At 42.6% G+C, this 1,153,433-nt stretch overlaps 2 protein-coding genes and 1 pseudogene across 3 annotated transcripts in view; all 3 read left to right on the forward strand.

The window, feature by feature from the left end:
* The window catches only part of MED13L (mediator complex subunit 13L), a 227,212-nt gene extending 208,180 nt beyond the window's left edge, over positions 1 to 19,032 (forward strand). Inside the window, exons 29-31 of the mRNA XM_077461264.1 lie at positions 4,693 to 4,854; positions 4,935 to 5,047; positions 15,749 to 19,032. Coding sequence (XP_077317390.1) covers positions 4,693 to 4,854; positions 4,935 to 5,047; positions 15,749 to 15,881 — 408 coding nt within the window. The 3' untranslated portion in view covers positions 15,882 to 19,032. The remainder of the gene's footprint in view (positions 1 to 4,692; positions 4,855 to 4,934; positions 5,048 to 15,748) is intronic.
* A 295,272-nt stretch (positions 19,033 to 314,304) lies between these two features.
* Positions 314,305 to 314,437, forward strand: LOC143941778 (U2 spliceosomal RNA; annotated as a pseudogene).
* Positions 314,438 to 1,149,439: 835,002 nt separating this feature from the next.
* The window catches only part of TBX3 (T-box transcription factor 3), a 14,457-nt gene continuing 10,463 nt past the window's right edge, over positions 1,149,440 to 1,153,433 (forward strand). The window contains exons 1-2 of one of the 2 annotated variants that reach the window (XM_077461265.1): positions 1,149,440 to 1,150,577; positions 1,152,026 to 1,152,293. In XM_077461265.1, coding sequence (XP_077317391.1) covers positions 1,150,198 to 1,150,577; positions 1,152,026 to 1,152,293 — 648 coding nt within the window. In that variant the 5' untranslated portion in view covers positions 1,149,440 to 1,150,197. The remainder of the gene's footprint in view (positions 1,150,578 to 1,152,025; positions 1,152,294 to 1,153,433) is intronic. The other variant, XM_077461267.1, reaches the window with a different exon arrangement.

A 1,153,433-nucleotide genomic window follows, 5' to 3' on the forward strand; every position in this document is an offset into this window, starting at 1 on the left:
AATTGGTCAGTCGAATCGCCATGCAAAAAGCTCTTGGCCAGTTTCCCTTTTCATGATGAATGGTTGTTCGGAGACAATCTGGATAAGTAGATCCAAAGAATTTCTAATGGGGAAAAGTTCCCTTTTACCGGTTAAGAAGTTGTTTAAACATTTTACTTTTAAACATACTTCTTCTCCAGTGCCAGGGGCAGCAGCCTCCAGGCAGTTACTACTGCCTCCACCGTCAGATTCAAGAGGTAAACCACAGGGTCAGTCCCAGGGCCAAAAGAGGACCTAGGGGAGGAAACCCACAAAACAAAATACTAAAGCCTCCTTATGTAGGGACGCCCCCTCTCACTCGAGTAGGGGGAAGGCTTCTACAGTGTTCAATGGTCTGGCAGGAACAATGTTAAGACAGATGGGTGGCTTCCTCAATTTCTCTAGGTTACAAACCAGAGTTCCCATCTCGTTTTCTCAAATCAAGTGTTCCCAGACATCCAATGAAAAAATTCTCTCTTTCTAGCTCTGGATCATCTCTTATCTCAAGGAGTGATATCGGAGGTCCGCTTGGAAGAGCTAGGTTTGGGCTTTTATTCAAACCTGTTTCACGGTTCCAAAACCAAATGGGGATGTCAGACCCATTTTAGATCTCAAACATCTAAACCAGTTTTTAAATATCCATTCCTTTCACATGGAGTCAATCTGATCAGTAGTCTCCATCCTACAAGGGGGAGAACTTCTGGCGTCAATCGACATCAAGGATGCTTATCTCCATGTGCTGATTTTCCCCACTCGTCGGAAATTTCTACGCTTTGAGGTAGAAAATCTTAATTTTCTGTTTGTAGCTCTACCCATCGGTCTGGCTACCGCACCTCAAGTGTTTACAAAAGTCCTGGCTTCTTTAGCCAGGTTAAGGGCCAAAGGTATAACAATATTGGCCTGGTAGATGATCTACTCTTGATAGATCAATCGGTAGCCCGCTTAAACCAAACTTTGGTCACTGCAGTCAGCTACCTGGAAGACCTAGGTTGAATTCTCAACCTAGAGAAATCCTCCTTAAAACCATTAAGGAGATTGCAGTACTTGGGGCTGATCATAGATACAGCTCAGAAGAGGGTTTTTCTGCCCCAGGAAAGGATCAAATAGACTTTGCATGATATTTTTGGGAAAGATAGTGGCTTCTTTTGAGGCCGGTCCTTATGCACAGTGTCATTCAAGACTGCTACAAAACAGTATCCTGTTTACTTTGAACAAGAAGGTCCAAGTTCTGGACTTCCCAATGTGCGTCAGAGCCTCAGTTGGTGGTTGTTATCCAAGAATCTTCAAAAAGGGAAATCCTTTCTACCAGTCACCCTGAAGGAGGTAACAACAAATGCAAGCCTTCTGGGCTTGGGAGCAGTCCTGGAAGAAGCTTCTGTCCTTTTCTAGAGATCTGGGCAGTACGCCTGGCCCTGGAGGACTGGACACTCAGACTACGGAATTATCCTGTCAGGATTTAATTTGACAATGCCACAGCAGTGGCCTATATGAATCACCAAGGGGGCATGAGAAGTTGTGCGACCCAGAGAGAGGTGAAGCATATTCTTTCTTGGGCAGAAAGCAACATTCCTTGCCTATCTGCAATTTTTATTCCAGGGATAGAGAATTGGCAGGCGGACTACTTAAGTCGCCAACAATGGTTCCCGGGAGAATGGTCCCTTCATCCCGACATCTTTCTGTCAATATGTCAAAAATGGGTAGTTCCGGACATGGATCTGTTTGCGTCCAGGTTCAACAATAAGATCAACAACTTTGTGTCAAGGACAAGGGATCCTGGCATGCAGAACAGATGCCTTGGTCTTTCCGTGGGATCAATTCTCACTGATCTATGCGTTCCCTCCTGTTCTGCTGCTTCCGCAACTTCTTTGCAGGATCAAGCAGGAAGGGAAGGAGGTGCTTGTTGTGGCCCAGGAGATCTTGGTTTGCCGAGATCATAAAAATGGCAGTAGGGGACCCTTGGGCCCTTCCACTGTGGCCGGACCTTCTCTCACAAGGTCAGGTATTCCATCCTACCTTACAAACGCTAAATATAATGTTTGGCAATTGAGACCCACGTTCTAAAAAACCATGGGCTGTCAACTTCAGTAGTTTCTACTGTGGTTAATGCTAGGAAGCCAGCCTCCAGAATCATATACTATAGAGTGTGAATCCAGGGGTTGGCACCCCAGAAAATATGTCATATGGTAGGATCCTTGAATTCTTACAGATGAGATTAGAGATAAAGCTGGCCTTAAGTACTATCAAGGACTAGGTGTCGGCCTCAGTATTTTTTCCAACGTCCACTTCACACTCTGGTTCGTAACTTTATTCAGGGAGTAACATGGATTAATACACCAGTTAGATCACCCTTGAACCCTTGGGGCTTAAATTTAGTCCTATTGGCTTTACAAAAACAGACTTGAGCCAATTCGAGATATTCCCTTGATCCTCTTGATGAGGAAAATAGTTTTCTTGGTTGCCATATCATCTGCAAGAAGAGTATCAGAGTTAGCTGCTCTTTCATGTAAAGTGCAATATTTGATTATTCATAAGGATAAGGTTGTATTGCAACCTCATCCTAATTTCCTACCGAAGGTGGTATCGGGTTTTCATTTAAACCAGGATATTGTTCTGCCTTAATTTTTTCCAGAACCTTGTTCTGTGGAAGAAAAGTCACCACATTCTCTTGATGTGGTGAGGGCGGTCAAGTTCTATTTCAAAGCGACTGCTCAGATTCGTAAAACAGATGTTTTGTTTGTGTTGCCAGAAGGTCCTAAGAGAGGGCAGGCAGCATCAAAGTCTATTATTTCTATATGGATTCATCAAGTGATTGTTCAAGCTTATGGTTTAAAGAGAAAATTCCTCCTTTTCATATTTTGTTGGTGCTTCTTGGGCAGTGCATCACCAAGCCTCTATGGCTCAGATCTGCAAGGCCGCAACTTGGTCTTCAGTCCATACATTTACCAGATTCTATCGAGTAGATGTGTAAGGTCATGAAGATATCACCTTTGGGCGCAGTGTACTGCGGGCTACAGTATAAGTCCTCTAGTCTCTTGGTGCCCTACTTTTGTTGTCTCCCTCCCTTCAGTTGCCATTGCTATGGGACATCCCACATAGTAACTACTATGTCTCTGTTTCCCGTGATGTACTTCAAAGAAAAGGATTTTACAGGTAAGCCGTTATAAAAATCCTATTTTCTTATCGTACATCACAGGAAATGGAGACATAGTAGTTACTATGTGGGATGTCCCATGTCTCTGTTTCCCATGATGTATGATAAGAAAGTAGGATTTTTATAACGGCTTACCTGTAAAATCCTTTTCTTTGAAGTACATCATGGGACACAAAGGTCCCTCCCTTCTTTGGTATACAAGTGTATTGCTTGGCTACAAAACTGAGGTACTCCCAGTAGTGGGAGGGGTTATATAGGGAGTGCACTTTTTGTCTTAGGGCAAGCCAGTGTCCATCTGAAGGTGGCCTATAACCCAGATAGTAACTACTATGGCTATATGTCCGGGATGTACTTCAAAGAAAAGGATTTTACAGGTAAGCTGTTATAAAAATCGTATTTTTTATTCACATACACAAGTTAAAACCATGCATACAATTCCATGAAGCATAACAGGACATAGTAAAGATTACATAATACCACATATACATATCAAAGTAACCAGTTAGTATCTTGACACGTTTCGTGTAACAAAATTCACATCTTCAGGGACAATGATGCTTCATAGGGTATCCAACAAAATAACAACTGTAAAAAAGATTCAAAATCTCGGTCACTTCTAATCTTCCATCCTATGGTTGATACTTTGGCTCTCTCCTCCATTTGTGGCCCTTGTGTTGTAGCTTTCTGGCCACTTTAGAGCTTCCAGAGTCCCATGCTGTCTCACCAATATGCTCCATTACTTTTTACCACAAAAGAACTTGAGATTTTAACTTTTTTTTTTCAATGCCCCTTTATTTCTTGCTGGGTGCTGAAATCAGGAAATGAATGCCACCATCAGATATAACGAAGTCTTTAAACATCAAAGAGTCATTTATCACATGCCAACAATTGAGGACCAAGCAGAATAAATTTTTCAAAGGAAAGTTATCCCAGGTGGTCCCAAAAATTTGATTTTTGATGACTGACCCTTTGGTGTCTGAATAAAAGAATGTGGTGAGTTGTATAGAGGTGTGATGGCAAGAGAGTTGTGGTCTAATTTATCCACCTGTCCATGGTAAGTTGGTGAGGAGAAATTAAAACTAGTGTTAGCCTTTATGCCTAAGTAGAAATGTGTTGGGGTGGTAAAAATGTGGCCGAACCGCATGTTTTTACCGTTCCTAGCCACTTGCATTTTAAGCTGCAAAGGCATGGGGGGGGGGGGTGTACATTTGCTGTGGTTGCAATGTTTTGTGGCATTGCAAAAACTATCACCACTGTTTGTTAATGCGCGCAGTTGCAGCGTACTGGTACAGGGTTTAGGGGTAAAACAGATGGTAAAAAGATGGTATAATGTCTTTGACAAGCAATCTAACCACAGATAACTCTTCAGAGGGTATCGTGGATATAAGCAAGGCCTAAGTCCAACCGAAGATTCTGCATTAGGTGTACACTGGAAGTTAAAAAGGTGCAGATTGGCTAGTTCTTGGTTAAGGTTTTACAGGTAGTGTGTGCTCACTTGTAGTGTACTTTGTTTTTCCTTTCAGAGCCAAGGTGAAAGGCTTCTCTCCAGAGAGACACCAGAGGAATTGAAGCAACAACCGTTGGCATTGGGTTATTATGTGTCAACAGCCAAAGCTGAAAACCTGCCCGAATGGTTCTGGTCATCATGTCCACAGGCTCAAAATCAGTGCCCTTTATTTTTAAAGGTAAAAGTCTATCTACTGCCTTTCCAATGAACTGAACATCAGTCTAGGCCGTTGCTAATAGCTGTCTCGGATTCTTACAGGCCTCTCTACATCATCACATCTCTGTGTCGCAGAGTGATGACCTCATTCCTGCACGCACTTCACAGCGTGTGCCTCATCCTTTGGATTCCAAAACAACATCAGATGTTTTAAGGTAACATTTTATTTGATTTTATAGATTTTCACATTTGCTTTTTCTTTATGACCCCAGAAAGTTTCTTAATCATACATCATAGGGCACTTGTTTACATGACTATTTGTTCTATGCTGCCATCTTCAGGTGAACGGACACTGGCCAAGGAATTCCCTGCCCAGACATAATCCCTCCCAGCTCAGATAAGGCTTAGTGTTTTAGCTATTGCATAGCTCCCAACTGTCCCTGATTGGAATAAAGTCCCTCTGTCCCTCATTTTGGTCTAATCTATATAGTTCTATATAAAATGCACTTTTTATTTTTCAAAAGGTGGTTCCAAGTGCTAAACCTTTCATCAAATTTCTAAATAGCTGCATTTGTAAATGTCAAAAGCCAATATAAAGCAATAGTAGTAGTAGAAAAAGCACTTTTGGGTTTACCTAAAGAGGTATGCATTGCCTTAGGTGATGGATGTGCTTACAGGTGTTTTTCTAGAGATTTTTTTCTGTGGGCTCAGTCCCTAATTTCTTGCCTATTCTTAACATCCCTTCTGGGTTATAGTAGGGCTCTATCCAGATCGATTGCTACAGGCAGCAGGGCAAGAGGTACTGTAGCAAAAGCAGGGAAGGCCTGCATTTCTGGAGATCGGTGATGGACCCTGTGGGGAGCCATCTCCTGGGTGCTATGCCTTAGGTGACCTTGCATCCAAGGTACTCTACAGGTCCAGGGCAGTAGAGTGCCCCTGTACATGGTAGAATAGAGGGCAGTTTTCCACTGCGGCATTCCCTTTCCATTGGCGCTCGTTACAATATTTTCTTGCAGGCAGGGTGATATACCACAGTAGTATGGCACGTGCCATTTTGTCATTTCCCTGGGCACCATAACATGTATGTTTGCGGTGGCAGCCTGCAAAAGCAACTCCGCAGTTTCAGCTAATCTGCCACAGTGCAGCAGCTTTACAAGCACATAAGTGACAAGAGCACAGGAAGTATCTGGGACACTAAAGGTCAAATTCGCTCTGAATCCCTACCCCTATCTGTTATTTCTACCATCTCATCGGAGCAATTCTCTGGTTCCTTTTCTTCAAAGGAGTCATTTTCTGCAGCTATTTTTGAGATCCATTTCTGGGACACAAGCGTGGGCATTTTCCTCCTTTTCCATCCCTTTTGTGGGAGAAATGGGTATCTGAGAAACATCTTCAAAATGAGGAAGAATTGGACGCTGTTGAGGATTGAAATCCCCTGTAGACAAGTCCTCTATGGAGCAATCTCTGGGTCCAGGGCTGTCTCAGACAAAGGAGACCAGGGTAGGCATCTTGGCAGATGTGGTGCACACTAATCTTAAGTTACCACTGCTGTAATCCACGTCCCCTTTTGATGGCTGCCAAAACATCCCAAGTCTTTTCCAGTGCACACCCACTTGCAGGAATTTGTGTATGCCGATTGAACTCGTGCTGAAAAGGTGTTTTCACCTACAGAGTTTTGATCAACAGTACCCCAAGGAAGAAGAATTCTATTAAAAGAAAAGGGGTTCTCTGGCTGTTGACCCATCCATTTACTACCTTAGTAAGACCCTTACAGTTCCGCCACAGATAAAAAGTTAGAGCCTTCTTTAAGGCATTCTTCTCAGTGGCAGCAGGTGATTCTGCTGCTTGTGGTAGATGTAGTGGGTATTTACGAGCCTTCAAAATGTGGGCAAATCGTATGCTTTGTTCCTGAGAATCAGTAGACGGGGTCCTGCCATTTGGCAGTTTCTGGAAAGTTTTCTGAGAGAAAAAAAAACGAATAGCTGGAGCTGGCAACTCTGTATTCCAAAGGGCACACTGAGCCTGGGTACCTGTGTGTGGTTCTTGCATTTCAATCGGGTTGTCCTCTCAGTAAGCGCTACTTCTACCAAAGTTTTCTGAGAGCCCTGAGTTTCTAGGTGGATGCAATTGAAGACTACATAAGGCAGCTTCCTCGAATGGGCACCATGTCTTTCCACACAAGAAGGATTGTAATGTTGGTCAGTGGAACCTCTTTGCCAGAAACAAATAAACAGGCTGTCTTTTAAGGGCAAATGCTTGTTTGCACCATTCTTGAATGCCTTCCTCCAGAAGGTGACCATAAAGAAAAGCATACTTTACCCTTAGAGCGTTTGTAACCCTAAAAAAAATAAAAAATTGATACCCTGTTCCTTTAAAGCATGCTAAACAGCACCATGCTTGTGCTGTGTAATCTGGCCCTTTGTATCACTTGAAATACCTGCCTGGTTCTGCCTCCCCCTCTGTAAACTGACCGCGGTTTATCATAGCTGCTGAACCTTGACACTGTGGTCCATTTACCTGCCTCCATCATCGTGCTGTCTCTGTGCCCTTCCTGCCTGTCAGTTCCGATGCCTGTGCTCCAATGCCTCCTCTTCTCCCCTCCCCTCCAACTTCTCTTCTCTGTGGTTTGACAATATTATTAAAAAGTAATTTGCACCCCTCTTTTATCAGGATCTAAAGTAGTAGATGTCTGTTTTTTTAAATTCTAATCCTAAATTCCTTATCTCATAGTGGTCACGTGACATTCCTCTGCTAGCCGACTAATGTCAGAAGGTTATCTCAGCCCCTCCCTCTGCATTCCTTACATCGAGGAAACGTAGCAGAGGAATGTTCTGTGTCTGCATATAGGTGCTGTGAGAGAAGGTATTTAGGATTAGAATTTAAAAAGACACACAGTACTATACATCTTGCTAAAACAGAGGGGATGCAAGTTATTATTCTGACTTCACAACTGCTTTAAAGAAGAAGGCAAAGATGACAGTTCAAAAGCCGGTAAAAAGACAAATATATGCACAAAGAACTGAACACAATTTATCCCATAGGTAATGAGGCATGTAAGTGAAAAAAGGGGTGGGCAAGGAATGCAACGATATATATGTAAATGTCCAACAAGGTATGGAAGAAAAGTCCACAGAACATGGGGAAGATGGCAGCTGCCATTGATGTAGTCCCCTGTGCCAAGTTCCATTGCAGAGCTCTTTAAGGCCTCATGTACACTGCTACTGGTAAACGGACGCTTAGGAGCACTTGGGCATTTTTTTCAACTGCTCCTGAACTATCCTCTGTTATCTTATCAGTACATGTACACAGGGTCGTTTACAGTAGTTTCTAGGCAGTTGAGTTTAGAGGAGTTTAGAACACTTCTAAATGCGCCCTTTATTTTATTTTTTTTTTATTTTTTTTAACGCTTCTAAACACAATCGCGGCTACACGCGGCATGTAAACAAGGAAAAACTTTTTTAAACGTGTTTTACTATCTGTCATGTTCAGTAGAGGTTGTAAAAACGTCCCGTGTACATAAAGCCTAACTCAATACTCTGTCAGTACGAGACAAAGGTAAGGAGTTATTGGACCTGCTAATGTATCTGACTCCCATGCCCAGGTCTGCTATGGAATTATGGATAACCATGCAGATGCTGGATTTAGAAAATGCTTCCTTTTAATTTTTTTTAGGTCTTCACGACTGATGCCAACCTTTGGGGCTGGGGAGATGTTCTGAAGAACCTCTTAGTTTAAGGAACGTGGTCATCAGGGGAACAGAAGTTGTGAACATCCTGGAAACTTCTGACCCTCTCCACTGTGCACATTCTGGGTGTGCAAAATTGGCACATGTGCATCCGCAAGCATTAGTGGTAGATGCCCTTGGGATCAATTTTTCCCTGTTCAATTTCTTTCCTCCACAGCTTCTTTCTCACTTATTGTGCAGGTTAACCGTGAAGGGCATTCTGGTGATTCTTTTTGTACCTACATATCCAAGAAGAATATGGTATCCAAACATCATAAATCTCTTGCCAGACAAGTAGTGGGGCTCTTCCACATGGGTCAGATTAGCTGTCTTAAGGTCCGATATTCCACCCTGTGCTTTGACGCTATGGTTGTTGAAGCCCAAGCCCTGAGAGATAGGGGTGTTTTGGACACTAATCCCTACACTCCTCAAAGCAACATGGTTGACCTCCATGAAGGTACCATTGTACACGGAAGGGGTTTCTGTTTCTTTGTTTTTTATTTAATTTTTTATTTATTTTTTGCCTGGTTTGAGACTTGCAAGTTTTATCTCTAACAGCATGTTGTTCAGTGCATTTTGGATATTCTATAGTCTGGGGTTGAGATGCCTCTGGTTTTAAAGCCAAAATCAAGCTTTCTAGTCACTTTAAATGGTGTAGGACAACTATTTCCTTTACTAAATCCTTCATCCACTGTGACTATTGTATCTTACTGTAATAATATCAGCTGCATGCAGTGCTGTGTTCTGCATCTGTACAGGAGACTTCCTGTCTGATGTCCACCTCAGGTGTTTGAGAGTGCTTGTACAGGGAGGTGGGCTACATGGATACACTTCAGGTATACGGACACAGGGGGACCTTTTAACACCCTCTGCATCCACACAGGTCACAGTAAGTTCCCTCACTTCTATGGTGGTGGACTAAAGAGAAGGGGTCAGGGGCCAGTAAAAAAGGGATTCCCAGTTACCTTAGCCACCAGTGGTGCTGAATGGGCTCTACTGATGCCACCTGGCTTGTCAGACATGGACAGTGTCTCAGTTGGGTCTCTCCTTTGACTCTTCCTTCCTGCATCCCACACTCCTTATGACTTGGTAAGGATGATTTTTTTCAGCACCCTTGGCTACTTTTCCAGGCAATGGGGTCTTGCTCTCCACCAAACCCTGTTTCTGACACAGCTCTGGCAGTGATTTTTGACATAGGAGAGGATAATGGAGCAGACGAAGAAGTAGGAACAGATGCTTCATTCTTACTCTAAGTGCCAGAAAATGTACTACTTGAAAATGTTATCACTGCATCTGGAAGGTTTATTTCACCTGGTGTGAACAGCGGAAGATTAATCCTTACTGGTACTCCGTGTGATGGATTCTGGCTTTTTTTTAGTCATGACTGGGTAACTGCTTGGCCTAGAGTATGATCAAGGGCCAAAATTCAGGCCTGGGGTGTTTTCTTTCAATGACCCTTGGCATCACACTTTGATGATTTCCTTCATGCAGTGTATAGCCCATATTCCCCCTATATGTTCTTCAGTAGCTCTGTGGAACTTGGATACTTCTAAAGCTGCAGGCTCCTCTCTCTGAATACATTAAGTATGTCTCTTTGTCTGACCTTACTCTCAAGGTTGTTTTTCCCACCACCTCCACCAGGAACTTGGCTGCCTTATCTTGTAAGGAGCCTTTCCTGGTAGTTTGCAATGATGAGGTTTTCCTTTGACCTAGGGTATCCTTTTTGTCTAAGCTGGTATCGTCCTTTTACTTAAAGCGGAGGTCCACCCTAAAATGGACCTCTGCTCATCGGAATCCCCCCCCCCCCCCCCCTCCGGCGCCACAATCGGCACCTTTCAGGGGGGAGGGGGGTGCAGTTACCTGGATAATCCAGGTAACTGCACCCACTTCCGGGCTAGCTCTCTGCGGAAAGGGGCGTACGTTACGCCCCTTTCCGCAAGCGCCCGCCCCCTTCAGCAAGCCCCCCGCTGCCTGCTGGGAAACACACAGCTCCCAGAGGCAGCGGGGACCGTCCGGATTGCGCCGCGCGGCTCGCGCATGCGCAGTAGGGAACCGGGAAATGAAGCCGAAAGGCTCCATTTCCTGATTCCCATACCCAAGATGGCGGCTGCAGGACCCGATAGACAAGCGAGCGATCGGCTTCGGGTGCCGACATCGCGGGCGCGCTGGACAGGTAAGTGTCACTATTTAAAAGTCAGCAGCTGCAGTATTTGTAGCTGCTGGCTTTTAAAAAAAAAAAAAACGCGGAGTCCCGGTGGACTCCCGCTTTAATAGTACTTCATCCTTTTGTCCTACTCTGAAAACCCTCTCAGGATGTGGTTCGATTGGTGTTAGTCTACCTTTCAGAGATAATCTGATACTGTGCCCCCGGAGAGATCACGCAGGGTGCTCCCTGCATCTCGTTCCACCATTTCTAGAACCTCAATTACAAAAAAGTTTGGATGTCGTGTAAACTCTACATAAAAACAGAATGCAATGATTTGCAATTCTCATAAACCCATATTTTATTGACAATACAAAACATAGCAAATGTTAAAAGAAGAGGGGATGCTACATCATGGTAAACATGGCCCTGTATGAGACGTGTTGCTGCCATATATTTCAAAATTAACGTATTTTTTCTTAAAATGGCACATTTTCTCAGTCCTGGCGATAACCTAAAATGACAATATGCTAAACAATGTAAAGCTGCCCCTTTAAGTGAATAAACAACCTCTGAAAAGCAAACCAATGAAAAGCAAGGCACTAACACATATCTGTTAGCGCCATGCTTGGTTTGCTAAACATTTGATATGTTTTCTGTTTTCTATTGTGAATGAAAAATGTTTTATGAGATTTGCTAATCATTGCATTCTATTTTTCATGTAGATTTTACACAGCATCCCAACTTTTTTGTAATTGGGGTTGTAGGTGATTAAGGTTGTGATAATGGGGTGCCTTGAAGCGGCTCTGCTGCTTAACGTATGTATTTGCAAATGTGTGCTATCTAACCTGTTTTTAACGCAAACTGTTAGGACAATTGGGTTGGTTACTGACTGGCTGCCGAGTTGAGCTGGGAATTTCCTTTGCTTTAGTAGGTTGTGATTCATGCCTACATGGTCAAAGATAGAATTGCTCCCTTTCTGGTGATTGCCCATTCGGCTAGATCCATTATGCATCCTAGGCAATTCAGTGCTTCTGTTTATATGTTCACAAGTTTTTTAGGCTGCATTTTGAGTTTGTCTGGCCCTGCTTTTTTTTTTTTTTTTTTTTTTTTTTTTGTGTGCGGTTATGTTGGTTGGCTGGTATTATAGTAGTACCATCCGCTCGTTGGTGGTGCATTTGGAAGACCCAGTCTTCTCTGGATCTCCCTGTGCTTTATGAATAAGAAGATGGGATTTTTGACTTCCTGTATATGCCATTTCTTGGGGTACAGGACATCCTCCCTTCTGTGGTTGATTGCTTACTACAGAAAGGATGATTGCTAGGAGCAGCAGAATTTTTTTTGCCAGTGTCCAATAACCTGCAGGTACCTGTCCTACAACCTCTTTGTCTCTGAATCTGCCTCTGTCCTGTACTGTAGTCCAAGGAATAGATTTTACAGGTAAGCCAACAAAAAAATATATAGAATTTCGACTTACCTGTAAAATCCATTTCTTGGTCTACAGTACAGGACACAGGGATTCTTCCCATCTTTGTCTGTTCCTCATTGCTTGCTATAAAATAAGGCTTAACTAAATCTGGGAGGTTATGTCAAAGTGGGAAGTTCCTGTCATTTTTGGGCCAATGTTCATTCACCTGAGGGCAGCAGCATACATTTGGGGGTGGGCTTATGCAATGAAACTATGAAATTGAGCTATGTTAACCAATTAGATTATCTCTGATTTGCTTTGAGTCACACCACCTTGCTATTTAACATACTGAGTATGCTAAGAGACACGGGTCAATTCACTAAGGCCGCGTACACACGGGCGGACTATCCGTCCAACTAAGTCCGTCAGACAATCCGACAGACAGTCCGTCCTACTTTTGAATGAACGGACTTGACCACACACGACGAACAGACAGTCCGCTGAAAGCTTGCGCGATGACGTGTACGGCACGTACGCCGGGACTAGAAATACGACGTCCAATACACTGCAATTCAACCTTCGGCCGTGTAAATCCTTTCTGAGCATGCGCCATACTTAGTCCGTCGAACTAGCCTACTCACGAGCGGACTGTCCGCTGAAACCAAGTTTGGACGGACAATATTACGGAAATTCCGAAAGACTTAGTCCGCCAGACTGTCCGCTGAAGCCCACATACGAGCGGATTGTCCGCTGAAACACGTTTCAGCGGACCAAGTTCGTCAGACAGTCCGCCCGTGTGTACGCGGCCTAAGAGTTAAATACCTGTTGATAAAATGTGATAAAATACTGCATGCGGTACCAATTGGGCAAGTGTTCAATTCATTTAAGAAGGCGGTATTTGCTTAATGTAGTGGTAATTACCGCATTATTTAATGCAATAATTTACTGCATTGAGCTAGTTTGCTAAGGAGCGTACTGGAAAGTCGACCGCCGTATACTTAACAAAGGATGACTGATCAGCTGTCAGCAGGTTCCCAGCTGAATGTTAAAAAAAAATAAAAAATTAAAATGATGAAAAAAACAGCGTGGGGTTGTTCCCAACCCCAATGCATACCAGGCCCTTCAGGTGTACCCCACGCCAAAATAAAAAACAAAAAAATACAGTGAGGGATCCCCCCCCCCCCAAAATCCATACCTTATCCAAGCATGCAGCCTGGCAGGTCAGGGAAGGGGGGTGCAACATGCCCTCAACATGAGGGGTGGGTGCTTTGGGGGAAGGGGGGGATGCAGTCCTACAACCGTGCCCGGTGGTTGTTGGGGGTCTGCGGGCAGGGGGCTTATCAAAGTCTGACAACCCCCAGATCTTGGCTCTCCCCCACGTGAATGAGTATGGGGTACATTGTACCCCTGCACTTTCACCAAAAAAGTGTCAAGATATAATCAAAACCGCTTTTGACAATTTCTTTATTAGAAAAACGGTGTCCCTGCCACACCACTGGACCCGAAAAAAGGCCAGCCTTCATAGACAGCGGGTTGGTGGTGCACGGGGAGTGTGATTGATGGTAGGTTTACATTGGGGGCACTATTTGTAAATTATTTTGGTAAATGGGTACAGTGTATCCCATGCTCATTCATGTGGGGGGGTCCCTTGTTGAAGGAGGCTTCCAGATTCCAATAAGCCCCCCCTGCCCGCAGAATCCCACAACCACCGGTCACGGTTGTGGGGATGAGGCCCTTGTCCCCATCAACATAGGGACAAGGTGATTTGAGGTGGGGGGGGCAAAGCACCCAGTTGAGGGCATGTGGATAAGGTATGGAGGATTGCGTGGTAAGAATTGGGGGGGACCCCACACAGTTTTATTTATTTTTATCATTTTTCATTGTTTGTTTTTTATTTTTTCATACTTTCAGCTGTCATTAGAAGTAATTTTTTTTTCGGTACTCTGCGGCCGGCTTCCCTTTTTTGGCTCCTTTAAAAAAAATACATATATGTGATACCACCAGTAATACCAATACCCTGGTAGTAATTATTGCATGCCTTTTTACACTCTGGTCCATTTGTGAATTGGACTTAAGAGTTTTTAAAACTATATTTAACGGTACTTTTTATTTATGTTTTTTTTTTTTCCCGTAAATACGGCATAATCCTTTTTTTTTTTTTTTTTTTTTTTTATGAATTGGACTTACATAGTCAGGTTTAAAAAAAAAAGACACAAGTCCATCTAGTTGAACCATAAAAAAAAATGAATAAATAAAATTAAAAATGTCATACAATCCCATATGCCCAATCCTATACCCACAGTTGATCCAGAGGAAGGCGAAAAACCCCCCAGAAAAGCAGGATCCAATTTCCTACAGCAGGGGCAAAAAATCCTTCCTGATCCCAGATTTGCAATTGGATTTTCCCTGTATCAACTTTACCTATAAATGTTAGTACCCAGTTATATTAAGTACATTTGGGAAAGAATCCAGGCCTTTCTTAAAGCAATCAACTGAGCTGGCCAGAACACCTCTGGAGGGAGTCTGTTCTACATTTTCATAGCTCTTAGGCCCCTTTCACACTGACGTCCTGTTCAGGCCTGCCTGTCAGTTTTTCAGGCGGACCTGAACGGGTGCCCCATAGAGCTCTATGGAGCGTCGGATGTCAGCGGTGACATGTCCGCTGACATCCGACCCGCTCCGATCCGAAAAAGTGTAACGGAGGAAAAAGCTATTTTTCCATCCGTCTGCGGATCGGATCGGGTGACGACGGGCACTGCGGTCCGTCGTCATCCGATCTCCCATAGGGGAGAGTGGCGCTGTGACAGGTCTGTCCCTGCGCAGTGTGCAGAGACGGACCTGTCATCTCCCTGCTCAGCGGGATCGACGGAGTGATCCCCGCTGAGCAAACGGATATCCACGGGGCGGATCAGAACTGATCCGCCCTGTGTGAAAGGACCCTTATAGGCTGCTTTCACACTGAGGCGCTTTGCAGGCGCTAAAGTGCTAAAAAAAGTGCCTGCAAAGCTCCCTGAAACGGCCGCTGTTGTGTCTCCCTTGGGGCTTTCACACTGGAGTGGTGCGCTTGCAGGGTGGTCAAAAAAGTAATTCAAGCCGCATCTTTGGAGCGTTGTAGGAGCGGTGTATTTACCGCTCCTAAAGCACCCCTTCCCATTGAAAACAATGGGGCAGCGCTGCAAACCCTGCTGCAGCGGCACTTTGCGGGTGATTTTAATCCTTTTTTGGGCTCTAGCAGGGGTCAAAACTGCCCCGCTAGCGGCCACGTAGCACCACTTTACCGCTAGCACCCGCATCGCCCCAGTGTGAAAGTAGCTTTACTGTGAAGAAACCTAATGACTTAATTTACTGTATGCAATCATTTATGTAAGTGAGTCATGTTACTACATTATCGCATGCGGTAAATGGCAGTGAATTGACCACACAGTCTAAATCCATTTTCAAAGGGTAGACTCCACATCTGATCTTTTTTTAATTATTCATAATGTTTGTTAAAACGTACGTTTCTAATGTGGTGATTATTTTTGTGTAGCTTTGTAGAAATCTGGCTATTCTAAGAACAATATCTTGCATGTGTATTAGTATAATTTTTGCAATTAATAAAACAAAGTGAATAACCGTTGTTAAATTTCTCCCTCTCTTAGGTTTGTTCTCGAGCAGTATAATGCCCTATCATGGCTGACCTGTAACCCGGCCACTCAGGACCGGACGTCATGTCTACCTGTTCACTTCACGGTGCTCACGCAGATGTACAACATGGTAATGGACATTCTTTGAACAATCATCCTGGCTACACAGAAGGATATCTGAAGATCTCCAGCCAGCAGTTGGAATGCCCTGTGATTGCTGTGCTTGCTGTAGGACCTGTTGGTGTACTACATCAGTGAAGAAATGCAACTGAAACTATTGTTTGTGCTGCTAGCAGTATGCATGGGCATTCATGGAAGCTAATTCTGTGGAAAATTGCCCAAAACTAATAAATTCTAGGTGCTGTGTTTTACTGCGGCATAGAAAATGAAAACAAACATCTGTTAGGAAAACCATGCATTTTCCTGTGATCTAGCTATATGAATGCCCAGCATGTACATGTTTATGAACAGGTATAGCACAGGGCATAATCCTATCAAATCTGTATCTTCAGGTGCACACGAATTATATAGCACTTTGTACTGCCTGTGCAGTTATTGTATCAGCTTCTTAAAGCACAATTTTTCTGCAGAATTCAGCTGCAGGTCTGTGGGATTTCTAAAAACAAAACCAAACCAAACAAAACTGTTACTTAAAACAAATTCCAGATTCTGTTCCATCCTACAACTGTGATTCGCTGTGTATATATTGTCTGAGCAGTTCATAGATAGCAATATGACAGACAGTACAAGCAGTAATTTTTAGTGCCAAATCTTTTGTCATATATAATAAGCTTGTATCAGTATTGTTTCCATTAAAAGTTATATTACAGTGGAAATTGGGCTAAACGTGTACAATCTGCTGTACAAACAGTTGGCCAATGGTGAACTTGGGTTTTCTGATTCTCTAATTAGCCTTGCTGTTGCAAAGTAAAATGGGAGCCTTTCTTCATCCAAGTCTTTTCAGTTTTAACAATATAATGTAGAGGTTATTTTATCACCTGCTTGAACCTCTATCAATGCTATCACGTTTGTGTTAGTCCTGAAGTATAGATGTCGCAGCTATTCCTGGCAACTTGGAAGGCTTCAGGCAACAGTGTTTTCTGGCTGTCTTTTTCTTTTTTGCTCACTGTGCTTAATATGTTTACAACGGGCAAATGGGTGAAATGACTGATGTTCATAACTTTACGTTTTTTTTTTTTTTTTGCATTCCTTCCAGTATTTGTGTTGCTGCCAGTTTTATTTATTGGTGGTACAAGATCATAACTTCAGTTTTTTTTCCAAGTTTCTGGTGAAAAGAAATTTAAATTGAAGAGATGTATTTACTGTGTTATTATCTGAAAGGGAGAGTATGCTATTTTATTATGTGGCAAATTTTGGATTGCTTTAGAGCCTTTTATGAGTATAAGTTACTACCAAATAGAATCCAAAGTTCATTTCTTTCAAAGCTTTTCACTTCTGGGTAGTCGCTGGTAGAGTTGGTCACCCACTGGCTTTTGCACGTCTTTGGATGTTGCATGTGAGATCTCTGCACTGGAGTTCTAAGCTCCTCTGACTTTTACAAGGTGTTCTTTCTCATTTTGTGCAGTTTTACATGGAGGTTGTAAGACTGAAATTCCTTCTGCAACAAGGTGCGGGGACTTAGATACAGATCTTGCTGCTACATTTCTCAAAAGATTAATAAGTCAATAAGTGGTTCTGCTCTCCAGCATTTATATCAATTTTTTTTTCCTGAAGTAACCTAAAGTAGAAAAGTCTGCGTTCATGGTCCTGCATATGGAGCATATGTTACGCTTTTTGCATGTAAATGTTAGTGCTAACCTTTATATGCTTACATGGACCACTGCTCCAGTTCGACATGTAAATGTAAATGCGTAGCCAGTGGCATTGCCATTGCTTGTTACACACTATTGATGGTTACATCCACCCAAACAGTCATTCATGCAGTGATGGCTCATGCACATAATGAGCTTAGCCTTCGGTAATTAAGAATTGTGCAGGATTATTCTGCGAATGCACGGCTGCCATATCAATGACTCATTCGGTGTAATTTTCAGTGGTGCTGCATGCTACATATTGATATTTACATGTCAGCCTGAGCGGCCATCCATAGGGTCTGTGTACAGTAGACACATGTAAACGCTGCACAAACACTACATGCGTATACAGAATTTAAACAGGATCTTGCTGCAAGCAGGATCCTGCATAAATTGTATGCACCCATTTAGATGATGTCCAAATCTGCACATAAGGCATGAAAGAAATGATTGGCATTTATATACATTGGTGTCTTTATGAACATATCAAAACATTAGTTCCATCTGACAGCAGCTGAGAGTCTTTACTCTACTGGGAATGACAGCAACTTATTGCAGAGCTTATACTAAGAGAAGCTGATACAATGAAATGGTTTTCATATGCTCTTCACAGTCCTTTTATTCATGTGACTGAGATCACAAACAGTCCAATACAAAGCATGAAACATACAGGCAGCTCTTTCCAAATCCGTTTATCCTGTACAGAATATATATATATATATATATATATATATATATATATATATACACACATGTATGTATGTGATTTATGCACAGTCATTTACTATTTAAAGAAAATGGGGTTTTGTCGGGGCAGATTTACTGAGATGAAAAGCAAGAAATTGCTATTTTATTTAAAAATGACAGAAGAAAAGTTTGGGATGTCTCTTGGGCAACATCAACCGACATCCAGTCTAATTTTCATGTACATGTAGTGCTTTTAAATAACAGATAAAAAGAACTTTACGTAAAATTTTCACCTGTAAACGGGAGAAATCTGATCTGTGACAAAGGCTAAAAGATAATGTATTTGTATATAGAAATATATATTGGTCTTTTTAAAAATTGTAAAAGTTGTACATTTCTCAATGAACCTAATTTTTTTAAAGCATTTACCGGCTGTGTTTTTTCCATTTTATAGATAAAGTATATATAAATATATATAAATATATATATATACACATTTACAAATATCTATAAATAGCCGTAAGAAAAAAAAAGATGGGAAATTAGAACCCCAACAGACGAAAAAAAAAAAATGGAGAAAAAGTTTTTTGGAGTTCCAAAAGAAATTTTAATCCCACCTCTGGTACCTCACATTCAGAAAAAAACTAAAACTTTGATAATAAAAGGAAAATGAAAAACAAGAAATTAAAAGTTAAAGATTCTTCAGTATAAATGTGCTTCATATATACCTTGTGAACAAAAAGGTCTATACTTTTACACACTTTTTTAGATGAATAAATTATTGATTTATTGATAACAGCCCTGAGACTTGTTTTTTATGCATGATGATGGATGATGAATGTTGTTTCTAGGAGATCATGTAGAAATTGTCTTTTAAAGTATACTTGTTACAGACCTTAGCAGTTTAAGCTGAGCACATAATGAAAAAAAACGCATAATACGTAATGCATTACCTGCCGTGGAACCTACATGTCTATACAATCGGTAGATCCTAAGAATTAGGAAGTTGAGTTTATTTGCCGTTTTCCACTTTTTCTGTAAAGCTTTGCAATTCACTATTTACCCATTATTTCTTTAATGTGATAAGGAACCTTGTTTACCAAAATAGAAGCATAGATGTGGAAAGCGTGGAGCCCAGCTTTACTTTTTCTGAAAAAGTCAAGATTTGCATTAACCTTTAGCTGGCCATACAGGATCTATGTATTGTTTTGACCTAAAGTGATTGGTAAAGGTTTAAAAAAACAATGTAATACTTACCTCCACTGTGCAGCTCGTTTTGCTCAGAGTTGCCCCGATCCTCGACTTTTGGGGTCCCCCGTTGGCTCTTGTGGCTCCTCCCCACATCAGATAGCCCCCTAGGAGAAGCGCTCTCCTGGGAGTTTACCTTGCGGCTGTGGTCCCAAGTCCAGCCTTTGCATCCAAAGACATGAATGCTGGACTCGGCCCCGCACCCAGCATCCGTGTCATTGGATTTGATTGACAGCAGCCGGAGCCAATGGCTGCGCTGCTATCAATGTTGCTAATCGAGCCAGGAGAGAGCATCTCCGCTGAGGCAAATACGGGGCTCAGGTAAGTAAAACGGGGTGGGGGGCTTGGAGGGGCAGTTACTGCCAGAAATGCATAGGATTCATTAAGGTGAAACCCCTTTAAGGAGACCTATTTATGTAATTTTTCATTGTATGCTTCATTTGAATTGTTCATATTTCTGGCAAGTTTACATAAATTACAAAAGCATGAGGTAATGGAAAAGAATGCCCAAATGAATACCTTGTTGGGCTTCCACTACCCCTCCTGTTTTACAATATTGCACAGTGATGTTACTGTACAACTGTTCAAACATCACCAGATCGCTCCTGGTAATTCCAGAACATCTCCTAGAGCCAACAGAACTGTTGGGGGGGGGGGAACAGTCAAAGATGTTGAATTTTTCTGATGTCGATGTAATTGGCACACGTTAAACTACCATTGGTGTTGGATAGGTGCAGAACAACATACTATGAGGTTCAGTGTAAAGAAATCTTCAAAATTTTGCCATAAATGTGTAACTTGCGTTTAATATTTTTTTTTTTATCTGTGGCTTATGGGTTCAGCAAACAGACCAGCTAAAATGGACAGTGCATTTTCATCCAGCAGTAAACACTTCCCATCAGTAATTGGAGAGCAAGTCTTACCTATATGGAACAGTTCTGTAAATTGTTACATTCCATGTGTAGGTGGTAATGCAACCAGCAGTGAAAAAATGCAACCAAACGAGTGCACATAAGTTTACTGTGAATCTTACCCAGCTGGTGCAGATAGTAGTTCTCTTATAAGTTTGCATCGGTGTACTGAATCTTTTGTGAGGACCTAAAAGCTCATTAATAGCAGTTCAGCTGCACTCAGGCTCTTAGCAGGCTCCTTCTTTCCCGACTTGCATACCAATTATTACAGATCTGGAAACATTCATAGAGCGTTACTGTGTGTGACTTTTGACAGCATCTATTTTTAAATAGATTTTGAAGGCAGCAAGGGTCATCAAAAGTCCTTGTCTGCCCAGAAACATTATGAGGCCCTGAGGTGTGTGATAATGTCACTACTGGAGCTTGCTCTGATAACTTTGATGAGATGAGGCATTATATTGTTATATTTGTCCCATAATCAATATTAATTGAATTAATATTTCATGAAATGTTAACATACATGCTCCGTAAGATACAGTTGAACAATCTAAAAAAAAAAGTTGATATACAGTAAGATTTACAAGCGCTGTATCCATTACTCAGTTGTTTATAACTTAAACCCAGCTTGCATGTGCAGGCCAACCAATGCTGGAATCCGTATCATGTTTACAGTTAGGATCTCTTTTATGAGCATGTTTTACCCTGTCACAAGTGCAGTTTTTGGATTACCTAAAAACTATGACCACATTTGCATAATCAGAAACATGTAGTGGGATTTATCGGGAATTCTTGCAGCAGGTAAATGCCCACCACTGAACTAAAGAAATGCCTTCCTCTCACCTTTTATCAAATTATATTGTAATTATTCTGTCTTCCTTTATTTTGTAAATTGCTGCCCAAACTGTTGGCACAAAATAAATCCTGTATAATAACAACACAAGATTCATAAATATATATGCAATGAAAATAGTTCTTTGCTGTTATGTTTTTGAATGCATTGTGTAAAATTTTATATGGATAACCTGCTACATTCTATAAGGACAGACTCTTGTCCGGAGTTTAAGCATGTATTTGACAAATGCTGCCCATGTGAGTTATGTATCCACTAGATATTAAACATAATAGTTTTTTATCCATATGTGGCTGGGAAACTTTTTTATCCCATATGTGGCTGGGAAAAATGCATCTATTTGACAGAAACTCACTAGTGTCTTTTATTCCTGGAAAGTTTAGTAGCAAAGAAAATGCTGTGTACATTTTCTGACTTGACTATCTTGTAATTTTTTTCCTAGGAGAAATTTAAGTAGTTAAGTAATGAAGTTAAAACCACTCGTATTTTTTTTTTCTTTTTGCGGTCCAGTTGTCCCTCTTAGCCCACGTACACACGGTCGGAGATTTTGCCAACCAAATCCGTCGGATTTTGCCCGTGGATTGTGTCCGAAACTGTTGCATACACATGGTCGGGCCAAGTTGGCGAAAAATCCGATCTTTCAGAACGTGATGACGTAATTTCGTTACGATGGGACTACATTCAGGCTAGTAGCCAATAGCTTTGATGTAGGAATTTCATCTGAGCATGCGTGGCACTTGGTCCGATGAAAATGCTCTACACATGATCGGATTGGGTCCGTCCGGCCCAGTTGGTCGGGAAATATTTCCAACATGTTGGAAAATTGGGTCGGACGGAGATTCGGACGGAATCAGTCCGATGCATACCACACACAGTCGGATTATCTGACGACACAGTCCGATAAGACTCACTCAGACAGATTCTCTGACCGTGTGTACAAGGGCTTAGGGAGATTCACTCTGATGCCGCGTATACACGGAATCGAAATTCTCATCCAGAAACAGCTCTGATGATTTTCCCAACGGAATTCCGCTCAAGCTGTCTTGCCTACACACGGTCACACCAAATTCTGAACATTTAGAACGCGGTGACGTACAACGCGTACAACAGGACTAGAAAAAGGAAGTTCAATAGCCAATAGCCTCCGTCTCATTGATTCTGAGCATGCGTGAATTTTGGCGTGTCGGAATTGCATACACACGATCGGAATTTCAGTTTTTCAGTCGGGAAAATTGAGAACATGCTATCAATTGGGTCTTTTTTTTGTCGGAATTCCGATCGTGTGTACGCGGCATGACAGTCCTGCTCACCAGTGTTACTGCGAATGAAGGCCAATGATCCGATATTGTACAGTACAGGATACAAGCAGAATATTCATATACCATGGGTTATAGCCTAGGTATGTACCTTTTAGGTAATTGGACACTAACAAAGCTTTAGAGGACACGCAGCCTGAGTACCTCCACTATTACCCTAACCCACTTTGTGAATCCTCTGTTTTGTTTAGTGTCTGAAGGCGATTGACCTTTTTTCCTTTACAGGGAAACTCACCCTTGGCTTAACTAGTTTATTTTATAAAAAATATATAAATACAGCGCTCGCATACATAGACCAATCATGAATGAAAACAACAAGTATGAAGTCCATAAAAAACTGAGAGAATGCTTCACATCTGGTGTGCAAAGAGTGCAGAGAAACTGTTGCAGAAAAAACTTTTTCAGGCATACTAAGACACCCACACATGTGTTCCCACTCACCAGATCCCAACGACACCCAGCTTTTCAGTCTGGGGGTCAATACAGACTTATAGCGATATCCAAAGGACGTCCACAGGATGGTAGATTTAATGATGTGACTTGATGATACATAAACCTTCAAAATGAGTAAGCAGCCATAAAAAACAGGTACCCAAAAGGAAAAGAAGGGACTAATAGTGAAGTATGCTAGGAACAGGTATTTATTGCTCATAAAAATGTAGATAGAGATTACAGCAAACACCGTTGGTGGCGTTCTTTCCACGGGACCAGAAGTGACGTCTGTCGTTGCGGGAGTAGCGTCACGTCAATGTATTTTGCTCTCCCACAAGGTCCTTTGATGACGCCCTGTGGGAGAGGGAAATGTATTGACGCTTCCGCTCTCGTGGAAAGAACGCCACCAATGGCGTTTGCTGTAATCTTTTCCTAAATTTCATGCCTGTTTTTAACTTGCCTCTGTAAGTATGCACTTTTTATGCACAATAAATACCTGTTCTGAGCATACTTCTGAGTATGGGTGTCGTCGTGATCTGGTGAGTGGGGACACGTGGGGGGGTACGCCTGAAAGTTTTTTCTGCAACAGTTTCTCTGCACTTTTTGCACACCAGATGTGAAGCATTCTCTCAGTTTTTATGGACTTCATTTTTTGTTGTTTTCACTTATGATTGATTTATGTTTGAACGCTGTATTTATGTATTTTTATTGTTTCAAGTGTTTAGCACTTTGTGTATAGCAGCTTCGTTCACTTTATATTACCCTATATTTTATATATTTTTTTCATCATCAGCGCGAGTTTATATATTAAATTGTATATATATTTCATCGTTTATTTTATGTTTATATTCTGATTCTTCAACCAAGCACTCGCTGTCTAATGCAAGCATAGAATCAATGTATCCCGGAAAAGCCTTGGGGGGCCAAACCCACACTTGGGAAGATGGCCTGTAATGTTGCTTTGGGCATTGGATTTTGTATGAGCACCTACCCTTGGTACTTGGTGCAATGCATTGTTAGCCTCAGGGGTCTATACAGGTCCAGGGATGTGGTCCATTACTTTTGGAACCCAGTCCATGAAGATCACTTTGAGGGCATACCCACTGTGACGATCGAAACCTTCACTTTATTAACAGTCCACCATCCTGGACAGGTAAGGCAGGGTTACCTTGTATCTTTGACCTTTACTGGAAAAACAGTTTTGAAATGTATTCACTTCACAGGGCAAAATGTCAAAATTGGTGCCAAAATTCAACCACCCAGAGCACATTCTCCTGGTTGCACACTTTAATGCCACTTCTGCCTTGAGCCCCTCTGAGGTACTTGGGCTCTTCCTCTTGCCCTTTTTGTCATGTGAATTTATTACAGGATGGTCTACACCTGGAAATTTCGCTGTTCAAAGGCCCACACAATACTCAACCTCAAAGTGATGATGCATCCCTAACACCAGTCTCTGCATCTGATTCTTGTCACTTGCCACCACATGCAAATTGTCACATCACCTGCCTTTAAATGCAGCTTGACACTTGCTAAGTCATCTGCATTTTAGATGTAACTTAGCACATCACCTGCTACCAGATGCAGCTTGTCACATCACCTGCCTTCAGATGTGGATTGTCCAATGGAAAGAAAGGACTCGCTGCTCCAAGTGAGTTGAATAGCCTAATGGAACCTCCAACCGAGTGCAAGCCACGGCCCGCCTCCGTGGGTGTATTCAAGGTAAAGAAGAAATGGCTGCACATCAGGTGGTTCCAAATGCTGTTTATTTAGTCAACAAGTGACCCCGGGAGACACCAACACATAATCTCGTAGACCCGTTTCACACAGTACAAATGTGCTTAATCATTACGCACAGGGTGGGCTGTGAGGGACAATGTCATCTCTGCTCCCTAGGACCCCTGTCCTAGAGGACACAGAAGAAAGTGAAGAGGATATTCAGGAAACATTAGAGGAAGCTGCAGAATATTCTTCTCAGGCAGATCATCCATATTTTTAAGAGGGCGCGTTATACAACATGCTTGCCACTGTTGAAAAAGTCTTCAATTTTTGTCTGCCTCTGTCTGCAAAAGACTTGGCATTGTGCAAAATATTCCCCGTTTATGAACCGATAAAATGTGCAGTCTGTGATGGCTGTGTCACTTCTGAATGAGTTTTTGAACCCCCCCCCCCCCCCCTCAAAAAAAACCCACCCAGCAAATAAAGAATTCACAAATGTGGGCAAAGCATCTGATTGATTGTACCCATTGAAGATTCTTTTTGGGACACTCTTTAAAGCTCTCTTTAATCTTGCAGGCCCATCCCTGCAACCAGATGTGGCAGAAATTTCAGTATGTCAGACTGCAGCTAATTGTACTTGGGCAATAACCAACATGACCCTCTGTTTCAAGATTGGACTGTTCCACAGCAATTACAGCCATTGCCTTCTGATCTATTTTTTCAGTGGCCATAGTACATCTTCACACACTCTCGATCAGAGCGGTGCAGCTCGTTCCTGTAGGCGTCTGTCGTAATGTGATATTGTTGCATGCAAACTAAATTGGCAAATGTGAGTACAATCTTCGCTTCAATAAATTGTATTTTTAAACAATACTACACTATGGACATTCATCTTTTTCACATGGATTTATTTGGATGAAGTGCTACAATACGCTAAAGGAGGAAGGTCCCAGGCAAAAACCTTAGAGTGACACAGGGTCTTACACTGTGGATGCGCAAACTCCCCAAAGGATTAGGGCATCTGGTGAGTGCAAAACCGTTACATGCACAGATAAGCGCACTGGCACCTTCTCCCAGAACATGAAGGATTGATTACAGCAGTTGTCACAATCACCAAAACAATTGTCCATTGAACCCAAGTCACTTTCTTCACATTTATGGACTATATAATAGTTTTTTAAGTGTATTTAATTTTATATATTTGTATTAAATTTTTATATATTTGTATTAAATTTAATTATTTTTTTCCCCACAAAAAATTATCTTATTAATTCATCCAGGGGATCTAACACATTTCAACACTAATATTAAGTAATTGATTGGTCATATATCGCTTTTTCTTTCTTTGTCACTTAATTAAGGGATCATATTGTTATACACTTTATTATTTTAACATTGGCTAAATAACGCTAGGGTTCACATTGAGGGTCTAACACAGGCATAGGTAATTTTTTTCAATCACTACACATATGTACATATATTTTATTAATTTATTAGCACTAAATTCAGCATCCTTCTACTAATGTGTTTTTTTTTCACAGTGGATTTTTTACAGTGAGTTTTTCCAAATCTATTTCTTTGGGAGTTTCTGATTTGTTACAGAGGGTCTAACACGCAAAAAAATTTCCACATATGGTATATACCTGCAATTGAAAAGTAGAAGTAAGTACTTTATTTAGTTTTTCCTTTGGTTTATACAAAACACATTCTACCAACACCTGACAGAGGGTCTAATACGGACCTCTGTCTTTGAGGTACTTGTGGTCTTTCACTTTTAATTTTGATCTTTGCAGACTAACTTCATATGATATTTTTCATGGTACAACATTCTGAAAGCATATTATTGATCAAAACATCATAATTTTCCTTTTAATAACTTTTCCTCCAGCAAATTTCCTTTTTCTATTTTTTTTTTTTTTTCATTACTAACCAACATGACCCTCTGTTTCAAGATTTGGTTGTTCTACAGCACTTACAGCCATTGCCTTCTGATCTACTTTTTCAGTGTAAATGGCCTAGAACATGTCATGGGACAAATTTACAGAATGGCTCTGATCTTCGTATACATGCACAGAATCTTATGGCTAAACGTTAGGAAAGCTGAAGCTCTCTGCAAAAGGTGCGTCACACATACAGTATCTCACAAAAGTGAGTACACTCCTCAGATTTTTGTAAATATTTTATTATCTCTTTTCATGTGTCAACACGGAAGAAATTACTTTGCTACAATGTAAAGTAGTGTGTACAGCTTTTATAACAGTGTAAATTTGCTGTCCCCTCAAAATAACTTCACGCATAGCCATTAATATCTAAACCGCTGGCAACAAAAGTGAGTAAATCCCTAAGTGAAAATGTCCAAATTGGGCCCAAAGTGTCAATATTTTGTGTGGGCACCATTATTTTCCAGCACTGCCCTAACCCTCTTGGGCATGGAGTTCACCAGAGCTTCACAGGTTGCCACTGGACTCCTCTTCCACTCCTCCATGACGACACCATGGAGCTGGTGGATGTTAGAGACGTTGCTCTCCTCCACCTTCCGTTTGAGGATGCCCCACAGATGCTCAATAGGGTTTAGGTCTGGAGACATGCTTGGTCAGTCCATCACCTTTACCCTCAGCTTCTTTAGCAAGGCAGTGGTCATCTTGGAGGTGTGTTTGTGGTCATTAACATGTTGGAATATTGCCCTGCGGCCCAGTCTCAGAAGGGAGGGGGATCATGCTCAGCTTCAGTATGTCGCAGTACATGTTTGCATTAATGGTTCCCTCAATGAACTGTAACTTCTCAGTGCTGGCAGCACTCATGCAGTCCCAGACCATGACACTCCCACCACCATGCTTGACTGTAGGCAAGACACGCTTGTATTTGTACTCTTTACCTGGTTGCCGCCACATACGCTTGACACCATCTGAACCAGTTTATCTTGGTCTCATCAGACCACAGGACATGGTTTCAGTAATCCATGACCATAGTCTGCTTGTCTTCAGGAAACTTTGAGGGCTTTCTTGTGCATCATCTTTAGAAGAAGCTTCCTTCCGGGACTACAGCCCTGCTGACCAATTTAATGCAGTGTGTAACGTATGGTCTGAGCACTGATAGGCTGACCCCCCAGCCCTTCAACCTCTGCAGCAATGCTAGCAGCACTCATAGGTCTTTTTTCCCAAGACAATTTCTGAATATGACACTGAGCACGTGCACTCCACTTCTTTGGTCGACCATGGTGAGGGCTGTCCTGTTAAACCGCTATATGGTCTTGCCCACCATGCTGCAGCTTAGTTTCAGAGTCTTGGCAATCCTATAGCCTAGGCCATCTTTATGTAAAGCAAAAATAATTTTTTTCAGATCCTCAGTTTTTTGCCATGAGGTGCCATGTTGAACTTCCAGTGACCAGTATGAGAGCGATAACATCAAATTTAACACACCTGCTCCCCATTCACACATGAGACCTTGTAACGCGAACGAGTCGCTTGACAGCGGGAAGGAAAAATTGCTAATTGGGCCCAATTTGGACGATTTCACTTAGGGGTTTACTGACTTGTGTTGCCAGTGGTTTAGACATTAATGGTTGTGTGTAGTGTTATTTTGACAGGACAGCAAATTTACACTGTTATACAAGCTGTACACTCACTACTTTACATTGTAGCAAAGTGTAATTTCTTCAGTGTTGTCACATTAAAATATATAATAAAATATTTACAAAAATGGGAGGGGTGTACTCACTTTTGTGAGATACTCTATGCCTTTCCAAGGAAGATGTCTGTTCAGTGAGGCACTTGACCAATTTAACAGAAATTACAGGTGGATGGTCCCAAAACCACTTTCTTCAGGAGTCCCTAGCACTTCAAAATGCAGATCATCTGTCTGCTCAAACCAGGCTTAAACATCAAATACTTAGTTCAGCCCTTCCTTTCCAGGGAAAACTTGGCTCATCAAGGCTACCAGCCTCCCCCAAAGCCCTCTTCACAATGTAGTGCGTCCTCAATCGAAGGAGTGGGGGACATCTGTTACAATTTGCCTGTGCAACAGGCTCTACCATTTCACCACTAGAGATGGAGGGGCTAATCACCCCCAGTTCAGTTTGCGACAGAACTCTCGAATATCACAAAAGTTCAGAGCCGAATAGCGAACCCCATTGAAGTCTATGGACCCGAACTGGAAAAATCTAAAGTGCCCATTTTCAGGGCATAGATGCAAGTTATTGGGCATACAAAGGATATAGGGGTCCAGGTACAGCTCTGGGGGACATGTATCCATGAAAAAAAAAGTTTGTTATCAACATAATTTTTATGTGAGCAGTGGTTTACTGATGCTTAACCACTTGACCACTGGGCACTAAAACCCCTTTCCTACCCAGACCAATTTTTCAGCTTTCAGTGCGCTCATATTTTGAATGACAATTAGTCAGGCAACCTGCTACCCATATCATTTTTTTTTTGTCCCTTTTCAGACAAATATAGCTTTCTTTTGGCGGTATTTGATCACCACTGTTTTGTTTTTGTTTTTTGCGCTATAAATGAAAAAATGGTAAAAAAAATGCATTTTTCTTTGTTTTGGCTTAAAAATTTAGCAAATTAGAAATTTTTCTTAATAGATTTTGGCCAAAATTTATACTGCCACATATCTTTGGTATAAATAATCCAAATCGGAGTCTACAAGCTATGGTGCCAATCACTGAAAATTTATCTCACCTGATCACACCTGATGTACTGACGACCTATCTCATTTCTTGAGACACTAACAAACCAGGCAAGTACAAATACCCGCTAAATTACCCCTTTTTGAAAAGTAAACAATCCAAGGAATTTAATAAGCGGCATGGTGAGTTTTTTGAAGTTGTCATTTTTCCCACAATTCTTTGCAACATGAAGATTTACTTTTCTTCCCCCCCCCCCCCCCACAGAATTGTAATATTAACAGGTTATTTCTCTCACACAGCATATGCATACCACAAATTATACCCCAAAACACATTCTACTACTCCCCCTGAGTATGGCGATACCTCATGTGTGAGACTTTTACACAGTGTGGCCACATACAAGGGAGCAACATCAGCGTTCTAGGGACATCAATTACACATTTCATTTTTTGATTACCTCTTATGCCCCATACACAAAATCAGACATTCCGACAACAAAATCCATCGGATTTCTTCCGACGGATTTTGGCTCAACCTTGTCTTGCATACACACGGTCGCACAAAGTTGTCAAAAAATGTGACGTAAAACACATACGACGGGACTATAAAGGGGCCAGAAGCCAATAGCTTTTGTCTCGTAATTTATTCAGGGCATGTGAGGCACTTTGTCTGTCGGAATTGTCTACACACAATCAGAATTTAAACAATTGGATTTTGTTGCCAGAAAATTTTAGATCCAGCTCTCAAACTTTGTGTGTTGGAAATTCTGACGGAAAAAGTCAGATGGAGCCCACACGATTGGATTTTCCAATACCACGATCCGATCGCATATTTTCCATCGGAAAGTCCAACCGTGTGTACAGGCCTTAACATTTTGAAGGCCCTGGAGCACCAGGACAATGGAAACTTCCACAAAATTGCCCCATTTTGGAAAGTAAACACCCCAACACATACTCTAAGGCATAAAGAGTCTTTTGAACATGTCATTTTCTTACACAAGTTTTTGGAAAACGTGGAGAGAAAATGAAAACGCATTTTGTTTACACAAAGTTGTCCTTATTTCTATTATTTTCTAACACATAACATGTACATAGCAAAAATTACACCCCAATATATATTTTGCTTCTCCTCCTGAGTATGGCGATGAGGGATGAGCTTCATGTTCGAGTCGAACGTACGTTCGACTCGAACATTGGCTGTTCGGCCGTTCGGCGAATTCCGAACGTTTGGGCCGTTCGCGTCAAAATTCGAGTGACGCGCGCGCGCGGACCACAATGCACTGCGGTGGCACAGTGCATTGCTGCCCCATGATTGGCCAAGCATGCACTGTGACCCCCCATGCTTGGCCAATCGCAGCGCCGGCAGCGAGGAGAGCCATGATTGGCCACAGGCATCCTGCCTGTGGCCAATCATAGCTCAGGCTGTGTAGTGCATGCCCCACACTATATAAGGCCGCCTTTGAGGCGGCCTCGTGTAGTGTGTTACTTAGCATCTGAAGCAGTGGGTGTTCTGTGTACCTTCAACACAGTACACACCGATCGTTTTTGGCTGATTTCCTATCTTGCTGCTGTGTAGTGGTTGTTGTCTGTGCCCTGACTGCAGTATACACCACTATATTCACCTCACCTATATAGCTAGTGATCTAGCTTTAACCACTTAACAACTGCCCATTGCCGATTAACGGCTTCAGGGAGGTTGTTTAACTCTGAGAGGCCATTAATTAACGGCCTCCCAGAATTCTGCTCTCGCGTGCCCCGAGGTGTGCGCACTCGAGAGCATCCGTGACCGCCGGGTCCACAGGACCCGGCGCATCACGGATCACGGTAAACGGCCGCTCATAGCGGCCGTTTATCACGTGATTGCTCCGTCAAATGACGGAGTGATCACTTGGAAACAAACCGGCGTCATGTTATGACGCCGGTTCCTCCCTCCCCTCTCTGTACCGATCGGTACAGCGGAGGGGAAAGAGATCGGTGTCAGCAGCGATGTGGGCTGCATCTGCAGTGCCCACATCGCTGCTCACCGAATTTAACCCCTCAATTCCCTGCCAATACTCTGCAATACCAGTGCATACTCTGCAGTACCCTGCCATTACTCTGCAGTACCCCGCCATTACTCTGCAGTACCCCGCCATTACTCTGCAGTGCAGTACCCCGCCATTACTCTGCAGTACCCTGCCATTACTCTGCAGTGCAGTACCCCCCATTACTCTGCAGTACCCTGCCATTACTCTGCAGTACCCCCCATTACTCTGCAGTAACCCCCATTACTCTGCAGTACCCCCCAATACTCTGCAGTACCCGCCATTACTCTGTAGTACCCCCCAATACTCTGCAGTACCCTGCTATTACTCTGTAGTACCCCGCCAATACCCCACCAATACTCTGTAATACCCTGCCATAAATTGCCATACCCAGCCATACTCAGAGATACCCAGCCATACTCGGTGATACCCTGAAATACCCAGCCATAGACGCCCCCCACCCCTCACCGCCCTCCGGTGCTTCTACCAACTCGCCAGTAAGATCAAAGCCAGAATCTTTTTTTTATTTTTTATTTCAGGCTTCCCAGCCTAGAGGTGAGATGTGGGGTCATATTGACCCCCCAGATTTCACTGTAAAGAGGACCTGTCACCCCATATTCCTATTACAAGGGATGTTTACATTTCTTGTAATAGGAATAAAAGTGATCAAAAATATATTTTTGGGGAAAAAAATGTCAAACTAAAATAAATAAAGTAAAATGAACAATAAAAAAATAAAATAAAAATTAAAGCGCCCATGTCCCCATGTGCTCGCATGTGCCACACATGTGAGGTATCGCCGAGAATGTTAGAGCGAGAGCAATAATTCTAGTCCTAGACCTCCTCTGCAACTCAAAACATGTAACCAGTAAAAAAAAATTTAAAGCGTCGCCTATGGGGATTTTTTAAGTAGCGACGTTTGGCGCTATTCCACGGGCATGTGCAATTTTGAAGAGTGACATGTTTGATATCTATTTACTCAGCATAACTTCATCTTTCACTTTATGCAAACATTGGGCTAACTTTACTGTTTTTTTTGTTTGTTTTTTAAGCACAAAACTGTTTTTTCCCCCAAAAAAAACGCGTTTGAAAAATTGCTGTGCAAATACCGTGTGAGATAAAAATTTGCAACGACCACCATTGTATTCTCCAGGGTCTTTGCTAAAAAAAAAATATATATATAATGTTTTGGGGTTCTCTGTAATTTTCTAGCAAATAAATGATGATTTTTACATGTAGGAGAGAAATGTCAGAATTGTCCTGGGTGCTCCAGAACGCCTGATGGCGCTCCCTGCATGTTGGGCCTCTGTATGTGGCCATGCTGTGTAAAAGTCTCACACATGTGGTATCGCCGTACTCGGGAGTAATAGCAGAATGTGTTTTGGGGTGTAATTTGTGGTATGCATATGCTGTGTGTGTGAAATAACCTGATAATATGACAATTTTGTGGAAAAAAAAAAAAAAAGGAAATAGGCCGTCAGTACTTCAGGTGTGATCAATTTTCAGATATTGGCACCATAGCTTGTGGACTCTATAACTTTCACAAAGACCAAATAATATCCACCAATTTGTACTTATTTTTACCAAAGATATGTAGTAGTATGAATTTTGGCCAAAATGTATGAAGAAAAAATGACTAATCTGCTAAATTTTATAACAGAAACGAAGAAAAATTCATTTTTTCGCAGAATTTTCGGTCTTTTTTTCTTTTATAACACAAAAAATAAAAAACCCAGCAGTGATTAAATACCACCAAAAGAAAGCTCTATTTGTGTGAAAAAAGGACAAACATTTCCTATAGGTCCAGTGTTGCATGACTGAGTAATTGTCATTCAAAATGTGAGGGCACCGAAAGCTGAAAATTGGTCTGGTTATTAAGGGTGTTTAAGTGCCCAGTGGTCAAGTGGTTAATAATAGAGCTTGCAGTCAGTAGTGTTAGGAGATAGTGCGTGCTGTCTGCGTGCTCTGTACCCAGTACATACCGCTATAATATAGGGCAGGCCCCTACTTTCAAACATCCAACTTACAAACATCTCCTACTTGCAAACGCAAGGAGACAGCAGCAAGTGAGATGAAAAAAGATGGACGACAAAACAAATTATACAGGGGTGATAACCCTTCCCTATGTTTTCCAAAAAGCTTAAAAATCGTTTTTTTGACTGGAGCTACACTTTAAAAATGTACCGGTTGAAAATGACAAACAGATTCAACTTAACACAACAAACCTACACAGTCCCTGTCTTGTTTGCACCGCCTGTATACTGCTGTTCTGAGTATATAGGGCCTGGGGGCCACACGCATTTCCTTTTTTTAATATGGGTACGGGGTTCCCCTTAATATGCGTACAAGACCCAAATAGGCTGGTAATGGGCAGGGAGGGCTACCCATGCCATGTTTCTCAATAATTTTCAACCATATTGCAGGAACCAGATATAACATTAAAACCGCAAGCAGTTTTAAATGGTGTTATTTCCGTTTAATGTCATTTTGTGCAGGGACTGTTCTAAACACGGGAAACACGTGGCACTTCACAGGCATACTACAGACACCCCCCAGGCACCATATTTAAAGGAATATTTGGTGTTGTGGAGAAATCCCTCTGTGTCCTTGAATACAGCCTTAACATGGGAGGGGTGGACCTCAACGACCAGTTGTTGGCGCCGTACCTAATTGCCTATAAGGCCAGACCCTGGTATAAAAATGTGTCTGTATATTTATTCCAATTGGCTCTGCTGAATGCTTATGTGCTATACAAAGCTTCAGGACGAACTCTATCCTTCCTTAAATTCAAGGAAGAGATCATCACAGCCATTCTGTTTCCAAACGGTGCTGTGGCCCAACTTCCCAATCTAAATGCAGTGAGCCGGCTGCATGAGAGGCATTTTCATTATGTCCTCCCGGGTACCCCTACCCAAAGAAATCCCAAGAGAAGTCGTGTCTGCAGAAAATACAGATATAGGCATGACACCCACTGTTATTTTCCCTCCTGTCCTGACCAAGCTGGTCTTTGCATTGGTGAATGTTTTGAACACTATCGCATACTAGTGGAGTATTAGCGTAGGTTACAGCATTCCACAGTCTTGGACACACTTACACAGGGTCACGAAAGATGAGATGGCCATCACATTTTGAGAGACTCTTCTCTGGAACAATTAGAGAATATATAAAAGTGCACAAAAAAAGCACAAGAAATAAAAAAGCCAAAAATAGCTGTGGTTTTATTTTTCTCCTCTCTATTGTTTTCTCTCTTACAGTTGCAATAAAAAGTATGTGAACCCTTTTGGAATGATATGGATTTCAGCACAAATTGGTCATAAAATGTGATCTGATCTTCATATAAGTCACAGCAATAGACAATCACAGTCTGCTTAAACTAATAACTCACAAAGAATTAAATGTTACCATGTTTTTATTGAAAACACCATGTAAACATTCATAGTGCATGTGGAAAAAGTATGTGAACCCCTAGACTAATGAGATCTCCAAGAGCTAATTGGAGTGAGGTGTCAGCCAACTGGAGTCCAATCGATGAGATTGGAGGTGTTGGTTACAGCTACCCTGCCCTATAAAATAACACACACCAGTTCTGGGTTTGCTTTTCACAACAAGCATTGCCTGATGTGAATGATGCCTCGCACAAAAGAGCTCTCAGAAGACCTACAATTAAGAATTGTTGGCTTGCATAAGGCTGGAAAGGGTTATAAAAGTATCTCCAAAAGTCTTGCTGTTCATCAGTCCGCAGTAAGACAAATTGTCTATAAATGGAGAAAGTTCAGCACTGCTGCTACTCTCCCTAGAGGTGGGCGTCCTATAAAGATGCAAGAGCACAGCGCAGACTACTCAATGAGGGGAAGAAGAATCCTAGAGTGTCAGCTAAAGACTTACAAAAGTCTGGCATATGCTAACATCCCTGTTAGCGAATCTACGATACGTAAAACACTAAACAAGAATGGATTTCGTGGGAGGACACCACAGAGGAAGCCACTGCTGTCCAAAAAAAATTGCTGCATGTTTACAGTTTGCACAAGAGAACCTGGATGTTCCACAGCAGTACTGGCAAAATATTCTGTGGACAGATGAAACCAAAGTTGAGTTGTTTGGAAGAAACACACAACACTATGTGTGGAGAAAAAGAGGCCCAGTACACCAACATCAAAACCTCATCCCAACTGTGAAGTATGGTGGTGGGGGCATCATGGTTTGAGGCTGTTTTGCTGCATCAGGGCCTGGATGGATTGCTATCATCGAAGGAAATTCCCAAGTTTATCAAGACATTTTGCAGGAGAACTTAAGGCCATCTGTCCACCAGCTGAAGCTCAACAGAAGATGGGTGTTGCAACAGGACAACGACCCAAAGCATAGAAGTAAATCGACAACAGAATGGCTTAAACAGAAGAAAATACGCCTTCTGGAGTGGCCTAGTCAGAGTCCTGACCTCAACCCGATTGAGATGCTGTGGCATGACCTCAAGAAAGCGACTCACTCCAGACATCCCAAGAATATTGCTGAACTGAATGAAACAGAAAAGAGGAATGGTCAAGAATGACTCCTGACCGTCGTGCACGTCTGATCTGCAACTACAGGAAGCGTTTGGTTGAAGTTATTGCTGCCAAAGGAGGTTCAACCAGTTATTAAATCCAAGGGTTCACATACACATGCACTGTGAATGTTTACATGGTGTGTTCAATAAAAACATGGTAACATTTAATTCTTTGTGTGTTATTAGTTTAAGCAGACTGTGATTGTCTATTGTTGTGACTTAGATGAAGATCAGATCACATTTCATGACCAATTTGTGTAGAAATCCATATCATTCCAAAAGGGTTCACATACTTTTTTTTATTGCAGCTGTATGTTCGCTTGCTATTGTCCACTCTATTGTCCACTCTATTGTTCACTCTCTTGTTCTGTAGCTATTGTTCTCTATTGTTACTGTATTTTAGAGCTGTAATGTTTTATTTTTACTATGTTTTATTGTCTTTGCTTTGCAAGTATGGTATGTCTTACCATTATACTGTAATGTTACTTTGTTGTTAACCATCATTTGCTTAGCAGGTACGCCATTCAGCTGCATCACAGGTTTATTCTGACAGCAACAGAGTTTGCTCCCACAATACGTAAAGCCGTGACTCCAGCGTTGTAGGAGGTGATTTCACCACCGCAGTTTAAAAAAAGAGCATGTATGCTGAAGCATAGGGGCAGGGGTGGAGGAGCGATTTGCTCCTAACTTTAGGGGCGGATTGCCCCCCATGCTTCGGCATATATTTTTTAGGCACAGATTGTGTTAAAAAAATCAAGTTGTTTTATTACATAGTTAGGTTGAAAAAAAAGAGACACGTCCATCCAATTCAACCATAAAAAATAAAATAAAAAATATCGTATAATCCAATATACCCAATTCAGTACCCACAGTTGATCCAGAGAAAGGCAAAAAACTCCAGCAGAGCATGCTCCAATTTGCTACAGCAGGTGAAAAAATTCCTTCCTGATCCCCCAAGAGGCAATCGGATTTTCCCTGGGTCAACTTTACCTCTAAATGTTAGTACCCAGTTATATTGTGTATATTTAGGAAAGTATCCAGTACTTTCTTAAAGCAATCTACTGAGCTGGCCAGAACCACCTTGAGTTGGCCTATTGAGTTAATGTTAATATTGTTACCATAGTTTGCTTTTCAGGTATGCCATTCAGCTGCAGCATTGATTTATCTATCTTGCCAGCAATAGCATTTTCTCTCACGATATATGAAAATCAGCAACTCCAGCACTGTAGGAGTTGGTTTCACCACCACAGTTAAAAAAAATAATGGTGCATGTATGCCCATCATTAGAAGTGGGTGGATGATGGGGGGTATTCTAATGGTGCGCAATAACCATTGATCAATCTCTTTTTTTCATGCAGCCCACATGCTGCATGAAAAAAAGAACATTACAATATATGCCCAACAAGGACCAGCAACATACTGGTATGTTGCTGGACTTTGAGTGGTTATAACAGAATGATTCCTGCAGGTTTAGGTATCATCTTGGTATCATTCATTTCAGCCAAGCCAGCGGTTGGCTTTCATGTAATAGCAATCCTAGCACCTAATTAGCCTCTAGACCGCTTTTACAAGCAGTGGGAGGGAACGCTTCCATGGTTTTTTCAGGCTCTTTCCCAACAGGGAACCCAAGAATGCAGCCTGTGGTTCCATAGAGCTGATCGGAGACCAGAACGTCTCCAATCATTTCTATGGCCTAAGAAACCAGTAGCTATGAGCAGTTCATGACTTTGGTTTTGCCGGATATAAACAGCGCCATTTGGAAAGCATTTTATCACTCTGATCTTGGTGTGGTCAGATAAAAATTAAAGGAACAGTTTAAAAAAAAAATAAAAAACCAAAATAAATAATAAAAAAAAAGCACCCCTGTCCCATCTTGCTTACGCGCAAATGTGAACGCAAGCATCGGTCTGGTATCATATGCAAACAGCAATTGCACCATGCATGTGAGGTATGACCGCGAAGGTCAGATCGAGGGCAGTCATTTTAGCAGTAGACCTCTGTAAATCTAAAGTGGTAACATGTAAAGGTTTTTGAAGACTTTTAAAAATGTATGTAATTTGTCGCCGCTGCATGTTTGTGCTCAATTTTAAAGCATGTCGTGTTTGTAATACATGTATTCTGTGTAAGATCATCTTTTTTTATTTCATAAAACATTTGGGCAATATAGTGTGTTTTAGTGCATTAAAATTTAAAAAAGTATTTTTTTCCCGACCATTTTAATCTGTAGGGTCTCAGTACTTCTCCTGAATACGGGGATACCACATGTGTGAGACCTTTTGGGAGCCTAGTCGTGTACAGGACCCCGAAAACCAGTCACCGCCATCAGGCTTTCTAGGAGCGTAAAATGGTGATTTCACTTCCTCACTACCTATCACAGTTTCGGAGGCCATCAAATGTCAACATAGCACAACCCCCCCCCCCCCCCCCAAATGACCCCATTTTGGAAAGATGACACTTCAAGCTATTTGCTGAGAGGCATGTTGAGTCCATGGAATATTTTGTATCTTGCCACAAGTTTCAGGAAAATTACAATTTTTTTTTTTACACACAAAGTTGTCACTAAATGATATATTGTTTAAACGTGGCATGGTTATATGTGGAATTACACCCCAAAATACATTCTGCTGCTTCTCCTGAGTATGGGGATACCACATGTGTTGGACTTTTTGGCAGTCTAAACACGTACAGGATCCTGAAAACCAATCACTGCCCTCAGGCTTTCTAAGGGCATAAATCTTTGATTTCACTCCTCACTGCCTATCACAGTTTCGGATGCCATGAAATGCCCAGATAGCACAACCCCCCCCCCCCCCCCCAAATGACCCCATTTTGAAAAGTAGACACCCCAAGCTATTTGCTGAGAGGCATGTTTAGTATTTTGGAGATCTCTCTTTTTGTCAGTTTTGAAAATTGAAAAAAGAAAAGAAAATGTTTTTCTTTTCTTTCTTAATTTTCAAGAACAAATGAGAGCTGCAAAATACTCACCATGCCTCTTAGTAATTACCTTGGGGTGTCTACCCTCCAAAATGAGGTCATTTGGGAGGGTTTTTTCTCTGGGCCTGCCCCTGCAGTGCTCAAAGAATATCTGCTCAGGTGTGGTTCCTGTGCCTTAGACAAGCTGAAGCACCACGTGGTAGCTGACAAATCTTGCATCAACACCACCAACTGTATAGAGATGTGGTTGCAAAACAAGCTGCAGCACTGAGCTCTGTCCTGCATCCAGTGTGCTTTGAACAAAATATTGTCCCTGACCATGCTTGCTGATCCACGTGATTGAGGTGTATGCACATAATCATAAATATTAGGCAACAGCAGTAACGTGGCCCTTGCTGACTGTTTTGCCCAATGATGCCACAACATTGCCTTCCACGTGATGGTACAGAGCTGAAATGCCCTCCCGTGCAAATAAATAGTGACTTGGAACCTGCCATTTTGGTACAGCACATCTACTTAATCTACTAGACAAAAAGGCAGGAGTTGTAAAGCCAGCAGTTTTGACAAGCTTGAATTTAGATGCTGGGCATGTGGGTGGCAGTGAACATCATTTTTTTTTTTTTTCACTGTGGCAGCAGGGGCAGAGAGATTTGTCTCTGAAGTGATGAAAGAAAATTCGTACGAAAATGCCTATGAATATTCATGTAAGACAATAGCTTTTTTTGTTGTTTGTTTCTGATCATGGACAGTCTTTCTTTTCTGATTTTTCTTGTACGAAAATGGTACACATTAAACCAAAATCGTTCATTCTGCTCCTGCACAAGACATTTTTTAGAGTTTATCACTTTGGGAATTTTCGTATGAAAATTTGGAATCTGCTGTCAAAATTTGTGTACACACTATATGACAATCGTACGAAAATTCTTTGGACAAAAATGTTTGCTTGGTTTTCTTGTAGTGTGTATGAGCCTTAGCTCGCTAGTAGCAATGATCAGAGCCCTGTTCTATCTATCTCCACTCCAATATCACACTATAAATGGCTGCTCTGGGAGGGAATCTTTAATAGTGTGGGGTGGGTCTATGAGCAACATGCCATGATTGGACAGACATTACTTTCTCCAATCATGGCTCTGGCAGGGTTCTGTGCCCTGATTGGACAAATCTTTATTTGCTTCAGCCAATCGGGGCTTCCAATGCACTGTGCAGTGTATTGTATCCTTCCCTTGGCCTGAAATATTTGACTGTGGTCCTAGAAACATCGCAAGCAAAAGTCTTTCTTCCAGAAAGTTTTTTTCTCTAAGAGCACATCTGCAAACATCCAATGGATTATTCCGATTCTTCAGCCTTTCAGTTAGGTAATAAACTTTTTAAAAGTCTGATCTCTAGTATTCCCTCCATCTTGAATACATAGGCCTTATTCTAGAGATGGCCCAGGCAAAACTTAATTTTTTTCCTGATAAACCGGTTTCTCCTTCTCTCAGACTTGGACCTTATTTTCAAAAGACATCCCTCAGTAAGATTCTCCATGAGAGTTCTAGGCCTCATGGTTGCCTCATTCGAGGCTGTTCCCATTGTTTGGTTACAATCAAGGCCTATCCTATGCAACATTCTGTTGGCCTGGAACAAAAACACTTCATCTCGGGACTAATGCCGTGTACACACGACCAGACTTTGACAGCAAAGGTCCGACGGAACAAATCCATTGGACAATTCGACCGTGTGTGGGCTTCATCTGACCTTTGCTGTCTAAAGATCAGATGGACTTTAGATTTAGAACATGTTTCAAATATTTCTGACGGTCTCAAGTCCGGTCGAAAAATCAGTTTGTCTGTATGCTAGTCCGATGCACGAAAACAGATACTAGGGCAGCTATTGGCTACTGGCTATGAACTTCCTTGTTCTAGTCCGGTCATACGTCATCACATTCAAATCCGTCGGACTTTGGTGTGCTTGTGTGTGGCCAAGTCCGTTCACTCGGAAAAGTCCATCAGAACTCCGTTGAAAGTCCGTTGGGAAGACCATCGGAACCGTACGGAAATTGAAATGTCCTTTGTCCCACAGTGATGAAAGGTTGTGCTTCACAATGCTTCCCCTGAAGCGCTGAGCAGTGCTCAGCCCACCTGGATCTTGATGAAATAAATGGCTCATTTGGACCGGCTTGAGGGCTTTTTGCAGCAGCCAATCATCATAAATTGCACATTCGATCTGTTCATGAACAGGGATGCTACATATAGTTTATACAGCACTCCCAGCGAATGGTTCTGTTAGTAGAGCAAATAGTTTGTTGCACTAGCTGGGCCCAAACAAACAATTTAAAGTCACAAGAGATGTTTCCAAAAACTGTTCCATTCAAGGCATGCCTTAAAGCGGGATTCCACCCTAAAGTGGAACCTCCGCTGATCGGATCCCTCCCCCCCTCCGGTGTCACAATTGACACCTTTCAGGGGGGAGGGGGGTGGAGATACCTGTCAAAGACAGGTATTTACACCCACTTCCGGGCATAGACTCCCGTGGGAGTCTACGCCATTTCCTGCCCTGCCGCGCTGTCTGCTGGGACACACACGGGTCCCAGTGACAGCGCGGAGATTTCCTATTGCGCGGCGCGACTCGCGCATGCGCAGTAGGGTACGGGGAAGTGAAGCCGATTCGCTTCACTTCCTGATTCCCTCACCTAGAATGGTGGCGGCAGCAGCCGAGAGCCGAGCGGTCGATCGGCCTCGGCTGCCGGCATCGCTGGAACCCGGGACAGGTGAGTGTCCATTTATTAAAAGTCAGCAGCTGTAGTATTTATAGCTGCTGGCTTTTAATATTTTTTTTTTGGTGGAATCCCTCTTTAAGCCCCATACACACTATCAGATTTTCTGCTGATTTTTTCCTTCAGATTTACCAAAACCATATAATATGAGGACAAACCTTAGGAGTTTCAATTTGTATGTAATCAGGCAGGCCCTTGCACTACATGGTTTTGGTAAATCTGAAGGAAAAAATCTGCAGAAAATCTGACAGTGTGTATGGTGCTTAAGGCATGCCTTAAATGGAACAGTTTTGGGAAACATCTCTTGTGACTTTAAATTGTTTGTTTGGGCCTAGCTAGTGCAACAAACTATTTGCTCTGCTAACAGAAGCATTATTTGTTAACTGTAATGCCCTTTTCACATGGTTGGTAGGGGTGCATCGGATCGGCACATGCTGCGCTCCGCGGTCTGGGCCTTAGGAAAGGCCGCGGCTTCGGCCTAGCTCCGAAGCGGTGGCCATCTTTCTACACCAGGCTGTTTACACTGTGATCGCTCCAACGGAATGATCACTTGTAAACAAACCGGCGTCATGTCATGACGCTGGTTCCTCTCTCCCCTCTCTGTACTAATCTGTACAGTGGAGGGGAGAGATCGGATGGAAGCAGCCATCCCTTCATACCCTGAAGTACCCAGCAATACCCTGCCTGTCAATACTCTGCCATACCCTGCCTGCCATGACTCTGCCATACCCTGCCTGCCAGTACTCTGCCATACCCTGCCTGCCAGTACTCTGCCATACCCTGCCTGCCAATACTCTGCCATACCCTGCCAGCCCATACTCTGCCAGCCCATACTCTGCCATACCCTGCCAGCCCATACTCTGCCATATACTGCCAGCCCATACCATGCCATACCCTGCAAACCCATACTCTGCCATACTCAGCCGTACTCGGCCATTATTACAGTGGGGGAGATTGTGGATATTACAGTGGGGACTATATGGTGGTGGAATTTTCACTGGTTTTTGCAAATGAAATTATTATTTGCTGATCCGAAAAATTATCTGATCCGTGACTCTGATCCGAGGAACGATCCGATCCGTGAGTTTTTTGATCCGTTGCACCCCTAATGATCGGACTTTCCGACGGAAAATGTGCAATCAGATCATGTCGGAAAATCTGATCGTGTGTGGGCTCCATTGGACTATTTCCGTCGGAATTTCGACACACAAAGTTTCCGACTACAAAATCCGATCGTTTAAATTCCGATCATGTGTAGATAATTCTGACGGACAAAGTGCCACGCATGCTCAGAATAAATTACGAGACGAAAGTTATTGGCTACTGGCCTCTTTATAGTTCCGACATATGTGTTGTACGTTACCTCGTACTGAATGATCAGATTTTCCGACGACTTTATGTGACTGTGTGTATGCAAGACAAGTTTGGGCCAAAATCCGTCGGAATATCCGACCGTGTATATAGGGCATTACAGTTGCTAGAGTGCTTGTTAGCTCTCAACTAAACAAGCCATCAAATGGCTGGTGTCAAAGCTGATTACATGTGCAACACCATGGCAACTGGGGATCAAACATAAGCTAACATGGCAGCTTCCTTGGCTGTAAGGTATTATAGGGTTTAGTTTCACTTTGAGGGATAGGTTTCAGCCCTGTACATTCTATTAAAACCTTCATTCAAATGTCACACTGATCAAACCCCCTTTACAGCACCCTGTGGTTCCTTGGGTTCTCAATTCCCTTCTCTCTTACCTGTGGAATGCTCCCTTTGAACCCCTTATGGCATTCCATGTGGCTGATCTCTCCTGCAAAGCTCCCTGGTAAGGAACCCTTCCTGATTCTTTATGAGGACAAAGTGGTCTTATGTGCCTTCCACTATATTGAATAGTACGCTGTCATTCTCTTGCTTGTGCCCTGCTTCTAAGCATCCCAGAAAAATTGCTCTTTATTGTTTGGACATGGTCAGAGCTAACAGAGTATTTCTTTTTATCAAATAGTTTTTATTGAAAGTTTATACTACTTGCATTACAAGACATACAATAAAACGTGAAGACTTCCAACAGCAAGAATACAAGAATATTACTATCCCTTTATGTGAGTGTTATTACCCAAGTGGAAGACTTCTGAAAGACCATACGTTTCTAATACACATTTACCCTACAAACAAACTTATTGAAAAGCCATAGCCTCTAACCAGAAAATAGTCTCTTTTGTCTTGCCAACAGGCTATCGAAAGGGACACTCTTTTGCTCCCAACTCTACTATTGCTAGATGGATAAGACAACTCATTGTAAGTGTAAGGTACCTTTATATGCCCAATCAAATGTCTGTTGCTCAGCTTTGTAATGCCATATCATGGTTTTTAGTTTATACCTCCAAATTCTACCAGATCAATGTCCAGGCCTGTGCGGATGCAGCTCTTGACTGCAAGGTTTTTTTCAGCAGCACTTGGGTCCTTTACCCTTGTCTGTTTTGTTGGCCAGTCGGTACAGTTATTTTTGCTTTGGGGCCCACCCCTCTTATTCATTGCTTTAGAATGTCAGTCTATGAATATTCAGCCTATTTTCTGTACTGTATGATTAAGAGTAAAATTATTTTGACTTTTTCGTAAATTCTATATTTTGGAGTACAGTACAGGTCACAGGCTACCCTCCCCTCTATTTCTGTTTTACTCAGCATTTGTGAAAAAACAGGTCTCGTAGTAAGGGTAGGGGTACACCCAGGGAGCATGTCCAAAAGCTTTGCCAGTGTCCAATCATTTGACGGTAACACATGATCAGAAACCCCGGTGGGACTTTAAAGTATAACTAATGGCAAAACGGTTTTTGTTTTAGCTTTGGGGAGAGTGGTTAGAACACCTGTCAATTTTTTATTGCTGTCTATACCCTGATTAAGTAGATTCGCTCCCTCTATTTGACCTGTTTACCATTATCAGTGAAAGTAAAAGAAAATCATAACTTTTGGGTTGTCCTCAGAAAAAAAAATACGTGGGAAAACTTCCAATAAGGACACTAGTTCTGGTGACCTGGGATCTCCAAGGAATTCCCTTAATTTGCAGGGATTTCTTCTCACTTCATGTTTGCCTGTGGGACAGAAAGTAAAGGTAAATCTCCACAAAGGGACACAGATGGCAAAACAAAATCTAGCAGAGGTTATAACCCTCACGCTATCCAAAATGTGAAACAAAAAGTACAAATATATAAAAGGCAAATGCCAATCTTTATTATAAACATAATAAAAAGGTAATTATGGACATATGAGATACAAAATGGTATAAAACATATTGCATAATGTTGCACAATCCAAGGTAAAAATACCCTGCTGATCTTTGGAGCACCAAACAAACTGATCAGTTAAGCTGGTCCAAAGATGTAGCCAACGCTTTTCAGAAACGCCATTTTCCTTCTTCCCCTGAAGAGGCTGGTATGTCAATCTATAATACAATTACAACAGTAAGAATGCAGGTACTGTAGAATATGCAATAGTAGTAATAATGAAACGCAGGTAGAGCAGGAGAGCATGCGATGCATTAAACAAACAATATGCAGCATGTGCCAGGTGGAAACATCTATGATAAGTATTAAGGAAAGCTCATTAGGTACATAAGGCTATGGTAATGAACACAAAGCAAGGGGGGTGGAGGGAAGAGTAGAGCACCCCCCAATACATATACCCTCGTCCTTCAGGGTGTTACATATATTGGGGGGTGTTTTACTCTGCCCCCCCTTTTATGTTCATTATCATAGCCCTTTTTACCTAATGGGATTTCCCTAATACTTAGAGGAAGCCAGGTGGAAACCTCTATGATTGTCTGAGTAAGAGGTTGTGACATCATCAGCCCCCCTTTCTGACTCAGCCAAAGGAAGCTTTGTATTCAGTGCTAGAATACATTGCTTTCTCTGACTGCGTTCCGATCAGATAGACTCTAGTGTGTTCCAGGTATGAGACTGGAAGTCTCGGCTCGAATCCAGAACACAGTATGGTATGCTGTATATAGCCTCAGCTACATACGATTTATACCGCATATCCAGCGGCCTCACAGGTTGTACAACCTGTATTTAGAAATACATAGGAGCAGCAATTGCTAATAATTATTTGCCTGGTTTGGTTTAAAGTGGACCTAAATTTTTTTAAAAATAAGCTTTTCTATTTTATAGGTAACATCTATAAAGGTTAACTCTGCTTAAGCAGTACCCTGAAAAATGCACCTTTTTGTCTTGTTTTCCATATCTCCCAACCATCCTTGATGCGCCAAGATCGTCTCTACATTTTGTTTGAATCCTAGCACATCTGTGCTGAATTCTGGAGCTCCACTAAGTAAACTTACAGTGGTGTGATAGTGTGGGCGCCCAGGACACTTGTCCCACAATTTGAAATCCCCAATCCCACCTTCTAGCACAAGTCCTCTCCCCTCCCAGAGCACCCCCAGCACAAATATGCCCCCACCCCACCTTCTCGTACAAGTCCACTTCCCTCCCAGAGCCCTCCGCAAATATACGACCCTCTAATCCACCCCATCGTCTAGCACAAGTTCTCCTGCCTCCCAAAGTACCCCGCCGGCACATATTCAACCCTCTCTCCCACCCAACCTTCCAGCATGAGTTCTCTTCCCTCTTAAAGCCCCCTCCATAACAACATATCTGACCCCACTTTCTAGCACAAGTCCACTCCCTTCCCACAGCACCCCCCCTCAGCACATATACAACGCCATTTGTCCACCCCAGCTTCTAGCACAAGTTTTCCTCCCTCCCAAAGTTCCCCACCAGCACATATCTGACCCCTTTTTCCACCCCACTTTCTAGCACAAGTATTCTTCACTCCCAAAGAGCCCTCCCATCAAACATCTGACCCCCCACTCCACCTTCTAGCACAAGTCTACTCCATCCCCTCCCACAGCACCCCCCCCCCCAGCACATATACAATACCCTTGTCCACCCTAGCTTCTAACACAAGTTCTTCTCCCCCCCCCCCCCCCCCCAAAGTGCCCCAGCACATATCTGACCCAGTGGGGCCAGCCATCAGTATTTTTACTGGCAGACAGTAAAAAAAAACTGGCACTTTTCTCCTGCCAGTAAATGGCAGTGACAGGAAAAGTTTGCCAGTAAAAAATATGTCTGTGGCAGGACTGGCCGAGACCATCTGAGTGGCTGCTACAGTGTTTTCGGGCAGTGCCGGTGGGTTGTGTGATGTCATGGTGCAAGGGAGCTGAGCAGAGTAGCCAGAGCCTGGTGTGTGGATCTATGGGATGGAAATAAAGCAAGCTGGGAGCAGGACTATTAGTGCTGTTTGGACTGAAGGAACCACCTGGCGTGGAGAGAGACTGTCAGGGGACATGTCAGTGAGGTATCGTTACCATCTGTGCTGCTGCACACTGCTGTCAGTGTCACTGTGAGAGTCAATTTTATGTGTGTGTGTGTGCCCGTCCATTCTAATTCCTTGCCATTGTGAGTCCTGTCCATAAGCTGCTTACTATATGGAAAATAAAATACGAAATATATATTTTGCCCTTTCTAACTTTAATCACATTTCCAATTGCATGTTCTACTTATCTGTAACCTAAATACTGAAATCTGCACTTAAAACTGTAATTTTGTAGCTTTTGGAAATGCCAGTAAAAGCTTTGCTGTGCCAGAAAATGTGGGGTGTTGTGTCAGTAAATTTCAATCTGTTAGGTTGGCAACACTGATCTGACCCCCCCCCCCCCCCACCCCCACGGGTTAAACAGATTTGTGACCTAGGATTCTGTTTTGCCTAACTTTTCACATTTCATTTTATTATGTTTACCTAAATATTTACAATGCAAATGACATGGGTAGTATCTGATATGGCTTATCAAGTTTTGTGCTGTTTCAGACCCATCAGCATAGAGACTAGCAAGAAGAAAATACATCTGAGCTTGAGGAATAGCATAGGGCAAAAGTCATAGGTAACATCCTAATAAGTAGCTTCCTCGTTATCTATGATCTATATATCTATAATCAAAATAACTTTCTAGAAGATACTACACTATAAGTATTTTACATAGGTGTAGTATACAATATTTTTTTTTAGTTTGCCATTAGTAAATAACTCTTGTAGGACTCTTAAACGAGGGGCGTTAAAGTCAAACTGGGACTTAGAATTTTACAGGTATAAAAGGGGATGTTAGTGTGGTGGTACTACAGCAGTAGTAAGTGGCAAGTGTGTCCTAGTACTGATAGGTGGTGCGCATGTCATGGGCCAGTCCAGAGATAGATAATCAAGATGGCAGACAACAGCGTAAGTGCGTACATGGAACAGTGTGTGGTGATGAGGTTTCCAGTAAATAGGCATAAAACCTGCAGATATCTACAGAAGGCATTAAAGGGTTTGTAACCTTAAATTATGATTTGCTGCCAGCCCTCCCCCCTATTTTAAGCTGTCATCCTGCATTGTATAAGTGTTTGTTACAATCGATTCCTCTAAATATCTTTTTGTGAAGTATCTTATAGCTGGTCACATGATTCCTGGCCACTCTGGTATTCCAATCCAGGACTACAGCAGCCAGGAGTCATGTGACCGCTGAGCTGGCCACTTGGCCCCTCCCGTTGTAGCCCTGGATCAGAATATCAGCATGGCCGGGATTCATGTGGCTGGCCTGAAGATACAGCACAAAAAGGTATCTGAAGGCTTTGTTTCTAACAAACATTTATACAGTGCAGGATGGCACATTTTTTTGTTTTAAAATTAAAGTTTTTTACAGTAGCGTGTTGGGGGGGGGGCGGGGGCAGGGGACAGAGAGGAGAGACAGCGGATGACGGAGGCACATAAACTGATTACAGTGTCAGGGCTCAGGGTAACAACCACTTTAGGCATAGTACGGTGATGAGATGGTGTAAATATTTCAAATATGGCTGTACGTCCATCAGTGACATTCCCTGCCATGGTGGTTCCCAGCCCACAGCAGTAATTTCTGTGAATATTCAAAAGGTGGAACACCTGATCCTGGACAATCAACGCATAACCTGTTGTGAAATTGCACAAGAGACTAATCTTTCTGTAGTGCACTGATGAAGAAGCGAGGCTGTCCTAGGAAAGTTCAAGAGTACCGACAAATCTTTCTATGCCAAAGCTTTCCAGGCATTAGTTAAACTCTAGGATAAGTGTATTAATATAGGAGTGGAGTATGTCCGAAAAAAATGGGCGGCTTCCACTCCTTGAAATTTGTTATTTTATTATATAAACTAAAAAGTCCCAGTTTGACTTGAACACCCCTCGTATATACAAAGGCAGATAAGTGATGCAACTGAATAAGGTCTTGTTTATTTTATTATTAGTCTGAATATGGGTTACCATGTTACCTGTGATGAGGAAGCTCAAGCATCAAAAGGTACTTTTCGTAGAGCTTTGAATATGTTGTGCTGTACAGTTAGCTAATAAATATCCCTTAGTTAAAGCACCATTGTGACTATTATATATGTAGAGCCACATATGTCCAGCTTTTCAGTAGTCCAACTGTGTGATATTTAACATATTTAGTTATACTGTAATTGATAGTAGTGATGAGGTCAGCTTTCTGGGTATGGCTGGTTTGGATCAAATCCAAACTTGGGGACATTGAGAGGGAATTGCCTAGCTGAATGTGCAATAATTCTTTGCAAAAAGACCAAAGACTTGTATCTGACCTCTGGTCATGTCATTTGTGCAAGACTCTGACCAGTGATGGTTTACATTCTGTCCTTTAAGTTTGAGTGCCATACGATCAGATACCCAAACTTACATCACCCTTTTCTCTTTCGTTCATTGATGGACACAGCATCTTCATCTTGACCTTAGGGTTATATCACCCCTTTAGGAGAGTACTAGGCAGAAAGTGTTAAAACAGCAACACTTGCACAGTACTGCCCAGGGGGTGGTCCTACTGGATATAACCCCTCACACTGCATCCAGTAGCTCAGTTTTTTTCTGCCTAGTGTAGGAGAAGGACCTGGCTCCCGGTGGGACCTGGGTCCTGGGAATATTTTTCTTTTTTGTGCATTTTTGATTCCTGTGATCTACAATCAACAGCCGGGCTGGGTGACAGGCTGAATAATATAGATCCTGGTAGTCTCCCCAGCCTGGCCATCGAGTGTGAGCAGGCCCTAGCTACGCGCTGGGTTGGCCATGACATGCCTTGTCTGATCCATGGGCGGCCGGTGAGCTATATGCTCCGGGGCACACATATCTGCTACTGCTGTCTGTGTCACAGTGTGCTGTGGCCGACAGCCACCCTGTACTGCTCAGGTGATGGGTCTGTCTGTGGAATGCGTCCAGCAGTCCCTGCAGGAGGGGTAAATATGGTTCCATCTGTCTCGGCAGGATGGAGCAGCTGGGCATTCCCTGGGCGGTCGACTAGGGGCTCCCTCACTCTCCCTTTCTTCTCTCCCTGCCCCTTCCCTCCTCGTCATGCTATAGGCCGCTGTGTGACTGGGCACATGGGGGTGCGCTGCAAGCACCTAGCTGGGGGTGGGGAGGGGGGCTTTGGGACCGGGCAGGGGGCTGTGCTGGGTGTTGGGGGTCAGCTCGTCCTTTTCCCTGTTTCTGCCACGTTGGGGTGTTTGTACTGTGTTTGACATGTGGGGAGGCCGCCGCGCAATCCGCGGACATTTTTTTTGTAGCCACAGCCAGGCTTTTGCCTTTCAGCCATTTTCTGGAAGTTCGGCTAGTAGCCTCAGGTAGTTTTGCCACAGGCACCTTGTGGATGACACAGGGGAGAGTGGACAGCAGCAGTACAGCGCATTACCTGGGTCAGGGTGGTGAGTCCTGCGGGGGGAACCTCAGTCTGTGGCATCTAGGGGGATGGACATTTTGTGTGACTTGCCTTAGATTCCTAAGTGGTGACAGACGTGTGTGGGTCAGCATGGCATCAGAAGCTGGCACTTCTTCCCCAGACATCCCTGTTATTGCAACTGGTTCCCCTGCACCTGTGGTGCCTATGGATGTTCTGTAGGCAATCCTGGAGGCCTTTGTTGCCAGGGTGGAAGCGACATGCGGGCGCAAGGGGGGTAAAAAGCGCCCCCTCTCCCCACGGGAGGGAAAGCTCTGATTCAGACTCAGGCACCACTGTCACGTGTCAGAGGATGTGGCCCGACACCGTTCAGACAGTGAGGATGACTCCCTGTCCGGGTCATACCCTAAAGATGGAGGGTACGGCGGGGGCATCTACAGAGGTGTAGGTCCCTTTCGGGTCCCACAAGCTGGCCTGCACGGCTAAGGTGTTTCCTTACTTAACTTATTTTGATTCGTTTATTTACAAGGAGTGGGGAAAACCGCAGCAGTCCTTTTCAGTCCCAAAACGCATGGCGTTACATTACCCCTTTGAGGAGAGTTTCCTGAAGAAATGGACATCTTCTCTGATTGTTGACCCCCCAGTATCCAGGTTAAATAAGGTAACCATGATTCCGGTGGAAGGGACTCCTGCTTTCAAGGACCCTGCCGACAGAAGAGCCGAGACGGTTGCCCGGTCCATGTTTACGGTGGTGGGGTCAGCATTGCGGCCAGTGTTAGCTACAGCCCTGGTGTCACAGACGCTTACTGAATGTTTGCAGCCCGGTGGACCTCCCTACTTTCCGACCAGTGGGTCTGCGAACTGGTTTCATCAGGATACAGATAGAGTTTCTTTCTTGTCCCCCAAACAGATTTTTTCCTTCCAACCTTCATCTTCTTCCGGCTCGTCGGGAAGCTCTGTTCGGGGCAGTACAGGACAGGACCTGCTGTTGCGCAGAGTGATAGTACCTGTACCAATGCCAGAAAGGTTTCAGAGATTCTACTCCAATCTGTTCGTAGTCCAAAAGAAGGAAGGGGTCCGTCTGATCCTGGACCTCAAGGCCCTCAACAGCTTTGTAAAGGTACAAAGGTTCAGGATGGAATCAGTTCGCTCAGTGGTTTCTGCATTCCATCAGATTTTTTGGCATCCCTGGACATCAAGGACACATACTTGCATGTCCCCGTATGCATCAACCATCAGAGGTTTCTGCAGTTTGCGGTCGGGGACTAGCAAAAGGAGAACCTGTCCAAATGGGACAAATCTACGTTGTCCCTGGATTGTCAAATTCGGGTGAGCCAGCTAGTCAGGGATTCCCTGCTCTGGTGGCTGAGGTCGCCGGCCCTTCGGTCCGGGAAGTTGTTCCTTCCTCTTCATTGGACGGTGATCACAATGAAAGCCAGCCTGTCGGGTTGCTGGGGGGGGGGGTTGGGGTGTACAGTTGCTGGACCTAGGAAGAATCTTGTCTGCCGATCAACGTGCTGGAACTTCGGGCGATCAGGCGGTGCCTCTCCACATGGTCACAGAGGCTGCAGGGGCGTCCGGTCAGGATCCAGTCAGACAACGCCATGGCAGTGGCGTATGTCAACCATCAAGGAGGAACAAGGAGCTCAGCTGCAGCACTGGAGGTCGCTCACATCCTGCGGTGGGCAGAGCGGCGCGTGCCGGCTCTGTTGGCCGTGTACATTCCAGGCATAGAAAACTGGCAAGCGGTCAGATGCTGGACCAAGGGGAATGTTCGCTACATCCGGATGTATTTCGGCTCCTTTGCCTAAGGCGGGGCAGGCCTGATGTGGATCTCCTGGTTTCTCTACTCAATCGGAAGGTACAGAGGTTTGTGGCCAGGTCAAAGGATCCCTGGGCGGACGCGGCAGACGTGTTGGTGGCTCCATGGGGGCATTATCGGCTGATTTATGCTTTTCCCCCATACAAACTTCTACCAATTCTGCTTCGCAGAGTGGAGGCTGAGGGGATTCCGGTAATTATGATTGCCCCAGATTGGCCTCAGCGTCTGTGGTACGCCGTCATAGTACGAATGGTGGTGAATGTAACTTGGCGACTGCCGATGCGAGAGGACCTTCTGTCGCAAGGTCCAATACTTCATCTTGCTTTACCGTCACTGGCTTTAACAGCATGGCTGTTGAAAGCCAGGTGCTAAGGGACTGAGGTCTGTCGGATTCAGTAATATCCACAATGCTGAGGGCACGGAAGTAATCTTCTCCAAAGATTTATCATCGTATGTGGAAGGCCTACATCTCCATGTGTGAGGAGATGGGGGGGCGTCCGCGCACATACTCGATTTCCAGGATCCTGCTGTTTTTGCAGCGATGAGCTGATCAGAACTTGCCTTAAAATGCTTACAAAGTGCTCTATAGATGGTACTATACCCCGGTCAGATTGGAGAGCTTTATTCCATCATATTCCCCCTTGTGTTTCCGTGTGTTCAAGAGGGTACAATGGCACATATTTGGTGGACATGCCTCAGGGTAAGCAGATTGTGGATCAGAATTTATGCACTTTGCAACCTCTTTAGTGCAACCATAAAGAGGGACCCATATGAGACACTACTGGGGAAGCCAATCACGGAACTACTACGACCAGAACGCCAACTAAGATGACAGCTGTGTTATCGGATACGCATGATAAATTCCTCCGGACATGGATCCCGATTCGATCCAGCACTGCTCTCGCTTTAATATGCCTCCAATCCCTCTCCACCCCGGGGTCCCCCCTCTTCTCCTTACACCTCCTTATTTCTCTGCACTATTCTCCTTTCTTCTTCTTGCCTTTCCCTATTCAGTTTATTTTCCTTTCTACCCACCTCAATTCCGTACTCCCTTTTTTTCTACGTCCTCTTTTTTACTGATTTCCCGACTCACAGGTTAGTCTCTGTAGGGAATGGATGGTAGCTGAGATAATCCCTTTTTTATTCTTATTATTGCATACAGGTATGTGATATCTAGTCTCACATACGCTGTATGGTACTCAGAAAGCTAAAGTACACGCAATCGTAGTTAAACGTGTTATTATAATTTCAGGGTCTGCCGGGCTTATGTGACAACCCCTGAATTCTCAGGAAATGGTGCCGTTCTCTAGGTACCCAACAAACCACTTTTTTGATACCTGAAATGTATGCAAATATGTTTACATGATGTGTCCACCACTGTTTTTGTATTAATTTGTTGATCTGTATTTTCTTTTTTTTTTTTTCAAATAACTTTTTCTTTATTCGTTTAATACAATGCGATACACGTCAGACTGTACACTGCAGCATTTAGAGTAACATAAAAAAAAAGAAAAGTGGCAATTAGTCCATGCATGCCGATCTATTGAGTATGACCCCCTGGAGTAGGTACGGACCAGTCCGAGGGGGCTCCACCACAGTCATTAGGGCCCTCACTGATATTCAGCCTATATATCCTCAGGTCTCTACTACCATCGTAAGAGCCCATGCGGAAGTAGGAGGTATCATCTTATGGTACTATCTGCCCGTGTAAACCTTAAACAAATTACTCTCAGGAGAGAGAATAAAAAACAGGAAGAGAAAAGAAAGAAAGGGAAAAAGGAAACCAGAGAAAGAGGGAGAAGCCAGGAGAGAGAAAAGAGGGGACTATAAGGGGACAGGGGGAAAAGGTAAGGATTGGTAGTCACCTCAAGTGTTCCATGCGCCCGATCATGGGCGACTTTCCCAGACCCCACACCACATCATGCGCTTCCAACCGGTCCTGTATCCTAGCGGTCATCTTTTCCATTAGCTCCACGTCCCTGATCCTAGCGTGAAGAGCACCAGGGGCAGGGGGCTGTGTCTGCTTCCAATGGAGGGCCACAAGACATCGCGCGGCCGTCAGGATGTGTCGAGATAGTTTCCTTTGGGATTTCGTCAGTTTAGGAAAAGTAATACCCAGCAAAAAGATTTTGGGGGTCAGAGCCACCTGTTGGTCTAGTATGCCAGTCAAAAGTCGCTGAACCTCTGTCCAAAAAGGGACTATACGGGGGCATTGCCAAAAAATGTGTAAAAGGGTGCCCTTGTGCTCTAGGCACCGCCAACATCTGTCAGATGTAGAGGGGTAGATGGCGTGGAGAACGTCCGGGGTCATATACCAAAAAAATAATATTTTATATGCATTCTCTCTGTAAAGCGTGCATACGGAACTTTTGGAGGCCTGCGACCATATCACCCGCCACTGTTCCTCCGTAATTTCTTCACCCAGCGCTTCTTCTCATTTGAGCATGTAGGCACGTTTGCCTTGAGAGGCCACAGGGAGTGCGTTAATTATTTTATAGATATCCGAGATCATTCCCCTTTGGGCCGTACCCGCTAAAATTAAGTTTTCAAATGAGGATGGCGGAGAGAAGCGTAGGTCGGAGGATATGGTCTGGGCAAAGTGCCGTATTTGCAAATAACTGTAAAATCCCTGACGAGGGAGATCGAATTTGGACTGGAGATCGGCGTAGGGCAGCAATCTCCCCAGGTGGAAAAGGTTCAGAGAAGACTAGGGGTGTGACATGGGGTAGGTTAAGCTATCCGGCACCTTGGGAGTACATATAATAGACGTCAGGAGCGACTTATCCGTGGAGAGGTCATACCGCCTAGTGAGCTTACGCCAGAGACATTGTAGCTGGGACATAGTTCCCAATAGGCGGGCCTGGGGAATCAATGTCGCGGCACTCCAGAGCATACTGTTGGGGTGGATCGGAGCCAGACAAAGCTTTTCGATTTCCGTCCATCGGTTATACGATCTCTGGGTAAACCAGGAGGCAACCGCACGGAGTGAGCCGCCTGATAATACTTAACGAGGTCAGGGAACGCCAGACCCCCGTCTGAGCGTGAAGCTGTCATTACTGAGCGAGGTATTCTGTGGCGCTTGTAGTTCCATGTGTATTTAAGCAGATCTGCTTGTAATCTTTTCAAGTGGGAATAAGGTATGGGGACGGGGAGGGTCTGGAAGAGGTAAAGGAGCTTCGGGAGAATTGTCATTTTCACCGAGGCTATCCTACCGAAGAGGGAAATGTGGTGCTTCCGCCATTGCGAAAGTAGCTGCCTAATAGTTCCATACAGGGGCGAGAAATTCGCCTGATATAAGGAGGCGAAGGTTGGGGTGATGTTTACCTCCAAGTACCTTAGGGAGGTGGACTTCCAATTATAAGGAAAGGTGGATCGTAGATGATCCACCTCCAGGGTCGGGATATTGACTGGAAGGGCGATCTGTATTTTCAATAAAACCCTTTGTACAAGAAACTTGCCTTAAGCCCCATCAAGGGGCAGATATCAGCTTTGGCTGTCTTTTTTCAGCAACACTTGGTGACTCATTCATTGGTGAGTACGTTTGTTCAGGGGGTTCGACATGTAGCCCCTCCGGTTCGACTACAGCTACCTCCGTGGGATTTGAATCTGGTGCTCTCGGTGCTTCAGAAACCTCAGTGTGAAAACAGGGAGATTCCCTTATTGACACTCTCTCAGAAAGTAGTCTTTTTAGTGGCTATCATATCTGCCAGGAGGGTTTCTGAGTTGGCGGCCTTGTCTTGCAAGTTTCCCTACTTGATCCTCCACAAGGATAAAGCGGTACTGCGTCTGCAGCCTTCGTTTCTGCCAAAAGTTGTTTTGGCCTTTCATCTAAATAAGGACATTGTGCTTCCGTCCTTATGTCCTCGGCCGTCACACCCCAAAGAGGTGGCTTTGCATTCCTTGGACGTAGGTCGGCTCTGCGGGTGTATCTGTCTACTATAGCTCCTTTTGGAGGTCGGACTCACTGTTTGTATCGGTGGCTGGTCTGAAGAAGGGACTGGCGGTCTCATCGGTCACCATTTCTTGGTGGATTAGACAGATTGTGGTTCAGGCTTATGCCATAAGGGGGCAGGCGCCTCCCTTTCCTGTCACGGCACATTCTACCAGGGCAATTGTTGCCTCTTGGGGTTTCCAACATCAAGCGGCTGTTTCCCAGGTGTGTAAGGCGGTGACCTGGTCGTCCGTTCACACTTTCACAAAATTTTACAAGGTTGATGTGAGCGCATCTTTGGATGCTTGCTTCGGCTGCAAGGTTTTGCAGGCGGCTGTTTTAGGTTGCAACTCCTCCGTTGAGGAGCTCTGGTTGTTAATGGGTGGAGTTATTTTCTTGCTGTTCCCACCCCTTGTTTCTTTGACGCTGCTTTGGGGATGTCCCTAAGGTCAAGATGAAGATGCTGTGTCTGTCAATGAACAAAAAAGAAAATAGGATTTTTGTACTCACCGTAAAATCATTTTCTCTGAAGTTCATTGATGGACACAGCACCCACCCCTCCTGTTTGTTTGTACTGCTTTTGCCAAACTGAGCTGCTGGATGCAGTTTGAGGGGTTATAGCCAGTAGGATCGCCCCCTTGGTGCGGTACTGTGCAGGTGTTGCTGTTTTTAACACTTTCTGCCTAGTCCTCTCCTAAAGGGGCGATATAACCCTAAGGTCAAGATGAGGATGCTGTGTCTGTCAATGAACTTCAGAGAAAAGGATTTTATGGTGAGTCCAAAAATCCTATTTTTCTCCCAGTTCCAGGTACCGTGAAGTCATCTTCAACTGCAAAAGTGCCCTATTCTTGTTCCTCATCCACTGCTACTTCTGCTGTTGCCTTGTAAACTGGCACAGAGAAGTCTGTCAAATTATTTGAGCACAGCATCAACTACCACAATGGGTCACATCTGAGGTTGAGGAGAAGAACAATGGAGTATAGAGGGAGGGAACAAAAGCCAGAGAGAACTGATTGGCATTGATGTTCCTGCAGCTTACTATCAAGTTGGCTCCAGCAATGGGGAAGGGGGTTGGTGGTGATGATGGAGTCTCTGACCGTACCTACATCCAAATATAGTGGAAGAGGAAAGCGAGAAAGATAGGTACTACATTAGCAAGGCAGCATGTCATCTAGAGGCAGCTCACAAGAGGAGTGGATAAACAGCCACCCTATTCAATCAGATAGCTGAGCTCCACAAAAGCCACAGTTTTTCACCAGTTCTGCTCAGCTGTGTGGTCCTTTTTCAACACATTGCACTTAAGTAATTTGCAGTATCTGTCACCAAGGTCTCAGGTGTGTTAATAAGATTAGTCTTTCGGGTACCACATGTGTCTATTCACCACACAGCTTGGAACAGTACATGCATGCTAGCAGTTGACTACAAAACGATCACACACCTCTTCCTCCTTCCAGTTCCTCACTTTCCAATTCTTCCTCCACTTTACAAGATTTCGTATCATCACTCAAGCAACCCAAAGCACTAAGCAAACTGTTGGCTCTAAATAAACCCTGTATAATGATAATAGGGATAATAGTATTTCAAGGGATATCAGAGGTTTACCTTATGTCACTTGCAATGGGGAAGAGGGTGAGCATAGGGCCAGGCAGGGTAGGGGCAAGTTTAGGCTGCAACCCTGCTCTGATTCTGCCAACCCAACCATGACATCTATAGCTGTACCACTCACCAAGCAGCTTTCTGTGTGAATGTATGAAATAGTACTTGCCCAGCCACTCCCATACCCAGCATCTCAATGCCAACTTGGTAAAATTGCTGGATTTACAGCTGCTGTTATTCCAGCTGGTGGATTCAGCCCCTCTCTGGAATTTGTAGCCTGTGCTGTATTGCAGTGACAGGTTCCCAGCTGCCATCATGTAGTAGTCAATGTTTGTACACTGTTGGAGCATGTGGTCAGCTGCAGGGTTAATCTGACTACAGACATGTGGTCCAGCAAGTGGAACGCCACTTCACCTTTGTTGCAGCAGCTGCATGTGCATTAGTGGGCCATAAATGGTGTCTCAGGTCCAGTTTTATCAAGACTCCATAATATACACTGATTTGGGTTTTTTTTTTTACCAAAGAATGTAGCAGTATAAATTTTGGTCGCAATTTATGAAGAGAAATTCCTTGTTTGAAAAATTTTACAACAGAAGCTAAGAAATGAATAAAAAATAAAAAAAAAAAAAAGCGAAAAAATAAAAACCCTAGCAGTGATTAAATGCCACCAAAAGAAAGCTCTATTTGTGTGAAAAAAATGATAAAATTTTAATTTGGATATAGCACGGGCAGCCAACCGCTGGCCCGTGGGCCACATGTGGCCTGCGGCGCCCTCCATGTCTTGCTCTGAGATGGCGGGTCGGCAAGCCCAGATCGCGGGTTCCCGAACCACCATTTGCAAGCATCAGCGTGAACAATGGAGCTGCCACTAAAGGAAGCAGAGCCGATGCTTCCTGTATAGCGCCGTCTCCTTCACAGGTGGAGTGATACCAAATGTACTCCGTCTGTGACAGGAAGCATCGGCTCTGCTTTCTACTGCAGCTACATGCGATCTCAGACAGCAGCCAGCAGTGCCCGAGCCAACAGTACCAGTACCAGCCAGCATTATCAGTACCCACCAGCAGTACCAGTACCCACCAGCAGTGCCAGTACCAACCACCAGTACCCACCAGCAGTAGCAGTATCAGTACCTGCCAGTAGTACCAGTACCAGCCAACAGTACCAATAGCCAGCAGTACCAGTACCAGCCAGCAGTACTAATACCCACCAGCAGTACCAGAACCCGCTAGCAGTCCCAGTCAGCAGCACCAGTACCCGCCAGCAGTACCAGTACCAGCCAGAAGTACCAAGACCCATCAGCAGTACCAGTACCAGCCAGCAGTACCAGTGCCCACCAGCAGTACAAGCCAGCAGTACCAGTACCCACCAGCACCAGCCAGCAGTACCAGTACCCGCCAGCAGTACCGGTCAGCAGTACAAGTACCCACCAGCAGTACCAACCAGCAGTACCAGCCCTGGAGGACAGCCAGCAGCAGCTACCAGTTATAACCACCTGGGGGACAGCAGCAACCAGCTGCAGGAATCCTGAGGAAGAAATGAAGATCAAGGTCAGTGGAGATGCATGTAAACTGCTGTGCATCAGTGTGAAAGCAGCCTTAGGCCCCTTTCACACGATCGGTCCGATCGGGTCTGCCTGTCTATTTATCAGGCGGACTCTCCATTCACCTTTATAGAGTGGAAGATGTAAACAGACTCGTGTCTGCTTACACCTGTCTATCTGCAATCCGATATGCTTAAAAAAACAAGAAGGGGATCTGTCCCCTTCTGTCTAGGTAGATCGGAGGGCCTTTAGGGTAGAGCGGGCTGCGTTCGTGTCTGCTCTACATATGCAGAGTGGACACAGACCTGCCATCCGCCCTTTACGCTCATTGTGGCCTGCGACCGGTTACCAAGTCACTAAAGTGGCCCTTGCTCCTCAAAAGGTTGGGCACCTCTGGGGTATAGTGTTCCATGACTGAGTAATTCTCATTCAAAGTGTGGGAGTGATGAAAGCTGAAAATTCTGCTGGGTAGGAAGAGGGTGAAAATTCCCTGAAATAAAGTGGTTAATATATTGTCATCCAATAGGGTTGGTAACTAGGCAGGCAAAAAATGGGTTACCAATGTTAATAACACAATTTTATATACAAGGTGAAAAAACAGTATAAACTAGGCATAAGATGGCATTTGGTGTCCGGATCAGCATAAAGAGTAGCAAGGTCACCTCAAGTGCAACAGCGAGCAGAAATAAAGTTTAATCTACCAAGCGCTGGAACTTTACTGCCAAATCGATTTATGGCAGCGATAAAGAGCATCTTTGCACTTAACAGTCCCAGTTAACCTGCATGCAATTGAAGTACAGTATATTTATGGTATAATCCCATCACAGGTACAAGGCAGAATGTGATTCATTTGTGGTAAAGGTATAATGTGGTATAGGGTTGGTTTTGGTACAGTCTAGGTTTGGAATAGGTGTAGTATGGTATGGTATGGACTGGGTACACTTTGTGTCCTGTTCTCAGCGGCTCAGTCCCTGTTAGCAGTATCAACAATGGGCAAATAGCCCTCAGACCATTCTCTGGAATACTGGGGTGACCTCTAGCTGTAGGGGGGCCTCCTTGGCCTCTCCATGAAAGCCTCAGGTGATAAACGATGGGAAGCAGAGGGTGAGTGGACGCTCCAGTCTCCCTGCTGCAGTGGTGCAGATGCTGCGATGTAGGAGATGCTGCACTGCCCTCAGATTTCCTCCCTCCCAGATTCAGGCTCAGATCTCTGCTGGTATGGTCTCCAGGTAGCAGGCTAATATCCAGATTCCAGACAGAGGTGCTTTCTCTTTGACATCCTCGGGTCTAAGACCAATAACTTTCCCTGGCAGTTTAATAAAAAAAAACTCTCTACTCCTACTGCACAATATATATTGGGTTCTGTATTGTAAACAATATAGTGTAGCCATTATATGGCTGCTGTTTTACACTACAACTCCCAGCATTCTCAACTCTGCATATTAGTCTATGGGCTTGCTTGGCTTTAGCTCTCCCCCTGCTGGCTAGAGGAGAGTGGTACAGCATAAGATCAGTATCTAAGGCCGCGTACACACGCGCGGACTGTTGGCCCAACCTTGTCCGCTGAACAGTGTTTGGGCGGACAGTCCGCTCGTGTGTGGGGCTTCAGCGGACAGTTTCAGCGGACAGTTGGACGAACAAGGTCTTACGGAAATTCCGAAAAACTGTCCGCTGAAACAAGGTTTCAGCGGACTGTTCGCTCGTGTGTAGGCTTGTTCGGCCAACTAAGTCTCGCGCATGCTCAGAAAGGATTTTCACGCCGAAAGCTATAATGCAGTGTATAGGACGTCGTATTTTTCGTCCCGTCGTACGTGCCGTTCACGTCATCGCGCACGGTTTCAGCAAACTGTTCGTCCGTTGTGTGTGGCCATGTCCGTCCATGCTAAGTTTGAGCGGACTGTTCGCTCAAACTGTTGGACGGACAAAGTTGGGCCAACAGTCCGCGCGTGTGTACGCGGCCTTAGAGGGAGGAAAGAATAAAAGGCAGTGGGGTTTATTTACTAAAACTGGAGAGTGCAAAATCTGCTGCAGCTGTGCATGGTAGCCAATCAGCTTCTAATTTCAGCTTGTTCAATTAAGCCTAATTTAAATGAACCTGGAAGCTGCACCAGATTTAAAACTCTTTGGTTGTATTAAATCAACCCCAATGTCTCCTTCGCCATAAGAACTGGCTACACTGCGTAAATAATTGTGTTGTGGTATGGTGATTTGGTACAAATAAAACCCCAAAGCCTAATTTTTTATTAGTGGTTTCCTAGTTGAAAAAAATGAAATATTTCTTGCCAGGGGTCATCATGTCCTCTGCATGAATGTTATAGCTGTCTCACTGCATTTTGGCGCTAATAGTATCCAAAACCAATTTTTTTCTGCAGCTGTTTCCCAAATGCAAAACAAGTAATATTTTTTGGCAGGGTCCATCCTGTGCTCTGCATTTTTGTGTTGAGTTAGTGTTTTGGCATTAATAACACCCAAAACCTATTTTTTTCACAGCTGTGTCCCGATTATAAAAAATTTAATATTTTTTGGAAGGGTTTATCTTGTCCTCTGCATAAATTGTTGTTATGTCACTGTGTTTTGGCATTTATACCACCCAAAACCTAATTTTCGCCCTGTTGTTCCCAGTTGCAAAAAAATGTATGATTTCTTGGCAGTGTTCACCCTGACCCTTGCATGCATTTTTGTGTTGTTATGGTGTTTTGGCATTGATAACAACCAAAACCTATTTTTTTTTTCCACAGCTGCTTACCAATTATAACAAATTGAACATTTCTTGGAAGGGTTTATTTTATAATCTGCAAAATTGTTGTGTTATGTCACAGTGCTTTGGCATTAATACCACCCAAAACCAAAGTTTTTCTCTGTTCCCAATTGCAAAAAATGTAATTTCCTGGCCCACCTCTTGTCAGCACACAACGGGTTAACACCTCCTCTGGAGCCCCACAGGACCACCTGTTCCTAGCTAAATAAAAGACAGCCCCCCCCCCCCCCAACTTAAGTGTTCTTTTTTTTTTTTTCATACTCTAGACCACCCGATTTCACTTAATAAGTACTTTGGTTGCTGCAGGTATATCCCCTCCTGCTGAACCTACCCCTCTATGTTCAGCCTCTCATGGAGTTGAAAGACCCTGAATGTTGGATGGTAAACCCTCCTAAAACTGTGTGCCCGGCTGCGGGCAAAATTATGCTTAAACAGCATTGACATTTTACAAGTGTGACATTATAAAAGCTCTGCAATGTCATCATTGCACCTCCCTTGAGCGATTTTCCTGTCTTTTATATGCAGCTTATCGCACTGCTCTCCCGGCTTTATTGTCAGTCTGAGAGCGGCTGTGATTGATGTCAAATGGGACAGGGAGATGGGCAGCACAGGATGGTAACCACCAATGGCCATGCAATGGCATAAATGATCTTGGAGGTCTGCAGATGAAAGGGCTTCTCTCACTCTGCAGTTCTGCCAGGTAAAGGAATTGCCTCAGATTCTGACTGTGTCTCCTGTCTGCCTCTGGATGTGCTGTCCTGGCTCCCCTGCTATGCTGTGTACTTCAGTGGATTAGACAGTCTGACTGGTTTTGTCTCAGACTCTGGCTGTGTTTGCCTCTGGAAGTGCTACCTGAGCTCACCTGCTACTGCAGTGAGTGGCTAAAGGCAGATGGGCTTAAAGAGACAGTGTACCTGTTTTTTGGTGAGAGGTAATATGATTTTTTCCATATATTTTGTGCAAATATGAACTTGCCACACCTGGTAGTGGCACAGAAGACTACCAAAGGTAGCAGAAGCCAACAGGGACATGCTCGAATGCTCGAGGAATGCAAATGAAAGTGTATTGCATTATTTTAGGAGCAGAAACCCTGAATGCAAACGCTCCAAAAAAGACCCGCCAATGATCATCTTATCCCTACCAGGACAATCCGCATCCCACGAAGACCTCCACAGGGTGGCTTTCATGCTCCACAAGTACCCCATGTGGCACTGGCTCACATGCATTTATGCCAGCATTATTTGAAATGCCTCACCCCAGCTCATGGTGCATTTTGGGCTTGCATGCAGTCTGCAGTGGCAGAGAAATTAAATTGCACCAGTTGCCTAACAGGGATGTGGTTGTGCAAAATTCTAAGCCCTATTAAGGCGGCTATAGCAAAAAGTGTGCTGCAAATATCCACACCACAAGCAGCACCCAAAATGATAGAGCGTAAAGAGCTCATTGATGAAGGATGGCAGAGACCTCATCCAAATGCCAATTTACAGTAACAGGTCCCTAAGCCTTATCCAAATAAGATGGCTGAGCAGCGCTCAATTATAATTATTTTTCTGTCTCTTAGGGATATTTATCCCTTTACTACAACAGCAGCCCCGACACACACACACACACACACACACACACACACACACACACACACACACACACACACACACACACACACACACTATCATCTGTTTAAAAATATTATTTTTTATATATATGTTTTTTGGTACTGTTTATCTCCATAGTGTGGGTTTATAATTATTTTTTTTTAATGTACTGCACTTCCGGGGGTGGATGCTGCCCTCTAGCGTATCAAGTGTTTTTGCCTTTTTATAACTTAGTTACCTTTAGAGATCCTATGGATGGGAAAATGGAAAATTGTATACTCACCTTTCTGTAATTTTCCTTTCCTGGTGCATCTTCATGGCAGCATACATATGGGTTGTGACAACACCCCCACAACCTGATAGGACTGGTTAACTATAAATCAAAGACAGACCCGGCTCACAGCATTTTCTGTAACTCTCACCATTTGGGTGGGAATCTGTATGCTGCCATGAACATGCACCAGGAAAGGAAAATTACAGAAAGGTGAGTATACAATTTTCCATTTTCCTGGTGCATCATGGCAGAATACATATATGGACTAACTTGCCATATGGGAGGGCGCAAGAAAAATTTGTAATCATCAGTAGCGCAAAAATTTGTAATCATCAGTAGTAAGTATGCACCATGATTTTTCCAAATTTTACTGTAGCGAGCCGGGTTCACCTATGGAAAATGTAATGAAGGTGTTCTGGGAGGACCATATTGCTGACTTGCAGATAACCTCAGGAGACACTCAGCGCTGAGCTGTCCAAAGAGCTGGCACTGCCCTAGTTAAAATGTGCTCCTAAGATCACCAAAACAGGAAGGCCCTGAAGAGTAGGCACTTTTAATTGTCTTAATCTAGGAGGTGACTGAACGTGTTGATGCTGACTGATCCTGTCTTAAGCCACGCAGGAACCAAGAACATATTTTGGCTTTCCTGAATGGAAAGGTAGCTGCCAAGCAGGTCACCAGCGTTAGCTCAACATCCAGGTGATGTGGTTCTCTCATCTCAACCAAGAAATACGGAAAATTGACTTCCTGGTTAAATTGGAAGGAGAAAGGCACCCCATGGATAAAAGCAGTCTGGAGTTTTAGGACTATTCTGTTCTATCCGGGTGTAATGATAAGTGAGGCTCCCTGAGTACAAAGCCTGCAGCTCTGACATCCTTCACAGAGGTTGTAGCAACCAGAAATATGGTCTTTACGGTTTGCAGAGTTTAATCAATTCTGTAGGATAGAAATTAGGCCTTGATAGAAATGGGGACCATAAGCAAGTTCCACATAGTGAACAATGGTTTTCTGGGAGGCCTATAACTTCATGCAAGCCTTTTAAGAATTGCATCACTAAAGGGTCAATGACTCCTTAACCCCCTGCAAAAGCAGACAAGGCTGAACTTTGAGCTTTAAACATATTTGAACCTAAGCCCCTGTTCAGCCCCAGTTGTAAGAACTGTGGAACCTTGGCTGGTTTAGGTGATAAAGGACTCCAGGCTTTTGCTGTGTGAGATCTGCCTAATTTTCCCATATTCCTAGGTAGATATTATTCATGAAGACCTCTCTGGTTTGACACAAGGTAGGCACTACCTGCACTGAGCATACTTGACTTGGTAGCCACTGCCTCTCAACTTCCAGGCCATCAAAAGTAATCTCTTGGAGCTGGATGGCAAAACTGTACATGAGAGAGCCTCGTAAGCCAAAATGGTATATTTGCAATTATTGATACAGGAAGCTCCACTGACAGCCTAAGAATTCTAACCTTCCACTGCTGTCTAGACACAGTACAAATCTTGCTTCTCTTGCTAAAAGGAGTAAGGCCTCATGCACACGAGACGCAGATGAAACCTCTGTTAAAAAAAAGCTGAAACGCGCGTTTAGAAACGCGCGTTTTGCCGCGTTTGCATGTCGCGTTTAGACGCGTTTAGACGCGTTTAGACGCGTTTATAAAGATAACATCATGTAGACCCTCCCCAAGCTCTCAAAGCATTTTTTTTAACTATTTCTGCTATTTTGATCAGAGTGAGCAGCAGCAGCATAGAGAGCAGTTGTACACTTGCATTTGCCGTGTCACTTGCCACGGCACCTGCCACAAGTTGTGGATTGTCCACTTGCCACGTCACTTGCCACAAGTTGGGGATTGTCCACTTGCCACATCACCTGCCACGTCACCTGCCACAAATTGTGGATTGTCCACTTGCCACGTCACTTGCCACATCAACTGCCACGTCACTTGCCACGAGATGTGGATTGTCCACTTTCCACGTCATCTGCCATGCCACCTGCCACAAGCTGTGGATTGTCCACTTGCCACGTCACCAGCCACATCACCTGCCACAAGTTGTGGATTGTCTACTTGCCGCGTCACTTGCCACATCACCTGCCACGTCACTTGCCACATCACCTGCCACAAGTTGTGGATTGTTCACTTGCCACGTCACCTGCCACGTCACCTGCCACAAGTTGTGGATTGTCCACTTGCCACGTCACTTGCCACAAGCTGTGGATTGTCCACTTGCCACATCACTTGCCACGTCACCTGCCACATCACTTGCCACGTCACCTGCCACAAGTTTTGGATTGTCCACTTGCCACGTCACTTGCCACGTCACTTGCCACGAGATGTGGATTGTCCACTTTCCACGTCATCTGCCATGCCACCTGCCACAAGCTGTGGATTGTCCACTTGACACGTCACCAGCCACATCACCTGCCACAAGTTGTGGATTGTCCACTTGCCACGTCACTTGCCACAAGTTGGGGATTGTCCACTTGCCACATCACCTGCCACGTCACCTGCCACAAATTGTGGATTGTCCACTTGCCACGTCACTTGCCACATCAACTGCCACGTCACTTGCCACGAGATGTGGATTGTCCACTTTCCACGTCATCTGCCATGCCACCTGCCACAAGCTGTGGATTGTCCACTTGCCACGTCACCAGCCACATCACCTGCCACAAGTTGTGGATTGTCTACTTGCCGCGTCACTTGCCACATCACCTGCCACGTCACTTGCCACATCACTTGCCACAAGTTGTGGATTGTTCACTTGCCACGTCACCTGCCACGTCACCTGCCACAAGTTGTGGATTGTCCACTTGCCACGTCACTTGCCACAAGCTGTGGATTGTCCACTTGCCACATCACTTGCCACGTCACCTGCCACATCACTTGCCACGTCACCTGCCACAAGTTTTGGATTGTCCACTTGCCACGTCACTTGCCACGTCACTTGCCACGAGATGTGGATTGTCCACTTTCCACGTCATCTGCCATGCCACCTGCCACAAGCTGTGGATTGTCCACTTGACACGTCACCAGCCACATCACCTGCCACAAGTTGTGGATTGTCCACTTGCCACGTCACTTGCCACATGCTGTGGATTGTCCACTTGCCACATCACTTGCCACGTCACCTGCCACGTCACTTGCCACGTCACCTGCCACAAGTTTTGGATTGTCCACTTGCCACGTCAGCTGCCACGTCACTTGCCACATCACCTGCCACGTCACCTGCCACAAGTTGTGGATTGTCCACTTGCCACGTCACTTGCCACATCACCTGCCACGTCACTTGCCACGAGATGTGGATTGTCCACTTGCCATGTCACTTGCCACGTCACCTGCCACGTCACTTGCCACGTCAGCTGCCACGTCACTTGCCACAAGATGTGGATTGTCCACTTGTCACATCACCTGCCACATCACTTGCCACATCACCTGCCACAAGTTGTGGATTGTCCACTTGCCACATCACCTGCCACGTCACCTGCCACAAATTGTGGATTGTCCACTTGCCACGTCACTTGCCACATCACCTGCCACATCACTTGCCACGAGATGTGGATTGTCCACTTTCCACGTCATCTGCCATGCCACCTGCCACAAGCTGTGGATTGTCCACTTGCCACGTCACCAGCCACATCACCTGCCACAAGTTGTGGATTGTCTACTTGCCGCGTCACTTGCCACATCACCTGCCACGTCACTTGCCACGTCACCTGCCACAAGTTGTGGATTGTTCACTTGCCACGTCACCTGCCACGTCACCTGCCACAAGTTGTGGATTGTCTACTTGCCACGTCACTTGCCACATCACCTGCCACGTCACTTGCCACGTCACCTGCCACAAGTTGTGGATTGTTCACTTGCCACGTCACCTGCCACGTCACCTGCCACAAGTTGTGGATTGTCTACTTGCCGCGTCACTTGCCACATCACCTGCCACGTCACTTGCCACGTCACCTGCCACAAGTTGTGGATTGTTCACTTGCCACGTCACCTGCCACGTCACCTGCCACAAGTTGTGGATTGTCCACTTGCCACGTCACTTGCCACGAGATGTGGATTGTCCACTTGCCATGTCACTTGCCACGTCACCTGCCACGTCACTTGCCACGTCAGCTGCCACGTCACTTGCCACAAGATGTGGATTGTCCACTTGTCACATCACCTGCCACATCACTTGCCACATCACCTGCCACAAGTTGTGGATTGTCCACTTGCCACGTCACTTGCCACATCACCTGCCACGTCACTTGCCACAAGATGTGGATTGTCCACTTTCCACGTCACCTGCCATGCCATCTGCCACAAGTTGTGGATTGTCCACTTACCACGTCACCAGCCACATCACCTGCCACAAGTTGTGGATTGTCCACTTGCCACACCACTTTCCATGTCACCTGCCACGTCACCTGCCACAAGATGTGGATTGTCCACTTGCCACGTCACCAGCCACATCACCTGCCACAAGTTGTGGATTGTCCACTTGCCACGTCCCTTGCCACGTCCCCTGCCACGTCACCTGCCACAAGTGGATTGTCCACTTGCCACATCACTTGCCCCATCACCTGCCACAAGTTGTGGATTGTCCACTTGCCACGTCACCTGACACAAGTTGTGGATTGTCCACTCGCCACGTCACTTGCCACATCACCTTCCACAAGTGGATTGTCCACTTGCCACGTCACTTGCCACGTCCCCTGCCACAAGTGGATTGTCCACTTGCCACGTCACTTGCCACATCACCTGCCACAAGTTATGGATTGTCCACTTGCCACGTCACATGCCAGTCACCTGCCACAAGTTGTTGATTTTCCACTTGCCACGTCACCTGCCAAGTCACTTGCCGCGTCACCTGCCAGGTCACTTGCCACGTCACCTGCCACAAGTTGTCTATTGTCCACTTTCCACGTCACTTGCCACTTCACCTGCCACGTCACTTGCCACAAGTTGTGGATTGTCCACTTGCCACATCACTTGCCACCTGCCATGTCACTTGCCACAAGTTGTGGATTGTCCACTTGCCACGTCACTTGCCACAAGTTGTGGATTGTCCACTTGCAATTGCAATTGTTTAAAATATTTTTCTAATGGTTTTTCATCATTTGCAATCATTTTTGAGATTTTTAATGTAAAAAAAAAGGTCACCTTTAAAAACGCATATAAACGCAAACGCGGCTAAACGCGGTAGCGGCGTTTTGCCGTGTTTTACCGCGTTTTGCCGCGTTTTGCGTCTGAAACGCAGAAATTTTTGTTTCTGAACGCATTTTTTTGCTTCTGGAAAAACGAGATTAAACGCAACTGCATATAAACGGAAAAAAACGAGACTGTGTGCATGGACACATAGGATAACATTGAATGAGTTCAGGTGCAGTTGAAAAAACTGTCCAACTGCATCTGAACGCGCGTTTAACTGCGTCTCGTGTGCATGAGGCTTAAATGACAGATGTGCTTTGAACACTACTAGGTTCAAGAAAATTCAATACTTTTCCTCATAAGTTTAACATCCCATGACCTTAAGCAGCCCGGTCTTTGAAATGAGTCCCCCAACCTTTCTAGCTGGGGTGTGATGTGATAATGTTCCATCTGAAAACAATTGGTCAGTTACGAAGAACCAGGGATACTCCGGCACTGTTCTGCTGGAAGAGACTTCACTCCCAAAGCACCTTTGGCTTTCTCTATCAGAGGATGGAAATTCCCTTGTGCAAGTTCTACTGAATTTTTCCCATCGCTTTTGAAGACAGTAAGACCTTGTGATTGCCCTGGGGGAGATGTACAGACTGAAGGGGAGGAACTCAACTGGTAGAGGAATTGAGGAAGAATTGGGACAAGTAGGTGTCGATAAACCTTCGGGAGAATCCAGTCTCCCAGATTTATGAATAATATAATTGATTGGAGGTTTCCATCTTGCACGATTCTAACTTCCTTTGCTGCTTGTCAAAAAGTTTTATTTATTTTTTTAACTTTAGTACTGGGCACAGATTACCTGTGGGTAACTGGAACCTTCACGATTGCTCTTTATTTTTATTTTTTATTTTTTCCTTTTTAATCCAGCTATAAACTGGAACAGAATTTTTACTTTTCCATCAACCCCGGTAGCCTGGCTGACTGGAAGAGATTGAAAGGTGGACTTCCCACCTCTCAATGTTATATGATCGGTATGCTCATTGGATTATGCCCCTGCATGGGTGAGTTTGTCATGTTATACTTTTTCAATAAAAATGATTGTACCAGAAAGGCGGACTCCCTTAAACTTCCACCAATGTCACGCCAATATAGCTGATATGGCCCACTTATCCTGAAGGTTTTCCCTCCAGGTGTGTGCATAAAGCTTCGCACAGGCACCCCCTGGATTAGTTCACCCTTAAAAAAGGACTTCTGTTGTTCTCTTAAGAGAGTAGCCTTAGATTGTTAAGGCTTCAATATTGAAGATTGGGTACTTCTCTAGTTAGTTTACTAATCTTTTTCCCGGTTTGTAGGATTTTGCCTCTTGGTGTCTACTTGGGAGCCGCAGCCTGCATGCTGGGCCTTTTGAATTTTCAGTTTTTGTCAGATGATATTCGCCCTGACCTTGAAAACATCAATTGATGTCTGACACATCCACCTCGGAGTATGTCGCCAATTTCAGTTCTTACAAAGCTGTTGCCACCCCGTCTCTTCACTTCTTCCAGATGGGCTTATTTAAAGGGTTACTCCACTTTTTTTTTTCTTAATCTGTAGGGCTGCAATTTTCCGTAAAATGCGATGAAACATGACTATCTGGAGATGCTCTGTACACAAAATGTGTACAGAATACCCCCTGAAACAGAATTTTCTGTTTGTTGGACTGGTTCACTGATTTTCCCAGAAGTCTGCACCAAGATAAAAGTCAGATTTTTTGGTATCCACTGCAATTAAAATTTCATTTTTTATAAGATACTCCCAACGGGATGCAGACCCTGCCACTTTCCTTAGAGTCCTACAGGTGCAGCAGCTGGCTGACAATTATGAAACCACTCCCATTAGACTCATTCAGCACATGGGCTGGTTATTGCTGGTGTGCCAGCACCTGCAGATGCTACAGTATGTAGGAGCACTTCAGAGCTAGATCTAATTTTCAGACTAGAACCTCCTTGACATGTCTTGCCAGCTACAGTCATGATGTATCCATCATCGAAGCAGACTGCAGCAGGTTGACCTCTAGCTTTTTCAGGGTATACAGTTCTGAGAGCCTGTTTATAAGGGCATTTTTCTCTGACTCAATTCTTCCTGGATTAACTCTTCCAGTTGTTCAGTGAAGGAAATTAGTACTTTCTAACCTTGTGGAGAGTTTCCTCCACTTCAACCCAGGCAATTGTGTCCTTAGCTGCCTTTGCAAAAAGTCTCTATAAGGCAATCTTCAAAGCTTGTGGCCCCTTTAACACTTTCTTCTGATGGCAATCTTTCCTATTTGGACACTACCTACTGGTTCTGGTTGGAAATGCGAGGCAATTTATGCACTGTAGTTTGTCAAGCAATGACTTTCCACCACAAATGCAGCAACCATTAGGGCTGGTAATCTGTGGTGTTTGTAATGGAGGAGCAAACAAAATGAGAGGTGAGATGATGACATTGATCAATGTTGCCTGTATGTCTGTGCTTTGAACAGTGATGGTTCTGGCTTTTAGCAAGCTCTCTTCATCTTGAGGTCCTTGCAGGGCTGTATAGTCCTTGTTCCAGGCAGATTTGACATACTAGCTTGGCAGGCAATGACTTTCCACAACAAATGCAGCAACCATTAGGGCTGGTAACTTGTGATGTTTGTAAACGGGGAGCAATGATAATGAGATAAAGAGGGGTGAGGTGATGAGATTTAATCAACATTGCCTCAATATCTGTTCTTAGATGGTGACTTGTCTTGACCGTCAGAAGGCTCCCTCCATCTTGTAGTCCTTACATGACTATAGATATTGGCTCTCTTTTTCTCAATCTTCACTATTTACCTAATCCCTATACTTTAAATGCAATGGGTGGTCTGACTGGACAGAGTTTCCCATAGAAAAAGAGCAAAGCAGCAGACTGAAATGAAAAACAGCATAATGCTAAGACTCCACTATTGCGACCTGAAAGTCGCATGATTTTGCCACAAATTTGATGCGAATTGAAGCAATACCTCTGTGTTCTTAAGGTCTATGAACACAGACATGAACGGTACTCATTGGAAATCATGGGGTACGGCTTGTCATGTGACTTTGCAGTGACAAGTCGCACTAGTGAAAACTGAGCCCAACACAGACATCCCAGAGCAAGCATTGAAAAGGGGGCAGGAAGAGCCCAGGTGAATGCCATAAAGAGCACAGTGAACCTAGAGGAATATTGAGAGCAGATAGGGAAAAACATAGGTGAAAGCCATAAAAAAAGGGAAAACATACATGCAAACAATGACCACATAAGCATCCAGCATGCATGAGTAGAGAGCTCCATTGTTGCCCAAAAATGCCATAAAACTCACATTTGCCATTACTGATGATATCAGTGCCTAAGCCTGTTCAGATCCCCATCCTGGAAAAGCTCAAGCCAGGAAACACAGAGGCCGCATCACTTCCTGCCTGCTCAGATTATACTTGCACTGTTGCAGCCATCTTGGGAATGGCAAACTCCCATAACACAGAGAAAAGAAGTAAGAAGCATATGGAAAGAAAAAAAAGGAAACGCTGTCACTTACGTCATAGCTTGTTTAAAGCTTTCTTTGAGAAGCCTGCACCACCAGAATGGGGCTCCAACCATCTAGCTCAGGCATGTCCAAAGTCCGGCCCGCGGGCCAATTGCGTCCCGCGGTCCGGTTTTGAACGGCCCGCCTGGTCTTTCTCAATTTATTGTGCTGCGGGATCAGGGCTGTCAGATCAGCCGATCCCCGGCACTGTGAGAAGCTCCGTGAGCTTCAAAAGTGAAAGTAAAGTGCAGAGGAGTGTGCTGTGCTCTCTGCTTCCCCCTACAGTGCAGTACCCGGCTGAATGAGGAAGCTGCAAAGGTACTGTACTACAAGCTAGATTAGTGTTAAAAAGGCCTTTATTCATGTGTGTGTGTGTATGTATGTATGTGTATGCATGTGTGTGTATGTGCACATGTGTCTGTATGTGTGTGTGCACATGTGTCTGTATGTGTGTGTGCGCACATGTGTCTGTATGTGTGTGTGCACATGTGTCTGTATGTGTGTGTGCACATGTGTCTGTATGTGCACATGTGTCTGTATGTGCACATGTGTCTGTATGTGTGTGTGTGTGCACATGTGTCTGTATGTTTGTGTGCACATGTGTCTGTGTGTGTGCACATGTGTCTGTATGTGTGTGTGTGTGTGTGTGCACATGTGTCTGTATGTGTGTGTGTGTGCACATGTGTCTGTGTGTGTGCACATGTGTCTGTATGTGTGTGTATGTGCACATGTGTATGTATGTATGTGTGTGTGCACATGTCTGTATGTGTGTGTATGTGCACATGTATATGTATGTTTGTGTGTGTGCACATGTGTCTGTATGTGTGTGTGCACATGTGTCTGTATGTGTGTGTGCGCACATCTGTCTGTATGTGTGTGTGTGCATATGTGTCTGTATGTGTGTGCACATGTGTCTGTATGTGTGTGTGTGTGTGTGTGTGTGTGTGTGTGTGTGTGCACATGTGTCTGTATGTGTGTGTGTGTGTGCACATGTTTCTGTATGTATGTGTGTGTGCACATGTGTCTGTATGTATGTGTGCACATGTGTCTGTATGTATGTGTGCACATGTGTCTGTATGTGTGTGCGCACATGTGTCTGTATGTGTGTGCACATGTGTCTGTGTGCACATGTGTCTGTATGTGTGTGTGCACATGTGTCTGTATGTATGTGTGTATGTGTGTGTGTGTGTGTGTGCACATGTGTCTGTATGTGTGTGTGTGTGTGCACATGTGTCTGTATGTGTGTGTGTGCACATGTGTCTGTATGTGTGTGTGTGCACATGTGTCTGTATGTGTGTGTGCACATGTGTCTGTATATGTGTGTGTGCACATGTGTCTGTATATGTGTGTGTGCACATGTGTCTGTGTGTGTGTGTGTGTGCACATGTGTCTGTGTGTGTGCACATGTGTCTGTATGTGTGTGTATGTGCACATGTGTATGTATGTATGTATGTATGTATGTGTGTGTGCACATGTGTCTGTATGTGTGTGTATGTACACATGTGTATGTATGTTTGTGTGTGTGCACATGTGTCTGTATGTGTGTGTGCACATGTGTCTGTAGGTGTGTGTGCGCACATCTGTCTGTATGTGTGTGTGTGTGCATATGTGTCTGTGTGTGTGTGTGTGTGTGTGCACATGTGTCTGTATGTGTGTGTGCGCACATCTGTCTGTCTGTATGTGTGTGTGTGCACATGTGTCTGTATGTGTGTGTGTGTGTGTGTGCACATGTGTATGTATGTGTGTGTGTGTGTGCACATGTGTATGTATGTGTGTGTGTGTGTGCACATGTGTCTGTATGTGTGTGTGTGTGTGCACATGTGTCTGTATGTGTGTGTGTGCACATGTGTCTGTATGTGTGTGCACATGTTTCTGTATGTATGTGTGTGTGCACATGTTTCTGTATGTATGTGTGTGTGCACATGTGTCTGTATGTGTATGCGCACATGTGTCTGTATGTGTGTGCACATGTGTCTGTGTGCACATGTGTCTGTATGTGTGTGTTCACATGTGTCTGTATGTATGTGTGTGTGTGTGTGTGTGTGTGTGTGTGTGCACATGTGTCTGTATGTGTGTGTGTACATGTGTCTGTATGTGTGTGTGTGTGCACATGTCTGTGTGTGTGTGTGCACATGTGTGTGTGTGTGTGTGTGTGTGTGTGTGTGCACATGTGTCTGTGTGTATGTGTGTGTGCACATGTGTCTGTATGTATGTGTGTGTGCACATGTGTCTGTATGTATGTATGTCTGTATGTGTGTGTGCACATGTGTCTGTATGTATGTCTGTATGTGTGTGCACATGTGTCTGTATGTATGTCTGTATGTGTGTGCATTTATGTCTGTATGTATGTGTGTGTGCCCATGTGTCAGTATGTATGTCTGTGTGTGTGTGTATATATGTCTGTATGTACGTGTGTGTGCACATGTGTCTGTATGTCTGTATGTGTGTGTATGTGTGTCTGTATGTATTTCTGTAGGTGTCTGTAAGTATGTGTATGTGTATGCATGTGTCTGTATGTATGTCTGTATGTGTGTGCATATATGTCTGTATGTATGTGTATGCATGTGTCTGCATGTGTGTGCGGCGTGCATTTGTCTGTATGTGTGCCTGCATTTGTGTGCTTGTGTCTGTGTGTATGTTACTTTTAATCCGGACCCCCATTCTTATACCATCAAAACTGCTTTTGTAGGGCTTGTGTGTGATATTAGCCAGGACTCCTGCTCCTCTGAAAAGCAATCCATGCACAGATCTCTTTGCAGAGGCATTTGAATGGTGGTAAAGAGGCATTATGTTGCCTCCTCACCACCTGTTTTAAGCCCATAAATGCAACATCTGTGTGGCTGCGTACTGTGTGTAGGGCAGCCCATTAATTTCAATGGACTTCCCTACTCACAAAAATGCAGGGAAAGAAGCCCCCAAGCTTTTTTTTTTTTTTTTTTCTATTGCACTGCACCAAAAGCACCCCACATTTTCCAATGTGTGGGGTACCATTAAGAATTAACGGTGCCCCCTAAAGTGCAGAGCATTGGTCTGTGTGTTGGGAACGAGTGCAACAAAGGCAAGAGAATTCTTGTTGGGCCGTGTATTAGTGCTCGGATGGACACACTTTTTGCCTGGTTCAAAGAATGTCAGGCAAAATGGTCGGCCCTCAGGCATGTTCACTTCATCAAATCTGGCCCACTTTGAAAAAAGTCTGGACACCCCTGATCTAGCTCATTTAGAGGCTGTACAGGAAGGACTTCCACCAGAGGAGGCTGCAATATGCCCAGACCACCAGAATGGGGCTCCAACCATCTAGCTCATTTAGAGGCTGTACAGGAAGGACTTCCACCAGGAGAGGCTGCAATATGTCACCCAGACCACCAGAATGGGGCTCCAACCATCTAGCTCATTTAGAGGCTGTACAGGAAGGACTTCCACCCAGGAGAGGCTGAACCTGGCTGGGGCAATAAACAGTAAGGGATACCTCGTGATCCAGTCCTGATCAGGTGAGGAAAAAAAGGAGAATGCCGTGAGCTGGGTCTGTCTTTAATTTATAGTTAACCAGTCCTATCAGGTTGTGGGGGCGGAGTCCCAACCCATATGTATGCTGCCATGATGCACCAGGAAAGTGGATTTGTTCACACCGAATGCAGGCCAGTTCATTTTTATTCTGCATCAAGAATGCATGGACAGTGTTTAAGGACCAGGTCTCTTTTTCAGATTTTTTTAAATGTTACATTGGGGGTTATTTACGAAAGGCAAATCCACTTTGCACTTCAACTGCACTTGGAAGTGCAGTCACTTTAAATCTGAGGGGTAGATCTGAAATAAGGGGAAGCTCTGCTGATTTTATCACCCAATCATGTGCAAGTTAAAGTGCTGTTTTTTTTTTTCCTTGCATGTCCCCCTCGGAGCTACAGTGACTGCACTTCCAAGTACACTTTCAGTGCACTTGTAATACAAAGTGGATTTGCCTTTAGTAAATAACCCCCATTGTTTCTCTATGGAACACATGTGGAAAGTGGCAAAACACATTGAGAATGCATCAAAAACACATCTGGAACGTAGAAATCGTGGTGATCTGGCCATCAGGCTTGTAGATAATCTATACAGTGACAGGTTTTGCCTGTCAACCAACAATAGCATTAACTTCGATATATAAACTGTTTAAACAGGAAATAGCAAGATTTGGCACAGTTTCTGGAGGAGTTGAACCTGGCAACTGACTTTTGGTGGATGCTTTGCTAGACCTAGTACAAGTTCTGGCGCACTCAGTCACTGCAATGAGAGCATTGTGGCTATGCCACTGGAGAGCAGGTGGAACTTCTACACTTCTCTTTAATGGGAGGTTATTGTTTGGCAAATGCTGGACAACGCAGTTAAGCAAATGACAGAAGGAAAAGTTTGCACTGTGGCCACAGACTAATAAGAGGAGGCCAACATTTTCACTCAAGCCTATTGAACATCAAAAGGGTGCAGGAGGCCAAGTTTTATAGGGCAAGCTGCAAATTTAACAGATCACAGTAGAGGTGCCTCAAAGTTACTTTTTACATGAAGTCCAAAGCAAGTTGCTAGGATGGCTGGAAAATCTTTTGAAGGTGCGCCCAACCAGTCTCTTCCAGTTGGGGCCAGGGGGCCTCAGTGAAGTCGATGATTGTAGCCTCCCTCTTGAGTGGTTGGATGACAATCATCAAAGACCAGTGGGTCCAGAAGACAGTTAGGTAGGAGTACAATGGAGAATACCAAAGTGGACCACAGATCTCAGAAGAGAAAATGTTTACAAGATTAATAAAATGCCCTATACACACGGTCGGAAATTCAGGCGGAAAAAGTCATATCGGATTATGTTGTCGGAAAATCCGATCGTGTGTGGGCTCTATCAGACTTTTTCTGTCGGAATTACCGACGTAAAAAGTTTGAGAACTGGATCTAAAATTTTCCGACAATAAAATCCGATCAGGCTTTTTCCGATCGTGTGTAGAGGATTCCGACGTACAAAGTGCCACTCATGCTCAGAAAAAATTTGGAGACGAAAGTTGTTGGCTACTGGCCTCTACGTAGTGCCATCATACATTACGAACGTCACCTCATTCCGAATGATTGTATTTTCCGACAACTTTGTGTGACCGTGTGTATGCAAGATTAGTTTAGGCCAAAATCCGTTTGAAAAAATCTGATGGATTTTGTGGTTGGAATGTCCGACCGTGTGAGTTGCAGTGGCCAGATGTCCCTTCCAGTTCAGGTGTCTGCCTTTTACAGAATTGGCACAGCCCCAGGAATCTTTTGACGATCTTGTTGGCAGTGGTGGCACCTTGGGCCAGGTGGCACATGAGGGCATTTTAATTTGCCTTCTTTAGTCTATGAGCTGGGTTGTATATGGATCAGAAAATCTTTGTGCTTATACAAATTCAGCAAGAACTGGAATATTGGACATCGCCACTGTGCTTTTTTCGGGGCATGCCTCTCAACCCCGATGGGATGATTCTGAAGATGGGATGGGATGATTCTAAAGCCAGGTGCCAGTCTCTGGGGCTGGGGAGTCCACAGTCTGAAGAAACAGGCGTAAGGCCATTGGAGCGTGGTGGAGTGCAGACTTCCCAATTATCTTGAATGTAAGGAAGCCTTTTCTAGCATTGCAAGCCTTTCAGGATCTTCTTCAAGGGGCCTGAGTAAAGCTGATTGACAACAAGACAGTAGTAGCCTACATTGCCTTATAAGGGGACACCAAAAGCCTTTTCCTGTTACATCTTGCAAAGAATCTTTTCACTGGGCAGAGAACCACCTGCAGCCATTTCAGGTTGGTCTTATTGCCAGGAAAGTAAAATCAACTATTGGTTCGGTTAGGCAGAATATTTTTCAACTAGTGCCTCAAACCAATATTGGCCCTACAGGGCTTTCCAGCAGTAGGTCTCTGGGAGACTCCAGTGAACACGCAGCTTCTGATATTTGCAACAGGATACCAATGCAGAGACTCCATCATACAAGATAGGTTCACAGTGCCATGGAATTTTCTGTTTGATCTTTGTCCCTCTCCATTGTCCTTGAATTTAAATTGCTTCTGAAAATTTGGACAGAACAAGTCCATGTCATACAGGTCCTTTCCACCTACTGAGAAGTCATTGGCTTTCACTGCCCAAATGTCATCAGCACCACCAAACCTTTTCTGGTCAAATTAAATCTTTTATGACAAGGTCAGGGACAGCAACCCAATCCAATGAAACTACTTTTAATAGCATGGCTATGGAATAGGCTAGACTATAGGTGCAAGGCTTCTCATCCGAGGTTGTTCGGACCTCAGTGACCAGAAGATCATCCATGAACGCTATATATGAGAGGATATGAAAGAAGTTTTTTTGCTTGCTCAGCAAAAGCTTTCTCTCCCATGTTCCCTGCTCTAGCCAATATATTGGACATTTTACAGTCAGCGCTAGAGGTTGGTCTGGCATATAACTCCATCTAAGGTACAGATCTCTACCTAATCTTTAACAGGCTGCAGATGGGTGGAAGCCAGTGACCAGATGCTTCTTGCAGGTGACAATCCATATATGACCTTGAAGGAGATCCTTGTTCCCTTTATGGGACTTAGGCTTGGATCTGAGAGCACCCTTTGCTCCAATGGTTTCATTTCCATTGAAGTACCTCACGGTAAAACGAGTTCTTCTGACTGCAACTACTTCAGACAGAAGGAGGTTGAAGATTGCAAAAGTTTCCTGCAAGGGCCCTTTGGTGTCTTTTCTTTTTTGTACCATAAATAGGGATACTATGTCCATCTCCAAAGTTCAATTTTAAAGTGGTATCCAGCAAAACTGGGAAGCAGTCCCTCAGAGTTTTCACACAAGAGTCACTGAGTGCACAGCAGGAAGACGTCAGTCCCTTACACATGGTCAAGTTACTAACAGTGTACTTTGCTAAAAGAGGAAACAATCTTTTCATACACAAGGTGCTGTGAAGAGACCTTACAGCTTACGCATGCGTTTGCAAATGCGTGCTAGCTAAACCCCCGTTTTTAACGCAGACTGTTGGACTGGTTGGTGAGTTGAGTTATGGAGTATTCTGTTTTTATCTTTCATGTGTTTTCCCTTCCATATGCTCCTTGCTGTATAGGCCAGTTATAGGTGGGGGCAGGGGCCATTTGTTTGTTACTGGTGTAAATATGGTCCGGGGACACACTGGGCACCTTCGCTGCCACTGTGCTACATGCTGGGTGCCTATTGTGCTCCTGTTCTTTTAAGGGGGATTGGGCTGCCTCCAGGCCCACCTGCCCCTCATCTATCCATTGAATGCATGTGCTTCCATTGTGGAGACACTTATAAATTCAGTAGCGTTTATGATTGCAAGCATACACAGGGTGCCGTGAAGGGGCCTTGCAAGCTTACGCATGCTTTTGCAAATGCATATTAACTAAACCCCTGTTTTTAACGCAGACTGTTAGACTGGTTAATTTGGTTTGTCAGCAGACTGGTTGGCGAGTTGAGCTATGGAATGTTCTTTTTTTGTCTTTCAATCTTTTCATTTAGCCATCAGGTTCTCAAGAGTCATCCACTGTTGGGTTGCCAGAGTAGTTCGATTGGCATGCAGGAAGTAGGCCTTTCTGCTTTGAAATAGTTGCAAGCTTGTTTGACTAGAGGAGTGGCAGCCTTTGGGGCAGTTATGCCAGATTTGCTTGGAAGATATATGTAAGATGGCCAGCTTGAAGTTCTTGCGTAGCCTTCCTTCAACCTTACAAACTAGATGTGTGGTCAGCAAGTTTGGGACAAGAGAGATCAATTATTTTTGGTTTTAATAGCTTTTCTGTGATTGTTAGTGTCTCTTTTCATTTGTTCTTTCCCCTTCATTTATTCAGCTGTGGTATATCCCGTTGTGTGCTGACGTGAGGTGGGCAAGGAAAACGGAAAATTGTTATCAAATACTTACTGTAATTTTGCTTTCCTGGCCCGTCCTCACATCAGCACAGGATTCCTTACCTTGTGGCCCGCCGCAGGCTAGGCTATCAAACACTTTAGTTGAGGGAGGAGCTGTATTTTATTTAGCTAGGAACAGGCGGTCCCGTGGGGCTCCAAAGGAGGTGTTAACCCGTTGTGTGCTGACATGAGGATGGGCCAGGAAAGGAAAATGACAGTAAGTATTTGATAACAATTTTCTGTTATTTCTTTTTTTGTTGTTGTACAGATTAGCTGGAGGTCTGCCCCTGCTCCAAACAAACACCTAGGAAGGTGCTAAAATAGGAAAAACATTTTCTTGAAATCATTTGAGGGACACAAATGCCCTTTCTGATTTATTAAATACCTGTCTGTAATGCTCCTCTCAGGATTTAGTGATCTGGAATATTCTTACTGGTTTAAAGTGAGAGTAAATCTTTACATGCATCTTTTCTTAGTAGCTGAACCCAGAAAGATAGCATAACAGGCAGGTAGCTAGCATATGCAGGAGTACAATACAGCAAAAGCTGCCTTTATTTTTTGGGAAAATGTTTCTTTAACCACTTGCCGCCTGCCATATAGGCAAAGTGGTTGCAAAGTGGCCACTTGCAAATAGGCAAAGTGGTTGCGATATCCTGACCAGACGTCATATGACGTGGTCAGGATAACAAGCCACTGCGCTCCCCCGGGGGGGGGGGGGGGGCGCATTGCAGCAATCGCTGTTGCGGCGTGTCAGTCTGACAAACCGCAGCTCCGATCTAGGTAAAGAGTTTCTGACAGAGAGTCTTTACCATGTGACCAGCCATGTCCAATCACGGCTGATCACAATGTAAACAGGGAGAGCCACTGGACCACCAGGTATGCCACCCTAGACCACCAGATAAATGCCAATCAGTGCCCAGGCAACTGCCAATCAGTGCCAATGAAAAATGCCTGGCAGAGCCACCAGTGATGCCTATCAGTGAAATCTATCAGTGCTGCCTTTCAGTGCCACCCATCAGTGCTGCCTATCAGTGCTCATTGTCAGTGCCACCTCATCGGTGCCGCCTTATCAGTGCCCATCAGTGCAGCTTATCAGTGCCCATTAGTGAATGAGAAAACTTACTTATTTACAAAGTTTTATAATAAAAACAAAGAAAAACGTTTTTTTTTAATGTTCTTTTTTTTTATTTGTTTATCAAAAAATAAAAACCGCAGAAATGATCAAATACCACCAAAAGAGAGCTCTATTTGTGGGAACAAAATTATAAAAATTTAGTTAGGGTACAGTGTAGCATGACCATGCAATTGTCATTTAAAAAGTGACAGCACTGAAAGCTGAAAATTGGCCTGGGCAGGAAGGTGCAAAAGTGCCCTGTATTGAAGTGGTTAAGCAATGCACAGGTCTACAATTCATTTTTACAAAGACAAGGTGTATACAGTTGGCCCAACAATTATTACATGTTGGAATTTCCAGAGAAATGACTACAAAGAAGTAAAGATTACCAAAATGGGAGTGGAAGCTGTCCATCAATGACTGGAGGAAGAAAATATATATTTAAGGGCCCCACTGACACCCTTGAGGCATTTGACGCTTTGCAATAATGCCAGAACATTACCAGCAGAGGGCACTGTCCTACCACAAAATTTTATCTGCTGTAACGAGAAACCTTTAAAGAGATGAAAAAGAAATAGATGTAAAGGTCACAAGTTTATAAATATGTACAAAGAAAATCATTGCAGCCATTCAATTTTTTAAAGGTTTTTCCATCTACTATACAAAGTGAATGCTGGTTGTGGTAAATTTTCGAATTATTGAACATCCCCATCTTTTTTTCCTGTAACTGTCTCCAGACTGTTGGCAGATTTAATCCCACTGTTCTATCTGCATCATTCTTCATACTTTGCATTAGATGATTTTTTTTTCTTTCTTGCCTCAAAAACTCTAGTGCCAGCCTTTAGTGTTTCATATCCCCATCCTTGGAGTAAAGCTGTGTATACACCAGTAAACTTTCAAATTAAATTTGCGCCAACATTTTTAGGAAATGCCATACAAAAATTCTCAGTACATTTGAATAGAATTTGAAAGTAGCTCAAGATTTTGATTGACTTTAACATTCGATCTTCAAATGGAAAAAACTTTACTGAACGAAGACCACATACTCTCTTGTTGATTTCACTACACTAATGATTAGAAAAACGAACAAACATTCTTACAAAGAAAAATGTTAAATGAAATTCTACTAGTGTATACCCAGGCTAAGACTACAATCAATGATATATATAGATATATATATATATCTATATATTCACAATAACTTTGGGTGACACATTTGTTGCATTGTAAATTTAATATATTTTTTTCTTTATTCTGCAAATATACATAAAAATATTCTATATCTCCATGATGACCTTACAGTGGTTCTTTTATACCCCTGGTTTTGTACTGTTTGCTTTTGGATAAATGTCTGTGATAATCCATTGAACAAACCTTTGATATGTTGCATTGTACTTGACATTGTTTTTGAGCTCTTCTTAATATTTGGACATTAGTTTATGCTTTGGACAACTATTTTCTTCTTGTCTTTTGTAAATTGGCAGTTTTTGAAAATAAAACAAAGTAATTACAATAAAAATATACATAAAATGGGTAAATCAATTGGTACACTTGTTAAATGTATCATTGTATGCAGATTTTCCCTCACCTCTTATTTCTGTGACAACCAGGGCCGTTTTTAAGGCAGGGTAAAAGGGGCAGCTGCCCTGGGCCCTGTCATTGTTGTGGAGCCCAAAGCAGCTGCCTCATACTTGCCAACTATTCTGGTTTAAATTCCCTCGTCCCTTGAGGTTTTAGTCCTACGCTGTGTCCCAATATCTCAGTGTGAATTGCTGCTACTAATGCTACCCAGCTCTGCCCTATTGTGTACAGGTGACTCACCCTCAGACCCTGTGTTTACACGTAAATAACCGGAATTCATATGTAATTCATATGTAAATAGTGGCGGCCAGTGGCATTGATATGTATATCATGTCCTCCTGAGGTTATATCCACAGTAATCTCTAGCAACCAATCAACAAGCATAAATCATATGCTGTAACCTCTAGCAACTAATCAGTGAGCCATAATGTGTGCTCTAACCTCTAGCAACCAGTCAGTGAGCGGTAATGATACACTGTAACCTCTGGCAAACAATTGCAATAGCCTCCCCATCTGATTCAGTAAACAGATCTAGCTGCTATTTATTGTATGTCTCAGAGCAGGTGGAGAGCAAAACTGCATGGGGGGGGGGCAAGAAAAGTTTTGCCCAGGGTCCAATCAATATTAAAGACGGCCCTGGTGACAACTATAAATTTATGGATTTCCTATTACTTTCTGCAGCAGAGACAATGGCAACAGCAACCAGCACCACAGACAGCAATTATTGGGGTTCCACATTCCTTTGGAAACAATAATTTTTTTTACATACTGTACACTTTAGTATAGCCCTAGCACATATGAGATTTTAGTGATTGCTTTCACATCTACTTAAAAGCTAAATTAGATGCATGGCAACCGAGTTTTCTTTATAGGCACCGGGTTTGTACTTCTACTGCAGTGTTGTGGAACATTTTAAATCTGGGCGATTCTGGGGGTTCCAATGTTTACTGCTACTGAAGAGGTAGAGGCTCCATATGACAATGTAAAGTGTCCCACTTTGTTTATAAGATAGAGGCTTCAAAGAGATATCCCTGACTTAGAATGACCGCTACACCACCCAGTACATAGAAAGCTTGTGGATCTCAGCATTGTGCAATGTGAACATCAAAATGGGAGGTAGGAAAGGAATAGGGGTTGGAAGACTGAGGACAGGGTGGAGGGGTGAGAGGGGGCAAGGCTTTTTTCTGCAACATTTTAAGTCTGGGAAAGGGCCTGGTGATAATCAGGAGTGCAGGTGTATTCCCCCAGTAAAACTATGTTTTAACAAACTGGGCTTCATGGTGTGTTCAGGGAGGCCATTAAGTCTTCCTTAGTTTGGGTTTCTTGGAAAGAGGAGATCAGTTGGTTGGTTGATGGATTGATATCTAAGTTGGTTTGCGACTAGTGTCTGATTTATAAAACGTCCCACAGGGGGATGGAGGAGAAACATCTCTTGGATGTTGTGAATTGATTTTCATCCCTCTAAAAATGTTGTAGAAGGGTCAAGGTGGGTAGTGGGCAAAAGGTGCTATCTTGATTGTCACGTGGGGAATCTTGTGTTGCCTTTAACTGGAGTAGTAATAAAGGGGTTTAGGGTTATTACATGAGGGGATATCAGTTTGGTGGTTAACCTTGAGGGTAGTCCCAATTAGTGGATATCATTTTAGTGTCGGAGGGGTGTAATCTCTTCATCAAGGTGAAAAGTTAAACAGTATGTCATTGTATGTTTGTTTAGGCTGAATACAGCATTTGGGAGAGTAGTTTCTGCACCAGTCAAGTATCCTAGACATGCATTTTCATTTGAGAAAAAAAGTAGCATTTAGTCTATGTACTTTTTTGGCTCCAAATAAATTGTTAACTCAATCTAGTGGCTTGGATTTGGAATCGGTAAGGTACAAACCTCGGTACAGTAAGTACAGTGATCTGGGTAATATATACATTTTTAGGATATTATTGTGGCCAAACTATGAGAAAAGCATTGAGTTCCACCAGTGTAGACCCTGTCTGATTGTCACTAGGAAGACACTAGAACAACAGAACCTCTTAGTGTGATTAAGGGCATAAACAAGTACAAGTATAAAATACACAGTACATTTTATTATTACACATTAAAATGATAGATGTATAAAGGTTAAAAAGATTGATGCGGTTGTAGCAAAATTATTGTTGATGAATATTAGAGATGACCATCTGTCAACCACTGGATCATGGGGACAGAGATTACCCAATGCATTTTGAAATAGGCATGTTAGAACTTTCTTCTTCAGGGGTAAATGATTATCATAAATAGCTATCTACAACAAAAGGAATACAATTAGCCCTTGTACACACCGTCGGAGAATCCGTCGGAATGTGTCCTATCGGACCGTGTTGTCGGATAATCCGACTGTGTGTGGTATGCATCGGACTGATTCCATCGGACCCAATTTTCCAACATGTTGGAAATATTTCCCGACCAACTGGGCCGGTCGGACATACTCCGATCATGTGTAGCGAATTTTGATCGGACCAAGTGCCACGCATGCTCAGATCAAATTCCTACATCAAAGCTATTGGCTACTAGCCTGAATGTAGTCCCATCGTAACGAAATTACGTCATCACGTTCTGAAAGATCGGATTTTTCGACAACTTAGTCCGACCGTGTGTATGCAACAGTTTCGGACAAGATCCGACTGAGAAAATCCGACGGATTTGGTTGTCGAAATCTCCGACCGTGTGTACAGGGGCTTAGATATATTATTAACAGACAAAATACATACTAATCACATTGTGTATTTTTTACTGACCTGTATGGACAAGGGATATTAGACATAAGACCGCATCATATAACATCCAAGAAAGAAAACCGTTTCTATGAGGATGGTGAATGCACTGGACGCCTTTTAGCAACAATAGCTCACTCCCAATAAGTGCTTACCTCTATCGGGGCATTGTGTACACACCTGGGTGGGGTGACTAACTCCCCAGACCAAATTATATCAGAAGTTGTGAGGTTTCACTCCTCTTTATATGAATCTAAACTAACATATTGGTTGGAATCTATGAATAACTACTTGGCTACTGTCCAATTGCCTACTATATCTACCTCCTCCAGGGAGATATTAGATTGCCCCCTGACTCTAAAAGAACTACAATTGGTGACCAGTTTGTTCCCCAACTCTAATGCCCCTGCAGATGATGGTTTACCCATTGAGGTATTTAAACAATATGAAGGGCCCATACTTCCACAACTACTGAAAGAGTTCAATGCAGCGAAAGAGAACAGTAACCTCCCACAGTCTATGACCAGGGCTAATATCGTACTGATACTGAAGCCAAATAAGGATCCCCTTGACCCGGGTTCATACTGACCTATTAACCTTCTGCAAAACGATGTAAAGATCTTATCCAAAGTTTTGGCAATGCGGTTGAATAGAGTGATCTCCACTATAATACTTTTGGATCAATCCGGGTTTATGCCCCAAAAGTCGACTGCAGTAAACTTGCGAAGACTTTTCCTGAACATCCAATCTGTAGCGTACAGCACGGGAGACTGAGCGTTGCTATCGCTAGATGCCCACAAGGCTTTTGATAGCATTGAGTGGGAGTTCCTATGGGCAGTGATGCAGAAATTTGGATTTGGCATTGGGTATTTTTCATATATTCTATATCCAGGAAGGCTGAAGGATTTTGCCAACCTTTAACTTACATAGAGGCACTAGGCAGGGTTGCCCCTTGTCTCTCCTATTATTTGCCCTGGCCGTTGAGCCCTTAGCTGCCCTGATCTGCTCAAATTCCTCCATACAGGGATTTCACTATGGAAACCTTAAGGAGAAGATATTGACGTTTACCAATGACACCATGTTGTTCCTACGAGATACATCCACTTCCTTAACTGAGGCGATGACAGCTGTTTATCAATTTGGGGAGTACTCTGGTCTAGTCATTAATTGGACCAAGTCCTCTCTTCTCTTATTGGATTGAGCATCTGTTCCCCCCCCCCAGGTGACCATACAAAATATTCTGGTATCCACATCCTTCCGGTATCTAGGCATACAGATCACCACATCCCCGTTAGACTACATCAAACTTAACCTGACCCCTCTGCTTGATAGCTGTCGCGATCGGGTAAGGGTGTGGAGCAGGCTGAAGATGTCCCTAGTAGGAAGAGTGAATCTAATAAGAATGATTGTGTAGCACAACTGCTCTATGTGCTACACAACTCCCCTATGGTCATTCCCTTAAAAAAGTTTAGAATTATAAACTCAATATTCAGATCACTTATATGGCTTGCTAAACCCGCTAGAATCAAACTTGAGCAGCTGCAGCGCTCAAAAGAAGCTGGTGGATCTACTATTTACTATCCTTGAAGCCGGTGTCCCAGTGGAAACAGGATGTTGGGAGTATTTGAAGATGAGCAGTGGGAGGAAGCCTTACAGACGGGTCCGCCAGTGCTCCATGAACATGGCACAGAGGCTATTGCAGCTCTATATAATCCCTGGGGTACACTACACACCGGCTAGGCTGGCCCGTATGGGGGTCAGAACTGACTCTACCTGCACTAGATGCTGCAGAGATCATGGCGATCTCATACATCTTCTATGGAGATGCCCGAAACCACACTTGGAAGAAGGTCACTGACACTCTCAACAGGAATTTCCAGGTCCAGATACCACTAGACCCTAAACATTGCCTGCTAGGGATAATTGATGGCCTCCCAGTGGAGGATATCCTTAGACAGGCTATTGGTTGAGCTTTGTTTTAGGCTCGTAAATTGATTCTGAGACACTGGAAATCCACTGAACCTTCCACATTGCAGGAGTGGATTAATCAAATGGGTGACACCCTCCATTTGGAAAAACGTTTTTATCGGCATAGGGGGACACAAGCACGTTTTGATAAGCTGTGGGCCTCCTGGCTGGATGTCCCTGGTCTGGCCCCAGTAGATTTGGTGTGTGATCGACTATTCTCATGATAAAGGGAATCTTTTGGATCTAGATGTGTAGATGTTTGCTATTACGTGTTTGTATAGCTCTTCATGAGGAACCTGAGGGTGGTATCTGCTTGTAATGAGAAAGCAGGATGTCATATATATGGCTCAGAGAGGATAAGATATTGCATTAATTGATTTTCTTGTATGCTCTACATTGATGATCATGTATACTGGTTGTGCTCCGGAACTGTCGGCTGTATTTTTTATGTTCAATAAAACCTTTTTTTGTTTGAGAAAAAAAATAAAAGAAAAACGTTGCTGCTTCCAGAGATCCACCAGATGGGAATGCCAGAGCCCATGTCTCTCAGCCCACTGGTGGACAGGGATTAGCCCACATAGAAGTATGCCCAATCTTCAGCGAGGAAGACAGATCTATCAAATGAGATAAAATGATCAATATAGAGGCTGGCAATGATCAAACGTATAATGTTTAACCAGACTCATGTAAATGCTCAGTTGAATTAAAATAGTTTGTAGGACTGCCCAGAATGACAATATGGAAGCCCAAAATGGGAAGGGGGAACTGGATTTCACCCAACTCCTATATAGGGTGGGAGATACCTAGAAAAAAAAAAGGACTGTGAGGCTGCAATCAAACAAATCCCTAAATACAGTCATATAGGTAGCAAAGGTATGTAGCAAAGCTTACTTCAATGATAGGATGACAAAAAATGAAGCATTCCAACATGTGTACGTAAAGGAGCTGGTCCCTAACATAAAATATTATCTAGAAGGTCTTAAAGAGGCCTCTAATGTTACCAGACAGAATATTTAAGCCCTTGTACACATGGTTGGAGATTCCGATTGAATGTTTCCTATCGGAGCGTTTTGTCGGATATTCCGACTGTGTGTGGTCTGCATCGGACTGACGAACTTTTCCAACTTGCCGGTAAAATTTTCAGACAAAATGCTCCAAACGGACATACTCCGATCATGTGTAGCCTACTCCGACGGACAAAGTGCCACGCATGCTCAGATCAAATTTCTAGACCAAAGCTATTGGCTACTAGCCTGAACGTAGTCCCGTCGTAACGAAATAACGTCATCACGTTATGTACAATCAGATTTTCCGACAACTTAGTCCGACCGTGTGTATGCAACATCACTTCCGGACCTCTTCTGGAATTAATCCGTCGGAATTACTCCGACGGATTTGGTTGTTGGAATCTCCGACCGTGTGTACAAGGGCTTAGAGCAAAAGAGCAGGCCAATATTTCAGATGTGATCATAGAAGGAAATCCAACAGTTCAACAATGAGAGAGGACAGTGTCTGTCATGTTTAGTTTCCCCGTTTATCTTCTAAACGGTGCACGTTTCTGAGATATTTACACACTACATATAGGTAAGCCTTATTATAGGTTTACTTATAGGTACAATTTAGTGATGGAAGTTTACTTCTTCCTTAATCATGGCTTACAGATTTGTTTTCAAGCTCTGAATATAAAATATTTGTGACATCTAAGTGCAAAAAAATCTATTAATCTCCATATTATTTTGATGTCATGAGATAGTATATGAACGTATTTTAACTGACAGGGTGAATTTAGTTGATGCTGTGATAATGAGGTATATAGCAGTTAACTTCAGACTAAAACCAAAGATGCTATCTAGAAAATACATAGCAGAAGGAATGGTTTATTTTCTTTCACAGTTCTGTAGCCATGAGTTGTATCACTGGTATGATATATTGAACAGGGTCCAATGTTACAGGCCTCCAGGCACCGAAGCTTTGATCAGTCAAAACAATTTGCTATTAGCAATCTGTTCTACTTTGAATGGTGATAGTAAATAGATTTCTGAAAGGACAGCGGCATCCAAATAGTTAAAGGGCAGCCTGAGCAGGTGCACTTTTATACCACCCGAGTCTCCCACACGCCTCCCGTCTACAAAGTGTTCACCCTCTGTGTAATGAAATGTGTTATTGGCTGATGCTTCAGGCTACTTAAAAGGGCTGAGACTTGGGGAACGTGTTTGGAAAAGTTGTTAGCAATGAAACGGGTCATTAACCCACTCGCCTTGTTAACAAGAGCACTGACTGCTTATTGCCCTAGTTTGTAATAGTCCTGAAATTACTTTTATGTAAACAAGTGTGCGCCTTCACCCCTCAGGCACAAGGGTGCTAATGTAAGTAGAAAACGGGCACCATTAACTGTTCCTTCCAAAGTCACCAACTCCGCAATAAAGCAAACTTCATACTTCTGACACGTTGAAAGTATATTAAAATACCTTTCAACTCACCAATTGCATTCTCAGTGCTGGTTTTACAATTAAACATCCTTGTAGCTAATGAGCTGTTGTAAACCCATGAACGCACAGAGAATAGAATCTTGAAGCAAGCTTAATTACTAGTCTCATATTGTATGACTATATTCTACCTGGTGAAAGAAATCATTCCTACCTTAAGACTTGCCTTGTTTGACCCAATTTTAAAGCAGGCCTTTCAGGCAGCATTGTAACCTATTTAAAATCACTGAAATAGTAGAATGATTAAAAAAAGTAGAGAGATTGTTGGAAGAACTGGTTTTATGGCTGTAGACAGGCGTCTGTACCACTTTTTAAAGTGCCAGTTTGCTGTCCGTGAGACTATAGGGGGCCAGATTGTGGCCAGAAAATGTCCTGAGCCCAACATCAGTGATAATAAACTGGGCCTCCGGGTTTGTGGTCAATATAAGGAGTATATCATTGGTATTAGTGGGAGTACTAGTACACCATAATTGGTATCAGTGAAAGAAATGGTGCCCCATTGTTGGTGTCAGAGGGAGGAATAGTGCTCCAAGGGACAGATAAAGGTTAGCAAAGGGCTACATCTGGCCCATTGGCCACAGTTTGGAGACCCCTGATCTATACTTAGAAAAATACACAATTCACTTTACTTGCTTTCAGTATTTATCAGAAATTGTATAAAATGTATGATTTAGAAAACAGTTTCTAAGAATACTAAATAGGATTATCGGTGTCTACCCATGAAACACTTTGGTCACCCCCTCCTGTTTAAGTTTCCATATAAAAAGAAAGTAGTTCTGTCCAATAAAAGGAATGATAAAATGTATGAAAAAAAACAAAAGGCTTCACTAAAGAATGTTAACTTGTTAACAGAATAAATATCCCTCCATTCTGGAATTGCTGAGGGATATTTATAGCAAGAATATAGCTAAATGGATAACTATAGTTTTGTGTACAGTAATTATAATTTAATCACCCTCCAAAAGTCTTGTATTCATCTGTCCACAATCCTGTTAGGTTCTCAAAGTAAACTGCAAACTTTCCCAGCTGGCCCCTACATCCTATGGAGAGGCTATGAAGGACCAGATGGCTTTGCAGTGGTGGTGTGTGTTTCTTCATGGGCCACAAAATGTGGGCTTGGTAGTAGTATGGTGAATATAAAATATTTGGGTTGGGGTTCTGTATAGTTATCCTTTAAACCAAACATGCTCATTTAGAGAACGAATCAGGTTTGCTTTAAACCCCCCCCCCCCCCCCTCATCCTCATCAGCATTCACATACCTTTTCTTTGCCCTGTTGCTGCTCTGATCAGACAGGAACCAAGATACTTAGTACCTCTAGGTATGGGGGATCGTGTGAATTAACCAAGGAAACAAATAGGTTGCATCAGGGAATAACAAATATCAATCTGAGCAATTATCTCAATCACACCAGGAAGCAAACTAGCATTTGGAAATAATAACGCTCCACCTCAATGTGTAGCAATAACAAAATATATAGCGTGGGTTCACTTAGGGCAAAGCACATGTTGACATTAAAATTAGGGAAAAGTAGATGTATTTTGTTTAAGCTGTCTAATGCACCAAATGTTTACACCTGTGACTTTGTGGAGAAAGCTAGAAAACATTATGGATGAGAGGACATCTTTGAATCTGCCTTAAGCACTGTCCTAAAAATAAGTACAAGGGACCTTGGCCCCGATTGTAGTTTATAATCCATTATTGTTTCATAATACCTTATATTATTATTTAATCATTACCCCCTTTTTAGCATTTAGTGTCCATAATCATACCTGACTATTGATATTATAATTGTAATTTAATTTCTATTTTGTATATTTTTTTTTATTTTTTTTTATATGAATATTCTAACACAATACATTATTTATTATATAATCTCTCATTATATAATATCATTTATCGTTATTTTACTAGCTCTTATTTACACAAGAAGTTTTATTGTATGCTTTGACTTTATCTTGTGAAACTTTTTTTTTTTTTTTTTTAAATACTGGCTTATTGTAATTTATTATACTCTATAAAATAAAATTATTCAACAAGAAAAATATGTACAAGAATGTTGAGATTATGGGGGTTTATGCATTCTGCCAGTGGGGAAGTCACTGTAAGCTGCAGGTTCTATGTGCGGTTTTTGTTACCTATGATTGGTGAATCAGTGCTATGCGATTGTATATCGGATCACTGCTTTTACTTTAGTATGTGATTCCATCTTCCCATTCCATCTTGTCTATGAGGCAGATTTGCTTTATCCACAGTGATGATTAGAAACTGTTCAGAGTTCTTTTGAAACCTGATTGCTTGAGGACAGATTCAGCAATTTGCATGCTATAAGTGCAGTGCTCTTCACAAGATCAATTACATGATGCAGTAAAACCAGACTGATGGACCATGACTGTTTATCTAACTGGTTATAAGTGTTAGGCAGACTTAAAAGATCTGGCTGTCCAGAAAGTGATGCCATGCATGCAGTTCACTGGAAAAATTAAAAATAATTATACTATGATTATGTACTAACATATCTAGCTATTGTATGACTTTATGACTAGACCCTCTATAGAATAATAAACAAGGCACCAAACAACTTTGATAATTGTAGTCTATCAAAATCATTCTTCTCTGCTGCTGACATTCATGTATTATGGCCACCTCTAAATCACCCAGACTCCTGTACATTTTTACTTGCAACGAATGAAACACATGGTAGAATTTCCATGAATAGGTATACAAAAAAAAATGTATGTATGACTTAGCATCCCTGTCTTGGATCCTTTGTGTGGAGTTGTTATCTTGTGTCAGTATAATGACAAGTATTGGGCTGTTACCAGATTTTGCCATAACGATGAAAGTACATATGCTCAGATTGTACACCAGACTTCTCATTTTGCAAGGGACAAACAATCAATGAGATGTAGAATAGTCAACGATGAGACTGAGAGAGATATTGAATCTAATGCACAGCAGTCTTTATGGTTTTATTTCCTGCCTATGCATGAAAAAAAATAAAAATTACACTAGTTCCTAGGTTTCTACTAAGCTTATTGTCTATTACAGGACAGGAGCTTTACATAGGATGGTGTAATGCAGGAGTCCCCAACCTCTGGGCCTGTACCGGTCTGTGCCCTGTTTGAAGCCAGGCCAGACAGGCTGCACTGAAGGAGATGCAGTGGCCAAGCAGAGAGATGATAGCATCATCTCTCACTACCCGCACGCTTCACCATATCTAGGTCCGCCCCCTTACATTTCATAGGCCGGAATCCTGTTGAGAGTAACTGTGCATGTGTCCCCCCCCCCCCGCTCCTGAATGTTGGAGTACGTAACGCTGAGAAGAGGCGATAACCACTGAGAAGCTCTTTCACTTCTGTCAAGTTGCATCTATTGGTGGCTGTAGTGGCAGGTTGCAGTGGAAAGCCGCTTCTTGTGGAAGACAATGTTGGCAAGTGACATGCTGCATATGGTGAAAGGCAATGGTGGCAAGTGACACTCTGCATATGGTGGCAAGTGACACGCTTCATCTGGTGGCAGGCAATGGTGGGAAGTGACACGTCGCATATGGTGGCAAACAATGGTAGCAAGTGACAAGCTGCATCTGGTGGCAAGTAACATGCTTCATCTGGTGGCAGGCAATGGTGGCAAGTGATACCCTTCATTTGGTGACAGCCTACGGTGGCAAGTGACAAGCTGCATCTGGGGGCAGGCAATGGTGGCAAGTAACACGCGTCATCTGGTGACAGCCTATGGTGGCCAGTGACACATTGCATCTGGTGGCAGGCAATTTTGCCAAGTGACACACTTCATGTGCTGATAGCCTATGGTGCTAAGTGACATGCTGCATCTAATGGTAGGTAATGGTGACAGATGACAAGCGTCATCAGGTGGCAAGTGACATGCTTCATCTGGTGACAGGTAATGGTGGCAAGTGAAAAACTGCATCGGATAGCAGGCTACGGTGACAAGCCCAGGGCTCCCCCTGATTCTGCATTATGCTGAGTTGAAGTATTTCATCATACACTATATTGTCAAAAGTATTGGGGCACATGAACTTTAATGACATTAAAGTCCATATGGTTCAAAATTGCGTTGTCCCACCTTTTGCAGCTATTACAGCTTCGACTCTTCTGGGAAGGCTGTCCACAAAGTTTAGAAGTGTGTCTATGGTCAGGCACTGATGTGGATGAGAAGGCCTAGCTCGCAGTCTCCACTCATCCCAAAGGTGTTATATCCGGTTGAGGTCAGTTCCTCCACCCCAAACTCGCTCACCCATGTCTTTATGGACCTTGTTTTGTGCTCTGGCTCAAATCATTTGGTGGAGGGGGGATTATGGTGTGGGGTTGTTTTTCAGGAGTTGGGCTTGGCCCTTTAGTTCCAGTGAAGGGAATCAGCATACCAAGACATTTTGGACAATTTCATGCTGCCAACTTTGTGGAAACAGTTTTGGGATGGCCGCTTCCTGTTCCAACATGACTGCGAACCAGTGCACAAAGCAAGGTCGGTAAAGACATTTGATGAGCGAGTTTGGGGTGGGGGAACTTGACTGGCCTGCACAGAGTCCTGACCTCAACCCTATAGAACACTTTTGGGATGAATGCGAGCGGAGGCTGCGAGCCAGGCCTTCTCGTCCACGTCCGTGCCTGTCCTCACAAATGCGCTTCTGGAAGAATGTTCAAACATTCCCATAGACACACTCCTAAACCTTGTGGATAGCCTTCCCAGACGAGTTGAAGGTGTTATAGCTGCAAAGGGTGGGCCAACTCAATATTGAACCCTATGGACTAAGACTGGGATGCCATTAACATTCATGTCTGTGTAAAGGCAGGGGTCCCAATACTTTTGACAATATAATGTATATTACAATGTAACAATATAAATGGTGCGCCTTAATCATCCTGACACCAGACACCATACAACCATGGTGTCAGGATGATTGAAGCGCTAACACCTGCCCCACCAAAACATCCCCATCACCCCCTCCCCAAAACATCGTCCCACCACACAATGCAACCCCCAAGCCTGGTCCTTGGCAAAATGTTTTTTCCACAAAACCAGTCCCTGGTGCGCAAAAAAGTTTGGGGAGTTCACTGGAGTAGTGTCCAGTGTATGCTAGATGCCCTTGGATCTCATCAATTAGTGTAATGCGAGTCAAAGAGGGCCTTTTTTGGTGGTGAAAACACCTTTCTTTGCCCTGTGTTGGATACAGCTACTGTATTACTGAATTCTACTTTTACCTGCTTTTTTTTTTTAGATCCAAATGGATTACAGTTTGATGCAGGAATTGTTTTCACTAAATACACCTGGTAGTTGGATAGTTGTCAGCAGATCTAATCTTTACACAAATTATCCCACCCATAAAACTGTATATGTGTGTTTGTGTGTATGTCTGTGTGTGTGTGTGTATATATATATATATATATATTTATGGTTCAGAGCCCTATGACCGATACGTATAACGATGACAAACAGGGTTGACATAAACTTACCACTTGAAATAGACCTGAGGGTGTGCCCTGGTCTAACGTACGGTATACCAAAATAAGGGGGCATACCCTAGATAAGAAATGAGGATTAAATGAAATGAACATGAAATGAAGTGAAATGAGTACTCTGTGAGGAGTATGATGCCTTGAGAAATGCCCTAAAAAGGGGATGGGAGGGTGGGTATTGCACACAGGAACCGACAAGGAACACAGCAGAATGGGCTGATTAAATACCCCTCCGGGCTCCTCCCATAAATTCCGGCCACCGTACTGGCTGATAAGGAACACAGCTGAACGGGCTGATCAATTACTCCTCCGGGCTCCTCCCATAAATACAGGCCACCATACTGGCCTTTCAACTTATGGTTCAGAGCCCTATGACCGATACGTATAACGATGACAAACAGGGTTGACATAAACTTACCACTTGAAATAGACCTGAGGGTGTGCCCTGGTCTAACGTACGGTATACCAAAATAAGGGGGCAAAAACATACTGGTAGGGAATTGCTCTTTATCGATTGAGTTCGATCACTGAGTGAGTTTAACAGATGCCTGAGCTTATTTCCACCTGAGGATTGTGGCTGTACTGGGTGAAGCAGGCAGACTTCAATGACATAGTCTGGGGACCCGCTGTTACCGATTCTGTAAAAGTGGATGTCTACGCTGGAGCTTACTCGCTGCTCTTTGAAACCGCTAGGGGAAGTACGAAGTGATCTTTGTATCAGGCTAAGTAGCATCTACATAGCTCTCGGCCCGCTGGATTACCGCAGGTGAACTTTCCAGGTCACACCTGGCTGCTTGTAGGACCATGCTAGGGGAGAGAACAACCGAGGGGATAGTCAGGATGGTCGGAATACCCTTAAGGATGTCACCCGTTCGGGTAAGCATTTGTCACCGACCATCGGTTGGATTTCCTGGACTTCACGAAGCGCGGTTCAACCAGCGTGGGACATGAATAAAGAAGGTTGCGGGGTCCGGCAAGGACAAGAAATGTTGCCTGCCGGCTAGGTATAGCCGAACAGTGTTATGGGATAGGCAGCTGGGTATGACAGTATGAGGGAAAGGCCAGTAACTGCCTGATGTTGGAGGTTTCATAGGAGAGGTGTATCCGGAATTTCTGAAGGCCCTCCAGGCCGTCTGGTAGTTTGAGCATGTTGCGAGAAAGTGAGACGTTTACAAGTTTGGTCGCTGTTTGTAGATATTGTACTAAACCGAGGTTTAGGTGAGACCGACCAAGGACAACGGCTGACACTGGATCGGCTACAGTCAAATACGACAGCGCATCCGCTACGAGATTGCTCTAGGCCAGGAACAATGTATAATCAACTTTACACTGAATTATAACGACAGCTGTACCAGCCTACCCAGGCAGGACATGACTGCTAGGGATTTAGACCTATCTTGCAATAATCTCAGCTGGTTGCCTGATGGTGGCCAAAAATTGCAGCGAAGCCTGTGATGGTCGCTACATCTGTCCCTAGCTGGGGTGATAGGGGCGAGATGGACGGTATAAACATGATATACCGATCTACGTAGTACGGAACCTCTGATATTGAAAGATCCGTGGCATCCAGATTAAGGGTCTGACAGGGGCCCTGAATCTGGGAGGAGAAGACGAGGATGCATGACATAAAGACCAACCCTGGGGAATGACCATGTTGCAGAACTGAGCATACCCGAAACAGACTGAAGCTGCTTCTAGGTATACCCCTTTGTGTGGGTGAAGTGTTTGAAAAACTGACCTGATAGGGTCAGCTTGTCAAGGGGGAAACTGGCGTGCGAGGATGTTCTACATGTCCCTAAAGATGGCAGTTGTGATGAGCAAGCGTCTAGCGTTGGCTACGGGCAGATGTTTCTGGATACCCGTTAGAGGGGATCTTACTGTATGGGCCATCAACAGACGGCTCACCGGGGTCCTGTAAGGATAGAAATGTCAGGTGCTGGCTAGATATAGCCTGACCGTGTTATGAGAAGAAGCCAGCTGCGTGTGGCAACGCGACCTCTGGTGTAGGACGGAAGCTGTACTCAACTGCCCAACGGGAGAAATGAGCGTCAGGGATGGCGAGTGGCGTAGTCACTGGGGCTAAGTGGCCAAATGAGTACCGCTGAAAATGATGTGAGGCTGAGTGCCAACAAAATGCATGCAACGATCACAAGTTATGCTAAGTTGCACGCCTAGCCGTGATAGCAAGTGTTGCGCTTAAATGTGTGCACACAATGATAGCAAGGGAGTTAACGTCACTGGAGATGTGTTTGTGGTGGCTGGACTCGGTGGTGTCGCAGACGTCCGGACACAGGGCTGTGAGCAGTATGACCTGAAAAGGCTGAATAAGTTATGCCAAGATGCGTGCTTGCTACGATTGCAAGAAGTTATGCTAGGATGTGTAGTTAGCTAGGTTGAAAAGACAAAGTCCACCCAGCCCACGACAAAATCAACAATTTAGACGAACAACATCGCACAACCCGACACACCCAATGCTATCCCCACAGCTGATCCAGAGGAAGGCAAAAAAACCCCGCAGAGCATGCTCTAATTAGCTACAGCAGGGGAAAAAATTCCTTCCTGACCCCTCGAGCGGCGATCAGATTTCTCCCTGGATCAACCTACCTACAATATAGCACCCCGTTATACTACGTACGTTAGGAAGATATCCAGGCCTTACTCAGCAACGCACTGAGCCAGCCAGAACTGCCTGCCAGCAAGGATAGTACTAGGTTCGTGCCTGGGGCTTGCTAGCGACAACTGCAACGTTTATGCTAGGATGTGTGCTAGCAACTATTGCAAGAAGTCTATGCTTGGATGCGTGTTTGCAACGATTGCAAGAAGTTTATGCTTGGATGTGAGTCTGCCACGATTGCAGGGAGTTATGCCTAGATGTGCTTGCGATGACTGCAAGATGTTTGTGATCGGATGCGTGCTAGCAACAAGCTTGCACAGAGTTGTACTTGGTTGCGTGCGAAATGAATCCGATATGAACCGGATGTAGGTGTGAAATGAATCCTATGAATTGGTTATGTGATAAATCTGACCCAACGATCGTGGAGTAGATGACAATGAATCCGATATGAATTGTTGAATTATACCCATAAGGCTGAAAAGACGGGTGCGGATTAATGCGTTGCTGGTTTGCGGGATTTGAGTTGGTAAGCGATGAATATGTGGAATGAAATAAATGAAATGTTTGCCATGATATAGACAAGAATTGGTATGTTTATGATCAATGATGAGTTGGAACTGCGGAGCACAGAACAAAATGAGGTCAAGACACCTGGGGCATGCCTAGATGAATCAGTGCATGGAGGGTGCTACTGGACTTGACTGACCTGTAAACACAAAGGCAAAACCAGTTGAGGATTCCATACCTGTCATAGACAACTGGCCAAATGGTGACTCCTAATGGGAGTGGTGAGCTTTGAAATGAAACGAAATGATATAAAAATGAAATGAGACAAACAAACACAATGAAATGTTTTTTTTTTTTTTTAGATATATATATATTTTTTCTTTTCCCCCTTTTTTTTTTCCATTATTATTATTTCTTCTCCCCCCCCCCCTTTTTTTTTTCTTTTTCCTTTTTTTGAAATGAAATGAAATGAAATGAGACGAACAAACATAAACGAAATGTTGCCTTTGATGAGAACCTGCCATGACAGAAGCGCAGCTCGGTCGTGTCACAGGCGCCACTGACAGCGAGCCGGACTCTGGAGCATGTACTGAAATTAGGCAATTAGTGAAATGAGGCCAAATGAGCATGGCCCCCCGTCCAGAACCCGAATTTGTAAAACAACTGGGTTTGAACCGAGGTGCAGGAGGTGTCAGTGAAGTGAGTGAATCCGCCATGACAGAGGCCCGAATCGCCATGCCGTAACTTTGCGACTGAGCACGAAACGGACTCTGGAGCATGTACTGAAATGAGGCCAGTCCTGGGGCACGCCGAGACGAATTAGAACATAGGTGTGACTATTCGTGTCGGAGCGTGATAGGTGAAACGAAATGATACCCATGACAAAGACAGGGATCAATGGCTGCGCTCAAGAATCAATGGTGAACCCTGTCTCTGGAGCATGTACTGAAATGAGGCCAGTCCTGGGGCACGCCGAGACGAATTAGAACATAGGTGTGACTATTCGTGTCGGAGCGTGATAGGTGAAACGAAATGATACCCATGACAAAGACAGGGATCAATGGCTGCGCTCAAGAATCAATGGTGAACCCTGTCTCTGGAGCATGTACTGAAATGAGGCGAAGCAGCTGGGCACACGGGAACGAATCGGTGCACATAACTGCGACAGGATTCGAATCGGAGCGTAATAAGTGACATACCATGACAGAGACCGGAATCAACGAGTGGCCCACCGATTCGGTAAAGAATCCGTCTCTGGAGCATGTATAGAAATGAGGCCAAACAACTGGGCGTACCGAGGCGAATCGGTGCATCGATATAATGCGACTGGATTCGTAACGGGGCGTGATAGGTGACCAGAAATGATATGCCATGACAAAGACAAGAATCGAAAACCGTGGCTGAACCTGCGAATGATTTCTGTCCCTGGAGCATGTATTGAAATGAGGCCGACAACTGGGGCACACCGGAGCGAATCGGTGCATCGGAGATGCGAGTAGATTCGAATCGGAGCGTGACTCGTGACCAAAATGAAATGAAATGATTGAAATGATCGAAAATGATTGAAATGATCGAAATTATAGAAATGATCGAAACGATTGAAATGATCGAAACGATTGAAATGATTGAAACGATTGAAATGATTGAACCTCTCCGGTTAGTTAGAATTTAGGACGTCTGTTTGGGATTTTCCGAAATGATCCGAATGATTCGGACGTAGGGACCCGTGATTTGGTCGGTATGCGGAAGGTTTGAAAAATGAAACGCTCGATGTGGTGTCATGAACGAGTGACCACGACTTCTTTCGAGAAGAATGAAAATGAAATGCAATGATTAAAATGATTAAAATGAGCCGGTTAATTAGAATTTAGAACATCTGATTGGGAATTTCGACATGAACCGAACGAATCGGACGTTTCAGTAGAGACCAGTGATTTGGTCGGTATAGCGGGTTTGTGAAATGAAATGCTCGATGTGGTGTCATGAACGGATGACCACAACTTCTTTCGAGAAGCAAGGAGCACAAATGTTTAGAGGTAACGGACGCGTGAACGATATCGGAAAAATACGAAGGTGATATTTCAGTGAGTGGTTCGTGAGTACAACAGATCACAGTTTAGTGACATGAATAACATGAAATGAGAAATGGGAGCCGAAGCCCTACCCGTGACCACCGAACCAGATGCGTTGCACGATACCGGCAAGTTTTCGAGTGTTGCGCCTCAGACAATACGCTCACGACGGCAAAACCGACTGTAACACGAGGATGAAGACAGGACTTCAATAAAGACGGAACTCACGAACACTTCACTCCTTCTATCGAACGGTCTCGAATAGTCGGCCCTAGATCTGTGGTATTGCACACAGGAACCGACAAGGAACACAGCAGAATGGGCTGATTAAATACCCCTCCGGGCTCCTCCCATAAATTCCGGCCACCGTACTGGCTGATAAGGAACACAGCTGAACGGGCTGATCAATTACTCCTCCGGGCTCCTCCCATAAATACAGGCCACCATACTGGCCTTTCAACATATATATATATATATATATATATATACAGTATCTCACAAACAAGTAAACCCCTCGCATCTTTGTAAATATTTTATTATATCTTTTCATGTGATAACACTGAAGAAATGACACTTTGTTACAATGTAAAGTAGTGATTGTACAGCTTGTATAACAGTGTAAATTTGCTGTCCCCTCAAAAGAACTCAACACACGTCCACCAGCGGGTGGTTCCTGGCTGTGTGGAACCAACATCATCTCCTGCGATCAGGCGTCACCTGAGCCTGGTTGCAGGAGATGTGTATAAATACCCGGCAACACACATAGACAGTTGCCTTGGTATCTTCCTTGCGCCCCGACCTGAACTCTAGAGCTCTGTTCGTGATCCTGTCTCTGTACCTGAACCCTGTACTTGAACCTGTCCCTCCTGTGACCCTGTTACCTTTACCCTTGCAGCCTTATCCATCCATCCTCTCCCTGTCCTGTTTGTTCCCTGTCCCCATCTGATCTCCCATTGATGACCCTGGCCTGGCTACGTTTATGATTCCGGTATTCCCCATTATTATATATATACCTGTTTGATTATTGTTATTTGTGGGTCTTTGTCTATGAATTGGTTTGTTGTGCACTGTTATATTTGGAGGTGGTTGTGTTCGTATTTACAATCATCTTAAATAAATCACAATATTTTCACTTTATATACGTTTACTTCCCTCTGTTGCTGTCCATGCAGTTCTGGTCACACCTGATACATGACAGCTTGGCCAGTCCATCACCTTTACCCTCAGCTTCTTTAGCAAGGCAGTGGTTGTCTTGGAGGTGTGTTTGTGGTTGTTATCTTGTTGGAATACTGCCCTGCAGCCCAGTCTACAAAGTAAGGGGAGCATACTCTGCTTCATTATGTCACAGCACATGTTGGCATTCATGGTTCCCTCAATGAACTGTAGCTCCCCAGTGTCGGCAGCACTCATTCTGCCCCAGGCCATGACACTCCCACCACCATGCTTGACAGTAGACAAGACACACTTGTCTTTGTACTCCTCACCTGGTTGCCTCCACAAAAGCTTGATACCATCTGAACTAAATACGTTTATCTTGGCCTCATCGGACCACCTTAGTGTGCTTGTCCTTAGTCTGCTTGTCTTCAGCAAACTGTTTGTGGGCTTTCTTGTGCATCATCTTTAGAAGAGGCTACCTTCTGGGACAACAGCCATGCATGGTCTGCGCACTGACAGGCTGCCCCCCAACCCTTTAACCTCTGCAGCAATGCTGGCAGCACTCATACATCTATTTCCCAAAGACAACCTCTGGAAATGATGCTGAGCATGTTCACTCAACTTGTTTGGTCGACCATGGCGAGGCCTGTTCTGAGTGGAACCTGTCCTGTTAAACCGCTGTATCGTCTTGGCCACCGTGCTGCTGCTTAGTTTCAGGGTCTTGGCAATCTTCTTATAGCGTAGGCCATCTTTATGTAGAGCAACAGTTATTTTTTTTCAGATCCTCAGAGAGTTCTTTGCCATGAGGTGGCATGTTGAACTTCCATTGACCAGTATGAGAGAGTGAGAGCGATAACACCGAATTGAACACACCTGATCCCCATTCACACCTGCAACATTAACGAGTCACATGACACCTGGGAGGGAAAATGGCTAATTGGGCCCAATTTGGACATTTTCACTTGGGGTGTACTCATTTTAGTTGCCAGAGGTTTAGACATTATTAATGACAGCACATTTTCACTGTTACACAAGCTGTACACTCACTAATTTACATTGTAGCATAGTGTAAATTCTTCATTGTTGTCACATGAAAAGATATAATAAAATATTTACAAAAATGTGAGGGGTCTACTCTACTTTTGTGAGATAATGTAAAAAAAATAAAATAATATATATATATATATATATATATATATATATTACAACAGTGACTTATTCTAAAGTTTTCACTGCTATCTTCTTTATAATTATTTGTGTGTATATATATATATATATATATATGTAGTAAGAGTTTGTCCAGGTTAATATTGTAAATTGACATCCTTAGTATATGGATTTAGAGGGTAGCTTTACATTGTTTAGAAGGGTGCTTCACTTGTTAATTGCTTTAATGTTTTCCCCTGTGGATTTATAATGTTGTGTCCTTGTAAGTATGCAAAGTGTGCCCTGAGTGCCCAGGAGACCCAGGTGTGCAGATAAGTCACCCGCTTTTAGGAAATAAAGTCTGCTATGACTCTAAGTGCTGAGATGCACCCAAGTCGATGAGTGCCAGCTCTACGCATGCAAATCACCTTATGAATAGAATTGAATACATAATCTAAGTAAGAAAAAAAATCTGGTGCTGCGGGTCTGTACTCTCCATCTGACATTACCTTAGCTATACATAATCTCTCACTAGATGTAAATGTTTTCAAGTAGATTGCCAAAAGCTTATTAAACTGGGCTCTAATTTTTTATTTCTCAACCTTGAAATAATTTTCAAGTCACAAGGGACTCCTTCTAAAATGTATATCTACAACAAATGTTATATTACCATCATCATCAGTAGGTTGCAAATATAGTAATACATAAATATAGTAATAAAGAATATAGGGGGTTATTTACTAAAGGAAAATCCACTTTGCACTGCAAGTGCACTTGAACGTGCACTAAAAGTGCACTTGGAAGTGCAGTCGCTGTAAATCTAAAGGGTAGATCTGAAATGAGTGGAAGCTCTGCTGATTTTATCATCCAATCATGTGCAAGCTAAAATGCTGTTTTTTATTTTCCTTGCATGTCCCCCTCGGATCTACAGTGACTTTACTTCCAAGTGCACTTGCACTGCAAAGTGGATTGTCCTTTAGTAAATAACCCTCACTGTATATAGTATGATTTTTGCTTGACAAATAGCCCAATAAAGTTTTCTTTGCTGCATACAGCACATCAAAATCTATTTGGATTGTTCATATTGTATACTGTGTGTGTGTATATGCATATATATATATATATATATATATATATATATATATATATAGTTTGCCACGCTTGGCGGTCATTTGTTTTCAGGGTAAAGCCTAGTACACACTAGTAGTTTTTTTTCCATTAAACCCAACAGGGCTGAATGAAAAAAAAGCTGATAACTCCAGAAGAGCTGCTGTACTAACCATGCAATATTAGTACATCAATCTGCCCTGCTGTTCTATTGTGTTCTGACAGGGGGACGGCCCCCCTGTCAGAACACTCCGGTCAGCACTCTCAGCCATTGGCTGAGAGTGCTGATCGGGACCTGATCAATAGACCTTTTTCGGTCATGCCCCATTGACAGAAGCCTCTTGACTCCAGTACACATGGGCTGAATGTTGGCTGGTTTGTATTGAATCGGCCCATGCCATCCGACATTTGGCCCGAGTGCTTAAGGCTACATCCATAGCTTATCAGGCATATCATTGTTGTGAGGCTCGCAGCAGAAAGGACATAGTATTGTCTTCTGCATAATCATATATGCAAGCAGTAACAGCACTTGAATTTAAGAAAACGTGAATGTGTACATAGCACTGACACCTCTATCAGATTTCCCTGATAGCTATTATTACACTATTGGTTTAATGTTTGCTATTGTTTACTATTGGTTTAATGTTGCAGAGATCTAAGAAATGGGTTTTACCCTTTTCCACATGTATGAGTAACGGTAGGAAAGCACGTGTAATGCAGGTAAAGGAAGCAAGATTATTGGGTTCTTTTTTTAATTTTTTTTTATTTATTTTTTTATATAATCTTTATTTGTAAAACATAGAAAACAAATAAAAAACACCAAAATACACAATGCCATACGTATAGGAGGTTGTGCATATTAAGGCAAAGGCAAGTATATCAGCATTGAACAGGGAAAGGAAAGGGAGAACAAATGAAAGCATAAACATTGTCAATGGTAAGCTTACCCCTAGTTTAATCCAGGGATTTCTCAAAAGGGGGATACATTGACCTAGCTCCGCATGAACCTTGATCTGAAGGCCAAAGGGTTAGCTTTAGCAGTCCTTGGAAGCCTCACATTAAGATGGCCACACGGTAGCCCCCTCTGTACCCCCACCGGGGGGTGGGAGCCTCCATCAAACCTCCACCCAAGGGCATTGCACCGAGGACCAGACTCGGGCCCCCACAGAGCGAAGACCTCTTTGGCGCAGCAGGACAGTAGGTCAAAGTTTCAATCCAGTGCAGAAGGTAAAACATGAGCAAGAACTAAAACCTTCAACAGGAGATAGGACTAACAAAATGCCCCTATGGAGTATATCATGACCATAATCGCCCACATTGATCGGTACATCTGAAAGGAATGAAAAACATTAAACTGAAATGTAAGGACTAGGTTCAAGTTATGGCAACACTATTCAGGTAAGCACTCTCAGCGAGGGCTCCACTAGCTCCACCAAGGCAACATCCAGGCTGGACAAAACCTGAGCAGGATCAGCTATGTGCTCCTGCCAAGTTGCTCAGATACTAGAAAAATTCTTACGTCAGTCCCTACACGTCACCACCCACTCCTCAGCCTCCTTAAACTCAGCTACTTTCTTGTACCATTCCTCCTTGGTGGGCACCTGAGCTTGTTTCCAATATATTGGGATAAGTCGTTTAGCTGCATTCAGGAGATCTGGTTGGGCACTTTTCTTATAGTGGCTAAATGGAAGAGTAGGAATGTGGAGAAGGAAATGGGCCGGGGACAATAGGATATCTACCCCAAGAGCATCCTTTATCTTGTTTTACTTTTTCTTTTAATTATCATCTTTACCAAACCCTAAAATCTAGTGCTTCTGGGAAGCTGTGGCAGTGGAAGAATTGTCCATGCCAAACAATCAGAATCAAGCTCTTGTTTTTTTAGTGGAGGATAGAAAATAAAATCAAGTGTGACTGTAGCGGTAACCAACACCTCCATTTTCCTTTCCTTCAGTTTTTATAGCTGAGGCCCACTGTAGTCTGGGCCAACATTTCCATGCTTGCAGATTGTAAATGTCTGCACACCTGTTGGAAACATTTTTCACAATGGGATAGAAACATCTGACAAGTGAGTAGAATTGTCCGTCCCTGTCAGCACTTACCAGCTCTAGAGAACAGTTATTCTTTTCAACATATTGGATGGAATTCTCATTACATTCTTGTTTTCTACAATGTGCACCTTCATATGTAGTTAAGGTATATTAGCCAAGTGTAATAAATATGGCGTTTTGTCATTGCATACACACACCTCTGTGTAGAGTTCAGGCTAATTCACATGGGCCTTGTTTAGATGCACTGTTCAGTAACAAAATGCACCTGTGAGGTGTGTAAACTGTCTTGGCACAAAATGTGTGCAGACCCTTCCTGGATCCTTCCTTGCTGCACTGCTGGTGTTCAACTCACACCATTCTCGTCTCCAACATCCATCTTGTGTCCTATTCTTTCTGTCAATACTAGTATTTTACTCAAACGGGTTGTAAATAAATGTTCTTCTAAGCATACTAATCCCCAAACACTCACCAAAGTAGAATCTCAGTAATGATGCCAACATATTCTCAGCCCTGCCATTTATTCATGAAATGCAATACGCTGAGTATTCGGGAGCTGGTTAACAAGTACAAGGCTGGATGGTTCTTAGAGGAATACAAAGTATGGCTGTGAACCTGACATTGCAGTGAGGCCAGCTATATGCAGACAGAGAGGAGGAACTGTGAAGATCTGAACTCTACAAGGCAGGGGTGCACAGACAGCTCTGATTGCAGCTCAAATGGTGGGGATTCCCAGCTCGTAAAACAAGCTGACTGTCAGCCCAAAAGCAAACAGCCAGAAGCGCAAGAACGCGCCTTGTGTCACAGATGTAACACCCACTCTTATCACATTCCTCTCCGAACCTCCTGAGGCATGAATTAACATGCCCCCTTATCACAATTCCCTACTCTTGTGGGAAACCAGAATAACCTTTTCAATAATGACCAAATCTGAGGGCCATAATAAAGCAATTTTCTATCATGTATTATGCTTGATACATTTTATATATCACTTTATTAAAGTGAACCTTTCCTTTTTCCATTCATTTATTATAGTGGTAACTTCATAATCCACTCGATCAGCTCTTTCAAGTTCACTATCTCTTTTCCCCTGCATGGGCAGACTGAATAGGCTAAGGCTGAGCATAGACGGTTCCAACCATGTATGGGCAGGTTGAATTTATCAAGTTGATCAATACACTTGGGTACAACCAGCCTGCTGGATTTTGCATGCTATTATTGCTAGCACCTGGTATTACCGCTAACAATAATCACTCTCTTCTCTTGGAAAGGTTGGCTTCCCCCCGGTCAGAAGAATACAATGGCTTGGTGGGAGGGATTCCCCTCCCAACATTGTGGCGGTGATTTTCTAAAGGCAAATAGACAGTGCACTTTACATAGTGCACTTGCACTCTGCAAGTGCAGTTGCTCCAGAGCTCAGTTAATGAGGCAAAGCTTCACTTTGCAAAGAATACCCAATCACGTGCAAGGAAAAAATGTTTTACTTTTGCTTGAACATGATTGGACGATGGAAGTCAGCAGAGCTTTTGCTCTTTTACTAACCTCTGGAGCAATTGCTCTTGCAGAGTACAACTGCACTTTGCAAAGTCCACAGTGTATTCTTTAGTAAATCAACCTCTGTCTATGTTGATAGGGGAACCAAGTGAATTTCGTTCTTGCAACCTGTGATTGTAGGAAATTCACTCTGTGTATTTGCAAAGTGAAGATTTACTTTATTTACTAAGCTCTGGAGCAGCTGCACTTGCAGAGTGTAACTGCACTTTGCAAAGTGTCCAGCCTATTTGCCTTTAGTAAATCAACCCCAATATCTCACCGTTTATCAAAACCCATTCATGAATCAGTATGTTCAGCATGACCTACTGATTCATGAATGGGTTTTGTGAGTGAAAAAGAAGGCTTTTGATAGCCATTCATGATCACATGGCATTGTATTCACACAATCCATCTATGAATCCGGTCTCTTGAGGACATTCTGATTCATGAAGGGCTTGTTGATATCTAAAACCAACATGGTTGCAAATCATAATCACGTGGGTTTTGTACATTGTATATCACCAGGCCATACATGAATCAGCAAGTGTTCAAGTGATCTGCTGAATTATAATTGGGTTTTTAAAGAGTGAATAAAAAATGTAAAATTAAAAATGTAAGCCAAAAATAATTTAAAAATAGAGAAAAAACCTGTAGTATTGTTTAAATATAAAATGTAGAGCAAATAAAAATAAGTTCTTTCACTAGCTTATTTGTTAGGGAATTGTTCAGACAAAGCCAAACAGATGTCTGAATAGCACAATTTTTTTTTAAATTAATCAGTATAATATACCAAAAACTTCTGGAAAAAATGCACAATATCTTTGTAAAAGTTGCTTTTTTGGTGTATTTATTTTTGTCTGATCTTGGTCACACATGATGTGATTAAAAAAATGACAAAAAATAAATGCCCCAAAAGTAACTTTTTACATTTTTATGTTTTCATTGTATTTTTTATTTTTTTGCATTTTTTTACATATTTTGTTAAGCAAGTTATTTATATATATATATATATATTTTTTTACATACGGAAAAACAATTAAATAAAATAGCTTTTTCTACTTGCTGTATGCTTTTGTTACTGCCTCTTCTCAAATTTTCAAGTCGCTATTCAGAATTCCTTTTTGCTATTGTCTAAAATGCCTTACATAAAAACTAAATAACAGAGAAAAACAAGAAAAAAACAAGACAAACACCAGACACCAGAAAACTTTTTTTTTAAAAAGTGTCAAAGCTATTTTGGGAAAATGCATCTTGTGTTTTTTTTCCTGTTGCCTAAAAAGCTTAAACAACAACAAGAATACACCATTAAATAATTAAAACATAGGGTAAGGACAAAAAAAAAAAAAAAAACAACAACTTGTTTATTATGTCCTTGTTTAGCCTGCTGATCACATTTCCTTTGTCATATAATTATATGGATTTTAATTTATTTCTTTTTTGCTTGCAAAGGCTTTTATACTCCACCTGTTTAAAATCATTATGCATGTAACTAGTGTCACAAGCAGGACATACTGATTATGTGGCATTGTTTCCATCTTAAAGGGATGTTCATTTTGTTTTTCTGATTGACTCTAATATATTTCAGAAATATGCCAAACCTCTACAAAATATTGGATTTTTGGGCAAAATTCTTGTTTTATGAATTTTTGACTCTTCTGTATCAATGGAGGAGCAACAGCCATCCTTGGATAACAGCATTATCAACCTATGGAAAGGGTAGTGATAGATGGGCTAGGCGATTTAGATGAAGGTCTTAACTAAATAAATAAAATCTGTCATTACTGTATCAAAAATTATGAATAGAATTTACCCTTTTAAAAAATACAATCTGACCATTGTAAACATTGTAAATTGAATATTAACAGTTACTGGCAGGATTAATAGGTAATTTAAATATGCTGCACGGGGGGGCTGAGACCAGCATAGACTGCTAAGTTAATGCTTTTGACCGACTGTATCATATGTGTAATTTTTTGACTAGTCCAACTTCAAAAAAAAAAAAAAGCAGGCGTATAATGTTCTCTATTTACTATGTACACTACAATAGTGTTTCTGATACAGAAGAATGGTTAATGATGTTATTTTCAATAAAAAAGAAAACCTTTTTTTTTGTGTTGTTTATGCAAATAAATTGTTTCCTATGTGCCTTATTCTCACCACAATGCTGGTGACATGTGCAGCGCAGAAAAATACAGCATACTTGCATTTTTTGCAGTGCAGTAGATGGCACTGCAAGTCACCAAGTCACACTGGACTGCTGTGTAGAAGTATGACTAATGTGTCACTATGGTACACTTCAAATAAAATAAAAAGTAATAGATGTGATGTGCTAAAATAAGCATCACACTGCTCTTTGACAGACCTCCTCCTGACAGCTGCCCATGTAAAACAATGCGTTTAACTGTGTGGTCTAATGTGAACCAGCCTAAATTAGAACCTTTTGCTTGTTCCTTGGCAGGTCCTTTCACAAGGCCAGAAAAGAGGGATTACACCTCAAGCTGGTCATGTGCATCTGGCACAATCTGGCACACTAAGCCCAACCTATAAACAAGCCACACCCAAGCTACGCCCCTATTTTGCTGGTCAAAACCAGAGCAATTTCTGCAATTCTGCTCTGGGCCTATTGATTAAAAATTAACTTTATCATCACCTAGGATAACTAAATAATAAATTTTTTTTGCACAATGCAGGCTTCTTTCATTCAATATAAATATCATTGCAGCTACTGTGAGAGACCATGATCCAGCTGGCACAATGATACATTGTGCTGGAGATCTGGGCCATGACCCAGCTGGCAAAATGATCCTTAGTGCCGGCGATCTGGGCCATGACCCAGCTGGCAAAACTATACTTGGTGGTATCGATCTGGGTCATGAACCAGGTGGTAAAAGGATACTTGGTGCCGGCGATCTCGGCCATGACCCAGCTGGCAAGACGATACTTGGTGAAGGTGATCTGGGCCATGACCCAGCTGGCAAAATGATACTTGGTGAAGGTGATCTGGGCCATGACCTAGCTGGCAAAATGAGACTTGGTGCCGGCGATCTGGGCCATGACCCAGCTGGCAAAACAATACTTGGTGCTGGCGATCTGGGCCATGATCCAGTTGGCAAACTATACTTGGTGCCAGATATTTTAGGCACTGCTCCTAGAATGCCAACTATAGGCACAAGTTTACTGTGCCTAATAAATGAAAACCTTAAGGCTGGATTCATACTATGTGTGGAGCAGCTCACAGCAGGGGTCAGGTGCATCCCTGTTCTTCATTTCAGGGACAAATCAGGCCTTAATTTTTGCCTGAATTTGGACCTGAAATGGAGACAAAGATGCACAGTACCCCTGTACCCCCTGTTCTGCGCCCGCCATGGAGATGTATGAACTGGCTCCATTGAGAGCCAGGCGCACTCTTCTGTCATGTGAATTGGATGCAGAGAAATCCACATCCAATTCACACTAGTGTGAACCCAATCTAAACATGTGATATAGTCATTCAAGGCGGGATTAAAGGAGGGAAAAGGAGGCGATTGGTCTCCACAATTGTCAGTTTCCCCCTTCCTCAGCAGACCAGATGTTCAGTTTTCATAGTATTATGTTATGGCACTGCACAGTTCACTATACTTAAAATATAACTAAAGTCTAACTTTTTTTTTTATTATTTAAAAAAGCGGGATTAGAACACTTGTTCTGTATTTATTTATTTTTGTGTTCCTGTTAAGGAGATTCAACCTCTCTAACTGTCCTGTTTACCGTTATCACCAAAGGGGAAAGTAAATGAAAATGTCAAATTTTGGGTTGTCTCAAGAACATCTTACAATCGGGACACTAGTTCTGATGACAATTAGGGATCTTCTCACTTTGGAGGGATTTCCTCTCACTTCCTTTCTTGTCTATGGTACAGGAAGTGAGGTGAAATCCTCCCAATGGGAAACAAAAAAAAAAAAAAAAATTTTACCTAGTTATACTTCAACTACTAAATTAGGATATAAGAATTAGATCATACAGCTCTGTGATATGTCAATGAAAACCTACCATCTTAGATACATTTTTAAGTAAAACATCTGTAAGCATTGGTCAATGCCTCGGTATAGCAAATAGTAGGAACTGCATACCTGTCTGTCTGGACACGGATCGTTACGTGCATGTGTGAAGGTGCAGCACAGGTAGGGATAGCTGTCAATGCTGATGTTTCACAGAGCTGCTTGTTGCTGGAATTCCAGGCCAACCCCCTTAGGGGACGCTAGGAGCAAACATAATACTTCACATTTCACCTTCTGTTAGACTTTGGTGTTTCATATGAAAGAAACTTTACTGAACGAGTAAACCGATAACTAGAAAGCTGTTGATGCTATGAAACCTGTGTATATTTCTCAGCTCTTGGGTCCTATAATGACTGCATGAAATGATTATCTGGACAGAACATATATTTTATCCTGTCAACCACACAGGCGTAACACTGTAGGAGTCCAATACAGTATGTATGCTTACTATGTATTTGTATTTTGATATTAATGTGCCTGGTAATTGAGAACATTTATCATGGGTTTTATATTTTAAATTTTTTTTGCATTTTATGATCTATCTATCTATCTATCTATCTATCTATCTATCTATCTATCTATCTATCTATCTATCTATCTATCTATCTATCTATCTATCTATCTATCTATCTATCTGTTCACCCTAGGCACCAGTCACTATCAAATTTCACTTTTTCCGTTTGTATTTTCTAGCAGAGATGGGAATCTGTCTGATAGAAAATGGGCAACAGAGACATTCTTAATTATGACCCTTTCACACGCGACATCAGATGTGTTCCCGGTGCATTCCCGTGCAATGAGCACAACATACATATGTAAAAAAACAAATGCACCAGCCATGTATTGTACATATGTAATTAAAGCCATACATGGAGAAAAGTTGTCTTTTTATTATATACACATGTGAATGCTGTAATTTACTTTATATTGACCACAGTCATTTATTAGGAATGAACAAAGAGCTAAATAAATGCAATAAACAGATAATGAAGATCTGTTATATTTATCCTTGCTCTACCTTTTAGTATAATGTTTGTTCTGTATTGTGATGATGGTCCTTATATTATTTGCATTTAAACAAATATCTTACACGCCATACCTTTCACTCTAGTTAGGTTAGCACAGCAAAGGGTTATTAAACTGGCATATCCAATGCAAGGCACTTGTAAAATATGTCTAAAACATAAAATATAAGTATATAAGGCCCTCTAGCTTTATTTCCATATGGGTCCAGTTAAGGAAAATATTAAAAACTATCAGAGTCTATTACATGGCGGCTTATTAGAGAACATATGCCTGATTTATAAACTGTATGCACTTCGTTGAGGAAAATAACAAGGGAGAATGGAGACAGGAGAGAGCTAGAGAGAGAAAGAGAGAAGTAGGAGGGAGAATAAAATTGAGGGGCACACAATATTTTCTTATAGGAAGGCTAAAACCCACCCGTCATAGTGTATTTTACATACATGCTGCCTGAAATATATTGCCATCTGTTGATCAGAAGCAATAAGCGGGTCTTGCCTGATTACATGACTTACCTGGAAACATTTTTGACTTGGTCCTGGGTGGATTCTAGGTTCTGCAATCAGAACATAAATGTTAAAAAATAGCAGATTAATGATCAATTCAAATTTTATATAGCTATATTAAAAAAAAATAAGCTGTATAAAAAAAGAATCAAAGTATACTAATAGTGACTTTTTTCTAGTTTTTAATGGAGAAGGGAATGGTTAAAGTCCCTGTCAGGTTTTTATAGCTGCTATTGTCATGGCACAGAAATAGAAATGTACCAGTGGGGGCACCTGTTTCAGTGACATCTGTCTAAGAGGATATTTTCCCTCACTTTGGAAAAAAAGTTTACTTCCTGTTGTATGTTTGTGGCAGAAAATGAAAGAAATCTTCCAAACAGGACATAGAAATAAAAAAAAAAAAAAGTATTTTAACTCCTTATATGACATCCTCCCAGGATTGGGCTTCGCACCTGCGCAATCTGTTAGCTGCTATCACCTGCTTTCCACCAGGCATGGCGATGGCAGTTCACTGTAGTGGCCCACTGCTGGTACCGTGTGATCGCTGTGGCCAATCACAGCAGATCACATGACAATTGTACACAATGATTGGCTTTGTTACATGCCATTCATGTGTAATATCGTGATGAGCTGTGTGACTGGTCACAGGGATCACATGGTACAGACAGGACCAAAATAAAGCTCTATTTGTGTGAAAAAATTATGAAAATGTCAGTGTTGCATGACCAGCAATTGTCATTGTGTGACAGCGCTGAAAGTTGAAAATTAGCCTGGGCAGGAGGGTTAAAGGTGTCTGGTATGGAAGCCGTTAAAGCCAAAGTTAAATCTGCCTATCTGCTGCCTTCACTGATCCCCTCTCCATATTAATATGCTAATGAAATAAAATAAAAAAAATTCATTACATATCTTGGCAGTAAGATCCTGCGTAAAACTGTGCTTGTATGCTGTTTTGTGGTAACATTTACATTTGTACAGTGCTAATGAACTACATTGGTTTCCACCTTACAGAGCAAATGTACACTATTAGCCACTTCATTAGCTTTGCCTTTGCCACTGATTGCACACTATTGATGTGTACATGCCAGCTTTGAATGAGCCATTCTTACATTGGCAATGCATGTGCAGAATGACCTCGGCGAACTCAAGAGTGACTTGAAGGGCGTTGTTCTGCTCATGCACTGTTGCATAATTGACTCATTTAGGGCTGACATGTTGGTCCTGAGAAGCAGTGATGGCTAATAGAGTACATTAACACACATGTTTACATGAGTATTGCATAAAATGTCATGCTTCGTCCAAAACTAGACATCGTTTCGTACAAATCTCAAATTTCCCTAAATTCGTACGTTCGGGAGGATCCGAAATACGAATTGCCATGCGCCCGAATTTTGTACAAAATACGAACTTTTGTTTACGAATCCCCAGGAGGAAGTCAGCACAGCACAGGGATGGTGGGAGCCCCTCATCTAACGAAAATTTGTATTTCGGATAGGAAATTCTTCAATGGAATTTTGTATTTCGGATAAAAACCAAACTTCCATCAGCATCGACTGTCATATTGAGATATATTTTTGCCTTTAAATTCATCGTAAAGAACGTTTGTACAAGTTAACGAACCTAACGACAATTCATATTTCGTACGAATTGAAACTGAATTTCGGACACGAAATACGAAGTACGAATTAATTCTAATACGAACCGTAACGTAATGGAACAAAACAAATTTATTGACGGCACCCATGTCTATCCAAAACTAAAATAATAAAGTGGCTAAAGATACATTTCATCTTTATCTGCAAGAGAGAGAGGAAAGGTTTTGCACAGTACCATCTAGTAACTAAAATCTAGCTGTAAATCGGAAATATCTTTTATTACAAAGGAGACTTTTTCAGTCTTAGTTCACTTCTCTTTTTTATGTGTATTTACTGTATGGTCAAAATGTAAAATCATATATTAATTTACACATAATACAATCTTGATGTTTGTAATCATACTTTGTGAAGATCCCCACATTTATTAATATTATATTATTATTATACATGATTTATATATGTACTTTGCTAAACTACTTGGTAACGTCCACCTTACCACCTGCCCTCTGGATCCTGTTCCCTCGCAAATGCTGCGTTCACCCTCTGACTCTATGCTACACTCTCTAACTCACATCTTCAATCTCTCCCTCACTTCTGGCATCTTCCCCAACTCTCTAAAACATGCACTTGTCAAACCCATACTTAAAAAACCCTCACTGGACCCATCCAATCCAAACAACCTACGCCCCATCTCCTTGCTCCCCTTTTTATCCAAACTACTCGAACGTCTGGTCTACAACCGACTGAGTGACCACCTCGCTGATAATAGCCTTCTTGATCCCCTTCAGTCTGGATTTCGTCTTCAATACTCCACAGAAACTGCTCTCCTAAAACTAACAAACGATCTACTAACGGCCAAAACCAAACGACATTATTCTGTACTCCTCCTCCTGGACCTCTCTGCTGCCTTTGATACGGTTGACCACCCCCTCCTTTTCAAAAAACTCCACACCTTTGGTCTCCGTGACTGTACTCTACGATGGTTCTCTTCCTACTTATCCAACCGCACCTTTAGCGTTTCTTACAACTCTACTTCCTCCTCTCCTCTTCCTTTCTCTGTTGGGGTCCCCCAAGGTTCTGTTCTTGGACCTCTCCTATTTTCAATCTATACCTCCTCCCTGGGTCAACTTATAGCCTCCCACGGCTTCCAATACCACCTCTATGCTGACGACACCCAAATATATTTCTCTACCCCTCAGCTCACTCCCTCTGTCTCCTCACGTATCACTAATTTACTATCAGATATATCAGTCTGGATGTCACACCACTTCCTCAAAATCAATCTATCCAAAACCGAACTTATAATTTTTCCTCCCCCATATGCCCCTTCCCCTGTTCTCACTGTCAAAATTGATGGCACAACCATAAGCCCATCCCCTCATGCCAAGGTTCTAGGTGTAGTCCTGGACTCTGAACTCTCCTTCAAGCAACACATCCAATCACTGTCCAAATCCTGCCGCCTCAACCTCCGCAATATCTCCAAAATACGCCCCTTTCTAACCAATGAGACAACAAAGCTCTTAATTCACTCGCTGGTCATCTCTCGCCTCGACTACTGCAACTCCCTTCTCATTGGCTTACCTCTACATAGTCTATCACCTCTTCAATCCATTATGAATGCCGCTGCCAGACTCATCCACCTTACTAATCGCTCGGTGTCTGCTACTCCTCTCTGTGAATCCCTCCACTGGCTTCCACTCAGCCAAAGAATTAAATTCAAAATACTAACAATTACATACAAAGCCATCCACAACTTGGCCCCCAGCTACATCACTAGCTTAGTCTCTAAATACCAACCTACTCGTCCTCTTCGTTTCTCTCAAGACCTCCTGCTCTCTAGCTCCCTCATCACCTCCTCCCATACTCGCCTCCAGGACTTTTCCAAAGCCTCCCCAATCCTATGGAATGCCCTACCCCAATCTGTCCGCTTATCTCCTACTTTATTAGCTTTTAGACGATCCCTGAAAACACTTCTCTTCAGAGAAGCCTACCCCACCCACACCTAACTGTATTTTCATTTTCTCCATCAGCTCATCCTCCACAGTTATTACCTTTTGTTTCAACTTGACCCTCCCTTCTAGATTGTAAGCTCTAACGAGCAGGGCCCTCTGATCCCTCCTGTATTGATTTGTAATGTAAGTGTACTGTCTGCCCTCATATTGTAAAGCGCTGCGCAAACTGTTGGCGCTATATAAATCCTGAATAATAATAATAATAATAATAATAATAATAATAATAATATAGCGCCAACAGTTTACGCAACGCTTTACAATGTATAGGGGGGGACAACACAATTACAGTACAGTTCAATACAAAAGGTACAGGAGGGCCCTGCTCATAGAGCTTACATTCTAAAGGGAGGGGGTGGTGGTACAAAAGGTAATAGCTGCAGAGAATGATTTGATGTGGGGGTGGCTCAGGGACAGTTGTTAGGTGGGTGTGGGATAGGCTTCCCTGAATAAATGAGTGGACAGGGTAGGAGCTGATTGGACAGACTGGGGCACGGAGTTCCAGAGGATGGGAGAGGCTCTGGAGAAGTATTAAAGGCGAGCATGAGAGGAGGTAACAAGGGAGCTAGAAAGCAGGAGGCCCTGGGAGGAGCGGAGGGGACGATTTGGGCGATATCTACAGATGAGGTTGGTGATGTAGATGGGGGCGATGTTGTGGATGGCTTTGTATGTTATGGTTAGCATTTTGAATTTTACACGGTGGGGTAGGGGAAGCCAGTGAAGGGATTGGCAGAGAGGGGCGGCAGTCATGGATCGATTAGTGAGATGTATTAGTCTAGCAGCAGCATTCATAATAGACTGAAGGGGGGATAGCCTGCTTAAGGGTAGGCCATTAAGGAGAAAGTTGCAGTAGTCAAGGCAGGAAAAGGAGTGAACAAGTTGCTTTGCGGTGTCATTAGTCAGGAAGGGTCGAATTCTGGAGATATTGTGGAGGTGAAAGCGGCAGGATTTAGCCAGTGATAGGCTATGGGGGCTGACGGAGAGGTCAGAGTCAAGGATTACGCCCAGGACCCTGGCATGTGTGGAGGGACCAATGGTTGTGTTGTTCATATTAATGGTGAAGTCACGGGGGGGGGGATCGTGAAGGAAGAAATATAACAAGCTCAGTTTTAGAAAGATTGAGTTTGAGGAAGTGTTGTAACATCCATACTGATATGTCATTCAGTAAGTTTGAGATCTGTGAGGAGATCAAGAGGGTGAGTTGAGGTGTGAAGAGATAGATCTGGGTGTCGTCAGGCATAGAGGGGGTATTGGAAACCATGGGAGGTTATCAACTGTCCCAGGGAAGAGGTATAGAGCGAGAATAGGAGGGGCCCAAGGACGGAACCTTGGGGTACCCCAACAGAAAGAGGAAGGGGAGCGTAGGAGATGGAGTTGTAAGTGACACGGAAAGTGCGCTGAGATAGGTAGGAGGAGAACCAGGATAAAGCAGATTCGTGGAGGCCAAGGGAGTGTAATTTGCTGAGGAGGAGCAGGTGGTCAACTGTGTCAAAGGCAGCAGAGAGGTCTAAAAGTATGAGTAGGGAGTAGTGGCTGTTGATTTTAGCAATTAGTAGCTCATTGGTGAGTTTTAGTAGGGCAGTTTCAGTAGAATGTTGTGGGCGGAAGCCAGACTGTAGGGGGTCGAGAAGGTTGTTGTCCATGAGATAGCGACTCATTTGGTCATGGACAAGGCGTTCGAAGAGCTAGGAGGCAAACGGGAGCAGGGAGATGGGTCTTAAGTTGTTCAAACAGGTGGGGTCTAGTGAGGGTTTTTTGAGTATGGGGGTAACCAGTGCATGTTTGAGCGGGGAAGAAAAGATGCCGGAGGAGAAGGAGAGATTGAAGATGTGGGTTAGGGAGTTGAGGATAGAGTGGGAAGGTGGTCGCAGTAATTGTGAGGGGACAGGGTCCAGGGAACAGGGAGTGAGGTGGGCCATGGAGAGAAGTTTATTAACTTCATCTGTGGTAACTGGGCAAAAAGAGGAGAGTATTGAGAGTGGTATTGGCCTTATTGTGTTGGGTAGGGGAGGAAGTTGAATGCTGGATATCTCCTTGCGAATTGTGTCGATTTTGCTATTGAAATGGTTGGCAATCTGTTGAGCGGTAAGCAAGTTGGTGGGGGGGGGGGGGGGGGCAGTGGGGAGTCAAGTAAGGAAATAAGGGTAGAAAAGAGTTGAAGAGGTTTGGATGAGAAGGTTTTGATGAGAGTGTTGTAATAGGTTTGTTTAGCAGTGTGAAGGCAGGAGTTGTATTTGAGAAGGGTAGATTTGTAGAGGGTAAAGTCTTGCAGGGACTTAGATTTATGCCATGCTTGCTCAAGAGCACGGCTGTGTCTCTTGAGACTTCTGGTGTCATCTGTTTGCCAGGGTTGTGGCAGACGGGGCCTGGTTCTGCATGTAGAAAGAGGAGCAAGTACGTCTAGGGAGGATGACAGCGTGTTGTTGTAGATTGAAGTGGTTAGGTCTGGGCAGGACAGGGGTGCGATTTTGTCATAAAGGCCATCAGTAGCAGAGTGAAGAAGGGAAGGGTTGAGGTTGCAAAGGTTTCTGTGGGTAGTGGTTTGTGGGTTGGCAGCATGGGATGTAAGAGACAAGGAGAGAGTGAGATGGATAAGGTTGTGATCAGAGAGAGGAAAGGCTGTGTTAGAGAGATTGCAGGGAGTGCAGTGATGGGAGAATATGAGGTTGAGAATGTTACCATTGTGGTGGTTTGTGTCCATTGTGTTAGGTTAAAAGAGGAGGTTAGGTTGAGTAGTTTAGAAGTGGTAGCAGTATTAACATTGATTGGAATGTTAAAGTCACCTAGGATAATGGCAGGCACTTCAGATGAGAAAATAGGGCAGCCATGCAGAGAAATCATCCAGAAAGCGTGACACTGGTCCAGGAGGTTGATAAATAACTGCGACCCTCAGAAAAACTGGAGAGAAAAGACAAATGCAGTGCATTTTGAAAGAGCAGGGGGAAAGAGAGGGAGGTGTGGGAAGTACCTGGAAGGTGCATTGTGGGGAGAGGAGAATTCCAACACCACCTCCTTTTCGTCCACTGGGTCTGGTGGAGTGAGTCCAAAGGAGGCCACTGTGGGACATGGTAGCTGGAGAGGTAGTGTCATATTCCTGGAGCCAGGTTTTCGGTTATAGCAAATAGATTAAGGGATTTGGAGAGGAAAAGGTCATTGACAGAGGCTAGTTTGTTGAAGACTGAGTGGGGCCAGAGGGCACATGAAAGAGGGGGGCCAACTGGTGGAATCAGGGGAATTGGGATGAGAAGGTGGGAGTTATGACTGTTGGAGGAGGTAGACAGCCAATTTTGGTGGTGGAAATTGGGTGCGGGAGGGCCGGGGTTTGGTGCAATGTCCCCAGACATTAGGAGTAGTAGGAGGGTGAGGGTGGTAAGGCAGGAGTGGGATTTATAGGAGGGCGGATGCTGTGGTGGAATGGACGTTGTGATACGGTTTGGGCTTTGAATGAGCAGGAGGTGGTAAGTGGAGTGATATTTAGTGGGCAGAAGAGAGGGATAATATAAAAGGAAGGCTGAGGTAAGTTAGAGTATTAAGAGGAACTTTCCGCCAAATAGCAGTGGAACAGTAATGTCTGGACTTACTTTTTTGTAGCAGTGCCTTAGTCGAAGTGCCTATGTACAAGTGCCAAACACTTGTTGCCGGCGTGACACTTTGTGCAGGAGTGACCAGCCTAAACCCTCGCCAGCCATCCCAAGAAATGAACTACATTTATACTGGGAAGGTGTGGGGGGATGATTCAAAATAAGTCAATTAGAAGCTGATAAAACCAGGCCTGTGGGGGGGGGGGGGGGGGGGGGTTTACAACTGGCCTGAACAGAGTGCAGTGCAAGAGGGGGCAACAGAATAAGGTGAAATGTTTGATCTTGTTCAGGGCAGCATAATACAAAATAAGTGACACTTTCAAAAGCAAACAAATATAGACAGTAGTTTCAAATTCTTAGTAAGGCAGAATAAAAGTTCAGTTAGGCAATGTAGTCCAGTGTTTAAGAGTGGAGTCTTTGCTGTTACCAGTGGGTATGAAGAGGAGTCAGGTGGGAAAATCGCAGACAGGTAGAGCAACTTTGTGTTGCAGGGAAGATCAGTGAAGTTACCATAGGGTATGAAGAGGAGTCAGGTGGGAAAATCGCAGACAGGCAGAGCGACTTTGTGTTGCAGGGAAGATCAGTGCAGTTACCTGGAAGAGTAGAGCAGAGGAGGTATGGTGAGGAGATGGTGAAGATGACAGGTGGTCTTGTTAGAAGAAGAAGTGCCTATGTACAAGTGCCAAACACTTGTTGCCGGCGTGGCACTTTGTGCAGGAGTGACCAGCCTAAACGCTCGCCTCCTTAAATTCTGTGTCACGTATTCAGTATGCCCCGTGAGTAGGCCCTGCTGCGTCACAGAATACACAGAGCCTAGTAATCCAGTAAAGATCCTCCACACCTTTCAAAAACATCTTACCTCCTTATATAAAAAGGAAGGATCTTTTGATCAAACTTAAGACAGAATCATTTTTTTTCACAAATCAAACTTCCTACTATTCCTTTAGCCCAACACAATTGTCTTGAAAGCCCCATTACATCGAAATTAAATTAGCAATTAACTCTCTTAAACCAAATAAACGTCCAGGCCCAGGTGGCTTCTCTGCCCTATACCATAAGAAATTCTCTCATATCCTTGCTCCAATGTTAACAGACGCATTAATGTTCAATCCTTTAGCGCCCTGAAACATTAACGGCTATAATTTCAATGATCCCCAAACCTCAGTCAGATGATACATCTTGTTCTAACTATAGACCCATATCATTACTCAACCTTGACATTAAGTTACTATCGAAAGTCTTAGCGACCCACTTAAATAGTGTAATAGTTTCTTTAATAAATAAAGCCGACCAGGTTGGCTTTATCCCACAGTGCCAAGCGGCAGATAATGTACGCAGGACTACTTTACTAATTAAAGCAGCTAATTCACGACAAATACCCATCTGTCTCTTATCTTTAGATATCAAAAAAGCATTTGATACAGTTTCGTGGCATTACCTACATTTTGTCCTGCAGCGTTGGGGATTTGGTCCTCATTTTCTTGACTGGGTCTCCTCATTATACAAAAATCCCAAAGCTTATGTTAAATCTGCTGACTATAAATCAAGCCTATTTCACATCTGTAGGGGTTCGCGTCAGGAATGTCCACTTTCCCTGTTATTTTCCCTACTTTTTGAACCCCTTGCTCAATCAATCCATACTGACCCCTCTATTAAAGGTCTAGATTTAGCTGGTCACCAACATAAAGTTTGCCTATTTGCTGATGATATCTTAATTTTTATGTCATCCCCTCATATTTCTGCTCCTAATCTTATAAGTAAACTTGATCACTTTGCCCATGTATCTGTTCTAATTATTAACTAATTTATCTAATTTATTAACAAAAATGTATAGTCTTCAAGTATAAGTAAACCCCCCTATCATTTTCAGCCAAGGAAGATGCCATCTTTGCCTCTGTTTAATATAAAACTACCATGATGCGTGCAGCCATGTGATCAGTCATGACACCAGCCATTGGATGGTTTAACAGTTTGATTGAGAGTACAACCAATGGGAGTGTTACATTTTCGGCATGCCCCAGGAAATGAAACTGTTTTATGGATGGGTTTACTTCCGCTTTAAATATATCTTTACCTCCTCATATTTTACCATAAGCACAAACATCCCTCCCTTTCTCATGGCCCACCTAACTCCTTCATTACCTAGGTATAACTCTCACACCCAATCTTTCTGACATTTTCACTGCCAATTATCTTCCAATTGTGCGTCAAATATCTAATTTTCTGACACATTGGTCCTCTCTACCATTATCTTGGATAGGTAAAATAATCTAATAAAGATGGCTATACTGCCCAAAATTCTTTATCTTTTTCGAGTTTTACCTATCCCTGTTCCAGCACACTTCCTCAGAATACTACAATGTAAGGCATTAACTTTCGTTTGGGGCCCCTTGAAACCCTGTCTGCCCAAACACACGCTTTACCTTCAAAAGTCCAAAGGGGGACTAGGGTTTCCTAATTTTACCACCTATTACCATGCAGCTTAATTAGCTCATATCCCTAAATATAAGGCAAAACTTGATATTCCGCTCTGGGTTGCGTTGGAATCAATAGATTGCTAACCACTTTCAATAACCAACCTCGTATGGTCTAAATCCTCTGACGTAAAAAAAACTCAATAATCCTATAATTAATATACACTAGCCATTTGTGATACATTTTAATTAGTAAATGGACTACAATCTCCCCATATACCTTTTTTTATAATTTCTTAAAAATCCACTTTTTTATTCTGCTTGGTCTTCCCCTAAATCTTTTAAAGCATGGACCTCCACTAATTTAACTCAGCTCTATGAACTAGCATCCTCTACTTCATTCAAAACTTTCCCTGAGTTATGTGAAAGTCACAAACTTCCTAATTCAGAGCTCTTTCAATATCTTCCGAATAAAATTTTTTTATGCCCTATATACAAGGAAGAATTCATTTAGATAAATGAACGTGCTTTGAAAATATATGTAAACATTACCCACACACTAAGGGACTTATTTCAACTCTTTACACTCATCTTATTACTAAACCCAACTCAGATCCACCATCATATGTGGATAAGTGCGAGATGGATCTTGAGTTTTCATTGGAAGCAACCGTTTGGGATAAGATTTGGATCACAACTAAGTCATCCTCACAAAACATAGCTGCCTTAGAGACAAATTAGAAAGTACTCACATGGAGGTATTTAGTCCCTGTCAGAATTGCAAAATATTCTCCAAATTATTCCCCATCTTGTTTTTGTGGCGATCTTGGATCACATCTTCATACTTGGTGGGATTGCCGGTAGCAAAAAATTTCTGGAAAGATATATTTCCTATGATTTCAACACTGTTTGAAATCCCTATCAATCCTGAACCTACAATATCACTTTTAAACTTAAAACCGGCCACTCTCTCCTACCGCCAATTCAAACTTCAATTACAGATCACTACAGCCACGAAACAAACAATTGCCAAAGCTTGGAAATCCCCGTCCTTAATAATTACTGAAACTAAAAATACAGTTAATCAAGCAATGATCCATGCCAAAACAGAGGCTATAACTCAAGATAAAATATCCAACTTTTAGAATATATGGAATCCCGGTGTGACTCACTTTTTGCCTTCCAATTTTGATACTTCCCTACTAAGACCTTGGTAATCTCCATTTATACTTCCATTCTCTGCATTCATGGAATGTGTTTATTACCATGTACTACCCCAGGGACCCCCACTACCTCTCATTTCTTTCTTCGCTATCAATTTTTTTCTCCTACCTAAAATTACTTTTTCTTTTATCTTCTTTCTCTCTTCTACCTTTTCCCCCTATTCTCTCTCTCTCCTCTTTCAATTTACTCTTTATATAGTTCTGGTAGCTTTTATTTCCTTGATTATCATTATACCATTGATACATAGTTCCAATATGTAGTATAAGATTTTAGATTCTATAATAAATTTTTTTTTTTTTTTTTATTTAAAAACTATACTCTTGATAATAATTAAGACCTTTTTTTTAATCTGAGGTCATCCTTTATTAACCCCAAAAATGTATAAAAAATTTTTTTCCCCTCAGTTTAGGCCGATACGTATTCTTCTACATATAAGTGATTATTGATTGGTTTGCGCAAATGTTATAGCGTTTACAAAATAGGGGATAGTTTTATGGAATTTTCATTAATAATTTTTTTTTTTTTTACTAGTAATGGCGGTGATCAGCAATTTTTATTGTGACTGCGACATTATGGCAGATGCATCAAACTTTTTTGACACATTTTTGGGAACATTGTCATTTATTCAGCAATCAGTGCTATACAAATGCACTGATTCCTGTGTAAATAACACTGGCAGTGAAGGGGTTAACCACTAGATGGCAGTGTAGGGGTTAAGTTTGTCCTAGGGGCGTGTTGCTAACGGTGGGGGGCATGGCTGTGTTTTACACATCACTGATCTCTGCTCCAATCGCAGGGAGCAGAGATCAGTGACACTGTGGCTAGGAAGAACGGGACAAATTTAAAGGGACGTACCTGTACGCCCATTTGTCTGTCCGTGCCATTCTGCTGATGTACATCAGTGTGCGCCAGTCAGGAAGTGGTTAACCTGGTCTAAGTTGGTTTTATCCTCTCTTATACAATGTATGATGCAAGCTTTTAAGTAGTTAGATCCATGCTAAAATTGTTTTAGTTAAACTACTTATAGTTTATGTTGGAACTACAACTCAATATTATTACCATATATGTGATCTTTTCTTTTGCTGCCACCATATGTACTTACCGTATATACTCGAGTATAGGCCGACCCGAATATAAGCCGAGGCCCCCAATTTACCCCCAAAAAACTGGAAAACTTATTGACTCGTGTATAAGCCGAGGGTGAGACATGGCTGTCCATCCCTGTGTGTCCGTCCATCCCTGTGTGTGTGTCCGTCCATCCATCCCTGTGTGTGTGTCCATCCATCCATCCATCCATCCCTGTGTGTGTGTCCGTCCATCCATCCCTGTGTGTGTATCCATCCATCCATCCATCCCTGTGTGTGTGTGTGTGTGTGTGTGTGTGTATTCATCCATCCATCCATCCCTGTGTGTGTGTGTGTGTGTGTGTATCCATCCATCCATCCATCCATCCCTGTGTGTGTGTGTGTGTGTGTGTGTGTGTGTGTCCGTGCAGCCTTGTGTGTGTGTCCAGCCTACCTGTGTCCCAAGCCTCCGTCCCGAGCCGCCGTCGTCCCGAGCCTCCTCCGTCCCGTGCCGTGCCTCCTCCGTCCCGTGCCTCCTCCGTCCCGTGCCGTGCCGATGGATCGCCGCTCCAGGATCGCCGCTCTTCTCGGCGGCCATTCTACAATTCAAAAGCCGCGCCTCCGCCTCCGCCTGTGATAGGCGGAACACTCAATTTCCCAGCAGCCTGTGTTCCGCCTATCACGGACATCCTCTCATACTCGTCCGTAGTATGAGAATGAGCGGATGTCCGTGATAGGCGGAACACTGACTGCTGGGAAATTCAGTGTTCCGCCTATCACAGGCGGAGGCGGAGAAGGAGGCGCGGCTTTTGAATTTTAATGTCCGCCGTCTGTCTGCTCGATACGCTGATCGAGCAGTCAGACAGCGGTGACTCGAGTATAAGCCGAGGGGGCACTTTCAGCCTCAAAAAAGAGGCTGAAAATCTCGGCTTATACTCGAGTATATACGGTATGTATACTAATTGTTAAAATTCAATAAACATATTTGACAAGAATTCAGAGAGCCTGCCTTCTCATCTACACCGATACTTGAAGGAGGAGTTTCAGGAGGTGAAGTCAATACAGGAATCACAGCTTACAGGCAGAAAGTTACCAATGGGATATACAGTCTTTGGAAATTGAAAGTAAAGAACACAGGAGAAGCTGCAAAGCATGCAGAGAATCCAGGAGGTTATTGGAAGAGATGTCCAACAGACGGGCAGAACTCATAACATGAAAGGAGATTTTTTTCAAGTAATCTTATATTGGATTATCAAATATAACTATTGTTTGAATGATTACCGTATATACTCGAGTATAGGCCGACCCGAATATAAGCCGAGGTCCCCAATTTACCCCCAAAAAACCGAAAAAATTATTGACTCGTGTATAAGCCGAGGGTGAGACATGCCTGTCCATCCCTGTGTGTCCGTCCATCCCTGTGGGTCCATCCATCCCTGTGTGTGTCCATGCATCCGTGTGTGTGTGTGTGTGTCCATGCATCCGTGTGTGTGTGTGTGTGTCCATGCATCCGTGTGTGTGTGTGTCCATGCATCCGTGTGTGTGTGTGTGTGTGTGTGTGTGTCCATGCATCCGTGTGTGTGTGTGTGTGTGTGTGTCCATGCATCCGTGTGTGTGTGTCCATCCATCCCTGTGTGTGTGTGTGTGTGTGTGTGTGCTTTTTCCCACCTTAGTTTGATTGGTTCATTAATATATCAAAATTGCCCTAAGGAATTAGAAACAACTGTCAAATAGGCTACTAAGGAATAAACCAGTAACACCAGTAATAGAAAGGTTTTACATTGCTGTTGTTACAAAAGCACTATAATAAGCATATGTGTATGTATATTATTTGCTAAACATTGTTTGATCATCATAAACACCAGTCAGAGGAAGTAGCCATTGAAGTAATGGGTTCCATATGGTACAAACTGAAAGAAAAATGGAATAGGGCACATGCATTGATTTCTTCATTTCCAGGAGAGGCACAGTAAAGACACAGTAGAGCCTACCTGTGTCCGTCCAGCCTGTGTCCGTCCCGGCCTGCGTCCCGTCCCGGCCTGCGTCCCGTCCCGGCCTGCGTCCCGTCCCGGCCTGCGTCCCGGCCCGGCCTGCGTCCCGGCCCGTCCCGAGCCGAGCCTCCGTCCTTCAGCTCTTCGTCGGTGGCCATTCTAGGATTCAAAAGCCGCGCCTCCGTCGGTGATAGGCGGAACACTCAATTTCCCACTGACTGCTGGGAAATTGAGTGTTCCGCCTATCGGATGTCCGTGATAGGCGGAACACTCAATTTCCCAGCAGTCAGTGGTCCGCCTATCATGGACGTCCGCTCATCTTCATACTACGGACGAGGATGAGAGGATGTCCGTGATAGGCGGAACACAGACTGCTGGGAAATTCAGTGTTCCGCCTATCACAGGCGAAGGCGGAGAGGGAGGCGCGGCCTTTGAATCCTAGAATGGCCGCTGTCTGTCTGCTCGACACGCTGATCGGGCAGACAGACAGCGATGACTCGAGTATAAGCCGAGGGGGGCACTTTCAGCCTCAAAAAAGAGGCTGAAAATCTCGGCTTATACTCGAGTATATACGGTATTACAATGCTAATGTTAAAAAATGAAAGTGTATGATGTCACCATGGAACTCCTTTAACTCAACTTCCTGCTGTTCTAATGGTAAACCTGCAAAACCAGAAAATACAATGGACTAACTAATACTATACAGGCTAAATTCACCTTTTCCAGAAAATACCTAATGCCGTCAAGGTACCAAAGTAGAATGGTCAGTAGTATTAATGTCAAACCTGTAGGCCATTTGGGATCGCTCAAACGTCTGTCTGAAAAACTCATAGTTAACAAGCCCCATGTCCTGGTTTATTAATAAGGTGTAAAAATCATTGGAAGGTTTGGCAATAATATTATTGAATATCTTACAAAGTTGCACAGTTTCTTTTAATACACACTATTAGATATTCTGCAGATTTTCATCTTCAAGCGGGAGTCCACCGGGACTCCGCGTTTTTTTTTTTTTTTTTTTTAAAAGCCAGCAGCTACAAATACTGCAGCTGCTGACTTTTAAATAGTGACACTTACCTGTCCAGCGCGCCCGCGATGTCGGCACCCGAAGCCGATCGCTCGCTCGGCTGCCGGGTCCCGCCGCCATCTTGGGTATGGGAATCAGGAAATGGAGCCTTTCGGCTTCATTTCCCGGTTCCCTACTGCGCATGCGCGAGCCGCGCGGCGCAATCCGGACGGTCCCCGCTGCCTCTGGGAGCTGTGTGTTTCCCAGCAGGCAGCGGGGCACTTGCTGAAGGGGGCGGGCGCTTGCGGAACGGGGGCGTAACCTACGCCCGTTCCGCAGAGAGCTAGCCCGGAAGTGGGTGCAGTTACCTGGATTATCCAGGTAACTGCACCCCCCTCCCCCCTGAAAGGTGCCGATTGTGGCGCCGGAGGGGGGGGGGGGATTCCGATGAGCGGAGGTCCATTTTAGGGTGGACCTCCGCTTTCAGATTTACAAAAACCATATAATATGAGGTCAAACCTTAAGCCCTTGTACACACGGTCGGACATTCCGATGGAAAATGTCTGATCGGACCGTGTTGTTGGATAATCCGACTGTGTGTGGGCTCCATCAGACTGTTTCCGTCGGAATATCCGACAAAGGTTTAGAGCTGGGCTATAAAACTTTCCGACAACATGATCCGATCAGACTTTGTCCGATTGTGTGTAGAGAATTCCGATCGGACAAAGTGCCATGCATGCTCAGGTCAAATTCCTAGACCAAAGCTATTGGCTACTAGCCTGAACGTAGTCCCGTCGTATCAAAATAACATTGTCACGTTACGTACGATCGGATTTTCCGACAACTTTGTCCGACCGTGTGTATGCAACACAAGTTTCGGACAAAATCCGACAGATTTTGTTGTCGGAATGTCCGACCGTGTGTACAAGGGCTTAGAGTTTAAATTTGTATGCAATCAGGCTGGCCCTTGTACTACATGGTTTTGGTAAATCTGAAGACAAAAATCTAATAGTGTGTATGGGGTCTTAGTCTTTTTTTTAAAATCGAGAATGCAATTGACAATAAGCCCTTGTACACACGGTTGGAGATTCCGACGGAATGTGTCCTTTCGGACCGTTTTGTCGGATATTCCGACTGTGTGTGGTCTCCATCGGACTGATATTTCCGATGGACCAAGTTTTCCAACTTGCCGGTAAAATTTTCCGACAAAATGCTCCGATCGGACAAAGTGCCACGCATGCTCAGATCAAATTCCTAGACCAAAGCTATTGGCTACTAGCCTGAACGTAGTCCCGTCGTAACGAAATAACGTCATCACGTTGTGTACAATTGGATTTTCCGACAACTGAGTCCGACCGTGTGTATGCAACATCACTTCCGGACCTCTTCTGGAATTAATCCGTCGGAATTTGGTTGTCGGAATCTCCGACCGTGTGTACAAGTGGCCTCAACATTTGGCCAATAAAACAAGCTAATAATAACAATATACATTTTGTTAGTACAGCTTTGTGAACTTACTCCTTAACCGGTTCCCGACCAGCGTACGCTGATGTACGTCGGCAGGATGGCACGGGCAGGCATATTGGCGTACAGGTACGTCCAATCTTCAATACCACCCTGCCATCGCGAGCGCGCCGCCGGTCGTGGGTCCCGTGGACTCGATCGCTGCGGGCATACCCACGATCGTCTCACGGGACGGCTGAATGGAGAAATGCTGTTTACAAGCATTTCTATTCTGCCTAGCAACTAGTGACGCTGATCTCTGCTCCATGTGATTGGAGCAGAGATCAGTGTTCACTAAATGAAAGCCCAACCCCCCACAGTTAGTAACACACCCCTAGGAACACTTAACCCCTACACTGCCACCCACTGGTTAACCCTTTCACTGCCAGTGTCATTTACACAGGAATCACTGCATTTATATAGCAGTGATTGCTGTATAACTGACAATGGTCCCAAAAATGTGTCAAAAATGTCCGATGTGTCCGCCATAATGTCGCAGTCACAATAAAAATCGCTGATCGCCGCCATTACTAGTAAAAAAAAAAAAAAAAAAAAAAATTATTAATAAAAATGCCATAAAACTATCCCTATTTTGTAAACGCTATAACTTTTGCGCAAACCAATCAATAATCGCTTATTGCGATTTTTTACCAAAAATATGTAGAAGAATACGTATCGGCCTAAACTGAGGGAAAAAAATGTTTTTTTATATATTTTTGGGGGATATTTATTATAACAAAAAGTAAAAAAGAATGCGTTTTTTTCAAAATTGTCGCTCTATTTTTGTTTATAGCGCAAAAAATAAAAACTGCAGGGGTGATCAAATACCACCAAAAGAAAGCTCTATTTGTGGGAAAAAAAGGACGTCAATTTTGTTTGGGAACCATGTCGCACGACCACGCAATTGTCAGTTAAATCGACGCAGTGCCGAATCGCAAAAAAAAAAAATGGTCCGGTCTATAAGACTGCTTTCACACCACACCGCTGATAGCGGCGGCGGTAAAACGCTGCTATGTTTAGCGGCGTTTTACCGCCGGATTTGAGGCGGATTTGTGGCGCATTTCGGCCGCTAGCGGGGCGCTTTTACCCCCCACTAGCGGCCGCGAAAGGGTTAAAACCGCCGGCAATACACCGCAATAGCGGCGTTTTGCCGGCGGCATTACAGCGCTGCCCCATTGATTTCAATGGGCAGCAGCGGTGGAGGAGCGGTAAACACACCGCTCCTTCACCGCTCCAAAGAAGCTGCTGGCAGGACTTTTTTCTGACGTCCTGCCAGCGCACCGCTGTAGTGTGAAAGCCCTCAGGGCTTTCACACTACAGACAATGGTGCAGCTTCTTTAGGGCGTTTTTCAGGCGCTATTTCTACCGCTATAGCGCCTGAAAAACGCCCTGGTGTGAAAGGGGTCTAAGTGGTTAAGGAAGAAAAAAAATCTTAAAAGCACATGTTCCACACTCACTCCAGCCACATCTCCCCTTTTTTCCATGGCAGGTGACCAAACCTATTTAATGCAACAATAATTTACTCCAACAGCAAGTTATAACCAGAAAAGAAGATAAGCACACACTCTTAAATGTAATAATAAATAACAGCCTTAGTGCTGGCACCTGCAGTTCCTCAAGATTGTCCATTTCATTTGAGGTGATCACATCTCTAATGCTCAACACCATCGCTATCTGTGAGTGATGACAGATTCTGTCTGGGAAGTTGGTTATGGTCTTGGAGAAGAGCCCAGAACACATGCCTAACCCGGCCTTCAGGAGCACTCCACAAATTCCCTAAAGCAGTATGGAGGCTGCTACGTTTAACGGATGGGGCAACATCAACTCTCTGACCATTTTGGCCGATTTCACATTGCTTGATGGTCGAATAGTTGTTGACCATACATTTCAAAAGCCTTAAAGTGATAGGGCCATTGTTGGAGGACTCACTTTTCTCACCAAGTTATTTATCCTAAAAGAAAGTCTGTACTGAGGTATATGTATCAAAGTAAGTGTGACTATATATGGTCCTTTAAAATACACAGAAAACATTTTTCAAACCAATATTTCTTTTTGCTGCTTTAGTTGTTTGAATGTATCTTTTTTGCAAAGGTAAACCGCAATTCTTAAATTGTGTTTGGCAGCAGAATAAACCATGCTTATGAAGCCTTTCTACCATTCATCTTGAACATTCAGCCAATAAGTGAAGATTGCAATCTTGTATATATATATATATTATTTTAGTTGAACTTAGACAGCAGGAAATATGATGGTCTGAGCTAGAAATAATACCGGTAAATGCAATTATGCACCAGTCTCTACCATATTTCCACTGAGCATATACAACTGGAAATAAAATGGTTTTCAGTTCAGGAGAGAGTGTATAAGGTTTTTAAGGGGAAGCTTTCATTTCAGATAAAAAGGGATGCTGCTCAACGAACTAGTAATAATATTAAATGCAGTTATGCACTAGCCTCTACTATATTTCCATTGAACATTTACAACAGGAAAGAAAAAATTATTTTAATTTAAGAGAATACACACTGAGCAAAGTCGACTCAAGTGCTTTGCTACACTAGGGCCAGTTATGGTATTGCACCTATATCCTGTAGCATGCATCTTCTAAGGATGCCTCATCTTCCAAGTAATGCCACGTGCACATGACCGGACTTTCCAGCAGAAAAGGTCCAACGGAATCATTTCATCGGATATTCCAATCGTGTGTGGGCTTCATCTGACTTTTTTTTTTTTTTATTCTGACGGATCTAGAAATAGAACATGTTTTAAATCTTTTGGACGGAATCAATTCCTATCGGGAAAACCGTTTGTCTGTATGCTATTCCGATGGACCAAAAACGACACAAGGGCAGCTATTGGCTATTGAACTTCATTTCCTAGTCCCGTTGTACGTCATCGCATTCTAAACAAACAGACTTTGGTGTAATTGTGTGTAGGCAAGTCCGTTTCAGCGGAACTCCATCGGAAAGACTGTCAAAGTTTATTCTGACGGGAAGTCCGGTCGTGTGTACACGGCATAAGTCAGGTTTGGGGTAGCCTATTGCAACCATCGTGCCTAGGTTCACTCTGAAGCAGTGCACCTGCCTGGTTATATAACTCTACATATTGTGGGAAAAAATAGCAAATCATTTTGAATACATAGAGTAAGCACACCACATAGCCAAACTGCTTTAGCAATACGTTTGTATTAGGCATATACATACAATTATACAACAGGTACAATTTTCCTCATTATAACACTGCAAGTACATTGGCTGATTAATAATTAAAAAGTCATTCTCATTTAGGGTCACTCTGCAGACAACAAACAGCAGAAACAGGTAGGAGTCTGCAACAAAGTTTGTTAAAATTTCTACAATGTACATCGATCACCCAGTTGAGAATGTTTTTTTTTTCAACAGTAGTGGAGTTACTCTTTAAACATAAAAAACGTTATCCAAAAAAAGACAGATTTTTTTTATTTAAATGTTTGCTCTGGTTAACTGCAATGTACCAAAATGGTTACATTGTATTTAGCTGTAAGTAGTTACTATGATATTAGAACATTATATTGAATCTTTCAGTGACCAGAGTAAAGCACAGGTAGGAATCAATGACATTGTTAGCTTTTCAAACAACAGGGCTTGAAATGTCAAAATGACGATGGGTCCCAGCAGTTACAAAGGAAACTAGATAGGGGAGATGGTAGCACCACTCACTCCAATGGCAACACTCTTGACCTCATATTCTACTGCTGTACTCCCCACAACTTCTCTAACACCCCCTTTCCTCTCTCCAAACAGAACCTCAGTTTCACACTCTCCCTGTCTCATACCTCTCATGCCGCCAACCTGCAAACAATCACCAGCAGGAACCTTCGCCACCTCAACCCTTCCCTTTTTCATTCTGCTACTGATTGCCTTTATAATAAAATCACACCCCTGTCCGGTCCAGACCCCGTCACTTCTGTCTACAACAACATATTGTCATCCTCCCTGGTCACACTTGCCTCCATCTCTACATGCAGAACCAGGCCTCGCCTGCTACAACCCTGGAAAACAGATGACACCAGAAGTCTCAAGAAAGCCATGCTCTTGAGCAAGTGTGGCGTAAAACGAAATCCCTACAGGACTTCACTCTCTACACATCTGCCCTTCTCAAATACAACTATGCAAATCTACTACACCACTCTCATCAAATCCCTCTCATCCAAGCCTCGTCAACTATTCTCTCTTTTCCCACCCCCGCTGCCTCCACCCACCAACTTGCTTACTGCCCAGGAAATTGCCAATCGCTTCAAATAACAAAATCGACCCAATTTGTCATGAGATATCCAGCATCCAGCTTTCTCCACCAACCAACACATCAAGTCCAATACCACACTTAACACTTTCCTCCTTCAATCTTGTTAGCTCTTGTGGAAGTTGTCAAACTCCTTTCAACAGCCCACCCCACCACCTGTCACCTCATAAATACTGTGACCACCTTCCTTCCTGCTCTATCCTAAACTCTCTAACCCAAGTCTTCAACCTCTCCCTCTCTTCTGGCACCTTTCTGCTCAAACATGCACTTGTTAGCCCCATACTTAAAAAACCCTCACTGGACCCCACCTGTTTGAATAACTTAAGACCCATTTCCCTGCTTTCATTTACCTCCAAGCTTCTTGAACACCTTGTCCACAACCGTATGAGTTGCTACCTCACTGACAACAACTTTCTCGATCCTCTTAGTCCAGCTTCCACCCACAACATTCCACTGAAACTGCTCCACTAAAAGTCACCAATGACTTTTTAACTGCTAAAACCAATGGCCATTACTCAATACTCATAATTTTGCACCTTTCTGCTGCCTTTGACACAGTTGACCACCCACTCCTCCTCAATAAACTCCACTCCCTTGGCCTCCATGACTCTGCTCTTTACTGGTTCTCCTCCTACCCATCTCCTCAGCTCCTCTTTCTCTTTCTGTTGGGCTACCCCAAGGCTCTGTCCTTGGGCCCCTCCTTTTCTCTCTCTATACCTCTTCCCTGGGCCAGTTGTTAACCTCCCATGGCTTCAAATACCCCCTCCATGCTGATGACACCCAGTTCTATTTCTCAACTCCTCAACTCAGCATCTCAATCTCCGTATGGATGTAACACCACTTCCTCAAGCTCAATCTTTCTAAAACTGTGCTTGTAATATTTCCTCCTCCCCAATCCCCTCCCCATGACTATACCATTGAGATCAACAGCACAACCATTGGTCCCTCAACACATGCCAGGGTGCTGGGTGTAATCTTAGACTCTGACCTCTCCTTCAGACCCCACATCTAATCACTGGCTAAATCTTGCCACCTTAACCTCCGTAACATCTCCAGAATTTCCCCACTTCCTAACTAATGACACCACAAAACAACTTATTCACTCCTTGATTATTTCCCGTCTTGACTACTGCAACTCTCTCCTCACTGGCCTACCTTTACACAGGCGATCCACCCTGCAGGCTAATATGAATGCTGCTGCCAGGCTAATACACCTTACTAACCAATCTGTGACTGCTGCCCCTCTCTGACAATCTCTCCACTGGCTTCCCCTATCCCACCGTATAAAATTCAAAATACTAACCACAACATATAAGGCCATCCACAACATTGCCCCCAGCTACATCACCAATCTCATCCACAGATATTGCCCAAATCGTCTTCTTAGGACCTATGGATCTGGTAAGCTGCCATCTATTTATTTCTTAGTATGGTGATGAAGTATTTTTGGATATGTTTGCACTGAACTTTTAGAGTCCATTCACACAGGCGCAACTTTGGATCCAACTTCAAGTCGTCCCTAGTCGCCTCAAGTAGCTACATGAAAAAATCTATGTAAGTGAATGGATCCGTCTTAATGCGCACTACTGTAGTTGCTCCAACTTCAGAAAAGGTTCCTGTACTACTTCAATCTGACTTCTAGGCGACTTGTACCCATAGAATTCAATGGAAGTCGCCTCAAAGTCACATCTACATCTATATTGAAGCGACTTTACAGGAAAATAAATTACAGTACCTGCCCGCGAGAATGTGTTTCCAGCTGGATCCTATCGCGCTGGTTTTAATAAGGGGCCCCCAGGTCCCTGCCCCCCACCCTATGTGAATGAGTTTTGGGGTACATCGTACCCCTACCCATTCATCTGAGGGAAAAAAGTGTCAATAAAGAAAACACACAAGACAGATTTTTAAAGTAGATTATTAGGCAGCTTCGGGGGGTCTTCTTCCAACTTTGGGGGTCTCTTCCAACTCCTCCTCTCTCTCCGGCCTATTCTCCCACTCTCCGGTTCTTCTCCCGCTCTCCGGCCTCTTCTCTCGGTCTCTGGTTCCCGGTCTCTGGGACGTAGTCACTGGGTGATGTCTCCCGATGACCCCGCCCCTTATGTCGTCACAGTCCCAGCTTGCCCCGGTGACCACGCCCCATGCCTATTTAAGTCGTTGCGCACCTCGCACACGGCATTACAGCGGGAGAGAGAGTTGTGTCAACATCGGAAGAAGAGAAGAGGGATCAAGACAACGGAGAAGACTGGGTCACCGCTGGCAAAAGAGTGGCAAAAGAGCAGAAGATAGCGAAGGAGCCCGGCAGAACAACTGGAGAGCAGGAGAAGGACCGGAGACCAGGAGAAGAGGCCAGAGAGCAGGAGAAGAACCGGACACCGGGAGAAGAGGATGGAGAGAGCAGAGAAGTCAGAAGAGACCCCTGAAGTCGGAAGAGACCCCTAAGTCGGAAGAAGACCCCCGGAGTTGCCTAATAAATTACTTTAAAAACCTGTCTAGTGTGTTTTTTTATTGACAATTTTTTCCCTCAGGTGAATGGGTAGGGATACGAGGCCAGGATCTGGGGGCCCCCTTATTAAAGGGGGCTCCCGGATTCCAATAAACCCCCTGCCCGTAGACCCCGACAACCAACGGCCAGGGTTGTCTGGAAGAGGCCCTTGTTCTCATCAACATAGGGACAAGGTGCTTTGGGGTGGGGGGGCCGCCCTTCCCCAAAGCACCCACCCCCCATGTTGAGGGCATGCGGCCTGGTACGGTTCAGGAAGGGGGGGGGGCGCTCGCTCGTCCCCATCCCCTTTCCTTACTGGCCAGGCTGCGTGCTCGGATAAGGGTCTAGTATGGATTTTGGGGGGACCCCCACACCGTTTTTTTGGCGTAGGGGGTTCCCCTTAAAATCCATACCATACCTAAGGGCCTGGTATGCTCTTGGAGGGGAACCCATGCCTTTTTTTATTTAAAATTTGGCGTGGAGTTCCCCCTTGAGAGCTGATTATTCTGTGATTGGCCACAGCCAAAGTCGCCTGGCCTGGGGGCGACTTGAAGTCATGTTGTAAATCGCCCCAAGTCGCGCTGTGTTTCATACTCAAGTTGTGTCCAAGTTGCCTTCCAAGGTCGTGCTGGAAGTCATGTTGCCCCTGTGTGAATGAACTCATAAGCTTGTATTGGTTTGGATGGATTTACAGTTTTATTGTATCTAGCAGTTGATTCACAGATGGACAAATTTTTATAGACACAATTTTTTGTTATTAAGGTTGTTCTTAACATAACCATAACATTGAACTTACCTATTATGCCGCGTACACACGACAGGACTTAAGTCCGGCAGACTTTCGACGGAGTTCTGACGGAGTTCTGACAGAGTTCTGACGGACTTTCCGAATGAACGGACTTGGCCACACACAATCACACCAAAGTCAGACGGATTCGAACGTGATGACGTATGACTGGACTAGAATAAGGAAGTTCATAGCCAGTAGCCAATAGCTGCCCTAGCGTCGGTTTTAGTCCGTCAGACTAGCACACACACGAGCGGATTTCTGGGTCCGGCAGAGTTCTGTCGGAAAAATTTGAAACATGTTCCATTTCTAAAGTCTGTCAGACTTTTGCAAATCAAAAGTCCGCTGCAGCCCACACACATTCGAATAGTCTGCCGGAATCATTCCGTCAGACTTTTGATGTTGAAAAGTCTGGTCGTGTGTACGGGGCATAAGAGGTTTTTTGCACTCATAATTTTATTTCATTTCAGGACTTGTTTTTCAGTCAGTGTTTTTTATCAATTGTTTATACACATTTGGTATTTGCATATAAGTCTATGAACTTATACATTTAGTTTTGACAGCGCACTTTACACTTAAAAATATGGGGTACACCCTTAAAGTAGCACTCAATGTTCTTTTTAAATAAATGTATCCTATCTGGGCAATGAAACATTGGCCAGTACATTTTGTCTCTGCAGAAACACTTGAGGAGGGGAGAGCGCTCTGTGAACACTTCACTACAATTAGTTGAGATAGGAATGAGAAGGTGCCAAGCCGCTGTCAATAACTCATTCAGAGCCAGGAGGGGGGCGGGGCAGGGGGTAGCTTTCCCTTCTAGGCTAGGGGGTTTGCAATGCTGTACACACAAGCAACATATGCAGAGGAGTCAGCTGGCCAGCAGGAATTTGCGTGACTCCATTAAACCCTGTAAGGCAGGGGAGCCAACCTCAATATCATCGCTGGCTGTATCAGCATTATGGTTGCCCTCAAAGGGCTGGTTGTATCTGTAAGACTATAAATGTATCTACTCCTTTTTATATAAAAAAAATGCCTTTGCATTTGATTATTACTGGTTTTAGTAATGATCTAAAATGGTGCAGACCTGCATGGAGCCCACTCACATTCCTGTAGCAGATGATGCAAGTCTGAAAAGGAGGGTTGCACACCGCTGGTATCATCCACAAGGAACCTTATTGGAGACTGCTCAGACAGAACGTGATTCTGCCATAGTGTTCTGTTCGAGCAATCTCCAATAAAGTTTATTGTGGATAATACCAGTAGTGTGCGACCCTCCTTTTCAACTGGCATAGAATTGTTTAATTCATAATAATAATTATAAGCCGATGCCCAGAGCACCCTGCCCCCTCTAACATCAGATGTGAAGAGCCCTCCCACCATCAGAAGTCAAAAGGTCTCCCACCTTCGCTTACATCACAGTGCACCCCCCCCCCCTTATCTTGTGCTGCTGCTGTGAAGAAGTTGGGGCAGAGCTGGTAAGCAGAAATTGCAGGGTCTGTAAGAGGACCAGAGGAGGGCTGGAGTCAGCTGCTAGAGTCTGCGGAAATCAGGAGAGGCAGAAATGAGGGGGCGCTGTGGCTGCACAAAAAGGCGCAGGATCTGTAGGAGGAATTCTGACCTCTTCTCTGTTGCTGACTGCCAGGGGCGTTGCTAGGTATGCAAAAGATCTGGGGCTAGAGCTCATAGCATTAGTCATCAACCTTTTTGCATGCCTGCAGGGGGGAGACCAGGGGTAAGCAATTTGTCACGGGCGATGGCTGGTGTTGGCGCTTCAATCATCATGGCATAATGGTTGATATGGTGTCAGGGTGATTGAAGTGCATTATTTCTATTGTTACATTCTAAAATATAATGAAGTGGTTCAACTCACCATACTGCAGAATCAGTGGGAGCCCCGGGCATGTCACTTGCCACATCTGCCACCAGATGCAGTGTGTCACTTGCCACCATCGCCTGTAACCAGATGCAGCATGTTACTTGCCACCATCACCTGTCACTAGATGTGGATTGTCACTTGCCATGTCGCCGGCTACCAGATGTGGATTGTCACTTGCCACTTTCACCTGGCGGCAGATGTGGATTGTCACTTATCATGTCTCCTGCCACCATTTGCAGATTGTCACTTGCCACATCTCTTGCCACCATTTGCAGATTGTCACTTGCTACATCTCCTGCCACCATTTGCAGATTGTCACTTGCTACGTCTCCGGCCACCATTTGCAGATTGTGACTTGCCACGTCACCGGCCACCAGATGTAGGTTGCCACTTGCCAAATGATGTGGATTGTCACTTGCCATGCCAGCCAGTGCCACCAAATGTGCATTGACACTGCACTGGTGGCAGGCAGACAGCACTGGTCCATTTAGTGAGAGCAGGAGAGCGGGGATGCAGGGCGGGCAGTGAAAGATGATGTCATCTCACTGCTCCCCGCCACACCTCCGACATTGAAGCAAGGGGGTCTGGCCTCCACCATTCTGTGAGGGCGGAAGAGCGCTGATGTGTGGCGGGCAGTGAAAGATGATATCATCTCTCTCTGCTCCTCTACACACCTCGCTCCCAAATTGAAGAGGCCTGGCTGTGAAGAGTGCTGATGTGGAGCGGGTGGAGAGAGATGTCATCTCTGCTTGTCCGCCTGCTCATTTCTCTCCTATCCTAGCCCCAATAGCCACCCCCTAGCAACGCCCATGCTGACTGCTGAGATGGGGTGGGAGTAGAGATAAGCGTCTCTGTACCTGCACAGGGAAGTGCAGGATCTGCCAGAGGAGTTCTGTCCTCCTCTCTGCTGCCAACTGCTGAGACATAAGTGAAGGCGGAGGTGAGGGGGGTGCTGCAGCTACAGGAGAGATGTGAGAACCATATGAAAAAGCCTAGCAGGTTGTATTCGGCCTGCGGGCCTAGTGTTTGACGCGTGCGGTAAGGGACGGAGCGAGAAGAAAACAGAAGGATGGAGCCAGAAGAAAACAGGAGCCTGACAACAGAGGATATTCATATAGGAAATGCAAAGGAACCACAATCTTGGGAAGTAATACATACAGGTGACATGGCAAGTACTAAAGTCTACGGGCTATATGCATCCCCTTTTCAGGGTTTAATCGCCTGACCTCCAGAAGCTTTTACCCTCTTCATGACCAGGGAATTTTTTGCTATTCACACAAATAGAGCTTTCTTTTGGTGCCATTCAATCACCCCTGGGTATTTTATTTTCTATTATACAAAAAGACTTTGATCGTTTCTACTTTCTATTATAAAACATATCCAATTAAAAAAATCTAAAAATTGAATTTCTTCATAAATTTAGGCCAAAATGTATTCTGCTACATGTCAGTGGTAAAAAAAAATTCAATAAGTGTATATTCATTGGTTTGTGTGAGACTTATAGCGTCTACAAACTATGGTATATATACTGGAATTTACACAGCTATAGACGCTATACTGTAATGGTGGTGATCCGGGGCTTATAGTCTGACTGTGATAGGGTGGCTGACGCTAACAGACAATATAGGGGAGGGTCACTAACTGACACTGATATCGCTAGTAACACTAATATAATTATCAGTGATAATATTGTAAACTGACACTACTATTAATGACACCAGCCAGGAAGGAGATAACATCTAGGGAGAAATCAAGGAGTTAACTGTGTGCCTAACAATGTGTAATGTGTGCTGCTTTTACTTTCTGACCTGGCTGTGTTTTCTCCCTGCTTTGCAGGGAGAAGAAACAGCCGGATCGCTGTTCCTTTGCACAGAGTTCTATGTTTTTGGAAACACAGAACTCTGTCTGTGATTAGACACAGCCAATCAGCTGATTTTCAATCAAAATCATTGGCTGAAATCTGCTGCTATACTCGTGCTGTATTCAATCACAGACAGGCTGCGATGTACAGGTATGTTACTGGCCTGCCTGTGCCAATCACCCACCTTAAAACTGTGGGTGGGCGGAAAGCAGTTAATATCACTTTAATCCTTAGTGAAATTTTAGAGTGCGTAAATCATTTATTCTTTAAAGCAGTATTAAAGTGTTAATAATCCAGCCAAAGTGAAAGTGAATGGTGCTCTTTGTCCTCCTTCATTTTCTCTATAACCCTCGAGCCACTGCTTAATAAGATCCGCTTTAACAGTGCCATTAACAATGCCATTTTACGGTGGGGCCTACGGAGCATAAGTTATCTGCTTATGTGGATGATGTCCTGTTCTATGTCTCAGACCCCCTGATCTCTCTCCCTAATATCATGGCCGAACTGAAGGACTTTAACCTGCTGTCCAATTTTAAAATAAATTAGAATAAGTCAGAAATCCTGTCCCTGAATGTGGCCTTGTGTTTTCGTACACAGCTGCAGGATTCTTTTTCCTTTACCCGGTGCCAGACTTTGTTAAAATATTTGGGAATTTACTTACCCGCACGCTGCTCCCAGTTATACACCTGCAATTATGCCCCATTGCTTTCTACTATCAGAGTGGACCTAAAGAGTTGGGACTGCACTGCCTTCTCCTGGATGGGCCGAGTCAGTGTTTTAAAAATGAACGTGTTCCCTAATATTCTGTTCTACTTGCATATGGTTTCACTGCCTAGACCTTTCTTTTCAACCCGAACAGCCTGTTTTTGCAATATATTTGGAATGGGAAAAGCCCTCGTTTGGCTCTCTGCACTATACAACGCCCTAAAAACAAGGGTGTCGCAGTTATTCGCAAATACTATGAAGCGATATCGCCACAACGCATCTTGGCTTGGTACCATAATGTAAAATCTAAACTTTGGGTCCAGCTTGACAAATTCCTAGCAGGCCGCAATTTATATAATTCCCCATGGATCGCCTGGGACTGCAGAGGACTTTCCGCACTTGCCTCTCCCATGGCCACCCATGTCTTGGCAACTTGGGATGCCTTGAATGGGAAGGGACAACTCGCTCCTTTGATTTCTCCTCAAGCTCCCTTGGGGGGCTTCCCCTGGTTCACTTCGGGGGATCAACCCTCCTTCTTCGGGGCTTGGTCGGCCGATGGAGAATCGAGATGTTGCAGATTTATCCAAGACCAGGGTTTATTGCCGCTGGCCACATTAAGAATACAGTATTGATCCTTCCCCATTGAGGAATGGCTCTATAGACAGCTCCAAAACTTTGTAGCCTATGCCACGATATCCATTCCCCTATCAGGGCGTCTCCTTTTGAACGGCTCTGTATTTCTAAATCTGCTATTCCACACATATTTCTGTACTATATGAGTTACTACATCGTTGGAGAGCAGAGGGAAGTCTGGATACATAAGGGAGTGGGAGAGAGACCTTCAGCATGTCTTTACTGAAACTCAGTTGGACCGCCTTTACCGTCTCACACATATGAGCCCGGTGGACACGAAAATGCAAGAAACTTGTTTTAAAGTACGGTGGTATAAAGTTCCCTCTAAGCTTGTCAAGATATACCCATCTGTATCCAATGCTTGCTGGAGGGAATGCAGCCTCAGAGGCTCATTCCTCCACACTTGGTGGGAGTGCCCTAAGTTACGGCCCTTCTGGTTAGATATACAAGCCCAGATTAAGACCATTCTAGACCTTGAGCTCCCTGACTCCCCGTTGGAATCCTTGCTAAATGTTCTAACCATTCCTCTCAGCCAGTATCGCAAGTCCATACTGCCTCATTTACTCAACGTGGCCAGAAGGTTAATTGTGATATACTGGAAGAGACCACAAATTCCTACACGTACTGAATGGATTACTTTAGTGAATAACATCATGGCTGCAGAGGAATAGATGGCAAAATTTAAAAACCGCTATGATAAGTTTTATACTATATGGGCCACTTGGATGCACTATACAAGTAAAGTCATACTGGGCTCTCAGGGGTCCCAACATGTGGCAGCCCCTCCCGTTGATGGGACTGGGATTGTAGGGGTTCCTGATCCCTAAATGAAACAGAGCAGCATGGAATGATGCCTTAATATGTTTAGTTTATTTTGTCCTGTTTGATATTTTCAATTTCTTTTTGTTTTTTGTTTTTTTATACATATTTTTGGTTACTTCCAGCTTCTTATCCATGTTTGGGGGTCTGAGTCATCATTAGCATCATGTCGGGGGGGGGAGTGACAGGCGCAATTCATCGATGTTAGTTGTCACATGACATAGTTGGAGCATGATGTTCCTTTGCCCCCTCTCTCACCCCTTCCCTTTTTTTCTCTAACCAGTTAAATTGAGTAATGCATATGACACCAACGTGGATTCTTACTGTATGTTTTTACTCCTCTTTGTGTGCTTTGGTTTACGTCTTTTGTATGTTGTATAATGCAAACATTTTCAAATAAAGATTACATAAAATAAAAGTGTTAATAAACCCACAACAGTAAAATCAGTCTGTATATGCAGTAAAGCATGCTTGTTCTACTCACTGTGGAACCTAAGGGGTGACCCTCTGCATTGTGTAAAAAGGCTGTTTGATCCTGTCTTTTCTGTTCCTCCCCTTCTTCCACAGTCCCCAATGCTGATAGAACAGAAGCTAGGGGATAAGCTGCACATGCTCTGTTTGGTGTATATTGCTAGAAAGTTTTTTTTTTTTTTTTTTGTGAGAGTGCATTTGATCAACACAGGGCCAGACAAAGGGTCAGGAGCCCTGCAGCCTCAAAGGACAGTCAGAGCACAATGAAAAATCCTACAAGCTTTTACCAGACACTGATAGAAGTCACAAGACTGCTCTAGCTGCTGATGAAAAATGGTAGTTAGCAGTTTATATTTACTAAAATTATTGCATTTCCATGTTCTGTGTACTGTGGGAGACCAAATATTGTGAATGTAGGGTTCTTGGTCTAAACCCAAAACCATACCTCCCAACCTTTTGAGATGGGAATGAGGAACACCTATTAGCAAAAATGTGTAGCATAGGACACACCTCCTGCCATGCCCTCTTAAAGGAGAATTGTGCAAAACAAATGATTGGTTAAACCCACAAATGTTTTTTTTACCACATCTGTTTCTTTATATTGGCTTTCATCTTTTACAATTGCAGCAATTTAGAAATTGGATGAAAGGTTTAGCACTGGGACTTTTAGAAAGATAAATAGTGCATTCTATATACAACTATATAGATCAGACCAAAATGAGGGACAAATGAGGAGGAAAGAGGGACAGAGGGACATTGTTCCGAATGAGGGACAGTTCCTCAAAATCATTTGGGAGCTATGCCAAAGCCAAAAATGTATTCTATTGCATCTTACCAATTATGAGATGTGGTTGCTGCATCAGTTCTCTTTCCTTATTTCCCTCTCTTTTCACCTGGTGATCTGGCCAGCAACAAAATTCCTGTAAGGAGCACAGGGGGCACTGCAGACAGCACAACTGTCGGTCTGGAGGGGAGGGTAAATGTATTAGCAGATTTAAATACACTAACAAATTAAAGCTAAACTCCAGCTCACACGTTATGATCAATTACAGAAAACTTTTTTTTCCTCTTTGGGATAAGGGCCGGTTCACACAGCGAGGCGCGGCGAGGCGTCTCCGACTTGCCTCGCCGCGACCTGCGGGGACCTCAGCGGCGACTTGCAGAGGACTTCTGTATAGAAGTCAATGCAAGTCGCCCCCGAAGTCGCCCAGAAGTAGTACAGGAACCTTTTTTCTGAGTCGGAGCGACTCGAGTCGCTCCTCTCAGAACGGTTCCATTGTACAGAACGGGGGCGACTTGCGGGAGCGAGGCGAGGCGAGTCGTGTCGCCTCGCATCGCCCGCAGTGTGAACCGGCCCTAAAGGTTTACATGAATAAATAAAAGGTGATCTTTTTATTTTTTTTATTTTTTTTTTAGTTAGTATTAAATGGTTTGTCTCATCCATGTAAACTGATTCATTCTGCTAAAGAGCTTGAGCTATTGGAAAATAACAGACTTGCTGCCTGGATCAGATGAAAATAGAAGAAAGAATGCTTGGAAAAGAAAATGAATGCAGTCATCACATCTATGACTTGATAAGCTGCAATATAATAATAGTTTTCTTTCAGGTTTAATAGCACTTTAAGTGGTTAAAGGAACAGCTTTCATTGTTTCCTTCTCCCCGTTTTTGCCTATATTGTCAATATTTACCTATATGTATCTCAACAGGGGCTGTAGCATTCATGAAATATAAAGAAAATCCTTTTTTTTTTTTTGTAAGACTTAGGGCTTTGTGTTGACGGCCGTTGTTGTCAAATCCTACCTATTGCAATTGTACAAAGTACTACACAAGCACATGCGTTTGAGCGCAAAACACAGCAAAAGGCAGCCTTTGACTGGTTTTGTCGACAATGCAAACGCATCTTAATGGGCCTAGTGCATCCATAGAAACATAACACAAAGCAAAGAAGGTCAAACACAGCCTGATCCGCACTGCAAAATTGAAGTTAATGGGAATCTGCTGACCTGTGCTGAAAGTGCACTTCAAATGTACATTTATTTAGTGTTTAGTGGTTTTGTACATATTTTTCTTCTCCAGTTTTTTATACGAGGTGGGGAGAAAACACCGGAGGATACAATGTTTTGCCTCGTGAGAGAGATGAGTTTGAGCCGTGGTACTAGGAATACAGAGTTTATTCTAAAAACAATTTTATGATAGCACTGTGTGTATTATTTGCATGTGAGTGTACTTACTTTTGGTTTTTATTAAAGGGGTTGTAAAGGTTCATTTTTTATTTTCTAAATAGGTTCCTTTAAGCTAGTGCATTGTTGGTTCACTTACCTTTTCCTTTGATTTCCCTTCTAAATGTTTTTTTCTTTATTTTCTTTGTCTGAATTTCTTACTTCCTGTTCCTCCTCAGTAAGCTGTTCTGGCTGACTAAACACCGCTCGGAAGATGGTATGAAGTTTACTGAGGAGAAACAGGAAGTGAGAAATTCAGACAAAGAAAAAAAAACATTTAGAGGAGAAATCGAGGGGAAAAGTAAGTGAACCAACAATGCACTAGCTTAAAGGAACCTATTTAGAAAATAAAAAACAAAGATTTACAACCCCTTTAATATTATACTGAAGATTGATTTCTTTTTAGTTGGGGGTCATATGTTGATGGTAAGTTCTTCTCCAATTTATGGTGGAGGAAGCAAATTTATTTGGGTAGACCGTGCACTTTGCGATGGCATTTGTTCCTGACCTTTCTAAATGAGGGGAAGTTTTGCAGACTTCCATCATCCGTGCAAGCAAAAATACATTTTTTTCCATGCATGTGATTGGGTATTCTTTGCAAAGTGAAGCTTCACCTCCTTTACTAAATGTGACCCATGGTTTGTTTAGTGTGCCGCTCAGGCTCGATCACTATGGGGAATATTGTGAGTGATGCTGCAACTACTGTAGGGGTGCCAGCAAGGGATGGAGCTCGTTCCAGCTGCTATAGTCACTAGAAGAAGAGAGGAAAGATCCCTGGTGCCGCACATCAATGTAGTCCTATGGTGGTATGAGAGAGACAGCCTCAGCCTGGGCTCCCACCAGGCCATACCCCCAATGCATTTCACTCCGCCCCCCGCAGCTTAGCCATGGCTAAGGAAAGTCAGACAGAAGCTTTTCATTGTATATTCCGATCGTGTGTATGCCTCATAAGACTTTTTTTTTTGAAAATTATGATGGACCTAGAAATAAAACATGTTCTAAATATTTCTGATGGAACCAATTCCTGTTGGGAAAACCGCTCGTCTGTATGCTGTTCCGACAGACCAAAAATGACGCATGCTCTGAAGCAAGTACGAGATAGAAGCTATTGGCTACTGGCTATTGAACTTCCTTTTTCTACTCCTGTCATACATGCTGTACGTCACCGCGTTCGGACTTTGGTGTGATCATGTGTACGCAAGACAGTTTCAGTGGAAGGTTTTTCCAACGGGAAAACCAGTCATGTGTACAGGGCATTAGTTTGTTGTTTTTTTATTATTATTATAATACAGGATTTTAATAGTGCCAACAGTTTGATCAGCACTTTACAAATCAGAGGAAGGCATTGCAGTTACAATACAATTTAGTACAAGAGGAATCAGAGGGCCCTGCTCATTAGAGCTTACAATCTTATGCCGCGTACACACGATCTGAATTCTCGTCGGAAAAAGCTCTGATGGTTTTCCCGACGGAATTAGGCTCAAGCTGTCTTGCCTACACATGGTCACACCAAATTCCGATCGTTTATAACGCGGTGACGTACAACACATACGATGGGACTAGAAAAAGAAAGTTCAATAGCCAGTAGCCAATAGCTTCTGTGTCGTAGTTGAATCTAAGCATGCATGATTTTTGGCGTGTCGGAATTGCATACACACGATCAGAATAACCGATAGAAAGTTTTTCCATTGGGAAAATTGAGAACATGCTATACATTTTTGGCTGGTGGAAATTCAAACAGCTAAATTCCGATGGAGCATACACACGGTTGCATTTTCCGATGAAAAGCAAAGCTCTCATCTGTCTTTTTCTGGCCGGAATTCCGATCGTGTGTACGCGGCATAAGAGGATTTTTATCTTTAGTTGTTATGGGCAGGACTCAAAAAATTACAAATTTAAAAATATTTCTTCACTTATATTACATTTTATTACTGGGATCTCTTTTGGAGCTAATGGATAATGCTTTATGCTCCTTTTCAATCAGTAGCTGAAGTTGAAATGCTCATACAAAAGGGATTGAGCTGATGCAATGACTCTTCTCAGTGGATTTGAGGCTTCAGTGATAGGCAGCTGTGTAATGCCTTTAATAAGGGGTCCCCCAGATCCCGGCCCCCCACCCTATGTGAATGAGTATGGGGTACGATGTACCCCTACTCATTCACCTGGGGAAAAAAGTGTTAATAAAAAAACACAACACAGTCTTCTTCCGTCTTCGGGGGTGTTCTCGCCAGACTCCTCCGCTATCTTCTGCTCTTTTACTAGTGGAGGAGCCCTGCTTTCTCCTTCGTCGCCGCCAACCGGGGGTCTTCTTCCAACTTTGGGAAAAGTCCGGTCGTGTGTTGGCAAGTCCGCTCGTTCGGGAAGTCTGGCGGACCTACGTTGCAAAGTCCGGCGGGTTGTTCGCTGGATAGTCTGATCGTGTGTACGCGGCATAAGAGGACCACGGCTGCCCATAAGGCAGTACAGTCAGCCCTCTTGTATGAGGCCAGGGCCCCATCAGTTCAACAAGGGGGCATGAGTACCTGATGAGCAGGAAGACCAGCTGGACGCCCTTCCCCGCCACTTCGATCATCTAACCCCTTTCCACTGCTCTGATCCCCCTGTGTTCAGCCCCCTCCCGCGGTACTTCTGGCTTCTCTTCTTTCTCTCATCGGCTGCAGTTACTGCAGGGCACAGAAGGATTATTTTAATATGGAGTGTGTGTGTGTATGTGTTAGGGCCATAATATGTCATTTTAGTCGGTCTCTTCCTTTCCTGAATGAACACAGTTTGCTCCTGAAACTCTGTCTGTGTTCGAGGCCATAAACCTGCAGCCACATGATTGTCAGATTAGAACCTGTGGCTGTGCTCATGCAGCAGCTGCGTTCCTGTAGCATAACATCCAGTACACTGCCTGCACACAGCTCCAGGTGGCTCCAGTCACATAAACAAACCAAGATTTACGCTGAACATTACACAGCACCTATGTGAATGAGCTCCAAAATAAAGCAATTTGAGCTGCACTAACTCTTCTACTGGATCGAACTACATGGACCGGGTTTAGCATATCAGTGAGCCTTGGCCGCCCATGAACCTGTCGACGGTTCACAGGTTTTCCTTCCTTGGACCATGTTTGGTACGTGCTGACTACTGCAGACCAGGAATATCCTACATGAGCTGCACTTTTGGAGATGCTCTGACCCAGTCGTCTAACCATTACAATTTGGCCCTTGTCAAAGTCGTGCAAATTCCTATGCTTGACCGTTTTCTCTGCTTACCTAATATATCCCACCCACTTTTAGATGGCATTGTAATCAAGATAATCAATATTATTCAATTTACCTGATTTAAGTGACTTTGAACATGGCATGGTTGTTGGTGCCAGACGGCTGGTCTGAGTATTTAAAAAACTGATGATCTACAGGGATTTCCACCCACAACCATCTCTAGGGTTTACAGAGAATGGTCCGAAGTAGAGAAAATATCCAGTGAGTGGCAGTTGTGTGGACGAAAATGCCTTGTTGATGTCAGAGATCAGAGGAGAATGGGTAGACTGGCTCGAGATGATAGAAAGCAGTAATTCAAATAAACACTCGTTACAACCAAGGTATGCAGAATACCATCTCTGAATACACAACACATCGAATCTTGAAGCAGATGGACTACAGCAGCAGGAGACCACACCAGTGCCACTCCTGTCAGCTAAGAACAGGATATTGAGGATACAATTGGCAAAGGCTCAACAAAATCGGACAAGAGAAGATTGGAAAGACGTTGCCTGGTCTGACGAGTCTCAATTTCAGGTGCGACTGTCAGAAACCATGAATCAGACCGAGACAGAAGTACAATTAAATCACACTTGTTTATTAAATAAAAATAAAAAGGTAAATAGAAAAAGCGTAGTCAAAGCATAGCCAGAGTCTAGTAACCAGAGAGAGTAGTCAGCCAGGTCAGAGTTCAATAACCAGAACGGGTAATCAGCCAGGCCAGAAGTCAGGGAAGTGAGCTGGACAGCTTTAAGTAGGCAGGTCAGACGAGCATGATCAGGAACAGCTGGTAACTGTGGAGAGAGGTGAGAGCTGGCAATTAGCCGACAGCTGAGCAGCCAGCCCAGAGAAGGAAGGGCTAAGTTAGCCCTGACAGTACTCCCTCCTGAATGACCCCTCTCACCCCCTCCTGAATGACCCCTCTCCCTCGGAGGGCCACCGGGCTTGAGGGGAAATGGTCTATGGAACTCGCAGAGGAGGACAGGGGCATGTACGTTCGAGGATGAAACCCAGGAGCGTTCCTCCGGACCGAAACGCTTCCAATGCACCAGGTACTGTATGCGCACACGGAACCTACGGCAGTCAACAGAGGATTGTACCTCATACTCTTCATGGTTGTCAAACTGAATAGGGTGAGGGCGTGGCACCGAGGTGCTAACTCGGTTACAGACGAACGGTTTCAGTAAGGAGACATGAAACACATTTGAGATGCGCATACTAGGAGGAAGGTCCAACGCGTAAGCCACTGGGTTAATCCTGTGAAGGATACGGAAAGGTCCAATAAACTGAGGTGCAAACTTCAGTGAGGGAACTCGAAGCCGGAGGTTGCGAGATGACAGCCAGTCCCTGTCCCCAGCCTGGTAGCAAGGCGCAGGCAGGCATCTGCGGTCAGCATGGAGTCTGTACCTATCATTAGCATGACGCAAAGCCTCCTGGACTTGTACCCAAGTGGAACGAAGACCACGGAAATGCTCCTCTAACGCAGGAATACTCTGCGGGACAAACAAGTCAGGTAACATGGAAGGTTGGAAACCATAATTCGCCATAAATGGAGACAAATGGGAGGCAGAATTAGGGGCGCTATTGTGAGCAAACTCTGCCCATGGTAATAGGTCTGACCAGCTGTTATGGTGGTCAGAAATATAGCAATGTAGGAATTGCTCCAAGGACTGATTGGCTTGCTCTGCGGCCCCATTAGACTGCAGGTGATATGCAGAAGAGAACGCAAGCTGGATTCCCAACTGTGCACAAAAGGCTCGCCAGTACCGGGAGACAAACTGACTGCCCCTGTCTGAGAAAATCACCTTGGGTAGCCCATGTAAGCGAAAGATCTCCCGAGCAAAAATGGATGCCAGTTCCTTAGAGGTAGGCAACTTCTTAAGTGTAATACAATGACACATCTTTGAGAACCGGTCAACCATAATAAGGATAACAGTGTTGCCTTGGGAGTTGGGAAACTCCACAATGAAATCCATTGACAGGTGAGTCCAGGGCCTCTCTCCATTGGGTATGGGTTGTAGGAGGCACACTGGAAGGTGTCGTGGAGTCTTACTCTGAGCACACACGAGACAGGCAGCTACGAAGGCAGTAATACCAGCCCGTAGATTAGGCCACCAGAATTGTTGGGAAATGGCCCAAATGAGTTGATTCTTCCCAGAATGGCCAGCTACCTTGGGAGAATGGTAAGGCTGGAGCACAGCAGTACGGAGACTCTCTGGGACAAAGCAGCGGTCACAAGGTTTCTCAGGAGGAGCATGGACCTGAGCAGCAAGAATTTTGTCACCCAAAGGAGAAGTAAGACTGGTGCGAACCGTAGCCAAGATACGATCAAGAGGAATCATAGGAACCGGAACCGACTCCGACTTGGAAGTGGAGGAAAATTGTCATGACAAGGCATCAGCCCTTACATTCTTAGTACCGGGTAAGAATGAGACAATGTAATTAAAGCTCGACAAGAAAAGAGCCCATCGTGCCCTTCTGGGAGAGAGTCGCTTAGCCTCAGACAAGAATTTAAGATTCTTATGGTCAGTAAGAATAAGAACAGGCACAGTGGTACCCTCAAGGAGATGTCTCCATATTTTCAGGGCTAAAATGATCGCCAACAGCTCTCTGTCACCAATCTCATAATTGCACTCAGCAGGTGACAATTTCTTGGAAAAGTAGCCACACGCATATCGCTCTCAGAGTTAGGACGTTGAGACAGAAGGGCGCCAACTCCAGTCTCAGAAGAATCAACTTCTAGGATAAAAGGCAACGTAGGATCAGGAAGTGCCAACACAGGAGCAGAAACAAAGGCAGCCTTGAGAGTCTCAAAGGCCTTAATGGACTCCGGAGACCAACTCTGTTCGTTACCGTCCTTTCTGGTCATATTAGTCAGGAGTTTGACCAGAGACGATAAGTTACGAATAAACTTCCGATAGTAGTTGGCAAAACCCAGGAAACGATGCAAAGGACGTAAACCCATGGGTTGAGGCCACTGTAGGACTGCCGAAAGTTTCTCTGGGTCCATCGAAAAACCAGCAGTGGAAATTACATAGCCCAGGAATGTAACCTGTTCACGATGGAACTCGCAATTCTCCAGTTTACAATAGAGATTGTTCTCTCTTAGTTTCTGAAGTACACGAAAGACATCTGTGTGGTGGCTCTCCAGGGACTTGGAAAATATGAGGATATCATCGAGATAAACCACCACACATAACTGCAACAAATCTCGGAGGACATCATTAATAAATTCCTGGAAAACTGCCGGGGCGTTACAAAGGCCAAAAGGCATTACCAGGTATTCATAATGGCTTGTTCTGGTATTAAACGCAGTTTTCCACTTGTCGCCCTCCTTAATGCGCACGAGATTGTATGCCCCTCTCAAGTCAAGCTTTGTGAAAACCGTTGCTCCCTTGAGGCGGTCAAATAACTCTGTAATCAATGGAATCGGGTAGGCATTCTTAATCGTGACACGATTGAGACCCCTAGAATCTATACAAGGTCTCAGTTCACCGCTCTTCTTCTTCACAAAGAAGAAACCAGGACCAGCAGGAGACGAGGATTTGCGGATGAAACCTCGAGAAAGTGCGTCAGCAACATACTCCTCCATGGCCTTATCCTCCAAGACCAACAAAGAGTAAACCCGGCCACGAGGAGGTATGGCACCAGGTTGAAGGTCAATTGCGCATTGGAGGCAAACTACTGGCTTGACCTTTATCAAAGACATCGCTAAAATCGCGGTACTCCTCCGGCAGGGAGGGGAGTGAAGAGGTGCACAGGACCTTGGATACCTTCAGGAAGCATGTCTCACTGCATTGTGGTGACCAGGAGAGAACCTCAGCACGGAGCCAATCAAAAGAGGGGTTGTGCCTCTGTAACCAAGGATAACCAATAACCAGCGGAAACCTGGGTGAGGAAATAATTTGGGATTGGATTAACTCATGATGAAGAGCCCCTATGGCCATGGACAACGGAACCGTGTCATGAGTCACATGGGCAGGCTGTAAAGGTCTCCCGTCAAGAGCCTCAATGGCAAGTGGAGTGTCACACAGCTGCAGCGGAATCGAGTGCTGCAAAACAAATGCAGCATCAATTAACAGGCCTGCGGCCTCAGAGTCGATTAGAGCCTGTATCTCGATGGACGACTCAGCCCAAGAAAGGGTGACCGAAACCAGGGGGTTATCCTTCTGGATAACTGGGGACGAAAAAACGCCACCTAAGGTCTGTCCATGACAGGACCTCAAGGTTTGGGCGTTCCCTGGAGGGGTAGGACAAGACTACAAAAAGTGACCTGCCTGGCCACAATAAAGGCACTATCTCTCCCTCCTCCTAAAGGCTCTCTCAACCGCAGAGAGACGCGTGAAGCCCAGGTGCATGGGTTCATCTTCACTGACCGACTTGGTACCAGGAGGCATGGGAGGTGAGGGAGGCATGGGTGGGACTACAAAGCTCGGAGGCAAACGTACAGGAGGCTTCCACAAGCGCTCCTTAAGAGAAAGTCTTTCTCTGAGTCTGGAGTCAATGAGGATGGCAAACAAGATCAAGCTCTCCAGCTCAGTGGGTATATCTCGGGCTGCTATCTCATCCTTGATGGAATCCGAGAGACCATGAGAAAAAGCAGCCAGGAGGGCCTCATTGTTCCAAGCAACCTCTGCTGCCAGAGTACGGAATTCAATGGCGTAGTCAGCAACAGTTCTTGTACTCTGTTTGATGGACATGAGGCACTTGGCAGCAGAAGCAGCGTGTGCGGGAACGTCAAATACCCTTTTAAAGGAGGCCACAAACTGAGGGTAACCCAAGACAACAGGTTTTTGTGTCTCCCATAGAGGGTTGGCCCAGGCCAAGGCTCTCTCAGAAAGCAAAGATATCACGAAACCTACTTTGCTTCTGTCTGTGGGAAACGCCTGGGGCAGCATCTCAAAGTAAATCTCAACCTGATTGGGAAACCCTCTGCATTGAACTGGATCACCCCCAAATCGCTAAGGAAGCGGAGCGGAACCAGACATACCTCTTATAGAGGTAATACTCAAGGTGGGTGCCTGCACAGAGACTGGCGCAGCAGCAGGGATGGCTTGCGACTCAGGTTGTACCGGAGCAGCCACCGTGGGGGATTCCAGGTGAGCCGCGTGACTCAGGAGCGTTTGTAATGCCTTTGCAAACTGATCCATGCAGTGATCTTGCTCATCCAATCTGGAAAAAAAATTACCAACAAGTGGATTGACTGTATCTTCTGAATTCATGGCCTTCGCCTACTGTCAGAAACCATGAATCAGACCGAGACAGAAGTACAATTAAATCACACTTATTTATTAAATAAAAATAAAAAGGTAATTAGAAAAACTGTAGTCAAAGCATAGCCAGAGTCCAGTAACTGGAGAGAGTAGTCAGCCAGGCCAGAGTTCGATAACCAGATCGGGTAATCAGCCAGGCCAGAAGTCAGGGATCCAAGTAGAGCAACAGCAAGCAGGATAAGGAGCCAGAAGGGATGTCAGAAAGCCAGCCTTTAAACAGAACCGCAGGAGATGGTTTCTTGTGATGTGACCAAGGCGAAGGCAGAGGTGAAGTGAGCTGGACAGCTTTAAGTAGCCAGGTCAGACGAGCATGATCAGGAACAGCTGGTAACTGTGGAGAGAGATGAGAGCTGGCAATTAGCAGACAGCTGAGCAGCCAGCCCAGAGAAGGAAGGGCTAAGCCGGCCCTCACAGCGACATTCAGATGGTAGGATTAGAATATAGCGTAAACAACTTAAAAGAATGGATCCATCTTGCCTTGTATCAATGGTTCTGGCTGGTGGTGGTGTAATGGTGTGGAAGATATTTTCATGGCACACTTTGGGCCCCTTAGTCCCAATTGAACATTGTTTAAACACCACAACCTACCTGAGTATTGTTGCTGACCATGTCCATCCCTGTCTAGAGTGTACCCATCTCATCTTCTGATGGCTACTTCCAGCAGGATAATGCACCATGTCACAAAGCTCAAATCATCTCCCTACTGGTTTCTTGAACATGACAATTAGTTCATTGTACTACAATGGCCTCCACGGTCAATAGATCCAATATCCAGATCCAATAGAGCACTTTTGTGGTGGAACGGGAGATTTGCATTATGGATTTGCAGCTGACAAATCTGCAGCAACTGAATGATGCTATCATGTCAATATGGACCAACATCTCTGAGGAATGTTTCCAACATCTTATTGATTCTATGCTATGAAGAATTAAGGCAGTTCTGAAGGCAAATAAGGGTCCAACCTGGTGTCTCTCTTGCAGGGTGAAGCCATGCTTACAGGCAGTTCTGGCCCTTTTTTTAACCACTTGAGACCCGCGCTATAGCCGAATGACGGCTACAGCGCGGATCTCCTTTTCCGGGACTACGTCTATTGATGTAGTCCCGTGCACGAGCGGCCTGCGCGCCCCCTGAGGGGCGTGCACGGCGCGCTCTGTGATCGGCGAGTCTACGAGACTCGCCTGATCACCGATCCGTGCAAGGGGTCAATCCCGACCTCTTATCACGTGATCAGCTGTCAGCCAATGACAGCTGATCATGTGATATAATGGAGCTGGTAATCGGCTATTATTCCTCCTCACGCTGACAGCGCGAGGAGAAAAGAAAAAAGCCGATCACCGGCGGCCGTGATCGTGACATCAGTCCCGATCACGGCCAGCCCTGCCAGTGCCCACCTGCCCCCTGCCAGTGCCCACCTGCCCCCTCATAACTATTCATAATAAAAAATAAGTGCCCCCCGTCAGTGACACCCAGCAGTGCCCATAGTGCCACCCAGCAGTGCCCACAGTGCCACCCAGCAGTGCCCAGTGCCACCCAGCAGTGCCACCCAGCAGTGCCCACAGTGCCACCCAGCAGTGCCCACAATCTGCCTCAACAAAGGTGCTGCACCCCAGTGCTACATATCCGTGCCCATCAGTGTCATCTACCAGTGCCCAGCAGTGCCGCCCATCATTGCCCAGCAGTGCCACCTATCAGAGCCAGCTATCAGTGCCACCTATCAGTGCCCATCAGTCCCATCTATCAGTGGTACCTATCAGTGCCCATCCGTGCCACCCATCCGTGCCACCCATCTGTGCCACCCATCCGTGCCACCCATCTGTGCCCATCAGTGCCGCCTTATCTGTGCCCATCGGTGCCGCCTTATCTGTGCCTATTAGTGCCGCCTTAACTATGCCTATCAGTGCCCACCAGTGCAGCCTATCAGTGCCCACCAATGCAGCCTATCAGTGCCCACCAATGCAGCCCATCAGTGCCCACCAGTGCAGCCTATCAGTGCCGCCTCATCAGCGCACTTCAATGAAGGAGAAAAATTACCTGTTTGCAAAATTTTATAACAAACTATTAAACATGATTTTTTTTTTGCATCTTTTTTTAGCAAAAAATAAAACTCCCAGCTGTGATTAAATACCACCAAAAGAAAGCTCTATTTGTGGGAAAAAAATGATAAAAATTTCATTTCGGTACAGTGTTGTATGCCCGCGCAATCGTCATTCAAAGTGCATCAGCGCTGAAAGCTGAAAATTGGTCTGGGACTGAGGGGGGTTTAAGTGCCCGGTAAGCAAGTGGTTAAAATAGAAATGCCAGAGTGACCATAGATGCATTCTGTAATAAGTTTTTACTGGTCAATTGTTTCAAATGTTTAAAAAACACTTCATCAGTTTAAAGACTGTCTAACAAGACTTGAAACCGATCAAAAAACATTATACTTTCCCTACAGTATGACTTTTAAAAGTTGAGCAAGAAAACCTTGCAAGTTTTGAAAAAGGTGTAAGATTGAAAGCTAGAAAATATTTTTTTTTTCTTAAAAGCCCATCTTCAGGCATAGAGCTCAATACTCTCTATACAACATTACATGCGTTTTCACAATGAATGAAAACACACTTTCAGGTAGGTGCGCTGTGCTAACATATGGCACCCCTAACGCCCCAGCCAAGGTATGTGCTCTAAATTGCGCCAGAATACATGGTAACCTATTGCTATGCATTGCTGTACAATGAGATTTTAAAAAGAGTGCCCACATTTTTTGGTGTGATTGTTGCTTATAGGGCAGCGATTTGAAATGAATACAAATACAAAACGCACCTAAACACTCAAAAGTGCATAGGTGTGAACATAATCTAAAGCTGGGTATACACACAGACTGAAGAATAAAAAAAAAAAACGATTCCCCCATCCACAGAAGTAAGGTGAATGAAGGAATCCTTTCCGCTGTACCATTGTATTATGACAGCAAAATACAGTAAAATCTTGGGTTGCGAGTAGGGATGAGCATCGTGTTCGAGTCGAACATCGGCTGTTCGCCCGTTCGGCGAATTCTGAACGTTATGGACCTTTCGTGTCAAATTCGTGTGGCGCTCACGGCCCACAATGCACTGTGATGGTGCAGTGCATTGCTGGCTCATGATTGCACAGCGCCGGCAGCGAGGAGAGCCATGATTGGCCACAGGCAGGATGCCTGTGGCCAATCATAGCTCAGGCTGTGTAGTACACGCCCCACACTATATAAGGCCACCAGCGCGGCGGCCTTGTGTAGTGTGTTGGCATCTGTAGCAGTTAGTGGGTGTTCTGTGTACCTTCAACACAGTATACACTGATCGTTATCGGCAGATTTTTCGTTCTTGTTCTTCTGTAGTGGTTGTTGTCTGCGTGCCCTGACCGCAGTATACACCGCTATATTCACCTCTATATCTAGCGATATATCTATCTTTTATAATAGAGCTGTCAGTCAGTGTTAGGAGATTGTGCGTGCTGTCTGCATGCTCTGAACGCAGTATACACCGATATATCCACCTATATAGCTAAATATCTTGCTAGTTTTAAATAGAGCTTTCAGTCAGTGTTAGGAGATTGTATGTGCTGTCTGCGTGCTCTGAACGCAGTATACACCACTATATCCACCTATATAGCTAAATATCTTGCTCGTTTTAAATAGAGCTTGCAGTCAGCGGTAGGAGATTGTGCGTGCTGTCTGCGTGCTCTGAAAAAGATGGACGGCAAAACAAATTATACAGGGGTGATAACCCTTCCCTATGTTTTCCAAAAAGCTTAAAAATAGTTTTTTTGACTGGAGCTACACTTTAAAAATGTACCAGTTGAAAATTACAAACAGATTCAACTTAACACAACAAACCTACACAGTCCCTGTCTTGTTTGCACCGCCTGTATACTGCTGTTCTGAGTATATAGGGCCTGGGGGCCACACGCATTTCCTTTTTTTAATATGGGTACGGGGTTCCCCTTAATATGCGTACAAGACCCAAAGGGGCTGGTAATGGGCAGGGAGGGCTACCCATGCCATTTTTCTCAATGATTTTCAACCATATTGCAGGAACCAGATATAACATTAAAACCGCAAGCAGTTTTAAATGACGTTATTTCCGTTAAATGTAATTTTGTGCAGGGACTGTTCTAAACACGGGAAACACGTGGCACTTCACAGGCATACTACAGACACCCCCCCAGGCACGATATTTAAAGGAATATTTCACTTTAATCGTCATTAAAATCAGTGCTCCCGAAAAAACTGCAGTTTTTAAAAGTTTTTTTTGCATTGACCCATGTCCCCTGGGGCAGGAGCCAGGTCCCCAAACCCTTTTAAGGACAGTATCTTGCATATTAGCCGTTAAAATTAGCACTTTTAATTTCGAACGTTTGAGTCCCATAGACTTCAATGGGGTTCCAACGTTCGTACGAATTTGGGGTCCGTTCGAAAGTTCTGGTGCGAACCGAACCGGGGGGTGTTCGGCTCATCCCTAGTTGCGAGCATAATTCATTCCAGAAACATGCTTGTAATCAAAAGCACTTGTATATCAAAGTGAATTTCCCCATAAGAAATAATGGAAACTCAGATGATTTGTTCCACAACCATTTATTCATAAATCCTTCAGATTATAGTCCATATAAAAAGATTATAGCAATGTGATAGGTTGTGTAACCATAAAATGTCCATCCACAAATGGAAGCCTCCACAAGGGGATTAGAAGCAAAATCCAGCAGGAGCTACAGAGTCTAAAATAGAAGAGAGATGCCTCTAAGTGTAGTAATATGGTTACATTTAATGAAGGTACAACATTTAGCAACTCACATGGTTGATGATTAAAACTGGCACATCTAGGTATGCAAGTATTCTGGGTAAAGCTGTCCACATAGACTGTCCTCTGCACCACTGGCTCTCACCGATGTAAGTCTGCAACTGTGAACGGAAAGACTACCCTGCAGTAAAGCGATCTGAAAGAGAGGCCTAAACCAATCATCGAGAGCAGCATGGAAGGGATGACATCGATGGCGGTGAGGAGGACGGTCTATGTGGATATCATTACACCGGATGTCTGCATACTTAGATGTGCCTGTTGTAATCATAAACCATGTGAGTTGCTAAATGTTGTATCTTCATTAAATATAACCATATCACTACACTTAGAAGCGCCTCTCTTCTCTTTTATACTCAGTTGTGATGTGATGCTACTTACATAGTTAGTCAGGTTGAAAAAAGACACAAGTCCATCCAGTTCAACCTTAAAAAAAGAATGTATATAAAGATATCGCTTGTTTATCAAGTCAAAATGTATTTAAAAATGTTACTTGTCTTGCAAAACGCTCTCAAACCAAGTTACTCTCAAACCAAGGTTTTACTGTACCTCTGCTGCCTGAATACACTGATCAGTGCTGCAGCCAGCTGATCGAATGAAGGTTATTCAGCAGTCCTGTTCTACAGAAGTCGATCTATCTATAGACTTCTTTTGAACATGGTGGGCCACACACAGATTGAAACTCAGCTGGTCCCTGCTTAACTGGACGAATTTTGACCTGTGTGTACCCAGCATTACATATTCCATGCAGGTAATAAACAAATGTATGGGTAAGGGGAGAATGTCACTGTATCACCGTGTTACATTACTGAAGGGTGTTCCTGCACACGTGTGCTGTGCTTATTTTCTTAAACTATTGTCAATTCCAATGCAGACAACCTAAAATAAACATAAAATGTAAAATGAGCATTGGCCCAAGAGTACTGGTATATACAAGTCTTGTTTTATTGGTAATTAGTTTAATCTTAAATAAGGCTTGTTACCACTCCCAATGAAATATTGTAACATTCCATAGCTCTAGACCAGAGGTAGTTAACAGGTAGCCGGAACATGGGCTGTGACCATCTCATTGTGACAGCAGTGCCAAATTTTCATATTTTTCCATTTTATTCTTTCAAATCAATTTTCTGATGTCAATGTTAGGCAGATTGGATTGAAGGCACCTTGATTGCTGAACCATGTAATATCGTATTTCGTTCTGTGGAAGACTGTCACATTTCTATTAGCCAAAAGTTACTATCATAGCTCCCAGCTGTCCCTGATTTTGAGGGACTTTCCCTGATTTGGAGCAATGGCCCTCTATCCCTCATTCCTCCCCATTTGTTCCTCATTTTGGTCTGATCTATATAGATGTATATAAAATGCACTTTTTATATATCAAAAAATGTTTTCCAGTGCTAAACCTTTCATCCTATTCCTAAATTGCTGCATTTGTAAATTCCAAAAGCCAATATAAAGGAATAGTAGTGGTAAAAAAGCACTTGTGGGCAGGGGTGGACTGACCATTGGGCCACTCGGGCACTGCCCGAGGGCCCCCCGGGCCACTAAGGGGCCCCATCAGGGTTGCCAGCCTCAGTAAAACCAGGGACAGTATGTAAAAATCTGTGTTTTTTTACATCTGTCTCTGAAATGTCCCTTACCACCCCGCCTCTCCAGTACCTTCTCTGCCAATAGAAACATGTCTGTGTATACTGTGTGTACATATATGTGTATACTGTGTGATTGTATACTGTGTGGCCCCATCATCTCTGATTGCCCAGGGGCCCCATAATCTCCTATTGCCCGGGGGCCCCACGAGTCAGTCCGCCCCTGCTTGTGGGTTTACCCAATCTTGTTTTTTTGTACAATTCTCCTTTAAGGAGGTGTGGTAGGGGGTGTGTTTTATGCCTGCATACTTTTGCTGATAGGGGTCCCTCATTCCCACCTAAAAAAGTTGGGAGGTATGTTACTACATTGTTTCTACAACCACTAATCAGATTTAAATCTGCATGTGAATGTAATTAACCAGTTCCCGACCAGCGCACGCCGATGTACGTCGGCAGAATGGCACGGGCAGGCATATTGGCATACAGGTACTTCCAATCTTTAATGCCGCCCTGCCATCGTGAGCGCGCCGCCGGCGGCACGCTCGTGTGCTGGTCGGGACCCCGTGAGTCAGGTCGCGGGTCCCACGGACTCGATCGCCTCAGGCATACCCGCGATCATCTCACAGGGCGGCTGAATGGAGAGATGCCATTGTAAACAGCATCTCCCCGTTCTGCCTAGCAACTAGTGACTCTGATCTCTGCTCCATGTGATTGGAGCAGAGATCAGTGTTCACTAAAAGAAAGCCCAGGCCCCCACAGTTAGTAACACACCCCTAGGAACACTTAACCCCTACTCTGCCACCCACTGGTTAACCCCTTCACTGCCAGTGACATTTACACAGGAATCACTGCATTTATATAGCAGTGATTGCTGTATAAATTACAATGGTCCCAAAAATGTGTCAAAAATGTCCGATGTGTCCGCCATAATGTCGCAGTCACAATAAAAATCGCTGATCGCCGCTATTACTAGTAACAAAAAAATTATTAATAAAAATGCCATAAAGCTATCCCCTATTTTGTAAACGCTATAACTTTTGCGCAAACCAATCAATAATCGCTTATTGCAATTTTTTTAACCAAAAATATGTAGAAGAATACGTATCGGCCTAAACTGAGGGAAAAAAATGATTTTTTATATATTTTTGGGGGATATTTATTATTACAAAAAGTAAAAAATAATGCGTTTTTTTCAAAATTGGCGCTCTATTTTTGTTTATAGCGCAAAAAATAAAAACCGCAGGGGTGATCAAATACCACCAAAAGAAAGCTCTATTTGTGCGAAAAAAAGGACGCCAATTTTGTTTGGGAGCCATGTCACATGACCACGCAATTGTCAGTTAAAGCAACGCAGTGCCAAATGGCAAAAAGTGGTCTGGTCTTTGGCCAGCAAAATGGTTCGGGGCTGAAGTGGTTAATGATAGAGCAAACTACATGGCACAGGCTCCACATACTATACCTCCCAGGGAGCCTATGAGGCATTCTGGAGTGAAATAGATTAAACACTGAATTTAGCACAGTTGTGGTGTTTGCTGGGCTGCGCTGGTAACATAATTTCGTTTTTTGCTCGGAATTGCTTTTTAATATAGCAGCTGCCATTGCTGACGTTATTTTTAAAGCTGAGGTTTGCGTACAAAAAATTTATTTAAATCTATTTCTCAATAGTCACAAAAATAATGCCTCGTACACAGGATCGGACATTCCGACAACAAAACCGTGGATTTTTTTCCAACTGATGTTGGGTCAAACTTGTCTTGCATCCACACGGTCACACAAATGTTGTCAGAAATTCCGATTGGCAAGAACACGGTGACGTACAACGAGCCGAGAAAAATTAAGTTCAATAGCCAGTGTGGCTCTTCTACTTGATTCCGAGAATGAGTGGACTTTTGTGTGTCAGAATTGTGTACACACGCTTGGAATTTTAGACAACATAGTTTGTTGTCTGAAAATTTGAGAACCAGCTCTCAAACATTTGTTGTCAGAAAATCCGACAGCAAATGTCCGATGGAGCATACACACATCGAAAATTTGTTATTCGGAAATTCCGATTGTGTGTACGCGGTATTAAAGTTCATTTTGTGTGCACCTTATGCCTTTGCAAACTTAAGCCTGCCATAGATGGATTAAAATGTAGTCAGTTCAGCAGAGACCAGCTGGAATTTCGATCCATCTATGGGCAGGCTGATTGTGCAGAAAGTAGCGGTGGCACTTTTTGTTACCTTACTGCATTAAGGTGAAAAATGTTTGAACTTTGGAACCACTTCAAGGTATGGCAAACTCCAGAAACCACATATTTATAAAATTATCTGTTATGTTCACATAATCAAAATGTTGCTGTTGGTCCACTTGAGTGCTTATTGAACAAAATGACATTCTAATATATCAACCAAAAAGTGGACAACTTTGGACACCAAACTGTCATACCACAATTGTCCACCAGATGGCGATACCCTCTCACTTTATAACAAAGCACACTTCATTGTATGCTTCTTAGAACATATCTACACTAGTCCATTGTCAAAGAAAGTACAAATACACACTTTATGGCTTTATAGAGCTCTCAGTTATAATTTTTTTATTTTTTGATACCAAGGACAAAACACTTAATGCAAATAGGATTCTTTTATGTACCTGTTGCTATTGAGAAACAAATGACAGCACTTGTGGTTTAAATGCAGATAGGAGTGCGGTGTATCACATCTCCATTCACCCAATTTTAATGGCTCTCCCGTATTGTTTCACTTTGAGGATTTCACAGAACTTTCTTTTTCATAGGGAAAGTAAAGAAGACCTAATTTGTCACAGCAGTATAAAGCAATATAGACTGCTCATCTGTTTCTCTAATATCCCTTTTTATAAAACATCACTGTGTTCAACTTTAATGCCTGTTGATAGCTGGGGGAAAGTATTCACAAACATAATGGACAAAATATTTCTAAAAAATATAAATGTAATGGATGTATGAAGAACCCTGAAGAGAAAAGATAAAGAAAAAAGCTGAGTACAGTGTGAAAAATACCGATGTGCATATATCCCAGGTGGTATTTGCACATATCTCTGGGGGCGCCACAATAAATTCCTGCTCATTGCACATTATTCCTGCTCATTGTTTAATTTCAACAAGGAATATCACTGCCTTGTGTCACTGTAATCTTATTAACGGGGAAGGAAACACTGCTCTGCACCCTGTACAGCTAAACAAGCGTTCCCACCTGGCCGGTAAAAAGGGGGCATGTTGGCATTGTTAGTAATAGGAAAGGGATCATAAGGCCAGTATTTATTCCAGAGAATTTTGTAACCTTGAAGGGAACATGTGTATTACACATTGAAAGCAAAACAACACTTACTTTACTTTAACTACTTTTGGACTCCATATGTCAGCAGGAGCGAAAGGAAAGCCCAGTGTAAGCTCCCTGGAATTATAACTTATACAGGTCTTTGGATGTCCTGTATAACACCACTGATTGGTCCACTGCTGTCATATGGAGTGAGTCACATGATCCTCCATACCTGGAAGGACTGTGTTTTTTTTTCTGCTTCTAGGGTGAAATAGAGTTGTGGAAGAGTGAAGGAAAAGTAAGTATCTACTACTAAAGAGGGGGTAATTAAACGACCACTGAATGTTTACTTAAAAGAGGAACTTCACCTTTATTGAGAAAATTGAAATTCTGCAGCTACAAACACTACACATTAGTCCCTGGAGTCCAGAATTATTTTCCTGCAGCCACTTCTTCTAACTCTGTCACTGCTGTCTTGGATTTGGTAGTCAGCTGTGACTTCTTGAGGAATCACAACTGATTTCCTACTACTCAGGTAGGGAATTGCACGGTTCAATGTGGTCTCCTGAGACGTATAACATATTCCATATTCCAGGATGCTGTTGGCGGAAAGGGGGGTGGGAAGAGTGATGTCATTTTCACCTTGGCGAGAACCGAGGAAGTTGTAGCAGGGGTGGGGAGGAGGATGAGCAGTACTTTCACGTCTGAGTGAAGGTTAGCTTTAAGCTGAACATGGGACCCAGAGAAGAAGAAGGTTCATTAAAGGCACCATCAGAATCAAGAGTCACACATGCTCAGCATTGATTATATTAAACTGGTTTTAGGATTGGCACCACTAGCATAAGAGTTCATCCTGCTGACTTGAATAGAATGGTCATGGGACATGGCAGACAGAAGAACAGAGATGTGGAAATGACCCCAGGAAGAACATTCAGTGATAACAAAAGTCTCCACTTAGTTCTGAGCTGAGAAAGGCTATAGCAAGAAGTCATGATCATATATAGGGAGCAATGTTTAGCACTAAATCTGAACCCAGAACATTTTTCAGCACAGGAATCTGTAGATTGTATCCACCACTGCCCTCCATTACTGCCACAAAATGTCTGCCTTCATCATATTTTTGTGTACTTCATGTAAGTGATTTGGGCAACTAACATGCTTCCTGGTGTCAGGACAATGCAACTACATTATTTTATATAGTCTTCAAACAAAATAATTCTATGTATATTTAGGTACCACATAGCCTCTAATCTGATGGGTGAGATTATTTCCTAAAGACTATAAGAAGGGATCACTACAACAGTAAGGACATTTATATGGCATCAGTTAACAAAATTACTACCATGAAAGGCTTTTGCCAGCCTTATGTGTGTAGCATTATAAAAATAGAAAACACCAACAGATGATTAAAAAAAATCCCAATGGGGAACACACACAATTTTTAAGGTTCCTTGATAGCCCATAGACTCCTAAGAGCTACTACAATATTTGGTACCTTTTAAAGCTCAAGCTATATTTTTTTATTGTACATGGGCACCTCTGTTATATTTGATAAAAAGTGACCTATGGTGTTGGCATGTTTTTAAAAACGATATTATATTTTCCTCTCTTTATTTGGTATATGAACCCTAAAAATAGAGTGCTCCTCAATATTCAGGTTGCCATAATCTTCAGTCCAGAAATCTTGCTGAAATCCACTCAGCTAAAAGCTTTAAAGGAGAACTCCATCTACGTTTTTTTGTTCCATTACGGATAGAGCAAGGAAGGGCTCAATCGTTTGCTTAGATATATACTTAGATATACTTATAATCCTTATGACAACCAAGGCTTGTGTGTGGGCTGGACTTACTGGCTTATCTGTATTAGGTGCATTCTTGTATTTCCCGTACATTTATATGGAGAAGTCACCATTGGTTTGTAGATACCATAATGCTGTTTTCATAAATCCTTTAGAGCAGGGGTCTTCAAACATTCTATGCAAATGGCCAGCTCACTGTCCTTCAGACTTTAGGGGGCCAGACTGCGGTCAGTAAGAAAATCCTCCGGCATCAATGAATCAGTATTGGTATCAGAAGGCATTATAGTGCCCAATCTTTTGCGTCAATGGGAGAGAGTAAGCCCCATTATTGGTGTCAGTGAAAGGAACCGTATCCTATTGTTGGTGTAAGTGGGAGAAATGATTCCCCATTGTTGGTGTCAGTGGAAGGATAGTTGCCTCATTGTTGGTGTCAGTGGGAAGAATAGGGCTGGATACAGGCAAGAAAAGTGCCGCATCTGGCCCTCAGGCTGTAGTTTTGGGGCCACTGCTTCAGGCATTCTCTGTAAGACCAGTTCTGCACCAACATGACAAGCTTATTGGAGTTCAAGCATTGGATATCCAAATATATGTCAGTCAATGCCACTCATGCTAGCCTCGTGATGACCCCAGGTAATTATCACCACATAGATCTACTGTCTATAAGATGTGTAAGTAACCATATACCACAAATGATTAGAAGTCAATAGGCCTAATTCACAGAAGTGTAATACATACAATATTTTCATTACCATGGCATTTTTAGTTTTTTTTTTTAGCAAATATGAATGCTTTTTAGGTACAAGTGCGTTATAATTTAATTACAGTTACATTATATTTACCACACATGTTTTTTTTTACTGATTTTGGGATTACTCACTTTCTGTTTGTGGAAATTTCTACAACCTAAGATTTGACTTTCACACACTGGACATGCATAGCTGCAAAAAATTGAGGTTTAATCTTAACTACCGTATATACTCGAGTATAAGCCGAGATTTTCAGCCTCTTTTTTGAGGCTGAAAGTGCCCCCCTCGGCTTATACTCGAGTCATCGCCGTCTGACTGCCCGATCAGCGTGTCGAGCAGACAGACGGTGGACATTCTACAATTCAAAAGCCGCGCCTCCGCCTCCGCCTGTGATAGGCGGAACACTCAATTTCCCAGCAGTCAGTGTTCCGCCTATCACGGACATCCGCTCATCCTCGTACTACATACTGTCATACATACAGTATGTACTACATACAGTACTTCATACTGTCAATCATATGAAGTGAACAGAGGAATAGAAAAAAATTAAAAATAACCCAGAAATTTCTTCAGCACGTGACTGGATGTTTTAAGGAGCACAAGTCTTTTTCTTAATTGCATTTCATCTTTAGATAAAGCCACACATCACATTTTAATGGCATCCCAGTCTTAGTCCATATGGTTCATTATTAAGTTGGCCCACCCTTTGCAGCTATAAAAGCTTCAACTCTTCTGGGAAGGCTGTCCACAAGGTTTAGGAATGTGTCTATGGGAATGTTTGACCATTCTTCCAGAAGCGCATTTGTGAGGTCAGGCACTGATGTTGGATGGGAAGGCCTGGCCCACAGTCTCTTCTCTAACTCATCCCAAAGCTGTTCCATCAGTTTAGGTCAAGATTTTTTGCAGGCCAATCAAGCTACTTCACCCCAAACTCACTTATCCATGTCTTTATGGACCTCGCTTTGTGCACTGGTCAAAATCATTTGGTGGAGGGGGGATTATGGTGTGGGGTTGTTTTTTCAGGGGTTGGGCTTGGCCCCTTCATTCCAGTGAAGGGAACTCTTGAGGCATCAGCATACCAAGACATTTTGGACAATGCTCCCAACTTTGTGGGAACAGTTTGGGGATGGCCCCTTCCTGTTCTAACATACATGACTATGCACCAGTGCACAAAGCAAGGTCCATAAAGACATGGATGAGCTTTTTACTATATGCAAAGCACTAGTAGGACTCACCCTGAATGCTATCTGGAATTAGAAAGTGTGCCAAGATGGGTGGTTAGGTTAATAAGGGTCAAGGACCTTAATTATGAGGGATGGCTACTGGAACTAATAGTACTCTCCCTTAATAAATGGCAAATAGAGGGCAAGTAGAATAATTCTTCTTGATCAACCTATTTTTAAATGTGTTTTTGCAACTGAAATATGTCACTGTAGCCAGGGGATTCTGAACACACCCTCTGTTTCAGCTGATAAATTGTATATAACTTGACCATAATGCTCGAGATTGATACCTTGGAAGTAAATCTTGGCATCTTAATGTATAGTTTTCTATCTTTGCCTCCCTGCCTTTAATGGAAAGTTTGGGAACAGAGTTGAGGACTTTGCATGACCTCAGCACCACCTTGTCAGTGGTTGAAGCATAAGACTTACTGTCTCCAAATACCTTGGGAAGCTACTTTTTTGGACCCAATTCCTAAGATATAATCACTGTGTGTTAAGAGAGGGTCATAAATCTAATAAATAATTATAGATGATGAAAGATATTGCACTAATGATATAATTATCAACATTGCCACAAATATTGAGTATTTTGGGAGGCGCAGGCTAAGGGCAGGGATGGTGAAGAACATACACACTGTTCAGGTGCAATACCATAATTACAAGTCCTGAGTTGTTGCTATATACAGGGCTGAGTTAATGCAACATCTTTGCCATGTGCTGCTCTGTGGCATATCCCCCTGTTCATGTGGTCACATGTCTATAGCACTAAGCGTTCAACGTGAACTTCTAACCTTTTTTGATGGGAAGAATTTGCGATCAACAACAGGATGACTTTGCCTTTGACAGAAACGAATCTGTCATTTCAGTTGCCATACATCATGTAATTAGGAAAGCTGGAGGACTGCATTCAGCTTAATGCACAACAGTGAGACTAAAAAAATCTCATTTGTAGAAGATGCCAGTACTTTGTAAGATTAGCCTTGCTATTTTAAAGGATTTTTGGTTTATAACCACGGAAAGCATTTGTACCATACATTACATGTATATTTGCCACTTGAATGGCTCCAGCTGTTCAACTAACCTAAATCATAACTCCAGGCATTTTGTTAATGCACTGTGTAACAAATAGTTAACTCTCATGACGTATATATGCTCCCTCCAGAACTGCAGCCATTTTTTCTTCATCATCTTTCTTTTCTATTTATACTTTCATCAATGCTGAATAGTATAACTCTTGCTATGCTTCAAGCCTTGCAACTATGACAGCTGTGGCTCATACACAGAAACGTTACTGTTGCTTAGCCACCTCTCCTCTCCCCTTGTCCATTTACAGACCATCTTGTAATTTAGAACTGGACCACAAAATACAGGGCATTCTGTGAATGCACAAGAGCAAAGGAAGGGTGGATATGTGACAGCATGGCTTCTGTGTATGACAGCTGCCACTCTCATGGTCACAGCACTGGAAGTACAGTGGGGCAAAAAAGTATTTAGTCAGCCACCAATTGTACAAGTTCTCCCACTTAAAAATATGAGAGTGGCCTGTAATTGTCATCATAGGTATACCTCAACTATGAGAGACAATATGTGGAAACAAAAACAGAAAATTACATCGCCTGATTTTTGAAAGAATTTTATTATATTTATTTGCAAATTATGGTGGAAAATAAGTATTTTGTCAATATCAAAAGTTAATCTCTATACTTTGTTATATATCCTTTGTTGACAATGACAGAGGTCAAACTTTTTCTGTAAGTCTTGTCACACACTGTTGCTGGTATGTTGGCCCATTCCTCCATGCAAGTCTCTTCTAGAGCAGTGATGTTTTGGGGCTGTCGCTGGGCAACACGGACTTTCAACTCCCTCCAAAGGTTTTCTATGGGGTTGAGATCTGGAGACTGGCTAGGCCACTCCAAGACCTTGAAATGCTTCTTACAAAGCCACTCCTTCATTGCCCTGGCAGTGTGTTTGGGATCATTGTCATGCTGAAAGACCCAGCTACGTTTCATCTTCAATGCCCTTGCTGATGGGAGGAGATTTGCATTCAAAATCTCACGATTCATGGCCCCATTAATTCTTTCATGAACACAGATCAGTCGCCCTGTTCCCTTTTGCAGAGAAACAGCCTCAAAGCATGATTTTGCCACCTCCATGCTTTAAAGTAGGTATGGTATTCTTTGGTTGCAACTCAGCATTCTCTCCCCTCCAAACCTGACGAGTTGTGTTTCTACCAAACAGTTCTACTTTGGTTTTATCTGACCATATCACATTCTCCCAATCCTCTTCTGGATCATCCAAATGCTCTCTAGCAAACCTCAGACGGGCCTGGACATGTACTGGCTTAAGCAGGGGGACACGTCTGGCACTGCAGGATCTGAGTTCCCGGTGGCGTAGTGTGTTACTGATGGTAGCCTTTGTTAAATTGGTCCCAGCTCTCTACAGGTCATTCAGTAGGTCACCCCGTGTGGTTCTGGGATTTTTGTTCACCGTACTTGTGATCATTTTGATCCCACGGGGTGAGATCTTGCGTGGAGCCCCAGATTGAGGGAGATTATCAGTGGTCTTGTAAGTCTTCCATTTTCTAATTATTGCTCCCCCGTTTATTTCTTTACACCAAGCTGCTTGCCTATTCCAGATTCAGTATTCCCAGCCTGGTGCAGGTCTACAATTTTGTTTCTTTCGACAGCTCTTTGGTCTTCACCATAGTGGAGTTTGGAGTGTGACTGTTTGAGGTTGTGGACAGGTGTCTTTTATACTGATAACAAGTTCAAACAGGTGCCATTAATACAGGTAATGAGTGGAGGACAGTGAAGCCTCTTAAAGAAGAAGATACAGGTCTGTGAGAGCCAGAAATCTTGCTTGTTTGTAGATGACCAAATACTTATTTTCCACCATAATTTGCAAATAAATTCTTTCAAAAATCAGACAATGTGATTGTCTGGATTTGTTTTCACATTGTGTCTCTCATAGTTGAGGTATACCTATGATGGCAATTACAAGCCACTCTCATCTTTTTAAGTGGGAGAACTTGCACAATTGGTGGCTGACTAAATACTTTTTTGCCCCACTGTATATCTGTTTGAAATGGGAGTAAAACTGAGTTATGAATTTACCATCGGACCCAGAGGTAGTCTCTATTTTTTTCCACCCTGGTATGAGTAGTGGCACGTTTTGATGGATTGTTCAACTAAGGTGGGGTCAAAACTTTTTTCCAGAAGCCTTTATTTGAGTATCTGGCCCTGGGAAAAATAATCAACAAAATTGTCCTTTAGGGATGTTGTTGACCCACCTCAGGTGATGGCAACTATAGGAATGCAGGTAGGAGTTGCCCAAGATGGGTTTGAAATGAGTCTTGGAGATAGTTTGCCATTGGTATGGCCTAGTTTAAGGTCGAGAAAGACCAATTATGCTGGATCACATACATGAGTGAAGGACAGGCCGATGGTATTGTGATTGCAATACTGGACAATGGGTTCAACCTATGAGGGAGTGCCACCCCAACTGACAATGATATTGTCAACGTATTATTCATAAAGGACGATACAGGTGGCAAACAGATTGTTTCTCCAGATACGTCACTCCTCCCACCTACCAAGGGTGAGACTAGTGTAACAGGGATCAAATGATGCTCCCATCACCGTGCCCCATGTCTGAAGAAAAGAAATCACCATGCAAAGAGAAATTTTGTTCCAAACAATAGCGAGTGTGCTCCAAGATGAAACAGGCCTACGCAGGACTCCTTGGTGAGGAAGAAACTGAGGGCTGGAGGCCAAGTTCATACGCAATAGAAGTATATAAGGATTGGATATCGGGACAACCAAATGTAAGAGGGTTCCCAACATTAATAATTACTCAAGATATCCAATAACTGTAGAGTCCTTAACATATGAAGGCAATGACTGTGCAATGGGCTGTAAAAAGCAATCAATGTATTGAGAGAGCCCACCGGTGACACTCTCCATACTAAGTACAATTGGCCTGCCAGGTGGATTGGTGGAACTTTTTTTATACTTTTTTACACTTTTGGTAGGTGGTAAAAAGGGGGGTGCCTGAAAAATTCAAACAGGTGCCATTAATACAGGTAATGAGTGGAGGACAGTGAAGCCACTTAAAGAAGAAGATACAGGTCTGTGAGAGACAGAAATCTTGCTTGTTTGTAGATGACCAAATACTTATTTTCCACCATAATTTGCAAATATATTCTTTCAAAAATCAGACAATGTGATTGTCTGGATTTGTTTCCACATTTTGTCTCTCATAGTTCAGGTATACCTATGATGGCAATTACAGGCCTCTCTCATCTTGCACAATTAATTGGTGGCTGACTAAATACTTTTTTTGCCCCACTGTATATAGCAAATTCAAAATAAAAGCTTTTCCTGGGGTTCTACCCTAATTGACATTGAAACTTAGTAGACAAATAATGGTCTGCACTACAGGATTCAGTGCTTATTCAGTTCTCGTGTTATTTTAAGGATAAGCCATATTTGTGGAATATTTGGGCAATATAGATTAATGGTAACAAAATCATGTTATATTCTAAAATTAAAAGTAACTCTTAAATGTACAGTACAGTCATCCATGAGACTCAGTTATCCCCTGAATCTGGGAGTGCCTATGCAAATAATGACCCATTCGCACCACTGCATTGCAGTAAAGAAATTAGCTGCCCTAGTGTAAAACATCTTAATGCATGGCATAAAGCTTGTTAAGGAATGTGCATTAAATGCACTACAATTAACCACCTGGTGTGCTTGGACACATACAATACATGTACCTTTCATCAGTAAATGTATACTACATTATGCTATACATGTTGAGGTTGGAGAATTCCAAAATGGAGCTGTTGTCATTATTTGAAAGTTAGGTGCACCGAGATTATGCTCATGGAGCACCCATTAAAGTTCTAAAGCAAACATGGGGAGGAGGTATTTACTAAAACTAGTGCAGACAAAGTCTGGTGCAGCTCTAGTAACCTATCAGCTTCTAGGATTTATTGTCAAAACAGATGTAAACCCAATTCGCGAAATTTGACCAGGGCACATCTATCTGTAGTGTTTACTTACCTCTCCCCAAAGCCCTGAGTTCTGTATGTTTCTGCTGCTCCATTCTTCTGTTATCAGCATGATAACTTCTGACAAGTTCTCCCAGACAAGAGGTAAAAGCAAGGAAGTTCAATAGTCAGTAGCCAATAGCTTCCCTTGTATCATATTTGGTCCACCGGACCAGCACACAGACAAACGGTTTTCCCGATTTTAGTCCATCGGAATTGAGTCCGCCGGATAGATTTGAAACATGTTCTATTTCTAGGTCCGTTGGATTTTTCTTTTGAAAAACTATTGGACTAGCCCACACACGATCAGATTGTCAAAAGGAATAATCACTTCGGACCTCGTCTGCCGGAAAGTCCGTTCATGTGTATCAGCATTAGTGCTACTGAGGGGGCTGTAAGAGAAAAAAAGTGGTTCATTTGTAATATTAGATTTGTGAATATGTCTTAATCACATGGTAAAGTAAGACTAAATTGTCACAAAAGAATTCGTTGCTTTGTAGAAAACTGTAAGTAAAATAAGATTGCATTATTTTTTAGAATACTATTTTCACCTTACTCTGTTGATATTTCCTTTGCCTACACTGTGCACATCCTGTAGACTCTTTGTATGAACTTCCCGTGGACATGTGCATGCTGCGGCAGCAGCTGGATGTCACAGTTTTACTGTGATGTCTACAACAGAATGTGACAGTGCACTGTGCATTGGTATGCCTGCTTTGAGTCCAACTCGGGAGGGTGCAGGAAAGGGTGACAATGCTGCTGTTGAACCATTGTCACCCTAGGACAAGAAGTATCTCTGGATATACCTTGCTTATATCATTTTAATTGAAAACAGATACACTTTAGCTTTTCTCCTAACATTTAATTTGTGCAATAGAAGGGGACAGGACTGGACTGGGGGGGGGGGGGGGGGGGCATTTGCTTGCCAGGCCAGTATCAATATGATATATTAAGCTGATGGAGCTAAGTGTAAATATTGTAATATTCAGACCTTAAGGTGTTACTAAACCCAGGACCCTGAATTCACTATATCTGGTCTCCCACAGTACACAAAACATGGAAATGCAATTATTTTTGTAAATATAAACTGCTGAATACATTTTCTCATCATCAGTATATAGCAGCCTTATGACTTCTATTATTCTCTGGTTAAAGCTTTTAGGAGGAGTTTTTGTTCTACTCTGACTGTCCTATGAGGCTGCAGGACCCATGACTCTCTGCCTGGACAGTGCTGGTTGGCCCTGTGCTGATCTCATGCATCCTCTCAAGAAAAAAAAACTCTCTAGCAATACACGCCAAACTGAGCTTGTGCAGAGTAATCAGGAAATGGATTGGGGACAGTGGAAGAAGGGGAGGATCAGAGAAGACAGGCTCAAACAGCCTTTCTACACAATGCAGAGGATTAACCCCTTAGGTTCCACAGTGAGTATAACAAGCATGCTTTACTACATATATAGACTGATTTTACTGTTGTGGGTTTAGTAACACTTTAATCAGAGTGAGACCTGAAGCAAATTGCTTGCAATCTCAGCATCTGGCAATAGGACGTTTTCAGCATCAACTTTCTCCAGCTCTGAGATGTTATGGGAATAAATGCCGAGATCCACAATGGAAGCTTCACGTACATGTGTTACAATAAGTCATTTCCTTTAGGATCACCCACTTTTCCCTATACTTGCCAGTCAGTGCAGCACCATGGCACACTTTTCACAGTATACTGAAGTTGGCCATACATTGATAGAACTTCGGCTGTTTTCTGAGTAACTGACTGAAATTTGAGCAGTGGGTAGCCTTGTCGGCACCTTTCGCCCAACATACTTTGATCCAAATATTGAAGGAGCTGGGTGGATAATTCTCAGCCAAACGGTGACTGCAGCCAATCCACTGTCATAATACAATAGCCTTGGTGGACAATTTATTCATCCACGCTATTTAACGTGGATAGAGGAATCTCTTAAATTATTTTGGCAGAATGAAATAAATCTATAAGTGTATACCATTTTTCTTCAGTCTGCAGAACTTCTAATCAAGAAACAGCTAGCTGGATGTGCTTGCCCTCCAGGTCCAAAGTTCTTAGTCCTCCCATGTTATGCAGCCTATGGTTCAGCTCTCTAAACCTTTTTGATTTGATCCTATCCTCATTTTTAGAGAGATGATGATGTGAATATGCACAACCTCTTCGAACAAAAATCCACTGTTTTGTTGTCGGAAAGTCCAATTGTGTTTACGGGGCATAACAGTGTGGTCACAGAGTACACAGTACAGAAAGATGTAAGAAGACCCAGGATAGTAAAGTGTCCCTAAGGCCAAGAGAAGGGTATGGCTATCATTGCTAAGGAAAGCAGCAAGAGGAATATTAATTCTGAAGGATTGCCTTTAGATTTAGCAATCAGAAAAAGTACATGGCACATACATACATACATATTGATCATTGGCATTGCTGTATACACCTACAGTAATAAAGAGTAAGAAACAAGAGCAGATGTTAGTAACCTTGACAAAGCTAAACACCTATTATACAGATTTAATGTGCAACCTAATATATAGCATATAATTACCATCAGCACTTAGTAATAAATAATAAATGTTTGTAAATGTCATTAGAAGATTTTATCTGTTAAATGTATTACTCTAATCAAATCAATTAAATGGCAAGTGTTCACGATTGTGTAGTATTGCATAGTTTACATAGAAAAGCAGACATGGATTTGTTCTGGGAAAGCTTTTAGGGGGGAATCTAAACAATTGAGGGTATAAATTGTAAAAATCTATTAGTATTTTGACATTCAAAGGGATTTAGCCTCTGTAACAAGGCACTGCTTATAACGTTGTCTTTATTTGTTAATTAAAGTGGTGTTGCACATAAAAAAAAAAAAATCACCAAAATTCCTAAAAAAAAAAAAATATTTGGAAAAAACACTCACCTCTAAATGCCTGTTGCTAGGGGGTCCCTCGTAGTCTGCCTCCTTCAGTGCCTGGGCTCTTGACATTACTTCCTCTCGGCGCAGGAAGGGCTCAGGTCTGCCTCCTCCCTCCTGTCAGTCATCTGGGACACGTGACAGGTCCCAGGTGACTGCGTGGGCAATCACGGCGCGCTGCGCCGCTCGCGCAAGCGCAGCGGGTGCCCGGCTGTGAAGCCACAGCCAGGTGCCCACAGTTAGAATGCCGGCGCCGCCGAGCGGAGGGGGGAACGAGTGGGGCTTCGTTCCCCCGCAATGCTGGACCCTGGGACAGATAACTGTCCGATTATTAAAAGTCAGCAGCTGCAGTATTTGTAGCTGCTGACTTTTCATTTTTTTTTTTTAAGGGGAACTCCTCTTTAAGATACTTGTATAAGTAATCTAAACGCTAACTGACATGCCAGCTAGCAACATATTAATAGTGAATATAATCTGCCAGTGCAGAGACATGATTTTTCTGCTTTTTCTGATATGGTGGAAGGTCCTTGCAGCAGATGGGAGTTGTCAAACCTTGTGTAGGGCCAGCTTTGATGGGGATATCTCTATTGATTGTTTTTCTCTATATTGGTTTAGGCTTCCCTGAAGTCTGACTTATTGTATACATTTACAGGGCACTTGTTGACAGGATGGTTGAAATGGCTTTTTTCAAAGAGGACCTGAAAAGTTAAAGTATATCTAAATTTAAGAACAAAAATGTAATATAATGTAGCTTATTAGTTGGTAGATGTGATTGCATTATTTAACAGCTTTTTTTTTTCTTTTGTAAAATCTTTATTTTCGCTTTTCCAAAAAGACAGTACAAACATTCCTGACATCAGACTTCAGAACCATCTGTTACACAATACTTCTAAAGGCATGCAATCCGAATGAAAGGGATTTCAGCCTAGGTAAAATCAACAGGTATTTTCTGTACTTGTAGTGTTTGTAAAGAGATAACATGTGAGTCGCATTTTTACAGCCCCCCAACTGCACCCTCAAGCATCAAAGGCAGCCATAGGGGGGTATACACATGAGCAGCAAAAATGATCCCCTTTGATGTATTCACCAGGTAGTACTGCCTGCTAAACGTGACCCATTCAAGGGAATGGGTCCATGCCCCAATAGCCCCGCAACCATGTGCAACACAGGCAGTTATGGAACGGAGGACCAGGTTTTATGGGTAAAAACATGCAGTAAGTTGGTGATATAATGCTTCCCCACCACTACACCCTCTGAAAATGATCCAATACAGATTACTATTCAGATTAATAGAATATTAGATTAATAATAATGACAATACTATGTAATAATCTGAGCATGCACACTGGCTTAAAAATAATTGCTTCTACAGGAGTTTTGTGTTCTGCCTGTAGAAGCAGCTCAATGATATTGATATTGAGGACGTTAACAGGCATATTCTGAGCTCAGTGTTTAGAGGCAGGAAAAAAAACCTTCTGGTTTGCATTTCTGATTGGAGCTTTCTGGCAGAAAAAACGTGAAACTCTCCTAAAATGACCTAAGCTATGTACAAAAATGCTCTATTATGGGCATTTCAATCAATGTATGTTTAGTCTGCAAAGAGGGTGCAGAAGTTCATTGCAAACACCTTCAGCACTGGCTTATCAAAGGGAAAACAATAGTAGTCATCTAGATCTAGCTGAAAACAGCTAGATCAGATATTTGCCATCTCAGATCTGTGGGCACCTCTACAAACTATTATTAAACAATCATAACACATAAAGAGGAGTATTAGAAGAAACAAGCATAGACTTACAGCTTGCCAAAAAGTTTGCCATATTGCTTGCGGACAAAAACCACTTCAAAAAGCCGATTGGGATAAGGTCATCTAGAGCCCAGGGTGAACATGCCAAACTGCACCCTTCCAAGATGTATGAGCATTATATTTCAGCAAAAAGTCGACCAGCATAAATTTCCCCTCCTCCTAGTACAAATCCCCCCTCCTGCTGAAATCTGCCCTCCCCGAACAAATCTTTGCTCCCCATCCCCCAAATCCCCCCCCCAAAAAAAAAACACCCCTCCGAGCAAAAATCCTCTACCCCTCAAATTGCCCCTCTGAGTACACATCCTTTCCCCGCACTCCAAATCCCCCCTTCTAGAACAAACCCCCCCTAATTTCCCCTCCTAGCACAAATGCCCTCAATAATCCCTACTAGCATAACTCCCCCCCCCCACAATAAAAAAAATTCTGCCCGCTTTCTACCATATCACATCTTATAGCACAAACCCTCCAGTTCCCTGCTTCTACCACCATCATACCCCCGCCCAACACAAATCCCCCCAAATCAACACATCCCCCCAAATTTACCCCTCCAAGAACAATTTTTACTCCCTGCCGCCCCCTAAATCCCCCTTCTAACACAAATCCCCTCCCTCTCCAATTTAATATCCTCGCAGTGCCCCCCACATGATAGCACAATGCCCAGAGCAGCCACCCCCTCCTGTCCATCCCTTGTCCTGGCCTTGGGTTGATTTACTAAAACTGGAGAGTGCAAAATCTGGTGCAGCTCTCCAAAAAAAACAATCAACTTCCAGGTTCCAAAGCTTAACCACTTGAGTTCTTACTCCCTTTATGACCAGAGAATTTTTTGCTTTTCAGCACTGTGCTGTTTTAACTGGCAGTTGCCAGTTGGTGTTATTTGATCACCTCAATAGCAGAGTCGTAGAAGCAGGCAGATTTAGCCCTCTGCGGGGACAGGCAGATTGTCTCCGTGCCCTCCAACATCTTCCATAGTGAATGGAAATCAACTCAACAGGTGGGTTACATGTGGCGTGATGGCATCAGCGCAAAGCACCACCCTACATGTTTCTTAATACCTTACGTCTTTCAGGGGCACGGAGCAATGCACTGATCCATCACTTAAATAACATCCTACTACACCCGAGCCTCAGTTTCACAATTTAAACAAAAACAAAAAACAAAAAAAAATATATTTTCTAATTCTGTTATAAAATATATATAATAAAAACAAATTTCTTAATAAATTTAGGCCAAAATGCATTTTGCCCCATGTCTTTGGTAAAACAAATTTCAATAAGTGTATATTAATTGGTGGGTGTGAAAGTTATAATGTTTACAAACTATGGTATATACATTTGAAAATTGAGGTCATGATGTACTGATTTGACAGTCTACCTCATTCTTGGGGCCCCAAAATGCCTGGACGGTACATATACCCCCCAAATTACCCCTTTTTAGAAAGTAGATAGTCTGAAGCATTTAGTAAGAGGCATGGGCAGTTTTTTGAAGATGTAATCTTTTGTCAACATTTTTTGGAAAATGGCAAAATAAAATAAAACATTTTTCCACAATTTTTCTTTTTTAACATGCTGTCACCAGTGCAGTACAGTGTCATCATATAACTGGTGTGCCAGTGATGGGATACTGACTGGAAAAATTCTATATTTTAAACTTTATTTTCTGGGTACCAATTGATTGCTTTGGGCCAATCACAGATCACAACATTAAAGGAGAGGCTTCTCCTATGGGTCACAGGAGTCCAATGAACTCCTCTCTCTGCTGACGTTACCAAGATCAGTCCAGGCAATGCGCCATCTAGACTTTGGAAGTCGGGATTCGCTAGGTGCCTGGACTGATAGGCAGGGCTTTTTTTAGCTGGAACTAGTGGAACTCAGTTCCACCACCTTTGGCTCAGGCCCTCTGCTACCTGATCACCACTATCAATTGTAAACACAGAAGTCCGGCTTCAGTGTTTACAGGTCTCCCAATGGCTCCTACAGAACTGATCTCCTGAGTGGCCCCACTTAATGCAGGATGGGGACAAGGGAGATTCAGGTACCCGGGGTGCAGTGCAGATGCCGACACCTCCACTGGATAAGCTCCTCACAAGTGAGAGAGGTGGAGCCAACTACAGTGTGTGGGAAAGTACTAAAGCCGACTAGGTGCTTCAGCCTAATACAGAAACAAAAGTAAGACGTGGAAGATAGTGGAGATTTTAAGGAGGTGGGGAGACGATGGGGGAAGTGAGGAGGGGTAATGCATGTAGAGGTTAGAGCTGAAAGTGGTGAAAGTTAGACGTGGATGAGTGATGCAGAGGTAAGCATAAGTGGAAGAAGGCTGAACTCTACACTCTGTATGCAGTGCACCCTCGAACACTGCACTCTATTTGTCATGCACTCTTTCAAGACCTCCCACTGTTAGTGGCATTTGACCACACCCATTATTTGATGCAGATTGGAGGGTGTGGGGGAGGGGTCTTTTGAGGGGGTCTTGTAAGAGTTCCTTTACCTATTTTCTGAGAAAAAAAGACCTGCTGATAGGCATTTCCGCCTCTCAATGAGCCATTAAGAGGCTGAGACGGCCACTTCCCGCCCCTCCGTAGCTCAGCGCTCTGCTCCGATGAGCATGGAGGAGCAGAGCAGGAGAGATGTTGACTGACAGGCAGGAGGTGAGAGAACCAAGCCATCGGAGGTGTTCAGTGGCTCGGTTCTCAGTGCAGAGGTGGCGGGGGAACAGATGCAGCATTCACCTAGGTAAGTATGATTATAGGATAAAAAAACAAATCCCATACTTCTGCAAGCTGTTCATGAATGGAAAGTTGTTTACATTGTTATCATGCTATCGCTATGACCAATGATAGCAATCACATGATACCTGGCTACCAGATACTGGTCCACAGAAGAAGCATGCTGTGCACCCGGACGGGCACACTGCATGCTCCTAACCTGGAAACCTCCTAACCAGTCACATGCCGTATATATATATATATGTGACTGAGCCTACCCTGTGCTGCCCCTCCACAGTATATCTGCCGGAGCAGGGCAGCAAGTGGTTAATTGAACAAGCAGATGTTAGAAGCCGATTGGCTACCATGCACACCTGCACCAGATTTTGCACTTTCCAGTCTTAGTAAATCAACCCCTGAAGATACATAAGGGTATTTCAAATGAGGCTACGAAGATATTCAACAGAGTATTTGTTCTTCTTCACCAAATATGGTAGTCAGGTGAGAGATCGCACCATGGCATGGCCCCTAGGGTGCGCACGAGACTGGGAGGACGTTATATGATGTCCACCTTAAATGGGAGAGTTCCCGCTCAGCCGTCATTTGAATATTGGTTGTGTGGGAAACAGTTAAATAATTCTATGCAATATTTCATATGTATCAATCCATTTTCAGTAATCTTAGATACACAATCTACAGAGATATACAGTAAATCTACCAAGATATACAGTATATAGAAGCTCAGCTTATAAAATGTGTGAGACCAAATAGAGCTTTCTAATGGAAATATTCTATTATGTTGCTTTGCATTCCAACTGTGTAACTGATGAATAACAACCTTTTTTAGTAAAACAGCAAAACATACTAACTAATCTATTTATTGCATGACAAATACTATGACATTTCAGTGGCCTATTCCAAAGGGCTTTTCTGAGTTTTTCTTTCTTTTTCTGTTTTTTTTTAGTAATATTAAAAGGGTTCTATAGTTCTGTCATTTGGCCACGTGAACAATGTTAACTGACACATATGGAATGATGTAACTTGAAAAGTTTCTATGTAAATAAACTTCTCTCTTTTCCATGCGATGGTAAAATTAACTTTAGAAATGAAAACAAGTTCAGTTAAGCCATGCAACTTACCAAATACCCCCAGCTTTAGTGGCCTGAGTAGTTGGACTGACAGAAGCATAGGTGGAATAAGTGACTACTTTTATACGATATCTAAACACCTTTATCCAAATATTTCTTTACTGGACATTGCCATATAATGAATAATTTTCCGATATAAAAAAAATAAGCATAGTGCTTCTCTTTTTTATTTACACTCTGAAATTTATATTTTTACACAATTTTGTTTTTTACAATGGAGGATATAATTTTTTTTAGCTGTGACCTTAAAGCTTTTTATATAAATCTTCAAGAGTAAGCACAGCAGTTCGTCGCCGTAACCGAATTGAGTGGGCAAATGCTCACATTCGATGGCGTCTGGCACTTTATTAGGTACATCTGTTCAATTGCTTGGTAACACAAATTGCTAATCACCTGGCAGCAACTTGTTGCATTTAGGCATCTAGATGTGTTGAAGACCAAGCATCAGAATGGGGAAGAAAGGGGATTTAGGTGACTTTGAACATGGCATGGTTGTTGATGGCAGATGAGCTGGTCTGAGTATTTTAAAAACTGTTGATCTACAGGGATTTTCACGCACAGCCATCTCTAGGGTTTACAGAGAATGGTCCAAAAAAGAGAAAATATACAGTGAGCGGTAGTTGTGTGGACGAAAATGCCTTGTTGATGTCAGAGGAGAATGGGCAGACTGGTTTGAGATGATAGAAAGGCAGCAGTATCTCAAGTACCCTCTCATTATAACCAAGGTATGCAGAATACCATCTCTGAGCGTAAACCACATCGAACCTTGAAGCATATGGGTTACAGCAGCAGAAGACCACATCGGGAGCCAATCCTGTCAGCTAAGAACAGGAAACCGAGGCTGCAATTCACATAGGCTCACCAAAATTGGACAACAGAAGATTGGAAAAACGTTGCCTGGTCTGATGAGTCTTGTTTTCAGCTTTGACAGATGGTAGGGTCAGAATTTGGTGTAAACAACATGATAGCATGGATCCATTCTGCCTTGTATCAACGGTTCAGGCTGGTGGTGGTGGTGGTGTAATGGTGTGGGGGATATTTTCTTGCCACATTTTGGGCCCCTTAGTACCAATTAAGAATTGTTAAAATGCCACGACCTGAGTATTGTTGCTGACCATGTTCACATAGTTTCCTTTGTGGAAGAGAAAACTTCCAGCAGGATAATACACCATGTCATAAAGCCCAAATCATCTCAAACTGTATTCTTGAACATGACAATGAGTTCTATGTACTCCAATGGCCTCCGCGGTCACAAGATCTCCATCAAATAGAGCATCTTTTGGATGTGGTGGGAGATTCACATGCTTATGAATGCTTATGAACATGCTACCACAGACAAGCTACTGATAACTAAAATATCTGATTTTGCTCATACCTGATCAGATTTGTCAATGATAATCTTATTTTTGTAGGCACTGGTATGTGATTGAGAACGTCTCTCCAGCAATCCTTGACTGAGGCTTATTGTGTTTTTTTTTAATTTTTTTAAATGGACTATATGGCCATCATTAAACAATAATAATCTATCTTTTAAAATCTAAACTAAAAGGTCACAGAAGCTAGATCCACCATGTAGTGTGTCAAGTACATGGTATATCTTGTGTAAAGCTGTGCAGGCTCAGAGAGAAAAGGACTAGAATAAGATAATTATTTTTTAGGCTGCCTGGTAGGTTTCGATGAGCAATAGTGCAAAAGGAACTGTAAGACCATTTTTGTGATCATAGGAAATGATAAAAAGATACACTATCAGTTTTTGTTGGGTTGAACGCAAAAAACAAACAGCTCAGGTCACAGCCGCTGTACTAACAATCCGGTGTTAGTACAGTGATCTCCCTGAGCTATTGTGTTCTGACAGGGGGGCGACACCCTCTGCTAGAACATTCCGGTCAGCGCTCTCAGCCATTGGTTGGGAGCACTGGTTGGGAGCCGGTTAGCTGCTGATTTTCCAGCATGACCATCTGACAGCAGCCCCCCCCTCCCCCCTTAGGCTGTGATCTCCTAAGGAAAAAAGCCTGGAAGCTCTCTGTCCCAGAGTACTAGTACAGAATCCCAGTAGCCATCTGGGCCTCCCTCCTAAGAATTGGCTAGGGCTATACAAAAATTCATGCTGCCCATTTGCCTTGCTCGATATCTATGTTACCTATGTTCCAGAACAACCCACAGTTCTCTTGAAAGCAGAGAGAGCAATAACACCTGTAGCAGGTGAAACACTGAACAGACCAGAAAAATTAACACAGCCATACTGGTTGAAGTGAGCCAAAACTAAATTTGCATAACAACAAACTGCAGCTCCACTGAATACAGTGAGCCATAACTAATTTTACCTGATCCTGGCAGCTATCTAGGAGGGCACAACACTTACCTGCAATGATATTGCACCAAAAGGTCCCTTATCTCCCCTTCTGGCAGTCCCCCACTGGCAATTTCTGCTCATTGCTCATTTGGGTGTCTCCTTCAGCAAGCCAGGTGCTAAGGGGTCACCCATGCATGCACGCTTCCAAACCAGGCTGTGTGTATCCATTGATACACACAGCTCCGGTAAGCTACGCACCTGCTCGCTCCTCACAGGAGTTTGACTGACGGCAGGAAGTGAGGGGAGCTGTGCTGGAGCCAGAGACTGGGCTGAGGGTTGGTGACATGGAACCAGGTAAGTGTTTTTGGACAGGTAGGCCAGATAGTGGGCCTTTTTTTACCCTAAAGCAGAGAATGCAAAACAACAAAAAAAAGTTTAGACTTTAGAACCACTTTAAAGGAGTTGTAAACCCTCACAGTTTTCACCTTAATGCCTTCTATGGGTTAAGCTGAAAACCCTTCTGTGCTGCAGCTCCCAGACCCCCCCCCCCCCTTTTTCTTACCTGAACCCAATCGTTCCAGTGACGGGGATCAACCCTGGGAACCCCTAGACATGGAAGAACAAGCCAAGCAGAGGTAACCGGTAAGCCCAAAGAGGTAAGGCTGCCCTGTAAAGGGTTATGGCCGCTATAATCAGATCCTTTATTATCCAGTAATACAAATCCATGTCCATCATGATGAATGAAGCCCAACTCCCACAGAAAGAAAACAATCCCTCTGACTCACTGGACATGTCCGATTATGTCACTGACTAGCACCACATAACAACTCTAAGCTAAAAGTAAACAAAGGGGCAGGGTCTCCCAGGTGACGACATTGATCAAATATGAGGATCCCCAGCTTGTTACTAAATGGGGTTGGCTGATAGCACTGGTAGGTAAGGACATGGCAGGTGCTGGCACCTTAGTGACCTGGTGCTTCCTTAGCAACTATTGACAAATAGGAAGCTGTCATATGTAGTAGTCATAATAAACACTGCTATATATGATGTTTGGCTTCAACCGAATGGGCTAAAAGCATAGCATTCAGACAAACAACCAAAGTTAACTCCAAAGCTCATCCCTAATTCTAACCTTTGTGCCTTGTAACCTTGAGTCTAGTAAATAAACTGTCATAAAGAATTGGGTTGTTCCTGAGGGGTAGCAGTATATATACTGTAGATATACTGCAGATTTGGATATTTTTAATCCCGAAAAAAGGACCTGAGTTTAAGATAGTCTAGAGCTGTAATGATTTCCTATTGATGCCTATTTCAGATGCTAGTCCAGGCAGATTCTACCCTACAGTCTCCAAGCAATATGGACAGGTGAATTCTTATTAAGTCAATGACAATCCTTTAAATGTCAACATGACTATGATTATGGTGACACGGTGAGCATATTCTATCATATAATTCTCTTCAAAGGAAGGTGGGTCCAAAGAATGAGCATCACACTTTCTCAGAAAAAGATACTTTGAGCCAATTGTGTAGATTGGGCTTTGTGCCAATCCTTTGTCTTTGGTAAGCCTTTTATTGCATCTTTTAATGGAAATGTTGAAAAGCATTATTAAGATGTTCTTACTACATGAGAATCCTTTTGGGAGCCTCAATACAATCCTCCTGTTAGAGCTTTGGAGTGTGGATGATTTATAAAAAATGTCAGAATCCTTCTGCTTGTGTGTTCATGGACATAATGTCTTGAGTGCGTTGTCCACCATAAGCCCAAAATGAATAGTTAAAAGGTCTGTCATGATGTTTAGAAGGTGAGGCGCTAGAATGTTGGAATGATGATGCCTGATGCCTTGCACTGGAATGATCATGGAATCTTCAAGAGTGAGATTGACCACTGAATTGGTATAATTTCAGAGAGGCCTTATGTTTGGAAGTAAATCAGAAGAATGGAAAACTATAAGGAGGAACAGACATTTCTTTTTACTAATTTACTAAGCAACAAAAGGGCCCCCTAACTCCTAAGGTTTTTATTTTCAGTAGGACACGTAATAGGAAAAGAGCAAGGTAACTATAAAGAGAAGAGAAAGTGGATGTGTAAGGCCGCGTACACACGGGCGGACTGTTGGCTCAACTTTGTCCGCTGAACAGTGTTTCAGCGGACAGTCCGCTCGTGTGTGGGGCTTCAGCGGACAGTTTCAGCGGACAGTTTGACGAACAAAGTTTTTCGGAAATTCCGAAAAACTGTCCGCTGAAACTTTGTTTGAGCGAACAGTCCGCCCGTGTGTAGGCCACTTTCGAAATGAGCAAACTGTTCCCGCTCGGAGGAAAGTCTGCTCATTACGAGCGCGTCTCCAGGTAGGCGGGGCCCGCGAAGAAGACGTCGCGGGCCCCGCCGCCTGGTATGGACTTAAAGGGGAACCCCAACGCCGAAAAAAATCGGCGTGGGGGTCCCCCCAAAGTCCACAACAGACCCTTGTCCGAGCACGCTACCCGGCCGGCCAGGAAAGGGGGGCGAGCGAGCGCGCCCCCCCCTCCCGAGCCGTACCAGGCCGCGTGCCCTCAACATGGGGGGTGCCTTGGGGAAGGGGGGGCCGTGCGGCCCCCCCACCCCAAAGCACCTTGTCCCCATGTTGATGAGGACAAGGGCCTCTTCCCGACAACCCTGGCCGTTGGTTGTCGGGGTCTGCGGGCGGGGGGCTTATCGGAATCCGGGAGCCCCCTTTAATAAGGGGGCCCCCGGATACCGGCCCCCCACCCTATGTGAATGAGTATGGGGTACAATGTACCCCTACCCATTCACCTGTAAAATAAAAGTACCCAAAAAAAAAAACACAACACACGAGATAAAATATTTTATTGCACAGCTCCGGGGGTCTTCCGTCTTTGGGGGTCTTCTCGCCGGACTCCTCCACTATCTTCGTGTAGCTCTTTTGCTAGCGGAGGAGCCCGGCTTTCTTCCTCCCCGCCGCCGGCCTCTTCTCCCGACTTCGGGGGTCTTGTCCCCCTCTTCGGTTCTTCTGCCGGGCCACCGCGCCTTCTTATAGCTCTTTTGCAGGCGGTGGCCCGGTCTTCTGTCGCCGCCTTCCGTTCTTCTGTCGCCGCCTTCGGTTCTTCTGCCGGGCCACCGCGCCTTCTTATAGCTCTTTTGCAGGCGGTGGCCCGGTCTTCTGTCGCCGCTGTCGCCGCCGCCTTCCGTTCTTGTTCTTCTTCTTGTTCTTCTTCTTCTTCTCCAGGAGATGTTGACACGTCGCTCTCTCCGGCCGGAATGCCAGAGCCGCGCTGAGCGGCCACTTATATAGTGACAATGGGGCGGTGTCACATGGTATATGTCACATGGGTTGGTCACATGGTGACCCCGCCCCCTTACAATGTCATAGTCCCCATGTGACATCAACCCATGTGACCAACCCATGTGACATATACCATGTGACACCGCCCCATTGTCACTAAATAAGTGGCCGCTCAGCGCGGCTCTGGCATTCCGGCCGGAGAGAGCGACGTGTCAACATCTCCTAGAGAAGAAGAAGAAGAACAAGAAGAAGAACAAGAACGGAAGGCGGCGGCGACAGCGGCGACAGAAGACCGGGCCACCGCCTGCAAAAGAGCTATAAGAAGGCGCGGTGGCCCGGCAGAAGAACCGAAGGCGGCGACAGAAGAACGGAAGGCGGCGACAGAAGACCGGGCCACCTCCTGCAAAAGAGCTATAAGAAGGTGCGGTGGCCCGGCAGAAGAACCGAAGAGGGGGACAAGACCCCCGGAGCTGTGCAATAAAATATTTTATCTCGTGTGTTGTGTTTTTTTTTTGGGTACTTTTATTTTACAGGTGAATGGGTAGGGGTACATTGTACCCCATACTCATTCACATAGGGTGGGGGGCCGGTATCCGGGGGCCCCCTTATTAAAGGGGGCTCCCGGATTCCGATAAGCCCCCCGCCCGCAGACCCCGACAACCAACGGCCAGGGTTGTCGGGAAGAGGCCCTTGTCCTCATCAACATGGGGACAAGGTGCTTTGGGGTGGGGGGGCCGCGCGGCCCCCCCCTTCCCCAAGGCACCCCCCATGTTGAGGGCACGCGGCCTGGTACGGCTCGGGAGGGGGGGCGCGCTCGCTCGCCCCCCTTTCCTGGCCGGCCGGGTAGCGTGCTCGGACAAGGGTCTGTTGTGGACTTTGGGGGGACCCCACGCCGATTTTTTTCGGCGTTGGGGTTCCCCTTTAAGTCCATTCCAGGCGGCGGAGCCCGCGACGTCTCCTTCGCGGGCCCCGCCTACCTTGACACGCGCTCGAAATGAGCGGACTGTTGCCTCGTGTGTGGGCGAGTCCGCTCATTTCAAAAGTTGCGCGGACTTAGTACGACGAACAAAGTTTGCCGTATTTGTCCGCTCAAAAAGTGCCGTGTGTGGGCGTGTTCGTTCATTCAAAAGTTTGAGCGGACTGTTTGACGAACTTAGTTTCGGCAAACAGTCCCCGCGTGTGTACGCCGCCTAAGAGGAGACAAAAAAACGCCTCAAAAACGACTGAAAACAGATCACGGGAGTGCAGAACGAACTACACCCCTGTGATCCATAGAAGAAGTATAGCCAAAAAATGCTTTAGCTATACTTTTCCTTTAAAGACCCAAAGCTCTCAAATGTGTCAAGCCAGTATAGCCAACCAATCTGTGTTCAGAAGGTACAGAAAGACTTTCATAGAGAAAAAAGATAAAGATTTGTCTGAAATTCGTTTCAGACCATCCATGTTTTGGGGATATCCTCACCCCTCTCACTTTTCTGCCGATATTGCTAATGCCATGTGCAATAAAAAAATTCTTCTTTTGACCCATCCTTTATATAACCAGAGACAAGAACCATACCTGGCATGACATCAAATGTGCCAGTGATCTTATTGTCATGTAAGAGTGCTAGGACATTTGTAACAAAGCTGTTGATCACCTGGAAGTCAATATTTATTAAGAGTAGTACACATACTTGAACAGAATATGAATGTGTTCAGTTTGAGTTGAATGAAAATAAAAAGCAGCATTATATGAAAGCTTTTTGAGATCTGTGGCCGCCTCTCCCCCTTTTTCCTGTTACTTTGCTTTCATGTTTCTTCTTGACAAGTCCACATGAATCATTAAGTGCAGAGACTCATTAACTCCCTTACACCTTTTGCATAAGGAGGTAATCAGTAGCAGGCTGAGGCTTTGCAACGCACTCCACATCTGCTTTTCTCTCACACCCTTCCGCGACTCTACCTGAAGGACCTGTACTTTTATTTCTCAGCATGAACATGTTATTCCACTTGTGGACTTGTACAAGAGTTTGCTTTTATTGTTATTTTTTCCATCTTACTATAGCATCAACGTCATCCAGACATAAAAACATTTATCTGCTTCTAAACTTAGGGCTGGACTTTATAGACATTTTAATCACTATGTTTGTTTTATAACACATATCGTGATCAAAATTCACAGTAACCTGAGAGTTGCGACCTTGATTTAAAATGTATGCCCAGGCATAACCCAAGTCTACCCCAAAACTTTCCTCTGCCCCTCTACAGCATATGCCAGCATTGCTTTTTCTTTAACCTTGCAGCAAGTAATAGATTTTTTATTACTGATGATGATGTCATCACCAGGCTAAAGCTGACTATACACTGATCAAAATATGGCTGGTTCAGCAAGAACCAACTGAATTTTGATCAGTGTGTGGCCATCCCTGCCAAGACTGGTGCTAGACTACTTTGCACCCCCCCCCCCCTAAAAAAAACTTTCAAGCACGTTCAAATACATTTAACCACTTGCTTACTGGGCACTTAATCCCCCCTCCTGTCCAGACCAATTTTCAGCTTTCAGCGCTGATACACTTTGAATGACAATTGCACGTTCATACAACACTGTACCCAAATTACATTTTTATAATTTTTTCCCCACAAATAGAGATTTCTTTTAGTGGTATTTGATCACCTCTGTGGGCACTGATAGGCTGCACTGGTGGGCACTGATAGGCAGCACTGATAGGTGGCACTGATAGGTGGCACTGAAGGGCATTGATAGGTGGCATTGGTGGGCATTGAGAAGTGGCACTAATAGGTGGCACCGATAGCTGGCAGTGATGGGCACTGATAGGTGGCAGTGATGGGCACTGATAGGTTAAACTGAAAGGCAGCACTGCTAGGTAGCACTGATGAGGCACTGATTGGCACCACTGGGGGGCATTGATAGGTGGCACTTGTGGGCATTGACAGGTGGCACTCATGAGCATTGACAGGTGGCAGTGGTGGGCAATGGCAGGTGGCACTTGCAGGCACAGAGGAGGAGGCCGATGTGCCTCCTTCCTCTTCGGGCCGATGTCCCTTGAGCATAAGCTGATTACCAAACTTTTGTTTACACACGTGATCAGCTGTCATTGGCTGACAGCTGATCACATGGTAAGGGGCTGGGACCAGTGATCACCCGAGTCTCGGTGACTTGTGATCACAGCGCGCGCTGCGCGTGCCCTGCAGGGGGTGTGCGGGGAGGGCACAAAGGGGAGGACGTCCTATGACGCCCTCCTGGAAATTCAGGTCTGCGCTGTGGCCATCATTCCGCTATAGTGCGGATCTCAAGTGGTTAAACTCATATATTTATATTTTCATATATTTATTTTTACCTCACCTTTGTAATTTTGAATGTATTTGAACTGAGAATGTTTGGTGCTGTAATGCCACAATATTCAGAGTCTGCCTCCAGGATTCACTTAGAAGGCTCCAATAGTCCCATTTTCTTGCCCCCCCCCCCTGGACCTTTGAACATTGGCCCACATGTGACCTCCAGCTTTCCACATTTATAAGGATCCTTGCCCTATCATTCTGCTTTTTTTGTTTATTGCTATGGGGTCAGTGTGGGGTGGCCATCAAAGTTGGTCTGATTTCGTGAATACTTGAATATTCACCAAATCAGCTTTACACTCTAGGTAAGACTGGTGGGGCCTATATGGCTGCTTTTGCTTTCTACTTTATCTCATATATTTTGTATGGAATATCTGAATTTGACTTTTCATTCTAAGTTCATTTTTCATTTGTTGATTTTGGGTAGTTATTTTGGGTATCTATATTTGTGGATCTATTAGATTGGGGACCTTTATCTAGTCAAGCAGCCTTATATGGCACTACTCTTTCTTTGTATGGACTCCAGAGCTGTTTTTCAGGTAATACGTCTATATTTTTTAATACAATGTTTTTTTTTTTATCTTTGCCTATGCCCCACTATTATTGCAAACCTCTCCATCTCCATCAGATACACTCTGTCTTCCCTGAATGTCTTTATCCCTTGTGCTTATTATGGAACTTTTGAAGGAGTACTCCTTTGGAGACATTGAGCCTCATTTGAAGTTCTGCATGTTGTATATTGGATGTAAGTTATATTTATGCTTGATTGTATGCTTTTCTAAGAGTCCATTCACATAGGGGCAACACGACTTCCAGGGAGACTTTGGGAGGCAACTTGGACACGACTTGAGTATGAATCACACAAGGCAACTTGAATTTGCCTCCAGGACAGGGGACTTTGCCAGTGGCCAATCACATAATAAACAGCTCTGTGGGAGGGAGGGATTTGCCTAGAAAACTATTTTTACTTCCTGGAAAGGTGCTTCAGTTAAGACAGGGGATCCGACTTGAAGGCAACTTCCATTTAAATCAATGGGTACAAGTTGCCTAGAAGCCGGATTGAAGTAGTACATGAACCTTTTCTGAAGTTGGAGCGACTTCAGTAGTGTACATTAAGACGGCTCTCATTCACTTACATTGATTTTATCATGTTGCGCGACTTGAGGCAACTTGGGACGACTTCAAGTCGGATCTAAAGTTGCCCCTGTGTGAATGGACTCTAAAGGGAATGTTTACATGCTTTGTACACTATTGTGATATGAGATATACTGATGTATATATCTGTTGCAGAAAACCATCATAAAACCATCATAGAGAACAGGAAACCCCCCGAGGAAGACTTACAAGTTAAAACGCGTTGGGGTCCTCTCACATGCTTTGATGGTTCAAAAGAATATGGTTTCTATTATGTGTACAGCACTACCCATGCATGTTTGTATGGAAAACTTTTGTATGTTTCTTTAATATGTATTTAACTTATAGCTTAACTTAGCTTTTTAAGGTAAAATATCAATAAAAAATTCCTTTTACTGTCTGCTACCTTAAAGTCCCGCATCCCCTTTGGCTAATGGGATTTTCTCCAATTTTACTGAAAAAGTGTAAACACATTTAAAAACATGCTGCATATATTTCAATATTGGGATGTGGTACCACTGTGCAATAGACTAGGTATAATAACAAGCTATAATTACTGAATTTTGATCAGTGTATGGCCAGCCTTATGCACTTTAACGTGAGCAGCTATAGAGCCTTGTAAGCGTAAGTTCTAGTATATATCTTCTAGACATAGGTCAGGGAAATTAAGCTTTGATACATAATGCAATGATTTTTTTCTTGAAACTGCAAAGCATTGTTGAAAGAAACTAACACAATAGCTTTAGTAGTAAATTCAGATATAGGACATAATAAAACCATTAAATACTACAAGAATCAGCACATGTTTACTTAACACATTCCATTGAATACACATTCTCCATATAGATATATTCTCTTGAACTTAAGCCAGCTTTGTTAAAAGACATTTCGTGATTGTTTCTCCTTATATGCTATGCAAATTACTGTGTAGTCATTTTTTACTGGAGCCTTTAGAAGTGTTCTAGACTCTCTGAAGCCTATTGTCTGACACTTGAAGACCATTGCTTTAGCTCAAGAAAAACAAGTAGCTTATTCCTTCCCCCGTTTAGTGGTGGAGACATAACCACTGTCTCTGTCCAGTGTGTGTGTGTGCGTCTTCCCCTTCTCTGTCCTTATCTCCCTGCCTGGGAATGGTGTGTGAATATTTCATGCCCATGATTGACAGCTTTGTATGATCAGTCTATGGGATGGCGCCCAGGAAAAGACTAACATGCTTCACAAGTCCCAGAGTGGAGGTGACTCATCTCCAATATAAAATGCATTACATCTCAAATATAAAGAAATAATCTTAGTTATTAACACCCCTATTGTTGTTCAGACATGACATTTTACTTTAAAAGCAAGGCTTTTTGAGGCATTAGGCATTGAAAAACTAATTAAATTATTAGCACATTTTTGGGAAGCATTAAATAAATATAAACAATGAGAATGGATTTTTTTTTTTACAGTCTTAGCCCTGCCATTGCTTAAAGTAGATGAAAATCCAACAACTAAAATATTATATAAACGTTAACATTTCAAAAGTCAGTTTCAAGGAGCCTTTTCAACACATGGTTCAGGCATGCTCCACTGTTGTCACCATCAGGAACCCAACACTGACAAATGAATACTGGACAGCATGTAGACAGGATGTTACTGCAAAGAGGCTGCAGGAGGTCAACGGTACTGAAATGCAGCAAAGGTTAAGCCTGGGTTCACACTATAGCGAACACAGACATTGCATGTGATTCGCATCCGCACTGCTGTGCCATTCACATGCGATGTCTGTGCAATGCGAGTTCTGAACTCGCATTGGATTTGCATAAAAAAGGTGCAGGGACTTTTTTTTTCCCCGCAGTGGAATCCCATAACATGGGTGTTCACACCCATGCAATCTGATTCCTGTCCGAATCCACAATTCATGCTGCGATCTCTGAGACGATCTGCAGGTGTCATTAACATTGTATTGACACCCACAGCGGTTCGCAGAGGGCAGTGTGAACTGCCTGGGGGAGAGATGCAATACGGGAACCAGCGATGGAATTACCCTGGTTCCCGCATCGCTATAGTGTGAACCCAGGCTAAAAAAGGTAAAATAAAGTATGTTACTTAAAAAATATGATAAAACATATGATATGCTTTAGCAAACTGAAGCCAGTCTATTCAGAATTTAAATCTCATTTAAAGTGGGCTTTATGTTGCTGAATGTCTAACTGAAAACAAGGTGAGAAGATACACGATATTGTCAAAAGTATTGGGACCCCTGCCTTTACATGCACATAAACTTTAAAGTGGAAGTAAACTCCCTATAATTTTCAACCAAGGAAGCTGCCATCTTTGCCTCTGTTTAATCTTTAACTGCTATGGTGCTGCACATGTGATTGGTTATGACACCAGCCATTGGATGGTTTGATAGTTTGGCTGAGAGCACAGTCAATGTACAGTTAGCATTCCCGGCATGCCTTTTTTTTTTAACTGTTTAAATCAATGGGTTTACTTCCACTTTAATGGCATCCAAGTCTTAAACCCCGTACACATGATCAAATTTTCCGCAGACAAGACCTCTGACTTTTGTCCAAAGGTGTGTGCCTGGGTTTTGTCTTGCATACAAACGGAAAAGAACAACAAATAAGAACGTAGTGACGTACGTGGTTTTTCAGCTCTTTAGCACCACCCTTCGGGCTCCTTCTGCTAATTTCGTGTTAGTAGGAGTTTGGTGAGTGTTGATTCGTGCTTTTCATTGAATGCTTTTCATTTCGCGCTTTTCCGTTTCTGAGTGGCCGCTCCTCAACCAGACATGTTGCGGAATCGGAGGAGATAGCGCTTATTTATAATTGGCCTTGGAGTTCTTGCTTTGACCCAAATCCAGTCCAGAAACAGGAGGAGGAGGAGGAGGATTTCTTGGACCAAAAATTGGTTGCTTTATTAATCGTGGCCAATTATGTCATATGCCCTTGCTATGGGAGCTCCAGGAGAATAATCCGGATAATTTTCGGAATTATCTCCGGATGACGTACCCCTGCTTTCACCAACTCTTGGCATTGTTGATATTAAGATGCAGGACACATGCACGAGGCTTTTATTTTATTTTTTGGTTGAATAATGAATTGATTTGGTATATTTTCTATATTTTTTGGATGCATAGAATGCAGTTTTTGGTTAATTTCTATTGGCAGATAGCATGTCTAATTTTATTTGTTTTCTTTTTTTAATGCACAATAAAAAAATAGTGTAGGATAATACTTGGCTGTGTTTTACTTCAAATGACAGTTTGGGAGTAGGCAGTTACATTTAAAAAAAATACAATGTAAAATTGACAAGGGACGCCAACATAGTTGTATCTTTGATTTTAAAAACGAGGGGATAATGGTGTTGTGGTAACTTGCCCAAAAAAAAAAAAAGCCTTTCAATCACATGCCGACCGGGCCATAGCCGAAAGACAGCTACAGCACGGTCGGCTTATTCTAGGAGGGCGTCCATGGAAAAATCGCGCTCCTCCTGGGGAACGCACACCCAGGAATATCCGTGTTCGTCAGGTCCTCCAGACCCGCTGCACCACGAAACGGGGTAAAGGACCAATGACAGCCTTTACCACGTGATTGCCCAGTCAAATGACAGAGCGATCACTTGTCAACAAACTGGAGCTTCTTCGGTGCAGCTCCTCCCCTCTCCTCGCATCAATCGGTACAGTGTGCGAAGAAAGGAGGGAGTTGGTTGCAGCAGCGCTGTGGGCTGTCTCTGGCGTTCCCACAGTGCTGATCTGTGCCCAGCCATGCTCCATCCATCCCTGGCTCACCCATGCTCCATATGTGCCCATCTATACTTCATCCATCCCTGGCTCATCCGTGCCTAATCCATCTGTGCTCATCCATGCTCCATCCATCCCTGGCTCATCCATGCTCCATCCATCCCTGGCTCATCCATGCTCAATCCATGCTCCATCCCTGGCTCATACATGATCCATCCATCCCTGGCTCACCCATGCTCCATCTATCCATGCTCATCCATGCTCCATCTATCCGTGCTCATCCATGCTCCATCCATCCCTGGCTCCTCCGTGCTCCATCCATCCCTGGCTCATCCATGCTCCATCCATCCCTGGCTCACCCATGCTCCATCTATCCATACTCATCCATGCTCCATCCATCCCTGGCTCATCCATGCTCCATCGATCCCTGGCTCATCCATGCTCCATCTATCCGTGCTCTTCCATGCTCCATTCATCCGTGCTCATCCATGCTCCCTGGCTCATCCATGCTCCATCCATCCATGCTCATTCATTGTCCATCCATCCCTGGCTCATCTGTGCTCCAGCCATCCCTGGCTCCCGTGCTCATCCATGCTTAATCCCTGGCTCATCCATGCTCCATCCATCCCTGGCTCATCCGTGCTAGATCCGTGCTCATCCATGCTCAATCCCTGGCTCATCCATGCTCCATCCATCCCTGGCTCATCCGTGCTCCATCCATCCAAGCTCATCCATGCTCCATCCATCCCTGGCTCATCCGTGTTCCTGCCGTGCTCATCCATGCTCAATCCGCGCTCATCCCTGCTCAGTCTGTTCTCATCCATGCGCCATCTATGCTCATCCATGTGACATCTATCTCTGGCTCATCCATGCTCCATCTGTGCTCATCCATGTGACATCTATCTCTGGCTCATCCATGCTCCATCTATCCCTGGCTCATCCATGCTCATCCATGTTTATCCATGCTCCATCCATGCTCATGCATGCCCATCCATGACTCATTCATGCTCACCCATGCCTCATCTGTGCTCATCCATGCCACAGCAGTGCTCATCCTTGCCACAGCCATGCCACATCAGTGCTCATCCCTGCCAAATCAGTGCTCATCCATGAGGCACCCTTGCCACTACAGTGCCCATCAGTGTCACAAAAGTGTAATAGGTAGTCAAATTAGATTTGAAATGTGTGTCCCTGATGGTGCTCCCTGAACTTTTGTCCGACAGACTTGTGTACACATGATTGGAAAATCCTACAACAGACATTTGGGCGTGGAAAATTTTATAGCCTGCCTTCCAACATTTGTCCGTGGAAAATCTGACAACAATTGTCCGATGGAGCATACAAACGGGATTTTCCGCCAACAGCATGTCATCACACATTTTCTGTCGGAAAATCCGATCGTTTGTACGCAGCTTCAGTCAGTAAGATTCAATATTGAGTTGGCCCACCCTTTGCAGCTATAACAGCTTCAACTCCCCCATCAAATCATTCTCTGCAGCTATTACCTTTTGTACCACCACCCCTTCCCTTTAGAATGTAAGCTCTACGAGCAGGACCCTCCTTTTGTATTGTACTGTAATTGTGTTGTTCCCCCTATACATTGTAAAGAGCTGTGTAAACTGTTGGCGCTATATGAATCGTGAATAATAATAATAATAACTCTTCTGGGAAGGCTGTCCACATGGTTTAGGAGTGTGTCTATGGGAATGTTTGACCATTCTTCCAGAAGCGTATTTGTGAGGTCAGGCACTGATGTTGGACAAGAAGGCCTGGCTCACACCTTACTTTGTGCACTGGTGCACAGTCATGTTGGAACAGGAAATGACTATCCCCAAACTGTTCCCACAAAGTTGGGAGCAAGAAATTGTCCAACATGTCTTGGTATGCTGACGCCTTAAGAGTTCCCTTCACTGGAACTAAGGGGCCAGTCCAACCCCTGAAAAACAACCCCACAGCATTACCCCCCCTCCACCAAATGATTTGGACCATTGCACAAAGCAAGGTCCATAAAGACATGGATGAGTGAGTTTGGGGTGGAGGAATTTAACTGGCCTGCACAGAGTCCTGACCTCAACCCGATCGAACACCTTTGGGATGAATTAAAGCTGAGACTGCGAGCCAGGCCTTTTTGTCCACATCAGTGCCTGACCTCACAAATGTTATTCTGGAAGAATGTTCAAACATGTTCAAACATTCTCATAGAATAAACCTTGTGGACAGCCTTCCCAGAAGAGTTGAAGCTGCAAAGGGTGGGCCAACTCAATATTGAACCTTACGGATTAAGACTGGAATACCATTAAAGTTCATGTGCGTGTAAAGGCAGGTGTACCAATACTTTTGACAATATATTGTAGTTTTGTGTGATATCACTTTCACATCTCTACACAGCTGAACTGTCATGATTTTGATAACTAAAATATTTTTATCACTTGTGTACAATTGGGATTGTAGGTAAAAAATTACCTTTTTTGGTGACAGTAAATGCAAAATCAAAATACTTTCAAAATCATTTTCTTACTCAAGCACACAGTTATTTAAACAAACCAAATCTTAAACTGTGTCAAAATAAATTTATAAAAAATCACATACTGTTTTAGTGACAATATAAATAATTTCTTTGCACCCCCAGTGAAAGATTCCCTTCACTCCCTGCCTATAGAAGTCAGCAGTGCATGTAAATTACAGTCACATGCACTGCTCAGCTGAAACTTCTAATCCTAGATCTCTTTGCACTTCAGATCCCCCATGTATATCAGAGTGCATATGATGGGACATCCCTGCCATGCTGTAGCTGTTGGCCATTTTCTCTCCTTCTATATGCTGGCACTGGGTTGCACACGTTGCTGTAGTCCTTATTGGGAGGAAGCAGCCAAGGGTAACTATGTTTCTGTGAACTGATTATGTCCTGTACTGACTATTATTAGCAGGACCGGTACTACCACTAGGCAAACTAGGCAGCCGCCTAGGGTGCACTGCTTCCTAGGGTGCCAGGCCGCTGCTGTTCCTACTCTCTTCTGTCTGCAGCAAGTAACTAAGTCTCAGCATCACCAGGCAGCCTCCGCTCCATTCACACATAGTGTCTGTGTCCCGACTCCCGAATGAATGGAAGCAAGCAAACATTGATTGATGGGCACTGGTAGGCTGCATTGATGGGCACTGATGAGGCTGCATTGATGGGCACTGGTGAAGCTGCATTGATGGGCGCTGGTGAGGATGCATTGATGGGCACTGGTGAGGATGCATTGATGGGCACTGGTGAAGCTGCATTGATGGGCGCTGGTGAGGATGCATTGATGGGCACTGGTGAGGATGCATTGATGGGCACTGGTGAAGCTGAATTGATGGGCGCTGGTGAGGATGCATTTGATGGGCACTTTATTAAAAAGGTGGGGTATACATGAGCAGCGCAAAAGGGGGAGAAGTCAAGGGGGGGCAAAATGAGGTTTCGCCTAGGGTGTCAAAAATCCTTGCACCAGCCCTGATTATTAGACACATTGTTTTTATTTAGCTATGAGGACTACAGAATCACGCCCAACTATGTTATAGACAGTAGGAGAATGGAGGGGTTCTCTGGATCTATCTTGTTTTTGTTCTCCTGATGCTGAAGGATGAGTGAGTGGTGTCATGCTAAGACTGGAAGTATGTTACTGGCAAAATTACCAGGTGAAAAACTGGTAATCCGAAATATATTACATTTTTGATAGGTTTAGACATTTCATGTTGGGTTTAGATTTGATTTAAAGCTGAATTGAAACATTGGGACTGTAACATTCACTTCCCTTCAACCATTCACAGAATACCTTGTATTCTGTCAAAAAATGCAAGATGTTTTGTGAATGGACAAGGTGGCGAGGGAGCAACCCATAATTGTCACTGTTTGAGCTGGAGCTGTACATTTCAGCGCTGAAAGTCCAGTGCTTACAGTAGTGTACTGGATGAATGAAATAAGAGATTTACCTAACACCAGGGACGTTGCTAGGGGTGGCTATTGGGGCTATAGCACCATATCTGGGGCCCATAGCCCCGAGTCTCTTGCCACAGGGTCCCTGACTAACCAGCGGGTTGCGGCTGCTGCGGCAGACGGGCTGGCTGCATGAGAGAGGCAGAGGTGTCGGAGGTGCGGCGGGGAGCAGTGAGATGACATCATCTTTCACTGCCCGCCCCACATCCCCGCTCTCCTGCTCTCACTAAATGGACCAGTGCTGTCAGCCTGCCACCAATGCAGTGTCAATGCACATTTGGTGGCACTGGCTGGCATGGCAAGTGACAATCCACATCTGGTGGCCGGTGACATGGCAAGTGGCAATCTGCAAATGTTGCCAGGAGACGTGGCAAGTGACAATCTGCAAATGGTGGCAGGAGACGTGGCAAGTGACAATCTGCAAATGGTGGCAGGAGATGTGGCAATCTGCAAATGTTGCCAGGAGACGTGGCAAGTGACAATCTGCAAATGGTGGCAGGTGATGTGGCAAGTGACAATCCACATCTGCTGCCAAGTGAAAGTGGCAAGTGACAATCCACATCTGGTGGCAGGTGACATGGCAAGTGACAATCCACATCTAGTGGCAGGTGATGGTGGCAAGTAACACAGTGCATCTGGTGACAGTCAACGGTGGCAAGTGACACGCTGCATCTGGTGGCAGGCGAAGGTGGCAAGTGACATGCCCAGGGCTCCCACTGATTCTGCAGTATGGTGAGTTGAACCACTTCATTATATATTAGAATGTAACAATAGAAATAATGCACTTCAATCACCCTGACACCATATCAACCATTATGCCATGATGATTGAAGCGCCAACACCAACCATCACCCGTGACAAATTGCTTACCACTGGTCTTCCCCCGGTGGGCATGCAAAAAGGTTGGTGACCACTGCTATGGGCTCTAGCCTCAGATCTTTTGCAGACCTAGCAACGCCCCTGCCTAACACAGAAGCATTCTCACATGGGACATCCATCTTTATAGCTAATTTGTCCAAAAATATTTTTTTCCTGGAGTTCAGATGAAGGGGAGAGGCAGTGCTAATGTCAGTATCTGAAGATGCCCTGTTTTAACATTGAACCCCCGATCAGAAAGCCATGCTATAACCCACCTTACAAACTCATAATCTTTCACATTTCCAGGATACATTGGACCAACATTACTGTGCAGGACAACAGCATTTGTAGATAAGCCACTCGACTGCGAGATCCTAGTAGGTCATATAATGTCAGACACTTTGCCATTATCCACAGAAGACTCAGTGGGGATCCATGTGACTAGGTACAGAAAGCAATGGGTGCCTGACAGTACCGGCATCTATTTGTGGCCAGTCGCATGTAATCATTCCTAGAAGCGATTACCCGAGGATGAACGGCCTTGGACACAGAGAGGTTGATTTACTAAAATTTAAGAGTGCAAAATCTGTTGCAGCTGTGCATGGTAGCCAATCAGATTCTAACTTCAACTTATTCAATTAAGCTTTGATGCAAAACCTGGAAGCTGATTGGTTTCAGATTTTGCACTATCCATGTTTAGTAAATCAGCCCCAGAGAGTCTGCATCCAGAGCTGTTTATCCAAAGGTAATCGCTGCATGAACAGTACGCCCATGTGAATGAGGCCTTAATCATGCCTGCAGAGAGATAGGACAGGGCCTCGTTTTTCTTCTTGTTCACAGCAATATATCTCATGAGCTTATAAGACATCAAAGATTTTTACTATGTAGGTAAGAGTGCTTCGACACTCACAGCACCTGGGTGTCGGCGATAAAGCGGCGCTATTTTTATCGCCGCTTTACCGTCATTTTAGTGGGCGGTTTTAACCCCCGCTAGCGGCTGAAAAAATCCGCCCGCAAAACGCCGCTGCAGCGGTGCTTCGCTGGCGGTACGGCACCGCTGCCCCATTGATTTAAATGAGCAGGAGCGGTGGAGGAGCACCGTATACACCGCTCCTCCAACGCTGTAAAGAAGCTGCTGCTGGCAGGACTTTTTGTGATGCCCTGCCAGCGCAGCGCACCAGTGTGAAAGCACTCGGGCTTTCACACTAGGATTGCAGCTGAGGCTTTTTTCAAGCGCTATGCAGGCGCTATTTTTAGCACTGTAGCGCCTGAAAAATGGCTCCAGTGTGAAAGGGTTCTAAAAAGAAAGAATAGGTGGGGCTTGTTAATCCTGAAACAGCAGACATTTCTTCCATCTCATAGTCATAGTTGTAAGTCCTAGTAATATTTTAAAGAACATGCAAGGTTTGATAGAAGAACTTTGGACCTTACTGGCAAAAGTATCTAAAATGCTATTTATCTTAGATGTGTCACCATTGATGAAGCAACTTCCTACAATCATATAGCTTCATTTTCTGTGCAGAATCTTATCTTAATGGTAATGACAGTCTATATTTTAGGCCAGCCTTTCTCAACCTTTTCAAAATGGAGGAACCCTTGAAATACTTTACGGTCTCAAGGAACCCCTGGTAATAATTTCGATATCTATAGCTCACCAGTGTTAATTTTGGCAGCAAATTTAGATTTAGTTTTAGTCTTATGCCTTGTACACACGGTCTGACATTCCGACCACAAAATCCGTCTGATTTTTTCCGACAAATTTTTTCCAAAACTGGTGTTGCATACACACAGTCGGACAAAGCTGTCGGAAAATCCGATAGTTCGGAACGAGGTGACATTCGTTGCGAACGACGGGACTACGTAGAGGCTAGTAGCCAATAGCTTTGGTCTCGTAATTTGATCTGAGCACGTGTTCCACTTTGCCTGTCGGAATTCTCTACAAACGATCGGAAAAAGTCAGATCATATTTTTTTGTGGGAAAATTTTAGATCCTGCTCTGAAATTTTTTCCGGCGGAATTTCCGATAGAGCCCACACACGATTGGATTTTCCAACAATATAATCCGATATATAATATATATATATATATATATATATATATATATATATATATATATATATATATATATATATATATATATATATATACATAATATAATTTATGTCTGAGCAGTCACTTGAGCATATTAATGATAATGAGGAAAATTAACAATGAGAATATTTGTTGAGGATAATTGCATATGTAAATATATATATTGTTAAATCATGATAATTTAAATGGAATACTTATAATGCAGCTATTTCTGTCAAGGACAGTTCTAAAGTGATGGAGGTATCTGAGCAATGTTTGAAAAGTCTGGTGAGCGTAAATATGTTCTTGTTTTGTTTTTTTGATTGGGGTAGTTGATGGAAATGGTATGTGTTGTGATGTGTTTTTGTTGCACAATGAAAAAAAATGTAATAAAAATTATTTGATTAAAGAAATATAATTTATACCAAAAATGGTGATTTATCTGGTTAGTGGTGTTGGGCTGCTATTATTTTGAGCACAACTGTATGGGCAGACTGAATGTACCCAAGATTCGAACTGTCTATGACTGGCGTCATACTTACGATCATTGGGAAGAATTACAGATAGCTAAAAAGATTGTTGTTGTCAATGATTACTTATCTAAAAGGAAGAAACTGCTCTTTTCTCAAGGAACCTTTAGTAGTCCTTCAAGGAACCCTAGGGTTTCATAGAACCCTGGCTGAGAATGGTTGTTTTAGAGCCTTTGATAGATGTGTTTTTTGTTTTTTTTTGCACTCTTTTTTTATTCACTATTTCTATGACGGTATTATGCTATTTGGTAGGAGCTTTAATTATTGTTGGTTTCCAATGGTTTCTAGGTAAATTGTAATTACATTTAAAAATACTGTAATACATATAAAAAGCAGGTTACCAAATAATTAAATTAAGCCTTTATCCGCCATGTCTATATACCTGATTTCAGAGAAGAAAAATAAAACTCATTGACAGCTGGATTTCTTCAAACTGGGGACAGCAGCAGAAAAGAGAAAGTCAATGTGGCAGTGACAGTGTCTTGGGAACAGCCCCCACCATGGTCTCCCTCTAGCCTCCCTCCCTTACTGTAGAAATAAGATACAGTAGCCAAGCAGTCTGTAGTAGCAGTGGCTGAATTGATTCCATTGTTGGTGGAGGGGGGAGTTGTGTTTTAAATGTGGTTTTCGATGATGCTGCTGTTTTCTCGCCTTGTCTGTCTAAGCTAATAAGGGAAAGGTGGAAATAGATTGTTAGGTGTGACCTCAACAAGTCACCTATTTGTCAGGTTATGTTACCGTTTCCCAATTGTTAGTTAGAGTTCTTATCCGAGCAAAGAGACACAGAAGTATTCAGTATTTCTGCTCAGAAGTCCGTCGTTAACTCTGACTGTCTCTGACTGACTGTGGCTCTGAGGCTTCTTTATTACATCTTTTATAGACAGAAAAGGGCAAACATCAGCAAATGTAAAAAAAACAACATTTTCAAAGTAAAGACAATTCTCCGGGTGTTATCAGCTGATAAGACAATCTTCTGGGCGTAGACTGCTTTTTAGGGCTGATGCGGCCTCTTCTTGATGAGTACGTGACAATAGATGACGAATCCTTATTTTACAGAGAGAAATACAAGTAATTAGAAAGACATAAGGTCAACCATTTTGTTTCAACATATACCTTAATCCAGGGGCGTAACTAGAAATCACAGGGCCCCATAGCAAAATGTTGTATGGGGCCCCCCTGCAAACAGCCCCCTCCACAAAAAAAATCAACTAATTCCATTGAACAACAGATTACCACACTCATGTGGCACAGTACCCAGGCAACAGCTTATTTTAATTTTGAACAACAACAAAAATTTAAATAACCATATAGTAAATAAAATGCAGAATTCAAAGCATTGTGTGTACTACTATTACTCTCTTATACTTACGTTTAAAGGGAAAACAACGCAAACTGCACCGGTTTACGAGGAAAATTAACAGGATGACAACCTTGTAAGGGAAGGAAGAAATTAGGTCTTCCATTCTATGCACTTTAACTTGCCATAAAATTCTTAATTTTTGAGTTTACACCTACTTGATTTAGATCTTGATGCTTAACGTGCATATTTTCAACATGTCTTTAAAAATAACCAAAGGAAAAGAAGCCATGGTTTCAACAGCCAACAGCCAAAAATAAGCCAAATGTAAGGCAACAGAACATTATAAACAGTCAGTCAACCTGAAAAAGAGTGAATCTTGATCTAAAATATGAAGATACGATGATGATAAATGAACAATATCTTACTATTTTTCTTTTATTTGATTTTATCCATTTCTCTCCAAAGCTGTTTTCCAACCAAACAGGCAGTGCGGAAGCATCCTTTGATTTAATTGACTAGAAAGGTGTAATTTGTCATCAAACAGGAAGATTTTGTTGGGTAAATGGGCAAGGTCTACACATACTTTACAAAAGAGTGTATGCAGAAAACTAATTTTCGCTGGATTAAAAAAAAAATTTGATTCACATAGGATGAAATTTTGCCTGATTTACAATGCTCAAAGAGGGCACGTGGGGCAGCTGTGGACAGCTATGTAAAAAGAAATGTATTGGTTAACCAGCCAATTCAACAACTGAGGCTAGTTAAACAAGTAAAGTGGAACTCTAGCCAACACAACAAAGTACAAAGCTGACATACATATAAGAATTCAGACAAAATATTTACCAAATACTTATAATTCAGTTCAGCCAGTTTTCTGTTTTACACATCAAAGCGATCTTAGAAAGCCAGTCAGGTGTGCACCATTTTACCTTTGCCCCCTTCTAGGTCTGCTTACTCAAACATAAGCTGCCAATTCTACCATGCAGTTATTCAAATATTTGCCTAAAGTTCCACTTTAATATTTGCCAAACTGGAACCAAAGGGTTCTATTTATAACATATTTCCCATGCTCCTCAGCTTCATCTAATAGTCAAAATACAATATTACATTCCATAAGTTTGACCTGAAATACCAAAAAAACAAAGAACATATCTTTTTGTGCCAAGTGGCAAAAATAAATGTTTTGACATTTTTAGAGGGTGAATGGTTCTGCGAATAGGTTATAAATAGACCCCATGGTTTAACCCAAATAAGGAAGGCTATAGCTGGCAACAGAACCAAACATGAACTTTGAAAACTCTTCCAACTTGTATACTCACAAAACACCACAACTTAGAAAACACGTCTGCGTGCCTTCAATTCTGCAAAAGTGTCCACAATGTGGTTTAGGTCCAGCCGTTTTGCTCTAGAATTTTCAATGCTTAGAATAGCAAGCCCAGATAGTCTTTGCTCAGACATAGTGCTTCTGAGATAATTCTTTATAAGTTTTAGTTTTGAGAAGGATCTTTCTGCTGAGGCCACTGTCACAGGTAGTGTTAGGAATAAAAGCAGCGCTATGCACACATCAGGCAGATTTGATGAAAGAGCGCTATTCTCAACTATGAGCAAACGCGCAAGATCCTTCACAGAGGACAATTTCTGAATGTCCTCTTTAAGTGCTGATCTAAAACTTAGAAGCTGACCAGCAAAAGTTGATGAGAGATCTTTTTCATACTTTTGTTGCAGGTTTGAGGCAGCTTTAAACAAATCATCATCCGATGCTGATGCTAGAACTGCAGGTTGAATAATTTCAAAGCGCTGAACAACCCGATTAAGTCCCTGGAACCTGTTTGACAACTGGTTTACTATTATGTCTAAGCACCTATAGAAAACGTTGATTTTGAAACGTTCTTCAAGGTCCTCTAACCTCTCATCAACACACAATTCATCAAAATGCTTTCTGACAGTGCGAATTCGTTTTGCTTCAAATCTGGGGGTAATATTCCATTTTTGTGCAAGCAATACAGCATTATTTCTGGCTTCCCCAAAACTGTTTCTGAAATTGGATAGCTCATCCAAGGCTGTCTTAATTAAATGAGAAGCTTTGGACAAGTCCATGCTCTCTGACTGGAGGAGTTTAGATAGAGAATTTATGCTTGAGAATATTTTGGTTTGTAGAACAATTAGAAATATAGATTGGAAGGACTCCAATTTTTTTTTCAGCCCCATTGCCTCTTCTCTTTCACTTTTTTTGGTAGCTACAAGACTTATTTTTGATAGCGCTTTAAGCACATCTACAAAACGAAAACGCAAGGCAAGCAGCGACTCATAGCGAGATGACCAGCGTGTGGGACACAATTTCTTCAGTGTAACAGAGGATTCACTGGTAAATGAAGACAGGATCTCCCACCGCTTTCCACTGTCCCCAAAAAAATTGTGTAAATGTTGAACCACACCCATGAAGTTTGAGACCTCTGTAATCTCTGCCACAGCATCTTGGAGGACCAAATTAAGATTGTGTGCTGCACAATGAACATAAAGTGCATTTTCCTCTCTCTGCAAAATTCTAGTCTGCACACCAGAATAGATTCCACTCATTGTGGCAGCACCATCATAGCCCTGACCACGGCACTTATCCAAAGAAATTCCTTTATCATCAATAAATGCAAGTATTTCTTTTTCTATACCTGCAGCACTTTGGTCATGAATAGCATTAAATCCAAGAAATGCCTCATGTATGTTAATTTGTTTTGCTCTCGTATTTGGATCTCTTTCAATAGAAACATATCGGAGAACCTGGCTCATTTGATCACATTTAGAGATATCTTGAGTAGTATCTATAATCAATGAGTAAAACTGTGCATTTTGCACTTCAGACAAAATGTCATTCAGAACTTGCTTTGACAAAATATCTATGACTTCATTTTGAATTTTTGGACTAAGGTATTTGACTTTTCCCTGTGGTAACTGTAGCAATTGCTTTAATATGGGATCATACTCAGCTAGAAGCTCAATTATTGCCAGGAAGTTTCCACTGTTGACTTCTCCTATTTTTTCTCTGTGGCCACGGAAGGCCATGTTATTCATAGCCATAGTCAAGGTGACATTCACAATTCTATTTAAAACATCTCTCCAAAAGTTTTTTTCTTTTCTTAATTGTTGTTCATTTTCCTCATCAATTGTTCCCTTTTTACGCCACTGATCATATATTATGCAAGAATCTATATGAGTTTGAGATGTTTCATGAACCTGTATTTTTGTTGACAAGCCTTTCCATTTTTGTATCCCCTTTGCCCATGCTGGTTCAGAGCCTAGCTTTCTACGGTCACCAAACAACCAGCATGGTTCACAGTATGCAACATTCAATTTAGGAGAATAACAGAGCCAGGTAATGGGTAGTTTAAGTCCTGTTTTTGTTGTTTTTTCATAATATTTTACTGAAAAACACCTCTGTTCCTCATCATTGTCTCTCTTAAAGGGCCCTGTAGGTCTGCAAGGACCATTAGTAATTATAAATCTCTTCACATGTGCATCTGTAATTGTAATTGGAAAGTTTGCCCTGTCTGTGATATATTTTGTAGATGCAATGTCGGTTAGCACAGCTATGTCACTACCAGTCAAGTGAACATCGGCTGCTGCAAATGGCTCAGTTTCAGGATAATCTTTTTCAATATTTTCCTGAACAACACCACCTAACTCTTGGCTTGTACTCGGTTCATTTAGGGGAAACTGGCCAGGTAGAAATTGCTCCTGTACTGGCATGTCAGTAATTGTGGGGTCAAGGCTTTCTGGGCTTGCCTCAGCAACTTTTTCCGCATCATGGTCTGCTGCAGAGCTCTGACCAACATTGGGCACATTAAAAAAATGTGTGATTTTTGGAAGTTTCCCGGTTTTGTAGGTGTCTTCCCTTTTCTTTTTACGCTTGTGAGCGCCACTTTGATGATGGTAACTGGACATTATGGTTGAAACTGAAAAATACAGTACAAGGAAAGACCCTTACTCCTCAATTATATAGTTAAAGTGGAGGTCCACCCTGAAAAAATACATACAAATGCAACAAAAATAAATGAAAAAAATAAATAAATACATGTTTTACTCACCAGAAATGCCTGTTGCTAGGCAGATTTTCCTAATCTGCCACTTCTTATTCCAAGGTGATCTTCGGTCTTCTCCTCCTCACATTTATTTCTGGGAAATTTGGACACAGTGTCTTCTGGGACCCGTGTGCGTCACAAAAGACAGCTGCCCATTCAGAAATCGCCAGGGGAGTCATACATGAACAGTAGGAAACAGGCAGTGAAGCCACAAGGCTCCACTGCCTAATTCCCTTAGTGAGGATGGCAGCGCCAGCACGCAATAGGAGGGAAGGATCAGCCTACATATTATAAGTCAGCAGCTACAGTGTTTGTAGCTGCTGACTTTTAAAAAAAAACGGTTTTTACGGCTGGAACAACGCTTTAACAACAAAACAAAACCACTGCTAATAAAATTCATTCATCAGTGACCGTGACCAGTAAAATCATTCATCAGTGACCGTGACCAGTGGCAGTCCATTAATACAGCAGTTACTGTGATCAGTGCAGGACATTACCCCCCGCCATGCTGCATATTATAAAACTCACAGTCACAGTTCACAATCATCACCATCAGTGACCATGATCAGCAGTGGCAGTACATTAATTCATCAGTGCCCGTGACCAGTAAATTTATTCATCAGTGCCCGTGACCAGTAAATTTATTCATCAGTGCCCGTGACCAGTAAATTTATTCATCAGTGCCCGTGACCAGTAAATTTATTCATCAGTGCCCGTGACCAGTAAATTTATTCATCAGTGACCGTGACCAGTAAAATCATTCATCAGTGACCGTGACCAGTAAAATCATTCATCAGTGACCGTGACCAGTAAAATCATTCAAAAGTGACCAGTAAAATCATTCAAAAGTGACCAGTAAAATCATTCATCAGTGACCGTGACCAGTGCAGGACATGAATGCAATTACAGTGACCAGTGCAGGACATGAATACAATTACAGTGACCAGTGCAGGACATTTACCCCCCTCCCCCCGCCATGCTGCATATTATAAAAATCAGTCAAACTCACAGACAGTTCAAAATCATTCGACCGTGACCAGTAAAATCATTCATCAGTGATCGTGACCAGTAAATTCATTCATCAGTGACCGTGACCAGTAAAATCATTTGACCATGACCAGTAAATTCATTCATCAGTGACCGTGACCAGTAAAATCATTCATCAGTGACCGTGACCAGTAAAATCATTCAACCGTGACCAGTAAAATCATTCATCAGTGACCGTGACCAGTAAAATCATTCAACCGTGACCAGTAAAATCATTCATCAGTGACCGTGACCAGTAAAATCATTCATCAGTGACCGTGACCAGTAAAATCATTCATCAGTGACCGTGACCAGTAAAATCATTCATCAGTGACAGTGACCAGTGCAGGACATGAATACAATTACAGTGACCAGTGCAGGACATGAATACAATTACAGTGACCAGTGCAGGACATGAATACAATTACAGTGACCAGTGCAGGACATTTACCCCCCTCCCCCTCCCCCTCCCCCCCGACATGCTGCATATTATAAAAATCAGTCAAACTCACAGACAGTTCAAAATCATTCGACCGTGACCAGTAAAATCATTCATCAGTGATCGTGACCAGTAAAATCATTCGACTGTGACTAGTAAAATCATTTGACCATGACCAGTAAATTCATTCATCAGTGACCGTGACCAGTAAAATTATTCATCAGTGACCGTGACCAGTAAAATCATTAATCAGTGACCGTGACCAGTAAAATCATTCGACCGTGACCAGTAAAATCATTCGACCGTGACCAGTAAATTCATTCATCAGTGACCGTGACCAGTAAATTCATTTATTAGTGACCGTGACCAGTAAAATCATTCGACCGTGACCAGTGAATTCATTCATCAGTGACCGTGACCAGTAAAATCATTCGACCGTGACTAGTAAAATCATTTGACCATGACCAGTAAATTCATTCATCAGTGACCGTGACCAGTAAAATCATTCATCAGTGACCGCGACCAGTGAAATCATTAATCAGTGACCGCGACCAGTGAAATCATTAATCAGTGACCGCGACCAGTGAAATCATTAATCAGTGACCGCGACCAGTGAAATCACTCATCAGTGACCATGACCAGTAAATTCATTCATCAGTGACCGTGACCAGTAAATTCATTTATTAGTGACCGTGACCAGTAAAATCATTCGACCGTGACCAGTAAATTCATTCATCAGTGACCGTGACCAGTAAATTCATTTATTAGTGACCGTGACCAGTAAAATCATTCGACCGTGACCAGTAAATTCATTCATCAGTGACCGTGACCAGTAAATTCATTTATTAGTGACCGTGACCAGTAAAATCATTCGACCGTGACCAGTGAATTCATTCATCAGTGACCGTGACCAGTAAAATCATTCGACCGTGACTAGTAAAATCATTTGACCATGACCAGTAAATTCATTCATCAGTGACCGTGACCAGTAAATTCATTCATCAGTGACCGTGACCAGTAAATTCATTCATCAGTGACCGTGACCAGTGAAATCACTCATCAGTGACCATGACCAGTAAATTCATTCATCAGTGACCGTGACCAGTAAATTCATTTATTAGTGACCGTGACCAGTAAAATCATTCGACCGTGACCAGTAAATTCATTCATCAGTGACCGTGACCAGTAAATTCATTTATTAGTGACCGTGACCAGTAAAATCATTCGACCGTGACCAGTAAATTCATTCATCAGTGACCGTGACCAGTAAATTCATTTATTAGTGACCGTGACCAGTAAAATCATTCGACCGTGACCAGTGAATTCATTCATCAGTGACCGTGACCAGTAAAATCATTCGACCGTGACTAGTAAAATCATTTGACCATGACCAGTAAATTCATTCATCAGTGACCGTGACCAGTAAATTCATTCATCAGTGACCGTGACCAGTAAATTCATTCATCAGTGACCGTGACCAGTAAAATCATTCATCAGTGACCGTGACCAGTAAAATCATTCGACCATGACCAGTAAATTCATTCATCAGTGACCGTGACCAGTAAAATCATTCATCAGTGACCGTGACCAGTAAATTCATTCATCAGTGACCGTGACCAGTAAAATCATTCATCAGTGACCGTGACCAGTAAATTCATTCATCAGTGACCGTGACCAGTAAAATCATTCATCAGTGACCGTGACCAGTAAAATCATTCATCAGTGACTGTGACCAGTAAAATCATTCATCAGTGACCGTGACCAGTAAAATCATTCATCAGTGACCGTGACCAGTAAAATCATTCGACCATGACCAGTAAATTCATTCATCAGTGACCGTGACCAGTAAAATCATTCATCAGTGACCGTGACCAGTAAATTCATTCATCAGTGACCGTGACCAGTAAAATCATTCATCAGTGACCGTGACCAGTAAATTCATTCGACCATGACCAGTAAATTCATTCATCAGTGACCGTGACCAGTAAAATCATTCATCAGTGACCGTGACCAGTAAAATCATTCAAAAGTGACCAGTAACCAGTGCAGGACATGAATACAATTACAGTGACCAGTGCAGGACATGAATACAATTACAGTGACCAGTGCAGGACATTTACCCCCCTCCCCCTCCCCCCCATGCTGCATATTAAAAAAATCAGTCAAAGTCACAGACAGTTCAAAACGTTTAGACTGCAGTCTGGCCTCATCATTGCATCAGCTTAGCTTGTACATTTAGCTTATACAGTCAGTACCTCAGGCTCTGTGATTGCAATGGTCTGCAATGCAAAGGGTGAGTCAGTCTGGTTCCTCCTCGGCGGTGCGGTGCTGCCTGCTTCCTCGTGTATGCAGGCTGCAGTAGCTCAGCACTGACGCTCCGCCCATCGAGCCTCCGGCTGAGTGACGTCACGACGCTGGGAGGGGGCTGACGCCTGTGTTCTGGGCGGAATGCATTGCCGAGCCCCGCACTGCTCGGCAGCGGACCCCATTCGGCAGCGGTTTGCCTAGGCTTCGGGCACCATAGCGACTGCGGGCCCCATAGCGACGGCGGGCCCCATAGCGACCGCGTGGGTCGCTATGGCGGTAGTTCCGCCACTGCCTTAATCCTTACATTTCCCCCTTTGACATCACCCCTCCCTCTTGCCCTGGGTCCACCTGAACAAGTTCTAGTCGGCCTATATCCAGAGTACTCTCCCTGACCGCGAGTTGTCAGAGGGGTATACACCCATCCCCCTGGACAGTACCAACATCTAAAATTCAGGAAGAGTGGCTTTTCTGACAGATGGGTGATGTCAAGAAACTAAATCTACCTATCTTCACAAAAGTTCCATCTTTTCCACATCATTTACCTTGGCTTTCTTGCAAAAGCATATGAGCAGTTTAAAGCATGCATAAAAGAAAAATACGAATAAGAGCACCACTATAATCGTCATTGCTGCCTTCTTAACCCAAGAGAATAACCCTGAGAAACTAAAAGTTCCACCAAACGGATCCCAGTCGCGACCAATATTTCGGGCCTTCTCTTGTAAATTCTTTACTTCCGTACGGTGTTGTGCAATGATGTCATAATAGTCAGGTACCTCAATGCTGGTGTTATGTATCCAAGTACAGCACTCATAGTCCTCAGTAGTTTCACAGAGTCCTGTCAGTGCTGCACTCATACTTTCAATTGCTAATTCATGTAATTCTAATTGTTAATGCTACTGTTAGCAAGATCAGTATACCGTATATACTCGAGTATAGGCCGACCCGAGTATAAGCCGAGGCCCCCAATTTACCCCCAAAAAACTGGGAAACCTATTGACTCGTGTATAAGCCGAGGGTGAGATATGCCTGTCCATCCCTGTGTGTGTGTCCATCCATCCATCCATCCCTGTGTGTGTGTCCATCCATCCATCCATCCCTGTGTGTGTGTGTGTCCATCCATCCATCCATCCCTGTGTGTGTGTGTGTGTCCATCCATCCATCCATCCCTGTGTGTGTGTCCGTCCATCCATCCATCCATCCATCCCTGTGTGTGTGTCCGTCCATCCATCCATCCATCCATCCCTGTGTGTGTGTCCATCCATGTGTGTGTGTGTGTGTGTGTGTGTGTGTGTGTGTGTGTGTGTGTGTGTGTGTGTGTGTGTGTGTGTGTGAGGCCTTGTGTGTCCAGCCTACCTGTGTCCCCAGCCTCCGTCCGGTCCCGAGCCTCCGTCCGGTCCCGTCCCGTCCCGAGCCGAGCCTCCGTCCGGTCCGGTCCCGTCCCGTCCCGAGACTCCGTCCGGTCCCGTCCCGTCCCGTCCCGAGCCGAGCCGAGCCGAGCCTCCGTCCGGTCCCGTCCCAGGATCACCGCTCTTCGTCGGCGCCCATTTTCCTGTTCAAATGCCGCGCCTCCCTGTCTGTGATAGGCGGAACACAATTTCCCAGCAGTCTGTGTTCCGCCTATCACGGCCATCCTTTCATCCTCGTCCGTAGTACGAGGATGAGCGGATGTCCGTGATAGGCGGAACACAGGCTGCTGGGAAATTCAGTGTTCCGCCTATCACAGGCGAAGGCGGAGCCGGAGGCGCGGCTTTTGAATTAGAATAGAATGGCCGCTGTCTGTCTGCTCGACACGCTGATCGAGCAGGCAGACAGCGATGACTCGAGTATAAGCCGAGGGGGGCACTTTCAGCCTCAAAAAAGAGGCTGAAAATCTCGGCTTATACTCGAGTATATACGGTAGTTTATAGGAACTGCCATCAGTGGTATACTTGCTGTGCTGGGGTGTAATTTGCTACAAATCCAACATTTCTCATATCCTGACTTCTGGGCATAAGCATATTTAAACTTCAGTAATAACATTTTTTTAGAAAATCCTTCATCCTTGTGTATTTTATTCTGTGAGGTAACCAAACTATTAGCCAGAATTACTGAAACAATAAAAAGATACATGTTGTCATTTGCCAACTGGCTCCTTTTTACAATGAGAAGCGTGGATCCAGGTAGGTTTCCCTTCCAATTTCACTGAGGTTGCTGTAATCAATAGCACCTGGAAAGGACCTTCAAACCTTGGTTCCAGTGTCTTTCTGGTATGTTTCTTTACATACACATAGTCTCCTGGTTGTAGATCATGAGTACCTGTGACAGAATTAGGGTCTGGAAGAGAAGAATACACACTCTTGTGGATTTTAGTCAGACGCTGTTGCAACTGTATTACATACGTAGTTAAACTATCACATTGTAATTGCATACTTTGAGGAAAATATAAACCTAATCTAGGTGCACTTCCAAACAGTATTTCATATGGGGATAACCCAGTTTTTCCTGTTGGGGTGTACCTAATAGAGAACAAAGCTAAGGGTAGGCACTCAGGCCATGGTTTGTTCAACTCCTGCATAGCTTTTTGTATTTTCAGCTTGATTGTACCATTTACTCTTTCTACTGATCCTGAACTCTGTGGGTGGTAAGGAGTATGAAAACTTTGTTGAACCCCTAACATTGCCATCACATTTTGCATTATTTCTCCCGTGAAATGTGTCCCCCTATCTGATTCTATTGTTTCTGGGAGACCAAACCTAGGTATCAGCTCAGTAATCAGTTTCTTGGCGGTGGCTTTTGCCGTAGCTGATTTCACAGGATAACTTTCTGGCCAGCCTGAAAATAGGCAGATGCACACGAGAACAAATTCAAAGGGGCCGCTCTTAGGCATTTGTATGTAGTCAATCTGCAGTCTCTGAAAGGGATATTGGGCCCGGACCTGATGTTTACGTGGGGTTTTCACTCTCTGTCCTGGGTTATTAATCAGACAGATTTGGCATGCAGCACAGTAGTTCCTTGCAGTACTACTGAATCCAGGGGCTAGCCATCCTTGGCTTACAATCCTATACATAGAATTGGAGCTGACATGAGTGGGTAAGTGGACAGCCGCTGCCATTGCTGGGTATAGAGAACCGGGTAGACATATTTTGTCTCCTTCTCTCCATACATTGTCAAGGCCTGGTGCAGCTCCCTCCTTAACCCAACGGTCCTTCTCAATAGCCCCTGCTTGTTCCTGTAGTTCCATTAGCTGCTGCCATGTGGTTTCGGGCATACTCACCTGTACCGTGGCTAAGGTCTCAGGGCTTACTTCCCCTAGAGCTGCCTTCTTTGCAGTTAAATCTGCAAATGCGTTTCCTTTTGCCTCAGTTGTTTTTGCGCTCGTGTGTGCCGCTATCTTCATGATGGCTACTCTTATAACCTTTTGAAGATTGTTCAGGACTCTAGCTTTCCATATGTGGCCATAATCATGTGCCACACCGTAGGCGTATGCGGAATCAGTGTAAATGTTCCCTTCTTGTCCCTCCAAGTGTTCTAGGGCTTTCTCTAGAGCGGTTAGTTCCGCTTCTTGTGCCGACATGTGTGCTGGTAGTGACTTTGCCTCAATTACCAGTGTGTCCGTTACCACAGCATAACCTGTGTGATATTTACCTTTGTCATCGGCAAATCTACTACCATCTATGTACAGTGTGTGTTCTGCATTTGCAATGGGTATGTCTGTGACATGTGGGAACCCCGTGGTTTCTTGTTCCATAAGTTGGAAACAATCGTGTTCATCAGATGTTATGTCATGAAATGAAAGTGTGTCAGAATCCTGAGTATCTTGTGCTGTATCTACACCATTATCATCATTACTCCCCCCTGTCAAATCTGTCTGTAATGGTAAAAGCTGTGCTAAGTTAAAAGAAGTGCATCGCTGAAAGGTAACATTGGGGGGTAGGAGCAAAGTGCATTGTAGACGCAGCTGCCTTGCCATTGATATGTGTTTTGGTTGGACCTGTGATAAGATGGCGTGTATGTCATGTGTGGTATGTACCACTACAGGATTGTCTAAGACAATTTCTGAGGATTTGTCAATGATAATTGACACTGCTGCAACTGCTCGTACACAGGACGGTGATCCTCTAGAGACAGGATCGAGAGCCGCCGAGAAGTATGCTACCGGCCTTTGTTTGATGTGTTGTTGTGTCAACACCCCTGTTGCGTGTCCCGTGATTTCAGCAATGTACAAATGAAATGTTTTGGTATAATCAGGGATCCCGATCGCAGGTGCCGAAATTAGTAACCTTTTTAAGGTGCTAAAAGATTCATGACCTGCTTCTGTGAGTACATAGGGTACTATTTTCAAGCAATCATATAATGGCTGCATCAGAGAACTGGCATGTGGTATCCATTGTCTACAATATGATACCATTCCCAGAAACATACGAAGTTGCTTAAAATTGCGTGGGATATTCATTTGTCTTATGGCCTGGACTCGGTCTTCAGTGAGATGTCGAGTACCCTGGGATATACAGTGGCCCAAAAAGACAACCTTTTTCTGACATACCTGTAACTTAGTTCTATTCACCTTGCACCCTTTTTCAGCCAGGAATTGTAACAATGATAGAGTGGCTTTTAAACAAGTATCGTTATCCGGACAACATAACAATAGGTCATCTACATATTGCAACAATACACAAGTGTCAGGCGGTAGCCATTCTCCTAACACTGTCTGCAGGGCTTGTGAGTATAGAGTTGGCGAATGCGCCATTCCTTGAGGTAGGCGTGTCCAGGTTAGCTGACGGTTTCGAAGGCGGAACGCGAACCATGGTTGACATTCCTCCGCCAGGGGTACAGAAAAGAAAGCATTTGCCAAGTCTACAACTGTAAATGAGGAGCTATCTGATGGTATTTCTGACAGTAAGGTATGCGGGTTCGGTACTAATGGCGTTATTGGGGCCAATATTTTGTTTATTGCCCTTAAGTCCTGTACCATCCTATACCTTATTGGGCCATCCCCCAATGTCTTTTTCTTAACTGGATACAATGGGGTATTGGCTGGTGATTGTATTTCTTTTAATGCTCCACTTTTAAGTAGAGCCTCCACTTGTAGTTCTATAGCTGCTTCCTGGGGCGCACTGAGTGGGTACTGTTTCTGCTGAGGGAGAACTGCTCCTGGAATCAGCTGTAGAGTAACCGGGGGTATGGGCAGAAGCCCAACGTCTGCTGGATGTGTTTCCCATAACCCTTCCGGAAGGCTAGACAGAATTTGGTCTATTTCCGGTGAGGGCGTATTGGACGGTTCTGGTTCTTCTTCCAAGCATTGTATTTTACTACAGATTTCTATACCCTCTGGGTCATCTCCTATTGCTAGGGTGACCATGCCATCTGGGTGATAAGTAATGTTCGCTCCTATTTTCTGAAGAATGTCTGCTCCTAATAAATTAGTGGGAGCTCCTCTGGAAATCAAAAAGCGTGACAAAAACATGTGATTTCCTATCTTTACTTTTAAAGGTTTAGTCAGTGGGGCATCAGTCAGGAGTCCGTCATAACCACTTATGGGTATGGTGTCACGGGACGTCATGTGTAGAGGGACTACTGAATCAGACAACAGACTGCGTGACGCTCCTGTGTCAACCAAACAAGGAATATGTTTACCTTCCACCTTCATCAACATGTGGAGCATTTTGTTCTCTGATTCAGCTAGGACTGGGGCAAGTCATGCGGTCGGATCGTCCCTATCATTGGTACGCCTCTGTCTGTAGTCCCTCGTGTCTCTGTCCGTGTTTCCTTCCTGTTCGTCTTTTATCCTTTTCCTACAGTCTCTTTTTATATGTCCCACCTTGTTGCAGTAATAACAGGTAAGAGGTTTACGGGAGGAATTCCCTCCTTCATTGACCCGGGCAACAGTGTTAACTCCCGGTGTCCTTCTGGGTTTAGTTTCTGCTAAATCAGCCTCTATGCCTTGTGCTTTCTGCAACAATGTTCCTCTGTCCCGTATGGCTCTCCATTCGGGAGTACATGCCTTCAGTTTGTCACCTATTTGGGGTACTAGTCCTTCCATAAACTGTCGATTGAAAGCCCTAATGGTGACGGGTAAGGCTAAATCTAGACCTTCGTCAGCCATCATGCTTTCCATGTTGAGGTAAAATTCTGTAACAGTCTGACCTGGGGCCTGTTTTATGGGCGCTGTCGAACCCCTTTCCTGCTGTTTCCCTTGGCAAAATTCTCGTAACTGAGCAATAAACAGGGGTCTAGAGTCTATATGACGAGGGTGTACTCCTGGTGGATCTGCCGCTGGATCCCCTTGTGGTCTATGTGGAGCAATTTCATTCATAAATTGATTAAACATCGTTAGTGTCATTTTATGTCTACATATATCTTCCCCATCTTGCCAAGTCGCTTCATGTGTGTCTAGTAATTGTGTCACGAATCTACAGAATGCGGCAGGTTTTGCTACGGGATCAGGAGCATTCTGTATTAATGCCATAAGAGTGTCAGCCGACCAAGGTGTCCATGTCCTCAGAACGACTTGTCGGGTCACTGTAGGTGGCTGTCCTGCTTGACCCGCATTTGGATTATTTACTTGTATTACCCTAGTCCGACTATGGACTGGAGCTAGGGGCTCTGGTCTTTGAGCGCCGCAATGTACACATTCCTGTGCCCAGTCTGTATTCTGGGTACCGCATACTCGGCATACCCATCCTCTTCCTCTTAAGGAAGGATAAAGTTTTGGTCTTTCATTACCTGGTGTGGTAGTGTTATAAGGAGGTGGAGTATCTCCCGTATTAACCCTATCGCCGGGAGCAGAAGGAAGACTTTTGTGTCGGACCTTCATATCCCATCCACCCTTTTCCTGACAATACTCCCATCCCTCCTCTTTAGCCCTGTTGGAAACCTTAATTAAACATTGTATTTGTGATACCCATCCGTTCTGCAATATCTCTCCCTGTCTGTCTTTCTTTATTTCTTCCCAACCTTCTACACTTAGCCCATTTTCTCCATCCATCCCCAATTTCTTGAGAATCCTATTTGTGCCCTGTGCCTTATCCTTCCCATACAACATTGTAATTATGTCTTTAACAGCATAACATTTCTGAGATTCCTCCTGAGGTTTACCATGTGTCTGGCCCATTTTGACAGTCCTGCCTAGGTGGCGTTTGGATCACTTACTAAGTGTCTCGTTGCCTTCTCCTCCTAGGGTGCCAAAATACTAAAAAACCTCTCCTATATGAGATCGAATTACTTTATATGCTAGCCAACTGACAAATATTATGACCAGACTGACAGCTACAACATATACAAGCATTCCCTTTTGGTGGCCAAACACATATGACTAGGTCTCCGGGACTTTGTGGAGACCTTATTTCCGTCCCATTACCATGGAATCTCTCAGCATTCGTTTCTTATTCCTGCTTTATCGAGGCAGTCAGGACTTATACTTTCAACCCGTTTTTAGGCTCATGAATCAAAAAGCGTATATCAAACTTAAGTGTCGGACCCCCAAAGTACTCTTACGAGTTAAGGGCGCATTCCGTTACCCATTGGGATGATATATGTTTCAATTCACACCATACAAACAGGGCTTATCTCATTCACAACAGACAGATGACAAGTAGACAGACAAGAAACAACGGTAACATAAGCCAAAATATTAAGTTCAAGACCCGCATACTACAGAGGTTGGTGTTTACCTGAAGAACAATTCAGACAGATCAGGTGGGCACAAATCTAAGAAGCACAGAGTTTATAAGAAAATAAAGCTTTTCTTACCTGCGCAGGATTTGTCTGTGGTTCTTTGATGTGCCCGACCATTTCGTTCCGTCCTTATGTTCGTTCGCCTCTTGTAGTGTCTTCAGCGAGTCCGTGTTCACGGCGCCAGAAATGTTAGGTGTGACCTCAACAAGTCACCTATTTGTCAGGTTATGTTACCGTTTCCCAATTGTTAGTTAGAGTTCTTATCCGAGCAAAGAGACACAGAAGTATTCAGTATTTCTGCTCAGAAGTCCGTCGTTAACTCTGACTGTCTCTGACTGACTGTGGCTCTGAGGCTTCTTTATTACATCTTTTATAGACAGAAAAGGGCAAACATCAGCAAATGTAAAAAAAACAACATTTTCAAAGTAAAGACAATTCTCCGGGTGTTATCAGCTGATAAGACAATCTTCTGGGCGTAGACTGCTTTTTAGGGCTGATGCGGCCTCTTCTTGATGAGTACGTGACAATAGATGACGAATCCTTATTTTACAGAGAGAAATACAAGTAATTAGAAAGACATAAGGTCAACCATTTTGTTTCAACATATACCTTAATCCTTACAAGATGAATTTGAAGCAACACACCCCCAATGCCTGTGTTAAGGACCTATGTAGAGGAAAGGGGAAGTTTGAACTGAAATTTAATCATTTGCTTTTATTTGATTTATTGCAGTGTACCAAGAAATTGTAAAGGAACAGGTAAATAACAGAACGCTATTGTAGAATAACAATCTGCTGAGCATAACACATCATTTATGACAATCACCACTCTTCTTTTCTGATCTTGACTTTGCAGACAGTGACCATGAGTCACCATAGAACAATATTGTCTCTACTTTGATTGTAAGCACAGTGCATATTACAGTTCTTAACCTGAGTGTAATTTACAAGGTTCTGTTTTTTTCACAACATGTAGAAAAGTAGGTTACTGCCTCATAATAAAACTTTTTATACTGCAGAAGCTAACATGAATATTTTGGTTTCATGATCAAAAATATTGGACAGAGCTAAGGCCCAATCCCTCACGGACCAAGTTTCAGAACAATGGTGTCTAACTTTCCTAATTTCTGGTCCCAGTATGTCATTGGTCTGGGACCTCAGGTTTCACTTCTGTGAAATTGTATATTGTCCAATGCTACAAATCAGAAAAACTGGGGAGCAGAAACTTGGTGCTTAGGATCCCAATACTCTGCTCCGAGGAACTTTGCCCTTTCAAAAACTCAATCTGGACTGATAATCCCAAGAATGTGCTCTAGTAAAAAAAAACAAAAAACAACACAATAACCCCAGTGCATTTGCAAATCTCTGCTGTTTATTATCTCATGGTTCGTGAACTTAGATATATAGTAAAAACAGAAACCGATACAGAGCAATATGGCCATTTAGTGTAAGCTTCTTGGTTATGCGGGTTTCTATGTAACAGCAGATTTTACTTGAAGCCGGATGGGATTTGACAAATATTACACTCACAGATCTGAGAACAACCAGTTAAATATTGCCACCTTTATGCTGCATATACACAATCCGACTATTCGGTGGACTTAGTCCGGTGGACTCTGGCCCGCCGGACAATTCGATCGTGTGTGGGCTCCAGCGGACTTTTTCTTCCCAAAAGTCCGGTGGACTTAGAAATAAGATTTGCTTCAAAATTGTCCGCCGGCCTCGGCTTTTAGCGGACAATCCGTTCGTCTGTGTGCTAGTCCGGCGGACTAAAACCGACGCTATGGCAGCTGTTGGCTACTGGCTATGAACTTCCTTATTCTACGCCATCACGTTCAAATCCCTCGGACTTTTGGGTAGAGGAACTTGACTGCCCTGCATAGAGTCCTGATCCCAACCCAACAGAACACCTTTGGGATAATTTAGAGCGGAGAATGTGAGCCAGGCCTTCTTGTCCAACATCATTGCCTGACCTCACAAATGCGCTTCTGGAAGAAAGGTCAAACATTACCATAGACACACTCCTAAACCTTGTGGACAGCCTTCCCAGAAGAGTCAAAGCTGTTATAGCTGGAAAGGGTGGGCCAACTCAATATTGAACTCTACAGACTAAGACTGGGATGCCATTAAAGTTTATGTGCGTGTAAAGGCAGGCACCCCAATAGTTTTGGCAATATAGTGTATACCATGATATACCCAGGAGCTATATATTCCATTGCCTCTAGTATACATAGATATTCTAACACACTCTCTCTCTCTCTCTCTCTTTTTATATATATATATATATATATATATATATATATATATATATATATATATATGTCTCCCTTCCTCTTTCCCACAGACACAAATACCATGCTCCCTACAGCCATATTTTTCATGTTCCACATATAACAGATCCCTCCAGCTGACAAATATAACCCTCTGTTTTTGAACAAGCCAAAGACATCATTATCATAGCATGTTTCTAGCAGATGGTTGCAGGCAGAAGAAAGGCAAACGAAGACTGGAAAAGGAAGTCATCTTTTACTCTGGCAGCTTGCTCTGGTAGGAAAGCATGCCGTTGATGAGTAGGTGCTATATGACATACAGACACAGCTTACACTGCTTATGTCATTACATCCTCACAAAGGACTGTGCACAAGGAGGTGCCATAAAGAATAAGTTGTGGCAATCTTTTAAAGGTGTCCACTGCAATGCTCTAGACACTAGGCAGTAGTCACGTTCCTTCAGTGTTTCTAAAATCCCACGCAGAGTTTCACAACTGAAAATAATAGGTACATGAAAGAGATGGTAGTCAGAGGGAAAAACTAGTGAGAACTGCAGGGGACCTAGGAGATTGACACTCCTGGAAGTGTCAATTTGCGTTCAGACTTTAGCAGATAATTTCTCAGCAATGAAGCTGAGGATGGCAGTGCGAAAAGCAGGGGAAATGGTATGTCCTCTACAGATATGCATTGGTTTTAAAGTTATTCTAAAGGGACAGGGTTGCTTTAATATATAGGGTACTCTTTAATCACTTTTGGATTGCATTGAATACTATGAAAACATGCTGCTCAGTTTGCCTTTCCTTCCTTTCTTGGATGTTTTTTCTATCCTCATTGGACAGAATATTTTTGTCAGTACTCTTCCATCTCCCTGGCCTTCGGTTTGTATTTGTGCCCTATTTAGTTGCCTATACCAAGCCCATACTGCAGCTGCTCTTTCACACAGTGCCTCCACACATTGTTTTCCAGTTGCTTTGTGACCACACATGTTTAATGAAATGCTATAATTTTCTCACACTTTCTTCTTCTTTCTCTCTGGATGGCTTTCTATCAGCTCCGCAGTTCTATCTCTCTTTATCCACACACTGGCTGCCTCTAGCTTTGACCTCATGTCGCTGATGCCCAGAAATCAGGTTAGCGCTAATGCTGACACTGATTAATTGGGGACTTGTGTACCCAAGGGCCGGGTCTGCAGCCACATTCTCAGGGTCAGCTGGCAGGCAGTAGGGTCACATTACCCCTTATGTGTGCAGGCTCTGAGGGATTCTGTCAGGACAATTTAGGGAACACATAGGGGAAGCTGCCAGCCTGCAGGAGACAACATTATCCTCTCAGCAGCAGCAGGGAACACAGAATTGTGAGAGATGGCAATAGAAAAGAAGAGAAAATCACTGTGCAATCAATGGACTTCCATTTAACTAAATTAACATCAATGAATATGAACTGGGTTGCCTTCACAGTATCTAAGAGAAGATGTAAAACGATATCATATATTGCAAGCACAGTCTGACAATGTCATGTAGACATTTTGTTTGAAGCACAAGAGCAAAACTTATGCACCATTTTTTTTAGAAGAATGTCTTTCAAATCCTCCAACTAAGATGCTTTTTAACCACTTACCGACAAGCCACCATAGTTGTACTGTGGCAGAATGGCTTGGTTGGGCAAAACGTCGCTTCGCCCTTCGGCACTAGGGGCACCGGCCTCCTGCGATCGATCGGGGCACACGGAGAACCGGGATCTGTGTGTGTAAACACCCAGTTTCCGGTTCTCTGAGGGGAGAAGTGACAGATCGTCTGTTCATACAGAGTATGAGAAGGTCAAAGGGAAATGGAGTATCCCAAAAATGAAAGGGGATCTAGGCTAGAGAGGGAGATGTAGAAAGAGGAGAGGAGCCTGGAGACCTTCCCGCACCAGTGAAAAGCGATAAGGGCATAGGTGTTCGCAGGGGGAATGTTGGGTATGCCTGGGCACACCCTAATCACCCTGTGCAGTGCAGATTTCCCCAAAGTCCACTGCACTACTGACACTGTCCACTGTTCTACTGACTGACACCATCCACTGTCCTACTGACACTTGACATGTCCACTGCTCTACTGACACTGTCCACTGCCCTATTGACACCATCCATGTTTGTTTACTTTTATTTAGTGTTTGTGTCTGTGCATGTGTATATATATATATATATATACATACAGTGCCTTGAAAACATTTTCATACTCCTTGAAATTTTCCACATTTTGTCATGTTACAGATAGGGTGTAAGGGCCACGACGGGAAAAAAAATGACCAATACGATACAGATGTTTCTCTGTTGACCATTTAAACACCCTAATATCCATACCTGGAGAGAAATCAGGATTATGACATGTGTGCTAAAGGGTAAATATGGAGGCCAGTAAAGAATTGGGCCGCAAACTAATCCAAAGAGCAAGAGAATAGGATAATGTGAGTGACTGTATTAAGGGTCTGTCCTTAAGGGGACACCATAATCAGAAATCAATTAGTATAGCTGTACCCATTCCGGCCTCTCGTGGTGAGAATAGACTATCCACAACTGCAACAATTGCGCTGCCTTGTAGTGGTACGTGCCAGGGATGCCCATTATCCCTGTTGCTTTTCACTATTGCAGTTGAAACCATAGCTATAACCATTTGTGATGATCCAAATATCAAAGGGGTGTTATGTGGTTCACATATGCACAAGTGTGTGCTATTTGCTGACGATGTGTTGTTATTTGTAACTTCACCCGTCACCTCAATTCCAATTATTCTTCAGACATTACGTGACTTTGGTAGGGTGTCTGGGCTCAGGGTGAACGAGACAAAATCCTCCGCTGTGAATGTTAGGCTACTTTCACACTGGGGCGCTTTACAGGCGCTATATCGCTAAAAATAGCACCTGCAAAGCGCCTGTAAAGTACCTCTCCTGTCACTCCAGCACCGAAAGCACCTCTCCTGTCACTTTCACACTGGAGCGGTGCGCTGGCAGGTCGCTAAAAAAAGTCCTGCAATCGGCATCTTTGAGGCACTTTAGGAGCAGTGTATACACAGCTCCTAAAGCGCCCTGCCCATTGAAATCAATGGGCAGCGGTGCTTTGCGGGTGCTTTTAAACCCTTTTTTGGCAATTGGCGGGGGTTAATAGCACCCCGCTAGCAGCCGAAAAACGCCACAAAAACAAATGTAAAGCACTGCTAAAAATAGCTTTACTGCCAACGCCCGCCCGCTCCAGTGTGAAAGTGCCCTTAACGTTCCTGAATCTGTTGGGCTCTGTATGATCTCTCGTTGCTGTGTAGAATTCATGTGGTTAAAATGATTCTCCTACCTAAACTCTTAGATTTATTCTGGTTATTCCCAGTATCTGTCTCTATGGTGGACCCCTCCTGCGCTTTCAGTCTAAAGTGTTGAAATTTATATGGGGTTCTAAGGGTCCTAAGGGTCCCTCAGGGTGGCCTTCTCCTGTCCATAGATTTGCAAAAGGCCTTCGACTCTGTGTCTTGGACATACAGTATGTTTCAGGTTCTGGAGTCCTGAGGCTTTTTGCCCACTCTTTTTGCGAACTCTATACTCTCAACCACAAGCCAAGGATAGGTTGATGGGTTACCATTTCTACCCCATTGGGGTTTTCCCTATTGATCAGTGCTACAGGCTTTAACCAGCAACACTGATCACAGACCCCAGACCCCAGGACCAGCAGCCCAGCCCCAGCAGCTGTGTGATCAGGCTGCATTTCATGGGCACTGGTAAGGCTGCATTTTATGGGCACTGGTAAGGCTGCATTTCATGGGGGCTTGGCGCCAGCTAAAAGCGTCACCTCCCTGAAATGAGTTTTAAGCCTCCCTGAAATTTGTTTTTGCAGGTTGGGATGTCTGCATTGCATTGCACAGGAATCCCAGATGGTCACCACTGATGGAAAGCATGGCCGTATGGTGAACAATCCCAAAGTAAGACTTGGTGCGCAGGTAGCTTGGTGGCGTGGAGTAATGACATCACCGGAGTGCGACTTGTTTCTGCGCATGCACGCTGCGGATGTTGTGGCAGCTTCACTCCTTTATCAAGCAATACTACTGGGAAATGTGGCCATCACTATATAGCACATCAAGGGGAGGGGCAGGATGATAAATGAGTTTACCAAAACAAATACAAAAGGGGAAGCAAATCTCAATACTGATAGGAAACCAAATACATAGAAATATTTTAAAAGAAATATCTATATGGAAATAAGCAATCCTACATTGATGGAAGGTATATATCAATAAATATCAATATACAGCAATGAAAGAAATATAATAGACTATTAAAATACAGTGCACTGATGGACCGAGAAGGGGGGAAAAGACACAGAATGACATATCCATTCTTTGGCAAAGAAGTATATAAACTGATTGCCAAAAGGTGATAATGATAAACATAGTATGAATACCAGATCAGTGTGAAAGGGCCTAAAGCACACAATCCATGTTCTTATAGCGACACATCCAGAAAAGATGTCTCAGTTTAGGATATTCAGACCATAATTTTTTCATGCTCACACAGCTTCTCCATTCAAATCAATATTTAGTCACATGTTTTTGTCTTTACTTTAAACTGAAGTTATGTCTTGATCACATGGGTGCTGAGGCCTGATGGCTGTGATTGGGCCATGCGTTTCTATGGCTGTTGGCAGCATGGTAATTAAGTGGTTAGCACTTTTGCCTAGCCACACTAGGGTTGTCAGTTTGAATCCCAACGCATTCCCTGCCTGGAGTTTATATGTTCTTCCTGTGACTGTGCGTGTTTCCTTCGGGTACTCCAGTTTCCTCCTACACTCCAAAGACATGCTGGTAGGTAAATTGGCCCTAGTATATGAATGTGAGTTAAGGACCTTGGAATGTAAGCTCCTTGAGGGCAGGGACTGATGTGAATGTACAGCGCTATATAAGTACCTGTAAAAAATAAAAAATAAATAAAATGGCTCGTGCTTTGTGCATGCACCCAATTCCACTCTATAGGGATGAAGCGGCTGCTCATGCCAGTCTGATTAGCACGCCGATGCATATGAGCGGATCTGAATGCACACTGTCTATCTTTTTTAGCCCACGTGTTCCTCTGCTGGTTAGGTGTATAGACCTTACACAAGCACATGCAAGTTGTAAACTGTTTAAATATTGCAAAGTGTTTATAATAACTGTTAAAATTAAATACATTTCAATTTCTCATTTCGAATTTAGCAAGGAAGGCAACAGATGACGTGAATCAGTGAAGAGGGACTGCAATATGCTTATGGGTGCCAGTGGAGGAAAAGCATTCATTGCTCACCATTTAACTCTTTCAGGCATCCCCTTGGGACCCTAAAGTGTAATGATCTCAGCAGAGGATGCAGCACAGTTAAGCTTGGCTCTTAGGGAATTCTGGGTTACTTGCTCTAATTGCGACAACCGTACAACAAAACCGCAACAAAGATCCGCCACTTAACCTAATTGAGTGCGAAGGTTTCCCAGGGACACAGGCTTCTTCCATAATATATACACTATTGACCCACAATTGGCGCCACAGGGATGCTAATTGTGCTCCTGCCGTCGGCCTGGCTGTGGTTCACATGTGTGTGTGTGTGTAGAGGGATGCTATTGACAGTGTTAGGTAGAAAGATGGAGACACGCGTCTTTCATGAATGTAGGATTGCGCTCCTTAATTCCCTATCATGTCCTCTACTTACTGCTGGCTTCTGTATGTCACAAGGGAGAAGAACGAGGAGACAGCTTGTCGTGGGGTCTGTTAGATCACTGTGGTATCCCACAAAGGGCTCAGGAGGAATGAGCAGAGCTTATTAACTTCTTATTTGCCACTGACTACAACAATGAATGAAGTCATTAAAAATTCTCCAATATACGTAATCTATTACCTATAGGTATCCACATCTCAGCCATTCAGAGCCTCGTATTTCTTCTATAATATCAGAAGTTTAGTGCAGTTTAGGTAGCTGTACATATGACAATCATTTATGAAGAGCGTATAAAGCCTCTTTTTCCTTAACAGGCTTACAAATGCATTTTTTTAAGACAGCTTAAAGAAAAATATCTGTGTTCAAATTGCAGTAACCCATAGTAACCAATCATATTTTAGCATTTATTAGTTCAGAGCAAAAACAAAGACAGAGCAGCCAGAATATGAAAGACCATGAATAATAAGTCGCTATTGGTTGCCATACTTTTTTCTTTCCTTTAAAAATGGCTCTAAATTCACAACTTTTTTTTTCTTTAATGGATTCTCTGCATTAAGGCAAAATACTCTCCACAACCTTTTCCTTACACCCCCCCCCCCCCCCAATCCTTAAACACTTACCTGCTTTGGTAAGTGTTTAAGGATTGGGGGGGTGGTGTAAACACTAATACTGCCTTGGCTGCCGCTCTTCTCTCATCACCTCTTGGTCTCACAGGAAACACAGGCGGCTGCAAAAGCCATAGGCTTGAGCGCGCCCCTGCATGGTTGCCCGTTAGCACCAGGCTTGCTATGGTGGTTCAAGAAGAAGAAGGAGCAGACAGTGGCGGCTGGCTGGGGGACCCCAGAAGTGGAGGTAAGGGACCACTCCATGCAATACATTGCACAGAGCAGGTAAGTATAATATATTTTTATTTTTATTAAAAAAAAAATTGTCTTTACAATTGACCTTTTAAAGGGCAACTTTTCAGTTCACAGCAGCCTTTCTTTTTTCAAATTCTTTATTTAAGGTTCAAAAGGTAGCCAAGACAATACATCAAATCAGAACATTGGAAAAGTAGTTTATAAGGTTATATCAGTGCATCAAGTATATAGATTCCAAGCCCAGAACATGGGCACAACTGTAGAATTCAGGAGAAGACAACTAAAATGAACACACAGATGGTTACCAAGGTTTTTTTTTGTTTGAGCAGAGGGGAGAAAAGAGTGGAGGGGAGGGGGGAGGTGTGGGGGCAGTAAAAGGCAAACTCGCTGGACAGGGTGGATCCATTAAGGCAGTTATGGAGGGCCATCTAGTAGAGATTGCCCATCCTCTGAGTATATGAACATTTTCCAGTGAAGCAAAGTTTTCTTGTAACGTTCATGCTTGTTTTGTGCAGTTAGCAACAAGTCTTCCATTTTGCTGGTAGACTCAACCATTTTTAGCCACATTTGGATAGTCGGAGGGCTAGGTTGTTTCCATTGTAAAGTGATGTAACGCTTGGCAGCGTCAAGTAAATGACGTAGCTCTGATGTTGTAGTTGGAATGTCAGAGCAGTGTAGCAGGAAGAAGGCAGGGACCATATGGTCCGTGAACTATTGTGTGAGCCTGCGCACCTCCTTCCAGAAGGTCTCCAGGGCCGGACAAGCCCAGAACACATGCAAGAGCATACCCCTTGCCTCACGGCATCTCCAGCACTGGTCAGAGGCTTCTGGAAAGAAGCAGTTTAGGACAGATGGGATATGGTACCATCTGTTGAGCACTTTATAGTTGCATTCTTGGACGCGTGTACAGATGGAGTACTTGAGGGAAAACCATGTGATTTTGCTATCCTGTTTGGTCATAAAAGATCATCCCAAATCCGCTTCCCTTTAGTAAGGCTGGGATGTCTGAATTCTGCAGGCAGAGAGATCAAGATAGAGTACATTGTAAAGAGCGTGCGTGGGAGAGTGTCTTCTCCCATGCAATGAAAGGTGGTTGGCGGTCTTCTGTATTCTGTTGGAGACCCCAAGCCTTGGAGAAAGTGATGAAGTTGGAGTGCCCTCCAAAAATCTAAGGCAAATCTCCTCTCTGGTTGCATCAAAGTCGGGATAGACGGCCATCCGTCTGAGTTGAGAAAGTGTGACGCCTAGAAACAGCCAGTATCTAGCAAGTGCTGAAACAGGCCACAACACAAATCCAGGGTAAAATTGCCATTACCCAATACCAGGTAAAATGGCGACTTAGAGGAGGTAATATCTAGGTTTTTACACAGAGCGTTGCAAACCCGTAGGTTTGGGCCTATAGCAGGGTGAGCTTTGAGTATCGAGGGCAACTCCCGAAAGCACCAAGGAGCTCTACGTAGAGGAATGGTGCATAATTGTTGTTCTAGTTGGGTCCATAATTTTTGAGTGCACAGCAGCCTTTCTCAACCTAAGTGCTTCCGCACCCTGGGGTGCCATCTGGGTTAGTAAGAGGTGCTGTTTCTTGCATGGTGGTGTATATTCTGTGGGGCAGCATATGTGTGAAATGTTTGTGCTGTGAATGCTCAATTATGCCCCCCAGCATGTTGACTGATCTGTTAAAAAAAAAATTAAGTTAAAATAGTTAAATCTGGTGTTGAACTAGGTTAGTGGTATAGTGTTGGTTTTCAGTCTCAGTGCAAGTGACACTAAATAGCAACATGCACATTATTGTCTCTTGGTTCTACTATGGCTATACAGTAAATATTGTACACATACAGTATGTGGTATACTCATGCAACCCAGGAGTAGGAAAACCTATTTTGGGTTATTGTGGTGGTGGGTCAAGGTAATAGCACAAAAATATACAGCTAAAAATAAAAAATAAAACCCCTCATATTTCTTTACTATTTGGCCAGTGTTCCTTTCATATAAAAAACAAAAACAAAAAAAAACATGGGATATCCGTTAACATTTACCACCAGATTTACACCCAATTGGTCCTGAGAAAACAATTCAACTGGGGTGCTTCGAGATTTTATATACTTGAAAAAAAGGCGCCATGACTAAAAAATTTTTTGAGAAATTCTAGTCTAAAATGCAGAGATAACAAGACAAATCAGGAAAGGCACTGAATCCACCCAGGTGTTCCTTAAGCCTGGAGTTAGCCAATAATCCAAAGGTAACCCAGGTTCAGGAACTGTGACCAGTTTGGGCATCTACTGTATCTAAAGGAAAAAGGTTAATGGTGCCCATGGCTTCATGATGCATGCCTATATAGCTGCATGATAGCATCATCTAATTAGTTAAAGTGGAACTGAAGGCATTTTACAACAGATTGCAAGCAGGCAGACTATTATCACAGAAGAGATACGTATGTGTCTTTTCTGCAAAGAAAAAAATACATCTATCTGCCTACTTGCAGTCTTCTGCGGCATGTACATGGAGCTATGTGTGTGCTGGGAATGAGTGACTCCTGCGCAGTGGCTCCCGCTGATTTAAAATCCTGTGATGAGGGAGTGGGTGTGGGGCTGAGCCCCGCTGTCTGTGTCTATGGACACAGGCAGCATGGCATAGGATTGAGCCCACAGGTGTGCCACATTAGGAAGTGGTTTCCTATTGTGGCACATGGAGAAAAGGAGGAGCTTGGAGCGCCAGCGGGGGACCTGAAAGGAGGAGGATCGGGGCCGCTCTGTGCAATTCTATAATTGTATTGCACAAAGGAAGTAAGTATATATATATTGTACTTTACAATCATTTTAATCTTCAGGACTGAGCTATCAGTTTCACTGCTTAGGCCTGCACAGTGCTGGAGACTGCTGGGCATCTCTTCTGTCTCAAATACTTCTGCATACCTGTGAGTGGTAACGTACACTTATGCCGCGTACACACGAGCGGACTGTATGGCATACTTAGTCCGTCATACAATCCGATGGACAGTCTGTCATACTTTCGACTGAACGGACTTGACCACACACGGATGCACAAACAGTCTGTCGAAAGCTTGCGCGATGACGTGTACAGCACGTACGACGGGACTAGAAATAGGAAGTCCAATACACAGCAAAGCACCCTTCCGCCGTGTAAATCCTTTCTGGGCATGCGCCATTCTTAGTCCGTCAAACTAGCCTACTGACGAGCGGATTGTCCGCTGAAACCAAAGTACGACGGACAGAATTTTGAAAAATCCGAAATACTTAGTACGCCAGACTGCACGCTGAAAAAGTCAGCTGAAGCCCACACACGAGCGGACTGTCCGCTGAAATGTGTTTCGACGGACTAAGTACGCCATACAGTCCGCCCGTGTGTACGCGGCATAAGCTGCACATGTGCAGCTCAGTGTACATTTATGGCAATACCCTGTGCCGTGCTGAGGTGAATCCCATGCGCAGGAATGGCCTACCCATTCAGGTTGCCAGAAAGAGCAAACACGAAAAGAAGACTGGGAGAAGATAGAAGTGCCTGTGACCAGCTTGAGTACTGGCAGTGCAGCGCTCAAAGCCTGCAATAATGTGCTAATATATGGTGCATACTAGCACATTTTGGCATAAACCTCCGGAGGGCCAATTTAAAAAAAATAATATATATATGGCAGAGCTTAAAGGGGTTGTAAAGGTTTGTTTTTTATTTTCTAAATAGGTTCCTTTAAGCTAGTGCATTGTTGGTTCACTTACCGCTTCCTTCAATTTCTCTTCTAAATGTTTTTTTTTTCTTTTTTTTTCTTTGTCTGAATTTCTCACTTCCTGTTCCTCCTCAGTAAGCTGTTCAGTAAGCTGTTCTGGCTGACTAAACACTGCTCGGGTTGATGGTGTGAAGTTTACTGAGGAGAAACAGGAAGTGAAAAATTCAGACAAAGAAAAAAAACATTTAGAAGGGAAATCGAAGGAAAAGGTAAGTGAACCAACAATGCACTAGTTTAAAGGAACCTATTTAGAAAATAAAAAAACAATGCTTTACAACCCCTTTAATTCCGCTTTAACTATAGCAAAGAAGGTAAAACCACTGACTTGTCTATCCTGCCTGTCAGGGCTGGGTAAATCTCAGGACTGCTAGGTCAAAATATGGCTGGTAAAACAGCTCCTATACATGCAATTTTACTGTGTATTAAGCAGTGTGTCTGGAGTCCATCTTTAAAAGAGAAGTATGGCCAAGACTTTCTTGGTCATACTTCTCTTTTTGGTTACAGATGTGCACTAAAGCAGCTCATAAATTATGCAATTTTCTTTCCATCCACTATGAGTAGAAGGAAAGAAAATCGCTCGATTCCCCTATCAACACAGTCGGTCAGTGTTGATGGGGGAATCCCTCCTGCTGCACTATTGTGTTCTACTGGTGGGGAGCCTTCCTCGCTGGCAGAGCACAAATATTATGACTAGCAGCTATAGTCGCCGACAGTAATCGGATGTAAAAGAAATCTGACAGGCTGGTGCTTGGTTGGTCCCTGCTGAACCGGCTGAGATTCGATCCATCTATATAGCTGGCTTTGCTTTTATTCCCCTGTGACCCAGAATCAGATTATAGTGGACAATTGCCAGATATAAGCTAATGGAGCAGAGCTGCTCCAGGTTCTGGAAGGATCTAGACCAGGGATATGCAATTAGCGGACCTCTAGCTGTTGCCAAACTACAAGTCCCATTATGCCTCTGCCTCTGGGTGTCATGCTTGTGGCTGTCAGAGTCTTGCTATGCCTCATGGGACGTGTAGTTCCGCAACAGCTGGAGGTCCGCTAATTGCATATCCCTGATCTAGACAATATTGTCGAGATTCACCCAGCTGCCTGATTGACAGCTGGCTCTGCCTCTCAGCCAGAGCCAGATACACTCTCCCTGTCCCTAGCTCAGTGCCCCAGTAAATACTGGAGGAGCAGAGCGGAGAGCGACGACTAACAGACAACTGAGTGATTAGCAGACATGTGATCGCTCAGGTTTTTTTTTTAAACTCATACTTTACTTTATTATTATAGAGAACATAAAATATTTCTATATAAAATTCAGAGTTTTATGGTACATGCTAATCTGCATGCTTCAGTTTTTGTTTGTGATCTAGATATATATTTTCCTTCCACAACTAAAATAACAATTCTAGAAGAGGCCGAGGATAAATGCCTGCTGTTCAGATTAATTCCAATTAATTCCACAAGTGTCCCTCGAATAACAAAAGTGAAAAGGTCACGGTAATTGTGCTTGGTTTGTGTATCTGGTCTGGATGACGCACAAAACTTCTTCTCCCTCAGCTTGAGTGTCCCAGTGGAGCTATTCCTAGGGCCCACGCACTCTCCAGTAACAATAGCTTGCTATGCAGTCATTTTCCTTCTCTCCCAAGGTGCAGGCTGACATGTTTTTACCTGGTAGCAGAAGCCAGAGAGGAAATCAAAAAATGTGGTTCTCATGTCATATATGTCAAGTACAGCATGTGATAACAAAGGTTTTCAGGAACAGCACTTTGCAGTTTTTATTTATAGGGGCAAAGATAATAGCTCCCATTAATAGTTTTAGAAAAAGGCACAAGGATATCTTTTACAAAAAGCAAACTCTATAGAAACTATTTTTTAACTACTTCAGCCCCGGAAGGATTCACCCCCTTAATGACCAGGCCGATTTTTGCGATATGGCGCTGCGTCACTTTAGCTGACAATTGCGATGTTGTGCGATGTTGTACCCAAATAAAATGCCTTTTTTTCCTCCACAAATAGAGCTTTCTTTTGGTGCCATTTGATCACCTCTGGGTTTTTCTTTTTTTTTTTGCGCTATAAACAAAAAAAGACTGACAATTTTGAATAAAAACTATATTTTTTATTTTCTGCTGTAAAACATACCCAATATAATTTATTGGGACAACACACAAATCCATCTTCCTGCATAGCAGAATGATAGGATCTGTGTGTGATTCCCTGACAGAATGGAGATTTGCCTTGTTTACTATGGCAGATCCCCGTTCTGTCTCTGCAGAGAACAATCATGGGTGGCCAGTGGACATTGAGTCCGCCAGACACACTGATTGGCTCCCCCACTGACCAATGGGTCCCCCACTGGCCACAGATCGCCGTGTACGTGCCCGACGTACACCTATGGCGATTTGCGCAGCCAAGCCAACCTGCCCCAGTATAACTGCGGTGGCTGGTCGGCAAGCGGTTAAAAGTATCCTTCAACGTTTTTCACACATCTTTTCTACATAATAATGGTTAAGAAACAATATACAATAAGCTTGTAGAATTTGTTTATTTTGTAGCATCTTTGTACCTTTTTACCACTCTGGTTGACTTTTGGTTGTGGTGCAGTATTCTCATATCAAATTCCACTTAGCTTTTTTTTTAAAAAAGAAAAGGAAATAAAAAAAAAAGCAGCCAGTCAGGAGGCAGTAGGATAGCCTCATGAACACCCGCTCCCCCATGGATCACTTTTCAGAGGGCAGTAAGCACTGCCACCCATGTGGAAGAGCCCTAAAGGCGTTTAGGCTGCCCATATGCCTTAGAGGGGGGTTGAATGTGACCACACTCAGGCAAGGACTAATAGACTGCTTGTAATGATTGGTGCAAAGCTACTCATGGATTGCAGATCGTGCATGGTTAGAATCCAGTTTGCATCTCAGAATGGTCAACCAGGGCTGTCTAAAGTTGGTCATGGATGGTTAGAATCTCAGCCGGGTCATCAGGGACCGGTCGAGATTTGAACCATGTATGGGCAGGCTAAATGTACCCAAGGGATTGGTCGAGATTCGAACCGTGTATGAGAAGGCTAAATGTACCCAAGGGACTAGTTGAGATTCAAACCATGTATGGGCAGGCTAAATGTACCCAAGGGACCGGTTGAGATTCGAACCATGTATGGGCAGGCTGAATGTACTCAAGTTGATCGATCAATCAACTTGGGTACAACCAGCCTGTCCAATTTTCCATATGATTATTGCTAGTGGCTATAATAGCTGCTAGCAGTAGTCAATGTGTTCTCCTGGTAAGGATGGCTCCCCCACTGACCTGAAGGGCCTGGTATTGAATTTGGGGGGCCCGCCACACAATTTTTGTTTTGGTTCGGGGTTCTCCTTACTATTCATACCAAGGGTCTGGTAATGGACTGTAGGGGAATGACTTTTATGTATATTGCCGGGACTGACAATTCATTATAGCCACGAGTACTTTTAAATGACTTTCTTTCCTTTAGAAATGTCCTTTTTTTGAAGGGACTGTTGCAAACATGGGAAAAATGCGCCACTTTACGGGCATACTGTAGACACCCCCCAGGTATGAAATTTAAAGGAATATTTCACTTTTATTGTTTCACTTTAAGCATTATTAAAATCACTGCTCCTGAAAAAAGTCAGTTTTTAAAACTTTTTTTTTCATTGATACATGTCCCCTGGGGCAGGACCCAGGTCCTCAAACACTTTTTATGACAATACCTGCTCTGAGCTTCCATCTCTGCTTGGCGAGCTTTGCTCTGAGCTTCTATCTCTGCTTGGCGATTTACCATCTTTGCATGACGAGCTGCCTTTTGTGTTTCTGCTTCCTTTTTGGTAAAGGAGCTTCGCACTTTATTTTCTTCCAGACTTGCACTAGCCTCTATTAGCTTGTTACTTAATGTTGAACTTCTGGAGCGAGAGGATCTAGAAGAACGTGTGGTGTGCTTGGTCGATGTGGATCTGTGAGATCTGGTCTGCTGCAGTTGAGCAATGCGGAGTTCTGCCGTACACTGGGCATTTTGCAATAAGAGATCATTTTGTTGGTTTAGTGCATCAGCCCTGGTCAGATCTGCTGAAGAGTCCTCTATATTACAGTCCTGCAAGAAAGCTATGTATTTTGCAAACAGCAGCTGGTAGCGTTCATAGCGTACGTGGCAGATAAGCGATCTATAGAGTCTCTTAGTTCAGGTGGTTGATGATTAAACTGTGACAAAACTGACATGCAGTGTGAAGTTCTGTCCCATAAGTCTGACAGATTTCTGGAGAATTCATCTCTAGTGGCTTCATAGTTTTTTCTGAGTTTCTGTGTAGGTTTTATTGTACGTTTGGGTCTGTGTTCGGCAATATCTGCAGAATCTGCTCTCTGTACATCCGCAGGTTCAGAGGCATGATGAATCTGCTTTGGTTCAGCCACAGAAGAGTGCTCAGAGTCTTGTCTAGACATTTTTCACGTTTTTGCAAGAAATGGTACTGCCTCTTTAAGAAGACGAACAGCAGCTAAGACAGATGGGGTAACGCAGTTCAATGTAGAGAAACAGTTTTTAACATTCACATGAGGTGCAGTAAACTCATGTGACTGTGTGCTTCACAAGATGGCGGATGGCACTGAGCTTGATTGCAGATCAGGCGCACACATATACACAGCAGGCTGTGGGAATACTATACATCTTTTGACTATTCTGACTCTGATTGTTGTGAAGCGATTTATCTCTTGTGAGACCTCTATGCCTGGCCTGTATAAGATATAATCACTGAGTACAACCCTCATCAGATAGCTTGAACTCACCAAATACCATCCACAAGATGCTTTTATTCTGAACATCAGGTTACAACAGATGACAGGATACAAACAGAGGTTGTAGTATTTATGTGGTCAAAAGATGATATTGTCTGTAGCTTACAATGCAGAATACATGTGCCCTGCTACATGTGGCTTGATAACTGCATTGATGACACAGGAAGTACAAACACAGAAAGAAGGGTGGAGCATTACATATAAAGGAAGTATGTCATAACCTAAGGGAAAAAGAACATAAGAAACAAGTGCATTACCACAAAAGGTCACTAGATGGCAGTATGTCAACTAAATATAATAGTCCATAGAAAATGGTTAGGAAAACAGTCTATATCAATTATATGCCTCTTGGGGCAGCACAGTCTGTGTCTCCCATTTGAACTTCTGCCTTGACACCTGCATTGCATTAGCATTTGATGGAGACTCCCAGTAGCAGTGCAACACAAATGACTCTATGCAACCATCGCTACAGTGTGAACATAGACACAAAGTGGCTGCAAAGAAACTGCAGGTCATCAGCAGCACTGATTGGATAAAAAAAAGATTTATTCTATTACAAAAATGGTAATTGTTTGCAATATGTAGTGCATGAGCAATATATTATAGATGTAATTTACTTAGGGTTTACTTCTACTTTAGCCACTTCAGCCCCGGAAGAATTTACCCCCTTAATTAGAGCATTTTTTTTTTGCGATACAGCACTGTGTTGCTTTAACTGATAATTGCATGCGACGTTGCACCCAAACAAAAGGGACGTCCTTTTTTCCCCACAAATAAAGCTTTCTTTTGGTGGTATTTGATCACCTCTGCGGTTTTCATTTTTTGCGCTATAAACAAAAAAAAAAAAAGAATATATAAAAAAAAGTTCTTCCTCAGTTTAGGCCGATATGCATTCTTCACTATAAGGGTATATTGATTGGTTTGCACAAAAGTTATAGCGTCTACAAAATAGCGGATAGATTTATAGCATTTTTATTATTAATTAATTTTTTTAGTAATGGCGGCGATCTAAGATTTTTATTGGAACTCCGACATTGCGGCAGACAGATCGGACACTTTTGGCATTATTTTGGGACCATTGACATTTACACAGTGATTGTAACAGAGCTAAAAATAGCCACTGATTACTGTATAAATGCCACTGGCAGGGAAGGGGTTAAGCACTAGGGGGGCGATCAAGGGGTTAAGTGTGCTCTCTCAGTGTGTTCTAACTGTAGGGGGGATTGGCTCACTAGAACATGACAGAGATCACTGCTCCCAATCACTGGGAGCAGTAGATCTCTGTCATGTCACTAGGCAGAACAGGGAAATGCCTTGTTTACATAGGCATGTCCCTGTTCTGCCTCTCCGTGCCACGATCACAGGCCACTGGCAGACATTGGGCAAACTCCTGCGTTGCGTGGTGGGGGGGGGGGGGCACGCGACCACTAGCCTGCAAGGATGAAGGGAAATACAGGTAAGCCCATTTGCGCAGCCGTGCCATTCTGACTACGTACATTGTTGTGCAGTGGTCGGCAATGGTTAATGTGGTCAGAAATAAATGCACAGCAGTAGCCTTGTAAGCTTTATAAACTGGCAAAAATTGTTAAAGAAGAATTCCAGGTATAGATATTTTGTACAACGTTACATTGCTCTAACTTGAACCAATGTAACTAGGGGGGTTGATTTACTAAAACTGTGCAAAATCTGGTGCAGCTGTACATGGTGGCCAATCAGCTCCTAACTTCAGCTTGTTCAATTAAGTCCTGACAAAAAAAAAAAATGGAAGCTGATTGGTTTCTATTCAGAGCTGCACCTGATTTTGTACTCTCTAGTTTTAGTAAATCAATCACTTTGTATATACGATGCTGACTGATTGCTCTGGATGCTGGAAATCACTGAAGTCGACACCGCTACTCCAGGAATTTGTCCTACAGTGACATCACCACTTTGCCTCTCCGTCTTGTCCAATCAGAGTACACATTGCATTCATTATTCATTCAGAAAATGCAAAGCATTCTCTGTATGTTGCCTTTGCCGGACAGCCAATCTCCTGTGTTCAGAATGCAGCAGGGCAGCCATTCGATGTGAGACCCAAAAGCAAGTGCGGATCATTGGGGTAGCATTTTTGACACCCTAGGAAAAAACACATTTTTCTGCCCCCCCCCGCTCCACCCTTGACTCCACCCCCTTGCCCATGTATTCCCCACCTTTTAATGAAGCGCCCATCAAATGTAGCCTCACCAGCACCCATCAATGCAGCCTCACCTGTGCCCATCAATGCAGCCTCACCAGCGCCCATCAATGCAGCCTCACCTGTGCCCATCAATGCAGCCTCACCAGCACCCATCAATGCAGCCTCACCTGTGCCCATCAATGCAGCCTCACCAGCGCCCATTAATGCAGTCTACCAGCACCCATCAATGCAGCCTACCAGCACCCATCAAATGCAGCCTCACCTGTACCCATCAAATGCAGCCTCATTTGTTCCCATCAATGCAGCCTACCAGTGCCCATCAATGCAGCCTACCAGCACCTATCAATGTAGCCTCACCAGCACCCATCAAATGCAGACTCACCTGTGCCCATCAAAACAGCCTCACCAGCACCCATCAAATGCAGCCTCACCAGCACTCATCAAAATGCAGCCTCACCAGTGTCCATCAATGCAGCCTCACCAGCACCCATCAATGCAGCCTCACCTGTGCCCATCAATGCAGCCTCACCAGTACCCATCAATGCAGCCTCACCAGCGCCCATCAATGCAGTCTACCAGCGCCCATCAATGCAGCCTACCAGCACCCATCAAATACAGCCTCACTTGTACCCATCAAATGCAGCCTCATTTGTTTCCATCAATGCAGCCTACCAGTGCCCATCAATGCAGCCTACCAGCACCCATCAATGCAGCCTCACCAGCACCCATCAAATGCAGCCTCACCAGCACCCATCAAATGCAGACTCACCTGTGCCCATCAATACAGCCTCACCAGCACCCATCAAATGCAGCCTCACCAGCACCCATCAAATGCAGCCTCACCAGCGCCTATCAATTCAGCTTCAACAGTGCCCATCAATGCATCTTCACCAGTGTCCATCAATGCAGCCTCACCAGCACCCATCAATGCAGCCTACCAGCGCCCATCAATGCCGCCTACCAGTGCCCATCAATGCAGCCTACCAGCGCCCATCAATGCAGCCTACCAGCACCCATCGATGCAGCCTACCAGCGCCCATCAATGCAGCCTACCAGTGCCCATCAATGCAGCCTACCAGCACCCATCAATGCAACCTATCAGCACCCATCAATGCAACTTACCAGCGGCCATCAATGCAGCCTACCAGAGCCCATAAATGCAGCCTACCAGCGCCCATCAATGCAGCCTACCAGTACCCATCAATGCAGCCTACCAGTACCCATCAATGAATGTTGGCTTGCTTCCATTCATTTAGGAGTCGGAACACATACACAGTCCTCTGCTGCCGCTGCGCCTCTGACACTATGTGCGAATGGAGCAGCGGCTGCCTGCTGATGCTGAGACTTAGTTGCTTGCTGCAGAGAGAACAAAGTAGGAACACCAGGGGCCCGGGTGCCCTAGGCAGCAATGTGCCCTAGACGGCTGCCTAGTTTGCCTAGTGGTAGCACCGGCCCTGGGTAGCAGAGTCTACTTCAGAGATTTCTAGCTTCCAGGGGCTTCGGCCAGCTGGATCAATGTAACTATGTATAAATTATCCATATCTGGGATTCTTTTTTAAATTGTTATAGTTAGAGAGTAAGTTTAGGGTTTAGTTAATACTTTAAAAGTTCTGCTATTCCAGCAGAAACAACAAAAAAAGTATAAACAAGAGCTCTTCTTTAAAAGATGCCTGTGTTGAGAGAAAAAACATGGCCGCCATTGCTGATATGCTGGTCTGGCTGTCAAGGAATAATCGTGTACATTGGGTCTTCTGGCTTCACTTTCGCCTAACTTTTCGCATGCTTGTTTTCTAAAAAGAAAGTATTTAAAGCATAACTTTAGGCAGATATAAAAGACACACTTTAACGCAGCTATGTGTTCATTAACCCCTTACAGACCGGACCATTTTGCTGGTCAAAGACCAGACCACTTTTTGCGATTCGGCACTGCGTCGCTTTAACTGACAATTGCGCAGTCGTGCAACATGGCTCCAAAACTAAATTTAAGTCCTTTTTTTCCCCACAAATAGAGCTTTCTTTTGGTGGTATTTGATCACCCCTGCGGTTTTTATTTTTTGCGCTATAAACAAAAATAGAGCGACAATTTGGAAAAAAACGCATTCTTTTTTACTTTTTGTTATAATAAATATCCCCCAAAAATATATAAAAAAACATTTTTTTTTCTCAGTTTAGGCCGATATGTATTCTTCTACATATTTTTGGTAAAAAAAATCGCAATAAGCTATTATTGATTGGTTTGCGCAAAAGTTATAGCGTTTACAAAATAGGGATAGTTTTATAGCATTTTTATTAATAATTTTTTATTATTTTTTTTTTTTACCAATAATGGCGGCGATCAGCGATTTTTATTGTGACTGCGACATTGTGGGGGACCCACAATGCCCCTGAATGCAGCCTTAGACAGGACAAGTCAGTTTGTTGCAGGCTGGCTGGTAAGTAAACTGGGAATTTTCTTTGTTGTTTTTTGACATGCATCACCCTTCCATGTGCTCCTTGCTGTAAAGGCCAGTTCTACTTTGGGGTGGTTGCCATTTGTTTGCACTATTGGTGAATTGGTGAGGGGATGCGCTTGATACCTTCACTGCCATTATAGTATTACTTGATGTCCAGTGCATTCCTATACCTTTAAAGAGGGGTGGGCTCCTTCTGGGCATACCTGCTCTTAAAGCGGGGTTCCACCCTAAAGTGGAACTTCCGCTGATCGGAACCCTCCCTCACAATTGGCACCTTTCAGTGGGGAGGGGGGAGGAGATACCTGTCAAAGACAGGTATTTACACCCACTTCCAGGCATAGACTCCTGTGGGAGTCTATGCCTCTTCCTGTCCTGCCGCGCTGTCTGCTGGGACACACACAGGTCCCAGAGACAGCGCGGACAATTCCTATTGCGCTGCGCGACTCGCGCATGCGCAGTAGGGAACCGGGAAGTGAAGCCGATTCGCTTCACTTCCTGATTCCCTCACCTAGAATGGTGGCGGCAGCAGCCGAGAGCCGAGCGATCGATCAGCCTCGGCTGCCGGCAGCGCTGGACCCGGGGACAGGTGAGTGTCCATTTATTAAAAGTCAGCAGCTGTAGTATTTATAGCTGCTGGCTTTTAATATTTTTTTCCCCAGTACAGTCCCGCTTTAATCTATCAATTTTTTTCTATGTGCTTCAACTTTGGAGACGCTCCAAATTGATAGAGGACTGCAGTACACTAAAGTGGCCCTGCAGCTAATGCATATATTTGTAAATGTGTGCAAACATTAAAGTGATTGTAAAGTCTCGTTTAAAAAAATAAAAATAACAAACAGGTTATACTTACCTACAGTGGTGTGAAAAAGTGTTTGCCCCCTTCCTCATTTCCTGTTCCTTTGCATGTTTGTCACACTTAAGTGTTTCGGAACATCAAACCAATTTAAACAATAGTCAAGGACAACACAAGTAAACACAAAATGCAATTTGTAAATGAAAGTGTTTATTATTAAAGGTGAAAAAAAAATCCAAACCATCATGGCCCTGTGTGAAAAAGTGATTGCCCCCTAAACCTAATAACTGGTTGGGCCACCCTTAGCAGCAACAACTGCAACCAAGCGTTTGCGATAACGTGCAATGAGGCTTTTACAGCGTCCTGGAGGAATTTTGGCCCACTCATCTTTGCAGAATTGTCCTAATTCAGTTACATTAGAGGGTTTTCGAGCATGAACGGCCTTTTTAAGGTCATACCACAACATCTCAATAGGATTCAGGTCAGGACTTTGGCTAGGCCACTCCAAAGTCTTCATTTTGCTTTTCTTCAGCCATTCGGTGGTGGACTTGCTGGTGTGTTTAGGATCATTGTCCTGCTGCAGAACCCAAGTTCGTTTCAGCTTGAGTACACGAACAGATGGTCGGACATTCTCCTTCAGGATCTCTTGGTAGACAGCAGAATTCATAGTTCCTTTTATCACGGCAAGTCTTCCAGGTCCTGAAGCAGCAAAACAGCCCCAGACCATCACACTACCACCACCATATTTTACTGTTGGTATAATGTTCTTTTTATGAAATGCAGTGTTCCTGCTACGCCAGATATACTTGGACACACACCTTCCAAAGAGTTCCACTTTTGTCTCATCGGTCCACAGAATGTTGTCCCAAAAGTCTTGGGGATCATCAAGATGTGTTGTGGAGAAATTGAGACGAGCTTTGATGTTCTTTTTGCTCAGCAGTGGTTTTCTCCTTGGAACTCTGCCATGCAGGCCATTTTTGCCCAGTCTTTTCCTGATGGTGGAGGCATGAACGCTGACCTTAACTGAGGCAAGTGAGGCCTGCAGTTCCTTGGACGTTGTTGTGGGGTCTTTTGTGACCTCTTGGATGAGTCGTCGCTGCGCTCTTGGGGTAATTTTGGGCGGCCGGCCACTCCTGGGAAGGTTCACCACTGTTCCATGTCTTCGCCATTTGTGGATAATGGCTCTCACTGTGGTTCGCTGGATTCCCAAAGCTTTGGAAATGGCTTTATAACCCTTTCCAGACTGATAGATTTCAATTACTTTCTTTCTCAATTGTTCCTGAATTTCTTTGGGTCTCGGCATGATGTGTAGCTTTTAAGGATCTTCTGGTGGACCTTACTGTGTCAAGCAGCTCCTATTTAAGTGATGCCTTGATTGTGAACAGGTGTGGCAATAATCAGGCCTGGGTGTGGCTAGAGAAATTGAACTCAGGTGTGGACAACCACAGTTATAGTATGTTTTAACAAGGGGGGCAATCACTTTTTCACACAGGGCCATGATGGTTTGGATTTTTTTTCACCTTTAATAATAAACATCTTCATTTACAAATTGCATTTTGTGTTTACTTGTGTTGTCCTTGACTATTGTTTAAATTGGTTTGATGTTCCGAAACACTTAAGTGTGACAAACATGCAAAGGAACAGGAAATGAGGAAGGGGGCAAACACTTTTTCACACCACTGTACTTTGTTGCAGTGGATTTGCACAGAGCAGCCCGATCCTCCTCTTCTCAGGTCCTTCTTTGCTGCTACTGGCCCCTCCCTCCTATCGAGTGCCCCATCAGCCAGCAGCTTTCTATAGGGGCACCCACCCCAAGTCAGAAGGGGAGAAGGGGGAGCAGATCAGCTGTGTTCTCTCTCATCCCGTGCAAGAGAGTATGGACGAAGGAGGAGGAGGTAGAACTGTTAAGGCCGACTCTGTGCTGCTGTTCCATGAGAGATGCACTTTTCGTTCAGAGCCATGCTGTCCTGAGAAGGCAAACGGCACTGATGGACATTGATAGAAGGCACTGATGAGCACTTATAGACGGTACTGATGAGCACTTATAGAAGGTACTGATGAGCACTTATAGAAGGTACTGATGAGCACTTATAGAAGGTACTGATGAGCACCGATAGAAGGCACTGATGTACACTGATAATAGGTACTGATGGACACTGATAGAAGGTACTGATGGACTTTGATAGAAGGTACTGATGGACACTGATAGAAGGCACTGATGGACACTGATAGAAGGCACTGATGGATACTGATAGAAGGTACTGCTGAGCACTGATAGAAGGTACTGCTGAGCACTGATATAAGGTACCAATGAGCACTGATAGAAGGTACTGATGAGCACTGATAGAAGGCACTGATGGACACTGACAGAAGGTACTGATGGACTCTGATAGAAGTTACTGATAGAAAGAACTGATGGACACTGATAGAAGGCACTGATGGACACTAATAAAAGGTACTGATGGACTCTGATAGAAGTTACTGATAGAAGGCACTGACGGTTACTGATAGAAGGCACTGATGGACACTAATAGAAGGCACCAATGGACACTGCTAGAAGGTACTGATGAGCACTGATAGAAGGTACCGATGGACACCGATAGAAGGTACTGATGGACGCTGATAGAAGGCACCAATGGACACTGCTAGAAGGTACTGATGAGCACTGATAGAAGGTACCGATGGACACCGATAGAAGGTACTGATGGACGCTGATAGAAGGAACTGAAGGACATTGATAGACAGTTCTAATGAGCACTGATAGAAGGCACTGATGGACACTGATAGAAGGCACTGATGGACACTGATAGAAGGTACTGCTGGACACTGATAGAAGATACTGATGAACACTGATAGAAGGCACTGATGAACACTGATAGAAGGCACTGGTGAGCACTGATAGAAGGTCCTGATGGACTCTGATAGAAGGTACTGATAGAAGGCACTGATGGACACTGATAGACGGTACTGATGAGCACTGATAGAAGGTACTGATGAGCACTGATAGAAGGTACCGATGAGCACTGATAGAAGGTACTGATGGACACTGATAGAAGGCACTGATGGACACTGATAGAAGGTACTAATGAGCAATGATAGAAGATACTAATGGACACTGATAGAAGGCACTGATGAACACTGATAGAAGGCACTGATGAATACTGATAGAAGGCTTTGATGAGCATTGATAGAAGGCACTGATGGACACTGATAGGAGGCACTGATGGGCAATGATAGGAGGAATTTATAGGCACTGATAGGAGGCACTGATGAGCACTAATAGGAGGCATTGATTGGCACTAATAGGAGGCATTGATGGACACTGATAGGAGGCATGGATGGGCACTGATAGGAGGCACTAATGGACACAGATATGCCACATTGATGAGCAATGATAGCTAGCACTGATAGGAGTCACTAATGTGCACTGATAGGCTGCACTGATAGGTGGCATTGATGGGCACTGATGGGCATTGATGAACACTGATAGGTAGAACTCATAGGCTGCACTGATGGGCACTGAGGAACACTGATAGGCAGAACTTAGGCAGAGTTAATGAGCATTGATAGATGGCACTGATTGGCAGTATTGAAGAGTACTGGTAGGTGGCATTGATGGAAGCTGTTAGGCAGCATTAATGAGCATGGATAGATGGTGCTGATAGGCAGAATTGATGGGCACTAATAGGCGGCATTAATGAGCATTGATAGGTAACACTTGTAGGCGGAATTGATGTGCGCTAATAGACTGCATTGATGAGCACTGATAGGCAGCATTGATTGGCACTGATAGGTGGCATTGATGAGCACTGATAGGCAGCATTGATGGGCACTAATAGGTGGCATTGATGAGCACTGATAGATGGCACTGATGATTGGGTCACTGCTTATCAGTGTAAACAATTTACTGACATTCTTGACAGTTAATGGCAGTCCTTTACTCACACAGACACAGCATGGGAGGAAAGGGCTGCGAATTACCAGGCAAATCTGTTTACATGTGATCAGCTGATCACATGGTAAAGGGCCACTGTGATTGCACTGGATGCACGTCTCAGGGGGCATGCGGGAAGCAGGTTTCTGTGAGGATGTCCATGGATACCCTCCCAAAATTGGAAGCCCAGGGCTCTGATGAAACCCATCGTGGTTTCTTGCACCAGGGCCCTGAAGTTTCTAGTTACGCCATTGGCTGGTGGCTATAACTGGCAGCAGTGATCATTGTATTCTGCCAGTGGGGAACCATAGCGCTGCGGGAGGGATTCCTCCATCAACGCTACCTGTGTTGATGAGGGAATCAAGCAATTTTCTATCCCTCAACCCATGGTGGAAGGAAAGAAAATGACATAAGTTATGGCCTGCCTTACAGGTGAGTTATTGGGTAAAAGGGACACTGCAATGATAGGATCACTTTAAAAAGAGATTAGAGGGCTAGCAGGGGTTGGACAAGCTGCTTATCACCAAATGTAGACATCTATTATTTTATGTGTGTCGGGTGACATCAATGTCTACAGAAGAAAAGGAACAATTACCTTTGCTACAATCCTTGAATGTATACAATTCACCTGTGGCCTTTATTTCTTTAAGCAAAACTGGGCTGAAGAACAAAGCAGAACCTTTGTCATACTGGATGGATAGAAGTAAAGTAAGGAAATAGTACGAGTACTAATGCAATTGCCATGACTGCTAATGTGTAACAAGATAGCTGTGTGTCATGTCATTTTTTGGCTATGTTCTTTCTGTTGCTTTCCATCATTCTTTAGCCCACACTAGTCAGGCTAGGAAAAAAATATATGTATATGTGATCTTAGTAGCTTGCACGCTATTGTAACATCTGTTATAAAGGTCATGGTAACCCCGTAGCTTCTATAACAAAAAAAAAATAAAAATGAAATAACAAGCTGAAAGGAACAAAAGATGTTATTTTTATCATAGTTTTCTAAAAGCTTTTCTGGCTTTATCAGCTTAGATGTAGTTAAGGCGATGGAGTGCAGCAAAGACTGCCTCCCTCCTCTCAATAATTGACAGGCGCTTCAGGAAATTTGGACATGCTAAACGCAGGCAATATCACATCCTTTCTACACAAATAAAACACGGGCTGGCCAAAGGCCACTTTAGTTGTCTTCCGCCCCCCTCCACGGGCCAGGCGCTGACTCCAACGCTCTCGGCCTGTCTCCACACAGGAAGGGACACTTTAGGACCAGCTTCCTGGTATTATGCCTTCTTAATAGACTCTAGGTGTTACAGGACTGGGCGCGGCCGCTAAAAATATTCTCCGACACTTGAAAGAGTCCTTTATTGTTCTCTGAATTTGTGAAGGATCGCTTTCCTTATTGTTCTATGGGTCTTTGGGGGGTTGCAGCGGAGACGCTCGCATTGTGGATAAATTTAGGCTAGGGACTATATTGGTTTGCTGGCTGAATGCCCCGGTGCTTTCACTAATCAGAACAGGAAGAGCAGAGCTTCTGGATTGATGGAGGAACATTGCAGGGAGCTTGCAACCACTTCTAACTACACAGATGAGCACCGGGTGTCTTTAACCTGCTCACTGCTATCAGCCAAAAGTATCCAATGACCTAAACAATATTCTGTATAAAATTGGATAGATTTGTGTTATAACACTGAAAGTAAAAATGTAAAAAGTTATCATGGTGTAAAAAGCACCATAATTGTGTTATATACACACACACACACACACACACACACACACACACACTGCCATGAAAAAGTATTCATACCCTTTACAATTTTCCACATTTTGCCATGTTACAGCCAAAAATGTAAATCTATTTTATTGGGATTTTATGTGATAGACCAACACAAAGTGGCACATAATTGTGAAGTGAAAGAAAAATGATAAATGTTTTTCAATTTTACAATAAGTATAAACATGTGAAAAGTGTGGCGTGTATTCGGCCCCCTTTACTCTGATACCCCTAACTACAATCTAGTGGAACCAATTGCGTTCAGAGGTCACCTAATTAGTAAATAGAGTTCAAATGTGTGTAATTTTATCTCAGTATAAATACAGCTGTTTTGTGAAACCCTCAGAGGTTTGTTAGAGAACCTTAGTGAACAAGCAGCATCATGAAGGCCAAGGAACACCCAGGTCCAAGATAAAGGGGTGGAGGAGTTTAAAGCAGGGTTAGGTTATAAAAAAAAATCCCAAGCTTTGAACATCTCATGGAGCACTTGTATGGCACAACTTCACCTAAACTGACAGGCCAGGCAAGAAGAGCATTAATCGGAGAAGCAGCCAAGAGATCCATGGTAACTCTGGAGGAGCTGCAGAGATCCACAGCTCAGGTGTGAGAATCTGTCCACAGGAGAACTATTAGTCGTGCACTTCACAAATCTGGCCTTTATGGAAGAGTGGCTAGAAGAAAGCCACTGTTGAAAGAAAACCATAAGAAGTACCACTTCTAGTTTGCAAGAAGATGTGGGGAACACAGCAAACACATGGAAGAAGGTGCTCTGGTCAGATGAGACCAAAATTGAATTTTTTGGCCTGAAAGCAAAGCGCACTGTGTGGTGGAAAACTAACACTGCACATCGCCCTGAACACACCATCTCCACGGTGAAATGTGGTGGTGGCAGCATCATGTTGTGGGGATGCTTTTCTATAGCAGGGACAGGGAAGCTGGTCAGAGTTGGTGGTAAGATGGACAGAGCCAAATACAGGGCAATCTTAGAAGATAACCTGTTAGAGTCTGCAAAAGACTTGAGACTGGGGCGGAGGTTCACCTTTAAGCAGGACAATGACCCTAAACATACAGCCAGAGCTACAATAGAATGGTTTAGATCCGGGGTCTCCAAACTTTCTAAACAAAGGGCCAGTTTACTATCCCTCAGGCTTTAGAGGGGCTGGACTGTGGCCATCGGGACTAAAAAATGTCCTGGCGTCGGTAACAATGTCCCAATATTGCTGTCAGTGAGATGAAATGTACCCCATAATTGGTTTCAGTGGGAGGAATAGTGCCCTATCATTGGTTTCTGTGAGAGGAATAGTATCCCATCATTGGTGTCCGTGAGAGGAATAGTACCCCATCATTGGTGTCAGTGACAGGAATAGTGCCCCTTCATTGGTGTTAGTGGGAGGAATAGTGTTCCATTGTTGGTGTCAGTGGGAGGAATAGTGTTCCATTGTTGGTGTCAGTGGGAGGAATAGTGTCCTATTGTTGGAGTCCGTGGGAGGAATAGTCCCATCATTGGTGTCAGTGGGAGGAATAGTGTCCCATTGTTTGCATCAGTGGGAGGAATAGTACCCAATTGTTGGTGTCAGTGGGAGGAATTGTACCCCATTGTTGGTGTCAGTGGGAGGAATTATGCCCCTTTGTTTATGTCAGTGAGAGGAATAGTACCCCAAGGGGCGGTAATAGGCAAGCAAAGGGCTGCATCCGGCCGCAGTTTGGAGACCACTGGTTTAGATCATAGCATATTCATGTGTTAGAATGGCCCAACACATTTGTGAGGAAAAAAAAGTATTGCTCAGTCGAAGTCCAGAACTAAATTGACAATCGGTGGCAAGACTTAAGAATTTCTGTTTACAAATGCTCTCCTCCAATCTGACAGAGCTTGAACTATTTTGCTATTTTGCAAAGTAGATGGTGGTTTTCTGTCCACTTCACAATTAAGTGCCACTTAGTGTTGGTCTATCAAATAAAATCCGAATAAAATACACTTACGTTTTTGGTTGTAACATGACAACATGTGGAAGATTCCAAGGGGTATGAATACTTCAAGGCACTGTATATATATATATATATTTGTAATATTGAGTAAACATGAATTTTATGTATGCATACTATACGTCAAAAACATTTTTTACAATAACATAGCCAAAAAAATCTTAAACATTTTTAGATAAACCTGTCGTATGTGTATGGTGAGACAGCATTATGGGCATGATGAGGCTGTGATTATGGGCATGGTGAGACTGCATTATGGGAATGGTGAGGCTGCGATTATGAGCACGGTAAGTCTGAGATTATGGGCACAGTGAGACTGCATTATCGGCACGTTAAGGCTGCGATTATGGGCGTGGTAAGGCTGAGATTATGGGCACGGTGAGGCTGAGTTTATGACATGTGATGTCCTAGCCATGCCCCGCTATGTCCAGCTTTGGCTGTTGCCATAACAATGGTGTTAAATCAGCTAAAAGTAGTTGGATCTGTATGTGCATTATAATTAATCAAAATTAGTCGATTAATCGATTAAAAAAAAATCGATTAATCGAACATGAAAATTTTAATCAGTAACAGCCCTAGTATATATGAAAATATTTTTGTGCAATTTTTTGGTGCACCTTTATATACCACTTTCTGGCGTTTGGACAAAAGTTTTTATCACGTGGATTTTTTACTGTATATATATATATATCTTTCTCATATATGATTAAGATTTGGACTTATGATATAAGTTTTGGATTTACCAGTTTACTATATTTATTTACTTTTATATTTTTCCACTGTTTAAACATATATTTGTCTTAGGGGAGGAGATCTCCCGATATCACTTACTTGATTGGTTTATGTTCACTATTTAGTCTAAGCACTGCAGACTTATCCTCTTGTGTATTAAATACAAGAGCACTTGTCCTCAAACAGGTGGATCTTATACTATCCTACCCTTAAACGTAGGTCACGGCAAGGGGATTAGCAGATAATCTTACCACTGTTAATTTTCATTACTACCCATCTAATATATCTGCCTTACATAGCCATATAACTAGAGAACCGATAGATCACTCTTCGGGATATAGGTAGCGCCACTGACCCCATTTTGTTTTTTTCTCATTCATGCAAAAGTTATCAGAACATTCGATGACTTGACAAATAAGGTTCGCAAGTACTTCTGTTTACTTTTAACCTTAGACTTTGGAATAAATTGATTTTTTTAAAGGATACTATGTACCGTGTCAGAAATTTGTTTATTTGAGAAAATGTTTTGATCCTACTCCTAAATTTCTCATTACTGCGGTTGAAAACGAACATCGTTTTTTCCCCACTAACAATTAGCAAATTGAAAGAATGTTCTTACAATGAAAGATAATTGACTGAAATTCTACTAGTATGTGGTCAGCTTTATTTATTTTTTTTATTTTTTATTCCAGGATTTACTTTTTTACATGTAAAGAGCAACTATAAAATGACACGGCCACATGAGATAAATGATATAACCCAAGCACTTCCTACCTGATGTCACCTTCTTTAATATGATAAATAGTTTAACAAATCTGGAGAGGTCAGTAAAACAATATAGGTCAGGAAGGGCACAGAAAGGGAAGACATAGATAGGACACAGAGACGTGAGAATATCCGACTCAAGCAGGCCATCATGTGAGGCACACAGAAAACTGTACAAATATAGAAGGTTTTCATAGAGGATATCCTGCTGCTATTGCTTTTCCTTGAGGAACAACTCATTACTTTTCTTCTGAATAAAGATATCATAATAAAGTCACTTCATTGCAATTTAGTCCTGATATCTTCATTTTGTAAGCGCTGTTCTGACTACCTAACTTTCTCATGTTAACTGTATCTGTTCTTCCTAATCTTCACTATAAGGCTACGTGCCCACAGACATTTTAAAAAATGGACTTTAAAACCAGTACAGATGCCAGGAAAAAAGCAGTGTTAAAAATGCAATTTTATCCGCGTTTTGCATTTAATTCAATGCATGTTACTCCGCGCTGGCTTTCAGCCGCGTTTCTCTGTCTCTATTCAAAATCAATGGTTTCCTATGGGAGTCCATTGATTTGAATAGAGGTTGCACCAGAAGTCGAATCAAGGGGATCCGACATGCGGTGCGACTTGTGTGCTGAGAATCTTGAGGGGGGAACCCAGCGCAAATTTTAAAAAGATATTAGGTCAGTTTCCCCCCCAAGACGATACCAGACCCTTCGGTCTGGTATGGATCTTAAGGGGAATGTCCACACCAAAAATAATGGTGTGGGGATCCACCTAAGATCCATACCAGACCCTTATCCGAGCATGCAGTCTGGCAGATCAGGAAAGGGGGGGCAAGCAAGCGCCTCGCCCCCCTCCTGGACCATACCAAGCCAGATGCCCTCATCAACATGGAGACAAGGTGTTTTGGGGTGCCCCAACCCCCCATGTTGATGAGGACAAGGGCCTCTTCCTGACAACCCTGACCGTTGGTTGTCGGGGTCTGTGGGCGGGGGGCTTATTGGAATCTGGAAGCCCCCAGATCCTGCCCCCCCACCCTATGTGAATGAGTATGGGGTACATCGTACCCCTACCCATTCACCTGGGGAAAAAAAGTGTCAATAAAAATAAAACACACTACACAGGTTTTTAAAGTCATTTATTAGGCAGCCCCGGGGGTCTCTTCCGACTTCGGGGGTCTCCGGTGTCTTCTGCCATTTTGCCCGCTCTTTTACCAGCGGTTGCCCGGTCTTCTCCATTGCCTTCTTCTCTTCTTCCAGTGTTGACTCAACTTTCTCTCCTGCTGTAATGCCGTGTGCGCGGTGCGCAACGACTTATATAGGCATGGGGGCGGGCAGGGCCGTCTTTAATATTGGTTGGACCCTGAGCAAAATTTTTCTTGGGGGCCCCCCTCACATGCAATTTCCCTCTCCACCTGCTCTGAGACATACGATAAATAGCAGCTAGACTTAAAATCAGTTTGCTGTATCAGATCAGGCAGCATTTTTGATTGGTTGCCAGCAGTTATAGCATTTCATTACTGCTTACTGACTGGTTGCTAGAGGTTACAGCACATCATCTCCTCACAGCAGGGGAGCATGATATACATAAGAATGCCGCCTTTATTTACATATCAATGCCGCCGGACGCAGCTATTTACTTAGTATTGTCACCGCTATTTACATACGAATGCCGGTTATTTACATGTAAACACAAGTCTGCAGGTGAGTCATCTGCACACAACAATAGGGCAGAGCTGGGCAGCATTAGTACCAGCACTTTAGACTGAGATATTGGGACACAACACAGGACTAAAACTTCAAGGGACAAGGGAATTTAAACCTGGATAGTTGGCAAGTATGAGGCAGCTGTTTTGGGTCCCACAACAATGACAGGGCCCAAGGCAGCTGCCCCTTTTGCCCTGCCTTAAAGACGGCCCTGGGGGCGGGGTCACCGGGTGATGTCACCCAGTGACCCCGCCCCTTATTACGTTACAGTCCTGGGGCATGATACGCTGGGTTTCCCCCTTAAGATTCCAGCACACACGTCGCACCGCAAGTCGGATCCCCTTGATCCGACTTCTGGCCTGCAGTGTCATGGAGACGTGTGGGCCATCTTCCCCTCACTCGTCTCCATGTCAGCCCAGGGGGCAGACGCGACGCCTCCACCGCTGCCGACGGCTCCGGTAATCGGCGGAGGGCGCCGTATTGCAGCGGGAGGGCCGCAGAGATCACTTTTCCGCTGCAGAGACTAATTTTACCTTGTACCGGACCGCCGGACAAATATGGGGATACCAGGGTTATGGCAGCTAGCTGCAGCCATAACAACGATATCCGTCCCCAAAGTAGGGACGTACATCAGCGTGCGGCGGTCCGGAAGTGGTTAATTGACACTTTTGACACTTTTTGGGGACCAGTGACACTAATTCAGTGATCAGTGCTAAAAAATATGCACTGTCACTGTACTATGGCTGGGAAGGGGTTAAACATCAGGGGAAATCAAAGGGTTAATGGTGTGCCGTGCCAGTGTTTTACTGTATATTGATTGGTTTGTGAAAAAGTTATAGTGTCTACAAACTATGGGATATTTTTATATATTGTTTTATATTTTTTTACTAGTAATGACTGTGATTTTGTGGTGGACATTCATTTACACTTTTGACACTTTTTGGGGACCAGTCACACTAATACAGTGATCAATGCTAAAACTATGCACTGTCACTGTACTAATGACACTGGCTTGGAAGGGGTTAAACATCAGGGGCGATCAAAGGGTTAACTGTGTGCCTAGCCAGTGTTTTACTGTACTGTGGGAGGTACTTTAACTAGGGGAAGTCATGAAATGTATTCCCTGCTTCGCAGGGACACAAATTCCATCCCTTCCCTCCTGTCAGAACAGCAATCTGCCTTGTTTACCTACAGTTGCCAAAAAAAGTATGTGAACCCTTTTGGAATGATATGGATTTCTGCACAAATTTGTCATAAAATGTGATCTGATCTTCATCTAAGTCACAACAATAGAAAATCGCAGTTCTGCTTAAACTAATAACACACAAAGAATTAAATGTTACCATGTTTTTATTGAACACATCATGTAAACATTCACAGTGCAGGTGGAAAAAGTATGTGAACCCTTGTGAACTGGTTGAACCTCCTTTGGCAGCAATAACTTCAACCAAACGTTTCCTGTAGTTGTAGATCAGACATTCACAATGGTCAGGATTAATTCTTGACCATTCCTCTTTACAGAACTGTTTCAGTTCAGCAATATTCTTCGGATGTCTGGTGTGAATCGCTTTCTTGAGGTCATGCCACAGCATCTCAATCGGGTTGAGGTCAGGACTCTGACTGGGCCACTCCAGAAGGCGTATTTTCTTCTGATTAAGCCATTCTGTTGTTGATTTACTTCTATGCTTTGGGTCGTTGTCCTGTTGCAACACCCATCTTCTGTTGAGCTTCAGCTGGTGGACAGATGGCCTTAAGTTCTCCTGCAAAATATCTTGATAAACTTGAGAATTCATTTTTCCTTCCATGATAACAATCTGTCCAGGCCCTGACACAGCAAAGCAGCCGCAAACCATGATGCCCCCACCACCATACTTCACAGGTGGGATGAGGTTTTGATGTTAGTGTGCTGTGCCTCTTTTTCTCCACACATAGTGTTGCATGTCCAAAGTCCAGACCAAGGTCCAATCGTGGCCCACGTTCTGGTCTTGAATGGCCCATCTGGTTATCTGGACATATATATCTTTTGTGGACCCCAACAATCTCCCAGCGCTGGGGCCACAAAAGATATATATGCTGGCTGCCTTGGAGGATAACACGCCCAAGCTCATCTCTTTACTCACTCACAGCCACAAAGGCAAGAAAATTATTGCTGGGCAGTGTATTAGTGCTCGAACGAACACACTTAGACCGAATTTTAATGGTTCAAAGAACGTCAGGCAAAATGTTCGGGCCTCACGCATGTTCCCTTCATCAAATCTGGCCCTCTTTGAAAATAGTTTGGACACCCCTGGTCTACAGAATATTTTGCCAGTACTGCTGTGGAACATCCAGGTGCTCTTGTGCAAACTGTAAACGTGCAGCAATGTTTTTTTTGGACAGCAGTGGCTTCCTCTGTGGTATCCTCCCATGAATCCCATTTTTGTTTAGTGTTTTACGTATCGTAGATTCGCTAACAGGGATGTTAGCATATGGCAGAGACTTTTGTAAGTCTTTAGCTGACACTCTAGGATTCTTCTTAACCTCATTGAGCAGTCTGCGCTGTGCTCTTACAGTCATCTTTACAGAACGCCCACTCTTAGGGAGAGTAGCAGCAGTGCTGAACTTTCTCCATTTATAGACAATTTGTCTTACCGTGGACTGATGAACAGCAAGGCTTTTGGAGATATTTTTATAACCCTTTCCAGCTTTATGCAAGTCAACAATTCTTAATCGTAGATCTTCTGAGAGCTCTTTTGTGTAAGGCATCATTCACATCAGGCAATGCTTCTTGTGAAAAGCAAACCCAGAACTGGTGTGTGTTTTTTATAGGGCAGGCCTGCTGTAACCAACACCTCCAATCTCATCTTATTGATTGGACTCCAGTTGGCTGACACGTCACTCCAATTAACTCTTGGAGATTAGGCTAGGGATTCACATACTTTTTCCACATGTACTGTGAATGTTTACATGGTGTGTTCAATAAAAAACATGGTAACATTTAATTCTTTGTGTCTTATTAGTTTAAGCAGACTGTGATTGTCTATTGTTGTGACTTAGATGCTGCCCTGTAGCAGTAAAACTGCTATAGGGCAAACCTAAGCTGGTTAAACAAACACTTCCCCCTTTACTTACAATTATTGTTTTTCCACTTTCTGGTTCAGTGTATGGCACTTGTGATGCAGCTTTGCATGGTAGCCAATCAGCTTCTAACTTCAGCTTGTTGAATTAAGCTTTGACAAAAAAGCTTGGAAGCTGAATGCTTTCTATGCAGAGCTGCACCAGATTTTGCACTCTTCAATTTTAGTAAATCAACCCCATAATAATTTGTGAACGAGCTAGGTATGAGCAATCGCAAACAAGCAATCTATTATTCATTAAAAAATTTATCTAATCAACACACACTGTTTTATTCCGTATTTTGTGATCAACTTCAAATATTGATCATATATAAATTTAAATGCTCTATCAAAACTGTTCATTTAACTGATATGAACTACAAACAATTTTCTAATAATATAAGCATATATTTGTTCAATTGATTAAAGCAACCAATAAAATTACACCATGGTTGATCGTCTTGGCAGAGTCCAATTTAATCGAGGGCTCAATAAATCGATAAAAAAGAGAGTCTTTTGCTTGTGATTTTTAATAAGTTCAATCGTATTAGTCATATTGAGCGAACATATAGATCATATCAATATGTGTGTGGCTACCATTAGACTATTTTGTAGGTTCCTTATTTCTAAAACTGAAAGTAGAATTCCAGCATTACACTAATTATGTTTCAAATTTTCCATCCCCCCCTGTTCCCTATCCTACCTAACCTATGCAATAAAGATGTGTAAAACATATCTATTTTATTTGTATTCTGGTCCGGTCACGTGATCCACAGCTCAATCTCCCCAGTGTCAGTGAGCAGCAGCTGCAGGGGAGAGGAGTGGGAACTGATAACGTCTGGGACATTGGAGTCTATAAGTGACATGATGGCGCCCTCCTCTCCCCTGCAGCTGATGCCCACTGACACAAGGGATGATGTGACTGGAGCAGACTAAAAATAGGAAAGTATACCCATCTATTTTACACAGGTTATGCAGGATAGGAAGCAGGAAGGGGGAGGGACCATTTTTAAGAATAGTTAAAATAGCTACTAAACCCAGGACCCTGCATCTTGTCTCCCACATTTTTGCAGCTTAAAAACACCTCTCCGTGTTAGCCTATGGCCTCATACCCACCATTGCATTTTTGAGCTGTAAATGGCATAGCCATTTTTAAGCTGCAAAAAAAAAAAAAAAACCAGTGGGTTCTGAGGCTCCAGTGCTAGAGTAAAAATGGCAGATGCCGGCAAAAGGTGTTAAGCTTTGTTTGGCATTTCTGTCACTATTCAAAATCAATGGTTCCCTATGGGAGCCCATTGAATTGAATAGAGGTTGCACCAGAAGTCAGATCACAGCATTACAGCGGGCATCGTGTCAACATCGGAAGAAGAGAAGAGGGAAGAAGATAACAGAAAAGACCAGGTAACCGCTAGCAAAAGAGCGGCAAAAGAGCAGAAGATAGCGGAGGAGCCCGGCAGAAGACACCGGAGACCCCCGAAGTTGGAGCTGCCTAATAAATTACTTTGAAACCTGTGTAGTGTGTTTTTTTTTATTGACACTTTTTTCCCCAGGTGAATGGGTAGGGGTACGATGTACCCTATACTCATTCACATAGGGTGGGGGGGGCAGGATTTGAGGGCTCCCAGATTTCGATAAGCCCCCCGCCTGCAGACTCCGACAACCAACGGTCAAGGTTGTCAGGAAGAGGCCCTGACAAACCGTCGCACGCCGATGTACGTCCCTACTTTGGGGGCGGATATTGTTGTTATGGCAGCAGCTAGCTGCCATAACCCAAGTATCCCCGTGTTTGGCCGGTGGTCCGGTAGAAGATAAAAGGGATTTTCTCACTTTTTTACTGGGTAGGGTTTTATAGCAGAAAGTAAAATGAATATTATTTTTCTTTTCAAAATTGTTAGCCATTTTTTCTTTACAGTCCAAAAAATAAAAAATGCAGTGGTGATCAAATACCACCAAAACAAAGCTCTATTTGTGGGAAAAAAAGGACACTGCTCCTCCACCGCCCCTGCCCATTGAAATGAATAGGCACTGCTGCTGAAGCGCCTGCAAAGTTCTTCGGCAACAGAGCTACATGGGTTCATTTAACCCTCTATTTGGCCACTAGCAGGGTTAAAAGCACCCCGCTTTCAGCCAAACAGCGGTGCTAAAACTACGGTAAAGTGCTGCTAAAACTAGCAGCAATATCGCTTTATGGTCTTCTTTAATAGTTTTAGTCTCTCTCCAACTGCATGTCAGATATTGTAACAACTGTGCACATAGCGATGGTTGAGATCATGAAGTGAGTGATTTTTTTTTTTCTTTTTTTAATTGACAGCAATTTTCTGTTTTTAAAATATATAAAAGCAAATTATTGATTGGTGCTACTAAAAATGACAATTATAAAATAACCCCCCATGTATGGCTCATAAGACATATGCATTACTTTTGCATTTCCCTCTTTATAAATGCATGTGATAGGAAGTGCTTCTCATTATCTGATAGCTGTAAAAATACAGACACATGGAGCTTTTTAAATAGAAAAAAAGAGGATAAGACATGAATCTAAAATACAGTCTGAGGTTTACTAGCAGACAGAAATGATCCGACTAGTGGCATTTATGTGTCTTCCATTTCTGCTACTAAAATACAAATCTTTAATGGCCTAGAAGGTCTTTTGTTGCCCTAAAGATTATAACCCTTCAAGTTGTCGGAGAGACAACAAACTGAAGTTGCATGCAGCTTTAGAATGGCCTTTGGAAGGACATGGTTAATAGTGGTGTTGAAATATTAAGCTGCTGTTATTGATCCTATCAGATGGTTACCCTACTAGTGAGTGCCTGCCTGACCACAGATTAGCAGCTTCTAGTGCCTGACATCCTGATGTCTGGTGTGCCTCGCCCCCCTCTCCAGTTCACTTTCTTCCATGCCTGAAGCATTGATCAGCTCATAAACAGCGGAGAAGGAGAGTAGGAGACAGAGGGACTGGCCCCTAACTGGAAGCTTTAGATATGAGGACTAGATGTCTGCCTTGTCCTGATTTTATCTCCTACACATATGGTTTTGTTGTCTTTCCATCCTAATAAAATCCTAATACGAGAGGCTTTCCAGCACAGGCTAAAAGTCCAATCCATATTTCAAAATACATATAGAAAATAGAATTATTAAAAAAAAAAAACCCATGCTATTTTAATCCATTAGAGACAAGTCATTTTGTGTTCATGTAAGTGTGCTCAGTGCAGGATTTATTCGGTCATGTAATTCTAGTCAACTGCACGTATCATTTGTACAGGAGGTATCATCCTAACGCTAAAGTATACAATAGTAGTAATAAAAGAAAAGCAGTTAAACAGACTCATGTTCTTTAAACTATTCTGCCCAATGCAGTGTTATTAGGTATTAAAGATGTTTAAAAAAATTAAAGTCTAATGTTTAATGTATTTAAAGTCAGTGGACTACGTGCTTCTCATTTTTATCCTGGGATACATGATGTACAGCTGCATATACCTCTAAGTAAACCCCTATGGAGGCTGACTGTATTGTTGTCTGTATCTGACCCTGTGAAAATTTAAGCAAGGCTTGACCAGGGCACTTCAGCTTGACTGGCACACCCCAACAACCTGATATAACCATACTTTCCAGGATTTATTTTGTTACAGTAAAGCAAATTTAACGTCTCAGCAGCCTTAAGATTTAAGCACAGTTAAAGGGATTTTTTTTATACCTAGCATAAACTTCCCAGCACTTTCCTGTGCCCGGGTGCAGCCTGAAATACAAATTAAAGGTTATAAAAGTCCATACTCTTGTAACCACTGATGCTTCTTTGTATCTTTGTTTAAAAGTATTTTTTATAAAGGGCATACACCACTGCCCCAACACTCCCCCAACCTGGCACACTATTTTGCTACATTTCTTTGGTCATACATAACTCAAATCAGTGTGTATTATTTTGTCTGTGTAAACTATAGTCTAGAAACTATGATATACTGTATATATTTGAAAATGAATCAATCCAATCCATTAATCAAATGTACTGACTGCCTATAGAAATTTTTGAAGCCCTAAGATGCCAAGACAGTTGAAATACCCCCCAAACCCTTTTTTAAAGGTATTTAGTAAGAGGCCTAGTGATTTTTTTTTTTAAGTTGTACATTTTGCACAATTCTTTGGAAAATGATGAAAGTAAATAATATTTGTTTTTATTTTCACAAAATTGTCATTAAGTGTTCTTGCATAGCAAGATCACTTACTGTTATTTCACATATATATTATTATTATTATAGCCAAATTTACCACCCTAACTCCTCCCACAGCTTTTACACTACATAGACAGTAATATATCGAAATGTGCTTATTGTTCTCGATTGGTGTGATATTACTTTGTGGAACGTTTCGCCAAATGGTTCACGAGATATCGTAGTTTTTGCGGCAAAATTTGTCCCATAGGAATGAATGGTGAAATGTTCAAAACTAGTGGGAGGTGACAAAAGTTGACAACCCCATGATCAGCCAAAACACTATGACCAGCCAAAACATTATGACACCCCAGTTACTCCGCCCACTCCAGTAGGTGGAGGCAAGAACACTTCACACAATTTCTCCAGAAATTGTAGCTTTTCTAGTTCTAACAAGTTATATCTCAAACGCAGCATAGGTATACTTGCAATTACACCACAAAACACATTCTGCTAAAAAAGCAAAGCAAATACCCCAAGGTATTTTCTAAGAGGCATAATGAGTTTTTAGAAAATTGCATTTTTTTGCCAAAAGTTTTTGCAAAATGCTGAAAGAAAATGAAACAAAGTCGTCAATGTATAAGACATTTCTAACACATAGCATAGGCATACTTAGACTTACACTTGAAAACACATTCTGCTACTCCTCCAGAGTATGGCGATAACACGTGAGATTTTTTCACAGCCTAGCCACATAGAGGGGCTCAAAATCAAAGGAAAACCTTTGTGCTTTCTGGGGCATAAATTACACTAATGTCATGACTACCTATTTGTGAGGGCTGGGCTCAGCCCTTCCTTCTCAAAGTTGGCTGCTCAGCTGTCGGCTAATTGCCAGCTCCTTTCTCTCCACGGTGACTCACCTGTTGATGATATCCTGCTCGTCAGTCCTGCCTACTTAAGCTGTCCAGTCCAGATGATCTCTGCCTTCGCCTTGGTCACATCTCTAGAGATGCTCTCCTGTGTTCCTGTTAAAGACTTGCTTGGCTGACATTCCTTCTGGTTCCAGATCCTGCTTGCTGTTCTACTACTCTGGCTCCCTGGTGTTTTGGCTTGTCTGACTATCCGTTCTGGTTCCTGAACTCTGGCTATGTTTTGACTATGTTTATTCTGTTTACTCTTTTATCATTAATATTAAACAACTGTGATTTAACTGTACATTTGTCTCAGTCTGATTCATGGTTTGTGACACTATTACAACTTTGGAGGCCATGGAGCACTAGGACAGTGGAAACACCCACAAAATTACCACATTTTGGAAAGTAATTACCCCAAGCATAGGGAGTCTTCTGAAGGTATCACTTTTTTGCCACAAGTTTTTGGAAAATGTGAAAAGAAAGTAAAACTGTATTTTTTTATACAAAGTTGTCAATTAAAAGAACGTTTTAGCACACAAAATAGACATACTTAGAATTACACCCAAAACACATTCTGCTACTCCTCCTGAGTATATGGATACCTTGGACTGGTCATCTGATCATGTACCTGACATTGCAACCAGTGTATCACAAAAATCAACACTGTATAAAAAAACAATGTACTTTGATGTTTTTCTCAGTACGAGTGGTCATTGAATATGACGTCGTTTAGCCTCACCTACAGCAGTCCCTGTTCCTAAGAGCCAAGTAGGCCTAACCTACTGGTACATGGCTGCCCCCACAGCACAATGCTATGTTCACTGACCAGGAAGTACAGGAGGCTGAACAAAGGGTAAATAAAAGAGTACCTATGGTTCTAGTAGTGCAGTTGTCTGCAGAGGATGGGTGGGACTGGTGTCTCACAGGAACATAGCCAGTGGGATGTGCAGATGGATCAGTACTGGTGCCTGGCAGAGGTGTGGTCAACAAACAGGCAAAGGAGTGGTCTAGGCAGAAGGCAGGAACATGGTCTATAAACAGGCCAGGGTCAGTACATGCAGCAGATAGAGACGTGATCAGCAAATAGCCAAAGGATTTTTCCAGGCAGCAGGTAGAAACATCAGGTTTAGGGTCTTGTTCAGGTTAAGCGTGGACACAAATGTAGAGACTTCAGACTTCTTCCCACCCAATGCTCTTTGAAGGCTCCGGACCACAGACCCTGATCTGGGAATCTCAGAGAAACCCAGAGAAACCCAAAAGCATAGTTTTCTCTGGTCTAAAACAATACTCTGGAGCCCCTCACACACGAGACCCTGTGTTGTCCTTTATTACAGTGGCAAGGCCTTGCATTGTCCCAGCAAGCAAAATATCAGCATTCTCTTATACAGAGGTCAGGTTGTGAGGGACATTGGGAACAATAGTAACAGGTGTTATGCCTTATGCTATTACTGGTGCATATTCAGCATTTTTGGGGAGGTTTCGGCCTGTTTTGGTAAGATGGATAATATCGGGGAAGTGTCATGCAGCCTGTTCACTGCATCAGAATGAAGGTGTTTAGGAGCAGGGCCTTCCTGATAAATAAAGGCTGTTGCAATCTCCTTTTGATACTTCTGTTAGGAGCCAGGTCTTTTTGTGGACTTATAATAAATTACATGGTAGTTATGGGGGGTGTATAATGATAAGGGGGTGCTAGTGATAAATATGTGTACCAATAGTGCTAGTGCTCAATATTTCATGATCAATGTGAACAATTAATTACAAATATACAAAATGCATCATTTCATAATCATAAGTGAACAACGAAAACAAAAATGAAAGTAAAAAGTGTATCAATAAACAGCCAGCAGATATATCAAAAAAAGTCCATAAATTGTGTGAAGTTTTCTGATCTGTTATACCATCACCACTGCCAAAAGCGATTCTGAATACAGCGACACCCAGTGAATGAAGGTAAGTACCCTACTTACCAGACCACCATGACCTCTTTAATTAAAAAGATAGGTCAGGCTTTGTATGGTAATAATCTGTAATCTGTACTGGTACCAAATGGATAAGCCAGGAGAAGCTCCGCCACAATGATGTTCAGAGAAAATGGAAAAAGGCAATACCATAGCGTAATTCTGTTTATTTAAAAGAAAAAATATATAAAAACAACAGGCCAAATGTCTGCTTACTTTAAAAGTGCCTTTCCTCAGCATTGAATGTACAGGCTTAGCACTTTCAGGTGAGTTAAGAAACAGCCGCCTCTCTTGCTCGCACTTGTTGTGGATCGGCAAGCGTTCCACCGCCTGGAAAGCATATCCCAGTCATCATTTCCGACCACTTCTGAGTTTAGCTTTCCAGGCGGTGGAACGCACTTAAACCCCCTTCCTAACCAGACCAATTTTCAGCTTTCGGTGCTCTTACATTTTGAATGACAATTACTTAGTCGTGCAACACTCTACCCATATGAAATTTTTGTCCTTTTTTGTAATTTTTTCCCACAATTGTTTGCAAAATCAAGATTTTTTTTCACAAAATTGTTATATTAGCAGGTTATTTTTCACACACAGCATATGCATACCACAAATTACACCCCAAAGCACATTCTGCTATTCCTCCTGAGTATAGTGATACCACATGTTTGAGACGTTTACACAGCGTGGCCACATACAGAGGCCCAACATGCAGGGAGCGCCATCAGGCGTTCTTGGAGCATAAAGTACACATATAGTACGGCTAGGTATGGTTGAGTATGGATGGATGGATGCGTATGCTTAGCATGGACGGCTGAGCATGGATGGAGAGATGAGTATGCTGAGTATGGATGAGTATGGATGGGTGAGCATGGATGGATGGATGAGTATTCTGAGTATGGATTTGTATGAATGGGTGAGCATGGATGGATGGATGAGTATGCTGAATATGGATGGGTGAGCAAGGATGAGTAGGCTGAGAATGGATGGGTGAACATGGATGGATGGATGGATGAGTATGGATGTGTATGTTGAGCATGGATGGCTGAGTATACTGAGTATGGATGGGTGAGCATGGATGCATTAGTATGCTGAGTATGGATGCCTGAGTATGCTGAGTATGGATGGATGGATGAGTATGGCTGTGTATGTTGGGCATGGATGGCTGAGTATACTGAGTATGGATGGGTGAGCATGGATGGATAAGTATGGATGTCTGAGTATGCTGAGTATGGATGGATGGATGAGTATGCTGAGTATGGATGGGTGAGCATGGATGGATGGATGAGTATGCTGAGTATGGATGGATGAATGAGTATGCTGAGCATGGATGGCTGGGTATGGATGGATGGCTGGAATGGGCACATATCAGCGCTGTGGGCACTACACATCCAGCCTACAGCGCTGCTGCCACTGATCTCTCCACCATCAGGTGTTCTAAGAGAATAAATTACACATATAACTACCTCTTGTAATTTTGAAGGCCCCGGAGCACCAGGGCAATGGAAATGCCCCAAAAATGACCCCATTTTGAAAAGAAAACACCCCAACATATAATCTATTATAATCTATGAGGCATAATGAGTCTTTTGAACATGTCATTTTTTTCTACAAGTTTTTGTAAAATGTGGAAAGAAAATGAAAACGCATTTTTATTTTTTACTCAAAGTTGTCCATTTATACAATATTTCTAACATAGCATGTACATACCAAAAATTACACCCCAAAATAGATTCTCCTACTGCACCTGAGTACGGCGAGACCACATGTGGGAGACTTTTCCACAGCCTGGCCACATACAGAGGCCCAAAATGTCAAATATAATTTGACTACCTATTACACTTTTGTGATGCACTGATGGGCACTATAGTGGTACTGATGGGCACTGTAGTGGCATGGATGGGCATGAATGGGGATGGCCGGGGATGGCTAAGTATTGCTTGGTATGGCTGAGTAAGGCTGGGTATGGCTGATTATGGCTGGGCATAGCTGGGTATTGCTGAGTATGGCTGGGTATTGCTGGGTATTGCTGGGTATGGCTGGGTACGGCTGAGTTTGGCTGGGTATAGCTGAGTATGACTGAGTTTGGCTGGGTATTGATGAGTATGGATGGCATGGCTGAGTATGGATCGATGGCTGTGCATGGATGGATGGATGAGTATGGATGGCTAAGCATGGATGGCTAAGCATGGATGGCTCAGTATGGATGGATGGCTGAGTATGGATGGCATGGCTGAGATGGATGGATGGCTGAGTATGGATGGCATGGCTGAGCATGGATGGATGGATGAGGATGAATGGCTGAGCATAGATGGCTCAGCATGGATGGATGGCTGAGTATGGATGCCATGGCTGAGATGGATAGATGGCTGAGTATGGATGGCATGGCTGAGCATGGGTGGCTGAATATGGATGGATGGCTGAGCATGGATGGATGGCTGAGTATGGATGGATGGTTGAGTATGGATGGATGGTTGAGTATGGATGGATTGCTGAGCATGGATGGATGGATGAGTATGGATGGCTGAGCATGGATCGCTGAGCATGGATGGATGGTTGAATACGGATGACATGGCTGAGCATGGATGGATGGCTGAATATGGATGGATGGCTTAGTATGGATGGATGGGATGAGTCCTACAATGGACACAGAGTAGCGCCATGGGCACTACAGACCCAGCCCACAGCGCTGCTGCAACCGATCTCTCCCCTCTCTGCTCATACTGTCCCAATCAGTACAGAGAGGGGAGAAAGGAACTGGACAAGACGTCAGTTTGTTCACAAGTGATTGCTCCATCATTTGACAGAGATCTGTGATGCGCCGGGTCCTCGGGACCTGGTGGTCACAGACACTCCCATGTGCGTGCCCCAGAGGGTGCGCAGAAGCGCGGCTCTGGGAGGACGTCATAGTACGCCCTCCCAGAGTAATCGAGCTGTGCTGTAAATATCATTCGGCTATAGCACAGTTGTTAAGTGGTTAATGTCTAAACCGCTGGCATCAAAAGTGAGTACACCCCTAAGTGGGACCAATTAGCCATTTTCCCTCCCCGGTGTCATGTGACTCATTAGTGTTACAAGGTCTCAGGTGTGAATGGGGAGCAGGTGTGTTAAATTTGGTGTTATCATTCTCACTCTCTCATACTGGTCACCAGGGCTGGACTGGGACAGAAATATGGCCCTGGACTTCATCCAGACCGGCCCACTTACCGTATATACTCGAGTATAAGCCGAGATTTTCAGCCTCTTTTTTGAGGCTGAAAGTGCCCCCCTCGGCTTATACTCGAGTCATCGCTGTCTGTCTGCCCGATCAGCGTGTCGAGCAGACAGACAGCGGCCATTCTAGGATTCAAAGGCCGCGCCTCCGTCTCCGCCTTCGCCTGTGATAGGCGGAACACTGAATTTCCCAGCAGTCTGTGTTCCGCCTATCACGGACGTCCTCTCATCCTCGTCCGTAGTATGAGGATGAGCGGACGTCCATGATAGGCGGACCACTGACTGCTGGGAAATTGAGTGTTCCGCCTATCACGGACATCCGATAGGCGGAACACTCAATTTCCCAGCAGTCAGTGGGAAATTGAGTGTTCCGCCTATCACCGACGGAGGCGCGGCTTTTGAATCCTAGAATGGCCACCGACGAAGAGCTGCGGGACGGGCCGGGACGCAGGCCGGGACGGGACGCAGGCCGGGACGCAGGCCGGGACGGGACGCAGGCCGGGACGGGACGCAGGCCGGGACGGGACGCAGGCCGGGACGGACACAGGCTGGACGGACACAGGCTGGACGGACACAGGCAGGCTGGACACAGGTAGGCTGCACGGACACACACACACACACACACACACACACACACACACACACGGATGCATGCACACACAGGGATGGATGGACACACACGGATGCATGGACACACACACACACACACACACACACACGGATGCATGCACACACACAGGGATGGATGGACACACACACACACGGATGCATGGACACACACACACACACACACACGGATGCATGGACACACACACACACACACACACGGATGCATGGACACACACACACACGGATGCATGGACACACACAGGGATGGACGACACACAGGGATGGACAGGCATGTCTCACCCTCGGCTTATACACGAGTCAATAATTTTTTCCAGTTTTTTGGGGGTAAATTGGGGACCTCGGCTTATATTCGGGTCGGCCTATACTCGAGTATATACGGTACATCAGAGTGTCCCATCACCAGCCCCCTTACATCAGAAGGTCCCATTACCAGCCCCCTTACATCAGAGTGGCCCATCACCAGCCCCCTTACATTAGAGTGGCCCACTGAGCCATCGGCCCACCGGGAAACTCCCGGTAGTCACAATGGCCAGTACATGCCTGCTGGTCACTGGAAGTTCAACATGACACCTCATGACCAAGAACTCTCTGAAGAGCTGAAAAAAAGAATTGTTGCTCTACATAAAGATGTCCTGGGCTATAAGAAGATTGCCAAGATCCTGAAACTGAGCTGCAACACGGTGGCCAAGACCATACAGCGGTTTAACAGGACAGGTTCCACTCAGAATAGGCCTTGCCATGGTCGACCAAAGAAGTTAAGTGCACGTGCTCAGCGTCATATACAGAGGTTGTCTTTGGGAAATAGACGTATGAGTGCTGCCAGCATTGCTGCAGAGGTTGAAGAGGTGGGGGGTCAGCCTGTCAGTGCTCAGACCTTACGCCGCACACTGCATCAAATTGGTCTGCATGGCTGTCATCCTAGAAGGAATCCTCTTTTAAAGATGATGCACAAGAAAGCCCACAAACAGTTTGCTATAGACAAGCAGACTACTGGAACCATGTCCTGTGGTCTGATGAGACCAAGATAAACTTAATTGGTTCAGATGGTGTCAAGCATGTGTGCTGGTCACCAGGTGAGGAGTACAAAGACAAGTGTGTCTTGCCCACAGTCAAGCATGGTGGTGGGAGTGTCATGGTCTGGTGCACCATGAGTGCTGCCAGCACTGGTGAGCTACAGTTCATTCAGGGAACCATGAATGCCAAAATTTACTGTAATATACTGAAGCAGAGCATGATCCCCTCCCCTTTGGAGACTGGGTCACAGGGCAGTATTCCAACATGATAGCGACCCCAAACACACCTCCAAGGCAAACACTGCATTGCTAAAGAAACTGAGGGTAAAGGTGATAGACTGACCAAGCATGTCTTCAGATCTCAACCCTATTGAGCATCTGTGGGGCATCCTCAAACAGAGGGTGGGGAGGTGCGCAAGATCTCTAACATCCACCAGCTCTGTGATGTCATCATGGAGGAGTGGAAGAGGACTTCAGTGGCAACCTGGGAAGTTCTGGTGAACTCCATACCCAAGAGGGTTAAGGTATAAACAGGGCCAAGGAAACATCTAAGGAAAAAGACCAACCTTACTTACCGACCAGGTCACAGACTAAACCCCTGTGTGCAGACTAAACCCCTGCTTTTAATGCATTACTGTTAGACAGGTTGATTTGGTTGTCTGTGAGCTGGTTAGTAAGTAAGCTTGGTCTTTTTCCCTTGGCCTTATCCTTGGCCCTTATGTTGCCCCCCAATGCTGCTTACTGCAATGGCCAGTTATAGATGGGGGAAGTTTTTTTGTGCCAAGAGGGTTAAGGCAGTGCTGGAAAATAATGGTAGTCACACAAAATATTGACACTTTGGGCCCAATTTGGACATTTTCACATAGGGGTGTACTCACTTTTGTTGCCAGCAGTTTAGACATTAATGGCTGTGTGTTGAGTTATTTTAAGAGGACAGAAAATGTACACAGTTATACAATCTGTACACTCACTACATTGTAGCAAAGTGTCATTTCGTCAGTGTTGTCACATGAAAAGATAAAATATTTACAAAAATGTGAGGGGTGTACTCACTTTTGTGAGATACTGTAACTCTTCATCTCCAGAAGTGTAGTCTGTCCAGGAGTAGACATGTGCAATTCGTTTAGCTCCAAATTAGTTTTTTAACTAATTTAGACAAATTTAAGTTAATTCGGAAATATAATTTTCGAATTTCTGAATTTTTCCAAATATTCGAAAATTCATGAATTTGTAAATTCATAAATTCAAAATTTGAAAATCCCAAAATTTTAAATTTCGGAAATTCTAAATTACAAAATTTGGAAATTCTAATTCTGCCAAAAATTGAGATTCTAAAATCGAAAATCCAAAAATAAAAATGAAAATCTGAAAATTCAAAAGAACGAAAATCCGAAAATAAGAACAAAAATCTGAAAATTCTAAAACCCAAAAATCAGAAAAAATAACTAACTAATAATAACTTAACTATCACTAACTATTAATTTCTTGGTATTGGAATTTCCTTTCATATTTGGCTGTTAGTGAACTTAAATAATACAAAATTTATCCGAAGTAATGAATTATCCATAATGACGAATGCCATATCTAAACGAATAGAGCGTAATGGATTATTCATAATAAATAACAATAATAATAATAAAAATGTATCGTTCATTTGTTTAGATGTGGCATTCTTTATTTCAGATAATTCTTAAGTTCAGATAAATTCGTATTCATTACGCTCACTAACAGCCAAATTTGAAAGGAAATTCCAATATCTACATGCCTGTATAATTTAATAGTTCATTATTATTAGTTAGTTATTATTTCGAATTTTTGGATTTTCGCTCTTTCTAATTTTCAGTTTTTCTTTTCTTAATTTAGACTTTTTGGATTTCTGAATTCACTAATTTTCAAATTTTAGAATTTTCAAATTTTCTAATTTCCGAATCTCCGAATTTTTGAATTTCCAAATTTCTGCAAAAAACAAAAAACAAATGAAACGAAAATGAAAACAAATTTTTTTTTCGGCAGCGCACATGTCTATCCAGGAGTACAAAAAACAGCTAATTCACAAGAGCCAGTGGCGGCTGGTGGGTTGGCATGTCTTCTCCTCTGGACGTGCTCTCTGGCTCTAATTAGGTGTTTAAAAAAAACACCCCACCATTGGACTGGACTTGGTCTGGCGTCCCTGTATGTAGACACATGGATGGGGGGCGGCCGCTATGGATGGGCCGCCACTGGTTACATGTTACACTGTTACACCCATATTTAGTGTATACAATGCAACATGTTCTTGTTCCACACCTCATCCCCTCACTGCCCCCCACCCTCCCCTCAGTGTGACAGCAGAATTTCGCCACTGCATCATATGGACTTTTAGTTTGAATAAATTGCAGGAACACTGACCAGTATGCTCACAGTTCAGTCACACTGCAAATGACAAACTGTACAGAGGTACAGGCAACAAAACTGCAGGCAGTGTGTGCAGGGGCCTGACATTGCACCCGTGGTCTGCTGGTAGCGGGTGCAATACTTTGCAGGCTCTTGTTTTAAAAAATAAATACACACTTTTTTTTAATGACAGGTCAACTTTACTCCTTTATTAGTGAGATCCAACTCTGGGTGAATGAGAACAGGAGGCACATCAAACAGCAGTATTGTCAGTCTGGGGGGGGGGGGGGGGTGGTAGTGTTAAATGTATTAGTGGATTTAGATACGCTAACAAATTGAAGCAAAACTCCAGCTCACACTTTATAAACAGTTACAGCAAACAGTTTTTGAGATAAAGGTTTTGCATGAATAAATACAAGCTGATAATTGTAATCACCCCTGCCAGTGTTAAGTGGTTTGTTTCATACATATAAACTAAAACACTCTGCTGGAGAGTTTGCGCTGTTGAAAAACAACAGACTTGCTGGCTGAATCACCAGGTCAAAATAGAAGAAAGCCTAAAAAATAAAACTAATACAGCCATCACAACTTGGAATTAATAAGCTGCAATATAATAATTGTTTGCTTTTGTCTGCATCTAGGAGACTTTGCTTGTGGCACAGCCGTCAAAGCATATTTTACAGGTACAAGGAAATTATGTTCCGCTGCACACTCCACCAGTGCCATTACTGATAATCTTTCTGGGCCTCAGAAAAAAAGCTCTCTGTATTCTGAACTCATCAGAACTCAATCATCAGACAGGCCGATACAGGGGGCAGTATCGCCCTTCAGGATAAATCAGCTTACCTTGCTGAAGCCTTTCAGTTACTTACAAACTATTTCACTTACTTAAGGCTTTCACATGATCCATTACCTGTTTTTTAAATTCAGCTTACAGTAAATCCCTACTAGATTCAGCCCTTCTAGGGAATTTTTCCGGCACCCCCCTTTTTACCACCTACCAAAAGTGCAAAAAAAGTGCAAAAAAGTTCCACCAATCCACCTGGCAGGCCAATTGTACTTAGTATGGAGAGTGTCACCGATGGGCTCTCTCAATACATTGATTACTTTTTACAGCCCATTGCACAGTCATTGCCTTCATATGTTAAGGACAGTACAGTTATTGGACATCTTGAGTAATTATTAATGTTGGGAACCCTCTTACATTTAGTTGTCCCCAATATCCAATCCTTATATACTTCTATTGCGTATGAACTTGGCCTCCAGCCCTCAGTTTCTTCCTCACCAAGGAGTCCTGCACAGGCCTGGTTCATCTTGGAGCATACTCGCTATTGTTTGGAACAAAATTTCTCTTTCCATGGTGATTTTTATCTTCAGATATGGGGCACGGTCATGGGAGCGTCATTTGATCCCTGTTACGCCAATCTCACCCTTGGTAGGTGGGAGGAGTCACGTATCTGGAGAAACAATCTGTTTGCCACCTGTATCGTCCTTTATGAATAATATGTTGACAATATCATTGGCAGTTGGGATGGCACTCCCTCATAGGTTGAACCCATTGTCCAGTATTGCAATCACAATACCATCGGCCTGTCCTTCACTCATGTATGTGATCCAGCATAATTGGTCTTTCTCGACCTTAAACTAGGCCATACCAATGGCAAACTATCTCCAAGACTCATTCCAAACCCATCTTGGGCAACTACTACCTGCATTCCCATAGTTGCCATCACCTGAGGTGGGTCAACAACATCTCTAAAGGACAATTTTGTTGATTATTTTTCCCAGGGACAGATACTGAAATAAAGGTTTCTGGAAAAAAGTTTTGACCCCACCTTAGTTGAACAATCCATCAAAACGTGCCACTACTCATCCAGGGTGGAAAAAAATAGAGACTACCTCTGGGTCCGATGGTAAATTCATAACTCAGTTTTACTCCCATTTCAAACAGATATACAGTGGGGCAAAAATGTATTTAGTCAGCCACTAATTGTTCAAGTTCTCCCACTTAAAAAGATGAGAGGCCTGTAATTCCCATCATAGGTATACCTCAACTATGAGAGACAAAATGTGAAAACAAATCCAGACAATCACATTGTCTGATTTTTGAAAGAATTTATTTGCAAATTATGGTGGAAAATAAGTATTTGGTCACCTACAAACAAGCAAGATTTCTGTCTCTCACAGACCTGTATCTTCTTCTTTAATAGGCTTCACTGTCCTCCACTCATTACCTGTATTAATGGCACCTGTTTGAACTTGTTATCAGTATAAAAGACACCTGTCCACAACCTCAAACCGTCACACTCCAAACTCCACTATGGTGAAGACCAAAGAGCTGTCGAAGGACACAAGAAACAAAATTGTAGACCTGTACCAGGCTGGGGAGACTAAATCTGCAATAGGCAAGCAGCTTGGTGTGAAGAAATCAACTGTGGGAGCAATAATTAGAAAATGGAAGACATAAAAGACCATTAATAATCTCCCTCGATCTGGGGCTCCACGCAAGATTTCACCCCGGGGGGTCAAAATGATCACAAGAACGGTGAGAAAATATCCCAGAATCACACGGGGGACCTAGTGAACGACCTGCAGAGAGCTGGGACCAACGTAACAAAGGCTACCCTCAGTAACACACTACGCCACCAGGGACTCAGATCCTGCAGTGCCAGACGTGTCCCCCTGCTTAAGCCAGTACATGTCTGGGTCAGTCTGAGGTTTGCTAGAGAGTATTTGGATGATCCAGAAGAGGATTGGGAGAATGTCAGATGAAACCAAAGTAGAACTAGACCATACCTACTGTGATATTTGAGGGTGGCAACATCATGCTTTGGGCTGTTTCTCTGCAAAGAGATATATATTTGCATTTATTTATTGTATTTATTTATTAAATACCTTATTTATAGGCGTATAACACAGGCATATAACACGCATAGGCATATAACACGCACATCCATTTTAAGAGGGAAGTTTCAGGAAAAAAATCTTACATTTTAAATAAGGAACTTTGAAGCAAAATAAGGGTCAGTGCCCATTTGCAGCCTCACCATTTCCACCAATGCTTCCTGATCAATGCCCATCTGCAGCCTCACAAGTGCCATCAATGCAGCCTCACCATTGCCATCAATGCAACAGCTTCACCATTGCCATCAGTGCAGCCTGATCGATGCCTATCTGCAGCCTAGAGGGGACAGGGAGGGGAGCGGGACAAGCGCTGACAGATTATATACAGTGAGAATCTCCTATGATAGACAGAACAATGGTCCAATGGTGGCCTAGGAGACGAGACTCCCTATTACAGAGGCTGCCAAGTAAACAGGAGATTCTCACTATATGTAATCTGACGGCACTCATCCCAACCCCCTCCCTGTCCCCTCCGAGGCAGCTAAAATTGAAGTATTGGTGTATTAAACACACACGCTATTTGCACTCGATTTTCATGGTGAAAAAGTGAGTGTTATATGCCAATAAATACAGTGTGTATGTATGTATATATATATATATATATATATATATGTATGTATGTATATATATATATGTATGTATATATATATATATATATATATATATATATATATATATACACATTTCTTATGAATTTATCTTCTAGCAACATTAATGGTAGTATCTTTTGCACAGCATGTATATCTATATTCCAGTTAAAAAAAAATATTTGGTGTACTATCCAATCCATGTATTTATAAGCAGCAGTTTGTTTTCCCTTTACATTTACTATTGCCTGTTATATGTTCTCTTTTCTCACTCTTTCTGCCCAGTGGTACAATTGTGCATTTTTTTAATGTATTTTTCTAACAAATTTTTCTCATACTTTTGTTTTTTATCATACGTTGCTGGCAGTTTGTAAACTGAGGATGCAGCGGCTTGGCTCTGTTCCTTTTTTTCTCTCCCCCCCCCCCCCCCCCCCCCCTCCAATTCTTTTCCCATTCCCACCCCTTTGGTTTAATGCAGCAGCTTGGCTTTTTCCTGTTCCTATACCTCCCATTCTCCTCCCCCTCCTGTCCTTTTGGCTTTATAAGGCTATCACCTTTCTTCCTTGTTCATGCATTTGAAAAAGAGGGCAGAGTTCCTGGAAACGCATCATGCACGCCCGTTCTCTCAACATCATCCAAGCAGTTTGACAGCTTTCATCCACGTGTGTGGCTGAGAATGCCACAGCTACCATCTACATCCCTGGCTGGCTGGTCCTCTGTCATCCTCGGTCTTTGCTTCCACAGCGGTGCCTATGGCTCAACACTGACTGCAGCTGCTTGGTCTCAGATGTCCCCTATCCATGCTGATTGGTGTAAACCTTAATATACGTGTGCTGCTTGTTTTAATAAAGTGTATTTTATCTGATACTGACCTCAGTGCACTGCTGTTCATTTTCTTCTGCAAATAGGTACAAGGAAGCATAGGTTTTGTTTAACCATGCCCCTTAAAACTGTTAACAGTTTGGCCACACCAAGAATTTGCTGCTGTGTTATGCATGCACTGCATTACTTTTCCCCCTGGGGTACCCTCATTTTTTAAAATCCAAGCAATGCCCCTGGTGTTAAGAAAAGTTGTTCCCTCCTGGCTGTCGTAATTTCATCACACCCACACCTTTGCCATGGTGGGCTGAAAGACACATGTCCCTTTACCTAAAGTGTCCCTCATTCTAAAGTTCTAAAGTTGTGAGGTAATCAGTACAGCATGGCACAATGCATGGTGTCCTATGTGTTGTGCTGTGATAAAAGGTAGCTTACCACATACATTATTTGCATATGTTGCTTTGCGTTTCAGCCCATCCATTTTGAATGAGCTGTTTAACACGTTGAATATTAAGGCATGACAAAGCGTACATTTCAGTTCACAGTGTTGAAGCGTGAATGGTCTCCAAGACCCATTCCAATCACTGTTCTGACACAAGATTAATTTCCAATCCAATTTTTTTACTCTTTACTTATCAGTTGCAACATTCTTTATGTATGTAAACTCCAAAGTGGGAAAAATCTTAGGTAAGAGGGTAGGCATCCTATACGAGTGTGTCAAAAATGTATAACCTGTTTCCTGATATCTGCTTGAGAGGCAGCATGGGTGGGCAAGGTAAAGAATATGGTCTCTCTACTTGTCGGGGTCTTGCCTAAGTCCTGTTCCCACTTCTTCAAAAAGGAAGAACGTAGCCTTGGTTGGTTTACTTATCAGAGAATAGGAGATGGACAACATGCTGTAATGGCAAAGTGTTCAGTGCTGTTTATCGAGATCAGCCAAGGAAAAGTTTGCAGCAGAAGGTGTGACATGCCCTGCTCCAGTCTCAACCAGCCCTTCTCAGTGAAGTTTAACGTTCAGGTCATATGAGCGGCAAAGTAATATTTAAAAGCGTGCCACCTTTTCTCCTATGACAACGCTAACAGTCAATATGTGGTTTTATGGCCTCATATGAAATTAATTTGCCTAGGCTAAGAAGAAGTGGGTGGAATAATGCTGGCTGTCATTTAACCAGGAAGACTGGAGACATCTAGTTGTGGAAAAATGTACTCAGGGAAAAAGAAATGAATGGTACAGAAAGTTTTAAAGGAAAAAAAATATACCCAAACCATTTAAATTGTGAAATCCAGTGAAATGTTTTTTTTTGTTTTTGTTCACCGGCCCTGCATAAACACTGACTTCTAGCTATTGAGGCCTTAGGGACAAGTGGCCACATGCAGCCATCTTGACCCAGGTGTGGCACCAGGGGGTTGATATATTGTGCAGGATGTCATCAGAGAGCACTTGATGAGGTGGTATACTCTAATAATGGTGACGATAGTACCCAACGTGTGATCAAGCAAGGAGCCTGTAAATATCACAAGGTGACGCATGTATTTGCAAGTGGCTGGGGAGGTAAACAGTAAGTAACAATTACACATTTTATAATTGTGACACATATTAATTATTACACACACATTGGATATCTAATATAGGTTTGCCGTCATCCATCACTTTGCCTTGGCAAATGCTTCACCATTACACCTAGAAAAACAAGAAGAAATCAAGCTTCTCTTCAGACTCCATCTCTCCCGGTTTTCCACATGTTAGATTAAAATCAGTTCTCTCTGAAGGTGTGGTAATAATATATATACTTATGATTTACTAAACGAATAGATATGAAGCAATGAGACACCTTTGCTCTGTGCCTTTCCTGAATGGAAATTTCCATACAAATGATCATCGCATCCTCTATAGTAAAAACTATTTATTATTTTGATTTGAAGAGAAGGTAGAATTCATTTTCGCTATGATAACAACAACACTCATGTTAAAATACTAGGCAAGATAAAGAAAAATGATCAGATAGTAACCTTGTCATAAGACTGGTCAATTAATAGCATTTGTAAAGGTAAAAATATATACTTAAAAAAAATAACAAACACGTCTATACATTCCATTGCACAGAGTAGCCGTGAACCTCCGTGAAGCTGCTTCCTATGGGGACACTCGTGCATGCTCACTCCCGAACCGCGCTGCTGTGTCCATTGACACAGACACCAGGGCTCAGCCCCACCCCCTGCTCCCTTGTCACTGGCTTTGTTTGACAGCACTGGGAGCCAGTGGCTCCCGGTGTCCCAGCAACGCCAGCGAACCCGGAAATCAAGGGAAGGAACAAGGTGCAGATGTGCACAGCACTGGATCCTTGTCAGAACACAATAGCACAGCAGGGGAGATCGCTGTACTAACATCACATGGTTAGTACTGGTACTAATGTGTACCAGGTTTAACTCTATGTAAGTGTACAGGGGAACCACATAGAATATCCCATGGTCTGTGCAGGTTGTTCTGAGGGAAGGTAGCACTATACCCTGAAACCTGTACCTGACTATTATATGTAAATATTGCAAGTGCATTAAAAAGACGAACTGCAGTCTGCTCACATCATTTGTATAGCACTGACCCCCGAAGGAGCGGCTGGTTTTTGTTGGGCTTACCGTTACCTCACCTTCTCACTGTGTCCGTCTTAGGGGTCCCATTGTAGAATGGATTAAAGAATGTTAGCTCTGACACTTAGTCCTTTTTCTTTATGTTTATTTAACGAAAACACACACTTTTGCAATAGCGGAGTAGAGGATAAGGGGGGGGGATTTAAGTACCTTTGTAGTTTTGCGGTTTAGAGGTATTTCCTTGATTCAGAGGACAAATGGCTTCCACAGGCTGGATCTAGCAATCACCGGATAGGCCTCTCTCACTGACCTAACAGCCAGTGCGATGCTCGAACAAAGTCTCTGCCACAGACTTGATAGGTTTAGCAATCTTGTTATGCAATCCTCTGTCACAGGAAGGCACAATAAGCTTCTGGTTGCAAAGTTAAAGAGTTTTCCCACAGTACCTGATTCTTTCAGCCGACCCGGCAATACCGTGTGGTAGACAACCCAGGATGCATCCTCCAATTGAGTCTCCAGGCTTTTCCATGAGGCACCAGTCTTGTTGCTCAGTCCTCTTCCAAAAAGTCCTCCCCTGGATCCTCCAGTTGCGTGGCTTCTCCCCTCAGGCAAGACAGCACAGGATCATCTCTGGATCAGTAGGCCCCAGAACCTCTAGGCGTACTTTTCAGTTGCGGAGCCTCAGGCCAGCCGGCCCCGAGACATTGAACAAGGCAGCACACACCTCATAAAAACAAAAAGTAAAACTTGCGCTTGGTAAAAAATTAGTTGATATAAAAGAAGTAAATTTAAGAGAAACAGCAGCTAAGCACAAAAAAACAGATACTAGGTCTAAATAACAGAAATGTGAAAAGCAGTGCAGCGCTTGATATGTATAGATGTAACATGTGACTGAATACAATAAAGCAATAGATCAGGAGAAAAACTTCAAAACGAGTGTTTCCAAAAAATTGAACATCAATGGTAAAAAATATAGATGTGCATACTGTGCAATAAACAAAGAAAAAATTGAAATTGGTTATTAAACCAAAAAATCAAAAAAAAGCAAATAGTTGTTTAAACTACAGCTTATTGCTATGAAGCACAAACTTATAATTAAGTGAAAAAAATAAACAACAAGAATAAAAAACAAATCAAAACAAGTCCCATGCCTTGGATGAGTGAAGTGATTTACAAGGTCCCATATATGTGAAGATAAGAGTTCATTAAGTGAAGCGTAAGTGAATAAAACGTTAAAGTTGGTCCCAGGTATCACTGGTGTAGGTGCTTGACCACGTAAATTCTTTCACTGTACAACTTAAGTAAGTAGTAAAGGCTTACCAGAGCAACCATTAGTGTGCGCAGATACGAACTCCCAAACGATTAGGATCGGACAAGATCGTTCCTCCGACGCTCCTCGTATGAATGGATGATTCGAATCACCTTTGGGGGCGGGAAGGTGAAAACTGACCCACACCTTCGGATGTTCCTTGAACGTCGTCCGTTCCGGTCAGTTCGAAAATTTCAAGTTGGCGTGTCACCGAATGGATGAAAAAGGATCCCTTTAGGTAGATACGTCTACACCTCGTGCTATTTTTATCTGCTCGATTTTATTTATTTTTATACTTTTGCTAGCATTTTTCTTCGTTCAATTTTATGCGACTCGATCGAGTCATTTGTAGCTTCCAACGTCTATCTGGTTGAAAAATAAAGTTCACGTGTTTTAGACTTTATCACACGATTGGGCGTTTTTTCCTTTTTCATCCATTCGGTGACACGCCAACTTGAAATTTTCGAACTGACCGGAACGGACGACGTTCAAGGAACATCCGAAGGTGTGGGTCAGTTTTCACCTTCCCGCCCCCAAAGGTGATTCGAATCATCCATTCATACGAGGAGCGTCGGAGGAACGATCTTGTCCGATCCTAATCGTTTGGGAGTTCGTATCTGCGCACACTAATGGTTGCTCTGGTAAGCCTTTACTACTTACTTAAGTTGTACAGTGAAAGAATTTACGTGGTCAAGCACCTACACCAGTGATACCTGGGACCAACTTTAACGTTTTATTCACTTACGCTTCACTTAATGAACTCTTATCTTCACATATATGGGACCTTGTAAATCACTTCACTCATCCAAGGCATGGGACTTGTTTTGATTTGTTTTTTATTCTTGTTGTTTATTTTTTTCACTTAATTATAAGTTTGTGCTTCATAGCAATAAGCTGTAGTTTAAACAACTATTTGCTTTTTTTTGATTTTTTGGTTTAATAACCAATTTCAATTTTTTCTTTGTTTATTGCACAGTATGCACATCTATATTTTTTACCATTGATGTTCAATTTTTTGGAAACACTCGTTTTGAAGTTTTTCTCCTGATCTATTGCTTTATTGTATTCAGTCACATGTTACATCTATACATATCAAGCGCTGCACTGTTTTTCACATTTCAGCACACACCTCATGCCAGGAGGGCCACCAGGTTGGGAAAATGAACCCCAAAAATATGGTGTCTGTACCTTAAGTACCCTTACCCAGAATGCACAGCGGGTGAACCACTCCCACCGGGCTATTTCTGAGTAAAGGGGGTACCCAATGCATTCAGCCTGTTGCATTTCCAACACTTACCGGTGGTGACAGCGACACCCACGGTCAAGTGGAAACTAGCACAACCCAGCAGAACTGGCACAGAAGCCAGAACTTTAGCATAATTAGTCTGAGCCAAACTGCAGCATCAGACTAACTTAAATTTACAAAAAATACTAGCGCTGGTATTGAAAATATATTGAAAATATTGAGTCTAGCTGCAATCGTTTTAACAATGGGCAGCTGAAGCTGCTGCCTGTTCACTTCCGAGATTTACACAAACACACAGAGGCACACCTCCAGCTCTGCAGCTCTCATTGGCCCTCTTATGACTACCCCCCCCTCCCTTCCTAGCAAACTCTCACGAGAGTGAGAGAGAGAGAGCTGTGTTTGATGTCATGATGGGGTTTTGTCATTCAGCTGCAGGTGGAGAGTACACGTGCACTATTCAGACATTCTACCAGCAGCCTGTCAAACTCTGCGAGGCTGAAAGCTGCTGGAACTTGCAGCTGTATGGGGCTGGGTGATGCACCTAGTGGTACCTTACATTTTCACCCATAGGCACATACTGCCCTAAACACTTGTACCACTATGTGCAACATCCACCAGCAGTATGGCTGTGATTGACAGCATTGGCTCCTGCTGCTGCCAAAAACCAATGAGGAATGCAAGTCTCTGGAGTGCCAAGGCTCTTGTGGACATCGCTGGATCGAGAGGGGGTTAGGTGAGTATTAGGGGGGGCTGGGGGGGAGCTGCACACAGAAGGTTTTTTACCTTCATGCATTGAATGCCTTTACAACCACCTTAATTCCAAATCAATAACTTATGGTGATGATAAATTTAAAGTAGATTTTATATTCAAATGGTTGAAATGTGTTTGCCCCCTTTAGTGCTGTATGCAACTGTAATGCCCTGTACACGCGGTCGGACTTTCCGACGGAAAATGTGCGATCGGATCTTGTTGTCGGAAAATCCGATTGTTTTTGGGCTCCATCTGACTTTTTCCGTCAGAATTTCCGACACACAAAGTTTGAGAGAAGGATCTAAAATTTTCCGACAACAAAATCCGATTGTTTAAATTCCGATCATTGTAGACAATTCCGACAGACAAAGTGCCACGCATGCTCAGAATAAATTACGAGACAAAAGCTATTGGCTACTGGTCCGTTTATAGTCCCGTCGTACATGTTCTACATCACCGCATTCTGAATGATCGGATTTTCCGACAACTTTGTGCGACCGTGTGTATGCAAGACAAGTTTGGGGCAAAATCCGTAAAAAATCAGACGGATTTTGTTGTTGGAATGTGCGACCATGTGTACAGGGCATAAGAGGCAGCGCACTGGCAGATCAGAGACTAGATCAGCACAACATTGCATACATTTATTTATAGTGATAAACCAGTAATTATCTCTTTGGCATCTACAAACACAGTGTTCGTACTGAATTTACATTTGAAATGACGTTTTAAAACTGCTTATGCATCAAATCACATTCCAGCAGTTAAAAAAAAACAGCATACCAGACTTAGCGAGACCAAGTATTAAGCTGGCTCTCTTTTAGAAATGGATTACTGTGGGATGATGGTTTCTTGCCCTATGCCCACAGTGTAATTGCTCTGCAGGCCACAAACGATGCATACTTACTAAAGCAATAAAGTTATAAAAATATGTTTTTGGACATATAGTAAGTCAACTAACTGTATAAAGACAATCATAATTTTTATCAATTAGTGATATTCACAGCATTCATGAGTGCTGCAGTACTGTAAATAACATTCTCTAGTTCTCCATGAATTAAATCAATGATTCCACCAATCTTTCCCTCTAATGCCAGTTACTTGTAGCACGAGGCTTTACAACACCTCTGCTGTTAAAGATTTATTAGCTCCCATCCCTGGCAGGCAAATGTTAGGCCAGAGAATTAATTTACGATCTTGTGAAAATCCACTGTGTAATCTGCCTGGGCTCCACCATGAGGTCAGAGGGAAATATTGCGTTCTTTGCTATTGTATGGTTTTACTCATAAGGGCGCCAGCTCTTGGGATGGGTGAGAGGGTGGGGAATACTTATCAATGTCTAAGGTGTGTAAGTTCATCATTTCATTAATATCTTGGCTTTTTTTCTTCTCAACTCTTCCCTGACATCCCCGCTCCCACACATTGTAAAGAAGAGCAGGAAGATAAATTCACAGCTCATAAAGATAAAAAAAGGTCAGCATGAAGTCCTTGGTTACAATGCTAGAATACTGTTTCTTCACACGCAGGTGTGCTTTTGCATCTGTCTATATGAAGGACTAGACTAAATGCTAAGAGTTAGTAACAGCAATACAAACACTAAATCAGGCAATGACATACCTACACTTATACAGGACATGCAGCAAACCAATAGCACAGCTGTTTGGTATTTCCCAGGTAAGAACTCAAACCATAAAAAAAAAAAAAAATAATGCATATCGCAGCTTACTAGTCCTTCGATGTGGAGGCTGCATTCATATTTAAAATTTTTTTTTTTCAAATACTGATCCTGCCAGTAACACACTTCTTGTCCTAGGGTGACAACATTTACTCACAATACTATATCTATGGAGGAGCAGTGCTGTCACCATAGACTGCTCTCCTGTTCTTGACTAAAAACACCGCCCCTCGCTTCAACTTTATTGCAAAGAGAGCGGGGTTGTGTGGTCACCAGATGATAGCTTGGAAAGCCGGTAGGCAGGTGCAGTCTACTTCCTCCCCTGCTGGTGGCACTCACCCGCAGTGGCCTTGCAGCTGGAGAGGAAGTCAAGATGAATATATTTCCTCTATGGTTTCCTGGGTCACTGGAGAACTATCTGATTGGATGCTGCCTCCCCATGTGACTCTGGCAGCCATCTTAGGTCAAGCAGAACCTATTTAAAGCCTTGGCTCTCAGGTTTGGCGTGGTTTATAAGAGTGAATAGCTTAGGGAAAGGTACCCCACAGACAGTAATAGCAGTAGTAAAAGGTTTCTGATGAGGAGGGAAAAAGCGCAGGGTCCAAACTCTTCTGAACATCCTCCTGCTGGGGCATGAGACAGCCATATATATATGAAGACAAACCTTGCCCCTCATCCTATTAAATAAAACACGTACAACCATTAAGTTGGAAAGGGCAAGGCCACAGCTTTATTTAAATCAAACATAACATGTGAATACTTTTCAACCAGTGCCAGTCACAGTTGTACTGTGAGCACACAATTCTAACAGGGGGGAGGAAAGGGGGGGGCTGTCCTTACCATAAGTGCTGGACAGGCCGCCTACTTCCCATTTCCATCAAAGGCATAACCCATTACAGCCATCTTATGCTGGCAAGGTCAAGAAACCGCCACCCAGAATCGCCTGAGGCACAGCTTTTACAGAGCTCAGGCCCAGTCCATCCCCCCAGCCACCAATCCTGATGACCCCTCAGCCACCTTAATCCCACCCTGGCCATGCCCCATCAGTCAAGGCCCTTTCCCTAAGGGGCTCAAGAGGCCTGCATTATGGACCTTGCTTTGTGCACTGGTCCAAATCATTTGGTGGAGGGGGATTATGGTGTGGGTTTTTCTTTTCAGGGCTTTTGCTTAGCCCCTTGGTTCCAGTGAAAGAAACTATTAAGTTGTCAACATGCCAAGACATTTTGAACAATTTCATGCTCCAAAGTTTGGGGTGGCCCCTTCCTGTTCCAACATGACTGTGCACCAGTGCACAAAACAAGGTCCATAAAGACATGAATGAGCGTGTTTGGGGTGGAGGAACTTGACTGGTCTGCACAGAGCCCTGACCTCAACCCGATAGAACACCATTGGGATGAATTAGAGTGGAGACTGCAAGCCAGAACTTCTTGTCCAACATCAGTGCCTGACCTCACAAATACGCTTCTGGAAGAATGGTCAAACATTCCCATAGATACACTCCTATACCTTGTGGACAGCCTTCCCAGATAAACTGAAGCTGCTATAGCTGCAAAGGGTGGCCAACTCAATATAGAACCCTACGGACTAAGCCCACGTACACACGGTCGGAGATTTTGCCAACCAAATCCGTCGGATTTTGTCCATCGGATTTAGTCCGACAGATTGTGTCCGAAACTGTTGCATACACATGGTCGAGCCAAGTTGTCTGATTTAGCGGTTGCCAAGAACGCGGTGACGTAAGCCGTGTACTGCGGGACTAGAAAAAGGAAGTTCAGCTCCACGTCCGTCACCCTTTGGGCTTCTTCTGCTGATCTCGTGTCTATCGCGTGTTAGTAGAAGTTTGGTGAGAGACGATTCGCGCTTTTCAGATTTGTGATTCCGATCGCTACAGCTCTTCAGTTTCTGCTTGTCTTTGCGTATCTGATAATCAGTGCATGCAGTCAGTAAGTATTTGTTGATCATTGTGGACTATATCTTGGTATAGTACGCTTTGAAAGGCAGTTCTAATTGTCTGCTTGCTTCTGCTATTCAGGTCGTTCTTTCAGGCTTTGCTGTTTATCTGTGCTTTCTGGTGTCCGTTCTGACCAGCCGACCGTTTTCAAACCATGTTTCCTCTACGTACTCGTCGTAGAGTTTCTGCTGTGCAGGGGCTTCGTGTTGGGGTTGTTACTTTGACACAGGCCCAGTCCATGAACAGGGAGGGGTGGAGTTTGTGGACCAAGAATTGGTTGCGCCAGCGTGACCAGTTCTCGCACATGCCTTTGCTCCGTGAGATCCAGGAGAATAATCCTGATGATTTCAGGAATTATCTCTGGATGACGGACCCCATTTTTCACCGTCTGCTGGCTTTGCTGACCCCTTATATCACCAGGCAGGATACCTGCATGCGGCAAGCCATCACTCCGGAGCAGAGGCTCATCGCCACGTTGCGCTACTTGGCGACAGGGAGAAGCCTTCAGGACCTCAAGTTCTCTACAGGCATCTCCCCCCAGGCTCCGGGGATCATTATTCCAGAGACCTGTTCTGCCATCATTCAGGTCCTGCAGAAGGACTATATGAAGGTAAGTGTTATCCTTTAACATCACATTCTATGTATTTCATGATTGCTAATGTCTTGAATTTATTTCCTCATTCCCAAATTACCATCATTGCAATATGCTTTTATTTCATATACTCTGCCCCTTTGTCCTCAGGCATATTTGCCTCACTAACTTCCCCACCATGCTCTTCTTGGCCCATAAAACTATAGTCTAGTCACTTAACAATGTCTTTTGTCAGCTCCATAGTATTGCTTTACCCTAAACACCCCCTAAAATGTCTACAAATGTGATGTGTGTGCTTCAATTCATGCAGAGTGTTTTTTTTTATTTTTTGGGGGGGAGGGGGTTGTGCCAAACTCATTAGGAACCCCCCTCCCCCAACTGCTAGCTCAGCTGATAGCAATCCTCTATCTGTTGACTTTACCAAACTCAATACCAGTGGCGGCTGGTGAAGTTTTTGGATGGGGGGGCGCCAGACCCCGCCCATCATGACCCCACCCATCATTTTTGGCCCATCCCACTTCTCATAAACCACGCCCCTTATGTAATCCACCTAATCCGTCCCCTGTATTCCACTTCCTTCCAACCATAGTGTCACAAGTATACAGCTCAGATCACAGGACAGAGTATACAGCCCCAGAATCACAGGACAGATTATATATCTGGATAAAATATTGAAAATGTCAATGTTTAAACCAACTGTTAAAGAATGCAATAAAAGTACCACGAATCAGTGATTTTTTTTTTACAACAGCAAACAAACTTTATTGTACAACAAACAACAAAAAGACTCAGGCTCGGTTCACACAGGGGCGACTCAGATCCGACTTCAGGTCGCCCCTAGTCGCCTCAGGTCGGACAACATTTAAAAATCAATGTAAGTGAATGAGAGCCGTCTTAATGCACGCTACTGAAGTTGCTCCGACTTCAGAAAAGGTTCCTGTACTACTTCAATCTGACTTGTAGGCGACTGGTACCCATTGATTTCAATGGAGGTCGCCTCCAAGTCGGATCTCCGTCTATACGGAGCGTCTATACGGAGGCGACTCTGACAGAATTATCAGCTCTGAAGAGGGAACTCCACGCCAAATTTATGAAAAAAATTCCCCCTCCGAGAGCATACCAGGTCCTTAGGTCTGGTATGGATTCTAAGGGGAACCCCCTACGCTGAAAAAACGGCGTGGGGTCCCCCCCAGATCCATACCAGACCCTTATCCGAGCACGCTACCCAGCCGGCCAGGAAAGAGGTGGGGGACGAGCGAGCGCACCCCCCTCCTGAGCCATACCAGGCCGCGTGCCCTTAACATGGGGGGGTGCCTTGGGGAAGGGGGGCCACGCGGCCCCCCCACCCCAAAGCACCTTGTCCCCATGTTGATTAGAACAAGGGCCTCTTCCCGACAACCCTGGCCGTTGGTTGTCGGGGTCTGCGGGCGGGGGGGCTTAATATACTGCTCAATACACACTATACCTACCTTTTTGATGCTCACATTTATGGATGAATTCACCTAAGCATGTAGTGTAAGGGCCTGCCTCAATACCTATTAATTATCTGGATATGTAATATGAGAATGTCAAAAAGTGCTTACATTTTGTTTAATTTTTGTTATTTTGACACTTCTTACCTGTCCGGTGGGCTGCCAATAGTGTAGCTAAGGAGGGGCTTCCCAAAGTATCACACATTATTTAGCCATTCAGCTCTCAATCAAGTGGAGAGGGTTACCTGTCCTAAACATCCCCCCCTCATTTTTTAGCAAGGGCCCATCAGATGGGGGGGATGGGGGGTGATGACTCTCTTAAGGGGACATTAGACTTTAGGCTTTAAATACTCAGTTCCCAAAATGTTTAACTAATTTTGTCACAAAATGTTTGTGTGTAATCTGCTTGGAATGTTGATTGGTCAAATTAATATTTTTGTTCTTGTTTCAATCCACAGTGTCCTTCAACGCCACAGGAATGGCAGACTGTGGCCTCCTACTTTGCCAGTCGTTGGGACTTCCCAATTGTGGAGGAGCAATAGATGGGAAGCACGTCCGCATCGTCCCACCACCCAACTCGGGGTCATACTATTTTAACTATAAGGGGTTTCATAGTATCGTGATGTTGGCGGTGGTGTCTGCGACATATGACATATGAGTTTTTGTATGTGGACGTGGGGCAAAATGGACGGATGTCGGATGGTGGAGTGTTCTCACGGACGGAGTTCTACTGGCGTCTCCAGAGTGGCAGTCTGGGCTTGCCACCCCCAGAGGAGAATCCTGAAGGACTCCCATTCGTCTTCGTTGCGGATGAGGCGTTTGCCCTAGGGAACCATCTGATGCGTCCTTTCCCCATGAGGACCCTCACCCCAGAGCAGAGGATTTTTAATTTCCGCCTGTCCAGAGCCCGAAGAGTGGTGGAGAACACTTTTGTTATACTGGCCAGCCGGTTACGCCTATTCACATGGCAGAATACAAACTGAATCACATAGTGCTGGCGTGCTGTGTTCTTCACAATTATTTGAAAAAAGTTTCTGCGAACTATGCGGTCTCAGTTGGCCAACAAGAAGCAGACTTGATGGACAATGCAGATAACCTCACGGGCCTTCAACATGCTCATCCTGGCTTGCCCCCCCCAAAGCGCCTGTGAGGTTAGAACACAATACATGGACTACTTTGTGGGTAGGGGGGCCGTTGATATGCCAGACAATGTCTGAGCAGCATTTTAAAAATACATTTTTATCTGAAACTCATTCATTTACTGCTTGGCTTGGTTTTATGTGTCTCATAGGTATAATTAGGTTTGATCAAGTTGTGCCTTTTTCACCAACAGTGCAAACCCAAGTTCAGAGCGAGATGAGAGGACAGTCTCTTCTTCAGATAATCTTATTATGTTGTGGGTCTACTGCACACACCTTCTTTTTTGGTAACTAATGTATGTAGTGCATTACTGACCCAAATCGTGCTCATTTTCAGCACCATGGCAGGAAAATGGCATGATTGTCAAAATTTACACATCACTGTGGGTGTTTTTTTAGTAAAGGCACATCCACTATGCACTACAAGTGCACTGCAAAAGTACACCTGAAACTGCCCTGGGAGTGCAAAGTGGAGTTGCCTTTATTAAATCACACTCCTTCTCAGCACAAACTTAAATTGTACTCCAAATACATTTTTGTTGCCATGAAAAAAGAAGCCACACATTGTTGCTAATTGAACTGTTTAATCCAACCACATTCACATGTGCGTTTTGAAAAGGTTTTTTACAACCAACCAAGAAATTGTGTGTTTCCAAAACTTAGTTTATTCAAAATTTGGTTTAATTGTTGTCTTTGTGTAAACAGGCATGTATCTAACTGTAAAATACAGAACACAGGAACTTACAAAGTTCCACTTTGAAAAGTGAAGACAATATCAGACATGAGTATGTACAAACTGGTCTGATCTTGCCTTCATCACATGGGGTGTCACCCCTGAAAAATCCAAATTTGGAAGATGCACACAGTGTGTCAACATGTGCTAGCTCCCATCATGGGGGATCAATGTACATGCTTTGGGGCTGCAACCCCTTCATCTCAGACACTAAACACAAAACACATACATTGATCCCCCATGATGGGAGATAATGCATGTTTACACACCCTGTGCATCTTCCAAATGTCAAATTTGGAGAAATACAACATTTTGTTAGTAAAATTCCAAAAATAAGACCCTATCTAGTTTGGGGTGTTTCACACTCTCCCCAAAACATCAATGATGTTTTTCAAATTTCAATTAACATCATTGATGTTTTGCAGGATATGTTCCCAATCCCGATTGCACCCCATTATCTCCCCGATCTGGGCACTTTCACTGGTAAAACGGAAATCTTCTTCCACATCACCTACAAAACAAAACAAAACAAAAAAAATACATGTAATATAAATATGGTGACATACATTGATGAGCTTACCGGAAGCTGTGTTCTCCGACACTCACCTGTTGTGGTGACAATTTGCCCAACCTGCACGATCTCTCCTTCCTCCTCCTCCTCCTCCTGCTCCTCTGTGCTTTTGGAAGTTGTCCTTATTTGTGAGGGGTGGTGTCCTCATACTTGCCGAGTCTTCTCTTCCCCTATGAGATTTCGAAAAAATAAAGAATGAACACACAGAGTGAAGAATTAACAATATGAAACATTGTTTGAAAGTGTTGTTCAATTGTTTATTTTGGCCGAGCTTCAAGGTCATAACATTATTGGGGACACTGTGTTCAGCTAGAATACTTACCGGAAGAACAATGTTTCCTACGGACGAATGAAACCATGAATTTGAAAGTGGCCATTTTAAAATGCACAACATGAACTCAAAGCACATGGAGCAGTATGCAAGCAATAATAATCATATGAACACACGACAACTACATACTTTTGTCAAGAACACGCTTGATCCTTATGTACTGCTCATGCTCCCTCAGTTTCAGGTCTGACCATCGTTTTCTCAGTTGATCCATGGATCGGTGTACCCCAAAATTAGGCAGAAGACTCTTCACAACTTTATTCATGATCTTGGCCTTTCTGATATTTGGGTTTGGGTAAGGTCCATACTTCCCATCATAGTCGGTCCTGTTCAATATGTCGACCATCTCCAACATCTCTCCAAAATACATATTTGCGGCCTTAAATCTTGTCTTCCTGGATCGGGACGTTTCAGGCTCCGGCCTTTCCTCACCCTCCTCCTCGTTAGTGTAATTATTAGTGCGCACCTCTGTTCTCTCCGCCATGTGCTCTCCCCACTGCGCCGGAAGCGAAGGGGCGGGGAATAGTCTGGAAAGAACATCAGTGGCGGGCGGAGTTGCACGCATGCGCACTGTATATAAAACCTAACACACGTGTGTCGTCCGTACGATCTGTGAACAGAGGGAGAAGCTGAGGCGACGAACGCGCAAATGAAGGTAAAATTTTAAACTTGGCACATCACTAGGCTACACTGCTTCTAGATTGAGGCCTGCATTAGTGGAGTTTAGCCTGACATTAGGGTTTGTCTTGTGTTGTGTCTTGCAGACGTTATGGACGGGTTTAATGACTACAGCTTCCTCCCTCTGTTCATCGATAAATATCGAGACATGCCAATCCTGTGGCAAAACACGCACCTTTTGTATAGTAACAGACCAAAGAGGAAGGCAGCACTGTTGGAACTGGTTGAGTTTGTGAAGCCGGTGGTCCCCAGGGCAGATGACAAATATATCAAAAAGAAAATTGGGAACCTCAGGAGTACATATATGAAGGAGAGGAATAAGGTGCTGAAGTCCATGAAATCTGGTGCTTCAGCAGCTGAGGTTTATGTTCCCACCCTGTGGTATTATGACAGGATGAATTTTCTGGCAGACCAGGCTGAGGCCAGAGAATCCCTCTCTACTCTTCCTTCCACGCGTCCTTCTATGCTACATTCCACACCTGATGAGTCTTCCGACGCCCAACCTGGGCCTTCCACTCAGGAAGAACTGGAGGAGCCCAGCTTGAGCCAGGTATAGTATTGTTGTACATATTTGTGGAGTCAAAATGAATGATGTTAACTTGATTTCTGATCCCTAATTGGTGAGTTTAGAAAGGGTTTCACATATCAATAGACAGTAGTGGCCAAAACCTTTGGGACAAGAAAGAAAAATTCTGGGCTCAAAATGATAGTCTTTTCTATTGGTTAACAATTTGCAACAGTGTTGATGTGAAAATTGTGTGTGTTTGATGAACCAAAAACTCAAACTATTTCCCTTTTTTACACAGGAAGAACTCAGCCAGGACCAGGAGGGTGTGGAATGCAGCAGCCAGGAGGTGGCTGTGGAAAGTGGCAGCCAGGAGGAGGCGGGGGTAAGCGGCAGCCAGGCGGTGGGCAGCCAAAGAAGCCTCACCGAATGCCGGGTCCCTACCCTTCCACGCAGAAGGGCGAGAAAGGGGGGAATGTTGAGGAGTCGGCCCTGAGGCTGATTGGTGAGGCTTCTGCGGCACTCCAAGTAAAACCAACCTACCAAGAGGCCTTGGCCACCTTGGTTGTATGCAAGCTTGAGAAAATGGAGCAGGGGCAACAGATCTTGTGTGAGCAGGTTATTCTCCAAACCCTCAACACGGGTCTGTTGGGCCAAATGACAACAGAAACACACTTGTGTCGTTTGGCCCATGCCCCTGCTCCTCCTCCTCCTCCTCCTTCTGCCACACCTCCAGCACCACAGCCACAGCCTGGAAGGAAGTGTGGAAGGAAGACCAGAGTGTGATGACCTTGGTTCAGTCTGGTCTGCCAGAAGATGCAGCCTATTGTAGTACCACAGCCTGGGAACATAGATGTCATCTGCTGCTGTTCCGGGTTTCATGGACTTCAGGACCAGACTTCTCTCCCTCAGATATGTACTCCTCAGGCCACCAATTTTTGCGTTGAAATATTTGATGTGTGCCCTGGGGGCCAAAGGCTTCACAAATCTCCCCAGTTTCAACATTGCTGCCTCCCTCTTTATCTGTTACTGACACCGAAATAAAGGTATTTTTGGTTTGGATGAAATACTTGCGTATGTGTTTTCCTTCCAATAGGCCAGTTTATTTGTGAGCAGGCAGGTACATTTCCAAAAAACAAAGTGAAATAAATAACAAGGGGTGTTAACACTAAACAACCTCCTGTAGATTAAAAAAAAAAAAAAATCTCAAAAATAGAATAATGTTGTTGTTGTAAGTTTACACAAAAATAAAAAATAAAAAATAAGGAGAAATGAGAAAAGTGTCTTTAAAGGAGATTTTTAGGGAATCCCCCCACAAAAACATACAAAAAAGAAAAAACCTAATCTAAAATTGTGTAGATGTGACGCAAACTAAAATTGTATTGCTGAAATGGTTAAAAAAGAGTAATGAAATCCGTTCGGGAGAAGTGTGTGTGACTATGAGCATCAAAAGAAGTTGGTTCTTGCAGCATTGTAAAGAACAAGAGAATGCGCTTGATGAATGATTTTTTAACATTGCAGCGTGACGAATGTGCTATATCGCTTACGAGCAGTAGTTTTACCTGAACGAGCACTTCCGTATCGGAATTTGAATGTGAGCATGCGTGGCACTTGGTCCGATCAAAATGCTCTACACATGATCGGATTAGGTCCGACCGGCCCAGTTGGTTGGGAAATATTTCCAACATGTTGGAAAATTGGGTCAGACGGAGATTCGGATGGAATCAGTCCGATGCATAGCACACACAGTCAGATTATCTAACGACACGGTCCGATAAGACGCATTCCGACGGATTCTCCGACCGTGTGCATGTGGCTTTAGAGTGGGATGCCATTAAAGTTTGTGTGTGTAAAGGGAGGTGCCACAATACTTTCAGAAATATAGTGTATATCAGGTGAGAGCACAACTGGTGTTGGTGGAGCACTGAAGGTGGAGGACACGCTTTGTAAGAATATGAAAGTGCATTAGACTTTATTTACTAAAACTGGAGAACGCAAAATTAGGCTCACTTCTGCATAGAAATGAATCAGCTTTCAGGATTTATTGCCAAAGCTTTAGGCTGGGTTTACATATGAGCACACAGTGGCTCACAGCAGGAGTCTGGTGCATCCTCATACACCGTTTCAGGTCCCATTTCAGCCCATATTTTTTGCTGAATTCAGGTCTGAAAGGGACCAAAAGACGCACAGGGCTCCTGTGCAAATCGGAGATATGTGAACCGGCTCCATAGAAAGCCAGTCACATTCTCCTGCTGTGCGAATTGAATGCGGAGAAACCGCATCCAAATCGCACTAGTGTGAACCCAGCCTAATTGCACAAACTGACATTAGACACTGATTGGCTATCATGCACATCTGCATGAGATTCTGAGTGTACAGGTTTTAGAAATCTACTCTATTGTGTGGTACAAAAAAAAGTCATAAAGACAGATTCACTTGGGATTTGCTATGCATGATTTATGTTTTACTTATGATTGTTGTGACACTAATGACATTTAATTTATGGCGCTACCCCATTTTACTTTTTTATTAGGGTTTTTAAAGCACATATGGGAGTGTTATAAGGTGTGAGTAGCTGATCAGAATTAATTTTTGTTTTCAGTGAAAAAAAAAAGCAGCACAAAGGTTTACTATTCACATTAACTATTGTTATGCTGCCCTCAGTTCCCTTGTCCACCTGGAATGGCAGGGCCAAAAACACTGCAACTAAAGAAATAAAAACTGTAGGGGAAAAAAGGTATTTAAATAAACTTACATTACCCCTGTCTTCCATCTATGCTGCCTAGCCAAGGGTGAAGTCACCATCCTTCTAGTGAGTTTCTCAGGAATGCCGAGTAGCCCAAATCCAGCAAGAAGATGCTTTTGCATCATGTTGGAGCATCATTAGATTGTAAGCTCCTTGAGGGTAGGGACTGATGTGAATGTACAATGTATATGTAAAGTGCTGCGTAAATTGACGGCGCTATATAAGTACCTGAAATAAATAAAAATAAATCTCGTTTGGTTCAGGCTACCCAGTATTTCTGAAGGATCTTGTTGGAAAGAGTGTGTGGAAGTCTGTACACATAATAGCTATCTTACCTTGGACTGTAGCTACATCTCTGGGCTTTACTACTGCAATTTACGAGCCTAGATAGACAGGCTTTTGTTCACTTCAAGCAGGTTTTTCATTCCCAAACATGCTTGAAGCAGACCAAATGCAGGTCTGAAGTAGGTCAATTGCAGGTCATATGCCCCTGCCAATGAATTCCTCATAAATTTCTAAAATCTATGCCATTGACACAAGCCCAACTCCTGTTGACACAGGTTATTTTTTAGCGTTTAAACCCCTATTTCTCATTTAACAAAGCGATAGGCTAAGCAAAGGATAATGGAGTGAGCATATTACCCATGCATCTGATAAAACTGAGACGGAGCATATTTTTTAAAGCGTATTGATATCAAATAATAGCCAGATGTCTGTTGGCCTTTTTTGCTTTTGTCTAAATGGTACAACGTGTTGATTCCATCTACTTGTAATCTCAACAGACTCTTTATTCCGGTATTCTAAGCCTGAACAATAAACATGCTCTAATGAACATGTGTGTATGTAAATCATACATATCAATCCACACTGTTTTGCCCATATTCAGGGATATTTGTCTATTCCGATTAAGACAGCAGCTGTCTGATATAAATCGGGGTTGTTTCTTTATGTTGTGCTTAACACTGAAAGTGAACTACAAAAGTAATGTGAAGAACAAAGACCATTCCAATGTTTTCTCAAACCTAGAAAGACATCAGTACATAATAACAAGGAACAACAGCTGCCTTCGAGGTAGGGAAATTCCCTCTGAAGACTAAAAACATAAACCAAGCATGAAGAGCCTCCACTTTATTTTATATTACTAGACTGTGCAAGCACCTTCAGGCACTTTTTGTCCATCTGCTTGAAAATATGCTATATTTTATATGACTGTTATTTCAGCCATTTAGATACGCAGACAATTTTTTTTCAAGAGAAATAATTTTCACCAAACCTGACAAGCGCATTTAGGGGGAGGCGATAAAACGGTGCCTAAAAAACTGTCTACAGTTTTTTGCAGCTGTGGATACAAAATGATCGAAGTCACGTCCCTTAGTCATCCAATGATAACACCTGTTCCTGTACCAGTGGAATCTCCTTATTTTGTAGAGATTCCTTCTCACTTCCTATACTGTCTATAGGACAAGAAGTGAAGGGAAATCTCTTAACTATTTAACAATTACATTTTATGGACTTCTTGACAGCTAGATGGCTTATGTCATGTTTATGATGTGCAGCCACAATTTTTCCTCCTGCAATTTACTGTTTTATTTTTTTTAATGCACTGTAATAAATGTTAACAACAAATTATAATTACTTATGTATTATTACAGGTATTTATATGGTGCCAACAATTCGACGCAGTGCTTTACATATTGTATGTACATTCACATTAGTTCCTGATCTAAATAGCTTACAAGGTTCTTATCTCACATGAGGAACCAGAAGTGATGTCAGCCATTGCATATAAGGGACATGTGCTCCAGTGGTACGTTGGGTTGGAGGTTCTTGAGAAAGGGGGTTTTAATATTTTGGAAACATTGGTTTCCCACCTCCTCTCTCTTTTCACCAGGGTCTGGCTCAGCTTTCCTTTTCATTACACTATCAAGGGTACTGAATTCCTCTATGTATGTCTGAACATCAGCTCTTATACATTTTAAGTGTAGCTCATTGCACCTATATGCATGCATGTTTTTTGCTATGATTCAAACGTGAAGTGAATATCTTTGTTGTATTATGCTTGATGTTACATGACATACTTGGTTATTTGTACCTGTTTTATAATTGTATGTACTGTACATGCCGTGCCTAATACAAACATATTGCTAAAGCAGCTTGGCTATTATTATTATTATTATACAGGTTTTATATAGCGCCAACAGTTTGCTCAGCGCTATACAACATGAGGGCAGACATTACAGTTACATTACAATTTGGTACAAGAGGAATCAGAGGGCCTTGCTCGTTAGAGCTTACAATCTAAAAAGGAAGAGGCAATTGATACAAAAGGTAATAGCTGTGGGGGGATGAGCTGATGGAGGAAGTAAAACAGTGTTAGCTAGAAGCATGATAGGCTTTTTTGAAGAGAAGGGTTTTTAGGGTGTGTCAAAAGATGGATAGATTAGTGGACAGTCGGACAAATTGGGGTAGGGAGTTCCAAAGGATGGGAGAAGCTCTGGAGAAATCCTGGAGGCGAGCATGGGAGGAGGTGACAAGGGAGCTAGAGAGCAGGAGGTCTTGGGATGATTGAAGAGAGCGGCTTGGTTGGTATTTTGGGACTAGGTTAGTGATGTAACTAGGGGCAGAGTTATGGATGGCTTTGTAAATTATTGTTAGTACTTTGAATTTTATTCGTTGGGTGAGTGGAAGCCAGTGGAGGGATTGGCAGAGGGGGTGGAGGACACTGAATGGCTGGTAAGGTGGATGAGTCTGGCAGCGGTATTCATTATGGACTGAAGGGGGGTAGTCTATGTGAAGGTAATCCAATGAGAAGGGAGTTGCAGTAGTTGAGGCGAGATATGACCAGGGAGTGAATTAGAAGCTTGGTGGCTTGGTGGTGTCATTAGTTAAAAAGGGGCGTATTCTGGAAATGTTGTGGAGGCTAAGACGGCATGATTTGGACAGGGCTTGTATGTGGGCCTGAAAGGACAGTTCGGAGTCTAAGGTTACCCCTAGCACCCTGGCATGTGGAGACGGATTGATAGATGTGCCATTGATCTTGACAGAGAAGTCAGGCGAAGGGGCACATGGGGGAGGAAATATTAAGAGCTAGGTTTTAGATAGATTAAGTTTGAGGAAGTGGTGTGACATCCAGGCTGATATGTCTGTTAGTAGATTAGTGATGCGTGAGGATATTGATGATGTGAGCTGAGGGGAGGAGAGATAGATTTGGGTGTCATCAGCATATAAATGGTAGTGAAAGCCATGGGAGGCTATCAGCTGACCTAGGGAGGACGTGTAGATCGAGAATAGTAGAGGTCCAAGGACAGCACCTTGGGGGACCCCAATGGAAAGGGGAGTTGGAGAAGAGGAAGTGGAGTTGTAAGTGACACTGAAGGTGTGATGAGATAGATAAGATTCAAACCAACGGAGAGTGCAGCCATGGAGACCAAGCAAATTGAGTTTTTTGAGGAGGAGGGGGTGGTCAACTGTATCAAAGGCAGCAGAAAGGTCCAAGAGTAAGAGTATGGAATAATGACCGTTGGCTTTGGCTGTTAGTAAGTCATTTGTGAGTTTTAGGAGGGCAGTTTCTGTGGAGTGCTGTGGACGAAATCCAGACTGAAGAGGATCAAGAAGGTTATTTTCAATGAGGTGTTTGCTCAGTCAATTGTAGACTAAATGTTCAAGGAGTTTGGAGGCAAAAGGGAGTAAAGAGATGGATCTTAAGTTGTTAAGATTGGTGGGGTCTGCGACCTTTTTTGGTATGGGAGTGACTAGTGCATGTTTTAGAGGGTTGGGGAAGATGCCAGTAGAGAGTGAGAGGTTGAAGATATGAGTTAAGGAGTGTAGGATTGAGTCAGATGGTGACCGTAATATTTGAAAAGGAACAGGGTCCAGGGGGCAGGAGGTTAGGTGGGCATTAGAAAAAAGTTTAGTGTCTTCCTCTATAATAGCTGGGTTAAAAGAGGAATGTATTGATTTTGCAGGAGGACAAGGAGTGTAAGGTGAGGGAGTATAAGTGTGAGTGTAAGTGGAGATCTCGAGACGAATCGTCTCAATCTTATTTTTGAAGTGATAAGCAATCTCCTGGGCAGTGAGTAAGTTAGTGGGTGGGGGTAATGGATGTGGTGTGCTTACTTTATATATTCAAAACTCAGGGTTAAACTCCTGCTTTTTTGGGCTTCTGTATCCCCTTGTTTCCCTCTAAAGTGAGGGAAATGCCCTCTTAAGCCTCATACACACTATTGGATTTTCCACAAACAAAGCCTCAGACTTTTTTCGGAAGGGTGTGTGTCTTGCATACAAACGCTACACTATGGTTGGCCAACAAAAACAAACGTAGTGACGTACTAGACGTACTACAAGCTGATAAATAGGAAGTTCAATTGTCATGCGCCACCCTTCGGGCTCCTTCTGCTAATTTTGTGCTAGTAGAAGTTTGGTGAGTGTTGAATTGCGCTTTTCGGTTTGTGCTTTTCGTTTCACGCTTTTCATTCCATGCTTTTCTGTTACTGTACGGCCGTTTGTCAACCAGCCATGTCGCGTAAGCGGAGGAGATTGGCCTTGGATTTATTACTTTGACCCAAGTCCAGTCCAGGAACAGGAGGAGGTGAGTTTCTTGGACCAAAAATTGGTTGCTTTATTAATCGTGACCAATTATGTCATATGCCTTTGCTACGGGAGCTTCAGGAGAATAATCCAGATGATTTTTGGAATTATCTCCGGATGACGGACCCCTGCTTTCACCAACTCTTGGAATTGTTGACCCCCTTTATGAAGAAGCAAGACACATGCATGAGGCTTTTGTTTTATTTTTTGGTTGAATAAAAATTTGATTTGTTATATTTTCTTTATTTTTAGACACATAGAATGCACTTTTTGGTTAAGTTCTATTGGCACATAGCATGTCTAATTTTATTTGTTTTCTTTTTTTAATGCACAATAAAAAAATAGTGTAGGATAATACTTGGCTATGTGTTTTACTTCAAATGACAGTTTGGGAGTAGGCAGTTACATTTTAAAAAATACAATGTAAAATTAACAAGGGGCACCAACATAGTTGTATCTTTGATCTTAAAAACTATGGGATAATGGTGTTGTGGTAATTTGCACCAAAAAATAAATAAATAACAAGCATAATTTTGGCTTAAACACCCACACCAATGGTCTTTATATCTGGTGAGTCCTGCGCTAGAGCCTGCCATCCACCACTTGAATTTCAGCCAATTTCTCCTGAATCACTCAAAATTCAAGCCATGGATGGCCCTGTCGGCAACTCAACAATTGCTGATTGAAAAATCAAAAGAGCCGGGGAGAGGGGAAATTGATGGCTGAATGGTGAATGCATCTAATCAGATGCAGTTACTGTTCGTTTATTCATGCAGCCATTGGTTCTAAGTGCTGAATGCAGTAGTCAGCATAGGATATTCCACCATCTACATTGTTTAGCATGGATAGAGGAATCTATAACAGGCCAGGTTTTCAAGATAACTGAAATACATCACAGGTGATATAATTTTCTGCTCAGTGATTGCAGTATTCTAGTCTGCATCTCCCCAAGGTAATGCATAAAACCTGGCCTGTTAGTGGGCCTTGAGGACAGGGTTGATGACCACTGATCTATAGGATTTTTCTCATTCAGCCCAAGTGTATAGCTAGCCTTAGGTCCCTTTAACATGGGTTGTTCAATCAGGTTTGGCTGTCAGTTTTTCAGGTGGACCTGATTGGACCCTCTGGATTTTTCTATGGATCAGCAGATGTCAGCGGACACGTATCCACTGACATCTGTCACCATCTGAACCTGTCCGCCAAAACCAGATGGGTGGTGGTCCTATTGCCCATCCGTCTGGCGGATCAGATGGCATTGGGTGGAAATGGACAGGCGGTTTGTTTCCATCCAATTGCCCCATAGAGGAGATCAGAACTGTGTCTGCATAGCGGAGTGGACACGGACCTGTCATCGGCCTGTAATCTGCCTGCTTAGCAGAAATCACCTGCTGAACAAGTGGATTGCGCTTAGTGGAGGCGCCGGTGTGAAAAAAGGCCTAACACTTCATAGGATATTTAAAAAAAAGCATGCTTTTTATGAGTTACCTGAGCTTGATTCCAGACCACACGGAGGTAACTCTTTACTAGAGTTGTCCGAGCTTGACAAGACATGTACTTGGTATATACTGTAAAAAATGTGTGCATTCTGAGTACAATAATATGAAGAACATTGTGATCTGATAACTTTCTGAAAGCTATAGTGCTTCTGCTGGAAAAATGTCCTATACATCAAATATTGCTGTTTGATTTAATAACAATATAATGTAGCTTTGCCATATTTCTTAGGGAAGTTAGATTTTAATATTTTATAAGTCAACGCTATCAATGACAGACAAAAGATGTAATAGTATAGTAAGGGGTTAAGTTAATCTAGGTTTCCTTGAACATTATCAGAAGTGTGTGAAGGAAAAGGCCCTTTATCCCCAGGGAGTCACCCACACCCGCTCCCCAGGTGTTACAAAAACAGGATAATAAAACACTAAACGCACACCTTCCCACCCTGACCTGTGTCCCTTCGCACCTATCCGTCCCGGCACCAAAGTAATTGTCTGTGTAACACCATAAAACTCTGAGTAAACTCTTACTTTTATGTGTTTATGTAGGCTGTGGTTATGGGATGAAGGTGGAATGAAACAGGGAAGAGAGAGCAGATAAGAGGATATGACCCCCCCTATTTTATAGCTAACTTATCTATTACTCTGAACCCTGCTTTCAGCCAAAGTCATAAAGGAATCCCCCTCCCATATTTCCCTTATCAAGCCATTAATTCACAGCAGTGTGGAAAGGAGATATGCTTTTACTAGGGAATTGCAGTTTCCATAGAAAAATGAAGTGTAGATGACCGGGCGCCAGCGTGTCTGTCAGTTACTGTAGTGACAGGAGATGGCACCTTTGTCACAAGAAGGTGAGTGATACAATCACGTTATCTCTCCACACATTGGATATCCATTAACTAGCGCAGCTTGTTGCTATATTGCTATGTATTTGTTTTAATGAACAGTATAGGATACCAGGTAATTTAATTTTATGTCTTGTCAACAAAAGACCAATATGTTATGAACTTATTCTCGAAGACATATCCGTACACGTAGGTTCTAATGTGTGGGAGGATGCCCCATCATACATTTTAGTAAGAGAGCAATAAACATATTTTGGCCTCGGGATCAAGCAATGGATCATGACAATTGCCATGCATACTAATCATATTGGCTGTTCAAAATGTAATGAAATCAGAAAGACTACTAGATTGATGTGTGAACAAACAAAATAAAAGATCATTGTAAGCTCTAACGAGCAGGGCCCTGTGATCCCTCCTGTATTGATTTGTATTGCAAGTGTACTGTCTACCCCCATATTGTAAAGCGTTGCGCAAACTGTTGGCGCTATATAAATACTGAATAATAATAATAATTAGTAGCTCATGTACTCATTAAGTAATCTACCATCACCCTTATCCCCCTTACCAATATATACTCACTGGCCACTTTATTAGGTCCACCTGTTCAATTGCATGGTAACACAAATTGCTAATCAGCCAATCACATGGCAGCAACTCAATGCATTTAGGCATCTAGACTTAGGGGGTTATTTACGAAAGGCAAATCCACTTTGCACTGCAAGTGCACTTGGAAGTGCAGTCGCTCTCAATCTAATGCCGCGTACACATGGTCAAAATTTCGGCCAGCAAAAGACAGATGAGAGCTTTTCATCAGAAAATGTGACCGTGTGTATGCTCCATCGGAATTTTGCTGGCCGAAATTTTCGCCAGCAAAAGATTGAGAGCAGGTTCTCAATTTTTCCGATGGAAAATTCCGATCGTGTGTATGCAATTCCGACGCGTAAAAACGCACACATGCTCAGATTCAACTACGAGACTGAAGCTATTGGCTACTGGCTATTGAACTTCCTTTTTCTAGTCTCGTCACCATGTTCTTGACGGTTGGAATTTGTTGTGACTGTGTGCATGCAAGACAGCTTGAGCGAAATCCTGTCGGGAAAACCATCAGAGCTTTTTCTGACCAAAATTCCGAACGTGTGTACGCCGCATAAGGGGTAGACCAGAAATGAGTGGAAGCTCTGCAGATTTTATCACCCAATGTGCAAGCTAAAATGCTCTTTTTTATTTTCCTTGCATGTCCCCCTGGGATCTACAGTGACTTTTCTTCCAAGTGCACTTGTAGTGCAAAGTGGATTTTCCTTTAGTAAATAACTCCCATAGTGTAGATGACTTGCTGAACTTCAAACTGACTTTGAACGTGGTTGTTGGTGCCAGAGGGGTTGGACTGAGTATTTCAAAAACTTCTGATCTACTGGGATTTTCACCCACAACCATCTCTAGGGTTTACAGAGAATGGTCTAAAAAAGAGAAAATATCCAGTGAGCGGCAATTGTGTGGATGAAAATGCCTTGTTGACATTAGAGGAGAATCGGCAAGCTGGTTTGAGATGATAGAAAGGCAAAATTAAGTCAAATACCCACTTGTTACAACCAAGGTATGCAGAATACCATCTCTAAAAGAAACAACACATCAAACCTTGAAGCAGATGGGCTACAGTAGCAGAAGACCACACTTGGTGCCACTAAAAGGAAACCGAGGCTACAATTGGCACAGGCTCACCAAAATTGGACAATAGAAGTTTGGAAAAACATTGCCTGGTCTGATGAGTCTTGATTTCATTGCAACATTCAGATGGTAGGGTGAGAATTTGTCATAAAAAACATGAAAGCATGGATCCATCCTGCCTTGTATCAATGGTTCTGGCTGGTGGTGGTGGTGTAATAGTTTGGGGGATATTTTCTTGGCACACTTTGGGCTCCTTAGTACCAACTGAGCATGGTTTAAATGCCACGGCCTACCTGAGGATTGTTGCTGACCATGTCCATCCCTTTATGACTACAGTGTACCCATCTTCTGATGGCTACTTCCAGCAGGATAATGCACCATGTCACAAAGCTCAAATCATCTCACCACTGGTTTCTTGAACATGACAATGAGCACATTCTACTCCAATGGCCTCCACAGTCATCAGATCTCAACAGAGCACCTTTGGGAAGTGGTGGAGATTTGCATCATGGATGTGCAGCCGGCAAATCTGCAGCAACTGCGTGATGCTATCATGTCAATATGGACCAAAATCTCTGAGGAATGTTTCCAACTCCTTGTTGAATCTATGCCATGAAGAATTAGGGTAGTTCTGAAGGCAAAAGCGGGTCCAACCTGGTACTAGCAAGGTGCACCTAAAGTTGCCAGTGATTGTATGTTAGATCTAAAACAGCCTGTCATGATTGGGTACTTTCAATTGTAAAAAGTAATTCAGGATCTAAAATGAATATGTGTGTTACATCCTGGACACAGCCGATGATTGATCACTATTCCAGCCCCCTGCGACCAATCACAGCAGATCACATCAGGAAAACAATGGATGCCTTTGTTTCATGCCATCCATTGTATACAATTATGTTGCTAGCTGTGATTGGTCACAGTGGTCACATACTGTACCATATCACAGCCCACAACAATCACAGCCCAACTGTACCATGTGATTAGCTTTGGCCAATCACAGCTAATCACAACAAAAGACAATGAATGATTCAGTTTCATTCAGTTAAAACAGTTTCTTTACCAATAAAATTCATTGGTATAAGCAATCATAATGTGTAAAAAAAGAAAAAAGGAAAAAAAATCTTGATAATTTCCCCAAAGTAGTACAGTGATACTATGGTAACACTGTATTGCTCTGGTCTGTTAAAAAAAATGTATCAAATGTAGAAAAGTTATGTATTTAGCAAAATATAAAAAAAAAACCCAGTGGCGATAAAATACCCCAAAAATCTATATTTGTGTGAAAAATTTATAAAAATGTAGGAAGAGGGCAAAAGTGCCCACTGTTGAAGTGGTTAAATGTGGATATTGTTGTGTGCAGACAGGCTATGTTATGCTATGGGGAAGCAGCAGCTATTTAACACAGCCATAAGTCCTAATTTGGCAGGCGTGTGGATGCAGGTGTATGGCCCCAAACACAGATGGTGTGCATTCAGGGCCACTCAACTGCACCTACACACTTATCAAATTAGGACCTGCAGCTGTGTTCATACAGCCACTGCATCCTCAACTGCAAAAACAAACCACTCATTCATACTGTATGGGCAAGAGAACCCGTGTGAATAGGCTCCTGTCTATTCATAAACTAAAGCAGTTTACTCTGCCATATTTGACATATTTACCAGACCATTCCCCTACTCTTTATCCCCCTGTGTACCCGCAGCAGTCAACGGGAGTGGGAAACCAGCAGCGCTGAAGGGGGGGACAAGGGGGGCCCCGGACACACAGGGGGAATTAAATGTGGGAAGCTCACGGGGGGGGGGCGAGGGTGGATCGGTGCAGTGGAACAATTACAGAACAATGCACTGTCTGTGTTAGTGGTGCACCGAAATTTAAATTCTGGACCAAATCAAAAATTCAAGATGCACTTGGATGAAAACTGAAACCAAAATGGACAGACAGATAAAAAAATAAATATATATTATAAATAATTGTATTATATTTGTTTTTTATTATGATTATGAATTTAAATGAATATGAATTTATTTTCAGCCATTATCGGCACCTTTTTGGCTGATAGGCTGCTTTCACCCTGAGCAGATTTGAAGCTCTTTTGCGTTAAAAAAAAGTGCAAGAAAAGCTCAAGGAAAATGCATCCCTTTAAATTCTATGTGTGTCTTCACACTGGTCTGTTGCGCTTCCGGTGCGGTGTTTAGAAATCCTGCCTCCTGCATTTTTGGTGCATATTTGGTCAATTAAAAAAAAAAAACTGCACCAAAAATGCACCTCCCCGATGAAATGCTTTGTAAACGCGGCAAGAACGCATTAAAAATGCACCTATGATGCAGTTTTTGAGTGACATGACCTATGAAAAGCCAACCACAAATGTGGTAAAATCTTGCATGTTTATGGGCAGCCATTATTGACACTTTTTTTCTAACCCTGAATTTGGCCGATAGTTTTCTGCAAACGATATAATGGTGCATCCCTAGTCTGTTTCACTGTTTAGCTGCTGAAAGCCAGCAGCAAGGAGAGGGGGAGAAACCAGCTTTCAGCTGCTGGAGGGAGAGACACAGCACAGTGCATCTTTTCTGTAAAAGCACTGATGCATTGCTGCACCAATCCCCCTGCTGTCCAGGCCCTCTCCAGGAGGTCTGATGATACCCTCCTTGTCGGCGGCCCAACATGGAACAATTGGGGCAATCTATTTCCAAACTACTTTTTCCTTTTAAGTGAAGAAAATATATGTTTTAAACAAATATAATATACCTTTTTAGCCCATTGGTTGACAAAAGCGTCAAAAGCATGTAAGGGAGGGTTATAGCCCCTGTCAGTTTTATTTTTTTAATTTGTGTTCCATTAGGGAGATTTCCCATCACTTCCTGCCCCATAGCCAAAACTGGAAGTGAGAAGAAATACCTTCAAAGTGAGGGAATCACTGGTTGTCACCAGAATTTTTGTCTGTATTGGAATATTTCCCCTTTAATATTGTTCTGAAGACAACCCAGAATGTTGATTGGGTTAATAACTCATTTTGCACAATTCCTAAATGGGCAGGGGGGCTTGAAGTTTCACATGCGGGTTCCATTTCTTTCATTATCTGTTTGTCATCCGTTTTTCACCCTTTCTGATTTTTGTAAAAGAAGAAAATAGGGCTTGGATCCCTTCCAAAAAACGGATGTTGACAGAAGCAAATGTAAACTGATCTAAATAGATGATCATCCATTTTTCCATAGAGATGCAGTGATGGGAACGCCCACGTTAAAGGGGCCTAAATCACAAGAATTGCAGATAGAACAAATTCTATATTACTCAACTGATTTCTAGCCTGGAACACCAAACACCAAACAATAGGGAAGTGAGATTGGGAGATGAAAGATACACATCTTCTACAAAGATGTTGGGAGATGAAAGATATACATCTTCGGCCCCTTTCACACGGAACGGATCTGTGATGATCTGCCCAGTGAACATCCACTTGCTCAGGGGGATTGCTCCGTTTATCCCCCCTGAGCCGGCGAATGAAAGCTCTCCTCTATGGGGGATCGGATGAACATGGACCGTCTGTCCGTGTTCATCTGATCCGCTCTGCAGACGGATAGAAAAATAGGATTTTCCTCCGTCTGCAGAATCGGACTATAGCGGAGACGGATGATATCGGGTGTCCATAGGGATGCATGTATGTCCGTATTTCATCCGAAAATGGATGGATGAAATACGGTCAAACGGTCCGCACGTGTGAAAGGGGCCTTATACAAAGATGCTGGAAGATGAAAGATACACATCTTCTGCGTAGATGTTGGAACTTAAATCAAAAGTCAAATGAGCTTATTAGCTGGTCAAGACCATGGGTGTAGATGGAAAAGAGATGGGTCCCAAGAACAAGAGGGACTGAGATACACTGTATGTTCATATATATATATATATATATATATATATATATATATATATATATATATATATATATGAATACATATATTGGATACCTAAAGAGAAAAACAAAACCAGGGTTTTTTTTTAACCCATGGTATGCTGCATTCCATTTTCACAGATTTCACTCCCACTGCACATACCAGTGACCAACATTATCTATCTATATAAACCATTTTTTTAATCTTATTTTTGGATAGAGGCTTTCCATAAATTAATAAAAGCTGACCATTGTAAGTCAGTAGTAAATGATTTGTCTCATCCCTTTAATGGCAACTTTTGCTGGACAGCTTGGTCTGTTAAAGGAAAGTTAAAAACAAAGGAAAAAAGCCTAAAAACTAAAACGAATGCGGCCACTAAATTTAAGGATTGGTAAACTGCAGTATATTAAATTTTTACTTTTGGGTTTAGATATGCTTTTAGATAAAGCAATATTCATGATCTATTAACAGAAAATCCTGCAACCACATCCATCCTTTAATCAAAAATTTACAAACTTTCCAGACCAAAATAGTTTAACGGCTTACCTCCTGCACATATACGTCGGCAGAATAGCACGGCTGGGCACAATCACGTACCTGTACGTGGCTCTTTAAGTGCCCAGTCGGGAGCGCGCTGGCCACCATGGCCACAGGACCAACCGACCCAATCGCCACGATCGGGTCACAGAGCTGAAGAACGAGGAGAGGTCTATGTAAACAAACCTCTCCCCATGCTTCCAACTGAGCCTGTCACTGATCATCTGTTCCCTGTTATAGGGAAAGACAATAAGTGACGTCAGACGCCAAGCCACGTCCCCTACAGTTAAAAAAAAAACACACACACACTTAACCCGCCCCCCCATGGTTAACTCCTTCACTGCCAGTGTCATTTACACAGGAATCAGTGCATTTAAATAGCACTGATTGCTGTATAAATGACAATGGTCCCAAAAATGTGTCAAAAATGTCCGATGTGTCCGCCATAATGTCGCAGTCACAATAAAAATCGCTGATCGCCGCTATTACTAGTAAAAAAAAATTAATAAAAATAAAACTATCCCCTATTTTGTAAACGCTATAACTTTTGCGCAAACCAATCAATAATCGCTAATTGCATTTTTTTTAAATAAAAATATGTAGAAGAATACGTATCGGCCTAAACTGAGGGAAAAAAAAGTTTTTTTAGATATTTTTTGGGGATATTTATTATGGCAAAAAGTAAAAAATATTGCATTTTTTTTAAAATTGTCGCTCTATTTTTGTTTATAGAGCAAAAAATAAAAACCGCAGAGGTGATCAAATACCACCAAAAGAAAGCTCTACTTGTGGGAAAAAAAGGACGCCAATTTTGTTTGGGAGCCACGTCGCACGACCGCGCAATTGTCAGTTAAATCAGCGCAGTGCCGAATTGCAAAAAGGGGCCTGGTCCTTTGGCTGCAAATTGGTCCGGGAGTTAAGTGGTTAAAGGAGAAGTTTATATAGTTGTAAAAGGCGCCTTGTTATTGTGTCAGAATTACCTGGCTATGTATACTACTGTCTATAAATTTTAGAGAGTGAAAAACGTCTTTATGTTTATCATATTACATAAAAGAAAAGCAGAGGACCCTGTTCACAAGTAAATTACTTTATTGAGTTCCATAACTCTTTATCTCTTTGTACCAGCTAAGCCTATTTCTTTCTGCTTCCTTTAAAATTATTTTCTATATCATCTTCTTCATTTTAGTCAATAAGCAAACTTTCTCCTCTTTCTGTTTAAAGAGACTGTTTAATCTTGCTTTACTTCAACTTTGATTTACTACATAGTGATTAAAAGTGGGGATGCCTTCAAGGAGAAACAAGCGAAACATTTTCACAGCATTATATTTAACGCAATAATGTTGAAGATTTATTGGTATCCCTTTACCTCTTCACCAGACTGCCAAAAATAGTTATTAAACATTACCAGTGAGCAGCTAGATCATTTTAACATCAGAACAAAAATAGCAATGCCATTGTCCCCTTCTTTATAGCATGTAAAGTTGAGATAATTAACAGAAAAACAACACAGCATATATCCTGTATATAGGAATTGTGATTCAAACATTTTGTGAGAGGAGAGGCTTTTACTTTAGTAACTGGTTCAAGAGAATAGTTATAAACTTAAAGAGTAACTTTACTTTAGTTAGAAATTTGAAGAAATATATAAAGTGGCCAAACAAGCTATTTTGAGCTCTTAAGGAAAAAAAAGAATAAAAATTAATACCCCCCTTATGAACTGATAAGTCATATGACACCTACATCCCTACATGAAACATTTGCTAATTTCCAAAAAGAAGGAAATGGGAACCCAAAGCTATAAAGTATAGCCTTTCCATAATAACCTGCAGCAAGGTATGATTCCAAAGTATACCAAAATTCATATGTTGCATTCTTGTATAACCCTGGAATTGTATCTGAAGTGACTGCTGGCACTGATGGACACTGATAGAAGGTACTGATGGACACTGATAGAAGGTACTAAAGAGCACTGATAAAAGACAGCGATGAACACTGATAGAAGATACTGATGAGCACTGATAGAAGGCACTGATGGACACTGATAGAAGGTACTGATGGACACTGATAGAGGGTACTGATGAGCACCGATAGAAGGCACTGATGTACACTGATAGAAGATACTGATGAGCACTGATAGAAGGCACTGATGGACACTGATAGAAGGTACTTATGAGCACTGATAGAAGGCACTGATGGACACTGATAGAAGGCACTCATGGACACTGATAGAAGACACTGATGAGCACTGATAGAAGGCACTGATGGACACTGATAGGAGGCACTGATGAGCAATGATAGGAGGCATTTATGGACACTGATAGGGGCACTGATGAGCACTGATAGGAGGCACTGATGAGCACTGATAGGAGGCATTGATTTGCACTGAAAAGAGGCATTGATGGGCACTGATAGGAGGCATTGTTGGGCACTGATAGGAGGTACTAATGGCTACAGATAGGCCGCATTGATGAGCACTGATAGATAACACTGATAGGAGGCACTAATGTGCACTGATAGGCTGCACTGATATATGGCATTGATGAGCACTAATAGGTAGAACTCATAGGCTGCACTGATGGGCAATGAAGAACACTGATAGGCAGAACTCAGGCAGTATTGATGAGCACTGATAGATGCCACTAATTGGCAGCATTGAAGAGTACTGATAGGTGACACTGATGGATGCTAGGTGGCATTAATGAGCACTGATAGGTGGTTCTTATAGGCAGAATTGATGGGCACTAATAGGAGGCATTAATGAGCACTGATAGGAAACACTTGTAGGTGGAATTGATGGGCACCAATAGGTGGCATTGATGAGCACTGATAGGCAGCATTGATGGGCACTAATAGGTGGCATTGATGAGCACTGATAGATGGCACTGATGATTGGGGCACTGATTATCAGTGTAAACTATTTACTGACATTCTTGACAGTTAATGGCAGTCCTTTCCTCAAACAGACACAGCGGGAGGTGTAATATCAGATATAGCGTCACAATTGGTATCCAGCTCTGAATTGTCGAGAGCTGTAAAGGGATTAGTTGTCTATATATTGACAGACTTGCACATGCAGCAAGTGGCCAGAGATGGTGGTAATGAGCCCAATGTGAGCTCCGTGATACAGAGCAGCAGCAGCTGATTCCTCTGTTGAATTGTACATATAAAGAAATGTAGGGCAGCCACACAATGCCACTCCACCCACTTAAAAAGAATGTGCCAGGGCAGCTGCTCCACCTGCCCCCCACCCTAGTGCCAGTCCTGCCAAGGGTTATAAAATAATGATTTACCTGTTTCTGTCTACTATTCCAAATGAGGAAAAAAAACTTCTGTAGGGATTTGCTATCTTCTACAGTTAGTTGCTAATATCTCAGTGTGATATATAATTATGTATTAGCATTTCCTGTCTCTTGAAGACTGGCTTTGAAAAACCCCAGGTGGAGGAAGTGGAGAGAGAAAGGAGCTGGCACCACACCTCCATATACAGGAGCTGCATTACTGCAATACTGTATTTTCATCCATATCAGAAGCAGAGACTGTTAGAAAAGTATTTTTGTGCCAGCAGTGGTCCTGAATTCCTCTCGTTCACCATCTGGAAACTGTCGTACCTAGATTGACTGCCACAATTTGGAGGCTTTTACAAAACAAATGATCTTTACGTTTGTGAGTAGTTTTTAATCTGTTTTACTAATAAATTTACTAAAGGATAATGCACAAGGCTGGTGCACTAGGGTGACCACATTTCCAAACGGGCATTCAGGGACAATTTTGCCAAGGACCGGGGGGGGGGGGGGTCTCAGTGTTGAAAGGGGATTCAGAAGTGGGGAGGATTTGTTGGGTGAATGGATGGTGCTAGCACTGAAATCATTCTGACACCATGCTTAGTATGGTGAGCATGGTGTCAGGATGATCAAATCACATTATTTCTATTACTACATTGTAATATAAAATGAAATAGTTCAACTCACCATAACGCAGAGGGAACCCTGAGCTTGCCATATGCCACCAGATGCTGCTTGTCACTTGCCACTGTCTCCTGCCACCAGATGCCGCTTGTCACTTGCCACTGTCTCCTGCCACCAGATGCTGCTTGTCACTTGCCACTGTCTCCTGCCACCAGATGTCACTTGCCACTGTCTCCTGCCACCAGATGCCGCTTGTCACTTTCCACTGTCTCCTGCCACCAGATGCCGCTTGTCACTTGCCAGCATTGCTTGCCACCAGATGACGCGTGTCACTTGCCACCATCACCTGCCACCAGATGAAGCGTGTCACTTTTCATCTGCTGCCAGAGAGAGGGCAGGGAGAGAGAGAGGGGGCAGGGGGGACAGGGAGAGAGAGGGGGACAGGGAGAGAGAGGGGGGACAGGGAAAGAGAGGGGGGACAGGGAGAGAGAGGGGGCAGGGAGAGAGAGGGGGGACAGGGAGAGAGAGGGGGAGAGGGAGGGGGGACAGGGAGAGAGAGAGAGCAAGGGGGACGGGGAGAGGGAGGGGGAGAGAGAGAGGGAGGGGGAGAGGGAGAGAGAGGGGGGAGAGGGAGAGAGGGGGAGAGGGGACAGGGAGAGAGGGGGAGAGGGAGAGAGAAGGAGAGAGGGGACGAGGAGAGAGAGGGGGGCAGGAAGAGAGAGAGGGAGGGGGGACAGGGAGAGAGAGAGGACAGGGAGAGAGAAGACAGGGAGAGAGAGAGAGAGGGGGGGATAGGGAGAGAGAGGGGGCAGGGAGACAGAGGGGGGACAGGGAGAGAGAGGGGGGACAGGGAGAGAGAGGGGACAGGGAGAGAGAGGTGGGACAGGGAGAGAGAGGGGGGCAGGGAGAGAGAGGGGGACAGGGAGAGAGAGAGGGGGAGGATGTGATAGATCGAGCGGAGCATGGCTCGCTCGTACAGCGGGGGGACATCGCTGGATCCAGGGTACAAGGTAAGTAACCTCTCCCTGCATTCAGAGATGTGGTCCAGAGTCTGGCTCGGGGTTACCGCTTCTGGTATAAAATCTCAACCCCGAGCCAGACTCGGGAATACCGCCAGGGGGGTTAAGGGACAATCCCGGGAAATTCGGGACACGTGGGCACCCTACACCCTCTTTTCTCTATTCCCTCTCTTGATTTCTAGGATACCCATATCCTGTGCTCAAAATGAGCGGACTTTTCTCCGGGCGGGAAAAGTCTTCTCATTTTAAAAGTACGGCGGACGGGCATACGCACGGCCGGATTGTCCGCTGAAATGCAAGTCCGGCGGGAAGATTGGAGTGCAAAACTACTTTCTAAGTCCGCCGTACTTTCGGGTAACAAAAGTCCGCCGGAGGCTACACACGGGGGGATTGTCCGGCAGACTTGAGTTTGCCGGACTTTTCCACCCGATTGTTTGATCGTGTGTACGCGGCATTATAGACACATTTAAAGTGCTTAGTGAAATATAGTATATATAAGTATAGTGAAGCAGAGATAATTATTTAAAAGTGACCAGAAATAAAGTGCTAGTGGGCAAAGATACCAAAAATATTTCCCAAAGTGTATCTTATCGAAAACATTCATGTGAATAAGTTCAATAAAAACATCCAATAAAGGTAATCCAATGATAAAGTGTATCACATCATCATAACATTCAGATTGAATCAATTCAGTGAAAATAGTATAAAGTGCTCCAATAATAAAGTGCATACAAAAAAAGTCGAATAATTCCAAGAGATAGTCAATCTCTTAATCAAGATTTTAAATCGGTAATTTCTTGTGCAAACAAGCCAAAATGAGGGGAACAGGGACAGGTGAGGGAGTCCAAATTATAACTGTAAAGTAATAAAAAATTCTTTCAGAATCCTCCCCCAGTAGTGCCAGCCTCTCACTTTAAGGATAAACCCCAACAGGTCTAGTGATGCATCAATAAACGTCAAGGCAGTTTTTTTTTATCCTCCTTGATATATCCAGGACAGGGAATCGCTGCAGCTTTTACTCCAGTTTCCACAGTCTTTTTCCTAAAGGAAAGTATCTCCAGATCAACAGGGTCAGGAACAGAGGCAGAAAAGAAGATTCTCCATAGTGTGGTAAATTAGAGAAAAAGTTCTTGCATTTATTTAAAAATTCACAGTTAAAATGGCATGAACAAGCCAAACAGAAAAAAGTGTATAAAAAATTAGCTGCTCCTGACATGTTGCGTCACAATGCGTGTGACTTTATCAAGGGTATAGGAGCTAAGTGACAAAGATGAGCTTAACCACTAGGCTACAGCGCGGACGCCAATTGCCGGGAGGCCATCCCTGGACGTCCTCCTGTTTACTTCCGCGAAGCGCAAACCTGCGAGCGTGCATCAGGGAAATTCTGTGCTGGCCGTGTCCCTTGGACACAGCCAGTCACAGATCGCTGTAAATGACCAATCACAGCGGCCGTTTACAGCACGATCTGAGTGTCCAATGAGAGATGATCTCATATGTAAAATATGAGATCATCTCTCATCGCCGGCTCTCCCTCCTCACACAGAGACAGCATGTGAGGAGGGAGAGACCAACGGCTGCAGCGCCCACAGTACGTCACTGCCATCTGTCCCCACTGCCACCTGTCCCCACTGCCACCTGTCAGTGCCATCTGTCCCCAGTGTCACCTGTCCCCAGTACCATCTGTCCCCAGTGCCACCTGTCCCCAGTGGCACGTATAAGTGCCATCTGTCATCAGTGCCACATCAGTGCCACGTGTCATTAGTGCCACATATTAGTGCCATCTGTCATCAGTGCCACATCAGTGTCAAGTGCCATCAGTACCACATATTAGTGCCATCTATCATCAGTGCCACGTATCAGTGCCATCTGTCATCAGTGCCATCTGTTATCAGTGTCACGTGTCATCAGTCCCACGTATTAGTGCCATCTGTCATCAGTGTCACGTGTCATCAGTTCCATGTATTAGTGTCATCTGTGCCACATATTAGTGTCATCCTTCATCAGTGCCGCGTATTAGTGCCATCTGTCATCAGTGCCACATCAGTGTCACGTGTCATCAGTGCCACGTATCAGTGCCATCTGTCATCAGTGCCACGTCAGTGTCACATGTCATTGTCCTGGTCCTCCAGGGTCTTCAAAAGTGTAATAGTTAGTCAACAAGTGTGTAATTTATGCTCCTAGAACATGTGACAGTGCTCCCTGAATGTTGGGCCTCTCTATATGGCTAGGCTGTGAAAAAGTCCCACACATGTGGTATCATAATACTCAGGAGGAGTAGCAGAATGTATTTTGGGGCATCATCTGTGGTATACACATGCCATGTGAGAGAAATAACCTATTACAATGACAATTTTGTGGGGAAAAAAAAAATCTTCATTTGTGGGAAAAAAATTTAAAATTACAACATCAAAAAGCTCACCATGCCTCTTACTAAATACCTTGCAATGTCTACTTTCAAAAAAGGGGTCATTTGGGGGGTATTTGTACTTTCCTGGCTTGTCCGGGTCACAAGAAATGAGATAGGCCACCAGTACATCAGGTGTGATCAATTTTTTATGATTTGCACCACAGCTTGTAGACTCTCTAATTTCAAAAAGACCAAATAATATCCACTAATTTGGGTTATTTTTACCAAATATATGTAGCAGTATGAATTGTGGCCAAAATTTCTGAAGAAAAATTAATAATTTTCAAAATGTTATCACAGATACTAAGAAAAATGTGTTTTTTCCCCAAATTTTTGGTCTTTTTTCATTTATAGCGCAAAAAATAAAAAACCCAGGGGTGATCAAATACCACCAAAAGAAAGCTCTATTTGTATGAAAAGAAAAGACAAAAAAATTATTTGGGTACATTATTACATGACTGAGTAATTGTCATTCAAAATGTGAGAGCACCTTAAGCTGAAAATTGGTCTGGTCACGAGGAGGGTTTAAGTGCCCAGTTGTCAAGTGGTTAAATATTACTGCTACTCAAAATAACAGCCTTGTAATGGGTAATATGCTAAACATATGCAAATTGCGGAAGTAGAGGTGTCTGGGAATAGCTAAATGAAAAGAGCAATTAACTCGGACTCTCACTAATCTAAAACACTGATAACAAAACAATAGTATATAAAAAAAAAACAAAAAACAAAAAAAAAAACAATAGAAACCCACAATCAGATAACATGGTGATACGAGACAAGGAGACAATGATCGCTTCTTGGCCTTTTGGCTAAGATCAAGTGTAGTATCTGTTGTTATCAGTTGCCAGGAGGTGGTGCTTGCTTCCGTCCCTGCTCTACGGCGAGGTGGAGCAGGGGTGGCGGTTGCTATGCAAAACCTGCTGACGTGAAGGTAACCTGGAGCGGTTCGTAGCTGAAAGGGAAGCCTTCTGATGGGGACCCTGGCCTTCTGGCCTGGATTGGAGCAGCTCTAGCTCCGGTCAGTTTTTTTAGGGAGGGAACGCTGGTTCCCCTTTCTCCCACCGGGGGAACGGCCAGTACTACTTCCCGAATGTATTTAGGTAGGAGTAATGGCAAAGGGCTCTCACTAAGCTCCTGGATGTCCATGCCTTTCTGGCTGGGGTGGGGGCTGCTGTGGTCTGGGCTGCGGGGTCGGGGATGCTTTTGAAAAGCCTGTGGTGATGTGCCCCTGAAGTGGCAGTTCAGGTGTGCCTTACTTTCACTGTGATTTATCACTTTGATGTTTGGCACCATGGCCACCTCACCATAACACATGTCTTTTCACACCTGCCTCTAGGGCCGGGCCTTTTGGCTGGGACCAGAGGAATTTCTGATTCCTGGCTGGAGGGCCTGGTCATTGTGTTACACAATGGCTACCTTTTCACTCTCCTCTTCACTATCCCTTCCCCACTTTATTTATTTATTTATTTTTTGTGTGTTGTGTCTGGCTTGGTTCGCCCTCTCTCTCTAGGGGTCTCCCTTTGGTGGGAGCCCCAACCAAGTACCTGGGTGGGTCTGTTTCAGCAGACCTTCCAGAGAAAGGTGGTCGTCTGGTTTCGGCAAGATGGGCCATGTATGGTACCTCAGTCCCCGTCTGGAGCCTAATGCCCTGGGGGATCAGGGTAATGTCCTTCCTCATGGAGGACAGTTGTACACCCGTTGCACGTTTTTGTGTTTTACACTCTTGATGTGTGTCCCCTTTTTCTTTGGCACCGGGTGGAAGTTTTTGGGTGTGTTTTGCACGCCACAGGCTTAAAAAATGAGACAATGAGATAATAGATCCAAATTTAAAATAGCATTAAAGTGAATAAACTATGACAAAAAAGACTAAAAATAAAAAAAACAAAAGCAAAAATACAAATAAATATAGAAATAAAATGAAAATAGATATAAAAAAATATCAAACTTGGATTTATATCACCACCACCTCCTGCCCATAAAAAAATGATTTCAATAATTAGAAATAAAACAGTTCAAATCAAACACACAATATATCACTACCCAAAAAGAGCACACACTCGCTGCCATTTGAGCAGACATAGGTAATTTACAAGAAGATTTATCCATATTTACAAATATTACTACATTTGATAGTTGGGATCAGAAAGTGAAATAGCAAATGACGGATTATGAAACAAATCTTAGTAAGAAATCAGGCAAATTCGACCATTTGGAATACCTTAATGACCGGGAGTTAAACGCACAAGATAGGCCACGAAAACCACTCCAGTACAAATAAGCACACACATTACACCCCAAACAATAATACCAACACAACACAATCCCAAGACTATTCCCGATCCACAAATGGATATTTATAGTGCTCACATTCAGTCAAAGAAACAAAGGCCCAAGAATAATTTCAAACATAAAGAAAGAAATAGGGGCAGACAGAATAAAAGGGGTGTGGCTGGTCATACATCATCTAGAGCCACTCAACAACCATCCTATAACAAGGGGCAATATGAGCGTAATAGAAAACTCTCATCATCAATATTCCACTTAGAATAATAAAACTACTTTCCCCTTGTCATTACATAATAAGAACAATAAAAGCAGTAATACCAATCTATCAAAAGGATCCAGATCTGAAAACCCCTTACAAACGTAAGGCCCTAAAAAGTAGAAACAAAGACGTGGAAAGCCCATTGTCTACAAGGGGATCATGTACAGAACCATCAGATCGCCCTGTACGTACTCCACCCTCTCCCATAGCCAGTATCTCTTATACATCTATTGGAAACTAACCTAGACATTGATCTAGGGACACTTAGTACAATACAGACAACGAATCCCTTTACGGCTCTCGACAATTTAGAGCTGGATACCAATTGTGACGCTATATCTGATATTACACCTCCCCTTACTTTTTAAAAGAAGAAGGTTGCAAAGACGGAGGGTCTTCAAATGGACATTGAGATTTTGAGCCCTCTGCCACTCACCCCACTAATAAAGAAAAAAAGGAAAAACAGAGGAGAAACAAGACAAAGTAAGGGAGGAGGAAAGAGCTGTAAAAAGAGACAGACTCTAGAAACCACCCACTCTACTATTAAAATCTACAATCTTTCCAGCTCTGTTTTTTCAGATACAGAACTAGATCTCCTTAGGGAAGGTCTGAATTCTGCTCCTTCCAGTAAACCTAACTTATTTGAGCTGTTTATAGATCTCAACAAGTATATACAGAAACTTAAAATCCAAAGATACTATGTACTCAAAGAAGCCACTACTGATCCTAGTACTGATAAATAATAATAATAATAAATAATGAGGTACACTTGCCCTTTGAAGCTGGCTCAGAAGAGGATTCTATTCTAAATATCCTAGAAGAGCTATATTCAGAGGCACATGGTGATGAACAGGTATTGTCATATCCAGAGTTTGGTCACTTATGTGAAAGTGAAATAGTCAACACACACCATACATTCATGCAATGCATGAATCTATCTATTAATGCTAGAGGGGGTAGAACTTTAGGACTGCTCTAGCTATACACCAATGACACGGTCTCACTACACTACACTGAAACTATCTGCGCTGTCCCTACTCTACACTAATGTATGTATGAATGACACAGTCTCACTACACTACAGTGAAACTATCTGAGCTGTCTCTACTCTAGCTGCACACTATGCAAAGCTGAATGATGGTCCTCCTCACTACACTCACAGTATCCCTAGACTGACACGAAACTAATATTCTACACTGACAACTGAAACAACTAATAGCACTGAACAGAGCCCTGACCTATCTCTGTCCATGCCAAAATCACACTGAAAATGGCTGCCATTGAAAGAATACTTTTGAACCATGATTGGATAAAGTCATGATGACAGTGTCCAGTCATGACTGGAGTGCTCTGTGCCCTGATTGGCTAAAGCTTCAATCAGGGTTTCCTCCGGGTACTCCAGTTTCCTCCCACACTCCAAAGACATGCTTGTAGGTTAATCAGATCCTGTCTCTAAATTGGCCCTAGCATGTGTATATGTGTATGTGTTTGTAAGCGCGTTTGGACCCTTCGGGGTACAGGACCGTGCTATAGCAAGATGCAACTCAACTCAACTGTTCAGTGCCACAATGCACTGTGGTTGGTTCGGGGGCTGAACAAACAGTTGAATGACCCCTTTGTTCGGCTGTTTGCTGAACGTCCGAACAACGAAAGTTTGGCTCGAACATATGCTTGGGCCGAACTGTTCACCCATCCCTAATAACAACAGTAATAAACACTCAGACCCTTTTAGCATTTCTATAGACAGTCTAAACAAAATTAAGATGCAATTATTAGAAGAGCCGATAAGGGTGGGAGTTTAGTAATTCAAAACAAAGATGACTATGTAGCAGAGGCAAGAAGACTACTGGGCGACACTGACACAAAAATATAAAATTAAAAAAAAGGCCCTACTGTAGACTATACGTAAGAACTTAAAACACTTCTAGATCAAGCACTATTGACCGAAGTTCTCACAAATAATTAATATTTTTTCTTCTACAATAGACATACAGTTGCCTCACACTTCTATCATATACCAAGAGTGCATAAGAGCACTATAAACCCTCCGGGAAGACCTATAATTGCTGGGATTGATAGCTTTTCGAGCAACTTAGGATGCTATATTGACCACTTTTTACAAGACATTGTGACCAGTCTTCCATCCTTTGTGAGAGATTCTGGTCATATGCTTGAAATGTTATCCAATTATAAGTGGCAGTCTAGTTATAGATGGCTCTCTTTAGATGTGACCTCATTCTATACATCCATAGACCATACACGGGGCCTAGAAGCTATCAATTATTACCTGTTGGAGGGAAGTAGATTCAATCCCTTGCAGGCTCTGTTAGATTGTGCTGAATACTCCCTCACGCACAATTACTTTTTCTTCCTAGGATAACACTATTTACAGACCAGAGGCACTGCTATGGGGGCCAGGTTTACCCCAAGCTATGCCAATCTCTTTATGGGATATTGGGAGAACTCTTACATATGGAAAAATAACCTGTTTGGGGCAAACCCTGTCCTCTATTCCAGATATATTGATGATATTCTCATTATGTTGGATGGAACCGACCAAGACCTGATCAACTTTTTGGAATATTGCAAAAATAACCTTTTTGGCATAGAATTCACACATATCGTTGACAAAGATTGTCTAGTCTTTTTGGACTTAGAACTTAAGGGCAATTCTGATGGTAACATCCACTCTAAAACCCACTTCAAACCAAGTGGAGGAAACTCTTACTTGCACACCAAAAGTATATGAAATGTGCCCTATGGCCAATTTTGTCATCTTAGGCGTACATCTACAAGAAAGGAGGATTACAAAGAGCAAAGTTAACTTTCTGAAAAAGAAGTTCAAAGAGAAAGGCTATGCTGAGACCCATATAGAAACAGCTTATAATAAATATCTGGTCCTGTACGATATCAAGTTTAGTTTTCCACTCAGTATACAAACAAGGCAATTGAAATACAAAGCATACTTAAGAAAAACTGCAGTATTCTTAAACAAGACCCTGTTCTAGGTAACAGACTTCCTAATATACATAGCATTGTCTTTAGAAAGCCTCGGGTTCTGAGGAGTCTGGTAACTCCAAGTAGGGTAAATAAATCCACCAATAAGACTGCTAGTGTATGGTCAACAATATTTGACCAAAAAGGGAGCTATAGGTACAGTGTAAAAACTGCGGCATGTGTATGTACATGTGGCACAGGAAGAAAACCGTTGGAAAAGATGGTACAATTCACCATCTAAAACAGTTTATAAACTGTGTAACAGCTTATGTTGTATATTGCATCATGTGGTCGTTTGTACGTGGGTAGTTAGGATAAGCGAGCACAAAAGTGGTATCATCAATCTAAGAGATAAATACTCAGTCCCTCTGCATTTCCAAGAAGCCCATCAAAGAGATCCCTCAGGTATGAGATTGTTCAGAATATAGTCGATTGGGGGTGATCTGGATACAGGTAGGAGACACCAGAGGCTATGTAAGTGAGAGGCCTTATGGATCTTTACCCTTGGAAGTCTCACCCCTGGAGGCCTTAATGAAGATTCAGAGATACATAAAATAGTTTAAAGTTGAATTAGATTTAGTCATATACTAGTGACAGTTTTTTCTATGACATTACTGGCATAAGCGTGTAGATATTGGTATTCATTTACTGTGGTGCTCTACATGCACATCATTAGACCTCATTCAATAGAAATCTGTGTACGAGATCTTGTCCTTTCATTTGTTGATTATCGTGCTACCTCTTGTGCCGCGTACACACGTAGCAGACTATCCGGCGGACTTAGTCTGGCGGACTTTCCAAACGAGCTACCTGCCCACACACGTTACTTTTGCAGCGGACTAATACGGCGTACTAAGTCCGCCGGACTATCTGCCGTACTTTTAAAATGAACGGACTCGCTCACACACGTGGAGGAAAGTCCGCTCATTTTGAGTGCGTCTCCAGGTAGCCGGGACCAGCGAAGGAGGCGTCGCTGGCCCTGTCACCTGGTATGGACTTAAAGGGGAATCCCTACGCCGAAAAATCGGTGTGGGGGTCCCCCCAGGTCCATATCAGACCCTTATCCGAGCACGCTACCCGGCTGGCCAGGAAAGGGGGTGGGGACGAGCGAGCGCCACCCCTCCTGAGCCGTACCAGGCCCTCAACATGGGGGGGTGCCTTCATGGGCGGGGACATCATCCGGTGATGTCCCTATATAAGTTGCCGCACGCCACGTCCCCGCCATTGTGACCGGAGACAGCGACGAGGCAACATCTCCAGAAGAGAAGAAGAGAAGAACAGAAGACGGCGACAGCGACAGCAGCGTCAGAAGACCGGGCCACCGCTTGTGACGGGGCCAGCGACGCCTCCTTCACTGGCCCCGGCTACCTGGAGATGCGCTCAAAATGAGCGGACTTTTCTCCGGCCGGGAAAAGTCCGTTCATTTCAAAAGTACGGCGGACTAGCACACACACGGCCGTACTGTCCGCCGATATGCAAGTCCGGTGGACAGATTGGAGTGCAAAACTACTTTCTTAGTCCGCCAGACTTTTGGGTAAAAAAAAGTCCACCGGAGCCTACACACGGGCGGATTGTCCGGCAGACTTGAGTCCGCCAGACTTTTCCACCGGATTGTTTGATCGTGTGTATGAGGCATTGGGGTCAGTTTTTCCTCCCCTTCTTTTCCCTCTTTCTCTTTTTCCCATTTAATTTTTCAATTATCTCCTATTGTAGACTACATTCCTTTTGGGTCTGGGTGTATACCCCTAGATCCAATTGGATGTAACACACATATATGCCATAAGATATAATATGCGATTAGAGATTTGCCTGGTGCTCATTCATATAATACTGCATGCTGACTACTACACTCTTTTTAAGATTGAATTCTCTCTTTTATTCTAATCATTTTTAATTCCAATTTTCATATAAATATATATCCTTATCAATTTATCTCAACTTTCCCATTTGGCCAAGCATATAGACATGTGCAGTCTAGTACTTAAAGGTTCCATAAGCAGACTGGAAATATATGTAGACAACCATTTTTTTGTAATATTACTACTCCTAATTTTACCAATTGGATATGATGTCATCCCTATCACGGACTGTTTATGTGAGTGTATTCCAATCAAGTGTGCCATGGATTTACTCCTGCATGATGCATATAGGCATGCGTGCATTTGCATGTCGACCATAGGCATAGAATTAGAGAACGCATTCATTATAGTTCTGTGCTGACGTGTGTATGCATTACTTCCTTCTGCATGTGTATATATATATATATATATATATATATATATATATTTATATATATATATAATTATATATATATAAGTATTTACATGGCTTGTCAAAAGATATAGCCTACTATTGATGTCACCACACTTGTATCATCCCAAGAGGGTTTAGAGAATACTCTCTCACTTTATCTGTAAAGCAAGACAGATATTCTGTCATTATCATCCCCATTAATAGAGGTTTTTTCGGGAGCAGTGATTTTAATAATGCTTAAAGTGAAACAATAAAAGTGTAATATTCCTTTAAATTTCATACCTGGGGGTGTCCATAGTATGCCTGTAAAGTGGCGCATGTTTCCTGTGTTTAGAACAGTTTGAGAGAAAAATTAAATTTCTAAAGGAATAAAAGTAATTTAAAACTACTCGCGGCTATAAGGAATTGTCGGTCCCGGCAATACACATAAAAGTCATTGAAAAAAATGGCATGGGATTCCAGCGAGGGGCACCTCGAACCAAAATTTTTTTAAAGTGTCGTGGGGGTCCCCCTCAAATTCCATACCAGACCCTTATCTGAGCATGCAACCTGGCAGGCCACAGGAAAAGAGGGGGGATGAGAGAGCACCCCCCCTCCTGAACCATACCAGGCCACATGCCCTCAACATCGGGAGGGTGCTTTGGGGTAACCTTGTCCCCATGTTGATGGGGAGCAGGGCCTTGTGACAGACCTAGCCTGGACCAAGGCTGTTGAGGGGACTGAATGCGAGCCTCTTGCCCACCGATTATGAGCCCTGGCATTTTGGGGAACGGTGCTCTTTGTGAGCTGTATGCCTGGGGACCCCTGAGGTGTTACTTGGATTCAGGTCCGTGTCCCCCTGTATGCCTGGGGACCCCTGAGGTGTTACTTGGATTCAGGTCCGTGTCCCCCCCAAAGACACACAGACTCTTGATATGTATTTGCCATATTAGCAATAGACTGAATCACACTGTTGGGACACAAACTGTTAGATGTTGATGTCATCAACTCCAGCCACCTGTCTGTTGTGTAAATGAGTCTAGTCTGGCTTGTAAGAGTATTCCACACATTGTTGTTGTGCTAATTAACCCTGTGTTGATGTTTATGGTAATGTGTATTGATTTGAATAGTCAGTCAGTGAGCTAGAAGACATACCCTGAAAAGTATCATCTCTCAGACAACTAGTCTGGGTCAATGATTAGATAATTAGCTCATGCTAATTAGGATGGGTTTTAGTCATCTTCTGTATATATTTGTGGGAGATCTCAAATAAAAGACTATTCCTGATGTACTCCAAGACTGGTGTTGTCTAGTTCTTAGGGGTTCCTATAACCAGATCCATTGGACTCGTGTTCCAGGACTTAGGAAGTGGTATACTGACGGAAGCACTCAAGAGTGTGGGATAGGATCCGTCACAGGCCTCATCCCCACAACCCTTGCCCGGTGGTTTTGGGGGTCTGCCGCTGGGGGATTATCAGAATCTGGAAGCCCCTTTTAACAAGGGGACCCCCAGATCCCACCCCCCATAATATTCCTTTAAATTTCGTACTTGGGGGGTGTCTATAGTATGCCTGTAAAGTGGCGCATGTTTCCCATGTTTAGAACTGTCTGAGAGCAAAATGACATTTCTAAAGGAAAAAAAGTCATTTAAAACTACTCGCGGCTATAATGAATTGCTGGTCCTGGCAATACACATAAAAATCATTGAAAAAATGACAATAACTTGCATATAAGCCTTTAAAATTAGCACTTTTGATTATTCATGTTTGTGTCCCATAAACTTTAACGGTGTTCGCGTGTTCGAACAAATTTTTTGCCGGCTCATCCCTACACACATATCTCAGTTGCACAGATGGATGGCGATCAGCACTCCCATATGCTAAGGTATGGACCCTTATGATAATATATTACATCAATGCACGCTTTTCCCTCCGTATTCCATCCGGCTGGTATTTTCACTGTCTCTAGCAACTATCAATGATTCTGTTTCTATTGTTGCCTGTGTAATAGAGTGGGAGCTGTGTGTAATTTTCCACCTGTCACCCTAGCCTCTCCCATCCACTAGACCACCCCTGCAGTAGGTAGTCAGGGATGGCCAACCTTTTGAAGAGCAAGGGCCACTTAAGTGACTTGGTAACCAGTCGCGGGTCATAATGAGGAGAGTGGGCGGATGACAGGTCCATGTACACTCTGCATATGCAGAGCGGACACAGCCCACTCTACTCTATGGGCCCTCCAATCTGCCCAGATGGAAGGGGACAGATCCCCTTCTGTTTTTTTTCTTTTAGCAGATTGGATTGAAGGATCAAAGGTATGCAGGTGTAAACGGAGACGAGTCTGTTTACATTTTCCGCTCCATAGAGGTGAATGGAGGGTCTGATTGGGTCGGACCAATCATGTGAAAGGGGCCTAAGGCTGCTTTCACACCAATGTGCTGTGTTCTACCCAGAGCAGTGCCCCTCTGGCTTTTCTTGGGTTTAGCTGCCATAGAATTCTATTATATCCTGAAAGTGTTGTGCACTTTCTGAAAGCGCACCAAACCCGTAGGTAATAACAGAGGTCTATGGCTCAGTGCAGTTTGAAAGCAGCCTGGTAACCACTGCAGATTATAGTATTAAACATACCTTTAATAACAGTCTTCAATTCTGGTATCGCCAGCTGTTGCTGTTCCAGGCAGAGTGCATTTGGTATCACTCCGTCTGTGACAGGATTTGGCTCTATACAGGAAGCATCGTCTTATGTGGCTCTGCTATGCAACCGCTTGCTTCCTCTACCACCGGCTTCATTCACAACACTGATGCTCTGGGATGCCGGGTTGAGAACCTGCGATCTGGGCTTGCCAACCAGCCATCCCAGAGCAGGAGGTCGCGGGCCACATCAGAAGGCTCCGTGGGCCACATGTGGCCCCCGGGCCACTGGTTGGGCACCCCTGGGGTAGGGTCTTTGAACCTTCTCAGGATGTGTCTAATGAATACACATGTATATATAATAAGCTGAAAGAGTTACCACTGCTAGACTCATGTAAGCCAGCAGCGGTCCCAAAGTCCTCTCGTTCACCATTTGGAGACTGTCATACCTAGATTGACAGCCACCATTTGGAGGCTTTTACAAAACAAATTATCTTCATATGTCTATGAGTAGTTTTTAATGTGTTTTTACAAGTAAATGTACTAAAGGATAATGCACAGGGCTGGTGCGCTTTCTTTTCTCTATTCCCTCTCTTGATTGCTAGGATCCTGGAGGGCAGCAAGGCCTGAGGAATTATCCTTTGAACATTAGATAACTCGGACATCACGCTCATTTGCAAGAGTATTTGTTTGTTGCTGTCAAGAATTGTTGTTGGGGACTCCAGCTGCAGAGTGTGTAGTTTTTGGAGGAGCTATTGTTCATACCCTAGCTGTTTATAAGTGACAATGGTGATATCCATAGAAGAGAGACAACTGAGAAGATCCTCATTGCAAATTCAAATACTTTTGAATCTAATGTTATAGCCAACGAAGAAAACCATGATTGAAACTGGAATACAGATTTCAGAAAGAGAGGACAGAATGGTATCATTATTTTATAAATTGAAAGGACTTTAGAAAAAGAGGTGGGATATCCTGCTACTGCAAAAATATCTAGAATTTAAAAGGGTACCAAGAGGTCTAAGCATTACCAAGCTATGCTCATTTCTTGATAAAGATCTCAAAGAGAATTGGATCAGATGTCTGTGCGAGTGCAACCAATTGTGGTTACAATATATCATTACCCAAAGAGAGCACAATCTCTCTGCCATTCGAGCAGACATAGGTAATTTACAAGAAGATTTAGCCATATTCACAGATATTACTTCATTTGATAGTTTGGATCAGAAAATTAGTGAGCAAATGATGGACTATGAAGAAAATCTTATTAGTAAGAAGTCAGGCAAATTCGAGCGAGATCGGTTGGACTACCTTAATCATCGGGAGTTCAACTGGAAAAAAAGTTAGAACCAACAATAACTCTACGCACAAGATAGGCAATACAAATCAGGGACTTTAAATGTCTTGCCTTTACAACCACTTTAGTATCTTCTGGTCTGAGATTTTACAGATAGTTTTAGCTTAGGGCTTGATAACCAGCATAGACTAGAGCCAGGTCAGACGTCTGACCACCACTTCTGGTAGTTAGGCTCGGTTCACAGTAGTGCAGGCCATGCATTCCGTGTTTGTTCGGGCACGGCAGACCACTCATTTGGATTTGCTGCTGTGTTGCGTGAAATGCACGAAAAAGGTACATGTGCCTTTTTTAAAACGTAGCCACAGGGAAACTGCATGGTCTTTTTGATCATGTGGTTTTACCTGTAGTTCCCGCACCCACGATCACGCTGCTGGCTGAGATGCATGGGGGTGCCATTCAGAATAAATGGCAGCCCCATGACTCTCGCAAAAGCAGTGTGATTTTGGTGCGGCTGGTTGTGGGTGCAGGAATCAATGCGATTCCCACATCTGCAACTGGAATGCACGACCTGCACTACTGTGAACTGAGCATTAGAGGTCCAGTTGCATGTCAGATTAGAAACTGCTAGGGAGGGACCAAAGCACAGAGTAGATAGGTTGACTTCGAGTTCCAGTGTCACACCACATTTTTTGCATGTGAGAAGTTGCGTTCCAGGCAGGTTGGAAAACAGTTTGAGAATCTTCCCGTCACTGCTGCTCTTGTCTTCAGAACACCAACACAAAGATGTGATCATCCTCAGGGTCCCTTGAAACTGGATTTTGCTTCAACATCCACCTGGATCTATACTTATTAATATCTATATATACCCAGGTATATGCGCACAATTCTACCAGGACTCCTATTGGACCCTTTTCTGTTAATACCTGTTTGTACTTTAGATATAGGTATTTTTATTGATATTTCCTTATATAAAGCTTGTACTATTTACATACTGGCATGCATCTATAGGCTTATGGTTAATGTTATATTATAATGTTATACTATGTTAATTCTACCTATTCTGTGTCACTGAATATAATATTAAAAAAATACATGGCATAAATATACAGTGCCTTGAAAAAATATTCATACCCCTTGAAATTTTCCACATTTTGTCATGTTACAGCCAAAAATGTAAATGTATTTTATTGGGATTTTATGTGATAGATCAACACAAAGTGGCACATAACTGTGAAATGGAAAGAAAAATGATAAATGGGTTTCACATTTTTTTACAAAAAAAATATCTGAAAAGTGTGGCATGCATGTGCATGCCCCCATGCAGAGCACCCTTTTCTCTTATAACCCTAACTAAAATCTAGTGGAACCAACTGCCTTCAGAAGTCACCTAGTAAATAGAGTACACCTGTGTGTCATTTAATCTCAGTATAAATACAGCTCTTCTGTGAAACCCTCAGAGGTTTGTTAAAGAACCTTAGTGAACAAACAGCATCATGAAGGCCAAGGAACACACCAGACAGGTCAGGGATAAAGTTGTGGATAAGTTTAAAGCAGGGTTAGATTATAAAAATATCCCAAGCTTTGCACATCTCATGGAGCACTGTTCAATCCATCATCTGAAAATGGAAAGAGTATGGCACAATTCCAAACCTACCAAGACATGGCCATCCACCTAAACTGACAGGCTGGGCAAGGAGAACATTAATCAGAGAAGCAGCCAAGAGGCCCATGGTAACTCTGGAGGAGCTGCAAGAATTCACAGCTCAGGTGGGAGAATCTGTCCACAGGAAAACTATTAGTCGTGCACTTCACAAATCTGGCCTTTATGGAACAGTGGCAAGATGAAAGCCATTGTTGAAAGAAAGCCATGAGAAGTCCCATTTGCAGTTTGCCAGAAGCCATGTGAGGGACACAGCAAACATGTGGAAGAAGGTGTTCTGGTTAGATGAGACCAAAATTTAACTTTTTGGCCTAAAAGCAAAACGCTATGTGTGGCGGAAAACTAACACTGCACATCACCCTAAACACACCATCCCCACCATGAAACATGGTGGTGGCAGCATCATGTTGTGGGGATGCTTTTCTTCAGCAGGGACAGGGAAGCTGGTCAGAGTTAATGGTAAGATGGATAAAGCTGAATACAGGGAAATCTTATAAGAAAACCTGTTAGAGTCTGCAAAAGACTTGAGACTGGGGTGGAGGTTCATCTTCCAGCAGGACAACGACCCTAAACATACAGCCAGAGCTACAACGGAATGGTTTAGATCAAAGCATATTCATCTGTTAGAATGACACAGTCAAAGTCCAGACCTAAATCCAATTGAGAATCTGTGGCAAGACTTGAAAATTGCTGTTCACAGATGCTCTCCATCCAATCCAACAGAGCTTGACCTATTTTGCTAAAGAAGAATTGCCAAAAATGTTACTGTCTAGGTGTGCAAAGCTGGTAGAGACATTCCCAAAAAGACTTGCAGCTGTTATTGTAGCAAAAGGTTCTATTGACTCAGGGGGGCTAAATATAAATGCACACCACATATTTCACATATTTATTTGTAAAAAATTTGGAAAACCATTTATTGTTTTCCCTCTACTTCACAATTATGTGCCACTTTGTGTTGGTCTATCACATAAAATCCCAATAAAATACATTTATGTTTTTGGTTGTAACATGACAAATTGTGGAAAATGTCAAGGGGTATGAATACTTTTTCAAGGCACTGTAAGTGGGCTCAGTCTGTTGCTCTGACTTAGTTCCTCAGTTAGCAAACCATCTTAATGGTCAGTTCACACTTGCCTGTTTTCCTACAGCAAAACCCATGTATTTTGCTTCATGAAATCCCATTGTTTCCAAAGTGCTTGGTTTACTTCTATGCATTGTGATTCAGTGTGTATTGAAAGAGAATCTATAGGAGCACATTTACATCTACTCTGCACTGTACAAGGAACAGTATTAATCCAGGTTTGGCACCAACAAACAGAGCATTTCCTCATGAATGAGATCCACTTGGGAACAAGGAAGGTAAAATGGTAAAAGTTGGATTTGGAAAACAAATTGAATAGTAAAAATGTGGGAAAAAGGTAACTACTGCTTTATTTTTGTCTGTTCATAGGGAACTCATCCGACTTGACTTCATCCTGTTTATCCTACATAGTTTTTTTTTAGTAGTATGCTTATTTTAAGTCTTGCCACATTTGTCAGTTCACCTACATCTAGTTTTATTGGTATCTAATTAACTAACCTTTGACTTCCCTCAGATTTCATTTGGCTCCCTATTCTCCCCAGCTGCACAATAAGCTGTACACTGATGGAACTGCTCAACCTCTTTTTTTCCACTCAACCTTAAGGCTCTGTTCAGACCAAACACATTCTCATGCATTTTGGAGCATTTTCTGAAGAAGCAAAATAAATGTACAAATAAAAATACTTTGTTTTCGATGTGCAATGTTTCAGTGCAATGAATAGGACAAAGCAGTGCATTGTAAAGAAAATGCTTATTTGCTGCAGCTTGGGGGTGTGGACCTGTTTTTTGACCTTCAATTAAATGTTAATGAAATCCATAATGCAACACACATTAAAACATGCCCTTCTGGTGTGTAGCCAACCTCAAACATGAAGCCATACTACCTACACTACACTGAGCATATCCTTTCTTAGCCCTTTTTCTTCTTCTGTATGGTATTAACTTGTAGAAATGCCATGTCTATAGCAAAGTAGTTGTCTTTCTTAAGTCTGACATACTACTTATTTCTATCTACTCGTGCTTCTTTTAATTTGGTTTCTATATTTATTCATCATACACCTACAGGTAAGTTAATTTACTAATGGTTCTTCACTCCATGTATCATAAGGGTCAAAGTGCAATCAGATATCTCATCCCACAGAACTTACTTTGGATTTATTGAACTAATCCACTCCCTGAGCTCCCAACTTTTCTCTTATCTAAAAAAAAAAAAAAAAATCAATATCAGAGTATCAGCTATCCAAAGACCTCTTTTACCATCTAGGACCCAGGAGGGAAACTCTGAAAGATAATGTCAGCTCTATTGTTACATCAGTTGAGTCCACTGGATCCCATGTACCTATGCACAATGTTGATAACAATGTTTTAATACACAACTACTTACAGAAGTTGGACATTACATGATATAAGTTTGGTTGGTGGTGAATACTAAATCCCAGATGGGACTGTGCTTTAGGAATACACTGGAGACGGCGCTCTTCCCTTGCTCAGTCTACCCATATACATACATGCCTGGTTTATTCAGGGGTGGTTGCAAAGTTAATAAAATATTCAGATTTTGTATGCTGTGGCTGGTCCTTTGTCAACCTGGGGGGTTGTCATTATCCACCCTTGTCCTCCGCCATTTTCTACACTCTGAGAGCAATGTACTACTCATCCCCATGTCAAAGTATACAAGGTCCTGAGGAAGCAATTAAAGTTAAACGCATCGACCTCCAATCTCTTGGTTAATCCTCTTAGGGCTGATACATTAATTGAGTAGTATAAACAACTTTATGTGGGTCCTTTGTCTCTAGGACCCTAGTAAATCTTTTTGGAGATTTTTTTTAATGCAATTTTAACGTGATAAATTCTTTGTAAATTTTCTTATCTTTCTTTTCTAATTTTTTTAAGTCCAATCACAATTTTTGGGTTATCTTACATTTGGCATTGTTAACCACATTCTACTAGTGCATATTATTTACTTTCTTCCCTTTCAGGACATCAGCTTATGGTTTCATACAGATGCGTAACTAGAACCTTCAGGGCCCCGGTGCAATAAATCATGAAGGGCCCCCCAACCTCTCACCTGAGCCATTCCCTCCGAGCCCAAAGCCCTTCCCACTAATCCCATGACCCTTTACGGCCCTTAGCAGATCCCTTTCAAATGTTGTGCAGTCGTTCAGACTTGGGCTCCGCCATGGTGGGAAAGCCAGGGCCCAGTCACAAGTGCAACCTCTGCAACCCTAGTTCAGACAGTGGTGTCAGTGTGTACTGGGAATGATGTCAGTCAGTAGGGCAGCAGACGTGGTCAGTAGGGTAGTGGACATGGTCAGTAGAGAAGTGGACGTGGTCAGTAGAGCAGTGGACGTGATCAGTAGGGCAGTAGACATGATCAGTAGGGCAGTGGATGTGGTCAGCAGGGTAGTGGACATGGTCAGTAGAGCAGTGGATGTGGTCAGTAGGGCAGAAAACATGGTCAGTAGGGCAGAGGATGTGGTCAGTAGGGTAGTGGATGGTGTCAGTAGGGCAGTGGACATGGTCAGTAGGGAAGTGGACAGGGTCAATAGGGTAGTGGACGTGGTCAGTAGGTCAGTGGACATGGTCAGTAGGGCAGTGGACATGGTCAGTAGGGTAGTGCATGGGGTCAGTAGGGCAGTGGATGGGGATAAGGCAGTGGACGGGGTCAGTAGTTTTTATTTAATTTTTTATTATTTATTTACCATTTCATTCTATCGTTTTATTGTTTATAATTTCTTTTACAATTTTTGATGGGAGGGAGGCAGTGGAGGGCAGTATGGAGAGACAGCATGATGGGAGGGGGTGTTAGTGGAGAGCAGTATGGGGGGACAGCATGATGGGAGAGAGTAGTGGAGGGCAGTATGGGGGGACAGCATGATGGGATTGGGGGAATAGTGGATGTGGTGAGTAAAGCAGTGGATGTAGTCAGTAGGGCAGTGGCCGTGGTCATTAGAGCAGTGGACGTGGTCAGTATGGCAGTGGAAGTGGCCAGTAGAGCAGTGGACATGGTCAGTAGGGCAGTGGACGTGGTCAGTAGGGTAGTGAACAGGGTCAGTAGGGCAGTGGACGTGGTCAGTTGGGCAGTTGACATGGTCAGTAGAGCAGTGGATGGTGTCAGTAGGGCAGTGGACGTGGTCAGTAGGGCAGTGGACGTGGTCAGTAGGTGGATGTAGTCAGTAGGGCAGTGGATGGGGTCAGAAGTTTTTTTTTACCATTTTATTTTATAATTTTATTTTTTATATATGTTTTTCAGTTTTTGATGAGAGGGAGGCAGTGGATGGCAGTATGGAGAGACAGCATGATGGAAGGGATGGTAGTGGAGGGCAGTATGGGGGGACAGCATGACCAGGCAGTATGGGATGGAGCAGAGTGACAGTCGGCAGCACACCTGGAACACTATACTCACTGGGCAATGTGTTCTTTTACACTCTGTTGTGACAGAGAGTTTGTGGCTTACCAGGAGCAGCCCCGGGCAGGGAGCTTTTCTCCTACCATTCCAGCAGCAGGAACAGCCTTGAGGAGGAAGCGAGAGCGAGGGTCAGGGGGCGGAGTTGGAAGCGGAGCTGGCAGTCTTGGGTATGGATGACTGCTTGCCTCTTGGCTGGATAGAAAGGCCGGTGAGGCGGCTTATAGGAGAACCGATCCTGCTCCTGCAGCCTTTGAAAGACCGGAAGGAGACAAGAGGAGAACAGAGGACATCAGTTCTTCTATATGCCGCCCTGCTGGCCCTCCTATCCAGCCTGGTGCTAACTGCATCCAGAGTGTAAAGTGAAGACAAACCTGACAGGGGAGCCACACGTGCCCCCTGCAGCCTGGGGCCGGGTCGCAATCGTGACTCTTGCATCCCCTATAACTATGCCCCTGGTTTCATATCTACCAACCTTTTGAGATGGGAACAAGGGACACCTATTAGCAAAATTATGTAGGCCCCCTTAAAGGAGAAATATACCAAAAAAAAAAAAGATTAGTTAAACCCACAAGTGCTTTTTTTTTACCACTACTATTCCTTTATATTTGTTTTAGAAATTTAGAAATTCAGCAATTTAGAAATTGAATGAAAGGTTTATCACTGGGAAACACTTTTTGAAAGATAAATAGTGCATTTTATATACAACTATATAGATCAGACCAAAATGAAGGGGGGAGAGTTACAGATGGAATTTGTTCCAAATAATGAACAGTCCCTTGAAAGGGACAGTTGGGAGCTATGTGGTTTTCTTCATGCCTTTTAGACCAGTTTTTATGTCTTATTCTATTCCATGCCCCTCCCTCTCTTCAGGACTAGTCAATTATAGTGTCAATCCCTCTACTTTTGTCTGTCTATGCTACCACTGTCTCATTTGGGTTATTAAAACTACCTGCATACAAATAACACCTAAATTTACTTCCTATCCATCACCCTCTGTCCCAACAGTTCAAGATTATCTACATGATAAGCTAAATTACAGGTTATTTTTTATGATTAGCTGCCAAAAATCTATAGGATGCACCCAAAATCTTTGTTATCCTGTGTAATTAATTGTGTTTATTAAAACTGCTTTATCTCACTTAAATTATAGCACTCACAAAGGTATCAAAAATCACATCAATTGGCATTTTCCAATGAAAGCGTGTCTGTTTCTGTGTCCTTCAAACGATCCCCCAAAGGAATAATTAGTACTTCATTTTTAAAGACTGGGTGTGAAAAAAAAAATATAACTGTTTTCCAGTCCACCTGCCCCAAGTCATTCTGTAGTTTTTATTTAAAAGAGTTTCTAATGCGGCTTTTTACTTACTGCATCCTGGTATCCTTTTTGCCAATGGAGAATAGTGATCATTGGCTGTGTTCCATGCTGCTGCCCTTCACATTGTCATAATGGTGCTGTAAGAGCAAAGAGCCCCGTGAGGAGCCCCTAAATGATAGCCAAAGGGCAGCATCCATTTTACCAGGAAGTGATGTGGGTTCTGCCCTTGGAAAAGCAGCCTGGCCCATACTTTTAGTTACAGGTATGAAATTGGGGGTCTTAATATTTTCAAATAAAAATAAATACTATAGATTTCCCAGAAGCTAGTGGAGTGGTAAAGACATTTTTTTTTGTTTTTTTTTTTGTTTTTTTTTGTGTTTTACTGTATGCCCAGTATTAAACTTAAGATATTTTTAGAGATTACGTATTTATTTATATTGATTTCTACTGTTATTTTTTGAAAACCTTTGCTGTGACAAATCTGATAGCCACTAACATAGCTGCCTATGCAGCAACAGCCAATTGGCTAAATTATTGTGCACTGTAACACTGATCATGTATGTTCTCTCATGTTGCCCTCTACCCTTTTCCTCTGCAGGGAAAATCAATCATACATTTTACCCAACTCAAAGGTTTTGTGAAGGGGTAGCACATAAGGGTCAATGGGGCCCCCAGAATAACTGATTTATATTAAGGCACATTATAAACCTTATAGCACTGTATAGATTACAGTATTATTAATTATTGAACACACAGAGGCTGATTAAAGATTCATTGATCTCATTGATTGGCCAATGGTTAAAAGGCTTAAATCAAATGACCCTGTAGTACTGTTGTAATAGCATATAAATACAACTACCTATATATGGCAGTAAGAAGTTATAGGGTGTGTGGATATAGGAATATAATAACATGGCTCAGGAGTGTTTCAGAAAACAACATGCAATTCTCTTTTATAGTGACATCTTCTTTCAGTGTCCTGTTACATTAGAAGCATTTGGCTTCAGAAAAGAAGCAACAGGTTACCAATATTTGTTTTCAATTTGATAACTTTAAATATATAAATCCAAATTTTATAAAATAACATGTCCTAGCTCCATAAAATGTGTGTATTATATGAAAAAAATAAAGGGGAAAAAGTATAGAATGCAAACGGAGACCACTGTGGGGTTGATTTACTAAAGGCAAATAGACTGTGCACTTTGCAAGTGCAGTTGCTCCAAAGCTCAGTAAATGAAGCATAGCTTCACATTAAAAAGAATACCCGATCACATGCAAAGAAAAAACAACAAAAAATAACATTTTTATTTGCACATGATTGGATGATGGAAGTCAGCAGAGCTCCCTCTCATTTACTAAGTTATGGGGCAACTGCTCTTGCAAAGTGCACAGCCTATTTGCCCTTGGTAAGTCAACCCTCATATGGTACTGGCATGCACTAGTAATTATGATCATAGTGTGTTCACTTTTTCCATTATATCCTTTTAGTATCAAGATTGATATTATTAAGCTGTAAATGTTGATTTAACCCTTTTTATGGCCAGTTATTTGCAGAATAAACCTAAAACAATCTGCTCTTAGGAGAGTAAGGAACTGAAGACAGTATGACTTACAGCCCTTACATGATCATCTGATATCCATAGTTGTTGGGTTTGGTATTCTTTGACAGCCTTTTGTTTCTATAACATATTCACATACCCTGAAATATGTGTGTATAAGGAACATTCAGTTGTTGTCCTCTTTTTCAGCTGTACTCAGATATCTGCTTATAGGTCAGTGGTGTACGTAGAAACTGATGATGCCTAAACAAATGCGGGAAATATTTTTGTCACCTGACATGTTCAACCAGCCTGCTCCTCTCGCTGAGTGCTGTGAAGGCACGGATTATCACCACTATGACTAAAGGCACGATGGGGATTCTTGTACTATTCTTAAACCCAGTGGGTCACCTTGGAGTATGGTGTGATAAAAGTATGTAAAAGTATGTAAAGTGTTCTTCGAGCTACACTTATCAAATCCATCACAGTCATGAGTTTTATTGTTAGTGTATTCGATTTTTTATAATGTTTATGCTGCAATAAATATATCTATGTAGAGTATCTTGTACATTCTTTGGAAACTATATTGAAGTTATAGAAAGAAATCTTTTTATTGAATTATTCGAAAAACAGCACCAGGAAGCATGTTTGTAGAACATCACCTAAGCAAGACTTTTTTTTATCGATTAAATCAGGTCTGTCATTCTGAGATTAGCAAACAGAACATTTGCACATTGCCTTAGGAAAGGGGAATGGTTCTCTTTTTTACATAATTGACATAAATATAATATTATCAGGCTCATCCAAAAACACAATGCACAGTTCACTATTCCTTCACATACTGCAGTAATCAGGTTTCTTGTTTCATGGTTGGAGAACTAAGGAGCAAGCATAAGGAGCAAGCATAAGGAGCAAGCATACACTGCTGATTGTTTGTAACTAGCCATGAATTATTATATCTTGCTATTTAGCCTTTTTAAATAAAACCGTTTGCAGTACTCTTCTTCAAATTACTGTTTGCTGAAACAGCTAGCATGTACTCCTAAACATCTATGTTCCATTACATTGGTAATTTGTCCATCTAGAATAATTGGAAAGACAGGAAAAAAGTTAATTATACCCACAAAGGGGGATGCCACACGAATTAAACTTTTCAAAAGAATGCATTAGGCACTTTATCTGATGTAACATTACGTTGTTGAAGTTTTAATGGTACGTGACACAATAATGAAAGATTCCAAGTAAGTAATGGAAGGACCTCCTTATAAAGCAAAGAATTGCTCCTGGCATGTTACCCCTTGACCAGAGGACCCTGCAATTCCTTGACAATTTGTGACAATTTGTTTTCTTTCTAGAGTCAAATGTCCACACACTCTCCTAACCCCAAATGAAACCCTCTTGGGTCCCATAAAAAACCTGTCTGTGAAAATAAAGCTGACTCCCCAGACTACCTCTGTGTGTGTTCTCTTTTACTGGCCTATTAGCTTATTAAAACAGGGCTCCCCTCGCACTGCCCCCCTCCCTTCTGTTGGACATGAGTATCCATTAGGCAGCTGTTGACAGTTGTTAGACCTATCAGCAGCTCCGCAGAGCCTGTTTGTTCTGGGGAGGTAGACGTAAGACACCTAGTAAATGCCATGGCCTGTGGTTTGATGTGTAACTTGGGTGGGAAGCAGATCAGGGACAGGGGGGACGTGAGGTGGCCATGGCAGTCCGAGATCTTGGAAGTGTTTCTGGATGTGGCTGTTTGATATTAACCAAGTGATTCCCATGGCACACATTGTACAACAGTCAAGGTCAGAAGGTGTGCTCAATTTCATCCCTCCAGTTATTTGGTGCCCACATTTCATGGATGTTTCTTTAATGAAAATGGCATTTTGTTCCTTAGTTCAGCTCACAATAGAAAAATAAAATCTTTTCACTTAACACGTTCAATGAAGTCTCAGAGGTAGGTAAGAAAGAAAGGCAGAATATGGAGAATAGACTTTTCCATATGATCATCAATACTAAAGAGCTTCAGTGTTTTTGTAAAGCTTCTCTGGATGCAACCAGCTTTGTTTCTAAAACAGTCCCCAACATGTAAGGGGTGCTAAATTACATTTCTGGGGTCCCTATATGTACGGGGAGCTCTTAAATTTTAAAATTTTAATAATGCTTTTCTACATAACTGCCTGTCTTGTGTTACACCTGGTAACTAGGTATCAAGCGTTTGCATGCTTGGCAGAACATGATAAACACAAGTTACCTGTGGAGTTATTAAAACTATAATCCTTTGAACACCTCTATGTGTTAATAACTCGTCCCACTCACTTAATCCTTTGCTGACATCTTGTCCCTTGGGGCAGAGTGACAGTTTTTGGCAAATATGTCAGCCTTTTTTTCAGTCCTAACGTTCATCTTTGTTTGCCCTGGGCCTATGCTAATGAACAGGGGCGCTTCTTGTACTTTCAGGCCCCCAAACGTGAGGAACATTTAATCCCTTCCAAGCTGCAGCCCACATCAATTCTAGCATTTTCTGGAAATGAAAGTGCCAAAAAGTTGTTATGAGCCAAGATAAGGTAAACTTTATGCAAATATGTGTGTTCTTACAGCCTCACTTGTTATACTAATAAGGATTACAGGCAATTAAGTATATACCTTGACAAAAAAAAACTGTGAGAAACTTGAGGATAGCTTTATTTATTTTATTAAGGTCCATTTTATTGTTCTCATGAGCCCCATACCCTAGCATTTTTTAACATACTTACCTGAAATGCAGATCAATCTACACTATGTGGTCTGGCTCTTGTTCCTTGCACATAATTGAGTAGAAAGTGCATAGGCAACTTTTGACTGACTTTTGCAATGAAGTGAATAAAGTTTGGTTTAGGGTCTGAAAGTTCTACTTTATTCTAATGTTACATGCTTGCTACAGTACATGCATGTTTGCCAGTGATATCTTCATGGCATTTCTCGTAATGAGTTTCCTGATAAAGACAGTGAACCATACCTGCATAATTTGTGTTGAAACTGCTAACTGTAACCTCCATTGGAAGCTTGAAATGGTAAAATCACAATTGGGTGACAACTGAGCGACAGGTGCAAAGAGGTGTCACCCTTTAAAAAATCTTCATGGTCAGATTATGCCGCGTACACGCGACTGGACTTTTTGACGGACTAGGTCTGACAGTCTTCCCGACAGACTTTTGGCGAAGTTTCGACGGACTTTCCGAACTAAACGGACTTGGCCACATACAAGCACACCATAGTCCGAGGGATTGGAACGTAATGACAAACTATTGAACTAGAATAAGGAAGTTCATAGCCAGTAGCCAATAGCTGTCCTAGCATCGTTTTTTGTCCGTCGGACTAGCATACAGACGAACTGATTTTTCGACCAGACTCGAGTCCATCGGAAAGATTTGAAACATGTATTTCTAGGTCCGTCTGACTTTTGGGAAAAAAAAAGTCAGCTGGAGCCCATACACGATCGTAATATCTGATGGATTCATTCCGTTGGACCTAGTCTGTCGAAAAGTCCGGTCGTATGTACACGGCATTATAGTTTAATGAAAGCTTGTCATACTTTCAACTTAAAACGGTCCTCCACCCTGAAGTGGAAGTTCCGCTCATCTGATCCCTCCCCGCTCCGGTGCCACAATCGGCACCTTTCAGGGGGGAAGGGGGTGCAGTTACCTGGATAATCCAGGTATCTGTACCCACTTCCGGGACAAGACTGCCGCAGATGCCCCGTTCCCCATTGTGTTCTGGGAAACACACAGTTCCCAGGACACAGCGGGGACCAGCAGAGACGCGCAGCGCGACTCACGCATGCGCAGTAGGGAACTGGGCAGTGAAGCCGCAATGCTTCACTTCCCGATTCCCTGACAGAGGAGGGCGGCGGGGTCAGCAGAGAGACAAGCGATTGCTCGTCATCTGCTACCGACATCGCTGGACCCTGGGACAGGTAAGTGTCAATTTATTAAAAGTCAGCAGCTGCAATATTTGTAGCTGCTGGCTTTTAATATTTTTTTTAAAGGTGCAGAACCACTTTAAATTGGTTATAAACTCTAAGTGACTGGCCTTACGCAGAGATAAAGCAAATCCTCCTAAGTTGTACCTGTTTATTTGCAACATTCTCTTCTCTACATCCATTAAAAGTCCAGAATCAAAGCTTTTCTGAGCTTTCAGAAAACACTGGGCAGAGATCTGAAACACACACTGCAGAGCTTAGTAAGGAAGCTCTGAGAGCTGATTAGAGGGAAGGGACAACCCCCCCCCCCATCCTTTTACAAAGCGCACATGAACAGAGCTAAGGCTGTCAATCACAGGCTGTGTGCTGAGGGTTCCACCCTCCCCTTTCCCTCCCTCATCTGTCACTTATTTTCTGATGGTGTCAGGAAAACTTGTCAGAAGTGATTTGTGCTTATAGCAAAATAATGAAATAACAGACAAAATATACACTTAGTGCTCTTAATTGAGACAGATACACACTATAGAGGAAGGAAGTAAAAGGAGCAATTTTATGGGTGAACAATGTTGTGTGTTCATGCTGCAGTTATCTATTCACTGTCGTATGCTTGAAACTGCATACAAGATCCATTCCAAGGCTTGATTTCTATCATTGGAGCCTGTAAGCACTTAACTTTTGGTGCAAAGATCAACACTCTGCTGTTAGGATCAATTCCGTTGCATAAAATATCTTTGTTTTACTGTTCCTAGTCTGGTTTATAATATTATAGCAAGACTTCTATGAGATTAACATATTTCTAGTAATAATGGAAAAAAAATGTGACAGATAATTATGCAGATACATAGCCATTTGCTTGCCATTGCTGCCTATAGGCACATGTCCACTGCACCCAATAGTAAATCTGGCTCTGATCAGTGCAGTTTGGGATGCCCTTCCTTAAGCATGGTTGCACATTTAGCATGTTTTTATGTGCATTTAATTCAGCAGAACCACGATATACATACTCTGGCTTGAATCAATCCAAAGACATGCAGGTAGGTTAATTGCCTTCTGTCCAAAATTGGCCCTAAAATATAAATGGGGACCTTGGATTGTGGGCTCCTTGAGGGTATGGGCCGATGTGAGTGTGCAATGTACAGGGATAGGGACAATTGTAGACACTCACTCAGGTTGAACTAGATGGACTGGTGTCTTTATTTAACCTTACTAACTATGTAACTAATTGTATTGTTGCAGCTTTATTTTCCTGTTAAAAAATACCTGTTCTATAATGCAGAACAAGTAAAACAGGTGATTATACATTTTTGTTCCTTCACATTTATTATAGCCTGAAAGTGTGCATACACTTCTTGAAACTGCAACATGTGTAATAATAATGACAGTAATAATAATAATCATCCTAATAATCATCATGATTGTCATCATCATCATTAAAGTACAGGAGTAGGAAAAATATGTACTTTGCGTATAAAACAACATAAGCAGCACATGCAGCATCTTTGGGCTCAAGCACACTCTCCACGTAAAAAGACCTGCTTTTAATGTTAATTATTGACCTTCTGCAGACATCAGGGTATATATATATATATATATATATATATATATATATATATACTGTACACCCTAAAATGTATTTTTGTTTCATTTTTTTTACGGTGCTGTGTTAAGAAAAAAATGCCTACAATTTTAAAACATATCTTCATTCCATCTGTAAATGACTTTGTACAAGGAACAAAGTTTTAGTATTTTAATAAATAGGATGAGTAGCAGCATAATATTGGAATATTGTATCTATGACATTACCATTTTTGTTTCTTCCTCTGGTTAAAACTCACTAGATGTTGTGTTTATTTTTTTCATTTATTATACTTATTGTTTCCTTATATGCTTTTTTAAATACATAGAAAATAAAATAACTCTTGCTCAGCAAACCTAGCAAAGATATTATTTTTTACTCTAAAATCATATAGGTATTATTTAGAATAAAGACAAAAAATGTTTTGCAGACCAATAGCCCCATAGATGCACTGTGATATTTATCTTTGGTCTCCTAGAGGTAAAAGAGGAACTGTAGTTGTTAAACATGTATAGTATATTTACATTGATTTTATACACAGTACTATTTACCCCTTTGGGTCATATGTTTTATAAAACCACATTAACAGGGCAGAAAACAGACATTTTTGCATACAAATGCATATGCAAAACCATTGAAAATACTCCAAACTATCCCTGTGCTTTGGGTACATTTTAAATTGCATGAAAACACAAGTGTAGACGTGTGAATCAGTTCCCGGTTAAATATAGGACATAAAAAATTATAGGTACATTATGAGCACAGAAAAAGAAGATTGACCTGTTTTGGGAATATGCAAATAATTTGAAAAAAATAAAAAGATTGCAATTTTGCAACCACTGCAGACAGTAAGATTGATTTACTAAAGGAATAGAGACTGTTCTTTTTGGAATGAGATTGAGTCGTTTAGTAAATAAGCTGTGTTCATCATTAATGGTCCAGCAAGCCTGTGTTTATTTCAAGATGGTAATCAGTTTATAAGGAATTTTATTGAATAATCCCCTAAGTTTTATTGGATATTTCAATAAAAAAAAATATATATATATATATATATATATATATATATATATATATATATATATATATATATGTGGCATGGACTAGCTTTAAAGTTATTCCTTTAGTGAATCACCAACACAATGGGGGTTATTTACTAAAGGAAAATTCACTTTGCACTGCAATTGGAAGTGCATTCGCTGTAGATCCGAGGGGGACATGCAAGGAAAATAAAAAACAGCATTTTAGCTTGCACAGGATTGGATGATAAACTCAGCAGAGCTTCCACTCATTTCAGATCTACCCCTTAGCTTTAGAGTGACTGCACTTCCAAGTGGACTTGCAGTGCAAAGTGGATTTGCCTTTCGTAAATAACCCCCAATCTGTAGCTACTTTTGACATTATGGGGTTGATTTACTAAAACTAGAAAATGAAAAATCCGGTGCAGCTTGTGCATGGTAGTCAATCATCTTTTAACTTCAGCTTCTTTAATTAGGCTTTGACAAAAAACATGGAAGCTGATTGGTTTCTATGCAGAACTGCACCAGATTTTGCCCTCTCCGGTTTTAGTAAATCAACCCCTATAGGTCGAAAATATGAAAACTAATACTTATTTGTTTATGTCATTTATTTTTATGTCCTGTATTTATATAGTGCCAATACACATAGCACTTTCTAGGGCTCATGAAATCGTCAGTGCATGTCCCTAGAGAAACTTGGGCAAGTTTTTCATGTGACTGCTGTCCTGAAAGTATGTTTTTTGGAGAGTGGAGGACCTGGAGCAAATCTACACAAACATGGGAATAACAAACAAACTCCATGCTGCTGGGGTCCTAGTGGTAACTGAACAAAAATATTACAGCGCACACATGCAAGACTAACATTTACCTCCAGCAAGGCTTTTTAAAACACCTAGACATTTTCAAAGAACATTATTATAAAATATGGGGATTTGGTCACACCATATTTCTATACGGTTCTTAAGCCCACTTACTGCGACAAAGTACCCCATGATTAGTGGGTCCTACACTATCCATAGATCGGGAGATCCTGCTTCTCTAAACCATGGGAGCTATACTCCTCTATATGGGAGAACATGACACAGGCGGTCACTAATGAGGGGTACTTACTGAGGGAGGGAAGTGGTAACTGATCCCTTGACACAAAGCTGCAAGGCAAGATTGCCAACCTGGTAGCATTTCAGAACGATCTCTTTTAGGCAGCATTCAAAAATAAACATAATGTGAAAAATTGTGAATCTACAGATATGTTGGCTTGTCTTTGAAAAAAAAAGTTAGAAGTTATACAGAAAAGAACTGTAGAGTAAATTGTCAGCTCTTTATAAAGTATTAAAGAGAACAACCAAGCCTATAGAATTTCATAGTTATTTTCAATAATGTAGATTCATTTTGCTTACCCAAGTAAATTGTGTTCATGTAATAGCTGTACTAAATTATAACTCCCAAATGTCCTTGTTCTATGGTCAGCTTCTCCACATAGTTGCAAATCTTTTCAAATAATTCACATTGACATTGTGATTCTGTCCAGGTGCATCTGAGTACAAAACATAGGTTTCCTTGCAGAATGCATTGTAATATATTAGCATGTTTGTCTCTGAGACAAATAATTGTGGCTAACTGCTCTCGGTTATGTTATTGCTCTTGGTACAAATGTTGTATAGTGTGCCAAACTGTAGGAAAATAAATTGGAACAAGAATTTAGTGAATGTAATCATAAGAGATCAGGCAATGCATAAAGATCCATATTTTAAAGGGGATTTGTGAGAGAGGAGATATATGGGATTTTCCATAGCTAACTTCCACTGCTGGTTGTAAAAGGTGTATACTCCATGGCTGTCAATTTGTCTTCCCCTACTACCTGGAACAAGAATGCAGGATAGGCAGTCATACTTTCTAGACTTTAATATATGCATGTTTGTTTCAAGTGACAAACGTGCTAGTAAAACCAGGATTCAGATGACTAGCTTGCATTCTTCACCTTTAAAAACTAATTTCAACAGTGACAGCTTCTATATTTCTCCCCTGCATGATCACTTTAAACCTGCAAGCCTGCACTGCAAGTGAACAGTTACACGTGCATTGCTTTCTATCATAAGACCAGCACCAACTGTAAAGTGAGGTTAACCACAATTAAGTAATCGAGCACAAACATTCAATCATAGGCAGAAGTTTCTCCTGCCCATTATTGGATATTTAAAGTGAACACAGGTTTGTTTCACATGCCTTATTGTTATTTTAATCTTTAGTAGATTTAGCTCAATTGGCACTAAACAGCCAATCGGTGCCTCTGGTTCACACAGAAACCACCCTTGGCCAAGAGGTTGAACTGGCAGTGGGAAAGAGGTGACTGTTGGACCCTACTCCAGGATAGAAGTAACTAGGGACTCACAGTGTCATTTTTATGGTACCAGTAAGGAGGGACCTGTGGAATTTTTAACTTTAGGTCTTCTTTAGGTAAAAAATAGACATCATTCATTGAATCTCCTGTATTTTTTTACTGATAACATAAGTATAACTGTAAGGGGCAAAGCAGAAGTGAATGTTGTCTAATATGTGTAGCAATGACTCTGAAGAAGCTGCTGGTCGTAATGGGTTTTCCTGCTTTCCTACTAGTGACCTGCCCTGTAGGTGCATCTAAGCACTCACTGACCCTCTTGTAGCAACAGTCGTACTAACTTCAAGGTCACCTTTTGCAAAATGTATTAGCTCAGTTGTCCAGGGAGATAGGGTGAGGGGTACAGGCAACTCCAAAGCAGCAGCAAACATTTCCACTGCTCCTATTTTAGTATCTTTATACCTCTGTGGTAGGCTAACATAGAAGTCTGTATGCCTCTGCTACAGCCTAATGTAAAACTAGGACCAGATGGGCCACTACTTTTAAGTTTATTTGGCCTCTGCCACAGACCAGGTTACAACTCCTCAGACCTCTCTCACAGGCCAATTTTGGACCTATATGATAACTGAAGAGATTTTTTCTTTAGCTTCAGCTACCTGCTCCAGGCAGAGGGCCTGAGAGGCAATGGACCTCTCAGCAGTACCCCCTCCCCAGGGAGCAGGCCTGGGAAAGAGGGTCCTCTGCACTCACACCCTCTCCAGGTAAAGCCTGGGATGCAAAGGCTCTTCTAGTAGGCCAATCCAAGTATTTATCCTCTTTATCAGCCCACATAACTTACATAAACCCTTCAGCAATTGGCCACGGCAGAATAAATATTCATAACCCAGGAAACCTAAATAATCTACATAACCTAAACAAAGCTCAGGCTGGCTACAGTCTAGCTGAAAACACTAAATTTAGACTAGGGATACACCAGCTTTAGGCAGGGTCCCAACCATTTGAATATATAATATTTGACATATTTTGAATCACTGCTACATATATTAATATCAATATAGTTATCTAGCTTAAAAGTAAAATGTGAGTATGGGTAATTATTACTAAGTGCCCCGTCACATTGGAACACAGTTCTGCATGTTTCCAGATTCCTATTGACACCCCAAACACAGATTGCAAATGCAGGGCATTTGCCTGCACCAAATTGCATGGTACCACAGTGCCATGCAATCCGGTTGAAGTTAGTTCATAAAACGTAGGGCCTGCACTAGTTTTGATACAATCCATTGTAATTTTAGCCCTTTAAAATTAATGGGCTGAAAACTGCATCGGACTGAATCACGGAAACGCATTCCTGTGCAATTCCCGTGTGAACCAGCACTAAATGATGAATAAAAAGTAGCTATGAGATACTGATATTTATTTTATGTAAACAGTTCTCAGAATGAAAAAAACAAAAAACAAATTCAGGTTTACAATTTCAGGAGATCATTGTAAAAGTTTTATTAACTTTTAAAATCACCTGTTTTTACAGTTCAGCGAATTTGTGTCGGAATAGTTCTGGGACGAGGACCTGAGATCACTACATGTAAGTATGTGTGAGACACATTCTCTTTAAAGAAGCAAATAACTTCTTTTCAAATAAATAAATAAAATTCTGTACTGGCAATCTTAATAAATCACGGGCATGAATTTCTAGCTACAATAAAACTCAGCAGGATGGCCTCTGCTCTCAGCCAACATGAAATGTCTTTACTTCCTTTCTCAATATCCTGAAGGTGGCAGGGTAAGGCCTGAAAATACCACTGACGGCAGAGTTCCAAGTGTAATTCAAATCATGCCCTGAACTTCCGTTCCTGAAACAAATCACACTGCACTGGGAAAATAGATGACGTATAAAACCATTTAGAAAGGAGTTTGCTATTCGGGAGAATATAGCTAAAAGACGTTTTTGTTTTTTATCCTTATTGAAGTAAAGACAATTTTGCATGTGTGGAATGGATTAAGTCAGTTAAATGAACGTAAAATGTAATGTAAAAGAGTTACAAAAATAATGCAATCATTTTTTTGTTTTGTTTTTGTTTTTGTTTAAAATAAATATACGCTATACAAGGGAAGTGATTTGAATTATTTTCTATGAAATATTTTTTTGCAAGGAACAAATCAATTACTACATTAACAGCAACATAGATCATATGTCTATTCTTGGATATTTAAATTGTGAAGTAACAAAACAACATGGTGCTAGTTAGAGTACCTATAGGTTAGAAGCAGTTGTCTATTTTTCTGTTACTAAAGTGAGTCATGGATCAAAATGCCTTTTGGATCTATGTCTCTTGTGAAAACACTTAAAGAGGAAGTAAAGCCTCTGAAAAAATAAAATAAAATACAGCCTGCAAGACAAAGGCATAATGTGCATAGCATACCGACGCCGCCATATATCCCAGAGTGACTTCTGGGTATCAAGGCTCCGGCGCTGTGACTGACCGGAGCCACGATGACATCACTCCCACACATGCGCGCTGGTGCCACCACTAACGGCATGATCGGCGTTAGAAACGGCGCGATGTCTATGGTGCATGCGCCGTATACGTCGGTGCCGCTATTTCAGCAAATATCTCCTAAACCTTTTAGGTTTGGGAGATATTTCTTGCACCTACAGGTAAGCCTTAATCTAGGCTTGGGTACAATCAGCCGGCCCACACATTTGAATCTTGGCCGGTCCCTGCTGAACTGCACGCAGTGCCATCTTAACAGCCCTGTCTACACAACCACGCACAAGAATAAAAATGCAAATTATCAATAAGGCTATATTTATTGGTGCTTCCAACAAAATCAGTGTTTAAACAAGGAACTGGCAAAGGTAATAAAAAAAAGTACCCTAGGACCTGTGAAATATAAAAAAAAAAAAAAAAAAAAAAAATAAAAACAGTGCCCCAGGACCAGAATAACCATACAAATTATAATCTGAGCAAAATCTACTTTAGACCTACTAACAACTATAGATCTATATAGGGCATGTTTGATACAGCTTGATTGGTTTGTTTACGTAGGCTCTCATAATTACATAGTTTTGATCAATCTAAAACTGTATTAAAACAGTACAGATTGCAAAAATGTATGGAGCATCCTATCAAAGTAATAAACCAATAGTGGGGATTGGGATGGAGAAGGAGGCTGCTGTGACCAGGAAGTTGTTTGCAGGAGAAAAGCGCACTAATATTCAGGGATCCTGGGCTGGATTACTGGACAGAAGAACAGAAATGTCAAGTATCAGGTTTTTTTTTGTAATTTACCCATTCTTGCTACTGCTACACTATTTGCCCAGTAAAACTCCTTTATTTCTTGATTCACCTACCGTTTACCTGTGGCAAAGGCAGGCAAAATATCCAACCGCGGCGCTGCGGCGATGGGAGTTGTAGCACGCAGTAGGCTGACTCCACCCCCTGGCAGCAGGGAGCTTGAGCACGCAGCCGTGGACTACAACTCCCATAAGCAACAGTGGCGGCCGTCTCACGCGATATCACCTGACAGACTGACAGTCAATAGTGAGTCGTGATTCAGCGGGTGGAAACTCAGACAGCCGCAGCGCCAGCAAAGTAAAATTTGGGGGACGTGATCCCCTCAGGCACCACCCCGGTGATGCCGTTGAGCACTGGCACAATGTGGCAGGGAACTTTGTGACATCTGAATGATCAGGGCTCAAAATTTCAAGTCCTGAGCTACTAGCTAGGCCTCAAGGGTTACTCGCCACCAGTTGCCGCGCCCAACCCCTACCATGCCCCGTCCATAAACCCAACCCTAAACATGCCCTCATAAATTATCTCATAAAATGACACTTACATTTTTTATGCAGAATTACATTATAAAAATAGATATTAACAACTTTATCTGTGTCCCCCATTGCAGCTATGTGTCCCCAATGCAGCCTGTGTCCCCAATGCAGCCTGTGTCCCCATTACAGCCTGTGTCCCCATTGTAGCTATATATCCCCAATGCAGCTATATGTCACCAGTGCAGCCTGTGTCCGCCAGTGCAGCCTGTGTCACCAATGCAACCTATGCCTGCCAGTGCAGCCCATGCCCGCCAGTGCAGCCTGTGTCTGCCAGTGCAGCCTGTGCCTGCCAGTGCAGCCATGTGTCCCCAATGCAGCTATCTGTCCCCAGTGCAGCGTGTGCCCGCCAATGCAACCTGTGCCCGCCAGTGCAGCCTGTGTCCGCCAGTGCAGCCTGTTTCTGCCAGTGCAGCCTGTCTCACCAATGCAGCCTGTGTCCCTCAGTGCAGACTGTGTCCCCAATGCAGCCATGTGTCCCCAATGCAGCCCCTGTGTCCCCAATGTAACCCTGTGTTCCCAATGCTGCTCTATGTCCCCAATGCAGCCCTGTGTCCCCAATGCAGCCATGTGCCCCCAATGCAGCCTACCTGTGTAGTAAAACAGAGAGGAGAGCCGTCATGCGCTGTCATATACAGCCCATTCCCCTTTTTTAAAATTGTATGCAATTTTAAAATGATATCACACTATGTGGAACCTTTCTTTGATTTTTGGTTTCAACATCTGAGAAAAGAATATCCTCTGGCTTTCCATCGTTCCATCTTTGAGCATCATGTGCCTGTATGCTGTGGATTTGATGTTAATCAATACTATTCAAAGATCAGGAGTTCTGATGATTTTCCACACACTGTGTTTATCGCCATAAGCCTGTTTGACTGAGGAGGTATAAGCCCCTTTAACTAGATGCCGACCGCCGGCTGTCAAATGACGGCCAGGCGGTGCACCTATTGTGGCTGGAGGCCGTCATATGACGGCCTCCCGTTTAAACAGGGAATGCGCGCGATCGTGCGCGCGCATCCCTGTTTCTTCGGTGGCGGCGTGTCACGGAGACACCGCTTGCCACCGAAGGGGGTGAACAGCCATTCGTTATGGCTGTTTACCACGTGATCGGCCGTGATGAAGTCACGGCCGATCACAGATGGTCACACCCCGAACGTGCACGGCGCATGCACGCGATTGCGAGCGCGCTGTGCGTGCACATCGGTGGCGGCGTGTTCCCCGGGAACACTGCTCATCACCGACGCTGGTAAACAGCCATTGGCCGGCTGTTTACCCACGTGATCGGTTGTGATCCTTTCACAGCCGATCACTAAAATGTAAACAAACCGCGGTAACGGGATGTTACCGGGTTCTCCTCCTCACACACCGATCGTGTGTGAGGAGGAGATTGCGGTAACATCTCGTTACCGCATACAGTGTACACCAATCATACTGATTGCCCCCCCCCAATAAAGAGGACCTGTCACCACCCCTCATAGTACCTGTCAATCACAGTCCATCAGAGTACCTGTCACAGTCCATCAGAGTATTTGAGTACCTGTCACAGCCCATCAGAGTACCCGAGTACCTGTCCCAGCCCATCAGAGTACCCGAGTACCTGTCACAGCCCATCAGAGTACCCGAGTACCTGTCCCAGCGCATCAGAGTACCCGAGTACCTGTCCCAGCCCATAAGAGTACCCGAGTACCTGTCCCGGCCCATCAGAGTACCCGAGTACTTGTCACGGCCCATCAGAGTACCCGAGTACCTGTCACGGCCCATCAGAGTACCCGAGTACCTGTCATGGCACATCAGAGTACCCGAGTACCTGTCACGGCCCATCAGGGTACCCGAGTACCTGTCACGGCCCATCAGGGTACCCGAGTACCTGTCACGGCCCATCAGGGTACCCGAGTACCTGTCACGGCCCATCAGGGTACCCGAGTACCTGTCACAGTCCATTAGAGTACCGAGTACCTGTCACAGTCCATTAGAGTACCGAGTACCTGTCACAGTCCATCAGGGTACCCGAGTATCTGTCACAGCCCATCTGAGTACCTGAGTACCTGTCACAGTCCATTAGAGTACCGAGTACCTGTCACAGTCCATTAGAGTACCGAGTACCTGTCACATTCCATCTGAGTACCCGAGTACCTGTCACAGCCCATCTGAGTACCCGAGTACCTGTCACAGCCCATCTGAGTACCTGAGTACCTGTCACAGTCCATCACAGTCCATCAGGGTACCCGAGTACCTGTCACAGTCCATCAGGGTACCCGAGTACCTGTCACAGTCCATTAGAGTACCGAGTACCTGTCACAGTCCATTAGAGTACCGAGTACCTGTCACAGTCCATTAGAGTACCGAGTACCTGTCACAGTCCAATACGGTACCCGAGTACCTGTTCCAGTCCATCTGTGTACCAGAGTACCTGTCATATATATATATATATATATATATATATATTTATTTTTTTCACTGCGCGGTAATTTTTCCTTTTTGATTTGAAGTACTGGAAACCTCAGGAAGATTAGCAGAGTCAGGCAGGTCGGGTCATATACTGGCAGGATGGATCAGGTACAGAGGAACAGGCAAAAGCATGGTCAGGGTATAAACAAGCCGGGTCAGAAGCCAATCAGTGGAAAAGAAGCAAATGGAGCAGACAGAAATGGAAGTAAAGGACAAACCGGGGTTGGTGCAGGTGGAGTTCAGAGAGTGTTCAGACAAGCCAGATCAGCAACTGGAATCAGGATGCAAAATCACAGGGTCACAGGATTCAAGGGAGGTTGAAGACAATGCAGCACTGATCCTGAGCACTGACACAGTTTAAACAGCCCACTTGGCAACAACATCTGTCACAAGCACACATATGTATTAGCCGAATTCCTACATATAAGTGAAGAAGCATAAATAAACGTGTGAAGAGGCACAAACGTCCACCCAAAGGAACCATGCTGTCTACTGGCATACCCTTCCTGAAAGATATGTTGACGTTTTAGTTTATATTTCCTGTGACAAGTGTGTGTGTGTAACAGTACCCATATACTGCAAATCAGGTTTTACTTGGGGAGTGTAAAAAAAATACTAGATATTTTAAAATCATTTATAATTACTTTAAAGGTACGTTTGACTACTTCAGGATTTTAAATGGAGGAGATATAACCCAAAAAACTTCAACAACGTTTCTAAGATGCATCTCCTGTGTCCTGTTCCTCTCCCCCTGCTTCAACTGCGCACACAGCTACTACCAGTAATTACTGGCTGTTCATATCAGGAGCAAATGCGTGACCTCTGAATATCACATCAACTAAGAAGCCTTACAACTTTTTTTTCTTTACAAACTATGATGTGTTATTTTTTTTAGATCAAACCATTGTCACTGTTCTTTTCTTCTTTTTATAATTCCAAAAATACTTTATTTGAAGGGAATTGTGGATACATGAGCCCAAAGGCCTAATGCCACATACACATGACTGGACTTTTCGACGGTCTAGGTCCGACGGTCTTCCCGATGGACTTTACGAATGAACGGACTTGGCCACACACAATCACACCAAAGTCTGATGGATTCGAACGTGATGACGTACGACCAGACTAGAATAGCAAGTAGCCAATAGCTGGCCTAGCGTCGGTTTTCGTCCGTCGGACTAGCATACAGACGAATGGATTTTTCGACTGGACTCGAGTCTGTCGCAAAGATTTGAAACATGTTTTATTTCTAGGTCCGTCTGACTTTTGGTAAAAAAAAAGTCAGCTGGAGCCCATACACGATTGTAATATCCGATGGATTCATTCTGTCGGACCTAGTCCGTCAAAAAGTCTGGTCGTGTGTACGCGGCATTAGAGTATAAAAAGGTGCTGGAAATACAGTCATCAGTAACATCCTTGGATTTCCATGGTCTAACTTTTGCTTTCAAAGGGAAACTCCACACTCCATTCTCCAACGCTCTTGTCTCCCCTCTAACCCCTTGGATTTCCAGGGGCTAACTTTTGCATTTAAAGGGGAACTCCACACTCCATTCTCCAATGCTCTTGTCTCCCCCTCTAACCCCTTGGATTTCCATGGGCTAACTTTTGCTTATTATTGTATGCAAGTAAAGGCTCAGGGAACTGGAACAGAAATTATCCACAGTATTAAAACACATAAGTAAAATGCATGTAAATTTATGCATAATAATGCTAATATGGTAAAAAGAGTCCATAATCTTAGCAATATGTAAAAGTCCACGGGCCAAGAGGGGAGATGATGATACAGGGTCCCACGCTCAGGGCTGCCATCAGGGGGGAATTGAAACTGTTACAATATTCTGAAAATGACACAAGGGGAGAGGCGCCTCTTAATGTAGATATAGGACAATTTTATTCACTATAAGTATATACAGTCAACTCACATTTCAGAAGTTATCAGTAAGCGTATAGTTAAAGTTATCCCATCATGGGGGTGATTGCCAGATTCGTCAATCCGTTTCTGCGTGCTGTGTCATAAATTTTGCTTTTAAAGGGGAACTCCACACTCCATTCTCCGATGCTCTTGTCTCCCCCTCTATTCCCTTGGATTTCCATGGGTTAACTTTTGCTTTTAAAGGGGAACTCCACATTCCCCTTCATTATTAAAAGGCTGTGAGCTGCCTTCACCAATCCAAACCACATCCTTTTTCAGAGCACACAACAGGGCCAGCTAGGACAGGGGCAAGAAGAGCGATCACGCAACCCTCTCCTGAACCATACAAGGCCACATGCACTCAACATAGCTGGCTGCCTTTGTGGCATGTTGGGATCAGCCCAATACCAACCACAAAGCACCTTGTACCCACTAGTTTAAAGGGGCTTTACACATTCCGTAAAAAGCCCTCTGTCTGCAGCCCCCCACCCCAGCCTAGAGTTGTGTGGAAGAGACCCTTGTCCCCCCGAATATGGGAACAAGGTGGTGACTTCTGGGTTGCCCGAGCCCCTCCTGCCCCCAAGCATCCACCCCCCTTTCATAGGCTGGCTTGCTGTATGTTTGGCTAGGGGTTTGTTAGTGTGTGGGAGGGGCACAATATTTTTTTAGCTCCGGGTGGTATTTTTCACGTGGGGGTTCTCATTTTAAGCCTCAAAAGACCCAAATGGCCTTGTATGTATTGGGGGGGGGGGGCAGGCTATTTTTTGTTTTGGGTTAAAATCTTGAAGATTTGTAAGTTTTCTCTAAAGCCGTACATCTTTGAAACAGCATTTTGGATACATGCTACAGATGCACCAATTAACAGGCAGAGTAAGCCCCCCCCCCCCCCCCCAGTTACTAGCTTTTAAGCATTTTTTCATTTTTAAAGGCACTTCTCCTTGTTTCATTTTTGGGTTTTTGGTGTGTGAAATGCATTTGGGTTCTTCTGGGCATACTCAAGGACTTTTTTTTTTTGTGTGCTTTTTGTGTGTGAACAGCACTTGGATTTTTCTGGGCATGCTCATAAAGTGTGTTTTTTGGGTTAGTTATTTAAGGACATCCTTAACAGGTTTACCCACTTTGAAGTTCTGTCTCTACATTGGGTGAACTTGCATTTTGTGTGTTTCATGGACTGTGCATGTATTTTCAATTGGCTCATTAGCACACAAACCTATGTTACATAAAGCTTGCAGATAGCATTCTTTACCTTGCCCTGAAAAGAGGCAAGATTGCTTGATGGTGTGTGCGGCAAGAGAGTACATTTGGGTGTCCTTATAGAGTTTGTAACACATGTATTTTCTCTTTGTATTTTGTTTGTTATGTCTTTGCAAAACAGATGTGTTTTAGAGCAAGTATTTTTTACTTTTTTTTTTTTATTGGGGGGGGGGGGGGGGTATTTTTCACTGAAATAATTTTGCTATTGTCAGTCTGTGTTTGTAGGCTGTTAGTTTCACCTTTTCACCGATTTGCCAGCTGCAGCTTACCTTGGCTGATTGGCACGGCAAAACAAAAAAAGGTGTGATTTGCCTAAAAGCTACTTTCCTGGTGCCTTCATGGTAGCATATGCATGGATTGCATAGATTGTGCATATGCTGCCACGGAGATAGGCACCAGGAAGCACTGATTTAGAGCACTGAGCTAAAATCTAGCTCAAGGCAATCCTATTCTAATTGTGGGCATTTGAGGGAAACCAAGTGAGTGTTAGGATCCCTGCTTGTCTTTTTTTAGGTTGGGCTTTGTGTCCCTTTTCTGAAAATTGGCTTCACTTTCTGTCACATAGCCAAACAGGAAGTGAGGGTAAAACCCTACCAATGTCTTTCCTTGGGGACACACAGGTCAAACAAACTAGTGTCCCCATTAGGCAAATTGCACTCTAGTACTTTGTTGTGTACACCGCAAATTATTAGGTGTTTTGGGGTTTATTAAAGGCAAATCCACTCTGCAATACAAGTGTACTCACTGTAAATCTGAGGGGAAACACTTGTGATTTTATCATCCAATCATGTAGAAGAAAAGATGCTGTTTTTTTTATTTTCCCTGCACGTCCCTCTCGGATTTCCAGCAACTGCACTTCCAAGTGCACTTGTAGTGCAAAGTGGACTTGGCTTTAGTAAAAAAAAAGCAAAGTCCAAGATACCTAATAATTTGGGGTGTACAGAGCAAAATGCTAGAATTCAATTTCCCTAATGGGGAAACTATTTAGATTAACCTGTGTGTCCCCTATGAAAGACATTGGTAGGGTTTTACCCTCACTTCCTGTTTGGCTATGTGACAGGAAGTGAATAAATTTGAAGGAGAAACTGGCAACATTTGAGAGGTGTCTTCACCATATCAGGGGTGCAGACATCCCCAAAAACTGACAATACTTCTAATCCCTCTGCACTCTATCCCCAAGAAAAAAAGAAAAAAGAATTTCACTTAGTTTAACTTTGCAAAGACATTCCTAAGTTCAACTGTGATGCATGTCAATAGCCCATTTAGACCTTGTTTAATAGAACACACCAGTTGCCTTTCACTATAAACATTTGTTAGTCCAGTCCTGGAAATCTGCATCTACTTTACTATTAATTTCCATAAAAATTGGGTTCCTGCATCTAGATGCGCGACTGCTGTGTATGTGAGATGCGCAACTGCTGTGTGCGCGGAGGCATGTAACTATGGCGCATATGTGGTTCCCGGAAGCGGTGGCCAACACACAGGAATGACATCCCGCCACCTCCAGGAAGTTGCTTGTACTGCTGCTAATTTCTCTTCCCACCACCATTCCCCGATCACTGTTCTCTGAGGAAGAGATGATTCTTTTTTGCAAATTAAGATCATTTTTGATTTATTTTTACATGAGGTGGTGTTTGTGTGGGTCATGTGTGTATGTCTAAATCAGGGGTGCCCAACCTTTTGAGGCACTTTAGCCACTTGGTAAATGGTCTCAGGCCACAATGAACGTAGCGGGCGGATGGTAGGTCTGTGTCCACTCTGTATATGTAGAGCAGACGCAGATGCAGCCCGCTCTACCCTAAGGACCCTCTGATCTGCCCAGACAGAAGGGGACAGATCCCTTTTGTTTTTTTAAGCAGATCCGATTGCAGATAGGTGGGTGTAAGCAGACACAAGTCTGTTTACATCTGCCGCTATATAGAGGTGAATGGAGGGTCTGATTAGGTCCACCTAAAAAACAGACAGGCAGACCCGATTGGACCAATCGTGTCAAAGGGGCCTAAGGCTGCTTTCACACTGATGCGCAGCGATTTACCTGCATCTCAACTGACCTTGATCTTCACTTCTTCCCCAGGATTCCTGCAGCTGGTTGCTGCTGTCCCCCAGGTGGTTATAACTGGTGGCTGCTGCTGGCTGTCCTCAAGGGCTGGTACTACTGTTGGGTACTGCAGACAGGTGCTAGTACTGATGGCTGGTACTGCTGTTGGGTACTGCCTGCTGGTACTGCTGGCAGATACCACTGGCTGGTACTGCTGGTGGGTACTGATACTGCTGGCGAGTACTGGTACTGCTAGCTGGTACTGCTGGTTGGTACTGCTGGCAGGTACTGGTACTGCTGGCTGGTACTTGTGCTTCTGGCTGATACTGCTGGTGGGTACTGGTACTGCTGGCTGGTACTTGTACTGCTGGCTGGTACTGCTGGCAGGTAATGGTACTAGTACTGCTGGTGGGTACTGGTACTGCTGGCTGGTACTGGTACCGTTGGCTGTTACTGGCACTTCTGGCTGGTACTGCTGGCTGATACTGCTGGTGGGTACTGGTACTGCTGGCAGGTACTGGTACTGCTGTTGGGTACTGATACTGCTGGCAGGTACTGCTGGCTGGTACTGGTACTGCTGGTGGGTACTGGTACTGGTGGCTGGTACTGGTGACTGCTACTGGTGGCTGGTACTGATGACTGGTACTGGTGGCTGATACTGGTACTGCTGGCTCTGGCACTACTGGCTTCTGTCCGAGATTGCGGGTTCCCATGCATTAGTGTGACAGAAGCATGCGGCTGCAGTAGAGAGCAGAGCCAATGCTTCCTGTCACAGGCGGAGTACATTTGATATCACTCCACCTGTGAGGGAGTCGGCGCTATACAGGAAGCATCGGCTCTGTTTCCTCTAATAGCGGCTCAGTTCTTCGTGCTGATGCTCGGGGATGGTGGGTTGGGAACCCGTGATCTGGGCTTGCTGACCCACCATCTCAGAGCAAGACGTGGCTTGCCACATCATAGGGCGGTTGGGCACCCCTGGTCCAAATGATTTGGCCTCAAACCTACACCTACTTCCAGTGTGTGTGCATATATATATATATATATATATATGTAGGTTCTTGTGTCCACCAGCAGAGAGAAGTTGGGTGGATGCCACACTCCCAATTCTGGAGGAATAATAATGGTCTAGCACAGGGGTCTTCAAACTACAGCCATCCAGTTGTTCAGGAACTAAAATTCCCATCATGCCTAGTCATGTCTGTGAATGTCAGAGTTTTACAATGCCTCATAGGATGTATAGCTCCACAACAGCTGGAGAGCCATAGTTTGAAGATTCCTGCTCACTCTAGCATGTCTTGAAAAAAGTTGGTTTCTCTAGTCTGTCCAGGACAGCACTAGAGAGATAGGCTCCACCTCCAGAGGCAGGAAACACAATACCAATCCTAAAAGGGCAGCTTCCGTCCTTTCCCCTTCAGTCTTTTGTGTTTCCTCCACCGGAGGAGGAGGCTGTATTGAGGAGCTCTCCTTCCCCTGACACAGGGAGAGCCCAGGAGAGATGGGGAAGGAGGCCTGTGTACCTGCGCAGGATGACAGACATTTTGGGTCCCCCGGTCGGGTTGACTGCAGCCACGAACCAGCGTCCTCCTCCTGGATAGCCCAGGGAGGGCTGGCGTTCCCCCGCCTGATGATCGGATTCGGATTTGGTGGGAGTCAAGCAGGGGATGGGCACAGGCATTGAGTTCTGGTCTGTGGAGCGCAGGAGGAGGATAGGGGACTTCCGGTGGACCACTTCTGGTTCCGGGTCGCGCGGCGAGCGTGGACGGCGGAATCTATCTTTTTTTTTTAAACAGCACCAGCCACAGAACACTGTGCTGCACCACAGGAAAGCCTCCAGGCAGTCAGGCAAGCTTCTAAACGGAGCACGGATGCAGCAGAATGTGGCAGTGGAGCTGAACCCGCTCAGGTAGGCAAACACAGAGGTGTCAGAGTAATGGACTAATCGGTGCAAAGGCATTTTGACATGGTCCTTTTGTGTGTGTCCCTCTCTTATTAAAACAGGATCTGGACTAGCGTGTCTTGTGAATCCTGTTAGTGGCTGGTGGGCTGCACATAGGTGTTTGGTGAAGGCATCCTATTTTTTTCTAAGGTTACGCTGATGTTAGCTGGTCTGTGTTCCCCTTCCTTTTCTTCTCTCCTTCTCTTGTCTTTCTGGGTACAGAAAGAAATGTAGTCCATCGAGACTATGCTAGCGAACCTTGAGACCCCAAAACCAGCTGCAGTTCCCCCTGCTTCCGCCCCAGAGGAGGGTGAGGAATCAGGGGAAGAGGAATTAGATTCTCTGGATGGCCTAAGTGAGGCGGCATCATCCAGAGATATTCTGACTCAAGGGACAAGCTCTCCCAGATATAGGCTCTCACTCGAGGAGGTTGATGCCTTATTGGCGGTTATTTATGAGACGCTCGAGGTTAAAGAGGAGCAGGTCTCTCTGTCCTTGCATGACCGGATATATCAAACCCTGAAGGAAGATTCATCCAGGGCGGAACCAGAGAAAAAACGATTTTTTTCTAAAAATAAGAGGAGATTTCCCTTCAGTGAGGATCCCACCTGTGTCTGGAACAAAGTACTTAAGGTGGATGCAGCCTTTTCCCAGTGCGCAAAATCAATGGACCTCGCCTTTGAGGACATGGGTGTCCTCAAGGAACCCATGGACAAAAGGATGGAGGTGCTGTAAAAAAGGTCATGGGAAGTAACCATGACCAATTTAAAACCTGCAATGGCCACAACTATAGTGGCTCGCAGTCTGGCTAGAACAATTGCAAGGGCATTCAGAAGGTGGGACCTCTAGGAAGGAAATCTTGGATTCCCTACCCATGCTGCACAAGGCAGCAGGCTACATGGCAGACACCTCTGCTGAGTCAGTCAAACTTTCAGCAAGGACCGCTGCCCTCGTAAATGCATTGCGCAGGGCACTATGGCTAAAATCCTGGTCGGGGGACCCAGCTTTAAAAGTGAGGTTATGTGGTATTCCCTTTGAAGGAGACCTCTTGTTCAGGCAGGATCTAGAAAAGGTTCTGGATTGCACTGCGCACAAGAAGAAAGCCTTTCCTGTTAAAACTAAAAAGGCACCAGGGAAACGCTTTTTTCGTCCCCAAAGACAAGAACAGTCGCAATAATAAAAACAACACAGAGTGCTGGCGTTTAAGACCCAAATGTCTAATTGAAATCAATATAATATAATTATATAACTCAATATAATTGAGAAAAGTCACAGGGACAGACTCCTAAGGGCTCATTTCATACTTTGTATGAACACACAATTTGTCTCCTCTCCCCTGAAAGAACCGTGATTTGTGTGTTTACACACACAGATCCTGGTTCTCGCTCTGTCGCGAGCGATCACAGGTGCCCTGCGGTCATCGTGCCCGCCGGGCACTCGCATCGATTTTCGGGCACACGATGCGGGCACGTGTCCCTAGTGGCCACAAGCCGAAGTGATGTAAGGTAATGTCGTTTCGCCCAGCCGTGCTATTCTGCTGCAATAAAGCTGTGGGGGCTGGTCAGCAAGCAGTTAACAAAGTTTTGGAGTTTATTTATATCATTGGCCAGAATTTTTATTTATTCTGGCCACTGAAATAAACAAACGCTTAAATGCTAAATGTGGCTAGAGTTTATGCACTTTTATGAGCTTTCATGAGCGATTAACAGCGTTCAGCATTTTTGTGGTCAGAATTCCCACACTTGAATGCATAAATACATACTGCCCCATCATACCCTCCACACTGCTCCCCTATACATACTGCCCCCATCATACCCTCCGCACTCCTCTCCTTCAGATTTAGATGTAAAGGGAAACTGCAGAATCAGATGTAAAGGAGAACAAGCCTTGTCCATTCAGATGTAAAGGGGAGCTCTGCAAATTGAGATCTAACGGGGAACTCCGTTGAATATGATGTTATGTGGTACTCTTGTGATTAACTCCATATGATTCGAAATTTTATTTAATCACAAAATATATGTATAGAGTATGCTACATAAAAATTGTGGTGTATTGCTTTGTACAGAGTTAATGAATTTAATGTACTACAAAAAAAAAATGTTGGCGTGCGCTGCTAACGTTTTTGGGTTTGGCTTGGTGAAAATGTGGTAACCCTATGTATGGACCTAATTTCTTCTTCTGCTATACTACAGCAAGGCCATGTTTAGCTGCACAGGGATGCAAGGGTGTTCCATGCATCCTATTCATGTTGGACACAGCAGCTGCACAGGAATGCACAGGTGTTCCGTGCATGTGTGGATAAACATAGCCCCCCATGCGCATAAGTTGTAGCACACCCCACTTAGTGAGGCCATGGAGGGCTGTGTATATCCACACATGCACGGAACACCTGGTTTTATGTGCAAATAAGGATTTTTTTGCATTTTTTAATTGAAAATGGCGATCTGATAAACATTTGCGCAAGTATTGTGGGGCTAAAAAAATCAGTAGCACACTCTTTTTATTGTAAAAGTCATGTGCCTTCAGACAGAAAATGTTTGGGGGGGGGTCTTTTTCAAAATCTGAAAGCTATAAGTGATAAATGGAAACATCCAAACTTTTTGAGACATTTTTGAGTACGTTTGATTTTCGCCATTTCGCAAAAAGGTGCAATTTAAAATTTACAAATATTTGTTATTTATTAACTCAACACAGGATAAGCTTTTATATTTAGCAGACATTTCGTAAAATTGTTTGTTTTCATCTGCTAATAATGGGTTTAGTGTATTTTTAGTGTAAATGCTGTTTTGATAAACATGTAGGCTAATACCATGGGGTTTTAAAAATCAGTAAAAAATCCGTAGCACATTTTTTTTTATTCCAGAGATCATATGCTTTCAGAAAATATATGGTTTGGGGGGTCTTTTAAAAAATTTGAAAGCTATAAGGGAAAAATGAAAACCTTCAGATTTTTTGTGAAATTTGGATATTTACATTTTGGCATATGTTCGATTTTCACCATTTTACAATAAGGCGCAATGTAAAAATTAAAAATGTTTTTTATTTATTAACTCTATACAGGTTAAGCTTTTATATTTAGTAGGGATTTAGCATGAATTTTATAAAATGAGCTTTGTTTTTATCTGCTAATAATGGTTTTAATGTATTTTTTGCGAATATATTGGTTTGATAAACACTTGCACAAATACCACAGGGTCTAAAAAATCAGTAGCACCTTATTTTTATTCTAGAGGTCATATGCTTTCAGAAAATATATGGTTTTTGGGGAAAGCTGCAAGGGAAAAATAAAAACCTTCTGATTTTTTGAGAAATTTGGATATTTACACTTTTGTGTCTGCTCAATTTTCACCATTTTGCAAAAGGCTCAATTTAAAAGTTACAAATATTTGTTATTTATTAACTCAATACAGGTTAAGATTTTATATTTTATTTATTATTAGCAAAAATATTGTTTTGATAAACATTTGCGCAAATATCGTAACACCTTAAAAATCAGTAGCACTTTTTTTTATTCTACTGGTCACGCACTTTCAGAAAATGTATGGTTTGGGGGGGGGGGGTCTTTTACAAATTCTCCTGAGTGTACAAAATGGAGCACAGGGCCTGGCAGCAAAAGGCAAAAAGAAAAAAAAATGCCCAAATTCACAAAAACATGAGTTTAACAGCAGCAGTGTGCATGAGGCCTTATTATCTATTTTTTTTATTTTCACTTTAATTTTTTTTTAGTATTGCATAAAAAAAAGGCTCAAAATTAAAACCCCTGGGGATTTTTCAATTTTTCTTTAAAATGAAAACACCCACCTTTCATTCTTAATTAGCATCACCGTAATTTGTGTCAAAAACATTGTAGTGCAATTTTGAATTGAACAAATTATATAATTATAATTAAATCATTTTTTTTAAATCTAAATAATTTTTTTACATTTTTGCCTTTGTCTATAGATTACATAGAAAATAAGCCTACCCCCCATATATATATATATATATATATATATATATATATATATATATACATACATTATATTTAATATGTTGTGATCTCAATTCAACTCAACATTATAGACTTTAAGCAAAATAATAGACACTACATGATAATAATAGATACTATTTTTTTTAATTACATTTTTGTCTTTGTCTATAGATTACATAGAAAATAAGAAAATTAATTAGAAATGAATCCCCAAACCTCCCACCATGTATATATATATTTACTGATAACATCATTTGCACCAAGCTGATTAAAGTGTTAACAGAGTACACCCCTAATGTGGATCACATGATTGCCAGTACCCCTTGATATATATATATATATATATATATATATATATATATATATATATATATATATATATACATATACATATATATATATATATATATATATATATATATATATATATACATATATATATATACATATACATATATATATATATATATATATACATATATATATATATACATATACATATATATATATACATACGTGTGTACTTGGGAGCAGCTGGATTTTTTTGTTACAAATGCAGGCTGGTTGCTTTCTATTGCTCCTTATAAATCAAATCTACTAGTTGGCTTTTATTGAAAGCACAGTACTCCCTGTGTAGCTGGTATTTTGGTGCTAGTTTGCTGAAAGATTTGTGAATTTTCACACAAAAAGGTAATGAATATTATATATTCCAGTTATACAACCATGTGCGGATGGAAAGGAGAACAGAAAATCTTTACATGAAGGTGAATATTCACAAATTTTATTGTGTAAAGACTTAACTCCTTTAGGCCCTGTTCACAGCTGGGTGATTTTCTGCTTCAAGTTTGTAGCTCTAAAATGCTCAACAAGCCAAATCCCATTCATTTCAATGACCCCTGTTCACATCTTAGCGTTGTGTTGCCTGCAGTAAAATGCCTGAAGCTCAAAAAATGTGCTTCTTTTTGGCAGATTACAAGCATTTTTGGCTTCAATAGAAATGTCTGACTTGAGCGTTTTACAAGCGTTTTACATTTTCTGCTCAAAAAGCAGCTCTCCACTGCTAATTTCTCCTCCCTCTAGTGCTTTCTATTGGCTAAACAAAAATGCCTGAAGCTGTAAAAGGCTTGTAATATGCTTCTAAAATGGTTAAAAAAAAGCAAGTAAAAAAGCTGCAAGAAAGCTTAAAAAATTGCCAGTAAATTAATATGCTCAGATATGAATGAAGTCTTAGGAAATCAGCTTTTTTATTTAAACAGTTTGTCAAGCATAGAGGGTGAATGAGGTTAAATGCAGAGCTCCCCATAGCAGATGATTGACCACTCTCTATATTTGATACAATAACAAAAGCACAGGAAAGTAAAAATATAAAAGATACATAAAAATGACTTTACAATAATATGTGCTCACTTAAGCCTGCCATAGAATGATCAAAATTTGTCAGTTTCAGCTGAAACCGGACAAATTTCAAACCATCTGTGAGCAAGCTGGTTGTCCTGAAGTCAATCTTTTGATTGACTTCAGTTCAACCAGCCTATCAGGGTTTTTTTTTCCCCGTACAATCACTGCCAGTGGCTGGTGGTTGAAGGAAAGAAAATTGCATACTCTTTGGCTAGCCTAAGTATATGTACACAGTTTAATATTATTGTGCACTTTCCACCTTGTAGAGTAAGTGTAGAAATGACTCCTCCACCCTTTGCTTTTTCATAGTAAGATATAATATCATAGAGATTGTATACAATTAAAGGTAACCTATATAGGTTGGCCCTTAGGGCAAGATTACATTTTCTGCCTAGTAAGACAGCTTTCCCACTCTGTGTCAGGGCAAACTGTTGCTCTCTTCTGCTCACAGTTAGTGATGGCCGAACGGTTCGCCCGGCGGTCGTTTCGCGGCGAATTTCCGACATTCGCGGTCCGCACGTTCGAACGCCTTTTTCCGTCGTTCGCCGCGGCGGACTTACGTGTTTAATGTATACAAGAACTTTAACCTTTGGTGACACGTTTATCATGTGATACAGGACAGCCAATTGAGACATGACAGCACATGGACACTTGTACATTCCCCCTAACCTATAAATACACCCGATCCGGTGGCCATTTTACATTCTTTCTTCTGTTAAGATAGGGACAGGTTCCTGTGTGGAGTAGGGAGAGATAAACCACTAGCTATTTGGTACACAAAAGTTCTTTTCAGGACTGGTATAGGTGTTAGGTGTTGATAGGTTTGCTGTGCTGCTGATTCTTGCAGCAGCCTGAGTGTCTTTTGTTAGTTTAGAGAAAGGGAAAGGACGGTGTATGCTACAGGGACAGCCAGATTAGTCTTTCATCATCATCATCATCATCATCATCATTAGCTGTTACTATCAAGGTCCACAAAAGAGCTGTTCCAGTAACCACTAATCGTTCTCTTTTTTTGCCAATTTGTATAGGGACAGGAAGGAAGCAGTGTTGTCAGGCAGTGAGGGTAATTTTAAAGACTTGCTGTTATTATTAGTTCCACAAAGGTTCTTTTCAGGACTGGTATCAGTGGTACAGTAATAGGCTTGTACATGTATAATATTCTTTCTTCCAAATATAGAAAGGATATTATACTTGACTGCTGCCCTTCTGCTGCAGTCTGCTAAACATTCACAACTCACTTGTTCCACAAAAGTTCTTATAAGGACTGGTAACTTGGTATAGGGTGCTACGGTACATAGGCTTGAGTGCGGTACAGTCTGCTGTTCTGTAAGGACCGCTATCGGTCCACAATAGATAGGGTTGACGTGCACCACTGCTGACCGCTGCCCTATACTGCAGCAGTCCTTCAGCGGTATAGGGACTGACGTACAGTCTGCTAAACACTAATACACAACCTGCTTGGTCCACAAAAGTTCTTATAAGGACTGGTAACTTGGTATAGGGTGCTACGGTACATAGGCTTGAGTGCGGTACAGTCTGCTGTTCTGTAAGGACCGCTATCGGTCCACAATAGATAGGGTTGACGTGCACCACTGCTGACCGCTGCCCTATACTGCAGCAGTCCTTCAGCGGTATAGGGACTGACGTACAGTCTGCTAAACACTAATACACAACCTGCTTGGTCCACAAAAGTTCTTATAAGGACTGGTAACTTGGTATAGGGTGCTACGGTACATAGGCTTGAGTGCGGTACAGTCTGCTGTTCTGTAAGGACCGCTATCGGTCCACAATAGATAGGGTTGACGTGCACCACTGCTGACCGCTCACCTATACTGCAGCAGTCCTTCAGCGGTATAGGGACTGACGTACAGTCTGCTAAACACTAATACACAACCTGCTTGGTCCACAAAAGTTCTTATAAGGACTGGTAACTTGGTATAGGGTGCTACGGTACATAGGCTTGAGTGCGGTACAGTCTGCTGTTCTGTAAGGACCGCTATCGGTCCACAATAGATAGGGTTGACGTGCACCACTGCTGACCGCTCACCTATACTGCAGCAGTCCTTCAGCGGTATAGGGACTGACGTACAGTCTGCTAATCACTAACACACAACCTGCTTGTTCCACAAAAGTTCTTATAAGGACTGGTAACTTGGTATAGGGTGCTACGGTACATAGGCTTGAGTGCGGTACAGTCTGCTGTTCTGTAAGGACCGCTATCGGTCCACAATAGATAGGGTTGACGTGCACCACTGCTGACCGCTCACCTATACTGCAGCAGTCCTTCAGCGGTATAGGGACTGACGTACAGTCTGCTAAACACTAATACACAACCTGCTTGGTCCACAAAAGTTCTTATAAGGACTGGTAACTTGGTATAGGGTGCTACGGTACATAGGCTTGAGTGCGGTACAGTCTGCTGTTCTGTAAGGACCGCTATAGGTCCACAATAGATAGGGTTGACGTGCACCACTGCTGACCGCTCACCTATACTGCAGCAGTCCTTCAGCGGTATAGGGACTAAGAGTTTTGTCACAGGGTCATTTAAAAAATGACATGCAGAGGAAGAGGCAGGCCCTTCCGCAGGGGTGGTAGGGGTAGGGCAGGAGCAACAGGCTTGAGCCAAAGTGGGAAGTTGCAGAAGGTGCGTTCAATTACTTTAAAGGATGCACCAGACTTGGTTGAGTGGCTCGCTCAGCCTTACTCTTCTGCACCCTCCTCATCCTCTCGATCTGCACCCTCTTCTTCACTCTCTGCTATGTGCACCCCCAAAGACACTACCACCAACAACACGACCACCACCACCACCACCACATACCTTCCGCTTGAGTCACTGGAATTATTTTCCGATCCATATCAAGAGGACATTTCCACTCTTGGTATTGGATCAGGAAGAGGAGGTAGCAACAAGCGCTACTCAGCAGTCTGACGCCAGTACCCAGATCAGCCCAAGGAGGAGGTTGGTCCCCGGTGTTGCTGCCTACTCCGAGATCTCTACTTATAGCGGTGGGGAAGGTGACGTTGATGATGACGTGTCTAGTGATGTCACGTGGGTGCCCACAAGAGAGGAAGAGGAGGGGAGTTCAGAGGGAGATATGGACCAGCAGATAGGGAGGAGAAGCAGCAATGACTTACATTGCACAGCAGGGACAAAGCAGACTGCAAATGTATCAGGAGCGAGTCATCGACCATGTACGGTCACATCTGGCGCTCCCAGGACACCGGCACATGGCTCCGCAGTGTGGGCTTTTTTTAACGTGTCCGCTGCTGACAATAGCGTTGCCATCTGCAATCTTTGCAGTCAACGCGTTAGTCGCGGTAAGCCCAATACTCACCTAGGGACGACCGCCTTAAGAAGGCACATGAGCAGCCATCACCGAGCCCAGTGGGAGCAACGGAACACACAAAGCCACACTGCAGGCTCTCACCGTCCAGCCTCGTCTTCTACTTCTCCTTCTCCTCTCTCCTCACAATTGTCCTCCACTCCACCTTCCATCACGCCAAGCTCACATTTTTCTGCAAAAAGGCAGGCTTCCGTGGGCCTAATGTTTGAGCGTAAAAAAATGATGATGCCGGATAACCCTCTTGCCCAACGGTTGGCGGCTGGCTTGTCAGAACTCATAGCCCGCCAACTACTGCCATATAAACTGGTGGACTCGGAGGCCTTTCGCAAATTTGTGGCCATTGGAACACCACAATGGAAGGTCCCAGGAAGGAAGTATTTCTCAGAGAAGGGCATCCCAGAGCTATATGGCCATGTTCAGCGGCAAGTGAATGTATCTCTGGCACACAGTGTCGGTGCCAAGATACATCTGACCACAGACACGTGGTCTAGCAAACACGGGCAGGGAAGGTATATCAGTTTTACTGCCCACTGGGTGAACCTTCTGACGGCCGTCAAGCATGTAACCCGTGGCACCCGTGTAGATTTGGTTTTACCGCCACGGATTGCATGCAGGCCTGACTCTTCTTCTCCTCCTCCTACTCCATCCTCCTCCCTCTCCTCCTCAGCTGCCTCCTCCTTTTCCGCTGCTAGCGTCTCTTCCACTGCACCGCCCAAGCTCCCCAGAACCTATTCCACATGCCAGGTGAGACGTTGCCATGCCGTGCTGCGTCTGTTGTGCCTGGAAGCAAAGAGCCACACTGGCCCGGCACTCCTTTCAGCTTTGCGTTCACAGGCAGATGAGTGGCTAACACCGCTCAATTTGACAGTTGGTAAAGTGGTGTGTGACAACGGTGCCAATCTGCTTAGCGCATTGAAACAGGGCAAAATCACGCACGTGCCGTGCATGGCACACGTCTTAAACTTGGTCGTGCAGCGATTCCTTGTCAAATACCCTGGGGTCCAGGACATCTTGCGGCAGGCAAGGAAAATCTCGGCCCATTTCAGAAGATCTTACACGGCCATGGCTCGCCTTGCTGACATTCAGCGGCGACACCATCTGCCGGTCAGACGTCTTATTTGCGATTGCCCGACGCGATGGAACTCAACCTTCTATATGCTTGATAGGCTGCTCCAGCAGAAACGTGCAGTTAACGTCTACCTGTATGAACTCTGCGAAAGAAACGGTTCTGGGGAGCTGGGTTTTTTTTCACCGCGCCAGTGGCTGCTCATGCGCGACACATGCAGACTTCTGCGGCCATTTGAGGAGATCACCAAACTGGTCAGTCGCAGCCATGGCGCCATCAGTGACATGGTACCTTATGCCTTCTTTCTGGAGCGTGCATTGCGTCGTGTCATTGATCAGGCTGTGGAGGAGCAGGAGCGGGAAGATGAGGAAGTCGCAATGCTGGATGAATTCCCAGGGGGGGCTACTCTATCTGAGACAAGTCAACAACAGGAGTCTGATGAGGAGTCAGAGGAGGATGGTGCCGGGGCGGATGAGCAGGAGCAAGAAGAGCATGCTTTAAACCTTTCTGGGATCCCTGTTGTGCGAGGATGGGGAGAGGAGAATGAAGAGGACGACATTATCCTGGATGATGAGCAGGAGCCAGGCCACCACACCGCTTCCACTTTAGTGCAAATGGGGGCCTTCATGCTCCAGTGTTTTAATAGGGACCCCCGTATAAAAAGCATGAGGGTCAAGGACCAGTACTGGGTGGCAACGTACTTAGACCCCCGGTACAAACACAAAATGGCGGAAATGTTACCGCCGTCGCAGAGGGCTGTCAGAATGCAGCACTTCCAGGCCTTGCTTCGAGAAATGCTGCATTCTGCTTTTGCGTGCGCTGGCAGAGGAGCAATTCCCACTCCCAGAGAAGGATTTGCGGGTACCAATCCAACAGCGCCTGCAAGAAGAGGCCGGTTTGAAGATGTGTTGGTGACTTCGGATATGAGGTCATTCTTTCAGCCGACCCATCGACAGGTGTCATCCGGATCCAGCATCAGGGAACGCCTAGACCGTCAGGTGTCCGACTACATTGGGTTAACGGCCGATGTGGACGCTCTGAGGAGTGATGAACCCCTAGACTACTGGGTGGGCAGGCTTGACCTCTGGCCAGAGCTTGCCCAATTTGCAATCGAACTGTTGGCTTGCCCCTCATCCAGTGTCCTGTCCGAAAGGACGTTCAGCGCAGCAGGGGGGATTGTGACCGATAAGCGTACTCGCCTAGCTCACCACAGTGTTAACTACCTCACATTTCTAAAAATGAATGAGGCATGGATCTCGGAGGAATTCAACACATGTGACCAGTAGACCATGTATATGTCTATAAACTATTTTTTTAATCAAGCACACAGACCTTCTTAATTCATTTGGCTCACTTCCTTGACCCAAAAAAGCACACCGTACTATATGCCCCTACCCTCCTCTTTGAAGAGGTTGAGCGGTGTCATATTTCTACTGGGGCTGCTTATGATATCCCTGTGCTGTGCTGACTTCCTCCTGGGGGTTCTTATTATGAAGGGATCACACTATCCCTGTGCTGTGCTGACTTCCTCCTGGGGGTTCTTATTATGAGGGGATCACACCATCCCTGTGCTGTGCTGACTTCCTCCTGGGGCTGCTTACGGTGCTGCTGTCAGTGCTGTATGTCACGGTGCTGCTGTCAGCGCTGTATGTCACGGTGCTGCTGTCAGCGCTGTATGTCACGGTGCTGCTGTCAGCGCTGTATGTCACGGTGCTGCTGTCAGCGCTGTATGTCACGGTGCTGCTGTCAGCGCTGTATGTCACGGTGCTGCTGTCAGCGCTGTATGTCACGGTGCTGCTGTCAGCGCTGTATGTCACGGTGCTGCTGTCAGCGCTGTATGTCACGGTGCTGCTGTCAGCGCTGTATGTCACGGTGCTGCTGTCAGCGCTGTATGTCACGGTGCTGCTGTCAGCGCTGTATGTCACGGTGCTGCTGTCAGTGCTCTGTATTACGGTGCTGCTGTCAGATGCCTCTATCACGGTGCATGTGTCATTCCGGTATGTCACGCTGCTGGTGATCATCTCCTGCACCCTCTTCTTTGCCTACCCTGGTCCCTGACCTTCCCTCTCCTCCATTGCCTTCATTAGCTCCATAGTCCTGAATTGTTAGAACAATTTCCCAAATAAAATAAAAATGCTTGTAGTTATCGATCCCAAATTCACCTCATACATGTATTATGTCATTGTCCAGATGGTGGGACTACGTTTTACCCCCTAATAATTACCACGTGGCCGCAAATTCGACATGAAGGTTTGCAAAGTTCGCCTCCCATTGAAGTCAATGGGGCCCGCGGCGAACGGTCGGTTTCGCGAACGTTTGGGTCCGTTCGCATTTCGCGTTCGCGAAACGTCCCGTCGGAAGTTCGTCCATCACTACTCACAGTTCACTTCTAGGTGTATAGAGCCAGAGTGAATGAACTTTAGGTGCTGAGCATACTTTTCTACCAACAAACTCTGCAGGTACAATACTAACTAATGTATGGGCAGATGTCTACTAGCCCCAGGAACTCTGCCACCCTAAGCAAAAAAAATGTATACTCTTCAGTTTTAGTAAATCAATCTCACTGTATTTATTCCTTCATATATAATATTAACCCCTTCACGCCGAGCCTATGCAAATACTATTAAAAAGCCCAGTCCAGTGGGGCCGCATATTTGTGTATGTGCCTTTGTGTTGGGAGCGCACATCACGGCACACTCCCACACTCTTAGACTGGGGTCTCATTGAGCTCCCCCGGGCCACGTACTTATGATCGGGACCCAGAACTCTCGATTCCGGGTCACCTGATCGTGCACCGCACAGCACACTCCCACTCTCCCATACTTGGGTCTCATGGAGCTCCCCGGGCTCCGTACTAATGATCGGGACCAGGAATTCTCGATTCACCTGATCGCTGTGATAGCCTCTGATTTATTATTTTGGCCCAGTTTTCTTTTGATAATAAAAAAAAATCAGGAGATATCCATTACTATTTACCACCAAAAGAAAGCCCAATTTGTCCTGAAAAAAATCCCCACTAAATTGTGCTTAGACATTTAGATTTGTTTTATCCTTGGGCACGAAGGGGTTAAATATATGATTAGGGTTTCCCATAGTATACCAAAAATACCCATATTTTTTTTTTATTGTGAGAGATTGGTTCAATAAGCATGTTGTATTTTCTGTACAGTTAGATTTGTGTAATTGAAGTCACGTTCTTGACTTGAAAGAAACTCTTTCTCAGATAAACTTCTAATCGGATAAAGTTTATCCATATGTCTATAAGCTTTGGTGAACATGTTAGGTCTAATATCAGATTGAATCTCTGCTATCAAAAAACAAATACTTGTGTAACACTATATTCTTCGATTACAAAAACACAGTGCTACTACAACTTTCCCTGAGTGCCAGGTCTTACTGGACATTTTGGGGTTGATTTCCCAAATGCAAACAGGCTGTTCACTTGCATGGGCATTTTCCCTTAACTTAGTGAATGTGGTGAAAATTCACTTTGAATAGAATACTTAATAATGTGTTAGTATAATAAGAAAAAGTTTTTCTTTGCACATGATTGGATAATGGAAGTCAGGAGAGCTACACCTTGTTCACTAAGCTAAGGAAAAACTTTCTTGCAAAGCGAACAGCCTATTTGTCCCTAATAAATCAATCTCTTTGTTTTCTTTAAATGTTACATAGAAATACAGCCTTTCTGGTATTGCTGAAAAAAAGCTAGATAAAACATATATAAAAAATATTTGAGGAAAACAAGAGGTCAAATAAAACATGACATAAAAAAAAAAACATTTTAGTTTTTGTTGCAGAGTACATTGGCTCATTTGGCAATAATAGGGTTAATGAAACAGCAGTACACTGATCTGTGCATGCTGCTTTAGCTGTGTTTAGACCTGTAGATCAAAGCAATTATGAGCCATTACAAGCCTTTAAAAAGGCTTGCGCTCTTAGGAACATGTGCTAAAGATCACTTTTATAAATTCTTCCCGCCTGGTAATCACTTCATCTCCTTCTCTTTCATTCACTTAAATATTCATTTGATGGAATATTTAACATGTTGCAATGTAAAGTCAACCATGTTAAAAGTCCAGGTTTGCAGCATTGCTCTCTGCAGCAGACAGACATATTGATTTTATTTTTTAATATAGCGCCAACATATTGCACCGCAGTACAGACAACCATAAACCATTTCATCAGCCCTTGTATCTTGAGAGCTTACAATCTGATTTCCTACCACAGTCATACGGGCATACATGATCAATATAAGCAGATTCGGTGGAGCTAGGCTGTTTGTGGAACATATATATTGCTTCAAACAGTTGATCAAGATTTGTAAAGATTGTGTATTTTCAATATTGGACAGTAGGGTTGAGCCAAACACCCCCCCCCCCCCCCAGTTCGGTTCGCAGCAGAACATGCGAACAGGCAAAAAATGTGTTAAAACACGCGAAAAGTCTATGGGACAGGGATGTGAAAAATGTAATTTTAAAGGCTTATATGCAAGTTATTGGCATACAAGTTTTTGGGGAACCGGGCCCTGCCCCAGGGGACATGTATCAATGCGAAAAAAAGTTTTAAAAATTAAAATTTTTTCAGGAGCAGTGATTTTAATAATGATTTTTCCCATGTTTAGAACAATAACACTGCAAAATTACATTTCTAAAGGAAAAAATGTAATTTAAAACTATTCGCGGGTGTAATTGTCAGGTCTCGGCAATATAGATGAAAATCATTGAAAAAAACGGCATGGGTTCCCCCCAGTTCATTACCAGGCCCGGTGAAATAGGCCGCTTTGGCAGCTGCGTTGGAAGGCAAACTACTCTGAGCCTGGGTGACAGAGAATGAGGAGGATGAGGACGCCTTTGTTATCCACTGCACCAACTCTTCTGCATGTTTTTGCTCAATAACACGGCCAACAGTAGAAAAACAGGACAAGCGTGCCCCACGGCCTCTTGGAGAGAATGCACCATGTCCAAGACCAGCACTGTTGACTGTAGACACAGGGGCTGCTTTCCCTCTTTTAGCGGCCGGTGAGCGTCTGCCTCTCCTTGGTGGCCTTCTAGACATGATGTACATTTTGTCTTGCAACACCACACTACACTGTATTAGATACTGTGTACTCCACCAGAAGTGTAGTAGAAACTGTATGCGCTGTATTAGATACTGTGTACACCACCTGCACTGTATTAGCAAATGTACTACGGCTGCACTGTATTGTGTACATCACCAGAAGTGTAGTAGAAACTGTACACACTGTATTAGATGCTGTGTACACCGCCTGAATTGTATTAGAAATAGTACACCACAGAATGCACTGTAGATATAGGCTATACTGGATGCAGAATATATATACGAGACTGTATATATAAACACTGAATTTATAGGCTATGCTAAATGCAGAATATATATATATATATATATATATATATATATATATATATATCTCAAATACACTGCCACTAACTGAATAACTAGCCTGTTTAATCTAAGGCACCCTGCCTTTGGCCAATTATGGCTCTCTTAGCAGAGGGCGCTGTGATTCGACAAAGCATCAGGTCAGGTGCATGCTTTGGCCAATCATCATACAGCAATGCACTGCGATCTTGCAGTGCATTATGGGGCATTCTGCTGCGCTCAAATTTGCCACAAACGCCCCATAAAATGTTCGCTGTTCTGCGAACGGGTGAACGCCTGATGTTCGAGTCGAACTTATGTCTGGCCCAAACATCAAGCTCATCCCTATTGGACAGTAAGCCATAGATATAGAGGGAAGCTAGAAAGAAATAATTGCAGTGGAACAAATGTCCTGTTACTGTCAAGTTGCTTAGGCAAACCAAATCCCTGTGGCTTTCTTAAACCATGATTTTGGAATCCAGCTGCAGTGTCATTATACAGCATGAAGGACTCACACAAACTATTGTAGGGAAATATTGTCTGAGGAGCTTGTTGATTGTCAGATGTCATTCACACAGTTATGATGTAGTACACTGTAGACCAAGTCTAAATTTTTTTGTTGCTTGTTCTATAGATCTAAAAAAAATTGCTCAAAGGTTAAATGTGTCTAAAGTCAAAATATTTGTGGCTTTAGATACACCCTACATTAATCCCAACCATGACACTACCTGCAGGGAGTTTGCATGTTGTCCCTATGCCTGCGTGGGTTTCCTCTGGGTACTTCGGTTTCCTCCCACACTCCAAAGACATGCTGGTAGGTTAATTGGCTCCTGTCTAAATTGGCCCTAGTATTTGTATGTATGAATGTGAGTTAGGGACCTTAGATTGTAAGCTCCTTGAGGGGAGGGACTGATGGGAATGTACAATATACATGGAAAGTGCTGCATAAATTGATGGTGCTATGTGTACCTGTAATAAATAAATAAATGGACTCCCTCTACTAAAAAAATGCTTTCTTATTAAAAAGATTGTAAATACCTATACACTGTCTATGCCACCAATTCAGCTGTAAGAAGACAAATTGCTATTTGAAGACTCTTCAGATTCTGATATTTCCAAACGTGTCAATGTTCCCATTGTGCTCAGTTGTACAATCTGCCAGCCCTACATCACTACTGCATCCTGTAGTGATGTAGGGGTTGTTGGAAGAAAAAACAGAGAGCAGGGAGGGGACAAGGAATCATACACTACCAGAAGTGTTGGATTCTGAAGTATTTTTATTTTATGTATTATTTTAGTAAATATAAACAGCTAAATACCTTTTTTCATCAGCAGTGTATAGCAGTCTTGTGACTTGTATCAGTGTCTGGTTAAAGCTTGTAGGAGGAGTTTTCATTCTACTCTGACTGTCCTTCACAGTGCTGATTTGGCCCTGTGTTGATCACATGCACCCTCTATCCACCCTCTATCCAAACTCTAGTCATACACAGCAAACTGAGCATGTGAAGAGTGCCTCCAAGGCTCTGTTCTATCAGGAAATGGATTGGGGACAGTGGAAAAATGGGAGAATAAGACAAGACAGGATCAAACTAGACATGCTTTCATTATCGTCCGAATGCATTTTCATTGAATCTCAGGGATTTCCGTATTCGTTTTAACAAAACGATAATGAACATGCAGAATCCGAAATCTGAAAGATCCCAAATAAAAAAATTATTTATTTTCGTATCCATTATATTTTTGTATTGTTGCAACAGCAGTTCGAAATAGATAGATAGATGACGGTGACAATAGCGATCTGTGTCTATCGTACCTGCAGTCGAATGTGCCTAACCTAACTCTATTAGTCAAAGATTATTTGAGATAGAGAGAAAAGATTCAACATTATAGGAACACTAGTTAAAGAGCTGTTAGTGGTTGCTGCTGGAATGGGTGGGGAAAGTAAAATGATGATGAATGTTATTGGCTGATCAAAAATATGTATAATATCGTTTGACATGAAGATTCAACGAAGCAGCTAAAAACATACGATCGCCGCGGACGTACATTTACGGTCAAATGCTCCGCCATAGAAGAATTCTAATTTTGTTTGACTAGTAATAATAATAATTAATAATTAATAATTATAATATTTACTAGTCAAACAATATTAGAATTCTGCTATAGCTTGTGGACCGAGCATTCGACCGAAAACGTAAAATCACGGCGTTGTACAGTTTAGCTGCTTTGTCGAATCTTCTTAGAACTTCCGACAGACGCCATAAGCCTTCAATTGACAGATTGAACCATAATTAATTTCAGATTTTTTAACTAAACAAAATAAATAAAAAGCCTAACAGCCTTTTTACACAATGCAAAGGATTAACACCTTAGGTTACACAGTGAGTATAACAAGAATGCTTTACTGCATATACACACTGATTTTACTGTTGTGCGTTTAGTAACACTTTAATTATGGGAAAATATGTGCAAAAAAATAGGGCACATGAAGGAGATTTTTAAAAAACATAAAAAACAAAAACAAATTTAAAACCATAATAATGTAATAGTATACATTGTGAATTGCCATATGTACAGTACAACAGAGAAAATGTAATTAGAATAAGCTCAGATGGGTACCCAGCTTCCCTGAAAATAATGCAATGTGGCAAAGTTACCTGCTAGCCGAAATGTTGTCCTTTCCCGAGCCCATATTCCCAGGGGACTCAGCCCTGAACCTGGTTTAAGAATACTTTTCTCTCTCTTTCACTGGTGGACAGATCACCTTATAGCTTTTATTGATTACAAGACCTTTTCATGTTTGTAGATGTATTGTACGATTTGAATATTTATGTATATGTTTGATGCTAAGGGCTGGGAAAGTTTAAAAACAGGCAAACTTCATACAAAAAAGAAGAGCTTTATCCTTAGATCCATCTAAAGGACTTCTTGTTATATTATTTTTAATTGAGAAATCCAATATAAAGTAATTTCAATAAAATGTTCAATTAAGAGTAAGAGCAAACTTATCAATACATGTTTCAGAAAATGGCACCAAACACTTATTATGCTTGGAATGGTGACGAATGTGAAATTTTTTGTACTCTTCGTAACACCAAAGAATTTACAAGAATACCTGAAAATGTGAATGTTTGCATAGGAGATAACAGCACATAATAAACTATCATTGCACCATACTACCATATATCAGAACCAACTTTATTTTCTTATAGTCTTAAGTCTATTTTTTTTCTTTTATAAGTCAGTATATCTGTTGTGCCGTTAGTATCTAACTTTAAAAAAAAAAAGACATTCAATACTTGTGAATGATTTTGATTAAAATGTAAAAATGTTTTTAAAAATGCACTTCAACTATTTCAAAACCATTTTTCTGGTAAACAAAAAAATAACTGATTCTGATTTTTGTTCAATGTGATTAATTGTCGATAGGTAGCTGATGGCAAAATTCATATTTGAGACTTAAAACATTTATTTTAAGATTACAGAGTTTGTTCTTTGCATTTAAATGACCTCATTTGATTTAGCCATGTAGTTAAAGGATGGGTAAGGAAAAAATAGGACAGTATGTATGAATGCGATTTGGGGACCTTAAATTGTAAGCTCTTTGAGGGTGAGGAGTAATGTGAATGCACAATACAGATGTAAAAAGTGCTGCGTAAATATAGGTACCTGTAATAAATAAGAAAATAAAAAATGATCTGCATATAGTTTTACGCCGGTCCCGCAGTCAGCCTTTTATTAGCTGTATTATTAGGTATTATTCTTGTGAATTATTCTAAACCCCTCTCTCCTCTTATCAACATATCCTTTGTTAACACTGGGCTGTATCCTTGTGCTGTTTCTTCCTTAGATGCCTACATTTAAAAAATAAAAATTGAATGGTGAATTAATGATTACAGAGCCACAATAATTTGTGTGTTTTATACTTTTCCTGAGTTTGGCATTAAATAAATGGCAACAAGTTGCTGATCATGGCCGATTACTTGGCAACATGGATTTAGGAATCAAAAGAAATTTCTGCATTGTCTCAGCCTGCTGTGTGTGATCTTGCCTTACATGTGACGGCTTCACTTTAAGTAAAACTGCTGGGGTATGTAAGCAAGTAAAGACAGAGTGGGAGGCTGGGTTAGGTCAGAGAGGTGATGCTTACACATGCTGAGACCTATCTGATTCTGCTGCAAAAAGGGGTTCCCTGGCAGAGACAGAACCAGCCGTGCCAGAAACAGAGCGCAGAACTGTCACCACTCTGTCAGCTCCTCCCACCACAAAAAGCAAACAGTGATTCACTGCAGAAACACACGCAGAGCATGCTAATAGCCCAGCCATTCGAGGTCTGAACTGACTAAACCGGATCCTACACAGAATGCACTGTCAAGTAAGGCAAAAGAGGTCATATGATGCAAACAAGGCCTCTGGATATTTACATCTATGGAAACACAACTGTGTACAAATATCCAATACAATTTAAAAAGTTTATTTTTTTATGTTAAGCGAGGTGTCAAAAGACGTTCTTAGACTCTTAAAACACGTAAGAATAAAATCATAAAAATGAAGGCATTGTGTGATTTCTTATACCCAACCCCCCGGTGTGCATTAACATTAAAATTCCATATCAAGCGGAAAAGCTTAATTACCTATAATACGAAGCAGCTGTAGATTCAGATGAACTGAGCATACGGCATTACTGTAGAGAAGTTACGATTTTTTTTTTTTTTTTTAGGAATCTATTTCAGACATTGATTACTTATACACACATAATATATTTCTATAGAGTGTTTAATATTTATATAGTATTTTACATATAATTTATAAACATATCTCACAGCTATAAAATATAAATAAGCTCACATCATCAAAGTTATCTCAGAATTCTAGCCCCATACACACTATCAGTTTTTCTGCTGAATTTTTCCTTCAGGTTTACCAAAACCATGTAGTGCAAGGGTCTGCCTGGTTGCATACAAATTAAAATGCCTAAGGATTGACCTCATATTATATGGTTTTGGTAAATCTGAAGGAAAAACGGAGCAGAAAAACTGATAGTGTGTATGGGGCTTCAGATGTTATCTTTTTTTCATTTTATTTTTTTTTTTATCTAGACCCAGGGCTCTGACATGGATTGCACAAACTGACAAGTGCACAAGTCAGTTTTATTGGGATGTAGAGATAAAACTATTTTGAGATACTTTGTAACCAAAAGCATGAAAACAGGGAAAAAAAATAAACCACCTCAATTTATGAAATATTCTTCTGATATTTGCATTTTTCTTATCCTCTGATAGGCTGCCCTACCCGAAGGTACAATTTGTTTTTTCTTGCTTCAGTATTCATTAATATAGTTAGATAGTTTGTGAGGTTGAAAAAAGACACAAGTCCATCTAGTTCAACCAATAAAAATAAATAAATAAATAACAAATGATACAATATCACAGGCACAATCCTATACCTGCATTGATCCAGAGGAAGGCGAAAAACTCCAGCAAAGCATGCTCCAATTTGCTCCAGCATGGGACATTTTCCTTCCTGATCCCCAGAGAGGGAATCAGATATTTCCTGGATCAACTTTACCTATAAATGTTAGTATCTAGTTATATTATGTACATTTAGAAAAGAATCCAAGCCTTTCTTAAAGAAATCTACTGAGCTGGACAGAACCACGTTTGGAAGGAGTCTATTCCACATTTTCACAGCTCTTACTGTGAAGAAACCTTTCCGTATTTGGCGTTGATATCTCTTTTCCTCTAGGAGTAGGAGTGCCCCCTTGTCCTCTGTGTTGACCTTAAAGCGAATAACTCAACACCAAGTTCCCTATATGGACCCCTTACGTATTTTTACATGTTGGACCCCCTTTAATCTTCTCTTCTCAAGAGAGAATAAATTCAGTTCCTCTAATCTATCCTCATAGCTGAGCTCCTTCATGCTTCTTATCAGTTTGGTTGCTCTTCCCTGCACTTTCTTCAGTTCCCCAATATCCTTTTGGTGAACTGGTGCCCAAAACTGAACTGCATATTCCAGATGAGGTCTTATTAATGAATTGTACAGGGGAAAAATTATATCTCTCTCTGGAGTCCATACCTCTCATAATACAAGAAAGGACTTTGCTCACTTTGGAAAACGCAGCTTGGCATTGCATGCTATTATGCTTATAATCTACCAAAACCCCCAGATCCTTCTTCACTATGGATTCCCCCAGTTGTACTCCCCCTAGTATGTATGATGCATGCATATTCCTAGCCCTCAAGTGCATAACTTGACATTTATCTACACTAAACCTCATCTGCCACATAGTGGCCCAATTAAACAATGCATTGAGGTCAGCTTGTAAATTGGAGACATCCTGTAAGGATGTAATTCCACTGCATAGCTTGGTGTCATCTGAAAAGACTGAAATGGTACTTTTAATCCCAGACCCTATATCATTTATAAAGATATATATAAAAAAGTGTTCCAACACTGAACCTTGGGTTACACCAACCTTAGACCATTCAGAGTAAGAATCATTAACCACTACTCTCTGAATTTGGTCTTTTTGCCAGTTTTCTATCTATTTAAAAACGGATCTTTACAAACCTGTAAACTTTACCTTACACATTAGCCCTTTATGGGGAACTGTGTCAAACGCTTTTGCAAAATTCAAGTATACCACGTCCACAGCCACCCCACTGTCCAAGGTTTTACTTATCTCCTCATAAAAAGAAATCAGATTTTTCCAGCAAAAACTCATTTATGTGGTCTTTTATTAAACTCTTCAGCCGCGTACACACGGGCGGACTGTATGGCCTACTTAGTCCGTCGAAACACATTTCAGCGGACAGTCCGCTCGTGTGTGGGCTTCAGCGGACTTTTTCAGCGTGCAGTCTGGCGTACTAAGTATTTCGGAATTTTCGAAATTCTGTCCGTCATACTTTGGTTTCAGCGGACAATCCGCTCGTCAGTAGGCTAGTTCGACGGACTAAGAATGGCGCATGCTCAGAAAGGATTTACACGGCGTAAGGTTGCATTGCTGTGTATTGGACTTCCTATTTCTAGTCCCGTCGTACGTGCTGTACACGTCATCGCGCAAGCTTTCGACGGACTGTTTGGCTATCCGTGTGTGGTCAAGTCCGTTCATTCGAAAGTAGGACGGACTGTCCGTCGGATTGTATGACGGACTAAGTAGGCCATACAGTCCGCCCGTGTGTACGCGGCTTTCAGTATCTTCCTGACTACAGAAGTTAAACTAACAGGTCTATAGTTACTTGGTAAAGACTTTGATCCCTTTTTAAATATAGGCACCACATTGGCCCTACGCCATTCCAGTGGTACTATACCCGTCATTAGTGAGTCCCTAAAAATTAGAAAAATGGCTTTGAAATGACAAAGCTCAATTCTTTTAGGATCCGTGGGTGGATGCCATGTGGCCCAGGTGCTTTATCCACCTTTATTCTGTCTAAATATTTATGGACCATATTACTTTTGAGCCATTGTGGATTATTTGGGGATGTGTCAATACCATACCCATTATGGACTTAAGCTCCCCATGCTCCTTTGTATACACAGAGCTGAAGAATGTATTTAATAAATTTGGCTTCTCTTTGTTCCCAGTCACCCACTCTAGATTATTTTGTAAAGGGCCCACATGCTCAGACCTGACCTTTACTCTTAATATATTTGAAGAGTTTTTTAGGGTTTGTCCTACTATCTTTTGCAATATGTCGTTTGTTTTGAATTTTTGTGTGCTTGATTTCCTTTTTACATATTCTGTTATTTTCTTTGTAACATTTAAACGATGATAGTGTTCTTTCATTTTTATATTTTTTAAAAGCCTTTTCTTATTTTTTATAGCTTTTTAACTTTGGCCGTAGGCCACATAAATGTTATTTTTAACCTTTTAAATGTTTTGCCAATGGGAATATACTTTGCAGTGAGTTCACATACAGTGGCTTTGAAGAATTTACATTACTTTTCTATGTTCATTGATGCCAATATTCCCTTCCAGTCTAAGTCTTGAAGAGCAGCCCTCTTAAAGTTAAGTGTTTTTATCTTTCCAGAATGTGTTTGTTGCTTACAGCTAACATTAAATTAAATCATGTTATGGTCACGGCTACCCAGATGTTCCTTTATTTGAATGTTAGTAACAAGCTCTGCATGGTTTGAGCTTACCAGGTCCAGCAGAGTGTCATTCCAAGTTGGGACCTCTATGAATTGTAACATAAAATTGTCCTGTAATATGTTTATAATTTTTTTTCCCTTTAACTGTTCCAGCAGTGCCATTACTCCAGTCAATTTCCGGATAGATAAAATCCCCATTATTATCATCGTCTCAGCCCTTGCAGCCCTTTCCATCTGTGCCAGGAGCACTTTATGGTATATATATATATATATATATATATATATATATATATATACAGTGGTGTGAAAAAGTTATTTCCTGTTCCTTTGCATGTTTGTCACACTTAAGTGTTTCGGTACATCAAACCAATTTAAACAATAGTCAAGGACAACACAAGTAAACACAAAATGCAATTTGTAAATGAAGGTGTTTATTATTAAAGGTGAAAAAAAATCCAAACCATCATGGCCCTGTGTGAAAAAGTGAAAACATAGTTGTTAAAACATACTATAACTGTGGTTGTCCACACCTGAGTTCAATTTCTCTAGCCACACCCAGGCCTGATTATTGCCACACCTGTTCACAATCAAGGCATCACTTAAATAGGAGCTGCTTGACACAGTAAGGTCCACCATAAGATCCTTAAAAGCTACACATCATGCCGAGACCCAAAGAAATTCAGGAACAATTGAGAAAGAAAGTAATTGAGATCTATCAGTCTGGAAAGGGTTATAAAGCCATTTCCAAAGCTTTGGGAATCCAGCGAACCACAGTGAGAGCCATTATCCACAAATGGCGAAGACATGGAACAGTGGTGAACCTTCCCAGGAGTGGCCGGCCGCCCAAAATTACCCCAAGAGCGCAGCGACGACTCATCCAAGAGGTCACAAAAGACCCCACAACAACGTCCAAGGAACTGCAGACCTCACTTGCCTCAGTTAAGGTCAGTGTTCATGCCTCCACCATCAGAAAAAGACTGGGCAAAAATGGCCTGCATGGCAGAATTCCAAGGAGAAAACCACTGCTGAGCAAAAAGAACATCAAAGCTCGTCTCAATTTCTCCACAACACATCTTGATGATCCCCAAGACTTTTGGGACAACATTCTGTGGACCGATGAGACAAAAGTGGAACTCTTTGGAAGGTGTGTGTCCAAGTATATCTGGCATAGAAGGAACACTGCATTTCATAAAAAGAACATTATACCAACAGTAAAATATGGTGGTGGTAGTGTGATGGTCTGGGGCTATTTTGCTGCTTCAGGACCTGGAAGACTTGCTGTGATAAAAGGAACTATGAATTCTGCTGTCTACCAAGAGATCCTGAAGGAGAATGTCCGACCATCTGTTCGTGTACTCAAGCTGAAACGAACTTGGGTTCTGCAGCAGGACAATGATCCTAAACACACCAGCAAGTCCACCACCGAATGGCTGAAGAAAAACAAAATGAAGACTTTGGAGTGGCCTAGCCAAAGTCCTGACCTGAATCCTATTGAGATGTTGTGGTATGACCTTAAAAAGGCCGTTCATGCTCGAAAACCCTCTAATGTAACTGAATTAGGACAGTTCTGCAAAGATGAGTGGGCCAAAATTCCTCCAGGACGCTGTAAAAGCCTCATTGCACGTTATCGCAAACGCTTGGTTGCAGTTGTTGCTGCTAAGGGTGTCCCAACCAGTTATTAGGTTTAGGGGGCAATCACTTTTTCACACAGGGCCATGATGGTTTGGATTTTTTTTCACCTTTAATAATAAACACCTTCATTTACAAATTGCATTTTGTGTTTACTTGTGTTGTCCTTGACTATTGTTTAAATTGGTTTGATGTTCCGAAACACTTAAGTGTGACAAACATGCAAAGGAACAGGAAATGAGGAAGGGGCAAACACTTTTTCACACCACTGTATATATATATATATATATATATATATATATATATATATATATATATATATATATATATATATATATATATATATATATATATATATATATATCAGAGTAAGAATGTACACACACACACACAGTATCTCACAAAAGTGAGTATGACCCTCACATTTTTCTAAATATTTTATTATACCTTTTGATGTGACAACATTGAAGAAATTACACTTTGCTACAATGTAAAGTAGTGAGTGTACAGCTTGTATAACAGTGTCTATATACTGTCCCTCAAAATAACTCAACTCAAAGCCATTAATGTCTAAACCATTGGCAACAAAAGTGAGTACACCCCTACATAAAAATGTCCAAATTGGGCCCAATTAGCCATTTCCCCTCCCCAGTGTCATGTGACTTGTTAGTGTTACAAAGTCTAAGGTGTGAATGGGGAGCAGGTGTGTTAAATTTGGTGTTATTGCTCTCACTGTCTCATACTGGTCACTGGAAGTTCTCTGAGGATCTGAAAAAAAGAATTGCTGCTCTACATAAATATGTCCTAGGCCAGGGGTCTCCAAGCTTTCTAAACAAAGGGCCAGTTTATGGTCCTTCAGACTTTAGGGGGGCCGAACTGTGGACAGCGGAAGTGGAAATTGTCTTGGCATCAGTGTGAATAAATGTCACCACATTTGGTGTCAGTGGGAGAAATAGTGTCCCATTGTTGGTGTCAGTGGGAGAAATGGTGCCCCATTATTGATGTCAGTTGGCAGAAATTGTCTTATATCATTGGGAAGGACAGTGCACCAAGGGCCAGTTAAAGGCAAATAGTTTGCCAACACAAGCAGACAAAGGACATGGATTACTGGAACTATGTCCTGTGGTCTGATGAGACCAAGATAAATGTATTTGGTTCAGATGGTGTCAAGCATGTGTGGCGGCAACCAGGTGAGGAGTACAAAGACAAGTGTGTCTTGCCTACAGTCAGTTAGCATCCCTGAATGCAATCAAAGGGCCTTCATTAGTATATCAGTCTCTCCCACTGTCCCATTCTATAGCTCTGCCTAGCTGGGCACGCTCCTAGACGACACACTCATTCCCAGGTGTACTAATAGGCATGGTTTATCCTAAAAGGCCTTTTGCATCCTGCTCACAACCCACAGGAGACCATAAAAGAGTCAGGGCAACTACAGCTAGTCCTTCTGGTTGTCGATCTACTTCACCCAGAGTTGCAGCCCTGTTCAGGGTCCTTGGCAGTAGCTGACTGCATCTGACCAGCGCTGGGGAGTTTTATTCCCATGCCCCATTTCACAAGGCCTCTTCCATCCTGGAATGGATGAACTCCACCCATTACATCACTATACGAAGATTTTCTCTATATGGTTCCGAACGCCCACTTACATTATTCCCTTTATGGTACAAATTTAGGAACAGAGCCACCTAGAAGTAGACAAACTAACTGCACCTGCCAACACTGTTGTATGCATGGCATGGCAATATGGAATGAGCTCCAAGATGAAAACCCAGCTTTGAGTGCCTTAGCCTCCAGGACTGTGCCTTGTGTAAACCCACAGATTGGACATAGCCAGGCAGCTGGAAAAGTCTACAAATAATCATTTGGTGACTTCATTGCATCATGAAACATGCTTGGGTTCTTTATCATTACAAAAGCTTAAAAACAACGTAAGGTTGCACTACAGACAACATATTAGGAATTAAAAAGCAGCCAACATTGGTGGGGAAAGTTAATTAATACTATAATAAATATGGAACAATTGTCTAAAATCTATATAAAAATGCATGTGATTGAAGTGTAAAGGTACAGTTCTTGCCAGTTTTGTGTGAGGAGAATTCTGCAGAAGCGCCAGGGTTTCTACATCCATTTCAATTACTTAGTAGACATAATTTTTGAAGTCAGATACATGAAAATAACAGTATACAGTATAGTTGCCAACTGCCCATGATTTGCCCATGTACATAATTAGACTTCTCTTGCTATTTATGCTTGACTAAATTTTCCATATCTGGGCTCATGCTGTATAAATTAGTTTTAATGAAGCCTCGCTGAATATCCAGTGAACGGCGTGTGAGGTACAAAAATACTTCTGGGTGAGAGCTTTTATTCCAAGTGTTGGCAAGTTCATATTCATCTGCACCAGTTCGCAGTATAGTGTTAATATATTTCCATAAATATAGCCTGTTCTATTATACACAACATTTAAACAGCTAAGATCTTCATAGTTTTGCACGTTTTGTTTAACTACACCTATAAAATGACGAGAAGATCTTCATTTGCCAAAGAGAATGCATTCTATCTGGAAAGGTTAATATACTGGACTTTCTATTATATTTCAAATTTGATTTACAGACAGTACATCAAGCTCTAGTGTACAGTGCTGTCATAACAGTGCTAGATCTGTTTTGAAATAAAATAAAATCAGGGTCCAATCACATCTATAAGTGACATGGCCTACGGTTTGTAACTAGGCCGATTTCACTGGCTAAGCTGACAGCTCACTTGTTGCCAAAGGGATATCTGCCCCTGACTGCCAATTAAAACGCACCAGGTCATCTGCAGGGATTATGTGTTTCACTTTGTTTATTTGTTTTCTTGAAACCTCATTGCTTTTTCTTTTTTCTCTCCTTGGGTGACTGAAGGCTGTAGATTTGGTCACCCTACCAAAGGGGAAGCTGCTCAGACTGCAGGCTAGTAGATGCCAGCCCATAGGGACCGTCATTTTATATCTGTGTGAGAGCGATTCTGGAGGCCTCAATTATGATATCTAACTTCAGATCAGAGCCTGTAGATGTTTGCATGCTTGGAAAAAAAAAAACTGTTGAATTATATGTTTTATAGTGCTCAGAGGGATTACACCACAAAACTGGTAATAATTCTTTTTATACTGAGTAGAACAGAAGACAATAGAAGTACAAACTTGAGCAGTATAAAACTTTGCTGCCTTAGCAAATGTTCACATTTTTACAAAAAAAAAATTTCAAGAAAGATAAACGACCTCACATAGTTTGAAAAATGGTTTCTGGAAATAGAAGTTTAATTTTATAGTCTAAAATTGTGAAAATAAAGTGAAACACAAGAATTTTTATTTGTCAAATGATCACAAATTGCAAAGATGAAGTGATACCCTGTACTTCTACCTTTATTTCATTTACAATAAATGTTATATTGGGATAATAAGCTAGTCTGGTGCGTTCTCTCCCTGCTGTGTTTTTATAGAACGTTATTGGGGCTCCACCAGTTCTATAAAGGGCAGCAAAGCCTGATGCATCTATATTTCCAGTTGAGAAGTGAATGTATAGGAAGAACTGGTACCAGATCACCACCACACTTATGTGCAGGAGGTGTTTGGTCGTGTTATGCTCCTGGACAAACTCATGGAATATAAATTCCACTGTTTTCCACTCTCACATGTTCATAGACACCGTCCCTGATAGGACAGCAGTGATAGGGCAAGTCAGATATCACCAGGTAGCAGGTTCTGTTGTGTTGTTAAACAAAGTGCAGCATCTGAAAAGAACCAAGGTGTAATATCCCCTCAAAATCATAATGTACTCACACGAAAAATTCACAACGTGAAATAACATAAATGAGTATAAATTAAGTGCTCTGAAATTCAATATGTCTATAAAAATAGAGAATGTGAATGAAGTGAATAAAGTTCTCTGGAATTTGATATATATTCACAGGGCTGGTGCAAGGTTTTTCGACACACTAGGTGAAACCTAATTTTACCATCCCTGGCTCCCCCTGACTCCAACCCCTTTGCCCTGCCCTTGTAACACATGTGATCTACCTGACCACTACACTGACCTACCTGACCACTACACTGACCTACCTGACTCCTACTTCCTGCACTACTCACACCCCTCATCCCCTCCCCCACCCACACAGCTTGATGTAGATCGGATGATTCATTCTCCTCCTTACCTCTCTATGGCCTCATCATCCATCACCACTCTCCTGAGGGCTCTGGGCAGGCAGTATTGCTTAGGCGTCCCTGCCAGTGCCATCTAGTAGCTCCGTGGTGTTCCCTGCTAGCTGGGAGGTCAGCTCAACTAACAGCCACTGCACCTCTCTCAATGCTCTCATGATCTCCCCCGAGCCCCACCCTGCCCCCTCCTGTACTCACACAGGCTGCACCAGAGAGACAGGCTGGAGCAAAGCAGTCCCAGGGCCTCAGTGAGGAGATGTGACAATGGGGTGCTCAGCGGGACACATTGTGGGATTGGCTGCACGGCACCAGTAACAGATGTGTTCCCGGGACAGCCAGCACGGAACTGGGGCAAGCGATCAGGAGAGGAGAGCTGAGCTCAGAAATGCAGGCAGGAGGGTGTGCTTAACTGAGAAAACCCCTCCTCCTCTCCTTCCCTTCAGAAGATTCCTGGAATGTATGACATAATTTGCCTAGGCAAGAAACCAGGAAGTAACTGAAGAAATATATAAAAAAAAATGTAAAACTAGTAAATATGATATACTTGACCTATCTATTTGCTAATGCTAGCAGTATGAGGATTAAAAATAATCTGTTGATTAGGAAAGTGAAGGTCCACTTTAATCTTTTTATTAAAGATTCAGGTGGAGGTATCAGGGACTATCTGGTGAAGGTTACATTCACTACTTTATATATATATATATATATATATATATATATATATATATATATATACATATATAAAACCATAAGTCAACGCCTGCTTTATTGTCACTGTAACCCAGTGTTTACGTGACATATAATGCTATCCCTAACGCTTTCCCTTTAACAAAACAGTAGAGGGACAAGGACTTCCTTAAAGAGGAAGTAAACCCTTCCAAACAACTTGGACCTACAGGTAAGCCTAGATTAAGGCTTACCTGTAGGTCCAAGCAATATCTCCTAAACCTATATGGTTTAGGAGATATTTGCCCGAAAATGGGCACCGCTGTCTATGGCGCATGCGCCGTAGACAGCGGCGCGCAGGCGCACTAAATGCGGCAAATCCATGAATGGATTTGCCTAATTTGTCGACTCCCGTGCGCATGCGCGGGAGTGACGTCATCGCGGCTTCGCTGAGTGGCAGCGGCGGAGCTGCGAGACGCGACTCCCGTGCGCATGCGCGGGAGTGACGTCATCGCGGCTTCGCCGCTGTGATTCGTCGGAGCTGCGAGACGCCACCAGCAACATGGATGCGGCGGACTACAGGGATCAGCGGCGACTTCGCTGGCTCCTGTGTCAGGTAAGTGACACATAATGAGCTACTATGCGATGCATAGTAGTCCATTATGCTTTACCTTTGCAGGGAAAAAAAGAGGAAGTAAACCCATCAGGGTTTACTTCCTCTTTAATTCTTATACCAATTTATGTCTAGGCCATGGAATTACATTTTGGTTATGTTTTGTTATATCTGTTTTATAAGTGCAAAAATACTTGCTGATTTTGCCAGATATCTTATGAGCTAAAATTTCCTGTACTCTCTGACTGTTCTCAACATGGGTTATGGATTTAAGGAGAGCTAAGGGATGAGGAGAAGCCTGTGCCCTTTGTAATCCATCAGATATTAAACAGGCAGGGCTGACACCACATGCATTCGCATTCAGAGCCAAAAATACACTTGGGGAGATTTACCAAAACTGGAGCATGCAAAATCTGATGCAGCTCTGGATAAAAAACAACCAGCTTTTAGGTTTATTATCAAAGCTTAACTGAACAAGCTGAAGTTAGAATCTGGTTGGCTACTATGCACAACGGCACCAGATTCTGAGTGCTTCAGAATTGACATGTGTTGTCATGTCAAAGAGAAAGGTGGTTCACACTATGGGATTGATTTTCCAAAACTGGAGAGTGCAAAATCAGATGCAGCACTGCAAAGAAACCAATCAGCTTCCAGTTTTTATTTTTGTCATAGCTTAATTGAACAAGCTGAAGTTGGAAGTTAATTGGCTACCGTGCACAGCTGCACCAGATTTTGCACTCTCCATTTTTATTAAATCAACGCCAGCATATCTGGCTCATCAACAGTTTTTTATCTATGCTGACAGCATATTTTAAAGGAATAAATATGGGCAAATGTGCATGTTTTGGAAAGGCAAATGAAATGTGTTTTTTTTGTTTTTGTTTTAACAGATCTCTAAATTCCTGGGGGCATCCATGTACAGCTATGCACATAAAGCACCCTGGAACAGTGACTGCTAATGGTAAAGCGTGCCTCACCTGTGGTCATTATACCTCAACAATTACGGCCCTTTGTGATCCTTTAATATATACACAAATAAATTATACATTAAGAAAGAGAACCCTTTGCAGAACTAGCTTATTTTTAATGACCCATTCATACACCTTTATTCTCTGTTGTGATCATATCTACTCAATGAGTTATGCCAGAATTTATACACTTTTGAATTATGCATTATGTCCACTTCTAGAATGTGAAACTTTATTTTAACCGATGACTACAATTTTTTTTTTTTTATTATCACTGCTATTCCTTTAACCTTACAACCAGAAATACAAGCTGCCAAGTAGTGGCAATATGTTTGCATTAATCACATGACTGTTTTGGTAAACTTCATCCAGCACCATGCTGAGTAGGGCTTGACCTTTCCAGTCCTAAAGGGGGTTGAAGCAGTAAGTGAAAAAGTCACAGGGAACAGAGAGGAGCAAGCAAGACAGATACAGGTTATAGGGGTCAACCTTGTCACAAAGCTATATGTATCTTACAGTCCTAGTTTCCTAAGCAGCCATGATACATTTAACCTGGAAGAGGCCAATGCAACTGAAGATCTTCTAAGAGCAACATGGGCACCCTTTGCTTTAGCATCACTAAGCCATTCCTGGCTAACTGCTTTTGACATGGAACCATAGCAAAACCTTTTCAAAGCCTTTGTGCATGGGAATAGGTCATATCTGGCATTATGTTCAGACCATAAACCAGAAAGAATAAGAGAGCTGTGCTACCGGTATATCTGTCTCCTTCTATCCCCATATATGCTGTCTCAATGTGACACACTGAAAGGTCTCATACTCCTCTCACTCTCCTTCTCAATGCAACCTAAATGTTCCCTGGTGCTTCAGGCACCATGTGAGAGCAGCAAGGCTGAGATGTCACACTGTACGTTGTTTTTTTGTAGTTTGACGGAAGAGAGCTCTTACATAAATAAAAGGTTCATTTATCATTCTTAACATAGAGAAGGAAATGAACTTTTCAAACTTGTTATTATTTTTGACAAATTTGTCCAGGGTGATCTTTTTTACATATCCTGTGATTTGCAGTAAGTGCAAAGTGATGATGGTCTAAAGATAAGCAAATATGTTTAGAAAAAGAGCTATTTGTAACAGTGAACCATTTATTATAACTTTTTATTACATATTATAAAACATTATGCATAAATATAATAGCATAGTTACAATTTGGAGGAAATACTGTACATTATGGATCTTTTACCAGTAGCAACTAAAGATATGATCATTTGTAGAAAGGTCAGTCCACCAATAGTCATATTATTTTCAAAACTGTAGATATAGGAAATGTAGGGTCACAATCACTGTGGCACTCGTGAATATACATTTAGCTATTAGAACAGGCATGTCCAAAGTCCAGACCAATTGTGGCCCGTGTTCCGGTTTCGAATGGCTCCACTGGTGATTAGGACATATATATCTTTTGTGGCCCCCAATGAATCCCCGAGCGCCACGGGACCCACAAAAGATATGTACCCATATTTATCAGTACCTTGGAGGGGGCGGGGGGGAAGGGATGAGTGCCGACAGATTACATACAGTGAAAATCTCCTGTTTACTCGGCAGCCGCTAATAGGAAGTCCTGTCTCCTGGGCTGCCATTGGACAACTGTTCTGTCTATCATAGGAGGCGGAACTTTGTATTAAAAAGGCTGCCGAGAAAACTTGAGCTTCTGCTATATGTAATTGGTCGGCGCTCATCGCGTCCCCCTCCCTGTCCCCTCTGAGGCTGCGGATGGGCATCGATCAGGCTGCATTTATGGCAATGGTGCATCTGCATTCATGGCAATGGTGAGGCTGCATTCATGGCAATGGTGAGGCTGCAGATAGGCACTGACCTTTATTTTGCTGCACAATTCTTTATTTAAAAAAAACATTTCCTGAAACTTCCCTCTTAAACTGAAGGTGCATGTTTTTTGCCTGCACGTGTTATAAGCCGATAAATACGGCATATCCAAATAACACACCCAAGCTCATCTCTTCACCAGTGCACCACACACAGCCACAAAAGCAAGAGAATTCTTGTTGGGCAGTGTATAAGTGGTCGGACAAACACACTGAGGCCGCGTACACACGCGCGGACTGTTCGCCCAACTTTGTCCGTCCAACAGTTTCGGCAAACAGTCCGCTCAAAATTAGCATGGACGGACATGGCCACACACGACGAACGAACAGTTTGCTGAAACCATGCGCGATGACGTGAACGGCACGTACGACGGGACGAAAAATACGACGTCCTATACACTGCATTATAACTTTCGGCGTGTAAATCCTTTCTGAGCATGCGCGGAACTTAGTTTGACGAACAAGCCTACACACGAGCGGACTGTTCGCTGAAACCTTGTTTCAGCGGACAGTTTTTCGGAAATTCCGTAAAACCTTGTTCGTCAAACTGTCCGCTGAAACTGTCCGCTGAAAGCCCACACACGAGCGGACTGTCCGCCCAAACACTGTTCAGCGGACAAAGTTGGGCGAACAGTCCGCGCGTGTGTACGCGGCCTTAAACCGAATTTTAATGGTTCAAAGAATGTCAGGCAAAATGGTCGGCCCTCATTTCATCAAATCTGGACCTCTTTGAAAAAAGTTTGCCCACCCCTGTATTAGAGCAAGTGGAGGTACATCATCAAAATACATCCTGAAAATGTAATGTTCTTTTTTTTTTTTTTGTACGTACAAAACCAGAACTTATGTATGTAAGTGGTGTAGATTAGATAGTCACAGCTCTTTGGAGCTTGAGTAAAAAGTAGCCATATCTCTTTTTTTATGCAGGCTCCCTGTTTGTGGTGTAAGGAGTACAGACTTAACTGGTAGTGGAAGCAGTAAACCATACACAAGACAGGAAGACCCTTGAAAAGTCCAGTAGGCTTTTGCACAGAGGATCATATCTGTTTAATCTTCAGCAGTGTACACAACTCCTTCATTACTTTTGAAAAAAAGGGTGTTCCTTGATCAGTAAGAATCTTTTTTGCTATTGCTGTGCAGATGAACTTATGGATTGTTTCTTTTCAATGTTTTTTGTTGAGGTGTTTCTCAAAGGTATCACTTCTGGATAGCGGATCACAGAATCCAAATTAGGGAGAATATACTGCTGTTTTCTTCTCACATGGACACCAGTCACTTCAATAATAGATAGGAGTACCAAGGGACTGCGATAATGTAGTAGTTGTGTAGTAGGACAAGAATAACAGAACTCTTTTTCGCCGTACACACGATCAGACTTTCTGACAACGAGCTGAAAAAAAGGAAGTTCAATAGCCAGTGCGGCTCCTTCTGCTTGTTTCTGAGCATGCGTAAACTTTTGTGCAACGGACTTGTGTACACACGATCTGAAATTCCAACAACAAAGTGTTGTTGGCGGAAAGTTTGAGAACATGCTAGCCAACATTTGTTGGTAGAAAGTCCGACAACAAATGTTCGATGGAGCATACACACGGTCAGACTTCCACCCACAAGCTCACATCCATTATTTGTTGTTGGAAAATCCTCTCGTGTGTACGGGGCATAACGCTTCTTTATCCAGTCCCATCCAAAATATGTCATTAACAACATTATCCATCATCACTAACAGGTACATTGTCACCTAGTCATTGCAAAGGAACTTTTTCCCACCTATTTTCATTATCTTTAATCTTCACACCAATTTATGCAGATTTCTAAATACATGCAGATTGCAGAATGATCGAAAATCAACAGGAGGCCCTAGCCAGAATCCCCCTGCCATAAAAATATCCTCAATAATTTATTTTCATACCAATTCATGGTACGGAGTTTCGCAGGAGTAGTGAGTTTTGGATCAGCATTTTGAAGAATTAATTTAATTACTTCACCTGTAATTACAGACTGGGTGGACTGAGACACTTCTTGCAGTAGGGTGAATGAGACTTCCGGAATTCACAGTCAAGTCAGTAGCTACAAGGCGAAAGCATGTTGCTGGAATTCCAGAAAACAATAAAAAAAATAAGTTTGTGAACAAAGCCTGTCTAAATATGATGCAGCAATCTAACAACACTTCTTTTGCTTGATACGCCCACCAGTTGGTTGTCTCATAGTGGACAGCATACACTCCTGCATGGCTGATTGTGGTGCCCTGAAGCTATCTGTTATGAACTGTGACTCATATTCTGCTTGATTGCCATTCAACCATACCATGCCATTTGCATCAGATAAACTTAGCTTCTTGTGTATAGGCAGCTTTCTAGGTCATCGAGAATCTAAACTATGCAATGACATGTGACAAGACAACTGGGCAGTGTGGCAGTCAACAACATTGTAAAAACATGTGAAAGTCTGTAATTCTGACTGCAGAAATCTTCCAGCACTCTGGAAATTTCTGTCTCTGAGCACAAGCAGTTATCAGGTGCATTGACTGATGATTCTGCGAGCTATGGACCTTTTGTTGTATTTTGGGTGTCAGAATCAAGTTATGCTGGAAGTAATTATGCTTTTATGGTACTTGATGACATGATGGGGGAGAGTATCTGCCATGTAAAAATTAGGCCCAAAGTTCTGTATAACTAGATTTTTTTAAATGTATTCTATTCTATATGCTTGGTTATAGCAATTGTTGCCACTGCACTATACATGCTATCCATATACTGTTCTTGTTAAAACACAATAAAGATTGATAATTAAAAAAATAAAATTGTCCTTATAAAAAAATTAAGTCCATGTGAATTTAGTCACTGTGACCTGCGTGGAAACAGCATACTTTCAGTATAAAAATACACCTGCTTCATCATGCCTTTTTTATGTGGGGTGAACCATTCAGCTGCTTCGCAAGTGTTTTGGTGAAAATCGCTACTTCATTACCGATGGATTGGACATTCACAATGTCCCTAGACATTTCCTCAGTTACCATGAAAAATCTACAGATGGCCTGAGGGTCTGGGTTATTGAGGCAATGCCGAGAGACTTCCCTCCAGCTGAACGCTTTAGAAGACTCTGTCATAGAGAAATGTTCTGGATCTTCTCCTTAAATGTATTGAACCCCGGGGGGGGGTAGAATGAGGATTTTGAAATTAGTGCTATCATTTAGTTCCCTCCCCCCTTTATCTATCATCAATATAAAGGTTTTTCCTTTTGCTAGTTATGCCCCCTATGGGATAATTATAATTATTATACACACACATGCATGTATATTCTGTATACGTGTGTGTGTTAGAGACTGTATTTGTGTGCCACACATGTTGATGCTTATGTACCTATATTTTTGTTAGGATGTACACCCATGCACATAAGCCCACGCACACTTTCTCTCCTTTCATCTAGTATCCAACCGATTATTGCTGGTGCATTGTTCTGTGGTACCAGATTTTTAATAGTTCCCATAATTATCTTTTAAATAGTCTATTTTCTATTTATTTATTATTTCCTTTGTCATTTGTAATTGAAATTGCCCTCTTCTTTTTTCTTCCATAATAATGGGAGCTTTGGCCATAGTGTTTTTTTGCGGATTGGCTATTACTACTTGTTGTAGTCTCGTAATTTTTGTTTTATCATATAATTATGTGGATAGGGATATGCACTTTTTATTTGCATGTTTTTATGTTTTTATTTTTAGTTTCAGAGAACGTGTCATATTATTCCTTATTATTATTTATTATTTCCTATTCCCTATCCTCTCTTCCGCCCATGTCCCCGCCTATACCGTGTCCAGATACTATAAGTTATGTGTGTGTACACTTGCAGTCATTGAGTTGATAAAGGAAACAATTAGATGTTCCGAAATGCGTCCTTTACTGATGACTACATCCGATTTGCGGTCCACTTAGGCTCCCGTCTCTCACCGCTGACGTCACTTCCAGGATCCCCATCCATGGCAGACTCGGCTTGTGTGACTACTCATCGGCTTACCGGCAGTCCCATGGCTTTGAAACCTCTGCCGCAGCATATGAATCAGCCCTGAGAACCCTTACATGCCGGGGACCTCCCTGTTTGCTGGACTACCTGCACTAACAGTGATTACATGCCTTCGCCAGATTCTGTGTTTTTAATCCTTTTGGGGATAATAAATAGCTATTAATTCCGCATTTAGAGGCGCCTCTCTTTTCTGTTTTGTTTCCTTTTAGAGATTGCTTCTCTTTGTGAATGCAGCTCTAAGGCCGCGTACACACGGGCGGACTGTTCGCCCAACCTTGTCCGCTGAACAGTGTTTGGGCGGACAGTCCGCTCGTGTGTGGGCTTTCAGCGGACAGTTTCAGCGGACAGTTGGACGGACAAAGTCTTTCGGAAATTCCGAAAAACTGTCCGCTGAAACTGTGTTTGAGCGAACAGTCCGCCCGTGTGTGGGCTTGTCCGCTGTACTTTCGAAATGAGCGGACTGTTCCCGCTCGGAAAGTCCGCCCATTTCAAGCGCGTGTACAGGTAGGCGGGGCCCGCGAAGGAGACGTCGCGGGCTCCGCCGCCTGGAATGGGCTTAAAGGGGAACCCCAACGCCGAAAAAAATCGGCGTGGGGGTTCCCCCCAAGTCCACACCAGACCCTTGTCCGAGCACGCTACCCGGCCGGCCAGGAAAGGGGGGCGAGCAAGCGCGCCCCCCCTCCTGAGCCGTACCAGGCCGCGTGCCCTCAACATGGGGGGTGCCTTGGGGAAGGGGGGGCCGCGCGGCCCCCCCACCCCAAAGCACCTTGTCCCCATGTTGATGAGGACAAGGGCCTCTTCCCGACAACCCTGGCCGTTGGTTGTCGGGGTCTGCGGGCGGGGGGCTTATCGGAATCCGGGAGCCCCCTTTAAGAAGGGGGCCCCCGGATACCGGCCCCCCACCCTATGTGAATGAGTATGGGGTACAATGTACCCCTACCCATTCACCTGTGAACTAAAGTACAATAAAAAATACAACACAGAGAAAAAATATTTTATTGCACAGCTCCGGGGGTCTTCGGGGGTCTTCTCGCCGGACTCCTCCGCTATGTGTGTGTAGCTCTTTTGCTAGCGGAGGAGTCCGGCTTTCTTCCTCCCCGCCGCCGGCCTCTTCTCCCGACTTCGGGGGTCTTGTCCCCCTCTTCGGTTCTTCTGCCGGGCCACCGCGCCTGGTCCGGTGGCCCGGTCTTCTGTCGCCGTCTTCCGTTCTTCTGTCGCCGCCTTCCGTTCTTCTGCCGGGCCACCGCGCCTTCTTGTAGCTCTTTTACAGGCGGTGGCCCGGTCTTCTGTCGCCGCTGTCGTCGCCGCCTTCCGTTCTTGTTCTTCTTCTTGTTCTTCTTCTTCTTCTCCTGGAGATGTTGACTCGACGATCTCTCCGGCCGGAATGCCAGAGCCGCGCTGTGCGGTCACTTATATAGTGACAATGGTGCGGTGTCACATGGTATATGTCACATGGGTTGGTCACATGGTGACCCCGCCCCCTTACGATGTCATAGTCCCCATGTGACATCAACCCATGTGACCAACCCATGTGACATATACCATGTGACACCGCCCCATTGTCACTATATAAGTGGCAGCGGAGCGTGTCCCTGGCATTCCGGCCGGAGAGATCGTCGAGTCAACATCTCCAGGAGAAGAAGAAGAAGAACAAGAAGAAGAACAAGAACGGAAGGCGGCGGCGGCGGCGGCGGCGGCGGCGACGACAGCGGCGACAGAAGACCGGGCCACCGCCTGTAAAAGAGCTACAAGAAGGCGCGGTGGCCCGGCAGAAGAACCGAAGGCGGCGACAGAAGAACGGAAGACGGCGACAGAAGACCGGGCCACCGGACCAGGCGCGGTGGCCCGGCAGAAGAACCGAAGAGGGGGACAAGACCCCCGAAGTCGGGAGAAGAGGCCGGCGGCGGGGAGGAAGAAAGCCGGACTCCTCCGCTAGCAAAAGAGCTACACACACATAGCGGAGGAGTCCGGCGAGAAGACCCCCGGAGCTGTGCAATAAAATATTTTTTCTCTGTGTTGTGTTTTTTATTGTACTTTAGTTCACAGGTGAATGGGTAGGGGTACATTGTACCCCATACTCATTCACATAGGGTGGGGGGCCGGTATCCGGGGGCCCCCTTCTTAAAGGGGGCTCCCGGATTCCGATAAGCCCCCCGCCCGCAGACCCCGACAACCAACGGCCAGGGTTGTCGGGAAGAGGCCCTTGTCCTCATCAACATGGGGACAAGGTGCTTTGGGGTGGGGGGGCCGCGCGGCCCCCCCTTCCTCAAGGCACCCCCCATGTTGAGGGCACGCGGCCTGGTACGGCTCAGAAGGGGGGGCGCGCTCGCTCGCCCCCCTTTCCTGGCCGGCCGGGTAGCGTGCTCGGACAAGGGTCTGGTGTGGACTTGGGGGGAACCCCCACGCCGATTTTTTTCGGCGTTGGGGTTCCCCTTTAAGCCCATTCCAGGCGGCGGAGCCCGCGACGTCTCCTTCGCGGGCCCCGCCTACCTGTACACGCGCTCGAAATGGGCGGATTTGCCTCCGCCTTACGTGGGCGAGTCCGTTCATTTCAAAAGTTGAGCGAACTGTTTGCCCAACCTTGTTCGTCAAACAGTCCGCTCGTGTGTGGGCAAGTCCGCTCATGCAAATTTTGAGCGGACTGTTTGATGAAACTGTTTGCCGAACAAGGTTGGGCGAACAGTCCGCCCGTGTGTACGCGGCCTAAGTGTGGGAGATACACCATCGGACCCCTGTTTTTTTATAGATACTGTCTGCTTGGACCTTACACTCAGAGTGCCCTTATACACTGTACTTACTTTTTGGTTCAATTCTATTGGCAGATAACATGTCTAATTTCATTTGTTTTCTTTTTTTTAATGCACAATAAAAAAATTGTGGAGAATAATACTTGGCTATGAGTTTTACTTCAAATGACAGTTTGGGAGTAGGCAGTTACATAAAATACAGTGTAAAATTGACAAGGAACACCAACATAGTTCTAACTTTGATCTTAAAAATGACGGGATAATGGTGTTGTGGTAACTTGCCGGAAAAAAGACAAAAAACAAGCATAATAATATTATTCTTGATATCACTAGAAAAAAAAAGTCTTTGAAAATACGTTTGGCAGAACTCCATCATTATCACCAGCAAAGTAGCTTCATTATTATCCCATTAAAGAAGAAGAGAATGTGCACTGCATTTCGAGATTTCATAATCTGCCGCGTCACAAATGTTAATTCTCCATTATGAATGCGATCTTACAAGACCGACCGCTTATGGCTCGTCCTTGCTTCCAAGCATGCGTGTTTGTGCTTTGGACTTTTGTCCGACGGACTTGTGTTCACACGCTCGGAAAATCCAACAGACATTCACATATTTCTTGGAAAATTTGATCATGTGTACGAAGCTTTACTGTTGCCTTTCTATCTTCTCAAACCAGTCTGCCCATTCTCCTCTGACATCAACAAGGCATTTTCATCCACACAACTACTGGTCACTGGATATTTTCTCTTCTTCGTGCCATTCTCTGTAAACCCTAGAGATGGTTATGCGTGAAAATCGCAGTAGATCAGCAGTTTTTTAAATAATTAGACCAGCCTTTCTGGCAAAAACAACCATGCCACATTCAAAGTCACTTAAATACCCTTTCTTCCCCATTCTGATACTCTGTTTGAACTTCAGCAAGCTGTCTTTGTGACGTCAAGTTGCTGCCATGTGATTGGCTGATTAGCAATTTGTGTTACCAAGCAATTGAACAGGTGTACATAATAAATTGACCGGAGAGTGTATGTCACCTTGCTTTCTCACCTACACATGATAAGGGGCTCCAGGATTTGTGTCCATCATACTTTGTTTTCTCAAGTCTTTCTCATAAATACCTGGCAGAACTAACTAACTAAATAAGGTCAGTCCTAAACAATTGACCTGTATACGTTGTTTAAAGCAGCACCAATGGAAAGATTTGGGTACTGAAGTCTGTCCCCATTTTAGGGTGCACGCTTATTTAAGGCTTGACATGTTGAATATGTATCTCTATTTTTAAAAGCCCAATAAAATAATAGGGAACACACTGCCATTGTCGGTATATTCAGGCCAACAGTCCACCTCTCCACAGAAAAACATACAGAGCAAGATTGACTAATTTAAAATTCTTTTTTTTTTTCCTTGTTAAAAGATTTTATTGCATGTACAAATTACATACATACTAGATACAATAATGATTATACAATCAAGGTAATGAAGTTTACTCACACAGATCCAAAAGTATAATTATCATTATCTGAATTCATTTAAAGACGTAAATGGTAAATTATTAATAAATCCTTAACTAATAAACAATAATATCATTAATAATTTGTAAATCAAGGACCTTGCAAAATTTGATGCATTCCTCGGAACTATAAAAAGTTAGAAACAACTTGTATGCATATTTTTCTAATGATATGTAAGTATGAGTATAGTAAAAGAAAAGAAGATGAGAGAGAAATGAAAAGATACAAAGAGAAAAAAAGGAAAGGAAGAAAAGAAAGAGGGGAAGGGAAGGAATCTGCAGAATTGAGCCGAGAGCCACCGCTATTTCTGAAATGAATGTATTCAAGATGATATCTTCTCAATCAACTACCATGGCAAAAGCACTTTCAAGTCAAATGATGGAGATATCAATTATCTATCCATGGCTGCCATATTTTTTCAAATTTAGGAATCGTGTTTGACTCAAGAGCTATCCATTTAGCATGAGACATAATATTGTTCATTCTATTCACAGCTTCGTTAGTCACCAAGTCCGGAGTTCTCCAGGCTTTTGCCAGTGTTTGTTTGGCTGCTGTGAAAAGTTGAACCAGCAGGTTAAATTGGTAATGTGTTAAATAATCCGGTTTTAAAATTGTCAATGGGTCACATTCTGCAGCTTCTATGTGTACCCTTAGAGGAATCTCGTAATTTGCTTGATATTTGGTGAGACTAGCCGAATGTGCTGCCTTTATATTGCAAAGCTAGGACATCCCCAACCCCCGTTTAATTTAGGGAGAAATAATATATATTTATGTATTCGTGGTTTAGAGGAATCCCATATATATGTCGACTAATCTAAAATTCTATCAAAAATAGCATTGCAGTACAGCATTGCACTGTACCCAAAGTGCTGGCTTATTCATATGCAGCAGCCATATGTGCTACTCAGCTTGTCTTGTCTTTAATGTAAAGGTTACTTACATGCAGTTTATGATCCAAAACTACTGTTTCAGCTTTTATTCATAGCTCCCAACTGTCCCTGATTTGCAACAAAGTCCTTCTGTCGCTCCTTCCTCCTCATTTGTTCCTCATTTTGGTCTGATCTATATAGTTGTAAATAAAATGCACTATTTATCTTTTAAAAAGTGTTTCACAGTTCTAAACCTTTCATCGAAGCCTGCATAACAGAATAGTAGTGGTAAAAAAAACATTTATGGGTTTAACTAATCGTTCTTGTGTGTGTAATTCTCCTTTAAGGGGGCGTGGTGATGGCGGTGGTGAGGGTTGTCCTATGCCTACATACTTTTGCTAATAGGTGTCCCTCATTCCCATCTCAAAAAGTTGGAAGGTATGTTTATCTACTACATTACATATATAACAAAATAAAAACCTATTAATGAAGTTTGTATAGAGACACAATTGTCTTAGTGTCTTACCTCTGTAACAGTTCCCTGTGCACTGGGGAGACTAAATCAAATACAGAACACCAAATGGTGGGTTGGAAAAGACCATTGTAGCATTACAGTCTGGCAAAATATTCTTTGGTTTTATTATGATAGGTGATAGGAAAGGTGATTTGGGCTATGTAAAAAATGCATAACTTGAAGGAATTGAAAAACAAAATTTATAACTTGTTTTTAAGATATTATTGAAAGGAATAACACAGAAAGTGTATATTATTCACAATGAGTACAGTCACAATGCTTTCCTATTAGTTTATTGTATAATTCATTGCACTTCATAAATATTGGTGTGAACAATATATAACCCACAATATTGTAACTTCCCACTCTATCTGCTGAAGCCCCAGTAGTAGACAAAATCAAACAATCCCCTGGGTTTAGGACTCCAGATAGCATAAAAAAGCTAAGGCTGACTACAGCCTAGCTGCCAGTACTCAGCACTAAATTTAAAGCGGAGTTCCAGCCTGGAAAAAAAATAAAATAAAAGTCAGCAGCTACAGATACTGTGTAGCTGCTGACTTTTAATATAAGGACACTTACCTGTCCAGGGAGTCCGCAATGTCGGCACCACAAGCCGATCTGTTCATCGGCTTCGGGTGCAGGTGTCGGCATTGCAAGTAAGGGAAACTGGCAATGAATCCTTTAGGCTTCACTGCCAGTTTCCTACTGTGCATGCGTGAGTTGCGTGACGCTTTCTGAATGGTCCAGAACACACACAAGTCCCAAAAGGCAGTGAGGGGGAGCAGGGTCAGATGCAATTGCGGAAGTGACGTATCTCGCCGCGGTGACATAGGACAGAAGTCGCAAAGAAAAAATGCAGAAAAGATACCCAAAAAAAAAAATATCCAAAAATGAAGGTGAGTGGCGTGGTCAATTGAATTGTTTCAGACCGAGTTGTCTTTTTGTCTGAAACTCCACTTTAAGTTAGGGACACTCCAATGCAAAATCTGGTGCAGTTCTGCATAGAAACCAATTAGCTTACAGTTTTGTTTTTTTGGCAAAGCCTAATTGAACAGGCTGTTAGAAGCTGATTGGCTACCATGCACAGCTACACCAGATTGTACACTCTCTAGTTTTAGTAAAGTCTGATGAAGTCCTTTGGTTATATTTATAGCATTTTATTTATTTATTTATTTATTGTTAAATTCAAAACTGTGGGGTCAAATATTATCAGACTGATCAAAATTGATATGTACTAACTGTATACATACTTTTATATTTGTGAAATATAAATGTAATAAACAAACTGCGTAGCTATTCAACATATAATGTACTGCAGTATGTTATATGATTCTATACAATCTAACTAGCCCAAATATAACATAAATTCAAGCTTCTCCTAACAGAAACATTTGCATTGCTAAAAGTTCTGCTAAATGAAGGTGCTTACCTGTTAGATCAGAGACTGTTGCGTAACAATGTTGGTTTTGTTTTTGCCAGATTCTGTTCACACAGCAACAGAACACTGGAAATATTGTGGTGTGCCAAAATGTAGCTGTGCTTCTATAGTGACATCATCATTTTGGTTACTAAATGTAGTTTTTTCACATGTGCTTTTAATATTTACATACAAAATTTTAAAAATGTTTTCCAGGACTAAGCTATATAACAAATAAAATGACCGCATATTCAAAAAGCATCTGTTTTTTAAATACCCTGCAACAGCTTTGGGCACATTATAGGCAAGTGTCAAAATAGGACGCCTAGCGCACATGGCATAGGCCCATTGAGTATTCTCGGATTCTATATACCCTATTGATCAGCAGGTGTTTACATCACCAAATGCTGGGTAGTGTATGTAGGGTTGCCATCTCATTCCTTTAAACCCAGACACATATTAATTACACAGGTTCTGTGGCTGATTAAGGTGGTAATTAAATTCATGTAGTGCCTTATCTGCATTCAGTTGTCTCAGAACCTGTTTAATTCATATGTGTTCGGTTTTAAAATGATGAGGTGGTAACGCTAAGCCCTTGTACACACGGTCGGATATTCCGATGGACAATGTCCGATAGGACCGTGTTGTCGGATCCGACAGTGTGTGGGCTCCATCGGAATATCCGACGGACCAAGTTTTAGAGCTGGGTTATAAAATTTTCCGACAACATGATCCGAACAAACCAAAACCAGATACATCTACTAAGACCTAGTCCCCATCACCAAGTCTAAGCCCTTGTACACACGATCGGAGATTCCGATGGAATGTGTCCGATCGGAGCGTTTTGTCGCATATTCCGACTGTGTGTGGTCTGCATCAGACTGTTTCCGTCGGAATATCCGTCAAACCAACTTTTCCAACTTGCCGGAAATATTTTCCGACAAAATGCTCCGATCGGACATACTCCGATCATGTGTAGAGAATTCCTATAGGACAAAGTGCCTTGCATGCTCAGATCATATTCCTAGACCAAAGCTATTGGCTACTAGCCTGAACGTAGTCCCGTCGTAACTAAATTACGTCATCACGTTACGAACGATTGGATTTTCCGACAACTTTGTCCGACCGTGTGTATACAACACCAGTTTCGGTCAAAATCCGTCTGACAAAATCCGATGGATTTGGTTGTCGGAATGTCCGACCGTGTGTATAAGGGCTAAGTGTATGCCAGTGTCACAATTGCAAGACTCTAACACTGCCTATCTGACTCGTTCTCTAATATATTTAATATATAATATATATATTATATTTAATATATTTAAAGCAGCTGCTCTATAGTCCTACCTGGATTAAACTGAGATAGGGGGGTGCTTCTTGACTTCCTTTAACAGTGTCATAGAGCTTACTAATCAATTCCACAGCACAGTCCCTGGAATTTTACTGCTACAGGGGGGCAGCTGTGCACTGGATCACGTACATATTATTATACAGGATTTATATAGCGCCAACAGTTTGCGCAGCGCTTTACAACATCGGGGAAGACAGTACAATTACAATACAATTCAATACAGGAGGGATCAGAGGGCCCTGCTCGTTAGAGCTTACAATCTAGAAGGGAGGGTCAAGTGGAACAAAGGGTAATAGCTGTGGGGGATGATCAGATGGAGAAAATTAAAATACACTTGTTAGGTGTGGATAGAATAGGCTTCTTTGAAGAGGATCATCTAAAAGCTAATAGAGTAGGAGATAATCGAACAGATTGGGGTAAGGAGTTCTATAGGATTGGAGAGGCTCTGGAAAAGTCCTGGAGGTGAGCATGGGAGGAGGTGATGAGAGAGCTAGAGGGCAGGAGGTCTTGAGAAGAACAAAGAGGATGATTAGGTTGGTATTGAGACTAGGTCAGTGATGTAGCTGGGGGCAGAGCTGTGGCTTTGTAGGTAATTGTTAGTATTTTGAATTAAATTTGTTGTGTGAGCGGAAGCCAGTGGAGGGATTGGCAGAGAGGAGTAGCAGAGACAGCGGTTGGTAAGGTGGATGAGTCTGGCAGTAGCATTCATGATGGACTGAAGGGGGGATAGTCTATGTAGAGGTAAGCTAATAAGGAGGGCATTGCAGTAATCAAGGCAAAAGATGACCAGGGAGTGAAGCAAGAGATGCATGATTCCGAACCTCCACCTGCAGGGGGCGCATGAATCATCACAACAGAGGCAGATCTGCGCACTCACTGGCTCGTGCTGCTGTCAATCACATCCAATGACGCTGCACGCCGGGAGCGGGGCCGAGTGATACAGCGAGCGGCTATAGCTGCCGGCTGTATAACGGGAGCGCGCCCGCAAGTGCTTCTCACCATCTGAGGGAGCTCACATGAACGTGAGAAGTACCTGCGGGGGGAAGCCGAGACAGCCGCCGAGGGACCCCCAAAGACCAGGTTCAGGGTCACTCTGTGCAAAACGAGCTGCACAGTGGAGGTAAGTATAACATGTTTGTTATTTAAAAAAATAATAATTAACTTTACAACCACTTTAATGAATTTGGCACAATACATTAACAAGAAAAGTGGTGCAGCAGATTTATTGAATTTCCCCAGGGTTCTTCCTTTAAGTATGTAACTCATTAACATATTGATACAAAATTGCACTGTGCCCAAAAAAACTTAAAGGCTAAGTTTATTTTTTTTTTTCTAAATTTCATCCCCCCTATGTACCAATATAGCATTATTGTACTTATTTTGCAAAAATATCAAAGCTTTCCATTAATTCTACACTTCTTACCTTACTGTGCTCATGGATGTTTCCAAACATGTATCCATTAGTCAAAACGTAAAATCTGTCTATGTCACCTGGTTAATATTACTATTACTGCTATTCCCTACAATGTTTTTTGTTTTTGTTTTTCAGTTGGTTTATGTTACATACCCCCACAACTTTCTATGATGAGAAAGAGGGACACCTTTTAGTACTGAATATTTGGGTAAAGGTATGCCCTTGCTAAACCCACCAATAACATGGACCCTGATGAAATAGAGCACAACAAAGGCACCTAAAGCCACAGAGGTTTTTTTTCCCTTGAAAATTGATATTCAAATATTAAACAACCAATCCAATAACCTGAAGTGATATATGAACAACTGGCAGTTAAATCATAATTTTTTTAAACTGATCTTTATACAGGAGATACACGAGGGATACAGGGTCTTATTTAATATTGTTTGGACCCTGGGCAAAGGGCCCACCCACCCGCCATGCAATTCCACCCTCCACCTGCTCTGAGACATACAATAAATAGTAGCTAGACTTAAAATCAGTTTACTGTATCAGATCAGGTAGCAATTGCGATTGGTTGCCAGCTGTTACAGCATATCATTACTGCTTACTGACTGGTTGCTAGAGGTTACAGCACACATTACGGCTCATTGATTAGTTGCTAGAAGTTACAGCAAATGGTTTCTTCTTGTTAATCAGTTGATAAAGATTACTGTACAGTAATACTGCTCACTGATTGGTTGCTAGAGGTTATAGCACATCACTGCAGGGGGGCATGATATACATGTGAATCCTGCCTTTATTTACATATCAATGCCACCGACTGCAGCTGTTTACTTATGAATGCCACCGCTATTTACATATGAATGCCGGTAATGTACATGTAAACACAGGGTCTGCAGGTGAGTCATCTGCACACAACAATAGGGCAGAGCTGGGCAGCATTAGTACCAGCACATCACACTTTTGCCACGTACACACGATTGGTCTCGTCAGAAAAAGCTCTGAGGGTTTTTCCTTCAGAATTCCAATGGAATTCCGCTCAAACTGTCTTGCCTACACATGGTCACACCAAATTCCGACTGCCAAGAACGCAGTGACGTACACCACGTACGACGGGACTAGAAAAAGGAAGTTCAATACCTAGTAGCCAATAACTTCCATCTTGTAGTTGAATCTGAGCATGCATGAGTTTTTGCACATCGGAATTGCATACACACGATTGGAATTTCCGATAGAATGTTTTTCCATTGGGAAAATTGAGAACATGCTATCAAATTTTTACTGCCGGGAATTCGGCCACCTAAATTCCAATGGAGCATACACACGGTCGCATTTTCCGATGAAAAGCTCTCATCTGTCTTTTGCTGGCTGAAATTCCGATTGTGTGTACGTGGCATGAGATAACGGGACACAGCACGGGACAAAAACTTCAAGGGACAAGGGAATTTAAACTGGGATAATTGGCAAGTATGAGGCAGCTGCTTTGGGCCCCACAACAATGACAGGACCCAGTGCAGCTGCCCCTTTTGCACTGCCTTAAAGACGGCCCTGGAGGGATATCGAAAGAAGAATGGGGGATAGAGGAGTTTTCAACGTATCAAGGTTCCAAAAGAGGGAGAGCTGGGAACTTTCTATGCATCACAGTTCTCTCGCAAAATGATGGGACTGTGACCAAGACTTAATTTTATCTGTGAAGTCACTTGTAGATCAGCCATATCCAGATCAGTCATACCCTAAAATGCCTGAAAAGTTGCCACAACAGTAAGATGTGAGAGAAACAGTGCTCCAAACTTGTAAAAGGTTTCAGTGGAAAAACAGCTTATCTACAGTATATATAGTTTGTTTTCTAGTAATAAGTAAATCTTCACAGAAAGCTGTCAAGGTTTTCATATGTATTTTAACAAAATATTTTTCAATAATTCAGAATTTTAGCTGTAAAGTGCACTTTGAAGCCCGGTTGCTACTTATTAGATCTCTTTGACTAATACACACATCAGATTCATAACCCATCACAATTTACTGTTCTGTATCCAGCATACTCCAAGAAAGTGAAGCGGATCTGATTAAATGTTCTCTCGATGGAGTAGTGCCATTAATTTAAACAAGGCCTTATTACTTTAATGACTTATCCAGATAATCAGAATTCATTAACATCCTTGACTGCCGTCTCCCGTGCTTGCCCTAGGCACAGCCTACCCTTTGGCCACACAGAAACAGTTATACTGAAATACACATATAGGCATGTGGTATTATTTCCACTTTTGAAGAATTTCTCATTATTATTTGCATGATTATTTTTCTCATTCAGCTCTTTTTAGAGGCAGAAGTAATGTGGGTGATGATGATATGTTTAACAAGCTCACTAAGTGGAAGCGCAAGAGAATGAAGTCATCTGAATTAAGGTCTTAAATCTATTTATTTGTTTTTATGTACTCTACTGTAAATGTAGATGTTTTTAAGTGTCACACTTCACATGAATCAATAGGGTAAGCTACCCTCCACGCTGCTGGTAAAATACCAACCCCTCCTCCCCTTAAAAAGTTCCTCTCATAGAAAATGAAACAAAATACTACCTAAATGCCCCTTTTAGTTACCTAAATCTATAGCTCCATGATCATCCCTAAGTATTCTCTCTTCTTCTGTGTACAGTAGGAAGGTCCAGGTTCGGGACTTCCTATTGGCTGTCCAGTTGCAGACTCCTTTCACGATCCAGAAGAGAATGATTTCAGGAAAAGGGGCTAGGAAGAAACCGCCTGGCCTTTGCACATCTGATGTGCTGAATTACTGCTCCCCTTCACCCATAAACAGTGCCGGCAGGGGCCAGTGGACTTTGATGAGTATGACAAATTTCAGATAGTACCCCCCCCCCCCCAAAAAAAAATCAAACAAACAAATAAAAGCACTTAATAGGTGAAAGGCTGGTGATGGGGGCTGTAAATATTCCATATACACGAGTTTTACATAAAACAAAAAGTACTAATGACTGGTAAGGTAAATCCCCCTGCAACCTAAAGCCTAGGTAAAGTTCACATGATATATAGCTACCAGAATTATTGTGAGTGTTTCATGTCATTGTAGAGAGTCTATTGTTTTTAATAAGACAGAAAAAAAAAGATTAAGAGAATAAAGTTCTCTTAAGAGGGCAGAACAAGAACACTATGGGGGTTATTTACGAAAAGCAAATCCACTTTGCACTGCAAGTGCACTTGAAATTTCACTCCAAGTGCATTTGGAAGTGCAGTTGCTGTAAATCTAAGGGGTAGATCTGAAATGAGTGGAAGCTCTGCTGATTTTATCATCCAATCATGTGCAAGCTAAAATGCTGTTTTTTATTTTCCTTGCATGTCCCCCTCAGAGCTACAGCGACTTTACTTTCAAGTGCACTTGCAGTGCAAAGTGGATTTTCTTTTAGTAAATAACCCCCTTGGTGTGTATGTTAGATGCATAGCTACGGCTCCCTATTTTTTTAACCAATTTGACAACGTTGTCATATTTTGTATCTGTCTGTGTCAGTCACTTACCTGTGCCTTATTTTTTTAATTTAATTTAGTTTTGCTATTTTGTATTAATAAAGCTAGTTTGTACTCACTGCATCATAGTGTTCGTGTTCTGCCCTCTTAAAAAAAAACTTTATTCTCATAATCTGTTTTGTATGCCTATAGGGCTAACAGAACTGCATCCTATGAGGCTCATTTGGATGAAGGTGTATGTACTCACTTGCTATACTTTTTTATAAATTATTATTATTATTTTTCTAAGGTTGATCCAGGCAACCACCTATATTTAATTTATTTTAATAAGACAGACCTTTACTGATAGATTTACAAAGAGAATTGGTAAGGAATGCACAAGAAGCACAGCCTATATCTGTAATAAGCAGATACAGAGTATTCAAGGCTTTTACTTAGATTACTTACATTACAGAGTGCAACATTGCATGATGTTTTGTCACACAGAAAAAAAAATGTAATTGCCATATTTGAGTGTTTTTATGAAATCTATCTATCCTCTAATGCCGCGTACACAGGATCGGAATTCCCGCCAGAAAAAGACAGATGAGAGCTTTTCATCGGAAAGTGCAAACATGTGTATCTTCCATCGGAATTTAGCTGTCCTCATTTCTGCCAGCCAAAATCTGATAGCATGTTCTAAAATTTTCCGACAGAAAAACTTTCTATCGGAAATTCCGATCGTGTGTATGCAATTTCAACACGCCAAAAATCACGCATGTTCAGATTCAACTATGAGACAGAAGCTATTGGCTACTGGCTATTGAACTTTCTTTTTCTAGTCCCGTCGTACGTGTTGTACGTCACCGCGTTATAAACGATCGGAATTTGGTGAGACCGTGTGTAGGCAAGACAGCTTGAGCGGTGTTCCGTCAGAATTCCTTTGGGAAAACCATCAGAGGTTTTTCCAACGAGAATTCCGATCGTGTGCACGCAGCATAAGAGTGTGCACTGCCCAAAAGTTTAAATAATTGCGTATTTGGTCAACTCTCTGTTCTGTACTGCTATGGTCTGCATTAAAATATACTTATGCCCTTCTGTGATATGACACCCCTTGGATGAACAAATACATTATATTTCCCTAGAACAACAGATGTTTTTTGTTCATATGTTGACCATAAATGTTACATTCTAATTGTAAAATCTCCTTTAGACTTACCAATAACTATGTGGTGCAAGAGCCTTACTGATTAAATATAAATCAAAAGGAATTGTTAGGTAGACCCTCACATTATATCTTTTTTAATGAATCTAAAGCATGTTGCATGGGCATTGTACATGGTAAATTTAAAGATTGTAAACCATGTGGTCATCTTTAGGTGATTAATAGTAGGCTAATAACAGGTCAGTTACTCATGTTGTAGTGTAGTTGTTTCATGCCAGGTAAACAGAGAAGACTGCTGAGTGTTCAACAGACATTAGGGTGGTGATCCTGGCTTCTCTTCTCCCATGATGATGCACATCCCAAGAGCTGGGTTCATAATGACCTGGGCTTACAGGGCATGGGCTGAAAGATGCTGCGTGACAATTAAATCAGAAAAGTGCTGAAGGATGGAGTTGTGATTCTCTACCAGCACCGTGAAGAAGGTGAATATTGCAAATCCTGGACTACTTATTAAAATAAAAAAGTAAACCTGGAAATACACTTTGATAAACCTCTCTGGTTTGCTAGTAGTGGTACATATCAAATTAAATAGTTATTCTGACTTCCTGGATTTCCTCATTGTGGAGGTGTCAGTTTGTCAAGCAGCCCAGATACTGAACTGGGAGTTTCCTCCCTGAGGGTTGGGATGAGAATAAGAAGTACTGGCTAAAGACCATTGCGTGCACACAAGCAAATACTGTAAATTCATATTGCCAGCTAGAGCTGGCTTCAGTATAGGAAATAATGTGTAGAAACCTGGTTCTGAATAGCAGCCAGTAGCTACAGAGAACTGGCAGAAAAAAAGATGTTGCAATCCCCTCTGACACCTTTGGGGCATTTATTGTAATTGTTATCAGGGTGAGAACCTACGTATGTTACTTTTGACATCTATCCTACATAAAGTGTGCTATGGAACTGTCAAAGTCTAAACTGATTCATTTGTTTCTTTATGAGGCACATGATGTTTGCGTGACTCACGGATTAATAATCCCAGCTATCTAAATCATGTTTCATTAGATGTGGCCACTGTTACCATAAATAATTGGAACAATTATTCAACAGTGTGACCCTTACAAACAATTAACATTTACTAATGCAATAATAATATATAAAACAGTTAAGAACTGCCCTGAAGCAAAAAACACACAAGCATATTGCATAACAGGTGGCACGGACCAGTTAAAGGTGTGTGTTGAGTATCCCCAAGGATCAGAGTTTGCTTTTGCTTTGTGGACACTAACTGCATGCTGGAGATGGGCAGCTTCTTTGTCATCAATTTGCTGTATACTTTAATATTGTATTTGAAGACATATCAACAATTCTGCATTGTTGGGCTAAGGGTTGTGTTTTTGATATTTAGGTCACATTAAGCCATTCATTTAAAAAACTAGCACCCTTCACACAATATAATAATTAAATCTATACATTTAATTGAATATACAAAAATTAGAAGATGTGTCACAGTCAGGGGTCAGGCTAGAAGACCAGTAGCTATAGCAGTAGGGCGGATCACACAGACCAGCAGGATAAGTACCTTACTTACCGCGTATAACACGCACCGGCGTATAACACGCACCCCAATTTAAGAGGGACGTTTCAGGAAAAAAAAACGTTTTAAACCACTTTGAAGCAAAATAATGGTCAGTGAGCATCAATGAAGCCAGATTAGTGCCAATCTGCAGCTTCACTGCAGACTGATCTGTGCCCATATGTAGTCTAATCAGTGCCCATCTGCAGCCTAATCAGTGCCCATCTGCAGTCTTATCAGTGCCCATCTGTATGCAACCTAATCAGTGCCCACCTGCAGCATTTCTCAGTGTCCATCTGCAGCCTTGCATAAATATAGACTTCCATCGAAGGGAAGGAGGGGATAAGCGCTGCCGAAATCTCCTGTGTACTCGCCCTTGGGGTCACGCCCAGTCCCGCCCCTTGGGCCGGATCCTATGATGGACATAACGCCGGTCCAATGCCAGGACATCAATGCTAAGAGCCATCCAGGGGGCTGGGCTGAACGTGTCTGCGAGCCGAACCCGAGTACACAGGAGATCCAGCTCTATTTCGGCAGTGCTTGTCCCCTTCTTCCCCTCAGTGGCAGCCTATATTGGCGTATAACAAGCACACACACAATTTTCCTCCTATTTTAAAAGTGTGTGTTATACGCCAATAAATATGGTACATGAGCAGGTCACCCTGGTGGATGATGCAGGCTCATCTGAGGCGTGGGGTCTAAGCTCTAACTGAACTTCACCAGAGTTCCTGATGGTGTATATGGGTTTTGCTGAGTGCTAGTGCCAGATTGCAGTCCTTAGCATTGCCTCGCCAGGAGGTGAGTAGGCTGGGCTCTGGTGGCAAATGGAACAGGCACAATAATCTGACAAGCAGGAAATGCAGAGACATGGCATACATTATGAAGTTCATGGGAGAAACAAAGGGTTCATATTTCACCAGAAACAAGAAACAAAACAAGATTGTCCAAGGAATCAGGCAGGGCAGCTGTCCAACCTCTCTCGTGGCACAATGAAAAAAAATCCAGCAAGACACCACAGATGTTCCAGATTCAGATCTGGATCTTGACAACATGTATCATAAAAATGTATGCGTAGGCCTTTTTCATTTGCATCCCCTAGCTGTACGACCCCTAATTACCCTGTGCTCTATACACAAAAGATTATACGTAGCATCATATACATGACTGTATTAGCACAGATTTTATGCAGCAGGTCTAAATACACATCAATATACAGTAAGCATAGTGCCAACATACAAAGATATATTTATTGGAATAATACTTACACAATGGTGTGATTCACAGCTGTATAAGGCTCCCAAGCCACCAAAATTCTCCCCATAAACAGGTGCAGAGGCTTTGAATGGTGTCATTAACTTATCATTTTCTACTTAGGCACCTCTACTGTCCTCCTGGAGAAGCGGTACCTATAACTGCAAAAAATGTAATGTCTGCCCTCTATACTTCCCATTCTTTCCATCCTCTTCCATAACCTCAATTATACAATCATGCATATACAGTTAACTGTAATGATTTGTGTGTAGAGCACTGCTTTGATACATTACCTTTTTTTCCTTTTATTAATCATCTAAAAGCATGATTTCTATTATTTTGTGGTTACTATAGTCTATGAGGCATGTTTACAAAGTTCCACTGTGCTGCATTCATCTCTGATAAATGTGTTGTTGGAAAATGTTCTACTCAGAATAGGACAGCTTTATATGATTTTGGTAGAAAACATTTTGAAATGTCCCAGGATGTTGGATGTGTACTTCCTGTGTTATAAGCATTTCCTTCTGGTGCATTGCTATGAGCATCTCTTGAATACCATGATACTCGAATAATGGCTCATGCTTGGATGTTCTCTGTGTCCGTGGTGGAAGGGGGGAAATACCATATTGATGGCTTATGTATACAAAACTGGTAAACTGTACTACGCCTAATCCAGGCTCTTTGTAATTTGAAGGTCTTTTTGTTACAGTAGAACTATATGCAAAAATGTTTTCATTTTGAATACAGTAATGGAGGGTTATAACCCTTGAAAGGTTTCTTTGCCATATGTGCCCAATTAGAGAGATTTCCTTCACTTCCTGTCCCATAGTCAAAACAGGAAGTGAGGGAAAATACCTATAAAGTTAGTGAATTTTTGGTTGTCACTAGGGTCACCAGAACTAGTGTGGCCATTGGAATATTTCCCCTCTATTACTGTTCTGGTGTTAGTCCAAAAATATGTGATTTTCATTTTAGCTGAGAACGGTTAACATGACAAATAGGGAGGATGAATCTTGCAAACCGGGGCACAGGCAGCAATTAATACCAGAACATATGTTCTACTCCCTTTTTGCTCCATCCAAAACTAAAAAAAAGGGTTTGCCTTAAATTATACTTTAAAATTCAAGTTTATATGCTGAGGTCATGGATATCTCCCCACCTCTCCTTTTTAGTTGGCTGATTTGAATAGCAATATTTTGGTTTCAGTTTAAATATACAGTATCTCACAAAAGGGAGTACACCCCTCACATCTTTTTCATGTGACAATGTGAAATTACTCTTTGCTACAAAGTAAAGTAGTGATATACAGCTTGCATAACAGTGTAAATTTGCTGTCCCCTCAAACTAACTCAACACACAGCCATTAATGTCTAAACCGCTGGCAACAAAAGTGAGTACACCCCTAAGTGAAAATGTCCAAATTGTGCCCAAAGTGCCAATGTTTTGTGTGGCCAGCATTATTTTCCAGCACTGCCTTAACCCTCTTGGGCATGAAGTTCACAGAGCTTCACAGGTTGCCACTAGAGTCCTCTTACATTTCTCCATGATGATATCACGGAGCTGGTGGATGTTAGAGACCTTGCGCTCCTCCACCTTCCATTTGAGGATGCACCACAGGTGCTCAATAGGGTTTAGGTCTGGAGACATGCTTGGCCAGTCCATCACCTTTACCCTCAGCTTCTTAAGCAAGGCGGTGGTCGTCTTGGAGGTGTGTTTCGTGTGTTCCCTCAATGAACTGTAGCTCCCCAGGTTTCGGCAGCACTCATGAAGCCCAGGACCATGACATTCTCACCACCATGCTTGACTGTAGGCAAGGCACACTTGTTTTTTTACTCCTCACCTGGTTGCCGCCACACATGCTTGACACCATCTGAACTAAATAAGTTTATCTTGGTCGCATCATGCCACAGGACAGAATTCCTGTAATTCATGTCCTTAGTCTGCTTGTCTTCAGCAAACTGATTGAGGGCTTTCTTGTGCATCATCTTTAGAAGAGGTTCCTTCTGGAACAACAGCCAAGCAGACCAATTTGATGCAGTATGGTCTGAGCACTGACAGGCTGACCCCCCACCCCTTCAACCTCTGCAGCAATGCTGGCCGCACTCATACATCTATTTTCCTCTGGATATGACACTACGTACATGAACTCCTTTGGTCGACCATGGCATGGACTGTTCTGAGTGGAATCTGTCCTGTTAAATGGCTGTTTGGTCTTGGCCACTTTGCTGCAGCTCAGTTTCAGGGTCATGGCAATCTTTTTATAGCCTAGATCAGTGGTCTCCAAACTGCGGCCCGGGGGCCAAATGTGGCCCTTTGCTTTTTTAACCTGCAGTGACCAGTAAGACAGCGATAAAATAAAATGTAACACACCTGCTCCCCATTCACATCTGAGACCTTGTAACACTAACAAGTCACATGACACCGGGGAGGGAAAATGGCTAATTGGGCAATTGGGCGGTTTAGACATTAATGGCTGTGTGTTGAATTATTTTGAGGGGACAGCAAATTTACACTGTTATACAAGCTGTACACTCACTACTTTACATTGTAGCAAAGTGTCATTTCTTCTGTGTTTTCACACAAAAAGATATAATAAAATACTTATAAAAATGTGAGGGGTGTACTCACTTTTATATACACACACACATATATACATACACTAAATGACCAAAAGTTTTGGGACACCAGCCTTTACACGCACATGAACTTTAATGCCATCCCAGTCTTAGTCCGTAGGGTTCAATATTAAGTTGGCCCACCCTTTGGAGCTATAACAGCTTCAACTCTTCTGGGAAGGCTGTCCACAAGCTATAGGAGTGTGTCTATGGGAATGTTTGACCATTCTTCCAGAAGCACATTTGTGAGGTCAGGCATTAATGTGAAGGAGAAGGCCTGGCTCTCAGTCTCCGCTCTAATCCATCCCAAAGATGTTCTTTCGGGTTGAGGTCAGGACACTGTGCAGGTCCGTCAAGTTCGTCCACCCCGAAACTCACTCATCCATGTCTTTATGGACCTTGCTTTGTTCACTGGTGTGCAGTCATGTTGGAAGGAACAGGAAGGGACCATTCCCAAACTGTTCCCACAAAATTGGGTGCATAAAATTGTCCAAAATGTCTTGGTATGATGACACCTTAAGAGTTCCCTTCACTGGAACTAAGGGGCTAAGCCCAACCTCTGAAAAACAACCCCACACCATAATCCCCCCTCCATCAAATGATTTGGACCAGTGCACATTGCAAGGTCCATTAAGACATTTATAAGCAGAACACTGATGAACACATGTCCACTGCTAGTAAATGTACACTCTTGAGAATATGCTGGCAGGGTTGCATCAGGTATTAAACTAATTTGTGCATTTAATATTTCACATGCTGTTCCAGGCAAGATCAAGCTCTACACTTTACAATCAAATCTCAGGTGCTGACTCGGCTCGTCTCCACTGAAGCAATCAACTGTACCAAAATGAAAAATAATATTTTTTCTTTATTAAAATAGCCAGCAGGAACAAGCTGCATAGCTATATCTAGTGTGAAAAATGTCAGAACTCGTTCCTGCTAGACATTTTTACAAAGGAAGAAAATTATTTTGCATCTTAGCATTCCTGTTGTTGGTACAATTGATTGCTTCATTTATGTTTTTAATAATGTTACCCAGCCCAGCTGGCAGTTTCTTTGTTGTCCAGTAATGTTTTTGTTCCGATCGTGTAAAACCATAGCTCCCAACTGTTGCTCATTTTGAATAACTGTCCCTCTTTTGGATCAAAGACCCGCTGTTCTTCCTTTCTCTTAAGCAGACCCTCTGTTTAAATGTGATGTTTCTAATAAAAAATTATTTAAAAAAATAAATTAATTAAAAAAACAGAGGCAGGTTGGAGCACCACAGGAAGCATGCCTAGCCTATCACCATGAAAGGCATAATGGACAAAGTTCTGCTGTTTGAGACTTAAAAAAACTTTTTGAAATACATTTTAGCTTAGCTAAAGTGTAGAAACTGAATACAGGCATACCCCACTTTTAAGTACTCAATGGGGTTTATTTACTAAAGCTGGAAAGTGCAAAATCAGGCTCACTTCTGCATAGAAACCAATGAGCTTCCAGGTTTTATTACCAAAGCTTAATTGAACAAGCTGGGGTTAGAAGCTGATTGGTTTCTATGCAGAAGTGAGCTGATTTTGCACTTTCCAGCTTTAGTAAATAAATATGCACAAAGATCTTTCTTGGGATGTTGGTACTACTAGTGTATATTAGCTGAACGGACCCCTGCCAGAGTATTTTTGGAATTTAGTAAATAAACCCCATTGTGTACCTAAAAGTGGGGTATGCCTGTATATGAAGTCAGGTAAATTAGTCCTGCACCATATAATTATCAGGGCAAATAGGCTAGCAAGTACATTTTTAATATAGAATAGATTTTGGGAAAATTTTTCTCGATCAACTGAAAGTGTATGCAAATGTATAGCAAATGTTTGTTTCATTAGTATAAAAATCCAGTATAACCTGATGTGTCCTCAAATGACCCAAATGGCAGATAGAATATTGAAATTACAGTCCAAAATGTTGTTCCAAAAATAATAAATGGGGGCTGGTGTGCCTTTAAGGCACAAAGATTTCTTGATATTGTTACGCAGATAATGTAAAGCCCCACCAATAAATTAAATATTTCACTTTACATTTACATTATGTGTTGTTTTAATTAATACTTTCATGTGGGGTAATTATTATTAGTACAAATACAAATCATAATAAATAAGCTGTAATTAAATTACATTGACAAGGGGAGCACATGGGTGGATTTCTTGTGGATCTTCATTTGAACCATATTTTCTTTAATGGCTATATATATCTGCACTGTTTGTACTGTATTACAGAAGAAGATGGTCAGCAGTGGTTAGCACTTCTGCCTAGGAGCACAAGTGTTGTTGGTACGAATCCCAACCACGGCACTTTCTGCATGGAATTTGCATGTTCTCCCTGTGCCTGCGTGGGTTTTCTCCTACGTTCCAAAGACATGCTGGTAGGTAATTGGCTCCTGTCTAAATTGGTCCTTGTATATGTATGAATGTGAGTTAGGGACCTTAGATTGTAAGCACTTTGAGGGCAGGGACTGATGTGAATATATAATAAATATAAAAAATGCTGTGTAAATTGACGGCTCTATATAAGTACCTGTGATACATAAGAAAACATCTAGCTTAGAGTGGTTTGTGACTGTGACAGCTTATTCTTTCTTTACACATAGTTATAGATGATAGAAACTGCCATAGAAAGTCTTATTTCACAAAATAGGAAAATATGGCAACTGGGGTAAAAAAAAAGAAAAGAAAAAAAGCTTCAGCCCAGTTACTGTGTAAAAGTATGACCAATGGGGCCTTTTTTTTTTTTCAGACACCATATATTGGGCGGGTCAGTCAAAATGTTCTAGGAAGGTTGAATTAAAGACTAGCCAACCAGCTCACGCAGATATACTACTGCAGGTCGGCTCTCCTGCGCGAATCGTGGTACCTGTACAACAGCTCGCACAGGCACAGTTGTGGGCACTCGAGGACAGTGGCACGCTTTCACTCCCGCTGCACACTGTCGGGTCGGGCAGACTTCATGTCCACCGATGACCCGCGATCGCCTAGTAGAGAGGCAGAACAGGGATCTGCAAGTGTAAGCAAGGCAGATCCCTGATCTGACAGGGGACATGTCAGAGATCTGCTGTTCCCAGTGATCGGGAACAGTGATCTCTGTCTTGTCCCAGTAAGACCATCCACCCTACAGTTAGAACACACCCAGGGAACACAGAGGGCTGAAGTGGTTAATACATATCATTTCTGGCATGCTAATTGGCAATCTAAGGAGTTAACTAATTGTTGTGTGTTTTTTTTTATATCTTTATTAAATCAAGGTGTCATAATAAATATCTCCAATTAGGAGAACTTTAACATACATTATCATAGAATCCTTATTTAATTACATCTAGTACAAATTTTAATATCTAGAAATACCTCATAATTTTCTTATATATATATATATATATATATATATATATATATTTTTTTTTTTTCACCCACTACATGATTATAGGAAGGGCAACAGATAAAGGGCCTATACCTACCAACACCCCTACCAGGGCCGTCTTTAAGGCAGGGCAAAAGGGGCAGCTGCCCTGGGCCCTGTCATTGTTGTGGGGCCCAAAGCAGCTGCTTCATACTTGTCAACTATCCCAGTTTAAATTCCCTTGTCTCTTGAAGTATTAGTCCTGTTCTGTGTCCTGATATCTCAGTGTGAAGTGCTGCTACTAATGCTGCCCAGATCTGCCCTATTGTTGTGTACAAATTACTCACCTGCAGACCCTGTGTTTACATATAAATAACCGTCATTCATATGTAAATAGCAGCATTCATATATAAATAGCTGTATCCAGCGGCATAAATATGTAAATAAAGGAGGCATTCATATGTATATCATCCCCGTGCAGTGAGGAGATGATGTGCAATAACCTCTAATCAGTAAGCAATATTACTGTATAGTAACCTCTAGCAACCAGTCAGTAAGCAGTAATGATAGACTGTAACCTCTGGCAACTAATCGCAATCGCTGCTTGATCTTATACAGAAAACTGATTTTAAGTCTATCTGCTATTTATTATATGTCTCAGAGCAGGTGGAGAGCAAACTTCCATGGGGGGGGGGGGGGGGCAAGAAAACTTTTGCCTAGGGTCCAATCAACATTAAAGACGGCCCTGTCCCCTACCTGGGACTTTTGGTTACAGCTTTCAGAGTTCATTTCTTCTTTAACTGGGCTTTCCTTCAATATCATTACCAAGCAACTGTGACCATATGGTGCTAACCAAAACCTCTTTGAAATTGCCAACATATGTGCTCAGGAGTTATCAAAAACTGACCTAGCTGAATCTTCCTTCTGGGAATTGAGTATTAGCCATACCTTATCCCACAGTGCAATGTTCCACATCTCTCCAGCCTATCCAGAAGCTAAAGCAGTGGCACGTGGGGGTGTGCTCATTCTAAGACTATGAGATTCATTTTATTTGTATGCAAGATTCCCGAAGCTCCAATCATAGTCTTTTTTTAATGTTATTTTTTCCTATCATAGAATTCGTTAAAAAACAAGGATTATGATTTGTGTGACTTTTAATAAAAGTTATTATATTTGCCAAACACCAATGAGTTTTAAAGACATGCATTTAAGGTAATCTGTATTTCATTTGCTGTCACATTTATGTACAGTGAGATGTGCTTGCATTTCTCTAAGTATAACATGTGTAACATCTATTACAAGGGCACAATCAGGGAATGCATTCATTACAACTCAAATGCGAGATAATTACAAGAAAAGTGATTACACATTCAGGCCATGTTGATCTGACTGTGGCATGACCCTGTATAGAAGCTTACATGCAACTCTTCAATGTCTCCATTATTATGGGAAAAGAGGAAAAAGAGGATCAGATGCCAGACGATAATATTAAAACTGGAATATCCTTCTCATATAAGGTTAAAAAGTCCAGCTGTTCAGCAAGTGGAAATAAATAGATTGATGGCCCTGTAGAGCTTAGCTGATTTATGATTGGCTGATCTGCAGTGCATACAGAGACTATAGCCTTCTAAATTCCATTATCAGTAAGATGCTTCAATGCTAATACAAAGACTTGCCTAAAGTCAAGGAAGTCTTTTGAACACAAGGGAACTTTACAGCTTTTCCCAGTCACACACGTGTTGCTTTCAGCAAACATAAGGTATTTTTTCAAAATAAATCGCTCTTCCTTTCTGATAAATACACATGAACAAATATATACTAAGGGCCAGACTTTTGGCTGTATCACTTTTTGTGCTTTAGGACGCTAGTTTGTGTTTATAATCTGTAAAGGTGAACGCACATTAAAAAAAAAAAGTTGTGAGGTATGATAATTTATAAATAAATACACGTTGTCTTTTATGGCTGGAGGCAGCAAGACAGTGCTTAGCATCTCCATGCCCTTAATCACTTCCTCAGTGTTTTGTTTATGAAGGGTCCCAATTCTTGTTCTTTATGTGCACATTTGGTTTCCATTAGTGTGCAATCCGCTCTGTTATGCTACATAATTGCTTTAATAACAAACCAGAGAAGAGCTTAAAAGGCCGATTTTTTTTTCCACTGCTGAAGAAATTCTAACAAAAAAAAAAGTGAAGAGAGCCTAGGATATTACATGATTTTCATCTTTGTGCATGGCTACATTCATGTCTATGCACTTTTATTGTTCTAAATGCGATAAATACAAGCAATTCTTTATAGAAATCATGCAGGCCTGCCTGTATGTTCATATTTTTACTGTTGCTAAATAGTCGGAGTTAGTAATGAAAATTGCAGGTCTCTGAGGGATTGTCAGATATATAGGTACCCTTATGTGATATGAAAAGATAAAAGCAGCAGTATGATTGTTCCAGTCTGCCTGCTCCCTTGTTAAATACACAGAGAATTGAAAAATACTAGCTTAGTCTTCTCATTAGAGGCAGGAGGCAATAAACCAGCAGTTAAGACACGGAATTGTGACTTAAAGTATAACTAAAGGCAAAACTTTTTTATTTTTTTTATTGAGTGGGGACGTATTAGAATACTTATCACGTTTTTATTGCTGTCTGTGCCTCGGGTAGGGAGATTCACCCTTTCTATTTGTGCTGTTTACTATTATCATTGAAAGTGAATGTAAAATACATTTTTTTTTGTCCCCATAAATGTAATAGAAGAAAAATCTTCCAATTGGGATATTAGTTCTGGTGATCTGGGGGTCCCCAATGGATTTCCTCTAATTTTCAGGGATTTCCTCTCACTTCCTGTTCTGGCTATGGGAGAGAATGTGAAGGGAAATCTTGCCAATGGGACACAGATGGTGGAAAAAAAGCTGACAGAGCATAGCTCCCAACTGTCCCTGATTTCGAGGGGTTGCCCCTGAACAAAGTTCCTCTCTCCCTCTTTTCTCCTCTTTTGTCCCTCATTTTAGTCTGATCTATATAGTTGTATATAAAATGTACTTTTTGCCTTTCAAAAGGGTTTCCCAGTTCTAAACATTTCATTCAATTTATAAATTTTTGCATTTGAAAAATTCAAAAGCCAATATGAAGTAATTGTAGTGATAAAAAATAAAAAAAAAGCACTTGTGGGTTTTATTAATCATTTTATTTGTATAATTCTCCCTTAACCACTTAAGCCCCGAACCATTTTGCTGGCCAAAGACCAGAGCACTTTTTGCGATTTGGCACTGCGTCGTTCTAACTGACAATTGCGCAGTCGTGCGACGAGGCTCCCAAACAAAATTTACGTCATTTTTTCCCCACAAACAGAACTTCGTTTTGGTGGTATTTGATCACCTCTGTGGTTTTTATTTTTTGTGCTATAAACAAAAATAGAGCGACAATTTTGAAAAAGAACGCATTCTTTTTTACATTTTGCTATAATAAATATCCCCCAAAAATATATATAAAAAAAAGTTTCCTCAGTTTAGGCCGATACATATTTTTCTACATATTTTTGGTAAAAAAAATTGCAATAATTAATTAGTTTGCGCAAAAGTTATAGCATTTACAAAATAGTGGATAGTTTTATGGCATTTTTATTAATTTTTTTTTACTAGTAATGGCGGCGATCAGAGATTTTTATCATTACTGCAACATTATGGCCGAAACATCAGACATTTTTGACACATTTTTAAGGACCATTTATGTCATTTATTTGTCATTCATACAGCAATCATTCCTGTGTAAATGACACTGGCAGTGAAGGGGTTAACCACTAGGGGGCAATGTAGGGGTTAAGTATGTCCTGGGGAGTGATTCTAACTGTGGGGGGCGTGGCTACATGTGACACATCACTGATCTCTGCTCCCGATCACAGAGAGCAGAGATCAGTGACACTATCACTAGGCTGAACGTGAAGATGCTTGTTTACATTAGCATCTCCCCGTTCTTCCTCTCCGTGAGACAATAGCGAGTATCCCCGTGGACATCGAGCCTGCGGGAGCCGTGACCCAACTCACAGAGCTTGCCGGCGGTGGCGCACCTGCGCCTGCAGGCCGCCTCTTAAAAGGCAACATAAAAGGTACATTAGTTTGCCTGTATGAGCCCTTCTGCCGACGTATAGCGGTGTGAGGCGGTCGGCAAGCGTTTAAGGGAGCGTGGAAGGGGGTGTGTCCCTTGCCTACATACTTTTGCTAATTGGTGTCCCTCATTCCCATCTCAAAAAGTTGGGAGGTATGGACAGGGGTTATAACCCTCCCTTACTCTATACAAAATTGAAAAAAAAAGTTTTGTCCATAGTTCTACTTTCAGTTTTTGCAGCCCTTCAGCGTATGCTGAGAGCACCGGTAGGGATCTCCAGAGCATTTAGCAAATGCCAAATAATGGCTGAGGAAAGTAGGAAGTAATTTTATTATTCAATGCCTGTCACCTTATCTTCACCTACACTGAGGGAAAAAAGTATTTGATCCTCTGCAGATTTTGTATATTTGCCCACGGACAATGAAATGATCAGTCTATAATTTTAATGGTAGGTTTATTTTAACATTGAGAGACAGAATAACAACAAAAATTTACAGAAAAACGAATTTCAAAAAAAGGTATAGATTGATTTGCATTTTAATGAGTAAAATAAGTTATTGATCCCCAATTAGCAAGATTTCTGGCTCCCAGGTGTCTTCTATACAGGTAACAAGCTGAGATTAGGAGCATTCTCTTAGAGAGAGTGCTCCTAATCTTAGCTTGTTACCTGTATAAACGACACCTGTCCACAGAAGCAATCAATCAGATTCCAATCTCTCCACCACGGGCAAGACCAAAGAGCTGTCCAAGGAGGTCAGGGACAAGAATGGGCTACAAGACCATCGCCAAGCAGCTCAGTGAGAGGGTGACAACAGTTGGTGCAATTATTTGCAAATGGAAGAAACACTAAATAACTGTCAATCTCAGCTTGGTCTGGGGCTCCATGCAAGATCTTACCTTATGGAGTTTCAATGATCATGAGAACAGTGAGGAATCAGGCCAGAACTATACAGGAGAATCGTGTGAATGATCTCAAGGCAGCTGGGACCATAGTCACCAAGAAAACAATTGGTAACAGTCTACGCTGTGAACGACTGAAATCCAGCAGTGCCTGCAAGGTCCTTCTGCTCAAAAATGCACATGTACAGGCCCGTCTGAAGTTTGCTAATGAACATCTGAATGATTCAGAGGAGAACTGGGTGAAAGTGTTGTAGTCAGATGAGACCAAAATCAAGTACTTTGGCATCAACTCAACTCGCCGTGTTTGGAGGAGGAGGAACACCATTCCCACCGTCAAACATGGAGGTGGAAACATTATGCTTTGGGAGTGTTTTTCTGATAAGGAAACTTCACTGCATCAAAGGGATGATGGACAGGGCCATGTACTGTCAAATGGGTGAGAACCTCCTTCCCTCAGCCAGGGCATTCAAAATGGGCCATGGCTGGGTATTCCAGCATGGCAATGACCCCAAACACACGACCAAGGCAACAAAGGAGTGGCTCAAGAAGAAGCACATTAAGGTCCTGGAGTGGCCCAGCCAGTCTCCAGACCTTAATCCTATAGAAAATATGTAGAGGGAGCTGAAGGTTCGAGTTACCAAACATCAGCCTCGAAACCTTAATGACTTGGACAGGATCTGCAAAGAGGAGTGGGACAAAATCCCTCCTGAGATGTGTGCAAACCTGGTGGCCAACTACAAGAAACGTCTGACCTCTGTGATTGCCAACAAGGGTTTTGCCACCAAATACTAAGTCAGGTTTTGCGAAGGGGTCAAATACTTATTTCACTCTTAAAATGCAAATCAATTTATAACTTTTTTGAAAATGCGTTTTTCTGGATATTTTTGTTGTTATTCTGTCTCTCACTGTTATAATAAATCAACCATTAAAATTATAGACTGATCATTTCTTTGCCAGTGTGCAAATGTACAAAATCAGCAGGGGATCACATACTTTTTTTCCCTCACTGTATCTTCCATGAAAAGCAGATGATGAAAAAAAAAACAAGATGAAAAACAGTGAGATGACTGAGTGCTCAAACTCTCTTTGCTCTGCTTCTCCTGGTTAAAGCTGCTGGGTATACATGTACAGTTTTCTCCTTCAACCAGTGGGTTGAATGAAAAAGAAAAACTGACAGATCCCTGTATCTACTCAAGTGATATTGATGCAGAGATCTCTTTCACTGTTGTATTGTATTCTGACAGCCCCCCCCCAGCCAAAATATACAGATGAGCCATTGGATGCAAGTGCTGATCGAATGCTGGTTTTCCAGCATGGCTCTTCAACATAAGCCAATCTTTAGATCGGCTTATGTTGAACAGACAGCGGTATTCACTTACCAAAATTCATCCGGTTCCTGCTGAACTGGCCACATTTCAGTACATTTGTACTGGGCTTAAAGCGGAAGTAAACCCATAGATTTAACAGTTTCAAAAAACAATACATTTCTGGCAAACGAATGTAACTGTTACATTGGTTGTACTCTCAAACAAACCATCAAACCATCCAATGGTGTCAAAAGTGATCATGTGCAGTATCAGGCCGCGTACACACGCGGGGACTGTTCGCCCAACTTTGTCCGTCAAACAGTTTCAGCAAACAGTCCGCTCAAAATTAGCATGGACGGACATGGCCACACATGACGAACGAACAGTTTGCTGAAACCGTGCGCGATGACGTGAACGGCACGTACGACGGGACGAAAAATACGACGTCCTATACACTGCATTATAACTTTCGGCGTGTAAATCCTTTCTGAGCATGCGCGGAACTTAGTTTGACGAGCAAGCCTACACACGAGGGGACTGTTCGCTGAAACAAAGTTTCAGCGGACAGTTTTTCGGAATTTCCGAAAAACCTTGTTCAGCGGACTGTTCGCTGAAACTGTCCGCTGAAAGCCCACACACGGGCGGACTGTCCGCCGAAACACTGTTCAGCGGACAAAGTTGGGCGAACAGTCCCTGCGTGTGTACGCGGCCTTATGGAAGCTGTAGATTAAACAGAGGTCAAGATGGCAGCTCCCTTGAATGAAAATTATAGGAGGGTTTACTTCCACTTTAAAAGTTGTTGGCCATAGTAACATGATAGCTAACATGTTTCATTCCTCCCCCCCCAAAAAAAAAGATGACCCCTGATTGGTAATCACCGACAAACATGCTGCTTTGTGGCTTTTTCCCTTTTTTTCAATGTACTTTCAAATAAACCCTATACTGTTTATACTAGCAAAGAAAAAAAATATTATGAGAACTAACCTCACCAATTTAGAAGTTTCCAAAAACAGTTACATTCAAGGTTTACCTTAAAGCAGTAGTAAATCCACTGACTTTTTTTTCTACACCTATAAGGGAAAAGGCATAATGAGCTAGCATGCACAGCATACTAGCTCATTATGAAATAATTACCTTAGAATGAGGTGCCGGTATCTCATTCGATCCACTCCGAGGGAGCTGACATTTTCCCTCGGCTTGTCTTCCGGGGTATCGCAGCTCCAGCGCTGTGAGTGGCCAGAGTCGCGATGTCGTCACTCCCGCACATACGCGCGGGAGACGCCTTTCCGGCAAGGTCCGGCGTCTGCCGGACTTTCAACCAAAAATCCCTGGAGCACATGCGCTGTTGAAGTCAGCGGCTCATTGTGAGGGGAATATCTCCTAAACCGTATAGGTTTATAGAATATTCTTTTTACCTACAGGTACCTGTAGGTAAAAGTTACAAATATGACTATACTACCTCTTTAAATTATATCTGACACATTTACTAGTGGGCTTATGTTGGCTCTCAACTGAACTGTCAAACCATTAAATGGCTGGTGTCATAGCTGATCCCCTCAGATCAAATACAGGCGGAGATGGGGGCGTGGCCTGGTGATGTGCTAGAGCAGACGTGTGCTCTGTGAGCTCCGAGGCCGACACCGAGAAATATACATAAAATCATCCAAAAACTCATATTTTTCCTACCTGAGTGATGGGCCGGCGGACGGGCAAGTCTCTGCCCAAGAAAGGAGCCTCGACGGGGTCGATTAAGCGATTCCTTTCCGTGGAACCGGACGAGGTGGAAGAGCAGGACGACCTAGGCCGCAAGCCGCGGAGTAGAGTGGATTCCGCATCCCGCGATGGGCCGGACCGGAGGTCGCGCTCGCCCGAGTCCTCGGCGGGCTCGGGGGCCGAGGGTGAGTCACATCCTTCCGCCGGAGCGGCGCCGAGAGTGAGCGATCTCCCTACCACCTCCGATCTCGCCGCCATGCTTCTGAACCTCGAGCGGGTCATCAGGAAGGAGGTCTCCGCAGTTCGTTCGGATCTCTCACAAGTATTGGTTCGTGTTGAAGAGTCGGAGCAACGTCTCGATCGCCACGCGAACGCTATTCGATCCCTCCAGGCGACTACACGTCAACTTGCCATTTCGCATCGTACGACCGTTTACAAGATCGAAGATCAAGAGAATCGTAACAGACGTAATAACGTTCGGATTCGGGGACTTCCCGAAGCGACTGGAGACGACGATCTGTTACCATCCGTTCGGGGCATTTTTAATAGCCTTCTGGGACGAGCACCTGACGCCCCTTTGAAGATTGACCGGGTGCACAGGGCACTCCGCCCACGCAATCTTGCTACAGACGTCCCACGGGACATTATTTGCCGGGTCCACCATTATCCTGAAAAGGAACTGATTATGCAGAAAGCTAAGGGAGCTAATCCGTTTGATTTTCATGGGGCGATGCTATCCTTTTTCCCGGATCTAGCTAAAGAAACCTTGGATCGACGCAGGGCCTTAAGGCCCCTCACGGAACTGCTCCGGGCGGCGTCCATTAAATATAGGTGGGGCTTCCCTGCGGCCTTGATCGCATCTAGAGATGGCAAAACCGCAATACTTCGATTTCCGGAGGAGCTGTCCAAATTCTGCACGGATATGTCCGTTCCTACCCCAGAACTACCTGGATGGCATGAAGGCATCCCGCCCCTGCCCGCTGGGACCGACCAGGGCTGGCAGAGAGTGAGCCGTGCCCGCCGTACTTCTGCACCTGATTGCCGCCCTTGAAAGGGCATCCTGCCCACCAACTTGTTCAGCTTGGTTACCTGTTCAGGACGTCTACTTGCATCTGTGGGGCATACCGCCTGAATGTTTCCTTTACTAAGTTTGTGCGAGGAAGCTGACCGCCTCTGGCGACAACGTGTTTTTGCAGGTCAGGGCTGAGCACCCCTAGGGGGCCCTCAGTCTGGATATGAACATCGCTGCACTTTTGCCCTTTGTCTTTTTATTGGCGTGACATTTCTTCATCTTCCTCGCTGTGCCTCTGGAGCGTATCTGACTCATGGTTCCCCTCTCCCCCCCCCATTGGGTACCCTACCGCCTCAGTTTTATACCAATATTGTTCTGTACAGGCGCTTTAGGTTTTGGATGATGTTATTCATAGATTTTGTTGCCTGGGTGTCGGCACCGGACCGCGGGGCGCTGCCTTGGACCTTTATGGTGTGGTTTGCGCCCGGCTGCCTGCGTCCCGCCTCCCCCTTTTTGAGCGGGGGCTGCCCGGCGCGGGGCCTCGGCGTCCGTTCCCCCGTTGGGGTGGCGGGCGTGGGGGCCCTGTGGCGGTCACGCAGCCCGCTCTTGCACGGCATAGTAATGCGTGCACTAATGGCTGTTTCTCGACAGCACCTTTTTTGGTTCAATTTGTTTTTCCCACTAAGGTGGGGCCTTGTATTTTTTTGTTGCCTTTCTCTCTCCTGTCCTCTTCTCTTTCACCTTTTCTGTCTACTGCCTCCACCTCCTCTGTTCCCCTCCCCCCTCTCTGGCGGCAGACCGCCTTGGTATTGTATTGATAATGTTGTGGTGATCGCGGTTCCTCCTCCTGAGACCCCATGGCTACTGTGAACATTGTATCTTTTAATGTACGGGGCCTATACGCCCCAGGGAAGAGACACAATTTATATAGGGAACTGGACCGTTTGCGGGGGGACGTGGTCTTCCTCCAGGAGACCCACCTCACGCAGACGACTCGAGTTAGGTTACACTCACCACAGTACCCTACGTGGTACTACAGCCTCTCGGACATCTCTAAAGCCAAGGGTGTGGCCATCGGGCTTCGTAGGGGAACCGCGTTCACGTTTGAGGAAATGTTGTGTGATCCTGCGGGACGTTTTCTGTTTCTGCGGGGCACCTTGGGCAGCATGCAGTGTACTTTGGCCACCTTATACTCCCCTAACAAAAACCAGGTGCGTTTCTTGGCTTCCACACTTAGCTCCCTGCGGAACTTTGCACGTGGATGCATTCTCCTAGCGGGCGATTTTAATGTTCCCTTGGAGCCTACTCTGGACACCTCTAGGGGTGGTTCCTCGCTTTCCGGCAGGGGAATAAGGTATATACGTTCTCGACTCCATGACCTACAATTGATGGATGTCTGGAGAATTGCTCACCCACGGGAAAGGGACTTTACCTACTTTTCCCCGGTGCACCAAACCTACTCTAGAATAGATTTATGCTTCATTGACCACCAACATCTTCCGCTCGTAGTGAAGTCAAGCATTGACTCCTCCCCCATTTCGGACCATGCTCCGATATCCTTAACCATTAGCGTGGCGTCCATACCCCTGAAGGCCACTAATTGGAAATTGAACGAGGACCTTATAGCCGAAGAAGCGGATAAAAAGGTGATGGGTGATAGTTTGGAGTTTTATTTTAAGACTAATGTCAGTCCTGAAGTTTCACCGGGAGTGCTTTGGGAGGCCCACAAGGTGTATATTAGGGGAAAGTTCATAGAATTGGGTTCTAGGAAAAAGAGGGAGCGCTTAACTCAACAGGCCAACTTGTTGCGGGACATTACTGACTTAGAACGCCGACATAAGTTGAACCAGACTCCAGCCCTTTTCCACGCCTTAACGGAAAAACGGGAGACCCTGAAGTCTCTCCTTCATTTAGACCACAAACGTAGCGCGCGGTTGGTAGCTCACCGTTTTTATGAGTGGGGCGATAGGCCCAGTAGACTGCTGGCTAATTCGGTGCGACAGCGGAAGAATGCAGCGTTTATTGCCAAAGTTAAGAACCCCTCGGGAGACTTGGTGTTCGAGACACCCCGTATAGCCAAGACATTCCGGGACTTTTACCAGCGCCTGTATAGGGTGCACCAGGGGGACCATGATAGAGAGGCTCGGAGACGCCTTATTGGGGACTATCTGGCCCGCGCCGCTCTCCCGAAACTCTCCGAGGAGGTTTTGGCTTCCATGGAGGGGGAGTTGACGACTGCGGAGCTTCTGGGCGCCATGAAAGCTATGGCGCGCGGTAAGGCACCGGGTCCAGACGGCCTCACGGTCTCGTATTATAGAGCGTACGCTGACATACTGATGCCGTACTTGACCAGATATGCTAACGTGACCTCGGACGGCGGGGACCTTCGCCCGGAGACCACTCATGCACATATCACGGTATTACCCAAGGAGGGCAAGGACCCTAGTGACTGCGCGAGCTACCGCCCTATCTCGCTCTTGAATATAGATGCGAAGATTTATGCTAAAGCTATAGCGAATAGGCTGCTCCCCCTGGTGCCACAATGGATTTCACGGGATCAGACAGGATTCATCCCCGGGAGGGAAGCGCGGGATAACTCTCTCCGCACACTCTCCTTGATGGCATATGTGCGGCGGACTGCCCAGCCCACCCTGTTACTCTCCACGGATGCTGAGAAGGCGTTTGACAGGGTGGACTGGGACTTCCTTATGGCTACGCTGGCGCACCTGGGCATAGGTCCCACTCTGCGCTCCCAAATAGCGGCGTTGTACCACTGCCCCACAGCTCAGATACGGATTAACGGAACCCTTAGTGACCCCTTCACCCTATACAACGGCACTCGTCAGGGGTGCCCGCTCTCGCCGATTTTATTCGCGATATCCCTAGAACCATTTTTATCCCTTGTTAGACAAAATCCGAATATACGTGGCGTTACCATTGGCACGACGGAACACAAATACGCGGCTTACGCGGACGATATTTTGTTCTACGTGCAACAGCCTCTGATCACCCTTCCAAATCTTATGTCCGAGTTTTCGGCCTACGGCGCGGTGTCAAACTTTAAAATCAATATGTCCAAATCGGAAATGTTAAACATCTCTGTACCCGCCAAACAGGTATCCCACCTGAAAAAGAACTATCCCTTTAACTGGCAGCTGAGCTCCATGAAATATTTGGGCATTTACCTAACGCCCTCATTATCGTCCCTTTTCCGCGCTAACTTTCTGCCTTTACTCAACACTCTTAGATCCGATATCCAAAAGTGGTCCCAGCTACGACATTCTTGGCTGGGAAGAATAGGCCTGGTTAAGATGAACTTGCTGCCCAGGGTGCTCTTCATGTTGCAGATGGTCCCGTTTGGAATACCGGTGGGGTTTTTTACAATTTTGACATCTATGGTATACCGGTACATATGGAATAGGAGAAGGCCCAGGCTGAATAGAACACTCCTCATCCGCCCTAAGTGTAGCGGGGGTTTAGCTGTACCAGATTTCAAACTCTACTATAGGGCCGTTGTGCTGACCAGACTCTCTGACTTAAAGTATTGCAAGGGCACGAAACTCTGGGTAAATGTGGAAACAGACCTTTGTGGAGCTGAACCTTCCACGCTGATGTGGATACCGAGGAAGTTCCGAACCCTTTTGCCTACCACGTCCCCACTTACACACTCCTCCTTGATGGTATGGGACTCTATCTGTAAGAGAAATGGCTGGCTGCATAACTCCCCCCTGATGCCCTTGGTGGGTCACAACTTTTTCCCACCGGGTAACATGGACCCTCAGATTCACCCGTGGCGGCTGGGCACTAACACCTATCTCCATCAGTTCACCGGCCCATCCGGGGTGCTACCTCTTGCTTCCATCATGGGTGACTCCTCCATTTCCTACATGGATCGCTGGAAACATCATCAACTGTTGAACTTTGTTCGCATGCTCCCAAAACCCCTGCGCACCCTGGCGGAGCTTACACCTGTGGAAACCGCATTTGCTGAACCTGACCCGATTGAGCGGCCAGTTTCGTACTTCTATCAGGCCTTGCTGTCCCTCACCTCTACGGGTACCCCCTCCTTTCTACGGTACTGGGAAAGGGAACTACAAATGGAGCTGTCTCCGTCCCAGCAGTCACAAATCCTAACACTGGCTCATGCCTCCTCGGGATCCTCTAAGACATCAGAAATGGCGTATAAACTTTTGACCAGATGGCACTACACACCGGTTGTTTTACATAGGTTCTCTCCCCAGTCCTCCCCGCTCTGTTGGCGGGAGTGCGGGGAGGTAGCCACTCATGCCCATATATGGTGGTACTGCCCGAGGATCCGCCCATTCTGGCTGGCGATCATATACACAATTAAAGAAATCCAGGGATGGGAGGTACCTAATGACCCGTGGTATGTCCTGTTCCATTGCACGGGAAGGCCGACAGGCTCCTACAAGAGGTCGATTACACCACATCTCTTAAACGCTGCTAAAACCCTCATTCCTCAGTTTTGGAAGCTGAAGACGATCCCCACCCTCCGGCGTTGGTTGCTCACTGTGGATACCACATATTACATGGAGGATATGACCCTTTCCCTCCGGGGTAAATCTGAGTTGTCAACAAAGATCTGGGCCTGTTGGGTTGCCTTCAAATATTCCTCGAGTTATGCAGCCATAATGTCTCAACCAGAGTGAAGTGAACATGACGCTTGTTTTTACTACATCTACTGTTATTTTGCAATAGGTTGTCTGACGGCGGTCTGCCTCCTCCCCGCCCCCCCCCCCCCCCCCCTCTCCCTTCTTTTTCTTTATCTCTCTCTTTCTGTTTATTTTCCTTTTCCTTTACTCCCCTTCTAATTCTGTCTACTATATTTCCTCTTTTATGATAGAAGAGGTGGGTGTATATTTATGTGCCCATGTAACTAACGTTATAATGTTGTAGATCTTGCTATTGGTTTCTATACTGATTGTTATGCTCTGTACACGCTTCTCTTCTTTAATAAACATTAATTAAAAAAAAAAAAAAAAAATACAGGCGGAGATGGCACCCTCCTTGGCTGTAAAGGATTTGGTTCCACTTTAAACCCTAGGTTTACTTATTAGCAATGCAATGATGTTGATTTACTAAAGGCAAATAGACCCTGCAAGTGCAGTTGCTCCAGAGCTTAGTAAATGAGGTAAAGCTGCTTCACTTTGCAAAAAGTACCCAATCACGTGCAAGGAAAAAAAAAAAATTGAATTTTTGCTTGCACATTTATAAACTCTGGAGCAACTGCTCTTGCAGAGTGCAACTGCATTTTGCAAAGGGCACAGTGCATTTGCCTTTAGTAAATCAATCCCAATGTGTCCCTTGTGCTGATGGCTCCTGATTTAGTTGAAATTCTCTGCCTCTGATCTTGCCCCCTCCCGTAGTCCTTCAGTGTGGTGGGGGTTAATAGAGCTGAGGGGCCTGTTATATGTACTCATCAGGGGTGCTGACTGAAGCTGTAAAATAGTTTCCATGAACAAAAAGGAATCTTTGACTGTCCATGCTGATTTTTAAAAAATTAAACTTAGGCTTTAAATTTTTTGGACCATTAGCATTTTATATTAAGTTATTATATTAAGTTGAATAGCTAGTCTAAACAAATTGCTAAAGTAAATAAGATCCAGAGGTAAACAAACAATTTCAAAATCTGCACAGTCACGAGTTTTGAAATTTATATATATATATATATATATATATATATATATATATATATATATATATATATATATACAGTATCTCACAAAAGTGAGCACACCCCTCACATTTTTGTAAATATTTTATTATATCTTTTCATGTGACAACACTGAAGAAATTACACTTTGATATGATGTAAAGTAGTGAGTGTACAGCTTGTATAACAGTGTAAATTTGTGTCCCCTTAAAATAACGCAACACACAGCCATTAATGGCTAAACCGCTCACAACAAAAGTGAGTACACCCCTAAGACAAACCATCCAAAATGGGCCCAAAGTGTCAATATTTTGTGTGGCCACCATTATTTTACAGTGCTGCCTTAACTCTCTTGGCCATGGAGTTCACCAGAGCTTCACAGGTTGCCACTGGAGTCCTCTTTCACTCCTCCATGATGACATCATGGAGCTGGTGGATGTTAGAGACCTTGCACTCCTCCACCTTCCATTTGAGGATGCCCCACAGATGCTCAATAGGCTTTAGGTCTGGAGAGGAACAGTTCTGGGCAGCTGTCCCAACTGTTTACTATGGTCTTGTGCTCCCCAGAGGAACAGGAGAGCCGGGAAACCACTGCAGGTGGTGGCATTCCAAGCACTTTATAGCCAGCTGGATCAGTTTTATCTTACAGCAGATCGCCAGTGGAAAAAAAAACGGGACCAGGATCATGGCCGCAGCTCTAGTCATGATCCTGGTATAACCACTTGCTGTCCAGGACATTTATAAACAGATACTGGAAGGTAAATAATACCTGGTGATCCCACCATGAAGGCCATTGTTTCTGTTATGGGTTGACCACTGTTCTCCTGTGTTGTCAGCCTGCCACATGGGCTTTCACTAGAGACTATAAGTGGTTATTTGAACACACATTAAACTGGCATGGTCTGTTGTCACTCTTAGGAACCATACCCTGATAAATGCCATGCAACTATTGTTTAAGTGCATAAATGTACAAGTAATGCCTGCAAAGAGACTGCAATAGATTAGAAGCATTAAATATATAATAAAGTGATCTCGCACGGTCATATAAAATCACCCAAAACACTATATATAATGAACAGTTCTTCGAAGTGCAAATGCATAAAGTGCAAATAAAGAACAAATAAATAAAGTGCACAATGTGAGGTGCACAATTTAAGTGCACAATGTAATATGCACCAATATAAAGTGCAAAGTAAAATGTCTCCAAGAGGATGTGCACCCTGTATAGGTTACTCCAACCATTTGGGTGAACTACAAAGGAGTAAAATACAAAAACAGTGAATGGGGGCAATACATAATAGTCCTTCCAGGAGAATAAAGTTCAAAAACGTGAATATATATATGAGGTGGCTAAGTGCAGAAATGGCAAACAAAGAAAAGTTCATGAGCACCTCCACAGGTGGTATCCTAATGGCAGTGGTCTCACAGAACTCTCACCTCATACATATGAAGAAATCAACATCGACAGATATCACCAGGAAAGTTGATTTTTCTGCAGCATCCAGATAGAACCCAGTTACACTCTCATACATTAACCAAGGCGCTAGCGGCTTCTCCTTAATCTCTATTTTTCTCCATGCAGCTGTCCTAGTATACTCCGGTATAATATAGGTAATACAGCAGTAGAGAGAAGAGAAAAATGCCTCCAATAGTGTAGTATGTTGAGATAAACTATGGATTCGTTTATTAAGGTGCTGATAAATGGACTCTTACATTAAAAACAATTAAGACAGGTAAACAAACAGAAAGATGGGTGTTCACAGCGCCTTCTCGTGTTATTTCCGGTACACGTCTGCTTCATCATGTGACTTCATCTGGTATGTATTGTAGTTCACCCAAATGGTAAAGAGCATTTTACTTTGCACTTTATATTGGTGCACTTTACATTGTGCACTTACATTGTGCACCTCACATTGTGCACTTTATTTATTTGTTCCTTATTTGTACTTTATGCATTTGCACGTCAAGGAACTGTTCGTTATATATAGTGTTTTGGGTGATTTTATATGACCACGCGAGATCACTTTATTATTTATTTTTAGTTTTGCTGCTGGTTTTACACATTACAATCATGTATTTCTGTATTAAGACACATTTTTTATCTACTCATAGAAGTGCGTAGGACATTTTCACCATTGACATGTTAATGATACTCAGTGCTTTAGCAAATGAAATGTCATTCACTCAGAGTTTGCATCTACTTAACAATATATTATATTAGGTCCAATCCTAAAATGTGAAATCTAGGCTCATTCCCAAATATCTCCTTTTCCCTGTACAAATGGACTTCTACATTTAAATCACAAGAACCTCTTGTCCTCTTGTGAGAGGAGAACTGAAAGTACCAGTTTGGTAGGTAAAGAATAAAGTTTGCTCTTAAATGAAGTTTGGATTCACTGCTAGATTTGGTTTGGGGCAAATCCTGCATGTTCGAGATTTGCTGTCCAGGTGAATAGGGAAAAGAAAAATAATTCGCATAAATCTCACCCAATTACTTATCTGAAAGATAACTTTTAGAAAAATAAAAATAAAATGAAAACAAAACATTGTACCATAGAATTGGATTTCTCTTTTTTTTAAATGAAGGGACACTTTCAATCAGTCCTGGCACAGGTTTGTCTAGTGCCCAGGGCAAGGATGCAGAACTGTTCCCCCTCCCCCATTGTTAATGCATGCATTAGAATGCGTTTACTGCCCTGCGTCAATTCTCTGTCCCCTTGCTCTGCTGTGCCCAGGGCATACAACTACTGGATACTATAATATATATTTCTATTTTGATCTGCACAAATAACATGCAAAAATACACACAAGCCAACCTAATGTTTGGTTGAAATGTTAACGTCTACTGTCATCTCTTTAGTACACTTGTAGCTAATGGCAATAACAATGGTGCCTGCATAACACAATAGTATATAGATAACTGGTAGCACAGAGGGAATTAAGTAAAGATAAAAGTTTAGTAATAGACATATAAACTGCCAGTTATTATAACCCATAGCTGGCAAGCAACACCTCTGTATATCTATTATTGCACAGGCAGACATTAGGAACACTCTCAGGACCATTACTTCCAATCTAGGTACTCAAGCTCAAGAGCTAAGGATATAACCAGTCTGCATAATAGACATATTAATATTTTACATCTCGGCTTTTTATTGGAATTTTAACCTCCTGGGTGGACAAGGGATGTTGCTTTATTACAGAGCACAAGGGATGCTAAAGATCATGAATAATATAAGAACACTTCCTTTGTTCAGATTTACTCTTTGTAGACCCACTTCTACTATAGTCAGGTTGTTGTAAAGCTGGAACAGTATATAGCATGAAATAATTTATCTTCTCCAATTTACTTGTATTACGTGCAACTAAATGTTTCTGTTAAACAGGTGTCTCTAAAAAGCAATTGTTCCACTCTCTAGGTCAGGCATGTCCAAAGTCCGGCCCGCGGGCCAATTGCGGCCCGCGGTCCGGTTTTGAACGGCCCGCCTGGTCTTTCTCAATTTATTGTGCTGCGGGATCAGGGCTGTCAGATCAGCCGATCCCCGGCACTGTGAGAAGCTCCGTGAGCTTCAAAAGTGAAAGTAAAGTGCAGAGGATTGTGCTGTGCTCTCTGCTTCCCCCTACAGTGCAGTACCCAGCTGAATGAGGAAGCTGCAAAGGTACTGTACTACAAGCTAGATTAGTGTTAAAAAAGCCTTTATTCATGTGTGTGTATGTATGTATGTATGTATGTATGTATGTGTATGCATGTGTCTGTATTTGTGTGCATGTATGTCTGTATATGTGTGTGTATGTGCACGTGTCTGTATGTGTGTGTGCACATGTGTCTGTATGTGTGTGTGTGCACATGTGTCTGTGTGTGTGCACATGTGTCTGTATGTGTGTGTGCACATGTGTCTGTATGTGTGTGTGCACGTGTCTGTATGTGTGTGCACATGTGTCTGTATGTGTGTGTGTGCACGTGTCTGTATGTGTGTGCGCACATGTGTCTGTATGTGTGTGTGCACATGTGTCTGTATGTATGTGTGCACATGTGTCTGTATGTATGTGTGTGTGTGTGTCTGTGTGTGTGTGTGTGTGTGTGCACATGTGTCTGTATGTGTGTGTGTGTGTGCACATGTGTCTGTATGTGTGTGTGTGTGTGTGCACTTGTGTCTGTATGTGTGTGTGTGTGTGTGCATATGTGTCTGTGTGTGTGTGCACATGTGTCTGTGTGTGTGTGTGTGTGTGTGCACATGTGTCTGTGTGTGTGTGTGTGTGTGTGTGTGTGTGTGTGTGTGTGTGCACATGTGTCTGTATGTGTGTGTGTGCACATGTGTCTGTATGTGTGTGTGTGCACATGTGTCTGTGTGTGTGTGTGCACATGTGTCTGTATGTATGTGTGTGTGCACATGTGTCTGTATGTGTGTGTGCACATGTGTCTGTATGTATGTCTGTATGTGTGTGCACATGTGTCTGTATGTATGTCTGTATGTGTGTGCATTTATGTCTGTATGTATGTGTGTGTGCACATGTGTCAGTATGTATGTCTGTGTGTGTGTGTATGTGTGTGTCTGTATATATGTCTGTATGTACGTGTGTGTGCACATGTGTCTGTATGTCTGTATGTGTGTGCATGTGTGTCTGTATGTATTTCTGTATGTGTATGTGTATGCATGTGTCTGTATGTATGTCTGTATGTGTGTGTGTATGTATGTGTGTGTGCACATGTGTCTGTATATATGTCTGTATGTGTGTGCATATATGTCTGTATGTATGTGTATGCATGTGTCTGTATGTGTGTGCGGCGTGCATTTGTCTGTATGTGTGCCTGCATTTGTGTGCTTGTGTCTGTGTGTATGTTACTTTTAATCCGGACCCCCCTCCCCCCATTCTTAAACCATCAAAACTGCTTTTGTAGGGCTTGTGTGTGATATTAGCCAGGACTCCTGCTCCTCTGAAAAGCAATCCATGTACAGATCTCTTTGCAGAGGCATTTGAATGGTGGTAAAGAGGCATTATGTTGCCTCCTCACCACCTGTTTTAAGCCCGTAAATGCAACATCTGTGTGGCTGCGTACTGTGTGTAGGGCAGCCCATTAATTTCAATGGACTTCCCTACTCACAAAAATGCAGGGAAAGAAGTTCCCGAGCTTTTTTTTTTTTTATTGCACTGCACCAAAAGCACCCTACATTTTCCCCTGTGTGGGGTACCATTAAGAATTAACGGTACCCCCTAAAGTGCAGAGCATTGGTCTGTGTGTCGGGAACGAGCGCGACAAAGGCAAGAGAATTCTTGTTGGGCCGTGTATTAGTGCTCGGATGGACACACTTAGACCGAATTTTCAATGGTTCAAAGAATGTCAGGCAAAATGGTCGGCCCTCAGGCATGTTCACTTCATCAAATCTGGCCCACTTTGAAAAAAGTTTGGACACCCCTGCTCTAGGTGGACCTCAACAGTCCATGTCCAAGTCAGCACATTGCAATTAAACATAGTCCATGAAATAATGAGACCTAACAGAACTTAGATGAAGCAGTGTATGAACAACATTTCAGTGAGGCACAGCATCTATTTCCCAAGAAGCTAATTATGGCCATAGTAGTCACGTTGCATAAGTTAAAAAGTTGACTATTGCAGACAGTATTTAGCGATTATTTTGTTACAACTAAAAGTACTTAAGGCAATGAATATTGTAGTGCTCAGCAGGAAGTATAAAAACTCCACAAACCAACTCCTATGTACAGTAAAAAAATAAATAAATAAACACACATGACCAGTTATTAGTTATTGCTCTCTGAGAAATCCCATACTTTAAATGTTTTGCTTTTGGTGCTTCAGTGGGAAGTTCTTGGCCACTAACATCCTTTTATGTGCTGGGCTATATTTTATAATTCCTCCTTTTATGATTTCAGCTACATCAGGGATGATCTACAGGAGGCACTGCATTGCATGCTTGTGTCAACCTAGCGAAGTTCATTTTCAGTAGAAATTAAAGCAATGTAGATACAACATCTTACTTTCCCTAGGAACCTTCTCATGGGGAATCAGATGAATAGTTGGAAGATTGCCCCCAAACTACAGCCACTGAAGCATTTAAAAAAGTGCATGGCCTAACAGTCCGCTTCATTACAATCTATGGTCTGGAGCATGACTGGGCCATGGCAGAAGACAATAGTCTTGTATTTGGTCAGTTAAAAAGGCAACATTCAGTGGTTCCAGACATGAGTCTATGAGGGAAAGCTAGAACCCACGGGAAAGATGTATTCTGCAAGGCCAGGTCAGATAAGGATTGTTATCTCAGAGGTTTCCTATAAAACTTTGGATGACCATCTCTAACAATTAGAACTACAAGTGGACCAAACTAGGAAAGCAGTCAGGAACCTCTGTAAGGAGATTGCACCATGGTTAAGGTAAAGTACAAAAGTACTTATTCTACCTGAATCTGCTGCATTTGTTTAAAAAAATATTCTGTGACAAATCCGAATACAGGCACTTCCCAGGTTACAAACAAGATAGGGTTTGTAGGTTTGTTCTTAAGTTGAATTTGTATGTAAATCGGAACAGGTACAATTTCTAAGTGTAGCTTCAGCCAAAAAAAAGTAATTTTTAAGTTTTTTGGATAGTATAGGGAAGGGTCAACACCCCTGTAATGTTTATTTTGCTGGATGTGCCCCTGTTCAGAAGATTTCACTTCACTTTCTGTCCCTATGACAATTGAATTTTGAAAATGTTGGGTTGTTGTGGAAACAAGGATTGGTGATAAAGCTTCAGTGGAGAAACCTTTTTCCCATAATAACTCTTAAAGGAGTGAATTTCCCTTCCTAGGGGAAGAGTTCCTCTCACTTCCTGTTGTCTGTTTGTAACTCGGGGACCGGCTGTAATTGCTATTCAGGAAGAAAAGATATTCAACTGACCATGGGAATTTTTGAAGTACACCAGAACAACAAAATATATAAAAAACTTAATAAAAATTCTCATAACAAATGTAGAAAGTATTTAAAAATAGCAACTGATTTAACTATTGCCAATCTACTTAGCATAACCAGTTCACAGTTACAATTCCATATCTAATGCAATAAATTACTTATTAAAATATCACATAGTTCCAATGAGTAAAATAGACTGTATCACAAATCTCAACACATTTCATTAATATTCATTCACTTCATCAGGATTGGATGCTACTGACAAGGTGTATATAAAGTAGAGAAACCAAATTAGAGTTATGAAATAATGATCATAAAGTAGCATATACGTTTGCCAAGGTATAATATAGAATCAGCCCCTAATGGTGGGTTAGCCTGACTGAGCCTGACAAACATTATATTGTCTCCCGGTCTGTCTGGAATCTGGAAAATGTCATCTAAAGTTCATTATTACCTGTTTAAAATTATATTTAATAAAGTAATGAATACATATAGGGTTGGTTCCTTTCTGTGTGTTTATATATGGTACATAGTGTTTTATTTTTCCTAGTGAATACAGGGCAGTCAAAGCATTTATTTTGAACCAATGTGTGGCATTGCAATGAAAAATAAATGTTTTTGCACAATTTTTTATTTATTTTTAGCTAGACACCATTTAAATAGAAATAATAATAAATAATATTAGCACATACAGTAATAGTGCATGTTATTATATGTTCAAGAAATATCTTTTTTCAGCTATACAAAGACATTGACAAAATAAGTATATATATATATATATATATATATATATATGAGAGAGAATTGCTGCAATCAAGTCGTTCCTAGGGACCATAATGTAGAAAAATGAGAGCGGATTGCTGCACAAGAAAAATGTATTTGAAAAGTAAAAATTACATCAAATACCAGGAACGAACCGTTCGTACCTGGTATTTGATGGCATTTTTTTACTTTTCAAATCTTCAGCAATCTTCTCTCATTTTTCTATTTTATGGTCCCTTGGAAGGACTAGGAAGGACAGCATACGTGGAGACCCTTCCGTGCATATTACTCTTCAACACCCATAAACAAAGGCAACACTGTTTTATAGTTTGGGACAGAATGAAGATGGATAAGAACACCAATTAGGTTTTTATTGCTGTCTGTGTCCCCCCCCCCCCATTAGGGAGATTTACCCACTCTATTTTTCCTATTTACCATTATCATTGAAAGCAAAAGATAATCCCAAAATTTGGGTTGTCCCCAGAAAAGTAATAGAGGGCAATCTTCCAACGAGGACGCTAGTTTTGGTAACCTGTAGGGCTGCAAGGGCAAGGATTTCCTCTCACTTCCTGTTTTGACTATGGGGTGATGGCATTGCCCCCACCACTGCCCCCACCGAGAGACTGCTAGAGAGGAGCCAGAACAGTGCAGGAACCAGAGTGCGCAGACCTGCTGCTGTGTACTGAGCATGCAGAGAGTTGAGAAACTAACGCACAGAGAGTTACTGTGTCTTGGGACCAGAGCTGGGGACTCCCATTGCTGTGTATGCCTACAAAAGTGAGGACCTGATCATGAGGACCTGGTCATGAGGACTGAGACATCTGGAACAACTGACCACCAAGCGTATGGGATCAGAAAAGTTGCATGCCAGAAGTGGTGAGTGGAGCTACCAGGATTGATCCCTTGCTGCACACAGTTAATGTCAATTGAGACTGCTGTTTACTTAACAGCCCATCAGCCATCAACTGCACAGTCTTCAAGGGACAGCTCCATGTGCACTACTTTACAGATGAGGATGGTCCCAACCTCAAATGGCTTAACATTGCACATTAGGCATCAAGTATCATGCAAACACCTTTCAGGGGTACCCTGTTCAGGGACACTTGTACACACCCACATCTGGCGGTGCTACTACAGAGCGTACTCCAGGACATTTCTTTGATTGATTACTACAAAGTTACTGTCAAACTTCTTTTACTGTCACTATATATCCATTGTTTATGTCGTTCCATATTAGGGCTGTGGAATCCATGTTCGTTTGGTTTAGCGTTTATGTGGCTTAATTTATTTGCCATATTTTAGACTATTATTCAAATCAATTAGCCTAAAGTATACTAACGTGATCTTTGACCATTTCTTTTTTGTGCCTTGTGTTACCTTGTCTTGCCTCAATGCACTTATTTTGTTTACCATCAAGTAGCGTGTGGCCTGTTTTCTGTGCACTATTATAGAGTGGCAGCATACTAACATTTAAACATGTAAAGCAAAAGCTATTTTACAGAATGAACTGCACTCCTGTGACCTGTTTTCAGCCAACAGTGGGTTAAAGCCTGCTGTCGGCTGATGTCACAGAGCCAGTCCAGGCTCTCCGTCCACTCCACAGCCCAGAGCTCCAGTGGGCGCTCAAGGGACAGAGCAGAGAACTGATGACTGACAGTCAGCGACTCTCTGCTCACCGAAGGCTGAGAGCCAAGTGATCAGCAGTCTTTGATCGCTGGGTTCTCAGTCTTAAAGCTAGTGGGGAACAGATGCAGAATCAGAACAATGCTATATCCTTATACTAGGTGAGTTTAAATGTTTTTTTTTTTTTTTAACAAGCCCATAATTCTCTTTTAAGTTACATAGGTGCGAGCCTTTAACGGATAACCAAATGTATCAGTGGAGATCAAGCAGCTTGAAGAGTTGTGGCAGAACAAAGGAACCATCATATCACGCAGCTCCTATGGGTGTAAGTGCTACACCTACAGTTCTACTTTAATTCATGTGAAAACTCTGTAGTAACATCAGTGCATAGCTGTAAGCCAGATCTTAGTCCCTGTTAAACTGAAAAGTCATTTTTTGATAAGCCATTCATTGAGAAATCAACTAATAGGCATTTCTATGCCTGTGAAACTCCACTGGTGAGATATTTAAGTTCCAAGGTCTGCATACTCATCAGAGCAATTAATAGGGAGCCCTATACCTCAAAATATTGGATTGGTTATTTTATTTTGTAGCAAAAGGAGCTGAACTTCAAAATTAGCAGGAAGTTACCTAACTATTGTCAATCAACCCAAAACCTCAATTTTTAGTAGATGATTAAGAGATAACTCTGTCTGTGGGTGGGGTATAAGAGAGGAGTAGTTTTATGTGGATGAAATTAATCTAAGATTAAGCATCAAAACATTCATGGATAGTATTTTAGGAAGTGTTTTTATGAATTCCCTGTGTGTCCAATAAAAGATGTTTTGTGTTTTTCTAAGAAAATGTCTCATGTCTGAAGCTTAATAAGGAACACTTGAAAAGTCCCAATATCCATGCTTTCAATTGCTATTAAATCTTAAGCTGGCTAAACACTAGTGATTTTTTTTTAATGAATGTACATTGTTTGTAGATTATATGACTTGATGAACATCAAGTGTTTGCTTTTTACATTGATTTTTGAATGACTCAAAGTTTCTTAATGGAATATAGGGGTTGATTTACTAAACAGAATTAGACTGTGCACTTTGCAAGTTGCAATTGCATTTGCTCCAGAAGCAAAGCTTCACTGTGCAAAGAATACATAATCACATGCAAGGAAAATAATTAAAAAAAAACAGCATTTTTGCTTGCACATCATTGGAGGATGGAAGTCGGCAGAACTTCCTCTCATTTACTGGGCTCGGGAGCAAATGCCTTTGCAGAGTACAACTGTACTGGCAAAGTGCATAGTCTATTTGTTTTAGTAAATCAACTTCACGGTGTTATAAATTCATTTGTTTGAGAAAGATTTTCCAACCTGCTCCTTCAAATTTTCTTGTCAATGTGGTAAAAATCAAACATAGATTTAACCCCATTAACTATGAGAAATTTGAATGAATGTTCCTAAAATGAATAATTTCAAATTAAATTTTACCAGTATACAGTATACCCAGCTTTAGTTAGGGATATGGTGTGCTCACCATATGGCGGCTGGTCCAGTGGCACTGAAACCCAATATCTCGTTCTTGAGAGATAAAGCACTTACCCATTTTCTATATTTCTTAGGAACACCTGCATTTGCCTATATTAGAGGGACCCTCTGGTTTAATTTCTTATTTATTTGGTATTATAGAGATTGCAACAAGAGATGCTGCAACACATACAGGTAGACAGAGGAAGTGCTGTGAATTATGACATGGCAATCTTCTATTGCAGTAGACAACACTTACAACTTGTATAGGAAGCCAAAGGCTTGTTCTATAAATAAATAAAATATAATTTTTGGGTTAAATGAAGCCTTTAAGTTTCCATTTCTGTCAACTTCTCAGCATGTAGTATTTATTTTAACTCTTGCTTGGTTGTGTAATAGCATTATCATACCTACAAAAAGTTTAAAATCGCACAAGTTAACGGATCAATTGCTTTTTTTTTAGGATTAAATGTGAAGTTATATTATCTAGGAAGAAATAGGTTACTGTGACCGTTATTTTGCATTGAAAGATCAAATTACTCTAGTCTAAGCAAAAATATCACTGTAATCGATATAACATAACTATATGGCAGCCCTCTCTGATGAAAACTTCACACTTGCTCAAATATATTATTTTCTGATAGGAAACACTGCACGATAATATCTCCACTATTGCTGTAAATAGGCAATGACAGCTAAATACAGGTTACTAAAGTAAACATCAAGTTGAGAGCTCAAGCACAAGTGATATTTAAACTGCCCATGTTGATGTGTGACACCTCCCACCTCTCTGAAGATAACAAGTCTTGGCTCAAAGGACTTCTGTTTTTCATGGCACCAGTTTTTCATGCCTCAAGGTGGTTAATCATGGCAGAAGAGGAGGGAGGTGGGTTATTGCGGGTTACTGGTGTGGGAGGGGGTGCAGAAGATGCTCCAAGCTGGGGGAGCAGAAATTAGCAGACTTGGAGGGACCATTTGCAAGCCACCAGTTTAATTTTGGGTCCTCAGGGTCTGTTAGGGGACTTGATTGAGTTTGGCCTTAATGTTCCCTGCCACTTTCCAGCACTTGTCTTTACACATTAGCAGTGGGAGCAGGCGCTGGTTTTAACGAGGCGATGCTAATCTGTGCTTGTTAATTCTCTAGATATTCAAATGAGACAAGGATGGAGTGCCAAGCCTGCCACCACTGCACAAGGAAAAAAATGTGAAGCAAATATTTGCAATAACACACTTAATTTTAATGTACTAAAAGTATAGATGTGTATATGTGTGTGTGTGTGTATCTCTTTTTTTATTAATTTCCTTGTTGAGGAGTTAAAGATATAAATGTATTGTAGATAAAAGCTTTACTAGGAGATACTGTACTATCGTGGATCCCTGTATATGCTCAATCCATCAATACTTGTCTTATGGTAAAATTAGGGCCAGGATATGCACACGTCTTTTATGTACCTTTTTATACCTTTTGCTTTTCTTTCTTCCTCCTGTCACAATGCAAAAATTACACTGTAGCTCAATGCAAGTTTGTTTCATTTTGCAAAAATCCTTTAGCAATGCATTATGCTTTCTTTGCTGTTACATTTTCTTCTAAATATGAGTTACAGTTTTTATCTTGCCAGTCTCTGGCTTTTTACATTGTGGTTAAAATAAACTTGTTTAGGTACACAAATAAAAACAGTTGCAGCTGCATAGGAAGCACAGTAAGGTGTCTGATTATACCTCCTCCTTGTTCCCCATGAATACTGGTACTTCTAGGTAAGGATGTACAGTGGTGTGAAAAAGTGTTTGCCCCCTTCCTCATTTCCTGTTCCTTTGCATGTTTGTCACACTTAAGTGTTTCGGAACATCAAACCAATTTAAACAATAGTCAAGGACAACACAAGTAAACACAAAATGCAATTTGTAAATGAAGGTGTTTATTATTAAAGGTGAAAAAAAATCCAAACCATCATGGCCCTGTGTGAAAAAGTGATTGCCCCTAAACCTAATAACTGGTTGGGCCACCCTTAGCAGCAACAACTGCAACCAAGCGTTTGCGATAACGTGCAATGAGGCTTTTACAGCGTCCTGGAGGAATTTTGGCCCACTCATCTTTGCAGAATTGTCCTAATTCAGTTACATTAGAGGGTTTTCGAGCATGAACGGCCTTTTTAAGGTCATACCACAACATCTCAATAGGATTCAGGTCAGGACTTTGGCTAGGCCACTCCAAAGTCTTCATTTTGTTTTTCTTCAGCCATTCGGTGGTGGACTTGCTGGTGTGTTTAGGATCATTGTCCTGCTGCAGAACCCAAGTTCGTTTCAGCTTGAGTACACGAACAGATGGTCGGACATTCTCCTTCAGGATCTCTTGGTAGACAGCAGAATTCATAGTTCCTTTTATCACGGCAAGTCTTCCAGGTCCTGAAGCAGCAAAACAGCCCCAGACCATCACACTACCACCACCATATTTTACTGTTGGTATAATGTTCTTTTTATGAAATGCAGTGCTCCTTCTACGCCAGATATACTTGGACACACACCTTCCAAAGAGTTCCACTTTTGTCTCATCGGTCCACAGAATGTTGTCCCAAAAGTCTTGGGGATCATCAAGATGTGTTGTGGAGAAATTGAGACGAGCTTTGATGTTCTTTTTGCTCAGCAGTGGTTTTCTCCTTGGAACTCTGCCATGCAGGCCATTTTTGCCCAGTCTTTTCCTGATGGTGGAGGCATGAACGCTGACCTAAACTGAGGCAAGTGAGGCCTGCAGTTCCTTGGACGTTGTTGTGGGGTCTTTTGTGACCTCTTGGATGAGTCGTTGCTGCGCTCTTGGGGTAATTTTGGGCGGCCGGCCACTCCTGGCCACTGTTAGGTAAAATTAGGGCCAGTGGCCAGGAGTGGCCGGCCGCCACTGTTCCATGTCTTCGCCATTTGTGGATAATGGCTCTCACTGTGGTTTGCTGGATTCCCAAAGCTTTGGAAATGGCTTTATAACCCTTTCCAGACTGATAGATCTCAATTACTTTCTTTCTCAATTGTTCCTGAATTTCTTTGGGTCTCGGCATGATGTGTAGCTTTTAAGGATCTTCTGGTGGACCTTACTGTGTCAAGCAGCTCCTATTTAAGTGATGCCTTGATTGTGAACAGGTGTGGCAATAATCAGGCCTGGGTGTGGCTAGAGAAATTGAACTCAGGTGTGGACAACCACAGTTATAGTATGTTTTAACAAGGGGGGCAATCACTTTTTCACACAGGGCCATGATGGTTTGGATTTTTTTTCACCTTTAATAATAAACACCTTCATTTACAAATTGCATTTTGTGTTTACTTGTGTTGTCCTTGACTATTGTTTAAATTGGTTTGATGTTCCGAAACACTTAAATGTGACAAACATGCAAAGGAACAGGAAATGAGGAAGGGGGCAAACACTTTTTCACACCACTGTATATGTGCATCCTCATTGCATACCACAACGCTGTGCTAAGTGTCTGAGCAGCTCATCCCCAGGCCCAAGTATTGTCATATAGAGGAATATATATAGGAGCTGTCCAGATCTGGATAGAAATCTGGGCCTCCAATGACTCCCACATAGCAATGGGGGTGCAGGGTAAAGGTAAGAGCAGGGAAACTATAGTGCAGGCTATGTAATGGAAGCTAAAGTTTTTTAAATCTCTTTTTCTATGTAATGAATTTACGTTTGCACTTTTCCATACTTGTATGAACGAATTAAAAGATAATATTAAAAAATTGGCAACAGATTTCTGGTGCTTTTGTGTTCAGAGCATTCCCAAATTGCAGGGCATTCCCAAATATCTCATAACCCTTCTCATATAACTAACTCATTGTTTTCCCCTGAGAGAGTTTGAGGTATCCTCGGATCTCCCTACTGTCCTCAGGCTTATCGTGGTGAGTCATTATTCTTTGATGATGGTTTGGTCATGCATTTAAAGGACAGCTCAAAGACAGTGCAGTTATCCTTTTTGCCCCCGACCACCACCAACTAAACTACCCACAATCCCCCTGCCAAGATGCATATGGAGGTATCTGCTGCTCTACTGTCTGTAATTGTAATATGCTCCTGCTTGTTAATTACCACAGATTTAGTTGGTTATTGAAAGATATTTCCTGCCTCTGCTAGCTGGGCAGAAACCCTAAGTGGAGGAACTGCCCATCAAAACCTAAAACCTGTCCTATTGTTGTTAAACATATGAAGACAGGGTTGACTTTGTATAGGTAGCACTGCCAGTGTCCCTCTCAGATAGACTGTTAAGTACAAAACATGTTTTGAGACTTTTTAGGCATCCATAGCCAGACAGATGTAGATTTACCCTGTGAAACAACCCCAATTCTGCACTCATCACATTGTCTAAAATTATGTTTAAAATAAAGAATGGGTTGCATTAAGCCAGATATGTTAAAATCTCAATTATAGTTATATATTTAATCCCAATCATATAGCCTGCTTCAACAGATCAGAGTAAGGGTACCTGTATATATGCAATATCATTCATAAGATATAGATTAAAACCATACAAGTTTATATCAAATGCAAATCTAGTTTACCCTCTGAGACCAGATGGTCATGGTGCTTCTGCTGAAGTTTTAGGGTGCCCACTGCTTTCTAAATCTAGCCATGAGTATATGAGAAAGTGCAGTGTGTTGCAGCAGCAGTAGACGCTCAGAGTCCAGTAGCAGAGAACAGAACCTATATTAATGTAGACGTCAATAATTCACAACAAACCTGGCAGGAAGGCACCGACTGTAATCACTCACAGAAGATATCAGCAATGTTTGGCAAAGCAGGTCTCAGATGTGCTGGTAGTGTCTGTCTTGAGGGGTGGAATGCCTTTTGACCAGTCCATACCCAAATGGAGAGATTTCCAGGAAGGTATAGCATGTCCCTATCCTTTCCCTACTCATCTGAAACTGCTCCCTGATACTGATCACTGCCACTGTCAAATGGGGACCTGTCATTACACTATTCACATGGGAAATTGTGAGCCAGGGACTTAAATAGGCTCTGCCTGACCCAGTATGGCTGCCAGAGTCACATGTGGCAGCAGCATTCAATTGTATAGCTTCCCCGGTGACCCATAAAACCATAGATGAACCAAGTTCCTCTTGACCTCCCCTACAACTGCAATGCTGCTGCAGTCGACCACTACCTACAGTGAAGAAAATAGACTGCACCTGCCTACAAGTAGGCTTTAGAAGATCTGGCCTCAAAACAGAAGTGGTAGCATAAACATGCACATTTGGCCAACTGAGCATGCGTAGGCCAATTAAGACTGGCTAGGTAAACTCAACACAGCCATAGGGAGTCTGTAGAGGCAATAAGTGCTTGTGCATATTCTGAAATGTATAACTCATATTTATTGGAAAATATTGTTATGTTTTCCTTTATCTATACATGATTCCAACCAGTTTCACAAATACTGTATATATATATATATATATATATATATATATATATATATATAGATATATAGATATATAGATAGATATAGATAGATATATATAGATATATATATATAGATATATATATTAAGAATTGTTTAAAAGGAGTCTGTTAAGAAAGAATTATGATACCATTGTTAACCATTTTAAAGGTGGTATTGGGTACTCATTCTTATTCTTCCATTACAAAAACAATCTATAGAATGAATAAATATATCGAACGATAAATCAATCCACCAATAGAAAACAGCGCGTATCACTACGTTTGCAATAATGGTAAGGTGCAATCCTCTGTATCAAATCCTACATATATATATATATATATATATATATATATATATATATATATATATATATATAATAGTCCTGTGTAAGTCCTTAGTGTGCACTCATTTCATAAAAGCTGCACATGTATCCAACTTGTGGTTCCACTTCAATATTCATCAATTATATAGCCCTTCTACCAGGAATACACCTCCACACGTGCACAAGTATACACAAAAGCCGCACTAGGGGATATGTGAAAGAGAAGGGATCCCCCTTTGGATGTTGCTCTTACCAGACTCAGCTGGTTTCACAGGCCTTTACAGATCACTTTTGCTGGTTCCAAATGCTGGGTTCCATCAACATCAAAATCATTTGATTCCTGGAACACCATACGATACAGATCGTTGAAACAGTTGTAGGGCTGCTGCGGTACTGGGGGCTCTCTTTTTTTACTTGCCATAATAGGGCTAACTTAATCATCTGCAGGCTACAAAACAAGTGCAGCAGATAGAGTATACAGATTCTGAACACCAGTGGTCTATGATGTTGATGGAACCCAGCATTTGGAACCAGCAAAAGTGATCTGTAAAGGCCTGTGAAACCAGCTGAGTCTGGTAAGAGCAACATGCAAAGGGGGATCCCTTCTCTTTCACATATCCCCTAGTGCGGCTTTTGTGTATACTTGTGCACGTGTGGAGGTGTATTCCTGGTAGAAGGGCTATATAATTGATGAATATTGAAGTGGAACCACAAGTTGGATACATGTGCCGCTTTTATGAAATGAGTGCACACTAAGGACTTACACAGGACTATTATATATATATATATATATATATATGTAGGATTTGATACAGAGGATTGCACCTTACCATTATTGCAAACGTAGTGATACGCGCTGTTTTCTATTGGTGGATTGATTTATCGTTCGATATATTTATTCATTCTATAGATTGTTTTTGTATTTGTGCAGGCTTAAAATCCCTTTTAAAACAGCTGCTAATTAGAAATAGACTAAAAAATTCCACAGCCCCCAGATAACAAGCACGCAAATTGAGTGTAAGCGCCTGGAATTGTTCAGTTAACAGGGCGGAGGTTACCTGCAACAAAAGTGGTGATTAACTTATTCTTCCATTACTGTTGGTGAGTAAGTGACCTAAAACAAATATCTGCAGATATTTAAAAAAAAAAAAAACTTTATTGGCTTTGTTTCAGTGGCTTAATATGTAGTGGATCAAATACACATCACAATGCCAGTATGCAAGCCTATTGAATACTGTATGTAGGCTGTTAGTTTTAGGTGTTTTTTTTCCCTAAATTTTATTACTAATAAAATTACTGGGCATCTGCCTTAGTAATGCCAACTTGCAGGTACCAAAACAAGCTCAACATTTTTTTTATAGACAAGCATTTGAAAGATATTGACCTGTTATCACACAAAGTAAATACATCTAGGTGACCTGTCCACTCCAACTCCAATTCTAGGTTACTGTTCAATCTCCCCTACACTATTACATTAAAAGAAACTCATATCAAGATATCATTGATCTTTTGATTCCCCCCCCCCCCCCCCCAATAACCTGCTGAGAACTCAAAGGAGGGTAGTCCTGTCTGTTGTGAGCCTAACCTAAACCAATGCTCTCCCCAAATGATTTTGTTCTCTCACTACTTTGTATGAACTCATATCAAAGTCCCAGGGCCTCTTGGATGCTTTTTTTCTTCATTGGTGTCCACTCGTTGCTGCTGCAAAGTATCACCCACCTCTGTTCTTTGCAAAGTGTTATTTGCTAAGCCTGTATATCTTATATTTGGAAACATTTTTACATTGAACTTGCACTGCATACAGTACACAGTGGGGGTTATTTACGAAAGGTATATTCACTTTGCACTGAAAGTGCCTTTTCTCTGAATCTAAGGGGCAGATCTGAAATGAGTGGAAGCTCTGCTGATTTTATCATCCAATCATATACAAGCTAAAATGCTGTTTTTTATTTTCCTTGTATGTCCCCCTCAGATCTACAGCGACTTTACTTCCAAGTGCACTTTCAGTGCAAAGTGGATTTTCCTTTAGTAAATAACCCCCAGTATGTCCAGCTTAACCTACATATTAATCTTAAATATGTGATATGTCAAACATAAGTGTTCAGTTATACAAAAACTTTATAATCTTTGCACATTTTAGGTCATTCCTTTAATTTTTTATTTTTTAACAGGATTTGAAATCCTTTACATACGTAGGTTTGGTTATAGGAAATAATTTACATTCTATATATCAAAATGAGGAAAGAAATAAGAGATAATAATAATAATAGTAATAATAATAATAATAAAAAAAATCTTCAGAATTTGTGGATCTGAATAGATGCATAAATCAGGTCACCAGTATTATGAGTGCAATGGAATGCTAGAAAAGGTAAGATAACATCAGAGACAGAAATGAGGATTACAGCATCAGAGAATAGAAAAATAACAGGCATAGAAGAAGAGTGAAATATAGAGAGGAAAGAATGAGCGTGACAGAAGAGGATGAGAAAAAAGAATACGAGGGAGAGGAGAACAGACATGAACTAATTAAGGCTTTCCTAACAAGCGAGAAACATGTCCACATGTGACAGTCAGTCAAGCAAATAAAGGAAATGAGCAAAAATCTGGCCTGCGGAGGGCCCACTAAAGAGGGGGGAGTGGGGATAGAGGGGGAGCTGGCAGTGAAGAGCGCACTGAGAGCCGGGGGAAGCCATTCAAAGGTCATTTGCATGAAACACGTTACTTTCCTTGTCATCTGCGGGGGGGGTGAAATTAACCCCTTTCTGATCGAGCGACTTCATCACGTATATCGTATCTATAGTCGTGGCGCCCAAGATGCTTGCGATACATTTTGACATGTGTTTTGTGTCCTGCTATCCGTTTACAGGAAACAAAACCAAGTTTTTGTCACAATTTCATAAATGTGTTCTCATGCCATCCACAGAAAAGCAAATACAGAAATACATCGATGGCTTATGAAGACCAGACAGATTGGCACAAAATTGGCTGACCCTTAAATAATATACTTACAAAATGATACACAGCAGAGTTTTGTGTGATAACCATCAGCATCAGGCATCTAGCATTTGCGTTGTTTGGTTTATTTAATGGGGCAAAGACAAATTCTCAACCTGGCATTCCCAGCCAACAAAATATGCATGCCCCTGAGAAGGATAAAACACAATATACATCCGGTTTTGGACATCTATGATGGTTGTTATAATAAAACTTGATTTGATTGGCTTTCCATCTGCATAGGCTTCCAGTATACATTGTGAATATGTGTTGTATTATTTTCTGATAAAGCGAGAAAATGCAATATCAGTATTTACAGAGACATAATTTTCTATCATCAGTACTCAATCAGTATTACCTATGAAAACAACACACACAAATCTCTCTGGTCAGAGGCAACTTTATAATCAATTCCTCATTATGACTATATCTTAAAATCTGAATTTTGTCTAAAAACAAATTACACAGCATCTGTAAAGCGCTAAGTCCTAGCATCCCTTGTCTTTTGTTGAGTGCAGCGACATGCTGCAATTTGTAGTTCCAGGACAGCTTTAGAAATGCTTTGACCCGGATTTATTTAAGGAGTAGAGCATTTTCACTTATCTTAGCGAGTAAAGTTGAGAAAGTGAAAATTCACTTTGCAAAGATTACCAGACACACGTAAAATATAAAAAAGAAAATAGTTTTTCTCAACCATGATTGAAGTCAGGATGCTGCACTTAATTTAAAGTATGAGTTCACTTTTTAGGAAAAAATAATAAATGCACTTTTTTTGCAGGTAAAAAAATGTGATTTAATTATTTTTTCTTAAAGGAGCCTGGAAAGCATTGCACCAGTGATCAGTAGATCGCTGATGCCATGCAGAGCTCCCGCTCACTGTCAGTGCATCTGCTTGCCCGTCCATCCCATACGGGTAAGCCAATACTCCCTGACAGGAAGACTCAATTAACTACCACAAACCTCCACAGAGCCTTGGTAGTTCATTGAGAACTACAAGCCAACAGCTCCTAAGGATGATGTTGGGACTTGTAGTTCTTTCAGACACATGGAGCTGTGTGGGTGAAGCCCCATCCGGCCGTGCTGTTTTCATAAAGTGGCAGCTAGTACAGAGGACTGCTGCCACCGAGGGGGGGGGGGGGGCTGGAGTTGGGGGGTGGGGACTTATTGAAGGTGAACTTATTGAAATAATTTTTTCCATACACAAAATTCACTTTAATAGTAAACATACTCTACTCCTTTAATAAATAAACCTTACCATGTACCCACGTTTGCAGATGTCATACTGTAGTCCTTATCAGCACATCTGTAAGAACTCTTCGAATACATTTCAGATACGGTGCACTGTTGACATAAAATTTCCACATCACTCTTCATTTCAGATACTCTAGCATTGCTATGATTTATCTACTGTGAGAAATTTCAACTTGAGCTGTTGAGCTCTGTAAACAACAGCCTTTTGTTCAACAGGTGGGATAGATAGAGAAGTTTTTTTTATGAGTTTTGTTTTTTAGTGCTTACTATAGTAATATATAAATTACATGCCTGTACAACACAATTGCCCAGTGGGAGGGATTCTCGTATCAACACTGTCTGTGTTGATGGGGAATAGATCTATTTTCTTTCCTGCAACCTATGGTTGCAGGAAAGAAAATTGCTGCATCTATGGCCAGGTTAAGACAGGGAGTGTTTTACTGACCGGATGACTAGGTGATATTTAAGGGAAAAAAGAAAACGAATGCAGCTACCACATTTAGGGATTGGTAAGTTACAATATATCAATATATTACATTTTTGTTTGAGGCAGAAGGGTCATACCATTATCATACCATTATCAAAAATAAGAAAAAACAATCATAAGACATACAAATGTAAATGGTAACTCATAGCATGTGAAAACTATGAATTTTTGGAAACTATTAATGCTAACTTTTAGGCTGGGTTCACACTAGTGCAAATTGAATGTGGGTTTCCTCGCATCAAATTCGCAATGCAATGAAGCTGGTTCACACATTCGTGGGATGGCTCCGGAGCTGTTTGCAGAAGAGTTCTGTGCATCTTCTGGTCCATTTCAGGTAGAAATTCAGTCAAAAATTCGGGCCTGATCCGTCCCTGAAAAGGAGAACAGGGACGCACTGGACCCCTGCTGTGAGCCGCTCTGCACAGCAGTGTGAACCCAGCCTTAATTTAATACGTATAGTCAGTTGTCGTTTTAATGAGCCAAGCAGCCTACAAGTCTTTTGGCGGCAATTATAAATGACACCTTCTGTCATTTTAGGTGTATTGGCTATCTGGCTTCTGGGAATTGTTCTGCCCTTATAGTTGTGGCATAATTAATACATTTCCTGTTTGAAACATAGTATAGTGAAACAAGAGAGACTTGTATGGCTTCATCCAAAACAGAGTAAAGAAAAACCTTAGGTATAAACTGGAGAACTAATCTCCAGTATCCTGCAATGGCGGACTATAACAACAACAGAGGAGACGTAACTACGGTAAATAAAATAACATAGTCTTTATTATACAAAGTTAAAATGGATAAATATAGAAGTATCCAATCCCAGACAATTGGGGAAAACAAATGACACTTTCTATAGGCTATAACTAGCTCACAAGTTATCCATATAATCAATTATGAACATAAAAGTAAAAACAATCCAGAGGATGCGTTATAGGCTGCTGTCTGTACGGTCAACTGTTTGAAACATAGCCTACAGATGTAATATAGTTTAAAGTGGAAGTAAACCCTCCTATCGTTTTCAGCCACGGAAGCTGTCATTTTTTACCTTGTTTAATCTTCAACTGCCATGGTGCTGTACATGTGATCAGTTATGACACCAGCCATTGGATGGTTTGATAGTTTCACTGAGAGCACAACCAATGTGCAGTTAGCATTCCCAGGATGCCGGGAATGTAACTGTTTTTTGAAACCGTTAAATTGATGGGTTTACTTCCACTTTAATGAGTTGGTGGTTGGAAGATCTAGCAACCAAATTATCTTTTTTCTTCTTCAAACAATTGTAGTCTTGGCTGAGTGCGCTTGTTTTTAGTTCAATAGTTCTTTAGTTTATTTTATTCAACAGGAAGCATTGTGGTTACACTGTATTCTAAAATCATGATGCATCCTATTAATTATTACTATTATACAGAATTTATATAGCACCAACGGTTTGCGCAGTGCTTAACAAAATGAAGGCAGACATTACAGTTACATTACAATTTGGTACAAGAGGAATCAGAGGGCCCTGCTCGTTAGAGCTTACAATCTAGGAGGGAGGGTCAATTGATACAAAAGGTAATAGCTGTGGGGGATGAGCTGATGGAGAATGTCATTACTACTATGAATCTCTATCAGCATAAGATGTGGAGAAGCTTTTCTTTCCCGAAATGAATCTTTTTAAAGGATTTTGAAAGAGAAGAAAACCCATGACTTTACCAAGATCTCATTAGATTACCTGTTTTAAAAAACAGTAGAGAAAAGTATTTTATTGTAAATATGACCATCTTAAACCCTGCATGTTAATGGGGTTTTTTTTTTATATTTATATTGATTGGGGTCCCTTTACCAGTTGGCTGGGGGAAAGGAGAGCAACTCCCCTTCTTTTCCATACCAAATCATGGAGCAACAGGAGTGCAAAGGAGCCAAGAGCTGTTTAGAGAGGTTGTCCTCCATTCTCATACATCTCCATTAATGGGTAGACCAGTCAGTGTAGAAAGTACAGGTCGGCAACTCAACAGCTTCTCCATAGAAAAAATTTATTTGAGCATTACAGCAATAACATCATCCAAAAATGCTCAGAATTTTTGGATGATGTAATTGCTGTAATGCTCAAGTAAATATTTTCTATGCAGAAGCTGTCGCGTTGCCGGCCTGTACTTTCTATGGATCTTTTGTGAGCTTAATTAGCCAGAGCACCCACTACTCTACACACCAACTATACTATATAGTGGTAGAACTTGGATGAGTTTTTCTCTTGCTACTGTAGACCAGCCAGTTTGCCTGACTTGCAGAGCTGGATTCCATTTGGGCAAAAAAATTAAACCAGGAAAATTCAGCTTCCATCAGAGGTATCTGAGACAGGTGACTTGCAATGGGTTATATCAATAGTTTATATTTAAATTCTGTAGGTTGTCAAATTTGTACTTTGTGCAAATCGTTAGGTGCTATTCGTATGTAACTGTATCTGAGTGGTTACACTTGATAAAGCCTACAACCAACCCTGAAAACAGACAGTGTGCATCTAGGGTTGGCCTTTCTGTGAAGTTCTGGTCGTACACAAACTGGTCAAAGCTAATTTCTGCATCAAGAGGCAGCATTTAATAGCTTTTGAATGCAGCAAACTATTCGCACCCAAGGCTCCACATGAACGTAGCCTAAGAAACACACTTGTACAGCTGTTTATTGGACTGGAAGAAACTGGCTGTGCTTTATTGTTCTGTCTTCTAGATCAGTGGTCATCAACCCTGTCCTCAGGGCCCACTAACAGGCCAGGTTTGCGAGATAACTCAAATATATCACAGGTGATATCATTTTCTTCTCAGTGATTGCAGTATTCTATTCTCATCTCCCCAAGGTAATACATAAAACCTGGCCTGTTAGTGGGCCCTGAGGACAGGGTTGATGACCACTGTTCTAGATGGTATCCAAAGATACATGTATATGGTTTATTTCCAAAGAAAAAAAAATTGGACATTTCCTAGTGAATTCTTGTGAATTTCATTAACCTTACTGGCTATTATAGCATTAAAACCTTGTTGTCATAGCAAGTGTAATGAATACTGCTGCTACATCTTAGCCTTGAAAGTCAAAGCTAAGTATGCCTTAACATCCTCTCAGCATATACCGTTTAAAAGTGTGATACCCCCTACTGTTTATGTGTGATTTATAAGCTTGGGGTGTTCCTGTGCACACTTCTCACCTGCTCTTTACATGAAGAGCCTGAGGAGAAGACCATCACTTGTTTCTAAGGCTTTAATAGCCTCTTAATTGATTGTAAAACAGGTTTGACAAGCAGCAGAAAAACCTACAGTTTGTATTTTATGATGATGTGCTTCCTATGGTGGTCTGAATTTGATAAAATAAAAATGATTTAGCATAGAAAAGATTGCAATATGATTGCTTTATTCATTAATTAATATATTTATTTGGCGGGGTAAGAATTAATCTTACATGTTAATCAAGAAAAAAATTAAATAAAACACCACTTAATTCACTTATAATCAAACATTTTTTGTTAACATGGCATCCTTTTTTCATCATCAGTTCTGGCCCAAAAAAACACAGAAAATGGAAAGTTGGATTGATGGTACTTAAAGTATATCTAGACCCAAAAACAAGAATGTTATATATTGCAGCTTATCAGTCCTCGGATGTTGTAATTGCATTTGTTTGCCTTTTTCACTCCTTTTTTCCTTTATTTTCTCCTGGAAATCTTGCGAATAACACACCTTCCGTGCCTGGGTGGCTACTATAACCATGGAGAGCACCATGGTTGCCACCTTGGCTGGTTAACCATTCCTGCCTATTTTTAAACTCCATTACATGATGGATGCAGAGTTCTTTACTTTGGAGAAGGAAGGTAACATCCAGTTGAGCTCACAAGAACACTGCATTTCTGGTCAAATCTGAATCTGCATTTTCTGAACTCGCTGAAAATGTTCTTCATCCAGAAAGAATACTAATGCAGTCACCACGTCTAAGCTAATCTAAGCACTGGTACGCTTTGATATATTACTTTTTTAATCTTTGCTTTAGTTAGTTGTTCCCTGGCTATACACAGGCACTTAAAGCAGAGCCCCACCCAAAAGGGGAAGCTCCACTTTAAGAACTTATTCCCCAGCGCCTAGAAGCGATTCAGTTCACATTGTGCGCTATACAAGTATTTCATTCATTCATTCATTCACTCCTCTTGAAGAATTGTCGCTTTTGAGGAGCTGGGGGGAGGGGTGCGGGTACCCGATTTTGAAAGGTACAAGCTCCCACTTTCTTACCAACCGCCTAGGCGGTCAAAAACATAAATTCTCCTGCCTCCCTCCGTCCTGCAGCCTTCTGGGACACTGACAGGTCCCAAAAGACTGCATCCACCATTCACGATGTGCAACACTGCCCACGCATGTGCAGTTGGCACCCAGCTTTAAAGCTGCAAGCTGTCACAGCCCGATGACTATACTGAAGATGCCGCAGTGAGGAAAGAAGACAGAGGGTGAAACAGACTGTGGTGAGCACACCACTGGATCATGGGACACCTGAGTGGCTGATTTTCAAAAGTCATCAGCTACTGGTTTTTGTAGCTGCTGACTTTTTTTTTTTTTCATGTGACACTGGAAAACCTTTTTAAGTCTTTTACAGAAATGTGGTATAAAACCCCAAAGGGGCTTGTAAGTATTGAACGTACTAACCTAAAAATGTGAGAAAGGCGACTTCATTTTTTTTAACCTAAATTAGGAATTCAGGTACAATAGTGATGTATGCCCCGCTATAAGATGTTATAACACAAAATTCATTGTATTACTTTTTGGGTTATATGTATTTCGTATAATTACAAAACTGTAAATAGATATAGGATTTAAATGGAAATAGACAGTACTGTGTTTTTTTACCTCCATGTGCAATATGACATGGCAAGTTAACTGTCAGACTCCTTTCTGTTCTGGTGATGACTCAAAATTTGGGATTTTCATTCATTTTCACTCTCACCTGTTACTTCAGCCTGGGTTCACACAGGAACGTTGTGGAAAAATGCATGTGATTCGGACAGGATACACACCAAATTCCTATTCATATCACGTGTGATTCTTTGGCAGTGTAGTGGTAGAAGTCTCTCCTAACTCCACTTTGTCAGAGAGCTGCAGGTCCATACAGAGGGATTGGATGTCCTGCTTGTGCAGTTCTTCCAGACATTGGAAGATGACCTCCATATCTGCCTTGGTAGGACAGACCCTACTCAGGGTCCGCAGTTCCACTGAGTCTTCCATTCAGATGGCGGTCTGGGTTGGAAACGGGTCAGCTCTGTCTAAGTTGGAGGGAGAGCTGTTCATTGCCAATAGTGCGGGCTGTAAAACAGGTACTGATGGGGAGGTCCCGGCTGCTGTTCCTGCCACCACTATCTTGGAGCGTCCTGAGATGGCTGAATTAGGGTAAGTTTTCAGGAAGAAGCAATGTATCTCAGGCTTCTTCACAGGCACATGAGAGTCCGATTAGTGCTTACAGCACAGGTGGCAGCTCCAAGAATCCACTGGGATGCAGGGTGAGAGATGGGAGCTCAGCCTTAACATGTCCTCACCCAGCCATGTCCAAACCACACCCACACGATTCTTGTCAGTGCGATTTTAGCCCATTCCTTTTGTATAGGCTCTTTTTGTATAGACTGGGTTTCCTCCTTTCTGATGTTTTGTCAAACTCTAACTGCAGCTCTCTTGTTTGTGTTTTTTTCTGCCTTTAGTTTTGCCTTCAGCAAGTGAAATGCCTGCTCAGTTGGGTTGAGATCAGGTAATTGACTCGGCCATTGCAGGATATTCCACTTCTTTTCCTTCAAAAGCTCCTGGGTTGCTTTTGCAGTGAGTTTTGGATCATTCTCCATCTGTACTGTGGAGCGCCGTCCAATCAACTTTGCTGCATTTGGCTGAATCTGGGCTGACAGCATATCTCTAAGCACTGCAGAATTCATCCAACTGCTTCTGTCTTCTGTCACATCATCAATAAACACCAATGACCCAGTGCTACTGGAAGCCATGCATGTCCATGCCATCACACTGGCTCCACCATGTTTTACAGATGATGTGTGCTTTGGATCATGAGTTGTTCCAAGCTTTCTCCACACTTTTTTATTCCCATTATTCTGGTACAGATAATTCTTAGTTTCATCCTTCCAAAGAATGCTTTCCCAGAACTGGTCAGGCTTTTTTAGAAGTTTTTTGGCAAAGTCTAATCTGGCTTTTCTATTCTTCAGCCTTATGAATGATTTGCACTTTGCGGTGAACCCTCTGCATTTGCTCTCGTGAAGTCTTCTCTTGATTGTAGATTTTAACAATGATACGCCCACCTCCTGGAGAGTGTCCTTCGCTTGTCTGGATGTTGTGAATGGGTTTTTCTTTACCATAGAGAGGATCCCGTGATCATCCACCACTGTTGTCTAACCTAGACGTCTAGGCCTTTTTATGTTGCTGAGCTCACCTGTGCGTTCTTCTTTTCCACAGAATGTACCGAACTGTTGATTTGGTCACTCCTAATGTTGCTGCTATCACTCTGATGGATTTGCTTAGTGTTTGAAGCTTTACAATGGCCTATTTCACTTGCATGGATGTGAATGCACAATGTAGGTTCACTGCAATAAATTCCAAATGCAAATACCACACTTAGAATCATTTCAAGACCTTTTACCTGCTTAATTGATGAAGAAATAATGAAGGAGTAGCCCACACCTGGCCATGAAACAGCTTTTGATTCAATTGTCCAATTACTTTTGGCCCTTGAATAAGGGGGTGGCTATTCTTAAAAGCTGTGATTCCTAGAATGGCCAAGTCAAAGTCCAGACCTGAATCCAATCGAGAATCTGTGGAAAGAGCTGAAAACTGCTGTTCACAAACGCTCTCCATCCAACCTCACTGAGCTCGAGCTGTTTTGCAAGGAAGAATGGGCAAGAATTTCAGTCTCTCGATGTGCAAAACTGATAGAGACATACCCCAAGCGACTTGCAGCTGTAATCGCAGCAAAATGTGGCTCTACAAAGTATTAACTTATTAAGTTTTAGTATTAAGGGGGCCGAATATTTTTGCACGCCCCACTTTTCATTTTTTTATTAGTTTAAAAAGTTTCAAAAATAGATTTCGTTTCACTTCACAATTGTGTCCCACTTGTTGGTGATTCTTCACAAAAAATTTAAATGTTATATCTTTATGTTTGAAGCCTGAAGTGTGGCAAAAGGTTGAAAAGTTCAAGGGGGCCGAATACTTTCACAAGGCACTGTATATATATATATATATATATATATATATATATATATATATATATGTACATACATACACACACACACACTTATAAATAAATTTATTTTTTTTTCTTTTATGTATTAAAACATGTCAGTAGGGTGGTGGATGTGTAGACCAGAGGTTGGTGTTAGTAGGAGAGTGATGTTGTCAGTCAGTAGAGCAGTGCGTGTCAGTATGGCACAGGTTGGTATCAGTAGGACAGTGGATGGTGTCAGAAGAGCAGTTTACTGTGCTTCAGTTATGAATGAACACAGTGAGTGATCAGTACAATTACATATTTACCAGCTCCTTCCCTCACTCTCCATCCTGAAATATCCCCTAGTTGTGCCCTCAGCAGGAGCTGTTGGGAGAGAAGAGGAAAGAAGCTGCTCACTCTCTTGGTTCGCCTGGGCAGCAGGGGGAGTCTGCACTGCATGGGGTGGTTAGGGTATGCCACAGCTGGCACACCGCGTGTACATGCCTATGTCTTGCACTTTTCCTCTATTCTTAAAACTTCAAGAATCCACAGAATCATGGGCTCAGAAAGTATTAAAGCAATTGGATTAACATATTAGACAGGAGACTAGCATTTTCATGAGAGGATAACAAATGCAATCGCAGACTTAAGACCTCTTTCCCACTCTGGCGCTTTCCAGGCATTTTAGCGCTAGAAATAGCGCCTGTAAAGTGCCTGAAAAGTGCCTCTCAAGCCACCCCAGTGTGAAAGTCCTACAAGCAGCACTGCTCCCAAAACACCCTGCCCATTAAAATGAATGGGCAGCACTGCCAAAGCACGACGACATGCCCCCCATGGGACTTATAAATAACAGGCTGGGCTCACAGGAAATGTCACTTTGTCCTGATGAAGGCCACCAGAGCAGGATTGAGGAGGAAGTCAGGGACAGCACTAAAATGTAGAGAATGTAAGTAGAATAACATTTTTTTTTTAAACACGAATGAGGGAGGAAAGCAAAAAGAGCAAAAAAAGCTTGATTTCCACTTTAAGCTAGCCATATATACTTTAAAGCGGTAGTAAACAGCTGAAAAAAAAAACATGGCATACTAGCACATTGTGAAATATGTACCTTAGAATAAAGCCCCAGCAATGGCGCCCAGTCACCGCTGAGGGGGCTGACATGTTTCCTCTGCATTTCTTCTGGGTTTGCGGGCTGACGTCAGTAGTTGCATGCAGAGTGAATATTCATTTTACCTAAAGGTAAGCCTTATTATAGGCTGCATACTCAGATAAGGGTCTGGTATGGATTTTTTGGGGACCTCACGCTTGTTTTTTTTTTCTTTATGTGGGGTTACTTTTGACATCTATACCAGACTCCAATCAGGGATAAGGGTCTGATATGTACATTTAGAGGGAATCCCACAAAAAAATTTTTTTTGCTTGAGGTCTTTCATTCAAACAACACTGATTGCTCAGTTCCCAGAGAGCTGGTGACACTGTCTGCTCCCCCCCCCCCACCCCCCGCTCACTGAGAGTCTGAACCAGGTGCCAGTCCAGGCTCCTGGGTGGATCCTGTCCATATGGTTATGATCTTTCCCCCAGCCTGGACTGATCGCTATCTGATGTCAGCTGACAGCATGCTTCAGCCCACTGTCAGCTGAAAATGGGTCACAGGTGCATGAATTGCAGTCCTGTGATCATCAGGAGAAGTACAGCCAAATGAGCTTTGGCTGTACTTCTCCTTTAAAGGTGTCCCTCAGGCACATTACTTAAAGGAATTATCCTTTTTTAAATTTGTCCTTAACGCATTACTAAAATTGCTGCTCTCTGCCAAATTGAATTTTTAAAAACTTTTTTTTTCTTTGGTACATGTTCCCCAGGGCAGTGTCCAGACATTTGAATTGTTGGACAACCACTTTTAGCATAGAAAATGGCCACTATTGTTTTTTAACATAAAACTCCCGTTGACATCAGTGGGGTTCGGATTTAGCACCCTAACTTTAGAAATGTTCACCAAGCTTGCCTCTAATGGCGCGTACACACGACCAGACTTTCTGGCAGACTAGGTCTGACAGAATCAGTCCGTTGGCCATCCTGATCATGTGTGGGATAATCCGATTATTTTTCTTAAAAAAAATCAGATGGATCTAGAAATAGAACATGTTATAAATCTGTCTGACAGACTCAATACCTATCGGGAAAAACGTTCGTCTGTATGCTGGTCCGACAGACCAAATACGACGCAAGGGAAGCTAATGGCTACTGGCTATTGAACTTCCTTTTTTAGTCCCATCTTAAGCCATCACATTGAAAATGAACGGACATAGTCCGTTCCTATGTGGGCAAGTCTGTTCATTCGGAAGTCCATCGGAACTCCGTCGAAAGTCCGTCGGGAAGACCTTCGGACCTTTTCTAACGGAAAGTCTGGTTGCACGTATGCGGCATAACAGAACCCATGCATGTTTAGCTCATCCCTAACAACAAGTTGGGCAGCTCTGAGTAAAGATGAGAACTGTGCCATATCATACCCACAGCCCTTAAAGTGGTTGTAAACCCTTACAACACACTTTGACCTACAGGTAAGCCTAGATTAAGGCTTACCTGTAGGTCCAAGAAATATCTCCTAAACCTACATGGTTTAGGAGATATTTGCCGAAAGACAGGCACTGCTGTCTAAGGCGCATGCGCCGTAGACAGCGGCGTGCAGGCGCACTGAGCGCAGCATCATCAACAACGAAGATGCCGTAGTCCATTATGCTTTGGCTTTGCAGGGAATGAAAGAGGGAATGAAAGAGGAATGAAAGAGGAAGTAAACCCATCAGGGTTTACTTCCTCTTTAATGGAAGTATAAAATTCCATCATGTCCAATGATAAGAATAGTCCTGCCAAACTCTAAAGATTGTAGAGTTATGATTCTGAAATACAAAACAAGTCATACTCAGGTGTTTGTCCCAATGATGTTAATGGGGTAACAGCCAAAATCATGGTGAGACCAGATGCAAAAGTACAATGGTTTTTTATCAGTATAGAAGTGTTTAGCAGAAAGAAAACATGGAAAAAATGAAACTTTAAAAAGTAACTTTTCCTGTGAGTATGGTAGCTTTTGCCAAAAAACAGAAACGGAACATTGTTATAGCATTACAAGCATCCAGCTCAGGACTCCTAAACCACCCATTGGATGTGATGAATATTTGCCAAGTGTACATTAATGTAATAAAACTTTTAGTGCAGGCTCATGAAATGTAGCGTTATTAGTCCATGAAGCAGCTGCTTGTTGATATAGCTACAATAGGAAAACTGAAACAGGTTCTCATATCTTTACACAGCAGTTTCTATATCCACTCGTATAGCAGTTTATGTAGATCAAAATTTTCATGAGTAATCTTTGTACCTTCTACATAATGCTACAAAATTGTCTTAACTCCTATGCCAAACAATCTGAATTATTCCACATACTGTATACACTAAAATGCCTATACTATGAATGGCCTTCCATGGGGAGCTGCACATAATAAAATAAACTTCTCTTTATTCATAGGCATATAAGAGATAGCATGGTGCTTAGAATAAATTTGTCAAGCTATACACCTGTTATGGTCTCCATAGATATTCTTATGCTCCATACACATGATAGGACGATGTTGGCTCCAACTTGTCTTTCATACACACGGTCACACAAATGTTGGCCAACAATTACGAACGTGGGAGTGTGGTGACGTACATGACGTATGACAAGCTGAGAAAAAGGAAGTTCAATAGCCAGTGTGGCGCCTTCTGCTTGAACTTTTGTGTGTCAGACTTGTGTACACAAGATTGGAAATTCCGACAGCAAAGTTTTTCTGGTGGAAGTTTTGAGAGCCTGCTAGCCAACATTTGTTGGCGGAAAGTCCGACAACAAATGTTCGATGGAGCATACACATGGTAGGACTTTCAGCCAACAAGCTCACATCCAACATTTGTTGGCGGAAAATCCGATCGTGTGTACAGGGCCTTAATATAAATGGTAAGCAGCAGCCTGCAGCAAGTACCTCTGGCTGCGGGTTCTTGGAGGAAGCAGTGATTGGCCATTTTTCTTTATTTTGTTTTTTACTGGCATTAAGCTGGTAGCAGAAGTATCTGACGACACTCCCCTTCGTATGTCATAAGCATAAAAGTGCATGATTTTGCATATTTATGGAAGAATTGTTTAAAAACAGAAAGATCTTTCAACAGTAAAGTAATGTCACACGTTAGTACACTGTCTAGTGCATTGTCTTCCAACCTTTTCTCAGTCAAGGCACCCTTTAGAACTATGCACAATTCCAGGGCACACCAGTCTAGGGGCTCATTCACACCAGGCGTTGTGTCCGAGAACACACTTTTTTGCATGTTTGCACACTCACATTTTGTTAATGGGCGCAAATGTACACGCATTTTCTAGTTTAAGAAATAATGACACCCACATACGTCCGCCAAAAAAATCACATTTTTGTGTGGTACAGAAAAATGTGCAATTTTGCACGTGTTACCTCACTGCAGCTGGCGTGAACATAAAATCTAGTACCTAAAATATAGTCTGTGAGACAAAGTCCAGTGATTTAGGTTGTAACTCCTCCAAATTCCCCCTTTTGGCACAAATCCCCCCTCACAGCACAACCCCCCTACAAATTCCTCCTGCTAGGAAAAATCCCCAACAAATCCTCCCTCCTAGCACAAAACACCCCTTTCCTCCTCCTACTCCCCCAAAGTCCTCCTCCTAGCACAACCCCCCCCCCAATTCACCCCTCCAAGTACAACACACCCTCCCTCCTCCTAACACAATTCCCCCAAATCCTCCCTCCTAGCACAGCCCCTCAAAGTCCTCCTCCTAGCACAACCCCCCTCCCAGCAACAACAAAAACTCCCTTTTCCCAAATCCCCACTCCTACCACAAACCCAACTCCAATCCACCCCATCCCCTCTCCCAGCACAATCCTCTCAAAGTCCTACCCCCCCAAATCCCCCTTCCTAAAAAAAAATGTGAGCTGTGCTTGACTCCCATGCAGTGTGGGCTGTGCTCTCTTTCTCCTCGCAGAATCGGACGACACAGGAGTTAACACACACTGCCCACACTGCACAGGAGTTAACACACACTGCCCACACACTGCACGGGAGTTAACACACACTGCCCACACACTGCACGGGAGTTAACACACAGTGACCACATGCTGCATGGGAGTTAACACACACTGCTCACACACTGCACGGGAGTTAACACAGAGTAGCGCTCAGACCAGGATGTGTCCACGGCACCCCTGAGAACTCTTTGCAGCACCCCAGAGTTCCGTAACACCTCAGTTAAAAAACCCTAGTCTAGTGTATATAAATAGCTTTAGAGGCCAAAGAATTCAATTTTTATTCATAGGTGGCAAATTTATGTGATACCGAAATCTATCTGTATCTATGCATTTGAGAATAGCATTGATAATACATTTTTCTCAGAATATTACACTCAAGACTATCTAGCTTGCTCTTGCCAGTGAGCCATGTCTGTTTACCACTGTGCAGATTTTGGAAGGTAAGCCTATAACTCCAAAAAAATTTTTTCACACAACCGCACAGTACATGACATTAATTCATGTGTATAAATTCACGCTCTAGGGAAAGGTAACATGTGTTTAGGCTCGGTTCACACAGGGGCAACACGACTTACAGCGTGACTTCGCAAGGCGATTTGGAGGCAACTTCAACACGACTTTGCGCAACTTACAACGTGACTTAAAGTTGCCTCCAGGACAGGTGACTTTGGCTGTGGCCAGTCACAGAATAATCAGCTCTGTGGGAGGGAGGGGGTTGCCTGGTCAACCGTGGGAAGTACCTGTGTAAATTATTTTCTTTTTCCTGTAAAGTCACTTCAATATAGATGGAGATCCGACTTGGAGGTGACTTCCATTGAATTCTATGGGTACAAGTTGCCTGGAAGTCGCCTTGAAGTAGTACAGGAACCTTTTCTGAAGTCAGAGCAACTTTAGTAGTGTACATTAAGACGGCTCTCATTCACTTCAATGGAATTTCTTATGCCCAGTGGCTTGGGGCAATTTGAGGTCTGATAAGTATGATCCCAAGTCCCTGTAGTGTGAACCAGCACTTAAGCAGTTTAGAAATTATACATTGATGCCACTTAGGAGGTGCTCCCCAGTGTTAGGCACAAACAAAATCATGGATATTTTGAATAAATGCTACATACTGTATGCCTTTTGGCTGTGAAATTCCATAACATGTTCCCTGAAGAGCCTGGTCTTCTTGGTGCACAATTCTATTTGGATTGCTGTCCTTACAATAAATGAATGGGATTCACTGTATACACATGCAAACTTGTGAAATCTAACCATTTGTGGTTTTCTAAGGTGAAAACAAATTCTGCCAGCTGTTACCAAAAAGAAAAAAAATAAGATGCTCCTATTTACTTACCATATTAATTGTGGGTATTGATTAAAATAATGTAAAAAGTATCTGAAAAAGTGTGTAATTTATTACATGCAAAAATACTCTAATGTTAAATTAAAAAAGTACTGTTGCACAAGGGATACTAAAATTGAAAATTACAACTGCTGACTAGAACCAAAATCAAACCCATTTCAATCAATTCGCAGAGTTGTTACTTTATGCTTCTAAGACAGTGACACAAAAAACCAATGACAACTGTATTTCTAAGTTGACAGTGTTGCATAGCAGCCCCTGGAGATAAAATTTCAAAAAGCCACGGGTGCCAATAATGCTGAACAAAGGAGGAGGAGGGAGAGCTAGGCTGTAGGCAAAAGGGATACCGGTAGGTTCTTAACTTTTATAAGATAAGGGGAGAGACACCAAACATATGTTTTATATAAGGTGTATTGTAATTGAATAGTTCACTGTAACTTCTGTTCCAAAAAAAATCTAATTATATCCGCAATGGTGATAACTCAAGATGATAGACAGCTACAAAATATTACCTTGGCAAGAATATTTTTTTTATGTTTTGGCTTTCTACAGTATGTATAGCATTGGGTTTTAAGAAGGAAACCACCTGTCAGTGAAATTCCAAATGGTGAGCATTCTCTCTTTTTATTTAATGGGCTTAAATACAGCAGTAGTAACAAAAGCATACCCAAATGACAGTGTATTATTTTAAGGACGATACTTATAAATACTCTACACTTCATGCACAGAAAGTAAGAAATGTTTTATTGTGCCACAACGCAGGAGGGAGAAGCAAGGAAGGTTTTATCATGAAATAAAAAATTGAGTGTATCATTTTAGACAATAGCCACACATATTTTTCATTGCTGGAGCAATGGAATAGGCCTTAAACTAGAAAGCACGGCATTGATTTTGTCTGTGGCAAACATTTAAATTGTTTTTTTGGAATCATTATGTGTGGCACCTTTACTGTGTGGAAGCATAGGGCAGAAGGGGCAGCAGGAACTGGTAATGATGACAGGCCAGCAGAGGCTGCAGGAGCTGGTAATGGTGGCAGGTCAGTAGAGGCGGTAGGAGCTAGTAATGGTAGAATCCAAGCACAGGTGGCAGAAGCTGGTAATGGTGGCAGGTCAGTAGAGGCGGTAGGAGCTAGTGATAATGGTAATTCAGCGTAAGAAAGTGTTCAAAACACTATTATATGTGCTCATAAAACATATAAACAAAAGTCCACATAGATTAAAACGACCACAATGTGAGACAAAGGGGGTTATTTACGAAAGGCAAATCCACTTTGCACTGCAAGTGCACTTGAAAGTGCAGTCGCTGTCAATTTAAGGGGTAGATCTGAAATGAGTGGAAGCTCTGCTGATTTTATCATCCAATCATGTGCAAGCTTAAATGCTGTTTTTCATTTTCCTTGCATGTCCCCCTCGGATCTACAGCGACTTTACTTCCAAGTTCACTTTCAGTGCACTTCCAAGTGCACTTGCAGTGCAAAGTGGATTTTCTTTTAGTAAATAAGCCCCAATATGTATCTTCCAATGCTCTGAAGTCAGTGGATGATAATATCAATGCCGCTTACCAGATTCGTAGGATCTCATATTATAGGGATCAAAGACGCCTGTGCACAAGCTTACCGGCAGGAATACAATCTTCCTAGGGTTCCTCTCAGGGAAAAAGTCTCCTTCTGTTACAGCAGGGTATCCAGTTAGAAAAGAAGCTTGGAGACAAAGGTCATCATCTATTATCTCGGTGGTCTTCATGGTGTAGTATATCCACAAAATGTAATATAAAATGTACCAACGCTTACAGTGCCTTGCAAAAGTATTCACTCCCTTGGCTTTTTACCTATTTTGTTACATTACAGCCTTTAGTTCAATGTTTTTTTTAATCTGAATTATATGTGATGGATCAGAACACAATAGTCTAAGTTGGTGAAGTAAAATTAGAAAAATATATACATAAAACAATTTTTCAGAAAAAAAACTTGATAATTGGCATGAGTGTATGTATTCACCCCCTTTGTTATGAAGCCCATAAAAAGTTCTTGTGCAACTAATTACGTTCAGAAGTCACATAATTACTGAAATGATGTCCACCTGTGTGTAATCTAAGTGTCACATGATCTGTCATTACATATACACATCTTTTTGAAAGGCCCCAAGTCAGAGTTAGGTTATAAAAAATATCCAAAGCTTTGATGATCCCTAGCAGCACCATCAAATCTACCATAACCAAATGGAAAGAACATGGCACAACAGCAAACCTGCCAAGAGACAGCCGCACACCAAAACTCATGGACCGGACAAGGAGGGTATCAATCAGAAAGGCAGCACAGAGACCTAAGGTAACACTGGATGAACTGCAGAGTTCCACAGCAGAGACTGGAGTATCTGTACATAGGACGACAATAAGCCGTACGCTCCACAGAGTTGGGCTTTATGGCAGAATGGCCAGAAGAAAGTCATTACTTGCAGCAAAAAACAAAATGGCACGTTTTGAGTTTACAAAAAGGCATGTGGGAGACTCCCAAAATGTATGGAGGAAGGTGTTCTGGTCTGATGAGACTAAAATTTAACGTTTTGGCCATCAAAGAAAATGCTATGTCTGGCACAAGCCCAAAACATCACATCACCCAAAGAACACCATCCCACAGTGAAACATGGTGGTGGCAGCATCATGCTGTGGGGATGTTTTTCAGCAGTCAGAACTGGGAAACTGGTCAGAGGGAAAGATGGATGGTGCTAAATACAGGGATATTCTTGAGCAAAACCTGTACCACTTTCTGTGTAATTTGAGGCTAGGACAGAGGTTCACCTTCCAGCAGGACAATGACCCCAAACACACTGCTAAAGCAACACTTGAGTGGTTTAAGGGGAAACATGTAAATGTGTTGGAATGGCCTAGTCAAAGCCCAAACCTCAATCCAATAGAAAATCTGTGGTCAGACTTAAAGATTGCTGTTCATACGCACAAATGATCCAACTTGAAGGTGCTGGAGCAGTTTTGCAAGGAGGAATGGGCAAAATCACAGTGGCAAGCTCATAGAGACTTATCCAAAGCAACTTGGAGCTGTGATAGCCGCAAAAGGTGGCTCTACAAAGTATTGACTTTAGGGGGGTGAATAGTTATGCATATTGACTTTTTCTGCTATTTTGTCCTATTTGTTGTTTGCTTCACAATAAAAAAAAAATCTTCAAAGTTGTGGGCATGTTCTGTAAATTAAATGATGCAAATCCTCAAAAAATCCATGTTAATTCCAGGTTGTGAGACAACAAAACACGAAAAATGCCAAGGGGGTGAATATTTTTGCAAGGCACTGTACATCCAAGAACATGGTGAAGGTAAAAAAAATTTCTAAACAGCCGCAGCTCGGACCAGCTGGCTGTTTGCATGGTGACATCAAGGACTAGTGCTCCAACTGACGCGTTTCCCCATACAAGGCATCGACTGGGAATGGAGGCTCCATTTATATGATTTATGAGCCCATGTAATAGTGTTTTGAACACTTTCTTACACTGATTATTTTATTAATTGTGTTATGTGCACTGTTTTTGATCACCTGCATTTTGCATGGATTTTTTAATTTTTATGACAAATTAAGTATTTATATATTTTCTTTGGTATCATTATTTTTTCAATTTATTTATTCATTCTTTTCAACTGATCAGCAGTGGATCTGCGCTTGTTTTTCACTACTTTACATGTTTTTTAGCTTTAGTGCCTAGGCTATTTTCAAGCTGCAGCACCTTGTTTCATAGATTTTGTAGGAGTCAGCGCAGATATTTACCCTTTCATAAATAATGGTAATTCCCCATGGATTGCAGGAGATGGTAAGGGTGGCAGACCAGGACAGGTGACAAGAGCTTTGGCAGTCCTGCAGAATGTAATGCTGGCAGGCAAGTTGAGGTGGCAGAAGCTGTTAATTTTTTGGCAGCAGATCAGGAGAGATGAAAGCGGCAGGCAATGGTGGCAATTCTGCATAAATGGCAGGTTCTAGCAATAGTTGTAGGCAAGAAAATGTATCAACATCTGGTAATGGAGGAAAGCCAACAGAACCCCCAGCAGCTGGTAACAATGGCAGATTAAGAGCTGGCAATGATGGCAGACCATAAGAGGTGGCAGGAGCTGGTAATGACGATGTTGGTAGACCAGGAGAGGTTGCAGGAGCTGGCAATGGTGGCAGTTTATAATCAGTGGCAGGAGTTGGTAGTGGAGGCGGCCAATCAAAGGTGATAGCTGATAACAGTGGCAACATCAGGCCAGTAGACATGGCAGGAGTCACTAACTGTGAAGGGGCAAACACCTGGCAGCAGATCACAGCCACTTCTGCCTCGTCATTTGCAGTCTAAATAAATGTAGTAGTATGCTGCCATATTGGCGTCAAGAAAAACGCATATCCCCTGGAATGTTCAGGATTGCATGGGCTTGTGGGAGGAGGATTTAATGGAGTCCATTGCTGCATCTGAGTATGGTTAGTAAAGGAGCACTTTGCGTGCCTTTGGTATAGTGTGGGCTACCCTGTTTTCTGTGCACAGTGTAAGTGAACATCTAAGCATTCAAATGTTTTGAGAAACCTTTCCTAAAATCCTTGCATAGAAAAATATCATCAACACCATCTCAAACACAAAAGAGAAATTCCCATGGGATGGAGTGTTTTCTACTTATAACTACATAAAACAAATTCATTTTACTTTCACAGACTAATACACACTAACGTTTCATTTTCAATTACATCACTTTTTCACAAAATGAGATCATCTAATTATCTAGTAAAGTATATGAATTTGTGTAAAAGCATCCAATTTACAATAGAAAATTAAATCAGTGCAATTATTTTAGCATTATTATGACGGCATTTTACAGTTTTGATACTTTACAGGAAGCTTCTAACTAGACATCTGAAAGATAAATAATTTTCAGACTGTGTTTTAAAGTAGAACTATAGGCAAAACTTTTTTTTTTTTGGACACTTATGCTGGTGGCAACTGGCGAGATCTGGTAATGGTGGCAGGTCATGAGAGGTGGCAGGAGGACACTTGGACACTGATGCTGCAACATGAAGGTAAGTACAAAAATGCACAGTTGGATTTGTAGTTATGTTAAGTGTCTGGTATCAGGACACGGTGTGCAGCTGCTGCCTACATATTTTTTCACCATTAGCACAGATTTAGCATGTTTGGTAAGTGTGTATTTCGCTCGGTGGTGGGGTTCATTCAACACAAGTCACCAAATTGTTGAAATCATCATAAGCTGTCACCTAACACCCACGGATTATGGACATTTATTTATGATTTTTTATGAAAAATCTTTTTCACAGGACATTTTTTCTACTCACAGGAATTGAGTAGCTTTAATATTGGAGTATATGTGATTGTTTTTCGTTCACAGCACTTATTCACTTCAATCATTTATTGTTTAGGAGCACAACCTTTTTTGATTTAATTATCATCTTTATTCAATTGTTTGCATTTCTGAACAATACATCTCCATGTGAGAACCAAGAGTCACATTTTTTATTATAAAATTATATAGAGTTATATAAGTGAAAGATTTTTTTCCATCTGGTTAATGGAACTAATTCTTTTTTTTAAATTGATTTATCTGAATTGAGGGAGATTTTCAGTGATAGGCTATGAGCCAATTAGGCCCCTTTCACACTGGGGAGGTGCGGGCATCGGCGGTAAAGCGCCGCTATTTTTAGCGGTGCTTTATCGTCATTTTAGCGGCGGTCTGCGGCCGCTAGCGGGGCGGTTTTCACACTAGAGTGAAAGGGGCCGTTTTTTTCAGGCGCTACAAAAGCGCTATTTTTAGCGCTGTAGCACCTGAAAACCACCCCAGTGTGAAAGGGGCCTTAGGGGTGAGCTGAAAACCCCAGGTTCGGTTCGCACCAGAACTTTTGAACGGACCGAAAATTCGTACGAACTTTAGAACCCCATTGAAGTCTATGGGACTCGAACGTTCGAAATAAAAAGTGCTAATGTTTGTGGTTAATATGCAAGATATTGTCCTAAAAAAGGGTTTGGGGACCCGGCTCCTGCCCCAGGGGACATGGATCAATGCCAACATTTTTTTTTAAAATGGCTGTTTTTTCAGGAGCACTGATTTTAATGACGATTAAAGTGAAAAAAAAAGTGAAATATTCCTTTAAATATGGGGGTGTCTATAGTATGCCTGTGAAGTGCCACGTGTTTTCCGTGTTTAGAACAGTCCCTGAACAAAATTACATTTAACAGAAAAAAAGTCATTTAAAACTGCTTGCGGTTTTAATGTAATGTCTGGTTCCGGCAATACGGATGAAAATCATTGAGAAAAAAATGGTAGCCCCCCCCCCCCTGCCCATTACCACCCCCTTTGGGTCTTGTACGGATATTAAGGGGAACCCCGTACCCAAATTAAAAAAAGGAAAGGCGTGGGGCCCCAGGCCCTATATACAGGCGGTGCAAACAAGACAGGGACTGTGTAGGTCTGTTGTGTTAAGTAGAATCTGTTTGTAATTTTGAACTGGTACATTTTTAAAGTGTAGCTCCAGTCAATAAATCTATTTTTAAGCTTTTTGGAAAACATAGAGAAGGGTTATCACCCCTGTACAATTTTTTGGGCCGTCCGTCTTTTTTCATCTCACTTCCTGTTGTCTCCTTCCATTTGTAAGTAGGAGACGTTTGTAAGTTGGATGTTTGAAAGCAGGGGCCTGCCCTATATGCTCTGCAGAAATGTGGGCCTAAGGTGTTGGTGTTGCTACAACACTGTAAGCCCTCAAAGTGGCTCTTGGTGGGCGCTGGAGCACCCTTCTGTGAACGATTATATCAAGAATTGTAATTACATGCTGTTGTTGAACAGTGGTAGAAAAATTGGGCCTTTGGTGGTTGTGGTGGTGCTGGTTACAGTTACTCTCAGTGGGCGCAGGAATGGGCCCTGCTGTGAAATATTATTTTAAGAATTGTAATTACATGCCCCTGTTAAACAGGGGCTGAAAAATCGGGCCTTAGGCACTGGTGTTGGTGCCACGACACTGCAACCTCTCCCAGATACTCTAGTTGGAGTGCAGGAATGAGCCCTGCCGCAAAGCATTGCATCAAAAATTGTAATTACATGCCCCTGTTAAACAGGGGCTGAAAAATTGGGCCTTAGCCACTGGTGGCATCACCCAGAACCAAAAATATTCTTCCAAGCTATCAGCAGGATCATCGAGGAGGAAGAGGATAGTCTGTCAACATAACAGGACAGTCACTCAGCATAGGCAGTCTTGAAGGGATGTGACATTTAAAAAAAAAATATTGGGTTACATCAGCTTCAGGTGCTTGGTAGCTGGTGGTGAGCCAAGACTGATTCATCTTTATGAAGGTCAGTCGGTCAACCGAGTCGGTGGACAGGCGCACCCTGTGATCGGTTACAAAGCCGCTGCAACCTCTCCCATATACTCTAGTTTTAGTGCAGGAATTAGCCCTGCTGCAAAGCATTGCATCAAAAATTGTAATTAAACGCTCCTGTTAAACAGGGGCAGAAAAATTGGGCTGATAGCATCACCCAGAACCAAAAATGTTCTTCCAACATATCAGCGGAGGAGGAAGAGGATAGGCAATCAACATAACAGGACAGTCACTCAGCATCAGCATAGGCAGTCTTGAAGGGATGTGACATTTAAAAAAAAATTATTCGGTTACATCAGCTTCAGGTGCTTGGTAGCTGGTGGTGATCCAAGACTGATTCATCTTTAGGTCAGTCGATCAACTGAGTCGGTGGACAGGGGCACCCTGTGATCAGTTACAAAGCCTCCAGAAGACCTGAAGGTGCGTTCCAAAAGAACGCTGGATGCAGGACAGGCCAGTAGCTCAACTGCATACTGTGCAAGCTCTGGCCAGTGATCCATTCTCAAGACCCAGTAAGCCAGAGGATTTTCGCTGGGAAAGGTGTCCAAGTCTGACCTTGCCCCTAGGTATTTCTGCACCATGTAAATCAGACCCTGGCGATGGTTGTTGGAACCGATCATACCTTGGGGCTGCGGACTAAAAAATTGTCTGAACGCATTGGTCAGGTGGCCACCTTCTCCACCGCTCCTTCTGTGACTGACCAAAGCCTCAGCAACATGTTGTCCAGGACCAGGAGTTTGTAACCTCCCAGTCTCTGGGAACGTGTTGCACAGACCTTTCTGCAAGGCCTCCAGGAGATGTCTCATCCTCTGCTCCCTCTGCGATGGCAAGATAAGGTCCACAACCTTACCCTTGTATCGTGGATCAAGGAGAGTGGCCAGCCAGTAATGATCCCTCTTCTTGATCCGAAGAATACGAGGATCCTTTTGCAGGATCAGGGAGGCCATGCAGCATAGGTTAGCTGAGGCATTCAGTCCGGAGTCCTCTGGGTCATTAAGGATGACATGATCTGCAGCCACCTCCTCCCAGCCACGTACAAGTCCACAAGTTTCTTGGGACTGTAAATCATACCTATAAGACTGCTGCTGCTGCTGCTGAGTGCCAGGCTCCACCTCCATACTGACACAAGCCTCCTCCTCTTCCTCCTCCTCCTCTTCCTGTGTGATGGGTGGGACAGCAGGAGCACTGTCTGGATAAAGGGGGCCTTGAGAGACAAGGAAGTCCTCCTCTTCCTGCCTCTGTTCTGCCTCAAGTGCTCTTTCCATTATTCCATGCAGCGTATGCTCCAACAGGTGGACAAGAAGTACAATGTCACTGATGCATGCACTGTCACTGCTCACCATCCTCGTGGCCTCCTCAAATGGTGACAGGACAGTGCATGCATCCCTGATCATGCCCCACTGGCATTGTGAAACAAAAACAAGCTTCCCTGACCCTGTCCTGGTGCCGTAGTCGCACAGGTACTCATTGATGGCCCTCTTATGTGTGTGCAGCCGCTGCAGCATGGCCAACGTTGAGTTCCACCTGGTGGGCATGTCACATATAATGCGGTTCTTGGGCAGGTTCAACTCCTTTTGGAGCTCAGCCAGCCGAGCACTGGCATTAAATGATTGGCGGAAATGCACACAGACTTTCCTGGCCTGCCTTAGGACATCCTGTAAGCCCAGGTACCTGCCCAAGAACCACTGCACCACCAGATTTAGGACGTGAGCCACACAGGGGACATGGGTCAGTTGTCCCTGTCGGAGGGCAGAGAGGAGGTTGGTGCCATTGTCGCAAACCACCATTCCTGGCTTAATCTGGCATGGCGTCAACCACCTCTCGGCCTGCCCCTGCAGAGCTGACAAAATATCTGCCCCAGTGTGTCTCCTGTCCCCCAAACAAACCAGCGCAAGCATGGCATGGCATCTTTTTGCCTGCGTACTTGCGTAGCCCCTTGAACGCCTACGGAGCACCACTTGTTCCAAGGACAAAGCACTGGAAGAGGCCATGGAAGTAGAAGAAGAGGAGAGGTGGAGGAGAGAGGTGTGTCATAACCAGTAGTAGCATTTTGGAGGCGTGGTGGCAGAACAACCTCCAACACTACTGCACCTTGTCCTGCATCCTTCCCAGCTGCCAGAAGAGTGACCAAATGGGGCGTGAAAGATAGGTAACGTCCCTGTCCATGCCTGCTGGACCATGAGTCAGTGGTAATATGCACCTTACTGCTGACGGCCCTGTCCAGCGAGGCATGGACATTGCCTTCCACATGCTGGTAGAGAGCTGGAATCGCCTTCCATGAGAAAAAGTGGTGTTTGGGGACCTGCCACTGAGGAACTGCAGTGGGGCCGAGTCTACCAACTGAAAAGGCAGCAGCTGAAGTGCTAGCAATTTTGCCAAGCTAGCATTCAACCATTGGGCATGTGGATGGCTGGGAGTGAACTTCTTTTGATGGTCCAGCAGCTGGGGCAGGGAACTTTGCCTGGTACAATCGGACTTCGGTGTACTGCTAGAAGAGTGCCCGCAAGTACTTGGCTGTGACACACCTAATTCTACACCTTCATTCCTCTCAGTGCAGGTTTCAGAGAGGACTGAAGGTCTAGTGGGGTTGGAGATCCCAGCTGATGAGGAGCAAGGAGAGGTCCGCTTTGTTCTTTGGTGTGGGTCTTTAAGGTACGCTTGCCAACCAGTTGCATGGCAGGTCAACATATGTCTGGTCAAGCATGTGGTGCCCCTGATGTTTTGGCCACGCGAGAAACGCTTGAGACATATGTTGCAGATAGCATCAGTGCGATCTGATGCACTCGTCTCAAAAAAGGCCCACACCAAAGAACTTCTGGAATAAAGAGCAGAGGCAGCGCCCTGTACAGGCAGAGCTCTGCGGTGTGCTGCCCCTAAGCTGGCACCCAGAGGACATTGCCTGCCTCATTGGAGATGTACCTCCTCCTCTTCCTCTCTCCTATCAGGCACCCACAAAGAGTCAGTGACCTCATCATCTCCTCCCTCTTCTTCACTGGAGCAAACCTGGCAGTATGCTGCAGCTGATGGAACATGACTGCCAGATTGCTGTCCTTCTTGAGCATCCCCTCTCTCTGCGCTCACGCTACTGCCTTCCTCTAGCTGGATATCATCAGCAGAGCCTTCAAAATGATGGGCATCCTCCTGGAGCATGTACCCAACACTGTGGTCAAACAGTTCGGGGGACTCCTCAGGAGGACATGGTGGGTCTAGGGAAGGAGTGACTGATGACATTGAGACCAGGGAAGAGGACGCATTGGCAGCTGCTTTGCTAGTACCCTAAGCCTGGGTAAGAGAGGATGGGGAGGATGAGGAGGGCTTGGTCATCCACTCTACCAAGTCTTCTGCATGATGCGGCTCAACACGTCCAGCTGCCGAAAATAAACACAAACAAGCCTGTCCCATGGCCATGTGCTGAGGGCGATGCACCGCGTCCACGACCAGCACTGTTTTCTCTAGACACAGAGCCTGCTTGCCCTTTTTTATTGGCTCGTGACTGTCTGCCTCTCCTTGTTTGCCTTTCAGACATAGTAATGGCCTGCAGGGAGATGGGAAAACCAACAATTGGGTAGCTTTAGGTGCACACTGAGCAGATGACACAGTATACTGACTGCAATTACTGCAGCTGTCTGCCTGTGTTACAGAAACAGAACAACACCAGTAATAAAGGTTAGCTTCAGGTGTATACTGTGCTGGAGGCACACAACACCCAATTTAACTGCTACAGATGCCTGTATTACAGAACACCAGAAATAAAGGGTAGCTTCAGGTGTATACTGTGCTAGAGGCACACAACACCCACTTTAACTGCTGCAGATGCCTGTATTACAGAACACCAGTAATAAAGGGTAGCTTCAGGTGTATATTGTGCTGGAGGCACACAATACCCACTTTAACTGCTGCAGATGCCTGTATTACAGAACATCAGCAATAATGGGATATCTTCAGGTGTATACTGTGCTGGAGGCACACAACACCCACTTTAACTGCTGCAGATGCCTGTATTACAGAACACCAGCAATAAAGGGTAGCTTCAGGCGTATACTGTGCTGGAGGCACACAACAACCACTTTAACTGCTGCAGATGCCTGTATTACAGAACACCAGCAATAAGGGGCATCTTCAGGTGTACACTGTGCTGGAGGCACACAACACCCACTTTAAATGCTGCAGATGCAAACAATGATCCTTTGGTTGATTTGCCTTTGACTGACTTGTCTTGGAGAAAAACAATAGTAATTTCTACTTCTCTCAGAGGTGAAGTTGCAGAGGGTTGCAACCCATGCCACCATTCTGCTTATTGCTACCACTTGCCTAGTATGGAGTGTCTCTTGATCTTGCTGACTACATTTGCCAATTCTTTACACACATTTGTTACCTGTGTATTGTCCACATTTTGCCAATAATGTTATTGCATTACTCCCAATTAGTTTGAGAGATCCCCTTGCCAACCAGTTAGGTCATAATGCTTCTCGCTGCATTTCAGGTTTAAGACACCTGGAAAACTGAAGGCTCAATTTAAATATAAATTTTATATTTACATTTAAATTTAAATGTAACAGAAGCACCAAATTTGGCCACCAGATGGCACTAACTATCCAACTAGAAAATTCCTATGTTAGCTCCATCTAGTCACCAGATTAGGTATTTTCCCTTTAAATCAATAGAAACATTCAATCAGCACAGAAAATAGCCCAGTGAGATTTGATTTTGCTCTCATATGCACAGAATGAATTTGCATGCACTGTTACTGGGTGGCTCCTTAAAGTGGTTACAAAGAAAAGACTTAGTACTTACCTATCCTACCACCCGTGACAATAGTATCCAGTGTCTTCATGAGCAATACTGGATGAAACATATTTAGCCTCCACCACACTTCAGGGTGTGTCAGATGCCTGGTGCAGGGCCCCTTCATTTCCCCCACTGGCCCTGACATCACTATTTTGTCCTGTAAAGATGTTGGGCCGGATGGAGGAACCACAGCATGCACAGAAAGACCAGGCATCTGACACTTCTGGAAAAGCAGTTGCTAATGATTTTAAGCTAGTGTAGAATAGGCTTTTTGTGGTACATTGTGCTTTGATATCATCTTTTGGTATCAATATTATTATTTTACATTTTCTATTTTTTTTTGAATGGGCACATAACTGATTAGTATACGGTGTCATATATGGTAGTTTTTCTGGTTTACAATGCACAGGATTTTCTTAACTTTTTGCTTTATAAGACAGTTTGTGTCCTCCTTTAGGCTATACTGTTTGGTGAGTTACTACATTGTGCATCATGTGTACTAAACCTTTTGTTTTGAATATTGACTCTAATACCACGTACACATGACTGGACTATCCGGCAGACTAGGTCTGACGGTTTTCACGACGGGGCGGAGTCCCGACGGACTTTCCGAACTAACGTACTTGGCCACGCACGAATGGACTAAGTCTGTTTGTAAGTCTGTTCACTTTGAACGTGATAACGTAAACGGGACTAAACAAGGAAGTTCAATAGCCAGTAGCCAATAGCTTCCCTTGCGTCATATTTGGTCCGTTGGACCAACACAGAGACAAATGGTTTTCCCGATTTTAGTCTGTCGGAATTGAGTCCGTCGGATAAATTTGAAACATGTTTTTTTTTATACAATCGGACTAGCCCACACACGATTGGATTGTGCAATGGACTAATCTCTTTGGACCTAGTCTGCCAGAAAGTCCGGTCGTGTGTACACGGCATTACTGATTTTTATTCAGTAAAGGGTCACACCTTTGGCAAACATTATGGGGTTACACCAATAAATAGCAATAAAAAGTGAAATTGTGTTTTTTTGGCAAAATGGAACTGATGGTGGAAGTTAAGCCGAAATTTGCTATCATTTGTTTTACAGCCATAAATTAAATGTACTACTAAATCCTGATTTTTGTTACAAGTTATAATTTTTATTTTTTTATAAATATACATTATTTTTCTTATTTTCATTATCTATTTAGCAGTAACTCTTTAATTTGGTCTGCGGCATAAGTATAGAATTTGAAAAGCTAAGGCAGCATTTATGTGCCATTAACTAACAAAAAAAAAAATCCTGGAATTTTCTATAAATCAGATAAAATTGTTTGTGAATTAAATCTGAAAATGTGGGAAACTATAGGGTTGGTGCCTTTTTGATGATGTATAGGAGGTTTAACAGCAGGTGCAAAGGCCATAGACAGTGCATAGTTGGGTACAAGGTTCAAGACTATTATCTACAGGCACACACGCATAATGAAGAGAGGGTAAGAATGCTACTGATTTATACACATAGCAGATCATTGTGTTCTTATTTATCATGTGTATTTCTTTAGATTCATGTTATTCAGTTCTCTTCATTTCATTTTCTCTCACTTAGAATTGCTAATTCACTCATGTGTGAGATAATAGAAGTTGCAAATGTTATCACAATTCCCAAAGCATTAACGTACATCTGTCATTTAAAAAAATGTCATAGCTGGCTTTATTAATAAAATGTAGGCGCTCAGAGATCTCTTCACGTGCCATGGTTGCCTGGAATCCCAGATTGCACTAATAGTCACATTTTTCAATAGACACTCTTTCATTTTTCCTGTTTTGAACCTTCCTGCCTTCTGCACCTCATATTTGACCCACCCGGTCACTAGGGATTTCTGAAACTAATTCAGAAAATGTTCAGGAGTGTCAGAATCTGCCCATTAGAGTACCCGAGGATCTTATGCTCATGCAGATGTCTGAAGGTATGTGCATATACTGGATGCTTGCATTTTATTATCATGGTCAACAAATGTACTTGAACATATTTCTTTTGATGTCCTTTATTGCTCCTGGTGTGTCTTTTCATTTCTAGCATTGCTTTCTTTTACTGACAGAGTAATCAATTAAGGTGAAGAAACAACTGATGACTAGCTTAACCCACTGGGCCAAGTAGGACCTGAAAGTAAGCCCTGTAGTGGATTTATATTTAAAGTGATTGTAAAGCTTTGTTTATTTAAAAAAAATAAAAAATAAACATGTCATACTTACCTCTACTGTGCAGCTCGTTTTGCACAGAGTGACCCCAAACACCATCTTCTCGGGTCCCACAGCGGCACTCCTGCCCACATCAGATAACCCCATAGGAGAAGCAAGGGTTACCGCAAGGGTTACCGCAAGGGTTACCTTGCGGGCGCGCTCCCGAGTCTAGCGTTCGCGCCCATAGCCACCAAATGTATGACTCGGCCCCGCCCCTGAAATGAGTAGGAATTTAGAACAATGCTAATACATGTAGGGGCTGATTTACTAAAACTTGGGAGTGCAAAATCTGGTGCAGCTCTGCATAGAAACTGATCAGATTACAGGTATTTTTGTCAAAGCCTAACCAGTTGCCGACTGCCCTAAAACTGCTACAGGGTGGCCGCGCTTTGCAGGATCAAATATTTATATGTGATACTGCTCCTCCCAGTGGCGTGCACAAGTGTGCGCTGCCGACGGCTCACTCCTTCTATGAATCTACATGCTGGTCATTCGCTACAAAGGCAGAACCACAGTCTGCCCATGTAAACAAGGCAGACTGCCGTTTTGTCAGTAAGGAAGGCATAGATCCTGTGTTCCTGCAAAGCAGGGCCACGGAAACCATGCATTCCCCTAGTAAAAGCACCTCTCACACTACATTAAAACACTAGCTAGACACACAGTTAATTCTTTGATTGCCCTTGATGTTAACCCCTTCCCAGTGTCATTAGCACAGTGACAGTGCATACTTTTAGCATTGATCACTGTATTAGTGTCACTAGTTCACAAAGAAGTAAGATTTGTTGCTGATCCCCACCATTACTAGTAAAAAAAAAAAAATTCCATAAATCTATCCCATTGTTTGTAGACGCTATAACTTTTGCGCAAACCAATCAATATATGCTTATTGAGATTTTTTTTATTTTTTTTTTTTTACCAAAAATATGTAGTAGAATACATATTGGCCTAAATTGATAAAGAACTGACATTTTTTACATTTTTTTATTGGATATGTTTTATAGCAGAAAGTAAAAAATATTGTTTCTTTTTTCCCAAAATTTTCGGTCGTTTTTGTTTATAGCGCAAAAAATAAAAAACACTGAGGTGATCAAATACCATCAAAAGAAAGCTCCATTTGTGGGAAAAAAAATGTTATTTGGGTACAGTGTTGCATGACCGTGCAATTGTCAGTTAAAGTAACGCAATACACTATCACAAAAAAATGCCTGGTCATAAAGGGGGTTAAATCTTCCAGAGCTGAAGGGGTTATTTGAACAATCTGAAGTTAGAAGCTGATTGGCTACCATGCACAGCCGCACCAAATTTTGCACTCTCTTTTAGTATCATAACCCCATAATGTATCAAGAATTTCCTAAGACATTGTACCAGTCTAGGTTCAGCCAAAAAAAAAACACACAATCAGCACAAGGGGTATAACTTACAGTCAGTATGATGTGTTCCTTGTGCTGATGCCTTTGTCCATGATCCTCCTCATGCCTGCTGCAATAATCTTCCGATGTGAAGGTTCCTCTTAAGGCTCCTGAAGAAGATATGTAGCCTCTTCTTCTCGGGTCCCTCTTCGCTGCACCTAGCCCCTCCCTCCTTTGAGTCCCCCTCAGCCAGCAGCTTGCTACAGGGGGCACCCAAGCCAAGTCAGAGCTCCGTGTATCCATTCAGACATGGAGCCCCGACCTGGCCCTGTCCCATCTCCCCTGATTGGCTGACCGACTTTGATTGACAGCCGCAGGTGCCAGTGGTACCGCTGCTCTTTCTCTGCCAATCAGGCCAATCAGGAGGATGACTGAGGGGATTGTGGACATCGCTGGAGAGAGAAGGGGCTCAGGTAGGTAATTAGAGGGGTGCTGGGGGGGCTGCTCAACACAAATGTTTTTTTTTATCTTAATGCATAGAATACATTAAGATAAAAAAACCTTCTGCATTTACACCTTCTTTAAGACTGGATGAAACCGATAAATAGTTTCTTCACTGTTAGAACAGTATAATTATTGATACCCTTTGGGCCCAATATTTGAGTCAACAAATTAGATCTTAAATAGTACAAATGGTGATATAAAACTATTTCTGTGCTCTAGAAAAAACTCAGATAAAACGAGAAATTATGAACTGAATATAAAATAGAGCACACAGCACAGAAAGATTGAATATTTACCTGTCTATTTTATCACAACGTCATCAATAATCAATTCCCATCAACTTGAGCTGAGACACTAGTGCTGATGTCCAACAAGCAATCTGCAAATGCAGACCTAAATTAGTTCCAGCCCACATAATTACTTGACAAGTGACTCATGCAAATGAATGTCCGGAGTCCACACAAAGACAATATTAAATGGAATACTTAGATCTACTAATGCCGCGTACACACGGTTGAACCGTTTGACGTACTTAGTCCGTTGAAACACATTTCAGCGGACAATCCGCTCGTGTGTGGGCTTCAGCGGACTTTTTCAGCGTGCAGTCCGGAGTACTAAGAATTTCAGATTTTCCAAAAATCTGTCCGTCGTACTTTGGTTTCAGCAGACAATACGGTCGTCAGTATGCTAGTTCGACGGACTAAGAATGGCGCATGCCCAGAAAGGATTTACACGGCGGAAGGGTGCTTTGCTGTGTCTTGGACTTCCTATTTCTAGTCCCGTCGTACGTGCTGTACACGTCATCGCGCAAGCTTTCGACGGACTGTTTGTGCATCCGTGTGTGGTCAAGTCCGTTCAGTGGAAAGTACGACGGATTGTCCGTCGGATTGTATGACGGACTAAGTACGTCAAACAGTTCGACCGTGTGTACGCGGTATAAGGTACACCAGTCTTGCAGCTTTGTATCATGAAACTGTTCTAAATAAACACCAACAACTGTAATAACATCTCTGTTTTACATCTTGTTGGTCTACTAGCATACTAGCAAATTATGTCTTTACTTTTCAGGGAAGGGGGAAATGTTTTTTTTTTCCCTGCAGGGTTTACTTCCTCTTTAAAGTGGTTGTAAAGCCACTTTGAGGAAAAAAAAAAAAAACTCTGACAAGACAGCATAGCATACAAGCTCATTATGCAATTCTCACCTGCGCAATACCTTATGCAATACTCACCTGAGATTGAAGCCATCGTTGTGGTGCCCATAGACTGCTTCACTCCCGGGGGTTACTTCTGGTTATTGTGGCTCCAGCCAATCACATCGCTAGAGCCGCGATAACCGGAAGTAACCCCCGGGAGTGATGTCGGCCCGCTGAAGCAGTCTACGGGCACCGCAACGATGGCTTCAATCTCAGGTGAGTATTGCATAATGAGCTCGTATGCTATGCCTTTATGACGTCACTCCCACACATGCGTGCGGTAAAGGCACACTCACTAAAGCAACGGCACATACCTGCCATTGCTTCAGTTTGTGTCAGTGCGCATGTGCCGATGAAGTCGGCACATGCAAATACACAGGGGATAAACCTGCACGGTTTAGGAGATATCCTTGGTATCTACAGGTAAGCCTTATTATAGGCTTACCTATAGCACAAAGTGGTCTGTAAGGGTTTACAACCACTTTAATGACCCTGTTTTCAGAAAATAGTTTCTTATCATGTTTTATGCCTCCTTGCCGCATCCTCTATGAGCTCCAGAACCTTTCCTTTTTGCCTTCACATCTGGTCGTGTGCACTGCTCTATGCACACTATAAAACCTATAGTCCACAGATCTCCTCTGGAGCAAGCAAGAGAGGGTGGCTACATTTCCACATACCATAGGACCGTATTGAATAAAAGTAGCCACCCTCTAACAGGAAGTTAGATTACAGCAGGAAACAAAAAATAAATTTGAGGATTCGGAATGAGAGCAATAGGAGGTACTTTTTGAATAAGGAAAACATACTTGAATTGAATATACAATATATATATAAAGTTTTTAGGGTTGTGAATGACTTTGTAAGTTACAGATAAAACTGTGGGACAGACATGGATAGTGGATAGTGCACTTATCAATATAATTTGGAGTGCATTAAATCTATCCTATACCGATATACACTGTGTATACAGATATATAGTGTTCCTCAACCTTTTATCAGTCAAGACACCCTTTTAAATTGTGCACAATCTTGAGGCACCCCAATCTAAAATGCAAAAACCTAACTGAATAGTTTTTCATAATGCAGAAACATTCAAACTCATAGGACACCCAACGTTACAGGTGATTTATTCTTTCTAAGCAAACACACCTTAGCAGACTGGTACTAACTAATATTCCAGCATTTCTCTTCTCCTTCAGTTTCTCTCTATCATCAGCTAATGTGACCCCAGTGCTTATGTAGAGGGGCTGGGGACAGGCACACAAGTATGCTGTGCAGGTACCTGGTGATGCATATTTTGCACTTTTTGCGACAGCGTATGTGTGCTATAAATCAACTCTAATAGTGAACATTAAAAAAAGCTCTGTACAAGTGAAAAATGGCAGGGTAACTTGTGTCTCAGAGGTCACATGCAGGGTAACAGAGTTCAAGGCATTGGTGATAGACTGTACACTGCTCTAAATTGTGAAAGATTCTCTTTATGCACTAGTGATCACATTGCTTGGAATGCACACAGCCACTAACCAGCCACTAACATGGTGACACTCTACACCAGCCATTCTCAACTAGGGTTCTGTGGAACCCTGGGATTCCTCCAGAGGTTGCTAGGGGTTCCTTGAGCTGTGGCTGATGAACCACCTTTTTGATGGTGCCTACAAGGTTAAGCATCACTTAGCAAAGCCAACAGCATGACACCAAATAACTTTTTAGCTGTCTTTAAGGGTGGTATTCTGAGCACCATTTTAAAGGGGAACATTCTTCCTATTGGCCACCAGTATAAGGGCATTGTTCTATTGACCCCTGATGAATTGGTTTTAGTAAGGGTTCCTTAAGACTTGAAAATAATTTTTGGGGTTCCTCTAGGGTTCAAAGGTTGAGAAAGCCTGCTCTACACTTTGCATGGGCCATGGTCTCTGAGAGTGTTCCTCTCACGGCAATGACATGGAAGGGTCCAGGTACTGGTCCAGAAACGTTACTTTTCTATGTGATCTTACAAGAATAGGGAGCTTTACACTATAAAATAAGCTTGTGGGACATATTTCATTTATGTTGTACACCATGATCAGATGGATGGCCTTGCAACACCCTTTTATTCACAGGGTCAATTCCAGTATGGAATGCAAGAGGAATATACCATATCTCACAGCCTCAATCCAAAGGCTGCAAGTTCTGTCACATATTGCCAAGTACACATCCTTCTGCTCTCGTAAATCTCCTGCCTCCACACAGATCACCACATACACTCTTCTGCTAGAAACATGTATAGACTCTCTCCTTGAGATAACAATGGACTTTAACATGATTTGCCCTACACTGCAGCACGGTCCATGTTAATTGGAACAATAAACTTACTTCTGCACAGTTACATAGAACTATGTAAGGGACATTGTATAAGCAATAGACTTACTTTAAAGCCTGTGGTCATATACCATATTCATACCCAATAAATAATAATCATAATTTGTGGTCGTGTCTTCCAGAATAACAAAAGTGGCTAAATAGCATGGTAAAACCACGAATAGGACCCACAGAAACCAGAAATGAAAAGAGGTTTGTGCTTCTCTACAGCACTCTTGGGAAGGAGATGTCAGAAAGAAAGAAAAACTCAATAAAAGCAATAGTATCCTGAAGAGATATGTAGACTTGGTTCTGAAATCTGTCAATTATGAATGAGCTGAAATAAACAGTTAGCCATTTGCTGGAAATTATGGATCGTTAATAATAAAGGAGGAAAAAAAAGCACTGATAGGCATCCCATGGGTACCATTTTTCCTTTGCTGAGTCACCTTTGTATATTTCCTTGTTATAAATAAACTGACAGCAGCGTGACAACTGGTTTATATTATCATTATCTTATGATAATGTTATTTCATAAAGCCTAACAGGAAGTTCTAACTATATCCAGCTAGTGAGGAATCTACATATGGGAGAAATAATAGAAACTTTCACATACCGGAGGGAAACAATTCAAAGAGAGGGAAATTCTGGAGGAACAAAGGTCATGTGCTAAAAATGGAGATTATGGGAATGGATGATTACAGTCCCTGCCATTGATAGATTTTTTACTGCTCTGCTGACATAGGAACTATAACAGCTCACTTTATATACCATAGAAAAACTGCCATTAGACTGCCTATAATGGATTATATTATTATTATTATTTATTATATAAATAAAGTACTCCAGACTGTGGCAGCATTTAGGATTCATTCCCATGCATGTGTTACCTACAGCCAAAAGAAAATCTGACTGTAATATTGGTGTTTCAATATTTTGCCACACAATTAAGTCTGTTTTTCATTGAGTTGACATGTGTTTTGATGTTTTCAACAAGCAATTGATTAAAGACAATATAATGAGCATTGCAATATGCTATTGTGCTATTTCCAGTCTTGTAAAAACTTCTCCTATGATGGTCAAAGTACAGGAAGCTACCATTCTAACGTGGTCAACTTCACCCAATACATATCAATACGGTTGTTGGCATTTCACATCCATTTGACTTTGCTTCCTTGGACAATATCTTGAGCATCACTGTACTTTAACCTTTTGCTGCCCATGTAACACATATTAGTGGTGGCAAAGAGAGTGTGCTTTAATGCCCACACACTACACATGTGTGTCCATGAAGTTTCTGTACTGAGAGCGTGCTCATTGCGTTCTCCCAGCAACATTGCTGAGCTGTCAAAGACAGCTCCCAATTTCTAGTAAGAAATGGAAGTTGGTGGGACCTGTTTATAATCATGTGACCACTGTGACAGCCAATCACATTGGTCATGTAATTAGGCAAACCTTTCCAGCCCCCAGGCGTTAATAGACCAGTTAAAGGGATGCAAGAGCTGAGCAGGAAGTAGTTAAATTAGACATAAACCCTCACTGGATTGCATTTAGTTTGCTAATGTACTGTGTTTATCATAAACATGTACAACATTTACAGTTTTCACTTTTTTTCATCCTTTTTTGCATATCAACGCTCCTGATTTCTTTTAGCTTCTTTCAGCCATTTACTGTCTACATGATCTTGCTTCAGCATCTGCTGCACATATTTGTCCTGGAAACCAACCTACTCACTCAGTGAGTTTTTATTCATTGACCATCAAGGTAAACTTGTATAAAGATCACGCATGTATCTGAATATGTAAAATTCAACCCTAGCCAAATCCTCTTCGGTTTTATATAGAGTGGGTAAAAGGTTATAAAATCTGCTGGGTTTTTACTGATGTCTTTGACACTTACTGGGCAGACTTCCCCACACTTTTGGCTCTGTGACACAAAGATACAAACTGGGAGAATGGGTGTCACTGGAACAGAAAGACACAGACAGCAATGTAAACCTACAGTACATCACACTACAATGTACAGAGTTTTGAATAATCCCTATGTGAGGGCAGGTCCATAGCTAAATATTGGTACCCGTTAAATCCAATAATAATAAGAAACAGCCAGCATGCAAAATGCAGATCCAGATAAAAGGATTACGGTCCCATATCAGACAAAGAGATACACCAACGTTTTGAGGGCACGGTAGCCCACTTTCTCAAGGTCACAAGCAGAAAGTGCTTACTTGCCACCTTGATAAAGGGGGCTATTGTGCCCTCAAAAGGCTGGTATATCTCTTTCGCTGATATGGAACTTTAGCCTTTTATTCCTTTTCCAGATTCGGTGTGCACCAGTTTCAGTAAATTTTCACCACTCTGTTAGCATAACAGAAAGCAAGATGAGATCTCTTCAAAAAATACAAACAGAAATAATAACCTGAATAAGGAAATGGCTAAATGGGAGGGTCTACCTATTATCTCTATGTAAGGTGCAAACCAGGGGCGGACTGACCACTCAGCCACTCGGGCACTGCCCAAGGGCCCCGGGCCACTAGGGGGCCCCATCAGGGTTGTCAGCCTCAGTAAAACCAGGAACAGTATATAAAAATCTGTGTTTTTTTTACATCTGTCTCTGAAATGTCCCTTACCGACATCCTTTTGGTCTAAAAATTACAACTGCCCCACCTCTCCAGTACCTTCTCAGCCAATAGAAACATGTCTGTGTATACTGTGTGATTGTATACTGTGTGGCCCCATAATCTCTGATTGCCTGGGGGCCCCATAATCTCCTATTGCCCAGGGGCCCCTTGAGTTGTCAGTCCGCCCCTGGTGCAAACTGCACTGAAACTGCAGTATGCAGGTTTTTAAAAGGCCCTACAGTAAGAGGCTAAGATGTGAACTGCCCCTTAATGATCATTTTATTCTTCCAATAAGGATGCATTTTACTTTAAATATATGGCTTCCTTTGAAGCACATTATAGCACTTGTTGGAATCAATATGGTTTCACTGAAAAGAAGCAAGCACAAATAAATCACGGGAGCTCTTTTCAGCCCAGAAATCAATGTTGACACATTAGGGCTATTAGCTTATTGAAAGTATAATGATGGATGGAATAATAGAGATTATCTAACCTAGTCTTGTAAACTGGGATTTGACATGGATCGCTACAATTTGCTCAGTGTAGATAGATATTTACATATTCTTGTTGATGGCACTTTTTCCATAATTGGTGACCTTTGGTAGTCTTCTTTATGCTCTCTTATGCCGCATATACACAACTGTGTTTTCCATCAGAATGAACTCTGACGGTTTTTCCAACTAAACGGACTTGCTTACACACGATCACACCAAAGTCTGATCGCTTAGAACGTGGTGATGTACAACACGTACGACTGGACTAGAAAAAGGAAGTTCAATAGCCAGTAGCCAATAGCTGCCCGTACGTCATTTTTGGTCAGTTGGAACAGCATACAGATGAATGGTTTTCCCGATAGGAATTGATTCCATCGGAAAGATTTAAAACATGTTCTATTTCTAGGTCCGTCAGAATTTTCGAAAAAAAAAAAAAGTCCTCTGAAGCCCACACATGATCGGAATATCCAATAAGATGATTCTGTCTGACTTTTTCTGCCGGAAAGTCCGACCGTGTGTATATTATATTATATGTACCAACAGTAATCTATTTTCTCCTTTTCAGCACCATCATATTCCTAGACTACAAAGTATGCTATTGGATTCCTATTGCTCCCAATAGTATTTTTTTTCTTATTTTAGAATCAGTTGTTTCTTTATTCTATTGTTACTTGAATGGCAGTCACATGCTGCAGGCTTGAATTGTCCTAAACAGTTTTTGCATAGAGGTGACTTTTCATTTCATTACCACTTCGTGGATCATCACAGGACAGTCACACACCCAGCGGTATTGCTTCTGTAGAAATAGCACATATAAATATGTTTTAACTCTTTTGAACTACAACAGCTATACAAAATAAAGAACTGTAACAGTAACAGTCTCTCATAAGCTTTTGTTACACACATATTCTAAAACACGTAACCAAGAAGTGTACTGAGTCAAGTGGTTATAACTTTAAGGCTAAGAAGCCTTAACTTAACATGAGAGTAGAATTTTGTGAAATTTTAGGTAATAGTTCTCATTCCCATCTACAACTTTTTTATATATATATATTCTATAATCTAATTAACCAATTATTTCTATTGGGCTACAGCAAGAGAGGATGGGGTCATCCATATAATACCTATGGCTTAGTGAGCTGTAAACATAGTTTTTGAAAGAATATTCTAGTATAGTGTAGGCAATACTCTTTGTTTATTAGTATTCCAAATTCACACAAGGCGTTTGGGGAAGAGGGATTTGCAGTTAGGTGGTAAGCACAAAAACAACTTGCTGCCAGAAGAAGATATACCCTGGCAACCCCAAATAGGCTGCATGAAATTTGCTTACGGTTCTTTTCATTATATATAGGTGGGGGTGGCTATACGTTCTATTTTGTTTTCCCGTCAAACAGGAGCTAGATGTATTTGGTGTATAATATACAATTTAATGAATCTATTATTAACCACTGCTGAAACCAACATTTGGGAGGAGCATATATCAAACATAGGTCTGTAGACATTTTAGTAAGAAGTAGGAGCTGCCATTTAGTATCACTAGCCAGTGGAGTTTTACCCTAACTTAGTTTGTAGCAAGTGGGAATAGACAGTGGTTATTAACACTTCTGTTAGTGGGTATTTTAGGGAGAATTATCCTGGTCCCTGAATTGTGCCTCCAAACCATGGAGCTGTGATAGGAACATGTACAAGAAACTACGTGATACATTGTGTCTCTCCTGTAATTGCATGAATGAGTCCACTACCCCTGTAAATTTCTGCAAGAGTTATCCCATAAGGATTAATTATCTGGGAGGTCCTGAAACAAAGTCAGACATTTACCTCAATGCACACTGATTTGGCCAGTTTCAGGATGGGTAGGTGGTGCTTGCAGGGTAGTAAGTTAGGGGACACTGGAAATTTAAACATTTGTTTGGTCCCATGTGCTAAATATGCTTCCAAGTTATGGGGCTCTACAGGGAGGAGTCATGTGGTTAGGTGTTATCGTTCTCCTGCCAAGTAATAAAGAACATATCCAGAAGTCCCATACCAGCATTATAGTCCTTTTTAGTGTGGCTAGTTTTATTATAGCTATAGTGGTAGCCCATATAAACGTTGAGAACAGAGAGTAAGTGCCTTGAAAATTTGTTTTAGTACTGTCATGGGCATTAGTGCAATTATCCAGATACATTTTGACAAACTGATAATTTTAAGTACTTTAATTCTGCCTGCAACAGACAGGTGCAGCTTAGACCACCCCTGCAAGGTTATGCTTAATAATTTGCATAGTGGGCCAAATGTTTTTTGAGATGGCCTGGGAGAGGGTTTATATAATTTCAATCCCCAGGTATTAAAAGGAAGTCATAATGGTGAGAGGGGACTGAGGCGTGGAAGAAGAATATGGCTATAGACACCAATGGCATAAAGATAGACTTTTGCCAGTTAATTTTAAGCCCCAAATAATCACCAACTACTTCAATAGTTTGAAATGCCAATCATAAGTAAGGGATTATATTAATATTATTATACAGGATTTATATAGCACAGTTTGTTCAGCACTTTACAAAATGAAGGCATGCATTACAGTTACAATACAATATAGTACAAGAGGAATCAGAGAGCCCTGCTCGTTAGAGCTTACAATCTAAAAGGGAGGGTCAAGCGATATAAAAGGTAATAACTGTGGTGGATGAGCTGATGGAGAAAATAAAAACACATTGTGTTAGTTAGAAGCAGGATAGGCTTCTTTAAACATAAGGGTTTTCAGGGATTATCTAATGCCGTGTACACATGACCGGATTTTCCGACAGACTAGGTCCAATGGTCTTCCCGACGGACTTTCGGTGGAATTCCGACGGACCTACTGAATGAACGGACTTACCCACACACGAATGGACTAAAGTCAGGTTGAAAGTTAGTTTGTTTTGAATGTGATGACGTAAGACGGGACTCAAAAAGGAAGTTCAATAGCTAGTAGCCACAGTAGCTTCCCTTGCATCGTATTTGATCTGTCGGACCAGCATACAGACAAATGGTTTTCCTGATAGGAACTGAGTCCGTCGGACAGATTTGAAACATGTTCTATGTCTAGGTTCATCGGATTATTTAAATGAAAAATTATCGGATTGGCCCACACACGATCAGATTGTCCGACGGACTGATTCCGTCGGACCTAATCTTCCGGAAAGTCCGGTTGTGTGTACACGGCATAAGGATGGATAGATTAGGAGATAGTCAGACAGATTGGGTTAGGGAGTTCCAAAGTATTTTTGAGATATAATAGAAAAACATCAACATATAGGTCTGTTTGTTCAATTAATTGCCCATAAGTAAAGCTGAGTTCCCACAGGCTGAAAACAAACGGTCAGTTCCACAGGAACCAGCTGATTGATGGACTGTGTGTACAGCTGTCTGTTCTACAGAAGCTGGCGTTACAACCTGCTTTTGTCGAAAGTGCATGCAAGAAAACTAGCATCCTATCAGCGCTGGCAGACAATATCTTCAAGGGCTTATCAGTGTGTTATTGCAGGGGAGCAGTCCCACTTACCCCCGTAAGTGTGTTAGTAAGTTGTTTTTGTTTAGTCTGCTGGGTTCAACGAAAAAAAGAAAACTTATAGTATGTGCCCAGGTTTATGCTTCTAAAGTGCTCCATTTGCTGGATGTTAATGTCAAGAGTCACTATTGCTACAGCAAAGAGAAGGGGAGATGGGGTAATGTCTAAAGATGCCAAGGCACATGTTTTTGGGATGTATGCTGATAATTGAGCCATAACCGTAACCAATAGAGATTATGATAATATTCAGTCTGATAATAAGAGTGTCATTAGGACAGAAAATGATTTGAAAGCTTGCCAACATATACAGACCTTACTTAAATAGAGTGAGGAAGGGTTAGAGCTTCTGTTGGCTTTTTGTTGCTGCATGTGACTTCTTGTCTTGACAGCCTTGCCCCGTATTTCTTGTCTAAGTGTCTCAGGGGCAGGAAGAAAAAGGAAATTGGCTTCAACCAACAATGATGTAACTCATGAAAAATTTGCAAATTTTGGCAGATAGTTATGCTTTTAACTAGATCTCAGGGAAAATTGTCTCATCTTTGTGGAATGACAGAAAACAGAATCTACAGTACACGTGGATGTGCTTCATCCCTTTTTTTCCTGTGTTGAAAGGAATAAAGGCAGAGATATACCGTATATTAGTGAAGATAATTTCAGCCTGGTTTCCTGCTAGCCAACAGTTATAGCTGAAAGGTGTTTCTGAAGTTCCTAGTCCGGCTATTTTTTGGAAGACTGGCCTAGAAATAGCAGAATTACAGTGATACTTTGGGGTTTATTTACTAAAGGCAAATAGACTGTGTACTTTGCAAAGTGCACTTGCAGTTGCTCCAGCGCTTAGTAAATGAGGTAAAGCTGCACTTTGCAAAGAATACCCAATCACATGTAGGGAAAATTAAAAAAAAAACTGCATTTTTTCTTGCACATGATTGGATGATGGAAGTCAGCAGAGCTGCTGCTCATTTACTAAGTTCTGGAGCAACTGAACTTGCCTTTAGTAAATCAACCCCTTTGACTTGACGGTTCTTCCTGTTATGATGCTGGTATGAGGAAACCTCATCTAGGTGATATGTGGGGATCTGTAGCATCAAATAAAATATGCATAAATCAAGAAATATTAACCTTTCGTGGGTTTTCATTTCCTTTCTCAGAGAAGCAACAGGAAGAAAAAAAAGAAAGAATAGAATATTTTTCAAAATGTGAATTCCCTCTCTAGTTTTCTCCAGAGCAGGTTTCCTAATTGCAAGTTTTCCCCACTGTCTCTGTTACAAAGGTCCTAAGGACAAATAGAAAGGGTGAATCTACCTAGCCAAGACACAGACATCAATAAAAATCTGACAGGTGTTCTAATCCTTCCTTATTACATACAGCAAAATAGTAGCTAGGCAAACACTAAAGTGGACATTTCAATAACTTTACAAGTCTGCATAAATAAATTCCTGGCATTTACAGCAACAGTATTGACTTTCAAAAAAGCTGCATCTTTTTTCATTAAAAAGCAATCCCTGAGCTCTAGACATGTGACTTTGCCCAGAGTGAGATGATGCCATCATTTATAGGAGAAATGCTGCACTACCTGGATGTTAGCATGTGTGCCTTGTTGCAATGACACAAAAAAAAAAAAAAATGTGTTGGCTTATCAAGGGCCTCCAGTAAAATATATAGTGTTTTCGTGCAAACTCCAATAAATTCATACAAAATCAAATCAAAAATTTCATGTATCAAATAAAGTAATCTAAATACATGCAAAAAAAAAAAAAAAAAAAATATATATATATATATATATATATATATATATATATATATATATATATATAATATATTTAAAGTGATCCAGTGCTAAGTGTACACATACATATACATAAGGTATATACATATAAAAATGTATTATAATTTATGAAAGGACCTAGTTATACCCCATCTTATACCATCAAGGAACGAATCTGCTAGGAACCCACTATTACCACTAATTAATTAAAAAACAATAAAATTAATACTATGGTCCATATGCAATTTAAAACCAATGAAAGCTGATGTCCTTGCATCTATAAACCCATCCCTTTATAGCATATACACATTATGGGGTACATTGTACCCATAGGTACTGCAACATAACTGTGATAGATCTCAACCACCCCTCTACCTTTAATTTTTACTCAAAAAACATTTTAGCTCAAATTTTTTGTTTAAGCCTCCCGGGGCCAGAGAGCCCAATTGGTGTATCCACCAAGATTCTTTCTTGCTGATCTCCCTTATGTAATTTTAACCTCTCCAATGTCGCTTTGGGGCTTCTAGACCACAAAATTGCATTCCTTCTGGGTTTTTATTATGCTTATCCCTAAAATGAAATTAAACACAATAATGTAGCGCTAAAAGCGTGCTGTGAAAATACACGTGACAACTATTAGAAAAACAATAATGAATAAAGTCCAAATAATGAGTGAATACGAAAAGTCCTTAGAGTCCACATAAGACATAGAATGTGATGTTTCACACGACATAAAGGCTACAGAGCGATCTTGAGGACATCTCAAAGCAGTGAATTCTAGGTAAGAAAAAACAAGATGGGTACTCTTACCAAAACCATGAGGTCATACGTGCATATAGGAATAGATGGATCCCCTCAGGTCTAACCGCCGTTGGAATTACTGTAGGTCCTCTGGTCAAATGGTCTATATCATCCACAGGATTCCGATTTCTCCAAGGTCCCAATCTAATGGACAGGAAAAAATTGATTCCAACCAAGAACCAGGATGGTAAGCAAGGCCAAACTCATACAGGGGATCACATAAGGGACAAAAAAGAAAAACAGCTTCCCATAGTGTAGATGAAAAATAGCAAGATGGCTGTTTATTGGCATAAAATCAGCGAATACGGGATAAAAAAATATATTCTTTTTTTTATCCTGTATTGGGCGTGGTAGTCATGTTTCCTGTATTGCTTTCTTTTATGTGATCACATTTTTATTTTACAGAATATATTTTTTTATCCTGTATTCGCTGATTTTATGCCATACAATTTTTGAATTCCAATATAAGTTTCAAACTTTTTGAGACCTTTCTTTGGTGCATACTTTATTCCCTTCTCCAAAGTTAAGTTCCGCTGAGCTTATATATCCCTTCACTTAATCTTCCCTTCTTTTTTTGCGTTTTTAGTAGCTTAAACTCTACTCGCATATATATGTTTTTTACTATATTATAGACATATTTGCTGCCCAAAAAACCCCACCATAGGGGATATCTTTTTTCTTTTTTGCAATCAGGGGTGAACAGCACTCTCTAAACCTTTGGTGCTGTGTTACTTCTTTCTGTCTTTTTTTTTGTTGTAACCTTCTTCCTTCCTGTCCTACTCTTTTTCTTTGCGTCTTCCTTTTGGGATTCCCCCATCCCTTCTCTAAAAAAGAACTTCCCGATGAGTTTCCTTGATTCGGTGCATCATACAGGGGTTGGTATCTATTTTAGGTGGGTACTTCATAGTAATCAGATGGTGATCTCTAAAACCTAGCTCTCTGTGGTTTTGGTGAATAATATTGTCTTCCACCTTGAGGGGGTCCTATATAGGGGGGTGGTCCTGCCTGGTGATGGTACTCCCCTTGTGGTGGGCCCCTATATTGTGGTGGTCCTCCTCTTTGGGGTGTCCTATAATGGTAACCTTGTGAATATTGGCACACTTGCAGGGGGCCTCTATATTGGGAGGCTCCACACTGATTGTTCCCTCTTGGATATTGGTTATTACCTTGGTAGCCTCTATTTCAATTCCCCCTGTTCTGAGGGTGTCCGTGGTATGGTGGTCTACCCCTATTGTATTAGTACCTCCTATTGTCATATTGATTATAAAAGGGTTTCTTGTTGGTATATGGTGGTCCTTGATGATTACCTGGTGCTTAATCTACATATTAAGACTGTGGTGGATTCCTATTTTGTGGAAGAGTGCATATCTAGGATTGATTATACTGTTGAGGAGCCTGGGGAGTTTTGAATTCCACATTCCCATCTCCTGTATGATTCCCCTCTCTACCAGAAGTAGTGTGTTTTATCCTATGCATCGTTCTGAGTTTACTTAGAGTACTATGGTTCAATTGACTGTATTGTTTTTTTTTGCAAGTGAGTTGTGGTCACACAGTGTGGGACCACAGCAAGATGGGAGAGCTAATAGGAGTCCATAATTATAAATGGGTGAATAAGGGTTCCCAGTCTTTGTGACCAATGATTGATTTCAATGTGATGCTTGGAGTCTATGTGTGATAGAGTGTCCATGGTCTACAAGAAAATGGCTGCTGTCAATGTGTTTATTATAACTGACATGCAAATCGTCCAATCACAATCCCCCACAATCCCCCTGAGGAAGATATGATGTATCCTTTGTATCGACACATGTTGGGGAGGGGACAGGATGAAGCAGGAGACAGCAGACTTGTCTCAGAAAGGAGACACACTATTTTGGCTTTTTGTCATTTTGTTTGGCTGTCTATAAAGTGGTGCACCCAGCAAAGCACCCAGAAAATGTGAGTACTCTGTCAGAGGGGTTATGGTTTATTAATAAAATTATTTTTAAAACGGTATCAGACTATCAAGTCCCTTTATGTTTTGCATGAGTGTGGAAGCAGCAGAACTGAGCAGCCCCGGACTCCATCACTGACACTGAACCCAGGAGTGGTTCACAGGTATGTTCTGACTGATTTTAATTGTGAGGTCACATGTTCTAAGGTGAGTGTACACATATAAGGGAACACGAGAACACAAGTTTTATCACCAGTACAAGCTGTGAACATTTTTGGAATGGACTTGAATATTATTTAATGATGTTACTATTTATATGACATTTTGACATTTATTGTGTGTGCTCTTAGCCCTTTTGATCACTGGATCACTTTAAATATATTATATATTTTTTGTTTTTGCATGTATTTGGATCACTATATTTGATACATGAAGTTTTTGATTTGATTTTGTATGAATTTTTGGAGTTTGCATGAAAACACTTTATATATTTATTTTACCAACACACCGAGGCACTTTTAGACATTTCAACACATTTGTGGATTATAAGGTTCCTGATGCTGTGATCACATGCTCTATGGTAAAAAGACTTTGTTTGCACGTCAACACATTTTAATTTTTTTTTAAGTGTCATTGCATCAAGGCACTCATGCTAACATCCAGATAGTGCAGCATTTCCCCTATAAATATTGCATTTGCATGGTCGTATGAGATGTGATCAGTGCTAGCAGCTGTCCTGACTCCTGATAGGAGGTGTTGCATATTTACAGATTATGGGTAGCTTGCAAGATTTCTTGGTTTTAGAGATGATGTCATTAGTCTGCTACAAGCAGGAAGAAACATTTGCTCAGTCTCACCCTTTATCTACATAAACTTTTTCACTCATCTTTGTAAATATAAATACAACTTGACTTCATACTTGAGAGAAAATGAAACTGCGTCTTAGGCTTTGACTAACTGATAAAAAAAAAAACAAAGTCCCCATCCATGCAAGCGAGTTGGATGGAGGAATCCCCTCCTCTGTCAGAATATACTGATCATTGATTCAACCGATTGGCTGAAGCCTGATGATAAAGAAATAATTTTCAGTATTTCAAATGGCTATAGATTAATTAAAATTTGGCTGGTCCCTGCTGAACGGGTTGAATTTTGACCCATATATGGCCAGCTTTAGCTGCTTAACCACTTCACGTCAGCAAGGCCAGCAATTCTGAACAAGGCAGAAGTCGTCTGAGTGGCTAATTAGCCACTCGATCACTTCTGCAGGTGGCGGAAGGAAGTCCCACCCCCCTCCCGCTGCCTTTGCCGCCTCTCCTGGGCTCTGGTCCCTATCGAGGAGGCCAGGAGTGATGTGTCCAGTGGTGATGGCTGCCGTGTAGAGAGAGAGAGGAACTTACATTGTTTTCCTCTCTCTGTAACCCTGGAAACCAAGAGCGACGAGTAGTTTGTCACTGCCGGTTCTGCCCCTTTGTTTACCAGTGGCCAGGTAAGTAGCCGATTAGACCGATCTGTGTCTGATAGGCTACATGGGAGACCAGAGGAGAGATTTGGGGTCTAATAGACCCCAAAACTCTCCATAAAGTGGAACTGTCATGACTCATGCTATCACAAGGGATGTTGTTCATCACTTGTGATAGCAATAAAGTAAGTACAAAAAAAGTTTAAAAAAAATATTGTTGCAATAAATAAATATATATAAAAAAAAATGTAAAGCGCCCCCGTTACTCCCGCACGCATATGTAAATGGCGATTGAATCACACATGTGAGGTATCGTTGCGAACCTCAGAGCGAAAGCAATAATTCTAGCACCAGACCTCCTGTGCAACTCTAAACTACTAACACATAAAGTCGTTTAAAGCGTTGCCTATGCAGAATTATAGGCACCGCAGTTTGCCACCATTCCATGGGTAGATGCAAAGTGTGTCATGTTAAGTATCTATTTACTCAGTGTAACATCATCTTTCACATTATACCAAAAAATTGGGATAACTTTAGTGTTTTTTTTTTTTTAATTCATGATTTTTTTTTTTAAGTTACGGTTGAGAAAACCGCTGCGCAAATACCGTGCGACATCAAAAAATTGCAATACCCACCATTTTATTCTACATGGTTTCTACAAAAAATATATATTGTCTGGGGGTTCTAAGTAATTTTACAACAATACATAATATTAAAAATTTAAAAATGCTTTTGAAATTGTTAGCTAGACGGTGAACAGCTTCTAAAATCTTCTGAAAAGTCTAGACATATCTACACACTTTATTTAATGAACATGGATTGAAAAAAGTACCTGGGAAACTGTATTTAAAACAATGAATTTTACATATGCCTAATACAGAAACATTCAATTCTGCTTAGTCATCAAAAAAGAAGGATTATCATTGATCCCTATTCATTATGCTGTAGTTTACAGTGTATCTCAGTACTTCAAACATGTGGGGGGTGTATTGAGTGTAACAAGTCATGAATAGTCCTTATAACATGCGAATACTAAATTTCCACTCATGCTGTACATTTTAACAGACTGTTGAGAAGTAACACTTGGTGTATGACTAACACTGAATGAGGTGAAGAACAGCACACTGCATCAAAAATCTTTACTATGTGCTTGTGGTATGACTTCACTCTGCCTGCCTCTGCGAGCTGATATTACTGCAGCTTAGCCAGCTCTCATTTTCTAACACTAGGATCCTGTGTTTTTATCTGATATCCCCTTACGTTGTTCTCCCTGCACTGTGCACCTCCTGCAGACTCTTTGGGGTGGATTTACTAAAGGCAAATAGACGGTGCACTTTGCAAGTGCAGTTGCTCCAGAGCTTAGTAACTGAGGTATAGCTTCACTTTGCAAAGAATACCCAATCATACGCAATTAAAATAAAAAAAATAAAAAATAAAAAAAGCATTTTTGCTTGGACATGATTGGAAGATGGAAGTCAGCAGAGCTTCTGCTCATCTACTAAGATCTGGGACAACTGTTCTTGCATGGGGAAATTGCACGTTGCAAAGTGCACAGCCTATTTGCCTTTAGTAAATCAACCAAGCTAAGTACATACCTCCCAACTTTTTGCGATAGGAATGAGGGACAACTATTACCAAAAAAATTTAGGCATAGGACACACACCCCCTTAATGGAAAATTATACAAACACAAGAGTGTTTTTTTTTGTTTTTTGTTTTTTTTTAACCACTACTATTCCTTTATACTGCCTTTTAAAATTTAACAGGGCAGAAATTTAGAAATTGGATAAAAGGTTTAGCACTGTGAACCACTTTTTTCATTTTATGTGCAACTATAAAGATCAGACCCAAATGATGGACAACTGAAGAGGAGAGAAGGACTTTGTTCCAAATCAGGGCCAGTCCCTCAAAATCAGGGCCAGTCCCTCAAAATCAGGGGCAGTTCCTCGAAAATCAGGGGCAGTCCCTCGAAATCAGGGGCAGTTCCTCGAAAATCAGGGGCAGTCCTTTGAAATCAGGGGCAGTCCCTCGAAATCAGGGACAGTCCCTTGAAATCAGGGGCAGTCCCTTAAAAACAGGGGCAGTCCCTCGAAATCAAGGGGCAGTCCCTTAAAATCAGGGGCAGTCCCTCAAAATCAGGGGCAGTCCCTCGAAATCAAGGGGCAGTCCCTTAAAATCAGGGGCAGTCCCTCAAAATCAGGGGCAGTCCCTCGAAATTAGGGGCAGTCCCTTGAAATCAGGCACAGTTGGGTGCTACATAAGTGTCTATGTTTTAGGGTTGAGCACATCAGCAGCTAAAATGAACGCACAGCCACTGTAATGTACTGGAAATAACAGTTTCAATTGCAGATCCTGACACATTTGTACTGTTTAGTTTTTTCCTTTTTTTTTTTGCCAACTTCACTAAAATGTCACCAAGTGACATTTCATTAAGTTATATTGCCTTGGAACCCCATTAGCATCACTTTTATTGTATTACATGTAAACAGGAGTGTTCTTATCCGTGTGGTCCAACCCTGTATGACCGGAGTTACGACTAATATTGCCAGAGCAGGAGTTAGCTATAAACCAACTGGAGGGGAGCGATTCCTTTTTGTAAATACACTGAATGTACAATATGGGGTTGATATGATGGATTTTGTTCCCATTAATGGGCTGTACTATTGTTAAAGATATTGCTCTGCAATGATGTCTGCCTTACGGATGGAACGTACCCTTGATGTTTTTACTTTTATGCTCTTGTTATGATTTAACCCCCCTGACGGTATTCCCGAGTCTGACTCGGGGTGGATTTTTTATACCAAGAGCGGTATCCCCGAGTCAGACTCGGGACTGCATCGCTGGATCCAGGAGGAGGTTTACTTACCTTCTCCCTCGGATCCAGCATTGTCTACCCGCTGTACGAGTGAGCCGTGTCTCGCTCGATGCATTACATCGCCGATCTCCGTGCCCTGCGAGCGTTGCGACGCACTGGCACGGAGATCGGCGCCAAATTCAAAAAGTGAAACAAACAGTAAACATACAGTATAATGTAATCTTACAGATTACATTGCTGTATGTAAATATTTCACATCCCCGTTGTCCCTAGTGGTCTGCCCAGTGTCCTGCATGCAGTTTTATATAATAAAAACTGTTCTTTATGCCTGGAAACTGGAGATTGCCCATAGCAACCAAAACTGTCCCTTTACATCAAAAATGATTTTAGACCAGCTAGAAAACAGCGATAATAAATTAGAATCACTCGCAGAATTGAGCGATAGCGATTTGTGGGGAGATCCGTCATCAAATACTGAAAAGTAATGACAGTGACAATTCTGCAACTGAGCAAATTTCAGTGTTTTTGATTTGATTACATTATTGAATAATTTTTATTATTGTTATATTATTATTTGGTACAATTATTTATAATTATTTATTATATTATAATTTATGATTTAATTTTTCAAACTTTATCATACCCGGGATGTCTGCTAGACTCTGGTTTGGACAGATTTAAGAGAGTTATTCCTAAGAATTGCAGGACTACAATATAAAACGCCAAATTTTCATGCAAAATAATGGTACCGCTTTTAGCACCTAAAATCCGAAATAATCGTACCGCCAGGGAGGTTAATTAAAATAACTTACAATTCTCTGGTATGGTTTAAGCTAGCAATACACTGGTTTAATTTCAGTTGGTTCCTGATCAAACAGGCAAACTTTGCTTCATCAGTGGTACTGTCGACACCCACCTGCCATAGTCAGGTGGAAAAATGTTGGGCGAACTGCAGCTGCATTCAACCAGATACATCCACTGTTAAAGTATTCTTAAAGCAACTGGTGCCAGTGGTCAGGACACAATAACTGCAGTGGGAGATTCACCTATCCAGGCTGTATAGCATGGATGGAGGAATATGTTAGATTTGTTTTGTTCAGCTTGCAGGCTATACAAAAATAAATCTATGTGTGTATGTCCACCCTTGATTGAAAGCAGAACACATAGAAAAATATATTCCTTTTAACATGTTTTTCATTATGTTTTTCTGTCTCCACTATAAGCTGCAATGCATTTTTACAGATTGGAAACTGATTTACACCACAGTCACTGCTTTCAGTGTGCATACATGCATGTTTAACCCCTTGGCGCTGGCTCCCACCGGTCTTTTAAGGGGTTTGACAGGGCAGGCTTGTGACCATGTGACCAGTGACCATGATTGGCTGTCACATGATCAGAAAACTCCCGATTGTAAGAACCGAGCCGAGGGCGTGCACTCTCGGCACAGCTCTATCGGGACTAATTCTAGCACCCCACAATGACCGATCTGCGTTGATGTGTCGGCTCCTCACCACCTGTTTTAACCCCAAAGAGAAAAACACAATGGATGTTTGTGGTGCTTCCCATTCGCTTGAATGGGTCACGTTTAACGGGTTGCAAGCGACATGTCGGGTTAGGTTTTGTTTTTGCCATGGCATAAAATTAACCATTGCTACCTTAGCATGTAAACACCCCTGTCCGCTGCCATTTGCAGCTTGGGGTGGGGGCTCTAAAAATGTAGCTCAGCTGCATATTTTTTACAATCCTCTAACCACACGTCTAATTGAAGACTTATGGCCCGTACACACGATCAGAAATTCGTACAAAAATACCACTTTCAAAGCGGTCGTACGATAATCTGATCGTTAGTACACAGCTTTCGAGAGACGATCAGGACAGGTCGTGCAAAATTATTTGATGGGAGAAGCACAAAAATTTTTCTTGTGTGATACCAGATCGGATGATTTTCCTTTAATCACTACAGTTGTCATTAAGTGTTCTTGCATAGCAAGACCACTTACTGCTATCTCACATATATATATATTATTATTATTATTATAGCCAAATTTACCACCCTAACTCCTCCCACAGCTTTTACACTACATAGACAGTAATATACCGAAATGTGCGGATTGTTCCCGATTGGTGTGCTATTACTTTGTGGAACGTTTCGCCGAATGGTTCACAAAATACCATTGTTTTTGCGGCAAAATTTGTCCCATAGGAATGCATGGTGAAATGTTCAAAACTGGACGTTACAAAAGCTGACAACCCCATGATCAGCCAAAACACTATGACCAGCCAAAAGATTATGACCAGCCAAAACATTATGACCCCCCCAGTTACTCCGCCCACTCCAGTAGGTAGCGGCAAGAACACTTCACACAATTTCCCCAGAAATTGTAGCTTTTCTAGTTCAAAAATACAATACGAATACAATACAACACATCACTTTCAAATTTTATTCTGTTGTACGAACATTTTCATAACTTTAGTAACATCTTCATTTTTGATAGGAGACTAGCGTGCAAAATAAAAATAAAAAAACGGACGGATCATTCGTCCGATAATCTCGTTCTGTGTACCAGGCATTAGTAGATCAGCTTAACTGTCTTATTTACTGTAAGAAGTGTGACATTACATTAATAGTAAAACATCTACAAAATGCTTTTATATAAGCAGATATAGAATTTTTAAAGCACAAGATTACCATATAAAATATCTGTATAAAAATGATTTCTGTATACAAACCAGGTACTGTTTATGTACACTAGGGCATTCTCTGGATTTTTAATGAATGAATAGAAGATAGAAGGGAAAAAGTAACATGCTGTGGTTGGGAGGTGCTATAATTGTTCCAGGCATGCAATGTAAACGGAATTTCAGTCTGCTAACATTCTTGTTATTTAAATTTGAGATGCATCTTCTTGAAATTTTCGGATTTCAGGAATAGAAACGTCTTACACACACACCACACCTCAGTCTGACTGCTCTCTCACCCTCCTGCTAATTAGCCTGATCCTTTACACGTTGTAAAATCCATACAGCACCCAACGAGTCTCCCTCTGGCTGTCACCAGCCGGGACTGAATACCTTGTAAAAACTGAACACACATGCCCTGGTTTGAAGCACATGCGTGACACAGGTACGCACAGACAGGGCTGGTTAGTGTAAGTTCTTTACTCCCCATGATACCTACAAAAAGCCTCCATAAAACTCATTTTTACAAGGTGGTGGGATGGAGTCTGTGAATAGAGAATAAAAAACTCTCTTTCTTCATTTTGAGTTTTATTGTTCTTTTCTCATTTCCATCAGCCTACACCCAAATGGTCCTACCATAAAGTACCTCATTGGTGGAATTGCACATGGCGCTGTGTGGTCCAGGGGTGATCTGTGGAGGAGACCATATAGTCATTTATCAAAGTCGTTAGGCTGGATACTGAGAGAAACCAGGAAAACGCTCTGACAATCATGTCAGCCCTAATTAACAGAACTGTTGAACTTTACATTTTAATCACTGCCATTAAAATGTTGGAAATGAAATCAAAGTTGCTCAAAGGCAAACTTACAAAAATGTCTTTTGAAGTAGACACATTAACATATTATACCTTTAAATAGTGTTTCAAAACACTAAGTAGACTACGTGGTGGTCTTAGTAGAAACAAACTAATATAGATTCAGATTTTAAGCTGCATGAATCACAAAACTTAAAGCGTTTTTTTTTCTTAAAATAACAAACATTTTCTACTTATCTGCTCTGTGTAACAGTTTTGGACAGAGCAGTCCTGAAACTCAATCCTGAGCTGCCAGGCTTTATGCAGCTATAGACACAGACAGTGAGGCTTGGCCCCGTCCCCGGCATTTTCCTCACAGTTTTTAACTGACAGCAGCAGATTCCAATGGCTCTCATTGCTCTCACTGAACCTTGTGAGAGAACGAAGAGGAGAGAAAAAGAATACAACCCTAGATACCACATGCAATCCTAAAACTGTCAATTCACTATACTGTTTTGCATTATTTACCACAAAACGCTGAAAACACTTTAAATACCGAATGAACAGGCGTTAAACTCCATTCACAGATGAAAATAAATAATTAAATGCATGCGGTATATAAGGGGGAAGTACAGCCAAAGCTTGTTTGGCTGCACTCATCCTATAGATCACAGGAGTGCAGTCTGTTCTGCACTCCTGTGACCCCTTTTTAGCAGACAGCGGGGTGAAGCCCGTTGTTGGCTGATGTCACAGAGGCGGTCGAGGCTTAGGAAAGATTGTGACCATATGGTCAAGATCCTCCCACATGCCTGGACTAACATTCGGCTCAGCCTCTCAGCGAGCTGCTGAGAGCCTGAGGCAGCCGTTCCCGCCCCCTCCATAGCCCAGTGTTCTAGTGAGCACAGGGAGCAGTGGCGGCTGGTGCTCAATTTTTTTGGGGGGGCGGAAAACAAACCACCCGCAACCAACCCCCCGTTGCTCGGTAAACCAAACACCCCCCCCGTTGCTCACCCGTCCGCCCTCCAGCCCCACACACTTACCCCATCTAGGTTTGCGGGCAGCTTCGGCTTCCCCCTGCATCTCCTCCTCAGTGGCTTCCCCTGCATCTCCTCCTCCTCAGCCAGCAGCTTCCTCCTCAGCGACCAATACAGGTGCTTCTCCTCTCGCCCAATTGGGTCTTAAGACCCGCTTCCTGATTGGGCGGGAGGAAAAGCAGGAAGACAATAATGAATATTAATTTTCTATTGTCACACAACTGGGTGGGCTCAGGGTGCAGTGCTATACCAGCGTCGGGAGAGGTGCTTTTTACCCTTTTATTTTCGGGTCCGATAAAGGTCTGATAATGGATGGGGGGGGGGGGGGAGCAAACGTCTTTTTTTTAATGCATTTTTCATTGCTGGAAATTTTTTTTACATTCAGCTGACAGCAAGGAAACTCACTGACACCTGATGACTCATTTGTTGTTAAGAACACGGCCGCCCTCTCCTTGACAATGCATTATTTACTACTGTAAATAAATACATCAGCTACAGCCAAGCGTTAAATTACTGCATGTTTTCACTACTGAATTACTACATGACTTCATAAAATAACTCATGCAGTATTTTAGTAGTATTTTTTTGTGAATGCCCAAAAACTTTTTACAAAAATATACTGAGCGGTATGTTACCGCATTTTTTTTAAGGCGCTCCATACTGTTTTGCGAATGGAGCACTAAATGCTTACACAGTTAAAAAATATTAACTTTTATACAAAATAAAATTGTCAAGAACCATTCTGAAATAAGGGCTTAGAGTTCATGTCACCAGGCACTGTTTTCCTGCATTTGACACGTATTTCAAATGCAGGTCATCATCCATTGACTTCAATTATGCAGTACACATGGCAGTTCATAGGCTGCTTTTGGCTTTGCATTTTTTCAGACACAGCCTGTCCTATTAGGCTGGGTTCACACTTGTATGACCACTTTGGGAGCTCATGTCGCACGCCGTGTGTAAATCAATGTAGGACTAATGTCGCAAAGCAAAATAGGATGACGGTCGTATGACTGTCCTGTAGATTCAGTGTGAACCCAGCCTAAAGGTGCAATTGAACTGCAAGCAAAGCAGGTTAAACTCTTTCTTTCTCCTTTTCTTGTCAAATGCTGTGTTTGCCTATACAATGCAATGAACAGCAAATGCAGTGTTTGAAAAGAACATTCTGTACTCTAACGCCTCATGCACAATGGATGTTATAATAATAACTTTAAAAAGCCAGTAGCTTTGCAGTGAGTTTTTCAATGTTTTTGCAATAGCGTTTTTTTTTTCAATGGATCAAAAAAGGTTAAAAAATGCTGGTGAGCTACGTTTTTGAGCGCTTATCGGCGTCTATTGGCCCAGCCAAAAACAGTTTATACTAGCCTATGTGTGTATGCTGGTTGAGCTGCTCCCTTACTCTTCCAAGCTTCAGGGCCATTGCATCTGCTCGCGGCCGAACAGGAAGTGGGTCCTAATACTCCCTGACCAATCGGGTTGCAGAACCTGCTTCCTGATTGGATGGGAGGAGAATCAGGAAGACAATAGTGAATATTCATTAAATTTTTTCCCACAACTGGGTGGGCTTAGGGTGCAGTGATCTGCATCCAGAACCCACCCTTTTTTCAAGCCAATTAGAGCCTTAAAATAAAAAAAACCTATTGGAATCCATGCGTCCGCCACCCTGCATGTAGATTAGGGGTCAGGAGCATGGATTAGGGGGTCCCCTAATGGACGGGCTGCCACTGACTACAAGTGCACAAACATTTATGAAAATTAGACAAATACATTACATTTAAAACCTATATTTATATATTTGGTCATATTAAACATTTGGGCACATTTTAAAAGTTTTGTAATAAACACACCAGCATCAATGTCCTTGCATGGTTTGTTCTCTATTGGATCGGATATTTAAGTATATCGGCGTATACGTGAAGAGAGCAAAGCTTGCCAGGGGGTTTGATCAGTTTTCACATCTGAACTTCATTTCAAGGGAATCCCTTTGATAGAAGAGTAAGTCTTCCATACATCTCCAAATGTGAATGAAAATCATTTTGCATTTGATTTGTTTTTTTTGGTTTTTTGTTAACTGCAAGAAATGAATATTGCAATAGACATGAAATGCTTAAATAACATTTGAGGAGTGAAATATCCACCCTATACATTCCTTGGTTACATAATGGTTTTGTTTTATAGTGCATATCTGTGTTAAGTGGGATTCTGGCACACTGACGATTTCTGGTCCCACATGTCAAGGGGTTAATCAACACAGGCAGAGACTCCACAGGCTGAAGAAACAGAGAATACAGCCCTGTAAAAAGAGCTAATTAAAGCTTTAAAACATGCCTTTACAAGATGCTTTTACTATGTCATTGGTCCTTTATTGGGTTTTTTAGATTAGCTGAATGAAAAAAGAGGTCTGTAATTTAAAAATACTTAAAAGCAAGGATACGTGGAAACCTATGCAACACAAGAGGACTTTTTTTGCCACTCAGACAATTGCCCATGTAATATTTCACCATAAAGGTGATAGATTTCTAAATTGTTACAAGAAACTATTTTTCTAGCTATTGGAGGCAAAAAATAATGCTCCTTATGTATTATAATAACTAATGCCAAACATTTATGTTTAAATGATATTTAGTATATGTAGTATGTAGTACAGTATAGTATGATGCTAACAGCTTCTTTTGTGTTGGCAAGCCAGCACACGGTATATACAGAAACGAATATATTATAACGTTCTTGTACATGCTTCCCTTGGACAGTGCTAGCTAGGCTAGTTTCAGGCCCCTCTGTCACAGAACCACATGAAAAAAATTACTATTTCCTTGTTTGCTGTCAATAAAAAAACATTATTTTTGTAGTTGCTTCTCCAGTCTCAGTTATATTCACACTGCAGATGCAATGGTGACAATCATGGGAAGAACTCTACTGTCCCCATTGTATGTTCTTCAGTAAGACTTAGTAGCAAGAACCAGACCACTGGATTGAAGGAACAGAGGTAAGTGTAAACCACAAACCTCAATAAAAAGAGAATCATGCTGGGTCCTTCTCATTTTACTGGGGGGTCAGCAGCAAGATTTACTGGGGGGTCAGCAGCAAGATGTGTGTATGGGGGGGATACGCTCTGAGAATGAACACTGTCTGCTTTACTACTACTCTATCAATGGGTTGTGACCATCTATATTTTAAATGTATATCATGATTGGATAAGCTTATTCTCTGGGTTTAACTTATTATCAGTAACTTGTTCCTGGTCAATGATGGTGACAATGACGGTGACCGTTCTTTATTTTTATATCATCAGAAACCCTACAGTACTACTATTGGTGGATTCTATAAAGAGTTATATTAATAGGACTGAAAAAAATGAAAAAAAATGTTGCATTTAGGAAGAAAAACTTTTGCCAGCTATGTATTTCTTTTATTAATATGTTGCATCAGTGTTAATTACAGGCATACCCCACTTTTAAGTACACAATGGGGTTTATTTACTAAAGCTGGCAAGTGCAAAATCAGGCTCACTTCTGCATAGAAACCAATGAGCTTCCAGGTTTTATTACCAAAGCTTAATTGAACAAGCTGGGGTTAGAATCTCATTGGTTTCTATGCAGAAGTGAGCCTGAATTTGCACTTTCCAGCTTTAGTAACCCCATTGTATACTTAAAAGTGGGGTATGCCTGTAATCAACACTGATGCAACATATTAATAAAAGAAATACATAGCTGCCAAAAGTTTTACTTTGAAATGGAAATTCAAATCATGTTGCTTGAAAAGGTGAACTAGCATACAATCTAGCCTCCCTGTAGTATCATATTAAATTGTACCTCTTATTATTTGCACTTCTGTATACATATAATTTGTTGAAAAGAAATCTGTAGTGACTGAAATAGCTAGGTAACCAATGTCTTCATCTGAAAATGCTAGTTGCTTGGCCACCTTGCTGATCGGTTCTGATCTTGGATTAACAGAATGTTTGTTACAAGTCTATAATGCAGAAAATATAGAAATCTTTGGATCAGTATGATGTTAGGCAACATAATATACAACGTCCTGTGAGACTCCACTAACTACAATTGAAATATATGGGCAATAATTACTCTTTGAATCAGCTGCGTCAAAGTGTCAAACATGTCTCATAAAGCATGCAAGAATAATCAAATCAAATATTTACACTGCGCTATCAGAAATATAAGCATAAAATGCTAGTGGGTAAAATGCTGTGAAATAATAAATATCCACTATAAAGTGATATTATTGCAATGCATAAAAGGTATATATAAACATATACATATCATGTGATGAATAAAACCGTAAAGTGTAAAGTGACAGTGTGCATTCATGTGATATCTGTATGTTTAAAACATAAAAGTCCACAGGATCACAAAAAACAATTGATCCAAAAAACTCAAAAAGAAAAAGAAAAAAAGAAAGGAAATGAAAGTGCTTCTGTGTGCTGTGCAAAATTCAAATTATGTCAATCCATAAGTGCTCCAAAATCCATGCGATTCAGTAAATGCTGTGAAAGTGATCCAATTCAAGCCTTTACACACACATGAACTTTAATGGCATCCCAGTCTTAGTTCGTAGGGTTCAATATTGAGTTGGCCCACCCTTTGTAGTTATAACAGCTTCAACTCTTCCGGGAAGGGTGTCAACAAGGTTTAGGAGTGTGTCTATGGCAATGTTTGACCATTCTTCCAGAAACGCATTTGTGGGGTCAGACAGGCACTGATGTTGAATTAGAAGGCTTGGCTCGCAGTCTCCGCTCTAATTCATCCCAAAGGTATTCTATCAGGTTGAGGTTAGGGCTCTGTGTAGGCCAGCCAAGTTCCTTCACCCCAAACTCACTCATCCATGTCTTTACGGACCTTGCTTTGTGCACTGGTGCACAGTCATGTTGGAACAGGAAGGGGCCATCCCCAAACTTGGTATGCTGATGCCTTAAGAATTCACTTCACTGGAACTAAGGGGCCAAGCCCAACCTCTGAAAAACAACCCCACACCACAAACTCCCCTCCACCAAATGATTTGGACCATTGCACAAAGCAAGGGCCATAAAGACATGGATGAGTGAGTCCTGACCTCAACTTGATAGAACACCTTTGGGATAAATTAGAGAGGAGACTGCGAGCCAGGCCTCCTCGTCCACATCAGTGCCTGACCTCACAAATACGCTTCTGGAAGAATAGTCAAACAACCCATAGACACACTCCTAAACCATGTGGACAGCCTTCCCAGAAGAGTTGAAGCTGTTATAGCTGCACATATCATATATATATATATATATATATATATATATATATATATATATATATATATATATATATATATATCACAGCTCCCAACTGTCCCTGATTTCAAGGGACTGTGCCTGATTTGTGCCTCATTTTGGTCTGATCTATATACAGTAGTTGTATATAAGTTGGTCGTAGACGGTTCGAATCTCAGCTAGCTCAGCAGGGACTGGCCGAGATTAAAACCATGTATGGGCAGGCTGATTGTACCTGAGTTAATTGATGGATTAACTTGGGTACAAACAGCCTGCCGTTTTTTTCATGCAATTATTCCCAGAAGCGACAGCCGCTAGCAATAATCTCTGCGTGTTCTCCCAGTCGGGAAGGCTCCCCCACCACCCAGCTGGGTGAACACAATGGCTCCTCAGGAAGGATCCCCCCATCAACACTAACCATGGTTGCAGGAAAGAAAATCGCTCCATCTATGACCAGCTTTAGGGGGCCTTTGGGTGACTTTGAAAACTGCAGAACGTATGGAGTTTACGTGATAACCTTTACTGGATAACGAACATTATTAAAAATGTTCAACTTTTGGGAACAATTCCTTTTTTTTCTTCAGACAATATACTATCACTTAATGTGTTCTGAAAAATGTAATGTTGCATAACCCACTAGGTTCAACAATAGATATGACTGGACTCAACTAAACAGCATGGATGGACGAGTCTCCTTTGCTGGCTATTGTATTCAAAAGAAATGTAGATGTGAAGTGCTTGACTCAGATCTCTCACCCATCTGATGAAAGGTGGCAATGAGAGTTGTTAGTATGACCTTGGCAGCTCCACAACAAGGCCCCACAAATACATCTTAAGAGTCTATAATTCTTTATTGCTGATCATCTTTTGTTAACAGGAGCTATTGTATTATGACAGCTGGTGCCCAGTGCTGGCTGCAGTCACTATTCATTTAACAATTTCCACCATAAGCCTTTGATTTTTCAATTGAAGTTTGACAAGCTGGCAGTGCCAGCAAGGCCATCCATAGAATTATTAGAGATTCCTAAAAGTATATGGCCGGCTTTCTTCATTAATCGATGGAAGATCAATAAGTAATCATACGGGGTAGCATAGTGGTGTAGTGGTTAGCACCTTCCACCTAGCAGGTAAAAGGGTCACTGGTTTGAATCCCAATCATGACACCATCTGTCTGGAGTTTGCATGTACTCCCTGTGCCTGTGTGGGCTTCCTCCAGGTACTCTGGTTTCCTCCCATGCTCTAAAGACATGATGGTAGGTTAAATCCTGTCTAAATTGGCCCTAGTATATGTATGAATGTGAGTTAGGGACCTTTGGTTGTAAGCTCCTTGAGGGTAGGGACTGATGTGAATGTAGAATGTATATGTAAAGCGCTGTGTAAATTGATGGCGCTATATAAGAACCTAAAATAAATAAATACATTTATAGCTTTCTGAGTTGTCTCAGAGTATCCAATCAGACTCAAATACTTAATGAAAAATGTCTGTTGAGGAATATAAACTAGAATCTGACTGATTGATGTAAGGCAACAAAGACAGTTTTTGAAATGTTTACCTTGACGTGGAACTGAACTCACTATACTTACATCCTCTCTATGGTGTGAAGACCGTGACGGGTCCCTTGCTGGCACCAGCATCTTCTCCTTAGCTCCATTCAGGTGCATCTTCATCAGCAAGTGGAGGATGATGCAACCCCTGCCCATGAGCAGGAGTCAGTCATCCTGGCCAACAGGGATCATGCATGTGATGTTAACCTGAGCTGTGCATGAACAGCTCATGACATCTGAAGGACCTAAACCCAGTAACCTGACCCCATCCATTATCCATACAACTTTACCCTTCCAAATCCCCCCACAAATGACGTGACAAGATTTGGAGTAAATGGCCTTGATGGCCTTTTATGAACAATTACCATAAAATTAAATAAATAATATTTTTAAATAACCAATAATAAACGTTCTATGTACTTTTTGTGGTCTTAGAGGGAAACAACACACCACTGGTCACTGCAAACAACTTCTTTGAACTTTAGGCCTCCAGTCGCTAGCCCCCTGACTCAGAGACGGTACCCAACCTTTGCAGTGACCTACCTTTTTACCACTTCCAGGTTAACCCCTCGAAACCTGGAAGTACCAGATAACCCCATACCATAGATGGGTACCAACCATATTATATACACATAGCATACATCATCTCCTCCTCCAAAGACCCAACACTGCCTTCTGCCCAAACTTGGGAGGGTGGGTGGGAATCGTCTCCTCCGCCGCTCTAGTCTGACGTCACTTCCCTTCCTCTTCTCTTTCCTAACCCCGAGTGCCTCCCTGCTCCACGGCCGCTCCCGTTTCCTTAAAAGGGACACATTTTTCTTTTTAACAGCCTGGCTGAGATATCCCAATATTTCATGCCGTCCCTGCGCCTATCTTCCTTCTTCCTCTGCTCTGTTTACGCGCCACAGAAAATTGTGAACAGGCAGGTAGGTGCCGTTTATTGCACGTCTCTTCTGCAATAAATAGTAAGCTTTTTAAAAATGTCTTCAGTTCTGCTTTTAGAATAAAGGTTCAGGGCTTGAACCAGCTGCAGACCTATACCATTTCGTATAGGGAACAAGTTAATCTGAGTAGCTACAAATCTAGCTTTAAAAAGAACAAGGCATGCAGCAATTTATGTAATTATTAGGATTTTATTATGTGCTGCCCCAGTAAAATAAGGGCAGGTAAAATCATAGAAAATGTGGCAAAGATCCAGAGCTTTCCCCCAGAAACTAAATTGTAGAGGAAATGGTCGTATAAAACTTGTAATATTTTCTTACAAGAAAATATTTCACAGTGGATTATACTGTATATATTCTATATGTTTAGGACGCAGTGCAACTATGGAATCATATTGAAGGCGTTTACAGATTTTATTTCAATGCGCAAACAAATGCAGAGGTGATTTGTGCCTCTCCTAACCTGCTCCCATCTTCTTTTGTTCCTCTCCTCCCCCTGCGCTGTGTTCGCAATGGGATTATTTCCGGGATTAATGCCTTGTGAAAAGTTGACAGAAACGAGCCTTGTCACTGGTGTGTGCGCCTGCCGTTCGTGAGCTGGCTGTAATACCCACTGAGGTGGCAGACGTTGTGTCCCCTGCAGCCATCCTTTTACATCCCTAATGAGGTTGTTGCTCTGACACAGCCAGCTATGCAGCCAGTACGTGCGAATTTGGAATTAATTTGCCTCTACAAAGGTCAGGCTATATTAATGAGCCCCCACTTGGGTCCATGTGCATGTGTGTCTTCTACATTATTCTGCATGGTAGTGTGTAAATAAGAAACCCTGAAAACAAACAATACAAGTACCCCAATCTAAGGTTTATAATCATGCTCCATAAGAATGTTATAACAAGGATTGTGTAGCAAAGTCCTTGAAGTATTCACTGTTAGGTAGTGGAAATAAAAAGTGTATTTGAGCAACATGAAAGAAACCTTTGTGGTTGTGTCAGTGTAAATGACGTGTGTTATGCCAATAGAACTATTTTACTTAGCATATAGAAGATTGATTTACTCTTTAATGCTGAATTCAAGGCTGATATACAGTCCTGCTCAAAAGATTGCATACCCTGGCAGAAATTGTGAAATTGTGGCATTTATTTTAAAAATATAACTGATCATGCCGAAAAACTGTCTTCTATTTAAAGATAGTGATCACATGAAGCCATTTATTATCACACAATTTTTTTTGGATCCTTTTTGAATCATAATGATAACAGAAATCACCTAAATAGTCCTGAGCAAAAGTTTACATACCCTGGAATGTTTGGCCTTGGTACAGACGCAGAAGGTAGCATAAACAGATTAAAACGGCAAATTAAAGGTTAATTTCCCACATTTGTGGCTTTTTAATTCACAACTAGTCTCTATGTATAAATAGTCAATGAGTTTGTTAGCTCCCACATGGATGCACTAAGCAGGCTAGACACTGAGCCATGAGGAGGTAGAAAAGAACAGTCAAAGGACCTGTGTAACAAGGTAATTAAACTTTACAAATAAGGAAAAGGATATAAAAAGATATCCAAGTCAGTCAGTACTGTTTGAAGTGATTGTAAGGCTTTTTTTTTTTCAATCACTTCAATACCTTAGGGTGTCATATGACATCCTTGACTTTGTGCGGGGATATCTGAATGATGCCTGAAGCATCATTCAGATATCATTCTTTCCAGCCGGGGATTCTGTGCACGATAAGAATGATCATAGCGGCAGTTCCGCCGCTTGATCGTTCTTATAGGCGATGGGAGGGGCGGATGCGATGTTATGATGTCATGCCCGGGTTCCCGAAAGTAAACAAAACCGCAATTGCAGCTGTCATCATGAGATCGGTGAATTTTTTTTCTCGATCTCATGCTTTCCAGCCTGGAGGAGAGATGTGGGATCTTATTGACCTCCCATCTCTCCATATAGAGGACCTATCACAATAGATTCCTATTACAAGGGATGTTTACATTCCTTGTAATAGGAATAAAAGTGATAAAAAAAAGTGTAAAAATAAAAACAATTTAGTAAAAAAAAAAAAATTAAAACGTCCCTGTCCCCGGTAGCTTGCGTTCAGAAGCGAATGCACGTGTAAGTCCCGCCCACATATGTAAAAGCCGTTCAAACCATACATGGTATGGTATCGCCATTTGGGTAATTTCTGTTATTATGATTTACCCTGCCTGGCGGTATGATTATGTCAGATTTTTGATACTCAAATCGGTACATTGTTTCGCATTGGAAATTTGGCGTTTTATATTGTAGGTCTGTAATTCTTAGGAATAACTCACTTAAATCTGTCCAAATAAGAATCTAGTAGACATCTCGGGTATGATAAAGTTTGAAACACAAAATCATAAATAATAAATAAATATAATAAATAACTTTAAATAATTATAACAAATAATAATATAATAATAATAATAATACAATTTATTCAATAATGTAATCAAATCAAAAACACTGACATTTGCTCATTTGCAGAATTGTCGCTGTCATTACTTAAAGTGTTTGATGTCGAATTTCCCCACAAATCAATTCTGCAAGTGATTCTAATTTATTATCACTGTTTTCTAGCTGGTCTAAAACCGTTTTTGACGTAAAGGGACACTTTTTGGTTGCTATGGACAATCTCCAGTTTCTAGGTATAAAGAACAGTATATATATATATATTATAAAACTGCATGCAGGGCACTGGACAAAGCACTAGGGACAAAATGGATGTGAAATTATTATTATTATGATTATTACAGGATTTATATAGCGCCAACAGTTTGTGCAGAACTTTACAACATCGGGGAAGACAGTACAGTTACAATACAATTCAATACAGGGGGGATCAGAGGGCCCTGCTTGTTAGAGCTTACAATTGTGAAAGGATTTGATACAGTAATGTAATTTGTAAGATTGCAGTGTACTGTATGTGTTATGTTTTTAACTTTTTGAATTTGGCGATGGGCTCTGTCCTCATGCGTCGCAATGCTCGCAGGGAACGGAGCCCAGCACAGTGATAGATTGAGCGCAGACACAGCTTCTGGACACAGTGGGGAGACATCGCAGGATCCTTGAGACAAGGTAAGTAACTTTGGATCCTGCGATGCAATCTCGAGTGTGGCTTTGGGTTATCACTTTTGGTAATGAATAGTTCACCCGAGCCACACTCTGGAATACTGCTAAGGAGGTTAAAAAGGATCCAAAAAAATGTGATAATAAATGGCTTCATGTGATTGCTATCCTTAAAAAAAAGGCATGAGCAGTAAAATTTTCAATATTAATGCCAAAATTTCACAATTTCTGCCGGGGTATGCAAACTTTTGAGCACAACTGTAATAGGCACACATTAATGTAACTCTATAATCAATAGTATATCATAAAATGTTTTCTTTGTAAATGCAAGCAGTGTACTTTGCATTTGTTTCAGGATTTGCATTAGTGTCAGCCTCTTTCAGTCTACTGTACAGTCTGTACAGCAGAGCTCAAAGATAGGGGAGAAGCAGCACAAGAAGCCTATTATGTGTTGAGCAGTGCAAGGAACATGCTGATAGGAGGCAAGAGTGACAGTGATGTGCTTATCTGTGTGCTGCTGCTCCTTTCACTGTCCAATCACAAAGTGGGGGCCTGTAAAGGGGAAAATATCAGGTCTCTCCCATAGAAGGCAGGGCTGTATACATGAGTTGTGTAAATCTCAGGACTGGATAGACAGAAACACAAATCCTTTTACAGGCCAACATCTCCCTTATAAGTATTTATTTCTGAGTATTTTAGCTGTTTGGTTACTGAAATCTTGTTTTGTTTTGCTGTGGATTTCTGTACTTTGTATATTACCGTTGTCATGACCAGGTTTACATTCTTGTAGGTTCGATATGCTTTGACTTTATCTTCCAAAGACTGTCCCCCAATCAACCAACAGCCCTTCCCTTGTTCTACAGTCTACCACCCTCCACTCTGCCACACCCATAACAGCACTGTGGATACAAAGATGCAAGAGAACGGCTGTAAGCTGTTGACACAATGGTACATGGTCCCCACTAGGCTGGCTAGGATCTACTCCAACATATCTGACCTGTGTTAGAGGGACTGTGACCAGCGTGGTACTTTCCTCCATGTGTGGTTGGAGTGCTCCAAGATACGACCCTTCTGGCAGGACATTCGGACCCAAATTAGATTCTTGATATCGATATGTGCCATCCATTCCAATTAGTCACTACAGGAAAAGCATTTTCCCTCACCTTCTGCTCGCCGCCTCATTCCGATTTACTGGAATCCCACTGTCAGCTGAAAGAACCAAGCCTGAAAGTATCGGTTTCATGTATCAGAGCATTTGCAGAAGTCCTGATACTAGTGCAAATGCTTAGTATTGGCACCGATTCCGATAACAGAAGGAAAAACTTTTTATTTTTTTGTTTTGGATAGTGTGGAGAGGGATTTTAATGCCTGTCAAGATTGTTATTTCTGTCTGTGTCTTTTTAGGGAGGTTCACCCTCTCTATTTGTCCAGTTTACCATTATCACCTAGAATGATAGTAAAAGAAAAATCCCTTATGCCATGCACAAATGCAATTCTGACATGTCAAAAATCACGCATGCTCAGATTCAACTACGAGACAGAAGCTATTGGCTACTGGCTATTGAACTTCCTTTTTCTAGTCCCGTCGTACGTTTTGTATGTCACTGTGTTATAGACGATCGGAATTTGGTGTGACCGTGTGTAGGCAAGACAGCTTGAGCCGAATTCCGTCTGAATTCTGTCTGGAAAACCATCAGAGCTTTTTCAAGAATTCCGATCATGTGTACTTGGGTAGTCCCAAGAACAATAATAGAGGGAAAACCTTCCAACGAGGACACTAGTTCTGGCAATCCTGGTGACAACCAAGAATTCCCTCACTTTGCAGGGATTTCCTCTTACTTCCTGTTTTGACTATGGGACAGGAAGTGAAGGGAAATCTCCCCAATGGGACACAGATGGGAAAAAAATTTCATAGTTTAAAACCCTCCCTTACTCTTTACAAAAAAAAATGTTTTGCCCTTGGTTCTGCTTTAATAACTAACATTTTTATTAGGTCATATCAAGAGAATGACAGTAGAAATTCTCACATCGTCTGGGTCATGTGACTATGAAATGTTACATTTGTTGGCCATTGCACAAAGAATTTCCCCTAAAATGTGTGAATGTGTGTGTGCGAATATGCTATTCCATTTGCAGCTAAACAATAAAACAGATGTTAAAGCGGAGGTCCACCCTAAAGTGGACCTTCCGCTCATTGGAATCCTCCCCCTACAGTACAGGTATCTCTGCGGAAAGGGGCGTGAATCTACGCCCCTTTCCGAAAGTCCCCCGCTGCCTGCTGGGAAGCACACAGATCCCAGAGGCAGCGGGTCCATCCTTATTGCGCAGCGCGACTCGCGCATGCGCAGTAGGGAACCGGGAAATGAAGCCAAAAGTCTCCACTTCCTGATTCCCATACCCAAGATGGCGGCGGCAGCACCCGAGAGACGATCGAGAGATCGGCTTCGGGTGCCGACATCGCAGGCGCGCTGGGCGGGTAAGTGTCCTTATTTTAAAAGTCAGCAGCTGCAGTATTTGTAGCTGCTGCCTTTTAAAAAAAAAAATGGCGGAACTCCCGGCGGACTCCCGCTTTAACCTTTGAGTTGTCAGCATTTTCAAGTGATGACATTGGTAAGAAAATGTGAAGACATGCTGCAGTTTCTCTTTTAATGGTCTTTATATGAACTGCTTGTTTGCTTGTCTGTCATGTTCACACCATCTGCTGTGTCCTGTCTTTTCTTTGTGCTATACAAAGTGGTGCACAAAGCTTTCTATTTAAGTGTATATTGACCTGGACCTGGTTTCACTGACTTATGTACAAAGCATCAACTCAAAAGCTATAAATTACAGACAAGTGTTAGCTAATGAACGGATATCAGATTTTCATAACCTTCAAAATTAGAATTCTGAAAAGACTGCTGGTTCCCCTATGAAAGACAATTGACCCAAAATGTGGAATGTTATATGAATGCATCAAGACTGATTTACTAAGGGTACGTTTATACATGAATAAAGGACTGTCGTTCCTCTGAAAAGCATTCCACTTTTGGATATCTCTTCAGAAGCCTTTAACCGGCAGTGTGGAGAAAATATGTAGCCTTCTCATTGCACCACCACCACCAAGCCGCAACTGGGTGCTTTGCATGCCGTTTTGGAGCAGTTGTGTGTGCGAGAAAGGTGCAGCATGGTGTGGTGGACAGTAAACACACAAGTTGGACATGAGTACAGTGGTGGCTGGTGCTTAATATTTTGGGAGGTGAGGACAAACAAACCTGCCCCCTGGGAGATGGATGGCACCGATCAGTCCCACCCCCCGCGGAAGATGGGTGGTCAATGGCCTTACCTTAGGAGGCCGATGCTGATGCTGCTCCTTGCTCCAGGGAAGAGCTGAGGCCGTTGCTTCTCCTCCGAATAGGAAGTGGGTCCTCCTGAGACCCGATTGGCTGAGAGTCCAAAGACTTCCAGCCAATCAGGTCCCAGGATCAGCTTCCTGATTGACCAGCAGGAGAATCAGAAAGACAATAGCGAATATTATTTTGCTATTGTCACACAACTGGGTGGGCTCAGTGCTCTGCACCCTGAGCCCACTCGTTTTTTAAGTCAATTAGATCCTCAGGCTTTAATCGTGCTTAGAAATAAGAAAAAAAAACCCTATTGAAATCAATGCGTCCGGCGCCCTGCATGTAGATTAGGGGCTTGGCACAAGGATTAGGGGGCAGCGCCCCTAATGGACATGCCTCAACTGCAAGACCAATATATTATAGAAAGGCTCAACTAGGCCCGGATGGTAAGCATGATCATCCGTAGCCACTTACAAACTGTAGCAGGAATGTGCACTTGAATACTTCATGTTAAGCAGGCAGTACTGCCCACCAAATGTGACAGCAGTTTAACTGCTTGCCGACCACCCTATAGCAGATGTACTGCTACAGGGAAGACGTGCCGTGAAAAATCATATATATCTAGTGAAAAAGTGCACATATAGCAAATGTGAAGACAGAGCTTGCCCTATTAATGGTGTAAAAGTATTAAATGAAGAAAATGTGAATAAATATACCAAATAGATGTGCAATGACAAAAAGTTATGTGAATAACAAATGAGTGGATAAATATATGTCAGCTAATACATTAATCAAAAAATAAAAACCAATAAACTTTGCTTACTAAAGTCTGAAGGGTGAATGATCAAAACTATGAAACTGTAAATATGTGAAAAGTAGATAATAAATATAAATAACCACTAGTGAATTAGTGAAAAAAATATTAATTAGTGGATATTAATAAAGGTCCAAAATTTTATGGAAGGCATAGGTCACAAAAGTCCAAAGACAAAGTCCTATAACATGCAGAAGGCAAGCTCCACATATGGATCATATAATGGATAGCGTGTAGATGTCCACTCACCAGATGGTGTTGATCCTCCTACCCTACAGCAGGAAGGATCATGCAGGCTTGTGGGTAGATAAAATCTTAACCTTTTTCAGCACACAGTGTACATAAAAACACCGGTTAAGCACACAGTTAACCTTTGAGCTCCCTAGATGTTTAACTCCTTCCCAGCCAGTGTCATTAGTACAGTGACAGTGCATATTTTTAGCACTGATCACTGTATTAGTGTCACTGGCTCCACAAAGTGTCAGTTAGTGTCAGATTGTTCGCAACAATATCGTAGTCCTGCTACAAGCCACTGATCGCCTCCATTACTAGTATACAAAATGAAAAAATCTAGTATATTCTAGTCTATATATATATATATATAGCCTTTTCAGCTGAAGGCAAAACAGTTGGGGTGGTAGAAAAGTGTCTGTACTGTGTTTTTACTGTCACCTAACCGCAAGGGTAATGGAGCACTTAGGGAATCAATAATGTTCTAATTTCAATTGTCAATCAAAGCAATTTCTGTGCAATTTAAATACCCAATAATGTGCAGATGATTTTCACATGATTGGACAGCTGAAGTGAATATTCACATAATTTTGAGTATATATTCTTACTCATTTAGTAAATTAGCCCAATTATGTCTGCTTCAGGCTCCATTCGCACATTCATCACCGCGATTCTGCCTGTGATTCCAAATTGCGTGTCAATCAGTGCAAAACACATAACACGCGTTTGGGCGCTACTCATTCAATATATCATGGTGCGATTTTTACCACAATTATCGTGCAACAGAATTATGTTGCAATCGCAGCAAAACCTGACTTTAAAAACCAAATGAAGCTTTTCGCCCAAAATGGAGCAACATCTTCTTTTGGGCAACAAACGTCTATAGGGCACCCCATTGAAGTGAATGGACTGGCGTATGTGTGACTTGCGGAATCTTGGGAAATTCGACCACACAAAATCCTGCTGCACAAAGTGTGAATGGAGCCTTTTAAAGGAAGATCTGCATTAAACTAGCACTGCAAAAAGTCAGTAGGGTTGATTTACAAAAGGCAAAAAGGCTGTTCACTTTGCTAGGGAACTTTCCCTTAACTTAGTGAATGTGGTGAAAATTTCTTTACAAAGAATACCCAATCACGTTCAAGGAAGATTATAAAAAAAACTGTATTTTTTCTTGCACGTGATTCGATGATAGAAGTCAGCAAAGCCTTGCCATGGCTTGACAAATTTACTTTGAATCTAGGAGCCAGCTAAAAAAATTAGAAGCCAGGTTTTTTGTTAACCACTTGCCGACCGCCGCATGACGATATACGTCGACAGAATGGCACGGGCAGGCATATGGGCGTATATATACGTGCCTGCCTTCCCGCGGTTCGGGGCCCGATCGGGCCCCCCCGGTGCCTGCGGCTGTCGGTATTCGTTCGGGAGTGATCCGGGATGAGGGGGCGGCCATTCATTCATGGCCACCCCCTCGCGATCGCTCCCGACGAATAGAAATGCTCCGTGACATCACTTCCTCTCCTGTAATGTAAACACAGGAGAGGAAGTGATGTAATCTCTCCTCCGTGTCGGTATTTTTCGTTCCGGCACCGAGGAGAGAGGATCGGTGAGTTGCACCAACACGACACTACACAGTAGAACATGCCAGGCACACTCACACCCCCCCTTCACCCTCCGATCACCCCCCCCAATTACCCCTGCCCCCCCAGTCACAGTGACACCAATTGCATTTTATTTATTTTTTTTGCATTGGTGTCATTTGTGACTGTAATAACTGTTAGGGCAGTTAGGGTAAGCCCCCTTTAGTTCTAATGTACCCCCCTAACCCCCCCAATAAAGGTTTAACCCCGTGATCACCCCCCGTCGCCAGTGTCACTAAGGCTGGGTTCACATTGCAGCGGTTTATGAGAACGAATGTGATTCGCACCGCACTGCAGTGCAAATCACATCCGATCTCTGTGCGATTCGAGTTCAGCCATACAGATAGTATGGCTGAATTCGCGCCGCACCCGCCGCACCTGCCGCAAATTCGCACGGGACCCTTTTTTTGGTCCGCAGCAGAATCGGATCGCATGGGTGTTCACACCATGCGATCCGAGTTTGCAGATCGCACTGCGATATGCGAACTGATCTGGGGGTGTCATTAACATTTCACTGACACTCCCAACAGTTCGCATAGGGCAGTGTGAACTGCCGCCGGGAGGCATGTGATGCGGGAACCCGCCGCGGATTCGTGACGTTCCCGCATCGCTCCAGTGTGAACCCAGCCTAATAAGCGATCATTTTTCTGATCGCTGTATTAGTGTCACAGGTGACGCTAGTTAGGCAGGTAGGTATTTAGGTTCGCCGCAACTTTTTATAGCGCCAGGGATCCCCATATACTACCGCATAAAGCCCCCTGATTGCCCTCTAGTTAACCCTTTCACCAGTGATCACCATATAACTGTTACAGGTGACGCTGGTTGGTTAGTTATTTTTTTATAGTTTCAGGGCACCCGCCATTTATTACCTAATAAAGGTTTAACCCCCTGATCACCCGGCGGGTGTCATTTGTGACTGTAATAACTGTTAGGGCAGTTAGGGTTAGCCCCCTTTAGTTCTAAGGTACCCCCCTAACCCCCCCAATAAAGGTTTAACCCCGTGATCACCCCCCGTTGCCAGTGTCACTAAGGCTGGGTTCACATTGCAGCGGTTTATGAGAACGGATGTGATTCGCACCGCACTGCAGTGCAAATCACATCCGATCTCTGTGCGATTCGAGTTCAGCCATACAGATAGTATGGCTGAATTCGCGTCGCACCCGCCGCAAACTTGCACGGGACCCTTTTTTTGGTCCGCAGCAGAATCGGATCGCATGGGTGTTCACACCATGCGATCCGAGTTTGCAGATCGCACTGCGATATGCGAACTGATCTGGGGGTGTCATTAACATTTCACTGACACTCCCAGCAGTACGCATAGGGCAGTGTGAACTGCCGCCGGGAGGCATGCGATGCGGGAACCCGCCGCGGATTTGTGGCGTTCCTGCATCGCTCCAGTGTGAACCCAGCCTAATAAGCGATCGTTTTTCTGATCGCTGTATTAGTGTCACAGATGACGCTAGTTAGGCAGGTAGGTATTTAGGTTCGCCGCAGCTTTTTATAGCACCAGGGACCCCCATATACTACCGCATAAAGCCCCCTGATTGCCCCCTAGTTAACCCTTTCACCAGTGATCACCATATAACTGTTACAGGTGACGCTGGTTGGTTAGTTATTTTTTTATAGTTTCAGGGCACCCGCCATTTATTACCTAGTCTCACTAGTGTACCCCTAAATTTAGGGGTGTCTACTTTCCAAAATGGGGTCATTTGGGGGGGTTTGTGCCATCTTGGCATTTTATGGCCTTCAAAACTGTAACGCCCTTAGAAAGCCTGAAGGCGGTGCTTGGTTTTCGGGGCCCCGTACGCGGCTAGGCTCCCAAAAAGTCCCACATATGTGGTATCCCCGTACTCAGGAGAAGCAGCAGAATTTATTTTGGGGTGTCATTTCACATATGCCCATGGCATGCGTGAGCAATATATCATTTAGTGACAACTTTGTGAAAAAAATAAATAAAAAAAAAGTTTGTAATTTTCCCGCAACTTGTGGCAAAATATAAAATATTCCATGGACTCAACATGCCTCTCAGCAAATAGCTTGGGGTGTCTACTTTCTAAAATGGGGTCATTTGTGGGGGTTTTGTGCCATCTTGGCATTTTATGGCCTTCAAAACTGTAATAGGTAGTGAGGAGTGAAGTCAAATATTTACGCCCTTAGAAAACCTGAAGGCGGTTCTTGGCTTTCGGGGCCCCGTACGCGGCTAGGCTCCCAAAAAATCCCACACATGTGGTATTCCCGTACTCAGGAGAAGCAGCAGAATTTATTTTGGGGTGTCATTTCACATATGCCCATAGCATGTGTGAGCAATATATAATTTAGTGACAACTTTGTGTAAAAAAAAATATATATTTTTTTTTTTCATTATTCAATCACTTGAGGCAAAAAAATAAAATATTCAATGGGCTCAACATGCCACTTATCAATTTCCTTAGGGGGTCTACTTTCCAAAATGGGGTCATTTGGGGGGGTTTTGTACTGCCCTGCCATTTTAGCACCTCAAGAAATGAGATAGGCAGTCATAAAATAAAAGCTGCGTAAATTCCAGAAAACGTACCTTAGTTTGTAGATGTGACAACTTTTGCGCAAACCAATAAATATACAGTTATTGACTTTTTTTTTACCAAAGACATGTGGCTGAATACATTTTGGCCTAAATGTATGACTAAAATTGAGTTTATTGGATTTTTCTAATAACAAAAAGTAGAAAATATAATTTTTTTTCAAAATTTGCGGTCTTTTTACGTTTATATCGCAAAAAATAAAAATCGCAGAGGCAATCAAATACCATCAAAAGAAAGCTCTATTTGTGGGAAGAAAAGGACGCAAATTTTGTTTGGGTACAACATTGCATGACCGCGCAATTACCAGTTAAAGCAGCGCAGTGCCAAATTGTAAAAAGACCTCTGGTCATTGACCAGCAAAATGGTCCGGTCTGAAAGTGGTTAACTAACAAATCTCATGGGCGCAACATGTAACATGTTCCTGAAGGTGAACTAATCCTCTAACCCTTTCACAGCCAGAGCCATTTTTGTGTTTTTTTGCAAATGTTTAAAAAATTATTTTAGGCCTGAAGATTACAAAAATAAAAATAAAAAAATTTCATATTTTCAGAAAATATTAGAGAATAAAATAGTGGTAGTTCCAAATTATTTTGCCACACGATATGACCGCAAATTTCAGTAAAAGAATCACATTAAAAGTTAATATTAGGGGGCATAAAAACACAATAAGTAATTAGATATCCAGCATGTCAAACCTTAAACATGTCAGTACCTTATATTTTCCATAAGTGACACTTTAAAAGTCCCCTATAGGTCATCAGTTTTGCATTACGAAGGAGGTCTGGTGCTAGAATTATTGCCCTCATTCCGGCACACGCCATATGTAACATGTGAGTCACAATGGACGTTTTCGGGCATAGGCGCCCGCCACGTACGTTTTTGTTTGTATGCACTTATATGTGGGGGGGGGGCTCAATTTTTTATTTTTTTTGGTTGGGTTATGTGCTTGGGTGTAACTTTATTTTTTACATATAAACAAGATTCTTTTTTTTAACTTAATTTTTTTTTCCAGCACACAGGGAACAAAAAGTCCTTTATGTGATGATTTTTTTTTGATGACAGGTTCTCTTTAATGAGACATGCAGGGTCTAAAAGGCCCTGCATGTCTCCCCCGTGGTCCACTCAATGTAATGCAATGCACATCATATTACATTCTTTCCCGGCCTTAATGGCTGCAGGAACTCTCAATGGGGACCTGGAATTTATGTCACATATCACTTCTGGGTCAACGAGTAGAAGAGGGGGTGAGAGAACCTCAACGTCCCTGCTATGCTGGTCATGGGCCCGCACATGGACAAGCAGAGCCCAGGATACATAGTGGGGGGGGGGACTTGTTGTCGCCATGGCGACTTGGCGTTCTGGGGGTTTGTTGAGCCTGGCTTTACCACATTCACTATGCTAAGGGCAAATTCCTTTTTAAAGTAAACAGCCTATTTGCCTTTGGTAAATCAAGCCCTGTATGTCACTTATTCAGTTAATCGCTTTCTTCAATTGTTTCCCTTTCAACAATTGCTTCACTACTTGATCAATTCTGTAGCATTTCCACTGTAAGACATGTATACAGTACCTCCTAAAAGCATTATCAGACAAAGCATTGGCTAATACGTATTTGTAGCTGTAAATGTAAATTGCAGTAGTACATTGTAGTGTGTTATGTCAGGCGTACATATATTTTTGTTTTGGTGATGCTGTCAAGTGAAAGAGTTAAACTGACCCAGATCAGACTGTGTAAAGAAATGCCAGTCCCAGTTCCTGTCATCAAGGCTTCTAATCTGGTCTCAGTCTTGTTCTGCTGGCCCTTCAGCTAAGTACAGTTTCCTTGCATTAAATCAACAGCCTTTTCTGACAGCTGTTGTGTGTGGACTGCAGACATAGGGGGATCTGAACTTGTCCTGCCTTCACTCTGATGCATTGTCTGGCAACATATGTGGAATTTGCCTAGCAGTGATATATAAGAGGGTTTGAAGCTATTTATGAAGTTAAATCTTTATGCTTTCTCTTACCTCTTGTGCTATTCTCCTTTTCTGCTCTATTACAAGCATTTTTATTTCAACACCTGCCGATATACTTTGATTAGCAGACATCTGTCATCGTTGTAATCTGCACGGGGCTGGAAATGTACAACATACCAGTCCATATTTGTGTATGTAATCAGGTTTTATCCATCCTAGTGGAGAAAAATGACTCCATGTTGGCATAAATCACATTTCTGTATTGTTGTTGGGTCGGTTGCAGAATACTTCCTCTCGTTCGCCTGGCAGAAGGAAGGAGCGACACGATTCCACCATTATGTAAGACTGCATGAGGACCTGAGCCATAAAATAGACCCCTATACATTTGGTTGGTGGAATGTGGATGCGCATATGCAAAGACTAAGACTGCATTTTTTATTGACATAATATGCCTTTGGATGACAAACACCCTCTACCTTTTAAAGTTCCCGCAAATCTGAGATATGTTGCGGTGAAATTCACCGGCCAAATGCACTCCTTTTAAGTGCTTACTGGGCCATATGTGAACCATCTCGGTCCATGACATTCTGGCCAGTATCCATATGTGTCTCTGACGGTTCACCTACTCTTCAACTTGATTAATTTCTGCTGTTCGGTGGAATTCTTACATTTGGGATTTAAGCTACAGCTTTGGAAGTTTCAAGTCCTGAAGAAGATCTACACTGTGTGTTTTTAAAACGTGTTGGACGCTCTGTCGGTTGACAGCTCATGGGCCTCCCTTTCAGCTGGCTGTATACTTGCCCCCAACTTTATGTGTTTGCTTTTATCGCTTCAAATTTTTGCTATTTACAATATTTTTCTAACCATAAGACACACTTTTTTCGCCTAGAAATATGGGGGAAAATATCTCTGCGTCTTATGGTGCGAATATATGTCAGGTACCGCCCCATCACCGATGACACCGCCCTCGTCGCTGCTGGCACCTCCCCATCACCGCTGGCACTGCTGCCTGCCACCGCTGACAAAGGCGTCCCACCTCCGCCACCACGTCCCACCGCAATCACCGCCGGAAGAGACAGGAGAGTGGGGGACAGACATCCAAACTCCCTGTGGGTGCCAGGCGATCTCCCGGCTGGGCCTGCCTGACGCTGCTCCTGAGACAGGATGGCATAACATCAGGTAAGGCTGTGTTTGTGGCAATGGTCACTCTGCATTATTGGTCACTCTGCATTATTGGCAATGGTCAGTCTGCGTTTATGGCAATGGTCAGGCTGCGTTTATGGCAATGGTCAGGCTGCGTTTATGGCAATGGTCGGGCTGCGTTATGGCAATGGTCAGTCTGTGTTTATGGCAATGGTCAGGCTGCATTTCTTTGGCACTGGTCAGGCTGCATTTCATGTGCACTGCAAAATATTTTAGTACACTATTTGGTTCAGAATATTTTTTTTCTTGTTTTCCTCCTCTAAAACCTAGGTTCGTCTTAGGGTCAGGTGCGTCTTATGGAGCGAAAAATACGGTATGTCTTGTGTCATATATATATATTAATAAATTTGTAACTTTTTACAATTACTGTTTGTGGTCCGTTTAAAATCCCAATTTGAGGAAATCCATTTTTTTTACTAGAATACTTCTATGTCGTATTGCATTTTTCTGTGTTAGATGGTTGTGGCTCAACATGACTCATACTGACCCACAAATATTGTTGGACACGTCAGGCCTTCTGAAAAATACTAGAATTGCCATGCTGCCAGGATGTGTATACCTGTTCGCTGGCTGTTTGAACAGGTCTCCTCACTTCAGGAATGGTTTATTTAATAGAATGGCAGACATGCAAGAACCATATTCACAAGATAAACTTACTAAATTCACCCTCACAGCTGGACTTCTGAAGGTATGCTTTGGTATCTTATACCAAGCTATCAGTAGCAGATCCTTTCAATCCTGTAAATAGCAAGGTGGGGTCTCCATGGATTGGACTTGTTTTTCTAGTACATCCCACAGATGCTCCATGGAGAGAGATCTGGAGAATTTGGAGGTTGAAGTCAACACCTTGAACTCATTGTTGTGACCCTCAAACCATTCTTTAACCATTTTTGCCATGTGGCAGAGCAGATTATCCTGCTGAAAGAGGCCACTGAAATCAGGGAATACATTTTCCATGAAAGAGTGTGCTTGGTCAGTAACAATGTTTAGGTATGTGGTACGTGTCAAATAGCATTCGCATGAATGGCAGGACCCAAGGTTTTCCAGCAGAACATTGTCTCTGTTGGCTTGCCTTCTTCCTGTACTACATCCTGGTGCCATTGCTTCCTCAGGTAAACAAAGCACATGCACATGGTAATCCACATCACTATAACGCTACCCCACAAGAACCGCTTGGTAGATTCATCACTGGCTTCTTTTATTTTTTAGCTGATTTATGGACTACTTACATTAAGGATAGCAATCTAGCAGATATAGCAGGGTATTACATACAACTGTCATAAGGCAGTAGAAATCCTCGGGATAAAGCATCGACTGGTATTCCTATCAGGGAAGCAGGGTCAATCTGAGGACCCTACACAGTCAGCAGGACCAATATTGCTTCACATATGATGGACTAGTACAGCTGTGGCTAAAAGTTTTGAGAATTACACAAATATTAATTTTCAGAAGGTCTGCTGCTTCAGTGTATTTAGGTATTTTGGTCAGATGTTACTATAAGGAAAAAGGGGGGATTGGATAAGGGCTACTCCAAAAATTGCCCTCAATCACCTATGATGATTAGGACTATCACAGTACCCAAATATACAGTAGAACATTGATAAAAGTAGCATTTATTACAAAATATACAAAAATATAGACATAAATTACAACAAATACAACAAAGTAATTGTTGCAGAAATCCATATGACAATAACAATAGAATTAAAAAGGATAGAACCCCCACAAATACGTAGACAAGTTTCACGGCCAATGCCCCTTTCTCAGGAGGCATCAACCAATACATCTATAAAAGATATAATTGCAAAGTTACAGTAACAAAGAAAGCTAAGATACAGCTATATTACCGATATATATATATTATATATAGCATATTAAATATGCTATATTAGCATATTTATATTGGAGTATCAAATGAGGACCAGCATGACTCACCAATGGAGGCCCATACGGGCAACAGACGGCATTAAACTGAGACACCCGTGAATGGGTGTTGCCCCTGGGGGCGGACATGGGGGGCTATTGGGATGAACTACAAATATAGACAGAATATAAATTAATACCACGTGAGTTTCAGCACAAAGCTATTACACAGAGGGAAAGAAATTCGAAAAATGTGGAGGGAAAGAGAAAAGAAAGGGAAGAAAGGGGTCGAGTGAATGGGGGAAGAAAAGAAGACAGGAGTTACTATGGTACACTGAAGTATAATTACAGCATTTCATAAGTGTCAAAGGCTTTTATAAATAATTACATGAAGTTTATGCAAAAGTCAATATTTGCAGCGTTGGCACTACTTTTTCAAGACCTCTGCAATTCACCCTGGCATGCTGTCAACTTCCAGGCCAAATCCTAATAGATGGCAGCCCAATCTATTCAATGCTTGGAGTTTTTCAGAATTTGTGAGGTATTTTTTGCTCATCTATCTCTTGAGGATTGACCACAAGTCCTCAATGGGATTAAGGTCTGGGGAGTATCCTGGCCATGGACCCAAAATGTAGATGTTTTGTTCCTCAAGTCACTTAGTTATCACTTTTACCTCATGGCAAGGTGCTCCATCATGCTAGAAGAGGCTTTGTTCCTCAGAGAAAATGACTTTACCCCAGTCCTCAGCTGTCCAATCCCTCTACCTTTTGCAGAATATCAGTCTGTCCCTGATGTTTTTCCTGGAGAGAAGTGGCTTCTTTGCTGCCCTTCTTGACACCAGGCCATCCTCCAAAAGTCTTTGCCTCACTGTGCATGCAGATGCACTCACACCTGCCTGCTGCCATTCCTGAGCAAGCTCTGCACTGGTGGTGCCCCGATCCTGCAGCTGAATCAACTGTAGATGATGGTTCTGGCGCTTTTTTTTAAGGTGCCCTAAAGCCTTGTTCACAAATACAGTGTACATTTTTTTTATGGGATTCATTTAATTTTCATGGTAAAGTGGGACTTTGCAATTAATTGCAATTCATCTGATCATTCTTCATAACATTCTGAAAAATATGCAAATTGCCATCATAAAAACTGAGGCAGCAGACTTTGTGAAAATTAATATTTGTGTCATTCTCAAAACTTTTGGCCATGGCTGTACATGCAATAGCTCCAGCATACTTATTTCTGACTTGACAGCTTCAGATAGATGCTCTTAGATGGTCATATTGCTGTGTCTTTGGCAGTACCGATCTGCCATATTGCTGCCAGCTCCCTTCAGCTAATTTATGGACATTTTAGGATAGCTGACTGGCAAATACTGGAGGACACCCTATACCAGGCAGTGAGAATCTTTTGGATGAAGCTCTAACTGGTGTCCCTTACTGTGAAGCAGCTTCTATATGAGGACCTTACATGGTCAGCAGGGTCTTGATTGCCTTATATCAATTAGTTCATACTAACTTTTTTCTTCTAGCCCACTTCCATATCCAAGTGGATTCATATTGATTGCATATCCTACACCGTTGTGGTTTTATATATAAGTGGACTTATATCAGTTGTATACTCCATATTTTAGTTGTTTGGTTCTGGCACTTGAATTTGGGTTATTTATTATATTGTTTCTAGTGATGGCCGAACGGTTCGCCCGGCGGTCGTTTCGCGGCGAATTTCCGACATTCGCGGTCCGCACGTTCGAACGCCTTTTTCCGTCGTTCGCCGCGGCGGACTTACGTGTTTAATGTATACAAGAACTTTAACCTTTGGTGACACGTTTATCATGTGATACAGGACAGCCAATTGAGACATGACAGCACATGGACACTTGTACATTCCCCCTAACCTATAAATACACCCGATCCGGTGGCCATTTTACATTCTTTCTTCTGTTAAGATAGGGACAGGTTCCTGTGTGGAGTAGGGAGAGATAAACCACTAGCTATTTGGTACACAAAAGTTCTTTTCAGGACTGGTATAGGTGTTAGGTGTTGATAGGTTTGCTGTGCTGCTGATTCTTGCAGCAGCCTGAGTGTCTTTTGTTAGTTTAGAGAAAGGGAAAGGACGGTGTATGCTACAGGGACAGCCAGATTAGTCTTTCATCATCATCATCATCATCATCATCATTAGCTGTTACTATCAAGGTCCACAAAAGAGCTGTTCCAGTAACCACTAATCGTTCTCTTTTTTTGCCAATTTGTATAGGGACAGGAAGGAAGCAGTGTTGTCAGGCAGTGAGGGTAATTTTAAAGACTTGCTGTTATTATTAGTTCCACAAAGGTTCTTTTCAGGACTGGTATCAGTGGTACAGTAATAGGCTTGTACATGTATAATATTCTTTCTTCCAAATATAGAAAGGATATTATACTTGACTGCTGCCCTTCTGCTGCAGTCTGCTAAACATTCACAACTCACTTGTTCCACAAAAGTTCTTATAAGGACTGGTAACTTGGTATAGGGTGCTACGGTACATAGGCTTGAGTGCGGTACAGTCTGCTGTTCTGTAAGGACCGCTATCGGTCCACAATAGATAGGGTTGACGTGCACCACTGCTGACCGCTGCCCTATACTGCAGCAGTCCTTCAGCGGTATAGGGACTGACGTACAGTCTGCTAATCACTAACACACAACCTGCTTGTTCCACAAAAGTTCTTATAAGGACTGGTAACTTGGTATAGGGTGCTACGGTACATAGGCTTGAGTGCGGTACAGTCTGCTGTTCTGTAAGGACCGCTATCGGTCCACAATAGATAGGGTTGACGTGCACCACTGCTGACCGCTGCCCTATACTGCAGCAGTCCTTCAGCGGTATAGGGACTGACGTACAGTCTGCTAAACACTAATACACAACCTGCTTGGTCCACAAAAGTTCTTATAAGGACTGGTAACTTGGTATAGGGTGCTACGGTACATAGGCTTGAGTGCGGTACAGTCTGCTGTTCTGTAAGGACCGCTATCGGTCCACAATAGATAGGGTTGACGTGCACCACTGCTGACCGCTGCCCTATACTGCAGCAGTCCTTCAGCGGTATAGGGACTGACGTACAGTCTGCTAAACACTAATACACAACCTGCTTGGTCCACAAAAGTTCTTATAAGGACTGGTAACTTGGTATAGGGTGCTACGGTACATAGGCTTGAGTGCGGTACAGTCTGCTGTTCTGTAAGGACCGCTATCGGTCCACAATAGATAGGGTTGACGTGCACCACTGCTGACCGCTCACCTATACTGCAGCAGTCCTTCAGCGGTATAGGGACTGACGTACAGTCTGCTAATCACTAACACACAACCTGCTTGTTCCACAAAAGTTCTTATAAGGACTGGTAACTTGGTATAGGGTGCTACGGTACATAGGCTTGAGTGCGGTACAGTCTGCTGTTCTGTAAGGACCGCTATCGGTCCACAATAGATAGGGTTGACGTGCACCACTGCTGACCGCTGCCCTATACTGCAGCAGTCCTTCAGCGGTATAGGGACTGACGTACAGTCTGCTAAACACTAACACACAACCTGCTTGGTCCACAAAAGTTCTTATAAGGACTGGTAACTTGGTATAGGGTGCTACGGTACATAGGCTTGAGTGCGGTACAGTCTGCTGTTCTGTAAGGACCGCTATCGGTCCACAATAGATAGGGTTGACGTGCACCACTGCTGACCGCTGCCCTATACTGCAGCAGTCCTTCAGCGGTATAGGGACTGACGTACAGTCTGCTAAACACTAATACACAACCTGCTTGGTCCACAAAAGTTCTTATAAGGACTGGTAACTTGGTATAGGGTGCTACGGTACATAGGCTTGAGTGCGGTACAGTCTGCTGTTCTGTAAGGACCGCTATCGGTCCACAATAGATAGGGTTGACGTGCACCACTGCTGACCGCTCACCTATACTGCAGCAGTCCTTCAGCGGTATAGGGACTGACGTACAGTCTGCTAATCACTAACACACAACCTGCTTGTTCCACAAAAGTTCTTATAAGGACTGGTAACTTGGTATAGGGTGCTACGGTACATAGGCTTGAGTGCGGTACAGTCTGCTGTTCTGTAAGGACCGCTATCGGTCCACAATAGATAGGGTTGACGTGCACCACTGCTGACCGCTGCCCTATACTGCAGCAGTCCTTCAGCGGTATAGGGACTGACGTACAGTCTGCTAAACACTAATACACAACCTGCTTGGTCCACAAAAGTTCTTATAAGGACTGGTAACTTGGTATAGGGTGCTACGGTACATAGGCTTGAGTGCGGTACAGTCTGCTGTTCTGTAAGGACCGCTATCGGTCCACAATAGATAGGGTTGACGTGCACCACTGCTGACCGCTGCCCTATACTGCAGCAGTCCTTCAGCGGTATAGGGACTGACGTACAGTCTGCTAAACACTAATACACAACCTGCTTGGTCCACAAAAGTTCTTATAAGGACTGGTAACTTGGTATAGGGTGCTACGGTACATAGGCTTGAGTGCGGTACAGTCTGCTGTTCTGTAAGGACCGCTATCGGTCCACAATAGATAGGGTTGACGTGCACCACTGCTGACCGCTGCCCTATACTGCAGCAGTCCTTCAGCGGTATAGGGACTGACGTACAGTCTGCTAAACACTAATACACAACCTGCTTGGTCCACAAAAGTTCTTATAAGGACTGGTAACTTGGTATAGGGTGCTACGGTACATAGGCTTGAGTGCGGTACAGTCTGCTGTTCTGTAAGGACCGCTATCGGTCCACAATAGATAGGGTTGACGTGCACCACTGCTGACCGCTCACCTATACTGCAGCAGTCCTTCAGCGGTATAGGGACTGACGTACAGTCTGCTAATCACTAACACACAACCTGCTTGTTCCACAAAAGTTCTTATAAGGACTGGTAACTTGGTATAGGGTGCTACGGTACATAGGCTTGAGTGCGGTACAGTCTGCTGTTCTGTAAGGACCGCTATCGGTCCACAATAGATAGGGTTGACGTGCACCACTGCTGACCGCTGCCCTATACTGCAGCAGTCCTTCAGCGGTATAGGGACTGACGTACAGTCTGCTAATCACTAACACACAACCTGCTTGTTCCACAAAAGTTCTTATAAGGACTGGTAACTTGGTATAGGGTGCTACGGTACATAGGCTTGAGTGCGGTACAGTCTGCTGTTCTGTAAGGACCGCTATCGGTCCACAATAGATAGGGTTGACGTGCACCACTGCTGACCGCTGCCCTATACTGCAGCAGTCCTTCAGCGGTATAGGGACTGACGTACAGTCTGCTAAACACTAATACACAACCTGCTTGGTCCACAAAAGTTCTTATAAGGACTGGTAACTTGGTATAGGGTGCTACGGTACATAGGCTTGAGTGCGGTACAGTCTGCTGTTCTGTAAGGACCGCTATCGGTCCACAATAGATAGGGTTGACGTGCACCACTGCTGACCGCTCACCTATACTGCAGCAGTCCTTCAGCGGTATAGGGACTGACGTACAGTCTGCTAATCACTAACACACAACCTGCTTGTTCCACAAAAGTTCTTATAAGGACTGGTAACTTGGTATAGGGTGCTACGGTACATAGGCTTGAGTGCGGTACAGTCTGCTGTTCTGTAAGGACCGCTATCGGTCCACAATAGATAGGGTTGACGTGCACCACTGCTGACCGCTCACCTATACTGCAGCAGTCCTTCAGCGGTATAGGGACTGACGTACAGTCTGCTAATCACTAACACACAACCTGCTTGTTCCACAAAAGTTCTTATAAGGACTGGTAACTTGGTATAGGGTGCTACGGTACATAGGCTTGAGTGCGGTACAGTCTGCTGTTCTGTAAGGACCGCTATCGGTCCACAATAGATAGGGTTGACGTGCACCACTGCTGACCGCTGCCCTATACTGCAGCAGTCCTTCAGCGGTATAGGGACTGACGTACAGTCTGCTAAACACTAATACACAACCTGCTTGGTCCACAAAAGTTCTTATAAGGACTGGTAACTTGGTATAGGGTGCTACGGTACATAGGCTTGAGTGCGGTACAGTCTGCTGTTCTGTAAGGACCGCTATCGGTCCACAATAGATAGGGTTGACGTGCACCACTGCTGACCGCTGCCCTATACTGCAGCAGTCCTTCAGCGGTATAGGGACTGACGTACAGTCTGCTAAACACTAATACACAACCTGCTTGGTCCACAAAAGTTCTTATAAGGACTGGTAACTTGGTATAGGGTGCTACGGTACATAGGCTTGAGTGCGGTACAGTCTGCTGTTCTGTAAGGACCGCTATCGGTCCACAATAGATAGGGTTGACGTGCACCACTGCTGACCGCTCACCTATACTGCAGCAGTCCTTCAGCGGTATAGGGACTGACGTACAGTCTGCTAATCACTAACACACAACCTGCTTGTTCCACAAAAGTTCTTATAAGGACTGGTAACTTGGTATAGGGTGCTACGGTACATAGGCTTGAGTGCGGTACAGTCTGCTGTTCTGTAAGGACCGCTATCGGTCCACAATAGATAGGGTTGACGTGCACCACTGCTGACCGCTGCCCTATACTGCAGCAGTCCTTCAGCGGTATAGGGACTGACGTACAGTCTGCTAAACACTAATACACAACCTGCTTGGTCCACAAAAGTTCTTATAAGGACTGGTAACTTGGTATAGGGTGCTACGGTACATAGGCTTGAGTGCGGTACAGTCTGCTGTTCTGTAAGGACCGCTATCGGTCCACAATAGATAGGGTTGACGTGCACCACTGCTGACCGCTGCCCTATACTGCAGCAGTCCTTCAGCGGTATAGGGACTGACGTACAGTCTGCTAAACACTAATACACAACCTGCTTGGTCCACAAAAGTTCTTATAAGGACTGGTAACTTGGTATAGGGTGCTACGGTACATAGGCTTGAGTGCGGTACAGTCTGCTGTTCTGTAAGGACCGCTATCGGTCCACAATAGATAGGGTTGACGTGCACCACTGCTGACCGCTGCCCTATACTGCAGCAGTCCTTCAGCGGTATAGGGACTGACGTACAGTCTGCTAAACACTAATACACAACCTGCTTGGTCCACAAAAGTTCTTATAAGGACTGGTAACTTGGTATAGGGTGCTACGGTACATAGGCTTGAGTGCGGTACAGTCTGCTGTTCTGTAAGGACCGCTATCGGTCCACAATAGATAGGGTTGACGTGCACCACTGCTGACCGCTCACCTATACTGCAGCAGTCCTTCAGCGGTATAGGGACTGACGTACAGTCTGCTAATCACTAACACACAACCTGCTTGTTCCACAAAAGTTCTTATAAGGACTGGTAACTTGGTATAGGGTGCTACGGTACATAGGCTTGAGTGCGGTACAGTCTGCTGTTCTGTAAGGACCGCTATCGGTCCACAATAGATAGGGTTGACGTGCACCACTGCTGACCGCTGCCCTATACTGCAGCAGTCCTTCAGCGGTATAGGGACTGACGTACAGTCTGCTAATCACTAACACACAACCTGCTTGTTCCACAAAAGTTCTTATAAGGACTGGTAACTTGGTATAGGGTGCTACGGTACATAGGCTTGAGTGCGGTACAGTCTGCTGTTCTGTAAGGACCGCTATCGGTCCACAATAGATAGGGTTGACGTGCACCACTGCTGACCGCTGCCCTATACTGCAGCAGTCCTTCAGCGGTATAGGGACTGACGTACAGTCTGCTAAACACTAATACACAACCTGCTTGGTCCACAAAAGTTCTTATAAGGACTGGTAACTTGGTATAGGGTGCTACGGTACATAGGCTTGAGTGCGGTACAGTCTGCTGTTCTGTAAGGACCGCTATCGGTCCACAATAGATAGGGTTGACGTGCACCACTGCTGACCGCTCACCTATACTGCAGCAGTCCTTCAGCGGTATAGGGACTGACGTACAGTCTGCTAATCACTAACACACAACCTGCTTGTTCCACAAAAGTTCTTATAAGGACTGGTAACTTGGTATAGGGTGCTACGGTACATAGGCTTGAGTGCGGTACAGTCTGCTGTTCTGTAAGGACCGCTATCGGTCCACAATAGATAGGGTTGACGTGCACCACTGCTGACCGCTCACCTATACTGCAGCAGTCCTTCAGCGGTATAGGGACTGACGTACAGTCTGCTAATCACTAACACACAACCTGCTTGTTCCACAAAAGTTCTTATAAGGACTGGTAACTTGGTATAGGGTGCTACGGTACATAGGCTTGAGTGCGGTACAGTCTGCTGTTCTGTAAGGACCGCTATCGGTCCACAATAGATAGGGTTGACGTGCACCACTGCTGACCGCTGCCCTATACTGCAGCAGTCCTTCAGCGGTATAGGGACTGACGTACAGTCTGCTAAACACTAATACACAACCTGCTTGGTCCACAAAAGTTCTTATAAGGACTGGTAACTTGGTATAGGGTGCTACGGTACATAGGCTTGAGTGCGGTACAGTCTGCTGTTCTGTAAGGACCGCTATCGGTCCACAATAGATAGGGTTGACGTGCACCACTGCTGACCGCTGCCCTATACTGCAGCAGTCCTTCAGCGGTATAGGGACTGACGTACAGTCTGCTAAACACTAATACACAACCTGCTTGGTCCACAAAAGTTCTTATAAGGACTGGTAACTTGGTATAGGGTGCTACGGTACATAGGCTTGAGTGCGGTACAGTCTGCTGTTCTGTAAGGACCGCTATAGGTCCACAATAGATAGGGTTGACGTGCACCACTGCTGACCGCTCACCTATACTGCAGCAGTCCTTCAGCGGTATAGGGACTAAGAGTTTTGTCACAGGGTCATTTAAAAAATGACATGCAGAGGAAGAGGCAGGCCCTTCCGCAGGGGTGGTAGGGGTAGGGCAGGAGCAACAGGCTTGAGCCAAAGTGGGAAGTTGCAGAAGGTGCGTTCAATTACTTTAAAGGATGCACCAGACTTGGTTGAGTGGCTCGCTCAGCCTTACTCTTCTGCACCCTCCTCATCCTCTCGATCTGCACCCTCTTCTTCACTCTCTGCTATGTGCACCCCCAAAGACACTACCACCAACAACACGACCACCACCACCACCACCACATACCTTCCGCTTGAGTCACTGGAATTATTTTCCGATCCATATCAAGAGGACATTTCTGATGCGCAGCCACTCTTGGTATTGGATCAGGAAGAGGAGGTAGCAACAAGCGCTACTCAGCAGTCTGACGCCAGTACCCAGATCAGCCCAAGGAGGAGGTTGGTCCCCGGTGTTGCTGCCTACTCTACTTATAGCGGTGGGGAAGGTGACGTTGATGATGACGTGTCTAGTGATGTCACGTGGGTGCCCACAAGAGAGGAAGAGGAGGGGAGTTCAGAGGGAGATATGGACCAGCAGATAGGGAGGAGAAGCAGCAATGACTTACATTGCACAGCAGGGACAAAGCAGACTGCAAATGTATCAGGAGCGAGTCATCGACCATGTACGGTCACATCTGGCGCTCCCAGGACACCGGCACATGGCTCCGCAGTGTGGGCTTTTTTTAACGTGTCCGCTGCTGACAATAGCGTTGCCATCTGCAATCTTTGCAGTCAACGCGTTAGTCGCGGTAAGCCCAATACTCACCTAGGGACGACCGCCTTAAGAAGGCACATGAGCAGCCATCACCGAGCCCAGTGGGAGCAACGGAACACACAAAGCCACACTGCAGGCTCTCACCGTCCAGCCTCGTCTTCTACTTCTCCTTCTCCTCTCTCCTCACAATTGTCCTCCACTCCACCTTCCATCACGCCAAGCTCACATTTTTCTGCAAAAAGGCAGGCTTCCGTGGGCCTAATGTTTGAGCGTAAAAAAATGATGACGCCGGATAACCCTCTTGCCCAACGGTTGGCGGCTGGCTTGTCAGAACTCATAGCCCGCCAACTACTGCCATATAAACTGGTGGACTCGGAGGCCTTTCGCAAATTTGTGGCCATTGGAACACCACAATGGAAGGTCCCAGGAAGGAAGTATTTCTCAGAGAAGGGCATCCCAGAGCTATATGGCCATGTTCAGCGGCAAGTGAATGTATCTCTGGCACACAGTGTCGGTGCCAAGATACATCTGACCACAGACACGTGGTCTAGCAAACACGGGCAGGGAAGGTATATCAGTTTTACTGCCCACTGGGTGAACCTTCTGACGGCCGTCAAGCATGTAACCCGTGGCACCCGTGTAGATTTGGTTTTACCGCCACGGATTGCATGCAGGCCTGACTCTTCTTCTCCTCCTCCTACTCCATCCTCCTCCCTCTCCTCCTCAGCTGCCTCCTCCTTTTCCGCTGCTAGCGTCTCTTCCACTGCACCGCCCAAGCTCCCCAGAACCTATTCCACATGCCAGGTGAGACGTTGCCATGCCGTGCTGCGTCTGTTGTGCCTGGAAGCAAAGAGCCACACTGGCCCGGCACTCCTTTCAGCTTTGCGTTCACAGGCAGATGAGTGGCTAACACCGCTCAATTTGACAGTTGGTAAAGTGGTGTGTGACAACGGTGCCAATCTGCTTAGCGCATTGAAACAGGGCAAAATCACGCACGTGCCGTGCATGGCACACGTCTTAAACTTGGTCGTGCAGCGATTCCTTGTCAAATACCCTGGGGTCCAGGACATCTTGCGGCAGGCAAGGAAAATCTCGGCCCATTTCAGAAGATCTTACACGGCCATGGCTCGCCTTGCTGACATTCAGCGGCGACACCATCTGCCGGTCAGACGTCTTATTTGCGATTGCCCGACGCGATGGAACTCAACCTTCTATATGCTTGATAGGCTGCTCCAGCAGAAACGTGCAGTTAACGTCTACCTGTATGAACTCTGCGAAAGAAACGGTTCTGGGGAGCTGGGTTTTTTTTCACCGCGCCAGTGGCTGCTCATGCGCGACACATGCAGACTTCTGCGGCCATTTGAGGAGATCACCAAACTGGTCAGTCGCAGCCATGGCGCCATCAGTGACATGGTACCTTATGCCTTCTTTCTGGAGCGTGCATTGCGTCGTGTCATTGATCAGGCTGTGGAGGAGCAGGAGCGGGAAGATGAGGAAGTCGCAATGCTGGATGAATTCCCAGGGGGGGCTACTCTATCTGAGACAAGTCAACAACAGGAGTCTGATGAGGAGTCAGAGGAGGATGGTGCCGGGGCGGATGAGCAGGAGCAAGAAGAGCATGCTTTAAACCTTTCTGGGATCCCTGTTGTGCGAGGATGGGGAGAGGAGAATGAAGAGGACGACATTATCCTGGATGATGAGCAGGAGCCAGGCCACCACACCGCTTCCACTTTAGTGCAAATGGGGGCCTTCATGCTCCAGTGTTTTAATAGGGACCCCCGTATAAAAAGCATGAGGGTCAAGGACCAGTACTGGGTGGCAACGTACTTAGACCCCCGGTACAAACACAAAATGGCGGAAATGTTACCGCCGTCGCAGAGGGCTGTCAGAATGCAGCACTTCCAGGCCTTGCTTCGAGAAATGCTGCATTCTGCTTTTGCGTGCGCTGGCAGAGGAGCAATTCCCACTCCCAGAGAAGGATTTGCGGGTACCAATCCAACAGCGCCTGCAAGAAGAGGCCGGTTTGAAGATGTGTTGGTGACTTCGGATATGAGGTCATTCTTTCAGCCGACCCATCGACAGGTGTCATCCGGATCCAGCATCAGGGAACGCCTAGACCGTCAGGTGTCCGACTACATTGGGTTAACGGCCGATGTGGACGCTCTGAGGAGTGATGAACCCCTAGACTACTGGGTGGGCAGGCTTGACCTCTGGCCAGAGCTTGCCCAATTTGCAATCGAACTGTTGGCTTGCCCCTCATCCAGTGTCCTGTCCGAAAGGACGTTCAGCGCAGCAGGGGGGATTGTGACCGATAAGCGTACTCGCCTAGCTCACCACAGTGTTAACTACCTCACATTTCTAAAAATGAATGAGGCATGGATCTCGGAGGAATTCAACACATGTGATCAGTAGACCATGTATATGTCTATAAACAATTTTTGGAATCAAGCACACAGACCTTCTTAATTCATTTGGCTCACTTCCCTGACCCAAAAAAGCACACCGTACTATATGCCCCTACCCTCCTCTTTGAAGAGGTTGAGCGGTGTCATATTTCTACTGGGGCTGCTTATTATGAGGGGTTCCCACCATCCCTGTGCTGTGCTGACTTCCTCCTGGGTGTTCTTATTATGAGGGGCTCCCACCATCCCTGTGCTGTGCTGACTTCCTCCTGGGGGTTCTTATTATGAGGGGATCACACCATCCCTGTGCTGTGCTGACTTCCTCCTGGGGCTGCTTACGGTGCTGCTGTCAGCGCTGTATGTCACGGAGCTGCTGTCAGCGCTGTATGTCACGGAGCTGCTGTCAGCGCTGTATGTCACGGAGCTGCTGTCAGCGCTGTATGTCACGGAGCTGCTGTCAGCGCTGTATGTCACGGAGCTGCTGTCAGCGCTGTATGTCACGGAGCTGCTGTCAGCGCTGTATGTCACGGAGCTGCTGTCAGCGCTGTATGTCACGGAGCTGCTGTCAGCGCTGTATGTCACGGAGCTGCTGTCAGCGCTGTATGTCACGGAGCTGCTGTCAGCGCTGTATGTCACGGAGCTGCTGTCAGCGCTGTATGTCACGGTGCTGCTGTCAGCGCTGTATGTCACGGAGCTGCTGTCAGCGCTGTATGTCACGGAGCTGCTGTCAGTGCTGTATGTCACGGAGCTGCTGTCAGCGCTGTATGTCACGGAGCTGCTGTCAGCGCTGTATGTCACGGAGCTGCTGTCAGCGCTGTATGTCACGGTGCTGCTGTCAGCGCTGTATGTCACGGAGCTGCTGTCAGCGCTGTATGTCACGGAGCTGCTGTCAGCGCTGTATGTCACGGAGCTGCTGTCAGCGCTGTATGTCACGGAGCTGCTGTCAGCGCTGTATGTCACGGAGCTGCTGTCAGCGCTGTATGTCACGGTGCTGATGTCAGTGCTCTGTATTACGGTGCTGCTGTCAGTGCTCTGTATCTCCTGCACCCTCTTGTTTGCCTACCCTGGTCCCTGACCTTCCCTCTCCTCCATTGCCTTCATTAGCTCCATAGTCCTGAATTGTCAGAACAATTTCCCAAATAAAAAAAAAATGCTTGTAGTTATCGATCCCAAATTCACCTCATACATGTATTATGCTATTGTCCAGGTGGTGGGACTACGTGCTACCCCCTAATAATTACCCCGTGGCCGCAAATTCGACCTAAAGGTTTGCGAAATTCGCCTCCCATTGAAGTCAATGGAGCCCGCGGCGAACGGTCGTTTTCGCGAACGTTTGTGTCCGTTCGCGTTTCGCGTTCGCGAAACGTCCCGTCGGAAGTTCGTCCATCACTAATTGTTTCAATTTGTATATGTATCATCTTTAGTCAAATACTTACATAGATATAAGTCACTACATATAACATTTTTGGGATGGGTGTGTTTACATGTTGGCACATATATTTTTACTTGTTATCTGGACTGGTGTGCTCTTCCTTAGGTGCCTCTACTGATTACAGTTCACAGTGTGTTGCACCAGTTATGCTGAAATATAATTATAAGCATATCATAAGTGTCAAAGGCTTTTATTGATAATTACATGAAGTTTATGCAAAAGTCAATATTTGCAGTGTTGGCACTTCTTTTTCAAGACCTCTGCAATTCGGCCCTGGCATGCTGTCAATTAAGTTCTGGGCCACATACTGACAGATGTCAGCCCATTCTTGACTTATATCTATGTAAGTATTCGACTAAATATGATACATATGCAAATTGAAACAATATAAGAAATAACCCAAATTCAAGTGCCAGAACCAAACCACTAAAATATGGAATATGCAACTAATATAAGTCCACTTATATATAAAGCCACAAGGGTGTAGGATAAGCAATCAATATGAATCCACTTGGATATGGAAGTGGGCTAGAAGAATAAAGTTAGTATGAAGTCAATCAAGACCCTGCTGACCATGTAGGGTCCTTATACAGAAGCTGCTTCACAGTAAAGGACACCAGTCAGAGCTTCATCCAAAAGATTCTCACTGCCTGGTAATAATATTATATATTTAATGGTTTGGTGCTGGCACTTGAATTTGGGTTATTTCTCTGGTCTGGTGTGCATCTGCTCGTCCTTAGGCGCTTCTATTGATTACAGTTCACAGTGTGTTGCACCAGTTAGCAGATATCACACACAAAGGCCAGAAAAAGGCTTTGTGAAATATTTTATTGCATAATCTTTTTTAATGCATTTTGTCAGGAGGGTGCCAGGGTTGGGAGGGTTAATTTAGGGTTAGGTGGGGAATAATTTTGTAATATTTCTTTGTGAAGTAGGGGTAGGATAGGAGAGGATATGGGCATTGCAATCATATGGGCTTTTCAGACTTTTGATATTGCGATTTTTAAGATTGTGTGTTTTTTTTGGTAGGGTGCGCATATAACAGCTTGTACCCCTCTGCAAGCTACTACTTGTGCTTAAGTTAAGGTGACCAGATTTTTTAAATTAAATCTGGGGACATATTTTTTTTCAATTGGCAAATGGTAAACTATTTTATAAGCATATTTTTGTCAAATTATATATGCAGTGTATGTGGTATGTGTTTATGGAATGATTTATGATATATATTTCTCATATTTTGTCCATGAGATAAAAAAAAGACACTTCTTAGAATTTTTGGGGTTATGACTACCAAATGTTTTGAAGATAAGATAGAGAAACAAATTTGTCAATGCATATTTTATATTTTATTCTTATCAAATAATTTTTGTTCCATAATAACAATATGAATTAACAATTCAGGACATGGTAACAACATTTAGGATATCTTTGAAACATAAATAATCAAATATTAATAGCTAACTGTTATAAGACTACAAATAATGTTAAAAGGAACAGTTGGGCACTTTAATGACTTCATCGAAAATTAAGTTTTAATGGTGTCAGGAGGTTCTTGAGCACTGTCTTACTTTATAGGATTAAACTGTTCTCGAACTGTTTAACCCCAAAGTCTGTGTTCCAGCATCGATCTCTCAGTGGCGCCTCTGATTGGCTGTAAGCAGTCAGCTGACGCACCCAGCCAACCAGTGACCCCCATTTATAATAATGGCTTGAAAAAGTTATGTTTCTTTTTCAAGCCAGTTTTATGAATGGGAGTCACTGAATGGCTTAGAACGAAAGCTAACCGCTCTCAGCCAATCAGAGACGCCGCTGGCTGACCCAGCAGGAGCCTTCCAATTTAGATAGATTTCTAAACCAGAAGAGTCAAGATGCTGGTAGATTTGTGCTGGAACACAGACTTTGGGGTTAACTATTAAGCCCCATACACACTATCAGATTTTCTGCTGATTTATATGCTTCAGATTTAACCAAACCATATAATATGAGGTCAAACCTTAGGAGTTTCAATGTGTATGCAATCAGGCAGGCCCTTACACTACATGATTTTGGTAAATCTGTAGACAAAAATCAGCAGAAAATCTGATAGTGTGTATGGGGCTTTAGAGATGAGCCAGTGCCAGGGACATCCTGCCACCATAACAACTTCATGTAGATTAAATTGTTTTGGTGCCCAGAGTGTTCCTTTATATTCCAAGCACATGCCATTGTTATGGGACTGCATGTATATGATTGTGATTGTGTGTGACTGTGTGTATGTTTCGTCTACAACTGCATTTGTTATTATGGGTCTATGCATGTGTGTGTGATTATGTCTATGAATGCATGGGATTGTGTGTCCATGTGATTTTGCATGCAATTGTATGTCAATGTATGTGATGTTAGATTGATTGTGTGTCTATGGTGTCCTTTTATGAAGCAGTGAAATCTATTCACTGCTTCATTATCCGGCATTCACATAGGAGATCTTTCTCCTCTGTATGCCAGTTTATAAAGCGGAGTAGATCGCTTCACCCTTGGAGGAGTGAAGCGATCTACAAACGCTTCTAACACTGGAGAACGGCCCCTAGTACTGGAATCTCGTGAGACTTTACGAGATTACAGTACTAGAAATTCACCGATACACAGAGATGTCAATTTATTAAGCAGTGATAAATTATCACAGCTCAATACACTGACACACGGTGTGATTAATGTTAGTGAAATAAAGAGTCCCCCTACATAATATATACATGTATACATACACAGACATTAAACATACATGTATATACACACACATTATATATATATACATATACACATTATATATATAAATATATATATATATATATATATATATATATATATATATATAGTGCCTTGCGAAAGTATTCGGCCCACCCTTGAACTTTTCAACCTTTTGCCACATTTCAGGCTTCAAACATAAAGATATAAAATTTTAATTTTTTTGAAGAATCACCAACAAGTGGGACACAATTGTGAAGTGGAACGAAATCTATTGGATAATTTAAACTTTTTTAGCAAATAAAAAACTGAAAAGTGGTGCGTGCAAAATTATTCGGCCCCTTTACTTTCAGTGCAGCAAACTCACTACAGAAGTTCAGCGAGGATCTCTGAATGATCCAATGTTGTCCTAAATGACTGATGGTGATAAATAGAATCCACCTGTGTGTAATCAAGTCTCTGTATAAATGCACCTGCTCTGTGATAGTCTCAGGGTTCTGTTGAAAGCGCAGAGAGCATCATGAAGACCAAGGAACACACCAGGCAGGTCCGTAATACTGTTGTGGAGAAGTTTAAAGCCGGATTTGGATACAAAAAGATTTCCCAAGCTTTAAACATCCCAAGGAGCACTGTGCAAGCGATCATTTTGAAATGGAAGGAGTATCAGACCACTGCAAATCTACCAAGACCTGGCCGTCCCTCTAAACTTTCAGCTCAGACAAGGAGAAGACTGATCAGAGATGCAGCCAAGAGGCCCATGATCACTCTGGATGAACTGCAGAGAACTACAGCTGAGGTGGGGGGGGGGACTGTCCATAGGGCAACAATCAGTCGTACACTGCACAAATCTGGCCTTTATGGAAGAGTGGCAAGAAGAAAGCCATTTCTCAAAGATATCCATAAAAAGTCTTGTCTAAAGTTTGCCACAAGCCACCTGGGAGACACACCAAACATGTGGAAGAAGGTGCTCTGGTCAGATGAAACCAAAATCGAACTTTTTGCCCACAATGCAAAACGATATGTTTGGCGTAAAAGCAACACAGCTCATCACCCTCAACACACCATCCCCACTGTCAAACATGGTGGTGGCAGCATTATGGTTTGGGCCTGCTTTTCTTCCGCAGGGACAGGGAAGATGGTTAAAATTGAGGGGAAGATGGATGCAGCCAAATACAGGACCATTCTGGATGAAAACCTGTTGGAGTCTGCAAAAGACCTGAAACTGGGACGGAGATTTATCTTCCAACAAGACAATGATCCCAAACATACAGCAAAATCTACAAAGGAATGGTTCACAAATAAACGTATCCAGGTGTTATAATGGCCAAGTCAAAGTCCAGACCTGAATCCAATCGAGAATCTGTGGAAAGAGCTGAAAACTGCTGTTCACAAACGCTCTCCATCCAACCTCACTGAGCTCGAGCTGTTTTGCAAGGAAGAATGGGCAAGAATTTCAGTCTCTCGATGTGCAAAACTGATAGAGACATACCCCAAGCGACTTGCAGCTGTAATGGCAGCAAAAGGTGGATCTACAATGTATTAACGCAAGGGGGCCGAATAATTTTGCACGCCCCACTTTTCATTTTTTTATTAGTTAAAAAAGTTTCAAAAATCCAATAGATTTCGTTCCACTTCACAATTGTGTCCCACTTGTTGGTGATTCTTCACAAAAAATAAACATTTTATATCTTTATGTTTGAAGCCTGAAATGCGGCAAAAGGTTGAAAAGTTCAAGGGGGCCGAATACTTTCGCAAGGCACTGTATATATATGTATACACATAAATATGACAGGGGGACATGGTTACAGTGTTGGGGGGTCTGAACGAGGCATAAGGAAGTTAATTATCTTCCTCTTTCCCCCTCAGATCCCCCCACATTCTCTCTTCACTCCCCGGTTCTCCACCTCTGAGATGGTGAATCGGGGAGTGTGAATTCTGACACAGATCGCCAGTGAAGCGCTGAGATCACAGCTTCATAAACTGACTGTTACTGTGTCATTCAATGTGGATTCGCAGTGTGTGGAGATAATCGGCGGGAGAACAAGTTCAAACACTTTTCCCCCGATTATCTCTGGTTTATAAACTGTTTATGGGCTGTGATCAGCGGCGATCCTCTGGATCTCCACTGATCACTGCTTCATAAACGGACACCTGTATATTAACCACTTTCAGACCGGAAGAATTTACCCACTTCCTGACCAGGCCATTTTTTGCGATACGGCACTATGTCGCTTTAACCTCCCTGGCAGTATGAATTATTTCAAATTTTAGGTGCTGAAAGCGGTACCATTATTTTGCATGGTAATTTGGCGCTTTATATTGTAGGACTGTAATTCTTAGGAATAATTCACTTAAATCTGTCCCAACAAGGGTCTAGGGTACGATAAAGTTTTAAACACAAAATCATAAACTATAATCAATAAATAACTATAAATAATAACAAATAATAATAATAATAACACTTTTTATTCAATACATTTTAGTAAATAATATAATCAAAAACACTGAAATTTTTTTTTGGTCAAACAAGGGTGCAATTTTATTCCCCGTACAAATGATCGGACTATCCGGCGTACTTTGCAGCGGAGATCCGCCGGCCTTTACGAACGAGCGGACTTGCACACACACGACCACACGGGAACAGACTTTTCCAGCGGACTAGGTCCGGCAGACAATCCGCCAGACTTTTGGTGGAGGGGCTCGCAAGGTGTCAATCTCACTGATGAAAGCAGTGGCATTGACTTCCTTCTCTAGTCCTGTCGTACCTGAAGTCACATTCAAAATGAACGGACTTTAGTCCGTGTGTGGGCAAGTCCGTTCATTTGGAAAGTCCGGCAGACTAGCACACAGACGAGTGGATTGTCCGCCGGAAAGCTGAGTCTGGCGGACAATTTTGAGTCAAGTCTTCTTTCAAAGTCCGCCAGACTTTTGGGAAGAAAAAGTCTGCTGGAGCGCACACATGGTCGAATTGTCCGGCGGACTCTGGTCCGCCGGATAGTCCGATCGTGTGTACGCAGCATTAGTAGTCATATTGCTTCAGTAAACATCCCAGGTATGGAAACAGCACAAAGTCCGACGTCACAGTCAGGACTGTAGAACCTGGTTTCTTTTCTGATTTTGCTTCCAGTGTCGTCACGCTTAGAGCAGCAAACCACACACATCCTTGTGGGTGCTGCCTTCTTTTCCGTTGGTGGAATGTGGTCCATAAAGTGAGGACCAGTCAGGCGTTCCGGGTTCACAATTCCAGCAGCACGATCTCCAGATCTATTTACAGTCGTTGGTGTTTGGTGCTTGAGAAATATAAGTTTGGCAACTTTCCAAACAAAGTCTGCATGAACCACAGGCTTGTCACTCTTTTTTTTTTTTAGAAGAATGAAAGCATTCCACAGGTACTGTTCAAGAAGATGCCTGAAGATTTCTTTGTCATTTTTTTTTGTTGATTTCTCATGGCTGGATAAAAAGTCATGGCCTGGTCAGCTCTGTCAACACCTCCCATGGTGTTGTTGTAGTCCATCACGACTTGTGGTTTCATTACGTCTTTTACAACTTTTCTGTGTACCATGACAGTAGAGGTGTTGTGAATAGTACTCATTAGGCACACATCATTTTTTGTCACTCCATCTCAGTGCCATCATTTTGCCTTTCTGCCAGACAACTATTTCTCCTGCATTGAGCTTTTTATTGCCAAAGGTTGGCGGCATGTCACGCCGGTTAGCTCTAACGGTCCCATATGCATCCGTCTTGTGCTGTAGAAGGAACTCATAGAGTTCTGGAGAAGTGTAAAAATTATCTGTGGTTACACAGTAGCCCTGATTCAGCAATGGCTCAAACAAAGTAAGAACGGAGGAGGTTGCCATTCCATAATTACTGAATCTTTTGTTGGTTCCTTTCCCGATGTAAAGGATCGAATTCCATATGTAACCAGTGCTGGATTCACAGAGCATGAATGATTTTATTCAATGTGAATTCAAACAAATATAATAATAATAATATATATAACTACTAAATAAATTATCCACCCTGTGACAAGTGAACACAAATAGTGTTAGGAAAATAGGAAAATTAATATACCAAAAACAAAATTGATACAAAAAATATATATTTCAAAAAAGTGTCCAAAAAGTCTTTATAAGTGTAGTGTCTTCTTACTTCATCCACCACACCAAACAGTGATAAGTGACTCCTCTCCCTTAAGAAAACACACTCACCGACTCCCAATGCCTGTCCTTTCGTATCAGGCTATAAGCGCTTTACAACCACACGACAAATGGTGAAACGATAATCCAGTAATCCACTGTGTATATTCAGATCACTCCACATGTAAAATAATAAAGGTGCTCCAATAGTGTAAAACAGTATGAACCACTTTATTGCACACACAGAAAACTCCAACCTTTACACTCACATTCTGAAAATTCCAAAGCCAGCAAAACTATTCAAAGGCACAGCAAACTTCTCAACTGGATAACACAATGTTAGGCTGTGGTCACAGCGGACCCGAGGTGTGCAAGCGTGTCTCTTGTATTTCTCACCCCCTCCTTGACTTCAAGCATCACGTCACTGGTGATGATTGCCGTACAGCCACGTCCCCGACATGTTTCGTCATACACTGACTTACTCATGGGACGAAACATGCCGGGAGCATGGCTGTACGGCAATCATCACCAGTGACGTGTGACGCTTAAAGCCAAACCAGAAAGTGGTGATACGATACTGTGTCCAGGATGCTGAGGAGGGGGGTGAGAAATACACCTCGGGTCCGCCGTGACCGCAGCCTAATATTGTGTTAGCCAGTTGAGAAGTTTGTTGTGCGTGTGAATAGTTTTGCTGGCTTTGGAATTTTTAGAATGTGAGTGTAAAGGCTGAAGTTTTCTGTGTGTGCAGTAAAGTGGTTCATACTGTTTTACACTATTGGAGAACCTTTATTATTTTACATGTGGAGTGATCTGAATATACACAGTGGATTACTGGATTATCGTTTCACCATTTGTTGTGTGGTTGTAAAGCGCTTATAGCCTGATACAGGCATTGGGAGTCGGTGAGTGTGTTATCACTGTTTGGTGTGGTGGATGGAGTAAGAAGACACCACACTTATAAAGACTTTTTGGACACTTTATATATATATATATATATATATATATATATATATATATATATATACAGTATATATATATATTTTTTAAATATATATTTTTGTATCAATTTTGTTTTTGGTATATTCATTTTGCTTTGGCACTATTTGTGTTCACTTGTCACAGGGTGGATAATTTATTTAGTAGTTATATATATTATATATATATATATAATATATATTTGTTTGAATTCACATTGAATAGGTATTTGTATTTATGATATAAGCGCCACAATTTTTTCCTTTTATTCATTTTTTATTTAAAGGTTAAAATATCAGCTACATTCTGTAATAATTTAAAGTGGCAGCTTGAGTTTAGAATTTTTTTTTTTTTTAACCTAGGCGCAGTGGTGCCATTTGTATAGGGGCGGAATATTTGAATACCAGCTGTTTTTTATGATGAATGATTTTATGCCAAATCGTGCTCTCTTAGATACGATATACTGTATCCAGCTGAGTCTTCCTTTGTAGGCCATTCGACTTTCGTTGATTCTGATGTCTCTATCTGGTACATAGGTCTGCTGGAAATGTTTCTGAATAATTTGATATACCTCCCAAATCTTTTTCAGTTTTGGTGCTGGATGAGAAGTCTTATCAAATTCTTCATTATTTTGAAAGTGCAAATATTTCATTATCAGAGAAAATTTGTACTCCGACATGATGGTGCCAAATAAAAAGAGTGGCTAGTAATTTGTTGGTTGTCCAATACCACTTCTGCAGGGGTTTCCCCACCACTCACTGAAGAATTATGAGGCCCAGAAACTTCCAGATGTCCTCTTTGGTCACTGGTTCCCACTTTCTGCTCTTTGCAAACCTCTAATGTGTAGCAGCTTGTTGCTCCTGATACCCATTTGCCTCAGTAACAATTTTTTCTGTAACCTCATCGGTCAAAAAGAGTTGGAGGTATGCCAATGGGTTGTCATCTTCCACATCCACTTTGATACCAGGTGCTCCAGTAAATGGGAATCTTGGGGGTGCTGCGTGCTCCGTACTGCAGTCAATCGAGCACCAAGTCCGTACATCACTGGGCACAGTCGCAGGATAATCACTGAAATCGCTTTCTGTGCCTGATGACGAACTTCCCCACAAATTGCTATCACTCAATTCTGATAGTGATATGCCGCTTTTGAGGTAGAGGTGCAGTTTTTTTATGCCATTGTCGCTCTGGAGTTTCCAGACAAAAAGTACAGTAAAACTGCAGGCAAGGGCACTGGATAAAGCACTGGGGGCAAACTAAGGTCAATTTTATTTTATTTAGTAATTTAATCCAATAGGATTACAATGTATCAGTGTGTTTGTGTTTTATACTGTTTGAATTTGTTGCCGGTTCCACCTCCCTGAGTCGCAATGTTCGCTGGGAACAGAAGCCAGGGCACACAGTGCATCGGGCGGAAGATGCGGAAGATCCAGCTGCCGTACACAGCTGGAGTACATCGCGGGATCCCGGGGACAAAGTAAGTAACCTCTTCCAGGATCCAGTGATGCGATCCCGAGTGTGGCTCGGGGTTACCGCTAAAGGTATTGAAATCTCACCCCATGCCACACTCGGGAATACTGCCAATGCGCAAAATTTATGTCCTTTTTTTCCCCCCACAAATAGAGCTTTCTTTTGGTGGTATTTGATCACCTCTGCGTTTTTTATTTTTTGTGCTATAAACAAAAAAGACCAACAATTAAAAAAACAAAACCTTTTTCTATAATAAATATCCCCCAAAAAATGTCTTCATCAGTTTAGACCAAGTGTACTCTTCCTCATATTTTTGAACCCCCCCCCCCCCCTCCAGTAAGCATATATTGATTGGTTTACACAAAAGTTATAGTGTCTACAAAATAGGGGATATATTTATGGCATTTATTATTATTACTTTTTTTTACTAATAATGGCAGTGATCTGTGATTTTTAGTTTATCACTGCGACATTGCAGTGGACAGATTGGACACTTTTGGCACTTTTTTGGGACCAGTGAGATTTATACAGCGATCAAAGCTAAAATAGCCACTGATTACTGTATAAATGTCACTGGCAGGGAAGGGGTTAACACTAGGGGTGATCAAGGGGTTAAGTGTTCCCTAGGGAGGTGTATCTAACTGTGGGGGGAGTGTACTGATTGGAGGAGGAGAGAGATCGCTGTTCATGATCACTTAGAACAGCAGATCTCTCTCTAATCCCCAATCAGAACGGAGATCTGTTTGTTTACATACACAGATCACCATTCTGGCTCTCTGTGGTTGGTGAACATCATGGCCTCCAACCGCGCGCATCATCTCCCGCGTCGCGTCGTGGGCGCGTGCTCCCTATTTAGCTTCTTAAAGCGGCCGATGTACAATGATGGCGATTCGCGCAGCTGTGCCAACCTGCCTCAGTACAACTGCGGTGGGTGGTCAGCAAGTAGTTAATGTATGTCTGTATGTGTGATTGTGTACCATTACATGTATAACCATGTTGCTGGTTGAATAGATTGTTGTATATGTATAAATGCAAACAAAACCATAAATACATTACTATCTGTCTAACCCTGGTTTTATACCTGGACCCTGATGGTCTAAGTCTAAGCCCTTGTACACATGGTCGGACATTCTGGCGGAAAATGTCCGATCGGACCGTGTTGTCGGATAATCCGACCGTGTGTGGGCTACATCTGACTTTTTCCGTCGGAATGTCTGACCAACAAAGTTTGAGAGCTGGATATAAAATTTTCCGACAACATGATCCGATCGGATATTTGTAGAGAATTCCGATCGGACAAAGTGCCACGCATGCTCAGATCAAAGTACGAAAGCAAAGCTATTGGCTACTAGGCTGAACGTGGTCCCATCGGAAAGAACGAACGTCATCACATTCCGAACGATCGGATTTTGTCCGACCGTGTGTATGCAACACCAGTTTTGGACAAAATCCGTCGGAACAAATCCGACGGATTTTGTGGTCGGAATTTCCCACCGTGTGTACAAGGGCTAAGAGCTAGATGTAAGCAATTTGAGTAACTTAATAAATATATCACTGCCATTTAAGAAATGAATTATACAGAGTCATTTGTATTCTGATACATTAAGTTAAAGTTATTCAGTTGCTACTGCATAAGCCATAACTTCAGTGGTTGACACGCACTTGACAGGCAGCTTCTTCCCTCTCACTCTCTCACTTACTACTTTCCAGCTACTACTGAGCATCATAACGTGGAAACGTAGCATACATCAAGGCCAGAAGTCAGGAGGAGCAGGATTCATCTGTCCTCCCTTAAAGTGGGGTGCCCCCTAAAAAAAAAAATTAAAAGTCAGCAGCTACAAATACTGACTGCTGACTTTTAATAATCAGACACTTACCTGCCCCAGGATCCAGCGATGCAGGGGAACGAATCCCCCCCTCGTTCCCCGCTCTGCTCGCAGCGCCGGCATTCTTACTGTGGGCACCCGGCTGTGGCTTCACAGCCAGGCACCCACTACGCCGCACAGTCATCTGGGACACGTGACAGGTCCTGGATGACTGTGCGGCATGAGAGAAAGTGATGTCACCAGCCAGGCATTGAAGAAGGCAGACTACGAGGGACCCCCTAGCAACAGGCATTTAGAGGTGAGTAAAAAAACATTTTTCCAATTATTTTTTTTATTTTGTTTTATGAATTTTGAGCTATTTTTTTTTTTTTGGTGGCAACGCACCTTTTAAGTTACAACCGGCCTGCTCCCTGCTGCATAACAGGACCCTGTACTGCAAGCAAGGCTCCGATCCCTGTGACAGTGGGCGCTGCTGCAGTCAGGCTGAAAAGGGAGGTATGCGGGGATGGGGAAGCACCGGGGACACACTTGGTCTGGGGACAGCATTTTCAGTCCGGGGACTGTCCCCAGAAACTGGGAATGTCTGGTCACCCTAGCTTAAGTGCATGCTAAAGCGTGTGCTCATGTGCATGTGTGGTACTGTGAATGAGCATGCACATCCAGCACTAGCACCAAGAGCATTATTTAAATCATAGCACAATGAGGAGTTCCTGAGTAATCATCAGCTCCCATGACCCATGACCTTACCTCCATGCTGGTATTCCGTGTATGATCCAGCTTGGTTCCTGACTCTGCTGTATCCAGGTTTGGATTGTTTGAGGATTTGCATCACTTCATTTACAGAACATGCACACAACTTTGAAGATTTTTTTTATTATTGTGAAGCAAACAACAAATAGGACAAAATAACAGAAAAAGTCAATGTGCATAACTATTCACCCCCCTAAAGTCAATACTTTGTAGAGCCACCTTTGGCGGCTAGCACAGCTCCAAGTCACTTTGGATAAGTCTGTATGAGCTTGCCACATCTTTCCACTGGGATTTTTGCCCATTCCTCCTTGCAAAACTACTCCAGCTCCTTCAAGTTGGATGGTTTGCGCTTGTGAACAGCAATCTTTAAGTCTGACCACAGATTTTCTATTGGATTGAGGTCTGGGCTTTGACTAGGCCATTCCAATACATTAAATGTCTCCCCTTAAACCACTCAAGTGTTGCTTTAGCAGTGTGTTAAGGGTCATTGTCCTGCTGGAAGGTGAACCTCCGTCCTAGCCTCAAATCACACACAGAATGGTACAGGTTTTACTCAAGAATATTGTGACAGACCTAGCCGGGACAGTGGCTTTTGGAGAGGACTGAATGCTAGCCTATTGTTTTGCGATTATGGGCCCTGGCATTTGGGCGAATGGTGCTCTTTGTGAGCTGTATGCCTGGGGACCCCTGAGGTGGTGTTACTTTAGATTCAGGTCCATGTCCCCCTAGACACACAGACTCTGCGAACCCTGTATATGCCCAAAGACTATTCTTGGTTGTTGATTCAAAACTCAACATGTTAATTGAGTGAGCTGATCACATTGTCCTCTGTACAATGTAGGAGATGGTGCGACTCCTAGTGGAGCTCCTGCTATTGTGAGAAAATGTCTTGTGGTTGTACTTATGATAATGTATAATCTACTGTGTGAAGCTCGGTGACAAGTCTGACCTGTAGTGAAATCCTGTTGGCCACAGAGTCACATCGGCTGCTTAAAGGGATTAGTTAATTAGCTCACGTTAATTTGTTACAGGTATATTGTTAGAGTAATATGAGCAGGAGGGGGAACCTCCTCTTCTACTGTTAAAAAGACTGTATTCTGGTTCTAATAAAGGGTCCATGTTAGCAGCTAAACAAGTGTCATCTTATTTTGTGCTTGTGAGCGGTTGGAATATCTGATATCTAGATGGGAGGAAGTGGTATGCTGACGGAAGCACTCAAGCAGAGTGTGGGACGTTCCGTTACAAATATCCCTGTGTTTAGCACCATCCAACTCTGACCAGTTTCCCCAATCTTGACTGCTGAAAAACATCCCCACAGCATGATGCTGCCACCACCATGTTTCACTAGTGGTGTTCTTTGGGTGATGTGATGTGTTGGGTTTGCGCCAGACATAGCATTTTCTTTGATGGCTAACAGGTTCAATTTTAGTCTCATCAGACCAGAGCACTTTTCTCCATACATTTTGGGAGTCTCCCACATGCCTTTTCCTGCCATTTTGTTTTTTGCTGAAAGTAATGGCTTTCTTCTGGCCACTGTGCTATAAAGTCCAACTCTATGGAGCGTACGGCTTATTGTTGTCCTTTGCCCAGATACTCCAGTCTCTGCTGTGGAACTCTCTAGGGTCACCTTAGGTCTCTGTGCTGTCTCTCTGATTAATGCTCTCTTTGTCCGGTCCGTGAGTTTTGATGTGTGGCCTTCTCTTGGCAGGTTTGCTGTTGTGCCATGTTCTTTCCATTTGGTTATGATAGATTTGATGGTGCTCCTACTGATCATCAAAGATTTGGATATTTTTTTTATAACCTAACCCTGACTTGTACTTCTCAACAACATTGTCCCTTACTTGTTTGGAGAGTTCCTTGGTCTGCATGGCAGTGTTTGGTTAGTGGTGCTTCTTGCTTAGGTGTTGCAACCTCTGTAGCCTTTCAAAAAGGTGTGTATATGTAATGACAGATCACGTGACACTTAGATTGCACACAGGTGGACATCATAGTTACATAGTTACATAGTTACATAGTTAGTCAGGTTGAAAAAAGACACAAGTCCATCCAGTTCAACCTTAAAAACAAATAAATAAAATAAAAAATAATCGTACAATCCAAATACCCAATTTTATGCCCACCATTGATCCAGAGGAAAGCGAAATTCATAGTCACTATTCATTTCACTAATTATGTGACTTCTGGAGGTAATTGGTTGCACCAGAGCTTTTTATGGGCTTCATAACAAAGGGGCACATGCCAATTATCGTTTTTTAATTTCTGAAAAATAGTTTTATGTATATATTTTTTTATTCTTTATTTTTTATTTATTTTTATAATTTTACTTCACCAACTTAGATTATTGTGTACTGATCCATCACATATAATTCAGGTTAAAAAAAAAAATGAACTTTGTTAATTGTTAATTGTAACAAAATAGGTAAAAAGGAAAGGGGGGGGGGGGGGGTGAATACTTTTGTAAGGCACTGTATATGTCATTAGCTCTAAACTGTTAAATCATTTAGTAACAAGAGATTAATCACTCATATAGCTCTAGGGTTAATAATTAGTATATAAACGATGTTTTAAATTATTTAAATTCTAGTATTTAGTCCTATTCCACATTTCCACATTTAAATTCATAATGCTTGTTTTACATAATGTAAACGTTTATCTCCTTCCAGACAATATTGACATATATTTTATACAGCTTCTCTTTGGAAATATGACTCTACGCTTTGTCCCTTAAGCAGTTCCTTAATCTCCTGGATTAGAGCATGACTGTTTTGCCACTGCTGTACAGAAACGATCAAAGCGAAAGGATGCCTTCACAGTAGTTAGAGGCTTAGTTAAATGTTATAGAAACGGGGCTGTTCAACAAACATACAAACATAAGATATCTAGGATATGTTAAGACACAGTTATCAAACATACTGTATAATATTTAGGACTCTGTAGGACTCATATATATAAGATATTGCAGTATGGTATATTAAGATATTTAGGACATAACCTTCAGTAAAGGAGTAAACTCCTTTGCTGGTGGACTGATTGTTTTGAGCTTATGAGTTAGGAAAATCAAGAGATGATGCACGTGGGGGCAGAGGTCCTTATAGTATGCAAGAGCTGCATGTTTATGCTTCTGAAGCAGCATGGAACTGCTTGCAGGCAGTCTATGTTAATCAATATGAAAATTAAAACCACCCTCATGGATGAGACTTTAATGGCAACACAAGCTGATACTGTAAATTATAACTCTTTTTTTTCGGTATAGTAGAATAAAAAATACAAAACTTTATTTATAACAAAAAAAGACAGAATAAAACTGTACATAAAATGTGTAAAGGCTATTTATATATATTTCCTATGTTACAACATAATGTATGCATAGTGTTCTCACAAATTATGGCTCACCAATTGGATAGTACCAAAATGGTGGACTATTAATTAGCCCAAATATCGAGCCTCACAATAAACTAAAACAAATCCACAGCCCTAAACGTCATACTTCTCCCAAGGCAGTTACCCAAAATAAATCCCATTTTCCCTACCACTGGGCAACATTGATGTTGATATATTATGTTTTAAAACTGACCCCCAATTACGCCTCTCCGTTTCCATTAATCATTACCCCATTGCTGTGATCTCAACCCAAATCATGCAATCATAGAAGTTTCCATCCCTCCCTGTCATGGATAGGCCATATTAAATCAGTAAAACTTACTAAGTCTTTTTCCACCCCCTACCCATCAATATTCCGTCCCTCTACCTATGCTTACTAGAGATGGATCCTCTCATTTAACTGAGGTTACTGATGATCTAGAGTTCCTCATCTACCCTTTCTGTGCATAGACTGCAAGGAGGACTGGAAGTTCCCAATATAGAAAAATATTATAAAGGCCTACAAATTTCACAACTTTCCTTACTACATGTCAACTCAGACGTACTCCTTTGAGTCTCCTTAGAACTACCAAATTACAACTCTATCCCAGTTACTGCCCTTTAGTGATGGACGAACGTTTCGCCCGGCGGTCGTTTCGCGGCGAATTTCCGACATTCGCGGTCCGCACGTTCGAACGCCTTTTTCCGTCGTTCGCCGCGGCGGACTTACGTGTTTAATGTATACAAGAACTTTAACCTTTGGTGACACGTTTATCATGTGATACAGGACAGCCAATTGAGACATGACAGCACATGGACACTTGGACATTCCCCCTAACCTATAAATACACCCGATCCGGTGGCCATTTTACATTCTTTCTTCTGTTACGATAGGGACAGGTTCCTGTGTGGAGTAGGGAGAGATAAACCACTAGCTATTTGGTACACAAAAGTTCTTTTCAGGACTGGTATAGGTGTTAGGTGTTGATAGGTTTGCTGTGCTGCTGATTCTTGCAGCAGCCTGAGTGTCTTTTGTTAGTTTAGAGAAAGGGAAAGGACGGTGTATGCTACAGGGACAGCCAGATTAGTCTTTCATCATCATCATCATCATCATCATCATTAGCTGTTACTATCAAGGTCCACAAAAGAGCTGTTCCAGTAACCACTAATCGTTCTCTTTTTTTGCCAATTTGTATAGGGACAGGAAGGAAGCAGTGTTGTCAGGCAGTGAGGGTAATTTTAAAGACTTGCTGTTATTATTAGTTCCACAAAGGTTCTTTTCAGGACTGGTATCAGTGGTACAGTAATAGGCTTGTACATGTATAATATTCTTTCTTCCAAATATAGAAAGGATATTATACTTGACTGCTGCCCTTCTGCTGCAGTCTGCTAAACATTCACAACTCACTTGTTCCACAAAAGTTCTTATAAGGACTGGTAACTTGGTATAGGGTGCTACGGTACATAGGCTTGAGTGCGGTACAGTCTGCTGTTCTGTAAGGACCGCTATCGGTCCACAATAGATAGGGTTGACGTGCACCACTGCTGACCGCTGCCCTATACTGCAGCAGTCCTTCAGCGGTATAGGGACTGACGTACAGTCTGCTAATCACTAACACACAACCTGCTTGTTCCACAAAAGTTCTTATAAGGACTGGTAACTTGGTATAGGGTGCTACGGTACATAGGCTTGAGTGCGGTACAGTCTGCTGTTCTGTAAGGACCGCTATCGGTCCACAATAGATAGGGTTGACGTGCACCACTGCTGACCGCTGCCCTATACTGCAGCAGTCCTTCAGCGGTATAGGGACTGACGTACAGTCTGCTAAACACTAATACACAACCTGCTTGGTCCACAAAAGTTCTTATAAGGACTGGTAACTTGGTATAGGGTGCTACGGTACATAGGCTTGAGTGCGGTACAGTCTGCTGTTCTGTAAGGACCGCTATAGGTCCACAATAGATAGGGTTGACGTGCACCACTGCTGACCGCTCACCTATACTGCAGCAGTCCTTCAGCGGTATAGGGACTGACGTACAGTCTGCTAATCACTAACACACAACCTGCTTGTTCCACAAAAGTTCTTATAAGGACTGGTAACTTGGTATAGGGTGCTACGGTACATAGGCTTGAGTGCGGTACAGTCTGCTGTTCTGTAAGGACCGCTATCGGTCCACAATAGATAGGGTTGACGTGCACCACTGCTGACCGCTGCCCTATACTGCAGCAGTCCTTCAGCGGTATAGGGACTGACGTACAGTCTGCTAAACACTAATACACAACCTGCTTGGTCCACAAAAGTTCTTATAAGGACTGGTAACTTGGTATAGGGTGCTACGGTACATAGGCTTGAGTGCGGTACAGTCTGCTGTTCTGTAAGGACCGCTATCGGTCCACAATAGATAGGGTTGACGTGCACCACTGCTGACCGCTCACCTATACTGCAGCAGTCCTTCAGCGGTATAGGGACTGACGTACAGTCTGCTAATCACTAACACACAACCTGCTTGTTCCACAAAAGTTCTTATAAGGACTGGTAACTTGGTATAGGGTGCTACGGTACATAGGCTTGAGTGCGGTACAGTCTGCTGTTCTGTAAGGACCGCTATCGGTCCACAATAGATAGGGTTGACGTGCACCACTGCTGACCGCTGCCCTATACTGCAGCAGTCCTTCAGCGGTATAGGGACTGACGTACAGTCTGCTAAACACTAATACACAACCTGCTTGGTCCACAAAAGTTCTTATAAGGACTGGTAACTTGGTATAGGGTGCTACGGTACATAGGCTTGAGTGCGGTACAGTCTGCTGTTCTGTAAGGACCGCTATCGGTCCACAATAGATAGGGTTGACGTGCACCACTGCTGACCGCTCACCTATACTGCAGCAGTCCTTCAGCGGTATAGGGACTGACGTACAGTCTGCTAATCACTAACACACAACCTGCTTGTTCCACAAAAGTTCTTATAAGGACTGGTAACTTGGTATAGGGTGCTACGGTACATAGGCTTGAGTGCGGTACAGTCTGCTGTTCTGTAAGGACCGCTATCGGTCCACAATAGATAGGGTTGACGTGCACCACTGCTGACCGCTGCCCTATACTGCAGCAGTCCTTCAGCGGTATAGGGACTGACGTACAGTCTGCTAAACACTAATACACAACCTGCTTGGTCCACAAAAGTTCTTATAAGGACTGGTAACTTGGTATAGGGTGCTACGGTACATAGGCTTGAGTGCGGTACAGTCTGCTGTTCTGTAAGGACCGCTATCGGTCCACAATAGATAGGGTTGACGTGCACCACTGCTGACCGCTGCCCTATACTGCAGCAGTCCTTCATCGGTATAGGGACTAAGAGTTTTGTCACAGGGTCATTTAAAAAATGACAGGCAGAGGAAGAGGCAGGCCCTTCCGCAGGGGTGGTAGGGGTAGGGCAGGAGCAACAGGCTTGAGCCAAAGTGGGAAGTTGCAGAAGGTGCGTTCAATTACTTTAAAGGATGCACCAGACTTGGTTGAGTGGCTCGCTCAGCCTTACTCTTCTGCACCCTCCTCATCCTCTCGATCTGCACCCTCTTCTTCACTCTCTGCTATGTGCACCCCCAAAGACACTACCACCAACAACACGACCACCACCACCACCACCACCACATACCTTCCGCTTGAGTCACTGGAATTATTTTCCGATCCATATCAAGAGGACATTTCTGATGCGCAGCCACTCTTGGTATTGGATCAGGAAGAGGAGGTAGCAACAAGCGCTACTCAGCAGTCTGACGCCAGTACCCAGATCAGCCCAAGGAGGAGGTTGGTCCCCGGTGTTGCTGCCTACTCCGAGATCTCTACTTATAGCGGTGGGGAAGGTGACGTTGATGATGACGTGTCTAGTGATGTCACGTGGGTGCCCACAAGAGAGGAAGAGGAGGGGAGTTCAGAGGGAGATATGGACCAGCAGATAGGGAGGAGAAGCAGCAATGACTTACATTGCACAGCAGGGACAAAGCAGACTGCAAATGTATCAGGAGCGAGTCATCGACCATGTACGGTCACATCTGGCGCTCCCAGGACACCGGCACATGGCTCCGCAGTGTGGGCTTTTTTTAACGTGTCCGCTGCTGACAATAGCGTTGCCATCTGCAATCTTTGCAGTCAACGCGTTAGTCGCGGTAAGCCCAATACTCACCTAGGGACGACCGCCTTAAGAAGGCACATGAGCAGCCATCACCGAGCCCAGTGGGAGCAACGGAACACACAAAGCCACACTGCAGGCTCTCACCGTCCAGCCTCGTCTTCTACTTCTCCTTCTCCTCTCTCCTCACAATTGTCCTCCACTCCACCTTCCATCACGCCAAGCTCACATTTTTCTGCAAAAAGGCAGGCTTCCGTGGGCCTAATGTTTGAGCGTAAAAAAATGATGACGCCGGATAACCCTCTTGCCCAACGGTTGGCGGCTGGCTTGTCAGAACTCATAGCCCGCCAACTACTGCCATATAAACTGGTGGACTCGGAGGCCTTTCGCAAATTTGTGGCCATTGGAACACCACAATGGAAGGTCCCAGGAAGGAAGTATTTCTCAGAGAAGGGCATCCCAGAGCTATATGGCCATGTTCAGCGGCAAGTGAATGTATCTCTGGCACACAGTGTCGGTGCCAAGATACATCTGACCACAGACACGTGGTCTAGCAAACACGGGCAGGGAAGGTATATCAGTTTTACTGCCCACTGGGTGAACCTTCTGACGGCCGTCAAGCATGTAACCCGTGGCACCCGTGTAGATTTGGTTTTACCGCCACGGATTGCATGCAGGCCTGACTCTTCTTCTCCTCCTCCTACTCCATCCTCCTCCCTCTCCTCCTCAGCTGCCTCCTCCTTTTCCGCTGCTAGCGTCTCTTCCACTGCACCGCCCAAGCTCCCCAGAACCTATTCCACATGCCAGGTGAGACGTTGCCATGCCGTGCTGCGTCTGTTGTGCCTGGAAGCAAAGAGCCACACTGGCCCGGCACTCCTTTCAGCTTTGCGTTCACAGGCAGATGAGTGGCTAACACCGCTCAATTTGACAGTTGGTAAAGTGGTGTGTGACAACGGTGCCAATCTGCTTAGCGCATTGAAACAGGGCAAAATCACGCACGTGCCGTGCATGGCACACGTCTTAAACTTGGTCGTGCAGCGATTCCTTGTCAAATACCCTGGGGTCCAGGACATCTTGCGGCAGGCAAGGAAAATCTCGGCCCATTTCAGAAGATCTTACACGGCCATGGCTCGCCTTGCTGACATTCAGCGGCGACACCATCTGCCGGTCAGACGTCTTATTTGCGATTGCCCGACGCGATGGAACTCAACCTTCTATATGCTTGATAGGCTGCTCCAGCAGAAACGTGCAGTTAACGTCTACCTGTATGAACTCTGCGAAAGAAACGGTTCTGGGGAGCTGGGTTTTTTTTCACCGCGCCAGTGGCTGCTCATGCGCGACACATGCAGACTTCTGCGGCCATTTGAGGAGATCACCAAACTGGTCAGTCGCAGCCATGGCGCCATCAGTGACATGGTACCTTATGCCTTCTTTCTGGAGCGTGCATTGCGTCGTGTCATTGATCAGGCTGTGGAGGAGCAGGAGCGGGAAGATGAGGAAGTCGCAATGCTGGATGAATTCCCAGGGGGGGCTACTCTATCTGAGACAAGTCAACAACAGGAGTCTGATGAGGAGTCAGAGGAGGATGGTGCCGGGGCGGATGAGCAGGAGCAAGAAGAGCATGCTTTAAACCTTTCTGGGATCCCTGTTGTGCGAGGATGGGGAGAGGAGAATGAAGAGGACGACATTATCCTGGATGATGAGCAGGAGCCAGGCCACCACACCGCTTCCACTTTAGTGCAAATGGGGGCCTTCATGCTCCAGTGTTTTAATAGGGACCCCCGTATAAAAAGCATGAGGGTCAAGGACCAGTACTGGGTGGCAACGTACTTAGACCCCCGGTACAAACACAAAATGGCGGAAATGTTACCGCCGTCGCAGAGGGCTGTCAGAATGCAGCACTTCCAGGCCTTGCTTCGAGAAATGCTGCATTCTGCTTTTGCGTGCGCTGGCAGAGGAGCAATTCCCACTCCCAGAGAAGGATTTGCGGGTACCAATCCAACAGCGCCTGCAAGAAGAGGCCGGTTTGAAGATGTGTTGGTGACTTCGGATATGAGGTCATTCTTTCAGCCGACCCATCGACAGGTGTCATCCGGATCCAGCATCAGGGAACGCCTAGACCGTCAGGTGTCCGACTACATTGGGTTAACGGCCGATGTGGACGCTCTGAGGAGTGATGAACCCCTAGACTACTGGGTGGGCAGGCTTGACCTCTGGCCAGAGCTTGCCCAATTTGCAATCGAACTGTTGGCTTGCCCCTCATCCAGTGTCCTGTCCGAAAGGACGTTCAGCGCAGCAGGGGGGATTGTGACCGATAAGCGTACTCGCCTAGCTCACCACAGTGTTAACTACCTCACATTTCTAAAAATGAATGAGGCATGGATCTCGGAGGAATTCAACACATGTGACCAGTAGACCATGTATATGTCTATAAACTATTTTTTTAATCAAGCACACAGACCTTCTTAATTCATTTGGCTCACTTCCTTGACCCAAAAAAGCACACCGTACTATATGCCCCTACCCTCCTCTTTGAAGAGGTTGAGCGGTGTCATATTTCTACTGGGGCTGCTTATGATATCCCTGTGCTGTGCTGACTTCCTCCTGGGGGTTCTTATTATGAAGGGATCACACTATCCCTGTGCTGTGCTGACTTCCTCCTGGGGGTTCTTATTATGAGGGGATCACACCATCCCTGTGCTGTGCTGACTTCCTCCTGGGGCTGCTTACGGTGCTGCTGTCAGTGCTGTATGTCACGGTGCTGCTGTCAGCGCTGTATGTCACGGTGCTGCTGTCAGCGCTGTATGTCACGGTGCTGCTGTCAGCGCTGTATGTCACGGTGCTGCTGTCAGCGCTGTATGTCACGGTGCTGCTGTCAGCGCTGTATGTCACGGTGCTGCTGTCAGCGCTGTATGTCACGGTGCTGCTGTCAGCGCTGTATGTCACGGTGCTGCTGTCAGCGCTGTATGTCACGGTGCTGCTGTCAGCGCTGTATGTCACGGTGCTGCTGTCAGTGCTCTGTATTACGGTGCTGCTGTCAGATGCCTCTATCACGGTGCATGTGTCATTCCGGTATGTCACGCTGCTGGTGATCATCTCCTGCACCCTCTTCTTTGCCTACCCTGGTCCCTGACCTTCCCTCTCCTCCATTGCCTTCATTAGCTCCATAGTCCTGAATTGTTAGAACAATTTCCCAAATAAAATAAAAATGCTTGTAGTTATCGATCCCAAATTCACCTCATACATGTATTATGTCATTGTCCAGATGGTGGGACTACGTTTTACCCCCTAATAATTACCACGTGGCCGCAAATTCGACATGAAGGTTTGCAAAGTTCGCCTCCCATTGAAGTCAATGGGGCCCGCGGCGAACGTTCGGTTTCGCGAACGTTTGGGTCCGTTCGCATTTCGCTTTCGCGAAACGTCCCGTCGGAAGTTCGTCCATCACTACTGCCCTTCTTTGACTTCTACCCATATGAAGCCAAAACAGTGCTCTGGACTACTGAGCTGGATTTTAGGCCTATACAAAGGCCTTTATTTACCGCATTACATTAGACCCAGATCCCTGTGTGGAAGTAGTTGTTGTTATCCTGTTTTAAACTAATAAAAATGATTGTAACAGAATTGAATCTCCATTTAAAGTGGTAGCCTACTTTTTGTTAAAAGATAAGATGACCTTTTGTAACATGTAACATGTTATATTCAGGGTGTAACATGTAACATGTTGTTGATGCACCAACCCCCATACCCCCTGTTGAGAGGAGGATGGATGGGGCCGCGGAGAATGGCCCCATCCATCCTCCCCTCAATATGGTGCAGTCGTCCTGTCTCCGTTACAGAAAAGCAGCCCCAAAGAATAATGTTTGCACCTCCATACGTCACAGTTGGGATGGTGTTCTTGGGGTTGTAGTCATCCTTCTTCTTCCTCCAAACATGGCAAGTGGAGTTTAGACAAAAAGCTCTATTTTTTTAGATGGGCCTGGACAGATGCTGACTTGAGCAGGGGGACCTTGCCTGCGCTGCAGGGCTTTAATCCATGACAGCATAGTGTGTAACTAATATTTTTTTTTGAGACTGTGGTCCCAGCTCTCTTCATTGACCAGGTCATGCCATGTAGTTCTGGGCTGATCCCTCACCTTCCTCATGATCATTGATGCCCCATGAGGTGAGATCTTGCATGGAGCCCCAGACAGAGGGATAATGACCGTCATCTTGAACTTCTTCCATTTTCTAATAATTTTGCCAACAGTTGTTGCCTTCTCACCAAGCTGCTTGCCTATTGTCCTGTAGCCCATCCCAGCCTTGTGCAGGTCTACAATTGTATCCCTGATGTCCTTACACAGCTCTGTGATCTTGGCCATTGTTGAGAGGTTGAAGACTGATTAAGTATGTGGACAGGTATCTTTTATACAGGTAATGAGTTCAAACAGGTGCAGTTAATACATGTAATGAGTGGAGAATAGGAGGGCTTCTTAACCACCTCAGCCCCGGACCAATTGTCAGCCTAAGGACCAGAGGTCTTTTTACAATTTCGCACTGTACTGCTTTAACTGGTAATTGCGCGGTCATGCAATGTTGTACCCAAACGAAATTTGCGTCCTTTTCTTCCCACAAATAGAGCTTTCTTTTGATGGTATTTGATTGCCTCTGCGATTTTTATTTTTTGCGATATAAATGGAAAAAGACCGAACATTTTGAGAAAAAAAGATATTTTCTACTTTTTGTTATAAGAAAAATTGAATAAACTCAATTTTAGTCATACATTTAGGGCAAAATTTATTCAGCCACATGTCTTTAGTAAAAAAAATGTCTATAAGCGTATATTTATTGGTTTGGGCAAAAGTTATAGCGTCTACAAACTAGATTACATTTTCTGTAATTTACACAGCTTTTAATTTATGACTGCCTATCTCATTTCTTGAGGTGCTAAAATGGCAGGGCAGTACAAACCCCCCAAATGACCCCATTTTGGAAAGTAGATACCCCAAGGAAATTGCTGAGGGGCATGTTGAGCCCATTGAATATTTTTTTTGTCCCAAGTGATAGAATAATGACACAAAAAAAAAAGTTTACAAAAAGTTGTCACTAAATGATATATTGCTCACACATGCCATAGTAATATGTGGAATTACACCCCAAAATATATTCTGCTGCTTCTCCTGAGTACGGGGATACCACATATGTGGGACTTTTTGGGAGTCTAGCCGCGTACGGCACCCCGAAAACCAATCACTGCCTTCAGGATTTCTAAGGGTGCAAATGTTTGATTTCACTCATCACTACCTATCACAGTTTCGGAGGCTATAAAATGCCAAAATAACACAAAACCCCCCCAAATGACCCCATTTTGGAAAGTAGACACCCCAAGGAAATTGCTGAGGGGCATGTTGAGCCCATTGAATATTTTTTTTTTGTCCCAAGTGATTGAATAATGACACAAAAAAAAAGTTTACTAAAAGTTGTCACTAAATGATATATTGCTCACATATGCCATAGTTATACGTGGAATTGCACCCCAAAATATATTCTGCTGCTTCTCCTGAGTACGAGGATACCACATATGTGGGACTTTTTGGGAGTCTAGTTGCGTACGGCACCCCGAAAACCAATCAGTGCCTTCAGGGTTTCTAAGGGTGCAAATGTTTGATTTCACTCATCACTACCTATCACAGTTTCGAAGGCCATAAAATGCCAAAATAGCACAACCCCCCCCCCCCCCTCAAATGACCCCATTTTGGAAACTAGACGCCCCAAGCTATTTACTGAGAGGCATGTTGAGTCCATGAAATATTTTATATTTTGCCACAAGTTGCACAAATATTAAAAAAAATTTTGCACAAAGTTGTCACTAAATGATATATTGCTCACACATGCTATGGGCATAAGTCAAATTACACCCCAAAATAAATTCTGCTGCTTCTCCCGAGTACAGGGATACCACATGTGGGGGACTTTTTGGGAGCCTAGCCACGTACGGGACCCCGAAAACCAAGCACTGCCTTCCGGATTTAAATATAAAACGCTACCAAAAAAAACTGTTAGCGATCGCAGTGATCAGGCCTGACTCTGCGATCCCTGCAGTTATGTGTTTATTGTTTTGTAAAGTGACAGTGATCGATCGATACTGCACTTGGGTGGGCTGGGCGGAGGCGCAAAACGCAGGTGCTAGCAGGTATCTGGGCTGATCCTGCTAACAATGCGTTGTTGGTGATCAAATACTTAAGTCATGCAATAAAATGCAAATTCATTATTTAAAAATCATACAATGTGATTTTCTGGATTTTTGTTTTAGATTCCGCTTCTCACAGTTGAAGAGTACGTATGATAAAAAAATTACAGACCTCTACATGCTATGTAAGTAAGAAAACCTGCAAAATCAGCAGTGTATCAAATACTTGTTCTCCCCACTGTAACTATATATATATGTAGTGCAAATCATACAATACAGTAAACAATCAAATAATAAAGTCCACATAATTCCGCAAGGAAACAGCCCACCACAAACGTGTTGTTATACATGCAGCCACCTAGTGCAGTTTAAAAACGCTCACTTTTTGGTGATTACCCTAATATGGTGAGAGTTTTAAAATTGCTCTGGTGGTAGCTGCATATATAAGGAGAATACTGGAAGCACAAAGTGAAAAGTGTTTACAACTCATTGGTGGTGGACTGTTTCTTCATGGAATTATATGGACTTTATTATTTGATTGCTTATTGTATGATTATGCTACATCTATATGGTTATATTTATGATGTGAAGTGAGGTGAAAGCCTTTTTTTATCTTTAGCAGCATTTTGAATAATTTATCAGTTTGTGATCATATTGGCACTTGTATTGTGACTGCGCTGAATGTTCACATGATTTTGATAATGAGATCTGCTAGTGGATTATGGTAAGCATTCATTTCCCAGTCCCCTCTGCATGTCAAAGGAATATTTCAGTTTTGGAATTTTCAGAAAGAGCAAGTAAAATGTAAGCAGCATTCTTTTCTAAGTTATGCTATGTGAATGGGACCATGCAACAAAGTAGGTGTTATCCGAATTTGGCTGCAAAAGTGGAAATATATACTTTCAGCAAAAGTTTGTTTTTTAACATGAACAGGGAATACAGCTTAAATCAGTTGTATGCCCGCAAAAAAAAAAAAAAAAAAACTGTAAGTCAAAAGCATAATGAGCTAGTATGCACTGAAGCGCCAGCATCACCTCGCGGTCACGGCTGAGGGAGCTGACATGTTCCCTCTGCGTTTCTTCCGGGTTGTCACTCCCATGCATGTGCCGGAGGTCTCTTTCCGGCAAGGAACTCTGATTTTCCTGCAGCATCCACCGGACATTTAGAGCGCCTGCGCCACTGACATCAGCGGCTGCATGCAAGGTGAATATCTCCTAAACTGTACAGGCTTAGGAGATATTCATTTTACCTACAGGTAAAAATGTGAAAGCGGGGTATACATGCTTTAACTGCCCAGTGCTCTTGTCTTCTCATACTGTCATTGCTTGTACACCCAAGGCCACTCTGCTCTGTGAAGTTCTGCTTTGCAAGTAACCAGTGTTATGGGAAAGCCTATTACCAAGCTTGTATTTCTATAGGACAGGCACTCTCAAATGTACCCTAAAAGTAATGGAAGTAAAAAGAGAAAGGCAGGTGCAGTCTATTTTCTCCACTGCAGGTGGTGCTCACCCACAGCGGCAGTGCAGGTGGAGGAGGAGGTCATGAGAAACCTTGGTCCTCTATGATCTCCTCAGTCACAGAGAAGCAGCATCCAATTGGATGTGAATTCAAAAATCTGGATAAGCTGCACTCTCACACACAAAATGTATCAATGTACAAGCGGGGGATAAGAATGAACAAGGTTGATGTGTTTCACACGATTTACATGCTTTGTCAAAACCACAAATCAACAGGCACAATACACTCTATTGTATAAGGTGGATCATGTGATAGTCCAGGTGTATCTAATGAAGTGATTGCAAAACAATCTTTTTAAAAAGACTTCTCTCATTTAAACCAATAACAATATGAAATCATAAAGTTAAAAAAACAATTCAAACAACAGCAAATAAAAACAAGAAAAGTTCAATACAGAAATATAATCTTACAAACCTTGTTGACTAAGTATAACCACAGATGGGGGCAAGTAGAAGATGAACAGGGACAAACTAATAACTCTAATAACTCTCATTAAGTAGCCAATATGCTCTCAAGGATGTCCAAAAAAATGTTCAAAAAACATTAAAAAAAAACAAACCCCTTAATGGTGGTGACATTTAGTCATAGAAATTAGTTAAGTCCCACTCAAAATTTAGGCCCATAGGTATTCTAATATCGAGGGAAAATATCCAACCTGTGAGCAGCGGGACATTTTCCTTCAAGCATCGAATTGGATGTTGGTATCCCATGTGACTTTGGTGGCCATCTTGGGTTAGGCAGAGACTATTTAAGACCCTGGCTCCTGGATTTGATGCGAATGGACAGGTCACCTCTCCATCAGGAACAGTGCTTAGCATCAGGAAAGGTTCCAGACATGTAGAGAAAATTTAAAGGGACATGCCATCAATCCTGGAAGCCTCCTCACTTGGGTACGGACCAGCCAGGCTGCATTCTGCTCCTTGATGCAGACGCTGTCAGCACACCTGAGACCTACTGTTACTACTCATCGCTGTACATCCTTTGATTGCACCCGGTTGATTGTCTTCCTGCCAGGCTTGCTGTGGGTTACTGAGATTCAATTTCAATACAGATCTGTTTTCTGTAACTGGAGTGTTTACTGCTGCCATATTACGTTGCACCGGCTCACAGGTAGGATAAGGGGTTTCCTCCCATTTGGATTGGATTGGATAAATAAGTAATATTAGAAATTTGTTTGCTTGGCTCAGATAGAGATTTGAACTTGTATATGCCCACATAAATTTTCATTTTCAGATTTTAAAAATGTACTTTATAGTTACTAAATTGTATATAGTGTGTAAACACCTCAAATAGGAAGGAAAGACTGATAATAGTACTTGTAAGATACAATAGCAATTTGTCTATATAAAGTTCCATGTTGTATTTTATGTGTGGCTTTTCCAATTTGTATGCCCTGTAGAGAGAAATTGTTTCTAATGGCTTGTGCCAGGTGTTTCACCATAACTAAGAGGTAGAAGAAAGAGGAAAGGGCATCCCTGTCTGGTGCTGTTCCCAATAAAGAATGGATTCCTTGTGTAAAGGGTCATTATTTTATTAACAAATGTATTAGATGTAATGAAAAGTCCTATTTGTTCCAGGGAACCTTGTAAAACTTTCCAGTGAACTCTATTGAATGCATTTTCCACATCAATAAAAAGAAGGCATAGTGGAGTAGAAGCTTGGTGGGCGTAAAGTATTAGTGTTTATTACTTTTTGGTCATATTTTTGGCCTCATTGTGGTGGACAGTTGCCACCTGTTTCTTATAGATAATTTTTGTAGATGAAATGGACAGTAGTCAGATAAACTATTAGCCCTTGTACACACGGTCGGACATTCCGTCTGACCGTGTTGTCGAATAATCCGACCTTGTGTGGACTCCATCGGACTGTTTCAGTCGGAATATCCGACCGACAAAGTTTTAGAGCTAGGCTATAAAATTTTCCGACAACATGATCCAGTCGGACTTTGTCCGATCGTTTGTAGAGAATTCCGATTGGACAAAGTGCCACGCATGCTCAGATCAAATTCCTAGACCAAAGCTATTGGCTACTAGCTTGAACGTAGTCCCATCATAACGAAAAAACGCCATCACGTTACGAACGATCGGATTTCCCGACAACTTTGACCGTGTGTATGCAACACCAGTTTCGGACAAAATCCGTCGGACAAAATCCGACGGATTTGGTTGTCAGAATGTCCGACCGTGTGTACAAGGGCTTAAAGGTTTGTTGGATTGGGTATTGTATTTGTACTGTCTACCCTCAAGTTGCAAAGCGCTGCGTAAACTGTTGGCGCTATATAAATACTGTATAATAATAATAATAATTGGCATTACTAAAACTAAGGGCAAAACAGTCCTCTTTATACTTGGATTGATTGGTGAGGGGTAATGCCTGGTACATACCAGCAGGCTGAATGAAAAAAAAAAACTGTCAGCTCTGGTCGCCATTAGTACAGTGATCTCCCCCACTAAGCCATTGTGTTCTGACAGTGGGACAACCCACGCCATTCGGCCCATATGTTTGGGGCTTTATGACCACTGTCAGGTGGTTATTGCTGTCTGTGTCCCAGTCAGGGTGGTTCAGTCTCTCTAATTGTCCTGATTGCTGATTTCACTGGCAATGAAAATGAGGTTGAATCCAAAATTTTGAGTTGCCACCAGAAAGGAATAGAGGGGAAATATTCCAATGGGAACACTTGTTCCTGAGTATACAGGTTAGGAAGAAACAATGACAACAGACTTAATCCTACTTGCAAAATGTAAAAAAAAAATTGGCTATAATTAAACTTTAAGGTATACAATGTAGTCTATTCTATTAAACACTTTGGCAATGTCTTAATGCAAAATTGCAATCAATAGTGGGCAGAGTGGGTAGAGACCAGCTCTTTAATCGAGGACATGACAACTGAATTGACTAACTTGTTTTGTGGTTCAAAGGCAAACATATCATAAGGAACATTTTTTGCATCATGCTAGTAATGAAAACAAAGTAGCACACCTGTTGCTTACTTCACATATCCTGGAGGACCTTGGATAAATACTAGTTTATAGCTTGCAGCAGTCCATATATTCATTTACTTTTGGATCACCTCTAAATGCTCACGGCTGGGTCTAGGGACTAATGCAATGTCAGCATTCCAAGAAAAATAGAAGTAGAAAAATGATAGTATGCAATCCTGCACTCTTCCTTTAAAATCACCTAATTGTTTTTTCTAAATTCATCCATTGTATAGACAGACAAATAGTTCCCCATGACCATTTCACATATAAAACATGCTTCCTTAGGATTGTTTTTTTTTTTAGTAATGTACATAAAATATCTAGTATATACAGTAACTCTAGTATATAGTAAAATCAATTGTATCCAAAATCAACAGGGGAAGAAATCTGCTTTTTTAGGTGCAAGATGTTTACTCGGCTTCCCTTTGCTGTTGTGCATTCTAGAGATGGTAGTTGAACAAGTCTTCTTCACAGATGGAAGTGCTGTCCTCATCTCATTGTAAGAATGAAGGATTACTTTATTGCATTTTCAGCATAGTGGTGTCACACAGTGCAAAGTTTATAAACAAAATCCAAGTTTTTTATTCAATTTTTTTTTGATAGAAAAGGTGGACAAATTGTATTCAATGAAATGGTTTGAATGGAGGAATTATAATTCTTGGCATTTAAAGATCACATTAGCCTCTCTCAAACTTTTTGCCCTGGAGGATCCCTTGAAAATAATAAGTCTCAAATTCTTTGCCCTGGAGGAACCTTTGAAAATAATAAGTCTCAAACCTTTTGCCCTAGAGGGACCTTTGAAAGTAATAAGTCTAAGATAAGTCTAAGATAGCCCTTGCATATATATATATATATATATATATATATCCCATATATTTTACTATAGCTACAGCTCACTGTAGATCAGTGTGAGCAGTAACACGTAGATATTATAATCCAATAACAATTGTTAATGCTGTTTGAGAAGAGAATTATAAACTCCCTTGACCTTGTTAATTTTGGTCAAGTTATTAATTAATTTTTTGTGTTTTTGGTTCCCCTTCCCCATAAACAGCATCATCTTTACTGTAAGTCAGTATTGTAGGTAAGTGAATCTTTAGTTTTTCATCTTTGATTACAAAGCAAGCAAGCCTATCGTGTTGTCACAGATTTCTACCCTTCAAAATGCTAATGAGGCATGGTACTTAGTATGAAATAGTCAAGACTAGTTTTTCCATATATGAAAATGAATAATGACTTTATAGCTAACATTTCTTGAAAAATAGGTAATGAAGTTTAACTTAGCTTTCTTGAAATTTAGGAGTACCTCTAGAAAAAAAACATTGTTTTTTTTTTGTTTTGGACAGAGTGGGAAAGGGTTAGAATGTCAAGTTTTTTTGCAGTCTGTGGTTCCATTTTTTGCAGTCTGTGGTTCCATTCAGGAGTAAGGCCGCGTACACACGGGCGGACTGTTCGCCCAACCTTGTCCGCTGAACAGTGTTTGGGCGGACAGTCCGCTCGTGTGTGGGCTTTCAGCGGACAGTTTCAGCGGACAGTTTGACGGACAAAGTCTTTCGGAAATTCCGAAAAACTGTCCGCTGAAACTGTGTTTGAGCGAACAGTCCGCCCGTGTGTAGGCTACTTTCGAAATGAGCAAACTGTTCCCGCTCGGAGGAAAGTCTGCTCATTTCGAGCGCGTGTGAAGGTAGGCGGGGCCGCGACGGAGACGTCGCGGGCTCCGCCGCCTGGAATGGGCTTAAAGGGGAACCCCAACGCCGAAAAAAATCGGCGTGGGGGTTCCCCCAAAGTCCACAACAGACCCTTGTCCGAGCACGCTACCCGGCCGGCCAGGAAAGGGGGGCGAGCGAGCGCGCCCCCCCTCCTGAGCCGTACCAGGCCGCGTGCCCTCAACATGGGGGGGTGCCTTGGGGAAGGGGGGGCCGCGCGGCCCCCCCACCCCAAAGCACCTTGTCCCCATGTTGATGAGGACAAGGGCCTCTTCCCGACAACCCTGGCCGTTGGTTGTCGGGGTCTGCGGGCGGGGGGCTTATCGGAATCCGGGAGCCCCCTTTAAGAAGGGGGCCCCCGGATACCGGCCCCCCACCCTATGTGAATGAGTATGGGGTACAATGTACCCCTACCCATTCACCTGTGAAATAAAGTACAAAAAAAAACACAACACAGAGAAAAAATATTTTATTGCACAGCTCCGGGGGTCTTCCGTCTTCGGGGGTCTTCTCGCCGGACTCCTCCGCTATCTTCGTGTAGCTCTTTTACTAGCGGAGGAGCCCGGCTTTCTTCCTCCCCGCCGCCGGCCTCTTCTCCCGACTTCGGGGGTCTTGTCCCCCTCTTCGGTTCTTCTGCCGGGCCACCGCGCCTTCTTGTAGCTCTTTTGCAGGCGGTGGCCCGGTCTTCTGTCGCCGCTGCCTTCCGTTCTTCTGTCGACGCCTTCGGTTCTTCTGCCGGGCCACCGCGCCTTCTTGTAGCTCTTTTACAGGCGGTGGCCCGGTCTTCTGTCGCCGCTGTCGCTGTCGCCGTCGCCGCCTTCCATTCTTCTTCTTCTTGTTCTTCTTCTTGTTCTTCTTCTTCTTCCCCAGGAGATGTTGACACGTCGCTCTCTCCGGCCGGAATGCCAGAGCCGCGCTGTGCGGTCACTTATATAGTGACAATGGGGCGGTGTCACATGGTATATGTCACATGGGTTGGTCACATGGTGACCCCGCCCCCTCACGATGTCATAGTCCCCATGTGACATCAACCCATGTGACCAACCCATGTGACATATACCATGTGACACCGCCCCATTGTCACTATATAAGTGACCGCACAGCGCGGCTCTGGCATTCCGGCCGGAGAGAGCGACGTGTCAACATCTCCTGGGGAAGAAGAAGAAGAACAAGAAGAAGAAGAACGGAAGGCGGCGACGGCGACAGCGACAGCGGCGACAGAAGACCGGGCCACCGCCTGTAAAAGAGCTACAAGAAGGCGCGGTGGCCCGGCAGAAGAACCGAAGGCGGCGACAGAAGAACGGAAGGCAGCGGCGACAGAAGACCGGGCCACCGCCTGCAAAAGAGCTACAAGAAGGCGCGGTGGCCCGGCAGAAGAACCGAAGAGGGGGACAAGACCCCCGAAGTCGGGAGAAGAGGCCGGCGGCGGGGAGGAAGAAAGCCGGGCTCCTCCGCTAGTAAAAGAGCTACACGAAGATAGCGGAGGAGTCCGGCGAGAAGACCCCCGAAGACGGAAGACCCCCGGAGCTGTGCAATAAAATATTTTTTCTCTGTGTTGTGTTTTTTTTTGTACTTTATTTCACAGGTGAATGGGTAGGGGTACATTGTACCCCATACTCATTCACATAGGGTGGGGGGCCGGTATCCGGGGGCCCCCTTCTTAAAGGGGGCTCCCGGATTCCGATAAGCCCCCCGCCCGCAGACCCCGACAACCAACGGCCAGGGTTGTCGGGAAGAGGCCCTTGTCCTCATCAACATGGGGACAAGGTGCTTTGGGGTGGGGGGGCCGCGCGGCCCCCCCTTCCCCAAGGCACCCCCCCATGTTGAGGGCACGCGGCCTGGTACGGCTCAGGAGGGGGGGCGCGCTCGCTCGCCCCCCTTTCCTGGCCGGCCGGGTAGCGTGCTCGGACAAGGGTCTGTTGTGGACTTTGGGGGAACCCCCACGCCGATTTTTTTCGGCGTTGGGGTTCCCCTTTAAGTCCATTCCAGGCGGCGGAGCCCGCGACGTCTCCCTCGCGGGCCCCGCCTACCTGTACACGCGCTCGAAATGGGCGGATTTGCCTCCGCCTTACGTGGGCGAGTCCGTTCATTTCAAAAGTTGAGCGAACTGTTTGGCAAACAGTTCGCTGAAACAGTCCGCTCAAAAAGTGCCGTGTGTGGCCATGTCCGTCCATGCTAATTTTGAGCGGACTTTTAGGAATTTTTTCCCAGTCATACATACATCCTCCATACTGGCCTCCTCCCCTCTTCTCCATACTGCCCTCCTCCTCACATCTTCCTCAGCAATGCCTTCCTGTCCTTGCCGTCAGTCATTCTCCCCTCCAAACAATACCCTCCTGTGCACCCCTCCCATCTCCTGGTTCTTTAATATTGCCCCCTCCACACATTGCCCATTATTTTCCCATCCCCTATTCAGTGTTCTTTACCCTCCATGGTGCCCCTTGTGGACCCCTCACCCTCTCTCTGCAGTACCCCACTCTCCAACCCCTTATATTATGCTGTATCCCCCCGTAATGCCACCCCCAGTGTCCTGCCCTAGTGTCCTATTTCACCCTCCATGCTCACCCCCTAGTGTCCTGGCATCCCCTCCTCCTCCAGAGCCCCCCAGTATCTTGTACCCCCTGCCTCCACTGCAGTATCCTGACGTGTTACCCCCACGCCAGTGTTATATTACCCTCTCCAGTGTTATGCTCTCCCTCCATTCCAGTGTCCTAATGCCCCCACCAGTGTTGTATCCCCCCCTTTCCACTTCAGTGTTCTATCACACAAACCAGTATCACCCCACCCCCCTCTAGTGTCCTATGGCACCCTCCATACTCACCCCCTAGTGTCCTGTCATCCCCTCTCCTCCTCCAGTATCCCTGACACCTGTACACACTCAGTCCCCTCTGACACATACAAACACACACACACATACACACACACAGTTACATAGTAGGTAAGGTTGAATAAAGACAATAGTTCATCCAGTTCAACCTGCGCAGGTGCACATGTGTCAGTATCTAAAATTATTTCCCATATCCCTGTATGTTGTGTTCTGTAAAATGGCGCTCTCTTTATCGGCGTTTTACTGTCGGATTTGCGGCGCATTTCGGCCGCTAGCGGGGTCGCTTTTAGCCCCCCGCTAGCGGGCGAGAAAGGGTTAAAACCGCCCGCAATACGCTACAATAGCGGCGTTTTGCCGGCAGTATTGCAGCACTGCCCCATTGATTTCATTGGGGAGCAGCGGTGAAGGAGCGGTAAACACACCGCTCCTTCACCGCTCCAAAGAAGCTGCTGGCAGGACTTTTCCTGACGTCCTGCCAGCGCACCGCTCCAGTGTGAAAGCCCGAGGGCTTTCACACTGGAGACAATGGTGCAGCAGTTTGAGGGCAGATTGCAGGCGCTATTTCTAATGCCCTCGGTGTGAAAGGGGACTTAAGGTTAAAATGCTTCTACTCCGATCTCATAATGTGTGTCCCGTGTCCTCTTACACTCCTTGAGACTGAATCATTTTTTTTCCTTTTTTTTTTTTCACAATCAAAGGTTTTATTGAGAATATAGTCAGGTTTACAATTAACATAAAATTATAAATGTCGTCAACAGTGGTATGTATACATACATTGATACAGATAGATAGCGTTTGTGTTGTAACCAAATAACACAGTTAGAACAAAAGATAAAGTATTATCCAATAGCTAAAGTGAAAACTAAAGATACCACTGGGTAAATTGTGTATTAGAAGGAGGGTGAAAGAGGGTACAAGGTAAAAGGGGGATGGAAGTCGAGGGGGGGAGGGGAGGGGCACCATCGCACTGGGATTCGATTCCTTAAGGTAAGTGTACATCTAATAGAGGCATGTATAGCTCAATCATTCTGTTTCTCCTTTCTATTTCCTGTTCTTCTGAGAATAATGGGGAAGGGAAGTTCAGCTCATAAGTGATTGGTAATCTGAAGAGAGGGTAAAAGCCAGCCAAGGTTGCCAAGTTTTGTTAAAGGAAGTGCTATTCTCTTTTTTCATTGCCACTATTTCCTCCATTTTATAAATATATTGCACTCTATTTAACCAGTCCCTAACTCTTGGGACTTTGGGGGTTTTCCAATAGATGGGTATGAGTGTTTTAGCAGCCACAAGTAAATGTCGAGAGAGTGATTTTTTGTAGCGACTCAAGGTAATTGGGACAAGATTAATCAGGCACGCTGCTGCGTCTAGCTCGAGATTAGTTTCTGTTATATGTTTTATCCAGGTCCTAATTTCGTCCCAGTAGGTGCGGATGAGAGGGCATTCCCACCAGATATGTATAAAGGAGCCTACACAAGTTTTACATCTCCAGCAATCATCCGAGGCTGGATGAGACCATCTCCCGGTCTTTTGCGGTGTCAAATACCACTGGGTGAGGACCTTATAGGAAATCTCTTGATATTTGGAGCTTAATGAGCATTTATGTGTCAAAATACACACCTTTTCCCATTGCTTTTCAGAAATTTTCAGTTTAAGGTCAAGTTCCCACTTCTTCTTGTGGTTATTATTATCTACGTGTGGCGTACTTATTAGCCATGAGTATGCAAGGGACGTGGTGTGTGCTACCGGTGATCTTTTTAAGCATATAGATTCCAGCTGCGTCAACGGGAGGCTAAATTTAGATTTGTGCTTACTGTTCACCACAAAGTCCCGTAATTGTATGTAAAACCACAGACCAGGAAATGCCTCACCCACCTCGGAGCTAAGAGCTTCAAATGTTTTGATTTTCGATTTTGTTATACAGTGGTGAATGAGGAGATCATGTGGTAGTTTATGGTGCATACCCGGTGGGAAAGCAGGATTATTGGTGAGCGGTGTCAGCGGACCCGGGACGGATGCGATCTTGTAAAGACTCGCTACTTTGTGCCAGATATTGATTGTGTTTTCAATCAGTGGGTGTCCTATCTGTTTGTCCTTCTTGGAGTGTATAGACCATGGATAGTAAAGTGTTTTATGTAGGGTTAGATTGCTTTCTAGTTGGACCCAGTCTTTGTTTGGGCCATGACAGTGCCAATCTATGAGTCTGGTGATGTGTGCAGCCTGAAAATATTTTTTGAAGTCAGGAAGACCCATGCCTCCTTCACTTTTGGGAAGCGTTAGTAGAGTGAAACTGTTTCTGGGTTTTCTATCTGCCCAAAGGAAGGCCCTCTGTGCTTTAAGGAGAGTGCTAAAAAAGGTTTCCGGAATTTTTATGGGTAGAGCATTAAATAGGTACAATAGTCTCGGCAGTATCGTCATCTTCAAGATGGACGCTCTGCCAAACCATGAGAATTTCTTTGGTTTCCATCTCAGCAGGTCTTTAGTTATTGTGGATAATAAAGGTTTAAAGTTGTAGTGGTATAGAGTGTCAAGGCTGTTAGTTAAGTTTATTCCCAGGTATTTGAGTGTGGTCTGTTCCCATTTATAAGGGTAGTTGTCTTTCAGCCTCTTAAATTGATCAGGTGGTAATGTAAGGTTGAGTGCTTCAGATTTCGACTGATTCACTTTAAAATTAGAAATGAACCCGAAGATTTGAAACACTTTTTGAAGATTTGGTAAAGATATATGTGGGTTGGTGATGAAGAGTAAAAGGTCATCCGCATATGCGGCTATTTTGTATTCTCTATGGTTTACTACGAAGCCCTGGATATCTCTGTGTAGGTTGATTGTTCTTATTAGGGGTTCCAAAGTGATAATAAAGAGAAGTGGTGATAGGGGGCATCCTTGGCGTGTTCCATTGTGGATCGAGATGGGGTCTGAGAGTGTGTTATTTACTTTAATTTGGGCCTGGGGATTTCGATAGAGGGCTGAGATCCACGATAGCATGTTCTCTTTTAATCCAATGTGGGCACAAGTGTCCATCATGTAGTCCCAGGAGACCCTATCGAAAGCCTTCTCTGCATCAGTGGAGAGCAGGATGCCGGCTGTTTTGGAGGTTTGAGCAAAGTGGATAAGATTCAGTGCCTTAGTGGTATTGTCACGGGCTTCCCTACCTGGCATGAATCCTACCTGCTCAGGGCCTACGATCTTTGCCAAGAGGGGTTTCAATCTATTGGCAAGTATCTTGGCCAAGATCTTGAGATCAACATTTAGGAGTGATATGGGCCTAAAATTTGCGCAGTCGGAGTGGTCTTTGTTAGGTTTCGGGATAACAGCTATGTGTGCCATTAAGAATGAATTGGAGTTGTTTCTGTGTTTTGCTAGGAAGTTAAAGGCCGCCTGTAGAGGTTTTAGAAGGGAAATTGTGTAAGTCTTATAATATTGGGACGTGAAGCCATCCGGTCCAGGGCTTTTACCTGTTTTTAGATCAAATATTGCGTCTGAGATCTCTGAGATAGCTATAGGGTCATCCAATTTGTTTGCCTCGTCACTTGCCAGAGAAGGCAAGTTACTGTTTTCCAGGAAGTCTTTAATTGCTTCTTGTTTTGTCTGAGTTATGTGGGACGGTTTGTGTTGGGCCGGTAGGTTGTATAATTTAGCATAGTAATCGTGAAACAGGTCTGCCATTTCTTTAGATTTGTATTGCAGTGTCCCCTTTTTGTCCTTTATAGCATGGATATGACTAGATAATGTTGCTTCCTTCAGAGCCTTAGCTAGTTGTTTCCCACTTTTGTCCCCATGTTCATAAAAAATATTTTTCCTGAAAAAGAGTGATCTTTTGATTTTGAGATCCAGCAGGAGGCGTAGTGCCTTTCTGCGTTCAGTCAGTTGCTCTTCTACCCGGCGAGATTGGGATTGTTTATGTTGTAGTTCCAAGTTAGAAATTTGTTGGGAAAGTTTTGTAATTTCACCCTCTCTCTCCCTTTTCTTCCTGGCGCCCCATTTTAACAGTTCACCCCTCACCACTGACTTGTGGGCTTCCCAATTGTTTAGTGGGTTTGTATCAGCGTCAATGTTATTGCGAAAGTATGTATTAATTGTGTTTTGAATGTCATCTCTCACTATCTGGTCAGTAAGGAGTGTAGGGTTAAGTCTCCAATTAAATGCGGGTTTGCGGTGTGCACCCAGTTCAACTGAGATAGCCGTGGGTGCGTGGTCAGAAAGAGCAATAATGCCAATCTCAGCTGCAAGTAAGTTACCCAAGTCTCTTTGTGAGACAAAGATCATGTCAATTCTGGAGTATCGTTTGTGAGGTGCGGAGTAAAAGGTGAAGTCCTTCTCCGATGGGTGCATGGATCTCCATGCATCCACCAGAGTCAATGATTGCAGTAGTGTTTTCATTCGTTTAAGGAGCCTGTAACTGACATGGGTGTGTCCAGAAGAGGTGTCCTTCAGGGGTGAAAGAGGTACATTGAAATCCCCACCTAGAAGAACACAACCCTCCGCAAACCATTTAAGTTCTTCGATTATTTTGCCACAGAATGGCACATGGGAGGTGTTCGGGAAGTACACATTAGCAAGTGTTATAGGGGATCCCTCCCAGGTGCCCTTCAGGAACAAATATCGTCCCTCAGGGTCAATAAGTTGGTGTTTTAGTTCAAAGGGTGCGTCTTTGTTCAGTAGAATGGACACTCCTTTCGTTTTGGCAAGGGGATTGGTTGAGTGATAAGCTTTGGTGTATATGTTGTCAGTGAGTTTAGGAATATTTTTGTCCTTGAAATGGGTTTCTTGTAGAAATACCACAGAGGGACGCACTTTTTTAAGTTCTCTTAACAATCTAGACCGTTTCTCAGGAATATTCAGGCCATTCACATTATGTGAGACAAGAGTTGGCTTTTTCCCTAGAAAAGCATATGCCATCTTGACCGTTGGTCTAGGATGGAAGAGGTCTGAAAAAGCTACTTCCGTGAATGAATGTCACAGGAGTTGTAGGTGGTATAGCGTGATATGGTAGGGTGCTGTGGGTTAGAAGAGGAGAACGCGTATGTGCGTGGGGTACGGAGGGGGAGTGGGAAAAGGGGGTGGGGGGGGGTAAGGTAAGAGGAGAAAAGGGAATGAAAGACTTAAGAATGTAAGGTATATGAAGAAAAGTACCCACCAGCCACTAGTCGGTGGTGGGTCTGTTTGGGATTCAACCAATATGCGTATGCGTTGGTATTTTCCCTTTGGGGGTTAGTGGGAGGTGACCAACAAGCAGTCAAACTGTGACTGTTTCCTTGGACTGCTCTGTGGCAGCGATGTAGGTGACCAGAGGTGGGGTCCGGTTTAGTGCATTATGTCTAATCCTCAACAAGAGGACATCTGTAAGTAAGGTATCTGAAACCAGTCAGTAGCATCTATAGTAGGCTATAGTGTATTTGAGTGATGGGGGAGGAGGGAGATGGACAAGTTATCATTAATCGGTTTGCTAGAGAGGTTAACAATATAAACACTTTATAAACCATTCAAAAGAAGCTAAGGCCTAGGCACCAAGCTGTAGAACGAGAACTTTCAGAGAAAAAGGAAAACCCACCACACACAAAAAAAGAAAAAAAAAAAGGGAAAAAATTTTCAAGCAAAAACAAGACTCCGTCATATTTTAACCCAAAGCCTAAGTGAGAAAGTGCTCAACTTTCAACTCTTCCGGATTGCATTACTAGTTTCAGGCATCTCCGTGAATTCTAGGGGTAGCCTAGTCCCTCGGTTGTTAGCCCTGACTATGCGGGAGGAGGCCTAGTCCAGATGGACTAAATAGTGTCCACAGGGTCAACCTGTTAATGCTTTCTGCTGCTAGTTGCAAGGGTATACTATCCCCCACGTTATGGTGGGGGGGGAATATACAGCAATGGTTCATGCAATGTAACTCACTGTTCTGCAGTCAGGAAAGATACACCATCTCTGGAGATGTAGGGGAGCATCTCACATACCAATAGCGATATTTAGGTGCTTAACACTTTGCCGTTCTCAGAGCCATGTTAGGGGAGGGGGAGGTGAAAAGGGGGAGCCTTCAGCTTTTAGAGTTGTGTGTCGCTCTATTGCAACAGGATAGTGACAACCGAATAGTGGGTGAGTTTTCCATAAACAAAACAAAACAAGGTGGGTTGTTCCAGTTCATGGTGCCGTACTAGAAAGCTGTTAGAAACTTGCATCAGGGCAGGAATTATGTTGTAGAAGGTTCGGTCATTTCAGTAGCCTCTTGATTCTCTCCCTCTCGGGCTTCTAGCACTTTTGGAGGAGGCTGGGGACTCTAAATTGTGTCTGTCAGCGCTTCTGCGGTGCTTGCCTAGCTGATAAGGCGATTGTGCCTGGGTGGGACCTGCTGAGAATTGCGGGTTGTTGATCGCCGGTGGCACGAGAAATTCTGCATACCACTCCGGGAGTTCCACCGGTGGAATCTGTAGCTCCTCACAGAATTTTTGGAGGTCGTCAGGTACTTTTAGCATATGCTGTTTCCCCAGAAAGTTTGCTTGTAGTGCGAACGGGAACTTCCATCTGTAGTTGATTCCTTTTTGCTTCAGTACTTCTAGAAGCGGGCGTAACGCTCTTCTATTTTTAAGTGTAATGGGCGACAGGTCTTGAAAAAGTTGGATCTCAGCTTCTTCATGCACTATCCTTTCCTTCATCCGTGCTTTGTGGAGGATGTCTTCCTTCAGGCTGAAGTTCGATAGGCAACAGATGATGTCCCTTGGGGGTAAGCCATCTTGCGCTCTGGGTCTGAGAGCCCTATGCGCCCTGTCAAATTCAATGGGCGATTGCTCCGGCCGTTCGATGAGAGTGTTAAAGATGGCAGTTAGGGCTGGTCTGATCTGATCTGGGGGTACCGTTTCGGGCACTCCTCTGACTCTGATATTGTTTCGCCTGCCTCGATTGTCCAGGTCTTCTATCTGCCTGTTCATAGCGATCAAATGTTGGGAGTGCGAGTTAGTGATGTCGTCCAGCCTGATCAGTGCCCTGTCCCTCCGTTTCCCAGCTCTATCCGTGATTGCCATTTGCTCAGATAGTCTCATTAGCTCGGTTTTAATATCTGTGATTGCTGCAGCAAAGGAGCTTTTGATATCAGCGGCAATGTCTGTCATAGCTGCGTAGGTAAGGAGCTGGTCGGTTTTGCCATGTCCTGCGGTTGAGTCTTCAGATGCCGAAAGGGAGACTTCATCATCTTCCATATCTTCCGCAATACTGTTTCTTCGTGACATTGCCATTTTAGAGCTTTTGTTCTCTCCACAGTATTTAAATTTGCTAAGGTTTGCTGGCGAATTCTTTTTCTTCTTCTGGGGTGTCCCCACAGAGCGGAGAATATGGCTGTGTGTGCTTCTCTTTGATTGTGTGGACATATTCGTGTCAGGTCCGTTTTCAGTGCACAGGCCCTTCTGGTCACCAGGGTTTCTCTACATTACAGTCATGTGTTCACCAGGCCACTGCCCCTATGGTAGAGTTTGGCAGTTCTTGGGTAGGAGAACTGTATTGTCGGCGGGGTGTGCACCTGTGCTGGGGTTATGCTGGGGAAGGGTTAGGTGATTACAGTCCAAGCTGAGCTAGTTAGTTAGGGAGGTACAGGGTGTACTTGGAGTAGCAAGATGGCCGCCGTCTGCAGTAAATAGGCCTGAACCTCAGGTTTTCCTTGCTCTGATGGACTTAGCTTCCTGAGCCCCCAAGGTCTGCCCCCCAGGTCTGTTTGTGGCGCAGGTTCCCACTAAGAATGGTGGAATTAGTCCGCTGTGGGGGGGGGGGTGCTGTTCTGGTACTCACTGCGGCCTGGTGGAGATGGAGGCCGGATCCAGGGCCTGGATGGTCGCTCCGGGAGACTGCCGGACACTGTACTCTGCTGGTCAGGCCGTGTTGTGTCCGGTTGGGCAGTGATGTATGTCCGCTGGGCAGGCTCCACACTCCGGCGGTGTGATGGCAAAGGCTGGCGTGGTCCTGCGTTCCTGTAGGCCGCAATATGGGGCCCGGAGCTCTGCGATGCGGCCGGATGTAAGTATACCGCTCAGTGTGGTTATTTTTTCCGCCGGCAGCCTCCGGGAGACAGCCCCCCAAGCCCCAGGTATTTTGTGGGTGGATTCCAGGGGTGGGTAGCGGTGGATGGCTGGCGTCCGTTGTCCGGACTACTTAGGCCCCAAGATGGCGGCGCCGCGTCCTCGGGTGGCGGCCTGCCACGGCCCGGAGATCGGCGTTTGCGGTGGCTTCGGAGGACAATACCGGTAACAGGTTGTGCCCCGCATTAGCGGCTACCCCGATGGGCGGTGGGGAACCGCGGAGAAGCTCGTCGGGCTCGGATGTTCAGCGATTACCAGGAGGCCTCGGCGGAGCTCCTCAGATTCGCGTCCGCTTACTTCCCCATTTTTTTTCCTATGCAGGGATTGCCATTGAGGTATTTGCAAATCGTTGTCATATTTCCTCTCAAGCGTTGTTTCTTCAGCGAGAATAGATTTAGTGTTTGCAGTTGTTCCTCATACTCGAGGTCCCCTTATTAGTTTTGTTGCCCTCCAGTGTTCCAGCACATCCCTTCTGAGGACTGGTGACCAGAACTGGACAGAATAATCCAGATGTGGTCTAACCAGAGTTTTATAAAGTGGTAGGATTATAGTTTTATGCTTGGAGTATATCCCTTTTTTTATACATGTTAATATTCTGCCGGCTTTGGTAGCTGCAGCTTGACATTGCATGTTATTGCTCCATCTGTCATCTACTAGGGCCCCTAGATCTTTCTCCATCCTCGATTACCCCAGTGGTTCTCCCCCTAGTGAGTAGTTTGTATTTATGTTTTTTGCCCCCAAGTGCATTACTTTACATTTCTTCAGATTAAACCTCATTTGCCATGAAGTTGACCTACATTATTTTGTTCAGGTCTTTCTGTAAAATTTCTATGTCCTGATGTGAAGTTATTGCCCTGTTTATTTTTTTATTGTCTGTAAAAACTGAGATTGAGCTATTTATCCCATCCGCTATATCATTTATGAATAAATTGAAAAGAATTGGTCCCAAGACAGGACCTTGGGTTACCCCACTTACCACTCCAGACAAGTGGTAGTATACGTTAATTATCACTACCCTTTGGACACGCCCCTGTAACCAGTTTTTTACCCAAGAACAAACCTTATGGTCCATGCCTGTGGACTGTATCAAATGCCTTTTCAAAATCCAGGCACACTGAATCCACAGGCCTTGCCCCGGTCTAGATGGCAGCTCACTTCCTCGTAGAATGTTAGCAGATTGATCTGCCAAGAACGACCTATCGTAAACCCATGCTGATAACTACTTATGGTATTTTTTCCTCAGTACATTTTTGGATATAGTCCCTTATCGTCCCCTCCAATAATTTACCAACAATTTATGTTAGGCTGATAGGCCGGTAGTTTCCAGGGATTTGTCTCTGTCCTTTTTTGAATATTGGTACCACATTGGCTTTTTTCCAATCATCTGGTACAAATCCTGTCAGTATGCTGTCCATAAAGATCAGTAACAATGGTCTGGCTATAACCTGATTGAGTTCTCTGAGGACTCTCGGGTGTAAGCCATCTGGTCCTGGTGATTTATATGTATTAAGATGATCAAGTCTTTCCTTCACTCTGGCCTCTGTTAGCCACGAGGATATGCCCTGTGGTGTATCACTAACAGTACTGTCACAGTCAATGTACCCCTCCTTTTCCTGAGTACAAACTGAGGAGAAGAAGGCATTTAGTACAGTTGCCTTCTCTGTGTCATCTGTAACCACCCTCCCATTCTTGTCTTTTATGTTGGCAATGTGTTCTGATTTTGTCTTTTTACTGATAATGTATCTAAAAAATTGATTTTGATTTTTTTTACTCTTCTCCGCTATATGTCTCTCATAGTCTTTTTTGGCCGCCCTGATTGTGTTATTACACTTCTTATTGCATTCCTTGTAGTGTTGGAATGCTGACAGTGACCCATCCCCTTTATATTATTTAAGGACCATTTTTTTCTCTTTAACCGATTCCCAGCCAGCTCACATACTTATACTGTGGCACAATGGCTCTCCTGGGTGAAACCACGGATGGCTACGTCCTTCCCACCAGCTGCTCGGTGGGGAACCTGATGCACGTCGCCGGTGGGCGTGATTGCCACCCGCCATGTGCGATCACGTGCACGAGAGCCAGCATGGGGATTTGTGTGTGTAAACACACAAATCCCTGTTCTGTCAGGGTAGAGGAGACATATCGTTTGCTCCTACTAAGTAGGACTTTTGTTGAGTTATTTTGAGGGGACGGCACATTTACACGGTTATACAAGCTGTAAACTCACTACTTTACATTGTAGCAAAGTGTAATTTCTTCAGTGTTGTCACATGAAATAAAATATTTACAAAAATGTGAGGGGTGTACTCACTTTTGGGTGATACTCTACATAACATACACTAGACATGTGCATGACAAAAGAAAAATTTGTTTAGTTTTGATTCTTTAATCTTGTTATTTTGTTTGTTAAAATGTTATATTGTTTTCGATTCAAATGCAGCAAAGTGAACAAACAAAAGAAAACTCATCAAATGATTACAATGACTCTTTAAATGACCTTTGGTTTAACAAAAACAGCATTATTTCGAAATGGTAGTCTAATAACACACACGGTCTTTGATTTCAGCAATATGTGTAGTGAAAATTCGACTGGAGTTCAATGTAAAATTTGATTCAAATTTCAGCCCGAATTTTGTTACGTTATTTGGAGCAGTCGGTAAAAAAATTTTATTTTGTAATCTGGATACTCGTATATATCCAAATCTCTTAATAATGAAAAATGTATCCAATTATTAATTTGGAACTAAACAAACTGCACATGTCTAATACATACACACAACACACACATACATAACACACATACACAACACACATACATAACACACAACCCACACATACATAACACACACACAAAACACACACAACACACATACATAACACACACAACACACATACATAACACACACACACACACAACATACACCACATAACACACACAACTCTGGCCCCCCTGTACACAAACAGCCCCTCCCCTCACTTAAACACACAGACCCTACTTGTGAAGGAGGTCTTCCTGGTCCCAGCTTGTTTCCACAAAGCTGACACATGTCCCTAAATCTCAGAGGAGTTGCAGCCGATCACAATCCAGAATACATTACAAGCAGCATTCACACAAGGGGTGCACATGCAGGAAGCAACCACAGGTGGCAGTAAAGAGTTTGAAGTAAGTGAAACACCAGAGAACAGTAGCTGCCAACTCTTCTGTTGTGAATGAATGCATAGAGAAAGACAGGGCAGCCACGTGCCTCCCGGCCCTGCTTGGCAGAGGAGCAGAAGAAGGGACAGGAAGCGCCCACCGCCATCTTTCTTCCTGGCTGGTGTGCCAGGTCTCCCCTCCCATGTGGCTCCACTCGCCCTCAGCTTATTTCCACTCACCAAATGTGAGCAGGAGAGTGGAAAATGTGAGGGCTGTGCTAGGTTAAAAAGATTATTCCATGCATACAAAATTTGTATTATAGTTCATAAGAATCAGAATAGTTATACCACAGTACCAGTTAGGTGGATGTCATCTAAATGTAACCTTAAATACTTTGTTTATGATGTATCTGATGTTCAAGATTTCTTCTAAATACATTGATCGCTATTCTAAATGGGGATCAATCGCTGTTACAACAATAGGAGCGGCTTTCAGTTGATCACAACTTCTATCTTTTATGTTCAATTTCTGAACTGATATTTTTTAAATGCCAAATGTGGCCCATTCAAGGCAAATGATCAGAATCTATGGACCAAAGCTATATTTTTCAAATAATTATCCGCATGTGTGTAGGCACTATAACACCAGGGCACTTTCAGAGGATTAAGGTTAATGAGTGAATTGAGGGTATTCAGCTTCATCATCCACATCCATGGCACAGAGCACAGAAGTTATTTTGAGAAAGACGGAAGCACTAACTAATCCTGCACTTAGCTCCAGTAACACTACTTTTGATGGCACCTGTTCTCCACAAGATAAATTGAAGACTTTTACCTCAACCGGACACGCTGGAATTCATAAGACCAGAACAACACAATAACCAAAGTTTAAAGCTGAATTCTTTACTTTATTTGCGAAAACCTTTAATAAAATATATTGAACCAGAAAGTTGAATTCTGGGCAAAAACATTATAATTTAAATATGTTCCTCAGTATCCACAATGGCTATCACTCTACTTTACGACCATACAAACCTAGATTTAATCTTGTAAAAATATTGGTGACATCATTACTGTGCTTCACATAGCCTGAGTGGATATGCGGGGAAGGCTATCGCTGGTTCACCCACTACAGGCTGCCTGCAGAAAATAATAGGAGGGGCGGATACAAGACCAGTCACAAGGAGAGAGAGCAGCATTGACTGGTCTTTATCACAGGAAGCTCCTGCACAGAGGCAAAGATTTACACTTGACCTGGATGCACAGATCTGGAAGAATTACTCAAAGAAGAGTAAGATTCAAACAAGAATACAAATGCCTCTTGCATTTAGACTATATTTGCTTATCTCGGAGTTTAGCTTTAAGGAACTCACTTAAAAAAAGACTCCTTGCAATGACGCTCTAGTTTTCAAAGCACTGATATTATTACAAACTAAAGCAAAAAGTGGATGTTAAACATGTATCAGGTTATTTTCATTGAAGGATAATGCGTTGCATATGTCTGTAGTAGAGAATACATTATTAATGTCCCCCCCCTTCCACTCCTTGTTGCTGTGATGTTTGGTATCTGTCTCTTGAACAGCCCCATCCTATTCCCTTAACCCCCATGGACATGGAGGCCCCTGATGCTGGAGCCAGCAGGACCCTGACCTTCCGGTTATAGGTAACAAATTGAAGGCATGTAAGCTGCAGGCGCCCAGGGAGGGGAAGGTGGGGGAAGGTTAGAATTACACAGACAGCATCTGTTTCTCTTGGTATATCAGCCACACAACTTTGTCGGCAGCCTCAGGGGACACTACTGGCTGCACGGGTGGATAGAGAAAGGCTTCTCATACATCTTTATTATCTGTGCGTTAAGGCTGCAGTCCTTCTTCAAACATTTCAATGAAACATAACAAATGAAAGCACTCAGCACCACCGCTACCCCCATGCCTTACTTTTTAAATAACAATGAGTATTTTATTCCTGCCAAGTGCTGACAGTGCACAGAGTTCTTAACCTTTCAATAAACCATTTCACAAGACCAGAAAACATAATGCAACAGTTTACCCTCATGGTCATGAACTGGAAGTATGATACATTTATAATACTGTGTGAAAAAACACTCAGCATGCCGTGTTATATCCTAAGGCATACTAAAACAGCACAAATACATAAAGATGGAATAATTGCACTGTATAACTTTTACTAGTTATGTTAACATACTAAAAAATGTGCTAGTATTTTTTATTTATTTTTTGCAGTTGAGCAAAACACAAGAACAGTGCCCATTTGCATGGGCAAAATCCTAGTAGCGAACTTCTTGGCAGCACAACTTCGAACAAAATCAGTTTTACACACTGTATAATTTTACCAGTTTCCAGTTATTTTCCAGATATTATCATAAAGTCAGATTTTTGGCTTGTTATACCCTTGCTTGATCCCTGCACCTGAGTACAGAGCAGGGGGTGGGCCCTTAACACCCTAGGCTGGAAGGAAGAGGACTGAATCAAAATAGTAAAGAAGAGTCACTGAATCAGTGACCACATGAGTCTATGGGGACAGTATGACATACATGGTATATGTTGCAGCCAGAGCCCCCTTTTCATTTTTAAAAAAGACCATGGACTAGCATAAATTTTTTAGCCTAAGCTGTTTTAGCGGGAAGGTGCTGATAGAGGGGTTGATTTACTTAAGGCAAATAGAAGTTGCACTCTGCAAGAGCAGTTGCTCCAGGGCTTAGTAAATGAGCAGAAGCTCTGCTGACTTCCAGTGGGGGGTGGTGTTTCTTTTTAGGGGGGCTGCAACCACCACGCTCCCTGCTCATTGTCTGCTCATGAGTCCTCCTATCTAGGTTGTGGGCATCAGGTAACGGTGGGCATCGGCACGAATTCAGCATCAGGTAGTGGCAGGCATCGGCAGGCTTCAGGCAGCGGTGGGCATCCGGCATCAGGCAGCGGTGGGCACCGGGCTCCTGTGTTTTTTCCTCCTCGCTTCCGCCATGCATCTCCTCCTAGGCGTCCAATAGGATCGCATGTCCTTTCAGACAACCGGATGACGGGTCTCAGACCCGATTCCTGATTGGCCGGGAGAAGGATCAGTGTTACACTAGTGAATATTTATTCGCTATTGCAACACACCTGGGTGGGCTCCAGACGCAGTGCTCTGTGTCCGGCGCCCACCCTATAAGTCTATTAGAGCTGTGGCTCTAATCAGGCGCATAAAAAAAAACACCACTGTACTTCATGTGCCCGGCATCCTGCAAGGGGCCGGATGCATGGATAGGGGGTGGCGGCATGGATGGGGGGGTGGCGCCGTGCACACTTAATGGATGGGCCGCCCCTGTTGACTTCCATCACCCAATCATATGCAAGCAAACATGCCGTTGTTTTTTTTCCTTGCATGTGATTGGGTATTTTTTGCAAAGTCAAGCTTTACCTCATTTACTAAGCTCTGGAGCAACTGCACTGGCAGAATGCAACTGCACCTTGCAAAGTGCAAAGTCTATTTGCCTTTAGTAACAACCCCAGAGGCTCCCATTTTCTGACCTTCTTCTGCAATTGCTAGTAGCCTCACAGTTCTACTCTTTTTCTTTTTCTGACATTAGTACTTTTCACGTCTTTGACATGGAATATGTATGTACCCAGTGAAGTCAGAACTATTTTTTTACATACTTGTCTCAGATCAGTGACTCTCACCCCCAGCCATCACTCAAGTATTTCCCTGAACTCTTACCCCAGGGAATACAAAAAATGTTATGTACTGTAGGGAAGTGAGGAGGAGTTGGACTAGCACAGGCATTAGATAGCAATTAGACACATCCAGAAGAGGAAAGAAATTTGGCAGGACAAGAGCGAGGGTGAGCTATGGGCACGATATGGGCACGTTAGGGAACTGACTCTTTCTAGAAAGTTTAAAGATACATTCATGGTAAATACAAAAATGTTTTATGGAAAAAAAAAGAAGCTGCAAGTATGTTTTTAAAATACGTGATTTTTCTGTGACTTTCCAAACAATTTTTGTAAGTTGAGTATTTAGAAGCTGCACTTAAACCTCTAATGCTTTGCAACTTGCCTAGCATGGAGCTGGTTTTCCCACTGTGTGAGTAAAATCATTATTGAATCCTGATCCTTATAAATCTAAGTCACCTGACTTTGGTTTCTCCACAACTTAATAAATTCCTCAGGTTGCGTATTTTGCTATTACAAGCAAAATAAGTGCAACATGCTGAAAAAGCCACACTGTGCCAAGATTCCAGAACCCGCAAAGCATTAGTGATCTGTTATTGTTTTTGCTGGAATGTGTGAAAAATCGGGAATTACTACACCACCCACCTGTAACTTACTAAGTGTGCTCATATGGCATTTAAAATATAGATTTTTGTAGACACAACCAATTCTGTACATGAAATTAGTAGGGCTGTTACTGATTAAAATTTTCGAGTTCGATTAATCGTTTTTTTTTTTAATCGATTAATCGACTAATTTTGATTAATTATAACACACATACAGATCCAACTACTTTTAGCTGATCTCCTTGCATTGCAGCTCTGCATTAGTCAGTGGTAAATGTGGTATACACTATATACAATCACCCGACACTAGTTCGTTTCCACAATCCATGACTAAACTTCACAGTCCACACAAATACGTTTTAAATTCAAAGCACTGATGTAATTTTTTTTTTAAAAATTACACAGTAGCGTGACAATCCCTCCACCTCCGGTCTAACTAATCACTCTCACCTTATGGCATGGACCCCTGTGCAACTCAGATCTCAGCAAGGACGCCAGGTCATGGGTAGAAAGAAAAGAGCTAAGTGCTTTTTTTGATCGATTAAAAAAAAATTGATTGATCAAAAAAATTTACGATTAATCGAGGAATTAATCTTTAATTTCCACAGCCCTAGAAATTAGCCTTTTCCATCCTAAAAGGAATCTAAAATATTTTACATGTGTTTTTTTTTAATTATGGCAGGTTTAATCGTTAGTCAGGTTGAAAAAAGACACAAGTCCATCCAGTAAGGCCTCATGCACACGAGACGCAGTTAAACGCGCGTTCAGATGCAGTTGGACAGTTTTTTCAACTGCACCTGAACTCATTCAATGTTATCCTATGTGTCCATGCACACAGTCTCGTTTTTTTGCGTTTATATGCAGTTGCGTTTAATCACGTTTTTCCAGAAGCAAAAAAATGCGTTCAGAGACAAAAATTTCTGCGTTTCAGACGCAAAACGGGGCTAAACGCGGCTAAACGCGGCTGAACGCGGCAACCGCGTTTAGCCGCGTTTGCGTTTATATGCGTTTTTAAAGGTGACCTTTTTTTTTACATTAAAAATCTCAAAAATGATTGCAAATGATGAAAAACCATTAGAAAAATATTTTAAACAATTGCAATTGCAAGTGGACAATCCACAACTTGTGGCAAGTGACGTGGCAAGTGGACAATCCACAACTTGTGGCAAGTGACATGGCAGGTGGCAAGTGATGTGGCAAGTGGACAATCCACAACTTGTGGCAAGTGACGTGGCAGGTGAAGTGGCAAGTGACGTGGAAAGTGGACAATAGACAACTTGTGGCAGGTGACGTGGCAAGTGACCTGGCAGGTGACGCGGCAAGTGACTTGGCAGGTGACGTGGCAAGTGGAAAATCAACAACTTGTGGCAGGTGACTGGCATGTGACGTGGCAAGTGGACAATCCATAACTTGTGGCAGGTGACGTGGCAAGTGACGTGGCAAGTGGACAATCCACTTGTGGCAGGTGACGTGGCAGGGGACGTGGCAAGGGACGTGGCAAGTGGACGATCCACAACTTGTGGCAGGTGATGTGGCTGGTGACGTGGCAAGTGGACAATCCACATCTTGTGTCAGGTGACGTGGCAGGTGACGTGGAAAGTGGTGTGGCAAGTGGACAATCCACAACTTGTGGCAGGTGATGTGGCTGGTGACGTGGTAAGTGGACAATCCACAACTTGTGGCAGATGGCATGGCAGGTGACGTGGAAAGTGGACAATCCACATCTTGTGGCAAGTGACGTGGCAAGTGGACAATCCACAACTTGTGGCAGGTTATGTGGCAAGTGATGTGGCAGGTGATGTGACAAGTGGACAATCCACATCTTGTGGCAAGTGACGTGGCAGGTGATGTGGCAAGTGGACAATCCACAACTTGTGGCAGGTGACGTGGCAGGTGATGTGGCAAGTGACGTGGCAGCTGACGTGGCAAGTGGACAATCCAAAACTTGTGGCAGGTGACGTGGCAAGTGACGTGGCAGGTGACGTGGCAAGTGATGTGGCAAGTGGACAATCCACAGCTTGTGGCAAGTGACGTGGCAAGTGGACAATCCACAACTTGTGGCAGGTGATGTGGCAGGTGACGTGGCAAGTGAACAATCCACAACTTGTGGCAGGTGACGTGGCAAGTGACGTGACAGGTGAAGTGGCAAGTGACGCGGCAAGTAGACAATCCACAACTTGTGGCAGGTGATGTGGCAAGTGACGTGGCAGGTGATGTGGCAAGTCACGTGGCAAGTGGACAATCCACAACTTGTGGCAGGTGATGTGGCTGGTGACGTGTCAAGTGGACAATCCACAGCTTGTGGCAGGTGGCATGGCAGATGACGTGGAAAGTGGACAATCCACATCTCGTGGCAAGTGACGTGGCAGCTGACGTGGCAAGTGACATGGCAAGTGGACAATCCAAAACTTGTGGCAGGTGACGTGGCAAGTGACGTGGCAGGTGACGTGGCAAGTGACGTGGCAAGTGGACAATCCACAACTTGTGGCAGGTGACGTGGCAGGTGACGTGGCAAGTGAACAATCCACAACTTGTGGCAGGTGATGTGGCAAGTGACGTGGCAGGTGATGTGGCAAGTGACGCGGCAAGTAGACAATCCACAACTTGTGGCAGGTGATGTGGCTGGTGACGTGGCAAGTGGACAATCCACAGCTTGTGGCAGGTGGCATGGCAGATGACGTGGAAAGTGGACAATCCACATCTCGTGGCAGGTGATGTGGCAAGTGACGTGGCAAGTGGACAATCCACAATTTGTGGCAGGTGACGTGGCAGGTGATGTGGCAAGTGGACAATCCCCAACTTGTGGCAAGTGACGTGGCAAGTGGACAATCCACAACTTGTGGCAGGTGCCGTGGCAAGTGACACGGCAAATGCAAGTGTACAACTGCTCTCTATGCTGCTGCTGCTCACTCTGATCAAAATAGCAGAAATAGTTAAAAAAAATGCTTTGAGAGCTTGGGGAGGGTCTACATGATGTTATCTTTATAAACGCGTCTAAACGCAAACGCGTCTAAACGCGTCTAAACGCGTCTAAACGCGACATGCAAACGCGGCAAAACGCGCGTTTCTAAACGCGCGTTTCAGCTTTTTTTTGACAGAGGTTTCATCTGCGTCTCGTGTGCATGAGGCCTTAAACCACAAAAAAAAAAAAGGTTGCTTTGATGATAATTTGTTTTGAAAATCTGATGCATATTTTTTAAAATGCATTTGCAAATGAATAAAAAAAAAAACATGCTTTAGTCATGTGAAGTGTTGCTGAAGAAAATGTATCAGCCAGTAAAATGGTGCAAACTTGTGACTGATGTCAGTAAAACCTCAACAAGCCTCGCAATGCATTCCTAAGGCTTTTATAGCATTTTGTATATGGAAAGATGAGGACAGATTTGAAAAGGTTTTGATGGAGTAGCTAGCATCAGCTCACACATTCCAGCTGAAAGAATTTGTGGAACTAATGGTCTATTACAACAATTCTTCCACGTGCCTAGTGACCCTGTCCCCACAACCATGGTGGTGGTAAAAGAAATGTAATAGCAAAAGGCTTAAGAAAGGAGGTGGTACAAGGGTGTCCAGTTTTATTGGCTATAAAGGCAATCTGGGTGGCCAATTTTTATTTGTCCGATTGAAAATGGCCATTAGTTGCTTGCTTTTAGTGTAAGCTATTTTAAGTCTGAAGGATGTAAGAATCAAATTACAGAATTGTGTACTGCAATATTTAACCAACAAGCTAGTATATGACAACTGGGTTTTCTCAAGGGTATAGCCTTTTGGGTGATATAAAGCAGAAATCCAGCTAGCAAGAATTGCAGAATCTTGAAGTTCCGCAATAATCCAATTTTCACAGGCAATTTTACATTTTTCACCTGTTCTTTTTCTTTGTAACTATATAGGAAATGTGTATTACTATCTGTATTGCTATTTAGCATATGGAAACATGGAAACAAGGATATGAAATATAATTAACTCTATTTTTATATCATTTAAAATCAATTATATTGCAGATTACCATTACTCCTTAGAGGTGGTGTGTGCATTAGATTTTTTTTTTTTTTTAATTATCCTTTCAAAACACACTTTCTTCTCTAGGGGGACAACAATTACTCAATGTATTGCAGTGGCTAAGGTGCTCAAAATTTTTTTGGGGGGGCGCAAACAAACTGAAAAATTCTGAACCCCCCATCAATTGCAGCCTTACTGTGCCCGTCAATTGCAGCCTCACTGTGCCCATCAAATGCAGCCACTGTTCCCATCAAATGCAGCCACTGCTCCCATCATATGCAGCCACTTGTGCCCATAAAATGCTGCCACTTGTGCCCTTCAAATGCAGCCACTTGTGCCCATCAAATGCAGCCACTTGTGCCCATCATATGCAGCCACTTGTGCCCATCATCTGCAGCCAATTGTGCCCTTCAAATGCAGCCACTTGTACCCATCAAATGCAGCCACTGTTCCCATCAAATGCAGCCACTGCTCCCATCATATGGAGCCACTGTGCCTATCATATGCAGCCACTTGTGCCCATCATATGCAGCCACTTGTGCCCATCAAATGCAGCCACCTGTGCCCATAAAATGCAGCCACTTGTGCCCTTCAAATGCAGCCACTTGTGCCCATTAAATGCAGCCACTTGTGCCCATCATATGCAGCCACTTGTGCCCATCATCTGCAGCCAATTGTGCCCTTCAAATGCAGCCACTTGTACCCATCAAATGCAGCCACTTATACCCATCAAATGCAGCCACTGTTCCTATCAAATGCAGCCACTGCTCTCATCATATGGAGCCACTGTGCCTATTATATGCAGCCACTTGTGCCCATCATATGCAGCCACTTGTGCCCATAAAATGCAGCCACGTGTGCCCATAATATGCAGCCTCTTGTGCCCATCATATGCAGCCACTTGTGCCCTTCAAATGCAGCCACTTGTGCCCATCAAAATGTAGACACTTGTGCCCATCAAATGCAGTGACTTGTGTCCATCATATGCAGCCACTTGTGCCCAATAGGATGCCCTGGTGCTTTGGCCAATTGTGAAACAGGTCTGATGACCTGCCTCCCTGATTGGTGGGAAGGAGCGTTAGTGTAAAACTAGTGAAAATGAATTCCCTATCATCACACAATTGGATGGGATAAGGGTGCACTCTCTGTGGCTGAGTCCACCTTATTTTGAAGCCTAATAGAGCCTCTGGCTCTAATCAGGTGCTTCAAAAAGTACCGCCCGTCCCACCCCACCATAAGAATACATGCGCTCGGCTTCCTGAAAGGGGCCGGGCGCATGAATGGGGGGCTGCCCCTGATGTATTGTATCTATAAAAGAACATCATTGTAAAATAGGGTGGAGGTGTTCTATAGTTCACGGAAGTAACCTGGTACAACTCACAGATGTAACACAGAGTGCACGGGGCACAACATTGAATTTCTGACAGGATCAGCAGGTACATTTTCACTTATTGAACAGATGTAACACAGATATAACACACAGATACATCTCAATTCTTTTCAGTGTATATTTGAGGGACCAAAAGGGAGCATAATAATAGAAGTTGTTAGGGATGACATTCTATCCTATCTTTATTGTAAAATAAGAATACAGGAAATAAAAATATGTTTTAGTTTTCCCTTAGCCTCAGCCTGATATAGAGAGTGTATGTTTAAAATTATTTTATTGAAGGTTAAATAGTTTAAGAGGCAGTACTTAGGGGGTAGCAGCACTGAGGCTGGGGTGTTTATACCGGACACTTTGCAGCCCCGCCACCAATCTTCTAACAATGTTACAGAGCTGCAGTAAGGACATTGATTGATTACTAAAGGCAAATCCACTCTGCACTACAAGTGCACTTAGAAGTGCAGTCGCTGTAGATCTGAGGGGGACATGCAAGGAAAATTTAAAAAAAACATCTTTTTTGTTTAAACATGATTGGATGATAAAATCAGCAGAGCTTCCCCTCATTTCAGAGGTTCCCCACGGATCTACAGCGATCTACAGTAACTGCACTTTCAGTGCATTTTCAATGCACTTTCAGGGCACTTGTAGTGTAGAGTGGATTTCCCTTTAGTAAATCAACCCCAGTGTCCTTACTGCAGCTCTGTAACATTGTTAGGAGGTTGGTGGTGGGGCTACAAAGTATTATTGGTTGTTATGTTGTCAGTACACCAAAACAATCAATGACAAACAGCCATACAGCGTCGCTGGTTGCTAGGAGGTTGGCGGCAGGGCCACCACATCATTGGTTGCTGTGCCAGCCTCCTACCAAACAAAGGGGGGCCAGCAAAAATAGGGCGGTATGGAGGGTTGGGGTTTTGACAATTTGGGATGGGGGCAGCAAAAAAGTCCACTTCAGAAAACTCCGGATGGTGTTGTATTTCAAGTAAACTGCTTACCTAAAGGTAAAAAAACAACCAAAAAATATATATATTTTAGGGTGACCAGATGTCCCCAGAACTTACCAGATTTTGCGGCAATAACAGCTGCTTTTTGGTGTTACTGGCTCTCTGGTCTGGCAACAAAAAACATATCTCCATTTAAAGGTTATGCACTGTGACAATGTCCTATATGATGTCTTCCTCTGTCAAAATTGCTGGTATCCTATGAGAAGCCCTATCTAAGCCCTTGTACACACGGTCGGAGATTCCGTCGGAATGTTTCCTATCGGACCGTTTTGTCGGATATTCCGACTGTGTGTGGTCTGCATCGGACTGTTTCCATCGGAATATCCGACGGACCAATTTTTCCAACTTGCCATTAAATTTTTCCGACAAAATGCTCCGATCGGACATACTCCGATCATGTGTAGCCTACCTATGGACAAAGTGCCACGCATGCTCAGATCAAATTCCTAGACCAAAGCTATTGGCTACTAGCCTGAACGTAGTCCCGTCCTAACGAAATAACGTCATCACGTTATGTACAATCGGATTTTCCGACAACTTAGTCCGACCGTGTGTATGCAACATCACTTCCGGACCTCTTCCGGAATTAATCCGTCTGAATTACTCAGATGGATTTGGTTGTCGGAATCTCCGACCGTGTGTACAAGGGCTAAGGGTGTGAACTTAACTGAGATCTCCAGTCACAAGAGTTTTGTACATACAATTTTTATCTGCAGAAGGGCAGTGCATGTCCAAACCCGGGTCTAAAGGAGATCTAAGCAAGAAAATGTATAGAGCATTAAGTTATGCCCCTTATGGCTTTTTGGCCAATGCATAGGCAAAGCAATTTGTTTGGTGTCTTATGTGTCCAGTTGAGTGAGCTGAAAAATGTAGGACATGCACAACTTTCTTTGCTTTTATGAAGCGCTACACCTCATTGGAATGCGCTGCAGTACATAAAATCAAATTTTGACATCTCAATAAAGTTATAAAAAGCAGTGTGATGCATTGTAATCAGCACAGTGCAAACTAGCGCCTGTGTTATAACAAGGCTGCTGGTGTGAAAGGGCAAGCTGCAGCAACTTTTACAATGAATGTTGCTACCCCTTCACATCTGAGAGTAATTGCCTAAAATGAAAGAAAGAGTTCAATCTTGGGTCAATGTATATTCTGTGTTATGGTGACTATGTTGTCCAGAACCCACATAGGCAGGACATTACACAAAACAAGCTATTTTCTCAATGTTTACAGAACATTGCTTTTCCCTCCAAATGGTGCATACAACTGCATATGTAGACATAGGTAATAGTTTTTTTTAGTGCATAGCTTTTTACATAATTAAAAGTTTACATGGTGTATTCTTTAACCACTTAAGCCCCGGACCATTTGGCTGGCCAAAGACCAGACCACTTTTTGCGATTCGGCACTGAGTCACTTTAACTGACAATTGCACAGTACTGCAACGTGGCTCCCAAACAAAATTGACCTTATTTTCCCAAAAATAGAGCTTTCTTTTGGTGGTATTTGATCACCCCTGAAGTTTTTATTTTTTGCTCTATAAACAAAAAAAGAGCATCAATTTTGAAAAAAATGCATTATTTTTAACTTTTTGCTATAATAAATATCCCCAAAAAATACATTAAAAAAATGTTTTTCCTCAGTTTAGGCCGATACGTATTCTTCTACATATTTTTGGTAAAAAAAAACGCAATAAGAGAATATTGATTGGTTTGCACAAAAGTTATAGCGTCTACAAAATAGGGGATAGTTTTATGGCATTTTTATTAATTATTTTAGTTTTTTACTAGTAATGGCGGCAATCAGCAATTTTTATCATGACTGTGACATTATGGCGGACACGCCGGACAATTTTGATATATTTTTGGGACCATTGGCATTAATACAGCGATCGGTGCGATTAAAATTGCATTGATTACTGTAAAAATGTCACTGGCAGTGAAGGGGTTAACACTAGGGGCAGAGGAGGGGTTAATAAGTATCCTATTTTGTGTTCTAACTGAAGGGGGATGGGACTGTGCAGGGAAACTAACAGATCGCTGCCCATACTCTGTATGGACAGATGATCTGTTAGTTCCCTGCTCAGAGAACCGGAAACTGTGTGTTTACACACACAGCTGCCAGTTCTCCGTGTGCCCTGAGCGGGAGCCCGGCGGCGATTGAGACCACTGCAGCGCTCTCATCGGCTCGGGGAGCGAGCAGGGGGCGGACTCGCCCCTCTGGCGGCGCGCACGCGCCCCCTATTGGATGTTTATGCTACCGACGTAGCATAAGGGTGATTTGCACAGCTGAACCCTGCTGCCGCAGTACAACTGCAGCGGCTAGTCAGCATGCAGTTAATGCAGTGCTTATGGCACAGATTTACCTTAATGTAGGTCTTCAGAGCTGGGAATCATTAGATGGTGTCCTCTGTGCAACATAGGACAGAATATCAAGTACCTAACCCCTGGGGTGCCTTTAAGGCAAAGGGAAATTTTGCTTGGTGAATACGCATTCACTTTTTCTAAAAGGAAAAGGGATGCAGGGAATGTCCAGAGTCAAGCACATGACACCACATTAAACCTCCTACAGGTTACCTGTGGCTTACCTCTGTGCCACTTTCAGCCCTAGCTGGTGCCTTGTCCAGGATATACTTTGCCATCTGTTCCACCCCATTCTCAGGTCCACAACAGTTTTTCGAATGAGACAATTTAAGTATTGATGCTCTGAAAGAATAATGGTCACTAGTATAAAAAAAATGTATATGATAACCATTTTGGTTCTAAGGGGTTTATGTATTATTATATTAGAAAAATAAAAACATGTGCCTCTATATTTTATTTCTAAATGAAGCTGGGCCTCACCATGACTGTTATACCAAAACAGCCCTGGATTTCAATTGCCTTAAAGCAGAGTTCCACCCATTTAAAAATCGGCAACTACAAAAAGTGTAGCTGCTGACTTTTAATAATCAAACACTTAGCTGTCCCAAGGCCAGCAATGCGGGTGCATGAAGCCTTGCTCTTCTCCTCCTCTCTGCGGCACCGGAATTCGAACTGTGAAGCCACAGCCAGGTGCGCACTATGCATGCGTGAGCTGCGCTCTGTGATTGACCGGGCAATCTTCTGGGACCTGTGATGTGTCCCAGAAGATTGCAGGGAGGGAGGGGGGAGAGATGATCTTCCTTCTGGCACCGCGCTGCCAGGGGAGGAAGTGGGAGCTGGGTGCCTATAAAAACAAGGTACCCGCTCTAAACCCCCCACCCTTAAAAAAATGACATGCCAAATGGGACATGTCAGAGGGTCACCAGCACTTAAAGCGGAAGTTCCATTTTTCGGGTGGAACTCTGCTTTAAGAGTCTGAACTTTGACTATATGGCTGCTCCTTTGGCTAAGTTAATAATAAAGGCAGCGGATATCTCAGTGTTTGGCTTCCCTCCTACTCTCAGACTAGAAGTGTGCACCCTCCTCCCCCTTCCCTGGAAACACACACTGACTGGTTTCTGGAGGTTGCATTGGGACAGGTGATGTTACCAGAAATGGAAGGAAGTGGGCAGAGTGCCCTGAATTTCCATGCTCAATCTCTTCCCCTATCTGCATGTTCCTTGTGACAAGAGGAGCAGGTACAAGGGAGCAGTGGTGGACTGCACAGTGGCAGTTGCTGCCTAGTAGGAAGATAGTTCTGAGGTGTTGGAGAGCAGGAAGATTCAGAGTCAGAGCTGCAGGGTGAGGGTGTTGAGTGGCAGGGAGTACCTGCTCACAGAAAGGTGCAGTGTCTGGTTTGCTGGGATCAGAGGTGCTGGGAGGTTCAGAGTTAGGGTGCAGTGATTGGGGTGGTGGGTGGCAGGGGGGATATAGTTTCTAGGGTGCTGGAACTCAGTGTCAGAGTTGCTGGGAGGTAGAGCGGCTCAGAGCCATGGAGTTCAGTGCAAGGGGTGCTGGATAACAGGCAGATGCAATGTCAGGGTGCAGATTTACAGGGGAACTTGAATCTTTATAGGCCTAAATACAAAAGCTGTCTACTTTTAAATCTGAGGGGAAGCTTCTCTGAATAAATGTCACCAATATGGTGCAATTGTATCAAAAAAATGACCTAAGGTAGGTGTAAGGATATCCAGTTAGCACGGGGGCTGGGGAAAAGCATTAGGACTAAATTACCTAAAAGTATAGTTAGCCTTTAGGCCTCCTTCAGAACCCAAGGGGAGCAGTAATTTGTGTTTTATTTTAAGATTCCCAAGACCCGAAAACTGAGCTGCAGCATGGTGGCCAAGACCATACAGCAGTTTAACAGGACAGATTCCACTCAGAACAGGCCTTGCCATGGTTGACCAAAGAAGTTGAGTGCACATGCTCAGCATCATATATGCATAGCTGTCATCCCAGAAAGAAGCCTCTTCTAAAGATGATGTACAACAAAGCCCACAAACAGTTTGCTGAAGGCAAGCAGACTAAGGACGTGGATTACTGGAAGCATGTACTGTGTTAAGACCAAGATAAACTTATTTTGTTCAGATGGTGTCAAGAGTGTGTGGCGGCAACCAGGTGAGGAGGAAAGACGAGTGTGTCTTGCCTACACAGGGGAGCTACAGTTCATTGAGGGAACCATGAATGCCAACATATACTGTAACATACTGAACCATAGCTTAACCCCCCCCCTCCGGAGACTTGGCCGCAGGGCAGTATTACAACATGATGACAACCACAAACACACCTCCAAGACGACCACTGCCTTGCTCAAGAAGCTGAGGGTAAAGGTGATGGACTGGTAAAGCATGTCTTCAGACCTAAACTCTATTGAGCATCTATGGAGCATTCTCAAATGGAAGGTGGAGGAGTGCAAGGACTCTAACATCCACTAGCTCTGTGATGTCTTTATGGAGGAGTGGAAGAGGACTCCAGTGGCAACCTGTGAGGTTCTGGTGAACTCCATGCCCAAGAGGGTTAAGGAAAATAATGGTGACCCCGCCCCCTTACGATGTCACAGTCCCGGAGGATGCTGGGACTGTCACCATGTGACAACAACCCATGTAACATCAACCGAAGACCCCGCCCCTTGTCCCTATATAAGTCGCCGCGTGCCTGGTCCCCGTCATTGTGAGTGGAGGACTCGGCGAGGCAACATCTGAAGAAGAAGAAGAGAAGAACAGAAGAACGGAAGGCGGCGGCGGCGACAGAAGACCGGGCCACCGCTTGTAAAAGAGCTAGAAGAAGGCGCGGTGGCCCGGCAGAAGAACCGAAGAGGGGGACAAGACCCCCGAAGTCGGAAGAAGAGGCCGGCGGCGAGGAAGAAAGCCAGGCTCCTCCGCTAGCAAAAGAGCTACAAGAAGATAGCGGAGGAGTCCGGCGAGAAGACGGAAGACCCCCGGAGCTGTGCAATAAACTATTTTATCTTGTGTGTTGTGTTTTTTTTGTACTTTTATTTTACAGGTGAATGGGTAGGGGTACATTGTACCCCATACTCATTCACATAGGGTGGGGGGCCGGTATCCGGGGCCCCCTTATTAAAGGGGGCTCCCGGATTCCGATAAGCCCCGCCCGCAGACCCCGACAACCAACGGCCAGGGTAGTCGGGAAGAGGCCCTTGTCCTCATCAACATGGGGACAAGGTGCTTTGGGGTGGGGGGGCCGCGCGGCCCCCCCCTTCCCCAAGGCACCCCCCATGTTGAGGGCACGCAGCCTGGTACGGCTCAGGAGGGGGGGGGTGCTCGTTCGTCCCCCCTTTCCTGGCTGGCCGGGTAGCGTGCTCGGACAAGGGTCTGATGTGGACCTGGGGGGACCCCCACGCCGATTTTTTTCGGCGTTGGGGTTCCCCTTTAAGTCCATACCAGGTGGCGGGGCCAGCGACATCTCCTTCGCGGGCCCCGCCTACATGAAGACCCGCTCGAAATGAGCGGACTTTTCTCCGGGCGGGAAAAGTCCGCTCATTTCAAAAGTACGGCGGACTGGCATACACACGGCCGGATTGTCCGCCGAAATGCGAGTCCGGCGGGAAGATTGGAGTGTAAAACTACTTTCTAAGTCCGCGGTACTTTCGGGTCAAAAAAGTATGCCGGAGGCTACACACGGGGGGATTGTTTGGCGGACTTGAGTTTGCCGGACTTTTCCACCCGCTTGTTTGATCGTGTGTACGCGGCATTAGTTACACTGTTGCTATTTTTCTCCAAACTCCAACGATTCCCACAAAGATCACCAATCAGTGCCTGGTACAGGAAGTCTCCAATCACTAATAATAAGATTTTTTGTACTTACTGTAAAATTAATTTTCTGCAGGGCACTGGCAACAAAAAAGCCACAGGCCACACTTATTGCTGGCCATTCTCATCATTCCTCACTTTTGTAGGGGTTGGACCTGTGTTTCTTAATGAACTCCATAAACTGGATTTTACAGTAAGCAGAAAAGAACTGTTCTCTTTCTCGTTCAATAAAGTGGTTGAAAACCCCTGAAATAGAAAACAGCAAGGGGTCCCCTGATCCTGCCCCCCCCCCCTGTGAAAAAATAAAATAATGTCCTCTGATGTAGATCCACCATCAATCATGCTGCCCTCCACACCACAAGACCCGAAAAAAAAAAAAGAAGGTCTGCTCTTGTCAAAAGCTGACTGGCCACTCATCCTTCTGACAGTTCTTAAATAGGTGACATTACCTGGTGGCCACACACCCTTGTGACATCACCGACTGGTGACCTCATGCCATTTTTTTAATTCTGGCATGGAGTCCCCCTCCAAATGTATACCAGACCCGAAGAGTCTTTTTCACAGATTTTCTTGTCGGCAATTCTTTTTTTTATATTCAGCTGTCAGAGAGCAACCCAATGGGTTTGTTAAGGACGTGATGGCTGACTTCCCATCCCGCTCCTTAGCAACCAGCTATATGTAGTGTATTTAAAGGGGGGAAAAAAACACAAAACACTTAAAAAATGCAACACTTCTGTTTTTGGTGCGACTCCATTGAAGTTTATTACACGCAAAACGCAATCTGCTGCAGGGAAAAAGTCCCCAACCCTTTTCAAAAAACGCAGCACCGCAAAACACACAGATGTGAACTACATCCATAGGAAAGCATGTTAAATTGTCTGTAGTGCATTTACGCATCAAAGACGCATAGGTGTGAACATAGAGTTAGTCTGAGGATGAATGAACAAACTTTTTAATTGGTCAAATTAATATGCATTTGATTATCCTGCTCAGATTTGATCTTTGCACACTCATTTGGCGTTAGATACTTGTCACCAATAGCTGCAGTTGTCAGCAATGAACAATCTTTAATAAATCTGTATCTTTAAATTATAAGTTTCTAGAGTGCTTGAACATTTTAGGAGCCTCCAATGTAAAACAAAAGCCAATTCTTTACTTTACAATGCTATACAATGCTGATGCGATTTGTACAAGCAATACAGGAATCAGATTTGACACAAAGCTATGAATAGATTTTTATAGTATGAAATATTAAATTGTAGGAATATCTTCAGTGAGACTTTGATGTGATTAATCGGTGATTGGAAAAAAAGCAAAACCAAAACATTTGCAAAATGAATTAAGCAGGCCTTGAAGAAGAGAATGTGACGTGCAGGGACTGTGTCTAGCAGATCTCTACTCATCTGTCTGACTTGTACTGTCTGCTTAACATCCAGAACACCCCAACCTTGACCCCATAACTAATTGAACCTTCAACTTGCCATGAACTTGGGGGGCTGGGTTTCTCTTTTTTTTTGGAGTATTGCATGTTCAACGACCGTGGCATATGAATTTGCTTGGCTATTATATGACGTGGCTTTAGTATTTCAGTTATCAAGAGTGAGTTCATTAAAAGTATGCATACGTTATTACTGGAGAATAGAGATAATAGAGATAACATATATGAAGGCCTTTTATTTATTTCAATTTTTTTTTTTTTACTTTTTACAAATTACATTTAAGGGTTAGCTTTAGAATTTGTCTACATTACAATTTTTTGTTTGTTTGTCAGTTCCCTATAGCTAATGATACACGAGCAATAATAAAAACCACATCAATACCATACAGTGGAAATGATAAAAAAATTCAAATCAGTATGTCATACAAAATATTACAAAAGGCTTATAGATATACATCACCCTTTTCCAGTATAAAAGATAATAGTAGTTATCATACTGATTAATTACTCAAGCTCTGTCTGCTGTATTTAGGAGTGAGCTGTTTGGTTACCTTTAAGAAGGCAGTTTATTGTTATATGTATGTACCCTCACCACTACACATCCACCATCTATAAAATGCTATATATACATACTGTATGTATACACGTGCAAATATGCATGTAAGCAGGATACCTCCAGACAGGAGAGGGAAGGAAGGGCTGATGCACATTACATACTTCCCTGGAAAATAAGTTCTATTCTTTTTTTAAATATATGAAGTAAATATTTGCAGCATCCCAAAGCATCTCCCTTTGGGGATATCTAAAGGGGGATCAGAGGTTGGCCTGCAAATTGGAAGATGTGGTCTGAATCTCTTACAGCCTCCATGAATTTATCTCCCTGTCTTCCTAGGCAACTGTTATTTCTCTCACTCTATTTGTCTTTCTCCATTTTCTCATCCCTGTCTTTCTCTACTTACCTATATCCTTCAAATCTCTTTTGAACCATCTGTTCTATTCTTACAACCAAACATACAGTTTATACTAGGGATGAGCCGAACACCCCCTGCTTCGGTTCGCACCAGAACATGCGAACAGGCAAAGAATTCAGAAGAACACACAAACACCGTTAAAGCGTATGGGACACGAACATGAAAAATCAACAGTGCTCATTTTAAAGGCTTATATGCACGTTCTTATCATAAAAAGTGTTTGGGGACCCGGGTCCTGCCCCAGGGGACATGTATTAATGCAAATCTTTTTTTTTTAAACAACCGTTTTTTTGGGGAGCAGTGATCTTTTTTAATACTTAACGTGAAACAATAAAAATGAAATATTCCTTTAAATATCGTGCCTGGGGGGGGGGGGGGGGGGTATCTATAGTATGCCTGTAAAGTGGCGCATTTTTCGCGTTTTTAGAACAGTACCACAGCAAAATGACATTTCTAAAGGAAAAATTGTAATTCCAAGCTGTAATGAATTGTCGGTTCTCGGGACTATAGAAAGAAATCTCATTAAAAAAAAAAGGGCATGAATCCCCCCCCCCCCAGTCCATTACCAGGCCCTTTGGGTCTGGTATGAATATTAAAGGGAACCCCGAGCCAAAATTGAAAATTGCATGGGGGTCCCCCTAAAATCCAAACCAGGCTGGATCTGGAGGTCCCCTTGTTAAAGGGGCTTCAAGATTCCAATAAGCCCCCCGCCCACATACCCTCACAACCACCGGGCATGGGTTGTGGGGATGAAGCCCTTGTCCCCATCAACATGGCGACAAGGTGCTTTGGGATCACACCCTATGTTGAGGGCATGTGGCCTGGTATGGTTCAGGAGGGGGGGCGCTCTCTTGTCCCCCCTTTTTTCCTGCAGCCTGACAGGTTGAGTGTTTGGATAAGGGTCTGGTATGGATTTTGGGGGGACCCCTATGACTTTTTTAAAAAATTTGGAGCAGGGTTCTCCTTAATTTCCATTCCAGACCTGAAGGGCCTGGTATGGATTTTGGGGGGACTCCCACGCATTTTTCTTTTAAAATTTTTGGAACCCATACTCCTTTTTTTTCAATGAGTTTTATCTATATTGCAGAGACCTGACAAGTCATTACAGCCGCAATCAGTTTTAAATGACAATTTTTCCTTTAGAAATTAAATTTTGCTGCGTACTGTTCTAAACACTGGGAATATGTGCCACTTTACAGGCATACTATAGATTACCCCCCCCCCCCCCCCCCGCAATATATTTCATTTTTATTGTTTCACTTTAAACATTAAATAAATCACTGCTCCCGAAGAAAAATATTTGCATTGATACATGTCCCCTGGGGCAGGACCCAGGTCCCCAAACACTTTTTATGACAATAACTTGCATATAAGCCTTTAAAATTAGCACTTTTGATTTTTCATGTTAGTGTCTCATAGACTTTAACAGTGTTCCGGCGGCTTTAGAATTTGCCCTGAACACTGCATATTGTTCAGTGTTTGCAGAACATCCGAACAACCAAAGTTCGGTCTGAACTTATGCTCGGGCCGAACCGTTCGCTCATCCCTAGTTCATACACTTTTTATCTCTTGTCTTGTCAGTTTTAATAAATTCCTGATTTTTTTTAAACTGAAAATAGGCCACTGCAAAACAATAATCAAATTCACAATCACATTTACTTGTGTGTATTACTATGCACTCTGCATGCTCAAGTTGGGGCATCAACATCTCAGAATGATCTGTTTTTCCACTAAAATGAGACACGCTACAGCCATTGGAAGTCGCACAATAGCTAACATTGCCTTATGTGATTTAATAACATCAAAGAGCTTCTGTGCCAACATTGTGAGACCAGTTATGTAAACCTGTGAAAATCCTGAACATAAGAAGAAAACAAACCATAGTCTATCTACACTGAAAACTACATGTCTTAACAATCTATAGAAATACTATCGGCTGAAATCATATGCAATCTTTTATTGAAATATCAAACTGGATCCCACCATATACTGCCTCTCAAATCTCTCAATGCAATGGGTAGAAACACCCATAGGCGTGCGCACATGGGGTGCAAGGTGTGCCTAGGCACACCGTAATCACCATGTACTGGCAGATTGCCCCTGCTGCCTGGCTGCAGAGAAAAGGACCGTGGAATCTCTGCCTCAAAAGTGAAACCTAAGGGGTCTGTTAAGACCCCTGAAACTTCACCAAAGCACCCCGCAGGCTCCCAAACAAATTGTAGAAAAATAATAAAAAATTATATTGTAAAAAATAATATAACTTCAGCCACCTACATCTATGGACATCTATGGACCTATTCATTGATTTGATATCTGGTTTTCACTAAAGGTAAGGAAGAGGGAAGAATAAATAAACCAGGATGTATTTTCCCCACCATTTTTTAAAGCTGCTACAAGATATTGTACCCAGTGCCAGGGTGTTTTTTTCAGTGACAAATTATGTAATGTTCTGTCATTTTATTGCTGTCCTCACTGGAGAGACTGGCCCTCCTTATCTGTCCTGGTGACTATTTTCTCCTGTACCAAAAGTCATGGGAAATCCAACATTTTATAGCTGTTATAGGAAAAAAAGGTTAAGGGAGATCTTTAAATGGAGACAACTATCTGCTTTACTTTGAAAATATTTGCTCTTACTTTTTGCATTTCTGGGACAGGAAGTGAAAGAAAACCTGCCCAACAAGACACCGTTTAAAAAAATATATAATTTTGCCTTTATATACACTTGAATGTAGGCACAGTGTTGCCAGGTGTATTTGTATTTGTATTTAGTTGTAGCCCCTCTTGTAATAATGCAGTGGGTGGAGTTTGTGCCCTTTTAATACCAGCTGTGGGTAGGGCCTGGCAGTTTGGGTATGGGATTAGGACATCTCTGACCAACATCATGAATGTCTGTGTCTTGGATGCATGCTGGACTGCTGAACTGTCAAGAGAACTATAAATGGACACATAGGTGTTGATTTACTAAAACTAGAGAGTTCACAATCGGGTGCATCTCTGCATAGAAACCAATCAGCTACCAGGTTTTTAGGGTATTTGAACAAGATGAGGTTAGAAGCTGATTGGCTACCAAGCACATATGAACCAGATTTTGTTCACTCCAGTTTTAGTCAATTAACCCCATAGGGAGATGGTGGCAGCAGGGCCGTCTTTAATATTGATTGGACCCTGGGCAAAAATTTTCTTAGGGCTCCCCTCCCCCCATGCAATTTCGCTCTTCACCTTCTCTGAGGCCGCGTACACACGCGGGGACTGTCTGCCGAAACTAAGTTCGTCAAACAGTCCGCTCAAACTTTTGAATGAACGAACACGCCCACACACGGCACTTTTTGAGCGAACAAATACGGCAAACTTTGTTCGTCGTACTAAGTCCGCGCAACTTTTGAAATGAACGGACTCGCCCACACACGAGGCAACAGTCCGCTCATTTCGAGCGTGTGTGCAGGTAGGCGGGGCCCGCGACGGAGACGTCGTGGGCTCCGCCGCCTGGAATGTACTTAAAGGGGAACCCCAACGCCGAAAAAAATCGGCGTGGGGGTCCCCCCAAAGTCCACAACAGACCCTTGTCCGAGCACGCTACCCGGCCGGCCAGGAAAGGGGGGCGAGCGAGCGCGCCCCCCCTCCCGAGCCGTACCAGGCCGCGTGCCCTCAACATGGGGGGTGCCTTGGGGAAGGGGGGGCCGCGCGGCCTCCCCACCCCAAAGCACCTTGTCCCCATGTTGATGAGGACAAGGGCCTCTTCCCGACAACCCTGGCCGTTGGTTGTCGGGGTCTGCGGGCGGGGGGCTTATCGGAATCCGGGAGCCCCCTTTAATAAGGGGGCCCCCGGATACCGGCCCCCCACCCTATGTGAATGAGTATGGGGTACAATGTACCCCTACCCATTCACCTGTAAAATAAAAGTACCCAAAAAAAAAACACAACACACGAGATAAAATATTTTATTGCACAGCTCCGGGGGTCTTCCGTCTTCGGGGGTCTTCTCGCCGGACTCCTCCGCTATCTTCTTGTAGCTCTTTTGCTAGCGGAGGAGTCCGGCTTTCTTCCTCCCCGCCGCCGGCCTCTTCTCCCGACTTCGGGGGTCTTGTCCCCCTCTTCGGTCTTCTGTCGCCGCCGCCTTCCGGTCGCCTTCCGTTCTTCTTCTTGTTCTTCTTCTTCTTCTCCAGGAGATGTTGACACGTCGCTCTCTCCGGCCGGAATGCCAGAGCCGCGCTGTGCGGCCACTTATATAGTGACAATGGGGCGGTGTCACATGGTATATGTCACATGGGTTGGTCACATGGTGACCCCGCCCCCTTACGATGTCATAGTCCCCATGTGACATCAACCCATGTGACCAACCCATGTGACATATACCATGTGACACCGCCCCATTGTCACTATATAAGTGGCCGCGCAGCGCGGCTCTGGCATTCCGGCCGGAGAGAGCGACGTGTCAACATCTCCTGGAGAAGAAGAAGAACAACAAGAAGAAGAACGGAAGGCGACCGGAAGGCGACAGCGGCGACAGCGGCGACAGAAGACCGGGCCACCGCCTCTAAAAGAGCTATAAGAAGGCGCGGTGGCCCGGCAGAAGAACGGAAGGCGGCGGCGACAGAAGACCGGGCCACCGCCTGTAAAAGAGCTAAAAGAAGACGCGGTGGCCCGGCAGAAGAACCGAAGAGGGGGACAAGACCCCCGAAGTCGGGAGAAGAGGCCGGCAGCGGGGAGGAAGAAAGCCGGACTCCTCCGCTAGCAAAAGAGCTACAAGAAGATAGCGGAGGAGTCCGGCGAGAAGACCCCCGAAGACGGAAGACCCCCGGAGCTGTGCAATAAAATATTTTATCTCGTGTGTTGTGTTTTTTTTTGGGTACTTTTATTTTACAGGTGAATGGGTAGGGGTACATTGTACCCCATACTCATTCACATAGGGTGGGGGGCCGGTATCCGGGGGCCCCCTTATTAAAGGGGGCTCCCGGATTCCGATAAGCCCCCCGCCCGCAGACCCCGACAACCAACGGCCAGGGTTGTCGGGAAGAGGCCCTTGTCCTCATCAACATGGGGACAAGGTGCTTTGGGGTAGGGGGGCCGCGCGGCCCCCCCTTCCCCAAGGCACCCCCCATGTTGAGGGCATGCGGCCTGGTACGGCTCGGGAGGGGGGGCGCGCTCGCCCGCCCCCCTTTCCTGGCCGGCCGGGTAGCGTGCTCGGACAAGGGTCTGTTGTGGACTTTGGGGGGACCCCCACGCCAATTTTTTTCGGCGTTGGGGTTCCCCTTTAAGTCCATACCAGGCGGCGGGGCCCGCGACGTCTCCTTCGCGGGCCCCGCCTACCTGGAGACGCGCTCGAAATGAGCAGACTTTCCTCCGAGCGGGAACAGTTTGCTCATTTCGAAAGTGGCCTACACACGGGCGGACTGTCCGCTCAAACCAAGTTTCAGCGGACAGTTTTTCGGAATTTCCAAAAAACTTTGTTCGTCAAACTGTCCGCTGAAACTGTCCGCTGAAGCCCCACACACGAGCGGACTGTCCGCTGAAACACTGTTCAGCGGACAAAGTTGAGCGAACAGTCCGCCCGTGTGCACGCGGCCTGAGACATACAATAAATAAAAGCTAGACTTAAAATCAGTTTACTGTATCAGATCAGGCAGCGATTGCGATTAGTTTCCAGAGGTTACAGCATATCATTACTGCTTACTGACTGATTGCTAGAGGTTACAGCACTCCTTAAGGCTCACTGATTAGTTGCTAGAGGTTACAGCACATTTCTGCTTGTTGATTGGCTGCTAGAGATTGCTGTACAGTAATACTGCTCACTGGTTGCTATAGGTAACAGCACAACTTGTCCTCACTGCAGGGGGGCATGATATATCTATGAATGCTGCCTTTATTTACATATCAATGCAGTTGGCCTCAGCTATTTACATATGCATTTTACTGCTATTTACATATGAATGCCAGTATTTACATGTAAACACAGGTCTGCAGGTGAGTCATCTGTACACAACAATAGGGCAGAGCTGGGCAGCATTAGTAGCATCACAGGACTAAACTTCAAGAGACAAGGGAATGTAAACTGGGATAGTTGGCAAGTATGAGGCAGCTGCTTTGGGCCCCACAACAATGACAGGGCCTAGGGCAGCTGCCCCTTTTGCCCTGCCTTAAAGACGGCCCTGGGTGGCAGAACATTCCCACCCCTGATCTTTGCTTAGTAGGTTCTGTAGCTGGTTGTAGGAACACTCTACGTGTGGAGTTGACTGTGGGAATTGACTGGTAACATCTGAGAAGATGGCTGATTGCAGTGGTACTGTGTACTTTACAGAGTGTTCTGAACTGTCATTGTGTACTATGGAAGATGTGTAACTTAGCATGTGCCCAAGTTGATGCAGTAAAGTATTAAAAAGGCTTTTGGACTGCACATTCTTTATTATGGGTAACAAGCCTCAGTCTGGGAATATGTGGAAGGTGGGCATCAGGCAGGACAGTGAGTGACATAAGATGACAGAGTATCTTCAAAAAGATAGATATGTGACTAAGCCATCCAGAGAAGAAGTGGGGCAGGACCTGGGCTGGCTTGGCATTAACAAAGATCAATTCAGGTTCCTTACAACAGAAATGTTGCCAATTTTTTTTTTTAACAATTGGAGTGTCAACAGGTCAGAATGCTCTGTTTTCCCCCTAAAATGAGACACAGCACAGCCGTTGGTTGTTTATGTTAGTAAACATGTAAAACCTTGCGAGTCTTGAAAATATATAAAAATAGGACAAACTTCCGTGTCAACTTGTGCTTCTATGATAATTAAGGTTTGAAAAAAGTAGGCATGGCTTTCATTTTATATGCCAATGGATTCAAGGGTAGAGTGCCCATTGACTAACATCTAAATCCAGAGGGTGACTAAACAATCATACATGTCTTCACCACTTCAAAAGTGCTTCACCCTCTATATTTATAAAGAAAACAAAAGAATAATATACTGTTTGATTTCAGATTCTGAAAAATATAATATAACTTAGTAGACTCAAAGACCGTTTGAATCCTTTGGCACTGTATAGTAGGCTTGCGCAATTCGTTTCGTAATGAAACAAAATTAGGCTGAATTTTGCATCTTTCGGACATTCGGATGCATCCGAATGTCCAAATAAAAATAAATAACGAATTTCAACGAATACGAAAGAAATTATAGCGGATATAACAAATGAATTAGACATGATTCTGTAATTCATTAAAGATCTAATGAAACAAAAGGTCAACTCATAGTAAATCTTACAGTCCGATCAGCTGATCAATTTTGTGCTGGAGGTTGGATTACTGGCAATGTGCATTCCTGAGAACTGAGTGAGAAGGGTTTTGTATTGTATTTGAGCAGAGGAGAAGAGATATTGTCATTGTGTGTGTTAATAGATTCAATAAACAAACGACTTTCCAAACTATGAATCATTATCACAAATATATATACATACATAAATATCAAATTTCAACGAATACGAGCTAAATTATAGAGCATATAATGAATGAATTTGACATGATTTGAGATTCAGTATAACGAATATCGACACTCTACAGAAATAACGAATTATCCTAAAACATATTAACATAACATAATGAATATAACATAACGAAATTATGCATTTTATGAATGACAAAGAACCAAAACTAAATGAAATTTTCTGTTGTGCACAATTCTATTGTATAGAGCATTATTTTAAACTTATTACCACCTATCTTGTAGACTCTAAAAAACAGATGTATCAAAAGAAGCCATCTCCCTACCGTATTTTATAGTAGAAAAGCCATTCAATGAAAAACCATGGTAATTTTTAAATTAAACACATTCTAACTTTCACTTCTTCTATCAGGAAAATAGCATCATCACAATAGAACAGTGTCTATATTATATTTATATATTATATGATCTTTCTCTCCATTTATTACAGTATCTTTGAGATAACAAACTAGCTTCTTACACAGTTGTATACTTACCCTTGTATTTGTGAAGTACCAAAATACTCCACTATATATTCATATAAATTGTCTGTGAATAGTAGAAGTCTGGTTGCATCCACATTTTTAAGAAACTTAGAGCTTATCAGCAACCCATTATAAAGATACAGAACGCCACCAATATACTGTATGCACATAAAGATCTAGGTTGGTCAATTTATTCTCTCCTTTGCATCCACTCTATCCCTCCTTGACTCAACTTGATCAGAAAGCTGTCTTTTGACATTTGATGGAGAAGAGACAAAGCTAAGGAAATAGGCATGTTGTGTAGCAGTACAACTACTAATTTCTACTTGGACCTTGTCTTAGCAGTATACTTTGGGCATGGAGCCCTTGTTGGGGATTAGTGCACACTCCCTTACATGTGGGGATGCCATTGGAGTGAGCTGTTCTGGCTTAACCAGTACCCGTTGACTGTCTCTTGCACACCTGCTTAAGAACTTATACCAACAGACTCTACTTTGCCCCTTGGGTGCAAGTTTTGTTTCCAGGTGATGTCCCCATATAGAGGTTAGAAGAAGGAGTCCAGACCAGCAATTATGTTTTAATCATTTACTAAATTGATAGACGCAAAGATATTTACAGACTTCGGCCATTGCTTGAAGGCCGTGGCACTCAGCGTAGCTTCCCTGGCAGTATTCCCGAGTCTGGCTCGGGGTAAGATTTCATTACCATAAGCGGTATTACCGAGCCAGACTCAGGATCCCATCGCAGGATCCATGTAAGGGTTTACTTACCTTGTCCCCTGGAACCAGCAATGTCTCCCCACTGTGATCAGCGAGCTGCCGTGTCTCAATCGATCTGTCACAGTGCCACGCTCCGTTCCCTGTGAGCATTGAGATCATTGAGATTGGGGATGGAGTTCGGCGCCAAATTAAAAAAAGTAAAAAACACAATATAGATACAGTATACTGTAATCTTACCGACTTGGCCATTCTAACACCTGGATACGTTTATTTGTGAACCATTCCTTTGTAGATTTTGCTGTATGTTTGGGATCATTGTCTTGTTGGAAGATAAATCTCCGTCCCAGTTTCAGGTCTTTTGCAGACTCCAACAGGTTTTCATCCAGAATGGTCCTGTATTTGGCTGCATCCATTTTCCCCTCAATTTTAACCATCTTCCCTGTCCCTGCTGAAGAAAAGCAGGCCCAAACCATGATGCTGCTACCACCATGTTTGACAGTGGGGATGGTGTGTTGAGGGTGATGAGCTGTGTTGCTTTTATGCCAAACATATCGTTTTGCATTGTGGGCAAAAAGTTCGATTTTGGTTTAATCTGACCAGAGCACCTTCTTCCACATGTTTGGTGTGTCTCCCAGGTGGCTTGTGGCAAACTTTAGACGAGACTTTTTATGGATATCTTTGAGAAATGGCTTTCTTCTTGCCACTCTTCCATAAAGGCCAGATTTGTGCAGTGTACGACTGATTGTTGTCCTATGGACAGACTCTCCCACCTCAGCTGTAGTTCTCTGCAGTTCATCCAGAGTGATCATGGGCCTCTTGGCTGCATCTCTGATCAGTCTTCTCCTTGTCTGAGCTGAAAGTTTAGAGGGACGGCCAGGTCTTGGTAGATTTGCAGTGGTCTGATACTCCTTCCATTTCAAAATGATCGCTTGCACAATGCTCCTTGGGAATGTTTAAAGCTTGGGAAATCTTTTTGTATCCAAATCCGGCTTTAAACTTCTCCACAACAGTATTACGGACCTGCCTGGTGTGTTCCTTGGTCTTCATGATGCTCTCTGCGCTTTCAACAGAACCCTGAGACTATCACAGAGCAGGTGGATTTATACAGAGACTTGATTACACACAGGTGGATTCTATTTATCACCATCAGTCATTTAGGATTGGATCATTCAGAGATCCTCGCTGAACTTCTGGAGTGAGTTTGCTGCACTGAAAGTAAAGGGGCCAAATAATTTTGCACGCACAACTTTTCCGTTTTTTATTTGCTAAAAAAGTTTAAATTATCCAATAGATTTCGTTCCACTTCACAATTGTGTCCCACTTGTTGGTGATTCTTCACAAAAAATTAAAATGTTATATCTTTATGTTTGAAGCCTGAAATGTGACAAAAGGTTGAAAAGTTCAAGGGGCCGAATACTTTCACAAGGCACTGTAAATACTGTTCTTTATGCCAGGAAACTGGGGATTGTCCATAGCAACCAAAAAATGTCAGTTTATACCAAAAGTGCTTTTAGACCAGCTAGAAAACAGCCATAATAAATTAGAATCACTTGCAGAATTGAGCGATAGTATATCGTGGGGAAATTCGTCATCAAACACTAAAAGTAATGACAGCGACAATTCTGCAACTCAGCACATTTCAGTGTTTTTGATTTGATTACATTATTGAATAATCTTTATTATTATTATATTATTATTTTTTATAATTATTTATTTTTATATATATATATATATATATATATATATATATATAATAATTTATGATTTCGTATTTCAAATGTTATCATACCCAGAATTGTCTATTAGACTCTGGTTTGGACGGATTTAAGTGAATTATTTCTAAGAATTACAGGCCTACAATATCAAATGCCAAATTTCCATGCAAAATAATGGTACCACCAGGGAGGTTAAGTTACACACAGTCCAGCATAGTTCAGAGAGATGTGGTATGAGAGAAGAGACAAGAGACCTATTCCCATCCGGTGGATTACTAAAAAGACAAATCATAAGTCTGACTTCCCAGCATGCCCTTCTACTGGCAGGGGAGAACTATCATACATCTTGGCTATTTTTTTTTTTTGTCAGAGGGTGGTATTATTACAAACCTTTTGCCATGGACAGAATTATCTCTAGGTATCCCTCAGTTGCAGCTAAATAACAAGGACGTGTTCAATGTAGAAAATAAACAGCCCTCTATCTTTTACACTGGATCAAAACAGTAGGGACTTAAAAAGACTCCTAAGCTAGCCATGCATGGACATTTGAATTGTGAGTGGCCCTGTCATCACTACCTAGCTTGACAACTTTGACTGAAAAATCAAAAGAGCCATGTGTTATATTGTGGGCCAAACACTAACTGTATTCAACTTGATGTAGTCACAGGGAGCAATTCATTAAAGGGGGCAAATAAATAAATTCAAAAAAACGGAGACACTTTTCTGGCATTGTGGCCCTATTAGAAAGTCTGGTGCCACATTCTTGTGTGTGCTACAAATTCAAGTAGTTCTTATGTGCAACACTTTATAATTCTGACAGTATGGCTGCAGCAAATTGATTAAGAAATACAACAATATCGGTAATAAGAAACATGAAGGTAAATGAGAATTATTTTGTGTTGGAGTAAAATGTGTCCCACGTGTAAGTATTGGGTGGCAGACAAAATTCTGTCTGAAACAATTCTACATCAATTTTATATACACACCCAACAGGCAGTCACAAAATACCTTTCTTTAGGGAAGCCTATCCTCTTTCTGCCTAACAACTGAACTTTTTTTTTTCCAACAAGTCACTAGCTTTTGCATCACTTACCTTTACCTTTCTCACAAACCTGGCCCTCTTAATCCTCCTGCCTTGAATTGTATTGTGACTGTCTCCCCCGATATATGGTAAAGTGCTTTGCAAACATTTGGTACAATATAAATCTAATAATGGTAATCCATGGATGGTGTAATTAGGTGATTTCTATAGTTGAATGATAGAAATCTAAATGTGTATGGCTAGTCTTATGCAGGAGACCTTTCAGCAGACTAATAGAATAATATGAGAGGTTAAAGTAGAAAGTAAACCCATCGATTTAACTGTTTCAAAAAACAGTTATGCTTGAGGTGATAGTAGCCATATTAGTGCACTTGCGACAGAAACAGTTGAGTACTGTCCGTGATACTTTTTTTATTTGCACTAACATACAATTTTCAGGACAAGCTTTTGGGGTGTGTCACCTTCATCAAGGTCAAGCAGCACAGATTCACAAAAGTTTTAGCAGAATGTTAAAAAAACACAATCTCTGAGGGAAAGGTAAAAAAGAGAAAAACAGACACGCACAAACAAATCTACATGGTAATGGTACTAAATGCCGGTTCACACAGGGGCAGCCTGACTTGCAGCATGACTTTACAAGGCGATCTGCACACGACTTCAGTTGCCTGACAAGTCGCCCCGGTGGGAACCGGCACTTAAACTAGCATAGTTAGTCAAAGAAGACAGAGGGAGAGCAATAGACCGGGGGGATGGTAGTCAAAGAAGTGGTCGTAAAACTGTAGGATAATGAGTTAGGAGTCCCATATCCAAATTTAGGCCTTTCTTTTTTGTGTCAAATAGAAGTATCATTCTTAGTTCAAAAGTTTTCCTTTCCTGGATAGTTCTTAAGTTCCCTTTAACCGCTTGCCGACCAGCCGATGTCATTATACTGTGGTAGGTTGGCACAGCTGCTCAAAACCGCCGTAGGTGTGCGTCAGTTGCTTTAAGAGCTATGGGGGGGGGGGGGGGCATATGCATGCCTGCAGCATGATGCCGGAGCCCATGTGCGTGGCTGATGGCCGTGATTTCTCCCGGTGACCCACAATCGCTCCTCAGAGAACTAGAACGGGGATCTGTCAGTGTAAACAGACAGATCACCATTCTGTCAGGGAAGTAGAGAGAGATCTGCTGTTCCTAGTGATTAGGAACAGCGATCTCTCTCCTCCCAGTAAGTCCACTCCACCCACGGTTAGAAACATCTCCCTAGAGAACACTTAACCCCTTCCTTGTGAAAAAAATATGAAACTGAACCAAAGCGCCAAAGGATGAAAGTAAGTGAAAAAACCTAATGTATGTGTTAATATGGATAAAGAAAACAAATTGCTTTACCACATAATTAAAGCAGCTGCAGTGTGAAATTGGTGTGAACAATTAATAAATGATAAAAAGTATACAGCGCTAAATGCTAAAAAAATTACATACAGGTAATAAATGATACACTGGTAACAATTAATAAAATTAAACAAACAGTCCCCAGTGAAAAAAAGGTGCTTGTGCTAGTGAAACAATATCCAGTGCTGTGACTTGAATAATAGATGGATGATTCAGTGCTTAAGTGCTTTAAATAGGGTGGCCCCCTAATAGATGTGCACTCACCCCTGGGAGTGGACCAACTATTGCTAGTTAGGTCAAATGCGCGTGTGGGGCAACCCCTATGGATATCCTCTGGTCCATTGATTGGCAGCGGTGAATGTTCCTCATATAAATAGATATAATAGAAAAAGCCTCATTGCGCAATACCATTGATAAAGAGCTTTTTATTCCAAAAAATATAAAGGTATTGAACTCACATGTATGAGTGCCTAATGTCCTGGCACTCAGAGTGAACAGCAGGTATAAGTAACCCCTTCCTTGTCAGTGACATTTATACAGTAATCAGTGGCTATTTTTAGCTCTGATTGCTGCATAAATGTCAATGGTCCCAAAAAAAGTGTCAACAGTGTCCGATCTGCCCGCCGCAATGACGGAATCCCTATAAAAATCGCTGATCGCCGCCATTACTAGTAAAAAAAGAAACATAATAAAAATGCCATAAATATATCTCCTATTTTTTAGACTCTATAACTTTTGCGCAAACCAAACAATATACGCTTATTGCAATTTTTTTTTACCAAAAATATGTAGAACAATATATATTGGCTGAAACTGATGAAGAAATTTGTGGGGGGTTTTTTGATATGTATTAGAACAAAAAATAAAAAATATTGTGTTTTTTCTAAATTGTTGCTCGTTTTTTTGTTTATAGCACAAAAAATAAAAACCGCAGAGGTGATCAAATAACACCAAAAGAAAGCTTTATTTGTGGCAAAAAAAGGACATCAATTTGGGTACAGCGACGCATGACCACACAATTGTCAGTTAAAACTACGCAGTGCTGTACCACAAAAAATGGCCAGGTCAGGAAGTGGGTAAATCCTTCCGGGGCTGAAGTGGTTAAGAACTAAAACATTGAGGTCTTCTATATTGTGGTCCAGTTGTGAGAAATGATGTCCTACAGGTGTGCAGAAACAATCTTCCTTATATTCCTTGATGGTATGTCTGTGCAAATTCATCCTCGCTTGCAACCTCTGTCCTGTTTCACCAAGATAAGATCCTTTGCTACATCTTTTGCATTGGATGAGGTCAGGGGTCAAGTCCTGGGAAAAAAAGTGTGGGAACTCCCACCCAAGATCCACTCCCCCACCAAAAAATAAAATAAATAATACGCTCATATGCACGAACGCTTCAAAAGTGGTATTTTTCATCCAATTTTTGTATTGTGTGTATGAAGCTTAACTGTTAGTACATAAAAAAAACAATCCTCAATAAACATAAATACGGTAATTCTCTGAATAATCAGCATTCATTCAATTGTGCTTCCATGCAAATGTGAACATCATGTTCTGATCTTTATTGGGGAATTTTATTTTGTCTATAGAGTGTTTATGTGGTGAGTTTACACTTTTCATTGAACAGAGTTTGGATAACACAGGGTTAAACGGAAAGGTCATAAATTAACTGCACATTATCTGGACAGAATGCCTGGGGAGATAGTGATGTGTTCCTGCTTAGGAGATGTATTTTGGCTTGGCGGGCTGCAAACTCTGCAGGGCTCCAACACACACTCGCTGCTATTCCAACCCTTCACATATTTCCACATAAACTTCCCTCCTGGCATTAAACTTTGCCAGGTATTGTGTTCAACTTACCACCCCAAACTGATGTTCCTCCCTCAGCTCACCTCTCTCCCTGCATGTCATGTGAGCAGAATAGCTGATCTTCTCGTCAGCTAGACCTAGATCTGATCTACCCATCAGCTAGTGGTGATTGACAGGTAGATCGAAGCGGAAGCTGTCATGGGACCCCCTACTGGCAATGCCTGAATGGTCAGGTGTTCGGCACTTACTATTGCGAGCTGTGTCGGCAGCTGCTGGTGTAGCACCTGCCACACAGCTCGCATACTTCAAAGTCATGCAGGACAGCTGCTAATGGGAACTGAGTTCCTGTTGTGGAAAAAGTACAGGAACTCCGTTCCCATGCGTTCCCGCAGGACTTGAACCCTGGATGAGGTACATGATATTACTGGAGGTACAACTGTATGATCACAGGATATTGAAAGCCCCATTTGTGTGTTTGATATTTTTAACCTCCCTAGCGGTATTCCTGAGTGGGACTCGGGGTGAATATTCATTACCAAAATCGGTAACCCTGAGCCACACTCGGGATTGCATCGCAGGATCCAGGCAAAGTTACTTACCTTGTCCCCAGGATCCTGCGATGTTCTCCCGCTGTGTATGCAATCTGTGTCCTCCACTCAATCTATCACTGTGCTGGGCTCCGTTCCCTTTGAGCGTTGCGACACATGGGGATGGAGCCTGGCGCCAAATTCAAAAAGTGAATACATACAGTATATTGTAATTTTACAGATTTCATTACTGTATCAAATAATTTCACATCCCTTTTGTCCCTAATGCTTTGTCCAGTGCCCTGCATGCAGTTTTATATTATATATACTGTTCTTTATGCCTGGAAACTTGAGATTGCCCATGGCAACCAAAAAGTCTCCCTTTACGTCAAAAGTGGTTTTAAATCAGCTAGAAAACAGCGATAATAAATTAGAATCACTTGCAGATTTGAGCGATAATGATTTGTGGGGAAATCCATCATCAAACACTGAAAGTAATGACAGTGAATATTCTGCATTTGAGCAAATTTCAGAGTTTTTGATTTGATTACATTATTGAAAACATTTTATTATTATTATATTATTATTTGTTATAATTATTTATAATAATTTATTATATTATAATTTATGATTTTGTGTTTCAAACTTTATCATACCCGGGATGTCTACTAAAATTTGTCTTTGGACAGATTTAAGTGAGTTATTCCTAAAAATTACAGGCCTACACTATAAAACTCCAAATTTCCATACAGAACAATGTACCACTTTCAGCATCAAAAATCAGACATAATCATACCGCCAGGGAGGTTAAATAGAAATAGATGTATCTGCTTGCACAGTTTGCAACGTTTTTTGTTGCAGGGTTTGCGTCCATTATTTGTGACTTCATAATAAGAATGGAGTTTCCTACTAATTTGTTTATGTCTGAGGTTGGGTGGTTGTCTGAATGCTAGTATTGGGGGTTGTTGGAATATTTCTTTCAGAGTTTTATCCTCTGTTATGATGGGTTGTAAATATTTGATTCTCGTTTTTATCCCTTCTAGTGCTAAATTATATATGGTGACTAGAGCTATACGGGTTGTTTGTTTTTTTCTCTTTGTATTGGAGGAGATTTTCTCTTCTTTTTTACATTCCTGGCATGCCAGGAATACTAAATGTCACATTGCTTGTGCTCTCATCCAAACTGTCAAACCATTCAATGGCTGGTGTCATAACTGATCACATGTGCAGTATCATGGCAGGTGAAGATTAAACAGAGGCCAAGATGGCAGCTTCCTTGGCTGAAAACGATAGGGGGGTTTACTTCCATTTTAAGGAAGGTCATTTTTTAAAAAAAGTGTAGGCGCTCGTAATGATACTAATGACCAAATATAATACATGTAAGTAAGCCAGAGGAAAGAAAGAAACATAATATTACAGGATACTCTTGTTGAAATGAATCAGCAGCTGATATAATTTTTGGATAGTGGAGGTTAAAGAATAGAAGGTAATATATGAAATTTGACAACAGATATTCACTTAGTCCAGTATCCATCTTTACTGTGTAAACATTTTACATGCAATATAGATAAAGAGACATTTCAGCTATTAACTACAAGATGACAGCGTGCCATCCAAAAAATTCACATTATGGCTGTCTCTAATTCATGACTTGAAAGAGGACACTTTGGTTCATGTACTACAAAGCATTTTCATTTTACTGGCTTTATATAAATATTTGTGCCCTTCAACATGAGATGTTGCTCTAATTAACTGCTCTCTCGATGTTCCTTACAAATGAAAAAAGAATTGCCCAAATTAAACTCATTTTCCCTGGCTGACATTTCCGTAGTCGGCCATCTCTCGGTCCTTCATTGAATTCTCTAATTTGTTCTAATACGCTCACTGCCTACATCTCTAGCCATCCATGACGCTTCTTTTCCTGGCCTCCATCCTTCCCGTCTTTGCGGAGGGATTAAAGAGCTTTCTGTGCATTGCCACAAGTGCAGGAAATCAAGTTAAGGGACGTATTAATTGGGGCATCAAAGGGCGATCTTGTTTCAGGCAGTTTCCTTCCTAGCGTCACTTTGATGCTTCCTCGCTGGGCTCTGTTTCTCATTAAAAAGAGCCCTTAATGGCTAATGTTGTTTATGCATGTTACAATTATGTCACTGTGTACGCCGGCCGACGCTGATTGTTCCAGGGGATCGAGGGAGTGTATGAGGGGTGGAGGGGACTTGCTGGAATGTCAGCAAAGAGGAGAGAAATCAAGAGAAGCAGACTGTCGGCTGAAAAAGGGGAAAAGGCTCCCAAGCTGACATATGATGAATATAGGAAATAGGAGGGCTTCTCTGTTCAACAGTAGAGTGCTACAAGCCAGATGGAACTGTTAGGAAAAAAAGCGGCACCATAACGTAAATGTGTCTACCTTAATATAATGCATGTGCTTAGAAACGTGCATGTTTAACTTTAGACTCTACTTAAAATAGATAAGTGAGACAGTATAACCAGACGGTGTCTATGATGAGATGGGATCAAATGCATCAAAAAGCCCTTTAAAAAAGAAGTGCAAGGCATAGTTGTAGATGTGAACTCTTATCTTGTAAAACAACCATTTAAAATATAAATGAAAAACAAAATGTTTATATATATATATATATATATATATATATATATATATATATATATATATACACATAATGGGGTTGATTTACTAAAATTGGAGAGTGCACAATCTGGTGCAGCTGCACATGGTAGCCAATCAGCTTCTAACTTTGACAAAAAACAAAACTGAAATCTGATTGGTTTCTATGCAGAGCTGCACCAGATTTTGCACTCTACAGTTTTATTAAATCTGCCTCAATAAGTACCTTTTTTTCTTTGTTCTCTTCTACATAAGGGACTTAGGGTCCTTTCACACGGGTCGGATCAGTGCTGATCCGCCCCGTGGATATCCGCTTGCTCAGCGGGGATCGCCGGAGCAATCTCCGCTGAGCAGGAAGATGACAGGTCCGTCTCTGCACACTTGCGCAGGGACGGACCTGTCACAGCCCCGTTCTCCCCACCCGATCCGATGACGGATGGAAAAATAGCTTTTTCCTCCGTCAAACTTTTTCGGATCGGAGCGCGTTGGTTGTCAGCGGACTTCTCACCGCTGACATCCAACGCTCCATAGACCTCTATGGAGCATCCGTTCAGGTCCGCCTGAAAAACTGACAGGCGGACCTGAACGGATCGTCCGTGTGAAAGGGGCCTTAAACAGCAGGACAACGATCTTCTCAATGAAGAAGTGATTTTTCCAGTAAAACACACTGTCATTGACTTTTGACAGTTAACCTCAACCTTGACCTTTGACCCTGACCTCAGTCCTGGCACTAATCTAGATCACACCTATTTATCTTGATTTATTTATGTTTTTTATATATTTTTACTTTTTCTCCTCTGGCTAATCACAGGCTATCGTAGAGACCATGTGATCAGGACCTGGGTCTCCTGGCTCCCGATCATTAGTTTGAAACCTGGAGCTGTCAGTGACAGCTCGGTCTCCATGCTGGGAGTGAGCTACGAAGCACTCTACCAGCACAAATGACAAAATGCATATATACGGCACCTTGGAAGAATATTCACTTATACAACACTGCTGTATGTGGGATAATGTCCCCCCTTTTTTTACTCAAGCCTGTACATATTAAAGCAGTGTTAAACCCAAAACCAACCATTTATTTTATTGCAGCTTATCAATTCTTAGATAGGATGGCTGCATTTGTTTTCTTTTTTAGGTTTTCTTTCTTTTATTTTCATCTAATGATTCAATCAGTAAGTCTATTGTTTTTAAAATAACAAATTCACTTGCAGTTAAAGGGCTGAGACAAACCATGATTCGCTGACAGGATGCTTACAATATGTACACATCTCAGGAGGGATTTTGGTCCACTCTTCTTTAGGCCCCTTTCACACGTGCGGACTGTATGTCCGTATTTCATACATCTGTTTGAGGATGAAATACGGACATACATGCATCCCTATGGGATAGCGGGTGTCTGCGGATGAACATCCACAGACACCCGATATCGTCCGCCTCCGCTACTGTCCGATTCTGCAGATGGAGGAAAACCCTATTTTTCTATCCGTCTGCAGAGCGGATCGGATGAACACGGACAGAAGGTCCATGTTCATCCGATCCCCCATAGAGGAGAGCGGAGATCTGACAGGGCGGTCCCTGCACTGTGTGCAGAGACCGCTCTGTCCGCCGCCGGCTCAGCAGGGACAACGGAGCGATCCCTGCTGAGCAAGCGGATCACCACGGGGCGGATCATTACTGATCCGTCCCGTGTAAAAGGGGCCTTACAGATCATCCCTTAATTTCTTAAAGTGATTGTAAAGCTTTGTTTTTTCCTTTTTTTTAAATAACAAACATGTTATACTTACCTCCTCTGTGCAAGGGTTTTGCACAGAGTGGCCCCCGATCCTCCTTTTCCGGGGTCCCCCCCCCCCGGCACTCCTGGCTTCTCTTCTTCTTGAGTGCCCACACGGAGAGACGCTTTCCATGGGGGCACTTGTGCAGGCGCTCTCCCAAGTCCTGCTGCTGCATCCATTGACACAGACAGCAGGACTCGGCCCCACCCCCAGGCTCCTGTGTCACTGGATTTGATTAACAGCATCGGGAGCCAATGACTCCCATTGCTATCATTCTATCTAACGAGGACCCGAGACAGTGGCTGGAGCTGCTGTGCTCATCCCCATCGCTGGAACGATAAAAATAGAAATGTTCATTCCAGCATTAACAGTGCAAAATAACTAGGACTATTTAGTGCAATGCATGACATTTAAAGGACAATCAAATCACACACACAAACATCAATCCATATGTGACAGAGTCCAAAAAATTCCTTAAAATAGATGTGGTTCTCCGTGACCCCTCAGAATCATAGGGAAGCCTCAAAACCTGAATACTATCACCGGAAGACACCTCGTGATCCCCATTGGTAATGCACTCACCACAAAGGAGCTATAAAAATACTTTGTATCTCCAAACACTATTAGATGGACTCCTATCCTGGAATCAAATCCTTCAGTGAGAAAAACTAGAACCTGATGTCTCCTTATAGCGTAGAATGAGCTCCTGTCCTTGATTTATAACGGTTGTTTCTTAGGATGGCTCATGAAGTGCACTTTACAAATCATGATTATTTCAGCCTTGAAAAACCAAGGCCGAAATTATCATGGTTTCAAGTCACAAGAGCACCACATTTTAAGGACTTTTTTGGACTCTGTCACATATGGATTGATGTTTGTGTGTGTGATTTGATTGTCCTTTAAATGTCATGCATTGCACTAAATACCGGTACTCCTAGTTATTTTGTTAGCGCTGTTAATGCTGGAATGATCATTTCTATTTTTACCTTTGCGTTTTTATCATTTGTTTTATTTTTATAATAGCTGCTATAGTGCATTAACGTCATTTATCCGTTTGAGCGCTGGGATCAGTGATACGTAGTGCTACTGATACTTTTGAATGCATAGAATACATTAAGGTTAAAAACTGTGACGATATATTATTATTGCTATTATTATTATACACTATTTATATAGCGGCAACAGTTTACGCAGGGCTTTACAATGTATAGGGAGGGACAACACAATTACAGTACAATACAAAAGGTACAGGAGGGTCCTCCTCGTAGAGCTTACATTCTAAAGGCAGGTGGTGGTGGTACAAAAGGTAATAGATGCGAGGAATGATTTGATGGGGGTGACTCGGGAACAGTTTGGTGGGTGTGGGATAGGCTTCCCTGAATAAATGAGTTTTCAGGGATCTCCTAAAGGTGGACAGGGTAGGGGCTGATTGGACAGACTGGGGTAGGGAGTTCCAGAGGATGGGAGAGGCTCTGGAGAAGTCTTGAAGGCGAGCATGAGAGGAGGTAACAAGGGAGCTAGAAAGCAGAAGGTCATGGGAGGAGCGGAGGGGATGATTTGGGCAATATCTGCAGATGAGGTTGGTGATGTAGATGGGGGCGATGTTGTGGATGGCTTTGTATGTTATAGTTAGCATTTAGAATTTTACACGGTGGGGTGGGGGAAGCCAGTGAAGGGTTTGGCAGAGAGGGGCAGCAGTCACAGATCGATTAGAGAGGTGTATTAGTCTAGCAGCAGCATTCATAATAGACTGAAGGGGGGATAGCCTGCTTAAGGGTAGGCCATTAAGGAGAGAGTTGCAATAGTCAAGGCGGGAAATAATCAAGGAGTGAACGAGTTGCTTTGTGGTGTCATTAGTCGGGAAGGGTTGAATTCTGGAGATATTGCGGAGGTGAAGATGGCAGGATTTAGCCAGTGATTGGATATGGGGGCTGAAGGAGAGGTTAGAGTCAAGGATCACACCCTGGCATGTGTGGAGGGACCAATGTTTGTGTTGTTGATATTAATGGTGAGGTCACGGGGGGAATCGTGAAGGAGGAAACATAACAAGCTCAGTTTTAGAGAGATTGAGTTTGAGGAAGTGGTGTGATATCAATACTGATATGTCATTCAGTAAGTTTGAGATCTGTGAGGAGATCGAGGGGGTGAGTTGAGGAGTGGAGAGATAGATCTGGGTGTCATTGGCAAAGAGGTGGTATTAGAAACCATGATAGGTTATCAACTGGACCAGGGAAGAGGTATAGAGCAAGAATAGGAGGGGCCCAAGGACAGAACCTTGGGGTTCTGAACGTAAATTTTATTTATTTCAGTTACTTATATAGCGCCATCAATTTATGCAGCGCTTTACATATACATTGTACATTCACATCAGTCCCTGCCCTCAAGGAGCTAACTCACATTCAAACATACTAGGGACAATTTAGACAGGATCCAATTAACCTACCTGCATGTCTTTTGAGTGTGGGAGGAAACCGGAGTACCCGGAGGAAACCCACGCAGGCACAGGGAGAACATGCAAACTCCAGGCAGGTAGTGTCATATTTTAGTTTCAAACCAGCGACCCTTCTTACTGCTAGGCGAAAGTGCTACTCACTACACCACTGTGCCACCTATGAAAGTAGTTTAAAATGTCATGTGAATTGGATGCAGTGTAAGCCGCATCCAATTCGCATAGGTGTGGACCGGGCCTTAGATGTTCATTGGTAAACTTCAGATGGCCCTGCCTTCTTGAGGAGGGGGACCTGGCAGGCGCTGTAGGATTTAAATTAATAGCGGCGTATTGTGTTACTAATGGTTTGTTTGGTGACTCTAGTCCCAACTGCCTTGAGATCATTGACAAGCTCCTGCCGTGTAGTTCTGGGCTGATCGCTCACCCTTTTCATGATCATCCTTATCCCATGAGGCAAAATCTTGAATAGAGCTCCAGACCGAGGGCCATTGATGGTTATTTTGTATTTCTTTCATTTACGAATAATCGCTCCAACAGTTGTCTCCTTTTCACCAAGCTTCTTTCTAATGTTCTTGTAGCCCATTTCAGCCTTGTGCAGGTCTACAATCTTGTCCCTGAAGTCCTTTGACAGCTCTTTGGCCTTGCCCATGATGGTGAGGTTTGAATGGGAGAAAGAGATTCTGTGGGCAGGTGTCTTTTATACACATAATGATTTTACGTTAGGAGCACCTTCTTAAATTGACAGGACTAATCTGCGTGCCACATGAGCACAGGGCCGCCATCAGGGGAGTACAGGCGATACACATGTACCGGGCCCGAGTGTCTGCAGGGGCCCGGCGGCAACCAGGAAGTGTGCAGGAGAGAGGAGCCGGAGGAAATATAGTGCAGGTCTGCAGGAGAGAAGCGGCCGTAGGCTAAGTCTGGTAAACTGGCACGGCTGGGGCTCGGGAGATGGTATGAGGGAGGGACTCAACAGCCTTTCAATTGCTCATTGGCTGAGGAGGCAGCAGGAGGTGGGCTGCTCCGCCTCCTGCTGCCTCCTTAGCCAATAGGTACACAGAGGGCACTGTCCATCACTGACGAGCCTCCTGCTTCCTGTGTTGGTGGGAGGGACAGAATTCCTCTGTAAAGTAGCTGCTGCAGAGATCGAGGTAAGTGAAAAAAAAGTGTTTCCCTGAAGCTGCTAGAAGAAATGTACATTGCACAGCCTGTGCTCCCCTATTAATACCAATCACTGTATTGTCAGACCTATTGCTGTCCTTTTAGCACAGTGAAAGTGAAAGTAACATTACACTTGTGCAGCATAGGTGTCAGCTTATGTCACCATGTTAAAAGGACAGCAATATGGGTAGCATTACAGTGATCAGGGCTGTCTTTAAGGCTGGGCAAAAGGGGCAGCTGCCCTGGGCCCTGTCATTGTTGTGGGGCCCAAAACAGCTACCTTATACTTGCCAACTATCCAGGTTTAAATTCCATTGTCTGTTTCAGTTTTATTCCTGTTCTGTGTCCCAATATCTCAGTGTGAAGTGCTGGTGCTAATGCTGCCCAGCTCTGCCCTATTGTTGTGTACAGATTACTCCCCTGCAGACCCTGTGTTTACATGTAAATAACCAGCATTCATATGTAAATTGCTGTGACAATACTGAGTAAATAGCTGTGGCTGGCGGCATTGATATGTAAATAAAGGCGTGATTCCTATGTATATCATGCTCCCCTGCTGTGAGGAGGTGATGTGCTGTAACCTCTAGCAACGAATCAGTGAGCCGTAATGTGTGCTGTAACCTCTACCAACTAGTTAGTAAGCAGTAATGATATGCTGTAACTGCTGGCAACCAATCGCAATTGCTGCCTGATCTGATATGGAAAACTTATTTTAAGTCAAGCTGCTATTTATTGTATGTCTCCCTGAACTAGCCAATGCTCTGAAAGCAATCCATGCAAGCCATACTGTCTGTATTAATGGGGGAATGAACAATTTTTTTCCTGCAATCCGTGGGACACAGATGGGGGGAAAAAAAATCATAATTTGTCCAAAATGGGGAAAAAAGTGCTTGCTTTATATATACTTTAGTATGAAACATAACTAGAACATCTAACAGGGTTATGTCATTGGTCATTGCAGGAGATTTCCCCTCACTTTCGGTCTTGATGTCACCAGAACAGGAAAAGAGGGAATTTCCCTGTGGGAATATAGCCAGCAATTCGTATATATATATATATATATATATATATATATATATATTAGGGTAGCAATTGCAAGCTATTTCTCCACAGTGTGAAATTCCCCCACTTCCTGGTCTGGTGACACTAAGACAGAAAGTGAGGGGAAATCTCATGCAATGATATAACCCTATTAGATGCTCTAATTATGTATAAAAATTATATATAAAGCAAGCACTTTTTTTCCCCATAAAATACCATACAACAGAACAAAATATTACAGCGCACATATGCAAAAATACATTTACCTCCTGCAAAGCTTTAAAACACCTAGACATTTTCAAAAAATATGGGGATTTGGTCGCACCATATTGAATATGATGCTTAAGCTCACTTACTGCGACAAAGTACCCCATGATTATGCTGTGACAAAGTACCCCATGGTAAGTGGGCCCTACGCTATCCATAGACTGGGAGATCCAGCTTCCGTGAACCATGGGATCATTAGTGTCCACCTGTGTCATAGGTGGAGACCTCTATTTCTCCCATATAGAGGCGTGTAAGGCTCCCATGGTTCAGAGAAGCAGGATCTCCCAGTCTATGGATAGCTTAGGACCCAATAACTATGGGGTACTTTGTTGCAGTAAGTGGGCTTAAGCACCATATAGCAATATGGTTTGACCAAATCCCCATATTTTTTTATAATGTTTTTTAAAAAATGTCTAGGTGTTTTAAATAGCCTTGCAGGAGGTAAATGTCTTTTTTGCATGCATGCGCTATAATATTTTGTTCTGGAGGAGAATAAGGACATGGGATGGATGACATGGGACTGGAGGAGGAGAAGGAGATGGGACTTGAGGAGGACATGGGATGGAGGAGATGGGACTGGAGGAGGTGGAGGAGGTGGGATGGAGGAGATGAGACTGGAGGAGGTGGAGGATGTGTGATGAAAGAGATGGGACTGGAGGAAGAGGAGGATGTGGGATAAAGGAGATTGGACTGGAGGAGGATGTGGGATGAAGGAGATGGGACTAGTGGAGGACATGGGATGGAGGAGATGGGACTGGAGGAGAAGGAGGATGTGGGATGGAGGAGATGGGGCTGGAGGAGGAGGAGGATGTGGGATGGAGGAGATGGGACTGGAGGAGGAGGAGTATGTGGGATGAAGGGGATGGGACTGGAGGCGGAGGAGGATGTGGGATGAAGGAGAGGGGACTGGAGGAGGAGGAGGATGTGGGGTGAAGGAGATGGGACTGGAGGAGGACATGGGATGAAGGAGATCGGACTGGAGGAGAAGGAGGATGTGGGATGGAGGAGATGGGACTGGAGGAGAAGAAGTATGTGGGATGTAGGAGATGGAACTGGAGGAGGAGGAGGATGTGGGATGAAGGAGATGGGACAGGAGGAGGAGGATGTGGGATGAAGGCGATGAGACAGGAGGAGGAGAAGGATGTGGGATGAAGGAGATGGGACAGGACGAGGATGTGGGATGAAGGAGATGGGACTGGAGGAGGAGGAGGATGTGGGATGAAGGCGATGGGACAGGAGGAGGATGTGGGATGAAGGAGATGGGACTGGATGAGGAGGAGAAGGATGTGGAATGAAGGAGTTGGAACAGGAGGAGGGTGTGGGATGAAGGAGATGGGACTGGAGGAGGAGGAGAAGGATGTGGGATGAAGGAGATGGGACTGGAGGAGCAGGAGAAGGATGTGGGATGAAGGAGATGGGACAGGAGGAGGATGTGGGATGAAGGAGATGGGACTGGAGGAGGAGAAGGATGTGGGATAAAGGAGATGGGACAGGAAGTGGAGGAGGATGTGGGATGAAGGAGATGGGACAGGAGGAGGAGAAGGATGTGGGATGAAGGTGATGGGACAGGAGGAGGATGTGGGATGAAGGAGATGGGACTGGAGGAGGAGGAGAAGGATGTGGAATGAAGGAGATGGGACTGGGGGAGGTTGTGTGATGGAGGAGATGGGACTGGAGGAGGAGGAAGTGAGATGGAGATGATGGGACTGGAGGAGAAGGAGGAGAAGGACATGGGATCAGGGAGATGAGACTGAAAGAGGAGGACATGGGATGGGACTCAGTGGTATTGCCAGTGGGCGGGCTCTATGGAATGTTGATGGTCTGGTCCGGGGGTTTTGGGGGGGGGGGGGCCGGCCTAAAACTGTGTAAGAGGCCCCAAAATTTCTGATGGCGGCCCTGCATGAGCACATACTGTAGCCAGTCTGTGGGAGGCAGAATTATTGTTGGTTGGTAGGGGATCAAATATTTATTTTAGTCACTGAACTGCAAATCAATTTATAACATTTGTTTCATGAGGTTTTTTTCTGGATTTTTGGTTGATATTCTGTCTATCATTTGAAATACACGTATGATAACAATTATAGACACTTAATTTCTTTTTAAGTGGGCAAATTTACAAAATCGGCAGGGGATCAAATAATTATTTTCGCCACTGTATAGATAGTTACCTAGGTGTGTGATAAAAGGTATCTGATTTACAAAAAAACTGGGCCAAGGAAAAATTTGTGATGTTGCCCAAATTAACCATCTTTGATTCATTTTCTAGCATGCATTAATGATGAAGCAGATAATCCAAGGGAAACCTAAATAGTAAAAAAAAAATCCTGGGCAGCTGTAATGTCCATAGCTATATGGCTATCGAGCTTCATAAAATGTTGGCGTTATATAAATTCTGTATTATAATAATAATATCAGGATACATAGCTGCCAGGTTGGCTAGTTTACAGTACAAGTTCACAGCTCTTGGCTATTTTTATTTGAAAAAAACTACCCAAAACATTACTTAACCACTTGCTTACTGGGCACTTAAACCCCCCTCATGCCCAGACCAATTTTCAGCTTTCAGCGCTGATGCACTTTGAATGACAATTGCGCGGGCATACAACACTGTACCCAAATTACATTTTTATCATTTTTTTCCCACAAATAGAGCTTTCTTTTGGTGGTATTTAATTACAGCTGGGAGTTTTATTTTTTGCTAAACAAACAAAAAAAGATGCAAAAAAAAAAAAAAAAATCATGTTTAATAGTTTATGGTAATTGTTGGTTATCCTCGCGCTACAATGGTTAATTAAAAAGAGCTAATATGGTTGCAGCAAACCACCGACAGAGGTGCAAACCCTCCCCTCAAGTGATACTAATAAAAAAGAATGGTGTTGCGCTCCACACAAAATTAATTAAATCAAATAATAGTGAATAAATAAACGCATACAAAATCTGAAAGACACACCTATGCGATTGTAATAAGCGATTAATTTAAACTATATCTATATGCATAAAATCATTTATAAAGTGACTAATAAGGTATTTAGAATATACACATATTCCCAATAACATTTATAAAGTGATCAGTAAAGGATAATCTACGTATTCCTAATAAAGTGCAAGTGAAACAATAAAAAACCCGCAGGTAATAGTAATAGTAATCCAGAAAGGTGTACAATCCAAAATGTGTCTCAATCCATAAAAGTGCATCCAAGTGAAAAAAATAATATAAATGTGTTGAAAGTTGTATAAAGGTAAAATCCAGCAAGTAAAATCAAAAAAGACAATATAAAAGTATATAAAAAATATTATATATAAAAAATATAAATAAGGCTAGATATACACCACAATCCAAAAAAATTCTTTACAGTGTCTCTATTTGTTGAAAAATTGACAATCCATATCAGGTCATGCAAATAAGTGAATCCACACTGTGCTGTGTAAAAGGTTAATTCTGTGAACAGACACGGGGTAATTCCACCGGTGATCTTACAACTCCTCAAAGCAGGTGCTCACACACTGAGTGCAGTGGGTACCTTATCTCACTGCTGTCAGTTAGACAGCAATATGCTCCAATGGATAAGGTGTGTATCGTCAGTTGATATAGGCCCAGCAATATGCTCCAATGTTTAAGGTGTATGTCCTCAGTTAACACAGGCACCCAGGCAATTCCCTCCAGGTACTCAGCCATGGACCACAGATCAAACCCGGAAAAAAGAAAAGGGGCTCCAATAGTGAAGTAATGTCACACAGATTTTATTATAAAAAGGACAAAGTCCTGGGTACTCACATTTAGTAATACAGTAAAAGCGTTACAGCTAAAAAACAAACGGACTCCTCGTCCGTTCGTTTTTTAGCTGTAACGCTAAATGCTTTGTGTACTGTGAGAGACCAGCTGTAGTGAATGCAGGCCCCTGGGTTTAGTAACTCTGATATAGATGAGATATTGTTTTTTTTTTTTTGTTTTTTTTTTATATAAGTTGTCCACAAATTCTATATTTGTGGAAGTACTATTGCCTGCAATTAAACCTCATTATTGCTTGCCAAAATCATCTGAAATTTTGTATAATGCATGTTAATATGCTCAAAGAATATTTTTTTGTCCTTTTAAGTAAACAGAAAAATTATGTATTTATAAAAATGCAATTTCTTCCTACAAGCTTTAACCAGACACTGATAGAAGTCACAAGACTGCTATATACTGCTTATGAAAAAAGGTATTTTGACATTTATGTTTACTAAAATAATTGCATTTCCATGCTCTGTGTACTGTGAGAGATCAGCTGTAGTAAATGCAGGCTCCTGGGTTTAGTAACTCTGATATAGATAGAGATATTGTTTTTTATTTTTCATGTACGCTGCCCACATATTCTATATTTGTGGAAGTACTATTGCCTGCAATTAGACCTCATTATTGCTTGCCAAAAGCATCTGAAATTGTGTATAATGCATGTTAATATGCTGCAAGGATATTTTTTTGTCCTTTTAAGTAAACAGAAAAATGATGTATTTATAAAAGTGCAATTTCTTCCAAAAGAGGGTATAGACACAAAAAGAACAGCTTGAGAAAGCACATACATTATGGTTTTCCCTCTATTGTTTGGATTGGATTGCTCTTTTAGATTTGGACTCTTCTCAGTAATAGATATAGATGTGCACTCCAGAGAGTACAGACAGGAAGGTCAGCTCATAAGAGGGCTACAGGAGAGAATTGTTTACACTGTTTTTGTCAAGATCTACTTGGAATTTCCAGAAGGACCTTGAAACCTTGTATTGGCTGTGTGGATGTTGCCTTGTGCAGTTTTCAGTCAGTCCCAAAAGGGATATAGAGGCAGAGTGGCAAACTATAAGCTTCATTTTCTAGGGATTCTGCCAGTGACAGCCTGGCAGTCCTAGGATGGCAATGCTCGGTCATTATTCTGTAACAAGACAACAGAAACAAGATAGGATTACAGAACCCCAACCCTCTCCTATTCTCCATAACACAGATAGATGGGGTTCTGTAATCCTCTGAGATGGCTGAGAAGAATGTACCTGATAACAATCACTGCACAGAAACATATTAGCTCACTAGAATTTTGCAAAGACCAAAAGGTATTTTTTGCACGTAATACTTTTTTGCACTTACAAAATATTTCAAATGGTCTATTTAGCAGACCAAAAGGGACCAAAGACGAAAAGTTCATTGTTACGATTTACATACCTTTTAACCACTCCAATACCAGGCACTTTTACCCCCATACCTGCTCAGGCATATTTTCAGCTTTCGGCGCTGTCGCACTTTGACACGGTTACGCTGTACTCAAACTAAATTTTGATCATTTTGTTCACACAACTAGAGCTTTCTTTTGGTGGTATTTAATCACAGTTTTTTTTTTTGTTAAATAAATCAAAAAATCATGAAAAGTTTGAAAAAAACAACAAGTTTTTCTTCGTTTCTGTTATAAAATTTAAATGATTGCTCTTCATAAATATGACCCAAAAAGAACCGCGCTTTCCTAAAAATGTACCCTAGTGTATACACCTCCCATATGACATTAGTATCCCCACCGGGAAACTATGCGTATAAACCAAACAGTGAATACAATGCAATGTCATATGATAAATGTGACATAAAATAACCCAAAATACAAAAATTTCAATCGTGAGTTGCATAGATATAAGAAAACCTATATGCAAAAATTGTGATGAGACATATGCATAAACAAAAATTGTGATAGAACATATATATGAACAATCAGAAACGTCCTCAATTTAAATATATCCTTATGTGATAGTCCTCAGAATAAATCCATATATAAAGTGAGAAATGCAAAACACCACGTGTTGATTCTAGTGTTTGAGAAGGTTAACCCTCTGCCTCATGTTCCAAGCCGTGAGGCATACCGCAGTACACCACCACCAAGAATCAAGATTGGCTCCTTACCAGATGTCACTAAATAGTACGCTTTAAGAAATCAGGCCAGGCCATGTGTACTCCTCAATCCTCCAAAACTTCGTGCTCCGAGACGACGTGAAATAACACGAAATGCGTAGGGCGGTGTGACACGCTGTTTATTGCCACAAACTATACCAGCTGGAGAAAGGATATATCTGTGGAGAACTGCGTTTGGCCGATGCTTCCCATTTGACATGTCTAACCTTACTGTATGCTTGTAAGTGTATTTTAGTTATTTGATTTTATTAAAATAAGTGTTTTTACACTATTGGAGCGCTTTCTTTCCTTCCTTTATGGTGGACCATTTAATGTATATAAACTGGAGTCCTTCTGAACTGTGATCCTGGAGGAGGGCGGAGTTTTGGAGGATTGATGAGTACACATGGCCTGGCCTGATTTCTTAATGGATTATGGATTTATTCTGAGGACTATCACATAAGGATATATTTAAATTGAGGAAGTTTCTGATTGTTCATATATATGTTCTATCACAATTTTTGTTTATGCATAGGGATGAGCTTCGTGTTCGAGTCGAACATACGTTCGACTCGAACATCGGCTGTTCACCCGTTCGGCAAATTCCGAACGTTAAGGGCCGTTCGCACCAAATTTGTGTGGCGCTCACGGCCCACAATGCACTGCGTCATCGCAGTGCATTGCTGGCTCATGATTGGCCAAGCATGCACTGTGACCCCGCATGCTTGGCCAATCACAGCGCCAGCAGCGAGGAGAGCCATGATTGGCCACAGGCAGGATGCCTGTGGCCAATCATAGCTCAGGCTGTGTAGTACACGTCCCACACTATATAAGGCCGCCAGCGTGGCGGCCTTGTGTAGTGTGTTGGCGTCTGAAGCAGTTAGTGGGTGTTCTGTGTACCTTCAACACAGTATACACCGATCGTTATCGGCCAATTTTCGATCTTGCTCTTCTGTAGGGGTTGTTGTCTGCGTGCCCTGACCGCAGTATACACCGCTATATTCACCTCACCTATTTAGCTAGTGATCTATCTTTTATAATAGAGCTTGCAGTCAGTAGTGTAAGGAGCTTGTGCGTGCTGTCTGCGTGCTCTGTACCCAGTACACACCGCTATATCCACCTACATAGCTCTTCTCTATTTGAGCCCACTTGCCATCTGCAGGAGTTATTGGAAGTTGTGTGTGCCTCCAGCACAGCACAGTATACATCTGTATATACCCCTTTATCTCCGGTGTTCTATAATAAAGGCATCTGCAGGAGTTAGTGGGTGTTTTGTGCCTCCAGCACAATATACACCTGTATCTACCCTTTATTGTTGTTCTCTAATAGAGCCATCTGCAGGGCTTAGTGGGTGTTGTGTGACTCCATTACAGTATACCCCTTTATCTCTGGTGTTCTATAATAAAGGCATCTGCAGGAGTTAGTGGGTGTTGTGTGCCTCCAGCACAATATACACCTGTATCTACCCTTTATTGCTGTTCTCTAATAGAGCCATCTGCAGGGCTTAGTGGGTGTTGTGTGACTCCATTACAGTATACCCCTTTATCTCTGGTGTTCTATAATAAAGGCATCTGCAGGAGTTAGTGGGTGTTGTGTGCCTCCAGCACAATATACACTACCCAACTGCTGTTTTACCCAACTCCCTTCAGGCCATTACCATGTCTGGAAGGCCAGCAAGGAGAGGCAGACAGGCGCGAGCCGATAAAAGAGGGCAAGCAGGCTCTGTGTCTAGAGACAACAGTGCTGGTTGTGGACGCGGTGCATTGTCATCAGCACGTGGCCATGGGACACGCTTGTCCTTCTTTTCGGCAGCTGGACATGTTGAACCGCAACATGTCAATGACTTGGTAGAGTGGATGACCAAGCCCTCTTAATCCTCCTCATCCTCTCTCACCCAGTCTCAGGGTACTAGCAAAGCAGCTGCCAACGCATCGTCTTCCCTCGTCTCAATGTCATCCTCAGTGACTCCTTCCCTAGACCCACCACGTCCTCCTGAGGAGTCTCCTGAACTCTTTGAGCACAGTGTTGGGTACATGCTCCAGGAGGATGCCCAGTGTTTTGTAGGCTCTGATGATGACACTCAGCTAGAGGAAGGCAGTAGCGTGAATTCAGAGAGAGGGGATGCTCAAGAAGGACAGCAATCTGGCAGTCATGTTCCACAAGCTGCAGCATATTGCCAGGTTTGCTACAGCGATGAAGAGGGAGGGGATGATGAGGGCACTGCCTCCACGTGGGTGCCTGGTAGGAGAGAGGAGGAGGAGGCACATGTCCAATGAGGCAGGATGCCCTCCGGGGGCCAGCTTAGGGGCAGCACACCGACTGAATCACACCGCAGAGCTCCGCCTGTGCAGGGCGCTGCCTCTGCGCGTTATTCTAAAAGTTCTTTGGTGTGGGCCTTTTTTGAGACGAGTGCATCAGATCGCACCGCTGCTATTTGCAACATATGTCTCAAGCGTATCTCGCGTGGCCAAAACATCAGCCGCTTGGGCACCACATGCTTGACCAGACATATGTTGACCTGCCATGCAGCTCGTTGGCAAGCGTACCTCAAAGACCCACACCAAAGAACAAAGCGGACCTCTTCTTGCTCCTCATCAGCTGGCATCTCCAACCCCACTAGACCTTCAGTCCTCTCTGAAACCTGCTCTGAGAGGAATGAAGGTGTAGAATTAGGTGTGTCACAGCCAAGTGCTTCCGGGCACTCTGCTAGCAGTACACCCACGTCCGATTATAGCAGGCAAATGTCCCTGCCCCAGCTGCTGGACCGGCGAAAGAAGTTCACTCCCAGCCATCCACATGCCCAGCGGTTGAATGCTAGCTTGGCTAAATTGCTAGCACTTCAACTGCTGACTTTTCAGTTGGTAGACTCGGCCCCCTTCCGTGAGTTTGTACAATGTGCGGTTCCTCAGTGGCAGGTCCCCAAACGCCACTTTTTCTCACGGAAGGCGATTCCGGCTCTCCATCGGCATGTGGAAGGCAATGTCCTTGCCTCGCTGGACAGGGCGGTCAGCGGTAAGGTGCATATTACCACTGACTCATGGTCCAGCAGGCATGGACAGGGACGTTACCTGTCTTTCACGGTCCATTGAGTCACTCTTCTGGCAGCTGGGAAGGATCAGGGATGCATGCACTGTCCTGTCACCGTTTGAGGAGGCCACAAGGATGGTGAGCAGTGACAGTGCATGCATCAGTGACACTGTACCTCTTGTCCACCTCTTGGAGCATACGCTGCGTGGAATAATGGACAGGGCATTTGAGGCAGAACAGAGGCAGGAAGAGGAGGACTTCCTTGCCTCTCAAGGCCTCCTTTATCCAGACAGTGTTCCTGCTGTGCCACCCATCACACAGGAAGAGGATGAGGAGGAGGAAGAGGAGGAGGAGGATGATTGTGTCAGCATGGAGGTGGAGGCTGGCACTCAGCATCAGCAGCAGCAGTCTTGTAGGGATGATTTACAGTCCCAAGAAACATGTGGACTTGTACGTGGCTGGGAGGAGGTAGCTGCGGATCATGTTGCCCTTAGTGACCCAGAGGACTCCGGACCGAATGCCTCAGCTAACCTACGCTGCATGGCCTCCCTGATCCTGCAAAGCCTGCGGAAGGATCCTCGTATTCTTCAGATCAAGGAGAGGGACCATTACTGGCTGGCCACTCTCCTTGATCCACGGTACAAGGGTAAGGTTGCAGACCTTATCTTGCCATCGCAGAGGGAGCAGAGGATGAGACATCTCAGGGAGGCCTTGCAGAAAGGTCTGTGCAATGCGTTCCCAGAGACTGGGAGGTTACAAACTCCTGGTCCTAGAAAACGTGTTGCTGAGGCATCGGTCAGAAGGAGCGGTGGAGAAGGTGGCCGTCTGACTGATGCTTTCAGACAATTTTTTAGTCCGCAGCCCCAAGGTATGATCGGTTCCAGCAACCATCGCCAGCGTCTGATTTACATGGTGCAGGAATACCTAGGGGCAAGGTCAGACTTGGACACCTTTCCCACCGAAAATCCTCTGGCTTACTGGGTCTTGAGGATGGATCACTGGCCGGAGCTTGCACAGTATGCAGTTGAGCTACTGGCCTGTCCTGCATCCAGCGTTTTTTCGGAACGCACCTTCAGTGCTGCTGGTGGCTTTGTTACCGATCACAGGGTGCGCCTGTCCACCGAATCAGTTGATCGACTGACCTTCATCAAGATGAATCAGTCTTGGATCACCCACAGCTACCAAGCACCTGAAGCTGATGTAACCGAATAATTTTTTTTGAAATATCACATCCCTTCAAGACTGCCTATGCTGATGCTGAGTGACTGTCCTGTTATGTTGATTGTCTATCCTCTTCCTCCTCCGCTGATATGTTGGAAGAACATTATTGGTTCTGGGTGATGCCATCAGCCCAATTTTTCTGCCCCTGTTTAACAGGGGTGTTTAATTACAATTTTTGATGCAATGCTTTGCAGCAGGGCTAAATCCTGCAATAAAAATAGAGTATATGGGAGAGGTTGCAGTGTGGTGGCACCAGCACCAGTGCCTAAAGCCGCGTACACACGGGCGGACTGTCTGGCCAACTTAGTCCGTCAGACAATCCGACGGACAGTCCGTCATACTTTCGAATGAACGGACTTGACCACACACACCACTTTTTGAGCGGACTAATACGGCGTACTAAGTCCGCCATACTATCCGCCCTACTTTTGAAATGAACGGACTTGCCCACACGCGCGGAGGAAAGTCCGCTCATTTCGAGCACGTCTCCAGGTAGGCGGGGCCCGCGAAGGAGACGTCGCTGACCCCGCCGCCTGGTATGGACTTAAACGAAAAAAATCGGCGTGGGGGTCCCCCCAAGTCCACAACAGACCCTTGTCCGAGCATGCTACCCGGCCGGCCAGGAAAGGGGGGCGAGCGAGCGCCCCCCCTCCTAAACCGTACCAGGCCGCGTGCCCTCAACATGGGGGGGTGCCTTGGGGAAGGGGGGGCCGCGCGACCCCCCCACCCCAAAGCACCTTGTCCCCATGTTGATGAGGACAAGGGCCTCTTCCCGACAACCCTGGCCGTTGGTTGTCGGGGTCTGCGGGCGGGGGGCTTATCGGAATCCGGGAGCCCCCTTTAATAAGGGGGCCCCCGGATACCGGCCCCCCACCCTATGTGAATGAGTATGGGGTAAAATGTACCCCTACCCATTCACCTGTAAAATAAAAGTACCAAAAAAATACAACACACGAGATAAAATACTTTATTGCACAGCTCCGGGGGTCTTCCGTCTTCGGCCACTTATATAGGGACAAGGGGCGGTGTCCCATGGCTTTATGTCACATGGGTTGGTGTCACATGGTGACCCCGCCCCCTTACGATGTCATAGTCTCCATGTGACATCAACCCATGTGACCAACCCATGTGACATAAAGCCATGTGACACCGCCCCTTGTCCCTATATAAGTGGCCGCGCAGTGCGTCCCTGGCATTCCGGCCGGAGAGATCGTCGAGGCAACATCTCCTGGAGAAGAAGAAGAAGAAGAAGAAGAAGAACGGCGGTGGCGGCGACGGCGACAGAAGACCGGGCCACCGCCTGTAAAAGAGCTATAAGAAGGCGCGGTGGCCCGGCAGAAGAACCGAAGAGGGGGACAAGACCCCCGAAGTCGGGAGAAGAGGCCGGCGGCGAGGAAGAAAGCCGGACTCCTCCGCTAGCAAAAGAGCTACAAGAAGATAGCGTGTGTTGTGTTTTTTTTGGTACTTTTATTTTACAGGTGAATGGGTAGGGGTACATTTTACCCCATACTCATTCACATAGGGTGGGGGGCCGGTATCCGGGGGCCCCCTTATTAAAGGGGGCTCCCGGATTCCAATAAGCCCCCCGCCCGCAGACCCCGACAACCAACGGCCAGGGTTGTCGGGAAGAGGACCTTGTCCTCATCAACATGGGGACAAGGTGCTTTGGGGTGGAGGGGTCGCGCGGCCCCCCCTTCCCCAAGGCACCCCCCCCATGTTGAGGGCACGCGGCCTGGTACGGTTTAGGAGGGGGGGGCGCTCGCTAGCCCCCCCTTCCTGGCCGGCCAGGTAGCGTGCTCGGACAAGGGTCTGTTGTGGACTTGGGGGGGACCCCCACGCCGATTTTTTTCGGCGTTGGGGTTCCCCTTTAAGTCCATACCAGGCGGCGGGGCCAGCGACGTCTCCTTCGCGGGCCCCGCCTACCTGGATACCCGCTCGAAATGAGCGGACTTTTCTCCGGGCGGGAAAAGTCCGCTCATTTCAAAAGTACGGCGGACTGGCATACACACGGGCGGATTGTCCGCCGAAATGCAAGTACGACGGACAGTATTTCGAACATTCCGAAATACTTAGTCCGCCGTACTGCACGCTGAAAATGTCCGCTGAAGCCCACACACGAGCGGACTGTCCGCAGAAATGTGTTTCGGCGGACTAAGTAGGCCATACAGTCCGCCCGTGTGTACGCGGCATAAGGCCCAATTTTTCTGCCCCTGTTTAACAGGGGCGTTTAAGTACAATTTTTGATGCAATGCTTTGCAGCAGGGCTAATTCCTGCAATAAAACTAGAGTATATGGGAGAGGTTGCAGTGTGGTGGCACCAGCACCAGTGCCTAAGGCCCAATTTTTCTGCCCCTGTTTAACAGGGACATGTAATTACAATTCTTGATATAATATTTCACAGGAGGGCCCCGTTCCTGTGCCCACCCAGAGTAACTGTGAGGACTTATAGTGTTGTGGCACCAGCACCACAACCACCAAAGGTCAATTTTTCTACCACTGTTCAACAATGGCATGTAATTACAATTCTTGATATAATTGTTCACAGCAGGGCGCTCCAGCGCCCACCAAGAGTCACTTTCAGGGCTTACAATGTTGTGGCAAAACCAACACCTTGTTCCGCCATTTCTGCAGAGCATATAGGGCAGGCCCCTACTTTCAAACATCCAATTTACAAACATCTCCTACTTGCAAACGGAAGGAGACACCAGCAAGTGAGATGAAAAAAGATGGACGACAAAACTAATTATACAGGGGTGATAACCCTTCCCTATGTTTTCCAAAAAGCTTAAAAATAGTTTTTTTGACTGGAGCTACACTTTAAAAATGTACCAGTTGAAAATTACAAACAGATTCAACTTAACACAACAAACCTACACAGTCTCTGTCTTGTTTGCACCGCCTGTATACTGCTGTTCTGAGTATATAGGGCCTGGGGGCCACACGCATTTCCTTTTTTTAATATGGGTACGGGGTTCCCCTTAATATGCGTACAAGACCCGAAGGGGCTGGTAATGGGCAGGGAGGGCTACCCATGCCATTTTTCTCAATGATTTTCAACCATATTGCAGGAAACAGATATAACATTAAAACCGCAAGCAGTTTTAAATGATGTTATTTCCGTTTAATGTCATTTTGTGCAGGGACTGTTCTAAACATGGGAAACACGTGGCACTTCACAGGCATACTACAGACACCCCCCAGGCACGATATTTAAAGGAATATTTCACTTATTTTTTTCACTTTAATCGTCATTAAAATCAGTGCTCCCGCCAAAACGACCATTTTTAAAAACATTTTAGGCATTGTCCCATGTCCCCTGGGGCAGGAGCCAGGTCCCCAAACCCTTTTTAGGACAGTATCTTGCATATTAGCCATTAAAACTAGCACTTTTAATTTCGAACGTTCGAGTCCCATAGACTTCAATGGGGTTCTAAAGTTCGTACGAATTTGGGGTCTGTTCGAAAGTTCTGGTGCGAACCGAACCGGGGGGTGTTCGGCTCTTCCCTATTTATGCATATGTGTCATCACAATTTTTGCATATAGGTTTTCTTATATATATGCAACTCACGATTGAAATTTTTGTATTTTGAGTTATTTTATGTCACATTTATCATATGACATTGCATTGTATTCACTGTTTGGTTTATACGCATAGTTTCCCGGTGGGGATACTAATCTCATATGGGAGGTGTATACACTAGGGTAAATTTTTAGGAAAGCCCGGTTCTTTTTGGGTCATATTTACACGTATATAATTTTTGTTCTTTTTTCCTTTTCTTTCTTCATTTTCCAAAACGAATATGAGCTGAAAAATACTCAGGTCTCTTAGCAAATAGCTTGGGGAGTCTACTTTCCAAAAAGGGGTCATTTGGGGGGGGGGGGTGTGAACTGTTTTGGCATTTTATGCACAACATTAGAAGCTTATGCCACACATTTTTTGCTAGTTGCTAGAAAATTACTCTGAACCCCCAAACATTATATATTTTTTTCAAAAACAAAGGCCCTACAAAATAAAATGGTGGGTGTTGCAATTAAAAGCCTTTACAGGTTACCACTTTAGATTTACAGAAGGGGTCTACTGCTAAAATTACTGCCCTCGATCCCACGTTCACGGTGATCCCTCACATACATGGTGCAATTGCTGTCTACATATGACACGAGAACGACACTTGTGTTCGCCTTTGCGTGTAAGCACGAGGTGACAGGGGTGCTTTTTTTTATTATTTTTTATTTTGCTTTATTTATTTTATTTTTACAATGTTCCTTTCATTTTTTATTTTTATTTTTTAAAATTTGTATTGTTATCACAGAGAATGTAAGTATCCTCTATGATAGAAATAGGCAGTGACAGGTACTCTTTTTAAAAAAAATGGGGTCTATTAGACTCTAGATCTCTCTCTGCCCTCAAAGCATCTGACCGCACCAAGATCAGTGTTATAAGATGCTTTCCCAATGGTGCTGTTTATATCCTGCGAAACCAAAGTCATGAAATGCTCGTAGCTTCTGGTTTCTTAGGATATAGAGATGATTGGAGCCATTCAGGTCTCCGATCAGCTCTATGGTCAGCTGGCAGGACCAACGGCTGCATTATCAGGTTCCCCTTTGGGACAGAAGAGCCCGAGAAAACCATGGAAGATGGTGGGGGTGTTCCCTCCCACTGCTTGTAAAAGCAGTCTAGTGGCTAATTAGCTGCTATGATTTATTTTACATGAAAGCCGACTGCTGGCTGAAAAGAACAATACCAAGATAATACCTAAACCTGCAGGAATCATTCTGGTATAACCACTCAAAGTCCAGCAACAAACCAGTATATTGGGCATATATTGTAATGTTCTTTTTTTTTCATGCAGCCTGTGGGCTGAACAAAAAAAGAGATTGTTTGGTGGGTATGCCCACCATTAGAATACCGCCCTGCATCCTCCCACTTCTAATGATGGCCATACATACACTGTTTTGTTTTTTTACTGTGGTGGTGAAATCACCTCCTACGGCGCTGGAGTCGCTGATTTACGTATTATGAGAGCAAACGCTGTTGCTGTCAAGATAAATAAATCAGTGCTTCAGCTGACTGGTGTACCTGAAAAGCAAGCAATGGTAACAATAAAACATTAACTCAATAAAACAACAGCAATCTGTGCCAAAAAAAAGAGTAAAAAATATGTGCCGAAGCATGGGGGCAATCCACCCCTGCCCCCATGCTTCAGCATATATGCTCTTTTTTTAAACTGTAGTGGTGAAATAACCTCCTACAGCGATGGAGCCGCTGATTTACGTATTGTGAGAGCAAATGGTGTTGCTGTCAAGATAAATAAATTAGTGCTGCAGCTGAATGGTGTACCTGAAAAGAAAATAATGGTTAACAATAAAACATAGTAAACAGTAAAGTATAAAAAAATTACATACCTGAAAAGCAAACATGATAAAACATAATAACAATAAAACATTGCATAAAATACAGTAAAAAAGAGCACAACAATGGAGAGAGAACAATAGAGAGAGAATAGAGAGAGAGAGAGAAGAAAAATAAAAAAAATGTTATTTTATATTTGAATTTTTTTCATTTTTTTTACACTTTTATTTGTAACTGCAACTATAACATTACCAGGTTCATGTCTCTCAAAATACGTTGGCATCTTTTGAGACCCTGTGAAAGTGTGCCCTAGTTTGTGCAGTGTTTTACCCTACACTAATACTCCACTAGTGTGTGGTAATGTTCAAAACAATCACCAATGCAAAGGCCAGGTTGGCCAGGACAGGCGGGACAATAATAGCGGGTGTCACACCTATATCCATGTTTCCTACAGACACGACATTTTCTTTGGGGTGATCGTTGGGTAGGGGTATCAGGGAGGACATACGGAAAATGCCTCTCATGCAGTCGGCTCATTACATTTGCCTTGGGAAGGTGGGCCAAAGCACAGTCTGGAAACAGAAGGGCTGTGATGATCTCCTTCTGGAATTTAAGGAAGGATTTAGTTTGTCCTGACACTTTGTATAGCACATAAGCGTTCAGCAGAGCCAATTGGAATAAGTATACAGACACTGGTCGTTGAGATCCACCCCTCCCATATTAAGGATGTATTAATGGAAACAGAGGGGTTTCTCAACAACACCAGTTTGAATTTGGACTGGTGTATCTGCGTGAAGGGAGGACAGTACGAAAACATTCAGATTATCCCTCCACTTCACTGTGAGCAAATTATTACTTCTCAAACAGGTTCTCTCCCCCAGCCTAAGACAGGAATCTACAAGCCTCTGGGGTAATTCGATTGCATGGTGCCACATGAACTAATTCCATGATCAAACAAGTGACTAAAAAGTGGCCTGCTTGTCTAATAAATGTCCACGTACAAGTGGTACCCCTTTCCGAATAAGTCTGACTCCAAATCCCACACAATCTTACCAGCGCTCCAGTTTGGGCAGTTCTCCAGCTCCACATGTCTTTTCCCCATGTAAACCATAAAACTATGTATAGCCTGTTGCCCTGTCACAGAGCTTATACTGTACATCGTAACCCCATATCTGGCATGCTTGCTGGGAAGATACTGTTTGAAAGACAAGCGGTCAGAAAACGTAATCAGGGACTCATCAACGCAGACAACTTGATTGGGAGTAAACAAGGCTGCAAAATGTTGGTTGAAGTGGTTTACGAGGGGCCAAATTTTGTGGAGCCGATCATATTCAGGGTCACCCTAAGGACGAAAGAGTTCATTGTTATTAAAATGCATGAACCACAAGTTCTGCTTGTATCTAGCCCTGGCCATGGATCCAGAAAGCACGGCATATGATGAATTGGGTCAGTGGGCTAATACGACCGCGAATCACTTTTTTTAGTTATGCCCATGAGGTCTTAAATTCGTAAACCGTATTAGGTTTCCATGCTCTGGCAAGTGTCAAATAGGGATTAGCGGTGATGCTTTGACCAGCATACAAATTGCTTTGGTCCACAATAGATCTATAGAGATCTTCTGTGAAAAATAGCAAATAAAAATCAAGTAACGTAAAATCAACTGTTTCCACCTGAATTCCCGGGTTGGCCAGTGAATGGGGGAAGTACAGGTGCTGCCAAAGTGGTGGGCTCCCAATTTGGATTGGCAAATTCAGCAGCACTAAACTGCCATAATTAACAGCCAGCAGCTACACATTTATGGCAGCTGCTGGCTTTTAATAATTGGACACTTACCTGTCCTGGAGTCCAGAGCTGTCAGCACCGCAGCTGTTGGGTGCTGCTGCCTCCATTGCGAGTAAGGGAACCCTGCAGTGTAGCCTTGCGGCTTCATGCTGGGAACCCTACTGCGTATTCACGAGGCTCTGCTCCTCTCTCCTACTGGCCCAGCGGCCGGGGAAGGAGGAGGTAAGAGCCCAATTGGTGACGCAATAATGCTGCGGATCCTGGAAGTGGGGACAGGATACCTGTGAAAGACAGGTATCCTGTCCTCCCTTTCCCCCCGAAAGATTCCATATGTGGCACCGGAGGGGGAGAGGAGTACAATGAGCAGAAGTTCCACTTTTGGGTGGAACTCTGCTTTAAGGACAGAGCCTCGTTTTAAGTTGGTGTTTACTAGTTTAAAACAGGTTTTTTTGCTAGAAAATTACTAAAGCCTCATACACACGATAGGACTTTGTACAAACTTTCCCTTGGATTTTTGTACAAAGGGCGTCGGCCCTGAACTTGTATTGCATACACACAGCAGGACTTTTTCAGCCAACTTTCAGCAAATCACGTGGTTTTTCTGCTCTTTACCGCCACCTTTGGTCAACTTCTGTATTGTTGTCTGATCTTTTGCATTGGTTCTAAGCATGCCTGTTTGTACTTTGTACAAAAGTCCTATGGTTTTCTGTACACACGATCAGACTTTGCTCCATCGGACTTTTGTTGCCAGAAAGTTTGTCCGTTCGCACAGCCAACAAAAGTCTGATGAAAACCAAAAAAGTTTGTCCGATGGAGCGTACACACGGTCGGATGTTGCTCCAAAACAGCTAATTTGCATGTTTGTTGTCAAAAAGTCTGATCGTGTGTATGGGCCTTTAGAACCCCCAAAAATTATATATATATTTTTTTCTAACACCCTAGAGAATAAAATTGCAGTCATTGTAATACTTTCCGTCACACCGTATTTGCGCAGTGGTCTTACAAGCGCATTTGTTGGAAATAATACACTTTTTTGAATTTGAAAGTTAGCCCATTTTTTTATATTGTGAAAGATAATGTTACAACAAGTAAATTGATACCCAACATGTTACGCTTAAAAATTGTGCCCAATCGTGGAATGGTGACAAACTTTCACCCTTAAAAATCTCCATAGGCGATGTTTAAAAAATTCTACAGGTTGCATGTTTTGAGTTACAAAATTCTTGTTCTCACTCTAACAATTGCGGCGATACCTCACATGTGTGGTTTGAACACCATTTACATATGCGGGTGCTACTCACATATGCGTTCGCTTCTGCACGCGGGCTTCGGCGGGACGGGGCGCATTAAAAAATGATTACAAGTAATGTAAACATACCTTGTAATAGTAAAAAGGCATCACAGGATCTCTTAAATATGAGGTCTGGGGTCAAAAAGACCCCAGATCTCATATTTACACTAAAATGCAAAAAAAAGTCCCTTAAAGAGCTATGGGCGGAAGTGACGTTTTAACGTTGCTTCTGCCCTGCAATGGTATGGAGTCGGGTAGGGACCATCTTCCCCTGACTCAGCTCCATACCATACAGGGAGAAGGATCTGGTCACCTCCGATCACCTTCGCTCTGCCGGTGGCTCTGGTAAGCTGCGGAGGGCACCAGAGCGCGGCGGGAGGGGGGCCCTCTCCCGCCACCGATAAAAGTGATCTCACAGAGAATCCGCTGCAGCAACCGCTGAAGAAGTGGATACCGGTGTTATGGCAGCTAACAACTTCAAACAGCCGATGTATATAACAACGGCGGGCGGTCGGCAAGTGGTTAAAGAGAACCTGTCAACAGAAAAAGCATCACTTAGGGTAATTTTATTCGCTATATGCTGAAAAATAAACTTAAAGTGTTTGTTAACCCAAAACAAATAGATATCCTGTTCCCTTGAAGCAGATTACACAGCACAGTGCATGTGCTGTGTAATCTGCCCCTTTCTAAACTGTAAAAAAAAACTCCCTAAACCTGCCACTTCCTGTATCCCCCTCTCTGCGCTGACCACAAAAATCAGGTCTGCTGAGCCCTGACCACCGTGGTCAGCGTACGTCCCTTCGTCATCCGCAGCCCTGCTCTGCTCTCCTCTCTCCCCTCACTCCCTCCCTCCCTGCCTGTCAGCTGTGTGTTCTGTGTCTCTGTCTCTACAAAATTATAAATGATCACTGCCAGCCCCTCAATAAGGTTACTTTCACACTGGGGCATTGCATGCGCTGGTGGTAAAGTGGCGCTATATTTAGCGGCACTTTACCTTAGTTTTAGCGGTGCTGTGCGGCCACTAGTGGGGCAGTTATAATCTCCGCTAGCAGCCGAAAAAGGGTTAAAACCGCCCACAAAGCGCCGCCACGGTGGCGCTTTGCAGGCGGGTTTGCAGCGATGCCCCATTGTTTTCAATGGGAAGTGGCGCTTTAGGAGCGGTAAATACAGCGCTCCTAAGATGCGGCTTGCAGGACTTTTTTGACCACCCTGCAAGCGCACCACTCCAGTGTGAAAGCCCTCAGGGCATCGGATTTTATAAAAACGAGGCAGGTAAATACCTTTTTAGCATGATCTTCAGGCCGGTCACGTGACTCTCGGTCGATTTTCAGGGCTACTGCAGGAGGGGCTGAGCGGCCATGTGACCTCCCCAGCAGAGGAAGATCTTGGTCCATCCTGCAGAAGCCATGTATTGGAGATACATCTCACTTCCATTTACATGCATATACAATGGTAAATACATGCATCGGATGTGCCTACACACATAAGCATTGATTGCACTACACATGTTACACGGAGGAGACAGCTCACACATACAGGAGCTGACAGGCACGGAGGGAGGGGGAGAGGGGGAGAAAAGAGAGCAGCGGGATGATGGAGGCACGTAACCTGACTACAGTAATCATGGATCAGTAGCCATGATTACTATGGTCAGCACACTAAGAGGGGTACTGGAACAGGCAGGATCAACCAGGTTGTTTACATCATAGAGAGGGACAGATTTTACAGCACAAGTATTGTGCTGTTTAACCTGCTATAAGGGAAGAGGATCTATTTTTTTTCTTTTTTAGGGTAACTTTAACTCGCCATAACAAATCTGCCTTACCACCCTCCCAATGGACAATTAACCCTAATATTCCCTATAAATCAGGGATATGCAATTAGCGGACCTCCAGCTGATGCAGAACTACAAGTCCCATGAGGCATAGCAAGACTCTGGCAGCCACAAGCATGACACCCAGATGCAGAGGCATGATGGGACTTGTAGTTTTGCAACAGCTGGAGGTCCACTAATTACATAGCCCTGCTATAAATCCTAATTCCTCCAACCTTAAAGTGTAACTAAACCAACAGAGAAAATAATAAATGTTTGGCCCCCCAGGAGTTTGGAGCTTTTGCCAAAATGGCAAACTTATTTGAAAATGGCACACTTTCGTAGCAAAGCAATCTCTTCAAGCGCTGCTATGTCCACATAATCCTCCATTGCCAGTGCTTTAATCTTCACATGGTCTTCTTTCAAGTCTATGACAATCTTGATATGAGCCAGGCTGGGATGATGTAACTTGTGCTGAGGCTGTACAGTGAGCTGTACATGCCCGTCTCAATGTACACTTACAGAAAAAAAGTGCGGACAGGCAAGTAGAAGTATTTATGAGTAGACAGAGTAAACATTGACAAAAAACAACTTCTCTCTAAGGAAAGGTCCCTCCCCCTAATCCTATCAGTAACTCTGTGAGGACACAGATCTTACCGTGAACTATGCAGCGCCTAGATCTTGGTGATAGAGGAAATGGCTTTGTTTTTTTTAAGGGTTCTTACATAATAACAATAACATAGCTCACAACTGTCCCCGATTTCGAGGGAATTTCCCTGATTTGGAACAAAGTCCCTCTGTCCTCCTCATGTGTCCCTCATTTTAGTCTTCATCTATATAGTTGTATATAAAATTAACTATTTATTAGGCTTGTGCAACTTATTGCGTAACGAAACGAAATTCGGCCGAATTTTGCATCTTTCGGACATTCGGATACATCCGAATGTCCGAATAATAAAATGACGAATTACAACAAATAGGAAAGAAATTTAACGAATGAATTCGAATGAATTCGACATGATTCTGTAATTCTTTAAAGATCTAATGAAACAAAAGGTCAGCTCAAAGTAAATCTTATAGTCCAATCAGCTAATTAATTTTGTGCCGGAGGATGGATTACTGGCAAAGTGCATTCCTGAGAACTGAGTTAGAAGGGTGTTGTATTGTATTTGAGCCGAGGAGAAGAGACGTTGTCATTGTGTGTGTTAAAATATTCAATAAACAAACGACTTTCCAAACTACAAATCATTATCACGAATGTCTATACATACATAAATAGCGAATTTCAATGAATACGAACGAATGAATTCAACACTCTACTAATAATAACGAATTAACCCGAAAACGTATTAACGCAACATAACGAATATAACTGAACGAAATGATGCATTTTACGGATGACAATGAACTGAAACTAAACGAAATTTTCCATTGTGCAGAAGTCTACTACCGTATATACTCGAGTATAAGCCGAGATTTTCAGTCTCTTTTTTGAGGCTGAAAGTGCCCCCCTCGGCTTATACTCGAGTCATCGCTGTCTGCCTGCTCGATCAGCGTGTCGAGCAGACAGACAGCGGCCATTCTATAATTCAAAAGCCGCGCCTCCGGCTCCGCCTTCGCCTGTGATAGGCGGAACACTGAATTTCCCAGCAGCCTGTGTTCCGCCTATCACGGACATCGTCTCATCCTCGTACTACGGACGAGGATGAGACGATGTCCGTGATAGGCGGAACACAGGCTGCTGGGAAATTCAGTGTTCCGCCTATCACAGGCGAAGGCGGAGGCGCGGCTTTTGAATTTTACAATGGCCGCCGAGGCGCCGACGAAGAGCGGCGATCCTGGCAAGGCACGGGACGGAGGCAAGGCAAGGCACGGCAGGGGACGGGATGGAGGCAAGGCACGACACGGGACGGAGGCAAGGCACGGCACGGCACGGGACGGAGGCAAGGAGGCAAGGCACGGGACGGAGGCTCGGGACACAGGCTCGGGACACAGGTAGGCTGGACGCACACACACACACACACACACACACACACACACACATGGACACACACACACAGGGATGGATGGATGGAGACACACACACACAGGGATGGATGGATACACACACACACAGGGATGGATGGAGACACACACACACAGGGATGGATGGATGGAGACACACACACACAGGGATGGATGGATGGATGGAGACACACACACACAGGGATGGATGGATGGATGGACACACACACACACAGGGATGGATGGATGGATGGACACACACACACACAGGGATGGATGGATGGATGGACACACACACACACAGGGATGGATGGACGGACACACAGGGATGGACGGACACACAGGGATGGACGGACACACAGGGATGGACGGACACACACACAGGGATGGACAGGCATGTCTCACCCTCGGCTTATACACGAGTCAATAAGTTTGCCAGTTTTTTTGGGGGTAAATTGGGGGCCTCGGCTTATATTCGGGTCGGCCTATACTCGAGTATATACGGTATTTATCCTTCAAGAAGTGTTTCCCAGTGCTAAACCTTTCATCCAATTTATAAATGACTGCCTTTGTAAATGTCAATTGCCAATATAGAGGAATAGTAGTGGTAAAAAATGCACTTGTAGGTTTAACTATTTTTTTTGTATAATTCGCCTTTTATAGGGGCGTGGCATGGGATGTGTCCTATGCCAACCTAGGTGTCCCTCATTACCAACTCAAAAATTTGGTAGGTACGCAAAAATATGCTCCATAGATAGTGGCAGTGGAAAATTAAAACCATCTTTGCTCCAGCACAAGTTTTTAGGACCCTTCATGATCTTCTCCACATCTCAGCCAGTGGACGGTTAGAGCACTCATGCAGTACATGTTCGGTTTTGTTTTCTGCATAAGAAAAGGAAACAATCTGTAAATTATAGCGCAGATATTTGCCAAAATGTCAAAAAAATATTTGTGCTGAATGACAAGCACTTGAAATGCACAGAAGTGCTCATGAACCCATGGAAGTTCACAGCAATGTGAATAATGAAATATGATTGTCAGTTTATTGTTATGGGTTTATGCACATTGCTTTTTTACTTAAAGTATGTGTAAATCCAATCTCTAAAATCTCATCTAAGCTTTAACATGTTATTGTAAATGTTATTAAAAAGTAATTTTTAATATTTTTAAATCTGCATTTTTCATTACAAAAATACAATTAAGGGATAGCCATTTATGTCCTTGTTAGACACTTCTTTTTTATGAGCTAAGCTTGGGGGCTTAACCCAGTTTTGGCTGAACCTGTGGGAAGTTGTAACATGACAGATGTCCAATTAGCTGCAGCTAGGGAATTCCCTATTCCACTGCTGCAAGTTATAAGGGGGCAAAGATGCTAGCTGATGTCAAAATCCAAATATGTCTACATGCCCATTTTTGGACAATGTCATTGAACAAATATGGCACTGTGGCCATATTAGATCAATGATGTCATGAGGATTCCCACCTCTTTGTTAGGTGAGGCAGATTGGGCTGATGGCCAGCTGTCATGTGAAAGCTTCCCACAGTTTCAGGTCAAACCTTAGCTCATCAGTAGTGACAACACTCCTTCTCTATTATACCATTACAACACATATTATGCATGCTTGATCCTCTGTTGCCACCATTTGGAAACTCACCCTAAGAAATTCCATGCAGCCATCATGGGAGTGCATTAAAACAATTAGGGGCTGCAAAATGTTTTCTGCAGATTAAACAAAGGATGGAAAATGGTGAAAACAGTATTTTCATAAAGAAAAAAAGGCTCAATTGTTTATGATAACCATTGCTTTAGACAACTAAATGCCATCCAGCTAGGATTAAAGCTGAATTCTAGGAATGATATATATTTTTTCAAATTATATTAGTCCAGCGTGGTTACATGTAATTCTTCAAATCTCACTTTCAGAGGGCCCTTGGGGATGCAGGAATCCACTGTAGTAGCCTGTGCAGGTGTCTTCCGAGTGCTACTCAAGCAACTTGTCACCATTCAGAGAAGGAGCTATACTTCTATCAATGAATAAAAGGTGTTACCTGATTTGACAATGTATAGGGGGGCCTCATCCAATCAGAGAACACTTTGTATTTATTGAAGAAAATAGACCCCCCCCCCCCCCGTGTTTAGTATACAAGTGGCAATTTGCAAGCAAGAAATTCAAGCAGCACCCAGAACAGACCAGAATTGACTGTATGTAGAACAGAATACTACATTGAATTTCTGTATCATAGGCCCCCTGAATGTGAGTTATGAAGTATTAGATGTAAAAAAAAAAAAAAAATTGTTTTAGATTACCAAACTACACCAATGTATGTTTTTTTTTTTAAAGATCATTCCTGGAATTAAGATTTTAGCTTCGCTATAATTGTAGTTTTTGGTTCATTATGTAATATATATATATATATACACAGAGGTTGTTGTGGGAATTTTATGAAGCTGTATTTTAATATGTATTAATATGTATTATCATAGTGTCTCCTAGTGTTAGTTCTCTAGTTAGTTCTGACTGTGGCCGACTGACGCTGGTTGAGATCCGTTTGGTAATGAAAAGCTTGTTGGGGATGTAGAGAAGTGTTTGCAGAGTGGGGCTATGTCCGCCAGCAAAGGGCCCCTGTGCGATGCACAGAACGATCGTCTGAGGGGGATGTGTTCGCTCTGCAAGACATTATTGGTTTAGCGGATGTACGCTCGTGTCCCACCTGTGTGCCTGATCACCACATTGGGGGGGCTGTGGAGTGCACCTGCAGATAATCTCCCATCCACACTGGATGTTAGTATAGTCAGGGTATGCTTTGTTCTCTGAACAAAGGAGAATAAGGATTCATGAACAACGGTAAAAACAGAAGTCTTTGAATCATTGTGGTCAGGAACAGCATTCATGGTCTCAAGCTTCCTTTGTGTAGCTGAAGATAGCTTACGGAGACAGGGGGTGGGAGATCGTACACGCTGACCCGCCCAGACATGCCCATAAGACTCCCCTAGTGATTATTGGTTTGTGTATAACCCCTCCTGTTTGAGGGAATGCCTGTGCTTGATTGGTTGATTGTGAAACCATGAGTCTCTATTTGTTATATGAATAAAATCTGCTCAGAGGATGAGTCAGTTGGTTTGAGCGATGGAGCTAACAACATCAGAAAAGTGACTATGTCTGTTTATTGGCAAAATGCGTGAGACACGGATTGTTCAAAGATGCATTATACTGAAAAGCTGGAAGGGTGCTTAATAGCGCAAAAGAGTATAGTGGCTTATCCACGACAAGGTGCTTCTCATAAAATTAGAAAATCATCAAAGTTAATTTATTTCAGTAATTCAATTTAAAAAGTGAAACATATATTTTATATAGATGCGTTACACACAGAATGATATATTTAAAGCATTTTGCTTACAGCTAGTGAAACCCAAAATCCTGTACCTCAGAAAATAGAAAATTAGAATATTACTTATTATGTCTGTTTATTGGCAAAATGCGTGAGACACGGATTGTTCAAAGATGCATTATACTGAAAAGCTGGAAGGGTGCTTAATAGCGCAAAAGAGTATAGTGGCTTATCCACGACAAGGTGCTTCTCATAAAATTAGAAGATCATCAAAGTTAATTTATTTCAGTAATTCAATTTAAAAAGTGAAACATATATTTTATATAGATGCGTTACACACAGAATGATATATTTAAAGCATTTTGCTTACAGCTAGTGAAACCCAAAATCCTGTACCTCAGAAAATAGAAAATTAGAATATTACATAAGACCATTAAAAAAAGGGATTTTTAATACAGAAATGTTTGCTTACTGAAAAGGATGTCCGTGTACAGTATAGTATTCACTCAATACTTAGCTCCCCGTTTTCATTATTTACTGCATCAATGCGGTGTGGCATGGATGCGATCAGCCTGTGAGGTGACATGGAAGCCCAGGTTGCTTTGATAAATGGCCTTCAGCTTGCCTGCTTGGTTGCGTCTGGTGTCTCTCATCTTCCTCTTGACAATACCCACAGATTCTCTATGGGGTTTAGGTCAGACAAGTTTGCTGACCAATCAAGCACAGTGATACCATGATCTTAAAACCAGGTATTGGTACTTTTGGTAGTGTGGGCAGGTGCTAAGTCCTGCTGGAAAATGAAATCAGCATCTCCATAAAGCTAGTCAGCAGAGGGAAGCATGAGGTGTTCTAGAATTTCCTGGATAGAGGGCTTTGGACTTGATAAAACACTAACAGATGACATGGCTCCCCAAATCATCACTGACTGTGAAAACTTCACAGTAGACCTCATGCAGCTTGGATTCTGTGCCTCCCCACTCTTCCTCCAGACTCTGGGAACCTTGATTTCCAAATGATATGCAAAATTCTCCACAGTCCGTGATGATTTGGGGAGCCATGTCATCTGCTGTTGTTGGTCCACTTTTTTTTATCAAGTCGAAAGTCAGTTCAGCCCTCGACCAGTTCAGCCCTCGACCAGTTAATTGTCCTACTCCTCCTCTCTTTTTAGATACTGCCAATATGGCTGCCCCCAGTGGTCTCCTTAAAGATGGCCCCATATTTCTGAATTATTGAATGTTCAACTAGTGGTCTTCTTAAAGATGGCTACTGCATTTGTACACAAACAACTGTTCAACTTAACTCTGTCAATTCCACAGAAGAATAATGCAGTAACAATAGGAGGAGAACTAAAGGTCCATAGCAACTATAATCCTGGCTACACAGGTTATCATATATTCCATGATCAAAGTCACCAAATAATGATGCTGGAGACCCCATATGCTTGTAGTGCTACCCCCTCCGGGGGAGAGCTGTAACTAGAACCTTCAGGGCACCAAAGCATCAAGCCATGAAGCAACTCCCATTCCCTTTAAACTCAGGGCCCTTTACCCCCATTGCAGGGTCTGGCAGTGGAACTCTTTCACATGTTGTGCTGCAGGCCCTCTTCCTGTCGTCTTGGGTAGGGTTGCCACTTTTTCCACAAATTTTTGTTTGTAGTATACACTATACATATATCTTGTGATTAAATAACAGGGATTCTTTTGGAATTAGCTGAAACACAATACATTTTCAGGCTGCTCATTTATATCCCCTTGCCCTGTGTTCTGGAAAATTGCAGAAGGCAGGGAAAGAAGTCAGAGATCTAGATCAGCCCAATGAAATCAATAGCTGCGCCACTGATTACAGAGGAGTCAAAAGGAGCTAATAATTATTTAATAATATCAAATTAACATTTTTTTTTTTGTTTACAGAATACTAAACCACAATGTTCACCACTTTATAGGAGGGGTGGTAAAAGGGTTTGGAGGACTTAGAATTTACATCAATGCCCTAAAGCAGGACATAGAGGATTGCCAGGGAGCTCAACAAAAAAAAATTAACAGATTGCTCCATTCACACAAGGGAGCTGGAGGAAGGAATTCTGCTGCTGTCAGAATACACTGATCAATGGCTATACCTGCTGAATGACACAAGTTTTCCAGCATGTCTTTTCAAAATAACGATCAACATCTATTGAACAAGGAGGGCGACACACAGGTTGAAATTCACTGGTCCCAGCTGCACCTGATGAATTCCGATGTGTCTATTGCCAGTTTAAGCTTTTATAATCCAACAAAGACCAATTGATGCTGAAAAAGGTTGGTGACTTGCCGAATAGCTAGCTGGAGAATTACGTTTAAACGTTTATTTCCTACACTGCTGACTTTTTCTTTTTTTTTATATGCTCTTTATTGAGATAATTAGTCATGGTACAACAATTGTAAGGTAGATGTTGCAAAAATTCTCTGGCGACTTTTATTTACAGAACTGGTCCCTAGTTGTGGCTAAGGTAACAGCTCTAATGCTGCCCATCCTTATTTTTTACGGACTTTAGGACTGTTAGGATCAAATACTTTGTCACAACTGATATTGCCAGGTGACTAACAAAGAGGGGAATAGGGGAGCCCATCAAAATTTGGCTATGGCACCCTATGAATTGTAGTTCTGCCTCTGCTAGCAAGAATAATAATATGTTTGCAAAAAATACAGGTGACTTATTAAAACTCTACATCAGGCAGCATAAGCACATAGTTTATCTACTAAGCCTTCAACAAGTAGCTTAAAGTGGTTGTAAAGGCTGAAGGTTTTTTATCTTTATGCATTCTATACATGAGAGTAAAAAACCTTCTGGGTGCAGCCCCCCCCCCCCTCTCGATCCAGTGGTGAGCTTGAGAGCCTCAGCTGTCCCGAGACTCCCTCTCCTCACTGGCTGAGACAGCAGATGGAGTCATTGGCTCATGGAGATATGGAGCAGGGCTCGGGAGCAAGCACACCCCAGTGACCCCATAGCAAGTGGGGAGGAGCCAGGAATGCCGGCAAGGGACCTGAGAAGAAGAGGATCAGGGCTGCTCTGTGCAAACCCACTGCACAGACTAGGTAACATGACATGTTTGTTTTCTATTGTTCTTTTTAAAGCCGAACCTTTAATACCACTTCATACATCAGGACCATCTTCTACCTTTGCTATATCGATGTGTTAAGAATTGGGCCTGCACATTCAGAAAGATGGTCGATTCCTGCAGTTTTAAAAATTAGGAGAATAGAATTAGCTTTAGTGTCTAAAGCTGAATACATACTATACAATTTTCTTTAGATTTTTTTTTCCTTTAGATTTACCAAAACCATATAATATGAGGGCAAACCTACCGTATATACTCGAGTATAGGCCGACCCGAATATAAGCCGAGGCCCCCAATTTACCCCCAAAAAACTGGCAAACTTATTGACTCGTGTATAAGCCGAGGGTGAGACATGCCTGTCCATCCCTGTGTGTGTGTCCGTCCATCCCTGTGTGTCCGTCCATCCCTGTGTGTCCGTCCATCCCTGTGTGTCCGTCCATCCATCCCTGTGTGTGTGTGTGTCCATCCATCCATCCATCCCTGTGTGTGTGTGTGTCCATCCATCCATCCATCCCTGTGTGTGTGTGTGTCCATCCATCCATCCATCCCTGTGTGTGTGTGTCTCCATCCATCCATCCATCCCTGTGTGTGTGTGTCTCCATCCATCCATCCCTGTGTGTGTGTGTCCATGTGTGTGTGTGTGTGTGTGTGTGTGTGTGTGTGTGTGTGTGTGTGTGTGTCCAGCCTACCTGTGTCCCGAGCCTCCGTCCCGTGCCTTGCCTCCTTGCCTCCGTCCCGTGCCGTGCCGTGCCTTGCCTCCGTCCCGTGTCGTGCCTTGCCTCCGTCCCGTCCCGTGCCGTGCCGTGCCTTGCCTTGCCTTGCCTCCGTCCCGTGCCTTGCCAGGATCGCCGCTCTTCGTCGGCGCCTCGGCGGCCATTGTAAAATTCAAAAGCCGCGCCTCCGCCTTCGCCTGTGATAGGCGGAACACTGAATTTCCCAGCAGCCTGTGTTCCGCCTATCACGGACATCGTCTCATCCTCGTCCGTAGTACGAGGATGAGACGATGTCCGTGATAGGCGGAACACAGGCTGCTGGGAAATTCAGTGTTCCGCCTATCACAGGCGAAGGCGGAGCCGGAGGCGCGGCTTTTGAATTATAGAATGGCCGCTGTCTGTCTGCTCGACACGCTGATCGAGCAGGCAGACAGCGATGACTCGAGTATAAGCCGAGGGGGGCATTTTCAGCCTCAAAAAAGAGGCTGAAAATCTCGGCTTATACTCGAGTATATACGGTAAACACTTTCAATTTATATGCAGTCAGGCAGGCCTTTGCACTACATAGTTGAAGGTAAAGCTAAAGGAAATTGAACAACAAAAATTGTATACAGGCAGTCCCCGAGTTAAGAGCATCCGAGTTGTGAATGACTCCTACTTACGAATGGAGGCGGCACGCTCCACGCTGGTCCCAGAAATCGCTGAGTAGCCACTTTGCAGAACGGGACACGTCCCACACTGCAGTACTACATGTGCTGCACACTCCACATATAGGACTGCATGCCCAAAAGCACCCGAAACACCCCACATTACACAACCAAGAAGCGCCTGGCTGGAGTTACACTTAAAAAAGGTACTTAAGAACAAACCTACAGTCCCTAGCTTGTTCGTAACTTGGGGACTGCCTGTAGTGTGTATCTAGTGTGTATATAGTGTGATGTAAAGCTGCAGATTGCATTACAATTTCAACAATGGTAAGTACTATATATATTTTTTTTTTGTTCTTTCTTGCCAAATTTAATACGCAATAATTAAAGCATTATAAAGAAAGACATAGTTAGACGTTAAAGTTGTAGAATACAGAATCTGCACTTGTAGGGAACTTTCTAACATGTGCTTTTTACCTCGTCAACAGACAAAGCAGAAGATAAAAGGGACTCACTCATTATAAACTCGTGTTCCTGCCTGTGTTATAATAATGTTAGTTTCCTGTGAGCATATCAAGGAAGCTTTGAATGCAGGCATCGTCTGCTGCAGAGCTGTTTTAATATGTCAATAGCATCTGTAGGGGACAAGCTTCGAGACACAAACAGAGCTATCCATCTCTTTCCGACTCCAGCCGTTTCAGGAAGACTGACTCTGCAGAGGTTTACAGTAGCAAATGAAGGAACTACTTTAATCTGTGGAGAAATAGATATATTCTCCAGACAAAGCATGCTGGGCATTAGACGGGAGTGGTGGTTTGTTTATCCCTTGGCAATGCATGAATGATGGGAACCTGGCCTCAGATGAAAAATATAGGAAAGTGGGGCAGACCAATGATGGACAAGGGCATCTTTGATGTACAGCCAATACAGTCTGTAATCGTTTTTTTCTAACTGTGTGATATGATTTGAGTTTGACATCATATAGCTCAGTTTCAAAAATGGTAAAACCTAAATGAATAAATCTGAAGGCTATAAATTAATATAAAACACGAAGTGACTGTAGATCACTGCAGAATGTATACCAAACACATAACTAAAACCACAGTATTGCTATTATAAAGTGCTAACATAGACCATAAAAGTTGGTTATTTAAAAGAAAAATACACTTTAATCCATGATGATTTTTTTTTTCATTTTAAATAACTCAAGGAATACGACCTATATACCAAGTGGCCATAACTTTCAATCCCTAAATTCCTATCATTGTTTAACTTTACTTTCGTGGGAAAAAAAAATAGCAAATAAAGAAAAAATATCATAGCGTGTACAATTGCAAAAAATACAAGTCACGTTGCAATTTAATGTTATTAAAAATGTCCTTGCCTTTTCAATCTGCAGCCGCTGTAGTTTTCCATAAATGCAATGAAATATGGCTACATGGAGTTGTTCTGTACACCGAATGTATACTGACCACTTCCCAGAAACATAATTTCCTGCTAGTATGATCGCTCACCGATTTTCCCAGAAGTCTGCACTAAGATACAAGTCAGATTTCAGGAATTCCCTGCAACAAAAATTTTTGGTGAGATATTTCCAATAGGAACACGTCCAAAGGGATGCAGGCCCAGCAGCTTTCCTCATTAGTGCTCTGCAGCTGCCACAGCTGACTGATAATTATGAAACCACTCCCATTAGACCTACTTAGCCCAGAGGCACAGACAAACACAGATAGATTTCTTCAGAATAACAAAAGGTAGGAATCTGCAACAAAGGTTGTTATAAACCTTGCAGTGTACATAGATCACCCAGGGGGGAATGTTTTTTTTCTCAACAAAAGTAGAGTTAAAGAGACTTTGTAAAAAAAAAGTGCAAAGCCCTTGTAAAATTAGTCAGTGGACTTGGCTTTGAAGTAGTAGTAACTAAGGGCACAAAAGCTTCCTTCTTTGAGCAATTAGAGCAGAGTCTCTGTACAGAGAATCAGCTCTTCAGGACACCAGCTGATATCCCCTTTCTGGATACACATAGCTGACTTTCTAGCACCATAGGGGTGGCAGCAGCCCACAGTCTGTACTCCCAAAATTTCCTTGAGTTGGTGGCCTCCTTCCAACATCCATGTCACACTCTTTTTCCTGTGATACCAGAATAGATCTTCAGATGACAGCCCTTCACTCCGCTCTCTGGAACTTCAGCAAATCAGGCCCTCAGGTCGCCCACCTGAGGCCTCAGCAACTTGCAAGTACATGGGCAGTTGGGGGGGGGGGGGTCATAAAAAGGCAAATCAGCCATTTGTTTTTATTACCCCTTGGCTGCCTGTGTAAAAAGACACTAACATTGTACATATTGTAATGCAACCTGTTTAAAAAGTCTGGGATTTCATTTTAATAGCTAGTCTGGGTGAAATCTTAAGAGCTTTTTAACAAAAAATAGCTAATTCAATGATAGCAAGGATGAATGTTCTGATGAACGATTTTTCAGAATTTCTGTATAAACATTTGGACAAAAATCTAACTGTGTATGGCCTGCTTTAGGACAAATCTCTAAAAAAAGCAATAAGCCAGGATAAAGAAAAAAAATAGCTTCCCTCCCAACCTACTACTGACACCCAGACACCAGCTTGTGACAGTGTTGATCTTTACTGCAGCATTTCATTTCAAGGTCCGTTAACATAACAGTATGCCACTCTAATGGGCATCATAAAATGATTCTAAGACTTTAGAATCTTACAGCAAACGACTGCTCTAGGCATGCAGTTGAGATGTGAGAGTAAGTAAACTCCTGAACACACGTTATTTAAAAAAGGCACTCTATATGCTAGTACAGCCCTCAAATTTTCCACTTGCCTACTCACATTTTGAGAGTGGAAAATGAGGTCTGGAGAAGAGCTGGGCTGCCTGTTTGGGGGGGTTGGGCGGGGCAAGCACCGCTATCAGGCAGGGATGAATGGGAACCATTCTCCCAGAGAAAGAGAGTGTGGCCGGATCATCATAGCAGAAGAGAGCATGGAGGAAGAGGAGAGCCAGCTTGATCACAGAGTGGGGTTTGCCCACTGTAACAGCTTACATTAGAATTGCAGTCCGCGCGCCGTCACGCACAGCCCCGCCCTCCAATGCTAGGGCGCGTTCTGTCTGTCACAGGGGTGGAGACAGAAGGGCGGGGCTGTGTGTGACTGCGCGTGGACTGCAATTGTAATGTAAGCTGTTATAGCGGAAAACTCTGATCTTTGATCAAGCCAACTCTCCTCTTCCTCCACACTCTCTTCCACTATAATGATCCCGCCACCCCCTCTGCACGGGTGAGGCTGCAATGATGGACACAGGTGAGGCTGCACAGGTGAGTCTGCAATGATGGACGCAAGTGAGGCTGCAATGATGGACACAGGTGAAGCTGCACAGATGAGGCTGCACTGGTGAGGCTGCATGATGGACACAGGTAAGGCTGCATTGGTGAGGCTGCAATGATGGACACAAGTGAGGCTGTACGGGTGAGGCTGCAATGATGGACACAGGTGAGGCTGCAATGATGGACACCAGTGAGGCTGCAAGGGTGAGGCTAAAATGATGGACACAGGTGAGGCTGCACTGGTAAGGCTGTAATGATGGACACAGGTGAGGCTGCACGGGTGAGGCTGCAATGATGGACACAGGTGAGGCTGCAAGGGTGAGGCTAAAATGATGGACACAGGTGAGGCTGCACTGGTGAGGCTGCAATGATGGACACAGGTGAGGCTGCAGGGATGAGGCTGCAATGATGGACACAGGTGAGGCTGCATGGGTAAGGCTACAATGATGGACACTGGTGAGACTGCATGGGTGGGGCTGTAATGATGGACACAGGTGTCGCTGTACGGGTGAGGCTGCAATGATGGACACAGGTGAGGCTGCACGGGTGAGGCTGCAATGATGGACACAGGTGAGGCTGCATGGGTAAGGCAACAATGATGGACACTGGTGAGACTGCACGGGTGAGGCTGAAATGATGGACACAGGTGAGGCTGCACTGGTGAGGTTACAATGATATACACAGCTGAGGCTGCACTGGTGAGGCTGCAATGATGGACACAGGTGAGACTGCAATGATGAACACAGGTGAGGCTGCACTGGTGAGGCTGCAATGATGGACACAGGTGAGGCTGCATTGATGGGCACGGGTGATAAAGTTGTTGTTAATATTTATTTGTGTAACATAATTTAGCATAAAACATTTAGTGTAATTTCATGAGAATTTATGAGGCCGTGTATAGGGGCAGGATTAGGGGCAGGGAAAGGTTGGGGTTGGGTGGGGCAACTGGTGGAGAGTAACCCTTAAGCCCTGGCTAGTAGCTCAGGACTTGAAATTTTGAGCCATGTGCATGTACATTGTTGTAAGGAGAGGACCTGCACTGAGGATTTTAACTGTACACTATTAACGGGTGTATCCAGTGGTGTATTTTGGTTTTGTGCTGCCCTAGGCAAGGCTAAAATCGGGTGGCCCCCCCCATCTAAATTTGTCCTATCTCAGCCACTTTCAAATTGTGCAAGCTTGTGCAACGGTGACAAACAACATAATGTTTATTATCCATAGGCGACCCATTAAAAGCCTTTATAGGTTACTACTTTAGATTTACAGAGGAGGTCTGGTACTAGAATTACTGCACACAATCTGACAGCCGTGGTGATATCTCAGATGTGCGGGGCGATTGCTATCGCTGTTTGAGTGTGCTTTCGCCTTCTAATTTTTTAATTTTTTTTACACTGTTGCTTTAACTTTCATTGCTGTCACATGGAATGTAAACATCTTAGTAAGCCACTCTGATTGCTATTACAAGGGAGCTGACCACCGGCTCTAAAAAAAACGTTCTTTTTAAGGGCACTATCACACTGAGGCGGTGGGGGCCTCAGCGTTAAAGTCGCTTTAATGTCGTTTTAGCTGTGCTTTTTGGCCGCTAGAGGGGTGCTTTTAATCCCCGCTGATGAAGGAGTTAATAGCGCCCGTGTAGCACAGCTGCCAAATCGCTTTGCAGGTGCTTCGAAGGCGGTGCCTATTCATTTCAAAGGACAGTGGTGCTTTAGGTGCATAAACCGCTCTTAAAGTGTCCCAAAGATGCTGCTTGCAGGACTTTTTTTAACATCCCACAAGCACACCAATCCAGTGTGAAAGCACTCGACCTTTCACACTGGAGTGACAGGAGAGGCGCTTTACAGGCGCTTTGCAGGTGCTATTTTTAGCGCTAAAACTACTGTAAAGCACCTCAGTGTGAAGGTAGCCAGGGAGGTCCTGAATATATGGTACCATTCAATGTTTTCTGCCATAACAATCTGAGGTTGCAAAACCTGAGAAGTCCCTCTTGTGGATTCAGCATATTTACTTGCAGTTTTGCTAAAATGTTTTATAGAAACTGTAGTACAGAGAAGCTACAGTATGTTCATTTACCAACTAGTTACGATTTCTTATTGAAATTCATTTTATTGAAAATCTCCATCCAAAGACCAGGCACTTTTATAAACAGTATATTGTTGTTCAGAGTACTGAAATAATGCGTTGGAAGCTTGTTGTTTTCAGCAATAGCTTTGCTTTTATGGAGGATTGCAATGCATGTCTTTATCAGCATGGAAACAGGAACAGGAACATGAATAGCACAGTACAAAAGTACTAAAGTACACACAGAGGAAAAACAGTACTTCCTCCCATTACATCATATCATAGATACACACCATAATACTGCAGTGCACTGGTATAATGCATATGTATAGATCACAGAGTATAAAGCTACTATGCTGTTGTTCTTCCAACACCTCTTCTATCAGCATGTGCTTTGTTAAATTGTATTCAGCTTCTTCTGGAAATAACTAAGACATTCCTTCAATAAAGGCTTGGTGAGTTCATCGGCAGTCATCTCCTCTGACGGGTAGTATAGAATGTCAATAACACCTTGCTCTTGATTGTCCCATAGTAGGTGATACTTGATGTCGATGTGTTTGGTCCAGGGATTGACCCTTTCTGATTGCGTAAGCTTTATACATCCTTTGTGGTCTTCAAAAATGGGAATTGTTTTTGACATGTCTACCCCAATGTCCACAAAAAGTTGACAAATCCATATCACTTCTTGACATGCGTATGCTGCTGCAGTGTACTATGCTTCAGTTTAATAAAGAGACAGTTGCTTTCTTTCAACCAGACCAACTTATGGTTCTTTCCCCATACTGGAAGATGAATCCACTTGTGGATTTGTGGGCTCTGCAGTCCTCAGCCCAATCAGCATCCACAGTTTTGGATGTGATTTTGCTGGTAACTGTAACTTCATCTGAATTGTTCTGTATTGCCTCACACTTTTTACTGCGTTCCAGTCAACAAGGAGCTGAAACTTTCCTGCATAGTATGCCCACTGCTTCGGATATGTCTGGTCTTGTCACAGTGGCAACATATTGCTTTGCGATAACTTAGGAGTTTTCACTTCCTTTGCATCTTGCATATGGAATTGTTCCAAGATTTCAGAGATTTTCTGAGATTGGTTGAGAAGATAACTTCCATCTTCTTCCCTCTCTATTTGGATTCCCAGATAATAGCTAATGTTCCCTAGCTCTTTGATTTAAAAATGTTCTTTCTGCTTGTGAACTATGTGATTGTATTTCCCTTCTTGTTCAAAAAAGGTTATAATGTCATCAACATAGACAAGGATGTATATCCATCTGTCTTCTTGATTCCTGGAATAGAGACAGGGGTCTGCTTTCCTTCTTCAGAATCCCTCACTGGTAAGTACTTTGTTCACTTTCTCATTCCACATCCTTGCAGATTGATTAGGACCGTAGATGGCCTTCTGAAATTTACACACAAGGTTGTCTCCTTGCTCAAACCCTGGTGGTTGCTCCATATAGAGATCTTCCTTAATGTCTCCATATAGGAAGGCAATTTTAACGTCTAGGTGTTTGACTTGCATGCCCTTCCTGGCTGCAATGCTAAGAAGCGCATTGATGGTGGAGTGTTTTATGATGGGAGCAAATGTTTCATCGTAAGCTTCACCAAATTTCTGGGAGTAACCCTTGGCAACTAGTCTGGCTTTGTATTTGTGGATATTTCCTTCTGTGTCTGACTTTACTTCCTATAGCTTTGCGGTTAGGAGGGAGCTCTGTGAGTGTCCAGGTTTTATTTTCTTGAAGTGACTTTGATTCTTCTTCTGCTGCCTCTCTCCATTTATTGGTTTCACATTTTGGCCGTTTCCTATGTCTTCCCAGGATTTGTAGTCTGAGTGGATCTTCTGAATTCAGGCAGTTCAGCAGGAACGGATGATTTAGGCAATATGAGTGCCACCTCTTGTTCTGACTCCTTCATAGGTTTGTTTTGGTCAAACATTTCTTCTGGTTTGCTTGGCATATTCAGTTCACAGCTTTCAGGGATCTGGGTTTCTGGTGTTGGGCTCTCATCGAAATAAACACTGTGGCTTATTGTCACTTTGTCAGTCTTTGGGTGTAGGATTCTGTAACTCTTAGTTTGCTTGCTGTAGCCAACTGGAATGCCCTCTATGACTCTATTCTCCAGCTTGGATTGTTTTTTTCTTGGAATATAGGCATATGCTTTACATCCAACCACTCTGATATGGCCTATTCTAGGCTTTGATCCATGCCACATTTTGAATGGAGTACATTTAATGGCTCTTGAGGGTAGGTTGTAGTCATGACTGCTTCTTTCCAGTATTTGTTGGAATCTGTTGCTAGACATGGCAATGAACTCTTGAAGTTTCTCTGATGTTTCATGCTTGTGTTTCATCAGATAAGTAGTTGTGCACCTGGAATAATCATTAATGAAAGTCAGTAGATATCTGTTTCTGCCTGATGTGGGAGTTTTCATACATGTGTATGAGCTGCAGGAGATTGGTGTTTTTTTTTTAGATGCCTGATGAAGGGGAGCACGTGTGGCAGCATCTGCATTTCATGAGCACTTTGCAAGGCGCTATTGTCAAATCTTCTGAAAAGCCTCTCTTTATCCATTTCAGCCCCGGAAGGATTTGACTCCTTAATGACCAGACCATTTTTAGCGATAAGGCACTGCATCGCTTTAACTGACAATTGCGTGGTCTTGCAAAGCTGTATCCAAACAAAATTGATGTGTGATACACATACTGAAAGCATTTTTTATGTGTGTCCTAGGGAGTGATTCTAACTGTGGGGGGATGGGACCGCCTGAAGGAGGAGACATTGCTGTTCATATTTAGTATGGACAGATGTGTTTCCTCACCCCTAACAGAATGGAGATCTGTCTGTTTACATTGACATACCTCTGTTCTGTGTCTCTCAGGAGCGATTGCGTGTGCCTGACAAACAAGCGCATTGGCTCTGTCGTCACGCCACGGCCATGCATGCAACCCCTAGTGGTCTTAAAGCACACAACGTATACCTCTGGCAATTTGCCCAGGCCAGCTAACCTGCCAAAGTATAACTGCGGCGGCTGGTCGTCTAGTGGTTATAATGTTCTGGACTTCTGTGCCCCAGCCACCTGTGCCATAAGTGAATAAATTTGCTGTGTAGGTCATTAGAGACTATATTGGCTTGCTCGTCTGTGGGGATGAGCCTGTATAGGTGATTATCCAGTTTTCCTTTTGCAAGGCATTGCTTATTATTGTGAATTGTGCATTCATCACCCTGGAACTTAACTGCGAGACCATTGATTGCAAGACTTTTCACTGATAGAAGGCTGCCTTCTAGATCTGGAACATCCAGCACTTTCTTTACAAGGATACTATGTTAAACTCCTTGTGGTGTAATGCAGTTCAGGAAGCCCTGACCTTTACCTTTGGCAGTGATGCTTTTCCCGTTTGCTAGGAAAATGCTGTCTTTTGCACTGTAATCAATGTTTGTGAAGAAGGTTTCATTGCTAGTCATGTGGCTTGCAGCTCCTGAGCCTATGCACCAGCCTCGTGATGTGTCTGCAGTTTCCTTTTTGATTGTTTTGACTCTTTCTTTTGTGGATAGCTCTAACTTTCGCTGCTCAGCTTTCCAGTTAGAACAGTCCTTTTTTAAGTCACCGGTCCTTTTACAACAAAAACAGGTTCTGCTTTCTTTGTTGTGCTTTGTGCCTTTGTACATCTTAAGAGCTTTGTCATCATGGTGCATGTTTTCTTTCCTTCTGTCATATTCATCAATTAATTTCCCTTTGACATATTCCAGTGTCAGCTCTTGCTCGGGTCTGTTTTCTAAAGCATTAATAAGAGAAGTATATGTCTTTGGAAGGCTGCAAGGGAGCAAGGCAACAATATGGTTATCGTTGACGTCCACTCCGATGGTGCGTAGCTGCTCTATGATCTCTAGCATAGCTTTCACATGTTCACACATTTGCTAGCCTTCTTCTAGTCTCATATTACAAAGCTTTCTTACCAAAAACAGCTTACTGTTTAGACTTGAATGCTCAGTTTTTGTAATGAAGTCCACATACCTTTGGCTGTTTTCTCTGTTCTTATGTGGATGAGCTAGTCATCTTCCACTAGTAAGCTTATAGTAATTTTTCCCTTTCTGTCTTTCCTGTCCCAGTCCTCTGTCCTTCTGTTTGTGGGTCTGTCTGTATTCAGCACTTGCCACAACTCATCCTTGCTGAGAAACTTTTCTTGTGTAAACTTCCACAGCTGGTAATTGCATTGTTCAGCTTTGCAATTGCAAACTTCACATCTGAATCACCTTTCTGTAGCTTGTATACAGTACTCGTTGACTTACTGTAAAATTATTTCCAGTGCCTGAATGCCTGGGTGCCTGCTGGGTATGCTGGGTACGCTGGGTGCACTGGGTGCTCTGGGTCCATAACCTGTTGTGCAGAGTATTGAAATAATGCACTGGATGCTTGTTGCTTGTAGCAATAGTTTTTCTTTTATGGAGGATTGCAATGCATGTCTTTATCAGCATGGAGACAGGAACAGGAACATGAATAACAAACAGGTACACAGTAAAAAAATAATTAAAAAAACAGTACTTCTTCCCATTACATCATATCATAGATACACATTATAATACTGCAGCGCCGTATAACAGGTATAATGCATATGTATAGTTCACAGTATAGAAAGCTACTATGCTGTAGTTCTTCCAATCTGCCTAGCAGTTTTCCATCAATTATAATTTTACATTTTTCAACTTCAGCAGGTTGAACAAAAAACCTAAGTGCTCGGGAGGAGATACTGTACTAACAATCAGCTGTTAGTACAGTGATCTCCCCTCTGAGCTATTGTATTCTGACCAGAATACCCTACCAGAACACACCAGTCAAGGCTCTCAACAGATACCACCCCATATTTGGCCCGTATGTACGGGGCTTAACTGTCCAAAATTTGCATAGTGTATGGCCAGATTTAGGACAAACCATTTTCTAACATTTTTGCAGGATACTACAACTTTAGCTTTTAACTTTAAGAGAAATAGTCCAACAAGAAATTGTACAGGTATATATGTAAATGATTAAATCTTTTAACATGTAGGTGTCTTATACTCCTAGAGTTTTGTTTCTTATAAGGAACATAGGTACTATCCATTTTATTTGTTTATTAAATTGTTATTGGCTCAGTGACATTCCATGTTCATAAATATACAAGAAATCATTGGTTGGGAAATGAGAACAGGATTATTAGCTGAAAGTATATCAGTAAGGCAATTAGCTATTGACTACGTGGCTTATTGTAGGCATTGCATAGGGAATTTCTACTGGGAGATCAAATGCTTAGGTTAAAGGTTAAGCAATAGGGTCACAGGTCATACAAGTGACAGATGAAAGAAGCAGTGCTTGACCTGTATCACTGCTGTTAATCCAGAATGAGCTTACTGTAAATCTCATAACCCACTGTGGGTACAGTAGTAAAAACATGTGCACCGGGTAAGCATGGATATACCAGATATATACATAAACCCAAAGCTTCATGTTCTGTGTGTAATCTGTGTTTTATAAAACAATTTCCCCCCCCTTATAGTGGTGCCCCAAATGTGTGTACGGTGTCACTTTGAAAGACCAGTTGTCAGGCATCTAATAACTATGAGCACCTTAAATAAACACTGTTAGCTATATTATATCTGAGACAGGAAGACAATGGCACCTTCTCTAGGGCCATACTGTAAGGCCTCATGTACACTGGACTTTTTTGGATGTTTTTTTACAGCTGCTGTTTTTGGCTTCAGACTTTTTTTCTACAGTCAATAAACTCTCCAGCATGTTATCCAATGTGTCCATGCACACATAGGCTGTTATCAACTGTTTTTGTCCTGGGGAGTTTTTGGCTGTAAAAACAAAACAAAAAACTAGTGGATTATGAGAGGAGTTTTTCAGCCGTAAAAACACTCTAACATCAAAAAACGTGGCTCACCAGCATTTTTTAACATTTTTATCCCTTACTAATAGCAGATAGGTGGTTTCTGTCTAAAAAATGCGAAAAGACGCTTAAGCTAAAAAACAGCTAGAGTAGATGATCTTTGTCAATGTCCCTTTAAGAGATCATTTCCTTATTTATGATCACTGGGGTACTGTTGTGAGCTGGACCTTCCTTCTTCCCTATACTTACAAGGATAATCCACTAGGGAGACCTCAATAAGGTAGGAAGTCCTCTTCACATTGCTATTCTAACAATATTTTTTGCATACATTTTTAAAAAACTATAAACACAGTTATTACCTTTCACATTGTTGTTAACCACTTGCCCATTGGACACCTAAGCTTTCAAAGCTCTCACATTTTGAATGACAATTACTCAGTCATGCAACACTTTACTCAATGTAGAGATTTCTTTTGGTGGTATTTAATCACCACTGAGTTTTTTATTTTTTGCACTATAAATGAAAAAAGACAGACAATTTTTAAAAAATGCATTTTTCTTCATTTCTGTTATGAAACGTTGCAAATTAGTAATTTTTCTTCATAAATTTATACTGCTACATATCTTTGGTTTAAATAATCAAAATCAGTGTATATTATGTGGTCTTTGTGAAAGTTATAGAGTCCACAAGCTATGGTACCAATCACTTAAAATTGATCACACCTGATGTACTGATGGCCTAGCTCATTTATTAAGGCCTCGAAATATCAGGAAAGTACAAATACCCCCCAAATGACCCCTTTTTGGAAAGTAGACATTCCAAGGTATTTATTAAAAGGCATGGTGAGTTTGAAGTTGTAATTTTTTTCCCACAATTCTTTGCAAAATTAAGATTTTTTTCTCACAAAATTGTCATAATAAGTTATTTCTCAAACACAGCATAATTGATACTATCAACTACACCCCAAAATACATTTTGCTACTTTTCCAGTCCTGAGTATGGCGATATCACATGTGTGAGACTTTTACACAGCCTAGCCACATAGAGAGGCCCAACATGCAGGGAGCACCATCAGGTGTTCAAGGAGCATAAATTATACATATAATTTCTTGACTACCTCTTACACTTTTGAAGGCCCTGGAGCACCAGGACAATGCAAACGCCCCAAAATGACCCATTTTGGAAAGCAAACACACCAACAATTCTATGAGGCATAATGAGTCTTTTAAACGTGTCATTTTTTTTCCACAAGTTTTTGTTAAATGTGGATAGAAATTGAAAACGCTTTTATTTTTACACAAAGTTGTCAAGATATTTCTAACACATAGCATATACATAGCAAAAATTACACCCCAAAATATATTCTGTTACTCATCCTGAGTATGGTGATACCACATGCGTGAGACTTTTACACAGCCTGGCCACATACAGAGGCCCAAAATGCAGGGAGCACCATCAGCTCTAGGGACAAAAATTTTAAATCTAATTTGACTACCTATTACACTTTTGTGAGGCCCTGTAGTGGCACTGATGGGCACTGTAGTGGAATGGATGTTGCACAGATGAGCACTTATGTGGCAGCATGTGGCATGGATAAGCACTGATGTGGCATGGATGTGGCGCGGATGTGCACTGATCAGGCGTGGATGTATGATGTAAGTATATGTGGTACACATTAACATGTCAGTCCAGTGATAGACAATATCATAATGGGGGGGATTTATTAAAACTAGTGCACACAGAATCGGGTGCAGCTGTGCATAGTAATCAATCAGCTTCTAACTTCAGGTTCCTCAATCAAGTTTTGACAATAAAACCTGGAAGCTGACCGGTTACTTTGCACAGCTGCATGAGATACTGTGTGCACCTATTTTATTAAATCTCCCACAATGTGTCTTGGCAGTTTGGTAAAGCAGGAAACATTTCTCAGTTTCCATTGTTCTCAGTTAAGTATATGCCTGCCCACACATCAACACATGGGCTAAAAAGGCAGTAATAACCACACTTGTAATTAATGTGCCACTGAGAAGGCTGACATCTTCTCCCATCCTTTCTTCTGGGATCACGGGATCCGGTGTTGTGAGTGGCCTGAGCCACTCCACCGCATGGGAGCCCTTGGTTGCGAGAGGGAGCTCTCAGTTCCGACAAAAAGCTCTGCATTTCCGGCACGGTACGCTGGACCTTCAGAGCGCATGCGTGGCTGATGTCAGTGGCTGCATGCAGGGTGAATATCTCCTAAACAATGCATGTTTTTACCTATAGGTAAAAAAAACAAAAACAAAGTGGGGTTTACAAAAGCTTTAACTGGCCTCCAGTTATGGAGTTCTCTATGCTGCCTTTTGTTCTAGATATTGAATAAACCCAGTGATATGTTGGTGTCAGCTCTATTGAAGGACATTCTCAGTTCACCCAGTGCCTTTCCTATATTTATCTTTGCTTTACAGGTATTTCAAATTGCACATACAAGTAATATACAATATACTGTATAATTTATTAATATGTATTACATTACACTTTTTTAATATTGTTATTTATGAAAATAATTTATCTAACTTTTGATGTCAGAAGCTCTTTTTTCATGCAGCAATAAGCATCATGAATGGCCTATGACAATAATTGCTGCTACAGATGCTGCTTAGGTATAGTGGCTACTTCTGTGAGAGCTATTCATATAGAGAAGGCCTTCGTGATGAGGGCACAATTTTATTCATAACTAGTATTTTTAATGTCCACACCTAGTTTCTTTGGAGACTCCACATCTCCCTTGTCAACAAAGTTAGGCATAGTGGAAGTTGCATCACATTTACTTCTGCCGCTCACCTCCTCTCACATACAACTCATACCTGTACTCACCTCCTTTCACCCTGACACACTAAACTCATCCCTGTACTAGGAATGAGCCAAACTGTGCTAAAGTTCTGAATGTTAATTCAAACCCCATTAAGGGGTTTGACCTATCACAGCACTCCTTCAGTGTTACCTACAACTCTGTCTCCTCCTTTCCATTGTTCCTTTATGTGGGGGTCCCCCAAGGCTCTGTTCTTGGATCCCTTCTCTTCTCTATCTATACCTCCTCCCTTGGTCACTTGATAACTGCCAATGGCTTCCAACACCATCTATATGCCGATGGCACCCAAATCTATCTGTCTACTCCCCACCTCAGTCCTTCAGTCTCCTCTTGTATTACTAACTTGAAGTCCCTTGAAAAAGTATCCTACCCCTTGAAATTGTCCTTAGTTTGTCATGTTACAACCAAAAACGTAAATGTGTTTTATTGGGGTTTTATATGATAGTCCAACACAAAGTGGCACATAATTGTGAAGTGGAAGGAAAGTGATAAATGGTTTTCAAAATGTTTTACAAATAAATATGTGAAAAGTGTGGCATGCATTTGTTTTCAGCCCCCCTGAGTCAATACTTTGTAGAACCACCTTTCGCTGCAATTACAGCTGCAAGTCTTTTTGGGGATGTCTCTAGCTTTGCACATTTAGAGAGTGACATTTTTGTCCATTCTTCTTTGCAAAATAGCTCAAGCTCTGTCAGCTAGAATGAAGAGCGTCTGTGAACAGCAATTTTCAAGTCTTGAGACAGATTCTCATATGGATTTAGGTCTGGACTTTGACTGGGCCATTCTAACACATGAATATGTTTTGATCTAAACCATTCCATTGTAGCTCTGGCTGTATGTTTAGGGTCGTTGCCCTGCTGGAAGGTGAACCTCCTCCACAGTCTCAAGTCTTTTGCAAACTCTAACAGGTTCAGGTGTTCATTAGCAAACTTCAGACAGGCCTTTACATGTGTTTCTTGAGCAGGGGGACTGTGTGGGCACTGCAGGATTTCAGTCCTTTACGGTGTTGTGTGTAACCAATTGTTTTCTTGGTGACTGTGGTCCCAGCTGTCTTGATATAATTGACAAAATTCTCCTGTGTAGCTCTGGGGTGATTCCTTGCTGTTCTTATGATCATTGAAACTCTATGAGGTAAGATCTTGCATGGAGCCCTAGACCAAGGGAGAATGGTGGTTATTTTGTGTTTCTTCCATTTGCAAATAATAGCACTGTATAACATAACATGTAATAACTGTTGTCACCCTCTCAGCAAGCTGCTTGGCAATGGTCTTGAAGCCCATTCCAGCTTTGTGTAGGTCTACAATCTTGTAACTGGCATCCTTGGACAGCTCTTTGGTCTTGGCCACGGTGGAGATTGAAATCTGATTGATTGCTTCTGTGGACAGGTACTTTTATACAGGTAACAAGCTGATATTAGAAGCACTTTCTTTAAGAGAGTGCAACTAATCTCAGGCCGTTATCTGTATAGAAGACACTTGGGAGCCATAAATCTTGTTGATTGATAGGGGATCAGATACTTATTTTACTCATTAAATCAAATCAAATCAATTTATAACTTTTTTGAAATGCATTTTTCTGGATATTTTTGTTGTTATTCTGTCTCTCGCTGTTAAAATAAACCCACCATTAAAATTATAGACTGATCATTTCTTCGTCAGTGGACAAACATACAAAATCAACAGGGAATTAAATACTTTTTTCCCTAACTGTATCCCTCCCCCGCCCCTGCCCCCACCAAGATTTTTCCATCAAAATCAATAATGCAACCATCAATCCATCCCCTCATACCAGGGTACTAGGTATAATCCTAGAATCTGACCTGTCATTTTAGCCTCAAATCCAGTCATTGTTAAAAGCTTGCAGACTTCATCTCCATAACATCTTTAAAATACACCCCTTTTTAACAAATGAAACCACCAAGCTACTCATTCACTCCCTTGTTATCTCTCGCCTTGACTATTGCAACTTCCTTCTCATAGGCCTACCCCTCCAGGCTATCCTTTCTTTAGTCTGTTATGAATGCTGCTGTCGACTTATCCACCTTACCAACTGCTCAGTGTCTGTCACACCTCTCTTCCAATCCCTATACTGGCTTCCGATCGCCCAGCAAATTAAATTCATAATACTAACTATAACATACAAAGCCATTCATAACTCTGCCCTGAGCTACATCACCAATCTTGACTCCAAATATCACCCAACCCGTCCTCTCCGCTCCTCTCATGACCTACTACTCTCAAGCTCCCTTGTCTCCTCCTCCCATGCTCATCTCCAGGATTTCTCCAGAGCCTCTCCCATCCTCTGGAACTTTCTACCTCGACCTGTCAGGCTATCTCCTACTCTAGCTGCCTTCAGGCAATCCCTGAAAACGAATCTCTTTAGGGAAGCCTATCATGCCTCCAACTAATCTTTTACCACTTCCGTCAGCTCATTCAACATAGTTACAACCTTTTGTACCACCTTCCCCACCCTATTAGATTGCAAGCTCTTCTGAGCTTCTTAATCCTCTTGTATTTTATTGTATTGTAACTGTATTGTCTCTCTTTTATATTGTAAAGAGCTGCTTAAACTGTTGGCGCAATACATATATCCTGTATAATAATAATAATAATAATAATAAAAAATAAAGTCAATAGGATGCAAATCTTTAAAACCGATTCTGGCCATTCTCAATTGTAATAGGCAATGCTGCCTAAAATAAAATATAGTCAATTCTTGTAAATAACATGCTGGAATTTGCCTGTGAAATGGTGCATCTGTACAACCTACTACAGCCTACAGCAACTTATTACAGCAAAACTGACAATAAGAAGAAAAAATAATAATATACAAATAAAAATAATAGGTAAGTTGCTGATAAATTACATTTTCCTGCCCGCTTGGTTTTCTTTGTAAAAAACATTTTTTGGGACCTCACCAAATTACATAGCAGACCCAAAGATTCTGGTTTGTATTTTGGGGACCCTTTGCTACTCCTATCACTATTCCTTGCTGAAGACTCTTGACTAATAGCTGGTTTGAAAACCAAAAAATGGTGATGGCCATGATCATATTTATTCAATGCCATCAATCAAATAAGGCTATGACCACATTTGCTCAGTGATATCAGCTACCATACTGGCAGCCACTGTCTTCTTCACAACCACCCAGAGCAGGAAGCTGTCACATTTAGTGATAGTAGCATTACCACTGCTAAATTTACCACTATTTAGTGGAGCAGGAGGTTTGGCTTGACTACGTTGATCCAAACGTACAGCTAATCCCTACCCTGTATATGTCACAGACTCATCTTGATGCACCTTTATTGTCACGTGTGCTTCCCACACGCATCCACACTCACTTTACTTGCCTCAGATATCAGGTAATTCTCTTCCTGGCACCCACTCTAGAAATCTTTCCACCATTCATACTATTCATACCTGCACTCTTTTCCATTAAACACACATTTTCTTCAGCTTCCCTTAGTCCATTTAGCATAAGAATAGTTGCTGTATCTTCAAGGAGGAGGGCCTGCCTCCAGATGAGCACACCCTCTGTCTCTGCATTGATGTATATATTTCATAGTTGGCGATTCTGATAGTTTTGAGTAAATCCTAGTACACATGATCAGAATATCTTACGAGAAATATCACTTTCAAAGTGATTGTTTAAATCTTGATCATTAGTACGCAGATTTCGAGAACCTATCAGGACAGTTTGTGCAAAGTTATCTGAAGGGACAAGCATGAAAATTTTTCTTGTGTGATACTAGATCATATGATTTTTCGTTTATTCAGTACAATTTTCGTCTGAAAATACAATGCAAATACAATACGTTACATCATTTCCAAATCGTCATACGAGAATTTTGGTAACTTTAGTAGCCTCTTCATTTTTGATAATGAGACTAGCATGCAAAGAAAAACTGACGATCATTCGTCCGATAATCTCATTGTGTGTACCAGCCTTTAGGGACCATACTTATCAGAGGGTCTTAGCATGGCAGTTTGCCTTCAAAGTATATTCACAAATGTATGCAACAAAAACTTGTATTTAATCTGAATAGTTCAGACATCCATTTATTTTGAATATATACACTATATTACCTAATACTAAGTATTAGGACACCTGCCTTTACACACTCATGAACTTTAATGACATCCCAGTCTTAGTTCTTAGGCTTCAATATTGAATTGGCCCACCCTTTGCAGCTATAACAGCTTCAACTTTTCTGGGAAGGCTGTCTACAAGGTTTAGGAGTGTGTCTATGGGAATGTTTGACTATTCTTCCAGAAGCACATTTTTGAGGTCAGGCATTAATGTGGACGAGAAGGCCTGGTTTACAGTCTCTGCTCTAAATCATTACAAAGTTCTATTGGGTTGAGGTCAGGACTCTCTTCAGGCCAGTCAAGTTCCTGCTCCCCAAACGCGCTCCTCTATGTCTCTATGGACCTTTTTTTTGTGCGCTGGTGCACATTCATGTTGGAACAAGAATGGATCATCCCCAATCTGTTCCACAAAGCTGGGGGCATGAAAATATCTTGGTATGCTGATGCCTTATGAGTTCCCGTCACTGAAACTAAGGGGCCAAGCCCAACCTCTAAGAAAACGACCCCACCATAATCCCCCCTCTACCAAATGATTTGGACACTTCTAAACCTTGTGGACTCTCTTCACAGAAGAGTTAAAGCTGTTATAGCTGCAAAAGTTGAGTCAACTCAATATTGAACCCTACGTACTAAGACTGGGATGTCATTAACTACCTCAATACAAGGCACTTACACCACCTTCCTGCCAAAGCCAATTTTCAGCTTTCAGCGCTGTCGCTGTTTAAATGACAATTGCGCGCTACACTGTACCCAAACACAATTTTTATAATTTTTTTCCCACAAATAGAGCTGTCTTTTGGTGGTATTTGATCACCTCTGCGTTTTTAATTTTTTGCTAAACAAATAAATAAAGACCAACATTTTGAAAAAAAAAAAGTTTTTCTTTTGTTTCTGTTATAAAATTTTGTAAATAAGTAAAATAAATTTGTAAATAAGCTTCCGTCAGAGACTCTTTACCGAGATCAGTGTATCGGTGTGTCAGACTGACACACCGCACCACTGATTGCCACAATGTGTCAGACTGACACACCGCACCACTGATTGCCACGATGCACGCAAGAGCGGTTGCTCTGGAGGGCCGTCATATAGTTACATAGTTATTAAGGTTGAATAAAGACACCAGTCCATCCAGTTCAACTTGAGTGAGTGCCTACAATTGTCCCTATCCCTGTACATCGCACACTCACATCGGTCCCTACCCTCAAGGAGCCCATAATCCAAGGTCCCCATTCATATACTAGGGCCAATTTTGGACAGAAGCCAGTTAACCTACCTGCATGTCTTTGGAGTGTGGGAGGAAACTGGAGTACCCGGAGGAGGCCCACGCAGGCATGGGGAGAACATGCAATCTCTAGGCAGGTAGTGTCATGGTTGGGATTCGAACCAGTGACCCTTTTTGCTGCTTGGTGACAGTACTAAACACTACACCACTGTGCCGCTGTCTACCCAGAATGAGAGCTGCACTGCCCAGCTGTCTTTTAACGGCTGATGAGTGGGTGGGAAGTGGTTAAAGTTCATGTGCGTGTATAGGCAGGTGTCCCAATACTTTTAATAAAAGGTAATATAGTGTATTTAATATGCATATAGCATGATTAGCTGCCCATTTTAAAATTTAATTAAGCATTATTGGACATCACCAAGGTGTTTAATGCTTGCTTTATTTTTTATTCAATCCAATGCAAAGTGCATTATATGTTTAGTAAAAATATCTAAAATTGCCATCACTATCTGATCTTGGTCTGCCAAAAAAAGATTTGATGATGTCACTGATATATTGATGCCTTTATCATACCTCATTATGCTGGTTACACTGCAGAGCTCACATACTGAAAGAAGTTTTAATCACTAGGAATGTAGGAGGAAGGTAATAAATTACATCAAGCACTATTTGGTATTTTTGGTTCATGTCTGTATTTCATCAGCTCATGCACCGACTTACTTATTTGAAACGATATGGAAACATGGAAACGAAGGAGTAACACCATGATACATGCCTGTATGAGAAGGCTTTGTAAAGTTTTCAGCCTTATATTCTGCTGCACTCATCAGCTCCACTCTAAAGCAGAATAACAACACCTTGTTCCCAGTCTCAGATGGGGATGTCTGTATCTATCAACTCTTCCTCATTTGCCAGAACAGAGCTCTATTGTATTTCATGAAAACTGCTTTGTTCATTGCACACCAAGCCATGTCAGAAGCAGAATCTGATACAAACTCTTAATGTGCTATTTATAGGAAGAAAACCTACAGACTTTGTGTAACTCAGCAGCCAGCTTCGCTTTCCTCTAATCATTGCCAGTTTCCAATTTTAAGTCATTTTTCTTCCATTTCCACGTAAGGAGAGTGTGGAAAGATTAATAGCAGACCCCAATTTGACCACTACGTGAACTTCTCAAAATAGGTTTTAAAAGGCATTCATGAAATTTTCAAGGTAATTTTAATGCCACCAAACAGAAAATACAATCAAATTAAGACTAGCATACACCTGAAATATACAGTTTTACATATATAAGGGTCTTACAAGTTAGGAGCAATGTCTTTAATCGTACGTGATACCAAGGATCTGATACCAAGAAAAAAGCACTTGGACATGTGGTTGGTCATTAATTAGTGAGTAATAATTAGTAACTTGTTTAATAAGAATACAAATACAAGGGCACTACAAGCAGTACCAACACTTCATGTGACGACAGAGGATGTGGAGTGCAATCAATCTAGTTATAAGAAATTGAGAGACAAATTAATTTAGAAGTCAGGCATCAGTCAGACTATTCTAAGCCCTTGTACACACGGTCGGACATTCCGACAACAAAATCCGTTGGATTTTGTCCGACTAATTTTGTCCGAAACTTGTGTTGCATACACATGGTCGGACAAAGTTGTTGGAAAATCCGATCGTACGTAACGTGATGATGTTATTTTGTTACGACGGGACTACGTTCAGGCTAGTAGCCAATAGCTTTGGTCTAGGAATTTGATCTGAGCATGCGTGGCACTTTGTCCGATCGGAATTCTCTACACACAATCGGACAAAGTCCGATCGGATCATGTTGCCGGAAAGTTTTATAGCCCAGCTCTAAAACTTTGTCCGTTGGATATTCCGACAGAAACAGTCCGATGGAGCCCACACACAGTTGGATTATCTGACAACACGGTCCGATCGGACATTTTCTGTCGGAATGTCCGACCGTGTGTACAAGGGCTAAGAGCTGTCTTTCTTTATAGGGATTAGCAGAGTCAACTAAATTGCTGATTTCGCCATTGGCTTTGCTTATTGAGATTCTTATGCCGCGATCGGAATTTCGGGCCAGCAAAAGACAGATGAGAGCTTTTCATCACAAAAAATTTGACTGCGTGTAAGCTCCATTGGAATTTAACTGGCCGAATTCCCGCCAGCAAAAATTTGAGAGCATGTTCTCAGTTTTTCAGACGGAAAAAATTTCTATCGGAAATTCCGATCATCTGTAGCAATTCCGACGCGCAAAATTCCTACACATGCTCGGAAACAATTTGACGCATGCTCGGAAGTATTGAACTTGATTTTTTTCCGGCTCATCGTAGTGTTGTACGTCACTGCGTTCTTGACGGTTGGAATTTGGTGTGACCGTGTGTAGAGGTACAGCTTGAGCGGAATTCCGTAGGAAAACCATCAGAGCTTTTTCCAACCATAATTCCGATCGTGTGTAAGCGGCATTAGGGAAAGTTTGCTTGAAGAAGTTCTACTTCTTTTCTTTATTTTATTGGAATATGGTTAAAGTATTATCATATATATATAGTTTTCTAGACTAATAGCAGGAATACACAGTTAGAAAATAGGACGATCGCTCGACCAACGAAACAGCGTTTGCTGGTGGAAATCGTTGGCAACATTAACCAATAGAAAAAAATCTTTAAAAGAGCAAACGATTTCAAATATAGTGCTGACATCTCATGTACAAGTGGGGTCGTCTACTAATTCTGCTCATGCGTGATAATGTTTGTGAGATTTTTTATGGATGAACTTCACACCAACTAATAGAAAATTGTTTGTTCGCAAACGATATGTCACAATTTTTCCATGTTTTCAATAGGTCTTTTTCTTTCACTTAATCGATTCATAATAGTCTGATATATAAAATTAGGATAGAGAGAATGAAGGAAGGGGGTTTTAAAATGTTCAATGAATTGGATTTTTATTATTAAAATTGTACCTAAATATTCCCTCAAACTATATATTAACTGAAAAAAAAATACAGGCTGTTTTGTATATTCCTACCTTTCTGAAAATGTTGCTGTTTGTCCTACCATGTTAGGGTTGCCACTTTTTTGTCAAGACAAACCCAAACACTTTAGCAGTGCACAGCAATTATTATTATTTTTTTTTTAACCATACACTATAGGCATGTAATGCGTACACACGATCAAAACAATCCGGTGGAAAAGTGTGTGGGCTCCGGCGGACTTTTTTACCCAAAAGTCCGGCGAACTAAGAAAGTAGTTTTGCACCAAAATATGTCCGGACAGCCGTGTGTGTGCTAGTCCGTCGTACTTTTCAAATGAACGGACTTTTCCCGCACTGAGAAAAGTCAGTTCATTGTGAGCGCGGCTTCAGGTAGCCGGGACTAGCGATGGAAGTGTCGCTGGCCCCGTCACCTGGTATGGAGTTAAAGGGGAAGCCCTACACCGGTCCATATGAGAAACTTATCTGAGCACGCTACCCGGCCGGCCAGGAAAGGGGGTGGGGACGAGTGAGGGCCCCCCTCCTGAGCCGTACCAGGCCGTGTGCCCTCATCATGGGGGGTGCTTTGGGGAAGGGGGGCCCTGCGGCCCCCCCACCCCAAAGCACCTTGTCCCCATGTTGATGAGGACAAGGGCCTCTTCCCGACAACCCTGGCCGTTGGTTGTCGGGGTTTGTGGGAGGGGGGCTTAACGGAATCCGGGAGCCACCTTTAATAAGGGGGTCCCCGGATACCGGCCCCCCACCCTATGTGAATGAGTATGGGATACAATGTACCCCTACCCATTCACCTGTGAAAAAAAAAAAAAACACAACACACAGGGGTTAAAAATAGTTTATTGCACAGCTCCGGGGGTCTTCTTCCTTCTTGGAGGGTCTTCTCACCAGACTCCTCCGCTATTTTCTGATCTTCTGCTCTTTTACTAGCGGAGGAGCCCGACTTTCTTCTTCGTCGCAGCCCTCTTCTTCCAACTTCGGGGGTCGGAAGAAGAGAAGAAAAGAACAAAAGAACAGAAGGCGGTGACGACGAAGACAGCGGCGACAGCGGCCAAAGAAGACTGGGCCACCACTTAAAAAAGAGCTAGAAGAAGGCGCGGAGGCCCGGCAAGAAGAACCGAAGAGGGGGAAAAGACCCCCGAAGAGGGGGACAAGACCCCTGAAGTCGGAAGTAGAGGGCGGAGACGAAGAAGAAAGCTGGGCTCCTCCGCTAGTAAAAGAGCTAGCAGAACATAGAGGAGGAGTCCGGCGAGAAGACCCCCTAAGACGGCAGAAGACCCCCGGAGCTGTGCAATAAACTATTTTTAACCCTTGTGTGTTGTGTCCAGGGCCCCCCTTCCCCAAAGCACCCCCCATGTTGAGGGCACACGCCCTGGTACGGCTCAGGAGGGGGGGGGGCGCTCGCTCGTCCCCACCCCCTTTCCTGGCCGGCTGGGTAGTGTGCTTGCATAAGGGTCTGATATGGACCTAGGGGGGGACCCCCACGCTGTTTTTCGGCATAGGGTTTCCCCTTTAACTCCATACCAGGTGACGGGGCCAGCGATGCTTCCTTTGCTAGTCCGGCTACCTGGAACGGACTTTCCTCCGTGTGTGTGGGCAAGTCCGTTCATTTCAAAAATACGGCGGATAATCCGGCGGACTAGGTCCACCGGACCTAGTCCGCCGGAAAAGTCACGTGTGTGGGCAGGTCCACTCGTTTGGACAGTCCAGCAGACTTTATGGCGGTTTATCCGCCAGACTAAGTCCGCCGGATAGTCTGATCGTGTGTACGCGGCATAAGAGACATTGGACACCTTTGGGCACTCCAAAGAGAATAGTAATGTGACGTGCATAGAACCCCCTCACCCTTCTGTCAGGCCCTTTTGAGCCACATTCCTATCTGAATATTTTGTCCGGGTTTCAGGCGGACTGAAACCTGGACACATAATTCAAAACCCGAACTGTCCGGGTGAATCCCGGACAGGTGGCAACCCTATACCATGTCCTTTTAAAATTGTATGCCTAATATTTTACCTGGAACATTGCAGAAAAGCAGCAAGTCAATCACACTAGCAAGATACAAATATATATATATATATATATATATATATATATATATATATATATTTTTTTTTTTTTTGGGGGGGGGGGGTACTTTAAATTGGAACTAATACCAACATTTCACCTGTTTCCCAAAACAGTTATGCCCTGGTACATGGTCGGAAATTCCGACGGAAAAGGTCCAATCAGATTATGTTGTTGGAAAATTCGATTGTGTGTGGGCTCTATCGGACTTTTTCCATCGGAAATTCCGATGGAAAAAGTTTGAGAGCTGGATCTAAAATTTTTCCACAACAAAATCTGATCTGACTTTTTCCGATCGTTTGTAGAGAATTCCGACGGACAAAGTGCCACGCATGCTCAGATTAAAATACAAGACCAAAGCTATTGGCTACTAGCCTCTACGTAGCCCCGTTGTACGCAACAAACGTCACCTCATTCCAAACGATCAGATTTTCCAACAACTTTGTGTATGCAACACAAGTTTCGGCCAAAATTTAGTGATTTTGTGGTCAGAATGTCCGACCGTGTGTACAGGGCATAACATTCAAGGCATGCCAATGGGGATAACTGTCACAGTTGCCAGTGTGCTTATGTCAGCTATCAACCAGACTTTTTTAGGCCCTCAAACATCTGGTGTCATAGCTTATCATGACAACTACAGAGCTACATGGAGGCTATAATGTCTTTGGATGTAAAGGATAGTTTTAAACTATGGAAAAAGTTAATATCTTTTCAAAGTTGGTCTTGTGTTACTTTCTGCTACTGATGTTATATTGTATTCTTTTAATAGCCCTATGCTTTTTTTTTTTCCCTGTAGGATACTAAAGAATACGCAGATCATGTATGTGGTTTTGATATGCTTGAAAGTTGGCAGGACATAGTCACATGCATTGTAGCTATTATTTATATTCCTAAACATATATGTAAATTAAAGAAAGAAATCCTATCTGGAATAGATATTAGCTGTGTTGCCTTGATTTTGATAGGTAGAATCTCTTCTTATAATGTTTTCTGATATAACTCAGTTCCCTGTACCTTTTCCCTTGGCCCCCTGCAGATGGTAGAAGGAAAAAACACAGGAAAGCTGCCTACTGATAAGATATGGTGACAAAGGACGTGGTGACAAGTAACAGAGAGAGACAAATGAAGAGTGCCATGTTCTGCCATTCTGGACCGGAAAAAGGAATGTCATATTTCATACAGAAGCCACAGCAAGGCTGGGAGTCGGCTCTATTCTAAGGGAGGAAAGGGACATGGACACTGCGTCATTTGACCACACTCAGCCAAAATGGAAAGATGCGCATTTATTCTACCACAAAAGCTGCGACTCCAGGGAGCTTGCCCTCTTTGCTTCCTAATTCAGAAGGGTAAAAACATGCATGACAGGATAAGGGCTCACAATAACTATATATACTATAACTATATATAAATAAAGGTTAGACGCTTATGTTGAAGCATCAAAGGGAGAATGGTATTTTTCTGTATGAGAAAAGTATAAACCATTTTGAGTCTATATTTATAGCCTAAAATGTATATAAACCCATGAACAAAAGTTTTGCTATTGCAGCTTACCGGGGCTTAGATATGGTAGCTGCATTCATTTTTTTTTTCACACCATTTCCTTTATTTTAACCTAGTAATCCTGCCATTAACTCACTTCTAAAAAGCCTTCTAAGTGCTGCTCCCAACAACAGCCCCCCTAATATTCACCTGAGCCCCCTCTCAATCCAGTGATGTGCACGGGAGCCTCATTTGTCCCAGGTCTCTCTCTGGGTCCCAGGTCCCTCAGCTGTCCCAGGTCTCTCTCTGGGTCCCAGGTCCCTCAGCTGTCCCAGGTCTCTCTCTGGGTCCCAGGTCCCTCAGCTGTCCCAGGTCTTTCTCTGGGTCCCAGGTCCCTCAGCTGTCCCAGGTCTCTCTCTGGGTCCCAGGTCCCTCAGCTGTCCCAGGTCTCTTTCTGGGTCCCAGGTCCCTCAGCTGTCCCAGGTCTCTCTCTCTCATTGGGTGGGACACAGCAGCAGTGATTATGTCAATCAAAGCAAGTGAGCCAATGAGGAGACGGGGGGAGGGCCAAACCACAGCTCTCTGTGTCTTATGGACGTATAGGGTGGGACTCGGGAGTGTACATGCACCAGTACCCCAATAGCAAGAGGCATACTATTGGGGAAGGGGAGGAGCCAGGAACACTGATGGGGGACTCGAGAAGAAGAGAATCTGGGCTGCTCTGTGCAAAACCATTACACAGAGCAGGTACGTATGACATGCTTGTTTTTTTTTGTTTTGTTTTGTTTTTTAAAGGAACCTTTAGAGTCATTGGGCTAAAGAATATTTAATAAAATCAAATATCGTTACTGTGACGGAACCGATCCCACACTCTGATTGAGTGCTTCCGTCAGTATACCGCTTGCTAAGTCTGAATATAGATATCAGATATTCCAACCACAAAACAAGATGACACTTGCTTAGCTGCTCAACATGGACTGATTTATTACAACCAAAATGCCAAGTTTTTATAATACGGTAGAAGACTAAAACCTAACCTAATTAGCATGAGCTAATTATTTAATCATTGACCCAGACTAGTTGTCTGGGAGATAAGACTTTTCTTTGTAAGACTTTGTCTCCTAGCTCACTGATTGACTATTCAATGCACATTACCATAAACATAAACCCAGGGTTAATTAGCACAAACAACAACATGTGGAATATCCCTACAAGCCAGACTAGACTCATTTACACAACAGACAGGTGGCTGGAGTTGATGACATTAGCATCTAACAGTTTGTGTCCCAACAGTGTGATTCAGTCTATTGCTAATATGGCAAATACATATCCAGAGTCTGTGTATCTTGGGCGGGACATAGATCTGAATCCAAGTAACACCACCTCAGGGGTCCCCAGGCATACAGCTCACAAAGAGCACCGTTCCCCAAATGCCAGGGCCCATAATCGCAAGGCAAGAGGCTCGCATTCTGTCCCCTCCAACAGCCTCTGTCCCGGCTAGGTCTGTCACAGTTATGCCCTTTAGAGTAAAAAGACGCCAGGATTTTAAAAATATAACCTTTTAAAAGTAATGCCATAGAGTTGAGGAGTTGAAGAGCATCCATAAAACCATATCAATATTTCATATGGCAGTGAATTTTGTCGTCCTATCACAGATAAAGTACTTTGGCCAGACTTACATTATATTTCTGTTTCTTTTGCATCAGATTCCGGAGAAGGCTCGGTTCAGACTTATGCGGTGCAGGAACCAGCGCAAATCCTGTGCAGGTTTCCACATCACACCTGAATCACCGGTGGTTCACACTGACATCTGTGAACCTCTACGGGTGTCAATGTAAAGTTAATGACACCCCCAGATCGGTTCGCAGATTTCAGCACAAACTGTGAATTGGTGCAGGAATCGGATCGCATAACACCCATGCGAGCCGATTCCAGTGCAGACCAAAGAAATGGTCCTGCATCATTTTGGTGCAAATGTAATGCGATTTCAGCCATACAGTTTGTATGGCTGAATTTGTATCGCACAGATATCGAAAGTGATCTGCACAGCAATGCAATGCGACTCACATGCGATGTCTATGATCGCATAAGTGTGAACCCAACCTAATGCTGGCCATACACGATACGAAAAATAGGCCGAACCCATTTTCCAAAAAGGAACATTTGGCCGAGACTGCAACCGATAGTGTAATGTAATGACCGATAAATTTTTCAGTGGACATAAAAGAATCAAATTTTTGTTTGTTTGTTTTTTGTTTTTTTACATATACCTAGTGCAGACAGTTTGTATGGCTGAATTTGTATCGCACAGATATCGAAAGTGATCTGCACAGCAATGCAATGCGAATCACATGCGATGTCTATGATCGCATAAGTGTGAACCCAACCTAATGCTGGCCATACACTATATGAAATATAGGCTGATCACATTTTCCAAAAATAAACATTTGGCCGTGAAACAATAGTGTCCTGAAATGACCGATAAATCGTTCAGTGGACATAAAAGAATCACATTTTTGTTTGTTTGTTTTGTTTTTTTACATAAACCTGGTGCAGACAATTTGGACAGGAAACGCATTAACCTTTCAATTTATCGTTCGTTCGGCAGAAAATTTCCAAACTTGTCCTTAGTTTTTTCGGCTCAAAAACAATTGATTATTATCGATTTTATGCCCATTAATTGGCTGAAAAACAAACAAACTATCTAAATGACCGAATTTCGGACGATTTTTCATATAGTATATGGCCAGCATTAGACTGACCTCCCTCTAACAAGGAAATCCCATTCTGCTTCTCCACTAAGCTATCCGCAAACGTTTAGATTTCTTGCGGGTTAAAAGAGAAATCAGTTGATTGCCCCATTTCTGCTAAACAGTGTGAATGGAGGAATCTGCACTGCCACGGTCTGATTGTCTGAATCCCCAAACAGTGACTGCGCCAGATAGATTTAGGTAGATAGATAGGTGGATAGATAGATATATAGATAAATAGAGAGATAGATAGATAGATAGATAGTAGATAGATAGATAGATAGATAGATAGTAGAGAGAGATAGATAGATAGATAGATAGATAGATAGATAGATAGATAGATAGATAGATAGATAGATAGATAGATAGATAGATAGATAGATAGATAGATAGATAGATAGATAGATAGATAGATAGTAGAGAGATAGATAGATAGATAGATAGATAGATAGATAGATAGATAGATAGATAGATATAGATGTGGAGATAGATAGATAGATAGATAGATAGATAGATAGATAGATAGATAGATAGATAGATAGATAGATAGAAATGCAGACATAGATAGATAGATAGAGATGTGGAAATAGATAGATATAGATGTGTAGATAGCTAGATAGATAGATAGATAGATAGATAGATAGATAGATAGATTTGGGTAGATAGATAGATATAGTTACTATTCATCCAACAATTTTTCACCCAACTACTTTTGCTGAGTTTTCTTTTATTGTCTATTTTTGGATATACCTAGTAAAAGTTGAAAGATTGGACGTGCAATGTTAGTTATGTAATAGTTAATCTGTACTACAGCACATTCTCACTTTGAATGGAATAACTAAAGCAAATATTTCCTCTTATGTGCCCCGTGCTATTTTTGGTGCACTTACTGCCTTTGAACTGGTATACATCACACGCGTTTTTATTGTATCAGAGAATAGTCACAAATCTGTTTTGCTTCAGGACATAGTCCCTTTAAAGTATGTTTAGTATGTAAATTTTAGAAAACAACTTTTGTTCCCTGTTTCAGTGTATGTGATGACAGGGCGGCTCCCTACACAAGATGGTTTTTTTTTTGTTTTGTTTTTTGGTAAAAGGTTACTCTTTTGTTGTGCTTTATTGATGCTAGGTTTGTGTTTTAACTTTTCTTAAGCTTTTGGAACTACAATGTTATTTTACATACAACTATAAATGTACCATGTAAATAAACCTAACGTGCAATGTTAACCACTTGCCTGCCCAGGCCAATTTTCAACTTTTAGCGCCGACACACTTCGAATGACAATTGTGTGGTCATGCGCTGTACCCATATGTACCCATATGAAATTTTTAGCATTTTTTTCACACAAATAGAGTTTTCTTTTGGTGGTATTTAACCACCACTGGATTTCAATTTTTTTGCTAAACAAACGGAAAAGAGAAAAATTTGAAAAAAAACTAAAAACATTTATAATAACTTGTTATAAAATTTTGCAAACAGGTTGCTTTTTCTCCTGCACTGACATGCGCTTATGAGGCTGCACTGATGGGCACTAAAAGGCTGCACTGATGGGCACTGATGAGTCAGCACTGATGAGGCACACTGATTGGTGGCACTAATAGGTTGAACTGATGGGCTCGGATGAGGAGGCACTGTTGAGGCAGCACTGATGGGTGGCACTGATAGGTGGCCCATATAGGTGGCACTTATAGGCGCCATTGAGGGGCACTGATAGGCGACACTGATGGCCACTGGTAGGCAGCACTGATGGGCACTGATAGGCAGCACTGATAGGTGACACTGATGAGGATGCACTGATGGGCACTAATTGGCACTGATAAGCAGGACTGATGCACACTGATTGGCAGCACTGGTGTGCACTGATTGGCAGCCCTGGTGGGCACTGATAGGTAGCACTGTTTGGCACTGTTGGGACTGCACTGATAATAAGGACACTAATAATCGGTGCCCTGATTATCAGTGTAGATGTCCCTTTAACACAAGCAGGTTATTGGCTTTCTTTTCCCCTCTTCACGCTGTCAGTCCAAGGAAAAGATAAGATAGCTTGATCATGGGAGGACGTCATCTGACAGACTCCCGGCAAAGTAAGTCCACGCTGTAGCCCTCATTTGGCTATAGCCTGGGTGGCAAGTGGTTAAAATGCATCTAAAAGTAATTTTTATAACATTTTGGATAAAGCATTGAAACGTTTAGAACCTTTATCAACTTTATATTGTTGTCTTTGTCTCCATTAAGGTGATCCACTCTTCCTATTTGTCCTGGTGATCATTGCCACTGGGACTGAAAGGTATGGAAAATCCAAAATATGTATTTTTTCCTCAGAAGTGAGAAAGAAACAGAGGAGCTAAAGTGGCTGCTTTTCTTTTTTACACTTTTGTTTTTTATTTGTATGATAAATTATACTATATCCAGTCAATGCATATCCAGTATCTCACAATAGTGAGTACACTCCTCACATTTTTGCAAATATTTTATTATATATTTTCATGTGGCAACACTGAAGAAATGACACTTTGCTACAATGTAAAGTAGTGAGTGTACAGATGTGTCAATTTGCTGTCCCCTCAAAATAACTCAACACACAGCCATTAATGTCTAAACCACTGACAAAAAAAGTGAGTACACCCCTAAGTGAAAATGTCCAAAATGTGCCCAAAGTGTCAATATTTTGTGTGGCCACCATTATTTTCCAGCACTGCCTTAACCCTCTTGGGCGTGTAGCTCACCAGAGCTTCACAGGTTGCCACTGGAGTCCTCTTCCACTCCTCCATGATGACATCACGGAGCTGGTGGATGTTAGAGACCTTGCAATCCTCCACCTTCCATTTGAGGTGCCCCACAGATGCTCAATAGGGTTTAGGTCTGGAGACATGCTTGGTCAGTCTATCACCTTTACCCGCAGCTTCTTTAGCAAGGCAGTGGTCATCTTGGAGGTGTGTTTGGGGTCGTTATCATCTCGGAACACTGCTCTGGGGCAGGATAGGCAACATATAATAAAATATTTACAAAAATGTGAGGGGTGTACTCACTTTTGTGAGATACTATATATACTCTATACATGAGAGGTTTTATAAACAAATTTAATAAACAGGTGTCTGCCTAATAGGGTACCATATCTGAGCTTTTCTGTGGAGAAGATTGCAGTCACTACATTTTACACCATTGCAAAACAGAGGCACCCTTGAAATAATGTTAGGTTCTCAGGAAACCTCTGCTAAAATTACTATATCTACAACTCATGATACATTAGTGTGATGGTCATTGGGAAAAATGCTCCTTACACTTGTGGTCACTTGTAAGAATTATCCCTTAAGCCCCATACACACTATCAGATTTTCTACAGATTTTTTCCTTCAGATTTACCAAAACCATCTAGTGCAAGGGCCTGCCTGATTGCATGCACATTGAAACTCCTAATATTTGACCTCATATTATATGGTTTTGGTAAATCTAAATGAAAAAAGCTGCAGAAAATCTGATAGTGTGTATGGAGCTTTACAGATAGCTGAAAAGATCAATGCGGTCAGTGGAACTTATCTGAGAGGCAGAAATTGTTCATTGCTCAAGGAACCCCTAGCAACCTCTGGAGGAACCCTATGGTCCCATGGAACCCTGGTTGAGAATCCAGGATTTAATAAAAGAAATAGCTAATACATTATTATTTTTAGATTATTATATGCACTGTATTTCATGGATATTATATAGTTCCTTTCTTTCATTTCTCATTTTAAGTAATTTCCCTAAGTCTTTTTTTTAATATGTCATTTAGTATATGAGAATGCAATTGAAAATTGTATGGGAGCAGTATTCAGCGATAAAGATGGCAGTCACATTTGACATTTTCCCAATAAAGACGTAAGTACACATGTCAACATAGCGGAAAGGTGAAATAGAAACACGTGTTCCATTTCATCGTAGTCTCTTTAGTCAGTATATTGCAGTTTAAAATATTTAAAATAGCTATGTAAGGTAAAGAAAAAAAAACAGTTGCTGCATTGCTTTACAGCACCATGGCTCCAGATACTATATCGCCTTTATATAAACTGGAGACACTTTTGTCTCTATTTACCCATGACCTTTGGGGACACGTAATCTGTGATACGACTTTTTCAACACACTCTTATGTGCAAATTTTATTTTTGATTGTATGCCTTACTTATCTGTTCCAACCTAAACAGCAATGTTCTTTATTTCTATGAATATGTTGCCATGATATGTACCTTGTCCCTGTTTCTTTTTAATAAATATTTTATGGGAAAAAAAAGCATCGGAAATACTTATTCACAGAATCCTCTAGGTAACCTCCCTGTAGGTAGCCTTACTGATTCATACGGTAAGTACGCTGAGGATGTGTGTGCATCTGTAGCTAAAAATCATATGCACACACTAGTCACGCACGCACCTTTTTCAATAAACATTATCTTTTTCCTTTTCAGAGACCTAAGCAAATTATGTATCATTATTTGTTGTGTGCACTGTCCCTCTCTCCCTATATCTCCCTCTGTCTGATGTCTATGGCGTGCACTTCCACCCTCCCCTCATCTCCGCTTTTCCTTCTGTTTTCACTTCTCTTTCTATTTCCTTCTCTGTCTCTTTGTTGTCAAATCGCCACCTTATCACCAAGCCTGCCCTTGTCTTCCCTGCTTTGTGTACGTGCTATTATTAACAGTGCCATGTTATGTTCCTCTCACTGGCTTCTCTGCCCATATGACAATGAGCGGCCGAGAGTCCCACACTTACTGGATTAACTCTCTCTCTAATACTTTCCACTACGTTAGTGAGGACATTAAAGGAATTTTGAAGGGAATGACACAAAATATGTTATACATTAACCATTTTATGTCCAGAATGAATTGTTGATGACCAGAATAGATTTCGATCTGTTAATTTACTGAATAAAAGCTTAATTTGCTTTGCATATCCACTCTTTTTGCATTCACACTCTTTTCGAGGCTGAGCACACACCGGAAATTGTTGCTAGTATAAGTGCGTCACTAAATGCTCTTACTATTTCCCATGTTGAATTAGTAGCATACAACTATACAACTTCAGGATGTACTACTCTACACTACAGTTAATACTGTACAACTATACAACTTCAGGATGTCAAGATGATCGATCACACAAATTTGGAGCATTGTGTTATCATTTGCAATGAATCATTGCTACATGCTACACAACATTGTTACCTATATGTAGCAATAGATTGCTAGTCATTAGTGATTAGAGATGAGACATGCGCAGAGGGCCATACATTGACAGAATTCAGCATATTTCTGCACCCGGGAGTTACGTGTGTACAGCCGCAGTTAGCAGCCATATTGATCAATGGCAGGCTGACACTATGCCACAGCTTTACTCACATCCGATCAGTTACGTGCATAGAGGTACAGATGAACAACCCTGGATGCAAACTATCAGTGCCCAGGGACGTTGAATTCTGTTGTTGTATGGCCCGCTGCCTCCATGTGAATGAGCCCATAATCATGGGGTAATCATGGGCAATAGTTGCCATTCACACCTTTGTGCATACCTCAAATGTTTTGGCAAATTGTACTCCTGCACATAAAACAAAACGTTGTATTAAGTACTAAGACTATTGAAAATATTTTACTCAAATATTTTTTTCAATTTATTTTAAAAAGAAACAAAAATATGTGTAAAATAAAGCTGTTCGTATACTAGTAGATTTTCAAAGAATGCGAGGATGAAAATTGGTACGAACATTCACACAAAAATTTTCAGTACACTTGATGACTTGGAAAATGTTGTTTGAAAGTACTTCAAAGTTTAATTTGCTTTCATCATGTGATTTTAGAGTGAATGGACTTTCCCCAATGAAAACCATATTCACTGTTAAAAAGTTGTTCTTTCAAGAAAAATGTTCCATCCTGCTCCTTCAAATTTTATTGTTGAAAGCAAATGTTGGTTTGAATTTACTGTTGATTAGAAAATCAAACAATGTTCTTAAAATGAAAAGCTTCTAACAAAATTCTACTACAGCTACAAAATTCTACTGTATAGCTTGAGAGTGTACAATTTAGCTTTTTTATTGTTCAGTTTCTATCCTCAGTATTCACTCCAATGGCTCTGCTCTGCCTAACACAATCATCCCATTTTTAAATGAAGCATCCCAGGTTATTGAAGAGAGGTATATGATATAAAAACATAAAAATTGCCATTTATTTTTTACTAAGGTCTGAATTTAAAGCTATAAGACATACACCTTACAGTACACATGTATAATCCCCTTTTATTTATTCAGCAGCTTACAAAGAGCAAACGTATTATACAATACTTTACAATTTTGGATGAGAAAAAAAGAAAATTATATGCAAGCACTAACTTTAGGTAATACACAAGGAAACAAAAGAAAGATTGCTATAGTAGTGGGCAATGGTTATAGTGGTTACAGTGGTTGCAGGTTATTCTATAGGACAATTGTCATAGCAGTGTATTAAGGTCACAGCAAAAAAATAGCAGAAAATAGCTAAAGTAGTAGACATTGGGACTTGTGTTCTTACTAAAGCTGACCATACTCCGGTATTTTATTTTATTACAGTTATGTATATAGCGCCAACAATTTCACATACCTCTTTCCATATATGTTGTACATTTACATCAATCCTTGCCATCAGGCATCATATAATGTCCCTAACTCACATTCATACAATCTAAGGTTCCTAACTCAAATTAATACATAAACATACTAGGGCCAATTTAGACAGGAGCCAATTAACCTATCAGCATGTCTTCAGAGTGTCAGAGGAAACCAGGGTACTCAGAGGAAACCCATGCAGGCACAGGGAGAACATGCAAATTCCTGGCAGGTTGTACCGTGGTTGGGATTCAAACCAACAACCCTAGTACTGCCAGACCACCGTGCTGCTCTGTAGAGTTTTGTATGAAAAATTTTGCCCCCCTAATCCATGCGCCTGGCTCCTAATCCACATGTGGGGCGCCGGACGCATGGATTCCAATGGATTATTTATTTTTTGGCTTTTTAGAAGCACGGGATTAGAGCCAGAGGATCTAAATGGCTTCAAAAAAGAGTGGACACGGGGCACAGCGCACTGCATCTTGAGCCCACCCATATTAACCCCTTGCCGCCGAGCGTGCGCAGATGTGCGTACTCGGCTTTCGGGGGTTATAGCGGGATGGTGCCCGCACCTGCAGGCATCATCCCAGTACCGTTTTTCAGAGTGAGTGATTGGCTTTCCAGCCATAACAACCGATGCAGCTAAAAGCTACTCGGCTGTTATGTTATTAAGCGGGAGTGGACGTCCCCCCGTCGCCTCCCGCCGCCTCCCGCTGCTCTTAGCGGTGCTCCTGTTCAATCGGGAGCACCGATGCACGATTTGCCACTTCCAGCGGCTAGGGAAGGACTGTAATGAAGCCGTAAGCGGCTTCATTCCAGTCTCCTAATTGTAAACACGGAAGCGACGTCATGACGTCACTTCCGGTTTACTCGGCTGCCAATGGCGCCGGATTTAAAAATGTATACACTATTCAGAATCGCCAAAAACAGCGATCTGAATACTTTGAGGTATAAAGGAGGGATCGGGGGTCTTTTAGACCCCCGATCCCTTCATAAAGAGTACCTGTCACCACCTATTACTGTCACAAGGGATGTTTACATTCCTTGTGACAGCAATAAAAGTGATCAAAATTTTTTATTTTTTTTAAAAAAACTATTTATTAATTTTAAAATAAATAAAATAAATAAGAAAAAATATTTTTTTAAAGCACCCCCCGTCACCGTGACCTCACGCGGCAAAGAAAATGCATACAGAAGTCACGCCCGCATATGTAAACGGTGTTCAAATCACACATGTGAGGTATCGCCGCGATCATTAGAGTGAGAGCAATAATTCTAGAACTAGACCTCCTCTGTAACTCTAACCTGGTAACCGAAAACAAAAATTGAAAGCGTCACCTATTGAGATTTTTAGGTACCATAGTTTGTCGTCATTCCACGAGTGCGTGCAATTATAAAGTGTGGCATGTTTGGTATCTATTTACTCGGCGTAACATTATCTTTCACATTATGCAAAAAAATTGGGCTAATTTTACTGTTTCATTTTTTTTTTTATTCATGAAAGTGTCCCTTTTCCTAAAAAGTGGCGTTTAAAACACTGCTGCGCAAATACCGTGTGACATAAAATATTGCAACAATCGCCGTTTTATTCTCTAGAGTCTCTGCTAAAAAAATATATATAATGTTTGGGGGTCCCAAGTAATTTTCTAGCAAAAAATATGGATTTTAACTTGTAAACACCAAATGTCAAAAATAGGCTTAGTCATAAAAGGGTTAATTCACTATGTGACAATATGTGACAATAACGAATTAATAATCGCTATTGTCTTCCTGATTCTCCTTCCCATCAATCAGGAAGCGGGTCCTGAGACCCATCACCCAATTGGCTGGGAGGAAGATAGGTGGAGGGGAGGAGAGGGAGTGCTACTCCCGGGCTACTCATGGACTTTCCGGAGCCTTCCTGGTGTTCGGACTGTAGCTGGAGGAGGACCTGTCACTGGCAGCAGGTCCAGGTTAATGCATGTAGCCGGCAATCAGCCCTCTTTGTCAGGGACATCACTGGGTACACTGTAGGCAGCTGGGGAGGGAAGCCGCGTAAGTGCTGCTGGTCCCCACATCTGTCCATCGGAGATAGAAGTCCCAGCAGTGGGTGTGTGCCACTTGTCAGCTGGCACCAGGCTGAATAGCTGCCCAGTGCCCTGTGTAATTAGTAATCTGTGCTGGTAACAAGAGCCGTGCCTTTCATCTGGGACCTGACTGTCGCCTTCCCGTCCATCTCCCCCAGGGGGGTGTTTGAAGTTAATTCCCCCCCCCCCTGAAATATTTAGCACCAGCCACCACTGTATTTTGGAACATTTGGTTTCTAATGGTTAGTGGGGTAAAATTTATAAACGATTTTGACTGCATTGACAAGAAAATTCAGACAGGCATTTTTCTGAAAATAATGAATTTCTAATTGTGAATTTGGTTTTCATTCAGGCAAAACTGCATATATGTGCTAGGCACAGGAGAAACCTGTTTCATACACCTGGGATTCCATTCAATTAGCAGGTTGAGGGACATTTTTAAATGCTTTTGTCACGTACCTGGTGGAGATCGAGCTGTAGAGGGGGCTTCTCTTGCACCTCCTGTCCAACACCCCTGGTAGTGATGACAGGGAGTGGAGGACACAGAGTGACACAAGGGAAGGTTGTACACTGGCTGTACTTTGGCAGGAAACAGGTTACTTTAGAGAGCTGGGCTGGAACTGAAGACAGGGGCTCCGTGACGCTGAATCAGTAGCTGGAAGCATAGCCAGGACGTAAGCCAAGGGTTCATGAACAGCCGGGCAGAGCAGGTACTGAGACGTGAGGCAGAGGCAAAGACGGGACACAGGCCGGGTTCGGTACACAGGCGGGCAATGAAGCACAGGAACATCAGGCAGAAGCGGAGTGAAACACAAGCTGGGGTCACAAGTAGGCAGGCAGAGGTCAAGATGTGGTTCAGGCAAGCTGGGTCAGGATACAGAAAACTGGTTCAGATCGGGTAAGCAAGCACTAGCTGAAAAGAACACTCAGCAAGTTGTGCATGTCACTGGCAGGTTTAAATAGGCATATTGGCGCCAATGCGCGCATGCGGGCCAATACGCGCACGCGCACCAACACACACACTAGTGTGCACACAAGTGCGCACATGCGCTTCCGCGCATACGTCAATACATGTCTTTTCTTGAGCATCTTCTGCATTGTCCATACCTACGCACCACTGTGCGCTTGTTGCCCGGGAGAAACGATTTTTCAATATTTTCATACAAACATCATCCTACTGGTATATGGCCAACTTTAGAACCAGAGCTATTTCCCCACATCCATCAAACAGACTGAAATGTTCATGCTTGGTCTGATAATGATTGGTGGTTGAGGAAAAGAACACATTGACACATAAGGCCCGCATGGGATATGATGGTCATATTGGGTTACAGTTTTTACAATACTGCACATAGATGAAATTCTGCACCACAATCAATGTATCATCTGTGGACAATGGTAATCATGGTATGACAGATACAAGGACTGGATACAAGGATTGGATTGGAGAACAATGGTTACCAATGGTTACCATGGTAACAGTGGTTACCATGTTTGCATTAGTGGATAATAGTTAAAATGGATAGAGTAGTGAACATCAGATGCAATATGGTTTCAACACTGTACAATAGCCACTGCCAGGGACTCATAGCAGAGCACAGTGGTTACTCTATTAAAGCTGTAGCCAAAGTTTCCAATGGTTACAATAATAAACCACGTTTACAATGTTTACAATGCGGTGAACAGTGATAACTATGTTTGCAATTGTTGATAATGGTTACATCAGAGGTCAGACCTTACTATATTTACAACAGCTATAAAGAGTCAAATTTTAACGTAAGGTTACACTGGACTGTGGTTAGAGGCGATAACATAAAAATAAACCTGGAATAGTAAAGCCATTAAACCCCAGGTGGCATAATCTGTGATACTGTACTTTATTATTGTAGTCCACATTGCTACATTAATATTAAAGATGAACTTCAGGCACAACAACTTTCATTTAAACATATTCCTCAATAGCCATTGTCATTGCCATGCCTTCGCAAACCCAGATATCACCTTGTAAAAGTAACCGTGACATTATCCGTCCGTGCGGAGAACAGAGCTGTGGAAGGGACCCCGCAGGCCCATTCCCTGCAGAAAACTACAGGAGGGGTGGATACAAGACAAGTCACCCAACTCAGGGAGAAGGAGCAGCAGTGATCAGTCTTCCTAGATTGCAAGCTCTGACGAGCAGGGCTCTCTGATTCCCCCCTGTATTGAATTGTATTGTAATTGTACTGTCTGCCCTAATGTTGTAAAGCGCTGCGTAAACTGTCAGCGCTATATAAATCCTGTATAATAATAATGACATGAAACTTCTGCACAGGGGCAAGGTTTCATACTAGATTACTGCACAGATCTGGAATAAATACACAAAGCACACTAAGATTCAAGTAGGAATATACATGACATGTTTGCTTATCGTGGAGTTCAGCTTTAACAGGCAAAACGATCAATTCATAAAGCTAACATATCATGATAAGGATATCTATTGGCAAGAAAGTGTCAGTTATTTTTAGTCCAGTGAGATTAAAAATGACAGCCATGCAGCTAAAATAAAGATACATATCTTTGTGTTAAAGCTGTTAAAGCTGTATAGATTAAGCATATTGTCTTTTATGTATTGCTTATTTGTTTATTTCTTTTTCATATTGAATACTAAGATAATAGCAAAGTTTTAGGCCTAATGTCTTCTTAAAGGTAAACTCCAGGCAGATTACCAAGACATAGATTAAACACCTGAACTTCCTAAAATGTTACCCACTGCACGACCAGAGCATTTTTTGCTATTCAGCACTGCCCTACTTTAACCACTTCAATACCGAGCACTTTCACCACCCCCTTTCTGCCAAGGCCAATTTTCAGCTTTCGGCGCTGTCACACTTTGAATGACAATTGCGTGTTCATGCAACACTTTACCTATAAGACATTTTTATAATTTTTTTCACACAAAGATTTTTTTGGTGGTATTTAATCACCACTGTGGTTTTTTATTTTTTCCTAAATAAACCAAAAAAATACAGAAATGAAAAAAAAAGTGTTTTACTTTGTTTTGCAAATAAATAATTTTTGTAATCTTTCTTCGTGAATTTAGGTCAAAGTGAGTTTTTTTTTAAGTTGTAATTTTTTGTAACAATTATTTGGAAAAAGAAAAGAAAAAAAAAAAAAAAAAAAAAATATATATATATATATATATATATATATATATATATATATATATATATATTATTTTTTTTATTTTTTTTTTACACACAAATAGAGCTTTCTTTTGGTGGTCATTGATCACCAAGTTTTTTTTTTTTTGCTGTATAAACAAAAATGAGGCAGAAAATTCAGAAAATCACCACTGAGTTTTTTTATTTTTGCTGTATAAACAAAAAAAAGGTCAAAACTTTAGAAAAAAAAAAACAATATTTTCTCATGTCTGATATAAAAATCCCAATAAGTGAATATAAATTGGTTTGTGTGAAAGTTATAGAGTCTACAAACTATGGTATATGTTGTATATTTGAAAATTGATCATTCCTTATCTACTGAAGGCCAATCAAATACCAGGACAGTACAAATTTTCCTCAAATTACCCCTTATTGGAAAGTAGACACTGAGGCATTTAGTAGGAGGCGTGGTGAGTTTTTTGAAGCTGCAATTTTTTGGAAAATTAAGAAAGTAAATAATTTATTTTTTATTTTTTTTCATACTGTCACCAGTGCAGTTTATCGTCATCATATGACTAGTGTGGTGGTGATCAGTGAAACTGACTGGTGAGAGCATGTTAAAAAAAAAGAAGAAGAAATAACTGTATTTATTGGCGTATAATACGCACTTTTTCACCCTGAAAATCGGGTGCAAATAGTGTGTACATGTTATACGCCGATACTGCAATTTGGGCTGCCCAGGAGGGAACGGGGAGGGGGGTGGGACGAGAGCTGACAGATTACATACAGTGAGAATCTTCTGTTTACTCAGTGGCCTCTGTAATAGGAAGTCCCGTCTCCTGGGCCGGCATTGGACCAGTTTTCTGTCTATCATAGAAGCCGGTCCAGGAGGCGGGACTTTGCATTAAAGAGGCCACAGAGTAAACAGGAGATTCTCACTGTATGTAATCTGATGTCGATTGTCCCACCCCCCTCTCCTTGTCCCCTCAGAGGCCGCAGTAATCTCAGGTAATCAGATGGGCATTGATCAGTCTGCATTCATGGCAATGGTGAGGCTGCATATGGGCATTGATCAGGCTGCAGATGGGCATTGATCAAGCTGCATTCATGGCAATGGTGAGGCTGCATATGGGCATTGATCAGGCTGCAGATGGTCATTGATCAAGCTGCATTGATGGCCAATTGTGAGGCTGTAGATGGGCATTGATCAAGCTGCATTGATGGGCAATTGTGAGGCTGCAGGTGGCACTGATCACGCTGCAGATAGGCAATGGTAAGGCTGCATTGATGGGCACTGACCCTTATTTTGCTTCAAAGTTCTTTATTTAAAATTTAAGGTTTTTTTCCTGAAACTTCCCTCCTAAAATGAAGGCTGCGTGTTATACGCCTGTGCGTGTTATATGCCGATAAATACGGTAACTTTTTTAACATTCAATTTTCTTTTTTCAAATGTTATTTCTGGATTTTTTACTATTTTTTTTACATACTCTCTCCAGAGTAGTTCAATGGCACCACAGTAACACTGTACTACTCTGGAGGGGGTGATCAGGGACTTTTATTTTTCTTTACACTTTGAATGATTTTACCTTGATGATCATTGTAACAGTAATGTTATAAACTGTCATGAATGGGCTACAATTATAATGGCTGTGATAACTAATGATGTGTGATTGGCTACAGCTAATCACATGGTACGGGGTGCTGTGATTGGCCCAGGTACCATGTGATAGTTTTGGGTGATTACAGTATCACTCAATAGGAAACACAGCTGAATGAAATCCACTGATAACAGCTTTGTTGACATTGTGATCGTGTTAATGCATGGTGATCACATATTCCCCCAGCCGCCAAAAGCGGCTGGGTACCGGGATCTGCAATCTGCTGTGTCCAGTGGACACAGTGGTCATGGGAGTAGCGTGCTGCATGTCCCTAACCCCAAACATGTACGTCACCCAGTCTGCCCATGCCGGCCGCCCACAGTATATGTACTGTGGGCGGTCGACAAGTAATTAATGTAGCTCTGTAACGTGTTTTTTATAGGAGTACCTGAATTTGATTTAGTATCAGGCACTTGCAGTCCCTTGCACAGCAGAGCTCAGACTGGAAAAAAGGAGAATCAGCACAAGCATCCAATCAATTGTGCTGCAGTGACAGGGAGATGAGTTCATCAGTTTTGAAAATGTAGTCTCTGCTCTGCCAGACAGGGCTCTACTGCATGGCAGAGCTATGTAAATTTCAGAAATGGATGAACAGAAATCCTTTGGCAAAACAGCTCACTTATATGTATATCACCTGTGTATTTAGCTGTCTGTCTGCACTGTAAGGCTGGGTTCACTCTATTGCGAATTGGATGCCGGTCCCCTGCATTTAAATTGCAATAACAGGAGATTTCTCTCTATGGCCGCGTACACACGGGCGGATTGTCTGCCCAACTTAGTCCGCTGAACCGTGTTTCAGCGGACAATCCGCTCGTGTGTGGGCTTCAGCGGACTTTTTCAGCGGACAATCTGACGGACTTAGTCTTTCGGAATTTCCGTAATTTTGTGCGTCCAAACTTGGTTTTGTCCGTCCAAACTTGGTTTCAGCGGACAGTCCGCTCATGTGTAGGCAAGTTGGAAGGACTAAGTATGGCGCATGCTCAGAAAGGATTTACACGGCCGAAGGTTGCATTGCAGTGTATTGGACGTCGTTTTTCTAGTCCCGTCGTACGTGCTGTACCTGTCATCGCGCAAGTTTTCAGCGGACTGTCTGTTCATCGTGTGTGGTCAAGTCCGTTCATTCAAAATTTGGACAGACTGTCTGTCGGATTGTCTGACGAACTTAGTTGGGCAGACAATCCGCCCGTGTGTACGCGGCCTTACTCTATGAAGCCGGTTCACATATATCCGCTGCACCTCCAGTGCAAATTTGTCCATTTCAGATCCAAATTTAGGCAAAAAGTCAGGCTGAAATAGGACCTGAAATGGTGAACGGGGGCACACGAGACCACTGCTGGGAGCCACATGCGAAGATAGTGTGAACCCAGCCTAATGCCACGTACACACGATTGGACATACTGACAAACGAAATCCTGGGATTCATTTCTGACGGATGTTGACTCAAACTTGTCTTGCATACACACGGTCGCACAAATGTGGTTGGAAATTCCGATCGTCGAGAACGCGGTGACATACGACGAGCTGAGAAAAATAAAGTTCAAAAGCCAGCGCGGTTCTTCTGCTTGATTCCGAGCATGTGTGGAATTTTGTTCGTCGGAACGGTCTACACATGATCGAAGTTTATGACAACGGATTTTGTTGTCAGAAAATTTGAGAACCAGATCCGACATAAATTTCCGACAAAAAATGTCCGATGGAGCCTACACACGGTCGGAATTTCCGACAACAAGCTCCCATTTGTTGTCGGAAAATCCGATTGTGTGTACGTGGCATTACTGTTTAAGTTTATATTTTTCTCAGACTTCATGTGTACAAGTCCCTTCTGATTCTTTTTTTTCCATGACTAACCCCCTTATCTCCCAATCAGCTAGTTCTGTCTTTTTGCATTGGCGCCCGAGCTGCGTTTGATCTGATTCGAATTCTCTTGTTTTGGGTTTCTCCATCAAACTGAAAAGATACTCTGACTCCCAGTTGATGCTTCAGGGCTCAGTCAAATTGGACTTGTTTGGAAGTCTGACTGGAGCTGCTAATTTTGATACCATCCCGTCCGTCAGTGCTTGTTTCCCATTACTTCTTATTAAATTCACCATCACACATCACCTTTATGCTACAAGGCTTGATCTGAGCACAAACTGGGCCTGTCAGATTTACAGATACAAGTGTTTCTGATCTGCTGTCTGCAGGAAAGCAAATGCAATGTGTCAGATGTTTCAGATGCAGTTGTTTTAACCATTTTCCCTCCGTTACCCCATGCTGTGATGACACATGCCTTACCCTTGTAAACGAGCGCTTCTAGCTGTGACGGTAAACAAAATACTTTCAAGACTTGTCTTCTCTCCAAAATCCTATGGCTACAAATAATGAGCCACCCATTTCTGTGTTTGGATAAAAGGGTGGTGGTGTTCTGTGAGGGATTTACATCCTCTCTGTAAATGTCACCCTTCTAGGATCAGATGCTACCTGTTCTGTGAATGCAGCTGGCCACACACTGATCGAAATTTGGGCAATTTGGCAGGGAATGGCCACATTTCGATCAGTTTATGGCTGTCCTTGCTCAACAGAAGTCAATCATTTGATGATTTTTTGTCGGATGGACTTGCTGGAAATTGTTTCTTGATCGGCGTCAACTTTCTAAATGGAAAAAAAACAAATACCAGATTAAAGTAGAACTAAACTCATCAAGTTAACTGTTTCCCAAGGAACGCCATGAATGACAACTGTTACAGCTGGATGTGCTATGAAGAGAGCTGTCAATTTATCAAATGGCTGGGGTCATAACTGATCTCATGGCAGTTTCCTTGGTTGTTACATAGTTACATAGTTTGTGAGGTTGAAAAAGGACACAAGTCCATTAAGTCCAACCTGTAAAGGATAAGAGTGTTTATTTCTGCTTTAACCACTTGCTGACCACACTATAGTCGAATGAGGGCTGCAGTGTGGACGGCTAGTTCTGGAAGGCTGTCACATGACAGCCTCTGTGATCACATCTGCCGCGCGCCCATTACGGGGTGCAGGCGGCACGCTCCATGATCACAGTTTCCGGAGGATACTGCTGATCACAGATTGAGGTAAAGGGCCAATCAGCGGCTCTTTTCCTTGTTATCAGTTGTGTCCAATCACAGCTAATCACGGATATAAATAGAAGCCTGTTATCGGCACTCCTTTCCTCATGCTGAGAGCAATGGCAGCCAGTGATATACTCTCTTGAGGGGCTGAAAACAGTGCACAGCCTTCCCCCCTGATCAGGGCAAGGGTCGGTCGGTCGGTCACCCGCAACACTTACCCCAGGCAGCGATTCCCTCCATGCAACTGGTGGCCGACTTCCCCTGTGTTTCCTTCTCAGCATCACGATGGTGTCCTCGCCGTGCTTCTCCTTGTTGGCACCATGGTGTTGTCCTCATTGTGCCTCTCCCCCCTCCTCCCTCGGCCAATAGGGTAGCTTCTACTTTAGGCCAATCGGGAAATGGGTCTCAGGACCCACTTCTTGATTGCCTGGGAGGCAGAAGCAGTGTTACAATAGTGAATATTCATTCACTATTGTCACACAACTAGGTGGGCTCAGAGCGCAGTGCTCTGCGCCCCGAGCCCACCCTTCTTTGAGCCTATTAGAGCCTCTGGCTCTAATCACGTGCTTCAAAACCACCCCGCCCCATTTAAATCCATGCATCCGGCGCCCTGCATGTAGATAGGGGACCGGATACACGGATGGGGGGGGCGGCACCTGTGCGCCCCTTATGGGTTGGCCGCCACTGGCTCAGAGCATGAGGAGAGGAGAGCCATTAATCATCTTTTTTAAAAGGAACATTACGCTGATTATCAGTGCAGTCCAAACAGTTCCCGCCAGTGCTGCCAATGAGTGCCCACCAGTGCTGCCACAAAGTGGCTCCTACCGGATTTGGGTTGCTCTGTGTAAATCCACAGCAACAGAGCAGGTAAGTATAAGATGTTTGTTGTTTTTTATAGAAAAAAACAAGACTTTACAATTACTTTAAATACCACCAAAAGAAAGCTCTATTTGTGTAAAAAAAATGATAAAAAATCATTGTTGCATGACTGCGCAATTGTCATTTAAGGTGTGACAGTGATGAAAAATGGTCTGGTCAGGAAGGGGGTTAAAATGTCCAGTAGGCAAGTAGTTAAATAAATAATGCAATGTCCTGTGAGCCACCACTATGTACCTCTATAGGGTTAACAGGCACTGTTCCTATTTTGAATCAGCTCCTAGCGTTATACATGTCTCATAAAGCATGCAAAATTTGTTAAAATATACTATGGTACGCTGCGCTATCAAAATTAAAATAAAAATAACGTGACAATAGTGCTTCAATATCCGTGCACTATTATAAATCACATTTTCAAAAAACTATAAATCATCCACAATAAAGTTACAGTAGTGCTATGATATACATGCAATGCTGCAAATAAAGTGTTGTAGACATGTCACTGGAGAAGTGATCGAGGGGGTGTACATCTCACCTAGGTTGCTACACAGTGTGAGATGGTAAATCCAGGATGGATCAGTTTCTCAGCAGCGATATGCTGCTGAGTTGTTATTTAATTTTGCCGGGCCTGGGTTTATATGGAATGGCAGGTAGGTTTGGTAAGAGGGACCTGTCATTCCACATCCCCCGATCCAGTTCTGGGTTTGGGATCAGGTGAGCTTGGATCCTAATTAGCCTGGGAAGCTAAAGGCTCTGTAGGGTCTGCAGGTGATTGCTTCTCAGCCAGGGAATGAACAATCTGTGTGTTGAAGGAAGCTGCAAGCACAGCCACTGCTGGAGCTAAAACTCACCCTGCGATGTCCAGGCGAAAGACGCTGTGTTTGTAAGTGTCAGATAGGTGAGCAGAACCTGTTAGTAAGCGCCCAGCCGGGCTAGGACTTTTATTTTTGTTGTACTTAGAAAGCACGGTGTTGCTGTATATTTTGTTTGCTGGACTGTTTGTACCACGAATAAACGCCAAGATCTGCTTTATCAAATTCCAAGTCTGCTGTGAACTGTGTCCAAACACACCCTACCCCGGGAAGATCCCTTACAATTGGTGTTCGAATGCGGGCAAAGTCGGTTGCTAGGGGCAACGGTGTGGACAGACTTGGCTACAGCTGCTGATGTCCTGGGTGAAAGCTGCAACTACACTCCAAAAACAGTCCAGCAACATGGAGGAGATGCTGAAGCAGTTTATGCAAGTGAGTTTGCAACAACAGCAGGCTCAGACAGAGGCCAATAGACGACATGAACAGTCCATGGCTGAACAACAGCAGATGATCGCTGCACAACAGCAGGCTCAGATAGAGGCCAATAGACGACATGAACAGTCCATGGCTGCACAACAACAACTTATTGAGCACCTGATAGCAAATCGAGAGGCGCCTGTGGTGATGGGAGCCGCTCCAGAGATTTTTTCTGGGAGAAGGACTGTGCAGAAAGCGCTGCAAAAGATGACTGCTGAGGACGATGTTGAGGCCTATCTAACAGTATTTGAGCGCGTGGCTGAGCGAGAGAAGTTACCAGCCGCTGAGTGGGCAGAGGTAATTGCGCCCTATTTAACAGGTGAACCCCAAAAGGCCTACTATGACCTCAGTGAGCAAGAGGTTAAGGACTATACTCGGCTAAAAGAGGAGATACTTGCCCGACTAGGAGTTACTACTGCAGTCCGTGCCCGGAGGGTACGCAACTGGAGCTACAGTCTGGACAAATCAGCGAGGTCCCAGATGTATGACCTAATCCATTTGGCAAGAAAGTGGTTGGAGCCAGACACTTCTACTCCTGCACAAATCCTAGAGAAGGTCGTGATGGATCGCTACCTCCGAGCGCTTCCTACTGACTTGCAACGCTGGGTGGGACAAGGTGATCCTAAGAATGCAAACGAACTTGTCAACCTTGTGGAGAGGTTCCAGGCGACTGAGGACTACCTCCGTGATGTTCCTGCAGCATCTTCACCTCCCCGGAGCGCCAGATCTGTGCCGTCAGCTGGTAAGAGACTTCCATCTATTGGGGGAGTGTGGAGGGGTGCTGATGGGGGGAAAAGGGCTCAAGTGGTGTCTCAGGGACAAAAGACTGGTGATGGTCCCGGGTGGCTAAGGGGCTCTGAAAAGGACTCCTTGCCAAAGAGACCAGGCCCTATCCAGTGTTGGAGATGCTATGAGGCGGGACACGTGTCGGCCCATTGCCCTCTTACCTCTGAACCCATGGAATGTGACGCTAGCCGGCGTCAGTCGCTATTTGCGGAACCATCTTGTGCTGCAGTTCCTGGACTAGAGACTGAACCGCAAATCTGCGATATTACAATCAATGACTTTCCTGTTAAAGCGTTAATGGACTCAGGAAGCCTTGTAACCTTGGTGCATGCTAGCCTGGTGACTGGGGACTTAGAGTCTAAAAAGCATATGAGTGTTGTGTGCATACATGGTGATACAAAAATGTACCCTATAGTGCTGGCTAAAGTCGGGACTGAACAAGGCACCGTACAATATGAAGTGGGTGTGGTTAAAAACCTCATGCATAATGTAATATTGGGGCGCGATTTTCCATTATTCTGGGCTCTCTGGGAAAAAAGAAAAATCCCCAAAAGGAGTGAGGATACCTCTAAGGGGGTTGCCTTGTCCACTGTGAATGATAAAAGTGTACAGGATGAAAATGATTGTTTTCCTTTACAGGTCCTGGCTGGGGAGGAGGAGGCTCCTCCCACTGAGCAAAATATACTAGACTTAGAGGTGTCTAGAGATAATTTTGGGGCTGCACAATTACAGGACCCCACTCTCAAAAATGCGAGAGAGCAGGTTGCTGTAATGAATGGGGTACCTCAGGAACCAGATGCTGAAAAAAGATTTCCACATTTTTCGGTGACTAATGATCTTTTCTATAGGGTTACTAAGGTTAAGGATGAGATTGTGGAACAGCTTCTGGTACCTAAGCCGTACCGGCGTCAGGTGCTTGACATGGCACATAACCATGTTCTTTGGGGACTGACAAAACGCGAGAGAGGGTTCTCCAGAGGTTTTTTTGGCCGGCCATATATGATGACATTAAAAAATACTGTGAGTCGTGCCCCACATGTCAGGTTAGTGCCCCAGTGTCACATTTTCGCAGTCCTTTGGTTTCGCTCCCTATTATAGAGGTGCCTTTTGAGCGTATTGCCATGGATTTAGTGGGTCCCATTGTAAAGTCAGCTAGAGGACACCAGTATATTTTGGTAGTCCTGGATTATGCGACCCGCTATCCTGAGGCTGTACCCTTAAGAAACACTGCATCTAAAACAATTGCACGTGAGTTGTTTTATATGTTCTCTAGGACTGGGATCCCCAAAGAAATCCTAACTGACCAAGGTACGCCATTTATGTCGAAAGTAATGAAGGAATTATGCAGACTATTTAAAATCTCACACATCCGTACCTCTGTGTACCACCCCCAGACGGACGGATTGGTGGAGAGATTTAATAAAACTTTGAAACATATGTTGAAGAAAGTGGTGGCAAAAGATGGTCGTGACTGGGATCATTTATTACCCTACCTCATGTTTGCTATTAGGGAGGTGCCCCAAGCGTCCACAGGGTTCTCACCATTCGAGTTGGTCTATGGTCATCACCCTAGGGGTCTACTAGACATTGCAAAAGAGACATGGGAGAATGAGTCCACCCCATACAAGAGTGTTATTGAGCATGTAGCACAAATGCAGGACCGTATAGCCACTGTAATGCCCCTGGTAAGGGAACACCTCCAGAGAGCTCAAGAGGCCCAAAGTAGAATTTACAACCGGTCCGCAAGAATCAGGACATTCAACCCAGGCGATAGGGTCCTTATACTAGTCCCCACTGTTGAGAGTAAATTCTTGGTGAAGTGGCAAGGTCCTTATGAAATTGTTGAAAAGATCAGTGAGGTGAACTACAAGGTGCACCAACCAGGTAGAAGGAAGCCTTTCCAAGTTTATCACATAAACTTGATCAAGCCCTGGAAAGACAGGGAATCCTTGGGGGCGACAAATACTGTTAATAATTTGTCACAACCAATCCCTCCAGTCAAGGTAGGTGATACTCTATCAGTGTCACAGAAACAGGAGGCTCAGGAATTTTTACAGAAAAACAAAAACAAGTTCTCTGACCTCCCAGGGCGTACACACCTCATCCATCATCACATTGAAACTGAGCCTAGAAGCAGAGTAAACCTTAAGCCCTATAGGATACCCGAGGCACGTAGGGAAGCCGTATCTGCCGAGGTAAAACGTATGCTTGCTCTGGGGGTAATTGAGGTGTCACAGAGTGAATGGTCCAGCCCAATTGTGCTAATCCCAAAGCCCAATGGAACTTGGAGGTTCTGTAACGATTTCAGAAAGTTGAATGAGATCTCCAAGTTCGATGCGTATCCTATGCCCAGGGTAGATGAGTTGATTGAGAAGTTGGGTAACGCCAGGTACATAACCACCCTCGATCTCACAAAGGGCTATTGGCAGATTCCACTTTCTGACGAGGCTAAAGAGAAAACTGCTTTCTCCACCCCTGATGGGCTATTCCAGTATGTAGTGATGCCGTTCGGGTTACATGGAGCGCCTGCAACTTTCCAGAGGTTGATGGACTTGATTCTGCGACCACATCGTGATTACTCAGCCGCCTACCTCGATGATGTGGTCATTTTTAGCCCTGATTGGGAAAGTCACCTCTGTAAGGTACAGGCCGTGTTGGATGCCATAAGTGATGCAGGGTTGACCATAAATGCCGAGAAGTGTGCTCTAGCCCTAGAAGAGGCCAAATATCTGGGCTACATTGTTGGAAGAGGATTGGTTAGGCCACAGCTAAATAAAATTGAGGCAATACAGAATTGGCCTAGACCCCTGACAAGGAAACAGGTTAGAGCTTTCCTGGGTATCACGGGTTATTACCGTAGATTTGTGCCGAACTTTGCCTCAGTTGCTGCTCCGCTAACTGACTTGACAAAGGGCGGAAAGACAGCAATGGTCACGTGGACCCCAGAGGCCGAGGAGGCTTTCCAAAGCCTTAAGTCTGCCTTGTGCCAACCACCTGTGTTAGTCACCCCCGATTTCAGGCGAGAATTTCTGGTCCAGACAGATGCCTCTAGCACAGGCTTAGGTGCAGTACTCTCACAAGTAGTGAATGGTGAGGAGCATCCGGTGACGTACTTGAGTAGAAAACTAACCCCGGCCGAGAAAAATTATGCCATTGTGGAGCGAGAATGTTTGGCAGTGAAGTGGGCCCTAGAATCTTTAAAGTATTACTTGCTAGGCAGGAAATTCAAGTTGGTGACAGACCATGCCCCCCTAACATGGATGAAGTTAAACAAGGAGAGAAATGCAAGAGTGACTAGATGGTTTCTCTCCCTACAAAACTTTAATTTCACTGTGGAACACAGGCCAGGGAAATTACAGGCAAATGCTGACGCATTGTCAAGGGTAAGTTGTCTGTGGGGACAAAAGGCTCAGCCCTCCGGTCTGAAAAAGAGGGGGGGGATATGTAGACATGTCACTGGAGAAGTGATCGAGGGGGTGTACATCTCACCTAGGTTGCTACACAGTGTGAGATGGTAAATCCAGGATGGATCAGTTTCTCAGCAGCGATATGCTGCTGAGTTGTTATTTAATTTTGCCGGGCCTGGGTTTATATGGAATGGCAGGTAGGTTTGGTAAGAGGGACCTGTCATTCCACATCCCCCGATCCAGTTCTGGGTTTGGGATCAGGTGAGCTTGGATCCTAATTAGCCTGGGAAGCTAAAGGCTCTGTAGGGTCTGCAGGTGATTGCTTCTCAGCCAGGGAATGAACAATCTGTGTGTTGAAGGAAGCTGCAAGCACAGCCACTGCTGGAGCTAAAACTCACCCTGCGATGTCCAGGCGAAAGACGCTGTGTTTGTAAGTGTCAGATAGGTGAGCAGAACCTGTTAGTAAGCGCCCAGCCGGGCTAGGACTTTTATTTTTGTTGTACTTAGAAAGCACGGTGTTGCTGTATATTTTGTTTGCTGGACTGTTTGTACCACGAATAAACGCCAAGATCTGCTTTATCAAATTCCAAGTCTGCTGTGAACTGTGTCCAAACACACCCTACCCCGGGAAGATCCCTTACAGTGTACACATGTGAAAATTATCATAAAATCCTTATAATAAAAAAAAAGTCCATATAAATATAAAACATCAATCTAAAAGTTCATACATATATTAAGAATGAGAAAAAATATATAAAAGGTGTTAAAGTGCACAGTGCAAATTTAACAATTCCAGTCCACAAGTGCTGCAAAATCCTTCATGCGATTCAGTGGATGTTGTGCAATCAAAATCAATATTAACCAGTTCCCGACTGGCGCACGCCGATGTACGTCAGCAGAATGGCACGGGCAGGCATATTGGCATACAGGTGCGTCCATTTTTATATGCCGCCCTGCCATCGGGACCCCCGTGAGTCCAGTCGCGACTCGATCACCGTGGGGATACCCACGATCGTCTCGCAGGGAGGCTGAACGGAGAGATGCCGTTGTAAACAGCATCTCCCCGTTCTGCCTAGCAACAAGTGACGCTGATCTCTGCTCCATGTGATTGGAGCAGAGATCAGTGTTCACTAACACAAAGAACAGCCCCCCACAGTTAGTAGCACGCCCCTAGGAACACTTAACCCCTACACTGCCACCCCCTGGTTAACCCCATTCACTGCCAGTGTCATTTACACAGGAATCGCTGCATTTGTATAGCACTGATTGCTGTATAAATGACAATGGTCCCAAAAATGTGTCAAAAATGTCCGATGTGTCCACCATAATGTCGCAGTCACAATAAAACTATCCCCTATTGTGTTAATGCTAGAACTTTTGCTCAAACCAATCAATAATCGATTATTGCATTTTTTTTTTTTACCAAAAATATGTAGAAGAATACGTATTGACCTAAACTGAGGGAAAAAAATGTTTTTTTATATATTTTTGGGGGATATTTATTATAACAAAATTAAAAAATAATGCGTTTTTTTTTCAAAATTGTCGCTCTATTTTTGTTTATAGCGCAAAAAAAAAACGCAGGGGTGATCAAATACCACTAAAAGAAATCTCTATGTGTGGGAAAAAAAGCACATCAATTTTGTTTGGGAGCCACATCACACAATCGCGCAATTGTCAGTTAAAGCGACGCAGTGCCGAATCGCAAAAAGTGGTCTGGTCTTAAGCCAGCAAAATGGTCCGGTCTGAAAGTGGTTAAAGTGCTGTGGCCACAATCCAGTGTCCCCCCTAGGTATTAGCCGCTCACCTTTGAGCGCGTGACCCCGCTGTTTAAGCTAGGTCAATACATGCTTTAGAACCTAAAATGGTTCAGCAGTATAGCCAGAATCCTAGGTGGCATTCAGATATACCTCAGTGTATGCTTTGGGTCATTGTCATGCTAAAAGATGAAGTTCCTCTTCATGTTCAGCTTTCTAGCAGAAACCTGAAGGTTTTGTGCCAATATTGGTATTTGGAACTATTCATAATTCCCTCTAGTGTGACTAGGGGCCTTGTTCCAGCTGAGTAAACAGCCCCAAAGCATGATGCTGCCACCACCATGCTTCACTGTGGGTGTGATGTTCTTTTTGTGGTGTACAGTATTGTTTTTGCACCAAACATATCTTTTGGAATTATGCCCAAAAAGTTCAACCTTGATTTCATCAGACCATAACAAATTTTCCCACATGTTTTTGGTAGACTTTGGGTGTGTTTTTGCTAAATTTACCTGGGCTTGGATGTTTTTCTTCGTAAGAAAAAGCTTCTGACTTGCCACTCTACCCCATAGCCCAGGCATATGAAGAATACGGGAGATTGTTGTCACATGCATCACACAGGCAGAATTTGCCAGATATTCCTTCTAATCTTTTCATCAATTTTGGAGGGACGTCCAGTTCTTGGTGATGTCCCTGTTGTGCCATATTTTCTCCACTTGATGCTGACTGTTTTCACTATGTTCCATGGTATATCTAATGCGTTGAAAATTCTTTTGTACCCGTCTCCTGACTGATAACTTTTAACAATGAGATCCCTCTGATGGTTTGGAAGCTCTCTGCAGACCATGGCTTTTGCTGTAGGATGCAACTAAGCAAATGACAGGAAAGACCTACTAGAACAGCTGAACTATATTTGGGGTAATTCAGAGGCACTTTATATGATGGCAGGTGTGTACTGACTCCTATTTAACATGGGTTTCAATGATTGCTTGATTCTAAACACAGTTATAAGAGGGTGTGCACACTTATGCAACCACATTATTTTAGTTTTTTGTTTTTACTTCCCCCTAAAAGATTTCAGTCTGTTTTTCAATTGAGTTGTACAGTATAGGTCACATTAAAGGTGGAAAAAGTTCTGACATGATTTATCTTTGTCTCATTTTTTTACATCACAGAAACCTGACATTTTATCAGGGGTGCGTAGACTTTTTATATCCACTGTATAGTGAAAAAACAATGCACGGCCAGTGTTTTTTTTTAATTCAGAAATAGGTGGTGGCTCTGGAAACACTATTAAATTCCTTCTATACTTAGTTACCTTTTTTCCTTAAAGCAGTACTATGCTCATCTTCTTTTGCTCCCCTGTCAGTGCCAATATCTATCCCCAGTCTTTTTCCAGGTTCAGGATCTTCAGTGTTCTTGATTGGCTGGGTCAGAATGATTTAACTCATATGCATGCACAGAAGCGTTCATCAAATCTGGGACAGAGACATGCCAGGCATTTACAGTGAGCAGTGCAGCCATCATTTTGGGGCCCCTTACACAGCTTTAGGGACCTGACCACCAACATTCCCCAGGGCCCACCCACTGATGGTCCCACTGAATCCACCCACTGGCCATCCCACTGAGTCCTTCAGTGTGGTCTGATACATGAATCAATATATATAAAACCTCTTGACTGACTAAAGCATAATACCATTATCCCCATCCACGGCCAGCATCCTGGAGTGGGATCAGTCAAGCTGGGCGTGGATTAGGATACATTATGGAGACTGGAGGGATAGGTGATGCTGGACGTGGATGGAGATACATTGTGGAGAGAGGGATGGGTGATGCTAGGTGGGGATGAAGATGATGGAGTTGCATTGTGAAAATGGATGAGGTTAACTCTGGGTGGGTATGAGAGTTACATAGTGAAGAGACTCTCCACTATGTAACTCTCATCTCCACCCAGAGTCATCCTCATCCATTTTCACAATGCAACTCCATCATGGCAGCTTGGCAGCCTGAGGTGTCCCATCCAAGGAGAAGGATATTAAATAAAATCCAAATATAAAGTACAGGGGGCTGTGGCGTTACTAGTTACTACATGCCCCCCCCCCCATGACTTTTCCATCAAAATCAACAATGCAACTATCAGGCCCTCCCCTCATGCCAGGGTACTGGGTATAATCCTAGACTCTGACTTGTCATTTCAGCCCCAAGTCAAATCGTTGTCAAAAGTTTGTAGACTTCACCTCAGTAACATCTCTAAAATTCGCCCTTTTTAACAAATGAAACCACCAAGCTCCTCATTCACTCCCTCGTTATCTCTCGCCTTGACTATTGCAACTCCCTTCTCATTGGCCTGCCTCTCTATAGGCTACCCCCTCTTCAGTCTATCTGCTGCCAGACTTATCCACCTTACCAACCGCTCAGTGTCTGCCAACCCTCTCCTCCAATCCCTACACTGGCTCCCAATCACCCAGCGAATTAAATTCAAAATTTTAACCATAACATACAAAGCCATTCACAACTCTGCCCCAAGCTATATCACCAATCTTGTCTCCAAATATCACCCAAATCGTCCCCTCCACTCTTCTCGAGACCTCCTACTCTCAAGCTCTCTTGTCTCCTCCTCTCAAGCTCGTCTCCAGGATTTCTCTAGAGCCTCTCCCATCCTCTGGAACTTGCTACCTCCACTGGTCCGGCTAACCCCTACTCTTGCTACCTTCAAGCGATCCCTGAAAGCTCATCTCTTCAGGGAAGCCTATCATGTCTCCAACTAATCTCCTACCACTTTCATCAGCTCAATCCCCACAGTTATAACCTTTTGTACCACCTGCCCCACCCTATTAGATTGTAAGCTCTTCTGAGCAGGGCCCTCTTAATCCTCTTGTATTGTAACTGTATTGTCTCCTTTTTATATTGTAAAGCACTGTGTAAATTGCTGGCACTATATAAATCCTGAATAATAATAATAATAATAATAGGGTTGGTGTCACCTGGTGCGGCAAAACATGGTATCACCCTCCCCCATATTTTCGACCTGGCAGTCCTACATTGGAGCTCATTGGAGCGTGCTATGTCAGTCAGTAAGGCCTACAGGATAGCAGGTTAGGCAATTCCTAATGGCTCAGTCCCCAGGAGCAGTAATGGATAATGGGCAACAGGACCTCCTACCAGACCAACAAAACTGCTGCAGTGATCCCTCCGGCTGGACGTTTGCCCACTCTGGGTTGCCCAGGCTGACTCTGGTCAGTAGTGTAGCATGTCTGTACTAGGGCAGTGGCTCAGTCTTTCTCCCTCTCTGGTGGTGCTGGGCAGCGTGTCTCCCTTTCTGAAGGCAATGGTACAACGTGGCTCCCTCTTTGATGGCAATGGCACAGCGTGCCTCCCTCTCTGATGGCAATGGTACAGCGTGGCTGCCTCTCTGATGGCAATGGTACAGCGTGGATCCCTCTCTGATGGCAATGGTACAGCATAGATCCCTCTCTGATGGCAATGGTACAGCATGGTTCCCTTTCTGATGGCAATGGTACAGCGTGGTTCCCTCTCTGATGGCAATGGTACAGTGTGGATCCCTCTCTGATGGCAATGGTACAGTGTGGTTCCCTCTCTGATGGCAATGGTACAGCATGGCTCCCTCTCTGATGGCAATGGTACAGGGTGGCTCCCTCTCTGATGGCAATGGTACAGGGTGGCTCCCTCTCTGATGGCACGGGTACCGAGTGGCTCACTCTCTGATGGCAATGGTACAGTGTGACTCCCTCTCTGATGGCAATGGGTACAGCGTGACTCCCTCTCTGATGGCATGGGTACAGCGTGGTTCTCTCTCTGATGGCATGGGTACAGCGTGGTTCTCTCTCCAATGGCACGAGTATAGTGTGGCTCCCTTTCTGGCTTCCCTCAGCACAGTCCTCTCTTTTTCCTGTCTCCTGTAGCAATCACTCCCTCAGCTTCTTCCTGGGTTCCAGGCTTTTTCTCTCCCCCAGCAGATTGCATACTGGGGGCTGAAGTCTGCTGCCTGTGCACAACAATGGGGCAATCAATCTTCTGGGACTACATATCCCATGATGCTCCCCTAGACCCTAGTCTCTTCAGATTGACTTTGCTGTGGCCAGTGGAGAGGGAAACAGACCGAGCAATGAGCTAAGCAGCGAACCAGATGAGAGCCGCTCTCTCTTCACTGCTGACAGGAGAAAGGAGGGGGCATGCTGGGGAGATATACTGACAGCCCCGCAGCTCGCCTCTCTCACCTGTCACAGTGCTGTTGGTGTTCACTGGATGGACTGAGCTGAGGAAAAGAGTCCGCTTTAATGGTGGGGGGGGGGGGGGTTGCTGCTATTGAAATGTGGCGGTGGCTCGGACTACTAAGCTCCCTTCTCCTTCCCTATAGTGAGGCTTCTCTCTCCTTCTCTATTGCGGGTTACGCGCAGGCCCGGCTATCACATGAGAATTTTGTTGCAGTGTTGTTGAAGGAGGAGCGGGCGCCTTGGGACTCTGGGGCCCCTTACAGGAGTACTGCCTGTACCCCCTGATGGCAGCCCTGACAGTGAGCTAAGCATGCCAGATTTGGTGCACATTCTAAAGAAGAAAGTGAATAGGCAAGTCTGTTTTATTGCAGGAGAGATAAAGCATGTCTAGTCTGCAATAAAGAGCATGCCTGCTTAAAAATTTTATTTCCTGTATACAATATTATGTCAATATTTTTTTTAATTTACTTTGATTTGAAGTGTTGTCACCCGATTAGAGAAAGTACCCCTTGCTGTCAGGATCACCTCACCAGTTTAAAGGACACGTTTTAAAAAAAATCTAAATTATGCATTAGCTTTTAGAATATGTACTGCCTTTTTATTAAAATGTTAAATTTTTGAAAATGGTTCTACTTTAACTAAAAGAGAAAATTATCTTTCAAAGAAAGATTGGTCTTCACAGTACAGAGGATTCTGGTGCTGGAGAGGTTAGGAGGGTTAGGTTTACATTAGCCTTCATTCACACCTAAGCAGAGCTTACTGAGGATTGTGGTTGAGGATTTTTCGGCTGTTGTACAAGTGTATTACAGGCATTTTAGAGGTGTTTTTGTGCTTGTATCAAACTTCAGAAGTCTATTTCCTAGGATGAGAAAAGGGGAAGAACAGTTCTTTAGGAGAAGAGGCTTTCTGCAGGTGCAAAATTACTGAAAAAATATAAATATCATGTATTTACAAGCATTCCTATTGAAATCTATGGGATCAAAAACACCTGAATACTTTTTTGAGCGTAAGGTCGGCCATAGATCGAAGTATTTTTTTTCCTGCAACCATCATCAGTTTTGATGGGGGAATCTCTTCCGTGGAGCCATTGTGATTATAATTTATATAATACTAGCCTCTAGCAATAATCACATGTAAAATCCGACAGGCTGGTTGTACCCAAGTTGATCGATCGACCATTCAGCCTGCCCATACATAGGGTACATTCAACCTGCCTATACACGGTTCGAATCTCAGCCGGTTCCTGCTGAACCAAAATTTGAACTGTCTATATCTGGCTTAAGGCATAGAGCTTGGCTGGATTCTAAATCTTCATAAATCAGTGCTGCAACCGACATATTCCATGAAGTATTTTTGTCTCATTCTAAAAACAGCCCAGGCTAAATAATTTCTTGCCCAAGAAAAGCCTCTGATACTCCGTACCTGGACTTGGAAACTGCAGTCCTGGAACTGTTCAATTTTGGACAGTATGCGATTCTGCATAGGAGCTAGGATGAACTGGGTGCTGTCCAAACTTGGTCTGAACCTCATTAGGCAGAATACAGTCCAATCAGCAGCCATATTGCCATGTTAGCTCAGTGATGTCCCAAGTATCCCCATCACTTTATGTAAATGCAATGGCAGAGTAGGGAATGCCCTGGCCTCAGCTGATTCTGTTGAATTGTGTTCCCTAGAGGAGAGTTCTGGTCTTGAAAGCCCCCTTTTAGGCATTTCCATTTGCTCTGTTCCATTACAGACTCCTACAACATAGCATTCTGTTATTGTGTATGGACAAATTCATCTGACACCCAAGACTATGTTTTGATTGCCTGGTGGCTCAGGATTCCAGCTCTAGAGTTGGGGCAGTCCTTTCTACCAAAGTGATGGAAGATCATCACAATGTATACTATCCTGAAGGGCTTGGGAGCAGTCCAACACCACAGTCTAACATCAGACAACACCACAGCAAGAACATATATCAACTATAACCAGATCGGAATCAGAAGAACCAGGAGGAACCAGAAGAGGTAAAAAAGGATTCCACTCCATTTTCAAGCACTGTGCACTATTCACATACTAAATATGGACAACAGGTGGTCAGCAACCTCAGTAAGCCGAACCTGGATGTTGGGAATAATCTCTACACCCAAAAGTGTTTCAGCATCTGTGTCACAGTGGGATCCCAGATGTGAACCTCCTGGTCTCCAGGTTCAACAACAAACTGGGCAGGTTTGTCTTCAGATGCAGAGATCTTCTGGTGTAACCAGATCTGATCACTCTTCTGGCAGATACTCCGTAAGTATTGCAGATTGACCAGATCTCCTATCTCAATGTCCAATATCCCACCCTGCTTCATGGTCGCTGGCTTTAAAGGCATGGTTGTTGAACTCAATGTCCTGAATGATAGGGGTCTTCCTGAGTTGTCTATTCCCACACTTTTAAAAGCTAGAAATTGTACCTCACCTCACGTAAGATCTACTATCACACATGGAAGGTTTGTTTCTCTAAAGCCGCGTACACACGTAGCGGTATGTCCGACGTACTTAGTCTGGCGGACTTCCCGCCAGACTGTCCGTCGGATTTTCCGAACGGGCTACTTGCCCACACACGGCACTTTTTCAGCGGACTAATACGGCGTACTAAGTCCGCCGTACTATCCGCCCTACTTTTGAAATGAACGGACTCGCCCACACACTCGGAAGAAAGTCCGCTCATTACGAGCGCGTCTCCAGGTAGGCGGGGCCCGCGAAGGAGACGTCACTGGCCCCGCCGCCTGGTATAGACTTAAAGGGGAACCCCAACGCTGAAAAAAATCGGCGTGGGGGTCCCCCCCAAGTCCACAACAGACCCTTGTCCGAGCACGCTACCCAGCCGGCCAGGAAAGGGGGGGAGCGAGCGCCCCCCCTCCTGAGCCGTACCAGGCCGCGTGCCCTCAACATGGGGGTGCCTTGGGGAAGGGGGGCCCCTACCCATTCACCTGTAAAATAAAAGTACAAAAAAAAACCACAACACACGAGATAAAATACTTTATTGCACAGCTCCGGGGGTCTTCCGTCTTCGGGGGTCTTCTCACCGGACTCCTCCACTATCTTCTTGTAGCTCTTTTGCTAGCGGAGGAGTCTGGCTTTCTTCCTCGCCGCCGGCCTCTTCTTCTGACTTCGGGGGTCTTGTCTCCCTCTTCGGTTCTTCTGCCGGGCCACCGCGCCTTCTTATAGCTCTTTTACAGGCGGTGGCCCGGTCTTCTGTCGCCGCCGCCGCCTTCCGTTCTTCTTCTTCTTCTTCTTCTTCTTCTCCAGGAGATGTTGACTCGACGATCTCTCCGGCCGCAATGCCAGGGACGCGCTGCGCTGCCACTTATATAGGGACAAGGGGCGGTGTCACATGGGTTTATGTCACATGGGTTGGTGTCACATGGTGACCCCGCCCCCTTATGATGTCACAGTCCCGGAGGATGCTGGGACTGTCGCCATGTGACATCAACCCATGTGACCAACCCATGTGACATAAACCCATGTGACACCGCCCCTTGTCCCTATATAAGTGGCAGCGCAGCGCGTCCCTGGCATTGCGGCCGGAGAGATCGTCGAGTCAACATCTCCTGGAGAAGAAGAAGAAGAAGAAGAAGAACGGAAGGCGGCGGCGACAGAAGACCGGGCCACCGACTGTAAAAGAGCTATAAGAAGGCGCGGTGGCCCGGCAGAAGAACCGAAGAGGGGGGCAAGACCCCCGAAGTCAGAAAAAGAGGCCGGCGGCGAGGAAGAAAGCCGGACTCCTCTGCTAGCAAAAGAGCTACAAGAAGATAGCGGAGGAGTCCGGCGAGAAGACCCCCGAAAACAGAAGACCCCCGGAGCTGTGCAATAAACTATTTTATCTCGTGTGTTGTGTTTTTTTTGTACTTTTATTTTACAGGTGAATGGGTAGGGGTACATTGTACCCCATACTCATTCACATAGGGTGGGGGGCCGGTATCCGGGGGCCCCCCTTATTAAAGGGGGCTCCCGGATTCCGATAAGCCCCCCGCCCGCAGACCCCGACAACCAACGGCCAGGGTTGTCGGGAAGAGGCCCTTGTCCTCATCAACATGGGGACAAGGTGCTTTGGGGTGGGGGGGCCGCGTGGCCCCCCCCTCCCCAAGTCACCCCCCATGTTGAGGGCACGCGGCCTGGTACGGCTCAGGAGGGGGGGGGCGCTCGCTCGCCCCCCTTTCCTGGCCGGCCGGGTAGCGTGCTCAGACAAGGGTCTGTTGTGGACTTGGGTGGGACCCCACGCCGATTTTTTTCGGCGTTGGGGTTCCCCTTTAAGTCCATACCAGGCGGTGGGGGCCAGCGACGTCTCCTTCGCGGGCCCCACCTACCTGGAGACCCGCTCGAAATGAGCGGACTTTTCTCCGGGCGGGAAAAGTCCGCTCATTTCAAAAGTACGGCACACACGCGGCCGGATTGTCCGCTGAAATGCGAGTCCGGCGGGAAGATTGGAGTGCAACACGGCATTCTAAGTCCGCCGTACTTTCGGGTCAAAAAAGTATGCCGGAGGCTATACACGGGGGGATTGTTTGGCGGACTTGAGTTTGCCGGACTTTTCCACCGGATTGTTTGATCGTGTGTACGCGGCATTAGTGTGAAGAAATAAAGTTTCACTCCAGTAAATATTCCATGGCAGGAGTCCTGACCTCATTACAATCTGGTTTGGATCTGCATTTGATCTTGAGGACCATCTCAGCTCTTGTGAAATTATTCAAAAGACTGCTAGACTCTCATTTTTTGGTCAAGATTTTGTATAGGGTGTCTCTCTTCTGGCTTTTCCTGCACAGCTCCCTGTGCCTCCATAGTATCTAAATTTTGGTTCTGTAAGCTCTTTAAAGATGTCCTTTCTCACTCACAAGGTTATGTTACTTGTTACTATCACCTCTGCGAAATGTGTGTCTGAGCTGGCGGCTTTATCCTGTAAAGAACCCTTCTTGGTCTTACACAAGGATAAAAGTGTGTTGTGACTTAGCCCTTGTACACACGGTCGAACATTCCGACAACAAAATCCGTCTCATTTATTCCAAAGGATTTTGTCCTAAACTGGTGTTGCATACACACGGTCGGACAAAGTTGACGGAAAATCCGATCGTTCGCAACGTGATGACGTTCGTTCGTTACGAAGGTACTACATTGAGGCTAGTAGCCAATAGCTTTGGTCTCATAATTTGATCTGAGCATGCGTGGCACTTTGTCCGATCGGAATTCTCTACAAACGATCGAAAAAAGTCAGATCTGATTTTTTTGTCGGAAAATTTTAGATCCTGCTCTCAAAAAAGTCATATAGAGCCCACACACGATCGGATTTTTCAACAATATAATCGGATCGGACCTTTTGTACAAGGGCTTAGAGTTCCCTTCCTTTCTAAGGTAGTTTTGGCTTTTCACCTCAACCAGGATATTGATCTCCCATCTCTATGTCTGATTTCAGCACATTAGAAGATTTTCTTTTCACTGCTTGGATCCAGTTTGTGCTGATTGAGTTTACCTTTCAGCCACTGCTTCCATTAGAAAGACTGACTCCTTTTATGCAATTTTTGATGGTTCCCATAAGGGGGGACCAGCTTCTTCTTCATAATTTCATAGTGGTGTAGACAGATCATTGTTCAAGCTGATGGTCTTTAGAACAAGGTTTCAACATTTCTCGTCAAGGTGCACTGGCCTGCCAGTGCCCAACCTAATTTCAGCCAATTAGGAAGGATGAGGTCATTTCATCTGGGCAGACCTCATAGACATCAGAGTTTTGGAAGGCAAAGCTGATTGAGTTTTAAGTTTTCAAACCTGCTGTCCAGGCATTCCTACAGTACAGAGCTGTGAAAAGAGAGAGAGTGAAATAAGGAGCTCAAAACAGCTTCTCTTTACAAGTACTGTTAGATGGAATAGCTTAAGAGTAAATTTAAGTTATTTGTTGCCAATAGATGCATGATTGTCATCTATAAGGAAATGTTCACTTCCAAGAAACCCTAAGAAAAAGAGCATTTTTATTTTGCCAAAATCTAACTTTTTTGTATTTTTTTGGAACATGTCAAGTTTATATAATAGGATGCGACAAGTGTTTGCTCTATTGGTTGCTGAAATACTAAAATAATTGTACTGTTATTTTTTATTTTTTTATTTACCATTCAGTAGAAAACCCTAGAAAGAACCTGCGCTATATAGACACAATCCTCAGCATTCTGTACACCACATTTAAATGTCTGTACATCTTTTAATGCAGGTTTTGTATATGTCTATATCTTGCTTTGTTTAGTGGTACACCACTGGAGCTTAACTATTCCTTATCTTAAATCCACTAATAGTTGGAGTTAAAGGAAAACAAAGAAAAAAGCCAGGGGAAATAGATTTTAACAGTTTTTAAATCATGTACATTTAAAACAGAGGATATGTATAAATAAAATACGGTTTCTCCTTTCTGTTTAATTATTTAACACCCTTAGATGAACATACTCCGTGTCAGTAAGGGAATTCTGCCCGAATTGTGTCTCCTTGCTAAGTGGGCAGATTGATTATTCAGCACCCACTGCTCTTTTAGGGAAAGGCGCCTTGGGATGCCCAAAGTCACAATGCATTAAAGGCGATTGCTGGCCCTTTGGGGGTGCTATGTCTGCAAGCATCCCAATTGCATCCTCTCTGACTGCTGCCTTTATCTAGTGCAGTGCTGAGTCTCCTAATTAATGCCACGTGTGGCAGTGTGCTGTCAATCCAAATCAATGTTTAGAGAGCTATTAAAAAGCTGGATTTGTAAATCTGCGAGGCTCCTCTATTAGAAGAAAAGTGCCGTCAACTCACCCCTAAGTTTTAACAAAATACAAACATCGTAGGTCACTGGGGATTAGGAGACAGTTTGTCATGTGTAAATCTTTTTTTCCATTGTGCATGTATGCCATGTGCTACATAGTGTCAATATACCTGCTAACACAACATGGCAAAGGTTGATTTACCATGGGTAACTAATAGTAAGTAAGCACAGTGGTGGTATAGATCCTTCATGTGACAATTGAAGATGTGATAGATGACTGGATTTAGGTGCAGGCATCAATTAAAGGGCCAGTCTATCCAAAACTGATATTTTTAAAGTATTGCTCAGGTGCACAGGTGTCTTGACCTTTAGCAGGAAGGTCTTACTGTTGCAGAATCTAAGACATATAGGAAGAGAGGGGTTAAAGGGATACTAAACATTATTTTTTTAAGTCAAGCAGGCTAAAAATCCCCCAATACTTAACATGCATGGTATGTTTGCAAAAGACTTAGCCCATCCCTATTCACTGCTGGTGGCTCTAGGTCCCTCAGTGTAACTCCCTTTTGGGTGATAGCTTGCATTTCCGCAGGAAAGGGCAACAACATGACTGCAAGCAGACAATCAGCTTAGAGGAGAAAGGAGGATAAGATTGGCTTGTACGGACTGTGTGTTTGAATCAATGCATATCCATTCTGTACTAGTCTTCGCTACAAGTCTGCACACAAGAGCACCCAATAGAACCCTTTAGGGGAAAGGAAACACCATGATACCTGATATTGTGGCCAGCGCTGGTGAAATATATCTAAAAATTGTGTCCTTTAGTATCACTTTAACTTAGCTTGTAAGCAGGCACAGTCTGCCTTCTCTACTGAAGGTGGCGCTCAACCGCAATGGGAAAGCAGAGGAAGAGGAAGTCAAGAGGAACATGGTTGGTATAAAACAGGAAAGGGATATCCAAAGATATCCAAGGAACTGAGAATGCCAATCAGCAGTGTTCAAACTCTAATCAAGAAGTGGAAAATTAGGGGTTCTGTTGAAACAAAACCACGGTCAGGTAGACCAACTAAAATTTCAGCCACAACTGCCAGGAAAATTGTTCGGGATGCAAAGAAAACCCCACAAATAGCTTCAGGTGAAATATATGACTCTCTAAAAACATGTGGTATGGCCTCAATATTTATTTTGTTAAGCACTGAGCAAACTATTGGCCCTATATAAAACCTGTATTATAATAATAATAATAATATCATTGAGCCACTCTGGGGAGATTTTAAACGTGCAGTTCATGCAAGACAGCCCAAGAATTTACAGGAACTGAAGGCTTTTTGCCACGAGGAATGGGCAGCTTTACCATCTGAGAAGATAAAGAGCCTCATCCACAAATACCACAAAAGACTTCAAGCTGTCATTGATGTTAAAGGGGGCAATACATGGTATTAAGAATTGGGGTATGTAAACTTTTGATCAGGGTCCTTTGGCTAGTTTCTGTTGTCATTATGATTTAAAAAGAGAAAACACAGTTTAGTGATAAGAAATGGCTTCAGCCAAACACTAACCATGAGTGAAAGAAAAGTTTTTGTGTTATGATTTATATATTTATATTCCCTGTAAAATGGCTAAGAAATCATAAATTCTGCCAGGGTGTGTAAACTTATGAGCACAACTATATATATATATATATATATATATATATATATATATATATATATATATATATATATTATTATTATTTTTTTTATTCACAAGTGCTACCCTGTCAATAAAGTGCACACTAAATTTGTCACATCCTATTACAAATAGAACCCTATGGGGCTGATTTACTAAAGCTGAAGAGTGCAAATTCTGGTACAGCTGTGCATGGTAGCCGATCAGCTTCTAACTTCAGCTTGTTCATTTAAACTCCCTGGTGGTATGATTATTTCAGATTTTTGATGTTTAAAGCGTACAATTATTTTGCATGGAAATTTGGCGTTTTGTATTGTAGGCCTGTAATTCTTAGGAATAACTCACTTAAATCTGTCCAAACCAGAGTCTAGTAGACATCCCGGGTATGATAAAATTTGAAAAACAAAATCATGAATTAAAATATAATAAATAACTATAAATAATTATACCAAATAATAATATAATAATAATAAAAATTATTCAGTAATGTAATCAAATCAAAAACACAGAATTTTGCTCAGTTGCAGAATTGTCACTGTCATTACTTTTCAATATTTGATGACGGAGCTCCCCACAAATTGCTAACGCTCAATTCTGCGAGTGATTCTAATTATTGCTGTTTTCTAGCTGGTCTAAAACCACTTTTGATGTAAAGGGACAGTTTTGGTTGCTATGGACAATCTCCAGTTTCCAGGCAGAAAGAACAGTTTTTATAATTTAAAACTACATGCAGAGCACTGGACAAACCACTAGGGACAAAAGGGATGTGAAATAATTTCATACAGCAATGTAATCTGTAAAATTACATTATACTGTATGTAATGTTTGTGTTTCACTTTTTGAATTTGGCGCCGTTCTCCACCCCTGTGCGTCGCAACGCTTGCAGGGAACGGAGATCGGCTCCATGATACATTGAGAGGAGGACGACACACAGCGGGGGGGACATCGCTGGATCCAAGGGATAAGGTAAGCACACTCTTCCTGGATCCTGCAATGCGATCCCGAGTCTGGCCCGGGGTTACCACTTTTTGTTCTGAAATTCCCCCCGGGCCAAACTCGGGAATATTGCCAGGGAGGTTAAGCTTTGACAAAAAAAAAAAACTGGAAGCTGATGTAGAGCTGTACCAGATTTTGCACTCTCCAGTCTTAGTAAATCCACCTCAAAGTGTCATTCTGTAAATTCTACTTTGCCATCTTGTGTCAATCTGTGCTGCTGGTCACATGCAGACTAGTATGCCAGCTTTCATACCTGTAAATCATAATCCCAACTGTACTCCCATAATTACACCGAACTCACGATTTCCACACAGCATACACAGGCAGATTTTATGCTAAATATCATGTTACTTAATATTTTGGAATGCATAAGTTTCTTATATTGACATTAATTCATTAAAGTCTGCAGTAGACCTTTCCTAGATTTTCTCTTTGCTATTTGCATTAATGTGTATTTAAAGCTTAAGAAAGTTTATTACGTTTTCTATAACATACTGTATTAATCGGTGTATAACATGCGCCAGAGTATAACACGCACCCCAAGTTTAGGAGGGAATTTTAAGGAAAAAAACTTTTAGGAGGGAAGTTTAAGGAAAAAAACTTACATTTAAATGCCCATCAATGCAGCCTTATCAGTGTCCATCTGCAGCCTTGTCCATTATTGCACCCTTGTCAGTGTCATTTGCAGCTTTGTCATGCAGCCTTGTCCACTGTTGCACCCTTGTCAGTGTAACTTGCAGCCTTATCCATCATTTGCAGCCTTGTCAGTTTCCTTAAGCTTTGCCTTTTAAAAATGGCACCGCCGTATGTCCTGTGTATCTCAGCGGCGCTTGTTAGCTCTCGGCGGCTTTCGGCAGTTTTCGGCCTCTCTGGGCCCTTCTAGGCGGCTTTCGGCCGCATATCGCGCCACTTGGCCGCCGAAAGCGGTCGAAAGCTGCTGAGAACGGCCGAGATCAGCCAAAAGCCGCCGAGAACAGCCAAAGGCGGCCGAAAGCTGCCGAGAACTCACAATCGGCTCACAATCGCTGGGGGATCGGCGTATAACACACACCCATGATTTCCCCCTTATTTTAAGGGGGAAAAAGTGCGGGATATACACCGATAAATACGGTACATAAGGGTTGGAATCTCTGTCAGGCTTTTATTGTACTTTGAGTTGCCATTGTAGAGATGCACCTGATATATTTGTCCATTGTCAATGGGACCAAGGGCCATCATACAATATGACTGCAATCTTTGTAATATAAACTTTACATTTACCCAAACTATGTAAGGCTTATCTAAACTTTTCAATGAATTTGATGGTAGATCTATAAAAAAAACTTGACAGGGGATATAACAATTCCCTAATCTATCCAAAATGATAAGATACTAGTCCACCAGTGTTATTGTTATTATGTATTAGGTAATGAATTATTAGATGTGGGTAAACTAAAAAACGCACCATGGTTTCTTTTATCACTGGAGGTCTCCATGATTATGATCTCAATGTAATCTCAAATAATATTCCTCTACCAGCTACAGCAGGAAGTGTCTCCTTTCTTCTCTTGCATTTTGTTATATAGTATTAAAGTAATAGCAATATTAAACTTGTAGTGAGAGACCTCTTGTAGTAGGTGAAGTAAATCTGGCATGTAAGCAAACCTGGAATTTAGGGACAGAAATGTGATTGTTGGAGTCCCCAATAGATTTTTAAATCCACAATCATATTCCCACAGCAGAAAAGGGATTGATTTAAATGTAATTTTATAAAAGTAGACATCCTGTACAGCAATAAATACAGTTTCTTTAAAAGTGGTCTTGACAGTGTACTTGCGTAGTTGGAAACTGTAATGAGTTAATGGTACTTCAACAATTGTATGTGTATACTTATTTATATTTCATTCCTGAAAAGTCAAAGAGCTGCACTCTGCATACTGAGGCAGGAGGGGGATGCTACGAAGGCTCTAAGTGACTGGAGACCGCGGACAATTGAATTCTTATTGACATCCTTGTCTGAGTGTTCACCTAAAGGACTTGACTCGTAGGCCAGATCATTCTATTATGGGCTCCTGCCAATGCAGCCAGTAGCTTGGTGATCGATTGTAACATGATTTCAGATTGTTTGTTTGTGAGTCCTAGAGGAAAGCTTTAAAAATGTTTTAGTGCTTGGTACTGAATATAAGTTGATAGTCCATGATGTCTTGAGGACAGCAATCTATTGAAGATATAATATGTTTGAATTTTTAGTCTGACAATTTACCTTGTTTGACCACCAAAATTACTTTTATGTTGGCTTTCATTTGTAACTGTTTTCTCTTTGAATTCTAATATAGCTATGATTGGGGTACAAAAACAAACTGCCTATCCTTCCTACCTTCCTTTTAGGTCATACACTGACTTGCTTTACGCATATCATGATAAAAAAGCTTTCTTTTGCCTGTTGGGTCATATAAATGGATTAGCTTTTTATACATGAGGGTAATTATATCAAAGCCCTCTATATAGTAGTAGAAGTATAAAAGAGTTTATTAGATAAACTGTAAATTATAGTAAGCAGAATGATAGATTTCCTTGTAATAGATCATATGATCATAAATGTAGCTTAAACTCTTTCTTTACAGTATTTATATAAAGCCAACACTTTACTTATTTTTTTATAAAGAATATAGACATACTCTCATCAGTCCCTGAAGCATCTCACAAGCAAATGTTCCTTGCGCACTTTTATGCATAGTAGTGGCAATGAGTGGGATTGGGAACTCCTAAGCTACCAGTATGTTTTCTTTCCGTCGGAGGATGCTGGGATACAAGGCAGAACCTTGAACATACACAGGGTGAATATACAAACCCCATTATAGTGATTAACAATCTTTTAACCACTTCAGCCCCAGAGTATTTGGCTGGCCAAAGACCAGAGAACTTTTTGCGATTCAGCACTTTTTCCCCCACAAATAGAGCTTTCTTTTGGTGGTATTTGATCACCTCTGCAGTTTTTATTTTTTGCGCTATAAACAAAAAAAGAGCATCAATTTTGAAAAAAAGCATTATTTTTTACTTTTTGCTATAATAAATTTTCCCAAAAAATATATATAAAAAAAAAATTCTTTCCTCAGTTTAGGCCGATACATATTCTTCTACATATTTTTGGGTAAAAAATCACAATAAGCATTTATTGATTGGTTTACGCAAAAGTTATAGCGTCTACAAAATAGGGGATAGTTTTATGGCATTTCTTTACGTTTTCGTTGATTCATAATGATTTGTAATTTCATAAGACGCGAGTTTTCATATTCGGACTTGTTCATATTTTCGTAATAGATATATTTTAGTCGATACGAAATTATTTGTAATTTCATAAGATGCGAGGTTTCCTATTCGGACTCGTTCATATTTTCGGAACAGTTATATTTTCTTTGATATGAAATGATTCGTAATTCCATTAGTATAATTTTCTTTGATTCTAAATTCGGAATTTTGTTAGATAATTTTCGTTTATTCAATACACTACTCGTAATTTAGTAATTGTTAATTTTGTGAGATTTCCTTTTCCATTGATTCGTACTTTCGTAGGAAATTAAGAATAATAATCCTATGCTTGCTTTTCTAATAAGTCCTGTCCTTACTCCAGTCCACTCCCTCAGTCACAAGACCTCACTCAGTCTCCTCCTCAACTGAATCTAAAAAGATTCAGGAATGCAGTGTGACTCAGACACAAAAGGGATAAGCTGATTGGCTAAAGATATTAAGTAGGATACATCACTCACTAATACACTGCCGTTCAAAAGAACGATTCGAGAACATGAAATTACGAACATATGAATGAAAATACAAACAAATGAAATTACGAACATACATATTAAGATGCACTTTCACTGTCCATTCAAAAGAACGATTTGAGTACACGAAGAAACTAAATTACGAACAGACGAAGAAACGAAATTATGAAAACACAAATTAAAATACGAACATACCAAATTACGAACAGACAAAAGATTGAAAATACGAAATGTAAATCATTCGTTATAGATATAATTTTCTTTCTTTTACTGTTTCGGAGTTTCGTATTTTTGTAAGTTTGTCCGTTCTTACGTTAGTATTTTCGTATTTGTTCGTTATTTTTGCTTATTCGTAACTTCGTAATTTTTGTATTATGGTTCTTTCAGCTATTCAGATGTTCGAATTGATCCAAATGTACGAATACTAACAAATTTGTATGAAAATCTATTCGTTACGAACCGAATCGCACATGTCTAGCGCTTTACACTGTTCAGCTCCATTAAAGTTGAATCCCTTTTCCCCCATGTCCTGGTGGTGTGAATGAAAGACATGCATGATTGAGGCATGCTGCTAGCAGCTCCATGTACCCACATTGACAACGTTGTCTTTTTTATCTTTTGCACTGGTGGTAGTGTGGTATTTTTATCTTTATGCTACTTTTTTCTACATTGCTTTCAACAAAGTATATATTTTCCTTTAACCTTAGCATCCATATATAAGGTTACTGTGAGGATCTGCTATCCTCAACTTTTTTCTATATGGTCAGGCTATAGCAGCCTTTTTCAGCCACAGGTTTTCATTATGCACCATTACAACCTGGCAGCTGCCTGAGTCCTAACAACCAATGATGCTATCGGTTAATAAGGAGAATGTTGGGCACCTACACAGCATCCTTGTTTGCCAACCCCTCCCCTGTAACTGTCCACCAGCCCTGGGGTCTCATTAGCTGAGTGAGGGACAGAAACTGAGGGAGAAGAGAAACATTAAAATATTAATCAGTACCAATGTACAAAGGTGTATTTTGCTTCGGAAGAATAAATCACCAACTAACGTTGGGTGTCCTGCACGTGTGAATTTGCTGCGTATTAGTTTAGTTTTTTTACATTTTAGAATGAGGTGCCTCGGGATTGTACATCATTTTAAAGGGTGCCTTGACGGAAAAAAGGTTGAGAAACACTGGGCTATAGTAATGCCTTGTAAATCAACCCCACAGTTCTTATGACACCTTGGAAACCTTCAGTGCTTTGTTGTAAATATTATTGTCAAATGATATACATAGAAGAGGAAGTGAGCACAGACACATCCATATCAAGCGCATTGCTACAATTAGTTTCTTTCCCGCGATCTTAAATATTTGCTGTCATTAGGCCAGATTTCAGAAACATAGCAAGCACATATTAAACAAAGTCATCGGTCAGTAGTGACATAACGCTTGTGTTGTATTTTAGATCCTGAAGTAGTGGCTATTGTGCTGTCAGTAAGCTTGTAATGTGTTTGCAGTGCATTGACAGTGTGCCCCCATGTGATTCTAAGTAAATGGAGTGCGCTCATTTCATCAACTGATACATAGCACAGAGCTGCTATGTGAAATGTATAATCCACTACGGAGTACAATAACAGCCACCTCTGCCTTTTGGGAAGCAGTAAAAACTTGTGCAGGATATTCCTTGACATTTTTGGAGAGTTATATTAACAGTAATGTGTATTTAGAAAATAAAAAAGGACTCGGAATCTGCAATAATGTAGATTTGTACTATTTCCTTTTAAATGGTTATTAAAGTGGAACAGCTAAAAAGCTAATCACAAAATTGGAAAACATATATCTGTTTATTGTAACGCAATGCAACGCAATCCTGTTAATCTCAAATGGGCTCAAATCGCAGTGCATCGTGCATGCAGTAATTTTGGAACTGCACTGCAACCGTATTTAATGGTCGTTTTGTGGCATGCGTTCTGGTGCAGGTAAACGCGCTGCATTTGCGACCTGCGATTGGGGTGCCATTAAGATTGCACTGACACTAACTTGCATATCGCAAGGGCAGTGCAATTTGAATACGGTGTGGGAAATGCGTATGGATCACAGGTTTCCTGCACCACATTCTAGTGTCGACCGAGGCTAAGCCTTGCTCCTGCCTCGATCATCTCCCTGCTATTTAGACAGAAGTGAGGCCGCGTACACACGCGGGGACTGTTCGGCCAACTTTGTCCGCTGAACAGTGTTTCGGCGGACAGTCCGCCCGTGTGTGGGCTTTCAGCGGACAGTTTCAGCGAACAGTCCGCTGAACAAGGTTTTTCGGAAATTCCGAAAAACTGTCCGCTGAAACTTTGTTTCAGCGAACAGTCCCCTCGTGTGTAGGCTTGTTTGTCAAACTAAGTTCCGCGCATGCTCAGAAAGGATTTACACGCCGAAAGTTATAATGCAGTGTATAGGACGTCGTATTTTTCGTCCCGTCGTACGTGCCGTTCACGTCATCGCGCGCGGTTTCAGCAAACTGTTCGTTCGTCGTGTGTGGCCATGTCCGTCCATGTTAATTTTGAGCGGACTGTTTGCTGAAACTGTTTGACGGACAAAGTTGGGCGAACAGTCCCCGCGTGTGTACGCGGCCTGATGGTGCTGAGTTATTGTCTATTGAGCAGGCTAGGGGTAGATAGGTGACTTAAGAAGTATATTGTTAAAGCCCAACTCCAGGCGTAAATGAGTTGTAAAGTCAGAAGGTTTTTATCTTAATGTATTCTATGCATTAAAGTGGATGTAAACCTAATTCATGAAATTTGAGCTTGGCACATATATCTGCAGTGTTTTCTTATCTCTCTTCAAAGCACTGTGTCCCATACATACCATGCACTCTTGCTCCGTTCTTCTGTTATCAGCCTGATAACGTCTGACTAGTTTTCTTTCACATATGATAAAAGCAGCCTGAGTTTTGTGTTGGGGAGGATGCTATAAATAGATTAGCAGAAAGATGAACTATTCAAGGAACAGTTATGAAACTCTCTACCTCGAGGAGAGGGGTTGCGTGCCTTTCCTCCAATCAGCTGTCTTGGCTGTATGCCCAGGCTTCACTGCAGAGCTTAACAGGAAGAGAAAATCTCCTAACACAATCTGAACTTTCTAAAGAATATATAAAGCTGAAGACAGCAGATATACATGTAAAATTTATGTAGAGAGATTTGTTTCATTCCTGTGTATCATCTGAGGCTATTCACTTCACTGGATATAGGAGAAGGTTTACATAGGAGAAGGTTTATATCCACTTTAGATAAAAAAAAGCCTTCTGTGTGCAGGGATGTGCACAAGAGTCTTGGCCATCCGAGACTCTCCCTCCTGATTGGATGAAACAAAGCAGTGGCGCCATTGGTTCCCGCTGCTGTCAATCAAAGTCAGTCAGCCAATCAGGAGAGAGAGGGGGTGGGGCGGGCTGCAACTCCATTTGAATGAACACAGGGAGCTGTGACTTGGCTCAGGTGCCCCCATAGCAAGCTGCTTTTGTGGGGGCACTCAACAGGAGGGAGAGGCCAGGAGCACAGAAGAGGCACCTGTCACGTACCTGGTTGGAGAGCCCAAGCGTGCAGGGAGCGGCGCCTCGTAAGCCCCGGCTCGAGAGCCCCTGGAGATGGGAACAGGGATTCAGGAGTCCGGAGGGCACAAGTGCCAGACTGGTCAGCTGGTAGAGAAGACCGGAGCAGATGGTGGACCGGAGCAGAGGATGCAACCAGCGCAGGATGCTGGACAGGAACCGCTGGACGGCTGGCACAGGTGAGCAGGCGGGAGCTGCGGAAGTAGTAGTCAGAGCAGGTCCGTAGGCAGACTGGCAGGAGTAGTCAGGGACGAGCTGGGTCGGCAACAATCGGGCAGCAGAGGTACAAGGCAGAAGGCAGAAGCGTAGTCAATCAGGCAAAGGGTCGGAGGCAGGCGGCAAACAGGCAAAGTCCAGGAACAGGCCGGGTACCGAATCAGGAACACACACACAGGAACAGACAGCAGGAGTCACGGGAAAGCTGCAGACGGGACAGCACAGAGGAGCAGGAGCAGGTCCCTTAAGTAGGCAACTGGGCGCCAAGAACGGTCGCACGGTACGTCTACGTATCCCCGCGGGTGACCGTGCTCCCGTTCGTGACCCCGCGTACCCGCGTACGCCCGTTCGGCTCGTCGCGCACCCGCGTGCGCCCGCTCGTGTCAACGCGCACCCGCGTGCGCCTGTTGGGGACTATGTGCACTCGCGTGCGTTCGTTAGCGCCAACACGCGTCCGAAGGCACCGACGATCCCCTCGTACCGGGAACCTGCGGGTAAGTCTTACTTGGGTGACCGGGGTGGTGGAACGACCGTGACATTGCCCCCCCCCAAGGGGCAACCTCCGGATGCCCAACTGTGCCATCTTATCCGGATGAGTTCTTTTGAAGGCCTGGATTAGTCTTTCAGCATGCAGGTTGGACTCGGGTTCCCATGAATTCTCCTCAGGGCCATATCCCCTCCATTTAACCAGAAACTGGGTCTGGTTACGTCTCCTCCTACAATCCAAGATAGCTTCAACCTCGAATTCCAATTCCCCATCAATCATCACGGGTTCTGGGGGGTTGGTACTCCGGTCGGCAAAGGGGTCCGGAACCGCGGGCTTGAGTAATGAAACGTGAAAAACCGGGTGGATCCGGAATGACCCCGGGAGTTTCAGCTCGAAGGCTACCTCATTTAGTTTCCTCAGAATGGGGAATGGACCCACAAACTTCGGGCCCAGCTTCCTGGAAGGACAGGCCAACTTCAAGTTTAGCGTAGACAGCCAGACCTGGTCCCCGACCTGGAGGTTAAGCTCGCCCCTTCTCTTCCTATCGAAGACTTCCTTATAGTGTTCCTGGGTTTTAGCCAGCGTTTCTTGAAGAATCCTGTTATTATTCCTGAAGAAGTTAAGGTCCTCCTGGACCGCCGGTACCGAACACTCAGGAAGATTACTGGGCAGAAAAAGTGGATGGAAACCGAAGTTTGCAAAGAAGGGGGACTGTTTGGTGGCCGAATGGACGGAATTATTATATGCGAATTCCGCTAAAGGTAGAAGCGATACCCAATCGTCCTGGGAGAAGGAAGAGAAGCAACGCAGATACTGCTCCAGCGTTTGGTTGGTTCTCTCGGTCTGGCCGTTAGTTTGAGGGTGGTAGGCCGAAGATAGGCGAAGCTCGATTTTCAGGGCCCCACAGAGAGCCTTCCAAAATCTGGACGTGAATTGAACACCCCTGTCAGAGGTGATGTCAGCAGGAATGCCATGGAGCCTTACTACTTCTTTAATAAAAGTCCTGGCCATCTCTGTAGCCGATGGAGTCCCCTTCATGGGTAAGAAGTGAGCCATTTTAGTAAATCTGTCCACTACCACCAGGATCGAGGAAAAGTCTTCAGAGGGGGGCAGTTCCACGATAAAATCCATGGATATCATTTTCCACGGCCTATCCGGGATGGGTAATGGTCTCAGCAAGCCCCAAACCTTCGACTTACTCCCCTTATTCCTAATGCAGGTGGTACACGCTTCCACATATTCCCTGCAGTGTTTCTTCATCTGGGGCCACCAAAACGTACGTTGAAGTAAGTCTAAGGTTTTGAATGCTCCAAAGTGACCGGCCAATGGGTGGTCATGGCAGGAGCTGAGGACCGCAGTACGTAACTCCTGGGGGACAAAGATTCTATCCTGGTGCCAGAGAAGACCGTCCTTGGGGGTTAAAGAGGTGTCAGAAGATAGAGCCGGATCACTGGAGGCCTGTTTAATTCGGGACAAGAGATCTTCATGGAGCAGGAGAAAGTTTCCTGGGGGAAGAATGGTGTCTGGCGTAGGAGATAACACTGGCTCATTGTACATCCGGGAAAGGGCATCAGGCTTCACGTTCTTCGACCCGGGCCTGTACGTGATATGGAACACGAACCTGGAAAAGAAAAGTGCCCACCGGGCCTGTCTTGGCTTCAGTCGTTTGGCAGATTTAAGATACTCCAGGTTCTTGTGGTCCGTATAAACCAGGATCGGGTGGGAAGCACCTTCAAGGAGGTAGCGCCATTCCTCCAACGCCGCCTTGATTGCCAGTAATTCCCGGTCTCCGACGTCATAGTTCCGCTCAGCTTCTGAGAGTTTGCGGGAGAAAAAGGCCACTGGGTACAAAAGTGACTTAGGCCCCTGTCTCTGGGATAATACCGCCCCAACGGCTACTTCCGAGGCATCCACCTCCAGGATATAGGGCAGCGTAGCGTCAGGGTGTCTCAGGATCGAAGCTGAAACAAATAGTTTCTTCAGGGTTTCAAAGGCTTCTTGCGCCTTGGGAGTCCATAGAAATTTTTGACCCTGTTTGGTCAGCTCCGTGATGGGGGAGATAATAGATGAAAATCCTCTGATAAACTTTCTATAAAAATTGGCAAATCCCACGAACCGTTGGACCCCTTTCCGGTCCGAGGGAGCGGGCCAGTCTAGGATGGCTGAGACTTTCTGGGGATCCATTTCTATTCCATCTACGGAGATGATCAAGCCCAAGAATTGAATGCTCTGTTGCTCGAAGACGCACTTCTCCGGTTTGGCGTACAGGCCATGGAGACGGAGACGAGTCAGGACAATCTTTACATGCTCCCGGTGTTCGGCTAAGGAGGAAGAAAAGATTAGTATATCGTCAAGGTATATAACAACAAACAGGTCTAAGTACTCTCTGAAGACATCATTGACGAAATGCTGGAATGTAGCAGGGGCATTACAGAGTCCAAAGGGCATGACGAGATACTCATAATGCCCGAAGCGGGTACGAAAGGCGGTCTTCCACTCATCGCCTTTGCGGATACGGACCAGGTTGTAGGCGCCCCGCAGATCCAGTTTGGAGAACACCTTAGCCGACCCCAGTCTCTGGAACAATTCAGGCACCAACGGTAGAGGGTAGCGGTTTTTCACAGTAACCTTGTTGAGTGCCCGGTAGTCTACGCATGGTCGTAGGGAGTGGTCCTTCTTCTGGACGAAGAAAATCCCTGCACCTGCCGGGGAAGTGGAAGGTTGGATAAAGCCCTTTTTTAAATTATCGTCCAGGTAGGTCTTTAGAGCTCCCAGCTCGGTCTCAGATAGAGGAAAGATTCTCCCGAAGGGAATCTCCGCTCCCGGAAGCAAGTCTATCGGGCAATCATATAATCTGTGGGGAGGTAGAGTCTCTGCGCCCTTCTTACTAAAAACATCCAAAAATTGGTGATAGACTTCGGGCACTGCCAGTCGGGTTTCGGTGTCTGTCTCCAAACAGAGCAGAGAAGGAGGGTCCGTCTTGATGGCTGGAAGGCAATTCTGATGACAGTAGGCCGATGGAAACTCGATTCTTCCCGTGAACCAGTTTATCAGGGGATTGTGGGCCTTCAACCAGGGTATACCAAGGATTATGGGAAAGAGGGGAGACTCGATAATGTCCAGACACAGGTGCTCCTGGTGGTTCCCCGTGATGGTGGCAAGAAGGGGAGATGTTTCCTGGGTTACAGGTCCGGATCTCAGAGAGGAACCGTCGGCCAAATAGATAGGAAGTTCCTTGGCCCTGGGCCGAAGGGGAATGTTGTTCTTCAGGGCGAAGGATAGGTCCATAAAACCGCTACAGGCCCCAGAGTCAATGATCGCGTTGACGCGGATAGTCTGGCCGGAGAACTGTAAAAGAAGAGGCACAGCCAGGTGAGAGATGGTACTGGTACTAGGCGTAGTAGGAGGAGAGGCGGGAGGAATAAGCAGGCACTTACGCGACTTGGCGGGGCAAGTGCGAACATAATGTCCAGATCCTCCGCAGTAGAGGCACAGGTTACCAGATCTTCGGCGTTGGCGCTCTTCGGGGGTCAGAGGTGAACGTAGTAATCCCAGCTGCATGGGTTCCGATGAATCCGGAGAAGAAGGATCAGGAAGAACCGGTGGATTGGCACTTGGAACCCGTGGCATCATCCAGACTGGGCGCGAGGTGGAAGAAGAGCGCTCCAGACAACGCTCTCTTAACCGCCTATCGATCTGGACAGAGAGGTCGATGAGCGCTTCCAGGGTCTCAGGAGTTCCTACACGGGCCAGTTCGTCCTTCAAGGCCTCCGAGAGTCCCATGCGGAACTGGTAACGGAGAGCTGAGCTGTTCCACTCTGTGTCGGCGCTCCAGCGCCTGAACTCAGACACATAGTCCTCTACTGGCCTGCGGCCTTGCTGGAGTGCATGCAAAGCTGCTTCTGCGGTGGCTGCGAGCTGGGGGTCCTCATAAAGACGAGACATGGCTTGAAAGAAGACATCTAAGGAGTCCAGACAGGGGTCTTTTCGTTCAAGGAGGCGATGTGCCCAGGCCTGGGGTTCGTCGGTAAGTAAGGAGATAACAAACCCTACTTTCGTAGCCTCAAGAGAAAAGGTCCGGGGCTGAAGAGCGAAGAAGAGCTCGCAGGAATTCCGGAAGGCCCTAAATTTATTCCGGTTACCGGAAAAACGGTCTGGTGTAGGGACCCTTGGCTCTGGCGGCAACATGACCACTGAAGGGGGACCTGGAGATCCCGAGGCAACTGGAGCTGCAGCAGATAGGGCTTGAACCCGTTCCTCCAAACGACCATAACCCTCTTGCAGGTTCTTCACGGCCTGGGTGAGGCCGGCTAGATGGTGGCACAGTTCATCCATCGGAGACGCTCCCTGCGAGGGCTCGGACATGGCTGTCCCGTACTGTCACGTACCTGGTTGGAGAGCCCAAGCGTGCAGGGAGCGGCGCCTCGTAAGCCCCGGCTCGAGAGCCCCTGGAGATGGGAACAGGGATTCAGGAGTCCGGAGGGCACAAGTGCCAGACTGGTCAGCTGGTAGAGAAGACCGGAGCAGATGGTGGACCGGAGCAGAGGATGCAACCAGCGCAGGATGCTGGACAGGAACCGCTGGACGGCTGGCACAGGTGAGCAGGCGGGAGCTGCGGAAGTAGTAGTCAGAGCAGGTCCGTAGGCAGACTGGCAGGAGTAGTCAGGGACGAGCTGGGTCGGCAACAATCGGGCAGCAGAGGTACAAGGCAGAAGGCAGAAGCGTAGTCAATCAGGCAAAGGGTCGGAGGCAGGCGGCAAACAGGCAAAGTCCAGGAACAGGCCGGGTACCGAATCAGGAACACACACACAGGAACAGACAGCAGGAGTCACGGGAAAGCTGCAGACGGGACAGCACAGAGGAGCAGGAGCAGGTCCCTTAAGTAGGCAACTGGGCGCCAAGAACGGTCGCACGGTACGTCTACGTATCCCCGCGGGTGACCGTGCTCCCGTTCGTGACCCCGCGTACCCGCGTACGCCCGTTCGGCTCGTCGCGCACCCGCGTGCGCCCGCTCGTGTCAACGCGCACCCGCGTGCGCCTGTTGGGGACTATGTGCACTCGCGTGCGTTCGTTAGCGCCAACCCACGTCCGAAGGCACCGACGATCCCCTCGTACCGGGAACCTGCGGGTAAGTCTTACTTGGGTGACCGGGGTGGTGGAACGACCGTGACAGCACCCGAGAAGAGGAAAATCAGGGCAACTCTGTGCAAATCCACTGCAACAAAGCACCTAAGTATAACATGTTTTTTTTTTTTAAACAAGACTTTACAATCATGTTAAGTCCTCCCTCACACATCTTCCCCTCCCTGTTTTCCTGGTGAAGTCAGGATTACCACATCCAAGTCCCTCACTGATGCTGCTTCCAGTGCATTGGATTGCTGATCCAGTGCTGTGATGGAGCCCCGAGACCACTGGTCCTCTGCTTTCCCCCTGTCATGACGTTATCTCCTTCTCTCTTCTGAAAGAACCCCACCATGAGTCATCTAATCAGAGGTGTATAAGCAGGTGGATGGCAAATGCTTATGTTTTATTAAAATGTTCTTTTGTTTCTAGTGGTATATGTGACGGGCACTAGGACCAACCTGTACGAGTTGATCGTAGTGCACATGAGCAGGGCCGTCACATGCGCAGGGCAACAGCTGCCAGGCCGGGAGACTTCAGACGCTCGCCTGATGCGTGATCCCAGCTGGGACACACATAAAACAGAGGAGAGCAGCGCCAGTGGTTCAGGCGCTTTGAGGGAGACGGAAGTCACCTCACACCTCTCTTCTCTTATCCCCTGCTACAGCACATTCTAGGACACATTGGTACCATATGCCACAGGTTTGTTGGCCTACTTTTTAGGTTCATACTGCCTTGCTGTGTTTAACTCCAGCTCCTTCTTATTATAACCGTTCATTATGTCTCCAGGTGTTGCCATTGGGACCTTCAGATATCAAGCAGTATTGCCAAATGTTGGGTGCTTTTGAATTCTATCCTGTTCTCCGTAAATTTGACTTTTATGCATCAACCCGGAACTAAGGTACTATAGTTTTCCTCTTTCCCCCTATAGGGCACTAGATGAACCATAGATACAATACTTTTATTAGAAACTTTCAATACCTTTCTTTATAGGCCCCTTGGTGCATTATTATTATGCCATTTATAAAATAAAGAATGTGATCTGCTGATTTCAAACCATACAATAATCGCAGTAAACCACAAATATGCGATTATAAAATTATATAAAGTGCAACTGTGCATAAATAAATCAGAAAATGCCTCTGTGCATATATTAAAGTGATAACTAGTGTATAGACCATAAAGTGACTCTATGTGCAAAAAAACGCAAATTTGTCATATAGACCAAAATCCATATATAGGGTGTGTAAACTTATTACAATATGTATATAATGGAGCAAAGACAGATATCTGTGCATATATTAAAGTGATAACTAGTGCATAGACCATAAAGTGACTTTATGTGCAAAAAGACGCAAATTTATCATATAGACCAAAATACATATATAGAGTGGGTAAAACTTGTTGCAAAGTATAAAAAATGGAGCAAAAAACAGGTATAAAAAAGAAGGAAAAAATATATATAAAATATTAAATCCAAGTGACCAGCGTGATTAAAGATAAAATGTCCCATACACAATCAAATCAAATCGTGCAATTCGGTAGACACACTGAATAGAACGTGCAACGTGCTGGGCAGTCAATCCATCCGTGATGATCCGTGCAGAAAGTGCAAATGCTATACAATTACCTCACTGCTGTGGGTAAACAGCAAAATAAGTGATGGACATCAGGATGATTGCAGAAACGGCTGTGTAACACAATCTTTAGGAGACTTCTCTAACTTCCTCATGAATGGCAGGTAAACTCAAGGAAATGGATTAAAAAGGACCGCCATAGTGTAGTATTTCAAACATGTATCAATTTTATTAAAAAGGTTTAAGACTACTCACAAGCGAAGTAGAGATAAGCACATAAGACAGACAGCATAAAGTAAAACCGGATATGGACGTCACTTCCGGGTTCCTACGCGTTACGTCGTGGAGACTTCAACTGGGATGTTTACACAGGGTACAGGAAGTGACTTAAAGGTGTACTGGGCGGGACTCCGCCGCCCATTTCATTAGTATGCCGATGCGCCGCTGTGTAGACATAGTAATGCTAATGGGGGCGGGCCAGTTGAAATTAAATACACTGGGTGACCTCCCATCTAAACATGTGTAGCATTAATAGACAGCAGCGCAACGAGGGAGATGAATACAAGGACGGGGGAGGTGTTAGAACGAGCATTGTGCTAGATTTGACAAACTAGAAAAATAGTAATGGCTTAATATTAAGTTATAGCTACAGACAGCGCCGTGCCATAATATAAAACGTGTTATCTCTCACTCTAGCACTGTGAGGCGATAGAGCACGTCCGGCGGCCATTTTGTTGGAGTTTATTTTAAAGTATGTAGGTGGCCATATTTTTGGTGGTTTAACAACGTATGGAGCAGTGGTTTTATATCAATAATGACTAAAGCCAAAGTTAAATAAAACAAGGGTATGGGACCGCACCAAACAAAAAACCACAATGGATATTAATACATCCTATTAAATCAGCAAGGATGGTGGATGATCGGTCAGAAAAAATAAATATACCTTGTATCAATAGATGCAGGTACAGAAAACTATGCATAAACAGCTGTATTTGAGAGACGGAGAAGAATAATTAAAAAATAGTTTTAAAAAAATTTTAATTTTAAAATAGGATAATGTCCAAAAAAGAGGTTGCTAGGCAGATTATAAATACACATAATGTATAATTTTATGGAGACACGGAGATGACGTACATATTAGGGATGCCATACAAACATAGCAGATTGATTAAAATCTAGGAGGGTAAAATGCATAAAATCGCATAAAAAATGTTTAACCTAAACCTATGGGAACATATCTTAGAAATCCCATGGGATTAAGATGTCAGTATATAGATGAGTCCCTTTAAAAGGTATGTAAAAAATTAGAATATTAACAGAACATAAAAGCATCATAGCACGAAATCGCACATAGAATAATATATCATTAGGGGGCTAAAAATCGCTAATGAAGCAGTTCAAGTCGAACTCTATATTTAATCCCCTGGGGGCAAAGGTATCAAGGGTATATATCCATTTGGACTCTATCTGACTCAAGGTCCTCACCTTGTGCCCTCCCCTCCAATGTTTGACATAGGGGACAATACCCCAGAATTTCAAATGCTTGGGGTCTCTATTATGGTGAATAGCGAAATGTTTAGAAACATTATGTTTATCGTACCCCTTCTGTATATTTTGTATGTGCTCTTTCAGTCGAGTTTTTAAAGGCCTTTTTGTGCGGCCTACATACTGCAGGCCGCAACTACACTCTAAAACGTAAACAGCGCCTACTGTGTTGCAGCAAATAAAATCTCTAACCTTGTGAGTATTACCGGTACTTGTGGCTAAAAATTCAAAGACTTTATTTGGTTTACTCGCTCTAGTGCACGCTAAGCACCTTTTACAGGGGAAGAAACCTTTCCCCGTGAAAAACGTAAAATTATTCACGGGAGGATCGGGTATGTTTTTGACTAGCATGTCTCTGAGGTTAGGGGCGCGTCTATAAATAAACTTCGGTTTAGGGGGTAGAACTGCGTGCAAATCTTTATCATTCAAGAGAATGTGCCAGTGTTTTTTGATTATTCTTTCTATATTTTTATATTGGTTATTATAATCCAAAATTATTGCTCCTTCTACACCTTTTTTATCTTTATATTGCGTTTTCATGTCTTTAAGGAGATGTTCCCGGTCCAACTTTTCCACTTCTGATATTTTTTCTTGAATTACACTCTTGCCGTAACCTTTCTCCTGGAATCTCTGTCCCATGGACTCAGCTTGTTCAAGGAACACTTCTTTTTTGCTACAATTTCTCCGTAGGCGCATAAATTGCCCTTTAGGGATATTAAAAAGCCAGTTTTGGTGATGGCAGCTTGTCAGCGGGAGATAGCTATTTTTATCTACACTTTTGAAATGTGTCTTGGTTTCTATTCTCCCGTCCCTTTGTAAAATTAGTAAATCCAAGAAGACTATTTCCTTCTCATCTGAATTCCAGGTCAGTTCTATATTCAAATTATTCTCATTTAATTTTTGTTGGAACAAATTAAGACTGGCACTACTCCCTTTCCAAAGTATTAAAATATCGTCAATATAACGCCTATATAGCACTAGTTCTTTAGGTGGGTTTGGAAATACTGCGTTCTCTTCCCATCTAGCCATAAATAAACCGGCCACGCTAGGGGCAAATTTAGCCCCCATGGCAACGCCTGTAGTTTGGTGATAAAACGTCCTATTAAACCAAAAATAATTATTTTTTAAACAAAAGTCGAGACATTTAACTAAATATTTTCGTTGAGAGCAAATGAGGTCAGAGTGGTTTCTCAAACCCCACTTAACAGCCTCGCATGCTTCATGATGGGGAATTATGGTATAGAGCGAAGTTACGTCTGCCGTAACCAAAATAAAAGGTCCATCATGTGTAAGCTCTTCTAAAATCTGTAAAACGTGCTTAGTATCACGGAGATAAGCCTTCGTCTTCTGTACTGTCGGCTGTAGAAAGTTATCTATGTAGGATCCCATCCTTGAAGTAAGGGAATCTATCCCATTTACTATGGGTCTAGGTGGAGGGTTGGTCTTGTCTTTATGAATTTTAGGTAAATAATAGATAATAGGTGTTCTTGCTGCTTCTGGTATGAGATATTGAGCTTCTTTTTTGCTCAAAATTGCTTTTTTCAAACCCAGGTGTACTACAAGTTCAAGCTCCTTTCTTCCTCTAAAGATGGGGTTTTTTGGTAAAATGGTATAAGTCTTAGTATCACTCAGCAATTTTGCCATATTATCGTTATATTGCGTTTTGGACAAGACTACAATACCTCCACCTTTGTCGGCTGGACGGATCACCATATCTTTCCGCTCACTGAGGCGTTTCATTCCACATCTCATATAGTTCGGTTCTGTATGTTTCTTAGGCGGCGTACACACGCGGGGACTGTCTGCCGAAACTAAGTTCGTCAAACAGTCCGCTCAAACTTTTGAATGAACGAACACGCCGACACACGGCACTTTTTGAGCGGACAAATACGGCAAACTTTGTTCGTCGTACTAAGTCCGCGCAACTTTTGAAATGAGCGGACTCGCCCACACACGAGGCAACAGTCCGCTCATTTCGAGCGCGTGTGCAGGTAGGCGGGGCCCGCGAAGGAGACGTCGCGGGCTCCGCCGCCTAGAATGGACTTAAAGGGGAACCCCAACGCCGAAAAAAAAACGGCGTGGGGTCCCCCCAAAGTCCACACCAGACCCTTGTCCGAGCACGCTACCCGGCCGGCCAGGAAAGGGGGGCGAGCGAGCGCACCCCCCTCCTGAGCCGTACCAGGCCGCGTGCCCTCAACATGGGGGGTGCCTTGGGGAAGGGGGGGCCGCGCGGCCCCCCCACCCCAAAGCACCTTGTCCCCATGTTGATGAGGACAAGGGCCTCTTCCCGACAACCCTGGCCGTTGGTTGTCGGGGTCTGCGGGCGGGGGGCTTATCGGAATCCGGGAGCCCCCGGATACCGCCCCCCCACCCTATGTGAATGAGTATGGGGTACAATGTACCCCTACCCATTCACCTGTAAAATAAAAGTACCCCAAAAAAAACACAACACACGAGATAAAATATTTTATTGCACAGCTCCGGGGGTCTTCCGTCTTCGGGGGTCTTCTCGCCGGACTCCTCCGCTATCTTCTTGTAGCTCTTTTGCTAGCAGAGGAGTCCGGCTTTCTTCCTCCCCGCCGCCGGCCTCTTCTCCCGACTTCGGGGGTCTTGTCCCCCTCTTCGGTTCTTCTGCCGGGCCACCGGTCTTCTGTCGCCACTGTCGCCGCCGCCTTCCGTTCTTCTTCTTCTTCTTCTTCTTCTTCTTCTCCAGGAGATGTTGACATGTCGCTCTCTCCGGCCGGAATGCCAGAGCCGCGCTGAGCGGCCACTTATATAGTGACAATGGGGCGGTGTCACATGGTATATGTCACATGGGTTGGTCACATGGGTTGATGTCACATGGGGACTATGACATTGTAAGGGGGCGGGGTCACCATGTGACCAACCCATGTGACATATACCATGTGACACCGCCCCATTGTCACTATATAAGTGGCCGCTCAGCGCGGCTCTGGCATTCCGGCCGGAGAGAGCGACGTGTCAACATCTCCTGGAGAAGAAGAAGAAGAAGAAGAAGAAGAACGGAAGGCGGCGGCGACAGCGGCGACAGAAGACCGGGCCACCGCCTGCAAAAGAGCTATAAGAAGGCGCAGTGGCCCGGCAGAAGAACCGAAGAGGGGGACAAGACCCCCGAAGTCGGGAGAAGAGGCCGGCGGCGGGGAGGAAGAAAGCCGGACTCCTCCGCTAGCAAAAGAGCTACAAGAAGATAGCGGAGGAGTCCGGCGAGAAGACCCCCGAAGACGGAAGACCCCCGGAGCTGTGCAATAAAATATTTTATCTCGTGTGTTGTGTTTTTTTTTGGGGTACTTTTATTTTACAGGTGAATGGGTAGGGGTACATTGTACCCCATACTCATTCACATAGGGTGGGGGGCCGGTATCCGGGGGCCCCCTTATTAAAGGGGGCTCCCGGATTCCGATAAGCCCCCCACCCGCAGACCCCGACAACCAACGGCCAGGGTTGTCGGGAAGAGGCCCTTGTCCTCATCAACATGGGGACAAGGTGCTTTGGGGTGGGGGGGCCGCGCGGCCCCCCCTTCCCCAAGGCACCCCCCATGTTGAGGGCACGCGGCCTGGTACGGCTCAGGAGGGGGGCGCGCTCGCTCGCCCCCCTTTCCTGGCCGGCCGGGTAGCGTGCTCGGACAAGGGTCTGTTGTGGACTTAGGGGGGACCCCCATGCCGATTTTTTTCGGCGTTGGGGTTCCCCTTTAAGTCCATTCCAGGCGGCGGAGCCCGCGACGTCTCCGTCGCGGGCCCCACCTACCTGCACACGCGCTCGTAATGAGCGGACTTCCCTCCGAGCGGGAACAGTTTGCTCATTTCGAAAGTGGCCTACACACGGGCGGACTGTTCGCTCAAACCAAGTTTCAGCGGACAGTTTTTCGGAATTTCCGAAAAACTTTGTTCGTCAAACTGTCCGCTGAAACTGTCCGCTGAAGCCCCACACACGAGCGGACTGTCCGCTGAAACACTGTTCAGCGGACAAAGTTGAGCCAACAGTCCGCCCGTGTGTACGCGGCCTTAGTGTCAAGGTTTTTTAAATCTTCTGCAACAATTTTCTTAAAAACGTCTACAAATTTGTTATTGCTAATTTGAGGGTTAAAAACAGATTTATTCTTAAAAGTGCTATGTTTGATGTCATCAGGTGGGGGGACAGAAGTAGTTCTGGGGTTGTTCAAAAAATATTTTTTTCATATTTAAGCCCCTTATGTACTTCTGGATGTTTACATAGGTCTCGAATTTGTTCAGGTTCTTTTTAGGGGCAAACTTGAGGCCTTTATCTAGTACTGCCAATTCTTCCGTTGTTAGCGAGATGCCACTCAAGTTGAATACTCCTTCTCCTTTTACTATCTTTTTCGCTTGAGTTCTCGCTCCTGCTCTTCTTCCTCTCTTCTTTTTGGACTTCGTTCTCTGTCTCCCTGCACATCCCTCACCCTCGGAGCATGATGATCCGGGCCTCTTCCTAAAAAAGCCCTGTTTACATTTGGATCGGGATAGTAAGTTTGATAATACTGGTCTTCCCTTTCATTCTCCCGATAGTCCCTTAATGGTGCATAGTGATTGTAAGTGGGGACTGAATAATGATCGTAGGGTCGGTAATAGGGTTGTGCTGGTCCCCAATCCTCTCTCTCTCTTCGGTTATGATCGTAGTATGGAGCAGGGTTCCTGTTTTGAGGAGGATAGTGGGGAGCTCGAGGCTGTTCATAAGAGGGGTGATGCCACTGGTCATCCTGATTCGCCCTCTTATTATGAGCTTTTTTCCAGTGAGGTTTTTTCCACCCCTTTTTTGGCGTATGAGAATTGTACGGGGGCCTTCTCTCTGGATATTGGGGTGTTGCTTGTTTGGAGTGATTCTGTCCCACATTAGGTTTATTCCTCATTGGAGACTCATTGGTTACATTCTTTGTAAGGCCCTTTCAGTAAGTAAACAGAAGAGCAGAAGACTTGTGTCAACAATTTCACGTGGCTTTAGATAAGTTTGTACTCGGAGTCAATCCGTGGATAGTAAGTAAAGGAACAAAGAGCAACAAAGAACATAGACCTGAAATGTGCCGGGGTCATGTGGTCAGTATGCCTAAAAGGGGGCATACCCAAGTATGAAATGTAATGAATGAAATGAAAAGAAAAAGGGAATGGGTGGGTGGGACACAAAGCCAGCATCCACGAGAGGAGGAGGCAGAGGAGGGCAGGCTTCATGCAGCCCGACTCCTGACTCCTCCTACAAACCTGCGGTCAGCCTTACACTTGTACTTGGAGTCAATCTGTGGATAGTAAGGAAAGGAACAAAGAGCAACAAAGAACATAGACCTGAAGTGTGCCGGAGTCACGTGGTCAGTATGCCTAAAATGGGGCAAAAATAACACAGTAGGATAACACAGTAGGATGAAAGCTTAACAACCAGATTACACAGTGAATTAACATCTAACCTGGGGTGGCGGCAATGAGGTATGTCTTTGCTGTAGAAAAGGAAGCGCTAGGAAAGCCAGTAGAGGACCATCCAAGGTTTGACAAATGTAACACTAACAAGCTGGTATAAAACCAACACCAAGCACCACACCAAGCCAGGCTCCAAGAACCTGATAACTGTGCCGCCCCCGAATGCTTCGCCTTGCGAGCATGCAGATGTAGCAGAAAGGGCCGGAGTGCCAACCAGTAGATTTACCAAAGTAAGTGAGACCCTGGGCCAGAAGCACCCCCCCCCCCCCCAGCTTTAGAAATCACAAAGCCAGCTATGGCACTGCCTTGAGCCCCGAGCTGGTAACCAACGCAAAAGGAGACCTGAGAGCATGTCAAACGTCATGAAAAACAAGACCCACAATGGAAAATCATCTGAGCACAGCAGGGTGTCTACTCCGCTGGAACCCTGGACGGCTTCAACTAAAGTGCAGAAAATAAAACAACCTGACGGGTCATTCAACATGAAATGCTGAGACTTAACTCGATACGCCCTGAAAGTGTTGAGGGCCGATACAAGCTGGAAGAGGCAAAAAACAAACAAACAGAAAAGCCAAAATAGGAACTGGATGTTAACCAACAGGACTGGAAACCTACACCGGAAAGCCTAGAAAACATGCCAAGCAGTGTCATGAGCCTTCCTGGTACTTAAAACAAAACCTAATGATCAAGGCTGCTATGACAGCCAAAAGGGAAAACAATCTACCACAAACTGGAACTGAAGAGAAAGTGCGACGCTGGTACCTGCTTCCGAGACCCGAGCCTACTGATACTGGCCCGGGCCCCGAGAGGGCCCCAGGATCCACCAAAGCCCCTGAGCCAGTAGAAGCTGCAGAGCAGCAATAGGCTGACTAACCAATCGCTCCATACCATAGCGCAACTCCTGGCCGGACGCAGCTAGGAAATTAAAGATAATGTGGACTGACCCCCAACTGGACAGGAACACAACTAGCGAGAGAACTGTGAGCAGACAAAGAAAACCTGTCACAAGAAAGTAACCTGCGAAAAAGAAACGAGACTGGACGAGAAACATGAGTAGCGTCAGCTGATAACCATTGAGCAGCATAAGAACCAAGTCTGCAAGAAAACACAACCTACCTAGGAAACGCAGGTTGCATGAGAACGTAACATTGCATGAGAAACGTAACATTGCATGAGAAACGTGACATTGCATGAGAAACGTGACATTGCATGAGAAAACATAACATTGCATGAGAAATGTAAATTGCCTGAGAAACGTAAATTGCCTACAGACAACCGTATGAGAAACTAACTGCATGAGAAACGTGAGCTTAGAACAAAATGAGAGTGGTGTAAAAATAGATGAGAAGACTTGCCACCGACCAAGCCAATTAAAAATGATCACCTCAATCTGTTAAACCCATAGGCGTGATGGGTAACCTGCGGTGGAAGGACCTAAAGTGTAAGGACGTGGGTGCCGAAATGACAGGACCAACAGCACATGAATGTGAACCTAATGATACTACCCTAATAAATGCATAAGTGAGCCCGAGCAACCTGCAGTGCCAAGACAGGAAGTTAAAAATGAACACTCAGGGCTAAGGTACCCACAGACCGTGGTGGGTAGTAGTAAAGGTGTAACAGTGAACGTGTACGTATGATGTGTGGGCTACAGGCGAGAAGATTGTAAGACGACAATCAATTAATAACGAAACCTTTAGAACATATGGACCTGTAGACGTGACAGATCCTGGAAGTAAAGTACCAGCTAACGAAAATGCCACAAACGAAGGGCAACATGAAACATGCGACACATGGGAAAAACGTAAACATACGGAAAAAACTTAAACATACGGGAAAAACGTAAAGATACGGGAAAAAAATGTAAAAAACATGGGAAAAACATAAGAAACATGGGAAAAACGTAAGAAAACATAAAAGTCGCCTGAGACATGTAAAACACAACAGACATGTAGAATTGCATCAGACACGTAAAATTGCATCACACACGCAAATTGCATCAGACACGCAAATTGCATGGGAAAATGTAAAACCTGAGAATCATAAATTCCTTGAAAACTCTATAAGAACCGTAAAACGTCAACTGCCTCAGAAACGCAAAAAGAATGAGCAACGCAAATTGCAAAAAACCCATAAATTGCAGAAAACTGTAAATTGCATGAAACCATAAATCGCACGAAAAACAAAAAAAAAACTTAAATCGCATGACATGTCAACTGCATCAGACACAGAAATTGCATGAGAACCGTAAATTGCGTAAACTATAATTGCATAAAGCCGTAAATTAGCAAAAATGTAAAATTGCATAAAAGACTCGTAAATTGCATGAGACCGCAAATTAGCACGAGACCGCAAATTAGCACGAGAAACCGTAAATTTGCATGAGAAACCATAAATTTGCATGAGAAGACCACAAACTGCATGATAAGACCACAAACTGCTTGAGAGACCGTAAACCGCATGCATGAGGACCACCACCAGGCAGACGGACCCCCCCCCCCCCCCAGCAAACCAGGCGAGCAAATCCTCCCCCCCAGCAGAACCACCAGGAAGCGAGGCGGGCAGGAGGAGCCACCAGGTAGACGAACCCCCCCTCCTCCGGCAGAAGCAGGTGATCTGAACCTCCCCTCGTAACAACACCGGGAGAATGAGGCGGAAGGGAAAAGCATCTCTCCCGCAGCCACCAGGCAGACTAACCCCCCCTACCCTTGGACAAACCCCCCCTCCCCTTGGCAAGTGAACAAGCCCCCCCTGGCAAGCAAGCGGGCAGGAAAAACAGCCCCCAGGTGGCTGAACACCGCCCCGGTGGAACACCGGGAGAAGTGGGGTGAATGAGTGGAGCTGGCCGGGACGAAACACCCCCTTCCCCCCCAGCATGAACACCGGGAGAGAAGGCCAGCTGAAAGAACATGGGGAGAGAGGGGCGGACTAACCACCCCCCCACTCGACGGCGATCCAAACCCCCCCTTCCCCAGCAGAATTACAAGGAGAAGGAGGCGGGCGGGAGAGCCCGCAGCTCACACCCCCTCCCCTCCAGCAGAGGAAGCCGGAGAGGGAGGCGGACGGGAGAGCCCGCAACCGACACCTCCCTCCCCCCTGGCAGACACAGCCGGAGAGGGAGGCGGATGGGAGAAGGGCTCCCTCGTGGACCGGAGCAGCCAGCGAACCCCCCCCCCTCCTCGGCAGAACCACATGGGGGAAGCCTGTGGAAGAAAAACCTCCCTCCCCTTCCCCTCCAGCAGAGGCAGCCGGAGAGGGAGGCGGGCGGGAGAAGGGCTCCCTCGTGGCGACCGGAGCCTCCAGTGAACCCCCCTAACCCGGCAGAACTACATGGGGAAAGCCTGTGGATGCAAACCTCCCTCCCCATCCCCTCCGGCAGAGGCAGCCGGAGAGGGAGGCGGGCGGGAGAAAGGCTCCCCCATGAAGACAGGAGCCAACAGCAAACCCCCTCTCCCTCGCCAGAACCATACGGGGGAAGCCTCCCGGAAGTGATGTCGACACGAAGCCAGCGTCCACGACCCCCTCCCTGGACACAAAGCCAGCATCCACGAGAGGAGGAGGCAGAGGAGGGCAGGCTTTATGCAGCCCGACTCCTGACTCCTCCTACAAACACAGGCTGACCTGCGGTCAGCCTTACACGAAAATGGGGATTTAGCCATTTTTTTTTAATTAATATATTGTTAGAATGAAAATTATCTCAGAATGGGGCTCTAAATCATCTGCCTAGATGTACAGTGTTGAAATGTGCGTAGTCATCCATTCACATGAGTATGTTGTGGTTCCAATGCGGCCACCGTATATTCACACAACACATGCCTAGGTAAAACGTTGTACTTGGTAAAAACGTGGTAAAACTTTACTAATCTTAAGTAAAAGAAAAGTAAAGTAAAAAACAAAAAAAACACATAGAGAATGAAAGCCATTGAAAAGTCAGCATATTTGTTCCAGGTCACTGACATAGAAATTGAAGCCACTGGATCAGCATGACAGCCAAGTAGCTAGAGGCTATCCATGGCAGCCTACATATGACAGTGTTGTATTTTACAAGTGCGATTGTGTGAAATAGATGATAAAACAAACAACAAAAGACAAAGATTGCGGTCGTATACAAGAAGTACGTTGTAAAAGCTGAACTAGCGGCAAGTGTTTCTATTTTGCTCGATGAAGCACTGCTAAAGATGCACACTGACACTTTACACATATATCTTAATGAATCTTGGCTACACAAGCAAGCTCCATTATGAAGAGATGTTGAATGTATGATGTAATTAATTAACATTTGCTAACCCCTAGGCAATTTCAGCTTTCCTCTGACAGGGGAAGCGGTTGCTGTTTTGTGTTTTAACAGAACCTTTGTGGCCTGCCACTGGTCATTACATCTACAATGACTCTCTCTGGACACAGGCCATGACCCCTAGCCAGCTTCCCTGGGGACAAGAAGAAGGTCAAAGAGCAAGCCCAATCAGTGATGGGATTACAGTGATCGTGCCGACAGGCCATCGGAAACCTAGTTGGCTATTGCAGTTCTGTTATGCATGTTTCAATAACATTGCTGGGCTACTAGCATTGCCATACTCAAGAATTCAACGAAAATAGTTAAAGTCATGTAAATGTGTCAGAAAATACATAGTGGATTTATAATGTATCCACCAGGAAATTGTCCCGTGATAGGATTTTGAAACCTTTGAGTAAAATTTGAAAGGACATGGCATACAAGCAATAAACATATAATTTCAAGATATCACATTCTGGCAGATCGTAATTAATTTTACTTGCATATGTATATAAAAATTGGTAGTACAGTTCACTACCAGGTGATAGTTTATCCAGTTTACACTGTGTAAAGGTCTCATCATTTCCAAATTAATGAACAAGAGTCTTATTGCAAGGGTGAGATAAAGTGTTCCTGCAATCTTGGAGTCATCTTTACACTGTTAAAGTGTTTCAAAACCCAAGAACAAAAGTTTATTATATTGTAGATTACCAGTTCCTAGATGTAGTGGCTGCACTAGTTTTCAATTTTTCCAGGCTAAGAGCATTTTTTGCAAGTCCAAAAAATGATCTGGCTAAAAACCTCAAATCTTTAAAACTTCCTGTGCCCTGAACTAATATCTCAAACAATTATCCAAGCTACCTTCTGCAAACTACAAAAACTCCCTCCCTCCTATGCAATGGAGATTAGAAAAAAGAGCTGGTGCTTGCAATCCAAATTAGCAGAGCAGCCTAGCATGACCCTAGGTCACCCTAGGCCAGGATGTCTGTTTCTGGCAGGATCATTAGGTGAACATTATTATTATTATTATTATATTATACACGATTTACATAGCGCCAACAGTTTACGCAACGCTTTACAATGTAGAGGGGGCAAATACAATTACAGCACAGTTCAATACAGAAGGGGCAGGAGGGTCCTGCTTATAGAGTATATATTCTAAAGGGAGGGGGTGGTGGTACAAAAGGTAATAGATGCAGGGAATGATTTAATGGGGGTGGCTCGGGGATAGTTAGGTGGGTATGGGATAGGCTTCCCTGAATAAGTGAGCTTTCACTTGAACATTAAAATTTATGTAAACCTCTGCTATAAAATATAAACAAAACAGATCCCTCTATAGTGTATACTTTGCTCCTCTGCTTCTGACAAGTTTTCCTGACACCAAGAAAAAAAGGTGACAGGGGAGGGAGATGCAGCACGAAGCCTGTGATTGACAGCCTCAGCTCTGTTCCTATGTGCTGAGTGAAGGATAGGGTGTTTCTTCCCCCAAGCTCTCATTGAGCTTTACAGGATGTAACTTCAGCTCCCTACTTCCTGCTTTCTGAAAGCTCGGACAAGCTATATAAATTCTGTATTTGAACTGCTGTGGAGAATAGAAGACTGCAGGTAGAACTTATGTAGGAGAACCACTTAAAAAAAAAAAAAGACTGAAAAAAGAACACTAATGCAACTACCACAACTAATATATAATGAGCTCCATTCACAGAATGAACTCACATGAGATATTTAGGTGTCAAGGCACATTTTGTCTAATTATCTTATGCAACCCTGCAAGTGTCAATTCACTTGACCATTTGTGCCATATTTACAGAAAAATGCATGGCAAATACCACATGAACAGGCGTTAAAATCCATTCACAGAAGGAAATAATTAATTAAACACATGCGGAAATTAAGTAGTGGTTCAGGTATGTAGTACTTGTGGAATGTGTACCGGTTGTTAAAGAGTGGGTGGCTGCCTGCTCCTTAACAACCAGTAAGCATCATGGTTGTTAAGCAGCCCGTGGCTGCCGCATCCTTAACAACCAATAAAGTATTATCTGTCAGTGTGGTTCTCCACTGAAAGCCAATAAAAAATAAGAATTGGCAGTAAAAAAAACGGCATTGCCCCCCCCCCCCCCCCCCAATATCCAAACCAGGCCCTTTGGATCTGGAAAGGACTTTGAAGAGATCCCTCACACCAAATGTAAAAAAATAAATGGCATGGGGTCCCTCCAAAATCCATACCAGACCCTTACCCAATCATGCAGTATGGCGGCTCAGGAAAGGGAGGGGACAAGCGAGTGGCTCCCCCCTCCTGAACCATACCAGGTCACATGCCCTCATCATGGGGGGTGCTTTGGGTCCGAATCTGGAAGCCCCCTTTAACAAGGGGGCCTCCCTATCCTGCCCCCCATGTGAATGAATATGGAGTACGTACAACTCATTCACCCAAAAAAAGGCCCACACACGCCAAAGGCTCCCGCCAACTGACAGTACTTAAATAACTAAGGGACAGTGTCACCTGGTGATACCACTGGTTGACCCGACACCCTTATGATGTCATCGGCCATGCTAGGTTTGGATACACTTTACGTACAGCTTGTGGTTGCTAAGCTTTACCCTATTATTGACATGTTTTACCCTTTTAGAAATGTTTATATGTATATGCTATGGAATAGGTTGGTATCACATACAGTTATGTTCTGAGGTGTCAAATGATAGTTCAACCTGTCATAGCTCATCCACTGTTATAGTGCCGGCCACTCTAATAGGCAACTGTATGGGGACACAAAGGCTACAGCAGGCCCTAAACAAAACATTTCCAAATTTTACAACAACCTTAACCTTAGTGGGCCCGATGTCTCCCCCAGCATTTCTGATAAGTCACATACTTAATTGTCCCTGCTCCACTAAGATCCTTGCTGTTCTACCTTTAAAGCCTCTTCCTTTCTTTCTTTAAAAATACTCACAGTCAGGTCCTAATTCTCCTGTAAATGTGCATCATTATCTACATTTATTCCACTAATCCCTTTAATGCCGAGTACACACGACCAGACTTTCCGGCAGACTAGGTCCGACGGTCTTCCAACTGACTTTTCAGCAGAGTTCCTATGGACTTCCGAACGAACGGACTTGGCCACACACGAATGGACTAAGTACGTTCGAAAGTCCGTTCGTTTTGAACGTGATGATGTAAGATGGGGCTAAAAAAGGAAGTTCAATAGCCAGTAGCCAATAGCTTCCCTTGCATCGTATTTGGTCTATCGGACCAGCATACAGACGAACGGCTCTCCCAATAGGAATTAAGTCCGTCGGACAGATTTGAAAGTCCGGTCGTGTGTACGTGGCATTAGAGTATGTACTTTACGCTGGATGGGTCAAATTAACACAATGCAGATGGAGCAAGACCAAGTAAGTATGCGGCTTGTGAGGAACTCTGGGGAAGGGCACTAAAGGTAAGTACACTTACCGTTTATAGTATTAGAACAGAAAAGATAATTTAAACAGTAAAATATTGTTTATGAATCAAATCCTGCAATGTAAGTATGGATTCAAGTATTTTATGTCATAATAAAAAAAACTTTCTATACTCGTCATGTATAGTTTTCTGGAAGCTATTTATACCCTAATATTAAAATACAATCCATCAGTCCATGCTGAAAATACATTGATTTATTTTCAACACAGAATACAGTCACTTAGTGAAATGAATTGAGGAATCCATATCAATTGTCAAAGTTCCTCTAATATCTTACCTTCTACCATGTGTAGTTGATAATGATATTCAATAGAAAGCTTTAAATGGGCTTATTTTCTAAAGCAAGCATGTACTTCGATAATATATAGAGAATATTTTTTTCTAAGACTTGAGTGGTTTTCTACTATAAGAAAAGTAGGAAATCCCTTGTCATTCTCACTAATGGTAAGTGGCGGGGTGTCCCCATACTGCAACAGTTCAGCACTAACCTATCAGTTGTAAACTAGGTGTATTTAGTGTTTTCCACTTTTTCTAGAATGAGTGGTAACACAGGTAGTAGTAGTGATCAGCGACTTTGTATTGCTGATAGAGTATCCAATTTCTGAGCAATGTCAAGAGTAGGGATGAGCTTCGTGTTCGAGTCGAACGTACGTTCGACTCGAACATTGGCCGTTCGGCCGTTCGGCGAATTCCGAACGTTTTGGCCGTTCGCGTCAAAAATTCGAGTGACGCGCGCGCGGACCACAATGCACTGCGTTGGCGCAGTGCATTGCTGCCCGATGATTGGCCAAGCATGCACTGTGACCCCGCATGCTTGGCCAATCGCAGCGCCGGCAGCGAGGAGAGCCATGATTGGCCACAGGCATCCTGCCTGTGGCCAATCATAGCTCAGGCTGTGTAGTGCACGCCCCACACTATATAAGGCCGCCTTTAAGGCGGCCTCCTGTAGTGTGTTACTTTGCATCTGAAGCAGTGGGTGTTCTGTGTACCTTCAACACAGTACACACCAATCGTTTTTGGCTGATTTCCTATCTTGCTGCTGTGTAGTGGTTGTTGTCTGTGCCCTGACTGCAGTATACACCACTATATTCACCTCACCTATATAGCTAGTGATCTAGCTTTAACCACTTAACAACTGCCCATTGCCAATTAACGGCTTCAGGGCGGTTGTTTAACTCAGAGAGGCCGTTAATTAACGGCCTCCCAGAATTCTGCTCTCGCGTGCCCCGAGGTGTGCGCACTCGAGAGCATCCGTGACCGCCGGGTCCATAGGACCCGGCGCATCACGGTAAATGGCCGCTCATAGCGGCCGTTTACCACGTGATTGCTCCGTCAAATGACGGAGTGATCACTTGGAAACAAACCGGCGTCATGTTATGACGCCTGTTCCTACCTCCCCTTTCTGTACCGATCGGTACAGCGGAGGGGAAAGAGATCGGTGTCAGCAGCGATGTGGGCTGCATCTGCAGTGCCCACATCGCTGCTCACCGAATTTAACCCCTCAATTCCCTGCCAATACTCTGCAATACCAGTGCATACTCTGCAGTACCCTGCCATTACTCTGCAGTACCCCGCCATTACTCTGCAGTACCCCGCCATTACTCTGCAGTGCAGTACCCCGCCATTACTCTGCAGTGCAGTACCCTGCCATTACTCTGCAGTGCAGTACCCTGCTATTACTCTGTAGTACCCCGCCATTACTCTGCAGTGCAGTACCCCGCCATTACTCTGCAGTGCAGTACCCCGCCATTACTCTGCAGTGCAGTACCCTGCCATTACTCTGCAGTGCAGTACCCCGCCATTACTCTGCAGTACCCCGCCATTACTCTGCAGTGCAGTACCCCGCCATTACTCTGCAGTGCAGTACCCCGCCATTACTCTGCAGTGCAGTACCCCGCCATTACTCTGCAGTGCAGTACCCTGCCATTACTCTGCAGTGCAGTACCCTGCTATTACTCTGTAGTACCCCGCCATTACTCTGCAGTGCAGTACCCCGCCATTACTCTGCAGTGCAGTACCCCGCCATTACTCTGCAGTGCAGTACCCTGCCATTACTCTGCAGTGCAGTACCCCGCCATTACTCTGCAGTGCAGTACCCTGCCATTACTCTGCAGTGCAGTACCCTGCTATTACTCTGTAGTACCCCGCCATTACTCTGCAGTGCAGTACCCCGCCATTACTCTGCAGTGCAGTACCCCGCCATTACTCTGCAGTGCAGTACCCTGCCATTACTCTGCAGTGCAGTACCCCGCCATTACTCTGCAGTACCCCGCCATTACTCTGCAGTGCAGTACCCCGCCATTACTCTGCAGTGCAGTACCCCGCCATTACTCTGCAGTGCAGTACCCCGCCATTACTCTGCAGTGCAGTACCCTGCCATTACTCTGCAGTGCAGTACCCTGCTATTACTCTGTAGTACCCCGCCATTACTCTGCAGTGCAGTACCCCGCCATTACTCTGCAGTGCAGTACCCCGCCATTACTCTGCAGTGCAGTACCCTGCCATTACTCTGCAGTGCAGTACCCTGCTATTACTCTGTAGTACCCCGCCAATACCCCGCCAATACTCTGTAATACCCTGCCATAAATTGCCATACCCAGCCATACTCAGAGATACCCAGCCATACTCGGTGATACCCTGAAATACCCAGCCATAGACGCCCCCCACCCCTCACCGCCCTCCGGTGCTTCTACCAACTCGCCAGTACGATCAAAGCCAGAATGTTTTTTTTATTTTTTATTTCAGGCTTCCCAGCCTAGAGGTGAGATGTGGGGTCATATTGACCCCCCAGATTTCACTGTAAAGAGGACCTGTCACCCCATATTCCTATTACAAGGGATGTTTACATTTCTTGTAATAGGAATAAAAGTGATCAAAAATATATTTTTGGGAAAAAAAATGTCAAACTAAAATAAATAAAGTAAAATGAACAGGAATAGCCATAAAATAAAAATTAAAGCGCCCATGTCCCCATGTGCTCGCATGTGCCACACATGTGAGGTATCGCCGAGAATGTTAGAGCGAGAGCAATAATTCTAGTCCTAGACCTCCTCTGCAACTCAAAACATGTAACCAGTAAAAAAATATTTAAAGCGTCGCCTATGGGGATTTTTTAAGTAGCGACGTTTGGCGCCATTCCACGGGCATGTGCAATTTTGAAGAGTGACATGTTTGATATCTATTTACTCAGCATAACTTCATCTTTCACTTTATGCAAACATTGGGCTAACAAGTGGTTAATAATAGAGCTTGCAGTCAGTAGTGTTAGGAGATAGTGCGTGCTGTCTGCGTGCTCTGTACCCAGTACATACCGCTATAATATAGGGCAGGCCCCTACTTTCAAACATCCAACTTACAAACATCTCCTACTTGCAAACGCAAGGAGACAGCAGCAAGTGAGATGAAAAAAGATGGACGACAAAACAAATTATACAGGGGTGATAACCCTTCCCTATGTTTTCCAAAAAGCATAAAGATAGTTTTTTTGACTGGAGCTACACTTTAAAAATGTACCGGTTGAAAATGACAAACAGATTCAACTTAACACAACAAACCTACACAGTCCCTGTCTTGTTTGCACCGCCTGTATACTGCTGTTCTGAGTATATAGGGCCTGGGGGCCACACGCATTTCCTTTTTTTAATATGGGTACGGGGTTCCCCTTAATATGCGTACAAGACCCAAATAGGCTGGTAATGGGCAGGGAGGGCTACCCATGCCATGTTTCTCAATGATTTTCAACCATATTGCAGGAACCAGATATAACATTAAAACCGCAAGCAGTTTTAAATGGTGTTATTTCCGTTTAATGTCATTTTGTGCAGGGACTGTTCTAAACACGGGAAACACGTGGCACTTCACAGGCATACTACAGACACCCCGCAGGCACCATATTTAAAGGAATATTTCACTTTTTTTTTTCACTTTAATCGTCATTAAAATCAGTGCTCCCGCCAAAACGGTAGTATTTAAAACTTTTTTTTGCAGTGACCCATGTCCCCTGAGGCAGGAGGCAGGTCGCCAAACCCTTTTTAGGACACTATCTTGCATATTAGCCGTTAAAATGAGCACTTTCCAATTCGAACGTTCGAGTCCCATAGACTTCAATGGGGTTCTAATGTTCGTACCGAACGCGGGGGTCGTTCGCAAGTTCTGGTGCGAACCGAACCGGGGGGTGTTCGGCTCATCCCTAGTCAAGAGCGTAAAGTCACTCAGCAGCTGATAGGCCTCGAGCATGAAGCTGTATGTTGGTCACTAACAAAAGGGGAGATTAGCATTCCTGCGTTAGACCAAGTCAAAATATTTATTTTTATCGTTATATATAGTTGGAAGTAATTAGGGCCCTTTCTGCTAGAGGGTGTTGATAGCCTTTATGGATTGTCTTTCTGAAAGATGTAAGTGGTCAGTATATTTTTTGTTTATGGGCCTACATCTGCATTATTTTCTACTGCACTTTACTATTAACTAAACTATTTTATCTCATTCTTTATGTGGATAAACATATGTTAAGCCAGTGTGTATCTTTATTCTACAGTGGGGAACAAAATTATTTGATACTTTGCAGATTTTGTAAGTTTGTCCACTTACAAAGAAATTAAGAGTCTATAATTTTTATCATAGGTGTATTTTAAATGATAGAGACAGAATATCAGAATATCAACCAGAAATCCAGAAATAAAACACATGATACAAAATGTTATACATTGAGTCGCAGTTCAGTGAGTTAAATAAGTATTTGATCTCCAAGCAAAACATGACTTAGTACTTGGTGGAGAAGCCCTTGTTGGCAAGCTCAGAGGAAGGATGTTTCTTCTATTTGGTTACCAGGTTTGCACACATCTCAGGATGGATTTTTATCCACTCTTCTTTACAGACCTTCTCTAGATCCTCTAAAAGGTTTCTTGGCTGTTGCTTGGCAACTCAAATTTTCAGCTCCCTCCATACATTTTCTATAGGATTAAGGTCTGTAGACTGGCTATGCCACTCTATGACCTTAATGTGCTCTTGCTTTGGTGGTATGTGTTGGGTTATTGTCATGCTGAAAGACTCATCCACGACCCATCTTCAGTGTTTTGGTTGAGGGAAGAAGGTTCTTATCCAAGATTTTATAATACATGGCTCCGTCCATTGGCCCCTCAATGCAGCAAAGTCAGCCTGTACCTTTAGCAGAGAAGCAACCCCAAAGCATAATGTTTCCACCTCCGTGCTTGTAGAGAGGGTGTTCTTAGGCTCATACGGGCCCATCTTAAGAATAGCCACCCCCCTTTTCAAGGGACCAAAAGTAATTGGACAATTGAATCAAAAGCTGTTTCATGGCCAAGTGTAGGCTAATCCATCATTATTTCTTCATAAATTAAGCAGGTAAAAGATCAGGAGTTAATTCTAAGTGCAGTATTTCCATTTGGAATCTATTGCTGTGAACCTACATCATGCATTCAAAGGAGCTGTCCATGCAAGTGAAACAGGCCATAAAGCTTAAAAAATTAAACAAATTTATCAGAGAGATAGCAGCAACATTAGGAGTGACCAAATCAACAGTTTGGTACATTTTGAGGAAAGAAGAAAGCACTGTGAGCTCAGCAATATAAAAAGGCCTGGACGTCCACAGAAGATGCACAACAGTGGTGGGTGATCGCAGGATCCTCACTATGGTAAAGAAAAACCCATTCACAACATCCAGACAAGTGCAGGATACTCTCCAGGATGTGGGTGTATCATTGTCAAAGTTTACAATCAAGAGAATACTTCACAAGAGCAAATACAGAGGGTTCACCACAAGGTGCAAACAATTCAAAAGCACGGGAATAGAAAAGCCAGATTAGACTTTGCCAAAAAAAATCTAAAAAAGCCAGACCAGTTCTGGAAAAGCATTAATTGTACAGATGAAACCAAGATTAATCTGTACCAGAATAACGGGAAGAAAAAAGTCTGGAGAAGGCTTGGAACAGCTCATGATCCAAAGCACACAACATGATCTGGAAAACATGGTGGATGCATTGTTTCAAGTGGCACTGGGTCATTGGTGTTTATTGATGATGTGACAGAAGTAGCCAGATGAATTCTGCAGTGTTTAGAGATGGATACAGTCAGCCCAGATTCAGCCAAATGCAGCAAAATTGTTTGGACGGCGCTTCACAGTACAGATGGACAATGATCCAAAACACACTGCAAAGGCAACCCAGGAGCTTTTGAAGCAAAAGAAGTGGAATATTCTACAATGGCCGAGTCAGTCTCCCGATCTCATCCAATTAAGCATGCATTTCATTTGCTGAAGGCAAAACAAAAAGCAGAAAGACTGAAGACAGCAGCAATTAGAGCTGGCAAGGTATCAGAAAGGAGGAAACCCAGTCTTTGGTATGTTATGTCCATGGGTTTCAGACTTCAGGCAGTCATTGCCAGTAAAGGACTCTCAACAAAATATTAAAAATTAACATTTTATTTATGATCATATTCATTTGTCTAATTACTTTCGAGCCCCTGAAAATGGGGGGACTATGTATAAAATGGTTGCAGTTCCTAAAATTTGTACTTGATATTTATGTTCAACCCCTTGAATTAAAGCTGAAAGTCTGCATTTGAAATTAATTTGTATTGTTTCTTTTTAATTTTATTCTGGTGGCATACAGAGGCAAAAGTGTGAAAATAGTGCCTTTGTTCAAATATATATGGACCTGACTTTATCTCCATCTACTATTTCCCAGCTTTAGTGTGACTATACCCAATGTTCATTTTTTTTATACATAATAAAAAATGAAGTAGTGTAAATAGATACCAATTGTGTCAAGCCTCAATATTGCATGTGTTCGCAAAATGGGGGGCAAAATAAGCAAGACTTTAAATGGTCCTAGAATAGTGAGTACACCCCTCACATTATGGTAAATATTTTATTATATCTTTTCATGTGACAACACTGAAGAAATTACACTTTGCTACAATGTAAAGTAGTGAGTGTACAGCTTGTATAATAGTGTAAATTTGCTGTACTCTCAAAATAACTTAACACACAGCCATTAATGTCTAAACCACTGGCAATAAAAGTGAGTACTCCTAAAATAAAATGTCCAAATTGTGCCCAATTAGCCATTTCCCCTGCCTGATGTCATGTGACTCAGTGTTACAAGGTCTCAGGTGTGAATTGGGAGCAGGTGTGTTAAATTTGGTGTTATCGTTCTCACTCTCTCATACTGGTCACCAGAAGTTCAACATGGCACCTCATGACAAAGAACTCTCAGAGGATCTGAAAAAAAGAATTGTTGCTATACATAAAGATGACATAGGCTATAAGAAGGTTGCCAAGACTCTGAAACTGAGCTGCAGCATGGTGGCCAAGACCAAACAGCAATTTAATAGGACAGGTTCCACTCAGAACAGGCCTCGCAATGGTCGACCAAAGAAGTTGAGTGCACATGCTCAGCGTCATATCCAGAGGTTATCTTGGACATGGATTACTGTGGTCTGATGAGACCAAGATAAACTTATTTGGTACAGATGGTGTCAAGTGTGTGTAGCGGGAACCAGGTGAGGAGTACAAAGACAAGTGTGTCTTGCCTACAGTCAAGCAGAGTGGTGGGAGTGTCATAGTCTGGGGCTGCATGAGTGCTGCCGACACTGGGGAGCTACAGTTCATTGAGGGAACCATAAATGTCAACATGTACTGTGACATACTGGAGCAGAGCATGATCCCTACGGAGACTGGATGCACGCCAGTATTCCAACCTAACGACCCCAAACACACCTCCAAGATGACCACTGCCTTGCTAAAGAAGTTGAGGGTAAAGGTGATGGACTGGCCAAGCATGTCTCCAGACCTAAACCCTATTGAGCATTTGTGGGGCATCCTCAAATGAAAGGTGGAGGAGCACAAGGTCTCTAACATCCACCAGCTCCATGATGTCGTCATGGAGGAGTGGAAGATAACTCCCATGGCAACCTCTGAAGCTCTGGTGAACTCCATGCCCAAGAGGGTTAAGGCAGTGCTGGGAAATAATGGTGGCCACACAAAATATTGACACTTTGGGCCCAGTCTGGACATTTTCACTTAGGGGTGTACTCACTTATGTTGCCAACGGTTTAGACATTAATGGCTGTGTGTTGAGTTATTTTGAGGGCACAGCAAATTTTCACTGTTATACGAGCTGTACACTTACTACTTTACTTTGTAGAAAGTGTAATTTGTTCAGTGTTGTCACATAAAAAGATATAATAAAATATTTACAAAAATGTGAGGGGTGTACTCACTTTTGTGAGATACTGTATAAGATGTGTAGTGCAGTCACGGTTTGCACACAGTGTGCACAATGTGCAACGCTTCACTTCCCGATTCCCTGACAGAGGATGGCGGCCGGGGCAGCAGAGAGACGAGCGATCGCTCGTCATCTGCCGCCGACATTGCTGGACCCTGGGACAGGTAAGTGTCCATTTATTAAAAGTCAGCAGCTGCAATATTAGTAGCTGCTGGCTTTTAATATTTTTTTTTTTTAGGTGCAGAAACACTTTAAGTCTAGCTGCTATTTATTGTATGTCTCAGAGCAGGTGGAGAGCCAAACTGTATGGGGGGGGGGGGGGGGGGGCAAGAAAACAAAATGAAAAAAATGAATACTGTATGGGCAACTTTACTTATCCATCAACTGCCACTGAATCAATTGTGACATATCTTTTAATAGTATTGGTTGATGGCCATGAAATAACTAAATTTATAGCTCTTCGTCATGTAAAAATATTTTTAGTGATGTATCCAAAAAAAATGCCAAATTAACTTTATGTGTAAGGAAAAATAAAATATGCAGTACATCTCTGTAATACATAATGAGTTAACAACACTGCCTCTGCTGCACTGGAATCCAAAGTAAATCCAAAATGTTGTCAGCCAGTTCTTCCATGTGGATCACTACTCCTTTCCTCATCTTCATAACCCTTGTGTGTTTCTATTTTAAGAACTCCTCCTGTACTGAAAAGTACTGTACAGACAGTTACACAAAATATATATATTTTTTATTTTAGAGAAACAGAAGTAGCATTGTCAGCTCAATACAGGAAAGTAGGTGCTTACTAGATCTTTGCCAGGATCTTTAAAGGTTTTCTAATACTTGCAGTGTTTTTCTAAGGCAACAATATGATTTTTTTTTTAAATGTTGCCCAGATATTCCTCCCAAAAATCTAAGAACATAGGATCTTCCCTGAGCAATGTATTAAACAACAGCTTAGCTGTTTTTGTGGTCTCAATATATCCATGCATCTGGCTTTCATATCCTTGACCTAGAAATTTGCTCTATAGATCATACCAGCTTAATCATTCTCTATTTCCTAATCAACAGACATCCCCTCCCCTTTTTAGTTGCCCTGTCTAGTTGACTGCTGCCTTTCCCTGATCGTTTGCAGGTTGTAATTAGGCTTCAGGCTAGTGAAAGCCCCGTGGCCTGCCAGCGACCCAACGAGAAACACGGCAGGATCATAAGTGGGAGGCTGTTGTCTGTCTGGTTGATACAATTTTTCAGATGACCGTATATGATCAAAGCTCTAGTGGCTATAGACCTGAAGAAAGCATTATTTCTATGTTTAAAGAAGAGCTGGGGTTAAAGGTCTGGGAATGTGCAAGTTACTGAACTGTGAAAGTGTAGACAAGAAAGATATTTAAATTCAGCTTTCAAATAGTAGCATACATCCTACATGCTACACGTGCTCTGTGCAAATGATAACCAAAATATACAATCTTATCCAGCAAGGCAGTACTAAGAGCATTGTCATTTACAAAATACAGGAAGCCTTAATATCCAATCAGCTTTTAGATGTCTGTGGACTGATCCGTTAAGAAAAGCTGGGGAGATTTGAATGACTACTTTCACATCAAAACTGGTCTTACACCTGTAGAATTATGTTAGAAAATTGTCGTTTTCGCAAGGTTTGTTCAATTATCTAAGAGTTAAAGGGGGCAATTCATTAATTGCGTTAAACCAGAGCGAGCAAAAAAATCAAATGACAACAATGTAAAATTTCATCGAATTTAATGGGAATTAACACATTTGTAATTGTTGAAAAATTATAACTAGTCGTATACACATACACTTGGCAAAGTTAATCCGGGAGCCGAATGTTTGTTCTGCAAAAATAGAGACGTTGGCATGGCACTTGAACAAAAAGTTGTTTGAAATGACAAGTCCATGAAGACACCATCATATATACTTTTTCGTCTGAGTAAAATTCTACATGTGTAAGGCCAGCATTACAGAAAGGAAGAAATGGACAGGATGCAAAGACAAGTGTCAGAAATTGTGAAAATCTTGTGAGCATCAGGACTATTGGGAAATATGGCAAACTTCTTAAGCACAGCCACAAATGTAAAACAAATATAAGGTAATCTTAGAAGTTTGTTATATTTGGCGCAACGTTATGTCCCATTATATAAACCTTAGTTTTTTTTTTTATGTCCCTGCAGACTTGCCCTAAATTCAAAAGGAATTGTATGCTGCTTGTACAGCTAAGGCAAGATGCCAGCACCAAATCAGAATAATGGCCGAGGTATAAAAAATAATTTAACATGATACTAATTAAAATGTTTTTTGTTCAAACAAACAAAAAAATAATATTATGTATTTTAGCAAATAATGCACTCTGACCTATAATATAATTTGTGTTAATGGACCCTGCAGCGGGACTCTGGAGCGAGCCCACATGGTTTCTGCCCGGGAAAGCGGCTTTCCGTGGAGGCACTTGATGAAGAGGAGGAGCCAGGAGCACAGAAGAAGAAGATCAAAACAATTGCACAGAGCAGGTACGTATAGGCATAATATTAATAATATCATATTGAAAGTTGCTAAAGACAACACAATCATACTCATGCCAGACTCCGGGCACAAAGCAAGAGAAATACCCCCCCACTACCATACACACACACAGTTCCTAATCTGTCTTTTTTTCTTTTAAAATTTGAAATAATTTACCAGAATCTGTTGTCATGTGACCCTCCTAGCCTCCATATGACATGACAATGTATTTTCTTTAAGACTAAAGGTCTCTGTGAGCCAATGGACAGCATCCACTTCACTTGTGGGCACTGCAAGGATTCTTCATACTGTAAAAGCAAGGAATAACCACATGTGGCATATCACATGACTGATATTTCAGAAAATATTTGGTTTTTTTTTGTCATTAGTTAGCACCGGGTAAAGTGGAAGGTTAATATGTATTTTTGAAAAATTGCCTAGAAAATAGTTTTCTAGGAAGCAATAAAAATGAATGTATGAGACATGAGAAAACAGAAAATAATTTCTAGCTAGAAGCTGTATGTCATTGCAGCTTGGGCATGAATCTTTGCCTTTATAATATGATTCTGCACAGATTGTCAGGTCATCATGTACTGTGCATTCTATCTATCTATCTATCTATCTATCTATCTATCTATCTATCTATCTATCTATCTATCTATCTATCTGTGAAGTGGATTAATTGTGTATTTTTTTTTATTATTATGAACTTCCCACTGACTGTGGCTAAATCAAGGTAAAAGTTTATACTGATTGGTTCTATGTTCCATTCCCTACAACCACTACCCCCTTGCACAGCGGGAGGCAAATTATTTCCTGCGTCGCTTCGGTCCGTTGGCATCTTTTCGCCAGTAGTTTCTAAATCATCACTTTCTAGGGTCTCCCTAATGGAAACCAGTTGGCTCATGAGTCAGCCAAGCTCATTTCGAATGTTCTGGCTTTGCAGTAGAAAGGATTATTGTTAGGGAGGGGGTCATCCTTTCACTTTTGCTTGGTTTCCACCTAAATCACATTAGTATACTTCGATGTTCTTTTTTCTTTTTTTTATTGCTGTTTTCAGTTTCCATCTCTAATTACCTCTGCTACTGAAACTAAAACGGCTGATATGACTGACATTATCAGACAAATTCATGGTTCCATAATAAGGTGATACATGGAATGAGTTTTACTTGTTAAAACAACACTTTCTACTACTCGCAATTCTAATCTCACACAGATTTCAAGCCTTGACATTGTCCCTATACCAGAGGAGCTTGCAATCAAATCACAGACACATGCTGAAGGAACTGTGTGTACAATCTGATCACTCTCAGGTGCCAAAACATGGTGGTACATAGCAGTGGCGGCTGGTGCTCAAAAATTTGTGGGGGGGGGGGGGGGCGGGGTGCAAACAAACTGAAAAATTCAGAGAAAAAACCTCCATCAATTGCAGCCTCACTGTACCATCAATCGCAGCCACTGTGTCATCAAACGCAGCCACTGTGCCATCAAACACAGCCACTGTGCCCATCAAACGCAGCCACTGTGCCCATCAAACACAGTCACTGTACCATCAAACGCAGCCACTGTGCCCATCAATTGCAGCCACTGTGCCATCAAACGCAGCTACTTTTCTCATTAAACGCAGCTACTGTGCCATCAAATACAGCCACTGTGCCATCAATCGCAGCCACTCTTTGATACCCTACGGCCTATATAATGTGTGATGTATACTGTCTGCCTAAGTGTTGTGGGTAAACATCTGAGCCAATTGTGTTGTCGATTTTTAACCCGGTTGCTGTCGCTGTGGACTAATGGGCCCCCTGAGTGGGTAGCTCCACTTGGAGTCCGTAGGCCTTTTACTTACTAAACAATAGAAAAAGATTTCCAAAAATTATAATTTTTTTTGCTTTTTTGGTGCTTAGATGAGCTGTAGGTTCCCTTTAAATCGTGTATGATGTAAAGGATATGTAGATATAAAACAAGCCTACTCTGAATGTTCATCTCATGCAAGCAACTGGTATATAGAAAAATTAGTTTTTCTGCTTGCTTATTCAAATCCTGTCCATGAAGTTTTCTTATAGGAGTAAATGATTATAGCGTTGAGTCACTTGAGTCAGTATGAGGCAGTGAGTGTAAAAGAGAACTGACAATCAAGGATTTTACAGTAAATAGGAAAGGCGAGCATGCCAAGTGGTTCTAATCTGCCGTCACGTTCTGTGTTTGTACTACTGTATGATTCTAGTGAACATAGCACCTTCTTAGTCTCCAACCTGAGTGCCTAGGGATAGATGTATCATTGTACTTGTCCTGAAGAAAGGAAAAAAAGATCCTATGTCAGTCTCTCTCCTTTCACTGCTTGCTGAGTGCTCCAAAATAAAAGGTCTGTTCAGGACCTATCACTCAGAGCTTACAGGGTGCAGAATAAGGAATTTCAAAGCAGCCAATCATAGGCCATGGAGGGGATAAATTGAGTGATATGTTTTTATGGGGAATGCTTCGGTTGCAAAAGACTTTAACGAGGTTCTGCCCTGAAGGCACATTTAGAAAAATGTAGTAGAGAGAGGGAAAATTGTATTTCACCAATTCACCCAAAGCCATGGCATTTCCTTTAAGAAAGATTAAAGGCGTAGTCTAATTTAGTAACATATATTTCAGTTGTAATGAAGGAAAATAGTTTGATCTTGTAACACCTTTCCTGGCGATCTTTAACTTCTTCAAGAACAATGGATTATTTTGTTCCCTCAAATTCCTGTAAAGCTTTTGTTTGAAATTTGCTATTGTGCTAAAGATGTTAATTATCTTTCAACGCTAAAGGTGTTAATTATGTTTCAAAACTGAAAACACAAAGATAAAAATGTACGCATATTATATACATACATTATATACAGAGTATACAGCTACTAATTTCAGCAATATTACTAATTATTTATAGCATATTTCTTGCTGCATAAAAAACGTTGTTCTAATTGGTTAAAGCGGAATTAAACCCAAGAAAATATTTATTATATTGCAGCTTACCAGGTCTTAAGCCCCATACACACTATCAGATTTTCTGTTGATTTTTTCCTTCAGATTTACCAAAACCATATAATATGAGGTCAAACCTTAGGAGTTTCAATTTGTATGCAATGAGACAGGCCCTTGCACTACATGGTTTTGGTAAATCGGAAGACAAAAATCAGCTGAAAATCTGATCTGTATGGGGCTTTAGATGTGGTAGCTGCATTAATTCTCTTTTTTTAGGTCTTTTTTCCTTTATTTTAACCTGGTAATCCAGGTGAAAGTCTATTGTTATTAACAAGTTAACAAGTTACCTTGCATCAGTTAACACTGACAGGGTTGCTCACAATCACCAGCTTTTATTTATTTTATTTTTTTATCTCAAAAAGAAAAAAACAATGGTTCTGTAACTGCTTGTTATTAGAGGGTGGCTTCAATCTGCTAGTGTATTTAAATCTGCTAGTGCATCTTACCCTGCCCTCACCCAGACTGATAATGATGCTGTCCAAAGGTGCCTCTTCTTCCAGAGTGTAGGCACTCTAATACAGGAGGTGTGTTACTGGCCAGATCACCATGTAAAGATATAGGGGAAAAGCCTCAAAAAGAAAACTAATACAGCCACCACATCTAATGATTGTTAAGCTGCAACCTAGCACATTTTAGATTTTTGTTTAATACTTTTTGTATGTCTTATATGGAGAGCCCATGTTCTCATAGCAACAACGTGGTCATTCTAAGCTGAACCACAGGCCAACAACTAAAGTACACAGTAGAAATACATGAATAAAAACTAACCTGCCAAATACCTGCATTTCTGTCCATCTATTCCTGAACTTTACAGAATTCTGCCTCTCCACACAGTCCTATGTGGAAGGGAAAAACACCTTACTATCAACTTATTCAGTGACTCTCACATGTTTTGTACCTTCCCAGTCTTTGGTTGCACAGATAAGCTCATCTCTCATTCTCATTCTCTTCTCTCCTTCTATCAACATGCTCCTTGCACTACTTCTCCCTTTGCCAGTTTTAGCTTTGCTGTAAAATGGACTGCAAGAAGCTGATAGCAAGATAAATTGAACAAAAATGATATGTTCAAAAGACTCATGTCTCAGAGAATATATGAGAATATATGTTGGGGTGTTTGCTTTCCAAAATGGGGTAATTTTGTGAGCGTTTCCATTGTCCAGGGCCTTCAAAAGTGTAATAGGTAGTCCAGAAGTTAGATGTGTAATTTATGCTCCTAGTACACCTGACAGTGCTCCCTGCATGTTGGGCCTTTCTATCTGGCTAGGCTGTGAAAAAGTCTAAAACGTGTGGTATCGCCATAACCAGGAGGAGTAGCAGAATGTGTTTTGGTGTGTAGTTGCAAGTATGCATATGCCATGCTAGAGAATTAACCTGTTAATATAACAATTTTGTAAAAAGAAAAATAAATCTTTATTTTGCAAAGAATTGTTGAAAAAAAATGACAACTTCAAAAAACTCACCATGCCTCTTATTAAATAAATGAAATACATTGGAATGTCTACTTTCCAAAAAAGGATCATTTGGGGGTATTTGTACTTTCCTGGCTTGTTGGCATCTCAAGAAATGAGATATGCCGCCAGTGCATCAGGTGCGATCAGGTGTAATACATTTTCAATGATTGGCACCATAGTTTGTAGACTCTATAACCTTCACAAAGACCAATAATATACACTGATTTGGATTATTTTTACCAAAGAAATGCAGCAGTATAATTTTTGGTCAAAATTTATGAAGAAAAATTACTGATTTGCAAAATTTTATAACAGAAATTAAGAAAAAAAATTTTTTTAAAACCAAATTTCGGTCTTTTTTATTTATAGTGCAAAAAATAAAAGACCCAGTGGTGATCAAAAACCCCCAAAAGAAAACTCAATTTATATGAAAAAGAGGACAAAAATGTCATATGGATACATTGTAGCACGACTAAGTAATTGTCATTCAAAGTGTGAGAGCACCAAAAACTGAAAATTGGCCTGGTTAGGAAGGGGGTATAAGTGCTCAGTGGGCAAGTGGTTAATCCCGACCCCCGGAACTCTGTGCATGACCTAATCTTAAGGTCTAGGACTAGAATTATTGATCTCTCTCTCTACCGATCGCGGTGATATTTCACATGTGTGGTTTGAACACCGTTTTCATATGCAGGCGCTACTCACGTATGCGTTCGCTTCTGCATGCGAGCCTGGCGGGACGGGGCACTTTTAAAACATACATTTTTTCTCTTTTCTTTTTACACTGTCTTTAAAAAGAAATGGTGTCACTTTTATTCCTATTACAAGGGATGTAACCATCCCTTGTAATAGAAAAAAAGAATGACAGGACCTCTTAAATATGAGATCTGGGGTCAAAAAGACCTCCGATCTCATATTTACACTAAAATGCAATAAAAAATAAAAAAAATGTCATTTGAAAAAATGATTTTAAAAAAATGTCCCTTTAGAAGCTATTGACGGAAGTGACATTTTGACGTGGCTTCCGCCCTGCAATGTCATGGAGACAGGCGGGGGCCATCTTCCCCTCACTCATCTCCATGCACAGCCACTGAGAGGACCGGATTGCCTCTGCCGATGCCAACGGCTCCGGTAAGTGGCGGAGCGCGGTGGAAGGGGTGACTCTCTCCCGCCGCTGATAAAAGTGATCTCTCTGCGAATCCGCCACAGAGACAACTTTTATCCTGTAGCCGACTGCTGGCCGAACACGAGGATACCAGGGTTATGGCAGCTAGCTTCTGCCATAACAACGATATCCGTCCTCAAGTAAGGATGTATATCGGTGTTCGGCGGCAGTGGTGTCTCCAGCTTTCATATTTAGGGGGGGCACATGGGGGGACAGGGACAAAATTAGGGGGGCCAACTATAAAACACAATATATATATTGTTTGTTATTTTTTAAGAATAGAATGCATTTCAGAGGTCTTGTTACAAATTCACATTTGTTGTATGCTCAACTACACTGACCTACCTGTCCACTACAATGACCATTACCTCTGACCTAACTTATTCCTACCCCTTCCATTGGGGGGCCATGTCACAGCCTCAGCTCTGTGGGGCTCATGCTGGGACCTGTAGTCTTCCAGTTTTCTGGGGGTCACACATCCCCAAAAATGAAGGACTCCAAGTTCCAACATGAACTCCTCAGATCTAAGGATGTGACTCCCTCCAAAATTGAAGCACCACAAGTCCCAGCATGAGCCCCTGAGATCTAAGGATGTAACCCCTTAGATTGCAGGAGTTCATGCTGGGACCTGTAATCCTTCATTGGAGGATAGGATCAGTGGGGGCAGGGGTGGATGAGTGGCAGTGCTTGGGGGATGGGTTCAGTGGCTGTGCTTGCTCACTTGCTGTCACTTGTTAGTCAGTGCCCACTTGGTTCCCCCTGCCTGCATGAAAGAGAGGGGTGTGAGAGGATGGGGTGGAAGATGAGCAGCAGTATATGGGGGAGGGCAGGCATTGGGCAGTATATAGTGGAGGAGAGCAGTATACAATGGGGGGGGAGCAGTATACAGTGGGGGGGAGCAGTGAGCAGTATACAGGGGGAGCAGTATATAGTTGCGGGAGCAGTATATAGTGGAGGGGAGCAGTATACGGGGGAGCAGTATATAGTGGAGGAGAGCAGTATATGGGGGGAGCAGTACATAGTGGAGGAGAGCAGTATACAATGGGGGAGCCGTGAGCAGTATACAGGGGGAGCAGTATATAGTGGAGGGGAGCAGTATACAGTGGGGGGAGCAGTGAACAGTATACGGGGGAGCAGTATATAGGGGAGGAGAGCAGTATACAGTGGGGGGAGCAGTATATAGTGGAGGAGAGCAGTATACAATGGGGGAGCAGTGAGCAGCATATGGGGGGAGCAGTATATAGTGGAGGAGAGCAGCATCCAGTGGGAGGAGCAGTATATAGTGGAGGGGAGCAGTATATAGTGGAGGCGAGCAGTATATAGTGGAGGGGAGCAGTATATAGTGGAGGAGAGCAGTATATAGTGGAGGGGAGTATTATACGGGGAGCAGTATACAGTGGAAGAGAGCAGTATACAGTGGAGGGGAGCATAGTTATAGTTAGTAAGGTTGAATAAAGACACCAGTCCATCCAGTTCAACCTGAGTGAGGTGTCTACAATTGTCCCTATCCCTGTACATTGCACACTCACAACAGTCCCTACAAGGAGCCCACAATCCTAGGTCCCCATTCATATACTAGGGCCAATTTTGGACAGAAGCCAATTAACCTACCTGCATGTCTTTGGATTGTGGGAGGAAACCGGAGTTCCCGGAGGAAACCCACGCAGGCACAGGGAGAACATGCAAACTCCAGGCAGGTGGTGTCATGGTTGGGATTTGAACCAGCGACCCTTCTTACTGCTAGGTGAGAGTGCTAACCACTACATCACTGTGCTGCCCACTACACCACTGTGCTGCCCTGAGCAGTGTACAGTATATAGTGGAGGGGAGCAGTATATAGTGGGGGGAGCAGTATATAGTGGAGGGGAGCAGTAAGCAGTATACGGGGGAGCAGTATATAGTGGAGGAGAGCAGTATACAGTGGAGGGGAGCAGTATATAGTGGAGGGGAGCAGTATATTGGGGAGCAGTATATAGTGAAGGAGAGCAGTATACACTGTAGGGGAGCCGTATATAATGGAGGAGAGCAGTATAGGGGGCAGTATATAGTGGGGGAGCAGTATACAGTGGGGGCAGTATATAGTGGAGGAAAGCAGTATACGGTGATCAGTATATAACGGAGGGGCGCAGTATACGGGAAGCAGTATATAGTGGGGTGAGCAGTATACAGTGGGTGGAGCAGTATATAGTGGAGGGGAGCAGTATATGGGTATAGCATTATATAGTGGGGGGAGCAGTGTATAGTGGAGGGGAGCAGTATATAGTGTAGGAGAACAGTATACGGGGGAGCAGTATATGGTGGAGGATGCAATGAGCAGTATACAGTGGGGGGGCAGTATATAGTGGAGGAAAGCAGTATACGGGGGAGCAGTATATAATGTATACGTATACACAGTATACAGGAAGCAGTATATAGTGGGGGAGCAGTATACAGTGGGAGGAGCAGTATATAGTGGAAGGGAGCAGTATACGGGTGGAGCATTATATAGTGGGGGAGCAGTATACGGGGAGCAGTATACGGGGAGCAGTATATAGTGGAGGGGAACAGTATACAGTGGAGGATGCAATGAGCGGTATACAGGGGAGGCGGTGGCTCAGTATACAAGACAGTTTGCAGTATACATGGGGGGAGGGGCAGTGAGCAGTATACAGTGTGGAGGGAGAGCAGTGAGCATTATACGGGCCTTAAAATATAATAATAAAATACAATATAAATAAATAATTATATACAGTATAGGGGGAGCAGTGACTATTATACAATGGGGAGCAGTCACCAGTATCCGGGGGGGGGAGCATAAAGTGTGCTAACCACAGTAGGGAGCTGAAGACTTGCACATGGGGGGAATTGCTGCAGGGCCACTCACCATATGGATTAAGGTGAAGCCTCCTGGGGTCGCCATCTATGCTCCTCCTCCAAGGTCCTGTACAATTTTCAGCAGCCATCTGTGCATTTAAGTGAAGATGGCCACACCCCCGCCCCACTCACCAGCTTGGTCAGCCCGTGTAGCTCAGTAGCTGCAGGCTGGGAGAGAGACCATCAGGTCTGTCAGCCAGAGGAGGTTGCATGCACAAAAGCTGCACTGCACCCGGAGGAGAAACCAGAGGTAGCCTATAGTTCTCTATGGGCTCCCTGGTTGCATAAATAGCTGTGCCCACACGTGTCCCCTGTAATATGAACGTGGCCACCTGGGTAGGAGGGGCAGCTGGGCAGCACATAGAGTAACCAATACGTCAATTTATCTCTTGCCATGCCGAATGCCTGCAGAAGGAGAAGAGGGAGTTCAGCGGCAGCAGAAGAAAAATGGATGGTTCGGTTGCCCAGCCACCCCTCCCACCCAGGCGGCCACAACCCACCGGGTAGCTGCTTTGGAAGCCAGGAGCCCTAGGCGCAGAGGAGGAGGAAGTAAAATACTCCTCCACTTTCAACGCTAGGCAGAGAGGGAGTCGCAGCTATGACATCACTGGTTGCTAGGGGCCAGGTGGCTCTAACAACCAGTGGCCAGAAATAGAGTCAGAGCCAGTGCTACCGAGGTTCAGTCTGTCCCAGTCCCCTGCATTCCAGACTGCTCCCAGAGTCCGTTTCTTTTAATTGGGGGGCACATAGGGCGGCACAGTATAATTTTTTGGGGGTCATGGCCCCCTCTGCCCCCCCCCCCCTAGTGACACCACTGTTGGGCAGTCGGCAAGTGGTTAAAGGTGCCACACATAAGGTTTCTGCAACTGGGATTCAGCTGCAAAATTTGTAATGTTTGTTATAAGATAAATCCTGTATTGTGTCTTTAAGTTTGCAATCGATTTCAGTGCTCTGGAGCTCAAAAATATTTGTGGCTATTGTCTCTCTGAAATAATACACTCTAATGATGATTTCAAGAAAAAATTTGCACATCTATTCCTATTATACTGCAGCCTAGCAAAGCTGCTTTCGTACAAGCTCTATAATAATACATTCTAATTATTAATTAATATCTCTTACATTACAGCCTAACCAAACTGCTTATAAACGCTCCAGCCTTTGTATCATATGTATGTCTATTGTTTCTGAAATAATACACGCTAATTATTAGTTCAGGATAAACACTGTCTTATATCTCCTTCTTACATTGTGGCCTAATCAATCTGCTTACATACTGTCCAACGACTGTACAATATTTTGTGATATTTTCATTGAATAGTACAAATTTTTAATACAGAAAGAAAATTGTCTCATCTCTTTTTACAATGCAGCCTAAAAAAACTGCTTACATACTCTTTAGCTTCTGTACATAACTTGTTGATTTTGTCTCTGAAATAATACAATCTAGTTTTAAATTAAAGTGATTGTAAAGTATTTTTTTTTTCTATAAAAGTAATAAACATGTTATACTTACCTGCCCTATGTAGTGGTTTTGCACAGAGCATCCCAGATCCTTCTATTTCTCTAAACCCTCTTAAGGGCTCCTGGCTCCTCTCACATGTCCAGTGCCTCTACAACAGGCAGCTTTCTATGGGGGCCCCTGGAGCTGGGCTGCAGCTTTGTGTGTCCATTCAGACACAGAGCCCTGGTTCAACCCCGCCTCTCTCTCTCCTGATTGGCTAACCGACTTTGATAGACAGCAGTGGAAGCCAGTGGCGCTGCTGCTGTGCCTCAGCAAATTATGAGGGAGAGTCACGGATGGCCAAGGCACTTGTGGACATCGCTAGATAGAGATGGGGCTCAGGTAAGTATTAGGGGGTGCTGGGGTGGCTGCTGCACACAGAAGGCTTTTCATCTTAATGCATAGAATGCATTCAAATTTAAAAACCTTCTGCCTTTACAACCACTTTAAGGACAACATTTGTCTGTTATGGTTCCCCCTGGCAGGTGACACAGGCTCACCCAGGGAGCAGAGTCTTAGTGAGAGTTGGACTTCACTTAAGCTCCTGAAAGTGTAGATGGACCAGAAACCTTGGTTGTCTTCACTGCAATCACTAGGTGGTAGCCCTCAGGGTTGTCCCACCAAGGAGATAGCTGGAGTATAACAGTTAAGGTGTGGAGACTGTTCATGAGACAATAGGCAAAAAAGTTGTCAGGTCTGGGCAGAGGTGGTGGTTAAGTGGCAGGCAAGAGGTCATGAGCAGGTGGCAGGCATGACAACAGTTAGATCAATCGGGGTCAGAAACAAGCAAGGCAATCAGCAAGTATAATAGCTATTTTTCCTAAAAGATAGCTGGCATTAAGGTACAGCACGAGCCACTCCAAAGTCTAGAGCTTACAGTATATACCCTTTGAGTCCGAGAAAATACCCAGCCCTCATATATTGGCTATTGGCTAGGCTAAGTCATCAGCCATTATCCAAAAATACACTCTAACTAGGATTAAAACTGCCTCTTATCTTCCTCTTACATTGCAGCCTTATGAAAGTGCATACTGTCCAGCCACTTTTATGTGTGGTTATTATCAGATATACAGTAGTACACTTTTATTGCAAAGCTTGCCTTGTCTCTTTTAAACTGCAGTCTATTCAAGTATTCATATACTGTCTTGACACTAGCTGATCTCTTCCAAAAACATACTCAAAGTCTATATTTAGAATTTTTTGGAATGATTGGGGATATGGGAATGGGAGAGGGTTTGAGGAATGTGTAGTTTTGTTTTTTAAGTGTTTTTGTGCACTCTGTTTTAACATTTTATTAAACTTTCAAAGCTAAAAAATATGGTACTGTGGAAAACGTAGCTCACAAGCTAATATGACACTGTTATGCCACTGGCTAATATATACAGGAGCTTGAGGGTTTTAGCTTTTTTAAGAGTACACTTTCCTGTATCTTTTAGATTTGTTATGGCTGCTCCTGCCATCTCTTCAATTCTGGCCTATTACCATGGGATTAAAAAAAAAAAATCACATTTCACAGCCAAAACTATCCAAAAAGCCTTTTTTTAAAGTTATTCAAGTGTTGTTGTTATTATTGCTATTCCTATACAGCATTTATATTCAACCAACAGTTTGAGCAAAGCTTTACAATATAAAGGGAGATAGTACAGTTACAATACATTTCAATACAAGAGGGTCAGGAGAGCCCTGTTTGTGAGAGCTAACAATCTAAGTAATGAAACAAGTTTAGGTGCTGCTGCTATATTTAAATCAAGCAATAGGGTAAAAGTTAAAAAATCTATTTCACAATCAAAATATGTAATGCCCCTGAGAATCATACTGTTCCCTAACAGCACAGTTTAAAGGCATGCCAGCTGAACTGTATTTTTTTACCTTTTTGTTGCATCAGTACATGTCCTCCACTGCAGGGCCCAGCTTCCTTTCACAACTCCTCGCCTATTATCCCTGAAAATGGCCAGAATTATTTATCAAGATTTGCCTTCCCCAAAAGATTTCATTTGGGTTCAGCTTTAAATTTGGGTACACACTATAAGAAAATCAGTCACGGGCGGCACAGTGGTGTAGTGGGTAGCACTCTCACCTAGCAGTAAAAATTGTCGCTGGTTCAAATCCCAACCATGATATTACCTGCCTGGAGTTTGCATGTTCTCCCTCCCTGTGCCTGCGTGGGTTTCCTCCCACACTCCAAAGACATGCAGTTAGGTTAATTGGCTTCTGTCCAAAATTGGCCCTAATATATGAATGGGCTCCTTGAGGGTAGGGACCAATGTTAGTGTGCAATGCACAGGGATAGGGGTAGACACTCACTCAGGTTGAACTGGATGGACTGGTGTCTTTATTCAACCTTACTATGAAACTATGAAATGATTGTCCAGTTTTCCTTGATGTTTCACAGCAAGTCGAAACTGAGGATGGTACTAATTTATGAAAATTTTCATACAACAAAGGCTTTTTTTTGTTGTTTGTTGTTTCTCATCATGTGTAGTCTTTCATATCCAATTTTTCTCATATTAAAACTGTACGAAAACAGTACACATTAAAAGGAAATCCTTAGTTCTGTTCATATACGAGAAAAACTTTGGAGCTTGTCCCTTCGGAAATTTTGGTTTGGAAAGTCTGAATCAAATACTTCAAATTGTGTACACACTGTACGAAAATCCAACGATCATTCCTAGTACAGGATTTTTCTTCCGATTTTCTTGTAGTGTGTACCCACTTTAAGTTTGCAAATTTTGATCTTCATACTGGACTTGATTAATCCTTTACAAACCAAAACCAGATACATGTACTAAGCACTAGTCCCCATCACCAAGTCTAAAACTTGTTATAACACGTGTGTATTTTTAAACATATGCAAATCACAGAACTTCCAATCTGGTTTAGCTATGAAGTTTCTCGTACTGTATTGCCATAAAGCTAAATACAACAAATTTAGATGTTTACTGCCCAGGACAAGCTGTTCACGTACATCTGTACATACAGTATGCATAGTCATTTAATCAGTCATTTGAAGACCGTTGGTCAATTCACTGATTATACCTTTTAGGAACCCAAACTGTATTGTCTGCCATGCCAACAGTACAACCTATTCATGCTGGTTCAAATCCCGACAACGACACCATCTGCCTGGAGTTTGCATGTTCTCCCTGTGCCTGCGTGGGTTTCCTCTGGGTACTCCGGTTTCCTCCCACACTCCAAAGACATGCAGGTAGGTTAATTAGACCCTGTCCAAAAAAATTGCCCATAATATATGTGTATGTGTATGTCAATGTTGTAAGTGCGTCGGGACCCTACAGGTTAAGGACCACATAAAAAAAAAGCTGCAGATGGACACCGGTGGCAAGAAAGTGCCCTGAGGCGATTCAGTTTGCATAGGTAGCGCTATACAAGTCATTCATTCATTCATGACATGGCACTGCTGTCTGTTGTTAATTTGGTAATTAAAATATTATAATATGTAATGACTGTCATTTGACAGACAATTCTTTCTGTTATTTCATTAAAACTCTCCCTGCTAATGCGGCACATGATCTATCATAGGGTTAATAATTACCCTGCTGGCTTCTGAGACAGCATTAGTGTAAAGAGGATGTGCATTTCATCTCCAATACTTTTCCAACCATACAGTTCCTCTACTTCCTCTTACTTCAGCTAACAAAACACAACAGCACAACACAGGATCTTGATTTTTAAGTAAGTGTAACTAAAGTCTTGATTGGCTAACGTGGTGGAAAATATGCTAAAAGCGCTGGAAGGGAAAGGAGCGGAGATCGGAGGGGTAATTTAGTCAAAGCGGCCTAATCTCCCTCACATGAAATGGCACAGCACAGAATCTGCGTGTCAAAGACACTGCCGCTTCTTCAAGCACAAACACAACGATCCTTTCTGCTTCGGTTCCAGCTCTGTTCATCCAACCTTCTCTTCATACGCAGCCCCTGGTGCTTGCTTACTGAATTTATATTTCATTTACATCACATGCCCATTGTATACAATGCTATAGAAGGCCGTAGAACTGGAAAACAAAAAATATGCTGTAGCACATATTTTAGATAGGAGCAGTTTCTGAGAATGTCACAAGTTATTAAAAGGGAGATCTTGTTTCAAGAAGTTCACAATCTTGTTAACTTGTAGGCGTCATACAGACAGGGTAGAAGTGCCCTGATTAACAAGTGCAGGCTTTTGAAGTCAAGTGCATCTGGAGTTAGTTACATAGTTAGTGAGCTTGAAAGAAGTCCATCAAGCTCAGCTTTTGTCATGTTTAGTCTCTGTTGATCTTAAAGATGTTAAAGAGTCATATTTTTGAACAATGGTATTCATGTTTGAAATCAGCCCTAAGTGAAATAATTGAGTTCTTTTTTATTTAAAGTCTTTTTTATGTATTTTGTCAATATCTATATTCAGCTAATCCCAAAACTTGGTATATATATATATATATATATATATATATATATATATATATATATATATATATATATATATATATATATATACAGCATATACACTATATTACCAAAAGTATTGGGATGCCTGCTTTTACACGTACATGAACTTTAATAGCATCCCAGTCTTAGGCCGCGTACACATGGGCGGACTGTCTGTCCAACTTAGTCCGCTGAACCGTGTTTCAGCGGACAATCTGCTCGTGTGTGGGCTTCAGCGGACTTTTTCAGCATACAATCTGACGAACAAAGTCTTACGGAATTTCCGTAAGACAGTCCGTTCAAACTTGGTTTTGTCCGTCCAAACTTGGTTTCAGCGGACAGTCCGCTCGTGTGTAGGCAAGTTGGACGGACTAAGTATGGCGCATGCTCAGAAAGGGTTTACACGGCCGAAGGTTGCATTGCAGTGTATAGGACGTCGTTTTTCTAGTCCCGTCGTACGTGCTGCACACGTCATCACGCACGCTTTCAGCGGACTGTCTGCTCATCGTGTGTGGTCAAGTCCGTTCATGCTAATTTTGAACGGACTGTCTGTCGGATTGTCTGCCGAACTTAGTTGGGCAGACAATCCGCCCGTGTGTACGCGGCCTAAGGGTTCAATATTGAGTTGGCTCATGCTTTGCAGCTATAACAGCTTCAACTCTTCCGGGAAGGCTGTCCACAAGGTTTAGAAGCGTCTCTATGGGAATGTTTGACCATTCTTCCAATAGCGAATTTGTGAGGTCAGTCACTAATGTGGACAAGAAGGCCTGGCTTGCAGTCTCAATTTCTAATTCATCCCAAATGTGTTCTATTGGGTTGAAGTCAGGACTCTGTGCAGGCCAGTCAATTTCCTCCACCCCAAACTTGCTCATCAATGTCTTTATGGACTTGTTTGTGCATTGGTGTGAGGGGCCAATATAAGGATGTCCTTTTACCAGAGAGTATTGACCACCTATTACGGGGGGAGGGTCAAAGAAGGCTCTGAAGACAGCATGTGTCATGTGGGCTCGTTAGCATCCTAATGTTCTCATCCGAACACGATGACAGGAAACAACACCTCAACCCAACCGGTTTCGTCACTATAAGGTCTTCTTGCGGGGAGTGGGCATCTTTCTCCATCATTCGCTAATAAATACTTTTCGTATTCTTCTGAGCCTTGTTCCCATCTCCTGCCAAGTGCAGTTCATTGCCTTTAGCCAAGCCTCGTTCTGAACAGATATGCCGTTCGAACGTCATTGAGAATTTAGCCCTATTTGGAATACATGTCTCTGCTCTGGACTCACCCAGAGTTGACACCAGGTCACATGACCTAGAATCCCAGAAGGCCAGAACTCGTGACTTCAATCTAATACACTCATTCTGTGGTGACACAGGGTTCTAAATTTCCACAGCATAGATGGAAATGATACAAACCCTACATAATCTCACAGACAAGACAGGAAGGGACGTTGAGGTTAACAAAACCCCAGGACTTTTAAGGTGCTTGGTAATATATAGTTGATTAGGATCACAGAAACAGTTGATTAGGATCACAGAAACATAAAACAACTAATCATTCCATAATATATCACTCTACATGTTTCGCTTGTTATGCTTCTTCAGGAGTGTTACGGTATATGAATGAACTAGAAAATAAATATATAAGAAATTACAATCAAAAAATACATATTTGAGTCACAATGCACAAAAACATGTAAACAGTATATCAATAAGCACATGAATTCTGCTATTGACGGATTGATAAATGGTGATTGAACCAAACTCAATCAATGATTACATACAAAGATGTTATAACTTAGTCTAAAATATAAGTCTCAATTGGTAAATGAGCCACAAAATAATGAGTCAAAACTGAGTTTGACCTATTTTATTACAGTTTTGACTCATTATTTTGTGGCTCATTTACCAATTGAGACTTATATTTTAGACTAAGTTATAACATCTTTGTATGTAATCATTGACTTGATTGTAGAACTTTAAATTAGCACAGAATTTAGATGTAACTGAAGGATGAAATTAGGAACTTTCTTACAGTACCAGTATCTTGCAGCCGGTCCGTCGATACCGTAAGAATGCAGATTTACTTGGTGTCCTTTCAGCTTAGCTTCCAGGCTCTTACCGAGCAGCCAGCCTTGTGCATGGCCCTCTTCTGAAAAGTCCTCCTCATGTTGCGTTTTGAGTTGCTGGGCCTCTCCAAACCCGAGATGGCACCAGACCACCTTGAAATCCTCCTTCCAGTTACTGTGCCTCGGACTAGCCAGTCCCGAGACTAGGAAATGGATGGATCCACACCCCAGGCCATGAGGGCCTCTGGGGGCTGGTCAGGAGGACCAGGACCATGGAGTCAGAACATACTTCTGGACGGGAACCCAGAACCACGTGACCTCAGCACCTTAAGTACCCTCTCCCAGAATACACAGCGAGACAACCCGCTGATTGGCTCCGAGAGAGAGATTGGTATATGCGTCCAACCAGACTGCTTTCCAACGCCTGTCAAAGGTGATACCTATGACCAGGCAGAACATAGTACAGCCAGCCAAACTGATGCCAAGACCATAATTTAGTGAAATTAACCCTAAGACCCAACTATGGTCTTAGGAAAAAAAATGTATTTACAAAACATAGCGTGTGCTCTTCAGGAGCCGGCGCTACATATATATCAAATATAATCTTATGAATTATCCAGAAAACGGTTTACATCCCAGTCCACATTTAACCAGTGGCGTATCCTCCATGGGTGCAGGGTGTTCACTGTGCACAGGCCTCCGAGGGGGGCACTGTGATCTGACCCACCCTGCATCCATGATCGATTTGTTCGGGGTTGATCGTGCAGTGGTGAGGACCCATCTTTTCATCCAGAGGTGCCGCTTTGAAGGAAGGGGGGGTGAGGCAGGCACCACCCCTGACAGGAGGAGTAGCAACTCTATCACTGCTCCAGTGGCCGGGTCAGCATCTCTGGAGGAGGGATGCTGGGGATGCCGTGCAGTAACTGCTCAGACCTGTAAAGAAAAAATGTCAGCAAAGGAAGACTTCCAGTCGCTTATTTTGCTGGGCTCTGCAATAGGTGATGTCATCAGTCAGCGCCTGGAGTGAGCAGAGGAAGTTTTCTTTTGCTTTCAGGAGAGCAATCACTGCACTGGCATCAACGGCATCCCTGTAGATCAGGGGTCTCAAACTAGCAGCCCTCCAGCTGTTGCAAAACTACAAGTCCCATGAGGTATTGCAAGGCTGACAGTTAAAAGCATGACTCACACAGGCAGAGGCATGATGGGACTTGTAGTTTCACAACAGCTGGATGGCCACCAGTTTGAGACCCCTGCTCTAGATGAGAGAAATCAGTGCAGAAGAAAATCGATAGAGGGGGACATATAGCTAATATTCAAAAAGGATATAAAAATCACAGTGTCTGCAGACACTATGATCTAGTCCATGATAAGAATCCAGCCGGAACTCTTTTTATGGTCGTAGACAGCTTTGTATCACACTGGAGGGGTAGTTAGGGAATTGTCTAAAATCTAAACAAAATTGATTTTTCTCCTCAAAAGCTATATTTCACATGGGTTAAATGTGGACTGGAATGTAAACAGTTTTTTTGGATAATTCATAAAATTGTATTTGATATATATTTCTGGATTTATTTTATCATCAACATTTTCATTATCAAAATGTGTAGTTTTTATTGTTTGTTTATTGGCATATTAACCACTTGCTTACTGGGCACTTAAACACCCTTCCTGCCCAGACCAATTTTCAGCTTTCGGTGCTCTCACACTTTGAATGACAATTACTCAGTCATGCAACACTGTACCCAAATGAATTTTTTGTCCTTTTTTTCCCACAAATAGAGCTTTCTTTGGTGGTATTTGATCACCTCTGGGGTTTTTATTTTTTGCGCTATGAATGAAAAAAGACTGAAAATTTTGAAAAAAATGCATATTTCTTTGTTTCTGTGACAAAATTATACAAATTATTAATTTTTCTTCATACATTTTGGCCATAATTTATACTGCTACATATCTTTGGTAAAAATAACCCAAATTAGTGGATATTATTTGGTCTTTGTGAAAGTTAGAGAGTGCAACAAGGGTTGCCACAAGCTGTGGTGCGAATCACACAAAATTGATCACATCTGATGTACTGGTGGACTATCTCACTTCTTGTGACCCGAACAAGCCAGGAAAGTACAAATACCCCCCAAATGACCCCTTTTTGGAAAGTAGACATTCCAAGGTATTTAGTAAGAGGCATGGTGAGGTTTTTGATGTTGTCATTTTTTTCCCACAATTCTTTTCAAAATTAAGATTTTAAATTTTTAAAAAAAATTTTCACAAAATTGTCATTGTAATAGGTTATTTCTCTCACATGGCATGTGTATACCACAAATGACACCCCCCAAAAAATTTTGCTACTCCTCCTGAGTATTACAATACCACATGTGTGGGACTTTTTCACAGCCTAGCCACATAGAGAGGCCCAACATGCAGGGAGCGCCATCAGGTGTTCTAGGAGCATAAATTACACATCTAACTTGTTGACTACTTATTACACTTTTGAAGGCCCTGGAGCACCAGGACAATGACACGTGACACTGATGACAGATGGCACTGATACGTGGCAATGATGACACTTATACGTTGCACTGATGACACGTGGCACTGATGACAGATGGCACTTATACGTGGCACTTATGACACGTGGCACTAATACGTGGCACGGATGACAGATGGCACTAATACGTGGCACTGAGGACAGATGGCACTAATATGTGGCACTAATACGTGGCACCGATGACAGATGGCACTAATACCTGGCACCGATGACACGTGACACTGATGACAGATGGCACTGATAAGTGGCATTGATGACACGTGGCACTGACAACAGATGGCACGTGACACTGACAGGTGGCACTGATGACAAATGGCACTGATACGTGGCACTGATGACAGATGGCACTATGTGGCACTGATGACACGTGGCACTGATGACAGATGGCACTTATACATGGCACTGATGACAGATGGCACTGGGGACAAATGGCACTGACAACAGGTGGCACTGGGGACAGATAGTACTAACAGGTGGCACTGGGGACAGATAGCACTAACAGGTGGCACTGGGGGCAGGTAGCACTGGGGTGGATGGCACTGGGGTGGATGGCACTGGGGCAGAATGGCACTGGGGTGGATGGCACTGGGGGAGGATGGCACTGGGGGAGGATGGCACTGGGGGAGCATGGCACTGGGGGAGGATGGCACTGGGGCGGGTGGCACTTTTTTTAATTTATTTTTTTATTTTCCCACTCGCGGCCGCTGCAGCCATTCATCTCTCCCCTCTCACACGCTCTCTGTGTGAGGAGGGAGAGCGGCGCTGAGAGATGATCTCATATGTTTACATATGAGATCATCTCAAATTGGACATGCTGATCGCGCTGTAAACGGCCGCTGTGATTGGCCGTTTACAGCGATCTGTGTTTGCCTGTCTCCGGGGGACACAGAACTTCCCCGATGTGCGCCCGCGGCAGCGCGCATTTACGGAAGTAAACACCAGGATGTCCAGGGACAGCCTCCCGGACGAAAGCGCCTGCTCTATAGCCGTCATTCGGGCTATAGGGCGGGCGGGAAGAGGTTAAGTGTGAGATTATGTAGGTTTTGTAGCATATACAATGTCTGAGCCCTATCTCATTTCCATCTATGTTGTTGGAACTTAGGACTCTGTGTCACCACAGGATGAGGCTTTGTTTTTTTAGATTGGAGCCGCGAGTTCTGGCTACTGGGATCATGTGACATGGTGTTGATACTGGGTAAGTCCAGAGACACACACATATTCTGAGTGGGGCTGGACTCTCAATGACGTTTGAATGGCATATCTATTGCTAACGAGGCTTGGCTAAAGTCGAAGAACCACACAAGGTAGGAGATGGGAACAAGGCCCAGATGAATACAAAAGGTATTTATTAGCGATGACGGCGAAAGATGCCTATGCCCCGGAAGAAGTCCCTGTAGTGACGAAACCGGTTGGGTTGAGGTGTCGTTTCCTGTCATCAAGTCCGAATGGGAGCATTAGGATGCTAATGTGCCCATATCACACACACAGTTTTTTATCCATTGGCATTGTACCGTATTTATCGGCGTATAACATGCACTTTTTTACTCTGAAAACAAAGGGTAAACACTGTCTGCATGTTATACGCCGATATTTCTTTTTTTTTATTTACCAAGGGGGGCAGGGATCAGGCGGTCCGCCCTGGGTGCCACCCATTGGGGGGTGTCAGGCCGGCTGCCCCGCATCTCCTGGCCCTGGGACAGCACTGCCATACTTTAAAGTTAAGAAAACATTACTGACAGAATACAATGTTCTTCCTGTGTCACTCTCATGTAAATGGAAGAGCTGTTAGCAATGATCTACAATGACAGTCACAAAGGAGGTGTAGTGTATGAGAAGGGGTTGACAGTGATGTTTTCTCAACTATACTGGCAGCACAGGGGGGCTTTATAATGAAAGGTGTCTGTGTACTCTGCAGGAAAAGGGGTCTGTATAATGTGCAGGGGTCCATGTGCTGTGCAGGGGGGCTGTGTGCTGTGCAGGGGGGCCATGCACTATGCTGGGGGCTGTGTGCTGTGCAGGGGGGCCATGTACTGTGCCGGGGCCGTGTGCTGTGCAGGGGGGCGTGTACAGTGCTGGGGGCCGTGTGCTGTGCAGGAGGGGTGTGTACGATGCTGGGGGCTGTGTGCTGTGCAGGGGGGGCTTGTACGATGATGGGGGCTGTGTGCTGTGCAGGGGGGGGCGTGTACGGTGCTGGGGTCCGTGTGCTGTGCAGGGGGTTCATGTACTGTGCCGATGGTCCGTGTACTTTGCTGGGGGACGTGTGCTGTGCAGGGGGGCAGTGCACTGTGCAGGGAGTCTGTGTACTGTGCAGGGGGCAATGTTCTGTGCAGGGGGTCCATGTGCTGTGCAGGGGATCTGTGTGCAGTGCAGGGGGCTGTTCCCTCTTAAAATTAGGGTGCGTGTTATATGCCTGTGCGTGTTATACGCTGATAAATACAGTAAGTGCATTACTTTTATTAAAGTTCTATTTGAAAGATTTTACACTATTTTCTGTCTTATCTCTTATTGGGGTGTGCAATCCTTATGTTGGTGGTGGTTTTAGCACAAGGTGGAGGATTCAGTTGGTGATTCAACGTCATATTGGTGACACATGGACTCTGTTTTTGTATAATAACGCATTAATTAATATTTTTTTAATTTCAACGCAACACCATTTTTTATTTTATTAATATATTCTTGTTTGTGATAATATCTTACTAGAGTGGTTCAGCTGCATATTCGGTATCTGACATCACAAGCGCAGTTTATTTTTTGTTTTCCACTGGGCCAAGCCCAACCCCTGAAAAACAACCCTACTCCATAATCCCCCCGAATGATTTAGACCAGTGCACAAAGCAAGGTCCATAAAGACATGGATGAATTAGTTTAGGGTGGAGGAACTTGACTGGCCTGCACAGATTCCTGACCTATATACATATAATTATATTAACACGTTGTATTTAATGCAGATTTAGTACTATATTGTAGGTTACCAATTATTAGATGCTGTGGCTGAATTTGTTTTCTTTTTTTAGGCTTTTCCCCTATGTTTTGATTTAGCCAGTAACACACCTCCTGTATTTTAGATAGGAAGGTACTACATGAGCTCTTGTGTTCTCTATATACCTAATAGTCTGTTAGCAATGTTTGCTGCAGCCTAGCATTGCATGCTAGTGACTGTGCTCTGATAGGGCCCCTGGATCCATTCTATCCTTGATTCCCCCAAAAGCCCCCCCTCCCCACACTTGTATTCATATTTTTTGTATCACCTTACATTTTTCAATATTGAACCTCATCTGCTATCTATCTGCCCATTAGGTCCTTTTGTAAAGTTTCTGTATCTGTCAGAAACCATGAAATCAGACCAAGACAGAAGTACAGTTAAATCCCACTTGTTTAATAATAAAAGTAAAAAGAACAAACATAGTTAAAACATTGCCAAAGTTCAGTAATGGATAGTCAGCCAAGCAAGAAGTCAGGGATCAAAGTAGTGGAGCAGCAAGCAGGATCTGGAGCCAGAAGGGATGTCAGCAAAGCCAGTCTTTAAACAGGAATGCAGGAAATGTGTTCTTGTGATGTTGACCAAGGAGAAGTCAGAGCTCCTCTGGACTGGACGGCTTAAGTAGGCAGAACTGACGAGCAGGATATCAACAAAAGGTGAGTAACTGTGGAGAGAAATGGGAGCTGGCAATTAGCCGACAGCTGAGTGGCCAGCTCAGAGAAGGAATGCCTGAGCCCAGCCCTGACAGTATCCAGCTGTAAAGTTATTTCCCTGCTTAGCCAACCTTTATATTGTTTATGAACAAGTTAAATAGAATTGGTCCCAGGAGATTGCCCTGGTGTACCCAACTTACAATTCTAGATCATTCGGACCATTCAGATAGTATGCCATTAATCACCACCTTTAGCTGCCATGAACACACTCTTGCATTTCTTATTGCATTGTTTGTAGTTTTGGAATGCTGATGGTGACCCTTTGACCTTATATATTTTTAAATGCCAATTTTTTTTCCATTTTTCCTTTTTACCTTAATATTTAGCCACCTATGTTTCACTTTTGTTTGTTTATATGTTTTGCCCATTGAAATGCACCGACAAATGCCATTGTTTAATATGTCCTTATCCACTTACTGCCCACCCACAGTAATTTTACTGTGGATAGGAGCCATGGCCAGGCTCAGTAATGTAAATATATGTTGCCTGGCACATTCACATTGGTGTGTCCCTTTTATAACAGCTGTGTCCACAGGACATGGTGGATTACTGTCCCCGGTACCCGGACACATTCAGGGGCTGTGGGATCATGTGGTGATTATGCGATCACAATGTCAACAAAGCATTTATGAATGAATTTCATGCATAACAGCTGTGATTCCTATAGAGTGATGCTGTGATTGACACCTGGGTGAATCACAGCACCCTACGCCATGTGATTAACTGTAGCCAATCACAGCATGTCCACGGTAAGTCCAGCTGTTATGAATGTAACCCATTCATGACAGTTCGAACGATTGCTGTTACAGTGATATTCACTGTAACAGCAATCACAGTGTAAAAAAAAAAAAAAACACATCCCAGAACAGCACAGTGCCAGACACTAGTCTGATGAAAGTATGTAAAAGAAAAAGTAAAAAAAAAAAATGTTTAAAAATGTGATAAAAATTATTTAAAAACTTTTTTTTACATACTGTCACCAGTCAGTATCGCTGATCACTGCTACACCAGTCATATGATGATGCCATACTGCATTGGTGACAGTATGTAAAAAAAATTGTGATAAAAACGAAATTGTATTTAATTTCCTAATTTTCCAAACAATTGTGAGAGAAAAAAAAAACAGTGTTAAAAAAGTCGCCATGCATCTTACTAAATACCTTGGACTGTTTACTTTCCAATAATGGGTCATTTTGGGGAAAATGTACTGTCCTGACATTTTAGGGCCTCAAGAAATGAGGAAGTCAGTACATCAGAAATGATTTTAACATCTGCCATAGTTTGTAGACTATAACTTTCACACAGAATAAATAATTAACACTGATTTGTGTTATTTTTATCAAAGAAATGTAATAATACATTTTGGCCTAAATTTATAAAGGAAGATTTATTTGCAAAAATGTATAACAGGAACTGAGAAAAACTTGTTTCTTTTTCAAAAATTTGTGTTTTTTTCATTTATATAACAAGAAATAAAAAACTGTGGTAAACAATTACCACCTAAAAAAATCTCTATTTGTGTAAAAAAAATTTTTTTTATTGAATTTGGGTACAGTGTTGCATGAATGAGCAATTGCCAGTTAAAGCACAGTGCTGAATAGAAAAAAAAATAAATACCCTGGTTATGAAAGGGTGGTAAAACCTTCTAGAGTGGGTAAATCACTTCCACCATTCTTCAGTGTTCCTAGCTGCAAAAATGTAATCCCATTTAGTATTATGTAGCATGGAGTGCAGTTAAGTTGGCTCTTTTGAAATCGAATATTCTTGTCCTACCCTCGTGTCTCCCTTTCCTATAGTTTATGGCAAACCGTAACCCTATAGTTTATGTTATCACCTTTACCTAAATTATCCCTTAATTCCACATATTTAATCAGCTCTGTGTTTTTGCAATTTGTAGGTCAAACAGAGCATTATTTCTAGTTGCGATTTCAGCAGGTGTACAGACTTGGGAACTCAGCACAGGGATGGTGGGAACACTATGGGAATATCTATCCAATATCGGATCCAAATTAACAGAAAAGTGACTGGTGTTTTGTTCACCAATCAGAGGAAGTTAGCACAGCACAGGGATGGGGTGGGATCCCCTCATAATGGGCACAGCGGGTGTACAGACCTGGGTACTCAGCACAGGGATGGTGGGAACCCCTCATAATGGACCCAGCAGGTGTATAGGCCTAGGAACTCAGCACAGGGATGGTGGGAACCCTATGGGAATTTCTATGCTTATGAATTTCATACGAAATACAACATTTTGTTAACGAATTTTGGAATTTCGGATCCAAATTCCGTTATAACAGAAATGTGACTGGTGTTTTGTTCACCAATCAGAGGAAGTCAGCACAGCACAGGGATGGTGGGAACCCCTCATAATGATAAATTCATCATAACAAACATTCGTTATTTTTACGAAAAGTTAACAAACCTAAAGGTTAAAAAACAGGGAAGTCAGCACAGCACAGGGATGGTGGGAGCCCCTCATAATGATAAATTCATCATAACGAACTTTCGTTATTTTACGAAAAGTTAACGTATCTAACGAAAATTCGTATTTTGTACGAATCTGAATTGAATTTCGGACACGAATTACGAAATACAAATTAATTTTCGTACGAAACTAAACAAAACAAATTTATTGACGGCACACATGTCTAAGAGGCAGTAGCTATGTCCAACATTGAAGCATAGACAGTAGCTGATGCCCTGGTTAAGATATTTACTAGAATGGGGTTCCCTAAGGAGATTCTCTCTGACCAGGGAACCCAGTTTACGGCTGTGCTCACCCAGCAGTGGTGGAAGGTGTGCAATATTAAGCCCTTGCTGAGCTCACCTTACCACCCTCAGACTAATGGTCTGCGAGCGCTTTAACGGGACCCTCAAGCAAATGCTGAGGACCTTTTTGGACACTTGCAGAGACTGGGAGAGATTCCTGCCTCATCTGTTATTTGCATACAGAGAGGTACCCCAGGAATCTACTGGGTTCTCTCCCTTCGAGTTACTCTATGGGAGAAGGTTCTGCAGACTCCTCAATCTCATTACAGGACCCTGGGAGGGAGAGACAGAGCAGGAGGGGACCCCCATAGTGCCCTATGTTCTGGAACTCAGGGACCGCATGGAGCAACTGTCTCTGATAGTAAGGGAGACTCTCCAGGCAGCCCAGGGGAGACATGGTACGATTGAGCGGCCCGACAGCGTATCTTCCAGGTTGGGCATAAGGTGTTAGTGCTCAAGCCTGTGAAAACCGACAAGATGCAGGCATCTTGGCAGGGCCCGTATAAAGTAGTACCCTAGGTATGTGATACTACCTATGTTATTGCCAGCTGTGCAGATGAAAGAATCCAGCGAACCTTGAGACCCCTTTCACACCAGGGCATTTTGCAGGCGCTATAGCGTTAGAAATAGCAATCCGCCCAAAAAAGCTGCACCATTGTATGTAATGCCCTCAGGGAAAAGTCCTGCCAGCAGCTTATTTGGAGCGGCGTGTTTACCGCTCCTCCACCGCTGCTCCCCATTGATATCAATTGGTTAGCTGTAATACCGCCGGCAAAATGCCGCTATTGTGGGCTATTGCCGGCAGTTTTAACCCTTTCTTGGCTGCTAGCGGGGGGTAAAAGCGCCCGCTAGAGGCCGAAATGCGCCGCAAATCCGGCGGTAAAATACCGCAAATCCGGCGGTTTTACCTCCCACGCTATGGGCGGTGTGGTGTGAAAGGGCTCTTAATGTGAACATGCTGAAGGAGTATCGGGAATGGCAGGAGGATGTTGCTGCAGTATGTGCCCCTGCTGCAGATGAATCCAAAAGTTTACCCGTCCCTGACTTACTAGAGAGAGACCCCAAGACTGACCTCATTAGCCTCGTACAGCTAGGGAACCAGTTAAGCCCTACAAAGAAGGAACCGGCTAAGTGGCTGCTGTGGGAGAAACAGGCAATTTTCTCCCAAAAACTGGGCTACACGACCCTGGCTGTGCATAAGGTAGAGACCCCTGGACAAGCACACCTTTGACAGCCCCCCTACCATATCCCTGAAGCAGTCCGAGAAGAAATGCGGAAGAAGATACAGGAGATGACTCAGTTAGAAGTCATTGAGCCCTCTGACGCCCTTGGGCCTCGGCTGTAGTCCTGGTGCCTAAGAAAGACAGAACTACCCAGTTCTGCATGGACTACAGGTGACTCAATGAGAAGACCACCACTGACACCTACCCGATGCCCAGGGTAGACAAGCTGCTAGATCGTATAGCCAGGGGACATTATTTAAGTACAATAGACCTGTGTAAGGGCTATTGGCAGATTCACCTGGCCAAGGATGCCATCCCCAAGTTGGCATTTGTTACCCCGTTTGGCCTGTACCAGTCTAAGGTCATGCCATTCGGGATAAAAAATGCCCTGGCTACCTTCCAACGTATGGTGGATAGGCTCCTCGATGGCTTTCAGGATTTTGCATGTGCATACCTGGATGACATTGCAATCTACAGTGGGTCTTGGGAGGAGCACCTGGTTCAGGTAGGGGTGGTTCTGGAGACAGGCCTGACCTTGAAACCAGACAAGTGCCATCTAGGTATGGCGGAGGTGCAGTACCTGGGACACTGAGTAGGGTGTGGGAACCAGAGACTAGAGCCAGCCAAGGTAGAGGCAGTAGCTAACCGGCCCACACCCCATACTAAGACCCAGGTATTAGTCTTCTTGGGGACTGCAGGGTACTTCCAACGTTTTGTCCCTGATTACAGTGCTATCGCCAAGCCCCTGACTGACCTGACGAAAAAGAATTTACCTAGTCAGATTCTGTGGTCTCCAGCTTGTGAAGCCTCGTTTCTAGCCCTCATGCAAGCACTTGTAAATGGCCCTGTCTTGCCTAACAAACGTTTCCTTGTTTACACAGATGCCTCCATGTTTGAACTGGGGGCTGTGCTGAGCCAAATTGGGGAGGATGGAGGAGGACACCCTGTCACATACCTGAGCAGAAAGCTATTACCCCGGGAAATGAGCTATGCGGCAGTGGAGGAGTGCTTGGCCCTGGTCTGGGCCCTTAAAAAGTTGACCCCTTATTAGTAGGGGCAGGAATTTTCATTAGTCACTGACCACAACCCATTGGTCTGACTTAATCGGGTCTCAGGAGACAATGGCAGGTTGCTGCGGTGGAGCTTAGCCATGTAAATTTACAATTTCACCACCAGCTACCGACCCAGTAAGCAAAATGGCAATGCTGATGCGTTGTCCTCACAAACAGACATCACTCCGGCCGCCTAGTTGCGGACATCCCCAAGTTGACCCAACCTGGATCAAGCCTGGTCTGCCGGAGTGTCCCACAAGGAGGGATCCATGTGATGGGAGTCACTTTTGGGTCCAGGGTGACCAAGAAAAGAATGAACCCTGAGAATATGATTGGATTACTTCAAATGGGACAGTAATATTCATTAACAATATTTCTCAAGAAATATGAAGATTTTATCCCCTGTACACTGTGAGGTCTATGGCCGGGAAGTATACCTCCTAATATGGGCATTCCAGTAGACTATTTGTATGTATGATGGTATACCAGGTCTTGTCCAGAGCAGTCCTTTTGTTTAGACTTCCTAGTGGCTTTCCATCTGTCCCGATTAGACAATGGCTACATTAAAAATGTGTTGTAGTTAGTTCTGGTCATAATGTTGGCATTATTGATCTGTAGGCCCTACACCTTAGACTATTTGCCTTGTGATCCCACCCTATTGTTTCGTTCCCCCTATGCATACATTTTTCTGTCCCCCTATTACAAATATACTTATGCAATGTTGTGTAATAGCAATCACCTGCTGTAAGAATAATTAAAAGATAATCTCATTAAATGTTAAAGGATTAGTGTCCCTGACAAAGTGAGACATAAGCTATTCCATCAACTATCCCACCTTAAAGCGAAGACAGTGTGTTTACAGGAAAAGCACTTCCAATGACACATTCCCCCTAGATTCTACTCCATTGATACCGCTTGAAGACCTGGCTCGCAGTTGCAGTGCTTTTTTTATTTTTTTACTACAAAATCTCCCTTGGAATTGGAAAAAAAGGCATTCAGGATCTGTTGGAAGCAAATTAAATAGTAATTATTGAAAATATGTTTAGATAAGATATCTGTAGTCTGAACATAAGAATATATGTAAAACATTGGAGACATTCATAAAGGATGCTGTAGATACTGCATACCATTTAGAATTTCATCAGCCACTGCACCAAAAGTGTTAGCCTTTGTGACCAATCCATACTCTACACTCCATCCTCAGTGCTCTCTCTCCCTTCCTGGCCACTAAATCCATCACACTGGCAGGAGAATGGTTGAAGCATTTTGTGGAAGGGCAGGCAGAGCCTGATGTGGAACCAAGAGTTTAGTTACCCTTCAGATCCACCTTGCTGTTAATTGACAGCGTTTGGCAGTGGGCAGATCCTTAGCTGCAATTCAATAGCGGCATTTCAATCTGCCCATAGCCATGCATGGCCAATTAAAAGTAAAGCGGACATAATTAGAAACTAGTCACTTGGCTTCCCATCATGCTCCATTCACCCAGTGACACAAGCCATTTCCCAAATATGGGCTTTATCATATTTTAGGTAATAGTATCATTAGTTTCCCCAGCCCCTTTGTTTACATAAAGCTTTTGATCAGGGGATCTCCCAGTTGACAACTAAATTGGGCCAGGAATATAGCACTGTGCACAAAGCTGTCACACTCATGACAGCTTTCCAGTACAGACATGCCCCCCTCTGAATAATGGCATACCTCCCTCAGAGCTGGCCATAATTATTATAAAATGTAAATTATCAGACAAGAAGAACAAGTGAATAAGTGAATGGAAGAAACATAAATAAGTTTGTTTTTTAGAAAACAAAGCTGCAACTTCCTGTGAGATACGTACAAAATAAACAACTTTCTATATTAAGTTAAGCTATGCTTTCATGTGAGTGAATACTAGCAATAAACCTTAATAATGCTAAATTATATATATAAAGTGACTCTGTACCAGGGGCGGATCCAGGGGGGGCAACGGGTCAATTGCCCCCCCCGAGAATACCGGCAGGCTTGTTCCGCGGGTCCAATCGTGGCCGGTTCCGCGGGTACCAGCGGGCCGGTTCCGCGGGTCCAATCTCAGCCGGTTCCGCGGGTCCAATCGCGGCCGGTTCCGCGGGTACCCGCGCTGAGTGGGGGGGGGGGGGGCTGCTGGCCAATCAGGAATCCAGCAGGCAGGGGAGCAGGGAGATGACATCATCTCTCACTGCCCTGCATCCCTCCAGTTCCGCCCTCACTGTGTAGGAAGCTGTGTGCAGCAGAGAGATTGCAGAAAAGTGACACAGTAGGTGACAATCCGCAATGTGTGGCAGGCTACATGGCAAGTGGCAATCCGCAATGTGTGGCAGACTACGTGGCAAGTGGCAATCCACAATGTGTGGCAGACTACGTGGCAAGTGGCAATCCGCAATGTGTGGCAGGCTACGTGGCATGTGGCAATCCGCAATGTGTGGCAGGCAATGTGGCAAGTGACAATCCGCAATGTGTGGCAGGTGACGTGGCAAGTGGCAATCCGCAATGTGTGGCAGGCTACGTGGGAAGTGGCAATCCGCAATGTGTGGCAGGCAACGTGGCAAGTGACAATCCGCAATGTGTGGCAGGTGACATGGCAAGTGGCAATCCGCAATGTGTGGCAGGCTACGTGGCAAGTGGCAATCCGCAATGTGTGGCAGGCAACGTGGCAAGTGACAATCCGCAATTTGTGGCAGGTGACGTGGCAAGTGGCAATCCGCAATGTGTGGCAGGCTACGTGGCAAGTGGCAATCCACAATGTGTGGCAGGCAACGTGGCAAGTGACAATCCGCAATGTGTGGCAGGTGACGTGGCAAGTGGCAATCCGCAATGTGTGGCAGGCAACGTGGCAAGTGACAATCCGCAATGTGTGGCAGGTGACGTGGCAAGTGGCAATCCGCAATGTGTGGCAGGCTACGTGGCAATCCGCATCTGGTGGCAGGCGACGTGGCAAGTGACAATCCGCAATGTGTGGCAGGCAACGTGGCAAGTGACAATCCGCAATGTGTGGCAGGTGACGTGGCAAGTAACAATCCGCATTTGGTGACAAGTGACGTGGCAAGGGACAATCCACATTTGGTGGCAGGCGACATGGCAAGTGACATCCTCAGGGCTCCCACTGATTCTGCATTATGGTGAGTTGAACCATTTAATTTTATATTACAATGTATTAATAGAAATAATGCGCTTCAATCATCCTGACACCATAACAACCATGGTGCCGTAATGATTGAAGCGCAAATACCAGCCATTTCCCATATAAATTGCCCCCAAAAAAACATATTTTATAGCAGTGCCCCTCCCGAGATTAGACTCTGGATCCGCCCCTGCTCTGTACATAATTAAAAATTGATTGATTCATTGATTAGATCATGTTTTAAATAGTCTACTGTTTTAATGTGATTTTCAAACGTCCACTGTTTTGAGGTGATTTTCAAACGTCAAATTAACACACGATGCACCCAAGAGTCACGGTTAAAAGAGATAAAGACCTCTATCTCTGCACACTCTGCCGCTTACCGACTCCAAATGATCTCCTATTACAGGAGATGACACTCGCTTGTGGCTTAATACCCAGCCCGGGCCATTTGAGAGATGGAACGGTGATCCCAGCGTCTTCATGGAATGTATTCTTTCAGGGGCACGTGTTGCCCATTGAGCCCCAAAAATACATAAAAGCTTCCATAGTGTAAAATCCTGGGTTACTTTATTTAACCACTTGCCTCTCGCCATATAGTAAAATGACGGCTGCAAAGTGGTTTCAATATCCTGACCAGACGTCATATGACATCCAGCAGCATAACAGCCCTTGGGGGAGTGCCTCGCGGAGATCGGTGGTGTGGTGGGTCAGTCTGACACACCGCTACACCGATCTCGGTAGAGAGTCTCTGAGGGAGACTCTTTACCACGTGATCAGCCGTGTCCGATCACAGCTGATCACAGTGTAAACAGAAAGAGCCGTTGATTGTTTTTTCCTCACTCGCGTCTATCAGACGCGAGTGAGGAGAGCCAATCGGCTGCTCCTCTCACGGGGGGGGGTTTGTGTTGATTGATTATCAGCACAGCCCCCCAAGGATGCCCACACTGGACCACCAGGGATGTCACCACCAGGTATGCCACCCTAGACTACCAGGGATGCAATCAGTGCTCACAATTGATGCCAATCAGTGCCCACAATGGGCATCACTGATTGGAAGGCATTATTGTTTGGCACTGATTGGCACCCATCCATACCATCAATTACTGTACATCTGTGCCACCTATCAGTGCCCATCCATGCCCATCCATGCCACCTATCAGTCCCCATCCGTGCAACCTATCAGTGCCCATTTGTGCCACCTATCAGTACCCATCTGTCCCACCTTTCAGTGCCCATCAGTGCCACCTATGTGTACCTATTAGTGCTGCATATCAGTGCCCATCAGTGCAGCCCCATCAACATCCATCAGTGAAGAAGAAAACTTACTTATTTACAACGTTTTGTAACAGAAACAAAAAAAACATATTTTTTTCAAAATTTTCGGTCTTTTTTAAATTTGTTAGCAGAAAATAAAAATCCCAGAGGTGATCCAAAAGAAAGCTCTATTTGTGGAAACAAAATGATAAAAATTTAGTTTGGGTACAGTGTAGCATGACCGCGCAACAGCGCTGAAAGCTGAAAATTGGTCTGGGCAGGAAGGTGTATAAGTGGCCAGTATTGAAATGGTCAAAATAAAAAAGTATTGCACTTACAGTTAAAACAATAATGCAGTATAAACGAGCCAGCCGGCTCTCGATAGTAGCCTGTCACTCCGGGACCTGCGTGAACACGGTTACATCAACACATTGCTCCACCCTACATGTTTCGTCACACCTGACATCATTCTGGGGCTTGTTGAATGCCACTATGTGTCTTATTCACACAAGAAAGGAAGCATGATTACTGCCAGTGTGTGTAATCTGTGAACTGTTTCTTTAAGAATCTGTCACTGCCATAGGAACAGGTTCTTAACGTGGCAGTTAGAACTACCCGAATTCATTACACATGTCGGTAATGTTACCGAAGCAAATGTTTGCCTTAATTAGTCACAGGTAGTTCTAAAGGGGCCCAGCACTAAAAAAGGTGTTGTAAAGGCTCATGGAATCCTCCCATCAAGATTGCGCTGAAATTTATGAACAGTTTTCACTGGCTTGCTTTCGATAAGAACATAAATTGTATATGTAATAAAAATGCAAGCTCACATATTACAGTTACATAAGGGTAGATGAGCCATACATTTTATATCTAGCAGCCCCTTGTATCACATGATTATGTGAGCAGAACCCACTACTAGAATGTGCTATTGGAGGCACCCTGCAGTCTACTTTATATTCACAGCTGCTTTATAATTGTACAAATCAACAAAGAAGAAATGGTTTTAGAAATATAATACCTCTTGTGACTCCTCTCAACATTCATTGTACAGCATTACTCTTATAGTTCTCTTTCTGGATGTAACTACAAGCATTCAGATCTGGCCAGAAGAGGGCAACATAGTCAGCAAAAAGTTATCAGTGTTTGTAAATGTTAAGGCTTAATGGTGTCCGCTTTAACCCTGCCCCCTAGGCAATGGCCTACGCGTGCCAATATTGTAAATACAGCCTAGCCCAATAATCTGACAATTTTTTTTTTTTTTTACAAAAAACTATTCCAGGCACCTTACAGACCTATCTATACAACATGTTATTTAAAATGAGTAAAGGTTTAAAATCTTTTAAAGTTTCAGAAGTATTTAAAATAAGACCTTGTCCTTCTAATCTTGTTAACTGAAAAATTTCACAAGACACAAATTTGAATGCACACCTAGAGCTTTGGGATTCCCAGGGCTTCATAAAAAAGAGCTGAAAGTACCTACAGCTTCTACAGGTTGTCTGCATTTGATTTTTAATACTAAGTTACACTGTATAGAATAACAGGTGTACTTCAACCAATTGCTTTCTGTATGGTAAGTAATACGTTGTGCGGATGTTAGGAAGTATGTAGACCTATTGCTGTATATAGACATGTGCGATTCGCTTTGTCACGAAATAAAAATTTGGACAAAATTTCCATTATTCCTTGATTCAGATGTATGAGTCACAATAGTAACTCATTTCAACAAATCTAAAATCAATTATAACAAAATAATGAATTAATTTATATTAATTTGTTTCATGCAGATGACATGATGTGATAGTTTGGGTATTTTGTTAATGTTTGAAGCATCCAAAATAACTTACTGGTATGACGAATGATTCAAATTGAATCGGAACCATTTAATTTTTATGTTGCATTAACATTTTTCATTATTATGTAAAGTGCACTACATAGTGAATGGAAACATATTTCAATAAATACAGTATATAAGTGAAATAAGACTATGATTCCTACTTATTGCGTTTGGGTTGGATGAAATTGAAGCCATCAGAATCTCCGAATCATAACATAACGAATAAATCCAAAATGAATTTTGTTCCGTTCGATAATTTATGATTCGGAGCTGCTGATGGATCCACCTCCATCCAACCCAGACTGCATAAGTAATCTCTCCAAATAACTAATTAACACATTAAAACAAATATAGCCAATCTTCTAAATACAGATCGATTCGGAACAATGAATATATGAAAAAAATTTGAATATACAAAACAAATTCAGAAAACAGATCATTCTAACATAACAAATATGACTAAATTATGACTAACTTATTTTAACAAATAAATCTGAAACTAACAAAACACATTTTTCCATCATGCACATCTCTATCTAGCTGTATACATAACTATTTAAGTATTAAACCCAAAAAGAAAGATGTGTTATATTTCAGCTTGCCAATTGTTAGATGTGATGACTGCATTTGTTTTCTTTTTTAGGCTTTTTTCCTTCTATTTTTATCTGGTGATCCAGCCAGTAAGGAATAAAATGGTCACTGTAACTGCTTATTAAGTATTGGAGCTGGAGTCTGGCTTCAATTTGCTATTACCATTGCATTTAAATCTGCTAGCACATCTAACACTCCTCTTTGCCCAGACTGACAATGCTGCTGTTCAAAGATGCCCCTGAGAGTGGGGGCAGTCTAATAAAGGAAATGTGTCTGGCAGGATCATCAGATGAAAACAGAGGGGAAAAGCATAAGAAAAGAAAACAAATGCAGCCACCACATCTAATGACAAGTAAACTGCAATATGTCACATTTTTTATTTTGGGTTTATTACCACTTTAAGTTCAAGATAAAGGGATCGTGACCCTGGTCCCCATCCAGGCCTCCCAAAAGAATGGGGCAATTGGACTATCTCGGTACAGTAGAGCAAGGGTAGGTTTAAGTATTCAAGTATGTAAGCAAATGTAGATCCCTTGGATCCTCACGGGTACAACATTCATATTCCCTAATGGGGAACTTTTCACTCCCCATACCTCAGCCCACTGTGGCACTAATGGGGTTGTTTATCTAATGCTTTGCGATTGCAGGGAGTTTTATGTAGGGAAGATTATCAGGGAACTAAAGCAGAGAATTGGAGATCATCTATATCACTCAGTAAATGGAAAACATACCACCGTTGGCTGGCATATAGGCCTTTACCATAAATATAAACCTTTAGCTGTTAAATTCTTGGCCTTGGGTGGGGGTGACTGTGACAAGGTGCTCTTGCAGCAGGAGACCCTCTGGATTGAGAGGATTAATGCCACTATTCCACCCGGGCTGAACAAAGTCAACTCCTTTAGACCATTCGTGTAACTCCTGTCCCCTAGAGTTCACCCTAGGTTCCCTTATGTCTTGTCTCAACTTTGGATATGCAGATACATTCCTGCATATCCACCTATACACATTTCTCCGTCATGGTATTTGGTTATTAGGTTAGCTTTGCATATTGGTCCTATAATGTGTTTCTCCTTATGTCCTGTGCCATGTTCTAATTGTATTTTTTGTGCTTGTGTATCTTTATGTTCTTGCTTTCTTTTACTTTTCTTAGCCTCAGGCTCCACATACCCCTGAGCCTCCAATGTGAATTTTAAGGGTTGCATTGGCCCCAAAGTGTATTTATCTAATCCCTGTACACCAATTGTATTTACCTCATTTTGTATTGTGAGTATTTCTTATTACAATTTACCTCTATTGCATTTTAACTGTTGTTTACTTGTCTGTTTATATTGTTGTAATTGAGCTTTGCTGCTTGCCCCCCTCCCATGTGTGTGTCTTCTGGCGGTGGCTTGGTGGGCTCCCTAGTGGATGGACAGGTCCCAGGTCATGGGACCACCTCCTCCACTTGCACATGTCCTGGCTTGGGCTTCCGCCCTTTGGCCATAGGGCGAGTGTGCATGCATGCTGGCATCTCTTTCGTGCGTGCGCACTACAGGAGCTCTGACCCTGTGACGTCACATGTCGGCCAGAGCCGGGGCTCATGAAATGTCACTGGGTTGGGGATTACAAATAGCAGGCATTTGCCTGCTTGTTCATGCTCTGGACTCTGGGTCCGGGAATCGTGTATGTTAGTAAGCCTACAGTAAGTTTACCTTGGAGATTTACATTTTAATTGCAGCCACTTTGCAGTCTCCCCTGTTCAGGGGAATTGGCAATGGGCAAATTCATTTATTTTGGGTACTGTTTCCTTTCTCCATAGGTCATCTGGGTGGGAGCATGCGTGTTTTTTTGCGCTCCTACTTCCTACCTTCCTCCTGTAGTGCTACATATTGCTGCCGTACACCGGTACCCTCTTCCTTAGTGGGATTTCCCTAGTGGACTTTTCTTCCCAGGACCCCTAATCTTTTGTATTTGGATACAAGCTATATACTATGTGCCTTTTTTTCCATAAGCCCCCTCTTTTTTATCCACTTTTCCTTGGTTTGTTTCTCGTTATTAATTTATTTTGCCTTCCCTTCTTGACCTTCTCCTCACCCCCCTCCCCTTTTCCCTCCTTTCCCCCTCCCCTCTCCCACTTTCCATCTTTTCTTTTTCCCACCCTTTTTTTCTTAACCCACCCCCTTTCCTTCCCTTCTTCCCCCCCCCCCCCCCCTTCATCCAGTTTCCCTCACCACAAACACACCTTTTTCATTTCAATTTCAATTTCAATTTTATATATTTTTTCAGTGTTTTTTTAAAATTTTCACAATTTTCACTCATTTCACTTACTGTCCCCTACCTAATTTAACCTTTACTGACACTTTCCTTCACTTGTAGGTTTTTATCTAATTAAACCACCCCAGTCACATCCCTTCACTCTCAGTCTCCTCAAAGTACATAGCTTACCCATTTCATCTGTCTTACTCTGTCTATTTAGATGCCAGTCCATTGTTTTGTTAGACCCCCCTAGTCGCTGCGAGAGACCCCCCTTGGTGGTGGACGCCTTGTCCCCTGTGCCTGCCGGGATGTGAGTAAGCAGCTTCGCTCATCCCCTTTTACATATAAATATATTGTTTAATTGACATTTTGTATTAAATGTTGTTTCTATTTATGTCTTTGGTCAAATATATTGTCATTGATCATCTGTTAATCAAATTACAGATACCCTCCTGATGAAACGGCATTAGTCCACAAAACTAGTTGAGATGTTATCCGTGATCAACTATCCCACTGTAATCTTCCCCATTTGGGGATTATTATCTTTGTGATAAATGGAAAATTACCATGCTTTTAAATTGTAATTGATTATTTGTTATGTGTTATTAATTTTGTATTAATAAACTTTTGTATTATTTTCATATATTTGCTTACATACTTGAATCTACCCTTGCTCTACTGTACTGAGATAGTCCAATTACCCTATTCTTTTGGGGAAGCCTGGTTGGGGACCAGGCTCCCGACCCCTTTATCTCTAAGTTTCTGGATGATGGTACAATTCTTTAAATATTTTTTTATTACTTGTATTGAATACAGAGGCTACCCCTATCTTTTCACTTTAAGTTCAAGTTCATATACATAATATGTTCTGATGTTTTGCATGAATTACATGCTTTAGTTCACGTCACAACATTTTATTCAGATTGAGTTCAGGACATTATTGTTAATTTACTCCTTTGTTTTTTGGATTCTTGATGGACCCAATACTATTTTGATCTTCTGGTTATAGACAGACACCTTCACATTTGATAGTTTAATTCCTGATACAAATTTTAGTTCATAGCTCTTACTGGCCTTGAAAGATAAAAAGCAAATCTAATATTAAATCTGAATTTGGGACAAAGTGTTTTTCTTTGCTGTGGATAGAGTGATTGTAAAGTCTCCTTAAAGAGGGATTCCACCAAAAAAAAAAAAAATATTAAAAGCCAGCAGCTATAAATACTACAGCTGCTGACTTTTAATAAATGGACACTCACCTGTCCCGGGTTGCAGCGATGCCGGCAGCCGAGGCCGATCAATCGCTCGGCTCTCGGCTGCTGCAGTCACCATTCTAGGTGAGGGAATCAGGAAGTGAAGCGAATCGGCTTCACTTCCCGGTTCCCTACTGCGCATGCGCGAGCCACGCCGCGCAATAGGAAATCTCTGCGCTGTCACTGGGACCCGTGTGTGTCCCAGCAGACAGCGCGGCAGGGCAGGAAATGGCGTAGACTCCCACGGGAGTCTATGCCCAGAAGTGGGTGAAAATACCTGTCTTTGACAGGTATCCCCACCCCCCTCCCCCCTGAAAGGTGTTAATTGTGACACCGGAGGGGGGGAGGGATCCGATCAGCGGAGGTTCCACTTTAGGGTAGAATCCCGCTTTAAAAACAAAACAAAAACAAACAGATTATACTTACCTGCTCTATGCACAGAGCAGCCTGTATCCTCCTCTTCTCAGGCCCCTCTTTGCTCCCCCTGGCCCCTCACTCCTATCGAGTGCCCCCTCAGTCAGAAGCTTTCTATGGGGGCACCCGAACCAAGTCCGAGCTCTTAGTGTATCCATTCAGACACAGAGCACCGGCCTGGCTCCACCCTTTCTTCCCTGATTGACTGGCTGACTTTCATTGACAGCCGCGGGAGCCAATGGCACCACTGCTGTGTCTCAGCCAATCAGGAGTAGTGTCCTGTATGGTTTAGACATTCATGGACATCACTGGAGAGAGATGAGGCTCAGGTAAGTAATTAGTGGGTGCTGGGGAGGCTGCTACACCCAGAAGGTTTTTTTATGTTAATGCATAGAATGCATAAGATAAAAAACCTTCTGCCTTTACAACTCCTTGAGTATATTCAAGGCTCAATGTTTTTTGTTTTTTTTGTTTTGGATAGGGTAAGGATCGGTTAATATCAACCCAAACCAAAAAAAAAATGTTTTCTGTTGTCTGTGTTCCATTTGGGAGGTTTCCCTTGACTTCCTGTCTTGGAGACAAAGGTGTAAACATGAGGTAAAAATACCCTTTAGACAGTTGTCACTAAAACAGGTGTCCCCCACTGGAATATTGATCCATATCTCACATTTCTGTGACAGCTGTTACATTTTGGATTTCCCATCAATTTCTGTCCTGATCACAATAATCACCAGAACAAATGGGAAGAGTAAATCTCGCCAGTGGGGACAAAGACAGCATTAAAAAAGCAGAAATGGCTTTCAAACATTTACAATTCTACCTGAAAGAAAAAAAAGTGATTTTAGACACACTTTAAAGTTTTTTTTACCTTATCTCTTAGCTCCCCCAAGCCCTCCTATAATACTTACCTGACCTCAATCTCAATACAACCCTGTGCCCAAGAAGAGTAGCTCTGCATTCTCTCTCAATCCTCACAAGACTCAGTGGGAGCCACTGGCTTCTGCTGCTGTCAATCAATGTTTTATAGACACACACAGAGGGTTATTTATGAAAGGCAAACCCACTTTACACTGAAAGTGCACTTGGAAGTGCAGTCGCTTTATATCTGAGGGGAAGATCTGAAATGAGGGGAAGCTCTGCTGATTTTATCATCCAGTCACGTGCATACTAAAATGCTGTTTGTTATTTTCCTTGCATGTCCCATTCGGATTTACAGCAACTGCACTTTCAGTGCACTTGTAGTGCAAAATGGATTTGCCTTTAGTAAATAACCCCCACAGTCTGGCTCGGGAGTGCGTCCACAATGGCTGTCCCCATAAGCAAGTGGTTTGCTATGGGTGCAGATGGAGAAGAGGAAGATCTGAGTGCACCAGCAGGGGACCCCATAAAAAGAGGCTAGTGGGGCATGCTTGTTATTTTAGTTGCCTTTCGTAATGCTTTATGGTAGCTAGAGATGAGATCCTATGTAACAACACTACGAATGATCTTTCTACAATGTGCAAGGTCTCCTTGGACAAATCTTCTTGTTTTTGCCTATGGAGCAGAAAGGGGGTATGAAGTAGGCAACAGCTGTCTAAGCCCTTGTACACACGGTCGGACATTCCGACAACAAAATCCGACGGACTTTGTCCAAAACTTGTGTTGCATACACACGGTCGGACAAAGTTGTCGGAAAATCCGATCGTACGTAACTCGACGATGTTATTTCGTTACGACGGGACTACGTTCAGGCTAGTAGCCAATAGCATTGGTCTACAATGGTCGACAAAGTCCGTTCGGATCATGTTATCGGAAACTTTTATAGCCCAAACCCTGATTACAAGGACTTTGATCCCTAAAGTATAACCCACCTGCAAGAAATTCTTAAAAATTTCACTTGTCTGTGAAGTGGAATGTGAGGCAAATTATTGAATTATCGGGATAGTGTGAACTATCTGACATCCCGCCTTGGCATCTTCCCCAACTCTTTAAAGCATGTACTAATCAGCCCCATACTTAAAAAGCACTCATTGGACCCAACTGATCTTAACAATCTAAGCCCTATCTCCTTGCTCCCCTTTTTATCCAAACTCTTTGCACAGCTGGTCTACAACTGACTAAGCAACTACCTTGCTGAGAATAGCATTCTTAATCCCCTTCAGCTGGATTTGATCCCCAACACTCCACAGAAACTGCTCTCCTAAAACGAACCACTTGTCGACCAGCCGCCACAGTTATACTGCGGCAGGTTAGCTCAGCTGCGCGAATCGCCATAGGTGCACACCGATTCGTTCATGAGGTTCTGTGGGCGTCCGCTGGGAGCCAATCAGTGGGTCCAGCAGACTATAGCAAACAAGGCAGATCTCCGTTTTGACAAGGGATCACGCAGAGATCTTGTCTTCCTGCTATGCAGGAATATGGATATGTGCATTATCCCAGGCAGCCCATCCCTCCACACAGTTAGAAACACGCTGATGGGACACATTTAACCCCTTGATTGCCCCTAATGTTAACCCCCTTCCCTGCCAGTGCCATTAGTACAATGTCAGTGCATATTTTTAGCACAGCTAAGGGGTACGATCTGTCAGCCGCAATGTCTTAATCCTGCTAAAAATCATTGATCACCGCCATTACTAGTATAAAAAATAAATAATAGTATAAAATGCTGTAAATCTTTCCCCTACTTTGTAGACACTATAACTTTTGTGAAAAGCAATCAATTTACGCTTATTGGGGGAGGGGGGTTTTACCAAAAATATGTAGCAGAATACATACTGGCCTAAATTTATGAAGAAATTATATTTAAATATTTATATTTTTCAAAATTGTCAATCTTTTTTTCGTTTATAGCGAAAAAAAGAAAAACCCCAGAGTTGATCAAATACCACCAAAAGAAAGCTTCTATTTTGGTACAATGTCGTACGACCGCGCAATTGTCAGCTAAAGTAACGCAGTGTCATATCACAAAAAATTGCCTGGTCAGGAAGGGGGTAAATCCTCCCGGGGCTGAAGTGGTTAATAAATTATCTACTAACAGCCAAAACCAATGGACAGTATTCTTTACTCCTACTCCTGGACCTTTCTGCTGCCTTTGATATGGTTGACCATCCCCTCCTCCACAAAAAACTCCACACCTTTGGTCTCCGTGACTGTACTCTTCGCTGGTTCGCTTCCTCCTTGTCCAACCGCACCTTTAGTGTTACATACAATTATACTTTTTCCTCTCTTCTTCTTTCTCTGTTGGGGTCCGCAAGGTTCTGTTCTTGGACCTCTCCTATTTTCAATCTACACCACCTCCCTGGGTCAGCTGATAGCCTCCCATGGCTTCCAATACCATCTCTACACTGATGACACCCAAATCTATTTCTCTTCCCCTCAGATCTCTCCCTCCGTCTCCTCACGTATCAATAATTTACTAACAAATATATCAGTCTGGATGTCACAACACTTCCTCAAACTCAGTCTATCCAAAACCAAACATAACTTTTCCTCTCCCATGTGCCTCATCCCTTAATCTCTCTGTCAAAATCGATGGCACAACTATAAGCCCATCCCCGCATTCCAATGGTTCTAGGTGTATTCCTGGACTCTGAACTCTCCTTTAAGCCCCTAAGCCCCAGAACATCTAATCACTGTCCAAATCTTGCCACCTCAACCTCTGCAACATCTAAAAAATACACCCCTTTCTGACCATTGACACAACAGCTCTTAATTCACTCCCTGGTCATCTCTCGCTTTGAAAACTGCAACTCCCTTCTCACTGGCTTACCTCTACATAGTCTATCCCCCCTTCAATCCATCATGAATGCTTCTGCAGGATTTATCCACCCTACCAACCGCTTAGTATCTGCTACACCTCTCTGTTAATCCCTATATTGGCTTCCGCTCACCCAACAAATTAAATTAAAAATACTGTCAACTACTTACAAAGCCATCCACAACCCCCAGCTACATCACTAGCCTAGTCTCAAAATACCAACCTAATCGTTCTCTTCATTCCTCTCAAGACCTCCTGCTCTCTAGCTTCCTCGTCAACTCCTCCCATGCTCACCTCCAGTACTTTTCCAGAGCCTCTCCAATCCTATGGAACTCATTACCCCTCTGTCTGATTATCTACTACTCTATTCGTTTTTAGATGATCCCTGAAAACCCTCCTCTTCAGAAAAACCTATCCTATCCACACCTAACAACTGTATGCCTATTTTCTATTCAGCTCACCCCCCACAGTTATTACCTTTTGTTTCACTTGATATATATATATATATATATATATATAATGCAGCCAGCACAGCAATAGACAACGTTGAATAGCAAAATGTAAAAAGGTATGTGCAGTGCTAAATGTGAAAAAAATCTCTGTATAACAGGATGATCAAAATATGTGCATCGACAATTCCATGAAAACTCATAAATATAAAAAGTACCATGAAATATGCGTAAATATCTCACACTGATATGTACAGTAAATAAACATTGCACCGGATATAAATATTGTGACAAAAGTGAGTCAAACACAGAAGGAAAAAATTGAGGGAAAATCAAAATCAAAAAAAGTCCACATAAGTGAAGAACAGGTGGTGAAATGGATCCAAAAATAGAGGGTAAGTATTTATCATATCAGCAGGGATCACATAGGAATCATGTGTGTAAAGGAGACAACCACCACCAACTAGGAGAAGGCTTACCAGAACGTGTGGACTCAGTAAGGCTTATGCCCAATGAGTCGTCAGAGCTTGTGGTGTATATACACCAGTAGAATGGAACTTCAACGCCTCTTAGTCCTGGCCAGAATGGGAGATGATCCCTCCATCCCTTGTATGGCTCAGTATGGTAAGAGCCGGTCAGGACTGGCAGCCTCAAACGAAGGGTGGACCAAGTCTTCCCTAAGCACTCATACAGTGTAACCAAAAAGGAAATAAATGCTCCACAGTGTAGTGTAATACCGTAGGTGCAGAAAAGGATTTATTTTAAAACAGGAACATTCACATTTCAATGGATAAAAAGCGCTTGTAGGAGTATTCTATAGCAATCAAATTAATGCAATGGCATCAGCAGGGCTTGTCCCGATTTGTGTTTAGTCTAAAGAGACATCATCTGGGGTATAAGCCTGCTATGGTCATTGCGTATATATAGAAGATATGACCCCAAAATGAAATACCAGCCTATGACAGAACTTCAGGATCGTGTGTGCAATCCAGCAATCACTTCCTGTTTGGTAAGATGGCGCAGACACGTGTGGGCCAAACCTCACTCTGAGGATCAGGCCATCTGCCGCATCAGATGCATCATCAGCTGACAACTTCCTGTGTGACAAAATGGCGCAGACATGTGCTGGTCAAGCCTCAATCTGAAATGGCGAGACCAATGCCCATATCCGCTGCGTCATCTGCCCAGTTCCTCTAAGGAAATAGGAATTTGTGGCACCAAGCCTCGATATGAACCAGGGGGGAAGTGAAATGTCTTGTGATAAATACACACCGCAAAAGCAACGCTATTAAAACATTTTGCTTACATGTATTGAAAAAAGTCAAATATATATTAGGGCCAGCTCACATTGGTGTGATGTCAGAGATTGGATGTGATTTGCACTGCACTGCAGTGAAAATCACATGCGATCTCTGTGCAATGCGATTTCAGCCATAAAGATCGTAAAGATTGTATGGCTGAATTTGCATCAAATTCACACAGGACCCTTTTTGGGGTTATGCGGGAACCCGCAGTGGATTTGCAGGGTTCCAACATCGCAGCAGTGTGAACCGGCCCTCAAACACTAAAAAAGTAAATCAAGGTTGGAGGTCCATATTAGGTCATCTAAAATAAATATCAATACATAAATGCAACAATCAATTGAGTAAATAAGTCTAAACATTAAGACTAACATAAATAAATAAATAATGGAAATGAATAAATGCCTATGCCATTATAGAAAACCACCGTAGTGTCTATAAACCCAAGAATATTAAGTAAAAATAAAAATAAAAATGTTGAAGTATGTGGAGACACCAAATGCCTTATTGATAAAGGTGTTGATGTCCCACTCCACGTTCATACCGGACGGGGAGTGGGATTGTAACTCTTAAATCCAAAAGGTTTCGAGATGAGACACACCTCTGGTCGTAGCCTCACCTCTCCATGGAGGAATATATATATCTATGATTAAAAATTCAGTGCCATTTGGAACACGTTTATGGTACTGATGATAGTGTTTCAGTACACTGTGATTAGTAGCTCCCTTTTTGATTTTAGCTATGTGTTTGTTGACTCTCACTGAAAAAGAACAAATTGTTCTGCCAACATATTGTTTGCCACAAGGGCAGGTGAGTAGATACGCAACGTTCTTAGTGGCACATGTAAAAATATGTTTCATGCAATAAGAACGGTTGGTAACTGTAGATTTGAATTGTTGTGTTTTACATCTATCACGTGTATTGTATTGACATACATTACACTTTTTACATGGATAGTAGCTAACTAGATTGTGAAAGAAAGAGGATCAAACAGTAGGGTTAATGATATTAATGGCAATCTTGCTCTGTAGAGATGGAGCACCTCTATACACAACCTTTGCCCAGTCAGGTAATAGAGGACCCAGAATGCGATCGCTCTTCAATACATTCCAATGTTTATTAATAATGATGGAAAATTAGGTTAACTTTGACCATTTATAGGAATCGTTAAAATCTTGACAAAGTTTATCCATCAACAGAGATCTCCTATTGATTTCTAAAGTTTTCTGGAGTTCTAAATCAACCTCAACCCGATCGTATCTTTAATCAAGGAACCTCTGTCACAAGACTGAAGCTTGTTGTTTGAAAACTTGTGTGTCAGTACAGTTTTTACTCAAGCGTAAAAATTGATTACGAGGAACCGAATGTAGCCATGATCTATGATGATAGCTATCGATGGGAATGAAACCATTGCATCAGTAGGTTTATCCACTTCCTGACCAGGCCATTTTTTGCGAAACGGCACTGCATCACTTTAACTGACAATTGTGCAGTCGTGCGATATTGTACCCAAACAAAATGTATGCCCTTTTTTCCACCACAAATAGAGCTTTCTTTTGGTGGTATTTTCTATCACCTCTAAGTTTTTATTTTTTGCTTCTATAAACAAAAAAAGAGCGAAAATTTTGAAAAAAACACAATATTTTGTAGTTTTTGCTATAATAAATATCCCATATGTTTTTTCTTTAAAAAAAAGATTTTTTTCCATGGTTTAGGTCGATATGTATTCTCCGACATATTTTTGGTAAAAGAAATCGCAATAAGCATATATTGATTGGTTTGTGCAAAAGTTATATCGTCTACAAAATAGGGGATAGATTTATGGCATTTTATTTTATTTTATTTTTTCACTAGTAATGACGGTGATCAGCGATTTTTATCGTGACTGCAACATTGAGGCGGACAGATCGGACACTTTTGACAGTTTTGTTGGACCAGTGACATTTATACAGTGATCAGAGCTAAAAATAGCCACTGATTACTGTATAAATGTCTTTGGTAGGGAAGGGGTTAACACTAGGGAGCATCAAGGTGTTAAATATGTTTCCTATGTGTGTTCTAACTGTGGGGGGGGCGTGGAACTGACTAGGGGAGGAGACCGATCGGTGTTCCTAATGACACACTATCTGTCTCCTCTCCCCTGACAGAACCAGAATTTGTTTAGACACAGAGATCCCAGTTCTCGCTCTGTCACGAGCGATCGCGGGTGCCCGGCGGTCATCTCACCCACTGGGCACGCGCATCAGTTCCAGAGACACGCTGCGCACCTGCTAAAGCATCTTAAATTGCCAACATACAGCTACGACTGCTCGCACAGGGGCACTGCGGCAGCTGAATGGGAAGCAGTTAAAGTACGTTTTGAATTTAAACTGACAATCACAAATTGTTCTCATGGAAGCATGGACATGTGAGCTTTCTTTGTCCCTAATCTTTGCTCAGTAGCCCCTAAAATCATTTTGTTTTTCATTCCAGCACTGTAAAGTGCTTATGAACAGAGAAAGTTACATTAGCATATTGTATTCAGCAGGCTTTTTAAGGCAATTATTTTGTGGTTCGATTAAATACGACTTTTGTCGGGGTCAAGAGAGCCCGATATGTACTTGTAGATCCAAATGATAATTTGTTGTTTTCTTTGTTAAGCATCAAAAGCAGAACAATAAGTCAATAATTCCAGATTTCCCATGATGTTTACATAGTGTGTTTAAACAGATAGACAAGGAAATATCAAATGAAGACACAAACGTAAATGGAAAGTAACAAAGAGATCTAATTTTAGGTATGTGAACAGCCCTAAACAATTTGTAATTCTGACCCACCCTTTGTTTTTTGGATATTTATAAAGAGACCAATGTTATCATAGGAAGGAATTTAACAAGTTGGAGTAAAATTCAAAACCCTTGATGCTAGCTTACTGACCACTCATATATGTGAATGAAATCAAGTTGAAGGTGGTTGAAATTTCCTCAAAATTGCCATGCCTATTGTCAACTTCAGAAGCCATGCTGACATGTATCCAAGGATACTACACATTAGATGCTGTGTGCTATTTCTGACTGCATTGCATCAATCTTCACTTTTCATTGAAGCACATAGTTTGTATACACAGGCAGACAATGATCAGGTTCCTCTATCGGTATCAGTGCAGCTTGTCTTGACTTAAACCAAACAGAGCCTGATGAAGACAAACCCTAGACATGTAGTTGTCTTTTGCTAGTGGGCACCTGAATGCTAGAAAACATGGCCATGCCCGTCTGGGTCTTCATAGAATTTTCCATTCACACATCAGTATGGCAGATCTGTTGAGTATGTTGAATAAAAAAAAAAAAAACATTATTTGTGAAAGTTTTTCCAAAAACTTTAACAATCATATATCCAAGAGTATTGGCTGTTGGAAATGAAGTATAATCAATAGACATTGTTTATAATGGATTACAGGGTGCCCATAAGGGCAGACTGCAAATGACACTATACCATGGTTTAACACTGCATTTGAGCACCAAAAACGCTATTTAATTATTTTTTTAATTTTCAAAGCAAACTCACCCATCCATCCATGTCTCTATGCTTTATGTTGCTGAGAAATCACTTTGAAAAACACCCCTATTTCTGGCCATGGCCATCTTGGTGACTCATCTAGCTTTTACTTCCTGGGATCCATCTTTCCTTAGCTCAGACATGCAGATAGGAGGGTGTACTTATCTGAGAAAACCCCTCCTCCCCTCTTGAAGACTCTTGAGATGTATGACCACATTTGCCTAGGCCTTTAAACTAGGAAATGTAGAAAAAGTAAAATAAGTTTAAAATAAGTAAATATTTTTGGATAGTACTTTCTTATCCATTTACTAACACTAGCAGCATAAGGATTTAAATAGTTGATGTTGATTGAAAATTGAAGTTACACTTTACGTTTTGACAAACTAGGAAGAAGAGGGATTCAAAATATATTTGACGGTGTAATTGCGCGCTTTCTGATTTCAAATGTGTAGTTTCAATGTGCTGCTGTAACCAAAAAATTTAAGAAAAAGAGAAAGTAAAAGAAAAAAGGGTGTGGGGGTAAAACAGAAAAATCTAACATACATAAGAACATATATTGTATATATGTTGGGTATTAAAAAAAGGATTCTTAACCCATCTCATGCTTCCATAGTGCCCCTTGCCTGGCTGCTGATTTTTAATAAGGACACTTACCTGTCCAGCGAGCCCATGATGTTGGCCCCCCCCCCCCCCCGAGGCTGATCCGTCCATCGGATCGGCTGTCGGCGCCACCATCTTAACGAAAGGAAACAGGCAGTTTCCTACTGCACATGCAAGAGGCGTATGGCGCTTTGTGAATGGCCCCGTTGTTTTCTGGGATACACACATGTCCCAGAAGGCAACGGGTCCTCTCGTCGAAAAGGAGGAAGTGGCATGGAATAGGAAGAGGCAGTTTAGGACGACTGCCTACCAACAGGGGTTTCTGGTAAGTAAAAAAAAAAAAAAAAATTCAAATTATTTTAAACATTTTTTTTTAAGAATAATAATGCTACTTTTTATTTTAGGGTGGCCCTCCACTTTAAGTCAGAACATTTTTTAAATATGTATAGTTAAAAGTTTCTCTTTAAAATGGAGTAGAGGAGCAGAACTTGTCAGCTTATGATTTTTTGCAGTTTTGGTCCTATTGGGGAGATTTTTCTTCGTTCCCCTTCCCAAAGATTCAGCAAAAAGTGAGAGAAAATCTCTAAAAAAATTAGGGGAACTCCTTTTCTTAAAGCAGTACTAAATGCAAAACTTTTTGTTTTCATTTTGGATAGAGTAAAGAAGAGCTATAACTTCTGTCATCCCTATCTGTCTGTGTACCATTGCAGAGATTTCCCTTCACTTCCTGTCCCTTAGCCAAAACAGGTTGTGAGAGGAGTGAGAGGAAATCCCTACAAAGTAAGGGAATCCCTAGTTGTCACCATGGTCATTAGAACTGGTGTCCCCATTGGAAGATTTCCCCTGTATTCCTGTTCTTTAGAATTTTCTGCTTTATTTTCAGTGATAATGGTCACCAGTACAATTAAAGAGGGTGAATCTCCCTAACGGGGACACATTACAAATCTGACAGGGGTTCTAATCCTTCTCTGCTTTATCCAAAGCTAAAGGAAAAGCTTTGTCGTTAGTTGTACTTTAAACAGTTGTCACCAGAATGGGTGTCTTGATTGACAGTTTACCTTTGCCCAATGGCGGCTGGTGGTAATTTTTTGGGGGAGATGGTAAAGAGTGCACCCACCACCGCTCCCCCCGGGTCAGGTCGGGCCAGTCGGTGCACCTACCTCAACCATGGGTGGCTCCTTCCCCTTTTGGCCAATCGGGAAACGCGTCTTCCACGCACGCTTCCTGATTGGCGGAGAGGCGATTCAGTGTTAGAATAGCGAACATTCATTGGCTATTCTAACACACCTGGGTGGGCTCCAAGCATCCAAGCACAATGCTCTGCGTCCGAAGCCTACCCTATTTTGAAGCCTATTAGAGACTCTGGCTCTGATCAGGTGCTTAAAAAAAACCCTGCTACTGTAATTCATGAGCCCAGCATCCTGAAAGGGGCCAGACGCATGAATAGGGGTGGCGGCGGCAAAAGAACGGGGAGGCGGTGCCCATGCACCCTTAATGGACGGGCCGCACCCACACTTTGCCTCTGGAGACAACCAACCAAAATAACAGAGAGGGTGAATAACAGATAGCAATACAAATCTGACAAGAGGTTATATTCCCTCCCTACTCATTCTAAAACAAATGATACACTAAATAAAGTATATTTTAAAACAATCAGTGTACTTTTTGATCACTTAGTAATCCCTAAAGTGTTTGTTACTCCAGCATTTCATATTCCTAATATGTGCCTGTACTTGTATGAAAATGTATCCTCTTTTCTTTGCATTGCTTCCTTTGTGGGAAATCCCTGGTGTTCCTGTCTGTCTCTATGCTTTCCTATTAGAAACTGACCACACTAAGTAGGAAAACACACTGTGGTCAGTTCTCTAGCTTTGCTGGGAACTCAGCCTGCTCTCCTCCAATAATCAGACTTGTCCTGACACGCCCCCTCTGCATAGCCTCTCACTGTGAAGCTCAGTGTGCGGTTGCTTCTCCTCCCCCAGCTCTTATTCAGCTGAGAACAGAGGAAACAGAGGGAATGTGCTCAATTAATAAAATGTAAAAAAGGTATTACTAATGTTTTTTTTTTTATATCTATACACAAATGTTTGCCTTTCATTTCAGTTTTAAAGTGAATTGGTTGCTTTACAAGGTAATTGTTTACAATCACTTTAATAATAATAATAAGGATATTTTTTTAAAACAATTAGTGTACATTTTGTTGACTTGGTATCAGCCTCTTATTATATCCAGTACAGCATAGCTCAACTCGTTTAGCGGATGAAAATCTCGCTTCTATGTCTATCAAGCTATTTTCCTGGAATTCAGCTTTAGTTGTTTCTCTAATACAGAGGGAATAATATTATAAATGATAGATAACTTGTTTGTGTTGGACCACAGAGAAAAATTGTCCGTTATATAATAAGAATGTGACCCTCATTTTTATTCATGCTCCCATTTTTATTTCTTTGACCCCATTTCCAGTATATGATCTTGTTTCATTAGTGTGCTTCCTCCATGGACAGCCAGCCACCAAGACTGCAGACTGTTATGATTGGTTTACACTGCAGTAAGTTCATAGAAGAGAAGTGAAAGGAAATATTTCCAGTGTCGCTCACTAACATGAAACATTGAGATATCCAAGGCCCAGAACAAGACAGAGATTTCCAAATGTTTCTCATTTTTGCTGATTTTGGCAGCGCTTGAAGGAAACCTGAAACAGAGGGAATTTCAATAGCATGGCAATTAAGCATAGTGCTGTAGAGGCGGGTTTCATTCATTTTTCCCAACCTATCACAGTCTCCTTTTCTCCCTCTCCTGCTTTCTGCTTCTCATCTTACTATTTCCCTTTCCTTGCTCTGTGTGCTTTGTTTATTCTACAGGACTTTTTTTCCTTCATTTCTCTTTTAGTCTTGTGTTTCATTCATATTAATAGCATAGTACTGTTTTTTTTAATGGAAACCAGTGTTTAACTAATTAAGCATTCTCATTGATATCAGCAACTGATTGATATCCAATTAACTTAATATATGTTGATGTGTTTAGACATTGGTTAAAATATATTTCACTGTCTTAATCCAAATAATTGGTGTAAAAATGTTAAAGTAGATGTAAACCCCAAAAGAATGAAATTTAGTTTGCATATACGTTAACCTCTTCCCACCGATGGTACGCATATATGCGCCCTCTCGTTGGGTGGGCTTTATATATGGAGCCTTATGTAAACACTTTTCTGTGCTGATATCACGTGCCCACCTCCACCTCCTGGCATTCAGAAGCCATGAGGCACCGGTGGGAAGGGGTTAAGCCTGTGTTTTGCACTAGATACAATGGGTAAACTAAGTATTGAACACATCACCATTTTTTTAGGTAAATTTATTTCTAATTGACATGAAATGTCCCCCCACATGTTGGTAACAACCCATGCAATCCATACATACAAATAAAATTAAAAAATGAGTTAAAAAATCAGTTATGTGTAATAAAATGGAATGACACAGGGAAAAAGTATTGAACACATGAGCAAAGGGAGGTGCAAAAAGGCATGGAAAGCCAAGACACCAGCTGAAATCTATCAGTAAATAGAAAGCAATCCTGCCTCGTGTCAGTTCAAAATAATATCAGCTGGTTCAGTCTCAACTGATGGCTTATAGAAAGGTGTCCCATTACCAAGGTGTCACAGAAGAAACATCTCATGATGGGTAAAAGCAAAGAGCTCTCTCAAGACCTTCACAACCTTATTGTTGCAAATCATACTGATGGCATTGGTTGCAGAAGGATTTCTAAGCTTCTGAATGTTCCAGTAAGCGCTGTTGTGGCCATAACCCAGAAATGAAAAGAATATAATTTCACTATAAACTGGCCACAATCAGGTGCTCCTCACAAGATTTCTAACAGGAGGGAAACGAATTATCAGAAGAGTTGTTCAAGGGCCAAGGACTACTTGTGAAGAGCTTCAGAAAGACCTGGAATTAGCAGGTACAAGTGTTTAAAAAAAAAAAAACAATAAGTAATGCACTCAACCATCTTGGCCTGTATGCACGCTCACCACGCAAGACTCCAGTGCTGAAGAAAAAGAATGTTGAAGCTCGTTTAAAGTTTGCTGCACAACATTTAAACAAGTCTGTGAAATACTGGGAGAATATAGTCTGGTAAGATGAGATTCTTGATAAAAATCTGCTGCCATCTACCAGGATGATGAAGATGAAATGAGGGTGGACATTTCAGCAATACAATGATCCCAAACACAAAGCCAAAGAAACTCTCAATTGGTTTCCAAAAAAGAAAATAAAGCTGCTTGAATGGCCCAGCCAATCACCTGACTTGAATCCAATAGGAAATCTATGGAAAAAACTAAAGATCAGAGCATAGAAGAGTCCCACGGAACCTTCAAAATTTGAAGTTTGTGTGGAAGAATCGGCCAAAATCACACCTGATCAATGCATGCAACTAATTTCTTCATACAGGAGGCGTCTTGAAGCTGTCATTACCAACAAAGGATGTTGTACAAAGTATTAAATAAATTTCATTTAGGGTGTTTAATACTTTTTCCCTGTGTCATTCCATTTTATTACACATAACTTCATTTCTGAACGTATTTGTTTTGGTTTCTTTGCATGTATGGATTGCATGGGTTGTCACTGACGTGGTGAAAATTTCATGTCGATAGCACCTTTAAAAATATATTTATCTAAAAAAAAGGTGACATGTTCAATAATTATTTTACCTGCCGTATTGACAAACAATAAAATTAAAAATTAAAAAATATGTTTACATACTGTCTAATCAAATTTCTTCTTCTTTAACCAGAGAATAAAATAAGATAACTGATTGGTGCTTTGGGACAAATGTTCTACTTGTGCTGTTGGCCTTGGTTGCATATAGGCCTTATGTAATTATATACACAGTACTTAGAGCTAGCCCAATGTGATCATACATATCTAGATTGTGCTTCCTATTTGGTAATACTTCACTCACTGCCACCAATTGGATTCAAAACTGCAAATAAAGAACAATGTAGCCACTTTTACTATCAACATATATGAGGAGCTGGATTCCTGAATAATATTCTGCCGACGTATAGTTAGCCTCTAAAAGGCAGATCTATCTGATACTGTTACATATAAAATATATGAAAATTTGGAAAAAGCTATTTCGCATCTGTTGGCATTTAAGGTGTAATTAACATATGAATTAATTCTTGATTTTATATTTTGCAGTTTTCATTCAAAATATAATAAAAATATTTCCTGAAAACAGTGTAGCCACAAAAGAGTTGAACGAATGAAAGATCAAATGAACAAATTAAAATTCACATAGCGTGAAGTAGCCTGTGGAGATACATCAGAATCAGAAGGTAATATACAGTATACATTGTAAAGATGTGGCATTTTCACTTCCCAGCATTTAAGCCTTCAATGGTTTGTTTTTACAGACTATGGGGCAGATGAAGGGAAAAGACTACCACAGATACCACAGATTATTTTTATTCTGATTTCAATAAATTGGTAAATGGGATGGAATGGTCATAATAATTAGGATTACTTTTGCCGAAATCTTGTATTTGTGTTTTTTTTTAACTTTAAATGTGTTGGACGTTTTTATTAGTTCAACACAGAGGGCATAGCACTTAGTTATCAGTCATGGAGAGGGAGATGGACATTACTCATAGATCACCCCAATTCCAGCACTGTCTTGTTGATTACTCATGGTACACAAGAGTCTTGTGTCTGCTAGCATTGCACTGGTGTATAGACCATCCCAGCTGGGGACTTGTGGTACACAATAGTCTTGTGTCTGCTAATATTGGATTGGTATAATAAAATGCAGACCAATTATTGTAGAGACACCCTCTTGAAGTACCTGCCTAGTGCAGTAGGAAATATGGGGTGGTATCTGCATGACAGATCTGTATTCTAGGCAAGGGATTATTAGACCATATGCAGAGTATATCATACTTTTTCTGCTCAGATTTTGTAATAGAAGGTGGCATCACAGTGCAGGAGCATTTTTGGATCCTCACCAAACGCTGAAGCTTGATGGAAGGTCGTGACATCACCTTTGCTTAAGCGCTGCAGGCAGAATCTGAGAGTAAGGTAAGTATATTGGTATAAAATGACATACATCAGTTATGGTTGTCTATGGCAATTTGAAACGGTATGGCAGTCGTGGACCTCCCAGTAGTGGGGAGCTTCTGCATATCCCTTTTTCTCTGTGCTATGTGAGACGTAGTGTAATGTTGCCTTCCAGATTTGAAAGTTGCCTCTTTTCCTCCCTCCCCCATTCCCTCCACCTTGTGCCTCTCCCTTACTCCTTGTCCCCCAACTACCTCTTGGAGAGTATAGTTCCTACTGCTGGTACCATTGGATTATGATACAGCGAGTTATTCCCTTATGAAATTGCTGGTTATTTTTATGCGCATTTGCAACTTATGTGTTGAGTGTACGTATGTACTGCCATGTCAAATAGTTTTTGTTCAGTTTGCTTTTTGTATGTTCTATCATTGTATCCTTTAATAAAGCAACCTTGATTGTTAAAAAAAAAAAAAAGTAAAAGAAAAAGTATATTGGTATACGGAATGAGGGGGCTAATTTATTAAACAGATCTTCAATTTCCATGCACAGTTCACTTTTAATACTGGTGAACCTTGGCAGATTGAATCACAAGTCCTGTCAAATTACTGGTAGAGCAGATTTGTAGTCATCTCCAATCGTGAATGTTAAAATAAACACAAATTTACTTAAACAAATTCATCAGCCAGTTCTGGAAACATAAGAAGTAGCTCTTTGTTAAGAGAGCACATCTCATTAACGCTTTATTATAATTTCTGTGGTTTACTGTTAAAAATGTAGGCACATTTGCAGACGTGTTCTGGTTTCAGCCTCAATCAGACATATTTTCATTTTTTTTACATTCGATTTATTTAAATTATTATGAACATATTGTAACACAAACAAACCAAAATTCGGAATCTGAAGGCTTGTTAGTGTTATGTTACGTCATCGTAGCTCCTTTTCAAAAGATGAAAAGACAACATGGAAGCTTTTTAAAGCTCATTTATTTAATCAAGTGCATTGGAACACAATGATTTGAAGCATTATTAAACTTGTAATGGAAACAGAGATTACTGAACACTAAGACCCCTTTCACACTGAGTCACACTGAGTCGCCACTGGCATCAGCGGTAAAGTGGCACTATTTTTAGCACCGCTTTACCCTCATTTTTGTAGCGCTATTCAGCTGCTAGCGGGGCGGTTTTAACCCTCCGCTAGCAGCCTTAAAGGGGTTAAATCCACCCACAAAATGCCACGGGGTGGTGTTTTGATGGAGGTATCGCAGTGCTGCCCCATTGATTTCAATTTGAAGCAGCGGTGGAGGAACGGTGAGCTCACCGCACCTTCACCACTCCAAAGAAGCTGCTGGCTGATCTTTCCCAATCGTGGTGATTATAAGTGAATAATGGCACCAAAAAGTAAAGAAAGGCTGATAGTAAAGTACAGTAAAAAACGCTTTATTGCACAAAATGGATATGTACTTACAGACTGGAAAAATTCATATGGGATGAGGAATTGCAGTGAAAACAATCAGGAAACACCATGTCCAGCGTACGTTCCACAGAAACTGGAAGTGATGTAGTTTGGACTCAAACACCGGAAATTTCATCAATGTGTTTCGCCCTCCCACAAGGCATCATCAAGGACCTGGTCCCCCTTGTGGGAGGGCAAAACATATTGATGTAATTTCCGGTGTTTGAGTCCAAACTATGTCACTTCTGGTTTCTGTGGAACGCATGCTCGATGTGGCATTTCCTGATGGTTTTCACTGAAATACCTCATGTGATATGAATTTTTCCAGTCTGTAAGTACCTATCCACTTTGGAAATAAAGCGGTGTCCCAATACTTTTGGTAATATAGTGTATTTAACCTCACTATTTCTCCACAGAACGATGTACACTGCATGAGAAAGTAATGGGAATCCAAAATTTTTCAGGTGGCACCAGAACAGATGTAAACAAAATATCTTCCAATTGTTCTCAATGGTAAGATGTTTGACTTCCTCTAATTTTAGGGAGATTTTACTTACTTCCTGTTTTGTCTCTTTTGTGGGTATAGAAAGTGGAGGAAAATCTCAAAGGAGACAGAGCGAAAATTACCTGGATAAGAGTGAATCAGATTATTTGCATGTGAACAAAACCCCCCTTCAAACAGATACTTAAAGGTACAGCTGCAGAAAATTGCATATGACGTAGTTATTGCAATATTATATTGTGCTATGTAACTTTCATATCTGTAGGTTTCACCTAAACCCCCACTGTATGGCACCTACTTTTACCACCTTGGTTGCTATACAATATAGCATGCTGTTGTAGGTTTACAGATAATAACCTACCATTTTTTTTGGCTTGGCCCATTTGTGGCTGCTAGAGCAGAGCTCATAGTAGATGGTCACAGGACCTCTTTCAATAGGCTAGAAGTCTGCCCAGGCCGAGCCAATGGTTTGTTGCCTGTGACCACAAGACTTATCACCAGCTACTACTGCAATACACTGTTTGGCATTGAACAGATCCTGGAGCATCGGATGGTGGGTATCTAACTCACAAGGTTTTGGCAGCATGGTAGATTTTAGGACAGGAATGTTGAAAGGTGGTGGCATACACAAAGTTTAAGGGATGCTTTAAATGTAATTGGTACCATTTAAATATCTTTTAAAAAGATTAAATATGGTATTATTATTATATTATTACCTTTTAACTTATTGGGACATTTAAAGAGGCACAATGTCAGTGAGAATCTATGCTAACTTCAAACTATCATACATCACCAGTTGTGCTTTCTCCAAGAAGAAGATCACGGATGCAGCGCTTTCCAGATCTTGGTGATACGGTTACCATAGAAGATCTACACACACTGTAATTAATCTAGTATGAGGTATTTTATATAGCTTATATAACTAAAAAATATACGAAGTTGATTTATTTATTATTTATTACAGGTTTTTATATAGCACCGTAAATTTTTCACATTGCTTTACATATACAGTATATTGTACATTTGGATCAGTCCCTGCCCACAAGGAGCTTACAGTCCAAGGTCTCTAACTCACATGCATACATATACATACTAGGGCCAATTTAGACAGGAGTCAGTTAACCTACCAGCTTATCTTTGGAGTGTGGGAGATAACCGGTTCTCCTTGAGGAAAACCATGCAGGCACAGAGAGAACATGCAAACTTAGTGCAGGTAGTGCACCACAGCACAATCTAGCTGTGGTGCCCAAAGCAGCAACAACATACCTTGACTAGGAAACATTTAAAATGTGGTACAGTTGCCTAGAAGTTCTTCCATTAGTACCACAAATGCATTAGTTAACTAGCTGGGCTGCTTTTAGCCTAAGAAAAAAAGTCTCAGAAAATTCTCAGAAAAACAGTAAAATAATTACATTTGTTGAGAAATAATTAATGGAGATTGTGTAGCAGAAAAAAATTACCCATTACTTTATATTACATTACATTAAATCCCCTAGAGGACTAAGTGAATGTAGCATTTGGTCTTGTTCAAATTCTCTGTCTGGTTGGTGAGTAGCATGATCGGTCAGCTCCCCCTTCTTCCCCCGCAGCTTTCCAACCACGCTGCCAGCAAGGAGACAAACAACTAATGGGGCTGATTGACAGTGCTCGTCCCTGGCAGCAAGGGCGTCTTGAAGTTGGGTGTCACCATTCAGTAAAGCAGTAAAAGCAGGGAACGAACGTCAACTACATTTATTTACAGAAACACTAACTGTTCATTTGCAAAACTAAACCACCAGACGGTAGATGTTTACTATAAGCTGGTAGTTCTATCATACAGCACCGCAGCACTGACTGATGTTTTACTATTTTGAATAGACAGTCAGCATTAGCAAAGCTGTGTGGTAGACCTTCCGGCTGAGAGCAAACATTCTCTGTTCCTGCAGCTTTGTCACACAACCCCTTAGTGATGACTGGTGGTTTACGTTTATGAGTGAACAGTAAAGCCGGCCATAGATGTTGTGAATTTTGGCTGGTTCAGCAGAGACCAGCCAAGATTCAAACCATGTATGGACAGACTGAGGGTACCCAAGTTAATCTATCGATTAACCTGCATACAAGCAGCCTGTCGCATTTAACAGCAATAATCACTGTGTTCTCGTGGCGGGGATGCCCCCCGGAGAACATAATGGCTTTGCGAGAGGCAGGAAAGGAAATCGCTCCATCTATGGCCAGCTTAAACACTGTTGGGGGCTGTGTGACCGGGCTGCCAGTGCGGTGTACATTTACTAGCAGCTGGTAACCCTATCACATAGTCTGACAGTGCTGACCGTTCATTCATAATAGTAGTCAAACAGCTTAGATAGGGAGGCTGTCTCTAGTGGCTAATCTACAAATCTCTACATTTAATAGAGTAACAAAAATGTTTAAGCACAAGATGTAGAAATGTGAAAGTCACATCAAATATCACTGTAAAGTAATACTACAAAAATAACTCAAAATATGTTCTGAATATGCTGAATATATGGTATTATTTCCCTTCAGGGAATATCAATAATAAAGCTTTTACTGAAAAAAAAAATATAGTAAAATAAATGTAAAGGGAATGTAAATTCCTACTTGATTTTTTTTTATTCATTGTAAAAATAAATTTTTGTTGCAAAATTGATGAATTATATTAGGGTGCCAACATTTTCTTTTCACAGCTCATTGTTGGCTCATTTAATTTTCAGTGCAGTAGCATTCATCATTATTATATTCATATATTTTTTTGTTCATGATAAATTTGCCAAAATACTGTAACACATGTAGAATAAGTTTTTCTTTTCCAAATAAAAATAAGTAATATAAATGCTGGAGATTGCAATGCAAGATAGATGAATGGAACAGGCACATGACTTTGGTTTTATGGCTGGGTTCTCCCCCTTAAAGGTTTGTTGCCCCATTCATAATATGCCTTAAAGCGGGAGTCCACCGGGACTCCGCGTTTTTTTTTTTTTTTTTTAAAAGCCAGCAGCTACAAATACTGCAGCTGCTGACTTTTAAATAGTGACACTTACCTGTCCAGCGCGCCCGCGATGTCGGCACCCGAAGCCGATCGCTCGCTCGTCTGACGGGTCCTGCCGCCATCTTGGGTATGGGAATCAGGAAATGGAGCCTTTCGGCTTCATTTCCCGGTTCCCTACTGCGCATGCGCGAGCCGCGCGGCGCAATCCGGACGGTCCCCGCTGCCTCTGGGAGCTGTGTGTTTCCCAGCAGGCAGCGGGGCACTTGCTGAAGGGGGCGGGCGCTTGCGGAAAGGGGCGTAACGTACGCCCCTTTCCGCAGAGAGCTAGCCCGGAAGTGGGTGCAGTTACCTGGATTATCCAGGTAACTGCACCCCCCTCCCCCCTGAAAGGTGCCGATCGTGGCACCGGAGGGGGGGGGGGATTCCGATGAGCGGAGGTCCATTTTAGGGTGGACCTCCGCTTTAAGTCAGTGGTCGTCAACCCTGTCCTCAGGGCTCACTAACAGGCCAGGTTTTATGTATTACCTTGGGGAGATGCAGACTAGAATATGGCAATCACTGAGCAGCAAATAATATCATCTGTGATGTATTTCAGTTATCTTGCAAATCTGGCCTGCTAGTGGGCCCTGAGGACAGGGTTGATGACCACTGACTTAAGGCCATGCCACTGCTTTATAAATTGTCCCCGTTGCTTGTACTTATTATTCTTAGCCTGTGATAATATATAATCTACTAATCTTCTATTGCCTGATGCCTGCTACCTGTATACCTTGTTGGGATAAAACTGGACATAGCAGTGTTTCTGCTATTATTGGTCATCCTTACCTAAGAAAGGCATTGGTGCTTGAGAAATTTGGTCACTGGGGTTGATAGCCCACAGGCTTGTTCCCAGGGACTTCATTCCCTATTTCATGTAATTACAAAATTTCCATGCAAGATGAACTGCTGCTATAGGCATCTCCGCACATACAAACAGCTCACCCTTTCATCACCCAAGCCTGATCTAAGCATGTTCCCAACGTGAAACACACCATAAATCTGTGGGTCTGGAAAGTTTTACCGTACAGTGGGGAGGGAAATGCCTTTAGATGAAGCACCTTCTTTCAGCTGTATATTTCGGATCACTGTGAGGTGGGAAGATTCCCAGACCCCTTCTTTCCTCCCCCTTTAATGCACACTTGCATGGAGCAGGAGACCAGATGTCTCACACTTTATAAATATTGCTCTTCTGAGACACCTTGATTTGCACTCCTCTCACCATTTGCCTTTGCTGGTGACCCCTTTATAGGATATTGCAGAGTATCGAATAGTCTTTTCTCTGATGAAGAATCCTGCAGAGCATCACTGGATATTTGATCACCTAACAGTATATGTCTTTTGCAGATTATTACACACAGACATACTCTGGATTCCTCTCTTTAAAGCCTTGTAATATGTAGCTGGAGCTGTCTGCTGATTTTGAGACCTGTGTTAATGTTGTTTCAAGCTTGTGTCTTAAACTAAATGTTAAGATTTTTTTTTAGATATGAATAGAGTGCTGATGGGTGAGAACCTCTGTCAGGTTTTTGTTTTTCTGTCCCTGTCAGGGAGATTCACTTTCTCCAATTGTCTTGATCACCAATGTCACTGTGAATAAAAATGGTAGTGAAGACAAAATTTGGCATTTCTATTAGAACAGGAATAGAGGATAAAGCTTCCAAGGTGGACATGTGCTTTTATGGTAATAAAATTTCACATCACATTAAAAAGCTATCCTCTCATTTCCTGTTGAGTCCTTAAGATAGGAAGTAATGGGAAATCTCCCTAATGAGACTCCTCAGGTGGAAACAGCAAAAAAAAAAGTTTGGGTTTTTAGATATAACCTTTTTATACTTTTAATAATTGCATCATGTGATTAGCATAGGTTGGTGGAACTTTGTGGTTTTTATGTATTAGCAATGATGACAACCCTATGAGCCACATCCAACTCATTCACGGGATGGATGCATGTATTAGTGTACATTATAGCATTATAAAATCCATTTACATATGAGCATAACATTTTTTCATCATTCGAGGAAGGCACGTTTCAGAGCAGTATTCAAGGTAGTCAACAGTGAGTAGAAATGGGGGTGAAAATATACAGGGCCTTGAAAAAGTATTCATACCCCTTGATATTTTGCACATTCTGTCATGTTACAACCAAAAACATAAATGTATTTTATTGTGATTTTATGTGATAGACCAACACAAAGTGGCACAAACTTGTGAAGTGGAAGGAAAATGATAAATGGTTTTCAATTTTTTTTACAAATAAACATGTGAAAAGTGTGGTGTGCATTTGTATTCAGCCCCTCTGTGTCAATACTTTGTAGAATCAACTTTCACTGCAATTACAGTTGCAAGTCTTTTTGGGTATGTCTATACCAGCTTTGCACATCTAGAGAGTGACATTTTTGCCCATTCTTCCTTGCAAAATAGCTCAAGCTTTGTCAGATTGGATAGAGAATGTCTGTAAACAGCAATTTCCAAGTCTTACCACAGATTCTCAATTGGATTTAGGTCTGAACATTGACTGGGCCATTCTAAAGTCTTGTTACACACGATCCGATTGTTGGCCAACCAAGTGTCTGATTTTTGTCCAAAGGCCATGTGCCAGGAACTTGTCTTGCATACTAATGGTACACAATTGTCAGCCAACAAACACGAATGTAGTAACGTCCCACCCTTTCGGACACTTTTGCTAATTTCATGTTTGGTGAATATTGATTCCAAGCATGCATGTTTGTACTTTTGGCTTTTGTGTGACGGACTTGTGTAATGAGGATCCAAAAATCAGATAACATACCATTGTCCGCCAAAAATTTACTAGCCTGCCATCCAAAATTTGTTGGCCGAAAGTTGGAAGACAATTGTCAGAAGGAGCGTACTAACAGTCAGATTTTAGGACAACAGTCTGTCAACAGACAGTCCCCTGCCAACAATCCGATCGTGTGTACGAGGCTTAACACTTGAATATGCTTTTATCTAAACCATTCCATTGTAGCTCTGGCTGTATGCTTAGGGTCGTTGTCCTGCTGGAAGGTGAACCTCTGCCCCGGTCTCAAATCTTTTGCAGACTCTAACAGGTTTCCCTCTAAGATTGCCCTGTAATTGGCTCTATCCATCTTCCCATCACCTCTGACCAGCTTCCCTGTCCCTGCTGAAGAAAAGCATCCCCACAACATGTTGCCAATACCACGTTTCATGGTGGGGATGGTGTGTTCAGTGTTAGTTTTCCACCACACATAGCGTTTTGCTTTTAGCCACTTTTTGCCACTCTTCCATATAGGTCATATTTGTAGAGTGAACAACTAATAGTTGTCCTGTGGACAGATTCTCCCACCTGAGCTGTGGATAACTGCAGATCCTCCAAAATTACCATGGGCCTCTTGGCTGCTTCTCTGATTTATACTCTCCTTGCCCCTCCTGTCTGTTTAGGTGGACGGCCATGTCTTGGTAGGTTTGCAGTTGTGCCTTACTCATTCCATTTTTGAATGATGGATTGAACAGTGCTCTATGAGATGTTCAAAACTTCTCCAAAACATTATTCCTGACCTGTCCAGATCTGTTCCTTGGCTTTTGTGATGTTGTTTGTTCACTAAGGTTCTCTAATAAACCTCTGAGGGCTTCACAGAATAGCTGTATTTATACTGAGATTAAATTACACACAGGTGGACTCTATTTACCGTACTAATTAGGTGACTTCTGAAGGCAATTGGTTTCACTAGATTTTAGTTAGGGGTATCAGAGTAAAGGGGGCGAAATACAAATGCACGCCACACTTTTCAGATATTTATTTGTAAAAAAAAAAAAAAATTGAAAACCATTTAACATTTTCCTTTCACTTCACAATTATGTGCCACTTTGTGTTGGTATATCACATAAATTTTGACTAAAATATCGTATATACTCGAGTATAAGCCAAGTTTTTCTGCCCATTTTTTTGGCTGAAAAACCCCCCTCGGCTTATACTCGAGTGAGTCGTACCTTTCATTACTAAAACAGCATGTGTCTCCCACTATGTTATGCAGTCTGTTCGACCATCTATTGTAACAAAGCCCACCTCCTCCTTGTCCGTGATAGAGGAACACTGATACAATACTGAGAAAATGTATCTGCATTCCATCTATCACAGATGAGGAGGAGGTGGGGCTTTGTTACAATGGACGGTGAACAGACTGCATAACACAGAGGGAGACACATGCTGTATTAGTAATGAAAGGTACGGCTGCAGATGGGCACAGTGAGACTACAGATGGACATGGTGAGACTACAGATAGGCACAGGGAGACTACAGATGAGCACAGTAAGACTACACATGGGCACAGTGAGACTATAGATGAGCACAGTAAGACCACGCATGGGCACAGTGAGACTACAGATGAGCACAGTAAGACTACACATTGGCACAGTAAGACTACAGATGGGCACAATTGGGCTGCAAATGGTCACAGTGAGACTGCAAATGGGCACAATTAGACTGCAAATGGGGCTGCAGATGTGCATTGTTTACCCAGTAGCTGCTGCATTTTCCCACCCTAGGCTTATACTCGAGTCAATATGTTTTCCCAGTTTTTTTTTTTGCTAAAATGAGGTTCCTCGGCTTACAGTATCTCACAAAAGTGAGTACACTCCTCTAATTTTTGTAAATATTTTATTATATCTTTTCATGTGACAACACTGAAGGAATGACACTTTGCTACAATGCAAAGTAGTGAGTGTACAGCTTGTATAACAGTGTAAATTTTCTGTCCCCTCAAAATAACTCAACACTAGGGATGACCCGAATACCCCCCTGTTCGATTTGCATCCAGACCATGTGAACAGGAAAAAAAATTAGTTCGAACAACCTTTAAAAATCTATGGGACACGAACATGAATAATCAAAAGTGCTAATTTTAAAGGCTTATGTGCACGTTATTGTCATAAAAAGTGTTTGGGGACCTGGGTACTGCCCCAGGGGAGATGTATCGATGCAAAAAAAAGTTTTAAAAACAGCCATTTTTTCAGGAACAGGGATTTTAATAATGCTTAAAGTGAAATAATAAAAATTTTAAATTTCTTTAAATTTCCTACCTGGGGGGTGTCTATAGTATGCCTGTAAAGGGGCGCATGTTTCCCATGTTTAGAACAGTCTCACAGCAAAATTACATTTCTAAAGGAAAAAAATTAATTTAAAATTATTCACAGCTATATTGAATTGTTGGTCCGACAATACACATAAAAGTTAATTGAAAAAAACAGCATGGAATTTCCCCACAGGGGAACCCCCGAACCAAAATTTTAAAAAAAATGCGTGGGGGTCCCCCTAAATTCCATACCAGGCCCTTCAGGTCTGGTATGGATATTAAGGGGAACGCCATGCCAAAATAAAAAAAATGGCGTGGGGGTCCCCCTCAAAATCCATACCAGACCCTTATCTGAGCACGCAACCTGGCAGGCCACAGTAAAAGGGGGGACAAGAGAGCGCCTCCCCTCCTGAACCGTACCAGGCCACATGCCCTCAACACTGGGAGGGTGCTTTGGGGTAGCACCCCCCCAAAGCACCTTGTCCCCATGTTGATGGGGTGAATGGCCTCATCCCCACAACCCTGTCTCAGTGGTTGTGGGGGTCTGCGGGCAGGGGGCTTATCGAAATATGGAAACCCCCTTTAACAAGGGGATCCTCCCTCCTAATAAAGGACTTGTCAAAAACCGTCTCTTGTGTTTTTAAACCCTTTTGAAACCTTTTCTGTTAAATGGTAGGGGTACATTTGTACCCCTTTACCAATTCACACAGGGGGGTTGGGATCCGGGGGTCCCCTTGTTAAAGGTGGCTTCCTGTTTTCGATAAACCCCCCAGCCGCAGACCCTCACAACCAATGGTCAAGAGTTGTGGGGATGTGGCCATTCTCCCCATCAACATGGGGACAAGGTGCTTTGGGGGGGTCGCTACCCCAAAGCACCCTCCCAATGTTGAGGGCATGTGGCCTGCTACGGTACAGGAGGGGGCGCTCTCTCGGCCCCCCTCTTTTTCTGTGGCCTGCTAGGTTGCGTGCTCAGATAAGGGTCTGGTATGGGTTTTTGGGGGGACCCCACGCCATTTTTTTTTCTTTTGGCACGGGGTTCCCATTAAGATCCATACCAGACCTGAAGGGTCTGGTATGGATTTTGAGGGGGACCCCCATGCCATTTTTTTTAAAATAATTGGCATGGGGTTCCCCTTAATATCCATACCAGACCTGGAGGGCCTGGTATGGAATTTAGTGGGACCCCCACGCATTTTTTTTTACATTTTGGTTAGGGGTTCCCCTGCAGGGAAATTCCATGCCGTCTTTATCAATGAACTTTTATGTGTATTGTCAGAACGATAATTCATTATAGCCACAAGTAGTTTTAAATGACTTTTTTTCCTTTAGAAATGTAATTTCGTTGTCAGACTGTTCTAAACTCAGGAAACATGCGCCTCTTTACAGGCATACTATAGACACCCCCCAGGTACGAAACTTAAAGGAATATTACACTTATATTGTTTCACTTTAAGCATTATTAAAATCTCCAGAAAAAAATGCAGTTTTTAAAACTTTTTTTTGCATTGATACATGTCCCCTGGGGCAGGACCCAGGTCCCCAAACACCTTTTATGACAATACCATGCATATAAGTGTTTATAATTAGCACTTTTGTTTTCTCACATAGACTTTTACCGACTAGTTCCATGGCTTTCGAATTTGCTGCGAACACCCCAAATTGTTCGCTAGGCGAGCCAATTGGACGCCTAATAGGAGGAGGAGATGCATGACAGAAGCCGCCATGACACAGAGGAGGAGGAGATGCCTGCTGCCCGTAGGAGCGCTGCTCACCTGGAACCTAGATGGGGTAAGTGGGGGCTGAATGATCGACTGCGAGACCACTGGGGGGGGTGCGGGTGACCTAACCGAGCGGGAGCGGCTGCCACTGGTACATATATGTATATCTCACTTTCTTGGACATTTTTGTTGCAGACCCAAAGCTAAACTATCTAAGTTCCCAGCTAAGAGACATATATAGCAATGCAAAAACAGAGAGCCGGCTCACTTGGATGTAGCCTTTTTTTTAAGATGCTGTTTTTTTGCATTTTTGTTTGTTTTCCCAAACAATAAACAATAAACAAATATAAACAAGGCATACAGTACTGTGCAAAGCACACCTTTTAGGCAGGTGTGAAAAATGCTGTAAATTTAAAAAATTATTTCAGAAATAGAAGTGTTATCAGTTTGTTTTTATCAATTAACAAAGAGCAAAATAAATTAACAAAAGAAAAATCCAAATCAAATCAATATTTGCTGTGACCACCCTTTGGTTTCAAACCAGCTTCAATTCTAGATACACACAGTGCTTGTGCACACAGTGTTTGAAGGAACGTGGCAGGTAGGTTGTTCCATTTTGCAGGTTGAACATCTTGGAAAACTAACCACAGGTCTTCTGTGGATGTAGGCTGCCTCAAATCCTTCTGTCTCTTCATGTAATCCCAGACAGACTCGATGTTTGGGATTGTTGTCCTGATGCTGAATCTCCAATTCCATTTCCAGAAATGAAGCCCCAAACTTGCAATGAACCTCCACCACGTTTCACTATTGCCTGCAAAGACTTGTTATTGTACCACTCTCCAGCCCTTTGGCAAACAAACCATTTCTTGCTACAGCCAAATATTTTAGATTTTGACTCATCAGTCCAGAACACCTGCTATCATTTTTCTGCACCCCAGTTTCTATGTTTTCATGCATAGTTGAATTGCTTAGCCGTGTTTCCATGTCAGAGGTATAGCTTTTTAGCCACAATTCTTCAATGAAGACCACTTCTGGTCAGACTTCTCAGTGTACCTAGGTCCCACAGGTTTCCACCAGTTCTGTGCTGATGGCACTGCTGGACATCTTTAATGATGAAGTAAAGTAAGCTTGGTGTGTCTTTCATCTGCTTCATTAACCACTGTGTCTATGGTCTTCAATGTTGCCTGATCAATGGTGTCCTCAATGCTGAGAAATATAGGCAGATATTTATCCATCATGCCATACCACTGGGGGCGTGTGATTGGCCTCCAATTTATTCTGCAGCAGGACAACAATCCCAAAAATTCGGCCAATATCATAAAGAACAATTTTCAGCATAAAGAACAAGGAGTCCTAGAAGTGATGGTTTGGTCCCCACAAAGCCCTTCTTTCTACATCATCCAATCTGTCTGGGTTTACATTAAGAGACAGAAGTATTTGAGGCAGCCTACATCCACAGAAGATCTGTGGCTAGTTCTACAGGATGATTGGAACAACTTACCAAGTTCCTTAAAAAACACAAGCACAAGCACTGTGTGTACCTAGAAAATTTATGCTGGTTTGAAGCCAAAGGGTAGTCACACCAAATATTGATTTGATTTAGGTTTTTCTTATGTTTGCTTACTTTGCATTTTTTAAATTGATAAAAATAAGCAATTAATATATATAAATATTTGAAAGCATTCTTACTTTACAGCATTTCCTCACACCTGTCTAAAATGTGCTGTGCATCTCAGATTTTGCATTTTGTATGATTAAAGACATAGATGCTAAACCAGGGACAGATAGCTGTGAGATTTACAGTTTACCAAACGTCTGATGGCAGCCCCTGGAGAGGGTAGAGTGGTGGATTTGGAGATATCCATATTTGGCAATCACTTTACATTCCAAAAACAATAATATGATGATAGGGACATATACAATATCTTTGGAGAGATAGAATATTCATCTAGCATTGCCAACAAACATTAATATTGAAATTTAAATAATATCCCACCAGTACCTGTGGAGCTCAGGATATCATTATATGTCTTCCTTCTTTCCCTTTTTGGCTGGCACCCTAGTCTTGTTGCTGTATTTCACAGTATAGCAAAGTATATAATTCAATAAGTCTTTTTTTAGCTTAAACTTGTGACAGATGTTTCACCAGTGGTTTGCATACCATTTAGGTAAGAGTATGAGTATGAGCTTGGGTTGCCAGGGCATGTCTGATCTGTAGGTATTGGAAGCTTTGCAATATTTGAAAAGTTTTGATGATATTATTTGTGTACAACTGGTGGTATAATAAACTTCCTGTGTAATACCAGAGCTCAAACCCTTTACATTTATTAAATTCTTCATGAAATACATTATTTCATATTGGAGTTTATTGCATATATCCCTCACACTGCAGCAGAGTAGCCACTTAATTGTATTGTTTACGCTTGCTAGTATTAAGATAGTAAGGCATTACAGGTAAGTTGCCAGGGTACCAACCTCTAGTTGGGAGAGGAGGGGGTATCTATAGTAGAGGGACAGCAAGAGCCCCCAAATTGAATCCTCTTGGTCAACCTTATCCCAAACTGCCATGTGCATAACTCTGCCATGGCTGTAACGAAGCCCTTGCTGAAAAAGATAGGAGTTTGGGTGCTGGGCCAGCAACTCAGCCCCGAAAAACCTTTTATGACTACAGAAACATTAAGTGCATATCTTAGAATCTCACCTTAGTAACAGAATAACAACTCAGTCCTGATGATGACATAGGAGAGAACCAGTTTTTACACTTGGGCCATGAAGAACATCATCTGCACAGTACCAGCTTGATAATGAGCAAGGAGGCATCCCATGCTGTGATGGAATGGAAGCCTGTGACCGTTTGCATCATCACTGCGCATTTCCAGTCCAGACACACTCAGATGACTGACATACACATGTATGCACCTACTAAAGATGCAGACAAAAGTGAGCAATATTATCCGTTACAAGGAACCTTAAAAGACATCCCCAGTTACATCATAAAGCTCTTAATTGTTAATTTTAAGGCTACAATTGTAAACAACTGCCAGGGTTTGAAGCATATACTTGGCAAATATGAATCACCCAAACAAATCGCACACATCTAGTTTCTTTATCATGTCTGGACACTACTAGATGGTGCTATTTCATACAACTTCCTGATATTATTTAAGTACAATTTTTTTATGTGATCATGTTTTTTATAAGATTTAGCAATGATGGATTATCATTCATTTGCAATGTTTCAATGTGTGAAACGGAGTGTGCAAGTCAGCATCCCCTAGAGGGCGATTTTGCAGTACTTTTTTGTCTCCTACTCCATTTTGGAGAAGCTCCACCAATAGTAGCCTTCCCATTTACTTTTAAGCAATCTAGGCGCGGTGTGACGTCACTTCTTGAAGATGCCATTGGCGGCAAAACATATATCAGCGCAGAGGAGCCACCATTCCACATCCAATCTAGGCTCTGCCCTTAGGAGAGACTCCATGCTATCCTTCTAGGACTAGCCTGCTTGCATATGCTGATTACACCTGGTGCCCAGTTCAGTACTGTAACATATGAGTGTAATCGCCATTTGTTGTTGTCATACATTTTTATCTATTAAAATAACTGCACTTGGACCTGGACTTGTCTCTATGTCTCTTGTAGAGTTATTTTTCTTATCCTAGTTTGATCCATGAAGAACATCATCTGCACAGTATCAGCCTGATAATGAGCAAGGAGGCATCCCATGCTGTGATGTATGCACCTACTAAAGATGCAGACAAAAGTGAGCAATATTATCTGTGAGCAATATGCAATTGTGTTTGCATGGTAATAACATAAAATATGTACAGTTTGTGATCTACCAGCCTTAAGCCCATTGTGGACCATAGTAAAGAGTTTTGTATTATTGTGATTTGATTTTTTGAAATAGGTTGTTTGCAAAATATATGTGTGACCATCCTTGGTAATATGAAAATGATGTTTAGAAGAGCAGAAAAAGCCCATTAGCCATCTGTTGTGTAAAATGGGTTGCAATATTTGTTAAAACTGTGGTTGAAATACATTCTTGACATCCAATGGTAGTAGTGACTCATGGCAAAGATTTGTGTTTTACACAGTACACCATGATTGGATTTACAACATACAACATTTGCAGTTGGATTGATGTTTTCTCTTTGGTTCTGACTAACTTCATTGAAAAGATTGAAAGATCAATACAGCTTAATAGGTGTGAATTTTGCTTGGAGTATAAATAAGGGTCATAACTTGCCACTATGATGTAGGAATTATACATTGGTATTACCATTTATAAAATAATTTTTATAGCTTCACTTCACTTTTCAGCTCAAATATTTCACATGTTTTTGCTGTATGCTATGATGAGATAGATTTTTTTCATTGTCATTGGGGTGTTTTTGTGAGAGGGTATTTGCGTGATCGTATGTACTGATAACATTTTTAAACCCTGACCTTGATATTTTTATATTTTTGTAGAACAGGCAACACCACTAACATCCCAAACCTAATTTTCTGCTGTTTCCAGTTACAAAGAATTAAACTTTTTTGACTAGGTAATATCCTGTGCTCAGCATCAGTATTTCTTATGCCGCGTACACACGGGCGGACTGTATGGCGTACTTAGTCCGTCGAAACACATTTCAGCGGACAGTCCGCTCGTGTGTGGGCTTCAGCTGACTTTTTCAGCGTGCAGTCTGGCGTACTAAGTATTTCGGATTTTTCGAAAATTCTGTCCGTCGTACTTTGGTTTCAGCGGACAATCCGCTCGTCAGTAGGCTAGTTCGATGGACTAAGAATGGCGCATGCTCAGAAAGGATTTACACGGCGGAAGGGTGCTTTGCTGTGTATTGGACTTCCTATTTCTAGTCCCGTCGTACGTGCTGTGCACGTCATCGCGCAAGCTTTCGACGGACTGTTTGGGTATCCGTGTGTGGTCAAGTCCGTTCAGTCGAAAGTATGATGGACTGTCCGTCGGATTGTACGACGGACTAAGTACGCCATACAGTCCGCCCGTGTGTACGCGGCATTAGGGTCATGGCGTTTTTAGAACCACTAACACTCCAAATCCCGTTTTTCTGCAGCTGTTTTGGCCACATAACATCATATGCTCTACGCAAATATTTCTGTAGGGTCATGGTGTTTTAGCACCACTAACACCCCAACGCCAATTATTAGGTAGCTGCTTCAGCTTCAGCAAAAGATAAACATTTTTACAAATTTTTTGGATGGGTGACTACTATGTTGGCCATTAATGTTTATATTTCCTCACTGTGCAGCATAATCAAAAATGGCTTTCATGCAAGCTATATCATACTATTTGTATTGACACAAGAGGAATTCCAATTTTATTTTATTTCATAAAAATGAAGTGTGCCTGCTCACTCTTTATTCAATTGCCTCCTATGGAAAATAACTAGATTTTGTGCAACTGATCTGTGTAATTTATAGATCACATATGAAAAAAAAACAGTAAAATTAAATATTTTGGGCTGAAATATGTCTTCTATTTATTACCAAAATTGTGCATGAAATCTTTAAAATTTTTAACCTGTCTCTAGATATATAATATTGTGTATTTATGTTATCACTGTACTAGGAATGCTCTCTTCTATTAAAAAAGAGGAGATTCAGTCCAGCACATCAGTACCATTACAATATAGTGTCTCATTGCTTATTTCTGGCTAAAATATTACTTTTCCCTGCTTCTGAAAAAATCCTTGGATTAAAATGTGGAATAAAGAATGTGATTCAGTGCATCAAATAATGCAATTACATTTATAAAATGCCTTGCGAACCATACAGTTTAATATGCCAACTCCCTATTTCCCAAATTGTATCCCACGATAAAAGGTGAGATTCTATTAAGCAAATCCATACACATTTCATGTGGTACCTTAATACAATAAACTTTCATTTTTTTTTTTTTACAATTTTTTAATCTCCAAATGAAGTCACTATTTTTTTATTTATTCCCAGATGCAATGTGCTCACTCATTTGCTCAGAAATTGCAGTCTGTCCATACAGGCTTAAGATCTGTGGTGCAAGTCTGTAACATTTTTCCATCTTTTGTCCTCTGAAAAATCCATTACCTTTTTATTTCCAGATGCAACGTGCTTGCTCTCTCTCTCAGAAATTGCTGCCTATCATGGAAAAAAAAAGGTTTTCTCCAAATCTGTGCCATCTTTATTTTAAATGTAAAGAAAATAGACACTATTTTCTTCTTTCAAGATGTAATATTCCTGTTCAATACCCAAGGCTGAATTTACACGTGGGCATTTTGAATCACAGGCAGAATCGTTGTGAATTTGCCCGCAATTTCAAAATGGCCAGGTGTGAATGATGAATCGCACAACACACATTTCAGATGCCATTTATTTGAATGGGACCTAAAAACGTGGTGCAGTTCTGCCACGATTTTCGTGTAATAAATCGCACTGCAATCACAGCAGACCATCACATGAAGCTTGTTTTCCATAAAAATTTCAGGAGCTTGTTTTGTGCAACATGCTTCATGCGATGTGGTTTGCCGCGATTGCAGCACAATTTGTTAAGTGATAATCGCAGCAGAACTGAGTGAATGGCATCTGAAATGTGTGCTGTGCATTGCGAAAACTTTATTTGGTCATCAATCCTCATTAATAGACAATAATATTTTATCCATGAAATCAGCCCTCTCTCCTCTTCTTGCTGATTTTTATGTTTTCCATGGGTGGGCTGGAGCACCACTTTAAGTCACAGAAAAAATATTCTGTTATGTGTTTAATCAAGATTAAATATGTGAGCCCTCTTCTACTGACATGGCATGTTAGTTAAAAAGAAGTACATACTGCCCAACAAATCATTTCTGGATTTATTGCTTGGAAAATTCCACACCTGCCAAGTCTCTCCATTTTCCATTGTGGCCTAGAAAAAACACTTACATGGTGTGCAGGGTGTTTGTAAAATATTTCTGGCAGAATGTATTTTTTGGAATAATGCTTAGTACACACGATGAGAAAATCAGATGAAAATGATCGCTATGTCTGATAATCTGATCGTTAGTATATAACTTTCGAGAGCCGATCATGACAGTTCATGGAAACATCTGAAGGGACAAGCATGAAAAATGTTCTCATATGACAACAAAACATACAATAAATAATCAGTACAGGATTCATCCATAAAAAGTCAGAAGACCACGCATGCTCGGAAATGAAAGAATACTTTATAATACAATACATTAAATCACTTCTGTAAGGAGATTCCATAATACATTGCGTTATTGATTGTTGGTTCTGATTATTGCTTTTACCCTGGAGATATATTGCTTATATCAATACAATACAAATCAATACAGGATTGCTAATCTGCTTAAGTAATTTAGAGAAACTTTAACTTGATACAATTTAGAAAATCTATCTCATGATAGTATTGCTTAATACTGAATTATCTCATGATCATGTCTATCTATTTCTGTAAAAATGTCTTTGTTTCAGGACGCATCTGTTTGTGGTTTTCCTCTCTGTACACTGTTACTGAGGCTAGATTTGGTTTTTAGGAAGTTGTGGCTGATCAGCAGACGGTGACAAAAAGTAAGGAAATATTGAACTGGGATAAGCTTTGAAATACAGAGGTTAAGGTCACAAGACATTACAGAATAATGAGCTAATGAATAATGTGAGCTAATGTGTATAATTTTGATTGGTCCCCAAAAATTGGGGCAGAGTCTTGTAAAAATAGTATAAAAACGGCAAAACCAGAATTAAAGATTGTAACCATTTCAGCATCACAATTGTGTATGAGTCATTGGTTATCTCGCCGGCGAGGACTTCCACTGAGCCATCTCCAAGAGCCTAGGCCACAAGGAAAAGTCGGGCTACCTAACAGTTTTGGTACCAGGAGAGTGGGGTCTTGCGTTTGTTTGAACAGGTAAGGCACATTCTGCTCCTTTTTACCTATTTTTTGGTAACTGGTGTTGGTGCTTACCTTGTTCAAATAACCTTGTATATCCACCCACTTACATAACTGTGCCTTCGCAACGGGCTAGGCTGGCCCCTTGGAAGGTTAGAGGGGCTCGCAGGTATTTTGGTTTTTTTTAGAGTAGTCTGACTAGGCTTGGTCTGACTGTATTGAGTATGTTAGGTAGAGGTAGAGGTATATATAATAAGTGTGTTTAAAACTCGGGAAGTATAGGATACGCCCGCAGTATAAGGAGTGGCTGAGTGGACGCCCAATTTTTTTTTGGGGGAAATATTGTGCACTTATAATGACATGTTGATGTAATGAACTTTATTTGGCCATTGTATATATATATATAAGATTTTGCTTGTTTTTCTTTTAGGTACCACCGTAAGTATTTAGGGTGTATAGAGAATTAGAGATAAGTGTATGGTATATATATATGTATGACAACTGAATGTAAAGTATTGCATTGATTTGAAGGGTTTTATTAAGGCATTACACATATATGCACTAAATGAACAACATAAATCAGGAACCCGATTGTAGTGAAATAGCGCCCGCCTGCCCACGTTGCACCTTTGGTTTGCTGTTCCTTAGTGTTAACAGGACGTGGATCCTGCTAACCACTAGACCAACTGGGTTCTCATACCGACTTGGTGCAAGGGGAGTATATCCTGCCACGAGGAGGGGGTTCCTATACCGAGTACTGAGGGTTAACCTTCATAGCTATATCAGCCCCACAGCAATAACAGACGAGGGGACATATTCACAAGTCAGGGAACAAATTATAGCACAAACAGGTTGCTTTCATCTCTGTCCCTGTACTAGACACACCCTACCAAGGTTATTAGATGGGGAATTCTGCAGCAACCCAGACCACGGCCAACCCATCCCCCTATGAGTATGTTAAAAACACACTACCGGGACCACAGGTAGAACCTTTTTGGACACAAGTCAGAGAACGGTGCCAACAGCTGGGAATACATGACCCAGGACCACTAGGTCCCTGTTCAGAGGATGAATGGAAAGAGGTGAGCAAGGTGTGTCAGGTGCACAAGCACTCTTATCCACCTGGGAAATGGGAAGACACCCAGTACATGAAAGATTGTTACAAAACATGGAATAAATGCTTAGCCAAGTATAAAACAAAGTATGTAACTAAAGTCCCCACAGTAAAGCCTGTAAACTCACCCGCCCTATCTCAGCAACCTGAGGCACCACCACCCCCCCCCTTATGTGATGGTTAAACAGGAAGATGGAACATTGGGTCCATGTCTTCAGCTGTATCCATCCTTAGACTCAGCAGTGTTGGCCACCATAGTGTATGGGGCAGCTGACCAGGCACAAGTTACACGATGGGAAAACGAAAGTAGAAGCAGGAAAGAGGAAGTCCGGGCAGAAGGTATACAAAGTAGAGAAGTTAAAAGAGCTTAGAGAAAGAAAGGAGGAAATAGAGCGGAAAATGTCTAGAAGGGAGGAAGAGCTGGAAGAGTACAAAAGAGAGCTGGATAAGAGGGAAGGTGAGATGAGAGAATATTCTGCGATAACTAAGGAAGAAAGGGATGGAAAGACCCTGAAAGAGGGGGAAGAGGAAGGAGTCGGGAAGTTGAGCCCCAGGGAAAAGGAATGGGAGGAGAAACAGGAAGAATTTAATAAGAGACAGCAGGTAGAGGAAGAAAGGATACAGAGGAAAAGGGAAGATTTAGAGGCATACGAAAGGATACTAGATCACGAGAAACATCAGGGGTATTTGAGCAGAAGGGTGGCATTTTTCCCTCCCTGACACCAACCCAGACTCCGCCCACCCACATAATGACAATGCAACCTTATCCACCAATGCAATCTTATCCCCCAGATCAGGCTTACCCACCAGACCAGGGATGCTTTAACTGTGGGGAACTGGGACACTGGAAGTCCCAATGTCCCTACAGAATTGGAACAAACGCTCAGAGAGGAAGAGGTAGGAATCTAAACACCACCCCACAACGCCTTCAGGATATCAGGTATCCTCACCCACCACAACCCCAATACCAGCCTCAGCCTCATAGACCACCCCCACGCATCCCGATGCAGTGGCCATCCGCTCGGCGGACCCCACAATAGGGATGCCAAGAGAATGTCCCGTCCCTCAGCCTTGTGTGTTATAATCCATCGTGGAAAAGTCTTCCGCAGGTACTATTGCGGGTAGACAAACACCTGATATGTCTATTATTAGATTCAGGGGCTACATTCAGTAGTTTGAATGATGCCATATATGACACACCGCACTGTACTGAGGGAAACTCTATTGGTATAAATGGGACATCAATTACCCACCCCATCACTCCACCATTGCCCGTGGCTACTCCAGAAGGGCAGGAACTATGTACCCAGAGTTTTGCTGTCCTTGTGGATTGTCCAGTATCTTTAATGGGGAGGGACCTACTCTCAAAACTGAATATCACCATTAAATTTGACAGAGGGGGCTCCCTCACTGCCAGCTCACCATTTTGCGATTTACATGCTCCAAAGAGACACACTTACAGGGGACTCTTTGCATCATTACCACCCACTCTAGAAACACATGCCATATGGGCAGAAAACAAAGGGAGTGTGGGTTTTATTAACTGTACACCTTACACACCACAAATGCGTCCAGACGCCAAAGTACAATATCATAAGCAATACCCCCTGCCACTCGAAAAAATTGAAGGCATCACACCATTAATTGATGATTACATAGCAAAAGGGATTCTGAAACACATTATAAGCCCCTGGAATACACCAATCTACCCTGTGAAAAAGGCGAATGGGGAGTGGAGGCTTGTACAGGACCTAAGGGCCGTCAACAAGCAGGTTATACCTCTGCCACCTTTGGTGGCAGATATTTCTTTCATTTTTTTGAAAATACCTGCTGATTCCCTTTGCTACACAGTAGTGGATCTGGCAAATGCATTTTTTAGCATCCCGATCGATGAAGGGGTATTGCCCATGTTCTCGTTCTCATGGCAATGGGGAAAAAAGGCTCAGCAGTTGACCTGGTCAAGATTACCGCAGGGGTATGTGGACAGTCCGGCAGCCTTCTCCATGGTCCTTAATGAGACAGTTAAGTCATGGACTGCTGAGCGCGGGTCGGTACTAATACAGTATGTGGACGACTTGCTCCTGTGCAGTCGATCTGCTGAAGATTGTGCGGTCGATTCCACATCTCTGTTACATCACCTGGCCAGGTCTGGCCACCTAGCATCGCGGAAGAAGATACAATGGTGTCAAAGTCAGGTAGAATACCTGGGATGCATTTTGAAGGAGGGAACCAGGCTAGTATCCCCCAAACGTGCCGCAGCCCTGCAGGCTCTCAGTCCTCCGAGAGACAAAGCAACCTTGCTGTCATTCTTGGGCGCAATCGTATATTGCCGCCAATGGATCCCAGATTGTTCATATTATGATGGCATTCTGAGGGAGGCTACCTTATCCACCGCCCCAAAGACAATAGATTGGACAACAGAAAGGCTCCATGCTTTTCAGGCCTTGTTAAAAAGTCTGACTCAGGCCCCCGCCCTGGGATTGGTAGAATATGGCAAACCTTTTCAATTATACTGTGTGGTATCGGGAAATTCCTTTGCTGCAGTTTTAACACAGCAACATGGAACCGGGTACCGACCAGTCTCCTATCTCTCAAAAAAGTTGCCTACCCAAGTACAAGGGATGCCATCTTGTTTACAAAACCTTGCTGCTTGTGCAATGGCAGTTCAAGAAGCTAACAAATCAGTATTAGGCCATGAGCTGACTCTCTACACTACTCATTCAGTGACTCACCTCCTGCAAAACATGAACACGCAGCATATGACAACACAAAGGCTTAGTGGGTATGAGATCACACTTCTGAATACTGATAACCTCACTCTCAAACACGCACCACCAAGTAATCCCACTGTCCGCCTTTTGCATTCTTTGCTCAGGCTGCCACGAGACCCTGATCAGAAACACAATTGTGTTGAACAGGTTGCAGCAATAACCAGCCCTCGCCCAGATCTCACTGATATTCCCCTGCCAGGAGTGCAGGACGTTTTCATAGATGGCAGCTGCTCCCGCCCCTCTGATGCAACATTCCTGACAGGGTACGCCATTGTCCAACTCCCTGATGTGGTGTTGGAAGCAAAAGCTTTACCACCCTCCTCGGCACAGGTAGCAGAATTGGAGGCGCTCACAAGAGCTTGCATACTTTTCTCAGATCAGGAGGTAAACATCTACACAGATAGTAGGTACGCTTTTGGGGTCACGCATGACTATGGCGTAATATGGGCAAATAGAGGATTTAAAACTGCTGACAACAAGCCAATTGCTAACTCTACGCAAATTAAAGCACTCTTGAAAGCGATTCTTCTCCCAAAGCGGATATCGGTCATCAAGGTAAAGGCACATTCATCAAATAACAGCAGAATTTCCAAAGGAAACGCGCTGGCAGACAGAGAAGCAAAAAAGGCCGCTGCCCTATACATTGGTCAGCCAGCCCCCACAACAATGTTCTTCAAAGAACATTTTACATCACCCAACTTTAAAACCATTGTGGCACAGATACAGGGACTAGCTACAGAGGAGGATGTTTCTTTTTGGGTCAAGGATGGCTTGACCAAGGACCAAGAAGGTCTTTGGTCAAAAGAGGGGAAGATATTGGGCATACCAGAAGCAAGCAGTGTTCTCATACTTTCCTATCTCCATGGTCCAGGACATATAGGTACCACCGCCCTAACAAACATATACACAAAGTCTTTCTGTACAAACAACTTAGATCAAAACACTGACATTAACATCTATTCCCAACAGGAAATGTACGTGAAAAATCTGGTAAGTATGCTACAGGAAATGAACGAACATGTCTCTGTCACCTTTTCTCCTCTTTCCACAGAGCCGACACACCCCTTCATCCCAGGAGATCAAGTGCTAGTCAAGCAACTGGCCCACAAAAAGAGGATCGGACCAATCTACTCTGGACCTTGGAAGATAGAGAAGGTTTCCAGAACTGCTGTACTGACCGATCTAGGAAACACCTGGATCCACGCCAGCCGGCTAAAGAAGTGTCCACAGCAACCCCAGACCCCAGACCCGCCTCCAGCACCCCAGGACTCCTCTGACCAGGAACAGCAACCAGACTTGAAGGACGTTCAAGAAGGCATAAAGCAAATCTCTCTGAACGACGAGACAAATCCCTCACCCACAGGAAGAAACGAGTAGCAGAACTTTGTACACAGTACCTGACAAAAATGATTTCCACTTTTGTGTCAGGAAAAACATTATGCTTCTGGACATGTCTGATTCTGATAGTATTCATACCTGTTTGGTTAATAGCAAATTGTGTGTACCATCCAGAAGATTCAGGGCTATTAGAAGGCATATGTGGGAAAGCACAGACAGCCAATGCACCACCTAGTTTAAAATATAAAAGAAGTATACACCCCACTGAACCCCCTTCAGGTTTCACCGACAGAATGTTGTTGTTAAAGTTTAAGTACAGTTATGCACAAAAGTCTGGTTTTGAGAAATGTTGGATATGCAGCAAACTCCACCCTAGTACAGCCAGAATCCCATTAATGGCCATTCCCTTAAACATCACTCCTTTCCTGAATGGAACACCCCCTATTGTTCTTGTATGCATGCTTCATGTTACTCAAATGCCTCTGCAGGAAGGGTAGCGAAGCACGTTCCGAAACCATGAAGCTGACTTCCATTTCCAGAGATCCCACTGTATGGTACGAGAGTCAGGAACATGAGGCCGGAGGATATGAATCCATGAGGCCTAACGAAGAGGGTAGAGAATGACCATTTCGATAATATCGAATGGTCAAAGGGAGGATTGTAAGGAGATTCCATAATACATTGCGTTATTGATTGTTGGTTCTGATTATTGCTTTTACCCTGGAGATATATTGCTTATATCAATACAATACAAATCAATACAGGATTGCTAATCTGCTTAAGTAATTTAGAGAAACTTTAACTTGATACAATTTAGAAAATCTATCTCATGATAGTATTGCTTAATACTGAATTATCTCATGATCATGTCTATCTATTTCTGTAAAAATGTCTTTGTTTCAGGACGCATCTGTTTGTGGTTTTCCTCTCTGTACACTGTTACTGAGGCTAGATTTGGTTTTTAGGAAGTTGTGGCTGATCAGCAGACGGTGACAAAAAGTAAGGAAATATTGAACTGGGATAAGCTTTGAAATACAGAGGTTAAGGTCACAAGACATTACAGAATAATGAGCTAATGAATAATGTGAGCTAATGTGTATAATTTTGATTGGTCCCCAAAAATTGGGGCAGAGTCTTGTAAAAATAGTATAAAAACGGCAAAACCAGAATTAAAGATTGTAACCATTTCAGCATCACAATTGTGTATGAGTCATTGGTTATCTCGCCGGCGAGGACTTCCACTGAGCCATCTCCAAGAGCCTAGGCCACAAGGAAAAGTCGGGCTACCTAACAACTTCCAAAGTTGCATTCTGTTGTATGAGAATTTTCATAACTTTAGTGACCTACAGTTCTTGTTTTTGATATGAGACTAGCATTCAAAAAAATTAAAAATTGATAATCCTTTGTCCGATAGTCTTATCTTGTGTACAAGGCTTAACATATGCCTCATCACTTCCTCAAACGTAGTGGTCAAATACAAATGATTGCATAATATGCAGCAAGTCTGCATATTATTTATGGCTACAGTCTTAGAAATATCATACTCTGTTATTTATTGAAAAAAATACCTATATGTCCTTCTTACATTGCTGCCCTGGGCCTCAAACTGCTTACATATTCACCTGCCACTGTGCTTAATGTTTGGCTGTTGTTTCAGAAACATGACACAGAATTTTTTTTTGTTTGATCACCTTAACAACTGCCTTATCTCTGGAGTGTGGGTTTGTGGTTTTGAGGTGTTATGGTGCACTCTATGTTGACATTTTGTTAAACTTTGTACACAATGCTGTGTGGCACTGAAAAGAAAATCACAAGCTATGCTATCTGCCTTTTTTACACTCTGGTTATTTGCATGAAGTTGATAGCATTAGTTTTATTTTAATAACAGAAATAAGGGTATACTTCTCAATAGATTTTAGCCAAATGTTTCTACTTCTAGTGCTCTGGTCCAGCGATACTACACCAAATGATTACGGTCTTTGATAAACTACCTAATAAGGCCTTTTTTGTTTTGAATAATAATAATAATAAACTTTATTTTATATAGCGCCTTTAAAGGTGGCTTCTCAAAGTGCTTTACATTGTTCCAGACACACTGTTATGCCTATACTCATGTTCCCTGTGTTCCTGTTGGACCCTACTACCACAGCTTCCGGAACAGGCATTCCTTTCGGCCCTAGCACCCCAGCGGTGTGTTTGTTTCTTACTAAGCAGATACGTGAGTCTTACAGGGATGACCACCTTATCCTCCCTGTATGTATGTTCATTTCTTGTCCATGAATGGTTGATGCTGATATATTTACCTTTTTTTATAGCTGTATCGTGAATCCACCCCTGATGATTGGCTAGATCCCATGAAACGCATCTAGGCCTAACCTAGATGCAATGCATACATACTTACATGGTTTTTGGATTCCGGCAATGCTGTGGATTATAACTGCTATATTATAATGATTTTTATGATTGAGGACAATACTATTGTATATTGTATATTCTATTCATGTTTTTAACATGTAAATGTTTTTGGATACATGATTGGTTACACTATGTGCCATTATTGCATGTATTGTCTGCCATGTACCTACTCAATCATGGCAAACAAATAAATACTTGTTTACACTTTACTTTGACTCCTTCGACTAGCTACAATATAGACACCTCATTTAAAGTCCCGACCCCCTTTTTTTCTATGTACTTGAACAGGGATGGAGATGCATATTACTGTATATCTCATTTAAAGTCCCAAAAAAACCCTCTATTGCAAAGTGCTTTACAAGGAAAACACAAGAAATACACAGTCGAAAATAACATAAAGGAAAATGGGACAATTAAGTGAAAACTTGTCTAAAGATAAACATTTTTAGATTTGATTTGAATGAGTTTAGAGAAGATGACTCTCTGACGTTCTTATGAAGTGAGTTTTGGAGCATAGCAGGAGAAGGCTCTGTCTCCTATTGAGTGTAGGTGAGTAGGGGGGACACACAGTAAACCAGAATTTGAGGAGTGGAGGTTACAAAAGTTCAGAGAGATAATGGGGTGCCAAGCCACAAAGAGCCTTGTAGGTGAACAAGTGGATGTTAAAGTTTTTGCGAAACCTGACAGGTAGCCAGTGCAAGGACTCCAGGACAGGGTTAATATGATCACTTGTACCAGACCTAGTCATGATTCTGGCTGCAGAATTCTGAACATATTAAATGCAATTTATAGTGGATTTAGATCAGCAGTGAGTAGACCATTGCAGTAGTCAAGTCAGGAGAATATACATGAATAGATCAGCTTTTCAGCTACAGTGTATGATAGCATAGGGCGCAGCCAAGCAATGTTTCTCAAGTGGAAAAAAGATGTTCTGACAACATTTTGTACATGTTGATCAAAGGTTAAACTAGCATCAAATACCACTCCTAGATTTTTCAATTTAGACTGAAGCTCAAGTACAGAGCCATCTATAGATAAGCTATTAGCATGACTTCAGTCTTGTCACAGTTTAATTAAAGAAATTAAGGGCTGTCCAAGTTTTTTTATCGCAACTACAGTTAGATAGGAGAGAAGCAGCCAAAGCGGAATCCAGTTTGGTGTGGATGTATATCTGGATGTCATCAGCATAGACATGAAAATTAAGCTGTGTGATCTAAGCAGTTGGCCAAGTGCAAACATATACTGCTGCTGCTGCTGTTACTCTGTATGAAAGCCAATGAATAATGTAAGAGTAAACTAAATTATTGCATATGCAATTTATATGATGCTACAATAAAGTGTTGCTGGTGCTGTTCCTGAGAATCATAATGTTCTGTGAAATCCAGTACTAGTTTGATGGATTTTTGTATTTTATATATTGCTCCTTAAATATCCTTTCCTTGTTAAACAATAAAGGTAAAAATATTTTTTACATTTTATGTGTACCCCAGGTCACTTCCAACTCCCCAGGCCCCTTGTTTGTCAATCTCTTGTCTATAAGCCCAAAAACTAGCAATCTGAGATTCAGCTCCCACTGACTTCAATGGTGTTTGGACCTGTGGTCTGAAATTAATCATTGTAATAATATGAATGAACCATCGTGACTCCATTTTGTTACCCCCGCCATCCAACCACTCCCCTTCCTTTGTTCTATACTGAATATAAGCTAATTTCGTGCTCAATAAAGACAGACATCTTTTGAATTCACATCCCACTTCATGTGTTAATTGGGTGTCTCACGGTACCGGGGGTCATGGTGGTCTGCAGAAGTTAACCAGGATGGTCGTCCAGAACCAGAATTCCTTTCAATCATGTTCACTGAGAATGAGCTCATCTTAATAAATTATACTAGTACACAAAGGATGCTATCACAATTTATCATATTTCTTTTTTACAAAGAGGATCCAAAAAATAGCTAATTGGTTGAACGTTGTAAACCAATGAATGAGTTAGCTAAAAATTGTCTTGCCTTTAGAACCACTTTAACTTCTGACACACTTTTAAAGGCACCTACATATAGCACAGAACATTTGTTGGATGAGGAAATGTTCGTATGTGTATTGTCCCTCTCCATCATCCCCAAGTCAAACTGTTTTGGGCAGGGATTCAATTGGCTTGGGTGGATTGTTACTGGCCAGTTCCTGTTGTTTTCCCTAAAGCTGTCTGACACTGTCTACCATCTTCTATAATTTTTCATCTTTGTGATAATTTTTAAGAAACTTTGAAAATATTTAATAATGGCAGATATTGAGTACAAGTTCAGGAAGCATGGAAAAAGCTGTCAATAAATTTCATTGCAGCTTTGCCAAGATTCTGTTATGAGGATTGGTATAATTTCTGTAGCCTTTGCCAAATATTGTTGTAGACAGTTTGTAAAAGATCCAAGGTAAAGATGCAAGCTTACAGGTCATGAAAGCCCTAATATTTAAAGTTAGTCAATAATGTTTATCACCTAAATTCCAAGCTTTAATTATTAATTCTGCCAAAGCATGTCAGTGAACCCTTACTTGATTTGATTAAATTGCCAGAACCTACACTTTAATACTGATATTTTAGTTTAATTTCTGATTCATAATTTATTATGTTACATTATAATTGTTGATGAGAATGAGAGCTAAGACTGAACTGGTAGATAAAAAAACCCTATAATTCTTTTTCCAGCCTGTGAGTGACTTGACCAGTTTGGAGGTACTAATCATGTGGTTTCGGCTAAACAGAGATGTTAAGGCAGTGATACTAGCTCTCGCCCAATAAAATATCCAGGGAGATGCAGAAGTACCAATTTCTTCCCAAAAGATACGTTGTTGACGCTTCCATTTGTGCCTTTTGACTATTTGTACTAAGTTTAAAGGAGAACTCCACTTTCATAAAAAAAAAAAATACAGAATATAATTGCTACATCAGCCATTTTGACATTTATTGTTTTTTTTTCTTTAAATACCTACTAAACCCAATCTACAAAAAAAATGCAACACAAAGGCATAATGAGCTAGTATACATACTAGCTCATTATGAAAATACTCACCTTAGATCAAAGCCCCCGCAGCGGTCCCCGTACACTGGTTCGGCCAGCAACATCGCTCCCGGAGTTATTTCCAGGTATTGCGGGCTCTGGCCCTGTGATTGTCCGGAGCCACTATGATGTCACTGCCGCTCATGTGCGTGGGAGCCATCAGTAACAGCACATCAGCTGAAGCAACAGCACAAACGAGCCATTGCTTCAGTGCGCAAGTGCAGATGACATCAGCACATGCTGATACAGGGGATATCTCCTAAACCGTGCAGGTTTATGAGATATTCACGGTAGCTACAGGTAAGCCTTATTATAGGCTTACCTGTATTAAAAAGTGGATTGTAAGGGTTTACAACCACTTTAAGTTCAATCTAAATTCAGCACAAACTCTCTCCCACAAACCTGACCAATTTCTGTCTTAGGACACAACATTTTCTTGTACTTGACAGCAGCATTTCACAAACTGAATAACATTTTAATACAGTATTTTCAAGATCAAAGTGTAACTTGTTATACAGTATATGATCCAAAGTTTGAAGAAGTGGCTCCAGACAAGTTATGGTTAATTGGCTGTACTACAGGAAAAAAAAATGTTTTTAGACTTAGCAGACAGGGATTTCACCTTCAGCAGAGGGATCACAAAAATATCTCTTTGCTCTAAGTGAACTTTTGAACTTTACTCTCATCCAGTAGGCTGTAGAAAAGCTGTGCTGTCAGTCACTGTTCCTTCCATGGATTCTTGCAAATATGAGAAACAGATACAGCTTACACTGCTCTGTGTCTGACACTTTGGACATTTCATGCTCTTTATCCATATCCTTAGAAAGGCATCGAGCTTCCATGCTTCTCATTCTCCAGTAACCCACACGCCATACTTCTCACCTGTTCCCAATGCATAAACCTTGTGACACATTAACACTTACAGGGGCCATACATGGATAATTTCCACCAGATTAATTAACAGTTCAATAAATAATAATCAAGCCCTTTTTTCAAAGTAAAACTTTGTAAAACTTTTACAACAGCATGTTGAAATTTTTGGCAAAGTATCAGTTGAAATACGTCATCAATGCATGGGATCAGGTGTCAATTTTATATATCTTTATTGTTGTTAATGGACGATGGTCTATAAAGTTTTTTTTCCCATTTCTTGGCAAACACCATTGAAAATGATTGACCCATAAATGGATGGATTATATAAATGTTCTCTTATGTCTGTAGGCACTTTAAAGTGAACAAGACAAGGCAACAGGCTCACTTAGCTTCCTCTGTGTGCAACTGTACTCTTACCTCCCCTTTGTTCTCCTACCACTCAATGTTTGAAACAATCTACTTGCTAGTCTTATTTGGTTGTATGCCATGTCTACTATCGCCATATCTTTATATATATATATATATATATATATATATATATATATATATATACACACACACACACACACACACACAGTCTACATTATCTTACAAAAGTGAGTACACTCCTCACATTTTTGTAAATATTTTATTATATCTTTTCATGTGACAACACCGAAGAAATGAGTGTACAGCTTGTAAAACAGTGTAAATTTGCTGTCCCCTCAAAATAACTCAACACACAGCCATTAATATCTAGCCTAGGCCACCTTTATGTAGAGCAACAATTCTTTTTTTTTCAGATCCTCAGAGAGTTCTTTGCCATGAGGTGCCATGTGGAACTTCCAGTGACCAGTATAAGAGAGTGAGAGCGATAACACAAATTTAATACACCTACTCCCCTTTCACACCTGAGACCTTGTAACACTAATGAGTCACATTGGGGAGGGTGTTTTTTTTTCAAAATTGTCGCTCTTTTTTGTTTATAGCGCAAAAAATAAAAACCTCAAAGGTGTTCAAATACCCCCAAAAGAAAGCTCTATTTGTGGGGAAAAAAGGACGTCAATTTTGTTTGGGTGCAACGTCGCATGACTGTGCAGTTGTCAGTTAAATCGACACAGTGTTGAATCGCAAAAAGTGCTCTGGTCAGGAAGGGGGTAAAATCTTCCGAAGCTGAAGCAGTTAATGGCTGTGTGTTGAGTTATTTTGAGGGGACAGCAAATTTACACTGTTATACAAGCTGTACACTCACTACTTTACATTGTAGCAAAGTGTAATTTATTCAGTGTTGTTACATGAAAAGGTATAATAAAATATTTACAAAAATGTGAGGGGTGTACTCACTTTTGTGAGATACTGTATACTGTGTGTGTGTGTATATATATATATATATATATATATATATATATATATATATATATATATAAAGATATGGCTGTATGGAGATAATAGATATGGCTATATGGCGATAGTAGACATGGCATACAACCAAGTAAGACTTGCAAGAAGATTGCTTCAAACATTGAGTGGTAGGAGAACCTATTTCTTTGTAATAAGTTAGTTCATTGTTAGGCTTTACATATACTTTAAGGGTGCAATGGATTTTAAATCCAGAGGGTTTTGGTTCAACTATTCTGGACCTAATCCTGTGCCAAAAATATCCTCTTGTTGGCTTTAGTATTTTACATTTTGTCACAGAAAGAAAAGAAAAACAGACAGTGAAAGTAATGTAAAATAAAATGTACAGTACATGGTCAAATACACACACACACACACACACACACACACACACACACAAATGCAATTAAATCCCCAAATTTACAAAGAACTCTAAATGAAACAAAACAAAAAATTTTCACGCAAATGTCACCAAAAGTGTTTGCCTCTGCAAAAGCTCACTTACAGCAAAATTGGTAATTTCACAGTGAACTCCTTAATATTAAAATCATTTTGCTCATCCCCAGTTGTTAGACACGTGGCTTGGGGAATTTAGTAACATGACAGATTGAATACAAAGGTAAGATTCACCTACCCAATTGCTGATTTAATTCCACAGTTTGCTAACCCCTACCAAGGACACAAAATGTAAACTTATTTATATCTTATCAATACATGGAAATCTTCACGCACAAATAGTACAGGTTTATGCACATCATCAAGGACATATGTTTGTATTTGATAGCATTCCTGGTCATATGATGTCCATATATTTTGGTTTACTAATGCCACCCTTTTCTGTATTGTTTCCAGAAAACAAGTGGTGAAATGGATTTTCAGTGGAATGTCTGACAGGGAGTGAAGCGATTCTTCCAGCGTCTTCCCAGGAAGCTGTCATCAACTTAGCAGGGGCTACACAAATATCTGAATCACATTTCCTAAATGTTCCCTTTGAAACTAAAAGAAGAAACATTGTGTGGTATCTGCTAATAGCGGCAGATTTCTAAGAATGCGCTGCCTACATTTAGCCTACATACTTTTTATAAGCTTTCATTTTTGCCAAGGCAATCATAAAAAGCTGGATTTCCAGCAAACAGTAGCTGCATATTTAAATGTATGTGTACATGTACTGTGTTATCCAAAACTATGTATAATTCTGTTCACCCAGTCTTGTCATGCAGCTACCACTGCCAGACAGCAAAGCTAAGCTGCTGACCTAATTTTTCTATAGGTATGAGAAAACACATACTGTATATACTCGAGTATAGGTCGACTCGAATATAAGCCGAGGCCCCTAATTTACCACAATAAAACTGGGAAAACGTATTGACTTGTGTATAAGTCGAAGATGAGACATGCAGCAGGTACTGTTACAGCTTAAAAGAGTGGAAAAGAAGGTCAACAATGCCCATCTGCAGCTGCATACCTCCCTGTGTACCTCCCTGTGTACCTCCCTGTGTACCTCCCTGTGTTCATTGCAGCCTACCTGTGTCCTGTGCATGCCTCCGTGTGCCATTCTGCAGCCTCTGTGTCCTTCTGCAGCTCTGTGCCCATCTGCAGCTCCGTGTGCCATTTTGCACCGATCAGCATGTCATAAAAACATACGGCGGCCATTCCAGGATTCAAAAGCCGCACCTCTCCTCCTCGTCTGTGACAGACGGCGGCCATTCCACTGTTCAAAAGCCGCGCCTCCCTGTCTGTGATAGGCGGAACACTCAATTTCCCAGCAGTCAGTGTTCCGCCTATCACGGACATCCGCTCATCCTCATACTACGGACGAGGATGAGAGAATGTCCGTGATAGACGGAACACTGACTGCTGGGAAATTGAGTGTTCCGCCTATCACAGACAGGGAGGCACGGCTTTTGAACAGTGGAATGGCCACCGTCTGTCTGCACGACACGCTGATCAGGTAGGCAGACGGCGGTGACTTGAATATAAGCCGAGGGGGGCACTTTGAGCCTAAAAAAAGGGGCTGAAAATCTCGGCTTATACTCGAGTATATACGGTATGCAGAATTGGTGCATTTAATTGTGAGAAAATTTCTTCTTTTTTTTCTTTTGCCCATGTAGGGCAAAGCAACAGATTGTCCTAACTGTTGCCCTCTCCAGGATCAGATTCCCATACTTTTAAGCCTCTGGGGATGAAGAGAAGGATCCACACACAGCCGGGTTGCAACCTAGAGCTAAAACATGGTAGTGAACACTCTCCTTGTCTTCAGGTGACAATGATTGGGGACTAAGCAGCCAATCACCAAGCTCCAGGCTTGTCATGTTGGGACTGGGAGGAAGGGGGGGTGAGTTGCATGCTCCATATACTCAGAAGTACTGTATCTTTCTCTTTGCTTTCAGTTGTCCACCTCATCAAAAGATGGTAATATGTGTACAGCTGGTCAACCTGGTGTTTTGCTCTGCTATTAAAGGTGCACTTTAGGGTACCATTGAGTGAGAAAAGTCACTTTTCAGTGAGAGATTGGTAAAAGGCTGCCAGTTTTATAACTGTTAAAAAAAAATAAAAAAAAGGTTAAAGCAGGTTAAATATCTTATTTGTTATTTTGCGTGCTTTGGAAGTCTCATGTGTTAATATCTAGATGGGATTATGTCTTATGACTACAAAAATGCATCCTCGCTGTCTTTCCCATGTTAAATTGTCACACTTATCTCTCTAGACTCTTGAACAATCTTCTTGGTATCACAGTATAAGGGATCAGTGTTCTGCGATGATGCAAGTAGGTCTGGTTTGAAGTTATTTTTGGCTGTTGGCACTTACATGACCTTGTTTTCTGGACTGCTAATTTGCTTGTCTGGTGACTGGCCAAACTGACCCCATAGTGAACCCTCTTCGAGGTCTATGTTAACATTAAACTACTTCATTTATGTGCTTATGTTGTGGACAGCAAGCTTATAATTATTTTCATTCTTGGTAATGACCTGACATTTTTTATTCTTTAGTATGACTGGAGAATAAACAGTTCTAGCAAGTTTCCCAGCCAGTGGTTAGGCATACTGCCGCAATGTTACTACACAGACTGCCCAAAATTGGTAAGTATTGGACATACACATTTTAGAGTTTTCATTTCCCCAAATTATTAATGAAAATCTGGAGATTTTGGTGACATTTTGTAATTTTGGTAAACAACATTAGAGTAAATTGGGAAGAATGGTGGTGTTTTTTGGGTCGCTTCGAATAGAGCAATATTTTTTAGATTGCATAAGGAAATGTGACCTGAAACACCAATAATGGCAAGCCTCCATCTCTTAGTAATAGATACAAAAAATGAGAAAGGAAAAGTGGGACTTTGAATGAAGCTTGACAGAGGCAAGTGGTCATATCCTGCTCTCTTTTAGAAAGCATGGTATATTATCTGAAACTCTATTCACCTATTTACTTATTTATTCAACTTTGTAGCCTAAATTCATGCATCCTACTCCTGACGATTGGCTGTAAACTCCATGAAACGCGTTGAGTTATGATCCAATAATTTCAAGAAAAGCCTGGTTCAAAGCAAGCATTTATTTATGTATTGTTCATGTTAGATGTATGAGTTATCCATTAAGTTTCTCCTATTCATTTTGCTTATGTGATGATTTTCAACAAGTGTTTTTAATCGATTTACCAATCATGTTTATTGAATATTTGTACTATATGTTATGAGCCTATATATTTTATGTGCAAGTCAATATGACCACTAATTTATTGTTGAATGATTCAATTGTTTTTTTTATAAATATGGTATGTTTAACATGATTGTGAAAATAAATCTTATGAATTATGTTGATCATATTCCATGTATCATCATTTGCCTGTGCCAAGCCTCATTCAAAGTGTTAAGGCTAAAATAGCCCTAACAAAAGTCCCACTTTTCCTTTCTCGTTTTTTGTAATGGTTTTTAGATGGCTCGTGAGGGTTAAAGAAGCTCCTTTCAACTATCCTATACGTTTTCTTGTTCCAAAAGTGTCATTTCATTTGCCTCGTGATTTTTAATTTTTTTCTTTTTCACAGAACGAAAAAACAGCTTAATAAAAAAAAAAATGAAAGCTACAGCATACCAATAATGATCAAATATGCAAAAGAAGAAAGAAAGAAAAAACACAACTACAAAAAACGCTAACTAAAATGAGCTAACCTACCATTAACACTCTTCAAAATAAAAACACATGTCCTCAATGGAGGAAAAAAAAACAGATTTTTCCCAAGCAGCTCAGTGAGCAAAATTGAGAGGTTCAGCTTCAGCAAAACGTTACCAGTTTTACTGCAAAATCAGTTTAGCTAAAATCACTCAACTTACCATTATTGATAACCGGAAGTGTAAGAGTTCACACTTGAGCAATACTGTGCATATAAAAAATGTCGGAAGAGCTTGTTTTCACATGTAAAAAAATAAGAGAGAAGTGGCCCCATGGGATTGTCACCCCTATCATCCATGTATCTTTTAAATTAATTGCAATCCTAATAGAGGGCTATGATGACTGTTAAGTACATGTCTCTGTATGGCTGCTTTGCTGGTTCTTTCTGTTTTGTGTTTCAGGGTAGTGATGGCCGAACGGTTCGCCCGGCGGTCGTTTCGCGGCGAATTTCCGACTTTCGCCGTCCGCGGGTTCGAACGCCTTTTTCCGTCGTTCGCCCCGGCGGACTTACGTGTTTAATGTATACAAGAACTTTAACCTTTCGTGACACGTTTATCATGTGTTACAGGACAACCAATTGAGACATGACAGCTCATGGACACTTGGACATTCCCCCTAACCTATAAATACACCCGATCCGGTGGCCATTTTACATTCTTTCTTCTGTCACTGTAGGGAAAGGATCCTGTGTGGAGTAGGGACAGAGAAAACGCTAGCTATTTGGTACACAAAAGTTCTTTTCAGGACTGGTATAGGTGTTAGGTCAGCAGCCTGAGTTTCTTTTGTCAGTTTAGATAAAGGGACAGAGCGCTGTATGCTGCTATTTTAGGGACAGCTCAGCCAGATTAGTCTTTCTTCATCATCATCATCATCATCATCATTAGCTGTTACTATCAGGTCCACAAAAGAGCTGTTCCAGCTAATCGTTCCAGCCTACTCTTTTTTGCCAATTTGTATAGGGACAGGCAGGAAGCAGTGTGTCAGGCAGTGAGGATAATTTTAAAGACTTGCTGTTACTATTAGTTCCACAAAGGTTCTTTTCAGGACTGGTATCAGTGGTACGGTAATAGGCTTGTACACGTATAATATTCTTTCTTCCAAATATAGAAAGAATATTATACTTGACTGCTGCCCTTCTGCTGCAGTCTGCTAATCATTCACAACTCACTTGTTCCACAAAAGTTCTTATAAGGACTGGTAACTTGGTCTGTCTAGGGTGCTACGGTACATAGGCTTGGGTGCGGTACAGTCTGCTGTTCTGTAAGGACCGCTATCGGTCCACAATAGATAGGGTTGCCGTGCACTACTGCTGACCGCTGCCCTATACTGCAGCAGTCCTTCAGCGGTATAGGGACTGACGCACAGTCTGCTAAACACTAATACACAACCTGCTTGGTCCACAAAAGTTCTTATAAGGACTGGTAACTTGGTATAGGGTGCTACGGTACATAGGCCTGAGTGCGTTACAGTCTGCTGTTCTGTAAGGACCGCTATCGGTCCACAATACATAGGGTTGACGTGCACTACTGCTGACCGCTGCCCTATACTGCAGCAGTCCTTCAGCGGTATAGGGACTGACGCACAGTCTGCTAAACACTAACACACAACCTGCTTGGTCCACAAAAGTTCTTATAAGGACTGGTAACTTGGTATAGGGTGCTACGGTACATAGGCCTGAGTGCGTTACAGTCTGCTGTTCTGTAAGGACCGCTATCGGTCCACAATACATAGGGTTGCCGTGCACTACTGCTGACCGCTGCCCTATACTGCAGCAGTCCTTCATTGGTATAGGGACTGACGTACAGTCTGCTAATCACTAACACACAACCTGCTTGGTCCACAAAAGTTCTTATAAGGACTGGTAACTTGGTATAGGGTGCTACGGTACATAGGCCTGAGTGCGTTACAGTCTGCTGTTCTGTAAGGACCGCTATCGGTCCACAATACATAGGGTTGCCGTGCACTACTGCTGACCGCTGCCCTATACTGCAGCAGTCCTTCAGCGGTATAGGGACTGACGCACAGTCTGCTAAACACTAACACACAACCTGCTTGGTCCACAAAAGTTCTTATAAGGACTGGTAACTTGGTATAGGGTGCTACGGTACATAGGCCTGAGTGCAGTACAGTCTGCTGTTCTGTAAGGACCGCTATCGGTCCACAATACATAGGGTTGCCGTGCACTACTGCTGACCGCTGCCCTATACTGCAGCAGTCCTTCATTGGTATAGGGACTGACGTACAGTCTGCTAATCACTAACACACAACCTGCTTGGTCCACAAAAGTTCTTATAAGGACTGGTAACTTGGTATAGGGTGCTACGGTACATAGGCCTGAGTGCGTTACAGTCTGCTGTTCTGTAAGGACCGCTATCGGTCCACAATACATAGGGTTGCCGTGCACTACTGCTGACCGCTGCCCTATACTGCAGCAGTCCTTCATTGGTATAGGGACTGACGTACAGTCTGCTAATCACTAACACACAACCTGCTTGGTCCACAAAAGTTCTTATAAGGACTGGTAACTTGGTATAGGGTGCTACGGTACATAGGCCTGAGTGCGTTACAGTCTGCTGTTCTGTAAGGACCGCTATCGGTCCACAATACATAGGGTTGCCGTGCACTACTGCTGACCGCTGCCCTATACTGCAGCAGTCCTTCAGCGGTATAGGGACTGACGCACAGTCTGCTAAACACTAACACACAACCTGCTTGGTCCACAAAAGTTCTTATAAGGACTGGTAACTTGGTATAGGGTGCTACGGTACATAGGCCTGAGTGCAGTACAGTCTGCTGTTCTGTAAGGACCGCTATCGGTCCACAATACATAGGGTTGCCGTGCACTACTGCTGACCGCTGCCCTATACTGCAGCAGTCCTTCATTGGTATAGGGACTGACGTACAGTCTGCTAATCACTAACACACAACCTGCTTGGTCCACAAAAGTTCTTATAAGGACTGGTAACTTGGTATAGGGTGCTACGGTACATAGGCCTGAGTGCGTTACAGTCTGCTGTTCTGTAAGGACCGCTATCGGTCCACAATACATAGGGTTGCCGTGCACTACTGCTGACCGCTGCCCTATACTGCAGCAGTCCTTCATTGGTATAGGGACTGACGTACAGTCTGCTAATCACTAACACACAACCTGCTTGGTCCACAAAAGTTCTTATAAGGACTGGTAACTTGGTATAGGGTGCTACGGTACATAGGCCTGAGTGCGTTACAGTCTGCTGTTCTGTAAGGACCGCTATCGGTCCACAATACATAGGGTTGCCGTGCACTACTGCTGACCGCTGCCCTATACTGCAGCAGTCCTTCAGCGGTATAGGGACTGACGCACAGTCTGCTAAACACTAACACACAACCTGCTTGGTCCACAAAAGTTCTTATAAGGACTGGTAACTTGGTATAGGGTGCTACGGTACATAGGCCTGAGTGCGTTACAGTCTGCTGTTCTGTAAGGACCGCTATCGGTCCACAATACATAGGGTTGCCGTGCACTACTGCTGACCGCTGCCCTATACTGCAGCAGTCCTTCATTGGTATAGGGACTGACGTACAGTCTGCTAATCACTAACACACAACCTGCTTGGTCCACAAAAGTTCTTATAAGGACTGGTAACTTGGTATAGGGTGCTACGGTACATAGGCCTGAGTGCGTTACAGTCTGCTGTTCTGTAAGGACCGCTATCGGTCCACAATACATAGGGTTGCCGTGCACTACTGCTGACCGCTGCCCTATACTGCAGCAGTCCTTCATTGGTATAGGGACTGACGTACAGTCTGCTAATCACTAACACACAACCTGCTTGGTCCACAAAAGTTCTTATAAGGACTGGTAACTTGGTATAGGGTGCTACGGTACATAGGCCTGAGTGCGTTACAGTCTGCTGTTCTGTAAGGACCGCTATCGGTCCACAATACATAGGGTTGCCGTGCACTACTGCTGACCGCTGCCCTATACTGCAGCAGTCCTTCAGCGGTATAGGGACTGACGCACAGTCTGCTAATCACTAACACACAACCTGCTTGGTCCACAAAAGTTTTTATAAGGACTGGTAACTTGGTATAGGGTGCTACGGTACATAGGCCTGAGTGCAGTACAGTCTGCTGTTCTGTAAGGACCGCTATCGGTCCACAATACATAGGGTTGACGTGCACTACTGCTGACCGCTGCCCTATACTGCAGCAGTCCTTCATTGGTATAGGGACTGACGTACAGTCTGCTAATCACTAACACACAACCTGCTTGGTCCACAAAAGTTTTTATAAGGACTGGTAACTTGGTATAGGGTGCTACGGTACATAGGCCTGAGTGCAGTACAGTCTGCTGTTCTGTAAGGACCGCTATCGGTCCACAATACATAGGGTTGACGTGCACTACTGCTGACCGCTGCCCTATACTGCAGCAGTCCTTCAGCGGTATAGGGACTAAGAGTTTTGTCACAGGGTGATTTAAAAAATGACAGGCAGAGGAAGAGGCAGGCCCTTCCGCAGGGGTGGTAGGGGTAGGGCAGGAGCAACAGCCTTGAGCCAAAGTGGGAAGTTGCAGAAGGTGCGTTCAATTACTTTAAAGGACGCACCAGACTTGGTTGAGTGGCTCACTCAGCCTTATTCTTCTGCACCCTCCTCATCCTCTCGATCTGCACCCTCTTCTTCACTCTCTGCTATGTGCACCCCCAAAGACACTACCACCAACAACACCACCACCACCACATACCTTCCGCTTGAGTGCAAATGGGGGCCTTCATGCTCCAGTGTTTTAATAGGGACCCCCGTATAAAAAGCATGAGGGTCAAGGACCAGTACTGGGTGGCAACGTACTTAGATCCCCGGTACAAACACAAAATGGCGGAAATGTTACCGCCGTCGCAGAGGGCTGTCAGAATGCAGCACTTCCAGGCCTTGCTTCGAGAAATGCTGCATTCTGCTTTTGCGTGCGCTGGCAGAGGAGCAATTCCCACTCCCAGAGAAGGATTTGCGGGTACCAATCCAACAGCGCCTGCAAGAAGAGGCCGGTTTGAAGATGTGTTGGTGACTTCGGATATGAGGTCATTCTTTCAGCCGACCCATCGACAGGTGTCATCCGGATCCAGCATCAGGGAACGCCTAGACCGTCAGGTGTCCGACTACATTGGGTTAACGGCCGATGTGGACGCTCTGAGGAGTGATGAACCCCTAGACTACTGGGTGGGCAGGCTTGACCTCTGGCCAGAGCTTGCCCAATTTGCAATCGAACTGTTGGCTTGCCCCTCATCCAGTGTCCTGTCCGAAAGGACGTTCAGCGCAGCAGGGGGGATTGTGACCGATAAGCGTACTCGCCTAGCTCACGACAGTGTTAACTACCTCACATTTCTAAAAATGAATGAGGCATGGATCTCGGAGGAATTCAACACATGTGATCAGTAGACCATGTATATGTCTATAAACAATTTTTGGAATCAAGCACACAGACCTTCTTAATTCATTTGGCTCACTTCCCTGACCCAAAAAAGCACACCGTACTATATGCCCCTACCCTCCTCTTTGAAGAGGTTGAGCGGTGTCATATTTCTACTGGGGCTGCTTATTATGAGGGGTTCCCACCATCCCTGTGCTGTGCTGACTTCCTCCTGGGTGTTCTTATTATGAGGGGCTCCCACCATCCCTGTGCTGTGCTGACTTCCTCCTGGGGGTTCTTATTATGAGGGGCTCCCACCATCCCTGTGCTGTGCTGACTTCCTCCTGGGGGTTCTTATTATGAGGGGATCACACCATCCCTGTGCTGTGCTGACTTCCTCCTGGGGCTGCTTACGGTGCTGCTGTCAGCGCTGTATGTCACGGAGCTGCTGTCAGCGCTGTATGTCACGGAGCTGCTGTCAGCGCTGTATGTCACGGAGCTGCTGTCAGCGCTGTATGTCACGGAGCTGCTGTCAGCGCTGTATGTCACGGAGCTGCTGTCAGCGCTGTATGTCACGGAGCTGCTGTCAGCGCTGTATGTCACGGAGCTGCTGTCAGCGCTGTATGTCACGGAGCTGCTGTCAGCGCTGTATGTCACGGTGCTGCTGTCAGCGCTGTATGTCACGGAGCTGCTGTCAGCGCTGTATGTCACAGAGCTGCTGTCAGTGCTGTATGTCACGGAGCTGCTGTCAGCGCTGTATGTCACGGAGCTGCTGTCAGCGCTGTATGTCACGGAGCTGCTGTCAGCGCTGTATGTCACGGTGCTGCTGTCAGCGCTGTATGTCACGGAGCTGCTGTCAGCGCTGTATGTCACGGAGCTGCTGTCAGTGCTGTATGTCACGGAGCTGCTGTCAGCGCTGTATGTCACGGAGCTGCTGTCAGCGCTGTATGTCACGGAGCTGCTGTCAGCGCTGTATGTCACGGTGCTGCTGTCAGCGCTGTATGTCACGGAGCTGCTGTCAGCGCTGTATGTCACGGAGCTGCTGTCAGCGCTGTATGTCACGGAGCTGCTGTCAGCGCTGTATGTCACGGAGCTGCTGTCAGCGCTGTATGTCACGGAGCTGCTGTCAGCGCTGTATGTCACGGTGCTGATGTCAGTGCTCTGTATTACGGTGCTGCTGTCAGTGCTCTGTATCTCCTGCACCCTCTTGTTTGCCTACCCTGGTCCCTGACCTTCCCTCTCCTCCATTGCCTTCATTAGCTCCATAGTCCTGAATTGTCAGAACAATTTCCCAAATAAAAAAAAAATGCTTGTAGTTATCGATCCCAAATTCACCTCATACATGTATTATGCTATTGTCCAGGTGGTGGGACTACGTGCTACCCCCTAATAATTACCCCGTGGCCGCAAATTCGACCTAAAGGTTTGCGAAATTCGCCTCCCATTGAAGTCAATGGAGCCCGCGGCGAACGGTCGTTTTCGCGAACGTTTGTGCCCGTTCGCGTTTCGCGTTCGCGAAACGTCCCGTCGGAAGTTCGTCCATCACTATTTCAGGGTACAAGTTGCTTTCTGTAGCTAGGAAGATTTATCTCAGCTACTGAGCACTGGATTGGTGACAAATCTTTTGGCGGGAAACTGTCTCCTATCACTGGGCGGAGTGAGCAGTTACCTCAGGTCTGTCAGCTCGACTCATCTTTGGATTATCTTCAGCTTTGCTTTTGGAAGTTTTGGCCTGCTCCCCAGCCCACCCCTCCCTTTGTTATTTTCCTTTGTCATTGACCAGCTTTATTTGGTTGGTGTAAGATATTACTGCATGATTCTTTGTGACTAAGCATGTTGGTCTGTTAATGGTTAACAGCGGTTCTGTTTGGTATTAAATGTTAAAGTTAATTTCATAATTCAAATAGATTTAAACCCAATAAAGGCGCCATGTCCTAAACTTTTCCACAATCCTTGTCAAGTGTTTACTGTGTTTACTTTATTATTTAGGTATGTTGTTATAGCATGACGGGTGTTCATGAAGGATACAATCCAATGGAAACAATCTCTTCATCTAATGTGCTCCAAACTTAAATTTCGGCTGACCTGGGCTTTAAAAGGGTGTGCAGGTCTCCCATTGCCCACTATTTTTTGGTACAAGATCTGCAGATTAAAGTTTTATCTATGGTACATGCAGCTCTGTGAGCTGATATCTACTGTAATAGCTGGAATTCACATTTCAAACTAAACTTCTTTGTACTAATAGTGAGGCACTGCGAAGGCCCCACTGGGAAGGCTACATCACCAGTGCCTGGGAGATCTTTTTCCTAATCTGTGAAATCTGGCAAGATCTCAGTGGAGAAAATACTTTCCCACGGATGGCGCACAGCAAGATTTGTTGGAAGGATTACCAGTGTGCTGGCAGACAATAAGTAAATAGATTGAATATATATACAGTATATATATATATATATATATATACACACTGTATATATATATATGTAATGTATGCATATATATATTTTTATATATGTAAGTGAAGATGCACGTATAACTAAACACCACACACACACACACACTATATATATATATATATATATATATATATATATATATATATATATATATATATAGATGTGCTATCACCAAGGATGCCACTACATAAGAACTCCAGGGATAGAACTTTGCTGGATGATCTTTCAGGAGTTCTTCAACTTTAGAGATTCCGTGTATCTTTGGTACATCCAGTATTCTTGAGAGCATCCTAGTATCAGCTTGATTTGTCACCTTTGGCTATGGAACTTGGCTACAGGCCAAGGGATAGAACTTTGCTGGATGATCTTTCAGGAGTTCTTCAACTTTAGAGATTCCGTGTATCTTTGGTACATCCAGTATTCTTGAGAGCATCCTAGAATCAGCTTGATTTGTCACCTTTGGCTATGGAACTTGGCTACAGGCGGTCCCCGGGTAACAAACAAGATAGGGTTTGTAGGTTTGTTCTTAAGTTGAATCTGTTTGTAAGATGGAACAGGTATATTTTTTAAGTATAGCTCCAGCCAACAAAAAATATTTTTAAGCTTTTTGGATAGCATAGGGAATGGTTAACACCCCTGTCATGTTTGGTTTGCTGTCTGTGTTCCTGTTCAGAAGATTTCACCTCACTTTCTGTCCCAATGACAATTGGATTTTGAAAAATGTGGGTTGTTTTGGAAACAAGTCTTGGTGATAAAGCATCAGTGGAGGTACATTTTTCCCATAATAACTCTTACAGGAGTTAATTTCTCTTCCTATGGGTAGATTATCTCGCACTTCCTGTTGTCTCCCTCCATTTGTAAGTAGGAGTAATTTGTAAGTGGGAGGTTTGTAACTAGGGGACCGCCTGTATTTGTCTTCATACTGCATATGTTAGTATTGTTTGTTTGTTTGACTGTGCTTACCAACAATGGCCATTTGTTGCCTGCCTTGACTGTGTCTCCACCTACTGACTGTAATACCTATGCCATCTTTGACTCCACCTGCTGACCACTACCCTATGCCACCTGCACTGACCTTTGCTTATCCTATCCATTACATTTCTGTTATACATGTAAAAAGTTCAGCATTTCAAAATGTCCTCAGTGAAGTATTGTTTTGGGAGCACATAATTCCTTGAGGGATACCAGGTGGATACCAGGCACTCCTTAGATTTAAGACTCAAGTGAACCCACACTTCCTGCTGATGACATAGCACAGAGGTTTTCAATCAGTTTTAAAAATATATGAAAGTAATTACAATCATTCATGTGGCTTGCACCTTTTTTTACTGCTGCTTAAAGTTCCATCTTCATAGTTTCTGATTCTTGCTAGTAATATACTGTAACCAACCAGCCTAACCCAAAGTAAGCAAGAAACAAGCTTTGAGTCGCTAAGCTACAAATATTGTTTAGTTATTAACATTCCCCCAAACAATCAGTCATAAGACAAGATACTTGAACTGGTAGAAAAGGCATTTTAGTTAGGCACCTTGAGAGGAATTTACTAAGACTGGAGCAGTCTGAATCTGGAGCCAATCATCTTCTTTCATTTTCAAAGCTGTACTTTAGCCTCAGCTAACGTTAGAGGCCAATTGGTAACTATGCTGCTGCAGATTCTGTCTCCTCCAGTTTCACCAAATTCCCTTGTTATGTTTACCGAGAAAGCAGCATAATATCACAGTTTGTCAACTTGCTGCTAGTGTTCTGTGGTTTCATTCTTTTTACTCTTCTTTTCAGTATGATATTTCATAAACAACAGCGTTCTTTAAATATTATCTTTAAATTGAACCTGTTAGCCATTTAAAAGTTCATAAAGTTTAACTGACATTAATTTCCTTGTGTGAGAGTAGGGCATGCGGGGAATACCTGTCAGTTTTTTTCTATTAGTGTCCCATTGGGTAGATTTCCCTTCACTTTCCAACCTATAGAGAAGACAGAAAGTAAGGAAAATCCCTTTTAGACAGTTTTCACCGGAACTCGTGTACCCTTTGGAAGATTTCGCCTCTAAACCTGTTCTGGTGGCAACACAAAATGTTGGTTCCCCCATTTCATGTCAAGTGATGGTGATCACTAGGACAAATAGAAAGAGTGTATCTCTCTAATGAGGATAAAAACAACAACTACAACCTGACACTGGTACTAACCACTCTCTATTCTATGTAAAAAAAAAAAAAAAAGAAATTTTAAATACAATTTTAAATACAAGTTCTGTCTAAGCCCCTGTACACACGGTCGGAGATTCTGCCAACCAAATCCGTCGGATTTTGTCCGTGCATACACACGGTCGGACTAAGTTTTGGAAAAATACGATCTTTCAGAACGTGATGACGTAATTTCGTTACGATGGGACTAGATTCAGGCTAGTAGCCAATAGCTTTGATGTAGGAATTTGATCTGAGCATGCGTGGCACTTGGTCCGATCAAAATTCTCTACACATGATCGGATTACGTCCGACCGGCCCAGTTGGTCGGGAAATATTTCCAACATGTTGGAAAATTGGGTCGGACGGAATCAGTCCGATGCATACCACACACAGTCGAATTATCTGACGACACGGTCCGATAAGACGCATTCCGACGGATTCTCTGACCGTGTGTACGCGGCTTAAGAGCAGACAGTGCAAGTTCCTGCTACTACATTTATTGACCAGAACACTCTACTCTGTGTGCTCCTGTGATACTAGTTTCATGGTTGGCAAGAGCTCATATTTCCTGACTTTAGAACTAAAACCTACCAACTGGTACCATTTCTTATATTGGTACTCTCATTAGACACAGAAATTACAGCTTGCTTTTAGGTAGCGTGGGAATCTAAGCCTAATGCCGCGTATACACGACCAGACTTTCCATCAGAATAAACTCTGACTGTCTTTCCGAAGGAGTTTCCAACGGAGTTCCAACCGAACAGACTTGCCTACACATGATCACACCAAAGTCCATTTGTTATTTGAATGCGATGACATACGATGGGACTAGAAAAGGAAGTTCAATAGCCAGTAGCCAATAGCTGCCCTCGTGTCATATTTGGTCCATCGGTTTAGCATACAGACGAACGGTTTTCTCAATAGGAATTGATTCCGTCTGAAAGATTTAAAACATGTTCTATTTCTAGGTCTGCCAGACGTTTTTGAAAAAAAAAGGCTGCTGGAACCCCACCAAATGGGACTATATCCACTTTTCCCACTCTCACAATTCTTACGCCAGGATTGATCACCTCTTAGTTCAAACTCACTCCATCCCACTTATTACTGATAAGTCCCATATCAAGGACACAATTTTGTCTGATCATTCCATAGTTCTCATGGCAATTCAATCCCATCCCTATATAACGGGTCAGGGACAGTGGAGTCCATTCTCTCTGACCCTATCCATGTCACAATGTTAGATAAATCTCTGAAATAATATTTCCTTTTTAATGATAGTAAAGTTGGGGCTGGCTTAGCCCTTCCTTCTCTGGGTTGGCTGCTCAGCTGTCGGATAATTACCAGCTCTCATCTCTCTCCACAGTTACCCAGCTGTTCCTGATCCTGCTAGTCTGACCTGCCTACTTAAAGCTGTCCAGCTCACTTCATCTCTGCCTTCACTTTGGTGACATCACAAGAAACCATCTCCTGCGTTCCTGTTTAAAGACTGGCTTGCTGACATCCCTTCTGGCTCCTTATCATGCTTGCTGTTCCACTACTTGGATCCCTGACTTCTGGTCTGGCTGATTACCCGATTTGGTTACTGAAGTCTGGCCTGGCTGACTACTCAATCTGGTTACTGGACTCTGGCTATGCTTTGACTATGCTTGCTCTATTTACCTTTTTATTTTTTTATTAATAAACAAGTATGATTTAATTGTACTTCTGTCTCAGTCTGGTTCATGGTTTCTGACACCCACAAGATCTACATTAGAGGGGAGATCATCAGAATGACATAAAGAGATTAGAGGACGAGTACTCAAAACTCCGGGCTCTTCACAAATCAAACCCCGCCCCTTCCACGGTATCACAACTTGACAAGGCCAGGTTGGAGCTCAGCCTAGCTCTGAAAACTAAAGTGGAAAAACAAATCTGTTGGAACAAATACAGGTTTTATACCCAATAGGACAGGATGGGCTCCATGCTGACCGCGAAATTAACACCCCGAATTAAGTCATATATAATGCCAAAAATATGAATTCTGGGCCAAGGCACCAAGGCTGACCCCTACAAAATACTGGAAACATTTCATGACACTGACACTGCATTAGGCTCATATTTAGATTGCTCTCAACAGAACGCAAAGACAGCCTAGAAGCCCCATTCACAGAAGGCGAGGTGCTAGGAGTGATAAAAACCTTGAAGATTGGCTCTGCCCCTGGCCCTGATGGCCTGTCAAATCCCTTTTATAAAGCATTCTCCAACACCTTAGTCCTGCATCGAAATTCTTCAATACAAAAACTAAAGGAGACCCACTTGATCCACAACTCAATACCGCGTACATTGCAGTGATACCTATGCCGGACAAGAATCCGGAAGAAGTAGGAAATGATCGCCCTTTATTGCTTATTAACTGCAACGTCAAGATTCTAACCAAAATTCTTGCTAACCACCTCCTTCATTAACACATATATGAACAAGGATCAAGTGGGTTTTATCCCGAGCAGACAAGGACTGGATCAGATAAGGCAGGCAATAGACGTAATATCCATTCTCCAAACTAATTGGGAGGGAGGCCCTAAAAAATCAGGAATGCTCTTGTTTTTGGACCTACAAAAGGCCTTCGATTTGGTCTCATGGCCCTATATTTTTGCCATTTTGGAACAATGGGGCTTTGGCTAGCAATTTATGGGGCTGATGCAGGCACTATACTCCAATCCCACAACCTGTATACGGATACAAGACTACTATTCCAAGCCTATAATGATAAAAAAGGGGACTAGACAAGGATGTCCACCCGAATATTAAGGGTGTGTCATGCGGATCCCAAACCCACAAATGCTGCCTCTTCGCGGATGACGTTATGCTCTTCCTCACCTCACCCATAACCTCTCTTCCCAACTTATGCCAAACCTTGGATGCCTTCGCAAGGATATCAGGACTACAAGTGAACTATTCGAAATCTCAGGCACTAAACGTATCCCTTCAAACCGACACTGTGAATCATTTACAAAAATCCTTCAAATTCAAATGGAGCAACTCCTCCATTAGATATTTGGGAAATAATTTGACAGCTAAGACTGAAGCTCTGTATAGCCATAACTATCCTCCCATGTATCCCAAGCTAGAGGCGGACCTATGCACCTGGTCCCAAAATAAAATTTCTTGGCTGAGGAGGGTAAATTGACGCTACTCCCAAGATTATTATATCTTTTCCGCTCTCTACCTATCCCCATCCAGAAGAACCATATCAAAGCTTTCCAAAATAAAATTCTGAAGTTCACTTGGGGCAAGACAGGATATAGAATCCCTCAAAGGACCCTATACACACATAGGAAAAAAGGAGGTCTGGGACTACCCCACCTCTATAAATATTATCAGGCTGCCAGATCAGCCCAATTGTCAATAGTTTACTCTAGATTTGAGAAACCTGACTGGGTTCAAATAGAAAAACAAGCTGTCCCTAACTTTACTTTAGACTTTCTGCTTTGGAGTCCCCCAAAAATAGACCCTCGATCCTTGCACCTACCCTGTCCCACTCCTTTGCTCTCTGGGACTCCCTACGCTCATCACCGACTCTGGTCTCTAGTCAGCGGGACCCGCAATCATGGACACGGAGCTCCCGACAGGCATGCGCGTGCCTGAAAGCCACCTCTTAAAGGGCCACGTACAGGTACGTTAATCTACCTGTATGTGCCCTTCTGCCCTTCTGCCTTCAGTATATCTGTGTGAGGTGGTCAGGCAGCAGTTAAAATATATCAAAACCCAAAGACAAAAAGTAATATATTGCAATCCTTAGATTTAGTGGCTTCATAAATTTAAAATTTTTATTTTTTTCCATTATTTTCACATACTTCCTATTTTATGGTGGCTCCCCTAGCTATGGAGAAGCAATGGAGACACCCTTGGACAGGAGCTATGCTTAGAGTGATTGTGGTAAATGGACTTGTAGATTAAGATTGACTTGACATAAATGACTCACAAATTAAATCACAATACATTACAGCGCTAACTCTGTGTCAATTCCGTGGTCATAGGATGTTATTGAGCAAATATTAATGAACCACTCAAAATGAATAGGTCTCCCCAAAACCTAATATGATCTCTTCAATCCTCACCACTCACACGGAACTTTGGAATGAGAAAGAAAAACGCTTCCATATAGTGCAGTATGTCAAAGAACCAATTTAATGATAAAGTGAATAATTGCACTTACAAGAGTTCCAGATAAAATCAGCATTTGGGGAGACCTATTTCCATATGCTCAGCTGGGCCACCTATAATCTAGTGGTCAAAATTTAGCTGGTAAGCAGGTTGTACTAACTTACACTGGGTGTGGAGTTAGGGTCAGGACTCTCTCTGGTTTAAGGATTATCACCCTTTCTTCACTTGAAGTGTGTTTTGGAGCATGGATGTGGATTTTTGTATTCTTCACCAATTCTTCACCAATTACAATATAATTTCTGCATGTTATACATTCTGTGATTTGAGATTTATGCAATTTAATTTAATTGTATTTGTTGCTTTAGCTCTGCACTGTCTGTATATATTATTCTTTAATAGCTTTTTAGTTTACTTTCAGTGATGTTGCTTACAATTTCTTAACTGTTCATGCTCTATAATTATTTATCTACAGACAAACCTTTTCTACATGTGTAGTTTCACGTATATTAATTTTAATGACATAGCATGTACAATGATGCATGTAGATATGTTTTTTTGGATACACGATATAAGATTTTAGACCACTATACTCATCCCTAACGAAAAAGTTGTATTTTTAAGAAGCAGATCTTCTGAGCATAAAAATGGCTACAAGTTATCTAACTGCAGCTCTTTCAGAGCTTACTATCCAATAATTAGTAGCCATTGATACAGATACAACAACTTGGCATGGGTAACATTAAACCGCCACTGAAACCTCATATGAAGCTGTACATTGAGAAGGCAAAGAATGTGCTGGTCACAGCTAAATGGAAACAGATTCGGACATCAGGGAGAAGACCAAGGGTTCTTTGCGCTTGCTCTCTACTCTACCTTAAGCACATCTTGAGTAAATTGAGTTTGTCCAAATTTCATCCAGCATTTAAACAATAATGGGATTTGATCCTCCTTAATGAATGTCATGCGTGGAGGAAATGGATACTTTCCCTTTAAAGGCCCGTCGCTCCGAGGTGAAGGGGAACAACAGTTGTTGTAATCTCAAAACTGGGATTGAACCCAATTAATCAATGCTAGGCTGATTTGAATCATGTGCTATGGTTGGTCACCTCACTTATATCTTATCCATGCCCCTACTTGTGATGGATGGGAGACGCCTTGAGAGCATGTCAGGGAACTCTCTCTTGCCACTTTAGACAGTGGAGCATAAATTAAATCTGACCTGTTTCTTGCAGAGAGATCATTTTCAGCAGGGCTGTGATCACTCAGAAGAGGTTAAAAGCTACACTGCTATCAGGTCACCACTTCAACTAACACCTGGTCACATTCATGCAAACACTTGAAGATTTTAAAGGTGATAGATAATTTAAAAAAAAGAAAGAATAAACTGTGGTTTTGTTTATGCATAATTTTGTGAAATCGCATTCCGTATTTAGAGATACGTTGAAAAGTGAAATCCTAATTTATTGATATGGTAGTACAAAAAAGTTCATTATTATATAATTGCATTATCCGTTTTACTCAATTAAGGCTAAATGATGCAAACGAAACAAATTACCTTATTACTTATTATCTGGAGAATTGCAATGAAACCCCATCCAACAATTTTATAATTTTACCAACTATGTGACTACATTGACCATAAAAAGATTGTTAACTTTTTACAGGAAATAGACATTTTAATGAAATTAGTCATATTGGTTGGAATGAGTCTTAAAGATTGAAATGTAAGGGTTTATAGCTTTTAGAGGTCTAAAACAAAAAAAATCCACTGTTCTTCGATCTTCTTCTATTGTATGAGAGATAACAGGTGCTAAGGCACAATAATAAACAGAAAAGTATAATGCATGTTGTATGCAGAGACTGTATTGTGGCAAATGAAAGAGATCATGGTTTTCTAACTGAGAAGATGAAAGTACAAGTGCACAAATCAGTGAAAAGTGCATTTAATTTGATCCTTGGGAACACTAAGGGCGTCTATTTTTTATGTTCATCCTTGAGTTGGGGACCTTAGATTGTAAGTACATTGAGGGAAAGAGCTGATGTGAATGTACAATATATAAGTAAAGTGTTGAATACATTGTCAGTGCTATATAAATACCTAATAATAATCATTCATACAGTTTTTACATAACTGTGTTCTATGGAAAATAGACAATGTTCAGTAAATAAAATGTAGTCGCTGGTGAGAGGAATTATTATTCACTGGAGTCAATTATTAATTTGGCACAAAAACTGAAAACATCATAAGTGATTACTAACAAAACAAAGGTGAACCGATCGAATGGATGGTAAAGAGTTTCAAGAAGAAGAGGGAATAGAAGAATTCCAAAGAGGAACAGGACCATATAGAGCTGGGATAAAATAATGTGAGTGAGTGTATTTCACAATATATTAAATAATTAACAACTGCTGGTTCCTTAATCTATTGCACCACAACCTCTGGGTGTAATATATAGAAAAAAACTTTACTTGTTGGGATTTTTAAGGTGTTAAGTTCAAACAAGTAGAACAACATTCTCTAAAATGCCAATCGATTTGTTTCACAACATTTAAAAATTCCTTTGAAAACATCATAAAATACATATATATATATATATATATACTAAGCTTCCTCAAGGCTATTTTTGGTACTTCATGTAACTACAAAGCAAGTAACATCACTATTAAACACTAATTTGCCCACACAGAGCCTTAGTGAACCATACCTATAGACTATAACCATTCCCATCAATCCAGATCTTTATTATGGTGTCATTCTTGTCCTATATGTTGATCATTTGATGTCTGCAATGTGTTTCATGGATTCCAAGACCTACTTCATCAAGTATCTGTGAGGACAACAATACTGATAACATTGAGCAATTGATCAAGGAATGAAAACCTCTAACTCACCAAACCCCAGGTGTGGGGGAGGGGGGTAAGCAATTAGAAAGGTACTCATGAGATGACCAACCTATTGAGAATTCAATATTATACCTATCCACAGTATGAAATACACTGATGTGGTCAGAGCATTATTGCTCCGTTAAGGGTGTATTGGTGCTGAATGTGGGAATGGCTGAGGATCTCTTGGGTGTGGCACCCCATGGCCATAACACCGCAGTTTTATTCTGCACAACTCCTCATGGGCTAAGCTAGTGCGGGGTTTTTGGGCCTATCCTGAAGTATTGGAGGAGTAAGTGTGTACCCATCAGGTTCCTACCCCCCCTGCATTGGTGTTCTCTATTTGGAAGAGCAGACCCACACAGTACTTATTGGTCGGCTCATAATCATGAGGAGTGGGAGAGGCTATTGAACACACCCCTGTGCATTTTTTTTGGGTGTGATCGCATTAACTTTCTTGGTTTACTTTGATGTTTTTTCTTGTGCACTGCATAGGCTCAAGAAAAAAAAAGAAAATTAGTGCTACATGTAAGGCCCCTTTTACACTGCCGGACCGTTCAGGTCTGTCTGTCAGTTTTGACAGTGGACCTGAACGGGCACTCCATGCTGGTCTATGGATGTCAGCGATGACATATCCGCTGACATCCGACCCGGTCCGATCTGCCAAAAGCAGACGGATGGCCCTACATTCGGATCCGTCGCTGGCGGATCGGGTTAGATCTGATCTCTCCATAGAAACCAGAGCCGCTCGACAAGCCCCTCCCCGCTTAGTGAGCAGAGAGGGACCCGTTATCCGATGGCTCAGCAGGTATCAACAGAGTGATCTACCGCTGAGTTGGCAGACAGAGGCGGACTACTTGGAATCGGATCCGCCTCGTGGGAATGAGGCCTTAAAAGCAGATTCCAGTTATTGATAGATATACAGATTTCATTGACTGTGTTGCTAAAATCTTTTATTTATGCTCTTCTCTGATCCAGTAGGAAAGTGGGGTTGATTTACTAAAACTGGAGAGTACAAAATCTGGTGCATCTGTGCATTGTAGCCAATTGACTTTTTAACTTCAGCTTGTTCAATTAAACTTTGACAAAAGAAAAACTGGAAGCTAATTGATTTCTATACAGAACTGCACCCGATTTTGTACTATCCAGTTTTAGTATATCAACCCCGATGTATGTTGTGTTCTGTAACATAACATCAGAACTTTTCAAAATATGTGTTCCCCCTGCATCAACATCTTTTCTATTCCACACCTCTAGCAACCCTTCATCAGAAACTATATTATGTAACACTCATGATATCAGTCAAATATAACATTTTCTTTCCTGTATAGTCTATCTTTCTAGGGTTTTTTGCATTTTTAAAAAGCAATGTACAGTGGTATATTTGTGTTGCTAGATTTTAAGTAGTTGTTGAAGTTGAATATAAATGAACATTTCCCACATATACAGTATTTTTGTTACAATGCACATTTTTTTTTTTTAAAAGAGAGCCTGAAAAAAACAAAAAACTGCTTGATGCGTCCAGTCTTGCCCTTCCTTTAAAAAAAACAAAATCAAACGACATTAGGGAATTCTTATATTTTGTCAATTTTATAATAATGTGAGTTTTTCAAATTCTTTACAGTCCATTAGCTTGTGTAAGCTTTTGGTAACACATGGTTTATACAGACACAGCTCACAGTAGCTGATCATTTATGATCGCAAATGAGCAGTAACAGTTAAGGCAATAGGTAATGAAAATGGGCTCAGTTTGAGAGGACCAAGGGATAGGTCTGAGCACCTGATCTGAATCCAGGCTGGGTTTTAAATAGATTCCCTATGTTAATATTATTAAAGAGGATAGATACAGTGCCAGTTTGCACAAAGCTTTACAAAATAAAAGGAGATAGTAGAGTTACAATACAATTTAATACAAGAGGGTTCAGAGGGCCCTGCTCATGCCAACTTAGGTTGAAAAAAAGGGCAAACAGCAATGATGTGCATTTATTCTTAGCAATCAGTTAAACTCCAGCTCTTATTTAACAATCTCTGAGTTACTGCACTTTGTATAAAGCTACCTATTTTAAACTATTTAAAGTGGTTCTAAAGCCTAAATATTTTTCTTACCTTTAAGCATTCCTTGCAATAAGATAAAAAACATTTAGGTAAAAGTTATCCTCTCACCCTCCATTGCTTACCTGAATCGTCACTCGATCCAGCGCTGTGCCCATCTGCAGTGGTTCTCTCCTCTCACTTCTCACTGGTCTCACAGGTATTGCCAAGGCAGCCAGGGCCTTTGGCGGGGGTGGGGGCGGGGCTGAGCTGCACTGTTTGTGATTTTTTGACAGAGGCAGCATTGCTCAGGATTGGGCTTGCAGGTGTGCAGCTTCATATGGTGGCACACCGAGAAGAGAAGGACCCAGGAGTGCCCACAGAGGACCTGAAAAGAGGAAGTCCAGATAAGTATATGTACAGCTACTCCCGTAGGAGCCGCAGGAATTACTTGTCTAGGCCTTCCCAACTTCAGCCCTGCAGCAAGACTTATCCCCTCTTTCTCCAAAAAAAAGTCTAGGGGATGTTGTTTTTGTTGTTTTCATTTTTTGAGAACTTGGATAGGGATCAGGGATGCAGTGGGATACTCCAAGGTAAGAACTATGTACAACTGAGGACTTAATCTTTCTTTCTGCTTTAAATAGTAGTAGAACAAATAAAGCAAAGTCCCGTCTCTTTTGTGGACAATATCTGGACTGAGCTCTTCAGAACACCAACCGGTGTCCTCTTTAATAGACCCACAGATGACTATACTAGGCACCAGAGGGTTAGCTAGAGGTCAAGCTCCCCAAGATCTTCCCAATGTCTGTAATCACAAGGCACAAGGACAAATGGATGAACCTTTCCAATCTTCCAGCTACCATCTAAATAGCTTTACACCTACTATTCCGAAACTTCTCAAGTCTCCAGGATACAGAGGAAGCTATAGACCAGACTGGAAGCATCTGAACACACTGAGCAGACCTAACTAGCAGATTACAGCTTCACTGGGTACAGCGAGCAGAATATGCTTTTGCCTACCAAATAATTGCAGCCACACTGCCTACAAGCCACTGTTTATCAAAAACACAATCTAACAGCGATCTAACTATCCTATCACCTACCTAGGAGGGTGTTATATCTAACATGTTTGTTATTAAAAACAAAAAATTGACTTTAACAGTCATTTATACATCATTTTGGATCCTTTTTGACAAACAAACTGACCCTCCTATATTCATTTTATCGGCTATATCAAAGTCCACACTTATGTAACTACCTTGTGTCCAGTGTTGCCAAACTAACAGATTGAAATTTACTGACACGACACCCAAAATGTACTGGTACAACCAAGTTTTTACTGGCATTTCCAAAAGTTACAAAATTACAGTTTTAAATACAAATTTCACTATTTAGGCTACAAACAAGTACAATATGTAATTGGCAATGTGATTTAAGGTAGATAATAAGGCAAAAACATATTTCTTATTTTATTTTCAATATAGTAAGTAAGTAGCTCAGGGACAGGACTCAGGAGGGCAAGAAATTAGAATGGGCGGCACACACATAAAATTGATTCTCACGGTGATACTGACAGCAGTGTGCAGCAGTACAGATTACCGACACGACACGTCCCTTTCTGAGTCACAGTGACAATCTCTCTCCATGCCAGGCGGTCCCTCCAGTCTAAACAGCACTGATGGTCCTGCTCCAGGCCTGTCTTGCACCCATCCCACAGACCCACACACAAGGCCCTGGCTGCTCTGCTTGGCTCCCTTGCACCATGACGTCACCGGACATGCTCAGGCACTGCCCAAACACACTGTAGCAGACACTCGCATGGTCTTGGCTGGCTCGAGCGTCACAGCCATATTTTTTACTGGCAACCTTTTCTTTTTACTGGCATTTACTGGCAGGAGAAAATTGCCTGTTTTTTTACTGGCTACAAGTAAAAATACTGATGGTTGGCAACACTGCTTGTGTCAAATGTAAGTGCTCCCTGAATAAGGTTAATTTTTGGGATTGCCCACAAATTGCCCTGGGTGCAATAGTTTATTATAGGGATGGAGGCGCCTTCCTCCTGTTACAAGGGTGATAGTGCCATTAATTTTGACATGCGACTGACTGCTGGGTGTAGGATCCCCTAAGCTTGCACATCATGGGGTGGGGGGAGCAATTTGACATATTTGCCCTGGGCTGGATGACCTTGCCTGGGCACTGACTGAGACATGTACTTTTGGTATTTTGGATGAATAGCTCAATATGCATCCTGGCTGTGCTGGAACGACTGACTCCCATGTGCATTTGAAAAATCATGTCACTCCCCACTAGCCAATCAAGAGGCCAAAAACCCAGGCCCGAGAAATAGCCCAAAGAGAAGATGACCATGGTCAGCAAGGACTGTACCTGTCGTATCACTGGAAGGCATGCACAAACTTAAAAAAAACCCTGCTGTGAAACAGCTTCAAATGGTAGTGCATTAAAGACACAGCCACTTGCTTAAATATTCTTTTTAGGGCTTCACTTGCCCATTTATTTAAAAAAAAGTTCAATGAATCACATGTTTTTCCCACTTGGGAGTTTTCTAAACATTAGCCTCCCAGCTTACACATGTCAGTCCCTTTTGTCTTTATCCCTAATAGAGTCTTTGTACAAACTCAGTGCATGTACCTTGCAGCCCCTTGTTTTAATGGCTCCCACCTGTATCCTAGGTGGAGCCTCCTGGCACCTGGTCAGAGACCTGTCTGCAGGGGGGGGGGGGGGGAGGAGTTATGCTTCTACTAAAAGCCCTGCACACCTACAGCTAAAACCACTGAGGAAACTGAAAAAACTATTTCCTCTGATTAAAACAACTACCCTACAGACCTTCAACCTGCCTGGATGAGAAGAGAATCATGGGTGGGAGAAAACCCCTTTTACACTGTGGCGGGGCACAACACTTTCACAATACCCATGACCCATGAAAGTGTACATATGCTTTAACATTCATCTTTCTTTTGCTGGTACCTTTTTTCACCAGCCCTGATTTACTATTTGTGTCATGAACCAGGGCTGTGACAGCTTGTGGACATCTAAATAAATGTGACGCTGCAGCTCTATATGGCTTTTGATAATATTACTTACAGTAGCAGCTTAGCATGGAAAAACCAGATTCATGACAGCAGTATGGAGTGTGCCTGCAGCTTCAGAAAATCTATCCACTATGTCGTAGCAATTGACTTCCTAAAACTGCAAACTTTGTATGCTGACTGCTTGCCTTTCAACCATAGGATTGATAGATATTGGATTAGCAAGATGAAATTTATACAGCTTATAATATTAAATTACAGCTCTTTTTAGTCTGCAGACATGACCTATAGACTTGAATCCAACAGAGTTATGGCAGAAGGCAAGATGGAAAAGTCGCCCTGTACATGTGTGGTAGTGCAACATCCTTCCTCCTCGCCGATGCTGCAATACCATTCATTAGAGAGCCAGCACGCTATAACAAGCCTTAAATTTAGCTGCAAATTCCACCGAACTTCAAAATTAAAGTGTTTCACCACCCCAATTCTGAAAAGGTTTTAAATGTTGTCTGTGTCCCCATTTGTAAGGTTTTCATTCACTTCCTGTTTTACTGACACCCTTACAAATTAAAAGTCAACAGATAAATAGATATTGTAACACACCCCTTAAAGCGGAGGTCCACCCTAAAGTGGACCTTCCGCTTATCGGAACCCTCCCCCCCTCCGGTGCCACAATTGGCACCTTTCAGGGGGGAGGGGGGTACAGATACCTGTACAGTACAGGTATCTGCACCCACTTCCGGGATAGCTCTCTGCGGAAAGGGGCGTATATTACGCCCCTTTCCGCAAGTCCCGCCCCTTTCCGCAAGTGCCCCGCTGCCTGCTGGGAAAACACACAGGTCCCAGAGGCAGCGGGGACCGTCCTTATTGCGCAGCGCGGCTCGCGCATGCGCAGTAGGGAACCGGGAAATGAAGCCGAAAGGCTCCATTTCCTGATTCCCATACCCAAGATGGCGGCGGCAGCACCTGAGAAACGATCTACAGATCGGCTTCGGGTGCCGACATCGCGGACGCGCTGGACAGGTAAGTGTCACTATTTTAAAAGTCAGCAGCTGCAGTATTTGTAGCTGCTGGCTTTTAAAAAAAAAAAAACGCGGAGTCCCGGCGGACTCCCGTTTTATTTCCTAACCAGAAAAAAGCAATGTAGCTGGTGTTGGGCTTTAATTGAAATTCAGTTTTTAATCTATTTTAGTAAAACACGAAATAAGTTACCAATCAGGTTTTGATGGGTGTAGCTCTGTCTAGAGGCTACTTAACTTCCCCATTCCAGTGGCATCTTGTAGGTGTGCAGGCACACAAACTTCTGGGTTTTACCCCAAGTCTAACAGCTGTGGCCATTCAGGTGTGTCCATGTCATTCAGGCAAATCTTTAAAAGGCCGAGCAACCCATGGACAGATGCCTGTGAAGCCTAGCATTACCATCGGCTTGTTATATTGTGAAACAAGTTGGCAGACATGAAGCTGTCATTTAGTGATGGTAGTGATACTCCATTTGCCAGACTCTGTTACTCCAAACCTCTGCAGCTGGGCAAAGCTATTCCTGATATGTTCTATATGCAAAACTCTGCCCCTCTGGGCCTCTGTAGCTGAGCTCAGCTATTCCTGGTATTTGTCAAACTCTAACCCTCTAAGTCCTTGTATCCAGGCACATCCAAGCATTTCTCTTCAGTTCTTCAACCTGCTTCCTCCATTTCCTCACAAGCCGTTTCCTGGCCATCACTGCCCATGGTCCTATTGAATCTTCCTGCTGCATCTGCCAGTATCTTAGAAAGTGACCCAAGGTTGGATTGGAGCTGAGTTGAAACCCCCGGGGGGGGGGGTCCCCTGTGAATACCACCAGTAAGACTATTGCATGTGCATGCTCATATTTCAAGCAAAGGCTCACAGCAAGACATACATTAGCAAGAACGTGCAAATGTATTAGCATGCCCGCACTGGCCCTAGCCAATTAAAGCTGGATTGTGACATGAATAGATTACTGGTCTTCAGCTAGTTTCTGTTTGACCTGTGCTCTGACCTGTTATATTAGCCTTCACATGTGCGGCCTTGCATGCTTCTGACCTGTCTTTGGATTCTTGCCTACCTGTTGTGACCTTGGCTCATACCCTTTTTCTGCTTTTGCGTTTCGCCCCTGTACTTTTCTGCCCTGATGTGAACTGGCACCAACTTGTAAACTGACTGTGCCTCTGCCTGATCTTCCTGTACCTTGCTGCCCGACTGTTGATTAGCTTTTGGCTTATGTCCTGTCTTCTCTCCTGGCCACTGATCAAGCATCACCTTGTATTGCTACATCAGCCCTCCTGTCACCACTACTAGGGATGTTGGAGAAGAGGTGCAAAAGAAGCCCCTTCTATAGCTCGATCTCCACCAGGTATGTGACAGTAGGGTTCTGTTGGCTCCTTTTAGTTCTGTTTATGACACACTTATTGTTATTTTCCTGAATATATTTAACCCTTTTCTTAATACAGTACAGAAAGTTGGCTGTAGTCTTTAATATAAATAAAAATATTTTTCCAAACACAGTTGTGTGGATGTTTTAATTAAATTTAACTTTGTGTTGAGTAGACAGGTAAAGGGTGCAAAAAAAAAAAAATTCTCCCATTGGTAAAGGACATATACATCTGGGATGTGACACAACTTCATCCACTCTCCCTCCCACCCTTCCAAGAAGGGCACGTATACAAGAATATTCAAGCCATAACTCCAGTTAGCTAGTAAATTCACTGAAATATTCTAAAGCAGTCTTTACTAAACCTGTCTTTGAGTCTCACCAGCAGTGCATATTTTGCAGGTAATCTCACATACAGTATGCAAACTTGAAAAGCAAATATGTACAGCTGGTGGAACTTTAACAGAGGGTTGGTAAACACTGTTCTTGCCAGTGGTCTGAAGACACTTCAGGAAACAGTATCACCAACTTAACAGACAGCTGGATTAAAGCACTTGTTCTTGCCGCAAAAAAAAATATATATATATAGAGGCCTGCTGAGTTTCAAGATAATTCTGTATTATTCTATCCAAAAAAGGGGAAGATAATATATAATGCTGGTACTTTCATTTTAAGTACTAGGTCATGTTGAATTGTGTTACAACTTGTAGGTGTAAGTGGTGATGCTGGAGCCTCTTAAGGAATAGAATGTTATTGCTCTGTGCAAATTGTATCTGTGTGCACCTTAGTTATGAGGAAAAGGCTTTGGTGAGGGACTTACAGATTGTCAGAGAGAGTGATGTCGCCAGCACACCAAGATCTCCAAAAATGAGTCCAACGCTTTAATCAGAGATCTCATCATTACAGCAGAAAGCAACATTTCGGAGCCATGCAGGACCTCTTCATCAGGCCTGTGACAGATTTTCAGAACACAATAGCTCAGTAGGGAGAAAAAAACTCATAGTGTGTACTCTGCATTACTCACAATGATTACATAATCATGTAAACCCCTGTACCTGTCAAGTTCTTTGCTGTGTTCCCACCTGTTGGCTCATGTAGATCATCCTGCTGCATACTCTTACCTAGTAACTGTTACAAATTCAGTGTTGCAGCCTGGTCACTTGAAGTGAGAAGACTGGAGAAAAGCTTTACTTGTCACAGAAAAACATTACAGTTCAGTATTTTCCTTTTATTTTAAATAACATTGTTTCATTGTTTGCATCAAACATCCAAAAATGTCTAGAGGAAATTCAGAATTAAATTGCTAAGGTTTTTAAAATTAACAATTTCCCATGTTATCTATTAGATATAATGGTTAGTTGAAGTTCTGGGAAATATTTAAAAATCTGGTATGCCCATCAGGGTGTGAATTTTAGTTAAATTTTGTCCACCTCTTATATACTGAAGTTCGTATACACTTATTAAAGTTTTAGATTCCTTTTTGAACATGTTTTCCATTCATATGCGTGTAATGTCCTTGCATAGCTCTGAATATTAATGAAGAGAAATGTTTAATAAAGCCCTTTGTGTTTTGGCTTGCTGAACTTTGGGCACTTTATTACACATTTTTCTTCATTTGCAGTCTATCGTGTACGTCTTTGACTTCTCTTATTGTGTTCTGTGAAGTTGCACTGTGGCAGTGATCTTCCTTGGCTGTGTTCCAGCTGACTTCCATTCTCTTGTTATTGAATTATTTTGTCATTTAAAAAAGACAATTTATTAGTTGTCTTATGTTCTGCATTTTTACCCAAATACAAGAAAAATAAACCTACGTGTATTCAGATATACTAAATACTCTATTATTAATTTGTCCAACAGTTCAAAAAATGTGACGTAGAAAAGAGCAGTGATAGACATTATACAGTGTGAAAGCCAAGGACATGTGTCCAAAGGTTAGAAGCCTGGCTTGATCGTGTACGGGCTGTACAATACACTGGCCCTCACAAAGTTCACTGACTATTTAATTGTTGGCATCTGTGTACTGTACAAGTTAGGACACATAAAGGACACAAGTGGCCAGATTGCTGCTCTGGGGCCTGGAATTCCCAGCTCACCCATGGACTAGAAGAAAATGTCTGAATCCCCGCAAGCCGAAATGAATTTACATTGATTTGTTTTCCTGTTCTGAGTCTCCTACAAATCACATTTACTCCTTTCATTTCTTTTCCTCGTCCGCTGCTGTTTCTGGCTCTGCAAGCCTGGCCATTGTCAATCAACGGCGGGGGCCTTTTAGAATCTGGCTCCTATTGTGCTCTCCCCCAGTTTCTGCTTAATTGTATTCCCAAATGGATTTACCTTGATAGATTTACTTCCTTTTATAATTTCCAAGCTATGTACACTGGTTTTGCTTTCTCCGCAGTTAATGTGGAAAGAGTAGCCCCTAATCCTTGGCTCTCAGCACAATGTATTTGCTTCCAAGGCTTCTGTCATAGTCTAGATGGAGCCGAGTTCTTCTTGTAGCATTTCATAGCATTCCTTATACTAAACATAAATTTCAATACAATCATTCCTTAACATTGGTCATCATAGGGGAGTACTCAACAATTATTGTATGCATTCTTGTAAATTTGTTTCTCTTGTACCACTCAGCTAGAACTAACCTTTTTTTATACTGTGAAAATAAGTGAATTCAAATATTTGTGTGAAAATATCAACACCTTGCCAAGATTTAGCTTAGTTAAACTGGAATTTGTGTTTGGAGAATTATTTTCTCTTACTATGTTGTGGTCTCCAAACTTAGATAATCCCTAAAAAGGTCAAAATTGTTAGATGCTCGTTTATTTAACTTCTCTTGCTTAACACTCTATGTTGATTATATTATATATGGTTGATTTGAAATTTTAGCATTATAATTCTTCTTAACCTGTAGAAATTTATATTTGTGCTCAAAGTACTGTATTAATATATATACATTTAAAATGCAATGTAAAATGTGATCTCAAAACCAAGTTACCACCTATTAAGTAAAGGTTTGCATATAGTTAAAATGGTTAATTCAAACACTAATATTTCATAAATGCATTAACAAGTTACAGTCCTTTAAAAAGCAATTTTTGTCATTTGTAAATCTACAGTTTTTAATAAAATAGTACTTGGTGACCCTGTCATGAATATCTTTGCAGAGGCACTTTCTGGTATAGGCTGACACTCCCGTACCTGTCTCCAAACTGTGTTTCTATTTTGTCACCCCGTCAAACAAGCTTTATTTGTAGTATGTATGGCTCCATACTTACAGAATACTAGCATACTTACAGAAGTGGAGAACAGTGTGCTAATATTCCTTCATTGTCCAATCACAGATTGGGGTGGACCGGTGACGAAGCTGTATTTCCTAACTGAATAAGAGGAAAAGTAAGATCACCAGCCTAGTTATGCTTTCTGGCAGGGGAGCCTTGATCAGAATTTAGATAGGTGAGACAGTTAGCATACAGTATATGTATTTCAATAGTTTATCACACTTCCCTAAAACAGAGCAGTTTTGATTAGTCTGTATTAATCATATAGGTGAGGTTTTACTAGCTTTAGGATAGGGTGTTTCATATATGCTAATTTCAAAGCATAGGATCCTTGGAGTCATTATTTTTTTTAAATGATTTCATCTGTGTATTAAGCTGCCTAACATTTTGTTGTATATATTTCAATGGAATGGAATGAAACACACCTACTATTGCAACTACTTAAGTTGTTTAAAATTCCTTGACATAAAATGTCAAATGTTTCCTAGTTTTAGAATGATTGTAAGGAAATCTAACTTAAAATGGTACCTTTATGTAACACTTCAATCGAATTTTCTTGTATATAACCTTTAAGGAAAAGTATAGTGTTTTAACATACCTTCTATTAAGATTTCCAGATTTTCCTTAAAGGGTTAGTTCACTTTTATCAAAAAAGATGCCTAAGCAAATAAAGGGTGTCTAGATAAAAAACAAACTGTGATGGGCGTAATCAGAATGAACAGTTTTCCAAGGCTTGGTCCATTTGGAATGTATTCATCTTCTCGGAAGGTGATACATTAGACTAGGTCATTCCCATTACAGGTTGACTGGAGGTCAGAGTGGGGGGTTGATATCAATCAATCGTACCAGTTCATGTTCAGGACCCGAGAGGGTTGAGCGCACTGCCTCCATGAGCCCCAACTCTCTCTCCTCCCTCTTCCCCCCCTTTTTTTTTCTCTTTCCCTTTGCTCTCCCCCTCCCCCTTTTCCCCATCCCTTTCTTTCCCCCTTTTTTCTTTCTTCATCCTCTCTCTCTGTCTCTATAGGTTTGGTATATGGGGTCCCAATTGTGGCTTCCATGTGCCAGTACTGTTCTGATATTCCACTATACTTAAAAATGGGGCGGGATTCGCGGAGCCCCCTATTGATCCCAGAAGACCCTCAGAAGTAAGATGCTTATTGCCCCAACAAAGGAAAGGGTCGATTGCAATTATTGAGTCTCCTCAAATTGGGGAGGCTAGTTGAGGCGAGTTATGATTGACAGTCCAAGCGTACTTGGACATTCCCTCTATGTCTTGTTATGTAGCTCAACTTATCTTACACCATTGTATCTTTTTATTATGTTAATTAAGGATGTTGTATTTTGTGTATCTTTGCCCTTTAAATAAAGATTTGAAAAAAAAAGAAACTGTGCAGCTTTGACTAAAGTTGAATGATGCCCTTGTTATAAATGTGGCCAATTATGTACCTCATAACGCTTAACCTGAAAACTCTGAGGAAGTTACTAGGATGTTGCTAAGAGAGATCCAGCTATTACTATTCACCTTTACCATCACAAAAGTGAGCTCTCAAATTCTGAGCTCAGAGCTACTGCATCAGGGAAGAAAAGGTGCATGTGAGGGGGGTTTGAATTAGAGAAATAGCTCACTCCTGTGTTGGTAAAGGTGGACAGTAATAGCTGAGCTTCACTTAGCAACATCTTTAGAAACATCCTTGGAGTTTTCAGGTCAAATGTAATGAGGTATGAAAGCTACACAGCTTGTTTCATCTGCAGACATCCCTTATTTGCATAGGCAGTTTTTTGGTAAAGATGAACTGTGCCTTTAATTAACATTTCTGAACTCATATTAGAGTCTTGTAGCTGGTACACATTGCCTATTTCCTCAACTCTATAGGCACAGTTTACACATATGTGGTTTAAGCAGCACATTACTGTGTTATGCACTTAAAGCGGAGTTCCACCCATATTTTAATCTTGATCTGAATAAGTCCCTTGCTGCAAGTATAACAACATTTGGCATGATGTTTATTTTTTTTTACTTACTGTGTGTGACTTGTTGCTAGGGTGTCTCTTGTAATCTGCCTCTTCTTAGCCGCTGCGCTGTACGTAATATCCTGCGGTGCCTTTGCTCCTGGGAGATGTTTGTCATCATTCCCATGAGTCAGTGGACATCCCCGAAGGACTGTATAGCGTTATTTCCAAACAGGAAATTACGTGAGAAAAGGCAGATCTGGGTAGCCAGCAGCACCTTATTCTGGAACAGACTCCTAGTGGGCTTCACATGCTCACAGTGAAGATGGAAGTACTCAGCAATGCAGAAAACAAACCTGAGTGAATAAAAAAAACGGTAATTGAACGTCGATTTTATTAATCACACGCATTAAAGTATTTAATGCAGTGCAGCAGAATGGGTGAAAAAAAATATCTGGGTTGAACTCCGCTTTAAGTAGGTAAGTCCAGACCAGAGTGTAGTTGAGGCTCCAGAAGTACTAAGAAAATGAAGTTGAGTTGTGCTTTGCTTTTGATGGAAAGCAAAACAACAGCATGATTGTCAAATAACTTTTTTTCAGTGCACAATACTGGGGTTGTTGATTGTCCTAGACAAGGGTAAAGTAAGGAATTGGGTAAAGTCAAACTGGTATACCACAGAAGATATTTGGCCAAATGTGTGCAATATACTTAAGTAATAAAGAAAAATAAAGGAGCAAGTAGCACAAATGGGGAGCACATAGAAAGATTAACATCAGTACCTGCCCTGTAGGAGCTTATAAGCCAAAAAAGCACAGAAAGCACATGCTTAGCAGAATTATTTGATGTAAAGTCAAAATGGAGCACTCAAAGTATTCCAAGCAGACACTGTCCGTGGTAAGAATATGATATACAACACACTAAGCTACTGTGCTTCCACAATAGTAATACAGAAGGTGTACTGGCAGCAGCATGGCGTTGTATAGCTCTGCCTATGTGGTCTGGTAAGTGGTTATTAAAGCGGTAGTAAACTCTGACAATGAAACAAAAGCAATAATATAAATCAAACTAATTGTTTGTGATCAAAAAACAACAGTATGCTCCAAAATCGTTCTTACTGTTGGAGATAAAGAGTTTGTGAATGCTCCTGCTTGTTCATAGCCACCGCCATTACAACTCATGTTTTCTGCGTCTGTCCAGGACTTAATTTCCGCCCTCAGTATGGCATTATTCACCGTATTCAAGCCTCGTTTTCATTTCTGGTTACTATGGAAACCTAGTGCGAATAGGAGCAGCTTCTTAATGGGGAAGAAGTATCGTGGGATTTCAGGGCTAATGCTGACAGTAGGAAATGACGCAGCCCCAGCATAGACCCAGCATTTTTCTGGCAACATAAGCATGCTGGAAAATTAGGTCTAGCAGCGCATGCTCCGGTGACATAATTTAAAAGAAAATTCTCAAGAAAGCAAGCGGGTAAGAAGAGATTAAAAAATTGCAAACAATACTATAGCCTACAATTATTAATTTAAAGGAAACTGCTCAGAACGGATATACAATTGCTTTAAAATATTAAAGGTTGGCTAAATGTTTTTTAACTGTTTGGGATTTTTTTTTTTTACAGTTTCCATTTTTGATATATAATACATAGCAGTTATTATCATGAATATTACCTGTAAATTTCACAATAAACTCTTTTGGCAGCATTATTCTTCCAAGCTGTGTTATGCTGCCTGCAGGAGTCTAGCCCTTTCATTTATATGTAACCATAAAGTTTGGAGTTGGTTTTCTTTAGTGTTTTACAAAAGTCATCAGCAATGTCCCTGGTATGTATAAAATCCAAAAGAGTTAGGCCGCGGGGACTGTTCGCTCAACTTTGTCCGTCAAACAGTTTCAGCAAACAGTCCGCTCAAAATTAGCATGGACAGACTTGCCCACACACGACGAACGAACAGTTTGCTGAAACCGTGCGCGATGACGTGAACGGCATGTACGACGGGACGGAAAATACGACGTCCTATACACTGCATTACAACTTTCGGCATGTAAATCCTTTCTGAGCATGCGCGGAACTTAGTTTGACGAACAAGCCTACACACGAGGGGACTGTTCGCTGAAACCAAGTTTCAGCGGACAGTTTTTCGGAATTTCCGAAAAACTTTGTTCAGCAGACTGTTCGCTGAAACTGTCCGCTGAAAGCCCACACACGAGCGGACTGTCCGCTGAAACACTGTTCAGCGGACAAAGTTGGGCGAACAGTCCCCGCGTGTGTACGCGGCCTTATACTTAGTCATATACAGGGGAAGTTTATGAGCAACTCACTACAAGGTAAAACTTTTTTTTATTATTGGATAAGGAGGAGATGGATTAGAATACATGTCAGTTTTTATTGCTGCCTAGGTCCCCGTTAGGGCAATTTGCCCTCTATATTTGTCCTTGTCCTGTCCATTATCATTCAAAGTAAAAGTAAAAGAAAACCACACATTTGGGTTGTCTCCATATTAAGTAATAGAGGGGAAATCTTCCAGTGGAGACACTAGAGGTTTCCTTAATTTGCAGAGATTTTCTTTTCACTTCTTGTTTTGGCTATGGGACAGGAAGTGAAAATAGATCTCCCCAATGGGACAAAGATGGAAAAAATAAACCTTATAGGGATTATAACCCTCTCTTACTCCAAATCCAACATGAAAAAGAAAATTTGCCTATAGTTCTACTTTAAGAATTGATTTCTAATTTGTTTCCACACAAGATTCACATAATTTTCACCCAGGATTCACACAATTTTTGAAATGAATATCGCTGGAAATTGCAAATATGTGAATTTTGTATGACAACATTTCTAAATTGGCCCTGTACTGTAGAAAGTAATACTCTTCAGGAACGATCACACTTAAACTTTATCTAAAGCCAAAACTTTTTAACTTCTGCTCTCCGTGCCTCATTAGGGAGATTTCCCTTCATTTCCCCTTTTGTAGACTCAACAGAAAAGTGAGAAGGATATTTTTAAAATGTGAGGGAAATTGCTTTTTGGATTGTTGTTACAGGAACAAATGTTCCCATTGGAAGCTTTCCCCTGTATTCCTGTCTACTGAAAAAAATTGTATTATCCTCACATTCATTCCTTAAGACATTTGTGGTCAGGACAATCTCTCGGACCTCCCAATCAGGAGTGAATCTTCCTAACATGGACAGAAGAAGCAATAAAATCTGCCAGAGGTCCTATTCTATGGTAATGTCTACTGATGTCTTCTTCTACCAATAAGCACAAAGATTGTGTCCAAACCAGTCACAACCATTATTGGGTGTCTGTAGGTACAAACAGTGGGAATAAAGCTATTATTAACATAACATCTACAGCAAGAGTTTTTTTTTTTTTTTTGCTTTTGTTTTGGGGCTGCACATTTTTTGGATTTGTACACATCTGCACAAAAGAGACTACAAAATTAATCAGGCTTTGGTTTATTTATTGCTTATGTTCTTTTTTATTTCGGTGTAGCACTCCCATGACTCTGGCCTTTAAATACAGCTGGTTTGGACAAGCTCACCATTATATAAATGCATATCCTGATTAATAGAGGCCCTAGCAGCACTGTCTTTACATTTTGTGGCAACAAAGATTCTAGACAGGTGCCATTATTTCTCTTGGGTCCTGTATGGAAATGCACCGTGAAAGAGTTAAGACTCTATAAATCATCTTCAAAGTTTCTTTCCTTTCCTCCCTCCCATACTGGAAGACCAAAAGTTACTTTATCTCTGTAGTTCTAAACTCAAGCCTTCACTTGTCCTCTGTCAATCCAGTACCTCCAGATACAGCCATAATCAAGGATCTGACTCCGATAGCTGAAGACAAAACGAAACAACAAATTACAACTTCTTATATAATGTGGTAACACGGTATTCTTCTTATGAAAACACCCTTTTTTGTTGCTTTCATGATGTACATCTTTACATCTAACACCCTGAGGTGTGATGAACAAGCCATTTCAAACTTGTCCAGCAAAAGACGTCCAAGATGTATTTGGCACCAGGAAATATTTATTTAAATGAGGTGTACATTCTGGGGAATGCGTTTGCTAGGAGACAGAGTGACTCCTGGCACCCTCCTGCATAGAAACTGCAAAGAGTTCTCTGGCAAACAGATGGCATCATTGACAAAATGAAATCCTAGGAAATCTCCAGAAGTGATGGAGTTAAGTGAATGCAAAACACTTTCCAGATGTAACTGTCCCTTTAATAGACCAGGCTCTGAAAGCCCTTTAATGTCCTTTTAAATACAATAACTGTTTACTTGTATTATGTTAACATTGCTTATTCTAAGGTATAGAATACTGCAAAGGGTTTTATAATGTCTGTAAATGTTTATTCTGCCTGACAGAGACCCAAAGTGCACTCTTACCTCGCGTGAGACCAGCCTTTGGTGTGCTCCCGTGCAGGTCTGATTTATCACACAATTGTCCATTTTTATTTTCCTTGCTACATAATTCGACTAGTATAAGATAATCTCCAACTGCAATATCTGCTACTAGCATATTAAATGTGGAGTTTACAGTCAACATTTCCATAGCTGTATTTTATATGATCTTTGCCAGTAATACAATGAATGGTATCTTGGTCTATTGATTTCTAATAGTTGCTCTTAAAAGCTATTCCCTGAATCCTCAATATTTCTGTAATAAGTCCTCAGCAAGCTTTACACCCTCATGGTATGGTTACAATGTCACAGTTCATCACTTTCTCCCTCTCTCGAGAATTGGGAGTCTCACACATTTTTCATGTCAGGAATTGCATGACATGACAGCTTTCTTGAAGTGATAAGGGTAGTTTTCATTGAGGAATTTGTATCACTGTAAAACTAAGTGTTTTTGTTAACAGATTACATTGATCTTTTATTTCACATAGCTCCAACTAAATGGGAGGTGCAGTAGGTCGCCATTATGTGATGGTATAACTGTAAAACTATAAGTGTTTATGTTAAGGGATTACATTGACCTTTTTTTTTTTCACATAGCTCCAAAGAAATGGGAGGTGCAGAGGATCGTCAAAATCTAGTATTGTAAAATTAAGCGATTGCACTCACCTGTCATTATGGAGAGAAATATAAAACTGATGTTCTTGAAGCTAGGAGCTTTTATCAAAACCATGGGGTTGATTTACTAAAGGCAAATAGTCTGTTCACTCTGCAAGGAAATGTTCCCTTAGCTTAATTAATGTAGTGAAAAGTCACTTTGTAAAGAATGAGGGGAAGGGGAGACAGCACGACCACCATAGGTGTGCATAGCCTACTGCATTAGGATGTGCACCCCGAAGCTCAAACACACATACTTTTTTCTGCAGCCCCAGCTGCACAGGGCAGTGAATGAATTGGAAGTCCTCTGTGCTGACCAGCTTTCTATTCATTCCCAAATGAAAGCATAGTAAACAGTTTACTATGCTTCAGTTAGGCATGAACACAGTGTCAGGAACCGTGAAACAGACTGAGACAGAAGTACAATCAAATCACACTTGTTTATTAATAAAAATAAAAAGGTAAATAGAAAAAAGCGTAGTCAAGCATAGCCAGAGTCAAGTAGCCAGATCGGGTAGTCAGCCAGTCCAAAGTTCATAAACCAGATCGGGTAATCAGCCAGTCCAGAAGTCAGGGATCCAAGGAGCAACTGCAAGCAGGATAAGAAGCCAAGAGGGATGTCAGCAAGCCAGTCTTGAAACAAACAGCAGGAGATGGTTCCTTGTGATGTGACCAACACGAAGGCAAAGGAAAGAGTGAGTTGGAAGACTTTAAATAGGCAGGTCAGAAGAGCATCATCGGGAACAGCTGGTAACTGTGGAAAGAGAAGAGAGCTGGCAATTAGCCGAAAGCTGAGAGGCCAGCCCAGAGGAGGAAGGGCTAAGCCAGACCTGACACACAGTGAGTGAGTGTGTGTTCACTGTTTTCATTTAGAAAAGCAAGGGGCCGGTAAATTACATACTGACTAGCCTTTTTCCCCTGCTCTCCATCCTGAAAGATCCCCTGCAGCAGCTGAGAGGAGAGGAGGGAAACCAGTAGCACTAGGCAGGGGGGGGGGGGGGGGGCAACAGGGAGGAAGCCTGGGCAGTGGGAGGAAGTGGCATTGTGACTGCACACGCCTGTGGTGACAAACGCTAGCATAGTAAGTTCCAACCAATTTTAATAGAAAAGGATTAAAAGATGTGCACTAACAGAGGTGCATGAGAAACACATATGTAAAAACAAAGAGGAGGATGAGCCTGTAGTAACAGCACTGTCCCAAACATGTGCAGATGGATGGATGGATTGATAGATGAGCCACTGAAGACAGGAGTTGATTTACTAAAGGCTAATAGACTGTGCACTTTGTAAAGTGCAGTTGCCCTCTGCAAGTGCAGTTTGCTCCAGAGCTTAGTAAAGGAGGTAAGGATTCATGTTGCAAATACCCAATCATGTGCAAGGAAACTTTTAAAAACAGCATTTTTGCTTGCACATGATTGGGTGATGGAAGTCAGCAGAAATTCTGCTCATTTACTAAGCTCTGGAGCAACTGCACTTGCAGAGTAAAACTGCACTTTGCAAAGTGCACAATCCATTTGTTTTTAGTAAATCACCCCCAAAGTCCGGATCACTGTACTGCTAGCTGCTGGATGGGGAACTGCTCTGAAAGTCTGATGCCTCAATTTCCTCACTCACAGGATGGATGGCCAATGGATGGTGTAGCCCACCTGATGTCCAGGGTCAAAAGATGCGTTTCGGAGGACCTTCCTCTTCCGCAGCCTCCAATTTTGCAAAGAATAATTATGCACACGCAAGGAACATTTAAAAAAAAAAAAACGTTTTTTTGTTTGCACATGATTGGATGATGGAAGTTAGCAGAGCTTCACCTCATTCAGTAAGGAAAATCCCCTATAAAGTGAACATCCTATTTGCATTTAGTAAATTAACCCCAATGAGTTTGGTTTACTAAACTTTAGTAAACCAAACTTATGGTGTTGTTCAAACAGAATTATTAGACAACAGTCATTTCAAAAAAGTTAAGTTAATTTAACTTGCTGAATGAGATGGAACTATGTTCACTCTGAGCACCCAATCATGTGCAAGAAAAGTTTTAATAAACATGATTTGTGCTTGGATTATTGAATGACTGAAGTGAAAACAGAATGAATTTAATCACACTGTTAAATGAGCATTCAATTTGCAAAGTAAATGTATCTTTAGTAAATCACTCTTATGCGTTTTCATCCCAAGACATAGCTGAACATGTTTTTGATGAACCCATGACTTTGTTGTTGTGCTGTAGTACTTTACAACCATAGACAGACAAAAATGTAAGACCCACTATATACATTACCATACCACAATATTGTGGGATACCAAATTTCAGTTGCATCATATTTCATTGGTGTTTTTGTTCTTTTCTTTCTTTTTTGCTTCTGGATTTTCATAATGGAAGCATTTACTCAGATAGAACTGAAGGTGGATAAAAACTGATTCATGAAAAGGTTATCAATTACATAATTTATGATCCATACCAAGAGAGGTGTTCATGGACTGACAACACTTGGCTTGCAGACTGCCAGTGGTCAACCAGTGGTTGGGGAACACTACTATAAAATACATTAGTTCCCAAGTGGTGCTTGTCTAAGAGCCAGTGTGGCTGTGAAAGACACTGTGATTTACTTTATCCTTCCTCATTGAACTTTAAAATAAGCAATTGCTAATTCAGCTCCTACCATTAGCAATATAGTGCTTTCACAAAGGACAGCATATATCTTTTATAAGCAGAATGACAGGCAAAACAAACAAGACATAAAAAGAGATTTAGACACAAAGAGATATGCGGCTCTCTTAATTCTTTGATAAAGATCCTTACTTATTGTATGAGATGGATAAATTGGCATTTACTTGAAACAGGGAAGAAATAAAAGAAGTGTTTTCAAAGCCACAAAGGATGTGGGGGTCTCAGTAAATAGGAGATTGGTGGGTAAGGGGACAAACTATTCTGAAGGCCATTACCTTTAAGTAGTAAGGATGGTCATTAAATAATGGCATCCTTCACTGCTATCTAAATAGGGTTTTTTCTTTAATTGTGAGACCCAAAGCATATGTAAGTGCATATTCTTGCCACACTCAGACTATCAAACTCTGTCTTTATCTAATGTGATGTGCTGATTATGAAGAGGTTGGAGATTTGAGACATAGGTATTAAAGGACAGCGGATGCAGCTGCAACAAAAGCCTTTAGATCAGGAGCTCCATGCATCACTGATACTCTCTCCTAATTATCAGCCATGTGTTCTCTTTTTCGTCTTTACCAAATAAAGCAGCATCTCCAGTGTTATCACAGCCCCTAGTGCGGCAGTGTTCAGGGACACTGTGGCTGGCTGCATTGGTCTTGTGACACAAAACTGATGTGGTGGCAATTAGGGACACTGTGTCTGGTTGCACTAGTCTGATGACACTGAGCACTGGTGAGGTCAGTAATCAGAAACACTGTGGATGGTATGGGTAGTGAACAAGAACACTTTGGCTGGCTGCACTGGTCTGTGGGACTGTACTGGTGTGGTGGAAAGTAGGGACACTGTCGCAGGCTTACGCTATTTTGATGATACTCTACTGGTGTGGTGGTGATCAGTATCACTGTGGCTGGCTTCATTGGTCTGGTGACACTGTGTACCGATGTGGTATTGATCAGGGACACAGTAGCTTGCATTATTAATGATCGAGGATGCTGTGGCTGGCTGCACTGGTCTGGTAACACAGTACTAATGTGTTTGCAATCAGGGACACTGTGTCAGGTTTACACTAGTTTGATGACACTCTACTGGTGTGGTGATGGTAAGTGTCAAAACAGCTAGATTCACTGGTCTGGTGACACTGGGAAGTGACGTGGTATCAATCAGGGACACAGTTGCCGGCATGGCTAGTGATCAAGGACTCTGTGGCTGGCTGCACTGGTCTGGTGACACAGTACTGATGTATTGGCAGTCAGGGACACTGTGGCTGGCTTACAATGATTTGTTGATTCTGTGCTGGTGTGACAGCAATCAGGGATATTGTGGCTGGTTGCACTTGTCTGGAGACACTGACTGGTGTGGTGTTGATCAGAAACACTGTAGCTGGCTGCAGTGGTCTAGTGACACTGTGTACTGGTGTGGTGGTGATCAGGGACACTGTGACTGGTGTGGTGATACTGTACTGGAGTGGCTGTGATCAGAGACATCATGTCTGTCTTACACTGGTCTGGTGACACGCTATTGGTGTGGCTAGCAATCAAGGACACTGCGGCTGGTTTGGATGCACTGTGAAAAAAGCTGCTGCCACTCACATTCAGGAAACATTTGATTGGAGTGTGAGCAGAAACAGAGCATAGGCTGCAAAATGCATTGCATTTGTTTACATTTGTGACCAATCACAGCGATCATGTGATACAGGGAAAATATATTTCAATTTTATCAGGCCCTGTACCCTGCTCTGTGATCTGCAATGCTCAATGGACACAGAGTGCCCTCTAGTGCACACAAGAGCACTGCGAAGAGGAGGCTTTTTTGTCTCCTGCCCTCAGAAAACCATTGTCTGGCTATTTATATAAAATAGATGGTTAAAGGAAGAACTGAGCTTTAGAAGCTGTGCTTAGAAACAAATGACTAGACACCAGAATTGCCTATGGTGTATCATCGACTAATCTTTACCCATTACTTGCTTACCATGCCTTTTTTCTGCACTGTGTCTCTGTGAGGAGGTGGCCAGCTTGTTAGATGCAGGGATTTGCTTCCTCTGTGCCTCAAGAAAAAAACATTAATGAACAGCACAGTAGTGGCACCAAAATATCTCACTCCAAATCTGAAACTAGACATAAGAGGCAGCAGCACCTTTGTTCTTAAACAGCAGATATATAGCTATAAGATTGTAGGCACACAGGTACCTTGACACACTCACGTACCAGGAATGAAATGCAATTTTCCATTAAAAATGTACAGTTTCCTGGTCGCTGTTAGGTACAATTAACACATTTTCCCTATAACATAGCAAATCTTCACTTTTGGAGTTCAGGACCATTATACTGATTTTGTCCTAGGCCCCTGTGACTGTTAGTCTGTTATCTTCTCGGAAGTACTAACAGTATAGGACAGAATAAAAAAGGCATGGAAGAGGTAAGGAGAATAAAGGGCTCAAAATAAGTAAAAGTTTCATTTATTTGGAGACAAAATTACCTTGGACACAGGGAGCCATGGTGGAGAAAAAGGAAAAAGTTCACTAATATTCTCATTCGCTATCTATCTATCTCTATATATATATATATATATATATATATATATATATATATATAGCTATATAGATCTATATATAGACATATATAGATATATATTTACATCTACCATATTGTAACATATGTTTTTTTTAACATTTTTATATTTTTATATTTTAGATATTTTTATAATTTTAGATTACACCTTTGTTTTCTTTGTATTAATTGTACTTTAAAAAATAAAGCTACAATTTATTAAAAACTTGGCAATTAATGTTCTAACAACAAAATAGCTGTAATTACATTGTGACTGCACAGAAAAGGATTTATTACGTACTATAGAAAACTAACACATTCTGCTTTTACAATTTGAAATTGCAATTTCCAAGCACAAAATTGCTACTTGCACTTACATAAAATATAAATTCCTTCTGGACTCTTTGTGACCAAATGTTACCGTAATATTTTTTTTTGCATATGAATTTGATTAAAAAGTAAAATGTAGCTTCCGTCTATACGACTTGATTTTCACTAACAGTGCCATTGCCATGAAGATTAAAGCACAAAGGTGTTTACTGGGGAAACCGTCACAACATATGCGAACATTGCGCGGCTGATCATTAATGCACTCTGGCAAGCTGTTGTCCAGCAAGTCTCATCATTATGGCATTGCCCTTTTAATGGCCACCCAAATGTTCTGTAATATCAACATTTTATTTCACTTTTTTCTTCTCTCGTTGTTTATTTGAAGCTTTCAACAGGGGCAAGTACTCTAATTCTTGGGTAATCTTGTGAAAACACAGAGAGCGTAGAAAGGTCACATTAAATGGGAGTGTGGAGAAAAAGCACTATTCAGGCTCGGACATAAATCAAGGCACTTTATGTACAGAAAATGTGTTGTGGGGTAGCACAATCCCCCCAAACTAAACCAGTGACATTTAGGACTTTTGTAAGTCTTTTTTAATCATGGGGTAATCCAAACTGCAACTTCTAGAGAAGTCTAAAGCATTAACCCTGAGACCCTGATATATTTCTCTCAAATCAGCATCTGGTAGTCATATAGGAAGGGGGTTAAATTCCTTGGAGACTCCATCAAAGGCTCCTCCACTGACTTGTTTATAAATACATAGATATGTCCATAAATATATATGTATGTTAATGGAGGCTGTTCTAGACATCATGGGACAGACAGCCATAGAAGGTTTTTTTTTTTTTCTCTCTTTTCTTGTCCAGCCATATTGAAACCACTCGTTCAGTCCCTTGTTAAGAAAATGTGCCGTCAGTTATTCAATTATCTGTCAATAAATCCATGGGCAGACTTTCTACACAAAAAGGCATTGAAAGTACAGGGTTAGAGTGTTTGATTGAGGAGCAGCGTTGGGAAATAGGCAGCTGCAGCAACTTTTAGGTAATTGCTTGTTTTCCTGTTTGTCTGGGAAATCCAAATTAAAAGCAAGTTTTACTGGAGCTTGGAACCCAGGGAAATGAAAATATTGTGGTGAAATAAGGCTCCCAAATGGTATTGTACCTAATTGTCATGATATATTTGTGTTCCTTACAATACCTTATTTGTGTGTCTTGTTTCAGCTCATTAATAGCCGAGCTGTCCCTTTTAGCCTCCACAGCCCTGCTTCCAAAGTCTCATGGGTTAATTTAGATCAATATAATCCCGCCTGCTTCTGATGATAATCCTTTTAACCTATGAACTTCTCCAAAACTCATGTTTTTGAGACCAGCGTTACGGAATTTATGAATTGGAAGTCTCTCAGACATTTTTTGCTGTTAAACTGTGAATCATACCATTTCACCACTTATGATTGTCTCTTGCTTAGCTGATGAGAACATTGTTTTCATAGTAAATGAAATCAAGGCCACACAATGGATCTATGGATTTCCAATCATATGAATCCCAAAATATTTATTTGATTCCAATTATTTTGTGGAGATTATCACAGTGGGTTCTACGATGATAATAATAGCAACAATAATAATATTAATATTGAAATTAAAGTAAAAATAAGTATTATTTTATCATTGGGTGACGAGTCACAGGAGTAAATGTCTATCCTTGTTTTCCAGTAGGATCATGTAATCATGGCATTTGTGTGGAATTCATTTTTGTTATAAAGAAAAGATTATCCTATGTGTTCTGTTAATATGGGTCTCCTTCAGGCCTGCACATTGGCCATTTTCCCGGTGGGGCTGGCATTGCCAGGCTGCATGTCCATGTGAGACTCAAAGCAGCTGTGGTAGCTGGGCTGCTCCTTAAGCCCACGTCACTTATCTGGCCTCTCCATGGCCAGCTGACCACCTATTCAGTTTAGCAGTCGGGGCCAGGCGGGAAAGGAGCTTAAATGGATCCAATTGCCTGATGCCGCCTGCTGCCTGCGGGACCGGAGAGAAAGTGAGAGCCAGTGCAGCCCCCTGCTTGCCTGAATAGGAGGAGTGGCAGGGGCAGCTGCAAATAGAGAATTTTTTTTTCATATTCCTCCTGCAGCCACTGAATGTCTGCAGGAGGGAGAGGAGGAGAAGGAGGCATTCAGTGTCTGCAGGAGGAATATGGAAAGAGTAATTCCTCTATATGCAGATGCCCCACCACCCCTCCTATCCAATTTCTTTTGCTGCCCCCCATGCTCTAAAGCCCTTCTGCTCTCCCTCCAGCCCCCCCAGTGTTCTCTGGCTCCCCAATGCCCTTTAGCTCCCCCAGTGCTATCCTCAGCCCTTTGATCTCTGCCCCCCCATGCTCCCTGCCCTCCCCCCAGTGCTATCCAGCCCCCCTGTGCTCTCCAGCCCCCCCACCCTTCAGTTTCCCCCACTGCTCTCCAGATTCCCCCATGGTCTCTAGCCCCCAGTGCTCTCCAGCTTCCTCCGTGCTCTTTGGTTCCCCTAGAGCTCTCCACTCCCCTGTGCTCTCCACCCCCATGCTCCCTGGCCCACCCCATTCTTTCCAGCCCCATGGTGCTCTCCAGCCCCCCCGGTGCTCTCCAGCTCCCCTCCATGCTCTCCAGGCCCCCGGTGCCTCAGGCTCCCCCTGAATGCTCTCTGACTCCCCCTATTGTTTTCCAGTTTCCCTCCCCCAATGCTTTCCAGCTCCCCCAGTGATTTCCAGCCCCCCAGTGCTCTCTGGCTCCCCCAGTGACCTTCAGCTCCCCCAGTGTTCTCCGGCTCCCACCCCCCAGTGCTCCCCTGGCCACCCCAGTGCTCCCCAGCCCCCCCAGAGCTCCTCACTCCCCTGTGCCCTCCACCCCCATGCTTTCCGCCAACCTCCATGCTCTATGTCTCCCCAGTGCTCTCTGCCCCCCTGCTCTCTACCCCCATGATCTTCACTCCTGCCAGTCCTCTACACCCCGCCAGGCTTTCCACCCAGTGTTCTCCCCCCCCCCCCCCAGTGCTCCCCAGCTCCCCCCTGCTCTCTGCCCCTCGTGCTCTGCAACCCCACCAGTGCTCTCTGCCCCTCAAATGGCAATTTTTTATAACACTTCAGGAAACTAAAATTACATGCATTTAGGATTTACATCTACCTTAAGAACTGCATTGTAAATAAGTCAATAAAAGTTTTCATGGCATTCAGCTAGTACTCTATACATAAAATAAAACTATATCCTGTTTTTCTGCATTTGCCTTATAAGAATCAATTATAACTTAAAATACAAAATAGACAGCACATTAATTTAAAGTCATTACCATAAAATTAAAGCATCTAATGGCAAGCAAGTCATTGTCTAACTCAAGATCCCATACTAATTCTGTTGCAGTGATATCAATTGCCATAAATATAAATATGTACATTTTCACTTTCCCAGAACTAATATGAAACCTGTAAGAACTGTTGCTTCCATCAGAGACTTATAAAGGCGGGTGTTTTGCTTATTTGTTCCTTTAAATACCTTGCTATTAAATTGTACTTTTACCTTTAACTGTAAAGACCAAAGAATTCGAAAATTAATATCCTGCAGCTTGCCAGGCCTTACATGTAATGGCTGTATTTGTTTTTTCCTTTATTTTCTGCTTGGTGACACTGCCAATAACGCACTTCCTGTCACTTACTGTTAAGCAGGTGCTTACAAGTTTTGTTTTTGCATTAGCTAGTTTTCAGGGTGTCCAGATAGGAAGGGGTAATTCAATCTCAGCATTTTCCTTGGCATTTCTGAGCTCTGCCCTCCACCTTGTGTTGTAAATAAATGGGGGGAAGGCTCAGCTCAGGGAAGTCCTTTTACTGTGGCCTGGATGGGAAGCGAGGCTAGAGACTAGGAGTAAATGTAACCCACAGCTACCCATGAGCCCCTTTAAGGGAGAATACCTGTGTTAGTACTATCAGATTTCAGACTTAAGAACACTTACCTTGGGAAGGTACATACTAGACAGGCTGCTGTTAGTTAGGAAAGAACCTTGTTGAATGTGTAATATACTGTTGGCTTGTATCTCCCAGTATGTTCATTAAAGCTTTATCAACTTTCATGCCTGGTTTAAAGATACTCAAATTACTAGCTCAAAATAGCATGTAGATACACAGCATATCAAAAGAACAAAGTCTGCAAGCACATACATAGGAGTTGGTGGGAAGAGTGTAGTTGCTACGGGTAACCATCAACTGGTGGGAATGTAATAGCAACCAGACAGCGAATTGTGGTACCAAGTATGAGTGACAGGTTCTCCAGTAGTGAGAGAATTGGTGCTCTAGCTCCCTCCCAAGCAGTGGGTTCCCCAAAATTATTCAGGACCAAAGCCACAGTACGGAGACCCCATGGACCTAGCCACATGGTACAGGAGAGCTGAAGGAGTTACCCAGATAGCAAGGATAACTTGCCACAAATTTGTGGCAGTGTTGAATTGTAAGTCTGTTAACTTGCTGAAAAATTTCACTGGCAAGTTGTACACTTGCAGAGCACTTGAAGCTCAACTTCTAGCTGGCAGTTTTCCAATTTGTAGCAAATGTGCATGGCATGTCTCTAGCAAGAGCAATGTTGCCATGGCGAGTCTACGGCAAGAGCTCTGCAAGTCTACAGCATGAAAATTCAGCCACAGTGACCCTTGTGGTGGGGTAAATATTGTACAATATAACTGAACCAGAATTTGCAGCAGACCTTGCAGAATGTTTGCAAAGAAAGATGATCTGGATTCATGCAATGCAGACTTGCTACAATTGTGCAACAAACTTATGAAGCCTGGCAAGTCTAGCAATAGGTTAGCAAGTCATTTTCAAACCTGCAGCACAATTGCTTGCTATCTGGGTAATTAAGTGCATGCATGAAGTCCTCTCATGGTGTATGGTGGGACCCCATTCTGTCATTGGGAGTTAGGTGGCAAAGGAAAGTTGAACAGGTAGAGCCAGGCACAGGCGCAGTGGTGTCCCTCTCTAAATGCTATATTCTGTGCAGCGATATGGGAGAGACTGTTTCACAGTAGGAATCTGCATGTTGTTACTCAGCTGCACAAGGTGTGCGGCTCACTTCCAAATCTTGGTTCTTCCAAATATGTTGGACTTGACCCACATACTTACTGTACTGAATTGGCAGCATTGTCCCCCTATGACATGACTGCAGAACCTCTCCTCTCCTCTTCTTGATAACATACAGGGGGGGGGGGGGGGGATTTTGTTGTTCACATGGCTGATAATTCTTCTTGGAATTTCAGTACAGCAGAGGTAGTATGCCACCAACTTACTGCAGAAAGTTGTGAGTTCAGTGGATTAAAATACTGTAGGGATAACAGGGTTTTTTTGAGTTAGCTACCAGATATAATATGGGACAATTTATCCTTATTTCTTGCCTTCTGCTGTCCTCCTCTTCCAACACACTCACGGTGTACAGGACTAAAACTCATAAACTATTTTACCAAGACACAATTTTATACCTTTAGAGCAGAGACAGAATTGGTACAATAATGACACAGCCAGAAACATGTCCACAGAGACACAATCAGAACCATACTGACACAACCTGAAATATGCTGACAGAGAAACAATCAGAACCTAACTTACACAAGCAGAGATGTGTTTTTGACACATTCAAGAGGAGATGTTGGTGTTACTGGGACTAGAATTTTGTACAGCAGTAAAGATACAAAGAGCAATGTTCCCAATCACCAATAAATTTACGGACAGTTTATTTTACTACTGTCCGTAAATGTCCATAACCGACATTTTCTGCCAGTAAAAACCAGGGCCTTTAGGCAGAGTACTAATAGGCACTTGGTAGAGTTAGGCAGGAGCCAGCTATGGAAGGAGCGGTCACACACATTTGCTGATAGTTTGCTTCTCTAGACCCAGCGGCAGAGTGATCCGACCTCCATGTTTCCCTTCCGACACAGTTTTACTTCCACTGGGGGCGCTCCTGCTGCTGTGCCTTGGCACGTGGTGGGAGTCAGTGTCTGATCCCTTTAAAGCAAGTGCCCCATGCCCACAGGGAAGAGCCAGACAGGTATGTTGCCTGTAGCCACAATCACATTTGAGCAGCTCCCAACTGTTAATTTGGAAGTGCCTGACTTGTTACTGTGGGAAACACATTAATGAATTGGATATTGTGTTATTAAATAAGCTTATGCAATTTCTCTGTGTACAGTACAAGTGTACTGAGAATGAGTTATACAAACAGTAAGTGTAAATCATCTCAGCAATACTTCACTGTTTACAGGAGAGCTGCAGTGGAACATAATGAGCGAAATGAATGTACATTCACATATGTTTTATCCCCTTTATTCCCCTTTACATCGGAGTCCATTGTGTTCCCCTTTATATCAATATCCACCTCTTCTCCTTTACATCTGGTCTGCAGAGTTTCCCTCTACACTGTAAGGGGGAACCCTGTGGACTCCAATGTAAAGGGGGCCTCTGTGGACTCTGATGTAATGGGGACTCTTTGGACTGTGATGTAAAGGGGAGCTCTGTAGACTCTTGAATGGGGGAGGGTGATCTGGTGACCAGGGACCCCCTTACATTAGAGTTCCCCTTTACACCAGAGTCAGCAGCATTCCCCCTTACATTAGAGTCCTCATAGTTCTCTTTTACAACTGAGTCCACAGTGTTCCCTTTTATATTAGGGTTCACAGAATTCCCCCTTGCACTGTAAGACCCTGATGTAAGGAGGAACTCTGTCCTGTGTTATATTAACCTGATCTTCCTGGAAAATGACAAATATGTTTTTTGCCTTTTGTTATACCTTAAACACATTGCTAATAGCACTAGCTATGTGTTTGTAGCTTCCATTTTGATATTTGGACTGAAAATTGTAGTTTTGGCTAATTTTTAAAGTGTGTGTCAGAGAAAAACGTGTGCTATCAGTACAATTTTGTCATTCTGTCAGTAAATTTCACTTTGGGAAATTGGCAACACTGACAGAGAGCTACATAGAACTGCAGACAGTGTGCGCATCAGTCTTCATAATGTGCTAAATGTAGTGCTTTATATTATGTAAAATTCAGCAAGAGATCTGACGAAAAAGCAAAAGCCCAGGACAGCACCATCAACAAGACACAATGCTTCAGTCCACAATCATCACAATGCTCCATAGCACAAAGTAAATATTTTGATGATTGCTCCTTGAGCTTTCCAGCAAAAATAGTATATAGTACATGTTAAGAAACGGTATCAAGCATAGCTCCCAACTGTCCCTGATTTGGAGGAACTGTCCCTCAGTCCCTCTGTCCCTCTTTCCTCTTCATGTCGGTCTGATCTATGTAGTTGTAAATAAAATGCATTATTTATCTATCAAAAAAATGTTTTGCAGTGCTAAATCTTTCATTCAATTTCTAAATTACTGCTTTTGCAAATTCCAAAAGCCATTATAAAGGTGGTAAAAAAAGGAACTGTGGGTTTAACCAACCATTTCTTTAGTACAATTCTGCTTTAAGGGGGGCGTAAAAGGTGGTGTGTCCTATGTCCACCTATGTTTGCTAATAAGTGTCCCTCATTCCCATCTCAGAAAGTTGGGAGGTATGGTGTGAAGTATCTCGATTCCAGCAATTACAAGTTCTAAGATGTATAGGTAGTCATTGATAGATAATTTACAATTACAAACTGACAGGATCCAAATATCAGTATTAAAGCTAATAATCGCATTTGTGAAAGTATTATGGTTTGTCACTACACTTGTAATTAGATGGTGTAGAGGACTATAGACAACAGGACAATGAAGCATTTTATGAAATGTTATAGCTTCTTTAGAATAATGTGCAATAGTTGCCCTGAGTGTATTCCTTTACAAATGAATAAAACATACCAGCTCAATATGCTGAGGAAAGCAAAACAAATACAGGGAGAACATCAGAACTCCATATATAAAATACACAGGTACCATACATTTTCAGAATCAATAAATATTTCTCAAAACGTAAAAAAAGCAAAGAAAGCTGTATTACCATTTATGACCACTGGGTGGAAAGTCTATATCTGCATTCTGCAAGTCCTAGACTGTGTATGTATTGTACAAAGTATAATTTAGCATTTCCTGCTACATTCTGTATAAGCCACAGAGATATAAAATAAAACAGTACTGGCAAAAGTATTTAGGTATATATCAATATGATGCAATACAGACAAAAGTAAAGAATCCTATTTACAGTATCTCACAAAAGTGAGTACACTCCTCACATTTTTGTAAATATTTATTTACATCTTTTCTTTGACAACACTGAAGAAATGACACTTTGCTACAATGTAAAGTAGTGAGTGTACAGCTTGTATAACAGTGTGTCCCCTCAAAATAACTCAACACACAGCGATTAATGTCTAAACCGGTGGCATTAAAAGTGAGTACACTCCTAAGTGAAAATGTCCAAATTGGGCCCAACTTTTCACTGCCCAAGTGATAGATGAAATCATAGAAAAACAGCATTTTCAACTACCTCTCTCATCTGCATTGCCACTGTGGATGAGCACCACCTGAAGACAGTGGAGAATGTAGACAGCACCTGCCAAACCCCCCCCCCCCCCCCCCCTTTGACAGATGCTGTCCTCTGCATTAAACAGAACAAAAAAGAATGCAATAAAAGCACAATACAATATTAACAGAGAAACTTCAAACAACATAATCAGAATACTTTGCAGGGAGTTATCTACTCTAAGGCCGCGTACACACGCGGGGACTGTTCGCTGAAACCGTGCGCGATGACGTGAACGGCACGTACGACGGGACTAGAAAACGACGTCCTATACACTGCAATGCAACCTTCGGCGTGTAAATTCTTTCTGAGCATGCGCGAGACTTAGTTTGACGAACAAGCCTACACACGGGCGGACTGTCCGCTCAAACCAAGTTTCAGCGGACAGTTTTTCGGAATTTCCGAAAAACTTTGTTCGTCAGACTGTCCGCTGAAACTGTCCGCTGAAGCCCACACACGAGCGGACTGTCTGCCGAAACACTGTTCAGCGGACAAAGTTGAGCGAACAGTCCCCGCGTGTGTACGCGGCCTGACACTTCAGGCTGTTGGGGGACAGTAATAACCCCCTCGTCTGAGCTGGGAACCAAGTTCCAGGAAGTCAACAGGGCCCACAGGGGCTTCCTGACAGGTCCATAGGCACTGTAATAGGGCTTTCTTCTTCAAGATCTACAGGGGCCAGAGGCTCCAGTATGAAAGTCAGTTACCATTCACTGGGACTTCTTGCTTCTTGTTCTGGTGCAATATCCACAGAGTCTTGTTCTTCTGTATCTCCGGCAGGACTCTCTTTCGGAAGTCAGGTCAGTGGGAGTGGCCCTCTCGCTGTGCCCTCTGGGAGAGGGTATTTAAGATGTGGACGTCACGTGGTTCGGCTTTCCGGTCCAGTATGCTGTGCTGATTACATGGTACTTGTCCTCCTGACCAGCCCCCAGGAAGGCTATGGCCTGGGGTGCGGTTCCATCCAATTTTAAGGCCTTGGGGCTGGCTAGCCCAAGGCATGGAAATTAGAGGAGGATTCTGAGGTGGATGGGTGCCGTTTCCGGTCCGGGAGAGACCCATTGGACTTCGAGCATTCCAGGGGAGTTTGGTTTTCTTAGCAAGAGCCTGAAAGGGCTGAAGTAACCAAGAGAATCCGGTCTTGTGGATATCGCCAAGCAGGCTGAACGTTCCAGGTATTCTACAAGTGTTCTACAGCTTAGTTTCACAGGTGTTCAGTAACAACGTCTGTGACAAAGACTTTGTTCCTGAGTAAGGACCTTGTTGGCTGCTCGGCCTTTTGTGAGAGAGGGACTGTCCATCCTGAGTGTTCATCCAGCTGCGAATGGCTATTCTCTGGATGCAGTCATAGTAAGCAAGTTCTTTAACGTTTATAGACTTTGGCATTGAGAGTACCTGAATTCCTTCCCAACCCTCTGATCCCAAGTTGAAAGACTGATCAATGGTTGAAGTTTGCAAATAAAATCCATTCAAGTGGATCTATTGTCAGTCTCAAGTTACTGGGTCATCTACAACGGGACATCCCCTAGACGTGCAACAAGGAGAAGCAGAAGGTAACGGTAAGTCCAAAAATAACCAGCAGCTCCTTTGGGGGTAAGTGCTACAGTAGTGTGCATGGACACATAGGATAACACTGTTTAGCTTCTAGGAGCAGCAAATAAAATGCTAATTACAGCTTCTAGGAGCTTAAAAAAACGCTAGTGTGCATGAAGCCTTAGTGTTACTAAACCCACAACAGTAAAATCAGTCTGTATATGCAGTAAAACATGCTTGTTCTACTCACTGTGGAACCTAAGGGGTTAATCCTCTGCATTGTATGAAAAGTCTGTTTGATCCTGTATGCACAGATCCGCCCCTTCTTGCATTGTCTCCAAAACATGTTCGAATAAGACAGAGTAAATGGAGTCAGGCTGCGCCTGCTCCGTTTGGTGTGTATTGCTAGAGAGTTTTTTATTTCTTGGGAGCATGCATGTAAACAGCATTATCCAGACAGAGTGTCAGGGGTCCTGCATCCTGATAGGACAGCCAGTGCAGTATGAAAACTCCTCCTACAAGCTTTAACCAGTCAATGATAGAAGTCACAAGACTGATATATAGTATACTGCTGATGAGAAAGATTTTTATCAGTTTATATTTACTAAAATGATTGCATTTCCACGTTCTGTGTACTGTGGGAGACCAGATATAGTGAATGCAGAGTCCTGGGTTTAGTAACACTTTAATGCCTACAGAAGCACCAATCAACTATTCTGGACCTGGTCTTGTGCTAAAAGATGGTCTCTCATTAGCTTTTTTTTTTCCATAGAAAGAGAAAGACATTGAAAAAAGTGAAATTAAACAACTGAATGTGAGGTGCACAAATAACAATCAAATTCAATATTCCTCTAAATAGAAAAAAGGCAGATTCAAGATTATCCTTTGATTCTAATGACTGCACTTTTTATACCATGTGTACGGCCCAGGTATCATTTGACCATAGCGAAGCTTGTGTTTAATTGCACTCACCTAATGGATAGCTAGAAACTGATGCATATAACGTTAATACATGTTAGAGGACAGGAAGGGACGTGTAATGGGATAGGGATGTGTATGATGTATTATCACTATATCTCTATGTATACATCTATAAAAGAGGGAGAGGGTGGATCTCTGTCTGCACTGCTGCTGAATGACATGATGTATCTCCTGGAGGTAAATCATATCACCTATGGGGATTTTCCTGTATGATAAATTTCAGCTTCCGAAGTTTTTAAAATGTTTGTAGAAGATGAAAGGCTCCAGAGATTCCATGGCTATTGGATCATTCAGCTTAAAGCTTGGGGCATTCCTTTACCTGTTGTATTTACATTGGGGTCAGAGTGTCTAGTCGCCACTCACTGTTAAATCAGACAGATCACTAGGATGCAAAGATAATAGAGATCTGCCCTTGTAACTACTTCTATATGCTCAGCGTACGTCACTTAATCTTAAAGTAACTAAAGAGAATTTTGCCGGTATTAGAGTTGTCTTGGAGATAGTGCAGGTGAGTATGTTACTGAGCCTTCTTACCCGGAGGTAGCGCCATGCATGATTTCAAAAAGAGAATGAATTAAAACAATATTTGGATGAAATCCCAGAACGGCAACAAAAATAGGATTATGGGATCAAACAGCTCTTTATAGGTTTAAATAATGTAGGATCCGATCAGCAGAGAGAGATTTAAGGTCAGAGGACACTGCACATCATTGTCTTGTTTAATGCCAGAAGTTAGATATGTTTATCTCAGTATTAAAGGGAATGTTTGTGTATTAATTATTTCATTCATTTATGTATGTACAGGATATGTATTATAGGTACCGTATTTTTCGGACTATAAGGCGCACCGGATTATAAGGCGCACTAGCAACGACCGGCTGATAAAATGGATATTTCCATATATAAGGCGCATCGGACTATAAGGCGCACCGGATTATAAGGTGCACTAGCAACGACCGGCTGATAAAATGGATATTTCCATATATATAAAGCGCATCGGACTATAAGGCGCACGGTCGATTTTGGGAGAAAATTTAGGCTTTTACGTGCGCCTTATAGTCCGAAGGTTTACGTCAAGATGACAGATACTGTTAACAAAGAACTCCAGCGATGTCAACAGGTCATATATAAGGCGCACCGGACTATAAGGCGCACGGTCGTTTTTGGGAGAAAATTTAGGCTTTTACGTGCGCCTTATAGTCCGAAAAATACGGTATTTGGAAACCATGTTTAGGATAAGGTTTGCTCAAAATGAATATCCTACGCATAGTAAGCATTTGTTTTCATTGGCACTGTCTGGCTATGTTGGATCACCAGGCTTAAATTATTCTTAGTAATTTTGCTTAATTTACATAAAGCAAACCTGTCATCTGGAATAGATTGTTTAGGTATGGAGTGATTAATTAATTAGACAAAGTAACACAATTTTTCAGAACCAGTAAGTGTCCAGTTTTTGGACTTGTTGTCTTTTTTCAACCTCCCCTACTATGTAATTGTTAAAAAGCAAAAATAAATATCCTCTTGGTAAATAATTCTTTTTAGAGCTTGGGAACTTACAAGTTATCAGGCTACACATATCTTCTTCTAAAAAACATCTTTATGAAATGTACACTGCTGATTGCTTGGCACCCCTTAATCTGGTGTGCTAGGATATTTGGAGTTTGTTTACTTTTTTTTGGATGAAAAGGTGAGCTTACACTTTAACTATATATAATATCACACAGTGCAGTGCTACGCTGAGGAAGACTGTTCTTCTCTCTCAGCTTGCAGCATGACCGCACTGTGCCACTAACTCCTGAAACCACCCACAGCCTCTTAAGTCAGAGCAAACTGCGTGAGTGAAGTTCTTCCCAGCCAGTCATGCTAAACCACATGATGCATCTGTGCTGAAGCAGCAATAGGGGGTCTGATGTGACCAGGTTGACATGCTGAAGAACAGGTCCCTACGGGCTGGGACTGAGTGATAGGGCAGCAAGGGGTCAGTGCCCAGGGGGAAGAAGGCTTTACAAAGGTTCTGGAAAGAATGACAGGTCCTCAGTGCTGGGCTGGTAGTATTACAGAGGGATCAACAGTTTTCTAATGCTCAAAAAGTAGATCAGTATGTGTACTTGTAACCTCTGCACTTTGCATTGCATACTACTGTCTTCTGCACTAAACATTAATTACTCTTGACCCTGCACTTTGCTTTATGTACTCCTGACCCCTGCACTCTGTGTTGCTTACTACTGCATTACATATTACTGAACACATTGTGCATTACTTACTCCTGACCCCTACACTTTGCATTACAAACTGCTGAGCTCTGAACCCTGAATGACATATTCCTGAGCACTCTGTGTTATGCCTTACCTCTGTGCCCTGGGTTACATACTTCTGACAACTGCACTCTACATTGCTTACTACTGATCTCTGGACTCAGCATTAAGGGTACTAGATTTTCAAATGAAATCTGAGGACACCATACTGACCATGTCTTCTTTTAGCCAGGCCTACAAAACTATTCCCTATTTATAGCCACACCCACAAAACCCTATCCCTGATTTTAACACACCCTAAAGCAATTGGTCACAGACTTTTGAAACAAGAACCACAAATTCAAGATATAAAGACAAAATGCAAGTTATGTTTAGCATAGAGCATGCTGTGGTAAAATGTGAGGGTGATCAGATTGTGGTAACAGAGGTAGGGGCTTAAATGGGCATGGTTATTTAAAACCTAAGCCTACTCTGCTCTGGCTTAAGAATGTGTAAAGCACAGAGTGCATGGGGTCAGGAGTGTGTCAGGCACAGTGTACAAAAGTCAGGAGTGCATAATGCACAGAGTACAGGGGTTAGAAGTACATATCACACAGTGGTCAGGAGTCAGGAGTGCATAATGCACAGAGTACAGGGGTTAGAAGTACATATCACATAATGGTCAGGAGTCAGGAGTGCATAATGCACAGAGTACAGGGGTTAGAAGTACATATCACACAGTGGTCAGGAGTCAGGAGTGCATAATGCACATAGAACAGGGATTAGAAGTACATATCACATAGTGGTCAGGAGTCAGGAGTGCATAATGTACAGAGTACAGGAGTTAGAAGTACATATCACACAGTGGTCAGGAGTGCATAATGTACAGAGAACAGGGGTTAGAAGTACATATCACATAGTGGTCAGGAGTGCATAATATACAGAGTACAGGGGTTAGAAGTGCATATCACCCAGTGGTCAGGAGTGCATAATGTACAGAGAACCAGGGTTAGACGTACATAGCACACAGTGATCAGGAGTGAATAATGTACAGAGAACAGGGGTTAGAAGTACATATCACACAGAGATCAGGAGTGCATAATGTACAGAGAAAAGGGGTTAGAAGTACATATCATGCAGTGATCAGGAGTCAGGAGAGCATAATGTACAGAGTGCAAGGTTCAAGAGTAAGTAAAGTACAGAGTACAGGGATCAGGATTAAATAACGTATAACGTGCAGGGATCAGGAGTAAGTAATGCACAGATAGCAGAAGTCTGGAGTAAGAAACAATAAAAATTGACAAGATAATGACAACAATGTGCTCACAGAATTTACAGTATCATGTCACAAGCCAATGAAGATCTGACGGCCCTTCATAGCCAGCAGAGAAGTTATGTTGAGAGGGAAGCCTGTTCGGGATCCTTGAAGCAATGCCTTAGCCACCCCAAAATGGTGCTGTTATAGACTCCATACTGTAGCTATAATCTGAAAAATGAAAACTGGTTTGCCCAATGAGTATCAATGCACATGCGCAATTGGCTACAGCCACAGACAGTGCCATTTTGCCCTGCAGCCAGTGACATACCGGGGGCTCTCATTACCAGGGGAATACCCCTCAAAACAGGCATTGTCCCAGGAAATGGGGAAAATGGTAGCCTTACTTTGCATTACTTCCTACTGTACTCTGTGGTCTGCACTCTGTATTATGTAATTCTGACCAGTGTACTATGTACTATTTCGTACCTCTGACCCCTGCACTCTGTGTTACATACTACTGAACTTTGCGTTACTTACTCTGAACCCCTTCACTCTGCATTACATACCACTGAGTGCTCTGCCTCATTCTACCTCACTGGGTGACCTTTTTGCATTGGGCTAATTTATGCATTAATAGAAATGTATAGTCTTTTCAGTGATTTTTTGATATTAATTTAAAAGAGATCAGCTTATATAAATAATCTTATCGTTATGTGTTAGTGCTTTAAAATTCTTGTTTCCATGTATAATATATAATTATTTACATATGTGAGATCTGCCATATTTAATCATTACATTTACTGACTCTGCTGCTTCACTGTGCTATAAAATGGTTATGATTAACTGCTCCATCTCACGATGCAAGCTTATGAGTTGGCTGAATCACTGAAAACAACATGCTCCCAATTCAATTGATTTATTATCTTACCAGTTGACTAGAATGTCTCCATCTAGTAGCTGATTTACAAATCTCTATATTCCAAGAATTTTTTTATTATTTATTTTTTTGGTGCCCACCTTGAATTAAAAAACAGCTGGGTGAGGATAAAGGATTTCCCCTTACTGTGCGGTGGTAGTGGGCATTCCGAGGATGAAAAAAGTCCCTTATATAAGGTTTAGGGGTCTCAGGACGTTGCACTCAACTGAGGGAGTAAAAGAGATGTTATCATTGAGATTTAAAATGTATTTCCACTTTCAAATTTGGGAAAGCCTACTGTATGTTTGTTATGTGTTCCCATTCACACAGCATATTTCTAACTTTTCAGAAGTTTCCTGGCTGACGACAAGCATTTCTCAACAAGTTTAGCCCTAACAGAAAGGCTGGGGAAAGGCCAAACCCAGTTCTCATTAACATACAATGTAGGAGGCCAGCTTCTAAATATTTTACCTTTTGTTAGGACAGACAGTGTTCAAATCTAGTTTACAACTAACGAGATAAAGTCTGCCTGTACATTACAAATAGGGTTAAATAGGGCAACCACAGCTACCCAGTACCCATACTCATACACAAGAAAATTGAGTAGGATTGTCCTTTCTCTGTATTTTCCAGAAAAGAGCATCTAAAAAAGGTAGGCTGCCTTTTTAAATAATTTTTTTTTTTTTTTTTTTTTTTTTTTAGTAACGCTATGTGAACAGGCATGTATAATTGATATAAAATATGTGTTATCCCAATATGGGTGCAAAATTGGAAATACACCATAAGCAGGCAATGTTCATTGCAAATGGAACTGCATGCTAGTTTCAAACTTGGTGATAGATTGTAGAAGTAAGGAGTAAGTTTTGTTGTCAGGTGAAATAAATATCAATCCGCGTAATCTAATATAATAGTGCAAAATCCTAAATTCATAAATGAATAATGAAAATAGCTGCTGTCACTAACAAGTGCTTTCACTCCACTTAAATGAATACAAAATAACAAAAACAGTGCTGCGCTATTAATGCAAATGTATAATCAATAGTGATACATCTAAGTGCCCAATTTCGGAATAAGACATAATTGATAATCCATAAGAAAAATGAGTGATATAAAGTTCATATAATATATCCAGTGACTGATCGAAATGAATTCAGAAATATCAATAGTGCAAAAATCCAAAGTGCTTGTACTATCCTCCACCAGTCTCACCTCACATCAGAGTTAAATCAGCAGTGTTCCCCTCTGGGGATAATAGAGATAGCTGGTGTGGTGATGGTAATTAACCTCCTTCCTCCAAGACACTTGCTCCTATGGGACATAAACCCCCGACCGTCTCGCCAGGTAGGATGGGTATGTAAAAGAAGGAAGGCAAAATCTAGTACTCTCCATATAAAATATTTATTCTTATAAAAAGGTAGGTATAAAAATGAACAAGTATGTCACTGTAAGCCGTGCAAGCTGGAAAAACATTCAGACACAATAGGTCTCAAGACGGCCGCAATGTGATGTCAATACGCAAGCTCCGCCCCCCTAGACGCGTGTCGTCAAGGTGTTGACTTCCTCAGTAGGGGTGGAGCTAAAACGTTCATCCACTATTGTAAGTTGTTGTCAGGCATGCTCAAGTAAATACAGTGTATTTGAACCTAAACAAAATGTTATATATTGCAGCTTATCAGTCATTATCCACTTCAGTTCCGAAGATTTAGCCCCTTCCTGACCAGGCCATTTTTCGTGATACAGCACTGTATTACTTTAACTAACAATTGTATGGCCATGCAACACTGTACGCAAATAAAATTTATGTCCTTTTTTCCCACAAATAGAGCTTTATTTTGGTGTTATTTGACAATTTAAAAAAACCCAATATTTTTTACTTTCTGCACTAAAACACGTGTAAAAAATAGAATTTCCTCATCAATTTAGGCCAATATGTATTCTGCTATATATTTTTGGTAAGATGAATTATAAAAAATATATTTTCCTCAGTTTAGGCCGATACGTATTCTTCTATATATTTTTGGTAAGATGAATTATAAAAAATATATTTTCCTCAGTTTAGGCCGATACGTATTCTTCTACATATTTTTGGTAAAACAAATCCCATTAAGCGTATATTGATTGGTTTTCTCAAAAGTTATAGCGTCTGCAAACTATGGGATACATTTAGGGAACTTTCATTTATTTTATATTTTACTGGTATCGCCAGCGATTAGTGACGTATACTTATATTGTGGTGGACGAATCGGACACCTAACACTTTTTTGGGAACCAGTGACACTAATACTGTGATTAGTGCTAAAATATGCACTGCCACTGTACTAATGACACTGGCAGGGAAGAGGTTAACATCAGGGGCGATCAAAGGGTTAACTGTGTGCCTTACATGTGATTCAGTGTAATTGGGGAGGTGCTTTTACCAGTAGAAGGTGTGGATCAGTGTTCCAGTTTCACAGGATCCATGCCTTCTATACTGACAGAATGACAATATGCCTTGTTTACATAGGCAGGCTTCCATTCTACCTGTGTACAGAATGATCAGTGGGAGCCGACTGACTTTGGGTCCACGGGACCCGGTAATCACAGGGTTTCCCGCTGTGTAAAATCACAGGAGAAATGAGCCGCCGGCAGCGGTGCGCACTTGTGCCCAAAACCCAGAAATGCAGAATCGCTTGTATATATGTGAGTCTGAGCAGTGCGGACGCCCTGTAGCAGTAAATGTGCTATGGAGCGGTCGGCAAGTGGTTAAGGGAAGTGGCTGCATTGGTTTTCTTTTTCAGGTTAAGAACATTTTCAACAAATACAGAAAATACTTGTGGAGTGTAATTGTCGCTTTTCAGGAGCTGAAAAGAAACCCCAAACAGCCTTAACTACCCTGTGTATATTACTAATCCAAACAATACACCAGGTATTAGAGATGACCAAAGGCAAACATGTTTGAAGTTCAGGCTGGATAGCAGTCATGACTCCCTCCATAGATACAGTGGAGAAGCGAGAGAAGACAAGGGGAGAAGAAATGTGCTAATTGCAGGATTATTAGGTTATAATAAAGGAAAAAACCTGAAAAACAAAGAAAACAAATGCAGCCACCTAATCTAAGGATGCAATATATTGCATTTATGTGTTTGGGTTTAAATATGCTTTACCAGAGTCACAAAGGAGGATAACAAAGATACACACATATAGCAATGTTCACGCCATATAACGTTTTTCAACCAAAAATGGTTAAAAGAATTAAGGCAATCCACCACTAACAAACTTCAATTGAATTTACATATTGAAATATATTTATTATACTGAAAAACAATAATTATGACTAAAATAAAAATTGTTTAAAAACAGGGATTTCAGTACTCTGAAAGTGATGAGATTTTTCAGATTCAATCAGGGTTTCTTAACCCAGCAAGCAATAGAAAAAAGTGAAAATGTTTATCACACACATTCTAAGGGATAGGGCATGTTGTAAATGTTAATGCTTTACATAGGTTCCAGCTTTGTATGCCCACCACCAAGAATTGCTCTTTTAGAGCATCCTGGAGAGTCTTGTGACTTTACAGTACAATGTACCTTTCGGCCGCGTACACACGTGGGGACTGTTCGCTGAAACTTTGTTCGTCAAACAGTTGCCGCAACAGTCCGCTCAAAATTTGCATGAGCGGACTTGCCCACACACGGCACTTTTTGAGCGGACTGTTTCAGCGAACTGTTTGCCAAACAGTTCGCTCAACTTTTGAAATGAACGGGCGCGCCCCCCCCCTGAGCCGTACCAGGCCGCGTGCCCTCAACATGGGGGGTGCCTTGGGGAAGGGGGGGCCGCGCGGCCCCCCCACCCCAAAGCACCTTGTCCCCATGTTGATGAGGACAAGGGCCTCTTCCCGACAACCCTGGCCGTTGGTTGTCGGGGTCTGCGGGCGGGGGGCTTATCGGAATCCGGGGGCCCCACCCTATGTGAATGAGTATGGGGTACAATGTACCCCTACCCATTCACCTGTAAAATAAAAGTACCCAAAAAAAAAAACACAACACACGAGAAAAAATATTTTATTTCACAGCTCCGGGGGTCTTCCGTCTTCGGGGGTCTTCTCGCCGGACTCCTCCGCTATCTTCGTGTAGCTCTTTTGCTAGCGGAGGAGTCCGGCTTTCTTCCTCCCCGCCGCCGGCCTCTTCTCCCGACTTCGGGGGTCTTGTCCCCCTCTTCGGTTCTTCTGCCGGGCCACCGCGCCTTCTTGTAGCTCTTTTGCAGGCGGTGTCCCGGTCTTCTGTCGCCGCCGCCTTCCGTTCTTCTGCCGGGCCACCGCGCCTTCTTATAGCTCTTTTGCAGGCGGTGGCCCGGTCTTCTGTCGCCACTGTCGCCGTCGCCGCCTTCCGTTCTTCTTCTTCTTCTTGTTCTTCTTCTTCTTCTCCAGGAGATGTTGACACGACGCTCTCTCCGGCCGGAATGCCAGAGCCGCCCGGCGCTGCCACTTATATAGTGACAATGGGGCGGAGTCACATGGTATATGTCACATGGGTTGGTCACATGGGTTGATGTCACATGGTGACCCCGCCCCCTTACGATGTCATAGTCCCCATGTGACATCAACCCATGTGACCAACCCATGTGACATATACCATGTGACACCGCCCCATTGTCACTATATAAGTGGCAGCGCAGGGCGGCTCTGGCATTCCGGCCGGAGAGAGCGTCGTGTCAACATCTCCTGAGAAGAAGAAGAAGAACAAGAAGAAGAAGAAGAACGGAAGGCGGCGACGGCGACAGCGGCGACAGAAGACCGGGCCACCGCCTGCAAAAGAGCTATAAGAAGGCGCGGTGGCCCGGCAGAAGAACGGAAGGCGGCGGCGACAGAAGACCGGGCCACCGCCTGCAAAAGAGCTACAAGAAGGCGCGGTGGCCCGGCAGAAGAACCGAAGAGGGGGACAAGACCCCCGAAGTCGGGAGAAGAGGCCGGCGGCGGGGAGGAAGAAAGCCGGACTCCTCCGCTAGCAAAAGAGCTACACGAAGATAGCGGAGGAGTCCGGCGAGAAGACCCCCGAAGACGGAAGACCCCGGGAGCTGTGCAATAAAATATTTTTTCTCGTGTGTTGTGTTTTTTTTTTGGGTACTTTTATTTTACAGGTGAATGGGTAGGGGTACATTGTACCCCATACTCATTCACATAGGGTGGGGGACCGGTATCCGGGGGCCCCCTTCTTAAAGGGGGCTCCCGGATTCCGATAAGCCCCCCGCCCGCAGACCCCGACAACCAACGGCCAGGGTTGTCGGGAAGAGGCCCTTGTCCTCATCAACATGGGGACAAGGTGCTTTGGGGTGGGGGGGGCCGCACGGCCCCCCTTCCCCAAGGCACCCCCCATGTTGAGGGCACGCGGCCTGGTACGGCTCAGGAGGGGGGCGTGCTCGCTCGCCCCCCTTTCCTGGCCGGCCGGGTAGCGTGCTCGGACAAGGGTCTGTTGTGGACTTTGGGGGGACCCCCACGCCGATTTTTTTCGGCGTTGGGGTTCCCCTTTAAGTCCATTCCAGGCGGCGGAGCCCGCGACGTCTCCGTCGCGGGCCCCGCCTACCTTCACACGCGCTCGAAATGAGCAGACTTTCCTCCGAGCGGGAACAGTTTGCTCATTTCGAAAGTAGCCTACACACGGGCGGACTGTTCGCTCAAACAAAGTTTCAGCGGACAGTTTTTCGGAATTTCCGAAAGACTTTGTCCGTCAAACTGTCCGCTGAAACTGTCCGCTGAAAGCCCACACACGGGCGGACTGTCCGCTGAAACACTGTTCAGCGGACAAAGTTGAGCGAACAGTCCTCCCGTGTGTACGCGGCCTTCCTTTTACAGCTGCTTCTAAATTAGATAAATGGAAGATGTATGGTAACTGTGGAAATTCTCTTTCCAAGAGCTTTAAATATTTGTAATCCCAGTAAATAAAATCCTATATAAGCTTACACAATAATTTACACAATATGTTACACAATAATGCGTACATAATAATGTTATTTTAGGTCAGTTAATATTTCTAAATCTGAGACTTTCAATAACCACTTACAGCCTGGGAGCTTTTTCCTGCTTAATGACCAGGCCATTTTTTGTGATACGGCACTGCATCGCTTTAACTGACAATTGTGCGGTCGTGCGACGCTGTACCCAAACAAAATTGACGTCCTTTTTTTCCCATAAATAGAGCTTTCTTTTGGTGGTATGTGATCATCTCTTGTTTTTAAAAAACAAATTTCTTCATCAGTTTATACCAATATATATTCTTCTACATATTTTTGGCAAAAAAAAAGGCAATAAGCGTATATTGATTGGTTCACGCAAAAGTTATACCATCTACAAACTATGGGAAATATTTATGGCTTTTTTTTAACTAGTAATGGCGGTGATCTGCAATTTTTATCGGTACTGTGACAGACAGATCAGACACTTTTGACACATTTGACATTTATACAGTGCTATAAGAATGCACGGATTACTGTGTAAATGTCACTGGTAGGGAAGGGGTTAACACTAGGGGTGATGAAGGGGTTAAATGTGTTCCCTCGTGAGTGTCCGACTGGAGGAGGAGACATGTCGCTGTTCCTACTTACTAGGAACAAATGATCTGTCTCCTCTTCCCTGACAGAACAGGGATTTGTGTGTTTACACACACAAATCCCCATTCTAGCTCTCATGCCCCTGATCGCAGGTGGCTGGGGGTGATCGAGCCCACTGGCCACGCACATGGGGTCCCACGCCACGCAGCAGGCATGCGCGTGCGCCGCCTCCAGCGGACCTTATGGGGAAAACATACCCATATGTTATTTTGCGGGAGCATTGCGGGAGCATGCCACTTTGCCAACGTATATTGAGTCGGTTGGCAAGTGGTTAAAATAATACTTGGGGATCCTGTCATGTATGGTTCTTGTTGGGTCACTTCCTGTTATGAGGTGACAATATTGGGTCTTTCCCTGTTTCCCAAATGAGTTGTCAACAGATCACGAGATAATGGGAAATATTACACTGTGAACATCCGTTCCGGTCACATTTTTCCAATGGTGAGCACATATGTTTCGACTTTATTAGGCAATCAATGTACAATTCAATCAAACTTATCAAATCAGCAAGCAATTTATTAGCCATAACTTCTCTTCTAGTGAATTTAGACTCAGTTTGGGTCAGATTAATTTTGTGTCGATCAGTAATGCTGACATACTTTGTTGATGAAAGTGGTTGTAATCCCACAAAAAAAACCCTGCAAGATAAGGGCATATTGAGCTAGTATGCAGAGCATACTAGCTCATTATGAAATACTCACCTTAGATCAAAGCCCTCGAAGTCCCAATACACAGCTCCAGCTGGCGACATCAGCAATGCTAATCTATTTGAATTATTTAAAGATCTGCACAAGTATATTCGTAATATTACAGTGAAACGCTTTTTTGGCTTAAAGGCTAGCGAAAACACAAAGAATAGTGAATAGCCATTACACCACCAAGTAGCTCCATAAAAGAGCATGGATATGAGCTGAAAGAAAATTATCATCAAACTGTAATTGATGACACTGATGAAGAGGCAATTAATATGCTTGAAGAATTACTGCTGGAGGGAGGAATAGTGGCTGAGATGCAAGTGTCAACACTATACTCAAATGGGATCATACAGTCCACCTTCTGTCCAAAGTCAACATTTTATCCACACCACGCCAAAAATGAATTTATTAAAATCTTTTATGCCATGGTATATGCAGATTTTAGAACATTATGTGAATCATCACATGGGAAAGTCAATATGCATAATCTTTCGAAACAAGAAAAGGATGCTCTATTTGCACTTAAGAATAACTATGATCTAGTAATACGCACAGCAGATAAAGGAGGAGGAATTGTTATACAGGATGGGGGGGAATACCTTAAGGAAGCATATAGGCTCCTATCAGATAATTCAACGTATGAAATTTTACAAAGGGATCCCCTACCTGAATACAAAGTGGAATTAACAGAACTGATGGATCAAGCTTGCACCCAGGGACTAATGCAAAAATCTGAAAAATAATTTTTTCAATCAAATTACTTTAGACGCCCTATTTTTATCATACTCCGAAGGTGCACAAGGATCCGATATGTCCACCAGGTAGGCAATAGTGGCCAGTATAGAAAGTATCACTAGCCGAGTCTCCCAATATGTGGAGGCTTTTCTTCAGCCCACTGTAACCTCGCTTCCTGCATATATAAAAGATTTGGCACATGTTTTGGACATCTTGCAGCAATACAAATGGGAGCCTGGATACTTATGGTTATCTCTGGACGTAAGTTCATTGTATACGTCAATCTCCCATGAGGGTGGTTTAAGGGCTGTTGAACATTTCCTATCTGAGACAGACTATATGAATCCTACCCTGTTTCCCCTAAAATAAGACGTGATGGTGATGGCTGCAATATAAGCCCTACCCCCCAAATAAACCCCACCATCTTTCCCCGAAAATAAGCCCTACCCTGAGAATAAGACATAGAAGGACTTTAACTAGGGCTTATTGGGGGTGTAGGGTTTATATTGCAGCCATCGTCGACAATCACGCTAGGTCTTATTTTAGTGGAAACAGTAATCAATCTAAATTTATTTGTCAGTGCACAAGGTTTTCCCTTGAGAGGAATTACTTTTTGTTTGATGGTAAATTCTATAGACAGATAGCTGGCACAGCTATGGGAGCACATTTTGCACCATGCTATGCAAATCTGTTTATGGGATTTTGGGAAAAGACATCAATCTGGCAGCAAAACCCATTCTCGAAACAGCTAGTATACTATGGGAGGTATATCGATGATATACTAATTATTTGGGATGGATCCCTGGATGCAGTTGATGAATTTATTTCGTACTGTAATAACAACATGTTTGACATACATTTTACTTATGTTGTGGATGCTAATTCCTTGGTGTTCTTAGATCTTGTATTAAGCAGTGATACAGATGGTAACATCACATCAAAGACAAATTTTAAGGAGACTGCAGGCAACTCCTATCTATATCAGAAGAGTTGCCACCCCCCCCAAATGTAAGAATAACATACCCCATAGTCAGTTCTGTAGGTTACAATGGAACACTGTAGTAGTGCTTATGATTATGATGATCAGGCCAGCATATTGTCAAAAAAAATTCTGGAAAAAGGATATGAAGATCAACATATCCAGAAAGCAAGAGAACGTTACAGAGAAGGCATCCCTAATCGGAATACAAATAAATCTGCAAAAGATCAGATAAATATTGTTTTTGTCATCACCTTTAATGGTCAGCACTGGGCCATTAAAAGAGTAGTCCAAAAGCACTGGTCTATTTTGGGGCAGGATAAAATACTTAGATAAAACCTCCCCAATAAACCCCAGGTGGTCTTCCGGCTTGCTAAAAGAGTGAAAAGTCTGATTGCCCCCAGCTGCCTTAGAGATAAAAAATGTCAAAATGCAAACCATCCCCCAGTTCTTTGATATAAAAGGATGTTATAGATGTGAAGGAATTAAATGTAAAGCATGTAAATACATTTCCCATGGATGGAAGTCCTTTAGTAGTAGAGATGGTCGTACCTTTCAAATTAAACAATTTATATGCTGTAGTACACAGTTTGTTATTTACGGCTTAAAGTGTCCATGTGGTACCTCTATGTAGGTAGAACAGTGCGGGCAATGAGAATCCGCTTTGGTGAACATCGCAGGTACATTGAAAAAAAGACAGAGAAACACAGTGTCCCCATACATTTCAAACAAAAACATGATGGTAGTACTGTGGGGCTAGAACTATTTGGAATTGAATCGATTCCCATGTCTATTCCAGAAGGTGAATGCTTTGCCAGATTATGTAGGCGTGAATCTTTTTGGATTTTTACTTTAAATTGTATGTCACCTAAAGGACTGAATGAGGAGCTAGAAGTAAGCCCACTTATATGATTATATATTACTTTTTTATACTTTTAATTTTTATATACCTTGATTATTATGTATATGAATTATACTAGTTTTTATAAGAGGATACATTATAGATTGATTTTAATATGGATTTTATATATGTATCAAAAAGGAAAAATCGTTTGCAAAGTGTGTTTAACCACTTAAGCCCCGGACCAATTTGCAGCCAAAGGACCAAGCCCCTTTTTGCGATTTGGCACAGTCGTGCGACGTGGCTCCGAAACAAAATTAGCATCCTTTTTTTCCCACAAATAGAGCTTTCTTTTGGTGGTATTTGATCACCTCTGCGATTTATTTATTTATTTTTTGCGCTATAAACAAAAATAGAGCAACAATTTTGAAAAAAATGCAATATTTTTTACTTTTTGCTATAATAAATATCCCCAAAAAATATATTAAAAAAACATTTTTTTCCTCAGTTTAGGCCGATACGTATTCTTCTACATATTAAAAAGCAACGTACAGGTACGTGCTTGTGCCCAGCCATGCCATTCTGCCGACGTACATCTGCGTGAGGCGGTCCTTAAGTGGTTAAGAAAGTCTTTTTTGAAAAAATCTCTTGCAAAGTGATTTGAAAAATTTGTTTTTAATTCTTTTTAACTGCGATTTATGGTGTATAATTAGTATGCTCCTAATACTGTGTTCTGTTATAACAAGCACTATAAAATTATGAGTGGAGTACACACAATTTTTCTTAATTTATACTGATGTTAGATTGCTTTTAGAATGCCATTATTATGCCACACTACCGCTGTAAATATACTTGTTGCTGTTTACCCCTAGCTCCTGCTCAGTCCTATGCAATAGGCTTATGGCGAGGGAGGGCGGGGGTGTTATAGCTATAAGGACGTGATATGAGATGGGGGCATTACCTGAAGAAGGAGGCCACGCCTCCGAAACATGTTGTCTATGGCATTGTGAATTTGAACTTGCGAGAAGTGTCAGCCACATCCCGACTCTCTCCCTTCCTTATACCCCGTGTGACGTCACACAAGTGCCGGCAGGTCCAAGGCGACTGTGTAGAATGGAGAGTGGCGTGAGCGGATAGGAGGCTTAGGCGTGCTGAATGTCATCTTATGCTGCAAGTCCTAGTGAGCCAACCATTCGGTACGGAACAGGAGAGGAGGCTGTTCTGGAGCTGTACATGCTATGAAACACTGGATGTCAGTGAGGGCAAACTTCATATGTTACAATTTTATATTTTAATAAACAATAATACACTAGGGTAGGCGTGCGCTTTCTCTAGCTCTATATACTTCTTGATTTTTCTTTTGAAGAAAATGACTTGGTTTGCAAAAATCACTTTGTACTCCTTCCTTACAACTGTCAGATTTGTTGGTAGTGAGAGATAGTTCCTCAGCAGTCAACTGCTTCACTAAGCTTCCTTCACATTTTTCCATACAGGTGGTGAATATCTTCATGTAGTCACTTCCTATGTGTCCTAGCATTTCCATGGTGTACTATTTTTTTATGTACATTACATCAATATTGAAAACGAATCAAATCATACAGTTCAAAAACATTCTCCACAAAAGATTATATATACATTTAACATGTCCCATTCAAGTCATTCACCTGTAAAATTGTCATTTGTGTAGACATCTAAACGACCTGAGACTGGTGCTTGCCATATTAGATGTGATGTCAGTAGCCCCAACATGCTCAGAGCTGTAACTTATTTGACACACTACTAGTATTCCCCTTCACTTATCCCCCAGCAGCTACATGAAAGTTTAGGTGACAGGAAGGGTAGAGGAGCTAGGTCAGCACAAACAGTAGTTAGACACTCCCAGAAGAAGAGAGTACTATGATGTACAAGGAGGCATGGGGTTCAAAGTAGTCAAATTTGCGAGCAAGTTTAAAGGCACATTGCAAGTAAATTAAATAATGTAAGGAAAGAAAAATGCTAGAAGTAAATATTTTTAATACTTGATTTTCTGTGCTTTTGCACAGTACCATTGCTTTTCCTACTCCTCATTTCTCTCTGAGAGTGAACCCCAGACTTTTCATTCCCTCACAACATTATTAATGTCTAGGTGGTTACTTTCGATTATGTACTATCTATACCTCATCACCATTTTTCTATCACAATCAACTAATTTATTCCTCTGCCTTACTAAATCGACCACTAATATATTAATTCATGTGTAGTGTTCGCCCCTGCAAGGACCACTGTTTTTGTCCCTGGTTCTTTCCCCACTAGTGCAGCAGCAGCCAGGCAAACAGTAAAATACACTCTTCTGGCTCAGAAAACAGTCTAGGGGTTGCCTTTTTTAATCTTATTGCAGGTTAACTTGGATGGGGCTTAGGGAAACTGTGGGATACTCCAAGAATGTGAGGAAACTTTTCCCTTTTCAGCTACTTCTTAGAATGGTCCTCCAGCAGCAGAACATAAAATGGACAGCACTGGGACACCACAAGCAATGTTCCAGGTCAGGCAAGCCTCAATGTTAGTACATCAGGGGTTAACAGCAGCAAAAGTCAATAGAATCTTTTACTCAGGTCTGTACTCCCTGGATACTTGAATGCTCCAGACTTCTCCGTGAATCTTCCTGACCAGGTCCCCAGTTAAACCCCTCTTTTAGCTTCAAAATAATTTGCAGCCATATAGGACCCCCAGCTATGCACAGCTAGGACCTTGATGAAAGACAAGCGGAATCTTTAGTTGGGCTACCTAGAAGGGCAGTAGCTCTTCTGGCTTGTAGCCTCTTCTCTTGGGAAAGAACCCCCACCCTTAGGCTCCAGATTATGTAGGCATTCCCCCAGCCAGCATCTGGGCATCTCTCCCCCAGGGATTGGCGGGCACTGCATAAATATTCAGGCTACTCATTCAACTCTCCCACCCACCATATTCTGGAAGTCTCCAAAAGACAGGGGGAAGCAATCAAACTGGCAGCCTGTGCATCCCAGAGCAGCCTAAAGTAATCACAAGCTGTTCTACTGATTACAGTAATTATTATCCCTAACCTAACTAGCAACCTATCTGGAGGGTGGAACACATGTGTATTCTAGACTACTATAATGCCAGGTTAACACTACAAGGTTTTTTTTCATTCAATCCAGCGGGTTGAATGAAATTAAACTGACAGCTCCAGTTGGAACTGCTGTACTAAGCATCCAAAATTAGTACAGCGCTCTTCCCCGCTGAGCCATTGTGTTCTGACAGGGGGATGCCCGCACCAGAACACTCTGATCTGGGCTCTCTGTCATTGGCTTTTCAGTGGTTCATTGGTTTTCCAGCATGCTCGTCTGACAGAAGTCTGCCAAACAGACCAACCTACACACAGGCTATATGGACGTTTTTTGTTTAACCGGCCGATGTCTCCCGATATTCGGCATGTGTGCACAGAGCTTAAGTCTTTAATTACGGGATTACCTATGCAGTAAATTGACACCACTTCAGTCAATCATGAAAAAACCTGTCAGACATATCTTGCTTACCAATGGCTTTACTAAAACTAACACAATGCCCATGTATAATGTCTTTAGGTCCTCTTTCTTCCTTAATCAGTGTGCTTCAGGCACACCAGTGCTCCAATCTAAACACAAGCACAAAAAAGATATACTGTATGTTGCAGCTTAATAGTCCATGTTTTTATTACTGTCTTTTTAAATTTTTTAAGTTGATTTTTTTCTTATTGCCTAACCTCAATTAACAAAAATATATCATGAAATTAGTAAGAAAAGGGGAAGGACATTGTTTTATTTGTAATTTACGAACACATGCATTCATGCAAAGAAGCCAGGGTTCTGGAGTTGCAGGTTCGGGGCCTTGAGCATTTGATAGGACAGTCAGTGTACTAGCATAGGCAGTCATTTTCATTGAGGGGGCTGTCCACATCTGTCTTAAGGTGTCTTACGTTTTGAAGGTGGCCCTAAATGGCTGCATCCTGCCCCTATCCAACTTACAATCTCATGCTTGTGCAAGAATTAGGCTATTTGAGTCTAAAGCCAAGTACATACAACTAGTTATTTTTGTTTAGTTTCTTTTCAGCTTCTGGTTCTCCAGCTTCTGTCGGACTAGCTGCCATATACATGGGCCCAATGTCGGCCAGTTTTTATTGACCTATCCAATGTCACCCAACATTGGGCCCACGTGTACTAGGCTTAACAAAGGACCACAAATCAGATCTTCAGAAATGTTCATTATTGTTTATGGGGATATTCCAACTTAGAAAATCTCTGTGTAATTTTACAATCCATTCCTTTTTCTCAGTGAGAAAGGAAGGTGTATCACTTCTGGATCTGAGCGTAAGCATGTATTCATGTATGGACGTATGCTTCTGGATGCAGCGTAAGCCCTTAATGATTTATTTTTTACACAGTTAGTACATGAGCTGTAGGTGCTTTACAGCAGTTCTGTAGGCGTACCAGTTTGCATGCACACTACCTTGGTGCATAAACCTGAGTGTGGTTCATCCATAAGTTCTCATTAATTAAACAAAATACAATGAGGAACATGTATCAAGGTTTTATTTTATTGCAGTGCTATTTCAGAGCAGCCAAGGGAAATGTATTAATAATAATTATGTCTTAATTCTGCCTCACTGCTCTTGTTTAGCATTGGCTAGCCGTGGGATGGGACTGATAAATGTCCCCCAATGTATATCATCTATACTGCCAAGGTCAGGTGAGGAAATTGTTTTCAAACAAAGAAAGAAACGCAAACTTTTTGTACAGAAACTAATAATGTGATTCAGTGATACTGACGTGTGTCCTACTATTCATTATTATAATTATTATTATTATGCAGGAATTATATAGCGCCAACAGCGCTTTACAACTTGAGGGTAAACAGTACAAGTACAATACACTTTAATTCAGTAGGAATCAGAGGGCCCTTAGAGCTTACAAGCTAAGAGGGAAGATCAAGAGATACAGGAGGTAATATCTGTGGGGGATGTGCTGATGGAGAAAATAAATGTACAGTTGTTAGCTGGGGGCCAGATAGGCTTCTCTGAAGAGATGAGTTTTCAGGGATCATCTGAAAGTGGACAAAGTAGATGAAAGTCGGACGGATTGGGGTAGAGAATTCCAGAGGATGGTAGAGGCTCTGGAGAAGTCCTGAAGGTCAGCATGGGATGAGGTGACAAGGGAGCTAGAGAGCAGGAGGTCTTGGGAGGAACGATTAGATTGGTATTTTGAAACTAGGTTACAAATGTAGCTGGGGGCCAGGTTGTAGATGGCTTTGTAAGTTATTGTTAGTATCTTGTATTGAATTCATTGGTTGAGTGGCAGCCAATGGAGGGATTAGCAGAGAAGGGTGGCAGACGCTGTGCGGTTTGGGAGGTGGATGAGCCTGGCAGCAGCATTCATGATTGACTGAAGCGGGGATAGCCTATTTAGAGGTAAGCCAATGAGGAGAGAGCTGCAGTAGGCGAGGCGAGAGATGACCAGGGAGTGGATTAGAAGCTTTGTGGTGACATGTGGTTAGGAAGGGACATATTTATATGAGGTATAAATTTATATTCATAGGTTCGCTTTACGTTATTTCCTTATTAGCATCATCATTATCTTTTTGCTTACAATTTTCTCTTCCCTCCTGGTATACTTTAATGTTTTATAACTCTTATTGAGAGGGCCTGTTGTGTTCCAGCACATTGGTATTTATGGCAACATTCGTTTGATTAAAAAATGCAGGTATTTTCTGGGTTTTACAGTGCAGAGCTACCCTAATGGAAATCATTTTCCCGGCATTTTAGTTTTTTAACTAGCGCATGAAATGTGCCAGGCATAAAACAAGCATCTCTATTCATAAGGGTATTATGAATTAAACTTTTATCAATCCCAGGTATGCTTTAATGTTCTTATTGTACTAAACATAACTACCTTTAGTGTGCTGCCATTCCATAGACGAACAACTTTTCTTTTCAGAGAGTGTAGTAAGTTTACAGATGAAACAGATACAAGTAATGGGCACTAGTTATATTCCCACATCAGCATGTAGATATTTTGTGCCGGATCACTGAAATCCTTTCACCTGTTAAAGAAAAGAGAACAGTGAAAGCTGCTTTAAACCTGCATGTGTCCCTCTACTCTTGCCCTCATTAGATCTATCGCCTGTCAATACACTTCACATTGCAGCAAGGCTAATTGGACAAACTTCTCAAAGAAAAAACAAATTCAGTTAAACCACAGATCTGTACAACAACAGAACAAAACACCTCCCCCCTCCCGCCCCGTTAAGGGTTCTGTCAATGGATGTCCTCTGAGGATTTCATTTGCTTAAGAAATCATAATTGAAGCTTAGATGCAGAACCCACAGACATAGCTCTTTGCACCCCACACTTATCCAGTCTGCTCTTTCAATGAGCCCTGCCTCCAACTGGTATTGCTAAACATTCCTTCTTAAGGTCCCCCCATCAATTCCCCTCCCTCGGTGACCTATAACCCTGTTATTCCATGGCATTGTAACTGTATTTATTTACTCCAAGCTCTTTTCTTTGCAAGAAACAACTCACAAGTACATCTAATTGGCTTCCCAATTTTAGTAGAAAATGCAGGAAAATTGCACTCAAACCTCTCCACCCCCCCTTACAGAGCTTAGTAATCCTGTTCTACCACAGCCCACATCCAAATATATCCTTCAAAACACAGCAAAAACATCTTCATTCGAATAATTACCAGCTTGTCAAAAGCTTTGCCATATTGCAAATTACATGTGATGATTTCTTTTTCACGTGTGCCTACATAGGAAAAATACAATGGCTCAAACTTAAGTAGTCCCCTTTACTTTTATTTCTTTATGATCCTGTACATTATGTTTAATAAGCAACATAAGACTTCTTAAGACAGATAGCAATCCATATTAATCTTATATTTTATTAGGTCTAAAGAAAATACTCATATTCGTTATGTTTCTTACTTTCCTCTAATTGTGTTCTTCTTTAATTGTAAATCATTTATTTGTAACCAAAAAGGTCAAAAAATATTTTTGAATATTGAGAACTTTATTATTTTTGTTTAAATCTACATTTATATAACATATTTTCTTTGTTTGTTTTTTTTAGTATCAACTTTTAATAAATTACAATAAAAAAAGCTATTACATATTTTTAAAGTTTTCTGTTATTTAAAAGAAAAATATCAGTAATTGCTTTTGACAACTCAGAATATCCTATTAGCAGATTAATCAGAGGACATGTGTTACATTCAATCAGTTAACCTATTCATTCAACGTTAAACAAACCACTTTAGAATAATTATTTTTTTTGGCAATATATTCCAAAACACAATAATCTATTCAGTTCTCTGTGCAATCACAGAGATAGGTTATTTTTTTTTGGGGGGATTTGTTATGTTTGAAAACCATTTCATTTTGCAAAAGCCTAATAATCATCATTGGTAGGATCTATTGAGACATGCCATATGAAAGCACATTATCCAAAGTGAAGCAATTTTCTGAAATTACTGAAACCAATAAAAATCGAATTATTGCATTGGCAGTATAAATGATGCTCCACTTTCTAATAACATCTGCTGAGATAATTCAATGTTCTGCAGGATGATTGAAGTAGAAGCATAAAAAATATATATATGAATTTCTGCTGGTAGACCATTCTATACCACACAATACAATTTGAACTTTCCTGTTTTCTTTTTAATGCAAAAGTGACACCCGGGATGGATCAACTTTATACCGTAATTCTATCAATGTTATTAATTTAATTAAGTTACTGACGCAGCAAGCGACATTAGCAAAACTCATCCATGTAGTTGGATAATTCTATTTTTGATAATTAATATACATATACATTGTTTGTTATTGCCTGATGCTCCAGTTTTAGTTTTTAAGATAAACATACCTTATGTTCAGAGAGGAAATAAAATATAATTTAATAAATCAATTAGTTTAATTACATTGCAGCATGATTTAATGAATTATAAACTGATTATATAAAGTATATTGTATGCAGGACATAAGGAATTAATTAAAAAATATAAATTAAGAGAAAAATTACACACTACCAATCCATACAGAGCCATCATTATCTAAAACAAAAGCTACACATAACTATTGTAACAATGGTCTATAGATCTGCTAAGTCAAATCACTTATATTGCCAGTTCAAGAGTAAAATATGTACAACAAATCAGTGCTAGATAGGAAACACACAATCTTTAATTCTTACATCTTTCACTTACCACTATCAGTTTTATTGTATTGAATATACAATGTTAGTAACCCTTAATATGCCAATTAAGATGATTAAATGATATTTTAATGCATCAACCAAGTTGTCATGTTACATTATTTCCAAAGTCTAAAGTGGTGAGAAAGTAGGAAATAGGTAGTCACCTAATTACTAAATATGTTTTATATGTGTTTGAATGTCTCCTTTAATTGTTTAATTATTTCAGCTATAACATTTATAACATAACTTGTTACATGTATTTTTTTTATTTAGGAAAATCCTTCCTTAAATTTATCCAGTCCATTCCAATTGTATTCACCCCCTTGGCTTTTTAGCTATTTTAGTTCAATGTTTTTTTTTATCTGAATTATATGTCATGTATCAGAAATCAATTGTCTAAGTTGGTGACATACAATTAGAAAAACTATTTTTGAGAAATAAAAAACTAATAATTGGTATGTCAGTATGTATTCATCCCCTATGTTATGAAGCCCATAAAAAGCTCTGGTGCAACCAATTACCTTCAGAAGTAACATTATTATTATTTAAGGTACTTATATAGCGCCGTCAATTTATGCAGCTCTTTACATATACATTGTATATTCACATCGGTCCCTACTCTCTAGGAGCTTACAATCTAAGGTCCCTAACTCACATTCATATACTAGGGCCAATTTAGCCAATTAACCACGTCTACCATCAGAAGTCACATAATTCGTGAAATGATGTCCACCTGTGTGCAATCGAAGTGTCACATGATCTGTCATTACATATTCACACCCTTTTGAAAGGCCCCAGAGGCTACAACACCTAAGCAAGGGACACCACTAACCAAACACTGCCATGAAGACCAAGGAACTCTCCAAACAAGCAATGTTGATGAGAAGTACAAGTCAGGGTTAGGTTATGAAAAAATATCCAAATCTTTGATGATCCCTAGGAGCACCATCAAATCTATCATAAACATATGGAAAGAACATGGCACAACAGCAAACCTGCCAAGAAACGGCCGCTCACCAAAACTCACGGGCCGAGAAAGGAGGGCATTACTCAGAGAGGCAGCACAGAGACCTACGGTAACCCTGGAGGAGCTGCAGACTTCCACAGCAGAGACTGGAGTATCTGTACATAGGATGACAGGAGTTTGGCTTTATGGCAGAGTGGCCAGAAGAAAGCCATTACTTTCAGCAAAAAACAAAATGGCACGTTTTGAGTTTGCAAAAAGGCATGTGGGAAACTCCCAAAATGTATGGAGGAAGGTGCTCTGGTCTGATGAGACTAAAATTTAACTTTTTGGCCACCAAAGAAAGCGCTATGTCTGGTAAAAACCCAATACATTACATCATCCAAAGAGCACCATCTCCACAGTGAAACATGGTGGTGGTAGCATCATGCTGTGGGGATGTTTTTTAGCAGTGGGGACCGAAAAACTGGTCAGAGTTGAGGGAAAGATGGATGGTGCTAAATACAGAGATATTCTTGAGCAAAACCTGTACCACTGTGTGTGTGATTTGAGGCTAGAATGGAGGTTCACCTTCCAGCAGGACAATGACCCCAAACACACTTCTAAAGCAACACTTGAGTGGTTTAAGGGGAAACATGTAAATGTGTTGGAATGGCCTAGTCAAAGCCCAGTACTCAATCTAATAGAAAATCTGTGGTCAGACTTAAAGATTGCTGTTCACAAGCAAAATCCATCCAACTCGAAGGAGCTGGAGCAGTTTTGCGAGGAAGAATGGGCAAAAATCCCAGTGGTAAGATGTGGCAAGCTCATAGAGACTTATCCAAAGCGACTTGGAGCTGTAATAGCCGCAAGAGGTGGCTCTACAAAGTATTGACTTTAGGGGGGTGAATAGTTATGCACATTGACTTTTTCTGTTATTTTGTCCTATTTGTTAGCTTCACAATAAAAAAACATGTTCTGTGAATCTGTCATAAAAAAATAAAAAAAGGCCTCTGAGACACTAGAAAATCAGATAAAGTGGCATGATTTCAGCAAGTCTGTCAGTATATGGATTAACTTTACAATAATATAAACTTCCCCTGCTTGCTGCCATTTTGAATATATATCTGTGATGTTTAGGCACAGAACAGGGATAACACTCAAAAAGACTGAAAAAGTAGTTATTCCCTTATTAGAATACACTTTCTAGTTTCCATACTAATGTTACCGTGCGAGATTTGCTGCGAATAAAGCCCTGCATAATAATTATGTCCAGGCACAGAGCATTGTAAAGAGCCCTCCAACTCTTTTCACCTTCTCGCCAAAGCATCAGATGAATAATAGAGGGCAAAACCTCTGATTTAACACTACTGAATATTTGATAATTGCAGTCTGTATTAAAAAAAAAAAAAATGATTTCTACATTGCTCCTCTCAACAACACTGATCTTGCCTCATATATGATAGATTAATTTTGTAATGCAATTTTGAGCAAAATCAAAGGTTACATATACTATACAGTGTATGATGCAGTGTCACTAGCATTAACACAGCTTTCACTAGCATTAACAGTTTTTGCTTTTTCATAACATAGATTGCATTACCTGTTGATCCTGCCAATAGATTCATATAATTTCAACTTCCTTAAACAGGGTGACAAGGCTGTTTATTCTGCAATAAAATCATTCATCAGTGTTGCCTACCTGTTGACAGGGTAGCCTTAAGCCAGCCATACATTGATCGAGATTCAGGCAGTTCAGCAGAGACTGACCGAATTTCAATCCCTGCATGGGCCCTGTATGTTTTTTTTTTTAAGGAATCATCTTTGCTGCCAGCTACAGCCGACTACATTGTTCATTGTGACCTGATTGCGGAGAAGGCTTCCCATCGTTAATCGCTTCTCGACTGCCTCACGCAGATATACTGCGGCAGAAGGGCACGTACAGGCAGATTAACATATCTGTACATTGCACTTTAAGAGGCAGCTCGCGGGCATGCGTGGCCCGCCGGGAGCTTCGTGACTGCGCGGTTCCTGTGGACCCGATGTCCGTGGGGATATCCGCGATCGTCTTACGGGGAGGAAGAATGGGGAGATGCTTCTTTACATTAGCTCTCCCTGTAATCGGGAGCACTGGTCAGTGACGTGTCATACACAGCCCCTCTCCCCCACAGTTAGAATCACTCCCTAGGACACACTTAACCCCCTACAGCGCCACCTTGTGGTTAACCCCTTTACTGCCAGTGACATTTTTACAGTAATCAATGCAATTTTTTAGCATCGCTTTATTAATGCTAATGGTCCCAAAAATGTGTCAAAATTGTCTGATGTGTCCGCCATAATGTCACAGTCACAATAAAAATCGCTGATCACCGACATTACTAGTAAAAAAAAAAAAAATCAATAAAAATGCCATAAAACGATCCCCCATTTGTAGACACTATAACTTTTGCACAAACCAATCAATAAAAGCTTATTGCGATTTTTTTTTACTAAAAATATGTAGAAGAATACGTATCAGCCTAAACTGAGGAAAAAAAATGTTTTTTTATATATTAATTTTGTTTGGAAGCCACATCACATGACTGCGCACGAAGCAACGCAGTGCCGAATTGCAAAAAGTGCTCTGGTCAGGAAGGGGGTAAATTCTTCCAGGGCTGAAGTGGTTAAAACACAAAAAACACAGTGGGAGTGGGTCTCCCATCCACATCGAATGCGGACAAACAGAACAGGACAGTATGTTTTAGCCTGGTAGCCTGATACGGACAGCAAAGTCCATTTCCACCTAGCTGTCCATAGAGCTGAGAGGGATCCCCCCTGCCAGGCAAAAACTGAATGGCAATATATGTGACATCCGATGTGTCCAGCTCCAATCAGTAGGGAATCTGCTCACAGATGGCCTGCTGGTCAGAGCAAAATTTGCTTCGTATGAAAGGAGCCAAAGGCTAGCTATACAGAGTTAGCGTGGATGAAAAGGAACTGCCTCCTGAACATTGTATTCAGACAGTGGCTCTTCTCCAGCAAAGGGCTTTTAAGTCCGATTAACATTCTTTGGATAGTTTAAAACACATGAATAAAAGGTAAAGTGGGTGTAAACTCTCACATATACCCAGTAAAGTGACTGGTGATACACAGAGATGAAACAAATTCTCCTACATAACTTGTACCTGTTTATCTGCAGTGATCCATTCTCTCCATCCATTCAAAGTCCAGAATTTATAAAGCTTGCCTAAGCTTTTAGAAAACAGAATGGAGAGCTAAAATTACACTCTGCAAAGCTCATTGAGGAGAGCTTTGAGAACTGATTGGAGGTAAGGGACACACTCCCCTTTACACATCACAAATGGGAAAGAGATGAGACTGTCAATCACAGGTTGTGTAGACTAGGAAGGGGGGGGGGTTGTTCAGAATGTGGGGGTTGGGGTTCCAGGTTTCTGTAAACCTTGTCAGAAGTGACTCAAGCAGATAGCAGAGAAATGGGGCAACAAACAAAAAGCACAGTGCTATGGATTGAGACACAAGTACACACTATAGAAGGATATGCTTTGTTCTTATTTCGTATCTAACCACTTTAACTGGTGTAAGAACCTCTGGCCATGTCATAAGGTTTGTCCTAGCCCCTCTGTCATTTCGGCAGGACACCTTGACTTGTATGAGAATAATTAGAAAATTATAAATAAGAGCATGTGAAAGAAATCATATAGTGAATGCTATTAATAAAAGCGTTAGCCCCATATAGTTACAAGAACAGTATTTTTTAATATAGTGGTATTTTTTAACAGAAGAGATTGTGTCTTGTCTGCTGCTGGTCATCAATGGATGATATAAAATATAATTTAGGTAACTTGAATTTTAATAAAAGTAATCATCAATAACTGCAAGTAAGTGAATTTTAACTTAATGTAATTCAGCATGACTACCTAAATACGCTAAGATGGTACTTTTTGCTAATACAATTGTGTTGAAATGTGACTTGATCTTTGACACAATTCAATCATGGCACTGCAACTTTTCATAATGCATTTCTATGGCTTCATTTAAGCCTACTTGAGATGCAGAAAGTAAAGTATTTTGTGAACTTTCTGGAAAGAGAGGTCTGCGTATGTGTATAGCATCTCTCCCCAGACAAACAAGTATTGGCCTTATTAAGCTGCAGAATGCCAGCTCATTTACTCTCTGTTTTTATTACTAATTCTCATTTCAAGTACTGCTGTCTCCCAGGAACCTTGCCCCACTCTGCTGAGAATCCTATTAATGTCCTTCCGTCCATAATGCTGTTCAAACTCAATCATATTGCAAATTGACTAGAGGAAAAAAAAAAAAACAGAATTGCTTGCTTAGCTTTACAAAGCAATATTAACCCTTTCAAAGTGGAGTGGCCTGTACTACAGTACTGAATTATGAGGTTAACTGCCTAGCAACAAGTAGCAGCAAAGTGATTAAAAGGAATTAAAGACCCCCAAATCAAACATTTTCTATGACATTTTCTCTAATGTTACATGTACGTGTTTAACGTTACCTGTCCATATAAATATTCCAAATGGTGGACATATATATTAGAAAATATAAACGTATTAGCAGGATGGTATTGCCCGCACAAGTGTTTTTGTACTGGACTGCGTAGAAGAGAGAACCAATATGCTTATTGATTTCAACTGAAAAGGTGGTTCTCTAAGGTACTTTTAAATGAAATGTTTCTGCTTTCAAAAAAAAAAATTGGATTACTTTGAAAAATATGATTTGATCAAGTTAGTAAATTAATCATGGTATGTTCAGAAACTGACAGATGGGTTTTCAGTATTTTTCCTATAACCACAGCATTATCTGTTGCAGCCATTCAGCCAGGTAAGTGGAGTCTTTCAACGGCAGTGGCAGAATTAATAAAGTAGTACTCCATAAAAGCATACAGATGAAGTAAACAGGGGGCGGGGGGCATAAATGTTAGCCTGTGCTCATTTTATATCTATGTGATAAAATAGAGTGCATTACCAGTTGAACTTTATTATTTATCATGTTCTCTGAGGTTTTACCGTAAGCAAAATGTTGGAAAGGTTTTTTTTTTTCCCCTAAAAAGTTGTTACCACTGTTTCTGTGCTTTGGATCATACAATCGTATTTATTTTAAAAGAAAAACAGATATAGGTTTAAAACAAAGCCCCCCCATTATTATTTGTGCTTGTTCTGGCTTACTGATACATGACAAAAAAATAAATGTACTGTACAAAAAAATAATAATACATTGTAACAAAAACATATAGATATAAATGTGTCATTTTTATTCAAATATATATATATATATATATATATATATATATATATATATACATAATTTTATTATTTAAGAAATATCAGCCAGTGTATTAATTTTTTATTTATAGTTGTAACAAGTGATTAAAAAAGTGCACGCATTGGAGTTGATTTACTAAAGGCAAATAGACTGTACAAAAGTGCAAAGTGCAGTTGCTCCAGAGCTTAGTAAATGAGGTAAAGCTTCATTTGGCAAATTATACCCAATCACGTGCCGGGAAAAAAAACCCCAAAAAAAACCCAGCATGATTGGATGATGGAAGTCAGCAGCGCTTCTGCTCGTTTACTAAGCTCTGGGGCAACTGCACTTGCAGTGTGTGCGATCGCACTTTGCAAAGTGCACAGTCTGTTTGTAAATCAGAGTCCACAATGGTACTTGGCAATTTCTTAATGTGTCTATGATAATGCACATTTCCTGGCTAGCTACTTGAATTTTTCTCATACATAAATACTGATTAAACTCTTGTCCAAAAGGATTTCTAAGAAGACATGGTTTTTACAATCTCTGGTAATTTACAATTACCATTTACTCATAAATTTGGGACACCTCCTAAAGTGGTACTAAACCCACAACAGTAAAATCAGTCTGCATATGCAGTGAAGCATGCTTGCTATACTCACTGTGGAACCTAATGAGTTAATCCTCTGCCTTGTGTAAAAAAGTTGTTTAAGCCTGAATGCACAGATCCTCAACTTCTTGCATTGTCCCTGAAACATGTACGAGTTATTGGAGTCAGGCTGCACATGCTCAGTTTGGTGTGTATTGCTAGAGAGTTTTTTTTTTTCTTGGGAGAGTGCATGTGATCAACACAGGGCCAATCAGCACTGTCCAGACAGAGGGTCAGGGGTCCTGCATCCTGATAGGACAGCCACTGCAGTATGAAAACTCCTCCTACAAGCTTAACCAGGCACTGACAGAAGTCATAAGACTTCTATATACTGCTGATGCGAAAAGGTATTTAGCAGTTTATATTTACTAAAATGATTGCATTTCCATGTTTTGTATACTGTGGGAGTCCAGATATAATAAATTCGGGGTCCTGAGTTTAGTAACACTTTAAGGAAAAAGTACACTGGATGATTTGGAAACCATTCCCCATAAGTGCATGACCAGTGGTTCACATAAACATTCTCTATTAGTGTTGTTGCTGTTGAACATTTTGTACTAAGATATTTTAATGTTTAGGTTTGTTCTAATGCCCAGCCCAATATGTCCAAAATTCCATATATACATCTTTTTCTGCATTTGTGTTCCAACCAATACATTTGTATTCGGAATGGTAAGTTAAACCAAGAAAATTTGATTTGATTTATTTTGTCACCTATAAAGGCATGCTAATAATGAGTGTAATTTTAAAGCAAAGTTCCAGCTCCAATTTTTTTTAATGTTTTTAATAGACTGGAAAAATATTAGAACTTTAACCAGGTTTTTATTGCCATCTGACAAAGGACAAGAAATGGGGGGGGGGGGGGGGTCACAGGGAACCGCTTAGGCAGAAGTACAGACCTTTGAAATCTTACCCACTTATAACAAAGAGTTCTTTTTTTTTGCTGTGTCCCTATTGAAAACACTTTCCATTAATTCCTGACCCTCTGTGCCCATGACAGGAAGTGATCAGACATCCATGAAGGCAATGATAGGATTAAACTTCTAATCCTTCTCTATTCCATTCAAAAAACCTAAAAAAGGATCTGGGCTAAAACTGTTCTTAAAACGTGATTAGCTTACCTTAGTGGATAATGGCATTGATCTGGGGAAGTACAATAAATTATTTACTGAATTATTTCATTTTAAAATCCAACTACAAAAATCTGTTCCCCCGTCAATGCAGGGAAAGCAACAGGTTCACTTAACTGACACCCTTCCCAGAAGGCACGCAGGCTAAGAACAGGGATACAGGAGATCAAACCGGAGTAGCAAGGGTGAAAACACACACCGGGAGTATATCAGCAGAAGAAGGGCTAACATGGAAAACTAGGCCAGATAAGATATAAGATGAGAAAGAATATAGAAACAGTGGCATGTCCTCTCAAAAATGGCAGCTTCCAGCCAAAGTTTCAGTACAGAACTATTTGCCCTCTAGTGTCTTGAAATATAACCATTATATAGCTTCTAGTGACAGTGTCCTCACCAATGTGGTAGATGCAAAATGGAGCTTCAGTACAGGTCCCATGGTACCATGCTGCCTGCAAGCAGTGATTCCTGTACTGATTCCGCCTTCTGAAACTTTTCTTCTCAGCACCTTTGTAGTTCAGAAGGCAGACTCTGTGAAATGTGTGTCACAGCAGTGCCTATCAACAGGGCATGGTGAATACTCATCACAGAACTCAAGACAGTAAATGTGTGGGGTCTTCAAAAAATAAATTTACAAAGTTCATGATCATTCAGGGTAATCGGAGTGAGCTAGAAATAATTGAAATACAATGATGAAATTAATATATGATTTAAAATTTTTACCATAGATACCCTGTAAGTGTAATTTGTTTAGTTACTTATATGGAGCTTCATTTTTGAAGACTGAACGTGAAAGCAGCAACTAACCAAGGGTTTCATTTTCTATCTTTCAATGGGAAATGACAGCTGGATTCTAATTGACAGCTCATGGTCATCCTTCACCTTCCTTTCACCCTGTCTTAAAGTATATCTAAACCCCAGAACATGTTTAATACCCTGCAGCTTACCAGCCCTTGGATTTGGCACCTGCATTTATTTACTTTTTTTTTGGGGCCTTTTGTGTCTTTATTTTCACCTGATCATCCTGCCAGCAACACTGGGGTTGATTTACTAAAATTGAAGAGTGCAAAATCTGATGCATCTCTGCATAGAAAATAATCAGTTTCTGGGCCAGTTCACACCAGATGCAGTTCCGTGCACTTTCTTTCTGCACAAAATGCATGCACAGTGTTTTCCATGTATTCTAATTGCTCTACCCTGTTTCCCCGAAAATAAGACCTAGTGTGATTGTGGGTGATGGCTGCAATATAAGCCCCAATATACCCCGCAAATAAGCCCTAGTTAAAGTCCTTATGGGTCTTATTTTCAGGGTAGGGCTTATTTTCAGGGGAAACAGGGTAGGGCTTATTTGGGGGTAGGGCTTATATTGCAGCCATCACTGACAATCACGCTAGGTCTTATTTTTGGGGAAACAGGGTAGTTCACACCAATGCAGTCAGTTTCCAGTCAGTTCCTGCACCAGAAACACTGCATGGTGTGAACTAGAGCCATTGGTATACATGGAAAACGCTGTGCATGTATTTTTAGTGCAGAAAAGTAGCGCACAGAACTTCATCTGGTGTGAACTAGCCCTCCAGGATTTTTTTTTGTCAAAGCTCAATTGAACAAGCTGAAGTTAGAAGCTGATTGGCTACCATGCACAGCTGCACCAGATTTTGTCAAAGCCTAACCACTTGATGTACGGAAGATTTAACCCCCTTCATGACCAGGCCATTTTTGTGATACGGCACTGCGTTAATTTAACTGACAATTGTGCAGTCATGCACCGCTGTAGCCAAAATAAAATATATGTCCTTTTTTCCCCACAAATAGAGCTTTCTTTTGGTGGTATTTAAAGTGGAGGTCCGCCCACCAAGGCAAAAAAGAAAAGCCAGCAGCTGCACATACTGCAGCTGCTGACTTTTAACAAGCAGACACTTACCTGTCCTGGAGTCCAGCAATGTTGGCACCATAGCTGATGTTTCCATCAGTTGTCGGGTGCTGCCCCCTCCATTGCCGGTAAGGGAACCCAGCAGTATAGCCTTACGGCTTCACGCCAGGAACCCTACTGTGCATGCGCAAAGCTTCGCTCCTCTCTTCTACTGGCTCAGTGGCCAGGGAAGGAAAAGGGAGCAATAGGGAGTGCGGGTGGTGACACAAATATCCGCGGCTAAGGCTCCTGGAAGTGGGTCCCATTTTTGGGTGGAACTCTGCTTTAAAAGCCCAAAAGGGAGTAAATAGTAGAAGTTCATAGTAGGGGAATTCATATACTGCAATGAAAAGACACCTAGGCTCAGCTATGGCAATTAAATAAGTTCATATTTTCAGACAAAAAAATTTTATTTACATAATTTTTTATATGTTTTCCATTAGATGTATCTTTTTTAAGTGTTATATTCACATTGAAAGTGGTTGTATGCTACAGATTTACCTGTGTCATGTGGTGTCAAGGAAAAAAAGGTGAAAGCTAACCTGTAATTTGGCTGTCACTCAATGTCGTCTTTGGAAAATACTATATTTGTAATAATTGAAGGTTTCTTACTTGAAAAACCAACATGGGGTGTTAAGGAAGCAATCAATTTGCCTCACCTCTCTTTGTGTCGGAGAAAAAGTATCAAGTGTGAGAGGCGTGTGCACATTCTGGGAAGTATCTGCTGTGATGAAAGATAATACACAGGTTGGTATGAAGGGGCTCTGCTTTATAATATGTCACTGGGCTTTTCTAATCTGTATTTAAAAGAGAAATATGGAAAGTGTTTATGTGATTCCCAGCATTTTACCCACACTCTCTGAAATTATTTGTGATATTTATCACCCTGGAAGAAAAAAACTCCTCTGTACATCCTGTGTTATATGTTACTCCATTTATCAGATTGTCAAGAATGCCAGTATTGATAAATAGTCTGAGAAAAGCTGTATCAGAGGCAGAACTGGAATGTGAAATTCTTTAAACTTGGGTAAAGTGTGTCATTGATAATGGTAAGAAAAACATGTATATAAAAGGCCAATAAATTGCTTAAAATAATCAAGTTTATGAAGATGCAAGCTAATAAACCACCAAGTAAATAAAAATTGTTAGATGTATTTATGCTTTTACAAGATGATTTTTAATGCAAAAATGACCAAAAAAATCTTAATATAATATTTTATATATATATATATATATATATATATATATATATATATATATATATATATATAGATATATATATAATAAATAATAATATATATATATTGTATGTCTATCTATCAATAATAAAGGGAGTTCTTTTTCACATGTTATTCAACAGCAAACAAAGAGCAAGATAGAAGCAATTAAGTATTAAGCCCTTGTACACACGGTCGGAGATTCCGACAACCAAATCCGTCGGATTATGTCTGTCGGATTTTGTCCGACGGATCTTGTCCGAAACTGTTGCATACACACGGTCGGACGAAGTTGTCGGAAAATTTGATCGTTCAGAACGTGATGACGTTATTTCGTTACAACAGGACTATGTTCAGGCTAGTAGCCAATAGCTTTGATGTAGGAATTTGATCTGAGCATGCGTGGCACTTTGTCCAATCGGAATTCTCTACACATGATCGGAGTATGTCGGATCTGAGCATTTTGTCGGAAAATATTTCCGGCAAGTTGGAAAATTTGGTCCGACGGATATTCCGCCGGAAACAGTCCGATGCAGACCACACACAGTCGGAATATCCGACAAAACGCTCCGATCGGACACATTCCGTCGGAATCTCCGATCGCGTGTACAAGGGCTTAAGTGATCTTATAAGCAACTTTGCAAGTCTGCACAAATTCATTCCTGATACAACAGCTTTGTTATTCAAATCCAGCTTGTTTGGAAGCAGCAGCTTTTTAATAAATACATATATACAGTATATATATATATATATATATATATATATATATATATATATATATATATATATATATATATATATATATATATTTTTTTTTTTATATATATATATATATATTTTGAAAGGGCAGTTTTTGAGCTCCCGGCCCAGTGAGAAATCTGAGAAATCTATTCTCTCCAGTATTCACTTAAGCTGGCCGACACACAAAGTTTGGGAGCTGGACCTAAAATTTTCCAACAACAAAATCCGATCATTTAAATTCCGATCGTGTGTAGACAATTCTGACGGACAAAGTGCCATGCATGCTCAGAATAAATTGCGAGACGAAAGCTATTGGCTACTGGCTTCTTTATAGTCCTGTCGTATGTGGTTTACATCACCTCGTTCTGAACGATCGGATTTTCAGACAACTTTGTGCGACCGTGTGTATGCAAGACAAGTTTGGCCCAAAATCCGTCAGAAAAAATCTGACGGATTTTGGCGTCAGAATGTGTGTGTACAGGGCATTTTCATGGGTGCATCATCACCGAGACACCAGAGTATGCTTGCATAACCAGCCACTAAAAGAAGGGTCATTGTACAATCATGTACATTTGCAATGGGCAAGCGTATTTTTTTTAGTAATACTGCAACTAATAATTTTGCTTTGCTTGGGTAATTGGGCAATTTGTGCTATAAATATTTTAATAACAGAGGCGTATGAATTTACCTTGCGTCACTATACCTAATTTCAGTATTTAGTGGGTTAAAAAAATGCCTAGCCACCTTGCACTTGAAAGAACAAAGATGTCATTGTGTTTCTAAATATGACTTGGTCCTTGTCCAGGGAAAGACCTCTTAGAGATGAGATTGAGATTTTCCCTGGACCCTCATTCAACATATCAGTCTTTTTTTTCACCAGTCGACCCACAGCGTCTCTGGGGCTTAATGGACTCAATAACATCTAAGTGTGTGCTAAGAAAAAAAAGGTGAGTGCCACTGGCTCCACTCTTTTGAGTGGACTGACTGAGGGAGCTTTCATTTCAACAAGCAGAGGGAAGTGGCGACAGGTCCTTGCATGGTGGGAATGTGTGACCTCTTGCAATGCAGCATGTAGGCAGCAGAAAAACATGGATGTCAGATTCCTGAGGCGTCTGGACATTGTCTGTCAGGAAAGTCTTCTGGGGAGGGTTATGTTCTCTTTTACTGTAGAGGTGCTGATAACATGTTAAAGAGATGATTAGATCTACTTAGATTCCGGCATTCATTTATACGTGCATGGGCTTTTCCGTCACTCTGCGGCACCAAACTATTTGAACTTTGAACATAAAATGTAGGTACACAAAGCTAATTCAGAATATAAAAAAAATAGCACGTGTGGCAATTTAAATATGACTTGATCACAGGTTCCACTACAGCCATTTGTGTCATTAGCAATGGTCTCTGTGTCTCCGTGGTGTTTATTTATTGCTCTATAAGTCAAGATAAAAATCAGTTGGACTGCATTTTATTTGCTGTACTTCGAGAAAAACCTGGCGCCCGACTCGTGGACAATGCCTTTTGCAGCACAGGTATAATCCATTGTTCTGAGTTATTTAACTGTACAGTGAAAGAGTTTAAAGCTAAACTCTAGGTAAATACAAAAACTCTCTTTAATGCATGTTTGTATCTATTAAAAACACATTATATTTATTTTTTAAACACAATACTGTAAGTGGCCAAATTTGTCTTGTTATCGCCCTCTTGTCATCCCATATACAGCAGCACTGAGCACACAAACTGGGAGAGGGAGGCGCAGTATTTTGAGGCAATCAAATTTTCTGATAACAATTGCTGCCCACACATAGTAAAAGGAAAAGAGGGAGTTATGACCTCATCAGTCTTCTTCTCTCCTTTCATTGTCCAATCACAAATATGGGCAGGGAAGGCTGTATAACTTAAAGGCCTGGGGCCCAACCTGTGGCCCAACCTGTGGCCCAAGGATTGCATTTGAGCCTTTGGTATATGATGTGCAGCCCTCAAACCTCAGCAGTCTGTAGTGGGAACATTAATTAGGGTAATGGCATTGATCTTTACTAGCCTCGTATAACATATTCCCAATTTCATATTGTCTTCTGCAGCATACAGTATCTCCAGCCAAAAATGTAATGTGTCCATACTCTCTGGGCCTTATATTTTCTATGAGGTCTGCAGTTTCTGACCATCCTTTCAAGCATTACATATATTGAACATTATATGTAGCCTTTTGGTGATGTCAGGGGCCACATTTGAGACCCCCTTCAGCTCATGAGTTGACAACCACTGACTTAAAGGTTGGCCATACATTGCGGGAAAAAAAAAACCTGACCACAGATTACCCAACACATTTGATGTGGATGGGGAAATCCTCAAAACTGTGTCATGGTATCCTGACAGCGTGAACTACCACACCTTCAGAATACACTGATCAGCGCTGTAGCTGATTGGCTGCATGTGTTGATCAAGAAAAAATATACCAAGAAGGCCATTCATTAAAAGTTTATTAGTAGATCAACTGCTCATTAAGGGGAACGGCCATATACGGATAGAAATTTTTCTGGGTCCTGCTAAACCATTTAAATTTAGACCCATATTTGGCCAGTTTAAGTTCATCTTCTGAACATGTTACACCCATTTTTAGGGTAGAACATGTAACATGTTCAGAATCTACCACCTCACCCCCAATATCACCTCTTTGTGATAGCGAGGGGTTCTTCTCCCTACAGCCCATGGCACATTTTAAAAATAGCGCTGTCTCCTACACAGCCACATCATTCATTCACAGAGATCTTTGAATGAATGAACTACAAATCTCATCTGCCACCATGGCAAATGGCTTGTAGTTCTCAATGAACTGCGAGTGAACCAGTTAACGATCTTGTAGTTCATTGACTCTTCCTGCAGCTCCTGAGTTTCTGCAGGAGCTTGACATTACAATTACGATTTACTGATCACGGGTGCAATGCTTTGCAGGCTCCAAAATCATGTGCATTTATTACTAAAGGTTAACATTTAAAGCTCCACTCTAGGCTAATGTTAAATGTACTCATGCAGTAGAGTCCCCCCAGCACTGGGGGGTTGGGGGGGGGGGTCATGCAGACTGGGGGAGGGGGGTTGTGCAGACAGGAGAGGGGAAAACAATTGTGCAGACTGGGGGGAGGCTGTGCAGACTGGAAGAGGGATTGTGCAGACTGGGGGTGGAATTGTGTAGATGGGGGGTGTGCAGACTGGGGGGAGGTTGTGTAGACTGGGGGGAATGTTGGAATTGTGCAGACTAGGAAGGGTTGTGTAAACTAGGGGGGAGGGGAATTGTGTAGATTAGGGAGGGGGATTGTGCAGACTGGGGGGGTATAGACCGGGGGGAATTGTGGAATTGTGCAGATGGGGGGTGGAGGATTGTGAAGACTGGGGAATGTAAATTAGGGTACGGAATTGTGCAGACTAGGGGGATTGTGTAGATGGGGGAATTGTGCAAACTTGGAGGATGGATTGTGTAGACTGGGGGGAAGGATTGTGCATACTGAGCGGGAGTGGAATTGTCTAGACTGAGTGGGGGGTTATGCAGACTGGGGGGGATTGTGCAGACAGGGGGGGGTTGTTGAATTGTACAGACTGGGGAGGGGAATTGTGTAGACTGGGCAGGGAGGAATTGTGTAGACTGGAGGGGAATTGTGTAGACTGAAGGGGGAATTCAGAAGACTGGGGGGATTGTATAGACTGGGGGGAGGATTGTGCAGACTGGGGGGGTTGTGTAGACTGGAGGGGGTTGTGCGGACTTGGGGGGATTGTGTAGACTGAAGGGGGAATTATGCAGATTAGGGGGATTGTGCAGACCAGCGGGAGGCTTGTGCAGACTGGGGCGGGAAATTGTGTAGGGCGGGAGGATTGGGCAGACTGGAGGGGGGGACTGTGCAAACTGGGGGGGGCGGATGATTGTGTAGACTGGGGAGAGATTGTGAAAGAACTAACCATCTATGGCCAGCTCCACGACTCCTGCGCTGTATACAATATACACTATATGGTACATTGCACACTCCTTTGCTATTTACACTAGATTATATAATACAGACTCCTGCACTATATACAATAAATTGTACATTACATAATTCTGCGCTATATATACATATTGTATATTACATACTCCTGCATTATACACACTATATTATACATTACATACTACTGCATAGACATGTACAGAGTGAAATATTTTGTTTCGGAATTTAGTTTTCATCCGAAAAATAAATTTATTTAGTTACTCTCGAAATTTGTTTTTATTTATTTAGTTTTTCGTTCAAAAATTGCATTCGTCTGAAAATCCACATGAATTATGGTTGAATCTGTCTTTGAAGGCTTATGGTGTCTGTCGAATGAATAAAGAAGATTAGACGGAGCTGCTAAACTCTATATAGCCTATAGGTGGAGAATTTGACTCCGGAAATGTACGATTGCAGTGTCGTACATTTTCGAGGCTCCGTCGAATATTATTATAAACGTGTGTGTTTTTCGTTGCTTTGTCAAATCTCCGTCATTCATGTTGAATGAATGGTCGAAGTCTCACAGTGTCAGGTGTCATCTTTTCTCTCTGTCAAATCTTTTCTCTCTATGTCGAATATTTTCTCTCTGTTGAATCTTTTCTCTATATAATCTTGGACTAATAGAGGTAAGGTTAGGCACATTCGACCACAGGTTCAATAGACACAGATTGTTATTGTCAGAGTCACGTCGAATCTCCTATTCTATATCGAACTGTTGTAACAACGAAAAAGAAAATAAAGCATTTATTTATGTTGGATCTTTCGTTTTTTAGGAATCTGCGCTTTTGTTATCGTTTGTCAAAACGAAAATGAAAATACCTGAAATTCGGACGAAAATGCATTCGGACGAAAATGGATGCACATGTCTACTACTGCACAATGTACACCATATTGTACTTTACATACGTCTGACAAGTGTTTATTGCTGGTAATTAAGCAGTCCATGACTACATTTGCTGGTAGTTAAGCAGTCCATGACTATTCTACAGTAGTGAAAGTCTTCTTTAAGGTTGCTCAAACAAAGTGTTATCTTCTTCTTCTTCTGGAACAGTTTCATTTTTTTTTAATGATTGTGCTGAGGTTTATACATGTCTGCGAGACTTGCTTGTGGCACAAAAATCGAAGTATATGGGTACAAGAAGACTTTAGGTTTAGTTAACCACACCCTGTTAAGTTAACCACACCCCGTTAAGTTAACCACACCCATTAAGCCCTTCCCACTGTCAATGCACTTTGGTCACCCTCGCTATTCGCTGCGTATAGCGTGGTGCATAACTTCTCTATGTAATGCTCCCAAACACACCCCAGGTCTTTTACAATCATAGGTACACCCCGATCTCAATGAAAACTATGCCCACTCTTTGCCACAGTGCACTAAACATATTAAAAAAAAAATTAAATCAAGCAATGGAGACCCACTTATGATCCCAGGCCCACTGATTTCATAAAATGCCCCTGTGGTGAAGAGGAGTAAAAAGTCCCGGCCGGGATCCTAGCAAGTGTGGGATAAGGACAAGGACAGCACGCAGCCCCCCCCCCCCATCATGGATGGATGGTGTACGCCTAGGAAAATCGTTTTTGGAGGGTTGAGCCTAGATTGGTTGGCTAGATGTATTTGTAGGATTTAGAGTGCATCCAGACATTTCCCAATCCAAGCATAACCACTTCATGCCGGGATCCTAGCAAGTGTGGGATAAGCACAAAGACAGCATGCAGGGCCCCCGCATCATGGATGGTGTATGCCTAGGAAAATCGATTTTGGACGGTTGAGCCTAGATTGGTTGGCTAGATGTCTTTGTAGGATTTAGAGTGCATACAGACATTTCCCAATTCAAGCATAACCACTTCATGAATACGTTACAGATTCTCATTTACACCATATATAAAAACTCATGGGTCAGGTTACTAAGTAAATTTAGCAATTTTCTAATTGAATACTAATTGTTCAGTAGTATAGTTGTGTTCACTTTGGATGAGTTTGTGTTCGCATAGGTAATGTAATATAATATTAATCTGGTTATATAACATAAGAATAATGTATAGCATAATGATCAAACAATGCCTACAGTCAGAAGAGATTGGTAGGCGATGTGGTAGTGATGTACATGAAACTGAAGTGTTTTAGATGTGTTTGTAATCTAGTTTCTACTCTATAGGAGTTACCTGATGACTTCCAGACAGGCTGGCACCACTGGCCATCTCTGTAGGCTATAGTGCTGTCAATTTAAGCTGTGGGACAGGTGTAAATCTGTCCTAACATTCCACCCTTCCAGCACTCCTCACCTGAAGCAATCTCATTTATTACACAGAAAGCAAATAGCCAACACAATTGCCCTGCCTCACAAAGCACACCAAGCAGTTAAACATCTTTGGCTCTGAATTTAGTGGCCTTAAAGAAAAAGCTGTCAGCTGTTTGTTAAAGAAAAGCAAACAAAGGCAACTCCACTTGACAAAAAATCCATTTATTTGATGTCTAAATTTTTTTCAGTGCCTCATTTCCAACTGATCTCATAGAGTGTGTGTGTATTCATGAGTGGAGCCAAAACATCAACCTAGGGAAAGTCAGAGCAATCCAATCCTGAGATTAGAGCATTTTTTTTCCTGTGTTTGCTTTGTTTTCTTTGATGTCATTTCAATTACAAAAGGTTATCAAAATAACCAGAGATACAGTAATATGTGTACCTAAACATACCTCCTAACATGATAGTAAAGTACGCTTTTAAATCTAGCAGTACTCCATAATAAAATTGCCTCTAGGCCTCTCATTTCTCTTTTTATTGTCTCTCAATGTATCATCACCCTGGTTGGACAAAAGTGTCCTGCGCCACTCTTTTGGGAGGAGATACATACTTTTTTTTTCCTATTATTTTTTTCAGTCCAAATGCTTTTTCTATTAAAGTGTTTGTAAACGCAATTTTTTTAAAAAAAAATATCAAGCATTTTATAATAAAGCCCCGTACACACGATCAGAATATCGTACCAAAAATAACCACTTTCACAATCATATAATAATCTGATTGTTAGTGCACATCCCTTTCTGAAGGGATAAACAATTTTTGTTTAATCGGTCCAGTTTCAAAATACAATATAAATACCATATTTATCGGAGTACAACACACATCTTTTCCCCCTGAAAATCCGGGGGAAATCGCGTGTGCGTGTTATATGCCGATCCCTGCTGCCTCTGATTTGAAGGAGGGGATGAACGCCGCTGGATTACACACAGCCGCGTTCCCCTGTGTATTTGGCGTTCAGCCATGCACAGTCCCGCCCCCCTGGCCCAGCATTGGACCCCTCTCTGGCCCATCATATGAGCCGGTCGGAACTGTGAGTGACTGAGCGCCGGGTACACAGGAGATCGTGGATCTGTGTCACCCATCGGACAATTGTTGTCGGATTTTCCGAGGACAAATGTTGGATGGCAGGTTTTAAAATTTTCCTCTGACAAATGTCTGTTGTCGGATTTCCTGTGTACTCAAGTCCGTCGGACAAAAGTCCAAAGTACTAACACACATGCCCGGAAGCAAGGACGAGCCAGAATCGGTCGGTCTTGTAAACTAGCGTTCGTAATGGAGAATTAACATTCGTGACGTGGCAAATTATGAAATCTCGAAATGCAGAGCACATTCTCTTCTTCTTTAATGGGATAATAATGAAGCTGCTTTGCTGGTAATACTAATGGAGTTATTGCAAACAAATTTTCAAAGGGTTTTTTTTTTCTAGTGATATCAAGAATAATATTATTATGTTTTTTTTTGTTTTTTTTTATATTATTTGGGCAAATTACCACGAAACCATTATCCCATAGTTTTTAAGATTCAATGATACAACTATGTTGGTGTCCCTTGTTCATTTTGCATTGTATTTTTTTAAATGTAACTGCCTACTCCCAAACTGTCATTTGAAGTAAAACACATAGCCAAGTATTATTCTACACTATTTGTCACTGTGCATTAAAAAACAAAAAAAAAAAATTTAAATTAGACATGCTATCTGTCAATAGAACTTAACCAAAAAGTGCATTCTATGCATCCAAAAATATAGAAAATATAACAAATCAAATCATTATTATTCAATAATTGGTCACGATTAATAAAGCAACCAATTTTTGGTCCAAGAAATCCTCTTCCTCCTGTTCCTGGACTGGACTTGGGTCAAAGCAACAACTCCAAGGCCAATAATAAATAACACGTTATCTCCTCCGATTCCGCAACATGTCTGGTTGACAAACGGCTATTCAGAAACGAACTGAAAAGCGCAAAAACTGAAAAGCATGAAATGGAAAGCGTGTGAAAAGCGCAAAATGAAAAGCGTGAATCAACACTCACCAAACTTATACTAATACTAAATTAGAAGAAGAAGCCCAAAGGGGGGCGCTAAAGAGCTGAAAAACCACATAGTATGTCAGTACATTCGTGTTTGTTGGCCGACAATTCCTTGCCGTTTGTATGCAAGACAGAATCCAGGCACACGACTTTGGACAAAAGTCTGAGGTTTTGTCTACGGAAAATCCAATCGTGTGTACGAGGCTTTAGAGTGAAGGTCAAATGATACAAAAGGCAATAACTGTGGAGGATGAGCTGATGGAGAAAATAGAAAGGAGTTTATTAGTATCTGGATGAATTAGTATTATGCATTTGTATCTGTTTTTTTTTTTTCAGTTCAGCTTTAAAGTGAAAATGTCAGTTATACCAATATGTCCAAATTAACAGTGGTGCCATAATGCAGTACATCATAATAATCTTCAGAGAATGTGCAATGTGGTGTACTGGGGTGCAGGTGTGTTGCCCGCTACTGTGACAGTGAGCTGGGAAGGCAGTGAAAATGAATGACACCATGATGCTACAATGTGTTGTGGTAATGGGTAGCATGTCATTGTAACACACCACCGTAAATTAGCCCTGAGGTTAGGTCCACACATATGTGGGTCTCCAACCATTTTTTTTTTTCAAAACACGGAACAGCCTGGTGCTGCAGCACCATGTGGTTTTGCACACACAAAGATGCACTGGGATTTCTGATGTGTGGAAGTGCCATTAAGAAGCGCATGTTGCCTGTGCGTTAGAGAAAGCATGCAATTAGAATGTACCCCCTCACTTTCATACAGTATGTGTGAACCTAGCTTAAGGAGAGCAACCCTTACAAATTGTTGTTAAATTATTGCTTGTGTGAAGCGGCCTTTATAGTTTTTCCTAACCCTGGTCACTGTCACTTACTTTTGCTGGATAGCTTGACCTGCAAATATGGAAAGAAATATAATGTCATGTGAAATAGATAGATAGATAGATAGATAGATAGATAGATAGATAGATAGATAGATAGATAGATAGATAGATAGATAGATAGATAGATAGATAGATAGATAGATATAAATTCTACATAGAGATTAAAACTTTAGATAGAAAAACTTTACACATGATCAACACATGATCAAACCTTTCCCCCACTCTATTTAAAAATATTACCACTTCCGCCCACTGTATATATACGTCGGAAATGTGATGTTAAATACCGGGATTATGGCAGTAGATAGCTGCCATAACCCCAATATCTTTTTAACCACTTCAATATCAGGCACTTTTGCCCCTTCCTGCCCAGGACAATTTTCAGCTTTCAGCACTGTTGCACTTTGAATGACAATTGTGCGGTCGCGCTACACTGTACTCACAGAAAATTGTTATAATTTTGTTCCCACAAATAGAGCTTTCTTTTGGTGGTATTTGATTACCACTGCGTTTTTTATTTTTTGCTAAACAAACTAAAAAATGAACAACATTTTTGAAAAAAATAAGTATTTTATTTGTTTCGGTTATAAAATGTTGTTTTCTCCTTCACTGACAGTCACTGATGAGGTGGCACTTATGGGCACTGATAAGGATGCACTAATATGTAGAATTTATGGGCTCTGATAGGCGGCACTGATATGCAGCACTGATGGGAACTAATAGGCGGCACTGATGTGCACTTATGGGCACTGACTGGCAGCACTGATGGGCACTGACAGGCATCTGTGATGGGCACTGACAGGCGGCACTAATTGGCAGATAGGTGGCACTGACAGGTGGCACTGACAGGTGGTACTGATGGGCAGCACTGATACTGACAGGTACTGACAGGTTTTACTGCTGGGCACTGACTGGCACTGTGGTGGGCACTGATTGGCACTTTGACAGAGGCTTCTTATCATGATCAGAGATGCGGGGTGTCAGACTGACATGCCACACTTGCGATCACCGCACTGCGCACCCCCACGGGCGCATGCCGGCATGTTATTCTACTGGATGTCATATGACGCCCAGTCGGGATAACAGAAACACTTACCGGCCGTCATTCTGCATACGGTCCGCTTTCACATAAAAGTGGTCTCGGACACAAGATCACTTTTATGGAGCCGTTGGAAGTGGTGGAGATGATCCAGTCCTGTGGCCTGATGAGCAGGAAGTTGAGTGAAGGCATGATGGCCCCCCCACTCGACTCTATGCCCTTGGAGGACCAGAACGACGTCAAACGTAATTTCTGCCCAACGGCCTAAAAGGGACAAAACATTTTATTTATTGCTTTTAAGTGTAAATGTTAGATCTGAGGTCTTTTTGACCCCAGACCTTACATTAAAGAGGTCCTGTCATGCTTTTTTCTATTACAAGGGATGTAATAGGAATAAAAGCTATCCAAATTTATTTTTTTAAAGGGACTTTTTTTAAAGTGCCCCGTCCCTCTGTGCTTGTGCTCAGAGTCACGCCCACATATGTAAAAGGTGTTCAAACCACACATTTGAAGTATCTCTGTGATTGTTAGAGTGAGAGCAATAATTCTAGCCCAAGACCTCCTCTGTAACTCAAAATTGTTAACCTGTAGAAATTTTTAAATGTCGCCTATTTTTAAGTGCCACAGTTTGTCGCTATTCCACGAGCTGGCGCAATTTTGAAGCATGACTGTTGGGTATCAATTTACTCGGTGTAACATTATCTTTCACATATAGAAAAAATGTGGCTAACTTTACTGTTTTCTTATTTTTTTATTTGAAAGCGCATATTTTTTCCAAGAGAATTGAGTTTGTAAGACCTCTCCGCAAATACGGTATGGAATAAATTATTGCAACGAGCTTCATTTTATTCTCTAGGGAAAAATAATAATAATAATATATATATATATATATATATATATATATATATATATATATATATATATATAATGTTTGGGGCTTCTAAGTAATTTTCTATTTAACTTGTAAACACCAAGTGTCAAAATCCTTAAGTGAAACTTTAAGTTCTCCATCTGCACAAGATTTCCACGGAAACCACCGACCAACTGAATGGGTACGTTCACCCATAAGTACACAGTCCTTGGAGAGTTTTGGTTAGTACTCAGTAAGAGTACTTGAACCCAGACAGGCAGAGTTCCCTTAAGATTCCACCACCACCATTACAATTAGGAGCTGAGGCAGTGTGACAACAAAGTGACTACTGTGTGTGTAGACTAATAAAATCACCAAGGCTATCAATGATATCAGTGCCATCTACATGGAGAAAGCAGGATGCAGCTAATTTACTTCCTGCTCTCTAATTACAAGCATACAGTGTTTAATGGGAATGGACTGTAGGCTTGTAAGTATACAAGGTGCTGTTAAGCACAGACAGCACTAAATCTAATAGCTTATACACACAAATGCCAAAGGGAGTGTTCACCACTTTTCCACACCCATTCTTGGTACAAGAGTCTATCAGGTTATATGGCTAAATACACCCAAAATTATATATAATTTAAATCACAGTTAATGACCAAAAGAGTGGTTATCCATGTTAGAACTGACATTAAGTCAAGTGTTTGTAAACCCTACATGTTACTTAGTTAAGTGTTACGCTAGTCTTGGTGATTTTTGATCAAGCCATAATGTGTCCAAGATTTATTCCCCCCTAACAAGGGATACTTCTATTTAACAAGCCAGGAAGGGGGTTCCTGCAACAGAGGTTCAGATCAGTCAGATCAGGCAGAACTATATGGCGCACATTTAACTGTACCTTTACTATTTTTTTTTCTAGAAAGTATAACGTAGAAGGTTACATTTAGGAGGGACTAAAGGAACCAAAAAGTGTCCTTCTAAACCCATGAATAGAATAGTAGAGATATATTAAAGTAGAATACATTCACATTTCTCATCCCATCATATATTCCAAAAATTAGGGAATAAAATGTAAATAATAAGTGGTTAGCACTTCCGCCTGGCAGCACTAGGGTCATCAGTTCGAATCCTAACCATGACACTACCTGCCTGGAGTCTGCATGTTCTCCCTGTGCCTTTGTGCATTTCCTCTGGCTACTATTCCTGTGGTTTTCTCCCACACCCAAAGACATGTTGGTAGGTTAATTGGCTCCTGTCTAAGTTGACCTTAGTATGTGTATGTATGAATGTGAGTTATGCCACGTACACACGATCGGACTATCCAGCGGACAATTCGATTGTGTGTGGGCTCCAGCTGACTTTTTCTTCCCAAAAGTCCGCCGGACTTTGAAAGAAGTCTTGCCTCATAATTGTCAGCTGGACTCGGCTTTCTAGCGGACAATCCGTTCGTCTGTGTGCTAGTCCGGCGGACCAAAAATGACGCATGCTCAGAAGGAAGTACAGGACGGAAGCACTCGGTCTGGTAAAACTAGTGTTCATATTGAAGCTAGCACATTCCTCACGCTGCTCATTCTGTGATCTTTTAATACAGCGCATTCTTTTCTTCTTTATAATGCTAGAAGAATGAAGTTGCTTTGCTGCTTATATTCACACAGAGTTCTCACAAACGTCTTTCTTAATTATTTATCCTCATCTCTTGACTAATATTAATATAATAATAATTATAATTATATATATATATATTATAATCAAAAAACAGCATTTTAGCTTACACATGATTGGATGATAAAATCAGCAGAGCTTCCCCTCATTTCAGATATTACCCTCAGATTTACAGCGACTGCACTTCCAAGTGCACTTTCAGTGCAATTTCAAATGCACTTTGCACTTGTAGTTAGCACTTGTATTGCAAAATTAACGTCCTTTTGTAAATAACTCCCATAGTCTTTTGACATGTACCTGTTTACTCACAAACAAACTGTGGTTTTGGAATAAAAACACATATTACATTATTTGGGGAAAATTAAATGTCCATTTATTCTGGTTAAAACAAAATAAAGAGGAAGGCAATACTGGAGACACTTTTTGAGTTTGCAAAGCCTTTTGTAACTTAGGGCACACATCAAATCAGTGGCCAACAAAATTGGGATCATGCGTAGTCAATAAAATAGGGAGCACAACATGGTCCAGGAATCCCACAGACCAGGAACAGCAGCAGATGACATCTATGTCCCCAGGCTGCGGTACTACAACAGCCTGCGTCTTCTGTCAGACCAGACTGAAGCCAGGCAGTCACTTCCGACTCATCCGTGCAGCCTTCTTTCCACGCTGCCCTGCAGTCTTCCCTCCATGCTTCCCTGCAGCCTTCCATGGAGGCTGTGCCTCTGGTGGTGGACTTGTGGTAGGAGGAGGAGGAGGAGGAGAAGTTGGAGTAGCAGTAGGGGCTGCATCATATAGATGGGTGTTTGCTGTAAGTTTGCCCATCAAACCCCTCTGAAGGGAATCAAAAAAAATACCCTCGCACTATTGTCGTTGGCCCTTCTCCATCTCCAGCAACCTGCTGGCCAAGTATGTCCCATAGGCCTCTTCAGCATTGGGTGGTTGGTTCAGGAAATAACTTGCCTCACAAATTAGAGCAAGTGATTCCTCCTCAGTCATCCTCCTGGGCCTTCTGGTGGTTATGCGGAGGGGAGGGACTTGGCTTTCAATCAGGCTCCTGCTGTGCCCAGCCATCTCCTGCCTGCGGCTGGTCCTGGCCTCCTCCTGCATACCACTGGTCCCGGCCTCCTCCTGGGTGAGCTCATCCTGTGTATAAAAAAAAAACAAAAAAACGGACATAGTTTTATTTTTGCTTCATCAATCACAGACAATTTTCCATTTCTCACTTGCAAATTGATTTTTCCAGAAATCTAAAAGGCTACAATTTTGACCCCAGCATTTTTCAAGCTGTTCACCAATATTGTATCCACATTTTTGGCCACTACTGTATAGTGATATGTATACATAATATAATTTGGGATTAAATCATAGATTTGTAAGCAATTCAAAGATTTAACTTTACATCATTAATATTAGGACAATCAATATTTGCTAAAATAAAATATACCTGGCTCCAGCTGGGAGCATCCACTTCTTCCAGGATGGAAGGGCCTGGTTCTTCCTGGGACGCCTCAGCTGGGATGGTGGGAAGGGTGGAGGGAAGGATTGAAATTGATTGCCTTGCTTCCGTCTGGTTATCCAGAAAATGGAGTTTGTTGTAGTACCACAGCTTGGGTACATAAATCTGATCTGCTGCTGCTTCTGATGTGCGGGACTTCATGATATTGTTGTGCTCCCGCTTATACATATTCTGCACAATCCCAATTTTAGTTTCCACAAACTTAATGTCTGCCTCGGGGAGTTGAGTCTTCACAAACTCCAAAAGTGGCACCAGTGTTGCCTTCCATGCTTCTCAGTTTGAATACAAAGGGTGCTTTACCTCCCACAGGTTTCTGTGTGTGCGAAACAGTTCAATGAACTGACTCATAAAAGCATCCTCCTTAAAGGGGTCAGGGTTAAATGTTGACATTTTTTTTTCCGAAAGACAATACACAAGACAAAAACACGAATGTCAGTCCAAACTCACAGTATTATTTTTCTCACAATATAGGCAACACACACACCACACACAACACACACACACACACACACCACACACACACAGCACACACCACACACACGCAGCACCCACCACACACACACAAACCACACACACACAGCACCCACCACACACACACACACACACACAGCAGCCACCACACACACACACACAGCACCCACCACAAACACACACCACACACACACAGCACCCACCACACACACACACACACACACACACAGCAGCCACCACACACACACACACACACACACACACAGCACCCACCACACACACACACACACACCATACACACACACACACACACACACACACAAGAATCTAAAACATCTATGTTCAATGAAAGTCTCAACATCTTGTCTCAGTGTAGGCCTAAAATTTAAAGCAGTATAGACCATTGTGATGGGCCATGTTAGAATTTTACCTTCGTTCAGAATACTCGCTACTTCTGTTCGGAGCTATTAGCTTTATATACACTGAGTATGCGTCAAGCTCCACCTGTGTTGCCCACATCGCCCGCCCCTGACGTTCCTTGTGATGAAATTTCCCCGCCTCTTCTCTCTCTTCGTTGCGCAGTGGGAGTAAATACAGAAATACGGCGGATACATTTTCAGCAACTAGCGTGGAGGAAAGCCCGGAACCCCATACATCCAGATCCAGGAGATTTAAGGCCACCAACATGGCATTTGAAGAAATGGTGGAGATGGTGGACTATGATGGCATAAATGGTCCGTAACCCTTGACCCAATTTGCAGAAGGACCAAATAATGTCTTCAGTTGTGACCACTCTGGAGCAGAAATTTGGTGTACGATGGGCTAAAGACCAATTGAGGAAGCGCTGGTCCGATATAAAAACGAGGGTGCCGGATCAGTATAGAAGAATCCAAAAGGTACTTAAAAAAAGTAAGTACTTGTCATGCGCTCTCATGCTGATACTTAACTTGCATGCTGATCCATGGACTTTTCGTTTATACCGTCCATGATCGTTCGTAAATATCGTTCGTATAGACAAATGTATGTAAATAGAATTGATTTGCAGATAATACATACAGTGTTTGATAAATATTGTTCGATTGTATAAATAAATTTGCTGTATTTAGCTGGTACAGGGTTATATTTTCATTTTTGTCAGGATAAATTGTATTATTACACTAAGTTTAGGATATTGTTGTGTAGATGTCTTTAAAGCTAGAATGTTTTAGAACTTTATTCAGTGTAATGTAAGGAGAGGACACAGCAGCTGTTTCAACATCTGGACTCAGGAGCACTAGTGTAGTGTGGGACATCATAGAAATTTTTTTAGGGTAACCCACACAGGGACTTCAGGGGATGCTTTGGGTGTCTCCATCTGTTAAACTTGGCCAAAAGATGTAAAGTATTGCAGTTTGGTTAAAAGGGAATCTGAATCATGTCTTCAACTAGGATCTTGGAACAAACAGCTAATAATTGTACACCACTTTGAACCAATGTTTCATATTCCTATTTCTGGACTCAAATTTCAGTGTGCTTAATAAAAGTATACCCTTTGTTTCATTGTCATATGGGAACAAAGACTCAGACAAGAATCAGAGCATCCCAGGACCCCCCGACCTCACCGGCCTGATTGGGTAGTTAGCCCAAGCCCATGCGAGGATGTGGAGGATATGCACCCCACCAGGTGAGTGTCTGACAACCCAGCTTAAGTAATCAATTAATGCCTGCATATTTTTTCACAATTTTTTTTCCACACAATTTTTAGGTGATGATCTGGTTGTGGAAGGGCAAGCCGCTGAGCCATTTACAAGTGACAGTCCCCAAAGACTAATTGGGCAGATCATGGCCTGGAATGGGCACATTGACAGTATTCACAACCAGCTACACACCATGCGCAACCAAATGGACACTATACAAAATCAGTTGGACATCATGCAGCAGGAAATGAAGAACATGATCAATGTTTTGGGGAGAATCTAATCCCCTTTTCCCTAAAACACAGTTGATCATGTTCTTCATTTTCTTGCGAAATCTGAAGAATATTTGGTTGGAGAATTGTTTACAGATTGTAGACGCCAAATTTTGAAGATGCACACGGTATGTCAACATGTGCTATGTGCCATCAGGGGATCTCAATGTACGCATTTTGTGTTTGCAACTCCTTCCTCATAATGCTAGCAGGTGAGAGGAAGGGATTGCATCCACAAAACATGTCCATTGATCCCCCATGGTGGGAGATAGCTCCAGAGTTGTGCATTTTAGTTTTTCATACCCAAAAAACTGTTTTAAAAGACATATTTAAAAAAAAAAAAAAAGCAGGAAAAAAAACAAAATTAAAAAAATATTGTTTACCAAAATAATTTGTTTTTAAAATAATATATATATATATATATATATATATATATATATATATATATATATATATATATATATATATTTGATTGATAAAAAAAACGCACATGTTTGAATGTGCACTAATAAAAATGTTAAATAACAACAATGTGTGTGGCTTCTTCTTTCAATACTCAGTACCAGTTTGTAAAGTCATTTTGTATTTTCAGTGACAAAGGGGCTTATTTACTAGATGGAAAACCACTTTTCACTACAATTGTACTAGGAGAACCTAGGAGACAGACAAAAAGAAAAGCAAACAAAAATAAAAACTCAAGATTTTAGCAGACAAAAATTTATTTTTTAAGAAATTTCAAGTTTTAAAGGTCAGCTGGTATATCAATGGCCCCCCTACCATTAAAATAGTTAATGTATTGGTCACGCACTTGACGTGCTGTTTGGGGGGCCAAGCCAGGACGGCCAGGATCCAGACCTGTGAGTTGTGGTGATTGTGTAATAAGTCCCGCCTCAGACCCAATAGATTGTAAGTGCCAGAATGTCTCCTTAAAAAGTTATGAAGCACACAGCAGCAGAGGATTACATGGTTTAGTGTGTACTCTGCAAGGATTGTGGATGTTAAAAACAGATGGAACCGGCTGGCCATAATCCCGAAGTCATTCTCATCAACTCTTCTTGCTTTGGCCAGCCGATAATTAAAAACCCTCCTCTCTGGGATGAGGGACCTTTGGGAGAACGGCCTCATCAGGTGGTCGCCCAGACTGAAGGCTTCATCGGCAATGAAGACAAAGGGGAATCCCTCCACGTTATCCGCATCTGGTGGCAATCCCAAGCCACCAGTCTGGAGACGATGGAAGAACTCCCCCTGGTTGAACACACCTCCATCTGACATCCGGCTGTTCTTCCCCACATCCACGTATAGAAAATCGTATTGTGCCAACACCACCGCCATCAACACTACACTATGGAACCCCTTGTAATTCCAGTAGTAAGACCCCGAAATGGGGTGGTGGCACAATCCGCACATGTTTCCCATCGATCGCCCCTCCACAGTTGGGAAAGTTCCAACGGGCAGCAAACTGGGAAGCCACAGTCTGCCATTCCTGTGGCATGGAAGGAAACTGCGGAGTCAAACACAAAGAAAAAATTATAAGTACTTTAAAAAACTAAAAAAAACTATTTGCTAACAAATTAAACAAAAAATTTTTTAAACAACAGCAGTATAATTTTTTTTATAAGTAGTCTTTCAAAAAACCAAAGATAAGGCACACTTCTCAGATTCCTCACCCCTCTGATGGCCCATAGAACATAAGTTATGGGGGTGAGGGGTGTTCTAATTAATTGTAAGACCACACATTACACCTGAAGATATTTAAAAGAGGGAGGGGGGTTCTAATTAAGTTGAAGACCACACATTACACCTGAAACCATTTAAAAGAGGGTGGAGGGGTTCTAATTAATTTTAAGACCACACATTACACCTGAAGACATTTAAAAGAGGGTGGGGGTGTTCTAATTAATTTGAAGACCACACATTACACCTGAAGACATTTAAAATAGGGTGGGGGGGTTCTAATTAAGTTGAAGACCAAACATTACACCTGAAGACATTTAAAAGAGGGTGGGGGGTTCTAATTAATTTGAAGACCACACATTATACCTTGAAGACATTTAAAAGAGGGTGGGGAGTTCTATTTAATTTTAAGACCACATATTACACCTGAAGACAATTAAAAGAGGGTGGGGGAGGGTAAAGCAGTTCAATGGAGCTGACAATATAAATAGTTAAAAAGGGACTAGGCTATGTGTGTATATGGGCCCAGGATTGCATGCTGAGGAGGTTAGTGAAGGCAAATATGCATGTAGGCTGCAAAAGGAGAAATGAAAAATAAACAAATTTGAAAAATGCATGCATGAATATAAAGGGGACATTCACAGCATATTCCTATCATGGTAATTAGGTAATAATGAAATTAATACAATACATTAGCAAACATACAATACATATAATGTAATGTTAAAGGAGAAAACTTACCTTAATGTATTCCTTCTGCAGGACTCGAAAAATGGCAGAACAGGTCTCTGGAATAATGATCCTCAGAGCCTGGGGGGAGATGCCTGTCGTGAACTTGAGGTCCTGCAAGCTTCTCCCTGTCGCCAAGTACCGCAACGTGGCGACAAGCCTCTGCTCCGGAGTGATGGCTTGCCGCATGCAGGTATCCTGCCTGCTGATATAAGGGGTCAGCAAAGCCAGCAGATGGTGAAAAACAGGGTCCGTCATCCTGAGATAATTCCTGAAATCCTCAGAATTATTCTCACCGATCTCACGGAGGCAAAGGCATGTACGAGAATTGGTCACGCTGGTGCAGCCAATTCTTCGTCCATGAACTCCTCCTCGCCCTGTTCATGGACTGGGCTCGGGTCAAAGTATTAACACCAAGCCCCCATACAGCACGAACTCAAGAATGAGTATGTCCATACTCCATGGCTTCAAAATGGTCGGCTGGTCAAACAAACTTAACCGAACCCACTGAAGAATAGCAAGGCCTATGAAGAATGACCTGAAGAACAGGAACGAGCAGACCAGAACCGCCTGCAAACAGGTACGGACTGATCCACATGCACTGAAAAGCAGATACAAACCTCACAAGCACAGACTGAACTGCAGAAAATGATCAAATTAAGCTGAAGTCTGAAAAGAGTGAATCCTCTCTAACCAAACTTCTACTAACACGGGATAAACACGAGATTAGCAAAAGGAGCCCAAAGGGCGCCCTACTGGGTCTTGGACTTCCTTTTTCTATTCCCTTCGTACGTGCTGTCCGTTAGTGATGGACGAACTTCTGACGGGACGTTTCGCGAACGCGAAACGCGAACGGACACAAACGTTCGCGAAAACGACCGTTCGCCGCGGGCTCCATTGACTTCAATGGGAGGCGAATTTCGCAAACCTTTAGGTCGAATTTGCGGCCACGGGGTAATTATTAGGGGGTAGCACGTAGTCCCACCACCTGGACAATAGCATAATACATGTATGAGGTGAATTTGGGATCGATAACTACAAGCATTTTTTTTTTATTTGGGAAATTGTTCTGACAATTCAGGACTATGGAGCTAATGAAGGCAATGGAGGAGAGGGAAGGTCAGGGACCAGGGTAGGCAAACAAGAGGGTGCAGGAGATACAGAGCACTGACAGCAGCACCGTAATACAGAGCACTGACATCAGCACCGTGACATACAGCGCTGACAGCAGCTCCGTGACATACAGCGCTGACAGCAGCTCCGTGACATACAGCGCTGACAGCAGCTCCGTGACATACAGCGCTGACAGCAGCTCCGTGACATACAGCGCTGACAGCAGCTCCGTGACATACAGCGCTGACAGCAGCACCGTGACATACAGCGCTGACAGCAGCTCCGTGACATACAGCGCTGACAGCAGCTCCGTGACATACAGCGCTGACAGCAGCTCCGTGACATACAGCACTGACAGCAGCTCCGTGACATACAGCGCTGACAGCAGCTCCGTGACATACAGCGCTGACAGCAGCACCGTGACATACAGCGCTGACAGCAGCTCCGTGACATACAGCGCTGACAGCAGCTCCGTGACATACAGCGCTGACAGCAGCTCCGTGACATACAGCGCTGACAGCAGATCCGTGACATACAGCGCTGACAGCAGCTCCGTGACATACAGCGCTGACAGCAGCTCCGTGACATACAGCGCTGACAGCAGCTCCGTGACATACAGCGCTGACAGCAGCTCCGTGACATACAGCGCTGACAGCAGCACCGTAAGCAGCCCCAGGAGGAAGTCAGCACAGCACAGGGATGGTGTGATCCCCTCATAATAAGAACCCCCAGGAGGAAGTCAGCACAGCACAGGGATGGTGGGAGCCCCTCATAATAAGAACACCCAGGAGGAAGTCAGCACAGCACAGGGATGGTGGGAACCCCTCATAATAAGCAGCCCCAGTAGAAATATGACACCGCTCAACCTCTTCAAAGAGGAGGGTAGGGGCATATAGTACGGTGTGCTTTTTTGGGTCAGGGAAGTGAGCCAAATGAATTAAGAAGGTCTGTGTGCTTGATTCCAAAAATTGTTTATAGACATATACATGGTCTACTGATCACATGTGTTGAATTCCTCCGAGATCCATGCCTCATTCATTTTTAGAAATGTGAGGTAGTTAACACTGTCGTGAGCTAGGCGAGTACGCTTATCGGTCACAATCCCCCCTGCTGCGCTGAACGTCCTTTCGGACAGGACACTGGATGAGGGGCAAGCCAACAGTTTGATTGCAAATTGGGCAAGCTCTGGCCAGAGGTCAAGCCTGCCCACCCAGTAGTCTAGGGGTTCATCACTCCTCAGAGCGTCCACATCGGCCGTTAACCCAATGTAGTCGGACACCTGACGGTCTAGGCGTTCCCTGATGCTGGATCCGGATGACACCTGTCGATGGGTCGGCTGAAAGAATGACCTCATATCCGAAGTCACCAACACATCTTCAAACCGGCCTCTTCTTGCAGGCGCTGTTGGATTGGTACCCGCAAATCCTTCTCTGGGAGTGGGAATTGCTCCTCTGCCAGCGCACGCAAAAGCAGAATGCAGCATTTCTCGAAGCAAGGCCTGGAAGTGCTGCATTCTGACAGCCCTCTGCGACGGCGGTAACATTTCCGCCATTTTGTGTTTGTACCGGGGATCTAAGTACGTTGCCACCCAGTACTGGTCCTTGACCCTCATGCTTTTTATACGGGGGTCCCTATTAAAACACTGGAGCATGAAGGCCCCCATTTGCACTCAAGCGGAAGGTATGTGGTGGTGGTGGTGTTGTTGGTGGTAGTGTCTTTGGGGGTGCACATAGCAGAGAGTGAAGAAGAGGGTGCAGATCGAGAGGATGAGGAGGGTGCAGAAGAATAAGGCTGAGTGAGCCACTCAACCAAGTCTGGTGCGTCCTTTAAAGTAATTGAACGCACCTTCTGCAACTTCCCACTTTGGCTCAAGGCTGTTGCTCCTGCCCTACCCCTACCACCCCTGCGGAAGGGCCTGCCTCTTCCTCTGCCTGTCATTTTTTAAATCACCCTGTGACAAAACTCTTAGTCCCTATACCGCTGAAGGACTGCTGCAGTATAGGGCAGCGGTCAGCAGTAGTGCACGTCAACCCTATGTATTGTGGACCGATAGCGGTCCTTACAGAACAGCAGACTGTACTGCACTCAGGCCTATGTACTGTAGCACCCTATACCAAGTTACCAGTCCTTATAAAAACTTTTGTGGACCAAGCAGGTTGTGTGTTAGTGTTTAGCAGACTGTGCGTCAGTCCCTATACCGCTGAAGGACTGCTGCAGTATAGGGCAGCGGTCAGCAGTAGTGCACGGCAACCCTATGTATTGTGGACCGATAGCGGTCCTTACAGAACAGCAGACTGTAACGCACTCAGGCCTATGTACCGTAGCACCCTATACCAAGTTACCAGTCCTTATAAGAACTTTTGTGGACCAAGCAGGTTGTGTGTTAGTGATTAGCAGACTGTACGTCAGTCCCTATACCAATGAAGGACTGCTGCAGTATAGGGCAGCGGTCAGCAGTAGTGCACGGCAACCCTATGTATTGTGGACCGATAGCGGTCCTTACAGAACAGCAGACTGTACTGCACTCAGGCCTATGTACCGTAGCACCCTATACCAAGTTACCAGTCCTTATAAGAACTTTTGTGGACCAAGCAGGTTGTGTATTAGTGTTTAGCAGACTGTGCGTCAGTCCCTATACCGCTGAAGGACTGCTGCAGTATAGGGCAGCGGTCAGCAGTAGTGCACGGCAACCCTATGTATTGTGGACCGATAGCAGTCCTTACAGAACAGCAGACTGTACTGCACTCAGGCCTATGTACCGTAGCACCCTATACCAAGTTACCAGTCCTTATAAAAACTTTTGTGGACCAAGCAGGTTGTGTGTTAGTGTTTAGCAGACTGTGCGTCAGTCCCTATACCGCTGAAGGACTGCTGCAGTATAGGGCAGCGGTCAGCAGTAGTGCACGTCAACCCTATGTATTGTGGACCGATAGCGGTCCTTACAGAACAGCAGACTGTAACGCACTCAGGCCTATGTACCGTAGCACCCTATACCAAGTTACCAGTCCTTATAAGAACTTTTGTGGACCAAGCAGGTTGTGTATTAGTGTTTAGCAGACTGTGCGTCAGTCCCTATACCGCTGAAGGACTGCTGCAGTATAGGGCAGCGGTCAGCAGTAGTGCACGGCAACCCTATGTATTGTGGACCGATAGCGGTCCTTACAGAACAGCAGACTGTACCGCACCCAAGCCTATGTACCGTAGCACCCTAGACAGACCAAGTTACCAGTCCTGATAAAGAGCTTTGTGGAACAAGTGAGTTGTGAATGATTAGCAGACTGCAGCAGAAGGGCAGCAGTCAAGTATAATATTCTTTCTATATTTGGAAGAAAGAATATTATACGTGTACAAGCCTATTACCGTACCACTGATACCAGTCCTGAAAAGAACCTTTGTGGAACTAATAGTAACAGCAAGTCTTTAAAATTATCCTCACTGCCTGACACACTGCTTCCTGCCTGTCCCTATACAAATTGGCAAAAAAGAGTAGGCTGGAACGATTAGCTGGAATAGCTCTTTTGTGGACCTGATAGTAACAGCTAATGATGATGATGATGATGATGATGAAGAAAGACTAATCTGGCTGAGCTGTCCCTAAAATAGCAGCATACAGCGCTCTGTCCCTTTATCTAAACTGACAAAAGAAACTCAGGCTGCTGACCTAACACCTATACCAGTCCTGAAAAGAACTTTTGTGTACCAAATAGCTAGCGTTTTCTCTGTCCCTACTCCACACAGGATCCTTTCCCTACAGTGACAGAAGAAAGAATGTAAAATGGCCACCGGATCGGGTGTATTTATAGGTTAGGGGGAATGTCCAAGTGTCCATGAGCTGTCATGTCTCAATTGGTTGTCCTGTAACACATGATAAACGTGTCACGAAAGGTTAAAGTTCTTGTATACATTAAACACGTAAGTCCGCCGGGGCGAACGACGGAAAAAGGCGTTCGAACCCGCGGACGGCGAAAGTCGGAAATTCGCCGCGAAACGACCGCCGGGCGAAACGTTCGTCCATCACTACTGTCCGTCATCATGTTAGAAACCGCTGGACTTTTGGAATGATCGTGTGTGGCCAAGTCCGTTCTCTTGAAAGTCCGGCGGACCTGCCGGACTAAGTCCGCCGATATGGTCCGATCGTGTGTACGCGGCATTAGGGATCTTAAATTGTGAGCTCCTTGAGGGCAGAGATCGATGTGAATGTACAATTTATATAAGTAAAGCACTGTATAAATTGACCGCTCTATATAAATACAATAAATAAATAAATAAAATAATAAACAAGTATACTTTTTCACTATTTTTGCACTGACTAAGACTTGTTTTACTACACACAATTTTAAAGCCCATCTCCAAGCAAATAAAAAATGATCCCTAGCAGTGGGGCTGTGCCTGAACTGCAAGGGTTAACTGCTTGTTTATGTCTAAAGAAATAATAAAAGGAATTTTATCTTCCTCTCCTTCCTGCAGCTGGACCAGTAAACACAGTGTCTGCACCCCACAGGTCTAGAGTTTTGATATCATCAAGAACAAATAGCCCCGCTCTGGACATGAGGACACTGAGGGACAGTGAACAACTGGGTTGTGGAGGAGTGCTATCTAGAGTGGAGGATGAGGTAAATAAAACAGTTCCTCCTTTACCCTAGACAAAAATAGCTATTAAACCTTGCTATGTGGGAGGGTTATTTATTTTATTTGCCTGGATTTGGGCTTTAAGAATATTCTACAAAAAAAGCCAGCATTGTTCCATCTTTCCGCCATTAGCATTCTGAACCCTATAACCCTATAGCAAACTTTTTTTTGGTCTGCTGGCACACATACTCCAGCACTGATGGTCAGGGACTATAGCTGGTGAGTTCAGCTTCTGTCTTTAGCTGCCCCCGTACCCATAAGGCAAGTAGGTTTACTGGTACTTCGCTGCTCCTGGTCTTAAAATGTAGCCCTATAGTTGGGATGTGGAAAAAGAAGAAACAGGCTGTATTGGAGTATGATATGCTCCTAACATCTGTTCAGTAAGTTCCAAAATAACCTGTTGATCCTTTTAGAAAACGTGTCAGCTGATAACTTTCTGTGCTGTCTGTCTGCGAAAACTCTTATTAGTTTTCATTGTTCCCAGCAACCTCAGAGGACCTCTGAGGACTACAGAACACCCCCATGTTATGTATAAGAGGAAAATGTGAGGTTGTTGAAGTCCTAGTGTGAAAACACAGATTTTTCACACATTAAGTACTGTGGGTTAGTGTTTTCACTTTAGGACATAAAGTATGTTACTGGCGGGATCACCAGATTGAAAAATCCCTCCAAAAGGAATCTAATACAGCCACTCAATCTAAGGACTCATAAACTGCAGTGCATTTTTTCTAGAGTTTCAAAAAATGTCAAATAAATATTTTGCAATTCTATTACTGTGTTTGGTGTCTGCATGAACACTTTCTAGGAGCATCAAGTGGAACATTCAGATTTATTATGAGACAGATTTTCACAATTAGTCTGGGCTGTTTTCATTTTTGTTTTTATTATTATCAATGCAGAATACCTTGATTTAATTAAAATCATTTGTGTGCTTTGAGAATGTAAAGAAAGCTCTTTCTTGATCACAATGTAAAAGAATATAGTTTGATCTTCTTTCATTAAACTTAAAACTTCTGCTACTTTCTTCATTCGACTTCCCTTTACATATTTACATCAAACAAAAACTTTTATTGTCTCTGTTTTTTTATAGCATCAGTCTTATTGGAGATTTATTTTTTTTTATTTTTCTTTTTACATACCCTATTTTTCTCTCTGTAATCATATCAAAGTGGTTTAACGTGTAACTATGAAAGAAAAATACTAAGCTTTTTTCACAACAATATGTACTGGAAAAGGGCTGCCAACATTAAAGCGTTTGTAAACCCAACATTATGTGCCTGCTTTATCATGTACTTGTATGAAAAAGTATCCTGTTCTCTTTGTATTGCTGCCTTTGTTTGAAATACCTGGGGTTCCTTCCAGCCCCTCTGTCTTCCTATTACAAACTGACCACATTAAGCATGGGAACACACCGTGGTCAGATCTTTAGCTGTAGTGGGAACTCAGTGGGAATGTGATCACTTCAAAAAAATGGAGAGAAGTATTTATAATGTTTTTTTTTTTTCGATCTATACACATAGGTTTTGCATTTAATTTCTATTTTAAACAGTTTTTTTTTTTACAAAGCGATCAATTACAATGCTGTAAGTAGTCTCTAACTACTCTTTTCTCCATATACTGATTGGTCCCTAATAATTGGTGTTACTGGTGGTCATGTTCTCTAATGTGTATAACCATTTCCCTGTATACTAAATATTCAAATTTAATAAACACCCATTCTTATATATGGGTAATGTGATGTAATGTGTAAAACAAATTTCATAGGAATTGATAGTGATGGCACTAAATTGAGCAGAACTGGTCAATACACTGAGAATGTCATAATATTATTATTATTTCATAGTAAACTGTACATTAATAAATAATCCTCTATGGCCAGCGATTTCAGCTTTGAAGAACTGTACAAACAGTTTGCTTTTAAAGGTATTCAGGGGAAATTTCACATCCTGTAACCTTTTCAGAGTTGTTACTGGCTAGTAGGGGAATTTTTCTCTGACCATATAGTCAAATTCTTTCTACAAGCGTTCAATATGGTGGATTTGGATAGGGTAATTTTGCCAGCCAGTCTTTATAGAACAATACATCAGCTTCACCAATTTTACATTTTCTTTTTATTTGTTTATTATAGATGTGTTTTTTATGCTCTTCCTCTAATGCCAGTATCCTTGTTGCAGCTGACACTGAAGAAGCAAGTTTTATTTTCCCCAACTTTTGTCTAAAATGTAGAGAGTTTGGTAAAACTTCACTATTTTAGTGAAAAGCATTGGAGTTAATAGGAAAGGTGGCATTAAAGGGTAACCTCTTTATCATGGGAAAAAAATATAGCAAATATCCCATAGCAAAACATAGCAAATATCCTTGCACAGATAGAAAAGGCTACAAGGGCTGGGACAGTGACAATAATGGGGGATTTTAACTACCCGAAAATTTAGTGGAGTAATAGCACTTTAAGAAAATTTAAAGGGCCTCGACTAGGAATGAGGCTCTGTTGGACCTGGTAATCGCAAACCATGCAGAGCTTATTACTAATGTTCATATAAAAGAACATCTGGGTAGCAGTAACCATAACCTGATTTCATTTAATGTTAGCTGTAAGCAACAAGCTCATACTGGAAATATAAATACACTTACCTTTAGGAGAGCAAATTTTCCAATGCTGAGGGCTGCTCTACAAATCTTAGACTGGGAGGGAATATTGGCATTGATGAACACAGAACACAGAACAGAAATGGAAATTCTTCAAAAAGACTATATGCAAACTCACTGCAATGTATATTCCCATGGGAAACAAGTTTAAAAGACTACAAATAAAACCTGGCTCGCTGACAAAATTAAAAAAGTTATACATGATAAGAAAAGAGTTTTAAAAAAATATATAAATAAAGGAACACTATCATTATTTAAATGTTACAAGGAATATAACAGAATAAGTAAAAAGGAAATCAAGGCCATCAAAATTCAAAATGAATGACAGGTTGCAAAATAGGGTAAGACAAACCCAAAGAAATATTTCAAACATTAATATCAAAAAGGTAATCTAGGGGTGTGGCTTGCGCACTGAAGAAGATGGCTGCTTAAGCCTAGAGCTCTCCACAGCCGGCCGTTTAACAGCAAAAAACAGGCAGGTATTTTCCTCTAAAAACATACCTAAATACTCTGCAGTACTCCTGGGACAGTAGGGGCAATAATGTCTCGCAAAAGAGGACAAGAAAGGGGACCAAAAAAGCTGTCATCATTTACATTTAAACAGAGCAGTGAGCTGACTAAAATCCAAGATGGCGCCGCTGGAGCTGTGAGGAAAAATAATAAAACTCACACAAACCTTTCTGCTAGCCATCCACCTGAAATGGATGAGGAATTATTATCCTCATATTCTAATGGCTCCTCTCAACTATCCCCAACATCTCAGGGACCCGCAAAATTGCGGATGAAGCTGGAATTATCTTGTCAGGCAGCTGATACTGTGAACACAGTTCTGCATAGTGATAATGCTATGTCCTCATTACAGACATCTATAGCTGCTTTCCCAACATCAGGTCAGCCAGTACTAGATACCACAATGAAAGAAATGCTTGTGTCATTACAATCATCTATTATATCTAATCCATCCTCCATGATTCATAAATTCTCTCTTGATATGAAACATATGGATGGTAGACTGCAACACGTTGAAAACAAAATGGAGGAATGCACTGAAACAGTGAATGAGCTAGTGGATGCATGTACAGAACAAAAAGATGATTCCATGTGGGTCAAGATGAAACTGGCAGATCTCGAGGACCACTCACGTCGAAACAACATTAAAATGAGAGGAATGCCAGAGTCAGTTCTACCTATGGACTTACGTAACTATGCAAATACACTATTTTCTACATTATTGCCAGAAGTATCGCCGATTGAACTTACAATCGATCGTATTCATAGAATTCCCAAACCAAAACATCTAGAAGAATCAATTCCCAGAGATATTATTCTGCGAATTCATTTTTATCAAGCTAAAGAGCAAATTCTCTCCAAAGCGAGAGAGCTAACTACTCTGCCACCACCATACTCAGATATACAATTATTCGACGATCTCTCGCAATTTACACTACAAATGAGAAGACAGCTCAAAACTGTAACAAAGGCTTTATCTAATCATAAGATCACATACAAATGGAGACATCTAGCCACTATCTTGACCACTTACAACGGGAAACATTTTGCTATATCTACCATTGAAGATGGCATGCAATTACTCCAAACATGGGCTATTATAGTTGATCTTCCCCATAACACCCCTGCCTTGAAGGAAAAACCTAATTTGTTCCACTTTGGACAAAAACGTGAACAAAATAGAATTAAATACAAATTAACTACTCCTGCCTGTTAAATACATTACTGACATATATGGTCTGGTTTGATGCTCAATACCTTACTACTTGAACTTCACCCCCTATCTTGGTCAGCATTCCTTTGAGTGGATTACTGCTGACTCTTGGAAAATATTTTTTTCTTTACTCTTTTATTTCTTATTTTTTTATTCTCTTCTTTTTTTTATTTCTTTTTTAATTAATTTTTTTTTATTTTTTTCCTCTTGCAATATATATTGCCAAATAACTACTAATAGAGTAATAACTTGTTTTTTCATAGGTTTGGAAAAAAAAAAATCTACATTGTTGTGTGCATGATTTAATAGTAACTGTGAACTGATCATATAACAAATACTTAGATATTTCGTTTAAGCGTTATAGAAACTAGAGAATATTCTTTTAGGAATATATAGAATTATAGTAACATCTAATTTTGATATATATTAATATGTCTTTCAAAATATTGTCCCTAAATGCAAGGGGACTGAATCACCCAGCGAAACGAACCTCTATGTGGAGGTCTGCCTTAGGGCCGGTTCACACTGCGGCGCGAGGCGAGGCGACACGGCTCGCCTCGCCTCGCTCCCGCAAGTTGTCCCCATTGAGTACAATGGAACCGTTCTGAGAGGAGCGACTCGAGTCGCTCCGACTCAGAAAAAAGGTTCCTGTACTACTTCGGGGCGACTTCGGGGGCGACTTGCATTGACTTCTATGCAGAAGTCCTCTGCAAGTCGCCGCTGACCCCCCCTGCAAGTCGCGGCGAGGAAGTCGGAGACGCCTCGCCGCGGCTCGCAGTGTGAACCGGCCCTTATCCTTTAATTGTGACATATTATGTGTTCAAGAGACACATTTTGCTAAAGATGCATCTCCCAAATGTCAACATAAACATTTTCCTCATATTTTTCAAACAAAATTCTCCAAAAAACAAAGAGGGGTGTTAATAGCTATTAGAGATACTATTACATTTCAATTAGATAATTGTATCACTGACCCTGAAGGTCGCTAGATTTTTTTGATTTGTACTATTAACAATATTCAATACACCCTTGTATCTATTTATGCTCCGAATATGAGGCAAATGCATTTCATAAAAAAAACTATAGAGGAGGCGAAGAAAGTTCAAAAAGGACACCTCCTGATATGTGGAGATTTCAATTTGATTCCAAACAATTATATGGATTCTTTTGCTAAGTCCAAACGCTATGCTTCTCCCCTTGATAAGTTCATAACTTCGAATGACTTATTTGATGTGTGGAGATGTGGACATGCTAATGAAAGGGATTACACATATTTGTCACCACGGCACAATACCTACTCCAGAATTGACTTATTCTTGACAGATAAATGGCTGCTTGACAAGATTTCATCCTCCCATATACATACGGCCACGTGGTCAGATCACACTCCCATTAGCATGTCTATAACAACCACTTCATTCCAACCAAATTCATATATATGAAGAGCTAATAACTATATTCTCCAAAATGAAAATTACTCCACAACACTCCAACAACACCTTACTGAATTATTTTCAATTAATTCGACGTCTATATCTGACCCAATGATATTATGGAATGCTCATAAAGCTGTTATGAGAGGGGTGTTTATGCAATTAGGTTCTAAAGCTAAAAGAAAGAGAACTCAGAGAATGGATGAACTTACTAAGGAGATAGCCAAAGCTGAGGAACACAATAAAAATTATCCTTCTCCTTTCATTAAAACACAAATTTTCCAGTTACGTAATGAATTAAGAACCCTACTTCTAGAGACACAGGAGAAATCCTATAAAAAGTTCAAAGCTACCACTTATGCAACAGGGAACAAAGCAGGGAAAACAATGGCATTACGCATTAAAGGTTATCGATCTAAGACTAAAATTCCATTCCTCTACCATCCTCTCACTAATGAAAAATTGCTTAAGCCTTCTTCAATAGCTGAAGCATTTAGCTCATATTATAATGATTTATATAACATTAAGAATGATGGCGATACCCATCAACCTTCTCAGGAGGAGATTGACACCTTTTTGGAGAGTGTCAAACTTCCATCTATTTCCCCACAACAATTAGAATTTCTCAATTCTCCCTTTACTATCCTTGAAATTCTACAAACTATCCGTATTCTTCCTAACTTGAAATCACCTGGTCCAGATGGCTTTACAGGGGAATATTTTAAAAAATTTCCAAGTACTCTAGCACCTATACTATGTGACATTTATAATTTAGCAGCCAATTCTTCATCATTTCCCAATGAAATGCTGAATGCTCTTGTTGTAACTCTTCCAAAACCAGATAAGGAACCATCTTCACCTAAAAATTTTAGACCAATTTACTTACTCAATTTAGATGTTAAAATGTATGCAAAACTTATAGCCAAAAGACTAGATAGTTTGTTACCCTCTCTTATCCATAGAGATCAATCGGGTTTCACCAAAGGAAGACAAGCATCGGATGCTACTAGAAGAATGATAAATATAATACACCATGTAGAACTCACCAAATCGCCATCCCTGTTTCTGTTGCTTGACGCTGAAAAAGTGTTTGATAGAGTTCATTGGGGATACCTGTCATCCGTTCTGACTAAATTTGGCTTAATAGGTCAAATCAACAAAGCAATATTAGCCCATATTCTGTCCCCTCGGCTCGAGTGTATACTACAGATTCTTTATCACCTCCATTCCCAATAACAAATGGTACACGACAAGGATGCCCCTTATCCCCCCTAATTTTTAACCTTGTTATTGAACCCCTAGCTGAGAGTATTAGGTCCAACAAAAAAATTCTAGGAGTTACCATTGCTGAACAAGAACATAAAATCAACCTTTTTGCAGATGATGTTGTTCTTATGATTACTGATCCTGTGAAATCCTTACCGGAAATTCAGGAAACACTAAATATGTTCAGCAAAGTTTCTTATTACAGGCTTAACGTGAATAAATCTTGTATATTGAACTTGGGGATAGATGAAAATACTACTAAACATCTTAAATTAAAATTCCCTTATACATGGACTGAAAGTACAATTAAATATTTGGGTATTCAATTATCAAATTCATGTAAAACACTGTTCCAATATAATTATATTCCACTTCGTAATGCATTACAAGAAAATCTCACTAAACTAGCATCCCATGAATTTTCATGAATGGGACGTTTGGCAGCATTTAAAATGCTTCACCTTCCACAAATTTTATACTTTTTTAGAACTCTCCCGATTCCAATTCCGTTAAAATATTTCCAATCCCTTTAGACTCTGTTTTCTAGATTCATCTAGAAGGGTAAAAAATCTAGATGTGCTCATTCAAACTTAGTGAAGAAACGTCAAGCTGGGGGAACAGGGTATGTGGATTTCCAAGATTATTATTTAGCCTCGGTTCTTACACAGTCTAAGGAATGGTTTCTATCTCCTCCATCTACAATTTGGGGGAAGATGGAAACTGCTAAGATCCCAGGAAATAATCTATCAATATGGATTCCTTCCATGGCACTTGGAGCCAAGATACCTTCTCGGATCTCCCCAACAATATTAGCGACACTTAAATCCTGGGTTCGATTTCTGCATCTAACTTCCTCACACCCTCTTCCTACCAAAGTCCAAATTCTGCTTAATACGCTACATAATTTCATGAAGACAACCTCATTTACACCATGGATAGAGAAGGGAATTAAATATCTATCTGATCTACTTGATAATGGGGTGATCACACCATTTCCTACACTTCAAAAGAAATTTCAATTGCCAAATTCAGATTTATTCCTCTACATCCAAACTAAGAATTGCATTTCCAACCTCCCATCATGGACCTATAATGTTCCCCAATCGGCTTGGTCCTTCCTTAAGATCCACATACATCAACAAAAAGGGATCTCTCTTTTCTATAATCTTCTTCAACAAAAAAAGTGTGTTTACAAAGACTATCCCTTTAATTAGATGGGAAGAAGACTTAGGATACACCTATAAAGTTGACCAATGGGAAAAAGCTTGTAACACCACATATAAAGCCACATGCTTCTCTACATTATGGGAAGTGTCCATTAAATTGACTCAACGCTGGTATCTTACTCCTGAGAAAATATCTAAATTCAACGGCACATTTGACGACAAATGTTGGAGATTGTGCGGCAAAAAAGGTGATATGTTGCATACATTTTGGACATGTCCTAAACTTGGGAAGTATTGGGAACAAATCTTTCAAGTTATGTCTGAAATTACCACAACAGTCATTCCTCCAAATCCCTCACTGGTTCTATTATCCATTGATCTTGATCGATATCCTATCCAGTTTAGAAATGTGTTTACACATATTTTGCTGTCAGCCAGGATCAGTATAACGAGGAACTGGAAAAATCCTGATCCTCCTTCCATAAAAGAAGTGATAGAATAGACTCAAACTCATTACATTTATGAATCAATTCTAGCTCTTCGGCCTCACAAAAAAGAACATACTCATAAAATATGGCAGCCATGGTTAAAATGGGCTAGTCCCCAAAACATTGCACGAGTTCTTTGTTCCTAGATAACTTGAATTAAAAAATTACTTACCCCGATCTAATATTTTAATCTTTGTTTTGTATCTATTAAATGACAGGTTACTATTACTGTCCTGAACACAGTTTAGCACCCATAGGGGTGTTCGGGAATATATTTAGGTTCATCATCTTTGAATTACTTAAATTGGCAGTATATAAATATATGAAGATAATATTTATATTATTTTTGTGTATTGTCTCCACAATGGATGTATTAATAACCTCCTGATCGTTATCTTTATTATCCCGATTATAATTGAGATATATTAATATGGTTTTCTTTATATTATATTTTTTATTATTTTTGAATACTATTATCTATGTATCTAAATACTGTAACTGATCTGTTATTTAGTCGTAATTTCTGTCATTTGTCTTGATAAAAATTTAAGTGGGTGACTTCACTTCAAGGTCATCTTTACAAAATCATCTAGAGTGGGTTACTTTCTTCGGCTATGTGTATACAAAGGAGCATGAGGAAGCTCATGTCCATAATGGGGAGGATATTGACACAGCCCCAAATGATACACTATGGCTGAAAAGTGATATGGTCTAGAAATATTTAGACAGAATAAAGGTGAATAAAGCACCTGGACAAGATGACATACCCCCACGGATTCTAAAATAATTGAGCTCTTTCATTTCAAAGCCATTGTTTCTCATTTTTAAGAACTCTTTAATGACTGGCATAGTACCAATGGATTGACGTTAGGCCAATGTGATGCATATATTTAAAACGGGGTCAAAATCTTTACTAAGTAACTACAGAGGAGTTAGTTTATATAGTTTAGCTTCTATAGTTGGGAAGATACTGGAGAGTTTAACTGGGTCCCGGCCGCTGCAGTTATATTGCGGCAGGTTGGCTCCCCTGGGAGAGCCGCCATAACTGTGTTGGCCCTTTAAGACATTTTTTTACAGGTTACATGTTTAGTGTTGCAGAGGAGGTCTAGTGCTAGAATTGTTGCTCTCGCTCTAATGCATGCGGCGATACCCCACATGTGTGGTTTGAGCAGTGTTTACATATGTGGGCGGGACTTATGTGTGCGTTCGATTATGTGTGCAAGCACATGGCAACAGGGGCACTTTAAATATAAAGCACCCCTCTATGTTGACAGCATGTGGTCTTGTATAGTTCGGGGGGCACTTGTCCCCCCCCTTCCCTGGCCTAAATGCCCCACACTATATAAGGTCATGTGTTGCGGCTCATAGAGAGAGATAGACGGAGAGACAGTGTCTTAATTTCCTTTGAAGCTATTGCCATTACAGTTGGTGTATTGTGCCCCCTGCACAGTGTACATTTGAAGCTACCCCAATTGCTGGTGTTGTTCTGGTCCTACACCACAGGCAGCTGCAGCAGTTACAGTTGGTGTATTGTGCCACCTGCACAGTGTTTCACCTGAAGCTACCACAATTGCTGGTGTTGTTCTGGTCCTATACCATAGGCAGCTGCAGCAGTTACAGTCGGTGTATTGTGCCACCTGCACAGTGTACACCTGAAGCTACCCCAATTGCTCGTGTTGTTCTGGTCCTATACCACAGGCCGCAGCAGCAGTAACAGTGTTGGGTACATGCTCCTGGAGAATGCCCAGCGTTTTGAAGGCTCTGATGTTGATACCCAGCTAGAGGAAAGCAGTAGCGTGAGCCCAGAGAGAGGAGATGCCCAAGAAGGACAGCAATCTGGCAGTTATGTTCCACCAGCTGCAGCATACAGCCGCGTTTGCTCCAGTGATGAGGAGGGAGGGAATGATGAGGTCACTGACTCCACGTGGGCGCCTGATAGGAGAGAGGAGGAGGAGGAGGCACATCTCCAATGAGGCAGGATGCCCTCCAGGGGCCAGCTTAAGAGCAGCACACTGACTGAATCACACAGAGCTCCGCTGCCTGTGCAGGGCACTGCCTCTGTGTGTTATTCCAAAAGTTCTTTGGCATGGGCCTTCTTTGAGACGAGTGCATCAGATCACACCGCTGCTATTTGCATATGCATATATGTCTCAAGCGTATCTCACGTGGCCAAAACATCAGCCACTTGGGTATCCACACCAAAGAACAAAGCAGACCTCTCCTTGTTCCTCATCAGCTGGGATCTCCAACCCCACTATACATTCAGTCCTCTCTGAAACCTGCACTGAGAGGAATGAAGGTGTAGAATTAGGTGTGTCACAGCCAAGTACTTGCGGGAAATCTGCTAGCAGTACACCGACGTCTGATTCTACCAGGCAAATTTCCCTGCTCCAGCTGCTGGACCGTCAAAAGAAGTTCACTCCCAGCCATTCACATGTCCAGCAGTTTAATGCTAGTTTGGCTAAATTGCTAGCACTTCAACTGCTGCATTTTCAGTTGGTAGACTCTGCCCCTTCCATGAGTTTGAGCAATGTGCGGTTCCTCAGTGGCAGGGTACCAAATGCCCCTTTTTCTCACGGAAGGCGATTCCGGCTCTCTAGCGGCATGTGGAAGGCAATGTCCATGCCTCGCTGGACAGGGCGGTCAGCGGTAAGGTGCATATTACCGCTGACTCGTGGTCCAGCAGGCATGGGCAGTGACGTTACCTATCTTTCACAGCGCATTGGGTGACTCTTCTGGCAGCTGGGAAGGATGTAGGACAAGGTGCAGTAGTGTTGGAGGTTGTTCCGCCACCACGCCTCCAAAATGCTACTACTGGTGATTGTGACACACCTTTCTCCTCCACTCCCTCCTCTTCTTCTTCTTCCTCCATGGCCTCTTCCTGTGCTTTGTCCTCGGTGCTCTGTAGGCATTCAAGGGTCTACGCAAGTATGCAGGCAAAAAGATGCCATGCCGTGCTTGCGCTGGTGTGCTTGGGGGATATTCTGTCAGCTCTGCAGGGGCAGGCTGAGAGGTGGTTGACACCACGCCAGCTTAAGCCAGGAATGGTGGTTTGTGACAATGGCACCAACCTCCTCTCTGGCCCTCTGACAGGGACAACTGACCCATGTGCCCTGTGTGGTGCAGCGGTTCTTGGGCAGGTACCCGGGCTTGAGTCCCCATGATTAAGTCAAGTGAATGATGAAACATGTCGGGGCGTGGCTACTAGGTAACTGAGAGTGAGAGGAACCATCGGACGGCTCACATCTATCTTCACCAAGGTGCTAGCGAAGCCAAGTGTCTCGCATACCCTGGGTCCGCTAAAAATCACCAATGCTTTGGCAATCAGCTGTGTTAAAGTGTGCTGTGGCTTGACTTATTTGGCGTGGTTACAAGTTTTTAAATGTGAGTGTAACTTAAGAGGATTTTCTTATGTGTGATTAAAAGTTTTTTTACGGTATCACGCTATGGGAGCATTTCTTTTTCTCTATTTCATGAGAGCACTGTCTAAGAAAGTGTCAATTGGGTCAGCTTTTCTCCCGCTGAAGTGAAGGATTGTATGCCTGTTATCCACATCCCTGCAAAAAGGGTTTGGAAAGCGCTTTTCTGCCAAACACGTTGAGTGTGAGGCTGATTTAGTCGGTGAGTTAATTCACATAAGGGGGAGAAGAATCACATTTCACAGCGGTGTGGTGAAGGAAAGGCGGTTTGAGAGAGAAAAAAACACTGATCAATATTGCTTGTTAAAGTGAAATATGTTTTGGAGACTCACAGACTTTTGCAACATTGTATGAACACTGCATATGCTCTGCAATGCTCCCTGAGGAGTGTTTAAATGTATAGTGTGAACTATCACTTATTCACTGGGTTATTTATTTTTATTTAATGTTTATTTACTATTAATCATTTTTTAATTTTTTATTTTTTATTTATGTATACAATTTTTTTGAGCTATATTTGATGTACTTTGTAGTATAATATTTAGTGGTGCAATAGTCACTTGGTTTAGCGCCACGTGTTTCAATTATTTATAATAGGAACAAATACACAGAAATTACACATTATTTTAAGTGGCTGCTTAGTGGGGAAGGGTTATTTTGCTGGAAGCGCAGTGGTAAATACACAGGTGAAAGGGCATTAGTGAGTGTATTATTGATTTGCATAGGTAGCCAGGCTTACAAGATGTCCTGAGGCAGGCCAGGAAAGTCTGTGTGCATTTCCGCCAGTCATATAATGCCAGTGCTGAGCTCCAAAAGGAATTGAATCTGCCCAAAAACCGCCTAATCTGTGAAATGCCCACCAGGTGGAACTCAACATTGGCCGTGCTGCAGTGGCTGCACATGCAGCAGAGAGCCATCAATGAGTATCTGTGCGACTACGGCACCAAGACAGGGTCAGAGGAGCTCGGTTTTTTCCCCACGCCAGTGGGCCATGATCAGGGATGCATGCACTGTCCTGTCACCATTTGAGGATGGTGAGCAGTGACAGTGCATGCATCAGTGACACTGTACCTCTTGTCCACCTGTTGGAGCACACGCTGCATGGAATAATGGACAGGGCACTTGAGGCAGAACAGAAGCAGGAAGAGGAGAACTTCCTTGCCTATCAAGGCCCCCTTTATCCAGACAGTGTTCCTGCTGGCCTGCCGATCACACAGGAAGAGGACGAGGAGGAGGAGGATTGTGTCAGCATGGAGGTGGAGCCTGGCACTCAGCATCAGCAGCAGTTTTTAGGGATGATTTACAGTCTCAAGAAACCCATGCACTTGTGCATGGCTGGGAGGAGGTGGCTGCAGATCATGTCGTCCTTAGTGACCCAGAGGACTCTGGACCGAATGCCTCAGCTAACCTACGCTGCATGGCCTCCCTGATCCTGCAAAGCCTGCGGAAGGATCCTCGTATTCAGCGGATCAAGGAGAGGGATCATTACTGGCTGGCAACTCTCCTTGATCCACGGTACAAGGGTAAGGTTGAGGACCTTATCTTGCCATCGCAGAGGGAGCAGAGGATGAGACATCTTCGGGAGGACTTGCAGAAAGGTCTGTGCAACGCGTTTCCAGAGACTGGCAGGTGAGAAATTCCTAGTCCTGGACAACATGTTGCTGAGGCTTTGGTCAGTCACAGAAGGAGTGGTGGGGAAGGTGGTCGTCTGACTGATGCGTTCAGACAATTTTTTAGTCCGCAGCCCCAAGGTATGATCTGTTCCAGCAACCATTGCCAGCGTCTGATTTAGATGGTGCAGGAATACCTAGGGGCAAGATCAGACTCGGACACCTTTCCCACCGAAAATCCTCTGGGTTACTGGGTCTTGAGGATGGATCACTGGCCAGAGCTTGCACAGTAAAAAATTGAGCTACTGGCCTGTCCTGCATCCAGCATTCTTTCGGAATGCACATTCAGTGCTGCTGGAGGCTTTGTAACCGATCACAGGGTGCGCCTGTCCACCGACTCGGTTGATCGACTGACCTTCATAAAGATGAATCAGTCTTGGCTCACCACCAGCTACCAAGCACCTGAAGCTGATGTAACCCAATATTTTTTTTTTAAATGTCACATCCCTTCAAGACTGCCTATGCTGAGTGACTATCCTGTTATACTGACTGACTATGCTCTTCCTCCTCAATGATCCTGCTGTTAGCTTTGAAGAACATTTTTGGTTCTGGGCGCCGCCACCAGTGGCTAAGGCCCAATTTTTCAGCCCCTGTTTAACAGGGGCGTGTAATTACAATTTTTGATGCTATACTTTAGGAGAAAAATGCTCAAAACTGTCAAGCATTGGGAGCATGTATCTAACTTCTCTTCTTCCTACAATACAGTGCTTTAACCAATCGCCAGGCACCAATATGACACTGGGAAACTTGAAGCAACTTGGAGCTTACACAGGGCTTCCTTTCTTCTTCCCCTTTAGTATGCTCAGCGGAACAAGATGCTAATTAACCACTCCCTGCCCAGCCGCTGCAGTTATACTGCGGCAGGTGGGCTCCCCTGGGCGAGCTGCCGTAGCTATACATCGGCTCTCTTTCAGACCACTAGGGGGCGAGCAAGCGCCGCCAGAGGCATGCACGCACGCCCATGGTATGCTGCTGGAGCCGGTGCACGTGCCCCAAGATCGCTCCACACAGAAACAGAACGGAGATCTACCAATGTAAACAGAGAGATCTCCGTGCTGTCACCATCGCAAATAACCATCGCCATTACTAGTATAAAAAAAATATATATTAATAAAAATGCCATAATATAGCCCCGATTTTGTAGACCCTATAACTTTTGCCAAATCAATCAATACACCCTTATTGTGATTTTTTTTTACCAAAAATATGTAGACGTATACATATTGGCCTAAACCAAGGAAGAAATTTGTTTTTAAAAAAAACTATTTGGGGATATTTATTATAGCAAAAAGTAAAAATAAATATAGTTTTTAAAAAAAATTCTCTCTTTTTTTGTTTATAGCGTAAAAAATAGAAGTCGCAGTGGTGATAAATTATCACCAAAAGAAAGCCCTATTTGTGGGGGAAAAAGGACATCAATTTTGTTTTGTACAAAGTCACAAGCTCGTGCAATTTTCAGTTAAAAGGATGCAGTGCCAATTTGCAAAAAATGGTTTGGTCATTAACCACTTAAGCCCCGGACCAATTGTCAGCCTAAGGACCAGAGGTCTTTTTACAATTTCACACTGCACTGATTTAACTGGTAATTGCGTGGTCATGCAATGTTGTATCCAAACAAAATTTGTGTCCTTTTCTTCCCACAAATAGAGCTTTCTTTTGATGGTATTTGATTGCCTCTGCGATTTTTATTTTTTACGATATAAAAGGAAAAAGACTGAAAATTGTGAAAAAAAAAGATATTTTCTACTTTTGTTATAAGAAAAATCGAATAAACTCAATTTTAGTCATACATTTAGGCCAAAATGTATTCAGCCACATGTCTTTAGTAAAAAAAATGTCAGTAAGCGTATTTTTTTTTTTTGTCCCAAGTGATTGAATAATGACAATAAAGAAAAGTTTACAAAAAGTTGTCCCTAAATGATATATTGCTCACACATGCCATAGTTATATGTGGAATTGCACCCCAAAATATATTCTGCTGCTTCTCCTTCTTTTTGGGAGCCTAGCCGCACCCCGAAAACCAATCACTGCCTTCAGGATTTCTAAGGGTGCAAATTTTTGATTTCACTCCTCACTACCTATCACAGTTTCGAAGGCCATAAAATGCCAAAATAGCACAAATCCCCCCCCACCAAATGACCCCATTTTGGAAAGTAGAAACCCCAAGTTATTTACTGAGAGGCATGTTGAGTCCATGGAATATTTTATATTTTGCCACAAGTTGCGGGAATATTACAAACTTTTTTTTTTGCACAAAGTTGTCACTAAATGATATATTGCTCACACATGCTATGGGCATAAGTGAAATTACACCCTAAAATAAATTCTGCTGCTTCTCCTGAGTACGGGGATACCACATGTGGGGGACTTTTTGAGAGCCTAGCCACGTACGGGACCCCGAAAACCAAGCACTGCCTTCAGGATTTAAATATAAAACGCTACCAAATAAAAATGTTAGCGATTGCAGGGACCAGGCCTGACTCTGCGAACGCTGCAGTTATGTGTTTAGTGTTTTGTAAGTGACAGTGATCGATCGATACTGCACTTGGGTGGGCTGGGCAGAGGGGCAAAACGCAGGTGCTAGCAGGTATCTGGGCTGATCCTGCTAACAATGTGTTTTTTTGGAACCCTAAACTGCTGGGGACACTAGTATAGATCTGATCAGATCAGATATTGATCTGCTCAGATGCTATACCATTACGGGAGGTGTATGCTTTGCGCGTGGGTGTTAGCAGTACTGGCACTAACCTAGCGCTGCCTGGGGCGGCGCAGACCCTATCTGACCCTAAAACCTAATTGATATCACCCGCCGGGTGATCAGGGGGTTAAACCTTTATTGGGTAATAAATGGTGGGTGCCCTGATGCTATAAAAAGCAAACTAACTAACCAGAGTCACCCGTAACACTTATATGGTGATCACTGGTGAAAGGGTTAACTAGGGGCAATCAGGGGGTTAAAACCTTTATTAGGTAGTATATGGGGGTCCCTGGGGCTATATAAAAACCTGACGGGGAACCTAAATAACTAAATAACTAACTGGCTATCCAGCGTCACCAGTGACACTTATACGGTGATTGCTGGTGAAAGGGTTAACTCTAGGGGCAATCAGGGGGTTAAAACCTTTCTTAGGTAGTATATGGGGTACCTAACACTATAAAAACCTGGCGGTGAACCTAAAAAATAACTAGCTACCTAGTGGCACCAGTGACACTAATGCAGCAATCAGAAAAACGATCGCTTAGTGACACTGGCAAAAGGGGGTGAAAGGGTTACCTGGGGGCAATCAGGGGGTTAAAACCTTTATTAGGCAGTATATGGGGTCCCTGACGCTATATAAAAACCTGACGGGGAACCTAAATAACAAAATAACTAACCAGCGTCAGCAGTGACACTTATACAGTGATCGCTGGTGAAAGGGTTAACTCTAGGGGCAATCAGGGGGTTAAAACCTTTATTGGGTAGTATATGGGGGTACCTAATGCTATAAAAACCTGGTGGTGAACCTAAAAAATAACTAGCTACCTAGCAGCACCAGTGACACTAATGCAGCGATCAGAAAAACGATCGCTTAGTGACACTGGCAAAAGGGGGTGAAAGGGTTAACTCTAGGGGCAATCAGGGGGTTAAACCTTTATTAGGGGGTAGGGGGCTACCCTGGACCTAACACTAACTGCCCTGACAATTTTTACAGTTACAACTGACACTAAATGCAGTGATCAGTAAATAAATGATCACTGCAATCAGTGACACTGTGACTGGAGGGGGGGATCAGGGGGGTGACAGTGTGCCTATGTGTACCTACATGTCAGTGTAGTGTTGGTGCACACTTACTATGTCTTCTCTCCTCGCAGTCCGGTCAAAAAGACCGCCCCGAGGAGAGTGACATCACTTCCTCCTGCCTGTGTTTACACTACACAGGCAGGGGAAGCTTCTCATTTGCCAGGAGCGATCGAGAGGGGATGGCCAGAAACCAATGGCCATCCCTTCATCCCGGATCGCTCCTGAAGCGAAACGGACCACCGCAGCCAGCGGGAGGGGGTCCGGTCGGACCCCCCACCCGCTGGAAGGCAGGCACGTATGGGTACGTGCTTGTGCCCGTCCGTGCCATTCTGCCGACGTATTGTTACATGCGACAGTCCTAAAGTGGTTAAGAGGGCAAATCTTTCGGGGCTGAAGTGGTTAAGTGAATTTCAATCTGACCATTTAAGAGTACTCAGTAGTTATCTAGATAGGTTTCTAATTTGTTTAATTGAATTTGCACCCAAAAAATGAGTGTTCAAAAGTCACCTGGGTCCTTTAGATCAGGGGTCTCCAAACTGCGGCCCGAGGACCAGATGTGGCCCTTTGCTATCCTTTATCCGGCCCTTGGGGCACTATTCCTCCCACTGACACCAACAATGGGGCACTATATCTTCCACCGATACCAATGATGTAATACTGTTCCTCCTACTAATACGGGGAATACTTCTCCTCCTATTGACCACCAACCTTGAGGCCATATTTATTCTCACTGATGCTGGGCCCGTGACATTTTCTACCCCCACTGGCCACAATCCGGCCCTCCTATAGTCTGAAGCACAATAAAGTGGCCCTTTGTTTGAAAAGTTTGGAGACCCCTGTTCTAGATCAATGCCTGGTCATTAACCACTTGCTTACTGGGCACTTAAACACCCTTCCTGCCCAGACCAATTTTCAGCTTTCAGTGCTCTCACACTTTGAATGACAATTACTCAGTCATGCGACACTGTACCCAAATTAATTTTTTGTCCTTTTTTTCCCACAAATAGAGCTTTCTTTTGGTGGTATTTGATCACCTCTGGGGTTTTTATTTTTTGCGCTATAAATGAAAAAAGACCGAATTTTTTTTAAAAAAACGCATATTTCTTTGCTTCTGTGACAGAATTATGCAAATTATAAATTTTTCTTTATAAATTTTGGCCACAATTTATACTGCTACATATCTTTGGTAAAAATAACCCAAATTAGTGAATATTATTTGGTCTTTGTGAAAGTTAGAGAGTCTACAAGCTGTGGTGCGAATCGCACAAAATTGATCACATCTGATGTACTGGTGGCCTATCTCGCTTCTTGCGACCCGAACAAGTCAGGAAAGTACAAATACCCCCCAAATGACCCCTTTTTGGAAAGTAGACATTCCAAGGTATTTAGTAAGAGGCATGGTAAGCTTTTTGATGTTGTCATTTTTTTCCCACAATTCTTTGCAAAATTAAGATTTTTCATTTTTTTTATTTTTTTCCACAAAATTGTCATTGTAATAGGTTATTTCTCTCACATGGCATGTGTATACCACAAATGACACCCCCAAAAAAATTCTATGCTACTCCTCCTGAGTATTACAATACCACATGTGTGGGACTTTTTCACAGCCTGGCTACATAGAGAGGCCCAACATGCAGGGAGCGCCATCATGTGTTCTAGGAGCATAAATGAACTTGTTGACTACCTATTACACTTTTGAAGGCCCTGGAGCACGAGGACAATGACACGTGGCACTGATGACAGATGGCACTAATATGTGGCACTGATGACACGTGGCACTTATACGTGGCACTGATGACATGTGGCAATAATACGTGGCACTGATGACAGATGGCACTAATATGTGGCACAGATGACGCGTGACACTGATGACAGATGGCACTGATAAGTGGCATTGATGACACGTGACACTGATAACAGATGGCACGTGACACTGACAGGTGGCACTGATGACAAATGGCACTGATGACAGATGGCACTAATATGTGGCACTGATGACAGATGGCACTATGTGGCACTGATGACACGTGGCACTGATGACAGATGGCACTTTTACGTGGCACTGATGACAGATGGCACTGGGGACAAATGGCCCTGACAACAGGTGGCACTGGGGACAGATAGCACTAACAGGTGGCACTTGGGACAGATAGCACTAACAGGTGGCACTGGGGGCAGGTAGCACTGGGGTGGATGGCACTGGGGCGGATGGCACTGGGGTGGATGGCACTGGGGCAGGATGTCAGTGGGGTGGATGGCACTGGGGCAGGATGGCACTGGGGGAGGATGGCACTGGGGCGGATGGCACTTTTTTAAACTTTTTTTTTTTACACTTACGGCCGCTGCAGCCGTTCATCTCTCCCCTCTCACACGCTGTCTGTGTGAGGAGGGAGAGCGGCGCTGAAAGATGATCTCATATGTTTACATATGAGATCATCTCACATTGGATCTGCCGATCGTGCTGTAAACGGCCGCAGTGATTGGCCATTTACAGTGATCTGTGTTTGCCTGTCTCCGGGGGACACAGCAAACACAGAACTTCCCCGATGCGCGCCCGCGGCGGCGCGCATTGCGGAAGTAAACAACAGGACGTCCAGGGACGGCCTCCCGGACGAAAACGCCTGCTCTATAGCCGTCATTCGGCTATAGGGCGGGCGGGAAGAATAAGCAGTATTATAAGAATAAACATTGCTACCTCAAAAAGCAAACAAAGAGTACTGTACATGAATATTGAATAATTTGACCAAGTAAACTCTTTATTTCCCTGTCTGAATGTTTATTGAGCTTTTGGATTCTGTCTTTGGTGTCCTGTTTCGATATAACAATGTGGCCAAATCTGTTCTGTTCTGGTTTTGCATCCCTGTTGAACTTCCTGATTGTTTTCGGGAAAAAAGAAAACTTGCATGATAAATACCGCACCTGGTCCAGCAATATTAAGGATGTGTTTTCTCCTGGCCAAATCATATCATGATGAACAATGATTAAACAGGTCTGGTAGTCTATACTTACAGTGATTGCCAGTGAATTAGACCTTTCTTTGATGATGCTCAGCACAGTACACATTTTGGTGCATTTTGTTTTAAAAGCTAAAGTTTACAGCATAAATTATCTCTTTATGCGTGTTTAATGTGTACCTGTTTGTCACAGATGCTGATTATTAAACTGCTTGTAATAGTGTTATTCTGCTGTGAACGTATTACGTTTGTTGTGAATGATTAATGACATACTTTGGTAATGTAACTTACTGGTGCCACAGGAAATATTTTTTAAGTTACTTCAATACCTACATTTGTGTTAAGGTACATTATGTAGTTACAAACATGACCATTATTTAAAATACTTTCAGCTGTATCTTTGAAGACAGTAGTTAACCCTTGTTATTGTAGGCCTTACCAACTCAGGGGTTTAACTGTGTGTAAACCTTGTCTGTTTCTGACTGTTAAACCACCTGTCACATATTATACAGACTTACATTACATTAACACGTTTTTTCTGACAACGTTTTAATGTGGCTGCATTCAGCTCCTAGTTTCTATACAGAACAGTCACACCAAAGAAAGGAACGGTATTAAATACCATTAAAATAATTGAGCCTGGCAAGTTTTGCTGTGTGTAGGTGTGATTCTAATAACCTTGTATGTTTCCTAAAACACTCTTAGTTCCTCCTCAAAGAACAGGTTATCCATTGTTCTACTGAGACGTTTTGAGCAGTGTAGAAACTTGAATAACCGATAGTTCTCCTGTAAATATATACCACGTTTGGGGTCCATGGTTTACAGAGCTATCTCCTCTCTACTAATTTCATAGGCTACATTTATTCAGTTGTACATATTAAAGTAACCCTGAAAATAGTGCTTTGTATATAGGGTCAAAATAAATTCTTCCCTGCCAACACCCATAATGCACAGCCTGTTACCCCGAGACAATAACCACTCCCAATCACTGTTCGTTGTATGGGAGAGAGGGGGGGGGGGGGGGCTGTGCCCAGGTTAAGACAAATATTATGCTCTGTGCAATATGTACTCCAAAGCACTACATGCTGTGCAATACACAGTCCTTCAACCCTGTGCAATACACTCTCCGGTAGCCTGTGTGACACACAGTCCTGAGCCCTGTGCTTTGTATGAGATGCACTCCTGCAACCTGTGTGATATGCAGACCTGAGTCCTGTGCCTTGTGAGCTACATACACCCAATTCCTGTATAATAGATCTGCGCAGCCTATTGCATTAGGGACACACAGGCATACCTGGTACACTCTAAGCACGCATGCCATATACACTCTTGAGCACTGTGTTCCGTGCAATATACACTCCTGTTTCCTGCGTGATATGCATTCCTGTATTCTGTGCAATACATACTCTTCCTGAGCAGTGGCAGCCCATGCATTAAGGGCACATGGGCGCTGCCCCCCTATCCATGCGTCCGGCCCCCTGATCTACATACAGGGACACCAGATGCATGGATTCCAATGGGGGGGTATTTTTGAAGCATGTGATTAGAGCCAGAGGCTCTTATAGGCTTCAAAAAAGGGTGGGCTCTGGGTGCAGAGCACTGCACCCAAAGCCCACCCAGTTGTGTGACAATAACGAATGAATATTCATTATCATCACACTGATCCTCCTCCTGGCGATGTTTTTTTGCTGCTTGCCATCAAGGGGGGTCCTGGTTAAGTGCAGCTATCCACCCAGGGGGGGTTCTAATTAAGTGCTGCTGGCTGCCTGGGGGGGGTGGTTGATTGCCACCCCCCTCCCCCCAAAAAAAACACCAGCCGCCACTGTGCCTGAGCCCTGTTTGTGAAAAGCACTCCTTAGCTTTGTACATTGTGCATTATACTGCACACTCCTGTGTCCTTCTTTACCTGAAGAAGTCATATGACAAGTGGAGCCAGTGACATCACTTCCGGTGTCTCCGATAACCGGCAGTGTGGTTAGGAGGCGATCCTTTGAGTGTTCACCTTGTCTTTTATGTGATTTTGAAAGATGTTCTAAATTTTAACTGTTACTAAATTTACTTTTAATAAAAGCAGAAGTATGGATAGTTACATCAGAGGGACCACTGGTGACATGGATTACATGTGGCGGAAGTGTCCAGAATCTAGAGACCAGTTTCTTATGATAAAAAGAATCTGACCGCATGGTCTTTTCCAAAGGTGAGCAGTCAATTCACTAGAAGGTTGCCGGTAGAGGTCACTCATTCACTTTTTTATAACATTTGAGCACGTCTGATAACAGGGGCCAATAGATTGTGGATGAAGCCCCTGCTTGCTTTTTGGCAGGCTGCTTGCTCAGATAAGGGCCTGGTATGGATTTTGGGGGGGATCCCATGTGTTTTTTTTTACATTTTGGCATATTATATAGTGTACACTAACTTCACTGTATATATATATATATATATATATATGTATATATATATATATACATACTAGACTGCCTGCACTGTATATATAGTCTACACTGAATGCAGAGTGTGTGTATATATATATATATATATATATATATACGGTATCTCACAAAATTTAGTACACCCCTCACATTTTTGTAAATATTTAATTATATCTTTTCATGTGACAACACTGAAGAAATTACACTTTTCTACAATGTAAAGTAGTGATTGTACAGCTTGTATGACAATGCCTCCTGTCTCCTCAAAATAACTCAACACACAGCCATTAATGTCTAAACCACTGGCAAGAAAAGTGAGTACACCCCTAAGTGAAAATGTCCAAATCGGGCCCAATTGGCTATTTTCCCTCTCCAGTGTCATGTGACTCACTAATGTTACAAGATCTCAGGGGTCAATGGGGAGCAGGTGTGTTAAATTTGCTGTTATCACTCTCACTCTCTCATACAGGTCACTGGAAGTTCAACATTGCACCCATGGCAAAGAACTCTCTATGGGTCTGAAAAAAATAAGGCTGCAGAAAGATGGCCTAGGCTATAAGAAGATTGCCAAGACCATGAAACTGAGCTGCACAATGGTGGCCAAGACCATACAGTGGTTAACAGTGGTTTTCCACACAGAACAGGCCTCACCGTGGTTAACCAAAGAAGTTGAGTGCACATGCTCAGCGTTATATACAGAGGTTGTACTTTGGGAAATAGACGCATTGCTGCAGATGTTGAAGGGGTGGGGGTCAGCCTGTCAGTGCTCAAACCATATGCTGCACACTGCATCAAATTGGTCTGCATGGCTGTCATCGCAGAAAGAAGTCTCTTATAAAGGTGATGCACAAGAAAGCCCGCAAACAGTTTGCTGAAGACAAGCAGACTAAGGACATGGATTACTGGAACCCTGCCCTGTGGTCTGATGAGACCAAGATTAACTTATTTGGTTCAGATGGTGTCAAGCATGTGTGGCGGCAACCAGGTTAGGAGTACAAAGGCAAGTGTGTCTTGCCTACAGTCAGTCATGGTGGTGGGAGTGTCATGGTCTGGAGCTGCATGAGTGCTACTAGCACTGGGGGGCTACAGTTCATTGAGGGAGCCATGAAAGCCAACATGTACTGTGACATACTGAAGCAGAGCATGATCCCCTCCCTTCATAGACTGGGCAGCAGAGCAGTATTCCAACATGATAACGACCTCATACACACCTCCAAGATGACCACTGCCTTGCTAAAGAAGCTGAGGGTAAAGGTGATGGACTGGCCTAACATATCTCCAGACCTAAAACCTATTGAGCATCTGTGGGGCATCCTCAAACAGAAGGTCTCTAATATCCACCAGCTCCGTGATGTTGTCATGGAGGAGAGGAAGAGGACTCCAGTGGCAACCTGTCAAGCTCTGGTGAACTTGATGCCTAAGAGGGTTAAGGCAGTGCTGGAAAATAATTGTGGCCACACACAATATTGACAATTTGGGCCCAATTTGGCCATTTTCACTTAGGGGTTGTACTCACTTTTGTTGCCAACAGTTTAGACATTAATGGCTGTGTGTTCACTTATTTTGAGGGGACCGCAAATTTACACTGTTATACAAGATGTATGCTCACTACTTTAAATTGTAGCAAAGTGGCATTCTTTCAGTGTTGTCACATGAAAAGATATAATATATAATTTACAAAAAAGTGAGGGGTGTACTCATTTTTGTGATGTACTGTATATATATATATATATATATATATATATATATACTATACAGTAAGTGTATATATATATATATATATATATATATACTATACAGTAAGTGTATATATATATATATATATGTATTAATACACTGCCAGCACTGTATATATATTCTACATTACACTGACTACACTGTAAATATATATATATATATACTAAACTGCCTGCACGCCACTAACTAACCTGCCTCTAGCTAATGTTCTCTGATTCATAACACTATATACGACCGCAGCTTTATATAGTGTGGGGCGTAGATTTAGCCCCCTGTGCCATGATTGGCTAAAGGCACCCTGCCTTTGGCCCACCAAGACTTTCACAGCAGAGTGTGCTGTGATTGGCCAAAGCATGCATGTCAGGGGCATGCTTTGGCCAATCATCAGACATCAATGCACTGCAAACTCGAATTTGCCATGAACGTCCCATAATGTTCGATATTTGCCGAACGGGCGAACACCTGATGTTCGAGTAGAAATTACGTTTGACTCGAACATCGAGACCATCCCTAGTTGTCATTCAAACTGATGCATACACTTTGGTGGTTTGATATATTGAGCTGTATACATCTTCTAAACTGGGTAAGCAACTGTACACTTACAGCTGTGGACAATGTTTTAGCTTAGCATTGCTTCTAGGCCATAAAAGGATGTTTTCTATTTAATACAACCCAGAAAAATAAATGTGGCATGAGACAAAAAAGAATCTCCAAAAATTCACTGTACACTTCTACTAAGATAGTTACCAGGATGTTCTTAGCAGCAAGAAGAAAAAAAAGGAAGAAATTTGACAGAAACCATATGTTATCAAGCACAGAAGAATTCTTTAGTGGCAGTCAATTACATTCTGAAATGCAGAAACTTGTTTTAAAAATTGGTGAGGAATACAACAAATGTATTTTTATCTCCACTAATGAGTGCAGTCCTCAGCACAATAAAAATATAAGGCACTGAATGGATTTCTAAAGGAACATGGCTGGGAATTAGCGTTCTCTGTGACCATCTTTTGCACAATTATTAGCCTGGGGTGGCTGGTTTGTTCTCTACACATAAACATATGATGGTCCAGCTCTCTTCCTTCACTCTAACAATGAAGAGAGCCTCTTGGACAAAATAAAGTGGAGAATCAGTTATTTTCAATGGGGATATACACCGACCTGATGGAGGGGAATTAGTAGAAGCCATGAATGTAATCCTATAGACCAGAAATTGTTATTGTACATATAGCATTCCTGCCAGGCTGAACAGCAAAATGGGCAGGCTTCATTTATATAACTGAGATCCAGTTGAGGACTCTCATTATAAGGAGACAGATGGAGAGAAAGAAGAAAAATAGAACAGTGAATAGACTAGAGTGGAGTTAAAGACAGACGAAGAGCCAGCAGCTGGAGAAAAACACAGTACAGTATGCATGAAAATGCATTGCCGCCATAGAAAAGTGACTAACAAATTGGTAGCAAACCCTATAGTTATAGCTAATTGTTGTATTTGTAGGAATACTACCAATAATCAGAATGCAAGTATTATAATCTTCCAGTCAAGAAAATATTAATATCTATTATATTTATATATAACCATCAGCAAAAAAAGCCAAAGTGGCAATATGAGTCTGATTTAGACCGAGCGCGACATCTTCATATAAAACTAGACTGCTGTCTTCAAAGTATTGATTATTCATAAATAATGGTATACTTTTTTTGTCAACTTTATTGTTCATTTGTAGAAACAATAAAGTTCAATAAAATTCACAAGAAGCAAAGTTACATAAGTCATACAAACATACACCGATACATGTCACTGTTCATGAATTCAACAGTTTGAGAAAGACAGGAATGGTACTTACATAGGAAGATGGCAGGAAGGGAAGAAATAGGAAGGGGGATGAGAGAGAGGAGGGTGGGAGGATGAAAGAGAAGAATAAAGAAAAACTCACTCACACCATTATATGTTGCTTACAGTATCCTAAGAAGAAGGTAGAAAAGTACAAAAATAGCTTTCAGGAGAAAGAGAAATTTTAATGACACATGTGCTGCCCAGCAGAGGCGGCTCTAGGCTTTGCGAGGCCTTAGGCAAATCTGAGACATGAGGCCCCATTCACATCCATAATGGGAAAAATAATTCAAGCGATAAAAATTAACTGTATAAATTGCATATATTAAGAGTTTTAAATTCTATGAACTATGAATTCACCATTTATAGAATTTTCTCTAACCAATTCTTCTTTAATCAAATATATATTACATATATATTATATATAACATGCATATTTTTCCTTTGACATGAAGGTCAGGTTAATATAACCCAGTCAGCACAGAGTTCCCCCATATATCAGAGTCTGCAGGATTCCCCCTTGCAGTGCAAGGGAACTCTGATATAAAGGGGAATGCTGCGGAACATGATCTAAGGGGCAACCTGAAGACTTTGGTGTAAAGGGGAACTCTAATGTAAGAGAGGGGGGGGGCTCTGGTGACCAAAGTTTACCTTTATATCAGAGTTCACTGCATTCCCCTTTACATCACAGAGTTCCAACTTGCATTTAAATTGCAAACTCTAATGTGGAGGGGGCTCTGGGGTTCCTTCCGCAGAGTGAGAGAGTCGCAGACATGATGCAAGAGACGATCAGAGACTGCAGACATGATACAGGAGACGATCAGAGACTGCAGACATGATGCAGGAGATGATCAGAGACTGCAGACATGATACAGGAGATGGTCAGAGGCTTTAGACATGATACAAGAGATCAGTGGCGGCTGGTGCTCACAATTTTTTTTTTTGGGGGGGGGTGCAAACAAACTGAAAAAACAAAACAAAAAACAAAACATCAAACACAGCCACTGTGCCCATCAAATACAGCCACTGTGCCCATCAAGTGCAGCCACTGTGCCCATCAAGTGCAGCCACTGTGCCCATCAAGTGCAGCCACTGTGCCCATCAAATGCAGCCACTGTGCCCATCAAATGCAGCCACTGTGCCCATCAAGTGCAGCCACTGTGCCCATCAAGTGCAGCCACTGTGCCCATCAAATGCAGCCACTGTGCCCATCAAATGCAGCTACTGTGCTCATCAAATGCATGGCAACCCCTTTGTGGCAGACAGCATCTGTTTGATTGGGGGTAGGATATGTGCTAGGGGGGCTTGGGAGGGGAGAAGATATGTGCTGGGGGGGGGGGGTGGATTTCATATCCAAGCCCCCTGGTAGCAAAAGTCCTAAAGTCCCCCCAGCACACAGTGGGGCCACTAGGGTTGGTGTCACCTGGTGCGGTAGAACATGGTGTCACCCCCCTGCACTTAGCAGGCTAGTGTGCTGGTGTGGCTCTCCCTCCTTAACCTGTCACAATGGATGGAGCAGGGATGGGATGGGGGGGGGATAGAGCTGAAATGGCATCTGGGGAATGGATGGAGCCAGAATGGGAATGGGGGATGGATAGAGCTAGGATGGGATCGGGGTGGTGGATGGAGACGGGAGGGGATCAGGGTGATGGAGGGAGCTAGGTTGGGATTGGGGGGGGGGTGGATAGATCTAGGATGGGATCGGGGTGGTAGATGGAGCCGGGAGGGGATCAGGGTAATGGAGGGAGCCGAGATGGGATTGGGGGGGGTGGAGGGAGCCGAGATGGGATTGGGGGGGATGCATGGAGCTGGGATGGGATCAGGGAATGGATGGAGTCGGGATGAGATCGGGGGAATGGATGGAGCTGGGATTGGGGTGGGGTGGATGGAGCTGGGATGGGATGGAAATTGGATTGGATCAGGGGGGTGGATGGAACCGGGATGGGATTGGGGTGGATGAGCTGGGATATTACAGGGGATGGATGGAGCCGTGATGGAATGGAGCCGGTATGGTATGGGGGGATGGATGGAGCCAGGATGGGATTGGGGTGGGGTGGATGGAGCCGGGATAGTATGGGGGGGGTGGATGGAGCCGGGATGGTATGGGGGGGATGGATGGAGCTGGGATTGGGGGATGGATGGAGCCGGGATTGGATCGGGGTGGGGTGGATGGAGCTGGAGATGGTATGGGGGGAGGGATGGAGCTGGGATTGGATCGGGGGGAGGGATGGAGCCGGGATGGGATTGGGGTGGGGTGGATGGAGCTGGGGATGGTTGGAGCCGGGATTGGGGTGGGGTGAATGGAGCTGGGATGGTATGGGGGGGGGTGGATGGATATCCTCTCCCCCAAATAGCTCCAAGTTCACTCTGCTTGTCCCCCCTCCCTCGTCCTCTTCTTTATGCCCCCCTCCCCTCCAAGGCTAATGTTTAGATTACACAGACCTCAGACCAGCACGGCTCTCGGGGAATGCTGTGACTCGTTCCCGCCTCCTCCACTGTGTACAGGAAAACATCACAGCACAGGAGGAGGAGGAGGGGCGGGTTCAGTTCGCTCCGCTCCGCAGTGCACGATGTGTCAGGCAACTGGGGAGAGATCCCGGCTGCAATGCACAGCAGAGTGGAGTGGAGCTTGCGGCGTGCGGGAACGGAGACACCCCGCACAAGCCGCGGGAATCTGATTCGCCGGGACTTCAGGCCAAGAATGCAAGGCGGTCCCGGCGAATCATGGAGCTTGCGGTATGGGCAAATTAGGCGGTCGCAATTTGCTAGGCCCCTGCGGGGGGCGAGGCCTAAGGCGACCGCCTAATTTGCCTAATTGGAGAGCCGCCTCTGCTGCCCAGCCACTGAGTTCTTCCATCTAGATATCTACAGGTTCTAAATTGAATCTTTTCAAATGAATCCAGGTAACCCACATTAACTTAAGATTTTTTTTCTATTGGAAAAGAGAAGAACGTGCAGCCAAATTTGCCTTATGGAGGTATAATGCATTTTCATTTTATACAGTACATTAAATTAGGCTGAGAATATGGACAGATTAAATTTTTTCTACACAAAAAGACTCAAAAAAGGCTAGAGATTCCATGGATCTCATATTAGAAAGATGTTTGCAGAAGTTCAGCAATTGTGTGTATCCCCAATAATCCATCAGAAATTCCCCAAAGACACTTTGTAAGTCATTCAGAGACCAAAGTTAGTGTTGTGCCAAGAATTTAGAGCACTGAACCTTACCATCGGAGGCTTATGTACAAAAGTACTAAATAGATTCCCCAAGATGGAATCATGGGTAATCTCCCAAGTTAATTAATATAGAAGGTAGTCAGGCTAAAGCACCCCATTTATTGAAGGAGTCTCATATTTCTAGAGTGTCTTAGGTTAAAGAAGAGGTGGTGTCCAAGAGTCCCCTGTAAATTGCAGGGTCCAAGGGGTATAGGCTAGGTTCCTCCCATCCAAAGGATTTTCTAATGTGACCCAAATGTAATCTCGAAACAATATGATTCCAGTTTAAGATTCTAGCCAGAGCAATAGCTCTATAACATTTGGCAAAGTGAGGGAGACCTTGACCCTCTCCAGATTTATGGAGTTGCAGAAAAAAGTTGGCCAGTCTAGGTTTCCTGTTGGCCCATACAAACTGTGTAATGGACCTATTGATTGGTAAAAAAAGGATTTCAAAGTCTGATAGGTAGCATTTGAGGGATATAAAAACATCTTGGTAAAATATTCATGTTGGGATATTGACTCTACCCAGCCAAGTAAAGTATGCTTTGCCCCATTTGGTAAGATTTGATCTTCATGCGCTGAAATTTTGCATTACGTTGAGCAAATAAGGTTGATTTACTAGAGGTATATAGACTCTTCACTTTGTAAGGGAATTCACCCCAGAGTTTAGTAGATGAGGTAAAGTTCTGCTGACTTTCATCATCCAATCACGTGCAAGCAATTTTTTTTTTTTTATTATCTTTGCATGATTGGGCATTCTTTGCAAAGTGGAGCTTCACCACATCCACTAAGCTCTGAGGAAAATTCCTTTGCAAAGTGAGCAGCATAATTGCCTTTAGTAAAATAACCCCAGTGTGTACCTCAATGATGGCAGTACTCTGCCTTGTTGTTCACATAAATGACTCAACAACTAAAGAAAATATGTGAAATATGTGCCTTAAGGGGATAGTTTTATTTTATTAAAAGTACCTACATCCTATTATTCATTTGCAGAAGCACCATTTATAGAGGCTATCATTGACTTTATTGGTACTGCATAAGGACTTCACACAACAGGAAAATACAGTATCTCACAAAAGTGAGTACACCCCTCACATTTTTGTAAATATTTTATTATATTTTTTATGTGACAACACTGAAGAAATTGCACTTTGCTATAATGTAAAGTAGTGAGTGTACAGATTGTATAACAGTGTAAATTTACTGTTTCCTCAAAATAACTCAACACACAGCCATTAATCCACCGGCAACAAAGGTGAGTACACCCCTAAGTGAAAATGTCCACATTGGGCCCATAGTGTCAATATTTTGTGTGGCCACCATTATTTTCTAGCACTGCCTTAACCCTCTTGGGTATGGAGTTCACCAGAGCTTCACAGGTTGCCACTGGAGTCCTCTTGCACGCCTCCATGACGACATCACAGAGCTGGTGGATGTTAGAGACCTTGAGCTCCTCCATCTTCCATTTGAGGATGCCCCACAGATGCTTAATAGGGTTTAGGTCTGGAGACATACTTGGCCAGTCCAGAACCTTTACCCTCAGGTTCTTTAGCAAGGCATATTGCTAAAGATGCCTTCCTAATAGGATAGGTATATGACTCAGTATAGCTTAGTCCCTATAAAGATAGTGAGACATTCTGTAGAAATAGTGATTTATTTCTGTAGAAATAAAAATGTATGTGTTGGCTATCTAAAAACTCCTGAAGGAAATTCTCTCTGCGAAACAGGTCGAGAAGAACCTGGATATATATGCTATGTGAAAAGTTTGAAAGTATCGGCCTTTGGCTTTCACTATATTAGTGTGTCCAGTTTATAGAGAGCAATTGAGCACCTTGGTTTGGCACAATGTGTCTTTTATATGTTTTTTTTTTTTTTTTAATTGCTGTAATAAATATTACGTTTTATATATTTACCTGTTGTGTGAAGTCCTTATATAGTATAAGTCCATGATAGCTTCAACAAATGGTGCTTCTACAAACTAAAGAAAATAGCAATGGCGACAAAGGACAGCCTTGTCTGGTTTCATTAGAAGTTCGGAATGATTGGGATAAAGCACCAATAATTTTAACCTTAACTGCTGGATTTTTATAAAGGGAAAGTATCCAAGAAAGCATGTGGGGTTCTAAGCCTAGAGCTTGTAAAGTTCCCTTTAGGAACACTCAGTCCAACTTGTCCACCTTTGACATCTATAGATAAACGTAGATAGGGAGACAAATTTGAGCATGATCCAATGAATGATATGAAGTTCTTGAAGAGAGTTACCTATAGTCACACAACAATAAGAGAGAGAGAGAGAGGGAACAGCCTCAATATAGAGCAGAATATCACTTTATTCGTGTTTTTAAAAATGTGGCAATTGCACTCACATTTATACTGACAGTCAAGGTACATGAGAGTGAGAAAAAGAACACGGGGTCAAGGATGTATAAAGCTGTGAATGAAGTTCTCTTTCTTCACCATGGGGTAGCCCTCAGAGTGGGCCAGAACGGCAGACACCTGCACATTTCAAAAGTGGACAATGAGGATTTAGTAAAGTATTTTGCATAGTATTTGTAAATGATTTAGCAAGCATGTCATATAGTTCATTTTAATGCAAATGTGATTATTGTGTGAATAATTGTATTGCCAGTTTGTATAAGACGTAAAAATGTGTCTGTACATATCTTTACTAGTGATTCTTGTTGAGGTTAACTTGGCAAACTTAATAAAAGTCTAGGCAAGGGTTTGTCCAACAAATGGCATGGGTCTGGGCAGTGCTTGCTTGGCATGCTGTATTAACTGTATGTTATAGTTGAGCACATGCTTTTTAAATGTGACATACAGTGCAAAGTCTATGTATATATGCGTTGTTTGAATTCTAACTCTCATATATCTCACTTCAGATAGTGAGATTTATTGTTGCTCTCTCTTGCTACGTCTTTGAACCTTTTTCTGTGTCCTGAGGAAGCCTTTACGGCAAAACGCGTAGACGTGAAGCACAAGGGCTCAATGTACAAATTATATAATTTCCTATGATTTTTATATTGTTTTTAACACTGTTATAATATTGTATTTTTCAATAAAATAAATATTTTTTTCTACTTTCTTATTTGCTTCCATGCTTTAAAAGTCCAACCTGTTGATATCTATTTGGTATCTTCTTTGTTTTCCCTTAATATATTACGGATGTGGCATTGTGGGTGCTCCCTCCTTCCTATTTCTAACTGTATGTAGCCTCAGCTATATACAGTATACAGCACTGTGTTCCAGCAATTGGAGGAAAATTTCCGTCCCACTCCTGGAACAAAATAGTCAGGCTGAGCTCTGCTCAGCCATTCATGGCAAGTTTTGTATTCTATGAATGAATACAGAGCTTCCTCTAATTGGCTGAGGCAGAGATTGTGACGTCATCCAACCACCTGTCTACTTTCCTATGAATGGCTGAATCAAGAAGTTAGGTTTTAAGACACTGTAGATGATACAACAGTGTAAATTTGGTCAGCAGCAATCAATCAAGTATAGGTTTAACCTATGTATGTCTAAACTTTTTCTTTTCATTATGGGCATAGAAGAAGTGTGGAAATTAGGTGTAGAATGTTCTTGCACTTCATTTTTTTTTCTTTTAAACAATGAAGCAGCATGCTGCGAACTAAAGGAAGCTCCAGGAACAGATAGTTTATACAAGTGAATGCTGTGCTGTGAATACCCTAAACGTTAAAAAATGGCCTAGCAACATAACATAAAAAGTCCCTAGCAATAAAAAATATACACCCAAAATAAATAAAAAAAACAAAAAAGAAGAAAAGCCTTGTAGCAAAAAGATAAAGTTTTCTTTGCACAGAACAGCTAAACATGACCTGCTAAACTTTAAGCAACCAGAAAATAAAACTAAAGACAAAATAATAAGAACAAACAAAAAAGACAGCATGGGGTTTGATTGCCCAAAGATCTAGCAATCAGAATTATAATTACAAACTAGCCGAAATCTAATAGCTGATTCCCTTTCCCAATCTTTTCCTTACTGATAATAGTTCAGTGTGGTAAAGTCCAAAGTCTCACTGCCACATCCCTAAGTATAAATATGGAACAAGGAAAATTTGCCCATTAGGAGTTTAAATGCAGTACATAGAAATAGTAAAACAAAGTAGACATCAGAGACCTTAGTGCTGTGGAGGCAAGCAATGTAACAATTCTCTGGTAAGCAGACTAGGGGTAAGGTTTTAATCCGCAACTACCATGGGTTCACAGTGAGCCCTTGTACACACGGTCGGAGATTCCGACAACCAAATCCATCGGATTTTGTCCGTCGGATTTTGTCCGTCGGATTTTGTCCGACGGATTTTGTCCAAAACTGTTGTATACACACAGTCGGATGAAGTTGTCGGAAAATCCGATCGTTCAGAACGTGATGACGTTATTTTGTTACGACGGGACTACGTTCAGGCTAGTAGTCAATAGCTTTGGTCTAGGATTTTGATCTGAGCATGCGTGGCACTTTGTCCGATCGGAATTCTCTACACATGATCGGAGTATGTCCGATCGGAGCATTTTGTCGGAAACAATTTCCGGCAAGTTGGAAAATTTGGTCAGACGGAAAGAGTCTGATGCAGACCACACATAGTCAGAATATCCGACAAAATGCTCCGATCGGACACATTCCATCGGAATCTCCGATCGTGTGTACAAGGGCTAAGTCTTGCAACTTCAAAATTTGCTTCAAATTTATGTCAGATTGCACCATGGGGAATTTGTGTTAAAAACATAATGCACTGCATAAGCCATTGAATTATGCCCAGCTTTCAGTGCCAGTTTATAGTTTTAATAAGCCAGCCACCCTCACTAAAAAGGAGGGGGGGCGGGCAGGGCAGCCATAGTAACAGTGTATTGGAAGCTGCTGTAGGGAATAGGTGGAACAAGGAAAAATGGTCCCATTGGGTCTTTAAAGGCAGTAGATAAATATAGGATTAACACATTTTTTTTACTATTCAAGTTTAAACATTACAACGGTGTTCAGAAAAGGAGAAATTACAAATAACAATGCATGCTGACATATTTGTAGGTTAGACAAGATAGGGTACAAATTTGGGTGGGGGTAGGGGTGACTCTAACAAAAATTGCTGTACATTAGTGCTAATCCTATGGTTATGCATATTACTGGTATCATAGATAGCGGAAAATGATCCAGGGTTATGAAGATAGAGTAGGGGGTGGTAGAAAGCCCCTTAGGGGTTGGATGTAAACTGTCCTTTGTTGGGGTGAGGGGGTTCGCTGCCCACATTGGAGCTAGATTTGGGTAGCTTTGGTTTGCCCAGTAAGGCATACCAGGTGGTGTACTGGAAGATGGTCATGAGTTGGGGAATTTCTGGCATTGAAAAAGAGTGCAGATTAACAAATTTTAAATGACATGGTAAAATTGTGATCACAGTCACATAGTACAACATTTAAAACAAATATGGACAACCATACAATTGTTGCCCAATAGCTCATTCATCTGGAACCTTGGGTTGGTCTCATGGGGTTAAAGACCAAACCCGAATGTTCCCAACATGTTTCAGATTATAAGGAAATTCCTTCTTCAGGGAGAGATAAGAGCAAGGTACAGTGGCCTAAAGATGTAATAATAAACATGTAAGTATACACAAAGATAAGAATATACATATATATTTATTATTATATTTTTATACCACTATATCTCACCCTTATCTCTCCCTGAATAAAGAGTTTCCTTATATTCCAAAACATGTTGGGAACCTTCCTGTGATCTTCACATTTCTGGTTTGGTCTTTAACCCCATGGGACTAACCCAAGATTCCAGAGCCATAGGACACTGGATTTACAATTGTAATGGCTATGAATATTTGTTTTTAATTTTGTACTGTGTGACTTTAACCACTTTCAGACCGGACCATTTTGCTGGTAAATGACCAGAGGTCTTTTTACACTTTGGCACTGCGCTGTTTTAACTGGTAATTGCGCGGTCATGCAATGTTGTACCCAAACAAAATTTGCGTCCTTTTCTTCCCACAAATAGAGCTTTCTTTTGATGGTATTTGATTGCCTCTGCGATTTTTATTTTTTGCGATATAAACGTAAAAAGACCGCAAATTTTGAAAAAAAATGATATTTTCTACTTTTTGTTATTAGAAAAATCCAATAAACTCAATTTTAGTCATACATTTAGGCCAAAATGTATTCAGCCACATGTCTTTGGTAAAAAAAAAGTCAATAATTGTATATTTATTGGTTTGCGCAAAAGTTGTCACATCTACAAACTAAGGTACGTTTTCTGGAATTTACGCAGCTTTTAGTTTACGACTGCCTATCTCATTTCTTGAGGTGCTAAAATGGCAGGGCAGTACAAAACCCCCCCAAATGACCCCATTTTGGAAAGTAGACCCCCTAAGGAAATTGATAAGAGGCATGTTGAGCCCATTGAATATTTTATTTTTTTGCCTCAAGCGATTGAATAATGACAAAAAAAAATTTTTTTTTTTTTTTTACACAAAGTTGTCACTAAATGATATATTGCTCACACATGCTATGGGCATATGTGAAATGACACCCCAAAATAAATTCTGCTGCTTCTCCTGAGTACGGGGATACCACATATGTGGGACTTTTTGGGAGCCTAGCCGCGTACGGGGCCCCGAAAACCAAGCACCGCCTTCAGGCTTTCTAAGGGCGTAAATTTTTGAGTTCACTTCTCACTACCTATTACAGTTTTGAAGGCCATAAAATGCCAAGAGGGCACAAAACCCCCACAAATGACCCCATTTTAGAAAGTAGACACCCCAAGCTATTTGCTGAGAGGCATGTTGAGTTCATGGAATATTTTATATTTTGCCACAAGTTGCGGGAAAATTACAAACTTTTTTTTTTTTTTTTTTTTCACAAAGTTGTCACTAAATGATATATTGCTCATGCATGCCATGGGCATATGTGAAATGACACCCCAAAATAAATTCTGCTGCTTCTCCTGAGTACGGGGATACCACATATGTGGGACTTTTTGGGAGCCTAGCCGCGTACGGGGCCCCGAAAACCAAGCACCGCCTTCAGGCTTTCTAAGGGCGTAAATTTTTGAGTTCACTTCTCACTACCTATTACAGTTTTGAAGGCCATAAAATGCCAAGATGGCACAAAACCCCCACAAATGACCCCATTTTAGAAAGTAGACACCCCAAGCTATTTGCTGAGAGGCATGTTGAGTCCATGGAATATTTTATATTTTGCCACAAGTTGCGGGAAAATTACAAACTTTTTATTTTTATTTTTTTTCACAAAGTTGTCACTAAATGATATATTGCTCACGCATGCCATGGGCATATGTGAAATGACACCCCAAAATAAATTCTGCTGCTTCTCCTGAGTACGGGGATACCACATGTGTGGGACTTTTTGGGAGCCTAGCTGCGTACGGGGCCCCGAAAACCAAGCACCGCCTTCAGGCTTTCTAAGGGCGTTACAGTTTTGAAGGCCATAAAATGCCAAGATGGCACAAACCCCCCCCAAATGACCCCATTTTGGAAAGTAGACACCCCTAAATTTAGGGGTACACTAGTGAGACTAGGTAATAAATGGCGGGTGCCCTGAAACTATAAAAAAATAACTAACCAACCAGCGTCACCTGTAACAGTTATATGGTGATCACTGGTGAAAGGGTTAACTAGGGGGCAATCAGGGGGCTTTATGCGGTAGTATATGGGGGTCCCTGGCGCTATAAAAAGCTGCGGCGAACCTAAATACCTACCTGCCTAACTAGTGTCACCTGTGACACTAATACAGCGATCAGAAAAACGATCGCTTATTAGGCTGGGTTCACACTGGAGCGATGCGGGAACGCCACGAATGCGCGGCGGGTTCCCGCATCGCATGCCTCCCGGCGGCAGTTCACACTGCCCTATGCGAACTGCTGGGAGTGTCAGTGAAATGTTAATGACACCCCCAGATCAGTTCGCATATCGCAGTGCGATCTGCAAACTTGGATCGCATGGTGTGAACACCCATGCGATCCGATTCTGCTGCGGACCAAAAAAAGGGTCCCGTGCGAGTTTGCGGCGGGTGCGGCGGGTGCGACACGAATTCAGCCATACTATCTGTATGGCTGAACTCGAATCGCACAGAGATCGGATGTGATTTGCACTGCAGTGCGGTGCGAATCACATCCGTTCTCATAAACCGCTGCAATGTGAACCCAGCCTTAGTGACACTGGCGACGGGGGGTGATCACGGGGTTAAACCTTTATTGGGGGGGTTAGGGGGGTACCTTAGAACTAAAGGAGGCTAACCCTAACTGCCCTAACAGTTATTAGTCACAAATGACACCCGCCGGGTGATCAGGGGGTTAAACCTTTATTAGGTAATAAATGGCGGGTGCCCTGAAACTATAAAAAAATAACTAACCAACCAGCGTCACCTGTAACAGTTATATGGTGATCACTGGTGAAAGGGTTAACTAGGGGGCAATCAGGGGGCTTTATGCGGTAGTATATGGGGGTCCCTGGCGCTATAAAAAGCTGCGGCGAACCTAAATACCTACCTGCCTAACTAGCGTCACCTGTGACACTAATACGGCGATCAGAAAAATGATCGCTTATTAGGCTGGGTTCACACTGGAGCGATGCGGAAACGCCGCGAATCCGCGGCGGGTTCCCGCATCGCATGCCTCCCGGCGGCAGTTCACACTGCCCTATGCGGACTGCTGGGAGTGTCAGTGAAATGTTACTGACACCCCCAGATCAGTTCGCATATCGCAGTGCGATCTGCAAACTCGGATCGCATGGTGTGAACACCCATGCGATCCGATTCTGCTGCGGGCCAAAAAAAGGGTCCCGTGCGAATTTGCGGCGGGTGCGGCGGGTGTGGCGGGTGCGGCGAATGGCTGAACTCGAATCGCACAGAGATCGGATGTGATTTGCACTGCAGTGCGGTGCGAATCACATTCGTTCTCATAAACCGCTGCAATGTGAACCCAGCCTTAGTGACACTGGCGACGGGGGGTGATCACGGGGTTAAACCTTTATTGGGGGGGTTAGGGGGGTACATTAGAACTAAAGGGGGCTAACCCTAACTGCCCTAACACTTATTACAGTCACAAATGACACCAATGCAAAAAAAAAAAAAAAATGACATTGGTGTCACTGTGACTGGGGGGCAGGGGTAATTGGGGGGGTGATCGGGGGGGTGTGAGTGTGCCTGGCATGTTCTACTGTGTGTGTAGAGTGTTGGTGCAACTCACCGATCCGCTCTCCTCCGTGTCGGAACGAAAAATACCGACACGGAGGAGAGAATACATCACTTCCTCTCCTGTGTTTACATTACAGGAGAGGAAGTGATGTCACGGTGGATTCCTATTCGTCGGGAGCGATCGCGAGGGGGTGGCCATGAATGAATGGCCGCCCCCTCGTCCCGGATCGCTCCCGGACGAAAACCGACCGCCGCAGGCACCGGGCGGGGACCCGATCGGGCCCCCGACCCGCGGGAGGCAAGGGACGTACATGTACGCCAATATGCCTGCCCGTGCCATACTGTCGACGTACATCGTCGTGCGGCGGTCGGCAACTGGTTAATCACAATTTTACCATGTTCAAATGAAATGTGTTAATTTTATGCTTATCTTTATTACTATTTCTATCTACTGCCTTTAAAGTCCCAATGGGGCCATTTTTCCTTGTTCCATCCTTTCCCTACAGCAGCTTCCAATACACTGTCACTGTGGCTGCCCTATCCCCCCTTTTATAGCTAGGGGACTGACTTATTAAAAGGCTTTAAACTGGCACTGCCTGCTGGGCATAATTCAATAGCTTATGCAGTGCCTTATGATTTTAACACAAATTTCCCTAGGTGAATTCTGACATAAATTTGAAGTAAATTTTGAAGTTGCAGGATTCACTGTGAACCCATGGTAGTGGCGAATTGAAACCTCTTCCCTAGTCTGCTTACCAGAGAATTGTTACATTGCTTGCTTCCACAGCACTAAGGTCTCTAATGTCTACTTTGACATTAGTGCCGTCCCATTTTTTAGGACTGTTCAACTCTATTTCCAAGTTCTGGGAAATAAGTGTAGGATTGCCTAGCAACTTAGCACTTTACTCGGTCATTCACTCCACCTTTTCCAAGCAACAGGGCTAGCAGCAACTAATACAAACATACCCTACACTCTGACTCTATACTTGGTAAACAGAAGTACACCTTATTTGAAATTACTCCTGCTTCTGAATCACCACCAACACATACATTTAATGTAATAATCTTTGTAATACAGGATCGATTAAGTAAAATGGGTCAAGCGTGCTGACGCAAATTTTTTTTAAATAACTCAAATTGATAAGATTCTTTATAAAAAGCTGATTGCAAAAAAAAGAACAATAAAAATAATGCAGATTTCTATCAAGGTAAATATTATAGTGGATTTAATTTTTGCTATCAGTGAATTACAGTGATTCTGTAAATCTAACAAATGTTAAAAACTAAAAATGGAACTTCTGCAGCCTTGGTGAGACATCACACCAATGTGCATTTTACTGGCCCTGAAATCATGAAGAAATCTGGCTTTGGCAGCAGCAGCATGGTTTATAAAGTCCCCTTTTTCTCCCGCAGTTGCCGCTTGCAAGCTTTGTGTAAAAGCTAGTTTTATACGGAAGGCTGTTGTGTTTTCCATATAAATAACTCTATATATTTCCCCTTTGAAGTGACTCTTTTTGCTTCCAAAATGAGGTCATAAAACAGGATAAGTAATGGGTTTTGAAACCAGATGTAGTAAAACATAAAATTTAAACCTACTCAGTTCGGGATTTATGACTTATGGTGAGGCTAATCATTATGGCACGAAACACGGAGAGCTTGCAAAAATGTCAGATGCTAGCCAAGGAGAGAGCACCATAATATTATGTATACTGTCATAGTGCAGAATACTGGATGTTAACATTCTGAAATCTGTTAGTCTGCCAATATTAGCAACGCTGGATACTACATCAATCGTTATAATAGATGCTTGTACATTTTTTAAACACAGATTAGCAGAACAGAATAGAATAATCTGGTGCATTAGAAAAAATTGGGAAGAAGTTGTCAGATTTACTATTTAAAAATGTTTTTAATTCTTTAACTTATAATTGTAACATTAGATGAAATTACTGGTGAAAGAATTTGAGGATGGGTGCAAAACTATTGTTACACATTCTACTGTTAAAATACCAAGATTTTATTTACAAAATTTGTTAAAAACAGTGACACATTAATATATCCATGTGTTAATGTACATCAAGTAAAAATAGGATCCCTTTACACTTGTTCTTCTACATGTTTCGCCATACTGGCTTCTTCAGGAAGTACATGTAAGGTATGCTACTGAACAAAGAATTCATAAATATTCAAAAAAATTAAATATGCTGGAATCATAATCAACCATTATTATGTACAATCGAACCCACGAGGTAAGCGCAGGTTCCATGGATTCTTGACTCTTAACTGTGTGTCGGGAACACCAAGGCATGGAAAAAAAAGTAACATTAGATTAAACATTCAACCAAAGATACCATTAGACATTAAAACTGAGATTTCTTCTTCAAATAACAGAAAAATACTTTACTTTCATTTTTTACTCATAATAAAATAATATCCCTGGGGTGTACTCTTGACCAAGTAGTGCTGCCACAGCAATGGTGGTGGAAGATGTGGTTGTGTGTGTATTTTTCCTTTCCTATACCATTACCTGCTCTAGACAAAACTTTGTTCTTGAATTTTGAGGTAATGGTTAAAACCTAGGAACCTTTTTTTTTATCCATCTGTGCTCTATTGGACAGGTTTCCTTACACATCATGTCTTGTAGACACAACAGAAAGGTAGAAGAAATCTCTCCAAAGAAAGAGACGTTTTCTCTTAGATAGTTGACACCAGAACAAGTGTCCCCATTGGAAGATTTCATCTCTATTCCTGGTTTTATCCAAATTCAAAATGAGGGGATTTCAATCAAGTTTATTCCCATTATGATGGTCACCAGACTAAAATAAGAGGGAGAATCTTGCTAACAAGGGCACAGTTGGTGATATAAATCTGTCAGGGCTAGAAACACTTTTGTTTTCTATACAAAATCAAAAAAATAAATGTGTTAGCCAAATATTTGGCAAATCATTAACCACTTTACAAGTGACTGGTATTCTTTATAAAGCATATACAGTATGGTAGATCTTGTTTCATTTACCTCAGGCACCACAAATATCCAATTATACCACATATACCAATATACACACAGTACATGTTTCAAAACTCAGTAGAGTCTTCTGAATCTATGTTTCCTATAAAATCAAAGAGTCTATGGAATTAAAGGGATTATATATGTGTATATAATGTATATTATAGCAAAGTGCTGCTACATTTGCCTCCCTCCCCTACATCTAAAATATGCCATTAAAAAGTTTTATCTTGTTTCAAATAGCCCCCTTAAGTCTTTCTGTAGCTAATAGCAGTTAAATATCATTGTCTCTGTCTGTTCTGCCTCTTCACTACATCACTGAAAAGGAGCCCAGAAGTTTGAAGAGAGTGGAGATTAAATACTGATCCAATTCACCCACTTGTATTTGTTAAAATGAGCTTGAGCTATTAAGCTCTATAAACAAATTTTTTTAGAAATCATAAAAAGGAGCCTATATCTCCACCTGCTGGCTACAAAGAAGAATTTTGATCTCATTGTATAACGTATTTATTTGACTTATAAAAAGAAAAGGATATTTTTAAATGATATATTCCTGACCAAGAAAAAATATGAATATCTGAGAACTAAAAATTAGAATGACTGACCAAACACTTATCATGTGATGCCTCCCTGATGAAATTTGGTTGTATATCAATTTGTATAATTGGAAATTAGCCAAGTGAAATTGTAGACACAATGGAGGAATAAACTAAGATTCCTCCGCCACCCTCTAATTCGGCCCCTATTCTACATGCAGGGCACCAGACACATGGATTCCAATGGAGTTTTTTTTTTCTTCGAACCACATGATTAGAGTCAGAGGCTCTAAATTGGCTTCAAAAAACGGTGGGCTCTGGAGCAGAGAACCCCCCCAATGGAGCACCAGTCGTCACTGTTTGAATACTGTCTGTTGTGAGGACAGTTGTTCATAAAGGTCATGGTGTATCTGTCATATGTTAAACTGGAGGTCTGTAAATTTGAAACAGTTATTTAATTTTCTCCCCTATATATGAACCCAACTGTGTTTGTGTAAATGAAATAATAGCTTCTGAAAAATTAAGCTGTTGGATGTGACTAGGAAAAAATCAGACTCACACTATTTGTTCCTTGTAGGCTACACCTATTAAAAGTCCTATCATTGTTTTTGTTTGTTTAACTTGTAACAAGGAGTGCCATTTTATTACATGCCTCAGGCACAGAATTACTAGACCACCCCTGTGCTCTAATACCCCATCTAATTTGTACCTGGTCTGTTATCAAGTACAACTGTCAAAACAGCTTTTTTCCCCCATTTTTGACAATATATATAATATATACTGTATAAAATAATCTAGTACATTTTGCAGATAAAAGTATAATGGCAATGAATTTACTGTATTTTTCACTGCGAGGAGCCAGATTTTAGCTGTCATTTCTAAAAAGAATAAGAAAAAATGTATTAAAGATGAACTCTGGTTAAAAAAACACCAACCATTACAAAAGTTTTGTACAACATTAGGCATGGTACACTGTCTTTAGATGTATGAGTTGGCATAACAATATTTTAATAACAATTTGTATTTCACAAAAGATTAAGGGGAGAAAGGCAATGAAATTATACAAATTGTAACCCCCCTATCTTCAAAACCTGTCACATTTAAGAAAGTGTTGAATAAACAGTTCAAGTAAAATATCATATGTATCCATCTGTATATTATATTATAAAACAGGATGCAATGACAAACAAAATCGTTTTGTTATAAGGATTTTATATTCTACAATATTATGTTTACTAACTATTATTATTGTTTATAATTGGTAGCAGAAGTAGTAAAATACACACATTTTATTTTCTTCATGTGCTAATAAAATAAATGTAAAAAAAAAAATCAGTAAGTGATTCTTGGGGTATATTTATATGTGTTTCTCCAAATGTTCACTACAGGTGTATCTTTCTGGTGTATGCATTTTGGATTACAATTAATGCTTAACAAGCGGTTCTTCACCCTAAAGGGGAAGTTCCCCTAATCTGATCCCTCCCCCCCTCCGGTGCCACAATCGGCACCTTTCAGGGGGGAGGGGGTGCAGTTACCTGGATAATCCAGGTAACTGCACCCACTTCCGGCCAGACCGCCGCAGACCGCCGCAGACCCCCGCAGACGCCCCTCCCCCCCCCCCCCCCCCGTTGTGTTCTGGGAAACACACAGTTCCCAGAGACACAGCGGGGGACCATAAGAGACGCGCAGCGCAACTCGCGCATGCGCAGTAGGGAACCGGGCAGTGAAGCTGTAATGCTTCACTTCCCGATTCCCTGACAGTGGATGGCGGCGGGGGCAGCAGCGAGACGAGCGATCGCTCGTCACCTGCCGCCGACATCGCTGGACCCTGGGACAGGTAAGTGTGATTTTATTAAAAGTTAGCAGCTGCAATATTAGTAGCTGCTGGCTTTTAATATTTTTATTTTAGGTGCAGAACCGCTTTAATGATTGTCACATTCACTGATTTCTAAACATACCACAAAAAAAAGTATATTAATATGTTGATCTCTCAACAACTGTAAGCCATCCAGGCACTTGTACAAGAGAAAAACTCCACATCATTATACCTCCTCCACCAAGCTTCACAAATGGAACGAGATTGGTAAATCTATGTACACAAATACTATCAGGTACAGAAAACATTTGCAGATCCTGACTTGAGGTTTGTATGTTGTGCCCTTACATGTTTTTCAAATGCCCACACCTAGGAATAATTGTATCGGTGACAACATTCTTCAATACTATCTGCCTGAATGTGGATTGATAGAGGCTAAAAACTTTTTGTAGACCCTTTTCAACGGCTCAACTTTTCATGCCCTTTTCATAGCATCATAATGTGTTTCAACAAAAAATTTAAAAAGTAGTCAGCTAAAATTTTATCCCAAATTCAAAAAAACACTTGGCTCTTTGATAGGAATATCTCACTTCAAATATTGTTCAAAATATCATGCTAGGAAGCTCATAGTTCTGTCTTGGAAAAGTTCTAAACCTCCATCAAAGGTTTCAGTGAACAAAGCTTTACCTTTTTATAAAACCACATATCTGAAAAGGGGGGGGGGGTGCTACTTAAGTTTGATAAGGTTTGGGGGGGAAGAGTGGCTTCTTCTCTCACTGCTACAGACTAGTTTTAACATAATTTAGAGCAATCTTTTTTTTATGTGAGTTTTTGATATGTACCTCCATTGACCCTGATGGGACAGGTTAACGGTCTTTCTGTAATAAATATGGTAGACCCTCACAGCTTGCATCCTCTGAAGGGTTTGGGTTGTTCTTTCTAAGGATCTTTATATTTTTGCTATTTGTATATAGGGAGGTTTGTGTCCTTACTGAGAAAGTTGTACAGGTCACGGTGGCAAGTTTTACAGTCATTGTTCATTGTTCAATGTAATGCACTCCTTTCTTCTTGTGTAATTCCAATTTCTGTTTTAATTTTTGGGACAGCTTACCATATTGTGATTGGCGGTCCTGAAAGTTTTATTTGTGTATTGTATTGTATGTGTATTGTAATTGTTTATTGAAAATAATAAAGATAATTTTCCAAAAAATAAAAAAATAATATATATATATATATATATATATATATATAAATCCTTGAATTTTACATTTTTTTTTTATCAGTGATTATGCCTACTGGGTGTAAGGTTGAATACAATTGCTTGTATTTATTATGATGGCTAACCTCAAAAATGAAGGACCACTTTCTGGAATGGTGCATCACAAAAGTACAAAAAATGTCTTTGATCCTTTTAAATAACTTTTACTTTGTTCGGTACCAAAAACATAAATGCACAGCTTATTGTTTAAAGTTTGTACATAATAAGCAAACATTTTTTACATGAATTATTTAAATTAGAATAGGTCAGAACACTTTTATAATAGGCAGGAAAACAAAACCAGATTCAGTACTAGGTGAAATGGTTTATGTTGGAAAATACGGTATGTGTCTGTCTTTGTGAAACCGGCTGTCTGCACTGTGAATAATGTATAGCAGAGAGAAAAAAAAACTCTACATAGTGATTTTACCAGTGTGGTTCAATTATTCCAACTTCCTATGTGTAATACTGTACAAAAAACAGATGATCACTACTCCACTTGTAACTTTGTTTTAGGAAAGGTTAAAATACGCTCAACAGAGCTGTGTGTGTTGCCCAAGCCATGTGCAGGACATTGCTGAATGTTCAATTACCTGTTAATTAAGAAAAATGCAGTATTCTGAACTGGCAGCAGGCTTCAAGGGGAAGTCATTTCCACATGCATGAAACAGATATGTGGTTCTCCCATATAACTGAGAAATGATCTAATACTGTGAAATTTTAAGCTAACCATATGTGAAGTTGAATTGTCACAGGATACCAACAATTTAAGTGAAGTTGTGTGACAGTCTGATTATGCGTGGAATGGAAAGGGCAAACCTAAGAAAAATAATTGGGTGGACTAGAAAAATGTTATGCCCAATCAGTGTTGTTCTGTCCTAACTATGAATATTCGGGCTTGCAAGACCAACAAAGTAACGCCTAATGCAAATATGGAAGCAAAGGCCTAAATCTCTTCAACTTATTGTCATGACCTGTATTTGTTTAGAGCAAAATAAGATTTTGACAAAAAAGGGGTTGATTTACTAAAAACGGGAGTGTGCAAAATCTGGTGCACCTCTGCTTAGAATCCAATCAGCTTCGAGGTTTATTTGTCAAAGCTTAATTAGACAACCTGAAGCTAGAAGCTGATTGGCTACCATGCACAGCTGCATTACATTTTGCACTCGCCAGTTTTAGTAAATCAAACCTAAAATCCTAACTTCTAAGGTCTATGGCAAAATATGACAAGCATTTCCAGATTGAGGCTTAAATGGCTTGAACTAGCTTTGCAGTTCACTAATGCTTTACCGAAGAGTCATGTTAATTATTTTGTTTGTGTGCACAAACACTATATAATCTTCAAAATGTCCATTAAATAATAAAGATAAAGATGGGACTATGTTTACTTAAGCCTAATGTCGGGCAGCATCATCTCGTTCAATAGAAATTGGGCGATATTCGACCTATATGTACTGGAGTCGCTCAAACAAGGGCAAGACGAAAAAGGTCCATTGGCTGAGAGCGTTGACCGGAGTGTTCTGGCGGGGTCACCCCCCCTCTCAGAACACAATAGAACAGCAGGGGAGATCGCTGTACTAGCATTGGATAGTGCAGCGGCTCCTCTGGAGCTATCAGTTTTTTTTTTCATTCAGCCTTGATGGGTTGAATGAAAAAACCTAGCAGTGTAGGCATTAAAGTGTGCATAAACCATAGTAATGAACTCTTCCTATTTAATACCATTTGGTCTGTACATAAACCATTGAATGAAAAGTGATATATCAGCTCACTAAGTGCAAAAAACACCAGTTAGTCCTGGTTCACACTGGTGTGGCTTTGAAATTGTGCTACTTCAGTGAGATTTCAAAGCCGCAATCAGTGTGATTTGCACTGCTGATTTCATTGTGGCTTACGACTTCATTTAAATAAAACAAGTCGCACTGATGTAAATGGGAGTCTAATCATATCAGAAAATCAGAGCTGTCCTTTGTCTTGTGCACACTTCCTGTGTTTTCTCTGTGAATCTTATTAGACCTCCTAGTACATATATTGGATTAAAGATTAATTTATATTTATGTTGTTGAGATAGCAGAGTGGGAGGGTTTGAGTAGTTTAGCAATAGATAGCTGTGCAGGGCTGACACCACTCCATAGTCCACAAAAATGGAGCTGAAAGTATTTCTGACAAATCAATGGGTATTTTTTTGTACTTGTAGGCTCTTTAAAGTGATAAAACAAAAGAGAATGTTTATTTATTTGAGACATGTACTGCATATGTTTTTGCCCTAACTTTAATAAATAACTAACATTTCTAAGCTTAGAACTGTACATATTTATGGAATGCAAAGATTTCCAAACAGTTAAAATAACAAACATGTCATATGTACCTACTCTGTGCACTGATTTTGAACAGAACAGTTCTGATCCTCTGCTTCTCAGGTACCTCATCGGCACTTCTGACCCTACCCTCCTGCTCAGTGCTCCCTGAGCAAGCAGCTTGCCATGGGTGCACCAAAGGAGGCTTCTTTCTGAGCCACTGCTCTGCATGCCCATTTACATACAGAGCTGTGGCTCAGCCTTGCCCCTCTGTCCCCATTGGCTCCCTGGCTGTGATTGTCAGCAATTGCTCCCACTGCTGTCTCAGCCAATGAGGGGGGAGAGTCCCCAGAAAACTCAGGTAAGTGTCTGGGGGTGCTTCTGCAGAGAGAAGTTTTTTTAACCATAGAATGCATGAAGGTAAAAAAAACCTTAAGCCTTTAGAACCACTTTAAATCAAAATAAACTTAAATGTATTAGTCTACCTCAGCATATACAGAGATACTTTGTGTATGCATCATAAAGTATATTTATTTACGTAAATGCGTCCTAACTGCATGTACAGTATCTCACAAAAGTGAGTATACCCCTCACATTTTCATAGATATTTTATTATATCTTTTCATGTGACGACACTGAAAGAATGGCACTTTGCTACAATGTACAGTAGTGAGTGTACAGCTTGTATAACAGTGTAAATTTGCTGCCCCCCTTAAAATAACTCAACACACAGCCATTAATGTCTAAACCACTGGCAACACAATGTCCAAATTTGGCCAAATTAGCCATTTTCCTTCTCCGGTGTCATGTGACTCGTTAGTGTTACAAGGTCTCAGGTGTGAATGGGGAGCAGATGTGTTAAATTTGGTGTTATCGCTTTCAATCTCTCATACTGGTCACTGGAAGTTCAACATGGCATCTCGTGGCAAAGATCTCTCTGAGGATCTGAAAAACAGAATTGTTGCTCTACATAAAGATGGCCTAGGCTATAAGAAGATTGGCAAAACCCTGAAACTGAGCTGCAGCACAGTGGCCAAGACCGTACAGCAGTTAAACAGGACAGGTTCCACTCAGAACAGGCCTCGCCATGGTTGACCAAAGAAGTTGGATGCATGTGCTCAGCATCATGTCCAGAGGTTGTCTTTGGGAAATAGACGTATGAAGAATGGAAGAATTGATTTTTTTTATCATTCAGACTGAGAAAAACAACAAGAAAAACAAAAACAAATCATATATGGCCAATTTAGGTTTGTCTAGTCTTGAAGAACTAACCATGGATCTTCTGTGGATGTAGACTGTCTCAAATACTTCCGCCTCTTCATGTAGTACTAGACAGATTTGATGGCGTTAAGATCAAGGAGCCACACCATGGCTTCCAGGACCCCTTGCTCTTTATGTTGAAGATAGTTCTTAATGACTTTGGCTGTTGTCCTGCTGCAGAATAAAATTAAGGCCAATCAATCTCTCCAGCCCATTGGCAAACAAACTGCCTCCTACAGCCAAATATTTAAAATTTTGACTCATCAGTCTAGAGGACCTGCTGTCATTTTTCTGCACCCCAGTTCACAATGTTTTTCTGTATACTTGAGTCGCTTAGCCCTGTTTCCACATCGGAGGTATAGCTTTTTGGCTGCAATTCTTCCATGAACACCACTTCTTCCCAGACTTCTCTGGACAGAAGATGGGTGTATCTGGTTCCCACTGCTTTCTGTCAGTTCTGTACTGATGGCACTGCTGGTCATTTTCTGATATTGAAGGGAAGTAAGCATGCTTTGTCTTTCATCTGCTGCATTAGGTTTCCTTGGCCGTCCACTGTTTCTATAGTCCTCCACATTGCCTGTTTCTTTGTGCTTCTTCAAAAGAGCTTGAACAGCACATCTTAGGCCGCGTACACACGGGCGGACTGTTCGCCCAACTTTGTCCGCTGAACAGTGTTTGGGCGGACAGTCCGCTCGTGTGTGGGCTTTCAGCGGACAGTTTCAGCGGACAGTTGGACGGACAAGGTTTTTCGGAAATTCCGAAAAACTGTCCGCTGAAACCTTGTTTGAGCGAACAGTCCGCCCGTGTGTAGGCTTGTTCGTCAAACAAAGTTGCGCGCATGCTCAGAAAGGATTTTCACGCCGAAAGCTATAATGCAGTGTATAGGACGTCGTATTTTTCGTCCCGTCGTACGTGCCGTTCACGTCATCGCGCACGGTTTCAGCAAACTGTTCGTCCGTCGTGTGTGGCCATGTCCGTCCATGCTAAGTTTGAGCGGACTGTTTGCCGAAACTGTTGGACGGACAAAGTTGGGCGAACAGTCCGCGCGTGTGTACGCGGCCTAAAAACTTCAGTCTGCTTTGAAATCTTTGCCTGAGAGAGACCTTGCTGATGCAGTATAACTACCTTGTGTGCTCAGTCTTTCTATGGTTTATGACCTGTGACCTGTGATTGTTTCCACAACTTCACCTCTGTAGCAGAGTTTGGCTCTTCCTCACCCAGTTTTAAGCCTCCTACACAGCTGTTTCTGTTTCAGTTAATGACTGTGTTTCAACCTACATATGATATTGATCATCATTAGGGCCTGCTTGATACAACTAGTTAATCATACACCTGACTCTAATCCTACAAAACCCCTGACTTTATGAAAGTGTGCAAAGTGTGCAAGTGTAGGAATTGATGCTGGTTTGAAGCCAAATCATAGTCACATTTGATTTTTCTTCTGTTTGTTCACTTTACATTTTATAAATTGATAAAAATAAACAAACAACATTTTTATTTTGTAAATCATTATTACTTTACAGCATTCCTTCTCACCTGCCTAAAATGTTTGCATAGTACTGTAGTTTGTATGGACTTTTCTGAGGGATTCATCACTGTATCTTGTAAACATTTCATTTACTAAATAGGGTCTAATGGACTAAATGATATGTATGTAGATAGGAAAATTATCACAGGAATGTGTCCAAAGAATAATGATAAATTACATAACCTTAGTCAAAAGGGACAAAGGTTAAGAGAGGTGTGCTGCGGGCTCTATCTTGGGGGCAATGCTGTTTAACTTGTTTATTATTCATATTAAGGTTGAAATTAGGAGTTCAATTTCAGTGTTAGCAACATGTAATTCCAGTCTGTCACTAATAAAGCTAGTAGAATACTCTCTTATATTAAAAAAAAAAAAAACATATTCAAGAGGTAAATACACAATTCTGCCCCTTTATAAAACACAGGCTCTGCCTAATCTTGAAAATTAAGTGCAGTTTTGGTCACCCGTTCACAGAACTTGAACTAGAAAGAGTTCAGAGAAGGGCAACAAAAAGAATAGTGGGGATTGAGGGTCCCAGTTATTAGGAATGATTAAAAAGATTGCATGTATTTTTTTCTGGAGAAGAGAAGCTTAAGGCCGCTTTCACACTGGGGCGCTTTGCAGGCGCTAAAGTGCTAAAAATAGCGCCTGCAAAGCGCCCTGAAACAGCTGCTGCTGTGTCTCCATTGTGAAAGCCCAAGGGCTTTCACACTGGAGAGATGCGCTTACAGGACAGAGAGGTGCAATGCAAGATTGTCAAAAAAGTCCTGCAAGCCGCATCTTTGGAGTACTGTAGGAACGGTGTATTTACCACTCCTAAGGTGGCCCTTCCCATTGAAAACAATGGGGCAGCGCTGCAAACCCACCTGCAAAGCACCGATGCAGCGGCTCTTTGCGGGCGGTTTTAACCCTTTTTTGGCCGCTAGGGAGGGTTAAAACAGCACTAGCGGCCAAATAGTGCCGCTAAAATGACAGTAAAGTGCAGCTAAATGTAGTACCCGAGTACCTGTCACCAGCTCATCTGAGTACCCGAGTACCTGTCACCAGCCCATCAGAGTACCCGAGTACCTGCCACCAGTTCATCAAGGTACCCGGGTACCTGTCACCAGCCCATCAGAGTACCCGAGTACCTATCTGCAGCCCATCAGAGTGTCCGAGTACCTGTCTCCAGCCCATTAGAGTACCTGAATACCTGTCACCAGCCCATCAGAGCTCCAGAGTACCTGTCACCAGCCCATCAGAGTACCCAAGTACCTGTCACCATCCCTTCAGAGTATCTGAGTACCTGTTACCAGCCCATCAGAGTACCTGAGTAGCTGTCACCAGCCCAGCAGAGTACCCAAGTACCTGTCTCCAGCCCATCAGAGTACCTGTCCCCAGCCCAGAGTACCCGAGTACCTATCTGTAGCCCATCAGAGTAACCGAGTGCCTGTCTCCGGCCCATCAGAGTACCTGAGTACCTGTTTCCAGCCCATTAGAGTATCTGAGTACCTAGCTACAGCCCATCAGAGTACCTGATTACCTGCCTCCAGCCCATTAGAGTACCCGAGTGCCTATTTGCAGCCAATCAAAGTACCCGAGTACCTGTCACCAGTCCATCAGAGTACCCGAGTACCTATCTGCAGCCCATTAGACTACCAGAGTACCAATCTGCAGCCAAAGCCTCATAGAATATACTTTGTGGTGTTTTCTTTCCAAAATGGGGTCATTTTGTGGGTAATCCCACTGTCCTGAAGCTCCAGGGCCTTCAAAAGTGTGCTAGGTCGTCATGAAATTGTATGCGTAATTTATGCTCTTTGAACACGTGATGGAGCTCACTGCATGTTGGGCCTCTGTATGTGGCCAGGCTATGTAAAGGTCTCACACATGTGGTATCGCCATACTCGGGAGGAGTAGTAGAATGTATTTTGGGGTGTCATTTTTGCTATGTACATGCTATGTTTTAGAAAAATCATATAAATTGACAACTTTGTGTAAAAAAATAAAAGAAACTTTCATTTTCTTTCCACGTTTTCCAAACACTTGTGGAAAAAAAATGACATGATCAAAAGACTCATAATGCCTCATAGAATATACGTTGGGGTGTTTGCATTCTAAAAGTGGGTGATTTTGTGGGTAATTCCACTGTCCTGGTGCTCCAGGGCCTTCCAAAGTATGATAGGTTGCCAGGAAATTATATAATTTATTCTCCTAGAACGCCTGATGGTGCTCTCTGCATGTTGGTCCTCTGTATGTGGCCAGGCTGTATAATAGTCTCACATGTGTGGTATCACCATACTCATAAGGAGCAGCAGAGTGTATGCATATGCTGTGTGTGAGAAATAACTGGGTTATTATGACAATTTTGTGTTAAAAAAAAGAAAAATGAATTTCTTAATTGTCCCAAAAATTACAACTTCAAAAAAAACTTACCATGCCTCTTACTAAATACTTTCCAAAAAGGGGTCATTTCGGGGGGATTTGTACTGTCCTGACATTTCAGGGCCTCAAGAAATTAGATAGGCCATCAGTACATTAGGTGTGATCGAGTGTGATCAATTTTCAATGATTGCCACCATAGCTTGAATACTCTATAACTTTCACTATATAATATACACTAATTTAGGTTATTTTTACCAAAGATATGTATGTTATAAAATACATTTTATAATATAATTTTTTTTTTTAAATGTTCGCTCTTTTTTCACTTATATCACAAAAAAAAAAAAAAAAAACAGTGGTGATTAAATACCACTAAAAGAAAGCTCTATTTGTTAAAAAAAATTATAAAAATTTTGTTTGGGCTCAATGTTGCATGTCTGAGTAATTGACATTCAAAATGTGGAAGCACTGAAAGCTGAAAACTGGTCTGGGCAAGAAGGGGGTAAAAATGCCCTCTATTGAAGTGGTTAAATTGACATACGGTTGCAATTACTGGAACCCAGCTATTGAAAATAAAAAAGAAAGAAAAAATGGCGTGTGGTGCCACCTCAAAGCACCTTGTCCCTATGTTGATTGGGACAAGGGTCTTTTCCCCCCAACCCTGGGCTGTGGTTGTGGGGGTCTGTGGGTGATTAGGTTATCAGAATCTGGAAGCCCCCTTTAACAAGGGGGCCCCCAGATCCTGCCCCCCATGTGAATGATTATGGGGTACATAGTACCCCTGTTACCAAAAAGGAAAGGACCGGCTGCACCTGGAGGGAGTGAAGCTCACAACCTGTGCAGCCAAGTGGTTAATTAGACAGTAACAAGACTTATTGGAAAGTAAAAAACGTATGTTCATTTAGACAAACTATTCCTATAAAAAGAGTAACACTTTAGTTGGGACGCACAGTGTATCAAAAATCTCGCTGCACCAATTGGTCCCCCAATGTTAATCCAGCATCAATCATGCCACCTGCTGCACTTGAAAAAGAACAAAAATAAAAAAAGCTTCACCTTCATTGATGGCCAACCGCCGAATGCTTCCTCCACTGTTTTTATATATGTTAGAATGTCACCTGGTGGCACCACCTCCCCTTTTGATGTCACGGATTGGTGCATGCTGGGTTGGTGGTCAAATGGGATAAACAGCCAATGTTTGGCCTAAAATCATGCTCGGGCCGAACCGTTTGCCCCACACTAATCACAATGTTTAAATATATCACAGGTGTTTATATAAACTTTAATAACCAGGTCCTTGAAGAAGAAATGTAGCCACAATTTAAAGGGGTTGTAAATCCTCATGTTTTTTCAACTTAATGCATCCTACTTCTGACACTGAACAACCCCCCCCCCCCCCCCGTTTTACTCACCTCAGCCCATTCGTTCACTCAACAGAGACGCGCTCTACCTCTCTGCTCGGGGTACTCGGCCCTTGATTGGATAGATTGATAGCAGCGCAGCCATTGGCTCCCGCTGCTGTCAATCAAATCCAATGACGCAGGAGTCAGGGGCATGGCCGAGTCCGGCATTTTGTGTCTATGGACGCAAACGCTGGACTTGGGAGCGTGCACGGTAAGCCCCAGGAAGATCGCTTCTCCTAGGGGGTTTACCGATGCAGAGAGGTAGATTTGGGTAACTCTGTGCAAAACGAACTACACAGTGGAGGTAAGTATGACATGTTTGTTATTTAAAAAAAAAAAAAAAAACAAGGGTTTACAATTAAGTTTGGTTTAAAACAGGTTTAATCATAAACTTAAAAAGGAGTTCTTTACTGTTAGATCAAGGGAAAAAAATTTTAGACGACGATAATATAAAGGGCTATGAGATTTATTAATTTCAATAGAAGGTTAATCCAGGAATTTATCTGATCACTGGTATAGGGTCAAGGGGAGAGAGAAAGAGAATAAATTTTTTTTTTTTTACTCACTTTAGCTTCTTTTAGGAGTTGTTTTTTAAAGTGTTATACTTACACTCAAACACATAGAGGATGAACTTGATGGACCTTTGTCTTTTTTCAACATTTTCTACTATGTAACATAATCAGAAGCCATTTCCTTTTTCTAAGTAGCATTTGCATTTGCTTTGAACAGTAACTACTAATAAAACATTGATACAAGTTATATACTGCATATGCTATCACCCATTGTCAGTTATAATATTACCACTTCACTGTAGTAGATAATCAGTCATCAATGTTCCACAATTAAACACAAAAAAAGAACAAAGTAGTTGTCTTACCAATAAATTGCACCATGAATACTTGTCAGGTTTGTGGCTTTAACCTTTCCACTACAACTAGATCACTTCCTACTGTGATAGAGTTAACGGCACAGAGAATTTCAGAAAGTTTGGCTTCCTTGATTAAGTGACAACCCCCCTTCTCCTTCCATCCATAGGATCAGACATGAGATAATGAGGCCTAGACAGGCTGCTTTTCTACAGCTTTCTCCTTTTTCCCATGCACCGAACCTGTAGCCAACGAAGAGAGACACAGTGCCGCCCCACTCAAATCCAATTTACCCCAGACAAAAGCTGATCGACCAAATCCCCCACTAACAAACTAGTCACCACAGACAATTCGTATAATGTTTGGGTTTTATTCATTTCGAGACTAATTAACTTGAATCCCCCACTCTGCTCCGTACAGTGCCCAATTAATTTGCAATGCATGTCAAAGGGCTCCAGCTTTCTGTGTCTGTGGAAAGCTTTGTTAAGATTTGTATTGATCTGACTACAGTTTCCTACACATATTTACTTTTTATCCTCCAAGGCGTAAGCTGGGCTTTTTGTTGTTTTTAAGAGCTCAGCCTTACAAAGTTTAATAGGATTTTAAAGGCACCCTTTTCCCTTCCCAGCTCTGTTTGTTTCTGGTGCCTTCCAAATGCAAACTCTTACGTGGTCTTACAAATCCATTGAATAAGAGGTATTTATATATGGGATGTCTTGGCAGGGAGAGGTATTGTGAAATCTTAAAAGTGTACGCACTTAGAGGAAACACAAATTATTGATGTATGCCATTCCTTAAGGAATAGGACATTTTTCTACTTAACCCCTCAGCTGCCAAATGAAATGCTTTTAATTTTTCTGAAGCCCCTTCCCTAGTTAATGTATCTGATTCAGCATTCAGTTAAGTGTAAAGAGTGTCCCACAAATGCTCTCAGTGTCTACCTCATTGGCAAACTGATAGTTGCAGACTGACTGGAGGCAATCCATGGCTAATGCATATTCCTACATATGAAGTTCACTACTCAAAAAAAGGGGTACATTCATGATTATTAATAAATACCTTTTCTGGATGATTTTTAAGTGAATATCAAGGCTGGAATTTTCGACATATATTCATCAGAATCAGGGAAAAAAATCTATTTTTTATTTTTCTTTAATTCCCCTTAAAGGAGTTTTTTTTTTTTTCATACAGTACAGTACAATACAGTGATCTACCCCCTGTCTAAAGTTCACTTGCCAGACCTCAGACACAGTGGCAATGCTCAGTGAATGGAAGTTCTCCCCTTGGTTGTGTCATGTGATGCTGCACATCAGCGCCAAAGAGGAGCCTTCCATGGCTTTGTACTGTGTCTGAAGTCTGACAAGGGTAGGACCCAGTGCTGCAGTGACACTAAACTAAGGCCGGCCATACATGGAGAAAATTTCTTTCCTGCAACCACGGGTTGTAGGAAATAAATTCACTAGATTCCCCTCATCAACACAGACAGTGTTGATGCAGGAATCCTTCCTGCCAAGCTATTGTCTTCTCCTGGTGTTGGGGAGGGAGTCAGCCACCCCCACCGGGAGAACATAGTAATTATTACTAGCTGCTATACCAGCCGCCAGTGATAATCCCAGGTAAAACTCACCATGCTGATTGTACCCAAGTGGATTCATCAATCCACCTGGTACATTCAACCTGCCTACATACGTTCAAATCTCGGCTAGTTCCTGCTGAACCAGCCAAAATTAAAACTGTGTATGGCCTGCCTAACAAAAAGAAAAAAGTTGACCAGTTAAGGGTCAGACCTGGGGCCCCTTCCAAGAGATGCCCTTGCTGCCCAGAGTCAGTGATGCCCAAGCTTAATGTACTGTATCAGTGGAGGAACAGAGTTGTCACCCAATTACTGGAATGTGTTAAGATTACAGAATAGTTCTTCCTCTCCTTATCTTTGAGAAATGGGAAGGGAGGAGGGTGTTCTGTAACCCACAGAGAGAAATGAGAGCAATGCTAACTGATAACAGTCAGTAGCAACAGAAAATACAGGAAGTTATCAGCTTACCGGATTTCTGTCAGGATCAATATATATTTTTTCACTTATCAGATTAAACAAAATGCTTTCAATTACATTTCTATCAGACCAAAAAGGAACGAAAGGATATATTCATTGCTAGGTTTTACATGAACCTAAAGCTTAGTACAGATGATCAGAATATCGTGCAAAAAATAGCGCTTTTGAAGCGAACGTATGATAATTTGATCGATAGTACACCGCTCTTGTTTGAAATTATCCGAAGGGACAAATACGAAAAAATCTTCTCATATGATACCAGATCGTTTGATTTTCATGAATTCAGTACAGTTTTCACCCAAAAATACAATACAAATACATTACATTACTTCCGAATTGTTATTCTGTTGTACGAGAATTTTTATACTTTAGTAACCTAGCTGTTTTCGATATATGGAGACTGGCATACAAAATAAACCAGATGATAATTCGTCCAATAATCTCATTGTGTGTACTAGGCTTTAAGATGTGTTGGTTGAGGTGGCTTGGTCATCATGCACAGATTCCCTCATGAGGAATTGTGCTGATACATCCACATGGATCCCTCAGGAGGAGTTAAGCCCCATACACACTGGATGACTGTCAGGCAGTTTCGGCCGGTTCGATAGAAACTGTCCAACATTGGGCAATGTGCACTGGATCCGGTCTCATGGGCATGACCGTAAAAGGTCTGTAGACCACTTCCCAATCAGATGGGGGTGTTCCTCTGTCAGAACATAATAGAACAGTAGGGGAGATCACTGTATTAACATTGGATTGTTAGTACAGCGGCTCTGACCGTGAAAGGTTTGCCGACCACGTCCCGATCAGGTTGAGGGGGGGTTCCTGTCAGAACACAATAGATAGAATAGCAGGGGAGATCACTGTACTAACATTGGATTGGAACATCGGACCTGAGCTATCCGGTTTTTTTTTTCATTCAGCCTGCTGCATTAAATGAACAAGAACTATGTATGTACTAGGCTTTAATGTCTGTGGCTAAGCATGGGGCTTCTTGGCTTACCTGCTCACCCTGCATACTCTGCACTCCCACGGGATTAAACAGTCTAAAAACAAAATTTAAAGATGACAATGAACAAGAATAAAATGTATTATGTATAGTGACACTGGATCTCCGTACTCTACAACATTAAAATTTGAGCTTAATTTAATAGAGCATGCTACTTGCAGCTTGTAGGGGTAGTTAAAACCATAAATGCCAATGACAGTAGTATCCCTTTAATCCACAGACAAAGGAAGTGTTGGATTATCAAATATTCTCTGTTATGAGATACTTAGATGATCAATAAGAACAAAAGGTGTCTAACTGATATTTCTGTATTTTTTCTATAATTGAACTACTTTTCCTTTGACTCACTGTGATCCTGAGATATTTTTTTAACTTTCCTTTTCCTCTTCTGCTACTGCTTTCTATCTCAATTTTGTTGAGTTGTTGAAAAAAAGTAGAACAGAGCGGCTTTTGGAACACTACCATTTAAAAACAAGTGCTTTTATTTTGTTTTAACAATGGCAAGACAATTACGTTGAATTATATCACAAAACATTTATACAGAAATTGAATATAATGCATCTTACTAATACTTGGATTTCATATGTGGTGACTGCATTCCTTTTCTTATTGTTGGCTTTTTTCCTCTATTTTCACCTGGAAATCCCGTCAATAAATACTTCATGTCTTAGCCCTTGTACACACGGTCGGAGATTCCGTCGGAATGTGTCCGATCTGAGCATTTTGTCGGATATTCCGACTGTGTGTGGTATGCATCGAACTGTTTCCGTCGGAATATCCGTCGGACCAACTTTTCCAACTTGCCAGAAATATTTTCCGAAAAAATGCTCCGATCGGACATACTCCGATCATGTGTAGAGAATTCCGATTGGACAAAGTGCCACGCATGCTCAGATCAAATTCCTACACCAAAGCTATTGGCTACTAGCATGAACATAGTCCCGTCGTAACGAAATATCACGTCCCATTTTCCGACAACTTTGTCCGACCATGTGTATACAACAGTTTCGGACAAAATCCGACGGATTTGGTTGTCGGAATCTCCAACTGTGTGTACAAGGGCTTAGGGTGGCTATGATCATTCATTATACTGTATCTATGGAGGGGCAGAGTAGCCACCCTTGAACAGCTGCATTGTCAACCTGTGAAGAGGGTACTGATAGGCTCCATGCACACTGAACATTAAAATAATGTTATAAAACCGGCAGTAGCGTTGCAGTGAGTCTTTCAACATTTTTTTAACGTTTTTGCAATAGCGTTTATTAGTGTTTTTTCCTTTTTTTTTCAATGGATCAAAAACATTAAAAAACACTGATGAGACACGTTTTTGAGCGTTTATCGACGTTTATGAGCATTTGTGGTTTTTTGTGGTCAGAAAAATGACTCCTGGACGCGATTTTATGGCGTTCAGAAAACAGCCCATAAGCTCCACTGCTGATAAACATCCAAAACCTTCCATGTATGCATGGACACATAGGATAACATAGAGGGGAGTGTATGGGCTATTAAAAAAAAATGCCCAGTATCCAAAAAATGCCCATTTATGAGCTTCAGTGGGCATGGAGCCTTAGTCTGTAGCAGATTTAGATGTATTTTACTTTCATTTTGGTATAAATGTTTAAATAAATAAAAGATGATCATTGTAACACCCCTGTTCATTTTAAATGGTTTGTTTCAATGCTCAATGCTCTAAGTGCCACTTTTGTAGTACAAGCTTGGCCTGTTAAAGAAAGTAAAAAATAAAATAAAAAACAGGTATTAAAATATGTTACAGGGCGGACTGACAGATAGATTTGCCCATAGTTCCACTTAATAATAAAGACCCATATTTTGCAGTGTGTACAATATAATGTATGTAAACATAGTCATCACAATTTAGAAATATGTTTTATTTGTTTTTGTATATTTATCAGAATATGAACAAAAAACGAGGATTATATGTGAAGACAATTCATGTCTAATTAACTTAAATAACAGTAAAATGACATATTGATGATGCAAGCTAGTTAAAATTAAAAACTCTCACCTGATATGTTATGTCATTTCTTACCCTGTGGTCATGTGGCCGGACTTGGTACTGCCATCGTATGCTATAGTCACTTCTGCGTATCGTGCAGTGGAAATGAGAATTGAAAGGATTCAGATTGAACCTGTTACAGATTCACGGATGGGGATGTCATTTATTAGCTCTCAGGCAGGAAGGAATAAACATTGATTTCATTGACCCAATTAGGATGTACGTGACCTTTTGTGTGGATCCATTGAACTACACCATAAAAACTTGAAAGATGAGCATATGTGTATGTTAACCCTTAAGTTGTAAGACCTCCTATAAAATAAGAAAAAAAAAACTGGAAAAGGTTAACATTTATTGACAAAGCACATTCACTGGTTAGTCAAGGTGTTGTTGCTGTATTCTTTTTCAGATAAACTAGCTACATGACCCTCTACATTGCATAAAGTTATAATACTTTATGGGTTTAATCATACTATGGGATTGTATGCTGGTCCGACGGACCAAATACAACGCAAGGGTAGCTATTGGCTACTGGCTATTGAACTTCCTTTTCTAGTTCCGTCGTACGTCATCACGTTCACTTTGGTCCGTTCGTGTGTGGGCAAGTCTGTTCGGGCGGAACTCCGCTCGGAACACCGTCAGGAAGACCTTTTCTGCCAGAAAGTTCAGTCGTGTGTACGCAGCATAAGGCTAATTAGCCATTTGTAAACCACTTGCTTTGTGCACTGGTCCAAATCATCTGGTGGAGAGGGGATTATGGTGTGGGGTTGTTGTTCAGGTGTTAGGCTTAGCCCCTTCATTCGAGTGAAGGGAACACTTAAGGTGTCAGCATACCAAGACATTTTGGACTATTTCATGCTCCCAACTTTGTGAGAATAGTTTGGGAATGGCCTCTTCCCATTGCACCATGACTGTGCACCAGTGCACAAAGCAAGGTCCATAATGACATGGATGAGTGAGTTTGGGGTGGAGGAACTTGATTGGCCTGCACAGAGTCCTGCCCTCAACCCGATAGAACACCTTTGGGATGAATTAGAGTGGAGACTGAGAGCCAGGCCTTTTCATCCGACATCAGTGCCTGATCTGACAAATGCGCTTCTGGAAGAATGGTCAAACATTCCCATAGACACACTCCTAAACCTTGTGGACAGTCTTCCCTGAAGAGCTGACACTGTTATAGCTGCAAAGACTGGGATTCCATTAAAGTTTATGTGCGTGTAAAGGCAGGTATCCAAATACTTTTGACAATATAGTGCATATATCTTCTATTTTGTTCACTGTTGCTGCTGTTTACTTTAAATAGTAACTAAGTTGATGTTTATTCCAAGCTCTCATGTCAGCTGTATGTAGCTCAAAGGATTTAGAGACTACTAAATATGTCACTCATTGGACTGCAGAGGATTATTTTCTAACCACTCTTTACATGTTTACTAAATCTGGCAAAGCATCTGGAAACGTGCATTTAGGTTAGCCATAGACGGGCTAAAATCTCCTCCTGATGGTCCTGATTTGTATGAGTGCTGGTCCCTGCCATTAACCTTTCCCAAAGCTGATAGTGGCACACACGTGTTACCATGGATGCCTTACAATTTTTCATAGAAGAATAGAGGGTTCAACACTCATAGTGAGATTTTTTAAAGATTTGAACATTTTCCTGTATCATAAGGAGAGCCTTCAACTGGCTGAGTGCTTGTTTTTTTCAGAACATCAGAAATGGTCCATCAATCGCAAGCGAAATACTTAAAATCAAGAGTGTTGTTTGCTTATCAGTTATCTTATGGACAGCCTTGGAAAACACTTTTAATAGCATTCAACAGTCACTTTCCCTGATTATCTGCAGAATGCTTTACATTTTCCATCTAATTGGATCTAGGAATTTCATGTTCATTTGTGTGATGAAGCTACAACACATCACCCATCTCTAATGCCGCATACACACGATCGGAATTCCGGCCAGAAAAGCCGATGAGAGCTTTTCATCGGTAAATGCGACTGTGTGTATGCTCTATCGGAATTTAGCTGTCCGAATTCCCACCAGCCAAAAATTGATAGCAGGTTCTTAATTTTTCAGACGGAAAAACTTTCTATTGGTAATTCCGATCGTGTGTATGCAATTCCAGCACGCCAAAAATCACGCATTCTCAGATTCAACTACGAGACAGAAGCTATTGGCTACTGGCTATTGAACTTCCTTTTTCTAGTCGCGTCGTACGTGTTGTATGTCACCGCATTAGAAACCCGTGTGTAGGCAAGACAGCTTGAGCGGAATTCCATTGGAATTCCGTCGGGAAAACCATTCGAGCTTTTTCCGACGAGAATTCCAATCGTTAGTCTTCAGTACAATATTATCAAGTCACCAATAGCCCTGGTAAAAAAAAAAAAGTACTCTGAAGTACAATTGCATTTTCTTGTTTATTGTAAATACGCAAATAATCCAGTTATTTTAAATTTTCCTCACACATGACTAGGTATTCAACGTGAACCCAGGTTTACCATAATTACCAGCATTCATTTTACAAAGTGAACATTTGCTTTGAAGAACCTATACGCCTTTAGTAAGACCCCTCTTGTTTTATGTTTTTGGCTTGCTTGATCCCCAAAAAACGGATACAATATGGAGCAGTTGGCAGGCACACCATGTGTGCAGATCTGTCAGGCTGTAATGTTAGCATTTGATAGGTGGTCAGGGTGAGAGGGTGGTAAAACCACTGCTCAGATTCCTGTTTTTTCTGTTGCCTGTGGGACAGGGCCCTGACTAAGGATGCCAAGGTTCTACTAACAAATAGAAGCAGCTGGCTGTGGGGTGGAGTGAAGAATTAGGTAAGTATACTTGCTTTTTTTGTTACCCGTAGACAATACTAGCATTTATCCCATGGGAAAAGCCCCACTGCAAGGGACAATTTGTATTTTTCCTAGATCCCTGTATTTTGCATTTAGTAGAGTACAACTATAAATATACAGTTTATGGATGCTTAAAATATGGTGAAGTATAATCATTTACTCGAGAGACAGTTAAAAAAAGCTACAGTCCATTTAGAATGATATCATCAACAAAATATTCCTTTACCAGCACTACATTTAGAAATTAAGAAATAAAAGGGGGGCTCTTGATTTTCCAGGCTCCGTGTAATATCTAACAGTAAACAGAAAGGTTCCCTGGCTAACACGTGTATCCACATTGTGCATTGTTTCAGCCAAACTGGCCAGATGGTGCAGGTCTTGTTTCAATATCCTTTTTTCATTTTCTTTTTTCTCTGCTCTCTCCCTATGTAATTCTACCAAATAAATCCCAAAAGAGGACAGAGGCTTGCCACAGACTAGTGTACACTGAACAAGGATGGGGGAAACGAGTATGATACTATCTTATTGGAAGAAATTAAAGTGTAAGTAAACCCTGCTATCGTTTTCAGCTAAGGAAGCTGCCATCTTTGCTTCTGTTTAAACTACAAATGCCATGATGCGGCACATGTGATCAGTAATGACACCAGCCATTGGATGGTTTGACATTTTGGTGGAGAGACAAAACCAATGAGAGTGTTACATTTCTGGCAGATGGAACTGGTAAATGAATGGGTTTACTTCCACTTTAAGTTATTACGATTGACAGCATTGAACCTGGACCATAGGGTTTTCCCAGAATACCATGCTCCAGTAATTGTATTCAATCTCTGTAATGTTTATTAGGACTACAGCTGGAAACCTCAATCTAAACACAGGGGAAGTTCTTGCTCCCCAAGCTTTAACCAGAGTTAAAACTTGTCTAGTTGAAAACTAGACTCAGGATGGAAAAGAAAGGGAAAAAAAGAAAGGATACTTATTGCGGATGGCAGAGTTCTTCATTTCTAATATTTTTAAGCTGGTGTCTATGAGTTTTTTTATTGCCACTAGGTAAATGGGTAAGGGGTCTAGTGCCTATTTTAGCCAGTTCATTGGGGACAGGGGTAGGAAGGCACATAAAGCACCCGTTCCAATACCAACTTTTTATCAGGACCAGCAAACTAAGTAGTAGGTTGCCCATATACTCAGGTCTATACTGTAGGCCTCTTTAACTTAATTTTTAACAGCTCCCCAGGTCCTTGGACATGACCTAGGAAGACAAGTTCCTCTGCTTCCCTCCTTTAGCAGCTCAGAGAGGTCACCCATCATGAGACAGATGCAGCTAGGAAAGTTAGCTGCAGCCAAGTAAACCCTCCACATTCAGAACCAGCATGCAGACAGCCTGACAGCACACAGCTTCTCAAGAAGATACAGCTACCAAGGGGAGCACCTCTGCAATTGCAACCAAGGTGCTCCAGTTCTGGGGAGGAGACCCTTTGACCTTGTTCAAAGAGCAATCTAAGATTCAATCAAGTTACTGGCATGTATTTAAGTGTGGGAGAAACCCTGGAGGAATGTACAGGGAGAACATGCAAACTCCAGTCAGATAGTGTCCTGGCTGGGATTTGAATTGAGGACATCGGTGTAATGCATGTGGTTTTTATAATAATTAGAAGCAAAAGATATTTTTAAAAAAATCCAATCGATGCAAAGTTTACAAATTCAGGAACAGATAAGGCATATTAATTTTGGACTGAATTTTTAAGCTTTGGCTGTATAATGCATGTATTTTGGGGATTAACATCTGTAAAAAACAGCTCCTGTGATATTAGACAATATTTCTTAGCTACAAAAGACTTCTGTCAAATTGTAGGAAACTGTTAACAAAAAAACTGTTCTTTATAATAAAAAAAAACAAACCCCAGTGAACAACCAGTCCAGCACTGTACTCTTCCCTTTTAATGTAATTGCCCCTTCATTTACCTGTGCCACGTTGCAGGTAACCAGTAGGTATGTGACCTGATGCAAAACCGGAAAAGGCAGCCATTTTTTATCATTCAACCAGCGGGTGAATAATGTTTATTTCTTCATTTAAATTATTGTATTTGTTATTTTAAAAAGTCAGTATAAGGAAAAGTGATGGTGAAAAAAGCACTTGCAGATTTAACCAGTCTTTTTTTGCTTATTAATTCTACATGATCCGTGTAACTGGGGGTACAGCAGGGGTGCACCATTTATCTACATATAAGGTATCCATCTTTCCCATTTCAGAATGTAGGGAAGCATGACAGTGTATAGCCACTGTGCTAGTGACAACCAAAAAATAAAAGAAACTCTTTAACAGTAAGGCTACATTCCCAACTCAGCGTTTTGAATTGCGGGTAGATTTGCGCCATTCTGCCAGCGATTTCAAAGCAGTGAGGTTTGAATGACAAATCGCAGAAAGCACATTTGATATGCCATTCATTTGAATGGCACCTAAAATATCATTGTGGTTCTGTGCAATAAATCACGCTAAAATTGCGGAAACCCACATTGTATAAAGAATATCATCCAAACGTAGCACCTGAATTTTTTTGGGATGACATGCTTCACACAATGCGAGTTGCCGTGATTGCAGTGCAATTTATGTTGTTCCAAGATTTTGAAGATTTTTTGAGATTGGTTGAGAAGATAACTTCCATCTGGAGTAGAGACAGAGGTCTGCTTTACTTCTTGAGAATCCCTCTCTGGTAAGCACTTCATTTACTTTCTCATTCCACATCCTTGCAGATTGTTTAAGACCATAGATACTCTTCTGAAGTTTACACACAAGGTTGTCTCCTTGCTCAAACCCTGGTGGTTGCACCATGTAGAGGTATTTCTTAATGTCTCCATTTGGGAAAACAGTTTTAACATCTAGGTGTTTGACTTGCATGCCCTTCCCAGCTGCAATGCTAAGAAGAGCTCTGATGGTGGAGTGTTTTACGATGGGAGCGGATGCTTCATCGTAATCTTCACAGAATTTATGGGAGTAACCTTTTGCAACTAGTCTGGCTTTGTATTTGTGGCTATTCCCTTCTGCGTTTGACTTTACTTTGAAAGTCCACTTACTTCCTACCGTTTTATAGGGAGCTCTGTGAGTGTCCAGGTTTTATTTTCTTGAAGTAACTTTAATGCCGCGTACACACGAACAGACTATCCAGCGGACTTAGTCCAGCGGACAATCCACCGAACTTTCCAGCAGAGGTCTGCTGGACTTTTCGAACGAGCGGACTTGCCCACACACGCCCACACACGACCGGACTTTTCCTGCGGACAATCCGCCAGACTTTTCAAATGGATGGACTTGCCCACACAAGGAGTAAAGTCCGTTCATTTTGAATGTGACTCCAGGTAGATGGGACTAGCGAAGGAAGTCAATGTCGCCGCCTCCATCGGCGAGATTGACACCTTGCTAGCCCTGTCGCCTGGTATAGATTTAAAGGGGAACCCCTACGCCAAAAAAAACGCGTGGGGGTCCCCCCTTCGCCAGTCCCTTCTACCTAGAGTCACGTTCAAAATTAACGGAATTTACTCTGTGTGTGGGCAAGTCCGTTCATTTGAAAAGTCCAGCGGACTAGCACACAGACGAGCGGATTGTCCGCCGGACTGCCTAGTCCAGAGGACAATTTTGAGTCAAGACTTCTTTCAATGTCCGCCGGACTTTTGGGAAGAAAGATTCTGCCGGAGCCCACACACGGGGGGCCAAATCCGCAGGATAGTCCAATTGTGTGTACGTGGCATTATTCTTCTTCTGCTGTCTTTTCATTTATTGGCTTCATGTTTTGGCAGTTTTTCTATGTCTTTCCAGGATGTTGGTTCAAGTGCTGTGTGTTTTGACAGTGTATGACAGCTTGTGGGATGGTATTCCCTTTATAGTCCAAGTGGATCTTCTGACTTCAGGCAGTTCAATAGGATCTGGTGGGGAACTTGGTTTAGGCACTGTGAGTTCCACCTCTTGTTCTGACTCCTGCACATGTTTGCTTTGGTTGCCTTTTTCTTCTGGTTTGCTTGGCATATTTACTTTACAGCTTTCAGGGATTGGTGTTTATGATGATGATATTCCTTGTCTCTTCAATTAGGAGGCCAAATCTTTGCTTATGTATTCTTCCCCCTTGTCGGTGTGTATTATTCCTGGTTTCTGTTGGAATTTGTTCCTAGACATGGCAACAAACTCTTGAAGTTTCTCTGATGTTTCATTCTTGTGTTTCATCATATAAGCAGTTGTGTACCTGGAGTATTTATCAATGAAAGTTAGTAGATATCTGTTCCCACCTGACGTGGGAATTTTCATTGGACCGCACACGTCACTGTGTATGAGGTGCAGGGGGTGGGTAGTTTTTCTTTGAGAAGCTAGTGGAAGGGGAGCATTTGTGGTTTTTGCTTCAATCCAGCTCTTGCATTTCATGAGCACTTTGCAAGGCGCTATTGTCAAATATTCTGATAAGCCTCTCTTAATAATGTCCTGTATAGCTTCTGGATTTTTGTGCCCCAGCCACCTGTGCCATAAGTGAATACATTTGCTGTGTGGGTCATCAGAGACTATATTGGCTGGCTGGTCTGTGGTAATGAGCTTGTATCGGTGATTATCCAGTTTTCCTTTTGCAAAGAATCACTTATTATTATGAATTGTACATTCATCACCCTGGAATTTGACTGTGAGACTGTTGTTTGTAAGATTTTTCACTGATAGAAGTCTGCCTTCTAGTTCTGGATCATACAGTACTTTCTTTACAAGGATACTCTGCTTGTCTCCCTGTGGTGTAATACAGTTCGGGAAGCCCTGGCCTTTACCTTCTGCAGTGATCCTTTTCCCGTTTGCTAGGAAAACATTGTCTTTTTCACTGTAATCAATATTTGTGAAAAAGGTCTCATCGCTAGTCATGTGGCTTGTCGCTCCTGAGTCTATGCATCAGCCACATGGCTTGCCACTCTGCGTTGCTTTAATGGTGCCACTCCATGAAGTGTCTGCAGTTTCTTTTGTGATTGCTTTGGCTCTTTCTTTTGTGGATTGCTCTAGCTTTCGCTGCTCAGCTTTCCAGTTAGAACAGTCCTTTTTTAAGTGACTGATTCTTTTACAGTGAAAACAGGCTCTGCTTTCTTTGTTACACTTTGTGCCTTTGTACATCTTAAGAGCTTTGTCATCATGGTGCGTATTTTCTTTCCTTCTGTCATATTTATCAATTAATTTCCCTGTGATATATTCTATCGTTAGATCCTGCTTGGGTCTGGTTTCTAAAGAGTTAATAAGAGCAGTATATGTTTCTGGAAGGCTGCAGAGGAGCAGGGCAACATTATGGTTATCTTTAATGTCCTCGAACAGCTGCTCTATGATTTCTAGCATAGCTTTTACCTAGTCACACATATGCTGGCCTTCTTCTAGTCTCATCTTATTAAATTTTCTTAGTAGGAACAGCTTACTGTTGAGGCTTGAATGCTTATGCAGTTTTTGTAATGAAGTCCAAATACTTTTGGCCATTTTCTCTGTTCTTATGTGGATAAGCTAGTCATCTTCCACTAGTAAGCTTAAAGTTTGCAAAATTCTTTCCAGTGCCTAGGTGCCTAGGCCTATAACCTGTTGTCAGAGTGTTGAAATAATGTGCTGGAAGCTTCCTGGATGCAGAGACAACTTTACTTTCATGGAGAAATATCAGAAGATGTCTTACATGTCCTACAGCATGGAGACAGGAACAGGGTAACGAACAAGTGCATATAACATAATGAGGAAGGTATTTCTCTGATTACAATACCATAGAATATACACTATAACACTGCAGTGCCACCTGGTGGTATAGACAGATATAATGCATATATATAGTAGTTCACAGTATATAAAGCTACTTTACATTACTTGCTGTTGTTCTTCCAACAAAAATAAAGTTTGACTTGACTTACACTTTAAGTCCTTAAAGCTTTGGTTTCCATGCATGTGGCCCTTTGGTATATCATGTGCGATCTTCAGACCTCAGAAGCCTGCAGTGATAACACTGGTTAGGGTACTAATAGCATTGATCTCTGCTGTCTTTATGTAACATGTTTCCAGTTGTTCCGTATGTTCCGTTCCATTTGCAGCATATCCCCAGCCAAAAATGAAGCATGTCCACACTCTCTGACCCTCATTTCCTCTATTAGGTCTGCAGTTTCTGATAGCCCTCTCAAGCATTACATGTATTCAACATTATGTGTAGCCGTTTGGTGATGTCTGGGGCTGCATTTAAGGTCCCATTTAGTTCATAAGTTGACAACCACTGCTTTAAAGTATAAATAACCAAAATCATTGTCTTTTATAATACAGGAGGGTAAGTAAAACCTCTTTTATTTTTAGTGCTCATGCACAAGAGAGCTGGATGGACCATGTATGTGGCACTCATGCTTTAAATGTTTCCCACCATACCACATATCAGGAGAGCTACTCAGGTACTCCATTAACAAACAAACAAAAAGCTCCTAGACACTTTTCATCACTTTTAATATACACTATTTATTGAGCTTCAAGGTAGTGTTAACAAACAAATAACGAGTGAATGGTGCTATGCTGCTTGTGAGTAAAATAAATATAATACCCATGCACTATTGTAAGATGCAAAAATAAACAAATAGAATATATGTGCAACCTCTGCAATTGTATATGTGCTAATAACTCAATAGCGGTTGTGCAAATGTCACAATAAATAAATCATGCATACCATTGACAAATTTCATATATATAGTGGTGTGAAAAAGTGTTTGCCCCCTTCCTCATTTCCTGTTCCTTTGCATGTTTGTCACACTTAAGTGTTTTCGGAACATCAAACCAATTTAAACAATAGTCAAGGACAACACAAGTAAACACAAAATGCAATTTGTAAATGAAGGTGTTTATTATTAAAGGTGAAAAAAAATTCAAACCATCATGGCCCTGTGTGAAAAAGTGATTGCCCCCCTTGTTAAAACATACTATAACTGTGGTTGTCCACACCTGAGTTCAATTTCTCTAGCCACACCCAGGCCTGATTATTGCCACACCTGTTCACAATCAAGGCATCACTTAAATAGGAGCTGCTTGACACAGTAAGGTCCACCAGAAGATCCTTAAAAGCTACACATCATGCCGAGACCCAAAGAAATTCAGGAACAATTGAGAAAGAAAGTAATTGAGATCTATCAGTCTGGAAAGGGTTATAAAGCCATTTCCAAAGCTTTGGGAATCCAGCGAACCACAGTGAGAGCCATTATCCACAAATGGCGAAGACATGGAACAGTGGTGAACCTTCCCAGGAGTGGCCGGCCGCCCAAAATTACCCCAAGAGCGCAGCGACGACTCATCCAAGAGGTCACAAAAGACCCCACAACAACGTCCAAGGAACTGCAGGCCTCACTTGCCTCAGTTAAGGTCAGCGTTCATGCCTCCACCATCAGGAAAAGACTGGGCAAAAATGGCCTGCATGGCAGAGTTCCAAGGAGAAAACCACTGCTGAGCAAAAAGAACATCAAAGCTCGTCTCAATTTCTCCACAACACATCTTGATGATCCCCAAGACTTTTGGGACAACATTCTGTGGACCGATGAGACAAAAGTGGAACTCTTTGGAAGGTGTGTGTCCAAGTATATCTGGCGTAGAAGGAACACTGCATTTCATAAAAAGAACATTATACCAACAGTAAAATATGGTGGTGGTAGTGTGATGGTCTGGGGCTGTTTTGCTGCTTCAGGACCTGGAAGACTTGCCGTGATAAAAGGAACTATGAATTCTGCTGTCTACCAAGAGATCCTGAAGGAGAATGTCCGACCATCTGTTCGTGTACTCAAGCTGAAACGAACTTGGGTTCTGCAGCAGGACAATGATCCTAAACACACCAGCAAGTCCACCACCGAATGGCTGAAGAAAAACAAAATGAAGACTTTGGAGTGGCCTAGCCAAAGTCCTGACCTGAATCCTATTGAGATGTTGTGGTATGACCTTAAAAAGGCCGTTCATGCTCGAAAACCCTCTAATGTAACTGAATTAGGACAATTCTGCAAAGATGAGTGGGCCAAAATTCCTCCAGGACGCTGTAAAAGCCTCATTGCATGTTATCGCAAACGCTTGGTTGCAGTTGTTGCTGCTAAGGGTGGCCCAACCAGTTATTAGGTTTAGGGGGCAATCACTTTTTCACACAGGGCCATGATGGTTTGGATTTTTTTTCACCTTTAATAATAAACACCTTCATTTACAAATTGCATTTTGTGTTTACTTGTGTTGTCCTTGACTATTGTTTAAATTGGTTTGATGTTCCGAAACACTTAAGTGTGACAAACATGCAAAGGAACAGGAAATGAGGAAGGGGGCAAACACTTTTTCACACCACTGTATACATAAAATAAAATATTCATTGGTTGAAATCAAATATTGTGTCTTCCTTCAAACTATATATACATAAACTCCAGTATTCTACATTAGAGTTCATATGGATGAGAAAGTCTCTGATATTCTTTCTTACTCATCATCTCTAAAAAAAATAGGATTTTGCTTCTGCGTAGTCTGTGATTATATATCTATCACCACTATGCTCACAGAACTCTCACCTCCTTCACTTGTATTAAAGCATGTATTATTAATCCTCCAAGATGTCAGTCCTCCTGTGCCCACTCTCCACTATGGACCCTCCACGGTTACCTCCTAGTTTCTTGATGTAGCTGGTGGGTGATTTCTCCTTTAAGAGACTCTAGTGTATCTGTTTTGTTGGTTGATCTCACTTCTAACAGGGAAATGTAGAGAAATTCTCCCATTGTGGAGTATTTTAAAAAATGTGGTATATTTACTAAGCTAAAAATTCGAACTCACAATGTAACGACTTATATATTGCATAAAATCTCACAAGTCCCGGATTACAGTTCTGTGCTCACGCCCTATGCGTTACGTCACAGGACTTCATCAAGAAAAGTCCCCTGATAAAGTCATGTGATGGCAGTGTAACGCGTCAGATGACATTTGGCCTGTGTGTACTGCAGTTGGACCATCAGAAGCCGGTCATGTAGGCCGATCATCGCTGGCCGGAGTGTTCTCGTGGGTGGGGTGTCCCCCTGTCAGAACACAACAGAACAACAGGGGAGCTTGCTATACTAACAATGGATTGTTAGTACAGTGGTTCTGACCTGAGCTGTCAGACTTTTGTTCATTCAGCCCGCTGGGTTGAAAGAAAAGAAACTAGCAGATTGTACTAAGCTTAAAGTAGAACTCCAGCTTTTCCTCTCTAAAACAACAGATGCATTGTGCATGTAAATGAACCACAACCCTGCTGTCATTGTATCTGTATCTTACCTATTTAGCTGTAAAAGGCAGGTTTCTGTGATGTCACTCCTTCTCCTGGCTGAATTTCAAAGTTCTCTGACTTCCTGTTTCCCTCCTTTACCAGTTCTGATAGTACAAGTCCCATCATGCTTTACACCTCTGTAGTTTCAGGAAGGGTTCAGGCACTGGGAGGGTGTGATCTGTGAGACAGGACTTGGGAGGTTTGGACTCTTCTTGTAGGTGTGATTGAATGCTAATTAGGATATTAGAGCTGTGAAGGAAGGTGCATAATTTGAGGAGTCTGAAGGACTACATAGGGGTGTATTCTAGGCTAGAGATTCTGCAGAAAGTGGGTGAAAGGCACTCAGTTGACATCAGATTATACAGACTGTTACATGGTACAGAGCCTCAACTAAATTCAGAATATCAGAGGATCTGCAGACATCAGAGCAACATGGTACACATATATGATCTATGCTGGGACTGATCATTCCATTCAGTTCTAGTGAAAAGAAAGTTGGAGTTCTCCTTTAAGCCTTTGCAAATCACAAGTTGACTTCTGAAAAGAGAAATGTTTGCCTTTTCTTCTAAATAATACAGCCACCCGGTGGCCACACTTCTGTGATCCTCTTGTATCTGTCTCCCATGTCCTCAGAGCCTTTGTGATCTCTCAGCAGCTGGAAGCTTCCTTTCCCCTGGATCACATTGTGCACAGCCCCTTCCCTCTCGTAATGAAATGTTTTATGTAAAACAGCTGGAAGAGGAGGCCTGATACATGACTAGGTTTTTAGAACCACTTCCTATCCCTTTCCTCTCATGTGGCTTGTCTGTGTTCTTTAGAGCATTTGAAACATTTCTGTCTTGTTTAGATGTTTATCCACCCTGAACTTTGTCCAGGACATGTCCGGCTGAACAACGCTTGTTCTCTGGAGTGGCATGGAAGTGATTTCCCTTTACTTATTGACCCATAAAACACATGCACATTAGTTCACTGCTTACTTCTATTTGAAGGATTGTTGTGTTCAAAGAAAACATAATAGCTTTCAGAAATATCTTAAAAAATAGGGAAAAAGAAAAGACTAGACATACATGGTATTCCATCTATATTGTACTTATAGGTAAGAGTGATCATGGAGGTTGATTTAACAAAGGATTAAAGGCCGTTCACTTATTAAATAAGGTGCATAGGTGTTCACTAGAGATGGCCCCGATGTTCGAGTCAAATGTAAGTTGGCCAAAGCATGCACCTGACCTGTATGCTTTCGCCAATCACAATGCGATGTACAGATCCATGATTGGCTAAAGGGATGGTGCTTTTGGCCAATCATGGCTCAGGGGCTAAATCCATGCCCCACACTATATCAAGGCTGCTTCTTACGGTGGCTGTGTATAGTGTGCATTAATGGAGAGAGATTAGGCAGGGTAATTAGTGGATTAAGTGTTCAGTCAGTGTAGTGTATATAATGCAGTCCAGAGTATATAGTGCAGTCAGTGTAGTGTATATAACAGTGCAGAGTATATAGTGCAATCAGTGTAGTGTATATAACACAGTGCAGAGCAGAGTATATAGTGCAGTGCAGAGTATATAATACTGTGTATTGCAGAGTATATAATGCAGTGTAGTGCAGAGTATATAGTGCAGTGCAGAGTATATAATACAGTGTATTGAAGTGGTTAAGGGGAACCTAAGAAGGGACAGAATTAAGGAAAAAACAGCATGTGGTCCCCCCACGCCAAAAAAAGTTTAAAAATGGTGTGGAGCCCCCCCCAAAATCCATACCAAGCCCTTTGGATCTGGTATAGATTTTAAGGGGAAGTCCACGCCAATTTTTTTTTAAATGGCGTGGAGTCACCCCCAAAATCCATACCAGATCCCTATCCGACCATGCAGCCTGAAAGGCCAGGAAAGGGTGGGACGAGCGGGTGCCCCCCCTTGAACCATACCAGGCCACTTTCCCTCAACATGGGGTGGATGCTTTGGGGTGCCCCCAAAGCATCTTGTCCCCATGTTGATGGGGACAAGGGCCTCTTCCCGACAACCCTGGGCTGTGGTTTTCCGGGTCTGTGGGCCCCCCCTTATGTGAATAGGCATCAAGTACATCGCACCCCTACCCATCCACCAAAAAAGTGGCAAAAAGTAAAAACCGCAAGAGACCGTTTTTGACAAATCCGTTATTAACCCCCCTGGCGGCATTCCCCAGTCTGGCTCGGGGTGGAAGTTTTACACCAAAAGCGGTAACCCCGAGCCAGACTCGGGACCGCATCGCTGTATGCAGGAGGAGGTTTACTTACCTTCTCCCCTGGATCCAGCGGTGTCCCCGTGCTGTACAAGCGGCGCATCCTCCGCTTGATTCATCACGAAGCCGATCTCTGTTCCCTGCGAGCGTTGCGACGCACGGGGACGGAGATCGGCGCCAAATTCAAAAAGTGAAACACACATTATACATACAGTATAATGTAATCTTACAGATTACATTGCTGTATGTAATTATTTCACATCCCCTTTGTCCCTAGTGCTCTACCCAGTGCCCTGCATGCAGTTTTATATTATAAAAACTGTTCTTTATGCCTGGAAACTGGAGATTGTCCATAGCAACCAAAACTGTCCCTTTACATCAAAAATGATTTTAGACCAGCTAGAAAACAGTGATAAGAAATTGGAATCACTTGCATAATTGAGTGATAGAGATTTGTGGGGAAATCCGTCATCAAATACTGAAAAGTAATGACAGTGACAATTCTGCAACTGAGCAAATTTCTGTGTTTTTGATTTGATTACATTATTGAATAATTTTTATTATTGTTATATTATTATTTGGTATAATTATTTATAGTTATTTATTATATTATAATTTATGATTTCATTTTTCAAACTTTATCATACCCGGGATGTCTGCTAGACTCTAGTTTGGACAGATTTAAGTGAGTTATTCCTAAGAATTACAGGACTACAATATAAAATGCCAAATTTTCATGCAAAATAATTGTACCGCTTTTAGCACCTAAAATCCGAAATAATCATTCCACCAGGGAGGTTAAAAAAGAAAAGATGTAAAAAAGTGTCCCGCAATGTAAATCCACCTTCAATCATGGCACCCAAAGGACCCTAAAGATAGCAAAAATGGAAAACGCTCTGCCTTCACTTTGACTGTAAAAGTGGAAATATGCTTTAAGGGCTTGTTTACACCAGCAGTCATACAGTCACATGGCCACTGGTGTGTGCTCGGAGGGATTGTGCCAAATTCTGTCAAATCTTGTGCATCCCACTGTTTACTTCTTTATTTGGAAAATAGGACTAAAGTCAAAACTTTATTTTTCCATTTTGGATAGAGTAAGAGAGGCTTACTCTGTCACTTTTCATTCATATGTGTCCCATTGGTGAGATTACTTTTCACTTTTCTTTCACTTCCTGTCCCATAGCCAAAAAAGTGAGAGGAAATCTGTCCAAAGTAAATCCCTTGTTGTCAACAGAGTCACTAGAACTTGTGCACCTATTGCAAAAACTCCCCCCTATTCTTGTTCTGGTTACAACCCACAATTTGGGATTTTTCTTTCCTCTTTACTCTTGGTGATAATAGTAAACAGGACATGTAAAGAGAATGATTCTCCCAAATGGGGTTACAGATAGCAATAAAAACCTGACACGTGTTCCAATCGCTCCACTCTATCCGTAAAACCCGTATTTATACTTTAGGTTCTATTGGGTGCAGTATAGTGCAAAGCCATACATTTTCAGCACACATTACTGCAGTGCAGTAGAGTAAATAGTCCTCATATGGAACAAGGCTTTTTGCCTTTTCTTGCATTGGGACTGTGCTGGACAACTTTGCAAAGCACCTAATGTGAACAGGCCCTCAATCATGTGTGAACAAAAAAAAAGGAGAATTTTTCTATGACATGATTGGTTAATTAACATTCTTTACTAAACTCAGTGAATATTTACTTTGTAAAGTGAACATTCTACTCTTTAGTAAATTAAGCCCACTACACACTATGCATTGAGAAAATAATTCCACTGTAAAATAAGTCTTTCTTTTTTTTTTTTTTCGTTTAAATCATATCCCTCTTGACTATGGTTATTATAATCTATGGATGACTATCAGTTATTAAAACTTAATGAAAAGTGAAATAAAAAAAATGTAATATCTTCAAATTTGATAAGCTGTGAAACATAGGCATATATTTCTATGGTTGTCATATTTGTAAATAAGATATATTGAGTATTTGTTCCATATCTGAGGCACGGCAATAAACATAAGAATTAAGGTACATTTGTATCATATCACCATTATAATAGATTTGTTTAAGACAGGCAACGTATAACTAAAATGTACAGTGTAATATATTTTTGTTAACTTGTAACAATATATTGTTGTTGTAGTTTCTGGCGTTGTTCCTAGTCATAATCGTCAATAGATATTAGATATATAGACCTGCTGGGCTTCATGTAATCTGTGTCAGTCTGTTTCTGTTTTACTCTGTGTGACATCAGTTCTCATTGTCTGGGGATTTAAGGATAACATAGGTAATTTCATTAGTGGATTGTTTGAGTTAATCCACATGATTGGTCCTCTGTGATTTTTTCAGAGATATCATTAAAGGGCCAGCAAACATAATAAAAATTTCCCAACAGTAGTGCTTCAAGATAGGTAACTTATTTAGTCAATGTCATTTAAAGGAAACCTATACTCCCACGTGTTTACTAAAATAACCTTCAAGCTTTGCAAGAAGCACCCAATGGGTGCCTGCACTTATCTTTGCATACCGCTCTTATCTAATGATCATGATCTGTTAAAAGAGAAGTTTGGCCAAAGCTTGTTTGGCCATAATTTTCATGTGAGTCACAGGAGTGCACTTATTTCAGCATTCCTGTTACCCAAAATCAGCTGACAACAGGCTAAAGTCCGCTGTCAGCTGATGTCACAGATCTGCTCCACGCTACAAGGGGATCCTGATGATAATGTCGGTATCCACCCAAATTCTTGACTGGCAGCATGTTGCTAAGAGCCTGAGCGAGTCACTCCCACCCACTCCACAGCCTGGAGCTCCAGTGGGCACTAGAGAGGCAGAGCAGAGAGCGATGACTGACAATTACCGCTCTCTGTTCAGAGTGAACTCGAGAACTGAGCAACAAGCTCACAAGATCGCTCAATTCTCAGGCTTAGAGGCAACCGAGGACAGCTGCAGCATCGATGCTGCATCAGGAAGGTAAGTATGTGTGTGTTTTTTTTCTCTCTTTTAAGGATGCTAGATATGTAAAGTCCCATGCATGGCCATATCTTAGCATCATGCTGCCCTATGACACCCTGTTCTACAAGCTCTGCCTCTTGCGTCATGGGATTATTATGGTAAAAACCAATGATAGCATGCACTATTGGAGGTAATGTGGGGGTAATTTATGTGAAGAACTATGTTTCAACTGTACAGACCACCAAAAAAAAGAAAGAAGTGATGGTTTCATGTTTTCTGGACAATAAAGAATTTCTCTCAACGTCCCCTTCTGCATACAGATCTCTTGCTGTATTTAGCCACAAGTATACACATGTGACAAAAAATAGGGGTGAGCTTGGGTTCAATCACATTGAACTAATAGAGATGTATGACCATATTAAGTCAATGATGTCACAGCCATCCCTGTCCCTTTGTGTATTTGATGCTACGGGATGCGAAGTCTCTCATCTGCAGCTCATTGGTTCGACATTGACAGCTGCCTTCTGGATTTAGACTGAGCTCAAGCTCATCCCTAACCAAAAGCAAAATATGGTAATAAAAATATGGTAATAAAAAAGATATCACAGATTTTATATGTTGCCCTCTTTCAGTCCTGCTGTCCTAGGCCCACAACTGCCATTATAGCAAATACAGTTTTGGTCCTGTGCAAAAATCCAAACAGAGATACTTCCATGTGTCCACCGAAGTTGATCCTGTTTTTACCTATATTGTGTGTAGATTAAACCATACATTCAATATAGGAGTGAGCAGAGGTGTAATACAAATGTGAACACACATTAGCACTGTTTTTATGAACATTAATTAATAAATTTTTTCTTTTGTTTTATTAATTTATTTAGTGATGATCAATTGCAAGGCACTTAACAAGGTGCATAAAATGTCTGTGCTCTCCTTGTGTTTTTACCTTTGGGTGCTTCAGTTTCCTCTCATGATCTAGACACATAATGATAGGTTGATTGGCTTCCACCCAAACTGGTATTAATGTATATGTGAGCGCTGCAGGGACTTGTAAGCTAATCTAGTGGACTGAGATTGATGTGAATATTCTATGTACTCTGTAAATCACTTTATAGTAATATACTATTATTATACTAGTATACTATACTACTACTAGTACTACCAGTGCTATATAAATATATAAATACACAAAACAAATAACAATAGATACAGCCAACCATTCACACCAATCCTTGTCTCTGATGCAGCTTAAAATATATCTAAAGCCAAATTTTATTTTGAACTGTGGATAGAGTAAAGCCAGCCATACATGGACCGAATTTCGTCTAGTTCTGCATGGATTATCTTTCAATTGACTTGTGTACAACCAGCCTGTTGGGTTTTTACCAAACGATTAGTTCCACCAGCTATGGGGTAGACGCCCCACCAGCAGAACACAATAGCATCTCCCTAAAGCCACCCCTACATGTATTGAAATTCAACCAGTTCCGCAGGAACAGGCTGAATTTTGATCCATGTATGCGCCTGCCTAAGGGATAGTAAAAACTTCTGTCAAGTGCTTTTTTTCTGTCTATATCTCATTGGGTACATTTTCCTTTACGTCCTGTCTCAATACTCAATATGAATTTGAGCAGGTCTTTAGGCCCCTTTACACTGAGGTTTTTTTCAGGTGCTACAGCGCTAAAAATAGCACCTGAAAAAAGTGTCTCCTTTCACTCCAGTGTGAAAGCTGGAGGGCTTTCACACTAGAGCGGTGCGCTAGCAGGACGGTAAAAAAAAGTCCTGCTAGCAGCATCTTTGGAGCGGTGTATTCACTGCTCCTAAACTGCTCCTACCCATTGAAATCAATGGTGCAGCGTGGCTATACCACCGGCAAAGCGCCGCTAAATCCGCCCCACTAGCGGCCTAATAGCGCAGCTTAAAACCGTCCTGCTAGCGGTCTAATAGCTCAGCTAAAACAACGGTAAAGCGGGGCTGAAAATAGCCCCGCTTTACCGCCGAAGCCCGCACCGCCCCAGTGTGAAAGGGGCCTTATAGAGTTAGGGAAATCCTCTCGTAAGCTGGCCATACCCAGTTAGGTTTTTTTGTAAACTTATAGATTTCTCCATCCACAGAAGCAAGATAATATAAACTGCCCTCCCCACCAGGGCATTGGACTTTGACAGTTACTCCCACTGCTGTCAGAACACATTGATCAGTGCCTGCACATGTTGCTTGAGGAAAGTTTTCCAACATATCTTCTTTATGGAAGTCGATCAATGAATTGACTTCTGTCAAGTAGGGACAGGCACACACTTACGCAGTGTATGGCCTGTTTTAGGGGTTTTTTGTTGAAAAAATATACTTTAATTATCAAATATAAAAAAAATACATTGTCAGGGTACTTCTCTCCTGTACTAAAAAAAAACATCACACAACAGTACAGTTCAATCACACAAAAAAGTTACATTGACTAGGCGGTACGATACTCATGTGTTGTGCTGTGCAGTGCTTGAGTTGGTCCTCTGCCACAGAAGTCCTACATGGCTCCACAGCAAAAAAAAAAGTCACCTGTACAATACTTCAACAAGCAATGAATGTTTGATAGATAGATGACTGGATGACCACTAGCTCCCTCAAACTCAATGGATTGAAAACAGAGCTTCTGCTCCTCAACGCAAACTGAAATGAAAAACTAAGACCCCAGGGACACCACCCACCATCCTTGGACAGACCATCCTTCCAAGCACCAAAGCCAAAAGTCTCTGAGTCATCTTTGACGCAGAGATGACTATGGATGCACAAATAGGATCAGTATTCAGTGGATCCCACCATCTTCTCCGCCTGCTACGCAGACTCATCCCCTTCATTCCAGAAAAGGAGAAAGCAGTAGTAGTTGGAACAATCATCAATTCGCGACTCGACTACGCAAATTCCCTCTACATAGGACTACCTAATTACCAGATTGCATGCCTAAAAGTCATCCAAAACACAGCAGCAAGACTAGTCACGGGAAAGAAACCCTGGGAATCCATTTCCCCATCCCTAAGGACCCTCCATTGGCTAACGGTAAAGGATAGGATCACATTCAAGACCCTCTGCCTCACCCACAAATGTACACAAAGAAACGTTCCTCAATACCTATGTGAGAAAATAAAATACTACATACCCAATCGCAGCCTCCGATCAACAAACCAAAACCACCTCCTCATCCCCAAGTCCCGCTACAAATCTAAGAGAGAACGAAGATTCACAGTCCAAGGACCACGGCTATGGAACGCTCTACCCACCAACATCCGCATGGAAGAAAACCATCTGGCCTTCAGAAAAAAACTCAAGACCCACCTCTTCTAAGAAGCAGGACAACACAGGACAAACCAAGTGCCTTGAGGTGATTCAGTTCTCATTTGCAGCGCTATACAAATCATTCATTCATTCATGTGATGGTGTATAGGAAGGAGGGAACAGGAAGGGCAAAGACACATAACGGAGAGTTGTAGAAAGGGAAAATCTTTTCAGACAACCTTGATCTTGCTTCCTCTATAAGGCTAAAGTCTCTGAGCAGACTATGGACCAATCTGTGACAGTCCTCAATGGATATCCTCTCTCCCTGGTGGATGAGATGCTATCTGGCGCACCACAAAGCTTCTTTAAAGCAACTTACCACCCACCAGGTACCATCAATGTCCTCTTGTGCAAATGCACAACAAAAAAGTCTGTTCAGCACTCCAAAGTGGATGATGGCTATCTGTGGTCCAAAGTCTTTGCGTTATGATTCCAGGGCCCTTAGAAGGTCCTGTCCAAATGGCCACTGCCAAAAGATGTGCAAAGCAGTTTCCCCATGGATGATACAAAAGGAGCAATGCCCGTATCAGAACAGCTTTTTGGCATGCACAAATGTTATCAAAGGCAACACTCCTTGGATCACCATCCAAGCCAGATGTTTTGCCTGTTGGCAAGTCTTTTTGAAGTATTTCTACATATCACCTTGCAAGTGGCTAGAAGTAGGTCCAGAACAGACTCCATGATGTCCTTGTCTCTTATCAACTTGTAGACAGTCTTTTGGTAAACTTGAAAGTGTCTAAATAATACCAAGGTGTAAACAAGCACCCTGCCAAGACTTCCCACCAGCTATGATCTGCCTTCATTACATAGAAAGACACAGAGAGCTAGGTATGATATCGCTGGATCCATGTTGATTAGGAGGCAGGAGATAGGAGGAACCAGGGAAGACAAAATGAAAACAGATTACCCATCGGGTTTAAGACAGTCATGTACAAATTCCACACTGATTAGTAAGCTATTTCATGTGTCTCCTATCTCTTCTAGGATACATGGATGTACATAATCCCACTGGTAAAATATCAAATTCTAATTTCAATAATTTAAGGAACTTATTGAAAATACACTGTTGTTTCCATGTGTTTTTTTAAAGAGATAATACATGTAAAAGAGATTATTGTGATGCAAATATTGTTATCAGTATTTGTTAATGCTTTTAACATGTTTTTTTTTTTTCAATGCAGCCAACTCTTTGAAAACAATGCACACCCTATGTAGCTGATACCTCAACTGTTGGCAAATCTGCGGGTAAAAGGGCTCAACAAATCTTTAACTTTAAGGCCTCATGCACATTGGACGTTATTTATTTGTATTTTTTTCCCCCTTTTTAACTATAGACGTAATTGTTGTTGCGACTAAGCCGACTACCCTTGAAGAAAAGATTCACATATCAACACCTCAAAACGTTGGGTTCTATCTATTGTATATCACTATTTTACTATCAATAGTATGTCCTTCATTTTTGTCCATGTATCCATTGTAAATACTTTATGTTGGTTTATGTCATAGTCACTTATTTTATATTTTTTTAAATAGATATACATTTTCATAAATACTACCTTTTTCTACTGCTATACTATTATTTATTTGCAGTAGCCCTATTTAAATTCCCATTAGAGGATATACACTCTTTTTGAGTAAAAGGAATTTTTCACTATATACGTTATAATAGCATTATAAAAATGCCAGTAGCTTTGCAGTGTGTTTCTCAATGTTTTTCAATGTTTTTCAGCGTTTTTTAGCATTTTTTTTTAAAGCAATTGGATCAAAAATTTAAAAAAACACTGGTAATTATCCACATTTTTTACTTTAGAGCTGATGAAACTCTTCTCAGAACACACTCATTTTGGGCTTTTTTTTCAGCCCAAAATCGCCTCTGCCAAAAACTCTTGATAACAGCCTATGTGTGTATGGACACATAAGATAACATGATGGGGAGTTTATTGACTGTAGGAAAAAACATCTGATGCCAAAAATAGCAGCTGTAAAAACGTTCATTGTGCATGAGGCCTAATACAATAATAAATATATGTATGAGTAATCATTTAAAATGTGAAAGTCATAACAATAGTAACTTATACTATGTTCTTCCTGAAAATACACAATTGTTTTTTGCATTTAAATGTGGCCATTTTCAGGGCTGTAAGTTCCTAGAAACATATGAGCATACCCTTTACCCAACATGCAGCAATGTGTGTATGATAGTCCACTGTTACCTCCTATCTAGTGCTTGCGTCTGGTGCACTACCAAGCATTTTTTTAACCCATCGGATTTTCACATATTATTTTCTCTTTCACTTATTCAGTTATTTATCTATACTGGAGAAAAAAACATTAAAGGGTCCTATTATTCAAAGTCAGGAAAATTCAATTAAATTTCAGTCGACACATGTATATAAAAAAAAGCCCAAGCTGTGAAATGTTTGTGAACGTAAGTATGTATATTGGCACAGATCAATTGTGCATGATTATGTGCTATGAAGACACCTTTCATGATGGCCTTATTTCAAGAGAACTATTGCTTGTCAACAGGGAAAATCCATACTACTTCACAATTTGCTTACAAAGATCAGTAGGGCTATCCATACATGCATAGGGCTGAACTAGAGAAATCTGGGATTCCTCCATTCACGGTGATTCTCCACTGGTCATGTATTGTATTCTGACAGTACCTGCAGTTGTCTGAATACCTAATCTGATATAATACAGTCACTGGCTGACAATTTTCCCCCCAGCTTCTTCGGATCTTTCAGTTAAAGCTTGTTTACTCAGTTAGTTTTTAGCAGGGCCACCTATGACTTGGATTTTGGCCAATTCATGGTGAATTGGCTAAAATTCAAGCTGTGTATGGCTTAGATCCATGAGCATCTGCACTGGTCAATGCCACGTACACACGATCTGATTTTTCCGACAAATGTTTCATGTGACCTTGTTGGCAGAAAGTCCGACTGTGTGTATACTCCAACAAACATTTGTTGTCGGACTTTCCGCCAACAAATGCTGGCTAGCAGGTTCTCAAATTTTCCGCCAACACATGTTTATTGTCGGAATTTCCAATTGTGTGTACACAAGTCCGTCGGACAAAAATCCACACATGCTCAGAATCAAGTACGAGCTGGAAGCACTTGGTCTTGTAAAACTAGCGTTCATAATGGAGATATCACGTACATCTTGTATGTCACTACGTTCATAATTGTTGGCCAACATTTGTGTGACCGTGTGTATGCAAGCCAAGTTGGACCCAACATCCTTTGAACAAAAAGCCACGGTTTTGTTGTCGGAAAGTCTGATCATGTGTACGGGGCATTAGCCTATAGACTTGTAACTATTTCCTAATTCGACTATTATCAACAGCGTCAAATTGTATAATTCTATACCATATAATTATATTTACTTAATTTTGAATGAATACACTGTTGCATTTAATTTGTATTTTAAGTTCAGCTTTAAAAACTGTACCTGGTACCTATGATATATAGTTATTGCTATAAAGAAAAAACAAAGGAACTGAAAAATGTGGAGAAATCAAAATAAAATACAAACTTCCTTTTTACTTGATGTGTCCCAATTAATATAAATGTTTTATGGCACGTTCTGTAATTTTACTAAGCATTCTAGAAACTTGTGAAAATGTAACATTTATCCTACCATGTGATTTTGTTTATTGATTGACCATCAGGTTTTGTGTTTATTTAGATATTGTATTGCCTCTGATTTATGATTAACCCAATTAATTCTAAGGCTAGACTTATTTGTTATTAATCTAAAAGGAATCGATTGTGAATGTATGGAAAGGTTATTTGAGATACAGGTCAAATAAAAACTTCTACAGCTTGTCAGTGGGATGACATCCTGACAGCTGCAGCATACATAACAGAGAGAGATGGCTGACAGGGTGTACGCGCTACATAATGAAATATTACCAGTTCATACCGGACAGAACATGTCATGCAGTGTACTAGCAGTTTTGCTGAATGAAAAGGATGTTTTGTTATCACTGATGAAATAATTAAATGCAAATAAATGTGTCACTTTTGTTTTAAAATTCCACCCTATATATGCAGTCACTAGATAATGCTTTTTCTGTTTTACTGTACTTCCTGCTGGCAAAGCTGTTGGCTACTTTGCAGTGCAACTGCTGCAACAGAGGCTTAAATGTGTTTTCATGGGTGGAAAAACCATGCTTAACCTTTTAGACCTCTTAACACCTGAAGGTATCTAAAAATATTTCCAATACCAACTTGTCATTTAACCTCTGACGACTGTAGTAATGTCAAGCAAATAGTTTTATATTGCACTGGAAAGACCAAAAAGTACTATAGCTATGGTATCAAAATGTATCGGAAATGTATAAAGCTGGCCATAGATTATACAACTTTCTTGCACAATTTTCCTTTGGATTTACCAAAACCATATAGTATGAGGTCAAACCTAAACACTTTCAATTTGTATGTAATCAGGAAAGCCCTTACACTACATAGTGGAAGGTAAATTTAATGGAAATTGAACAAGAAAATTGTATAATTTATAGCCAGCCTCGTAAACAAAGTAAGAAACTACTTCTGAACATCTATGTTCATCGACACCATTGACCCATTGCTTGTATTTTGTGCCTATCAACAGAAAACGTATTAGATCTGTATCTCAACTGACTTTCTGTGAAGAGCACCCAGGGTCAGGGTCAGAGACCGATGAACAAACATACCCAGTTTTCTATGGTCAAGGTCTCATAGACCTCATATTTAGCTTTGTGCTCAAAGGACCTCAAACCTTTTGTTTTGTCACTCACTTTCAGTATCACTAGAGATCTGAAATGTAATCTTTAGTTCTAAGTGAAGCTTATGATTTACAAAAGGGCACACCTATTATGCTAGCCATGTAATTCTCCTTACCGTAATTAGTTAGAAGAAAACATAAAAAAAATGCAACAAAGGGAAAATAATGCTTATATACATTAGGATTTGTAAATGCTACTCAATTGTAAAAAAAAATCAACTTACATCATTGAAATTAACCATAAAAAGACATTTACTAAATGTAGTAAATCGTTGCATTTCAACTCAGTCTCTGCTAGAGAAATACCTCTAATTTGGTATATTTTTAATCTAAAACTTTGAGTCGGTTATGTCTCATTCTGATTTATTCAATGTTCTCACTAGCACTTGAAGTTCTTGGTTGCAGGGTAAATTACCAACTTTTAGGCACTATAGTTTTTTGCTTGACCACAGATCTCAATGCTCAGTAAATCTATTGCCTGTACTACTCCCAACCTTAGTCCAGCATCACTCAAATTGAGATATGGCTGAAAAAAGCATGGGATACCAAATAATATATATACTTGAAAAAATTGATTAAAGCCAAAATTAAAGGCACAGATGTATACTGTATACCATTATTACATCATTTAATCTATTTTTATGCATGCAAGAAAAGTTCCTGAATTTGACTTGGCATCAGCCTGTTGTAGTCCCTGCACAGGTTGCAAAGGAAGAGTGAAGTCACATTTCACATCAACTCCAAATCTTCAACCAATATATACTATACAGTTATAGTTGTACAGGTACCAGATTGAGGTTCTTTCGTCCCCTTTCATGATGAGGAAACCTCAGAGCAACAAGAAGAAATCTGACTTATTAAAACTCCCACAACAAACCTGCATAAATTTCCCTTTACATTGGGAAAACGCACAGGAGACCTCTTGAGTATCACTTTCCAACACTGAAGCTGAGCCCACTCAAAGTAGAGTGCCACCACCCACCTTGTCCAGCAGCCTACCTTGCCCATGTGGAATAGATGACTTGTGGTACTACAACAACATTCCCACAACCTCATCAAATAGAAGGAACAACATTGACATTCACAGACTACTAGGCAATCACCACTGCTGACCTTATACCTATCATGCAAGGTGTTTTTAACAGTCTACTGGACAAGCATCCAGACAAGATATACATCAACAGAGCCCGCTGGGTGCTCTGGCCAAATAGCTTCACCTCTGACTCACCTCACAATGTTATATGCAACATCCACTTTTACCAATGAGACAGTGTTTACATGTAGCATGCCTCAAAAACTATGTTGACTTTGATGGAGTAGACCTTGTACTCTATGCATATTTATCTCAAATAACCCTACTCTGATGGAGAAGCATAAAACCCCTGCGGGACCATCTGTACCAACTTATAGCCACCTACAGATAGGGTTTCCTGTTCCAGCTCCATGTGCACAAGGGAATCAGAACCCGCACAATCCAAACCCTGAATGACCCTGCAGGTGGGGGCCTCTGGAAACGACCCCCTCCTCCACGTATGAGTAAGAGGTACATAGTACTCCTACTTGTTCACAAAAACATGAAAATAGTAAATAACGACACATACTTTTTGACAAGTACTTTAATAAAAAAAAAATGTTCAGTAAGCCTACCCCAGAGCAAGCCAAAGTACACTCAGTTCATCACTAGTTACAACATCAGCTCGTTTGTTGGCCAAAGGATGTCCTTATCGCTACATAAAGATCCCCAAGCAAGCACCACTCCAACACCCTGTGGACAGTACATTTCCTGCGTGATGTATTCTCAATCAAACTCAGAGACAGTTTACAAACAAACTGCCATCGATCATATGATATACAGAAACATCAACAGCTGTAATAATGTGAGGATTTATTTTTGCTTTTACATCTCCACAGACTCATATTGCATATAAGTTTTCCTGCCTTTAAGTATCTTTACATGTTTGGTTGCCTTACTTTTAGTATAATTACTTTATCTAAGCCAATAAATGTGATGGTGGCTGGACTGTTGGGGGTTGCACTGACAGTGGTCGCTTGCATTGAGTCCATTAACTTCAAGTGCACCACTGGGACTACCACTGTCTGGCGTGCAACCTTACAGTCTCAAGACCTTTGTTTATTATTATCATCATTGGTTGCCTGATTGCATTGTTTTAGGCTTGGTATAATGTTGTTTCATTACAATGTTAATGCCATTTTCTCATTTGGATTACCAACCATACACCATGCTCTGACTATTAGTATCAAATGTGTCCTAAATACTTTAAGAATTTCACTGCTCACATTGGAGATTGTTACTTCTCTTCCTTTCAGAAACAGCAAGTTGCATCCCTTTTGATTATTAACTGTTTGCATAATAGTGAGGACAGTTGCTAAGGATACACCAGCAATAGCCACACATACCTGATAAGTCAGCTTCAACCCACACCTTAACTACACAGATCAGCAGTCAATGTCTGCCATTATAGCCACTAGCAGCTAAACTCTATCGGCCTGGCACCACCTGCATTATCTGTAAGCTGTTTATCTATTTATGTATATCATTACTGCTGTTTCATCCCTCCCTTCACAAGGGCATACTCAAATACACAGAGATATACAAACCTCCCTCAGTCCATTACATACACACCCCCTATCTGTTAGCTGGGACAGAAAGCTGAGAGTTAAAGTGGAAGTAAACCCATAGATTTAAACAGTTTAAAAAAACAGTTAAATTCCCGGCATGCCGGGAATGCTAACTGCACATTGGCTGTGCTCTCAACCAAACTGTCAAACCATTCAATGGCTGGTGTCATAACAGATCACATGTGCAGCACCTTGGCAGTTGAAGATTAAACAGAGGCAAAGATGGCAGCTTCCTTGGCTGAAAATGATAGGGGAGTTTACTTCCACTTTAATTACATGAGACTCAGACTCGCACGCAGCATTTTTCCCCAAAGAGGCTGAGTTAAATAGTCATTGCCTGGTTGATCCTAGTGGTCATGAGTCCACCTCACATCTACTACCAGTTCTTTCAAAGCTCTTTACCCTCCCAAAAAATATAAAGCACCCCATCCAACCCCTTCCTTGTATCCAGCTACCTTCAGTTACCCATTGTGTCCTTCTCCAGTCCTCATCTGCTACCCTCCTAGCTCTCTTAGGACCTAAAGCTGGCCATACCCAAAGTGAATTTCAGACAGTTTATCCTTATTAGTAACACTCCGCTCAACATCCTTCAATCTGAAAATCAAAAAGGGCCAGGCAGAAAACTGTGCCAAACACAGACTTCAGACAATCAGCAGCAGCTCAACACATGGAGTTCCCTCCAGATCAAACACTACTTTAACTGATTACACCTAAAAGACAGACAGTTGAGATGACTTGAAACAAATTTGTTTAAACAAAACGGCTCCCCAAGGTCCACTTTATGAAAGGACTGAAACCCCAGCTCACATATTCACAATGGGATAACATTTTCTATTTTACACATACATTTTTTTTTTCAAATATATCTTTATTCATTTAGAAAATGAGGGCAAGAGCCCATAAAACATACAACAGTAATTTAACAGTAGAGGTCGCAGCCTCCCAACGACATATCCTTACATATATATATTTTTAATCTCCACTAGACTTAAGAACTCCTACTATAAATGTCTATCACACTCCAGCAAACCTCGAAATATTCCCAAAATTCAGCCCACTATGATAGAGATGCTTCAAATCTGAAGGGACACTCTTCCAACTATTCTGGACCTGCCTAAATGAAGATCTCTTTGGACTTGAACTCTTCCTTATCATTACACCAAGCTAACTTACAACCTCCTGACATTCCTTCCTACTTTTTCTGCCTTTGAATGACATGCACCCAAATAAATATAGAAAGTGTCTACTCATACACCTGATTAATGTTGCTAGAATGACGGTTCCAAAATTCTAGAAACATTTATATACTCGTACTCTACAGGATTGGTGCAGTGAAATACATAAAATTTGCATTAAGAACCATATTACCCCATAACACTAGCACAGCCATGGGCTTTAACACCAAGCTGGGACATATATGATTACAGCTAAGGCCACAGTTCTGTGAAGAGAATGCACTAATTTGGCACCTCTGCAATATGACCAAGCTTTCACAGACAGCACACTGTCACTGTTTGCAACTGGGAGCCAGTAGCACAGGCTACCAATCACATGATCATCGTAGCAGCCAATCACAGTAATCAGGTGATTGGGAAGCCTATGTAAAGCCTTTGGTCTTAGGCACTTTTAAAAGGCTAGCTCCTGCCAGCTGCAAAAGGTGGGGTTTATGCTGCCATCTGGGTTTATGCTGCATGAATGAATGTTTACTCTTGTAATGTTTTTTTTCTGGCAAACCTTTAATAAAAACAGCTAGCATTGATATATTTCATCTGTGTGTTTAGCTGCTTGCCTGGAGTTCAGCTTTAAGAAAATCTGATTACGTAAGGGAAGGGGGTCCAGGAGACAATTGTATGCATAAAGTCCATCTTTAAAGCGGAGCTCCACCCAAAAGGGGAAGTTCCACTTTAAGGCATCTCCCCCCAGCTCCTGTTTGTGAAACTAAGCTTTTGGGGAGGATGGGGAAAAAGCGGGTACCCGATTTTGACAAGTAACGGCTCTTAGGCAATCAGAAGCAGAAGTTCTCCTTCCCCCCCTCCTTCCCGAAGTCCTCTGGGACACATGACAGGTTCCAGAAGACTTCAGGACTAGTCACAGAGCACAGCGCCACTCGCGCATGCGCAGTGGGCACCCGGCTGTGAAGTCGCAAGCTGTCACAGTTGGGTGCCTATAGTAAAGATGCCGACGCCGCCGATGGAAGAACACAGTGTAAAAACTGATGGAGTGAGTGCACCGCTGGATCGGGGGACAGGTGAGTGGCCGTTTATTAAAAGTCAGCAGTTACATTTTTAGTAGCTGCTGACTTTTAATAAACACAAAAATGACTGGAACTTCACGTATAGGCAAAGGAGAGTTTTTAAGGTGCTGTATATATTGTAATGAAAGTTGCAAAATTATTGCAGTAACACTGATGAAAATAATGAAACGTACCCCTTTTTACCCTGATGTAGGCCATTTACTTATAATTGAGAATGTTTGGCCAACGGTCCCAATCATTTTTTTTGCATCTGTATTTTCCATGGCCCTTTTCTGCTTGTGCTCTGCTTAATTACTTTTTGACTATGTTCTTTCTTTTTTTCCAGTGTCTTTCGTGTCCTTATTCTGCTTGGTGTCTTGCGCTTTTGTGTGCACATGTTCTCTCTGGTCTTTCAAGGCTGCTATTTTTACTGGCAAATAGAAGCTCTTCCATTTCTCCTTAAAGTGAACGTGTGCTTAGCCCATGCAGGTCCACTTTAATAATTGCCCCTTCGCAGCGCATACAACAGAATGGCAAGGGAGCAAAAGGATGGCAAATACAATATGTATAGCTACTGTGGCCTTCGATAAAGTGAACCCTACAAGGACAAATGACAAGTTTACTTGAAGTGTTTCTTGTAATAGTAATCTCTCTGGTGTCTAATGGTTTTTGTGCCCATACGTTAAAAAAAAAAAGAAAATGTAAGGTCATTTGGGGGACTTGTCTGAAGCAGCTCCATGCCTTCCTCACATCTTAAGCACTAATATAAGCATCTGAGGCACTTGGGGTCAGCACTGGACACAGACAGGCAAGCTGTGGACTACACTTTCAACAAATGCCAAGAGGAAGTAGATGGCACCAACTATGTATAATCTGTGTATAAAGCAACTGTTGTAGAAACATGCAGATTGCATCATGCCTTTGGAGGTGTGTGTGGGGGGTCTCTGCAAGCAGCAGTTTGAGAGAATATAGGCTGATCAATTATTCCCAGTCAGGCTTCAGAAAAGGTTTAGGGGCCGTACACACGGGCCGAATATCGAGTGGCCTGTGTATATGGCAGTTTCTGACGAAGGGGCATGACCCAATAGGTTACTGACCGGTGTGTTCTGGTGGGGGCCTTCCCCCTGACAGAACGCAATAGCTCAGCAGGGAAGATCGCTGTACTAATATTTTTAGTACAGTGGCTCCTCCCGAGCGCTTCAGTTTTTTGTTGTTCAGCCCACTGTGAACGGAAAAAATAAATAGTTTGTAACTAAACTTTACAGACAGAGAAACATTCTACGATCAGGCAACAAATGGCTGTATTGGAGGAACATTTTCTAGTCTGTTAGCACCTTTACTTGCAAACATCTATCCAGCCTCTACAGTCAAGGTATAGAAAATCACTTGTAATGTACAGGTCACCCCCCTGGCCTGTAATCTCTGATTATATAATCAGGGAACTTGATCTACTCCTGGGTGTTGCTCTGTTGATATTTACCTTGGATTAGCAAGGCATTAGCTAAGAGCACAGCAGTCAGAAAGTGGTTTAGATGATCCTACAGCATGGCTACAGGGAGTGTTCTAGGGTCGTCTGGTCTAGCTCTTAGTACAGACAAGTCACAGAACAGGCAAACTGGATGCAGACAATACAAGGAAGGTGGACCTGCAAGTAACTTTTTATGTAAATTGCATGACTTGATTAGGCTGAACAGTAGAAGATAGCTTTTGGATTGTACACTAAGCAATCATTAGTATAGATAAAAAATTTTGAGATTGATATATAAATTCAGAGACTGCTACAAAAACCTGACTATTATCTCCAAAAGTCATCAATCACTTAGAGTTTAGGATTTTGCCTTCATTCCTTGTTTAGTTGAAATATTACTAAATCTTTTGGCAATCTAGTAAATAAGCCTATCTCAGATACATAGCCTTTGGGTTGATCCAAACTGAATTATATGTAAAAAAAAAATGTAAGCTTATCTGCAGGGATCCTTCTCCTGATGACCAAAGCATGTATTGACTTCCACCAAATTTTCCCATGCCAATAATAATCTGCTTTGATTTCATGGGTGGGATAAAAGATCATTTGAGGTCCACACTGGTGCATATACACAGCTCCAATTTTTTCAATTCTGTCATCTGTGCCATTGGAACTGTCTATAGCTGCCAGATATGATCATCACCAAAAATGGTCAAATTGGTCGCAGTTTAAATTACCCACCACCCAGAATGAGAAGACAGCCCAATCTGCACATACTGTATACTGCATACTGATCTTTGGGTATGAGATTGGGGTTCGATGCTCTCATGGATTTGAGAATAATTCTACTTGTTCAAGATTTGCAGCCCCGTGAAATTTATGTGCAGATTAGCCGTGGAGAATTTTTAAACCTAAACTTAAAATGTGTACTAAAGGTACACATTAAAAAAAAATATGTTATACTTACCTACTCTCTGTAGTAGTTTTGCACAGAGCAGCTGTGATCCTCCTCTTTTCAGGTCCCCCCAGCTCTTTGGGTTCCTCCCTACTGCTGAGTGCTCCCCCATAGCAAGCCACTTGCTATGGGGGCACTCATGCATTCTTGCTCCTGAGCCCTGCTCTTTGTGACCCCCACTCCCTTCTCACTGGCTGCAATTGACAGCAGTGGGAGCCAATGGCCAATAATGGGCAATAGGAGGCAGAAAGCCTTAGAGTATAAAATAGTGGTAGTTCCATTTTTTTTATGTCACAAGATTTTAAGCACAATGGTTTAGGAAATGCAAAATGTAAGTAATAAATAAACTAAAGTTCATTTTAAAGGACACACATATGCAGTATATTTCCTATGTTTTGGTAGAATATGCAAAAAAAGGTAGTGGCGAGTAAATAGATACCCAACATGCCAAACCTTACAATTACTTGCATCCATAACATTGTAACAAACTTCAGTACCCTATAATTTCCATAGGCGACACTTTAAAAGCCCCTAGAGGTCATCAGTTTAGAGATAACCATGAATAATGGTGCTAGAATTATTGCTCTCACTCTGGTGATATGTAACATATGTTGGGCAACTTATGTTTTTCTGGATAAGCGCCTTCCTGCCCCCATACCCACACATTTGTTTACACTGGTATGCACCTATATGTGGGGGTGGGGGGGGCCTCAAATATTTTGGAGGGTTTAAATGGTTGTGTGTAACTTTATTTTTTTTACGTTTTTTCTTTTGCTCAACTTTTTATATCACTTAGGGGACAAAAAGTCCCAATGTCATGATTTTTTTGTGACAGGTTATTTTTAATGAGACACAAGGGGTCTAAAAGTCTCTGATGCCTCACCTGTCCTCCAATGAAACGGATGGAATACTGATCATTTTCCATCAGCTTCTTCCACGACTATACCAGCTGGAGAAAGTCGCATAGGAACCCAGACATGATGCAATACACACTTCCAGGTGTTCACTGGTCTCCCTCCCCTCTACCCAGCACCACACATTATGCTGATCCCAGGTGCACCGATTGGTGTGTGGAGCCTGGGATACATGATGGGGACATGCACTCGCATGGGGGGAAAAAGCAGCATTTTGCAGTGGGTGGGGAAAATCAGACCGCTTCAATGCTCATCGTATCACTTCCACATGAGAGCTGCCAGCCAGATTAACAGAAATCTGCTTTTAAAAGCCCCTGATCCCAGCGATGTTTTGAAACAGCACTGGGACCAAAGTGGTTAATGCACTTCAAGGCCTTTGAACTATGATTAGATGACTTATAAAGTCTAAAGCCTCGTACACCCGATTGGATTTTCCGTAGACAAAATCTCGGACTGCCTGGATATTGTCTTGCATACAAACGGCAAGGAATTGTGGGCCAACAAACACAAATGTAGTGGTGTACTACGTGGTTTTTCAGCTCTTTAGCGCCACCCTTTGGGCTCCTTCTGCTAATTTTGTGTTAGTAGAAGTTTGTTGAGAGTTGATCTGTGCTTTTCATTTCGCGCTTTTCATTTAGCACTTTTCAGTTCGTGCTTTTCATTTTGTGCTTTTCAGTTCATTTCTGAAGGGCTGTTCGTCAACCAGACATGTTGGGGAATCAGAGGAGATAACATGTTATTTATTATTGCCTTGGAGTTATTGCTTTGACCCAAGTCCAGTCCAGGAACATGAGGAGGAGGTTGCTTTATAAATCGTGACCAATTATGTCATATGCCTTTGCTGCGGGAGCTCCAAGAGAATAATCTAGATCAGGGATCTGCAATTAGCAGACCTCCAGCTGTTGCAAAGCTACAAGTCCCATCATGCCTCTGCCTCTGGGTGTCATGTTTGTAGCTGTCAGAGTCTTGCTATGCCTTATGGTACTTGTAGTTCTGAAACAGATGGAGGTCCGCTAATTGCATATCTCTGATCTAGATGTTTTTCTGAATTATATCCGGATGATGAACCCCTGCTTTCACCAACTCTTGGTAATGCTGACCCCCTATATTAAGAAGCAGGACACATGCATGAGGCTTTTATTTAATTTTTTGGTTAAATAATAATGATTTGATTTGTTATATTTTCTATATTTTTGGATGGATAGAATGCACTTTTTGGTTAAGTTCTATTGGCAGATGGCATGTCTAATTTATTTGTTTTCTTTTTTTAATGCACATTCTACTTGGCTATGTGTTTTATTTCAAATGACAGTTTGGGAGTAGGCAGTTACATTTAAAAAAATACAATGTAGAGTTGACAAGGGGCACCAACATAGTTGTATTTTAAAAACTACGGGATAATGGTGTTCTGGTAACTTGCCCAAAAAAAAAAAAAATGCATAATAATATTATTCTTGATATCACTAGAAAAAAAAAGCCTTTGAAAATTCATTTGCAATAACTCCATCAGTATCACCAGCAAAGCAGCTTCATTCCTATCCCATTAAAGAAGAAGAGAATGTGCGCTGCATTTCGAGATTCCGTAATTTGCCACGTAACTAATGTTAATTCTCCATTATGAATGCTAGTTTACAAGACCGAACACTTCTGGCTCATCCTTGCTACCGAGCATGTGTGTTTGTACTTTGGACTTTTGTCTGCCGGACTTGTGTACATGCGCTCGGAAAATCTGACAACATAAATTTATCCGCGGAAAATTTTAAAGCCTGCAATCCAACATTTGTCCATGGAAAATCCAACAACAATTGTCCGATGGAGCTTACAAACGGTCGGATTTTCCGCCAACAGCCTGTCATCACCCAATTCCCATTGGAAAATCCAATTGTGTGTACGCGGCTTAAAGCCTCATGCACACTGGATGTTATAATAATGTTATAAAAACACCAGTAGCTTTGCAGGGAGTTTTTAAACGTTTTTGCAATAGTGTTTTTTAGCTGTTTTCAGCGTTAGGGCTTTTTAGCGTTTTTTTTTTTTTTGATGAATCAAAAACTTAAAAAATGACGGTGAGCCACATTTTTGGGTGTTTATCAGTGTTTAACAGCATTTTTAGGCGTTTTTTGACTTTAGGATATTTTTACAGCTGGAAACGCCTCTCAGAACCCACTAGTTTTGGGGTTTTTTTTCCAACCACAATACGCTCCAGCCAAAAAGTTAGTAACCGCCCATGTGTGTACATGGACACATGCTGGAGAGTTTATTGACTGTAGAAATAAAATGTCTGGAGCTAAAAACAGCAGCTGTAAAAATGTCCAAAAATGTCCAGTGTGCATGAGGCCTAATAGTGAGCTTTTGCTACGCAAGCTTCCTCACTATAAAATGGGTAATCACAATAGTTATAGTGTCAGTGAGTTGGAAACTGTTATAGGGATAGCTGACAAACTGCATAGGGAGAGATTATGGTCAGTTAGAAAACTGTAGTTTCAGTTCTGATTGCTAGCTCTTTGGCCAATTATCCCTTTTGCTGACTTTTTTTGTTCTTAATTTTGGGGCTTTTTTGCCTTTCATTTCACATTATATTATTCACGTTCACTACATCCCCTAGCAACACCGATCAAATAAAAGTTATGCCTATTATCTTTAACCCCTTGGTGCTGGGCGTATGCAAATATGCAGCCTAGGAGCCTGATCCTTAGCTGCATATTTGCGTGAATTGCTGCCTATACACCTGAGAATGTAAGCAGTTACTATCGTCTACCTGAAAAGGAGTTTCTTCGAATCACGTGACCCCCGTGAAAGCCAATCACGGCAGTCACGTGGTATTAAGCCCTGCCTCCTGGTGTCATAAACTTATAAAAGGGTCAGGACTGGCACCGGCGCTAAGAGGTTAATTATACCGTCCTGCTACTGGCAAATTGTACACTGCTGTATCCTCTGTATTACCGTAATTCTTGTTGTAAAGCCCCAGGCTGTGTTCTTTGTTTCCAGTAAATTTGGGCCTGACCCTCTTGTAAATTTGAACCTAACTTTGTTATTTAAAATTGTCTGGAAGCTGCCCAATTTTACACTGCTGTGTCATCTGCGGTTTCTTTATTCTTGTACAGAAGTTTCTTAATTCTTGTAGTAAAGCCACAATATCCGAATTATAGTAGTAAAGCCCCAGCTTGTATTCTTTTTCTCCAGTATATTTTGTCTGTTTCCTCCTCATTAAAAAATGTTCTGCTGTTGGGCAGTTTTCTTTTGTAGTAAGTTTTTATTACAAATGTTACAAAGCTATAAAAACAAATTTTGCTTATATAAACTCAAACAGTTGATTTCCATGAACCTGGGTCACCCACCCCAGGGTCCCCCCTCCCCTCACCTTCACTGGATGGTAAACATTGAAAACTTCTGGCCCTAAACCTTGTGATATTAGTTAGGGTAGGCTCATTGCAGGCATAGGTGGCTGCTTCTTGAGTTACTGTGATGGAGCTAGGAGATAATAACTATTTTCTTTTGTTTGTAGCTTGGGGTTTTGGCAGATAGCACCCAGCAATGCAGGCCTAAGCTGACCATACATTAGTAACAAGCAATTTTTATCACTCACACAAAAAAAATCCTTTGATGAACATATTGGGGTGTTGCTGATCTTATGTAAGCCAAGATAAAAAAAGAACACCAATCCCACAGCCAAAAATGGGTTGCCAATGTCCACTGTTGCTGAGAATATTTGTGAAAATGGTACTGTTCTGTAACACCATGTACAGCTTTAAGCATCCCCCAAACATGGTATTCAGAGTATTTGTGTATTATCAATCTTGTCCTCAGGGACACATGAAAAGACTCTCCCTCTGCTATATAATATGTTTTTGTGATGGTACAGGACCCCATGGCATTGCCCAGCTTCCCCTTCATTTTTTGATAGTAGTTTGCCTATTAGCCCGAAAAATGGGCAGATAATTATTTTAGGGGTTCTTCTGGGGTAAAAAGGGTTCAGAATTGTCTTACCTAGAGAGCCCTCCTCAAGCCCCTTTCACACTAGGGTCAGTTTTTAAGGCGGACCCGATCGTACCCTCCAGTTTCCTCCAGGAGCGACAGGTGTCAATGGACATGTGTCTGTTGACACTTGCCAACATTCGATCTGATTCTATCCGCTAAAAAAACGGATGGATGGGGATCTGTTCCCATCTGTCTGGCAGATTGGATTGGATGGCAGTCAGGTGTAAACAGACATGGAGGAAAGCGGGCTTTGTCTATGTCTGCTCTGCATAAAAATAGCGGACAAGGACTAGCCATCTGCCTGCTCAGCGGGAGTCAGTGGACATATTCTCCACTGTGATGGTGGGTTTCAATGGAGCTCAGCCCTTGTGGAAGGGGCCTACTGAGTGCTCTGGTTCCTTTTGCTGACCCCATTGCTACTACAGGACCGAGAATCTGACATTAGTGTGTCAGATAAAGAGGATTCTTTAGGCACGCTAGTTCTTGAAGATTAACCTCCTCGCGCCCGCCCTATAGCCGAATTACGGCCGTAGAGCAGGCGCGTTCGTTTGGGCGGTCGTCCCTGGACGGCCTGATGTTTACTTCCGCAATGCGCGCCGCCGCGGGCGCGCATCGCGGAAGTTCTGTGTTCGCCGTGTCCCCCGGGGACAGGCAAACACAGATCGCTGTAAACGGCCAATCACAGCGGCCGTTTACAGCGTGATCGGCGTGTCCAATGGGAGATGATCTCATATGTAAACATATGAGATCATCTCGCAGCGCCGCTCTCCTTCCTCGCACAGACAGTGCGAGAGGGGAGAGATGAACGGCTGCAGCGGCAGCCGTTCTGATTCTGGAAAAAAAAAAAATGAAATAAAAAGTGCCATCCGCCCCCAGCAGTGCCATCCGCCCCCAGCAGTGCCATCCGCCCCCAGCAGTGCTATCTGCCCCAGTGCCATCCACCCCAGTGCTACCTGCCCCCAGTGCCATCCACCCCAGTGCTACCTGCCCCCAGTGCCATCCACCCCAGTGCTACCTGCCCCTAGTGTCATCCACCCCAGTGCTACCTGCCCCTAGTGCCATCCACCCCAGTGCTACCTGCCCCCAGTGCCATCCACCCCAGTGCTACCTGCCCCCAGTGCCATCCACCCCAGTGCTACCTGCCCCCAGTGCCATCCACCCCAGTGCCATCCACCCCAGTGCCACCTGCCGTCAGTGCCACCTGCCGTCAGTGCCACCTGCCCCCAGTGCCACCTGCCCCCAGTGCCACCTGCCGTCAGTGCCACCTGCCGTCAGTGCCACGTGTCATCAGTGCCACATAGTGCCATCTGTCATCAGTGCCACGTATCAGTGCCATTTGTCATCAGTGCCACCTGTCAGTGTCACGTGCCATCTGTTGTCAGTGTCACGTGTCATCAATGCCACTTATCAGTGCCATCTGTCATCAGTGTCACGCGTCATCGGTGCCATGTATTAGTGCCATCTGTCATCGGTGGCACATATTAGTGCCACGTATTAGTGCCATCTGTCATCGGTGCCACGTTTCAGTGCCACGTGTCATCAGTGCCACGTATTAGTGCCACGTGTCATCAGTGCCACGTATAAGTGCCACGCGTCATCAGTGCCACATATTAGTGCCATCTGTCATCAGTGCCACATATTAGTGCCATCTGTCATCAGTGCCACCTGTCATCATTGCCACGTATCAGTGCCATCTGTCATCAGTGTCACGTGTCATTGTCCTGGTGCTTCAAAAGTGTAATAAATAGTCAACAAGTTAGATGTGTAATTTATGTTCCTAGAACACATGATGGCGTTACCTGCATGTTGGGCCTCTCTATGTGGCCAGGCTGTGAAAAAGTCCCACACATGTGGTATTGTAATACTCAGGAGGAGTAGCAGAATTTTTTGGGGGGTGTCATTTGTGGTATACACATGCCACGTGAGAGAAATAACCTATTACAATGACAATTTTGTGGAGAAAAATAAAAAAATAAAAAATCTTAATTTTGCAAAGAATTGTGGGAAAAAAATGACAACATCAAAAAGCTCACCATGCCTCTTACTAAATACCTTGGAATGTCTACTTTCCAAAAAGGGGTCATTTGGGGGGTATTTGTACTTTCCTGACTTGTTCGGGTCACAAGAAGCGAGATAGGCCACCAGTACATCAGATGTGATCAATTTTGTGCGATTCGCACCACAGCTTGTAGACTCTCTAACTTTCACAAAGACCAAATAATATCCACTAATTTGGGTTATTTTTACCAAAGACATGTAGCAGTATAAATTGTGACCAAAATTTATGAAGAAAAATTAATAATTTGCATAATTCTGTCACAGAAACAAAGAAATATGCGTTTTTTTTCAAAATTTTCGGTCTTTTTTCATTTATAGCGCAAAAAATAAAAACCCCAGAGGTGATCAAATACCACCAAAAGAAAGCTCTATTTGTGGGAAAAAAAGGACAAAAAATTCATTTGGGTACAGTGTTGCATGACTGAGTAATTGTCATTCAAATTGTGAGAGCACCGAAAGCTGAAAATTGGTCTGGGCAGGAAGGTGTTTAAGTGCCCTGTAAGCAAGTGGTTAAAATTAAAATTTCAATACAAATATTTTCTGTAATATGTATACCACATTTGTAATTTTACTTTTTCTGTTTAGATGCACTATAAGCTCCTGAAGAAGCACAACATGTAGAGCATATAGTATGTGGTTAAGGTGCTACCCCCTCTATAAGTTAGCTGTCAGCACACACAGCGAATGTTGTTCAGTTTTCTTAACCATACTTATATCGGGAGTACCCCTAGTTTCACACTTTATGTGCATTTTTATATTGATATTCTAATGTTTTTAAAAGCTTGTTAACCAATAAAAAGTATTTTCTTTTTATATATATTTTGCCTCGGTGTATGTGCCTAAAAAGTCCATAATATATATTCAAAATTAAATTATACATTGAGCTTTAGGACATGGCACACAAATGACAACAGCTACAGTATATCCATATGGTTTCTACCCCTGTCAGAAACCATGAATCAGACTGAGACAAAGGTACAGTTAAATCACCCTTGTTTAATAATGATAAAAAAGGTAAAAAGAGTAAACATAGTCAAAACATAGCCAGAGTTCAGGAACACGAACAGATAGTCAGGCAAGCCAAATGTCAGGGAGCCAGAGATGAGCGTAGTAGAACAGGATCCGGAGCCAGAAGGCATGTCAGCCAAGCAAGTCTTTAACAGGAACACAGGAAAGTGTCTCTAGAGATGTGACTAAGGCGAAGGCAGAGATCATTTGGACTGGACTGTTTAAGTATGCAGGACCGACGAGCATAATCATCAGCAGGTGAGTCACTGTGGAGAGATAGGAGCTGGCAATTAACTGACAGATAAGCGGCAAGCTCAGAGAAGGAAGAGCTGGGCCCAGCCCTGACAGTACGCCCTCCTCAATGACCCCTCCCCCTAGGAGAACCAACAGGCTTGAGGGGAAAACATCTTTGGAAATGGAGGTGGACAGGGGCATGTACGTCCAAGGATGGGACCCAAGAGCGTTCCTCCGGACCATACCTTTTCCACTGCCCCTGGTGCTGTATGCACCCACGGAACCTACTGGAGTCAACAATGGACTATACTTCATACTCCTCATGATTCTCAACCTGAACTGGGGTGAGGGTGTGGCACCGAGGTGGTAAAGAGGTTGCAGACCAAAGGTTTTAATAAGGAGACATGAAATACATTTGAGATACGCATATCAGAAGGAAGGTCTAATGTGTAAGCCACTGGGTTAATCCTGCAAAGAATACGGAAAGGCCCAATAAACCGAGGTGCGAACTTCAGAGAGGGAACATGAAGTCAGAGGTTGCGAGATGACAGCCAGATACTATCCCCAACCTGGTAGGAAGGCGCGGGCAGGTGTCTGCGGTCAGCATGGAGTCTGTACCTATCATTAGCATGTCGCAAAGCCTCCTGGACTTACAGTATGCCCAAGTGGAACGAAGACCATGGAGATGCTCCTCTAACGCAGGAATACTCTGCGGAACAAAAGAGTCAGGCAATATGGAAGGTTGGAAACCATAGCTCGCCATAAATGGGGACAATCAGGAAGCATAATTCAAGGCACTATTGTGAGCAAACTCTGCTCACGGTAAGAGGTCTGACCAGTTGTTATGATGGTCAGAAATATAGCACTGTAGTAATTGCTCCCAGGACTGATTGGTTCGTTCTGCTGTCCCATTAGACTGCGGGTGATACGCAGAGGAGAAAGCAAGCTGAATTCACAACTGTGCACAAAAGGCTCACCAGAACTGGGGCACAAACTGACTACCCCTGTCCGAGACAATTACCTTGGGTAGCCCATGTACGCGAAAGATCTACCGAGCAAAAATAGAAGCCAGTTCCTTAGAAGTGGACAACTACTTGATGAAATACAATGAGACATTTTTGAGAACCAGTCAACCACCATAAGGATAATTGTGTTGCCCTGGGAGCAATGAAATCCATAGACAGGTGAGTCCAGGGCCTCTCTCCATTGAGTATGTGTTGAAGGAGACCCACTGGAAGGTGTTGTGGAGTCTTACTCTAAGCACACACGGAATGGACAGCTATGAAGGCGATTACATCTGCAAGTAGACTAGGCCACCAGAATTGTTGAGAAATGGCCCAAAAGAGTTGATTCTTCTCAGGGTGGCCAGGAGCCTTGGGAGAATGGTAAGCCTTGAACACGGCTGTACAGAGACTCTCGGGGACAAAGCAGCGGTTACAAGGTCTCTCAGGAGGAGCATGAACCTGAGCAGCAAGAATTTTGTCACCCAAAGGAGAAGTGAGACTGGTGCAAACCATAGCCAGAATACAATCAGGAAGAATCACAGGACCTGGAACCGATTCCATCTTGGAAGTGGAGGAAAATTGTCATGACAAAGCATCAGCCCTTACATTCTGCTGCCAGAGTACGGAATTCAATTGCGTAATCTGCTACAGTTCTCATACTCTGTCTGATGGACATGACTCACTTGGCAGCAGAAGCAGAGAATGCAGGAACATCAAATACCCTTTTAAAAGAAACCACAAACTCAGGGTAACTCAAGACAGCAGGTTTTTGTATCTCCCATAGAGGGTTTGCCCAAGCCAAGGCTCTCTCAGAAAGCAAAGATATCATAAAACCTACTTTGCTTCTGTCCGTGGAAAACACCTGGGGCAGCATCTCAAAGTATATCTCAACCTGGTTGAGAGACCCTCTGCATAGGACTGGATCGCCCCAAATCACTGGGGAAGCAGAGCAGAACCAGACATACCTCTTATAGAGGTAATACTCAAGGCAGGTGCCTGCACAGAGACTGGAGCAGCAGCAGGGATGGCCTGCAACACAGTTTGTACCAGTGCAGCCACAGTGGAACATTCCAGGTGAGCCGTGCAACTCAGGAGTGTTTGTAACGCCATGGCAAACTGATCCATGCTGTGATCCTGCTTATCCAATCTGGAAAAATGATTACCAACAAGTGGGTTGACTGCATCTTCTGAATTGATGGCCTTCGCCTACTGTCAGAAACCATGAATCAGGCTGAGACAGAAGTACAGTTAAATCACACTATTGTTTAATAAAAATTAAACAGGTAAACAGAGTAAATGTAGTCAAAACATAGCCAGAGTTCAGGAACCGGAACAGATAGTCAGACAAGCCAAACATCAGGGGGCCAGAGATGAGCGTAGTAAAACAGCAAGCAGGATCTGGAGCCAGAAGGGATGTCAGCCAAGCAAGTCTTTAACAGGTACACAGGAGAGCATCTCTAAAGATGTGACTAAGGCGAAGGCAGAGATCATCTGGACTGGACAGCTTAAGTAGGCAGGACCGACGAGCAGGATATCATCAACAGGTGAGTCACTGTGGAGAGATAGGAGCTGGCAATTGGCTAACAGCTGAGCTGCCAGCTCAGAGAAGGAAGGGCTGGGCCCAGCCCTGACAACCCCACATACTGGTTTAGGTAAGTATAGCTCCTATTTACAGCGTAACCTTTTTTTTTTTCTTTTTTTACTTTTGTGACATGGTCATTTTAAATATACTTTTAAATGCAATTAGTGAATTTGCCTGATTTTAACTAGTTATTGGCCTTTTGTAATCCATTGTACAGAAGATTTCAAATTGTATAAGGGAAGGGCAGCATTAGGGATCAATCAAGATGTGCTGCTCACAGGAGGAGAGAACAGTGGGGTTGATTTACTAAAACTGGAGAGCGCAAAATGTGGTGCAGCTGAGCATAGAAACCAATCAGCCTCCAGATTTTTTGACAAAGCTTAACCGAACAAGCTAAAGTTAGAAGCTGATTGGCTAGAATGCACAGCTGCACTAGATTTTGCACTCTCCTGTTTTTTTCAGTCAAACCCTGTGTGCCCAGAGGGATGGCTAGCCATTGTGATTTTGCTGTAAAATCATGGGCAGGGGGAGGGAAGTGACCAAGCTGTATTACTTTGAATCAGTAGAAAAATGATAGGTCACCTAACTTGTCTCTAATGCTTGGTAGGGCTGTGTATATCTCAGGACTTAATGGACAAAAATATAAATCCTTTTACAGGTATGAGGGCCCCCCTAGTCTGCCTGTAAAGTGGGGTATCTGTACCATGTATAGAACCTACTGCAGCAAAACTGACATTTCTAAAGAAAGAAAATGACATTTAAAAAGCCAGAAAATAAAAAATGTTTAAAAGAAATGGCATGGGGGGCCCCTCCCCATCCATGCCAGGCCCTTTGGGTCTGATATGGATTTTAAGGGGAACTCCACGCCATAATTAAAAAAAATTGTATGGGGTCCCCACAACATCCATACCAGACCCTTATTCGAGCATGCAGCCTGGCAGGCCAGGAAACGGGGGGACGAGCGAATGCCACCCCCTTGCTGAACCATACCAGGCCACATGCCCTCAATATGGGGAGGGCTTTGGGGTGGAGGGTTCTTCCCTTCACGTCAAAGCACCTTGTCCCCATGTTGGGGACAAGGGCCTCTTCCCGAAAACCCTGGGCTATGGTTGTGGGGGTCTGCAGGCAAGGGGATTCTATCAGAATCCCCATTCAATAAAAAAGTGTAAAAAATAAAACACACACCGTTTTTGACAATTCCTTTATTAAAAATAAAAAAAATAAAAAGTCCCCCCAATGTAGATCCATCATCAATCATGAGGCCCACGGCACAGGCGATCCCCAAAAGAAAGATCCGTCCATGACAAAGGCTAATCCACCAACTGCAGGCTCCCCCCTGCCCTAAAGCATCCCCCTACATTGAGGGCATATGGCCTGGTGTGGTTTAGGAGAGGAGGGCTGCTCCCTTGTCCCCCCCCCCACTTTCTGGCCTTCCAAAGCTTTGCCTAATCAGGGCTTAGAATGTGCTGTGCAGTGCGCAGTGCATTGTGGGCTGTTTAGCGGGTGAACATCCCACTGAGCACCCCACAAATTCGGGTGTTCGCCGAACGGCCGAACAGGCGATGTTCGGGCCGAACTTTTGCCCGGGTCAAGCTATTCATCTAACTCTAGGCTTGGGTACAATTATCCTGCCTATACATTGTTTGAATCTTGGCCAGTTCAGCAGGAACTCAAACCGTCTTTGGCTGGCTGAAGTCATATGAAACTGTTGACGCTATATAAATCCTGTATAATAATAATAATATTAATAACAGTGGTCATACCAGGGGAGATGTCATTTCCTCTTTTCAATACTTTTAATCTCAGTCTTCCCTTGTCCCGCTTTTCATGTATGTATCCACTCAATGGGGCTCTAAAGACAAATTGTCACAAAGCAAAATACCTGTGCAAGAAGACACATGTGGCTTATTTAAAAACATCTGCCATTTCTCATCACTTCTGTGTTGGTTAATAATACTAATTATTAGGGGGGTGTGGCTTAGCAATGGCCGAGTGAGGACGCGTGTAGTAAGTGCTCCGGTCCTCCTTACCTCTCCCTTACCTTGCAGACAGCATTACAGACAGCATTACAGCATTACAGCGCTCTCTAGGAGGGATGTGCCCCGTCAAAAGACACGGACCTAGATCCAGACCTCCCACCGGCGGATCCCGTACGAGAGCACCGCAGCGATCCATGCAGCAGTATCTACGGGACTCCCAGGATCTGTTAGATCAACAGACCGAAATGCCCGGCAGTACCGCAGAATCACCACGTGCACCCCGCACCAGCGAGACACCTCCTCCCGCTCCTCCCGCTGAGTCGGTCTCCCCTATAGACGGAGAATTACATCCGGCACCGCCGAACCACTTGCTTCCTGCAATGACTGCAATGACTGCAGTGTCTGCTCCGTCTCACCTACTGCTGCCGCCTCCGCTACCGCTACCGCCACTGCCGTTACCATCATCCGCATCCGCTCTGCCTGATGAGCTACGGAGGATCCTACAGGCATTGCCAACTAGGGCGGACTTTGAGGCTTTACCCTCTAAGGCAGATATGGAATCCCTCATCTCACGGGTGGAAGAAGCACATATACGTGACATGCAGGAGGTAAGAGGGGATATCCTGGCTTTGTCTAATAGAGCTGAGTCTGGAGAAGCAGCGATACAATCTCTCACACAGCGGGTGGGTGAGCTGGAGCAGTTGCGGGTCGAGCAACAGGCTGCGACCATAGGTCTCCAACTCCATTTGGAGGTTGTGGAAGACCACGGCCGCCGTAATAATTTACGATTACGGGGGTTGCCAGAGTCTATGGGAGCAGAGGACCTAGCTGGGATGGTGGGAGAGATATTTCATAAGATCCTTGCTGTAACCCCCGCTGTAACCCCCGCCATGACGGTTGAACTGGACAGAGTTCACCGTACTCGGGGACCCAAATCAACAGACCCTGGGAGACCAAGAGATGTGCTCTGCAGACTTCTCAGGTACTCCCAAAAGGAATTGATCATCAGGAAGGCATGGGAGCATGGAGAAGTGAGTTTTAATGGGACTATGGTTAAAGTATTACCAGATCTCTCCAGAGCTACGTTGCAGAGGAGGGCATTGCTGCGACCGGCATTAGAAGTGGCGAAAAGACAGGGGTGCACTTATCGCTGGGGTTATCCCCTGGCGGTTACATTTCGGAGAGAAAATGGCTCCTTCACTCTTCGCTCTACTGCGGACTTGCCAGCTTTTTTTGCCTTTGTGGGAGCAGACCCGGTACCTGTCCCTGATTGGCTAGAGTTGATTCCACATCGTTCATCTAGTTAAAGACTCCTTCATCCCTAGCTTCAGCCTTTTATCTCCTCATCTGCTTCAGTGATAAGATTAGAGCAAGGCAAGGAAGTGACGGTGGTGACAGTAGGAGACGGGGTCACGGGGTCTTGTGAGCTGTAATCGCCATCCGCCAGGACTATATTGGACTATACTGGATGCTGAACCAGACTGTTTGGTGTGGAGATATCCCTGAACTGCTATATCTATAATCCTATTTCCATCTCCTCCATCCATCCATCCATCCCTTCCCCCCCCCCCCATTATTATGATGATGTGATTATTTTTGGAGGCTTCGCCCTCCCCTGGGAACTCCCCTATATGTTCACCAAGGTTTTCTTTTTTTTTTTTTTTTCTTTTTTTTGACCATATGGGGATATATGGGGGTTCCCTAAGGTAATAATAAATTTTGGGTAAATGGACTATATAAGGGGGATTTGTTTAGATTGCCTGGGGTTCCCCCCTCTTTATCAACGGAATGCCCCCTAAACCTAGGGGAAAGAGGATTTTGTGGTTTACCAGACTTAGAAAGGGATTAGACTATCATTGTATGTGTAAAGGGCGGAGTTCTGGTAAAAGGGAAAGGGGGAAGGAAAGGGGGAAAAGAGAAAAGGGAAGGAAAGGAAAGGGAAAGGAGAAAGAAAGAAGGGGAAGGAAAAGAGGGGGAAAAAGGGGAGGGAAGGGAGAGAGGGAAGGAAAAAGAGAAAGAAAAGGAAAAAATTTTTTTTTTCTCTCATGGGGAATGGAGGGGGAAGGTGGAAGGTGGGGTGGTGGCTGGTTCTATTTTGTAAAAATGGGGAAAGGAAAGGAAACGTCTGGGGAAATGCCTACTTGATTTCAAATTTTTCGTTGAGGTATGGGAGTACTTTTGAGGTAAGGGGGTCAGTCTAGTTTTTTGAGTGGCACTAGGCCCAGTGTCTATAAACAATGTTGCAAAGTAATTCGTTGTTTGTTATTGGTAAAGTGTCTGCACTAATCTTTATCTTTATCTTTATTTTCTTTTTATTTAGGGGCTGTATATTTGGGTTGCTGTAGCTGTCGATATAATTAGTTTATTATTGTTAAGGTTTGGGGAGGGGGAGGACTGGCTGCCTGTTTCTCGGTCACTGTTTTCTCCAACCCCCACATAGGACTGCGCCCGATTACCAGCTCTTCGCTGGTGGGCGTAATAGCACTATTGTGCTGTAAATTTAGTAATGTGCTGTTCTCCTTCTGAGAACTAGCTCTTGGGGTTTTTTTTTTTTTTTTTTTTTTTCTCTTTCTCTGTTTTGGGTTTTTTTTTTCCTACTGGATTACAGTCCCTGACTTGGGACTTTTACCTGGGATCCATGGAGACAGTTAAGATTCTCTCCCTGAATGCGAAGGGTTTAAATGTCCCGGAAAAGAGGCGCATGCTGCTGCAGGACTTACGCCGGCTTAAAATAGACCTGGCTTTAATTCAAGAGACCCATTTTCGGAGTGGGAGTCTGCCCCTCTTGCGCAGTAACCTGTACCCAACTGTGTATCACTCTACTAATGCGACCTCTAAGTCCAGAGGTGTCTCTATTTTAATTGCCCGACATGTCCCCTGGAAATGTTTAGAAGTAAAAATGGATCAGGAAGGGAGATCTTTGTTTCTTAAAGGTTTAATTGGGGAAGTGGCTGTCACGTTTGCGAACATATATGCACCCAACTCTAGCCAAGACCATTTTATCTCTAAGACGTTGTCTACTTTACAGATGTTTGCCTCAGGCCAATTGATAGTTGGAGGAGACTTTAACATACCACTGATACCTACGGAGGATACATCTTCCGGAGCCTCCTCCATTACCCCAAGTGTCAGGCATCGTATTGTACGCTCCATACATAGAGCACAGCTGATTGATGCGTGGAGGTTACTCCACCCGTCAGAGAGAGACTATACATTCTACTCTTCGCCCCATAGACAGTATTCAAGAATTGATTACTTTTTTATCCCTCACGACTACTTGCATGCTTTGAGAGATGCTTCAATCGAACCAATTACGTGGTCAGATCATGCCCCCATTTTAATATCCTATTCCTTAATGGACGGTGGCACTGCTAAGACACGGAATTGGAAGCTGAATGAAAGTTTGTTGCAGGATAAGGAGGTGCTCGAGGACGTTGTCAGGGAATTAGATCAATATTTCGTATTTAATGATACCCCTGACAGTAACCCAGGAATAGTGTGGGAGGCACATAAGGCGGTTATTCGAGGGGTACTGATCAAGCATGGGGCCCGTATCAAGAAGATACGCATGGCAAAGATGAAAGGTTTACTTTGTGACCTGCATAGAGCTGAGGCTAGGCATAAGCATATTCAGACTTTAGCAGGCGAAACAGAAATTAGGATCCTGCGGAATAAAATTACTGACTTAATGCAATTTCAAGCGAAAGCAGCCTTACAAAAATGCCAACGAATTACATACGAGTCTGGTAATAAGTGCGGTAGAATCCTAGCTCAAACGTTAAAAGAACAAGCACTTGCTAATTACGTGCCCCATATTAGGACCCCCCATAACCAGAAAGCCATTCTCCCACGGGAAATAGCGGGGGAATTTAAAGAATATTATGGCGCTTTATATAACCTACAAACCCCTGTGCCTCCTCACACTCACATCGAGGACTATTTATCTGCCTCCAATATGCCCAAGCTGTCCGAGGAGGATAGAAGGGCACTAGATGAACCTGTCACCCAGAAAGAGCTGCAGGAGGTGGTAAGAGGGATAAAGATAGGGAAGGCCCCGGGACCAGATGGGTTTACGGCCCTATATTATAAAATGCTACTACCGTCATTGGGGAATTTTATGCTTAAATTCCTCAACTCGTTGGGGATAACACAGTTACTCCCAAGGGAATCCCTGCTTGCTCATATTACAGTAATCCCTAAGGAGGGCAAGGATCCCTCACAATGTAGCAGTTATAGACCGATCTCACTACTTAATACAGATCTAAAGATATTTACGAAATTATTGGCATCAAGAATACAAGGCCTTCTCCCGTCACTGATCCACTTGGACCAGGTGGGCTTTGTGCCCACCAGGGAAGCACGAGACAATACGATTAGAGTGCTTAATCTTTTACATATAGTTAACGATACCAAGACCCCCTGTGTTTTTTTAGGGACGGACGCGGAGAAGGCCTTCGACAGGGTGAATTGGAGATTCATGACGTCTGTTTTGCGTTATGTGGGTTTCGGCGAGAGGCTATTGGATTGGATTGGCTCTATTTACTCTAACCCGATAGCCCGGGTTCGGGTTAATGGAGTTCTGTCCGAACCTTTTGAGATACATAACGGCACCCGTCAGGGATGCCCTTTGTCCCCTCTCCTTTTCGCCCTGTCGCTGGAGCCTTTTCTATGCAAGGTGCGAGCCAATTCTAACATTATGGGGATTTCAGTGGGAGATAAACAATATAAAATCGCTGCATATGCAGATGATATGTTATTTTCCTTGATTAACCCAACGATATCTCTTACCAATCTGATGCAGGAATTCAGGGAGTATGGCGATATCTCTAATATGAAGATTAATTTCCATAAATCTGAGGCAATGGGTATAGGTCTTCCCCAGGGCCTTATAGTAAGACTTCATCAGGATTTTAATTTTAAATGGACCCGGACAGCCCTGAAATATCTGGGAACGTATATTCCGCCAACTATATCCCAAGTGTATGCTTTAAATTTTCCACCACTACTACGGACAATTCGGGCCCTGTTGGTTAAATGGAACAAAGGTCTGCATTCTTGGCTGGGTAGATGCAACATCGTGAAGATGTGCATCTTACCTAAGTTTCTTTACCTTTTGCAAGCATTGCCGGTCAAGATCCCTTCTCATTATCTTTTACAGACTAGGAGGTTGATATCTAATTATATTTGGGCTTATAAACGACCGAGACTTAACTATCAACAATTGACCCGTCCTAAACAACAGGGAGGCTTAGCGATACCGGATCTCCGTAATTACTACCAGGCCATTCATTTGACTAGATTGATTGACTGGAACAGACACTACGATAGCAAATTGTGGACCCAGCTGGAGCAGGCCCAAATAGGAGTAGCATTGAACAGGGCTCCTTGGTGCCATAGTAGATTACCAAACAAGGTGAAAAACCATCCTCTTATAGGAATAACTTCAAGTATTTGTGCGTCTCTCTTTACGAGTGCTGGGCTTGTTTCACGGACTTCCCCACTTTGCCCAATTTTAGGCACCCCGGAGTTTTCTCCCGGGGTCACGGAACCAGTATTCCGCTCCCTTAGGATTTCTGGGATTTATCAGGTATCCCACTTTTTGAAGGGGGACAAATGGGTGACTACCACTGATCTAATGGACCCGGCGGGTCCATTTAAATTAGATTTTTGGAAAGCAATCCAACTGAATCACTTTTTAGGGTCCCTGGCTCCCCCTGACAGCTATAACCAAAGTCTGACTTGTTATGAAGCTTATTGCTCGGAGAGAGGGGCTATGCCCCATGCCTTATCTGCCACATACCATATATTGACCGTTGCACCGGACGATAGTGGACCGAACTGCCTGAGGGCCTGGGAGAGGGATATGCGGTGCAGATTCTCGATACGCCAAAAACAAAATATCTTATTTTTCACACATAAATCCTCCATTTGTTCAAGAACACAGGAGACCAATTTTAAAATCGTAACCAGGTGGTACAATACCCCGGCGAAGCTGCATCGGGCCTATCCGACATCTTCAGACAGATGTTGGCGATGTCGGCGGGAAGAGGGTACGATCCTCCACGTCTTCTGGTCATGCCCACTTTTAGAGCGGTTCTGGAAGACAGTGGGGGATACGATCACTAAGTTTACCGATATTCCGGTTCCGGAGGGCCCTGCCTTTTATCTCCTTCATGCCACGAACATGTCCCGCAAGAAATATCAGACCTCGGTGCTTCGGCATCTTTTAGATGCCGCTAAAGCATGTATTCCACTGCGTTGGAAGAATACTCACCCACCAACTATTGGTATGTGGTTGAGAAGGGTAGAGGACATTAAGAGAATGGAAGACTTAATTTTGACGTACAGGGGACAGAATGAGCAATTTATTAAGACATGGTCAAAATGGAATAAATTTATATCCTCGCGTGCGGGTAGGGCACTTCTGGATGGGGATGCCCTGAGTGATGCCCCGAATGGTGGAGGACACCCCTTGGGTATAGATTATTGACAGAATGTACAGATTATCATGGAGAATTAGGTGCCCGGTATAGGCTGTTTGATACAGGGGGACAGTCCTGCCTACATGGATCTCATGGATCTTTTCCCTTGAGTTACCCTTTTCTTTTCCCAACCCCCCCCCCCCTTTTTTTTTTTTTTTTTTTTTTTTTTTTTTTCCATTCTCCTACTCTTCTCTGCGTTTAATTTTCCTGCTGTTTTTTGTTTTCCTTTTAACAGTCTCCTTTTCTTTTTTTTTTTTTTTTTTTTTTTTTTCTCCTCTCTTTTGTCTAAGGCTTTGGGCCTGGGGGGTACGTCAGGGTGCCCTCCACGCCCAAGACTTTTTTTCTATATATAGGTTTGAAATCTGGATGGGTTCTATGGGGCTGATTAGTGTTTGTGGAATAATTGTGCCAAGGGCATTTGGCCTTCCTGGTATGGAACTGGAGACCCTACTATGAGAAGGCTCTTCCTTTGGGAGCTATGGAAGGAGTTGTCTAGATGGGTTAGAGATGCTAGATGTTCTATAGTGGCATGATGTATGGCCATTTGCTATAATATCGATTTACTTTGTATGCCGATTGGTTCATTGTTTTATTTACTTGTTTTGTTCCTTATTTTCCTGTCCTATGAATAAAATATAAATTTGCAAAAAATAATACTAATTATTGGACACATTGTAGAATTATAAAATGAAAGTAATATTAAAATGTCAAAAAGATCAAAGAAAGGATTATTTCACCTTAGCTGAAAAATATGTTAAAATGGATGGGGAAATTTTGTGGAGCAGCTTTGTGAACAAGAAAAACTGTAAGGCCACATTCACACTTGGGTGACACTACCACATTGCGTTTATGGTGCATTTTTTAGCACATTTTCGGAGCAGCACCATTCATTTGAAAGGACCTCTCTATCCACCCAAGCATTTTTCATGGATTCTATCAAGCTGAAAACCCACAGCAAAAAAACTGAAAAAAAAAACAAAAAACTGCTAACCATATTTGGGATGCCATTAAGAAATATTGGCACTGCGATGTGACAAATGTCTTACCGATTTCTTCATGGGCAGCTCATAAGGCTACCATTAGGGGTAAACTTATCCAAATGGCATCAATGCTAGACATAAGGGCGTTCCAGCTCCTTAACAGAAGGCACAAAAGTAACCCTACATTAGTACCAATTACATGACTGGACACTGCATGTACTGTACTGTCCTAAACTTAGCCCTTACTTCCATCGTGGAAAAAAGCTTACGCTGGAGTGGGGCCTGCTACTACCACCAAAGGGATAAAACAGGATCTCTATTGGCAACCAGATTGACCCCTAAAATTAGGTCACACTCTTTTCCCAAAATCGAACTAAGAAGTGGAACTCTCTCAAAACCCCCAAAGAATTATGGAGGCTTTCCATGACTTCTATAGGAAATTGTATAGTGAGGGAAAATTGGCCCCCGAAGACTCTTTGGCATCCTTTCTTAACTTACTTACACTCCCCAAGCTCATGGATCACCACAGGGACAGATTAGAGCACCAATATCTGCTGAAGAAGTCTTACAAGTCATTAAAAATTTGAAAAATCATTCAGCTCCTGGGCCGGATGGCTTTTCGACTCCCTACTATAAACACTTTCTTCCCACTCTTGCCCTATTTGGCCCGCTTTTTTAATGAGCTGCATAAAAGATCTCAATTGGATAAGACCTTAAACTTTGCCTTCATTTCGGTGATCCCCAAGCCGAGTAAAGATCAATTGCCAACTACTGCCCCACATCATTAATATATAATGATCTTGAAATCTTAACCATGATCCCAGCAGACTGTATCTCCTCTTTTATTAACTTTTATGTCTATAAGGACTTAAAGTGGGGTGCCCCTAAAAAAAAAAAATTAAAAGTCAGCAGCTACAAATACTGCAGCTGCTGACTTTTAATAATCGGACACTTACCTGTCCCAGGGTCCAGCAATGTGAGGGAACGAAGCCCCCCCCCCCCTCGTTCCCCGCTCCGCTCGCGGCGCCGTCATTCGTACTGTGGGCGCCCGGCTGTGGCTTCACAGCCAGGCACCCACTGCGCATGCACGAGCGTCGCAGGGCACCGTGATACGCCTCACAGTCATCTGGCCTGGGACACGTCCCAGATGACTGTGCGGCACGAGGGGAAGTGATGTCACCAGCCCGGGCAAGGAAGAAGGCAGACTACGAGGGACCCCCTAGCAACAGGTATTTAGAGGTAAGTAAAAAAAAACTTCCAATTATTTATTTTTTTTAAGAATTTTAAACACTTTTTTATTTTTTGGTGGCAACACCACTTTAACGGCTTTATTCCAGGAAGACAAGGTCCTGATCAAATCAGGAGAGCAATTTATATTATTTCCCTTTTGAGATCCAGTTGGGATGGCAACCCCCCCAAACAGGTTTCCTACTCTCCCTGGATCTCCAGAAGGTATTGGAACAGTGGGGGGGGGGGGGGGACGACTCAGTGATATATCAGTCATTGGCTAAAGTGGACTCTAAGCCCCTCTATATGTGAGAATGGGAGAGGGACCTGTTCCAATCCTGGAGCTTAGTGGATTGGCACAGGGCCGCTACCTCCTCATGTAAAGGGATCTTGAATACGGCATTATTGGAAGCAAATCTAAAAGTTCTCATGCAATGGTATCTTGTCCCTTTAAAGCTAACTAAAATATATCCGACATCCTCTCCTCTATGATGCATGTATGGTGGGATTGTCCAAAACTAAGAGATCTCTGGAACAAAATCTTTCACATGGAAAATTTCGGGCCTGCCCATTCAGAAATCCCCCCATATAGCATTACTCAATTTCCCGATTCTGGGAGCCCCCAAACTGTTGTGACACCTTATCATGTTTATATTTCTCGGGACTAAATTAACAATTGCTAGAGCCTGGAAACAACCTCACATTTCCTTCACTATGGTTAAAATGAAGATCTCCTGGATCATGACCAAGGGAGAAAATCGTCAGTACCTTACTCCACACCACTGAAAAATATGAGGCCACCTGGGAACCATGGTCCCAATATGTTCGGCTGTAGCTCACACCCTCCACCCATCCACTCTTCTAATAAGGGGGTGAGACTCACACAGTCACTTTGCTTTCTCTGCTCCTTTATTCCTCCTTCTTTCCTTTTTCCTTCTACCTTTCCACTTTATCCCTTTTTCACACTACTATGACCTAGGCTCAATCTAAAGACTCATTGGTTGTTTTTCCTGGTAATTTTTAATTTTATAGGGCACCTGTTTGCTCTGATCAGTCTTGTTATGGGGCTTCTAAAGTTAGCCACAATACAACTCTATGGTCGATGTTTCTCCCCCCCCAGGGGACTATGCCAAATCCTAAAGGACGAGGCTCTTGTTTTTGAATCCCTTTCCCATCCCACAAACTTTGGGGTGCCTCCCATCTATACATAGTTTTAGTTTTACCTTATGCTACAGTTCCACTTGCTGTCTCAATAGATCAGTTGCATGGACGCTCCTGAGACGGATTATATTTGTACCATCCAGTTCAATGCCTACTACAGGCCTTGGGGCCTTTGCTGGTTTGTTTTGTTATACAGTTTTCCATAATCCGCTAGTTCCCATGTAATAACCGGGGGCCTGGGTGGGATGCTCCTCCACCCTCCGACACAGTTAGATCCCATTTGGTGTGCTGGGCGGTGAAGGTCGTCTCCCCCTCTAAAACTCCTGGTCTTATTTCTGATTTTATTTATCAGGCATTGTGATGTATAGTAAAAGATTCTTCACTTCTCTATTGTATTTAAAACACATACTTTCACTATGTACCAACTGTTACACTGAAAGTCAAAATGCAATGTTGTTGTTCTCGTCTTTTTTTTGTTTTTTTTGTTTTCTGTATACCCAAATAAAAAACGATTGAAATAAAAAAAAAAAGAAACATTGGCACTGCAAGCGCATTGTGTGTTTTATGGTATTTTTATTTTTTTGTGCTTTTGCAGAGATGCTTGCAGAAATGTTTCTGCTTCTCCTAGGTGTGAACAGGGCCTTAAAAGCAATATATCCTTCTTGACCCCTTAGTTGCAAGCTGTCAATGCCATCTCCTGGCTTCATACTGGTTCTAAAACTGTAAAACTTTTCAGCTTCCCTACACATTATACTACTGCCCAGAACCAGTATTCAGAGAATAGCAGTTTCCAGCTGGGGCTTCTCACGCAGAGTCTTTGTCTTGTAACAGATCACTTTATTCTTTACAATTATTACTAATATGATAAATTTAACTTCATTTGCTACATTTTTGATTACTCTTGAAGTTGAAATCTAGTAACCCTGATTTTATTGTTACTGGGTACTTATCAGTAGGATAGCTAAAGGGAAACAAATCATAATACAGATTAGCAGGTCGTAAACTACCTAAAAGCTAATTTTGATGTGACTTAAATACACTGTATTTAGATATATTTCCATAATTGATATGGTATTTTATGCACAGATTAAGGTTCATTCACACCAGTCAGTTGCAGTGCATCATGGTAGTTGCAAGACACTATATGTACATTATTATGCTGCACTGCATTTTTCTCAACGCTTGTTCACACCACATGCAGTCACTGCAAGAGCACATAAAGAACAATGGTTTTCCAAGTGCCTGTCTGCATTTTATTGCAACGCACATGAATTGTAGACAGAATGCAACTGAAAGTAAAGAGAACAAAAATGTATTTTTGCTAGTATTTTGTCCTTCTACGGACCTGCCATTTCCCAGCAAATTACATGAAAATGCATGCCAATGCGCATAAAATCGCATAATGCACATGCATGTTAAATGTATTTTTTTATGTACTGTAGTGAGTTGTTCAGTGCAGAATGGGATGAAAGGACCCTCAATGGCATCTAAATGCACAAAGGCAATGTACTTTAGATGCACATGCATGGCAGCGCACAACAACAAATGGTAATTAACTGTTGTGTTCTGTGGTGTGCTGCCTGGGAAAAAAAGGTGGTGTTTGTCAGAGTTTTAGTCTGCTTTAGTGCATTAGTGGTCCAGTGAAATGAGTGGGTTGTCTTAATAAAACAAATTACATTAATCTGAGACATAGTAGAGTTGGCTTATTAAAGGCAAATAGACTGTGCACTTTGCAAAGTGCAGTTGCTCCAGAGCTTGAGGCTGACTTCCACCATGTGCAAGCAAAAATGCTTTTTTTTTTTCTTGCATGTAATTGGGTAGTCTTTGCAAAGTGAAGCTTTACCGCATTTACTAAGCTCTGGAGCAATTGCACTGGCAGAATGCACCATCTATTTGCCTTTAGTAAATCAACCCCAAAGTGTGTTGATGCACATAGGTTAACACACTGCAATGGCGGGACCAATGTCAATGGGCCCTTTTATAGGTTTTTGTTTCAGTGTATGAGGGAGTGAGGTGATGTACTAAAGGAGTTCACTTATCAAAGTAACCGGTAGTCACAGTCAACTCAGCAGGGGATTTTTTATTTACTTTTTTCATTTTTTTAAAAGGAATTTCTTTGGCACACATGTGGAAGACTGAAGTGAAAACAGTCTCCCTGAACTAATTGAAAGTGGTAATAAACACAAAAGCAATATGTAATATGTTGCAGCTTTCCAAATATTAAATGTGACTTTTTTCATTTATTTTTAACTAGTGATCTGTCCAGGACATCTGTTATTTTTCAACTTACTCTATCAGACCAAACTGTCAAGTAAAAGTAGCAGTTCGAGGGTTGGGACAAACCATTTAACACCAACGGGAGTACATATAATGGCCATCTTTCATTCTTTTATGTAAAACCTTTATTCCATAATGTAAAAAACAGTTGCTCTGATTAATGGGCCTCCAAACTTTCTAAACAAAGGGCCAATTTATTAACCTTCAGACTTTAAGGGGACTGTGGCCAGTGTGGGTAGAAAATGACCCAATGTCAGTGTGAGTAAAAAAAAAATTGCATAGCACCTGTGATCAGTAGGGAGTGGAATCATGCCCCATCTTGGGTGTCAGTGAAAGGAATACAACCTTGGTGTCATTGGGAGGAATGGTTTCCCATTATTGCTGTCACTGAGAGGAATAATGCCCCATCATTGGTGTCAGTGGGTGGAATAGTGTCCGACTGTTGGTGTCAATGGAAGGAATAATGCTTTAATGTTGGTTTTAGTGGGAGAAATAGTGCCCTGTATCAGTGGGTGGAACAGCGCCACAAGGGCCGGATAAAGGCAAGCAAAAGGCCACAGAGCCACAGTTTGTAGACCACTGCCCTGCTTAAAAAGTGTTAGCTGGAGTTTGACTTTAATTTGTTAGTTAAGTCCAACTACATCTGCTACACATTAGTCATTTCTTTTGATCCAGGTTGAATTTTGTTTTTGTTAAATGACCCGATTCCCCCATCCACACATTCAGGGTGGATGAGGGATTCCTCCTACTGAGCATTTGTCTTGTGACAGCAGGGAGACTTCCCTGACATCAGAATACACCAAGGACATGCAGTCAGGGGAGCCATGTCATGAACATTGTAAAAAAAAAAAAAGGGGTGGTATGTAGCCAAAGTCCTGCCCCACCACTGGTAAAAAGGTGGGACTCCTACAACCTATAGTTCCAGAGATATGGGTCTCCTTGCACAGCCTGTCAGAAGCTACATACAGAGCTGCAACGTTAAACATGAGCTGGCACACTTTGCAACACACTGAGAGGATGAGCTCACAGTGCCTCTCACTTCTTGTCAGAGGCACTGTGCTCAATGAACAACTTGGAGTCTTGGACCAATGGTAAAGTACCATTAGCCCCAGCTGTCCAATAAAAATGCTGCAGTGGAGGCACACCTCTCACTGCAGTGTCATAGAAGGGCCATGTGTCTAAAAGACAAGTGCTCCCTTCCAGCCCAACCCTCTTAACTACAAGGAAAAAACAAGTGTTTATGGGTATAAGATTTACCCACAATCCCATGTTTTTCTCACACAGTTAAGATGGAGAAAGTTATTCTGTTGAAAAGGTACTGTTATATTCAAGCTAAATCATATATGTATATGCTATATGTTATAACATAATCATTTATTACTTATCTATTTAGTGTGAAATTACTGGTTAGAAATTATAACTTTAAACTTCAGTAATTTGTCCGTTAAGCCGAATGCTTGAGTACAGATTTTGAAAATATTGTAAATTACCTTAAAAATAATATATAATAATTATTTGCATATTACTTACATATGGTAATTAACCCCTTGCCATCCAGGCCAATTCTGACACTTCTCTCCTACATGTAAAAATCATCTTTTTTTGCTAGAAAATTACTCAGAATCCCTAAATATTATATATATTGTTTAGCAGACACCTTAGGGAATAAAATGGTGGTTGTTGAAACTTTTTATGTCAAACGGTATTTACACAGCAATTTTTTTAAACACGTTTTTTTTTTTTTTAATATGTAAAAAAGGAAATAACACTAACGTTAGCCCGATTTTTTTTGTATAATGTGAAAGATGATGTTATGCAGAGTAAATAGATACAGGTATGCCCCACTTTTAAGCACACAATGGGGTTTATTTACTAAAGCTGGAAAGTACAAAATCAGGCTCACTTCTGCATAGAAACCAATGAGCTTCTAACCCCAGCTTGTTCAATTAAGCTTTGGTAATAAAACCTGGAAGCTCATTGGTTTCTATGCAGAAGTGAGCAGATTTTGCACTTTATGGCTTTAGTAAATAAACCCCATTGTGTACTTAAAAGTGGGGTATGCCTGTACCTACCATGTCACATTTTAAAATTGGGCACACTTGTAAAATGGCGCCAAATATACTTATGAATGTCAATTGGTGACCCTTTAAAAAAATATACAAGTTACATGTTTAGAGTTACAGAGGAGGTCTAGCACTAGAATTATTACTCTCGCTCTAACGTTTGCAGCATATGTAACCTGTGTGTATTTGGCTCTGATACTAGCCAGTGCCTCACCAGCCACTGACCTCATCACGCGTCCCTGGAATACACTGATAAGCGCCGCCAACTCCCCCTAGATTGACAATGCTACTGTCCAATTGTAGCTCCATTTCTCCTTCATCCAGAGCGGAACCACTTTACATCAGGAAGTATGTTACTGACAAGGTGAAAAGTAGGGACAAAAGCCCACAAAAAAATAAATAAATGCAGTTACCACATTTAGGGATTGCTAAGATGCAATATTTTACATTGTTTGTTTTTGGGTTTAATACCAATCTAAAATAGGTACTGCTTTAGCCAGCAACACAGCTAAGCAATTACTAGGAAAAACCTGGGCAGCAGTAAAACTAAATCAGTTTGTTGTATTACCCAAAAGAAAGCATAGCCTGCACATTTGATGAACAAATATGGCTACCTCCATGTTCATATATAGTTGTACGTCACACACCAAAACAGGGTTTATAAACATTATCTATCTATCTATCTATCTATCTATCTATCTATCTATATACATATATATATATATATATATATATATATATATATATATATATATATATATATATATATACAATTTTATAAAAGAGAGAGAGAGAGAGAGAGAGAGAGAAAGAAAGTGGCCCTTGGCATGTTACACTGCTTTCTCTGACAGATGATTTACTTTACTCCCTCTATTTAATAACTAATAAGCATATTTTCTGTGTGAATCCCTCAAAATGTATAAATTGCTTTAGGACTAATTCTCCCTGCTTGTGGTTGGGGATATTGATCACTTAACAGCCTGCTCTAGAATAGCCCTTCCTACACAGCACCTTATACAGAAGAAATACAATAGTAACTATAATAAATATAACAATGATAATCCTAATGCCCCTAAACACAAGCCATGGCTTCTGTATGTACCCAGGACAAATAAATATTGTTTTCTCTGTTTAGACTAGACATCAATGTGAAAGGTCATTGTTAATGTGGCTAAATAAACATCCCATTCAGTGTGTAACTTGCAGTTTTCAAAACATATGCAGCTCTTTAATGTATATACATCCAACCACATCCTTTTATGGAAAGTTCTATTGACTCATGCCATATACTTGCCAGACAGGTCTCTCCCCATTTGAGGTCATTCGCTACCTTGTTGTCAACAGGTATTGAGGAGCTTTCTATTAAATGATGCTTGGAACATGCTTGTCACAATAAGATGACACCCAGTGCATGGTCACAGACACTGGGGCAGATTTACTAAAGGGGTGCATGCTGTTCCCTTCTATGCTCACTTTGTAAAATCAATGTTGGTAAATAAAGTGAATACTGAATAACCAATCATGTGTGAGGAAATAAAACAAAACAAAAAAAAATTAATTTTGGTAGTACATGATTGTTTATACAAATTAAACACAGGTTCATCTTATTTACTAATATACACGTTACATAATTAAAATTCGCTTTGCTAAGTGGACATTGGCTACTTCTTTCATAAAATGAAATATTGTAATACTGTTATTATTAATAATAATAATAATTATTATTATTATTAGTAGAAGTAGTAGTAGTAGTAGTAGTATATCACTAATAATATCAATACTGATATATAATAATAATAATAATAATAATAATAATAATAATAATAATAATAATAATAATAATAATAATAATAAAAGCAGTACTTATAATAATAATAATATTATTATTGTTACAATAATTATTGTTGATGTTGTTATTAATATTATTATTATTTTTTTGTTTTTGTTTTTAGAAAACCACTACTAATATTATTAGATTGTAAGCTCTTCTGAGCAGGGCCCTCTTAATCCTCTTGTATTTTATTGTACTGTAACTGCATTGTCTCCTTTTTATATTGTAAAGCGCTGCGTAAATTGTTGGCGCTATATAAATCCTGAATAATAATAATAATACTAATAATACTAATCATCATCATACTACTAATAATAATTATAATTCATCATCATCATACTACTACTACTACTACTAATATTAATAATAATAAACTCCCCACTGGGCAGCATAGCACCCATTTTCCTCTGATATGAATCTGTAATTAATATCCTTTGCATGGGCATTCACATGTACAATATATGTAGCAATTTGGGGGAAATATTAGAAGCCAACTGCTGGTACAATCATACATGTAACAAGCTCAAGAAGGAATTATTATCCAAGCTAGTTCACTATAACTAAAAGTACAATTTGTGTAATTATATTGTAGCATGTACTTATGTCATAATTTATTTCTTCTAAATCAAATAAAATAAAATAGCCCTTTAGATGTGCTTTTATCCTGGCTGTCCTTGTTTTTTTTTTTATGCATCATACTAACTCTAAATTGATAATGTTGTTATATTTTGTTCTATTTTTAAAGCTGGGACAGTCCGATAAATGAATGGTAAACAGGCTTGTATGATTTTCATGTTATCAGTCGGTAGTGTCAGAATCATTTCTGTACATGAGTGATGTTTGCTAAGCAGATTGCTGAGGATGTGTGTTATTTGATCGGTGAATACCGCGGACATTACACAGGAGATCATGTATAGAAGCATATCGATCATGGAACATTGTTCATTATCAGTTTACAATATTGTGTTTTTTATGTAGTAATATATTTTTTCACATTGTTCTAAAAATGTTCAGACTGAGATCCATACCTTCCTTTAGCATAATGTAGATCCTGTGATCAGATCATTTATTTGCAATGATAGGGCTGCTCCCACAAAACAATCTGGGGTATCACTATAGGTTATAGCAGTTAAACATATTAAAATGATTATTGTCATTGTGTAGCCGTGTGTTGAATGAATGTACACAACCGGCTGATAAGTCTCCCCGATCTGCGTACTTCTCTATGAATAGCACACCTCAGGATCTCAGTGCAGAGTAAATCACAGGGGCACCCCACTTTATACCCCTTCATTCATTCCCTGCCAGATGGTAATGCTACTTACCCGGTGCCAAGTTACAAAATCTAAAGCCAAAAACACAAAGGAATCCTCCAACACTTTTATCAACAAAACGAAAAGGCATTTTTATGACCATTTTAAAAGCGGTTTCCATTTCCCTGTAAAAAAAAAAAAAATTAAATAAAAAATAAATTATAAAAAAAATAAAAAAGAGATTGGCTGGATCAGATTTTCTGTGCTTTCTGTGCATACCACTTCGCTATGTCACCTACATTCAGGGAGCGGTGTGAGCCCACAGTCCCCATTAATGGAGGCCGACTCACTAACACGTCACATTATTTGCTTTCTTTAAGGGGACTGAAAGTCCCTATATTCCTGCTCTTTTATGGCCCTATCTGTCATCGCATGCTCAGGGTACAAGGAGCCTTCCTCAGCACATAATGCTGCTGGAAAATGCATCTTTCATTGTGGCAAAAATACTTGTGGGTAATATATATATATATATATATATATATATATATATATATATATATATATATATATATATATATATATATATATATATATATATTTATGTATGTATATATTACCCACACGTATTTTTCCCCACAATGAAATATATATATATATATATATGTGTGTGTGTGTGTGTATATTGTCCTATTATACATTTATAAATATCGAACACAGTAGGTGTGTGTTTTATACATTATATACTCATATATTATACATCATTATATCTATGAGTGTGTAGATCAATAGTATTAATTTACTAGTATTTACTAAGGAGTTGAGAAGGTTCACATAAAACAAAAAAGACTGAAGATTAATTTCAATTATTCAGCCATTTGAAAAGCAAATTCCCGTATATTTGTTTTATCTGCATATGGTCGAATAATTTAGACTTGACTTTTTAAAATTCTCGACCTCTAGTAGATCAGTCACAATATCTACGTATATATGTATTATGCACATACATGTTACTATACACACACATTGCAAACTTGCATAATGTATGTGTAAAAAAAAAGAAAAGAATATCTCTTTCTTTATATATATATATATATATATATATATATATATATATATATATATATATATATATATATATATATATATATATATGTGTGTGTGTGTAAAAAAGTTTTTGGAAAAGAAACTCTGTCTCTCTCTATCTATCTATCTATCTATATATCTATCTATCTATCTGTTTGTATATATATATATATATATATATATATATATATATATATATATATATATATATATATACACACAGACACACACGCACACACACACTATATATAGATAGAGAGAGAGAGAGTTTATTTCCAAATACTTTTTTACACACACGCATATATATATATATATATATATATATATATATATATATATATATATATATCCTACTAAACGAAGGAATTATTAAACCACAAAAATCACTATATATCGATCTATCTATCTTTATATCCATATATCTATCGCTATCATCTACCTATATCCTTCCACATATCCATCTCTCTAGGTTTGTCTCCAGGTAATGTGATGTCCAGCCTGGTGTCTTTATGGTAAGTGAAGCTGTCAGTGGGGTGAAGCTGAGTGAAGAGAAGAAATTGAGGGAGAATGATACAAGCCGAACATTCTCTAGTAATGAAAGCCAGGCCGGTGGGAAGGAAAAATCCTCTGTGCCTGCCTGCTAGCTCCATACAGCCCACAGACACTGTTTGAAGTCTCTGATTACATTTATCAGAGGGAGACATTTATTAGCTCTATGAGTACTGGAGAACAGCAGAATGATATTTCTTTACAGCTTGCGAGTTTGCCTTTCACTGGATTGGAGCATGCTGCACAAAGGGTTAAATTGATCGATGGCAAATATTGCTAAAACATATGGAGTGACTGCACCAGAAGATAGGGTTACATGGCCTAATAACAGGGGCTATAATGCTGTGTGGACAGAGCAGATAGGTAGGTGGACAGATAGTGTGATCTAGAGAGAGAGAGATAGAGAAAGATAGGTAGGTAGATAGATAGATAAATAGATAATTGGTAATAAATAAGTAGATGAATAGATAGATACATACATACATACATACATACATACATAATTGGTAAAAAATAAATAAGCAGATAGATAGGTAGATATATCGATAGATAGATAATTGGTAACAAAATAAGTAGATAAGATACATAGATGTATAATTGGTAAATAATAAAAAAGTAAATAAATAGATAGATAGATAGATAGATAGATAGATAGATAGATAGATAATTGGTAATAAATAAATACGTAGATAGAGAGATAGATGCATAGATAGATAGATAGATAGATAGATAGATAGATAGATAGATAGATAATTACATAAGTAGATAGATAGATACATACATACACACATAGATAGATAGATAATTGATAATCAATAAATACATTGATATATATATAGAGAGATAATAAATAGATAGATAGATAGATAGATAGATAGATAGATAGATAAATAGATAGATAGATAGATTTGATAATAAATAAGCAGATAGATACTGTAGATAGATTTATTAATGTTTTCACCCAAGACCAAGAGTCACACATCTTGCAGCCAAGATTCACCCATTTGTCAATCTGATCCTTATGAGAATAGGGGTGAATTTCCATAGCTAGATGGAAAGGTATACAGACTTCTATGTATATGGTGAGCGTCAGATTAGGAGATCAGGTAGAAAGTAATATGGGTGGGGGTGGTGGGAGTATTTGCTGTTCTCCTGTTGCCCCTGTCCTCTCCCCAGTCACTGTCCTCTCCCCAGTCCCTGACCCCTCCCCAGTCCCTGTGCTATCCCCAGTCACTGTCCTCTCCCCAGTCCCTGACCCCTCCCCAGTCCCTGTGCTATCCCCAGTCACTGTCCTCTCCCCAGTCCCTGTCCTCTCCCCAGTCCCTGTGCTCTCCTCAGTCCCTGACCTCTCCCCAGTGCATGTCCTCTCCCCAGTCCCTGTGCTCTCCTCAGTCCCTGACCTCTCCCCAGTGCATGTCCTCTCCTCAGTCCCTGACCTCTCCCCAGTGCCTGTCCTCTCCCCATTGCCTGTCCTCTCCCTATTGCCTGTCCTCTCCCCAGTGTCTCTCCTCTCCCCAGTCCCAGACCTCTCCCCAGTGCCTGTCCTCTCCCCAGTCCCAGACCTCTCCCCAGTGCCTGTCCTCTCCCCAGTCCCAGACCTCTCCCCAGTGCCTGTCCTGTCCCCAGTGTCTGTCCTCTCCCCAGTCCCAGACCTCTCCCCAGTGCCTGTCCTGTCCCCAGTGCCTGTCCTCTCCCCAGTCCCCGACCTCTCCTCAGTTCCCTCCTATATTACACATGTTTGTGTCTGTCCAGGGGAACCTGATAGTGGCACCACATTGACAAAACGTGTCCTGAGCAGCCTGAGGAGTGTTAGTTCAGCAGTTATAAGGGGACCATACTTCTTTTGCCTGTCATCCTCCTATTGACAGCAGGCAGATTACATTCTCCATGCCCTTCTGCTAGAGATGGCCCTTTAACCTCGTCCTCTCGATATTCTCCTAAGGTATCAATCGATTGCTTTAAGTACAATATGGCATGTGAAAGTTGCTTAAGGAACATCTGTCATCTGTCCCTGGATCAGATATACCGGTGGTGGGTGTGAGAGTGCTGCTAATGCTGCCCCTTTAAGTGCCCCTCCCCCCCCCATCACACCCAGGCACCCAGGGTGACACTTGGCACCTGGCTCTGCCACACTTACCTGGCTGCCAGCAGCCTCACACACTGGACAGAAGGCTGCTGATCTACCTACCTATGTGAGATACTCCCCATCCATCTACACACATACACATAAGTACATACATCGGGGGAAGATTACTCACAGAAGAGATCAGATGAGACCAGGGTCACCGGCAGGCACTCAGCAAGCACTGCTTACCCCACTGTTGGCCGAAGGGAACCCCGTGCAGTCATAGCACTGTGTGCACACAGCAGCTACAAAGCAGGCAGGGAAGGCAGGGTTAACCCGTACAGTTTAGGGACAACCTATGTCTACTGGCGCCTACTCTATAGGCTAAAAATAACACTGCCCTCAGCAAGTCTATTCCGACAAGCTGATCCAGAAGACAGAGAAGAGGAGACATTGTCAATGGCTGCTGATCAATAATTCAAAACTTGCATCTGAAAATTACAGGAAAGTCAGGATCAGCTATAGGGAGGGGGGCATTATGCACATGTATTATTCTTATTCTTATGATGAGTCTCTATTGATGAGCTCTGGCGCGAGGGAACTGCCACTGATCAGTGTGTAAGTCAGGGAACTGTCACTGACCAGTGTGTAAGTCAAAAAACTGTCACCGACCAGTGTGTAGGTCAGGGAACTGTCACTGACCAGTGTGTAAGTCAAAAAACTGTCACCGACCAGTGTGTAAGTCAGGAAACTGTCACTGACCAGTGTGTAAGTCAAAGAACTGCCACTGACCAATGTGTAAGTCAAAGAACTCCACTGACCAGTGTGTAAGTCAGAGAACTGTCACTGATCAGTGTGGAAGTCAGGGAAATGCCAGTGACCAGTGTGTAAGTCAGGAAACTGACACTGACCAGTGTGTAAGTCAAAGAACTGCCACTGACCAGTGTGTAAGTCAAAGAACTCCACTGACCAGTGTGTAAGTCAGAGAACTGTCACTGATCAGTGTGTAAGTCAGGGAACTGCCACTGACCAGTGTGTAAGTCAAAGAACTCCACTGACCAGTGTGTAAGTCAAAGAACTGCCACTGACCAGTGTGTAAGTCAAGGAATTGTCACTGATCAGTGTGTAAGTCAGGGAACTGTCACTGATGAGTGTGTAAGTCAAAGAACTGCCACTGACCATTGTGTAAGTCAGGGAACTGGCACTGATCAGTGTGTAAGTCAAGCAACTGCCACCGACCAGTGTGTAAGTCACGGAACTGCCACTGACCAGTGTGTAAGTCACGGAACTGCCACTGACCACTGTGTAAGTCAAGGAACTGCCACTGGCCAGTGTGTAAGTCAAGGAACTGCCACTGGCCAGTGTGTAAGTAAAAGAACTGCCACTGATCAGTGTGTAAGTCAGGGAACTGTCACTGATCAGTGTGTAAGTCAAAGAACTGCCACTGACCAGTGTGTAAGTCAAGGAACTGTCACTGATCAGTGTGTAAGTCAGGGAACTGTCACTGATCAGTGTGTACACGCGTGTGTGCGACCTGCCGGCCGGAGTGATAGCTGCCAGTGGTTAACCCTTGAGTGTCTGGAGCAGATCGGTGCCGGGATGAAGACCTGATTCTCCCCGACATCTCTGCTGTTACAGGCAGGATAGAGGACGGGATGTCAGCCTGCCCATCTTCTAGACAGATTGTAGAATTGGTAAGTGGAGGTTGCAGCGATCCTATTGACTGACAGCGCTCTCATTCTGGAAATAAACGGGCGCTTTGCGACGTAATAAATCGTCAGTTGTCAGTCCATAGCATTTGGGAAAGCTAATCATTAGTTCAAGGAACGATTGCACGATACTTTCTTGTCTGAAGCTGGGAAAAGCTGTCATTAGGTAGCCGGGCACTTTTATTGTATTGATCAAGTTTATATTAAATCTGGAAACCTTTATGTACAGTAATACACGTTTAACCCATTCGTCTCCTGGCTGGAGGCTTGTGATGACAAGAGGGGATTGAGTCGGGCAAATACATATGGAACAATTCGATGGAATTTCAGTGGAACTATATCTGAGTTCCTATAAGACATTTATTTCCAGAAACATCAGAATCATCCGAAAATTCCATAATAAATGGTTTCTAAAAGTATATTCTAGTCTAGGTCTGTTTATCCACAAGCATATCTTCGGTGCAAGTTGTGACTCAAGGATAGCTATCTATCTATCTATCTATCTATCTATCTATCTATCTATCTATCTATCTATCTATCTATCTCTCTCTCTCTCTCGCTCTATCTATCTATCTATCTATCTATCTATCTATCTATCTATCTATCTATCTATCTATCTATCTATCTATCTATCTATCTCTATGCATGTATATAAAATATATATTTATCCCTATAGCTGTATATTAATTCTCTCTCTCTCTCTCTTTCCATCCATCTTTCCCATCTATCTATCTATCTATCTATCTATCTATCTATCTATCTATCTATCTATCTATCTATCTATCGATCTATCTATTTTCCCTTATTCTTATCTGGTTGTGTCAGTCAGTAGACTAAGCAAAGACAATGGGTACCATTATTGATGATTGGTGCCATTGGTGGTGATGGGTACCATTAATCATGATGAGTATCATTAGTGTTGATAGGGATCAGTATTGATTATGGGAACCATTAGTACTGATGGGTATGATAGTGCTGATGGGTACCATAGTGGTGCCACTGATTGCAGGTGCTGGAAAGCCCTGGGCTCCATCCCTGGTTTACAGTCTGTTGGGAACCCATAGTCAGACCTCACACTCTGTGGGCATATATACAGACAACTTGCTAAAGCAAATAAGCTCCCCCTCATGTCCAATTCACATCCAAATAGCATCACACACAGAGCCAGCCTACTTGTCTGCTTATAACTCAAACCAATACATGTGCTAATAGAAGAGGACAGTCCAAATCATGCACTATTCCACATGCATGATTGGAGAAAACCAAGACTTCTCTTCTCATAGCCTGGTTGAAATAATAACAGTTGTATCGCAGTTATTGATCCATCCTTTTGCAAGCTGAGTTTAATAGTGAAGCCCATAGAAAGGAGATGGCACGTTGATATCATCACAAATAATTACAAGCTAATCCAATATGGTCCATGCATTTGTTCTTATATTTGGGTGGAACTGGAGAAATATATCTGATATAATTATTTTGTAGTTTTCTAAAGGGATTCATACAACTAAATTGTATGGTGGTTTCCCACATCCCTCTCACTATTGGGGTAGGCTTTTAGCCTGATTTCTGAGTATAATTTTTCTGTGGTATTTATTTTCTTGTGTGTTGTCTCATGTCAAGATTAAACTTTTAATCATAGAGAAGATACTATAATGCTGACTGTAAAATAAAAAAATAAAAAAATATAAAAAAGTTTATTTTTTAAATAAAAAAATAATAATTGTACTTTTCAATTTGTTTGGGATTCTAAAGGTGGAGCACTTTTATTGATCATCTGCCTTTCATTCGTGACTTATCACTGCATCAGTGAAAATAAATTAAATCTAAGACAGTATATACCTAAACCTCCTCACATTATATCACTTACACTCACTGCAACCCCCTATCGGCATAGATAGAATTTAAGTTAAGAGTATACCAGGTATGCAGGCCATAAACATAGTGGATTTCTTTCCTGCTGCCATAGACAGTGTTGATGGGGTAATCCCTCCCGCCGAGCCATTGTGTTCTCCTGGTGGGGGGCGTGGGGGAAGCCGCCCCCAACGGGAGAAGACAGTGATTATTGCTAGTGGCTATACTAGCTGCTAGCAATAATCACATGCAAAATCTGTCAGGCTGGTTGTACCCAAGTTGATTGATTGGTTAACTTGGTACCATCAGCCTTCCCATACATGGTTAGAATCTCAGCCGATTCCCGCTGATCTGGTCGTGATTTGAACTGTCTATGGCTGGCCTTAGGCCTACAATTGCCAATTAAACTAGCTGGCTATTAGCCATTTTTACAGTACTGGATCATTTGCAATCTCCAAATTCTTGTTGTAGAACACCTGCCTGTATTGTTTGCTTCTAGGACATTTTGGTCTATTATTCCTAAATAAAAATGTTTTGCTACTGGCCAATTTGCACTGCTGTATCCCTTGCGGTATTTTAATTAATGTAGTAAAGCCCCAGGCTGTGCTGTTTGTCTCTAATAAATTTAGGCCAATCCTCGATATTTAAAAGAATAGTAAGGCCAAAGCTTTTGTGGCCAAACGTCTTTTATGGGTCACACAAGTGCAGTTACTTTTGTTTTGCTGTGACCCAGCGTCAGATTTTAGTGGGCTATTGCCTGATGGCAGCTGATGTGGCAGAGCCGCTCCAGGCTCTGGAGAGATCTAGACAATATTGTCGGTATCCACCCAGCCACCTGACTGAGAGCTGGCTGCGGCTCTCAGCACACAATTGAGAGCTGTAGTCAGATGCACCCCGGCCCCTGGCGCTCCGGTAAGTGCTGAAGGAGCAGAACAGCTCCAAGCAGACCAAGAACTGAGCAATCAGTGGACATGTAATCTCTCAGTTTTCAGTCTTAGAGCCGATGTGGGACAGTTGTTGCATCAAACTGATGCTGCAGCATTGAGTGGTGTATTTCTGTTCATTTTTTTAATAAACCTCACACATCTTCTTCAAAGGCACAGTTCACCTGTTACATGTTACCCCCATAGTTAGGGGGGTAACATGTAACATGCTCCTACACACCCACCTCCCATTACTGGCACTCCCAGCTGAGACAGCAGACAGGGAATCTCCTCCCTACACCAGCTGTCACAATTTTGAAACAGTGCAGGTGAGCACTCTCATAGTTCTTTGCTTCTTCTTGCAGTTGAGTAACTGTCTGACCATATGGGAGGTACAGGACAGGTGCAATCCTTTACAAGCTGGAGTGTAAATTAAAAAAGGACATTTTTTTACCTGCAAAGATACGTGCAGTAGTGTATTTATGTTTTGTGCTGCCCTAGGCCTGCTGTTTAAGACCCGCCCTGAAATTTGCGAATGGGGACACTAAATTTCCTCTCACTTCCTGTTTGGCTATGGGGCAGGAAGTGAAGGGAAATCTCTCAAATGGGACAGGGATGGTAAAAAATAAACTGACAGGGGCTATAACCCTCCCTTACTCTTTCCAAAATGAAAAAAAACAAAAAAGTGTTGCCTATAGTTCTACTTTAACCACTTCCCACCCGGCCAATGTATATATACGGCGGGTGGGAGCCGCCTGCTCCTGATAGGACGTTCAGGAACGTCATTCAGGAGCAGCGGGATGTGATGTAAACAAACAGCCGGTTGCTAGGCAATCGGCTCTCCTCTCCTCACACGGAAGTCACCGCTGAGAAGAGGAGAGCAGAACGCTGCAGCCGGCTGATGATCAGTGAGTATGGGCTGCTTTTCACAGCTTTTTACTCACTGATCATCAGTGTAGTGTAAACACACAACACACCACACAGTGAAAACACAGTCCCCACATATGTCCCCAAAACACACATGTCCCCAAAACATACATGTCCCCAAATAATAAAAACACATGTCCCTAATAATAAAAACATGTCCCCCACATATGTCCCACTAAAATCACATGTCCCAATGATTATCTGCACACATATGTACGTGATCACCTGCACACATATGTACATGATCATTTGCGTACATATGTCCGTGATCACACAAACCAATTATTATACACTTAACGGAATTTTTTTTACCAAAAACATGTAGCAGAATACATTTTGGCTTAAATTTATGACAAAATTTGATTTTATTGGATTTCTTTTCAAATAGAAAAAAGAAAATATTGTTTTTTTCCCAAATTTCCGCTTTTTTTGCACTTATATCGCAAAAAAAAAAAAACGGAGTCGTGAATAAATAACACCAAAATAAAGCTCTATTTGTGCGAACAAAATGATAACAATTTCATTTGGGTACAGTGTAGCATGACCGCGCAATTGTCACTGAAAGCGCTAGAGCGCTGAAAGCTGAAAATTGGGCTGGGAAGGAAGGGGGTGAAAGTGCCCTGTATTGAAGTGGTTAAGCACAAATTTCTGATAATTTTATGGAGAGAACTAAGAAGATATAACCATGCCAATGGTGCAGCAGAAAACATATAGCACAGTGAGGAAGGTTTGTGGTCCAGGATGAAAGGACAGTCAAAATTAGAAGTGGTGCCCCCGCCAGAGCTGCAGAATGCCGGCCGCCCGCATACCGGAAGCAATGTGGCCACTTTATGGGGGCACTAGACTTACTTGCCTCTCAGCCCAGTCTGCCCCATAAGACTGGCACTACACTAACAGCACAAGCCGGTGGGAACGCTTTCCGTGCTGCCCCCCTTCAAAGTGCTGCCCTAGGCCTGGATCTTATCGGCCTAGGCCATGATACAGCATTGGATATGTGCATTTATTTATTTATTGTTTTGAAAAGTGAACATATCCTATAAAATTGTTCTGCTGCTGGACAATTTTACACTGCTGTTTAATATGTGATTTAATTCTTAATGAGTGTTTGAAGGAATTTGATTAGCGGCGGGAAATTCCGACCACAAAATCCGTCTGATTTTTTCTGACTGATTTTGTCCGAAACTGGTGTTGCATACACATGGTCGGACAAAGTTGTTGGAAAATCCGAACGTGATGATGTTCGTTCGATCGGATCATGTTGTCGGAAAATTTTATATCCAGCTCTCAAACTTTGTTGGTCAGACATTCCGACGGATAAAGTCAGATGGACTGTCGGAATTTCCAACCGTGTGTACAACTGGGTTCACGCTAATGTGATTGCAGACGTGTAATGTGATTCACACTGCATTCCTGTGCACACCACATGCAATGTCTGTGTGGTGCAAGTTTGTATGGCTGAAATTGCATTGCATTCGCACCAAAATGCCGGAACTTTTTTTTTTTTGACCGCACCAAAATCAGACACCATGGGTGTTCAGACCCAATGTGATCTGATTCCATCTGATTCTAAAGTTTCCACTGCCACTGCGTTCTACAAACCAATTTGGGGGTGTCGTTAACTTTATATTGACACCCACATTGTTGCCTGCGATTATGATGTGGTGCAGGAACTCACACAGGAATCGCTGTGGTTCCCACATCGCACCAGTGTGAACCTAGTCTCAGAGAACTACATGCCAATTTCTATCTGCCAGTCAAACTGGGTCTATTACCATTCTATGAAAATGAATGTATCACTGCCAAAGCTACCTGAAAAAAAGTATTTTTTTCAAGCTGAACTCAATCGGACTGGGATGCTGCTGCTGCTCCTTGTAAACCAAGCAAATTGTAAAAGAAAAAATAATAATTCACAGCCAAATATGCACTGCTAGTGTATACTGTCACTGATAGTGTCTATAAAGATTGGACCATTCCATAACACCATATACAGCTTTAAGGTATCCCCAAAGAATGTGATTTAAAGGATTTGTGTATCTTCAATGTTACCCTCAAAGCCGCATGCAACAATCCTCTCCCCGCTGTACAGTATTTTTTTTATTTTTATTTTTTTTTACATTAAAACATGCCTATCATGGTAGTAGCTGCCCTTTTTCCACAGAAGGTTGGCTTTAAGCCTTTAAAATGGGCAGGATTTAATTACAATATTGGCCCTACTCACAGGAAACATTCTATAGTATGTGTTGTGAGATAAAGTGCAGAGGACAGTAATGGTCTAACTAACTTGTGTGCAAATCCAAACATACATGAAATCTGAGTATGCAATAACCATGTAAGAATGCAAGCAATTCTTCCTACCCCTATAAATGAAGGAATAGGTCATTATGTTAATTATGATGGTAAAAGCCCTATAAGGTCTTCATTCTGTCATAGTTCTGTTGGCTTTCTAAAAGGTTTTCTTAGCTCAAAATGTCATGTTTATAACGAAGTATGTAGACAAGAACTCATATAAAGTGCATTACTGTATGTGCGTGATTGACTGCAATCTCCAATCTCCTGCAGGGATGGCAGAGAACCAATGTCACCCAGAAGGGTACCAGGCATACTCATTTTAACACACAGACCTTCAGATTGTCTGTTCTCTGCAAACCTTCCCCTCAACATTTCATTCTGCTTTTTTTTACCAGCAGGCCCTTGCTGTTTTAGGGATGTTTTGATTTAAATAAATAATTACTATAGCAATTATCATAGCAATATAATTAGCCATTGAGTACTAATTACAATGGGAGGGAGTTGATTTACTAAAGGCAATTGGACTGTTCACTTTACAATTGCAGTTGCACTCTGCAAGGGTATTTGCTCCACAGCTTGGTAAATAAGGTGAAACTTCACTTTGCAAAGAATACCCAATCACATGCAGGGGGGGGGGGGGGGCAGCATTTGTGCCTGTGCATGATTGGATAATTGAAGCAGAGCTCCCCCTCATTTACTAAGCTCTAGAACAACTGCACTTGCAAAGTGAACAGTCTATTTGCCTTTAGTAAACCAACCCCAAGGTATTCTTTAACCACTTCAGCCCTGGATGGTTTAGCCCCCTTCCTGAACAGGCCATTTTTTGGAATATGGCACTGCGTTATTTTTACTGACAATTGCGCGGTCATGCAATGCTGTACCCAAATGAAATTAATATCCTTTTTCCCTACAAATAGAGCTTTCTTTTGGTGGTATTTGATCACCTCTGCACTAAAACATCAGTGCTAAACAAAAAACGCACTGTCACTGTACTAAGGACACTGGCAGGGAAGGGGTTAACATCAGGGTTAAATGTGCTCCTAGGTAGTACTGTGTAGGTGATACTGGGAAAAGACAGAGATCCAAGTTCCCGCTTAGCAGAAAAACAAGATCTCCATCTTCCCCTCTTACAGAACGGTGGCCTGTCTTATTTACATAGGCAGACCATCACTCTGCCTCTCCTGAGAACAATCACGGGGTGCTGGAGAAACATTGGCTCCGGCCGGAACCGCTGATTGGCTCCCCCTGTGTCCAATAACAGTGAGAGTGGGTCGCTGGCAGCACGTGTGCCTCAGACCCAGTGCATGAAATCACATACAGGTACATGATTTCACGCAGGAGGGCCATCCTGACGCAGTATATCTGCATGGACCATTCAGGAAGAGGTTAAAATATATAATATTAATGCTAAAGAGAAAAACTGCGCTATTTAAACACTCAACACCAGCTGCAACTCAAAGTGAAATATGCACAAATATAAATTCCTTCTTTCCTTGTACCTCCATCCCTTTCACAGCCCCCTCTTCTTTGCACCTCAGTCCCCTTCACAGTCCCCCCTTTGCACCTCTGCCCCCTTCACAGCCCCCCTCTTTGCACCCCAGTCCCCTTCACAGTCCCCCCCTTTGCCCCTCTGTCCCCTTCACAGCCCCTCCTCTTTGTACCTCAGTCCTCTTCACAGCCCCCCTTCTTTGTACCTCTGTCCCCTTTACAGCCCCCCTTCTTTGCACCTCAGTCCCCTTCCTTGCACCTCCATCCCTTTCACAGCCCCTCTTCTTTGTACCTCAGTCCCCTTCACAGTCCCCCTTCTTTGCACCTCTGTCCCCTTCACAGCCCCCCCTCTTTGCACCTCATTCCCCTTCACTGTCCCCCTTCTTTGCACCTCATTACCCTTCACAGTCCCCCCTTTGCACCTCTGCCCCCTTCACAGCCCCCCTCTTTGCATCTCAGTCCCCTTCACAGTCCCCCTTCTTTGCACCTCTGTCACCTTCACAGCCCCCCTTCTTTGTACCTCTGTCTCCTTCACAGCCCCCCTTCTTTGCACCTCAGTCCCCTTCCTTGCACCTCCATCCCTTTCACAGCCCCTCTGCTTTGTACCTCAGTCCCCTTCACAGTCCCCCTTCTTTGCTCCGCTTCACAACCCCCCCTCTTTGCACCTCATTCCCCTTCACAGCCGCCCTTCTTTGCACCTCAGTCCCCTTCCTTGCACCTCCACCCCTTTCACAGTCCCCCTTCTTTGCACCTTAGGATAATACAACCCAGGCTGCTAACAGCCATGAGCAATTGTGACCAGAAGACACAGAACAGGGATGAGTGTGTGTGTGTAAACACACACTTCCCTGTTCTGTTCTGACACGAGTGACAGATCGTGTGTTTTTATTTGCTAGGAACCACGATCCGTCCCTTCCTCTAGTTAGACCCCTCCCCCTTCAGTTAGAATCACCTCCCAGGGAACTCAGTTAACCCATTCACCACTCCCTAGTGTTAACCCCTTCACTGCCAGTGGCATTTTTACAGTAATCAATCCATTTTTAATTGTACTGATCGCTTTATTAATGCCAGTGGTTCCAAAAATTTGTCAAAATTGTCCGATGTGTCAGCCATAATGTCACAGTCACAATAAAAATCACAGATCGCCGCCATTACTAGTAGAAAAATTAAAATTCTATAAATCTATTTTGTAGACAATATAACAGGGATGGCGAACCTTGGCACCCCAGATGTTTTGGAACTACATTTCCCATGATGCTCATGCACTCCGCACTGTAGTTGAGCATCATGGGAAATGTAGTTCCAAAACATCTGGCGTGCCAAGGTTCGCCATCACTGCGATATAACTTTTGTGCAAACCAATCAATATACGCTTATTGCAATTTTTTTTACCAAAAATATGTAGAAGAATACATATCGGCCTAAACTGAGAATTTTTTTATTTTTTTTTAAATTGGATCTTTATTATGGCAAAAAGTACAAAATATTGTGTTTTTTTCGAAATTGTCCCTCTTGTTTTGTTTATAGCGCAAAAAATAAACACTGCAGAGGCGATCAAATACCACCAAAAGAAAGATCTATTTGTTTGAAAAAAAGGACGTCAATTTTCTTTGGGTGCAACGTCGCAATTGTCGGTTAAATCGGTGCAGTGCCAAATCGCAAAAATTCTCTGGTCAGGAAGGGGGTAAATTCTTCCAGGGCTGACGTGGTTAATGTCTAAACCCCTGGCAACAAAAGTGAGTACACCAATAAGTGAAAATGTCCAAATTGGGCCCAATTAGCTATTTTCCCTCCCCGGTGTCATGTGACTCGTTAATGTTACAAAGTCTCAGGTGTGAATGGGGAGCAGGTGTGTTAAATTTGGTGTTATAGCTCTCACTCTATCATACTGGTCACTGGAAGTTCAACATGCCACCTCATGGCAAAGAACTGCCTGAAAAAAATAATTGTTGCTCTACATAAAGATGGCCTAGGCTATAAGAAGATTGCCAAGACCCTGAAACTGTGCAGCAGCATGGTGGCAAAGACCATACAGCGGTTTAATAGGACAGGTTCAACTCAGAACAAATCTCTATAACATATTTTTTAAGGAAAAATAACTTTTACTAAAAATAAGGAGAGAGGGATAACTGGAATTTAGTATTTTAGTGCTTGTTAATATTTCCCACCATCTTATTTTTCGAAAACTTTACTTTTAGTAAACATGCTAATCATGGCAACATTGGTGGTGTGTACCCTGAGCCACATGTATGTCCTTTCCTGCTCAAGCGATTGGCTTACTCTGTTGCCCAGAACATTTTATCCTATTACAACATTTTGGCTGATCATGTGACTATAGCAGGTTGATCCTTCCACTTAGCACTCAGAAAATCCTCAAAAACAGGAAATCAGTAGGTACAACACTGCAGTTGTATGTGGTTTTCAAAAAGGATTTTATTTTTCTCAACAAAAGAAGAAATACACTTTAAATATTTTCTGTTCAGATAATCTCTAGAAACATTTTCATATTCTTCTATGAATATATTGAAGGGTCATACATCCAAAATTGAAATTGAAAGTAGAATTAAATGCAATAAAAAAAAAAATAGAGTATGGAAAGGTTATAACCCCATTTTTTCCCATACGTCTCTTATTGGGGAGATTTCCCTTTACTTCCTGTCCCATAGTCAAAACAGGAAGTAGGAAGAAATCCACCAAAGTGAGGGAACCCCTGGTTGTCCCCAGGGTCACCAGAACCAGTATCCTCATTGGAAGATTTCCCCTCTGTTCTGGGGACAACTCAAAATGCTAGATTTTGTTTTCATCTGGCCATGCATGGATTGAAATTTAGCTGGTTTAGCAGGGACTGACCGGCTTTTAATCCATGTATGGGCACCCTGATTGTACAGAAGTTGATCTACCAGTTGATTTCTATACATCTTGCCTATCAGGGGTTTTCCTGATCATTCTTTGCCACTGGTTATAGCTGGAGGCATCCGTCTTTATATTCTGACAGCGGGGAAATCTCCCCACCATCAGAGCACAATAGCACAGCAGGGAGTATTTCTCCATCCACATCAGATGTGTGGATTGGGGAATCGGATCATTGAGTTGAATGAAAAAAATTATGAATGTAAGGACTGCCGTACCTTAAAGTGGTTCTATAGGCTGAAGATTTTCTACCTTAATGCAATCTATACATGAAGGTAAAAACTTCTGTGTGCAGCAGTCCCCCCTGCCCCACTCCCCTCATACTTACCTGAGCTTCCTCTCGATCCAGCGATGTGCACGAGAGCATTGGCTCTCGGGAACTCTCCCTCCTAATTGGCTGACAGCAGTGGAAGCCAATGGCTGTCAATCACAGCCAGATCGCCAATGAGGATTGAGATTCAAGAAAGGAAGGGTAACCCCTGGAAGTCGCACATCTATGGTGTCCTACTGGAGTAAATGGAGCGTCAACCTCAGCCTGGACTCCGACCAGGCCACACCCCCAATGTGTTTGTCTCAGCCTCCGGAGATTAGTCATGAAGACACATACTTTTCCCAGGTCACAATGAGGATAGAGAGGGGGTGGGGCTGAGCCGCAACTCCTGTCTGAACAGACACGCAGAGGAGCGTGCTTGCTTGGGTGCCCCCTCATTGCAAGCAGCCTTCTCTGGTACCCGAGAAGAGGATCGGGCTGCTCTGTGTAAAACTAAACAGGTAAGTATGATTGTTATTTTAAAAAAAAATAAACAAATTTGCAATTTTTGGTAATAAGGGACACATAGTGAGGGTGAATCTCCCTAACGTGAGTGCTAACAGCAATAAAATCCTGGCAGGCTCTCTTACCCCTCCACACTCTGTCCAATATTTAAAAACAAAAGTTTAGTCATGGTAAATTTTGGTAAAGACTGGAAAGTTACACCACCTGGCAGTTTTTTTTTAAATCTCTGGCAAATCTGATTGATGAGAACCCCGTACTCCTTCCTGGTTCTACATGCTTTTTGCCGTCATTATGAATGGTTTCCACTCACCCTGCTAAACCTTTGTATTTATTTTCTGTAATAGAGAATGTAATAGGTGGTGCTAATATATGCAAAAGTTGGCTGAAACACTCAAAACCAGGGCTGGATTAAAGCGGTAGTAAACCCGCACTTTTTTTTTTTTTTAAACCTGCAAAGCAAAAGGCATAATGAGCTAGTATGCACCGCATACTAGCTCATTATGAAATACTTACCTTAGAACGAGGCCCCGACATCTGGCCCGATCCACGCCGAGGGAGCTGACATGCTCCCTCTGCGTTTCTTCCGGGTATCGCGGCTCCGGCGCTGTGAGTGGCCGGAGCCGCGATATCGTCACTCCCGCGCATGCGCGCGGGGGATTTCATTCCGGCCGCCGCCCACTGCCGGATTTTCAGGCCAAGAATCCCCTTGTGCGCATGTGCCGCTGCAGTCAGCGGCGCATACCGAGGGGGATATCTCCTAAACCGTACAGGTTTAGGAGATATTTTTTTTACCTACAGGTAAGCCTTTTATAGGCTTTCCTGTAGGTAAAAGTTTAAAAATCGAGTATACAACCACTTTAACCTAGGGCTATTGGAGCTGCAGCTCCAGGCTCTCACCTTAATATAGGCCCAGCCATCCAAAAAGAACAGACTGCTCAAGGAAAGCAATGGGCCAACGGAGAGAGACCCTGAGGGGTCCTGCATTCCGCATGCACCATCTGCATGAGCAGTCCTAACAGAAGCCTGGGCATACCAATGCAGGGCTTTTACAGAAGTTTGGGGCTTCCATAGTTTTAGGCCTGCCTAGACTCTTTCAACTCAGGGTGCACACCGATGCACGGCCCTTACGAAAACCTGGCAAATGCCAGGCTTCCCTGTGCGGTTGTGCCCTTTTGAGCTTGGGCGCACGTCAGCGCAGGTTCTTGGAAACCCAGAATGGTGCCCAGTAAAAGGTCCACCAAAATCCTCAGCACCAGGCCCTGCTCAAAATGCCCAACTGGGCAAGAACAGGGCCAACAATTATGGAAGAGAGACGTTGCTGTCAAACCATCCAAGACATATAAGAATCAAGGGGCTGACTCAGCTCACTAGGCACCACCTATAAATAAAATATGGCTTTTGGATCGGCTGACACTTTAAAGCTCTTTTCCACTTTTGTAAAATGATAGGATTTATAATTAGTGCCAGCGTCTAACAGGGTGATAGTAGATCTGATTTGGAGTGTTTATACTTACACCTAATTGGATGAGGGCTCTGTTTTCATATATACAAGTATAATGAATGTGTAATGAGAGCAGAGCCATCTTTCTGGTTAATGAAAGGACCTAGTTACTTTTCACTGCTGCGCCTTTTGTTACTATTGTTTCTCTGAAACAATCAATGAGATCAGGAGCCAAGATGTGTGATTTAGGTCCTAGGGATGGGGATTCTGTCAGGAAAAGGCTACCTAATTAGTGGATTGCTATTTACATTATTACAGTGTGCATTAACTAATTTTGCTGTGTAGGATTGTGGGAGGGAAATAGTAACCTAACTGAAAACGATACCACTAAAGTAGATTTAGGTTTAGGTTAATTATTGCTAGTTGCTTGGCTTTCTCCTAAAGGCCAGATTTATCTGACATTCTCATTTGACATTCCCAATAACTACTGTCGTACAAAAGAAGCTAAAAGAATGCACACTGTTTGGTTTGCCTAGAAATACTTGATTAGACCACTATTGTGTGTGATGTGTGCAAACCATTGACATGAACCCGTAGCCTTATAAAGATATATTTGTTGATATAACTTTGTTCAAATGTATCTTTTCCTGTTTCTTTTACAGCTATTGACTGTTTTTTTTTTTTATTACGCTACTCAGTTGTGTTGTTCTAAGACAATACTAGCATAACATTTTGCAGCTTATGATACACAGTTTGTAATTTTCAACTACGGATTTGTCCCTAATGTAATGTAATTCAACAAGTAACTTGTATTTGCGCTCTTGGGGTCTGCTAAAAAAAAAAAAAAAAAAAAAAAAAAAAAAATGAATGGAAAGAGTTATATTATAGCTGCTTTAAATATGAAAAATGCCCGTTCATTCTGCTCGAAATCCAGAGCCGTCCTTAACACTCTGTGTTCTGTGTAACTCAAGGAGTTATTATTATTATTATTATTCACGATTTATATAGCGCCAACAGTTTACACAGCGATTTACAATGTATAGAGGGACAATACAATCACAGTACAATACAAAAGGTATAGGAGGGCCCTGCTCGCAGAGCTTACATTCTAAAGGGAGGGGGTGGTGGTACAAAAGGTAATAGCTGCAGAGAATGAATCAGCCCACCCAGTTCCCTTAATGAACTACAAAATATGTTATGGCGATTAGAAGAGGATGTTTTTTGTAGTTCATCTTAACAAAGTTGGGCAGGCCTGAGAACATTTCTGAACGCTGAGGTTTTTATAGCTGTCTGTGTCCCCACTGGAGAAATTCATCCTCCTTTTTGTCTCAATGGCTATTGTCACTGGGATTGAAAGTAAAGCTTAGTACACACGGACCGAATGGCAGGCAACATCGGTCGGATCAATAAAAATTGGCTGACATTTGGCCCGTGTGTATGGCAGTCGGTCCAACAGAAGCTGGCCAATGAGCATACTGTGAAACCAGGAGCCAACCGGCTCCCGATCAGCGCTCTAGCCAATGGCCAGAGTGACCAGAGTGTTCTGGTGGGTGGGCAATCCCCCTGTCAGAACACAAAAGAGCGGCAGGGGAGATTGCTGCACTAACGTAGGATCGTTAGTATAGCGACTCCGACCGGAGCTATCAGTTTTTTTTTTTTTTTCGTTCAAAGGAACTAGTGGTGTGTACAAGGGAAAGTCCAAACATCTAAGATGTTACTAGAACAGGAATAGAATGGAAATCTTCCAATGGGACAATATGTCCCTAAAGCCTAGTACACACTATCAGTTTTTTTCCGTTCAACCCAGCTGACAACTCAGGTCGGAGCCGATGTACTAACAATTCAATGTTAGTACAGCAACCTCCCCTGCTGAGCTATTGTGTTCTAATAAGGGGATGGCCCCCATGCCATAAATTCTGGATGCACCCTCTGCACACTTCTACACCCTTCCCAGAAATCTATGCAATGAAAAACAGGGATATTTAGTTCACATATATTGCAATACGTGTTTAAAGGAGTTGTAAAGGTTTTTTTTTTAATTATTATTACAAACATGTTATATTCCTCTTCTGGGGTCTCACAGCAGTGCTCCCGGCTCCTCCGCAAATCGAATGTGCCCTCAGAGACCCGTATTCCAAGGGGACACTCACTCAGCTGCTGCACTATAGAAGATTTTTTACCCTAATGCATAGAATGCATTAAGGTTAAAAAAAACTTGTGGGTTTACAACCCCTTTAACCTGACCAACTGCATCAAAGTAATCCCTCTTATGGCCAGTAACACACTACCTTTCCACTGCAAATGCTAAGGTGGACACCATGCCAACATGGGGCATAAAGACCCAGGGTGGGGGAGAGTTACAAGGTTCAAATCTAGCCACTGACCTGTGTTACAAAAGAAAAAATATATACCTCAAATCCCAATAGCTTCTACATGTATTTGAACTATCAGGTGCTAAAGGGGTGTGATCACATTTTAACACTACAAATTCTGGGTGGACCCTCTGCACACTGCTACACCCTTCCCAGCAAACTATGCAATGAAAAACATTCTGGTTTTCCAACATGTTCATTCGGCAGAAGCCAGCCACACAGCCAGATTCTTTCAGACCGGCTTCCATGCACACAAGCCTCAAAATCAGAGATGGTTTTTATTGAACTGGCGGATGTCGCCCGGCATGGGATCTGACTTGTGAGACCGCAAGTCGCATGACATGAGAAATTCAATGTTTCCCTATGAGAGCCGTCTTAACTGACACTACACAAGTCGCTCTGATTGTAGAAAAGGTTCCTGCACTACTTTGGTAGGACTTGTGTGCGTTTCAGCCCTTGTACAGGCTCCTAAATAGCATCCAAGTCGATTCAAGTTGGAAGGAAGTCGCAGGCAAAGTCGTATGACTTTGCCATCACAACAGTGTGAACCGAGCCTAAAGGTGCTCATACAAGCAGATGACAATCTTCCAATCTGGTCATTGGACCAGGAGACAATCCAACGTCTATCAGACACCTCACGCCTTGTTAGGGAAAGAAACGATCAGGTATGTTGGAAAGCCTTGTCTGATGACTATTGTTTTCCCACTGATAAGACGGAGCCATTCGATTCTGGAGTACTACACCCTCCTGCTTCTCTCCTTTAGGTGAAACACAAATGATTGCATAATGTTCATGTTTAGGGAAGTGGTAGAAGATTCAGATGCCTGAGGGGGGTCAGATCATGCTGGTACATCCAACCACCTTCTGATGTCTATAGCAAAAAATAAGAACAAATATTCCTCACTTATTTAAAATTTTTAAAGGGGCGACAAGTAGTCCCAACAATTTCATATGCTGGTTATTGGTCATGAGAGATCCTGAACCGCAGCCTTTTGTCAACTAAATCTAACATTTAACTTCTCACCATAGGCCCATGTATGACCAACCTTTTATTTCTTGCTTCATACATTTTGTAGATTTAATATGACAGTTAAAATAAAAAATAAGCACTCAAATTATTTTCTGCCTGTGTGAAACATTTACACCTGCATTTCAGCCTCTGCTGATCCCTGCAAAAATATCAAATGATGAGATGTGAATGGAAAGTGAGCAAGCTATTATTTTGCAAAGAGTACAATCAGATAAACGCCATTAAAATAATGAGCACAGCAAGGCTGTTTTGTGCTCATAGCTTTGATATTATATACCTTCCTGGTCTTAAATAGATTAAGAGAGGTATGCTTTAACAGAGATGTAGAAAGGTAAAGCAGTTAATGCTCCTGCATTAGAGTATGAGAGTAGGAGACGTATGTGCTGCTCAACTATTCTACAGTATGGGGCCTGCTAGGGTTTATGAGATGTCACCCTTCTAACATCTGCTTACACCATCTCATTAGCTCTGTGTCTGCACTTGGCTCAAGCAGGCCCTCAAGAGCCTTATAGAAGCACTGATAAGAAGACCCCCTTATAACGGTATCTGGAGTACGTGGCAACCAGTGTTAACATAGGGGAGACCTACTAGACTCAATTGAATGCTGCCAAGGTTATCTGAAGCTAAGCTTCAGTATGGCTTCAGAACAAACACATTTATACACTGAGCAAAATTATAAAAGCAACACCTTTGTGTTTGCCCCTATTTATCATGAGCTAAACTTAAAGATCTATGACTTTTTCTATGTTCAGAAAAGACCTATTTCTCTCAAATATTGTTCACAAATCTGTCTAAATCTGTGTTAGGCTGGATTCACATCTATGCATTTTTGGTGCTTTTTGCATTTTGCAGATTTGCACTACAGCCTATTTAACATGGTTTCCTATGGAACACGTTCTGTAGAGCAAATCTGCAAAATGCAAGAAGCGCTAAAAACGCACAGGTGTGAATCAAGCCTAAGGCCGCGTACACACGGGCGGACTATCCGTCCAACTAAGTTCCTCAGACAATCCGACAGACAGTCCGTCCTACTTTTGAATGAACGGACTTGACCACACACGAAGAACAGACAGTCCGCTGAAAGCTTGCGCGATGACGTGTACAGCACGTACGACGGGACTAGAAATACGACGTCCTATACACTGCAATGCAACCTTTCGCCGTGTAAATCCTTTCCGAGCATGCGCCATACTTAGTCCGTCCAACTTGCCTACTCACGAGCGGACTGTTCGCTGAAACCAAGTTTGGACGGACTGTATTACGGAAATTCCGAAAGACTTAGTCCGCCAGACTGTCCGCTGAAAAAGTCCGCTGAAGCCCACACACGAGCGGATTGTCCGCTGAAACACGTTTCAGTGGACTAAGTTGGACGGACAATCCTCTCGTGTGTACGCGGCCTTAGTGAGCACTTCTCCTTTGCCAAAATAATCCATCCACCTCACAGGTGTGGCATATCCAGATGCTGATTAGGCCGCATGATTATTGCACAGGTGTGCCTTAGGCTGGCTTGCTCAGTATATATAAAGGTATAGTAATCTGACCATAATCAAATTATTCTCAAGACACATCATCTATGAAATCTTTGTGTTGATGGGGGAATTGTGCGAAATTTACACCATATATAGCCTGCCTTAGTGTACAGGTTAAAATGATGAAATAAAATAAGTCCAAAGCATAGCTCTTCCATGTAATTATCTGTAGTTCCCAAACACAGAGTAGTGTCTGAGGTCCTCTTGTTCTATGCAGCTTTCTGAGTAAATATATAAGAGGGTTTTCACTTTCTGCCTATGAAATGGAAAAACTCTTACAGTAAGTGCATTATAATGACCAGTAAGACTAGTGCTGTATGTAACCCTGCAAATCAGCTGCTTGCAATGAATCTCTATGCCGCTCTCAGGTTACCAACATGGAAAAATCTTTACATCATATAAGCTACTAGTAGAAAACACCCTAAAGGAAACCCATGGTTACAGTATTTCACATCAACATTGTAATATCAATACAAACAATATTTTTTTTTTTACAATTCAATATGAGATTACTTGAAAAACCTTCTTTAATGTTGTGAGTTCTGCCTGTCTGCTTGTCATCTCTTTCCTGGATTCCCTGCATGCTTTGCATTTTCATTTCTAAGGACTATATATCCCATGGTACCTTGCGCTTGCAAGCTGTGATTCTTGTACTGACTCCGCCTCCTGAAACTCCGCCTCTTATCACCTCTGTATTTCAGAAGACAAGCTTTGTGAAATGTGTGACACAGCAGTGTCTATTGGTGGGGCATAGTATATATATATATATATATATATATATATATATATATATATATATATATATATATATATATATATATATATTTATATATATATATATATAGATAGATAGATAGATAGATAGATAGACATACGTCATGCAGAATTCTTGGAAGTAGATGCGTGGGGATCTTCATAAAGTAAGATTACAAACTTCAAGGTCGATCAGATTAATAGGAGGAGCCTACAAATAATTGAAATACACTACAGAATGAATATATGATTTTACATTTTGACTATAACTATGCTTTTAAAAAAGGCTACAACTTATAAGTCTGTGATTTGTCTTGCAATAATTCTTTCCTGATTGGATTATATGTGGCAGATTTAATTTGAAGTGAACTTATAATAAGATATTTATTAAATTGCTACTTTCAGTAAAGTACAGGCACCCCCACACTTCCTCTAAAGCAGGGGTCTCAAACTGGCCGCCCTCCAGCTGTTGCGGAACTACAAGTCCCATCATGCCTGTGGAAGTCATGCTTGCAAAGGTCAGCCTTGCAATGCCTCATGGGACGTGTAGTTCTCCAACAGCTGGAGGGCCGCCAGTTTGAGATTCCTCCTCAAAGGTTTGTGAGGTCCCATTTTGAAGGAACAACAGTGATGTACAGAAGGGCTCAGACCAATGAACCAGAGAATCTGGCAATTTGATACATTTAATCTACTCACAGATTTGCTTTAGAATAATTGGAATGTTTACAAATAAAATATATCTAAAGCCATCATCGGTGATGCTCATGACATCATTGACCTTATCTGGCCACATTTCATCTGCACATTTCTAGACCACTGAGAAACAACTACTCCTCATTATTGTTGTTGTCTGAAGAAGAGGTTCTTAGTGGCCTTAAAATGTAACTTTCTGTGGGTGATGATTATGTGTCCTATCTCTATTTGTGAAGATGGTCTACTGATGATATTGCATTCTTTAGGGCCCTTTCACATGGGCAGACTGATCAGTTTTTCAGACTGGCCCAATTGGACCCTCCAGTCCCCTCTTTGGATCGGCGGCTGTAAATGGATATGTGTCTGTTGATACCTGCCGACCTCCAATCTGACCCTGTCCATTAAAAACAGACGGAAGGGGATCTATTCATCTGGCGGATCGGATAGCAGTCGGGTGTAAACATACAGGAGGTTCATTTGTATCTGACCGCCCATACAGAAGAGTGGGCTGTGTCTGTGTCCACTCTGCATAAGTGGAGCAGACACGGACCAGCCACCCACCTGCTCAGCAGGGATCAGAGGACAAATTCCCCACTGAGTAGTTGGACTCCAACAGAGCCTGCCCCATGTGTAAGGGGCCTTAGACTTCCAATTGAATGATTTTTCCCTCTATATCTGTCTTGTTGACAACTCAAAATTTAGCATTTTCCTTCACTTTCTGTCTTGGTGACATTGGTCACCAGGAAAAATGGTCATATGGAGACAACAATAAAAAAACAGATCTGGGTTCTAACCTCTCACCACTTTATCCAAAACTAAAGGAAAATCTTGGATTTAGATATACTTTAACACAACCAGAATTTCTCATTGTAAGTACAATCCCTGGCCTCTTTATAGTCTCATCGTACGTGATTTACGTCACCTTTCTGACAACTTTGTCCGACCGTGTGTATGCAACACAAGTTTTGGCCAAAATCCGTCACAAAAAATCAGATGGATTTTGTGGTCGGAATGTCTGACCGTGTGTATAAGGCATTAGAAATGACAAAACACAAAGAAGCATATCTCTATACTAGCAGTCTCCAAAAAATTGAGCTTGGCTTTTCCAAATGTACATGTTTAGTTGTATGGAGGAGTGGACAGACCAGTCCTGGCACTACTTATCTTTGTGAAAACAATAACAGTACAACAAAAGAGCTAATTCAACGTCGCGATCGCTGTGACCGGGGTGTGAATCTAGATTAAAAAAAGATATCAAGCATAATGAGTTGTTGCCCATTTATACAAATCCAAATTATTGCTTAAATTGTATTGTCTGATATTGGTAACAGTTCCATCTTTGTGCTAATTTTGCTCCACTCTCTATTAAATTGACCCAATGGTGAAGCTCTGCTGGCTTCGATCATCTAATCATCTACAAGCAGATATACAGTTTATTTTTATTTATTTTTATTCCCTTGCATGTGGTTTAGTATTCTTTGCAAAGTGAAATTTCCCTGCATTCACTAAGCTAAGGGAAAATTTCCTTGGAAAGGGAACAGCCTATTTGCCCTTACTAAGTCAACTTTCCTGTCTTCTTATCTGCTACCGGAGACTATCAAACACAGTTACAACCTATGACAACCTAAAATTGGAGCTGAAAGGTAAGCACTTCAGCCCAGGAAGGATTTACCCCCTTAACGACCAGGCCATTTTTTGTGATACGGCACTGCATTGCTTTAACTGAATATTGTCGTGCGGCACAGTACCCAAACAAAATTGATATCCTTTTTTCCCCACAAATAGAGCTTTATTTTGGTGGTATTTGATCACCCCTGCGGTTTTTATTTTTTGCGCTATAAACAAAAAAATACTGACAATTTTGAAAAAAAACAAAACATTTTTTACTTTTGCTATAATACATATCCCCCCACAAAAAAAATGAATAAAAACGAATGTATTCATCAGTTTAGGCCAATATGTCTTCTGCTACATATTTTTGGTAAAAAAAACAAAAAAACAATAAGCGTATATTAATTGGTTTGCACAAAAGGTATTGCGTCTACAAAATAGGGGAATCGATTTAGGGATTTTAATTTTTTTGTAATTGTTTTTACTGGTGATGGTGGCGAACTGCGATTTTTAGCAGGACTGCGACATTGCGATGGACAAATCTGACCCTGAGTGACACTTTTTGGTGACCAGTGACACCAATACAGTGATCAGTGCTATAAAAATGCTATATAAATACACTGGCAGGGAAGGGGCTTAACACTGGGGGGCGATCAAAGGGTTAAGTGTTCTCTAGGGAGGTACTTTCTTACTGTGGGGGGAGTGAGCTAACAGGGAGTAGAGAAAGATTGCTGTTCCGGATCACCAGGAACAGCAGATCTCTCTCTCCTCCCTTGTCAGAATGGGGACCCGCCTTGTTTACATTGGCAGATCCCCGTTCTGCCTCTGTGATTAGCGATTGCGAATGGCCGGAGGACATCAAGCTCATCGGACCCTCGGTGGGCTTGATGTGGCGTGCAGCGGGCACGCCACCAGCGGCACGCGCACAGCCTCACATTCACATGCACGGACCGAGGTACAGGTATGTTGGTTCATGTAGCCGAGCTACCTTGCCACAGTAATTCTGCGATGGGCGGTTGGCTAGTAGTTAAAGTGGGAGATTTACTAAAACTGGAGCATGCAAAATCTGGTTCTGCATAGAAACCAATCAACTTCCAGGTTTTATTGTCAAAGCTTAAATAAAAAAGCTGAAGTTAGCAGCTGCTTGGCTGCCTTGCACCGTTGCACCAGATTTTGCGCTCAGTTTTAATAAATCTCCCCCTTTTCTACACCTAAACTGGCTTTTTTTTATTTTTTGGAATCAGTAGGGAACTATAAAGACCCCTGTCATTTTACTTATTTCTTTTTGCTTCCTGTGTCCCTCCTGGGAGATTTCACTTCAGAGACACAGAAGACCTCTCTGAAGTTGTCACTAGACCCCATAGAAAAAAATCCCCTGGCTTTCTGTTCTTTGTTAAAAATGTTGGAATACTATTAGATTGTAAGCTCTCAGGAGAAGGGACTTACACCCGTACACATGGGTAGAACGTCGGGAGACATTTGCCAGTACAAAAATATACCGGCTGACGTTTTGCTCATGTGTATGTCAGTCTGTCTTGCAGAACCAGGCCAAACTTCTGTCGGACGTTCATGCTAGCAGAGCCAATGGTAGAGAGAGCTGATCGGAGGGTTCTGGTGGGGGGGCTGTCCCCCTGTCAGAACACAACAGCTCAGTGGGGGCAATCACTGAACTAACCTTACATAGTTAGTACAGTGTTCCAACTGGAGCGGCTGGAGCCAGGCCGCTGGGTTGCACGAAAAAAAACTATAGCGTGTACCCAGGGCCATCTTTAAGGCAGGGCAAAAGGGGCAGCTGCCCTGGGCCCTGTCATTGTTGTGGGGCCCAAAGCAGCTGCCCCATACTTGCCAACTATCCCAGTTTAAATTCCCTTGTCCCTTGAAGTTTTCATTCTGTGCTGTGTCCCGATATCTCAGTGTGAAGTGCTGGTACTAATGCTGCCCAGCTTTGCCCTATTGTTGTGTACAGATGACTCACCTGCAGGCCCTGTGTTTACATGTAAATAACTGGCATTCATATGTAAATAGCAGCGGCATTACTAAGTAAATAGCTGCGCCGGTGGCATTGATATGTAAATACGGTGGTATTCATATGTGTATCATGCTCCCCTGCAGTGAGGAGATGATGAGCTGTAACCTCTAGCAACCATTCAGTGAGCAGTATTACTGCACAGTAATCTCTAGCAACCAATTACAAGCAGAAATCATTTGCTGTAACCTCTAGCAACTAATCAGTGAGCCGTAATGTGTGCTGTAACCTCTAGCAACTAGTCATTAAGCAGTAATGATATGGTGCAACCACTGGCAACCAATCACAATTGCTGCCTAATCTGATACAGTAAACTGATTTTAAGTCTAGCTGATATTTATTGTATGTCTCAGAGCAAGTGGAGATTGAAATTGTATGGGGGGGGGCACAACATTTTTTTTGCCCAGGGTCCAATCAATATTAAAGACGGCCCTGCATGTACCTGGCTTTACCCTTTTGTATTGAATTGTATTGTTGTTGTCTCCCTTATGGTTAAAGAGGTTATAAAGTCTAAAAGTTTTTTTACCTTAACCTCCCTGGCGGTACGATTATTTCGGATTTTAGGTGCTAAAAGCGGTACCATTATTTTGCATGAAAATTTGGCGTTTTATATTGTAGTTCTGTAATTCTTAGGAATAACTCTCTTAAATCTGTCCAAACCAGAGTCTAGCAGACATCCCGGGTATGATAAAGTTTGAAAAATTAAATCATAAATTATAATATAATAAATAATTATAAATAATTGTACCAAATAATAATATAACAATAATAAAAATTATTCAATAATTTTATCAAATCAAAAACACTGAAATTTGCTCAGTTGCAGAATTGTCACTGTCATTACTTTTCAGTATTTGATGACGGATCTCCCCACAAATCGCTATCGCTCAATTCTGCGAGTGATTCTAATTTATTATCGCTGTTTTCTAGCTGGTCTAAAATCATTTTTGATGTAAAGGGACAGTTTTGGTTGCTATGGGCAATCTCCAGTTTCCAGGCATAAAGAACAGTTTTTATTATATAAAACTGCATGCAGGACACTGGGCAGACCACTAGGGACAACGGGGATGTGAAATATTTACATACAGCAATGTAATCTGTAAGATTACATTATACTGTATGTTTACTGTTTGTTTCACTTTTTGAATTTGGCGCCGATCTCCGTGCCCGTGCGTCGCAACGCTCGCAGGGCACGGAGATCGGCGATGTGATGCATCGAGCGAGACACGGCTCGCTCGTACAGCGGGGAGACAACGCTGGATCCGAGGGAGAAGGTAAGTAAACCTCCTCCTGGATCCAGCGATGCAGTCCCGAGTCTGACTCGGGGATACCGCTTTTGGTATGAAAAATCCACCCCGAGTCAGACTCGGGAATACCGTCAGGGGGGTTAATGCATTCCTTGCATTAAGGTAAAAAATGTTCAGGTGTCAGCATCGCCCCTTCAGCCCCCCTTTACTTACCTGAGCCTTCATTCGATCCAGCGCCGTGCATCTCTGCAGATCTTTTCTGTCTTCACTTCTGGGTCTCACTGGCTTTGCTGAGGCACCGGGAGCCATTGGCTCCCAGTGCTGTCAATCAAAGCCAGGGACAAGGAAGTGGGGGGGTGGAGCCGAGTTCCACTGTCTGTTTCAGTATATGTAGCAGAGGGACTCAGGTGCGAGCACACACAAGTGCCACCTTGGGAAGCAGCTTCTTATGGGGGCACTGGGCAGGGGGGAGGGACTAGGAGCACTGGTGAGGGAAAAGAAAAGAGGAGGTTCTTGCCCACTTTGTGCAATTTCATTGCACAGAGTAGGTTAGTATAGACCTGTTTGTTATTATTTGTATTTATTTTTTTATTTACCTTTACAACCCCTTTAAGTGCTGTGAAAACTGTTGGCAGTATTTAAATTCTGTATTATTATAATTAATATTATTATTATTATTCAGGATTTATATAGCGCCAATTGTGGAACAAAAGGTAATAAATGTGAGGAAAGAACTGATGGGAGAAATAAAAGATGAAAGTGATTGTAAATTCCAGTCTCTCATTCTTTAAAAATAACAAACATTTTATACTTACCTGGCGGCTGGTGCTCACTATTTTAGGGGGAAGGCACAACCAACACCCTCCCCCCCACCTACAGGAGACGGGTGGCCGGTCATCCACCACCCCCCGCGCGCGTGGGGGGCAAACGGCAGGTCATCCACCACCCCAGCAGAAGACACAGATGGCGGCGATCACCCCCTCCCTGCGTCGGAGACAGCGGCGGTCACCCAAGAGCACACAGGAGACATTCTCCTTCCGGCCTAATAGACACCAGAAGTGTGTCCTGAGACACGTTTGGCCAGGGAGTCCTAAGACTCCTTGGCCAATAGGGGCTTCCGGTTTGCCCAGGAGGAGAATGAGGAAGAATAGTGAATATTCATTTGCTAGTGTCACACAACTGGGTGGGATCAGGGTGGAGTACTACGTGCTCCGAGCCCATCCTGTTTCAAAGCCTATTAGTGCCTTTGGCTCTAATCACATGCTTAAAAAAAAACACACCCCCACCATTGGAATCCATGCATCTGGCGCCCTGTATGTAGATCAGGGGGCCAGACGCATGGATGGGGGGGTGGCACCCCTGTTTCCCTTATGGAGAGGCCGCCACTTCTGCTCTATGTAATGGTTTTGTACAGAGCAGCCCCAATCCTCCTCTTCTGGGGTCCCTCTTCCGTGCTCCTGGCCACTCCCTCCTGTTGAGTGCACCAACAGCAAGCAGCTTGCTATGGGGGGGACCCGAGCCGAGTCGCAGATCTGTGTGTCAATTCAGGCACAAAGCCGATTTTAGGCCTCGGCCCCTCTTGCTTCTGATTGGCTGACTGACTTTGATTGACAGCAGTGGGAGCCAGTGGTGCTGCTGCTGTGTCTTAGCCAATCAGGAGGGAGAGACACGGACAGCTGAGACACTCATGCACATTGCTGGATAGAGATGGGGCTCAGGTAAGAATTAGGGGGGCTGGGAGGGCTGCTGCACACAGAAGGTTTTTTATCATAATGCATAGAATGCATTAAGATAAAAAAAACTTCTGCCTTTACAATCACTTTAAGTCTGGCTTCACACTGCTGTGATGTGAGACACTGCATTTAATTCACACAGGAATTCCAGAACACTCCTGTGCGAATTACATGCAGTGTCTCTGGGGTGTGACTTGAGCCATGGATTTGTTTGGCTCAAATCGCACCGCATTCACACCAAACTGGTGAAGGACCATTTTTTTGTCCGCACCAGAATCGGACCACCTGGGTGTACACACCCAGGCGATCCGATTCTGCAAATCATGCTGCATTTTGCAAACCGATTGTCATTAACTTAACATACACTCCGCAATCGGTTTGCATAGACGGTTGCGATTTAGATGCTGTGTCCAATCCACTGTGAATTTACACCACATTTAATGTGAACTAGGGCACAGTTGTTAGCTGAAGGCTGGATAGGCTTTCCTGAAGCAGGGCTGATCCAGGGGGGGGGGCAACAGGGCAGGTGAGTGAGCGGATGGCTTGGCAGGTGGTTAAGCAGGCGGCTGGCCAATCAGTGGGCCGGTGGGCAGGGGAGCAGAGAGATGACATCATTTCTCATTGCCTGGCGTGTGCCCGGCATCCCTTCAGTTCCGCCCTCACTGTGCAGGCAACCGCGGGCAGCAGAGAGATTACATTATCTCTCTGCTGCTTGACTTCGCTTTGGGACACAGCAAGTGACAATCCCCACCTTAGCATGAAAGTGACACAGCAAGTGACAATTGTAGCAAGCAAATGACAATCTGCAACATATGGCAGGTGACGTGGCAGGTAACAATCCGCAACATGTGGCAAGTGACAATCCGCAATGTGTGGCAGGAAACATGGCAAGTGACAATCCGCAACATGTGGCAGGTGACGTGGCAAGTGACACTCCGCAACATGTGGCAGGTGACATGGCAAGTGACACTCCGCAATGTGTGGCAGGTGACATGGAAAGTCACAATCCGTAACATGTGGCAAGTGACGTGGCAAGTAACAATCCGCAACGTGTGGCAGGTGATGTGGCAAGTAGTGATGGCCGAACGGTTCGCCCGGCGGTCGTTTCGCGGCGAATTTCCGACTTTCGCCGTCCGCGGGTTCGAACGCCTTTTTCCGTCGTTCGCCCCGGCGGACTTACGTGTTTAATGTATACAAGAACTTTAACCTTTCGTGACACGTTTATCATGTGTTACAGGACAACCAATTGAGACATGACAGCTCATGGACACTTGGACATTCCCCCTAACCTATAAATACACCCGATCCGGTGGCCATTTTACATTCTTTCTTCTGTCACTGTAGGGAAAGGATCCTGTGTGGAGTAGGGACAGAGAAAACGCTAGCTATTTGGTACACAAAAGTTCTTTTCAGGACTGGTATAGGTGTTAGGTCAGCAGCCTGAGTTTCTTTTGTCAGTTTAGATAAAGGGACAGAGCGCTGTATGCTGCTATTTTAGGGACAGCTCAGCCAGATTAGTCTTTCTTCATCATCATCATCATCATCATCATTAGCTGTTACTATCAGGTCCACAAAAGAGCTGTTCCAGCTAATCGTTCCAGCCTACTCTTTTTTGCCAATTTGTATAGGGACAGGCAGGAAGCAGTGTGTCAGGCAGTGAGGATAATTTTAAAGACTTGCTGTTACTATTAGTTCCACAAAGGTTCTTTTCAGGACTGGTATCAGTGGTACGGTAATAGGCTTGTACACGTATAATATTCTTTCTTCCAAATATAGAAAGAATATTATACTTGACTGCTGCCCTTCTGCTGCAGTCTGCTAATCATTCACAACTCACTTGTTCCACAAAGCTCTTTATCAGGACTGGTAACTTGGTCTGTCTAGGGTGCTACGGTACATAGGCTTGGGTGCGGTACAGTCTGCTGTTCTGTAAGGACCGCTATCGGTCCACAATACATAGGGTTGCCGTGCACTACTGCTGACCGCTGCCCTATACTGCAGCAGTCCTTCAGCGGTATAGGGACTGACGCACAGTCTGCTAAACACTAATACACAACCTGCTTGGTCCACAAAAGTTCTTATAAGGACTGGTAACTTGGTATAGGGTGCTACGGTACATAGGCCTGAGTGCAGTACAGTCTGCTGTTCTGTAAGGACCGCTATCGGTCCACAATACATAGGGTTGCCGTGCACTACTGCTGACCGCTGCCCTATACTGCAGCAGTCCTTCAGCGGTATAGGGACTGACGCACAGTCTGCTAAACACTAATACACAACCTGCTTGGTCCACAAAAGTTCTTATAAGGACTGGTAACTTGGTATAGGGTGCTACGGTACATAGGCCTGAGTGCAGTACAGTCTGCTGTTCTGTAAGGACCGCTATCGGTCCACAATACATAGGGTTGCCGTGCACTACTGCTGACCGCTGCCCTATACTGCAGCAGTCCTTCATTGGTATAGGGACTGACGTACAGTCTGCTAATCACTAACACACAACCTGCTTGGTCCACAAAAGTTCTTATAAGGACTGGTAACTTGGTATAGGGTGCTACGGTACATAGGCCTGAGTGCAGTACAGTCTGCTGTTCTGTAAGGACCGCTATCGGTCCACAATACATAGGGTTGCCGTGCACTACTGCTGACCGCTGCCCTATACTGCAGCAGTCCTTCATTGGTATAGGGACTGACGTACAGTCTGCTAATCACTAACACACAACCTGCTTGGTCCACAAAAGTTCTTATAAGGACTGGTAACTTGGTATAGGGTGCTACGGTACATAGGCCTGAGTGCGTTACAGTCTGCTGTTCTGTAAGGACCGCTATCGGTCCACAATACATAGGGTTGCCGTGCACTACTGCTGACCGCTGCCCTATACTGCAGCAGTCCTTCAGCGGTATAGGGACTGACGCACAGTCTGCTAAACACTAACACACAACCTGCTTGGTCCACAAAAGTTTTTATAAGGACTGGTAACTTGGTATAGGGTGCTACGGTACATAGGCCTGAGTGCAGTACAGTCTGCTGTTCTGTAAGGACCGCTATCGGTCCACAATACATAGGGTTGCCGTGCACTACTGCTGACCGCTGCCCTATACTGCAGCAGTCCTTCATTGGTATAGGGACTGACGTACAGTCTGCTAATCACTAACACACAACCTGCTTGGTCCACAAAAGTTCTTATAAGGACTGGTAACTTGGTATAGGGTGCTACGGTACATAGGCCTGAGTGCGTTACAGTCTGCTGTTCTGTAAGGACCGCTATCGGTCCACAATACATAGGGTTGCCGTGCACTACTGCTGACCGCTGCCCTATACTGCAGCAGTCCTTCATTGGTATAGGGACTGACGTACAGTCTGCTAATCACTAACACACAACCTGCTTGGTCCACAAAAGTTCTTATAAGGACTGGTAACTTGGTATAGGGTGCTACGGTACATAGGCCTGAGTGCGTTACAGTCTGCTGTTCTGTAAGGACCGCTATCGGTCCACAATACATAGGGTTGCCGTGCACTACTGCTGACCGCTGCCCTATACTGCAGCAGTCCTTCATTGGTATAGGGACTGACGTACAGTCTGCTAATCACTAACACACAACCTGCTTGGTCCACAAAAGTTCTTATAAGGACTGGTAACTTGGTATAGGGTGCTACGGTACATAGGCCTGAGTGCGTTACAGTCTGCTGTTCTGTAAGGACCGCTATCGGTCCACAATACATAGGGTTGCCGTGCACTACTGCTGACCGCTGCCCTATACTGCAGCAGTCCTTCATTGGTATAGGGACTGACGTACAGTCTGCTAATCACTAACACACAACCTGCTTGGTCCACAAAAGTTCTTATAAGGACTGGTAACTTGGTATAGGGTGCTACGGTACATAGGCCTGAGTGCGTTACAGTCTGCTGTTCTGTAAGGACCGCTATCGGTCCACAATACATAGGGTTGCCGTGCACTACTGCTGACCGCTGCCCTATACTGCAGCAGTCCTTCATTGGTATAGGGACTGACGTACAGTCTGCTAATCACTAACACACAACCTGCTTGGTCCACAAAAGTTCTTATAAGGACTGGTAACTTGGTATAGGGTGCTACGGTACATAGGCCTGAGTGCGTTACAGTCTGCTGTTCTGTAAGGACCGCTATCGGTCCACAATACATAGGGTTGCCGTGCACTACTGCTGACCGCTGCCCTATACTGCAGCAGTCCTTCAGCGGTATAGGGACTGACGCACAGTCTGCTAAACACTAACACACAACCTGCTTGGTCCACAAAAGTTTTTATAAGGACTGGTAACTTGGTATAGGGTGCTACGGTACATAGGCCTGAGTGCGTTACAGTCTGCTGTTCTGTAAGGACCGCTATCGGTCCACAATACATAGGGTTGCCGTGCACTACTGCTGACCGCTGCCCTATACTGCAGCAGTCCTTCATTGGTATAGGGACTGACGTACAGTCTGCTAATCACTAACACACAACCTGCTTGGTCCACAAAAGTTCTTATAAGGACTGGTAACTTGGTATAGGGTGCTACGGTACATAGGCCTGAGTGCGTTACAGTCTGCTGTTCTGTAAGGACCGCTATCGGTCCACAATACATAGGGTTGCCGTGCACTACTGCTGACCGCTGCCCTATACTGCAGCAGTCCTTCATTGGTATAGGGACTGACGTACAGTCTGCTAATCACTAACACACAACCTGCTTGGTCCACAAAAGTTCTTATAAGGACTGGTAACTTGGTATAGGGTGCTACGGTACATAGGCCTGAGTGCGTTACAGTCTGCTGTTCTGTAAGGACCGCTATCGGTCCACAATACATAGGGTTGCCGTGCACTACTGCTGACCGCTGCCCTATACTGCAGCAGTCCTTCATTGGTATAGGGACTGACGTACAGTCTGCTAATCACTAACACACAACCTGCTTGTTCCACAAAAGTTCTTATAAGGACTGGTAACTTGGTATAGGGTGCTACGGTACATAGGCTTGAGTGCGGTACAGTCTGCTGTTCTGTAAGGACCGCTATCGGTCCACAATAGATAGGGTTGACGTGCACCACTGCTGACCGCTGCCCTATACTGCAGCAGTCCTTCAGCGGTATAGGGACTGACGTACAGTCTGCTAAACACTAACACACAACCTGCTTGGTCCACAAAAGTTCTTATAAGGACTGGTAACTTGGTATAGGGTGCTACGGTACATAGGCTTGAGTGCGGTACAGTCTGCTGTTCTGTAAGGACCGCTATCGGTCCACAATAGATAGGGTTGACGTGCACCACTGCTGACCGCTGCCCTATACTGCAGCAGTCCTTCAGCGGTATAGGGACTGACGTACAGTCTGCTAAACACTAATACACAACCTGCTTGGTCCACAAAAGTTCTTATAAGGACTGGTAACTTGGTATAGGGTGCTACGGTACATAGGCTTGAGTGCGGTACAGTCTGCTGTTCTGTAAGGACCGCTATCGGTCCACAATAGATAGGGTTGACGTGCACCACTGCTGACCGCTGCCCTATACTGCAGCAGTCCTTCAGCGGTATAGGGACTGACGTACAGTCTGCTAAACACTAATACACAACCTGCTTGGTCCACAAAAGTTCTTATAAGGACTGGTAACTTGGTATAGGGTGCTACGGTACATAGGCTTGAGTGCGGTACAGTCTGCTGTTCTGTAAGGACCGCTATCGGTCCACAATAGATAGGGTTGACGTGCACCACTGCTGACCGCTCACCTATACTGCAGCAGTCCTTCAGCGGTATAGGGACTGACGTACAGTCTGCTAATCACTAACACACAACCTGCTTGTTCCACAAAAGTTCTTATAAGGACTGGTAACTTGGTATAGGGTGCTACGGTACATAGGCTTGAGTGCGGTACAGTCTGCTGTTCTGTAAGGACCGCTATCGGTCCACAATAGATAGGGTTGACGTGCACCACTGCTGACCGCTGCCCTATACTGCAGCAGTCCTTCAGCGGTATAGGGACTGACGTACAGTCTGCTAAACACTAATACACAACCTGCTTGGTCCACAAAAGTTCTTATAAGGACTGGTAACTTGGTATAGGGTGCTACGGTACATAGGCTTGAGTGCGGTACAGTCTGCTGTTCTGTAAGGACCGCTATCGGTCCACAATAGATAGGGTTGACGTGCACCACTGCTGACCGCTCACCTATACTGCAGCAGTCCTTCAGCGGTATAGGGACTGACGTACAGTCTGCTAATCACTAACACACAACCTGCTTGTTCCACAAAAGTTCTTATAAGGACTGGTAACTTGGTATAGGGTGCTACGGTACATAGGCTTGAGTGCGGTACAGTCTGCTGTTCTGTAAGGACCGCTATCGGTCCACAATAGATAGGGTTGACGTGCACCACTGCTGACCGCTCACCTATACTGCAGCAGTCCTTCAGCGGTATAGGGACTGACGTACAGTCTGCTAATCACTAACACACAACCTGCTTGTTCCACAAAAGTTCTTATAAGGACTGGTAACTTGGTATAGGGTGCTACGGTACATAGGCTTGAGTGCGGTACAGTCTGCTGTTCTGTAAGGACCGCTATCGGTCCACAATAGATAGGGTTGACGTGCACCACTGCTGACCGCTGCCCTATACTGCAGCAGTCCTTCAGCGGTATAGGGACTAAGAGTTTTGTCACAGGGTCATTTAAAAAATGACATGCAGAGGAAGAGGCAGGCCCTTCCGCAGGGGTGGTAGGGGTAGGGCAGGAGCAACAGGCTTGAGCCAAAGTGGGAAGTTGCAGAAGGTGCGTTCAATTACTTTAAAGGATGCACCAGACTTGGTTGAGTGGCTCGCTCAGCCTTACTCTTCTGCACCCTCCTCATCCTCTCGATCTGCACCCTCTTCTTCACTCTCTGCTATGTGCACCCCCAAAGACACTACCACCAACAACACGACCACCACCACCACCACCACATACCTTCCGCTTGAGTCACTGGAATTATTTTCCGATCCATATCAAGAGGACATTTCTGATGCGCAGCCACTCTTGGTATTGGATCAGGAAGAGGAGGTAGCAACAAGCGCTACTCAGCAGTCTGACGCCAGTACCCAGATCAGCCCAAGGAGGAGGTTGGTCCCCGGTGTTGCTGCCTACTCTACTTATAGCGGTGGGGAAGGTGACGTTGATGATGACGTGTCTAGTGATGTCACGTGGGTGCCCACAAGAGAGGAAGAGGAGGGGAGTTCAGAGGGAGATATGGACCAGCAGATAGGGAGGAGAAGCAGCAATGACTTACATTGCACAGCAGGGACAAAGCAGACTGCAAATGTATCAGGAGCGAGTCATCGACCATGTACGGTCACATCTGGCGCTCCCAGGACACCGGCACATGGCTCCGCAGTGTGGGCTTTTTTTAACGTGTCCGCTGCTGACAATAGCGTTGCCATCTGCAATCTTTGCAGTCAACGCGTTAGTCGCGGTAAGCCCAATACTCACCTAGGGACGACCGCCTTAAGAAGGCACATGAGCAGCCATCACCGAGCCCAGTGGGAGCAACGGAACACACAAAGCCACACTGCAGGCTCTCACCGTCCAGCCTCGTCTTCTACTTCTCCTTCTCCTCTCTCCTCACAATTGTCCTCCACTCCACCTTCCATCACGCCAAGCTCACATTTTTCTGCAAAAAGGCAGGCTTCCGTGGGCCTAATGTTTGAGCGTAAAAAAATGATGACGCCGGATAACCCTCTTGCCCAACGGTTGGCGGCTGGCTTGTCAGAACTCATAGCCCGCCAACTACTGCCATATAAACTGGTGGACTCGGAGGCCTTTCGCAAATTTGTGGCCATTGGAACACCACAATGGAAGGTCCCAGGAAGGAAGTATTTCTCAGAGAAGGGCATCCCAGAGCTATATGGCCATGTTCAGCGGCAAGTGAATGTATCTCTGGCACACAGTGTCGGTGCCAAGATACATCTGACCACAGACACGTGGTCTAGCAAACACGGGCAGGGAAGGTATATCAGTTTTACTGCCCACTGGGTGAACCTTCTGACGGCCGTCAAGCATGTAACCCGTGGCACCCGTGTAGATTTGGTTTTACCGCCACGGATTGCATGCAGGCCTGACTCTTCTTCTCCTCCTCCTACTCCATCCTCCTCCCTCTCCTCCTCAGCTGCCTCCTCCTTTTCCGCTGCTAGCGTCTCTTCCACTGCACCGCCCAAGCTCCCCAGAACCTATTCCACATGCCAGGTGAGACGTTGCCATGCCGTGCTGCGTCTGTTGTGCCTGGAAGCAAAGAGCCACACTGGCCCGGCACTCCTTTCAGCTTTGCGTTCACAGGCAGATGAGTGGCTAACACCGCTCAATTTGACAGTTGGTAAAGTGGTGTGTGACAACGGTGCCAATCTGCTTAGCGCATTGAAACAGGGCAAAATCACGCACGTGCCGTGCATGGCACACGTCTTAAACTTGGTCGTGCAGCGATTCCTTGTCAAATACCCTGGGGTCCAGGACATCTTGCGGCAGGCAAGGAAAATCTCGGCCCATTTCAGAAGATCTTACACGGCCATGGCTCGCCTTGCTGACATTCAGCGGCGACACCATCTGCCGGTCAGACGTCTTATTTGCGATTGCCCGACGCGATGGAACTCAACCTTCTATATGCTTGATAGGCTGCTCCAGCAGAAACGTGCAGTTAACGTCTACCTGTATGAACTCTGCGAAAGAAACGGTTCTGGGGAGCTGGGTTTTTTTTCACCGCGCCAGTGGCTGCTCATGCGCGACACATGCAGACTTCTGCGGCCATTTGAGGAGATCACCAAACTGGTCAGTCGCAGCCATGGCGCCATCAGTGACATGGTACCTTATGCCTTCTTTCTGGAGCGTGCATTGCGTCGTGTCATTGATCAGGCTGTGGAGGAGCAGGAGCGGGAAGATGAGGAAGTCGCAATGCTGGATGAATTCCCAGGGGGGGCTACTCTATCTGAGACAAGTCAACAACAGGAGTCTGATGAGGAGTCAGAGGAGGATGGTGCCGGGGCGGATGAGCAGGAGCAAGAAGAGCATGCTTTAAACCTTTCTGGGATCCCTGTTGTGCGAGGATGGGGAGAGGAGAATGAAGAGGACGACATTATCCTGGATGATGAGCAGGAGCCAGGCCACCACACCGCTTCCACTTTAGTGCAAATGGGGGCCTTCATGCTCCAGTGTTTTAATAGGGACCCCCGTATAAAAAGCATGAGGGTCAAGGACCAGTACTGGGTGGCAACGTACTTAGACCCCCGGTACAAACACAAAATGGCGGAAATGTTACCGCCGTCGCAGAGGGCTGTCAGAATGCAGCACTTCCAGGCCTTGCTTCGAGAAATGCTGCATTCTGCTTTTGCGTGCGCTGGCAGAGGAGCAATTCCCACTCCCAGAGAAGGATTTGCGGGTACCAATCCAACAGCGCCTGCAAGAAGAGGCCGGTTTGAAGATGTGTTGGTGACTTCGGATATGAGGTCATTCTTTCAGCCGACCCATCGACAGGTGTCATCCGGATCCAGCATCAGGGAACGCCTAGACCGTCAGGTGTCCGACTACATTGGGTTAACGGCCGATGTGGACGCTCTGAGGAGTGATGAACCCCTAGACTACTGGGTGGGCAGGCTTGACCTCTGGCCAGAGCTTGCCCAATTTGCAATCGAACTGTTGGCTTGCCCCTCATCCAGTGTCCTGTCCGAAAGGACGTTCAGCGCAGCAGGGGGGATTGTGACCGATAAGCGTACTCGCCTAGCTCACCACAGTGTTAACTACCTCACATTTCTAAAAATGAATGAGGCATGGATCTCGGAGGAATTCAACACATGTGATCAGTAGACCATGTATATGTCTATAAACAATTTTTGGAATCAAGCACACAGACCTTCTTAATTCATTTGGCTCACTTCCCTGACCCAAAAAAGCACACCGTACTATATGCCCCTACCCTCCTCTTTGAAGAGGTTGAGCGGTGTCATATTTCTACTGGGGCTGCTTATTATGAGGGGTTCCCACCATCCCTGTGCTGTGCTGACTTCCTCCTGGGTGTTCTTATTATGAGGGGCTCCCACCATCCCTGTGCTGTGCTGACTTCCTCCTGGGGGTTCTTATTATGAGGGGATCACACCATCCCTGTGCTGTGCTGACTTCCTCCTGGGGCTGCTTACGGTGCTGCTGTCAGCGCTGTATGTCACGGAGCTGCTGTCAGCGCTGTATGTCACGGAGCTGCTGTCAGCGCTGTATGTCACGGAGCTGCTGTCAGCGCTGTATGTCACGGAGCTGCTGTCAGCGCTGTATGTCACGGAGCTGCTGTCAGCGCTGTATGTCACGGAGCTGCTGTCAGCGCTGTATGTCACGGAGCTGCTGTCAGCGCTGTATGTCACGGAGCTGCTGTCAGCGCTGTATGTCACGGAGCTGCTGTCAGCGCTGTATGTCACGGTGCTGCTGTCAGCGCTGTATGTCACGGAGCTGCTGTCAGCGCTGTATGTCACGGAGCTGCTGTCAGCGCTGTATGTCACGGAGCTGCTGTCAGCGCTGTATGTCACGGAGCTGCTGTCAGCGCTGTATGTCACGGAGCTGCTGTCAGCGCTGTATGTCACGGTGCTGCTGTCAGCGCTGTATGTCACGGAGCTGCTGTCAGCGCTGTATGTCACGGAGCTGCTGTCAGCGCTGTATGTCACGGAGCTGCTGTCAGCGCTGTATGTCACGGAGCTGCTGTCAGCGCTGTATGTCACGGAGCTGCTGTCAGCGCTGTATGTCACGGTGCTGATGTCAGTGCTCTGTATTACGGTGCTGCTGTCAGTGCTCTGTATCTCCTGCACCCTCTTGTTTGCCTACCCTGGTCCCTGACCTTCCCTCTCCTCCATTGCCTTCATTAGCTCCATAGTCCTGAATTGTCAGAACAATTTCCCAAATAAAAAAAAAATGCTTGTAGTTATCGATCCCAAATTCACCTCATACATGTATTATGCTATTGTCCAGGTGGTGGGACTACGTGCTACCCCCTAATAATTACCCCGTGGCCGCAAATTCGACCTAAAGGTTTGCGAAATTCGCCTCCCATTGAAGTCAATGGAGCCCGCGGCGAACGGTCGTTTTCGCGAACGTTTGTGTCCGTTCGCGTTTCGCGTTCGCGAAACGTCCCGTCGGAAGTTCGTCCATCACTAGTGGCAAGTGACAATCTGCATCCAGTGACAGGTGACGTGACAAATGACAATCCGCAACATGTGGCAGGTGACATGGCAAGTGACAATCTGCATCCGGCGACAGGTGATGTGGCAAATGACAATCTGCAACATGTGGCAGATGCTATGGCAACTGACAATCTTCATCTGGCGACAGGTGACGTGACAATTGACAATCCGCAATGCGTGGCAGGTGACTTGGCAAGTGACAATCTGCAACATGTGGCAGGTGACATGACAAGTGACAATCTGCATCTGGTGACAGGTGACGTGGCAAGTGGCAATCCGTAAAGTGTGACAGATGACGCGGTAAGTGACAATCCGCAACTTCTAGCAGGTGACGTGGCAATCCGCATCTGGTGACGGTGGCAAATAACACACTCAGGGCTCCCACTGATTATGCATTATGGTGAGTTAAACTATTTCATTTTATATTACAATGTAATAATAGAAATAATGCGCTTCAATCCTCCTGACACCAACCATGGTGCCAGGAGGATTGATGCGCCAACACCAACCATTTCCCCGATAAATTACCCACAAAAAAACGTGTTTTCTGGCAGTGCCCCTCCTGAGACTAGACTCTGAATCTGCCCCTGTCCTGAAGAGATGAGTTTGATGAAAAGGACAGAGCAGGAGATATCCAGACAGATTGTGGTAGAGAGTTCCAGAGGAAGGGAGCAGCTCTGGTGAAGATCTGGAGATGAGCATAATAATAATAATACTAATAATTATTATTATACAGGATTTATATAGCGCCTAAAATTTGCGCAGCACTTTACAACATGAGAGTATTAATAATTCAAATGACTTTTTACACTAGGTGTCAGTGGCCACCAGGACCAGAATGAGGGTTATAGGCACCAATAGAAGAAACAACTGTCAGGGGTTTTACCCTTCCACGTTCTAAATAATAATAAAAAAACGTTCTGCCTTCCTATGAGCATTTTTCAGTGTTAGGTGGACAATGGTAAATAGAGAAGATCATTTCTACATAGAAGGTGCCAAGGAGAAGCCTGATAACCGTCCAGATAGCAATCCACTCCCATCCCACTGAGACAGACACAACAAACAGTTGTCATCCTATAGAGCTGAGGCTTGGGATGCTCCTGGACTTTGACTAGGAGCTGTAATAAGGAGGGGATAACAAGTAGCTGGTGGAGCGGGCCAATATTTAACTAGGATGGTCGGTCATCAGATCTTTCTTTGTTTGCTTGCAAATTAATCAGGCAGCGCACAGTCGGCGCCAGTGTAGATTTATCGCACTCGGGAGGGTGAGTGAGGGCGGCCACAGGACACAAAGCCGCTTCGCACCTTCCTGCTTTTGATCCTAGATTATTACAGCCTCCTTATACAATACTAGACTCCAGGGAGCTGAGGATGGGAGGTCACTCATTAGGGAGGCCAGACTCGGGACCCAGCCCACAGGCACAATGGGGACGACTGGTGTCTGAGCGTTAGGGCACTGCCACTACAGCACTCGGGTGGCCCCTGGATCATTAATAATGCATATGGGGAGGCTAGGAGCAAATATGTCATTGGATTCAAAGAGCACACCAGCCATGCATGCTTCATAGGCACAGGCATATATACGTGGCTGGATTGTGCTATCCCATCTTCAAATATATATATATGTAGATAGATAGATAGATAGATAGATAGATAGATAGATAGATAGATAGATAGATAGATAGATAATAGAGAGATAGATAGATAGATCGATAATAGAGAGCTAGATAAATAGATAGATAATAGATTAATAGATAGATAAATAGATAGATAGATAGATAATTGAGAGATAGATAATAGAGAGATAGATATATAGATAATAGAGAGCTAGATAAATAGATAGATAATAGATTAATAGATAGATAAATAGATAGATAAATAGATAGATAGATAGATACGTGAGAGATAGATATATAGGTAGATAATAGAGAGCTAGATAAATAGATAGATAGATAATAGATTAATAGATAGATACATAGATAGATAGATAGATAGAGAGATAGTAGAGAGATAGATAAATAGATAGATAGCAGAGAGATAGGTAAATAGATAGATAGATAGTAGAGAGATAGATAAATAGATAGATAAATAGATAGTAGAGAGATAGGTAAATAGATAGATAGATAGATAGTAGAGAGATAGATAAATAGATAGATAGTAGAGAGAAAGGTAAATAGATAGATCGATAGATCGATAGATAGATAGATAGATAGATAGATAGATAGATAGATAGATAGATAGATAGATAGATAGATAGTAGAGAGATAGATAGATACAAAAACATATGAATCTCACCAAACAATTCTATAGATATAGCATCTTGTAAACCCTAGCCGAAATGACAATAAACAAGCCATTATTGTTCTATATCCTTGGTACTGACATAGTCCATTCATTCCTATGTTAGGGGCACACTGAGGGGTGCTCCTAAACTCCTTCTGTTAGGTTATACATATTACATTGGGCTTCAGTTAATTAAAATCGGATTGTTGCTACATAGTATTTAATTTTCCAGATTTGCACAGCTCTGTACACAGTTTATTAAATACACTGGGGTTGAGCATACTGGCTTAAAAAATGTTGCTTCTATGTGAGTTTTGTGTACTGCCGGTAGAAGCAGCTCCAATGGTATCCTATGGGTGTTATTCACAAAAGGCAAATCCACTTTGCACTACAAATGTAAATCTGAGGGGTAGATCTGAAATAGGGGGAAGCTCTGCTGATTTTATCATCCAATCCTGTGTAAGCTAAAATGCTGTTTTTTTTTTCCTTTTCCTTGCATGTTCCCCTGGTCTACAGGGACTGCACTTCCTGCATATCCCCCTGGGATCTACAGCGACTGCACTTCCTGCATGTCCCCCTGGGATCTACAGCGACTGCGCTTCCTGCATGTCCCCCTGGGATATACAGACTGCACTTCCTGCATGTCCCTCTGGGATCTACAGCGACTGCGCTTCCTGCATGTCCCCCTGGGATCTACAGCGACTGCACTTCCTGCATGTCCCCCTGGGATATACAGACTGCATTTCCTGCATGTCCCCCTGGGATCTACAACGACTGCGCTTCCTGCATGTCCCCCTGGGATATACAGACTGCACTTCCTGCATGTCCCTCTGGGATCTACAGCGACTGCGCTTCCTGCATGTCCCCCTGGGATCTACAGCGACTGCACTTCCTGCATGTCCCCCTGGGATCTACAGCGACTGCACTTCCTGCATGTCCCACTGGGATCTACAGTGACTGCACTTCCTGTATGTCCCCCTGGTCTACAGCGACTGCACTTCCTGCATGTCCCCCTGGTCTACAGCAACTGCACTTCCTGCATGTCCCCCTGGGATCTACAGCGACTGCGCTTCCTGCATGTCCCCCTGGGATATACAGACTGCACTTCCTGCATGTCCCTCTGGGATCTACAGCGACTGTGCTTCCTGCATGTCCCCCTGGGATCTACAGCGACTGCACTTCCTGCATGTCCCCCTGGGATCTACAGCGACTGCACTTCCTGCATGTCCCACTGGGATCTACAGTGACTGCACTTCCTGTATGTCCCCCTGGTCTACAGCGACTGCACTTCCTGCATGTCCCCCTGGTCTACAGCAACTGCACTTCCTGCATGTCCCCCTGGGATCTACAGCGACTGCACTTCCTGCATGTCCCCCTGGGATATACAGACTGCACTTCCTGCATGTCCCCCTGGGATATACAGACTGCATTTCCTGCATGTCCCCCTGGGATCTACAGTGACTGCGCTTCCTGCATGTCCCCCTGGGATATACAGACTGCACTTCCTGCATGTCCCTCTGGGATCTACAGTGACTGCGCTTCCTGCATGTCCCCCTGGGATCTACAGTGACTGCACTTCCTGCATGTCCCCCTGGGATCTACAGCAACTGCACTTCCTGCATGTCCCCCTGGGATCTACAGCGACTGCACTTCCTGCATGCCCCACTGGGATCTACAGTGACTGTACTTCCTATATGTCCCCCTGGTCTACAGCGACTGCACTTCCTGCATGTCCCCCTGGTCTACAGCGACTGCACTTCCTGCATGTCCCCCTGGGATCTACAGCAACTGCACTTCCTGCATGTCCCCCTGGGATATACAGACTGCACTTCCTGCATGTCCCTCTGGGATCTACAGCGACTGCGCTTCCTGCATGTCCCCCTGGGATCTACAGTGACTGCACTTCCTGTATGTCCCCCTGGTCTACAGCAACTGCACTTCCTGCATGTCCCCCTGGGATCTACAGTGACTGCACTTCCTGCATGTCCCCCTGGTCTACAGCGACTGCACTTCCTGCATGTCCCCCTGGTCTACAGCGACTGCACTTCCTGTATGTCCCCCTGGGATCTACCGCAACTGCACTTCCTGCATGTCCCCCTGGGATCTACAACGACTGCACTTCCTGTATGTCCCCCTGGGATCTACAGCGACTGCACTTCTAAGTGCACTTGTAGTGCAAAGTGAAGTTGCCTTTTGTAAATAACCCCCTTTGTGCCCATGCACATTAGGACGTTTTAGAGGTATATTTTGAGCTCAATGTAATTCTGGTTTGGTTTCTGATTGGAGTTTACTGGCAGAAAAAAAGTAAAACTCTCCTAAACTCTTCTAAACTTTGTACAAAAAATGGCCCCATGCACACTGGGCTAAAAAAAAGGATGTTCTCTTGGGTGTAAAAAAGGCTCGTATAGAGCACTTTTTGTAAAAAGTTTACACAAGTTTAGGAGAGTTTTTTTTTCTGTCAGTGAGCTTCAATCAGAAACTGAACCAAGGTTTTTTTAAACTCAAAATTTGCTTCTTAATGTCCTGGTATGGACCCATTGTACATGAAGCCTACTAAAACTGGAGAGTGCAGAATCTGGTGCAGCTCTGCATAAAAACCTAATTGAACAAGCTGAAGTTAGAAGCTGATTGGCTACCATGCAGAGCTGCACTAGATTTTGCACTCTCCAGTTTTAGTAAAATCAACCCCACTGCTGTTTGTTATTCTGTGTTTGAAACCTTGTTGAACCAATCTAACTAGAATTGGATCTGTGTTCTAAATACCATCAATAAATAACTTAATTCATTAAATAAAATAAATAAGTATCTTCCTCCAAAACAAAAACTAAGAGACCCTTTAAGATCCCTCCTCCATGTCATTGCAAAGGGTCCCTGTCCCTTGTCCTCCCTCCAGCCCCCTCCTCCCCTGTACAAACCCCATCAGGTTGTGTGTTTATCCCTGCTGTGCACATTCAGGGTGCAGTAAAAAAAAAAAAAAAAAAAAAGTGGCAGGTTTGGCCCTGGCAAACTGTCCTCTGGTGTCCTCTGCCTGTGTTATTCTTTGCGGCCAGAAGAGGTGAAAATTGGAGCCAATTAAGTGACACACGTAGCTAAAGGCTACAGACCTCAAATCAATTGTAACCACAAGGATTTAACTGGGGCTCCTCTGGGAAAACTAGTGCATCAGCAACATCCTATACATTTTTTACAGGAGATATATTAGTAGTCATTTCCACAGCCCTAGTGATTGTGTGTCTGTAATATATATATATATATATATATATATATATATATATATATATATATATATATATATATATATATATATATATATATATATATATATATATATATATATATATATATATATATATATATATATATAGGTGTCTGTGTATAATGTGTATTATAATATATGGAGACACATACAAATTATATTTTATAATATATGATATAATATATGAAGACATAGAGAGAGAGTGAGAGATAAAACAGGGGGCATTATAATTGCTCAATTTAAGAATAATCCAGCAACTTCAGGCATCCCTGCCCTTTTTTAATACTGACCTACACTATGCTTAGCTATGTCTGTGACCAGGTCCCAAATAGTTTCCAATTCCATATATACAACCCATGATGACATCATGCTAAAGTGTTTGCCAAATAGCTTCCATATATGAGATACTAAAGAGTTTGCTATGGATAAGCGAGGGTTAACATGTGGTTACGTCTCTTTAGTATCTCATGTGCTATATATATATATATATATATATATATATATATATATATATATATATATATGGAAGCCATATAGGACATAGAGCATAGGCATATTTTCATTTCTACTGCATGGTGCAAGGTTGGTAATTAATAGGGTAGGAATGCCAAAAGTTATGGATACATTCCCTGTGCTGTAAACCCATTTTGTCTATGTTTGGTATTTTTAGGACACATAGTTATGTGCATAGAAAATAACAAATTCTAACCCACATATAGTCCATACATATACTGTAGGTGATTAAGGTCATATGAAATCTATCTATCTACATATTTATATATCTATCTATCTCTTTATATATATATTTATATTTATATATATATATATATATATATATATATATATATATATATATATATATATATATATATATATATATATATATATATATATATATATATATATATATATATATATATTTTTTTTTTTTATTTCTGTGTCTGTAGGTTATAGGAAATACTATACACTCTATACTGTGTATCTATATATATATTTATGTATATACACACACACATATAGATAGATAGATAGATATATCTATATATTTTTATAGATAGATAGATAGATAGATATGGACATTTCCTAGGACCTACATATAGATCTATATCTATAGCTATCTTTCCTGTATTATATATATATATATAAAACTATATAACTATATATATATAATACAGGAAAGATAGCTATAGATATAGATCTATGTGTAGGTCCTAGGAAATGGAGCAGCAGTCTGGCAAGCTCCATATGCTCCTTAAAGGATGCAGGCTGGCCTTGCCCCCTCTCCTTGCAGACTGAGCCCCCCTCCCTCCCTCCCTCCCCATACAATATATCCTGGTGAATGAGAGGGATCCGAGACTCTGGCCACTAAACAGACTTGACCAGGCTGGCGCCGAATGCTCTTAAGTATGTGAGTCAAAAATGTAATGTTGGGAGAGCTAATCACTTCAGATGTTCCGCTCCTATCTCACTGCATTTAGCTCACAATGCTGCTCCTTTTCTTCCCTCACTACAATCTGCTCTCCCATCTAGCATTTTAACCCCTTCTGTTGTATAGGAAGACCCATTTTAACCCCTTCTGCTGCATAGGAAGCCCCATTGAACCCCTTTCTGCTGCATAGGAAGCCCCATTTAACCCCTTCCCTTTTGTAGGAAGCCCCATTTAACCCCATCCCATGTATAGGAAGCCCCATTTTAACCCCTTTTGCTGCATAGGAAGCCCCATTTAACCCCTTCTTCTTTATAGGAAGCCCCATTTAACCCCTTCTCCTGTATAGGAAGCCCCATTTAACCCCTTCTGCTGTATAGGAAGCCCCATTTAACCCCTTCTCCTGTATAGGAAGCCCAATTTAACCCCTTCATGCCTAGCTGTCACAGCGATAATAGTAGATAAATGTCGGAGTGTGTGCAGGGCCATTTCTATCCTGATCAGTGGATGTGCAGCAAATGCCCAGCTTTATCATAGCATGAGAAAATAAAAAATCAATACTCGTGTGACAGCTAATCGCAAGGAGTGGACTAGATAATACAGTTGTATGATAGGAGGCATTAGTGGCTGAATTCCCAGCAGAGTTAACCCTTCCTTGCCCCCCCCCCCCAGGGGAACAAGCAGCAGAGCCAGCCAGAGACTGGACATTTCACGGTTTGTCTTACAAATGACGTCTTGATTACTGGACAGATAGGACTGGGGTGAGGAAAGTCTACAGGGCCGGCAATCTGTCCAAGTGATCCCAGGGTGAGATATCACACGGAATTAGGAACACTGCTGTCTCGGAGATTACAAGTCTTATCCCTACAAAATACACTTTCACCAGTCCTGCTGGGAGGAGGAGGGGAGGCCCACCAGTTTATGGACGTTTACCATTAAAAATGCAGATCATTGTGGAATGTTATAATACAGACTAAACGTACAGTACATATATGTCTAAAACCTATAAAACCAAGTACGTGCACATATGTGATTCTGTGTGTACTACATATTGTAAGGCTGGCCATACATTATACAATTTTCCTATTCCATTTCCTTTAACTATGTAGTGTAAGGGCCTGCCTGATTGTATATAAATTGCAACTGTTTAGGTCTAACCTCATATTATATGGTTTTGGTAAATCTAAGGGAGAATTGTACAGGAAAATTGTATAATGTATGGCCATCCTAAGGATAGATATATATTTTACAGCTATGAAGATAGATAAATAGATACATGCATATTTATTATACAGGGAGATAGATAAATAGATACATACATACATGTTTATTATACAAGCAGATAGATAAATAGATACATACATACATATTTATTATACAGGGAGATAGATAAATAGATACATACATACATATTTATTATACAGGGAGATAGATAAATAGATACATACATACATAGTTAATATACAGGGAGATAGATAAATAGATAGATAGATTATAGATAGATAGATAGATAGATAGATAGATAGATAGATAGATAGATAGATAGATAATATACAGAGAGAGTGGAAGATGGAGAGAGAGAGATAATAAATATACAGCTACAGGGATGAATATTTTATGAACAGTGATATAGATAGCTAGATAGATAGATCATGCCCTTATGCAAGTATTTAGATATACAGATATATGGACAGATAGATAGATACCGTAGATAGATAGACGGACACATATATAAATACATGAATGCATACATAACTATGCACATATAAGCATATTTCAAGTTGTTTCTGTGTATGTGAAATCCTACAAATGATCTAATAATAGTGTCTTGTGCTCAATACAACATTCTATCACACCGCGGTAAGGGTCTTTATTGTAGAAAATTACTTATTTTCAGCGATAGAAAGGTGTGAATTGTGAGGTGTCTCCAGTGAATGTGTGTGTGGTAGAAAGTCCTGGGTGTATAGTAGAGAGATGTGACTGTGTAGTGTTGGATCTGGCAGTGGTGTATGTGTATAGTAGAGAGATGTGACTGTGTGGTGTTGGATCTGGCAGTGGTGTATGTATATTAAAGAGATGTGATGGTGTGGTGTTGGATCTGGATGGATTTGTGTCTTTTTTCAACCTGACTAACTATATAACTATGTGTTGGATCTGGTAGTGGTGTATGTGTATGGTAGAGAGATGTGATGGTGTGGTGTCAGATCTGGCAGTGGTGTATGTATAATAAAGAGATGTGATGGTGTGGTGTTGGATCTGGCAGTGGTGTATGTGTATAGTAGAGAGATGTGATTGTGTGGTGTCAGATCTGGCAGTGGTGTATGTATAATAAAGAGATGTGATGGTGTGGTGTTGGATCTGGCAGTGGTGTATGTGTATGGTAGAGATGTGATAGTGTGGTGTCAGATCTGGCAGTGGTGTATGTATAATAGAGAGATGTTCCAGTGTTGTGGCAGTGGTGTATGTGTATGGTAAAGAGATGTGATGGTGTGGTGTCAAATCTGGTAGTGGTGTATGTGTATGGTAGAGAGATGTGATGGTGTGGTGTTAGATCTGGTAGTGGTGTATGTGTATGATAGAGAAATGTGATGGTGTGGTGTTAGATCTGGTAGTGGTGTATGTGTATGGTAGAGAGATGTGATTGTGTGGGGTCAGATCTGGCAGTGCTGTATATGTATGGTAGAAAGATTTGACAGTGTGGTGTCAGATCTGGCAGTGGTGTATGTGTATGGTAGAGAGATGTGATGGTGTGGTGTCGGATCTGGTAGTGTAGTATGTGTATGGTTGAGAGATGTCATGGTGTGGTGTTGGATTTGGCAGTGGTGTATGTGTATGGTAGAGAGATGTGATGGTGTGACCAAGTGGTGTCAGATTTGGCAGTGGTGTATGTGTATAGTAGAGACATGTGATGGTGTGGTGTCAGATCTGGCAGTGGTGTATGTGTATAGTAGAGAGATGTGATGGTGTGGTGTTGGATCTAGCAGTGGTGTATGTGTATAGTAGAGAGATACGATGGTGTGGTGTCGGATCGGGCAGTGGTGTACTTGTATAGTAGATAGATGTGACAGTGTGGTGTTGGATTTGGCAGTGGTGTATGTGTATAGTAGAGAGATGTGACTGTGTGGTCAGATCTGGCAATGGTGTATGTGTATGGTAGAGAGGTCAGATCTGGCAGTGGTGTACGTGAATATGATAGTGTGGTGTTGGATCTGGCAGCGGTGTATGTAGGGCTTTTTTTCAGGGGGAACTTGGTGGAACTCAGTTCCACCTCCTCTGGCTCAGACCATTGGGGGGGACCTGTTCATCACAATCATTTGTAAACACAGAAGTCCAGTTTCTGTGTTTACAAGTGACAGCTCTGCACTCTGTATGTAATGCATTCCTGGTATTTAATACCCTTTTTAGACCCTCCTATTGTTTGTGAAATTTGACTGACCACACCTACTATTTGATGTGATTTGGAGGGTGTGTGGGTGGAGGGGTTTTGGGGGGTCTTGGTTGAGTTCCAGCACCTATTGTTTGAGCAAAAAAGCCCTGGGTGTATGTATATAGTAGAGATATAATAGTATGGTGTGGGATCTGGCAGTGGTGTATGTGTATAGTAGAGAGATGTATTATTGTGGTGTTGGATCTGGCAGTGGTGTATGTATATAGTAGAGATATAATAGTGTGGTGTGGGATCTGGCCATGGTGTATGTATATAGCAGAGAGATATAATAGTGTGGTGTGGGATCTGGCCCTGGTGTCAGTGTATAGTAGAGAGATGTATTATTGTGGTGTTGGAACTGGCAGTGGTATAGAGAAATAATAGTGTGGTGTGGGATCTGGCCACGGTGTATATGTATAGTAGAGATATAATAGTGTGGTGTGGGATCTGGCCGCGGTGTATGTATATAGTTGTGAGATATAATAGTGTAGTGTGGGATCTGGCCGTGGTGTATGCGTATAGTAGAGAGATATAGTAGTGTGGTGTGGGATCTGGCCGTGGTGTATGTATATAGTAGTGAGATATAATAGTGTAGTGTGGGATCTGGCCGTGGTGTATGCGTATAGTAGAGACGAGATATAATAGTGTGGAGTGGGATTTGTCCCTGGTGTATATATATAGTAGAGAGATATAATAGTGTAGTGTGGGATCTGACCGTGGTGTATGTGTAAAGTAGAGATATAAAAGTGTAGTGTGGAATCAGACCGTGTTGTAGAGATATAATAGTGTAGTGTGGGATCTGTCCGTGGTGTATGTATATAGTAGAGATATAATAGTGTAGTGTGGAATCAGACCGTGTTGTATGTATATAGTAGAGATATAATAGTGTAGTGTGGGATCTGTCCGTGGTGTATGTATATAGTAGAGATATAATAGTGTAGTGTGGGATCTGTCCTTGGTGTATGTATATAGTAGAGATATAATAGTGTAGTGTGGGATCTGTCCTTGGTGTATGTATATAGTAGAGATATAAAAGTGTAGTGTGGAATCAGACCGTGTTGTATGTATATAGTAGAGATATAATAGTGTAGTGTGGGATCAGACCCTGTTGTATGTATATAGTAGAGATATAATAGTGTAGTGTGGGATCAGACCCTGTTGTATGTATATAGTAGAGATATAATAGTGTAGTGTGGAATCAGGCTGTGGTGTCAGTGTGTTCCTGAGTGTGTGATCTTGCACCAAGCTCTGGTTCCCCTGAGTCCAGCCCCAAATCTCTGAACTGCTCGCACTTATCCTTCCTGCCATTGTGCTGGAACAAGGCGATGAAATGGGATCCCCACTGAGAGGCTGTTGATAAGTCAGACATTGGAAGTGGCCGATGGGTTGTAGAAGAGAAGGCAGACCTGCAGATGGGGTGTGAGGGAAAAGCCTGCCCTCTGTGGATCCATGGAGTATACAGGCTGCTCCCCTTCCCCCCTCCCATGTCTATGTGTTTATTCTCTCTCTGTCTTTCCTACAAAGCCACCTAGAGGTTAGTGACTTTCTCTGCCAGTGAATAGCTTGTTCTGTTCTTCCCCCCACCCTCCCTCTACACCTTCCTGCTCTATCCCCTCCCATCTGATCATGTTGACATATTCACACGGCATTATGTAGTAGTGATGCTTTGCTGCAACGTTACAGCTTCCGACACCTTCTTTTTATAACTCAACCCTGTCCCCATCCACCAGACCTGTCAAAACCACGCCTATGGAGCTACACAATTGGTCCAAAAGCGTCAAAGGGCCAATCAACTAGGTCTGGACTTCTTGCATTGCCACAACACATCCCTAGGATCTGGTGTAAGGAGAGAGTACATTCACACTGAGAATACTTGGAGCTCACAGTGTCCCCTTTTCCTATTTTCTCTCTTTCCGTGTCCCCTCTTTCACACTCTTTCTTTTCTCTGCCTCTCCCTCACTCCTCTGTCTGCACAGGACTGTTGTAGAATCTTCCTCCTAGCACAGGATCAAGGCTGCACGCTGCAACACTCAAGACTGTCCCCATCCAGAAGAGGTGATCACAGGTCTACCTTCAGGAGAACATTCAAAAACAGTCATATCTAGTCATTAGCTGTTGTTACCTTTCCAGCTTGCAGCATTGGAAGAGTGAGGAGTGCTCAGAGAGGATCCAGGATTGGGAGGCTGGGACCCCCTGCCTCTTCTCACACACGGGATTTTAACTTTGATTTTCCTGGGAAACTCCATCCAGCCTCTCTTTATATTGGACTTCTCCTTTTTTCAGCCTGCCTGCTGCATTTCTTGCAATTTCTTGGACTTTGCCTTGCCCTGATTATGTACCTGTGAAGGTCCCCTTTATTGTGGACTAAGTCCTGAGCTGAGCTATCCAGAGGGTTTGGAGTGGATGAATTTATCCATGAGAGATCCAGTCATTTCAGGGACAAGCATGGCTTACCACCCATTCCTCTCCCACCGGGCACCGGACTTTGCAATGAGCGCCGTTCTTGGACACCAGCCTCCCTTCTTCCCAACTCTGGCTCTGCCACACAATGGGGCTTCTCTTGCCCTAGCCAAGCCCATCATGGATCAATTAGTGGGTGCCGCCGAGACAGGCATCCCCTTTTCTTCTCTGGGTCACCAAGCAGCTTCTCATTTGAGGCCTCTCAAAACTCTTGAACCAGAAGAAGAAGTTGAAGATGATCCAAAAGTTCATCTGGAAGCCAAGGATCTCTGGGAACAATTCCACAAGAGGGGGACTGAGATGGTCATCACTAAATCTGGGAGGTGAGTCATTGCCTTTTTTTTTTTTTTTTCTTTTTATTATTATCTATTAATTGGCCCCAACACTAAGACCTACACAGACACTCCAAGTGCAGACAGTGAGGAGCTTCTAGATGGAGACAATCAAAGGTTGAATGGAAATTCTTTACCTATCGCTTTTAAGATCTGCTGTTGTCATGCCAAGGAGTCCAGACTACCTGGGAAATATTGACCTGATCTTTGATTGAGGTCATTTAACATTTTTACAAAGGTCTTTCTTCTATATGTACAATCTGTGGGTCAACTACACACACACACACAGACATATATATATATATATATATATATATATATATATATATATATATATATATATATATATATATATATATATATATGATATATATTGATATATATTGATATATTGACCTAAAGACCACATAAGGTATAAAACGCATTTATATAGGTAGAGACCGACTTACAAAAGATCACATGCACTAACCTTTATTTATTTTATATATATATATATATATATATATATATATATATATATATATATATGTGATATTTTTATTTTTCTACCTGTATATATGAATATATGTGGTATGTAGGTCAACCTCTACTATATATATATATATATATATATATATATATATATATATATATATATATATATATATATATATTGATAGTGCATGTGATCTTTTGCAGGTCGCTCTCTATCTACCTATATATATGAGGTATATACCTTATGTATGCGGTCTTTAGCTCAATATATATATATTTGTGTGTTACATGCCTAAACCTCATATAGTGCTCTTTAAATGCCCAAAGATATATGTATAGTTTGTAGGTCAACTTCTTATAGTATATATATATATTTGTATATATATATATATGTATATATTATATAATTTATGTGATCTTTAAACTCCCCATGACCCACTATCAAGGTATTTTATGGCTTTCCCAAAATAGCAGGCAATGGGAGAGCATGGCCCCATGTCGGTGTGTTTGTTGTGGTGGTTAAAGTTTTGTATGGACATTTAGGAGAATGATGATTCTTTTATGATGTCATACATTTCCTGGTTAGTTGCTGCTGCAGCAGATTGAGACTTTTGTGGCCTTCTCTCTATAGACTTTTGCATGCATTTCGTACTATGGGATCTATCAGAACCTGGCCATGGGCATATTATTGATAGATTCCCCCTTTGCATTCAGAAAAAAAAAAAACGTCAAATATTTACTGAGATAACCGGAGCATACACTGGATTTTTTAAGTCATTTCATGCAATGGTGGCAGCATTCACTAGAAGTGACAAGGTTAAACATTAAACTGCGCAGCTTTGATCTTTTGGTTATAGCATTCTGCTGGTTATAACGCCGACAGAACGTCTGTCTGTATGTAAATAACTGTATTTTATTGTGGTGGCCCTCGGATCTGCAATGCTTTGCCCTTCTTTTTCTTCTAGGAGAATGTTTCCCCCGTTTAAAGTGCGGTGCACAGGCCTTGACAAGAAGGCTAAGTACATTCTGCTCATGGATATAGTGGCTGCAGATGATTGCAGGTATAAGTTCCATAATTCACGCTGGATGGTGGCTGGAAAGGCTGACCCTGAAATGCCCAAGAGGATGTACATCCACCCGGACAGCCCGGCTACAGGGGAGCAATGGATGTCCAAAGTGGTCACCTTCCATAAACTCAAACTCACCAACAATATCTCTGATAAGCATGGATTTGTAAGTGTTTTTTGCTACTTTACTTTATAGGCCAGAACTTCACTTCTTTTTTACTTGAATGTGAATTATCACACAGAAGTATGCGTATGTGTGTGTGTTTGTGTGTGTATATATATATATATATATATATATATATATATATATATATATATATATATATATACACTCACACACACACATATAGCTATATATATATATATAGAGAGAGAGAGAGAGAGAGAGAGAGAGAGAGAGTGGAGTTGAAGAGGATATATATATATATATATATATATATATATATATATATATATATATAAGGAGGGAAGGAGAGAAAGAGATAGAGAGAGGAATTGGAGAGACAAGGAGCATATATATATATATATATATATATATATATATATATATATATATATGAAAATATATATATGAGAGAGAAATAGACATGTATTATAATATTATAATGGATGGATACACGCATATGTATTATAATATATGGAGACACACACACATATATGCAGTATTTATAGATATCTATCTATATATATATATATATATGCATTATAGTAAATGGACACACACACACATATTATAATATATGGAGACACACATATATATATATTACATTACATCTATTACACTCATATACAGTTATCATATTAAATAGGAACAGACACACATATATATTTTAAAATATATGAGAATACACACACATTTTCTATCAGCAGTCTCTATCTCTCTTTATCTCCCTTACTCAAATAAAAATAATATACTGCAGAAATTGAGTTTTTTATTTATTTATATATATATATATATATATATATATATATATATATATATATATATATATATATATATATATATATATATATATATATATATATATATATATATATATAAATATATATATATATATATATATTATTTTTTTTGGTCTCTAGATTTTTAGATTATTTGTCTATGCAGTACAATTTTGGGGTGCGTGTCCTATATTTATTTTTAATTGCCAGATTGAACACTTTTTGGTACAATTTTCTTTTAACAGAGCCATTAAAAGTAAACTTAGTAAGGAACAAAAAAAAAAAAAGAAAGAAAAAAAAAATGAATAAAAGCGCCGCTGCGTGCACGGGGTCTGCAGGGGTGACACAGATAATAAAGTGTGAG

This window comes from Lithobates pipiens, unplaced genomic scaffold (assembly GCF_037356315.1).
Source record: "Lithobates pipiens isolate NorthernLeopardFrog02 unplaced genomic scaffold, aLitPip1_a1.2 Scaffold_3, whole genome shotgun sequence".
NCBI lineage: Eukaryota > Metazoa > Chordata > Amphibia > Anura > Ranidae > Lithobates > Lithobates pipiens.